General features: G+C 42.6%; 1 protein-coding gene and 6 long non-coding RNA genes across 25 annotated transcripts; 2 read left to right on the top strand and 5 right to left on the bottom strand.

Annotated features, from left to right (window-relative positions):
• Positions 1-114,866: 114,866 nt before the first annotated feature.
• LOC128315218 (uncharacterized) lies at positions 114,867-120,389 on the bottom strand. The gene is made up of 2 exons (XR_008297753.1): positions 116,095-120,389; positions 114,867-115,053 (listed from the first exon to the last, which is right to left on the bottom strand). It is a non-coding gene; the product is annotated as an uncharacterized LOC128315218 (long non-coding RNA).
• A 46-nt stretch (positions 120,390-120,435) lies between these two features.
• Positions 120,436-129,559, top strand: LOC113599851 (uncharacterized). Of its 2 annotated transcripts, none has more exons than XR_008297754.1 (3): positions 120,436-120,653; positions 121,464-121,570; positions 127,529-129,559. It is a non-coding gene; the product is annotated as an uncharacterized LOC113599851 (long non-coding RNA). The 2 variants fall into 2 exon arrangements; XR_008297755.1 differs by having other exon boundaries at positions 121,448-121,570.
• Positions 129,560-286,744: 157,185 nt separating this feature from the next.
• LPP (LIM domain containing preferred translocation partner in lipoma) lies at positions 286,745-956,472 on the top strand. 17 transcript variants are annotated; one of them, XM_053221073.1, is made up of 14 exons: positions 286,747-286,882; positions 353,425-353,547; positions 363,960-364,068; positions 449,929-450,058; positions 458,649-458,712; positions 512,994-513,198; positions 583,409-583,521; positions 617,590-617,715; positions 706,242-706,931; positions 797,505-797,631; positions 847,267-847,436; positions 947,207-947,385; positions 953,051-953,171; positions 956,256-956,472. In XM_053221073.1, the coding sequence occupies exons 6-14, from the start codon at positions 513,009-513,011 to the stop codon at positions 956,382-956,384; spliced, it is 1,845 nt and encodes a 614-aa protein (XP_053077048.1). In that variant the 5' UTR covers positions 286,747-286,882; positions 353,425-353,547; positions 363,960-364,068; positions 449,929-450,058; positions 458,649-458,712; positions 512,994-513,008; the 3' UTR covers positions 956,385-956,472. The 17 variants fall into 17 exon arrangements, with proteins under 17 accessions (XP_053077052.1, XP_053077048.1, XP_026917003.1 ...); XM_053221074.1 differs by lacking the exon at positions 286,747-286,882 and adding an exon at positions 287,982-289,648; XM_027061202.2 differs by lacking the exon at positions 363,960-364,068.
• Positions 306,219-312,405, bottom strand: LOC113599846 (uncharacterized). Of its 2 annotated transcripts, none has more exons than XR_003420763.2 (3): positions 311,849-312,405; positions 310,369-310,751; positions 306,219-310,158 (listed from the first exon to the last, which is right to left on the bottom strand). It is a non-coding gene; the product is annotated as an uncharacterized LOC113599846 (long non-coding RNA). The 2 variants fall into 2 exon arrangements; XR_008297750.1 differs by having other exon boundaries at positions 311,961-312,405.
• Positions 640,452-646,436, bottom strand: LOC113599847 (uncharacterized). Its single transcript, XR_008297752.1, has 3 exons — positions 646,277-646,436; positions 644,622-645,387; positions 640,452-642,441 (listed from the first exon to the last, which is right to left on the bottom strand). It is a non-coding gene; the product is annotated as an uncharacterized LOC113599847 (long non-coding RNA).
• On the bottom strand, positions 689,675-691,158 carry LOC106968014 (uncharacterized). The gene is made up of 2 exons (XR_001429051.3): positions 690,225-691,158; positions 689,675-689,929 (listed from the first exon to the last, which is right to left on the bottom strand). It is a non-coding gene; the product is annotated as an uncharacterized LOC106968014 (long non-coding RNA).
• On the bottom strand, positions 939,331-1,001,112 carry LOC128315217 (uncharacterized). Its single transcript, XR_008297751.1, has 3 exons — positions 1,000,173-1,001,112; positions 948,346-948,530; positions 939,331-939,416 (listed from the first exon to the last, which is right to left on the bottom strand). It is a non-coding gene; the product is annotated as an uncharacterized LOC128315217 (long non-coding RNA).
• Between the last annotated feature and the right edge of the window lie 140,441 nt (positions 1,001,113-1,141,553).

Raw genomic sequence — 1,141,553 nt, 5'->3', positions numbered from 1 at the left:
AGTTGGCAGGATGGAGCCCCGAAAACAAATCCCTGATTCTGTATCACATGGAGTGGTTCTGCTTCTCTGATGGAGCCCTAACTGATGAAGATTCTTCTGTGAATCTCCCAGAATCAATCATTTCCCAGCTGGGCACTTCTATTAAAGCATACAACACACTTTGCTGTGCTTTAATGATTGACAAGTCTGTCTCTCATTAACGGGGAGAGTTGACATGTATCACGTGCTTACTTTGTGCCTTGCACTATTTCGAGCCCTCATTTAATCCCTACAACAACCTAAGGAGGTAAGTGTTGCTATCATTGTTTCCATCTTACAGACGAGACGACTGGGACAGAAAAGTGAAGTGAGCTGCCTATGCTTTCCCAACTAGGGAGAGGAAAACCCACGACTCCAAACCAGGGCGTCTGGGCCAGAGCTAGCTCTCCTACTGTTCCCCCCCCCCCCCGGGAAGCTCTTCAAGAAACGTTTCCCATCCTAAACCAAACCCTGGCACCAGAATAACCACACGAAAGAATGATGTACCTACTTCATCTGAGGAGAAAATGACTTTGCTACAAAGTCGCCGGAAGGATGATGGAAATGGAAGCTTTGGTGTCCAGGATCCTACGGTACCTTGGATGCCATCCTTCTGGGACTAGAAGATGAGATTATGAATGGTCCACAGTCAAGGTCTTGTTAGTGGACAAGAGACCTAATTACATACCAAGTACGTATCACCCGAAAGCCACCGGCATGCTCTCTGGGAGCAGTAAATCCCGGCAGTGGACTACACCACCAGATGAGCCTGCTTTTCTCCCCCGTTCGGACAGATGCCTCGCCCAGGGTGGAGTCGCCTCTACTCTCTGAGTTTCCCTGAGCGGAGGGCTGAGCCCGGCTGCAGGGAAGAATTGCCCCACAGGTGCCAGGCACACAATGAGTGTTGAGCCCTTCACTTTTTATATGTAACGATAAAATGTGGCCTCAAAACTCTCCTTTCATATGTAGTGAACATGGACTGGGGCTCATATTTGATTTTTAAGGTGGTTGTCAATTTCCAGATATAAAACTAGAATAAGAACTCAGGTTTGGAGCCTCCGTCGTTCAATATGAAATTGAGTGTTGCCTGGTGCCCTGTGCAGAAGAGATACAGGGAAACTTAGGGCCTCTATCTTCTGTATGGCACGCCAAAAAGTTAAAAAGAGAAGAAGGAGAAGGAGAAGGAGGAGGAGGAGGGGGAGGAGGAGAAAAAGAAGAAATAAAGAAAGAACGAAAGAAAGAGAACATAAATTGAAATATGTGGGGAAATGGTAAGAAACAAAAACCGGTTGCTACAATAGTTCTGTCAAATGCCTATATTGCCCTTCTGGGACACAGAAGGAAGGCAGGTAAGGGTCTAGAAGCTTTGTGCCACTTGAAGTCTCCCACTGTCCACACAAGAAGAGCAAACAGGACAATCAGTGCATCGTTAGTTCCAGTGTCAACACTGGGTACATATTCTGCATAAACCAAACCCCAAGAAGGGTCTGTGATATGCAGGCTTTTAGTCAGGACCAGACTTGGAGAGGACCTCTGAATGTATCTAGTCCAAACTTTCACTTCACAGATGAGGAAACTGAGGCTCTGAAAATATAGAGCCTCTACCTCTCAACTAATACTCGCCAACCACGGAAGAGACCCAGAGCAATGTTTCCCTGCAGGGAAGCAGGGGAGTCCGCTGGGACCCACTGCTCCCACCCCAGCACAGCACCCACTGTCCTTGCACAGACTTTCGCCTCCTCCCGGAAGCCCCACAGCATCCCCGTGTGTCCTCTGTGGGATTCCAAAGCGAGAGACTCAGAGTGTGCAAACCTGAGGCCGTGCTAGATCTCAGATCCTGCAGCCCAGCCCATGTCATGTCCTAAACTTCCTGACATTTGAGCGCATGCTCATACAGTCCCTTCATTCTCCCTATTTCTTCTGAGAGCTAGCCTTCCAAAACAGCCGCTGCCACATCCCCAAGTCCTCAGACCAGAGCCTCACAAGAGTTCCTTTTTCATTTCAAATCCAAAAAGGAAAAGAGGCCCAAAGGTTGGGAACAGGATTGCTAAGGAGACTTATTTTCCTTTTCCTTACAAATCTTCCCCTCCAGGAACGGTTTTCCCTATAATAAAATACCACCAACATAGAGGGCCACTAGAGACATTCTAGGCCAGTTTCACTGCATTATTGGATGAAACTGAGGCCCAAAAAAGGGGCGTACCCTGCCTAAGGCCGCACAGAGTGAGGATGGCTGGGGCTGGAGGAGGCCTCCTGGTGGCTGGGTGCTGCTCCTCCCGCCAGGTGCTACCGGACTGGTGTGTGTGCGCATGCGCAGGTATGTGTACGTGTTACGTGAGCTCACACGTGTGCACATGCATTTGGTGCCAGGAACTGGGAACGCACTGAGAAATTTTTCTATATATCGTGGTAGGGGATGGGGTGGAGGAGAGAAGAGACTATGTTTGCAGACAGAGTCAAAGCAATTTGCATATGGTGGCTGAAATGTGTATCATCAACTGAACTGAAAAGGAACAGTTGGCCTCACAAATTTGCCTGCTATGTGTTTTGAACCGTCATTAGCTTAAAATCAATAGATGTTTATTATAGAAAATTTAGACATTAAGAGAAATGTAAGAGAATTAAAACTACCCATAATTCCAACAACCTTTGTCAATGTTTCGATTTATATTCTTCAAGGTCTTTTTAAGATCAATGTAATTATATGGCATGTTCTATTTGGTAATCTAATAATTGTGTGTTCTAGGGAAGCTTTTCCTCGCCTAATACTAAATACAATTCCATGGGATGTTTCGAATGGCTGCCTGACTATTCCATTCTACTGGTATATCCCTTCAACTCATTTCTTACTGTTGGATATTTTTGTAACTTCTTTTCTTTCACGTCACAAATAATGGTGAGTAAATGTCTCCGGGTCTCTTGTTATTTCTAGATGAAATTCTTAAAATAGAATTGGTAGAACCAAGATAATGACATTTTAAAAATTTATGGGGCTCCTAGGTGGCTCAGTCGGTTAAGCATCGGACTTGGGTTCAGGTCATGATCTCATGGTTTGTGGGTTCGACCCCGAGTCAGGGCTCTTTGCTGACAGCTCAGGGGCTGGAGCCTGCTTCGGATTCTGTGTTTTCCTCTCTCTCTGCCCTCCCCTGCTCGCACTCTCTTTTTCTCTCAAAAATAAACATTAGAAAAAAAATTAAAAGTATTGACATATATATTTCCAATTCATGCTTCAAGAAACTCAGGACTATTTACATTCCGTTCTTAAGATGTTTATTTATTTTTGAGAGATAGAGAGGGACAGAGCATGATTCAGGGAGGGGCAGAGAGAGAGGGAGACACATAATACGAAGCAGGCTCCAGGCTCTGAGCTGTCAGCACAGAGCCCAACACAGGGCTCGAACTCGTGAACCGTGAGCTCATGACCTGAGCCAAAGTCATACGCTCAACCGACTGAGCCACCCAGGCGCCCAGGTCTATTTATACTCCTAACAACAGCATAGTATATGAACATTTGTTTCTCTCTTATTTTTTGCTTATAATTTTCTGGAATTCCAAGGAAATTTAGAAATTATTTTAATTACTAGTGTGTAGTCATTCACTGTTTTCCACTCATTTCTTACAAAAATCACGAAACTAAGCAACACTATAAAATAAGGGACTGACCTAGTTCTATGTTACATTGTTTGAATTTGGTCTTTCTTCCAAAAGTGAGTTTTCACAGAATTGTAAGTATATATAGGCAACTTAGCATCCTTTCATATAAATGTTTCTATAAAATGTTATAATGTGCCTACTTGACATTTTAAAGCTATAAAATATCCTTAAAGCGCTGTAATGATTCAAAGTGTATATATCCTGTGGTTCGGTGAGCAGGGACTCTATTTTGAGTATTTGAGTTGTTTTCAACTTGATCAGAATTAACAGGTAGGGAGTATGAAGACTTTCCTCCTTCCTGCAGTGTGTTAGTGTTTCACACTGAACTGTGCTTTGCGCATCACTGGGAACAAAACCAGCCTCCATTATTGCTTCTGGATGCCAATTTTTGCAAAATTTTTCTTTGTATATGAATTAACATTTTACTCCCCCAGCTCTGTTTGGCAGTTTACTGTGATTACCTAAAAGGAGATAAAAAAAAAACAAAACATAAGGAGATATTGAAAATATAGTTATGTATTTGTATGCACATTTTAAACTTCTTAAATTATACAAACAGTACATGTTATATGCAGCAAGTTATGGAATAAACATTAAAAAAATTAAAGGAACTTGTAATCACATCATGCAAGGATCATATAAAAAGAAAAAAAGAAAATTAAAGGAACTTGTAATCACATCATGCAAAGATAATGCTGTTAGTATAAGAATGTTAATATCTTTCCAGCTTTTTTCCTTTGAACATATATATACGTTGTTCATATTACTTGCTTTTGTAACCCACAATATATATTGTGAATGTATTATCATGCCAATCTGTCAACCGGTACATACTTTTAGACAACTTCCTAGTATGTGACAGACACAGTGAGATTCAAGTATAAGCAACATACGATTGGGTCGTCAGGAAGCTTACAGGCCAAATTGGGGAGAGTGGGGAAAAACATAGGCTTCCCGAGCTCAATCTAGCACCCTTTCTTCTGGTTTATTCTCATTGCTAGGTTAAGCTTGCCACCTTAGCACTCTTTTATTTCTTTACTTTTTTTTTTTTTTTTAATAATCCTAGCAATTTTAAATCACAGTTTTCTTTAAATTACCTTTAGGTCACAGTGTCTTACTTGTTTACTTTTGACCCCTTACACAATGAAAAGTCGTGGTCATGATGCCTTTTATACTCAGTGAGCCCCAGTAGGACCCGGAAGACCACAGTTCCCAGAAGTTGTGGAAACAAGTCTTTCGTGGCAGGTGCCGTCAGCACAATGACAGCAGAAATGAAGCCTTTTGGGGCGCCAGGTGGCTCAGTCGGTTGAGCGTCTGACTTCAGCTCAGGTCATGATCTCAGGGTCCCTGAGTTCAAGCCCCACGTCAGGGTCTGTGCTGACAGCTCGGAGCCTGGAACCTGCTTCAGATTCTGTGTCTCCCTCTCTCTCTCTGCCCCTTCCTCACTCATGCTCTGTCTCTGTCTCTCCCTCTCTTTCTCTCTCTTGCTCTCAAAAATAAACATTAAAAAGAAGAAGAAGAAATGGAACTGTTTTTTTCGCAGCACCCCGGGAGCAAGACAGGGACTCTCTTGCGTTCACACAGGGCTTTCTGCTCCTTGTGCCATGACATGCGCAGACTTCCGTGAGGTGGGTGGCGCTCTCCAGGGAGGGAAGCTGAGGCTCAGAGAGGGAGTGATGTGACTGATGCCCCGCCTACCAGAGACAGAGCAGGGCCAAGGTGAAGCCCGGGCTTTGTGATGCCAGCACAGTGCTCCTACGACTTACTCTTCCCTACTTCTATTGAAGGCATGGCTGACTTGGCTGAAAAATGAACAAGTCATAGATAGGCTGCTATTGTCTGTTCATCTCAAATGCACGCACACACACACACACACACACACACACACACACCACTGAGACACACAGCTGAACACACATAAAAACAGGCAATCCCAACCAAAATGCTCCTGGGCATTCTGTAAGTGCTCCCACCCTGGAAGGATCTGCCTTGTCTTGTGGTCCTCGCACCATTGCTGGAGCCTGATTCATACTTAACTATTGTTTTGACCAGACCACCCACAGCAAAAGGCCATCTCCAGACAAGCCAGGATCTCTTCCACTGGGAGTTTCCAGCCCTGCATCACACACACACACACACACACACACCCGCAGGGGCGTGTTCTCCCCAGCAGGTGAGGGAGTCCCAGACAGCAGACTCCCAGCGAGCACCTCTGAAGAACAGGATCCAGAGCTAGGCTGTGAAGACAACCCTGGGTTGCTACAACACTCTAGAAAGCATTCCACATACACTAGAATAATATTAACACACTATATATATGTATTGTGCTTTGTGATTCCTGGGTTGTCTCCCCTGCATGAGCCCTGCATGAAGGATGTATGATTGATTACATTCAACAGGTGAAGATACTGGCCAGGGCCAGATTAGACACTAAGCAGCATAGCTTGGACCTAAACCCTGGTTCTTCTGACTCCACAACCCGTGTCTCCCCCACATCATTCAGACATTGACCTCAATTTGTTACGTGATTCTTAATTCTCTCTGTGACTCAGGACATCAGTTTGGTGAGGCTCTCTATCCTTATTTACCAGGTGAGGAAATAGGCTCTAAGCAGTGAAAGCAGTTAGCCGTGGTCACTAGGAGACTTCTGGCTTCATGTCGGGTGCTCTCTCCTCATGTGGCTCTTGCTGTGGAGTAGCTCCGTGGAGGGCAGGAGATTGTGGACAGAGCAGCAAAAGCACAGATTCAGAGCAGACTGTGAGCTCCCTTGGAAGGTTGCAGGCAAATGTTTGGGGCACATTTGTGGAGAGCCGCCCCGGGGGGAGCCCAGCAGGCAGGTGTAATATATTTTGAGGTCAAGTCTGCCTCCTTTTAGGGGCTGTTGCCTGTGATCTTTCCTCTGATCTAGGCCAGGATGCCACTTGCTATTGACCAGGCATAGAGTCCTACTTTAGAATGCCCAACTGTTGTTCAGCAGTGTGGTTCCTTCTTTGAAGGAAATGTGAATAGAGCAAGATGGGGAGGAAGTTGGCTTGGGAGGACAAACACACAATGGCATTGTCCACTGTCTGTTCCTGGAAAGTGTTATAGGGTGTTTTACATTGGCTCTGGCCTTTTCCTTTCACGAAGTATAGAGCACAGTCAGACATCACACACTTCCTTTTATAGAGACAGGGGTAGAAGGGAACAGTTGGGAGACTGTTGCAGAAACCCAACGGGACCTGATGGGGACTTAAAAGTGGCACTACCATCAGGAAGTAGATACAGATTGAAGAAAGTCTTCAGAGGAGGAATTAACCTCTAGTCTTAAGGACTAGATGGTAGAGAAAGGAAAGTGAAGGAGAGGAGTGTAGGATGACTTCTGGGTTACTAATTTGGGCATCTAGGCAGGAAAGCACGTTATGAACAGGGCTGAGGACCACAGAAGAAGGAGAAACTTTGGGGGGAATATGATGAGCTCATTTGTTATATGCTGAGGGTACATGTCTGGAGAACATTCTCATAAAAGTGACAAGAAGGGATGGTGCTCAGGAGAGAGGTCCTGTGACTCTACCCTACGAATTCACAGACATTGCTACAACCAACACTGGCCACTGCAGATCTAATAAGGAGGAATTAAAAGAGGGGCCTGGTATAGAGTGAGCTATGTTCATGGAATTCATCACGAATACAGGAAAGATCCTGAGTAGAAGCAGGTAGGTTTCCCTGATTCCCTACAGCCCATCATTTTCACGGATTGTTTGGTAGACAGTACCAATGTCATAATGGAAGTGCCATAATGGAATGCCATGAGCATATTGAGCTAGAAGGCCTGAATCTAGTGTTACAAATTATTAGTTGTGTGAACTGGGAAAAGCACTTACCTCTACCGATCTTCCTTCCTTCTCTCCAAAAGGGTGGTTTGGTGAAAACGCCGTGTAAATTATGAGACTATTCATTGGTACATTATCAGTTTAATGTGTCATACCAATAAGCAACTAATTTTGTAACCGAAATTCAATGCTTACCAATTTGAGAAGCTAAAAAGTTAAGGAGGAAGTACTACCAAGCTGGAAAAACCCAGTGAATTTTTCAGACCAAATTATAGGAAACCATCAGAGCTCCAGTATCTTATAGTGATGTCTTTAGGGAAAGGAAGACACTGGACTGGAAGCCAGGGGATGTCCCACCATTCTTCTCTTCCCAACCCCCACATCACCAGCTATATGTAACTCTGTATACCCTTACGTCTCCCACGGGGTTTAGTTTGTCACCTTTTTGGGCACCAGCTGCTTAGCTTAGCATCACTCAATAAGTAATCACTTCAGCATTAACTCTTGAAGCTATAAAAGGGATATAGGGCATGGACTTCAATTTAATTACAAAAAATTGTTTATTGAGCTCCTTGGACTTTCCAGGCCCTGTGCTAAGTGATGGAGATAGAATGTTGAACCACACGGGCAAGGTCTCACCTTCCTAAAGCTTTTATTCTACCAAGTGTCAGAGCTAGAAGAGATCTCAGAGATTGTCTGGGTGGATATAAGGGGAGAAGAAAGCCAGGCTGACAAATAGAAGCCAGAATTTGGAGTGATGATTCAGTCAGTCACACACAACCTGTGCAACCTTGGACAAGTTTATGTCACTGCAAGGTGAAAATAATGATAAAAATAAGAACTACTTTCTTGATAGAATAGTGTAGAGTGGAAAAAATGGCAATGCATATTATAATTGGCGAAGTACCGCGCAAATAGAAATGATCATTGAGATGGTTTACTTACAAAGAAAGGAAGGAAGAAAGAAGGCAAAAAGAAGGAAGGAAGAAAGGAAGGAAGGAGGGAAAGAAGGAAAGAAAGAAGGGATGCAAGGAGGAAGGAAGGGAGGAAAGAAGGAATTCATTCAATGCGGACGTGAATATCTTGGAAAAATACTAAATGCCTATCAAATTCTTTCTTGGTTTCTCTACCCCCTCTCTATTCACACTGGTATCCTGTTACCAGATGGTGAAGCAGGGAAGATGGTAATATTGTTTTGTGTAATATAAGCCAACATTGCCATGAAAAAAGAAGGGATGTATTTTCTGCAGGCACATACATTACGAAAAAAATTCCAAGACAAAGAACAACACAGAGGCACTGGAAGTTGTTGTTCTCATTCTTGTTTTCATTAACAGAGTACCTGAGTGGGTTTCCTGCAGTCTGATGCTTTAGAAAGCTTCTGCAGCCCAGTCACCAGGGCTGAGAATTCTGATGTGAACAGCCTAGAAGGATCAAAGAGTGAGAGGTGTGTGAAGATAATTAGAAGGTATAGAACAAACAATAACATTTGTGTGAGGCGAGCGCGATAACCACTACACTACGGAAACTACAGTAACATTTGAGTTCACTCAAGGCAGCAGGTAGTAAATTCCTCACGTGGAAAAGGAAGAGTGATTGTTTCATGTGGCAACAAAAAAACCCACACACACATGGATATACTGACAACAATTTTCCCCCATGCATCTGAAAAATAAAATGCATGCTTTTCCAATAAATAACTATGCCTTGTTTAGAATACTTTAGATCTAGAGAACATGGGCGTCAGCAACTTTAGAGTCCTATAACTCGATGTGCTTACATCTCTGGTCTCGAATTTCAGGAAAGAAAATATATAGGTGTGTTATTAAAAGAAAAAAGCAAGTGACATTTATTGAGTATATACTATGGGCCAGGCACTACATGATGCATTTTCCATATACACAGTCTCATTATCCCCTTAATTCTCACCCACATACTCTCTCCCATCTAGGCCTTTGGACATGGGAATCCCCATGCCCCACACATTTTTCTGGATCCCTGTTGCTCCCTCAGTGTCACTTACCTCTCACCCCACTCTTCACCTGGATGCATCTTCCCCTTTGAGATTCAGCTTGGGCCCCAGTCTGCCTAGGTTTTCCCATGGCACGTTTCCTCAGTCTCCAGTACTTGCTCTGTCATGCATGACCCCAGACTGCAACAATGACTGCGATCTGCTTTCCTCGTTCAAGGGTAAGCTGTAAGAGGACCGGGGCCATGGCTTTTTCACTGCAATGAGGTGAGTGCATAGGGAGCTTCCTACCACACAGACTGCCTGGTTGAAAGACAAATGAATGAGTAATTGAGTGCGCTGTTATTAGCCCCTAGTTGTCAGGGAAGAAACATGAGGCTCAGAGAGGGTAAGTGGTCACACTGTAGCAGATGTTTGATCCAGCAGGTCCAGGATTTGAACCACGTTATCTGGCTTGCTCTCATGGTTCTTATCAACCAGAGTGGGAGGACCCTACAGTCTTGGTCCAGGTCTCTCTAGGCTTACTGTGTTGGTCTGTCGCAAGAAAGCACTACTGAAAGACAAAGGTCTTCAAGTGGGTAAGGCCAAGCCATGGTTCAAGGATTAGAAATTAGCCTTGAGCCCAGGAGCACCTAGAACCTCTGCTAAGGACAGAGTATGAGGTGGAGAACATTCAGCATGGATTCCCTGAGTGTCTGCTGTGGGTTTCACCCATGTTCTAGGCTATGGGGAATTTGGAAGTGGGGCACCAGATACATCCAGACCCTCAGGCTGCTTACCAGCTCTCCAAGGGTGCTGAAATTACACACACACACACACACACACACACACACACACACACATATGGGTAAAATAACTTCCCGTCAGAGGAGGCAGGTAAGTGGAAGAGACTGGCCCCGGCAGGAATCACAAGGCCTACCTCTGCCGTTCTCTCCCCATGACCTTCGGAGAGTCACCTATTTCCCTCTTAGAATTTTAGTTGCCACATCTGCAAAATTTAGCAAATGGACCAGAATCAGAGAAGTTAGCAGGTCAGATGTGATTCTCAGGTTTGTTTTTGTCCTGCTTGCGTGTTAAGGACTGAATGGTGTCCTCCCCCAAAACTTGTATGTTGAAGTCCTAATCCTTTATATCTCAGGACGTGACTTTATCTGGAGATGGGGTCTTTACGAAGACAATCGAGTTAAAATGATATCATTAGGGTGGGTTCCAATGCGATATGCCTGGTGTCTGTATAAAACAGACACCCACACGGGGAGAACACCGCGTGAGTTTGAAGATCACCATCTCTAAGCCAAAGAGGGAGGCCTGGGGCAGATCCCTCCCTCACAGCCCTCAAAACAAGCACCTCTGCCAGGACAGGTTGTTCAAGCTGTTGGTATGGCAGGTCTGGCAAACTAACATGTTGTTCTCGTTGTTGGTGGTGGTGTTGTTACTGGGATGCCTTTGGGTTGTTTGCTACATATTCCTCATCATTCTCTGTGTCCTCTCACCCAGCTGCTTGGCCCATTCACTTTATCAGCTGGTTGTTTAGACATTTAGGTCCGACTTCCCCGGATGAGACCATCCCAAAGTTCTCTTTGAGGGTTCACATTTCATGACTATTGCCTGAAATCTTTAAAGACTCAAAAGCAAGGGTCACATTCCACAAGAAGCTCCTATTTCAGGACCTGGTAGACCAGTCTGCCTACGTACGCCCCAGCCTGTGGAATCTAATAATCCGTTCTCACGGGGAAAGGGGAAACCCTAATTTGTAGTGTTTGCCAGTTTCCCACCATGGCCAGTTTCAAGCTTTCAACGTGGACTCACTGAAAGCAGAGCTGAGAGGTGTGTGCCCTTGGCCTTGGGTGCTGGTAGGGGGACTCCCACATGCCACTGCCACAGCTCTCCCACCGCTGCAGTCAAGGCACGGAGCCCGTTTTACCTATGACCTAATGTCTGAGCCTTGTAAACCTCCTGAGCTGAACACCAGGAACCAAGGTCCTAATCTTCTTTTGATTCACTGGAGGATTTGGGATAAGCCTCTAGGCCTCAACAGCTATCATTTCTCAAATGAAAATGAACAAATTAGGGGCTTACAGTGTTGGGGGACAGGGGGGCAAGTAAACTAGGCCCCCGCACCCCTCTTCAACCAAAGGCACTTTGACTTTATATACTGTATATGTTGAGGATCGAGATCAGGTGTGTTTGGCAGGTAAAGGGGGGAGAGTTTTACGGCTTAGAAAAAAGAGGTGACTTTTGAGTTCCCTCCCGTTGAAATGTTTTGTGCCCCTCCATGCTTCCAGACCAAAACTCTCAGCCCCAGATTTTGAAAAAGAAGTGTTGAAAGGGGCAGTTAAGGGGAGAAGAACCAACAGGGTGACCAGTTTCAAAGAATAAGACACTGATGGGGGGGAGATGGGAGGGGGCAGGCCATCTGGTGATGGGCCATGGTGGTGCTGTCTGCTTCCTGGCCATGTTTCTTTCACAAGGCTCCTCTGACAAGTTATAGGAAGGGAGGAATATTTTTACCTGCCCTTGGATGGCATCCAGGTCTGGGGTGGAAGGTGGCAGCTGTTTAACAGCCCACGGTAACACTGCACAGCAATCAGGGCAGGAAGTGAAGAAGGCTGCACCGCCGAGGTGGAATTGAGGTCAAGAGAATGCCATGGCTCAAAATTGAATTCAGTCTCCTGCCCCAACCGGATGTCCTCTATCACTGACTGGGGCATCTGGGAGAGCAGGGGTGGTTTTCTAAGGAGGAGAGTCCTTTGGAAAGCTGTGGCCTGTGTGCCAGAACAGGTCAAGAGCAAGACAGTGCCATCCTCGCTGTGCTTGGGGACTGCATGTCTGTTTTTGGAAGAGTTTTTGTTTGTTCGGTTGTTTACGTAGACTTCACACCCAGCCCAGGGCCCAGTGTGGGGCTGGAACTTAGGACCCTGAGATCATGATCTGAGCTGAAATCAAGAGTCCAATGCCTCACCGAGTGGGCCACCCAAGGAAACTGCATTTCTGGTGGCAATGTGGAGGGAAGGCTGAGGGGAGGATCGCTGGGTCAGGGGGCCCAGGTAGCCAGTTAGAGGGATTGTCCAGGGGATAGATCATACACACTTGCCTTAGTCAGAAACAGCGACACGAATGGAGTTTGTTCTCAGGGGAACACTTCATATGGGAGCATACCTTCTTCCTCAGGTATCCCTGAGTATACCCTCTTTTCTTTTGTCCATACTTCTAGCCTCTCTACTGTCCCTGTGAGATGGCCTCTGGGCTTGGCAGGGCTGATGGAGGGAAAGATAGCTTTTTCTTTCTCATTTCTTTCATGCTGTATTTATACTTGGGCATGGAACAGGGCTGAGTCAACATCACCGCCAGAAACCTTGGGCCACGGAATGGAAGTCACAGCTTCCACGTGGGCTTAACATTCATGTCAAGAAATAGAGCCATTCAGAGAATTTCCATTTCTATCAAAAAGTACCCTGGTGGTTTGTGAAGGTGACGCTGGGATTCAAGTGCAGTCAGAGGATCTTAGGGCTGGAAGGAGACTTGGAGCGTGAATCTGGGTTACGGAAACTGTGTTGGCTCCACTGTTAAAATACATATCCAGAATCTAATCCCTTTGCCGCGATCCCTTCCTGAATTGTTGCAATCGCCTTCTACCTGGCCTCCTTAGCTTCTTCCCTTGAACTTCTCAGTATATTCGAAACTCCAAGGTGAGAATGACCTTTTTGAAATGTGCATGGAATCATTTTATTCCTCTGCTGAAATCCCTGCCTTGGTGTCCATTTCTCTCAGGGAGAAATTCCAGTCCTCAAAATAGCGTCCAAGGCCCGGCAGGACCTGGCTCTGATCGTGCTCCTATCCCTCTCCCCGGCCCCCGCCGGTCACCGTGCCTGGCCTCCAGGCTGTTCCTAGAGTAACTCACTTGCTCTTCCCTGGCACACTGTTCTCACCTAGCTGCTCCCTTACCTCCGGCTCTCCTTCGGGTCTGCTCACCTTCTCAAGAAGCCCTTCTTCGACCACTGATATGTCAACCTTCAAGTCCCTCTTCCTCACCCCAAACCTGCAACATCTACCTCCTTTCTGCCGCTCTATGTGGTTCCGCATTAGATTTATAACACCTTCTAACTCCAAAGACACTCTTCATGTTTCTTGCATTCTTTAATATCTGTTTCTTCCTGGAAGGACATGAGCTCTGCAAAGGCAGAAATCTTCCTCTCTTGTTCACTGAAGTATGTCTGCCTCATGGCGAACCTGGATGAATTAAAGATGCGACTTTTCTTTTAAAATATCTTATTTGGCAGTCATTTCTAATTTATAAAAGGGTGACCACAAGCGTGCAAAGGATTCAAACATCTGCTTCAGGGAGACAGGTTAACATTTTACCCCCATGTTTTCTGTAAGAATGCCCAATGATATCAATATTACCATTAATAATGGTAATAGTACCAAAATTCATATGTTGCAATCATACCCCCCAAGGTGAGGCCATTGGGAGGCGGGGCCTTTGGGAGGGGGTTAGGTCATGAGAGAGAAGCTCCCATCAATGACTGGCTTAGTGGTCTTGCAAAAGAGGCTCCAGAGAGATCCACTGGGCCTTCCACTATGTGAGGACACAGCAAGAAGGCCATTAGCTGTCGACCAGAAAGTGGGCTCTCACCAGAACGCAGCCATGCTGGTGCCTTGATCTTGGACTTCCCAGCTGCCAGAACTGTGAGAAATGCAATTTTGTCCCTTTTAAGTCACCCAGTCTGTGGTATTTCGTTATGGAAGCCCAAACAGACTAAATCACATGTGTAGAATTCTCTAGGTCTGCAAAACTCTTTCTTTTTTCTTTTTTTTCTTTTTTTAATGCATTGGCCTACTGGCCAAACTGCCCATCTCCAAGACCTGGAGCCCATAAACAGATGAGAAGAGTGAGGCTCATCAGGTTCAGGTGAGATCATGCTCAAAGTCACAGAGGTGGACGGGCAACAGCAGAGCCCAGAGGAGAGCCGTTTTCTATCTCCCTAGTGGGCAGCATCTCTTGTGCCCAGTGCCTCCCGGAGACACCACATCTCACTCTCCTCTGCATTTACTGTGCCGGCTGCTGGTCAAGAGTGACTCTCCTGAAGTGAAGATAGCAGCTGCCTCCTCCAGGCTGGGATACCCCCCGGACAGCTGAGAACAATGCCACAATGGGAGCGTGAGTCACTGCATTCTTGTCCTCTCCACCGCACGTGCTGCCTTCACTCAGTCCCTCTGCCCTGTGCCCACGGTGCCCATGTGGGGGTTGGGCTGCCAGCCTGGCGCTGACCGCGGGGTCCTCAGGCGCCCTCCAGCCTGGTGACTGAGATGCCATCTGGCACCCAACACAGCTGCGAGGCCTCTGCTCTGGCCCCAGGAAGCAGGACTACAGGAGCATGATGGAGGTCTGGGGAAGACTTCCTCCTTCTGGTCTAGCTTCTGTTGCTTCCTAGAGGGGACAGGGTCATGGTCCTCTCCAGGCCTCAGCTTCCCTGGCTGTAAAATGGAGAGAATAAATAGGTCGGAGACTATCACAATTTCTTGATCCTGAGCTGTCTCCACCCTAGCGAAGAGATTGGGTTCTGGGGTCAGAAAACCTAAGTTTAAGGAGCTGTGTGACCTTGGATGAGTTGTAGAACCTCTCAGGCCTTCAGCTTTCTGATCTGGAAGTGAGAATTTAATAACGGCACCTCTTGTAGGCATGGTTGTGGGGACAAAAGAAGTATGGCGAGCAATTGATGTATAGTGGATATTCAATAAATGTTTCTTATTATTTTATTCTTACACTGAACATGGCTTCTCTACCCCACGTCCCTTGTCTGTTAACATCTTGCTGCCTGCCTGACGAAACCCTCCCCATTCCTCTTCTTCACTCACCTGAGGCACCCTCCTCTTGCCTTTCACAAGGTAACGACTCGATTAGGCTTAGTTTTCTTCCCTGGGAAGTTCTTGAGGGCAGGGAAGAGCCTGTCTCTCAGAAGTCTCTGGATCTCAGGATTTCAGACAGTGCCCAGCATCTAGAAGCTCTCAGTAAGGTTATGTTGGGTGAAAGAATAAAGGAATGCGATCATGGAAGGCTCACTGAAGACTGAAGGCACAAACGGGTGAAGTCTGGGGGAGCTCGCATCCTCATGTGCTGGGGGTATGATACAACTTCCAAACTGGGGACACAGGCTGGCTGGGCACGGGCTCTGTGTTTGGAATGCTCCCCTTTGATCACTGTCCCAGGGGTAAAGCTGCTTGAGAGTCCATGTCAGAGCGGCCTTCTCTACCCAGGGCCCTGTTGTGCGAGAGCAGGTGTGCTGGACAAGCCCTGAAAGAGGCAGTGTGGGGGTGAGCAGCGGGGAAGGCGCTGTCAGAGACAGAGGCTGTACTGTAGCTCATCTCTAACTTGCTAAGCCCCCTTGGAGGGATCTCCTTTCCTGGCTCTGAGGGGAGATTTGGGCTAGATACTGGTTCTTAAGGTTCATCCCCTATAATGGCAAAATTGGGGTCCCCTGGGAGCTTATTAGAAATACAAAAGAGGGGCATCTGGGTGGCTCAGTCGGTTAAGCGTCCGACTTCGGCTCAGGTCATGATCTCACAGTTCATGGGTTCGAGCCTGCATCGGGCTCTGTGCTGAGAGCTCGGAGCCTGGAGCCTGCTTCCAATTCTGTGTCTCCCTCTCTCTCTGCCCCTCCCCTGCTCATGCTCTGTCTCTCTGTCTCTCAAAAAGAAATAAATGTAAAAGAAAAAAAAAAGAAAGAAAGAAATACAAAAGAATATCAGCCTCACCCCAAAATTCTGAGTCAGCAACCCTGCGGAGGGGCCCAGCCATATGTGTTTCATCCAGCCCTCCGGGAGATCTGAGGTGCGTTCCAGCCTGAGAAACACTGGGCGAGACCGGTGGGGGCTTTCAAGGTTGTCCACTATTTTTTGTTTGTAGTTATAGCGAATCCTGGTTTTGTTTGTTTGTTTGTTTGTTTGTTTTTCCTAATGAAATCACAGGCAGATACCTAATATGTAAAGTGGATTAAATCAGAGCCTCCCTCTGACTCTCCCCCTGACTCTCCCTCATCACGCACACTGGTCTAGCAGGCCTGTGGCCCGTTGAAGAGTACAGAATTTGGGGTTTGTTAAGCTCAGTGCTGCCAGGGGGCTGTGCGTCCCGAGAAGGCTCCCCGTTGGCTCCCTACTCAGTGCCTCCAGTAAACACTGCTGTGTATCCAGGGGGCTGATGTGGAGTGGGGACCCAGGCCTTGGGGAGGGTGGCACTGAGGTGCAGGAGGGACGGCTGAAGTTCACTGGTCCTGACAATATAGGCATCTGTCCCAAGGCTGCCCAGCCAGCTGCAGAGTCACATTTGAGCACCTGAGGCAGGATCCACACTGAGTTTTGGGTGGCGGGGGGGGGGGGGGCAGAAGTCATCCCCCATTTTCACGCTGGCTGCTTTTGGAGATGATACGGCACCACTCAGATGTTTCTATCTTCCCTCTCATGAAGCTCAGCAGATCACATGAAGCAGTCAAGAAGTCCGCAGAAATACTCATCATTCTATGACGGCTTCTGCACTTTCTGCTTCTCCGCTCCTGCTATGTGGCTAGACGAGTCACTCGAATTTCTTTATTTCATTTTCTGAGGTAAAGATGATGGTCGGCGGGGGTGGGGGGGGCGGGGGGGGGTGTGGAGGAGGCCCAGGATTAGAGAACTTCACCGAAGAGGCGGCACTGGGAGAGAAGCAGAAGGGAGAATGGACTGTTGTAAAGGGTAGGTGATGGCTGGGACAGTCTTTAAGGACAGAGAACCGGAAAGAGGCCAGAGATGATTCCCGTGATGTAAGGTACCACCGAAGGTCGTGAGCTTTGCCCAGTAGCGGAGATCATGCCAGCAGCAGGGAGTGAGGAGTGGGGGTGCACAGCAGAAGTGGAGAGAAGAAAGGTGCACATTGGGGTTCCCCAGTTGACATGAAAGTGACTGTCTCCCTGAGTCCATCCCAGGATGTGTGTGCCTGGAGTAGCTGGGCAGAAGGAAATCTCTGTGGCCTGAGGCATTGCCCTGCGCTGTTATCTAATGGTGCTGTTCTCAGGAGGAGAGAAAGTACCACGCTGTGGGCAGGCACCGAAGTCCTCTCAACGCAGGGAGCCCTCTTCTCTTGGTCCCAGCACTATGGAACAGGACCCTTGTCCCTTTCACATCACTGTGCTTTGGTTTCCGCTTCTGGAAATAGAGAATAAATCTAACATCCACTCGCTTCTGAAAACGCGCCTGATCGTCCTAGCATCTCCCGCTTGTGCGGTATTACCAGATACAACGTGCTTTGTGTCCGTGATCTCATCTGGTCCTCCGATCCATCCTGGGCAAAAATGTCACCCTTGTGAGGAAAGTGAGACTCAGAGAGGTTGCTTATTCTCCCGAGATCACACAGCAAGTCAGTGGTGGCACAGGCTTTCTGCTAGGTCCGCGCTTTCTCCTAAGGCAGGCTGTTTCCCCCTCTGTGAAATGCAAAGACCTTTCAAGGGAAGGATTACTCCTAGTTGTACCATCACTGTTTTTGGTCGCTCTAAATCTCTGCAAACTTCACAAACTGTATTACATTTCCCAATCCTGGAACTCAACCTTTTCCCTCTATAAAGACCAGCCCCATGCTTCCTTGGGACGAGCTGGCAGAGGACGTGGCTGTGACTTTTGCCCTATTTGCCCCTGTGTGCAGACAGAATTCCCTAGGATTCCATGGGGCTCATTCCATTTTCTAGTTTTCAATTAGAGTCAGCAGGAAGCATTACTTTCTTGTAAACGCCATAATTTCAAAGACGATTTAAACATCGAGACTGTCTGACTTTATAACCTAGGAGGGAAAAACAAAGGTGTTCCCAGGGGTGGTGGGATTATTGCACGTGGCTGCAAATCACCGAGTTAAGATGCAGTTGAGAAGTGTGTAGGCTCAGGCGCTGGGCAGCTTTGGTGCTGGGGGCCTCTTCCGACCTGCTCACATGGGGGCAGGCCCCTCACCTGTCTCTGAATTCCCCTTTCACCACACTTCTGAAATAGGGGTGGTAACAGCTGTCTATGAAATGCTTTGTGACCAGGCAGCAGGCGTTGTGCTGTGGCCAAGTATTAAGGAACAGATGAGCTCTGTCTGAACCTATCTCCCAAGGCATTCAAGTGTGGAATATCTGGAGGAACACGAAATGCCGTTGCTGGAGGGTATTTTAGCAGTGATCTAGCCAAACCATTGGCTCTCTAAATATATACTGTCTACACCACTCTCAAGGAAGGATGCTGCAGCCTCTGCTTGAATTATTCTTATAACACCAAGCACACTATTCCATTTCTCTCTTGTCCACCTCTGTTAGGAAGACGAGCAGAAAGCCGGTTGCTTTCTATTTCACTCCTTCCCTCTAGTCCTGTCCTCTAGGGATGCCCCAAATGAAATCTAGTTTCTACCTCCCCTTCTACCTTTTTCATATACATGATGTATTTGAGGATGGCTTCAGCGACCTTTCCTTTAAGGGAGCCCACGGTTGCCGTGTGGACGCCGCGTTCGGGGGAGGTGGAAAAGGTGGCACTGAGGTGTTGGGGTCTGCCTTTGCCTCTTCTAGCCCCTTCAGGACCAGGAACCAGCCTCACATCCGTGACTCCAGTGGGAACGTGGCAGCCGGTCCATTTTGCTATGCACCTTATCAGTCAGAATGCCGTTTCTTGCCTCTCTGCATAAGGACACAGTCAAACATTAATAAGAAAATTCAAAAAGGAAGGATGGATTAATTGAGCGAGTGAAGGATGAAATGCTTCTATGATGATTTCTGCACTGAGGCGGAAAAGAAAGGCGCTTGCTCTGTCGTGTGCACCTGTGGCCCTTGGAAGCGATATTTATCACAGATGGACTGGGCTTCTGTTTAGTCATCTAGGGATTAGAAGCCACTAGTCCCTCCCTGCTATGCACAGTCCTAAGACCGAGACTTACACAGAACAGCATTTCAAAAAAACACTGAAAAGGAGATGATTTATTCTATGCCCATGGCAAAGAGTTTCTGAGAGCTCAAATGTCTGACATTCTAGGGTTCGTTTTGTGTTTTAGGAGCAGAGTAGGGAAAGATTAAGGGATTTGAGTCCAAAAGCCTACGTTTGGGTATGGGCTCTATCACTGCTTGGCTATGTCACTTCACCATTATAAGTCTCAGCTTTTGAATCAGTAAAAGGGAGAAAGAAAAATTCCTGAACTGTGGGGAGTGTGTATGTGTGTGTACGTGTGTGTGCATGCACATGTTATTTTCAGGATTAAATGAGCTAAAGTTTCTTCTGTAAGCTGCATTAACTATTGTCAACTTTAGATGGTCTGTTCAAGGGGCTCCTGGGTGGCTCGGTCGGTTGTCTGATCTCAATTTCGGCTCAGGTCATGATCTCACAGTTTGTGAGATCAAGCCCCGTGTTGGGCTCTGCGCTGACAGGGTGGAGCCTGCTTGGGATTCTCTCGCTCTTTCTTTCTCTGCTCCTCCTTTGCCCTTTCTCTCCCCTGCTCCCCCCTCCCAAATAAATAAATAAATATTTTTAAAAATGATCTGATCAAAAGTCTTTTTTCCAGTTGTCCAAGATATCAAGTGCTAGTTTGTAAGGTGACAGCTTTTACTACACTCAGTGGTTTGGAAAGTTAGATTACTTAAAGACAAGTTTAAGTCTTTGTCTTCCAGTCAACATGCATTAAAGAATAAAACATAATTCTTACCTGCTGTTATAAATGTTAGGAAATGGGAGTCTTGGCTTCCATTTTGAAATATTTGTAATCGTGTTATAGAGTGTTATAGACCCACACTCACATACCTTTATAGTTTGTACCTCAGGAGAATATCAAGTTACAGTCTAAAGAAATCATACCCAACATAGGACCTTTGTTTGCTTGTTTTCCACCCATGCATTTTTTCTTCCATTCATCCACTCATTCAATGACCACTTTTACTGTTTCTGCTATGTGCTGGGAAGGATCCAGTGTGGCTCTTGTCCAAAGAGCTCATAGTATATGAGGGGATATGAGAGGTGTGCCCACATAACAGTGATATATGGCATGATATTTGTAAGCAAGCTGCTGTGGAAACTTGGAGAGGCAGCAGCTAATTCCATCTCCCCGTGAGTCAAAAGAAGGTGAGGGTGTAATGTAAGGTTTACCTGTTTGAACGAGTAAAATGAAATTAAAACATATATGCAGTGAAAGAGTGTGGGAATCTGGAGTCCTTATGGGTCTGGCTTCTGGCTCCCTCCTTTCCTAGCTGTGTGGCCTCGAGCAGTTCTCTGTCTCTGAACTTTCTCATAATAGTACCCATCTCCTGGAATTGCCGAGAAGGTTAATGAGATAATACATTGTCCAGCATGGAGTAGGAGGTCAAGAAATGTTAGTTGATATCGTTGTTATTTCACACAGAAGATGGAGGTCAAGGTAAGCCTCTATAGATGAGTAAAATTTGAAAGATAGTAGTGGAAAGCAAGGCGTTCCAAACAGAGGGAACAGTCAGAACAAATGCCCAGGGGAAGAAGGTTTTCAGAGGAAGATGACCAGTGCCAGCGGTCGGGCCAGTGAGCGGGCAATCATAGGAATGGGTGACGGTTGGAGTAGGTCACCAATTTTGGAAGGCCAACAAATCTGATTTTGGTAAGATGAGGGGTTTCCAAAGAGGAGCATGTGCTCTCAGGGGAATATGCAAATCATACTGAAATCTGGATTTATATTTACTTTTATTTGCATAAACTAAGTGCAAAAATCCTACTATTTTCTATGTTGACTGACTATGGGACCCTTGTTGAATCTCTACATCACCTGAGTCATGTCACATCTCTAACTAGGGTTACTGCGAAGGATGGGAGCACGTTCTGTGTGTCCCAGAGGGTCCACACGATGTTAGTACTGCCGTTTTCATTTAGCTGATTTCTGACATTTATGGATTCCTTACCTGGATGTAACTAAATAAAACCTGACAAAAAATGGACAACTGGTTTTTAAAAATTCCTGCAAAGCATGAAGCAAACGACAAGAAAATGGCAAAGCTGACTTTTGTCCTATTTCTGGCTTCCCACTGGCCACATTTCAGGGGTTAAAGCCAATGATGACCTAATCAGATATAGCAGGCAGTTGGCAAAAAAAAAAAAAAAAAGAAAAGAAAGAAAGAAAATTCTCAGGAAGGGTGCTTGAAATATGGGTTCACAGTCACTGTTATTAACGATGAACTCTGCCTAGAGTGTTGATTATGTCTTGTGATGGTAGAAAAGATAGTATGATGCTATAAAGATTAGCATACATTGTATTCTTTATTTTATATTTATCTCTTTTATAATTTCTGTTTTGCTTTATTTTTGTAACGTGCATAATATACTGGCATGGTTTTACACACATGCATGCACACATATTATAAATCCATTTGGATGCACAAGTAAGTCTTTTTTTACAAGTGGGACTTAAAAGTTAGGAGGTTTGCTGATTGTGGCCATTATCGGAGGCTCTCCGATAATGGTAGAAAGTATGATCAGAGCTGTGTTTGGGATGATAAACTTGATCACACTTGCTCAAGGAAAAAAGTGTTGCGTAAGGAATATGGGGAGGTGGAATCTGAAGAGAGTCACTAAACAACTTGGTTCTTCCTCTTCCAAAAATGTTGTTCTCTCTTCCCTGCTAAGGTACACCAGGGACCACCCCAAAGCACCAGCAGGAGCTATGTAGGACGTGTTCCCTGAGCCAGGCTTTGCCTGGCTGCCTGCACAGAAAGAAGTCTGCCTAGAACACCCATCAGCCAATTTCCACTCCTTCCTAGCTCCTGCTTTACCAGAAGCCTATCCTCAGCCAGGCCTCAGCTTTGACTCACAATTGAGGTGACTGAGCTTGCTACGGGACATGCAGGTTCCAGGCTTTCCTACCTGAAGGAGGCAGAATTCCAGAATGGTCAGAGGCACGAGCTCTGGACTTTGACAACCTATGTCCAGTCCTGCTAGGTATTCCTGGACTCACCATCGCTCATCTTACTTTCTTTATGCGCCAGTTTCCTCATCTGTGGAGCAGGGTTAACCACCCTACCTGTGCAGTAGTGATGAGGAATAAATAAGAAAATGAGTGTCAAAGACAATACAATTCCTGGCGTAGGATAAATTCCCAAGGAATGTGAGTTCTCATTACAAAGGAATGAACTGGAGCATGGTCTGAAGGGCCCCCAGGGAAGAAACAGGGAAGGAGGCTTCCAGGAATACAGATCCTTTAATCTCCTTAAAGCAATATCCAAACAAAAGTATAAATCTCTGTGGAAGCCAGCGAGCTCAAGGATGCCAGTTAAGGGGGTGCTGAGATGGTTCCCTTTGAGTCAACCTCTCTCCTTGACTCATCTGTCACTTCTGTCATCTCGAGCTATTGCCACACTTTCTTGGGAGAAATTGTGAAATAAATGGCCTGCGCAGTAATGCCTAGGTGAATGGGTGAAGCCTAGGCCTGTGGCCAGCTCTCCGTGCACTTTAAACATCCTGAGGTTTCATGTATGCTACGTGATTTAACTTCCTTAAAGAAAAAAAAAATGCTAATAATCATTTGCAAGTGAATATTCTGAGACCTTGCAGGGTGGGGTCTACAGGAAGAAAAACAGTGGGGTGGGTGGCAGGAATAAAGCCTGCTCATTCATAGCCACGCCCTTTTGTTTCCAGATGTAAGCAGGAGCCCAGAGACAGGAACAGGTAATTGTGGGAATAATTTAGTTACCACACCAATAACTTTGCCTCTGTGTGCTGGGCCAGAGAATTCCCAAAGCGCTTTCATATGCGATGATATCAATGAGGGTGATGATGATGATAGCAGTAATAATAAATTCTTTTACTTGGCCCTTTATCACCTCCTCTCTCTTTCAATCACCTGGCAGTTCCCACAGAAGGATTCGGATCCTCATTTTACACGTGACAAAACTGAGGCCCAGAGACTGTGAGGACCCTGATCATAACAATCACATAGATCCCAAGTAGGAGTAGAGTCAGGTAAAAACCCAGGTCTTTAGGCTAAAGCAGTCTTCTTCCTACTCTACACTGCTGCCTCCCCATTTTGCTCATGTGATCTTCACAAAATAGTCCAGATCCCTTTGGTCTGGAGGGAAGTTTTCTGTTCTATGGGGCGTATTGTCTTTTACAGGCCGATCTGACCACTGAATCGCTTTGTCAATTCCTCCGTGATAGCATGCGTTATACCATACTGTGGTGATCTTCTTGTGAGCGTCTCTCCCACAGGACTGAGATCTCCTAAAGAACTGGGATGCTGCCTAACTCCACTGTGGATGCCCAGAACCTAGCTGAGAGCCTGGAATGAGGTAGATGCTTTATTGACCGAATGATGAAAAAATGAATGCCTCCAAACTGAATCTCCTCTCTACTCCTTTCTGCCTCTTCTCTTCCTGTCTGTCCTTCCAGCCCCAGCTTAGAGCCTATGATGTTACCCATAGCTTCTGAACCTCTACAGAATCATAGACTCTCAGCTATATTCTTAGAGCGTATGTATCTTATCTCTTCAGCCTACAGAGTTCTTGGGGGTAAAGATTACATCTGAGTATCCAATGGGTCCCTTGTGGGATCTAGGCCAGTTCAAGGCAGAGTGGGTGTATGGTAAGTGCCCATGCCCACGTTCACGTGGTTGCCTGCACTTTGGCAAGAGCTGGTGGGACAAGTTGGTGGTGGAGCCCACGGTGCCTTGGCAGAGACCTAATTGTTAAGAGATAGAAAGAACAGATGGCCAGGAGCCCAGTCTTTACCTGACTTATCAGTACGCTTCTTTCGCAATCACTGAAACTGTGTCTCATGGACACTTTTGCAGATGGGGAATTCCTTGAAGCCAGACAATAGATCGCTGAAGCGATCAAGCTTCAGAGCAAAAAGTTATCACTGCAACTTATTTGTGTAAAGAGGATGTGTGAACCAGAGGTTCATTGTCAGGAAGGAACAAATATAAGGGACTCTGTGAACCAGTTGCATGTGAACAGAAACAAACCAGGAAACTGGGACACTGAACTAGATAATTAGTGAGTTGGTGAACTAGTAAGTTAGTTTGCTTAAATGAGGGAGGGAGATTGTGATTATAAATAAATTAAAGGAGGGTAACAATCAACAATTCCATCAAGTTCCCATTCCTTTTGACCCAACAACTCCACTATTGGAGATTTATTTTAAGAAAATAATCCAAGACTAGGAAAAGGGATGGTAGAAAAGTGGCCCAAGAGGTATTATTAATAATAGAAGTGAATTGAAAGTAATGTCAGTGTCCCAAAATAATTTTGGAATGCTGATATAAATGACAATACATTCACTAAAGTAACACTTTGAAGCCATCCAAAGAGGTAAATCTAAAGACCGCACCGGTATTATTCATTGTGGGATGCTTACGGAAAAGACTAGAGCACAAAATTATATTTGTGCTGCGTGTCCAACACGGTGAAAAAATACACTTTTTTTTGGAAAAGAAAGGAAAGAATGAAAATAGGCAATTTTAAAGATAGTAAGCTTGTGGGTGGCTTTTTATTTCTATAATCATGGTATTATGTTTTTGTATGATATAAAAAAAATCATGTTAATCAGATACTTAAAAGAAAAACACCTTAACAAAAGGTGTGTCGGACCCAGCAGTCATTTCAGAGAAGCCAAACATGAGACACTGCTCCTTTTCATTCCCTTGTCGTCAAACACGGGTCCAGCTTAGACGCCTTTCACTGGTAACAAGTTTGAAATTGCGTACTTAAAAATCAGAAAGACGTTGGACACATAGCTATGGATATGAATATGGAGATGGCGACGAAGACAGATATGGATATAGATCTAATTTTCCCCTGAGAGGTAGACCTCACGAGGCCCCTCACATATCACATGCCTCATGCGTGCGTTTGAAGAGTGGAAAGATTCCGATGTGCAGATTTGATGCCCTTCAAAATGAGTAAGAGCTTACAAATCAGGGAGACCGTGTTTAAGGAATCCAAGTGAGGAAAAGTTCTAGTCTTGTTTTCAGATGTTTGCCAGACCCCAGACACCACCTGTCTTTCCCAGGTAGGTCTCCTTGTCAGTTCGTTCCGGGAGTTAGTCTTGCCAAGAATCTCAGCAAATGGAAGACCCAGACATCTTTGAGCTCACAGATGATCAGCAGTCTGGGTTCTTAGCATCAAAGTCAACAAGAAGGGGCAAATCACCATGATGAAACCAAAAATTCTTCTTCCTCATCCTTAAAGACTTGGATGCGTATCTTTCAGGAATCCTGTTTTTTTAGCTCTCAGAAAGAAATTCCAGGTCTTTCCTGGGGGACTTCACCCGCCTGCCTCAGACGGTAGCAACTGGCACTGTTAATAAAATTATTAAAGCAATACTTAGATTAGAAATGAACCAGTAAGTTTTATATACTGCTTTTAAGCATTGTTATGGATCATATATTATACAGAAAATTGTTATACATCTCTCTTATCCACATCACGATTTTCACAGGTCTTTCAAGTTCTAGTGCCCACAGTATTTCTTAAGTTTTTCTCCAGTGTTTTTTTTAATGCTGGAACATGATAGCAAAAAATGAAAATAGCAGTATGTTGCTCAATTTATTGTGAGTTTTATTTAATAGAAACCATACCTTGATCTATTATAGACAGAGAATGGATTTTATATTTGGGGGATTATTTATACATGTATCCTCTCCCATAATTTCTTCCTCTGGTTTTACTACATTTTAAACCTTTTTTTTTTTCAACGTTTATTTATTTTTGGGACAGAGAGAGACAGAGCATGAACGGGGAGGGGCAGAGAGAGAGGGAGACACAGAATCGGAAACAGGCTCCAGGCTCTGAGCCATCAGCCCAGAGCCCGATGCGGGGCTCGAACTCACGGACCGCGAGATCGTGACCTGAGCTGAAGTCGGACGCTTAACCGACTGCACCACCCAGGCGCCCCTGGTTTTACTACATTTTATTGGAATATAACTCATATTGCATATTGACATAGTAGTTTTCAATTTAGAAAAGCCGTTTTCTTTAGATAAATACACCTTTAAATGTAAAAAAAGTCAAACGTTGATCCGTTTTATTGTAATAGTTTGCTAACAGTATTCACAGCAAGGAATAATTCACACCAAATAACAGGAGATGGGCTAAATTCAAAATTAACTTTATTTCCTTGAAATTAATTTTATTTATATATGTCTAAAGAAGTCATACAAGTGACAGTCTTTTAAATAAATGCCAAGTGCTGAAAATTACTTTCTTAGTTTTTTGCTTAAATCCGAACCTGTTCTTTTTCATGAGACATGTAAAACCAATGACGTTAATTTCGACATCCTTACTTTCCCATCTAGTTGTAGTTCAGCGACATACATAATAATTGTTAGTTGTTCAATATGTCTCTGGAGTAATCTAGTCTTACCGGAAATTATTTGTTTTTTAAAACTTTACACATTTTTTTTACATATTTATTACCCATTTAGTTAATAGTCTCATTTTGAAATTGCCACCCCAAATAATACAAATCTATTTTGTTACTTTTTATCTGTCTCCGTGTTCAGAACATTACAATACCTTATTCCAGATAATTTCTATGAGATCCAGAAATTTTACCGAAAACTTTGCTTCATTTTGTGCCATGAAAAGCATCATTACGTTTGGCTAAGAATTGGCAAAATAATACAGTTCTCAAAACTTCATACTAACATTCAAGCATTTGTTTAGTCTTTGTTGTACCTTATCATTGTTTTTCCAGCTTTTCTTTGCAATTCACATAATCATACACAGGCATTTCTGTGTGCGAGTCAATTTGTTCACTTTTACTGTTTCTGTCTTAAAGAATTAGGCAGACCACTCTTAATTTCTCTTTCTCTTCAAACTTTCTTATTTTCTTAGATCTTCCTGTGCCTTTTTTTTCTTTTATCACCTAGATTTATTTTCATTTTCAATGACCTAAAAATGTGCTGTCCAAATTAAAAGCCACCAGCCACATGTGGATATTTAAATTTAAATCAATGAAAATTTGGGGCGCCTGGGTGGCTCAGTCGGTTAAGCGTCCGACTTCAGCTCAGGTCACGATCTCGCGGTCCCTGGGTTCGAGCCCCGCGTCGGGCTCTGGGCTGATGGCTCAGAGCCTGGAGCCTGCTTCCGATTCTGTGTCTCCCTCTCTCTCTGCCCCTCCCTCCCCCATTCATGTTCTGTCTCTCTCTGTCTCAAAAATAAATAAAAACATTAAAAAAAAATTTAAATCAATGAAAATTTAATAAAAATAAAATTAGTGTTAAAATTCCTCAGTTGCACGAGCCACATTTCACATGCTCAATAGCCACATGCATCTAGTGACTACCATTTACACAGCATACGTGGAATATTTCCATCATAGCAGGAAGTTCCACTGGACAGTGCTGATCTAAGGAATTATAAAACAAACTGTTCGTTTGCATTCAAAGTGTATAAAATTTGAATATATTTTCATTAAAAATATAAATAAAAGTAAATGTAAAAAATTTAACAATTAAAAATACTTTCTATATACATTTTCAAAAATATGTCTTACAAAATATCTTAAATGTCAAAAATTATTAATTAAAATGTAAAAAGAAGCTACAAATAAGTTGTAAGGTACCAACACTTTAGATAAAAAATTATTTAAGTAAAGCTGATTATTTATTTATTTATTTATTTATGTTTATTTATTTTTGACAGAGAGAGAGAAGGAGCATGAGCGGGGGAAGGGCAGAGAGAGAGGGAGACACAGAATCTGAAGCAGGCTCCAGGCTCTGAGCTGTCAGCACAGATCCCTAGGCGGGGCTCGAACTCACAGACTGCGAGGTCATGACCTGAGCCGAAGTTGGCCGCGCAACCGACTGAGCCACCCAGGCTCCCCTAAAGCTGATTTTTTAATTTACTTTTGAAAACATTAATTAAATCTTATTTCTTTGAAAAATTAAACTATTTTACGCCAGCTTTTAATGCCTACTTAGTTGAAAATGTGTCTGTCTCGCCCTTGTCATATAGATTATATCTCAGTCTACACATATACAAATTGAGGAGTGATATGAATGGTTTAATTTTGCAAAATAGCCTCAGCCACCATTACAGCAGTTGGAAATCCATGCTAACTGAGCACTACCTACAGAGTCATGACTTAGACCACAATGAGAGGCAAGCAAATGAACACTAAGCACTGCTTTCTTATCAAGAATCTATTCTACTCACACTATCTGCGAGGAAGGATTTTACAAGGTAATTAATTGTTTCATTTCTCTTAACCTAAGTCCTCCCTGCTCTCCAAAGCAGGACCCAACTGCACTGTCGGTGGAGGAACATCCCCAAACCTGTATGGCATCCAGACACAGTTGCCTTCTGTTTCAAGGACATAGGGCAGAAGATTGGAAGACCTAGGGGCCTAAATGGCGTTTGTCACGAGAGTGGATGTTTTGGGTGACAGGTCTTGCCATGCCTGTCTGAGTACCAGATCCTGAATGACGGAAGGGCCCATGTTTTCTTTTTCAGACTTCTTTGTTCTCATGTTTATGGTATGCATGGGTGTCCATCCTGAAAGGAAAAGCCAGGCGCCCTCTTGCCTGGGCCTCGGGGCTGTGCTGTTGAGAGTCCCGTGGGTGTATTAGGTGACAGGGCTAGGAAACGCCAGCGGGGTGGGGCCACAGTGGACACAAGTGGTGAAGCACTTCCAGGTGCTACTGTGAGGAAGCCCAATGAGCGAGGCATTATTACCCTTCAAGCCCATTTTACAAAGGGCAAACTGAGGCTTTGGGAGAGGGAAGTCACTTGCTCAAGATAAAAGAGCTGATAAGGGGTAGAGCCAAGGTTCAAAACCAGGACTGAAGGCAATGCTCTTTGCCTAACCCTTCCACTGTCCCTCTTGATGTGGATGGCCCGCCGAGATGTGGGAGGGAGAATCTTGGCTCCCTGGAGTCGGTCATCCAAGTGGAAGTCAAGAGCTTGGGGCCGAAACTGCCTTATTTCCCGGCTGAGGAGAGAACTGAAGGCTGCTGAGATGAAATCTGAGAGTGTGGATCCCTGGCAGGAAGGTGCTTGGGCCAGAGTTGCTACCACCAACACATGGGCCGGCTCACATCTCTGTTCTGCCCAGAGCTCGTGATTGGACAGGCCACACTCCTTGGCATCTTGTTAAGAACATTCCCAGTCTTGCCCAACCAACTTATTCAACGATCTCCCCTCCATCCCCACTACCCTCAGCACAGTGCCGACTTCAGTCTCCATGAACTCTTGTGTTCCTTCGCCTGTTTTTGAATGTGCTACTCCTCTGCCTAGAATGCCCTGTTTCCTCTCACTTGTCTGGAGAAACCTTACACATCCGTCAGTTTGTAAGTCAAATGTCACCTCCTCGGTCACTTGTTCCTAGAGACTCACAGGAAGTTGGTCACACCCTCTTCTGAGGCCTCTGGAACTTCATTCCGACCTAAGTCAGAGCCCCATCCATCATCACAGCAGACTATGATATTTGCCTGTATGTCCAGTAGACAGCGAGCTTCTGGGTGACAGAGGCCACGTCATACTGACGTCTGCATTCTCTTCACCCCCATCCCATGCTCCAAGCACAATCTCTAAGATAGATCAGGCTCTTAATGAGTGGTGAGTGTTGAATGAATGAACAAATAAGAGCCAAGGGAAGGTGACCTTGAGGGCTTGGTTTCCTGGGAGGAGACTTTGCCCTCAGCACCCACAGCACAGCCCCCTTTGAGCAATGTCCCATCCATGGCATTGAGCCACTATCTGGGGCCATTGCACCAGCAGGAGCTTAGGGTGGGGTGGGTGTGAAAACAAACAGGGAAGATAAAAACAAGGGGTGTGTTGAAACCTTGAAAATGTTCTATTCCTTGGTGTTCAAATTTGCCACACCTTCTAAGTCAGGTGAGTTCTTGGTCCCGTTCCCTGAGAGGATCCATTGTAGTTATGGGACGTTAAGATCAGAGCCAAGGGGCGAAGGAGAGACAAGGGAATGTGAAATGGGTTTCCTTGTTTAGCCTGTATGAGTGTTTGTCTTTCCAGACAGAAGAAACCCTGACCTTCCCCAGCTTCAATTACCTAATTATTTTGACACCTCAGCCTGTTGCTTCACCATAACACACTGCTTTGTCAGGGACACTACACTGGGGTGTATCTAAGCTTAGGGGGATGCAACTGACAGGAAACGAGTTCTGACAGTCACGGGAAATGTTGGGCAGATGAAGAGTTCTGGGTGGGTGAGGGGAGCAGAGGAAGAGTGGGGAGGCAGTAAAGGGAAGAAAGAGGAAGTGTTTGGTAAGGTGGGAAAAGAATATCTAGGGAAAGGGGGCAGCAAGGCTTGCAAAACTGGGTGTCTCTGGATGATTTTTTTGGGTGGGGCATCAGGGAGATTGTGCCCAAGCAAGGCAAACTGGTGTGCTACAGGTCCCTGAAAGGATCAAAATTAAAGAATTCACATTCTCATGCATGGAGCTACCCTCCGGCTGAGTTTTCTCCACTCTGGGCCTCAGTTTCCTCTCCTAAGAAACAAGGCCAGATCTGGATTTTTTTTTTTCTCACAAGCCCCAGAATGTTTCTTATTTAAATATTGTTGGGACAGAAACGGAAGAAATAAGCAAAACAAAGAACTTCACAAGTAGTACTCTTCAAGCAGTTCTTACTGAGCATTCTGAAAACAAACATGGTCAGAGTATTTGTCAAAATTATGAAACACAGTCCCAGCAAAGGTCAGACCCAGCAAAGTTTAACTCTAGTCTCTAAGTATTGTATATGGAGGAACCAAAGGAACACATGTTGTCAAGAAGCTAAAAGCTGGAAGATCCTGAAACTTGAGGTCAAAGCTGTGCATTTCAGGGGGAGGAGCCTGGGATGGGAATCAGAAGACCTAGGACTACTTTACGTATGTAGATCTAGATTTCTCAACTCTAAATTCAGCGATGAATCTCTATGGGGTTCATCTTCCTCGGGGCGGGGGTTCAGGGTCATGTAGTAAGGCACCGGAGGCCAGTTAAGTATGCCACATCTTCCTGGAACAACGATTTCACCTGAGGGCAAACACTTGAAAACAATGTTTTTCACTCAAAAATCATTGTATGTGTTCAACAAATATTTATTGACCGTTTGCTATATGCCAGGTACTGTTTTAAGCACTGTTTTACTATCAAAGTAAATACGGGTGCGTCATGGGGAAATGTGCGTAATTTACATGACCAGGTATTTTTCACATGCAGGGACACTTCTGGTTATGCCCATCCACTTGTAGACCCAGGCAAATGATACATATTTGTTCTGTGCCCCGGCACACTGAAATGGATAGGCAGGGCAGTGATCATTGACTCCTGTCCAACAGATATGGCCTATACTGTCCTGACCACTTGAAAATAACAAAATCTTTCTGTTGACAACTGGCCTGATATGCATAGCCACCAGACACAAGTAAGGAGAAGAAACCAGCTTTTAATAAGTACCATTGCCCGCCTACAGGGAATAAGCGTCTCACCCTTTTTAAAACAATTTCATGTGAACTTCATAATCATCCACCTGCAAAGTCAGTGTCATTTCCCCCATTTGATATCTTAGGCAATGAAGCAGAGGCTCAAAGATGGCCAGTAATTTGTTCAGAGTCTCAGCACTAATCAAGGGAAGACACAAGATTTCATCCTGCTTTGGTGAAATAACGAGCATGCGGAAGACTGTTGTAAAGCCTGTATAAAATCGCGTACATGCATGTAAGCCCCTAGGTCCATGTACAGATGTATTTGCCTCACCCGATTCTCCCAGCACAGACGCAGTGCTCAGACACAGGCATCCTGACGCCCGGTTAAAAATTCTTCCCACTGCCCCACAGTGCTGGAGACCTTCCGTGTTTGTTGCCGAAAAGCTGCAGCCACCCCAGTAACCTTCCAAACAGGCTCACAATCCTTTGCAAAAGAGGGATGAGCCCACACTTTTGTAACCTGAGAGAACGGAGCCAGCAGCCCACGGTCGGTCCCTACCCTGCAGTGCTCCTTGTGGGAGAGAAACACACAACACGAACAGCATGGTCAAGTGCCTGGAGTGAGCTGGCCACTGTACCCAGAGCAGCCGAGGTCCCTAAGCTCCAGGAGCAAGTCCCGGGAAGGGAGTTTCCCCAGAGGAAATGACTCAACCAGGGAGTGTGCCTGTGATACGGCCTGTGCCCGGCCAAATCTGTTTTGATTACTAGAACATCAGGTAATGGTGATGTCCCCCTACCACCCACCACCTCCACTGCCACCCCCAGTTTCTCTCCAGGCCGTCTCTTCTGATTCCGCAAGGTGAATTTATGGGCAGAACATTCTGCAGGGTCATGCTAAACCTACAGGCATACCTCCAGCTCCTCCTGGGTGCCTTCTTTAAACTTTTCCTGCCATCACCGCACCAGCCCTGAGAGGAGATACGTGGAAAACATTCACCCCTTCATGATATCATCGGGGAAACTAGAGCCCAGAACAGATTCATTGTCTGTCTGTGGGTCAGTATTATGAAACACCACAGCCCAGAAATCGATCCTGGCTCCTACTATTCAAGCTCAGCCATCAGGCTCTTCCCACTGGGTGCTTTATGGCCTCCCGGGGAGCAGAGCGGGGTCTTCGTTGGCTGTGGTAGCCCTGGCAGCCTCCTGCCACCGTGAACACCGTGGCACATAATGGGTACTCGCTCAGTGCCTGAGACACCAACTCGCTTCTCCCTGAGGCTTCCTGTTTGCTCGTCTGTAAAATGTCAGGGTTCAATTAGATGATCTCTGAGCTGCTTTCCATTTCTAACTGGTCTCTTTGGTCCAGCTGAATACCTCAGTTTGGCAACTGGGAGTCATGCAAAGTGTCAGAATCAGGAAAGGAGGTTGGGGTCCCAAGGACTGAGGGAGGACCTCCCACTGGTCGCGCAAGGGTTAAAAACGAGGGCGAGGTGTGAGATGCAAGCCCTGCCCTCACAGGGTCCACAGCCTGGGGCAAGATGACATCCTTGCCAATAATGGAATTGGCAGGCGGGGCTGTTCAGTGGAAAGAACCTCCCTAAACTCAGGAGTCAGGAGACCCAGGTTTCTGTGCAGAGCCTGACTCTGTTTAGTCAGCAGACCCTGGGAAAATTACTTCCTTTCTCCGGACCTCGATGGTTTCAAGTCATAACTGCTCATTCTTCCACAACGTCATGAGAGGAAGATCCCCTCTCCTGTTGCCTGGGATTCTTTCTTCAACACAGGGGTCACGTGACTAACATTGCTCATTTTTACGTCGAGATTCTTTGGAGCAGGCCATGCCTTGGTCCCGACCTTATGGGTAGAGAACTCGGTAGAAATCTGAGTGTGCTATGGACCTTGATCTTGAATTCCTTCCAACATAATCCCTTTCTCTCCCGTTTGTCAACATTCTAGCTCAGACACTCTGCAGAGGAAATTATACACTCACTCTTCCGGGCCGGAAGAGACCTTAGGGTCTCTACATCTCGATCTTCTTCCGTCGTGACATCTACACGTCCAGGCTCTGTCCGAACATCCCTTGAAGCAAGAGTCTCACTGTGTCCCAAGGCAGCCCGTTGCAACGGGGACATTTTTATCAGAAATTTTTTCAAAGAAAAGCTGACAGCTTCCTTATTGAACATAAACCTCAGTGCTGTCGGTGGTCAGCTCACCAGCTGGTTCCTTGGGATCTGTCTCCTACAACATGGCTGGGTTTTCCCAGGAGGATTATCCTTGCTGCGGAGGTGTGGCACTGGCAGCTGCCCACCCCCCCCCCCCCGCCCCCCCGCCCCGTCCTAAATCTTTGCCTTTACACGTCAGGCTCATCTTGATCATTCACAAATCCCACAGTAGCTTCTTGCTTGTTAAATAACGTCTACCTTTAGGGAATTTTTTTTCCCCACCCCGTTTTCTTTAAGGGAATGTAACACAGTGGTTAATTCTATGAGCTAATTTCATACAACCGATCAGATTTAAGTTAACCCCCCATCCCGGTCTTAGCCCCAGTGTCCTCAGTAGGGTTGTGACCTGGTTATGTTACCTACTCTCTCTCAGTGTCCTACTCTGTAAAAATCAGTAGTCCTTACTTCATGGATTGTTAAAGGAATGGAATTAAGCAGCACAGATGAGCTGTTTGCCTTAGTAAGATGTTAGTGCTAAGGAGAGTTAATTTTCCTTATTGCTCATCTTCACGTAGAGTCTAAACCCATCTCTCTGTAGCAATTGCCACCTTCTTGGTCCTAATTTTGTCCTCTGGGGTGATGCAGAATAGACCCAAATCTCTCTTCCCTGTGGCAACGCTTCAAATATTTCCATTTCACCACAACCCCTTTCTATGGCAAAGGGCCTCACCAGAGAAACTGAGGTGGGGTAAAGCGTATCCGGGGCCTCACCACAATCTGGAAGGAGAACCAAGAATGCTGACTTCCCAGGCCCGGAGTGACCACTCCAGTATCTGCCTCCAGGAAGAATGGGGTGAGCCAGGGCTCCGGGAATATTCGAGTCTGGCAACACATGATGCTGAAGTGTTGAAACATGCTACTTTGATGTGGCATTAGCTCATGATATTGCTTGATTTTCTTAATTTAGAAAAAAAAAGCACAGCTGCTAGAATTTTTAATATAATAATAAGTATGGCGGGACACCAAAGATTTTCAGGAATTTTTCCACAAGAGCACTGAGCCCAGTTGTGTAATTTTTTTCATATCCATGCAACTCCACTCTTTTCTCCTATGCAAAGACCGTCATTAAACTGTTTTCTAACCTTCCAACCTTTAAGCTATTGAATCCTTGAGTGACTAATGTAGCCTGTCTAGCTGAAACCATTTCTAGAACAAGCCAGGGGTTAAACAAACAAATAGTTGGACTGACTTTCTCCATTTGTTAAATGGAGATCCTAAAAAATCTATTTGATTTCTGTTTACCTGTTTGGTAGCTAAGCATGATTTGATCCTATGATTTGAATTTGCCCAAAGGAGACCACTAGATAAATGGCAAATATTATTCTCATCAGCCAGTCCCATAACATATTGCGCAGGTAAATTTCCTGTCTATGGATACTTTTTTTTTTTTCAACGTTTATTTATTTTTGGGACAGAGAGAGACAGAGAATGAACGGGGGAGGGGCAGAGAGAGAGGGAGACACAGAATCGGAAACAGGCTCCAGGCTCTGAGCCATCAGCCCAGAGCCTGACGCGGGGCTCGAACTCACGGACCGCGAGATCACGACCTGGCTGAAGGACGCTTAACCGACTGCGCCACCCAGACGCCCCTCTGGATGCTTTTTAAACTTGGACTGGCATGACCGCAATTCTCGGGTTCTCTTATGTTATTATCTGAATAATACTGGAAATTTCGCTATCCCATGGTAGACAGCCTAGTCAAGGTAGAGCCAATCAAAACCATCATCATTTTTACTTTTTTTTTTTCTTTCCTAATCTCAAAACCCAACTCACTGATTACTTATCATGCAGAATAAGTCTGGTAACTATTTTTATAAATCATCTCTATCTGTCAAACTTCTCACGTGGTGTTTGCTTAAGGGGTTCCAAGGATGCCCAGAAATTGATCCTTCAGCCTTCTGACCTGGAGCAGCTAGGGTGTTCTGGACCAGACTCCTCCAGTAGCAAGCAGTCTTATCTATTTACCCCAGTTGACAAAGAAATACTATCAGCTTCTTCGTGTGCCCAGTCATGGAAGGGATTGAGAAGCACTGAGCTTTACTGTAAATTTTAGGTCTTTCAATATGTACAATATAATGTTATCATGGTTGATCATCCCTGTTTGACTCCATTTGTCATCTGGAAAAGGGTAGCTATAACTTAGAAGACTTAGTTAAAATCTCCAGAGCTCCATCACATAAAATGGGCAAAACATTCTCACCGACACACTTCCCTCTTTGCCCTGAAATAGGCTCCCGCCTCGGATTCTCTTCACGCAGCTCGGGTGCAGTTTTCTCCAAGAAGCCTTCTCTGACTCCTCACATTTCAAAGCTTAAGTTAGAAATACTCTCTCTCTTCTCTGAATCCCCACAGCTCCTGTTCTATCCTTTTCTGACAACATTTAGCAATTTCTGAATCCGTTATACGATAATAGCTCCTCTGGAACGTAAACTTTCGGGAGGTAATATCAGTGTTTTATGTTCAATTTTCAATATCCCTTAAAACATTCCTGACAGGACTTGAATTACACATGAAAGACATTCAACCAGCTAAACAGAAGACAAATGAACTTGACACTTCTCTCTGCTTTGGCCCTGAGCACTTACATCTGATTAGTTTGGAAATTTGAGTTTCTTAGGAAATATCTGGGTGGGTGGGGCATTTTGGGGGGACACTTTCAAAAAATTCTGAAAGCTAACGGCAGCTTATTTTTTTTTAACTCTAACAACATGATCTGGACAAAAACAAAAACACATGGAAAGCATTAAGCTTTGCTATTAAGCGGAGAAGTACAAATGAAAACAAATTTGAGGCACTGTTTTTTATGTATTAAAGCGTAAAAAGAAACTTCAAACAGTCAATACTTGGAAGAATGGTGGTTAAATTGGCTAGTGGCATTTTACATTAAAACTTTTACTTTAAAAGAGTACGCAAGGGTCATAGAGAAGCCTGGGTGTATTTCCCCAGTCATGCCACCCATTGGAATTTTAGAATTCACGCAAAGGCAAACATTCAACAACAACGAATAAGCAAAATATGCAAAATGCACAGATATGCTCCCGACAGCATTCTCCATGAGAACAAACAAACAAGCAAACAGCAACTTTGAAGACAATGCAAATATCGCCAAGTTGGAGAATCTTTTTAATCCCACGGCCCCGGGAGGGCGACCTGAGCCTAAACAGAGAGTCTGACGCTCAACCAACTGAACCACCCCGGCGCCCCCAAATGCAAACTGTAAAAGGAAAATGCTTATTATCTAATGGTGAGCGAAAAAAAATCAGGCCCTAGAATGAAATGTGCATTATGCATGCATGATGATGGCAGCAGGAACAGGCAAGGATGCGCAACAGCACAAGCAGTTGAATGTGGTGTAAGATTCTGGCTTGTTTTCTGTTTGAAAGCCATTACATCATCTTCTCAATGACAGACCGCATTTTAAGTAATTGAAAACAAAGTCTCATTAGCTTTGTCCTTGTACAAATTCCCAGAGAGAACACATTATTCTTACTTGTTTCCACCTCCACTACTTGTCTTCGATTGGGACCTGCTCCATTCTCCTCACTCACATCTCAGTCCCCCTAACTGGGCCAGGAAAAGCCCCTCACCAAATAAGGAAGTAAAAGGCACCAGGCTTATAGCAGAAGCAGTGTAACCAAGTCAGCAAGCATCAGAGGACAGGATCTGATAACTCTTCCCCAACATTGCAAAGGCAGACCTAGAGTCTTCAATGACCACAAGTGGCCTTGGTTTCATAAGCCTTGCCAGTAAGGCACAATGTCCCCGTCCTCAGAAATAGTCTGGGCAGATCTTCCAGGGGCCCATAAAAGTCTGCTCTCCTGGAGGAATGTGACAGATCTGGCAGGAAACACAGATTTGTCATTTTCTATAATAAGAGAATGTCCAGTTGTATCAGGCCTTTTCAGCAGGGCCAACGCTTAGTAAAATTTCGAGGCCGGCAAAGTGAATCTTCCCCCCCACCTGACACTCCTTTCCCTGCCTTCAGCTGATGAATCAGATCAGCTCCGCTACAGTTTACAGAACCCTTTCACATCCAGGTTTTCACTGGAGTCTTGCGTCAGCCCAGTGAGGTCAATGTTCTCACTAACTTCACTTTTCAGAAGAGGACACTGAAGCTCAGAGAAGCGAAACGACCTGTTGAGCATTCACAGGAAGTCCAGGACTGAGCGCGAACATGAGCCCCTCCCTGACTCTGGCTCAGCGTTCCCCCGTGTCCACTCCCGTTGCCTTGGGAGCTTAGACCCCTTGCACAAGTACCCCTCAGGTGTGAGCCCAGGACCATACTGATGCCCTGTGCCTGAGTAGTGAGGACAACACCTGCAGACCGACTGGTCTCAAGTGGTGACTTTTCTCTCCTTTGAAACTCCCAGGGCTGATGGATTGTAATCTCCTCTTCTACATAGTAATTCTTCCTGAAGTAAAGAGCACATCTGAGAAGCTATTTGGTGGGTGATGAGTGATTAGCTGTAGTTTTCTGAGGCCTGGAACCTGCTAGTCTCGGTTCATCCCCCACTTTGAACACACAGTTGCCAACACAGATGGGAGTGTGGCCTTCTGCCCTTCTGCCATCGGTGCCGCTGACGGAGTAGTCCGTAACCCCAGAGGACCGGAAGCTCATGGAAGAGGGAAGCACTCACATTTCCAAAGAAAAACCACAAACCGAGTTACAGATTCCAAAGGAATCAGAGGTATTAGAACTGACAAACTAGGGGCGTCTGGGTGGCTCAGTCAGTTAAACATCCTACTCTTGAGTTCAGTCCAGGTCACGATCTCAGGGTTCGTGAGTTCGAGGCCCACGTCAGCTCTGCACCAAAAGTGCAGAGACTGCTTGGGTTTCTCTCCCTCTCTCTCTCTCTGCCCCTCCCCCACTTGTGTGCGCATTCTGTCTCTCTCTCTCAAATAAATAAACTTTTAAAAAAGGAAAATAACTGACAAATCAGGAATTTACATGTATCTTAAAGATTGTTTTTATATTTAAAGAAATAAAGGATGATATCAACCATATATAGTGAGAACAAACAAAAACAAAACCCCACAAAAAGCACCAAGTATAAATGTTAAGTATGGAAATATAATAGTTGAGATAATGAATACTATAGACGGTAATTTGCAGAATGGATTTGCGTAAAAAAGGAAGCAGTGAACTTGGAGGTCAGATGAGGAATTCTCCCAGCAGAAAAGTAATTTAAAAATAGAAAATATAAAAGTTAAAGTGTAAAAGGCAAATGTAGTGCCAGATAGAAAAAAGAATAGATACGAAGGGAGGGGAGGAAATAATTGAAGGGGTAATGCCCCCAGAATTAATGAAAAATAAAAGACTCAGATTGAAAGGAAGCCCAGAGAGCAAAAGAGGAACATAAGGAAAATCGTGCTCTTAGACATAAATTATGTTTGGATTTAAGAGTATCAGAGATAAGGTGAAATTGTAAAAACTTCCAGAAAGAACGAGACAAAGATGGTCTCTTACGATGTTACAATACTGATACCAGATTTTTCAGCAGGACGGCAAGGGTACAAGGAAGCAAGGAAGTCTTTTCAAAATTTTGAAAGTACAGAATTTCATATCCAGCTAATCCTTCACTCAAATCATGTGAGGGCATGATAAAAAATAATCTATGACATCGAGATCTCAGAATGTTTGCCATGCAAAAAACCCACATGTGAAAAGGTTTTTAATGGAACGCTTAACAACTTCAAAGCGATACACAAAAGAATAAAAACCGGAAAAAAAAAGCAACCAATTGAAATAAAAAGCTTTATTAGTAGAAGAAAGTCCTAATAGATGGATGATTAACTACTATGGATGAAAATGAGCTAACTTGCCAAATTAAAATGCATATCCAGTGTATTTGCTGGATGCATTCTAAGGTAACATACATGCACAAGATGAAAACTTAGAATGAAAATGATTGATCGGGCAAGTAGAACAAAATTAAGTTGATGCCAATGCAATATTATCACATAATATGAAGGTCACAAACTTTATGCCAAGGTCTGCAACAAAGGACAATTCCATAGCTTTGCCACCTATTGCTATGGACGTAAAAATCCTAAAGAAATTTTTAGTAAATCAAATCCAACAGTTCATTAAAATTGTCCTATACCACGGTGAACTTTTCCCAGGTATATGAAGATAGCTTTCCGATTAGAAAAATGCACGAACACAATTCACCACATCAGCTAAATATTGCTAGCATGGTAAGACAAGAAATCGGACGGGTAAGAATTGAAGAAGAGGAAACAAAATCAGCATTGTTTTCAAATCACGTGATTTTTGGGGACCGACTTTCGTAGTTTTTGATGAGAGGGGTAGTCATGGCTGGAACTGAAAATTTGTAAAACTGTTTAGAAGAACAGCTTGATCCTGTCTCATAAAATTGAACTTTCTGGACCCTAAACCCGGCAAGTCTCCTCCTAGCACTGTGCTTAGAAGTGTCTACTAAAAATACAGATAAGAATGCTCACAGCACTATGGTACCTGTTGACAAACAAATGAAATTCCCATCAATAGAGGAGTTGACGCCTAAGTTCCAGTTTATTCAAATTAAGTGAACTCCAACAGCAAGCAACGATATGGACGAGTCTTTACACTATAATATTAATGAAAAATTGAAAATATCAAAACTATTTGTGCATGATGTCCTTCTTACAATATTAAGAGAACATCAGTAAGATATGCTTTCAAAGGAATATGTACGGAGGAGAGAAAATGATTGAAAAAAGAAAGGAAAGGAATCACGAATACAAGATTCATGATGCTGGTTCACTTTAGGTGGGGGTCTCAAGGGTGGAGTAGGGAAGACCACAGAGCCACACGTGGCCAAGCAACTGTCAGAGGCCCACTTCCCACCTCGAAGGGCCATTTGTGAATTTTGTTACGTCTGATTACCTAGGCAAATAAATGCAATCGTGTCATACATGAAACTAGGATTATGATTAATCCAGTTCTAAGTTCCTGAGATCGAAAAGAAATGTTTCAGATGGGAGACTTCAGGCACTGAGGCCCCGGAGGCGATTTCTTTGAACAGGAGAGCTGCCTGACTCATGCATTTGAGTGGCCATTTGTTCCATTAGCCCTGGAGTACTGCCTAGCTCCTTAAATATTGGTATCAAGACTGCTTTAAAGATCATAGGCAAAGACTCTCCATTACCACGCTCAAGATACCCTGACATTAGCCAGAAGCAGGCGTTTGTTTCTCCAAAGTGGTGGTATCTTAATCTTCTCCTCACCGGAGCCCCACCCTTCTGCGTGTTGCCTCCAGAGAGTCACTGCTATAAATTGCAAAGCTGACCAGACTTCTCTTCCTCCCTCACTAACTCTGGAATCAAGTCTGTGCCTGGGTCTTGTAGGACTTCCATGATTTTTTCCCCCGGCAAAATAGCACTGCCTAACTCACCCTGATACTTCCCGTAGCTCACACCATCGCTACCTTTGCTCATGCTGTTCAATCCACCTGAGAGTCCCTTGCCTTATCTGTTGACATTCCACTCATTTCCAAATCTCACTTCTCTTCTTATCCTATGCAGACCTAGAGAAAAAGGGCAGTGGAGAGGAGAGGTATAGTCATACGGAGTGTAGACATACGGAGTTAAGCCAGTGATAGAGCCGGCAAATCACGTCCAGGTTGCAGCTGAGGCCCCATTCGGGTGCTCCCCATCTGTGCAGTAGGGCCTGAAACTCTGTTCTCTTTCCCAGTCTCTCAGAGGTGGTTTCTAGATAGCAGTATGGAAAGAACATGGGCTTTGGAGTCAGACTAACTTGAGTCATTCTGGATGCACCCTTTAAAATGCATTGACTCTGTGGGAATTTAAGCCCCAACACTCTGAAAAATGAGAGAACAAGTTAAATAGTGTGTACAATTCTGTCCATGATTTCATGAAGTTTGCGATGTACCCCGGTGAGTATGAGATGGCACACTAGGATCTGTTGCTCATGTAAAACCACATATTTTGTACTTTGCTCACAAATGACAGGATTTCCAAAGTAGTTTTGACTATGAGCAATGTTTACCTTACTCCCTGAGTTTGAAATCCTAACCCCCCTGGGTGAGATGCTATACTCTACTGTAGAAGCTTTGTGACTTTGAACCGGTCTCTCGATTGCCCTGAACTTTGACTTCACCATTCTTAAATTCTTCTGGGAGCGTGGCAGGTATATTTTCCAAACATCTGCCGTCCCTCCTGAGCTCTCTTCCCACAAAAAGTGGGATCTATGTTCCTACCCCTTGGATATGGGTAGGCTAGTGACTTGCTTATTACCAAACAGAGTAAAGGGATAAAATGTGAATTCAGAGCTAAGTCACAAAAGGTGACCCAGCCTCCACTTTTTTTTTTTTTCTTCCTGGAACAGCTGCTTTTGCTACTGAACCTCCATGTAAAACATTCATTTTCCCTGAGACCACCGTGCTCTGAGGAAATGCAGGCCACAGAGAGAGGCCACGTGTAGGTGTTTCCATCCCCCGTAGACGAATAGTAGCAACTGCCAGCCGTATGATTTGTGATGCCTCCAGATGATTTCGACGCGTTGCTGTTGAGCCCCTGAGCCTTTGCGTCTTCCAGCAGAAAGTCCCGGACAACATGGAACAGAAACAACCGGTCCCTTTGGTGACCTTTCTGAAATCCTGACCCATAGAATCCACGCTCTTCATAGAATGGTGGTTTCATGCCACTCTGCTTTGGGGTCGTCTTTAAAGCAGCAATAGAAACGGAATCAAAGATTTTTCTGACGACTGAATAAACTAATTGACTAAAATACCTGGCACAAAGCATGTGCTCAGAAAATGGTGGCTGATTACCATCATTGTGTCAGCACTCTGGTTTTCTGAACTGAGGCTTCTCGTTAGGAATATCTGCCTGAGTAACTCGAAAGTTCGTTGTGTGCATTAAATAGGAGGAGGGCGGATATGAAAGCGTTTTGGAAACTGCAAGTTTGTGCGCCAATCAAAGGAGTTCTTACAGTTATATTATATCTGTCCACTAAGAGCTAAGAATAGGAGAGCGCTCTCCTAATCTTTCAGTGGCAGTCAGTATCTGAAATTGTGAGATCAAAGGACCTTGGCCTGAGGCCCCACATTTGTTCCCTGTTAGAGATCATTAATTTCAACCATTCATCTAAGAAACTGGGGAAGGAGGTTGTATCATGTTCATGAGCTTCTAACAGTTCAAATGTGACATGTATACGACATACACAAGGTGCTGAATTCAGCAACCCTGATGCAGAATTAAGCCCATCGACCACAGGACCTTGCAATGGTCTATGGGGCCAGTTTCAGGGACAACAGAGCAAAGGAGGTCTTAGAAAACACCCACAAGTTGTAACAGATTGCTAGAGCTTGATAGTTGCCACCTGTCTACATTGACGGGGCTTCACATCCGTGTAAATCGGTAGGATAAGTATCATGTTCAACGTGACCTCTGAGATTCTAACATATAGGTACGTCACACAGTGTATTGCCAATTCGGAGGGAAAGGTGCAGCATAATACAATTTATTTATTCATTAAACGAGTTTTGAGAGATGATTATGTGTTACTGATGAAAAGGACACAAAGATGAATTGAACAAAAATTTTCGCCCTAGAAGAACTGACATACCAGCCAGGGGGATATGGCACATAAGTATGATTGGTCTTCTTTCCCACTACTTTACTTCCCAGTCTTGTGCTCTAGCCGACCACACTTCACATGGTTTCCCTGCCTCCATGTTCACAGTCTTTACTCCAACGGGCTTCCTCTTGTTGCTCATGATCATTTGTTTCCCCAAACGAAGCTCGAATGCAAACCCCTCAGTGAAGACTTTCCCAATATCCCTAAACAGCAAGTGATCTCTCTCTCCTCTAAGGTTCTTTGTGTTAGCTTTAAAATGTGATGCTTTGTGAGGTACGCCTGGGCTTAGTTGGTAGAGCATGCGACTCTTGATTTCAGGGTCTTGAGTTCAAGCCCCACGTTGGGCATGCAGCCTACTTAAAATAAAAAATAAATAAATAAAATGTGATACTTTTTTATCTGAGTTATTTATAGCTATGTCTGAACTCCTTGGTAGATGTGAGCTCCAAAAGCATGATCTGTGTCTAGGAAACTGATGATCCTATCATGTCCCACAGTAGATAAAATCAAATGCAGTAATATTTTGGGGCACCTGGGTGGCTCAGTCGGTTGAGCCCCTGGCTTCAGCTCAGGTCAAGATCTCACAGTTCATGGGTTCGAACCCCGCATCGGGCTCTGTGCTGACAGCTCAGAGCCTGGAGCCTGCTTCGGATCTTACGTCTCTGTCTCTCTCTGCCCCTGCCACCCATTCATGCTCTGTCTCTCCCTCAAGAATAAATATTTTAAAAAATGCAGTCATATTTTGATGTAGCATGATTAACTTCCACAGCAAGTGTTACTTCTTTTATTTTTTATTTTTTTATTGTTTACTTATTTAGAGAGAGAGAGTGTGTGTGTGTGTACACGCACGGGGTGGGAGGGACAGAGAGAGAGAAAGAGAGAGAGAATCCCAAGCAGGCTGCTCGCTGTCAGTGCAGAGTGTCATGCGGGGCTGGATCTCAACGAACCATGGGATCATGACCTGAGCCGAAATCAAGAGTCAGCCGCTTGACTGACTGAGCCAGCCAGGTGCCCCGCAAACATAACTCCTACCTCCCCGTCTTTCCTCTCCACATGTGAAAATTAAGATGCGCTTACGCTGTGAATATTTGAGATGGGTCCTAGAAAATATGGGCCCAAAGTACAAGACAGCTTAACGTTTCTTATATTTCTTTTCTAATATTTGTTTTTATGAGCTGAAGACCAGCAAGTATTCCCGGACTTCCCGTGGCAAAGATCATCCTCCTAGTTTCTAAGCAAAATCCCCAAAGGAATAGAAAGATTGGGCAATATTCTGCTATGAAATGTCAGAGCTTGAAGGTACCTTAGGGATTATCTAGTTTAATCAACTCATTTTAAATATGGGGTAACTGAATTTTGGAAAAGGGATGAGGCTAGTCCACGGTCACAAAGTGATTCAGGGGCCAAGCTGGACCCAGAACATGCGTCTCTGAGTGGTTACTGCAATGCCCCTGTCTACACAGAAGGCCAAGTTGCCCAGCTGATGCTGCCCTTGTTTAAACCTGTCTGAAAACTCTGCCCCCAAAGAGCCTAGAACATTACAAGCATTACAACAAGACTGCCGGAGGCTTTGCTGAGCAGATCATTTGCCCAGCCTTATAGGAAACTAAAGAACTTGGAACACGAGGGACGCAACATGTCACCAAGAGTCCCAAAGGAACCATGTGCTGACCAACACAAGCCTAAGCCAGAGCTTATAGGGGACTATGTCTTTAGAGTGACAGACTCCTGGAGCTGAGACTTGGAGATCATCCAGAAGAGGAAGAATCACTGCAACGTGAGACAGAAGTCTTGTTTTCCAGAAACCACCCTGTCATTGACCTGTCCTGTAACATTCAAGTCACCGTCCCTCTCTAGACCTCAGTTTCTAAGGGTATAAAATAAACAGGTTGGATTAGGTGACACCAGACATACTTTCCAAATGTGATGCTTTTCTATTCTACAAAACATCCCATTTCCTAGTTTGACAAGTGGGGAAAAGGGGGCTTACAGAGGTTCAACAACTTGCTTAAGGTCACACAGTATGTTGGTGGCCCAACGTTGACCAGAGCCCAGACCTGCTGCATTTTATCTCCTGCCCCACGTAGCTAGAATCATCCTTTCCAAGCTGCCCTGTGGCCTTCAGGGGAATTGCATAATTGCTGTCCCAGGCCTGTTGCGATTGCCCTCTCGTCTATCCCCTCGAGACCGCTGGCCATGTGCAGAGAGGGCTGAGGGATTGGGGTCCAAGCCTTCTTTGCCCTAGAAGTAGAGCAAGGATCCAAGCAGTTCTTTCCTCCCTTTCAGTAAAATGAAACTGAAACCAATCTCCTTAACTTTGAGGTCAGAGAGGCTCCAGAAGAGGTGGCCCTCAGCCTCTGCTGATGCAGGGCCCCAGAACCACTGGTCTCTGAGTGTGAGGGCCCTTCTGGGACACGTGGAGCTCCTACCCGTCTCTGCAGAGTGAAGCCAGAATGAGTGAGAGCCAGAGCAAGGCACTTGACCCAGGAGAAGCAACACTGAGATCAGGGTGCACGAGGCTCCATCCAGCGTGGCTCAGACTTATTTCTGAGTGGCTCTGAGTCACTTCGACTCCCATCTGGAAACGGGGAAGGGGGTAGGCAGAAGGAAGAACTACACTTTCAACCTTATATGACCTTTGAGACACACTACTTGGGGCCGGAAGCAGAAAGCGTTTTCCTCACCTATTTCCTCTGCAATACAGCAGAAAAGAAAAGGGCGATTGAAGTGGGCCAGAGATAATCAGACATTATTAGTAGAAAATCCGATAGTTTCTTATCTTAAAGGCACATAGCGGCTAGGTCTCCTACTCCTTCCTCAAGAGGAAGCCACATGGCTTCACAGACCCTCAAGCCAGGAGAAATCGAGTTGATAATCCTGCTTTTGAAGCGACTTGCTCAAGGTCACAAGAAAGGCGGTAGCCGAGGCAAAAATTACACACGGATTGCCTGTCTCCCAGTCCCCGGTTCCTGTTGTTGGAGGCACATAATGAAAGCAAGAAAGGACGCAGGTCTCCAGAGAAACATCATGCCTGCTCCCAAGTATTTTTTAAAAATAAGCTTCAGATAACCAGAAGTTGGAGGTCAGAGGATAACTTAAGGCCATCAGAAGTTGGCCAGATTGGACTCAGGGCCTCTAGAGAATTCTGTCCTTTTGGCAGTCAGATACAGTGATGAACGCCAAGCCAGGCCTGTGATTTGGGCCCAGCCCCAGGCTCTAGCCCCTCCAAGCCTGGGCTTCAATACGCACAGGGAGCTCAGAAGCAAGCTGGGTCCATCGCTGAACATACGCTTTTAATCAGAGACGCCGGGACCTGGATGGGACTTTCGTCATGATTTCATGCCTCTCACTTCGCAGATGCAGAAATGGAAGGCCAGGCCCCGGGGGGCAGGACATGGAATGCTTGCCCAAGGTCACATGGCCATTTAGGAAACAGCACAGTAGGGTGGAAAAGGGTAGCTTTGGGGTGCTGACTTGGTTCTAAATCTCAGCGCTGCCACTTAAGGGCTAAGAGACCCCGGCCAAATCACTTGACCTCCTTGAATATCAATGTCCTAACCTGTAAAATTGAAGGGGGCACGGGTGCATTGTCTAAATTATCGGACTGTCCTGATAATGAAATGAAATGAAATACATCAAAGTGATTCGTAAACAGGAAATCGTTATTCATACTTTAATGTTGGTATTAAATTACAATAAAACACAACCTAACAACAGTCGTGCACTCTTCTGAATGCCCACCAAGTGCCAAGTACTTCACATACATCATTTCTTTTCATTCCTGGGAAGGCCCAAGAAAGACTCACCAATAACGATATACTTGGAGGAGGGTTTCAGCCAGGTCATTTAAACATAATCTCTCGGGGCGCTGAGGTGGCTCAGTCGGTTAAGCAACAGACTTCTGCTCAGGTCATGGTCACACAGCTCCTGGGTTTGAGCCGACAGCTCAGAGCCCGGAGCTTGCTTCACATTCTGTGTCTCCCTCTCTCTCTCTGCCCCTTCCCCACTCAAGCTAGCGCTCTCTCTCTCTCTCTCTCAAAAATAAACATTAAAACAAATTTTAAAAACACATAATCTCTCACACAGTACCTTCAACCCCAGGCTGTATCTAGCTCCCCTTTTCTCATACTCATCGCCCTCCCCCCACCCCTTTCTATTGAATTAGTGGTTCTTTGGTGTTGAGGGAAAGTTCCTCCTCATGTTTGCTGGCCCCAGGAGATACCCCAATACTTTGTACAAGGTAAATGTCAGTTACAAATAAATAAAAATAAATAAACTAAAGAGCAACCTGAGAGATAAATCAAGATTTCGTTTTTAAAAAGAATTTTATTAAAAATATATATAAAAAGAAAATAAAGATAAATACCTTCATGGAGGGATAATGGAATTTCAAAGGATCTTTGGTTTTTATCCAGAATCTACCAGTGTTCAACCGAGCAAGGTGGAAGATTGATATGTTCCAAGATAACTTAGCCGTATAGAAAACCTGAGCTTGTAAATGTTTTCGAACAAGAAGATGAGTCTGTAAGATATAATCTGGTAATTTGCAAGGAGTGCTTTCCTGTTGGCTTCCAATAAACATCTTCTCTGTTAGCTTTTCTCCAAACTGATTGGGCTGCCCAGATATAACTTTAGGACTTCCCTAATATGCCCCATCCTTGATTAAGTGACAAGACTTGACTGGTATTTTTTCAGCCTCTTCCCAAGGGACTTGTGTGTCAGCCAGAGACTGTGTTTGTTTTTTTTTTAATTTTTTTAATGTTTATTTATTTTTGAGAGAGAGAGAAAGCGGGGGAGGGGCAGAGAGGGAGGGAGACACAGAATCTGAAGCAGGCTCCAGGCTCTGAGCTTCCAGCAAAGAGCCCAAGGCGGGGCTTGAACCCACGAACCATGAGATCATGACCTGAGCCGAAGTCGGACGTTTAACTGACTGAGCCACCCAGGCGCCCCAAGGCTGTGCCAAACAACCTTGGTGCAGAAATAACTACCCCCTCTTTCCCAGGGTCTGAGACCTCTTCATTCGGACAGAGTTGCAACCTTTCCGTCTTTGGCAGACTGCATTCTTGGAAGACGGCTGCAGTAATCTCTCCAGTGCAGTGCTCTTCCAGAAACTTGCTGCCGTCCCCATCACAGTGAGAGCTCCGAGTCTCCTTTTGAATTCGGGCGGGGTCGTGATTCACTTGTAATCATTTCAGTACCGTGTAAGTGATGCTGCATGATTTCTGAAGCCGCATCATAAAAAGCGACGATGCTGATTCCCCCTCGTTCACGTGGAGTCCCGAGCTGCCAAGTGAGCAGCCCAGCCGTCCTGAGGCTGCCATGCTGTGAGGAAGCCCAAAGTGCGCCACACAGAGGGATGCCAGGAAGGATCCCCGAGAGATGCCTGGCTCCATCTGCGCCCGTACCCTCTCCCCAGCTCAGCCAGCTCCAGCCACTGTCTGCAACTACATGAGAGCCACTGAGCCAGAGACGCTCAGCCCAGCTCTCTCAAACTCCTAACCCACAGTTTAAACCACCGTGTTTTGGGTGTTTTATTTGCAGCCCCAAGCAACTGGAACAAAACCTTTTCTCTACCCCACTGGTCAATCTGAATCAGGGAAAACACTCAGTCATGGTCCTTTCATCTGCTTGCTGCTTCTTCTTCTTCTTCTTCTTCTTCTTTTAACTTGTATTCATTTTTAAGAGACAGAGAGAGACAGAGCACAAGTGGAGGAGGGGCAGAGAGAGAGGGAGACACAGAATCCGAAGCAGACTCCAGGCTCTGAGCGGTCTGCACAGAGCCCGATGCGGGGCTTGAACTCACCAACTGAGAGATCAGAACCTGAGCCCAAGTTGGACTCTTAACTGACTGAGCCAACCAGGTGTCCCTCATCCGCTGTTTGTTAATAGTAATGCATCCTGGCTCTGTCACCTACCACATGACCGTTCTTAAGACATCTCATGCCATCTCAAACCTGGCTTCCTTCAATATGAAAAAGGGAATAAGAATTGTTACCCATGAGGGCAATCTGAGAGCTCCACAGATGATGAATTTTTATTACATCCTACAACACTCTACATTTTCCTCAGAATGTTCACATTCTAATCTTTATAACAACTTTGTGAGATCGCTGGGACGATGTCATTATCCCTTTGGTCCAGTTAAGGAAAATGACATTCAGAAGGGCTGGATGACTTACATAGTTTCCAGGAACAGCTGGTTCAGTTGGAAGCAGAGTCCATATCTTCTGCGCTCTGGAACCTGGCTCTGGTCTGCACAATCTCATGAAGGATCAAGGTTCCTAGACACTTTAGTTTCTTCTCCACTTGTATCCTTTCTTGTTTCCCTAAGACTCCGCTCCATTTTGCCTGCTGCCCCTAGCCAATCCTCTCTTCATCTTTAGCTCTCCCAGTTTGGTAGAGATTCAGTCTTTCACAGCCCTATAGTGTCCCCTTGAATCATCACTCTCAAAGGAACATAAGATGCACCCTATTGGGAAGGGGGAGCTGTATTGCTTAGAATTCTCCACCAACGAGCAAGAGTTTAGCTTTCAGGCAGCCAAAGCCCAAATGCGTTCAGAGTTTCCTTCATTAACTTCACATATTTGGGACTTAAATAGACCCCATCAAACAGATCTCCTGGAAGTGAGAAATGCAACCCTGGAAGGTTTTCTAGTCCCACTCCCGACTTGCCCACAATTGTATAGTAAGATCAAGCAAAACCTCTAGTCTTAATCTCCAATGGGTCTTAACCTCCAGCATCGTGGCCCTGAAGCCCTGAAGCCAAAATTTGTTTTACACCTTGCATTGGGCACAGGGAAAAATTTTGCAAAAACTCTGTTCACCACTTCCAGTAGGTGCTGGTCATCGTACAACAGAACCTGGCAAAGAGTCAAGGAGAGGGTTGCAGCCTCCCATGGGAAAGCCACGGGTCTCAATATGCTCAGAATCCCAGGTAATATACCTGAGAAGTAAGTACCAAATCGAGGGTACAAGGGAAAAGGCCCTGGAGTGCTATTCGGGTCCCTGGGGTTTGCAAGGACTTAGAGAGTTCCAGAGTAACTTCAAAGGGGAGGGTCAAGACCAATTTATTAAGTGAACATAAATTGTAGAAGTTGTAGGTGCACTAAGCAAATGCATGACTCTGGGCCATTCAATTCCTCTCGCTTTCCTTCCTTTGTAAAGGGACGAATTACAAGTGGCCTGGAAAGCCAACTCTACCACATTCTACTGTGATGCTCATCATTCTGACCCCCAGCTTCCACGTGGGTAAAATGGGGGGAAAACAGCTATATAACGAGTTTGTAGTGAGCATTAAACTGGATCGTGTGTACGGAAAAGCATAGTCTTGCCTCTCAAACTAAGTGGGTGGTCAATGTCATTTCCCTCCCACCAACTCCTTCCCCTTGCATTCTAATATTCTTTGCTCTTTTGACCAAATTTACCAGACGGTTGCTTGATTTTTTCTGATCTTAATCAAGTCAGGGAAGGTTAGTGAGGTCATGGTGCATAAACCATTCTGAGGGTCGAGAGTGAGTTTTAGGTAAATTGTGGTTTTAATGTTTGAGAACGAGCCTGTAACTGGTGGGGGTTTCCATTTTTCAGTGGTAAGATGCTGCAAGCATTGGTTTGCAGGAACGCAGAGCTCCTCTGCTCTTGGCAATTTTGTGGCCGAAAGATGTTTTAAAAGGTCCTGTGTTGAGATGACCCTGTTACTGATTAGTAACGTGTCATTTCTATTTTTAGTTCCATAAAGAGAAACGCAAGTGAAATTTGCCCCACCTCACTATCTCCAAATGGGCCATATTACTGAACAATTATTTAATGTCCTCACAACACCTGTTTTTAAAAATATGTTTAGGTCCGTATTCAAAGTGCAGGTTCATGGATAGTCCAAATATCCGAAATCCAAGGCCCAACTGGATATTCTCCACACAAAAACGTTTTTCCCTTGTCTAGAGTTAGTGTTTGTCACTTACTGCCCACACGTGCTGAGTGAGGAAGAGATTAAGCTGGAAAATTCTACGCTTCTGAAATAATATTGATCATGGCCACAGGAGTTCACACTCATGGAGCATTTTATAGGTGGTAATGAACTTTCATTGCTATCATTTCTCTGGAGTCTCCCCACCGCTCTGTGAGGCACACATGGAAAGAAATTTTATCCCCAATGACAGAGGAGAAAATAGAAATTCTGGGGGTTGAAGTGACTCATCCAAAGTCAAGCTGCATTTCCTGAGCTGGAGTGCCCCAGAAAGACCTCTGGTCAACTCAAGGCACAGGGCCAATGAGTTCATCGGTTATAAATCCCAGTAACGCATGAGCTCCTTGCTGGCCCGCAAAAGAAGGGGAGCAGGTGGAGGGAAACTTGGGCACAAACCATTAGTCTACAGAGAAGTTGAGTACACATTAGGAAGAAGAAAACGGACTGGGGAGTGGGGAGTACACAGGACTGGGGAGCTCAAGGTACAGGTGGTGTATGAGTTTCCTGTTGCTGTCCTAACAAATTACCACAAACTGGATGGCTGAACACAATGCAAAGTTATTCTCTTTGGAATAGACACCAGAAATCCCAAGTTAGTTCTTCTGGGCTTTTAAAGTCAAGGTGCCAGCAAGGGGGGTTTCTTCGGGGGGGCTCTGAAGGAGAATTTGTTTCCTTGCCTTTCTGAGCTTCTAGGGAGTCACTTGTGTTCTTTGACTTGTGGCCCCTTCCTCCGTCTTCAAAGAGCATCACTCCTATCTCTGCTTCCACTGTCATACGGTCATCTCTCTGGCTCTAATTCTCCCACATCTTTCTTAAAAAGACATTTGTGGTTACATTGGTCCCAACCAGATATTCTCCCCATCTCAAGAGGCTTAATTACATCCACAGAGTATCTTTACATGTAAGGTAAAATATTCAAAATATTCACAGGTTCCTGGGTTTAGGATACGGGCATCTTTGGAGTCATTACTCAGCCTCCTATAGGTGACAAAGTGACAGGTGTATGGTGGCAGCCTTTTTTTTTTTTTTAACTGGTAAATGCATCTCTCGCATGGCTGTGTTTGCCTGTCTGTCTGTAAGCCACGCTCCTCGCTGCCACCTGATGTGTGAGGGCCAATAGAGAACACATATCTTCTGATTCCAATTAAAGTGCTCTTTCAGCCACATCATACCCGCCACCTCAAAACTATATTTACATTCATTTTTGCAAATAGTTCACCCTTGTATAGATGGTAATTAATATTTGCATAATGCTTTAGAGTTTATAATGTCCTTTTTTATTTACATGAAGTCATTTAAATCCCTACAATAACCCTCGGAGACAGTTATTATTAACGTATTTTACATATGAAGAAGCTAAGGCTGGGAGGGGTGAAGTGATTTGTCCAAGGTCACCCAGCTGGAAAGGGCAAGACCGGAATGCAAATCTCCAAAGTTTCATCGCGCGCGCAGCTCTGCAGCTCGAACTAATGAGTCTATACTTAAGTCCACTTTACTAGAGGTGGTAGTTTATCTTTTGGGGATACTATAAAGGTGACTGGGATCTCCAGTGGGTTTTTGAGAGCAAATGAGTCAATAAATGTGAAAGTGCTTTGTAGTAGTATGACTCACTACTACGAAAGGTATTGATGGCATTATCATCATCATCATCATCTGCCCTGGAGACCAAGAGAATTCAAACAGCTCAACCCTGCTAATTGCTGTGTTTAAAACACTGACCCCAACTGCCTCGCAGTCCCTGGGGACGGTGTCGTAATAACACATGTCAGGGTTCTGTGGTTTCTTGGCCACTGTGCAGGTGTAGCTGGTGGAAGCAGAGCCCTGAATGGATAAGCCAAATTCTTGTGCCCCTGCCAATAAAGAAGGCGGCCCCACTGCCCTACGGAGCAGGAGTTCCCAGAAAAATCCACTTTGTGAGAAAGGACACTAACCCTTCCAGGTGCGTCGTGATATTTCATAGCTTTTATTGCCTCCCCGCCGCCCCCCGTCCCCCATCTTTCTTCTTTTGCTCTGATGAGGCCATTTGCTCTCATTCAAATATGTCTAATTTGGTGGGGAGGAGGGGTTAGGGGGTAACTGGTAGGGACCGGAGAGTGAGAGCAGAGCCACTGCCTACACCTGGTGAGTCTCTGGAGGCTGGAGCTCCGCTTCTCCCCTCTCTGCCCTCCCTTCACCTTTTTTTGACGACCAACTTTGAAACCAGACCAGCGGACTACTGAGAAGGAATAACCAAGGCGTCCTCCAAGAGTGGCTGAGCAGTCAGCCGGGCCTCCACCTCATTTGAGTGAGACCGCCAAGAGCCTTCCTTCACGTGGGGCCTGGGCCACAGGACCACAATTAGGAAGCGCTCCCTGGCCCCTCACAACGGCCACCCTCGCCAGGCAGGGGGAACGGAAGAGAGGCAGGTGCATTCAAATCGTCCTGGTTTGACCAAGGGAAATGAAGCACTAAAACAGTTTGGTCCCACAATGAGTCAGGATGGAGGCAGGGAGGGACACCCAGACCATCTGACCCTTCTTGGGAACTAGCCCTGATTAATGGTCACCCAGCCCCAGCAATCGGGCTTTTGATGGGAATCTCAGTTCTTGCACTCCATTGCTATTGGGCAAGAGGCACTAAACTGCCCAGGGTCTCTCTTCACAGTTGCTTCCACCCGTAAACACACTTGCTTCTCAGACAAGTTGTCCCCATCTGAAATGCGTCCCTGTCCCCAACAACCACCTCTGCCTGCTCAAATACTACTCATGCTTCATGCCTAGATTCTACCTCTTCCAAGAAGCTCCAGCTAAATCTAGAAATCTCCTCTTCCCGAGAACCATTGTTATCCTTTCTCCCAGACACTTACGTATGTCATTTTTAAAATGAAAATAATTTCTCACCTGTTAAATTTCACACCCTGCTAGGCACTCTCGCACTTGCTGTTCAATTTGCCGTTTAGATGCCCTTAATATTAGACAGAAACTCCCTGAAGACAGAGATCAGGTCTGACTCATCTCTCGATCCGACCCCCCCTCCCCACACTATGCTTTCCATCAATAGTTATCGGGTTCATAATTTTACAAAATTATTTGAAAAAGTTGTAAATTAATAGAGACTTTGAAGTATGCATGGAATGACCTATTTGCCCATGTTCCACTCAAGGCAGACAGGGTGATCAGTGAGAGGCTGCCATAAGGGACCCCCGGGCTGCCTACGCGACCTGGGGTCTGAGCAAGGCCCACAGAGAACACTCACGGGCCACATCAGATCTTCATCTGTCCCCCCACCGCCAACCATCCCACAGAGCTCCCTGGGGACACTCACTTGGTTCTAGAGTTTTAGGTACCTTTGATATTTTGAGGTCTCCTGATTCTCTACCTCCAGCCCCTATTCTCTTCAACCACCACATTTGTCTTCCGAAATGCACCCCACATCTCCAATGGAGTATGTTTGCCAAGGCTTAAAACAGCACGTTCAGAAAAGAACTCACTTCCTCCACCTCGCACCCTCGCTTTACTAAACCTGGTCCGTGTGCTTTGTGTTCAGCCCCATTAATAGCACATGTATCCCCTCCGCCTCGAAAGCTGGAAATCACTGGGTCATCCGCAAACCCTTCCTTCCCTCACCCTCCACATGCCAGTCATCAAGTCCTTGGAGCTTAATTTCAGAAACTGATACCCCTCATCTATCCTGCCTCTCCATCCACAATGCTGAAGCTCTCATTAGCTTTTTGCAGGACCACAGCGACATCTGCTCTCTGTCCTCCTTGTCTCCTTAGGTTTCCCTCTTCGAAAGCAAATCCAACCAAGGTGTGCTCTTGCTTAGGAATTCCGGCCGGTGGTCCACTGCCTGTAGAATGGAGACAAAATTCCTCGATGGAGATGTGTAACATCTTTCACTGTCTGATCCTAATCTTCATCTCCTGCCTCCTCAGCCCACATAGTCACCCTGAACTTTTCACCCCAACATCCTGATGTCTTTCACAATGTGGGGCTTTTGCACATGCTGTTCCCCTTTTCTGGAATGTACCTCTTCCCTTCTTTGGTTGGAAGACTCAGTCATAATGCATGACCCAGCACACATTTCGCCATCTCTGTGAGGTCACCCCTTACTTCTTCCAGGAAGAACTATTTGCTCCATCCTGGTCTCCCACAGCACTTGTTTATATCTCTGTAATAACACGGACCACACTCTACTGTAATTTTCCTTTTCAGGTGTAGTCACTCCATTATCCTTTAAGATCCAGGAGGTTAAGAACCTGTACTTATCAATTTTTTATATCCTCAGGGTCTCGCCCAAGATCTGCTCAGAGGGGGCCCCCAGAAAATTATGCATCAAATAAATCATTGAGCACACTCCAAGGTTCCCTACTCTAAGCATTACACTGAGGTGAACTTGGCTCTGGACGCCAGGCCCAGCTCTGCTGTTACTGGTCGAAACGAAGACGGACTTTGCAGTCAAGGGTACTGGTGTTCAAATCCCGCCTCTATGACTCACTAGCTGTGTGATCTCAGACAAGCAACTGCCAGGTATTCTCATTTCCACATGGGGATCATAACTACCTCAGAGCATTGCACTGGGTTACAGAAGAAGTTGAATGTGGAGTGTGTGGCACAGGGTCTGGTACCTAACAAAGAGCCATGGTTATTACCATAAGGTGATAGTTGCATTGCCCTGGGCCAGCCCTTTCCTCCTCCCAGGCCTTCTTGCAAACTCACTGTATGAGATGAAGTTTAGAAGGACATATCGGAGTTTCCCCAAGAGCCATCACTGTAAGGTTTATAGCAGCCTAAATATATAATGATCTGAATTTGGCCCTGAAACTCCCCTGCCTGGTAAGAAGGACTCTAATCATTTTGGGGGCATAAGCTTTCTCACTGCACACGTCGTCAAAGTCATCAACCATTCTGGAGATCCTTAAGGGCATAAACTCTTTGCTCTCCTGTAGAATCTGGCTCAGATTTGGGCTGAGGAAAGCTACTCCAGTCTACTCAGGAGAAGAAGCAATGACCAGAGGGAGGTCTTGTCTCTGTGAGGCCAGCACTGATAATAGGGACAGGGTAGTGCAGATTTCCCATCACATAGCATGTTCCTCACTTAAATGACTTTGTGAACTTATTTCCCGACCCTGTGTTTATCCCCAGTTCATTCTTATTAATGCCCTGTTAACATATTAATTTGAATTGTGGCCACTGCCTTTCACACAAAGCACACACATGAGTCTATTTAAGATATTTTGGATCCTCCCAGACAGGAGGTGTCTTTCTCCCACATTTGCACATGTAAATTTTATTTTTGACATCTTAATATGATTATTTTTGTTCTTGTAATGTCATGGAGTAAGAAAGAAAAATAGCTGGTTGTGTTTCTTTCCCCAACATTAAAAGCAGGGAAAATAGCCAATTCTTTGGAAGCCAGTTGTTTGGAGTAAGATTTGAGGTCTTGCTGAGTGAAATAATTAGGCACTTCTGAAGAATAAAGTAGCAAAGCATTGTGGGAAAACAGCACACTCAGGCCATTCAGCAGACCACGGGCAGCTTTCCCGCTCCAGGGCAATAAATATCTCCAGAGAGCCACCCAATGTAGAGGAAGGAACACGCGCATTGGGGTCAGTCAGACCTGGATTTAACCTCCTCCTTCCCACCTACCAGTTGTGAGATGCAAGCCATGTCTTCAATTCTAAGAGACTCCGTTTCCCCAGGTAAAATGAAGGTCATAATGGTACATACCTCATGGTGGTGTTGAGAGAACTGAAAGAAATGGATATGAGCACGTAGTCAATATCAGTTCTCTTCTATGCCGAGAGTGTTGTACAAGTGGAATGAAACTACTCATCTTTTTACCATACCTTGTTCCGCAAAGGAATCAAGACCATTTGTATGGCTACCTCTAATAGACCAAAGTGAAATTAATGTACAAAAATGACAAAGAAAATTAGGCAAAGGAAAGTATGGCAATAGAGTAAGTTGTACTCAAAAAACCAGGTTGATTTGCAAAATGCTCACAGAATCCTGACACCGTGACATAGGTGTGTGACACAGTTCGGCAGTTACAGTGTAACCTGTCGTTCAAGAAAAGCCCAGTCCTTCCTGATGGAAACACCAAAGATTTCTTTTCTCCCTTAAGGCAAAAGAGCACTAGGAGAAGACAAAAGACTTCATTTCCCTGTCTCTTCTCAGCAGTTATTTTACTCTGTGACCCAATACAAACCACACTACTGATCTGGGTCCCCATCTCCTTGTCTGCGCACATAGCAGGTTGGACGAGGTGAACTCCAAAGCCCTTTCTCGCCCCTACATTTTATGACTTGATTCTATTCTCAAAAAGTCTACAGCTTTTTCGTCTGAACACTTGCAACTCATGTGACGTGCCCTTTGAAATTCATCAGTATACTTTAACAATACTCATTCTTCATTTGGAACTTTAGGCTTATTTCTCTTCAGTCCTGTCATGGGCCTCCTGACAGAACTCGGGGAACCAACACTCTCAGCGTAATAACCACTCGTTACTTCAATAAACCTAACAATGGAGCTATTAAAAACAGTTCACGCTAACTTGGGCAGATCGGGGTTTATTCAGAGTAAAAGTATCTTATTCTCAGCCTTCTCGTCTTCGTTTTCGGTTCCTAATTCTGTCAACCTTTCATCCTATATTTGGTATGAATTTTTTTTGTTTTTGATAATTTCTTTTGTTCCCATTGGGAATCTCTAAGGATCTGATAACAGAAAACACAGAAAGCCGCTGATGAGGAGGCTACTATATATACTCCGCTCATGAACTTCGGTTGCTCAGAGGATGACTCTGGTTGGGCTCTTTAGCCATAGCTTCCTGATCTGTATTCTAGATCGTAACAGGAACTCAATCGGATTGGGTAAGGAGGGCTGGATGGAGAGGAGAGAGATTTTGGACATTAGGAAATGTCTGTACTCTATAACATCTACCTTATCCAGCATCGCTTTCTCTCCTCTGAGACTGCCCTCTTGCAAATCCCCACCTTCTCTCAGCAGGAAACACTACTTCCCCTACCCACTGCCCACCTTTCCTGCCACTAGTTTTTTTTTTTTTTTTTTTCAACGTTTATTTATTTTTGGGACAGAGAGAGACAGAGCATGAACGGGGGAGGGGCAGAGAGAGAGGGAGACACAGAATCAGAAACAGGCTCCAGGCTCTGAGCCATCAGCCCAGAGCCCGATGCGGGGCTCGAACTCAACGGATCGCGAGATCGTGACCTGGCTGAAGTCGGACGCTTAACCGACTGCGCCACCCAGGCGCCCCTCCTGCCACTACTTTCATGGGCCCTACATTCATTCCACCAGATTCCATGTGCTGTTGCTCAGGCTGTCCCTCAGAGAGGGTAAGAAACTTACCCAAGAACGTACAGACACTATGAGACAAAGCTGAGGTTCAAATTCCAGTCTGCGTAACCCCAAAGCCAGTAACTTAATCTTCACTGTTAAACTGAATCTCCAATAGAATTTTATTCTAAATTCTTCCATGAAAACCTTCTCAACTTCTCTATTAAAATATGTTTATTTGGGGGCACCTGGGTGGCGCAGTCGGTTAAGCGTCCGACTTCAGCTCAGGTCATGATCTCGAGGCTCGTGAGTTTGAGCCCCGCGTCCATCTCTGTGCTGACAGCTTGGAGCCTGGAGCCTGCTTCAGATTCTCTCTCTCTGTCTCTCTCTCTGTCTCTCTACCCCTTGCCTGCTCACACTCTCTCTCTCAAAAATAAATAAACATTAAAAAAAGGTGTTTGTTTGTTCATTTATGTGTGTGTGTGTCTCTTAGTCCTTTGACTGGAACATTCTAATGTGGTTTGCCCATTACAATCACCTGAGAATTTTTTAAAACTTCCAAAGCCTATGATATGCCTCAAAAAATTAAGTCAAAATCTCTGGGGGGATGGGATACAGTTTCTTAAGCTCCCCAGAAGAGTCAATGTACAGACAAGTTTATACTCCTATTATAACTCAACAGAACTCAGCTCTGTGTTATAATTATTACGATTATAAAATGTAAGCTACTTGAGAGCAGAAATCTTATTTTAGTCAAACTTGTGCACCAAGAAAAAAAAAGTAGTACCTCAGTAATATTATTAAGTAGTCACGTTGTCCAATGTAGGTTCTATCAATTTAAACAACCATGGGAAGATTAACAAGAAACCCAAATGACAGGATTAGAAATATCTGATGTTTTGGAGTGTTTCCTGAGGTGGGAAAGGCCAAAGAATTGTGACTGCTTAGGGTAAAATTAGAGGACATTGAGAAGGTCCTTAACAATTTTCTCCAATCACAAGAAAGGTAGAACAAGACTGATGTGTCTTTGTTTTTAATCTCTGCTAAAGAAATGGGTCTTGGCTGCCACAGAAGTTGATTGGGTTAGACCTTATGAACTGACTCTTGGTGATCCAAAATGGAAAATTCTAGAATGGTGATCAAAGACGTTCACAGAATTGTCTTCTCAAGAGAGATTCAAGTAAGGATGAGACCACATATTGCTTTCAAGTTCTTCACTGAAGAGTCTGGATCAAACCTCCACCACGAACTACAAAGAGAATGTTATTTTTTCAAGCTGACAATGTGGTGAATTCCTGATTCTTTCTGGGGATTACAAAACAGTCCATTGTATGGGGTCCAGGCTATAAATTCAGGCTCGCAGATTGCTCAGAAGACAGTTCGAGAAAGCAAAAGGCAGATTGTCCAATCTGGCTGCTCTGTGTGCCAGGAGTTATTAATTATGTATCTTCTAATAACAAGAGCTGGGAAGCAGCAAACTCAAAACATGCAGGGAAAACAAAACAAAATAAGATGGTAGTTTGCCTTAATGAGAGGAAGTGAGAGGCAGCAGCTACAGCAGCAGGCTTGGTAAACTGGGTACAAACCCTGCCAGCAACAGATTTTAGCTGCAGTTGGACATGATCGCTATAGTAGCTGCAGAGGTCATGGAATCCCAACGGACTCTCTGACATCTGCCCAGTGACCGATGAGGTCACTTTTTTGTGTGTGCTTTTCTGGGATGGGTGGGGGATGACGGGAGAAGTCATTGAGAGAGACAAGGCAGGATCTGCTGTTCTGTGGATCATAAATTGTCAAAGTTGGCAAGGACACTACAGATCGGGTAGTAGTTCAACCCTACCCATTTCTACACATGAAGAAACTGAGTTCCAGAGAATTTAAGCGAAATCATCCAGGTCACCCAACAATGGAAGACCAGGACCAGACTTTTCTCACTCCTCGCCTTGCTGGTTAATAGTAGGCTCCTTTTCTTCCTACCTGAGAAATTGGCTTTCTTAGACTCCTATGAACTCCTTACATAGCCAACAGCCTCAAAAGCACATGTGCCTGAGTGTTTTAGCTTCCAACACCGGTGTAGTCCTGGGTCAACTCTGCTCAGTTCTTAGAACTTTTCTCATGATCTAAATCTCAGAAATTCAGGCTCTGGGATGCTTTGACATTTCTACCAAAAGTTATTTGGTAGCTTCTGCTTGGTAAGATGGTCATCATTTTACCAATGAAGTATATGTAGGGTTTGTTATACAAAAAGCCATCAGATTTTCCTGAGGGTGTCATCCCTTGACCTACCCACCAGCATGCTGCCTGAGAGTTCTCTAGGATTCAAACCTGGGAGGGCTGTGCTCCTCTCTGATCCACTGGACCCTGAGCATATCAAGGGCAGGAACTTGGTTTTACTCATCTTCATATATTGCTTGTCATTTGGAAGATACTCAGTAAATTAAAAAAATTTTTTTTCTTAATGTTTATTTATTTTTGAGAGAGAGAGCACGAGCAGGGGAGGGGCACAGAGAAGGGGAGACACAGAATCTGAAGCAGGCTCAAGGCTCTGAGCTGTCAGCACAGAGCCTGACGCGGGGCTCTAACCCACAAACTGTGAAATCACGACTGAGCCATCCAGGTGCCCCTCAGTAAATTTTAATAAATGGATAGATCCAACACTTAAAGGGAGACCTTTACAAACTAGAGCTCAGAGGACTGCAACTAGGACTGTGAAATTTTGAACAGGATAAGGGATAGCTTAAAAAATGAAATATGCAACTTGGAGAAGAAAATACACACTGGGCAATTAATCACTATCTTCAAGCAGCCAACAGGCTATCTTGGGGAAGACACATAATAGGAGAAACTCCCTAAGTGGAGAAGGACTTCAAATGAACATACGCAGCAGCTTTAGGGAGGACAGTCAGCGTCCCATCTCTCGTGAGGACCATATCTTGATAGAAAATTGAAGGGAGGTGAGAATCCATAGGGTAGGGAGCTTGGCCTGTGACTTTTAAGCCTAAGGAAACGTGGACACCTTGGAATAGAGAACGTTTGGGGGCACTTCCATTAGAGGGGCATTGAAGGCGAGGGGTAAGCATCTGTAGTAAACTGAACTGGAGACAGCGGTAGAAAAAGTTGAGCTCAAGGGTAAGACGAGCACACTTGGCCCTCCTAAGATCCCTCGTTTTCTAATAATAACGATACTGGTTCCTGAGTGCTTCTATTCACCAAGCGTCGTATTATAACATTAAACTGATGATAATTCTGGTACAGCAACAATCAGGAAGCCCCATTTTGCACAAGTTCAACCTGAAAAAAAAATAAAGGAAATTGATTTTTAAAAACATGCTGGCAAGGTTTCTGTGAAACTGGCACACTCAGTGGGAGAAACACAAATTGAATACAAATTGAAACCATCCTTTCGGAGAGCCATTTGGCATTTCTTCTCGAGAGCCAGAACTCATCTAATAATCCCGCTCCAAGGGATTTACCCTAAGGAAAATAACTCTGAAAAAGAAAAAAACAAAACAAAACAACAACAACAAAAAACCAAACCTGGACGCTCAGAGCTCTCTAAAATATCAAAAGCTGGAAAGAATCCAAAGTCCCAATAATTTAGGAATGGTTAAATAATTTATGATATGTTAACTCCGTGAAAAATTATGGAGCCATTAAAATGATAAATGGGAAGACTTCGCGGCAACATGAAAAGCGTATAACAAATAATGTTCAAGGATAAGAGTGGAACGCAAATTGTACATGTGCTCTGATTATAACTCCATAAAAATACTTGTGACTAGAAATTGAAAGGGACAACAGAGAAAGGTAGAGACTATTGTGTTTTATGAGATTTTGTATATAATCATTACATACTTAAATTTTTTTAAATTTTAAAATAAAATTTATGTTTGAAGGAGAGACAGACAGAGTGTGAGCAAGGGAGAGGCAGAAGAGAGAGACACAGAATCCAAAACAGGCTCCAGGCTCTGAGCTCTCAGCACAGAGCCTGATGCGGGGCTCGAACTCACGAGCTGTGAGATCATGACCTGAGCCGAAGTCAGACGCTTAACTGACTGAGCCACCCAGGCGCCCCATAATCATCATATACTTTTAAAAAATGAAAACAGAGAAGAGTTCTTGTTTTCTCTAGAGAAATCTGAGACTAACTAGCAGCATGTTAGTTAGAAAGCATCTTATAGGTCCTTGCCTAACACCCTCATTTTTACAATTAGGGAAAATGAAGCCCTGAGAAAGTACCCTGTCTGTCCTATGACATTAGTGGTAGAGCTGGGACTAGAACAAGGAAGTGTAAGGGAGAGGATCCCTGGATGGTTATATTTCAGAGACTGATAATTTGTGGAAACACATGGAGGGAAGAGGGCACGAGGGAAAACAGGGTCACCTGTCATAAAAATTCTCAGATGTGGGTAGTAAATTGAGTCCATTGAGAATGTAGCAGCCTCTGTCTGCTGAAGACCAGCTACCATCCCCTCATGAAGCACATAATGGATCTGGAACGGGAGGGTGTTTTTCTGCCTTTAAAGGCCATCTCCTCTCCTCTCCTCATCATTTCCCGTGTCCCAAGGTCAAGGGCTCATCAATCATTCTGTAAACACTTTGTCGGCACCTGTTATGTCCCAGGAGCTGTACCGGCCTGGAGAAAGACACTCAGAGAAAGAGCTCTGATAGCACTCCCACTTTAGAACTGGACACAGACAATTTGCATGCAAACAAATGAATAAGGCGATTGAACAATGTGGTGAGCACTATTACACAACACGACAGGAATTTGTGATGGGACTAACCGGCGGGGGGATGAGCGTGGGGTGTGGGGGACCCTGAGTGAGGAGGTGATGTAATCCGATCTATAGACTTGAACCCTCACCGGCTGCCTTTATTATCTGAGGACAGTCGTGACCGCCCCTCGGCAACAGTCTCTGTCTCTCGTTACTGTGGCCACAGAGGTCTCTCAATAAAATATGAATTTGATGTGATACTGGTCCACCGGCAAACTTTCCGAAGCTCCTTGTCACCCCCAAGCTAAAGCTCCAGCACTCGGCACAGCTCTCGAGATGTCCACAGTAGCTTCCCAAGTCACGTTGGGGCAGCGGTAGCACATGTCCTGCCCCCCGGCGCCCCACCACACACAGCCCCCCTGGGAGCCCCACTGGGCACTCCCTTGGTCGCTTGGTGTGCTGCCACTCTCCTGAGGCTGGGCACTTGCACAAGCTGCCCTCTCTCTGTGATCCCTCTTCTCCCTCTTTCTTTATAGAAAGCTTCCCTTTCCTTTATTTATTTATTTATTTATTTATTTTTAATGCTTATTTATTTTTGAGACAGAGAGAGACAGAGCATGAACAGGGGAGAGTCAGAGAGAGGGAGACACAGAATCCAAAACAGGCTCCAGGCTCCGAGCTGTCAGCACAGAGCCCGACGCGGGGCTCCAACTCACGGACTGCGAGATCATGACCTGAGCCGAAGTCGGCCGCTTAACCGACGGAGCCACCCAGGCGCCCCAGCTTCCCTTTCCTTTAAAGGTTTTGTCTCAATGCCTCCTCTTCTTAAAAGTCTTCCTTCACTCTTCCAGGTAGAGCAGATGAGCCAATGCCTTCTATGTGCTCATAACACGCTTTGTTCACACTTGCATTAAAACACCTCACACTGAATCATAACTATTTGTGTATGTATGTACGGTGAGCAGGGACCACATCTTAGTCATGTTTTTATATCCAGAGCCAAGCACAGTCTGGACACTTAAGTGTTAGTGGATATTTAGCAACTGGGTTGGTCGACAGATCATGGGACAGAAGGATGGGTAAGTGGATGAATGAATAGAGCCTGTCTCCCTGGTTCTAAAAGCAAGGCAACTCTGATCTAGCTCATCAACTGTGAGATAAAGAATCAGAACAGGTGATTTTTAAGGTTACCTCCTGCTCTGATGTTCCGGGTTTTGAGAGTCCATAAATCATGACTGGTTATTGCCATTGGAATCAGAGCGCCTTCTTGGCTGCTTGAGAAAACTCAAAGGACTCCCAGGTTCGTGATTAAAGATCAAAAAGCCCATGGAAGCCTGCTGCACTGGGACAAATAAAACCTGGGCACGGGCTGGGTGTCCTCCTGTCCCAGTTGGCAACACTCAACCATTACCCCAACATACCTGCTGAGGGAAGAAGCCTCGAGCAAAACCAGTTTCGAGCCGGCTCAGCAACAGCATAGCTATACATTCCTGTAAATTTCAGTGCCATGCAAGGGCCTGGACAGGCGAGTCCGTGCCGCTATGTTACATAGCTCCGGTGGCTACCTTTGCTTGCTGCATAATCTGCGGGTGTGGTTTTCAGGATAGACTTGTGCCGATTTAGGTCGGAGGTGAGGACCAAAATAATCCCTAGTTCAGCTTTCGATGGAGAAAAGAGTGGAGTATACCCCATTCCCTCTCTACAGGGCTAGAGAAGGTAACATTCAGTTCAGGCCACAAGGCCTGTCTTCATGCTAGCCACACACTTCAGCCTTACGTGCAGATCACACTTTAGGTGCAGTGAGGAATACGCAGAGGGATGAAGTGGGTCCTGTCCTCAAGGAGTCTACGTTCTAGCGAGGGAGATCAAGAATGTACTTAAGATAGCATGGGTACATTCTCTGCAGAGCGGACAGCAAACAGAGCCCATGTGGATGCAGCCTGCAGAGCGGACAGCAAACAGAGCCCATGTGGATGCAGCCTGCAGGAGGAAGTAGGGAATGCCTCACAAAGGAGCAAATGTATTCAATAGACAGAAATGTCATTGACCGGCTCGGTCAGGAAAAGTGCTTGGGCAAGGGTACGGTGCAGTCTGAGTACAGGGAAGTGAAGGAAGGTGGGTGACATGTTTGGCTACAGCAGAAAGTGTACATGAGAAAGACAGGGGATTTTTCGCCATACTGGGGAGGTGGGACAGAAGGGGTCAGCCAGGTCTTGGAGACCTGTCTCATTATTCACTCAAACAGTATTCACCCAGTGCCTATTTTTGCTGTGTTTTGTTTCTACCTTTGGGCGACAGTCTCCAAGGTTTAGAATACATCCCGTAGGCAATGGGGGTGATCACTGGAGGATCCTGAGAGGTGATGAGGGTAGACAGGTGGAAAGCCTTACTTTACTGCTTCCCTTTCTTACTTACATGATCTCTGGCAGGAGAAATTTTGTGATGACATCACTCAGGCTTCATGGAATTGGACACATGACCTTACGATCCCTTCCTAGGAGATTCTATGATCAACTATCTATTTGTAATCAATACAAAGCTCTTATAGAAAACATCAGGATAACCTGTGTTGCACGCAAGCACACAGCACACAGAGAGATCACTCTGAGAAACTCCTGGAACTAATGAGATGTCATATAGAAGGTCACATATCAAAAGCACCTTTCTGGCAACACTCATAGCAGGAGTTGGGGTACTTGGACCCCAGGATATGTCTCACGCGAGATCCCCCGCTTCACTCCGGGAGGCCACAGAAACCTCAGCCCTCTGTGGCTTCTCTTGGGCTAACAGCAGATTTGCAGGCCCGTGATCCAAAGGCAGGGGTGAGAGCACAGGGCATGGTGAGAGGAAAAGAGACAAGTCAGAATTTGAAACTACAGGAAAGAAAACACTTCTTAACCAACAGAGCAGCTCATTTTAAAGAGATTGAGCCCTGCCTTTCAAAAAATGCAATCAGTATTAAGATCGTTGATTTCCTTCTTCCCCTTCCTACACAGGGAGGGGTTTACTGTAAATTATTTTGGAAGATAAGTAAGTACAAACTTACCTTTGAAAGCACCCAAGAGGCAGAGAGGGGAGTGAATCAAGCTTAAAACATAAGCAATGCAAAGAAAGATGGTAGGAATTAAAACCCGTCTGGTGGCTTTTTATAAATGTATTCTTGCAGAAGTAGGGGGTTCTATGGCTCTTTGCTGTTTTTGAAACATTTTTATTTTGACTGGATCCTGGGGAGACTTCATTTGTCCTTTACCCTATGAACTGTCTCAGAGCCTGAGTCAGGGCTTTTATACAGAAGGGGAGCTTCAAACAGCATTTGATGACCTTCAAGCAATATTGATCATTGTGAGTTCCTGGAGACCCTGCACAAAGGACACATGTCTTCTCCATCTCTGTTCCCTGCCGTGTGGAAACTGCATATTGCAGGAGTCAGATTGTTTAAATGAGTTCAGGTCTGGGGCGCCTGGGGGACTCAGTCGCTTGAGCATTTTAGGCTCTTGCTTTCGTCTCAGGTCATGATCTCACAGAACATGAGAGAGAGTCCCGACTTGGGCTCAGCACTGACAGTGTGGAGCCCGCTTGGGATTCTCTGTCTTTCTCTCTCCCTCTTTCTCTGCACCTCCCCCATTCATTCCCCCCCACTCCCCCTCTTCCCCCCCCAAAATAAATAAACTTAAAAAAAAAAAAAGCTCACAGGGCACCTGGGTGGTGCAGCCAGTTGAGCGTCTGACTCTTACTTTTGGCTCAGGTCATGATCTCACAGTTTGTGGCTCAAGCCCCCCATCAGGCTCTGTGCAGACAGTATGGAGCCGGCTTGGGATTCTCTCTTTTCCTGTCTCTCTGCCCCTCCCCTGCTCGTGTTCTCACTCCAAACAAATAAATAAACTTAAGCAAAAGAAAAAAAAAAAAAGAGCTCAGGCATGAGCCCCAGGAGATGAGGATACAACCACCAACTCTAACCCTTAACATCCAAGAGACCGTGGTGGCAGGGTCACACGCCCCCTCTGGGCCTTAGTTTTCTTTTCTGAGAGTCAATAGAACTAGGCATGTAATTCTGTGGTCCCTAATGAATTGAACCATGAATTGAATTTGTTCAGATGCGAAACTGGCCAATTAAATAAAACACCTTCTTTTCGTGATGTTCTTGATGGGGGAAATGCTAACACAGTAACTTCCGCTACACCAGGTACAATGCCAATATGCCTTGCTTATTTCACTTCCAACAAATGGATATCGAGGATGGAGCGATTCAACTAAACCACCACAACTCCGGTGTCCTGGTTGGGAGTCACTACTACCGATGCAGCCCAACTTCCCACGCCTTAGGCACTCCCACCCGGGATTCTGATCCCGGGGTACAGTCTTAATGATGGTATTGAATGCCAATAGATCCTGAAGTATCTTACGAATTAATCAGAAGAGCTTAAATCATGCCAGTGTATGATTTTAGCGTTCAGCAAAGTGTGTTGTAATCTACTTATTTGGGAACCACGAATCAGTAAATGATATAAATGGTAACCAGATGAACCAGAATTTTCCATTGCCCAGAATACCCCAGTCCCTAGCCATCTTAGGTAAACAGGAATTTACTATGGCATTAAAATAATAATAGCCTCCAAGGACTAGATTCTCGTAGTCTCAGGCTTGCCAACTGTCCAGCAATGTGGCAACTGCAGAGAACACTGTCCACTCCAGCTGGGCATTACCGGGACCCAATCAGACTCCATTTCAGAAATCATGGGCGGTGTTTCCATGGAGCTCTGCCCGAAAAGAGGTGATCTAAATCTTGCATGAGAGATGTACATCAACAGGGAGCTTTGCCTAGAACACTGTGACCTAAAAAATCATATTAAGGAACTCAGAATGCAGAGTCAGTCTCAGAGACACCAAGTGACCTTGTGCAAGGCACCTTGCAGACTGCCTTGCCTACTTGACTCCCCTAATGAATGGTGACTGCCTCCGTGAGTACCTGGGCCAGCAGCACGCCCCAGCCTGGGGCAAACATTCTGATTTTCACTGCCCTATTTTTTAAAAGCAACCTGCTCCTTCTATTAATCATCTTGCTGTTTGTTTGTTCTGGGAGGCAAGCACTGATTCAGAGGAAAATATCACCTAGTGTGGTTAGACTGGAACAGTATCTTTGCCGCACTTCCTTTTCAAGATCCTGCACATTTTATTTTTTTATATCCCTTGAACAAAGATGCCCACGATACACACAGAGCTCAGGACCTGGAAGTTTGAGTTCCTCCCTGCCCTCCCCCAGCCCCATTCATCCACAGCTGTCCTTCCTTTACTAGATGAAGAGGACTGGGTAATACAAGGCATTTCCCTTTTCGTCTAAGCTGCTGGGAAGCTCAAAATCATGCTATATGCCTCATTAAAATTCTCCTGCTTCTGAGTCTCCTTCCCCCTCACTGTTCTCTTCTTTCATGACCACATCTTTATGCTTTGTCTGTGTTTTGATGAAACTCCTGTCTTTATATCTTGTAAGTAACTTTAACTACTTTTTGGAGGTGGCATGCCAATAAATCAATAACGTGGACTTACATGCTTCATAAGTGCTTTCCAGATGGGAAAATTTGGAAGATTAATGCTTATTCTATGATGAAGTCTGGAATCTCCCTTCTAACACAAATTAATCATTAATATTTAAGAGCTTATATATAGTAACGGTTATGAGCCTTTGCGTTGTCCTCACCATTTATAAGGTAGGTGCTCTCAAGCACGTGCTCACATTTTGTAATTAGTGTTTACACTTTACAAACGGGAAAAGTGGGGTTGAGAGGGATTGAGTAGCTCGCCAGAGGCCACAGAGTTAGTCAATTCACATCTTCTGACCCTAAGCCGAGTCTTTTGCTACAGCACATCCCCAACATCATCTTGTCCCAATGACTTCTGATTTAAACCGGTGTTCTCCTTATTGTCCTCAAACAAGTCATTTGCTTGGGTTTTCTTTTTTTTTTTTCTCAATGTGCTGATCAGACTGGAATAAAGGGCCATCTTAGTGGTTGTTTCTCTTGCTGAGATGGTCTGCAGAAAGTCTGCAAACTGCTGATTTAAGGTCTTGAAGGGTCAAACTGGAAATGGTCCCTTCTAGAAGAGTTGAGCCTCCTTCCATCATCCGGGGTTCCATGCCTCAGTTTATGTGTCACGTCACGTGTGGCTCTATTTGAGGTATAAAGGGACAATGGGGAAAGTATGAGCTCTAATCTGTTTTTCTTTTTAAATGATTTATTTGAAATACCTCTCCTTGGCCTCCCTGATACCTGAGTGGCAGGCAGAACACCAAATCCACAGATTGTTGGGACAGTGAAGGAAGAAGAATAGTTCATTGCTTCTTAGGGCTTGTTGGTGTGAACGCACATGTTACCCTTTACACACAGCCTTAAGGTCATGTTATTCCCCCAACTGGGTCGGTCAGCCAACCTGCTTGAATGTGACTCTGAAAATAAGGTAAGCACTGCAACTGTATTTTGGTTTTCTCCCGTTTCAGGCCACCCATCTCCCCTCAACTGCAATTGTACTAAAAAGCTTCCAGAAGGCCCACTACCTACAGAAACTTCTGGAAGGCCAAGTACCCTAATACAGCTGTGCATCCAACAACCTTCTCCAGGTTCGGTCAGACTCAATTCTGGTTCCCCATTAGGCCTCAGGTCCTACCCACAGTCTGGGGGCTGGAGAGGCTAATCTCAAAGGGCTAGAAATGAGTCAGTTTCCACACTCACCTTCAGGTGTGTGGCTTCCTGAAGCACAGACGAGGAAGCTCTAAATTTCAGAGTGATTTTTTTTCTTTGCATACCATATCCGGAACTGAAACCACCAATTCATTTCACTTAAGCCCTCACACACTACACTCAGATCATCAATAACATTCCAGAGATAAGATACCAAGACTTCATCAACCATTCCTTCTGTCTCTTCTGCTCTTTTTATCTTCTGGTGGTAATGTTGTTAGCATCTTTTCTTCTTCTTCTTCTTCTTTTTCTTCTTCTTCTTCTTCTTCTTCTTCTTCTTCTTCTTCTCCTGACAACACAGGATTTGGAGGTCTTTGTTTTCTTCACGAAGAATTGTTTATGAGAATTGGGAGCCAAATATCTAAACCTCTGCTAAAAGTTTGGCCTTACTCATAACTTTCTGCTTTCCCTTGCTAGTCAACTTGGCTGCGTGTGAGTGTAAAGTCATTGATTCAGGGTCCCATTCCAGAGGGTAACTGATTTTGCCACGAGCTTCCACACATGGGTCACCTCACTAACCCATAAAAGTGGATAAAAGATGGGGTCTGGGGAGAGATTCATGCAAAGCGTGTTCACAGAACAGGAGAGCAGTGGAAAACACGAGTACCCTCCTGATGCCAGCCAAAGCATCAACACATTAGAAGAAGGAAGGGCCCCTACCATTTATATAGTACCTTACAATTTATAAACCACTTTCACATCCTTTCTCTCTCCTGATTCTCACCAGAACTTGTGAAATCAGCCAGACAAGCATTATCCTCCCCAGTTTAGAGAGGAGAGCACCCAGTGCTAATAAAAGTGGAATGGTGGGCCCAGGCAGTGAGAGGGGAAAAGCGAGAAATCTCTGATTAGAAGCCAGTCCCAAGTCCAGTATTCTTGTAACTTCCATCTAACCTTATATATAATAGAATATTACATCAAAATCCATGACTTCATGTTACACAGTCATTTGTTGACATTTTTAAACTTCAGGTCTTTTGTCGGTCAGGGTTAATGGCTGTTGTTCATTCATTTTGTATACCTCCCTGGGCCTCGGCTTTCTTTATTCAAAAAACAGAGGAATGACCTTACATTCTGAGTTCCTTTCAGTTCTGACCATCTGTGGGTCCTTGTGTCAGTGACTACCAAATCCATGGGATGACCCAGAAATGTTACAGAGCACCCGTCCCCAGGATGATAGTAGTTATCAGGTTAAAATGGTTGCCATGGCCAAATATGTTAGAGAAAAGCAGGATGAGTCAAAATGAAACAGGGTGCTTTGCTCCAGCCCTTCTCAGAGCCTTTGCATGCAAATCTACAGGGGAAGGGGCTATGGATCTGCAACATTCCTCTAAGTTGGCCCTAGAACATGGATCTCATGGAATTTGTATTCTGTGGAACATTTTTGTTTCACAGGGGGACACCCTCCAAGGATCCCACTGGTCTCTCAAAGCAGCGGCACAAATATCAAGTAAACTTTTCCAGCCACCCCGGCACCATCACCCTCCAACTTAGCCCACACCCCCACTGCACTTGTTGGGCTGTGAAGGGTAGTCCTCGGAGCCCTGAACCACCTAGCGTCGGGCAGCCCAGCTGCACAGTCTGGATCACATCACTTCAGCCACGGAAGCCTTTGTGCTGAAAAAAAAAAAAAAAGCAAAACCAAACGTATAATTCGTCTGAAAGCAAGAACTTTCACGTGTTGCCTGACTATAGGACTAGAGGCAACTCTTTTTATTGCCTTGGAAAGTTGTCGCCCTTTCATTTCCCTGAGAGTAGGGTCCCATCATTCTCCTATGAATGGAAAGAAAGGTGAGGCCGCTCAAGGATTTTCCATTCTGCCCATAGTCCTTTTGCCTCCCATGGCTCGCCCAGCATCATTCCTCTATAGAGAAAGGAATTCTAGACCCTCAGAGGGATTTTTGGGGTGCGACAGACCACAAGAGGCTCTGTCCGGTCTAAAGCCCCTCTCAGCTGGACTCTGCCCTTCACCACCCTTCAAACATGTCTGATCCTGCCTCATCTCCTCAGAGGCAACCCGGCTCCGTGTTTGAACAGTTTAGATTGCTCGAAAGTTCGGAACCACACTCTTCTCGTGGGAACTTCTTCCTGTGGTTGGCTCCAAACATGTCTGATCCTGCTTCTACAAGCATGAAATGTGTCTCTGCCCATCTTACAGGTGACTCCACTCATCTGATATCCAGATTTCAAAAGTTCCAAGAGGGGGGCATAATTCCATTCCTGGGCCTGACATATCTCACAGATTAACCTTCAACCACCTCTCCCAGTCCCCCTTGCTCTGGAGGGGAAGTCTCTGTGGTGCCAAGGAAAATTATCGACCTGTCTGGGGATCCTGCACTGAGAGTGTAGACTTCCTGCCCTGGGTTTAGGTCAGCAAATGCCACCTTCAAGTTTACTGCAGTGCTTCTGCTTTTGATCTTAGCCACGCTTGTGCTCGTTTGAAAATGGTTAGCTGTAGGATAGACTGAGAAAAATTACCTCTAGTTCTAGAATGACACGAAACTTGCTAGTATTGGGCTATGCAAAACAAACAAACAAACAAGCAAGCAAACAAACCAGAAAACAAAAAAACTTCAGGCTGCAAGAAGACAGCAAGGCACACAGGCAGTTGAAAGGGCCCTGGGCTTTCTGTTTTATTTGCAAAAAGAAAGTAATTCTTATTTTTCCCCTGACTGGGCAAGATGTTGTGCAGTCTTTATCAACCATCTAGTTAGTGCTTTAAGATCCTATGTGAATATTTCCCATTCATTTTCTTATTTTTCTCCATAACAACCGTTTCAGGTCAGGTATTATTGTATTGTGTTATTACACTTCATGAGAGCACTGGTGTTTCTGAGGCTGTGGTTATGCGCTAGCCTTTTAATCTTTTGTTCTGTTGCTAGAATCCTGGACTGCAGTTCAGAAGTCCTGGGTTCTGACCCCTGTGTGACCTCAGACAAGTCACTTTCTCTCTTTGACCCCCCAGTTTCTCCAGTTGTAAAACGGACGTGTGGGCGGGGTGAACCAGATGAGCTCCAAGAACCCTAATCCTGTTCAGCTTCTTACATGTTCTTATCCCTGTTTGCAGTGTGAACAGAGAGAAGCTGCAACCACAGATGAGTCCAGGAAGGCAAACCTTTGCCCCCAATCTGCCACACTCGTGGCAAGTGACAAACAATGCCTCCTTATCTATACATCTAAAAGGACAACATGCCCATAATCCTTAATTACAACAGGCACAGTGGCAGTTATGTCCTAACGGAGAAATCCTGCTTGGTTGAAATGAGGACATTTTTGAGAGAAAGTTTAAGTTTTGAAACTGCTAATGCCTTCCTGTGATGGTATGTAGGACGCAGTGGGGGTGGGAAGCAGTACACCAGACAGTTCATCTTAGGGATAACCTCTTTGGTTTATGTAAAATATATGAGTCAAAGCAAATTCATTCTTGTAGGCTGCCATGCCTGAAAGAGAACGAAGCCTCGCTCAGAAAAGACTGAGCCCTTCATACAATTAATCAGCTACATCTCTGTGCTGTATCTTGCGATGTCTACTTTCCAGAGGAAAGATTCTTTTCAAACCACATAAATGATGATGCTTTTGGAAAAAAAGAAAAAAGGCAACAAAAAGGACAACCCACCTCTCCTCAATGTAAAGATTTCGATATGAACTTGCCTATTGTTTTTATTTCACACCCACCGTCTTGATGCCTATTATCTCTAAAATCATTTCAGTTTCCAAAAATCATTTGAAACACTCCTACACCCGGGGCTTTTGATAAACAGTCCAGCTTCAACAGAAAGAAACAGAGGTGTGTGTGTGTGTGTGTGTGTGTGTGTGTGTGTTGTGTGTGTGAGATTGACAGCCAAAGAAAGATTAGCAGAGGAGGACAGGGAGAAGAAATAAGGGCATACTTAAAAGCCAGGCAGTCTGGATACCTATGAATACCCAAGTTGGCTTTACCGTAGCAACAAAGGCATTCTGCGAGCCTGGGGCTTCCCTCCACTGATCTCTCTTTAACGACAGTGAGAAACGTTTGGGTAATTTCACTCTGATGTGAAGGGTGAAAATAATGATTAATGTTTTTGAGCAACTAACAATGTCCCAGGAGCCTCTCTGAGAGTTTTAATACTTATGAACTCATAGAGTACCTACAATAAGTCTGTGAGGTTGATACTGTTATTATCCCATTCTACAGATGAAACAACCAGAAAGAAAGAAAGAAAGAAAGAAAGAAAGAAGAGAAATCCACAGGATTACTGAGAAGTAACCTTCCCAGTCTCTGGTTCATTAACATTGAAGTTCTGCCCCACCACCATTAGGACTGCAAATGTCACTTTCTCTGGGAAGTGCTTTAGGTAAGATGGAATCTTATTCTCCTTTGAGCAGCCAGAGTTTTCTCGTGGCATTGAAGACACTACCTTAAACTACAATAATCTGTGCACTTGCCAAATTAACTCTGTAAGACTCCCAGTTCCTTATGATCAGAGCGATATTAAAATCATCCCTGTTTTCCCACAGCCAGAGCAAAGTACCTGGCACTGCAGAGGCACTTAGGAAATACCAGTTGAGTAAATGAAGGAAGAGACCCAAGTTTTAGTCCTGAGTTCTCACAGTCATGTTAGAAAAATCATTACAGCCCGATCCCCAGGGCCAAAGCCAGCTGAACCTTGAGACAACTCTCCATGACTTTTAAAATAAAACACTCCGTTCGTTTTTGCCACTATGGAGGGGTTTTGCTTTTGTTTGTTTGTTTGTTTGTTGTCTGAAATCGTCCTCACCTCTTGGAAGGTCATGGCATGTGGCCTGTCCATCTGGCCTGGCAAGTAGATTTCAAAAATATATATATTGTAAGGAGAGAGAGAAAGCTCGAGTCATGTCAGGTTCTGAAGCTTGTTGTATTCTCACTGCCCTGAAGGTAACTTCATACAGGTAAAATTGATATAGCTCATCTTTGCCTTCAAGGAGTCCCTCATCCTTTTAGAGACAGAGCAGAACCCTCGGAGAACACAGGCCAAACCTTATTTCCAAAGTGTAGCCAGACCGTATAGAAAAACAGATGTAGTAGGACGGCTCTGATAAAAGGATAATCTTACAAGGAGTTCACTGAAATAGATAATCACCCAGAGGTCACCTACGTTAAACTTCTCATTTGGCAGATGGAGGTAATGTGGCTCACAGAGAAAAAAAATGAGTTGCCAAAGTTGACAGATCAATTTAATAAAAGCAATAGGGATAGACTCGGGACAGACAATTCCTAAATGAGGCCACCGTCCTTATTCTATTTTGCCTGCCTTCGTGACGCGGTTTACAAGTAAGCAATTCTTAAAATAAGCCTCTCTGGTTGCATTCGAGGCAAAAGTTTGATTTGGGTTTGAGAAAGTCCTCAGGCTCAGGCAAGACCAATTTTAAAGGATTGGGTGAGAGGGGGTCTCTATTTTTGATCACATACTAAACATTTGGACCTACCAAGCCATGGCATGATAAATTAGTTGGTTGGCGTCACAAGTGCATGAGTCATTGTTTTCACCAGCAATAAATCCAATTGCTGGCACTGAGCGGATGAAATGCAAAATGACAGCTGAGATTGGAGCACCTTGGCCTCCCTCCATCCAGGGTTCTTCACTCCCTGTCCATGCTGGTAGAAAATGTTACATTGTCCTCACATTGATAGTCAAGGATTTTAAAGTAGTTGTGACCTCTTAATGTCGCTGGTGGCTAAAAAGTCAGCAAAAGTAGACAACGCCGGAGCAAATGGCAACGACAAGAGGTGAAATCCCAGCTTTGATCCTGACCCTGTACATGAGCCTGGACATGCCATGTGCTTCTGTAAGCCGCATTTCCCCCATTTGAAAATCGAAGAGGTGGCCCAAGGGATGTGTGGGGTCCCCTCCACGTCTAGGATTCAATGACGTGTGATCATCTAGTGTGATGCTGTGAGTCCTCGGGTGAGCAGCAGCTCAAAAACTCGTCATTTCAGCTACCAGTAAAGGACATGTGGGCGCTAGAAAAACAAACCAATCTAAGAGTCAAAAAGAATGGGCTGAGTCTCACCTCTACACCTGGGTGATCTTGAGCACTATCAGTTCCCTTTGTGAACCTCTAATTCTTTTGAAAAGTCCCAGTAATAACGCCTATTTCGCAAAATTGTTCTATGCGTTAAATGAAATTATGGATGTCAAAGTGTTCATAACCCGAAGAGCAAATGGAGTTGTGTGGGTGCGGATGAGGACGAAGATACTGATGAAGAGTTAAGAACACGTTTTGATTTTCCATGAAGATATAAAGGTACAATAGGTTTAGGTTTAGGGTCAACAGAGAAGGGTAAGGGAAGGGGACATTCTCCCTGAGCACTTGTGCTCTGCCCACCCCCAGAATTACATGTTTCTGTCCTTCCTCCCTTCCTCCTTTCCTCCCTTCTTCCCTTCCTTTCTTCCTTCCTTCCTCCCTCCCTCCCTTCCTCCCTCCATTCTTCCCTTCTTCCTCCTTCCTCCCCTTTCTCCCCCCTCCCTTCCCTCTGTCCCTCCCTCCCTCCTTCCTTTCCTCCTTTCCTCCTTCCTTCCCTCCTCCCCTCCCACCTCCCTTCCGTCCTTCCCTCCCACCATCCCTCCTCATCTTCCCAGTCCAATAGAAATTATCACCTGTCTTACATCTCAGGCTTCACTTCCCCCTACCCTCCTCACTGAAGACCCAGCTGGAGTGTCAAATCAACACCTCTGTATAGATATTTTATCCTCACTTCTTCAGTCTTCTAGACCATCTCGAAGAAAACAACAGAGGCAATCCCTGCACCCACGCATTTCCCTGTGGTTTGAGGGCTGATACAGCCTGGCCTCCTTGTGGCAGTTCAAGCTCCTGTTCCATCTCCAAGTCCTCCAGGCACCAGAGTTCCGGGTGCTCAGCAGGTGACCTGGCATTTTTCTAGTGGTGAAGCACGCTGGTATTTGATAGGAATGACACATTAGGTTGAAAACATGGCGTCAAAAGTACATGGATCCACCCTCTTATAGAGCTGCAAAGGACACTGGTAACTCCCTGGTTCAACCCCCCCCCCCCATCCATATTTTGGAATTCCCATTTCCCTCCTCAAGAGCTATATCATACAATCTCGTGTATGGGATGTGATAAAGATAATAATTAAATTTGCAGGGCGCCTGGGTGGCTCAGTCAGCTGGGCATCCAACTTTGGCTCAGGTCACGATCCCTGCATCAGGCTCTGTGCTGACAGCTCAGAGCCTGGAGCCTGCTTCTGATTCTGTGTCCTTCTCTCTCTCTGCCCCTCCCCTACACACACTCTCTCTCTCTCTCTCTCTCTCAAAAATAAGTAAGCATTAAAAACTTATTAAAAAATAATAGTTAAATTTGCAGTAAGATTTAGGATATACGGGTATAGGCATAAGACAACTTCTAAAAATTATTTTCACTCCAATCCTGAAACCCAAAGGAGCATAATAAGTCAATTTCCTGTTGTCAGCAAGCAGCTTACCTGCAATGATCCAAAGCTGGGCCCTACTGGGTGAAAGCTCAATCTGGAAACAGCAGCAGCACACCATTACAGAATCTTTCGAACATACAGATACCGGAAATATTAATAACCTCAGGAACACATGTATAATCGATTGTCATGAAATAAATAGGAAGCTGTGAATTTTGAGTATTCATTACCCTTGTTTGTAATATAATTCATTTGCATGTGTACTTGATTTAGTATTTAGCAATGGCTGTGCCTCTCAACCAATTCACAAAATTCCTGATAATTTAAGATCAGCTTTATAAGCTGGAACAAGTCAGCTCCCAGTGGACCACCAGGCCCTACGGATCTGAGGGTGAATCCCGGCCCGTTGTTCTGCCAGCTGTGTGATTTTGGCTGAGGTTTTGAATTGCTTTGAGCTGTAGTTTTTCAGCTCTGGAAGGTGACACAGTAGTGGCAATTTCATGGGTTCATTGCTGATGCTTAAATGAGGCAATGCTTACCAGAGTGGCCACATACACTAAATGCTCGACAATCACTCTTAGAGCTTCCCAACGCCAGCCTCTCTCACTCAATACACATTCTGCAGGCATGTATTTTATAGGTGCTTTCCATTGTATGTGGTCTCCAATAATAGGTACGATCCTGAGACTGATCGACAGTGTCTCAATCATTATTCTTGCCCTGCCCTCAAAGAGTTCACGGTCTAGCAGAACAGGATATAAGACATGAACGCCAGTAGGCCTAGTCCAGAGCAAGCTATGATCAGCTTATGAGGAAGCAAAGAGCTTGGGAAGGGCAGAAAAGGAAGATTCACGGAGGCCATTGTATAGGAGCTACAGACTTCGGAATAGACTTGGGCATAGAGAGATGTCCAGGAAAGGGTGTCCCAAGAAGAGAGAGTAAAGGGATCAAGGCAAAAGTAAAGGAACACGGAGGCATAGACTTGTAAGATTTGGTGGGATAAAGTATATAAAAGGGGGTTTTGAGGGGATTGTTAGAAAGGTAGGCAATTTCCAGGTCACGTGGCCTTGAATGCTGAGGAATTGAGTTCATGTTCACGTGAGTAATGGTGGGCCTGGGGAAATGTTTTCGTCGGGTAAGTGACACACATCAGATCTTTTGGGTAGCTATCATATTATTTTAAATATTTTTCCATTGAATGCACTTTTATGGTAACGGTTCTTTCCTTTAACAGGAATGGTTAAGAGTTAACTAGATAGCGCGATACATTTTTAAGCGAAGTAAATTTCCCCTGTGGAAAGAAAATTCCTGTGCTCAGGGATAGAAGGGGGCATGATAATTCCCAGGGGAAAACAAAGTCATTATTTAAAGCTTTTGATAAATATTAGGGGGGCTCAAGCCAGTGGCCGTATTTCATGAGTTTTGAATTGTCTACTGCATCCCTTTTGCATTATGCTTCGCACACAAAAAAAGGTCATATGACCTACATCTTTATCTGTTCCAGTCTTAAGCTTCTATATATAGGCTTCAGTTATGAATGTTTTTTCCTATGAAAAGGTCAGACCTTGCACATGTACCATCAGTGCAAAGCCCTGCTTATTAAAAAGCAGGCAGGCGAGTTTGCAAAAGTCATTGAAATATTATCAATGTGGGGAGTGGGGAGAGCTTGGCAGCTTGTTGAAAAAGAAATGGCCTCCAAACAGTTTCGGGCAGAAGATGGGGAAGCCTCTTGTGATTACAGAAGCATTCTCCTTCTGCCTAAAGCGACCTGTAGCTGTCTGCGGCACACGTTTACAAAAGCAGGCTGGGACGTTCCCACCCCCAGCTCTCTCGTGCGTGCGGGCGCACACACTCGCCTCTGTCAGAGAGACACCAAGCTCTGTTAACTTCTCCACCACACCTCAAACCCCCATGGAACATCTGGAGGTGGAGCTGGGGAAGGTACCTCGGCCAGATAGATGCAAACCCAATTTGGGGTTTCCGGTCGTACGCAGAGTGCAGCAGCCACCCTTGGCCAATATTGCAACACCAGAGAGAAGCTGGGGGAGAGTTGAACTCTTACTTTTAAGCCAAAAGTTCACAGGTTCACATACCCCTCTATGTCAGCTGCTCCCTAGGGCTAACCTTTGCGTCTGAATGCTCTGAAAAGATCAAGCTGCTTTAGGAAAGAGGCCTGCCGAGTTAATTCGGATCCTTTCCCCACGGGATCAAGTTCTTTCTCAGCAAGAGATTATTTAACAGTCGCATGAACTAGGCATGCTACTCCCTTGCCTTGAGAGACAAGACACTGAAGTTTTAAAGAGGTTAAGCGACTTGTTCAAGTTCACTCAACAGGTCAGGCTCCTGTTGATTCAACATGTGGTCAAGGAGTCAGTTCTGGGATGGGCAGTGTTGTCACATGAAGCAGTAGATGCCATTGTGCCTGGTCTCAGTTGATTAATATCCACCTGCTAAGACAAGACTCACAGGGGACCTTGTAAACTAGGGATCACCAGGTTATAGCGAGTGAAGTACTAAGTTGATGGTCAGAAGAACCTTGTTATGGTTTTAGATCAGATGTTATCAGACACTTATTCATACACTCACTCCTTTATTCATTCAATGAATATTTATTGAGAATATGCCAGGCTTCATTCTAGGCACTGGGGATACAGTGTTGTCAACAAAACCATGAAGCTTAGACTGGGGGCCTCCTATGTATATACTGCAGATTATTTACACTTTTTTTTTGTTCACCCCCTTCATCTGCCCTCCAGAGTGTGAGCCCCTCCAAGGCAGGAGCTGTGTCTTATCTACTTGTGAATCTCATTGCCTGGTACCCAGCTGCACCAGTGACAGGGATAATCCCCCACTCATTCATGGATCCAGTCCCTTCAGACCCCCAATAAAGTTCCCTTGTTGACAACTAGGACAGGTTTGAGGCTGTGGGGGTTACCAAGACGGTGATAGGAGATAAAGGCATGCTTAGATTAGAATAAAACAGGGTTGAGCCCTTGTAGTTAAATAGAGAGGAGAAGAGAAGAGAAGAGAAGAGAAGAGAAGAGAAGAGAAAGAAGAGAAGAGAAGAGAAGAGAAGAGAAGAGAAGAGAAGAAGGGAAGGGAAGGGAAGGGAAGGGAAGGAAAGGGAAGGGAAGGGAAGGGAAGGGAAGAATAGGAAAGAAAAGAAAAGAAAAGGAAAGAAAAGGAAAGGAAAGGAAAGGAAAGGAAAGAAAAGAAAAGAAAAGAAAAGAAAAGAAAAGAAAAGAAAAGAAAAGAAAAAAGAAAAGAAAAGAAAATACATTCTAGCAGCAGGAGCTGTCCGAGAATAGCCGGCTGCTTTGTGGAGTGAAGATTCCCCATTACTGGAGAGATCCATCAGAAGCAAGGACACCACTCTAACAAGGAAGGGAAGACAGTCAAGCATGGGATGGGAACACACTACTCCTGGCTGGGACTACCTCTCCATTCTTGACTATTTTCAGTATTGGTGTTATACTAAATCCCTGAAATTTCATCGCCTTTTCCCAAAGAGGTTCAACTTGAAAAATTTTTGATTTTTGATCTACCTTCATATTTACCAGTCCACAGATTATGGCAATAGTGCCGGTCCAAGAAAAGTGGCTTTCTTCTGATTTATTAGCTTAACTCTCTTGAAACTCCACGTTCGATGCCCTGCTCACTTGCTCTGAAACCCTTCACAGTTCCCTATTGACTTAAGGTTAAAGCCCAGTCACTTCATCCTGGCATTCAAGATTCTCCACCACGAGGCTCTGACACCTCTCTTTCTTAGCCTTAACTTGAACTTCTCTTTATCCACCACCTAAGTCCTTAGTCTGTTAGATGCAGAGCCTCTGGAACACTCCTCCTCTTTTCCATCTCCACATTTTTCTTTACATTATTCCAATACCAGTCATATTTGTGGTATCTATTTCCTTGTTCCTTGGAGTCTCTCCTTATTTGCTTATGGCCCTATGTCTTCATCATCATGTGCCCAGTGCCCAGTCTGGCTCTCAGGCCAAGTTTATTGGCTGGTATTGACTTGGATCAGAAAACATTTTTCCATGCGGGGTGGCAGAACGGCACTTTGGTGAAGAGCACAGATTCTGTAGCCAAGCCTCCCTTGGTGTGAGTCCTAGCTTTGCCACTTACTGGTGGGGTGACCCCGATCAAGGTACTTAAACTTCCAGGGACTCAGTTTTTTCATCTGTAGAAGGGGAAAAATAAGGGCCCCTACCTCTTGTCATGAGGGCGAAGTGATTGATTTTTATGAAGTCTGGCACGTCGCTGTTTGCTTGGGTGGCGCCTCTTCATTCTTTAAGGTGCCCTTTTATTTCTTCCTCTTTCATGAATATTAATTCTATTTTCCATGTATAAAGCACTTCAGAGTTTACAAAGACTTTTCATATGTGTTTTCACATTTAATCATCACAGTAATATGCGAGGTAGGTGTTGGCATCCCCGGAGAGTTTGGGTGACACAGGTAAAAGCAGGGGTGTGCGGGTGGTGACGGGAACTCGGAGATTCTGGTTCTCTGTCCCGAGTGTGTTCAGTCACGACGTCGTGCTTCCAGTCTGGAGCAGCGTGATTTATTGGCTTCACACCTTCCCAGGAGGCTTGGCGGCTGCAGTTCACCTTTGCTGGGTAGTGTCCTGAGACCTTTGCTCCATCTCTGAATGCAAACCTTTCTCATCGCAGGACTCCAAATAATGTAACAGCAGAATAAAACACCCAAGTTAGAAGGGATCGCGGACTTCATTAAGTCCGATCCCCCCCGCAAACCCCCAGGAAACCATGTTACAAATGAGAACACGTGAGTTCCAGGAAAGGAAATGATTCTTTTAAAGACCCACTAGTTTACATGCTCCTCAAGGCAGGACCATATTCAGCACTGGAGAAATAAGGGCAAGACTGGCTCTTGGGAAAAACAGTCTACCCATCTTATTATCTCAGATGTCTAACCCAGTACCTGATACACACAGTAGGTGCACCATAAGTATTTCCTGAATCAATGAAACAATGAATAAATGCATGTCGCTACCCGGTCACTGGCTGAGCCGTCTCTAGACCCTGAGCTCCAGATTACCAACGTGGGCTCCCCTCTGCTCCCACTTTCTGCCTTCCCCATCCAGGTTCACTTCATAGTGAGGTTTGAGAAATAGCTAACAAACATGACCAAAACGTGTTGCTCATCATGTTTGTTCAGGACTTAGTAGTCATCTTGTAGAAGAGTTTGCTCTCTGTCTCTCCCACAGGGACGGAAGCTGAGCAGAGAGCCAGCAGAAGACCGGTACCAGCAGACCCAAGACCTGTCCTATGGGATACCAGTGCTGCCCAAATGTGCCTGTGTCTTTGCTGTACAAACAGGAACCAGCATGTGATGCATATCGGCTTATGATGGATACCTTAACATGCTTCACATTTTTCCCGATTTCGTTCATGTTATAGAACGTCCACGCTGGCAGGTGCCTTGAAGATAATTGGGCTTAATAACTCTTTATGGGAGAAGTAGAAAATCAAGAGTCAGAGGGGGGAGATTGAAGAGCTCATAGTTCCACGGAGTGTCCACAGCCCACAGTAACCTTGCACGCAGGTTTCCTGGCTTTCAATTAAGAGATTCTTCCCATGCCCCATATTGCTGGACTTGGCATTAAGACAGCAGCCTACACTGGCTCAAACTTCTCGAGAGCACAGGTTCTGTATGACTTACCTTTGTATCTTGCACTGTTGGCATAGTGCATGGCACGTCACAGAGGTCCTCCCCTGCTCAGCACTGTGGAGCCCCTCCCCTGCTCAGCACTGTGGAGCCCCTTCCCTGCTCAGCATTGTGGAGCTCTCGAAGAGCTTTCATGCTCATCATGAGTCCCATTTTATAGACCAGTGAACCTCAGGTGACCTGAAGGGACAAAAAGACTCATGGCCTCAGAAAAATGGTAGCAGAACTTGAACTTCAGTCTTCTAACTAGCATTCCACACCCTACCTCAACACTGCATAACAATCCAATAACTGTTTGATGACCAAGTGAATGAATGACGACGGAACGGATGAATGAGTGCAAGGCTGACAGACATAGAAATCAGTCGCTCAGTTTTGAGAGACAGATTTTAGGAAAATAATCAACTCTGGCCCCCTACTCTGCCTGGACCCATGGTGGCCTGCTTCAGCTCTGTCACCCGTGGTTTCCTTTCACTGGACACCTCACATCTGTGTTTAAGGGAAGAGAGAAAACTAAGAAATCCAAAGCTCTGTGTTCTTTAAGAGGACCATGTATCTGATGTTATTATGTCCAGGTTTGATGATTAAAAGAATGCATGAAGAAAGCACTTTAAGCCACCCAAATATCACCATCCAGAGATTATACCAATAGTTAATATCTTACCGAACATCCATCCTTTTTTAGTCTTTTTTTTTTTTTTGGTCAAAGCCTATATATAATTCTTTTAATAGATTCATATGGAGTAAGCTGCTTAGTAATCTGTTTTTGGCATTTAATAATAAATCACAAATATCTAGTTGGGCCATAAGTGCATCAAGTGGGAGAATGAACATAATATTTTGACAACATTCGATCTGTTGAGTAACACATAGATGTCGAGATCCCCAAACACAGCTTTCTAATGACGGCGTCAAGACCCTAGTGAAACTGTTTTACCAGGCTCTGCGTGAGCTTTTCTGTTTCTAAGATGGCCATGGCTGTAACATTTTTAAGACACGAGTAATTAAAATAGCTTGGAATAACAGCTTTCCATTTGCTAAGCTCTTTTGCACACACACACACACACACACACACACTCACACTCATGCAGACTGGAACACGCTATTACATGTCAATCAGCGTGTTTGGTAGACAGAGAAGGAGATATCACACATCCCATATATTCTTCTCACAACCCTCAAAGATAAGTGGGGCTCATGTCTTTTTAAAGATGAAGAAATTGAGGAGCAGGGGCATTATGTGTACATGTCTGGGATTTTGTGTATTTTTTAAAAAATAATATCTTAAGAAATAAAATAAGCGGACAAAAATGAGCCGGTGTTCAAAGGGGAGTTCTGGTGGTCGAAGACTGGCAGAAGATTTTGCTCGCTGAGAGCAGAGGGGAGACTTGAACCCATTTTGAGCATCCATTCCAGCCTACTCTATCACGCTGCACTGTGCTCCTGACTTAAAACCCATTTGAACGTGTTGGTGATTTTAGTTCATTTCATGGAAGAGACATACATACATGAACCCGCCCCAGCTCTAGCAGCCCAAGTGCTGACGGTGCATTCTGTGGCCTCTCCAGATGGGCTGACTGCCTGTCAGGTCTGTAAATGAGGTTTAATTTGATTAATGTGGGCCACTGGTCAGGACAACCTCCCCCGCTCAGTGAGGCGCGGGCCACCGGGCACGGCTGGCTGGAGACTCAGAGAGAGGTTGTGATTCATTTCTGCCCCAGGCACCCACCTGGCCGGCCTGGTGCAAGGACTATGGGACCAGGGGAAAGTGAGAGGCTGTAGGCACCTTGCCTGTGAGCTGGGCCTCTGGAGTAATAGCGAGAAGAGGGGTGAGAGTAGCAGCTGCTGAGGTTGATATTTATATAATGACTCTCTGTGTTCAAGGCAGGAAGTGAAACTGAGGTTCTGCTGAGACACTTTCCTTCCCCCACGCCGCTGCCCACGGGTGGTTCCACAGGGGTGACATGGGGAGAACCTGAGTGGGGTATGCCCAAGTGTGTGTGGAGACGTGCCAGGCCCGAGGCTGGTCACTGAGATGTCACTGCTGAGGCTCTGCTGCGGGACCCCAGGAACTCCCCTCTCTCTGCGTTCTCAGCCTCCAGCCCTTCCCTCCCTCCGAGCTCCCCTTCAGGATGCGGAGAGCCCTACGGTTCCCCTGCAAGCTTCGCAGGAATGCTGTGAGGGTGCACGAGATAGTATCTATAAAACGCAGGGCCAACCATGCATCTCTGCAGAATTAGCATTAAGCTCTTTGTTACTTTCCTATCGCTGGTTCCAACACCATCGTCTGTGGTTTTTGTGGACCGTTGTTCCCTGATTTTTCCACCTGCCTCAAGTCAACTCTCTGCCTCGCTCCTCTCCTTTCCTTTCAAGCATCAATATCTTGTCAGATTGCCTCAAGCTTCAGAGCAACTATCCCCACCCGTGCCCACCTTCCCTCTTGCCTGTCTACAACAAAAACGTATTTTAATATAGATGGCGTGCCATCTAGAGAGCCCTTCCTAAACTGCTTCCCACCCTAGTGTCGGGGACCGTTGGCATCATGGAGTGTTCACAGCCAAAAAATGACCTTAAAAATGATCTCAGGGTGCCTGGGTGGTCAGTCAGTTAAGCGTCTGACTTCGGCTCAGGTCATGATCTCACGGTCAGTGAGTTCGAGCCCCGCGTCGGGCTCTGAGCTGACAGCTCAGAGCCTGGAGCCTGCTTCCGATTCTGTGTCTTCCTCTCTCTCTGCACCACTCCTGCTCACACTCTGTCTCTCTCTCAAAAATAAATAAACATTAAAGAAAATGGTCTAGCCCGCTGCTTCCCCTGAGTGAAAGGCTAGCAGCAGCAACAAGAGTGTTGAAGAGCCTGTTTGAATTGAGGAGGCTGAGGCCCCAGCCCAGACCTACAGAATCAGAATCTGCATTTTAGCAAGATGTCTAGATGATTCATGCGTAGGGCACACTTTGAGAATCACTGCCTTCGTCCAAGATGCTCAGTCGTAGATGGAGGAAATAAGGGCTCAAAGAGGGAGCTAGACCTGTCCAAGGTCACACAACAAGAGAAGACTGTCAGGATGGACCTCGGTAGGTTCTGTGGTTCCGGTCTCTTCTGCATGTGGCCCCCGTGACGATCTAGTCTCAGGGCCAGCCCCATGAAACAAGCGGGGCCATGTCTTCCCCCTTTTCATTTTCACTCTAAATTTCATTAATGGGTATTTTTGCAGCTTACTTGACTAATAGAAAATGGATAAAAATGATTTTCCTGCACCTCCTTTGGGCTCTCGTCTGATCTAAGGTGCCATTCTAGTTGTGGAGTTCCACAGAGTCTAGCGTGCTTAACTAGGGTTGTTCACCCAGAGTTTATTCGGAGGTAGCCTCTGGATGCTTGTAAGGGAGATGTGTTATCAGATGTTTCAGGGACCTCAACCTTGCCTCTCAAGGGCCTTACCAGGAAGAACTATGCATGACAGGCTGTTTTGAATCACAAAATGACAAAACTGGAAGGGACGTTAGACGTCATCTCATCCAACCCTTTCAAGGCTCTGGGCCATAGAGAAAAATGACTTTCTCAGGTTTCTCCAGCAAACTGGTTGCATATTTGGGGCAAGCATGTGACTCTCTTGCCTCTCAAGTCAGGGCTCCATGCTGTATAGTGCCTCCCTACCCACCTCCAACTAAGTGGGTCAACCTAAGAAAATCACCTGGGCCAGATGGCATTTACCCCAGAATTCTGAAGGAAATCATGGATAGAAACATGGAGCTATTGTTTAGAATGCACATCCTCTCGTAAATGGCCACTGACCCAGAGGGAGTGTCATACTGCCAATGGGATTTCCACCCACGTGAAGGGTTGCCCAGGAATTACAAGATGCTGAATCTGACTGCCATGCCTTGAACTCAGGATTCTAGGATCATGGAAATGTAATCAACGTAAACTATCATAGGGAAGAAAACAGAAGGACTTTAACAAACCAACATTCTCTTAAGAGATTAGGGCTAGGATCTACGTAGGGGGCTATTGAAACACACTGCTTTCCATTTTCATGGATGCAAGACATCTGTGGCCACACTTTCACAGTGAAGATCAGCTTGATCCCACAATTGGGACTGTGTCATTTTTGACAAGGATCATAGGAAATAATATGGTGCTATTCTTGCAACCTCCTTGACTAAAGAAAATTAACAAAAGGCTCTCCACAAACCAGAAACCACTCTGAATTGGGTTTTACTTCATTCACATTTCAACAGAAGACATGGAAGAAAGAATACAAGGTAGTGAAACCACCAGTTTTGTAAATGTTGCTGAACATTTCTAGTCATCATGGTGCCTCCTTTTCAGACCCTGCTGGTTTCACCATTAGTGTTTCATCAGATGCTCAAGTGCCCCTGTGAGGGGCTCAGAGAGAGGTCTGTCCTCCCTATATCATCCCTATTTGGGACGAGGAACCCAAGCCTCAGGGAGCAGAATGTTTTTCCAAAGCTTTCATCACTTCAATCCCAGTTGTACTTTATTTAAAACAAAATTTTAATGTGTATTTTTGAAAGGGTGGGAGGGGCAGAGAGAGAAGGAGGGGGAGAGGATCCGAAGCTGGCTTCCTGCTGACAGCAGACAACCCGATGCAGGGCTCGAACTCACAAACCGTGAGATCATGACCTGAGCCGAAGTCCCACACTTAACACACTGAGCCACCCAGATGCCCCTTCCAGTTGGACTTTAAATCCAGTGCCATTTCCACTACATAATGTCGCTTTTAGGTAAAGAAATACCACAACAAACAATAACCTCTACTATCTGCCCTCTCCTTTAGAAGTTACAAAACATTTGGACAACTCTGTGATTTGGGCAGGACTGCGACTAATTGTTAAGAACCAGCTGTATGACCCCAGGGGCTATAGTAGGTGTCGTAAATGGTTGTCTCATTGAACTCTGGCAGTGATTTTTCTGAAGTGGGTGTTAGTTTTTCTATCTGCATATTAGGAAACCAAGCAAGGTTGAGCCACTCATCCGTGGTCAAAGAGCCAGAAATTGATGAAGCTAGGATTAGAATCTTGAGTGGATGTGAGTTCAAAGCCTGTGTTTCCAGGTCAAGTATTTCTATTATCTCAATGTTACAGTGGAGGAAATGGACTTAGAGATGTTAATGACCCCAAATCATAGAGCTAATAAATCACAGAGAAAGAATACAAACTCGAGTCCCCTGCTTTTAAATCTCAGGGCATAAAGAACTTGGGAGACTAAAAACAAACAAACAAACAAACAAAACAGAGCTTCAGTTTGGGCAAATATAAAGCAGTGCTCTTAAGCAAAATATACCCCAGTCTCTATAGAATGGTGGACTCTAATGTATCACAATTCAGGAAATGCCTTTAGATTTTATTTCATTTCACTTCCATAATCAGGTTTTGAGCATAGACCTTGTACTAGGTACAGTGCAGGCTATTTACATGGATCTTCTCTTTCCTGAGTCTCTTAGCAATTTTTTGAAGTATTGTTTTCCTCTTTTTACAAAGGAAAATTGGTAACTTGTCCAGGGTCACACAGTAATAAGTGCCAGGGCAGAAATTGAGACCGGCTCTGTCTGAACTCTAGTAGCTGCTTAAGCTGAGGTGCTCGTGGGAATGTTGCATTTCACCAGAATGAGTAGTTATGGAAGTCAAATAGAAAGGTGTTATCCCCTGTTCAAATGAAAGCAGTGTGTGGGCTCAGGACAAATGTAGTGCTTCTATTCATGGACCTTCAAGAAAAATTCAGTGGAGTTGAGGGAAGTGAGGGGTGGGGGGAAAGAAAGAGAGTTATTCAAATCACCGATATAATAGAGCTTGTTGGAATAAAAATAGACAACACAATTAGATTTTCTCAAATCAAAAAAAAAAAAAAAGAGAGAAGACTTGGGACATATGACAATGCTTGATAGAATGGAACTATGAGCTTAACCAGCAAATCTCAGAAAAACACATTTCAGGGCCCCTGGGTGGCTCGGTTGGTTAAGCGTCCGACTTCGGCTCAGGTCATGATCTCACAGTCCGTGAGTTCGAGCCCCGCGTCGGGCTCTGTGCTGACAGCTCGGAGCCTGGAGCCTGCTTCGGATTCTGTGTCTCCCTCTCTCTCTGCCCCTCCCATGCTCACACTCTGTCTCTCTCTCTCTCTCAAAAAATAAATAAACATTAAAAAAAAATTAAAAGAAAAACTGAACTTTCCCAGCCTCCCCTTACCCCAGGGTTTAAAGGAAATAAAAGGAAGTGCTGCTTTACATAGTGGACAACAAACTCATGAACCCAAGCGATAATAACTGGCTAGGGGTGCAGATACACAAACGGGTTTAAGAAGGAATTATTTAGATTAAATGCTTATAAATGCCTTATGGCGTTATTAAAGATGTGTGAGATCTTAAAGGTCACCTGGCCCAAACTACCATCTCGTGGGCATCCACCTGCTCACATCCAATGGTGAAGAGCTCCCTCCCCCTCAGGACAAATCTGCTATTGGCTCTGCATGTCAAAAAGGTCTTTCTTAGGTTTAAATAAAACGTCCCTCTGTTTATTATATCCATGCGGGCTCTATCTCTGCCTTTGAGATTTCACACAATAAACCCAAAGAGGCTTCCTTTTTACATCCCCTTCAGGTATTTAAATGGGGCTCTGAATTCCTAGAGGGAAGACCCCGATTTAAACCCCTCAACTAGGGGTTGAAGTCAGCGAACAGAGATCGTATGGAGCCAACAGTTGTTTAGGACGATTTTTAAAAGAAGAGTATAATGTGGTGTGTCCGGCGGTGAGAAGGCTAAAGGAAGAAGTATTGGCTGGAAATCAGGAGACCTACGTTCTGGTCGGCTTCTGTGACTTTTTATATGAACCTGTATTGCTCTATCCGCCACTTGTTAGTAGATGGGTATTAGAGGGCAGAGACTTCACATTTCTGGACTACAATTGCTCTCTCTCTTCTCTCTCTCTCTCAATACATCCCTCTCTCCTTCAGAATTATTTTTAATCGCCTTTTAGATATCTTTATTTTCATGCCCAACAGACAATTTATACTCACTATATCCAATACCAAATTCTCCCCCTTCCACCCCCCATATGTACCCTTTTCCCCAACTTTGTTGAGATATAATTGAACATATAGTCATGCAAGGTTAAGGTGTTGATTTGATGCACTTACATATGGCAAAGTACTACCACCGTAGCGTAAGTTAACATGTATATCACGTCACATAATTATCATTTCTTTTTTTGTGGTGAGGACATCTACTCTCTTAGCAACTTTCAAGTATATAATACGGTATTAACTGTAATCACTATGCTGTACAGTAGATCTTCAGAACTTACTTATCTTATAACTAGAAGTTTGTACTCTTTGACCAACATCTCCCCTTTTCTCCGCCCGCACCCCCCCCCCCCGCCAGCGCCAGATAATTACCACTCTAGTCTCTGTTTCTATGAATTTGGCTCTTTTAAATTCCACATATAAGTGAGATCATACAGTATTTGTCTTTCTGTGTCTGACTTGTTTTACTTAGCATAATTAATGCCCTCAAGGTTCATCCATGTTGTCACGAATGGCAAGATTTCTTTCTTTCTCATGGCTGAAAAATATTCCATTGCGTATAAATACTACATTGTCTTTATTCATTTTTGATGGACACTTAGGATGCTTCCATGTCTTGGCTGCCGTAGATAATGGACCACAGTTCCCTTAACTATAAGATAAAGAGGTGGATCAAAATACTGTTTATTCTCCCTTCCGTCTACAATTCTCTGCCTTGAACTTAATTAACCTGTAGTGGCTCTGAGACCCAAACCCACTTTTGAAACTCCCTCCAATATACCATCACTGGAAAGGAGTTTTACCAGTCCCATAAGATGAACCAACACAATTGGGTAGAAATTTCACTGACCATGATTATTGGTCACTAGCTCCCCCACCCTGATGCTTTGTGAAAGCAGATTCATCTAAGGATAGAGCAGATTTCATCAGAATTTTGTTCATCTTCAACTAAGCAGCTTACTAATAACCAGAGACAAGCCAATGAGTAGAAAGCAAGCAACAGGCAGAAAGAACAGTTTGAAATTTAGTTTCAGATCTTGAACCTGATCCACGGGACGAGGACCACTCAATAGCCAGTTTTAGGGCCCGTGACCCTGGTCTTGTCCCTACATGAATGGGAATTGCATGAGCAAAGAAGATTCTTGTCTATGAAAATCCTAGGAGAACAGTGGAGCAGAGCAGGGTCCCCGAGCATTTGCACTGAAGAAGGTCACACTAGCCAAGGAGCAGCACTGGAAAGCACTTAGGTTTCCAGAGATTCCCCAGGTGTCCCAGCTGGTTGATAGCACCACTAAAACTGGAACAGCTGCCCTAGCAGCTGATGTTGTGAGAGTTCTAACGACACGATTTATTAAGCAGCTACTACCTTCCAGGGACTGTGTGCAGCTTATTAACACATGTTATCCCATTCGATCTTTATTATAGTTTATATAATAACATAAACTCTGAGGGAGAGGAGATTTCAGCCATGTTGTACACGATTTTCTATCCCTCTCAAGAACATCACCTGGCAATTAATAGGAGCTCAAAAAATCTGTCGAATGAATTTAATAAGCAAATTAATAAAGTAGATATTATTAATATCCCCATCTTAAAGATAAAAAAAAATTGAGGCTCAGAGAGATAAACTGACCTGATGAAAATTAAAAAAGAGGTTTGGAAACAGCAGAGCTGACGACCGAGCCCAGGTTTACTGATGTCAAGGTTAGCGTTCTTAGCAGAGCGTAACTGTCTCTCAGCTTAAAAACCTAAAATAAAACCGGGGTTAATCTCTCCGAAACATAAAGTAAAATTCGTAGAACAAACATCAATGTCTTCATGCTCATCTTTTTGCCATTCAAATCCTTCCCACATAATGGATGCCTGTAAATCTTCTGCCCACAAAAACAACGTGAGAGAGATTTAAAAGGTCCCACTAAACTTAGGGGAAAAAAAACCCCAAAACACACAAAAACAGCCTGCCCATTTCATGGAAACTGTGAATGTCTCTCTTATGGAAGTCATAGCCCCCTCCCACCCCCAACCTCCTGTGGCCCTGGGAGCATGGCTGCTTGGACAGGGAGCAGAATAAAGACAGAAGCTGACCTGAGAGAAGAGCCGGTCAGGAGGGAGTGCCAGCGTGTGCCATGGGGCACCTGGGGGCTCTTCACCCCACGTCACCTCCCGTACCTGTCTCTCTCCTCCACCCCAGTCTTGCCAGGGGACAGGATGCGGCACTGAGCCTCAAGTCGGGAGACATGGGTTCTAGTCCATGTCCCAATAGTCGCTGACTGTGGGACCTCGGACAAGCCCCGGGGCCTCTCTTGACTTTGGTTTCCCCACATGTAACATGTAAGAGAGAGGAGTTAGCCAACGTGATGGCAGGTCCCTTTCCTCTCTGACAGTCTGCCATTACAGTATTCCCTCTTTTCTCCCACCCAGCCACAAACAGCGGCACCGGTAGCCCAGAGTGGCTTCGGGGACTCCCCACCACTGTCGCCGCCGGAGTCTCTCCAGGCAGCTGCACAGCGACAGCTGCCTCGTCCTGCACTGCTGACCGCTCCGATTTACCTATGCAGATGAGGCTATGAATAAACAAGATCTGCACAGAGGGAAAAGGCCCTCGTTTTTCACGTTCTCTTCAGCCTTTCCCTTTCCCTGGGCCAAGAGTGGCTGAGGTGGGACTCCTTTTCCAACCCCTCCCCCACTTAGGGACTCAGTCCTGCATTCCGCCTACACAGGTAAGACCAGGTTTGGAGAAGAAGGAAGGACCTTTCATTTTCCGGCAGGCTTTTCCATTTCGGTGTTATTTAGTTCACCACACACGCACGGGCATACACACACACGGAGACACACGCAAGACTGTGGGCTCTTTGTACTCATTCTAAGACCCAAACGCTGGTCAGCCAGTACCCTAGGCGTTTCGGTCCCCTGGTCCCCGACCCAGTCAGGTTTGCCTTCCTTGCATCACCTCCCGACTGGAACTCCTACAATGACGCCTTCTCGCACGCAGCCTCCGGAGACTGGTGAGGCTCTGGCCCATTCTTGAAGCCTCTGCTCCTCAGACATGGTCTCCAAAGCATCTTCCCCATCTTTGTTCTTGCTTTCCCCCTCCCTTACTTAGAATTACCTGTTGCCTCCTCTGTAGCCCCAGGGCACGTGTTGTAGGCATTCTTATACACACTTGACCACGTGCTCTGTCAGGATTATTCTCTGCCGTGTCGTATTGTACCAAGTAGACTGAGAACTTTTGGGGAGCCAGGATGGTGTCTTGCCCATATCTATAGTCTTCGCTGGACTGACTCAAGGTAAATACTAAAATGTGGATGAATTCAACAACTCTTGAGGGCCACGAATGTGTTAGGTGTTCTCCTTTCCAACGTTTCCACCGTGGAGAAGACATGCGCGTCCCTGTAAGGGTTAATTGGAAGCCTTATGATTCAGCCGGTCCCACCCCGAGATGCTTCTTCCAGCTTCTGTTGACTTCTGTTACCAGGCATAGAGCAAACACTGTTGTTTCCTTCACTCTCATTTTCCTGGTCCCCTGGGTCGCACTCCTATGCTAGAGTCTTCTCTTTCTGATCCACCTTCCTTTGAATGCATTTATTTGCATTTCCCTCAACACGTGCCTCAAAACACCATCATCGGTTTAATCTGGGTTTTATGGCTGACTTTATTTGAAGCTTAGAAGCTAGAGCTCTTCTGTCTCCTGTCTCAACAAGCAGCCATTCACTTATGTTTTTATTAATTCATCAAATAACTAAAAAGCAGCCAAGACGCTGAGGAACGCAAACTTGAAAGTGATCCCTTTCCCTGACTGCAAGGTGATCCCAATCTAGCAGGGGAGATAAGACATGCACAGAGGTCATTACACTACCAGGGAGATGGCCGTACCAGAGGAGCCCAAACCATCAGGTGTGACATACACTCAGGTGTGAGGGGTCACTCCCATGGGAGAGGGGAGAGGGCAAGACCAGGAAAGATGTCACAGGGGAGGTGGCATTGAAGGGGTCCTGAAAGAATGAAGTTGGATTTGCCCTCGCAGAGGGGGTTGAGTGGAAGGAAAAACACACCGGCAGAGCCCTGGTGATGGAAAAGTACAGGAACAAGCAGAGTGAGTAGTTCACTCATCTGCAGCGCTACATGCTCGGGCAGAGCACTGAGGAATATGGCTCAACAGGTAGGTTGGGATCCATGTGGGGGTGGAACAGAGCAGGAGGAGACTGGAGCAGGGAGAACGGTTGAGAGGCATTTGCAACCTTCTGGGTGAGAAGGGAGAGGGTGGTGACAGTGAACACGGAGGGAAGCAATGGGAGTGAGAAATGTTTCAACAGAGATGCTTAAATGCCTCCAAAGCTCCTTGACTAATTCTCCTCAATAACTCATACACCCATTTTCATGGTAGGCGTCATACTACCTTCCCCGCCTCCTCTTTGGAAGCTTATCTTTTTATCACCCAGGCGCATGACTTTCTGCCCAATTACTTGTCTTCAACCCATCAGAGCAGGCCAACCGTGCAGCCCAGTAGTCTCACTGTCACACTTGGCCTAGGTTGTTCCTGTGCATGTCTCCGTCCACTGCATACTCTGAGAATAATCGAGCTGAGTCTCCGGTGGCCTCACATGGATGCCCCATCAGGCGGTGAGACCCAAACAAGGACTGTTTCATGGGATGGAGGAGGATGTGCAGAGGGGTAACATGCAGCCCTCAGCGCACTGCATCTAGAGTACTCACCTTGGACTTGGCTTCTCCACATCCCTCTCTTACTGGGAGGCCGAGCGTGGGCAGGGAAGGGAGATTAAACAGAACCAAGAGGGACTCATTTTGGCCCAGGGAACCAACCCCACCGTATATCTATTCCCAGTCCCGGGAGTCACTGGCAGAGAAAATCAAAACTGGAAATGTAAAGGCACTGCTTTGCCTCTGTGAGCAAAGGAACCTCAGGTCTCTTTCTCTCTCTGAGCCTCAGTTTTGTTGTCAATAAGATAGGAGTTATGACATTCACCCAATCCTCCCCTGGTGAGCTGTTTGTGAAGCTAGAATAAGGTAAGTGACCACTTTGAATATGTAAAACATGATCTCACTGGCTTATTCTCATTCAACTCAGACCCCATTCATTAGGACAGGTAGAGATGGAAGAAAAAAGAGAAATATAGTGCCCACAGAGCACGGCTTCAGAGGTCTCTGTTGTCCACAATAGATGTAAGGTGATTGGCTATATGAAGCACCTAGACCAGTCTCCTCCTTGGACAGGTGAAGAGACCAAAGTGCAAAGGGAAAGACTGAATGATCTATGGTCTCAAGGTGAATGAGAAGACAAATCCAGGTCCTGCGGATCTCAAGCCAGGCCTCCTTCTACCCCACGTCCCTGACTCTCCCAAATGAAGTCAGAAGGGAAACCACTGGCCCAGAGACTGGGTTGGTTTAACTACTGCATTACTGGTGAATAGTGACGTGATTGGAACCAAGGAAAAACTCAGCGTGGACTGGGTCAGATCCCATTTCTTCTACACATTACGTTTAAAATGATCCAGAGCATTCACGTCATCAAGAGAAAGACTCAGTTCCAAATGTGGGATTGCCTGCCACCCTTCTTCCTTTTCCTCAGGCATCAGTGGACTCCGTAGGAGGAGAAAGGATGACTCCCTCTACTAGCTCGCAGCTGACAAGTATCAAGGGCTTTGAGGGGCGAATTCTCCAGTAAACATTTTACATGTACCTCACTGTATTTCATCTTCGTCACAACCCTAGGTGGTAAATAATCTCAGTATCCTCATTTTCAGGTCAAATAAAAAAACAAAAACCCTGAGACTCAGATAAGTCAAGTATCTTGAGTCACAAGCTCGTGCCAGGTCCGTGCCTCAGATCTCTCTAAACCACAGGGAGCCTGTTCATGAGAGAACCATGGCTCCTGCTCCTGCTCCAAATCTTTCTGCATGGCACCTGCTATCCCAACTGTGCAAGGCTCCTTTCACCTGGGATAGTCTATGAAATACACACACACACACTCTCTCTCTCTCTGATATGAGAGGGACTAGAGTGTAAGCCAGAAAGTCTGGGACTGGTGTTCAAAGTTCTTCCTTCCAAGAATTTTCCAGTTCCAGATCAGCCCAGATGTAGATGGCACCCGTGTGGGGGGAACCTCAGTTTCCCCTTCTGTAAAATGGAAGTCATGAGTGTTGCCTATACGTGACTCATGTGAGGGCGAGGCAAGGGGAAGCAATAGCAGAATGCATTGACATCCTCTAGGGTAGGATGGAAAGGAAATGCAAATCACAGATATTTATAATTGCAGCAAACTGAAACCCAGAAGATATTGTTGCGGGCGGCCAAGCACTCCTGCTGGCAATCCTGAAAACCTGCTACCTTGAGGCTGTGCCCAGATCCCAGCTGGAAGCAGACTTATCTCTTCTCAGCTTCTGCCAGGCTGTTCCTCATACAACAAACACCAAGTTCCCCGCATAATTCTACCTGCAGAGGAGGGAGCACCCCACCCTCTGTCTTCTCCTTTCAAAGAACCAAGCTGAGCCCTATACGCCCAGGTCATGGCAAGCTACTTTTTTGTCATCAGCACCTCACCAGCCAGCCCTGTAAAGGCTAGACCCCCGGAGCTGAGACCGCCATGGCTTGGGAAATACCGTGAAGTCCCACTAGTCTCCTGAGAGAGCCCCTGATTTATGGAGCCTCCCCTGTGCTAGGCTTGTGTTAGACCTCTGAAGAGTTCAGGGGAAAGGCAGGAGAGGGAGTGTCTGGCCTCAGAAGGAGAGACAGGGAGCAGGGTCCTCACATCAGCAGAATTTCTGCTTCTACCAAAGGGAGGGAAAGACTTTTCTTCTTTTTAGAATGTAAAATGGACCCCCTTTACACATGTTCTCTTTTTGGGGACTCCACATATATATAACTGGGGAGGACCTACAGGTCGCCTCCTCGGGTGTTTCAGAGGGATTCTAAAATACTGCTTCTTAGACTTCAATGTCCATATGAATCTATAGTGGATCTGGCTAAAATGCAGATTCTGATTTAGGGGTCTGGGGTGAGATCTGAAATTCTGCATTTCTCACAAGCTCCCAGTTGATGCCGATGCTGGTGATTCAGGGACTACATTGGGAATAGCAAAGGATCTAGAGCTCTAAGAATTGGCTTGAAAACCACTGATCTTTAGGATGGAGAGACAATGAGCCTCCCCTCCCCCACTCCAGGAACTATTAAACCAAAGCTGCTGCGTTTGATTCTCCTTCTCTGGATTGAACTCAGCTCCAAACCGAGATCCTGGGATCACCTCCTTCTTACCTCCCTCTGCTTGCCAGTGGCTACTGTCTCTACAAGGCCATCTGGGAGCACTCCTGAGAGGCGTGGCCATGAGGAAGAGTTCTAAGCCATATCCTTCACTTTAACAGAAAAGTGCAAAAGGTTAAGGTACAATCTTCTCCAGCCCACCCACCACCCTAACACACAGAGAGGTCAAGCCAAATGTTCCCACTGGCTCTTGAAAAGGACGGCCTCGTGGCAGCCACCTTCTCCTTGCCCTCTGGTAACCCTAGCAGATGAATGACAGAAGTCATTTCCCTCACATAGTCCTTGTCCCTCAGGCCCAGCCCCCTTGGGACTGAGATGCTCCCACTGAAGTCAAAGGTATTTTTAGCTCCACTCATGTGAGACCATGCTTGGCCAATCTTCCCTGGACATCAGTCTTGTATTCTGCAAATGCCAGCTCTTCTAATCCAGGAGGCACAGAGGCGACACAGAAGTCCGAGTGCATTGGAAAATGAAGCACACGGCCTTTTGAGGATTTCATCCATATGCTGCGTGTGATGAACGCAACAACAGAAACAACTAATTCTCAGAAAATGCTTTAGCATTTATAGAGTACTTCCAGGGGCATTGCCTCCTTTGGTCTTCCCGAGAGGCCTGTGGGAAATATAAGGCAAACATGATTCATATTTTATTTAATGGAAGGACCAAGTGACTTGGCAAAAGGCCAGAGCTAGTAAGTAGTGAACTTGGGGCTTCTGCCTCCAGGTCCGAACTCGGTTCCCTTTACAACACCCCCACACGACTCCAACCTTTTGCTGCCTCTCCCAGCTTGGTTTTGTTTTCCGGTTAAATATTATGAGGAGCAGTACCTGCAGACCTTTGTGTCAGAAGCCAGTGGTCATAAATGCTGTTAAGAAATAGAAGACTAGAGACGAGGAAGAATGAGGGGCGTTACGTCAGTCACAGTCCTGGGACAAAGCAGAAAGGACACGCTCAAGGGAGGCCGACCAAAGAGAGACTAACGAAAGCGTAATTTATAGAAGTGTGGGCAGGGTTAGGGAAAATCAAGAGATGGTCATGTGGCCTGGGGCTGACAATATCTGGGAGCCACGACCAGTCCTCCATCTGCAAAGGGTAAAGGAGAGAGGCAGTTACCAGAATCCGGCAACTGTGCAGGAAGCCGCAGGAGAAGGTTGCAATAGGAGCCAGGGTCTTTGACAGCAACAAAGCAGCCACGGCCAACCTACAGCCATCAGAAGTGGGTGGGGGGGGGGGTATGGGAAGAACATAGCCTCACCTCTCCCTCTTCCCACCGTCCGGACACCTAGTGGGTGAGTCCAACCAGAAGCCAGAGGACATGGGAGCCTACTGATCTCCACCAAGTGAGCCTCCCAGAGAGGTGGGAAGAGAAGGAGGAATAGAGAAGACCAGGCACAGCTGCCACAGCCAGGAAATTGGTTGCAGCAGGGGTGGAGGGAGGGCAGGCATGCCACAGAGTCTGAGGGGCTGGGTTTTGTGGAAGAAGCAGTAGCCAGATCATCCCAGAGTGGAGTTACCCCAGAGCCCGGCTGTCACTCTCTAGGGCCAATCTGGCCATGAGTCTCAGGGGTGCACACACAGACACACACACGCACACACACACACAACACAACACAGACCAATAGCTCCCAAGAGGCCCCATCAACCCCACAGACAGGGTTGGCCATTCTGCAGCATGGGTTTACATCCCAGTTCCTCCATTTTGCTTTGTGTGACTTAGGCAGTGCATTTAATCTCTCTGGGTCTCTGGGTCTTGTCTGTGAAATGAGCGTAATAATAACCCCTGTGCTGTCTGTCTCAGGACCGATCGGCACCTCGCACACTGGGAAGCCACGGAAGGCAAGGATATAAGAATGTGGTAAGAATGCCACCTAAGGAAGTCATGTCAGAATGCCGCGGGTTCCAAATGGCCGGGACCACCTATGCCTCATTGGCTCTCTGTAAAACCCTGCTCCTAATACCTAGATGTGAGGAAGGTTGAAGCCAAAGTAGTTCCAGAATCACCTCATCAACCTTCTCTCATATGAAAAGAAGAAGTGAGACAGAGGCCGCACAGTTAGTGGCAGAGAAGAGACCACAAGGTCTCCTCTCACAGTGTCATGGTGTGCCCCCACTGCCCTTGCACATGACAATCAGTGAGGCAAAGGATGAAGAAGTGTTTTGTCAATTGTATCAGTGGTTGTTATCATCGCAATGAGTAACAGTCTTTCTCTCACAAATCTATCCCAGGGCTGAAAAGTCACATCATTAACCATGTCTTCAAGGCCACGGTAAAATGTGATTATCTGATCAGGGCGAAGCACACTAATACCCAAGAGCACACCATCAGGAGTGCTCCTCTGAATAAAGATAAATGTCACCTAGCAGACGACGGGATCCAGAAGACACAGCTAAGTTGTGATGGACAGTGGATGGCACAAAAGACCAGAGCTTGATATGCCCCCTATAAAAGAAGGAAAGCTCGGGTGGGGACACAAAATGAAACATAAGAGTCCCAACCCCAACTGGCTAGAGGAAAAGTTAGGTAGAGGATGAAAGCCCAGCCCTGAGCAGCTGACAGGCTCCCCAACCTTCCTGAGAGCAGGTAGACCTGAACCCCGCTCTCAAAGCTCTCCTTTAGCAGGCCGACTCCATGGGACAGGCTTCAGCAGATGCTCCCATCTCTGGGTTCTTCAGTGGAGAGTTTGTTTGTTACAAGGGCCTCCCATGCCACACTGCTTTTAATGTAAAAGCCAAAATCTCATCTCCTAGAGAAATTCTCCAGCTTTCAGAACATCTGGGCCAGCTCACAGCCCATGGAGTGGATTCTGTTCTGCCTCCCTCATTTTGCCCATCACTTCCACTGCTCCTCTGCTCCACAAGGTTTCATTGTTGTTCTGTACATCCATTTGACAAATACTCATAGAGCACCTACTGTGGGTCAGGCGCAGTGCTTATCACGAGGAATACAGTGAGGGAGCCCTGCCTGCACAAAGCAGACCGTCCAGACTTCACTGAAACAAATGTGGAGGCAATGACTGCCTCATTCCAGAGCCCAGAACTGAGCAAATCCATTTTCTGCTCCTGGAAAGACCATCTTCAGCACAAATATCCTAAATAGAATTGTTCATAGTATATCCAGACAGCCCGACCCTCTCTCTGTAAGGGCATGAGAAGTATAGGTTTGTGTCTCAGAACATAGGACGTAGTTGGACTCCCCACAGACAATTCTCAGCTCCATGGGCCAGTATAAGACCTTAGGTAAGTTCCTTGTCTGAGTCTCCTTTTCCTCCTCTGGGTAATGGCAATAATCATATTCATCCCTCATGAAGTCGCTATGAGAATTAGATAGGATAATATGTCTCCAGCTCTGAGAACAGTTCCTGGCATGGCAGGTACTCAATAAATAGTCACTGTTACAGGTGAACGGAGGCCAAGGGGGGCCATGACTCACCTAACGTCTCTCACCTCATTGGGAGGAGATGTAGGGCTAGAACCACATGCCCCAACACCAAGCCAGTATACTTTCCATTACTTCTACTACCTTCCCGCCAGGGAATCCACAACGTGAATTTCGCTCTACCCCATCTGAATGTTTAAACAAACTAGGGAATTTGAGATTGTATTTCCATACAGAGTCTTTCTTATTTGGGCCACTAGAAAGATTATATTTCTTCCACTCAAGTAACCCCATTGCCAACAGCCAATCATCTGTCTCACCCTCCTTGCTAAGGAAACCGAAGCCTCTGACTCCATGGCCAGCAGTCAGGGACAAGTGTTCCCGCCCAGTCACATCTTGCTGAATCACTGCACCCCTGCAGCCCAGACCTTCACGGCCTCTTCCCCATCTCACCTCTTTGCTTAGATTGAGCCCTATTCTCACAATCCCATCGGGTAGGGGTTTGCAAACAGGTGCAATATCTGTGAGTCCCTATGTGAAGATCTGGGGCCCTGCAGTGGGTCAGTGGATCCACCCAATTCACAGGGCAGTGGCAAGCCAGTGCCAGAACTCAGTGAAATTAACAGACGTAGGGTACTTGTGTCATACCAAAGCATATTTAACAGCCCACTGATAACGCACAGCCAAAGCCCTAACCACTTGCTGATTCCACTGAATCACCAAGTGTTAGAGTTTGGTGCAACTTCAGAAATGATTCGCTCTGATCTCCCTTTCTCTTGTAGGCGTGCCAGAGTCTTAGCTTGGAAATTAGCACAAAGAGTCACCGAATGTCAGGGTTCAGAGTGTGGGCCCTGTAGCCAAACGACCTAGGCTCAGTTCTGGTTCTAGCCATTACCGTGAGGGCTTGGCCAGCTCACTTCACATCGCTATGCTGCAGTTTTCTCATCAGTGAAATGGAGTAAAGGTACTTACCTTCTAGGACTGCCATGAGAATTGAAGAACTTAATAACTTACAATGTGCTTAGGACAGCGTCTGGCACATCACGAAGCACTATGTGTTTATAATAAATAAACTAAGGGGCGCTTGAGTGGCTCAGTCAGTTAAGCATCTGACTTCGACTCAGGTCAGAGTCTTGTGGTTTAGGGGGGTCAAGCCCTGCATCGGGCTCTGCGCTCACAGTGAGGAGCCTGCTTGGGATTCTCTTTCTCTCCCTTTCTCTCTGCCTCTCCCCAACTTGTCTCTCCCTCTCTCGCAAATAAACATTTAAAAACAAACAAACAACACAGACAGGAGTCTGTGTGAGTCTCAGTTATATGCCCACTCTGGGCACTCTCAGTTTGGCTTAAATGGTTTCTAGGGCCCCTTTCTCTCTCTATGGTGGTGACGGCATTCCTATGGGATAGGTGGGGCTGGAAATCCCACCCCATGCTGCCCTTTGAGATGACAAAGAAGCCGTGTAGAAGCACCAAGAAGTGAGGCACCTGGGTGGCTCAGTCGGTTAAGCGACCGACTTCGGCTCAGGTCATGATCTTGCGATTTGTGAGTTCAAGCCCTGTGTCGGGCTCTGTGCTGACAGCTTGGAGACTGATTCCAATTCTGTGTCTCCCTCCCTCTCTGCCCCTCCCCTGCTCACTCTCCATCTCTCAATAATAAATAAACGTTAAAAAAATTTAAAAAAAAAAGGAAGCGCCAAGAAGAACATAGCTGCAGAGGTTCAACTCATCTGGCTGAGGCAAAGACTTCTATGGCTTTGATTTTTGCCTTAGCCACAGCCTTGCAGGAGCTCCTCAGGAACTTGGGCTGGAGAGTGAGCCCACTGGCAGTCTCATGGGGCTCCTGTCAGACATCACTGCCGGGCACTCTTCACTGCTCACCCTCTCACCGTGTCTCTCTCTGACCCACCTCCTGTTTGGTCTGTTGATGGTGGCTGGGGATACACGGTCCTCCCATTGGTTCTACCCAGGCCTTCTCCTTGGGAGCCCGATTCCATTAAAAGGACTCTGTTTCATTTGGTTCTGCTGCTTTGCAGGGTTTGGGAGAGGGGACAAAAGAGTGATGGAGAAGGGTACGAGTTGGATGTGCACAAAGGTCCCGAATTCAGAGGATGCTCTGCTCACTGTGGATGAGGAAAGAGTGTCAGCCACCACCCTGGGGCCTGACATGCACCTGACTGATAGAAAAGCTCCCCAAACACCTGCGGAACCTCAGTGGAACACAGGCTGTCTTAAGACACCTCATTCTCTGTTTGCTATGCCTTTGATGGTGACAAGAAGGAGATGATGGACAGGCGTTTGGACTCTGATTGCTCCTCTCCTTCTCCTTCTCTTCTCCTAACTCTTGTCCTGCAGTCCAGCCTTCCAGCCCACCACCGACTGGCAGTCTTCCTGTCCTCACTGTTAAGTCGGAACTACCTTCTCACCATGCTATTGTCCCACTGAAATCTCCCCACAGTCTCTAGGGCAAGGTCAAGCTCCTCACGGGTCCTCAAGTCCCCCTCATCTTAACCCCCACAGCTGCCCTGCCTCAGCAAAATTATGCCATGCATTGCCACTCCAAGCTGTCGTTCTTTATTCTATATGGGAATACCTCATCTCCATACTTGCATGGAAACCATGGGTTCTAATCATCTACTGGCTGAGTGGCCTTGGGAAAGTTATTTAACCTCTCTGAGCCTCATGTTCTTTATCTTCAAAATGATGCTATCTAAGAGGAAAGGGATTTTGTGAAGGGAAATAAGGTAGCATACGAGGGTTTAGCACAGTACCTCGAACATAGTAAGAGTTTGGTAGAAGTTGGCTATAATAATAACCATAATAATAAATATGATGTGCATGATTGCTCTATCTCATCACAGACTTCTATGGGCTGCCAACTGAGTGTTACTTCTCCTTCATTTGAAGTCTTCCTGAATTTGTGTCTATCCTCGTATTCTACATGGTATCATAGTGGCTTTCCGGCTTACCCTGTCTCTCCGTTTGGAAGCAGGAGCTATGACTGGCCTCTGGATCCTTTGTCTTGTCTCAAAATGGATCCTGGTATTTAGTAGGTGCTCAGTAAAGGTTTCTTTCATTTGGATGTTCCCCTGGACCCTGGAGGGAGGACCAGAGAAAGTCGATGGTGCTCGTAAGTGGTTCATGAATAATGGCCCCTCTTTAGGAATGAGCTCACCATGGGACGCTGCCTGCACAGACACGTGGCACAGCCCGGGCAGCCACAGGGACCAGCTTGTGAACTTTGCCCCCATGCCCCACACCCTACTTCCCAAAGCCTGGACCAGTGCTGTGGCTGGTCACCAGAAAGAACAGGGGAAGTATGTGTAAGAGAGCAAGTGCGTTTATCATTGAGCATCTGCTTGGGAAGTGGGAGAAGTGGAGGGGAGGAGTTCCTAGCTTCTGAGACTTGGAGAAGGAAAATGGGAGCAGGAGGGAAATGAGTTATGCTGTCCCAGGCTCCAAAGGAAGAATAGATCAGGGAAATTGTCCTCCTAGTTACGCAGAGCTCCACAGCATGATGAGGGGGAATTCAGAGGGCTCCCAGCTCTCTGATGCATCTGAACCTCAAGCCTTGGTTGGCAGGCACACGGTTGCCTCTGCCCCAAGCTGACCTTGTTTGAAACTCCCCATGTTGCCATCATGGCCTGAGCTAAAGGCTGATCACAGGACTCAATCACCCTGGGCTGTAGGTCAGTTCACTCACTGTAGCTGTCCTTTCTGAATTTCAATTTGGAAGGCTAGGCTGGACTGTCCCCTGCCCCTCTCAGGAGTCTGAATCCAAAGAGAGTCCCAGTGATCATGCAGTCTCGTGTGAGCCCAGCCCCAAGAGAAAGGCTTACACCACGGGGCAGGGTTGGAGCCAGGGCTTGAACGCAGAGCTCCCGCACCCAGTCCAGTGTACTTTCCACTTCCCCAAGATGCCCCCACTGGCTGGCTCACTCCAAGGACATAACCCATGAAGAAGAAGGGGGTTGTGAAATACTTCCACTGGAAGCCCAGGGCTGGCTGAAAGCCCAGATGGCTGTGTCTCACCCCTCCTAACCTAGTCTCGATTCTGCAGTTTTCATTTCACTAGTTTGTGTTAACCCTTCTTGTCCATGAGGCCAAGGCCTGCCTTCCAGTGAGCAGCCCCTGAGAACAGCTGGGCTGACTTCTGCTTGCACCTTCCCGGACACCTCCGCCGGTCCAGTGGCAAGACCTTTGCGTTGAGCAATCACCTTGTGCAAACTGACTCTTCCTTGCCCTTCATAATTACTCGGCAACTCTGCAAAACAGTAACTCAACTGTTTATTTGTATTTCCAGATCAAGATTGAAAAGCTAGCTTTGTATTTCTTTCATTCCCTTGAGGAAGTTACTAGGGACCTAAGGGATTTCTGGTCTTTGACTCCTAAGCAGGAGCTCGACACACCTTAATCTTCTGCTAGCCCCCAGTCTGTGCCAGGTAACACAGGAGGTGCCAGCAAGGAAACATGATATCCCTCCAGAGGGAGACTTAGCATTCACTCAGTATGGCCCCAAACCACCCATCCCTATGGCCACCAACAACTCACGTTTCCATCGCATCAAGTCAACCTGGGGCATTATCTCCCATGTCTGTTCTGTAGTTTTATAGTTTACGAATCATTTTCACTTCATTGCATGTGATGTCCAGGACCTCTCTGAAGGATAGGCAGGACAGGTTTTCACATCAGAGAAGGAAGTACTCCTATATATTTATGCATCTATCTGGGACTGATTTGACCAAGTTTACATAGTTAGAAAGCAGAATAGTCAGCCTCTTGACACGGCCCCTGTGACCTTTCTTTTCGTGACACAGTACACGGCCCCTGTGGCCTTTCTTTTCTCAGCTGCTCTCCTTATTACCCATCTTGCATACAACTAAAAGGAGCTTTCTAGAACACCAGTTTTCTCACACTACTCTCGCATTCACGAGGCTTCCGAGATTCCTAAATGCCTGCAGAATAAAATTACAGTGATTCAGCTGGTCTTTCAAAGCCCTCCACGTTATGACTCCAAAGTGTCTCCTTAACGTGAATTTTATGGCTTCAACGTGGTGGGTCTTTTGAAATTTCTACAATGCCCAATGTACTTTAAACCTTTGGGCTTTTATCCTGTTGCTTCTCTAGAACTCCCCATGCTTCAACCCATATTTATCCTTTCATATGCTGCCTCAGTAGGGCTTCCTCCAGCTAGCAGTCTCTCCTGGATCCCCTCAGCCCACAATGAACACTACCTTGTGAAATTCCACAGCCTGTGTCAACCACACTGTTCTCTGGACCTACAGAGCAAATTTGCTTCAGACAGACATCAAGGCTCTACTCTACCATCTGTCTCCCACCTCAGCCCAAGCTGGCTGGGCTTTGCTAGTTAAAGGCCGTCACATGCATGTGTTGGTGGTTATCTACTAAATATCAGGTTCAAGAAGAGTCTGGGGTAGGATTTGCCTTCTCTTGACTAAACAAGAAACACAATAGAAAAAATATTGGATCAAAAGTTAAAGAAAGCAACCTTCTATTCCATCACTGAAGTATTAAATGTGCCCATCTTTGTCAAAGGAGGAGAAGGGAGAGAGGGAGGAGGAGGAAGGTGTGGAGAGAGCTAGCTCAAGTTCAGACCAAAGGGATCTGATTCCCATCTCTGACTCCTCAGGGCCCTTTAATGAGCATATATCACTTGGAGTAGAGCCCTTGTACCATTTCACACGGGAGCCTCAGCTGTCTCAACTGGAAAATATGTATGATTGCCCCAGCTCAGTCCATCTCTCTGGATAGGAAATGTAATTGTGCTTTTTAAGTATCGGACCTATATGAAGGGTGGTTAATTTCTAAAGCCCAGGCAACCCCCCTCTCCCCAGCCCTGCCCAGTGTCTTTCCTCTGCTAAAATCCATGAGACAATTTGGGTCCATAGTGAATCGAATGCTCCCCTTTGTACCTATGCTGTTGACTGATGGCCGTCTGATGCTGGAAATGTCCCCATGATCCTTGAGCTATTATTAGGGCTGGTTAAATTGGCAGAGGGAGAACATAAACAGGCAGCAGGGCCATCACCAAACTTCTGGTTTCCCGTTTCAGGAACCAGTTTCAAAATACAACCTTTCCTTTAAAAGAGAGTTCGTTTCTGTAGCCCTTCCCAACAGAATGAAAGGAAAGGGAATTGGACTTCTCAAGATTAGGGGATTTATCTTCCCTGAGTTTGCTCAGCCTCGATCCTTAACCCTGGAACGTTTGTTCCAAACTGCTACTTGAGCTTTGAAGTTCAGAAGTTCAGCCAAGTTGGGTGGAATCCTGGGTGCCTTCACTGCTGGCCTGTCTGAGCCTCAATGCCCTGCCTTGGGACAAATGTCCATGACTCCAAATGGTGCAGATTCTCAGGGAACAGCAATGAGGTTAGGGAGGGAGGAGTTTGGGGTTGAAGGTCTCCAGGGTTCTTGTTCCTGAGTCCCTGCCTACCTCTGAGTTACCATGAGAATCTATACCTCCCACATTTTCATCTGAATACCCTTGGGCTTCAGGCTTCCATGGCCTGGTAGGCTGCAGTGAACCATCCATATAACCTCCCCACCTCCCCACCCAACCCCAACACCCATTTGCAACCTCGCTTCATTTACCACCCCCAGCTCCTCTAAAGCAGCCAAGATATTTTAAAACCCTTGTTTTGATCTTCTTTGCATATCAGTTACACTATTTCTGAGCGTGTTTATTTTTATTTTTTTTTTCCGGTGGTGAGCCTGCTGCTTTGAGCCCTCCACTCGCACGTTTCCACTTCCTCTCACGTTCCTGTGCACTGCTGTGACCTCCAGGCGTGTGGCTCAGGCTAAGCTGGATGGTTCTCATGGGTCTGTGGCCTTTGATGGAGCCAGGGGAGGTAGGTTCTCCTACTACAGGTACTCCCTTGCTCCTGACATCTGTAGAGGCAGGATGAAATTTCAGTTATGTTTGCCCTGCCTCATTTCCAAAGGATGTGGTTCTGACTACCAGTCTGATAAGGAGGGGGCCTGGACAGGGCATGAGGGAGAGCAGAGTTTTCATTCCAACTTTGAACGGACCTTGAGAAAATCCTCTGCCTTCTTCAGGTTAACATTTCTAAAGCTCCTTCTGGCTCTAACTTCATAGGATTCTAACCAACATAAGGATCCTGCTCTATCAGCTAACAAAATGCGTTCTTAACTGAAGATCAGCTGAGGGCCAGGTCCAAGATGGACCTGTTGGACATATGGGGATTACTGACATGTCCCACTCTCAGGGGGTGATGATTGACATTTGTAGGATAGAGCATCCCCTCATGATAGGATCTTGTGAAATGCGTGTGATATGACTTGTGAGAAGCCCAAGCTAAACCCTGCCGGTGAGTCATTACATATGCCTAAGCCCACATGCTTCCCAGAATTTGTCATATCACAGCATACTTAGAAAATGGTATTATTTTCACAGCACACTAGCCAAATGAATAAGGCTGTTTTTGCCAGGTGGCAACCAACCCATGAATCCTGGCTGTACTGGGCCTTTCCTGGCCTTCTGAAGTCTGGGGAAACCATATTCGGGCCCAGATTTTGGAAGTTTTCGCTGAAAGCATTAAGACAACTGTTTGTTTAACCAGGAAAACAATGGTGCTCTGGCCGATAGAAGAAAAACACAAAATTATAGAGAAGGCAGAACAGGTAAGGAAGATGAGTTCTGAAACCAGACCGTGGGATTCCGGTAGAGAATCCAACATTTGCTAACTTTGTTCCCTTGCGAAACGCTAAAGCTCAGTCTTTCTGCCTTGGAAATGGAAATAATAATATTCCCCACCTCTATAGGACTAAATAAGGCAACGTACCTCAGCACATTCTGAAGACTCGATAAATGTTAGCTATGATTATTACGGCTAGCACAAGACAGGAAATTAAAGGTCAGCTGGTCCAATCCTCTCATTTGAGAGAGGAGGAAACTTTGACCTGACAAAAATCATGCAGCTTGTTAGTAGCTGAGCTGAGACTAGAGTCCAAGTCTTCTGATGTCAGTCCTGTGCTTTTATGCAATAAAGGGAATGATACATCCCTCGGTATCAAAAATATCCAAATCCCTAAGTATTTATGGCGGGTTCTCCCTCCCTGATGACATTTTGAAGATTGGACTGTTTGTATTTGTTTTAAATTCATTTACCAATGACCCTGTCCTAGGGGTGAGCATGAATAAGATGACCTTCTCAAGGTTTGCCTCATATTGCATGTCGGTAGCCAAGGGCCAGCTTCCTGGACTTCAGAAGGAATGGCAGTGGGAGGGGCTACACATCTGGTCTCCAGATACCAAAGACACCCAGTCATCAATCCAACAGCCCCTGTTTTACTCGTGAATATATTGAATCTTGGTTCACTCAGAGCCACACGTCATGTCCAACAGCAAAACGAAGACCAGAATTTGGATCTCAGACTTGCTGCAGGTGCTTTTTCCACAGATCTCTCATGGGGAAATAGGATTTAAGACTCTTTGTCTGCATACCCTGATCATGTCACCCAAGCCTATAAACATGCTAACTCCTCCTACAGAGTCACTTACTCATTTCAATGTGTTTTCTCCCTTTCTTTTTTTCCTACCAGCCACAAAGGACTGAGGCAACTTATTGGAAATACAATCATGAATAATGAAGTGTGCATAAAAACACACTCTAGTATCTTAGACCAGGGTATCCGGACCTGTGCTGTCCAATGTAGCCACCAGGTCCGTGTGACTATTTAAATTTAAATCAATAAAAGTTAAATACAATAAAAATTTAGTTCCTCAGTTTCACTGGACACATGTCAAGTGCTTGGTAGCCACACGTGGTTAGCGGCTACTTTTTGGACATTGCAGATCCAGAATATTTCCATGATTGTAGAAAGTTCTACTGGACAAAACTGTCTAGACAAGTAACCAGGCCCTATAGTTCTACATATCTGCAATAATTAAGCTAAAATTTTGGCTAAATAATTAAGCTAAATTATCTGCAATAATTAAGCTAAAATTTTGTGTTATTAAGGCAAAACAAAACAAAACAGAGAGAGGAGAGAGAGAAAAACCAATGCGAAGTCAGTTGTGTCATTATCAGTTTCTCAAGGGAAACAAAGCTTTTCTAGCTCTTAGTCCTAAAAGAATTCCTCATACAGGGTTTTATAGAAAAGATTACTGAGTGACAGAGCAAATAATGTCTTCAGAAACCCCCAGGGACAATGTAGTCACAAATTTCAATGTCAGGTTTTATACAGACTCACCACTAAAGTTGAGGGTATAATTCACTAGAATTTAACTAAAGGAGAACACTCCTCCTCACAGGGGGGCAGGGACAACAGTGGAATACTTATTTTTGGTTCTAGGGGAGAATACTTTAGTGACGTTGGTCAGGTGAATCTGTCTAAGGGAATGACATTTGTTCTGAGACCAGAATGACAAAACGAAGCAGCCACTGGAGGTCTGGAAGAAGGACATCCAAATAAAAGGAAAAGCAAGTGTAAAGTTCTCAGATTGGAAAGTATTGGCAGGTTTGAGGGAGGAAGAAAAAAAACAGTGAACATTGCAGATGAGGCTGAGAAAGGGAGATGATGCTGGACAAGTAGCCAGGGACCAGGCTCTGTAGAGTTTTATACTCATGGTAAGAGAGTTTAGCCAAGAGGCCACTTTATAACTTCGGGTCTTGGAAACACTGTTCTGGCTACTGTGCAAAAGGTGAGTATAGGGACCAAAAATCTGGATGTGAACAATGTGATGACAGCTTGGAGTAAGGTGGCTAGTAGCAGAGGTGATGAAAAATATCCTAGATTGACATATATTTTAGGTATGAGGTCAATAGGGCTTGCTGATTGGCTAGCCATGGGGATTAAGGGAAATAAAACACAATCAGAATGGCTCATGTATATTCTCTGAACAAATATCTCGGTGGCTCAGGACAACTTACTCTGACAAGGGAAGACTTGGAGTGGAGGACTTGGATGTGGGGAGAGGTAAGTCAATAGTTTGGCTTGGGTGGTGGTTTGTGTGAAATGCCTATTAGATATACAATTATAGTTATCAAGTCTGGAGCTCAAGGGAGAAGTCAGGTGGAGATAAAGATTTGGAGTTATCTGCATATAGATGGTGTATTAAAGCCATGAGACGCAATGAGATCATCCGGGAAGAGTGTCTACAGAACAGAGACAAGAACCTCAGAGCTCTCCAAAATTTGATGTGGAGGAGGAAGAGCCAGACAAGGAGACAGGCAGGTAAGGGCAAACCAGGTGAGAGTGGCAGCACAGAAGTACGGGGCGGGGAATGTTCAAAAAAGTATGAGGGCTCGACCATGTCGAATTCTACTGAAGAGTCCAGAAAGTTGAGTCCGTGTGGGCTTTGGAAATATGTAGATCTTTAGCGACCTTGAAAAGGGCTGCTTAGGTGGAGTGACAGGATCCCAAAGAAATGGGAACAGAGTTGAGGAGCTGAAGAAGAGGAGACCTTGGGGCGCTTGGGTGGTTCAGTTGGTTAAGCGGCCGACTTCGGCTCAGGTCATGATCTCACGGTCCGTGAGTTCGAGCCCCGCGTCGGGCTCTGTGCTGACAGCTCAGAGCCTGGAGCCTGTTTCGGATTCTGTGTCTCCCTCTCTCTGACCCTCCCCCGTTCATGCTCTGTCTCTCTCTGTCTCAAAAATAAATAAATGTTAAAAAAAAATTAAAAAAAAAAGAAGAGGAGACCAGAAAAGCAGATCTTATTTTTGAAGATTTTGGGGAAGGCATCAAAGAAAGGGGTGGACACAGGAGGGTCAAGGGAGACGAGCACGATCAAGGGAGAGTTGTTGTTTAATGGTTATCATGCAGGCATCTTTGTATGTTGATAGGATTGATGTAACGGAACGGGAGAAAATGATATTGCCAGAGAGAAATAAGTAAAAGGAGGTAGAATCCAGGAGACAAATGGAGGGGTGACCTTTAGAAACAGCAACACTGCCTGTGGGAGGTAGTGTTTGCAGGTGCAGATGTGGGTGAGTAAAGAAGCTGGTGGTGGAAAGACAGAATAACTCTCCTTGAATAATAAGGAAGGTCATCATCCTGGAAGATGGAAAGAATAACGCGTGGTGGAGATTTAGGGAGGAAGGTGAAGGTGTGAAAGAGTTGATCCAGGGACTGAAAGGGCAAATTTGCTAGAAGTGTTATAGGGCCCCTTGGCCATCATAAATTTAAAGTGAGCTGCTTCTAGCATGGTGTGCGATGTTCTTAACAGCATTTTGCTGCTTAGGGACAAGCAAAGGAGGTGAGGATGGTTACATTTCCCCAGGACTGGGGTTTTGCTCAATGAAGGGGAAAGCAACAAGGGAATTTAGTGTGTTGGCAAGAGAATAATTATAGTAGAGCCGAGGGAGGTAGGGTCGGAATAGGGGCTAAGGCTGGTGGGTCACACACCCTCACTGGACTCCAGGTATCTCCAAACCGTCTGCTGACAATCTGGATGACGAGTTTCCCTTCTTCCTTAAAGGGAGCTTATCAGTGACTTGTGTTTGCTATGTCTAGTATCCCCCCATTCGTGTTATGCGACCAATTAGAAACCGAGTGTTGGGCGCCACATTGGATGGCAGAGTCAGTCCTGAGCACAGAGGAAGACATCTTCCCTGGGAACATACGCTGTGCGGCCAAGTTTCACCACGTTGCTTAGACCTAGGGGACAGTGTGGCCCGCAGGAAAACAGCCCAGACCTCCAGAGTGAAGATCTGCATGTTGGTCGGTGTCTGTTGCCCCACAACAGGTTGGGTGAAGAGGTGAAGAGGTCCCCCCACATCCTGAGCCTCTGACCTCTCTCATCAAAACTCTGGCCCTGCCTGAATTACAGCCTGTTACAGAGATCGGATGAGATGTCGAGTGTGAGACCCTCTCGAGGGTAAGGGATTCTGGAGACATGAACTATCACGTTGTTACTAAGACTCTGTAAATTGGTCTGCAAATATAGGTCACCAAGGCTTGTAAGCAATTTGCCTTAGAATGGGAAACTGATGAAATGCTTACAAGGAAAGGCAAGTGCATTTCAAAACAGAAGCAATGGGAAGCAGCTCTCTTTCTTTTTTGTGCAACATCCTTTGAACTCGTGTCTCTCACGGCTCAGGATGTTGCTGCAGCCCACAGCCCCGTGTGTCTGGACTGCACCAGATTAATTCCCGAGTCAGTCTGTGATCCTAACTTAGTGACTTTACCCTTCGATAACTCGGTCATCCAGGTAAAGTGCGAATATTAGTACCACTCCCTTCTCCACTCACAGGGACATCAGGAAGATTAGATTTTTTAAAAAACACAGCAAACAAATAACTGGAAAGTACTCTCGGTTACTTTGAGAAGAGGTTCGTGTAAATGTGAAGTGTCACTATTATTAAGTGTGAGGCAATCCTTCCCACCCCCAGCATGTCCCAGGGCTACAATGTGAGCTGTGGGACAGGCTATTTTTAAATCCTCATCTCTGGAAGCATATGGTCTTGCTCAGTGCCAAAAAGAGAAAACTGACCTGCTTCATGTTTGTTTGCTTGTGTGTTTTGATACGATTTTCTATGTTCTGGTAAAGATTATCTTTTCTACTCTAAACTTTTTTTTTTAAGTTTATGTATTTATTTTGAGACAGAGAAAGAGAGAGAGAGAGAGAGAGAGAGGGAGGGAGAATGAGCAGGGCAGGGGCAGAGAGAGAGGGAGACAGAGAGTCCCACGCAGTCTCCTCGCTGTCAGGGCAGAGCTCGACACAGGGCTCGATCTCACCAACCGTGAGATCATGACCGGAGTCCCCTACTCTAAACTTTTAATATGAGTGCTAAGGTTTTGCCGGAGCACGGTCTGAAACAGAGCATGGCAATATAAACTTGCTAAGGCAACGAGAAAGACCGTCCTCAGGCAACAGTGTGTATATTACAGATCTCCTTCCCTCCGTATCAGTTCAAGTTTCACTGTTGGCCTGGCTGTTTATTACTACTATTATTTTGTTTTTGTTTTTGTATTTTATTAATATCAACTACTACTGACTTATGTGCCTCAAATATACACCCTGTCCATTGTGAGTTTCATTTTTGTGACCCTCTGTAACTGACCTGACTCCACACCCTCTGTTTGCAATTTGGCAAGGCTGTTCTGAATCTGGTCAAACTTCTCACTCACCAGACTTGATTTCTGACACCAAATCCCTGGAAGATATCCAGCTGATCAGTTCAAAAAAGAAAGAGATGAAGGCACCTATTTCATGAGATCACAGGACGTGACTTTTGTGCAAAGCCAAAAACAGCAACAACAAAAGCCCCCATTTACGCTCTTAAAGTAAAGAAAGAAGGATATGAAGGTTCCCATAACTGAGTTTTTCTTTCTTTCTTTCTTTCTTTCTTTCTTTCTTTCTTTCTTTCTTTCTCTTTCTTTCTTTCTTTCTTTCTTCTTTCTTTCTTTCTTCCTTTTTCTTTCTTTCTCTTTCTTTCTTTCTTTCTTTCTTCCTTTCTTTTTTCTTCCTTTCAATTAATTTCTTTTCCTGTAAGATTCAGAATCCAACTCTGTTGTCTTTGGTTAAAGTGATAAATAAAAATAGAAAAGAGGGGTGCCCAGGTGGCTCAGTCAGTTAAGGGTTGGACTTCAGCTCAGGTCATGATCTCACAGCTCTTAAGTTCGAGCCCTGCATCAGGCTCTGTGCTAACAGCTCAGAGCCTGGAGCTTGCTTCTGATTCTGGGTCTCTCTCCCTCTCTCTCCGCCCCTTCCCCACTCACTGTCCCTCTCTCTCAAAAATACATAAACATAAAATAAATTTAAAAAATAGAAATGATGAGGTTTTATTTTTTAAATAAAAATTACTTTTTTATTTAAAAAAGTACTTAAATAAAAAATTACGTTACTTATCCAACAGAAAAGGTCATTTTTATATTGATAAGGTTGATGGGGAGCATCCAGGAAGACAAGGCCTGCATCTTCAATTAAATGGCTGAATCCAGAAGATGTGAAAGTGTTCTGTGTGACCCTGGTGGGGGGGGGGGGTGGGCGGGCAATAGGAGAACCAGTTAGGAAAATTCATTAGAATTCAAAATAAAAGTATTGCGAAGCTTTAGACACATCCGGTCCTGGGAAGGTCTTTTTCAAGTAGTAGTGAACTGCCTTGATTAAAGAGGTTTGAGAAGAGGGATGAGCATTTGCTGGGATACTGGAACAGAAATTCTGACATTGGCCACCATGTGACCAGGTAATCTGCAAGGTCCTGCCTAACTCTGAAAAGCTGTCAGCCTGTGGATTAGCCAGCAACTTCAAATCCTTTTTCATGGGTAGACAAATAGATACTGTGAGACCAGCTTGTGTTTTCAAAACTCTTCCAAGTGTACATATAAAGTCACTCCCGTTTTTTGCCCCTCCTTGCCCACTTTAACTCAAATCCCAACATTTAGACACCAGGAGAGGAGCCAGGGTGAATAGCTTGACTTGTCCTCCACCTACAAACAGAATTCTCTCACTGACATGCATTGTTTTTCTCTTACCATTTTCATCGGTCTGGTCCAGAAGCATGCCGTCCCCCTGCTGTAGCCCCCTTCCCTCCTCTGTCTCCTCACAAACCCATCTGTCACACGTGACGCCTCTCTAGTCACCATCGCATTATAGCCCATCATTGGTCTAAAAACGTCTCTGACTTTCCCTTTCCTATAGCTCCCCTCAAATTTTAAATCCATAACTCCAGCTTGGTTGGGAGTTCTGACTCCAAGTAGATTGATTTACCAAGAAAAGCCTCCACTCGCTGACTCGGTGATGCCACACCCACAAAGACCTTCTCCATCTTCTCTGTCTACTTTGTCACTCAACTCAAGCCTCACGTCCTCCAAGAGGCTGTCCCAACATCTGCAGCCTGTTAATGAGCTCCTCCTTCTCTGCCCTCGGATAGGTCTCAGAGCTACCGCTGGAATAGCAAATACAGCCTTCCATCTCTGTTTTGTTTGGGTGTGCCTCAGTTTCCCAACGCGGGGTTGTAAGTTCCTGGAGGGTAGGGACCATCTCTTACATGTCTTCTGTAACCTACCTGGTGCCCAGCACGCTGTTGGCCACAGAGTGATAGCAACAACCTTTCACCTACGTGGTGGGCTTGAGAGTCGAAACAGCAGTTCCACACGTCATTCATGGGATGTTCCCAGCAACAAGGTGCGATCTGCAAGGCAGGTAATGAATAGTCTCATTCGGGGGAGAAAACTGAGATGCAGAGAGCCCATTATACCTGCACAGGTTTTCTAGTTCAGTGCGCCCTTAATAATAACTATTAGGTGAGTAAATAAATGAACAGCTCTTGCCGTTCAAAAATTTGTGGGGAACCAAAGGCAAGTGACCGTGTATTTGGCAAATGTCCCATCCTGTTGATGTAGGCTGACCTCCAAAATAGGCCAAAGTCCACTTTGTATGGATGGACTCAGGTGGAGAGACAAATGGCCCATGTCTCTTCGACTTTGGTCATGTTCCGCTAATGAGAAGAGATCCCAGTGAGAACCACGAGTGTTTTGGTGTGTGTTTGCCTGGAAGCCTGAATGGAAACCAGCAACCTCAGACATTGCTCTGGGAAACCTCTGGGCCTGCCCACCTTGAGGCTCCTAGAGCTTTGTGACCAAGGCAAACAGAAGAGACCTGTCTGAAAGAAGCCTTAGGCACCAAACGATACTCAGTGCCTTTCACTTCTTTAACTACTAAATTCACCCAATCCCATTGATGTACATTTTAGAAGCCTTTGGAAATGTGTTCCTGTTCCTCCAGAAATTGCCTCCGAATTTTCTAATAAAAAGTCCTCCAGCTTTGTTCAGCCGAGTTCCTTTTCCCCTTCTTCTCTTTGACAATAAAAGCAATTTAGGCACCAACGCTCAGATCTAGCAGGTGTTTGATGACACGTCTTCTATGATAAGTGCGCATTACATAAGTTCATCGAAGCTGGCTACCATAGCTTTTGAGGCATTGTTACTGCCAGTCATAAAACTATCCTTGAAAACCAGTAACCCGGGGCGCCTGGGTGGCTCAGTCGGTTGAGCATATGACTTCGGCTCAGGTCATGATCTCACGGTCTGTGAGTTCAAGCACTGCATCGGGCTCTGTGCTGATGGCTCAGAGCCTGGAGCCTGCTTCTGATTCTGTGTCTCCCTCTCTCTCTCTGCCCCTTCCCTGCTCATGCTCTCTCTTTGTCTCAAAAATAAAATAAAAAAACATTAAAAAAAAAAAATTAAAAAAAAAAAGAAAAAAGAAAAAAGAAAGCCAGTAACCCAAGATATTCCAATGAAGTTCTATTTTTTTTTCTCTTTTCTTTTAGAGTCACCACTTACATGTGGGGTACTGGAGATAGGAGACAGGAGAAGTCAGGAGATGGGTGCTTGAATCCTGATTCTGCCCCAAAAGCTGGCTTTGTGACCCTGATGAAGTCACCTCTAGGCTCTAAGCCTTAGGTTGCTCTTAAGTACAATGAAGAGGTGAGAACAGGGACTGCCAAGGGCTCGGTAAGTTCTGACATGTCCTGACAAGAGGACAAACTGGTGGGAAAAAAAGCGATTTCAATCAAGTCGAAACACATACTTGCCTTTCCTCACCCAGGCTGTGTTTTACGTAACTGAATTTGCTTCCTTTTTATTTATTCACGTTTTAAGATTTTATTATTTTTTTAAGCGATCTCTACATCCAACACAGGGCTCGAACTCTCAACTCCATGATCAAGAGGGGCACACCAGCCAGGTGCCCCTGCTTCCTTTTTTTACTGGCACATTCACCAGTCAGCAGCAGGGGAGCAACGCTGCCCACACAGCTGCGAGAGGGAGAATGTGTGGGAATGCATGTGGAGAAGGGCTATGCTGCAGAGTCCAGGAGACACAGACGTCACAGATACTTCCACGACATCACACCTCTTAGTTCTGGCATTACATTATATTAGAATTACAGGACCTTCAGGTACTTTAAAGTATAACAACCTATAGGAGAACTAGTACAAAAGAAATTTCCAGTCCCACGGCTGCCCCCGAAAAGGCATTTGGAAACGAATTCTGCAAGTTAGATTACTCTCTGGGGAAAAACAGGAAAAAAAAAAAAAAAAGGTGAGAACAAATTTTCATATCAAGAAGAAAACAAACGTCCCCTTGATATTCATTCCCTCAAAACGTTCAACTAGCCCATGTAGAACCATGCCGTAGCTGCCCCACGCATTTCGGTTTGTACCTGGAAAAGTTCACGTCCGTCAGGGACTTGACCTTTGAGGCAGCCCTCTGAAAGAAAGCGTTCGTCACCGTCTCTGTGTTACACGTGAGGAAACCAAGGTCCTGACACAGGTCTAGCAATTGGTCAGTGTATTCAAATCGCAGGTGGCAGAGTTGAGAGTTAACCCAGATCCCTTGCCTCCTGATCTGGATTTCTCTTTGCTACTGTGTCCTAAGGCATTCTTCCATACGGTCTCACACGGAGCTCTTTCTGGCTTCGAGCACAGATGTGAGTAAGTATCTCCAAGACTGGCTCAGGGGTTTGGTTTTGTTCTCCAAAGGGCTAGTGTAGAATCCCAGCTATCAGAGCAAAGTGCTCCCTTACCTATGCCCCAAGCCGCCTTCTTCAGCTGAGGACCTCTCCGGTACTCCAGTACTCTAATACTCTGGGGGAAGTTGGTGGCCAATTCAGCACTGAAATCCTCTCATTACCCTCTTACATTCTTTGGTATGAAAAACCAAAGTGATTCAGCAGATTAATCACCAAATAAAAGATCAAGAATTATGTCTTCAAGTCACTTAATGGTCCCGCTGGTCAGGGTTGGACAGTCAACTTTGACCTCGGGTTCTCCAGTGACTTCTATTAACCAGCTTCACCAATATAATCCAGAGAGGCTGAGGCAGAAACAAGTGTGACTGCCCATGAGTCATTAATTTTTGACCTTCAGCATGTTTTGAAAATGTGTTGTGAAATGCTTACCAATCAATAATTCCATCACCGGGCAATAGAGAAGCTGGGAGTTGTGCAAGAGGGGAAGCAGGGCATTAATGCCAGTCACTTAGGAGGCTCCAAATTCCTGCTAAGGGCAGGACTTACAGCAGGGCCCAGAGACGCTAGGCTCCCATAAAAGTTTTTAAAGGAATCGAAGGCAGAACCAAGGACAAAGGAAGAGTGAAAGTAGACTCCTTTCCTTGCACAGGATCAGTAAAGTGGGGCTAGCAATTTTTGCAGGTACTCCTAAGCCAGTGTGTCTGTCCTTTTCTGTTCAGGGCAGGGACAAATGTTATACCCCAGGCTGCTACAGGGCATCCTTTCTCCTTGCCCCAGACGGTAGCCTGAGCTGCCAGCATTGCAAGTCTCACAAGTCAAGGAGGGGCCTCATACAAGGGGAAGGGTCACAAACCAAGGAAGTGGAAAAACCAGTTCAAGCCCCCCCTGCCCCTTGCTAGGCCAATGACTCTGGGAGTGGTCACATCATTTGTCAGATCTTCAGGCTCTTCTTCTTTAACGAGAGGAGAAGGCATCTGTCCCATAGAGCACACGAGGCTCAGAAGTCATGAGGGATATGAAAACTCTTTGCAAACTATACAAATATGAGAACCTATTAGTAGAAAACCCACCCGTCTGATTTTGCAAGCTCGGACAGAAAGAGCCTCCTATTTAAGGAATGGCATGATCCCATGAATGGGGTATGACTTGTGGTTAGAAGAAAAATCAACACTGAAGATGGTCCCATGCAGATGACAGAGGAGAACTTTCGAACTTCTAGTTTGAGTCAGTCCCTGGTAGCTGTGAGCAGTGACGTGCTGGTAAATGTTTAATGCCTGGTTCCCTGGGATGGAAAAGCCCTGAATTGTAGCATTTGCTGATTTCCATGGGGTACATTCTTGCGCCATGGCTGATTTCAAGCTAGCAATGTGACATCACTAAACCATGAAGTAAAAAAAAAGTTGCTCACGATTGGCTTTCACTAATGGGGGCAAGCCAGCTGTAGCACACCATGGAAACTTTGCTGACAGCTTAGAGGAGGATGATGAACTTCGGAAGCCTTCTTGACACATGGGGCTAGTGTTTTAACACAGCCACAGTGTCTCCTCCTCCAATCATCCAAAAAATGGAAATTCTTATTTTTGTATTTGGCATTTTTATAGCAAATCATAACTGCGAATCTCTTGATGGACATTGTTGAGCTCTCAAATATAGTGCTATCATTCTTAGCAATGTTCCTCAACTTTCAAATCTGATAACATAAGAGATCAGCAAGCACGCTGGAATGGAACATAGCATGAATGGAGCCAGAAAACCTGAGACCCAGCGGTAGCAAGCCCATCTGTGTGACCTTGGACATAACAGGTCACCTCACTGCCCTCTCTGAGTCTCAGTTTCTGCATCTGTAAAATGGGAATAGTCCTGCCTCACAGGACTATTGTGAGGTCACAGGAAATAATGCAAATCTGAGAGCTTTGAGAACCGCAAAATCCTATTTGGCCATGAATTATTATTATTTATTTCAAATAGTGATTGCGAGACATTATCTTTCATAATAATTATCAACCTATGCTGTGCTGGCCAGGTCCTGCACAGGAACGAGCACCCTCCACCTAGACACCCTCCAGTGTCCCTGCCAAGAAGAGTCACTCTCAGGTGGGGCCTGTGTGGCACGAGAATGCCCCCCAGGGGTCTGTGGGGTAGCTCAGCTCTATTGTACCAGGCCCAGGAGCATTGGAAACTGCTTGTGCCCACAAAGCTCCACATCAAACAGCATGTGGAGGTTAAAAGCAAGACGGAGCCCAAGTTCTGCCCATGTAGAGCTGTAACAGTACCACTAAGGAGCTAGGCAATGGGGACTGCTGGAAAAATTTCCCCAGCCAACTTAGACCATCTTTGAGGCAGGGTGTTTTTGGGGTGACGGCAGGGGGAAAACTGAGGAATATGCATTTTAAACAAGTGCCAGTTAATTCAGATGCACTGGACAAAAACTCTATGATGGAAAACTTGATGGAGGGAAGCAAAGAAAGGGTTCTCCATGGATGGGGTGCCAGGTGCTTGATAGAAAGCAATACCTCTTAAATGAAACCATGGTTGTGCAAGAGACCCATTTCTTGGTTGGGCTTCTTCCTTCCCTTAATATAATATCACTGTCCCCACCCACCCACACACGCACAGGGGGATCAAGGTACGCTGGTCAGGCACACAGGTGGGCCGCTGAGGGCTTTGCAACAGCGAAATCATTCATTGTCTGCCTCCAGCTCCTACCAAAGCTTAGCGCGGAGAGATGATCTCAGAGAGATTTATCTAAAACACAGTCTGTCTACCCACTCCAGATATCTTAAAGGAAAAGTCCATTGATCCCTGTGTCACTAGTCAACACACCCTAGATTCAACCTCAGCATTCTATTTTTTTCCCTCCACCTATTCGGTCAACCAAAACTCATCAGACTCCATCTATGTCAGGCACGTGCACAGAGCTGGAAATCTAGGATGCGTGGGATTGCATTTCTGTCTTAAAGGAGTTGATATTCTTGGAGAATTCAGAAACTAAGCAGTCACAGCAGCACACGGTAAGTATAAGTGAGATACTCCAGGTACTGAGGGATACAGAGGAAGCAGAACCAAATTGTGGTGAGCATTGAAAGGAGATCAGAAAAACTTGCCAGAATGGAGGACACCAGGCTTCCAAAGAAAGGGGGATTTCTAGGAAGAAGGAATTGCTTGTGCAAAGCACAGAGACATGAGCAGGGGGGGTGTCCTGAGAGAACAAGTGTTTTGTGTTAGAGACTATATATGAGGTGTGGCAGCAGCTGGGGCTGGGAAGTGAGCATGTGAAGAGCCTCATCGGCCATGTCAGGAGTTTAGACTTCACCTTGAAGACAAGGTGCAGCCTTGGCAAGGTTTTGAGAAGGATTAGGTTTGCATTTTTTATAGATCAGTCTCTAGAGAGGCAGTATGAAGAACGGGTTAGAATAATAAGAAGGCAAGTTAAGAAGCCATTGCAGTAGCCCAGGTGAGAAATGGGGCAGCTTTGGCCCAAAGTAATGGTGTTGGAAGTGGAAAGGAGAGGAGGCATTTAAAGAAAATCGAAGACACAGAGTCCCCATGATTGACTAGGCATAGGCTGGAGGTTGGGGGACGAGTCATCTAAACAAGCTGACATTTGTTTGGCAAGGGCAGCTTGTATATGTGATGCTTTAACAGAGATAATGAATACAGAGAGATGAACTAATTTCAGAAAGAAGTTAACAAGTTCAGTCTGGAATATGTTCAGGTGGCTTTGGAATATGTAGGTAAAGAAATTTTATCAGTAGTTATTATGAGCCTGGAGTTCAAAAAGGGAAACGAGATGGAAATGTCAGAACTTTCCTGCATTAGATGTAAAACTCTTGCTATAGACATGTTCATCATCCCTGAGGATTACCCAATATTAAATTCCTTTTCAAAACTGGTGCCAGAAAAGAATTCCAACAATCAGGACACCTCCTTCAATCAGAAAAGGAAAATTATGTCAGTCATCACGTTTACCTTTTTTCGCCTTGCCTACCAGGAAGCTCAGAGTTATATGTAACGCTCAATTGCAATAACTCTACTAAGTCTTATAACTAACATATTTGCTTTCTTACCATTTTCAGGGCTTTAGGTTTTTATTTACAATATGGCATCCTCAGTGTATGTCCCATATTAGAAATTGCCTCTACCTCCGTTTGGAAATAGAAAGTATGTTTTCACTGAGGTTGGGCCCTACCCACCTCGAACATGTTTTAAACTCCTGAGAAGGAGTTTTTGTTTACAGTCTATGAGAGTAACTATTTTTTCCCGGGGTACAAGAGAGAAAACAAAAACAAAAACAAAAGCAGCCCTCTTCAGAAAAGGAATTGATCCTCTGGGACCAGTTAGAGCCAAGGGGGCCAGAAGCTTACAGGTCATTACAGAAAGCTAGAGCCATTGATTAAAAAAGAGAATCCAAAAGGTATGAGGAGCAAAATGTGAGCAGAGGAGTTCCAGCCCAGCCCTTTCCGCCCGCTCAGCTGAGCGGCACCATTTACTCCCAACATGAGGCAGGGCTACAGCGTAAATAGCATCACAGAGGGTTTGGACAGAAGTCCTTTCAGGTTATTAAGGGCTACCTTTAGCCTTTGAGGGAAAATAATATGTCACAATACGAGCAACTGTTGTATTTTCTAAATGCTCTTACATCACTATCTAACTTAATCCCTTTCAGTGTTCTGACAGGCAGGTAGGGCAGGAACTGTGGTTATTCACACTTTAACAGCTATGTGTCCTCTTGCCTAATGTTTCTTGGAGCCACTTTTAGGAAAAGAACGCCGGGCTGGGCTTACTTCCCCCCACTGAGACCTTTCATAGTTAAGAAAGTATAATAACAAGACTAAACGTGATGCTCTCTGATTTTCACCCAGAACATTCAGCTTCTGGAGCACCGCTGCCCCCAGCACAGTATGTCACCCCCAAGGTCAACTGGGGAAGGTTTCTTGTCTCCGCTTCATAGCTACCGATGCTGAGTCTCGGAGAGGCGCATTAGTAAGTAGTGTTCCCTCTGAGCAGGAGTTGTAGCAATCAGCACTAAGACCCAGTGCTCTTGGGATGCTTTCCCACCGTGGGTCCTCTGAAGCTTTCAGAGCGAGGCCCCGCTTCAGGCTGTAACACCTCATTCACTGGCATAGTAAGATGCTAATGATAGAAACCCCCAAATGGACAGTTCTAGCTAATTTGAATTCCCTCTTCACTAACGAGTGCGGCCACTTCGTCCCATGCCATTAGTAGTGGGCGAGGACCCCTTCTTTCCTTCGGATAGAATCACCTGCCTCTGGGGCGCCTGGGTGGCTCAGTTAGTTAAGCGTCCGACTTCCATTTAGGTCATGATCTCGCGGTTGGTGAGTTCAAGCCCTGCATCGGGCTCTGTGCTGACGGCTCAGAGCCTGGAGCCATATAAAAAAAATAAATAAAAAAGAATCACCTGCCTCTGGTTTCACCAGGGAACAGGCCTCAGAGCAGTCAGACAACCCGGGAGCAATCGGAACAATCTTCAGAGGAGTCGATGAAAATTAGGACAGTGGAAAATCAATGGTTTCACTAGGCCAGGCTCAGAAGGTCTTCTTAGCCATGTGGCCTTAGGCAAGTCACTTCACCTCTTTGAATCTCAGTTCTGTCTGCAACATGGGTCAATAATAACCTGTGTCCTTCCTCAGCTCATAGGCTGCTTATGAAGATCATAACTGTGCATTATTAGCACCTGGTAAATAGGGATATAAGGAGTACTGAGTCCCATCCGTGCAGGAAGCTCCAAAACTATAACTCAAGGGGCAGAGAGGTGGCATAGGAAGTGGGTAGCACTCGGGGGTCAGGTGCTACTGAGCTGGGCACACACAACATGGCTAGGTTAGTGATACGAGAGACACTGCAGCGACATACACAGCCACACAGTGACCCCTTTCCACATACACCCAGGCGGACAACAGTCGTTAGAAAATACAGCCAGAAATTCCTTTTAAAGAATCAATTACTTCAACAATTGTAGTCGGCAAGGGAGATGCAAGTTGTATGCTTCCTACAATCAATCAATCCCATAAACCTCTTGAAACTTGAGTCAGAGAAGTTGTAAGATGCTAAATAACACACATGTTTAAACCATGACAGCTGAGGGTGGGGAAGACACGCTAGTCCCTTTAACACATATAAATGAAAATATCACCCTGGTTTTTGCAGAGTTATGAGGAACTGTCAGTTTTCCACTAGGAGACCAGAGTCTAAAAATCATAGACAATAAAGCCAGAAAACCTCTGAGAGGCCACTTTTCTAATTTATCCTCCCCTCACCCATTTTACAGAGAAGGAGAGTAAGACTCAGAGAGCCGGGGCCTGCTTCCAGTCATACTACAGGGTAGAATCAGATGGCAGCATGAGTTGTGTCCCTTGATGCATTTAATCCAAAACACATTTATGACGACCTACTAATTTTTTTCTAGGGAAACAAGGATGAATAAGCCAGAGTATCCACTTCCAAGAAATTGAGTCCATTAGGGGAGATTAGCATTACGAGCTGACTCTGGTACAAAAATGATATGTGTGATATTAACAATGATCCAGAGTGCAATGGGGACACAGAGTTCAGAGCGGTCTGTTCTTCCAGAAAAGGCCCCACCCAGGAGTTGGTATTTGAGTGCATTGAGTGGAAGAGTATCCTGGACAGAGGGAACAGAGCGAGCTAAAGCGAGGGGCTGCAGGAAGAATATAACATGTTCTAAGAGCCACGCACAAAGAGTTTGAAACCACTGGAGGGTTTATAGAAAGTGCTTCAGCACAATCTTGGGGGATGTCAACAGCTCTCAGCTGCCACCCTCCACCTCATTTGGCACGCTCCCTGAGGCTGTGGCCTGTGTCCACCTAATGGGCCAGTACAACACCTGGCCAAGTGCCGATGGCATTGTGGGGCTTAATGAATTCCCTTTGAAGATGAGAGGACTGTGAGGGAGAGAAGAATTTGCCACTCAAGTGAGTCAACTGGAACGGAAGGTGTGTCCGGCCACTCAGGCCCAGCTCTCTGGCTAGTGGACCAGACAGCCCGGGCCACCTCCCCTGGGTCCATGGGGTTCTACTAGGGAACATCAAGTCTTTTTTCAGCAAGTAGTTCCTAAGCCACAGCACTTCTGGCTCATCCTTGTATTTGTAGTTTTACCAACATAATTGATCCCAGAGCTAGGTCTCCGCCATACCCATTGGTTTCCTAGGGAGTGATGGTATATTTAGGCTGCTTTTAGAGCACCAACACAGCCCAGCCTCCTGGGGATAGCATGGAAGGACATGTAAGAGGCAGACTTAAATAGTCCTGAGCTGTGTAGTCATCCTTTTGGGTTCTCTGAGCTTCCTGTCCTGAGCTAAGGTTTTTCTCCTGGGGTTAGCCGAGGCACCAAGAGATAAACAAAGCTTTAAAGGGACTCTCCCCATTGGAAAGCTGCACTGGAACCCAAGACGCTGCTTCGCCCTACCTTCTGATGAGTGCGTCCAGCCTTCCAATGAGTACACCCCTGTGTAGACTCTCTGAGGTGTGTGTGGGGCGGGGGGGAGAAAAGACCACACGAGCTTGAAACTTCTCTAAAATGCCCTTCTTCATACGTTGGGTCTACAAAATGTCAAAACAGCCAGGTAAATCACGCTAGGATTCATCATGGCAGTGGGCAACCAGTCAACCCTGATATTTAACTCTGAGCCACCCAAACAACTCTTGGTGACTAAGGTTTTTTCCACTTACACCAGATTCTTCTGCTTTCACCACACAATTATATTAGCAAATGAGATCCCTGAGTAAGCAAAATAGGCCCTTCACACACACATTCCTTAGCCTACTACAGATAATTCAGAGTCAGGGAACATTCATTCACATAAGCTTTTCAAAATACACCTCCAAGCCATTTTCACCATGGAATTTCTGTGATCTCAAAAATCAAGTGTGTGCAGAAGCAGGCAGCCAGTGGTTTGCAAGAGAATGAGAACTGAGCAATGAACAAAATTAACACTTACAACTTATGTAACCGGCAAAAGATTAACACCCAGAATATAGGGGAAGGAGGAGGCCCCTGCACATCCATAAGAAGGAAAGACAACAGAAATAAATTGGCAGCCTTTATGAACATGCACATCGCAGAAAAGGAAACGATCCTTAGGGTACGGAAAGATGTTCGACTTCGCTAATAATCAAAGAAATGCAAGTTTGAAAATTAAGAGATGCCATTTCACACCCATCACATTGGCCAAAATTTTTAAAGTCTGATGATGTGAAGTGTTTATATGAAGAATATGAAACAACGGCAAAGCACAAATGCACTGATGATAGAACTGGAGAGAAATTTGGTAATATCCACCAAATTTGAGACTACCTATATCTTATCTCACAGGTATTCCACTCTCAGATATACAACTGAGAGAAACTATCTGTATGCAAAGAGCTTTACACAAGGATGTTCACTGCATCATTGTTTACAGGCGAGAAAAGAACTTTAAAGCTCCATTAGTAGAGAAATGCCCAATATATTGTAACCCATTCATAAAAAAGGAATATGATATTGAAGCTAAAGTGAATGGAATGAAGCCAATGTACCAATACAATTATATCTAAAATAATAATGCTGAGTGAAAAAAGTAATTTGCAGAATAAATCGGTATTATGCCGCTTACGCAAATATGAGATGCGAAACCGTACTCTCTATTGTCTTGGCCACATACTTATGTACCAGCCATGGACAGGACACAGATATACCATCTTTGGAGTGGTAGTTGCTCTGGGAGGGGAAAAGGAAAAGGCCTGGGGAAAGATGATCTCCAAAAGGACTCCGTTGTCTTTGATAATGTTTGTTCCTTTAGCAAGCTGAACATGTAAGGAAATGTTAGAATTCTTAAAAGTCAGGGTGATGGGAATATGATTGTAAAGTTCAGGATAGGTTCGGTCTTGCCTCAGTAACAAAAGTCCTGAACCTCCGTGACCTGAAACAAAGTTTCTTTTTTCCCTCGTAGATGGTGGCTTGGCAGAGGGGTTCTGTTTACTGTTGCCACCCAAGGATCGAGACTGAGAGTGGCCACGACCACCTTGCTATTGGCTGTACCAGAGGGAAACAAAGAGCAATTGCATGGTCCAGCCTGGACGTAGCCCAAGTCACCTCCTCTCACAGCTGATTGGCCAGGACTAGTTATGTGGTCCTGCCCTGCCCAAGGGGAGCCAGGAAGTATAATCCCACAACGAACCCGGAAGTGGGAAGAATTGGAATTTTTTGGCTGACGTCAGGAAAGTTTACAATAATGGGTGTTTGTTACAGTCCTCATCAGTTCGTTTTACATGTTTGAATTATGTTTCCTATTTTGCCACACTGGGGTTGGGGGAAGCCCCGGTCTGGGAATCAGGAGGCTTGGGCTTCACCGTGAGGAAAAGAAGGTGAAAGAGGCAAGGGTAGAGACGGCATGGCTCTCGGCTCCATAGGTCTGTTCCCAGAACACTCAATGGGATTGTCATACCCACACTGATGCTGCAACTATCCCTTATTCAGAAAGGGATCTCCATGTAAATGACTCTGAGCAGGCTGACCTTCCTGGCTTTTGTTGATCTCCAAGGAGGCTGGGTAGGCAACAGGAAGCCTGATACAAAGAGATGTAGTGCATCGAGTGTGGGTCGTAAAGTCCAAAGTCTTAACTACATGCCAGGTCTGCCACTCACACACTTCCTGCCACCTTGGTCAAGTTACCATACTTCCAGGGTCTATTTTCCTCATCGGTGAAACGGGCATAACAATAACACTTCCATCTTTGAAGAGCTGTGACAAACAAATGAGGTATGTAAAGTGCGCTGTAACTGTAACGTGCTATACAGACGTTCACTATTATTAATGACCTAAATTTTGCTGCAAGGGAAGCCTCAGGCCAGATTTACATTTCTGGCCGACAATGACTCATACAACTTCCCTCACTAGAGCCACCTGGTTGACAAAATGGGCCCAGGCATCATCCTGTGGTCCAACCGCTTGAAGAATCTATTGATTTCCTCTTGTGAAAGTGAGTGTGGGAGCAGGGACTGAGCATTATTGCAGATTCCCTGGGGAATTTGAGGGGGAGGGTATGATTCCCAGGAGCATGGCCAGGATGGGGAGGGGTTCTTGGCTAAGAAGGAAGCCTGGGTCCCTGGGACTCATTGAAAATTCGAGCCAGAAGAGGAGAGGAAGGAGAAAACAGCTCTTTCAGTCCCCTCATTTTCCAAAAGAGGAAACTGAGGCCAGGAGAGGCAAAAAGGACGGCCCTTTTCCAACAGCAATAGCGAGTCAAGAGAGTTGGCATTCACCTAAGGTCTTCAATTCACTCAGAGTAACCAGGGCAAGCTCCTGCCAAATACCTTAGTTTCCTCATGTGCAAACCGAGGGGATTGAACTCTATCCCCAACAGTTATTTCTAGTGTGCTATTTTAAGAACACCCAGTTCTATCACATATGAAATGCAGTAAAACCCTCCCTAAAGGTGAGCTTTCTGATCCCGGTTATTGATTTTGCAGGTCTGGCTCACAGGAGTTATCTCCTGGCTCCAGGAGTTGTCCTTCCCACACACCCTGAATGCTACCTGTTAGCCCTCCTCCCTATCTTGCTAAAGAGCCCCTTCTCACCTGTATTCTGTTAACCCTTAGAGCGCTGATGCTCTTGACTCTACCCATACCTAACAAATATCCCTACCTACTTGTGTTACTGGCCCGGGGGATGGGGCCAGAAAAACCTTCATTAAGCTGCAGAGAACACAGGACACCACTCAGGAAAGAGCTCGTGGGCACCTGAGTCCGGTCCCAGAAGTCAATCCCAGAGGATGCTTTGCACACCAATATTGCTGTTGATAACACTTCCCCAGAGATCTCAGGAAACTACACAGCCAGATGCAAGGGCAAGCCTGACCTTACAGCAGGTGCATCCTGCTCTGACGGTGCAGCAAACTCCGCAGGAGGACCTCTCAGGCCACGTTACCTGGGGCCTTGCCACTGAGGCCATCACAGGCCCCTCCCCACAGCTGCTAAGTCATTCTGCCAGCAACTCGCAGCAACAGAGAAAAGACTATTGTCCCCATCTGTAGGAATAAGAGATGGCCATTACACCTGCAAGACGCTTCACCTGGGGGGCAGTCAGTCTACAGAGCACTTTCCTACCCATTACCTCATTTGATTTTTATGAAGAACTGAGAGCCAACCAGAGAAAGGATTATTCTTCTGTGTTCTAGATAAGGGGGTTTGTGTGAAGCCCAGAGAGGTTGAAGGACTTAAGTTCAGATCTGTTGACTCTAATTCTGATTCTTTCTCTGTAGTACGCTTAAAGTATTATCGTTTAATTATAAAATTCTATTCGTGACCGAGCCAGAGGGCCACTATTTAAATCACTTTCAAATATAAAGGCACTCATCGGCTCGCTTCTGCCCTTCAATAAACAGCTCAGGGGGAGAAACCATTTGTGAAACCAAAACGGCATTTACATTGTGGTTTGTGCCGTATCTGGTTTCTAGAAGCCAGGTCTTTAGTATCTTTCTGTCCCTTGTCCACTTTCACCTTCTACCTGGATTTTTATTTGAGTCAGTACAACTGAGGAAAGGATGATACAAGCAAATGCTCACATGAGTCCTGCTTGCCGTACGTGTGTGTGTGTGTGTGTGTGTGTGTGTGTGCAACCTCAGAATGTCAAAGGGAATGTAAGGCTGGGTATAGCAGGAGCTCCTTCCTTACTGCTTAAAATCCTCAACAATTCCACATTGTTTGGAGTGGTCCAGAAACCAGCAGTGTTAGCATCACCTCAGTTTATTAGAAATGCATCATTTCAGGCTTCCACCCCCGACTCACTGTATCAGAAACTATATTCTGATAAGATCCCCAGAGGTCTGCATGCAAAGGTTGAGAAACACTGATGTAGAGAACGTGACCCAGATCACTGACCCCAGGGGTGAAGTCCTTACTTATCCTGGCTGCCTAAAGACAACACTCACCAGTCCACACATTCCCACACTTCCCCCTCTCACCTTGGCTCCTGCAATGATCTCTTCCTCTGGTGTTCCCCTAAACCAAATCCTTCCCGTTCTTTGAAGTCTGGCTCAACATCCACCTCTTCCAAGAAGCCAAGCCCGATCTTCCTACCAGGGAGTGATTGTTCCTCTTTCTGAATGCCAGTACCCCAGGCCACGCACTTTCCATCTTGGATTATAATTTTTATGAGCATAATTCCTCTCGAAATTGTGTGCCCTTCACGGTCAGGGTCTGGTCTGATTCATGTCTATATCTCCCAAAGCCACGCAATACTTTGCAAAGTTTCTACCATAAACGGATTCCTCAAGACCTTTATCCTTAATGTTTCTTTCTGTCTGTAATTGAGGTGTTCCGCGCGATTAAGAAATTCACATTATCATTCTTGTTATTTAGACAACCATTACCACATATGATTAGGATCTAGACTTGGAAGTGTTTAGCTAAAATATTCAGTCACTATCATCAAGCATTTACACAGACTCTCCCCCTACCCCCCCGCCAAAATGCACACATACTTTGTTTATTTCCTTACTGTTAGAAGGACAATTGCCCAGAATTTACTGAGGTAGAGGGGAAATGACCTCTCTACACCTGATGTGCCAATTCCAGACTGATTTAGCATCTTACCAAGGAAGGAGAAAGAACTTGGTCCTATTACAGAATAGAACGTAGTACCCAGATCCCAAAGTCTCTATCAGGACTGCATTTGGGACAAACAAAGGTCCCCTGGCCCTCGTTCAGTCACTTAATGGAGAAGACTCCAAAGACAGAACGCCACTGGTGTTCTTCCAATTATAGAGTCATCTGATTAGAATTACAGTAAATGCATAGCTCAGTTTGCATTGTCCTGAGGTGAACCGGGAACCGGGCTGCTACGGTTGGAGCATCTGAGGGTACTGAACTCTGCAAGTCCACTGCCTCATCACAGTGGGACACTCACGCAAGAGCTACCCTGGAAAGGGGACAGACACGAGTTAGGACGCTCCATTTCTGGGGACCCAGGAGTCCCAGAGGCCAGAGCAGGATATATAATTTCGTTGTTTGAAAGAAAAACTGAGCACATACTCCAGACATGAAACCAACCTGGACCTTTGGAAAAAAGGTTTGCCTTTGGGATAATTTTAGAATTAATTGTTCCTGTTTATTTCTAGCCTGTTAGCACTGAGCCTTGAGAGGTGGTCTACAAAGCGCAAGCTTTCCGAATCATAACGTTGTACTTTGGTCCATGGCTAAGTGAGTTTTCTTGTTCTGTCTGGCTGTAGAAGACAAGGCAGGAACCCTATAGAAGAATCAGAAACCTATCCATCCCTTTTCACCTATCCACTTACAGCATGAGGGTTGGGATCGTCAGGGTATCTGACCAAACCTGCCGGTCGTGTTATTGTTGTTTCTAATTTAACTACCAGATTGTTAAGCATTACTGCCCTAAACCCAGCGGGGGGGCGGGCACCACACTTTGAAGCCACCAAGTCAGAGTGCTATTGGATGAAACTCTGCTCTACTGGACCATGAAATGAGTTTTCAAAGGGACAGAGAATGACAGTCGTGCAAGCCGTGACCAAAACGGTCTCACCAGAGCGGTAACGCTCATAATGGAGCAAAATGAAACCCCACCATGTGATGGGACTGTGCCCAAGCCCTCAGTAGAGCCAGGCCAAATCACAGCCCAGAGAACCTGGAGATTAGCTCTGGAACCTCTGTTTCCTCCTCCACAAAACTGGATTCATATGAGCATCATGAGAGACTTGGGTAATTGCCTATTACTCTTTTTTTTTTTTTTTTTTTTTTAAGACAGCAGCTGAGTTTAAGCGCCAAAACTCACTGGCTCGGTGACTTTCTGTGACTCTCTCATCCAGGCCTACCCACCTCCCAGGGTTATCATCCTCACCCAAAGAAAATGATAGGAGTTGGGGGTGGCCATGACTCAAGTTGGGAGAATGAAGTCTATTTTCTTATTTTCCAAATGTCCTTCCTAGAGGAGAGTTGAGAAAGCTCCCCAGTCTAGAATTTCCTATGGCATTCAGGCTTTGCCACTTTCCTTTCTTGATCTTCACGAATCCCAGGAATCGAAGATGCATCAAAAGCAAGGAATACGCAGCACCCAAATCACAGAATATACACATGCGCACACATACCGTTGCAAATATATTTTTAAAAAACTTACCACATTTAACAGGCAAACTTTGAACTGTCAGGGAAATTCACGTTCAGTCAGGAGATGGGAAGGAGAGCATTGGATAGTGGGGGTGAAGGTGAAAGCTTTAATTGCTGGTTGTTTGGAGAAAACCAATCTGCCCATCCCTACCCTGGCAATTCCTGACCATGCTATCCATCACCCTCCATTTGGCCTACCCTGATTGATCACCACACGGCCTGTATTATAAATCAAACTTAATTTGGTATCAGTTCAGAGTCACCGGGCCCTCGTCAACAGCAAATCTTGGAATCACGTAGAAGCCAGCCGTGAAATGCTGGTTCTGAATGCGTTGTGAAGAAAACTTATTTGCAGCTTGGGGTTAGGTGACAGGACAACAGCAAGAGGGAGGGCCCTCCCAGACAACAAACACAGGCAAAGGGTCATCCGAAACCAGGTTAAATATGACCCAGGGTCTTCCTGTGAGGGCTTCGAGTCCTACAGGCGCAGCACGTCAGGCTGCAAAGACCCAGAAATCTTGGACCAACCACCTTGTTCTGGAGGTGAGGAAATTGGGCCTCAGCTTGGGGAAGGAACTGTGCCCAAAGTCACACACACACAGCCAATGTGTGGCAGAACTGAGGCTAGAGGCCAAAATGCCCCCGGACATTCTGGGGACTGTTCTGTCCTTCAAGATCGCAAAGACGGGAACTTATCACATAGCATAGACACATTTTCTAATTTACCTCTGGAGGTCACAGAGTCGAAAGCATTCTTGGCCTCTTGTTCAACAAACCAGAGAACTCTGCCAGGGCATCAGCTCATGGAAAGTTCAGTGCCGTGGAAATCTGGATTCTACTCCCAACTTAGACATTGATTCTTGTGTCAGATGTGCTTTGGCTCCAGACTGAAGCCCCTTTGTAGCTCAGGGAGAGAAAGAGGGCCAGAAGTGAGGGAAATGAAGGCAGCTCTCTCTCTCTTCAGGGGCACCCCAAGGAGCACACTGCTCGTGTCAGTCCCCTGTGTCTATTTCAGAGCCCGCCTCTTCATTTAGAGATAGGTAGATGTGGGAATGGAAACCCACAGCCGTCTACTAGAGGCTGACACTGCTAAATCCTGGGCTGTGTGTGTGTCTCTGTGTGTGTAATGAACACTCCAAAGCTCTTTCACACTTTTGACATCAATTCCAAACTGTTGGTTTTTGAGAGAATGTCTACAGATGACTCATATTTTGCCATTTCTTGTTAGTATCAGTCTTCTGACAGGTGCATAGGGGTGCGCTCCCCCACGTCACAGATGAAGATGTCGAGACACAAAGGTCTTAGTTACACAGAGCAAACTCACGAGTGGAAGTCACTGAAAGACCCAAGTCCACGCTGAGCTGCCGTTTCCCAGGGTGTGCGCAAGGGCGTGGGTTCAAGAACACCAACCGGCTGCCACCAGCTTCCAGACCATCCTGCACTGTGATTTTGCTAGACTGCTTGTTAGAACATCTGTCTTCTCTTTATTAATGCTTCCTTCTGGGACAACGTTCCCTGCTCCCTACCTGTGTCTCCACCATGCCCTCAATACCCGCCCCCCCCCCCCCCCCGTCCACACACAATCTAATTGTTCTATTCATTTTTTCAGATTCAGCGTAAGTGATATTTCTTCAGTGAGGTCCATCCCTACCACCCCCCAAAACATGTCCTCCTCTTCTGTGGTCTCTCACACCATCTTCCTTTCATTTTTAACACTCTTCAAACATCAATAGGACTGTGACCATCTAACCTGAGTCTCTAACCTTGATGTCAGGCACTATCCTACATTTTACTCTCCATTGTACCCTCACAGGCTTAGCCCAGCATCTGGTTCCAAGGAAGCAATACAAGGGGCAAATGCAATAAAGAGCTGATGGGTCAAAACAGAAGAGTATAGAAATAGCCAAGTCTTCAGTAATTCATCTCTTGTTAGCAGTGCTTTAAAAACTTGTCCCAGCGACCCAACAACCACCCAACGCATGCCAACCCACGCTGCTCTCGCTTTATACCTGCCGTTTCTTGCACTTGCTCCCACAGTGTGCTTACAGTTCCTACAGAGCTGGATCCCCTTCATTGAGCTCCCCTGAGCTCCCTTGGCTCAGCTGTCAATGTCAACCTAAAAGTAGCTCTGAGAAATCTTCCTTGAACTCTTGATAGAACACGAAATACCCATTCCACTGCGTCATCCCTGCATCCTGCCATCAGTGTTACAGGGTGCCGGGGCTGAGATCCTGAGCTGCCTGTCTCCACAGCCCCTATGCGGGCTCTGCTCAGAGGTGCTACTCAGATAATAGTGGATGAACAAATGACAGATCAAGGGTTTCCAACATGAGATGTTGAGTTTCTGAGAGAAGATCATCTCTATTAGCCACTTCTTGCACAGTGTCACATAGTAGGCACTCGCCAGTGAGGTTACTTTAATGCCATCTTCACCCAAAGACACTACAGAGAGCAGAGCAATGTATAGAAATAGTATAACCTTTGGAATAATTCAGATATACCTTCTCTGTGACCTTGGAGAAACGGCTTAACCTCACGAGCGTCAGGTTGATCGGATGTTGCTGCTGCTCCCAGTTGTGCTGGAGAGTAGATGTTAACACATCCAGCATTAGCTTGGCACCTTGGAACTGCTCCCCACCCCCTGCTTCCTTCCTGGGAGTCACTGAGACTGGCCAGCCTCGCTCCTCCCTCTGTCTCCTGGGAAGAAACAGTGGTAAAAGGATTGGAACCCAGAGTCTGAGACCCTTCCTCTTGTCCCCATTGGTCCCCCCGCTGCCCCAGGGGGACCTTACTGAGCAAATATCGGGCATCTTTCTGCCTTCTGGAGACTTTCAGCCCTAGTGCCAAGACACCTCCGAATACCACTCTGGATGCCTTGGTTTTTAGATAGTGTTCCAATCTCATTGACATCAATCTGCTTAGGCTCTAGTCCTGACAGCTACCTGACTTCCAACCTCGGTGTCTCTCCTGGGCTCCAGACGATTTCCTCCATCCGCACCACCACTTTCACATCCCCAAGCAATGAACAAAAAACAAGTTGAAAACTGTACATCCCCACCTGTAATGGCGTCCCCTTCTGCCTCCCTCAGCTCCTCTCCTGCTTGGCTGCACCCCCTTCTCCCCATTCGCCAGCCTAGGCGCTGAGACACCTTGTGCCCCTCCTCCAGCCACACTCCTCATCGCTCCAATACTCATGGCCCTGCCAGGTCCTGAATTTCTCACATTCATTGCCTCTTTTCCTTCCCCACTGCAGGCCTTCATCATCATTCACTATGACTCTTTCTGGCATCTTCCAACTGGTCTCCCTGCCTCCAGTCTCTCTTCAGTCCATTTTCCAAACTATCTGCAGAACGATATGTTTAAGCCTTCAAATCTCTTTATTACCCTGCTTACCACCCTTCAGTGCTTTTCCACTTCCTGCAGGAAATAGTCCAGACTCCTGAGTCTGGCATATAAGGCCCTTCATGATCCAGCACCCCCTCTGGTTTTGCTTGCTGACCCCACCCTAAAAACTCCTTTGTACACAGACACACCCTAGATTCCAGCCAGCCCTGACTCCTGTCTCACACACAAAAGACCTCTGGGTCTTTGAACATGTTGTCGGTAAGCACTTCTGTGCCTTCGGCAAAATGTTTTTGGCTCAAATGTCATCTCTGATGTGTGGCCCTCTTAGAGACCCAGAAATGAGCTGGTAGCTCCTTCTGTGAGCTCCCTCAAAACATAGTCACTTATATTAAGCCCCTGTTGGCATTGTTACTTCTTGTTTGTATGTGTCTGTCTCCACTAGACTGGGAAATCCTCAGAGGTGACTCCTTCCACAGAATGCCCACTCAACAAACGTTTCTTGAATAAATGAAATATCAGAGGCAGACATGGAGTAATAAATACAACCACTTTTGTCCAGTGATCCTCGGTGTTTCCATCCATAAAATAAGTATCTGAACCAGATACCTTACAATTCTACCAGGCTCAGATTTCATACTGCATCATCTCTCAAGTATACATCTCACACCGTTGGCCCACTCAGTAGTAGGAGATTTTGCTGAGTTATTTTTCCCAAGGAAGGAGTGGGACTGTGGGTCCACCCACACTGCAAAATGGCTGGTCTCAGGAGCTCTGGCTGAAGTCACAGAACTGCTGAAAGACAGTACTCCACATAGGGACCCAGAAACCCATGACCACGCCGTCACAAGCCGGGACTCTGGCCACGTCCCTAGCACACTCGTGGGTATTGTCCACCCACTTGGGTGCTTGTTCATGAGCACTCACACAGGCATTGTCACAGTCCTCGGGCAGGCACAGAGGGTGACGCATCTGTGCAAAAGAACTACCCACAGGGTCTCACCTCCTCCGGGTCACCGTCCCCATGATGCCCACACCTCCAGTACCACCTACAGACTAACATACTCACAGGGTGTTCGGTTGTCTGCAAATCTGGAGTTTTACACATTGGACCACAACTTTCAGCAGATGGAGACAGGTGCACCTGTATTCTGATGGCTATCTTCTGACCTTCATCGTCACCTCCCCCTCAATAAACACCTCTGCCAGCGTGCTGGCGTTCACCTTCCAGCTTTCCCTGGGAACGTTATTTTACCTCCCCGAGCCTCAGCTTTCTCATCTATAAAATGGGACTAGTGGCCCTGCTTAATTTCCTTTCCTTACATCGGTAGTACCACGATGCAATGAACTAATAATGAATGTGAAGGTGCCTCACAAACACAGACTCAATGCACACACGTAAAATCACACAAGTAGTAATATTGGTAAACACTAGGTTCTGCCTCTAAGGAAAATCGCCTTTTCAAACAAAAGGGGACTGTTCAAATCCAGGTATTTACTGAGTGCATAGTCTCTGCCAGACCCAGCACAAGGGATTGTCACCAACCTTAACTGTCACTATTCCAGAGCTGAATTTGACAGTGTTTTAGCTTAATACTTATATGGTGGAAGTCGTATGTTTGTTTTGAAGTTTTAATATTTATGCAAGTCCATGCACTCACATATATGGGAATAAAAACAATATTTGCATATGTATAGGTGTGTGTGTGTGTGTGTGTGTGTGTGTGTGTGTGTGTGTTTGAGAGTAAAGAGTACTTTCCCAGGAGGTAGAAATGAACTGTTAAGAAAAAAAAGCACCACTTCTGGTTCAAATCCTGACCAAGACTTACCAGCTTTTTGACTCAGGACAAGTTTTGAATTCACTGAAGCCACAGTTTCTCCAGATTAAACATGGAAATAAGGAAAACTCTCTCATAGGTCTGCGGTGCAAATCAAGTAAAGTCATGCGCACAAAAAATACGGAACTGCGTCGAGCACGGAGAGGGCTGGGTGAATGTCACTACCCCCAGAATGCCTGCGTTTCACTCGGATGTCCTGTGACCCGGGGCAAGGCACTCAGACCCTGCACGTGTTTCCTCATCTATAGAAGGAGAGGGACGAGTGTGACAATTCCATGGATTCCTTCCAGCCTCAGGATGCCAGGGTCGTGTATCAAATATCTATTCTACGCAAGCACGCGGGTTTAAATGATGAGCACGGGCAAGGGGAAGCCCCTGCAGCCTGATGTTTGCTCCATTTCCAAAGCGTTTCCTTTTTCTCAGCGTGCCATTTGCTGGCTCTCATAGCTTCAATACAGAGCCCATTGATGGCTAGGAAAAGGAATGTCCAGCACAGCTGCGGGTCCACTTGAGCCCTCCCAGCGAGCACCCTCAAGCCCACTCTCTGTGAGCCCTGTGTTTGTGGAGCCCGTTGCAGCCATGTCTGGAATCCTCGACACCTGCACATCAGCTTCCTGGGCATCTCCCCCTCCCCTCCTCCGCCCCTCACCCTTGGGCTTCCATTTGCATCTGAAGTGCAGCTGCTGGGGCCCTGTGGAGGGGAGCCAAGTGGACAGGACATCTCCTTGTCTGCTCTCCCTCCCTTGAGTCAAACCGAATCTGAAGCGCCTCTGTGATATGGCTTTTGTTGCCTCGTCATTATGTTTAAATGAGCCTCATCTGCAGGAGCATTTTTTTTTTAAATAAAATAAAATAAAACCACCACAAAAGACCAAAGCAGATGACATCTGTTCTTTCGATGAAAGCGTTTTTATTTTTTATTTTTTTTTCCTGAATTAGACGAGAAGAAGAAGAATAGAAAAACTGAAAGGGGCTGGGCCTCATTTGTACCATCCTTCCATAAAAACAAGACAAGCAAAATTAGTCTGTGTGAGGGGCGAAGGGGTGCTGAGTGGGTAAGAAGAAGAGGAGGAGAGGAGAGACAAAGGGGAATAAGGGAAGCCCTTCCCACTTCCCAAGTCTCGCATCAACTCCAGAGCAGGAATGCGCCGACGCCATTACTTTAAGCGCCACTTATTTTGAAAGGTGTTCAAATTTACATTCTCCGTGCTCATTTCACGGGCAAAATGGCGAACAACTGCGTAGCCATCACCCCATCCTTCTCCAGCTGTCTTTCTTTATCAGATACCACGGATGGGTATCTGGTGCAGGTGGTACCTGGGGTATAATTTGAGAAACAACGATCTACGCGCTGATAACCCCTAAGTTTTTATCTCCGTCTTAGCTCTTATCTACCAACCCTCCAGCCCAGCTCACACTGAGCTTCACCCCTTCTTTGTCAACAGCTGCTTCTTGTTCACTGAACCGTGCCCAGCCTTGAATTCCTGGATTCCTTGATGCCTTCTTCTTCCTTGAGCGCCCCACATCCAACCCGTGGCCAAGTCCTGTCAATGTCTCCCCAAAACATCTCTGATCCCTCCTCTTCGCTCCCCTCCGTTGCGCTGCCTGAGTCCAGGCCACCTTTATCTCTTGCTTCATGTGTGTCCAAACATGCCCCACCCAGCAGCCAACCTTGCTGATTATGATCGCTCTTCAGGCAAAACACTTTATGGTTCTTGGATAGGGTTTAAATCCCTCAGCTTGGCTTCCCGGGGAGTTCAAGAGCTGGCCCCTGCCTACTTCTCTGACCAGTCCCTGCCTACTGCCCTCTATCCTAAGCCAACCAAACTTCCTCCAGTCCACGACCTTGCTTCACGCTCCCTCACCTAGGGCCTTTGCACGTGCTGGTTTTTCTACCTGAAACACCCTCTGACTCTGCATGTCAATTTCCTCTACCCATACTTCAGGTCTCCATTTAAATGCCACTCTTCCGGGAAGCCTTCCCTGATCACACCTGCCCACCGCCCACCCCAACCACCAAACCAGGTTAGGTGCCCCTACTCTGTGCTCTCGGCAGTGTGTGCTACAGCTCTCAGAGCATTTGCTCAATTTAGTGTTATTACCTATTCGATATTCTGTCCTCTCCACTGAAAAGTCAGCAGCTATGGAGTGGGTATCTCTCTTATTGGTTCAAACATTAACTGATCAACCTCAACACTCTCGCAGCATTGCTGAAAAGACCACTTTCTACCGAAGGCAAAGTTTTATTTATGTATTTGTAATAGAAGTCTCCCTCTGAGATTTTAGGTATATTTCAAAATAGCACCATAAATCCAGACCAGGAAGGTTGTCTATAGCTTCAATGTCACTTCTAGGCCCCAGTCCTGCACAACGAAACTTTGATGCAAGTTCCAAAGGTAAGACTCTTTTTGGACAAAATTAAGCTGCTAAAAGGAGCCCCTTCCTTCCCTCTTGAAGTCCCTGAGACCATTTCCCTCGGGAGCTTTTTCTTGTTCATCTTCCTCGTAGTCCCTGATGCTTGCCAGTCTCCTTCCACAGCAAGGAACATCGAGGGCTACGGGAAGGCAGCACAAAGAAGGGAGCCAACTAGCCTTGACTGTTGACCAAGTGCCAAGCACTCTTCAATGCTTCTCTTGCTCTCCCCTAATAACTCGGTGAGGTACCACCAGTACGAAAATTGTGACACAGAAGGTAAAGTGACCGGCTGTGGTCACAATGCTATAAATGGCAGAGTAGGCATGTGAACCCGGATCTGCTGACTCAAATCTTCGATTCCAGGCTGATGCCTTTTAAGGAGTAGAAATCCCAGATGAGGAGTCTGATGCAGGGCTAGACGTTCTCTCCCAGCCTGAGAACCTTAGCAGAACCCCACACAGAAGACCTGGGAAAGAACAAAAACGAGTTCTACTGGAAGGCACACTAATTTGGAGAGAACAGGCTGGAAGCCAGGAGGCCCTCTCACCTTTTTCAGATGTTGCCAGCCTGGTCGTGTCTCCCAGGCAGGCATCACACTGTCAAAGGCAGATCATTAATCTCGTCTAAGGACGTCTCCACATCCCTCATCCACTTAGCTTCTTGGGGGTTAGGGATCCCACTGTTAAGACAACTAACAGAGACAAAACAGAATAAAGCAAGCAAGCAAGCAAACAAACAAACAAACAAAACCTCCCTGATTGAGAACCCAACCATTTTTCCTTAAGCCAACATAATAAGCTTAAGAATCTAGTTTGATAGTAGGATCTGCCAGTAATTGGGTTGCATCTTGTTCCCCATCTCTGGTCATCTCCCATTCTTTCTAGGATTTTCTCCCTTAGGAAGTGGAAAGGAAGCATGTTTGCAAAATCAGACAGTGGGGTGGTTCTACCAAAGAGTGCTTTGTTCACTAGACCGCTAGTTATGAATGAGTGGGGGCGATTGAATTTGCTTACCATTAAAACTCCTCCGCACACTGGAATTTTAGAGGCTGAAATCCAGTACATACACAGAACTGAGATGGAAAACCCTGTGTGAGGTCAATGCTCCTCAGTGATTCATCATCTAAATGCATCACACTTTCCCACTTGACAAACAGGTGGGCCAACTGTAATGATACTCTCTTCCCATCTTAGGCTAAAGGAATCTCAAGGATTCTGGAGTGACCAAAGGAGGGTAGGGAGAAGTGAAAGTGATGATGAAAAAGTGAAGATGAGAAGTGAAAGAAGATGAAAAATCAGTGGACATTTACTGAGCATTGAGTATCAAGCATTGTAACAATACTATTACATACATGATTTAGTTTAGTCTTAAATGCCCCTTCAGATTGGCATTTTTAGCCACTAGTTCATAGATAAATCAAAGTTCAGAAATATTCACTGGCTTTCTTTCTGGAAGACACGAATCTTTTTATTATCACCTTCTCCCAGGTGTCTGTATCCACCCTGGAAGAAATTTTTGGACCAAACACAAATCAGAGCCATGGGTTTGGTGGGTACAAACCTGGAAAAACTCAAGGCTCTGGCTTCTAAGGACTGGGAAGAATAGAGGAAAGGGGAGACTGGACAGAAAGTAGGACTTTCTGGACAGAAAGTAGGACCCTGTTGAGAAGGAAGTGGGAAACAGGCATTTTGCACTTAGTATCTTCCTCAACAGTCTTTGAACATCTCTTTTACAGTCTCCATGATTATTTAGACCAGAAATTCCTAAGGAAAGGGGGACTGGTAAGGAAGGAAGGAGCCCTGAACTGTTGACATATGTGTTCCCTATGATTTGCCGGGCTGGTGAAAGGCAGAGACAATGACTGAGGGGCTAAAGGAAAGGAGATTCAGCAAAGGCGTAGCTGCCCTTGGCTGGCATGAGATGAACAGAGGCTGTGTCTAATTCCCTACTACCTGAGCCGGTAAACTTTGAACAGAGAGAAAAAAACCAAAAAACAAAACAAAATAAAAAACCCAAAACCCCCTGCCTCACATTCCTTCCACGTCCAACCAATATCCTAACATCTCAAAGTTCCGTGGAAAACAAATACCAAAATGAATTCCACAACTAGCTGTAGAATTAAAGATGCCTATTCCCATTTGGTAGCTAAGGAATTTTAAGTATTATGAAAGTCAATGGGTTGTCCATTCTTTCTCTCAATAGATTAATTAGTTCCTACTCTATGCCCAGAACTGGATACAGTGGCAAACCAGGCAGACATAGAGCTTATAGAGTAGTGATTAATCAGTCATTAAATATAAATCAAGTACATAAATAAATATAAAATTACAAATTATGATACATTCATGAAAGGGAAAGCATAGGGAAGTGTAAAGAAATGTGATAGAAAGATTGGCATAGTTTACATTGGTGGGTCAGAGAAGCCCTGTCTGTAGAGGTGAACATCATGCTGGGAGCCAGGAAAGGAGCAGAGAAGCAAAACAGATAGCAGAAACAGCCTTTGCAAAGGTCCTGAGGCTGGAAAGCAAGTGGCCAGTGCATCAAGGCAGGGAGGAGAAGGTCAGAGGGCAAGGAAGGGGGCATATTATGCAGGCCTTCTAAGCCATGACAAGCACTTTGAACTTACTAAGTGCAATTGGAAGCCATTAAAAGGTTTTAAACAGGAACAAGATGTGACCTGATTAGCATAAAAAAAAATCCCACTAATCATGGAAAATAGATCAGATGAGGGTGAAAATTATGGCTGAAGTCCCCCTAAGAGTTGACGAATCAAGCCCAAGAAACATTAAGTCCTAGTCCTTGATTCGAACTACAAAAGTTGTCTTTAAGAAACCATTATTTGTGATGTACAATCTACAAAAAAATGCATATCATTTTATTAAACAGAATCATACTTTTTCAAACTACTTATCAACTAAAATGATCTAAAGGCCCAGAGGGTCGCTTCAGGGCGATGCAATGTCTAGCTGGCTTCCCTGGTTACCTTATTCTACTTTCCATGTTTTCCAAGAACAGAGGTTGTGGAGGGTAGTCATGATTGAGGAACACATATATAGGTCATTTGCATCTGATTCTCCTACCCAGCCTCAACTTCATTACACAGCAGCGGCAACAAATGTCAGTGGCAGGAAGTACCCAACAAGAAGAATTAACCACAACTTTTTTCATCCAAACTTACACACACACTGTCACACACACATACAGTTGGTTTGAAGTGGGGTGAGGGGAGGTAGCCCGCCTTCTCACATTTTTAACCAATAGAATCTCGTGTCAGCCATCAAAACAACAGCCTCTCAGTCAGTTGACCTTTCATGATGGAGGGGGGTTGTGGGGAGAGGAGAGAGAAAGGAAAGAGAAAACTTAGGCTTTGCATCATTTGTCACTCTAACAGTTGAACACTGAATCGGTCTTATGTTACAGACACATTAATTTGATTAAGATACAATCCGTGGGTCATTCAGGCATACGAAGTACTCTTGCTTGATTGTGAAATTAACAATGAAATCGGATAAATCATTACCAAACTAGAGGTTACTCTGGGACTTGCAGATTGCCTCCCCTCCCCCTCCTCAGTTCATTTTCTTCATCTAATGCTGTTTTTGACACTTAGAAGGGAAAATCCGTGCTAAGACAATGGTGGCACACCAGCCTTAAGCTCTCAAGGCATTAGTTAAGGGAGCTAACGCTGACTCAAAACAGGAACTGATGGTAGACCCATCTCCCAAAGGGTTCCCAGAGTCCCTCCAAAGTGCTCATAACCATTCCAAATGCACAGGCACTGCAGGAAGTTATACACAGCCTCAAGAAAGCCACTTTGACATCCGCAGGCTGAGATCCTGGTTTCCATTTTTACTACATTATCCCCTGCCTGCCACCTTGTTTCTTTCTAGGAGCAAGCTGAGTTTCAGACTCTGGGCCACTTCTGGTCAAATATCTACCAAATCTCCACTGTGTTTCAGGCACTGTGGTGCAAAGATAAACAACAAGACTTGAGCGTGGATCTGAACAAGCTTTCCCCCTAGTTGGTCACTGTGTCCTCATCCGTTCCGTGACTCCATGGCACACGGCTGGCTATGGCTTGCTGCCCCCTGACGTGCTGCAGTGGAGGCATGCAAAGCACCAAGGGACATAGACAAGGAAATTAATCAGAGAAGATGTGGCCTTACGCGGAATGAAGAGGAGTTGATCACTCAGAGAAGGGAAGGGGAGGGCATTCCCAGCAGAGAGGACAAGACAGGGAAGCTTGGGTGCACATTAGGTATATGGTCACAACTGTGGTGTAGCAAGGCAACAGCCAGCTGTTTTTCCCATCTTGGGAGAAAGCATTATTGTGGCTTAACATATATTCCAAATCTGGAGTATTAAGGAGAATCAAGCCCCGATCCCATGTAATATAGAAAAAAGAATGCTGGATTGGAATTCGGGGGACCCACTGTTCCTGCATCTAACACACTATGTGACCTTGAGCTTGGTATTTCACCTGTCTCTGCCTGGGTTTGGCGTCTGCAAAATGGCAACATAGATCTCTTTCACAGGATCCTTTGAAGGGTTAAGTGGAAAAATATATGTGAAAGGTTAACTTCAGAGCATCAAATCTTTTTTTTTAAAGTTTATTTATTTGGAGAGAGAGGGAGGGGCAGAGAGAGAGGGGAAGAGAGAGAGGGGAAGAGAGAGAACCCCATGCAGGCTCCATGCTGTCAGCATGGAGCGCGACTCGGGTCTTGATCTCATGAACCGTGAGATCATGACCTGAGCCGAAACCAAGCGTCTGGACACTTAACTGACTAAGCCACCAAGGCGCCCCTCAAATCCTTTTTGATAAGAGTGTAAATCATAGATAGCAAACTGAAGAAGTTACTGATATTATTTCCAGTGGGCACTGTCATGACATGTTCATGGACCAACAAGCCATCCAGTGGCTGAAATGTAGGGAGCATGGCCCCGGCTAGCTTGGATAGACTCTTGAATGTGTGTGGGTTTTGGATTTCATTCAATTTAGGAACACGGGTTTACCCATTATTGTATTCACTCAACAGATAAATAGAACTGACTCTTAAAGATCATTCGAAGTGAAAAGTAGAACCAATCATCCAACCTACTTAGTCTGTGCCCTTGCGAGTGACCCAATCACTGTACCAACAGGTTGACCATCTGAGAATTTCTGAAGGGCACTCACTGGTCAGATGAAAAATAGGTAGGATTTGCTTCAGCGAATGAGAGTTGGAAATAGCCTCCACGTTCCCTTTCAGCCCTAATGCTTCTTAACTATTCTGTACATGGTGTTCATCCAGATGCCAGTACATACACCATTTCTGTGTTCCGAGATGCCAGGGTCTGGGTAATCCCACGTGTGGCTCAAAGAGACTGATGTGTATGTTATGGCTCTGAACGTAGACTATACACTCCCTAGAGACTTCGTGAGATGATGCAGGGATGTTTCTAGAAGAGCTTTCAGTTGGAACCCCAAGCCATCTGGAGCAAACCAAAGAGTGAGCAAAGCAAACTTGTCACCCTGTGGAAGCAAAGATTTAGCGGTGCGTGACACCTAGGATTACAAGATGATGGAAAAAAGAAAACTCTGCAACCGTCGACTCCCCTCCTGCACTTTCCTTGTGAGGGGCTGAAGACATTTTATAGACGTGGATGTCTACTTTTCTCATTGGCACGTTACTTTATCCTCCAGAACTGCAAAGGTTCCCCTTCCCTCATTTTTAAGAGATGTCAACCAGATCAAGATGAGAAGACCTTCGAAACCTGCCATGCCTGTGAAGATCATTGCTTAGAGACAGAGCCGGGGCAGCTTTGACATTTGTCCTGTTCCTCCCAGGCGACAACTCTAACTCTCTGTTCTCCTGCTGTTACATGGGAAAGAAGGGACAGACTTGAAGACACAGCTCGGCTGTGTGTCCTTGAGCAGAATAATTTACATTTCTGGCTTTGGATCTCTTTTCATCATCATCCTCAGAAGGTAGACATGACCTCTAATATCCCTTCCATTTTGGATTCTTCACCAAACTAGGATGCTTCCGACCGGGCTCTATTGGCAGGGCCAAGAGCCATGAAAAAGCTCATAGCCAGCACCTTTACTTCCTCACTTCTAAAATGAGGGTAGTGACAGCTACTGTGCAAGGTAGCTGGAAAGATTAGATATAATATATGCAAAGCCCTAGCACAGTGCCTGGCCTGCAGGCGCCCCATAAATGGAGGTTTTTAAATCAAAACCTAAATGTTTCTAGGTGAAGCCTCTGCCAGTCTGACCTCTGTCTCCGTGGTCCCAGGCATCTTGGTGGCTTGAGCACATGGCCCCTGACTTAGTGCTGGCCACTGGCTGCCCCAGGTCCAAACAGCAGAGCAATGTCTTAGGCTCTTCTGTTCCATCCAGAGGTGACACAGAAAGCCCGCAAAGTTTTCTGCTTCCTTTGGCTGGAACCCTGTGGCCGTGAGTGCAAGCTAGCTCCAAGTGTCTGTGAAAGGGAGGCTTTTCCCAAGGCCAGCCATTCGTTCCGCTGGGCTGGAGCCTGCGAGCTCTCTCCATCCCTTGCCATTGAGGGAGGACGAAGTGCAGGAAACCAGGAGCCTGAAGCAGGGAGCAGGCGGTCCTCCTGCGTCGGCTTTGCCAACTTGCCCGGATCCCAGGGTTCTCAGCACTCGAGTAGGGTTAAGTCGTCACCACAACGGCAACGTTGTTGTAGGCACCGTGCAGGCTTGAAGCGGTAGAAATATGTCTCACTTGCTCCGACTCCCCACCCCCGGCAGAACCTGAAAAAAATCAGAAAATTCCACTTGCTTTTTCCTATTTAATGAGGTCGAACATTCTTAAGGAATGAAAAGCACAGCTCCAGCCTAGCTTTTAATTAGCTTCAGGAGCCCTTGTTTCAAAGTAGCCTCGTTCCCAAAGCTATTCTCTCTCTGCTCTGAATGAGATGGAAATTCAATTGCATCTGCCTTGTCGAGTCAGAATAAGACGCTCCCCCCACTCAAGGTCACATGGGGAAAGACACTCAGTAGCCAGACAGACGCTGCACTTTTTGACCCCAGCAGGACACCAGAACCTGAAAAGGACGCTTAACAGAACCCCAGTTTAGACCAAACTTGGTGTTGTTTCCATAGCCCCATCACGTGAACTCGGGCTGGTTTTCCACATGTCCAGAGGAAAAAAAGCCATGGACTTGAGAGCCCAACAGACCCAGGACCAGATCCTACCTTCTCTTCTAGGTGCCTGTGCGGTTAACTAAGTGCTCATAGCTTCCGTCTCCCTCACTGTGACCCAGACATTGCTGCCTGCCTTGTGGGATGTCCAGAAGGACCACATGAAATATTGTGAGTGAAGCATAACGCCCCAGACATCGTCGGGGTCATCAGTGCTCAAACACTGCCCTTCCTCTTCCCTCTCATCTGTACGACAGGGTTAATGGCCCTCACTTTGTTGAAGTAATGACCCAAAGGGAGTGTATGTAGATGAGGGCGGGAGCCCGGGTTTGGCATTCAGAAGTCAGGGGTCAAATCCCAGCCCTGCCCCCTCCTGCCCGTGCAACCTCGGGCAAGTGCCAGAGCCTCACAGTTTCCTCTTATTTGCAAGTTGGGATACCAGCAGCTCCTCCACAGGATCCCTGTGAGGACTAAATGAGATAGTGTACAAAAAGCCCCAGCCTAGTGCCCGGCACACGGTGAGTGTGCCATAAATATTAGCTACTAACAGCAGCAGCCGCAGCCGAGAGTACGCTGTAAAATTTAAAATCCTCTAAGATGCCCATCTCAAATCCTTTCTGGAAGGAATGTGCCAAAGTTACCGGTGCTTATGTAAATGTAAGTGGTTATTATTTATGTAGGAGAACATTACTGAGTATTATTCAGGAAGAGGGAGAGAACAATGTAGAGAAAGACGAAATTTACGATACGGTCTTCAAAGGGGAAAGAGGAGAAAATAACATCTCACCCAGCACGGGAGGAGCATCCCCGTGTATTAGCTCAGAGCTGCCTGTCTGCAGAAGTTCCAACAACAGAGGCTTTTCTGAAGAAAGAAAAAAGGGAGAGGAGAGGAAGGGAAAAGAAAGGGGAAGAAAATCTCATTCTGTTTCCTCTAAAATCAACCCTAAGGCTGTATTTATCCAGCAGAATCTTACTAAACACCCACCCCAGGGGAGATACCCTTACACCGAGGCCCTGCTCGGTCCTCAGGGAATTTGCAGTCTAATGAGAACCTTACAACAAGTACATAAATAACTAATTAAAGGTAGAAAGTGAAGTGTCATGAATCATTATCGTCATCATTGTTAGAAGCCATTTTGTGGCATCCCCCGTAGTTGGTACACCGTCCTTTTTCCCGAAAAGAATTTCGGCCGGTTTATGATCTAAAAGAAGATGTACACTGAGCCACAAACAAAACTCGAACGAGAAATTTAGACTAAAGTCAAAAGGAAGGACGAAGGCTAATCTAATTGTCGGATTAGGCATCGGATTCAGCTTCGGCTCGGAGCTTCCTGGAAGTCAGGGCAAAATGGGAAACTCATTCTCGTAATTGCTCATTTCTTCAATGCGGACGCTCTCTGAAGCAACATATGGAAGGCTACACAAGGCCTAATTCAACAATCTTGTAGTTTCTATTCAATTGGCTAACGCAAAAGGCACGCGTGTCTGTGGAATCTTGAGACATTCGGAGAAGGCATTAATCATCATCAACACTGAAGACTATGATTTGGGGTCTGAATGACTGTTTTTTGTTGTTTTTCGTTTCTGTTGGGACTGTTTCTCAGCCAGCAGCTATGCCGAACGCAAGCTGTTTCACTTCGTACGTTTATAAGAAAAACGTACATACTTTAGAACACTGAGCGATTTTCGTATCAGTAGGCTAGACCTGCTCATTTTATTTTCAACGAGATTGCACTATGCCAGAGGGCTTTGATCTGTCGCAGGGCTCTCTTGGGTTCATTGCTGCTGTTCTCAAGTCACCCCCACTCAGACAGGTAGGTGGGAGGGAGGAGAATTAGCCAATTGTACAGAAAAATCAAAGACACTTGCTTGCAAAGGTATCTACTTCTGAGAATTACCATGAATTTTGCATGCCACTGACTAAGAAAGGAAGGAAGGAAGTGACATCTTGAAGGCCCTGGGTTTGGGCGGGCTGCGGTGAAGCAGACCAGCTGTTATTTTTCTGGCTGGTTTCTGGCCTGTTGTGATGTCTTTTATTAAACCAGCAGAACTTGAACTTTAAAACCTGTTTTAAAACACCGTGTTTTGCCTTCGTTTCTAACGTCAGGCATAAAAGTCTTGTGAGTTTGATTAATGAGGAAGACTTTTTTTTTTTTTTAATAAGAAACAAACACATAAGACAAGCAACGAAGAAGGGGAAGAGGTGCTACACCGAGAGAAATACAAAGAGAATTGCCAAAGAGGTGGAGGGAGACAAAGATGGCCTGAAGGCAATGATGTCTGACCCCTTCTCTGCTCAGGCCCTGCAGTGCCCCTGAGAGGGGTTGCCCAGCCCTCGGCCATCGAGAGAGAGAGAGAGAGAGAGAGAGAGAGAGAGAAGGAGAGAGAGAGAACTGCGCTCAGGGACAGGGCTGGACAGAGAGCCTGGTCGCACGTGCTGCAATACCACGCACATCTGTTTGATCTGGCACTACTCACCGACCAGCTGTTGGCACAGAATCAGAAAGGGCAGGTGGGGGCGTTGGGGAAGGGGCAGGAAGGGGAGAGGGGATTATGCACAGTTGTTCCAAAAAGGAGAATGGCGGGGGGGGGGGGAGCGGAGGGGAGGTCAGGAGGAATGAGGCTGAGAGGGGGCCCAGGGGCAGGCAGGGGCAGGAAGCCCACAGCTGTGGTGGTGGGCACCACCACTAATCACCCTCTGCAGCAGGTGAAGTCCCTGAGTCAGAGTCCGCAGGCACTGGCCATGTGACTTTAGCAGAAATTCAGGCACCGGGCCAGGTTTGGGCAAAGTGTCAGGAATGCTTTATCACTCTCCCCTTTGACCCATCGGCTCTCTCACTACTGGTGACCCTCTCAGACTTCCAAATGGGCCTCCATGTTGTGTCCCTCTTTTTCCTACAAGGTTAAGCCTTCCGTTGCCTACCTCAAATGTTGGGTTTTGGTTTTTTCTTTCTGAGCTCACAAAGACTTACTTTCTCTAAACTGTTAAGATCCTCCCAGCTATCTAGAGAGAACGCTGGAAAGAATAAGCCTTCCCACTTAACAGAGGCCCTAGGAAGTGTAAGCAATATTCCTGAAGTCACCTGGCTCAGCCAGTGGAAGAACAATTTAGGCGAATGCTGACTCAGCAACCTTTGCCCTGCCAAAATTTGCTCTGGTCCAAAGTTCCAACCATGTGCCAGGAGGCCGAGTTGGTGAGTGGTGAGTGTACTCACCAGGGGAGAGCTGTATTATTATGTAACCTCAGTGTGAAATCTTACACAAGCCTAAGTTCTTTGTCCACCATTTATTCAACGCGATGTGCCAGAAACCATGCTGGCTCTCAAGTAGCTCACCATCTGGGCGATCCTTTTCTGAGTCTCTAACCAACGTCCATTACCTGAAGGGAATCCATTCTGGTAACTCCCGTGGGTTTGAAAATCTCACACATTCATCACCTTTGCATTTGAAAAACTTCTTCCCTGCTGTTGGCATCACACGTGACAAAAGAGACAGGACATTGCACGGCAGCTGGGATTGATTACTGGGTCTGTTTGCTTCTAGGACCTTCTCAGCGCCCAGAGGCTCTAAAGAGCATGAGATGGAATTAACAATATTCAATTTGAAAGATGTAGAAGAAAGACCATTTCATATGGTCTGCCCTAATAATATAGGTTCTGGCTCTGAAGAGTTCCAAGGTTCAAATCCTCCCTTTGCCGCTAATTAGCAGAGTGAAATGAAATCACCCCTGTAATGGCATGGAATTGGGCTACTTGTATGCCCAATTGAAGAGGGAAGGGAAGAGGGAGGCTTGTCCCTTACAGACAGGACATCCATAGTGACAGCAGCCTATCTTCAGCCTCCCATGGTTTTTCTTTATATAATACCCTGATTTCCCACCTTGTGCCACTGCAGTTTAACACACAGATACTAGGGCTAAACTTTCCTACTCAGCAAGGGAACTTCAGACCATAAACCATCTACAGATAATATCAGCAAAGGTAAGTCTGATTCCTCAATGACCTATCACCATCCAGGCTTCCCTGAAGGGAAGCCCCACATTAACTCTCTGGAGGCCTTTTTAGCTGCTTCCAGAACAGGACCTTCTTGATCGTTCAAATGGAAGATGGTCTTCTTCTGGTTTTTTGTAACACATTTCCCAGCCTTCCCTCTCTCCTTCTGGATCTTATCCCTTATCTCTCCAATTTCTGAACACCTTGTTGTACTTCTCCCTCACTGGCTCACTCACCTGGACCTCCGTGCCCACAGGGGCCACACCGCTTCCCGTCACCCAGCCTTCGTGCCTTCCACAGCGCACAGCTCACCACAGCCTCTATGCTGCCTGTGAGTCATACAGGGTCACAAGTAACATATTAATTAAATGCACATTTGCATTCTCAAATTAGCTTCCATAGTCTGTATTACAGTTTTGAAGCATTGTAGACACTATATTGATGTAAAACACAGATGTCCATAAGTCATCACATGTAGAGCTCTTTCTCTGGGACCCAACCGCCACAACTAGGACTGGCTGATCGACACCCTGACCGGTTGATAGTCTGAGAGCTCCCCACTGACTGGTGTTCAGCTCTGCTCCAGGCTGAGGGCCGTTACTGTGACCCAGCCTCAAGTCTGTCCTTTCTGACCTCATGCCCTGGTTCCCACGACGCATCTTATCCCCGATACTGAACACCTGATCCCATAATCCACTGGTGTCCTGATTCTCAGAGCTGTCAAGCCTCCCAGGTATTACCATTGGTCACCAGCAGCCACACGTCCTGTCTGAGACCTTTGGGAACAAGACTGGCTCCCAGCCTCCCCCCGGCATGACGATGTAGTGGAAACAGACTCCGGGTTTGAATTCTCACCCCATTGCCTCTTACGTGACCAGCCATTTGATCTGTCTGGGCCTCAGTCTCCTCATCAGTAAAATAGGAACAAAAACACCCTGGCAGAGATTCTGTGAGAATTCATGGCAATGCAGAGGGTTTAACACAGAGTCTTGCTCAGGGAACAGTAGCTGTTTTTCTTTGGATGGTTATCTGGCTCAATGCTGACTGCCACCTGGCCTGTCACCTCCTGCCTGTCCTCATATGCTGCTGGCACTGCCCACACCCACACCTCCCTCATGGCCTCGTCTGGTCTCCGAGTTCCAACTTTTCCCGCCCCTCTGAGTGAGTCCCGCTGTGTCTGTTCTGACCGCTGGCTGTGCCGGTCCTTGGCAACTCTTCTCACCTCCACACTCAGTGACCACCATGTTGGTAGCTTGCACTCGGCCACAGAGGTACTATTTATTTACTCCACAGAAATCAGCAAGCCGTACAACAGGGCTCTTTCCCCTGGAGAATTTCTAGTGAAACATTTGCAAGCACACTTGCATGGACTCTTCATTCTTTATGTACCTTCTCTACGCCTGATTGCCTGACCTGAACACTCACTTGTAGTCCTTCTAAGGGAACACCTCAGAACTTTTCTTCCGCGCATGGACTGGCCTCTCCTTTCAGCAAGAATGCTGCTAAATCCCATGCCGAAGGCGACAGAGCAACTCTGGGCCTAGGCATGGAAACATGACACCAGGAAACAAAAAAAGTCTAACAAATATACATCAACCTCAGGATTGACCCCACCACTAATGAGCTCTGCTCAGCACAGCCAAAGCGTTTTCTTCCTGCCGGCCCGCCTCCTGGTGATGCAGACTCCAGGGGCCCAGGCCTTCACCTGAGCTCTCTGATGGAAATCTTCCAGGCCCTAAATGACCAAGCCCTTCATGCCCCTCCTTGAATGCCTCTGGCTTGGAAGCACTCCTGTCCTGTAGCAAAGTGGGTGTGGCAGGAAACGAATCCCTTACTGCTGAAAAAGGAAGCCCTGCCTTTTCTTCTTGTTTTGAAGGCTCTAAACCACACGTGTATGCTAAGGTGTAAGCATTTTGAGGGCTCAAATCTTGTTTCGGAGGCCTGAGCAAGTGCCCTGCCCCTCAGCGGTGTCGAGTTCAGATCTGCTGTACCCGGGACCCCTTCTGAAGTTTGTAATGGTTCCTTAGCGCAGGGCCACACTTAGCTGTGTATTATGCCCTTGAAGAAGGACTTATTAAGTGAATAAACAGTCCGGGGAGCACGTATGGTGGGGTGGAGGAGGGAATTTTTTTTTTTTTTTTTTGGTTTTTTTTCTTTGGAGGAAACGTGTTCTTGTGGATTTCACAAAGCAAATCATCATCTGCTGTCGTACAACCCTATCTATCTTGGTATCTGTCCTGGGTCTCCTTTCAGCAGTATTTTGTTCCTGACTGCACCTGAAAGGATTCCCACAGCCCATCCTTCTTGCCCATTAAACCTTAAGTCCTCTTTTCTCCCCACGGAACCCATACATTCTACCCATTTTCGTCTCTTCACAATTCCAGACGACCCATGGAATGCAAAACACTTCTCACTACCCCACTTCCTCCTGTATACCCACCCCTCAACTTGCTGCCTCAAAATAGGCACACCGACTATGCTTTCGTATTGCTGTCTTTAATGATGTTCTTTACAGGGACACCAACAGAGAGCGACGTAGGTAGGGGAGGAACGAAAGTTCCAGAGTTCTCTCCTACATTCTCCTTACTCAGGTCTCTGACCCACACAAAAATGTGAAATGTGAGCCCATCGTTCTAATAGCCCTTCTTTGCCTCTTTCTCTTCTCCCCTCTCGCCTTCAGGGCAATGCCTCCTGTGCTGTCGGATCACTTCGAGTGTAATGGCAGACATCATGACCTTACTGAGGCACTTCGCGGCTTACAAATCACTTTCTGTCCATTATTTTGGTGAACATCAGAACCTCCTTTTGACCCAGGTGTTGGTGTGACTGCCACCATTTTAATGGGTCATTGAGACAGTGTAGACAGAGTGCCCGACAGATGCCTGTATCAGTCTCCCCCCACCTATTTTGCCCCAACCAAAGAAATACAGCGATTAGACAACGATTGTATGTAATCCTTAAAAAGAACCTGATTCAAGAGATTTTTTTTTTCTCCCCGAGGAAAGCATTCTCAAATTGTGTTTTAACTCTATGTGATGAGGGAAATCCACATACACTTTGTATTTTCCACCCAGCTGGCAACAGCCTCTTGGTGGACGACCAGACCCTTCCTTTTGTTTTGACATAGTGAAGTCAGGGTGCCTCAGACTGGACATCCAGATGACCTCTTGCTGTACTTCAAAAATCAAGGTTTGAGCCAAATCTGGATCAAGATGAAAAATTGCCATTATTCCCCTGCTGGCTTAAAACACACACACACACACACACACACACACACACACACACAAAAACTCTATTACTTTTTCTTCCTGCTTTCTGGTCCAAATTACCTCAGAAGTATTTAGTTCTTCAATACAGAATACCTATTGTCTACCCCATGTTGGAATAACACAGGATTTATTTTAAACTATTTATCATTTTAAGCTTTCCATTAACTCTCACTGGCCTTTGTAGGTACCTGGCTTTTCTCTCCCCACGAGTCAGGTACCTCCTGTGCCTCCAGCATATTGACATTAGATTGTGGCATGGAGAGGACCAGGGGTCTGCTCCGTGTCAACCTTAAGAGGTCATCTTATTAATCAATTGGATAGAAGATCAATTGGTTCATTCAACACATACTTACTAATCACTTACCCCAAACTCCGATAGAACTTGAGACCCAGTAGCATGAGTATGTGAGTTATGAGTGCATTATCCACACCTCCCGATTGGACCGTGAGGCCCTTCAGAAGAGTCTGGTCTCGGCTTACCACTCCCTGTCTTCTGACATTGGGCAACTCGCTTCAATTTGGGTGCCTCAGTTTCCCCATTAGGGAAGGCAGATAATAAACAGCATTCGAAATCCACTGACTCACTTTCTTCCCACTCAACTCAGCAAATATGAGTAAAGCACAGAGCATAAGAGTTACTGACAGAGGTCAAAGAAGGAGGCATCGAGTGCTACTTAGGAGAAATCAGTTCTTTACCGAGGCTGGGAAATGGCTACACAGAACTTGGTCGTCCAGCTCTGTCTCCTTTTGCGCATACTTGAAAACGCCCCTACAAAAAAGAATCAAAATAAATACGGGACAGCCTAGCAGGCTTCAGATGGTGGGTAGCAGCCGAGCAGAATTGGAGCAAGGGTAGGATTTCAATGAACCGACACTGGGTCAGGGGCCATTCCAGGCAGGGAAGGCACATCCAGAGCCAAAGCACAGCGACTGGAAAATACAAAGTGCTCACAGAGAACCGGGAGCAGTCATGTGTGGCCGCAGCACGGGGTGCAAGGAGGGAGTAGTGGGAGATGGGACGGAAAGGTATCGTGGGGTCAGAGCCGGAAGGGCCTGGAGAGGCCCAATGAGGAGCCTGTGCTGGATTCGGTTCCACAGGAAGGTGACCTCACTGGGGAGGCCGGAACCGTCCCTGCCCCTTCTCAGCCCCCTCTGAGTGCAGGCCCGGGAGAAGGGCATGGGGCAGAAACTGGCAGAGGAGTCATCGCCCGGCTTCTTTCTTCACCAGGAAACAAGGTTTCCTGTAACTCAGACCGTGAATCAGCATTTCCTCTGTCAATAATACACAGAGAGAAATGCAACAGCACAGGGCTTGGGGGGGCGGGGAATGGAAGACAGGAAGGAATATTCCATGACACGCTGGGCTCTGCTCTCCTTTCCCCCTCCCCGCGAAACACTCCTGATAAGTTCCCAAACGACACTCGGGTTTCCTACCAGACGTCTTGCAGACAGTTTCACGGTATCATGTAAGGATGAAGGCCCCCCACGTGCCCAGCTTTCTTGCCGTAGTTTGTGTTTCTGTCACCACGGGGATAAGCAAGGGCGCTGTCTGCATTCTCTCGCGTTAGAACTAGACATTCGTACGACAGTGCTTCATCCTTGAAGAAGGTTGGAGGGTATGTTTGATTGGCCTTTTAGTTTTCACACCCCCCTGTCCAGTATCTTATTTGATTCTCATAATAACCCTGTGAGGTACACGAGGAATATTATACCTATTTCACAAGTACAGATACCAGGGCAGGGACACGGAATGATTCTTCCCTGCAGATCTGTTTTGAAGGAGCCAGAACTGATCCCAGCCCTTCAAACCCCAGTCCAGGGTTATTTTCAAGGTCATAGACTTAAGTAAAGTTTGTGATAATATATATTGTGTAGATAGACAGACATGCATACATGCAGTGTATTTATTTAAAATATAAATATATTCTTGGGGCACCTGGGTGGCTCAGTCGGTTAGGCGTCCGACTTCAGCTCAGGTCATGATCTCAAGGTTCGTGAGTTCGAGCCCCGCGTCGGGCTCTGTGCTGACAGCTCAGAGCCTGGAGCCTACTTTGGATGCTGTGTCTCCCTCTCTCTCTGCCTCTCCCCTGCTCACACACTCTCTCTCTCCCTCTCAAAAATAAAAAAATAAACATCTTAAAAAGGCTTAAAAATAAAATAAAATAATTAATTCATACTATTTAATATAAGTAATACAATATATTTATTTAAAATATGCTTAATAATTACCAAGCTAATTAACAATATATTTAATTTAAAATACTAACCATAAATCGCATATGTACGTACGTTCTACCTAACACCTGAAAGAATTTTATTCACTCCCCCGTTCCACTCGTTCATTTACCAAATATTTATTGATACACTGTACTGTGCCAGGCTATGTTCTGGATGCAGTAGTGAACAAAACAAACAAAACACCCTGCTTTCATAAAGCTGGCAATCTAATTGGGGAAGTCAGACAGCGAATGAGGTAAAAGTAAAATACACCGTTGGCGAGTCATATATGCTTTGAAGAATGAAGAGACCAGAGAAGAGGGCTACAAGTGTTGGAAGTATGCGTGATACAGTTTTACGTGAGACGTCCTGCGACAATCTCCCTGAAAATGTGACGCGTAGGGTAAGACCGGCAGAGGTGGGCAAGCAAGCCATGTGGATCCATGGGGTGGGGGAGCCTGCAGAAGAAACGGTAAATGCCCAAGCTCAGAGGGGTGCCTCCTTGGCACGTGCAGGACACGGTGAAAAGTCAGGTGTGGCCGGACTGGAGGGAGAAAGGGGAGGAGGGGAAGAAATAGGACGCCAGAGACCGATCACGCCGGCCATTATTCAGACTTGGAACTGACTTAGAGAATTGGCTCCTCATTTACTCAAAACCCAATCCCAAACTGACCGAACGAACAAATAAACAAACAAGCAAAAAAATTAAAATAAAGCAAGGCAAAGGTTAAAATGCGAAGTAAACCAAGACAACAACAGAAGCCTGTACAGGGGGTGAAGGTTGGTAAGGGAAAGAAAAGGGCAAGGGAGGAGGGAAGAAGTGAATATATCTATATATTTTTTCTTTCTTTCTTGCTTGCTTGCTTGCTTGCTTGCTTGCTTTTTTCCCTTTCTTTCTTGCTTGCTTGCTTGCTTTCTTTCTTCTTGTTTCCCTCTCCCCGTCTGTCTCTCTCATCTGGAATCTGGATTCGGGATCCAAAACCTCAAGCCACTGCCACGGCCATTTCCTGAGGGAGCCAGGCAGTGGCAAATTCAGGCAGAGGAGCAACATTATTACCACAAGCTTGGGCCTGGGCCCCAGACCTCAGTGAGATTCCTACTGAGCTGGGCAGCTGGGACTCAACAGGCCTCCCCTTGCTTAGGCTACAGGCTGAAAGCAAAATGAAACTCTGCCAAATCAGGCCTCCCAGGGACAGTGGCCTTCTAAGCAGAGCCCCCTCCCAGGCAGCAGGGATAGACCATCAAAGCTATCAGCTCAGCCCTGCAGAAGTTCCCTTTCTTTTTTTTTTTTTTTTAATTTTTTTAATGTCTATTTATATTTGAGAGAGAGCTGGTGGGGGAGGGGCAGGGAGAGAGGGAGACAGAATCCGAAGCAGGTTCCAGGCTCTAAGCTGTCAGCACAGGGCCTGACACAGGGCTCGTACTCACAGACTGCGAGGTCATGACCTGAGCCGAAGTCGGACTTCACCCAACTGAGCCAAGGCGCCCCCCAAAAGCTCCTTTTCTAACTCAGGAGTGCGTCATACACTTGCTTTTGACCCCGGCTCATCTTTGAGCATGGAGTGCACGTGTGCCCACAGACATGGGTGTGAAGGGGAGGGGAGACAATAGCCCCATGCTCACTCTAGAAACCAGGGTTCTGTCACGTTTGGTTCTTTCTCTGTGTTCGTCCTACAGGCTTAATGGGCAAGCTCATATGCAATCCATGCCCATATGGCCTCCACTACCTCCCTACTGCCTTCGAAAGTCGTAGAAAATTTCTTTGTGTGACTTCCCCAAACGTTATCTTTGGGACCAATGAGAGAGTAGCTCAGTCCCCCAAAGCCTTTTATAAATGTCTCCTTGACTTGCCTCCAGGAGACACTGACATAGATCAGAATAGGACAAGTCTCTAAGCCAACTGGACACAAGGTGGAGAAGTCCTTTGCCATTCTCATCAAGTACGTGAACAAACAAGAGAGATGCTATCCCTCAGAGACATGCGAGCAACCTCAATCCACCCAGGCATATCATGATCGGGGTGGGGGGAAATAGCTAAAATAAGGCTCTGAACGGTTTGTCTCATTCGTGCCTTTCCGCATCACCTCCCTCCAAAACTATCAGCATCTTAGTTGGAGTCTCTTCTGGGTTGTTGTTTTTAAATCAAACTCTTTATTTAGAGGTACTGGTGAACAACTTGTGTACTTGTAAGAAATACAGAGAGAGCCTATGTACCCTTCACCCGATGTTAACATCTTGCAAACTCATAGCGCAATATCATAATGAATATATTGACATTCATATAGTCAAGCCAGAGGATACTTCCATACCCCAAGGATCTCTGATGCTGCCCCTTCAATAGCCAAACCCACTCCACTCCCTCTTCCATCTCCTCCTTGATCCCTGGAAACCACCCTTGCGTTATCCATTCTTAAAATCTTGTCAATTAAAGGATGTAATATAAATGGAATCCTATCGTATGTAGTACGTAACTTGTTGTGATTGTTTTTTTTTTTTTTTTCCTATCAGGATAATTCTGATTAGGAGATTCACCCAGGTCATGTGTGTGTCAAGTTACCTCCTTTTCATTACTGAGGAGTATTCCATGTATGACTACATCACAGTTTGTTCATCTTCTGAAAAGACATTTGTGTTGTTTCCGGTTCGGGGCTATTATGCACAAGTTTGCTGTAAATACTTGTGTACGGGACTTTGTGTGAACATCAATCTTCATTTTCCCTGGAAGAAATGCTCAGGAGCATGGTTTCTGGGAAGTATGATATGGCATGCTCACTTTTTTTTTTTTTTTAAGACACTGCCAAAGTATTTTCCCGAGAGACTGTATCCTTTTATATTCCCACCAGCAATGTATGAGTGAACCAGTTTCTCTGCATCCTTGCTGAGCTCTTGGTGTCACTATTTTTTGTTATTCTAGCCATTCTGATAGGTGGATAGTGATATCTCGTGTGTTTTCATTTTTCATTTCCCTGCCCTCTAATGCTGTCGAATGTCTTTCTCTGCGTTTACTTGACATCTGTCCATATTCTTTGGTAGAATGTCTCTTCATATCATTTGTTGATTTCAAATTAGATGCTTTGTCTTTTAACCTTTGAGCCTTTGACAGATATGTTTTAATATCTGACAAGTATTTTCTTCCCAGTCAGTAGTTTGTCTTTTCATCTTTTTAATGGGGTGCTTTGTAGAGCAAATTTCTTTCAATTGTGATGGAGTGTCATTTATCAACTTTTTCTTTCATGGATTATGCTTTTGGTGTCAAGTCTAAGAACTCTGTTTAGTTCTAGATGTAATTCTAGATACTAGTTTTAGGAGATTTTTTTCTTATTTCTTTTCCTAAAGGTTTTATAGTTTCATGTTTTACATTTTTTTTTTATTTTTTTCTAGAGACAAGAGTGAGAAAGCACACATGTGAGCAGGGGAGATGAGCAGAAGGAGGGAAAGAGGGAGAGGGAGAGGGAGAGAGAATCCCAAGCAGGTTTCATGCTCAGAGCAGAGCCCAAAGCAGGGCTCGAACCTGCGACCCTGGGATCCTGACCTGAGCTGAAATCAAGAGTCAGATGCTCAACCAACTGAACCACCCAGCACCCCTCGTGTTTTATATTTAAACCCATTTAAATACTTTTGAATCTATTATGAGTTAATTTTCATTTGAGGTGTGAGACTTAGGTTGAGGTTTTTGTTTGTTTGCTTTTGCCTTTCGGTGTCCAATCACTCAAGCACCACTTTTTGAAAAGGCTATCTTTTCCCCCATCGACTTGCTTTTGTGCCTTTGTCAAAAACAGATCGTCATATTTGTGTGAGTCCATTTCTGAGCTCTCTATTCTGTTCTATTGATCTGTGTATCTCTCTACAAACACCACACAGTTTTGCTTACTATAGCTGTATAATATGTCTTGAAATGGGTGGACAGATTCCTCGACTGGATTCTTCTTTTTCCAAATTGTTTAAGCTATTCAAATTTCTTTACCTTCCCGTATAAATTTTAGAATAATCTTGATGCATACCAAAAATCTTACTGTAATTTTGAGAAGAATTGTGATAATTCTGTATATCAGTTTGGAGGAAATTGACGGCGTTACTAGTGTGGTACACAGAATAACGGCCCCTGAAAGATTTACACATCCCAGTCCCTGCAAACTGTAAATATGTTCCTTCGATGTGATGAAAGGCCTGGCGAATTATCCAGGGGATTCAACGTAATCACAAGGCCCTTATACAAAGGAGGTGGAAGGATAAAGCCAAAGGAAGGGACACGTGATGAGGCAAACAGGGGAGAGAAAGAAATCTGAAGGTACTATGCTGTTGGCTTTGAAGATAGAGGAAGGGGCCATAAACCAAGGAATGCTAGTGTTTTCTAGAAGCTGAAAAGCAAGGAAAGGGATTCTCCCCTCAGAGCCTCTGGAAGGAACCAGCCCTGACAATACTTTGATGTGAGCCTCATAAGACCCAATCCCACACTTCAGAAATCCAGAACTATCAGAAAATAAATTTGCATTGTTTGAAGCCACCAAGTTTGTGGTCATTTTTTACAGCAGAAATAGAAAATGAGTATAACTATGTTGAGTCCTCTAATCAATGAACAAAAATAGTATGCCTCTTCATTTATGTGGATCTCTTTTGATTTCTTTCTTCAGCATCTTCTACTTTTCAGTGTACAAGTCCTGTACATGTTCTGTTACCTTTCCATCCAACTTTCTTATTTTCTGAGTGATGAGAAGTGATATTATATTTTGAATTTCAAAGTCCATGTGTTCATGGCTAGTACAGAGAAGTACAATTGGTTTTTGTATGTTTATTTTGAATTTTTTTTAATGTTTCTTTTTGAGACAGAGAGAGAGAGGGGGAGAGAGACAGAATGTGAGTGGGGGAGGGGCAGAGAGAGAAGGAGACACAGAATCTCAAGCAAGCTCCAGGCTCTAAGCTGTCGGCACAGAGCACAACATGGGATTCAAACTCAGGAACCATGAGATCGTGATCTGAGCCTAAATCAGATGCTTAACTGTATGTTTATTTTTGCATCCTGCAACCTTAATGAACTCACCCATTAGTTTTAAGAGTTTTGTTTTGTTTTGTTTTGTTTTTAAAGAATCCTTGTAATTTTCTACATAGCTAGTCGTGTCATCTATAAATTGGGACAATTTTATTTTGGGGGCACCTGGGTAGCTCAGTCTGTTAAGCCTCGGACTCTTGACTTTGGCTCAGGTTATGATCTCACTGTTCCTGGGTTCAAAGCCCCACATTGGACTGTGTGCTGACAGCATGGGACGTGCTTGGGATTCTGTCTCCTCTCTCTGCCCCTTCCCTGCCTGCACTTTATCTCTCTCTCAAAATAAATAAAAACAGGGGGCACTTGGGTGGCTCAGTCGGTTGAGCGTCTGACTTCGGCTCAGGTCATGATCTCTTGGTCCGTGAGTTGGAGCCCCCCTGTCGAGCTCTGTGCTGAGCTCAGAGACTGGAGCCCGCTTTAGATTCTGTGTCCCCTTCTCTCTCTGCCCCACCCCTGCTTGTGCTCTGTCTCTCTCTGTCTTTCAAAAATGAATAAACATTAAAAAAAAAGTTTAAAATAAATAAATAAAAACAAACTTTAAAAAAATAAAAAAATATATTTTTTCTCTCTGAACTTTACTCATTTCCTTTTCTTGATGCCTCGCATGTGCTAGAACTTCCAACAATGTGAAGAAAAGAGGTGAAAGTGGACATTCTTGCCTCATTCCTGATCTAAGGGACAAAGGATTCAGGCTTTCACCATTAAGTATAATAGTAGTCATAGGGCTTTGCAAATTCTCTTTATCAAGTTGACGGTATTTGCCTCTAATCGTAGATTTCTGAAAATTTTTATCATGAATGAGTATTGAATTTCGTCAAATGCTTCTTCTGCATTGACTGAGATGATCTGTTGTTTTTCCTTCTTTAGGCAGTGAATATGGTGGATTAACACTAATTGATTTTTTAATATTGAGCCAGTCTTGCATCTCTGAAATAAACCGTACTTTGTCATGGTGCATAATTTTTTGGTACTTGTTGAATTTTATTTCATATTTTGTGGGTTTTTTTAATAAATTTTTTTTACCTCTATATTCATGAGAGTTGTTGGTCTGTAGTTTTATTTGCACTGTTTGTCTGGCTTTTGTATCGAGGTAATGCTACCTTCATAAAATGAATTGAGGATTGTTCCCCTTCTCTTGTATTTTCTAGGAGACGTGTTAAATTGGTGTTAACTCTGGAAGAATTCGTCAGTGAAACCATCTGAGACTGGGGATTTCCTTTTTGAGAGCTTTTAAAATTGTGAGTGCAATTTCTTTAATAATAATTATAGCCCTGTTCGAATTACCTATATCGTATTGCATAAGTTGTAGTAGTTATTGGAGAATTGGTCTATTTCATCTAAGTTGTCCGATTTTTGTGTGTAGTTGTGGCATCTGCCTGGTGTTTGAAGTCTTCTCTAACCCATTTCTAACTCTAAACCACCTCTTGAATCTTTTTCCCCCTCTCTTCCACTGAGGCCCAGTGGATCTGTGTGAATGGGGATCTCAGTAAATGGGATTCTTTTCTGGGATTCCTCACACACTCTGTGCTTTCTCTCTGCCACACCGTGCTATTGTCATTCTCTGCTCCTGGAACACCCCAAAGTTTCCTTTTTTTTTTGTCTTCTCTTTCAAGGGTCACTAAAAAACTGCAAGCTAGCTTTTCTATTTCCCTGTGAATTCTCCTGGCCTATTTGGTCTGTGGCAGTTTTGTAATGTGGACCAGAGACTGCCTTGTATAGACGTTATTTGTGAACATGAACTTATGTCCTCTACTAGGCTGTGAGTTCTTTGAGGGATGGAACTCTGTACAATTCTCCTTGGCTTCCTGCATGGGGTATAGCATAAAGTACATGCACAAAAGACATCTGAAGAAGTAACTCACATGTGTCCTTGCGTGATAGTCAGTCCATCCAAGACATCTCTTTGAGTTCCCATCCTTGGGGTTTTAGAGAGCTATTTCCCAGTTATTTCTCTGAAACAGGGATCGACCCAGCATCTGAAGAGAACCAGTTCCTTGAGTGCTTGGAGGGGAAAGAGTTACTCTCAACACCAATTCAGATCTCAAGGGAAAGACATACTGTGTTTTTCAGAGTCCTGAAGACTGTCTCACAAAACTACAGGTTCATTATGAAGAGATGGGACACAGCCAGGGATCCGGAAATCTAGCAGTTTCCAAAAAAAAAAAAAAAAAAAACACACCTTCTCCTGCCATCCAAATTAGTAGTTCAAAATCTCCTTAGCAGAGCCATACTAAATGGGGATGTATTAAGGAAGTGAGATGGAAAAGCGATCTCCATCAATTCCCAGCTCAGCAGGCATCTGTATCCAACAGTATCATTGAGACTGACTTTGCATGAAGAGGCCCAGGCTGGGAATGAAGATTCTCCAGAGAATCCTCCCACCATCCCAAAATAGGAGCAGGTGAAGTGGCTGGGAAAGGAGGCAGAGGCGGGGATGAGACAAAGTGGGGAGAAGGGGAAGCATTTTCCACTCTTGTGACTTTCAAGATTGTCTCTTGGTGATCCCACTGTCCTTCTCTTAGTCTGAGCCTCCTATCGAATCTGCTGTTGTATCCTTCCATTCGATCTCTCAGCCTCTTTCCCTGCCTCAATCTGTCCTAAATATAGGACCAAAACAATCTCTCTAAAACTTAACTGTGATTGTACCATTTATATTTTCCAAGAGACCTTCCTACATTCCCTAATGCACGGGAATCATGTGACATGCCTTCACCGGGCATTCAAGGCCCTCTGCATGGTATCATTTCATCTCCCAGTATCTTAGCTGGCAAGAGCAGGATGGAAAGAATACAGAATCTAGAAGCAGATCTGTGCTCAAATCTAGCTCAGTTTCCTTATAGCTTCACGATCTTGGGTAACTTATTTAACCTTGTTGAGCCTCAGTTTCTTACCAAAAAATTATTTAAAGAACAATAATAACTCAGGTTTGTGGTGAGAAATAAATGAGGCCATGAGCGTTGAGGACATGGCACATAACAGGTACTCGGTAAGTGGTAGCTCTTTTGACCATGCTGAAGAACGTTGAGCAAATTCCCAATTCCTGTAACACCCCGGAGCCTTTTCTCAGACGTACTGGCCCTGACAAGGTTACCAAATGCCCTTGCACATGGAGTAGGGAGAAGAGACTGGCCACAGATGACGGATGGGGATGAGGGCGTAGCCACATGAGGTGAGCTGCCCATTGTTAGAGACAAACAATGAACAGAACTCTGAGAGGGGCCGTGGATATCACAGGGGAGAGGGCAGGTCCAGAAATTCATAATGGCTGGGCAGGGTCCAGCAATTTCAGTGTCTGATTTTCTTCCCTGAGCCTCAGAACAAGCCCAGGCCTGCCTCTCCATAGCTGATGAGGGCACCTCTCCCTTGTCTTCACGCGGCTGAATTGTCTGTGCTTTTTTTAAGGGACATCTTTGTTAGGCCCAGCACAGAGGAGAGGTCGGTGGTGGGCAACTCAACCCGGGATGTAAATCTGAAGTGTGTTCACTGAGGCTTGTATGGCGATCATACCCGTTATGTGTGTGTGTGTTATTATAAGGGGCTCAAGGAAATAGTGTCAAGAGACTCACTTCATAAGTACGTTTATTATTATCTCCGCTGTTCAAGCCACACAAAATAAATGTCTGGCATTTCCAGAAATTGCTATCGATTCAGCAGCAGATTTTACAAGGCCAATCAATAACGGTTTCCTCTGTGCCCCCCGCCCCCAGTGTATATTTATTTGTGATCGAGCTTTCTGTTCCTCCTGTGCTTTCTAGTGCTTGTAATTGGTCCAGAATAAATGGATGATTTCATCTTTTTCCAGGAAAAAAAAAAAAAAGAGAGAGAGAAAGAGAGAGAGAGGATAAAGAACTCTGCTATTAAAAATACCTCCCTCCCCTTCCCAAAAACAAAGCTGTGTGCATATATGTATATATGTGTGAAAGAGAGAGAGAGCCTGCATTTAAACCTGACTGCCAAAGTAAGGCCCTCAACGCAGAAACCACAACGTGTGGCCTGTTTTCCCTGCACCTAAACCATGCCACAGGAGGAGATTAGGGACCCAGAAAGCCACACAGACCTTTCTAGTCATGGTTTCTTCTAACATGATGGCGTTATACCTTACAGTGTCGCCAACTGTATAAGAGAGTCTCAGAGCAGGCTAGAACTTCAAAGTTCACCGGCCCAGCCCCCTCTTCTAACAGATTAAAGCACAGAGGCTCAAAAAAGAAAAGTGGGTCTACTCAGCTCTCTTGCCTCAGAATGTGACCTTATTTGGAGACAGGCTCTTTACGGAGGTGGTCAAGTTGAGATGAGGTCATGAGGGGGGTCCCCAACCAATATGAGTGGTGCCCTTATAAAAAAGAGAAACGTAAGGGTGCCTGGGTGGCTCAGTTCATTAAGCGTCCGACTTCAGCTCACGTCATGATCTCACAGCTCGTGGGTTCAAGCCCCATATTGGGCTCTGTGCTGACAGCTCGGAGCCTGGAGCCCGCCTCGGATTCTGTGTCTCCCTCTCGCTCTCTGCCCTTCCCCTGCTCATGCTCTCGCTCTCTCTCGCTCTCTCTCGCTCTCTCTCAAAAATAAATAAACATTAAAAAATTTGTTTCTAAAGGAGAAACTTGGACATGGAGAGACACACACACACAGACAGAATGCCATGTCAAGATGAGAGCAGAGATCAGGAAGATACTTTTTCAAGCCAAGGAATGCCAAGACTGCCAGCAAGTAGCCAGAGGCTAGGAGAGAGGCACGGAACAAATTCTCCCTCACAGCCTCACAAGGAACACTCTGATCTCAGACTTGCACCCTTCGGAGCCATGAGGAAATAAGTTTTTGTCGTGTGAGCTTCCCAGTTTATGATACCTTGTTACAACAACCCGAGCAAATGAAGACACTCCTCTTCCCCAACAGCCAGTATGCAGGAGACCCAGCACCGGAAGGATCCGGAGCGAAAAGTCAGGAAAATGCTAGAACTACCTGAGAGGCTCAGACACCATCTTTGATCATTTTATTCCAAATAAACACAGCACCAGGAGAGAGGGTCTGCATGTCCAACTTTCAGGGACAAACTTTTTGCCACTGTAGAGAAAGTTAACTGCTAAAACTACATAAAATCGATTGTCCGTGTGGTAATGCATAGGTCATGCTCCAGTTTGTTCTATGATGGAGTAAAGAAAATATGTGTCCTTCCAGGCAAAATATAAAAGTAAAGACAATCTATGGCAAGAAAATAATGCTATAGATTCACAAGGGTACCTTCGCTGATGTCTTCCTAGGGACAAAGGCAGACACTCCGTTTTGCAGCCAAAATGGGCCGGGTGAGTATGTACCTCTGACCCATGAACAGCAAATGAAAGTGGCAAAAGCAGAAGGATAGAGGAGTTTATGTGAGTCTCCTATGCCTTCCTCCTCCACTGCCACAGACGCCCTGGACATCACTTACAGAAGGAAGGGAGGCACTAAATTAAAGTAGACCAGATCCTTAAGCCACTGATTGGAAGGGAGCCGCCTCGGAAAACCATCCGGCCCTCAGTGAAGCTTCTGCAAGAAATAAATAGTTGCCTATGAGATTTGGGGGGGGGGGGGATAATCGAACCTGGCACTATGGCCTGACTCAGACGATGATGATGGCCTTCACCTTGGCAACCTGTATTGGACCTGTGTACTATTCAAAAACAAAATAAATAATAAGCGAGTGGAGAAATATTCACTTGGAATTTCTCGTGTGTCTTGTTACCAATAGACAGCCATTGGTAGAAGAGCCCACCCCAACTATGTTCATGTGACTTCCTCTGAAAACACAGACCCTGGACCCCACAGTAAAGGAAAGGCCTCCTTGGCATTCCTGATGACTTCTCCAGTGGGAGCTTAGACCTTTACAGATGAAAGGGCGTTTCCCGTTCTGGGCACAACTCTGTTAGAAATTTATTCCTTAGGATTATCGATAATCAGACTCTCTGTTACTCCCAGCCACTGGCCTCAGATCTACCCTTCAGAGCTCTGCAATAACTAAGAAAAAGTCCATCCTTCTCCCAAGCTGCTCTCCCCCAGGCTGCTGTTGTAATCAAAGGAGATTTCTTTCCAGAACCATGTTAATCAAACTATCACTAATAAGTCAAATCCCAATAGAATGTGGGCCGCAGCATTGTCCCAATTATTTTGTTGTGTTAAGATTTTATGCCATCAAAAAAATACTTGAAATAAATGGGATTCCACCTGGGGCCTAACATTCTTTCAGTTATAGAAAGATTTGCATCATAGCAATATTTGTTTTATTGGGATTTAACCTGCCCATCGTTCTGCTGAGTGCCTGAGTAGGAATGTGGGAAATAGCTTTCTACCACCATAAGCTCAGAAAAAATGTCAGTGAAATGCTGGCAAATAGATTATGATTGCATCGACAGCTCTTTTCATAAGCTAATGGGCTGTCTAACCTACTCATGCCTGCTGTCCCCCATAGGGTCTTGTGAGCACACTGCCAAGGAGCTTGTTGGATTTGGCAAATTGATACACTGGGCTTGTTTGACTTCCCATTTCTATGAATGATCGTTAGATATGTTAACAATATGCTAATGTGCTTAGAACGCCTAATGGGGCATTAGTTGGGCAAATACGCAACTCAGTTGAGAGCTGTCCTGTTAACACAGGCAAAAATCTATTCTTTTTCTTAATAATGGATTCCCTTCCTGGTTCAAGTGGAAAATTTTAAATGTGTACATATGCACGAAGTTTCTTAGTCCTATAATTTATGTTTGATCGTCAGGACTTGTGTAGAAGAGATAACACGCCATTTTACTTGAAGGACTCAAGGAATCCAAGCAACGTGAGGGCTAAAAAACACATGAAAAACTGGAACCTTGCTAGTAAACAAAATCTTTTTTTTTTTTAATTTTTTTTAACGTTTTTTATTTTATTTTTGAGACAGAGAGAGACAGAGCATGAACGGGGGAGGGACAGAGAGAGAGGGAGACACAGAATCCGAAGCAGGCTCCAGACTCCAAGCCATTAGCCCAGAGCCCGACGCGGGGCTCGAACTCACGGACCGCGAGATCATGACCTGAGCTGAAGTCGGACGCCTAACCGACTGAGCCACCCAGGCGCCCCAACAAAATCTTTTTTTAATACATTTTCAGTTCGAATATCTAGCATTGGCATGGCTGGGGAAAACACTTTTATACATTCCTTGTGGCAGCATAAATTGAGACACTCTTTCCGAAATGCAATTTGGCAAACATAACAAAAGCCTTTAAAGTGTGCATACCCTTTGACCCAGACCCAATGATTTCACTTCTAGGAATTTATTCTAAGGAAGTAACACTGGGTGTGTGCAAAGATTTATTTACAATGCTTATTTAGATGCCTATTGCAACATTATTTATAATAGCAGTAATTGAAAAAAACCAAATAGCTAACAAAAGGAAATTGGCTTTTTAAGAAACATGATACACTCGCTTACCCAACGTGTTATTACACTGGCCTTAAAATACGTGTTATAGAAGAACTATTAATATGAAAACAAAATCACAATATACTGTTAAGATTGTTTTAAATACAAGTTTCAAAACCATATTTTTAGGATATCAGTTTTGCAAACAAGTTTTAAACAAACATAGAAGAAAACGCACCAAAATTTAATAAGGCTTATGTCTGCAAGTTGGGTTTATGGGTGGTTATTAGTCCTTTTTCTCTCTCCTGAATATTTCTAAATATTTTACAATGAACACAGTGTGTTTGGTGTACAAAAATATTATAATGAGATAGAATCTTACATGTAAAAGGGAGTCTAATTTTTCAAGATGCTGCTGTTACTAGGAAATCAGACACATTTTTCCTACTGCCTTAACTCACAATGCCAAGTGAACATTTCTTTGGCATTTCTAACTAACTAGTACAGAGCCAAACAGTCTCCATCTTTAAAGCAAGTCTGAACACCAATGGACAATTCCACAATTAACCAAGATACCCTACTCAGTTCCATTTGAAATGAACAGAGGTGGGGAATTTTTTTTAAGTTTGTTTGTTTGTTTGTTTGTTTGTTTGTTTGAGAGAGAGAGGGAGGGAGGGAGAGAGAGAGAGAGAGAGAATAAGTCCGTACATATTGACAGTATGGAGCCCAACTTGGGGCTCAAACTCAGAAACTATGAGATCATGACTTGAGCCAAAATCAAGAGTCAGATGCTTAACCTACTGAGCCACCCAGGTGACCCTGATGTGGGGAATTTTTTTAAGCTAGAAATGGAATACTATCATTACCCAAGAGCATTAGATGTGGAGTATCAGATGTAGAACTCCTGGGAAAAAGTTCTAGCTCTGACATTAGCTGGTGACCTCGAGCAAACCTCTAAGTCCTTCCATGGGACTCTCAGACTGGACCTATACACACACACACACACACACACACACACACACACATACAGATTTTCTTAAATAAGGGATAAGGTCAATCTATCCACAGTACTCCCAAGGCAGTCCCACCTTATATACTACATTGCTTTAGCCATATCTAGTCTAGAATCTCCATAACTAACTAACAACCAGTCAAGATTGAAATGACACAAAGGAAGGAACTGACTTCTTTTCTTTCTTGACTTTTTGTTTGATGTGTGTAAACTAAAGCATACATCTGTGCACAAAGTGCATAGGTCATAAGTGTACAGCTTAACAAAATTGTAAAGTGAATCCCTGGCAAGCACTACCCCTGGGAAGAAATGACCACCACCCAGAAGGACTGCATGTGCCCCTTTCTTGTAACTCTTGCTTTCTCTCTCTAGAGTCACTGCTCCCCTGACTTTATTGTGACCATTTCCTTGATTTGCTGTATGGTTTTACCACCTAAGTATGCATTTCTAGATAATACAGTTTACTTGAGTTTATTTTTGAACTTTATGTAAATGGAATCATACAAAAAATATTGCCATGATAATGAATATAAAAGAATTTTGTAAAGTGTAACGTATACATGAGTGAATGGAATTATTAGTAGTAATACTATTATGTGGGTCATAGGCATTGAATTTTCACCCTCCACAGCAGGTGCTGCTTTCATGATTTTTGCATCGAATCATTTCCTGTCAGGTCTAGACCTCCTCATCCTTCCAGATGGTCAGCACAAGCTCCGTTCAGGGACCCATCAGAGCTCTGTGTTTGTGACTTCTCTGTGCTTGTGACTTCCACCTAGATGGAAAAATACCCACCTGAGACTGAGAGGGGTCTGTAAATACCTGCTTTGTTCATAAATTAGCAGGCTTCCCTCTGTTGAGTGAGTTCCCCAGCTATTATCAAGGCTCTAAGGTCACATCTGGTTAATCGTTGGCTAGAAATCAATACACAGAGAGTGATGGTTTATGATAAGGGCTTATAATAAGCAAGTTCAAGTTCAAGAGACTGGCTGTCTTTTTGTTCTTAGATGCTAAAAAGAAGCTGCTAATCCCCTTTCCTGTTGGAAAAAACCATAACTCCATTCACGCTGCTACCTAAATCAAGAAATACTTGATACATTCTTTTCATAGGTACCCTTTCTCTCTTTGGTCAATGCGTTGTATCCTTAGGCTCAGCTGCTCAAATACCATCTAGAATATTTTTCAATCCCAAGGAAACGCATCAACTAATTCTCTAGTGTCACAAGACCTCAGGGATACAGCTACCCTTTGTCCCAGTTCTGGAACAATACCGACACTCTTTGATGTTAGCGGCTACCTTGTGAACTGATCCATGGGGCTCCCAGTGCCCGAGGCTCAGTACTGTGGGTTTCCCAACTGGCACTTGGCCAATGCTTGCCATTTCTCCTGTGCAATCACCCATGCATGTGTACATGAGCACATGCGTATGTGAATGAGTGGGTGTGTTCAAGCGTGTGTAGGCATACTCTCTACTCATTCCACAAGTAGACAGCATTACCATGGATTGTAGCAATAACATAAGAATGCCTTTCATGTAGTAAATGTTGAGTGAATAAGTGAACAAATGAGCAATGCTCCCCACCTGGCTTCCTACCCCAACATTCCTCCTCTTTTCACTCAAATTCCACCTTCAGGATCAACACTGTACCATTCCTAGGACCAATTTAGGACTTAATCAAGCAGAAACTTAAGGAATTGGTCCAGATTCTCAAAAGACTCAGAGTTTAGTATACCTGGCAAATCCTCCCACAGTGATATTGAATTCATATTTGGATCACCACCTTCTTCCTCTCTCATAGTACCTTATGTCACTCATTTCAAAACACACACACACACACACACACACACACACACACACACACTACCTTTGTGCTATTCTGTAGGGTTATACCCAAGTCTCTGGCAACCACTAATGTGTTTCCTGTTGCGTCATTTTGACCTATTCCAGAATATTACATAAATGGGATCTAGTTAAAACTCACTAACCCTAAAGAGCAATACAAGGGTGTTTGTTTGTTTGTTTGTTTTGAAGCTGTCTGTCCTGTTGTTGTAGTGGTTACACAAATTTATCCAGTTAAAACTCACAGAACTGTACTTTTCAACATGTCAATTTAAAAACTAATACTGAAAAAAAGTCTGAACACACTTAGCATATATTTTCCTATATGCATGCATATTAACAGAATAAATCTGTATTAGCAGTGTATAACTCATTTTAATTTTAAAACATTGTAAATAAAAGTTTCAATGTAATTAACTGTTTCTGCATATCAAGTTTTAATGGTTGGGTCGTACTGCATTGAATGGAAGTAACACATATTATGTAAGCAATCCCATATTGTTGAATATTTGGGCTGTTACAAATTTCTTCTTTTTTTTAAGTTTGTGTATTCATTTTGAGAGACAGAGAGCTCATGCGTGTGCACAAATTGGGGGAGGGGCAGAGAGAAAAGGAAGGAGAGAATCCCAGGCAGGCTCTGTGCTATCAGCATGAAGCCCCTTGATGGGCTCGATCTTACAAACCATGAGATCATGACCTGAACCAAAATCAATAGTCAAACACTTAACTGACTGAGCCACTCGGGGACAACACTGAGTTTTCAATATCATAAATCCTGCTGTGATAATCATGCTTGCAGTTAAATATTTGCACAAATCCTTCATTATACTTTGTATACATTTTTAGAAGTAAACTTGTTGGGTCAAGGTATGAATTTTTTTTTTAAGTTTATTTCCTTATTTTGAGACAGAGACAGCACGAGTGGGGGAGGGGCAGAGAGAGAGGGCGAGAGAGAGAGAGAGAGAGAGAGAGAGAGAGAAACCCAGGTGGGCTCCCTGCTGCCAACACAGAGCCCAACACAGGGCACGAACTCAAGAAACCCCAAGATTATGACACGAGCCGAAACCAAGAGTCGGTCACTTAACCGACTGAGTCACCCAGATGCCCCTCAAGATACGAACTTTTTAAAGGTCTTTAACATGTTTGTCAAAATGTCCTTCAGAAAGTGGCACCCAAATGCTCCGCCCCCCCAAGGGGCAATGAGGATTTTCTCCTATGATCCCCTATAACTTTGCTCACATTCTGCTATTATATTATGTGGAGTTAAAACTTCAAAGTCCCTCCACATATATTGTAGTCATCTTTGAACAAAACAACCCACAGAACCTACCACATTGCCTGACATATACAAGGCACCATTTAATATTTGTATTTGTTTGTTGGCCTGAATAAATGGATAAATTAAAGAGCTCGTTTTTTCTTTGGTAATGAATTTTCCTATTTGCCACCAAATACTTTAGAGTTATTTCATGCACAGTCACTAATTCAGCACCTAGAGCATGATCTGCGATATTTTTTAATCAAACCTCTCAAACCTAAACATTTGAAGCATTCATTCCAATACATTTGTTTATATTTTATACACACATACGTCAATCTATGCATTCAAGAATAATAAAGCTTAACTCCTTACGTTGAGTTAAAAATAAGCGTAAATGAAGTTCTAATATTTTCTTCTCCCTCTCCAAAATATTGTTCTTTACATACCCCCAAGCTACTCAAATTTTGTAGGTCATTGCCCTAAGGAGCCTAGATGCCCAGGGTTCTGCACTGGGCAGCAACAAGAGTACAGCAATGGATGACACAGTCTTACCCTTGGATTTCACAGGCAGTCTAGGAGCAAGCGCCATGGGAACTTTACTGATAACCAGAGTGCCTTATTGTTTTTAATGTTTATTTGTTTTTGAGAGAGAAGGAGAGAGACAGAGTGTGTGTGAGCAGGGTAGGGGCAGAGAGAGAGAGACATACAGAATCCAAAGCAGGATCCAGGCTCTGAGCTGTCAGCACAGATCCCGAAGCAGGGCTCGAACCCATGAACTGCAAGATCGTGACCTGAGCTTATGTCGGAAGCTCAACTGACTTGAGCCCCCCAGACACCCCGCAGAGTGCCTTATGAAAGCAGAGGAGGGACAAATTTCTCCTTGTTCAGGAGGGGAAGAGGAAGTCCTGGGACAGGTCACAAAGTTTAAGTTCTAAATGCTGAGGAAGCCCCACTTGGCCTATGTTTTACTCTGACCTCAGCCGCATTGCAGGACAGCAGGGTGGGGGAGGGCTGTTGAGTAGGGAAGAGTCTGTACACCTGCCACGTATGGCTGTTGGTGGGTTTTTCTTTGTGCTTCTTTTTTTTCCTGTTTGCTTAATGCATTTTTTTTTCCTCCCGCCTTCAGGACATAGTGACGCACATTTCAGTTTGGGCAAGGGACAATGCCAGAAGACTGTGGTGAAGACGAGCTCCTGCGCAGAGGCAGCCAAACTTTAGCAGGATAATGGCAGATCATACCTCATTGCCTCTTGATTTTTATGTATAAGAACCACCCCTTCTAGAGCAAACACAAGGACAAGGTGATCTCTCGAGACCTTGTCTACTTCACTGACTCTGAAACATCCAGGACCATTTTTTTTTTAAATACAGGTAAACACTAGATGCATAGGACTCCTCAAGTGTTCCTAAAACATGGCTTGCACCCTGTCACTATGCATACAGCTTCAGTGAGTCTCTCCTGTCTATGGAATAAAATCTTGAATTTTCCGTAGTAGCATTCAAAGCACTTCAAGGTCTGGTCTCCACCTAGACACTCGCTACTTCCCTCCAATCTCCCACCAGGCACACCAAACTGTATGCCCCTCCCTGCACACACTGGCCTTTCCCTCATGACAACTCAGACAGTTCTCTACCACCCTGCCCGATCTAAGTCCGACTCACCTTCCTGTTCTAGTGCAAAAGTTACCATCTCTGGAAGGTGTCCCCACTCCCATATGTCACCTTTCCAGGCAAAATCAAGTCCCTTCTCCTTTGGGTTCCTATTATAATTCTTCTTTTTTTCCCCATCACACTCTTCCTAACCTGCCTTGGATGACAGTCACCTGTGTCGATTCCTGTCTCTTAGTTGAGACTCAAAGTCTGCTGACGGTAGGGTACCAACATTGAATTATCTCTTTCTGCTACACAGCATCTCACATCAATGAAAAGGCAGGACTGCCAACCTGCTTTGGTAAACTGAGGCAAGTCTCACCTCACTTACAAAGCTGCTTAAACTTTCCTAAGTCTCAGGGGTGCCTGGGTAGCTCAGTGGGTTAATCATCTGACTCACAGCTCACAGCTCAGACAGAGCCTGAAGCCTGCTTCGGATTCTATGTCTCCCTCTCTCTCGGCCCCTGCCCCGCTCAAGCTCTATCTTTTTCTCTTTCAAAAATGAACAACCATCAAATTTTTTAAAAAACTTTTCCTAAGTGCCAGAAATTTGCTTCAAGCTAGATGAACAGGTTGGGCAGGAAAAGAAAGCTTCAGATGTTTATTTTGACTTCTTGAATTTAACAAGCATGTAGCATTTTCAGATGGTGATGTCCAGGCATTGAGGTATACCTGGCTAGATCTGAGCAAAGGTAACAATTCATCATTCATCAGCATATAGATGATAATAAAAAATGATGAGAGTCTACGAGATTTCCCAGACAAAGTATAAAGTGACGGAAAGTGCACCAAAGACAGAACCTTAAAACATACCAGTATTTTATAGGCAGGGGGGAAAGTGCCCACAAAGGAGAGCAAGAAACTATAATAATAAAAAAAAAAAAAGATACAAAGAAAACCAGGGATTTGAAAGTTTCAAAAAAGGAAGGAAACAGAAAGCAAACCATAGAAGGATACATACATCTAATAGAGTGAAGACTGAAAGATGTTCATGCACTTTGGTAGTTAAAAAGTCCTTCATGATGTTAATAAAACATATGTCCATACGGCTAAGTCGTGAATCAGTATTAAGCTAGCAAGAGGACAACTCTTTCCAAAACTTGAATCAAAATGGAAGAAGGGAGATGGGGCAGTGGCTTGGAGGCATAGGACCCATGAAGTAAATTTATTTGGTTCTGTTATTATTGGAAAAAAAAAAAAACTCAAGCATGTTTATTAGCTAAAGAAAGGAAATCAATAGAGAAAAAAACATAAAAGAAAGAGGGACTCCAGAAACATATAAAAAGAATCATATACCATGACCAAGTGGGATTTATCCCAGGGATGGAATATCGGTTCAACATATGAATATCAGTGTACCATATGAATAAAATAAAGGAAAAAAGGGTTACAGACACAGAAAAAAAGCACTTGGAAAAATCTAGCATCACTTCATGATAAAAGCACTCAACGGCTAGGAATAGAAGAGAATTTCCCCAACATGATGAAGAGCACCCACAGCTAGTAAAGTCATCCCTAATGGTCAAAGACCAAAAGTTTCTTCCCTAAGTCAGGGAAGAAGACAAGGACGTCCACTCATCATCCGTATTCAGTGTTGCACTCGAGATTTTAGCCAGGAAAACTAGGCAAAAATAAATAAATAGAACTTACTGAGATTGAAAAGGAAGAAGTAAAGCTACCTCTAGTCACAGATGACATGATCTTGTGAAACAAAAAACCTAAGGAGTTCACCAAACTACTGTGAGAACTAATCACAATGTCAGCAAAGCTGCAGGATACGAAGTCAATATGCAAAAATCAGTTATATTTGTACAGACTAGGAATGAAAAATGTTCAAAATAAAATTAAGAAAATAACTTTATTTTTAATAATATTAAAAAGAATAAAATACTTTAGGAATGAGTTGAAGGAAAGGTGTGCAAGACTTGTTAAACATTGCTAAAAGAAATTAAGGAAGATCTAAATGGATGGAAAGACATCTTGTGTTTTTGGATTCAAATACTGAATATTAAGAAGGAAATATGTCCCAAACTGATCTACAGGGTCAATGCGACCTCTACCAAAAGCCCAGCTACCTTCATTTATTTATTTTTTTTAGTTTCTTTATAATGAGAGATAGAGGAAAAGCACAATTGGGGGAGGGGCGTAAAGAGAGGGAGAGAAAATCCCAAGCAGTCATCATCAGCTCAGAACCTCATATGGGACTCAAACCCATTAACCACGAGATCAGGATGTGAGCTGCAACCAAGAGGCAGACGGCTTAAACTGACTGAGCTACCCAGGTGTCCCCCAGCTAGCTTTTTATGCACAAATTGGCAGTTGATCCTAATATTCTTATGGAAATGCAAGAAACTCTGAGTAAACAAAACAACTTTGAAAAAGAACCAAGTGGGAGGACTCGTATGTCCTGATTTCAAAACTCGCTACAAAGATACAGTAATCATGGTAGTATATATTGCCACAAACAAAACATATAGATCAGGGGAATCAATCTGAGAATCTAGAAATGACGCCTTATATTTATGATCAACTGACTTTTAACAAGAGCATCAGGACAATTCAAATGGGGGAAAGAAGGGTCTTTTCAACAAAAATAGGTCTGGGACAACTGGATATCCACATGTGAAAGAATAATTTGGGAAAGATTAATTCGTATATAGTGTACTCAAAAATTAAGCAAAAATGATCCTAGACCTAAAGATAAGAGAAAAACTATAAAAATGACAGGAGAAATATAGAAGTACATTTTTGTGGGGTGCCTGGGTAGTTCAGTCAGTTAAGTGTCTGACTCTTGATTTTGGCTCGGGTCATGATCTCAGGATTCATGAGTTTAAGCCCCACGTCCAACTCTGTGCTGACAGCACAGAGACTACTTGGGATTCTCTCTCTCCCTCTCTCTCTCTTCCCCTCCCTAACTCACACCCGCACTCGCTCTCTCTCAAAAATAAATAAATAAACTTGCAAAAAAAAAGTAAATTTTTGTGACATTGGATTAAACAATGGCTTCTTAGCATGTCTAAAATACAAACAACGATGACAAAAATAGGCAAATTAGACTTCATCAAATTTTAAAACTCCCATGCTTTTAGAAAGAAGCATAAGAAAGCAAAAGTGAAAAGAAAGAAAAAGTGAAAAAACAAGAAAGTTAAAAGAACATTCACAGAATGGGGGAACATATTTGCAAATCTTTATCTGGTAACAGGTGCCCCAACAAAGACTGATTTTAAATTGAGCAAATTATCTGATTAGACATTTCTCCACCGAGGACTTACAAATAGCCAATAAGCACATGAAAAGATGTTCGATATCATGAGCCACTAGGGAACTGCAAATAAAGAAATACGTGAGATACCATTACTCACCTACTAGAATGGGAAAATCAAAAGGACAGGTAATCACAAATGTCGGTGAGGATGCGAAGAAATGTAAATCCTCATATACTGCGGGTAGGGAGGTAAAATGCTGCAGCTGCTTTGGGAATAGCGTAGCAGTGCCACAAAATGTTAAATATGACCTCACAATTCCACTCCTAGGTATATCCCCAAGAGAACAGAAAACATATGTCCACACAAAAGCTTGTGCATGAATGTTCGTAGCATTGTTTTTTATATTAGCCCAAAGTGGAAACAACCCAAATGCCCATGAACTAACGGCTAGGTGGAAAAACAAATACAGTGGAATATTACTCATCCAAAAAAGGAATTAAATCTGATCCATGCTACATACAACATTGAGTAAACCTTCAGTCATCGTGCTGACTGAAAGAAGCCACTTCCAAAATATCACTAATTATAGGAATCTTTTTGTATGAAATATCTAGAATAGGAAAAACTATGGAGACAGAAAGTAGATAAGTGGTTACGCAGAGGTGGGGAGTGTAGGGTAAGGGTGGGAAATATGAGAATGATAATGGGTATGGGGTTTCTTCTACTAGAGATAAAGATATTATAAATTTAGACAGTGGCAGTCAATGCAAAAGTGGATTGATAGACTAAAAAACACTGGACTTTACTCCTCAAAATGGGGAGTTTATGGTATGTGAGATCTATCTCAACCAAGCTGTTACTGAAGAAAGGGAGGACTACTTGATGGAAAGAGGCCTGGAGGACGTAAGAAAGGCTAAACCTCTGCGTCAACGGAAGACCTGACGTGGAGTGGCTCTAAGACAGACAAAGAGGGGAGAACAGGTGTGAAAGTGGGTTACAGGGGTGGGGGTTGGGGGTGGGAATTGAAGGGCCATACTGTTCTAGAAACCGGAAGTGGCATTGACTGCTGGAAGCAAGCAGTTGGGAATTATGAAGGGAAACTGAAGAAAAAGATGACAATTCACGAAAGTAGATGAAACCCTTGAGGGAAAAGAAGAGGAAGAACAAACAAAAGAAGGAAGCACAAAGAAAAAAAGGAAGCTGGTCCGGGCTACACCTTTCTTCGAATGGCATCTGGCCCCTGTCAGGCACAGTTGTTTTCTCGTCCCCTTCAGCACCTCCACGCGCTCCACAAGAGGCTGAGGAAGGAGGCACTGCCAGAAAACCACACCAACAGGCATGTCTGTCGGGCACCTGAGGGCGGCACATGACCCCATCTTCAATATCGCAGGCCGAAGTGCGGCAAAGCCAAGTACTGCAAATATTTGTGACTAGGAGGACTCCCTCCCCCAGAACTTGCCACGAGACAGTTCTGCAAAACACAAATATTAGATCAGAGGGACTGACAGCAACTGAAAATTCAAACACAGGCAAATGCCGCCCAGCATCCTCTGTGCTCCCAGCAGCAGGGGAATAATGGCGTCACCGCCCAGACAACATGTGAGAGACAGACTTCCCCCACACCTAAGGCTGGGAGGGCCCCCCGGGAGGGCCAGTTCGGTTCTGGTGCCCCCTCTAGCTCACTGCAGGATAAACAGAAGGTTTGCCTTCAGCCACCTCTGCAACCCAGACCGGGCGCCAGCCCATAAGGCAAATAGTGTAATGTGAAGGAACACTAGAAACTTTTTCCGAGTGTTGAAGAGCACACCGATGCCTCCAGGCAAAGTGGCCTATGATACAGTGTAGTAGGCCAAATCATGATCAAGTCCTAATGCCTGGAATTTATAAATGTTACCTTTTTGGAGAAAGAGTCTTTGTAGATGTAATTTAATTAAGTATATTGAGACAAGGAGATGTCTCTGGATTATCCGAGAGGGCTCTAAAGGCCTCCACAAGTGGCCTTGTAAGAGACGGGCGAAGAAAGAAGACGCAGACACACAGGAGAAAGGCCATGTGAAGACTAGGCAGGGAGACGTGGCCACCAAGTCAAGGACTGCGGATAATCACTAGAAGCGGGAAGAAGCAAGGAACAGATTCTCCCCTACAACCTCCAGAGCAGCACAGCCCTGCTGACCCCTTGACTTAAGAGTTCTGGCCTCTAGAACTATGAAAAATTACACTTAAGTTGTTTTAAGCCACCCAGCTCGTGGCAATTTGTCAAGGCAGTCCTGGGAAATGAATACACTTTGGCAACCATGTTGCGTCCTCAGTCCCAACAGTACCTCCATATTTGATTATGAACTGGCAGACGGTGGAAGTTTGCAAGAGTTGATGGGTCCATCATCTCAACGCGTCTGCCTCTTTTCTGGTGTTTGCTGCCCCTGCCCCCACCCCACAATTCCACCTTTACTGGAAGGGAATATATGAATTATATATTATTATTGTTATTAATTATAACTCTTGATGAAAATTCATAACCAAGGTAAGAGAAACAACCAACTTGGAGTCAGAACAGGTAGACTAAGTCCTGATCTACCAGTTACTGTGTAGTGTCAGTCTTGGGGAGTTCATTTTACGTCTAGTTCACACGCCTGAAAGTGGCTATAATAATTCCTGCCCCCAGAGAATGACTTTTTGTGAAAATCAAAGAGGTTAATGTCTGTTTCTTCACCTGGGTCGTCTAGGAAAAACCACATGAAGCAAAGTTTACCTTAAGCATACGTGCCGATGCATGCTTTCTTGGGGGTGGGAGGAGGTGTAATCTCAGGGCAGCAAGAAGGAGGGGAAAAGAGAAAGAGGGGAAGTGAGCCCAAGAAGATGAGCACCATACTAGCCACAGCACCACCACAAAATGCCGTCATGATCTGTTTCGTGAGATGTCTTTGGATAGGCCTGACGGAACCCTTGCTCTGTGCCCATTGTTGGGGCAGAGAGGGGACGGAGAAAGCGTGAGGCTGTAACAGTCACTTCCCTTCCAAACTTGACCCGTGGAGAATGAACCTGCCTGAACTTCCAGGTGTTATCACCCTGCCCCTCTGGGAAGCCACTGGGAATCTGAGATCTGACTCATCTTCTAAGCCTAGAAACAGTGAGAGGAGACGAGCTTATATTGTCCTGGGCCCTGGAGTGGGGGACTGGGGGCATCTGAGAAAGTTGGCAGTGGTAGGGGATGCAGGGCTCTGCCCTGAGCATGTTGAGGGCCCAGGGAGACAGGTGGGGCCAAGCAAATGGAGAAGCTCAGAAACAAGGTCAAAGGCTCCATGTGAAACAGGTTTGGAAAATGTCAGCTGCTACCCAAATATTACTTTACTTCAGCTGTTTTCATTGCCTCCCTTTAATTTTAACCTTCATTGTCTGGAGTAGTTTTGAAGGAACGATCTGCCGTTCTTCCAGGGGCACCAACATGTCATTTGTGTGGATATGGTTTGTCTCCACCTCAGGTAGAGGAAGAAAACCTAATAATCTTTGGTGGGAAATTGGTTCTCACCTAAGCAATATGGTGACTGATTGTGGAGGACAGAGCTGGTTGGGGCCTTACACATGTCATCCTAGGTTTCCCTGGGAAACAGACTCTGAGAGGGGACTTTGTGAGCAGGGAGTTTACAGGGAATGTGAAAGGAGCAGATTGGATAGCAGAAGAAAATTGGATAGCAGGCAAGGTTGCTCTGGAGCTGGCATGGCCCTTCAGAATTGCCCTCAGTTGAGGCAAACGGCCAGGCCTTTGTGCCCCATATCAACTAGACATTGAATGTGAACTATCCCCAGGGGGGAAGTGTTACCTTGGGTAAGGCAGGACGATTCCTGGGAAGACTCAGCTGTGATCCCAGCAGAACTGAGTGGCTTGGTCCTGAAGGGTCAGGGAGACCCATCACAGCATCCATGGCCAATGTACTTCTGGAGACTTCTGGGGGGCGAGATGGAGAACGTTGACTTTTTCACCTTGTCTTGGATTCTTGGATTTCTTTGGTGGACTGATTTCCTTTTTTTTTTTAAATGTTTATTTATTTATTTTGAGAGAGAGAGAGCGAGAGTGCATGCGAGTAGGGGATGGGAAGAGAGAGAGAGAGGGAGAGAGAGAGAGAGAGAGAGAGAGAGAGAGAGAGAGAATCCCAAGCAGGCTCCATGCTGTCAGTGCAGAACCCAACACAGGGCTCGATCTCACGAACCTCGAGATCACGACCTGAGCTGAAATCAAGAGTTGGACGCTTAACCGACTGAGTCACCCAGGCGCTCCGGACAGATTCCTTTTGTAAGGAAAACGATGTCCACCCTCTTCATGAGTGAGGGGGCTTTCAACCCCCTTCCTGGTTCCCATTTCCAGGTGTAGACTGGACACTTTCAGGTCTTTCAACATCCCTTACTTTTAGTCCATCCCTACTTCTGGCTCCCACCACCCCCACAGAAGAGGGGCAGAAGCCAATCTTGTAGAGGCCCGTTTTCCCTACGGGTGGACTCTCTGGGCCAACATGGCTGCCATCCCTAAAGCAGGGATGACTGGTCCTCAGCCTGTTCTCTCTTCACCTCTCGCCTCACTGATGCAAGTGTCTTCTAGAAGTGGGTCTGGCCCTCCCACTCCCGCCTGGCCAGCTTCCCTCTCTGTGGCTGGGTGGGCCAGTCAGGTGACTTGTGCACCTATGAATTTCAGGGTGGACCCGGAGGTCCCACGGCAGCCTCACCTCCAAGCTGCCTTCTCCAGCAGTTGACCAGATGTGTGTTAGAGATCGCCATGCAACTGACAAACTGTATTTTAATCCTCGTTTGACTAGTGACCTATGTATCTATTTTCCATAGTTTTTATTCATTTAATGAATATTTATGGAGCACGTACTATAGGCCAGGCCTTGTGTGTAGTGCTGGGAGAGTGGAGTAAACAGCATAGGTAAAATCTCTTGCTTTTACAGACTTTGCATGTTCCGGGGCACAGAGAAACAACGAATAAATCAGCAAACAAATAAACAGACCGTGTCAGATCTTGGAATTTGCTGTCAAGGGAGAGAGGAGTGGCTGGGCATGGTGGAGTGGGGTGTGGTATAAGACCACTAGACCAAGTGGTTAGACCTTAATGCCCAGAAAGAGCCAAATGTGGCAGACGTGTTCCCGGCCGAGATAACAGCCAGTACAAAGGCCCTGGGGTAGGAAACGGTTTGGCACGTTTGAGGAACGAAAAGGTCCATGAGCCTGCAGGGTTGTAAGCAAGAAGGAAGGGGTAGAACATGAGGCAGAGAGAGAGGCAGGGGCCACCTCATGGAGGGCTTCAGACCGACTCAGAGTATTCCCCCACCAAGTACAATGCGTACCATCAGCGTGTGCAAATATTTGGGGTGGTACACGTGCACTTATTGTTATGGGACTAACTATAAATTTATTTTGGAGTACATTAGTATGTTGGAAAAATATAATTAGCACATCAAAACCACGGTTTCCCAGACATTAGTCAGGCGAAGCTAAATTGAAAAGTGATTTGATTTCGAGAGAATATTAAATTAATTATAATACAGGTGTTATGCAGATACAGCCCGAACCTCCAAAGTGGTGCTCGCACGACTGAAGTTTAAGAAAACACTGCTTGCTGGTTGGAGACAAGAGGGGGCCCTGTTCTCCGCCTCTAACACCTGCCCGCGCTGGGGGCTCAGAGTCAAGGGGCAGGGAAGCTATTGTGCTTAGCAGGGAAGGCCCGCCCCCCCTGCCGATGCACCCTCACTGCACACAGTGGTCTCCACTGGGCAGCGGACCAGCCGGGGACTGGATTGCCCAGTTCATGTCAGCGTGAGATGAGGCGGCAGGACTGGCTCTCAGCCGCCGGGCGAGGGTGGGCACACGTGTCCCTTCCGGGCAGGGCTCTCTGCCCTTCCCAGCCCCTCAGCCTGGGTGGCCCGGCAGGAGGGAGCGGGCTCCACTCGCTGCCTGCGGGAGGGTGCCGATCCAAGCCAGAAGGGCCCCGGGACCCGGAATCGCCGTGTGAAAGAAGACCGCTCACTGACCAGGAAGGGTTACGTAAGGGAGAAAGAAGCCTCCTTTGTGTTGGGCCACTGGCGTTCCTGCTTTGTTGGTTGGTTACACAGGCTAGTTCGCCCACATCCGGGATCTCTGCCTTTTGGAGGCCCCCATCTTAAGGACGTAGCAACGATAGGACACAGGAGATGCGATAACCTGCAGGAAAGCAAGGAGTGGGTTGGGAGTGGAACAGATGATGCCTTCTTCGTACACGCAGAGGACGGTCTTGCAAGGGAGGGATGTGGTACAACATTCTGAGTGGGCCACTCACTGGGAGTTACAAGAAGGCAGCTTTCATCGTAATTTGGAAGATGAAAGATCGCTTGTGATCTAGGGCAGGACCAAGTGCCCTGCACAGTTACACTTGAAGGGTATGAAGCAGTCAAAGGAAGGCTAAGAGACTAAAGGGCAGGAAAGCCACAGGGGGAGTTGGCAGTGGCCGGAAGGGTGGTCCGAGGGCCTCCGTGGGTCCCCAACTCTTCCCCTGCAGTTCTGAGTCTCCCTCCTTTCCTGCCACTTGGTCAGGGAAGGGAGGAAGGCAGAGGGGAAGGGTTTGGTGGGGAAACCCACCTGAACTGCCCTCTCTCCTGGAGCTCTGCCCCTAAGGCACCTGACCCACAACACTGTGAGCCCAAAGGAACGGGCAAGGTGGGCTTGCCCATGGCGAGGACCCTGTCTCCCTAGATCACAGGCCCCACTGCTGTTTTCTTCTGAAAAAAATGTGACCCGAGTCAAGCCTGGGCCCAGGAGACACGGTGATGATGCACAACATCCATATTTGGTGACTTGGCTCCAGGGGCAGAGAATCCAGGGAGATCAAGGGACGAGAAAGAGGCAGGCTTTGTGAGCCGGTGAAGGGTGGTGGCCCAGCCCTGGGAGTACAGCTCCGAGAGACCGGATCTCTACCCGGACGAGCCCGGCTGTCAGAAACAAGATGGAGAGGCTTCAGAGGAGCTCTAAGTCAGGGACTCCCAGGCACAAATGCCCTCAGATCCAGGTAGGCATGCACAAAGGAGCGAAGCAGGCCTAACGTAAAGCAAGAGGAACCAGCAAGGGAACAAAGCAAAATCAAAAGTCAAAAACCGGAAAGGAAGAGAAGAAAATAGAGAAGCCCGCACCTGCAGGCCTTCCACTTGGCAATGAGAAGACAAAGACTCAGCGAAGGGCGGGTGTCCCTGGTGGTCACTCTGTGTTGAGGACGGTGTGAGGGCAGGAACTCAGGCCTCCTCTGTCCAGAGCGGGGCTCAGTCAGCGGAGGTGGGGTGCAGGGCAGAGCCAAGGCAAGAGGAGGGCACCCACGGTCACCGAGAGAGCCCTGGAGGGCTGAGGATTTAGGGAGCTGGGACCTCGCACCGACTCCGCCCTCAACTCAGCAGCTTGGGTAGTAAGTACCCGGCACCTCTCTGGGTTATAAGGACAGTCGAGTGAGTGACAAAGACAGTTGAGTGGGTGGTCCCAAACATGCCTCCAACTCTGACATCATTCCTGGGGAGAAAAGCACAAGTCACCATTTAGACCCTCCTTCTCCCACCTATACCTTTGATCAGACCCTACGCCTTCAGAGTTTGACTTTTACGTATCTCCTGAGCCCTTCCTCTGCTTCCCACTCTCATGGACCAGCTTTGGCAGAAACCTCATCCTTTCTCCCCCAGGTGACAGCAAGGGATTCCCGACCTGTCTCCTTCCTCCTTGCTCTTTCCCATCCCATCTGTCCTCAGCTGTCAAATGCTGCCTCAACAACGGAGTTAATTACACTGCATACATGCTTACAACCCTCTATGGCTCCCCATTACATTCTGAAAGAAAACCCAGACTTAACACCGTATCTTGGGCCCTCAAGGAATGAGGCTTCATTTTTTTTTTTCACCTCTCCAGCCCTCCTCCAATATCCCCTGCCCCATCAGACTGATCGCTTGCCGTTCCATTAACACGTTCTGAAGTTTCACCCTTGTGTGCTTTTGCATGTGCTGTTCCAGCTGCTTCAAACGCCCTTCTCCATCTTGTATGCCAGGTAGTAGTGGGGCAGGACAATCTAACCCAGCGTAGGCAATAAGGGGGTACATTGGTAGGGAGTTAAGTCAGTAATAAACTAACTGAAATTTAGCCTTCTTTTTATTGTCATCTTGCACTAGCAAACATCAACAGGGATAAAATGCTTATCCTCACTCTGGCAGACCACTTTAAACATCACACTCCTTTAGAACACCTCTGGAACATGAAAGCCTCCATTATCCTTCCAAACTCAGCCTAGGTGTCACTGCACCAGTAGATTTCCTTGACCCTTCCTCCCCAGCCCTTCACTCTGCACCCCGAGTGGTAACACTTCTCTCCTCTGGACCTATTGTTCGGTTTCACACTCTTACTCTGCTGCTCTTGTAATGTTACATTTCCCTTCTGTTTATGAGTCTGTCTCTCCCAGAAGACGCTGAATTCCTTGAAGACAGTGGCTATGATATATCTATGCATTCCTGAAGCTTAGCACAATGCCTCAGATATCCCAGGGGCTCGGAAAAGGGGTGATAAGTGAAGGCAAGAGTACAGCTTGCACTCTTCGAGCACTGATTAAGGCATGATGGGTTTCCAAGTCACAACCCAATTAAAAGCTCCAATTTATGTTTAGAATGTTGCTGCAGGTCAAGTCTTAACGTTCTGGCTGGAGCTCCTCTCCTTGCCAGGACACGACAGGAAGGTGTTTGGGTGGTATTGAAATGACTCACTGCCCCGGTGGCTTAACAGGATTACCAAGGGGCTCACACTGCTCAATGAAGCATGGTGGGAGCCCCAGCAGCGCCAGCCAGGTCAGAAGCCGAAGCTGTAATCTGTGTGACTGCTTCTCTGGTGCCTGGGGACAGAGGAAATTAAAAGCCATTGCAGCCCGCTAGCTGAGAAGAGAAGGGTTCAAAAGAAGCTCAGAGAGTGCCTCCCTTCCCTCACTGGATTGCATCCCCCTTTCTGTCCTCAAGATCCCAGAAGGCCTTCCTGGAAAGGACTTTGGGTAAAATCTGGGTCAATCTCCCCATCGTGCAGATTGGGAAGCTAAGATCCAGACAGAAGCATAAACTACCGAACGCCACACAGCTAATAAGTCACAGAATTGACAACTGAGTCTGCACATCTTCATTCCCTGTCCAATGAGCGAACATCAGGACCTGGAACCCAGCAAGGAGGTATAGTGCGAGGCGGGCAAGTTCACACCTGGGTTTGTCTGTTGATCTGGTGTTCCTTTTTTAAAAAACTGAAATTGGGGGCGCCTGGGTGGCTCAGTCGGTTAAGCGTCCAACTTCGGCTCAGGGCATGATCTCATGGTTCCTGGGTTCAAGCCCCACATCCAGCTCTATGCTGACAACTCAGAGCCTGCCTGGAGTTTGCTTTGGATTCTATGTCTCCCTCTCCCTCTCTCTGCCTTTCCCCCACTTGCAATTGCTCTCTCTCTCTCTCTCTCTCGAAAATAAACATTAAAAAAAAATTTTTTTAATAAAATAAAATGAAATTGAAACGGAAGTCACATAACGTTAAATGAACCATTTTAAGGTCTACAATTCAGGGGCATTTAGTAGATTCACATTATAGTGCCACCATCACCTCTATCTAGTTCCAAGAAATGTTCAGCACCCCCCCCCCAAAAGAACCCATACCTATTAAGCAGTCACTCCCCATTTCTGTCTCCTCCAGACTGGCAACCACCAGTCTCTTTTCTATCTCTATGGATTTGCCTTTTCTGGACATTTCATACAAGTGGAATCATGGAGTATGTGCCCCGTTGTGTCTAGCTTCTCTCACCCAGTTTAATGTGTTTGCGATCCAGCCACGTTGTACCACGAGTCAGCACTTTATTCCTTTTTATGGCCAGGTCATATTCCATTTGTGTGTGCATACCACATTTGTTCGATCGCCCCTGGTTTTAACTAAGAGCCGGGTACAGGGTAATAACAAGTCCTTCAATTTAGTCATGCATCCTTCACACCACACTCTTTGAAGGCAGGCACAGAGCCAGGGCTCGGTAATGTCTACTGAACGGGCATTTCTGCGTGCCTGCCGTGGTTAAAGCCATGTGCGGGCACCCACACAGATGGCCTGACAGTGAGATGTGGAAAGGACCATACACAGAATGCAGGAGAAATCTAGGCTGTGGTCCTAGCTCACCAAGCAACCAACCGAGTGGCCTCAGACAGGTCCTCCCCTGCTCCGGGCCGTGGTTTCCTTACCCGTAAGGCAAGGTAATGATGCCTATCCAGCTGACCATTTGGCAGGGAGGCCTAAATGGGATCTGTGCAAGGACTCAGTAAACAACTGCTCATTGTGTGAATTATCTCACTAAAAAAAAAAAAAAAACAGAAAAAACAACCCCCCCCCCCCCCAGCCACCTTCACCTTCCTGTAAGGATATGGTTATTGATAGCAAAGGGAGACATACCCACCCGAATTCTTTTAGGGAGTGATACGTATTTACTTGGAGAAAACACCTTCATGGGCACAGAAAGGGCCTGAATATGGGGGCGGGGGGCGAACTCTCTTGAGGAGACCTGAGGGAATGCTTATTGCTGAGAGGAATGAGGCTGAGAAAGATCGACGGGAAAGGGTGTGAAGAGGGCAAAAGCTTGCCTAGTCTCTGACGAGACTCCTCTGTGAGACCTTCTGTCTTCAGTAATGTTACCAAACTCACAAAGTCCCGGGTGCGAGGGGCTTTTGGTGAAGACCAGGGAAGGAACGGGGCTCTGCTCCTTGAATGCTTCAGGCAGAGCTGGTCGGCATGCTCAGATGAGAGGGCACGGGGTGGAGCTGGGTGATACACCTGTGGGCACTCACGGAACCCGGGCTCTGAATTCAAGGCTCTCGCAAGGCTCGGCGCCGGAGTTTGGGTCAAGTTAAATTGGATCTCCGAGGGCCTCAGCTGCCATCTGCGTTGCACATAACAGGACCCTGCCATGAGGGCTGTGCCCATGGGCAGTGCCACGGATGAGGGCCACAGTGTCCTTGCACCAAGAATACAGTGAATTTCACCCTCCTAGCTCCCGCAGCCCTCCCACTGCAACCACAGTCTAAGAACTGGGAGCTCAGCACTGGTCTGCTTTTGTTCCCAAACAATGGGTGGTTCAGGGGCCCTTACGTGGCAGCCACAAATGAACAACTTTTTTGCAAATAAGGCAGACCCCTGGAATGGTACCCAGGTAGAGTGTGCCCTCAAAAGTAGAGCACTTCTGCGGTCACAGGTCTCTCCCGGGGCTTTGTCAACCTCTGCTCTCCTGCTCAGTTGCCAGGCGACATGCTAGTTGCTGGCTTGGAGCCCCAAGCCAGTAAGATCAGTATGAGGCGAGAGTCCTGACTGTCACTGTTGGCTTTGTACCTGGGAAAGCTGCTCCTCATAAGGGGGTCCATACCCTTTGGCCAAGCCATCTCCCTTCTTGAATTTGATCCTAACGAAAGCAACAAAAGCACAAAGCTAAATATCCTAAGGTGTTCTTTACAAAGTTACCCACCACGCTAAGCAGCGGGAGACATAAAATTGCAACAACAGGTAAAAGCAAGAAATGTATGGTGAATCGCCACAAAGGTATTTCTATGGCCATAAAATAAAGATTGGAGCAATATGGCGAGTGCTTATAATATTAAGCAATATTTCACAGACTGTGAAAAGTCTTTGTGATACGATTGCAGCTGTATAAAAATGTGCACGGAATATGAACAAGAAGATCGAAGGGACTATGGAAAATAAAAAGTGTTGCACGTGACAAAAGGACCATAGGTAACTTTTTCTTTAATATTATCTTTTATACTATCTTCTTAATATTTCGGTAGCTTCACACCTGTATTCTTAGCCAGCTGCTTACCTACATCTGCTTTCCCTACCCAGTTAGATTTCATACATCTGTCTCTATCAAGATATTTATGGTTCTGTTGTGCTGACTTGTTCCTACCTCACTTACCATGTAGATCCTTCTGTAAGTGAATCCCATGTGATATTGGGCAAGAAGTGACTAAATGATGATGTTCCAGACTGCTGTTGCTTGGATGATGTTTAATGATACTGTCACTGTGCTTGCAAAAGCAGGATCCATTTTCAGGTTGGACTCTGATCAGGAAGAGACTCTTGCCACCAAAAAGGCTTTAAAACCCTTCCCAGCAACCAACATGCACAGACCAGAGCTGCCACGGCTGCTGAATCCTGATCTTCAGCAGAGAAATGCGGCTCCAGCACCATCGGTGAACAATAGTGCCCCTGCATGGTACGTGAACAAGACAGAGTCCCTATGTGATCAGTGTGCCAGGTAGTGCTCCTGTGTGATCAGTGAGCCAGGTCATGCTCTTGTGTGATCAGTGAGCCAGGTCTGCTCTTGTGTGATCAGTGAGCCAGGCGGTACTCCTGCGTGATCAGTGAGCCAGGCGGTACTCCTGCATGATCAGTGAGCCAGGCAGTGCTCCTGCGTGATCAGTGAGCCAGGCAGTGCTCCTGCGTGATCAGTGAGCCAGGCAGTGCTCCTGCGTGATCAGTGAGCCAGGCAGTGCTCCTACGTGATCAGTGAGCCAGGCAGTGCTCCTGCGTGATCAGTGAGCCAGGCAGTGCTCCTTCGTGATCAGTGAGCCAGGCAGTGCTCCTGCGTGATCAGTGAGCCAGGTAGTGCTCCTGCGTGATCAGTGAGCCAGGTAGTGCTCCTGCGTGATCAGTGAGCTAGGCAGTGCTCCTACGTGATCAGTGAGCCAGGCAGTGCTCCTGCGTGATCAGTGAGCCAGGCAGTGCTCCTACGTGATCAGTGAGCCAGGCAGTGCTCCTGCATGATCAGTGAGCCAGGCAGTGCTCCAGTGTGATCAGTGAGCAGCTGCAGCATTAGTGGAGCTCCATCCCAGGTTAAGCAAGCGCAGACTAAGATTTCTCTGTGATCAGTCAGTAAAGATCTAGATCAGTGACAGGCATTTCAGTTCAGATCAGACCACAAGGAACCAGAAAAATATGGCCCATGGAGACTCTTTCTTTAGCCCTAGCAACCTGTGTGGCAGATGCCCCTCAGAGCCTTCCTAATCTGGCACCTGAACTCAGAATACAGTGTCTGGATGATTCATTTCCTATAAGGTCATGCAGGGGATGGTACTTAAATCTAATTCCAGAGAGTGTGCTCAGGCATCCTTAGCACATTATCATAAAGTGCTGGGCTCAAGGACATCCATCAAGGATCACTCTATAGACAGCTGGATGAAGTGAGGTCCATCTGACATCTAGAATCAGGTTCCCCATCCCAAGCAGGCAAGCCTGGGAGAGGAAATACTCCTAGAGAATTTTGTTGGACAAGCTTGCATCTTTCTGAACGAGCTATGTGTACTGGAGGAGGAAAGTCCTTGATAATTATTTCCATAAAAGCATCACGGAGGAGAAGGAAACACAGGAAAATAGTAACATAGGCTGCTTTGGGGGAGGACAACAGGATGGCTGGGGAAAGGGTCAGAGGAAGACTTGTACTGCATTCCCTTTACACTTAACTATTTTTTTTTGAACTACTCATTACCAAACCAAATAATGGGTGAATGATGAATGGTTAGGTACAATTAAATAAAAAGAAACTCTACCAAGGAAATTTGCTCACGGCATTTCTCTGAATCGACGACTGAGCCTAGCGGATGGTTTAAGTGCTGGTGGTAAAAATTAAAAGATAGAGGAAGAGTCCTGCCTTGTGATATAGGACCCTCCCCGTCATCCAGGTTTGTTGTTTGAAATTCACTTTTTAGAGTCAAGATCTCACCATCAAATACTCACATGTGCCCTTAAAAGGGAAGCAATCAATTCATGCTCACTGCACACAAATTCAAAATGAACCCTACCTACTGGAGGGTCAAGACAGTGGCCAGTTCCATGACTGGCACTGTATCTCTGTGGCCTCAGGGGTCTGCATCCACCTTGAGGAGTAAAGGAAAACTTGGTGGGAAGCTACCGAGATTCAGAGCATCAGCTGCTCTAGTTCAGACTTATGACCACCACGAGGCGGGAACCAGGCTCGAGGAGCAAGCTCAGTCCCCTTCATAGTCCTGCTTCGGAGCCTGTGTGGCCTGAGTGACCGGACCCCAGGGCCAGAGCCCCAAGGAGCTCCTTGGAGAACAGGGAGGAGACCACCCTGTCTGTTCTCGGGGTTGTGACAAGCACAGGTGTGAGACCAGCGAATGCCCAAAGAGGGGCAGGCTCTCGGAGAGGAGATGGCATCCCTGTGTCTTTGCCCTTTGACCCAGGGTCCTTTTTCATAACCTTCTGCCAAAAAGGACGGAAGACTGGGTTTCTTAACTGCATCTGAACAGAATGACTTTGCGTACAAAACGCGCCAACTCAAAAGGAGAAATGAACCAAAGCGGCCAGGCCTAATCGTCCCCGGGGGGAAACGGTCACTGGCTGTTCCCACAGCACCTGAAATCCTGGGGTCTAGCTGGGCGTCCAGAGACCCTGGGCGGGGGAATATGACCCCCAGAGCTCTGTTTGGGGAAGAAGCACTTTCCAGGCAGTGAAGCCGGAAAAGGACGCCTCTCCCTCCGTTATTCCTGCAGGTGCTGTCACGTCGTGTTGCCTGAATCACTGCGCTGGCCACAGCTCCCCGATGCTCAGACCTCCAGTGGCTCCTGGCCGTCTTTTACTAGAATCTCCTCTTTCCTCTGGCATCCAGGGCCTTAAAACTCTGCTGCTCACCTGTCTTCCGACCATAGCTCCCTCCTCCGCCAGCCTTACACACCTCCCATGCCCGCCCGCCTCTCCACCACCCAGCAAGCCCTTAGCTTTCCCACCATCCTGGGCTGGCTGGTGTCACCTGTCCCCCGGGAGCCACTTCCCCACCTTCCCAGCTCTCAGAGGTCACTCTGTGAGCTCAGCCTATCTTCACCCCACATGCCATCTCTCCATCTCTTTGACAAGACCCTTTCTTGTCCACTGCTCTGTGCATCTGGTCAAGAGCAAGCTCCCTCTCTTCCCCTCCGGAGGATCCTCTTCTCTGTGTTTCTGCCATTTCCTCCTTTGCATTTAGTTCCTTGTGTGCTTCTCAGAGCCTGCCTTCGGGGTGGCACCTCATGGCTGACACACAGGGCGTCACCTGTCAATACTGGAGACCGACTCGAGGGACCAAGTTCACGGTCACTAGGAGAGCACAGACTGGCTCCAGTTCTGCCACATTTGTTTGAGGTGGAGAGCTGGGCTGGCTGACCTGTTTCCTTGCGACTCCAGGGTTTCATGTGTCTACCAGTCTCCAAATAGGCATAGCTAAAGGCCACCCTAAGCATCTTTTTCTGCTCCTATCATAATCTCAGGTTCAGGGAGATCCCGTAGCGATCAATGCTTTAAATCAGCCCTCACGGCACACTGTGGCAAGGCACTCCTTCCAGGAGCTGACTAATGCTGACAGTCTGTTCTGTTGTTGCTTTCTGGGCCGGCTGTGTTTTTCCTCTGGCCCTCCTGTATCTCTCAGGCCCTCTGGCCTGCTGGGCACAGGTAAGGTGTTCTGAAGGGAGTCGCCCTTCTCCTAGGAGTGTCCCAGAGTCTCGTGCCCTCCGGTGGGGACGTGAAAAAGACCCCACACAAGGCTTCCTCCTCCCCACTGTCTCGGATCCTGCCTTCCTGCACAGGACAGGGCCCGGCCTGGGCGTTCTGCGGTCACAAGGAGGAGGAGACAGACGAGGGTGCAGCAGTAGGGAAGGAGGGCAAAGAGGGATCCCTTTACTCAAGCATCCTTCAGGGAAAAGAGACAGAATTCGCCTTGAGCCTGCTTTCTGGGTAATTCGGCATCAAACAGCAACGAGGCCTGGGATCTGGCCAAGTCTTTGTTTTGTTTTGTTTTTTTCCTTTCCTCCAATCAGCCCAGGGCAGGGGGGAGTGGGAGGGCATGGAGGGGGTGGGGGCCGCACGCACCGGGGGCTGCGAGGGAATGCTGAGCCCGCAGAAGTGGCCCATTGAGAGCCCCGGCTCCCAGCGCAGGGGCGGGTGGCACCCCCAAGCCCTACCGCCACAAGGGCAGCTCTGTCCTGTGGGCACAGGGCTCCGTCCCAGCCCCACTGGCTCACAGAGAACAACATTTCCTTATAAGGCCCCGACCGCCTTGCCAAGGCTGGACGCTCCGACAGACTGTAGCTTTCCATTCTCTTCGGCCGGCTCCAGTGCAGGCCTTGAATGTAGCCCTTGTTGTCAGGCCCCTCCTCCCCTCCGCGGCCCCCACCCCACCCACCTCCGTGGCCTGCCAGAGCCAGTCCCACCAAACGGGATAAACATCCCCGAGGCCTCTCCCACGCAGGGCCTGCCTCAGCTCAGGCCTGCTGGAGGCAGCACAGGGTAGCAGACGGAGCAACCAGACGGACGCAGGCCTTGGTCGGCCCCGAAGTTCCCTCACCCCGGCGTGTGGCTAAAGCCAAGGTCCTGACTTCGGTGAGCCTGTTTCCTCATCTGGAAAACAGAGATGCTAACTGCCACAGGGTCTAAATTCTTTGCATTGCATTCAAAGCCCTGCCGAGCCAGACTGCCTTCCAGCTTCACCTCTGCTACCCCAGGGCCAGGCGCTCCGGACTCCTCCCCTACCCCTGCTGCGCGCCACGTTTTCTCAGGAGGTCAGAGCTTGGTGCACAGGGAATGACCCCAGTCCTCCTTCCCCAGGAAAAGCGAGTCGTGTCTTTCTCTCCTCTCCTCAGCGTTCGCGTGCACCTCTCTCAGAGCCTTTCTGTTTGGCAATTACAGTACTCGTGTACCTGCCTTTTCCTTTATGGATGATGAGCACCTCGAGGCTGAAAAGGTCTCCTCTTTGTCTTTGTGTTCCTGAGCTCTGCCCCGAACCAGGCACCTGATCGGTGCTGCAGGCCAGATCGTTGGGTAAACACCTGAATGCCCGGTGTTGGGCAAGCTCGAAAGAGACAATGGATGCGCAAGTACTTTGTAAACTAGAAAGGACAGGGCACCTGTATCATGTACGTCCACCCCCAACTCTCCTCTTTATTATGCCATCACAACCCCTTTCCCTGTCTACCTCGTTCCGCATCATGAATTCCATGCTCACTGCAACTCCTCAGGGGCTTGACATCTGTCACTAAGACGGTACTGCTCTTTCGGTGCCAGTGTCAGGGCTAAAAGGGCCTTCGGAAATTATCCAATGGTTTCTACACTGACATCCGTGCCAAAGTCACCAGGCCACACGAATGGATTGAACGAAAGGGCTCCGAGCCCTCAGCCCCACCTCTTCCACCATTTATACAGGCGAGGTCCCCGTAGCTTTCTCAGAAAAAAAGTATCCAGGGGCTTTTGTGCACTGATTAATCCAATCTCAACATTTGACAGCTGAGGAAACTGAGCTCCTTAAAAGGAAAGTCGCTTTCCTGACCCTCAACTGAACCACACGCATGATCAAGACCACACCTGGGGTTCCTCTTGTCCACCAAAGCCCTTGCCCCTGCATCACTGCCTACTTAGGGCAGACAGATGATGGAGGAAGCTGCAAATCGTGTTAAGCTGAGCTCTTATAAGTCTGGGACGTGTCGAGTTCCAAATAAAGAACTTCAGTCTGAACCAGAACAAATCTTTCTGAAATGGGGATTCTGCAAATTGTCGGGTCAGTGATTTGCAAGCACAGCAGAGTTAAGTACTGTAGTGAGACTCTATTCCCCCATGATCTTAGCAACAATTTTAAAGAGAAAAATCTTATCCCAGGATGAAATACCCTGTTCTCCATCCACACACTCAATTTCTCAGAAATGATGTTTGTAGAACGAAGCCCACAGTTGATCACAAACTGTGTTCTAACACCGTTTGACACAGAGCCAAATTCAGGATTTCAGGTGGATCTGCCCTGGGCTCATCCAAGAGGATTTAGTTTCTTGAATACTAAAAAAAAAAACCTCGCTATAATGAGGTTCCTTCCAGAAGATGCCTAAGGGTAGGCGCTGCCAGGAGCAAGGGGTAGAAGGAATACTGGGCCAGGAGACAGGAAACCAAGCTCTATTCCCAACTGTACTTAGTACAAAACCTAGAGCAAGCCAGCTGCCTCCATAGGTCTTAGTTTTCTCACTACAAAATGAGACTCATGATGCCTCCAAGATCATTTCCAAAGGCAGTGAGAATTAGATCAATTAAGATTATGAATATGAAAGTGCTTTATGAGGGGCGCTACATGGGTAGCTCAGTCGGCTAAGCATCTGACTTCGGCTCAGGTTACGATCTCGCCGTCCGTGAGTTCGAGCCCCACGTCAGGCTGTGCTGACAGCTCAGAGCCCGGAGCCTGCTTCAGATTCTGTGTCTCGCTCTGTCTCTCTGCCCCTCCTCTGCTTGTGCTCTGTCTGTCTGTCTGTCTCTCTCTCAAAAATAAATAAACATCAAAAAAAAAAAAAACCCAGAAAGTGCTTTATGAATGATAGCAACAGAAAAAAACCCACGTGCCTAAATAAGGGCCAGTTGTTAATAAGCAGTGGTTCTCCCCTTGGGGTCGTTCTTATGTGTAGAGAAGAGAATAAAAACTTCCTTTTCCAGGATCCTGTTATGTTTGTTCCAGCTCCCCCCCTGCCCCCCCCCGCCCCGGCTCCCTCAGAAGCATGGCAGGTACAGTATCGCAGATCACTTTCCAGGAAATCAAGAGAGAGGTGGGGCTGTTCCTGCTAAGAAGTTGCTTCAAGAATCTGGAAAGCACACAAAGGGAGCCATTCTCTCACCCTGTATCCCCCCCCCCCCCCCCCCCCGCCCTGCCTTTCGTCCCTGGTACAAAGAGAAGGGGTTTGCAGAGTCTAGGCTCTGGGCAAACCCTGGCTGAATTGAGGAAGTCGTTTCTCTTCTCTGAGCCTCCACTCTCTGAGCCTTGCCTACCTCCAGTAGGTAAAATGAAGAGGTTGGATAGAATGAGACACTTTTGAAAGTGAAAAAAGTGCATTATCAATAATTATACCAGGATGACCACAGCAAATAGGACTACCCCAGGCAAACTGGGTATATGGCTATTTTATTAAGCCTTGCTTCAACTTGCAGTATTATTGGGAAAACACGTGCCCTTGAGAAAAAGCAATTTCGGTTCCCTTGGTGTTGTCTCGGCTACATTGAACTTCTGACTAGTTCTACAGCTTGTTTTTACATTGTTCTCAGTCACCAAGGGCAAACTCAGTATTACTATATCCTTTATCTCCATGCAACAGCCTTATGAGACAAGCATGCAAAGACGTCAATCCCACTTTTAAAAAGAGCCCTAGAGAAAGTCAAGGATTTGCTCAAGGTTATGGGGCAAAGGGAGGCACAGCTGAGTCCTGGACTCTCAGCCCTGTACTTGTTCCACTGGGCCAGGTTAACAAAGAGGATGGTTAATTTGCAAACACAGACTGGCTTCAGGTTGGCCACCTTCCATCTAAAAAGTTCCTTCTCTATCTATAACAATGATGCTCGAAGCGCAGCAAAAATTTTAGACCACCCCTCCCCCAACACCGTAAAGCTTGAGGTTGCCCAGGGTCTTAAAGAATCAGCTACATCTACAAATGAGAATTCCAAAACCCAGAGAGAATAGGTTGCCGAGATTACCCATCAAGACCCACATCCGAGTGGAATTTAGATCCCTAAACCCCTCCTTTAGCATTCTTTAAACGCTAACTAAACACAAATATACTTAGGGAAGTAAACATAACTTACCTCCCTTCACTGCCTTTCAGAAACTCATGAATCCCCTTTGGATTTTCTAATGCTGAGGAGTCCCTAGTCCCTAGCTATCCCTTCGCCCCTCCAGCTTGAAGAAGTGAGAGTTAAGAATATTTAAGTCTCGGGCATTGCACTAGCTACTTCTTCTCTTCTTTGCAGGTAAGAGCAAATGAAATGAAGCTTCCTCATGGGCAAAGCTTCCATAATTCAAATTGTTTACCGGAGTCCTGAGGGCAAAACCAAAGGGAACTTGCCATGCAGGAATGAGTGCCTGGAAAATGAATAAGCACCGTTGGGTCTGAATTCCAGTTTAGCTCCTACTTTGCAGCACTACCTTGACCAAGTTATTTCCCCTCCCCGGACCTCAGTTCTTCAGCTGTGAAGTAAAAGAGTTTTAGGTAATGTCTAAACATTCTTCAAGCTCCAGCAAGCTATGAGTCCCCAAACCGTAAATGTAGATGCTTTTGAGTGGAGGGCTGATCAAATTCTTTTCTGTCCATTAGCCTCGTAGGAGTCACTGCACAGGAGAGGTTTGGTCATCACTTGCTGGTGGGTATTTCCTGTCCTTTTGCCCTCTGCCCCTTTCCCTCAGTGCTGATTAGCACAAGTAACTACTTGTGCCAGCTAAAAGAGGCAGAGGGGCAGGTAACCCTCTCCGGTACAAACCAGGGGTATTCAGTTTAAATCAGAGGCATTAGCCAAGTTGCCTAATTGGTGGAGTCCTCATAAATTAATACAGCTCTGACAAACTTTGCTCCAGCCTGATCATTTATTTCCTAATTTATTACCTGTGTTGAGATCATCGCTGCATATATTTCTCTGAGGAGCTGTAACCACAAGGCAAAAAAATGACTCCATGACATTCACTGATGTCCCTGTTTGAGTCCAAATGTCCCTGAAGATGGAGGAAATTTTCCAAGAGACAAGGCGTGTGTCTAATACGGAAAAGCAACGACAACACAGCTTGTGATTCTGAGCTGAAGGTTCAGAGCCAGGATGCCCATGCTGTCAGTCTTCCTTTTAAGTGGGAGGTGAAGCTGGTTGGAGTCAACTTCTGTGTTTCTACTTGCCTGGCACCTGCTCTCTTTCTTCTCTTACAGAAAGTTCTTATTCAGTGGGAAACCCATCCCGTGTATTCTGCACAAGACACTCTTCCCACATAGCTAAAGAGGCAAACATATGTCCCGGGACTTGTCTCCATGTCCCAGGAAGATGAAGACCACCATAAAGGTAAATATGAGACAAAAGCAAGTCAATGTAATGCCTCACCATAACTTTTCTGCTTCCAAGGCAGATGGTTATTTTCCCGCAGTTGGGTTTACTTAGCTGACAGAATGTAAGTCTTACAGATGACTATTCTGCCCATATATGGAGGGAGCTGGAGAGATGGAAACCTGATGATATTTTCTGAGCCCCTAGATAAAAGCAAGCCTAACGCAAGAATACTCATAAGCTTTTCAATTACTAAAATAATAATCCCCCTCTTTGATTTAGGCTGGTTTGAGGTAGGTTTCTATAATTTTCAACCCAAAAGAATCCTGACTTGTGTTAGGTTTGTATCAAATTCTGCATAGAACCTTTACTCTCAGAGATGAAAGAACTTCCAATGTGTTCAAGTCAGTCTTATACACAGACTGAAAGAATTGGCTCAAAGCTCCCCAAAAAGTAACAGGGCTAGACACCAGATCTCTGAACTAGTCTAAAATGCCCCTCAGAGGTCACTGAATCCAAACTCCACATTGATTCAATTCTACAGTGTGAAATGCAGAAAAGAATGTCAACCTCAAGCATCATCCTTTCCAAGAGCTTTAGGGAGGAAATAGTGCTGAGTCTCCCCAAAATGCTCTGATCCTACATTTGTGCCATCCTTCTATTTTTCATAGTGTGTTTATTGCTATTACAGTTCTAGATTGAAATGCCTCTCTTAAAAGTGCATCCACTGGTTACTTACAAATTGTATGAACATGGACAGGTTACTTATAATGCTGTGCATCTGTTTCTCCATCTCTGAAATGAAGGTAATACAAAGTAGTAATACAAAATAGTTCTCACTTCATAGATCTAGTGTAAGCATTGGCAAAATTCAAGTAAAGCTTTTAGCCCAATGGCTGGCACACAGCACTCAATAATTATGACTATTACTATTAGCTTATGATGTTTGCAACAACACTAAGAGACCAGAGAGCTTATGGATAAGAAAGTCAATGACCAGAGAATATAAAGGACATGCCTAAGGGCAACACAGTAGTTACTGGAAGAACTGAAACCAAGTCCCAACTCATACGATTCTTACTTTGAACTGTATTCTACAAACCAGTTGGTTGGTTCAGACTGTACTCATTTGTTCATACATCCATAGATTCTTCTATCATTATTTCACATACCCATGAATTCAGTAAATATTTCCTGAGAACCAGAGTTTCTTTCCAGTCCTAGTGTCTGTCATTTAGAAATCTGGATTCCGGTCTCAGTCTACTAATTCACTACTGAAGTCAAGGGCAAGGGACTTTTGGTCTTTGGGCACCAATTTCCTCAAGAGACTGGCCAAGATATTTCTCAAGCTCCCTCCATAGCAGGCTCCTATTTGCAGTCCTGAGTACTACCTGCTTAGAGGATCCAAAGATGTGATGATCATGGTGCTTGCCTAGAGGGGCCCACGGCCAGGTGGGAAAGACACAAACTATGTGCACTTGCTCTACCAATGCCGGGGTGCAACACATGTACCTTAAACAATATTTCTTTTTTCCTTTTTTTTAAAGTTTATTTATTTTCGAGAAAGAAAGAGAGTGAGAGCAAGCAGGAGGGGGGCAGAGAAAGAGGGAGAGAGAGAATCCCGATCCCACGAACCGTGGGGCTCGATCCCACGAACCGTGAGATCGTGACTTGAGCTGAAATCAAGAGCTGGACACTTAAAACAACTGAGCCACCAAGACACCCAAAAAATATTTCTTAAATAAATCTGAAGTGGCTCCCACATGCCAGGGTTGACAGGAAAGTTGACTTCTGACGTATTCTGGGAAGCCCTCTCCCCTCCCATAGACAGATGACCATTTATAAGAACTTCAAACATCATTGCGCACTGGTGGCCCTTGGGCCCAGTGAAGACTTTGCAAGTGTTTTGTTTGGCCCACAGTCGATTTGTTTTTTGTGTTTTTTTTTTTTTTTTATTAAGTCAACTTTTAACAGCTGGGAAGTTTCTCATTAAAATTTAGGCTTCTCTTGAAAAAGCATAAGATCTAGCAACACTGAACTGGAATCTTTACAACAGCAACTGACATCTTAGAGCTTTACTCTTTCAGAGGGGATACATCTCTCTCTAATTAGAGGTGAATGTTTGGCTTTAACTTTAGCCAGGCTGTATGAATTCAAGGAAAATGTCCATCAGGGCTTTCCTACCGTGTGAATCTTGAAATGTTTATAGGGGAGGCTGAGAAGAGAACTGAATGTTTTATAATAACCTGAATATATATATTCAATATGTACTTACAGATGTTAACTTCCTTTCCTCTAGGGGCACTTGAGTTGGTGATTCTGGGTCTTACTGTGATTTACTGATAACCTGGCTCTCTGAAGAAAAAAGTTCCGATTTACAGAGCTTGCCAACTTCCATGTGTGACTACTCCCACCATGGCCAAATGCAAGGACGGTCTCACAACTGGCTCGTGACATTTCTGAAATTTTAGCAATTGGCTCTTGTGAGCCAGTATAAGCACACTTAGCACACCAGCACTATCTAATTCTGGAACATGGGAATATGAAAATGTTCTTACTTTCCTTTCACTCTGAACTCTCTGGAAGAGTCTGAAGAAATACGAAATATGAGCCATGCCTGCCCTCAGGGGAATTTTGGTCTAGGTCAGGAGATAAAGCTAACACCTTTGAAACAATTAGAGAGTTTCTCAGGAAGAATCAGTGCCTTCTCCAACATCTCTGCTTCAGTGTCCAAGAAGCATATCAAAGCCATTACATCCAAAGTAGGTTTCTTGGATTTCCTCCCAAAGCTGTGTTGCATTTTGCCTTCTCCTCATTTCAAGAAATAACCTTCCACCCACTTCTCGGGCTAAAAGATAAGAAGTCACCCTTGATTTCCTTCCTACTTCTCAATCCCCTTGTCCAATCCAGACACAAGTCTTGTATACCCACCTCCAACATTAATCTTAAGCCATCCACTTCCCTGCATCACACAGCAATAACCCTTGTCCAGCCCCATGTTTACACCTTTCCCACCTCTAGGGCTTTGAAGTTCTTCACCCTCCCCAGCATCCACCTGTGCCGGCTATGTCTTCCCTCCGTGTCTCAGCATTCCCCCTGGTTAGCTCCTTCTCATTCTTCAGAGGGCTGTTTATATGTCATCACCTTACAGAAATCTTCTCTGCCTGTCCCATCCTATCCAAAGTAGCTCTCCCCGCCTGACCTCTAATTCCCCAATCCATTAACCTATAGACTAGCACAAACTTTGTTTACTTGTTTATGGCCTTCCCCTTCTCCCCAAACACTCCTATTGTCTGAGAATAGGAGCCTTTTGTGCCTTGTTCTTACTTTGGTCTTCTGCTTAGCACAGTGCTTGACACATAGTAGGCATTAAGTAGATATTTAAATGAATGAGTGAAGAAGCAAAGGAATGAAAGATAAAGGAGAGTTGAGAAGATCTGACATTCCAACGTTTCCTTTTGGCTCCAACATTTTAGGTATCAGCGGATTTAAGAGTGTAATTTTATATACCTTCTCATGTGGGTCCAGCTCTTAAAGCAGAGCAGGAGTTAGTGGGAAAGCAGATAAATGGGGGCACCAGCAATCAACAATAGTCAGAGGTGACTCCCCAGAGGAAGTGGTAAATACACTGGGCTTCTCCAGCCTTCTTAATTACTTACACAAAAGACATCTGTCACGTTACAAAAAGTTTCACCCTCGTCTTTATTTCAATTGCCAGCAACTCTACTTCATCTCAAATGTGACTGTGTTTATAAAAACTTGATGGGCACACTTTTCAGGAACATCTCGCTTCTAAAAGGTCGTGTCCTTAAGACACGCGCGCACGCACGCACTGACTATTGGGCTTAATTTGACACAGATAAGAGCACGAAGAATTTGCCCAGAGGCCCGCAGATTCGACCCTTGTAGCTGGCTTGATATCTAAAGGAAGAATCTGTTCCACACCTCAGAGAAGACCCACTTAGGACAGGAAATGAGTCATCTATGTTCCACAGAGGACCTATCACAGTTTGGACTATACTAAATGTGAAACAGATTAAATTGGAACAAAATCATGACATATTTGTTCCCTCCCACACTGTGGGATATTTCGTAACCTCCTGGTACTTTACCATGATACTTTCAGTGCTGGAGAGGTCTTCAGAAATCACCTGTCTGACCCTCTTACTCCATGGGGGGACACTGAGGCCCAGAGAAAGTGGTGCCTTATCCAAGTTCACATAGCATGTTTAGAGCAAGGCCAGCATCAGGTCCCTGTTCTGAATTCCTGTGAAATGTTTTATAGAAATATATACGTTCAAGCCGAGTTTTTAAAGAGAAAACCTATTTTATTCTTTTGTTTAACCATCATTAGTAACTTGATGAACTATTTATTGGCTATCATTGAAAAATAAAATTTTAGCCACTGACCTCTAGTTATACTGGGGTCCTGGTACACCCCAAAGGAATCCAGCCTAAAATGCTAAAAGAAACCTTCATACAATGGAATAGAAGACAACACACACAAATTTATAACAAGAGGTAAGTGTTCTTTTAACTATCAGCAAAGAACTATATCATTTTAAAAACAATACAAATAACCAGTTCTTCTCACATTGATTCCTGTAAGTCAGATTTGGAGGCCCACCCTTGGGGTTTCATCAGGTTTGTTGGACATGTGAAACCCACGGAGGGGCACATGCCAATTGGTTGAACTGTTACACATGACATTTTGGAGACTGCAGAAGAACTACTGTCATAAGAAGACAAAGAAGACACACAGAAAAAGCTTGTGTGTTTTTTCATCTGTCAGATGAGCAATTGGAATTTAAAGAGCAGCACAGTTTCCAGACACATACGTTTAAACATCTTGGTGCCTGACAGGCAGACAGGAATCATTTGTTCAGTTTCATTACATCCAGTCCAAACAGGCATCCCGGCCTTCTCACATCGCAAGAAGAATTAGAAACACAACCTCACTCTTCACAGCTCCCCGACTCACCCTTCTGGATCCGTCTTTCTCCCACATCTCCAGCTCCCAGGGGCCCTGGGTGTCAAAGAGAGAGGGCCAAGCCTGTGGTCAGGAGCCCATCTTCAAAGTCGACCACGAATCTGCTTCAGAACCTTAGACCAGAAACTTAGACCAGCTTCAGAACCTAGACACCAAACTTGAGGTGTCTAGGAATTGCCTGGTGTGCTTTCTAAAATGTGGGCTCCCAGGCCTATGTCCAGAGCACCTAATCTCGTGAGTCTGGGATGGCTCCCAAGAATCAGGATTTTAACCAGTACTCCTAGTGGATCCTTATACTAGAGGTGGTACAAACATCCAAAAACTCTGCCAGCTGTAGGCAAATCTTCCTCTTTTCTCTGAGCCGTAATTCCCCGTATGTGGAATGAGAACCCTGCACACGAATCATGCCTGGGATCTCTTCCTGGTTTAGACAATAGAGATCTTATGACTTGGGAGCCGAATGGGCCCCTGCCTTGCTCTTGGTTACTCTGCTATCCCAAACAGGCCATCTGCCCATACAAGCGTTTAACTCAAGTACAGGTGCTCATTCACGCTGAGCTCAGTGTGAACTGTGGAGGGATTCAGGAGTTTCCTGCTTGTCCCGCCCCCCCCGCCCCAGGACAAGCCATCCACAGTGCCCCCTGTGTGACTTTCTCCCTTCTTCATGACTGCAGGCCCTGTGATGGTGCCTCCCCAACACGCTGTCTGTCAATTCTTGGACAGGAATGATTCTAGGAAGTGCTTGGTTCTCTAAGCCTCGGTTTCCGCCTTGGATCTAGAGCCCATCACAGCCACCGCCTGAAGCCCACTGTGAAGGATAATGCTCCACATTAATCAAATTGACACAGAAAAAACAAAACTTGAAGGGAGTGAGTTAAGACAAGGGATGCTAGGCAGAGGAGTTTATTTTTCTCCTGTAAGATATTCTAATGATTCCATAAAGCAATTACATTAACATTTGTAAATCCTCAAAATTGAAGAAACAACTGTCATAGCTTAGCCCGAGGAAGAGGTTGGTCCCAAACTCTGGTTCTACTAGGTAATGGATCTCTTGGTTCTTTCCAGTAGCCTGAAGCTATGACTTGCCTGACCATGGCTTCTCCTACCTATAATTACAAGCTCTTCCCTGCTGGGCTCAGGTGCACTCACCCGACCCTCCCTAAGGTCAAAAAGCTTCCACAGTCGCCTAATTGTATCTACATCTTGACTCTGGACCCTTCTTTTGAAGGCCTCTTAAGTCTTGCATTTTAAGCTCCAGTAAGTTACTCAACTTTGTTCATCTTCCTCCAATGCTTCACTCCCATACACTTTCAGGTGTAGGTGGTAAAGTTCTTGACCAGAGCACAAAACATACAGTGGGAAGAGAGGGTCCTGGGGAAAGAAAACACAAGTTGTCAAAGACTTTCAATTCTCAAAGTGCAGCAGGAGTGCCCATTGGCTGAGAGCCGCTTGTAGGGTAGGGCAGTAATGATCGTTGCCTGGAAAAGTACAGTCAAGTTTATTTAGCTCTTATTTGCTGAGAGCACACACTAGCCTTCCAATCCCAGGTAGAATTACTCATGATATGATATGTATAATATAATATGTTTCAAAGAAAAAAAATCTCATAAAAATTAAGGTTAAAATGAATCAGCATTGTTAAATGGAGTGTATCAGAAATTCACCACCCTCTCCATTATTTATGAGGCAAGAAGCTTCTGGTCAACAAGAGATATCCAGTGTTCTCAAACCGAGCTGATATAATTTCAGACCAAGGCCAAAAAAAAAAAAAAAAAAAAAAAAAGAAAGAAACACTGGACACTGAACACATTCATTAGCTTCCTTGGTTTTAACATTAGTAAATAGGCTATTCCTGTTTGACTTTTTAAAACTGAAAATGTTTTAAAGACACACTTGGTTGGTTTTCCATGGACATCAATCCCCCTTCTTTTGGTCACAGTGCCACCCTCTTTTCCTTTAGCTATACCCTCTCCAACCCCAATCCCTAGACCTCCCCCAGCTCTTGGGATGGTCTTGGACCAAAGTCAATCAGAGCCTACTTGCCCTCCAGCTACCTAAACTGTTAACTAATAATGACCCTTAACAGATAAGCCAGCACTTTTATGAAAAATTTAGAGAAGAAACGAGTTTTCATTTACTCTGGGGTTGTGACCAGCCATATTGCCACCATGTGGAGTGTGCCTGAGCACAGGACCAAAAACAGAAGGAAGCAAAGACGAGACATGGGAAACAGAAGTGACAATGACTCAAGCCCTTTGGTTGTCAAACCAGAAGCAAGCTCTGTCCCCCAATAATACTCCCTTTTTTGCTTTAGCTTGTTTGAGTTAGGCTTTTGTAACTTACCACCAAATAATTCTATCTACTTCCCGCTTACCTCATTACTTCCTAAATAGATCTTTGGGCTCCAGAAATCCTTTGCTGGCATGGTGTGCCTCAGTGGCTCAGTTGGTTAAGCCTCCAACTCTTGGTTTTAGCTCAGGTCATAATCTCCCAGTTGGTGAGTTCTAGCCCTGTACTGGGCTCTGCGCTGATGGTGCAGAGCCTGCTTGGGATTCTCTCTCTCTCTCTCTCTCTCTCTCTCGCTCTCTCTCTCTTTTTCTCTCTCACTCTCTCTGCCCCTCCCCTGTTCATGTTCTCTTTTCTCTTAAAAATAGATAAATGTAGAAAGAAAGACAGACAGAAAGAAAGAAAGAAAGAAAGAAAGAAAGAAAGAAAGAAAGAAAGAAAGAAAGAAATCCCTGGGTTGGGAATCATTAACCAAGCACCAAGGAGGTCATAGAAATGTGTTTGTTATAGCTGTACAATCTAAACACATATATAATTCAAATCTCAACCTCAAATTCCTCAGATCACTGATTCATGTTTATTAGCACCTACTATGTACAAAACTCTCCCAGGATCCATGGGCAGCCAGATGATAGCCAGCCCCCACCACCATCGCAAGCTGGTAAGAGAACCAAGAGGAGGACAGAAGAGGAACAGAATCTTCTAGACGAAAATCTGGGAGGGCTTCATGAAAGAGAGTTTACTGCAGGTGGGCCTTGAAGGGATTGAAGGAGTCACAGTTGATCTAGACTAAAACCCACGTTCTACCTCCTAATCCAACATTCAACTTAAATCCAACAGGGGTGAACACTAATGCAGGGTCATGCCCAGAGGAGTGGGGCTGCTCCCTGTTGGTCCTCCAGGGTCTGCTAATGGATATGTGGGGCCTCATGTGGAGACTGGGGGTCAGATACACTGGGGGAATCACAGGACAAGCGCTGCATGACTGTTAATTCACCTCAGAGTATCCAGGAATCATCTAACAGTTTGATATCATAGAATGACAAAATCTCTAAGCTAGCGGGGACCTTAGGAATTAATCAGCATGCTCATTTGACAGATGAGAGATGGAAAAACTGAATCGGTCAAGAACGTGTCCAAGATCACTCCTGTAGAGTCATTCCCAGGACCAGGGCTCCAGGACTTGGACCGGCCGAAAGGAGAGATCATCATTATTTCAATTCCATCCTAGCAGGAGTGAGAGGAGTCTGGAATTGAATTTTGATAGAAGCTGTCTTTTATCTCAGAGAGCTTCCTGTGCCTTGCCTTGCTTCAGTACATCCCTTGATTTTACCGTGGAATGAGCCTCTCCTGGGGCTGAGTCATGCGGGCCTAGAGGACTTTCATTGGCTCTTAAGCCAATGACGGTTGTTTCATTGGCTTTTTAGCCAGTAACTGTAAAATCCCCATTAAAAAGCCCCAGCTGGGGATGTGCTCTTCCCTGAGCTCCACGGGGGCTCCTAGTGAATTGTGGACATCATCATATGATGGCTGTTTGGGGCTAAGGTCCCATTGCTCGCCAGGACACTCCTCCACAGTCTTTGGAGCATAATACATCAAAGAAATAATTATTCTAAATACAAAAAGGAAGGCAGGGTATACGCCTATGGGAAGGCTTTTTACCAAAGCACATGAAGGGCCCTAGGGTAGGGTGAAGAGGGAGCTGATTTATTTTCTAATAATCTTTGCTTTCCATGGTCCATTTTATCATTCACACCCATTTTCATATGACTCTTTTAAAAACCCTGTGAAAAAGGCAAGACAGAGTTATATTATCTCCATTTTCCAGATGAAGTAACAGACTCAGAGAGTGTCAACAACCTGTCCCCTGTCACCTATCTAAGAAGTGGCAGAACCTGGGCAAGCAGAACGCAGCCTGACCCACTGGTGGCTGGCACTCATTTTACAACATGAGTCTTTCTCGCCCATGGTCAGATCTGAGTTGCCACTGAGGCCGACAAAGGATGAAAATCCCGGGGCCTTTGCATGACTAACAAGGAAGCTGAGATGAGAGGTCCCTTTGTCCTGCTTCACAAGCCACACCTGCTGACCTGCAGAGCAAAGCTACTCCTTTTTAAAATCTCTGATACCAGTAACAGACCTGACTGGAGGAGACAGTGTTATATAATGGAAATTAGCAACACACATTGGGTGATGAATGAATAAATGAATGAATGAATGAACAGACAAATGAATGGATTTGCTCACACGTTAATTTAGTGCACAAACATGGATTATGTTTCAGCTGGGCACTGAAGATGGACCTGAAACCCATCTAAGATCTGGTCACTGCCCCAGAGGAGCACACATTGTATCTAGTAGGGGAAGAAACAGACATGCAGACAAATAAATGATCACACACCATGAGAAAGGCCAGAGTGCAGATAGGTAGATGTGTTCTAGAAGCCCAGAGGAGGAAGATGTGACTAAGCGTTCCTCCCGTGTGATCAAACTTGCAACCCTCTGTCGGCATGAGCTTCCCTAGGGTAGCGAGGACCAGCATGACTCATCTTTCCATCCCTATCTGACACTACACTGGGAACATTCGGTATCACCAGTTAGTGCTTGCTGAATAAATTCTCCTGGAGGAGTCATGAAAGATTCTGCCATGCAAGTAACCTAGGCCATGTGACAGAGTCTGCAAAGCCCTCAAGCTACCTGTCCTACGACAAGGACTCCAGCCATCAGAGTCTTCCCTGAGTTCTGTGCTCAGAATCATCTGGCCCAGGAGTCCTCTCTCACCTGCCACAGTTATCTTAAAAGGTGGAGTAAGATCAAGGCGCAGGGAACATCACAGTCATGGTATCCCTGCTCATCCATCAAGGCTAGAACACTTCACCTTGAACAAGGCAGATAAGAGAAAAAAATAACGCCTGACACAGCCTTATCACCTGATAATACAACCTCAGTTTTTTCCATTAAAATAACTGAGAGCCATAGTCCTGTACTTTGGCTGATAAAGAGATCACAGGAAACAAAGCTATTAATTTTTATCTCCACTGTGCAATAGCACATTTGAGAGAATCTGGTATATCCAAGGGGGAAAAATACTTTTTCTGACAACAGAAGTTGAATATGAATTTTTTCCCCTCCTACCTTTCATTGTTCTCACCTTGTTTATCCGGTAACCTCTAGGAATGTTTAAACCCAATGGATCTGGCTATGCTGTAATATTATAAATCTCTGTCCTTATTCTACCCCCATCCTTAGAGGACTTGATACTAATATTTAGAATGCAACTTAAAGGGCTCTAACCAGTTAATTGCCTCTCTAGTCCTCAATATTTCCATCTGTAAAATGAGAATTTAGACAGTTGATCCTCATAATCTGCTCCCAGACTCAGTACTCCCAGACGCCTTGACTGAAGGGTACACAATTTTATCAGTTTGATGATAAAAGCAGTCTTTTTTTTTAAATGTTTATTTATTTTTGAGAGAGACAGAGCAAGAGTGGAGGAGGGGCAGAGAGAGAGAGAGAGAGAGAGAGAGAGAGAGAGAGAGAGACAGAATCTGAAGCAGGCTCCAGGCTCTGAACTGTCAGCACAGAGCCCGACACAGGGTTCGAACTCCGGTTATGACATCATAACCTAGGCCAGTCAGATGCTCAGCCTACTGAGCCACTTAGGTGCCCCAAGGGCAGTCTCTCTAAGCATGAGGGTTGCCAGGTAACAACATAACCAGGCAACAGGTACAACCCATGCTTAAGGGGGCCCAACCCAGTCCTTCGCCGTGGGGCAGGAAGTCCATGGGACCCATGAACATGTGTACCAGGAGCCCATATCCCCCTTCCGGAGCAAACTCTGGGTACCTGGGACCCTGAAATTTCCCAGGCAAATGGCCCAATGTCTGTTTTCAGGCCCTCCTGATCTCTCTCCTGGTTCTTTGTCCCCAGATGCACACCCCTAGGACTAGGGTGTGTTCCAAGGGTGGGGACTTCACATCTTACTCTTCCCTGCTCTCAGAAGTACTTGAGTGAAAGAATTTGCGAAATACTTGTCTTTTGGGGAGCCAATGCCCATCGATGCCGGTGTGTAGCAAGGCCAAGGACGGAAGAAAGTGGGAAGGTGGGGGCAGGACCAGCAGCCTCCATTTGTACTCTTACCTGGCCTAGAAATGCTGGAGTGGGGGCTGACTGCCATAGGACAACAGGATCCATTTAGGGGAGGGGGTGGGAGGAAGGGGGGGGTTCAGCGACCACCTTTCCTAGGCAAGAGTTGTCCAGTGGGACATTTCACAGGCTGACAGGCAAACCAGGCTCCCTCCCAACCTTGCCTCAGGCCTCACCTCTGGAGGAATTTGATTTTATGTTTTAAATGTGAGCCTTAGTATCTCTTCCACTTGCTTTGGAATACAGCTATCTCAGAATCAGCCTCCTTATCACTGATACTCTATCTTTTTCTAAATAAACAAACAAAACAACTGAAGAAGGCTTATAGTAAAACACCAGATGGTTAAATATACAGACCTGCCATTGTATGAATGAAAGAAGTTAATTATGCCATGAACGATTTTTACTAAATATAAGAATAAAATAGCTCTGAGCCTCCTCACTGCCATGGCAAAAATGGAAAGTGATGGACTGCCTGGCTTTTCTTAGGGGATCCAAAGTACGAATACCTATTTTTCAGAGGATATGACCTTTTGCCAGGTAGGAGGTTTGAGGAAGAGATTTATCACCTGCATGCTCTTATGAGAGATCAGATCTTCAAGTGATTTTGCGGGAATGCAGAATCATTCTGTATGCAATCATGTATCATACTGACACTTGATAAAATCTGAGGCCACGATATTAGAAAAGAAATTGTGAAGTCATTGCTACAGGAAGCTGAACTAATACCATTTCATTGACCAAAACTGACACAGTGACATAACTCAGAAAAACCAAAAGAATGGACTATTTAGACAAACACTTCTCAAAATTCTCCACCCAGTATTCCTAATAGCAGCCCGTGGCAGAGAAAAATGAAATTGTATCTTGTAGGATTTGGAGATAGAGGGTCAGTTATGCCCCCCCTCTACCCTTGGGTCAAGATGAAATTTATCTCTAAAATGTATTCACTTTTGGGGCGCCTGGGTGGCTCAGTCGGTGAAGCGTCCGACTGCGGCTCAGGTCATGATCTCGCAGTTCACAAGTTCGAGCCCCGTGTTGGGCTCTGTGCTGACAGCTCGGAGCCTGGAGCCTGCTTTGGATTCTGTGTCTCCCTCTCTCTGCTCCTCACCCACTCATGCTCTCTCGCTCTCTCTCTCTCTCTCACTCTCTCTCAGAAATAAAGAAACTTTAAAAAAAATTTTCTGATTTAAAAACATTAAAAAATAAAATGTATTCACTTTTAGCTTGCCACTTGACAATAAACTTGTGCTTATTTTAATATAAAATTAATTTCCCCCAATTCCTTGCTAAAGTGGATATCACTATGGCTTTGAGGATTCTCTGGCATTACCAAGTATTACAAATGTCTGGAAAACTATGGCTGGCTTACCTTGTTTCTTATTTGTTCTTTACAATAAACTGATGAGGGAGGTATCACCCATTTTAATGAATGGGGAAATTGAAGAACAGAGAGATTAAGTAATTTCTCCAACAGCACATGGAGCCAGAAACACATAATACTTGAATGAAACACAGATCTCCTGACTAGAAGGCTGGTCCTTTTTCCAAGCTTCCATAATGTTAAGTTTATCATTTAGGAAACAATCAAGGAGTGAATTGGATGGTCCAACTAAGTTTTCTGATGTTGCATTACTGAAACACAATACCCACTGAACCTGGAAGGCCACTGCACCGAGTTTCCGATGACCCCTTGTATCCCACTCTGATTCACTCCCGATTCACTGCCAGATTCCCCCAGAGGATGCTCCAAGTTCCCTCTGTAATCAGTCCCCACATAATCAACTTCATGAGCCTGGAGCAGGAGAGAGGAGTCCTTTCTCCCAGACCTCCTCAGCAGATGTCCCAGGGCTTACAACTGTGATGGTGAATCTTCCCTCCCCCACGAGGCAGATCTTCTATCCCAAGCGAGAGCTGCGGGACACAATGAGAAGACTGCAAGTCTAGGGATCGGAGTCCTGGTCCTAACTCCGCCACTGGGTAGTTGTGGGAAATCTACTTAACCCATTGGTGCCAGGTATTCCAGGGAATGATAATGAGAAAAGAGTGAGATAATGTCTGGGGAGCCCTTTGAGCTCCTCAGTGGCAAGCGGCTACACAAACACAAGGTGTTATTACTTCCAAGCCCTTATCGGCCAAGGACATCGCAGTTAAAGCTCCTGCAGAAACCTCCTCTCTCCCCCACACAAGAAAGGACTGCCTGGTCCTTCAGCTTCTCATCCAGCTGAAATTCCCAAGCTCTGCAGGAGTTGGAGGCAGTCCACCAGCTGGTTAAAGAGGAGGAGTACCATTGAAGTGAGGGCTTAAATCTTAAAATCACAGTTCCTTCCAACTGAAAAGAATGTTAGCAAGTCAGCACACAGTCCTTATTTAGAGAAAAAGAAGCTGAGTCCCGAAAGTTTCCTGTGCAATTCACATTCCCTGAAGGCCCACTGGGCGCAAGGGAAGTGCCAGGCTTAAGAAGGAGACTGGGATCTGGTCTTAGACGCTACCGAACTCTCCGGCTAGCCGGGAACACGGGCACGTCCGCATTTCGTGGACAATGGGATATGGGCAGCATTGCAAAGCGTTACCAGGACTATGACAAAGACTGAGCCAAAGGTGTCGTGCAGCCACGTGGACTTGGGCAAAACATTTCAACTTTGAGGTTCCAAAAAATGGAAACAAAAGCCAGGCTATCCCTCTCCAACATTCCTGTTACGTCTGACAGCTCCCTCGTAATTTCCTGATGACTGGCAGATTTGCTCCTTCTGAGAAAGTAGGGAAAGGAGCATTGTGATTCTCTCTCTTGAGGCTTTGAGAGCTGGAGTTCCAAGCACATGGCCCCGACCTGACTCCCAGATGGGTCACCTGGAGAAGAACGAGGGAGGTAACTAGACTCCAGGCCCCTGTGGCTTGCTCCGTGCGGGTGAACACTTGTGATCGCTAACCTCCTTTCAGCATTAAAGTTCTGTGAATCGACACATTTAATGAGAGGTTGAAGACTACCTGATACTGAGGAACTTTGAAGAAGTATTTGGTATGATCAGAAAACTGCAGAAGAGGGGTGCCTGGGTGGCTCAGTCGGTTAAGCGTCCGACTTCGTCTCAGGTCATGATCTCACGGTTCGTGAGTTCGAGCCCCGTGTCGGGCTCTTTGCTGGAAGCTCAGAGCCTGGAGCCTGCTTTGGATTCTGTGTCTCCCTTTGTCTCTGCCCTTCCCATTCTCACGCTCTGTGTCTCTCTGCCTCAAAAATAAACATCAAAGAAAAGAAAACTGCGGAAGAAATCAGCACTTTTTCCCTTTAAATTCAGCTACCAATAGAGTATCTCTTAATCCAAATCACTTAACACGTTTTAGTAAGAGCCTCATGTTACTTTATGTTTAATGTTTTAAATTGCACAAATGGAACGTGAATATGTTTTTATTGCAAAAAATTCAAAAATCTGAAAACAAGTGCCCCCTTGACTGCCCCTCTGCACTGAGCATATCATTTTAACCCCTCACTCTCCATAACTAATTATATGCGCATTAGAAATCCCTCCATTCATTTTGCACTTTGTTTCTCATATAAAGGGTCTAATGTAGTATATATTGTTCTACAGCGTTTTTTTTTTTTAAACTTAACACATGGTGGAGATCTAGCTATGTTAGCTGCTGTCGATGTACTGTCTTCTGGTATTTCAGAATATCACTAACACCACAGTTAAGCCATTCCTCTATGAATGGACCTTTAGTAGTCTCTATCTTTTCCTTTATTACAAACAATGCCACAATGAACATATTTGCATGTGCCACTTTAGAAACACACACACACACACACACACACACACACACACATACACACTGTATATTGCATCATAAAAGACAATTACTAGGCGCCTGGGTGGCTCAGTCGGTTTAGCATCTGACTTCAGCTCAGGCTCATGATCTCATGTTTCGTGACTTCGAGCCCCGCATCTGGGCTCGCTGCTGTCAGCACAGAGCCCACTTCAGATTCTCTGTCCTGTCTCTCTTTGCCCCTTCCCGACTTGCATGCATGGGCGCACTCTCTCTCTCTCAAAAATAAGTAAACATTAAAAAAAAACAATTGCCAAATTTGTATTGGTTTGCAGACTGACCAATGGTGTACGAAAGGACCTATTTTCTTACACCATTGCTAAAACTTGCTATCGTTGATTTTTTATTTTTTTATTTTTGCCAATCTGTTAGAATTACATTGTTGATGTTAATTTGCATTTCAAATGTATTTCCCTTTAAAAAAGAAAATAATAGAGTTCAAGTGTTAACACTTTCTTCGGAGAAGACGGGACATATTGAAAGTTACAAGTATCTGGGGCCAAAGGGCCTGGTGGGCTTCCTAGATCTGCCACTGACAAGCTGGGGGGACTCTGTCAGCTTGTTTGACCTCCCTGGGCCTCACTTTCCTGTCTGTAGAATGGGGATAGGTAGTGCATTGCCTTGATCCAGGTTGGGCGATCATTGTCACAAAAGTCTTCATGTGTGGTTGGCTCTGTGCCAGTATTAGGCATTCCCTGACTTTTATCAGTGAACAAACTGATGCTCAGAGAGGCGGTTTGCATGTTCCCACACACCAAGAAATCTCCTCTGACAGCTGCGAAAATCCTGCCTTATGTTGGAATATGTGTCGTCAGACTTTCTTAGCAATCAGAAAGATGGGGCTCTTGAGTTTTTGTTTATTTGTTGGTTGATTCATTTTGAGTTTTACTTGTTTGCTTGTCTCATTTTTTACTTAAGAGGAGCACACACAGAACAAGACCCGGGGTAGCTGATGAACAGGAGGGCATCACGTTACCTAAACCCCATACCTCGGCTTCACCTGGGAAATTGTACAGCTTGCTAGAGAGCAAAGCGTTCCCAATTCAGGGAGGTGGAAGATTTGATAAACCTAAGACACACTCAAATTAATAATCACACCTAGGAGCACTGTGGAGGCTCAGAGGACATTTTTTATTTTTTGGCTACTGAGCCCCATTTCCTTTTCCCAGTAGCACCCCACTCTCAGGCCTCAGGGTCTGAGTGGTCCGTCTGTCCCCTGCCCGGGAACGTAATACATGGCCTATATCAGTTAGCACTTCGAGATCTCCGGCCCCAATGATGGGCTTACAGCAGAGTATGGTTACAAGAAACGCAATCAGAGTGATCCTTGGGATTTTTGCAGAGAAAGTGGAGACAGAGAACTTCCATATTTTCCTATGGCACATGATCATGAAAAGATTTAGCCCTGGAAACTTTGGACGGCCTTCTTGAGGGAAAAGCAAGTCTTAGAATGGAGGGGATATTAAGGAAGAGGCCCTTAGTGATGGAGAGAATGAAAACAGATCCCAAGAATATTGACAAAGCCATGTGTCCTCCTTGAAGGCTCAGTTACACAAACTAATAGATGCCCCCTGTGGGCATACACTTCTCTTTTTTTTTTCTGAATCTGATGTTCTGTCACTTTTTAAAAACTTTTTAAAGTTTATTTACTTATTTTAAGAGACAGAATGAGCAGGGGAGGGGCAGAGAGAGAGAGAGAGAGAGAGAGAGAGAATGCAGGGCTCAAAGTCACAAGCGGTGAGATCATGACCTGAGCCAAAACCGAGAGTTAGACACTTAACCAACTGAGTCCCCGGGAGCCCCTGATGTTCTGTCATTTGTAATAACCAACACCAGCGAAGGCATATACCCACATTCATGCTCAATGCTTCTTTCCGTGTATGGAAGGCAGTGTAATGTTGGGGCAGAAGCCCAGGCCTGGAAGGTCTGTCACTGGCTTTGTCTCTTTGGGTTTCAATTTCCTCAACTGCAAAATGACAGAAGTAGACAGATAAGCTTGGGACACCTTCCTGCTCTGAAACTCTGAATCTATAAACCTGCAAGTCTTGGTGCTCCTGTGACCTTCGGAAGCTGAGATCGTCAAACACGGACTCTTTGAAGCATTTCATGCATTACGTTAAAGGAGGGCTTAAGTGGCCACCAGTGGAGGAGAATAGTTAGGTTCTCTGTTTCTCCACCAGAATTGGCTCCAGAAGAGGGTCAGGCTTTGCAAAAGCACAGAATATTCTTCCTTCTGGGCTCCTTGGTAAAAGTTCTAAGCACTATTCATGGCTTGCCAGTGCGAACGGCCAAGAAGGAGAAGAAGTCACATGGCCAGGCCTACTGCTGGCACAGGATGTTCTATGCATTCAACGGCTGGGCGAGGAAGAGCGTTGCCGGATCCCCTACTGAGACTTCCCATGAAAGATGGGCCCAAGAGTTGCCAACATGTAATCTGCGATGGTCTCTATAAAGCTTCCTGTAAAGCAGGATTCAAACTCAGCACGAGTTAGTTGTCTGTACCATATGACACATTATGCTAAGCATTGGCACAGGCATCCTTTCTTCAAACCTCACAACACCCTACCGTGCCCTGATATCACCACGAGTTGGTAACTCTGGAAACTGGGGGCTCAAAGAGGTGAAGTCGAGGTGATTTCCCTCGGGTGCCACAGCGACAGAGTCAGAGTTAATTTCACCAACTGAGGACAAACTAAGGCCCGCGTGGTTGCGTTTACCTCACCTTCTCCTACCCCTCCACCATAAACAGGACTCACAAAAACACGGGCCAGAGCATGTGTTCCGGTCACTGCCCTTCTCACAGCTCTTTTTGTAAACACTCTGGGACAGAGCATGCTGGTCGTTTGTTGTAAGCTCGTCATTTCTTTGACCGGACTGTGAGTTCTTCACGGGGGCCCACGTGATCCTGCTGGGGGCCCCCACAGTTCCTTGTACAAACTAGGAATGAGAAAAGCAGGTCTTCTCTCCAGCCTGCCAGTGACCCCAGGGGAAGAGTGGACCCAACCAAGAGTCACAGCCTGGCTGTACTTAGGGAGCAGGCGGGCAGCAAAAACAGAAGAAATCCCAAGCCAGGTATGGGACAGTAGGGAGCTGTAGGAGACTGAGGGAACAAAATGTGCGGGACCCGCCTAACGCATTCAGTTCCAAAAGTTTCAGAGACTGTACAGGCAAAAACACATGCAGCCTGGGTCCCAAAGCCAACAGTTACAGCCCCTACTATGACTTCACCTCAACCGTTCAGCTTGGCATGGAATTGGTGAGTATCCTTCCCACACTGTAACACCAGTCTTCCAAGGGGGAGACTATGGCTGAGAGGTTTCGTACATGGTTCTCACTTAACAGGGGGTATGGCAGACAGTGGATGTTTAATAAATGCTTGCTAAAGAAGCTTTGAAAAAAATTAATGTTTACCCAAACCATTATAAGCTTCACCAAGCCAACACTCTATAAAGGGAGCTATTGACTCTGTTTCCACTGGTCTAGGAACCAGAATATTGATTATAGTGTTTGGGTGGGAAACCACCCATACCAGTGATCTATTTCTGCCATAATACTTAGAGGAGCCCTTTAGGACAATAAAATGATTCATTGGGTGGTCCCGGTACTCTAAAATGAGAAATATATATGCAGTTCATGAGTCTGTGGGATATCCCATCAATCATCCATTCACTCAACAATCATGGTAGTAGAACCATAATGGTGAACAAAACAGACACAGTGCCTTCCCTCACGGAACTTACAATCTTGTAATCAGCTAATCACATAAATAAATGTAAACTCACAATGCAACAAATGCTTACAAGTATACAGTGCTTTCAGAGGCCTGGCCTGGAAGGATCAAGGAAGTGATACATGACCTGGCTAAAGAGGGAAAGAAACAGCACATGCCAAAGGCCCTGTGGAAGAAGTCGGGGGGGGGGGGGTGCGGGGTTGGAAGGATATATAAGGCCAGACTGGCCAAGCAGAGGAGGGAGCATATGGTTTAAGCAGTTGATAGAAGTCAGACCACTCTAGGCTTATAACCTATGGTAAGATTTTTATCTTTATCTACAAACAGTGTGAGTTATTATTTACTCGGCTCGGGGGAGAAACGGTTGGGTGATGCCACAGCTCTCCACTCCTCTAAACTGTGCCTTCTTTGCAAAGGCTGATTGTTGCTCATTTATTTCTATGGTATCTGAGGCAAGAGAGAAGAGTTTTAAACTCTTTGGGATGGAAAAATTTATTCCACTCGTAGGGTCTCGGCGGCAAATGAGATATCTCCTTCCGGGGTACCGTGACATTGCCACAGTAACGCCATTAGACACCCTTCTGGCAGCGGGCTCTCAGAGCCCTACTGTTAGTTATTCCATATCCAAAGTCACGCACGCGACTAGTTTTCATCTTTTGGATTATGCGGACCACATTTCAACCTGAAAAATATCACTCCCACTTGATATTAGTTAATACTTTTAAAATGTAATCACACAATACCATTTACATTGGCAGCAAAAAAAACCTGAAATATTTGGGTAATAGTTGAACAAAATATGTATAAGGTCTATATAAAGGACAACCACACGCAGTTTTCAAGCACGCAGATTGAAAACTCAATGTTGTCGAGGTATTATGTCTTCCCCAGTTGATCTATAAAGTCAATGCAATCTCCATCAAGGGATTAGTGATCCCAGAATGTTATTTCATGGGTACCAACAAAGTAATTCTAATGTTTCTATGGAAAGGCAAAAGACCCAGAAGAGCCAACATAATATTTAAGAAGAACCAAGTTGAAGGATTGACATTAGCTATAGTAATGAAGATAGTGTGGCAGTGGAAAAAAAATAGACTAATGGAACAGAATAGAGAGCCTAGAAATAGGCTCACACAAACAGAGTCAGCTGATCTTTGATAAAGGAACAAAAACGATTCAATGGAGAAAGGACAGTCTTTGCAACAAATGGTGCTGGAACGACAGGATGTTCATATGCCAAAAAAGAGTGAGTCTAGATACAACTTCATACTTTTTGCAAAAATTAATTCAGAATGGGTCATAGAGGGGTGCCTGGGTGGCTCAGTCAGTTAAGTGTCTGACTTCGGCTCAGGTCAATGATCTCACTGGGTTTGTGAGTTCGAGCCCCACATTGGGCTCTGTGCTGACAGCTGGGAGCCTGGAGCTTCCTTCAGATTCTGTGTCTACTCCTCTCTCTGTCCCTCCCATGCTCATGCTCTGTTCTCTCTTTGTTTCTCAATAATAAACGTTAAAAAAAATTTTTTTTTTAAATAAAAAAACCAAAATGGGTCATAGACCTAAATATAATCCCAAACTATACAACTCCTAGAAGATAACTTAGTAAGAAATCTTGGTGACCCTGAGTTTGGCAATGACTATTTAGAAACACCAAAAGCACAAACACATGAAAGAAAAAATTGACAAATTGGGACTTCATTCAATTTAAACACTCTTACTCCGTGAAACACACTGTTAAGAGAATGAAAATATAAGCCACAGACTGGGAGAAAATATTTGCAAAACACACATCTGATAAAGAATTGTTATCTAAGGTGTACAAAGAAGTCTTCAAACCCAATGGTTAGAAAACAAAAAACCCAATTGAAAAATGAACAAAACATCTGAACAGACACTGCACCAAAGAAGAAATATATATGGCAAAAAAAAAAAAAAAAAACAAAAAAAAAAACAAAAAAACAAAAAAAAGGTTATGAAAGGAGACTTAACAACACATGTAATAGGGAATTTCAAATTAATACTACAATAATGAGATACCACTATATACTGATGAGGACCAAACTCTGAAACACTGACAGCACCAAATGCTGATGAGGATGTGGAACAACAGGAACTCTGATTCATTGTCGAAGGGAATTCAGGAAGGTACAGCCACTTCGGAAGACAGTTTGCCAATTTTTTTTTACAAAAATAAAAGTGCTTTTACCACACAATCCGGCAATTGTATTCCTTGGTATGTTCTTAGGTGAGTTGAAAACTTATGTCCACACAAAAATCTGCACATGAATGTTCATAGAAAATGTTTTCATAATTGTTAAAACTTGGAAGCGACTGAGATGACCTTCGATAGGAGAATGGATAAAGAAACTATATGGTTCATCCGTACAAGGAAATATTTTTCAATGATAAAGAGAAATAAACTATCAATCCATGAAAAGATACAGAGGAATCTGAAATACCTATTGCTAGATGAAAGAAGCCAATTTGAAAAGGGTAAATACTACATGACTCCCAACTATATGACATTCTGGAAAAGGCAAAACTATACAGACAGTACAAATATTAGTGGTTCATGGAGAGGAAAGGAGGGATGAATTGGTAGAGCCCAAGGAATTTATAGGGTAGTGAAACTATTGTATACAGTACTATAATGGTGGCTGTACGTATGGGCATTTATCAAAACAACATGGAATATACAACACAAAAAGTAATCCATAATATGAACTATGTAGCTTATTTAATAATAATGTATCAATATTGGCTCCTCAACAAATATATGTGTGTGTGTGTGTGTGTGTGTGTGTGTGTGTGTGTGTAACAAATATACCACATCAGTGGAAGAAATAAAAATAGGGGAAACTTGGGGGGGTGGGTAGAAAAGGGTATATGGGAACTCTGTACTTTCTACTCACCTTTTCTGTAAATGTAAAACTACTCAAAAAATCTGTATATTAATTTTAAAATTCTAATTATTGATAAAATATGTGATGGTTTTAGTAGCATGGTCTCAAAAATTATGTTTATTAATTACAACAGCATCACATACACTTGAAAAATGTATGTACATATGAATGAAATATGCATGTCCTTTGCAGTCTCTAGGCAATCTTGAGCACATATTTTGATTCAGAGATTCTCTTGCAATAACTCCATAGGCTTAATAGAATCCAGAGTCTGGGAACCATTACTGAAGGATTCATAGATTTTTCATGATTAAATGAATGAAATATGCTCTTGGAAGAGAAGAGAATGCTAACCACAGATCAGTGCTCTTGACATCAAATCTATCTAAGTTCTAGGAGACATAACACCTTTCTCATCACGTGGAAGGGAGGAATAAGTAAGACACTATGTGTAAAAGCATCTAGCACAGTGCCTGGCACATGATAGTTGCTCAGTAAACATTAACCAAATTGGAATCTGCTATTATGAAGGAAATCAATCATCAAATGCGGGACTAGATTGGCTGACACCTGATGTCTCTTCCATCTGGATTTGTGACTCAGGCCCCACCATCTTTTTAATGCTTTGGCACCTCATTCCTGTTCCAGGCCAAAAGTTTTGTCACTATAAGGCTGGGTATAAGAAAGAGCTACAAACAGTAATAGGAAAGATCTTGGGGTGGCACCCTATCTGAACCAATCTCCAGTTTGTCTTCATGTTCCATTTTGTCATATCCACCTAAAGTATGAGACCCCAAGGCAGAACTTTGGAGTTACTCAACATATACTCAGGCTTGAAGAAGAAACTAAAAGCTTTCCTATCCCTCTGTAGTGATTTAGCAGCTGAAAAATTATTAAAAGGCACTCCAAAATCATGGTGTTCTGGAAGAATGAACTATATATTATGAAAAACAAAGTTTCCACTGCCTTTATTAAAGTATTTATTCATTCGTCTCCAGCTGTAGGCAAGACACTGACCGTGCTGGGTGGTGATCTAACTGGCTCTAGTCTATGTGATAAAAATGTTCTTTTCATGCTATTCCTTGTAACCTTGAGTACACAGAGACCCAACTGTTACCACCCTGCTTACTGCTTGTCCTAAAGCCCCTCCTTCCTCCATTAGTTAATCGAAACACTGATTCTACCTCTGGAATGGTGAGAGGCCTGGAAACAGTGCCATGGGAAAAATGAAAGAACTGGGGAGTTTTAGTTGGTGGTGAGAGAACCCACTAGAAATGATCCTTGATTTCACAGATCTGTAGGACCCTTGTAGGGAAGGAGCGTTGAACTGTGTGTGTGTGTGTGTGTGTGTGTGTGTGTGTGTGTGTAGCCAGGAACCAGAATTAAAAACTTGTTCTGGAAGTGACGGGGAGATTGTCACAGATGGCATCACTGATGACTGTCTCTGATGTTACCTTTGCCAGAGAAAGTACTTTTTAACTGTGAGAAGCTTCCGAGTATGAAATAGACTGTATCCAGAGGTAGGGTGATCTTCATTACTAAGAGGAATTCAGAGGTCGGATGATCAACAAACATGAAGTTTGCAAAGGAGATTTTTTTTTTCTTGGCAAACTTGGAAATAATGGGGCTGATCTTAATGATGTTGCTTCTCCAAATCTGTTTTTATGAGTGTCGGTTGCATCCATTGATTCCTGAATTACAGATTAGATAATCCTCTAGGTCACTTCTTTTTGAGACAGTGTTTTCAATTGCACGAGCTCATTAACTCCTTAGGACACATATTTGAGAAAATTAATAGAATTATTATACTCATTATTAGTTGAGGAATCCAAAGAAAAGGAAAGGTTGAGAGAAGAAAATCAATGATAAAATCAAAGGGAATTATCAGACTCCGATGAAGTCCCTCTCTTCCTTGCTACGGACTCATAGGCCAAGAACATTCATTTCGTTGGCAGAATGAAGGGGTGCAGAGTATCAGGGCCCAGGAGAGAGAGATTATGTTTTCTGAGGGGCTGAGACGCTGTCATTGATACCCAAGACTGGGCATGACGAAAACCAGAAAATACTGGGTCTTTGAACTTAATGGATCATCTTCTTCTCACCCCATCACCCTCCAGGGTGAGACTGTGCTGATCACAGAGCATGTGTGAAGCAAGGCTTTTGCCTCAAGAATGGGAAAGAAAGAAGAGAGAAGGTAGTAGTCTAGGGATGGTATGAATGCAGAAAGACCCAGAGGGTGACCAAGAAATCAAGAACCACTTACTTTGCCTGTAAGAATGTTTTGCATCTGGAAATGCGGTCTATTGTCCCCCGATTTAACCAACAGAGAATTCCCAAAGGCTGATGAAGGGATTAACTCCTGTATAATAACCTTGTTGTATTCTTCTCCAAGGTCTTTCATCTGTAGATCTCAGAAGGGTTTGCAGACATCAATTAAATGTTACAACATTCCTTTGAAGTAAGTATTATTAGGTCCATTTTCCAGACGAGAAAACTGAGAGTCTAAGGAGTTTGCCTAGGGGCAAACCCAACCAAGATTCTAGAAGCCAAGCACTTCCAACTTCAGCTGTGCGCAGCTCTGTGTCTCACAGACAGAGGGAGGCTGAGACAGTCTGACAGTGTCATTCCCAGGCTCTGAGAAGGAAGACGCTGAGGAAGCTTCAAAAGCTCTATAGGAACCTGGAAGGGCTTTTCCCTTATCAAAGGGACTGGGTCCAAGAACCACAAGACTGCATGAATCATTCCTCAGCCTTCCAGTGGGGTGTCATTTCTCCTCTTCAAAGCTGTCAAAAACCATTGTTGTTACCTCTTCTATGCTCTACCTTGGGTTATAATTATTTATGTTGGCATCTGGTTTTTCTCTTAAGACCTCAGACAAGGATCTTACAGGATCCCTTATGCTTGGTACATAGTACAAACCCATAAGTAAATATTTTTTGACCTTATTTGAAGTGTGGTTGGTGGGAAACAAGCTGCAGACAGCTTCCACAAGGTGCAAGGACCAAAGTTGATAACATTTCTTTTCCCCAGAGACAACAACAAGGCCTGCCTACAACCCATATTTTCATGTGAATAAAGGCACTTCTGGGTTTTCGTGACTGCCAAAAATCTCTATTTTTACCCTAGGAGACAACATACGGTTGGGATGTTCAAGCCTGGCCAAAATTCTGTGAAGAAGCTTCACAGAAAGCCAGATGTGTGAGAAGCATATTTGGTAATAACAGACCTTTATGTGAATGTCATGCTTTACAAATTTTACAAAGCATTTTTATAAGCACTTTCAAATTTGATTTTATTAAGACAGCATACAGTTGGCAATAGGAAGGTCATTATTTTATTCTATTGACTAATTTCATCAATGTTAAGTAGCCTGCTCTCAGTCACATAATTAGTAAATAACAGAACTGTGACAGGAACCAAAAAACCCACAGAAGAGAAGAATGACCCCTCTTTGTACTCCACAAATTCCTTTCCCTTTCTGGCCCTCATAAAACTAGAATTTTCTTTGTACTTTCTTCTTTTCCCACCTCTGATGCTCACAACCTATGTCGCAGCAGGATCCATGCTGAACTGTTTGCAGTCCTTTTAAACCCTCATCACCCTGTGGGCAGTGTCTGTCCAGTTAGAAATTCACAGCTCACCTGAATGTGATTTGACTTTCAAGGAAGGGTTGAACAGGAGGTGCAGTTTCGCTGGTTTAGGAACCCACTCCAAAAAAGACAAAAAAGAAGAAAATATTCATAAGAATTGTCATTTAAAGATCCACTTGGATATTTTGGTGCGGTTGTCCAAGCCCAAGATGGAGGTGTGCAAGATTTTGGTATCGTCCCTGTGCCACCAACCAACTGTGGGCCCTTATTTTCATTTCACAGACATTTAATGAGCACCTACTATATGCTAAATATTGTGCTAGGTGCCAGGGACACAGAAATGAAAACAATTTGTTTCTTGCTCTCAAGGAATGAAGAGTGTATTATTAGACAGGGCAGACGAGCAAGCAGATGAAAACATGACAATATCATGTGTGCTTTTATGGAGATATAACACTGCTGAGAGTCTTCCAGAGGAGAACATTCAAGCAAGTGAGGGCCACTTCTGAGCACAGGACACCATGGGATGGCACAGTTTGCCCACACACAAAGCCAGTCCTGCCAACAGAGATCCTCTGGGTTGAATAGTTTCTCTCGTGAGGGGAGTGTGAACCCAAGTGGGGATGACTAGTGGTGCAGAAATGGAGTCTCTCAGAAAGCAAGGTGTGAGCTGAAGCCACCATACAGGAGAAGCCAGGGGACAGGAGAAAGGTAGCACAGGGAGGTCAGCAAGTGACGCAGAAATAAGTACCAGCCACAAGGACAAGTTGCGGCAAAATAGGGCCCACGATGTTAAGAGCAGCAGTGGGCCTCCATGGGCAATGGGATGGCCAGAAGTCATGGTGGCTGTTTCCAGAATGGCAGCCAATTTTTCCTAATGGCCTGAGGCCCGGCCTCAGAGGCACTGAGAAGCTTTACTCTTAATATCGCCATTATATTTGCCTCCCGTGACTTGAGGTAAACGGCATTCCTCTGACTCTTGCAAACTGGACAGAATGAATCCAAATATATAAAAGTGTTTTACATACTTATAAAACATCATGCTTTATGCAAGGGAGACTTGCAGCTGAGAGACTCCACTAGCAGCCAAAACAAAGACAAAATTAGTCTTGCAGGTGGGAGAGGATGTCGGCATGGGCTACTCTTGACTGTGCTGTCTGCACCCTTCAGAGACTCCCCCAAAAGGACAATCATTGTGCCCTCAAGCCCCTGCCCGCCCTTCAGATATTGGCTCTGTTAAAACAGGAAGCACTGACTACTTGATAACTGCATGGCGATAACCCAAGGATTGGCCAGCCCTCTCCATGTTATTCCACAATAAGCTTTCCATTCTAAGCCTTTGGGCCAATCTGCTTTCTTTCTCTCAATTCATTAGCGTGCCATCAATAATTACAGATTAAACATCAGCAGTTTTTCCCCCTCTAATAACCCTAATATTCTAGCTATCTACGAAGATAATTAACCTTCGTAAAGAAAAGTGCCCCAGGAAGTTTTCCTCGACACAGTAGACAATTACTTTTGTTAATCACCTTTTTCTTTCATTCTCATATTAGTGTTCAGGTTAGTCCTCCTGTACAGGACAGTAATGGCTGCTCCCTATGACGCTCTCACCATCCTAAATCTCATATAATAGTCATTATCTTCCCCAGCATGCTTCCAGGAAGTTGCTTTATTCACGCTACTTGGCAATCCATTCAAGAGACCTCCCAGGCAGCAAACTGCTCACAAGCCTGTCAGGCAGATCAGATGTGCCTCCTCTCCCTTGTCCTGATGAGAAAAGAAGGAAAGTGACCTGGCCAAGTTCTTAGAGCAAGGTGAGTTCCCTTACTTCCGTAGCCCAGCCACCAACTCTCCTCCGAACACAATATGACTTTAATTTTCTCTACAAGGTCTGCAGAATGCCCACCATGTGCTGATCCTATGCTAAACCACGGACGTTCAGACATGAAGAAGAGGGGAAAAGACCACCAAGTCCCCAGCCAGGGCCGGATTCAACTAACCGTGCTGCTAAAAGTGATTCTTTCATCCACTCATCTAGGAAGTATCTATCTAGCAGACACCTGGATCGGGCCCTGTAAGGACCTCCTGTGGAAATTGAAACTTCTCTGTGAGCACTCCAATGCCCCCCCAGGGGACTCAGACTCTCCTTCGACAAAGAGTCCTAGTCCCCACAAGAGTCTGTTCGCGCATCTGCCTTTCATTAGAATGCTTGTGTGCTACAAGAACATTTCTTACCCAACTCTGTATCCCCTGCAACAGTGCTTGGTGCACAGAAGGCACTTAGTCAGTGCTTGTCGAATTAAACATATGCAAGATGGATGAGGCACCTGATAGGGAGAGATGGGATTCCTATTGCCTACGGTCCTGGCTGTTAAATAACAAAAATGACTGACACCACCAATAGCAAAGGAATTTTTCCTGAGAGCTTTTGGTGACTGTGCATCTCCTAAGACACAGGCTAAGGGACTCCTTGTTTTCCAGGGCTCTTCTAAGCTGAGTCATGCTCCTCCTTTCCCATTTGGATAATCTCACCAAGAGCTATCACATCTGTCCTGTTGTCTAAGCCCCTCAGAGAGCCTGCAAGATAGGCACGGAAAGGATGCTTATACCAATTTTCCCAACATTAGACAGGGAAATGACTGCTCCAGATGCAAGAGTTAATAAGGGGTCGAGAGCTTGTCCTCAAACTCCCCATTCTTGGTTTGGAGCTCTTGACATCGATTCTACCTACCACCCTTTGCTACGAATCATAATAATTTTAGAAAGCCAAAAATCAACAGAGCTGCAATTAAGGATGGGCTTGTTTTTACCTTCAGATATTTTTTGGTAACTCCCCAATTGTAGTTGATTTGTATAAATCTAAACTGGGCTGTGTATTTGCTCATAGTCTGTAATAAACAGATGCAGTCGTACCACCGTGCAAAGAACCCAGGTGAGGAAGGGCTCACGGGAGCCTATTTGCATTCCGTTATCAAAATAAGATATGAAAAGTACCTCACGGGAGAAATCAGAACTTTTGAACACTGATATGTCACAGGCCAGTGAGTCTTAACAATTCTGGAGACATCGATGCCTGTCTATATCTGCAACTGTTGTTCACACATACTTATATTTAGTTGGAGAGCGTGCTGATGGATAAATAAAAGCAAATTGCAACTGACATACAATATCGGTTCAGGTTTTTGCTCCAACAGCGTGAGGACACTTTGTGGCCAACTTTCTTTTATTGATCCTGTCAAGTCTCCAATCTATTTCAGTTTAGAGGAACTTTGTTGCTCCGTTCTAAAGTATGCAAAAAAAAAAAAAAAATTAGAACTGGCCATGCACGCAGGTAAGCTATCTCATTTTAAATGAAATTAGTGAATATCATTCGTATCTTTTTATTATAATCCAAGACCAGGTAGATACTAGAGCAATCTTTTGATCAGCGTTTAATTCTTTCTTTCCCACTAGAACGTGTTGAGATTGATATGTGTTTGGTCCCATTTCTCTCTCATTTCCTATCAAGTTTAGAGGACTATTATCCCAGTGTGAACCAGTAAGGCAGTTGTGGGCTAAAGTAAATTTCCCTACCATATGTCTCTTGGGCAGGGGGTCGGGGGAGGAAGAACTTTTCCTTACTCTCCATTCTTTTTTTTTTTTTTTAATTTTTAAAATGTTTTTTAATTTATTTTTGACAGAGAGACAGAGAGTGAGCAGGGGAGGGGCAGAGAGAGACGGAAACACAGAATCTGAAGCAGGCTCCAGGCTCGAGCTATCAGTCCAGAGCCCGACGCGGGGCTCGAACTCACGAACCGTGAGATCGTGACCTGAGCTGAAGTTGGCCACCCAACCAACTGAGCCACCCAGGCGCCCCTCTCTATTCTCCATTCTGATGGCTCCTTCAGTGTGGGGAGCTACAAAGGTGAGATATACCTGGTCCCTCCACACCCTTCCCTGGGGAGAGAGAACCAGAGTATTCTGTGCTGAGCCATTTAGAAGTGTAACCATGGCCTGTACACCTTCCCACTTTCCTCTCCTTTATAGCCTGCCCTCAGAGAAAACATGTTCTTGATTGCTCTTGTCCTGATATAAATGTAGCAATCCAGACCTTGTACACATGGGAGGTCCCTACTGGTCCAGCACTACTGGGCGGGGGACAGATAAATCAATATAATCCTGGGTTCAGTATTAGAAAGTCCACTTGCCCACGGACATAAACCACACTCTCCAAGAAGGTGAAGTGATGCAACCATGGAACCCAGCTGGTGGGACGAGCAATCTCCTCAACAGACCCAAGCTCCGGAAGAGGTGGACATCACGCTTGATCCCCTAGCACCGTCGCTGGGCCTGATACATATAGCAGGCTCTCATGATATAGTTAGTGAACAAAAGTAAAAGGGCAAGAACTTAGACGTTTTGGGGCGCCTGGGTGGCTCAGTCGGTTAAGCAGCTGACTTCAGCTCAGGTCACGATCTCATGGCTTGTGAGTTTGAACCCCGCGTGGGGCTCTGTGCTGACAGCTCGGAGACTGCGGCCTACTTCGGATTCTGGGTCTCCCTCTCTTTGCTCTTCCCCTGCTCACGCTCTGTCTCTCTGTCTCTCTGTCTCTCAGAAATAAATAAACATAAAAAAAAAGAACTTAGATGTTTTGATTTTTGGCTTCTCACCCCCCGCCACTGCTGTGATCGGCAGGAAACACACTCCAGTGTGTCGAATCCCACAAGCATGTCACCTGTGGCACATTCCCACCCATGAGGCTCCTGGTTCATCCCACCCTCCTGCACAAACCAAAATGGCTGGCATGAGCTGTCTTTACCACAAAGTTTCTTTGCCCTTAGGGAATCTTGTGTTCACCATACCCTTGCCCTCTCCCCTTTCCCCACTTCCCACTAAGATGGCACCCACCTCCCCATGCCATGGCTTTTCTCCACGTGCAAACATCGCCTATCTGACCGTCTCCTGTCTCTTTCCCAGCCCCCTCCCGTTTGCCACAGGAAAATCTTTTTTTCCTTCCTTCTCCTTCATCAGCTCTGGCATGAATCCTAAACCACTCTCAGACGGACAGCCCTAACCGTAGGGCTAATGGTACCCCAAGTTAAAGGCAAAGGAGGACTTGGCATTTTGTCGTGAAATTAGCATTACAAAGATCCTGTTTCCTCAGCCCCTCAAAGTCCTGGAAAATGCCCAGAAGTTACCTTGAGAAATTCTGTAAAGGCCTCTGTCGATACCCTCACCTATTTTCCTCAAGTACCAATGTGCCACCTAAAAACTGGAACAAAACTCCCACCCTATACTGTAAATTACTAGAATGCCTTTTACTATTTTTTTTAAATTTTTTTTTTACGTTTATTTATTTTTGAGACAGAGAGAGACAAAGCATGAACGGGGGAGGGTCAGAGAGAGGGAGACACAGAATCTGAAACAGGCTCCAGGCTCTGAGCTGTCAGCACAGAGCCCGACGCGGGGCTCAAACTCACGGACCGCGAGATCATGACCTGAGCCGAAGTCGGCCGCTTAACCGACTGAGCCACCCAGGCACCCCTGCCTTTTACTATTTTTAACACAAACATACTATGTTTCAATTCTATTATAGGACCCAGAGACTTCAGAGAGGTGGGCTGGGGCCCTGTTTACCATTTAAAGCACTATCCAGGGGCGCCTGGGTGGCTCAGTCAGTTAAGTGTCCGACTTCGGCTCAGGTCATGATCTCACGGTTCATGGGTTCGAGCCCCGCATCGGTCTCTGTGCTGACAGTTCAGAACCTGCTTCGGATTCTGTGTCTCCCTCTATCTCTGCCCTTCCGCCACTCGCTCGCACTCTCTCTCTCTCTCCCAAAAATAAATAAGTATTTTTTAATTAAAGGAAAAAAGCATTATCTAATAGGCATGCGCTGAGCCCCCAACGAACCGACTCACAGGCAAGCCGCTCGTGCTTTGTGATCCTCAGAGCATTCCTCAAGAAGTTCTGTGGTGGCGATGCAAAACGAAAAGATGCTGGCTAATCATCTTGAACGGTGTTTGCCTTTTTTTTCTCAAGACAGTGAACTATTGCATTCAAATAATTTTTACCAGGGTGGAGTAGAGGATACATCTTGGAGGACCATTATGTTATCACTGCAGCCAGTTTAGCCACTGTCTTCCACCCTGACCTGGGATGTTCTCAGCCTTCCTCTTTGACCCAGGGGCCTGAATACACTGCCAGGCCCTCTGCGTGCCTGTCCTCCCATCTCCCTAGTCTGAGCAGGGGCACGGTCAATCTGCCTCTGTGATGGTCGTGCACTAGTGGTCCCTTTGTTGTCGTATCTGGCATGCAACATGCGGGGGGCGGGGGGGCGGGGCTCAGGGCGCGGTATGAATTACAGAACAGGGTTTATTAGGAAGACGGACAAAGTGAAGGTCAGCAGTAGGAGGCATGTGAACCGTGGAGAGGCATCCTGGGGCCAGGATACCCTGCTGGATCTGCCCATAGCTGCATGTTCCCCTTTAAAGGTCACGCCTGAGAGGGCACTTAAGCAGGTGGGGAAGTGTGGATTGCATGGGTGCCAGGCTGTCTGGCTTTTATATTCCAGTGCGTTTCGATGTTTACAGGAGTTACCTAAGAAAGCTAACTATCTAGATCCTACACACCCTGGGGATCATAGGACCTTGGGTTCAGAAGCAGACCCTCCTACGCAGCAGAGGAAACCTCTTGCCGGGTCCCACTGGAAGGTGGATTTGGGTGCAGCTCCTCCTGCTGGGAGAACGGGAAGCCGCTGGTCCCAAGGGATTGATTGTCCAGGTCATCCAGAATGTGCTCCCAGGGACATGTTTAGGCAATCCTGCTCGTTACACCAGAGCGGGACCCTGGAAGTAGTAAAAACTCTAATCATTTGCCAGGCCCCGTGACTCTTCCATTTTCAAAGTTGGGCCCAGTGCACTCTCCCTTAACTTTTCTTCCTGCCTCCGGTCTCCCCAGAAAACGTCCATCTTGCACATGACACCACACTTAATACTCCTGAAGTACAACCCTGACCTTGTTACTTGCATCAGTCAGGACAGGGTAAGCTATGCTGCAGGAACACACAGACTCAACAGTCCAGTGGCTTCAAACAGCAAAGGCTTGTTTCTCTTGCTACATGCCCATCCCTCGTCAGCGGGCCTTCAGCGCCATTTCATTATCGTCCCCACTCTGAGACCCAGGCTGACGGAGCAGCCACCATCGGAAGCATTGCAGAGGCTGGAGAAGAGAGAAGAGAGAGTTCTAGAGGATCTCACGTTGACAATTAAATGTGTGCCTGGAGGTGACAAAACTCACTTCTGCTCACAGCCCGTTGAGCTGTGGTCCACATGGCCCCATCCACAGGTGGCCAGGGAGGGCTCTCCTGTCACATGCGCAGAAGATGTGGGTGCAGAAACATTTACTGAGCGCGCTAATGACTATTGTGTTACGCTTTTGCTTAAAAGCAAGCAAGGAAACCAACTGGTAACTTCCCCTGGTTTTCAGGATATTGTCAAAATGCCTTAGGCTGTAAGATCCTCCGCCCTCTCTTCTAACCTCAGGTTACTAAACCAGCAGTATCTCCCACAGCCTACACGTTTCACAAGGAAGCAACTAACTCACATCTCGCTCCACAGACGGGCCTCGCACATCCCTCGCCACCTCGCTCTCCACGCCTTTGCTCCGGCTGTTCTCCCATCAAGTTCTAGCCATGTCTCTAGGACAAAGTCAAGAGACGTTCTTCCTAAGAAGCCTTCTGCCATCCTCCCGACCAGAAACAACCATTTGTCTATGCAGTCTCTTTAAAAGGCCCAGTCTGTGCCTCGTTGTGGCACTTGACATGATTTCTTTTCTTTTAAGGTCAAGAATATTTACAATTTAGTCACGAGGCTAAAAGGGACTGAAGACACCATCTAGTTCTTAAACCTTCCACACGCCGCAGCCAAGTCTTCCACCATCTGTTTGAAAATCCACAGTTCAGGGCGCCTGGGTGGCTCGGTCGGTTGCACGTCCGACTTCCGCTCAGGTTGTGACCTCGAGGTTCACGAGTTCAAGTCCCGCGTCGGGCTCTGTGCGGACAGCTCAGAGCCTGGAGCCTGCTTCGGATGCTTTGTCTCCCTCTCTCTCTGCCCCTCCCCCCATGCCCTCTCGCGCGCTCTCTCTCTGTCAAAAATAAATAAAAACATTGAAATTTTTTAAAAAATATCCACAGTTTGGGAGAACCCACTACCTCCCACACAGCCATTCTACACTTCTAAACCCGAGCAGCGCTGATTATTTAAAAAGCCAACAGTAAGAGCGCATTTAACAGCCCTCCGTCATGTGAAGCTGGTACCTACGTGTCTCCTTTCCACACAAGGAAACCAAGACACCCTAAGAGAGAAAAAAAACCTTTCTCTTCAGTGGCAAAGGAAAGTTCTGGTTTAATTTATCTCACTGGGCTGCTCAGAGGCTTCTCAGCTTCCGGCCTGTGATGTGGACCATCTCCTAAGAGACTGAGAGGGATGGAAAGACACCAAGGCAACCACCCTGCCTTGTTTACCAGAGAACTCAAGGGTGCCTTTTGCACAGCTGCACTGACTAGAGGCATTGAGAGAGAAGACTGTGTGGTCCCGGACAGATGGGGCTGGGCCCCAGCTCACGGTCAGACTCTCAACATGAACTTCTGGGAGCACCATGCGGCATGCACTGGGCAGCCCCAAGCACAGCAGTGGAGGAAGCCTGCCAGACACTCCCTCCTTACCAAGCAAACACGAGGGCAAAAGCCTACCTAGCATGTTGTGCAGCCTAAATGGCTTCTAATGGCAAAAAAAAAAAAAAAGCAAAACCCCACTTCTACCTACAAAGCATCCTTAGAACATTCTGGCGCCTTCTCCAGTTGTCCCATGGAAGAACGCAGTTCTCCAAAAGAACATAGACTTCAGAATCGCTGTCACTTACTCTCTGCGTAGCCCTAGGCAAGTCACTTCACTTTCATGAGTCTCTCTTGTAAAATGGGGCAAATAATACTTTCTCAGACTGTAATAAGGATCAAATGACCAGCAAAAAAAATGCCTTGCTATGGTCCGGCTCAATAAATCATGGTTCCTTCTCATCTTGCTTAGGTCAGAGGAACCCAGGCCCTGTTTGGTCTAGCGACCTCTTGCACTTTCAAAACCCTAGGCTGGCTTGTCTCCAGGTGTTTTCCTCGCCACTGGGTGAGGAATCCACAGGGCCTAGAGATGTCCACCCAGAATCGAGTTCACCTTCGGGACTTCAGGATTCCTTGCCCACGTGGCTCTGAACCCACACCTAGGATCTTGTTTCCTCAGCACAGAACTGTGGAAGACAAAACCTGATGCTAGTATATGTGTCTCTAGGCCAAGGGACAGCTGTGTGCAGGGTGGAGCCATGGGTGGGGATGGGATTGGGTTATTATGTATGGAGCTTTGTCATGAGGCTGGAGCCCAAATGTGCGAGTGTCAGACATTTACAGTGCTTTGGCAAACAAGGGAGGGAAAAGAAGGCAAGCTATAAGCCAGGAGCCTCATTTTGTATGCTTGCCTTGGACTTCGCAAATGTTAGGGACAGACCGTGTTCCCTCCATTTGCCCATTTCTGATCCCTGTGTATTCTAATCAAACATACGTGCGGAGGCTACAATACTTCTTTCCTTTTTGTGACTGCGTGATATTCCGTTATAGGTATATGCCACAGTTTATCTATTTATCCATTGATGGGTGTTTAGTTGTTTCCACCTGTTAACTACCGTGGATAATGCGGCTATGTTCATTAGTGCACAAGTATCTGTTTGAGTCCCTGCTTTCAAAGCTTTGGGGTATATACCTAAGAGTAGGATTCCTGGACCATATGGTAATTCAATGTTTAACTTTTTGAGTGATTGTCAAACTGTCTCGCAAACAAGAGGCTGCACCATTTCACGTTCCCTCCAGCAATATACAAGGCTTCCATCTCTCCACATCCTCGCCAACACTTGTTATTTTCCTTTTACAGAAATTTTAGCCATGCTTGTGAGCGGGAGGTGGGATTACATTGTGGGTCAGACTCTTATTTCCCTAGTGACTAATATTTAGCACCTTCTCAAGAGCTTGTTGGCTGTATCTTCTTGGTAACAATATCAGGGATAAGTTAATGAGGTAACTAATATTCTCAGGATCATGAAAGGGAAGAAAGCTAAGAATAGCTTAAAACTGTTGCTAGTGCCCAGGGTACTTCTGGGGTATCTAACAGAGCCAGCTCCCCATCTTGCTTCTAGCCAGCAAGGCCTTCTGAGGCCAGGGTGGTGGCCCCCCACCTTGCTTCTAGCCTGCCTCCCTACGGCCAGGGTGGCAAATTTCATACCAACAGAATCACTCAGGCATCCCCTGGCCTTAGAGGTTGGACCCACCATACGCTACTCACTACACACAACACACGGAACACGCTACCTACGAAACACATATAAACACAAGCCATTCTCATTTTCAGCCCCAGGATTACAGAACAGGAGCCAGGAATTGGATCGCTTCAACCCTTTGCATGTGGTCTGGTCCAAGGCCCTGGAAGTCTTCCACAGGATGCACACTGCACACTCGGCAAAGGCTGGAACACCCAAGGTTAGGGAAGCGAGGGACAGCCACGTCCCCTCCAGGGGGGCTGCCCCGGGCTCGGCCCCGCTCCTTTCAATCCCTCCGCACATAACTTCTAGTACAGAGAAAGGAGCCACAGAATGAAAATGGCCAACACCCCTCCCCTATCCATTTACTGTATGGGGAAACTAACGCTCAGAGGGTAAAGCACTTGCCCAATGGTAGAGTCCAATGCGGGTCTAGAGTTGGGTCCTTGGCCTCCCAAACTTTGCTCCAGCTGCACACTGTGTGTGATCCAACACATGTATAGAAGTTCTACGCCAACGTCACCAATTCAGGTTATGATCCGAGTCAAGATCAGTTTACCCTGTGCCTTGATTTTCTCACTGCAAAAACAAAGTTCTAACCAATAAAGTACATGTGTGTGTGTGCATATAGGTATATGCTTTGAGCTCACTGGAAGGCAGTAACTATATAAATGTTCGTGTATGTTTGTACTTACACTTTTTTTCTTCATGACCTAGGTGAGGTAGAGAAACATTTTGGGACTAGGTGAAAATGGCACATACAAATTCTACCTGTTTCTTCCTGTGTGACCTAGTCTGGTGTTCCCAGGTAAGATGAGTCCCTTTACCTCTAAAAAAGGAAGTCAATTTTGTTCTGTCAGTTGCATTCAAACTGTGCCTCGGTGTGAGCCCACAGGTGCGGTCTGCAATTTGTCACTGGGGTTATGCCAGTGAAAGTGACAACTGAGGGAAAACAACCTGGTGGCCCCCCGAGAGCCCCAGACTGGTGCCCAGAGACCAAGGTTGAGGGATGAGTGGGCCACCCAAGAGTTGGAGTGGAACCTTTAACAAGTTATCCCCTGCTCAGGGCCTCAGTTTTTCCATCAGCAAAAGGAAGGGGTTAGACTAGATTAGCAGGTATCACTTGATTAACAGCAAAAATCCTCTTTGAAGACAAAATATCATGCAGGTCTCTGACCTATAAAAGCGGATAAAAATGGAAACACTCTGACTGAAGAGACCCTTCCCTATCCCCGCCTCGAACTATTTGCTCAGCCTCCAGGTCACTGGAATCAAACTCTTCTAACTTGTATGGTTCCATGTCATGAGAGTCACCAGTCCGATCCAGAAAACAAAAGGAAATAGTCTAAGTAGGGAAGGAGGACAATAAGGACGGGGCCTGGGGAGGCAGGTGGGGTGAGTAGAGAAGGAGTGGGAGGTGTTTGGGCACGACAGAGGTCTTGGATACCAGCCCGCTTTTTCACCTCAGATTTCCAGGGAGGAAACTGAGGCCAGACAGTTAAGGTATAAACTTTGTAACTTTTTGACCCAGGAAGTTTTGAGAATCATAATAAGGAAATGATTATAGAGTGTTTGAGCTCCTCAGAGACAAGCAGTATTTAAATACAAGGTATTATTACCTCCACAGAGCTCTCTTTTGATTACCACTGTGCTTGAAAATGTGGGCAGGCCACTTTTATTTTTCAAAACTCAGATGTTTAAAAAAATATTCACATGTACAATACCTACCCTCTCCCCTTTATAAGCTAATTCTCAGCTTCCTTGTCAGTGGATAATTTAAATGTTCAAAGAGATATTATTCTAGCTTTCTCAGCTAAATTGGCAGTCCCCTATTAAAGACGTCTATCCTTTCCAGCTCACTCTCCTCCCATTATTTGAAGGACTGTTAAATTAACAGTGAAAATAATATTATATTTGGAATTTAAAATGTCAGTACCAAATACTATTTAACTGATGGACTAGGTAGGAATTTATCTACAAGAGGCTGAATAAATCAGGTTAGCCCTGGGATATTTGGTTCCTTGATACAGAGCCTGCTGTTGAATCCCAGAAGTCAACCCCCCGAAATTCTGAATGTTCTTTCAGAACTGAAGGGCTTGCACGCTCAGCTTGCCCTGGGAGAGCACAGGACTCAAAGTCAGAAGGTACGGTTCAAGTCCTAGTTTTACTGACTTGACCTAGTTTTGCTGGTTGGGCTCAGCAGATCATTTTACCTCTCTGGTCCTTAATTTTCTCCTCTGGAAACTGGGGTCATCTTCCTGTTTTGCTACTTTGTTGGCGGGTCTGCTCAGAGGATCAACATGAAGTAATGAGCGTCGCAGAAAGCCCCATGTACCAGGCAGGAGTGGGGGTTAACAGCGCAGGCCCTCAATGGAATCAGACAGACCTTGGTTCAAATCCTGGTCCCGCTGCGTACTAGCTGTGTGACCTTAAATAAGTTGCTTATCTGCTCTGAACCTCAGGTTCCTCATCAGAGAAACGAGGCAGATAGTAGTATGTTTTCACATTAGGGTTGTTTTGAGAACATGAAGCCCAAAGCCTGGCTCACGGTAAAGACTCAGGCAGTGTTGGGCTTACTACAAAGCTGCAGTCCTCCACGTGCCCAAGGGACATTGTTTCCCCTTAGTTCCGCTTTCAGTGACAACAGACCTAGAGATAACCGTGCGTCTATTGTCTCTGAGCCGCCTGGGCGCTCCTACTCGAGTGAAAGAAAAAAGGAAATACATTGTGGCCCAGAATGGGGCTCCAGAGAAATCCAAAATGAGCTGTGGTCTAAAAGCGACTTCTCTCCAAGCCTATTTTTAACCGGCTGTGAACTTCTCTAATACGTAAAGAGTGATGCTGGGTTCCCTGAATAGCTCTGCTGACGAGCTGCTGCCCGCTTCTGCTACTATGTGAATTTATGGAGTTCTGGTCTCACACTTCATTAAAGAAATATACAGTGGTGCTGAGACAAGGGGCCAGACACCTATAACTCTTGTCCCACTCTGCCAGTTATAAATCTCAGTGCCTCACTCACTGAAGGGAAGCCGCTGAACAGATGTTATCACCTGCTCCTTTGTGGCGGGCTCTCTTTTTTTAAGGTGTTTGCAGCAGACAGCTTTATTAAGAGCTCACCAAACAATAGGCCTGGCCCAAAACACACTCCCAGTTTTGTTGAGAATGCTTTCAGTCGCAAGTAACAGAAAACACACCTGCAGTGACTCAAGCCAACGGAGGTTTATTTTTCTCACATAAGACTTAGGAAGAGGATTGTGGATGCTAGTTGGAAGGCTCAATAAGTCACTGCAATTCTATGAAGTTGAATTTCTCTGGGCTTTTTTCCTCGTGGTTACATGCTGACTGCTGCAGCTGCAGCCATCGCATACATAATCCAGTGAAAAGAAAGAAGAAAGGAAAATGAGGACGTCTTGGTCAAGAAGTCAAAATATTTCTAGGATCCCTACAACAATTTTACCCTTTTACCTTATTGGCTACAAATGGGTCAAAGGCCAGCCCTTTTTGGACGGCCATTAGGAAAAAGGGTTGGAAGTGAAAGTCGTACCAACCAAGAACATCTGCCATTGGAAGGAACAAAAGCAAATGATTGGATAATCACTGGTAAAACAAATAAATGCATGTTTGGCACAGAGACGTTCTCTTAGACAGACTCAGCTTGCCTGTCATTTTTTTCCTAGTCCCCTGTGCTGGTGCCACACATTCCCAACCCCTTGCTAGTCCCTCAGGTTTGTCCCAGAGCATCATTTCTCTTCCTATATTTAACATCCTACTCACTTGTCTATTTTATTGACTCATGTTTAATCCCCTTAGTGGCAAAATATATGTCTCATTCACCACTAGTACAGTCCCTGGAATATACTAGTCAGTCTATAAATAATTGTCACCATATTTGTCAAACATGCTCTCAAGAAAAATTCCAGAAAATATAAGTGACTTATTGCTCAGCACACACATACATACAAAGCTCTTCAAATTCCGTTTTTGCATTGGTCTACCTAAAAAAAAAAAAATAGAACCAAAGTTGTTTATGTGACATAATCAGTGAAACATTAGAGTATATTAGTGTGGTTTCCTTAGTTAAACAAAGAATTCACAGAAATTATTTTTATCCTGTTTAGTCTAAAATAATTACATATTGATTTTCATCATTAAATATGTTTTGGGTTCTGAAGTCTTTGACCTAAATAAAGAGTGATATATCAAAACCAGAGAAGCATGAATTCCTAAGAAGAACACTAGGGGTAGTGTGTTAAAGAGGGGAGGGTACCCAGTGACAGGGCAATGGGTCCCTAAACTGACTACTGACAGAGCTCCCTGTTTACCTTGAGATAGCTCCCAGCTCTTCTCTTCAATTTCCCACTGACTGTATCCCTCATCCTCCTCCCAGTTAGTAGACAATCATCCTTGTATTGGACCTTGGAAGATAAGTAGGGTTTGGATAGGCACCCATATAATGGGAACAGAATGAGAAAAGGCATGACAAAAGGAAAGAATAGAATCAGAGAGGTTTTCTGGGACCGGAGTATATGAGATTGGACACAGGGGCAGGTGCAGGAGGAGGTAATGCTGGAGATTTGAGCAGGTGTCAGATCATAATTAACCAGGGCTTTCCATTTGTAGCTGAAGAGTTCAGACTTCACTGCATGAGGAATGAGAAGCAACTTTTGTTTGTAGAAACATACGAGCTAAGCTACCGTTTCATAAATTTTCATCTGACAACAGTTGTGAACGTGGAATGGAGGGCCAGGGAGATTCGTTATAAGGTTTTTGCAATAATCGTGGCAAGAGATGAAGCAGATCTGAACTAAGGCAGTGGTCGCCTGAGTGTGGCCTGGGGGGGGACAGCTGGAGAGTATATTTTGTTGTCCCGTGTAACTGGTCACTCCACGAGGCATGCACACCAGACCAGGTGAAGGGCGGGCCAAGGAGAAGGAAGTCTAGAATGCATGGTTAAAGAGAGATACAAGGAAGGTCGAATATGGCTTCAAGACCATCTTGAAGAAGACTATGACTGATTGAACTTTTATCTCCCCTCATAGGAAAAAGTGAGGGCATCTTGTTCTCACAACAATTGTTCCCCATTGCAGTATGAGGACCCAATATAAGCATCCTTGGCCCCACGTGTTCCTTGTTTCAGTTTGGTGTGGGTTGTGCTGGACTCCATAGGTACAAAGTGACAGTCTCTTGTTCACCGCACACTGGTCTCCTCCTCCCCTGGGGCTTTCCGCAGGACCGGGTCTGTATCCCTGAATATGCATATTTCCAGAAGTATGTGGGTAACACCCTGTGGTACAAAACTTTGTCCAATGGAAGGCCGACTCCAGGGCATAAACTCCTTCTCCTTTCTCCCTGCTCCCCCCTGATGGACAGTCCTCAGACGCAGTTTCTAAGGCTGCTTCAGGGTCCAGTCCCATTAACTGAGCAACCAATATCATTTCGTAATGACCAGCTCAATGATAATTTTTATAGTGACTCTCCCTCCTTCCCTGCTCTGCTCCCCTTTTCATGCATGGTGGCTGAGGTGGGATTCCTCAATAAAGTAAAATGACATAATTGCTGTGACTTCCGGGGAACGTGGGCTAAGACCAAGAACAACAGAAAAAGTACCACTCACAACGTACACTAGAGGGGCAGCCAGCGATATTTACCGCAAGAGCGATTGTAGTGGGGTGGGGGGGGGGGAACCAGAAAGAGGAGAAGATCGTTTAAATGTCAAATGATTAATTCAATAAGTGTGCATCCATTCAACTGTTAAAAACAACTAACTGTGTCTGCATGTGCAAGGTAGTTCGAGCAAGGATGCAAATTGCACAGGAGAGCGAACCCATTTTTTTAAAGAAGATAAAGATACGCACTTTATTTTTTTCAAGTTTATTTATTTACTCTGTGTGTGTGTGTGTGTGTGTGTGTGTGTGTGTGATAGAGAAAGAGAGAGAGAGAAGGAGAAAGAGAGAACCCCAAGCAGGCTGGGGTCAATACAGAGCCTGATGCGGGGGTCAATCCTACGAACTGTGAGATCATGACCCGAGCTGAAACCAAGAGTCGCGTGCTTAACTGAGCCACCCAGGAGCCCCAAGGATATGTACTTTAAACAAACATAATACTACTGCATATCTCTTGGAGTTAAGGGGATCCATGTGACACAATCTGACCAATAGCATATAAGCAGAAGTGTTGGGTAGCAGACCCTGGTAACCTGGCTTAAAAGATAATGAGTGTGCTTTTTTATCCTTTCCATTATTCTGATGCCTGGAATGTTAATGTGATGGTGGGAACTTGAGCCACTACCTGAGACCACGGGTATAAGGAGCATGCTTCAGGGAGGACACAGAAGCAGGACTGAAGGTGAAGGGCACGAGAGCTCCAAAAGCAGGGCTCTCGTGCAGCAAAAGCAGTCCGCATTCCGACTCATGATTTCACTTGCCTCCCTGCAGGGGCTGATTCCAGGTTTCACAGCTACGTGTAAGAAGGCTGCACGTCAGGGGTGACTGCAGACCTGGGCCCCGCGGTAAGTCTTTCCAAATGCGTGTCTTCTTTCTGCAACCTCCAACGTACTCCTTCTTTTACGTGGGAGAATTCTGTCATTTTTATTAAAAAAAATTTTTTTTAGTGTTTATTTATTTTTGAGACAGAGAGAGACAAAGAGTAAGCAGGGGAAGGACAGGCAGAGGCAGAGACAGAAGAATCCGAAGCTGGCTCCAGGCTCCGAGCCATCAGCACAGAGCCTGATGCGGGGCTTGAACTCACGAACCGTGAGATCACGACCTGAGCTAAAGTGGGCCAGTTTACAGGTTGAGCCACCTAGGCCGCCCCCTTGGTAGAATTTTTTTAAAGAGCATGGGTCGAGGCCCTTTCTCTTCCCCCATCTCCAAGTGAGAAGTCATTCCAGGCTTGGTATGTGTTCATGGACGGGGTAGAGGCCTCCCCCAGGTTCTTCTGATCGGCTCGCATTCGCTTGGAACCCTTCTCTAACAGCCTCTGCTGGAGCAGCAGTGTGTCTGTGCAGTGTATGTATACACCTCCAGGCCCTGCTTTTGAGGTCTTTCTCTAGGGTGGGCACTGTGGTATGTGGAGGAGGAGATTCCTGTTTCGGTCCCCTAGTCATCTCCCCATGAAAAGGAGGAACTGTTTGTTGTTCAGCTGACCTGGTCTACACGTCTTCACTGGCCAGGGTCTAAGCCACAGTTTTAAAACTCAATGTCTCCTCGCCTGTCAAATGACTCAAAAGAGAAAGTCCACGGTGCCCAGTAATTGATGGTGTGGCCAGCATTCCCAGAGCAGACCATCACAATTCCTCTTGGTGTGCTTTAAAAGCCTTTTGATCAGTGTTATTCACCGACCCCCCCCCCCAAAATGGGGTTTAAGATCCATGCGTCAATGGCCAAGCAACCCCGAATTAAGCGTTCTTTCGACAATGAAACGTAGAAAGAATATTACGATTATACAAGTATACTTTGCCCAGACAAATGGGTAAATTCCAGCTCATCCACTTTGTGGGAAATCAGTGACAAATGCCTCTTCCCGAGCCAGTTTTGTTCAGACCCCAGGACGGCTCTGCGCTGTGGCTTTGGTAGATGCGTATGCACGTGGATGGGGGATTATGCGCTATCTGTTGTCACTTGCTATGTATTTGCCACCCTCCTTCTGCCCTCTCTCTGTGTGCCGAATGGTAAATTAACTATGATACTATTTCTACCTCCTTTTCCTGCACCCCCACAGCATCCGCTTCAGATTGCCACCGTGAGCCAGACTCTGATGCCAGAATCGAATAGGAAAGGAGAGCCTGGAACTCTCTCTGTGATGCTAATTTGGGCAAGGCACTCCCTACTCCCACTGTAAGGTAGGTCACCTGCCCGTCACCTTCTCTGCTTTCTGTTCCTCCTCAGAGTGGCAGGCAAGAGAGAGGTCGTGGCCCTGCTCAGCTAGTTCTAGCTAAAGAGATCAGAAATGCCTTTGGAAGCTCAGGGGAGGCAGGAAAAAGGCAAGCTCCTTTCTTTGGAAGGATGCTAATGGGAAATGAAGCTTGACATGGGAGTGTGGAGTAGTAATAAAAAGAGATGAAAGGTGAGACAGACCAGTTCGCTCTTCAAGTTCATTCTTCATGTCTAGACCCTGTTTCCCTCCAGTGGCAACCTAGCAGCTGTCTGTTTCTCCTCTCCTTCATTTCTCTTCTTTCCCTGAAACACGTCTTAGAAAGAGAGAGGCTTCCTAATGAGGTAAGACAAGCAGACATTAGCCCCTAGCACCAATTTTAGCTCGGGCAGTTGAAAGCATCCCAGTTAGGCGGTGATCGCTACCTGCAGGGCCCATCTGTTCGCCTTTTGAAATGTTTGGCCTTTGCTTTGAAACTTTTTTTTTTTTTTATATAACCAAGCATTCTCTTTATCAAAAGAGCTCTCTTGGGCAGAGGCAAGAGGTTGGGCTTTCTAAATATTCCTTTGCTCTGGGCAAAAAAAAAAAAAAAAAGAATACGATGTTTCCTAAATTTACAACATGCGTTCCTCTGAAGCATCTAGTTCCCTTGCTGTTCCCTTCCTGAATGCAAGAGACACCCAAGGTCCTGGAGGGTAGAGACACAGAGATGATTAGACACAATCCAGTACTTTAAGAGCGTCGTCTGGGTGGGCAGAGAAAGGCACACGTGCAAATAAGTTTAGTACAAGATAGAAAGTGAATATTGTAGCCTTCACCAGCGGCAGTGGCAGAAGAGATGGGACAAGGAATCATTTAAAGAGATTTTCATAATATGGTGAACGCTTTTTCACTTGGGGTTCTTATTCAGAATGATTTTATTTATTTCTATGTTGGTTGATTGGCTGGTTGGTGGGCGGATGTGAAGAGGTTCAGTGTCGATACATAGATAGATAATAGATAGAGAGATAGGTAGATAATAAATATAGATAGCTCTATCTCTATATAGATATTAAATATTCAATGAATATTGATATGACCAGGCAACCATGGGAACTAACCCAAGTGATATATTCAGTCATTCAAGAAATATTTCTGGAGCACCTACAATATGAGCCAGGCACTATGCCCTGGTCATAAAACGGTGGCCAAAAAGGATATGGACCGTGTCTTCATACAACCTAAACAAGGATTGGAGAAAGTAGAACTCAGCCAACTAATTACACAAGTAAATACGGTTAGAAAGAGAGAAATAAAATTCCAAAGGATCATTGGACAGTAGAGGGAATTGTTCCCACCTTAAGGTACACGGGGAAGGGTATCAAAGAAGGTTTCATAGGTCAAATGTCATTTGTGCCAGTTTTGAAGATTGTATAAGATTTGGATTTGAATGGCGGTAGGAGAAGGGGACTCCATTTAAGGGCACACTGTGAATGAGGTCAGCAAAGTGGGAAAGGGCAGGGTTGGGACTACATTCTGGAGTAACAGGGAGAGCCGCTGAAGTTTTCGGAATGGTGGAATGATTCGCTACGTTTTAGAAAGTCCACTTGACAGCATTGCAGGAAAGAAGGGGGAGGGGGGACAGATAGGAGGAAGGTAACCAAAATATAAAGCAGAAGAGCAACGGCAGTGCAAATGGCAAGAAGGAAATTGATAAGAGAAGCCTTGCTGGCTTACAATCTGTAGCCTTTGCCAGTCACCAGGAAATGGAAGGATAGGGTGGGGGAGTTGGAGAGAGATAAAGGAATACAAAGCAATCTCAATGTTTCTGCCCCGGAAACATCAAAGGAGAAGCTTCGGTGATGGAGGTGGGGGTGGGGAAACAGAGTTATGGCGAAATTCCTTTTGGGGCATACCAACATCTCAACACAGATACTAAGAATGAAGAAGCCCACCTTATGGTCGACTCTCCATCCTTATCTTCTATTTCTTCTTCTCTCACTCCTATCCTCTGTGCTCAGCACTCTGCATTACATGTAGTAGATTATAAGTTGCCACCATTTTTGATAAGTTAGAAAACTTATCCCAGGGTACGATCAGTGAATTCGTTTCCTATCCAGAGGACCAGTTAGCATGGAAAATGACTCCGGTGCAATTAAGCAGCCAACACCCAGCCAAGCACCTTTCAACACTGCTTCCCTGCCATTTACCAGCTGTGACCTTGGCCATAGCTCTTCACCTCCCTAGGTTTTATTTTCTTTATCTGGAGGAAACTGAAGATAATTATAACTACTCCATCTACTTCGAGAGAGTGCCAAAGGTTTCGGAAAGAATCCAGACCAGAGGTGATGTGCCTCTGCTTGAACAAAGACAGTGGCAACCAGGGCAGAGAGCCATAAGCTCTACAAGGCAGCTAAGTGAAGGGGAACACTGAGGGTGTGTTAGGCTAAGAAGAAAGGGCTGGGCAACAAGAAAATAGTCCCTGAGAGTCAATGTGCTTTTTCACGGTGCCTCAAGAGCAAGTTTGGAGAGCAGAACTCAGACCCTTAAAAATCTGTTTTAGAAAGCAAAAAGGCTGTCATGATAGTGGCAGAGTCTGCTGGTTGCCTCTCAACTCCCAGTATCTCCTTTTCAGTAATTACTCTGGTTTTTGACTGAGCGCAAAATTAGTCAGCTGGATTTCCCAGCCTTTCCTGCAGCTTGGTGCTGCCCATATGTCTAAGTCCTAGTCAGTGAGAAGTCAGCAGAAGTATGTGTGGCTTCCAGAAACTCTTCTTAGAGAACTTCACTCTTACTCCTTTTTGTTTCTATTCAGACAGCAGATGCAACGGTTGGAGCTCCAGCAACTGTCTCTGTCCTGAAGGTGGCCTTGAGAATGGAAGTCAAACATTAGAGCAACAAAAGAAAAGGAGCCTCGGTCCCTGGTTCCTGGGACGGTACCTCCTTATCCCAGGCTGCCTACCTCAGATGTCTGGTAGGTGATTGTCGTAGGTTCTTATTACTGCTCTGACAAATCACCACAATTTCAGAGGCTTAAAACAACATAATTTTTCTTTTTATAATCTTACAGTTCAATAGATCAGAAGTCTCATAGGGATCTCTCTGGGCTAAGATCAGGGTGTCATTGGGTATATTCTTTTCTGGAGCCTGTAGGGGAAAATTGGTTTCCTTATCTTTTCCAGCTTCTGGAGGCTTCCTACATTCCTTGGATCATGGCCCTCTTATTCTATTTCAAAGCCAATAACATGAGGCCAATTCTTCTCATGCCACCTTCACTCTGGTTCTCTCTCATGATCCCCTCTCCCACTTTTAGGGACCCTTGAGACTACATTGGGCCCACCCAGATGATTCAGACCTATCTCCATATTCTAAGGTCAGTTTATCAGCAAACTTAATTTCACCTGCCTCCTTAACTCTCCTTTTCCATATAACCTAACATATTCATAGGTTTTAGAGATCAGGACATGGTCATTTTTGCGAGGCCATTCTTCTGCCTACCACAATGGTAGCGAAGCAAACTTCTGTCTTATCTAAACCACTGTTTTTGAGGTACTTTTTTTCCTTTTTTGCACACAGCTGAGCCTAATGCATTCCAGTAACAGGCATTCACTGAATACCCCACTATCTATATGATACTACTCTGCCATGGTGGCACCAGATGGCATCCTGGTGGCTTCCAGGATAACCCTGGATGATTCTGATACCCACAATCTTCCAGAGGATATGACACCCACCTCTAATAGCACCTGGCCCCAGAAGCACCCACACACCCACAGTGATGTCACTCACTAGCACAAGAGCAGAAAGAGGCTGTTCACCTACCAAGTGACCACGGCTCCTGCTCCCCAACAGCCACAGACCTGCCTCAGCACAGAGAAGGAAACTGAGGCCCAGAGCCAGAAAGACATGTACCCAAGTTCCCACAAGAAGTTGATGGCACTGTGGGGCCTAGAACCCTGTTCTCTGAATACGACTCCTGCATCATATCATTTCCCTTGAGCCACTCTGGGTTTTTCAAGGAAGGATATATGGGGCATACTCCCACAGCTCCATGGCCCAAAGTACCCAGGTCACAAACTTTGGTGCTGACCAAAGACCATGTTTACCTCTATCACAGTGTTTCTCATGACACCAAATGTTCGTAGCATTTGGCTGTATTGTCTATATTCTCCTTCTATCTCTGAATAGGCATAGTAAAGTTCTCTGGCATATAAACTGCCCATTTCCCTGTCCCTACACTTTCATGCTTCATTTCTCATATTTTTAAAATAAGTAACCCAGAAGAAGAAGGAGAAGAAGAAGGAGGAGGAGGAGGAGGAGGAGGAGGAGGGGAAGGAGGAATAAGAAGACAAAGTTAAGGGCTCAGGCCAGGGAGGTTATATTTTCCAGGGCCATCTCTGACTTTTGGCCCACATCTCTCTGAGTGTCAGTGCTTCCATCTTAAAAAATGGGGAACAGCCAATGTGCCTCCAAATAATTGCAAAGAGCAGCTAATAAACCTCATTGTAGAGCACGGTAGCACTACACAGTGTGATCTAACTGCTAATGATAAAACATTGAGCAACTAGGAATCTAGTTCACCCATTTGGCTTTGAGTCGCACTGCCTACTAACACTAGTGAAAGTGAAGGAACTAGAACCAGGCCGGGGAACAGAGCTGGGAGATGCCTGATAGCCAAGCTAGCACAGAGATGTGCCTGAGAGCCCAGGGGCTGGGAAAAGCTTCGCAGAGTCACTTGCTGAAACCCTTTGCTCTGCTATTCTTAAAGATCTGATTTCCCAAGCTCTCTTTGGTAACCGTTTCTGGGTAACACGCCCCGGATAGTTGGAAAGACTTCCCTTATGCAATTCAAGTGAGTTTACTTTGGCTCTGTCTTCAATGGGAATGGAAAGAAAGCTATTTGCACGTACCCCCCCGTACCTCCACCCTTACAGTAATATCCTTTCTAATGCCTGATGGCTGGTCTTGAGATAGCCTCTCCATAGCATTTCCCAATGCTTACTGTACATAAATGCAATGGGTTTGGTATTTTTTTTTAAATCTAAGACTTTTTACATTGAGTTAAAAATGCTAGAGTCTGAGAATCTTAGAGCCAGATGAGTTCTTAGAGATCACTTCTTCCAAACATCTAGATCTTGCACACAAGAAGGTTGAGGTTCCAATGTGCATGGTCTTGCTTAAGGTTACAGTAATAGTGTTGAGACAAAGAAGTATAAACAAGGTCTAAAGAATTTTGATGATAATGTATCACTGAATAATATTTAACTTATGCTAATTTCTAATTCTTGCATTCTTCACATAATACCTCCTGATATTTGCATGATACTCTGATATTTATTTTGAGCATGAGCAGTCATCCCCCTTTTTTGTATAATAGTTTACTCTTTTTCTGTCAGAGAACTCTTTTTCCCTCAATGAAGCATAATGCTACCCATCGATGTCAGCTTCTCTAATTTAAGAGGTCATATTGAATTGTAATTCTACTTTACTTGGCTTCATCTAACACTTCTGGAACAGCTCCTATAAGCCAGGACCTGTCACATAGGACCTCAGTTGAGCCTCAGAAGAGCTTTGTCTTGAGGCTATTGTTATTCACATCTTAGAGTTGAAATAAAATGTGGCACAGGAAGGTAGACCTGCAGACCCAGCATTGTCCATCAGCTGAGACCTAGGCCTTTTAATTTGTGTTCATGACAGCATATGGCGTCTCCCATAATGACAGCCATCCCACCTAATTTTTTTATAGTAGTGAGTCAGGGAATGATGCTCCTTTTCCAATATCCCCACCATGGGTATAAATACTAAGTAGCATAATTAACCAAGGCTCCTGGGTAGAGGACATTACACGCTCTTCAAGTTGAATGTGAATGATAGCGTCAACAGTTACCAAAATGTAGGTCAATGAGAAGAAAGTGTTACTTTTTCTTTTACCATCTACTCACAGACATGTAAGTAAGGCAGAAATGAAGACAGTAGACAGTAGAGCATGATTGGAGTCTGGATGAAGGAGTAATCGTTTCTAAGAGAGGTCAAGGAAAGTGTCTTAGAGGAAATGTGCAGGCTTCCACGAAAGGGAGGGCTCAAGTGAGAAGATATTAGGGGAGAGGCAGATGAGTCAGAGGTGAAGCACTGGGGCCCGAAATGAGAAAAGATTTGGAGGAAGGAGGAAATGAGGAAGGTCTAAAGGAACTGGGAATTAAAAAAAAAAAGATAATTCTAGATTTCCACGTGTCTGAAGGATGATCAAATCACAGGCAGGTAGGACTTGCTCTGTGAAGTTAAGATTCTGAATATCAGTTCAGCCAACGAAGGCAATAGAAGTCTCAGAGAACCAGGACCACAGGAAAGAAAGAGGTACATCTTTTCTGACAATTAGACCTGCCCAATAGTGGTATGGCTTTCTCTTGGAGAGCTGAGAAACCCATCAGGGAAAATATGCTGGTCAAAGCCAGGAAACCCACAGCCCAAAGCTGAGGTGTAGAAGGTATTTCCACACTCTGTGGGGGTGGGCCTAGATGGATTTCAAGGGCACTTCCGTTCCTGACTTTCTAAGATTCCAGAAGTCAAGGGAGCAAACACAGGAAGGAACTTTTCAAACTTGAGAGCTGCCCCAAGAGATGCATCCCCTCGAGGACTGGCCTGCCCTATGCCAACGATGCTCAGCCTCTATGTGGAAGGGGTAATTTCTGAAGCGTCTTCCAACCCAAGTGTTAACTAGACCCAGACAAGTGCTTTTGCATCTTGCATTTTTTTTTTGATCCCAAAGAATTCTTCAAGAAAAGTCTTAACATTCCTTCCAATCTCTCATCTGAAATTTAAAAAAAAAAAATCAATGTTTATTTATTTTTGAGATACAGAGACAGACAGACAGAGTACCAGTGGGGGAGGGGCAGAGAGAGAGGGAGACACAGAATCCGAAACAGGCTCCAGGCTCTGAGCTGTCAGCACAGAGCCTGATGAGGGGCTTGAACCCATGGACCTCGAGATCATGACCTGAGCCAAAAGTCAGACGCTTAACCGACTGAGCCACCCGGGCGCCCCTCATCTGAAATTTTTATAATGGCTTCACCGTAGGTGAATTTTGTGCTAAATACATATGATTTGGCTAGCAAACGTATCCTTTGATTCAATATATTCCATGTATGTTTTTAACTAATTTTTAATCACATATATATATAAATTAGCTGATTGTTAAGTAATTCTACCTAATCACTTACATTTTTGTAGTCTTGTTATAGTGTTTATTACATATCCAAGACCTTACTTAATTCTCATGCTAGCCCATGCCTTGGATAGTGCTGTCACTGCTCTTAGAATGAAGAGAGCAGGTTTACACACAGGGCTATGCAAGCCTGAGGTCAGCCCAGATAACCTGGAGTGCCTCACTAAAAACCCCAACTCCTGACTCCTGCCACAGGGCTCTTCACACCCCTACCCTGCCTCCCACAGTGACTCAGGGCACTATAGCATTGCCACAGTTTTCTGAGGAAGAAGCTAAGTCAACCAAAGGTCAGTTGATTGGGCTGAAAGTCACAGAGTTCATCTGTGACATGGCTAGATGGGCTTTGAAAATGTAGGCACAGAATCTTTACTTTTGAAAATCACTCGTAACTCACTCCAGGTCATTCCTCTGCAGAGACCTGGAGATGTAAATTCTCTAAGTCCTTTAATCACAATCACTGAGTCCCCACCCCCATCCATCATTCTAAGTACAACAGATTTCCTACTCTTAATAATAAGCCAAAGAATGAAAACCAAGATCCATTTCTTAAGAATGTCAGTCATTTCCACATGCCTGCACATTTGCAGATCACACCTTGGCTGGATTATAAAATATTGACATCATCTTCCTAAGCATCTTATTAATTTTTTTTTTTGTCCCTCAAATGAACATTTGGGTAAAATTCTCTAGTAAAAGCCATAAAGGACGTCAATTACAATTAAAGCAACTAAAAAGTAAAGCAGACATCCTATTTTTTGAGACCCTTCACTGAGATCTCCCATGCTTCTGGGTTTCTGAAAAGTAGCCTACCTCTGTGCCCTAAAATACCCAGACTTTCCCACTTGCAATCCTTTATTCATGTGGCTATCTCAGCCTGGAATGTCCCCTTTTCCACATTCTCAATCTGGAAGACCTTACTCATCATTTAAGGGCTAGTTCAACAGCACCCTGTAGGAACCCTTTCCTGACCCCCCCTTGGGATGAATCCCTCCTTTCTCCAGCTCTTATTACGCTCAGTCTGTAGAGTGGATTTTCTATCACACGTTCATCTCCTATACTAGACTGTGACTTGTTGAGGACCCACATCAAGTGGGATTCACGTGGGCCCCATGTACAGGCTCACAGCGTGCACTTGACATACGTTTATTGAATGAATAGAATTAACATTAAATGCCATTTTCCCTTTTCCCTTTTCTTATCAGACATTCAAAGATATTCAACATCTCGAGTGTCTTCCTGCTCACAATCTGTACCTCCTATTCTACAAATATTCCATAAGGGGTAAGCAAGCTGCTACTGTTAGGAAACATTTGCCAGAGATTGCTAGAAATGGTGCACAGTTCACTGGTTCTCTTACATCTTAAAGGTTTCCTTTCTTTCTTCCTTTTTTAAAAATCATAATTCAGCATAATCTTTCCTCTCTTTGTTGAACACCAAGAAGAAGGCTCACAAATCAGAGATCACTGAATATTAGAGCCAGTGGGGCAACAGGGAAACTGAGATTTAGAGAAAGGAAGTTACCTGCCCATAGACAAAGAGCAAGTTCCTAGCATGCTGAGACAGGACTGAAATCTCCTACCTTCCAGGCCAATGCTCTTTTCAATTGTGGTCATTTGTTATAAGGTTTATTTTCTAAAATCATGCATGACCCACTCCTACTCCCAGCTGTGAATGCCATCTCTTCATTTGAGAAGAAAGAATCTCAGCTTTCTGACATATCCTCGGTTAGCTTGATGTTCCCCAGGCTCCCAGTGAGCAAGTCTGGCCAAGACGGGCCTCCTGCTGCCCCACTGCTCCTCACCAAAGAAGCCTTGCCTCCATCAGATGCCCTCTCCTCTCACTGCCTTGCCTCCCCCCCACACACACCTCCAGGCCTCACTCTGGCTCCTCTGCTACCATAGAGACCCTCTCACGGTGCTTTAGATCCAGGAACTCATTTATTGCTCACAACAAACTCCCGAGGGAGGCAGCAGTCTTATTGCCATGTGAAGTACAGAGAGGGTAAATCACTTGCTCAAGGTCACCCAGGTTGTAAACGGTAGACCTGCCAGGTCTTCCATCCCAAAGACGCCCCTGCTCTTTTATTCATTCCACTCTCTCAGGAGGTGACATCACTGGTTTCCGAACTCTTTTTTTTTTTAATTTTTTAAAAATTTTACTTATTTCTCTGGAGAGATAGAGAAAAAGAAAGAGAGAGAGCAAGCAGGGGAGGGGAAGAGAGAGAGGGAGAGGGAGAGAATTCCAAGCAGGCTCCGTACCACCAGCACAGAGCCCAACGCAGGGCTCGAACTCGCACGAACCACAGGATCGTGACCTGAGCAGAAATCAGGAGTTGGATGCTTAACCAACTGAGACACCCAGGTACCCCAGACTCTTCTCTTTTGAGCACATTTGGGGAAACTGCTTCTTTCCCTAGAAAGTCATATCCCGGGGCAATTAGATATAGGAGAGGTGGGCCTTCTGATTTGGGAACTTTTTTCCTGCTAAAAATGGCCAGCACAGTCATGATTAACACAAAATAATCTGTAAATGGTATATTCACATTTTCTCACTAGAAAAATTCACCTTTAGGGTACTCGATGGAAAATTCCAGTGGAGAAAGGAAAATCTCTTAAAGAGCAGTGAGCAATTGCAAAGAGGAATTTTGAAACAGGACAAGCATTTGATAACCTCTTGGTATTTGTTACTGCAAATGCTAGGCCTTGTGGAGATAATAACTTCAGAACAAATGAGTGTGTTAGTCAGACTTAAGAGGGATTTTGCACTGGCTTTGGGTATAGACTTTCACAAAGAAAAGTGTCTGACGGCCCGGTTCTCTAGAGTTGTGTTCTTAGATGGGCAAAGAAGCTGAAAGGCATAATAGAGAATCCTTAAATTAGAGGATATATCCTAGCTTTTACAGTGAGGACACTCATTGTGTAATTGATGAACCCCTGCTGCCCTGAGTCAGAAAATTCAAGAAGAAGGAAGGGAAGGAAGGAGGGAGGAAGAAGAAAATTGCCAAATGCTGTTTTTCTCCTCACCCCATTAAAAAAATTCTCAACTTATTGTAAGAATAAATTCTATTTTTTACCCATAATCTTAACTCTGGTCTCCAACACACAAATACACACATGAAACTAACCAAAGGAAAGATTAATATGTAGAATTACCCAGCAGGCTGTTTGGTGGGTTTATCTGAAAACCTCAGGGATGTGAATTGCAGCTTACAAAACACCTGCATTTTGCTGTGTGCTTGGGGAGCTGCATGGCGCCATGACAGTGCTAGCCTGGCTTGGAGTGAAAGTGGCACTGTGCCTGCAGGGCTGGTCCCCTGTAAGCTCAGCTGAGGCCTCCCTCCATCCCACGGCACAGGGTACTGTTCTGGAGGGACAGACAGAAAGAACGTATCCTCAGTAAGAAACAGGAGGTGAAACGTGCAGCTAATGAGAATACCATGCCAAGAGAGGAGGGACTGGCCTGCCATCCTGGCCGCCACCACAGCCACACCAACACTCGCATTGTTATGATGGGCAATCATTGCCCTTCTCAGGTTTCAGGAAAATAAAGGGACATGGCCAGATAGCCCCTTAGAGCATCTCCTAACCCTAATATTTAGTGATGTTTGTGATTGGAATCCCATATTTCACTGTTTCCTCACCTGTGATGGGGCCAGGTTGGACCAAATGACCTCCAAGTTCACTTCAGCTCTGAGAATCTGTGATTCTATGACTAAATCAGGGCCCACTAGACAAGTATAAAAGCAGAGAGGCTGTAATTGCCAAAAGCATAAGGCAATCAAGCGGCTCCCAATGTTCTAGCTCAGACTAAGGCATGGGGTTCTCCAATATAGGTCACAAGGCAAAAGGGTGAGTCTCTTGGCCCTGTGGGCACAGAGTGGAAGCTTTACACATCAGAAGACACCTTTCTTCCCTACAACCCTTGCCTCTGGATCTGCTGTTCCAGCAACCCTAATCATCAAAAGATGGGTAGGCTTGAATTTCACAAGTCAAAGGCCCTTCTAGAACCTCTGAGGTCACTAAGCCCCAAACCTTTTGCCTGTATATTCCTGGTAAATAGTTTTCCAACCTTTGCCTGTAGGCAGTCCATTCTATCTTAGAGGGCTTTGACTATAAGAAATATATTGGGTCAAGGTGTGGGTCCAAGTCTGTCTCCCTGTAACTCCTACCGTGGTCAAGTCTGCTCTTGACAAGTCTGTCCTTGACAAGTCTGTCCTCTCTTTTCGAATGGAAAGTCACCAAACCTTTGGAGACAACAGACAAGGCCTCCTGAAGTCTTTAGGGGGATAAGGGGCTTTAGTTCTTCTGATGGCACTGTTTTCAGCTATCTTACTCTCCTGGCCCCAAGATTCTCCAAATTCTCAAGCATAACCTAGACTTGAGAGACAAAAGACCTAGGTTGGAGTGGCACATCCACCAACGGGTCATATTCCATCAAAGCAGGGAACTGAAGTTTTTATTGAGAGCAAATAAAATGTGGACACAGGAAAGCTTGTAAATGATAAAGCGCTACATAAAAAAATTATTACTGCTACTAGATATGGCTACTAAAAATAACAATTACTATTATTAAATCGAGAACATAATCCAGTTGTCTTCTGAGCGTACAGAATGGGAAAAAGGGCTCTCCTTCCCTGCTCTCAGTATTGTATTCGTATCCATTCTGCCTGAGATCATGATAGCTATTTCGGAAGGCTATGTCTCAGAGTTCATCCTGAGCTTACAGACAACTAAATACTACAGATTTATCACACATGCCTTTGTCAGGCTAGGTTTTTCCAGTTCTTGTTATTGTGGACTTGAAGAATTTACATTTGTCTCTGACATTTTATCTTGTTGGTTCGCTCTTTTCAGGCACTTTTGGCCTATGATTCAGCCGTCAATAACAGTGCTTTCCAATCCTGGCTTCATATCAGAATCATGATGGAAATTTTTTAAGCATGAGTATTTCTCCTGAGCTCTATTCTCAAGGTTTTGATTCATCTGTTCTATGGTAGGACCCCGGAAGCTATATCTAAAGCAAACATCTTAGGTGGTTATTAGTCAGCACATCAGGATCCACTGGCCTGTGTTTGGAAATCCAGGGTATACACCACTTGCCCTGCTCAGTTTCACTTCCATACTTGACAAATACTGTTTTTCGAGAGAACTGCCTGGAAGGTAAATAGGATCTCTACATGGAAGGGCAGGCAGTGACTTTCCCATACCTTCTGCATTTGGTTAATGTTGTTCATTTGCAAATAATTCACTTCCTCCTTCTATAAAACAATGTAGATACAGCAACCTAGAGGTAAGCAGAGCATACGGCTTATCAAAAACACAGAAGCTTCAAAATACTCTGCTTCTTGTCCCGTGGCATCATCCTGCCTGCCGCAACCAGGAGTGTGCAATCTTGCCAAAAGAGCATCCAATCAAAGAGCCCAGAGAAGCTGACCGGTTCCTTGGTCCTTCTCCATCTTCTTTTCTTTATTTTTTTTTTAAATCTTAATGTTTTATTTTATTAAAAAATATTTTAATATTTATTTTTGAGAGACAGAGAGAGGCAAAGTGTAAGCGGGGGAGGGGCAGAGAGAGAGGGAGACACAGAATCCGAAGCAGGCTCCAGGCTCCGAGTTGTCAGCACAGAGCCCGACGTGGGGCTTGAACCCGCATACCGGGAGATCGTGACGTGAACTGAAGTCAGACGCTCAACTGACTGAGTCACACAGGCGCCCGCTTTTTCTAAATTTTTTTAATGTTTATTTATTTATTTATTTTGAGAGAGACAGAGTGTGAGCGGGGAGGGCACCTCCATCTTCTTTTCTCACTGTGACCCTCAGTGTGAATAACAGCTGAAGGTCCAGATGCATATATCTTCTGGCTGAGGGATGACCCAAGTAGATACTTGCTACTCCCATGCCCATGACAAACGTAGATAATCAATCACAGTTCTTTTCCTGGCCTCCATATCCTTCTCAAACTAGAGCTCAATTCAGCCACTACGCACGTGAGTAGACGTGTAAATTGAAACTTATCTGCCATCCCCAATCTAGCCAGCGCTTTACTCCTTCATTTTATAGGAAAGCCTCAAAAAGATGAATTCACTTGCCAAGCGAACTCTAAAGTGATCTGGGAGAATTCTTCCTGGAGTACAAGGAGCCCAAAGGCTTCCTTATTCTGTTCGGGATTCGCTCAGGCAGCACACACACATACTGAGAATTCTCTATGTGCTAGGCAAAAACTGGGGAGACAGTAGAACAAAGAAAGGTAGGAGACATAGTCCTTTTTTTCATGTCTAAAATCCGGTAAGATAAGACCTACCCACAAATAATGGCCCAAGGTAGGTGGGAATGGGTGACAAAAAACTCAAGTGAAGAAAGATTCATATGATCATCATTCTAAGGAAAGGTGTTCTCTCTTTCTGTTAAAAAAGCACACACAAATTTACCATAATAAGAAAACATGCTACGTTAAATTCATGTCTGTGTCCAAGGATCTCATCAAATCTCCCACAAGGTAGGGAGCCAGTCATTTTTATTAGCTCAATAACACTTAGCATAATATCACATACACTCAGAATTTCACTCTACCCTCAGCCTAAATCTTCTTATACTTAAGTTCTGGGCACATAAGAGCACAATTGTGCCCCTAAAGACCTTTTAAAATGTCTTAGCTCTATGACAACTGGATTTCTTCATCTGTATCTATGTTAAAAGGCTTTTCCCCCACATTACTAAGGCTGTGGTCTACTTCTTATATACCTCTTAGACAAGAGCCTCCTTGTTACATAAATCCAGAGATCATTTCTCTGGCTGTTCAAGCCCTTGGAGTGCCACTCTAAGCCCCTGATTCATTGTTCTCAGAAATAGGCATTTCTGAAAACAAGTTGCTATTTTGTGTCTGGGGTCAGAGCTCAAATTTTTCTTATTGCCTCTGGTGAAACAATATTCTGTTCTCCTTCCTCCATTTAAGTATAAAACATGCCCTAAAGTATGTGCTAATTAATACATCTGTTTGTCTTACAGAGCAGTTGAAAAGCATCTATTTAAACTGTGATTCACATTTTTCCTTTCAGACTATCTGTAGATTTCTGTGCATGAATCAAATGAGGAGCCCGATTGCACTACTATTTTAAAGAACCAATTAAAAAGCCCATTAAATGATACTGGTGTGTTTTACTGCAGGTAATAGAAGTGTAAAGTTATACGTGGCCTTAACAAGCTGGAAGGTACAACTGGATTTGATGGCAGAATTAACTTGCTTCACCTTTCCAAAACCGTCCTCTGGAAGAGAGCTATGTGGCTCCACTGGAGACAGGCAATGAGCACAAGGCACAATTAGGAAACACACAAGTAAGCCATCTATGTGTACTCCGAGAGTTCAGTGACAAAGGTTTAGGGCCACCCCTTTAGGAGAAGAGCTAAGTCTAAACCACATGACTCAAATTTTGTCAGTCACATACTTGCCCCCAGGACTTTGACTCTTTGGTGAGTGAGGTACAGGTGGAGGAAATCTTTGCAGGTCAGGCCACTTGCCGGTGTAGAGCACCTACACATGGACCAGACTCGTCCTGACACATGATCAAGAGTCTCTTTCTGTTGCTTACAGTCAACCATCCTGATCCGTTTCAAAGGAGATGTCTCCTTCATTAGAAAGCTTAACATAAGGAAATGATAGAATGATATCCTTGACTCGGTTATGGAGAGATTGTATGATGGTATTACTTTCTAATTAATTGCTGCATAAAAATAAGACCAGCTGCCGCATTAAAGTGGTGCGTTTCCAGTTGCAGGAAAAGTTAAAACGAAGAGGGAGCAACCATTTGTCAGGAGGGCTCTGGAAGGAATTGTTAAATATGGCAGGATAATGGGCTAGACTCTAGTCAACAGGTTTAATGAAAATGCTTTCCACATTCTGGAAACCTATGGTCCTTGTCTAGCTGTTCCTGTCACCTGGCTGTGACCCACCAAAGGCTTTCAGGCAGGAAGACTAGGGACTTGGTCTAAGCATCAGTGGGAAAGGCTGAAGTTAACATCATTCTCTGGTCTTCTTGAGACTGAGTTAAATCTATATTGATCGCTTTATTGTTTGTGAGGGACAGTGAGTTCCATAGCCATTCTTGTCTGATTGGAGGTGCTTTCCAGTTAGTTCTTTTCACATTCTCAGTAATGCCTTTTTGCGCTATAGAGAGCAAAATCTAATTCTGTTCCTGGGGTTTTAATCAGATAACCCACAAGGTACCCAATCCATAGGTACATAGTCTTCAAAATGGACTAGACTAACCCAAGGTGATCTAGGAGGCTGGAAGAGGGTCCACAGGGCATATTTTCACATCCAACTCTGAAGGACTGAAGTCCGTAACCAATGAATAAAATTGCACGATTGGGCATAGGCCATCTTATTAGGTTCCTTAGCCACCCATCAGCCCAAGTGTGTCTGTTCAGAGCTAAGAACGAGAGGCCTGGAAGCAGAGTCTTGCCTGCCATCAGGCTCTGAGTTGGGGTTCATGCTAGAACGGTGTGCTCTTCCCGGCTGTCCGCCGTCAGATTCCCTGTCACCTCCAGTTTCGCCTGGTGGGCCACCATCTTCTCAGCAAATGCTGAGTAGGGGTCCGCTTGCAGCCCCTGGGAGAGGTGTCTGTGACGCTCACGTGTGTGGGGTCTCACCACAAGTTCTCACCACAGTTCTTGCTTATGCCAAAACACCCTGGGAATAAATAAAGGACCCTGCCTTAACACCTTCTTCTCGTCCCAAGTATGCACGTAACAAAAAAAAAAACAAAACAAAACAAAAAAAAAAACCAGTTTAAAAATAAAGCTCACAGAGGTGGGGATTCTCTGCTATTGAAAGAAATTCCTTAACACACATTACTCAGGTAATATTTGCTTTGACTGATTCCACAGAAATTTTTTAGAGCTGGAAATGGGGCCTAAGAAAGCACATAGTCCAAATCCCTTTATTTACAAGCAGACAGATGAGCTCAGAGCGAAGGGCATTTGGTCAGCTCAGTGGGCTTTCTGCTAAATGAAAACACTGTTTTCCCCTCCTCAGGGACTTCCTGAGGTGGTGAGGGTGGGCATGTGGGACACAGATTACGTGGCTAGAGAGTGCGAATTCATCATTCTTTTGAACTCCGGTAAAGAAACTGAGCTACTTTCGCCAAAGCCTCTCCATCCGGCTGCTGGGGTTAAAGGTGGGGGCTTGGGGCCAGCTTACCCCTTTTAGCGATGTGACTTCAACAGCTAGGCTCTCAGAGCTTCAGGTTTCTGCAAAATTGGGCAATTAAACTGGCTGTCTCTATGGTTGTCTAGAGGATGAAAGAAGGTAACTCTTGCAAAGCCCCAGGTCCACTGCCTAGCATACCTTCAAGATCAGGGTAAGTTCCTTCTTTTCCTGCCCCCTCTTCGCCTCACTTCTTCCTCCCTTGGCATGTGTGACGGAACTGAAATAAGCAAAGCCCTGAGGAAATGTTTGCTCCTCTTGGGGCCTGTCTCCCGGTACAGAAGACATTTGGCCAAGGATATTGGAGACCCCGGAGGCCCCCACCATAAATATTGTTGGTAAAGCAGTGTGCCCAGAGGAAGAGCTAATGAATTTCAGGAGCCAGGCTAACTAGTCAGAGCAAATGTTCTTTATGTTCTAAGACACCTGAATAAAGGCTTCCTCCTTGTTTGGGGAAACAGATGCAACAGGTCTCTTCTCCGGGGACAAGATTTTTCAGAGGGTCACTAAAAGCAGCAAGCCTCCCTTGAGATCAAGGACCTGAGCTCATATAAACTTCCTTACAGGAATCTCAGACGTCAGATTACCCAGCCTCCTAGTGAGTCCTGAAGTCCCATCTACACCATGGTGGACAACTTCAGGGACAGGAGCTGCTGATTTTATGACAGCAATTAGTTTCTGGGTTTGGTTTGGGTTTTAAAAAAGCATTTTTTTCAATGTACTGCAATCTATCTCTTACTACTTCCAACTTTTGATCCTAGTTCTACACCTCAGGGGTCACAAGGACAGGTTTGGTTTTTTTCTGTGCGTGGCTCAAGGAAGAACGCCATTGCTTTTTTAACTTGAGGGCACAAGGAATTCTACCCTTTTAGAAATCTATGTTAAAGCATAGGCCATTTCACACTCTAAAAATTAATCATTGATCTTGGTGACCATGACAACTGGGCAATCATGTGTATATAGTATATAATTTTCTGATGGCTGAGCTTTGGCTCAAAAGAGTTCCCAGTTCCCACACATCATTGGCCAGGGTGAAAGATCTGGGTTTAGGATCCGTAAACTTGTGTTAGAGCCTTGCCCAGGCTAGAGGATCTGAAACAGGCTTCCGAGCCCACGTTCCTCATCTGTGAGGAATGGAGATTACAGCAGAGCTGTAGAGTGTGTGGTAAAGAAGGCTGGAAGTCTGAGTCCACACTTGTGTGTTGGGAGGGTCATTAACTTACTTTAGTTTCTGCTTATGAATGAACTGTTTCAGTTATGTCAGTGTCATTGCACACACTTATAGCCTTTTCTCAAATGAAATCTTTATTGGTTCTTCCATATTTAAAAATTGATAAAATGGAGGGTTGGGTGACAGCCCTCGGTCATTTCTAACTGTGACGACAAATTTGAATTTATGGCCCTGCTCAGCTTTGACAGTTTTCTCCTTTAATCCTAAACCATAAAAGATATTGTAGCTAAAAGTATTTGGCAAATTATAAACTTAACTCTAAATGTAAACCTTATTATGAGTCATTTTGAGAGATTCTTTGTAAATCCCGATTATGTAGTTACCTCATCCCCACAAAAAAACCAGTGCCTTTCCATTGAAAACTCTGTCCAATTACATATTTTTTTCTCTAAGGTGAGCCTGTGCCCACACTCTTATGATGGCCACTTTCATTTCAGATTCCTTTTAAAAGACCCAGAAGGCTTGTTAACTATCTAAATGCCTTCACTGAACTAAAGAGCAGATTTTTCTTTCAATGATGTGCACTATGTGTATCAGTTAGCCTTTGCTGTGTAACAAACCAGTCCAAAACTCGGTGACCTAAAAGAGTCAACAATTAGCTTACAATTCTCTTGGTCAGTAATTTTATCTGGGATCAGCTGGGAAGTCATTCCCATGAACTCACTGGGTACACTCACACAGCTACAGTCAATTGGCCATTTGACGTGGAGCTGATTGGTGTTCCTTTCAGTGAGACTGTATGTCTCCAGAATCTAGCAGGCTAACTCAGTGTCTTCCACATACAGTTAAATTGTAGATACAGCAAGAAAAGGTAAGAGCAGAAGTCGCAAGGCCTTTTGGGTGCTCAGAGGTTGCAAAATATTATTTCTGCTGTATTCTGCTATTAGTCAAAATCACAAGGCCAGCCTAGACTGAAGGGGTGAATAAGGAAACCCCACCTCTTTATGGGAGGAATAGCAAAGTCACATTGCAAAGATCTATGCATACAGGACTGGTAAGATTATTGTGGCAGTTTTGCAAACATGCTATTGCCATAACCAATGTCAGTTTTTGCTTAAAGATACCACATTTGATTTTCTGATATGTAAATAAGGCATAGTATATAAAAAATTTAATTTGGAAACCAAAATACATACAAGTTGTAGAGAAAGTAAAAATAATGTGGGTTCTTAATTTGTGCTACTATAAAGCCTAATCTCCTGCCCACAGCTTCCTCATATCTGGCCTATGCACTCATGCCTTACTCATCTGAGGCTTCTGTTAGGATTCCAGTTTGTCACATGTCACTGGAAAATGACCCATAGTAGCTCCTATGCTGGGGGACTCTGAATTCATGCCATGGCATGGCTGGGCCAGTGAAGTCTTGAGAAATACCCTGCATTTGCTGTTCCCTGACAACAATAATGATCCATGAATGAAGTTTGCCACAGAAAGAAGAAAGTAGTCAGGTGTTATAGAAACATGAAAAATGGAATAATGCATGGATGTTTTGTAAAGATCACAGAGGGCTCCGATTTATGGACCTAAATCAATCCATTCCCCTAAAAGCCCTGAGAAATACATGATACAAGTATATGCATGTAGTATGCCCCCATCAATAGGATTATGCATGTATTGTTTTATACACTTGATCAGAAAACAACTCCTTGGGTACCGACTACCATGAGCACAACAACACGTGAAACACAGAGCACGTTCTGACTACCAGGCACTCCTAGAGCTCCTCCGTGTTGACATTTTGAAGCTCACAGTAAGCCAATGAAGCAGGCACTATCATATCATCATTTACACATTAAGTTCATGCTAATTAAGCGACTTGCCAAAGGCCAAACTTTCAGATGACGGAGCTGGGATGTGAACCCAGGCAGTCTTGAACTCCAGTACCTGGGATCTTAACCACTATGTCCTACTGTCTCTCAAGAAATATGTGACTTGGGATGCGTCTGGGTGCTCAGTCGGTTAAGTGTCCTACTTCGGTTCAGGTCATGATCTCACAGTTTGTGAGTTCCAGCCCCGCGTTGGGCTCTGTGCTGACAGCTCAGAGCCTGGAGCCTGCTTCAGATTCTGTGTCTCCCCCTCTTTCTGCCCCTTCCATGCTCATGCTCGCACTCTGTCTCTCAAAAATAAATAAACATTAAAAAAAATTAAAGAAAGAAATATGTGACTTGGGCAACTGGGTGGCTCGGTAGGTCAAGTGTCCTGACTTTGGCTCAGATTACAATCTCATGGCTCATGAGTTCAAACCCCATGTCTGGCTCTGTGCTGACACCTCAGAACCTGGAGCCTGCTTGGGATTCTGTGTCTCATTAGCTCTCTGCCCCTCATCCACTAGCACTCTGTCTCTCTCAAAAAAAAAAAAAAAAAAAGAAATATGCAATGGATATTTGTGCATATGGATCCTGCCCTTAATACAGGTGTCTCTGGCTCCATATATGAAACATGAGGCTTTTTATAATTACAGATGCCCCTTTGACTCTGATTCAATGAGTGGTATTCATAGAGCGGTAGAGGATATAAAATACGAACAATAAGAAACAATGTCATCAATTTTTTTAAATAATAATAAAAATATAAATAGATAAGAAATAGGAGGGTGCTGCAGGTATTCAGAAGGGGAAATATTTCTGGCTGGGGAGGTAAAGAGCTAGAAAAAGACTTTATCGAGAGAGAGAAATGTGACTTGAACTTGCCTGGTTGAGTTGATACATGAATATACTGAGTGATCAATAACCTATGGTTGAATGAACAAGATAGAATGTCTCCATCTGTATCTATGCAGCAGCATAGATTATGATTACTGAACTCTGCTCTGTGTTAGCCTCAATAAAGTGTCAGGAGAGGTCTCTCTTGATACTTAACTACCACACATTGGAAAGTCAACTCAACATTCATTGACAGGAATTCTGGGAGATAATACGGCACACATGTGTGTGGGTTATGGTAAATTATGTGCTACATACCTTTCACAGCTTACAAAGTATAACTATGTCCTGAGTGGATTAACAATAAAATTTCCACTGAATTTTTTACAAGTTGGTCACCTAATTGGAGCTGAAAATATACATTGTGAAGAAAGTAGCACTTGCCTAACTTAGGACTAGTGTATGAGAAAAGGTAATTGTTGATTTTTTTGTCATGATGACAGGCTCCTTCAGAGGCTGGGATTGCTGAGTCATGGGGACCCATGCACTGTGGCTAGGAGAAAGGTTAGCTGGGGACAGCTGTGGCTGCAGAAGGCATGTCTCCGCTTGAGAAGGCAAACAGATCAGACAGGAAGCCTTTGGCTATAAGTTGTTCTAGAAAGAGAAAAATAATACTATAGCAGAGACTGGATGATGTGAGAAACAAGAAAGCATCAGATTGAGCACTCTGTAAATAAGTAAGCACTGTTGAAAATTACTGTATTTTGACATTATAGTATTTGGACCACACCAACCAAAGTCCCTACCAGCCAAAGTTGGCTTGACCATCATTTTGGGATTATAGAAGGCTAGATTTGGAAGGGGACTTAGAGAGCTCTTAATTCAAACTCATTTCTTCTAATTTTAGAGCACTTCCTCCGGAGCTGAAGAAACAAGTTGCCCAAGGTAGGATAGAGAGTTGTTCTAAATAAAGAGAGCTACAACATGTTCTTTTGGTATTTTTTAAAAAGAAACAAGACTTAAGGATTTTCTTGGGATATCTATTTGTCAAGCCTAAAAAGCTATTGATACTTAAGGTGCTGGGTTGTTATATTAAAACTAAATTCAAAGCCATGCTACACAGCTAGTAAAAGATGAAGGAAGAAATGGTATGATATTTCCACAGTCTTCTGGGCCTGATTCCAATCCTAGGACAAATTTTTAATCATTAAAATTAGTGATTATCTCTTAATTAATTATCTCTTGATGCTTACTATTATTCACAAAAAAAAAAAAATTCAACTGAGTAAATCTTAAAGATCTTATTGGCTTCATTCAATGATTCATGAATCAAGCGGCATCTTAGATAGCATTAGAAAGGAGATCCGAGGAGCTGTATCAAATGAAAAACTTTCATTGGCAGAAGGGAGGGGGCACAGGGAGGTTTTACCAGCAAGAAGTCACTTTCTTTTAGGGGATGAGAGGGGTCTGTCAGGCAGATTATCTCACTAGTGCTGACCAGGTGATTCCTGACTGGTGGTTGAAGATGCCATTTCTGGGAGACCCCAAACCATAATCAAGTATTAAGCCTTGGCTTGGTAACATGGGGTTTAATGTAACTGACTCCATCTGGGGCCTGTTGTCTTTATTTTTAACATGCCCACCCCCTTTTGATCAGACTCTCAGCCTCATTGAGAGATGCAGTGAAAATTTAAGGTATTAGCATGACTCAGCTATTACTCTGAAGTGCTCACCGTTTTTGCTGACCCTCTGTGCCGTATTCACGGGTCGTGACTTTGGGTTCACATGCTTTAAGCCGGTTATTCTCTTGATTTGTTCTTTGACATTTTAGACTTAGGGGGACCATTTGCTTGGTGGTTAACAGCTGGAAACATGCATTATAGCTTTTGAGAGAATACAGCACGCCAACCAGTGAGACTTCTATGCTTGTTCTAAGCAGGATAATTCTCAACGTCCGGAGTGCACTTTGGAGCCATAGCCCCAAGACTGAAACCGATCAAAATGAAAAAAAAAAAAAAAAGTGGAAGAAAGACCCTGTTGAAGGAGTCAGTTTCTTAAGCCCAGTGGCCTGGTCAGTGATATGTATCCGAGTTTCATCTTCTCCAGAAGCATCAACCCAAAAGCAGCAAGTGATGTTGGCCATAGCACAAATGCCTCCTCACTCAGCTAAGAGACAATGAAGGTCTATCCTATTATCAAGAACAACTTTGGCCAGAGAGTCTAGAGATCTTTGTTGGGCAGCTGTTGCTTTAGCAGTGGATTCTGTGCTATCTTCAAGAGTTGAGAAAAGGCTCCTGATCACAGCTTCATTCATCCTTACTCCTAACCGAGGAAGTATGGATCTGCCAAAGGAAGCACATCCTGAATCACGAATGCCTCCTGGCAGGCCCCTTCTAACTAGATGATGTCAATTCAGGGGACTTGATCAAATAGGCATCTCAGTTGGATTATGGACAGTTAGGGGCACAGTTAGGTAACCTAAGAGGCATTGTCCAGTTATGTGCCAGTCGTCTAGACATTCACAGGCCCAAGAAGAATGATAACCAGCACAAACAAAGGTAAATCCTCTCAGGGCACAAACTACTCTTGCTACGGTGGCATTGTTAATGGATTCATTTGCAGAAATTGTTGCATTTGCTTGTTCAAGCCAGGGATGTTTAGGTTTTTAGTGCCTTTGGGAAGTAAATCTCCTAGCCTGAAATATCTAGAGATGGATGCTGCTGGTGAGAATTTTTCGTGACTGGAGGTTGGAAGCGGATGTGATTTAGATGATCACAAGAATGTGGGGGTACAAGTGTACCACAGTTTGCATAAGTATTTGTGTCTAACTGGGCAAGTAAAGTTATAATTAGAGAAAGGTGAAAACAAGACACTGGGTGTTCTGGCTGTGAAAGCCAGACTTTAATTTCTGAGAAGGGTCAGTTGTAGTTCATTGTGACATCGGGAATAGAAGAAAAGTTGGTCACAGAAAGGACCAGGGGGTCTCTAGAATCACGGATGAACAATCCAGCAGTCCAAAAGGTCACCCCCCTCTTAGCAATGGCCTGGTAGATACAAATGATGACGTTATCTTTCCAAGCCAATACGAGACTAAAGAAAGAAAGAAAAGAAGAAAGAGTTTTATATTTAAAGTCTTGATCTGACATCTTGGGAGACACAGTCTTCCTTGATGTCAGCTCCTTATTTTCATAGCCTATTTGATTTGGAGTTCCCCAGTGTTTGCACAGGATGAGACATCAGGAGAAGCCTTCTGTAGCTGTAAGATATGTGCCCAAGGTCCAGTGCCTTCTAGTTTGCAGGCACTGTCATTTGTCAAGAATACTTGGTAAGGTCTCTTGCAAAGCAGTTTGAGGGCTGTCTTCCTCTAGTGACGTTTCTAGAATACCTACTCACCAAGCTCCAGACTGGAACCAACAAGATCCTTCACACTGGAATGTGGAAAAGCTTCTTTACCTATTGGGGACCGTCTTTAGTATAAGATATTAAAGACTTACAGTAGTTGGTCATATTAGTGTGAGATAACAAGGAATCGGCAGGTTGTATGCCAATAGATGTTGGCCTACCAGTGACTATTCCATGTGGAGTGAGTTTATGTTTCCAAATGGGGGTATTGCAAGCAGTCATAAGGACCAGACCCAACACCTTAGGCCAGGGATGTCCAGTAGTTTCCATAAGTGAAGAGTTTTGTGTTTGAGGGTCTCTTTAGTTTTCTCAACCTTGCCTGATGATCAAGGGTGATAGGGACAGTGATAAGTACAAGAAGTTTGCAAGATTTTCATTGCAATAAGGTTAGTATGATTTGCCCAGTGCAGCGGGTGCCTCAGTCCCTGAAAGTCGTGAAAGGTGTAACCCAAGTGAGCAACACATTTTCTAACAGTTTCTTTGCCCCTGTGAAGGCAGCAGCAAGGGAAGCAAGCAAGGGAACATTTCAACACATCCAGAAAACACAAACAAAACAAGGACATATTAATAACACATACTAAGTGGCAATTGTAAGAACAGAGGTCTGAAGCCTCTGGAAACAAAAAGAATTTTCCTGGGACATTGGGCCTGACAGGTGAGACATTGGTGGTCAACTGTGTTTACAATTTTATAGAAGTCTCTTCATCAATGTTTATTCCTAATTCGCGTCGCCTTCACTGCACCATGGTGGGTGAAAGAATGCAAACACCGAAAGATGGAGTTTTCCAAGCAGCTGGGAAGAACCACGTGACTGTCTCAGGTTTTCCCCCAGTGTTCACTGAATTTACCACCATCCTTTGCCCGCAGTGATTTCTCTCATTCAGGAGCAGACTGCTGCCAAGTCACAAGCACATCGGGATGGCTAAAATCTGGCCAGGCTCGTTCTTTGCAGAAGCAAAATGGACCTCGGCCACATGTGCCACAACCTTTTCAGATTCAATTCCTGCTGCCTTTGCACAAGACTCAGCCAGGGCATTGCCCAGATACCCAGGTTCAGTCTTTATAGTGCGATCCTCAGTTTTGATGACAGCAGTTTCAGAAGGTAAGAAACTAGCAGCAAGAAGGTCATTTACTTATTATTTATTTATTTATTTATTTTAATTTTTTTAATTTTCTTTTTTACATTTATTTATTTATTTTTGAGAGATGGAGAGAGACAGAGCACAAGCCAGGGAGGGTCAGGGAGAGCAGAAGACACAAAATCCGAAGCAGGCTCCAGGCTCCGAGCCGTCAGCACAGAGCCCGACGCGGGGCTCGAACTCGCAAACCGAGAGATCATGACCTGAGCAGAAGTTGGATGCTCAACTGACTGAACCACCCAGGCACCCCTATTTAAAATTTTTTTTTAACATTTATTCATCCTTGAGAGACAGAGAGACAGAGCATGAATGTGGGAGACTCAGAGTGAGAGAGGAAGACACAGAATCCAAAGCAGGCTCCAGACTCCGAACTGTCAGCACAGAGCCGGACACAGGGCTCGAACTCACGAACCCTGAGATCATGACCTGAGCCAAAGTCGGACGCCCCGACTGAGCCACCCAGGCACCCCACTTATTGTTTATTTTTGATTTGAGATACAATGGATGCAAGAAAACCCTTGTTTCTGTCACATCCCCGAATCATGGATAGCCCAGAGGCATACTGGCTGCCAGGATAAATATTAACAAGTCCTGATAACCGGCAGGCTCTGGTAAGGGCCTAGGGCTCTGCTTGCTGGGCCGATACAGATTGTGAGGGGTTTGCCCTCTCAAGGAATTCATATTGGTCTAGAACAGCATAGCCAGCTTGGAAATCCCCTTTTTCATTTTCACAGTCTGACCCGTCAACAAGCTAAATTCGCTCAGGATTAGTCAAAGGGGGTGTCTCATAAATCAGGATGCAGTGTCATGAAATGGGATGTTACTACCTTACCGTCATGGGGTTGACCCCCATCAGGCAGGGCCAGTAACCCCTGGCAGGATTTAGAATTTGGCATGGTTTAAGATGTAGATTAGGTGATGAAAGCAGAAGGATCTCAGAGGAAGTTAGTCCTGGGGTCAAATCCACCCAGGAGCAGTCTGGGCTCAGTTATCTATTTCAAGCACAAGGAAGGTGAAAGGCTTTGAAGAGTTGGGTAGCCCGAGGGCAGGCAGTTCTTGCCTCGTTGGTTTTAGTAAAGGAGATCTCTGCCTAGCAGATTGACTCGAGCTGCATCACATAGCAAAAAAGGAATGTTTTCCAGTGAAAAGTCCCGGAGTCATTTATACTGATTGAGATAGAAACTCTCTCTGAATTTTATTAGACACTCCCTCTCACTGGTGGGGCGCCTGGGTGGCTCAGTGCCTTAAGCATCCGACTTCAGCTCAGGTCATGACTTTGCTGTTCGTGTTGGGCCCTGTGCTGACACCTCAGAGCCTGGAGCCTGCTTCAGTTTCCGTGTCTCCCTCTGTCTCTCTGTCTCTCTTTCTCTCTCTCTGCCCCTCCCCCGCTTGCACTCTGTGTGTCTCTCCCTCAAAAATAAATAAACATTAGAAAAAAAAAATTTAGATACTCCCACTGGAGAACTTTCTTTACTCCAAGGGTGTTTTAGATGGGGTTTAAAGTAGAGGGTGTAGCTCCAGTATCTACCAGAGATTGGCAAGGGTTTCCATTAATTTTAATTTGGTTTCCCCTTGGAGCTGTTTTAGGGACTTACTGGTAGCAGTTTGCTGGAGAATCTGGTGGAGTTCTGTCAGCTCTGGGGACGCTCATCTGGGGTCCCTTCCTCGAGGGCAGATATGGGGCCATTTGAGTTGATGTTGAAAGATTTGCATGAAAGCTTTGAGGACAATCTTGTGTTTTTTTGTTGCTGTTTTGTTTTGGTTTTGGTTTTTTTCCAGTGTTCTATTGATTACAAATGAGACACTGACCTTTGGGCCAGCATTTTGATGTTGGACAATGGGGGAGGCCCAGGTGTTATTTTAGGTTTCTGGCTTTAGAGCTGTTGAAGCTGTAAGGTTAATAGCTTGTCAGACTTTTGTGTAGGTCTTGTTCCAAGGCCCTTTCAAAATGCTCAGCGACGGTCACAAGACCAGTCAGACCGGTGCCTTCCCATCCTGTTTTCTGCCTTTCATCAATCCACTAATCTCGTGAGATAATCCACGTACAAATAGGGCAGCTAGAGCAGGTTGGGTGACATCATCCATTGTAGGGAGCCCAGAATGCCGTAGGAAGAGAGCTTCCAGGTGCATTTTAAAGTCACACACACACACACACACACACACACACACACACACACACAGTCGGCCACAGATTCAGGTTTCTTTTGTTTGCAGGTTTGAATGAGACCAATCCATGTGGCCCGGGAAGACTCTAGAAATGGCTTTTAAAGGATCAGTTGCCATTTTGTGAGCTTTTTCTGGTCCAGAAGGGGACCATGTTGAAGGTTGAGGATCTTGACTATTACCCTCAGAGTTATGCCTGAGGCCAGAGTTATGGAGGCTTCCTGCCTCCATTTTGGGGCCTCCCCAGATCCTATCAACATGTGCACAAGCTAATAAAGATCTGATAGTCCAAAGTCATAGGTCATAGTCATAGGTCATGATAAAGACTTTAAATTCTATAGAAGACTTTTGAGGATCCTCCCTGTGTTTAGGAAACTTTTTAACTATGGCCCTTAGTTTGAATTTTGACCAAGGAGTGAAAGATACCTGCAGCCTCGGTGCTCTTAATTTTTAAAAAATGCAATGTTTATTTATTTATCTATTTTGAGAGAGAGAGAGAGAGAGAGAGAGAGAGCAAACAGGGCAGGAGCAGAGAGAGAATCCCAAGCAGGCTCCACACTGTCAGCACAGAGCCCAACACGGGGCTCGAACTCATGAACTGTGAGATCATAACCTGAGCTGAAATCAAGAATCGAATGCTTAACCGACTGAGCCATCCAGGCACCCCAGCTGTGCTCTTATTTTAAAATGTAACTGTTCAATAGTCTCTTGAGAATGGAAGGGCAATTTAGATAGAGCACCAGGAGAACGTGAGTACTCAGGTAAAGGAGGATAGAGGGGAACAGGAGTCTTGTCAGTCTTACCGATTTTTGTTTTAGGTACCTCCTGTGTCTTTAATTTTTTTTATTAGCCGGTTGCAGTAAATCTTTTAATGAAGCTATTTGGGAATCTTGAAACTTTCAGAAGCTTCTACACACCAAGTAAAATGTGTATCACATTCTGTTGGATTTGGGACACCCTGCTTTCAGGTGCATGTTTTAAAACGGATAGCCCGTAATGGCTATTGTAATTTTGGGTTGTTTTTAGTAAGATTTTTCCCTTTTTGTAGATATCTATAGCTTCTGAGACCACACATCTTAGAAAACAAAATAAGCAGATGTGTTGGAAGGCGGCACACTCAACTCTTCAGAACTTCAGGTTCCCACTTCTTTAGCTAAGCACTGGGTCTCTGGAAGCCACATTAATACCTAGGAAGGTTGTGCTACTGGGTTTGAGATTGTATGGAGTTTATAGGGTCCCTTGTGGCACTAAAATCTTCTTGAGGTTGGTAAGTGAACAAGGATCAATCTAACCCATTCTGTGACCAATTTATCCTAACGTGGGAGTCTTAGAGTTAGATAGTGAGTGCTTTCCCAGCTCTTAAATGCTTGACCCATGCCCACTAATTTTGTGGCTTTGGCTTCTGAGACTCCCATTAGCAATGGATTTTACCTCATGTGCACATCAATAGACACCAACAGTAACCAGGCCACGAGAAGGCTTTGTGCACACCACCAGCAATTCCCAGTGTGGAACTGGGGACTGGGGAAAGGACTGAAACAGCAGACCCCAACAGACGGGGACCACGCATAGGGCTTCCAATCAAATAGGGAAGTGCAGACTAAACCAAGGGCTAGGGCTTGGGTGCTGGGCGGAACCATCTGCTAGCTCAAACTGACCCACACTGGACTGGAGAACCAATTAGATCAGGAGCCCAACACAAAAAGAAGGGAGCTCAGAACCGAGAGGAAGTTACCCATGGCCCTCAGAAATGGCTAGAACGATGGAGAACTGAAAGCATTCATGAATATCATGTGTTTCTCATTGTCCCCAAAGCTGTCAGGAGTTTCCTTCAGATCCTGTCACTGCCTCCAGAGTTGTTTAAAAAAAATTCAACCGAATAAATTTTAAGGATTTTATTGGCTTTATTCAATGATTCATGAATCAAGCAGCATCCCATATGGCAGATAGAAAGGAGCTCCGAGGAGCTGTACAAAATGAAAAACTTTTATAGGCAGGAAGGAACAGGCACAAGGAAGTTTTATCAGGAAAAAGTGGATTGGTTGTAGCAAGGTCACTTTCTTTTAGGTTATGAGAGGGGTCTCTCAGGCAGATTAACCTCACTAGTGCTGACCGGATGATTCCTGATTGACTGGTTTAAGATTCCATTTCTGGGAGACCCAAAGCTGTAATTGAATTAAGTATTAAGTCTTGGTTTGGCGACATGGGGTTTAGTGTAAGTGACTCCATTTGGGCATGGTGCCTTTGTTTTTAACACTATTGTCAAGGTATTTTCAAAACTCCAAAAGGGCTTTGAGAGCTCACAGCACAGTAAAGGCGTTAGAGTATTACTCTCACCATTACTATAAAATGTTAAAGACCTTATGAGACACACAGGGAGTTGAAGGAGAGCTAGAATGTCAATGGTTCTATCAGTGACATCTTCGTGGAAAGATGTCACCTCAACTGGCCATGAAGGACCAAAGGATTTGTGCCCAGAGTTATTTTAGCGGGTTGGGGGAAGCGGATTTCCCAGCAAGCAAAACACTGAGGTGGAAAAATAGGAGGTAGATTTGTCAGAACCCAGAGTACAAGAAGGGAATAGTGAGCGATTATGCTGGAAGTGAAGGCTTAGAGAAAAGATACAATTTGCTCTCTTGCTTTGGTATTCTCACAATGCTGGAAAACATTTTCATTTATTTTTATAATCTATAATAATCAGCTCACTGGAGAAGACTTGAAAATACAGACATCTCAAAAGAAATGATTTTTATTATTTAATAATTTGCTCTATTTCCTTCCAGGTTTTTTCCACAGACAGCTGTTTTTTTGTGTGTGTTTTTTTTAAGCATTGTTCTAATCATACTTCATTGGGATTTAATTTTTTTTTAATTTTTTTAACATTTATTTATTTTTGAGACAGAGAGAGACAGAGCATGAACGGGGGAGGGGCAGAGAGAGAGGGAGACACAGAATCGGAAGCAGGCTCCAGGCTCTGGGCCATCAGCCCAGAGCCTGACGCGGGGCTCGAACTCACCACAAGATCGTGACCTGAGCTGAAGTCGGGCGCTCAACCGACTGAGCCACCCAGGCGCCCCTTCATTGGGATTTTAAATACGCTAAACTTTATTTGAGAGACCTATCCTTCACGAGCCATTTCTTATGTTCAGTTATGTAGAGCATTAGTCTCATAAGAGATAACAAGCCACACGAAAGGGATAACAGGGACACTTGGTTCTAGGTGCTGCTGCGAGAGGGCAGAAGTCCTCCCTGGTCCTGCAGAGACGTCCATCATCTGGCTTGTTCAAGCAAGGTGATACTGACCCTGCTCCTCAGGCACCCCCCGTGAAGGTGGGGGCTCTGTCGGTGGCTCAGACTGGCAGTTTGCTAATCATTTAAACCATCCCTTCACCGTTCTTGAGCTGTTCACTTGGTTTAGGTTTTGGTCTGTAGGGTAGGTCTTAAACCAGTGTTTTCCACACAGTCATGTGCCTAGGAATTCCCCAGGAATTACCTGGGGATCTGGTTAAAATGCAGATTGTGATTCTGTAGGTCTGTGGTGGGCTGGGGATTCGGCATTTCTAACAAGCTCCCAGATGATGCGGAAGCCACCAGCGCACAGACCACGCTTTGAGAAGCAAGGTCTTAGAGTCTATTTTCTTTTTCCTACCGAAGGTGGCTCTTTGTTGCTTTCATGCGAGTTAAACGAATTCACCTGGTGGAAACCTTTCTCCCACAAATCCATATAAACATTGTGTTATATACTTTCAACATTTTACTGTGGTCTAGAAAGCTGAGGTCAATGCGATTTTTACTCCTTCCTCGGTAAATGTTTTTGCCACCCTGATGCACCTCAGTGTGAAACTCTTGTCTTTGACTTTGCCTTGAATGCGATGGACCTTTTGGTCGACATAATTAGGTAAACTCTCTGTAGCTCAGGAAAGTTTCCTCTAGGTATGCTCTTAATCGTTGTTTCTGATCCATATTGTTTCTGACCTAAGTCTTGCTTTTCTTCCAGGGACCTTCAGTAATTCTCAGGTTGGATCTCTGACCCCCGTCTTACATAGATCATTCTCTCTTTCTATTTTGATCTCTTTAAGCTTGTGTCTATAATCGAAAAAAGATCCAGGTTTATCCTTTGTACCATAGACTAGGCTTTCCTAGGTCATTTCTGCTGTGGTTCTGCCCCCAATGTGGATGTTAATTCTGCTATTATACTTTTAAATTTTCCCAAAATATTTTCCCATTTTTATCCATTCCCTTTTCCGTTTTTCTTTTGTCTTTTTGCATCAGACTCTTTATTACTTTTGTTCTTTCAAAAAAGACATTGCCTTTAAGCTTTTAGAGAATGCCAAAACTTCTTTATCATTTTCTTCTGGTTCTTCCAGCAAATCATTTCCAGAATGTTGTTCTCCCTTTGTATTTCCAGGATAATGTTCTCTTTTCCCTGGTTCCGTACTGTAATGAACATTTGTTATTGTTTTCGCCTCTCAGCACCTGAATCTCCTCCTCCTTCTTTCTTATGCTTGGAGGATCTCCCATTTTATGAAGAAAAGCTTGTCTTCCACATAGAAACCGAAAATCCCGGAAACTCAATTTCTCAGCCTCCCTTACAGTTAGAGCACACAGAGCAGGCTCCGCCTGTTGGATGTATCTGCTCCAGGCATTGACTGACTCCAGTGGTTCAAAGAAGCAGGGCAGAACTGACTAACTCCAGTTTCCGGAGGCGGCGTGGTGGCAGTTGTAAAGACAGTACCTACCGTTGGGGCTGTCACTGGTCCCAGCAGTAATGTCCATAGTCAGCCGTGGTATTAGGAGTGTCACCATAGGACCATTAAATAGCTTCATTCCTTCTTGTGTTCATCTCTGAACCTGTTCTATAGTCTGAAAGTAGACCCTGGAAGCTCTTCAACTTCCATTCAATAAATTTATTTTCGGTTTATGTTGTCAGAGTCCAATTCACTTCTTACAACGAAGATCCCTGCATGATACAGAAAATATCTTTTACATAGACTCCACAGTGGTCTTCTTTTTTGCTTGCCCTTCCTCAACTGAGTGGTTATCTTCTATTCTTACATGGTAGACCCTTGATTCTGCCCTGTCCATCTTGGTCCTGGTCAAACCTATTCCCAGAGAACAGCTGGATGTCGTATTCTCTTTCGGCCCAATTCCTGGTGTCTCTAGTCTTTCATTCTGTGCAGATCTGTTGGTGGAGGCAGGGATTTCCCAACTCTGAGAAAGTAAAAATAGAGTCTAATGGGGAAAGGGATAGCTACCCAGTACTCGGTTGGGTACAGTCTTTGCCCAGTGGCTCAATTTCCTCATCTATTAAATCAAAAGATGGGTTTCAGTGATCTCTAAAGGCTCCGTACTTCTGTATGCATGCAGGTTGACCCAGAGGTGATGAGGCAGGTTTAAGAAGGACCAGAGACAGGAACCAAACTCATATACTTTCAGTCCCATTGCTTAGAACATCCTGAGCACAGCTCTAGGCAGCCCATCCCTTGCTCAAAAATTCTCCATGAACTTTGGAGAAAGTCAATGTCCAGGATAGATTGCCTGCTTCCCTGCCACACCCTAGTGCTTTTCCTTGTTCTTTTCTCTGAAGTATGTCCCCTCCCCACTTTGGTCCAAATTTTGCTAGCTCTGTTGCCTCCTCCCCCATAGCCTATCTTTCCTTACATCCCCCCGTGTTCTCTGCTCAGGCCATAACAAACTATTTTTAATTCCCTGATCTTAACATTTCTCAGCCTTTCATTGTGCTATAAACTTTGCCTGAAGCATTCCTCCTTGCCCTACATTTCTTCCCCCACCTAATACCCACTCCCCTCTCTTGGGTCCATTTCTTACCTATTGTTTCCTTCAGCAGATCTTCTCTGCCCTCCTCTCCCCAAGACCTACGTGCTCCTCCAATGGGCTGACTCATCCTTATCTTAACACAAATCCACTTTCTGCAGTAATTGTGTGTGTCTGTGTGTGTGCACATGCGCATGCCCTTCTCTGGGTATTTATAGCCCTAACTAGCCTCTAGCAAACCTCTTGGCTATGTCTTATTCCCTGTTGTTCCCCTAATATTTCGTCAAGTGCCTGCCTTATAATAGGCACATGATAATATTTGTGAAAGAATGTAATAACAGTTAGAAGTAATTCCTTCCCAACCCTGAAAACGCATTGCACTTTAAAACACAATGACTTTTGGGGTGCCTGGGTGGGTCAGTCAGTTAAGCATCTGACTTTACCTCAGGTCATGATCTCATAGATTGTGGGTTTGAGTCCAGTGTTGGGCTCTGTGCTGACAGCTTGGAGCCTGGAGCCTGCTTTGGATTCGATGTCTTCCTCTCTCTCTCTGCCCCTCCCTTGCTTGCCCTCTGTCTGTCTGTCTGTCTGTCTCTCTCAAAATAAATAAATAAACTTATAAAAAATCCTTTAAGGTACAATGACATTTTTCCTTGTGTAAAGTATTTATTTATAGCATATTAGACTCTGCCCTTTTAGAGTAGAATAGATGACTGGTTCAAGTTAATGTCATGTTCAGGAACTTTCACATTAATAGGTACTTGAGAAATGTTTGCTTAGAGAAGTCTTGTGTTATAGGGTAAGCAAAAAAAAAAAAAAAATCAATTGTCCAAATGGGACCACTTTTGAGAGTGAAAAGCAGTGCTATTAATAATCCCTCTGAGACAGTAAGCAGAAGTTAGGATTATCCAGAGCAAGTGGGACATACAATCACCCTATTTAGCTAGCAACACCCCTTTGCCAGATCATTAAGAGTTGTTTTGCAGACTTTGATTTAAGATAGCAGGTGCTGGGTCAGGGAGTTTCTGGCGTTATACCTACTCTCGAGGATGAACTAATATGAAAGATTATCATCTCCTAGTCAAACAGCAAGCAGTGAGTTAGCAACAGGGACAGATAAAGTGCCCAGAATTCTTGATTCCCTTTATTCTTCACACCAGGGAATGCTACTTGCCTTTTCATTAAGTGGGCCACACGCAATGGAAGACATTTCAATTTAGATATTAAAAAAATTTTTTTTAACGTTGCCCAGCTAGCTCAGTCTGTAGAGCATGAGACTCTTAAATTTTTTTTTAAAGTTTTTATTTATTTTTGAGACAGAGAGAGACAGAGCATGAATGGGGGAGGGTCAGAGAGAGAGGGAGACACAGAATCCGAAACAGGCTCCAGGCTCTGAGCAGTCAGCACAGAGCCCGACACGGGGCTCGAACTCACATACCGTGAGATCGTGACCTGAGCCGAAGTCGGACGCTTAACCGACTGAGCCACCCAGGCGCCCCTCTTAAATTTTTTTTAACGTTTATTTATTATTGCGAGACAGAGAGAGAGAGAGAGAGAGAGCGTGAGCAGGGGAGGGGCAGAGAGAGAGGGAGACACAGAATCTGAAGCAGGTTCCAAGCTCTGAGCTGTCAGCACAGAGCCCGAAGCGGGGCTCGAACTCACAAACCGTGAGATCATGACCTGAGTCAGACACTTAACCGACTGAGCCACCCGGGTGCCCCTAGATAATTTTTGAACTGTAATAATTAGTCATTATAAAATAGAAGGCAACAAAATCACATCTGTTTCTTGTTCCTACCTCTGCCACGGTGATCAAACATAATCCTTTACTTGTAATCAGAGGTGGGAATAAAATGTCACAGCCATATGCTTTATAGAATTTAATTGGAGATTCGTCCATCATTCCAATGCAGTTACCACTTTTTTTTTTTCTTAAAGAAAAGCACTTAGAGCATTTAGACATCAGTTCGGTGATCTTATATTTGAGAGTTTGAGGCTGGGAAGTCTTCTCATCTAGGCTCTATTTGGAGAAGTCACGGCTTAATATATACTGCATATGGGTCCGTGTGGTTTAGTAAACACTGGTGGCTGACAAGAGAAAACACTAGTGGCTGACTTTGTCAACAGTGTAAAAAGGTTGAGTGGAGATGGGAAAAGCAGTGCTAGGGATCAGGAACTTCAGCAACAATAGCTTTGTGGTGTTTACAGTTTGCTTTTACATTCATTATTTTACCAGATTGACGCCATAAAGATACGGAGCAAGGTGGACAGTAAATCCTTATCTGGTAGATAGATGAATCAATGAATGAATGAATGAATGGCAGATTAATGCCTTGGGAGAAAGAACAACTTTCTCAGGGTCATACCTTTATTAGCAGAGCTGGAAGCAGAACCCGTGTCTCTTGACCGTGCACCTGAACATCCACCTCTGTGCTCATGTATGTGGTTGAGTACTTCATCTGGGCATGGCATAGGAGACCTACTTGGCATTTGTAAATGCCACCCAAACCATTCATGCTGCTTATATTTCTGTTCAGAATATCCTGAAGGATTCTGGTAATTTGCCTGCCTGTCTATTGGGCCCTCTGTTGCAGAAAAAGAGAAAGTTTATAATAAAGTAGTCTGCTGACATGAAGCTAGACTTTAAGCCAGAGCCTATCAGTGCCCTGCAGGTATTTGAGACTCCAGGCACACAGCTGTAGACAGCTGGGTGGTTTGGGGCTAGACAGGGTCAGGATCTTGGGTGAGATATTAAGGTAGTATGGTGCTCTATGAGTTAGCCTAATACTGCGAGCCTGCCTGGGACTTTGTAAGGTTCAAAGCAAAGGTAAAAACACCAGCCCCTTTGGCTTGAAAACTCATTTTAAGGATGCAAACATGAACTATTGACCTATAATTCTCAATGGATATCTGGCTATCTATTTTTACTCAAGGGTTTTTTTTTTTCTTCTTTTCTTCCAATTGTCCTTATATTGTGTATTCAAAATGCATTGGAAGATTTCTGGTGTCAATTCAGTGGAGCCCCATCTAATGTTAGTGTCAGTGACTGAAATAAAAGCATATAGTGAGATTTTTGCTTGAAATTATCCTTTAGAATACTTAGGAAGGTGTCATGTTGAAGCCCAACCCAGCCTACTTTTCTTCCAGCTTTGGGACTAATGCTGTTTCTCATTTGAGCACCAGAAGAAGCATCTGGCTTTCACCTGGCAGCCATGCTGAATACAAAATGGGTATCTTTCAACAACAGAATTAGCAAGGTGAGAGACCACACTACAGAGAGCAGACAGAGCTTGGGAGACCCATTGTGGGGCAGGTTTACATCTCACATCCCCTGCCCACAAAAGCCCTGGTGGAGAGCACTTTGGGGGGCATTTGACTTCTTATCTCTCTCTTCTCTCTGCTCTCATGTTGAATTTGTGAATGTTAAATGCATAAAAGGTGGGGCAGCATCTTAATGAGAACTTGACCTCAAAGAAGGGGACAATGGGAGAGAACTTTTTAGGGAAGAATTAGCCAGACTTGACAACTAATTGGAGAGAGGTGTTGGGGAGAGAGAAAAGTCAAGAATGACCCTGGGTGAGGCACCTGGGTGGCTCAGCTCGTTGGGCATCTGACTCTTGATTTTGGCTTGGGTCATGATCTTGAAGTTTGTGGGTCTGTGCTCTCAGCAAGGAGCCTGCTTGGGATTCTTTCTCTCCCTCTCTCTCTCTCTCTCTCTGCCCCTCCCTTGCTTGGGTGCGTGCACACGCTCCCTCTCTCTCTCTCTCTCTCTCTCTCTCTCTCTCTCTCTCTCAAAATAAATAAATAAACTAAAAAAAAAAAAAAAGAATGACCCTGGGTTGTGATTGGAATGATTGGTGTATCACAGATGGAAACAGGGAGGTGTGGAGAACAGAGGATTTGGGGCATGTTCAATTTGAAGCCATGCTGAGTTTGAGAGCTTTCAAATATAGGCTGAATAGCTTATACACCATGAGACTTCTAGTCCACAACTCAAAAACAAGACATAAAAAGTTGAAGATTGTTTACAATTGAGAACTTCCAATTAAAATTAAATTCATTGTGCAAAGTGGGAGAAACCCTGGCTCACTCAATTTGAAGTCTACCCCACCTTTCTTCTGGGACTGCACTGACAAAGAATGTCTTAAACTAAATGGGTGAGTGAAGGGCCAAAGGTTAGAAATATGGGTAAAAATCTCATCAAGTATTTCAGTATAATAGCCCAAAACAAACCACCTGGCATGGATTCCTGAGAAGATTCAAGTGTCAAAAGAGGGATTGCAACTTTTCAAATATGTGTTGTTGTTTTTTGCCTTAAAGAAATAAGCACTTTATTATCTTTGTCTTATACAGACACATAGGCATATTTAAAATAATGTATGTTTATCGCAAGAAATTTTAGATGAGTAAAAAGAAGAAATCATACTACCATTTAAAGATAGCCATTTTTAAAGCCTTGGTTCATAATCTTTCAGGTCCTTTTTTATACATTTACAGTTTCTTTTCCACTTTAAAATACCATGTGCCCAAAAGAAATGAAAATATATGTCCATACAAAGAGTTTTACATAAAATGTTCATAGCAATATCATTCATAATGTTCCCAAAGTGGATAAAGCCCAAACATTCAGCAATTGGTGAATGGATAATATGGTATATCCATACAGTGGAATATTATTTGGCCATAGAAAAGAACAAAGTATTTTTTAATGCTTATTTATTTATTTTGAGAGAGAGAGAGAGGGAGCAGAAGAGGGAAAGACTGAGAGGGAGAGAGAGAATCCCAAGCAGGCTCTGCACTGAAAGCGCCCCATGTGGGGCTCAAACTCACAAACTGTGAGATCATGGCCTGAGCTGAAATTGAGTTGGATGCTTAACTGACTGAGCCACCCAGTAGTCCCAAGAACAAAGTATTAATACACGTTACAACATAGATTAGTCTTGAAAACATTATGTTAAATGAAAGTAGCCATGTGCAATGTTGACACATTGCATGATTCCATTTATATGAAATATCCAGAATATACAAATCTATAAAGACAGAAAGTAGATTAGTGCTTGCCTAGCGCTGCAAGTTGGAATGGGGAATGACTGTAATTGGGTACAAGATTTCTTTCTGGGATGATGGCACTGTTCTAATGTTAGAATGCAGTGATGGTTATACAATTCCATAAATTTATTATAAACCATGTGTATGCTTAAAATGAGTGAATTTCATGGTATATAAATGATAATCTCAACTAAGCTGTCAAAACATATATTGTGGACCTCTTTTAATTCACCTAAAACTGAGGTTGAAAATATAAACCTAATCAAATCCCTGTTATTGGTCAGAGATGCTCTCTTCTGCTCTGATACCTGCTGTGATTTTCCACAAGTGAATGAGATTGTGCACTGCAGCCATGAGTGAGGCAAAGCACATCCTAAGGCCTATCCTCAGATGCCTAGACCATCAAGAACTAACAGAACTTCTTCAGTACTCACATAACTTCACACAGCTTTCTAGGAGCCAGTGAGGCCATTGAGACCAAGATCACAGAGACTGAACCTTTGGACAGCATCCTTTGCCTCCTCACTGATGTTGTGAAGCCAAAACGTGTGCTCCATGTTTGTGCTCCCCCAACAGGCACTGGGGGGTGTCTCCACGCTCATTGTTGCCTGTTCCATCAGGAGGCTGTCAGCTGAAGTATCAGGTCCAGACCATTCAGTGGTCCATTGGGAAGTCTCAGCCAAGCTACCTCACTGACCCTTTCCCTTGGAATTGGTACGATATATTGCCTTTGTGTTAGCATGTAGGATAGGTACTGTGTCTATGTGTCTCAACATTGAATTCCTAGGCCTAATACAGTTAGTAGGTGCATAGTAGACACTTGCTAGAATAAAAAGGTGTCATAAACTTTGTGATTTGGAGTTTCTAAAGCTTTTCATTGATAATGGACCCAAGAAGCATTCAAGCTCTATCCATTGGCATTTCTGCCAACATAGACTAGCCCCCAGTCAGACTGAACTGCCTGGCCTCGGACCTCACTGGCTTCCAGACATGGTCACAAGTTTTGCATGTTCTGGGCTTACCTGAGGTCGAAAGCCAACAGACTTGTGTAGGGGGCTGAGTGGGGATAGGCCAACTACATTCAGATTATGTGCTCCTGTGATGTGGAAAAATGCAAACACTGATCACTCTACAGCCACTGACTGAAAGTCAGGTTCAAAAACTAGGGAAGCTAGGGAAAATAGCGCAGAAACCCATGGCAAATACAGCCACTGTGTGTTCACATTTGCTTGATTCCTCTAAGCCAGTAGACCTCATGACACCATTTCCCTCAAGAAAAAAAGACCTCGTATTCAAAACAGGGAGAACGATTCATTTAGGAAGTCTGATGATGTATTCTTTTCTTTTTCTTTTTTTTTTTTTTTTACATTGAGATCATTTTTTTCCCATTGTACAATGAGGTGTGAAGAACAGAGAGTAAACAAACCTTTTGTAAATGGCTTCGTTATCTTTAGTGCTGCATTTATGAAAAGTCTGCCACTATTGTTTACCGTATCAAGTTTTCGACTCTTTACAAAAGGCTGATGCTTATCTGACCTGGCCAGGGGTCTTGTTTCCATCATGCACTGGTACAATAGTCCTGGGAAGAGAACGAAATTCAATTATAGAGCAGGTACATAAAATGTTAAAACTGTGACTTGTACTTCATTCTCCCTGGAAAAAGGCAAACTTGGGTGTTCTTTTAAGAATTTATGTGATACTAAGTGGCAAAATTACCATTGTTTTGATTCTGGGTCTACTGCTATAGCAGAACTCTCTCCTTAGCTAATTTATAAAATTTATATATGCTAAATATGGGAAGGCCTAGATCTGTGCACGCAAGTCACATTGTAGCACGTAACAAATAACCCTCTTCCTCCCCCTCATCCCTCCTAGCCCCTGCCCAGAGTCATGGTCTAAGATTAAGTGACTAATCTTCCAGAGGGAAGGCATCACTTATGTTGCTTTTCTAGCCAAGATGAAGGAGTCACTCATGCACTCACTAGACAGCATTTGGTCGTCAGTCCTAAGTACTGCCTTGGCTGTTGGGGAGGAGAAATGAACAACATATGAAGCCTACTGCAAAGGATTTTGTGTTTGTGAGGAAGAGATCAAACACCTACAAAAATTTACAATGTAATGGGAACATCAAGTACATACCCTGTCTAGAAGATAGAGCGATTATTTTCTTACCAATGGAGAAGGTTTGGAAGGAATGAGCAACAAGGAGATGATTGCTTGAAAGGGAGTTGGTAGGACAGCTAGAATCTGCATTTGTGGAAACGGGCCCAGGATAGGATTTCAGGAGAAGGAAACTAAACTTTCAGGAGAAAGAGCTGGAAGCAAGTACTGCCGGAAATTCTATGGGCATGTGCGCATGTGTGTGTGTGTGTGTGGTGGTGGTAATGGTGGAGGGTTGGACGTGTAGTCGGTGGAAAAGCCCATTAGGGCTTGATCACGGAAGCAGGAAGGGACAGCTGAAGAGTCTGTACTTAATGCAGTCGATAGCACGGAACCTTGACAAGTGTCAGCGTATAATGTGGCACACTACCCTTTGAGAAGATGAATTTGGTCAACAGGTTGAAAGCAGTGTCGAATATGGAAGAGCTGGGAGAGGATAGGAGAATACCCAATTTAAGAACCCGACTGTATGGATAAAGAAATTGAGACCGGAGAGGAAGTGACCACAAAGTTACCAAGCAGTAACTATGTTACTGCAGTTACCTTGCAGTTTTAGGGCAAGGAAAGGACTTATAGGCTTCCTTTTTGCTGCATCCCCACGCTAATCATGGTTCGACTTCCAAATGGTTGTAGAGTAGTCAGGATCCTCTTATTCTTCCTCTCCCTTCCTCTGGTCTGCTTGTATTCAGGCCTCATCGTTTGAAGAAGTTGTCTGATTTTATTTATTTATTTATTTATGTATTTATGTATTTATTTATCTAATGCTTATTTATTTATTTTTGAGAGAGAGAGAGAGAGAGAGAGAGGAGAGAACAGGGGACGGGTTGAGAGACAGAGGGAGACGGAGAATCCCAAGTAGGTTTCACGCTGTCTTAGGAGTTGTGAGATCATGACCTGGGTCGAAACCAAGAATTGGATGCTTAACCGCCTGAGCCACCCAGGTGCCCCTGTCTGATTTTACTTAAACACTTAGACCTTATACCTCCTGCATCATCTTCTGCCTTAGACTAGGAGGAGGAAGGAGGAGGAGGGGGGAAAGGGGGGGGGAAGAGAGGAGAAGGAGGGGAAGGGTGAGGAGGAAGAAGGGGAGGAGGGGGAAAAACAGTTGGATGTTTACAATGGTCAAGGCAAGGCACTGTGTAAAGGATTCAGACAAATTAGACTCAGTCCGGTAGCAGAGAAAGACAAGATGACCAGTGACATAATCTGGAGCCATATGGACTGAGCAGAGTGACAGGAACATTCTTTAGGGGCAATGCACCCACTGGAGGTGGCAGTAGGGGCAGAAAGGCCTCTCAGGGGATATTTGGGGGGAGTCTGAAGAGGTTATGCAAGGGTTGTCAGGTGGATGGAGAAGGAAGGGCACTCCTGTGAGAAAGAAGAACCCATCAAGAGGCAGATAAGCACAGACAGGTAAGAAGTGTTTGGAAAAGCACTACGCCTCACTTGTTTGCAGGGTGGTGGCATGGGCAGGACTGGCAGAAAGGAGGCTGAAAGGCTGTGCAAAGCACGGCAAGGAGTTTGGCCTGATGAGTTTAAATTGGGAAGAGGCAACATCAGGTTAGTGTTTGCCTTCCATCTTCCAAGCCCCTCTTGTCCTTAGCATTTCTCCAGTAGCCTCTTCGTAGCTCTTCCTCTGGGTCAACTGTGGGAGATTATGAGTTCTGCACATCGGAGTGTTCCAGCTGAGACCAGATGGTCACGCAGCAGTGGGTGAGCCAAGTGCTGGACTGCCTGGGATCAGTGGGGAACCTCAGCTTGCTCATGTACTAGCTCTGTGTTAAGAGGTTAAGAGCACGCTACTTAACCTCCCTGGGCTTTACTTTCCTCGTGGGCAAAAGGGCAAAATAGAGAAAGGAATAATGCCAACCTTAGAAAGGTTTGGCGCGGTTAAATAAAATGCCTATGCAAAATCCTTAGAATGCTGCCCAGCATATCCTAACCACGAAACCTGGACTGCCATGTGCTACCCAGGGGCCGTTGGGTAAGGAGCTGTAGTGGATGCAAGGGAACAGTGGGACCACAGCCTGCCCTTCCTCAAAGTTTTGTGTGCCATCACTGGAACGGTAAGAATCCTTTTGCAGGGTGTGCGATCCTCAGATCACATGACCTCTGCCCCACCTCAAATCCTGTGTGCTTCTTTTAGTCTCTGGATTGGTAATCCTGTGTTTCTCTGGCATTGAGTCTGCAAATTTACACAATGTTTCCTTCTTTCTTAAACCCCTGAACACATCAGGTTTTAACTGGGATGGTGAAAGAAGGGAGAATACAAAAGAAACCAGATCAGCAAATGAGAAGGAGGCTTTGACTTGGATTTGCATCTGATGACAACACCAAGGTGCCCTTGGCCAAGCATCCATTTACCACTTTGCCTCTCACACTCCTGGTGAGTGCCTCGTGAGTCAAATTTATCTTTCCTGATTACCTTTATATAACTCTTGGGCTAACACCATGCCCACCTGAGCAATTCAACACACCCATACAACAGTCAACATAATTAGTAGCATTTCTGGATCCAACACAACAGTCTTATAATGTGTATGATGGAGGAAGTGAATGACTCTAATTATACCTTATTAAATCTCATTAATCCTCATTAGAACCCCATTACTCTTTATAAGTGTGTTACTGGGGAAAAGAAAAAGAAATGCTGGTCAAGTCCCGTTATATTGGATGGGGATCGGGTGGACCCATTCTTACATTGGGTCTTACTAAGACCCAATACACCTTTGAGAAAGCACTTGTATGATGTACTCAGGTGAGGGATTATTATTTCAGATATGAGGAGGCCAGAAATACAAGGAAACAAGGTCCACAGCCTCGGAGTGCCTTCCAGGCAATAGCTGCCGAACATCACAACCTTTTTGATAAAGTAAACGGTGGTTTTCATGGTTGCTCGTATTTACAAATGTCAGAGGGAAAAAAGTCCGACTCAAACCTTCCAAGAACAGGCTTGCCTCTATTCAAACCAGTTCACCCAGTTCACTTTTTTTTTTTTTTTTGAAGCTGTAAGCACATAGCAAGCTTTCTGGGCTTCCGGACAAGACTGGGAAGTAATTGTTAAAACTGCAGGGGTTAGATTCAGCAGGGGACACAGGAAGCTGCCCTGAAGCAACTGATTGTCATCTCTAACTCAGGGCTCACTGTCAATGAGAACCTTCCAGGAACTGGCTCTGGGGCCCTGAGAAGTTGGAAAGCTCTTCCCAGGGGGGGTCAGTGTTGCCTACGTATGTACACGTAGCCTGCTTCACTGCTCAGTGGGACAAAGGGAGTCAGGGCCCTATCTGGCGTCGGGAGTCTGGCTGGGAGGCAAAGCATCCGGGGCCAATGCCTGGATCTGTGTCCTGTATGACCCTGGGCAAGTCATTTCTCCTCCCAGGGCTTCAGTTTTCTCCTGAGTGAAGTGAGCGGGCTGGGAAGTTGGTCTTTGCCAGCTCTACCATCCAGTAGGTTCTGAGTGTTGCTGGGAATCCAGGGCGAGGCTCAGGAAGAAGATCCGAGAAGGGGATTCCTTGGCAGGGTCGCTTCTGCTCAGGCTCAGCGCCTTGTGTTGGCGCTTCCATTGTAGACACGGGTCCCCCCGTGTCTTCAGCAGCCCCTCCACTCAGCCGCTTCCTCCTTCTACGTCTGCTTCCTCTTCCTCCAGTGTAGGCAAAGCCTCCACACCTCCCTCTTTTCCTTCCTCCTTTGCAAGCTCCCCGCATCCCCGCGTCTCCTCCTCTTCCTCCCAGGAAGTAACATGCCCTCCGTGCGCCCACCTTCTGGCCTAGCCGCGGCCCCAGCGGGCGCCCCCTCCCCCGCCTGGCGAGCGCTGCGCGGCGGCCCGCGGGCACACGCTTTCCCATACCTTACATGGACAAATGCGTGCAGGCAAAGTCAGGAATTCAGGCCCCTGACGTCAGCCTCCAGCTCTCAGGGCACCGCACGGGAGCCCGAGGGGAGGGGGTGGGGACGGTGGGGAGGAAGGAGGGGGAAAGGCACCAACCAGCAGCAGCTCCAGCCCTGCCGAAGTTTCACTTTTTGTCTGTGGGTCCGCTCCCGGCCCCCGCGCGAGCTTTCCCGGGATAAGTAGCATTAGCAAGGAGGGGAGAGCCGGGCGCTGCAAGGTAAGGGCTGGCTGCACCGCCCGGGCGCTGGGCGCGGTGCGCGGTGCGCGGTGCGCGGTGCGGGGCGCGGGGCCGGGCCTGTCCGGGGCCGGGGACAATGGGAGGGGGAGTGCCCGGGCACCTCCTCCTTCGCCTTTGCCTCCGCCTCCAGCCGCTGCCGCCGCTGCCGCCGCCGCTGCCCCGGCCGCCTCCTCCCCGAGGTATTGTTGCAAATCCTCCTTCCTTCCCCCCACCCTCTGCTCGCGGGCGCCTCGGGAACCCCCGGCCCTCCCCGGGCGCGAGCGCCTCCCGGGAGGCAGGCGCGCGGGGCGCAGGGCGCGGAGCGCGCGCCCAGCCCGGGCCGCAGGGCCCGCGGTGCGGAAGTGCCCGCCGCGGCGCAATCACGGGGTGCACGCATGGGGGAGGGGGACCCCGAGTTTTCGGGAAGCGTCGACCTGGGACTGGGCGGGGTTGGAGCCCTTCCCTGAGCGCCCCCTGCCCGGGCTTTTCTGGGCGTCTAGGGGGCGGGGCCACACCCAGCCGCTTGGAGCTTTCGCGGAATCTCAGTTGTCACGGTGGAAAGGGCCTAGGAACCCAGTCATTCTAGTCCCCCCATTTTACAGTCGGCGCATTTGAGGCCCGGAGACAAGGAGGGCCTCCCTGGAGTCACTCACTAGAGGCCGAGCCATAATCGACATAGATGGTTCCCTACTCCTGGTTCCTTTTCTGCAAGCATTTCTCTAGCACTCACTGTGTGCCAAGCGCTGTGTTGGCTGGGTGTGTGGGGTCGGAGAGGCTGATGGGGCCGAGGCCCTGCCCTCAGGGAGCGCTCATTCACCCGAGGTGCCCAACCAGACCCAGGATAAAGTGCGGAGTGCCTGGAGAAAGGCTTGAATAAAGTTTGATTTCTCTCTTTGGAGGGGCCGCGCTCGGTCAAGGCTTTGAAGCATAGGGTGTTTTCTGAAGCCAGCCAGAGACAGGAAGGCCATTTGCACGGGATGGGGGTGGGGTGGGGAGGGATGAAGACCCAAGAAGACTAAATAAATTGTGGAGAGAGGAGATGAAGCTGTAAATGTGGCTCTGTTGGGGGCGCGGGGTGCATGGAGCCGGGGGGGGGGGGGGGGTGGGACATGAGAAGAGATAAGCACTGGAATTGTGCTTGAGTCGTCTACAGAGCAACGCCTCTGGGACTTGTGCTCCAGGAACTGAAAGGTCTCTCTGACTTCCCTTCTCTTCCCTTCCCAGGGATCCGCTGCCTTCCTGCCTCCAACACAAAATGCAAAAATTTAGGGTCCTCTCTGAGCTACTTTCCTAGTACCAGACTCACTTAACTTTGTTTCCAGTACCCTTCTCTAAATTGTTTGCCTCCCGAAGAAACTCCTTCTCACTAAGGTGTTAGTGACTTAATTAACGGCTTACCATTCCCAGCAAATTGCATTTTAGGGAAGACTTTAAGTGGAAGGGGGAAAGTAGCTGAATGCCCTCACCCCCACCCCCATTCCTCACCCTCCCACTCTCTTACAGGCAGGAAAACCAACACAGAGGCCCAGAGGAGGCGGGTGCTAGTTCTGGAGCCTACATTGAATAATGGTGGATGCTGGGGGGCCAGAACCCCAAACGGGGTTTTCTCCACTCCGCAACCAACCAGCCTTCCTTCTTCCAGGTGCCTGCCAGCACCAGGAGTCAATTACAGGGAAGAGCCTGATCTTGCATTGAATCTTTGGGAGGCAGTCCCCCAGCCACAACACGGGGACTTTTATAGTCTGGAATGTAGACTCTAGATGAGAGATAAGTAGTTGGGGTTAGCTGTCTGAGTGGTTGAGGGCCTGGGCCCTTTGGGTCAGGCATTCTCCCAGGCAGTAGGTGGGCCTAGAGTTGGCTTGGGGAATAGGCCTAGGGAGCTGAGTTGCTGGGCTGGTTACTATGCTGGGAATGAGGAGGACCCTTTTTAGGGTGACCTATTCTTGTGGAGAAGTCACAGTTCTAGGATGGCAGACAGTTCCAGGTAGTGGTTGGTGGAGAGGAGACTTCATTATGAAGCGAGTTGGGATCTGACTTGAAGTCCTCTTTTGAGGGTTTTGATCAGGCTGGGACATGATTGAGAAGGGAAGGAACGGGCGTGGGGCAGCGTCTTGCCCCCCAGTTCCAGCCAGGGAGGCAATAATTTGGTCTAAGAGTGTTCTCAGTGGGTGTTCGTTCATTTACTGTGAGTGCCTATTACGGGCCATTGGCAAATACGAGAAATTTGTAGCAGGTTTCCATGTTTTACTGAGACAAATAAATTTTATTTCATCAACTCTAAAACACACTTTACATTTTAATGTCACTGAAATCGGGTTCTCTTTTAATCACAGATGTGTCATAGCTGAGCAGTTTTTCATTCTAAGTTGACAATGGTACATCTTACAGTTGATGGTTTAGATTTGATACAATTTGCTCATTACACCCTTTATGAATGTACAGGGCTCTGCACTTTATTAAACAGTTTCCCATTAGACATTCCATTTGGATATCAAAAAAATCTTTGGAGAATTGGGCCTGGCGACATCTTTCGTCTGCATGTGAACCTTTGCCCAAGGTCACATGGCTAATTAGAGACATGCTCAAAATTACAGCCCTGAACTTTGACTCCTGGTGTGTTAATATGTGACTTTACTTCGCTGTGACCCTGGTGCCGATTAATTGGGAAGGGGGGAGAGTCAGACTGGATGTGATTTTGGAACTGTGGCTCAGGATGCTGCCATGATGATGGGTCTTTGGCCAAGACGGAAGATGCCTGGTGACAGGGTAAAAGCAAGGGATGGAGCACACAGCTATTTTTACACAGAAAGGAGAAGCACAGTGCGTGAAGCACAGAATTTCTGGAGCCAGCCTCCACAGTGAACCAGGAACGGGTTGGCGCTGGGAGTACAAAGATGAGGCCACACAGTGCCTGCCGTTGAGGAGCACGTGTGTGTGTGTGTGTGTGTGTGTGTGTGTGTGTGTGTGTGTGGAGGGGGGGTTGCTGTTACAGGGGGTATGTTCTGGCTACTCTGCACTGAGGAGGGTTGACTTCAGGGAAGCAACCACAGAAGGAGTAGTGTCTGAGGAGAATCTTTAGGGCTAAGCAGGAGTTGTGCCCTGGGGAAGAAGCTCTGGGCAGAGACAGGGCTGTGAGGCCTTTTGCAGTCCTAGGGAAAGTTTATGCCTCAGGCTGTGTTTTGAATGACCAGCGTGAAGGGGGGCTGTGGGAAATGGAGATGTGATTTCGAATTTAATTTGCTACGTAGATTTAAATTTATCTTGCAGGCTAAAGGGGCATTACTTGCTTCTCTGGAAATTGACTTGAGAACGAGCCTGGGCAGGGGTTCCGGAACCCTCCTTGTCACTGGGATTAGGTATCTGGGAGGTAATGCAGGAAGCACGGTGACACATTGAGTAACTGAGAGTGAACCTGAGACTTTGACCCTGGTCAGTAATAGGGAGTCTTAGCTCAGGGTGCGCCTCGGTGGGTGGGTGGGCGTGCACTGGTGGGGACTTTTCCTGGAATGTGGCGTTGGAAGGCTGCGCCTTGCTGGAAGAAACCCAGGCGAAGAAGGAAGGGTGAGGCTGTGCTGCAGGTGGGAAGCAGCTCTCTGGGTGGAAATCCGTGGGCTCGAAGGTGTGTGTGCAGCAGAGGTGAGGCGAGGAAGGAGGGAACGGACGTGTGTTGTGGGAGTCCGGTCCACTCTCCCTGGATGCGTGGTGGGAATGGGCTGGTGCATTCCCGTGCGGGTCACAGAAATGAGAAAGAACACTGATGTGGTGTTCGCCTCTCCTCACTCTCTGGGAATAGGGTGGGTGGCAGGAGAGTTAATGGGATTCGTGCTTGTCAGCAGGGAAAGCGCAGGATTGAGGCTAGAAAACATGGGTCTGCTTAGCATTCTTAACAATAATAGTAATAATAATATAATGATAATTTTGACGGTTTTCTGAGTGCTTCTCATCTGCTTACGTAATTCTCCTACTGGTTGGTGAAGGGAAGCTTTATGATTATCCGTCTCATTGTGCAGATGAGAAAATGAGTTTTTGGCCAAGTAAGGTCACGCAACTGCTAGTCCATGGCTAAGTGTCTAACCTTCGCCTGAGCTGTAGCTTCTTCACGCTTCTCTCAGGTGTCCACAGAATGAAAATCAGTGGTGTTTTCCAGTGTTTTTCCTTGGCATTGAATTCAGTGCACATTCACGGGGCCCGGTGGGATCACAGTTGAAGGGCTATGTGGGTGACCAGGCTTCTCAATGCCACATTGGTGCTGCCGGGCCCCTTCTCTCGTAAGATACTACCGTTCCCACTACCCTTTGGGTGTCTTTTCTCCCCAAACCCACCTGGCCGGAGACAGTAGAGCCTCTCCAGCAAACCATCCCCCATCATTGTTCCCTCCTCAGCCCTCTGTCGCGATAAGGATTTGCTGTATTCCTGGAGAGAGGCGGTTGGGGAGATGGCAAGGTTGGGAAGGGAGGGAGGGTTTTGATTCCTGTTAGTGCCCTGGATCTGTGGCTCCTTCAACAAGGCTGGGTGTCCCCGGGAGTTGAGTGGAATAGCTCCTGTTGGATCCTGCCCTTCCTTGGGTCATGCAGACCCCTTCCTGAAAGATGGCTTTCTGGCTCAGGACTCTGAGAGATCAGCTTCAGTTCTTCCTGTGGCCCACCTGCCTCGGGTTTGTCGTTTGCATTTCGATGACTCACAGATAAAGGTATCTTCAGGTAGAAAAGACAGAACCTAGAAATGGCACTCAACAAAGTCAGCAAGACCTTGGCTGGGCTGCCTGGGTGGCTCAGGCGGTTGGGTGTCCGACTTCAGCTCAGGTCATGATCTCACAGTTTGTAAGTTGAAGCCCCGCATCGGGCTCTGTGCCGACAGCTCAGAGCCTGGAGCCTGCTTCAGATTCTGTGTCTCCCTCTCTTTCTGCCCCTCCCCTGCTCACACTCTGTCTCTCTCTCAAAAATAAATGAACATTAAAAAATTAAAAAAAAAAAAGACTTTGGCCGTCTTATCTCCAAATCCGTCTGGTCTCCGGTGCTTTGAAGATGTTCAGTCCTGTTTGTTAAATGAATGAACGACATTTACTGACACGATATAGGCACTGGTCACCACCTGGCTTTATATGCTTGCTAGTCTTTGTTTCCCCTCCACTGTAAAAGAAGCTTCACGAGGATTGCAAGGATGCCTGCTTTGTTGATGGCCATATTCCCAGGCCCAGAAGAGTGCCTGGCACATGGCAGATGCTTTGGAAATACTGGTTAGATGAAGAAAGGGATTGACTTGGTTCGCTGCAACCACACGAGAGCAGTGATGGGGGAGAGGGACTTTTACGGACCCAGAAGCTTGGGTCCGTGGAGTCCCAGGATTGGATTGAGAACCAGCTATGCTACGGCTGCCACAGTCCCACTGCCAGGGTGAAGACCACGGTCTGGGAATGGAGAGGGGAGTCTCTCAATGCGCCATCCTGAGGGTGAGTGCAATTGTAGCTGTTCTCTTGCTTTCCCTCCCACAGCCAGGTGGTTGCATTGTTCTGGAACATTCTTCTGTTTTCTCAGTCTGTGCCTTTGCCTGACCGTTGTCTCTGCCTGTTGTAAACCCATGGCCCTTTAAGTTCAAGGCCAAACCCCGCCTTGTGCCATGATGCCATTCCCTGACTCTTTGTCCCCTTCTCCCCCACCTATATGTGTGATCACATACACCCCAATCTTTTGTATTCAGTGCAGCTCAGGTGAGTGATTAACATATGCCCCGCGGAAATGCTGGATACTGGCTGACAAAGACAACCGAGGCTGTGTCCCTATGGATCTTTATTCCAGTATAGGAGAGAGACTAAAATAGAGCATGGTGAGGCCCTACTAGAAGGATGAACAAAGGGCTGATGGGAGCACTAGGAAGGGAGTGACCCACCACCTGGAAGAATAGGCACATGCTCAGAGAAGAAGACATCGGGTTGGGTTTTGAAGAGTGAGTAGGAGTTCCTATGGTGGACAGGGATGGAAGAGTTTTCTATACAGAGAGACCTCGATGTGCAGTCCTGAGGCTTTAAAAGTGTTTGGTAAATGGAAAGGTGTGTTTGGAGATCGCCATGAATGATGGGGCTGGCCCGGGAGGGTTAGACGGGAAAGGGCTGGCAGGAGGAACAAGGATGACGGCAGTTGTGGGGAGCGGGAGGGCTTTTGTTACGTCTTGAGCAAAGAAGGCTGTTGGTGGATCTGTATTTCAGAGAGCTCTAGTGGCAGAGTGGCCCAGAGGCAGGGAGCCCCTTTAGGAGGCTGCTGATGTGTTCCAGGGTGGGTGATAGCAGGCCTGTACCAGCCCAGCAGAGAAGAAGGGGAAGAACGGATTCCAGGAGCTGTTTGCTGTCAGAATCATAACAGGTAGCTTAGTGCCTCCTCTTGTCCTAATTATTTGCCAGCTTATCAGCCTTGGCTGGAAAAAAAACTTTCATGTGAGCCAGGCTTGGAGGCAGTAGAAGCTGCGAGCTGGCAACCAGTTCCTGCCTTAGAAGTGTGGGCTGGGCCTCGGAGGCCAGAGCAACCCGATCCCTCGTTGCCCAGGTGAGGAAACCGAGGCCCTGGGAAAGGAACACAGGGCTCGGTCACATCCTTGTCAGGTGAGCCTGAGTCGGACATCGGCCCATACTCCCAGGCCAGACCTCTTTCAAAGGTGGTTTTGATTCTTTTTCTGCTGAGCCTGGCCTGACACATGCCTTCTCTGCTCCCCACTGTCCACCCCCCCCCCCACCCCCCACAACTCTGCTTTAGAAAATTCCAGAGGGGGTACAGCTTGGAGATCACTGTTACTGGGCTTGAACCTTATGCTTTACACTGTGAAACAAACTGATCACGATGGCTGTTTGAGAGTGTGTGTGTTGGGGATTGATTTCTTTTACTGCCATGTATGCCCTTCCCTTTTTTGCAAGAACCAAGGTTCTGACTCCATGGTAACTTCAAGTTTCCTTGCTTGTGACAACCCTCAGCCCCAACCCCACCCATCCCCTTTCATTTTTACGTATTTTTGCTTGCATAAAGGTTTTCACGCTGCTGGTATGAGATCCATTACAGGGTAGATCCTCCTACCCATCGCAGAGAACCCGGGGTCTTCCTAGCACTTTTTATGTGGAGGATGCATTTTACTATCATTTTTATTACTTAAGCTCCCGATTGCAATCTAAGGGATGGGTCAGCAGGATTAGTCTTGTCTTGCAGAGTGTGGGCAAGAATTCAGGCGTGGAGAGCCTTCCCATGGGGTGCTCGGCTTTACATGGCAGAATAAGAATCCCACCTCCCAAGCTCCTGTCCTGCTCCTTAACTGTTGGGAAGTGTGAGAAATTGACAGGAACATCCTTAGCAGGCCTTATGCATAGGCAGGAAACTATCAGTATTACTTCACCGTGTAGTAATTAATTAGCATTCGCTGCCTGTGTCTGACTTTGGAAGTCAACTGACAATCAGGTTGGAAACCCCAAACTCTGAGGGTCTGGGCTTTGCCATGCTATCATTTTCACAGTACCATCACCAAAGGATTTTGGTGTATGGAAAGCATACACCTCTGTTTGAGCCACCCACTAGCCCTGTGATCTTTTTTTTTTTTTTACAGTTTTATTTATTTATTTATTTATTTATTTATTTATTTATTTATTTATTTATTTAAGACACAGAGGGGGATAGTGGGGCAGGGACAGAGAGAGAGGGAGAAGGAATCCCAAGCAGGCTCCGTGCCGTGAGTGCAGAGCTTGATGCGGGACTCCAGATCATGAACGAGGAGATTGTGCCCTGAGTCCAAACCAAGAGTTGGGTGCTCAACCCACTGAGCCACCCAGGCGCCCCTAGCCCTGTGATCTTAAGTAAGTTCTGGAACACCTCTGAGCCTCAGTTACCTTCAAACAGAGATCTTACATCACAGTGCATTTGTGAGAACCGGAGGAGCTCCCTTCCCAGTGCTTACTGTATTGCAGTGTGGCCATGTAGCGTGCCCATGTGGCAATTTCTGGTGCCCAGCATGGTGTGTAGCAGACGGTGGTGGTACTTTACCCTACTGGCGGTGGAGATCATGGGATTTAGACCCAGACAGTGCCAAGTTCCAATCGTAGGTGAACTGCTTAACGGAGACTGCTCCCTGGGGTGGTCACAGGCGTGAGTTGGCAGGTCCCTCATTTTTTGACTTCTTAGTGACGAGGGCATCGCTGTTGAGAACAGCGCGCCCTGCAGAGTGAACCATGTGCCACGGACATCCATGACACTTCCGTGCTGTCAGAATGGCTTTTGACCAGTGAATGGCTGTGCGGTGTCCCTTCTTCCATTGCAACCATCCCACTCTTCACGGGATTTGTGCCTTTCAGCCAAGCGGGGTTTGCTTCTATTGCATTAATTGCTTGGGTCACAGCCTCACATCAAAGCCCCCTGTGGTTACAATGGAAAACTGGTATGGAGGGGTGGGGCCACTCCTCCCTCTGGAGCTTGTGTGGAAACCTTTCATGGGGCAGGTCAGCAAGAGGATCAGGACAGGGTGGGGTTATTTCACTGACCTTCAAGAATTGTGTGTTGGCCTTGTTCCACCGCCCAGCATGGGCCCTTTTCCTGCCATCGCCACTGTGAGCATTCCTCAGTCGCTCAGGCCATTCTCCAGCAGATCAGCTGCCCCGTTGAAAGACTCGGGGAGGTGGAGGTGACCCCCTTAGGAGAAGATGGCTGTGGACATATGGTGAATGTTTTGGCATCTTTAGAAGACCACTTTGTGGATATGAAGGGATCCCCATCCTTAACTCTAGCCTCAGTTTTCTGGTGGAGAAATGTAGCTGTAGCAACAGTATTTAGCTGACAGGCAGAGGGACTGTCCTCCTTGGGCTGTCCTGGCTTCTGTCTGGGTCCTAGCATAGAACTGACAGTGACCCCTTTTCACTCCCAAAGGTGTTCTGATTGGGAGGATAGATTGTCTGGTTGCTGCACCTGTAGATGAGTGTGGAGGGAGCTAAGGCAAGGAGTGAGCATGAGACTAGGTCTATCGTGTTGCCTTAGCAAACACCCACCGTTTTTGCTAGAGGAGACGCTACGTGCTCGAGCAATGTTGGTTCCATGAACTACTTCTGTAAGGTGAAGTTTGGGGATGCCTGAAGGTGACGTCACGATTGCAGGCACACAGGGTTTATCAGGGTTGATACAAACACGTTAATGCTTGTCAGAGGGTAGGAAGGGGCCGCCACAAGATCAATTACCGTAGAGGACTGATGTGTGTGCGCACTGGCATGTGTGGGACTTTGGTGGAAGGGCTGGGTCTTAGGTTAGACGTTGAAGGACGTGAAAGCTTTGTCCAAGATGCAACAGGGCAGCTAAAATGGCTCTGGCTAGTAAATCTGAAGCAACAAGATGGATCCTTTGTCCCCATGTATCCTCTAGCTGGGTTTTTGAATCATTTATTTTCCATTCATTGGCCCATCTTGATAATGATCTCTGACTATAACCGTGGAAGCCCCAGTGCGGTACTAAATTCTGTGCCAAGAAGTCACTAGAGTAACCCGTGCGTATTCTTCCGAATGAATTTCCACAGAAGATGGTTCTTGTGAAGTTCCTGGGAAGCAAATCAAAACTTAGTTGGTGCCTGGAGCCAACAAGTCATTTGCAAGAGCTGCAGCAGGGAGTTGCCACCAACAGGGCAGGGTGTGTGTGCCCTGACTCGTGGGAAAGTCAAACTGCAGTGACCTGGAGGGTGAGTGGCACCTTTTCTTAGAATGAGGTGAAAGGCAGGTCAGCTTTTCAGATGTCTGGTCATTTCCAGTCTGGAAACTTCTTGGCCACAGACGAGCAGCAGCTTCGCTTGGAGACTATTAGGGTTCCACTGATGATAGTGGAACAGGACCCTAAAGATACATTTATTTGCCCGTCGATCTGATGCACTGGTGTCCTTGCTCACTCATCGTGCCAGATGTACCTGTGAATGAATGAGTGACATTCTCATCTGGGTTTTGGGGATGCAAACTGTGTACAAGAATACCTGGTGGCTCTAATTGGGTGGTGACTAACTCGAGGGACCTGGGGGAAACTTCACAGATGAAGAGACCATCATTTAAATAGGCTTTGAAGGATGAGTGGGAATTTGGTAGGCAGGAGGAACACAGGGTAAGTTAAGCAGGGGAAAGTTAAGCAGGGTAAGTTAAGCAGGGGAAACACAGTTAAGCAGTGGAAATAACATGGCAGAGACAGAGACGTGAGAAAGTGTACCACACCTTGGAGAAGTGGAGTCATGGGGGATAGACTGCATAGTACAGAGGCCATGGAAATGAGGGTGAAAAGCTAGGGTGGGGCTAAGATTGAGAAAGGGCTTGATTGCTGAGGAGTTGAGTCTGCACTATGGAAGGAGCATCACGTAGGGTGAACTGTGCTTCAGGAAAAAAGTGGTATGCTGGATGGGGAGGGAGGGTACTCGAGATGGCAACATGGGCTGCAATAGCCCAGGCAGAAGACAAAGGGAAGCTGAATTAGGGCTGATGCCATGGACGTGGTGGATGTTTCACAGGTAAAATAGAGGTCACCCCATCTTCTTGTTTAAATAAAAGGAAACTCAGACCCTGAGCAGATGATACATGCAAAGTCCCCAGCCCTGGTTGCAGCATAACCTCCAGGTCATCCCATCCAATGCCCAGTGTCTGTAGAAGGGTGACAGAGTGCATGGCTGTTGAGATAGCTCTTTGTCAAGGGGAAGATCTCTATCCCTTTTTATCTTTTAAGAATTCCATGAAATCTCTTGATTCTGAATGGAATTGGTTCTTCCTAGGGTTATTAAATCTCTAATCACTGGAGATGTTCAAGCAGGGGCTGATTGGAATGTTAGCAAAAACGCAGGTATCGATGGAAGACTTGATATAGAAATGTCTTTGAGGCCTGCCTAATCTGACTTTTTCCCTTCCTTCCTTCCTTCCTTCCTTCCTTCCTTCCTTCGAAAAGATATTTATAACAATCTTACCTGGAGGTCCTCTGTCCATTTGGCTTCTCAGGATCCTCTTACCTAAACTGGATAAATGGCAGAAGAAGTTAAAAATGGATGATCAAACACTAAGAGTGGTGGGCTATTTTTCACACAGAGTGTTGAGGGAGTGACCATTTTGGTGCCAATAAGTTAATACACACTCAAGTGAGCTCTTTGTGGCCTAGACTGGCCTGCATGATCCTGATCAAAATGGAATATGGTTGTGCCTTTCTACTAGTTGTCATTTTTGTAGTGCTTTGCAGTTAATCATGTGTTTTCCTATGAATTACAGATAAACCCCCTCAACAGTGCTGTGAGTAGTTATTACTGTCCAGGTTTTACTGATCAGGAACGTGAGGTGAGAGATTACATGACCTTCCTAGGGCCCACGCTAGTCGGATGGTGAGCCAGGACTTCGACTTGAGTTTTCTGTTAGCACAATTTTGGATTCCTCCTGTTCCCAGCCTGTGCCGATCCCTGGGACAAGCTGTAGCTTTGTTTATATTCGTATCCATTGTGGATCCTGATGTGTGGCAAGAATTTAATAAGTGTTTGTCAAATGACCATGTGAACAAATTAATTGTATAAACAAATAAATGAGAACTTGAGTTGTAAGAATATGTTTACTAGTGAAAAAACCAAATTCATCTCACATAAACCATTAATCTGTTATCAAAAGACAAAAAAAACTCTTTTAGAATGTATTTACTCAACTACATTAAACACACACACACACACACACACACACCCCAAAAAACCTCCCACCAAAACTTTTTGTACCTCAAAACCACTCTCTTATTTCTTATGAGACCATAACCCTCATCTTAACCCCGCTCCCAAAGCGCGTGTCTACTTTTTTCTATGTGTACAAAATTTCCACTTAATATTATTACGGAAGTCTTACTTTTTTTTTTGGCCTGGAATTTATATATATCTTTTACATAATAAAACTTTGTTGAAATCAATAAATCCTGCTTTAAACATTACCTATGTGGACAGTAGGATAGTTTTCAATTTGAAAAAAAAGTTAAATGCAATTCAATATGTTAACAAATGCAGTGTAAACATTAGTGGGCAAATACCTCTTACTTCCTTCTTTAATTTTTTTTTTTAAAGTTTATTTTTGAGAGAGAGAGAGAGACAGTGTGAGTGGCAGAGGGGCAGAGAGGGAGGGAGACATGGAATCCGAAGCAGGCTCCAGGCTCTGAGCTGTCAGCACAGAGCCGGATGTGGGGTTTGAACCCACAAACTGAGAGGTTATGACCTGAGCAGAAGTTGGATGCTTAACCGCCTGAGCCACCCAGGCACCCTGCTTTTACTTCTTTCTACCGTATTATTTAATAAAGACAACTATTTTCTGTGGCACTTGCACTTATCCCTTACAGTGGTTGCTATTCTGTCCCTTGCATTATGTGTTTATGTGAATATATTTCTTATCTCCTTCTGGATGCAGTAGAAAAGGCAAGGACGGTTGGAGACAGGTTCAAATCACGGTGCTGCCATTCGTTAGCGATTGTGACCTTGTATTGGTTCGTTAGCCTCTTCTTTGAAAGGGAATAATAGTGCCTTCCACGTAATGTGGCTGTGAAAGGAATTCTGTGGTCAGTGGATTAAAGCACCAACGCCTGCCATGTGCTGCTGGAGAATGTTCTCTCTGTCCTCTTTCTCCCTGACAACCCACCAGATGATAAGACAACCGTGATCTTTTCCCTGCATTTCCCTGTAGAGCATGACCCATAGCAGGTAGACCCTAAGCAAATGTTTATGGGCTGGCTGAACAAGTTTAGGTTCTTTCGAAGGAGAATTACTGGCACAAAATACTGAATATCTCTAATACTTTTCATACCAGTTGCCATTCAGCCTCCAGCAGAGTCATTAGCAGTGTGTGAGTCTGCTTGTTTTTCTAGATCTTCACTTGGATTTAATTTTATAACATGTATTTGTCTTTGCTAAATTAATATGTAAGAAATGGTGTTTCATTATTGTGTTAGTTTGCATTCCTTTAATTACTGAAGAGATTTCTCACGTGGTAGTTTAGAGTATGTGTTTTCCCCTTGTGTGCATTGTCAAATAGCAATATTTAAGTGGGTTGGAGAAGCTTGGTATGAAGGGCTAAAAATGTTTAAAAATTTTTTTTTTTTAATTACATAAGCTCCATGCTCAACGTGGGGCTTGAACTCACAATCCTGAAGTCAAGAGTTGCATGTTCACTGCCTGAGCCAGCCAGGCACCCCACCCCAATGTTTAATGTTTTGAGTTGCCTACTCTTTGTTTATGTATTTCTCCCTTCCTTCCTTCCATTCTTCCTTCCTTCCTTCTTTCCTTCCTCCCTCCCTCCCTCCCTCCCTCCCTCCCTCCCTTCCCTTCCTTCCTTCCTTCCTTCCTTCCTTCCTTCCGTGCTTATTTAGCACCTACCCCATGCCAGGCTCCGTTCAGGGACTACACATACTACCAAAAAATGAGTAAATGAGTGAAGTCAGTAGTCTCCAACCCAACCTCTTCGTTTAACATGAATGGTTGCCGAGGCCTCAGGAGAGTGAGGTTAATTGCCCAGCGCCATTGGTGCATTCAGTAGTGGACCCAACCATTTATTTTAGCTATGATTTCTTATGCTTTATATCAGTAGCCCTTTAAGCCGTGGAAACAACCTGGAAATTTCAGAATTGTGACAACTAAGCAACGTCTCCAAACTCTACGCTGAGAATGCAGAGATCTGATTTTTGGTTTAGCAAATATAATCACTTGACTCTTCAATTTATATACGGAAACTCGGTCCTAGACTTCTCTGCCTCTTACGTTTATGTTAATTCTTCTAAATTCTTGGCTTTTTCTTTTTTTTGAGTCTGTTTGTTTATTTTGAGAGGGGCAGAGAGAGAGAGAGAGGTGGAGAGAGGATGCCAAGCAGGCTCTGCACTGTCAGCGCAGAGCCCAAGTGGGGCTGGATCTCACGAACCATGAGCTCATGACCTGAGCTGAAATCAAGAGCCCAATGCTCAACCACCGGAGCCACCTAGGCGTCCCACATTAACGTTCATTCTTAAATGAATAAACTTAATAATAAAAAAAATTTTTTTTTAACATGTGTTCATTTTTGAGAGACAAAGTGTGAGTGGGGGAGGGGCAGAGAGCTGGAGAGAGAGAGATAGGGGGACACAGACTCCGAAGCAAGCTCCGGGCTCTGAGCTGTCAGCACAGAGTCTGATGCAGGGCTCAAACCCACAAACCGTGAGAGATCATGACCTGAGCTGAAGTCAGATGCTTAGCTGATTGAGCCACTCAGGTGCCCTGAATTAACTTAATTATTAAAGCAGGACTAGAAAACAAAACAACCCCAATCCATGTAGTTTGGACCAGATGTAAACCTTTTTGGACATGTTTTTGGTAAATGGAAACAACAGATGACATTTCTCTATCAAATAAAATAGTCAATTTAGATTTAATAAGGCAGTTATCTTCAGGTAATAAAAATTCAACTAACTTGCCATAACTATCTTGTTTAAAGTCAATTAAGAGCCTCATAGTCTTTACTTGCTGGGTAAAATTTAATAGAACTTCAGTTAAGCATTTATTGCTTATTTGATTCAAAATGAAGTTAATCACCCCAGTTGGTAGCAACCACTGAGTATTTAATTAACATTCAGCAAACTATCTTATTAAGTCTAAATTAGATACAGACAGGTCTTGTTTATCCCCATCAGTCTGCAAACATCATTTCCCCACCTCCCACCCTAAAGGGCCTTTGGTTTTCCCTTGGCTTTCCTTTTCTGATTTGTCATCTTCCTTTTTCTTCTGGTAGATACCCGACTTGGGCAAAGGAGGAGGGAAAGAAGTAGGAATCCATTGTGTCAGGAGAACTCTGGCTTAGGGCACAGCTGAGCAGCTTCTGTTCCATTCTGTTCTGTTACATTCTTCAAGAATCACTGAGCACCTTCTTTGTGCAAGACCTTCTTTTAAAGCACCTTCGCGTAAGACATTCTTTTACACACTTTGGACGATCTAGAGGAAGTTATGTGGACATAGTTGGCTCTATTTTCTCCTCTTAGAAACGAGATGGTTGGGTTTAATGGATTCATTGAACACATATTTATTGGCCTACAGTTCGTAAAGCACTTTGCTGTGTGTCATGATGATTTGCAAAAGGTCCTTGCTTTGAAAGAAGACACACGGTCTCTTAGGACAGGTGCAGTGGAATAAATATTGGGCAAGATGATGGTGCCCCTCAGAATGCTGCGATTCTGCGAGGTTCTGTTTCCCAAGGCGTTAAGACTGGTCTATGAGAAAAAGGTTCCACAGCCAAGTAAGTCTGGTAAAGTCCAAGGTAAACAAAATTAAATGGATATCTTTACCATGGGACTCTCTGAACCTTTAGTAACCTAATGCACACTGTGACCTCCCAAGAGGTTTGTTTCTCAAAGTTATTTGATCAGAGAGTCCCTGTATCACCACCCTCCTCCTGTTTTGTTTTTTTTTTTGAATTTTAAAAAATTATCCCCGTAGGGCATTTCTTAGGCTTAGTGTTCCAGTGTGCTTTGGGGAATGCTGCTGTGAGCCATGGGATCCTGTCCATAGCATCTGAACCTTGAGGGGCACTCAGGCATGCACCCTGGCCACTGACACAAGGTTGGAAGATCTGTGCATGAAAGGTGTCTGACATGGGTGATTTCAGACATAGGGATTTGTGGCTAGGGTTGAGGGTGTGAAATCAGAGCAGAAGGGCTGGGCTTGTGAAGGAGGGGCGGTTGTGTAAGCAGAGGGGCCTGGAGGATGGTCAGTAGTCATCGGGAACAGAACAACTGTGAAATTCGGACATGACTGGTTTGGTTGAGACACCCTAACCCACGGACACAGCTCAGAGCAATTTTCGTTCTAGCGTCTATCTGGAGAGGTAAGAGGCAGCGGCGTTTTTGGTGCAGAACTCTGCTTGAGGCCTTGTTCCAACTGAGTGTCTGCCCATCTGCAGAAGCCATCACTTCTGTAAAGCATTCTGACTCTGTCTGGGGCAGAGCCCCTGTCTGAATCACAGTCTGTCTTAGGAGCGAGTCAGGGCTCTTTCATGGGTGGCTTCATTCTAGCAGGTCTGATTTCCAATTGCCCCGTCAGATACCCCTTCCTCCGCCTTCCCTTTCTCTCCAGCTTCCCTCGTTCTGATGAATCACCTGTCTTCATTTTTCATTCTTACCCTTTTGTGTCATCATTTTCATCTAAGGCAGCCTGCTTTTTTATATTCTTCCTGAAAAGTCATCTGTTTCATTTAAAATGATGCTACCAGTTTTCTCATCTCCGGTAGCAACCAGCAGATGGGACGCGTCAGATAAAGTGGAGGACGATCTACCGGACTGGTCCACCGCATCATGGAGGTTTGGCCTCAGGCTGTGCTCTTTCAATACCCACCTTGTTATCCGTCTCTATATGGAGAGGAGCACAGGGCAAGGAATGGGGAGATCCGGGTTGTGTTTCTGATTCCACTTTGAGTACAAGTTTCCCCTGTCTGAGCCTTAGTTTATCCGTCAATGAAATGTTAGACTTCGGGCCCTTTCAACAGAAAAATGTTGAGTGTTAACAGTGGTTGAGTCAACACAAGGTGAAGTCAACCTGGATTATTTGGTCAGACATATCTTTGTGCCTGGCAACACAAGGAAATGTGTAATGAGCATAGCTTCATGGCCATACATGGTAGACATTCACTGAGCATTGCTTCTTCTACACCCTGTCTCCTTCTAGACTCATTTTCTTTATATTGTCTGTTGCTTTTTTACTCATTTCTCTTTTCTCTTCTGCTACTCAGCCTCATCTCTTCTTTGCCTACACTCCCTCTGCTGTGTTTTCCTCCCATTCCCTAGTTGGATGTCTCCCTCTCTCCCCATCTCTTCAGTATTCCTTTTTCCCTTCCGGCTCTGTCCATGGAGGTGTCCACTCCAGAACTTTCTAAAGACAGATGGTGACATTGGCAGGACAGATTGGGGAATGGTGGTCCTGGACAGCTGCAAATCTTTCCAGGAGATTGTTTGGTCTTTAGAATCATTTCTTTGTTTAATACATATTATACTTCAATGAATGAGATTAAGTCTTGCCCTCAAGGAGCCCACTGTGGAGGTGAGAAGCTGTCTGACTTTTCTTTGACACTTGTGGGAAACCAAAGCCAGTGAGGTACGTTATAAATCGGGAAGGAGGTTTTTGTTTGTTTGTTTGTTTGTTTTGGGTGTGTGGGGGGTGGGGGGGTTTGTTGTTGTTGTTTCTAGAATGGGGTAATGCACTCCTGGGTTTTCAGCATGAATTCTTGAGAACCTAGGAAAACTAGTTACCTGGAAAGCTTAAGCTTATTCTGACTATCTTAAAAAAAGGCAGCTTGCATGTTTGGTTTAGCCATCTACCTGGACAGACACTCCAGGGATGAAAAGGTAGCCTGGCAAGTGGTTGCAGATCATCTAGAATGATGTGTCAAGAGAGCGCAGGACATAGCACAAACTCAGAGAAGTCATTTACATGTAGAGAGGCCATTGGTAATGGCGGTGAGGTTTGGTCCCACTACAGGAAAGACTTTCAAAAGGTAGGAATTTACCTTGAGAGTTCTTTCGCTTCCTCTTTGTATTAAACATGACACTCACCTTTTAGTCTTTGTGATTAGTCTTTGGATTTTCCCAGTTATATATGCCTACTTGAAAAATCCAGAAGCATTTGGAAAGCTTTGATCTGGGTAGTGTTTGAGAGCATGGGCTCTGGAGCTAGACTGTATCCTGGCTCTACTTTTAGAGCCAGGCTCTGTCATTTATACACTGACTTGTTACTTAATCTCTTTAGCCCTCTGTTGCCACATCCATAAAATGGGAATGACAGAATTATCTATCTCCTTGTGAGGATTGAATGAGTTGGTATATATCAAGTCCTTAAAATAGAGCTTGACACATACTAAGCACCCATTAAATATTAGCTACTGTTTTTATGTGTTATTTTTTTATAGTCAGAAAGTTGTGATTTGGAAAATATATTAAAGATGAGTGGATTTTTGGGTCACCTTTTATTTTAAGATTTTATTTTTAAGCAATCTCTACACCCAATGTGGGGCTTGAACTTACAACCCTGACATCAAGAGTTACATGCTCTTCCAGCTGAGCCAGCCAGGTGCCCCTGGGTCATTTTTTTAAATACACTTTTAATTTTCAAATAGTTTCTTAAGTATATGGAAAAGTTGTGAAGATTGTACAGAGAATTTTCATATACCCCTTGCCCAGTTTCTCTCATTTTTGGCATATCGTATCACCATGGGACATTTGTTAAAACTAAGAAACTGACGTTGCTACGTTGCTAATTAACTCAACTCCAGACTCTGGTTGTATGTTACCAGTTTTCCCATTAACGTCCTCTATCTTCTTCAGGATGCAGTTCAGGATAGCACATTGCATTTGGTTGTCATATCTCCGTAGCCCAGAGTGGCTTTAAAGCTTATATCTTTTTTTTTTAAAGTTTATTTATTTATTCTGCATGAGAGAGAGAGAGAAAGAGAGAGAGCAAGCAAGCAGGGGAGGGGCAGAGAGAGAGGGGGAGAGAGCATCCCAAGCAGGCTCTGTGCTGTTAGCACGGAGACTGATGGAGGGCTCGATCCCATGAACTGTGAGATCACGACCTGAGTGGGCAAAGCGGGAAACGTAGAGAAGGTCAAAAGAGGATCATGGAAATGCCCTGATCCTGTCCTTATCGTTCAATGGAGGAATGAGCAACAGTCAAGGACTTCTTATCTGTAAAGTGGGTGCAGTGGTCAGTGATAACCTCACAGATACTTAATGCTCACAAAGTACAGTTTTTACCTGGTGAAAACTAAGCGAGCCAAGGTGCTTACTTATAGTGTAACCTGAAACACAGTAGGTTCTCAATAAATGCTTGAGAAAAGAAGCCTTGAAAAGGAGGAAACTTGCTCCTCAGAACGAACTTCAAGAAGATGGGGACGAATCGTGGCAAAACAAAGAACAGTCATTCATAAGGAAATCCGTGATACTCAGGAATGGAACCAGTGTTTGAGTTTCTGATAAGCAGGATATACTGTCTGTTTTTATTCTTGGAGGCTTTTATCATACAATACTACATTATGTTGCAGTCTGACTTTCACACAAATTGGATCCCAAAACTTACAGGAATTAAAAATACAAACTCGTGGGCAGTATGTGTTTTATAAATTATAGAAAACAGTAGTGTAAAGACATGCATAGTGAGTACAGTTAAGTCTGCAGCAGGCACCGATACCCAGGAGGAAGACGTGGCTGAGGCTGCCGAGAAGGCACGGGAGCCGGGAAGCCGGATGAGGAGAGCAGGTGCACGGTGCGGTGTTCAGCAGCAGGAGAGATGGAGGGAGGCCATCTTCTGCGGGGAGGCTGGATGAGGAAGCCGGGGCAGCAGCAGAGGTAAACCCTCTGTATATCCCTAAGACATTTCTTTTCTTTTCTTTTCTTTTTTTTTTTTTTAATTTTAAGGACCTTATTTTTGAAGATTGGTTTTGGGTTCACAGCAAAATTGAGAGGGAGGTACAGAGATTCCTCATATCCCTCCTTCCCCATACACACACATAGTCCCCCCAACCCCCGTTATCAGCAGCCCCCACCAGCGTGGTCCCGGTGTGGCAGTTGAGGAACCTGCATTGACATATGGTTATCACCCAAGGTCCGTACTTTACATTACGGTTCACTCTTGATGTAGTACATTCTGTGGGTTTTGGACGGATGTATGATGACATGTGTCCACCCTTGTATCATACAGAGTATTTTGTTGCCCTAAACATCCTCTGTCATCTGCCTGTTCTTCCCTACCTCCCACCCCAGCACCTGGAAACGGCTGATCTTTTTACCATCTCCATGTATCCATGTATGGTCTTGTTGAATGGGGCCAACTGACTTTAGGAACCTAACCTCCATTGCTTTTTCTTATTCTGGCCTTTGTCACAGCGTTTCCTCAGCCTAGATTGCTGTTCCTTGCCCTCGTCACCTGTTGGAACTGATCTTCAAGGTCTGGCACCTCCGCCATGAGGCAGGCCTTGCTTTCCACCCTTTGCCCCTAAGCAGGAAACAATCACTTCCTCTCGACAATTCATTCCTGTCTGGAATCTGGCAGACATAGAGCAAACACTTGTTGAATGGACGGACGGATGCACAGATGGACGGATGGGCGAGTTTGCCATCACTCACAGTATGCTCAAACTTAGTTCCTTTAGAATAGAATTATAACTTGCTCATCTCTACACCCTCTAGGACCAGCACTGAGAAGGTGCCTCTCCGTCCATCCATCCATCCATCCCTCCCACAGTAGACTTTCAGGCTCTATTTCAGGGTTGTAGCAATGAACAGTTCATTTGTTGATAGTCTGCACCGAGAAAATGGTGTTCTTTGGGGTATGTTTTCATTCTTACAAGGTCTGTCTGTAATTTTTCTTTTTCTTTTGACGTGTACGGACTAAGGAAGAAATGGCTTGTTTGATCTGCACGTGTCATCGGTGTTCAAAGCAAATGCTCTCTCATTCCTTCAGCCGGCTTTGTACGAAAGAGAGCTCACTGGGTTTAGAAAGGCACTGTCTCTCAGAGTACGTGGCAGGTTCTTACTGACTTGCCTTAGGGATAAATGCCCTTTCCAGTGTTTTGAAAGTTGGTGCCAGGATGCCACAGTGCTCATGGTTGGGCTTCCTTGCTAATGTTTTTTACTTTTATTTTTTAATACAGTGACAGAATGCATACCGCTGAGGTGGTAAATGGGAAAAAGAAGTGCAGTGGAATAAACTGTCTGTTTCTTGGGGCCTTTCGTATTAATCACAGGAGGAAGCATCAGTCATGGCCAGATGAGAGAGCCAGCTGACTCAAGCTCACGCCAGATCAACATCAGAGTAGCAAAATCGAGAGGAATTTGACGATGCTGAATTGGGGAAGTCTAAGGTGCTCAGAGCAGCAGTGCTGGACAGATCAGAGAGACCATGTAGTGAGGCAGTGCAGAGTCACCCTGGAGGGTGTGCTGCCTGCCCTGAACACCCCCCTGCTCCCACTTCTGAGGCGGTCAATCATGAACTTGCATTTCTGACAACCTCAGAGGTTGTGCCAAGGCTGATGGAAACCGCTGACCTAGTCCAGCTACTGGTTTTTTTTTTTTTTTGTTTTGTTTTGTTTTATTTTTAGAGATGGGGAATCGAGACCTGGAGATGAGTGGAAAAGACTTGTCCAGAGTCACACAGCTTATAGGAGCAAAGCTAGAATCAAAACCCGGAATCCTGACTTGCAGAATGTTCCATACTGTCACCAGAGCCAGTCCAGGAACCATGTTATTTTTAGTTCTGCTGCAGAGTGACCACTAAGTTTCACTAGCTGTGCCCGATCTGGTCACAGACTTATTTTTCAGGGCCTTCCACTTAGCTCTCTCCAGCTACATTTCCTTGTTCAGTTAAGCCACAGCTTGGCCGCTGCTGTGGGCTAGGAATTGCACTGAAGCTAGAAGTGGTTTAGCACTGTGGCAGTCGGAAAGTATGGCTATCAGCTGGTCAAACCTTGACTCGATTTATGTTTTCATTTTCTGATTTGAAAGGGAGGACAGTACCACCTCCTTGGGCTGCAGGTCAGGTGCTGAGCACGTACCTGGCTCTCCGCGTACATTCTGGCGCTCGTCACAGTCATTATTACTGAGGAGAGTGACTGTGGGCCCCTCCCTCAGGGTAGGTGGCTTCCTGAACTTTATAGAGGGAAGCTGGGATTTAGTGGAACAGACACATGGCTTAAAGTTTGGAGGACTGGGTTTCAAGACCCAGCTTTGTCACTTAGCTGCATAGTCTCGGGCAAGTCACCGGATGTCTCTGAGCTGTGATTTGAAGCAGGTAGACTTAGTTTATGTAATAAGGCAGCGTAAGGAGCAAGAAGAAGGATGGAAATTGGGAAGAGGTAGAAATCTGTGCATTAGATACAGGTTTTGGGTTGATGGGGAATGAATTTGACGGGGGTGGGGGCCGTAGAAGGTGTTGGGTGGCCTTTAGGAGGAGGGGGCCGTAGAAGGCGTTGGGTGGCCTAAGGCTTGGTGTTGGAGGGAGCAGAAGGCCTGGGGGTGGTTCTGTGATGGTTGACCCAGCCAGCCTGCCCAGAGAGGGGCTTGCCCCCAGTCCAGGAGAAATGTCATCACTCCCATGTCAGGACACTGGGAGGGACGGCTTGTTGAAGTGACATGGGTACTGGTGCTGGAGCATGACTGGGGAGTCTGGCCAGGGTCATGGTATTTGCTTTGGACTGGGGACCTTGAGGCACACTCACAGTAAGGGCCAGCTTAGTGGTGAGACTCAGGATTGACCCTGACACCTTGGCTGCTGGGTTTAGTGAGCAGCAAAGAGGTTAGATCAGAAAGGTACTGAATATGATTGCTGTATCTTTCATGATGGGTTCAGTCTGGGAGAGGCCTGGCTAAAAGTTGGGGTGGTCCTGGGGAAGACAGAGATAAGGTCACCCACCAGCTTCAGTTTTCTCACCTGTAAAATAGGAGTGCTGATGGGGATTATGCTGATGTTATCTGTTGTGGCTGGATTAAGGATTAAATACAGTTGACCCTTGATCCACACAGGTCTGAACTGCATGGCTCCACTTACGTGTGGGTTTTTTTTCAATAAACAACAGTATAGTCCTGTAAATGTGTCCTCCTTGTGAGTTAATTAATAAGGTTTTCTTTTCTCTAGCTTACTTTGTTGCAAGAAATCAGGGTATGAAACATGTAACGTACCAAATATGTACTAACTGGCTGTTTATGTTATCAGTAAAGCTTCTGGTCAACTGTAGGCTATTAGTAGCTAAATTTGGGGAGGAGTCAAAAGTAATGCACAGATTTTGGACTGTGCAGGCAGTTGGTGCCCCTAAGCCCCACATCGTTCAAGGGTCAACTGTACTTGTCTGTGGGAAGGCACTTCTTGGTTGCGGGATGCCAGAGCAGCGCCTGGCGTCCCTGTTCCAGGGCAGACCAGAGAGCAGGAGAAGGAGGAGAGATGCAGAGGCACAGCTGCGGGAAGACTGTGGGAGCTCATCCTAGGGAGGACAGTGATAGCTCCTGCCGGTGGAAGGTCAGGGATGCTGGGAGGATGTAGGCTTTAAGAGCCCGCGGGAATGTTGCTCAGCCGGGCTCCTTGGCACATACTCTCCTTTCACAGTGAAGTTTTCAGCACAGCTGGGCTTGGGGGCTCGGATGGGGTGGGGGGGTGCTGTAGTGCCCTTGGTTCACCAGAGTTAGAAGAGCCAGGCTTTCATGCTGTGGCTTGGACAGACGCATCAGAGCCATGGGTGGAGCTCCCCGGGTGTCCAGGCTCCTCCTCCCTGCAGAGCTGGTCTGTGTTTAGGGAGAGACCTGAGGATTCAGTTCGTGTCACCTACTGGGAGGCACGGCGGGACGTCTGTCTACAGCTGGACGCATCCCATCCCCCCCCCCCACCCCCCACCGCCTGTGCTTTGCAAGCCCCTCCCTTCCCACCCCTCCTCCTTTCTCTGGCGGTTCTGACTCTGCCCTCATGCTGTACCCCAGGGACGCTCACCCTCCGTGTTTCCCCTCTCCACATACCTTTGTTGGTCTCTATTGTCCGGGGACTACCCTAAGCACCTTGGGGGGTGAGGGCTACTGTTCGTTTTTCCAAGGTCCCAGCATCTCCATTTCTTCAGGTCATAACTTAATACAGTATCATTCTTCCAGTAGTTGTCTTCTGCCCATTGCATCAGGCTGCTTTTCCTTGGCTGGCATTAAACCGCTAGTAATCATTTACCTCTATGGTTCCCTTCACTGTGGGTCACACGGTTGGATGGTCACAGGGAGATTCCTGCAGGTGTTTTGCTTTCGGTAGCTGACTTGTGCATGAGCGGAGGACATTGTTGCCTCCATGGTTACTGTCTGCCATTCCAGGGGCTGGCTGAATAAGACACCGGTTCAGCCGTCTAGGAGGCTGTGGTCTACACAGGAAACAGACATGCAAACAAAATTGGGGCAGCCGATGACGTACCGTGTGTGTGTGTGTGTGTGTGTGTGTGTGTGTGTGTGTGTACCATACGCAGAGGAAGTATCCCAGTAGCAAGATGGTGGAGAGAGCCCATCACGCTCTGAGGACACTCAGATGTGTTAGGACACCAAGAAGAAAAAAAGACATTTTGAAAGCACTGATGGGGGCCCCACATAGCCACGGTCCTCCCCATTCCCTATAATCACAGAAGCCTGTTGACCCTCGGGGTTTGAATTTATGCTGTCTTCAGAGTGAAGCTTCTCTTTGGCCCACAAGTGTACCTCGGAGGGCGCTGAGTTCCTCCCAGGTTCCCGCCTCAGCGCTCCAGCTCATTTCCTGCCTCAGCCCTGTGCCACGGGGGCTGGGAGGAGGGTCCAGACTAGTCTGTCCCCCTTGGTTTCCCCTGGGATTCCAGAGCCCCAGCCCTTCTGGGGTGCCCATATCTGGAACACGCCTGTTTCCCCAGTGCATGCTGTCCTCTAGTACTTTCCCTGCTTGCTCTCCTATTTCCATTTAAAGCCCTCTTGAGCAGGTCTGAGTGTCTCCTGCCAGCAGCATTCCTTCTGGTTTACTGGAACCCCCCTTCTCATCCTGCCGGGAAGCCAGCTGCGAAGGGGACTTCAGCACAGCCACTCTGCAGTCTCTTCTCTCCTCCAAGATCGTGACCCTCCCTCTGGCTGGAGCAGTGACTGGCCTGGCTGTCGACATGAGCCCCCTGACCCCCTGCATATGAGGCTTTCCTTCCCTTCCTAATCTTTGCCCAGCTCCCCCAGCCATGGGGCTGTTGGACAGGCACCTATAGGCCTGTTCTCCTGTGCCTCCCATCACTGCCTGCCCGTCAGAAGTAACGTGAGAAGCAACACAGAGGGCTGCCTGGCTCTGTTTTTTGGAGGAAGTCAGAATGGCCCTCTAGCAATGCCTGGGACAGTGACAATATTTGGGTTGATTTCCCTGTGGATTTTACTTCTAGGCACAAATACATGCACTGCCCTGTTAGGAGAATTTTTAGGAGAATTGCTTTTTGAGTGGAACGGAGTGGAAGGCACCTACCTACCGTTTTCTTCCTGCTCTGCTGTGCACTGGCTTCTGTGATCTCTGACTCTGCTCTAGGGAACACATTTCCGCCCCGCAGCGTCCCAGCTGGCCTCCTGCCATCACTCACCGTCTCCCATGGCCTCTGGGGAAGTCCTTTCCCCTGCACACTTCCACCCTGCTGTGATCCGACCCTGCCTCAGTTCCAGAACTGTCTCCAGCCAGCCCCTTGCCAGTCAGACTCTATGCTTCCTCCTTCCTGTGTTCCTCGGCACACTGTCTTGCACACCTGTGTGTCTTACTTAGCATGTGCTTTCCCGTTGGTCCCGAGGGTCCGTTGTTTCTCTCTGATGAACACCTGCTCATCCTTCAAGATGCAGCACAGATGTCGCCTCCTCGTTTTTTAAAAAAGTTTATTTATTTTGAGAGAGAGAGAAAAAGCATAATTTGGGGAGGGGCAGATGGAGAGAATCCCAAGCAAGCTCCGCACTGTGAGTGCAGAGCCCGACGCGGGGCTCAAACTCAGGACTCAGGTGAGATCGTGACCTGAGCCAAAGTCAGATGTCTCCTCCTGAACCCCCTCTCACCGCCCCCTCCCCCCCTCCCCCCCCTCCCCGCAAAGAGGTGAAAGCAAAAACAAACCTAAATTTTATTGTATAGAGTAAACCATTTCAAATACTCGGGACCAAATAAACAAGGAAATGAGAATCACTCATAAATTCACTATTTAGATACAGGTGCTGTTTTAATGATCTTGAAGAGTTACTTTCATTACTTTTTTGTGCATTTGCGTTTTACTGACTTGATGTCTTACTACGTATACAATTTTATATACAATCATTTCACCAAACTGTACAGCATAAGCCCCTTCTCATGGCACTAGGGATTATTCATACATGTAATTTTTGATGACTGCCTGTTACTCTGTCTTCAGAATATACCAAATTTTTTAAATCTTTTTTTTTTTGTTTTGGTAGCTGACATTTGAGTTTCTAATTTTTCATTATTGTCAGTAGCACTGTGATGTATGTCCTTTTTACGAAATTCATTATCTATACCTCCGACTATAAGGCAGGTTACTAGGACGTGAAATTGCCTGCTCAAAGGGCACGAACTTTTTTCACCCTTAATTTCAGAATGACTCATGGTCGCTGAAGAAAATTAGGAACATGTGGGGAAGCACAAAGAAGAAAATAAAAACCACCTGTAGCTCCTTGCAAAAAGCAGTGGGAAATTTGATGTGCAATTGTGTGTGCCATCTCTCTCTCTTTCTCTCTGGCCCAGGAATTGGTGAACAGTTTCTGTAAAGGTCCAGATAGTAAATATTTTAGGCTTGTGGGCCTCATATGGTCTCTCTCACGTGTTCTTCTTCTTCTTAAATAAAACTTCTAAAAATATAAAAGCCATTCCTGCCTAGTGTGTCGTACAAAGAGTTTGCCAACCTGGTGTTAGCCTCCGAAGTGGGACCATGCTGTACATTACTATTTTGGAATTGTTTTCCTCCCTAAGGTAACTACCTTCTTACTGCTCCTCATGGTTTTCTGTTTTCTGTCGCCCAGATAGTATTCGTGGGTTCTTGCTGGAATGCCCATGCCTCTGATAGAGAATTTAAAGCACACGTTATTGTGTATTTGCAGAGATGTCTGTTTTTCTTTCTTTCAAAAACATTTTTTTAATGTTTAACTTATTTTTGAGAGAAAGAGAGACAGAATGCGAGCAGGGGAGGGGCAGAGAGAGAGAGAGAGGGAGACACAGAATCCGAAGCAGGCTCCAGGCTCTGAGCTGTCGGCACAGAGCCCGATGCGGGGCTTGAACTCACAAACCGTGGGATCGTGACCTGAGCCGAAGTGGGTCGCTTAACCGAGTGAGCCATCCAGGAGCCCCACGATGTCTGTTTTTCATGTGTTTTTTATCTCTTTCTTTCCAGCCCCGCAGGGTGCCTGAGTGGTCCTTGGTAGATACACAGTATATTGGTGCGAGTTTACCCCTTCAAAATGCCTGTGGTCAGAACATTGCTATTCCAAGGTTTGTTTCTTGTGCTGGGAGCATCAGCATTACCTGAGAATTGTTAAAACTGAAGAATTTCAGCTCTACCCCAGAATCTGTGTCTAAAGTACCTCAAGGGATGTGTGCAGGTTCAGGTTTGAGAAGCAGAACTTGGAAGAGTTCACCTCTGCTCTTTTGGGTGTATATTTACTTACAGGCATCCCCTCCCCCATTGTTGTCAGTAGTAGGAACCCCTTGGGACTGAACCTCGGGTATTCACTAGGTCAGGAACTGGCCAGGAGGGCCAGCACGGTTTGTTTCAGATGTGACACAGGCTGCCATCTTGCCTCGTGGAGCGGATGAGGTTGCCATGGCTTTTGGCTAGAGATGGATGTGATGGTAGAAGGAGCAAACATTTCAATAGTACCTGTTGTGTGCCGGGCCCTCTGCCAAGTCCTTGACACATGTTCGCCATGGGTGAGGCTCGATGGTCTCAGCTGAAGGGGATGGAGTGATCTTTAAGGTTGCTGATTCTTTTTTTTATTTTTTTTTTATTTTTACTTATTTGTTTTGAGAGAGACAGAAAGCACAAGTGGGGGAGGGGCAGAGAGAGGGGGACAGACGATCCAAAGCTGGCTCTCAGCTGACCAGGACAGGGCCCGATGTAGGGCTTGAACGCACAAAGCGCGAGATCATGACCTGAGCCCTGAGCCGAAGTTGGACACTTAAGTGACTGAGCCACCCAGATGCCCCTGCTGATTCTTAGCCTTCAGAATCAGCCAGAGAATTTAAAAAATATGTACATTCCCAGCTCCCACCCCAGTCCTGGTCATCTAAGGATGACCTAGATTTTAGTACAAAACCCAGTCAGGATCCTGTGTCTTTTACCTGAGGACACACTTCCCAGGACCCAGAGCTGCTCGCCAGCCTGCCGTGACGGGCCGGAAGTAGACCCTGGTGAAGAGGGTGCCCCTTGGTCCTCAGTGCGCCGAAGCAGACAGGTCACAGGGTGGCCAGTGACTTGGCAGTCGGGGTGCGGGGCCCAGGCACCAAGTCACGTGCTATTCTTCCCTTTCCTTCCTTCCTGGTGCCTGTTTCTGGGGCTCTGCTGGAGGGGCGTGAGCCATGTCAACAGCTCCAAGTGACCGAGGCAGCTGCCGCAGCATCTCGTATCCTCCTTCACCTTGGCAGAGTGGTGGAGAGCACTTTCAAGTCAGGAGCAAAAGAGTCTGCGTCCTCTCTGATTTTTCAGTCTCCTCAGTGCCAGGGTTTCTCCTGGGAAGCCTGGTCAGCCCTTGCTTCGGGTCGTGCCAGCCAGAGGCAAACAGAACGGGATGCTTGCCGAGGCTTTGCAAAGACATCATAGGGAAAGGTGCACAGACATCATAGAGAAGCCAGGGGTGTAACTGGCGCTCTGTTTATGTGGCAGCTGCCGTGGAAAGCAGGAATAGCCTTGTTACCAGGAGAGTTGCTGTTCATCGAATGCTCATTGTGCCAGGCACTCTGCCTGCATTATGTTTCTGCTAGGCCTTTAACAGCCAGGAGAGGCCTGGGAGGTTGGATGCCTTCCCCCGAAGTGGCTGGCTGGGATGTGAACCCAGTTCTGCTTGATTTCAAAGTCCACGATCTCATTTGTCATGGACACTGCTTCCCTGGCTGCTTCTGTGTTGATTTCCTCCCCTCGGCCGCTCCCAGGGGTTTAACCAAAAAGCCCACGGGGTTAGATTGAGCTCACGATTCAGGGACACGTGGTAAGGGATACCAGGAAATGGGGTGGCCTGCATCAAATGGGCAGACATTTCTGGCCATCGGAGGTGCTTGAGGAGACCGTCAGATGGGGACTGAGCTGGCCACAATGTTGTGAATATAATTGGAAGCTCCAGTCATAAAGCAAGATACCGAGCGCATTAGATGGGGATGTAGGTAGACTGGGCACTGGCCAGGTGCTGAAGGTTTTGATTTTGTATGGCCTGCTTCCAGCCATGAGAGCCGTGCCGGCAGAGGACAAGCGTGGCCTGGGAGCTTAGCAGGCAAGGCAGCTCGGGCCCTGGTGTCGAGGGCCTCGGATGATAAAGGAGTTGGAGAGTGAGTCTCTTGACCTTCTTCCCAAAGTTTATAGGATCTGCTAAACCAAGTTTTTGCAGGCTGGTGGAGAAAAAGCAAGGGTGCCTTCTTTCATTCAGTAAGCATTTGCTGTGTGGCCACTGTGGCTGGAGGGGGCAGAGCCGACCTCCAGCTAAGGATGAGCAGCAGTGAGCCTGAAGGAAAGGTCAGGTAGGGGCCTACCAGGAAGAGGGTGCTGTGCAGGTGAAGGCGTAGATCAGACTTGCTCATCTCGGTGTGCCTGAGGTGGGCAAGTGTCGGGTACCTCTTTGCTGCCCTTGATCTTGATAAAGCTGATGGCTCTGGATTCGCTGCCTTGGTGTGTGGGACCAGAAGGATCTCGGAAATTCACAGGACTTTGGTCTCATTCTAGTGATTGGAAGCTGATGAAGAGGGGGGGACTTGGAGCCCTTGGGAAAAGTTCCATTTTGTCCCTATCTTCTTTTCCCGCCCTTCGGTATGAAATAGATTGCACTGTGTATTATTAACCCATCAGGTGCCTACTTTATCTTCTCTTGCTTCCAGCCGGGAGAAGTGCTGGGGGACACTGATGAGTTACGCTCTCGTGTTCTGTTCGAACAGCCCAGGAGTGCTGGCTTATGGGAAATGTGCCTTGCTGGTGGTGTGGAGGCTGCAGACCAAAGGTGGACGGCATGGTGTTAGCTGGGCCAACAATGGTTTAATAATTTGCTTGTCCATGCCTTCCTGTTGGGTTCCTTATGTTATTCAGCTCCATATCCAGGGTCTTCCCCACGGCACGATGCCTACGCCAATCAATTGCTCAGTACATTTTTTTGCCAGATGTGTGAGTGAAGGACTTCCCTCGTCTGCCTTCACGTGCTCATCGTGTACGTAAGTTCCTCCTTCCCTCTGTTACAGGATAAGGCCAGTGAAGGTGAGTGAGAGAATACGTGGGAAGTCCCCTTAAATTCATGGGCAGGAAAGTTTTGAAGAATTCATGGGAAAATGTCATGGGTACCTGGGTAGCTGATAGCCAGGCGCTACACTTGCTAATGTGTAGCGCATTTATAACCGCGGGCCAAGGCATGCCCTGCGCAGCTATGTTTAAGTAAGTGATCTCAGTACCAGCTTTGGTTCACATTTCATGATGTCCAAAGAAAGGGCCAGGACTGTGCGTGTGTATATGAGGTATGTGGTGGGAGAAGGTGATCCATGGATGTGATGTGGGGGGAACATTGCTCAGGCTGTGGTTTTGTGGCTGGACCCCAGACCCTCGGTGTTTTGTTCTTGTCTGGGATGCCAAAATGATGTCCCCACATCATGGAGCTGCCTCATGAATGGGGAAGCCGGCCCATTCAGTGGCTGAGTTGGGTCTCACGTGGTTGTTTCCTTGCGAGGTCACAATGCAGTCCTGTGTGAAGGCTCCCCTCTTCTGTGCCTCTTTTCCTCCCAGACAGAGGACATTTGGCATTATTCATGTCAAGTTTTGGTGGATATGCAGGGAAGATAAGCAGATGGGCACAGAACTGAGGAAGGCCGACTTCCCTGTGCAGTGTGCAGAGCGTCGTGTCAGACAGAGCTGCTGTCTCGGGCCACTCACCGAGAAGCCTTGGCTGTGCTGGAAAGGTCTCCAGGGAACGGGTGCTCAGCCCTGAGACAGGGTGTGGAACTCCTGACGCTACCTACGCTCCTGGCAGGGGAACCCAGGCCCGTGGATTTTGGTGGGTTGTGCTGTGTGATCTTTTCCTGCTTACCAAACGCAAGGACCCCGGGGTGCGTGAAACCCTGGGAGCTGGATGCCGTTCGAGGGCCCGGGTTTGGAAAAGCTCTACATGGTGCGGTGGCGGCCACTGAGGTGTTGGACGGTATGGGAAGGAGTCGCTACGCACAGGCACAGGTGTGGCACGAGGTGTCAGAAATCCCTGAAGACAGAAGTCCGTGACAGTGTTGCTCTGAGCTCTTGAGCAGTGTTTGCAGATGGTCACTAGCCTGTCTGTCCCCTTAGCCCTGTCGGCAGAGATGCCTTCTTTTTCTACTCCTTTTGGTGGCACAGGGAGAAAAGGTTTGGGTTTTAGAGCCAGAGCGACCGGGTTTTGAATTTGTTCTCTGTTTCTTTAGAGCTCTGGGACCTTGGGCAAGTGGTTTCTCCTCCCCGAGCTCCAGATTCTTGGTCTGTATAGTAGGGGGCTTACCCTGCAGGGTGTTGCAGGGATTGGCGAGAATGTCTGTCGAGCACCCACGCTAGCACGTGGGAGGCACCCCGTGAATGAGTCATGAACATTAATCTCCTTTACCCACCCTTGTTCCAGGGGAGGGGCTAACTCTCCTTTCCTGCCACGAGCCCCTCAGTTTGCCGGCTGGGTGCCTTTGCTCACGTAATTTCTACTTTCTAGAAAGCCACCGTTCCTTCGCATGTTATTATTTCCATTTGTTCGCATCGAGCCTCTGCGTGGTTTCTAGGACACCCTCCCCAGGCATCCCAGCAGGCAGTGGCTTCATCTCCTTCTCTTGTGATGTGGCTCATCTCTTACCTGGGGCTGTGTGCTGTGAGTTATGCTCAGGAACTTCTCACCTGTCAGCTCCCTGAGGTCAGGGTTTCCGTGTCATTTGCCTCTGCCGTCCTTGTGGCACCGAGCACAGTGCGGGGCCCATGGGAGTGGGTGCCCCAGTAAATGGGTCTTAGGTGACTGAAAAAAAATGATCGGGCTGAAGGCTGGCATTCCCCTGGCTTTAGAATCTGAGAGGAGAAGAAAAAATGGTTCAGGAATGGAGCGTCAGGCCTGCGGGTTCCTATTTCCTCATTCAGGGTGCAGGTTGGGATTGCCCGGAGCCACAGTTCCTTGAGACTTACCACCTCAGGCCTAAATCTGCCTCCTTTAATTACCTCCTTTCCAGGGAACAGGAGTCCTTGTTGTCTGCCCAGAAGCAGCTAATTATAGCTCCAACCTCCAGGCCCTGGTGCGCTTCTAGGCCACAGGGCTACGCAGCCTGAGCTGTCTGTTGATATTGGGATTTCCTCAGGGATTCTTTATATTTTCAGGTTTTCATTAGGGGCTGCTTTTTATTTTGAATCCAGCAAGGAGAGTTGAGGGGCATTAACTCTTCCGAATTTTCTATGTGGATTTTAAGGGAGAGTTAAAGATCTGGAGAAGGGGAAGAGGGTCAGAGTGGCTTTCAAAGAGGGCCTTGTGTACTCCGTGATGTCCACAAGAGTGTCATTTCGTCATGGCTTCCCCAAGAAAGCTGCCTCGCATTTGACTTTTCTGACCTCTGGGTCACGCTATTTGTAGCTCTTTCATTTTCCTTGGAAATTAGCACTTTTTATTTTTTTAGTTTTAAAAGATTGAAAATAAATGTTCTTAGTAAAAATAAAGTGAAATAATACAAAAACATTTATAAATGTCCTATTTCGGGTCCATTCCCTGATTGTAACCATTTTTTGTTTTTAATTCTTTTTTTTTGGTTTGTTTTGTTTTTGTTTTTAATTCTGCGCATGGTTATTGTCCTGTCTCTAAGCAATGTGCGTATGTCTTTAGTTTTTGAGTTATTAGTTACATATATATGCCTGCTGACTTTTGTGATATGCAAGGACTAGCTTGTTTTTTTTTAATTTATTTTTTTTAATGTTTGTTTATTTTTGAGACAGAGACAGAGCATGAACGGGGGAGGGTCAGAGAGAGAGGGAGACACAGAATCCGAAGCAGGCTCCAGGCTCCGAGCGGTCAGCACAGAGCCCGACGCGGGACTCGAACTCACGGACCGTGAGATCATGACCTGAGCCGAAGTCAGACGCTTAACCGACTGAGCCACCCAGGCGCCCCAAGGACTAGCTTGTTTACACCCACTGATACTTTTCATCCTCCTGCCCAGTGTTTGATAGTTACATCACAGATCTGCTGTCTGTTATTTTCCTTTCTAAGTTTATGTCATGTGCACAAATCTCCGTTTCTTGCTATAGCAACTTTTGACTGTCTCTCCTCACCCACCATTTTGTACAATGAAGATGCTGGGGATTCTCTCCACCTTTCCTGTTGTACTTTTACTCCTAATTTGTCACTTACATTTTATGTGACATTTGCCTCTCCGGCATTTATCATTGATAATGTAAAATGCACTGTACATGGTTTTGCAACTTCTGCCTTCTGTGCTATGTCTGTGGGTTGACTTCAAGAGCTGAAAACAATCAACAACATTTAGTATGATTTCTAGGTAAATATTGCTCAATATGGGGCTAAGTCATGTGCTGTGGTTTCATTTCCTTTTCTAGGGTTCTGAGGTCACCACCTTCAAGCCACTCACAGGGGACCAAACTTTCCCTTAGCATCAAAATCTAATAAGATTCTTCTTGTTCTCCTCTAGTTGTTTAAAATCGTCCCAGGTTTTTTGTTTTGTTTGCACAATGAGAAGAATGTTTTTTAATATTCTTGGAGTTTGAGGTTGTATTGTTTGGTTGGAAGAAGAAAATTAAGTATTTTCTACCCATATATCCCATATATCTTCTGCCTTTCTATTTGTTCTCTTGCCTGCTTGGAGTCTCTTCTGTGTTTTTGAAGTTCATTAACTTTTTCTTTTATGTCGGGCTGGTTTCTCTAAATTTGGTCATGATTTCTTATGCAGTCTTTTGTTTTGTTCTGGAGTTTCTGATTGCCTTCTTCTATTTAAATCTCCAGGCTTTATTTATCAGAGTTTCAAGTATTTCCAGGCTCTCCTGGAGGAGTCCTGAGTCATGCTATTAGCTATTAGTCACCGTCATTATTATGCAAAACTAGATATATTATTAAAATATTATCCACCAATATTTTCTTTAAAAAAATTAATTAATTATTTTTTTTAGAGACAGAGAGAGAGAGCACGCACTCAGGCAAGGGAAGGGCAGAGAGAGAGGGAGAGACAGGGAATCTTAAGCAGGCTCTGCTGCAGAGCCCAACACAAAGCTCGATCTCACGACCCTGAGATCGTGACCTGAACCAAAATTCAGAGTTGGACACTTAACCAACTGAGCCACCCAGGTGCCCCACCAATATTTTCTTAAACATATTCTTACCAGACAGTTTTGTTTGGTCTTTTTTTTTTTCCATTGCATGTTTATTAACATTTCCAGTTTACTTTATAATTCTCTTTATAATGGCCACTCATGATCCATTGATTAGATGTACTATTTTTAAATTTAGCCATTTACATATTTTTGGGATTTGGATCATTACCAATTTCTGCTCTTATAAATGACACTGTTATGAACATTTTGATGCATTAGGCCTTTTTCCTTAATTTCTTTTATGAGTGCTTCATAGGGAAAGATAACTGGGAGATCTGTGGCATCATCTTTAAGGACGTAGTTCCATGATAATGCTTGTGTTGGATTCTAGTAGGAATCACTTAACATTTCTTATTAAGAAACTTCTTAGGGGGAAAAGGAGCAGTAGGAAGCAAGAGAGCAGTACCACCTCTGAATCAACATGTTGAGTTTTCTTGGGAGCTTAGGAAGATCTTGTGTGTCTTACTGTAAAGCTAATACTGCCTAGAAATCACCCTCTAGGCTCAGCTGGGGATGTGTGACTTATGCCCATGATGCTGTTATCACTCACGAGCTTTGTGTATTTTTTTTTTTTTTTGGCCAAGTATTATTCATGATCACCTCCAACTGGATCACCTTTGTTCACTGGAATTGTCTTTCAGTGACTGTTGGATAAATCAGAATCATTCTCAAAAATCAAAGAGATATTCCCAGAATATCCCAGAATATTCCCAAATATTCCCGTTGAGAATATTCTGTAAACTTTACATCTGCTTGTACACATAGTTTCTCTTTCTTTCTTTCTTTCTTTCTTTCTTTCTTTCTTTCTTTCTTCCTTCCTTCCTTCCTTCCTTCCTTCCTTCCTTCCTTCCTTCCTCCCTCCCTCCCTCCCTCCCTCCCTCCCTCCCTTCCTTCCTTTTTTTTCCCCCACCTAGTTTCTAAAGAAGGGACTTGAGCAGCGGCAGGGTTATTAGAATAAAGGTACCACTGTGAAAAATCCACTGTCACAAGAAGCCTAAATTGTGATAATATTGAAGAGACTGACTTATTGTTTTATTATAACCCCATAGCTTTGCATTATTATACAACTTCCTCAGTCTGGCAATATTTGCTTTATGGTATTTACAATGTCCACGTGACATAATTATGTAAGAGTGGAACCCTTGCTTTGCAAAAAGCTTTGCAGTTCATTGACGAACACTGGTTACGTGTTAAAGAATACCTTTCCAGTTGCATTCGGTTCTGAGCTTAATGAGTCACAGTCTCGTTGTTTTGGATAGTGGGTGATAATAATGTATTAAAGGTGACATGAGATGCATAGATCTAGAATATCACAGCTGGAGAGGACCTGGTCCAGCAGTCCCACTTTAATATGAGGAAAAGGAGATCCAGAGGGGAGAAGGTCTCATTTCAAGTCATAGGAATAGTTAGAGGCAGAACTAAGTCTTGTCTTCATACCTCCTCACTTCTAGTCTATTGGTTTTTCTTATATCATCTATTATAATTTAAAATATTTGCAGTTTTATTTCTAGGTGTGTCACTGTACTTTCAGGGCTAGAAATTAGAGAAATTCTCTCATCGTCTAGAAAGATGCAGAATATTTAATAATCGAGAGAATACATTTGTCTGGAATGGAATCAGGAGGAATTTAAGCTCTGAGACATAAAGGATCCTTTCTGAGATGAGAGAAAGTGCTGGGCAAGCCAGACACCCTTTGTTAGGTTAGAACTGGAACCATGCTCTTGTTTCTAAACTTTGGGGGAATTTGGGGGTTTCTTTTTGGCTAAGATACTTCCATTCTCTAGGACACAGAGTCTATATCTGTAAAGTAACAGAGTTGGACTTTGTGGGCTTGGCTTTGTGGACCCTGCACCTCTGAGCTCCATGAGTTCATGATTCTGGGTTATGTCCCATGTCCAAGATGACTCGAAAAAAATAAGAAAGCCCTTGCTGAATCATTACTAGCGTCACCTGTTTTAGTTCGGCTGGGAAGTAGGTCAGAGCTTGGCGGATACGAAAATGTGGTTGGCTTCAACTGTGAGCTCTGCCCGGGTCCCCCTTGTAGATAACCTGCCTTGGAAAGGGTCTGTGGGAGGAGCTGACACCTTGAGGTGGGAAAGGGCAATTTGTGGCCCTAGCATTGCCGTGACTGATAGGGGAAGGAGCTTTCGGAGGGTAGGTAGGGGGTGAAGGAGGCACCACTGGTGACGACTAGCAAAAGGGAGAAGCAGGCATCAATTGACTGCTTATTGTGTATGGAGCACTGGTGAATATTCTTTTTTTAAACTGCTTCCAAACACATAGGAAGTAGGTGTCATTATTTGGATGTTAAGGATAAAGAGATTGAGGCTTGGAGAGATTGAGTTATTTGTCCGTGGTGAGGCTGCTGGTGACCGATGGTTCAAGGAGTCGCTGTTGGATCTGGCTCCAGATTCCCTTTTCTTTGCATGGTCCAGTGTGCCCCAGCGAAGGGGACAGACACGGTCCAAGGCCTCATCCTGCTTGCAGTCTGGGAAGTGAGATGGACAACACACAAGTAAACATCCCTGCTTTCAAAGAGTGAAAGGTGCTAGGCAGGAGAGCAAAGCAGCATTAGGGGACTGGGGGTGGGGAGGGGGGTGGGACGGAGCCACATGTGGTATGTTTACATCCTAGTCCAACACATCCTAGCTCAGTAAGATTGTGCATTACTGAGCTGAACTGGCCCAAGGAAACCGAACAGCTCTGGACTAAGATGCTTGAGGTTAGACTTTAGCCCCTGTCATGCTATGAGCCAACTGTGTTTCTTGGAGAAGTCCCCTCCCCATCATTAATATCAAGGACAGGAGACCCTGTCCTTCCTGCCACACTGGACGATGAGGAAAGAGAAAGTGAATCGATGTGATATGCAACCATTTTTAAAAGATCAGTTTATGAAAATACAAGGAATGTTTTTAACAGTTTTGGTCAACTTTTATTTTTTTATTTTTATTTTTTCAATGTTTATTTATTTTTGAGAGACAGAGTGTGAGCCATGGGTGGGGCAGAGAGACAGGGAGACACAGAATCCAAAGCAGGCTCTAGTCTCTGAGCTGTCATCACAGAGCCCAACGCGGGGCTCAAACCCACGAATCGCGAGATCATGACCTGAGCTGAAGTCGGACACTTAACCGACTGAGCCACCCAGGAGCCCCAGTTTTGGTTAACTTTTAAATGGAGATCTCACGTGTGCCTTGAGGGAACATATTTTTTATGGCCACTCCCTTAGTCCAAGAATGAGGACCCCCAGGCCAGTCTTGGGCAAGTGTGGGTTGGGTTTGTCAGCATCTGGACCTCTGGAAGCGTGTGGCTGAGAGCTGGCCACAAGGTTGGGCCACTGGAGGAGAGAAGAAGGGATGGGTACACAGCAGCTGGGGCCAGTGAGGTGGACTGCGTGTCTGGGGGAGGCAGGAGGCAGATTGGGTCCAGATTTACACACAGTAGGGCAGTCGGGCAGGTGGACAGCAAGAACGTATTGAAGGCCTGCTATGTGCTGGGCCATGGCTGAGGAGGGAGACCTTGTGAATCCGTTCAGTGTTTGCTCTAAGCTTGCTCTGTGCCCAGTGTTCTGGTTGCTGAGAAATCATGTGCTTCTGGCCCTTAAGGAGATACTACCCAGTAATTAATATCAGTCCCTGTCCACAAATATGCAGATCAGCATTTAGTTTAGCAGGTTAGTTATCCATGTATATGGTGATACTTATTTATGTATTGTTATTATTTTTTAATGTGTATTTATTTTTGAGAGAGTCAGAGACAGAGCATGAGCAGGGGAGGGTCAGAAAGAGAGAGGGAGACACAGAATCCGAAGCAGGCTCCAGGCTCCGAGCTGCTGGCACAGAGCCCGACATGGGGCTTGAACTCATGAACCACGACATCATCACCTGAGCCGAAGCCAGATGTGTAACCAACTGAGCCACCCAGACTGAAGGGGCACCAGCTCTTCCAGGAGAACCATTTTGTTCATAGATTGTGGAGAGGATCTGGGGTCTTAAGGGAGGGATTGGGAAAATTGGGGTGTTGTGAGGACGCTTGGGGGCCTTGAAACAGAAGCTTTTTAACAAGAGGCAAGGAAATACTGAAATATTTTAGCAGCGTGTGTGACCATATCTCTGTGTACTGGTGCCTTGCGGCCTTGTATTGGGTGTGCCATCGCCTTTCATGTCACCAGTGTAATAGTTGATGTGCACCCAACGCACAAAGGAGAGAATGACTGGAAAAGCCTCACGGAGTCAGTGATGTGGAGCTGGGTCTTGTGAGATGAATAGGAGTACGGTAAAGAACTTTCTAGGTTAAAGGGAGACCATGAGCAAGAGCACCAGCATATGAAACAACATAGAACGTGACTGACTGAGGGCTTGGGGCCTAAAGGATTTTGTGCTCAGGGGACTGTGAGTGAGCACAGTGGTACCATTGAGCAGGGAGGAAGGAGGTGGGGCCCCATGTCCATTTTATCCCTCTCACAGGGGAAGGGGAAAGATCTGGACAGATCTGGACCGGGAAGGAGCAGGCATGTTTTATCTTCATTTTTATTTTATTTTATTTATTTATTTTTTAATTTTTTTTTAACGTTTATTTATTTTTGAGACAGAGAGAGACAGAGCATGAACGGGGGAGGGTCAGCGAGAGAGGGAGACACAGAATCCGAAACAGGCTCCAGGCTCTGAGCCATCAGCACAGAGCCTGACGCGGGGCTCGAACTCACAGACTGAGAGATCATGACCTGAGCTGAAGTTGGTCACTTAACCGACTAAGCCACCCAGGCACCTGGAGAAATTCTTTTTTTTTTTTTTTTATGTTTATTTATTTTTGAGAGAGAGACAGATATAGAGTACAAGTGGGGGAGGGGAAGAGAGAGAGGGAGACACAGAATCCAAAGCAGGCTCCAGGCTCCAAGCGGTCAGCACAGAGCCTGATGCGGGGCTCGAACTCACAGACCGCGAGATCCTGACCTGAGCCGAAGTCGGACGCTTAACCGACTGAGCCACCCAGGCGCCCCGCTTCATTTTTATTTTAAATAACAGCTGCCGGGTGCCAGGTGTCACACAGTTTGCTCGCACGGTCTCTGATCTCCCAGCAACATCGTGAGATAGGGATTTTCATCATTCCCTCCTCGCACAGGTTAAGTCAGAACCGGTGTGGGGCTTGCACCGTGTCACACAGTGACGTGCACAGGCTTTGAACTCTAACCTGTCCGACCACAAAGCCTGAACGCTCCACTCTTACGCCATGTAGCCTCTGTGTCCTATGAATTTGCAGTGACATGTATGAGGAACCGGTGTTTTTCTTGCATGGAAGTGTAATGTGTAACAGCAAATGGGGCCATTGGTATCTTCTTCTGCAAAATGAGGACCGGAGAGTCCTTGCTCCAAGCAGTGGCAGAGCTCAGGGAAGAGGAAGCTTCGGCTCAGGTGCCTTCCGGTCCCTTCGACAAGACCACTGGTGGAGAGATGGCTGCTGCAGTCTATCTCCTGCTGTCCCCGAGCCTTCCACTTGACCTTCACTCTTCACTCTGATAATGACAGAGGTAATATGGTGATCACATGGATGCTGCATGTTTCTGGTCTTGTGACAGGGCTTTCCCAGAGTAAACCAATAATACTGTTCCTGGTTAGGATGTGGCTTGTCCTGTAATTTCAGGGAGAGAATGTATCAGTTGTGCTGATGATAGTGAGTGTACTATTTGGGTTCTGGTACCCCACCCCCAACAGTAAAAACGGGGAAGACAAACAAGATCAACTGAGAGGCGGCGAAGCATGATGGTCACGAGCATTGACCTCGAGCCAGATTGCTTAGGTACACTTTTCAGCTCTGCCACTGTCTAGTTCTGTGTTAATGGGCCTCAGTTTCCTCATCTGTGAAATGGGAATAATGATAATGGTACCTACTTCATAGGGGCTCTTGGGAAGGTTAAATGAATTAATATTTGTAAAGCGCTTAGAAAATTGCCTGGCATAGGACAAGTGTTTAAAAAAATTTTTTTTTAATGTTTATTTTAGTTTTGAGAGAGAGAGAGGCACGGAGTGTGAGTGGGACAGGGTCAGAGAGAGAGGGAGACACAGAATCTGAAGCAGGCTCCCGGCTCTGAGCTGTCAGCACAGAGCCTGACGTGGGGCTTCAACTCACAGACCTCAAGATCATGACCTGAGCCAAAGTCGGACACTTAATCGACTGAGCCACCCAGGTGCCACCCCCCAACCCCCCAATAAATGTTTGTTAAACTGCAACAGCAAGATTTTATAAACTGACCCTGCTTTTCACTGCCACTTAAGGTATTACATGCCATGATATGTTAGTGTTTTCTGGTTTTTTCTTTAATACATGGCTGGTGAGGGCATAAGTCTGTGCATGGTCTGGGGGGAAACTGGTTGTGAGGGCTGCTTTGCCACAAGAGTTTTACTGGCCCTGGAGAATGTGTGACTGAGAAATACTAAGTGGAACAAGAATTTATCTTTTGCTGGTAGGACAGAGTTTGGATTAAATGACATTTGCAACAGAGTTTATCTGCTTTAAAAATTTTTCCTTGGCGTACTTTGCAACCTGTATATCAATAGCTTTGTTTAGCTGGATCAGTCAGTGGGTAATTTTTTGATTTGGCTTTAAAAAGGGGGGTTGGGGCGCCTGGGTGGCTCAGTCGGTCGAGCGTCTGAGTCTTGGTTTCAGCTCAGGTCATGATTTCACGGTTTCCTGAGTTCGAGCCCTCCCTCAGCCTCTGTACTGATGGAGGAGGGCTGTTTGGGATTCTCTCTCTCTTCTTCTCTCTGCCTCTCGCCCCTCCCCCCGCATAATAATAAACAAATAAACATTAAAGAAGGGGGATCACATAAAGAGAAACAGCAGAAGATTGGGATTTTGACCAACAGGATTTAAGGCTGTGCTTTGCCTCTCATGTACTGTGTCCCCATGGTCTCCAGCCCTCCAGCCCCCTACCCCGTCTCAGGGCCTCCACACATCTTTCTTGTTATTATTGTTCCTTTCCTGCTAAATTAGGGTGCTCGCTGCTCATTTTAGGAGTCTGTGTGTGACCCTCCTTCTTGGTCGGTTAGCCACAGAGTTTTGGAGGAGGTTTTTTTTTTTGTTTGTTTTTGAGAGAGAGAGAGACAGAGAGAGAGAGAGAGAGATAGAAACAGAGAACGAGCAGGGGAGGGGCAGAGAGAGAAGGAGACGCAGAATCTGAAGCTGACACAGAAGCTGTCAGCAAAGAGCCTGACGACGCGGGGTTCGAACTCTTGAACCATGAGATCACGACCTGAGCCGAAGTTGGATGCTTAACCGACTGAACCACGCAGGCGTCCCTGAAGGAGGTTGTTTTTCCATCGGGTCTGTGGATGGTGACCCTGATCAACAAAAGAAACAAATGGATCGTCTTCATTGTTTTTTTTTTCTCTAACTTGGCAACTGTGTCTCTAAGAAGTCCTCATTTCACCTCATTTCAGCTTCTTACCTTTTGTAATCCCTCCAGTATCTCTGTGTTTCATATTCAAAAAGCAGAATGAAACCAGATAGTTGTTACCATGGAGCTCTTGGAGGTTGGGTGGGGTGGAGAAGATTTTCACTATTGAACTCGAACTCATGTCTGTACAATAAGGCACGTTTTCTCTGTGCTCTCTGTAGATGGGTGATTAAGTCTCCAACCACACCATCCCCCGGGCGTGGTCACACCCTGACCAGCATTTGTAAGGCTTCACTTTGTAGGCAAAGCTTACGGTGTGATCACTCTCGGAAAACCTAGTTGTGTTTCTCTAGGAAAATCAGAGTGAGCACACCTTCTGTGGTTTTTGAAGGGAGAAGGGAAGGACAGTGATGTTGCAAATTAAAATACCGATGTTTTCTTGCAGGGTTTTTCTTGTTACGAATGTGTGCGTGGAGACATGATTGAAGCTTATAATGTTACAACGTCGTACGGTATATAGTGATAATACAGGGAGACTTCTGGGGGACACCCTACTTCTGTATAATATTTTAGTGTCTTTACTAGTTTGAGTTGTACAGTGAGTCTACGAGATATGCAGACTATATAAGGTTAAATTCTTATGGTGGGGGAAATGGAAGCTCAGAGAGGTGAAGTGGCCTGCTTGAGATATATGTGAGTGGTCATCTTATTTTTTTTTAATTAAAATTTTTTTATTTTTTAGTTTTTGAGAGAGAGAGAGGGCGAGTGAGAGCAAGAGAGAAAGAGAGAGAGAGGAAACGAATGGGGAAGGGGCAGAGGGAGAGACAATCCCAAGCCGTCTCCACGCTCAGTGCAGAGCCCAATGCGGGTCTCAATCCCACAACCCTGGGATCATGACCTAAACTGAAATCAAGAGTCGGACTCTCAGCCGACTGAGCCACCCAGGTGCCCCTTAAGGAGTAGGTCTTCTGATTAGTGTTTGACAGAGTTGTTTTGCTCTAAGAAAATGAGAGAGACTGACAACATTTGTGATTTTTGAAGGAAGAGAAGAAGTTGAGAAGGAATGGGAAATGAGGCTGTTTGTATTCATCTTAAACTCAACCGGGGCTCTAGTTCAACATGACTCAAGATTGGAATTTAAAATACAGTTGATAGAAGGAAAGAAACCATGGAGAGTTCACGGATTTTCTCAGTGGAGGACAGACAGTCCATCCATATCCATCCATCCATCCATGCATTCATCCTTCTGTCCGTCACCTATCCATTCATTTCATCATTTCATCATTTTTGTTTTATGTCAGGTTTACAGTGGGCCGACTTCCATGCTGAGCCCTGATTCATCATAGTTAAATCAGAATGACATGTGGCTGTTGAGGATATAAGGTATGGCCAGTGTGAATTGAGATGGGCTGTAAGTGTGAAACATTCATCAGATTTCAAAGGCTTTATAGAAAAGAAAACATAAAATGCCTTACTGATAAATTTTATGTTCATTACTTATGAAGTGGTGATATTTTGGTTACATGGGTTAAATGAAGTGTATCATTACAACTAGTTTGTCTTGCTGTTTAAAAATATGGGTTGTGCTAGCAGATGACAAATTACATTTATGGCTTGCCTTATACTTTTGCTGGACAGCACCGTTCTGGAAGCCTGTCGTCTAGTAGGGCAAGTAAGACACACACCCACGTGTCCTTCTTGGACGGCGCACAATTTCCCCTTTCCTTCTCTGCCTTGCCTTGCCTTACCTTCTCTGGGCTTCTTAGCCCATTTCAGTCTGACAGAAGCTGTTCTCACCCAGGTCCGTGGGGGCCAATTCATTTCTTTTTACCACTGCTCTGCTCTGGCCTCTGTGGTATTGTCACTGTTGACCACTCTTGCTTCCTTCATTCTTCCCCTGCCTCTCTGGCCTCTCCTCACGGCTGCTTTGCTGGCTCCTGTTCTCTGTACATCTCATACGTGTTAGTATTGTAGCTCTGTCTTTGGCCACCTTCATTGTCTTTGTGCTCATGGGTTCAATTTAGAACTCCTGAGCTTCAGACCCACGTAGGTCAGTGACTTTTGATCCAAAAGGCAGTTGGACATGTTAAAGTTACCTCAGACTCAACCTGTCTCAGCATTGTCACCCTGGCAAATGATATCACCATCTATCTACCCAATCACCCAACCTTGGAAACTGGGGCTCACTCTGGGTGGCTGCTCCCTTCCCCTCACCTTTCTGTCTTGTCATCCTCTGATCTTACTGAGTCAACCATGGTAGACTCCTACCCCCCTTCGCTGTCCTGCTGCCTCAGTTCCAACCCTAAGCATCTTCTGCCTATGTGGTTTAATTATTCTCACCTTCTTCCATCCCATTCTCTGTCCTTCTTCCAGAATGACTTTCCAAAAATGCAAATCCATTCATGCCAGATCTCTGTTGTTAAAATCCTTGGAGGATTTCTTCATTCTGGGTAAAATCCACAATCCTCTGCATAAGCTAGAAGACTTTTTTGTAATCTGGCCCCTGCCTCTTTCCATGATCATCTCATGAACCTCTGAGACAGAGCCTGCATTCCTGGAATATCCATGGGATTCTCCGTAGCTTCCATGACTTTAACCTGCACTGTTCCCTGGTGAGGACATTGTTCCTTTCCCCAGATTATCACAGTAGCGCCCATGTGCCTTTCAAGATTTTGCTCTGAAATCAACTGTGCTTGGAATACACCTCTAACCCTTGATAACTCCACTTCCCCCATTTCCAGCTATTTATCGAAGTGGGTTGCATTTCCTTGAGATCAGGGCTCATTTCTTTTATTTCTTTATCATCAAGTCCAAAGTAGGTGTGCGAGAGATATTTGCTGAATGAATAAATGCCAAATAATAAAGGGTAGAGCTAAGTCATTATAGAGGGTGTGATGGAAATTCTAGCTAGGTAGGCATGGGAGCAGGGAAGGCCCCAGGAGAGGTGGCATTTGAGCTCTGCCTTCAGTTTTGGTGGCGTTGGGTTGGGAGGATACAGAGGACACCCTGGTGGTGACCATCCATGTGCTGTGTTCTACAAGACACAAGAATACAGAATAGGCCCCTCCCCCGGTCAACACTGTCATCACTAGAGTAAAAGAAGGAGGGCGGTCTTAGGAGTCCATCTGGGCTAGTGTGTGTCTTTGGTCCTCAACTTGGTTATGTAACTCAGCACAGCCTCCTTCCCCCCATTACACAGCTGGCATGGCAGGCAGGCACCCCATCCTTGCTCGGGAACTGCCCTGGGGAAAGGAATACAGAATGGTTGCTTGTATTTTCATCTTTACTTCTCCTTTGGAGCTGTCTTTCTGGATAGTAGAGAGGTGACCTCAGCAGCCGGAGACAGGAAAGAGCAAAATGAGTCATCTCAGGCCCTAATGAGGTGCATGAGGGACCCTTCCTGGGAGGGTCAGGTGAGGCCACGCTGTGCCCGGGGTGAGTTTTGCCTTGGGGCTTTAGGCGGCACCGGAGCAGAGCTGAGCTAATTTTACCCACAGGAGCTGACTGTGCTGAAGGGCAGGGCTTATGACATTGGTCTTATCATTCTGTGATGCCCAGAGAGCTCCCAAGGTACAGTCCTGTTATGTAGGGGCTGATTTTCCTCCTCCAGTTTAATACATTTTTCCATTAGGTGTGCACGTCGGCAAGCAGGATGCTGAGGTGCAAGGAGCTTCAGATTTGGTGGAAGGCCACGGACCTGGATTTGGATCCTGCCTCCCCTCCTTGCTTACTAGCTGTCTGACCTGGGCACGCCACATGATCTCTCCGAGTCTCCGTTTCCTCATTTGCAAAGTAGGGCTTATACCTGTGTCCTAAGATTGCTCTCGGTTTCCACACCAGGCGACGCTTTGCAAGCGGTCACTGTTCTGGCTGCTTTCTTCTTCGTGAGTCATCGAATCCTCTAAGCCCGCCTATGAGGAAGGTATGATTGCCGCCTCTGTTTTATAAATGAGGAAACAAGGACAGGAACAGACATTTCTGGAGGCCTACTCTGTGGGGCTGCACAGAGCAGATGGGCTATAGGTCTGCAGCCGGCATGCCTTTGAGGCACTGAACTAGTCGGTGGCAATTCTGGGAAACAAAGAGGTCAAGCCAAGAATTCTCAGGAGAGAGTCAGCAGTTATGCTGTAAACACACTTAGTTTTATAGGAGCTAGACTTTGTGTAGTTCTGATTGGCTTATGACCTGCTATTTATGTTCCTTAGGTCTGTTACGCTCCTTGCGGTAAAGTGAGATACATTTCTTCCCTTCACAGAGGCAAGAAGGAAGGTCTTAGGTACAGACAGACATAGGTCTTACGTGAGCAGATCAAGAAAGAGAGGAACGGATCATCAGCTAATTGATCTACTGTCCTCCCCCCCCCCCCCCAAAGCCCTCCTACATCTTCAGGCTTGAAGGGAAGGAAAGACATTCCACATCATTAAGTGGAAAGGGATTCATTCGGGAGAACAGATGCTAACAAAACTGTTAGAAAGGCTGGAACAGTGGGAACAGGAGGCTACATCAGCAGCTATTGAGTTTAAGAATTTATTCCACCACCACAATCCGGGGATGAGGAAGAGGGGATTAGGAAGCCACTGCTGGGCCTCTAGACTTTTCTCAGCATCCTCCCGGCTGGTGGTAGGATGCTGGCTTGCCACATAGGGCTGTGTTTTGGCTCTTGGCACCCCAGAAGGTGCTTGCCAGTAGAAATAGAGGCAGGAAGCTTTAGCTTCACTTCCACCCTCTGGGTCTCACACAAGTATATCCTCTTGCTGGATGTGAATTCACCAGCTTCCAGGGAGTGTGGGAAATGTAGTTCTCAGCAGTCTGCTTCTGCAGTGCAGGAAGGTGCTTTAGAGGTGGAGAGGAATTCTGATGAGCCCACTGAAGGAATGTATCTGCCATGTACACACTCTTGGGAGTCATGCCCTGGGCAGTTGTCTTGTTTATATAATTTGTGTCTTGTTTATTAGACACTTCCTATGAGCCTGACACTGTGCTGGATTGGCACTGTGGCAGAGAAGTCATGGATTCTTCCACTGGGAGCCCTTGCTGGGAAGAGAATGGCTAAGTCAGGTGCATGATAAGACTACGGGAAGCTTATGACTGACATGCTAGACAGTGGGCTGAGCCGATTTGGAGAAGAGAGATGGCTTCAAATCCACTGAAGGTAAGGGAGGTTTCATGTAGGGTGACCATGGTTGGGTCGTTCTCAGCTGGGGGCAGTGACTTCTCCCTAAGGGGCAGTTGAAAACGTGGTGGGGTGTTTTTTTTTTTTGTCGTCTCAGAGCTGGAGGCAAAACACTATTGTCATTCCACGGTCAGAGCTCGAGACGCTAGATGTCCTGTAATACGTGAAGCACTGTGGACATAACTGCCTTTCTTCAAAGGGCAGTCTCCCTCCTGTCGGGGGTGACCAGTAGGCCTTGAAGGACATACAGGATATCTATATTTGATCTTGGGCTGGGGAGGGTAGCAGGTCAAACAAAGGCAACAGTGCAAGCTAAGAGTTTAGTCTGAATAAAGCAAAGGATGTGTGCTGAGTGGCAGTAGGAGGGAGTTCATGGTGAGAATAGAGGGTTGAGTCCGAGTTACTGAGAAACCTGGGATACTAGGTAAAGCACTTGGACTTACTGTCTTGCCGTTGGGAAGCCACTGACCATATTAGTGCAAAGTACCCGGAGCAGAAGCCTCACCTCCTCTTACCACTGGCTCTCAAGTAGATATCGGTGATGCCTTTTGAGTGAACGAATGCTCCAGGCAAGTTGTTTACAGAAGTTGGGCCAGGTGTAGGCTCCTGTGGTCCCAGGAGACCCTGGCAGTCCGCGTGTGGACTCGAGACTACACGGCAGCTTGCCACACGTATCCTGTCTCCACGTCGCACGAGAGATGGTGCTCAGTGGTATTGCCTACACTGCGGAGGGAAGCTGGTGTCTTAAGCACCTTGAAGGAGAGCGGGAGTCTTAGACTGCCCTCCGCATTAATGCTCTTGCATTTCAAACTTCTTAAAAATCGCCTGCCCTTCAGCAGTTTGCCGACAAGCTTCCTGCGCTGTGACCGTGACCGTGACCCCAGCGGCTCTTGGGGAGCTGCTTGCTGGTCTGTGTGGTCATGCCGCCAAGTGCCGCCCTGTAGAGTTCTGGGGGCCCTTTGACGTTCAGGTCAGTCCTCCTTCCTTCTTTCAGGATGAGCTTCGGGGGTTGGGAGGGAAAGCTCGGGATGGAACTGACCAAAGACGTGTGCGAGACACTACCTTGGTAGTGCCTCTCCATGGTTTCATTTCTGAAACCCTTTGGAGGAGAGAAATGGGGTGTAGATGTGTGGGATGGCCCTGGGGCCCTCATGTTATGGTCCAGAGAGGGAAAGTGATTTGTGCAGGGGCACACAGCGAGCTAGCCACAGGACAGCTCAGCACCTTTATAGAAGGGTTTTGATTGCACTCTGCTGCTGGGGAGAGTGGGTAGTGACACAGGCTTAGGAGCCAAGGGCCTACACTGGGCTATAGGCTCAGCTACTTACTATATTATGGACCCTTAACTTCCTTGTTTGTAAAATGGGTGTCATGGTCATATCTGACTTTAAGCATTTATTTATTTATTAACATTTATTTTATTTTTGAGACAGAGAGAGAGAGAGAGCATGAACAGGGGAGGGTCAGAGAAAGAGGGAGACACAGAATCTGAAACAGGCTCCAGGCTCTGAGCTGTCAGCACAGAGCCTGACACGGGGCTCGAACCCACAGACCACGAGATCGTGACCTGAGTCGAAGGCGGACGCTTACCCGACCGAGCCACCCAGGCGCCCCTATAATCCAAGTTTTCTGATTTGAGAACTCTTCCTGCTACCCTGTGTATTCCCTGTCTCACTGATAGAATTACAGAGCTGCTTAATTAAGGAGGTAGAGCTCGTGTTGGAGGCTACCACCGTCAGAGCTGCGAGGTACCGTGAAGAGCTCCGAAGGCTGCTGGTGTTCAAGCTGTGCTTTCCTGAGTCACACAGCACTACCAGACTCCAGAAGTGGGGTTGTGGTTGGGGTGCTTGGTGGGGCATCACAACAGGGGAGAAGAGCAGGGGGAGCCCTGGAGCCCGGCCTCACCAGCTCTGTTGTTACCTACTTTCCAAGTAAGCATCTGCAGAGCATTTTGTTTAAAGGAAAAATGGCTGCCGGGAAAAAGAGTTTGAAAACTACCGTGCTAGCCCAGTGCATGCATTCACCAAAGCTGAGAGACGGAGTGGCTTTGTACAGGTCACACTATGAGGGGTTCTGGGGTTCCCCCCGCCTTTTTCAAGGAAGCATTCTGCCTACCTCTTCCTTTGGGCCTTTGGGCTCCTGGCTTCAGGTGCAGGGTCCTGCAGGCTCGGAGAAGGGGCAGAAGCTTCAGGCTGCCCCATGCACATGATCTTTGACCTGCGTCCTTCATCTTGGCTGGGTCTCCTCTTCAGACCTTGGGAACCTCACTGAGGTTAGTTCCATTTTTGTGAAGAGTAGAGTGGAAATGACAGCTAGTATTGTGTTACTTCCCTGGCCCAGCCTTCAAAGACTTTGTCTAACTGAACACATGTAAGTATGGAGGGTTCATTGTGTGCACAGTGCTGAGAACACAGGCGAGGCTCCTGACTCCAAGGACCTTCTGGGGAGACAGAAGCAGATAAGAAACACTGTCAGCTGTTTTTGTAGAGAGTTTTATTTGTTATATATATGACTGTCCTCCGTGATAGTTATATGAGGATGGTTTCATCTTGTAGAAATGGGATAGGGAGAGTCTGGACAATAGGAAAGAAAGTTAGAAATTGACGAGCGCATTCTGGAGTTGCAAGGGGTTGAGTCTGTACTGGGAGTTAGTTAATCCTGGCCTCTTCCACTTACTATCTCTGGGTCTTGCCCAGTTTCCTTTTTCTTTAAGCCTCTATCTTCTCATCTGTATAATAGGCGAGACTGCCTGGCTCACAGGGCAGCTGATATGACCAGATGGCGTAATATATGTAGCCTGCTTAGTATAATGCTCAGCACAGAGTAAACACTCATTACATTATAGCTGTTTTGTTGTTATTATTATTGGCCGGTGAGGAGTCAAGGAGACCGTATATGTTTTTATTTTTATTTCTTTTCATTTTTTAAGTTTATTCATTTATTTGAGAGAGACAGAGGCAGAGCGAGTGGAGAAGGGGCAGAGAGATGGAGGGAGAGAGAGAGAATCCCAAGCAAGCTCCTTGCTGTCAAGCATAGAGCCAGACACGGGGCTTGAACTCAGGAAACCGTGAGATCATGACCTGAGCTGAAACCAAGAGTCGGACGCTTAACTGACTGAGCCACCCAGGTGCCCCCAAAGAGACCATTTTCAAAAACCTGATCCATGGTGTGCTCAGAGCTTTGCTTCTCAAAAAACCTGTCTGCATTCAGAAATAGAACCCAACCTAATCACCTTAGGCTACGATATCTTGCTGAGTCACCTCTTTTCGTCTCCACCCATCTGCCCACCTCTCCCACTAGTGGCCTACACATTGCTGGTCACTGGACATAGCTCTTCATGGCTTGGCCTCACATCCTTCCTTTTGCCTGGAATGTCCTTTGTCACTGCGCCCGTCTCACCCTCTTTGAATACCTAGCCTGGAAGTCTGTGCCTCCCATTGAGGATACCCTCCTGAAGTCTGAACTTATGGAGTAGGCCACCCCTCGTTCCACATTGGGTCTCATAGCCCTTTGCTGCACCGTCCCTGGGGATTCAGGCACACACTCTTAATAGGTATGCACACACCTCTGTGATAAATTTATTTAGTGCCTGTCTCCAATGTGAAGCACAAGGAAGGAGATGATAAGGTGCAAACCAGGAAATAATCATCACTGAGCTGTGTGCTCATCAGCCTTGGGCATGGATTTCTGGGGCAGATCTGGCCCTTCCCATGCACGACGTTGATGACTTGGACCTTTGCAGACACAGAGGAGCATCCTGATGACCAGCGTGTTGGCAGGGGCCTGAAGGACACCAGACCAGTGGCTGTGCTCTCCGAGCTTCCCGGGTCCCTCCCACCCCCACGTGACCTGCAGCGGGAGCTCTGGTACGCAGGCACACCTCTCCGTTGCCTGGGCTGCATGCATTCCAGGTTGAGCCTCTGTGAGATGTGTTCAGATGTTTAATGGTTTGCTGGTTTCCATCTTTTTGGTGTCTGCAGCTTGAAATACCTTGTGTCCTTGATTAATTCATGCTTGGGAGCCTCCTCAGTGCTCTCTGGTAAATAGCTCGTTTCTGTACGTTTATTTCCCTGTGGGCTTATTGCAGAGGGACTGGAGCCTGTATTTCTAACAACTTCTCCAAGGAGAACGTTGTAGGTCATGTTTCCGGAACTGAGACTCTCGGAGGGTCTCCCAGACATCCCTCTCTCCATTACCTCCTTTTGGGCCGGCATTCGCTTGTAGCTGAAAAAGGAGCACTGTCTTGAGAGTCCTGTTGGCACATGCGACTTGGCGGCTGAAAATCTGACAGTTGATGCTGAGGTTCAGCTACCAGTGAGAAGCACACAGACAGAAACCTGTAGAACATCAAATCATTTCCCTTTCGTTCCCAGAGCCTTAATGTTTCTTTGTCTCCAGGATGACCTCACTGCTTTTTTGTATTTGTAATGGAATGCACAGTCATTTACAAGTAATCACACAATAATCCCTTACACTTTTGGAACGCCTTCCCATTTTCCAGAGGGTTTTAAGTCTCATTATCTCATTTGATCCTCGTAACTGCTCTGGGAGGAGGCAGAAGGGCTATTTAAATCTCTAATTTTCAGGTATAGAAACTGAGGCTTAGGAAAGTTAAAGTTGGCCAGGGGTCATACAGTTAGTACTTAGCAGAGTTGGAACTGATAGTCGTCTAACTTCTAAACTAGCGTTCCTCTAATTACTTACTGTTGGTGTGACTTTAGGAATATACTTCGCCTCTCTGAGCCTCAGTTTTCCTGTCACGTAATTGGGTACAATACTCCCAGTGGAGTTGCCAGTAGGGATTAAATGAGACTGTCTGGGAAAGCATTTATCAACTAGTAAAGCATGTTGCTAATGTGAGGCATCATTGCTGCATGTGCCCTGACTCCAAGCCGTGCCATCAGAACTGCAGCACAAAAGAACATTTTTTCCCCCGATTTGTAAAGACAATGAAGTCCAGAATGGTGCCGGGGTAGTTAGTCAGGGATCACGAGCTCCCAGCCTTGCGATCAGCAAGCTGGCACTGCTGTCCTGCCTGCAGGCTGCTTGGTTATTATTCTGAGAGCGTTTGAGTTGGCAAGGCCCTCTTTTCCTGCAGAGCTCTCTCTTAATGTTCCTTGGAACAGCCATGTATCCTGGAGACAATGCTAGGTCTGGCAGGACAGGAGACCAGGAATGGGGAGCCGGGAATGGGATCCACAGCCCTGAGCTCTGTCCACAAAGGGTGGGAATGTGGCCGAAGAAATAGTCTCGAAGATGTCTCTCCTCTCATTTCCCAGGGACTGGGATTTCACAGGGCACGTCTTGTGAGTCCACAAGGCCAGGGGTCCATGTGCAGAATGGATTGCTTAGCAATAGTACTTCCTGGAAAAGCCTGAAAAGGATGGATTTCAAGGTGGCACCAGATACATTAGGAGCGAGCAGGGTGATATGGGCAGGAAACGGCCGGAGTGACTCAGGGTTGAGATCTTGGGCAGCTTCGTTTCTGTATCCGGATTCACTCACAAAAATTCCAAGCCAATGGAACAGACATCGGTTGTTCATATGGTTCGAAGAGGCAGAATGAGGCACGGGAAAGCCAGGAGCCGGACTTGGTTTCCGTATAAGGAAGAACTTTCTGTTGGAAAGATGGAATTTGCAGCTGTAAGAGATGATGGTCGCCACCTCACTGGAGATGTCATGGACACCATGGGGGGGGGCAGGATTTATAATCAGGCGGGACATCGGGCTTAGTGGTCTTCTCTCCTCTCAAGATCCCAGAGCCAGTGGTTCGCAGTGGTCAAGAGGAAGAGAGGCACACATACGTTAAGGAACGAGGGGCCCTTTTGTGAATATGGAAGCTGGTCTCCAAGTGCTATTTTTGCAAAATGGAGGGTAGACACAGACTCTTTGTTCTTGGTTTTCATACCTACCCCTGTAGTCTGCTTACTCCCCGGTTTCCAGAGTTCCCAGGCCATCTGTGGGCAGCTATTTTCCATGGAATGTCTTTTCCCTCTGCTGGTATGTTCCTGCTGGAATATTGGAAGGGACTCTGAGCTCCTGACAGGATGACAGTCTTTCTACAGAACCACAAGTCACAGGGCTCCATGTCCAGTCTTCTCAGTTACAAACGAGGATCATCCTTTTACCCTCCTCAGACTGCCTCTGGGACCTCTGGGGAGGACCGCAGTGGCCGGAATTCTGTGCTGAATTATGGTTCTGGCATGTGCCGGAAGGTTTTCTGATCCTGTTTCCCTACTTCATTTAATAATCACTTATATTTGTGTTCATTTATTAAACACGCAATAAATAAGAAATGCTTGCTGCTTTTCAGGTATTTATGGTATGTTCGCCAAAAGGTAAAACAAGTAATCAGAATAAGTGTGCTGTGACTATTTGGATAGACCAAGTAGAAGCTGCTTTTAGCACACGTAGTTGGACAGTTTTGTGATATTGACCCAGTTTGTAGATGAAAGAATATAAACCCCAAGAGAACTGATTTTTCCAAAATCTTAAGGAGTGGGCTGACCTGGGCTTAGGGCTTGGGTGCCTTGGCCCTCTGAGTAGTGCTGTTCATTGCTTGAAGACTCCCCCGGGGATGAGAACTAGCAGCCTCATGGTTCAGGCCAGGAGGTGGGTGGTGATTCTGAAAAATTGGTACATGACACGCAGAAAGCCTTTGCAGCCAACAGTAGAACAGGATCCCTGTAAGAAACAGAACCACTGGGATGAGCAGACCCCTCCTCCCTGTCACCGCCATTTTCCCCTGCACCCCATCTCTCTCTCTCCTTTCTCTTCTGCTAATTCAGTCTGGAGTCCTTTTTAGAACAGATCCGTTCCTGACTGACTTTACTGGTCCAATTTAGTTCTCAAACACTTCTCAGGACCTTCTGATGGGAAGTAATCATACCAATTAAATTGGGCATTCAGCCCTCCTTCCCCCTCAACAGTGTTCTTCTGAAAGTCTGGTTTTATTCTGGGTTTCTGTGCCTGGTTTCTGTCCTACGAGTAACTCATGCGAAACTACGTTCCCAGGAGGATTCTTGGCCCAAGGGAGTCTGGGAATTGGGGCCAAGGGTGGGGATTATTTTAGGGCTCATCTGCCATCAGAAGACTTGTGGATTGGATTCTTGGTGACCGCTTAGGGTACATCTCCCCCAGATACCACCCTCCTCTGAATGAATGAATAGATTGACTCCATAAATGTCAGTGCCTTCTAGATGGCCCTATTCCTCAGGTGAACTTAAAGTCTTGCAAACCAGTCACTTCCTTGTTTGGACTGGGAGCCTTTTTCCTGTAACAGTCAGCCTGTGCAGATTGAGACTCTCCTTCTTTTGGGGTTAATCATCTACTCCGATTAAGGAATTCTGTCATAAGTGGGGGCATGTTCTTCAAGTGCCAGAGGAGAGAAGGGTGAGTTTTCTGACATCCTCTAGCCTGCTTCTCCATATATGGAAATGTTTACCCACCACACTGATCTATTGGAAGAGGAGGAGGTGACTCAGGGTTTAGGAGAAGCAGGATTTGAATTCTTGTTTCCAGAAACAAAGTCGCCCCCTTCCCCCCTCCCCCCCGCCGTCCCCTCCATTCCTTTGCCCCTTGTACTGGAAGCTGAGGAGAGAATGTTTCAGTGCTGTTCCCCTCGGGCCTTGGGACCACCTCCTTGCAATGGGACTCAGGGTGTGTGAGAGGGAGTGAGGGCCAGCGGAGGGCCAGCTGCCTGTGGGGCCCGACTCACGTGAGTACATCCTTATTGACAGAGCGAATGGCCTTTCTGCTCGCAGACCTGGGGCTTGCAGGGTGATGGGACATGTTGCTGGGAGCGCTGGCCACTTTAATTTGGGGTGTGGACAGCTGCTTTCCCAGGGGAGCTCTTCTTTCCGTGGGATTTGGAGGCGGACTCTGCCCGAGGGAAAATTGTATTTGTATGTGAAAAAAATATGAGAGATATTTCTTCCCACCTGAGGCCTAGCCAGAGTTGGGTAGGAAGGTAATTTGGGAGTGTTGTCGTCTGTCTGTCTGCTAGGGTTAGAGCAACAAGCCCGAAGGACGTTCGTGAACACTTGGGGAGGGGTAGTCTTAGCTTGAAAAGCAGAGTTATGGTTGGCCTTAAGGGCATAAAAATGTGGCCATATATGCAGCATTTGCATGGCATCCACGGTCTGGAATAAATACCCAGTGTGCAGGACGTTGTGTGGGTTGGAAGGAGTCTTAGAGATGATTCGGCTTGTCGGCGTCCTTTTGCAGCAGGACGGTGGGCAGTGCAGGGCCTGGGAGCTAAGCTAACTCACCCTGTGGGTACAGGGCTGATTAGGTGGGATTAGAACCCCCGGGCTCCTGGCTCTCGATTGTTCTTCCTTCCGCTACAGTTCAGCTGCCCCTGCAGGCAGAGGCAGAGAAGAGCGTGCCCATTTTGCAGATGAGGAAATGGGGACTCTGGATGCCAGAGTTGCCTCCACTTATTGATCTGATTGGTGAGACTGAGAACTAGCACCTAACTGCCCCAGTTCACACCTCTTTCTGTCAGGTTACATGGGCTTTTGTTGTTTGTAAAATTTTCTCCCCCCCCCCCTTTTTTTTTTGCTTTCTACTTATTCTGCTTTCAGTCATGTGAATGTTATTTGAATGTGGGCTGCTGCCTTCTGACCTGCTTTGGCTTCTAGATCTTTTTCTTTCCTGATTTCCTAGAAGGGAGTGATAGCTTGTCCAAAATGCAGAACCGGGGAACAGAGACCCCTACCTCAGTTTCTCCCAGAGGGTAGAAGTTATGCAGAGACCTTGAAAGAGACTGAGCAGGGAGGGCTTTCTTGCTTAGCTGTCAGAATGCTGCAGTGTAATTCCCATCGAAAGGTGAGCTTGACTCTGAATGGATTTTATACACAGGCACAGACACATATTACAGACAGACACACACACACAGACACACACACTCATAGGCATATACATAGGTGCACATACATATAGACACACACACAGGCATACACATGGTTACACATACACATAGACGCACACTCGTAGACACACACACACACACACACACACACACACACACACACACACACTTCCTTGCCTTGATACAGCTTTAAAGAGAGACTTAGAGGGCACCACCCTCTCTTAACAGCCCGCCAGATGTTACACGGCCATGAGTAGTTCTTTGCAGTCAGTTTGGGTTCTGGTGAACCTGGGGGCACTTTTCTTCAATTCAGGGAAGACGCTGGAGATGTGTCTCAGGGAAGCACTTTCACGCCGGTGGCATTAGGCGGCGGATCCTAATAGCTCAGGGGAGTGCTCGGAGACCCAAGTCTGTCCAGTGTGGAAGGGAGGCCAAGCAGTTCCCTAAGCCGCTCTAGAATGCCAGGGAGACAGGACCCCAGGACCCTGCGCACAGCCTGTCTCCTGCTCCACGATGGTAGCTGGCCTGCGTATAGCCCTGCTCGCCGGGTGGGAGGCAAGAAGGCTTGGGATTGAGGCAACAGGGCTTGGGGTCCCCCCCACACCTGCTATGGTGGTGACAGGCAAGGGCACCAAGAGGTTAGGGTTGGTGGTGCAGGTGTATGGGCTGTTACTGTTCGGAAGGAGGACTGCCGTGAGTTGATTGCTTTCTGAATGCCAGGCATTGGGTTAAGCACTTGACCTAAATCGTTGAGTCACTATTATCCCTACCCATGAGTAGGTGCTGTTTTTTTTTTAACTTTATTTTTAATTTTGGTAAAGTACACATTTACCATCTAACCATTTTAAATGTACAGCTCCGGGGTGTTAAATGCAGCCACCTGTCCGGCAACCCGTCTCCAGGACTCCTTTCATTCTGCAAAACTGAGCCTCTGGACCTACTAAACACCAACTTCCCATTCCCCTTCCCCTCGGCTCTGACAATTGTCCTTCTGCCCTCTGTCTCCATGAATTTCTAGGCACCTCGCATTAAGTGGGATCCTACAGTATCGATTCTGTTGTGGCAGCCTTATTTCACTTAGCATAATGTCTGCAAGGTTCATCTGTGTTGTAGCACGTGACAGAATTACATACATACACACCGCATTTTGTTGACCCGCTTAGGTACTGTGTTTTACCTTCTTTTTATAGAGGAAGAGCCTGGGGGGTTGAGTTGCCCAAAGTCACGCAGTCGGTAGTGGAGCTGGGATCTGAACCCAGGTTGTGTGACTTCAGAGTGCGTGTGGTCAGGGGTAAGTGGATATTTGATTTTAGTTGGCAAGAGTGTGACAAACTAGGGTGGTTCTTAACTGGATAGTGATACCTCCTCACACCTTGCTGTGACATTTCAGTAACCGAGTGTTCCAAAGGACTGTACATGGGTATTTCCTTCCATTTTCTATCGGTCTCTGCGAAGCTTAGAGCCAAATGTGAAGCCCACCTCTGGCAAATGGTATGAGACGTATGACTCTTCTTTTTTTTTTTTTTAAGTTTTTAAATGCTTGTTTATTAAAATAATTTTTTAGTGTTTATTATTGACAGAGAGAGACAGAGTGCGAGCAGGGGAGGGGCAGAGAGGGAGGGAGACAGAGAATCCAAAGCAGGCTCCAGGCTCTGAGCTGTCAGCACAGAGCCCGACATGGGGCTAGAACTTACGAACTGCGAGATCATGACCTAAGCTGAAGTGGGACACTTAATTGACTGAGCCACCCGGGCACCCCAAGACTCTTCTTTTTTGTAATCCTTGTCCTTTTCCTTCACCTTATTTTCCATCTCACTCCCCAGCTTTCTCACCATAAAAAAATCACGAATTACATGCATTTCTGTTAGGTACTTCAGAGCAGATCCTTTAGGGAACAAGACAGAGTATATAAATCAGTTACATGCTATCAGGCATTTTTGTTATTACGATGTCTAAGGAATAGCTGGTCTGCACAGCAGTGGACAGAGACTGCAGTTGTGATTTTCTGACCTGGCTCTGTTGCTGACCCAGTGTTTCACTTGGGCGTTACTGCTCCTTTCTGATCTCAGTTTTCCCACCTGTAAGATGGGACCGCCGTTGACAACAGGGAACATTCTGTCTGTGCTGAGCCCACATGGGGCGTTCTACATGATCAATCTCCTTCTATCCTCCCAGCCCTCCTATAGCCGGGTGATGTTAACCCCATTTTACTTGAGAAAAGTGAGGTCTAGAGAAATGGGAACACTTTCCTAAACTACAGCTCCTGAGTAGCAAGCATTACTGATCGTCATCAACTCCAGAGCCCAGGACGTTATCCACAGTGCTGGGCGACTTGCCTTTAGCAATCGGTAAGGTTTCTGTCACTGGTGGTATGTATTCATCTAATTTTATTAAATGTTTATTGGATTCCCACCTATGTGCTTCAAACTGTTCTGGGCACTGATCCAGCCCTGGGTTTAGAGTGACGGAAAAGACACATGGAACAATGATTCCTTGGACCTTTACATTCTAGTTAGGGGTGTGTGGAGAAGGCAGATAATAAATGAACCTGTAAATAGAAGGGAATGATAAGTAACACTTGGGAGGATTCACACAGGGCACTAAGACGGTGAGTGAATGGAGGAAGTGATCTGGGAGGTGATGTTTAAGCTGAGGTCTGAATGACAAGGAGTCAGCCGTGCAAAAGTCAGGAGGGAGAGCCATGCAGAGGGCGCGGTCAATGCCAAGGCCATGGAACGGGAATGAGTTTGTGCTTGAGGAATGAAAAGGGCCCAGAATGCTAGGAGGTAGTGGGCGGCCGAGGAAGAAACATGCCAGGAGGGCAGGGAAAGGGCTGCTGGGTGTAAGTAAGCTAGAGCAGGGGCTTGACCCGAATCTAGGGGTGATGGGGAGCATCATTCAGCTCGCTGTCAGGGGGATGGATTGCAGGGAGTGGGGCAAGGGTAGAAGCAAGGGGGTCAGGAGGAGACTCTTGCTGTCAGTAGGCGAGAGGTGGTGGTAACTTTGACTAGGGTGGTGGAAATGGAGCCAGAGACAAGTGACTTGGCTCACGACATGTTTTGGAGGGATTGTCTACGGGACGTCAAGGGCAGTTTCCTTCAGAATAGTGTCATGGTCAATGGGCAGGAATCTGGGAGACCCTGATGGAGGTGAAAATGTGCAATGCAGGAGGTGGGGGGTGCAGAGACTTGCAGCTGATTCAGACTAAGGAGTCTGTGTGCTCCCTGCTTTGGTTTCTAACCTTGAACTTCTGGCCAGGGAACAGAGGGCAGGGGCTTCCTGCCTCTGACTTCCTGGCTGAGAGCTGCTGGAACGCCCCAAAATAAGCCCTGCAGAACATGCCGCTTCCTTTGCTCTCCTTGGGTATTTGTATAAAGCATTCTTTCCCACCAGGAATACGGAACATTCAGAGTGATGCTGACTTTGTGGGCCATATTTAACATATTGTTTTCCCTTGATGGGTCGTCCAGATTCTTGCCTCTTGCAGATTCCCTGCTAGGAGCCTTCAGCCACCCTATTAGATGGGAATGGAAGGCTTGGGGTGGGGGGGGCGGGGTATGGAAGAGCTGGGGCTTCAAGGCCCCACCTTGGCTTGAGGACCGTGGTCCAAGCATACCTCCCAAACCTCCTCTTTCGTTTACGTTTGATTTCACACTTGCCGGTCCTCGCTTCCCCCTCTGTGGTTCCTTTAAATGGGATGGGCTTTCCTGTAAATCCCCCATGTTTCAGTGGCGTGGAGGAACTGGTCTCAGAGAAGTTTGATGATTGGCCAGTGTGAGGTTGTGTCTGAGTCAGGCTGGGAATCTAAGATTCCTGATCGAGCCTGTGCTCTGGCCACCGGGCCAAAGTGACTCCACATGAGACCTCATGCCCTGGGTGTCTCATGGCAGTCCTATACTGCACTGGGCATGAGCCGGGAGATGCTCAGAGATCGTATTCTGAATCACCTGAAATTCACTTCTGGGCGTCTTCGCATGCTCCTCTTTGAATAGTTTGCTGTCTGTATTACCATTTTTTTTTTTTTAAACTCTAGCATTATCTCTTAAAAGCAGTGTTTTGTTTTTGCTCATTTGAATTTCTTTTAAAATCTCTTTCATATTGCCCATTCATTTAGTCAACAAACATTTATTGAGTTCTTACTGTATGCCAGGCATTGTGCTAGGTGCTGGGGACTGATTCAAAGATAATTTGGAGGCGTATGGAAGGGGAGTGGATAATTACAGCACAGTGAGAGAAGTGCTATAATAGAGGGATATGTAAAGAGCTAGAAATAGCACTATGAATAACATCTCTGAACAAATTGCCTTCTTTTTTCCTTTTGGATTATTCCCTTATGTATATTGCCCAAAGTGGGATTACTGGGTCATTTAAAAGATGAAAACAATTTGGCACAAAAGGATGTAATGACTTGCCTGGGGGAATACAGATCAATTTTCAACGGGGGCGGGGGCGGGGGGGATTGTTGACAACTCCAGTTTTAGATACTTTACCGGGAGGATTGTGCCCTTTTTATACCACCTCTGTCATCATGGTGGCTTTCAGGGGGAGTACCTATTCTAAACATGTCAGGCTGCATGTAGAAACACATATCCTTCTATTTAATTTCACAAATTAGTTGTTAATTCTCACAAGAACTCATAGATATATGAGTAGGATGGTTCCTTCCATTTTACAAATGAAGAAATTTAACTTCTCTAAAAGGAAGGGACTCGCTCAGGGTTCCATTGTTAATTCTTGGAGAATCCAGAAATCAAGTGTAGATTGATTCTATGACTCCTGTCCTGCTCTCTGTACTCCGTTCACCACGTCGGGTGCTTGTGCCCCAGCTAGGGTTTGGGAGTCATTTGATGAGCTGTAGGGATTCTTCTCAAGGAGGGCAGAATGTACTAGAAGAGGTGTAGAAGTTCAGACCTCCAGAGGGGCCAGTGTTCCTGTGTATATTGATCAGAAGGGACCTGAAGGCCCATTAGTCTTGACCCCAGCCCAGATCCTGGAAGGTGAATGTATGGTGGCCTTAGCACGATAGCACGGGACCCCAAGTAGAGCTGGAATGTTCAGCTGTGTGTCCCTGACTGTAAATTTCTTTATTTTGCCATTTAGAAGTAAGAACTCGTGCCCTTGGTCCCTGGCCCATCATCGTCAGACAGCAATGCCTGTCCGCTGTGAGGCTTTGGCTCGCTCATCCCTAAGACACCCATGTTCCCTGCCATTTTCCAGACATACCCTGCTTTTTCTCACCTTCATGCTTTATCTCATGCTGTTCTCTTAGCATGAGGGGCCCTCCTCTGTCTTCATCCAGAGACCTCCTGTTCCTCTTAAACACTTCTCCCTGGATGGCCACCTTCTGACTGAGGTGACCTGTGATCACCATCTACTCTCCACCGTTCACACTGCCCCATACTAGAAAGGATCTCTCTGTTCTCTCTTCTGCTAGCTCGCATCACAATGGGCTGTGGGGCAATAGAGTATATAGCTCTGTGGTGATTCTGAGCATTCAAATCTTGGCTGTGGCACTTCTAGCTGTGTGATCCGCCAGGTCAGTTAACCTGCTTGAGCCCGAGGTTCCATATCTGTCAAATGGGTTTAAGAAATCACATCGAGTCACAGGGTTACTCGTGAGGATTTGTATCACCTGTCCTTCTTCCGTGGTACTCACCATCTCCTACTTGGTTTATGTTTTATCCCTCCTTCTAGACCAGGAGCTCCTTTTTGGGCAGGAAGCGAAAAACATCTTGCCTGTGCCTTTAACAAATGGGACCTGCTGCAAAGGCTCCTTTAAGGGAAAGGTTCCATAGGACCTAACTGGTGACGTCAGTGCAGGCTCCTTACTGGTTGGAGGCCCCGGTCACATGGTACCAGGCCTGGACGGAAGAGCTCCGTGATAGGGAGCTTTGGGCACACACAGGGTGTGCTGGATAGGCCTCTGGCTTCTGCTTAGTTAACAGGAAAGAGGCTGGAGCCTGTGTTCGGCCCGTGTTCTGGTTCATCAGGTTGGGTAGTGCTGGCATTTCCCTGAAGGCAGAGTGGAAATCCTGCCTGGAACAGGAGACGTGGTGTCTTTTCTGGGTCCTTCATGGTTGGGAGTTCCAGACTAGAGGGAAAGGTCCACAGACGTGTGGGTTGGGGCACCTCTGAGAGCCACCCACTTCTCTGACTTCTCTGTGGGTGGGGCCATGGAGAAGGGGTCCATTGGGAGGAGGAAGCTGTCCTTCAGACCCTCCCACCCTCCCTGTGCTTGGAGGCTCAACGGAAGGGAGTTCAGTTCTTAAAGGGGTAGCTCTGCTATTTAACTTTCTCCTGCGTCATTTCCCGGGACGCAGTACCCATGAGTGTCAAGATCCAAGTGCTTTAGCCTGGCACATAAGGTCCTTCATGTCTTGGCCGCAACATTCCTTTGCAGCCTCGTCTCCCACTGCATCCCTCCGTGTGCTCTGCCACTGGCCTCAGCAGATTAGTCACTTTCCCTAAGAACAGCCTGAACACCTCCTTACGGCGCTTAGCACGTCTTGTTCCCTGGGCCTATTTTCCCCCTCCTCATTGGTGGAAATCCTGTTGGGTGTGCAGGCTCGGTTCAGAAGTCATCATCCACGGAGCTCTTCCAGACCCTCAAAACAACGTCTCGTGGACTTGTGCTTTGCACACTTTTCAGTGTTTTCAAGCGTGTGCCCGCCCGGTGAGCCTGTGAGCTCTTTGAGAGCGCCAGGCAGGCCTGACTCAGCACCTGCAGCTGTTGGGTCCATACATGGTGCCTCATTAAGGACAGGAGGTGCTAGCAAGTGTCTGTTTTGAGCACCTGCGAATGCAGGGCACATGACATCGTGTCAGCTAACAGTTGTGCCGGAGGGGTGTTCAGAAGCTCATTCTTGGGTTACCCGCGGTGTGTTTGATCGTGAGCCCAGCCATTGGAATTCTCTTTGTGACTGGCCTGCCGTCAGCTCACCGCTGACCTTTCTCAGGCCTGCTTCCCACATACCCAGCGATGTCTGCTCCGTGCCAGGGCTCTGAGCTTTTTATTTCACTGAAGAACATAGAGCAAGGTGGAAGTCAGGAAGGATTCTGCTTCTCATGTGAACATATTTGATTTTGAAAGTTCCGGCTTTGTTTTGTATCCCAGAGTTCCTTAAACTGTGAAAATACTGGAGGAATTTTTTTAGGATATTTTTGCCTCTAGCGGAATAGCTGCCCATCGTACAGTTGTAACTGCAAGGTAGTAAGATCTGGGTTGTGGGGCTTGATTTTGAAGACTTGGGTTCAAGTCTTGGCTTTACCATTATCAGCCCCAGAACCTTGGGGGGTTGCCTGACCTCTCTGACCCTCAGTTTCCTCAGTGGGCAATTGGGAAATTGTTCTTACGGGGTTGGTGGGAAGTTTAAATGAGGTTTTGGACATTAAATTGGGATTTTTGTTACTTTTTGATTCATACATTGGATTTGAAAGCCTTTTTTAAGTTATGATTTTTCTTATTTGGTTATAGTCGACATACAATGTTACATTAGATTCAGGTGTGCATCATGGTGATTCAACATCTTTATGTTATACCATGCTTACCGAAAATGTAGCTACCATCAGTCACCATATGTCGCTATTATAGCGTAATTAACTATATCCCCTACACTCTGTCTTTTATTCTCCGACTTATTCATTTCATAACTGGAAGCCCACATTTCTACTCTCTTTTACCCACTGTTACCCCTCCTTCCGCCTCCTCCCCTCCGACAACTATCAGTTTGTTCTCTGTATTTTAGGCTTTATTGAAGGATTTATTTATATACTAAATGTTTATTTATTTTGAGAGACAGGAGAGAACGCATGCGTGCACGGTGAGCAGGGAAGGGGCAGAGAGAAGGGGAGAGAGAATCAAGTTTCACACTCAGCATGGAGCCAGATGTGGGGCTCCATTTCATGTCTGTGAGATCATGACCTGAGCCCAAATCAGTGCTTAACTGGCCACTCTTATTGGAGGCCATTTTAAAATAGGACTTCCAAAAAGTTTGCTTTTGAAGGAAATTGCTTGGATGCGTAAGTTGTCACACACTTGTCTTATCTTAGTTTTTGAATGACAAATGAACATCTAACACACTTACGGAACATACATAGCCGGTGAGGCTCTGTTATAGTCCAAATAAGTTAGAACCACAGAATCTTAAGCTTTGAGAAATCATAGAAACCTTAGAAGACGAGGGGCTGACCGTTCATGCCTGCTGCATGTGGGCTCTGTGCCATGCGTGCTGGAATTGGAATCCCAGGGCACAATCACATAGATCCCGATGGGTAGGTGGTGTTATCCCTGTTTTGCAGACAGGGAAGCTTGAGCTCAGGGAGGTTAAATAATTGACACAAATCCTGTATCAACGCATTCAGCTTCATCTTGCACTCATGGTGGCTTCTAGAAATCCTTTCCCTTTACGGACACGATGAGGCCTGCCTTTGCTTTGTGGATCCTTTACCCTCTCACAGCAGGAGCAGCCCCTGGTTTTAGGCCAGGTACAGCAGTGCAGATCAGCAGTGTCGATGTCCCGTCACTTGTTTAATTAATCTGGAAGAGTGTCTTTCCTTTTTCTGCCAAGAATCTGCTCGTTTTGAGCTCCTTTGACTACTTATTCATCAGCCTTTCCTTGTTCTTCCCTTTGGAGACGGATTTGCCACTGCCCATCTCTGGTTTTGAGGTCAGGGGTGTATTTAAAGAGGACTTCGTCTTTCCTTTTAAAAAATTACAGGTGGAAAGTACAATTTGTTGAGTATTTCCCATCACGTCCTCCATATATGGGGTGGTGAGAAGAGGCGGCAGTGTGGGGGACCAGGAGTGCTGGCTGTCATCCTGGGTCTGTCACTGGTCAGGCAGGGGACTTTGAGCCAAGCCCTCCTTTCTCTGTCAGGGCCTCAGCATCTTCACCTGTAAAGAGCTGAGGGCATTACGAGATGACTCCTAAGATTTTAAAATTCTGCATGTTTTGTGGTGTCAGAACCATCAATTTCTGCTGAGCTGCATAATCCTGCAGCTGTTTCTCTGATACTTTTCAATCTTTAGATTTAATCTATTCAACAATGTATAATTTTTTAAAGGGAAGCTTTTATAGACACTTCTGAAATATCAGGGTGGGGGGGGATAAATGGATGTTAAAAAATAGAAAACAACCAATTAAATAGTATATAGCATGTAATTCTCCTTGGAAACTTACCACGAAATTGAGGAACACTTTAACAACTGGCAATTTAAATTGCATTTGAACTCTGCTAATGGTTTGTTTGCATGGGAACTTCAATCATTTCACAGTGGTTCTTTAGCAAAGCTGCTTGTTCTCTTTATGGAAAAGAAGAAAAAAATATTGACAGAGAAGAGGACTAGGGAAAAGGAGACCACTGTCATTTGTGTGGGGAGGGAAGCTGTCAGGAGTGGGGAGATGGCCCCAAGGGCCAAGGCGGAGAGCCTCTCCTTCCGGTTTAGAAATCTGGGAAGTCTGGTTGCCCTCCGCTGCGGTTGTAGAAACCGTTCTGACTTAGTATCTCCCTTTGCGAGGAGAAGCTTCGGTTTCCTGGGGCTTGGGTGGGGGAGTAATGTCTGTCCTGTGTTTTCCATGAGACTGGACTGTCCCTGGGTCCAGGGTGTGCCTCTGCATATGCTCCGTTCCTCAGCAAGTATGAAATGATGGCCTTTCTCATTTCAGTGGAATGGCATCGAGAATTCTGATGTCTTTGAAGACCGCTAGGTCTCAGGAAACTCATTGCTTTGATGGGCTTATCTTGATTACGTGCCCTTTCCCTGACTTAATTTCTTTCTGCCGTCAGGCTATACTGAGAGCTTCTAGCAGGTGTCCTAGCAAGCTTCTAGAGACTTGGATGTGGCAGTCCTGGTTTTGCCCCAAAGCTGATTGTGTGACCAAGGGCAAGTCCCTCTGCCCAGTGAGTTTTGGTGTCCTCCTCTGTCCAAGTGGCTTAAATTAGGTCCATGGAGCAAGTCCTGGACTGGAGCCCTGGATTGTCTGCCACTAACTGTGGTTCCTAGAGTAGCCACCTCCCGACTCTGGCCCCAGCTTCTCCTGCTGTCAGTTGGAACAGTGGAGGTGGGTCATTTTTAAGGTCCCTCCTCACTTTGAGCTTGTCTGAATGTTTGAGGACTGAATGAGATAATATACACAAATGAATTTCATGGATGGTTAAATAATGTGTAAAATGTCAACAATGAAAATGCAAGCAGTGGCTTTTCTAGAATGTGAATTCTACTTGCGTGTACAAAGCACGTATTTTGTAACAGCCTACTGCCTTGGAAAATTTGTCTGTGGGAACATGTATCATATACTCCTTAGCAAAATAGTGATAGGTCTTCATGAAATAAAGCCTGTAATGAGGACTTACTGGGAGTGTCAAGTTTGTCCAGCTCTCTCCTGCTCACTGGCTGTCATTTTTCAGACAAGGAAATTCAGGTTCAGAAGGGTCACTCAGTCCCGTACTTAGACATTTGTCTCCAAACTCCTATATCTTTTCTATTTTTATTTGTTCCGATTTTGCTCTTAATTTTTTCTTGGCTGCAGTGTGAATATCTGGGGCACCTGGGTGGTTCAGTCAGGTAAGCATCCAACTCTTGGTTTCGGCTCAGGTCACAATCTCACGGTTCGTGGGTCTGAGCCCAGCATCAGGCTCCACGCTGACAATGTGGAACCTGCTTGGATTCTCTCTCCCTCCTTTTCTCTCTGGTCCTTTCTCTCTCTCTATCTTTCCCCCTCTCTCTCTTTCTTTCTCAAAATAAATAAATAAGTAAATTTTAAAATTGAAAAAAAAACCTGTGAATATCTAACTATAGATATCTTTCCTCTCTGAGATTATGATGAAGCTGTTTTCTCAGGAGGGCTGGGGTCCCTGCAATCCCTTTTCAGTGTTACTGAGACAAATTAGTGCAATAGAAATGCCACGACCTGACTGGGGGGCTTAGCAGGTGGAGAGGGAAGCCGCCGCATTTTTGGGCGTCAGCTGGCATCATTCCTAGTATGGCTAGCCAGTGAGTTCATAAAACTGAAAAGTTCTAAAGCTGGTAAGATACTAGAGATTTGTAGGCAACCTGTTCTCCCTTTTTCCACAGGTGGGGACCTTGAGGCTCAGAAATAGAACTGAAGACAGAACCCAGTTGCCTGCTTCTCATTTGAGGACTTTTCTCATTGTTCTACTGGGCACTCATCAGAGGGAAGCTATTTTTCCACAATTGGTGAGTCCTACAGAGAAGGGAAGACATTCTTCTTTTATAATCAATGTTCACGTTTTAATGAGTTTAAAAAATCCAGGCTTTCCTTTTAAAGCATGGGCACTGATAGCTGGGATAGAATAAGAACTAGAGAAGAACCAAACTGTTTTCTTTTTATCTTCAGTTGATTTCATTGGCAATGGACAAAACAGGACAATGCTAATAAAATGTGTGACAAAGCAGAGGCAGGGCAGGACTCAGCTCTTGGAAGGAGGCATGAAGAGAAATTGGAAGAAAATTTGGAGTGATGATGATTTCGGATTGCCAATAAGTGTATTGCTTCCTTCTTTCTCCTTTGGCATGGAGGGAAGCATTCTTGAAATGGAAAGACCAAAAAGAAAATATCAATGAACAGTGTTACGGGCATTTGCAAGGAAAGAAAAGTCGTATTATTGAGTGATTTTTGTTTACCCCTGTGCAAGCTGCTGCTGCTTCTGCGATCTCATTTTATTTTCACAAAAACCCTTTGAGGTAAGGGATGCTAAATTTGCTCAGGCAAAGGGTGTGAACCTTTGTCTTAGAGGGCCTGCTAGAGCTCCAGTGGGATGTGAGTCGGAATCCTATTCCACACTCAGGGGAAGGGCAAACAGGTAAGGGAAGGTTTCCCTTGTGTTTTGGAATACTTCTGAGTTCAGTGGGTAGGACAGAACATCATGTTCTAGAAGGTAGGAGTGGTGAAAAGAATAATGGTGTGGGCTCCCCTGGGCTGTGCAGAGATCTGAGGAAAACAACTGGAGAATTCTGGGAAAAGCGTCCATGTAGAACCTGAGATCTGTGGTCTCCATCCCAAGGACCAATCCCTATGTGCCCTGAGCCCTGGCTGTATTCCAAGCAATAAGCCTTGCCGTGTTTATGGTCTAGTTGTCCAAAACAGAGCAGATGCCATAGTGATTGGTCAAACCTAACTTTATTTAAAAGTGTAACTGAGTTTATAGTTACATTTTGTCACCTTTTCTTAATCAACTGCACCTCAAAAGAACAACTGACCTCTGTGCCAATAGATCTGCGTAAGATAAAGGGCTGGCATCCAGTCTTTTGACTCTTAAAATCCTTCAGCTTGTTAAAATTTCACACCTGATCTTGAATGTTTTGTCCCAAGCCTGCATTTTATGCATCAATTGTGAAATCTTTGTTACCTGCTCTACTTCCTGAGTTGTTTCAGTGTTTGAAATTAATTGTGATTAATATGAAGAGGTTTACTTGGATTAAAAACAAACCAACCCACCCAGTGTGTAATGACAGAATGGGAGAGAATTCCTAAACAGGAGGAATCCGGAAGACATTCTCAAGTGATTGTTGTCCATTCTAAAATGCCAGTGCAGCCTTGGACCGCATTAAATAGGGTATGTCCTCTAGAACACGGTGGGTGGGGGATCCTGCTGGTAACTGGCAAGTCCAGAGGCAAGGTGGGCTTTGGGGCTAGTCTGAACAGGACTCAGCTCTGTTTCCTATAGCACTCCTCGCTCTGCCTTCTCTGTGTTGGCTTCCACCTTGGATGTTTCCCCCCGCGGTCAAGAGATGGCTGTGTGCCTCATCCTGGGCCCTATGCCTCCTATGCCCATTGTGGGGAGAGAGCCTTGTCTGCCATGTCCCCATGTCCCTGGGTTACTGCACGTTCCTGCACAGTCACTGAAGCCAAGACGATGAGACTGTGCTAAGTGCCACGTGCACTGGGCCCTCCTCTGGAACGGAGTCTGGAGATGGTCCCACCCAAATCCCATGGCAGCTGCACAGTGGAGAAGAGTGGTCACTCAAAGAATATCTGGGGGCTGCTTGGAGGTGGCGAGAGGACTAACATGATTTGGGTGACCGCGAACTTCCTTTCTACCCTCCCGTCAGAGCTCCCCTAGGTTGTCAGCTGGTAGTCTTTGCTTCATCCTCTGAGAGGGATCTTAGCCAGCTGGACTGTCTACACAAGAACGCTGTGAGGCCCGGAAATGATGTCCCACCAGGAACTGTTACAGGAATGAGAGACTCCACTGGAGAGGGCAGAGGGCACACGTGATGATGGCCTTTAAGAATATAAAAGTCGGTTGGAAGGGGGGTGGCATCGCTTGTTCACAAGTGCATCTCGAGTTTGGTGGGATCTCTAGCCCATAATAGGTGCACAGTGCATTTTCATGGCTAGAAAGAATGAGTCCAAAGGTGGCGAGTGTCCCTTTCTCCAAGGGCATTCCATTACACACTGGCCATTCGCTGTTGGAGGGTTTTAGGAAATCTAGAGCAGATGAGGCTGGCTACATGGCTTTCTGGGAACAAAACAAGTGCCTGGCAGAATGAGTCTTTCGGGACCAGTAGGGCTTAAGAAGTTTGCGAGTGCATAAAAAGACAGTACGTGCAGCAGAATGGGGTTTTGGAAGATCTGCCAGTTATTAGATGTGCACCCCCAGAAAAACGACATCGCCCCTGCCTTCATTTCCCTGATCTGGGAATTAGGAATGATAATCATTGCTCTGCCTGCCTCTCGTGTTTGCTTAGAGCAGATGGGTTGAGAGATGCCAACCTGTTTTGCAGACTGCGAAGCGTGGTCCATACATGATAGATTATTATGGTGGAATGACTCATCTTGAATAGAAAGAAAAATAAGACCATGTGATGTGCAGTCCCCCAGCACCAAGCCTGCTACGTAGTATATGCCCAGTGTATGTTCTTCCTCCCAACCCTACAGCCCCACCATCCCCAGGATTGGATGGGCGCTAATCTGTCCTCAGTCTTGGAAGCTGGCTTCATGGTAACGGTTGAAGTTGAAACGCAGTTGTGTACTATTATTACTTTTCATATTTGATTTTGCCCTAGGTAGCAGGAAGTGAAAGGAGGTGGACTTGAGAGACATGGAGAAGTCTCCATGCTTGAGAAATCTTGAAGCTACAGTCTAGCTGTTAGGCTCTTGCTCTGTTTGATTAGATAATCACACCTCTGTCTAGGCGTGACCGGCCCAGTGGGAGTCCGGAAGGAAATCATTTTCCTCTGTTGATACTAGTGTACAATTGTTGACGGTAGCCAAAGGCTTTCATTTTTAATATTTCCTTTTTGGTCCTTAGAAGGATCAGGTATTAGTCTATGCCGGAAACAAAGCAACAGTCACTTCCGCCAGAGGTGAATGTCTTGGCTCCCTACAATTACTTGGTCAGGTGGTTTCTGGGCACGTGTGACCGTCTGCTGAGCCAGCTTTCATTGCTTTTTATGTTATTGCTTCCAAAATACAAAAAGACTTGCTAGGTCTGAGCAGGAACCCATGCAGCCACCTGGGGCTCTGGCTGTTCTATAACCTAGGGATGCGTTGTAGGAGATGTTTGCTGTCCATAAAAATAAAAGGTAGGGCTCTCTCTGCCTCTTTTGTTTCCTTCCTCCTAATTCCATATTCTTGTACTTCATGAGCTCAGCACAGTGGAGACACCTTCTGCTTTATGTCGGACAGGGCCCTAGGGGGGTCAGAGGAATTCTCAGGTTCTCCTACACGGATTCCTGTCTGGTGGAAGATGTCTGGTGTCTCATGCATAGGGAACCCATAAGGCCTTTGTAGATTGCTGCTGAATATCTACCCCTCCTTCACAGAATGTGTGCTTGTTCTCTGCCCTAATCCATTGTTATTCTGGAAGTTAGTAAACTTCAGGGTCTTAAGGACACCACAGTGAATTAGGCACAGTCCCTGATCTTGGAGAGAAAGACCTATGCATAAGAAATACCACATTGGAAAGAAAGGTGTTATTTACAGCACACATTTACCAATCACCAGATCCGTTTAAGGCTACATAGTAGGTGCGTGGGAAGTGGAGGTCCTTTATAGCCTCAGTTCTCATGGGGCTTGTGTAAAAGGTTGGGAGCATGGAAAGAATCGGGAAGGTCGAAGAAAGCTCCCAGGAGGAGGCGATCTGATCTCAAAACCAAGGCCAGACTACTGGCAGGGTGGGCCTGTGGACATCATTTGGTCCCTAGGGCTGGGCAGGTTCTGAGGGTAGAAGTAACTGACAGCAGAATATGGCTGGGCAGGTAAAGAGTCTGTCATATTCCATGTGTGGTTCAGATTCTAGTTTATTTTCCACTCACTTGCTGCAGCCAAAAGTGTCATGTTGACTTTGAGTTGAACTGACATTATTTCCATGGTCCTCTCTGTGTGGCCAGAGCACGCCTGGGTGTGTGTCACCAAGTGGGAAAGCATCTCGGTATTCATGGGGAGGGCTAAGGGTTTCTCCCAGGAGTTCCTGATAGCTGATCTCTTCTGGTCTACTTCCTGGGTATCCTGAAAAATGGTGGAGTTGCTAGGGACTGGGACTGGGGCTCTCATATGCGGCTCCTGTCATTGTTATCTATTGCTGCATAACAGACCCCAAACTTAGTGCTTAAAGCAGAGAACATTTATTATCTTGTACTCTTTGTGATTTGGAAGTTGGGAGCAGCTTAGATGGGAGGTTCAGGGTCTCTCCTGAGGCTGCAGTCTACGTGTCTGCTGGATTGCAATTTCATCTGAAGGCTCAGCTGGGGTGGACCCACCCCCAAGCTCAATCACATGATCGTTGGCAGGATTCAGGCCCTCGCAGTGGTTGGACTGAGAGCCTCAGTTCCTTGCTGACTGTCAGCTGGAGGCTGCCTTCAGGTGTTCGCTGTGAGAGCCTCACCATAGGGCAGCTCGCAACATGGCGACTGCCTTCCCTCTGAGCAAGTGAGCAAGAGAGAATCCCCCAGATGCAAGCAGCCGCAGCCTTTCTGTAGCCTCGTCCTGGAAGTGACACACGTTCCCTCTGCCTCATTCTGTTTGCTTGAAACAAGTCACTAGATCCAGCCCACGCTCAAAAGGAGGGATTGCACAAGGGCATGAAGACCAAGAGACGGAGTTCTAGGAGGCCATCTTAGGGGCTGTCTGCACAGATACTCTAGGTTACAGGGCATGTGCTAAGGTGAGAGCAGGAGCTACATGGCACCGCTGGAGAAACCCAGCACACCTCTGTGGACCCGCTTTACTTGAAGATTGTGGGTGAGAACTCCATTTAAAATCTGAATATAGACATTGAGCTAGAATTGCACAGAATGAAACTTGGCGTGGCTTGTCAGAGGAAGATCACAAGTTTTCAGTTAATGCTGTGCCCCTATACCTCTATATTTTTACCCTCCTTACCAGTTAGAGCTGCTTCTTGCTTGAACTTTTTGCTGTACAGGTGAGACACCAAGACCTGGAGAGGGGACAAACTCCTCTGGGGCCATGGAGCCATTGGCAGCCATTGGAGGGACCCTCTGAAGCTCCTTTGTCTCTGGCCCAGTGCTTCTTGTTCACCGTCCTGCACTGTCTCTCTTTCCGAATCAGTCCATACAGACTCTAGGCCTGGTTTCTCTGCTTTTTTTTTTTTTTATTAATATATGAAATTTATTGTCAAATTGGTCTGGTTTCTCTGCTTTTTGAAACCTCTGTCCAGTTCCAGAAACAGATTAGGGGAAAATAGGTTCAGATTTGGAGTCTGGAGCCTTCATGTTGTCCCTTTAGTTCAATTTCAGGGTCTACATCTCCTGTTGGGTCCGGCTGTGTCCTGAAAAGTTGCGTAAATCAGTGTTACTTGGCTCAGTGTGCCTCGGCAGTATGAATGACATTTGTGTTAAGAACACTGAACCGATACTCAGTATTGCTGTGGGACTGACAGGATCAGACACGAAAAGTCAGCCAATACCTTCTGTCTGGCAGCAAGTTCTTTTCTAGAGCGTCCGTTTCCCCCCCACCCCCCAACCAGTCTTTTCTAAAACCAAATCTGGCAGTCCATTTTATAGAGGATGGTAGGTTCCCTTAGAGTCTTCCTTAACATTCCTCAAAAGTTAATGGAAATGGAAGACTTAAAAATTATGGTCAAGGTCGTTAGTAGCCCTGCAGCCAAACTAAGGAAAGCCTGCTCGGGTCAGTAAGACTGTGGCTGGCCAGAAGGTCAATATGACTCCCCCGCTCCGTGGCCCCTTTGACTCTCAAGATGTTTTGATACTATTAGTGCTTTCAAAGTGTGGCTTGTCTATTATTTAATTTTTACTGACAGTCCGTAACAGGAAATAGTTCGGGTTGGGTGTAGGCAACAAGACAGAACAGAATTTGGAATGGGAAGACTATCATTATTAGCATTAGCTGCCTGATCTTAAGTCACTTAATCATTCCTTTATTTAAAAAAACGTTTTTAATGTTTGCTTATTTTTGAAGCAGAGGCAGAGAGTGCGCGGGGGAAGGGCAGAGAGAGAAGGGGAGACACGGAATCTGAAGCAGGCTCCAGGCTCCAAGCTGTCAGCACAGAGCCCGATGCGGGGCTCAAACCCACGAACCATGAGATCATGACCTGAGCCAAAGTTGGACGCTCAACTGACTGAGCCACCGAGGGGCCTCCACTTAATTTGAAAAACTGGTAGCAGCTGCCTCGGATTCTTATTCTTTTGTGTTCACAAATGTACACAAAGTGCCTGCCAAGGGGGTACTTAGCACAAAGTTGGTGCTCATGAAACATTAGCCGGTGCTCTCCTTAATAGTCAGTAAGGGCTGGAAATTACCCTCAGTTGTTTACTGTGTCAGGCCATTTTCTCAGTGTCCCCGCTTTGCACTGTCCCCTTGACTTGAATCAGGCCTGTAGCATTTGCATGTGTCGGCCCGGATTTCATATTTTCCTGAATAAGTAAAAGCCTTCCCGTCTATAATTTTGCTCAGTGGCTCCCAAGACATAAACATGGACATCGTAATATGCTCATATTTTCTGCTATTTGGGAATACAGTAGCTTTGAGAACAAAATATAATATTCACACACTATGTTTCACAAGGAAGGCCTTTTGGACATCAGTACTTGGAAAGTAAGCATTGCTTTCCATGACAAGATTGTCTAGTCTAGAGGATGAACTCCCCTCACCTGCCATCAGCTACCTCTTCCTTTGTAAATGGCATCTTCTCTGGGCCTGCCCAGCACTGACCCTCTTTGGTTCCTCTTTGGACTTCTTTAGGATGACGTCACCTCACCCTGCTTCAATGGTGACTGGCTTGAGTTATATCAGTTATTAAAAATGATCTAATATTTCCCTTTTAAATCTAGGGCCCTGGCTCGTTCTATGATTAAGCTAGTGATTTATTTATAATATGGTACGAGACGGCTGCAACCACTCTATGATGTAATCTAAGAATGACATGAAAACAAAATAGGTTTTTATATAATGAAAGTGTTCCTGTAATACATTTTATAGCAAGGCTTTTTTTTTTTTTTTCCATTGAGAATGGAGAGAGATTCTTTCCTTTCCTCCCACTCTTTCCTTATCGTCTCTTCCCATTTATAAGTCTCAGGGTTTTTTAAGTCAATTAAAAAACAAAACAAAACAACCCCAAACACCGACACTGGAAACACCACTCAGACTCTGGTTTGCTCTTCTAATCTTGTCTTGTCATTTTCTGCATTGCTCCTCTCCCCACGGCCTCCATGGCCTCGGGTATGGCTACTGCTCTGCCTACCTGCCTGCAGCCTCCTCTCAGAGCCTGGAGTCCTCACCCTTCCTTCGCTGATGCTGTTCCTGCTACTGTTAATGCCACCACGATCTTGAATTTTCTCCTGCTGAAGTCCAGTACAACGCATCGGTTCCTAAGATAACAGACTTCTTCAGGCTGGCTCAGATGCACCTCTTCCTCCAAGCCTTCTCTGAAGCTTTTGCCCCTTACTTAGCAACCCTTTATCTGTGTTTGTCGTAGAATGACCTGCGGTGGCAAGGTCCTGTCCCCCACGTCAAGGCACATTCATGGCAGATCAGAGTTAGAAGAGGAGAGGTGACCTAGGAGAATGGGGAAGGGGCCTTTGTGGTTCTGGTTCTGCTCTTGACACAGTCATGGGGAGGTCACGGCCCATCTCGGAGTGTCAGTTTTCCTCCTCTGAAGGAGTGGTTCCGATTTCATTTCATGTGGCCACATGGGGTGTTGGTAGTGGATTCTTGTGATGATGTGTTGAGAATGATTCTGAAACTGTATCCTGACTAGTAGGAAAGAGTCCGTGATTATGTAGCAATATCTGCCATAGGTTTAGAGATGGTTAAAAATGTATATTTAATCTCACATTTATCCATGCAGGCTGGCTGTGGGAGTTGAGAAGGTGGAATTTATCTAAGACTAGAGGGGCCTTGGTTTATTGGAGGCCTGAGACTCCCCAAATTCTGTATGTCCTTGAGGTAGGGTAGGGCCAGGAGATAGCTTTCACCTGCTTGTATTCTTTACTTCCAAAGAGTTACCGTGCCCATACTATTCTAATATATGCCAAATATGGCATTTCAAGGTCAAAGCCAAAAAGTTAGGTGACTTTCCCGGGGTCTTATTGGGTCAGGGATCACAGAGTTAACCCTTGGAACCTTTGGATCCTAGGTGCCCCTCTTCCTGATCCCAGACAAAATGCCGACCTCTCAGCAGAATGCTACATTGCTTGAACTCTAGGTCCTGGAACAGTGAGAGAGGAAGAGGAGGGAAAGGAAGAGGGAAGTTTAGGATGGTGAATGGCACAGGAGACCAGAGCCTTTGAGGGCTGAGAGAAGGAATTGGAAGTAGTTAGTGTGGAGAAGAGAGAAAGGGGATGGAGGGGGAGGGAACAGAGCAGGAAGGGGACACACACTCACTCTCTGTGCTCTCAGAAGGACTTCTGGAAGCAGTGGGTGAAAGCAACAGAAAGACGTGTGAAGAAGGACTTAATATTAGGGGCAGACCACCAATGGAATGTGCCATTTTGAAGGGTGATGACTTCACCGCTGCACGTAGAGGTTGATACTAATGGGTCCTTTGTAGAGGGAATGAGAAGTTGGACTGGAAGCCCTCTAAGGTCCTCCCTGTCCTGAGAGTCTGGAATTTTCTGAAGGCACGTTTTATGTGCATTTAAGTAATTCCATTTTAAAATGAAGGCTTTATGGGGGAAAGTGATTTTTCCTTTCTCCATGGTCTTGGCACACATAAATGCTGACTTATCTTGGGCAGTCTTTTGTTTCGCTTAGCATTATTGTTGAAGGAAAGCAGGCTAACTGAGGATGTCTTAATACTTTTTTTGTACTGAGTGTATTTTTGAGGATGATTTCTGCTTTTCAAGGGATTTCCAGAGAACTCTGTTCTGTTGGCCTCCCTCAACCCTTCCTACCCCACAGTCAACGATTTGCTTTTTCTGTAGTATCAGAGTGCTTTGTTTATATATCCAACAGAACATTTGTGTCACTTTGCTCTGCTATATAAGTATACTTCCAGTCTTCCTTTCTTACTAGATTATAGAAGCTTCTGAAGAACATGAATCCTGTCTTATTCCAGAAGACGACCTATGGTGGAAGGGAAGGGGTTTGCTAGTAATCATGATGGCTCAGTAACTTACCAACTGTTTATTGAGCACCTGCTGTGTGTTAGACACTATTCCATGTTCTGTGAACAAAATCAGACAAACCTTCTATTCGATGGAGACAGACTACATACAAATTAATGACTAAACATGTAATATTTCAGTTGCACTCTATATTCAGAAGAAAAATAAGACTGATTAAGGGAACAGGAGTTAGGGAGAAGTTCTTCCTGATAAGGGTCTATATGAACAAAGACCTGAAGCTGGAGCTGAGAGGAGGAAGACTGTTTTAGGCTGAGAGAAAGTAATCACAAAGGCCCTGAGGCTGAAGCCTGTTTGGTACATTCTGGAAAAGTGAGGAGGCCAGCGTGGCTGGGGTGGAGGGACCGAGGGGAAGAATATGGGAGAGGAGGTCACTCACGCTCATAAAAATCATTGCAACAACAAATATACTTGTACCTATTGAGGTATTTAGAGAATTGCCTTTGTGATGTAGAGAAACCACAGAAGACTAACGAAAGGTTGGCTTAAGATGTTTCTGCTTTTCAGCTCTAAGATACAGGGGCAGTAGGTGGGAGCTGGGACTGTAGCAGCGCACAGCTCAGAACAAGTTCCGGTGCGAAGGGTACTGTTGGTTTCCCTCCTATCTGTCGCCCTTCTGGCCGATGGCTCTCCTTTTTTTTCTCTGCTCCCGTGACAGGTGCACCTGCAGGGAGGCTGGGGCAGATGGGCAATTGCATGCCTAATCACCCATTCAGGCACCCCCTTATTTGTTTTCCACATGCAAATATGGGTTTTTTGCAGACGGATGTAATATATTTGTTGCTTCCTCATTTTATTTAAAACAAAACAAACGACCAACCATGTCAGTTGAGGGCAACAAATAGAAACATGAGTATTATGGTCTTGCTGTTCGTGCTGATTACACGGCTGAAAGGGATCCGAGGCAAATCAGTGTGTTCTGTGCTCAATTATATTGTTACTTTGTATACTGTCGTTATTACGGTCATTATTGTTAAATAAAAAAAAGGTTTTGAAGAAGGAAGTGGTATTATTTTCCCTAAATCATTTTCTCAATATTTCAGGCTCCACATTTTTACTGCGTGGTTTCCAGTTCCACCTTTTTAAGTTTCCGAACTTCTGGACCATCGTTAACCAAAAGGGCATCGTGGAATCTCCAAAGGCCATTGGCAGGTGGTGCCTGTAACTTCTTTAGCCTGGAAATAAACAAATAAACAAGCACAAATTAGAAGTATTTGCCCCTATTGATGCACTATTATTATTGTTGTGCAAGATCATGCAAAAAGTCACTTCCATTTGTCTGAGAGCCTGTAGGTCAACAGCAATACCAGATAGAGGGCTTTGGTGGGTGTTTGCTTGAAATTTGTAATGAAATTTCAGATCTCTAGAGTAGCACGTCCGAATTCTTGCACGTTTTGGCAAACTCGGGGAATCCGAGGCCCAGAGAGGTAAAATGGTAAAATGACTTGTCCACGGTCTCGGAGAGTAAGAGGTAGAGATCGGACTTGAGGAGCTGGCACTCTGGCAGATGGCTGCCTCTGGGGTCTGGGGTGATGAAGACACCGCTGGGACCCGCAGAAGATGTCATCTCAAGGTGAGGTCTGTGTGTAAATGGTGGGCACGTGTCTCATTTCTCCCTCATGACCTCCCTTCAAAATCCTTTTTTGTGTCAAGTGTTTGGCGGAGAAGCAGCAGTGGGGAATGAGGGTAGGAACTACTTACAGCTTACCTGACAAGGCTGTAGACGGGCTAGGGGTGAGTACGTGTATACTTGTGCGTGTTTGGGTGTGAGAGGTGGGGGTGCGGACTGGCACACTAGGAGGGAGAGACCACTTGGCAGTAGGTACAGAATTTCTGAGCCAGAAGGAAGTCTAAAGCTTACTGAATTTGACTGCTTTTATTTTGTAGAAAAGGAAACTCACGTCCAGAGTGGTTGAGAGCTTTGCCCCAAATCGTCCGACTTTAATTGAGTGCTTAGAATATCAAAGCAGCAACATCTTTCGATAGAAACTTTTATTTGGAGAAGTACCAGTCATCGCTACCAAATTGTATTTGCTCGTTAGCTCCTGTGAGATGGAGTGCCGGTCTACTTCAGCATTCTTTCCTCAGATATGGTTTTGGCAGGAGGAGAATGTCCAGGGTGGCAAGCCCTGCACATGCAGGCCTCCTCTGGTCCTGCAGATACCTGATTGGACATCAGGCGGACGTTTAGTTAACTGACCGTCCCAATGGCAAGTTCACAAGTAATCCTCTGAAAAGTTAAGGTTGGAGATCAAGACCACTCAAGTAACGTCTTGTGTCTCTTTTATATATTCTTAAATGTAGGACCTTTCACTTTTAAATGTAAAACATTAGGATGCTGGATGTATGCACTGTGTTTGCAAGGTACAAGGTGATATTTTTGGTGGTGGTCCCGAGAGCACGAAGGTCCGTAGGTATGAAAAGGGCAAACCCTTGGGGCGTCTGGGTGGCTCGGTCCGTTGAGCATCCGACTTCGGCTCAGGTCATGATCTCGAGGCTTATGGGTTTGAGCCCCACTTTGGACTCACTGCTGTCAGTGCAGAGCCTGCTTTGGATCCTCTGTCCCACTCTCCCTGCCCCTCCCCCACTCGCGCGCGCGCGCGCGCGCTCTCTCTCTCTCTCTCAAAAATAAATAAACGTTAAACAAACCTTAAAAAAATGAAAGGGCAGACTTTTGTCAGGAACATACAGAGAGAGGGTTTTCATTCTGTGTAGCGACTACAAGAGTGATAAACGGCCCACGGGACGCCCTTGACACTGAAGCCCCCTAGGAGCAGAGGGTGCTGAGCGAGGAAAGGACTATTGACATAGCACGATTCAACCTGCTGTGTCTGCTCTCTGTGCAGGGGACCTCTCTGCAGCTGTTTGCCCTGACGTACATGCTGGACAATCCCAGACACCAGCGGCAGCCTCTGTGTCTGTATCAGACCCAGCGTGTTAGGGTTTGTGTCTCAGCCCCCGTGTTTTTCTCTTCTCCCCTACCATCCCCTCCCCACCTCCCCCTTTAAAAACACTATTCTTCGAATTATTTGAAGGCTTATTTATGTTGATTTCTTTATATTTTGTAACTAATTTGTTTCTTGTTCCTATCTGAAACTAATTCCCTTTATGTGAGACCACATTATAATATACGTGAATTCTCTTCGGCTCTTTCTTCTTTTACTAAAAAAAAAAATGTGTTCTTCTTCTCTCCTCGGACCTTTAGCTTTCTTGTCTACATGGACAAACTGCTTTGGAACAGTCTTTAGGGAGTTATTGACTTTGTTAGTACTACTACTATAGAAGCAATTCCAATGACAGAATCCCACATTTAACTTGCTTTTCCAGAAATAATTTATTTCTACTTTAGCTTCAAGGAGTAGCAGTGGGGAATAGGGCATTCAGAAAATAAGAAAAACATGCCAAATGAGTTGCTGATTTCCAGTGAGGCACATGGAAAAAAAGGTTTTTATTTCAGTGACCTCTCAGCTCACTGGAAAACTCTGGGCTGGTGGATTTCATGATCCTGGGAGTCTGGATGCTCTCGAGTTACAGCAAGTGAGGAGAGCAAATCGCAGGGTAGAAGATGGTCTTGTTGGGCTCCTGGGGGTATGAAGACATGCTGTACTTTGGCCTGAAGACACATCAGTTCTTCCAGTCGGGTGAGGTTTAAGGAATGGCTCCACCAAATCCCCAAATACGTGGAGCACTTACAGAGCACTGAGCTGATAGAAAGTCAGCCTCAACGTGGGTTAAATTTTAGCGTGGCCAGTGGCCAGACTTGGTGATTCCTACTGGGTTTGTTCAACAGATTTCTTACTTAGAGACACAAGCCCGTTTCTTGTTCCCCGAGTTGGGTGGTGTCTTTATTCGATTCTTCTTGCGTTCAGATCTATAGGGTACTATTAAGAGCAACGTACTTACTAAGAGGATGGGATTATTGAACTCTGACCCCAGCTCTGCCACAACCACCTGTGGAACTAGTCACAAACATTTCCATTTACTCAACAAATATTTAAATGAGCGCTTTTTACACATCAGGTGCCAGAGATACAAAAACGTGTCAGACACGGTTCTTACCTTCACTGCTTTTAGTCAGGGGTAGAGAGCTAAGTACCCAAATAGAACATGAAGTGACTTCTCCTTTCTGGGTCTCCCTTTTACATATCGAAGAGCCAGCACTGGGTTAGATGATGGCCCCAAGGTCCCTTCTGAGGCTAACATGCCATCATCTGTGCCAGATTCATCAAGTATCCGAAAATCACTTATCGGACTAAATATCGACAAACATTTCCCCTTCCTCCCCAGTTGGTAGGTGGTGATGTTGAAGTTGAATGAGACAGTATCTACAAAGTGCTTTAATAAGCAAGTGGCAGAAAGACATGGTCTAGGTTTGAGGCATTATCATTAACGGAAAAATGAAAACAAGGGCTGATGTTTTTAGAGAGAGAACAGATGGTTCTTTTGTTTAGAATTTGAGTATAAAGGAAAGAGAAAAAGAGATACTTGCCATATTGTTTAGGCCCTGAATGTGAGTGACTTCAAAATGCCAAAACAATCTGGTTAGGAAAGTCCCATGGATTCAAAATAGCTCCCACACTGATCAAACTGTAATTAATTTAACAAAAAAATGACAGTAAGAAAAATCCTAACGAGAAATGCCACGGTGACAATTGACACAACCTAACAAAAAACTCCCATCTTTGCGTCAGCTCTGGAAACTTCATTTTTCCCGTGCTCAGGAGTTCTACCACACAGAGGAACAAATTAGTGAGAACGGATTTAAAACTGTGTTTCTTTATCAAGTCCCCCCCCCCCCAACCCCCCGCCGAGTTATTTCGGTTTTCCGTGACTCATAAAGGAAATCTTCAGGATTCACAAGAATTTGGCAGTCCTCTCCCACCTTTGCTGCCGGGTACTGACAGGAGAGCAGTGGGAGCTGGGGCATTGGAATGAGAGAGCAAACCTCAAAGGACTTGCAGAGGGTGGTGGCTGGGACGCACCTTTGAGAAGCTTGAGAGGAGACTTTGAAAGGGTTTCTTCTCTATTTCTTCATTGCTTAGGCTCTGTCTGCACAGTACACAATTAATGTATCCTTGTGACAGCAGCCTTGCCCTTCCAGTGCCTATCACTCTGAAGGTGACAGAAAACGTGGGCTGTGAGAATGAGCTCATGGGCCACCAAGCAGGGGGCGTTCAGTAAAATGTGCTAGACCTTTTGTCCAGGTGCTGTCTGACCTGTGGTGTGAGTGGGCCTGTTTCCCCGCTGTGGAAGAAGGAGGTTTCTAGAATGTTTCTTCTGACACTCCTCCTCTCTTCAGGTCCGCATGCTGTCATAAACAGTTATAGGAAGGCTGGGGAAGGTTGGGGATGGGTTTTCCTTTGGGAGTGTTTAGTAATTTTATTTTTTTAAATTGATCTATTTATTTTGAGAGAAAGAGAGAGAGTGCACAAGTGGGGGGGGGGGGAGAGAGAGAGAGAGAGAGAGAGAGAGAGAGAAGGAGAGAGAGAGAATCCCAAGCAGGCTCTATACCTCCAGTGCTGAGCCCGATGTGGGGCTCGAACTCAGGAACCTCGAGATCATGACCTGAGCCGAAACCAAGGGTCAGACGCTTAACCGACTGAACCGCCCAGGTGCTCCCAGATTTGGGAGTGTTTAGAGACAAACGCGTGTCCTCAAGACAACACTGATCAAAAGTGCACTTGGCTGAGGTAGGGCGGGCGCTCTTATCCACTCTCTGAGCCCCCTGCCGAGGTGGTTCCTCAGTCCACTGCCTCGGATGGCAGTCTGTCAGAGCTGCAGGTGGCTGGCTCGCTGCCAGACCCAGAGGACCAGAGTGGGCCTGGGGAGAAGCCCCGTCGAGGTGTGTGGAGTTCTGGGTGCCAGTCCTACTTCTGCTGCTACCCACGTGTGACCTTCTGGAAGTTTCTCCAGATCTGATTCACTGGTTGGTCTGCGAGTCATCAAAGCAACGGGAAGACTTTCTACCCTGCCCTGCAGCTCAGGCTTTGCTCAGAAGAATCCCGGGGACCCTTTCACGCTGTGTCGTCTGTGTCTTTATCAGATGCCTATTTCCTTCTACCTCGTGTCCGAGTCAGAAGTATACTTGTTAGCTGTAGAGGTGCTCTTCGCCGTGCCTTCCTGATAACCCACCGCTCTCCTCTGAGTTCCCTCCTGTCTTACAGCTCCAGGTGCTTACACCTCTTCTTAAGCCTGACGTCACTGCACGATGCTTATTCAGTATTGTGTGTTTGTCTTCCCCCCTGGACTGTGAAATCAGCTGTGTCCTGCACGTTTCTGAAGCCTCAGCGTGTCCCTCGGTACCTGGTCTAGAGTAAATTTTCCATAAATGTCAGCTAAACGAGTGAGTGGTGGATGATGATCCTGTGTTTCCTCACCAGGTTGTCCGTTTCTGGAAGACATGGACTTGTCTGAAGAGTTTCTTTTCTCCCCCAGGATGCCCATCCCAGGGCTTCGAGTGCACTATGTAATCACCTGCTGTTTGTTGAACTGCAGGAAGAGAGGTAGAGATGGGTCCCGAGCAGGGAAGGCACATTTAGACACAAACTGTGTAGCTTGGTGAGGGGCTGACAGAGGTTGTAGGGCATCTGTGGGTCTGTGATGGAGCACCATGGGGGCTGGGGTAGGTGACTGCCTCTCCTAATTTCCTCATTGTCATACCAGGTCCCCTGGGCTGGGTTAGAGACGATCGGTCTCATCCTTGGTCTGGTGTCCGTTTTTTGTTTTTTTGTTTTTTTATATTTTTAAAATTTTTTTTTAAATTCTTCTTTGCATTCATCCTTCAAGGCTTGAATTAGGGTAAATTGTTTGCATAAATCTGCCTCGTTTGATTTTCAACAGTTTGTGGGCAGGGCTGGTGTTTTCTCATAATTGTGTTCCCCACGGGCTCTGGCGCACAGCCGTCCACAGAGAAAATGCTCAGTAAATGTTTGCAGACTTGAGTTTCATCCCCTGACTTTGCTTTTCTACTGCCTTTCCCCTCCTGCTAGGAGCCAGCTTATATGATAATACCAGCCTTACAATGGAGACTGCAGGGTAAACTTAATAATCAAATAAAAGACGGTGTTTCCTTCCCCACGTTCTTGGTAGATCAAAGTAACTTTGCTTTTGGGTGTGCCCTGCTTTAAAAAAAATAAAATAACGGCAAATATATTCTGCTACCTTTACCGTTCCCCTTTGTTTATGAAATCTCCTTAATATGCTAGGACAACAGAAAGACTTCTGTTTCTTGACTGTAATTGTTAAACTATATAGTCAAAGTTTTCTGTTTTATTTTTTGACTGATACCATAAAATAGTGTGATGTGATGTGAGGATTTTTCTAATGGAGAAATGACTAAGAATGTCCTTGGGTATTCTATCTGCTTCTTAATTGTTTTGTTATCTTGAGTAAGTTTCTTTATTCCTCAGTGTTTCTTTGTCTCTAAAAATGAGATTATTGAAAAAGGCGATTTCCAGAACTTGTTTTTCCCCATTAACATTAAATCCATGGTACTTGAGAGCATTGGGAGCAGACATATATTTCGAGGAGTTTATTTATTTTTCTACCCTTTAAGTGGGAAGGATGACCCCTAGGCCCCTTTAACCAGCAGCTTCAGTAACTTTCAGAAGCCCTTAGGAAGCAGAAGCCCCATAATTCAGTGCACTCCTTCGTGATTAACATCCTCTGCCCCTTCTCAGATCCCAGGCTCAGGTTTTGATGTTTAATGATAGGGATTCTTTCCCCCTTGCACGGAATGTCTTGTTCAAAGTCACTAATCCATTTAGTGAGTTAACAATTTATTGACATTGAGGGCTTTTCTTTCATTTCACTGCCTCACATGAGAGGTTATAGAGCCTCAGCCTGCTTTGCTAGCGGTTAGTGAACCAAGGCCCGGAGAGGGAGCTCTGGTTGTCTCAGGTCACCCAGATGAACCAGAACAAGCACTATATTCAGCTGTAAGGGCACGACCGGAAAGTCTCTGACCTTCAGAAATCAAAGAGGCATGTCAGCGTGGAGCGTGGAGCCCTGAGCGTGCTTCACTTGACGCATCTGTGAAATGGGGTAACGATCTCTTTTCTGCTTGAAATCAGAGGGCTGTCCAGATGACTTCTGGAGAATTTTTCCCACCCTGGGATCTCTGATTCTGTGAGCAAATACAACCAACCCACACCCACCAAGTACTTAAGGCTGTTTTCTAGAGCCTTATAACTATTTATAGACTATTTGTTAGGAGTGCAATACTTTTGAAAACTTAAGGAATAGCTTTATGTATTATGTAAGGGAGGTGATAAAAATTGATATTCACATATGCAAAGTACTTTACAATGTATTCACTTTTTGTTATAGCCTAGCGAAATTGGTTTCTTGTTGGTGCCATTTTATCTTTGTGGAAACTGAAGCAGGGTGAGAAACAAAATGATGCTGTCCGTGTTAGTCAGTCTAAGGACATGGTAAAGCCGTAGACAGTTGAAGCTTTTCCTAGAGCTCAGGAGCTGCAGAGGGGTTTAGAATCTTCTAGGTCAGTGGTTTGCGAGCATGCCACCTACTGACATCTCCAGAGGAACTTAAAGCTCTGTCCTTCTGCTTCTCACCTGATGTCACAGTGTCTGCGGGCGGGGCCTTGAGCTTCAGTCTTATTTTAAATGGGCTCCCAGGAGAACCACTGATCTGGTCTTGATCTTTGACCTGTGCCTTTACTGGCGTTTTGATTAATCTCTTACTCCGTGGGCGGCACTGCTGGGACCTCACTCCCCTGCCACCCACGTGAAAACTGCTGGATGACAGAGGCACTGGAGACTCTACTGAAAAGGCTCATAAGTTCTGGGAGGTCCTGAGATAAATGTGTACAGAAGAGAAGGAGTTAACATGTTTTACATGGGGACGTGCCTTCTGTTTATACTTCTAAGAACATTGAGAAATGATAGCGAGGAATATATTTCACTGCTTTAATTGTCCAAGGTCTTTTTAAAGTATGTGCAATAAAATACCATTTAAGCTAACTGACCTTTATATTTTAATGCTTTTTGGAAGGGAACAATACCTAGTATTCAGCTGCAGTGTGTGTGTGTGTGTGTGTGTGTGTGTTTCAGTCAGCAGAGCCTGGTGTGGAATCAGAGGGCTGAGGATTTTCTGCCTGTTCCCAGATATTTTACCCATTCCTGTTTAAACATCACATTCCATTTGGTTGATGGTTCTTGACCTCATAATGTCTAACCTTCCTATCTTTTTATTTTTCCTCTTGGAACTTATCCAGGAAGGAAACTTCAAGGCCCGATTTACTGATTTTTTCCTTCTGCTGGGAAGTTCAGATTTGTAGTGGAGGGTAGCACATGTGGCCCGATCCATATTTTGACAAAAAGAGTGCTCCCTGCTCCTCCTTGCTTTATCCGTTTGGTGATACTTAACCTCAAAGGCCGCTGCTGATAGATTTTTAAAAATTGATGCTAGCTATTAGCTTGTTAGCTACAGCTCATCTTCTAACTATAAACTTGCTCTTTCTAGAAGGGAAATAGTACTCGGATTGCAAATGTGGGGAACTGGAATTTCAGAGGCTTGCATTGACCTACAAATCTTGTAATTGTAACCCTGGCTGCATAGCCACTGTGGCCTTAGGTATTTTAGGTGTTGGTCATCTCCAGGAGTTTCAGAAAAAGAAATTCTAGAATCCTTTCCCATGTTAAGAAAATATACAAAATTCTCTGAGTAGCTATGAATACATGTGCATGTAAGTGTTATATGGAATGATGTACTTTGGGATTAATTTATTGTTTTCAAATCCTGCTGGAAAATAGAGCTAATTTTTTTAATGTTTATTTCTGAGAGAGAGAGAGAGAGAGAGAGAGAGAGCGAGCAGGGGAGGGGCAGAGAGAGAGAGGGAGACACAGAAGCCACAGCAGACTCCAGGCTCTGAGCTGTCAGCACAGAGCCCAACATGGGGCTCGAACCCATGAACTGTGAGATCATGACCTGAACCGAAGTTGGCTGCTGAACCGACTGAGCCACCTAGAGCTAATTTTTGATTGCTACATTTTTTCCTTCTCTTTCTCAGTGGTTAGTTTTTCTTTAATTTTTTTAATTGTAAATGATGTCAAATGAAAATTTGCAAGAACAGGAATAGTCCAAATAATACCCGTGTACTTTCATCAGATTCATCTGTGAACATTTTATTTTATGTGCATTCTCCCTCTTCCTTCTCTCTCTTTATTATATGTTTTATATATCATATAATATATATGTGTGTGTATGTAATTATTTTCTACAGTATTTGAGAGAAGCTGCCTGCATCACGATACATCATGGCCCTCTACCCCCCAATTACAGTGTGTATTTCCTAATAGTAAGGGTGTCTCTTCCTCTTCCCACAGTAGTTCCCCTCTTCAGTACTCTAACACTGATTTGGTACTTTAATCTCTCTTTACTTCTGTTTTGTCACTTTGCCCAGTTATGTTCTTGACAGTATTTTTTCCCCTCCAGTACAGAGTCCAGCCTGGGATCAGGCAACGCACTTAGTTGTCGTGACTCTTCTGTCTCTTTTACTCTGAACGTTTCCACGACCTTTCTTTGTCTTTCATGACACTGACATTTTTGAAGAATACAGTGCCCCTCCTTTTAAGAAATATGGTGTTCCTCATTTGGGTTAGATAATTGTTTCTTCGTGTTTAGATTCAGTTGTGTCTTCCTGGCTAGAATATTGCATGAATGATGTGACGTCCTCCCCCGGGATTAATTACATAGGGAGGCACATGATGGTTAAGATCACCTGGCCAAGGTGTTGTCCAACTTCTCCACGTCATAGTTACTCTTTTTCCCTGGGAATTTTTTTTTTTAAGTTTATTTTGAGAGAGAGACAGAGAAAGAGAGAGCAAGCTGGGGAGGGGCAGAGAGAGAGAGAGGGAAGGAGAGAATCCCAAGCAGGCTCCACACTGTGAGTGCAGAGCCCCACGGCGGGGCTGGATCCCATGAACTGTGACATCGTGACCTGAACCGAAATCAAGGGTCGGACGCTCAACCTACTGAGCCACCACCCAGGCACCCCTCCCTTGCAATTATTAAGCAATCCATGAGATCCTTTATTCTTGCTCCGCATCAGACATTTCCCCTAAATTCTTGCCTAAAGCAGTGTTTGCTGGGATGGTTGCAAAATCATGCTGTCGTGTCTTCAGCACAGCCTTCACCGCCATCATCAGTATTCTGCATTTTACTCTTAGCAAGAGTCCCGCCCTTCTCTCTCTCTGTTTCTAATATAGGAATGGACTTCCCGACTTCTGCTTCATTCCTGTATAATTTATTAGCGCTGTGTAATTATTTTGATGCTTAGATTGCCCACGATTTGTCCCGTGAGAGCCCCTTCAATCTAGCTCCTACGTCCTTGTGGCAGGCTCCCATCTTTGTTGTTGTTGTTAGCACTTATTTCCATGCTAGGATAAAAAGTTGTTCCAGTTTCCTCTTGCATCATCTCCGCCTGTGCTCTGAGATCAACCATGTCTTCAGTATTTTCTGGTTCTGTTTAGTGGAGGACTAAGGATTGGGGACCAGCATTTGAATGCTAGCTGTGCTCATGGCCTCCGGTCATAAGCCCTTTTGATGACCAGAACTAGGAAATTATACAAATAAAAGTATACAGGCATATACGTGCATCTGTATATATCTGTATCATCTACATATACACACACCTGCAGCTATATAGATGTGAGTGTATATGTATGTATATGAATACAAAAGTAATGATAATAATGATTTTTTCTCTCATACCACTACACAAAACCAACCTACTTAAAAACAGTTCAGGATTTGCTTCTGATGCCCCTTCTCCAACTTTAACCCTGCCTAAGACTGAGCTTTTATTGTCAAATACTAAGTTTAGGAATTTGTTTTTTCCTTTCCTTTATGGACCTTCCTCCCAATTCCCTGGTGTCATTATGTTGTTCATTTAAGATATATTTGGTTTTGGGGTGCCTGGGTGGCTCAGTGGGTTGAGCGTCTTGACTTTGGCTCAGATCACGATCTCGTGGTTGCTGAGTTTGAGCCTTGGGTCGGGCTCTGTGCTGACAGCTCAGAGCCTGGAGCCTGCTTCGGATTCTGTGTCTCCCTTCCTCTCACTGTTGCCCTCTCTCTCTCTCTCTCTCAAAAATAAATAAACATTAAATAAATAAATAAATAAATAAATAAATAAATAAATAAAATATATTTGGGCTTAATTCTTTTAGTTTGCTTTCAGTTTTAATTTTCGTCCTTCCCACCCTTGCCTTGTTGATTTAATTTTACCTTTTGAGTTTGTAAAACAATAACATGCTTCCAAATGTCAACACCAAACAAAAATGTATACTCAGAGAAGTGCTCCTACTCCCTCCAACATTCCATCCACCCTGATACTCCCTCTGCCTCTTGTAGGAAACCAACCTCTTTGTTTTCTTTGTTATCTTTCCTGTATTTGTTTTAAGCCTGATTTACGTGTGTTTTCATACTTCTTTGTCTTTCTTACACGAAAGGTAACATACTATAAAAATAAGCCTTTTTGGGGCACCTGATTGGCTTAGTTGGTTAAACGTCCGACAGTTTATGGGTTCGAGGCCTGTGTCGGGCTCGGAGCTGTACTGACAGCTCGGAGCTTGGAGCCTGCTTTGGATTCTGTGTCTCCCTCTCTCTCTGCCTCTCCCCTGCTCGTGCTCTCTCTCTCTCTCTCTCTCTCTCTCTCTCTCTCTCAAAAATAAATAAACCTTTAAAAAATAAGCCTTTGAACTTTGCTTTTTAAAAATTCTTTTCTTGGGGTACCTGGGTGGCTCAGTCAAGAGATTTCAGCTTGGTCATGATCTCACAGTTCCTGAGGTCAAGCCCTGTGTAGGGCTCTGTGCTGATGGTGCAGAGCCTACTTGGGATTCTCTCTCTGCCCCCTGTCCCCCACTCATGCTCTCTCTCTCACTCAAAATAAATAAATAAACTTAAAAAATAGGGGCACTTTGGTGGCTCAGTTGGTTGACCATATGACTCTTGATTTTGACTCAGGTAATGATGGTGGGATTGAGCTCTTCTTCAGGCTCCACACTGAGTGTCGGCTTGGGATTCTCTCTCCCTCCTTCTGCCCCTCCCCCATACATGCATGCTCTCTCTCTAAAATAAAAAGAATTTAAAAAATAATAAAAATTATTTTCTTCTTTCTTTCCATTTCCCTCCTTCCTTCTTTCCTTTCCTTTCCTTTCCTTTCCTCCCTCTATCCATCCTCCTTCCTTCCTTCCTTCCTTCCTTCCTTCCTTCCTTCCTTCCTTCCCTCCCTCCCTCCCTCCCTTTTTCTCTTTCTTTCTCTTCCTTCCTTTCTTCCTTCCCTCCCTCTCTCCCTTTTTATCTTTCTTTCTCTTTCTTCTTCCTTCCTTCCTTCCTTCCTTCCTTCCTTCCTTCCTTCCTTCCTTCCCTCCCTCCCTCCCTCCCTTTTTATCTTTCTTTCTCTTCCTTCTTTCCTTCCTTCCTTCCTTCCTTCCTTCCTTCCTTCCTTCCTTCCCTCCCTCCCTCCCTCCCTTTTTCTCTTTCTTTCTCTTCCTTCCTTTCTTCCTTCCTCCCTCTCTCCCTTTTATCTTTCTTTCTCTTTCTTCTTTCCTTCCTTCCTTCCTTCCTTCCTTCCTTCCTTCCTTCCTTCCCTCCCTCCCTCCCTCCCTTTTTATCTTTCTTTCTCTTCCTTCTTTCCTTCCTTCCTTCCTTCCTTCCTTCCTTCCTTCCTTCCTTCCCTCCCTCCCTCCTTCCCCTTTCCTTCCCTCCCTCCCTCCCTCCCTTGCTTCCTCCCTCCCTCCCTTTTTCTCTTTCTTTTCCTTCCTTCCTTCCTTCCTTCCTTCCTTCCTTCCTTCCTTCCTTCCCTCCTTCCTTCCCTCTCCTTTCCTTCCCTCCCTCCCTCCCTCCCTTCCTTCCTCCCTCCCTCCCTTTTTCTCTTTCTTTTCCTTCCTTCCTTCCTTCCTTCCTTCCTTCCTTCCTTCCTTCCCTCTCCTTTCCTTCCCTCCCTCCCTCCCTCCCTCCCTTCCTTCCTCCCTCCCTCCCTTTTTCTCTTTCTTTTCCTTCCTTCCTCCCTTCCTTCCTTCCTTCCTTCCTTCCTTCCTTCCTTCCTTCCTTCCTATACTTGGACAGTTAAGTGGCTTCCTGCAATGGGTAATATTATTCACATTTATTTGCATAGTAGTGGAGGTATATCTTCAGGCTATATTCTTGGAAGTGGGAATGCTGGGTCAAAGGCAAATTTTGTGTTAGATAGACAATGCCAGATTCTTCTCTGTAGGAGTGTCTTGCTAGAATTCTCAACCACAGCGTATTGTCAGGCTTTTGAATTGTTGCCAGCGTGATGGGTGAGAAGTACTATTTCGATGTAGTTTTAATTTGCATATATCCTGTTAGGAATGAGGTTGAACATTTTTTTTCATGTATTTAAAGATCATATTTGTTAATTTTATAAATTTAAATTTTGTGGATTGTCTATTCATACATTTTACTAATTTTTTTCGGTTGGGTTATGGTCTTTTTTCCCCTCAAAAATGTCTATGTAAAGGGGCGCCTGGGTGGCTCAGTAGGTTGAGTTTTCTAGTTTGGCTCAGGTTATGATCTCAGTTCTGAGATTGAGCCCCGCATCGGGCTCTGTGCAGACAGCTCAGAGCCTGGAGCCTGCTACGGATTTTGTGTTTCCCTCTCTCTCTATCCCTCCCCTCCTTGCATTCTGTCTCTCTCTCTCTCAAAAATAAATAAATGTTAAAAAAGTTTTTAAAAATGTCTTTGTAAATTAGCCCTTAATCTATGAAATATAAATATTGTGTCTCAATTTGTTGCCTTTTAATTTTACTTACAGTGTTTTTTTATTTTGTCATGTGAAAGTTTTTATATTTATGTGGACACATTTATCAACTTTCTCTTTCATTGCTCTCTTTTTTGATCATGGTTAGAAAGCATTTCTCAACAGCCATGTTCACTCGTGTTAGTTTCCAGTGCCTGTATAATTTCATTTTTCACATTTAGATCTCTGATTCATTTGCAGTTTATTCTTGTGTATGATGTGATGAATGGATCTAATTTTGTCCTTATCCAAATGGCTATCTAAGTGTCCTAACACCATTTAGTGACAAAATTCTTTGTCTCCGTGATTTGAGATTGGTGGTTACTCTTTAACCCACACCGTAACTAGAAGTGAAGGGGAGTGAACAAGGTGATAAGGTCATCAGAGGAAAATGGGGTCTTGGCTAGATAATGACTGTGTTGAACCTAAATCTGTTGTCTTTCAACTCAGAACTCTTTCTCTTTTACAAGTCAGAGTCTCCCATCCATTTCTCTTACTGACACATGGATTAACACATTTGACAGGAAAGGTATTTAAAACAAAAGGGAGGGGTTAAGGGATGGTCTGTGCTTTCCCTCTTGTCAGCAGTCTCTATAACCACTCCCCTTCCCTGAAATAGACTATGAGAACTTGGCTGCATACTTTTTTGTGAGCACCTGTGACTCTGTGTCTTCTGTCTCTAGCACCTGGTCACATGCTGATTACTCACTGTGCCCTCTTCGGCCACCTGTCTGTTTCTGTGGTGCCTCTGCTTGTAGCTCAGAGCCACATTGGCTAGGCAGTGGACCCTGGAGGTTTTGGGGTTTGGGAGGAGGCTGGATTTACAGGTCCACAATTCTCTGCCAAGATGAGACATATACCAAAATCTCTTTCTCTAATTTTGTGGAATGGACGATTCCAAATAAATTTTCATGCCTTCACGAGTCAAAACTTACAAGTCTGTGAATGTTTATAGAAAGCATAATGAACCTTCCTGTCTTTTTAAAAAGAGCTCACCGATGATAACTTAATATTGTTGGCACAGCCATTGTTGTGCATTTTGCAAGCTGAGTTTTGCTAAATGGTAGTTTTCCATGATCTGTTGACAGGTAGTCCATGAGAAGGGGAATTCTTGTGGTCAGAACATTTGGGAAATGTCAGCTTAAGCAAACTTAGACATGTTTCTTTGCTGTAGATTGTCTCCGAACTCATAGTGTGAATTTGTCGAGTTTATTTGATCAGAAACTAAAATCTGCAACCCCCCCCCCCCCCCCATTAGGAGCTTTGATAGTTTGACCTACACAGTCAAGGTTGTTAGGGCTGCAACTGCGATATGGTGTCCTATAAGTGCCAGGCTTCCACATCTACTTTTTGTTTTTATTGTTTCCTCCTCAATTCTTCCACAGTTAAGCTGTGTGAAGGAAGGGACTGCTCCTGTTTTATTCCTTACTGTAGTACAAACACCTACTATGGCATATAGTAGGTGCTCATTAAATATTTCTGACCTTGAAGGTGTCAGCGCTCCCTGAGCTGGTTGCAGTGTTTCTGCTTTGGTTTCCCCTTCCAAATGTATGTTTGTAATAGCTGTTTCTAAACAAATCAGATGAACAGATTTGCAAAGAATTATGTGTGTAATGTTTCTGGCCCTTGTAGCGGTATAAAGCTTAGTCATGGATCATCATTAAATAGATGATTTAGCTATTGATGCTTGTCCCCAGGAATAAGGGCATAGAATTGCCCCTGGGAGAGGCAGCTGGTTCACAAGCCGATGCCTGTGGTTGGGAGATCTGCCCTTCTGCTTTTGCCATTTAGGAGTCAGACCGAACGGCTGGTGGTTTTCTATGCCCCGTGCATCTTCTGTGTTTGAGTACCTTTTCTGATAAGCAGCCACTCTGATGTACTCCAATTTCAGCTGCTCTGAAAGATCCCAGAACTTGTCCAGTCTTCTTCCACCCAACCAGGATCCCACAAAGGATCCCCAGTTTAGCTTTGTTAGAATCAACCATACACATGTGTTTAAGGCACACATGTACACCCACACAGACACACACACATGGATCTTTCGAGTGAGGGACCTAGGTGTGTCAAATAGCTAGGTTTAATACAGGGGCACTGTGGGGACTCAGAATTCTGAGGCGGTCAGTGCGCTTTGGTTATTGTCAACATTTTATTGGTGCTCTTTTTGAAGAGACAAGTAACTAGTTTTCACTGCAGGAAATTGGGAAAACAAAGAAAGTATTAGGAACAAACTCTAGATGACCTGTAATCGTATTGCCCCAAAGTACATTATAGTGACTTGTGTTCTGTTGTGTGTGTGTGTGTGCGTGTACACACTGCAGCCTGCTGTTCTGGGGCTTGCTTTTTAAACCAGTTCTCCGTTGTTAATTATCTCCTGTACTTTTAACATCACAATTAATATTTATAATATTTGTGTATTGCAATTGTATCTTAATTCACCTTGGTTCTTCCAGGGTCTGGCTCAGGCCCATCTGTGCACATGTTGTTTGCTCAGTAGATGCCTGATGTACATAAGTGACTGGACATTAAACTGGAATTGTTTTTTTTTTTTAATTTTTTAAGTGTTTTATTTATTTTAGGGAGAGAGAGACAGAGAGACAGAGTGTGAGTGGGGGAGGGGCAGAGAGAGAGGGAGACAAAGAATCTGAAGCAGGCTCTGGGCTCCGAGTTGTCAGCACAGAGCCCGACGCGGGGCTCAAACCCACGAACGGTGAGATCATGACCTGAGCCGAGGTCAGACGCTTAACCGACTGAGCCACCCAGGCGCCCCGTAAACTGGAATTGGATCTGCCCACCTGTGTTTAAGAAGTTCAATTCTACAAACGATGTATTCCAAAACTGCAAAAGAAGGTGACAGCCAGAGCAGATGAAGCTGCCCTGATCAGGGCAGCAAGAGCTCAGTAAGACTCTCTCAGTTCAGGAGGTATTACCCCTGGTGATTTGGAAGTCTATGCCATTAATGAGACAGGGGGCCTCACTTTACTGTGTGAGCAGCAGAGTTGGTACATAGTACCAACTGGAACCCCCAACCCCCTTTTAAAAATAGCAAATCAAGGTTTCCACGGTGGGACGGGGAGGCAATTGGCTTGCATTAGTCAGATGCATCAGGCAGCCCAGGATCAATTCAGCCGTTTTCATACATGCCTGGGAGCAAGAGCTTTGCATTAACTGGCTTGCCCATGTCTGTGCTCAGCTTTGGATGCTGTGGAAATGGGATTGGGTGTCAGGGCCATTGCATGGTGAAGGAAGAATCAGAGCAAAGAGTTTGAAGGATGTCAAGGAGAATATTCCCTTTCCACAGGCATCTTCCTCTTTGGGGTACCGACAAGCTTATGCCCACCAGACACGGTGGGTAGAATTCCTTCAGCGCCTTTCCTCAGGTAAGAGATGAGGTCTGTGTAGCTGAATGGTCAGAAATCCCCTGGGCAAGCATTATGGAAGGTCCGTCACCTTCCCGCAGTGTGACCTCCCTACAGGACTTGTAGCAGAAACAGATACCTAACCCTTTAGCCCCCTGGAGGCCTTGTCTTTCTCAGCCATACTTGCCAGTCACAGCCCCGTGTCCCTCTCCTCTGTGTCATGCTGGATAAACACAGATAAACCCGCATATCCTGACTCACTCCTACCTCATGCCGGGGAAGTTATAAAATGTTTGAGTGGCTTCCTTAAGTATTATTCCTATCATGGTTTCTTGGGAAAGTACGCTTTGCCTTGATGCAAGCGTGGAAAGCATCTTGGTTGCTTCGGCCACAGGGTTATGAACCATCTTGTAGGGCAGGGTGCTCTTCTAGTAGGCTGAGCACATCTGCCGAGTGTGTGGGTTCACAACTGGAGAGGAGCACAGGAGATACGGAAAGCCATTATCCACAGCTGGGACGTGTGCTGGGCTTTCACTGGACACCTTGGACAACCTTTCCAACATGCACTGAAAACGTAGACACAACCCCATTTTACAGATGAAGATGCTGAGGTTCAGAGACTTTATGTTACTGTCCTAGGTCCCAGAGGTCGTCGTCCCGGAACTGAGACTCAAACCGGGTCTGGAAAGCCATGAGATTTGTGGCTTTTCCCGTCCACGCTGCCACCTGGCGTGCCATTCTAGAGCATCACTCTTTCTCTGGTCTTTTCATAGATGCGGGGCACGCAGCCTGCATTTGGGGCTTACATGTTCTACTCTCCGAAGCCTTTCCTGACACCCTGCTCCCCACCACGCACACGCCCATTACCAGACCTCCGCGAACACATAATGATTAGTTGCGTTTGTAACATTAAAAAGAATGCCCATGAAGAACTTCTTTTAGTTTCATTTGTTTGATTTTACTTAAAGCCACAGAAAAGGCCTGTTTAAGAAATTTTCACATGTTTTTGAAGACATATTGAAAGTAGAATGCCAAATTTGTGTCCTCAATATCTCATGATCAAGAAAACCTTCAAAATGATGTACAGTAACATCAACTACCAGTGATCTTCAACACTGAGAAAGTTCCTATTTATTCTTGTATTAAGGGCATTCAGATGATGATGCTAATAGATTTCAGCCTCAGCTTGGGCTGAATATTGACTTTAACACCCAGTTACTGGGCGTTTGACCCAAATGGGTAATGGGTACAAATCTTCTATCAGTGGATTTTGAAGGTTTCATACCAGAAGGCAACATGTAGGTGTCTCAAGGTCGGACTAGAACAAATCCTTCACAGTTATCTACCATTAATTTGTTTACAAATGGTTTCCATGGTCACCACCCACTAATTCTCCAGTAATCCTTAAGGAAGTCAAGGAGTATCATCTCATTAGAGAAAGGGAACCCGTGGCTTAGAGAAGGGAAGGGCACAAGTGTCCAAGGGTACCGGGTTGTGGTGGAGCCTGAGTGTCCAACTACTCCTTCATCTGGGTGCATGGAATGCCACAGGCCTGGCTCTTAGTCCTGGCCCTGGGGCTGATCCTGGCACATTTAGTGTGAGGTGCATGATTTCCATACTGCCTGTCTCATGAGAAGTGTCAGTAAGCTCATTAACTAGCGTTGTGTTTATAGTTTTATTCTGACCACTGACTTCCAAGTTTCATTGAAGTTGATCACCTTCTCGAAGATAAACGTGCTCCTGACGTGCCCTGTGGCTCCAGCTAGCCTTGGTTTCCTCTCTTACCTGCACAGTGAGCATGATGATCATGTCCCCTCCAGAGACTTTTCAGCCTAGCGTTCTGTTGTGTGATAAGGGGTGGATAGAGGAAAGGCCAGACCTAATGACTACTGAAGTCCAAGCCAGTTTGTAATTGTGAAGAGGCATGAGCGAGGGCAATAAATGGATATCGACGACTAAACAGGCTGGGCTGTAGTTGACATTGGAGGTGTAAATGACACTTCTTCCTGGTCTGTGAGTTATGGGATTGGTTGTCTCCCATATGTATTTCTTATTTTCATCTTCAATTCATGGTCTGGTGATGGAATGCAGCTTTGGAGACAATTTCAGGTTGGGTTATTTGCTTAGTAATTACAATAACAGTAATAATAATGTATTCACTTACTGATTAAGCACCTAGTACGTGCCAGACTATGTACATCGTCATTCCTAGTCCTAAAGGAAAACAATATGCAAGGCGTATATTCTAATTCCTACTTTGCAAATAAGGAAATTTCAGCTCAGAGAGATTCAAAGACTTGCTTAAGTCCACTTAGAAAGTGCCAGAGCCAGCATTTGTCTGATTGCAAAGCCTATGCCTCTCTTGCGTCCGGACACCGCCAAGGTATTGAAGGCTGGAAATTGAGATCTGCAGCCTCCTCCTTTCCCCTGTCCTATGCCAGTGGTGAACAGAACTTGGCTTGGGCCAGTGCTGGCTCTCACTGCCCCAGTGGCCTTGACTTGGGTTTTGACGTGGGCACCCGCCGTCATTGATTACATGGTGCTGGTGACCCTCCCGTGGCCTCTGCTGACAGGCCCAGGGGCACCTGACACCCTCCTATGAAGAGCTCACCCTGGATGCCCCAACCAGGGGGAAAGAGGCTTTGAGAAGGAACCGGTGTGTGATGAGGGGTTACTTTGACCTTAAACTGAACAGTCCATCGGTCCTTCTCATTCATTTGACTTTTCACTGTCTCCTGACCATTTTTACCCAGACTGCCAGCAGCTGCATGGCAAAATCACCTGGAGAGCAGTGTCGTAGTAACTGTGCCTGCGTCCTCCTCTGAGACATTCTGATCTGAATAGGCTAGGGTCGGGCCCTGAGCATCTGCATTTAAAAAAATAAGTACACCAAGAGTTAATAATGTTCAACCAGGGAGGAGAACCAGTGCTGTAAGGGCAGAAAAGCTCTCTTCACTCTTTGGTTGACATGGTATGCTTTTGTCCTGATCCCAGTGAACCCTCAATCTTATGATGTCATCATTCCATTGGGAAGGATAATTATTTATTTATTTATTTATTTATATTATTATTATTATTTTTTTTTTTTTTGAGAGAGAGAGAGAGAGAGAGAGAGAGAGAGTGAGCAAGGGAGGGGCAGAAGGGGAGGGAGAGAATTTTAAGCAGGAGCCACATTGATTTTGGCTCAGGTCATGATCCCAGGGTCATGGGATCAAGCCCCATGATAGGTTCTGTGCTGAGTGTGGCTCCTGCACAGAACCCATCACGGGGCTTGATCCCATGACCCTGGGATCATGACCTGAGCCAAAATCAAGATTCGGATGCTCTACCGACTGAGCCATCCAGGCACTCCTGACAGGGAGAATTTACTCACCGAAAGCATTCGTGCTTTTCTGAGGTGGTTCCAGCTGTGGAGAGGGTGTTACAGGAATGGACGCAGATGCTGAATTAGTGGCTCCAGAGAAGGGGATTGAGTCACCCTTTACTGGATCGCTGGGGACATCCAAAAGACAGAGCCTCGACTTCTGCCATCCTCCCTCCTAATTCATTCTCCCCACACCCACCAGATTTTTGTCACTGAGAGGGTGTGTTCTCTAGTTCGTGGGATGCTCACCACTCCCGCCAGTGACTTTACTCCGGAACATATTGTGGCTTATTTGTACCAGCTTAGGTATTTGTCGTCTCTTTACTTTTTGTTTCACTAGTTTCCTTTTCTACCACCATGTGAAAGAATGGCTTCCAGGGAAGTGGTCACTGGGCACTGGACGCATGCAGATATGGTGCGCCTTGTCCCCTGGCGGAAGTACACCCCCAGCTCCCCAGCCTGGCGGCCTGTGTTCTCGCTACTGGCTGACACCGCCTTTCTCTCCAGAATGCAGGCCGCTCTTTCCTGTCCCTCGTCTCCAGCCAGCTGAACTGTACCCTGGACCAGGATCTGCCCTATCCCTGCCTTTGTTGCTGCTTCTCATCCTGCTGAGACATTAACTCCGTCCCGAAGCCGTCCCTCATCCCGACAGCTAGAAATAACCTTGCCTCTCCGAGAACCCCCACACGGCTTTGAGCGGGAACACTTTTAGAACTTATCACATTGTTCCCCGAGCTATTCTTATTTATGCGCGTGTATTAATTGCTACCCTTCTGTAGGTTTCTGGAGGGTGGGGCAGCCTCTTCATTTTGGTGTCTCCCGCTGTGCCAAGAATATTAGAGGCATTCCCTAAATGCTTTTGGACTAAATGTGTTCCTTTTAGTTCAGCTTAGCTGTTGTCCAAAATTAACCTCATGAGATATTGGTGGCTTTGGTGAACATTTGGAGAGGTATACTGGGATGGAGTGAAATCCGGTGACCTAGTTACAGAATATCCCCTGCAGGCTCACTGGTGAGGAAGGCTCATGTTTAAACTCTGTGAAAGGAGAGCCTGGCTTATTTATGGTGGTGGTTGTTTACAAGTCTTTAAAAATGATCCTCTTTTTTTTTTTAAAGTATAAAAACAATGCATTCTCATGCAGAAGATTGAGAAAATGGAGATGGGGGCGAAAAAGGAAAATAAAACAAAAATCACCTCTCATACCTCCAGTTATTATTAATAAGGCCTGCCCCATTTGAACAGGATGTGATGATGTAGGATGTCCTGTGCTTGGAGAAATGAGTCTGCTTCTTTGCGCTTCTTCATCATCACCACTGAAACTTATAAACAGCGTCCACATAGTCATAGCCCCCAGCAGGACTTCAGGGGCTGCTCTGTGATTACACACCTTCTACTGACAAAGCGCGTGCCATCTTTTTTAGCAGCTGTGCCTTAACAACAACTGTGTGAGGGAAGCCACTGTCCTCACAGCACTTGTCACCACATAGTAATGGATTTCAGCTAATTGGGGGAAAAAAGGAAAGCGATGAGTTTAAAAAATGAGGGTTCTTGGGGTACCTGGGTGGCTCGGTTGGTTGAGCGTCCGACTTCAACTCAGGTCATGATCTCATGGTTCGTGAGTTCGAGCCCCGCGTCGGGCTCTGTGCTGACAGCTCAGAGCCTGGAGCCTGCTTTGGATTCTGTGTGTCCCTCTCTCTCTCCCTCCCCGACTCATGCACATTCTCTCTCTCTCTCTCTCAAAAATAAAGAAATATTAAAAAAAAACACAAAAGAATGAGGGACCCTCTCCCACAATGTATCATGGGTTCATCAGCTATGGCCACGAAGTCAGGAAGATTAGTGTTTAGAAAACATATTCGGGCAAGTGTGAGGGGCTGGTGGGTGAGTTTTTATTTTTATTTTCTTGGTTTTTTTTTTTTTTTTTTTTTTACTTTTAGGTTTTATCTTGTTCTCTTTTATTTTTAAATACCGTAATTTTATTATTTTTTTTAAAACATTATTTGCCAAGCACTGAAGAGAATTTGAACAACACAGAAGAGTGGAATGAACACAATAAAAGTCTCGCCAAGTCCATTCTTCAGTGATAGTCATTGTTAAAGTTTTGGAAAACACCTCAAGTTAACAAATTTACCGTGTTCAGGAGAAGTATAAAAAAAGGAAAATTACCTCTAATCTCACCCTTTCCTTGTAACCACTAGGATATTTTGTTTGTGGAAGTCGGCTTTGCCCTGTGACCCCATGTTGCAAACTCACTCTGCCACATCCTCGTTCTCAGCTCTACTTTATGTAGCATTTTGGAAGGATTTAAGGTGAAAAAACAAATCCCGTCGCAACCAAAATGCACTTGTGTCTGTTTTGACACCCCTCCCCTACCATATACACACACAGACAGACAGACAGACACACACACACACACACACACACACACTCAGACACGGGGAAATAATCATTGTCGTTGAGATCCAACGTCTTATTTTACAGAAAGAAAAGTTGATGCCTAGAACTTGTCCGAGATCATGTTTCAAAAAAAATGGCAATCAACACTCCAACCTAGGTCTCCTGAATTCTGGTCCAATGCTTTCTCTACAGCGATGCGTCCTTACTAGGTCATAGAAGCAGTGGTAGAGAGAGAAAAGGAAAAACACGTCAGTTCTAAAGTGCAGGTTTTTTCCCTGTGTCCTTTAGCCGGGCTATTTTTGTGACTCTTCAGTACATGGACGGTGTTGCCTCTCGGAGCATTCGGCTAGACCAAGAGGCCATTCACCGCCGACTGCAGCCATGCTGTCCTTCCACGGCAGGCTCTCTGGAATCCTTGGCCTGGAAACCAGATGGAAACAGACTATTCCAATATGAAAATCGAATTTCAGGGTCTGAGTGTACACACAGAAAAATTACCGTAGATCCTGTTGGACCACGTACATGACAATGAAACAGGGATTTAGGAGTGTGTGTCTGGTCGGGGGGTGAGGTGGGGAGGGGTGGGGCGGATGTTGGGGTTGATTCCTCTCTTACTGTCTAATCCATTCACGAGCTCTGACAAGTCTCGTTTCACAAATGCAAAGTATTCTCCCTAAATGTGGCCCTACTATTCTAGCTCCGCAAGCCTTGAGGTGGTTCCTTTGGCATTTAGAACAAAGCGTGGGCTCCTCGGTCTGGCCCTCGGTGGCCCATCCATCAGACACCGATGTAATATGGAGGTAGAGTCATGCAATAGCCAGACTTTGCAGGCAGGAGCCTCTGCCACCCGCTAGCACTCTTATCTGGGGAGGTTGTTGAGCCTCCCTGGGCCTCAGTTTCCTCCGACGTGAAGTGGAAGGAGGGCAGTAATGGGGACTATGTGAGTTAGTATTTGTAGAGGCTCCCCAGGGATTAGATCATCCAACACACAGAAAGCGCTACACGGTACCAGCTTGTTAAAGTGAGTGCCTTTCTGGTGCCTCTTCTGATGGCATTTCCCTTCTGCACTAGACTTCTGGGTGTTCCTGACATGGGCTCCTCGTTCCCCTGCCTCTGTGCCACTGTGCCCCTCACCTGTGGTCTGCCGGCTCTCTCCTTTCTGCCCATCCGAAACTTCCTCACCCTTTTACGGCTGAACTCAAATCTATCTTCGTCCATTTATTTCTTCACTCGTTCAACATACTCATTTATTCGTTGGACAGGTTTTTATGGAGGGTTTACTGTGTTGCAGGTGTCTTCTCCAGAAAGCTTTCACAGTTCCTCCGGCTAGGGGAGATCTGTCCTGTATGCCTGTCTTATGACGTGACCGTTGGCATCTCTCTATAGTTTCTAATGGGCCCTGTTAGAATATTAGCTCCTTCCGAGTAGGGTGCTTATTAAGCTTTATTTACAATGAATAAATGAATGAATTACCCTTTGTGGTATTTATTGTTTTCTAATAAAAGTAAGAAAATAGAAACAAAACTTGATTTGTGTGTGTGTGAGAGAGAGAGAGAGAGAGAGAGAGAGGCTGACAGAGATTGACAGAGACAGGGCGATTTCGAATGGGAGGAGGGCTGAGGCTGGTCTGAGGGCAGAGGACTAGTTCCAAGTTGAAGAAAGGCATGAAGACAGGGGTGCAAGGAGGGTGCAAAAGCAGAGAGAAGCGGGATGAGAGCGGAGGTTATTCTCTGAATCATAAAGCATTCCCTCTGAGACACGGTTTTCCTTAAGTGGTAGAAAATGTGAAGTGAATTGGGTCTCATTTTTCCTTTCCTTCTTTAGGAGATTGGAACTCATTTTTTAAACGAGGTGGGGGAGGGAGGTGGTGTTTGGAGAAGGAAAGTGAAAACTGTTTTCTGAAGCTCCCTTTGCCAAGTAACCGGGGAGAGAAAGTTCAGGAGGTGGGCCTGCCAAAGCTGACCAGCAGCGAGCAGCCAACTGACTCTTTTTTCATCATTGTCCCTGTCGCTGCCCCGTCCTTATTCTCCATTTCCAGACACTCCTTCCTCCCTCCCTCCCTCTGTTCCTTCCTTCCTTCCTTCCTTCCTCCCTTCTTCCCTTCCTTCCTTCCTTCCTTCCTTCCTTCCTTCCTTTTTTCCTTCCTTCCTTCCTTTTTTTCCTTCCTTCCTCCCTCCCTCCCTCCCTCCCTCCCTCCCTCCCTTCCTTCCTTGTTTTTTTCCTTCCTTCCTTCCTTCCTTCCTTCCTTCCTTCCTTCCTTCCTTCCTTCCTTCCTTTCCTTCCCTCCCTTCCTCCCTCTCTCCCTCTCTCCCTCCCTCTCTCCCTCCTTCCCTTCCTTCCCTTCTATTATAAGTAAGAAAATGGGGGAAAATCACCACAAAACCCAAAGTAAGCTGATGATGTCAACCTATTTGATAGATTTTAGATCTGTTTACCTCATCCCCTCATCTGCTTCCCCCGGAAGCGACCCCTCCTGTCACTCCCTCCTCCCTTAGTGTCTCACCCTTCCATCCACTTTCTGACTCAAAGCAGGAGGGAAGCAAATTCCTGGCCTTTTTATTCTGAAGATTTTCTGGCTGATTTTTTTTTTTTTTTTTGGTCTCTTGACTTTGCTCCTTGAAGATGCTTCGCTGTCGAAGGCACAGAGGATTGATGATGGGCACATGTCCTCTTAGTGCTTAGCGTATGCGGGCCTTGGACCACTCGGGCGTCCTGAGACAGAGGACTCCTGATGGCCGAGTGCGTGGTGTTACGTGGGCACGTGCGCTGTGGGTGCTTCGGGGAGACTGGTTTCTGGGGACCAGGAAGTATGCAGCCAGGTGTGCCAACATGCATGGAGCACCTGGAGGGAAGCTGTCACGTGATCAAGGCTGGCGTTAGGAGCATGCGGGAGGCTAAGGTGGCTGGTGGCTGCCACTGGGGAAGGCTTCTCTGTGGGTGGCGATGTTGTAGGCCTTGAAAGAGAGCTAGGCTGTGACCAATAAGGAAGGCGGGATGAGTGTTGGAGACAGAGCGAACGGCAGAGGTATGAGAATACGTAGAGGAATGGAGTCTGGCAGGCTTAGTCTAGAAGGTGCACGGAGTGAGGCATCTCACCTCATACAAGTTCTACACGCCCTGCTATTGTGTTTGGGGCTTTTTCCTGCAAGCAGGAGCTGTTAGGGGTTTTGGAAGGAGCTGTGATAGGATTATTCTGGTGAGTGAGTGAGTGTGTGTGTGTGTGTGTGTGTGTGTGCGCGCGCGCGCGCGCATGTGCGCACGCGTGTGTTTTGTTTTGCTTTTACTTTTTCATTTCCCGAGTCTTTTGAGGAACTGTTGGGCAACCTTGACTCTGGGAAGTGTCCACCGCTTGTCTTTATCGATCTCCTCTCTCCTCCCCGCTGGGCCCTGCTCGTTCTCGGGCTTCTGGGGGATGAAATGTGGCGGTGCGGGCTCCCAGGGGCTGCTGCTGTGAGCTCTCCCTGGGCAGCCCCTGTCTGTTCTTGTTTCCCATCCCTCCCCTCCTCTTCTCTTCCTCCTCCTCCTCTTTCTCTGTCACCACCCCCGCCGCCAGCAGCCACGCTCCCCTCCCTAAAATAAATAAACCAGTCTCTCCAAAAGGTTCCAGGCACATTAGTCACATACCCCAGAAGTTGAATACAGAATTATTTTGACAGCGAGAACAAGAAGTGTTTTCTAGTTGAACGCACAGAACTTGCTTATTCCAACTGGGCTTTCTGCCGCAGACAGATGATATGTTTTTTAGATGGATCGGCCACGCAGGAGGCTGCGTCGCTTCCCTTGGATGCGTGACAAACTGCTCACTACCGAAAGTGGTTGGGGAAAAGATGTGAAGGGAGAGAGAGAGAGAGGGAAGAATGAAATCACATCCTTATTGCGAACATAACTTTCTCCCTGGTACCTTCAAGTCAGCCACCGAGAGATTTCTACGTGTTTATTTATTTATTTGGCTGCCGCTGGAGCTGTGAAGTCCCTTTTTCAAGCCGGGCTCGCGCGTGTTCTAAAAGATGAGGACAGATCGAGTTATTGCGATGCGGGTGGCTCTCCAAGCATTCCAGTTGAATAGCTCTTCCAGAAATATTTCTTGACTCACTTATTTAGCACTTTCTATTGCTGTTACTAAGCAGATTGGAGGGCCCTCCCTGTGCTTTTGCCAGACAAGTCTTGGGTTGATGTGGATCCCTTATCCCTATTTGGCCTGTGCAAAGATGGAGAAATGAAAAGCTCAAGTCCATTGTCGTTTCAGAGGGCTTTTGTCCCCGCCAAGGTGCCAGAGTGCCGTAGGCACAGTCAGAGGAAGAATAAAAGTGTGTGCTGCCCTCTGTCCAGCTTGGCCTTTCTCCTTCCGGAGTCCCACCACCAAGCAGGAAGGCCTTTCTCCCAGGGCTGTTCACCTGGGTGTGAAGTCCCAGAGATGAGCACAGAGGAGAGGAGTAAAGAAGTTCTAGACCTGGGATGCCTGTTCTGTCTAGCCCCTGTGATCCTTCACTTCTTGCTTCTCAAATCCTTCTAGAAACTTCCATCTTCTGGGGGGTGGGCTGACCTCTCTAATAGCAGTGCCTGCTCTCTGGAGCTTTCTTAACCGTTTCTGATTGCTTCCCATTAGCCTTTCATTCCCAGGCCTTCTCCGGGAAACCTGTCGTTCAGGCACTTACGGGCTGTATGACTCTTGACAGTAGGCTCTTTGAGCCTCGCTGTTTCAGACCTTTTTCCTTTGTGGAATCCTTTTGCAAACCCCTCAGGGAATGTGACGTGAAATCCCAATATATGAAATCACCAAAGTGTAGTTTTATGGTGGTGCCGATGTTCCATGTGGAGGGTCCAATAGGCTTCTGCCCCGGGCCAAAGCTGTCTTTCCAGAACGCTGTGCCTCTGTGGAACCCACTTTGGAAACCACCGTACTGGACCACTGGCAGCCCCTGTGGCTACTGTACTGCCTTCTTCAAGCTTTCCGCCTCCCTGGACATCTCTCAAGGTTGAGAAGGGGGCACCTTTGTAGATGAGGAAGCGGGGCCCGGTGGGAGACATGACCCTTGCTGTTTCCTCACGCTGGCTGTGAAATTCTACACGATGAAGGCCTTTTAGCTTGGCCACTTCAGGTGACTCTTCCCCAGGCCTCCTCACCCAGGCCATGCCTGGCTTGTGAGTCAGGGCACCCCCTGGTTAGCACTTTATTATTATTCATTCCTCTGTGCTCAGTGGTAGTCTGCAGGAATCCTTGCCCCCCTTGTGGGAGTCTGGGCCTACAGCCTCTGTCTCAGGAACATTCTATGAAAGGAGTAGCATGGCAGTCAAGCTACTTTTAAGGTAACTGTCGTTTTAAGTGCTGAATTTGCTTTTTGTGAGGAAAAGTAAAGCATGGACTATCTCTCATTCTAACACTGATATTTATGTGGCTCACAGGACACTCTGTTATCCGCCGAAGAAGGTTCTGACCTTTATGACTGTACTTTCCATTTTCACGTTGCAATACAGTTTCTAAAGAGCTTCTCCCGGCTAAGATCTCCACCACGTCGGGGCAAAGGAGACTCCAGGGTTAGGCTCACAGATCACAGGGTGAGACGGCAAATGGGGATTTGAACCAGAGGCTCTTTGTCCCTTACCATTGCAGCAAACCACTCATTGTTCTTGTTCTTGGGAATTGTGAACGAAGATGCTATTGACAGATACTGTTTATTAAGTGCTTACTTGTATGTCAAACACAGCTAGGTCGACACTTTGCAAAAAGCCCATTTCGTCTTTTCAAGCACCCCATCAGGTAGAAATGGTCATGTCCAGTTTGCAGGTGAATCACTAGCGGCATTGAAAGGATAAATAACCTGCTCAAGTTCCACATCAGAGACTTGACGGACCTCGGATTCTAACCAGGACTGTCTGCCTGCCAATATAGGATGTGGTCCCTGTGTGTCCATCCTTAGTCCTCCCTGAGGAGACGAGAGTTGCACTCCTGAAAGTCACAAAGCTAGTTTGTGGGTGGCCACGTGCTACGGCGGTGGTTGCATCCTGGTCGGGATTAACGGGTGGCTGTTTTCTCTCTTCGCTCTTGGAGGTCAGAAAGCCCTTATATAGTCCTTTCTACTTTCTTTGTAGGTTTTATGTACTTCACATTGAAATGATGAGTCCTCCATCCAACTGACTATGTGATACTGGGCAAGTCATTTCTCTTCTTGAGGCCTCGGTTTCACCCCCTCTCAAATCTCCTTTTCTGCTCCGATCATGCTATTCTTTTAAGTGTAATATTTCTAGGGGATGTGTTTATTGAATTCTCTTTGTACAATTCCTTTCAAAAGTATCGTTTGGAATTACAGGCACTTAATACCGTTTTTGTTTTAAATTGGATTGGCAATTGCAGATTATCCCTGTTTTCAAAGAGATTTTCTGCTTCTGAGACATCGTAGTTTGCAAGCGTTTGAAAGTCAGATGCCACATGAAGAGATTGTCTAAGTCATATCAAGAAAGATGAACGCCGAGGACATGTTCTGATGGGCTAGCTGGTTGTGTCTTGCTTTCTCCGTGTCAGTTTGTCTTTCTAACTCTTATGTTAGAACAGTTCTTCTCCCCTCCCCCCCAACACCCGTGTGAACGTGTGTGTGCACACACGCGCACACACGCGATTCTTGAGAAGCAAACCTTCCTACCTTTGTTAAACTTGTCACTTTTTCCGCAGTCTGGTTAGCAGACCTTTGGGTGAGCAAAAGAAAAATCTTCTCTGTGCCAAGTTCAGGGTGGGAATCAATTCTCCTTGCCTTTTGCATTTTAGCAAATGTTTCCTAGATGGATTCTTCAGATTTCCAGTAAAGACAAACAGCTCAGAAACCGGATTGCATTCATACCCGGGGCCTGAGTTCTGTGACCCAGGCGTTGGAGCTCAGTGCCATATATGGCCAAAAGAGGCGCAGGGAGAGGGTGCTGGGAGAGAATACCAGACATACAATGCATTCCTAAGAAATGTGCCTTCGCAACTGACAAAATAGGACCCCACTGGTTTCCATCTTCTGCAGAACGTGAACTGTGAAGTTTTGAGAAAGAAGCTAGTGTTCAAGCATCTGCCACAGAGAACAGTTTATTTTCCCTTTTCTTTTCAGTCACATGTAGGTTTAATTTGGAGTCAGCATTCAAGTCAATGCTAGCTTGGAACGAGGACCAAGAAATTATTCTTGGAGTCAGCAGATGTGGGTTCTCAGCCCATTCGACTGCCATCCAGCTGTGAAGCTCTCTCTCTCTGGTCTGTTTCCTTCAGTCAAAGTGGCAGGGCCGGATTTGGTGATCGCCAAGATCTCTGCTATTTCTGTTTTCTTTGGTTCTAATTTTGCCTGAGATTTTCCAGTTTCTGTGGAATTCCCTGCGGAAAGTAGTTTCTGATCCTTCCAAATACTTACTGTGGCTTGAACTTGAAAAGACAAAATAAAACCCTGGTCTTGAATTTTTCTTTGTGATTTCCTTAAATATACCTTGGACACATCATTAGACTTTACTTGGCAGATGACTTTGTGCTGAAGGCGGAGATGAGCGCATGGACTGTCTTCATGACCATCCCCTTCTGCTTGTCCCTCTTGCTGTTGTAGAAGAATCGGGAGGTATGTGCAGCCCTGCGTTGTGGGAACAGGTGTGCCCTTCGCAAACGTGGCCTTTGAGTGGCCTTGTTATTTGTCTGCTTCTCTTGTGAATTCCGCCTTCCCTGTGAGAGAAGCAGGACCGGTAGGAGGCATCCCCCACAGCTTCCTCACACCTTGGGAAACAGAACTAGGGATGTGAAGCAGAGGTGTTGGCTTCCCAGCCGGTAATTGGATGAGTCACTTGCCTGTCACAGATGTTAAGAAGGTTTGGAAGAAACAGAAACGCAAAATTCTGGCCCTAGAGTGGACTATAGTCGTCTTTAATTTATGAGACAGGCATGATTTTTTTTTAATGTTTTATTATTTATTTTTGAGAGAGAGAGAGAGAGAGAGAGAGAGAGGGAATCCAAAGCAGGCTCCAGGCTCCGAGCTGTCAGCACAGAGCCCGATGCGGGGCCCAGACTCACGATCCGGGAGATCGTGACCCGAGCCGAAGTTGGACGCTCAACTGACGAAGCCACCCAGTCGCCCTGAGACAGACGTGCTTTCTAGTGTTCTTTGTCTTTATGGGTTCTACAGACTACTGTTAAGACACTACAACGGTTATGTTGCAAAAGAGTTTGTAATTTTCCACTCCTTTTGGAACGCGTTCCAGCCAAAGTTGATCTCCCCTGTTTCCTTTCTGAAAGCAAGACACTCTTTTCTCTGCTGAGATAAGGGGCGGTGGGGGGGGGGTTGTTGACAAAACATTGTAGCCCTTGGGCTTGGATGTCTTGATGTATCCTGTGCCTCACCAGCACACTGAAGGGTGGTGGGAAGGTACTGCTCTGAGGGAGCCGTGGTGCAGGAGCCCTCCTCCCCTCTGGGGCTGAAGAACCGGGCACCATTCTGCCCGGCCTTGCCGCAGTGACCTCTTGCCAGGAGGTGGCCGCGGCACGGCCGCTGAGTCCTGAGAGTAGGAGGAAGAGGTGGATGGGAGCTGACGATGCAGGGAGCGCTCGCTTAGCTTAGAAGCTAAGAGGTGTATGTTCTACTGGAAGCTGTGTCGTGTGCTTGTGAGTTGGTCAAGATGTTTCAAGTCTCTGGGCCTTCAGTTCTCCGTCTGAAAAGTGAAGTGCTTTGGGTCTTGAAGGCTTTTTGTAGCTCTTAAAGCACGAGTTTAGCATATTTCCGATTGGACCTTGATGTCTCATATTTCTCGTACGTAGTAACCGCCGGGAGACCGAGCTCATCAGCTTGTACCAAGTTCTGACCGTGCCATAGCCTCCTTAACTGGAAAGAAAGCAAAGACAAGATGCCCCGTCTGTGGAGCCCTGCTCATTATAATATCACAACTAAATGTGTTACTACAGCATTCAACTGCCTTCACAGTCGTCTTCCAACTGGTGGTCTTAGTTTCTGGGAATGGGGCCTTCATCAGCCTTTCCTTCCACGGGTGGCATTCATCATGACTGAGCTAGCTGTGGGCCCTTTGGTGCCACAGAGGCGGGTGTGGGAACGAAAAGAGCAAACTGCCCACAATGATGAGGCAGCGTCACTGGGTTGAAAGTGGAATTGAGAAAGACCGCCTCAGGATTCTGGGGTTCTGTGATAGGTTCCACCAGCAATTTAGGGGAGATCTTGGGAAACCCAGCACAGTGTGTCTTCTGCTTTGGTAAAAAGCATACATTTTACTGGTTATAAATGCTTTAGTGCTATTATGAGAAAACCAAAGGGAAGCCCAATCATAAAAGCAGTAATAATTTATTGGCCGTGACTAATCCTTTGGGGAGTACGGTACGTGACATAGGTTCAGACAGGGCTTCACGGTGGACTAACCCCTTTCAACACCCATTAACTCATAAGATCCTCACAACTGGTCCATGATGATGGCAGGCTAAGGAATGTCACCCTCATTCCACTTAAAAGCAAAGCAGTGCTCGAATAGAAAGAAGGGCCTGCCCTGTGTCACGTGGTAAAGAGACGGCATAGCAAAGACTTGTCTCGTGTTCTTATCCCTGCAGCGTGTTTCCTGTTTGTCTTGAAGCTTTCGCCTGGCAAGTAAAACACGTGTGTCCTCACCTCCTCCATCAGAGGATGGTAGAGGGGTGGCGTTTAATTAGTAGTAAATTGTGTGAGCCATAATGTTTGGTGATTAGTGGGGTGATGCGTCAGTCCGTTCCTGTTCACAGCCAAATTATGAACTGGGGCACCATGATGGTTAACAGCATTGAAGATTTCCAGTTCCTGACTGTTCATTCTTGCCTGTGTACTTTCACTTATTTAAGGCAACAAAGAACTAATAATTCTTGAATATTCAATATGTGTCATGCTTTGTGCTAGACGCTGATCTGTAGAGGTGAATCATAAACCGAGGGTTGGAAAAGACTTTAAAATTTATGTAGGATACCCCATCTTCCCTCTCATCCTTCAGTCCTTCCTCTGATGTTCTTGTCAGGTGATAGGTCCAACTATCCCTAACAATTTTATGTGGTATTTTATAGTCGAGAGTGGTTGCTCCAAAGGCGATATAATCTTTAATGTGTAGAGATATACACAAACTGTTTGTGACTTCCATTGATGGTAATTAACGCATCTACTAAGTGGCCTTCTGAAAACTAAACCCTCCTCTTAAATTTATGTTTTCTTCTTAGAGTACGTTTCTTGGGTTGGCTGTGCATGGTCTTGAGAGAGATTACGAACTCATTTGTCCTAAAATTTTTTCTTATGTGATTTGGGGCTGCCTATCTTGATTCTGGAGATTGAATATTGGGGAAAGAAGCCTGTGCCATGTTCTTTCTTTTTGATTCCATTTTGGGGACTAGAGTTATACCTATAGGATCATTCAAATTCTGAGCTGTGTAGGACCGTGTTCCTGCACATGGTGTTTGAAACCTATTTATACTTTCTTAGAACCACAGAATCTTCAAGTGGGAAGGCACCATAAAGATCTTTTAAATAGCCCTGAGATCAAGAGCTGTGTCAGGTTTTTTTCTGTGTCTCCTCTTGCTGAAGTTCAGACACCTAGCCCAATGCCAGGTGACCTCCATAAACGAGTGTTCTACTGAATGGGATGTATCATTCTTAGTGCTTTCTTTGCCTCTTATTCAACCTGTTCGGTCTTTGGGAGAAGGTGTGAGGACCCATTGAGTGTGATGGACGAGTAAATCATGGGGTTTTGTTTTTTGCCCTCCACTAGGGTTTTAGCTGTGTTTAGATTTAAGAATGCTGAGTAACTAATAAAAAGCGATTCCAAAGCACTCTGCAGATGGAAAGTGCTTCATGTGTAATAAATAATAATGGTCTCTCAAGATGAGGCATGGCCACAGAAAGAAGTGCTGATCTTGCAGGCCGTAGAAACGTCTGATAGAACTTCCAGTGGAAGACTGAAATGGTGGCTATTGACCCTTTCATACTTCTGTAACTAGAACCTTTATCTCTAAGTCACTGTATAGTCCTCATTGTGGGCAAAGTTTACTTTCCGAACTATCTACAAATTAATCCTTACAGTTATCTTTAGGACAGGGATGGAAGGAACACCATGAAAATTGGAGGCAAGCCTTCCCTTCAAGGCTTTAGTCCAGTGCTTTCTGTATTCTGTCCTTTCCTCAACTACTACTTCTTTTACAGCGTCTGCAGTCACCTCTATTCTCCAGAGGTTGAAATTGGCACCTTTCTCCAAAGGATTCAGTGGAATGGCCAGGGCCCTTCCTGGCTTTGGACCGTGAGGTTCAGAGTAAACATCATTTGCCTCTGTAGACGGCATTTCCCTAGATACCCTCTCTGTTTTCACAGAGAGACCCTCCTTTCCCTCTTGGGATTGCATCCAGGGAATGGCCTGCCTTTCCTTTGTCCTAGAGTGTGCGTCAGTCCGATTTATATTTGGTGACGGTATGGTGACTGCACCAGGAGCCATGAACTATGCTTTCACCTGGGTTAATTCCACCTTATTTAAGTGAGTGAACTGAAATATAAACAACATCTTGCTCTTTTTCCTGGTGACTGTAAAAGCCTCTTTCTTCTCCGTAACAGCGACCCACTCTAGCTGGACGTTACTCATTCAATCAGTAAATATTTATTGGGCACTTACTATATTCCAGGAATGCTTCTTGGTGCTGGTCAGTGACCAAAACAAAGTCTTCTCGAACTAACATTTGAAGGACTTAACAGAAGTATGGTTTTCATAAAATGACTCGACAGAAGTGGGCTTAAAGAAATAAACACAGCAAGCAAAAAACACAGCAGTTTCTTTCCTCCTACTCTTTCTCTCATCTTCCATTTTTTCCCCCTCTTCATCACCCGAGTCAACACCCTTTATTCTCTCACCCTGCCTTACCAGGACATCCATATTTTCTTCTCAATCCCTCCTTTGTCTCTTCTTTGTTTCCACTAGTGCTTTGCATGTGGAGTTGAAGCAGAGGAAGCTTCCTGCTTCCTTAATGCCAGCTTCATATTCCTTCCCTACCTTCACCCCCAGACACGTAAGGTGTGTAGATACCACGTTGGGAACCAGGATCTGGAGGCGAGAGGGGCCATTGGCCCTGGGGCTTCTGGGCACTGCATTGTCAAGATCCTGCTGAAGACATGGATGTGGCCCAGACCTGCCCCGGCATGTTGTCAGCTCAAAGGAGTTTCTCTCAGGATGTCTTCCTTATTCTCTCCTCTCTCTTAATTTTTATAAAGAAATGTATAATGTGATGCCAAATAGGAGCTCAGTAAATTGTAGTTTCTTTCTCTTCTCTGAAATCCCACGACTCTTTATCTGGGCTTGTTGACCTAATGGGGCTTGGCCTTTGGTTTCTTTTTTCTTTCTTTTAAATGTTTATGTAGTTTTGAGAGAGAGAGAGAGAGAGAGAGAGAGAGAGAGAGCATGAGCAGGGGAGGGGCAGAGAGAGAGGGAAACACAGAATCTGAAGCAGGCTCCAGATTCCCAGCTGTCAGTGCAGAGCCCAGTGCAGGGCTGGGGCTTGAACTCATGAACTGTGAGATCATGACCTGAACCGAAGTCAGGTGCTCAACTGATTGAGCCACCCAGGTGCCCCTGGGTCTTTGGTTTCTTGATGATTGTGCCCATTGCTTACCTTTGTGGGAGCATGTACTATGTCTGTCCATGTGTGTTAAAGTGTGTTAAATGAACTAGGGGTGGAGGGACCATTTTCCTCCCATGGAAACTAATTCCTTGTTTTGCGACGAGGATCTTGCCGCCACACTGAATGCCCAGAATCCTAGACTTTTAGAATTCAGCTCACATGCAGAGAGCTGACCTCTGTAATGACCAAGTATTTGGTCATTGTAATGACCAATTCACTTGGATTTCTACTCAGTTCTGAGGTTTGCAGGTGCCTGACCATCCGTGGGCTGTTGTTGTCCTAAACTAGGTATTTGGGGATGGGGCTAATGATAACTCCTTAGTAGATACTAGGTGGTATCCTGTGGGATAGATCTTTTCTTTTCTGTCCCAGTGATCTCAACCTCTGACTTTATGCCTTATGTCTGGCCTTTTGTGTCTGCTAGGATTGTAGCCCTAGATCACGCACGGTTAGCATAATAACTCATAGTTATTGCACATGTACTACATGTCAGGCACTGAGTACATTGCTTTCCATACCACATTCCATTTAATTCCCAAAGCCGGACTGTGCGGTCGGTCCTAGTGTCATCTATATTGGATGGAGGCGGGAACTGAGGGTTAGTGAGGTCTTAAGTAACTTGTCCAAGGTCACATGACGTGTGACGGCAGGGTCAGAGTTAGAGGCCAAGTCTGTCAGATGCAGCTTTTGATCTCTTAATTACTTTGCTCACGCCTGTTTCCTCTCCTGCCCTTCTCTGCTCACCGTGTGTGGTTCGCATGTGAGCACGAAGGACCACGCAGGTGGCTGGGAGGAATGCTTTGTCCTCACCTCTTTTTCCCATTGGCACCTGCAGCCAGAGCCCGTGAGTGTGTGCTGTGCACTTCTGACCTCTCACCAGGTTCTAAATTGGCTCTCAAGGCTGACTTTGCTGACAAGCACTTTCTAGTGGCTTCATTGTTTTTCATGGTTTACTTGGTTTATTACCAGCTAGGGACAGCTTGACATTTGCTTTCCTGCCTGCTGGATTCCGACCTCCTCTGGTCGTTCCTCTGCACTTCGCCAAGACTCTCTGACCACATGAATTGACAAGAGAGTACGTTTCTGCGTATCGGCGAGAACACGATGTGTTACAACAGTGTCTAGAGGCATGCTTGCGAATTTGGGAGAAGTCAGTGAAAAGAGAGTGAGGTTTAGAGAGAGGCGTGGCCTGCACATCTTCTCGAGGATGACGGTGGGACCAGCTTAGCCGCTTGAAATCATCATGCTCTTCAGGGAACTGCCTTAGCCTGGGCCGCTCATATTATTGGTGCTTAGCGTTTTTGTATTACTTTACATTTGCAAAGTGCTTTCCAGTGATTTATTAGCTGTTCTTGTTTTTAATAGCCCCTGGAGGTAAGTTGATATTCAGCCTTCTGAGAACATAGATGCAGAAAGAAGGCTCATCTCATCAGATATTATTGGATCTGGGGTCAGGACTCTGAACTCCTGGGATAAGGCCATTTGGGGTCACTGCCTCATGAGGATTAATAGGAGATCAAGTGGACTTAACTTCAGCTCCCAGAGTCTCTAAGGCAGAAGCGGAACGGTGGCAGCTATTTAAGGAAATCGCACAGAAGCCATTGTCACAAGAGCTGGATTCCAGTCCTAGCTGCTGTTGGCCAGCTGTGTTGACCTTGAACAGCCACGTTGCCTGTTTCTGTTTTGGAATCACACTGTGGTACAACAAGGGTTATTCCCCCAGTCCATTTAGGTCCAACATCATGTGAGATAGCGTTCTGTGACTTGGGACTCCTTCTCCGGAAGGGGTGGCCAATGAACCGTATCGCAGGGAACATCGGGGGTGTGGATTAAAAAGTTGCTCACCTTCCCTTTTCCCGGATGCAAGGACTCACTGACAATGACAGTGCCTTCAGACTCATTTTAAGAAGCACACACTCCTCATTCCCGTTAAAACCGAAAGGGTGAGTGGGGCTGCTGGAAGGAAGTCAGACTGGAGCCAAGATCATCAATCCTGTATCTTCTGGGTGTTGTAGAGAGTAATTAGCAGGCTTGATTATCTCACTGGTTCAACACACGTTTTAGGGATGTGATGTAATGCGAGGAAACATTTAGTTGTCAGATTTTAGGGCTGTATCAAATTTATTCTTGCAGGAAAAGTCTAGTTGTCCTGGCAACCTGAAATTGATTTTCTTTTTGCTCTTGTCAGCTGAAACTGGTCCCCTTTGAATCATTCCTCTAATTTAATATAGAGAACTGTATGTCCCCACCTGGTGACCAAATCGTTCTTAATGACAGGTAACCCCAGCAAATGGTTCCTCTTTCAGACCTGGGCCAGAAGCTATGGTTTATTGCTGCCTTCACCCTATGCTGCTTGCTTTGTGCTTATTTATTTGTCTGTGGAGGCAGGGGTAGAAGTAAAGTGGCATTCAATTAATTAAGAGTTTAATCAGGCCTGTAGAGCAATGATGTAATGGGCAGCCAATCAGGACCTTTTCCTTTTCAGTTACCTCCTGGCAGGGATGGGATTAGGATGGGCTCCAGGATTGGGAGCTGGTTTTTTTTTTTTTTTTTGGGAGGGGATGCCCGGCATTCTGTAACCTGGGGAGGGTGATGTTGTGGCCCAGATGTCAGAGGGCAAATGGAGCTGCATAGCTGATGATCATCTCTATCAAGGGAAGGGGGATGATCTTCAAACTAGGGAAGGAGGAATCAACATCATTCAGAAGAAACTGATGTCCACAACAGTGGTGGGGGTCATGTGTGGGCAGTGTGCCCGGCTAACTGATTGCAAAGGTTGTGGACCACACACACACTGCATCTCAGGATCCAGAGGACGGTTTCTGACGGTGGCCGTGGAACTGCTGACAGGAATTTTGAGGAAACCTGGAAATCAGCAGAAATGCCAGAAGTGAGAGATGAGGAAACAGATATCGGTTCTCCAAAAACAAAACAGAACAACAACAACAACAAAACCCCCCAGAAGACCAGGTATCTGGAGTCTAGAATCTGCTGACTCTATTGTGATTCCCGGTCCCATTTAGACTGGCTTATTAGACAGGTGATTTGTGCATCTTTGAAAGGAAGCTGTGTTCACCAGGAGGCAGAACAGGGTCACTTAGCTACTGCCCCATGTGTCTGGGTAACCCGCTGGTGGATTAGAGTGACATCCCAGATGCAGTGTGGACAGTGCAGCCTTTGGAGTCAGATTGTCTGGTTTTAAATCCTCTGCTTAGTAGCCACTTGACCTTAGGCAGGTTGCTTAATTTCTGTGACTCAGCTCCCTCTTTTATAAAATGGAGGGGATGATGGGACCAAGGAAGGACGTGGTGAAGGCTGAAGGAAATACTGCCTGGGAAGTGCTTACAACCCCTTGCATATCTTAAGCATCCAATAACAGTTGTATTCTTACTTATAGTAGGAAGGCATTTGAATTTAGTATGGATAAGATGGAGACCTATAAACTGGATTATGAATTAGGCAGTGGATGAATTTGTGGGTCCGTGAATGAATGCACGTGCGTTAGTAACGTGCGTAGGGAAAGGCCAATTTTTTGATGGGGCAAGCTTCAAAATTATATTGCGAGGATGTAGAGGTGGGCAGTTGGTGGCTGTTTTGTCTTGTCTTGTTTGCAACTTACCAACCCCTGTTCTACTCCTCCATCCTTTCTTTCACCCAGGAAGTAACTATCCTTAAAATTGCCACATGTAGGCTTCTGATTCTCTCTCCTTTCCCCTCCCTCCTCTCACACTTGCTCTCTCTTAAAGCAAAATTAAAAAAAAAAAAAAAATTGCTACATGTTGGAGCGCCTGGGTGGCCAAGCTGGTTGGGAGTCCAACTCTTGATTGTGGCTCAGGTCGTGATCCCAGGGTCCTGGGATTCAGCCCCACATTGGTGCTGAGCATGGAGCCTGCTTGGGATTCTCTCTCTCTCTCTCTCTCTCTCTCTCTCTCTCTCTCTCTCTCTGCCCTCCCCACCTAAAAAAAATTAAAAATAAAAAAAAGTGGCTATGTGTCTAGTTTTCCCCCATAGATTTCTACTTCTGTAAATATACATTTATTTTTTGGTTAAACAAACCTCAAAAATTATTTTTACAAAGTTTACATTCTTTGTTCTTTCATAACATACCTGGATTTTCTTTTTTTTTTTTATAATTTTTTTTTCAACATTTTTAATTTATTTTTGGGACAGAGAGAGACAGAGCATGAACGGGGGAGGGGCAGAGAGAGAGGGAGACACAGAATCGGAAACAGGCTCCAGGCTCCGAGCCATCAGCCCAGAGCCTGACGCGGGGCTCGAACTCACGGACCGCGAGATCGTGACCTGGCTTAAGTCGGACGCTTAACTGACTGTGCCACCCAGGTGCCCCCATACCTGGATTTTCAAAAGAAAAATAGTCCCTTGGAGCTACAAACCTATGTTTGACTTCTATTTAATCATCCTTCTATTCACAGGCAGAGTAGTAACTGTACTGTTTTCCCTTCCCACTGTGACCCTTCAGAGGCCTGCCTTTCTTCCTTCCTTCCTTCCTTCCTTCCTTCCTTCCTTCCTTCCTTCCTTCCTTCCTTCCTTCTTTGTTTTCTTTCTTCTTTTCTTTCTTTCTTTCCTTCCTTCCTTCTTCCCCTCCTTCCTTCAGCCCTTGTACCTGTCCCTCCCTTCCCTTCCCATCTGCTCCCTTTCCTTTCCTCCTTCCTTCCCTCCCTTGCTGTCTACCTTCCTATTCTTCTTACTTTCTTTATCTTGCCTGTAGCTTAAATTGGGTCTTAGTGACCAGGCATTTACATGATTCAATAGGCGTTTGGAGCGTCAGGGTCCAGCTACTGAGTGACAGCTCCGACTTGTCAGGTCTCCACCAATATGCTTTCTTGGCCTTGTTTCCTTGTCTCATGCGCTGGAGGTTGTGATACCCTTGTGCAGCCTTAGGAGGCCATGTTGGAGCAGGAGCGACACATGTCTTACATGGTTTCCTGTCCCATTTGCAGGGTGATAGGAGGTTGGTTTGCATACACATGCACATTCCTGAGGCTTATGGAGGAGTAGGTTTTATTTTGGTGGGGTGCCCCTGAGCGCAGATAGCTCTGAGGATCTGTCACGAGACTCACCATGTGTCGTTCTGGCCTCCCCTTGTCCTTAATGTAAGTGACATCCCTGCACAGAGCCCCACCCAATCTGGCTTCAGGCTACCATTCCACCTGCACCCTGACTCCTCCCTATCTATCTCCACCCCATGGGGAGGACCATCTTGCATGCCTGGCTCTTCTAGGCACCTCCCTCCATACCCAGCTCAAATTCCACCTTCTCACAAACTTCAGCTTTCCCACGTGGAATCAGTCTCCCTGCTCCTATATTCTCTTTCCCATGGTTCATATTTTCAGAAACATTTTCACAGATCACCTTGTATTTTATTTTATTTAAAAAATTTTTTTAAATATTTACTTATTTTTGAGACAGAGAGAGACAGAGCATGAACGGGGGAGGGTCAGAGAGAGGGAGACACAGAATCTGAAACAGGCTCCAGGCTCTGAGCTGTCAGCACAGAGCCCGACGCGGGGCTCAAGCTCACGGACTGTGAGATCATGACCTGAGCCGAAGTCGGACGCTCAACCGACTGAGCCACCCAGGCGCCCCAATCACCTTGTATTTTAATGGGTGGTATCTTGTATTTTAATGGGTGGATGAAAGCTTGCAAGCTTTCATCTCCAGAGGGCAAGCATCTCAGCTGTTGGAGCCCTGCTCAGTGGCTGGCATTTTTTGGCACTCCATAAATATAATTGGAGTAATAAGGAGGTCTGAGGGGCTGGAAAGTTAACTGCAGTTAGCCCCAGAGCTAGAAGGGCCCGTGGGAACTGGTTTAGGAGCCTGTTGCTTTTTTATTTTATTATTATTATTATTTTTTGAGGGGGGGGGAGAGAGAGAGAGAGAGCGAGAGCGAGCGCATGGGGTGGGGGGCAGAGAGACAGGGAGAGTGAGAATCTCAAGCAGGCTCCATGCCCAATGCAGAGCATGACGTAGGACTTGGTCTAAGGGCCCTGAGATCATGACCTTAGCCAAAATCAAGAGTCAGATGCTTGACTGACTGAGCCACCCAGGCACCCCCATTGGAGCATGTTGCGTTTATGGGCGACTCTCAGCTTTCCTTCAGGTTTCTTCTTAATCCTGTGTCTCTAGAGGTGGAGGGAAAGGTGGTGCTTGGTTAAGATGCTGGTGACATTCCCAGAGAGATGAAGTCAGAATCTCTTCTCCCAGCCCTCAAGTTCTAGAATATCAACTTGCTTCTGTCGGAAAAGCTCCCCTATTGAAGAGGAGGGAGCGGATTCCATGAGAGCCTCCGAATTTCTGACTTTGATTCTGAACTTCCTTGAAGAAGACTTTGCAGTTGCCCCCGTTCCAGGGAAGGTGGCCATGCCCAGGTGCCGTGTTTGTGAAACTGAGTTGTGTTCCAGCCTCATCTTGTGACTCTGACGTTGGGGAACCATCCAGGGACAGGCTGTGCTCACATGGCGTGCTTGACACTTCCCACCGTCACTGTGGGACCTTCACTCGACTGCTGCTTGTAAAGCAGGTTTCCACGACTCACAGTTCAGACCCTGCGTGTACTGCTGAACGTTGCTTCCTGTGACTCATGCCCGGGATCACTCCACATTCTATGGATAGGAAATTAGGCGGAAAGAAAGTGCGTGGCGCAGGGGAAAGGGAATGAGAGCGCACCTAGGACGCCTGGTTTTGGTCCTGATCTGCCGGAGACGTGCTGTGTGTTTCCACATCTGTAAAATGGGACACTGATAATTATTAGGAAGGGTTGTTATAACCAAGATTAACTGAGCTTTTCTAGGGGAAGCATCTGGTGGAATCTTGATACATTTCAACAGTAGCATAGCTGAGTGAAACCGTATCTAGACTTGGTTATGCGCTGGGGTCCCAACAGCCGTTTGAATGAGGAGGATTTATAGAACTTCAGTGAGACTGAGTTACTAAACCTGTTTGAGTCCCAGTTTAAATGGGTTTTGTCTGGGATTAAATAGACCTTGCCTGCTCACTTGTAAAGATCAGAGGATGTTTGGGGCACCTGGGTGGCTCAGTTGGTTAAGCGTCCGACTTCGGCTCAGGCCCTGATCTCCTGGTCCGTGAGTTCGAGCCCCGTGTCGGGCTCTGTGCTGACAGCTCAGATCCTGGAGCCTGCTGGAGATTTGTGTCTCCCTCTCTCTCTGCCCCTCCCTCACTCATGCTCTCTCTCTGTCTCTCGAAAATGAATAAACATTTAAAAAAAAAAAAAAGATTAGAGGATGTTTGTAGAAGGTCTACCAGAGTGGTATTTCTCAGCACCTGGCCCAGGGTTTGACACTCACCAGTGCCCCGGCCTCTCTGGAATGACGATGTGCTCTGTGGTGGCATGCCTCAGTGGTGTTGACTAAATGTCCTCTCTGTGACCACATTTCCTATCTCTCTGTCTAGAAACCAGATCCGTAGAACAGACCTCGTTATGGAGTTGCCGATTTTGGAAGGATAGAGGCCATAGCATGTATGGAGAAGTGTAGCCTGTGTGGTGAGGGTATTGAATAGATTTATATGAAACACTATTGAAGACTCTGCAGTATTGTCCCCAGAGCAAGATGGATTGGGGAGGGGAGGGGAGGGGAGGGGAAGGTTGAGATTGGTGATGGAGAGAAGAGTCCATGCTTGTCCAGGGTGCAGGGTGGAGGAGGCCAGGCCTAGACCAGGACAGTGGCAGGTGACGATGGGCAAGTGGGGTTGGTGGGAGAGGCGGAGTAGAAGAAGGGGGATGGGCACTCAGAGACCCGAGGCAGAGGTGGGGGCTTCTGGTCACAGCACTGGGTGCAGAGGCAGGAGGCAGTACAGGAACCACTTAGGGTATACTTGCAGTGCTTTGTAGGATAAGGGAGATAGGGACTTTCTGTTGTCACCATCCTTCTAGGTAAATGAGGGGATAGTCTCAGGTGTGTGTGTGTGTGTGTGTGTGTGTGTGTGTGTGTGTGCGCGCGCCCATGTGGGCATGAATGTGTATTAGTAACAGGACCAGAGGTCAGGGACTTACCCAAGGCCATACAGCTGGGAAACATCATTCATTTGCTTAAAGTGCTGACTTTAGTAATGACTGAGAGTGATTGAAATGGGCAGGGGGAGTCTGTAGGGAAAGAACCTTGGCCCCATTTTCTGCTCCCCCCCAGGCAGGTCATGAGTAGGAGTTTTAAGTTTCACTGTTTGATAGCATCACCTCCTCTGCTTTCCCAGAAGTTATTCCTCGAAGTATGACTCGAATCGTTACTCTGTTGGGAGATGCCTCACTTCAGAGCAGACTTTCTGTTCTGGTTGTTTACTAAAGCGATTCAGGGCAGCCAGGACCAGGTGGAGAGAATAGGGCACTGGGTGCTAGAGGCCTGAACCTGAGTGCCGGCTCGCTTTTAGAGACCTATGAGAACTAGGTGGGTAGAAAAAATACGTCTTAGTGCCTTGGCTTTTTCCTCCTGTAAATTGGAGGATAACAATTTCCACTTGATAAATTTGTTGTGATGACGCTGTGCAAATTTCGGTGTTGGTCATGGTCACAGTAAAGATGAAGGGATACTTGGCCTTGGGTCCCATTTCCGTGTGTGTGACCCAGTAGTGAGAGGAGGGTGGTGCGTATCTCTGATAGTAGGGAATGCCAGCCTTTTCTTTCATGGGGGTCCAGGGGCGGGTCTTGGAACATTGTGGTCAACTAATGACTATAGAATCTACTGACTGGTTCTCCCCTGCCTGGGCTAGCCACGATGCCCGCAGTCCCCTGAGCCCCAGCTGTGTCCTGAGGATCTCCTAGCTCCTGTGTTATCTTGGGAGAATTTCTGAATGTCTAGGCCTTTGTTCTGCAAAAGGAGGAAACAGCCAGCTTGGCTTCACGTCCATGATGAGGATTTGCTGATGAAAGGGATATGAAGAGCCTTTGTAAGTTCCATTGAACTCTTTGTATTTTTGGAGCCCATTTTCTCGCTCTTCTCCCTTCTTCTGTGGCTGTGGCCAAGGTTTGGTCTTGAAAGGATAGACTGGTACAGAGGCAGAAATGAGGGCTGATAGCAGAAAGTGACTTTTCAAAGCCTGGAGCCTCTGCCCACTCTTTTCACAGCATGTCAAATTCCACTGTGCAGTGTGAACCTGACTTGTCCATTCCTCAGACCTACTCAGAGGGAGACAGAAGCTTCTGGAAGGACTTCAGCTCTTTGAAGTCATGGCAGGGGTGGGAGAAGTCTCTAGTGTGGCTACTGCTGAGTGTGTTGAGGTTCCCATTCACTTCCCTTCTTGTCCAGCAGTGACTAGTTACTTGGGTATTTGGGTTTTGGGTGAGTCAACAGGCCCATGATCCAAAGGACCTGTGGGTTGCTGGAATTAGTCAGAAGGCAAAACTGCTCGTCCTGACCCCAGAGCCCATGTACTCTGCATGCATGAGAAAGTCATCTCTGATCCTCCATTGCCTTATCCATGGTAACTTCCGGAGAATAGGACTTTCTCTCTTACTGATTCACAGTGTTCATATGGAAACCAAAAGACAGAAGACTTTTTTTTTGTAAATTATATTGTTATATTTATATATCATTCGTGTCTGCCACTTAAGACAGGCAGTGGACTTCTCTTTGCTCCCTCCCAGAGAAAATGTATTGAAACCAAAAAAGAAAACTGGTTTAATTTCTGAGGACAGTTGGTAAACCGTTCAGTCTTTTTTAATTTGGTGTCTGAGGTCTCTGACCTTAAACCTGGACCATTTCAAATATATATTGGGGATACTTGGTAAGAGGGGACAATGTGAATCAAAGCACAAGGTCAAGGATTTCAGGTTACCACTTGCCTTATATCCACCTTGGTTCAGTTCCTCCTAGACACTGGGGCTTGGGTTCCCCCTTTTTTATGTAAAGAAAAGGTATAGAGACGTGATTGTTGGGCTCCAGAAGGTCCCTGTTTAGGAAACTGAGGCCTGATAAGGCTACACATTGAGGAAATAGCAAAAACTCAGGACTAGAAGCTGGTTCTTTGGACCCTCAATTCCCTGCTCTTTCTGACACGTCATTCTTCCCTCCTGTCAGGTGGAGAGAGGAGCCAGATGGCTTGACAAATGGTTCTTGTCGCTGTCAAATCTGCCTTCTCTTTTTGCTCCGACACAGTTCTTACCTTCCCTTTTTTTGGGGGGGGGGTGGATTTGGTGGGGTGAGCAGTGAGGAGGGGATGTGGATGAAGGAAGAAAAAGGTTTTATTGCCTGGTCCTTTATGTGGCCGAGATGACCAATAAGTTCTTGTTTCTCTGTCAAGAAGCAGAGCTTAGGCAATGAGTAATCGTCACCTTGAATTTAAAGCACATAAAGGCCTAGAAATGGCAGGCTGTATTAGGAGACAACATTGATTTCATATATATTCATCTTTAAAAAAACATGTTTAAGATGCCATATCCATAAATACTAATAAGGCTGTCTGATTCCAATTTTCAGGTGAGATTAGCATTTTATTGAGTATTTTATCTGTCAGATTCAATACTCGATGTACCATCCTCCCAGGCTTATTAGCATAATTGCTGTGCTTAAGCAACAATAAAAAATTCAGCAATAAAATAGCAGTTAGTGCAGGCAATTTGTTATCAAAAGCTTTTACTTAAGGACAGCTCCAGCCTGCATTTATTATCAAGTTAGGGTTATAATTTATTTTTATTTGGAAAAACAAAAGGGGGGGGAAGATTTTGCTTTTTTGTTTTGGAAATAATACAGAATTAAAAAGCATTGCCTCTTTGGAACATTGGCCACATCCCTCCTTCCTTTGCTGAAAGCGGCCTGTGATAGAATAGACTCCACTCGTGAGGCTCATTGGCTCAAAAAGTCACTGTCTTTGGCATTGGAATAAAGGGCTGGTAACGCCCGTTTGTGTCTGCACGGGTGTCTGAAACACTCTCACGGCTCTTTTGCTCACGTCTCACACCTGTCCTGTGAGGGCTCCATTCTGAGAATAGAAGAGTTGAAATGCTGTGTTCCAGATGAAGAAGGGCAGAGCTAAGCTGTGAGACCCAGTCTTTCAGCCCCCAGGCCTGGCTCAGTATCGCGACCCTTCACACTGTTGTCCAAACATCCTGGTGTGGGTGCTCTTTCTTCTGCCCTAGGATGGGTGGTATTCATGCCAGCTCTTTTTCATGTATGCATGTGTGTGCATGTGCGTGTGCACACGTGTACCTGCAGACATCTGTACATGCACACATCTATACATACACACACCGCACACATCATTCATACATATACCTGCACATACACGTATATACATACACACATCTGCACACGCATGCATCTGTACATATACACACACCTACACACACATCTATACCTGCACACATGCATCTATACACACACCTGTACACTCACACATCTATGTATACACACACCTGCACACACATGCATCTGTACATATACACACACCTATACATACACAAACCTGTACACACGCACACATGTACGCATTTATACATGCACACACCTGTGCACACATGCACACACCTGTACATATACACCTGTCTACACACATACACCTATGCATGGATATACCTGCAAACAGCTATACATATACACACTTGAACACATACATCTATACATATACATACCTGAACACCTACACACATCTAAACATACCCATGTGCACACACACACACCTATACATACATACACCTGTATACACACACACAGACACATATACGTGGATGTACCTGCATACATCTATACATGCACGTATCTGCACAGGCATACATCTGCACACACACACATCGATACATGCACACACCTGTATAATGCACACATCTATACATATATGTCCTGTATACACACCCCTATACATGGATATACCTGCATGCATATGTACATATACACACCTGCACACAGACATCTATACATACACAACCTGCACATGCACACATCTGCACATGCACACGTCTATACATATACACACATCTGCACATGCACACATATATACACACACACACACACCTGTGCATACACACACCTATACATATACACAGCTGTGTATACACAGCTATACATACAGGCAAATTTCCCCCCAAATTTAATGATATACTCTTGTGGCTGTTTTTCCTTTGATGTCCTGATTGAAGCAATTCTGCCATGTGAATTTTCTCTTGATAGCAAATGTCTCCCATTTCTTGCATTTACAGTCTCTCTCACTCATTCTCTCTTTCTCTCACTAGTGACTGACGTAGGAAAGCACTTGTGATTACCATCTGTGAAGGACCTGGCACAAAATAAATGATTTTGCAAGTAATGTGGCGGTCTTTGTAGAGAAGGCAGAGATGAGTTTTAAAAGTGTGGAGACTGGGAAATCATTTTTCTTTATTTCTTATGGAATGTCTCAGAAATAAATAAGAACATTACATTGAGGCTTCTCGGTGTGTTTTAGGCTTCAATTACAGGTAATATGTTTCAAACCGAAGATACAATTTGGGGTGAAAATGGACCACTGAAGCTCCCAGACTTTCAGAGAAGCTATCTTAACATTTTAGATTTTCTTTCCTTAGTAAGTTCAGAGAAAGAGCACATAATCATTGACTCTGATCGTCTCTAATGTGCACGATGCTGGGCTGCCTACTGTGGTGTTTATAGATTGCATCAGGGCTGTGAGACTCAGGACATGTTTAGGTTATTAGGATATTAACTACAAATGAATAGTGTTTTTGTTTTTGAGCAGCTGTTACAGGACAGGAACTGTACTAGGGATTTTTCTTAGATTATACCATTTAATCTTCATGTTTCATTCAATTATTTGTGGGGTTAATTTTCACTGAGCACTTATTACGTACCCACCATTGTCGGAGCGTTTTAAGTGCAACATGTCATTTAATTTTGGTAAGAATGCTATGCGACAGTGGCAGGTACTGTTTTCATTGGTTAGACGAGGACACCCGAGGCGCATAGAGAGTAAGTAACCTGTCCAAGTCTCATAGCTAGCAAATGGTGGAGCCTCTCTGGTTTTCCTGTCTTCTAAATACACATTCTTCCTGCTGCACCACTTGGCAAGAAACGAACGGACAGGTAGGTAGACAGTGCCGATGACGATTAGAAGGCTGTGTAGTTTCTTGATGTCAGGGCTGGCACAAAACCTGGATGTCCATAAAGAGCACTCAGCTTGAAATTGGACAGTGCAAGTCCTGGTATGCTTCGTAGTGTTTGTAAAATCCTCAGTTAAATTTCCTCTTAGAATCTCAGTGTCTTCCTTTGAAGTACGGATCATGCAATCTGTCTCCCAATGTCATTGTGAGAATAAATTAGAAGAGAGTCTCCAGAGGTGCCTGGGTCCTGGTGGGTGTTCAGCCAATGCCGGGAGTGCCTGTGAACAGGCAGTGTTATGTACTGTGTAGGAAGCGCCACCCGGGTGAGATTGCCTGATTTTAAACCCGTTGTTCCACCACACAATCATATTGTGTGACCTTGGGCACACAGCTACCTTTCTCTGAGCTTCAGTTTCCCACCTGTAATATGGACTTACCTCATAGGATCCTTGTAAGGGCTAAATAAGTTAAAAATCAGTGAAAGAATGAAAGTAAAGCATGTAGAACAGTGCCTGGCATAGCAAACCCTATATAAGTGTTACTCTTATTATGAAATATATATATATATTTATATATGTTAGTATTAACTCTTAGGGCCCCATCACACTGCGATGGGGAAGGCAGGTATAGAGTTTAGGACTGCTTTAGGACCCTGTCCTATTTACTCAAGGACAGGGGACCAGTTTAGCCTGGGACATAGGAGTTGCACTTGTCCAGTCACTAATGGCCATGGAGAAGTTCTTTGCTTCTCCATCCTTGACCTTTGCTTATCTGCAGATGGTAGTTGAGAGAGTAAACTTGAGCTGGTAGAGTATGCGTGGGAGTGGAATGCTCCATGTCCTTGATAAGCTGCTTCCTGGAGAGTTGCCATGTGGCTGCTGAGGGTTAGTTGGCTGGTCAAAGATGGCTGGTAGGGTGGTATTTCCCCCGTGTCACACAGGCAGGTTCCGGCTTCCCTCTGTCTGCGTGTGCCTGGGTCCTGTCCTCAGAGCTGTCCCCCATTTTCCTTCCCTGTAGAAAGCATTGATACACTGGGGCTGCTCTTCCTGAGACCATTTCTCCTGCACCAGAAGGAGGTGAGTGGGAGTGTCGTATACCACTTTTTGAAAGGTGATATATTCTTAATATATTTCGCCTACTTTCAAAAAATAAGAATACACTGAAAGACAATGTGAACGCCCTGCCGCTGAGGGTATCTCCAAGGTGGAAGGTTCTTCAGGATCTTGTGCTTTCTTGGGTTGGTTGTCCTAAGCAGTTTTCCTTACAGCGTGTGTGTGTGTGTGTGTGTGTGTGTGTGTGTGTGTGCGCGCGCGCGCGCGCGCGTGCGTGTGAAGCTTCCAGGAATTGGTAGGGTTAATTGTGGGGATGTTTCTTTAGCTTATTCAAAATAGAAACAGAAGGGCAAAAGTGTTTGTTAGTGCCATTTAAAAATGTCTTTGTAGGAAAGAAAGTTAAGATAATCCCTTATGTTGTATACAGAGCTCTGTAGTTCTCAAAGCCATTAAAAACACATTTTCTTAGGTGTCTCTTATGGCATCCCTGTGAGTTAGGCAAGGCAGAACTTATGGTGTCCGTTTTAGAGATGATGTAACAGAGGTTCGGAGAGATGAAGTGAGTTTTCTTAAAGCAGTGGTGGGTGCAAACACAGAACCTCTAACTCAGGGGCTTTCTGCTTCACCGCCCTGATTTGAGTGTAATGGGGTCATTCTTACCAAGCACTACCCAAGTTAGATAGAGATGTAAGAAATCTAAAAAAAAAAAAAATGGCTGCCTCTTTTTTGTTCTTTTTTTCTTTGGTTAAAAAGTTAACTCTGATTTGATATGACTTGTTTCTCCCCAAATATAAATAGCGATGAATCTCTAGGATTTCTTGTAAACCAGCATGTGCTTTTCAGAAATCAAATGTCAACGTATTTCCTGAAACTTGGTTTAATGAAAAAGAGAGGTGAAGGTAAAAGTCTTTTTTTGCATGAGTTAATTAGGAAACAGGATGTGAGAACTTGCTGTGGGAATTTAAAGAGGAATAGTTGTACTGATGTGCAAACTCAATGAGTATGTTCCGGAGGGTTTCATGCTGGTAGAGGTTTCAAGTGAAAGAAGCTTTCATTAAGTAGATCAGTTGTTCTTGGTTTTCATGAAAACCTAATCTGTTCCCTGAGTTGGATCCAAAAGGGGTAAATTTGTCTATACTGTAAAAAAAAAAAAAAAAAAACCAGAAACACGAGTTGGAATTTTAGTTTTGATTGCAAGGTGGCTTTTTAAAACTATTTATTTTGAGAGAGAGAGAGAGAGAGCACATGAGAAGGGGAGAGGGAGAGAGGGAGACAGAGAGAATCCCAAGTGCTGTCAGTGCAGAGCCCAATATGGGGCTCAATCTCATGAGTGGTGAGATCATGACCTGAGCCAAGATCAAGAGTATGACTCTCAACCGAATGAGCCGCCCAGGCACCCCCCACAAGGTGCCTTTTTATCCGGAAGCTTGACCGTGTTTACTGAATAATAAAAGATGCTCTTGAGTGTCATAAAGACTTAGAGTCAGTGCTACCCTTACTTCGGGAGGTGGGAAGGACTGAGATTTCTTTGACCAAAGTGTACAAGCCTCTTACACACATGGCATTACATAAGCCCAGTGCTGTAGTATTAGCTCATGTATCAGAGTATGGGTTAGATTACATGTATTTTGGAAACCTATTACTTTCCTTCACACTACATGGTTTCTTAGATGGCAACTTCTGAGTGAATTGCTAACTTCCTGACAGCGTCTTGGCTGCTTAAGAAGGAGGCTGAAAGTTTCAGTTTGGACAGATGACTCTCTTTACTTCTCATCTTTAAAAAAATTTTTTAATGTTTATTTGTTTTTGAGACAGAGAGAGCCAGCAGGGGCAGGGCAGAGAGAGAGAGGGGGACACAGAATCTGAAGCAGGCTCCGGGCTCCGAGCTGTCAGCACAGAGCCCAACACAGGGCTCGAACTCACGAACTGCGAGATCATGACCTGAGCCGAAGTTGGACGCTCAACCGAGTGAGCCACCCAGGTGCCCCTCTTTACTTCCCATCTTTGATGGTCTCCTAAGTCTACATTAGTTGGTAATGTTACTGATGTGGGTGCTAACATTGGCTCTGTTTTATGTCCCAGCTTGTATGTTTTCAGCACACACATAGTTATGAATTCTCAATATTCATGAAAATCTACCATCTATGTTTGTCATATAATAATTAGCCCCAACGAGGTTAGAAATGAGATTAATAGCACGACAAGGGAGACAAAAGCTGATGGGTCTTTCTCTGAATTTCTCTCACACCTTTAATTCTGTTGAGTCTGACATTAAGTTGTTCTTTGTGTGTTGGTATGATCTTTTCTGCTAGATTCTGAAGCCCTGGAAAGCAGGTGTCATGTCTTATTAATTACCATGAGGATACCCAGTACATAGTAGGTGCTTATTACTAAGTAGTTGGGTCATATTGTAAGAAGCTGAAAAAGGCAGTTTTTCTTCAGAGACAGTTGTGAGTGTTGTTCTTTTGGTGCATTCCAAGCTCTGCCTGGCATCTGGGAGAAGTCAGGGATACAGAGAGCACGGCTCCTTCGGTAGGGAGCCACAATCTAGCTGTATCACGTCAGTGAGAACACGTTGTAAACTGGGAAACAATGCACAGATGGGTTGTCTTGTTTTAGTTAATTTATTAATTTTGAGAGAGAAACAGTAAGTGGGGTCGTAGGGTCAAAGAGAGAGAGGGGGGAGAGAGAGAATCCCAAGCAGACTCTGCCCTGTCAGCACAGAGCCCACTGTGGGGCTCGAACCCACGAACTGCAAGATCATGACCTGAGCTGAAATCAAGAGTCAGACACTTAACCGACTGAGCCACCCAGGAGCCCTAGCTGGTTTGTCTTGAATAGCTTTAAGTTCAGAATGGCCTATACTACAAGACTCTGTCGCCATCTCCCACATTCAGGGGGTCCCTCCCACGGGGCCATTTTCTTTACATGTGTGAAAGGATACTCATGAATGGGTCATGGAGGGAATAAGCAAATGATCTTTTGGACTGAGTTTGAAGTAATTCGCTATGCTGATGTAAATGGGGTCTATTTTATTTTTAGAAGGTAGATTGCTGGATGGATAAGCAAAATGTGGAATATCTGTAAAACGGAATATTCTTCAGCAATAAAAAAGGAATAAAGTCCTGGTATAAACTACCAGAAGAACGAATGTTGAAACCATTACAGTAAATAAAAGAAGACCAAAGACCATGTATTATATGATATGAAATGTCCATAACAGGCAGGACCATAGAGTTTATTGAGACAGAGATGAATGGTTGTTGGCAGGGGTGGGGCGGGACATAGGGAGAGGCTTCTAATGGGTATGGGCTTCTTTTTGGGGCAAGAAAAATATTCTTAAATTAGATTGTGGTAATGGTGGCATAACTCTGTATGTATACTAGAAACTGAATTATAGACTTTAAATGGACGAATTGTATGGCTTGCGAATTATATTTCAATAAAGCTGTTAAATAGTAAGTACATTGTAGGGCACCTGGGTGGCTCAGTTGGTTAAGCGTCTGACTTCGGTTCAGGTCATGATCTCACGGTTCGTGGGTTCGAGCCCCACCTCAGTCTCTGTGCCGACAGCTCAGAGCCTGGAGCCTGCTTCCGATTCTCTGTCTCCCTCTCTCTCTGCCCCTCCCCTGCTCACACTATCTCTCCCTCTCTCTCTCTCTCTTTCTCTCTCTCTCTCTCAAAAATAAATAAACACTTAAAAGAAATTAAAAATAATTAAGTACATTGCCTTTCAGTCTGCAGTCTCTGAGGGGTGCTTCGGTGAATCAAATAGTGAGTGTTGAGTTTTTAACTCATCTTGATTTGTTTGGGACCAAGAAGTCACGCGTACTTAATAATGGTGACCACGCCTCAGGAAAAATGGACAACACCCACAACAACCAAACTGGAAATCTATTTCTCCCCGACTTCATGCACAATCTTTTTAGGAGCTTTCAAATTTTATACTTCCAGAAATGTTGATTAGTGAGATATCCGATAAGAAATAACAGGTTACTGACAGCCCCGATTGTATAAATAGGCGTTTGGGATTGTGTTCATGGTTTGCTTGTCAGTACAAGAGAAATGTGTGATTATGTTGAATGATGGTTAATTTCCTTATCCACCCATTTTAAAAATAAAGATGTATGCCTGGAAGACAGGTGCCCAGGGAAAGAAGGATCCCCGTAGCTTTGGTAACAAACCCTGCGCAAGAACAGGATCCTAGTTAGGGATTGGAATTTGAGTCCTGGCTGATTGCAGGCTGTGGCTGATGAGTTAGGGACCTGCGGCTGTGCCTCACAAAGCATTTTTCGTTTACTCTAGCTTTGTGTGTGTCAGGACAGTCCCCCCGCCCAAGACCACAGTTCCACCCGCTCGGACCAACTAACTTGTGTCAGCGGAGTTCGAAGAGCAGCCAGTGGATATGTGCAGAGGATGGAGGAAAGTGGCGCTTTCTAGCTTCGTATGGGAACAGTTCATACGCAGAGACTTCTCTTTGATTAAGTATCCGGTGAAACCAATTCACATGAACTCCAATTAAACTTTAATGAACAAGTGGGTGTATTAATATCAGCTGAGTAATGCAGGCAAGCACAGATTCCAGTAAGTGACTCACTTCTCTGAGCAGCTCATCCCCCATGCACGGTTGGAGTTACTAGAAAGCTTCCAGCTATATTCGAGCGGTTCTGGTCTGGGCCTTGTAATTCTAGCAATCCCCGGGCTTGTTATAAATCTAGTGACACAACCACAGTCCTCCAGGCCTCTGTTTTCAGAGCAAGGATTGGGATGGGGAGACTTGCTCACACTGGACAGTGAGACCCTTCGTGGGGCAGTGACCACATGGACGTTTATTTTCTCCGTTTCCATTTTTTTGTAAAGTGAGGATTCCTTTTCTCCTTAAACCCCAGAGGCCCTGTAGGTGAACGTCAAGGCAGTGAAGGCGGAACCCTTAGTTTTGAACTAAACTTGGCCTCCTGGCTCTCACTTCCCGTCCCTGTCTGCTGTTCGGTGTCATGCCTACAAGCATCCCCATAGTTATACCAGAGACAGCAAGAGGCGCTTAGAATGGCGAGCCTTTTTGAGCATAGATCCTGTTCCTTCTAGAGAATAATTGTATCTACTTCCTCTATCTATTCATTAAATGAGATAAGGTGTAATGCTCTTGGTTTCCTGCCTGGTGAATAATACGTTTTCAATAAACGTTAATTAACTTGCACCAAAGGACTCCGTGGAGATGAGCTCAGTCTTGATGATGAAGGAACTTAGACCCTCCTAGAGATGTGTTTTATACTTAAAAAATGGCTTTGTAATTACCGAGGGTCGAAGAAATGTCATTCCGAAGTTTGGAAGAGACAATGAGCAGAGAATGAAGAGATCCCTGAGGTTGGCTACATCTGAGAAGGCTGGGTCTGGATCTTTGGCCTGGGGGTCAGGTCAGGGCAAGATAAGCATTTTGGAAGGTGCCCTGGGGATGAACGGAGAGTGTGAGGCCCTGATGTGCCCAGGTGCACAGTAGGGGGCTGTCAGTGTGGTTAGAGTAGGAGATATGTCTGGGCCGCGGGAGCCTAATGGAGACTGAACTTATTAGCCTCTGCCTTGGCCCCCGAGCCTCAGTCCCAGCTTCCTTTGCTGTTCTGTCTGCCTCCTGTTCTTTTGGACCCATCTAGAACCCAGTTGTAAGTAGTGTGGCAGTCAGGCAGCTGGAGACACAGACTAGGTTGTAGAGTGGGCTTTGTGTCTGTCAGCTCAGACGGCTTGCTGATTCCGCTTTTCTGAATCAGTTTCTCTCTTTCTCTCAGATAACCCCTGCATGTGACAGCTCCTGGGTAGGGGACTGTGCCTATAAAATCCCTCATCTTGAGTAGCAGGGAGTGTATGCTTCCAGTGGTCAGGTAAATCCCAAGCTTGGGAGGAAGCGGCTGAGTGTCCAGTTCCTTCTCTAAACTCCACAGCTGAGTAATTCACCTGTTCCTCCCCTGCAGACAAGGCCAGTGGAGGGGAGTCCTGCTTGAACACACAAAAAGCAAGGTAGAAAGGTGTTCTGCTCTTAGCAGGCTCCTTGCCCCCAACTCTCCCCCACGTTGCAACATGGTTCCTTCTGGGGCTGGGGCAGGGGTGGGGGTGGGATGGGAAGCTGGAAGGGTAGGGCAGGGCCACAGTGTGGGGATGAGGGACAGTTTTCTGAGCAGAGAATGCTGTAATTCAGTCTGTAATTCGGGCTGCTTAATCTGCTTGGGAAACACCAATGGAAGGACACACTTCTAGAACTCCGAATGGACCAGCGGGTCTTGGGTCATGTTGTCAAGGTCTGTGGTGCAAGAATCAGCCCCCATTTCAGAGATAGCAACCACACGGGAATGCCAGCCTCTTTGCTTCCCTCCCAGACTTCTTTTTAGGGAATGTCGCAGGATAAAGAAATCCATGGAGTGAAGGCATACATTCAATAATGATAATGGAGGTGGGGAGAATCTTACCAAAGAGATAAATTCCATTTTTGGAATTTTGGATAAAGCAGAAGGGGTTCTTGCAAATCAGGAATTGAATGGGTTGGTGATATAAATTAGGAACTATATGCTGCTTCTAGAAAACAAAGGAATGTATATTAGCTTTATAATTTTTTTTTTTAACATTTATTTGTTTTTGAGACAGAGAGAGACAGAGCATGAACAGGGGAGGGTCAGAGAGAGAGGGAGACACAGAATCCGAAATAGGCTTCTGAGCCGAAGCCGGACGCTAAACCAACTGAGCCACCCAGGCACCCCTATTAGGTTTTATAAATATAAGTCACTAGTTGATTTAGCAATTATAGCTAGGTTCATTATTTGAGAACTCTCTAGGGCATTATTATTATTATTCTTATACATATACTGCTGAGAAGAGTTTATTTTACAAATGAAGAAACAGTAGACAGATATAAGGATCATTAAGGACACTTGAACTAAGATTCATTAGCCACCGTATTCCTTTGTTTTGTATTGGGGACTTCATACTGAGGTGAAACAGTAGGATTTATTTATAGTTCACCAAACAACTGAGTTATACTTGGTTTTGACATGACGTCCGAAGAAATCAGGGAGATGTAATTAGTTAAGCTCTCTGCCTTGTTTAGCCAAAGAGATTTGGCATAGCAGCTTAGTAGCCATGATGGATTGTACATCTCTGATTTGGGGGCCTGTGACAAATTCCTTCCAACTCAGGATTTATCCAGAGCCTATTGGATATGCTCGCTACTTTTACCTCCTGCCCTATTTTTTTTTTTTTTTTAAGATCACAAACTGCATATATTGTGTAGATTGATTAACCAGCCTTCCTGTGGTGAGCGCCTTTTTGCAAACCTACCCCTGCAAAACCCAAATCCTGCCCCAGTGTCTCTGTTTACCTCATTCCTGGGCTCCTAACTGGATCCATTCTCCTGGAGATGTTTGACAGATTATACTAGCCCTTCTCTTGGAGGCAACTTTCTGGCGCCTTGGGAGACCTCACTGGTACCCCAGCCACTCTTTGGTTCTCCTCTCCTTCTTTTGTCCACCATGAACACAGGTTAGCTACTGGCCACTTGATCCTCCTGGGGACTCTTGCCCAGGTACCCTCGGTGGCCTCAAGTACCCAAGGTGACGATTGCTCCAGACAGTAGTAGTTTTTCAACTTGAGTTTGTAGATCAGCTTCAGTTAGGGAAATCCTACTGGAATTCAGATTTTCAGTCTGCATCCCTAAAGTTTTGGCTGCAGGCCTGGGCGTTAGCGTTTTTAAAACCTTTTCTGGGTAGTTCCGATGGGCCTTCCTGCTTAGTAAAATCTGTTACCAGTTTACTTGTGGCATACAGTGCTTGGAGTTACAGCTTTTTAAAAGACATTTAACCTATTGGTCCCAGGGTGAGGAAGACCTACTCAGGGCATGAAAGAGAGTGAGAAGGTATCTGAAAGGCTCTGGCCTCAGCTGGAGAGGAAGTTGGATGATGGTACGAGGGAACAAAGGCTCCGTGTCCTGACCATCTGCTGCTTTTATTCTCCAGGCTCATTCCCATAATGAGTATTTATTCTGCTCAGCAACACTCTCGCTCCTACATGTATGGGTTCTGTTCTAGAAGTTTCCATAGGAGGGGAACTGAGGGCAGGCCCCACTGAAGGTGAGGCCAGTCATGAGGCTCCATTTTATTCTATAGGTTCCAACTTTTCCACAAAAATCCAACGTCCTTTTTTGCCCCAGCCCCTAAGCAGGCCCAGCCTTTTTCTCTGCATATTCCCTACGTAATTAATCTGCCTTATACCTTTAGCAATGCACCAGATTTTGTCGGAATCTGGTAGCTCTTTAGTCAGAACTCCAGAACAGACAGACTTTGGTGGGTTTGCTCATGGGTGGAGGTAAAATGGAGACAAGTGTTCCTTCAACAGAGACTACACTGTCCTTGGGCTTTTTTGAGTGTACTGAGTGGAATTGGTGTTACAGCTTTTCAGTCATATGTTCCCCATCTTAAAACTGCAGAATTGATCTTAGCACTTCACTGGGGAGCGATGACATCGTCAGTAAATTCTAATGGAAAAACCTGTCTGATGAATGGGGCAGGAAGGTGTCACAGCAGTACTGGTGAGTCATCCCAAGACCAGCTAGGTTTGAACTGTGATGTTTCTTCGATGCTGACTCCGAACCTCCTTCAGCATTCTGTTGCCTTAAGCAGCTTTCGAATCTTTGTCTCAGATTTGCTTATCTAGGTCAGACTTTGTCTTTTTAAAAACTGTGCCTGGATATCTCCTTAATAGATTGGACTCGTCCCATTAGGATAATTGGCTTTACATGTTTATGAAAATAGTAACAGTAGGAAATTGTGTTGTTCTTGAATAAGGTCTTTCCCTCCCATTTTGGGGCAAGATACTGAGGGGCTTAGGTGTGCTTGTATGTAGTTTTTTTTTTTTTCTTTAATGTTTATTTATTTTTGAGAGAGAGAGAGAGAGACAGAGAGGGAGCGGGGTAGGGGCAGAGACAGAGAGGGAAACACAGAATCTGAAGCAGGCTCCAGGCTCTGAGCTTTCAGCACAGAGCTTGCTGTGGGGCTTGAACTCACGAGCTGTGAGATCATGACCTGAGCTGATCAGATGCTTAACTGACTGAGCCACCCAGGTGCTCCTGTTTTGTTTTTTTTTGTTTTTTGTTTTTGTTTTTTTTGTTTTTTTTTGTTTTTTTAATAGGATGTGATGTTGGTACTTTGGGCAGTTTTGGAGCCCCCATTATTAAAAAAAACCCTCAAGACCAACTCTTTTCCTTAGATAAGTGAATGGTCATTGTAAAGAAGGCTATAGAACATCAAGAAACTTAGTCAGGTGTGCTGTCGTAGTTTGCTGTATGAGCTTGACTGCCTGGCTGTTGGTGTGGATCCTCAACCCCATTCTCTGAGTTGTTGAATAGATCAGATGAGTGAATGCATGTGAAAATACTCTGTAAATGGAAACAAACAAACTATTCTTATTTTATTTTATTTTTAGCATGGGTGCTGGTCTTTTTCCTAAAACAAAATAACCTTTCAGTTTTAATTATAAAAGTTAAGTATACTCATTTTAGAAAATTAAAGTGCCAAAAAGTACGGGGAAGAAAACTAAAACACCCATACTCACTATCCAGGGTAACTATTGTTCTATTTTACACATATACCTACTCTATTCTTTTTTTTTTAAAGGAGGGGGTCATGTTACACATATTTATTCTTACATGTTTTCTTTTTAAAAATTTTTTTTAACGTTTATTTATTTTTGAGACAGAGAGAGACACAGCATGAACCAGGGAGGGGCAGAGAGAGAGGGAGACACAGAATCGGAAGCAGGCTCCAGGCTCTGAGCCATCAGCCCAGAGCCCGACGTGGGGCTCGAACTCGCGGACCGCGAGATCGTGACCTGAGCTGAAGTCGGACGCTTAACCGACTGAGCCACCCAGGCGCCCCAACATGTTTTCTTTACATGATACTACATTGCAAACATTTTCCGATGTCATTAAACCTCCTGCAAAAGTATACATTTTAATCATTACATAGTATTGTATTATGTGAGTCATGTATTTGCATGTATTGTGAGATGCTTGACCATTGTTTCCATTTTCCATAGCACAGTAAACAGTACTTCCTGTTTACCAAGAAGGGAACTTGCTGTAAGAGAAGTCAGAGGCAGTTGACAACTGTTTTTGCAGTAGAGGAATTGGGCGTATTTTATTTCATCCCAAATTAATACGTATTGGGCTGGAGTTGAGCAGTACTTTTAGTTAAGATCTCAGTGAAGGTAAAGTTAGACCTGGAGAATTGTTAATTTAGAGAAAATTCTGACTGCAACAAAATCTATTAGGCCAAGTTCTCTTAATTAACATAACGTTAATTAGAGAAACATTGAAAAATAGTATGGTTATTCTCATGAATGCACTATATCAGATAAGTTGCTTTATGCCTTCTGGAATACTTTTATATTCTCTTATTAGGAGGATGTGGCAAATTTGTTTTGCCCAGAGGATTCATTTTCTGTTGCTGTGCACATATATAATCCTATATTTACCACATTTTTGGATGCAATGACATAATGATGAAGAGAGTCCTTTGGATATTTTAAAATGGAGATTTAAGGAGCAGTAGGCTAGGAGAGGGAATTTTGCTGGTATTTCAGTCCTGAAATTGATTGATATTTTTGTTGTAGACTTATGTCTTTGTCCCTTTCTTTGCGTTTCTGTTGTGTCTGCCTAGCGTCTTGCCATGTACGTTTGGGTGAGTTCCATCCCCGCATTTGCCCATGTGCCCCCCACCCCCCTCCCACCCTCCCACCTGTCCAGTCATCCATGTAATCATCCATCCTGTGGCCATTCTCCCCTCTCCATCTCCTTTATCTCTCTCCGTCTTCATCTGTCGCCCACGTCCATCTACTCACCCGTCCATGTCTATCCGTAAAATGTAGACTATTTTGATGGAAGTATATGAATTTCTTTGTTGCATTTTACAAAGGGTATCACAGGGGCCGAGGACACCAGAACCAGAAAATGAAAATGATTGGGACTTGACCGTTTTTGTTTTGCTTCAAAATCTGGAGGAGTGTTCAGAACTGACGTGATACCCCGAAATGTGATGCTCATCAGGGTGCTCTTAATGTAATGCATTTTGGGGAATGTTGTTTCAACTAATACTTTGCTAGAAATCAGTCACCAGGAGATAGAATAAGGGCTGTTTTTACGTTTTATTTACTGAGTGAGAGAGAAAAATGAATGAGTGGGGGAGGGGGAGAGAGAGAGGAGGACAGAGGATCCAAAGCAGGCTATGTGCCGATAGCAGAGAGCCCTATGCGGGGCTCGAAATGACGAACCGTGGGATCATGACCTGAGCTGAAGTCAGACACTCAACCAACTGAGCCACCCAGGCACTCCTAAACAAGAGCTGTTATCTCACTTCTGAGTAGTAAATTAAGAAGGGAAAGAATTTTCTTGAGTTTGGACTAAGAAAGAGTCATAGACGTAGAGATGCCATCTTTCCAAATTTATTGAGTAAAAAAAAAAAAATATATATATATATATATATATATATATATATATATATATATATATATAACATTTTTAGGGAGTTTAGGTGTATTATGTACAAAGGAATTTTTGAAGTGTGGGGATTTGTTTTGCACTTGCTATTGGATAAAATGGAAGGAAAGGAACCAACTGTTACCGAAAACCTACTTTCTTCTGATTCCGAGAAAGCTGCTTTGCACTTGCCTATCCTTAGGACTTCCCTATCTTATTTAATTCTCACATCAGCCCTGTGATATAACTTGTGTTATTCCCATAATGTAAGGCAAAGACTCAAAGACGCTGAATGATTTGCCCAAATGTACATGGTTAGCAAGTAGCGAAGCTTTGGTGAAATCGAGACTCGTTTGATTCTAAAGCTGTTACTCTTTGCAGTAAACTGCACTGCTCAGTGCTTGTAAAACCTTAGCTGTGTACCAGCTCTCCACTTCCAGTTTTATAGTAACTCAGCCTCTGAAAAGCAGCCTGCAAATGGCACAGCTTTCAGTTGGTTTCGTGAAAGATGAGAAGGTTTGCATGGGGACATGATAAAGACCATTCTGAGGCTCTGGATATACGATTGAATCTATAAGCTTTACTTTAGTATGTGACAGAATGAGGTTCTCCTCACGTGTAGCTGTGTGTTTGTGTTTGACTTACCTGTCATAGTGGAGAGCCGGTACTTTGTGTTTCATTAGCTTGATCCAAAAGGTGCATCTTACTGAGGCAAACAAACCAAGGAATCACAGTAACAACTTCTCCCCAAATGTTTGTAAGCTGGAGGAAGGCAGGAGGGCAGCTATTGTGATGTATTTTTTTTTTTGCCAGGCCAGCTGTTACAATCACAAATGAGACTGAAATAGTAACGACTTTTGAGGACATTGCAAATTTATTTCATTCTTAACTTTTCTAGGTTGGAAAGCTTGCCCCCTCCCTTTGTAATCATGCCGAACTGTAGCATTGCTATCATTTTCTCCTGGATGGAAATTAGTGTTGCACAATGAAGGAGGAAGATGGAGACTGGGTGAAAGAGATTTTGCTGTAGGACCTGCCTTCTATGATCTTATTCTCACTTTCTACCTTTATTTTATTCTTTAAGCATTTATTAATTGCCTACTGTCAACCAGGCATGGTGCTATGTGGGAAGGATATACTAGAACAGGGGGGTCAGCAGACTTTTCTGTAAAGGGACAGATGGTAAATATTTTAGCCTCTGTGGTCCATATGGTCTGTGTTATAGCTACTCATTCTGCAATCTGACAATATAAAGTAAATATAAATATTACAATATAAAGAGCGAAATACTCAACTCTGTCATAAACAGTATGGAAATAATTGAGTGTGGCTATGTTTCAATACAATTTTACCAAAACACGCTGTGAACCAGATTTGGTCTGTGGACCACAGTGTCCATGAAGAGAGTGAATTTTGTCTGTTTATTGCTGTGTCATTAGTGCCTAGAGCAGTGCTTGGCGTGTGGCAGGTGCTTTATAAATATTTGTTGTATGAATGAATGAATGAATGAATGAATCACACTCTTTCTCTGATCTCTAAGAGCTCATAATCCCATAGAGGAAATAAGAAATACATGTAGGAGAGTATTCAGGTAGTAGAATCAGGTGGTACTTTAACTGGGACCTGAAGGATAGGTAAGTGTATGTATGTCACCAGCCAGAGATGGGAGTAGAGCAGTGCAGGCAGGAGAAACACACAAAGGGACACAAAACACAAAGGGACAAGGAGCAGGGAATTTGTGGTGAATGATGAATAGTTTGAATGTTCTGGAATAGGATTTCTCTGACTTGCCCGATCATTGTAATCACTTGCTGTTAATAATACAGATTTCTAGCACCCTCCCTTGAGATTCTGATTTGGTAAGGCAAGGTTGGCAATATTTGTTTATAAGATAAAAATTTGAGAGGAAGTAATAGTGGGAGATGACATTGGAAAGATATACTGGGCTCATTTCTGATAAAGTTCTCACTTTTCCTACCAACTGAACCAGTACTGACTGATGGCAGCTGGACCTAGAATTACTCTGTACGTTTCGTGCCATGAAATGGAGGGGGAGCCCTCGTGGAAATCCACACCCCCCCTTCTCTGCCTGCCTCCATATTTCCCCCCTTGACCTTGTGGGACTACTCTAGCTTTTATGGTGAAATGACATAAAATTTAGTTACTCATGTAAATTTTAAGGAAAATATCAAATTCTGTGTAGCTACTAGGTTTATTGCTTTTGAATCTGTTGGTCGACACACATCTAAGAGGGCAATGGATTCAAACAACATAGTGGGAAACTTACTTCCTCTTGCCGTAATTCTAGTTCAGAAGGCTATTTAATACTAAGTTTTGTAGAATGTGACCACTGGGAGGGTCATATGTCTCAGTATTATTATTTTCTAAAATGTTTATTTACTCATTTTGAGAGAAAGAGGGGAGTGGAGCTGGAGGGACAGACAGAGGGAGAGAGAGAATCCGAATCAGGCTCCATGCTGTCAGTGCAGAGCCCGATGCGGGGCTTGATCTCAGGAAATGTGAGATCATGGCCTCACCAAAATCAAGAGCTGGACGCTTAACTGACTGAGCCATCTAGGCACCCCTGTCTCCTTTTTAATCATGGGAGAAGCTGAAGTCTAAAATGCAGGCAGTGACTTGCTCAAGTTCTGTCACCAAATTATTGGCAAAACCAGGATTATAATGCAAATGCCAAGTTACTCAATTTAGTTTTCTTTTCATAGTGCTATGCCACATTTATCAATAGAATTCCTAATTTACATAATTTCTCTCCCCCTTGAATCTCCTAGCCTTTTGCCCACACCTCTTCTATACTGCTTATCATAAAGTTATATCCTAATGTTTTTTTGCTGGACCAGTACCCCACGGTTACCCCAAATAAAGACTGAGCTCTGTTTCCTTGGAGAGCTTAACATATTTCCTGGCACTTAGCATGTGTTCAGCAAATAATTGTAGACTTGAAATATCTTGAGCATCTTTTTCTTTCTTGTGTGTTTTGACTCAAGTTTCTTTCCACTTATATTGTCAGAAAAGTCAAGCTCTTCTAGAATTGCTAAAATACAAAGCTACTTTCTCTTAAGCTGCCTTTAAAAAAAAAAGTTGAATTCCCCATTACGGCTGAGACCTTTCTTAACAGCTCTTTTGATACTTAAATGTCAGCAACTTGAAAAAAGAAATGTCAGTAAATTATCAGAGAAAGAAATTGCATGTTTATTTGGGTAGATACATTTTAATTGACCACTTAAAGATTATAGCAAAATTCTGAGGAATTTCATATTTTGCACATTTCTCTCAACTGCCAGAACTTTTTTTGTTTGTATCTCTTAGAAGGTTTAATTTTAATTTTTTTCTGCTTTATGGTTATGTATGTACATTTTTCATTCTTCTCCTCCAGTAGATGATGCACATCTTGAAGTTTAAAAAAATGAATCTCTGCATCCCTATAAGACCTAGGTCCATAGGTGCTAATACTAAGTAGGCATTTACTTTAGAAACATGGTTGGAAAATGGTCAACCTTGTCTTTGCTTACTTATTTTGCATCTGATTGTGTGCTGGGTTTTCTGCTTAACATTGATGTGGAGCTGGATTGGGGTGGTAATATAAATGTGAGAAACGTATCTTTTTTTCCAGAGAATTATAATTTGGTGGGGATTTTGACACCCCACCAAATGTGGGGTGATGTACAGAGCTAAGATACATACACATGACCTGTTTTAGAATCTGGTAGCAGGTTAATTCTGACTGAGTGAATCAAGGCATCAAAGAGACAGTGTTTGAGCTGAACCTGAATATGTCTTCATCCATCCATTTCAGTCATTTGTTTTGGTCTTTGTCAACACACACACACACACACACACACACACGTGTGGTCAGACATGCGTACACAGACAAGTGCATTTTTCTTTTTGTGATCTGTTTGTAGATTTAAAAGTGGAACTATCTAGGGGCACTTGGGTGGCTCAGTTGGTTAAGCGTCCAGTTCTTGATTTCGGCTCAGCTCATGACCTCACAGGTTTGTGGGATGGAGCGTCACATTGGGATTCTCTGTCCCCTTCTCTTTCTGCCCCTCCCCTGTGTGCATGCACCAACCCCCCCCCCCCCCCCGCCTGTCTCTCTTTCTCTGTCTCAAAATAAATAAATAAACTTGAGAAAAGTAAAAGTGGAACTATCTTTACATGGGACAAAAGAAAGAGAGAAACAGGTTTCACTGTATAATTTGCAGGTTTCTCAACATCTGAAAGACACAGTTGCCAGAAATTATTGGGATGGTCTTCACCATTACTGGCAGGAACTCCAAGTACATTGACCAGGGAGAGATACACTATTCTAAAGTGATGGCGTTCTTTCCAAGAAGTTTCCCGTCTAGTTGTTGTTCTCCTCAATAGTTAAATTACATTAAATAGCTCCCTAGGTGGAAGAAGTTTCGACTTTGACGTCAGACAGTTCTGGTTCCACAGCTAACTTTGCCATTTATTATTTATATGACCCAAGGCCATTGCCTATCCTTTCCTGGGCTCAGTTTCCTCATCTTTGAAAATGGTGATAATGGAAAGTGCCTCTCAAAGTTGTGAGATTCCAGGGCTAGTGTTTGCTGAGCTCCTGTTTCAGTGCCCAGGCCATGATAAGTTGTATGCCTACAGGGCCAGGTGAGTTATGTAGAAGAGTGATCGGGTGACATGCAAGTTTTATGCTTTTGACACAGACACACTGCACTTGCATAGTTAATATACAGAAATAGCCTTTGCTTCCATAAACAAATACTTCCAGTGTCTTCGTGAAATACAAAGCCCTTTTTGCTAGTTGTCCTTTTCCCACGCAGGAGTCTTGGGTATAGGTGCCACTTTGTTCTCCTCTTGACTGTAGAGAAGGTAACAGTGCAGATGTGCCGATGAGATGTGACCGGTCCTCGGCCACGATCATTGTGCACTTTTGGAAGGGAGCTACAGGGTGTGGTGAGGCACGCAGATAGCTCGAGAGGACTCTCTCTGAAAAAGATGGCGGCTGTCTGGTGCTAATCAATTATTGCCCATGGGAATGCGTTGTCAGATTTTTACGTGAGGTCTTTAGGTCTTTAAATGTTGGCAACTCATTCAAATTCTTATAAAACACTGCGAGAGATGCTTCCTCGTGGAAAGAGCAAAGTGCAATTTGTGATCTCGCATAGGAACATCAACTTTGGCTCTTAGCCGCAACGGCAAAGCACTTTATACATCCACTCTGTACATGGCGGACCAAACTTATCGAAGGGCCAGACTGGACCTATAGCCTTCCAGTATGCATCTACTGATTGATAAAGGTAACGGTGCATGATGGCCAGCACGTCCTAAGTCTTTCTATGTGCTAGGCATGTTACATGCATCATTTAATTCTTACAGTAACCCCAAAAGTTGTACATTACTATTGTTATCCTGTTTTTACAGATAAGGACACTGAGGCTCAGAGATAAAGCCCAGAGGCACACAGATGGTACACAATAGGTGGGTTTGAAACCCAGGCCTGTTTGCCTTCACAACCAAGCATACCAGTGGTTGTCCACCCTGATGGTATGTTAGAATCACTGGAATGCCTTCAAAAGCATTGTTGCACAAGCCCACCCCCACACTAATTAAATCAGTATGACTGGGGATTAGACAGTCATGGGGATTCTTTTAAAAACTCCAAATCCATGGTTAGAAGTAAAAGTCATGTCAATAACAACAGCTCCTCCCACATCAAGCACTCCTTACCTCCTATACCCAATTTTACTTTCCTTTAAAGAATGTATTGCTGTCTGAAAACTAGGTGTTCCTTTCCCCGTTTGTGAATTTTCTGCTGTCGTAAGGCTCCAGGAGTGCGGACATTTAGTCTTTTCTCATTCTTTGCTGTATCTCCGCCATCTCAATTAGTGCCTGGCACATAATAGGTGCTCATTACATGTTTATTTGAATCACGAATTGGTCCTTCACTGAAGAGAGCTTACAGTCTGGTGAGGAAGACAATATATACTTAGTCCCAAGAGAGAAGTTGATAACAGGGATGCTCAAGCCAACTTCATTGTAACTTGCAAGACTGTTTATCTCTTAGGCACTGATAGGATAAGTTGGCCTGATCTGTACTGCATTTTTAGTCATCTGCAGCACTAGACTGGGTCTCTTCTGTGCTCTGAGGTGTGTATGCGTGTGTGTGGGGGTGTGTGTGTGTACCCTGAGTAATAGATAACACATTTATGTTACTCTGTTTGGACAGAATTTTTAATGAGGCAGCTGGGGATTACAAGAGGGGCATTCTGGGTTCTGTTATCCAAACATCAGGCTGTAGAACAAATTCAGGACTGATGGTAGAGGTTTACCCAGTCATTAGGGAATTTAGATATTATCTCCTCTTTCTAGGAAAGCCAGCTTCTTGTGGGGCCCTCTGCTCTCCTTATCTACAGCAGTAGTCCTCAGCCTTTACTCATCGAAGTCTCTTACAGCGGATTATGTTCATATAACAGCACACCGTGCGCTGTGACCAAGGAAAGGCAGGCAGGGATTAAGTGGAATAACCGGAGATCTATCCCTAACTCTTGTCTCTTCTTCTCCCACTTAAGGAAGTAGACAAAAGTGCGAGTGACAATAGCGTAGGAATAACCTGGAAAGAGTGCTGATTTCTGAATAAAAACAATTCATTTGGCACATCAGGACTTTAACGATGACTGTTAACAGGTTGTCTGTGACGCATCCGACAATTGATGGACCCTGATGGTAGTGAAAATACCTCATCACTGGTATGGCCCAAGCCCTGAACAATCAAAACCAACCCCTGCATGAACAGTTGTGCCATCAGGGGTGGGCTGATGGGTGGCCTTGCTGGTGGGGTCACGGTATGTCATGAAGCAGCAGCTAAGAGTCAGTGATGTTCGCAGGGTTGAGGGGAACTTCAGGTGGCTCTCCTCAGGCAGTGCAGAGAGCAGGAAGAGCCCTTGCTCTAGACTCGTAAAACTTGGAATGGGTACCATCTTGCCACTCACTGCAGGAGGAGGCTCCTGGGCAGTTAACTTGCCTTGTTTTGAGCCCAAGTTGCTTCTGGACATGGTGGAGGAGCTTGCTGGGATGGTTAAGCCCTTGGGAAAGAACTTCTCAAGATGGAGCTCTATAACCCAAGTAAAGGGTGATGATTAAGCTACCGCTGTGACGGTGGGGTAGCTTTTCTCCTGTTGCAGACTCACAGGCCTGATCTCTCTGTCCAACTTGAGCCAAAAATGAAGGTCGAAAGGAATTTGGGGGAAGGGGAGATCAGCAAAGATAGGACTGGCCTTTCTTCAGTGCTTCTTCAGAACGGTGATGTCCTGTGGAGTCCACAGACCAAATTTGGGCATTCTGTTTCATGGTGGAGATGAATGCACAAAACTGGATCTAAACAGGCTCATGCCAGTGGGATATTCATGACAAGTACAGTGTTTGGGGTGGCCTGGGTGTCTTAAAAATGGGCTGATTTTGACAAAGGGGAAAAGTTGGGATTCATTTTACTGTAAATTGCAAGTAAGAAACAACAGAAGGTTGAATATTAGAAGAACTTGGCTATCGCCAAAACCACACACTTTCACATTAGTAAAACATGGAGTTCTATCTGAGTGAAATGTGAAACTCCTTGCAGACCACAGAGAGTAAAAAGTACTTTTGTTTCATTATGAACACCATTGTCCTTATTTCTTTAAATGAGAATTGATAGCCACCATAAGAGAATCTTTCTCAAAGACCAAACACAGAAAGAAGGAAAAATAAAACAACATAAACACACAAAAACCTCACTGCCACCATCACCGCAAAGAAAACCCAGTGCTCTAAGGATGCACCCTCTTTATCCATTGTGAAGTCATCACGTTCTAGAGAGAGGGGACCACATTTCTGTCAGGATAGTCTTCAGTGAAGTTTTTTTTTTTGTTTGTTTTGTTTTTTTTTGTTTTTTTTGAAATCCTTTCTTTTTTCTCCTCCCTCTTTGGGAAGACTGACAAAGTTGGCCTTTTGTAACACAGCAGGAAGGGTAGTTTTGCCCTCTAATGTGTGAGAATCTGAAGAGGAGGCCTTGTGGGTACTGGGACTATCGTGTTCGCGAGGGAGTGAGACCGGGGCACCTGATGGAGGGATGTGCTATAGGTGCTTCACAGTGAAAATGGAGCTCTTGAAGGTGAAACAAGGTAACTTTGAAAAATGAGAGGCCATTGGAGTTGAGGGTAAGAGGCCCATTCCTGGCCAACATGTGAAGTTTTGTGGTGGGAAGTCTGTATAATGGGGGTCAGTAGACTGGAGTTTCCACCTCTTTCCCCCGTCTGCTAACTACAGCTCTCCTCTGCTCCTCCCTCAGCCCTACGTGGGAGTTGAAACAGGTGTTTCCAGTTGTCTTTCTGACTGGTGTTTGGAATTGGTAATTATTCAACTCTTGCTTCATGGGGACTTGGAGTGTTCTGGCAATGAGCTGGGAAGCTGAGGCCAGTGAAGCCAGTGGGCGAGCTGGGTGTTGGGTTGAATGTATGTGGTTGAGCAACACAGAACTAGAGTTGTTGTTATATTATCACCGTGGTCACCATCATCATTTTGAACACGTATTCCTTGCCAGACTTTGGGTTAGGTGCTTTATACCTGTTATCATACTTCATTTTGACAGCAACTTGTTAAGATGTCAATTTTAGCTTTCTGTTTTACAGCTGTGGAAACTGAGACACTATACAGTAAAGAACTTCCTCAAAGTCAACACTGTTAAGTGGCTGCATTAGGCTTCAAAGCCCAACACCTTTGTTACCCTCTTTCTGATAGGCCATATTAAATTGCAGAGATGGAAGGCTGCAGACTATCTAGCTGGCTCCCTTTCCCTGCATTTGATGTCCTCATTGGTGCATTGTTGTCCAGTCTTTCTTTAAAGAAAACTAAAAAAAATAACTGAGCAAGCAACACAAAAATATAGTGCAAAATTAAAAAGTCACAAAAAAGAAGTGTAGTGAAACAACAAATTTTTCTATCAGGGTCTCAACTGTCTACTTTTCCTACCCAGAGGTCTACACTGTTACCAGTTCCTTGTATCTGCTTCTAGAAATAAACTGGGTAGAGACAGACATTTTTATGTGTTTATATGCCTAGAGAATATTTACACAAAGGGGAGCACACTGCACACATTATTTTGTATCTTGCTTTTTTCATGCAATCCTATAGCTAGATGATCATTTCTGTATCAGTATCTTGTGTCTGGTTATCTTATAGTTTGAATTAGCACTTCTGTTGCTGTCAGTGACTGTTAACATCAGTTTAAATAGGATATAGCCATTTGGTTTTTGTTTTTGTGAACTCCCCTTTGCCTCCTTTTCTATTGAATGATTGCTTATTTTTTACAGGGAAAAAGTTGACCCTTCGTCTGTGATAGGAGTTGCAACACCTCACCATTTTGCATTTGTCTTTTTAGCTTGTATGCAAAAAAATAACAGAAAAAATTATATAGTCAGTTAAATCTTTTCGTTTTATAGTTTTGGGGCTTTGTGTAATACTTAGAAATGCCTTCTCCACTTTGGTTATTAAAAAAAATATCTTCTAATTTTCTTGTTCGTTTGGTTTCTTGTTCATTTGGTTCTTTTTTCTTTTTCACTCTGTCTCTCATCACTGATTCACTGAAATTCTATTTTGGTAAAAGATACGAGGTAGGGATACACTCTGATATTTTCTAGATCCACCTGTCCAAACACTATTTATTGGGTAGTCCGTTCTTTTTCCACACTGATTTGAAAAAGCACTTTTATTTAATATTAAATTTCTTAATGTTTAATTACTTATTACTTAGGAGTTTGTATTATTTTTGGAGCCTTCTGTTCCATTCATCTGTCCCTTTTTGCACCATGTTTATGCTTTCAATTATTGCACCTATATGTGTTTTGTTATCTGATGGGGCTACTCCAATCTCATTAGTTCCTCTTTTTCTAAATTTCTGCGTCTTTTAGCACTTTATTTTCCCATGAACTTTAGAATGAACGTGTCCAATTCTGAAAGTAATGTCACATTGATATTTTTATGGGGATTGCGCCAAACTTATTCATTTACGTTATGCATTGTAAAGATGTTATTTCTTTTTTCTAGAACACAATGCCTTTCCATTTGTTGAAGTCTTGTTTTATATCACCAGGAGCATTTAAAATTTTCCTCATGCAGACTGTGCATATTTCTTATCAGTTTATTTTACTAGGTACTTTTGGTTTTCTCTAGTTAATGGAATTATTATTTTATATTATAGCATCTGATTTTATGTGCGTTTATATAGCCTCTTGTTATCAGTATATGGATTTTTCTATCCAGCCACTTTACTGAATACTTTCATTATTTGAATAAGTTTTTCAAATTTTATTTACTTTTTAAATTTTATGTGTTTATTTATATTTAGAAAGAGATAGAGTCAGAGAGAGAGGGAGAGAGAGAATCCCAAGAAGGCCCCGTGCTCTCAGAGCAGAACCCAACGCAAGGCTCAATCTCATGAACTGTGAGATCATGACCTGAGCTGAAACCAAGAGTCAGACGCTCAACCGACTGAGTGACCCAGGCGCCCTTATTTGAATAAGTTTTAGATAAATTTCTTTGAGTTTCTGGTCCAGTAATCTTATATAATCTGGCAATAGCTATCATTTATCTTTTTCTTTCTATTTTATAAATCTTATAGATTTTTCTAATTGTATCATCTGTTGCATCAAGAGGAGTAGATATTAAATAGCAGAGTTTGAGTGAATTTCCTTCTCTTTTTCCTGACTTTAATGAGAATGCTTATACTTACAATGTTTCCTATTAATTGTAATGTTGGTTTTGGTTTGAGGAATATCTTGTGTTAAAAAAAAAATTCATCCCTATTCTGAGAGTGTTTTTTATTTTTAAAATAGAGACTAGTTGTTAAATGTTTAATGCTTTGGAAACTATGGAAATCATCATGTATTGTCTCCTTTTTTCTTTGCTGAGTAAATATCTTAGATTTTTATCTTTTGTTCTGTAATTTGGTGAAATATATAAATACATTTTTCAAACATGAAATCATGCTAGTGTTCCACTTAGTCATAGTTTGTGCATTATATTTTTAGTGTTATTGGAATCTAGAGGGTAATAATTTATTAACAAGTTTTGCATCAGTTTTCCTAAGTGAGATTATTTGAAAATTGTGTGAGTGCGTATATGTGTATATTTGCTATTGTCAGATTCTAGTATAGATGTTATGCTTAAATCCCATAAAATAATTCAAAGGCCTTTCTTTTTCTTTGTTTCCTTTTGAAATAGTTTTAATACCACTTATATGATCTAATCCTAAAATATGTGATAGATTTCCCCTGTGAAACTGCCTTGACTTGGTGCCTTTTTTGGAGGGGTGGAGTTGTTGACTCTTTGACAGCCTTTTATCTCTCCGCTTCTATACTAATTGGACTCATTTTCTTTGGTGTTTTTTCTGTGGTTACTTATGTTAATTGTATTTTAGGAAAGTCACCGATTTCAGATAGATTTGCATGGAGTTAAATCATTTCATATAATTGTTTTCATTTCCTTTGTGTTTGTGCTTATTTCCATGTCGTTATTTACAGTTTTATGTTTTTTGTGCTTTATTTCTCTCTCCCCCGTTTTTGATTAGTTCAGCCAAGTTTTATTTATTATTTATTCACAAAACAGCTTTTGCACTTATTTGCTGGCCCTACTATTCTTTATTTTCTCTTTAAAGTTGTCAGTAATGGGTTTCTTCTGCTTTGCCCAAGTTTCTTTTGTTGTTTTTCCAATTGTCTGAGCTTGACTCTTAATTCACACACGAAAATACGTTTCTGCTTTTTTATTAATATAAATTAAAAAAATGTGAGATCCAATTAGAATAAGGGATCCAATTAGAATGGGGACAGGGACCTTGTCTGTTGTTCACTTCAAGACTATCATAATGCCTATCATATTGCGGATGCTTAAGCGATATTTTTGTACGAATTAATATATCCCTGTGAAATAATCATGGGAGTTGTGGTGGGTTCCCTCCTGTTGCTCTGGTCCTTCTCCGCTATCTTTGGCCATTTTCTCTAGGTATCTGCTCATGTGGAGGAGGAAGAAATTACTGACATGCTTCACATTACTTTTTCAGAGTATGTTATTAACAGATTTATTTTTAAAGTCTACCAATACAGTCAAGTACAACTGGGTGAAAAGATCTCTGTAAAGATTAGCCCAGGAGAAAACATATTTGAGGAGAATCAGAATGTTAGAGCTGGTGGGTTAACAGACAGCATGCCCATGCTTTTTGTGGGTTTGGCTCCTTTGTTGAAGCTAAATCTTGCAGAGGCCTGAAGTAAAATGATAAAAACAGATGTGCTGCAGTTGTGGGGGAGGGTGCAGAACTAGGGGATGCCCAAAACCCTGCTGCTGGCTGCCTTCCCTCCTGATCTTATCCCATGTCTCATTTGAAAACCAATAGTTGAAAAACTCTCAATTTTCAGATGAGAACGAAAACAAAAATGCAAAGAAGGCAAATGATTCATTCAAAGTTACTCAGTGAATTAGAGCCATAACGTGGGACTACAACTCTGGCCTTCTGTTTCTGAATCTAGTGGTATTTCCAGGCGCACAGGAAGCTTCTGGTACCTTGCTCCACTCTGTGTTTTTGGGTGGACCTGGGATTTGATTCCCCCCCCAGCCCCCCCGCCCCGCGGCAGGCCCAACAGTCCTTGCTAAGGCACAGACCGCATATTTGCTGATCCCCAAGGGGAAAGCTGTGATTCAGACTTTGAGGTCTAAGAATTGCAGACTTAGTTTCTAGTCTCCCGATGAAACTGCTAATCTGGGTTCCAATGGTGTTTTTGCTACACGGACACCTGCCCACACAACATGATTAGAAATTATAATGATGACGACGATGAGTCTTCCAGGACACCCACGTACTTTGCAAGATATTTCTGCTAATCGTCTCTACCAGAATCCGTTAGGAGAACTTTTTTTAGTTTTTTTTTTTTTTTTTTTAACTCCCCTCTGTCTACGTCAAGTAAAAATACTAGTTTAATCCTGCTGAGGTTAATGATTTGTCCTCACCATTACTGAGGTGTCATTTTTTTTGTGCAGGGGATCCTGGAGCCTTGGGTGCATGGGGAGATGAAAAGCATCCTGGGCCCCAGATATGAGGAAATTTGGGTTTAGATTTCAGCAGTGCCCCTAGTTTCCTGTGAACCCTTAGTAGAGATTACTTCCCCTCTTTGTCCTTTTGCTTCCCCTTCTGTTCTGTTAAATGGGCATCCAGTTCTGCTGTGCCTAATTTACTACAGTTGTGGGAATCAAATTTGGTAATGCGTAAGGAAATGCTTCAATAACTTTACCCTCTAGACTGAAAGGGTTGTCACCGAAGATGGTTTGCAGTGTTGGTATCTTAGCTTCTTAAGGTGTTATTGAGTGCACCATGATCAAACGGTGTCAGGTGTGAGAGCTGCGGAGGTGGGTAAAGGACCACCATGATGCCTGGCGTGTTATTGTTTACGGGCTCTACCCTGAACCAGGGAGCAGTGCTGCCACAAGGGAATGGCACCTGGGGAAAAAGAGAGGATCCCAGGAACTGGGAGTCTCCATGGAGAAGTAAAAGTAAAAATTGGAAGTGGGAGAGTTGAAGGCTAGAGTCTGGTTGTGTGGCAGCAGAACAATGGTCTAGACATGACAAGAGGCTTCAGGAAAATGCTGGCTCTGGCTTTGGACCCTGTGTATCTGCAGTGTTGGGGGCCAGGAGGACGCACATAGAGAGGTTGCAGGGAAACCTGCGTCCTCAGAAGGGAGTCAGGTCCAGGAAAGCCTGCCAGATGCCCTCCAAGGAGGCTGGAGATAGTTCCAGAACCTCTCAGGGCCAGGAAGAGCCTTGGGTTCTTTGTCTCTCTCTGCCTTCTGTTACTTAGCATTGTACTTTGTTCACAGTAGTTGGTTTTTTTTTTGTGTGTGTGTGTGTGTTTTTTTTAATATTTTTGGCCTTGCTTTTTAATTTAAGGTCTATCTGAAGGCATGTTCAAGAGGGGTTCTGATAGGAAGGAGCCGAGTTGGGTAATTCTGTTTCCCTTTCTGGTTCCCCGTTTCCTCATCCCAAAGATGTTGATCTTCGTGACTTGCTTTCTATAACACTCACTACCTTTGACGAAAGGCAAACATTTATCTGGAAGTAGGGTGAGAAAAATTACTCGGTGAATATGTTGATATTTTTGTTATAGTCGTAAGGGTTCAGGAAGGAGTACAATGTTTCCAAAAGTCCTTTTCCTTGAGCAGGCAACTTCAGCTTGTAAACTGGGCTCAAATAACTTTAGCTTTTATTCTTGTCTGTCTGTCTGTCTGTCTGTCTATCCGTCCATCGGTCATCCATCCACCGACCCACTCACCCACATACCTATCTATGCAAGGTGGTAGAATTTAATTTTTCTTAATCTTTGGTCTTTGATGGGTTTGCTGAATCAGGTGAACTGAGTTGAAGAAACATCGACCTTTGAAAGAAAACTTTGGGGACAAGAAAAAGGTATCATGATTCTTTGAAAGAATTTTTCCCAGGCTAAGTTATATAGTTTCACTGACACTTGGGATGGGAGCTAAAAGGTCTGGACACTGAATCTCTGAAAACCCTCTGAATGTGTTGGCTAGGCTTTTTTTTTTTTTCTTTCTTAGCACAGATGGAGAAGACTTTTTCTTTTCCCAGTAAAATAGAGCCAATATAATATTTGAAACCTTCAACCATAATCTGGGAAGATGATTCTCTATCTATTGCTTGTCCAAACATAAAATAAAATTTTTCAAAAATTAGCAAAAATGTGAATTATTCAATTACAATTTCTTTCTTGGCAAAGTTGGCCTTTCTCGTTCTATTTTTTTTATTTATAATTAAAAAATCTTTAATTCAGCTAATTCCTAGCTTCCAGTGAACCTTTTAACTAATCAAATGCATTTGAAATACTTTTTAATTTATTGCAAGAACAATAAAAAGCGAGAAGTCATTTCATGTAATGTCCTTTCTTGTTGCTCAGTGTCGTCAGCTCTTTTCCTGATAGAGTTTTGGTTTGGCTGGAAGCAGCCTGAGGGGATTCATCCCCAGTAATCTTTACTGTGTTGCTGTTGGTGAGTTATAAAAATAGTAACTAGTATTAGTAACTGGTAACAGTGTCTGTGTATAGCTTTCACCCATCTTCCTCTAATAGTAGTATCTTACATAACCAAAGACATCTATCAAAGCTAAGAGATTATCATTGGCACAACACGATTAATTAAACTACAAAATGCCATTTACCAGTCAGATAAAATCACCCCTCCTCCTGTCGTGGAGGAAGAAGTATGGAGAGTGATGGAGGGAGAGCTCTTTATCATTTGACAAAGGAACAGAATCTTCCATATCCACAGACCAAAAGGTATGAAAAGGTGAAGAAGGGATCCTCACCTCTCTGTTTTGGTAGCTTTACCTCTTAAGGCATTGCGCTTTTACTGTATTTTTACATACCCTATTTATTCTCAGATGATGTGCAGGGAAGCTGGGAAGGGAAATATTTATGGTTAGAGTGGGAAAATGGACCTTGATTCAAACTGCAAAAGTTTGAGGGTAGACTCTCAGGTCCTTGTATGTGATGATATCGGCATGCCAGTGGGTAGCGTGGCTAAGTTGCCATTTTGTTGGTAGCAATCCTTGGTCTTGTTTGGTTCTCTTCATCCTCACATACAGGGTGGAGCCAGTGTCCTGGAATCTCTTGATCGTGAGATTTAAGATTGAGAAGAATAATTGGCAATATTAGATGGGTTGGGTCGAGTCTGTGTCTCTTGGTGCCTGTCGTAAAACTTGTCTCTGTCTCTCTGTCCCCACCAAACGTTTTGCTTTGTTCACTTACTGGGAGATGAAGGTTGAGGAAAGGCTGGGGATGTGTTGTCCAGTGTGATAGCCGGTAGCCACATGTGACCACCAAGCACTTGAAATGTGGCTATACAAATACAATTATTTTGTACATTTTGTATAGATTTGTATACTTTGTGCATATTTGTCAAATAAATCTTTTTCTACTTATTTTATTTTCTCTTCTATTCTTTTTAAATGTAGCTACTAGGAGCCTTTAGAATTGCACGTGTCACGTTATATTTCTATTGCTCCGTGGTTTGAGCCTGGGAAGAATATGTAACGCAGTAAATTGACCTTGTGTTCTTCCCCGAGTTCTAATAATGTTGGCATTAAAGGGAAAAGCTTCAGCAGTCATCATTTTCATTAAAAAAATCTGATTCAGAAGAATTGGCTCATTTTGCATTATTGCTTGGACTGGAGAAGAATCTGACATTTTGGTATTTTCATAAATGAGAACATAACTTGCTGACTTAAAAAAAAAAAAATCACAACATTTTGTGCTTGGCCTTAGGTACCAGACTCTGAGCTCTTTGAAAATAGGGATGGTGTCCTTTTCTCTTGCTGCCATCTCCTTCCCCAAAACCACACATTAACTAGCACATAGAAGGTGGTTAACTGGCATTTGTTGAGAAACAAAATAACTTTTTAAAAAGAGAAAACATTATGAAGCTACCCTGTATTTATGGTTGGAAGAGAGAAATATGTACCTTTATAAGGCAACCCTTCTTCCCAAGTCAGCCACCAAAATTAAAGAACGCTGATCTGAGTGTTTATTTACTTCTTGATTTGATTACCATTCTCATCAGGTGTCCCTGTCAGCTCTGCTTATGATAAAGAATCTTTTCAAAATGCTTAACCTCACCACCCCTCTGGGTAAGGGGAGACAGAAAATGATGCTGCTTACACACGTTAATCCTCACCTTGGTCTGACAGTATATCTTAAGCCCTACAGACTGGATTATTCTTATTTTCCCTTGTTTGATCCTTTCTAACATCTACCTATACCATGGAAGATGTGGGAATAATAATGAGAGATGAGTTTAAGCTCGGACTGTATTAACTTTTCATTTTTTTAAAAAAATTTTCTTCCATTTCATAATGAGCCAGAGCCTGTGTGAACCTATGACTTACCGGCCCTCAGTCTTCCATTATGTCTTGTCCCCCGATTCTTTCTTCTTTTGTGCAAGCCCTGGGGCTGGGTGAGGGGACAGGCTTTGTTAGATGTCCTTTGGCCACAATCCTGTGCTGGGAAATTCAGGAGCTTCCATGATTCCATGTTAGGCATGGTGCAGATCCTAACTGATCCCTGAACCCAGCTTTAGTCAAAAACATGTTGCCTTGGTTAGAGGCAAGCCTTAAAGAATCTACGATGGCTTTGTTGCTTACTATTCCTAGAAAAGACCTCTTAAAAGAGCCCTTTTGGGATATTGTGCATATTTGTCAAATAAATCTTTTTCTAATTTTATTTTATCTTCTATTCTTTTTAAAGAATACAGCCTTCTTTCTTTTTTTTAAATTTTTTAATGTTTTTTTTTAAATTTTGAGAGAGAGAGAGAGAGAGAGAGAGAGAGAGAGAGAGAGAGAATGTGAGCAGGGGAGGGGCAGAGAGAGAGGGGAGACACAGAATCTGAAGCAGGCTCCAGGCTCTGAGCTGTCAGCACAAAGTCTGATGTGGGGATTGAACTCAGACTGTGAGATCATGACCTGAGCTGAAGTCAGACGCTTAACCAACTAAGCCACCCAGGCGCCCCAATATACAGCCTTATTTCTAAGAAATATTTTAATTTCTTTTAATGTTTATTTATTTTTGAGACAGAGGGAGACAGAGCGTGAGTGGGGGAGGGGCAGAGAGAGAGGGAGACACAGAATCTGAAACAGGCTCCAGGCTCTAGGCTCTGAGCTGTCAGCACAGAGCCTGACGCGGGGCTCGAACACCCAGATGGTGAGATCATTACCTGAGCCGAAGTCAGACGCTTAACCGACTGAGCCACCCCAGGCGCCCCTCTAAGAAATATTTAAAGCTTTGATTCTTTTGCCGAACAGCATGGAAGCATGGGTTCTCTTGGAAGTGTGTGCGAGGCGGCTGGTATGGGTGGAAGAAAGGATTGGCCTTAGAGTCAGAAGGCCTGTGTTTACTTTCAGGTTCTTCTGTTTCCTAGTTGTTGGATTCTAGACAAATAACATATCATTTCTGAGCATTAATTTCTTCATCTGTCCAAATTGGACAGTATCTGCTTACACAGGGTTGTCATACTTTAATATAAGAGGAGTACCTGTTTTAGGGACCAAAAGGTCAGCTTTGCAAACACTAAATGAGTTGTGTTTTTCACCTACACCTTGTGATTTTGTTGGTGATAGACCAATAGCCATCTTCTGTCTTCTTTTTGGAGGTGGGGAGGAGGGCATTGGGTAACTGTGTGGTAAATTCCACTTTAATTCTAGCTTTGAGAAAAAGAGCAGGGAGAATGTGGTAAGCAATTGCTTCTAAAAAGCTCGGACTAAAAGCACTTGATGGATTTGTGCTGGCTTCCCGGTAGACTCATCTCTGCACTGCCCGCATAGCACAATTAATAGTTATTACTCAAGAAGGAACAAACAAAAAAAAAAAAAGCGAGAGCAGGCATAAAAACATCCTTTCATCTTCCTGACGATGGTCCCCTTTGTCAGGTCTGTGGAGCCATACCTGTGAATCATCCTGGGAAAGCACAGTGTGGGTGATTAGAAGGAAGATCTTGTGGCTCATTTCTTACCCACTTCCTGGGCTGGGGAAATGTCTCAGCTCGTCTTTCTTATCTACTGATGTCTTGTCAATATCCACTACCGTTCACCATGCATCTTCACAAACAAGGGCCTCTTTCTCACTCCAAACCATCACCGTGTAGGGAGGCAGTTACTCTCTGTGCAGACAAAGTTGTAAAGAAAAAGCAGAATAAAGCTGAGAAGGCAAGAATGGGGACACGGAAGACGCTCTGGAGTAGGGGTACAGAACAGTGAGCTGGAGCGGGAGCATAAAAATACTCAAGCCACGTCTGTGTTCTGAGGCTATGAAATGAGTCACGGTTCTGCTACAGACCAGCCACTCGACTTTGTGTACTTTATTCTTATGATTCTAGAGTCCATGAATCAACTTTTGCCACTTGCAGTCTTGAGACTTAGTCCGAGCTTAAGGGAACCCTGACATTGAGGACGGATGCTTCCAGTGGACATGTGATTCTCCCCTAGGTTCAACTTCATAGGCACCATGGGGGTGAAGGAAACGGATCTTACAGTCTGTTCTTGTGTTTGAATCCGGCTGAAGCAGGAGTGAGTGACTCTGGGCGAGCTACATAATGTGTCTAGATGTCACGTTTGGCATCTGTGAGGGAGGAATAGGGTTGTTGTCAGAACTGGAGATCGTGCGTGCTAGAATGTGCCTGGCACAGAAGGAGCTCTCAGTTAAGGATGGGGATTGTTGTTGTTATTGTTCTTATTATTATCTGTCGCCACAATCATTTCCTTGGCCCTGTCTTACAGGGATAGACTTGTGGCCACAGGAAGTATTCATTGTGATAGCGGTTTCACTAGACAGATGGAAATGCTGCACAGTGAACAGTACAATGAAAGAAAGCTCCAAATCAATTCCACCATCTTCTTTTTTATTTTCTATGCGTTATCTTTTGCCAAGTCTTAGATTGTAGCTTTTTTGCTACTTCTCTTGGGATTTTTCCCTTCTTCCCTATTCCACCTGTTATTATTACCCTGAGCCAAGCTCTCATTGCCTCCTGCTATCCTGGTGTTCCCGTCTCCAGGCTCCCTTAGAACCCTGGTTCTAGATTGTGGTTCCTGGGCCTGTGGCACCACCACCAGGCCTTGAGGCTTGTTGGAAATATTGCATCGCAAGCCCCCTCCCCCGCCCTCCAGACCTGCTGAATCACAGGACACATATGCCATCATGCTGTAGGGCCTTCATCCAACTCATCTGCTCAAAGTACCTGCTTAGCCAACGTGTGTGTGTTCTGCCCCTGGAATATTTCCTGTTTCTGATTGCTCTTCATGCCTCTCTTGCAAGTGGTGGTCGAGAGGGTAAGCATGGGGCTGCAGAAAAGCACTGGGGTAGGAGAATAGTGACTCAAGCCAAGTCACCACCCATTATTTGGACTATGACAATAGACTCTCTGAAATGGTCTTGATACTTTTATGATTTCCCTTTGTTGCCCTTCTCCCTACCATGTGAAGAGATCTTATGAAATTGTTAATTGGATCATATCTCACCCCCTGCCACAGAGTGACTTCCATGGTATCTAGAAACATTCAGAAGACCTTTTAGTGGCCTGCAAGGCAATGTGAGTTGGGCTTCCCTTATCTGTCACTCCATCATCACTTTACTCAGTAAGCTAAAGACACACTGACCTCCCTTCTATCCCGTGTATAAGCCAAGTTTGTTCTCACTTGACCTTCTTCTGATTCTGCATATGGCTGACTTGGAGTCTTCATTCTAGGCTCAGTACAGATGTCATCTCCCTGAAGAGATCTTCCTTAACCTACAGCTAAAGTAGCACACCTGTCCCCTCCCCATTGCTTTTTCCTATTATCTTGTTTTAAGTTCTCTACAACACTTACGGTTCTCTGAAAGCGTGGTCACTATGCCTGTGTTTACCTTTTGTATATTGCAAACTCTTTTGGTGAGAAATATCTTTGGTGTAATAATGAGGAGAGTGATTTGCTGAGTGCTTACTATATGCTAGGCTCTGTATGTAGTGCACTCTAATGGATCAGTTCATTTGGACTATTTCTTTCTCTTTCATGGATTATTTGTATCTTTGTCTTCCTCCTTTCTTAGGGTGTCAGCTCCCCAAATGGGGGAACGGTATCTATTTGTTGCCATTCTGTTTCCAGCCTGTAGAAGATTGACCCGCACAGGCATAGGAGTGGTGCTCCGGAAATGGTTATTTGGGATATGTATGGATCCCAGAAGATTGTCAATGGGGAACAAGTCCACATGGAAGGAGAGAGAAAGAGTATCTCATCCCCCATTCCAGGAGAAAATAGCCTTACGTTCATTTTTATCTTTAGATTAAGAGAGGGAGCAGGCTTTGGAATTTGCGTTGGGATTTGCTATCGCGGCCTGGGGTACAGACACAGATGCTGACAATCTGGGAGTGGGGTTCTTGAGTGGTACCTTAATAAGAACAAGTCCTTGCGAAAGCCTTAAGTTTGGTGCGTAGCGTGGTTGGAAATACAGGGCCTAATGACTTTTACGTTCTTTGCGCGCACGCTGTCAATGTGCGTATGTGAGCCTTTTATTATTATGGACTCAGCCGGCAGTAACCATGGTGAGTAGACCCTATCACACAGCATTTTTCTGAGTCAGTTTAAAATGCTGACAATTAAATATACCGTACTCTTTTAAGCGATCCATCAGTCTCCCTTGTTGTCATGGTGACCGGAGTATATTTAGAAATGTGACAAGTACACTGAGTTCAATTGCACTTTTGCCAAAACATAGTTTTACAGCTAAAATTGAATTTCCTGATTGAAGATCCAAGTGCTGTTAAGGGGGCATAATCGTTTCTATACATTATTCTGGAAGCATAACTTACATCATTCTATTAAATCAGCAGTTAAAAGTCTTATCAGGCTAGTAAGATACTGACACTTGAGTGGTTGTATGTAGAGTTGATGGAAGAAAGTAAAATAAAGGTGGCATCCTGTTTTATTTTTCTTTAAAAATGAAATTGAGCCTCACCAGTGTAACTAGTTTAATGATTAATTCCTTTATATCTTTTTAAAGAAATTGTAGGTAAGCGTGCATGTGTCTGTTCCTTCAGATTATATTTTTAATTGAAATCGCTTTATTAAGTACCTCCTCTCTCCTACATGCAATCTTTTCTTAGCAGCATGAGGGCATCTCTTTTTCTTTTGGTTTGACCTCAGATTAACAAGCATCCTTATTTTTCCCCAGCCTTTTTCCTGCTGGGTTTTACATGGGGTAAAGAGATGAAATGAATATGACTTTTTGTGGAAACAAAGGAAAAGTAAAAATCTCATCTCTTGTCTGATCAGGGACTAAGTTTGGATTCTCACTTCCTGTCTTTTGACCTTTCACTGTAGTGCTGAGAACGACATTGGGGTTGAACTGCTTGCTCTCTTGACCGTAGAAAGTTTGGAAACCGGTGCAGTGCCTGGTCTTTATTATAACCCTGTTTCCATTCCTGGCCACAGATTTTTTTTTTCTTTTTTACTTTTGGGATGAGAAACAAGGACTCCTGGATACTTTTGCCTCTGAGATTTCATGGAGCTGAATGTATCAGCAAGTGAGATAGATTTTGAGTCCCTGTATGGTTAAATTGTTTTTATTTCTTTCATGTACATGGCAAACAGTGGTAAGAGACATGTTAGTTGTACACTTGATCTTAGCCAAAAGGCCGAGAAGCGATGGGAGACATGTTAGTTGTAATAACAATGGGTAAGATTTCTTGAGTTTTTACTGTATGCTAGGCATTGAGTATAGTAAGGTTTTTAACGGATCATTTCAGTGGAGCTACACAATAATCTTCAGATGTAGGTCTTTTGCCATTCTTATTTCACATAAACAAAACAAAACAAAACAAAACAAAACAAAACAGGTGTAGGGGCACCTGGGTGGCTCAGCTGGTTAAATGTCTGACTTCAGCTCAGGTCATGATCGCACGGCTGGTGAGTTCGAGCCCCGAGTCAGGCTCTGTGCTGACAGCTCAGAGCCTGGAGCCTGTTTCAGATTCTGTGTCTCCCTCTCTCTCTGCTCCTCTGCCACTCATGCTCTGTCTCTCTGTCTCTCTGTCTCTCTCTCAAAAATAAATAAACATTAAAAAAAAATAGGTTTAGAGAGATTCTGTATTTTGACCAAGAGCATACCAAGGGGCACCTGGGGGCTCAGTCGGTTGAGCATCCGACTTTTGATTTCAGCTTAGGTCGTGATCATAGGGCCATGGGATCGAGCCACGTGTCGGGCTCTGTGCTGATTGTGGATCCTGCTTAAGATCCTCTCTCACTCTCCCTCTTACCCCTCCCCTGCTTGTGCTCTTTCTCTCCCAAAATGAATAAAAAAAAAAAAAAAAGAGTATACGTACCTCAAATAGTAGTAGAGTCTGGATTTTGATCTAAGGGCTCTATTAACCAGTGCCTGCCCCATGGAAAGCTCACAATCAGTATTTGTTACTAACAAATGGCCTACTCCATGGTGAAGTCGTACAGATGTTTCATGTGTCCAAATGTTCACTGAAGTGGCCTCTACATAAAGGTAAACAGATAGCAGGGTCTGAAAGTAGAGCTGAGCCACTCTTTGTCTTCCCTAATGGTTTAGAACCAAAGAAGATGGATACTGGGCAGGAAGGTAGCATACATAAGTCCCATCTAAGTGCAGTGGTTTGGTCTCAGGACCTCTCTACACTCCTCAGCATGAGTTTTTGCTTATGTGAGTGATAGTAAGGATATTCATCTTAGAAATTAAAGCCGGGGCCTCTGGGTGGCTCAGTCGGTTGAGCCTCTGACTCTTGATTTCAGCTCAGGTCATGGTCTCACTGTTGTGGGATTTTGCCCTACATCAGACTCCACACTGAGCTTAGGATTCTCTCTCTTTCCCTCTGCCCCTCTTCCCTGCTCACGTGCTCTCTCTCTCTCTTTTTCTCCAAAGAAAGAAAGAAACATCCTAAAAAATAAATTAAAACAGAAATACAAAAAAGATTTTAAAGAAAGCTGTATGAAAATAAGTACATTTTCCAAAAGACACACAAAAAAGTAGTGAGAAAAATGGCAATTTGTCACAAATATATGCTTTGAGTAAAGTTTAGGAAGAAAATCCAGAAATTATTTATAAAAAGGATTGGAAAAGGAAGTTAAAAAGGACATAATTGTGGATTTTCTTTTTTTTTTATACTACACTAAAACTTGACAAGTGGTGGTTTCCTAATGTGAAACCTGAAATCGTATCAATAAATTTCTTTATACTCTGTTATATTAAAATTCATTGGTCTTCTACTCAGTTTGAATCGCTCCACACCTCTGTGTCACACCATAGATTGCTCAGTTGGAAAATACGGGTTCACTGAGTTATGCATATCTTTCAAATATCGATAAGTTTCATTCCGTAACAACAACAAAAAAATCCCATTCATTACTATCGCCACTGCTTTCATCAAAAACGTATTTTAATTATTAGGAATATGTCAAGTATACAATAGCAGATGCAGGGTTTTTGAAGTTCTAATTTTCACTTGAAAACTGATTTTTATCACTGGCAACAGATACCTTTAATTGTTTTCCTTGAAATGATAGGCTCTCTTGGTTTATGTTTGTCATCACCAAGTCTGAATGACCACAATTTGTCAGTCATTCTTTCAAATAAAAATGATGTTGGGGCACCTGGGTGGCTCAGTCGGCTGAGCGTCCGACTTCGGCTCAGGTCATGATCTCGCAGTTCGTGGGTTCGAGCCCCGCATCAGGATCTGTGCTGATGGCTCAGAGCCTGTAGCCTGCTTCGGATTCTGTGTCTCCCTCTCTCCTTGCCCCTTCCCGACTCATGCTCTGTCTCTCTCTGTCTCTCAAAAATGAATAAACGTTAAAAAAATTAAAAAAAAAATGATGTTCTGTGCAACGAGCTGTTAGCTCAGCCCTCGATTCCAGCAGTCACACAAGTGCCTTTCTTGGAGACAACCATTGTGGTTTGGGATTCAGCAGAAGATGTTCTTGCCTCCTTTCTATTTTGTCACATGGAATATTAAAAAGATATGTGTTCAAGGATTGAGTTTAATAAAATTAACTTTTAATGCATGGAGGACAGTTTTGAATGAAACGAGCCCCGTGTTCCCTTGACTGTGGGTACCTGGTGGTGAAAAGTGAAGCAGCTGTCGGGACATTTTGGTGCCACTGCTTGATTCCTGTGAAGACTCTGACCATGTCCCCCCACCCCGCCCCACTCTTGATTGCTTTCGCACCGTTGACGCAGATGTCAACACTGTGAAAAAGATGCATCATGCGCATTGAGAGCCACTGATCTAATCCTGTCTTTTGGCTTTTTTAGGCGAGCGGAGCTGAAAGCGACCTACCCAGGACCGCTGCGCTGGTTAGAGGCTGAGCTGGGGCAAGAATCCAGGTGTTAGTGTGTTCCTCTTTTTCTTTTGAGTTCCTGTACCAGTCTCCAGGATCTCAAGGTAGATGTTTCTGAATTTCTTTTGTGAATATGCGATGTCAAAGGTATATCACTATTGTATTTATTTGGGAAGATTTCCGTATATTTTTTCGGTGTGTTTATTAAACCTTTTGCATATTTTCCACACTCTGTGCTCACCACCGCACCGCTGCTCGCTCTCCTGCTTTTCAATAGTGACCACTGCTGCCTTTTTAAACAGAACAGGTTTTGTCTTTGGCAAGACCTGAGAGAAGTTGAAGGAGCAGTTGAGTGCTTGTCCATTTTCTGGTTTAGAATCCCAGCTTTGTGGGGGAAAAAAGACTCCGGGAGTTTGGGCTGAAGCGGCCACTTCCTTCTTTACCTGGATTAGCTGGCAGTCACAGCAAAGGAAACTGCCTACATACCCATGATCCTCACTGTCACAGAGAAGTGATCTTACGGGACCACCCCCTGCCTCCACACTTTTCTGTTAAAATTCTCTCCCTTATTTTTTTTTCCTTCCTGTGGGAGGGAGGTCGTCCAATACAAATTGCCCTTTACCTTTGCTTTTGCTTGTGTTAATATTTTATGCGATCTGTTTTCTTCAATAAAAACTGCTCAGCCTGAAATTGTAATGACGGTTGCCAAGACAGGCCATTGAACCGGACCCAGACATCATATTTTCTCTTCAATAACTCTCTCCTGTCTCGAGTAGCTTTTGGGGGGTCGGGTTTAGACAGGTTGCAGTGTTTGAAAGTGAATGAATCTGGCAGACTGTGAAAGTAGGCTTGCACACTCTCAAATGGATTGTTCTCTCATTTTCAAATATGTTGAATGTTCTTTTGAACGATCTCATTTTTTCTTTCCTGTTCCTCACCCAACATTTCATTGCTCTCTCCCACCGGTGAGCTTTTGTTTTTTTTTAACTTTGTTTTCTAACATTCTTCTGCTTCTTCCTCCATGTGTGGTTTGATTACCCAAAAGTGAGATCTGATTTGACCTTTGCTTACTTCTGTGAATCAGCTCTTTCCTAAACTTAAGCCTTCGATGACTTCTTTTCTTTCCGTAAAACTTAGTTTCTTGTGAACCGTTTAGCTTTTCCTCTTTCTTTCTGAGACTTCTGGTTATGGCTTTGTCTAGCCATTTATGAGGCTCCCAAACTGCCTCCCAGCAGATCTTTTTTAACTTTTCGAAATGTGTTTTCTGCCTTGTCTGAACTTCTTGAGCGTGGGGACTGTCTCGTGCTTGGCATATCCTTGCTGCCCCATGGATGTGCTGCATGGATGCTATTTTTACCCGGGGTCTCTTCTTCAAAGGCCATTCTTCAAATTTGTATCTGGAGCTTGGAGCTGTTGTTTGTCTCTCAGCATTGGGCAGCTAAATCTCTGAAACACAGAGCTGCAGTGGCCCATCTTCTAATGCTGACTCCCTCCCACTGCCAGGATGTTACGCATGCCTTCCCTGACAGATGGCCATTGAGCCTCTACTTGGGCACTTCCAATTCTTTGTGAAGCAGTTTGTTCTACTGCTGGACAGCTTCATGTTTTTTATTGTTTTATTTTATTTTATTTTATTTTATTTTATTTTTATATTTTTAAATTTTTATTTATTTTTATTTATTTTTATTTTTATACTATGAAATTTATTGTCAAATTGGTTTCCATACAACACCCAGTGCTCATCCCAACAGGTGCTCTCCTCAATGCCCATCACTTTAAAGTTCTCCTCTCCATTGCTCAGGAACTGGAGTTTTCACTGTTTCAGCCCTAAGAGTTCTAGCATTGCATATTTTGCACAAGTGTAACGTGCATGAGCCGTCAGTCCCCAGGTTCTCGAGGGTAGCTATAATCCCTCCATCCCCTTCCTTTCTTGCTACCTCTATCTTAGGATTTAAACAGGTTTGGATGCTTATAGTCTTTATCCTGTCCCTGTGTTCACATCACTTTCTAGATTTCTGCCATGCCATTCACCTCTGAAGTTCTCTTTTAGGTGCGTTTCTTTGTTACATACTGGAAACAGAATGAGTGTGTGGGTCTGAGAGATAGGATCTCCATAGGGGATATAGTCAATGGTGTTGTAATAGCATTGCATGGCGACAAGTGGTAGCTACGTGTTAGCATGATTTATAGAGTTGTCTAGTCACTATGTTGTGACCTTGGGACTAATGAAACACCGTGTATCAACTGTACTTCAATAATTAAAGAAAAATAGCTAGGATATAAATTCTAGTACCATAACTTACTAGGTGGGTGAACTCAGTCAGATTAGTTAATTGTTCTGAGCTTTGGTTTATTCAGAGGCAAAATGGATATAGTAATGACTTCTGAGAATAGTTTTAAGGAGTAAAGTATGCAAAATGTTTAGCTCAGTTACAGAAACACAGTGTGTTTAATAAATACTACTTTTACCTTGATTAACTCTTTTTGTCTTTGATCTTTCCAATGGTTAAAAAAAATTTTTATCCCAGTATAGTTAACCTACAGTGTTAGTTTCATGTGTACAATACAGTGATTCAACAATTCTATACATTACTCAGTGCTCATCATGATAAGTGTGCTCTTAATTCCGTTCACCTGTTTCACTCATCCCCCAAAGCACCTCCCTCTGGTAACCCTCTATTCGTTCTGTGTAGTTAAGAGTCTGTTTCTTGTTCCTGGTGTGTCTCTTTTTTTCTTTGTTCATTTGTTTTATTTCTTCCATTTCACAGATGAGTGAGATGATATGGTATTTGTCTTTCTCTGAATCGCTTACTTCACTCAGCATTATCCTCTCTAGATCCATGCATGTTGTTGCAGATGGCAAGATTTTGTTCTTTTTTGTGACCAAACAATATGCTCTTGGGTGTATTTATGTATGTGTGTTTGTACCACCTCGTCTTTATCCATTCATATATCTATAGACACTTGGGCTACTCTCATAATTTGGCTATTGTAAATAATGCTGCAATAACCATAGGGGTGCATATATCTTTTCAAATTAGTGCTTTTGTATTCTTTGGGTAAATAGCCAGTAGTGGAGTTATTGGATCATATGATAATTCTATTTTTAATTTTTTGAGGAACCTTTTTACTGTTTTCCACAGTGGCTGCACCAGTGTGCTTTCCTACCAACAGTGCAAAAGGGTTCCTTTTTCTCCACATCCTCACCAACACTTGTTTCTTGTGTTTTTGATTTCAGCCATTCTGACTCGTGTGACATGCTATCTCATTGCAGTCTTGATTTGCATTTCCCTGACATTGAGTGATGTGGAGCATCTTTTCATGTGTCTGTTGGCCATCTGTGTGTCTTCTTTGGAGAAATGGTTGTTCATGTTTCCTGCCCATTTTTTTAATTGGATTGTTTGGGTTTATTTGGTGTTGATACAAGTTCTTCGTATATTTTAGATTCTAACCCTGTATTGGATATGCCATTTGCAAATATCTTCTCCCAGTCAGTAGGCTGTCTTTGAGTTTTGTTGATTGTTTCCAGTGATTTCTTTTTCTTTTTTGTATACATAACATGATTTTTAGAATTCATTATTTTAAGAATTTCTCCCTCTCTCTCTACGTATCTTTCTCCAGCCCTTTCTTTTTAGATTTTATTCATACCTACAATCCTAAAAAAAACAAAACAAAACAAAAAAAAACCCTATTTCTTCTCGATTTATGTCCCCTTTTATTTTGCAAGTTTGTCTAGAACTTAACATTTTTTTTGACAAATACTGTTTTTATCTACATGAATTTTCTCAACTCTTGCCTACATCTTTACTTGTATATTCAGCTTTTATTATTCCTCTTGTGGAAAACATTTGTTCAGCCTTTAATGGGTTAATGATGACTGGGTCATTGCATGTTACTTAACTCCTCATTGAACCCTTCACTCAGTAGCTGTTAGAGTTACTCAGTTGAATAATACATTTTTAAATTAAATGTCCAATTAATGTCAATTCAAACATTTACTGAACACTTCTATGATACGCATTGAGCTAGGTGCTCTAGGAATTACATAAAACTCTGTTTTTATGTATTCATGCATTCATTCATGGAACATATTCTTGAGTACTCAAGATCAGATTCTGGATTTGAGGTTCAAGAAACTGAGATAAAGATTTATCTCCTCAAGGCACACAATCAATAAAAATGATAAGACCGTATATTAACTTTAGTGATTTAGATATGGATCCAGGCATTATGAGATGGGCTGCTTCCCCAAACCTTTCTAGATTGGGAAAAGCTTCACAGCAGGGGACGTACTTAAAGTCTGAGTAAGGGTCTTAAAGTCCCCTGGGAAGATAAGACCTCTACAAGGGTTTAGATTGTGTTTGGTTATTAAGCCAGTTGTGTGAAACCCAACTGCTTGTGTTACCCTTGACTCTCTTCTTGCCTCCAATTGTATGCATCCAATGTTTTTCATACTTCCGTTTCTTTTAGGGGTCTTACAACCAAGAGAATAACTGAAAGATAGATGTGATGATATTATAGGTTTGCTTTTGTGACCTAATTACCACAAGGATGCCTATTTCCACATTCCCACCACAGCAATAGTAACACATATAGAGAAAAAATAATCTCATGATAATATGATACATTACAAAGTATTTCTCAATCCTTCATTTCATTTACTTCTTATAGAACAGCTTATGCTTGTGGGTTTCCTGAGTGTCATAAGCACTGCCACTGATAGATAAGAGCACAAGAATTATCATTGAATAATTACGTGTGGAGGATTTGCAAAGAATTTTTCTCTTTTTATTCCAAGATGATCATGCTGTATTTTCTGATTTTTTCTAGATCACATGACCAGGTCTGCCCATAACGAGGCGTCTAGGACTGTGTCCCTCTACCACTCTGTGCCTCAGCTTTGTTACTTGTCATATGGGAATATTGCTGCTATTACTAACAATGGCGCTAACTCCACCTCACTGGATTGAGATGAAGAATAAAATCATTAATCTGTGTGAGAGCATAATGTATGTAGCTGGTCACAATTGTACACACAAAATGCACCTTTTGATTGACCAGATTGTCAGCGACTTCAGTCGAAATGAGCTCAACTTAATTTTTACCTGTTTCTCCAAGCTTTCTAAGGTAGCTTCATGTCTCAGTGTCTCCCGTTTAGCCCAAAAGTGACTGCAGGCAAGTGCTATGTGTTCAGTAAACACTTGTTGATTGATTTTTTTTTTTTAAAGTACTGACCTTCTGAAGTCCAGTGCTGGAAATGTGTAAGCCACTTATATTTTTCCTTAGGATTCCTAAAGCCTGTCATTTAATTTCTAGATGATAAGTTCCATTGATAGAACCCTTATAAATATCGCATTAAGAAGCTGAGCATTACCTTTAGGCCAAAGCAATTTAGTTTTTAAAAATCTGATTAATTTCAACACAATCAGCCAGGATGTCAGAAGATCTCAGTGCCTCTGATAGATGCTGACAGGTGAGGAAATTAAAATCAGGGAGGGAAGCAATTAAATACTGGCAAACATTACTTTAATGAGACAACCAAATCATTCATAAGCCATGGAATATGTTGTATTCTTGATAAGTATCTTAGGGTGGCGGGTGAGAGAGTGCCTTTAAAAATGTGCTGGAGTGCATTTAAAAATGCTCTTTGTACCTGATCTGATGATGGGAGTAGAAACCTTCCAGTGTTTGTTACTTAATGCCTTTGGCCTGGTCTAACATTTCAGTTGTTTTCAGAGATAGAATTCCTAATGATCATGTTAGAGATTATGACGTTGTTTAATTGAGGCAAATCTAGTATACCATTTAGTTTAAACAAGGAAATAATTTAAACAGATCTTACCGATCCTTTCACCCCACCGCTACCACTACCTAAAACTTAGGCAAATGCACAAAATCCAGATAAAATAATTTTTGGCCTTTTCACAAGTAAGTGGTTTAGGGATAACTGTGGTCAAGACCTATGAAGAGTGGGAAAAAAAAAAAAGAAAGCCATTTTATACAATTTCTAATTCAAAAGACTTGGGAATTAGAGTGCTAAGAGCAGAACCCAGGAGCTCAATTCTCATTCAGCTCTTCTTTTCAGAATAACACTCACGTAATCAGAAAGGATATCTGCGAACACAGAGCTAGCAAGTTACCTATTAATTGCATTAATTTTCTTAGTTCAGGGTTTTACAAGGCTCTGTCATATTGTGCTCATTGGTCCTATAGCACTTGTAAAATTATCAAGTATTAAGAGGTATCTTTACATTGGCTACAGTGATTCTGATGTCAGTTGGTTGTGTTTGTAATGTTAAGTTCATCTTTCTAGGATTGTGTTGCTTAAAAATTGTCCTGGGGTGCAGGTTTCGGTTTAGAAGGTACCGTGGTTTGTGAAAAACCTATTGGAATGGTTGTCTCTGCTCTCTTCATTTCTCACAACCTTCCATTCCTTTCTGCCTTTGTTCCTTATTCCCCACCATGTTTCTTTCCTCTCTTTCTTCTTCATGGGCTTCATTTGCCCTCCCCTGGTTTTCCTGAAATAGAGTGTAAATTATCAATTATTCTATACCAGCTCCAAATAGGCCTGGTGAGTCTTGCTTTTGTATATATTTAATTAATAGGTTGATTTTTGTAAATTAAATAGTGAGTATACAAGTTTCTTTATTTTGGGTTGAAATTGCTTCTGAAAATGAGAACGTTTTTCTTGAGAGAGGATGGGTGGTTTGACCAAGGGTACAGACTGCCAGGGTCTCGGTCAGCGGTCATAAATACAGAGGCAACTAAGGATAACTGAGTTTATTAGCAACATGCTAGAGTGGGGTTTGTCATTTGTCCAAGATGTCTTTATGGGTCTAGTGGAGAACTCCATTGCATTAGGTAATACCCATGAGTTTACCGAGGACACATGACATTCAACCATGTGAAGAGGGCCGGTGAACTTCTTAGCTAGGAGGCTTCAGCTTTTCTACTGTTTAACATGAGACTTATTGACGAGAGAGAATTCAGGGGCACTGGCTTCTGTTGTTTCTGTGGCTTGTGTTTTGACAGTTTGCCAAGAAGTTTGCATCTCTGAAACTGCCCTGGGGAGAGCTGAGAAAGTCTTCATGGTAACCCTGCATTGAACACTTCTTTTGCCCCAGCTTAGTAATGTGTCACCTTCTGGTTAGACCACAGATGTGAAGTCTTCTCTGTCTCCTTTCACTTGCAAAGGAAGCAGGACTCAATACTAAATGTGTTTTGGTGCTTTGACAGTCGACTTTTAGATGGTATATGCTCCCAAGTGGGAGGCTGCATCATGTAATAGAAGGGTCCTTACTGGTTTTGGTATCACAATTTGAGGTTCCATTTTTACCTGCTCCATATTAACCATACGATCTTTAAAGTTTGGTTTCCTTGTTGATAAAATTGGTCACAAAGATGATTAATGTTTTGATTTGGGTGGCTTATGACAAGAATTTCTTGCAGAGTATCCTATCAGCCATGTCCTACTCTTAATCTTATTTGAGTCCTATATGAAAATGGGATAGATGAGTAAAACTTCCCAGAAGTCTCCTACTTCTCAATAAATCTGTCCACTGTATTCAGTTCCCTTGGTCTTCTGTTGGAAGCTTCATCTCTCTGAACCTAAGGGGCAAACTTTAGGCACAAAGGCACAAGCTTTAAAATTACTTGAGATGTACCTGAGGTCTTTCACCTAAGGCCATATCTCTTGCTTCTTGGGCTTGAGGGGACACTTCATTTTTCAGTTTTCAAGTGTTGTCTTTGGAAACACATATTCTTTGTTGTTGTTGGGGTGAGGCCATGTGAGATACACATAGTTAATATTGAGGTGCTTTAGAACTAGGCGTACGGATCAAAGCAATTCCCACCCCTCAGGTATTCTCTAGTATTGTGTGTTTATCACATCGTCCTTTGATCAGATAAACATGGGCTCACATGAGGAAATATTAATGTTTTGTATACCATCACTTTGCATTATCTACAGATAGGAAATAATGGAGGAAAATCTTCCCCAAAAAGTTGAACTGAGGTTTGGCTATGAAGTAGATATTATAAGCCCCATTTACATATGAGGAAATTGACACTCAGAGAGTTTAAGTAACTTGCCCAAGGACATTGTTAAGAGGAAGACAAGTCTGACTGGCTCTAAATCCCATGTGTTTTTGCTGCTTTCTCATGTCAATCAAATAGCTGGTTTCATTTTATTATTCCCTCCTCCCCCCAACCTAGTGGATAAAGTCAGTGAGTTTGTGTTTTCCCAACCTAATAGCCCGGGACAGACTAAGATATAAAAGAAAGATCACTGGGCCAACAGGTGGAGCCCAGAAAGTCCAAACTCATACCCTGCTGTATACTATACTGTGTAGTGTTGGGCAAGTTACCTGCCCTTCCTGAACTTCGGTTCCCACATCTGTAAAATGAACACAGTGATACTCATTCCCTGTATGTGTGTGAAGTTAATCATGAGAAATATGTTAGTTCCCTTCTCCTTCTCTCTGTTCCTCCTGGAGCTTCTGTTTCCTCACCTGTGAAGTGAGCAGATGATTCTCTTCCTGCTTCTTCACTGGGTTGTTATGGAGTGAAATGAGATGACGAACGTGAAAATGTTTTGCAAAACAAGAAACTGCTATATAGATAGAAGAGTTTATGATTATTAATGATACATATAGCTTAGTACCTAAGAGTAACATTTACCTATTTTATTTACAGACGCTAGCATAGCAGTTTGCTGAACCTGGTGTCCACTGACCATTTGAAGAGCTAGTTATCTGAGGTAAGAGAGGATAGGCATCTTCGTATTTAAGAATTGCTAATGGGCAAGTTATCCAATAATGTTTACAGTTGATTTTACTCCCAACGGAAGAAATACAAAAGTATTTCCTGAGCACCAAAACCTGAAATATGGCCAAAGCAATGAACTGCCATCCTTTTATCTTTTTTTGATTTAATTTTCCCTTTCTTCTTTTTTTTTTTTTTAAGTTTTTAATGTATATTTTTATTTTGGAGAGAGAGAGAGAGAGACAGAGCGCAAGCAGGGGCAGAAAGAAAGGGTATCTGAAGCAGGCTCCAGGCTTCAAGCTGTCAGCATAGAGCCTAACGTGGGGCTTGAACTCTTGAACTATGAGATCATGACCTGAGCCAAAGTTGGCCGCTCAACCAACTGAGCCAGCCAGGCGCCGCTAATTTTCCCTTTCAAGTCCTAGCACAAAGATCTGGGCAACGCAGAAGACTCAGACTTAACAATTATTTACGTGCCCATGATATGCTGTGTTCTTATCTACTCTCTTTTGGTGTCCCCAGCTAGCATGTGGCAGGACGGCTTCTCTCCAGTTTCCGAGCCCTTGACTGGCTGAATTTTTCATTACACTATGCTGCTGCCATGCTACCTGGCTTTGAAGGGATCAAACTCTAGTTGGTGGGGGCATCTCTCAGCTTCCCTAGAAAGATCTCAAAATGACATAATCCAAGGCTACAACGATGACAACAAAATCCTAAGAATACAGCAAGTGAGTTAGAGGTTTTTGAAACTCAGGACCCATAGTGTCCAGATGCCACTGTTCTGGGGGACCTGTGTGAAGGAGATAGACTTTTGGCAAAAGAGTGTTATTTGCGTTGAGTTTGTCAAGAAAACAGAGGCCAGAAAAAAAATTCAAAGGAAGCACGATAGTTGCAAAATGTGCAAGATGTGAGTTTTCTTTTGCGGCTAACCAGCTCATAACTGCACTTCTCAGCTAGGTCTGCTGTATTCGATGTCATCTATGAGAAGACTTGCGCCAAAAAGAGGAGACACAGTCAATATGGTGGGCCTAACTGCAGACCCTGCACTGTAGCAACTTTGTAGAAGATTTTATACCAGCACTTAAAGTACTGTAAACATTTGTTTTGCTGAATATTTCAGTAATTGTGTTGGTATGTTATTTCTATGATCTTGAACTTAAACATGGCTTTAGTTACAGAGACCTTTGAAAACATTAAAGTCTGTCGCTGTGCCCCATGTTTGTAGGACTTAACAGTTTAGAATTGAGTGGAAATGATGGTATTACAGTAACATGTTTTATTCATTAATATGGTTTTTAAAGCTAATATTCACACACATCAAATAAGAACATGTCATGTGTAAACAAGGTGGGTGACGCACAGCCTGTGAAACTCCTCTATAATTAGATCAGGATGGCAGCCACTTGTTTAGATTTTATTCTCATTCCTACAAAAGAGATGGTTACAAAAAAACCGGTAGTGGGGGTGCCTGGGTGGCTCAGTCGGTTAAGCATCTGACCTCGGCTCTGGTCATGGTCTCATGGTCCGTGGATTCAAGCCCCGCTTCGAGTTCTGTGCTGACAGCTCAGAGCCTGGAGGCTGCTTCGGATTCTGTGTGTGTCTCTCTCTCTGCCCCTCCCCTGCTCGTACTGTATCTCTCTCTATCTCTCTCAAAAATAAATAAACATTAAAAAATTAGAAAACAAAAAAAACTCCGTAGTGGCCAAAAATACATGAATGGCTCCTGCCCATCTTTTGGTCCCTCTCTAGTCCATAAAATACTCCTGCAAAAATTCCGTTCCAATATATTTCCTATACTTTCGTGGATAAATATGTTAGAAAAGAATGTTCTGTAGACATGTAATATCAAAGTTTTGGTAGCTCTGTTAGGAAGAGGTCTGAGTTGTTCATGTCGAAGCTGCAGTTCATTAACTTTTCTCCAAATACCAGTTGTTAAATATTAATAGAGTAAGCTTTGAAAAGTGGCTGTGTGCCCCCCTTCTGCACTGAACCCATCTTGAAACTACAAATAGGAGTTTAAACAAGCCTTGAAAGGTTAAGAAACAATTGCTCTCGAGAAAGGTGACTTTTACCTATATCTGATCCCTCCATCCTCTGTATTTTGGAGCTCGGGATGGGTGTGAGAAGGGAAAGATAAAAACTGCTCAAATAACCTTTGGAGGGTAGAGAAGGACATATTCTCAGGGCACGCTGCAGAAATTTAAAATAATCTGGTGGTAATAATTGGTATCGGTGGCAGTAATGAAGAAAGAATAACAGTTTAAGTAAATAATTAGACTTGACAGTAGATGTGTCAACAGGTACCCACTTAATGAGCGTAATCATTGTTTTTCTCCGCTTTCAACGTTGATCCACTGACTGTGGTGTGTTCCCTGTTCCACTTCCAAACCAAATCTATTTAAAGCTGCGCTTCATGGAATCTGAAACCCTGCACCCTGTTTACTATTTAGAGCTGATACCCAGTGTTCTTCAATAGGCAAGATCTGTACTTGAACGAGAATAGGCTTCTGGCCTCCTGTAGGCCGTTGATTATCCTTGTTTTCCACTGGGTGATTCATTAGCAAGGATGAATAATACTGAATTAATTATCATGGACTTGTCTATATTGCTAGAGTGAATTGTTGATTATAATTTGATGGAAACAGCCCTCCTGTACCTTAAATTAAATTAATCAGTTACTGCTTTTTTGAGGTGGAGGAAGAGGCAGTGATATTATAATACATGAGATGATTTTCTTACTTACCTGGATAGAATTGCATTGTTTGGGGGAGCGAAGCCATGTGTTTTATGTTATGTTGTGTGAAGCAGAAGTCATGAGAATCTAATTCTAATCCCAGCTCTGGCTGTGTCACCTTGGCAAGTCACTTTCCCTCTCCAGGGGTCCATTTCAGCATCTAACAACAGATGGAGTTGGACCAGTTGATCATGGCATTACTTCTAGTCAAATGTCCTATTGTCTGTGATTTTGTTTCTTAGCCAGTCTTTTCTGTCTCCTCCTGTCATTTTTCCAAAGTCATAGGAGAGTCTTATGACTCTGCTACGGAGCCAGTGCTGGGAAGTCGGTATCTCTGTTATCCTTGGTTCTTTAACGTACCAGAAGAGCAGTTTATGATTTAAATTCTGTGTGTACCATGATAGAGTGTTTATGCACGGATCATCCCTTACCTCCAGCAACGTTCAGTTTCTGGTTAGAAAAGAGAAACAAAAATCCATCTTCCTTCTTGTTTTTCTACTCCATAATCTGGGTCTCATTTCTAGAGGGTCTAGGACACTTATCCCCTGGTTATGTTGATGGGTTCCTCTTCTGTTGTTGACTTTTCCAGGTTGAGTCATTGACCTGTAAGGAGAGGTCAGAATGTCAAAGCCAGAGGGGACTTTAAGAACCAATCGGGGGGTGCCTGGGTGGCGCAGTCGGTTAAGCGTCTGACTTCAGCCAGGTCATGATCTCGCAATCCGTGAGTTCGAGCCCCGCGTCAGGCTCTGGGCTGATGGCTCAGAGCCTGGAGCCTGTTTCCGATTCTGTGTCTCCCTCTCTCTCTGCCCCTCCCCCGTTCATGCTCTGTCTCTCTCTGTCCCCCCCCAAAAATAAATAAACGTTGAAAAAAAAAAAAAGAACCAATCGAGCCAGATTCCCTCCTTTCAGAGACTGAGATTTGTGGTCAGGGAGGGAGTCCGATCTGTCTGAGATATTAGTGGCAGATCTTGGTCTAGAACTTTTCTTCTGACTCCATAGTTGTAGCTCTGTTTCAGGAGAGCTGTCTCTTTCTATAAACTGTCCTTTCTGTTCCCAATATTTAAAGGGCCAATGTCTTTTGGGCAAAACCCGTCTCAGTGTCAATGCAGGGATGCAAGATGCTTTTAAAGCAAAAATGGATTCCAGGCATCTTTGTTAATTCCTTGGGGCAATGGAGTAGAGAATTCTGGCTGGCTTCTGCTGACTGTTTTTTATTAGGAGACTATGGATTCCCCTGCAATCTTTCCTGTAAAAGATTACTTGACCCTGACATCACCACTGTTTCCTCCACCCGCCTCCTGCCCTTTTTTGATCCAGTGAATTATAGGAAGCTGGGGATGAGCTCCTAGCTGGCTGTTTACTGTGCATAGTTGGGAACATTAATAAAGGGAAGACGGATGAAGGATTGATAAGCAAGAGGACAGGAGAGGAATAGCCAACACAGTGAAATCTAGTTCAAGGCCTGTAATTCCCAGGTGTAGTGCTACACAAGATTAATAGCAGCGTCTCTCATTCTTTCAGACTTTCTCTCTGCTTTGTTCTTATGGGACTGGGCTGGGCCTGAGAAGCAGCTGGAATGATCTTTGCCAAAACCAAACTCATGTTTTCGTGAGATTTCCAGGTCCAGAGAAGAGAGTAGTAATTATCCATCATTGAGAAGATAATTTAGAAGCCACTGGATCTAAACACTTATCTTGGACCTCCTAATACTGAAATACAGAGTGTGGAAATCATTTGACTGAGTCTGAAGTTCATTCTGGCTCTCATCAATGTGCTTTGACTCCGGTGAAGCCATGACTTTCCCTTGAACCTCAGTTTCTCCATCTCTGTGATGGGAGGAGAAGGAGGGGTGCAAGAGATGATGTCGAAGCTTCTCTCGTTCCTGATTTTCATGGGTCTCTGATTAGTCTAAGGCCCCATGGCAAGTTCGCAGCTGAGCCAGGCCTTGAATTCAGAAGTGTCTCTGTGTGCTTTGGAGTGCCCGTTACCATAACTTCTACTGCCCGTGGAGGTTCTAAACAGTGCCCTTGCATCCCTCAGCCTTTTAAAAATTAAATACATCTTTTTCCCCCCTCAGTTGACGGGTCTCTTTGATTTTGTCAAGGGACTTGCCTAAGGCAGTAGTTTTTAATTTGTGTGTGGTGCCTGTGTGTGAGGCACGGGGCGGGAGTAGAGGGAAGAAGATTATGGAATATTTAAAAACTGAGGGGAATCTTTGAAATGATTAGAAAATGCACATCTTCAGAGAATGCTGTCTATACTTTTAGGAGGTTTGTAGGCCTTCTGAAGGCCAATGAAGGTTCTAATTAAGCAAAAGATGTTCTTCGCTGTTTGGCTAACATACATTTCCTGTTGTTGTTGGACTTTTCCGTAGTTCACCTATAGTCCTACTCTGAGTTTCCACCTCATTTGTAGTGTGACCCTGGACATTTAAATGTGCCAAACTGTTGAGTGATATTTTAATATTGAAACCACTGTTCTGCTAGCTTTACTCACTCACACACTCACTCACGTTCTCACTCACACAAATTACCTTTACCCCAGAATCAGCACATGATAGCCATTTTAGTATATTATTTCATTTAATCTCCCAAAACAAAACAAAAAAATTACTTTTTTGTTTCCATTTTTCACATACAGAAACTGAGCTCAGAGTGGTTGATAATTTGCCTAAGCATACAGCTAATAAATAGCAAAGTCTGGATTTAAATCCAGATTTGGTCCTACATATGTGATTACCTCCAGAAACCATACTGAATATGAATAGGGACAATGAAAATTGCATAAACCGTAGCAATCCCTGGTAGAAAATGGTGAATGGGCCCCAAAGGAGTGCAGCGAATGTGTGCTGTGGGAGTTCAGAGAGGGACAAGATCATATATCCTGAGTCATTATATGATAATTTATTAATTAAGTGCTTATCTGGCAGCTTCAGGCAGACTAAGAAATTTTGGACAGTTGTATAAAATGTATTCTAAATCACTCATTTTTTTTTTTTTCCTTTTTCTTCAAACTTCTATCAGGCTCGTGGTCTCGGTTTCTCAATTTTTGTAAGTGAAGCGAGGAGGAGACCAAGAGAGATTAGAATCCTAGCGCCCTGATACCTGTGAGCTGGTCATCAACTGAGTTGGAATGTCAATGCTTTGGGGAATCCGTTGGTTGTTTTCTCCCTGTTATACTGAGCGTGGGATTTTTAAACAGAGATAGACTTCTGACCGTGCGCGGATCAGCACAAGTGCAGATGTGAGCAGCCAGAACCTGGATCGTGCCAAGATGTAATGTCTGCCACATGTGTGAAGCTAATGCATCGCACTCGGTGAGGCGCTGTGAGTGTACGTGGGAGCCATGAGAGCGAAAGCTGGTGTCAGAGGTGGAAGAGGCCTCCGAGATGATCAGGGGCAATGCCTTCACCTCTCTCATGGGGAAATGGAGGCAGACTAAAAACCAGACTTCCTACCAACCTCTGCGGGGGGATCTACCTGAATTTTCTGTCTTCTATTGGCTAGCACTCACACAACAGAACACAACAGATAGGCTTGGTGTACTGGGATTGGGAATCCTGCGGAACTCGTTGCGTGATCTTGAATACATTACCTGATTTCTTTGGGTCTCGGTTTTGTTGTCTGTAAAATGGAAATCATGCCCCACCGACAGGACTGTTGTGAGGACAAGTTCAGTACACAGAGGCATATTGTTAATGTCATTGATAATCCTCATCATAGCTGAAGAGACAGGCATGGTTGTCCTGTTTCTACAGATTCTATTTCCTGATTTCATCATGGTACTTTTTAGGTCCTTGCTTCTCAGGGTTTGGTCTGAAGACCAGGAACTTCAACATCACCTAGGAGCTTGTTCGAAATGCAGACTTTAGGCCACACTCCACACTTCCTGAATCAGAATCTGCATTTTAACAAGATCCCCAGGTAGTTCCTTTGCTCATTAGAGTTTGAGAAGCATTGTTTTGTGCCTGAGATCAATGTCAAGGCTATTGGCCATGGCCTGGTGCCAGCTACTGGCACACTGCCAGCCTTCCTGGGGCATGCCTTACCCATGCCTTGTGATGGTGGGAGGGAAGCCTGTGAAGTTGCTCCCTGGGAATAATGGAAAACTGGGTTGAAGGAATCCAGCAGCCTTTGTCTTTTCAACGCCCTTCATTTCCTCAGCAGTACGACTCACAGGGGTCAAACTGGGATTGGATCCCAGATATTTCTGCTCACAAAGTCCATGTTCTTTTCATTAAACCATGATGTCTCAGTCAGGAGGAACGCTGGGCCGTGCGGATGAGAACTCTCCTTCCCCCCATAGTGCGAATGTTTCCACACTGGCTGTTTTACTCTATTACTCAATTCCTAGAGGGGAGGAATTAAAAAAAAATAATAATAATAAAAAAAAGCTTGAGTCGAAAGCCAGGATCCTGCAGCTTAATCAGTTATTTTCGTTTTTTAATGAGGGTGAGTATTGTGAAATAAGTAATTATTAATTACTCAAAACTAATGAAATATTTTAGTTTCCTTGCTAAAAAAGCATATGGAAGCAAAAAGAAAGCATATGGGTGTTTTTCGGGAAGCATATTGGTGAATGGACAAATTACACAGTGCCAATGTGCCTTTGCTGCCTGGCTGGGGCCATCACTCTGTGTGCTGGCATCCGAGTCCTCGTGTGTTTAATGAGATTTTTAAAAATTCCCATCTGATGTGTGCCTTGGGTTGCCTCTGGAGTTACACAGCTCTGCCTCCCAATTTTCCTGCCATGATTTCACTGACTTTGCTAGTTGAGTGCCACCTGTTTCGAAGCCTCTGCCAAAGGTGGCTTCCCCAGATGTACCCCATGCTCTGCTGTAGAATCAAGGGGTCGGCCCAGCTGATGGCTGCGTGTCGAGACTGTCCACCTGATGGCTTTTGCACAGTGGTGAGAACAGTACCCTTTTAGACCGTAGGGCTGGATCTCCTTGCTCCAACTGGGGACTCTGGAGGAGACCTGGGTCAGCCATTGAATCTCTGCATTGCAGGTTTCATTGAATCTCTGCATTGCAGGTTTCTTCCCTGTGACGTCGGGTTGGTGATGCCCGTGCTCCTCGGCTCACAGGCACGGCTGTTTATCCAATTTGTAGTCCATGACCTTTGCCCCTCCTCTCCTTTCCTTTATGTCTCCTGTCTCCTGCTACGTATTTAGTCAGTCTGGTAAATAGCTTGATGGATTTGGAAGAGGTTGAAACTATTTTCGCTGCTCTGGGGATTGCATACTTCTAGACTTGGAATGATCAGATGCCGCATGATATGTTTGAGAAGGTTCTTGGCTGAGTGTCAGAAAAACTGAGGTTGCAGACCAGCCTGGCTTAATAAGCATTTACATAGCACCTACCGAGCAGGGTGGGTTGCTAAGAAATTGAAGAAGGGAGGTAGCAGGGATGTGGAGGTGAGTTTGAGTCAGGGCCAACCAAGACTCAGTGTGATGCATGAGCTCAATAATTACACTTTGTGAGTGAGAGAATTTTGAAGGCGTCTTTCTACCTGGGGGTTTCTTGTAGAAACTGGATTGGAGTCCGCTTTAAAAGATGGTTAAATGGACTTGGATGGGATGTTATAGGAAGTGGAGGGGAAGCCTCTGGCAGTCAAGACCTAGAAGCAGGTGACTACCAGCCATGTCCAGAGAACAGGAAATGGCTAACAGAAATCTTCACTCAAGAGAAATCACTTCTGTTTTGGTGGGACTGTGTCTACCCATCTGCAAAATGTGAGCATTGGACAAGATGGCTGTCAAGAAGCTTCAACTCCAACTGGAATTATGTAAGATCTCCTATCCTGGAGCCAGATAAGCCATTGAGCTTGACCCTGACAGCTGATAGAGTCAGTGGGACAGGGCCATCTTCCTACTACCCCACATGGCATCATGATGAGGGACGGGTGGAGGTGACCATTATTATTCTCACCTTTAAAACTTTTTTGATGCTTATATTTGAAAGAGAGAGAGAGAGAGAGAGAGTAGGGTGGGGGGGAGAGAGACACACACACAGAGTCTGAAGCAGGCTCTAGGCTCAGAGCTGTCAGCACAGAGCCCGACGCGGGACTCAAACCTGCGAACCCTGAGATCATGACGTGAGCCGACGTGGGACACTTAACTGACTAAGCCACCTGGGCACCCCTATTTTGGCCTTTAATGCATCAAACATAGACTGTTCAAATGATCTGAGACATAAAGCGAATAAGACATGGGACCATATAAGACACTGCTGACCCTTCTGCTGCATAGGACCAGCTCCTATAAAATGTCACCTCCCGCCATTTTGCCTGTGTGGGCCCTGCTCTCCTGCTTAAAGGACAGCTCGTATCCTACCTTTTACGGAAGCTTTCTTTCTCTCCCTCTTGGCTCTGACATACACAGTCTTAGCCTTGGACTGTGTTATAATGAAACCCTATTTTCTATTGCCATCTTTTCATGTTTCCTCACACCCATCCTCTGCCCCTCCTGTACACATATCATAAGGCTTCTGAATCTCAGGACTGCGTTCTGCTTCTCCAAATTCCCGTCAACTCCTGGTAGTGCCCTATACATCGTGCTCAATAAAGAAACCTATAACTATATTCTTCAACAGTTTTTCCCATTCTGTGTTGCTTGTGTTTAAGATGGCTATGACACTTGGAGGCGTACAGAATTTCAGAACTGGAAAGGGACCCAACAACTGCCTAGAGCCCTCTCCCAGGGAAGAAATGACCGACCATACTTTATCTGCCCAATCAGCAGTAGGTCTGAGAAGGGCGCCCCCCGTCTGACCAAGCAGGAGAGGGAAGGTTACGCCTTGAGTTCCTGCTCACCACTCAGGCCTTGGCTGGGTTCCTCCTTTCTCTGAAGACCTTTAGGAATAAAGACGGTACACACAGCACTATGGCTGTGTGGAGCGGAGAGAAACAAGGGGATGTTTCCTGGGTATCTGTTATGTGGCAGTCTTCGTGACAGGCGCTTTCACCTCCGTTAGCTTGGTCCGTCGTCATAAGCTAGAATTTACACTCCGCGTGAGGGAGACAGGTTGTAAATGGGATATTTAGCAAAAGCCCCTCCTTAGAAGCTCTGATGAGCACACTGTGCTGGGTAGGCGCTTGTGATCAAGACTGAGCAAGACTGAGGTGGGAGGGCCTGTGTTCTCCTAAATATATAGCAGAGTCTTGGGAGATCCAGACTCATGTCTCACACATGACTGTTGGCCTTATTGGCTCGTACTTGCTCTTATTACATCTTCCTCCTCCGTTTCCCCAAACCTGCAATCCTCTGACTCTATATTTCTTCCCCCTGCTCACTTTCCTTTTCCCCATCTCTCCTTCTTCTGAGTTAACCCTGGGCGGCCCGAGGTTCCGTAGGCTCTCCGATAGCAGAGTTCTCTATACTGGACTGTGAAAATGCCGGCAGGGAAGATGAGACACAGATCTGTTAAATACATAGTAAAAATAGCTTATGATCTATGGGATTCGGTATTAAGCAAGATGATATTAACGAGGTTTGAGTGCTGTTCTGAAATGAGGCAGCTGCACACGCACATTGGCTGCTTTTCCTCCCTACCTCTGGCAGCTTGTGAGAAGTGTTGCCATGACAGTCCTTGGGCTCTGTTTAGATCAGCTATTTTCTGAAGGAGCCCCTGACCTTCCCCACAATAGAAACCGTCGATGTGGTCATGTCAGTGCCTCTTCAGACGCTGTGTGACTGGTGAGCCCCAGTTGTCACTTGGAAACTGTTGGAAGCTGTAGGTCAGGACACAGACATTGAACGCTTGGGAGTAGGAAGGGCTTTTCAATATCCTCCACTCATTTGCTGGGTGAGGATACTAAGGCCCACTGAGTGGCAGTGACTTGCTCAAGGTTACAGAGTGCAGTAGGGACAAGGGATGGGAACTTGGATCTCCTGATTTCTCCTGTTCCGACTGTGCCACACGTCCCCTGCCCGAGGGCTGTGGATGGAGATGAGCCAGGCCTGGGGACGTCACTGTCCCTAAGGATGGGCAGAGGAGTCGAACTGGGAGAGGAACTCCATGCAGAGGAAGGAATGAGGAAATGGTGGGGAGTTACAGAAAGTGTTGGCTGACAGATACCCCAGAGTGAATGCCTGAGGTGCCACTTCAGCAGTGCCCATCGGCAGAGACACTTTCCTATCAGATGCCACAGATGAGGTCATGACAGGTAGATGCTTAAAGGGGCAGGGGACAATCATGTCATGGTCTCTATTGCTCTGAACCCTTTCCTGACCTCTCATAGGACCTCACATGAGACTACCATGAGAGACATTGTCAGCACTGTCCTTTCTTGGTGGGTACTTGATTATGTAGTGTGAAATATTCTTAAGGTAGTTTGCATGTGAAATGCTGTCTTTTCCACAAGATTACAGGGGCCTAGGAGATAGAAGCGATTTTTCTCCCTTTCCTTTTTTCCTCTCTCTTCCTCTCCCTCCTGCCCTCCCTCCCCCTTGCCTTTCAAATATGGCACCTGACACGGATCCAAGTCACTATGATGAGCATACAGTAAATTTTTGTTGAGTTGAACTTGGTTGAATTCACATTGACCTCTTCCAAGTTTTCTTAGTTGGCAATGAAAGTTGGCAAATGATGAGTTTGGGGAACAGTGTTCTCACCAACTTGGATTCTGTATGACTTCTTGTATGGTCTTAATTTCCATAAAACCCAGTATGCTGTCCAGTGTTATCCTCGTTCTGCAATGACGAAACGAGTCAAGGAACCAGCTCAGACCCACTTCAAGTAATAAATGGTAGAGACTTGATTTGGATCTGGGCCTTCTGTCTTCAAATAATGTAACATTCCATTCTGCTCTTCCCCACTACTTGTGGAGGGGCTTTGTTTCATAGACAGTGGTTCAACCTTCTATGGTGGAGTCTCCAACCTTTTAAGGTTGCAACCCACCCCCTTAAGAGTTTGGGAAAATAATTAGGAGACCTCGTGTTCAAACAGTGATTTGTTACAGTGCTTTGGACAACATCGTAGCTGATTTTTTTTTCAGTAAGCCAGGGAAAAATGGTGCACTTGTATATTCTTTAATTTGTTTAGTTTGAGATAAACTTTAGTGTGTAAGAGTTTTTAAACTTTTAATACATTTGGATACATACAGGATAGGGGGATGAATGGTCTTCTGCACTAAATGAATTGACTAATTTAGCAGAGAACAAAGTTAGACCACTATTTTTGGTTGTAAAAGAAGGATGTAAGGATTTTGGATGCTGTGGTGAAAGCCAGGATTTTGGTTGATATTGTTGTTTTCTAGGTTCCTGTCAACATTTGACATATTCATTACCTGATATCCGTTATGCTTTCCTAACTTCTGTAGGATTTGGATGAGTTGGATTGATAACATTCTGCATCCTTTCTGAAATACATAAATAATTTATGTATGTGGTCAGGAAGAACAACTTCACCTAATTTAAATTTCAGAATAGAGGCAAGGCTTATTTGTAGTGAGTATAATATCTGACATATATCATGTTTCCTTTTCATATCTAACTTTCTAGGTGTTTAAGGAGGAGGATGAGTTGAATAATAATAGTATCATGTCCAGATAGAAAGCTGAATATGTAAGACAAATATGTTTGTGAAATCTATTTCTGTATTGTGTGTGTGTGTGTGTGTGTGTGTGTGTGTGTGTGTGTGTGTGATTATCTTATGGTCTTTTTATAAAGTTGTCTATACTTTGAAAGTGCATAATAACTTTGGAATTACCAAAGGAAAAATTGAAATTTAAACTTGAATGTTCAGGGAGATAAATATTTTACCTTCTGTTTTAGCGTTGTAGGTAAAGTTAAGAAGTTAGACAATTGTATTGTTTGGTGTTAGATGGAAATCAAACACTATATTTTCTTTGAGGAGAAAGTTTATCTTGGGTATCTGAGTATTCTTGCAATCTTTCTAAAAATTTTTGGTCCCCATGGATGCCCATACTTTAATTCCATTGAGTCACTTTACTCTGAACAATGGCTAAGAGAACATGTGATTTACTATAAATAATGCACTCTAAATAAATAAAAGGAAAAAAGAAAAACAAAAAAAGCAGGACTGTCTTTCGTCTTGTACGTTTGAAGCAGTTGACCTTGCTTTAGAGTTGCGTAGGTCTGTGTCTGTCTGTCTAAGCAGATTAGGACCACTCTGAAGGCAAGACAAATGTTTTCTGCATGTTTGCAAGAATGGTTTTGTGAATTCAGGTGCAGGTAATTAACACAACCTTGATAACATCCTTTGCTTGGGATTGACCGGCTTATTTGGAGTCTCTTTAGAAGTCATCCTATTACTCTTGAAACCCCTCTGCTTCATTGGCTTTATGTGGAGTGAAGAAACATTGTCCATCTGCCTACTTAACAAGAAAAAGGGGTGGTTTAGGAGTGCAGTAGCCTGTTTACACGCTGGCCCAAACTGTTACTGTAAGAAAAGGTTTCATATATTTCCAAATGTAACAGAGCTAGGAAAAATATACACATGTAATATATAGAGTGCATGTATATGTACATATATATATATGATCTGTTCCTTGTCACAATATTTAACCCAAAGTGCTATTTACAGTAATGAATCAAAATGTCAGTTTTTAAAAATATGAAGTGTCAAAGTGTTCCCACATTGCAGGAAAGTTTGATGTGACAGTTTGTTAGTCATGTGACTATTATATCAAATGTGTCTCACAATGTTTTTGCTCAGTGTTCGCTTTTGTAGGCTCCTCACACTTCTCTTAGTGAATTCCTAGTTCAAGTTACTAACCCAAGGAGCACATTTAGGTTACGTGTCTCCCACACCTCACAAATGCTGTGTTTTTCTGTACTTGCAACTGACTGGATTTCACATTATTTTTGAGCGGTTTGATTTTGTGCCTGACACATTTATGTATAGTGGCTAAAAAAAAATCCCGCTACTGTCACTTTGTTGTTTTCACTGCAGAACCATTACTTGAAACTGGGAGAATGGATGTTTTGTGTTTCCAGAAATTGGGAGCCCCAAGGTATAATTTAGGTGTCCTTATTTGCTGTTGCCCACTCTTTCACCTTGGATGCATTTTTAAATTTTGCTTGGCACAATGATTATACCAACTTCTACATCCTGTTGAAAGGGCAGAATCATAGATCATAAATGTTTTATGTTTTGGGGGGCACCTGGGGTGGCTCAGTTGGTTAAGCGTCTGACTCTTGATTTCGGCTCAGGTCACCATCTCACAGTTCGTGGGTTCAAGCTCGGCATCGGGCTCTGTGCTGCCATTGTGGAGCCTGCTTGGGTTCTTTCTCTCTCTGTCTCTTTCTCTGTCTCTCTTTCTCTCTGCCCCACTCTGCTCACACTCTCTCTGTCTGTCTCTCAAAAATTAACACACACTTAAAAAATAAATGTTCTATGTTTTGGAAAAGAGAGTATGATTTCTCTCAAGATACGGATGGCTGTGATACTTGGTAGCTCTATGTCTATGAGCTGCGCTTTATCTTTGGCCCTCAGTTTCCCTGAAGAATTGTTAAGGTTGAAATTAGATTATATCAGCGAATTTTTAATCTATGCTTCAAGGAACCCCAGGGTCCTGAGTGGGTATTTGGCCTCAGATCCTGGGGTACAGGGTGAGCGAGGAGGACCCTGGGCCTTTCTACCTTGAGTAGCTGCACTCTGGAGATCTGTTTTAATTTAGTTTTCTATACTATTTCGCTTAAGTAAAAGTTTCCATTGCTTGCATAACCAGTTTGCCTACCAGCTGGCACCCAGTCCACAAGCTGGATCTGGACTCAGCTTTCTTGGACTCTGTGGCTCATTTCCCAAGAGGTTTTGGTGGAGAAACACATCAACAGATGTTGGCCACCCTGGTATCGGGCTCCACCTGTGCATTCAGGAGGCCTGCGTGGAAGTTCTTTCAATGGCACAGATTCGAGGGAAGGGCCACTAACTAAGGTCACATTGGTGTTTGCATTTAATTCTTACATCTTTCTTGCCTTAATAGACTGACTTTCCAAGTCAGCAGTTTTCGGGTCAGGAAAGACCATGATTTACAATAAGTATAGGCAGAGGAAGGTATAGAATGTTTGCAAGTATTTCATCTGCTTCTGGTCAAGGACATGAATATTACTGTTTTGAAATTTTTTTTTAATTTATTTTTGAGAGAGAGACAGAGAGACAGAGAGTGAGCGGGGGAAGGACTGAGAGAGAGAGAGAGAAAGACACAGGATCTGAAGCAGGCTCCAGGCTCTGAACTATCAGCACAGAGCCCAACACGGGGGCTTGAACTCACAGTCCACGAGATCATGACCTGAGCTGAAGTCAGACGTTTAACCGACAGAGCCACCCAGGCGCCCCATGAATGCTACTCTTTAAGCTGGAGAGTTTTAGCTAGTGTGGGGAGGAAGGTGTGCATACGCCTGGATATATCCCCTAGAATGGTATGGGAGGAAGATACAAAGTTGTGAATTAGCAAATCAGGCAGAGACTCTAAGAATGACAAATGACTAGGGCACGTGACTCAGTAACACTGTAGAAAAGCCTTGAAGTATGAGCATAATAAAATTAAATTGGAGAAAATATTTCTCCTAGATGAAAACAACAAAACAAAACAAAACAAAACAAAAAACATGTCCTAAAGATGGCAGAGAGGAAGAATGGCTATTTTGCAAGATGCAGAAACATTATGTTCAAAGTTTCTCAGGAATCAGTTTATGGGATTAGTTTGATTTAACTCTTTTAATAGCTGGAATCCTGAAGGGAGACAGTGGTCAAGTCTACAGTTCTGTGCATGACACTTTCTTGTAGTGAAATGCCCCTCTGGTAATAAATCTCATGCAAACAGTGTGAGTCCAGAAGCGGCAGCTGAGTGCCAAGACAGAATGTTCTTGTACTGAGTCACATATCAGCCCCCGGGGATGCACCTGGGTTTATTTGGATGAGAGGGGAGGGATGACCCAAAATACGTGTCTAAGATAATGAGGGAAAAGCCCCGGAGTGATTCCTGGCTCATGCCCTTAAGAAACTGGTGAGATGAGGCAAAATGTTCTGAACAAATGTTGAGCTCTAGAAATACAGTTTCATATCCGGCAGGAAGCATTCTCTGCATCGTTTTGTCACTGTGGAATACCGTACAGGGTTGTCAGGATGGGGGGAGGTGACACGAGGGTGAACCAAAACAAAAACACTCACCTGTCTTGTCCGTTTACTTATCTTACTTTTGCATTGACTCCTTTCTGCCCCTTTTTTTCTCTTTGGTAGAGCTTAAGGACCTTGACTTCAGAGCCTTGTCTTTGTTTCCCAGTTGCCTACACTCATGCCTGGCTCATCTACGAGCTCAATAAATACTTGCTCAATGGATGAGCAATACTGAAAGGTAGCATTACGGAGGGAAGAAACATGACAGAAATCTGGAAAATTCTGACCTGGCCACTTCTGAACTCCCTGGGACTTTTACTTAACGCTTATTGAGTTAGGTATTATTCTGAGCACTTTGCATTATTAACTCACTCAATCCTCACAAGCACTCTCTGAGGAAGTTACTGTTACTTCTCCCATTTCACAGAGGGAAAATTGAGCACCAGAGACTTAACACAACTTGCTTCCAGGTCACATGTTCATAAGAGGGAAAGGCAGAACTTGAGCTCAGGTAGTCTGTCTCCAGAAGCTGCTCTCTTAACCACTAAGCCGTATTGTCTCTGTGCAATGAATATAATTATACTTGCCTATTTTGTCTTGTAGCATGTTGCGAGGCTGACACAAGATGATAGGTGCGAAGTATTAACCACCCGGTGAAGGTGACACAGTACACAGATAGCTATACTTTAAAGTAAAAAGCAGAACCTTGTCGAGGAAATTCAGAGAAGGAAAAAACCACTCCTTCCAACTTGGGTGGAGCGCGAGGGATTAAGGAAGGCTTCGTGGGGGAAGTGACATTTGGGTAAGCCTTGAATGAGTGGGATTTTGGTCAAGGGAGATGGCTTTGTAAGCAAGTGGAACGAATGATAGAATCAAGGTACCAGCGTGCAGTGTGGTGGAAAAGAAGGTGTTCGTTCACCAAATGTTGATGAGGTTAGAGGATCCTGTGCGTTGGAGGGAGGGCGAGAAATAGTGAGTAGGGTATTGAATGGGAAGATGATAAAACATAGCAAAAAAAACTAGAGCAGCTTCACATTCTTTCTGGGAGGTGACTGTAGGCAGGTGGGTGATCCCTGCCTTACCCATATCATCCTTTGAGTCATTTTCTTATGCGTGGTCCATCAATACTAGCCTAGGTTGACATCACTCTAAAAAGAGTGGTCGCATCAACCTGCAGAATGCCTCATACTCTGGCGCCCTCTTAGGTATTGACAATGTACATTAGCTACTTTTAGGGAGCCCTCTGGGACAACATTCAGCTTGCTCTCCTTTGACTCTGGAACTTTGTTTTTGCCTTTGAGCAACCCTAGTTAACATCCCCTAGCAGGCATACTTCAAGAGACCCCCAGCCATCGTGTCCATTGGCCAAGAAAAGATCATCTGAGACTAGAGCTAGATCCATTTTCGGGGCGGCCGAGAGTCCCATCTGAAAGAAGAAGTTGGAGCACTTTTGCCTGTAGAAATGACGTGTCATTTAGAAAGAAAGCTGTGCTCAAGATAAACTTGAGAGCATGCAGCCCCTCTGAAAAGTAAGAGTGAGAAGCAGGAAGTGAGGGAGCCTGAGGTCTTCAAATGGAATGTGCAGAAGTGTGTTGGTTACCAACCACAGGAACTCCCCTAGCAGGCTGCCTTGTGAACATTTTTTGAGAAAACAGCATCGGTGTCAGCAGTTCACCAACTGGCCCCAGAGAGGGCTCTGTGCCTGTTTCCTTCTTCCTCCCAGGCATTAGCTTGAGAGGGAAGGGAAGGCTCTAATGAGTGTCGACACTGTCCCAGGCCTTTCATGAGGAGCAGTTGCATAAAATTACTTCACTTAATCCCTTCCACAATCGGACTAGGTCAGGATTATTAATCTCTGCTTTTACACGGGAGGATGCTGAATCCCAGGGCACCTCACTTGTGCTGAGGTAGATCATGTTTTATGTCTTGAATCTTTGCCATGTTCCTTTACCTCCTTGTCTGTCTGGTGAATTTGGGTTCCTCCAGGTCATACAGGAGGTTCTCCTCTGAACAGCCTCTGTGCCACACGTGAACTGTTGTCTTGAGTTGCATGACGATCCTGTTCTTCGTGCCTGCGCCATTTCTCTCAAGGTTCGGTACTTGGGTCTGGGCGACTGTAGAGCCCACAGTGCTTACACTGCCTTCCTTGCCTGCATTCAGCGTTCTCCACGGCAGGACTATAGGGAAACTTTTTAGACCCAGTCCCGCAGGGGATGCTGCCTCTCCAGCCCATTGCCCTAGATCTGCTTTGCTGACGTATTTTGAGTTTTCTAGATTCTGGGCCTCCTTCTTATTAATGTCATTTCCCAACTCCTGGAACCTACCTGTTACCTTCTCATTTATGAGGTCCTGTCAGAACTTTCAAGCAACCCTTTTCAAATCTGGCCTGTGCTGGAATCACTTGGGGCACCTCACTCTCAGAGATGATGGTCCAGTGGGTCTGAGAGCATAGTGTGGGAGAATGTGTATTTCTGACGAGCTGCTGGATGATTCTGAAACTGTCGGTTTGTGGGCTCATTTTCATTAGCACACCTTTTAAATACAGTTCAAGACCCCTGTTTTCCAGGAAATTTAACTGTCTTCACCCATAGTGGTTTCTTTTTTCACTGTCTCTTTCTCTTTCTCCTTCTTTTGTATCTTCGTACAACCCATCTCCTTCTTTATCTGAATCAGGTAACTTTTCATGCATGTAAGTCTCAGGGGCTCCATTACTAACTTGTGGTGCCATCAACACTTTAGATAAGACAGATGACTTTGTATAAATGAACACAACTTTGGAAGGGGCGTCTTGAATCATGAATCCTGAGTTCACATCTTGTCATAGCCTCCATGAGCTTTGTGTTTTGGGGACAAATCATACCTTGTGGAGTTGAGTTTCCTCATCTCTAAAGTAATTATCCCATTTCCTCTTGCGACAGAAGCTCATACAAAAGATGAAATGAGATAGTGAATATATAAATTGCTGTCCAAGTGCAGTGACATTCATTGTAGATTATAGGTGCTGTTTTGTTTTGTAGAGTTGACTCATTCACTTTATCATTAATGATGAGGCAAGAAGGAAATGCTGTTGTTTTCAATGAAATGTAGACTGGAGGGTGGGGCTGAAGGGACCCTGAGATTTTGAGAAAGCACCTTAGGTTCCTGGAAATGATTCTCACACCAACAGTTGTGAGCCTGTGCTCAGGACAGAAAAGCGCCGTAACTTTATACTGTACTTTTTGCTTCCTGTGGACTATGGTAACAGTTACGAAAATCGTGTTCATGTTCTGAGCTTCTCGTGTAAACTTGAGAAGAGCAAGGAAATATTGATAGTGGTTGTCATTTCTAGGGGTTTGTAGGGGAATCGCTAGTGGGTAAATTGCTAAATCATTTCATTTCTGTTTTCTCTAATGAGAAGACCTAAAAAGGAAGTGTTCTCTCCTTGGTTTCCTTGAGAAAGCATACCCATCCCTTCAATGCTTGCTATGCCAAACCTAGACCTGGCACTGAGGACTGGAAGTGGGGTTGTATGTAATTGCTTCCTTCACAGAGTTTACAATCCAGTGGGAGGTCCAGTTTTACCAAGCTCATCCATGTAGGTGACAAAGGAGAGGTATAGGCAGCATGCCGTGGGAGCCCGGAGGAGGGTTCTGGTGGGTGTGGAATGGGGGGGGGGGGAAGCTTCGCTGAAGGAAGTGGCGTTTGAGCACACCTTTAAGAGCTGAAAGGAATTTGTTCAATGAACTTTTTAGGTCTGAACAAGCCAGATGAAGAGACGGTGCGTTACTGCTCTAGGCATTTCCTATCGTGTTTTATTGCCAGGGCTATGGGAAAAGAGTCACTGCACAGAAACCTGAGAATATCTTCTTTGCAGATCTCCTGCTGGTAGTCTGGTCCGTCTGACTATACTTATTTCTTTTAGTACATGTGTCACCTCCTTCTTTACTGGATGTTCCCTTTTGCAACTTCTGGGCTTGGGGTTTCTTTCTGGGTCATTGTCCTCTTTCCTGCAACATTGGCTTACTCTCTACTTCCCTGCTCCTTTGGGCCACCTCTTTCTCTTGTCCCCAAATACTTTAAAACCTTTCCCTTCCATCGTTTACTTCTTAGCTCGTGTTTTGACCTGCAGTGTTAATGGCAGCTTTTTAATTTCCTTGTATTGATTAGATTGATGTGTTTGCAACACGAAGGCACTGCTTTCTCTTCTCTGGGCTCTGGACCATCAAGTGTCTAATGCCAAGGCAGGTCAGTACTCATATGTATATCGTGCCTTTGTGGCCGAGAGGAGAGAAGGTCACAGTGAAAGGATAGGGGTTGTTAAAATCTGTTGGAACGAAACCTCAAGTGCCCGGCTTGCCTGAGAATGCGAGGTAGGCTTTATATTCTGTGGCTGGCATATTAGAAACGTTTGATGTTTGGAGCATTACGTTTTGATACTTTTAATAATGTAATATAACTTTACATCAACTGAATCCAGGCAATTTCACCATCCACTCCATTATTAATTCCAGATGGGAAAATTCATTAGGGTTCAAATTTTGTTTGAGGCCCAACTGTTTCTTAAATTATTATTACAATTATTATCTATTTATTTTTTTACAACTGATGGGAAGGGAAATTTAACAGCTGTGTGATTAGCAGGGCATGAAATTAAAAATGTTTTGCACAGAATCAAGAGGTTGTTTACTACAGAATTCCTCATCTGAGAATTAAGTATCATTAAGATTGGCCACAAGATGCTCTCTTTCACCATTTAAGTTCGATTTTTCACATCCAGTCCTTCACTAAAAGGCCTTTAACCTTTTCTGGAAGGCAAATGCTGGTCAGATCATCACAGAGCATTTCCAATGTTCACAGTCAAGGTAACAACCCCGTTTCTGTCACTCACAAAACAATAGTGCTACTAGAAGTTCAGCCTCACTGCTCACGGCAAAGACTGAGCAAGTCCCAGTTGGAGGAAGTCTGGTCCAGGAGAAAAGGCTGCAGCCCGACCAGTGGCTTGAGTCTTCTCTCTCAAAATCCCAAGAGGGTCATCTTCCTATGACATCTAGAATGTGGTGTTTCTGCGTACATTTGCCTTTACTCCCATGATGCCATTTCTTGGGCCCTTTGGCAGAAATCCCACCCTTGGGTTGTAGAAAGTACCACATCCCGCTTCCTTTGGGTGGGATGCTGGCAGTCTTCTGCAGAAGTAGTGGAGCGTGATGGTCCAGCACATTCGCTGCTGGAACCTCTCTACTGAATGTTGAGGCCAGTTCTTCTGTTTCCCCTGTCGACTTGCGTGAGCTCTCTGCACCCCCTTTGCCTCCTCCCTTTATTTAGAGGTGAAAATGCTGCCTACCTCCAAGGTTAGTTTGAGGATCCCAAGAGTATCCCAAGAGTGAATACCTGGAAAATGTTTATGGCTCTGCCCGACTTACAGTTAATGCTCAGTTACTGTTAGCTGCCTCCATTTTTTAAGGTAATGCGTTGTTCTGTGTGAGAAGGTCTTCAATAAACATCCGGCACGGCCTTGCCTAGCTCTCAGCCTGGAATCTTTCATTTCCTCCTGCCTTCTTTGTCTTTAATAGAGTCTTTCCTGTATGATAATTATCTATATACTTGTATTAATTCTTTCTTTAGACAGGTTTTATCTTGATATGCAATGAATTCAACCAGAGCTAGACCCGGTCTCTGCCCTCTTAAGAGATCTTTTCGCGGAGGGGAGTGGGGCTGGTGAAAGTTAATGCAGGTAACTCTTGCTGGAGAGAGAGTTGGCTGGACTAGAAATCTCCCTGATAAGAGTTATGATACTTATTTGATTTTTTTTAAAGTGATTTATTTATTTTGAGAGAGAAGGAGACAGCATGAGTGCGGGAGGGGCAGGGGAAGGGAGAGAGAATCCCAAGCAGGCTCTGTGCTGTCAGCACAAAGCCCCATGTAGGGCTTGAACTCACGAACTGTGCGATCATGACCTGTGCCGAAATCGAGAGTCGAATGCTTAACCGACTGAGCCACCCAGTGCCCCGAGAGTTATCATATTTAGATTGCACCTCTGATTCAGGGATTTGTGGTCATTGAAGGAGAGAGATGTTAGTTTTGGTGGGGTTGGAGACAGATATGGAGAAAATGAAGGAAGTCTCCCTGGAGGAGTAAGCATTTAATGTGGGCCCTGAACACTGGGTGGAATTTGACCTGGTAGAAAAGGGGGAAAGTCTCCCCAGGAGGCTAAGTGAAGGGTGTGGACTGTGCTTGAATTTTTTGAGTTTCCTCTGTGCTGCCCTCTGGCTGCCATCCAGGCCCTTTGAAGAGCTGTTGCTGCAGGTGAAAAGCCAGTGAGTGTGCGAGTGACGCTCTCATAGTCTCCAGGTATTGTACGAAGAGGAGACAGAAGAGCCAGCCTCACCCACACCCTGCCTCCCGCCCCGCACCTGGTGCAGTCTAAGTGTCTTTGAAAGGGGGTTTGCTTTCCGGCATGGGTGAGAGAGAGGAAGAGTAGGAGAGACAAAGGCAGGAAATGCTGGATGGGTATACAGGGATTATAATGAAAGGCTCTTGAGTGCTCTTTATCTTTTCCTTGCAGATCACTTTTAGGGGTGACATAAGTGCGTTTTTTTTTCTTTTAAATATCAAAGTGGCACTTTTTTTCTCCTTATCTCTACTTTTTCCTTAGGAGCCAGTATTAAAATTCCTCTTGCCCTCTGCCCTTAAAAATACAGCTGGGTGGGTTATGCAGGAGAGTATTCGTGGAATGCATTATATGCTGGGCAATAGATGTAGGTGTTTACCACCTTTCCTGTAGAAGAAGGCCGTTAAAGTGGGGATGCTACCAGCAACCCCGTGGTGGTTGGTGGATATGTTTCCACACCGTGGCTCCTCTGCTTCAGCTCTCTGCCATGTCAAGGTGGTTTTAAATTTACTGTCACTTTCAGCAAGTGAGCTGATGAGGCACCATAGTGTGCCCATGACTGGCCAGACATTACATGGTGTGGTCCCAGAATAAGGAGGTTGGAGTTTTAGCCTCCGCTGGAACAGCAAGTGTTAGAGTTATCCAAACAGTGCTTTAAAAAAAAAAAAAAAAAGTTTATCTGTTTTTGAGAGAGACACAGAGCGAGAGAAGGGGAGGGGCAGAGAAGAATATCCCAAGCAGGCTCCACACTGTCAGCGCAGAGCCCGATGCGGGGTTGAATCCACGAACTGTGAAATCAAGACCCAAGCTGAAATCAAGAGTGTGATGCTTAAATGGCTGAGCCACCCAGACGCCCCTCCAAGCACAGTTTTGCGTGGGGGTGCCATTGCGACGCAGGGAGCACTTGCCCCGAAGTTGCTGCCACTGCTCAAAACATCCGCGGTCTTGCCTGCAGAGGTAATGATGAGCCACCCCAAAAAGCCATAGAAGCGTGAGATGTGAGACCATGAAGTCCACTTACCTCATTCTGAGTGCAAGAAACCGAAGCCCTGACACAAAAACTGTTGTGCACAGCCGTCTTTCACACAGACAGGGGAAGCACCAGCTCTCAATGACTTTGTTAGCTCTGTGCCTGGTATTTTCTCATTGTCCCAGAAATGAGACAATGAGAAAACGGATCTTTAAAGACAATGGATTCTGAGTTATGCCTATGAATAATTTGAAAGAAAAAGAGTACGACAGAGAAAAAAGGGGAGAAGTTCCCCTTGGCATTGCCTAATATCACAGAGTATATCCGAAGCATAGGGGAGACCCAGACCTCTTGGGTGAGGATCTTTCTGTATAGTACAGGAACGTCTCAAGAAATAGAAATCGCTTTGTCAGAGTTGTTAGTTGATTATTGTTGCATCTATTACAAAATTGGGAGTAGGAAAAGGTAGAGTTAAACCTAGAGTTTCTAGCTGAATCTAGACCTTACCTTTCAGGGTAAGACCCTACCTTTCAGGTAGAGTTGTTGTCAGGAATAAAGCTCTGTCCTTGTCATAATCCACGGTCACTTCATGGCAGCATTTCCTGAAATGCCCTCTGTGGAATAGTAGCTCCACAAATGGCCAAATCAGCTGGGGAATCAGCTGTTTTTATAGCCAGCCACTCACTTTGGAGATTCTCCGTGCATCTTCAGCAAGCTTAACTCAAAGAAGTCCTGTAGGTTAAAAACAATGGCCACAGCATTCTTTAAATTCAGGTTTTGTCAAATTTATTTTATAATGGAGCCTTTTTGAGGGCAATTTCTCAGACTCGAGTTTTGTGGAACATTCTTTGGAATTTTGCGGAAAATAGCATGACTTTATTGTCAAAATTCTTACGCCTCACATCTGCCATCTTGTAATGATCTCCAGTGAAATATAAAGGCTTTTGGGCTACACTACAGATCCCTGTCTGCCCTCCCTTCACCATAGGAGGGATTACAGGTTTATTTCAGGATCAAACACTTTGCAAATGAAATGTTGTTAGGAAGGGGAGGAAAAAAAACCTTCTAGAGCCTAATAATTGCAGAAAGAAGACAGTGTTATACCAGCCAAACTCAATTTTGTGAATTAGGGCTTTAACTTGGAGAGTTGTTCCTGAAAATAGCTTGTTTTTAAGCAAAACTTTGTTGGCTTTGGTGGTAGGCTTTTTTCACCATCAAAGGCATGAATATGGGTGATTTTAAACTGTGGCATGTTTCTTGCATTCAAAACCAAGACTTATGGAGGAAACACTTCTTTTTTTTAACTTTTCTGAAAAGTTGGCTTGACCATCATGACATTTTCTTCTGTTTATTTGAGAATATTAGCTTTCCTCCCTTCCCCTCCCCTCCTCTCCTCTCCCCTCCCCTCCCCTCCCCTCCCCTCCCCTCCGCTCCCCTCCTCTCCTCCCTCCTCTCCTCCCCTCCCCTCCCTTCTCTTCCCCTCCCCTCCCCTCCTTTCCTCTTCTTTCCTTTTTTAAGCTTGAAAGGTCCTTGTTGATCTGCCCGAGCCCACACTTGACAGATGAGGAAATAGAATCCTGGAAGGCTTTGATAACCTTTCTTAATTCACTCTCCTACTTAGTGACAAAACCAGAACTAAAACCAAGGTCTCTCTTTTACCTGTCCAGTACTTTTTTTTCTGTTTTAAATAATATACTCTTAAAAAGAAAGGAGTTATTTGCTTCTCTTGATAGTAGGTAGGTAGGTAGGTAGATAGATAGATGCATTCATGCATAGATGAAAGATAAAAGCCTATAATGAAACTCTTTTACCTTCAAGGTAAGAAGAACCTTCCTAGTCCTTTGGCAGTTTCATTTTTAGGAGGACTTCACCCACACCAGGCCAGTCCTCTGTTACTGTTCCCTTGAGAAATTTACCCACTTCCGTGAAGAGATATGTGTGAAAGAGAGGTTTATGCCCCACCTATCATCTCTCTGTCTTACCTAAGAGATTCACTACAGCAAAGTGGTGGTTAGAGTCTTCCTGGTAAGGAGAAGGATTAGCTAGCTCATCACCAGGTGCTCGAGGGCTGTGGCCTAGTTATCAGTGGTTATTTCTCTCCTTTCGCTCCCCCTTCCTCCCGGTTTTAGCCTCTTCTTGGTCCATCACCTGTGTCTCAGCAGGAAGGCCATCTCTCTCCGTAGATGGGAAAGAAACCCCGGCTCCAAGGAAGATATTCCTTCTGCTAGGTTTAAGCCAGCTGCGGCAAAAACAGAAAGACATTCTCATGCCTTTGAGTTTCTTCCTTTAGGTAGGAGGTTTGTTAGAGTAGAGCTCGTGGAAAGTCTCCACCAGAAATCTCAATTCCCGTGCTAGCGGTTATCTGCCCTGTGTGTGGTACACGGGACAACGTGGGTTTCCAGGCTGCACTTCTCTGCTCACCAGCTATGGGATCCTGGGAAAACCAAGAAACCTCTCTGTGCGTCATTTGACCCCATGTGCCCAGGGCTGGGGAGTGCTGATTCCTGGAGTCGTTGTGGGGATTAAATGAGATCGTGGATATGAACAGGCTTTGTAAACTACAAAGCACCCTATGATACATTATTTGTAACGGCATTATTTTATCAATGGTGATAACAAACACATACACGCTGCTGCCTTTGAGCCAGGTACCATGTGAAGCATAGTACATCTGTTAGCAAACAATTCTGTCGGCGGCTCCGTGTGCTAGCGAGCAGCACCAGGCATCATAAATCACCGAGCCTGACTGCTCACCCGGATTGGGTAAGGTGATTTACTGAGTGGATGTGGGCACGCCCCTTCTCCTCCCTGGGCCTGAGGTGTGGACTCTTCGTAAACGAGGCGCTTGACCTCCAGTTGAATGTAAGGTCCTACCTGTTGTGGCATTTGTGATTCTGTTAGGCAGTGTTTTGTCCCTCAGTGGCCTCCATCACTGCTTATGAATCCGAACTCACCTTGAACTGAGGGCTGTCCTGCTCTTCATTTAACAGAGGAGGGCTCACAAGAGCACCAAGTTCAAGTTCACGTAACTTTCCCAAGGCCACACCGCCCGTGAGTGTCGGAGCCGGGATGCACACCCTGGTCTGGTGCTCCAGAATGACGGCGGCTCCATTGATTTGATAGATCCTGTGATGCTGGGTGGGCCATGCTATCAGAGTCCTCACCTAATCAGCCCCATGATTATCATTCTGCTCTTTGGGTTTTCGATGGTGGTTGTCATTAAATTGCACAGTTGGGTTCCCAGCATCTTGATTGCGGATCTTGAGCTCCGGGATGCGCACTGCCAGTGTCTGACGCAGGGTTTGGCAAACAGTAGTGTCCTTCTTTATCCGCACACTTTCCCTCACTACCTTCTGGACCCCTTCAACCCCTCAGGGAGGTCTGCCACTGGCATCTACCTAAACTGTGTTTGGCAGAATGACATTTTCACATCAAAAGCCACTTGAAGAGGCTGCTGGGGCACGACTCCGGACAAGTCCTTACAGGGGAGACGTGTTTCAAGCTGCAGCCTGTTTGCTTTCTGCGTGGCACGCACACCCTGACCTTCTCATGGTTGCTTAACCCTGGCCGGTCTTTTGGCTGTTCCAGCTTTGGTTTTGTTTTGGGTGATTCTATTTTTCTAACGGCCTGGTTTTCTTGGGTTCTGCTTGATACAACACAAGATTTGTAGCCTAGTTGCATCTGGGAAACGGTCACACCCATTGGAGTTGGGAGAGAATTAACTCTTCGAGCCCAAGGAAACTGGCATCAGTCTTAGACTGTGGACATCTTCGATCTCGGCCACGGCCTTCTTGTCATGGGTCCATGATCTCTTATTGGGTCCAGCTTCCTTGCACGGTTGCCTTCACCTCCTAACCCACTCAAGTGTGCTATTTTACCATTAACACACCATGCATGAATAGTGACTCACTATGCAGGTCATTTATTCATTCACCTGCGTGTGAATTCTGTGATGTTATCTACCTATTGGACAATGAACCAGGCACAATAGGTGACACCAAGATAAATTAAACACTATTCCTGTTTTCAAGAAGCTAATGCTTTGAATGAGGAGAGGTCATTGATTTAATCAGCAACTAGTTCTTGAGCGCCTACCATGACCAAGTATCAGGCCTTTAACCACAACTGTGGATACCAGGCTGATACAAGCCCTCTCATTGCAGGGCTTCCGGTCCAGGAACGACAATGATCACATTCATAATTTCACAGATAATTGTGTAATTGTGGTCGTGATACATGATACAAAGCAAACGGGTGCAGGCTGTTGTGGGAATATAAAACACTTTTTTCTTCCTGGCCTAGTTTGTGGGTAAGGTATGTTTCTCCAAAGAAATGGAGTTAGCCAGGGAAAGATGGGCAAGGGAGAGTGGGTTTGGACACAGAAGCCTCCCGCATGAAGCACAAAATGGTCAGGACTCTGCTCAAGTGTAAAATTGAGACAAGGAACATTTTAAAACCTGGGTTGATGCTAAAACTCCTTTCAGTAATATTTTTTTGCTGTCTCCTCTATAAAAGGCAGGCTTTCATAATATCTTGACCTGTTTTAGTAATTGTAAATTGACTTAAGAAAAAAAAAATTCTGTTTTTCCTTTCTACTTAAATGTGTGAAAATAATTCGCTGTATTTCATATGTACGCCCCAGGTCTTTGAATCCAATTAGTAAGGAAAACATTTTTTTATGTCATTGTTAAGAAACACGAAAATAAATAACTGGTAAAGAGAAACCCAAATTCAAATGCCTTGAGCTTTCTGCTGGAATCTGGGAGTGGCTTGTTGTAAGACATGGTTTCGGATGTATCATTTTCATTCTGCAGGTATTAATTTATTTATTGGGAGTGCCTCCCTTGGGTTAAGAATTTTACTGGATTGTTGGAGGTGAGGAGAAGGGTATAGGCAGGGCTGCTGCTTGCTGTCACTCAGATTATGTCGTGCTTGATGGCAGGAGGGCAGGAAAGACTCAAGTCCTAACCTCACTCTATTTCCCAGCCCAAGTCCAGGTGCGTTTTTCTAATGTGCACAAAAGAATCTAATGGTTAACAGAGGCCTGGCTATGGAGATGTCTTGCATAGTTTTGTTTTACTCTGAAAGCACTCATAGTTTAGTGGGGGAGGCAGACACGGGAAGAACTAAACATAATTATATTGCCAGCTAGAATGAGAGACGTTAACTGGAGGTACAAATAACATTCTGAGGGAGTTCAACTGAAGGAGTTTTAACTCTGACAAAGTAGGGAAAATACATTTATACATTTGAAGAGACTAGGTGGATGGGTATGTTTTCCTTCCTCCTTCCCTCCCTCCCTCCCTTCCTCCTTCCTTTCTTCCTCTCTCCTTCCCTCCCTCCCTTCTTCCTTCCCTCTCTCCTTCCTTCCTTTCCTTTCCTTCCTTCCTTCCTTCCTTCCTTCCTTCCTTCCTTCCTTCCTTCCTTCCTTCCTCTTTCTTTTTCTTTCTTTCTTTCTTTCTTTCTTTCTTTCTTTCTTTCTTTCTTTCTAAGAGCTTTATTGAGATCTAATTCCTATATCATACAATTAATTCTTTTCAAGTGTACAATTCATTGGTCTTTATTATGTTCACAGAGTTGTCCAGCCATCACCAAAATCAATTTTGGAACATTTTCCTCACCTCAAAAAGAAATCCACACCCGTTGGCAATCACTCTTTATTCTTCAAATCTCCTTCACCTAGTCCTGAGCAGTTGTAATCTGCTCTCTTCTCTGTAGAGTTGCCTATTCTGGGCATTTCCTGTAAGTGGATTCATACAATAGCTGATCTTCTATAACTGGTTTCTTTCACTGAGTGCAACGTTTTCCAGTTTCATCCATGCTATGGCATGATAAGTAGGTTTTTGATTGCTGTAGAGTGGAAGGGAGTTCATCCCACAATGATGCACTAGACTGAGCTAAGAGAAAGACCTTCTTAAGACAGTATGGGCTATGTTGGAGAGGGTGAACGTAGAATATTGGTTAGAATCTGCAGAGTAGGGCTTTTGGGGGAAATTATGGGAAATATAGTTGGAACTGTAATTTGAGAGCAGATTATGAAGATTAAGAATAAATTTGAACTTTTTTCTCAGGATGCAGATATTTTTGAAAGGGCAGTGGTATGACTTGATGGATATAATATGAAGAATTGATAATTAAAACTATAAGGTCACCCAGGTTAGCTGTGGTGAGCCAGGTATGAAATTAATTATGCCTAAAGCCCAGGTACTTTTTCCTCATTTTCTACTGCCTCTTACTCTTTATGTTTGTTAAATGGAGTAAGTAGAAAAAGTACAGATGCCTCTGTTAAAGTTATTTTTTAAAGTATTAGAAGCCAGTGAAAAAATGAACCCGTATAGGTTATAGTTAAAAATGCTGCTTCTCGGTCACCTTGGGATGAGGCAGCGTTTTCATGGCAAAGCCCACGGTGAGTATTTTATCCCATCATGAGGAAATGGGGTTGCATCTATAGGCATGCTTTTGGATAAGGAATCCGTATTAGCGCAGGCTGCCATAACGAAGCATCGTAGCCCGAGTGGCCTAAACGACAGAATTTTTTTTTATTTGTTTATTTGTTTTTCACGGTTCTGGAGACTGGAGGATTGAGATCATGGTGGTGCCAGGATGTTCAGGGTCTGGTGAGAGCTCTCGTCCTGGCTCGCACAAGGCCGCCTTCTCACTTGTGTCCTCGCAAGGTGGGAGGGAGAGGAGACAGAGAAAGCGCTCTGGGATCTTATAAGGGCACTAGTGTCATCATTAGGGCCCCACCCTCATCAAAAGCTAGTTGTCTCCCAGAGGCCCCATGTCCAAATATCGCTTTGGGTGTTACGGCCGCTACATGGACATTTGGGGGGGGGTGGGCGCAATTCAGTCCATGGCAGTATTACACTTTGGTTTGAATTCCCTTTGACTCAAGGCTTTGGATATGTTCCTTATAATCATTTGACAGACTTTTGCTAATCACATGGAAACCAAAGGTGTCCCGAGTGTAGCTTGCCTGTGTTTGCTTCTCTTGAAACCTACAGGAATCCCTCGGGACTCATTTCTGTGCTGCTCACATCATAGGCTCTTGCAAGAGGAAGAAGTTTAGAGATGATCTGGTCTAAGGACTATGAAATTAAGGGTTTGTGGTCCGTGCACCTCCTGAAATTGTTTGCATAATTCTCCATGTTTGTGTGAGGGTGTACTCTCCTCACCCCCGGCTCCGTCAGATTCTCAGGTGGTTTGTGTCCCTTCAAAGAGGAAATTCTCTTTTCCCCTGATAATTTTTGGCTCCTTAGTTATTTCGTTACATCTTTACAACTCATCTTCGTGGATTAGAAAACTAAGCCGTACAGAGTTAAATCAGCTTGCCAAGGTCACAGAGTGAGTAAGTGACAAAAGCCAGGTTCAGGCTCTGCAGTCTGACGCTGGAGCCTATGGTCCTTGCCCTTGTGCTTTCTTAACGTGCCATCCTCTGCATCACTCTCTTCTACCTATTTCAGGCTCTGGAGTTGACTGTCCCTCATTTAGTAAATGGGTATTAGAGAGTCAGGCACATGTCCATGATGATGCTGTGATTAAAGACACATAGCTGTCAATATGTGACAGTGATATGAACCCAGAGTTAAATTGTGAGACTTCGACACGTATTTGTAAATTAAATTAAAAATGCTCCATCTTGGGGCGCCTGGGTGGCTCAGTCGGTTGAGCATCCGACTTCGGCTCAGGTCACGATCTCGCGGTCTGTGAGTTCGAGCCCCACGTCGGGCTCTGTGCTGACAGCTCAGAGCCTGGAGCATGCTTCAGATTCTGTGTCTCCCTCTCTCTCTGCCCCTCCCCTGCTCATGCTCTGTCTCTCTCTCTGTCAAAAATAAATAAACATTAAAAAAATTTAAAATTAAAAAAAATGCCCCATTTTGACCTTTGGTTCTGCCACCGAGTTTCTTCCTGTCCTTCCCTCCCTTCTTGTCTCTCTTTCTTCTTCCCTCTCCTTCTCTCTCCTTTCCTCTATTTCCTTTCTTCGACAACCTGAGATGGAATTATTAATAACTGGGTATTTTACTATTCCTAAAATGGTTTTATGGTTGGGGGCCCTGGGGATTATTCTACTCCTCGGTAGTCTCTAGAGGGTCCTCAAGGGAGCTGTCATACCTGAAACCATGTTGAGGAAAGACACCGTGCCTGAACAGAGTAGGCTCCCTTGTTTCTGATTTTTGGGGACTGGCTGGTGCCATTCATAGAAATGGGCAATAGTGAAGGAAGTTCCATATCTCTATGGGTATAGGATAGAATGGGAGGTTTTAAAAAAACTTTTCAGATTTGAGACTTCTGCAAATGAATTCCTGAATCTGCAAGCCCGGAGTCTAGAAAAAAGGTCAGTACTGGAGTTGGGAATGGTCAGGATATGATGAAAGCAGAACAGTAGATGAGATTGCTTGAGGAATCTGGAGAAGAACAAGCCCTCTGCCTCTTTTCTTTCTAGAGTGTGGCACCTGTCTCCAGTCCCATTTGCCCAGGTAGTCCTTCCTAATCATTACTAACCCAGGCAATGTTCACCGGTCTCTGGTCTTCTGTGAATGTCTGCGTTCACCCAGGTCACTTGTATATTCCAGTAAAGCTGGAAGGGAGGTGGCATGATACAGTGGAACTCGGATTTATTTAGAAATCTGGAGTCTAGTTCTTTGAGTCCAGGCTTTGTCATTTGCTGTTTGTGTGATTGATTGATGGATGGGTTGACTGATTTTCTCAAATTCAAATTCCACATCTGTAAAATGAGTTATTAATGTCTGTCTTGTCTACATCACAGAGTTGATGTCCACTTTTTAACTACCATAATGGATGCAAAAGCTCTTTAAATGGAATCTTTAAAGAACTCCTCTTTTTTCACCTTTACATGTAGTAATGATGATGTTTGTTTTCACTCTCCAGTTAAACTCTAAGCTCTTTCGGGTTTATATACACGATATTTCTTTTGTACCGTCCTCAGTACCTAAAACAGTATGTGTATTAGATGTTCATTGCATGGTAATAATTAGGGCCTTATTTCTTTTCTTATGCTGCTTTTTTTTTAATTAATGTAGCATTTTTTTGAAGATTTTCCCCCAGAAGCTATTGCGATATTAACTTCTACAAAAAGAGTATATTCCTTGACTGTATTGGTCCCCTCCTTTGTGTCTTACCCTCGGCATGTGCGTTGTTTTCCTAACATATAAGGTTTTGTCTCCTGGGTATTTTTACCTGTAGAAACATAGGGCCCAATATCTTGATAGAAAACTAAGGCTCAGACGAGGTTCAAGTCCGTATAGTGCTGGTTTATCAATAGTGCTCATTGTGTGCTATCCACTGAAGCCTACGGGTGTTTAGCTTCTTGCCTTATTTTTTTTTATTTTTATGTCTTAAGTTTTTACTGTGAAATGACTGACTTCTGTCAGATACTCAATTTTATGAGGATTCTGGTTTTGAATCCAGTTCCTTTCTACTGTACCTTGAATTGTACTTTCCTTTTCACCCTGCTGTGGTACATTTGTTCCTAGACATCGTCAGGGGTGACACGAGACACAGAAGATATTTTCTAATGTATTTCTGGAAAATTTAATATGGTTGTTTGTTTGTGTTGACTGTGGGTAGTATAGGGACATATAATCCATTTTAATTGATATTTTTTGTACATATTCTCAATTATTCCCCATTTTCTCTATTTTCTCCCCACCTCCTTAGCATGGTTTGCCACAAATAGATATACATTTTACCTAATGAAATGTATTTTCTTTACCAGGCACTGGTAAAGTTGTGTGTGAGGTGCTTTATGACTTGAAAACATGATTAAAGTATAATTCTGCCTTCAAGGAGCTTTATGTCTGGCAGAAGAGACAGACATCTTAACAGGAAGGATGTAATACTAACTGGGCTAAGACGTGTCTAACATTAAAGGCACAAAAGTGTGCATTAGGAGTATGTGTGAGGGAAAGATTAAACTTGAATGAGGACTCTCACAAAGTCGCCAGCATACTCATCTTTCATTGTAAATTTAACCCTCAAATTCTTTCTCTCTGCTGAGGTGACTGTTCTTTATATACACATAAAGTTTTATATATGTGCACACTTAGCTTTTTTTTTTTTTTTTTTTTTTTGGAGAGGGAGGAGAGTGCAAGTGGGGGAGAGGGGCAGAGGAAGAGAGCGCGAGAATCTTAAGCATGCTCCACGGTCCGCACAGAGCCCGATATGGGGCTTGATGCTGTGACCGTGGGGATCATGACTTGAGCTGAAATCAAGAGTCGGTCACTCAACCAACTGAGCCACCCAGGCATCTGCAACATAAAATTATATTTTAATTGTAATTATAATATACTTCTATGAATATATTTACTAGTCAATAAAATGCGTCCTAATTTCTGCCTCACCCCAACCCCTGCCCCTTCAATGTTTATTTTATCATGATTTGAATAGTGTCAAGGCAGGATGAAAGAGGCATTTTTTTCAGAAGGTGACTGAAAACAGCAGGTTGAGGGATGATTGATATGTCACTCAATATTTAGAAAACCATGGGAAGGAGAAAGTTGTGTAGCATATCAGGAAATAGGAAACTATCTCACCAGTTGCTAGAAGTGGTTGCTCAAGCTCTTGGAAAATGTGCCTTCAGTAGATAATGCTTAAATCCTAGTATACACACACACACACACACACACACACACACACACACACACACCCACAGGAGCCTCTCTGCCTTATTAACCATTTATTCTTGCTGTCTTTTATTTGATGATTTCTTTTACCTTGTTCTTTTCTAAATATTACCTCCACTGGGACCTAATTAGAACCCCCTCAGAATTCACAGAGTGTTCGAATACATGTGGGCTCCAAATGTTATCTTTAGACATTACAGGATATTAGAAACTAATTATGGTTATCCATTGTGTATACAGGTATATAAACACCTCTCTGCCAAATGTGTTGTCAGGTTGCAGTGAGAAGAGTCAAAGAAATAGTTCTCATTAGCTTTCAAATTTTGAAGGGATTTTTTTTTCCTGGAGTGATAATATTGCAAGTTGAGACCTCTTAGCTTCTAAAGTAAATGTCCAAAGCTGAAGTTTATCTTTTTTGTTAAATTAATGCTTGATTTAGCCCTGAAATTGTTTTCTGACTTTATGAGGAAAGTACTACTTCTACAAAAGCAAGATTGTAGTATGCAGGCATTCGTGGAAAAGACTGACATATGGCCCTTGAACAACACAGGTTTGAACTACGTGGGTCCATGTAGAGTGGATTATTAAAACATAAATACAGGGGTGCCTGGATGGCTCAGTGTATTAAGCATCTGACTTCGGCTCAGGTCATGATCTCCTGATTCGCAAGTTCCAGCCCCACATTGGGCTCTGGGCTGACAGCTCCAAGGCTGGAGCCTGCTTTGGATTCTGTGTCTCCCTCTCTCTCTACCCCTCCCCCACTCATGTTCTGTGTGGGTCTCTCTCTCAAAAATAAATAAACATTTAAAAAAATTGTAAAAAAATTAAGTAGAGTGGATCAGTCAGTTAAGCGTCCAACTCAGGTCTTGATCTGAGGGTTGTGAGTTTAAGCCCCGCATTGGGCTCCACTCTGGGTGGGGAGGCTACTTAAAAAAAATAATAAATAAATAAAAGTAAATACATAAATACAGTGTAGTACAATAAGTGTGTTTTCTCTTCCTTATGATTTTCTTTCTTTCATATTTTTGTTAAGTTTACTTATTTTCAGAGACAGAGAGAGAACGTGAACAGGGGAGGGGCAGAGAGAGAGGGAGAGAAGGAGAATACCAAGCAGGCTCTGCAGGGTCAGTGCAGAGTCCAACATGGGGCTCGATCTCATGAACTGTGAGATCATGACCTGAGCTGAAATCAAGAGCCTGACACTTAACCTACTGAGCCACCTAGGTGCCCCTCCTTACGATTTGCTTAATAAGTTTTTCTTTTCTCTAGCTACTTTATTGAAAGAATACAGTATATAATACACATAATATACAAAATATACGTTACTTGACTTAGGTGACTTGACTGTTTAGGTGATTGCTAAGGTTCCCAGTCAACAGTAGGCTATTAAGTAGGTAAGTTTTGGGGGCCTTGAAAGATATATACAGATTTTCCACTGCTTGGGGGATCAGTGACCCTGACTTCTTAGTTGGTTAAGGGTCAACTGGATTTCTTCTCTGTGGAATAGCCGTATTCAGAAAAGACATTTGATTCAAACCTCAGCCAATCAAGACATTTTGTAAGATTTTTAAAGCCATTGTTCTCAAGAGAGGTAATAGATCATTGCTCTTTTCATTTACTTATTTATAATATGTAAAAATATTAAAATGACCCAAGAGTTGGTTGGCCCCTAGAAAAAGGACACCGCAAAATGCTGTGTCGGAAAGAATACTACCTCTAAAAACTCGAGATTCGGGTTCTAGTCTCAATTCTGCCTGTACTTGATCTGTGGGCCTTTGAAAAGTTGGTGCACTTGCCTCAGTCTCCTATTTCCACCTTTAAGAGCAAAAGAATTGCAAACTGTTGATCTGGAAGACACCTGAAAATTGGCCCCCTCTTTTGTATTTTTTAATTATATAAATAATGTAACATTGTTCAAGGCCCAGAACGTGGAGTAGAAAAAAAAATGTCACCTATAATTCTACCACCTAGATACAGGTATGATCTATCATTTTTGTGTATTCCCTTGTAATCTTTAGCTATTAGCATAAATTACCATAGTGCTATGTATCACTTGACATCATACGTTAAGTATCGCTGCATAGTCTTGAGTGATTACAATTTTAAACCCTGTTTAATATTGCATTGAGTGGTTACACCGTATCTTACTTAATTATTCCATTATTTTTATATATTGCTGTGATTATCATTTTTATACATCAGTATAGCTTAGTCCATCAGCAATTTTTAGCTTGATGTCTGAGGGTTGAGATATCAAGGTCAGAGGTTAACATTGTATGGTTATTCAAATCCACTGATGGCTTGTATTCTAGGGGATGTTTCCATAGCTGCTGCAGGAATGCATGAGGGAGTCAGTATCTTGCCTATCTTGCTGCTTCTGCCAGCATTCAATGTGTTGTTTCTTTGGTATTAGCATTTCTTTGGTTATTGTAAGGTTAAACATGTCTCCTCATGTCTCATTTGCAGTTACATTTTGTATGTGGCCTTAGAAAATGAATACTTTGTGATCTTTGCAAGCCTATTCACTGCAAAGCAAAGAGGGCGTCTTTTAATGAGAATTGTGCCTGGCTTGTAGGAAAAGGTTCTAGAACTTTTTGAGTACCCCCAAGGACCTCTTGAATAAAGGGAAAGATACACCTCCTTCCTAAATGGAGATAGGAAGGTAGTTAAGGAGTTAATTTCCTCTACATTACATGTCATCTGGGCCCAGCTTTTGAGGGTATTGTTCTCGAATCCTAACAAAAATGAATTCCAAAACTGTCTTGATAAAAGGTAGGCAGAAGAGCTAAGAGAAATTTGAAAACTAGGAGTGGTGAGGAACGGGGGCCAGCCTGGCCAGATGCTAAGGTGCGTTATAAAGCAACTATAAGTGAAATGGTGGTGTTGGTGCTGGAATAGGAGGCTCTCTCAGTAACATGACCACCAGCGACGGAGCCCCTGCACGTGGAACTGAATATGCAGTGAAGCAGCATCTCGAAACACTCCGAAGAGGGAGGACTATTGTAATGTCCTTGGGGTAGTTGGTAAGCGTCAATAAAAACAAGTTATATCATGAATATACATCCAAATAGACCCTAATATGAATTAAGGGTCATCTTAGACCATTGCAACAACACCTAGAAAAGGCTTAAAAACCAAACAGATTTCTTAGATCTCTAGTAATTGGAAACAATACTTTTTAAATTTAGAACTGGGGCTTGCAGAATGTTTCTGTGGATAGTCAGGTAGGAGCTGTTTTAGCCTTTGAGGGCCAGATGGTCTCTGTCACAACCACTCTGTCTGCCATTGTATCGCCAGAGCGGCCATGGACATCAAATATACGTCAAAGAAATAGAAAATATGCATTTATAAAAGAAACACAATACTTTGAGTGTCAGTTTCCTGACACAACTGTTCCCAAAGTAAATTTTCTGACTCTTCTAATTTCTTGCCAAACTGTGTGTGAAAAGTAGTATCTCATTGTTGTCCTGTTTTGCATTTCCTTGCTATTGAAGTTGCCTACATGTGTATATATTTTATTGTTATCTATTTTTGCTCTATTTGTTTGCCATTGAGGTCTCCTCTTTGGTGAATTACAGGTAGGGTTAATTTATCTTGCTTATTTTAGCTCCTTTGTCACCTGATGTCCCAAGGCCCTGGAGATCTGTTTGGTAACTCTAGCCCAGTGCAGACCAAGAGGGTGCCATTTTGCTTTGTGAAATATAACTCTTCTTGTGGCTGTGTGTCCTTGGGCCTGGGGCTTGAATTTTAGCTCAGACCTCATCTGTGTCCTAAGCTGGCTGCTCTCCAGTAGGCTAAAGCTGGAGGACTGCTTTGCCTCTTGGTCCAGAGCTCAGCATTTGCTTGTGTTGACCTACTGCTTAGGCTGTCTCTACTTCCTTTAAGGTTAGTTATTGCCTGAGTATTACCCGAACCTGCCTGTGCTGCTGGGGTCCTGAAATCCACTCACGGGCAAGGTCTGCCCGTGCATGCCTGTCCATCCAGGTGAGCAAGCCGAGAGCTCTCCTTCTAATCGCACAGTTGCAAAGAACTATCAGTCTTATGTTTCATTCCTGCATTGTGACCATTATTTCCGTTTTCCTGGAGATACGGCTGAGAAAGTGCTGAAGTCGCTTGCACAGAGCCACACAAACATTCTTAGAGGACATACACTGTGAGATTACCGAGGTGAAAATGTCATTTTCTCGGTCCAGAGTGTCCATGGCGTTGGTATGTTGCAAGCACAGAGGCCGTCTCTGCCCCTCCCTGCAGTCTTTCCATTGTTCTATGTGCTACAGGAACTGAGACAGTTATGACAGAGTGGAGCTGGTTTCTCTTCTCTTTTGGACATGATTGTTTGTTACAATTCTGATCACCATTTCTTCCCCTACATTATAAAATTGTAAAATTATGGCTATATTTATATTTCCTTTTGCTGCCTGGGCTTGAAAAGTCCCATTTGGGGCGCCTGGGTGGCTCAGTTGGTTGGGCGTCTGACTTCAGCTCAGGTCATGATCTCACACTCTGTGAGTTCGAGCCCCGCGTCGGGCTCCGTGCTGACAGCTCAGAGCCTGGAGCCTGCTTCGGATTCTCTCTCTCTCTCTCTCTCTCTCTCTCTCTGCCCCTACCCCTGCTCATGCTCTGTCTCTTTCTCTGTCAAAAATAAATCAATGTTAAAAAAAAATTTAAAAAAAGAAAAAAAGTCCCATTTGTAGCTTTTGTTTGAAATTCCTTTATTAATAATCTCTATATGTATATTACAAAATGCTCTTATGTTCCGTATTTCTCCTGGTCTTCTTAAGCACACGGGAGGTACTCAGAGCAGGGAGTGTGGTCTGCATTTGGCAGATGAGTCAATGCAGGCCCAGTGTGGTCCTGGGAGGCGCTGGCCTGAGGCCACCATTGGAGCTGGTACCCCAACTGCCATTAGATGTATGACCATGCTTCTCCTGACATTTTTCTTCCTGTCCCCAAAACTGCTTCTCTTTTATGAGCTGCAGAGATTTTCTTGTCCAGGACATGAAGAAACGAATGACTTTCCTTGAGAGAGCTAAGCATTAGTGCATTTGCCTATTATTTCTTTCACTCTGTGACTGAGTGGCCTGAGTACTTTGAGCAAAGAGAGTGCATGTAAATATTCCCCTTTCCTTCAGACAGTGAGGCAGACATTTGCAAAGAAGACGGAGTCCCTGAAGAAACTGTGCCTGTTCTCTAGTATTCTTAACAACCACTGCAACCACGAGTTAGATTTTTTTTCTCCCTGCGGCTTTCCAGCTGGAGGCTGCCATCGTACATAGCGTTTGGGGGTCACTGATTCCTGTTCCTATTTTAACTATATGAGTTCTGTGTATTATGTGACCTTTGTGTTCTGACCTTCAGATTTAGGGAACTGGAAATTTAGGAAGTTTTGTTAGGACTTAAATCCAAGTAAATTCCCTCGTGAGTACAAAGACTCATAGAGATGTGGAATGTTACAGTTTAAGGGGACTTTCGTCCATGTGGCCCCTTAATTAGAAAACGTGGCCATTTAGGGACAGAGCTGAGGCTAGATCGCTGAGATTAGATGATCCTTCTATGGCTTTGCTCCGCATCACCGAGTGTTGCCTCTTCCCATCAGAAGCAGGGCTCTGAAGGCTAGTGCTGTGTGGGCTCTGTGCGTGGCTCAGGTCCCTAGCGAAGATCTGAGCTCTTCCATCAGCACTCAGGATTTGTTTGCACAATGAATGATTTGAACCTGTCTTTTTTGTTGCTATTATGTCATTATTGTTATTGGCAAACAATTGTAAGGATAACGTGGGGGATTTAGTTGCTGTTTACCATGGGAAACAAACCCCTCTAGGTATTTTAGGCGGGAAGGATTGAATACATGATATTAGGTGCTTCTAAATAATTGGAAGGATCATATCCAGCGGGCTCAAGCCTGAGCTTCCAGTAAGAAAACCCAGAACCACACAAGATTGTTACATTTTCCACAGTCAGGACTGCAGAGAATCATGAGGCTACCACAGAACTGTTGGCTTGAAGAATGCAGTGCTGTACTTGTGATTAAGAAGCCACGGTCAGTTTCTCAAATTCCACATATGAGTGAGATCATATGATATCTGGATTTCTCTGACTGCTTATTTCACTTAGCATACCTTCCAGTTCCATCCATGTTGTTGCAAATGGCAAGATTTCATTATTTTTCATCACTGAGTAGTATTCCATTGTGTGTGTGTGTGTGTGTGTGTGTGTGTGTGTGTATGTGTGTGTGTACACGTCTTCTTAATCGTTCATCAGTAGATGGACATTTAGGCTCTTTCCATACTTTGGCTATTGTTGATAGTGCTGCTATAAACATTGGAGTGCATACGCCCCTTCACATCAGCATTTTTGTATCCTTTGGATAAATAACCTAGTAGTGCAATTGCTGGGTCATAGGGTAGTTCTATTTTTAACTTTTTGAGGAACCTCCATACTGTTTTCCAGAGTGGCTGCACCAGTTTGCATTCCCACTTACAGTGAAAAAGGGTTCCCCTTTCTCCGCATCCTCGCTAAAATCTGTTGTTCCCTGAGTTGTTAATTTTAGCCATTCTGAACGGTGTGAGGTGGTACCTCATTGTGGTTTTGATGATTATACACAGTTTAATGACGTTCTTTCACTAAATTGTGACTGTTGGCTGTTTGGGTAACTTGCAGTGGTAAACTTGACAAGATGAAATCGGTACTAGTTAACGAAGAATAACTAATAAGTCAATGTTTTGTTCATAATGTGAAAAAAAAAGAAACCAGGGTCAGGAAAGTAGCCACTGGACCCTGAGACATGGAGTCCAGCCACTCCTCCACCATAGCTGCTTCCTGAAAACCCCAAGGCTACAGGTGAGATGTGGGAATGTGGATGCAGAAAAATCCCATCTCCGCGGCCATGCTTCCAGCAGAAAACAAGCCGGAGCTACAGGAACATGGCCTTTGACTTAGTTTCGTCTTCCAAATCTCAAGCCAGTACAGATAACTTGGCAGAATCTCTTTTGTGATGAAGCCCTTCCTGCAAGCCCACCTTTGCAATATGGCAGGTTTGCGTGCTTATCCACCATATTCAACACAGTAAGGGTTACAGTTTTTACATTTGGGGCATGTCTTCCATGAGCCTTTGTGTGCAGTGGATACCACACTGAGGATGGATTAATAATTCTGTTCTAGAAGACCTCTATTTGTCAGTGCAATTAATTATATAGCAGAAGGTAATGCAACCACTTTACTTTAGGGAATCCCTAAGGGAAATTCCTATTTATCAGAGAAAATGCCATAAGGAGGGAAGATCTTGAGCTGGGAGAGTATTCTAAACTGTTTTGGTTTGAAACATCTTGGAAAGTACTACGAGAAGATATGCAATATGATGATATAACAGTGCTTACCATGTCTGGGGGGGAGGGTTCCGTCTTTGGCAAAGGGTTGTCGACTTTCCATCTTGTACGCTTCCCCCCTTCCCCCACCCCTGCAGAATATACATCTAGAATTTGCAATGGAAATCAATATAAAATAGTTTATTTAAAATAAATACGATAGACTTATAGCCTGTGGGCCTGCATTGAATTCTTTCAACGTAATCTCCCTTAACTCCTGTAACCCCTATTTAGAAATGTAAAACAATTATAAGTGATCTCTATCACCTTTACTCTTGTATCCTAGTGAAAACATTTGGACACATTTCAATTTCTTGTCTGCTCCCTTATTTTTCCTGTTCCAAATTATGAATCAGGCCAACCTGTTGTCCTTCTACTTGAAATCTTTGGTAACATTGGTGAAGGTAGGAGACAGGAGTGAGCAGGTGGTAAAGATGTAATCGAAGTAAATAGTGTCATTTCCTAGGGCAATATTCTTTGCTTCAGAAGAAAGGCTGAGTGCGTAGGGTAGTTTGTACTAACTTCTGCTAGATTTCTGCTGTATCTTGCATTCTCCTACTCCTGTAGAATCTTTTTAGTACATTCTTTCCTTCTTTTTGGGAAGCACATGCTTCTGGAGCAGGGAAGCCCCAAAGCCTCCTCTACTTAACACTGCTTACTGCTTGGCCCTCTTAGCAATGGCAGTAATAAAGTCAAAGTATGGGAAGTCTTTGACCTTTGGGAGAAGACACTACCATATTCAGAATTTTCTTGAATGCAGCGACCGAAACCACGTTATCACAGTATTATAAGTAAATGACTATATATAGTCATTTGGGGCTCCTGGGTGGCTTACTTGGTTACTTGGTTACTTGGTTAACCTCTGACTTCGGCTCAGGTCGTGATCTCGTGGTTCGTGAGTTTGAGCCCCGCGTCGGGCTCTGTGCTGACAGCTCAGAGCCTGGAGCCTGCTTCAGATTCTGCTCTCCCTCTCTCTCTGACCCTCCCCCATATCACCCTGTGTCTCTGTCTCTCTCAAAAGTAAATAAAAACTTCAAAATATAATAAAGTGGGACACCTTTGAGAGTGAAAAGGGACACTGTTAATAATTAGATCAAAACAACAAGCATGCATTGGATATCTGGTCACCCTAATTATAATGAACTGTGGAGATTGATGTTTGAGATGTGAACTGACATGAAAACAGATCTTAATTCTTTATATTCACCACACTTTAAGCTTACCTTCTTTTTATGTAGTACTCAATTGCTGAGCACTGATAATGGAATAGATTCTGTATTAAGGAATAGGAAAATAAAAGAAGATGCCATCTTTGTTCTTTATTTACTTGCAGTGGCTGTTATAATATTAGAGCAGCAGGTTTTCAACCTGGCTCATAGCATGGCCCACATAGGAAGTCTAGGAAAGTAATGCATTTTGGACTCCCCCCCGCCCCCAACTCCATCACATTGAAATGTATTCTGCCAAAAATTTAAATAAGGTTCAAGGAACTGTTCTATCAACTTGTTTATTTTATTCTTGGGATTTTCTTTATTTAAAGTATTTGTTTATTTTTAATAAATAAAGACAGAGAGACAGAGTGTGAGTGGGGGGAGGGGCAGAGAGAGAGGGAGACACAGAATCCGAAGCAGGCTCTGGGCTCTGAGCTGTCAGCAGAGAGCCCAACGTGGGGCTCGAACTCGTGAACCATGAGATCACAACCTGAGGGCAAGTCAGAGGCTTAACCCACCGAGCCACCCAGGTGCCCCATCAAATTATTTTAAATATCTGGAGGGCTGCCATGTATCCAAGGGCTTGTGGTTCCAGAGGGCAGGGGTAGGACTGACAGATGTTTTTTAAGAGAGCAAGGGCTTCAGCTCCACATAACTTTTTATGTGTAGTTACAACTTTTCTGCCATGGAAGGGACTGTCTTGTGAGGTAATGAATTCCTGGTCATTAGATACGTATAAGCAAACTCACAGATGGTGATTACATTTCACCTTTAGCTCATCTTAGAAGAAATATCTTCATTAACAGTTTCATGCTTCTGGGATATTAAAATTCTGTATTGGTGAATGTTGTTGCCTACTACCTTACAAATCTAAAGTGTGCTGTGTGCGTGCGTGCGTGTGTGTGTATGTGAGTGATTTCCCCAGAATAATAGCCAACCTAGTGCCTTCTTCACACGTTGCATTGTCTTTTATGCAGGGTGGCCTGTAATTGATCAAAATGCAGGAGGCACAGCATTAGTACTCTCATGGAGGGAGATTTAAAAGGGAATAACATTCACCGATTTCATTCTGAAACTGATCCGAAACAGCCTGGCTCGTTTTTACTCAGCTGCCATTGGTCAATGCCTCCACAGATTTTGTCTCTGTTTCAAAATCTTGAAATAAAAGTGGAACAACTTCCAACCTGACGTAAGAAAAAGGTCACCAGGTGAAAATGGTTTCAATTGTTTTGCTATTAAATGTGAAATTGCAAAACTAGCCTCTCTTACTTAATTTGAATTTATAACACATTCTAATGAAAAGCCGCTTTGTTTTTCATACCATTTTAAGTACTGAGAAATTTCTCCGGGCTCTTGGACTGGTGTTAAAGAAAAATTATTATTTCAGAGCATATGATGATGCATGAAGTTGAAGTTGAATCTCTTTGTTTCCTAAAACTGTATGTCATGGTGCTTGAAGGTTGAAAATCTGTATCTTTTCTCTAGCCCCCTTTATTTGTCCGATGTCCAGGCGTTTTTATTTAATTTTGCAATATCCTTATATTTTAACCCTGGAGTAAAGCAGATTTGGGGTTTGACAAATTTACGATGAAAATTAAGTAATAGGGAAACAAAGATTGCATCGGAAACTTTATAACACTATTGCCCAAATTCAATAGCAGTCATTCAAATGACAGTGTCTAAACTCTGAGCAAAGGCTGTAAGCTAGTTTATAATCAGTAGTTGTGACATTAGGGTACAAAGAGCATAGTTGACAGGTGACAGGTTTTTGAGCAATTTAATGTTTGGAAGTCTCAAGTATAACGGTTAACACTGTGTCTTGTTGCTGTGATCACTCTTAATGGGTTTATGGCCTGAATAAACATTGCCTCATAGAGTCACATGCAGTATTGTCCCATGAAAATATGGCCTGAGATTTGTCAATGGTGGCTTCCTGTTCAGTGAAGACAAAATTAAATATTTCAACTTCGCCAACTTATAGCTAAAGCAGAATTTTTTTCTGTTGCTCTATTTGTTTTTATTGGGACATCAAAGTGATTTTTTTAAGTGTATTTATTTATTTATTTATTTAGAGAGAAAGCGAGTGGGGGAGGGGTGGAGAGAGAGGGAGAGAGAGAGACAATCCCATGCGGGCCCTGGGTTCTCAGTGCAGAGCCTAATACAGGGCTGGATCTTAGGAACTATGAGATCATGACCTGACCTGAAATCAAGAGTTGGAAGCTTAACCGACTGAGCCACCCAGATGCCCCTAAGAGTGAATTAAAACCATTTTTTTTTTAATGTATTTATTTATTTTTGAGGCAGAGAGAGAGCCTGAGCAGAGGGAGGGAGACACAGAATCCAAAGCAGGCTCCAGGCTGTGAGCTGTCAGCACAGAGCCTGACGTGGGGCTCGAACTCATGGAGTGTGAGATCATGACCTGAGCTGAAGTCGGAAGCTTAACCGACTGAGGCACCCAGGTGCCCCAAGAGTGAATTTTTAATAAAGGAAAGTCCAAACAAAATATTAAAAAATCGAAATCAGTTAAAACATCCCTCAAACTACTAATAAAATTCTATGACCTGTCTAATGGGCATGACAGACTGGTAAACACTAAAACATAGTGTTTACATGTTTTCAAACAAGTTGGAGCAGGCTGTCTGGAACACAGACAAGTGAACAGCAATTAACTTGAGTACCTACTCCTGTCGTGGTGGGTTTGGAATGAGAAGGTTTCAGGTGCTACCAGAGAGATCTCTAGGCCTCATTAGCGATTGTATTGGTGGCTTTTCCACACTCTTGTGTTTCATCCTCGTGGTGGGGCGAATGTAAAGTAGGATTTTAAAACCTGTATGAACCAGGCACTCAGAATCTCATCCTTGTAAATTCAGATTTCCACATTTAGTAGATTTTCTGAGTGCAGAGGCTGTAGGTATTTTTTGTCCCTTTCTCTTAGCCTTGGACAGAAAACTACCTGTTGTTAGAATCAGAGTCTTAGAACAAACCTTCTCCGTTGGGGCGCCTGGGTGGCTCAGTCACTTAAGTGTCCGACTTCGGCTCAGGTCATGATCTCGCGGTTTGTGAGTTCGGGCCCGCATCAGGCTCTGTGCTGACAGCTCACAGCCTGGAGCCTGCTTTAGATCCTGTGTCTCTCCCTCTCTCCACCCCTCCTATGCTCCTGCTCTGTTTCTCTGTCTCTCAATAATAAATAAACGTTAAAAAAATAAAAATAAAAAAAAGAAGAAACCTCCTTAGGAACATAAAATGTTGTCATGAGAGGGGATTTTGGAGATCGTCTTCTTAATGCTAACTATTGTAGAGCTGGAGAACTCATGGTCCAGGGAGGGTAAAAATTTTCTTGGTCACTTAGCCCAGCGGAACCGTTGCTATGGAATGTGACCTAGAGCACAAGGTTGGGGGTCACATGACCTCTGTGCTGATGTTCCACAGCATGGATACTGACTCTTGGAGGAGAGATTCTTTACTCTTGTGTCCATTTCCATGCCTTTGCCCCCCTTTTCCAGTTCTCATCCAATAATCAATAGACTTACAGGCTTGCTTATTGAAACTTTGCTACTGCAAACGCTTTTGGGGAGCAAAACACCTGGGTTTGAATCCATCCCTGATGGTGATTACCTGCTGTGTTACGTTGGAAGAGTTACTTCAGCTTCTCTAAATCTTGGGCTTTGGATTTTCAAATTAGAAGAACAAATGAGTCCCTACAGTTTGTCACAGTGGGACTCTATGACTTCTTGACCAGTGTCCCGGCTGTTGCCACCCAAGTCTGTTTTCGACTGATGAGAGTTAGTAATTGCTTTCGTCCCATTCTGCTTTTTACCTTCTCCTGAGTGTCCTGCTCTTCAAGTACTATTGTTTCCCTGTCAGAGTTGATGGTTCCCTTTTCGTGCGACATTCTGAATCTGAAATGAAAGCTCAGTGTGGACATTGATCTCTGTTCTACTTCGCCTCTTCATCAGAAACCAGTGCTTACTTGTCTGGACTGATGCTTCTCCCCCTGCTGCTTCTCCATTTACCTGGGATCTGCAATGCAGTGGGACGTTTCCCATCACCAGTGGTGTTGCCACTAATGAGGATTGTGCCTTTAGCATTAATTTGTATTCATACTAACCCTGTGCAAGGCAGGTTGGTATTTTCTGCGTGGATTCCTATCCTGTCTTCTTTCACTTTATACTCCCTGGTCAGTGGGACTCAGGAGTTAAGACAGGGGTGTAAGAAACCTGAGTTCACTCAATTTGCAGACTTGTAGGAGGACATGAGCAGTGGAAGCAATGGCAGCAGGCATCTTTTGTTTAATAGATAGGGAGAGACAGTGCGGTTCAAGGAGGTCAAGGGACTAAAGTCACCATCGAGTTGATTAGTGGCTGAGCTAGAAATTACATCCGAGTCCTCTGTATTTAAGTCCAGAGCTTTTTCCAGTATTTCCAATTGTGTCTCCGATAGCCTATATAAAGGTTTGGCATTTCTGCAGAGTTATTCTGTAGTCACCCCTTCCAAGTAATGCCAGCTGTCCATGCAGAGAATGGGGCGCTTAGCCAGTGCCGGGCCAGAGTTGCCTGTAGAGAGAAGTTGAGTGAATACATTGACATTTTCAGCCCATGGCAGATCCCGCTTTGCCCTTCCGGCTCTCCTCTGACCTGACGCTTCAGAGGAAGAGTGATCACATTTGCTGTTCAGCTAACAATTTGTGTCATTTTCAGCCTGCCGTATTCTTTAGCGTTGTCTTCCCACGCTTCCGTCACATGCCACGGTAGATCTGCTTCGTAATTACACTGGTAGGGACTTACCTACACAACTTGGGAAAGGTTTGCCTAAAGTACTTATTTACTTGTGCATAATAAATCTTGATTGATACCTCGGGAGTCTCTGAGATCAATCTAAGATTCCCTCCCGCCATGGGGAGGATTGAAGAGTCAGGGAAACGGGTGACCAAAAAAGAAGGAGGAGGAGGAGGAGGAGGAGGAGGAGGAGGAGAGGAAGAAGAAGAAGAAGAAGAAGAAGAAGAAGAAGAAGAAGAAGAAGAAGAAGAAGAAGAAGAAGAAGGAGGAGAAGAAGAAGAAGGAGAAAAATAGAGGGCTGTGCTTTCTTACTGATGAGCTCGGAGGAGAATTGCAGATGATCTGGAATTTCCATGATTTTGCTTGTTGGGGGCCTGTTCTACAGTCAGGATCTCCTACAGTCAGTATCTTCCATGGAATCAGAAGAGTCTGTGAATAGGGCTGTCGTTAGTCTTCATCTAATCCAGTCACCTCGTTTTCAGAGGCGGACACTGCCATCTCACAGAGGGAAGGCTGCTGTGTGAATTCATGGCAGAGCTCAGCCTGAAAACTGGGTCTAATTCAGAGGATCAGGTATCCTCCAGCTGAACACCGAGATGGAGACAGGATGATTAGCTGTAGCCCAGAGAGAGAAGCACAGTGTATCATTTTAGTAGATTGTTAAGAAAGCAGTTTGAAATTGTAGGAAAGTATTGACCTTTAGATAAAGGGGAAAGATGGCCAAACCCCTCCAAAGTTAAAGGCAAGGTATTATTTAAATCTCTAATGCTCGTTTAAATAAAGAAAATGTGAAGGGACATGAATCCTGAACTTAGGCTGCCATCAGCTACTTCTGATATTTCAGTCACTTAGCATCCCAGTCTCTCAAGTTTTCTACCACTAACATAGTGTGTTAGTACTTGTCTCTTCCCTCAGTATCATTCGTTTATTAGCAAACACTGACCATGAGCCAGGCTTTGGGTTAATTGCCAAAGGAGATTTAGGGACTAATGCAACATGATTTCAAGATTAATACAAACGCTCTAAGTCCATTATTTTCGGCCCTTCAATCAGAATATATATGTAAAGATCCCCAGATGAGTCTAGTGTATAGACAGTTTTGAAAACTATTACATTAAGCTTCTAGAGCTTAGTGTTAGATGGTACTCTGCAATGATTCATTGGTTGTTTTTAAATTTTGGTGACCCATGTAAATGTTCATAGAACTGTACAGTATTGATTTCAGGAAAGAGGAAAACTTGAGCAAACACTAGTTAGTTCTATTTTTGTGGCTGACGATGACATGTCGTTCACATGGTGTCTTTAGAGAGGCTCAGTAGCTCTTTTTTTTCTTTCTAAGTATTAAATCTCACTTTACCTATAGTCCTAAGTTTTCTCATGTGCAGAGGAAGGATTTTAGGCATCATATGGTCTTTTGTGGCTGTTTGTGTTCTGTGGTGCTTTGAGTAGCTTGGTCAGACTACTGGCTTCATCAGTGTGTGAGCCTGTGGCTCATGATGGTTATTGTTTGATGGTTATTGAGAAGACATTATGGCAAGTAGTGTCCAGGAGCTAGGAATGGAGATAAGAGCACGATTGACTGTTTCTAAGTGCAACTTTCTCTGGTTTGTGGGGTTTTTTTTCTTTCCTTCAAAGAAGAAGGTGATATCATGACGAAGACCATGGATTTGGGGTTGAAGACCTAGGCCCAAGCTTCAGTTTTGCTGTTGGTTAGCGTATGTATCTTTGAGCACGTTTTCTAACTCTTACAGTCTTTCTTGATCTGCTGAATATGGAGAATGATAACCTTACGTCATATGATAGTCAAGAGAATTATGTGATTGTTAGAAAATTGCTTAGCGTATAGTAATTCTGCAATAAACACTGGCTGTGTATCGTCAGTCCATGGCTTTTTTGTACCCAATGAACAGCTAGGAGGAGAGGACCAAGGGCAGTGGAGAGGGTAATTAAGTGAAACTTCTTAGGTTCTTCTTAATTGCTTTGCATGTGACGCTAGTTCCAGAAAGACCAGGGAGCCCAGCTCACTGCCTCCCTGCAGCGGTAGGCATTTTGCTTAGATGAGGGCCATTTCTCTTGTTTGCCTCTCCTGTGATGGTGTTTGTGTATTTTCACAGCCTCTCTGGAGATCTTCCCTTTCACTTCTTGCTTTCGCAATGATTGTAAGCTTACAGTGAAACTGACCTAGAACCAGAGGAAGTAAGAGCAGAGTGAGTTTTGGTCCAGCAAAACCAGCTCTCACCACTGCTTATCTTTGTGTTTATGTTGGTCTTTCTTGGAGAAGCTGAGAAACCCCAACTGACATGTTCTAGTTCATCTGTTCACTAAAGTTGTGAGATTTCCTCAAACCTGTTTATCAAAATACAGAGCTGTAATTCAGGTTTCAGAGAAGGAAAGCCCTATAGAATATTAGAGCTGACTGGGACTTTACAGACATTCGTTTTGCAAATGAGTATCCTCTCTTGTTAAAGGTCACACTGGCGAAGCTGAGACTGGAACTGGGGACACGGGGACTCCATGTCTGTGTTGTTGTGTTTGTCACCTTCCATGGATCCATCCGGAACATAGAGCTTTACTCTTACTTAGAGTGGGTACTCTTGTTAGATTACTGTTCAAAGATAAAAGTTCTAGCTTCTCATTTCTCTGTATAAAACTTTTAAAAGGCAAGCTCAGTTTATATCTTCCAAACCTTTTCCCCAAATATTCTCCTTGAGTCCCTCGTTTTAGTACAACCCGCCTGTTTCTCTGTCCCATGGGAAGACCTTGCTTCTTCCTTGAGCTTACAGTATTTCCAGGCATTATCTTTGTTGGTCCATTTATCTTTCAGAGCCACCCAGCTTTCAAAGTCCCTGTCAAGGCCCACCCCTGCCTATGCTAGCTCTTGTCACACACCCGGGTTCTTTTTGTACACTGTGTATTGCTGTTTCTTTTCACATATGTAAATGTCTCTTTTGCAGGTAGGCTTTAAGCTTCTTGAGTACAGGACGAGAATATGATTCATCTGGAGCTCGAGTGCCAGGCAAATACAGTTATTCATTCATTAAATTAACAGACGTTTTTACTGAGTGTCTATCATGCATTAGGTCCTGGGACTCAAGGAAGATAATTACTTCTGCTCTCAAGGATTCAAGAGTTGAGTGTGGGATACAGGCCGGCAGAGAGGCAGAGATGTGTGAAGAGCACAGTATTCTAAGTGCTGTGGAAGTTAACTTGAACTGGTTGAGAGAAAACGTGAATCATGTCCTTAAGGACTAGTAGGAAGTGATGCTCGGGATCTAAATGATGCATAATAGAGGAGACAGCATTTTTAATTGAGAGGTAGCTGCATCGAAAGGGAGGGAGATAAAACTAGCGGAAATGGATGATTTTCCAGCAGAACATGAAAATAACTTCCAAAGAAGCATAAAACTGCTGCAGCTATCATAGAAGTTACTGGAAATATGATTCAGATCTATTATTAAAGAATCACATCCAAATGACTTTACACTAAGTTCTGATAAACTTTTAAAGATCAGATAATTCTAATCTCCTCAGTAGGAAACAAATCCACATGGTAGAAAAGGATGTAGAACCCTCATGTTAAAACCAAATAACGAGAAGTAAAACAAGTAGAGAAAAAAATACTACAGGATAATCTTACTTACGATTATTGGTAAAAAAATTTCTATACAAAGTAGCGTATTTAATTCATCAATATATCAAATAGTACAACTGTGAGTAGGCTTTTTTCCCTAGGAATGTAGACATGGTTCAATATCTGGAAATCTATCAAAATGATTAATTCCATTGCTAAATTAAGGAAGAGAAAAGACTATCACTGGAGGCTAAGAAGGAAGATACAGAGATTCTAAAGAGGGATGAGTAAACAAAGAGATCAACATTCATTCATTCACACACTTATCCGTAACATGGCTTGCTTAAAGACTTTCGAGCCAGCATTGCTGGCTCATATAGTGAGACTACTCAGAAGTCATATAGTGAGACTACTCAGAAGCTTCCCGCTCACTGGGTCAGTCCCTGTGGATTGTTGTAAGTATGATACAAGTACTGGAAGACCCCAAAATTAAGCTACTCTTTTGTTGGGAAGGTGGAGTTCGGGAAATGTTCACAGCATCAGACACATTTGTGTTGGGTCAAGATTAAAAAAAAAAAAAGAAAAGAAAAATAGGGCTTGGTAGAAAGTGAAGGTTGGTATAAAGTGACGGGAGGAAAATGGCAGTGTAGATGGTGGGCACAGCATTTGAAATTCATTACAAATGCTCTGAATGGTGTCACTGGACCCCTGTTGACATGTGGAAGAATGGTATGAGGAGATGCCATAGAGGTCATCCGCGAACAGATAGATGGCCAGGCCCTGGCACTGTCAGGGGGTGGGGCTGGAGCTGTGTCTATGAGGAGGGCAATACCAGGGTACCATGAGGTACTGGGGATGACTGTAAAATGGTGGAGTCAATTACTTGCATCTTGATGCTGAAGTTCGCATTTCTTATACTTTCCCAGAAGTTGCCTGTTCTTTTATATCTACGGCATATCTGCAAAAGCCAGGATTCTACAGTCAACTGGCAATGTGGGATTGATCTGGAAATGTGCCTCTTTGCTTTAGAAATCACTGCATCCTATAGTAACCCATTTTTTAAAGTTCCTATTTTGGAATGACTTTAGGTTTAGAGAAAAGTTGCGAGGATAATGTTAACATACAGCTAAAATGTACACTACAAATGTGCATAGGGCATGAGAGTTTTTAAAGCTTTATTTTATCCTACTTGGTCCTGACCTGTGCTCACTTTAGTCATGTTGAAAGCAGAACAGACACTTTCATCCCCTTTCAGTAGGAGACTGAGACTCAATTAAAAAAAGTACATACACAAAACCGAGATTAGTGTTCTTCAATCCTGAGAGAAATCTTCTCATATGATTGTTAATTTGCTGCCAGACTTCAGAACAATGACTAACCCAGACTCATGGTTTCCATATTGGTTTTGTGCTTGGCCTTAATGGTGGTTTTAGAAATGTGTAAAATATGGTCATTGCTCTTTCCTTTTTTAATATTTTATTTATTTTTATTTGAGAGAGAGAGAGGGAGAGAGAGCAAAGTGGGGCTGCTGGGGTAGAGGGAGTGAGAGAGAGAATCTTAAGCAGATTCTCCATGCTCAGCGTGGAGTCAGATGCCAGGCTCGATCCCACGACCCTGGGATCATGACCTGAGCTGAAATCAAGAGTCTGACACTCAATCTACTGAGCCACCCAGGCACCCTGGTCGTTGCCCTTTCAAGGGACTCACAGTTTAATAAGTGTCTGTACATAGCCTGTGCACAAGGTACAAGGGAGGGAGAGGAAATGAAGCTCCCTACAACCAGACTGAAAAGCCAGGGTCACCACTGGCTTCAGCAACAGGAGCCTCCTGATTCCTAGTTTAGAGGCTTCCTCAATGATTCCCGTCATCCCCTTCTAAAAACAGAGAAAACTATTGCAAGCATTTTCTTTCACTTTGCATAGCACTTTATAGTATATAAGACACTCTAATGTTGTTATCTCATTGGTTGTCCTAAAACTCTGCGAGTTAGTGGGGGCAGGGCTTGATCTTAACTCTGAGAGAGTTGAGGTACCTGCAGCCCTGATGCAGGATCAGGGTTGGCGGGGCGGGGCGGCGGGGGGGCGATGGTCGAGGTCATGCCATTCCTTCTGATACTACCTGGCCAACACTGCGCCCTTCCTATCACTGTCACCCCATCTCCGGTGCCATGCCATGGATGGAGGCCTTTATTTTTCTCTGTGTTTCCAGTGTTCTTTGTTTTTACAGACATCTGGAGGTAATCATGGAGCCCTCTCAATTAATTCAGTTCAATTAATAAATTACTGGGTGGATGTGGGGCTGCGAGTCGGCGCAGGGTGGCTTCCGGGCCTCCCTGGGCTGGAGAGCTGTTGCAATCAGGCTTGGAGAGCCCTCCTCTTCAGCAAGATGTCCGGGAAGCTCAGCCCCAGCCTGCAGGCTCCCTGGAGGGGTGACTGGCTTACCCTGACAGACAAGACATCCTTTTTCTTTCCTCACATAGTGTATTGTAATCCCATCAGAACAGTACATTGGCTGGGCTGTCCCTCCCCTCCCCCCCACCAGCTAAGTTGTTCATAAATCTTCCCTATGATACTGGCTCAGCACAGCTCCTGATGCTTGGTCACGTGGGGCTGACCTGTTCACGTGGGGCTGACACGTGTTGAATATCCTTGTGTCTTGCTACTAAGCGCCGGTACGGTCCCAGGCATTATGGCCAACAAAGTCCCCCTCCCCCCGATTTGCAAGTGCCCCCTTGGTGGGGAGCAGGACGGTTCCTCTAAGAGGGATCACTTGAAAGTATCTGGACATGCCCTGGTTATGCCCTTGTTTCAAGAATAAACTTTGGGTGCCTCCTTAATGCTGACCTAATACATTCAGGCTCCCCGGGCTAGGGTGCAAAGCTGTCTGGGCATTGGTTGCATCCCATGTTTTAGTTGTTTGCTCGCTGCTTTTCCTTATTCCCCCACCGGTCACACCAAGCATAAGTGCTGTGTACTTTTCTGCCTGTGCCACTTTGCTGACACGGTTCGGACTGGCCTCTGCCAGTTCAGGGCTCAGTATGAGGGGCACCTCATCAGTGAGGTCTTCATTTTGCTCCCAACAAGAATAATCTTACCTTTTTCTGCATCCCAGAAACACTTTTCTTTCTTTTTTATCTCACTTAGGTAATATCACTTCATTTAGGTAACTTATCACCATGTCATTGGCTGGTAATCATTTCCATAGGTTATTGATAAAGTTGGAGCCTTTTTGCAACCTTGTTTGGTATCAGATTCTCCTTTGGGTTAGGGAACCTTTCTTATCATATCCATTTCCTGAAGAGTGTTAGTGCTAAAGAGGTAACTGTCAGAAGAAATATTCAAGATTGGTGAGGGAGTTTCTATTTTCTCCTCCCATGGTCAGTTTTTCCTGTTCCTTCCCTTCCTCCTCTTCCCGGTCCCCCCGTTTACCTTTTCTCTTTCTTCCTTCTCAGAGAGCTTTGTCAAGATTTCAAGTATGGATTAAGATGAAATTATGATGAAGCGAGAGGTGGGTTGCTTCCATTTTTGTGCTTCTGGAAACCAACCGTGTTTATTTCTTTTTAGTTTCAGATTCCGACAATGTCTCATCCATCTTGGCTGCCACCCAAAAGTACTGGTGAGCCGCTTGGCCATGTGCCTGCACGGATGGAGACCACCCATTCCTTTGGGACTCCCAGCATTTCAGTGTCCACACAACAACCACCCAAGAAGTTTGCACCAGTAGTTGCTCCAAAGCCCAAGTACAACCCATACAAACCTGGAGGTGAAGGTAAGTGGGGGGGATTTTAGAGTTGGGTGCCCAAAGTGGGAGAGTTCAGTATAATAAGAGTGACTCATCTGTCCAGTGTTGTGTCGGAAAAAGGTTAGCTCAAGAATTCGCTGTGCTTATTGTAGTTAATAGACTGTCAAACGTTAAAAAGCATCTAGAAACTATCAAAGCGAACCTTTCTTTTAGGGACATAGAGAGTGAGACCTCTTAGGGGTTATCTGGCTGTGGTTATACAGTGAGTTTGGTCTAGAGCCAAAACTAGAACCTTGGTCTCTTCATTCGTAGCCCAGTGCCCTTCTACCGTGTTATCCTTTCACCTCATCTCATGTAGAGATGTGTCTGCTACCCAGCTGCCCCTCCCTCTTGACATGGGACAAGTGGCTCCATATGGTGCCAGGCAGTGGTCTGATTGGAAACCCATATGAAGGTACCTCACTGGAATTGTTTAACCTTCGTTGGCTATCTTTCCTCCCCTAGACTACTTAGGATAAAGTTGTCCAGAGAGCTCTGTGAGATCTGCGTTTGTAGAAGGTCATAGGCAAATGTGAATGAAACCTAGTTCTAGAGGTTGTAATGGCAGTCCATTCAGTTTTGATCAGGTAGAGTTTGATGATCCACATGAGCTCAGCATCTCAGGTGCATAGGTCCATGCACATTCACACACTGAACCTCTCAGACAGTGCAGGGTGCTGTACTCTTTGCTGGAAGAGTTTCCATATTTTTACCAGTCAATGTCAGCAGCTCATCCAAACCCATGAAATAATGACTTATAACTGACAAGCAGAAGAACGTTCCATTTATGGGAGCTGAGAGAGAGGAGACCTGAAAGGAGATTCAGTACCCCTTTCTCTGTTTTCTCCCTCATCCCACCACCACTTAGAAAAATGACCTTATGTTACCCTCTCCATGATGTTTCTTACTGCTTCTTGGGTGACGGGAGTGTGTTTCTTTGCTTCCTAGTCCTCTAGTCCTGGACTCTTTGCCTCCAGTCCTAGTCCTGTCCCCAGCAAACACTTCATTAGTCTGTTGGTATTGTAAATAGAGTTTAATGACTTCTGGAGTCAGAAGCCTAGTCCAGATATCCAGCTTGTGTGAGATGGCTGGACGCTCAGGCAGGTGGTAGGAAGGTCAGGCATCAGCATGCACTCCTGGGCTGTGGCCATGGATTTTTTGTTCTGGGAGGAGCAACAATAAGACCATCAGAGTGCTACCCTGGAAAAACAGCATGTGACGCTCTTGGTGTTCTACTAATCTCTATGGCAGTGCCTGAGTTTTATAGGCTTCAAAGGAGGCTCCATGTCTGCTCCCAGACTTAGTGGAACTGGTTGTCTTTGTTCTTTTTAGTGGTTGCAGGACTCAGGGCTGGAATTTGGAAGAGAATCCCTCCTCATCAGGACAGGAGGGGCCATATGTTGGCTTCCTTATTTGCTTTCTCTGCATTTCCCCTGTTTGCTTACTGGGGGACTATTGTTTTGTCCCCTCATTTTGGGGGAGAACTGAAATAGACTTCTTTCTCACATGAAAGGACTAATATAGACTCCCTCCTGGAGTAGGAGGCAAACTTGTGAGGAAGCCTTGGTAAGTATGATAACTGACACACACCTGAGGGGCAGGGGAGGACGGCAGGTCCCATATTAAGTAGGCGAATACATGGCATATGTGAGAGGGAGGAGGGAAGCAGGTAGTGGTCTCCCTTCAGATCCCTCCACGCCCAATGCTATGTGTGGCAGTGGGTTGGCCCCTTGGGTGACTCTGTGCACTTATGATGCCCCACTCCCTTTGCTGTAGTCTGCGAGGTTCGTTCTCTGTCTGTCTAGTGCTCTGGGGACACTGGCATCCTCTCCAGAACACGGCAGCTCAGGACCATGTGCTCTTTCTCAACATACCACCCCCACCTCTTTTGTCCCCGGTCAAAATCCTACTTGTATCACCTTCTCCAAAATGACCAGACATAGCCTAGATCAGAGGAAACCACTCCCATCCCTGGGAGTGGGATGTTTCCATGTACCTCTGGTTCTGTGAGCCTCACCTTTCTGCTTTTTTTTTTTTTTTCCGTTATTCCTCCTGCTTTTGCTCTGCCCCTATTCAGCATGTAGGCTGTACGAGATGCTGCGCTTCTCTGTGATCGTTTTATGGCTTTCTCGTGTTACCCTGTGAGGAAAGAGTTTTTCTCACATGGAAAACCGGAAATGGGAATATGGAGAGGCGAGGTAGTTTTGTGGCTGTTCAGTGTCTGAAGCGCGGCCTCTGTCCTTCCCCAGGTGCTAAACTTGCTTTGCCCTTCTCTTCTTGGCATAGGTGGCTCTCGGGCCCCATGTGATGGTGATACTTCCTTGTAAGAATGTAAGCTTTGTTTCCCCATTTAAGCAACAAGACATGGTTTCTCCCTCGTCCTTATGTTCCTCTTGGCTCCTATTATGCTACTGTGTTTTTAGTAGGAATGATTGTGTATGGTCAAATGTATGTCTGTATGTTCTTATGTGTGTATATATTTGGATGGATGGCGGATGGCTGGATGGGTGAGTACTCGGCTCAGTAATTCTTTTCTTGCAGTAAACAGTTTGGAATATGGCATCCTCATTTCAAGCAACTCAGTCTCATTTAATTTCTGAAGTCTTGATTCTTTCTTGCACTGCTGCCAATCTCGCTCTCTCTCTCTCTCTCTCTCTCTTTTTTTTAATATAACCTTTTTTGAATACGTGAAAGAAGAAATTTCCCTTGCATATATACATTTTAAAGATAAATATGGGAAAGGTTCATGGATATTCAGACTTTGTTTTTAAATGAAGCTGCATCTCGTCATCTGCTCTGTATTATGACATGATATTTGTTGGAAGTGTGAGATTTGCTTTACTTTCTATTTAATTGAAATGTTAGTGCATTCTCTGTGACTGTAAACATTTTTATAATTTATGTTATTTTTTTGTCTAAATTTTTATACATTTTTAAAGTTTATATCCATTTTCCTTTTTTTTTTTGTTTTTTTGGTTTTTGTTTTTGTTCATTTAGAATGCTCTGTAACATTAGTGAAACCCCCAGATAGTAGGTAAGACAGTTTTGTTTTGTTTTGTTTTGTTTTTTAATTTTTTTTTTAATGTTTATTTTTGAGACAGAGAGAGACAAAGCATGAATGGGGGAGGGTCAGAGAGAGGGAGAGACAGAATTTGAAACAGGCTCCAGGCTCTGAGCTGTCAGCACAGAGCCCGACATGGGGCTCCAACTCACAGACCGCGAGATCATGACCTGGGCCGAAGTCGGCCGCTTAACCGACTGAGCCACCCAGGCGGCCCAAGACAGTTTTTACCTACAGGGTGAATTGAAGATGCCGGGGTCTTGTGCCTGAGCTCACCTATTTTCTCCCTTTGGTACACACTCTCCCTCTATTTGTAGCCCATAAAGGCTTTTCATTCATAGCTTAATTCAGAGCCTGACCTCTAAGAAGCTTAACTGCAAAGACAGAAAGAATTAATAGAAAGCATACAGTTGGCCCTTTACTGGTGTGAATGTGGGAAATGCAGGGCAGGGGGTATAAGTTGTTTGCTCAGAGGTGTGTGGCCTGCTCAGGGCTGAGCTCAGGTCCCCTCTGTCTGAGTCTAGACTTATCCAGGACCTCTTAACTATATTCTGGAGAGGACTCTTTCTCACTCCACCATAACCTCTTTATCCATCTCGTAGAATTCTTATCACAATTCTTATCACAAGCCTTCCAACAGACTTACTTGTAAATGAGCCTGTCTCCTTCAGTGTACTTGAAGCTTTTGGAGACAGGGACTGCGTGACTCATGCCTTTGCTCCCAATGGCACCAGCGGCACCCCTGCCACATAGTAGGTGCTCTGTAATGTTTGGGGTGGTGGTTAGGCCACAGCAATATAAACCTGCTTCTTCAGGCACAGATCCCAGCTTCATAGCTACCCATCAGGCATGCCAGTTCTAGAGCCCGACCCACCTGTTTGAATTACTTTTACCCTCCTATACCCATTCCTTGAGACTTTTAGTCCAGGAGTTGTTGAGCCACTGCCACCTGGAAGTTTTCCGTTCCATTTCCCCACCTTAGTTTTATGTCTGCAATCTCTGGGGTTTGCTTTCTCATTTTTAAACTCGGGCTGAGAATGGCCAAGTACCCACATGTTTTCCACATCAGCTTATATTTATGTGATCCCGTATGTCATGATTTTCTTAAAAAAAAAAAAATTATTTAAGTCATCCCGGCACCCGCTGTAGGGTTCAGGTCCATGACCCCAAGATCAAAAGTCGTGTGCTCCATCGACTGAGCCAGCCAGGTGCCCCAACTCTCATAGTTCGTTTATAATGAATTCTGCTAATGACCTTTCTCTAAAGAGCTTTGGCACACTTAAAAGTGGGGTATTGTTTTTCCCAGTTAGTAGCTCTTTAGGCCTTCAGATCCTCATATTTTGTTCATTGTTCTCAAACTTTCCACTGATCTTTTTTTAACAACTTGTGTTCCTTCTGTCCTCTTTGAATGACCCTGCATTTCCAAATGCCTTTTCATGTTTAATACAGTAGCCTTCATGTTTTTTTTTAATTAAGTTTTGCCTTCTTACAAAGTTTATCCTGTTAAATGTCCACATAATTTTTCTGGAATGTTGCTATGTATGTATGATTTTGTCTCATCATCTTCTATTTTAGACTGATGAGAACAAGATAATGCAATTTTTTTTTTCTGGTCTCGAAAGTAGTAGCCAGTGATTATCTTTATACTGTAATCTGGATCTTCTGTCTGCTCCAAATTTGCAAAATAAATAAATAAACAAACAAACAAACAAACAAAACCAAGAACACAAAGCCTTAGACTATGATGGCAGAACAGGGTATTGATCTTTCTTTTTCTGTTTTTGGTAGATACCAAAGTAATTGAGCTTTCCCACTTTACTAATATGTTATTTTCTTGAGATGGTTCTGAAATTTTCCTGTAATTGCAACTCTGGGAATTGGAAAACAAATGCGCGCGCGCGCGCACACACACACACACACACACACACACACACACACAATCTCTTTTTCTCTTTTAATACTTTGGCTGAATGAAATGTGATAATTACAATAGCTTATCATAGAGAATAATTGGTAATGTTTCCAAGTTTATAAATTTGGGGTTGTCTTGTGGTCTGAAATTTACGTTCTCCAATCTCTATAAAGTTCCTTTAAAGAGCATTTTTTATGTAAGAATTTTGAAAAATTAAATCCCTAGGGTGCAAATTCAAGGTAACACTTTCAGTAGAATCCCTTTGCATTTGTACAGTCCTTTATAGTTTACCCCACACTTCCGTATTCTTTGTCATTTAATTCTTCAAAGGTGATTCTTGCTGTAGCTCTCTGAGTTAGGTAGAGCAGATGTTCTTGCCATTTTGCTGAGTGCTAAACTACCAGAAGTGAAATAACTTATTTAATAATCATGTAGCTAGTAAAATAATAGAGCTAACCTTTACTTTTCATATCTAGGGCTCTTTCTGATGTTAAGGGGTTCTATTTATTGGAGATTGGGTTAGGCAGCTTCATCCACTTTAACTCCCATGATTTTTTTATTACATGATTCTTCTTGGAGTTAATTTCAAAGTGGTTGTTCTTTTCACAAACTATTTCTACCTGTATTACCTGATTTACTTCTATATAATATAGATAAGACCTCTGCTTTCAAGCTTTGCCTACCTTGCTTCACCTAGACTTGAAAGGTCTGATCAGAGTGGTTGAAATGAATTCTAGTCAATGAGGGTCCTAAACCTGAAAACTTGTTGCTAGATCTCTCCATACTTTCTGCTCCCGTGAGGTTATTAATCCATTTCATGAAGGGGGAATAGTTTTTAGGTGATTTGCTAATCTGGAGTAGATGGGAGTAGCTGGAATAAATTGTCATCACAACTGAATTCCCCATGATGGAGATGGCAGCCAGTCTTCCTTCATTTCTGCTTTCTTGACAAAGCCATTCTTCATGCATTAATCACAACATCTTTGAGCAGCAGGAGTAGAAAAGAGTTTGAAGTTCTTGTAATCCAGTCCTTCCATTTGCCAGATGTGAAAACTCAGTCTAAGAGGGAAGGGAACTGGCTTCCCAAGGTTATCCAAGAGTTTTGCGCTGAACTGGAGCCAGAGCCCAGGTTTCCCAAATGTGCTCATTCCACTGTATCTCCATTGTCTCAGATTGGAAAAGGCAAGACAGGCTTGGTTCGTAGGAATCGGGAAGTCGTGGGTTATTGATACTTGGCAGAGAACTAGCCATTAGTGATGTGAAGTGATGTAAACTGGTTAGGCTGGACATATTTGTTTTCTCAACAGAAGTGAAAATGTGAGGGAAACAGATGTCCCCTGATGACAATATATTTAAAGAAATAATGTAGCATGGGTTTTCTCTACCATTTTTGTGTTTAACCTATAAGCCAATTTGGTGCTGCTTCTCTTCTTACGGTTAGTAAACTTTTTTTGTTTGTTTGTAAAAACTTAGAATAGTAGGTGGCAGAAAGTGTAGGGGAACTGACTGTGAGTTCTGAACAGTCATATCTAAATATTTAGACTCCCAGTGTGCCATCTTGTCTCTGGCGTCCTATAGTTTCTGTCCCCTGCCACCAGAGGTGAATCTGGCCTGTGACTTTGCAGGTACAAACGTGAAACATCTTATTTCTGTAGTCCTGACAGTCCTGTTAAGTTGCCAGCAATCATACAAGAGAAATTGCAGCTTCTTAGACATTTGTTATAATTATGCATGGGCTGTCATGAGGACAGTCACAAAGTCACTGAAACATCAGGAACTCTAATGAGACTCGGGCTTGACTGGCATGCCCCGTTTCTGGTTCAAGGTAAGAGTGTTGAGCCTCGTCTATGACTGTGGAGTGCTGTACATGAGTTTTCATTTTCAGAGCCTTGGTGGGGTGTGTGAGGAGGAAAGGACAGCTGTTCATTCATTAAAGGGTCAGATAATAATTGTATTAATTTGATCTTCACATCACATCTTCCTGAAGAGAAAAGGATTTGTAATTTCTTTGGGTGACATTAGATTTTACCAAATATTCACAGGCCTTACTGACACTTGAAAGAGCCAAGATTCATGCTGATTTGGGGGGCAGGGCAATTACATTCAAGCCCCAGTTTCACTACTTGACCTTGGTGATGTTTTCTATTCCACATTTCCTTAATATATAAAATTAGCTGGTGATATTATCTTACAAGATTGTTTTGAGCATCAAATATAACAGAGGATGAAAATGTTTTATAAACCATAAAATATCTTAACAACTCTAAGGAATTACCATGGTGTACTTATTCAACAATCATTTACTTAAAACAGATTTTGTGTTAGGCTGTCTTCTGGGAGCTGAAGCAATGGCAGTGAGCAAGACAGAGATTAATCCCTGCCCTCGTGGAACACACTTCTTGCTATAATAAAAATAACATTGTTTTTAATCCTAATAACTAAAATTGAAAAAATAGTATTTACTTAATAAATGCACTTCAGAATCTTACTACATGCTATAATAATTATTCTAAATTATAATTCTAGTAGTATAATATGACTAATACATGTGTAGTGGTATAGCTAGAATTATTAGTAATAAAGTTATATTGGTAAAGATTTTTTTTAATAAAATTTTTTAATCTTTATTTATTTTGAGAGAGCATGAGCGGGGGAGAGGCAGAGAGAGAGGGAGACACAGAATCTGAAGGAGGCTTCAGGCTCTGAGCTGTCAGCAGGGAGCCCTATGTGGAGCTCAAACTCATGAACTGTGAGATCATGGCCTTAGCCGAAGTCAGATGCTTAACTGATTGAGCCACCCAGGCACCCCTATACTGATATAGATGATCAACTTCAAATAGCAATGATAGGAATCACAGTGCCTCAACTGTGAAATTCTAGAGCCTGGATAAATCTTAAAAATTAACTAATGCAACCCTTCCGTTTCTGAGATGAAGATCACTATTTCACTAATACATTTCTAGAAGGTGTAGGGCCTTTGCCCTAGGAGTGCTGTAAATAACAAACAAAATTGTTGACTTCAGGCAGGGGTTATTACTACAATATTAGAAGTGCAGAGGTTAGGTGGCTTGTTCAATATAACAGAACAGTAAGTGGCGAAGCTGAGCTCTGATCCTCTGGATTCCTTCCAGGGTTGCCACAGTTTTGTGTCACTGATGCGTTTGGGTGACTTGTTTAGGAGCTCTGGTGATAGAATTAATTTATGTGGACAGAGTCGAGTAGATGTTTTAGGACAAAGAGAAGTTCATTCATGTATTGTTAACAAAATCTCTTATTTTGTAACCTGTCAGCATAATGAACTATGGAAGTACATTCCTTAATAAGGTGCTAGATTCCTCATGCTTTTTGTCTGGCTTTGGAAGTGGTGAATAATGCGGTGTTGTGTGGTGAGGTGCTCTTGAATCTTATTTATTTTTATTTATTTTGAGAGAGAGAAAGACTGAGTGTGTGTGCATGAGCGGGGAGGGGCAGAGAGAGAGAGAAGAGAGAATCCCAAGCAGGCTGCAAGCTGTCAGCACAGAGCCCGAGGCATGATTCAGTCACATGACCATGAGATCATGACCTGAACTGAAATCAAGAGTCATATGCTTAACCGACTGAGCCACTCAGGTGCCCCCTAGTTTATTTTTAAATTATGTAAATACATAGTAATATCGTCACTTCATATTTTAAATCTAAACAAAGCTTAATTTCTTTTTGGAAAATAAAAGTAAATATAGAAATACAATAAAATATTACCATACATCTATTAGAATGGCTGAAATTTAAAAAAAAGTCATATGCTGTAGGGATGAGGAGACACTGGATCACTCATATGTTGCTGGTAAGAATGTGTAAAATTGTGTAACGACTCTGTAAAACTTTGGCAGCGTCTTTCCCAAACATGTCCTGAGCATATGATTTAGCAGTTGCACTCCTGGGAATTCAATTCAGAGACATGAAAAGTTATGTTCACACAGAAACCTGTACATGAATGTTCATAGCAACTTTTTTCATGATGACTAAATACTATAAAGGCAATGTCCACATGTCCTTCATATAGGTAAATGTTTCAACAAAGTCCAGTATCTCCAAACAATGCATTAATACAGTTCATCAATAAAAAGGATTGCACTATTGATAATATGCAATAACCTGGATTGACCTCAACGGCTTTATGCTTAATGAAAAAAGAAAAAGTGAGTCTCAGAAGGTTACATATACGGTATGATTCCATTTATAAGACATTCTTGAGATGACAAAACTCCAGAGATGGAGAACACATTAGTGGTTGCTAGGGAACAGAAATGAAGGATGGAGTGAGGCAGGAGTGGGTGTTCATACCAAGAAAAAGCAACAGGGAGTCTTTCTGTGATGGTGGAGCAGTTCTGGATCTTGGTTGTGGAGGTAGTTGCACGGATCCATGCATGGGATGAACTGGAATAGAATTATATACACGCACAAATGCATGTGGGTCAAAAAATGGCGGGAACTGAGTCAGAGCTAGCTAACAGTAATGCAACAATGTCAGTTTCCTGGTTTTGATGTTGTATTCTACCATTATCAGATGTTACCACTGGAAGAAACTGAGAGTCTAAACAATTTTTACAACTTTCTATGAGTTTATATGTATGGATGGATGTATTTAAAAATGGTTTCTTCTCCTTCTCAAGTGCCATCTTGCATGCATATTGAATTCTGTTACCACACTTTCATGATTACTGTTATAATGTATGGTTTAAACAATGGTCAAAGCTGGCCAGTCATCAGAAAGACTTGGGGAACATTTTTTTTTAAAGAAAAGAAAACGCACAAGCCCTGGGGCTCAAGTCAGTACCACAGATTTAAAATCTCAAGGCATGGGCCCCAGGAATCTGCATGAAGACAAAACAAAACAAAACAAAACAAAACAAAACAAAACAAAGCAAAACTCCCCATATAATTCTGATTGAGACTCAATTGAAGTTTGGGAGCCATTCATTTGTTTCAATAACTCCAGGGACCAGTGTTTTAATGCCTTTTGAATCTTCTTCAGGTCTTGGGAGTACACAAACTCTCCTTAGTTAATGGCAGTGGCTTTTGAAATCTTAAGTATCTTTTATCATGTGAACAATGTAGAGGTTCAGGGACTCAAATCATTCTTCACCTTGCTATGATTTTCTTTCTGTGCTTTTATCATCATAACATAGTTTTTTGCATATGTTGTCTCAAGGAATTTTAATTGGGATCCAAAAACAGAAGAAAGGAGATTAAAAAAAAAAAGATTCTTCTAGAATATTCAGCGATGCCCAAGCTTGTGCATTATAGAGCACTTGCTATTGTGTTACTTCAGGAAGGGATGCTTGAAATCTCAGCTGATTTTGGGTCACGACAGGCCTATGTAAATCATCTATAAATGGATTCATTATGGATATTATAAAAATAAATCTGACACCTGAGCCTTTGGGCAAATATACCATATAAAGAAACCATACCCTGGAACAATGATTGACCCTAGGAACTGTAAGACAAAAAAAATCATGGTATTATATTTTTATCATCCTTTCTTAAATTTACTGTTGCCAGAGTCTGGAAGGCTGAGCACAGCACTAGGGAGAGAAGAGTATAGGTCCCTGAGATGTGGCACTTCAGGCTTCCTAGCACTTTGACCACCAGTATTCTCTCTTCCCATCCATTCTTTATATTGCTTTGAATGTTGCTGATCTCAAACAGAATAGATGGTCTGCTGCACGGGAAGCAATCAAAGAAGCACTTTATTGTAAAATATTCAGTACAACTTGCAGCTTTAAAGATGTGTGTGTGTGTGTGTGTGTGTGTGTGTGTGTGGATGTGTGTGTGTGTGTGTGAGTGTGTGTGTGGATATGAGTAGATTTCAAATGCCTTTCCCACATAATATCTAGTCCAGTTGGCACAATATCCTGTAACATTATGGTTCCTACATTATTATAGTTCCTAAAGACAAATGAAAAATCTAAGATTCAGAGGACCCACAGTAAGGCTTATAAATGTAGAAGCCACATTTGACCAAATTTTGGTACTTCCCCTTAAGTAAAATATTGGTAATATAGAATAACAATTGTGTAATAATCAACAATTATTACTACCACTAAAACGAGTTCTCTGGCAGGACATTGTCATAAGGATGTGAAAAACTTTTTTAGTAGATTTATTATCCTATTTCATCTAAAATCCACTCTGCTTTACTGTTAATCTTTGGCTACACTGTAAAAGATAGGTATCATCACTCTCAATCTGCAGAGAATATAATATAAAGTGAAACAACCAGCACAGGGCAAAGCTGGGATTTGAATCCCTGTCTCCTAACTCCATGTGTAGACTTTTTCTTAGCACTACACTGCATCTGGTTTTAATGCTATTAGTGTTTTATCTAAAAAGAAGAAAATCTTATCGCTGTTATTTTCCCCAATCATTACCATTTAGAGCTGTTTGAAAATTGAAGTCATCCAAATAACGTGCAAAAATCCATTAGAATCACGTGTGCATTGGCGTGTACAGGATAATGTACAGAAGTAAAAAAAAAAAAAAGCCAAAGTAATGTCAAGAAGACATTATTTCAGAAAGCTCTTCAATAACTATTTGAAATCTCTGTTAGGTTGCATGAATTATGCCATCTTGCTTAAACTTGTTAGATATCATTGGTAGTTTTATTGGCATTAAAATGAAATTTCAATGACATGTAAATTTGCTGTTTTTGTTAGTGATCTGTTCATATATATAATCACGATATGGATTTTATCAGGTACTTCCTTCCAGTATTCAGGTACTACTTTCCTAAATAAAAATTATTTACCAGGAAAGAAATGGCCAAGGTACATGATATGTCACTAGAAATATCGCCATTTGAGGTGACCTTGAAGTGTCACGTATGCCCATTAAATGTAGTCCCTGGTAGATGGATTTTACTTTTTCATACCTCACCCTCTGCATTTATTTCAGTTCCTCTAGTGGGGACAATTCAGATATGCCTCATGACATTTTAATTTAATAGGGCTCTATAAGAGATAGGAAGCAAGTAAAAACACATCCTAATCCTTAAGCGGTTTATATTTTCATTAGAAACTTGACATATGAAAATGACCAGTTAACTAGCAATATAAAGCTTTAAATTCTGTGAGGTGGCTCTATGATTATTTTCTCAGAGGACTCAGGAAAAAGAGTTTACTTGGGAGCAGGACAGGACTGGAAGGCTAAAAGAGGGAAGACTCATGGCAGGCGGTGGTTAAGCACGGAGACTCCAGCATCGGATAGATCTTGGTTTAAGTTTTGATTTTACCCCTAATTCTCTGGGAACTTGGACTAATTAGGTTAAGTAGCTGCTTAAGCTGTCTCAATTTGTTCTTACTTTAAATAAATATATATGTCAAAAATTATATATATATATATATATCTTAAAAATATATCTCAAAGAGTTGTTTTCAAAATCCAGTGAATACATTGACATAGTATGGCACAAAATAATCGCTAAGTCAGTGGAAGCTGCTGTTGTTACTGTTGCTGTTATTATTAAAATTAAAATGTGGGTATTAGCTCTGGGAATCATAATCCATAGTTTTTACAACCATAGATTTTTAAATTATTATTGTCCAAATGTAACTCTTGCCGATTGTTTTTGAAAATAGCCTTAGTTTTATTCTTTTTCGTGCTTTGGTGATGTTTTTAGGATTGAATGTCTTAGTTTGACCTGCTAGAATTGTGATGTGTTGATATATACTATTTTAAAATTGTAGAACATGTTTCTCAGAGACTTTACTTGAACTATGCCATGAAAAAAAAAGATTCATATTTATTGTCTCTTTAAGAAGTAGCATTTTTATTATTGAACTATCATTACAGATAATAATGTAAATGAAAGTTATATAGAACAAACAATATAAACTGGTAATTTTTATTAATTTTTAAAATCTTTTATTTTCCAACTTATTCAATGAGGCAGAGAGATTCTAAAGATGTTATTAATTATATTTTCTGAGAAAAAAAATTAATTAGGAATTTTATCTCGCATCCCGCTCATCCCCAGGATTCATATTTGGGATTTAGCCAGTGCCCTGAAATTGTGTTTAAACTTGGTCCATGTGTATGTCTCTTTTCACAGAAAGTGTCCGTATGTCATCAGACCCTCAAGGAGATGCTTAGCTCACTCATTAAGAAAGATAACATCCCTTGTCTAAGAGGTCACCAGTCTCTCAATCCAGTTATATTGCTTTTGTTTAAGTAAAAGCCAGATTTTCATTTTCATCTCACCAGATTTAGAAGGCACTGTTTGAACAGAGAACTGAGTATTTTGTGGTGGCATTGGGAGAGGGTTTCTAATATTTATCAGAAAATATAATGCACATACAAAATAATGTACACTGTATGTGCAATTATATCACGATATATGGTTTTGATATACTTTTGTATACATTTGCACATCTTCTCTGGACAGCGCCCATCCAAGGCGAGGCGTAAGTTCTTTCTTCTGAGAGTGAGGCTGGGCGGGGATAGTGACACCATTTGGTATTTGAGATCAAGTCTCCATGATGAGATTGCTTGGACCTGGTCTTACAGGTAGAGAACAGTCAAGAGCAGATTCAAGAATAACTCGTCTGAACCCAAATCAGGTCCTTTATACTGCAACATGTTTTCTGTTGCTTAGCATGGAACTATTACCCATACAGTTTTACTTATTTCTCTTCTATGTGAATTTAAAATGTCATATTTGTTCTGCTTCCATTATTGCAGTTTTGAACGATGATTCATCAGTGCAGTGGCCTATTTTAGTGAACCACAATAGCTTGGGTAGAAAGGAAAAAAAAAAAGATTCAACATACTCAGGAATGGAAAGCAGCCATCTTTTTATAGCTAAAATTGCAAACATCTGGCAATTACTCTATTCCACCTCCCTTCAAAAAAGAAGAATCATTCCTTCAACTGGAGCCTGCCGCTGTGTTTAATCAAGGCAGCTCTGCGGGCCTCAAGGGGCAATAGGTTTTGATTCAAGGAGGCCATTGCTTAACCTAGTTGGCCTGAGTCTCGTTTGAAAGTACACTATTTAATGCTCTCCATATGGTACTGTATTATATAATGATAATAATGGTAATATGGCAATTAATGGCTGTAGAAAACCCCCTTTTGCTTTTCTGCCCTGGCTAATTTGCGGTGGCTCTTATGGCAGCTTTTATATTTTGAAAGCTAACTGGTCAGGTCAACTTTGCCTCTCTCTTTATTCTCTGATGCTTTTTGTGCTCCTGAACAGAAGGTTCAACGATACCAGTACCACCGACAGTCACCAACTTGATTTCATTATAAAGCGATCTAATACAATGTTGAAGGAACAAATCCATTTCTTTTTAAAGCCTGTCAGTGATCTTAGAGTCACAAAGCAGTCACCATGGTTATGGTCCCTTAGTACCCCACCCTTATTTCTTATTGTGCTAATTGTTTGTGAAACTTAGTTCTTCCCTCACTGACAAAAGTCAGCTCTGTTGGCAGGGGAAGTGAGAATGGCTGGTGGTTTGCAATAAGGGCTGAGAATCAGAACTTCTGCATTTTTCTCTTGGGGCTAATGCCAGCTTTCGCTCTGGCCTTGACCAATGCATTTACCTTTCTCTTCCTCTAGGTCAGTGAAGGGTAGAGGTGGACTTTTCTTTCCCAGGTTCTGATAACCTTATTACCACTGTTCTCTTTTGCTGTGGAGAATCTTGGTCAATGATCCTCAGTAACTTTGAAGGCACAGAAAAGCTGTAGTAGGAAAAAAAAAAAGAAAAACAAGGTTCAAAAGATTGGTGATTTTCAAAAACAACCTCAAGTACTAAAAATAGGCTGTTTTCTAGTGTTAGCATATTATGGTACTTGGAAATCATAGACATTCAATGGGGGCTCTCGGCTTATTTTATATACCTGGCTTCTACTCTTATGCCTTTGGTAGAACTTTGTTCAATACCGAAAGCCACAGCTTTTCCCTTGATACAAGAATTTTGCTGCGTGGTCTCTCCTGCCAGTCTTCCCCAAGTCCCAGTGAAGTTTGCAAACATCTAATGCACTTTAATACAGCTTTGGAAGAGGTAAGAATGTAACTAGGGAATTTTCTGGTTAAAACCAAAAAAATGAATGAATGAACAAATGAATAAATGAATGCATGAACGAAATAAAAACAAGTACCCCCTGACAACATAAAATGTGTATCTTACTCAGTACACCTATTCCATGCAGAGCCTTAATGGTCTCTGGAATGTCAAAATATGTGTATCTTCTTTTCTTTGTCTGTATCCAATATATTATTGATAGTTCTGGCCTTTCTCCCTCGTGAGCACATCTTAGAACTTGGACTCGTTTATTACAAGCTAGAACACTAGCTTGTTTGCCTTTCTCCTTGATGACCTTGCTGATGTGGAGAAGGGTATGCCAGTGTCCCTTCCTTTTTGTTGTACGGCTTAAAGTCTGCAGACTTCCTAGAATACAGCCAGTGCAGTACTGCAAGCGTTTTAATAAATGTCTCTCCATGGTTTTCCACCCTCACTACACTTAACAATCACCGGGGACCTCCAAAAAATACCAAGACTAGGGTCTTATTCTCAGATATTCTGAAGTAATTGGTCTAGAATTGGCACCATTTTTGGGGAACACTTCTCTGGTTTCAAGAACTACTGAGGTGGACCAGTCTCTCACCTGATACTGAACACCTGATAAATCATCTTTCCCAAGGTGTCCCTACAGGTTTTCTTGGATATTTCTAATGGAGGAAACTGAAACTCCTTGTTCTGTCTTTGGACAGCTCTGATTTTATGGAAAGTTTACCTTAATTTTGACTTGAAAGCTGCTTTTAAAAAATGTGGGCATATCTCTTAGTCTTCTAAGTTTATAATCTCTGCAGAGTTTAGTTAGTGCTTAAAGCTGTCAACACCTGTTCTCCAAGAAAAACAAAAACAACAATAGAAAACCAGCTATACAATCTGGTCGCATCTCTCTGATTGTGACCCAGTCCTCGTTAAATGGGCCCTTTCCCTTCATCGCTTTTGAGTTACACATCTCTGGGAAAGGAACGGGGAAGAGCAAACAGACAAACCAAATAGGTACTTAGTCTGGTGAGGTAACGTCAAGAGCTACCTTGTCACCTAGACTGTTTGGCTTTGTGAGCAGGGACTCTGCTGGGCACCATTAAATTCACGATGCCTACCATGGTTGAGGCACAGAAGAAGCATTCAGTGAATATCTATTGAGTAAATAATAGTTACAAAGTTTATGAAGGTGGCTTGGTTCAGATTGAGTCTCCTAAAACTGACAGTTTTACATGTAATAATACTTGAGACAATACAGTGGGAGTAGTTCCCTTTTGCAGAGGGAGTAAGGCTTAAAATACCTACTCACAAATTTAGTAAGAGATACGAGGGTTCTATATCCAAACAACAACAGCAAAACTAGAATAACAACTCTGAAGCTCCCTGGAGGGATGTAAACTTAGTAGCAATCGCCCTGGTGCAGATATGTCCTCTTACTATGTCTTAAGTTTGCTCTGGCTTGAATATACAGCGGAGGTGAGAACAGATTTTATTTATAGTGTTACCTGTGTTACCTTTAGATTAAAAAGGTATTTTCCCATATTTAGGTGGAAACTGCTGCCCCTCCGGTCTACTTTTGGTCCCAGCTCTGCCCTTAAAGCTTGCAGTCCCTTTGCTGATAGGAATCCTTTCACGCCTCTAAGATAGCGATCTATCCCTCATCTCCCCCTCCTCCCCTCCTTCAAGCTGGACATTTTCATTGCAGTGTTTCTAAAACTTTAAAAACATTAAAAAAACAAAACTGAGTTCTAGGGGTGCCTGGGTGGCTCAGTCAGTTGAGCGTCCGACTTTGGTTCAGGTCATGATCTCACGGTTTGTGGGTTTGAGCCCCATATCAGGCTCTGTGCTGACAGCTCAGAGCCTGGGGCCTGCTTCAGATTCTGTCTCCCTCTCTCGTTACCCCTCCCTCGCTCATGCTCTGTCTCTTTCTCAAAAATAAACATTAAAAAATAAAAAAAAATACAAGATTGTGAGTTATAATTGGCATATAGCCAATGTTAGTTTTAGGTATACAACATAATAGTTTGATATGTGTTTATATTGCAAGATGATGACCACAGTAAATTCAGATAACATCCATCACCATGTGTAGTTATCCTATTTTTTCTCTTGCGATGAGAACTTTTAAGATTTAATCTCTTAGTAAGTGTCAAAAATCCAATACAGTATTGTTAACTTTAGTCACCATGCTGTATGTCATATCCCTAGGACTTGATGTATCTTGTAACTGGAGGTTTATACCTTCTACCATCTTGAATTATTTTTATCCAGCCTATCCTAGAAAGACGCTTCTGTCAGGACCCAAAACTGAACATGATGCCATTGACTGCAGATGGAGAATGGCAAATTTCTTTAAGAGAATTCCTTTTCCTAAACAAACATGCAAGTACCAAGAGCTGCCATTACAATCGTTAGCATAGCTTGTTGGACTCACTTATGGCATTGTTCTTTTTTAAATAAAATACTGATATGTGTATGTGTATTTACTAATACATATATAATATATGTACTGATACTGTGTGACATTTTTATGGTTGACATTTAAAAAATAATTGTGTGTGTGTGTGTGTGTGTGTGTGTGTATACACATTTTTAATTGTTTATTTATTTTTGAGAGAGAGAGACAGAGTGCAAGCAGGGCAGGGTCAGAGAGAGAGAGGGACACAGAATCTGAAGCAGGCTCCAGGCTCTGAGCTGTCAGCACAGAGCCTGATGCAGGGCTTGAACTCACAGACCTTGAGAACATGACCTGAGCCGAAGTTGGACGCTTAACTGGCTGAGCCACCCAGGTGCCCCTATATTTTTCAAATACTTTTTTTCGGGGCTCCTGGGTAGCTCAGTGGGTTAAGTGTCCAACTCTTGATTTGAGCTCGGTCATGATCTCACCGTTCATGGTATTGAGCCTTGCGCTATCAGCACAGAGCCGGCTTGGGATCCTCTCTCTCTCTTTCTCTCTCTCTCCCTCTTCCCCTTACCCCCACCCCCCTCAAAATAAATAAGGACACTTAAAAAAATAAATAAGCAACTGTTTTTTCCTTACTCTAAGTGGAAAAGAATACAAGGTCTTGGAAGGTAGTAAGGGCAAAAATGAATTTAGATCATTCCTATGATTAGATTAAGCAGTCTGATTACTGCAAATAAGAATTACAGTTGAATAAATCAGTTGGGGTTCATGGAATCCAAGCAAGTTGAAATTTTGAGGAAACAACCTGGCAAAGCTAGAGTGCAGAATGAGTAATAGTAAAAACCAAACTAAGTTTATTAGGAAACTAATCAGAATTACCTATATGATCCTTCTTTGCAGTGGCTCTCCCCGGTGTATCTTGTCCATGGGTTTACCTTGAGGTACCTCTCCTTAATTTTTATTCTTACGTTCTTTTTATTTTATTTTACTTTTTTAAAGAAAGAAGGATAATCTGTTACTTTTCTGCTGCCTGTGCTGATGAATTATTTGGGTGTTGCAGTTACAGGCTACCACTAACTGGTTGCAGTGTGCCTCGAGCATAGATTGACTGGAAAAATGAACCAGACTCTTCAAACTTCACCTACACAATCAAGGTGATGAAGCAGCAGCAGTCATTCCACGGTTCTACCCACCTCTGTGATTTGCGAGTCCATGTGCTTGTTTAGGATTAATGTAAAGAACACAGAGTGAGTGATAGAGGCAGGTGATTCAACACTCATACACATCTGGAGAGATGGCAAGATCATCTCCTGAAACTTCTGAATATCCTTCTGTGCCACCCTGAGAAGGCACAGGCATAATTCAACACCCAGTAGATGAGGCCCCATTCCATAAAATTGAAACACTTTTACACCATCACTGATCACTTCGAGTCCTCTCCCCATCCCAGTTTGGGTATTTTAGGGGAATAGGTTTTATTTATTGTGGTGTTTTTCTTTCAGTTCACTGAACCATGTCATGTATAATTAAGGTGTTTTTTTTCCACTCTCAGCTTATTTTGGATTCCAACTGACTGTATTATTTTAGAGAGCTTCAGCCATAGTTCCTTTTAAAGATAGTGTTTCTTGAGGCATTGTGTTTTGCTAGTGGTGAGTCTATACTATTCCCAAGCAGTTTATCTCATGTAGTTTCTTCTCTACTGGATACAGCCCAGATAAAAATTAACCTGTATGACAGTATTGCTTGTTCTAGACTGAAATTGTCATGGGGAATTACCTCTTATCCTGGAAAACAGTGTCAGTCCAAGGTTGAAAAAGGAGATGTCTTAGGATCTGTGCCCATTTTGGGGGCTGCCAGGGAATTTTTCTTGTCTGGAACAATTGCCAGGGCACTTGTTGCTGATAGACCTGTGCATTACCGGGGCATGTTGCTGGAAGTAGAGGAAGGACAAAGCTAGAGCCATAGAGGGAATTTCAGGGCAAAAAGCTCCTAGTTAGAAGCTGGGCACTATGCTTGAAATGCCCTTCAAACATCCCATTTTCAGAAATAAATCCAACTGTCATAGCAACTGTTATTTTTTCCCCAGACTGAGTATAAAGAACCATGATTCCCAGTTAGTAAGTAGCTAGGATCTATTGCAAAGTTTGACTTTGTTCTGAATACAGTCTCAGAACTGTACATGGATACTCCATTGAAATGGAAGAGCCAAAGGGCCTGCTAAATAAAGGTAATTTTACCTTGACCACACTGAAAGGAGGTGGCGACCAATCAAGAAGGCAGCCACCACCCGTGACAAGAGCTAACTGGATGGAAGTATGTCCATGGGAAGGACACCTTTCTGTTGCACGCTATGGCTTACGTATGTCACTGAACCACCCTGGGGTGGGTTCCTCCATTGTAAAACAATGAGATTGAACAATATTATCTCTTCACTTCCTCCTGCCCTAAAATTATATGAAAGTATGATTCAGCTACAGAAATTGTGTAAAATTGGTTACTCCTGAAGGGCATGGACTAAAATAGTTCCCATGGAATATTGTAAATTTAGTTAGGCTGTGAAATGGGCCATTGGCTCTCCATTCAGTATGCCTTTAGCATGTTGCTCTGCCACTTCCATGCCCTCTTTGCTCTCCCATTCTAGGCTAATATCTTCAAATGTTCTTTTCTGTACACCAGAGCAAAGTAAAATTGATGTTCTTAAGTACATGTAGTTCATGAGGGAGATAACATTTTATTTGTTCCTACTATATGCCAGGTATCTGATATATCATCTTTACAGCATTATTTGAAATTTGGTACTAATATTTCCAGTGTTCAAATAATGAAATTGAGGCTCAGAGAAATGGGAAGTAAGTTGCCTCATGTCCAGTGGCTAATAATGAACAAATCTTTGATTTGAATCCAGCTATCTCTAAATCCAAATTTCATAATCTTTGTGTTTCTATTGTATTTTATACGCTAACTCCTGAAATCTATCCAGGAAATATCTGTTAAATGTGCACACACTGAGATACATACATACATATGTTTATCTCTCTCTACATCTATATTCATTATCTATCTATCTATCTATCTATCTATCTATCTATCTATCTGAGAGATTGATATTCTTCATAGTATGCCAAAGTGGAACCTTGCTAGAAGGACTTCCATTTTTAATAGACATCAGAACCTTAAGCTGAAGGCATGAAGTTCTAATGATAAAATTTTAGGTATAACTCATGGGGGATCTGGGAAGCATGATGCCTTTGGATATATGCTACAGATGTTATGTGAACTTGGCCTATTGAAAGTGTTAAAAAAATTTCCAAATTAACCTCGTGGTGGGGAGGAGAGTAAAATAAACACAAGAGTGAATGTCTGGCCAGATACCTGAATCTTCTAGGTAGTATAAGGGGAATACAAACTAGGGGAAGATATACTGGATAAAGATCCAGAATCTTTGTTACTTTCTTACATTGAGTTAAAACAAAATCCTGGTCTGTTTTGAGCGCATCAAAACCTTTAAAAAGGAACATGTAGCCATTTCTTTTTCATTTTGCTGAAATGTGTGTGTGTGTGTGTGTGTGTGTGTGTGTGTGTGTGTGTACGTGCGCACGCGCGTGCATGGGGAGTGGATAGGAGCCTCAAGGGATGAGAAGAAGAGCTTAATCTGGACACCAATCATTTATTCATTCAACAAACATCTATGGGAAGAGCTGTGTTGAATTAGAGATAAACAAGGTGCGAAATTTACTTTGGCTGTGTTTTCCCCAAAAAGAAGGGGAGATTGGAAGACTCTGGCTAACAAACTTATTAGGGTTTTCTAGCAGCCTTGTCCTTCCTTTATCCAGGCTTAGATTGACCCAGAACATTTTTTTTTGGTCTCTTTATTTACCTATGAAATATATAGATAATACAGAGATGGCATGGAACCTTTGTTGAAACGCATTTCAATATGAATATTGGCTTCTATAATGGAAGAGATAGTTGATTTGTCGTGACCACCATTTTGGAGGAAAATGGGAGGAGAATCCTTAGACCCTTCTAAAGAAGAATTTTGGAAACTTGATCTGATGGCCTTGAGATGGTTAAGAGATCCCATTGTTTTGTAACCCAGCCCGGCGATCTTGTACAAGACTGTCAGGGTGCTGTCCTGCATATTGTCTTTGCTGATCACAGTAATCAGGTCATAAGAGAAAGAGAAGTAATAGAGTGTCTCTTAGCAACCAACCCCAGGAGAAAGAGAAAATTACTCAAACCTGGCCATCCAGCCAAGGAAGTAGAAAGCAAAAAAATATTCTGATAGTCTGTTGAAAGTGCCCAGGGACATGAGTGCTGTGTGACAGTTCCTGTAGGCTGGTTTGGGTCTCTCTTTAGAAAAGAAAGAAAGAAAGACAAAGAAATAAGTAAACAAACAAAACCCCTCTAAAACTGAAACTTTTCTTTGCTTTCCTTCCTCTCTCTTTTGGTAATTTTTTTTTCTAACCTTTTCTCATTAAGAGGGAGGAAGAGACAAAGGGTGGGCAGGGACCAAAGAAGCCTCGTCCCCTAACACAAGACGTGGTAGTCCAAACCTTGAGTGGTTGTGTGTTGGGGCAGGGGGGGACGGTGGTATCTCTTCATTGTGGCCAGGGTTTTCAGTCGAGATCTGGATGGCTCTCCCAAGAAATAGGAAATGTAAAATTGAGAGGAGATGTTATTAGTTTCATAAGACCTGCTTTTGCCCACCTTTCTCATTACCTGTATGGCAGTCAGCTCTGTAGCTATTAATATGTATCACCAGAAAGTGTGGTCCAGGGAAGTTGCTTTCAAACTTTTTAAAAAGACAAATGGCAGTAAAAAATAAATTTTCATCGATAATTACACACACACACACGCACACCTATATATATATATATATATATATATATATATATATATATATATATATATATATTTCACTTAACAGTGTATGTTCTTACTTGACATGATGCACATTGATGTTTTCTATTCTATTTCAGTTTTTAAAAATACCCTTGGAGGTCCAGTGAATCGATTTTATGACCTATTCATGAGCTACTTTATACAGTTTGAAAAGCACTAGTCTAGGGTCAGCATTTGCCTCCCATTTGAATTTTATTAAAATGATGCCAAACAGCAAGTTCACTCATGGTGAAGAGCTGTTGGCCAGCATTGTGATGTTCAGAGTAATGGTTATTTAAGCTAATACTTCCTTGTCATCTGTCAAATAGATGTGTCCTGAGATCCTGGCTTGAAATTTTAGGGAAATAAACCTGAGGTAGTTCTTCTTGACTGTCAGCAGTTTAGAAAGGTCCTATAGTGTGGCCAAGAAGCCCTGGACTGGACTCAGTAAACTTGGTTCCACTTGGACACATCCCTTTCTTTGCCCCTTGTTTGATGGAATTGAATTAGGTAATGTCATATATTCCTTCTAACATTTGGAATTTATAGCTGGAAAGGGTCCCGCAAATCATCCAATTGAATATCTCTGTTTCTAAGATCCAGTCCTATAGAAAGAACATGGATAGATTTCCCTATGTCCTATAAGGCTCTGTGGTAGGCAGTAATGTCCACAAAAGACTGAATCCTAGTTCTCACTACAGATATCTCAGTTTGGTAGAGGAGTGAAGACATGTACACAACTAAGTTCACGAAAAGGTACAATTGGTTAAACACTACAGTTAGGGTAGTCCCGGGGTGCCTGGGTGGCTCAGTTGGTTGAGCATCTGACTTTGGCTCAGGTCATGATCTTGCAGTTCATGAGTTCAAGCCCCACGTCGGGCTCTGTGCTGATGGCTCAGAGCCTGGAGCCTGCTTTGGATTCTGTGTCTCCCTCTCTCTCTGCCTGTCCCCTGCTTGCGCTCTGTCTCTCTCTGTCTTTCAAAAAGAAACGTTTATATATACAATATATACATATAAAATTAAAAATATATATATAAACTCTAAAGAATTCATAATTTAATCTGACTGGAAAGATGAAGGCTGAAGGCTGCACTAGTATAGGGAGAGGACGCTCTTGGGCTGGACTTTGAGGGAAGGCGAATATTCATTCATGGAAAGGTTGACAATGGTAGACCATTTCAGGCAGACTAAACTTTGTGTCATGGGAGAAGGGAGTCTCAGTTGCCTCTTAGAGGTTTTTTTGGTTTTTTTTGTTTTTTGTTTTTTTGTTTTTTTTGTTTTTTTTTTTACCTCACTGAACTCACCAGAGGTGATTTTTTGTCACCCTGAAATTTTCTATATTTTGTTGGACTTTTTTGTTTCCAACTAAAATGACCCCTTAATAATGATCCATTGCTCACTACTCACTGATAAGGTGAAGCTTGATTAAATAATATCTGTACAGTATTCCCTGCTTCTAGGAGACACATGCTTCTACAAATACAAGGTGTTATTACAATGTTTTTCTCCCTCAGGGGAGTAAAAAGTAAATAAGGAAATGCAAATTAATACCTGTGATCTTTTTAGAACAAATAATGCTTGAAACAATCTCTCTCTCTCTCTCTCTCTCTCTCTCTATATATATATATATATATATATAATATATATATACATATATATATATATACACATATATATATATATATATTCACATACAGATCTTTATGTAGTGTCATCTGATCTTTTAGTAGTTTATAAACCATAGAAATACTCCACATTATTGAGGATACTGGGGGTAATGTTCTCAGTGATGTCATTTTCTGAACTAGACTGGTTTGGTTATTAAGCCAGTTAAGGCAAATAAGGGCAACAACCAGAATGGACCCTAGGACTTTGTAATTTTGCTTCCATTTTGTGTGTTTCCTTGAGGAGGCTCACATATCTTGTTCAGCCATGCAGTTCTCCAAAGCTTTCCTGCTGGCAGAAGGAGACAGAAGAGTGTGCTGCTTTCTTGAAGTTCATCTATTAACCTGTTTTCTCTCCACAGGCTTCTTCTGGAGCAGTACTCTTCCATACTATACCCCTAATACCTCTGTCCCACACCTGAATCAACAGTGATGGGAGTAAATGCATTTTCTTTTTATTTCTTTTAATGTTTTATTTATTTTTGAGACAGAGAGAGACAGAGTGTGAGCAGGGGACGGGCAGAGAGAGAGCGAGACACAGAATCTGAAGCAGGCTCCAGGCTCCGAGCCGTCAGCACGGAGCCCGACACGGGGCTCGAACTCATGAGCCGTGAGATCATGACCTGAGCCGAAGTTGGACCCTCAACCGACTGAGCCACTCAGGCTCCCCGTAAATACATTTTCTTAATATTCTATGGCATTTTACGTTCATAGCACACATTCACAGACTTTTTTTTTTTTTTAATTTGATCTCCAGAGCCCCTTTCATAGGTGAAGATGGCAGGGGTTACTACTCCCCTTGTGTAGATGATGAAGCTAAAGCATCCAGAGTTGATGTCACTTGGTGTCGCTCACTTGCAAAATCATGGTGCCAAGAGCAGAGTAAAAGGATCGGGACCCAAGGGGGTTTAGTTGGATGGTGGAAGGTCCCCGCTGATGTTCAGTTCAGATGATCTGTTTGAAGGCTTTTCATTGTAGAGGAAGAAACTTGAGGCTGAGAGAAATGGAGGTATTAGTGTTTCAGAGACTAGCACATAGAAGCAGATTTTCGATGCCCTGTCTTGGAGGTGCTTAACATCATATCTCCCAGATTTACTGCTGCCGCATCCCCTGTTCTAATGGTAGCAATGCACAGAGCCATCGTGACTTGAGAAGTACGCGTACGTTTCCGAAACAACTCCTGTTTACTGTTGTTACCAGTTATGCATAATTAATGTTCTTTTAAGCCTGTATGGACTTAGGACCCAATATTTGTCTAGCACTCTTGACTGCCTTGGGAAAGAACAATAACAAAAACTTAAGATCTGGTTGGGACTTCTACATGAAATACTCAGAAGTGCTTTTGGTGAGATTTAAAAAAAAAATAATTAACTGATTAGAAAAATAATCAAGACTTAAAGTTCAGTAGGGATGTTGAAAAAGGTCGTATAGTTTTAGGCCTGCATAGACAAAAGCAGGTGGGTTCTAAAGGCTGGATAGGTACAGTTGGCTAAGGGGCAACGGGTGGGGAGCGAAGTGGGTAGGGTAGTTGGGGAGAGGTGGCCAGATGCAGTAGAGGCTTGTGACCAGGAGGGGCGTATGAGGTGAGGTGCACAGTGGGAGTTGAGTTGTAGGTCTCCCAGGTGAGGAAGGGGTGATCAGAGGAAGGGAAAGGCAAACTCTGCCATCTTTTCTGCCTGGAGCCTGGAACCACAGTGTGAAGTAAGGATGTAAACGCTTTAGGATTCAGCCATTTATATAGCTGCTCACATGGTCATAATTAGAAATTAAGATGATGCTCTTTGAAGTTAGCAACTTTCCTAAATAGCACTTGATGCTGCTGATGAATGAGGCTGAGGCACATGACTTCTTCTGTAGGCTTCAGGCTAAATGGATCTGGGAGGAGATGAGAGCTTCCGTTCCAAAGTGCCTGCAGTTGACTGACATGCTAAGTAATGCCTGGATATAATTTGGGGAGTACTTGTGTATCCTTCAGAAGGAAAAGTTCCTGCTATTAGGATAATTTGTTACACACTTGAAGTTTTCTAATATATTTCAATCAGAAAAATCCTTGGATATTTTTTTTTCTTTGTGAACGTAGGTAAATTTGAAGATTTTCCATACATTTAAAAATGTGCACAAGCTATTTTATATGGGCAAGGGAACAAATTCATTTTGAAAAATATAGACTCACGGTCCTTTCTCCCTGTCACCTCAACTCCCATTTTCTACGTACTGATTTATTCTTCAGCGGTATGCTTCTATAATTTTTATAATGTGTAATCAAGGAGACATGTAATTTTTTATTTTTCAATTTAATGCTATAGAATTAGAATTTCCCTCATCATATTCAGCAGTGACATACAGTCCCTGGAGAAGCTATACCAGAATTTATTTATTTATTCATTTTTGGGTTGGGTGATGAGGGGGAGAGAGAGAGAGAGAGAGAGAGGGAATGAGAATGAGAAAGAAATAGAGAATCTTAAGCAGACCCCATGCTCAGCATGGGGCCGGATGCGGGGCTCGATCCCATGTCCCTGGGATCAAGACCTGAGCTGAAATCAGGAGTTGGACACTTGACCGAATGAGCCACCCAAGCACCCCTATACCAGACTTTATTTAACTGTTGCCATACTTGCAGTCATCTGTGTTGCTTCCAGTGTTTTTCTCTTAGAGGATATAGTAAGGGCTTTTTGGGGAGACAGGATGTCGAAGAAACTGGGAGTATGTTTATTACTGGCTGATAATTGGTACTTGCCAAAATTTCCTCTTACTTAAATCCCATCCTGCAGTAAGTACAACAGCTGTGGTGAAGTACTTGGGGCCCAGGAAGGATATTTACCATGGATTAGAAGATTTTTGTGTGTGTGAGGTGCGTGGATGGGATGGGCGGGCTGTTTGCTGAGCCACACCCATTTAATTAAAATAGGCCATGAGGCAAATGAACTGGGATGAGGGAGAGGTGGTCCAATACGTTGCCTGGGTATGCTATCCTTTGGAACTGCATCATGTAGTTTCATTTCAGTCTGGATGGTAGACCAGGGTGATGGTGATTAGTGAGTAAGCAGGGTCCATTGGTATGCACGATCAGAGTCATAGCCATGCAAGTGCGGGAGACTGATTCAATTCCTCTGAAGACTAATGGAAAACCCCAATCTTGGACCACCTGCAGCTAGAATAATAATGAGAAGAAGAATAAAATTTTCCGTGCTATTCACGATGTTCCAGATATTATTCCAAGTATTTTGTATGTAAACATGTAAATATTCTATTTTGGTATGTGTTATTATAAATATATTTATTGTAGTTCCTTCTTTTGTTTAGTTCTTTGTTTCTTAGGGAGTATGAATCTGGAACATAATAGTAGGTGCTCATTAAATACCTATTAATTCAAGCTTTGAAAGAAGGAGTGGAGATGAATGGATCCCTTAATACATAGGTCTATTTCTTGGAGGTCTAACTTTGACCTTAGAACCTTGGCTCAACTATTACCAAGCCAGAGTAAGTATGGTCATTTCACTAAAGCCAAATCTTATTTAAAAGATAACTATACAAAGTGCGGAAGGATGCTTTCAACTAGTTTCTAAATGTATTAGTTGGATTTATTGTTGTCTTTTTCTGATAAAGAAAGAGAGTAGTCTCCCCTAAAGTTTAGTGATTAAGTCACCAGCCGCCTTTTCTATTTTGGTCGTTGTGGTAATTGATGTTTCCTGGAAATTTTCCCCCTGTTCTATTAATACTGTCAGAGGGGGTTACAGCCGTGACTCACTCCAGGAAGTCAACCATCATTCGCTTCCTCAATTTTACCAAACAGTCCCCATGTACAAAATCAACGACTTCTGCAAATGACTTGCTTTATAGCTCTCAAGAAAGTTCTAGATAATATGGCTTTTGTGGTTCATTCTCTGCTTCCTGCCATGATGGGGGGATAAAACACAAGTTGATGTTTTGCTTCTTGGTATTCTTGAAATCATTGACCATTTAGGTCACTAGTGTGGTCTCTCAGTTAAGAGAACTCCCACCTGCTGTCTAGCAAAAGTCCCTTGGCACTCGTGTTTGCAAAGTTACACCTGGGGATGGGGGCTTTGGCAGTCGGGGCAGAGTTCATGAACTCCAGTGTCGTCTGCGCTTCTGAATGGTGTATACCTGGCTTTATGTTCCTGTATTCATTCATTTGCTCACTTTTTAATTAACTAATTAATCCAGTAATTCATTCAGTACCTGATTACATATCTCTTGAAGCACGGGTACTGGACACTATCCTATGCACTGAGGATACAGCACCTAGTACCTGCCCTTGGGTAGTCTAGTTCCTGGGAGCCATATTGCTGAATTACCCACTGGAAAAACTCACTCAGAGAATATATAGCCCATAGGCTTGTCCCAAAGGAATCAAGTCCAACTGGCATGTGCAAAGTTGTGGAGAAGAAGGTAATTCATGTAAATTATGTAATTTTTTAATGCCTGGACTTGTCATCTGTGCCCTGTTCCCCCCACGTGAACACTGAGGTGGAACTTAACTATGCATTTCCTGTGGTACTTAAAATTTCTACCGTGGAAAATTAGCAATTTATGTTCACGTTTCAGTTTCCCTGCAGATTCTTTGAGTAGCATCAGTGTGGGACTCCTTTCTGGCTCAGGGATACCTGCCCTTTGACCTTTCCCCTCCTGACCTCTCCTTGCCTTCTAGCAAGGTGAGTGCCAAATGAGTGGTAGCTATTCAGCATGTTCAGTAAATGCCAGCTGTGTGATCTTAGACAAGTGAGTGAATTTCTCTGAGGCTCGGTGTTCTCTTCTGTGAAAAAGGGAATAATAATTCCGACTTCTTAGGTTGTTGTGAAGGTTAAAGTTTTAAACTGAAAGTTCTTTTAATAGTGCCTGGCACTTGGTAAGCACTTACTAAATGTTATCATTAATAAATGATTTTACTGCTGCTTATAAAGCGGGAGCATTTCCTTCTAGGATTTTCTCGTAGTTCTTTATGATTGATAGAGAAGAGACATGCAGTCTAGAATTTCACGTCAGCCTTCTTTATATAGGAAACTATGCTGCTTCGGTTGTATACATCTTGCATTCTTGTATGATTGCTGACAAAACGGCAAGTAAAAATTATGCTACCATTTCCCCTCAATGTCAATCCATGGTATCATTTAAGTTTCGGGATTTTTCCAGATACTTCTTGCTGGCACTGATCTGACTAGATGGTATGTTAATTGGTGTCCTCATCCAGCGGTGTAGCTTAATCTTTGGGGTTCGACTCAAGTCCTTAGTTCTTTGTCCTTTGTTTATTCTGGCTGTGAGCAGAGCAATCAGGCAGCAAGACTTTGCCATTCTCTTGCCGACCTGTCCCATCTTCTGCTGGCAGAGAAAATGTTGTTTAAAGGAGGGCAACAGAATGAGTGAAAGCAGCTGTGATGAAAAAAATTGTACCATAATGAGAAATCCAAGTGTATGTGCATGTACATGTATATATGTGAATATATGTGTATATATATGAATATATATACATTTATATATGAATATGTATCAGATGTTTGAGTTGACAGATTTTTATGTGCAAACAATATGCACTTTTCAAAATGTGTGTATCCTGCATTGTCATTGAATCCTTACACATCAACCCTGTCTAGTTGTCACAGTTGAGCTTATGGTCTCTGTTTCATTGATGGGGAAGTTCAGAGTTAACTAGTATGTTCTGCAGCAAAGACTAAACCCAGAACTTCAAAGTTCTAAGGCAGTGATCTTTTACCGTGATCGATCTGTATGTGTATGCTCATGTGTATCTATCTGCGTCTGTATCTGTATCTCAGAAGATGATTTAGAAGCATGGACACAGATTGAAGTTGAACATCCACTTCTTTTGTAATGTTGTTTCACGTTTTTAACAAAAATAAACCTACAGCAAAGCTAAATGTGTCATCATTTGGGGGCCTTTGTATATCTTTTTCCTGTGATTGCCTTTTTCTGTGTCTGACAGCTTGCCCTGGAATGTGCAGTATCAGAGTTGAATGAATGCTCCCAAATCCTCCTAAACTTATCCATTGCAGTGCTTAGCACACATGGTTGTTGTGGATGTGTGCAATTATTTGATCACTGCCTTTCTCCCAGACTCGACTGTAAACTTCACGGGGCACCATAGTCTCCTAGGGCTCTGAGCACAAGGCATGATGGGCAATAGGTGCATAGTAAATTGCTGTTTAATGAACAAATGAATAAATGATTAAGTGAGGTGCACAGACTTAAAGTCCAGGATGTCAGTGCTAGAAGGAGCTTTTTAAGTTCTTTGAATTCTGCTTAATGAAATACTACTACAAATCTCCTCTGTTCCAACCGCTGACAGAGATGCCTTGGAGTTTATAGAGACAAACAAGACATACTTTCCCTGCTCAAAAACTAATGATTTAATGGAGGGCATTTGAACTATGTGAAATGAATTGTAACAGAGCTCTTAGCAAAGCCTGTTGGGAACAGCAGAGAGAGATGAGAGAGATAAGATATTACTTCTGATCAGGGACATTGGGCAAGGGTTCCTGGAGATGGATTTCATCTGGACTTGGAGAGGAGATTTTTCGTGAATGGGAATAGTGTCAGGAAAGGACAGTGTATTTAGTGAATGGGTCATGAGGATGAATCACTGGGTCCTGATGGAGGGAGTGTGGGATCTGTGAGCACTGGTATTGGGCCTCAGCGTGACTATGCAAAGTGAAATGTGCTCGTGACTCTTTTCTCCTTTTGCACTGATGATTGTGCTTCTGTAACCCCTCTCTCATCTATCCATGCCTCCATTCTTCCTTACTCTTCTCCCCCTCTGTCTTTCTTGCCAAACGCTGATACTTAAACAGTGAATAGTTTGTTGTACAGAATGTCGGTGTTAAAAATTAATGTGACAGATGGGTGGTCTGGGGAACAACAGACTTTCTGTAATCTGTAGCACAAGGCAGAGTGAGGTGCTTCCCGAAGTAGGTTTCTTTTGCTATTTTTGCTCAGATTGTGATGTGGCCATGGCTTCAGTTCATACTTCTCACTGTGGGGAATTTTCTAACCTTGAGAGTCAAGCTCTGTGTATGCATTTTTTATATAAGCCCTTTTTTTTTTTTTTTTTTTATGGAAACTGCTCTGCCAAGATGCCTAGGGATTTTTGCTGTTGTATGTCAGGCTGAGGTTTTCTGTTCTGAGCAAGCCTGCTGGCTGTACAGAGCTCTCATTGGCTCCCAGGGCCTCCTTGCTTAGGAACACACTGAAGGGGTTTATGTGTCCATTTGTAAAACCATTTTGGAGATGACAACACTCTAAGGAATACAAGTTTTGCTTCTGTTTCAAAGGCAGGGTAGAGGCTGAGGGACAAGTCACTGAAGGTGTGTCTGTGATCTGTCCTCTCGGAACTTGATTTGCACTCTTCGAACTTTGTTTTCCATGCTTTTATGACCAACATGCATACACACAAGGGAAAACATAATACTTGCTAGAAGTACAAGAAGCCATTTCCATCCTTGGGCACCATTTAATGGCGCACTTATTTACTGTTATTCTAACAACAAAAATGGCAGTCCCTGTTCATTACTGAAAATAAGGTAAGCGAAGTAAAATAGCAGAAGGCAAGTTCTTGCCTGTATTAGCTGCAGTTTGAATGTCGCATTATACAGTGATAAAGTGCTGGCCTGCTCTTGGGGCCTGGCTTCCTCACCTGCAGGCTGTATGACCTGGGGGAAGCCCCTTAGCCTCCTTATCCAAAGCGGACAAACAGAATTGGCCTGCACTTAATTCTGCTTCAAATGGTAATTGCGTGCAAAAGTGAATTGTAAATTGTACGTGCTTAACAAATATGAAGGGCTGTTATTATTTCACCCCCTGGCTAAGGAGAAATTGGTAGCATGAGTCTTCCCTACCTTTCTTTGCTATTTCGATTCAGCAGCAACAGAGAGCTTTGAACTTCTTTTGCTGACATTCCTAATTAGCAATGCGAATCTCAGCATTGTATCAATCCTTCCCGACCCTTAAGATGGAAACAGGTGTTCCTGTTATAGCTCTACCATGTGCATGACAGGAAAGAATCCTGTTGCCATCAGAACCTTAATTTATCAATCTTACTGACTTAAATTTTAAATGTGCAAGTTTAAGATGATTCATTGTCAACGTATTTTTCATGCCTTACTTTTCTCCAGGGAACAAAAGGAAATGGCTCACACTAGCACTTCTGATAAGCTCTCATTCAGCAAAGGACGGTGTGCCCTTAATTTTGTCAGCATGTGTATCAAGAATGTACTTTAAGTAGAGATTCTTTACTCTTCAAATACAGTGCATAATTTTCAAATGCACCTTTAAATCTGCCCCAAACCTCTTCTGAATCTGTGCTTTTTCCTCCCTTCATTAAAATGTTCCAACCTAGAAATTTCACCTTTGGACATTCAGGCACATTTTACTTCCCAACGGCAAGGATGACGGGTTTTTGACCTGCACCCATGGATATGGTTGAGCTTTATTTTTCTTCTGATGATACAGATCATCTATGTGTGTCTATGTGTGTTTGGATCTGTATCTATGCGTGCATATTTTGAAAAGGTAAGAGATAGAGGTGAATTTTGAGAAATTAAGGCACAATTATGGTAAAAATTGTCTTATCACATTAGCAGTACATCTAAATTGTAAACTTGAAACGAAAAGGCTGTGTCTTCTTTGATTACATACTAACTAGAAAAACTTACCTGTTATACCGGAACTAGATTGTTCTCAGGATTTTGTGAAAGAAAAGATGCAAGCATAAATTGCTTCTAGAAAAGAAGACACTGATATGTTCATTTGTTCATTCATTCATTCATTCATTCATTCACTCAACCAAGCAATGTTTGAGAAAACCCATCATGTGCCAGATAATGTTTTAGGACTGAGTATACCATGACCAAAGTCCTTGACTTCCAGGAGTTTACTTTGTAAAAAGGAAGACGTTAAGCCATAAAGAAATATCTAAGGGCTCAGAGTAGTGAAAGGCACACAGGCGTGCGCGCACACCCCCCCCCCCCCCCCGACACACACATCAGGATAAGAGGATAAGGAATTCCCCGGTTGGTTGTAATACAGAACAGGCATAATGATCTGCCATCAGTTTCATCATCTCGAAAGGCCTCTCTTCTTATCATGGGTTATTCCATTTACACTTTCCTCCTCCCATCTGGTGGGGCGTAGGAGTTGTCTGCCATTGCTGCTCCCAATTCTTATATTTTTTGGTAAAAACAACTTTCTCATAGTCTGCTCCAAGGTAGTGGCGTGCACGTGTGTTTTGTGCTTAATAATCTCAGGAGAGTCCTGTCCATAATACTTACCTTAAAAAGGCTCATGGGGCCCCACTGAAATGACTAGAAGCAGCTCTCTTTAGTAAGCACGCTGGAATTGTCTCATCGTTTGAAGTCAGCCTGCAGGTTTGGCTTCCTTTTGCCACTCAAATCTCACATGGCTTTTATGAACCAGTGAAAGTAGCAGGTGGTGTTTGGCTTTTAGTTTTTTTGTGTGTGTGTGTGTGAAATTTCTCTCTTTCTGCCACTCTCTAGGCCCTGTGCCATTGAGCTATCAGGGTCAACCCTTCATGAACTGGACCATGTTCATTTCGACTCTTTCTTTGCAAAAGCTTCTTTGTAACCTGCTATTTACTGTGGATGACCTTTAACTTTTTTGTCTTCCACTCCTGAAGCTACTGCTTTGACAGTGTCATCGGGAAGCTTTTGTAGGTTTTTTTTTTCTTTTGTTTTTATTTTTAATTGTTATTTTCATTTATTCTTTAGTAATCAAAATCCATTCTACTTGTCAGACCCAGTGTCGCCAAGTTGCCTTAATTTTGCACTCACTGACTGCTTAATTTTTTTTCCCAGTGGTTATTTATTTTTGAGAGAGAGAGCGAGCGAGAGAGAGAGCAGGGGAGGGGCAGAGAGAGAGAAGAAGACACAGAATCCGAAGCAGGCTGCAGGCTCCAGGCTCTGAGCTGTCAGTACAGAGCCTGATGAGGGGCTTGAACTCACAAACCACGAGATCACGACCTGAACCGAAGTAGGACGCTTAACCGACTGAGCCACCCAGGTGCCTCCCACAAACTGATTAAAATACTGTGCTGATTTCAAACTGTGTCAGCTTCTCTTTGGTGCATCCTGCTCCTTGTCAGCATCCAAGTCCTGGCTCCCCTTTTCCCCCATTCAAAGACCATTTGCTCCTTAACACTTAATGTTTTCAAAATGGCAACCAAGTAGAGTTGTCTAGAGCAGGAGTCTGCCGTTTTTATTGCTCTTTTTACCTTTCCTGCAGGTCTTGTTTAGCCCTGGTTTTTATTTCTAAGCTTTCCAGAAATGGCATGTTTACTATAGAACTGCTGCCTTCATTGTTCTTTTCTAAACTACAGATGCTGGTGACCACATGACTGTTGGAAAGAGGAGATGGTGTCTTTCCTTCAGTTATTGGCATTACAGAGGATTCTGGAAATGTGGAAGTGTGGAAGCTGCAGAAAGCCTGAAGTGGGGGTTATGGTCTGATTGGTCTAACTCTTTGACTCTTTGTGGTAGAAAATCTTAGAAAGTCTCAACAGAAACCTCAAGGATCACCTGGGCTATCGACCCTCATTATACCTTAAAATCAGGAGCAGAGCTTTTATAAAATACAAACACCAACCACTTCAGAGACTCGGATTTAATTGCCTTGCAGTGAGTCTGTGCATCACTGCTTTATAGAAGTTTCCATATAGTTCTGTGAAACCAGGTTTGAGGACCACTGAGTTCATTTCACTACTGGATTTTACCAGGAGAAAATAAGGTCCAAAGCAAAAGTGACTTGCCTAGACTTTTCAGTGGCATGGCTGTGTGCAGTAGGGAACATGTATTTCCTGATTTAGAGTCAGCGCTGCTTTCTCTACCGCTTATTCTCATTTACTCTCATTTGGCACGTTAGATTTTCTACTGTGGTCCCGGGCAGTAGGGAGAGTTCCAGAGCCTGGACCACCCAAGAGAGTAACTGGCTTAGTGCTCACATGATTGAACCTGCAATTGGTTGAGCATGTAGGCTATAGAGTCAAGAAAGAAGGGGAATCTGGATAACTGGGTATATTTGGATGCCCAAGAAGAGGGTCATAGGATTTAACTTCAGGGCTTGATACTTCAAAATGTTATTGAATTCATAACAGGCATTTGTGATATGTTGTAAAGGTATCATATTTATTGGCAAATGTCTTGGGTCCAGGTTATGATTCTGCCTTTATGAGTTCTGGGAACTTGGACAAGCTCTGGCCCATTTTGAGTTTCCTTTTCCCCTATTTATATAATGGACATAGCGTTCCCATCTCCCTGGGTTTTAGGAAGTTTACTGGAGATGACATATGTCAGAGCTGACACATGATAGATACTCAGTAAGTATTAATTGCTTTTGAAGTAAGGCAAGTTTCTCTAACATTTGCTGCAACCAATGAGGTAGTACTAAGTATATGGCCAAATCAGAAGGGTGATTTAGGTCAACTTTGCTTAGGACATTCAGTAGGACTCAACTGGCAGACTTTGGGTAAGTCCCACCTCATGAAATTTATGTGGCATGTGGTACCAAAGGCAGGTAACAACTGAGACAGTAAGACAAGTACTGGTCCTCTCCTCCATATTTGTATCACAAGTGCATTCTGCCCTATGTCTCAGTGCACCTGAGGCTTTTTATGTTCATAAGGATCGTAGTGAGTCCTAGAGTCATGCATTCCTAAAAAAGCTTGGAAGTTTACTAGTTCGGCTTCACATCCAGAACTTGCATCCTGGATATATGGTTACATAGACTCTGCCTGCACATCCAAAGTCATGTGACTCAATGCTTGGAGCCTGCTTATTTGTTGGGTAAACCAATTTTTTTTTCTTAATGTTTATTTTTGAGAGAGAGAGAGAGAGAGAGAGAGAGAGAGAGAGAGATGGAGAGAGAGAGAGATGGAGAGCATGAGGAGGGAGTGGGGTGGGGTGCGGAGCAGAGAGAGGGAGACAGAGAATCTGAAGCAGTCTCCCTGCTATCAGCACAAAACCTGATGCAGGGCTTGAACTCTCAACCTGTAAGATCATGACCTGAGCCAAAGTCGGACACTCAATGGACTGAGCCACCCAGGCACCTCTGGGTAAACCAAGTTTTTGAAACATGTTTCTGATATTGGATTCTGCCTTCTTAAATCTTTTGCCTTCTGAGTTAGTGCAGAGAAAGCCTGATCTTTTTTCCCTCCTGAGGACCTTCCTTAGTTAAATAGTATAAGGTAACAGGAGACAGAGACTAACTCATACTAGCCAAGTGAAGGTGGCGTGCTGTATATTAGAAATCCAAGAGAGATTGGAAGCCAGGAAGTTGGGAACCACAGTAGCTCCAGGCTTCTTAGAACCAAGAATTTCAAGACTTTCACTCTGTTGAAATCCCTGTGCATGACTCCTTCGACACCTCTGATGTTTCCTCATTATGGACATCACATCCATTAGACTGAATGAATGATAGGCCTCCAAAGATGGTAAATTTTCATTATTGGTCCTTGTAGAGCTTCTCTCTTATTTAAAAAAATTTTTTTTAACTTTTATCTATTATTAAGAGACAGAGAGACACAAGAGCCTGAGCAGGGGAGGGGCAGAGAGAGGGAGACTCAGAATCTGAAGCAGGCTCCAGGTTCTGAGCTGTCAACACAGAGCCCAACGTGGGGCCCGAACTCACGAACTGTGAGATCATGACCTGAGCTGAAGTAAGCTGCCCAACCGACTGAGCCACCCAGGTGCCCCTCTCTTGTTTTTGTTTTTATGTTTCTTTCATTCTTTTCCCTTGCTTCGTCCTTCATCCTCATTCCAATTTCCCTTGCACCTTGTAGATTCTTGCTCTAATGTGTTTGGAATAGTCATTATATATGTATGAATCTTTAGAAATACACAGTATTTTAATTTACATAATAATAATGCCGAACACTTATCATCTGCTTCCCACATGCCAAGCTCTCTTCCAAGTCCTTTAAATTTATTAACCCCAGTGATTGTCACAACAAACTCTGGGAGATAGGAGCTATTACCTTACCTGGTTTACAGATTAGAAAAGTGGGCACAGAGAAAGAAACTTTCCCAAACTGTCCCAAAGTCACGTAACAGGCAAGTTAGTAGCTGGGCCACGATTCAAACCCAAGCAACCTGACTTTACACATCTTACTCTTGTTTACTTTGCTCTTGTTTCTGTAGATTATGGTACTGTATTACGGACCTGGTTGTATTCTTGTCTTTTGTTGATGTTACTATGGCTCAACATAGTCTTGCTTTGGTCCCCAAATTAAGCAATATTTGTATTATTAGTGATAATAACATAGAAAACATTTGTTGAGGTTTCAGGTTTTATCAGGCATTATTTGTATGGGTTAGTGTGTTTACTTTGAATGGCTCTAAGATATTGGTGTTATTATTATTATTGTTATTACTATTTACAGATGAGAAAAATTGTATACACTTCAAAACTGGTCAAGCATGTGTGAGATAGATTGAATCATATATACAAATAATGCCCCGTGAGCATATAATGGTTAGGATCCCTACAGTATCTTTGATAAATGCTCTGTCCACCGAGTGTGCTTTATTATTGCTAATGGGTTTTAACAATTATATTAATTTGCACTTGTCAATATGATTAGCACAGTCTTCTAAGGATTTAGAAATTTACTGTTTCTGACACTGCAGAATATTCCAAAGTGTGTACTCATTGCATTTCATGGGTTCATTTCCCTGGTAAGACACCTTAAAGCTACCTCCGACTTCCTACTCCCACAGACCTGGTTGGTTATGAGGAACAACTTTGTGCAAGTGTTTTTAAGGATGGGCAAAAGTTTGTTCAGAGTTTGTACCTAGGGGTAGGGTGCTTGGTCATAGTACATTTTTATGGTCAATTTCACTAGTTTTTGCCAGTTTTTTTTTTTCTCTGATAATGGCTGCACCAGGGTCCATTTTCCCAGGAAAACATTAGGAGTCTTGTTTTCTGTATGCAGTTCGCAGCACATGGTACATCACGTGCCTTTATATTTTTTTGATACTATGGTGAGTGTAGGGCAGAAGCTCCCAGTTTCTGCTTCGGTTCCATACATGGTAAGCTGACTCAGTCTCTCAAAACTACTAGGGAGAAAAGTGATTTGTTTTATAATGGTGAAGGGTTCATTTCTGGTCAAATAGATCTCTAAGATTGTGGTTATAGAAAGGCATATTTCCTACTCATCAGGCTTTGTGGGCGGGAACAGATTCTCTGAAACGGTGGTCTTATCAGTGTAGGCCCTTCTACTGATGTTCCCGAGGAGTCCTTATTTCCTTCCTTCCTTTTTTTTTCAATATTTATTGAATGACAGTCAGATCCTGGGAACTTTCTAGGTACTCAGGCACACAGTTTTGAGAAAGTAGACATGGCCTTGGTGTCTTGGAACTGCTAATCTAGTTGTGGGGGGTGGGTAGTAGTTAGTCAAGTACTCCGGCAAACTAGTAACCATGGCGAGTGCTACTCGGGAGAAGTAGAAGCAGCTGTGGTGTATAATCGGCATGGCTCATCTATTTATATTTATTTGATACAATTATATAGGGATGCTGCAGGTCAGGGAATTTGCAGGGTAAGGTCAAGTGGAGGGGAGGAAAATTCAGACAGAATAATCTATGCAGGGACCCAGAGGCAGGAAGGGACCTGAGGTCTTCAAGAAATGGAAAGACCAGTGTTGTTTTGAACGGCTTTTACTCATTTACTTAACATGTTTTTACTGAGTGCTTACTATCGTCCTGAATGGCCTAGGGGGTGAGTGAGATGAAGCTAGGAAGGTGGAGGGCACAGATCTCTCCCATGCTGTCATCTCCCTTGGGTTTTCTTTAATTCAACCAGGCTGTCTTCCAGTGTTTTGTGTTTGTTTGTTTTTTGTTTTTGTTTTTGTTTTTCCTTTTTAATAATCTGGTTTCAGATCTATCTTAACCTTTTATTTACCTTTACCAGCAGATGGTACTTTGTCTCGGGCGCTCTTCGGCAGAGGCCTGCGAAACCAGGAGTAGGATTTTAAGTCTTCCCCTCAGGAACAGATGTATCCTTGACACTAGTTAAGTTTCCTTGCCATTACCAGCAAACGTCACTTCTTATTGTTCTTCTTTTGCCGTTAACCCACCAATCCTTTACATGGTCTTCAAGGGAACAAGGTCTGTTTGTGTGGGATGGCTGTAAGACGAGTTAGCCTTTGCGATCTGACCTCCTTTAGTTGACCGATTTCCACACCTCTTGTTTCTTCCTTTCCTCAGAAGGACCACACTTGCTACATGACAAAGTCAGGCTATTGTCTGCTTGCTCAATATTATCAGACAAAATACTTAACAGCTGTTTGAGTTTATTTTTCTTTTGTCCACTGATGATGAAGTCTTCTCTCTTTTTCCCTTTTTTTTTTTTTTTTGAGTTGACATGTGATGAAAAGGGAAAACAACAAATAAGAAAAGAACCTTGGAAAATTTCCACCCACTCCTGATTTCCCAAACTTATAACTTAATGTTTTGTATCTTCTACTTTTGCCCCCTGCCCTCAATGTCTGTGGGAACAAAATGGCTGATGTCAAGGGAGATTTTTTTTAGTGGCCCTTGCTTGATTTTCTAAGGGATGAAGTGGACATCATAATTGACCCATGATGCAAATGGATCATATCATGAGATAGAGACCACAGCTTGGTTTTTGTCTTATCTATTTGATGGAGTTAGTTTGTGTCCTGTGAAGAACCCCTATTTTGTCACATGTTGTTGGCATTATATTATTTCTTACATCTCTTTTCTTCAAGTACTCCCCCATACCCGATTCCTTTCTTGATTAGAGGCCTTTAGCTCGACCCAGTGTCTCACCCCTTAATTCACCTTGAACGTTATGTCAGCTCACATAGCCATACATGAACATGGTTCTCATTGCTATAAGGTGGCCTTCAGGAAGTAGATTGTAGCTGCTTATTCAAGATCTCTCCTTAGGTGGACCACCGCTTTTGGATTGATTTCATCTCTTTTAAATCTGCTCCTCCTCAGGCTTCTATTCCTAAGCTGCATAACCACGTTATTTCTCTTTGACTCAGGTGTTGAGATCCACCTTTCTATGTCCCCATCATTTCTATGATTCCATGGCATCTTTGCACTCCATTCTTTGGCAAATGCTTTGTTTAGACCCTTAAAGAACTCTAGAACTCCCTATCTCCAGGCCCTGGGCTTCCATTCACTCTGCACCTTACACTCAGTTTCTTCTACAATATTGACCTGATCCTGCTTTTTTTTTTTAAATTTTTTAACATTTATTTATTTTTGAGACACAGAGAGACAGAGCATGAGTGGGAGAGGGGCAAAGAGAGAGAGGAAGACACAGAATTTGACACAGACTTCAGACTCTGAGCTGTCAGCACAGAGCCCGACGCAGGGCTCGAACTCACCAACCATGAGATCAAAACCTGGGCTGAAGTTGGATGCTTAACCAACTGAGCCACCCAGGCTCCCCAACGTGATTATGTTAATGGCCTATTGCAGTCTTTACCATGTACACAGTACCTGTGGGAAAAGTTCCAGTCCAATAAGGAATCTGTGATCCCGTGCTGATTGAATTTGATTGTTTAACCTCAGCACCAGTGACTTCCCTTTATACCCTTTGCACTGGCCAGATTGGACCATGTGCTATTCTCGGAAACACGCCATGCTTTCCTTTGTGTGTCTTCAACCAAATGATTCTGTCTAGAATACACTTTTCAATGTTTCTACTTCCACGTGTCTATTCTACAATCTTTATCAGAATAGTACCTTCTCTATCGAGCCTCCTCTGCTTCCTTAGGTGAAAGTTATTTTGATTTCCTTTGAGTGTGTTACATATGGGTACTTCTGTTTCTTAGCATTCTACAGATTAGGAGATGGCACTCAGGTTAAGTAACTCTCAACTCAACAAGTATAGCAGGTGGAACTGTGGAGGTCCTAACTCACATTTTAACTAAAAATGCCATATTCTTTCCAGCATACCACATTCTTCCCATTTCATAGAATTCTACCTTATATAGTATAAGGTATATAGAGTATATAAGGTGTGTGTGTGTGTGTGTGTGTGTGTGTGTGTGTGTGTGTGTGTGTATGGTATAGAATATAAGGTATAGAATTCCACTTTATATAGTACAGTTGAGGGCAGGGTACTGGAATAATGTCTACCTTTTATTGAGTGCTTAGAATATTCCAGGCATTGTTTTACATATTTTATGCGTATTTAATTAATAATCATCACATTACTTAAAGCAAGCAATATTGCCATCCCCACTGTCCACATGAGGAAATGGGGCACAGAAAGGCTGAGTAACTTGTCCAGAGTTACGCAGCCAGCGTGTGGCAGGCAGAGTATCAGCCCAGGTAGTCTGGCTCCACAGCCTGTGCTCTTAACTTCCCTGTGATGCTGTGGATAATAAGCAGGAGCTCAAAATAGAAGCCTAAAGCCACTGACATTTTCAGTTAATAATATTTGAGAACTGTGGGCTATAGTATTTCTCTGTAACTTTTCTCAATGGAAAACCAATATGTCTCTTTGATATATTTCAAGACTTTATTATTTTCAAAGATTCTTCTGTTGCAGGCCCTTGAAATTTGTATGGAGATAAACTAATTGCTAAAGTTTTCCTACCTGGAAATAATTTGGCTATAAAATGTTTGTGTTATTTGAAAACAACTCTAGTTTTAGGCATTATACACAGGGATGAGCTAACCGCTTATCTTATGTTCTAGAAGGTATTCACAAGGTCTTCATGGAAAAGCAACTTCTGTTAGGACTGAGCATTTGGAGAAGTATCCTTTATACAAGTGAGAGGACACCGATTCTTAATACCCTGTTTTTACATTCGTCTTTACAAGAGCTGAGCAAGAACGGGATTCTAGTTCCAGAGGACAGACAATTAGAGTTGAAGGCAGTTTAATGGGTAACATAGGTGCCACTTCATCAAGCTGTATGGTTTCAGGCAGTTTATATAGAAACATTCTTAGTTGAGGGCCTGATGAAATTTCAAGACCATTATTAATAATAACATTTGGACACCAGCAAAGTACTACTGGTATTAAGTACGACGTGGAAAGAAAAAGGAGGTATTGAGCTGATATCTTGGCCTGCTTACATGGTTCACGTGAAATGGAATCTATACACTCAGAAAAATGTGATTTTCTTGAAGCCAAAGACCAGGTTTTAAGCGTTTCTGATAATAAGGCTCAGTGAATGTTTGGAATGAATGAAACACATTCAGAGGAAAAGTGCTCAAATCCTTGATTTCCTGATTGGTGAAGTAATTGATATCATTTATGAGATTTAAGTCGGTGGAATTTGATCAATCACCTGCCCTGTGTAAGACATAGACCACGGTTGAAAACAGTAGATATGTATACTTGGTTTAAAAATGAGGTTTAAAGTGAACTCTGTCATTGTATACTGACTGGAGAATGAGAAGGCAAATATAGGTGAATTTTTTAGAACCAAAAAAATGAATGTGACCTGATCTGGATATGGTAAAACCAGCTCTCAGTGCTCAACCTGTAAAGAGGATATTACTTTTGTCCAGAATTTTACAAGGATCTTTTTATTAAGGGGGCAAAGAGAACTATAGTTGCCAAATATGGTTGTGAAAAAGCATGTCTGTTTTTGTTGGCTGGCTCTTTCATTCATTTATCATTTATTGACACTGTAAAAAACCCAGTACCATGTGCTACCGAGAGTGTTACCAAGTGGGTCACAACCGGTAGCAGGTCCTGAATCAGATTAGTAGGTTGTCATACGACCAGCCACAATGAAAACTTCGCATGTAGTTAGAGGAAGTATTGTTTGGGAAAACTTGTTTTGGTTTTGTGCGTGTATGTGTGTGCGTGTGCATGTACTTATGTATGTGTTGGATCTCGGTGTAAAATGCATTTCTCATTCTGGATCCTGGTAAAAATAATATCTGAAAACTTACTGTGGAAGACATGTCAATGAATCCCGGTTTCCATCAACAGGGGACTCACGGGTAAATAAGTGTAGGTATAATCATAATGTAAACAGTGGCAATTCTCCAAAGGAGACACACATATCTACTATGAGAAGGTGATGAAAAAAAATAATGTGAGTGAAGAAATCAGCAAGGGTTTAATGGAGGAGATGCCCTTTGTGCTGGACTTTAACAGTTGGTTAATTCCTAGCAGGGTTTAGTGTATGGGAGTCAGGATGGGGACTGGCGTGTGTTGATATATACCCACAGGCCCGAAAACATTCCGTGATATTTCTAAGGAGCATTGCATTTCTCTTGGCCACTAATGGCAGAGCCAACCTCGGCTTCTGAGTTTAAGAAGGATGTGAGCACACTAGGCAAAGAAGGAAGGTGAGCAAATCGAGCGAGAGTGTTAGGAAATGCCTGATGATTTATGAGAAAAGGGGCTAAGACTGAGAAGAGAAGTGCATGGAGTAGCATGATAATAGTCTAGAGTTACTTTTAAGATTGCTTATGCAGAGGCTGCTGTGGTCATGTGGTTCTGAATCCTTGGAGGACAGGGCAAAAGGTAAAGAGCCAGAGCTTGAGTTCCTCCTTGAAGAAAACTAGGGGGGTGTAGTATTTGCATTAACTCTTTAGAAACAGGCACTCCCTTTTGGTACCCAGAGCAGAACTTACGGAGGAGTCATAGAATGTTACATCTGGAAGAGAATCATTTGCGAAGCGTTCGTTTTCTCAGTGAACATTCAGAATGCACATGGGTGGTGGATTTTGGAGTACTGGACTCTTCCTCCAGAATTTGGTCCTATTAAAGAAAAGGAGCAGGATTCTTCAGGTGCTGCAGTCTTGAGTTGAGTCTGGACGATACCATTCCTAGGAATCTGGGGGAGGAGGTATTTCAGTAGGGTAAGAGGTTGGTGGCATTAAGATCTTTTCCTGCTCGACAGCCTCCCCTTCTAAACTCACCATCTTGTTGTACCGTTAAATCCTATAATTTTCAAAAGTCCCCAGGGCACGGAAAAAAATGGAGTGGGACACCAAGACATTTGGGTGCCAATCTAATTCCAAATACATCTTATTTTTTTCAAGAGAGAAAAAGCCATTAACACGCTAGAATTTGCCTAGATGGAATTTCCGCACCGAGAGTGAAATGCCAGCTCTTCACTGTGATGGGTGTGAGCACACGAACTGCTCCCATGTTTGGAATCATCCTGTTGCGTGTCAGTTCTCTCAACACTTGCGTTCCTCAGGGGGATGGTTGGAGAATTAAAATCTGGGAGCGTTCCCTGTATCCTTTGAGGTCACTGCGTTGGTGCTGTACAAATAATAACGGTATTATTGACAGCAATGTGGAGCACATTGATATTAAACCATGAGCTGCTATACGGCGCAGTAGATATTGTATTTTTAGTTCATTTCCTTAGGCAAATGCAAATATTGTACTTGCACAGTTACCTCGGGCGTTCACAAGTTGGATTTCCAGTGCAAACAGTTTCCAGTAAATATGAACCAAGTGGTACTATTAGTTTTGCATCCACTAGGCGCCTTTTGAAGCTTCTGAAGAGATAATTGAAGGAGAACTCGGATATGGGTAAGTTGTGTATGTGTATAAAAGATTCAACAGGGATTTAAGGCACTTCCAACCCACATGAAACATTAAGCATACTGGCTGAGACTAGCCTGAAGATGGGCTTTTTCTTGATCCCGAAGAGTTGTGTATTTTTTATTTTATAAAACAAGATGAGGGCAGTGCATTTCACTAAGAAATGAGGTAAAGACAGTCAAGCCGCATTAGCTTTCTTAGCCTCAGGATAGTGGGGGTTACTATCATAACTTTAAAAAATATTTACTTCTCATTTTTAAGTGTTTTACTATGGAAAGATTCAAACATATACAGAAGTAACAAAAGTGTTATTGTGAGCCTTCATAAATATGTTATCTGGATTTGGCAATGATTTGCCTTCAGTCAGTTTTGTTCTATTCACATACCTATTTCTTTCCTTCACCCAAGACTATTTTGAAGGTAATCCCAGATATCATATCATTTAATTGCTATTGTAATTTTTAACCTTTAGTACATGTGTCTAAAGGATTTCTAAAAGATAAAGAACATGTTAGGAGCCTCTTTTTGAAAGGTATTTATTGATCTTGTGGCTTTTGCATGAGTATAGGAGTGGTTACTGTTTTATGGAGGGGGAGATTAGAAAATGCGGTCTTTTGTTTTGCCTATTTTCTGGACATAGTCTTAGCTTTGGTTCTTTGATAAGGGTTTAAATGTTAAGTGGCATACTTGGTTGGGAGAGACACCAGGTTGGTCTGATTTTGTTGTAATTACTTATTTAGATAAACTTGATTAACATTCACCATCCTTTCTTTTTTCCTTTTGTTATGTATTTTAATGTTTATTTATTTTTGAGAGAGAGGGAGAGACAGAGCACAAGTGGGGGAGGGGCAGAGAGAGGCAGACACAGAACCCAAAGCAGGCTCTAGTCTCTGAGCCTTCAGCACAGAGCCCGACACGGGACTCAAACCCACAAACCGTGTGATCATGACCTGAGCCAAAGTGGGACGCTTAATTGACTGAGACACCCAGGCGCCCCTCTTTTCTTTTCATTAAATTATTATTATTTTTTCAGTCATCTCTACACTTAACATGGGGCTCAAACTCATGACCTCCATATCAAGGGAGATCTTGACTGATCTTGACTGAGCCAGTCAAGGAGCACCAAACATTAGCCATCCTTTTGCATGGAAGCCCAAACCACCAGTCGTCTTACATTATCTAGAATATGATTTAGTATTTCATCTATAGCAGAGTTGTGGTCTTAATTTTAAAAGTATCTTGGCGATACTCCAAGAAGACAGGTTGAGCACACCCTAATCCTTCACTGCAGTGATACCTCCTACTCCCTCAGCCCAGGAAGTGGCTCTTTGCGCACCAAACATAGTTTAGTGTTTGTCTTAGACTAGATTACCTAGAAAATAGAGCCTGGGGCAAGAGCATATGCTGCTTGATTGGAAAGAGCAGGCCTAGGGAAGCAGGGAAAAAGAGGAGTGAGGCCTAGAAGGAGGGAGAACATGAAGAAGGGAACATTACCAAGCCGTCCCCCGTACTTACTAATAAGTGCGACTGATTGCTTGGTTTCACAGCACATCTTCACAAAAGCCTCCACACTAGGGAGTCTCAGAAGGATTCATGAACAGGAGCAAGGGAGAAGAGTGCCTCTACTGGGTCCTCGTTCCCATTGATCCAAGTATGTTACCTGTTCGCTGTTGACTGTCCTAGGAAATGCTTTATTAGCTTTACTTTCCAAAATGGCTCTCTTGAGGATGGTTTGACGTCGTCGTCGTCTTCTTCTTCTTCTTCTTCTTCTTCTTCTTCTTCTTCTTCTTCTTCTTCTTCTTCTTTTAATGTTTATTTATTTTTGAGAGAGAGCATGAGTGGGGTAGGGGCAGAGAACGAGCGGGACAGAGGATCCAAAGCAGGCTCTGTGGTAACAGAGAGAGCCTGATGTGGAGCTTGAACTCATGAACCCTGAGATCATGACCTGAGCCAGAGTAGGACATTTAAATGACTGAACCACCTAGGTGCCCCAAGGATGGTTTGACTTTTTAAAATAAAAACCATGGAAAAGAAAATTCTGGAACTTCATTTTCTTGGTACCTTTCTAATATAACGTGGCCGAGGGAAAGACAGGGTTTTCTAATATTCCCCACTGAACCTAGTTCTGAATTTAGTATCTGATTATTATCATTGGAATCAGGTTAAAAGCATACTTATTTTCTTCTTAGTAATATATATTGATTATTAATTTGGGGCCTTTATTTTGAGATCAAGAGGATTCCCCAGTTACGTGGATTTTCACATCCAGGCAGCCAGTATTTTAATACTGGAAATTTAGATTCTTTTCAGTTTTTTACTCTTTAAGTCTTTGGACATGTAGCTTCCCCATCCCCTCTGCCTTCCTTCTCTTCAGTCCTGTTGTCTCACCTGGTATTTATGTGATTCTCACATGGGGAATTATTAGATCAAGTTGATATGGAAGCTGATCAACTTGATATGGATCAAGTTGATTTTGATGCTCTGGATTCATTTTACCAAAATTTTGTCCTAAAGTCACCAAATTATACTTCCATTAGTAATACATGATAGTGCCTATTTAACCATATGCTGGTAATTCTTTTAAAATATGCCAATTTTATGAGAAAATGTTTGTTTTGAATTATTAATATTGCAACCTTCTTCACCTATTTGTAAACCAGTTATACTTTTGGAACATATAGTCAGTCACTGTGTTAAATTCTGTCTACACGGGGGCGCCTGGGTGGCTCAGTCGGTTAAGCATCCGACTTTGGCTCAGGTCGTGATCTCGCGGTCCATGAGTTCGAGCCCCGCGTCAGGCTCTGTGCTGACTGCTCAGAGCCTGGAGCCTGTTTCGGATTCTGTGTCTCCCTCTCTCTCTGACCCTCCCCCATTCATGCTCTGTCTCTCTCTGTCTCAAAAATAAATAAACGTTTTAAAAAAAATTGTTTTAAAAAAAAAATCTGTCTACGCGTTACCTCTTCCTAAACTTTTTTTCTTTTTACAAAGGTAGATTAATATTTATTTTTCTTTTTAAAATTAAAAAAAATATATATACTCTCAAGTTAGTTAGCATACAGTGTCCTCTTGGCTTCAGGAGTAGAAGGGATTCATCTCTTACATATGACACCCAGTGCTCGTCCCAACAAGTGCCTTCCTTAGTGCCCATCACCCATTTAACCCACCTCCCCCAACCCCACTCCCACCAACCCTCAGTTTGTTCTCCGTATTTAAGAGTCTCTTATGGTTTGCCTCTCTCTCTGTTTTTATGTTATTTTTCCTTCCCTTCCCCTATGTTCATCTGTTAAGTTTCTCAAATTCCGCATGTGAGTGAAATCATGTGATATCCGTCTTCCCCTGACTGACTTATTTCACTTAGCATAATACACTCTAGTTCCATCCACGTTGTTGTAAATGGCTTTTAAAATAGATATATTCTTAAATTTTTTTTTTTTTTTAGCGTTTATTTATTTTTGAGACAGAGAGAGACAGAGCATGAACGGGGGAGGGGCAGAGAGAGAGGGAGACACAGAATCGGAAGCCGGCTCCAGGCTCTGAGCCATCAGCCCAGAGCCTGACGCGGGGCTCGAACTCACAGACCGAGAGATCGTGACCTGAGCTGAAGTCGGACGCTTAACCGACTGAGCCACCCAGGCACCCCTAAAATAGATATATTCTGATTATGATTATAAACACTGCTATTATTGTCAGTGTTAATATCCTAAGTTTTCAGTGAGGGAAACCGAGAAACAGAGTCTGAGTGATATGTTCAATATAATGAAGGTGATTAGTGGTTGACTCTAAATTCTATACTCTTCAGCCAGAGACTCTGCTGTCTCTCACACGCACATCCTTTTGATCCAATTGGCTTAAAGGAATTACTTGTATATTGTTGTGTTTGCCTGTTTTGCCAATTACTATGAGCGTTATATGTAAGTGTATATGTGTATTACCTTGTGGAGTGTTTATTTTCAATTCTGTTGTAATTTGGAACCAGGTACAAACTGGGTTTAATTCTTTTTAAAAAATGGTCCACTTTTAATCAAACTGGAACTACTTTCGGTTTAAGACAAGGGTCTAAATGAGCTTTTTAAATGGCTTGTATGTTTTTCCAGTTATGTGTATTGATTAGTCTTCCCATTCCTCAGTAATTTTGCTTTCTCTTCTGCTATTTAGTGTGTACACATGTCAGTCCCATTAATATCTGGCTATTCTTGTATAAACACATCCCCTCTGCCAGTTTTTTAGCCCCTCTGAGTTTTCATAGCCACCTGCATCGTGTCTTTAAAAAGATAGAGGACCTGCATAAGTCCAGTTCTGCCCAGCTTAATTTTATTAAATGCTCTCCTCTGTTTCCAAGGACACGGGCAGTGTGCCAGCTAGTCATGGCTAGGGCAGGACCAGAGTAGAGATTTCTCTAACTGCACAGTCCTCTTGGTCTTCTGGCTTTTGGGGAGATGGAGAAGAGGCTTTTACCAGCTTTCGCTCATTGCCCGAGCTGTGCTGGGCTTTCCTGAGAAACTTTTGCATCCAGGAAGCATGAGACCTGGTTTGTGTGTGATTTGTCCCAGGGTTACAGCAAACCCATGGCAGAGCAGTACTGGGCCCTGGGGCTTTTATCTGGTTTGCTTTCTCCTTTGCATTAGACCAGCGCATGCTAAGACAACTGCCCCCATTCCGGTCTCTCACTTGCAAACAGTATTGAACAGCTTGACACAGTATTGAATTTCCAGTTTTGAGAGAAAGTAAGGCATAATTCTTCTTCCCAAGGAATTTTAATAACTTAAAATACATGGAAATGCACTAGTGTGTTCTTGTCCCTGGCTCTTAAGCTAAAATCTTTAATAAGGCTTAATTAATTAATTAATTAACTAATTAATTCATTAATGTCACCTCGACAGAAAAGTTGGATTTCTTGCTTGCGTAGCAGAATTTTTTCCTGGGGGGATGAGGAATGGGTGAACCATTTTAAGGACAATATGACTAAATCTGCAAAGTCTTATGAGGTAGCTACAGATTGAATTTGAATCTAAATGAATTAAACTTAAATACAATAAAAATAGCCCCTCAGTTGGTGGCCATATTTCAAGTGCTTAGTCGCCCCACATGGCACAATATAGAACACTTTCAAAATTGCAGAAAGTTCTACTATACAATCGTTTAACATGGTTTAACAAATGGAAGATTTGGGGGAAAGGAGTAAGCCCTGAGGTGAGCTTTATTGGTTTTTGTATATTGTAGTGCAAAGAACCCTTGGCTTAAAATATTGTTGATGACTGATAAAACACGGAGATACCGTGATTTCCAATGTTTTCATAGACTTAATCAACAGAGCAGCAAGATAAGTATTGAGGATAAGAATGGATCAATACTTATTATACCTGTTTTACAACTGAAGGGATTAGGAGGCACCCCACAGCCCAAGCCCTTCAGTATCAGGGAAACAAAGGTGGAGGGCATTTGAATGAATTGTCAGAAGTCCTTTCATTTTTAGAAATGTGGGTCTTCCTACATTTATACCTCTGTTGGTTTGGGATGAACTATCATTGGGTGTCCTATAAATGTCAAGGAAGGCTAAAAATGAGACTCTTTGAACTCCACACACTGGTTTTAATTGCAGACCAAAATTAAATGCCGAAAAAGCCTTTCTATGAAAACAAACAAACAAACAAACAAACAAAACCAAATTAGACCCCAAGTGGATGCCATGATCTTTTATCCAGTTAAGAAGGTATTGAGTCAGTACCTACAGTCTGCTATATTCTGGGAATTTATTTCTTGTCTTAAGAATGTCCTTGACTGAAATTTAAATAAAAATAAAACCAAGGGTACTGTCTCCCCGTTTAAGGATAGATAGAAATGAAACCCTTTTGAATTCCATTTCTGGAGGACACTGCTTTCATTTTCATCTGTCGGCACTAAGGATCCTGTGTGTGGTTTGTGACTAGAATGAGTGGGTGGGGGTTAACATGAGAAATTCCACAGTGAATGGGTTGGAAGCATTGGGTGTTATGTCCAAGATAGCTCACATGTCCTAGTTAAGGCTGTGCAAAATGAACTAGACCCTCCTAATGTGGTGGCCCCAAAGATTGGGTTTAATCCTCTGGTGTGACAGCATTCACAGGTCTTTTCAAGAGCCTAAGTACCATAAAATACTCTCACAAAAGCCTTCATCCCAAAGAATGTGTGTGTGGGGTCTTGTCAAGAGCTCTTAGCAAAAGAACAATGTGCCTAAAGCCATAATCTAATAAACAAACAGATAATCTAGTTCAGTTTGGTCTAAGTAATATAATGTCTCTATCAAACCATTTCCTGAACCTTCAGCTCTATTCACAAGGAAAGGGTTCTGCGTGGGAATGTGTGTATATTTTCTCTTAACAGGAGGGCATTTAGCTCCTGTGACTGGATGTCTTGTTTTTCTCTTCTGGGTAGCTCTAGTTGTTTACGGTGGGAATTTTCCATCTTGGTAATTTGGTATTTTACTTGTTTTTCATTGTAAAGGGTGGAAATGTGTACACCTTAATTTAAGAAATACTGTTGCATCACCTCCATCTCAGTTAACAAGGGCCAAGGCAGAAAGTTCTCACATGTTTTGAAGCCTTTCTACCGGATTTTTATGTACCTATTAAGTCAAAGGGACTATGCTATTTTCTTGAAGGGGGTTTATGGATTCCTTTTGGGAGTGGGTAAGGTTTGCAAAAGGTTGATGGCCAAGGTGTCCCTCTTCATACCCCTAGGTCAGCATCCATCTGCCCTTTGGAGAATTACAGCCTGATAGTAGAATATAGCTTGTTAGGAATTTCTGAATATAAATAGCTTCATTTTCTTTTAAAACTTTTTTAATATTCATTTTTGAGAGAGAGATGGGGGGGAGGGGCAGAGAGAGAGGGAGACACAGAATCCCAAGCAGGCTCCAGGCTCTGAGCTGTCAGCACAGAGCCCGAGGAAGGGCTCGAACTCACCAACTGTGAGATCGTGACCTGAGCCAAAGTCGGACTCTTATCCGACTGAGCCACCCAGGCACCCCAGAATAGCTTCATTTTCAGTGGGGCAGTGATACATGGGAGGGGTCAGGGTCAGACATAGGTATTGTTCACATTACTAGTTGCTTTGTGTCTGACCTTGCCTAGAGAATTCTTTTTATGTCCTATTCTCAGTAAACACCTACTTGCGGTTAGGATGACCGTCCAGTCATGGAAGCAGGGGGCATTTTCTGACTATAACCATTAAAACGAAGCCCGAGTCTCTTATTGCCATTAACTGGTCCTTGTATTTTGAGTCATGGAATCATCACCGATCAATGCTGAAAGGGTCTTTAAAGGCCATTTACCAAGTTCCTTGGATTTAGAAAGCCCAAATCTCCTTTATAACATTCATGTCAAGTAGTCTCTTGCTTCTACCTGAATATTTCCAGTTATTTGGCACTCACACGTTCTCTAATTGGGTGATTTCTCTTCAAACGAGGTCTTTTTCTCTGTGATGTCTCGGGATCTATAAACGCAGTTACACTGTGTTGATATATACTTCTGTGAATATTTCTGTGAGACTCTTCATGTTCTTTTCTAAACAAACATAATTTTTCTTTCTACATCATGAGAACAGTAGAGGCTCTATTTTTATGTCTTTGAGCCTTAGTTATATTTTTGTCTGAAGAGGTAAACATACTTGAAATGAAACATTTCTATCATCTCAGGTATGTGCTTCATCGTAGCTCCACATCTTTGCTAAATCCTAACGCTCCTTTTTCTCAAAGTGATAGATTTTATCCATCCCCTAACCCCTTTAAGGGCATTGACACATAGATGATCACAGAAACATGGCATGGACATCTTTCTGTCTATGAGGTTTGCAGAGATGAGGTAACTTCTTCTAGGGGGCAGTTTTGTATGGGCAGGTTTCTGGTCCTTGTGAGTTTCCTTATCCACAAAGTGGGGCTGAGGAGAGCAATCCCACAGGGAGAGTGTGTGGCTGGTTTTGCTGAGGTCTCATTGAAACCTGCTTCTTAAAATTTCTCACCGAATATCGAATAGGGTTTTTGTTTTCTTTCTCTGTGCTTAAGTGGGCCATCAAGATGCTAGTTCCAAAAATAAAAGAAATATATGTACAGAAAACAGCATATCTACTTTAAATACATCTGTAATATTAAATGATATTTATCATAAATAATCAGATATTGTAAATCATCTACTATTTAAATTTATAAATTTGCATTTTATAAATTTAAGAATGCACTAAAACATGATCACATTTTCAGAAAATTATAGGAAATGCCAGAAAATTTATGCCATGGAAGAGCTTTTGTTCAGGTCTACAACTGTGGCTCGGTGATGATCAACCCTCTTTTGTGGGTTACAGCAATGTGTGCATATATTCCTTCTTTTTGGCACCGTGAGATTAGCACACTAATAGCCCCCCAAAGATGCCCACCTCCTCCTCTCTGGATCCTATGAATGTGTTGGGTTCCATGGCAAATAGGAATGAAGTCTGCTGATGGAATTAAGGCTGCCAATCAACTCAGTTTAAGACAGGGAAATGATCCGAGTATCTGGATGGGCCAAAGAAGTAGTCTGGGGAGACAGGTTTTTGGAGTGATGTAATCTGAGAAAGAACTCAGTAGCCTTTGCTGCCTTTGAAGATGGTGGGCGAAGGTCACAAACCAAGGAATGAGGGAGGTTTCTAAAAGCTGGAATTACAAGAAAATGGATTCTTACCAGAGACTTCAGCAAGGAATGTGACTCTGGTATGACATTGATTTTAGCCCAGTGTTACCCGTGACAGCCCTCTAATTTCTAGAACTGTAAAGTAATAAATTTATGTTATTTTAAACAATTGTATGTGGTAATTTGTTGCAGAAACAATAGAAAACAAAGTATGTTATGTTGAAATTCTTTGTTTGTATGTCTGTCCCCCACTCTAGACAATGAGTTTCTTAAATAAGGCAACCCTGTTGGTCTAAAAAAAAAAATCATCTTAACCCAGTTCCACATTTACGAAACATCAAATTTCCTGTCAAACACTAGAGAGAACCAGTATTTATTGAGTGTGTGTAAACCATATGCCCAGCATGGCCCTAGTTACTGTGCTTTGCAAATTTTACTTACTCCCTGGGAACATTGTTCAGTCTTACCGAATCACAATTTTCTCATCTGTGAAATGAGTTTAAGAACTAGACCAGGGTTGACAATTTTTTTTGTAAGTCCAGATAGAAAATATTTTAGGTTGTGTTGGCTAAAACGCCTTTGTCCCAGCTACCCAGTTCTGCCGGCAGAATACAAAAGCAGCCATAGATGATAAATAGACTAATGACTGTCGCTGCGTTTCAACAAAACTTTATTTACAAAAACCGGCAATGAGCTGGATTGGAACATTTGACTCTTGTTTGCTAACCCATAGACTAGCAGACCCTGCTCATTCCTTTCTGTTTCCCTTCTAATCTGATGATTTTTGTGAGTTTTAGTTTATAAAGTTGTACCATTAGTTCCAGTTAAGCCACGAAAGTGCCGGGAGGATTTGGAGAGGTAACTCAAGTAATGGGATGGGTCTGTTTATAGGAAGAAGCATAATATTGCAGACTCAAGTGCCAGGAAAGGAACTGCCACCATGTCCTTGGCAAACAGACCTGGGACAAATGCTCTTAAGAATGAGACATAAGGAGATCCTTGAATGCCAAGGCTGAGCTCACCGAACTTGAAACTCAGAGAGCTGGAACTACGGATGGAGACATGAAAGGAGACAATATATCCATTGCCCTCTGGGATGACAGACCTTCCGAGGCAGCTGGCCAGATGAAGCAGGGGGAGGGGATGCGTTTCTCACTCTGCTAAATTATGTCTTTGGGCAGCCAGACCGGCTTTGCCAAAATAACAAGGTGCCTGAACCTCTGCCCAGAACACGTCACCAAGCTTTGCGTTTGGGACTATCTTCCATCACATGGCTTCCTAATGGGAGGCAGTGAAGAAAGCAGAGTGAATGAAGTACCAGGAGTGGGGTTTTTCTTGGAGTGCCTCCCTAGAGACAAAGCTTGATTTTTTGAGAGATTGCTTTTTGAATTTTCTGTTCTCATTCAAAAAACATAGGTTCATGGATGGTAAGCATCCAGTAGGCTTTGCGGACCTTTTGAAATTTGCTTCTCCTGTGGGACTTGCCCATGGTGGATGTGGGGGTGTGGGTTTACAGATCAGAGTGGGCAAGAAAGAGCCCTTCGAGAACCAAGCGCAGAGCCATGGGATGTGGGGATGTTCTTGTTTTCCGACTGCCTGGTTGTGCTTGTTGTTGTTTTGACTTGGCCGTTTCACTGGGTTTTGAGGACAAAACTGACCTCTTTTGATTGATTCGTCACAATAGCTGTTTGTATCTTAAAAATTATTCAGGAAGTTTGTCCATTAAAAAAAAAATGACCTAGTAATACTTCCAGACCCAAAGAAATGTCGAGTTAATCAGTCACAGAAGTACTTGATGTGCCAACTTAGCGCCACCTCAGAGCTCCTTACGTGATTCCTCTCCAAGATTTCTAAACATTCCAGGGAGAGCTCAATATTTGTTTATTTGACTGCTAGGACTTTGTTTTGCTATTGTCTCACTTACTCATGCTCTTTTTTCTCTTTGTCTCTGTCTGTCTCTCTATCTTTGTCTCTGTTTCTCTTTCTCTCTTTGCTTTTACCCCTAACTCTTTGTACCCACTGTATGTGAAGAGCCATATTAAGATTATAGTGTTTCTTCAGTTATAATAATTATGTTTTGTATTTAAGTTTCTAAATGTGAAGAAAGGGTTTATGATTAAGTCACATAGAGAATCATGTCAAAATAAAAATAGTATTTGTGTAGGACATTGTGATTTTTAAATTATTTTTACAGTTATCTATCTGGTCTGTACAACTCTGGGCAGTATAAAAGACAAGTGCTGTTATTCTCATCTGACAAAAAAAATGAGACTCAGAAGTTTCATGATTTGACCAAGTTCACACAGCTAGCAAATAGTTCAGGTGTGACTGTAAGTGATATGTTTTAATACCACAGGCCTATTTCTTTTATATTTCGAAGGCAGCTAACCGAGTCACTGTTCAAATCAAGAGCGTGTTCCTTTTATAGAAATCATCCCCATGGGGATGTTCACTTGAATCTCTCCCTCAATCTTTCAGTGTCTCTCTCTCTCTCTCACTCTTTCTCACACACACACCATACCACACCACACCACACACGTATCTTGAGAATGATAGCCACTCAGTGTTTCAGGCTCTTGGGCAGCCAAAGAAGGTTGTGCAGGGTTGACAGGTGACCTGGGCCCTCCAAGAACAGCTTGGGTTCTGCTATAAAGGCATGTTAGAGAGAAAAGACCTGATGGAGACAAAGCATGAGCAAATTCTTGGAGTCAAGGAAGCAAGGAGAAGCTGTCAGGCAGATTACTGGGTATGGAGATTAGGAACTTTAGTATTCTGAAGTACAAAACTTCCAGAGTTGCTGTGTGAGGCAGTAATCTCAGGGAATCCATACCCACCAGAGCATTCTAGGAGAGCTTGTCAAGTTTCTCTCCATTTCCTCCCAGGGGGCCCATCCTGTTTTAGGATTCTGCCTGTCCAGGGTGAGGTCCTGTCAACTCTTGTGAAGCCCGTAATGCTCCCAATCCGTCATTCTCTAAGACTGCAACACAGTTGCCATAGAATCAATTGGCCATTTACATGAGGGCTTATTTCTGGGCGTTCTATGCTATTTTCGTTGGTCTGTATGTCTGTCTTTGTGCCAGCACCACACTGTTGATTACCATAGCTTTGTGGTGAGTTTGAAATCAGTAAGGGAGAATCCTCCAACTTTGTCCTTTTTCAAAATTGTTGTGGCTTGTGGGGGACCGATGGATGTTTTCAATCTGGCAGCCGTGTCTAAAATCAGTTGGAAGGAAGTAAGGAAGGAGGAATGGAAACCATTTAGGCCGTTTGTGAAGCCTAGGTAAGAGGTAACTAGACATTGATTATTTTGGTGGCAGTAGAGATGGAGAATAGTAAATGAACTTGAACACTTTGGTATAATCCAGTATGGCTTGCTATATTGCTGTGAGGATTGTGGACAAAAACTAGAGAAACGGGGTTTTCTTCCAACCTGTAGGGTTGGGAGAATTGTAATGAAGTAAATAGAAAAGTAGAGGATACACGAGAAGGTAAGTGGGTCTGCGAGTTAGGGTATCTGCATTCATTTCTCAGCACGGAGCGAGAGATTGTGGTGGATGGAGATGCCCCACTCTCATACAGAGATGCAGACGTGGAATGAGTTGATGTCATGATTATCCTGGGTCTTGTGTTGCTTATAATTGGTATATTCATTTAGAATTGCTTTTTTAATGTCATGCATTTATGGTTACCATGGTGGCAAGAGCCAAATAGAGGGAAGTGGTTGGTTGGGGACAACGGCAAAGATGGAGATGTGGTTAAAGGTAATTTGTGAAGCTTCTGTGCCTTGCCTTAGCTAAGAACAAACAGAATGCTAGATGCTGTTGACATGTGTTTTATTCTGAAGTGACTGTTATTACTAGGGTCTAAAATCCTTAGCCTTGATCTCTTGGAGCCTAATGTTCCTGTTCTCCAGCTGAGAGAGACTAATTCACCATCTTGTGTTGTAAACACTCACTCATTTTAACTGATTACACCTCCAATGATTCTCAAATCACTAAAATTACTAATTGCTATTCCTTACACATCAAAGAGTGAATCCTGAATAATTAACCCCAAATAAAATTAGATGAATTGGCCCTTTTAATTAGAGTCCCTGCTGCTGTTTGTTCTGAGCTTCCTTTTCTTACTGTTAAGAGACTTTTAGAATGATTAAAACTGTTTAAGTCTTAAACAGCCAGTGACCTTTTAATACAATATAAATCCGTGAAAGCAATATTTCAGTTAGCAGATGGTGAAGTAAATTTTTAGAGCAAGTACCTGTCAGCTCCTAGTACTCCTTTGGAGAAAAAAAAAAAATCATGCCAAAAAACAACCACCTTGAAATGAAATGAGTGTCTCTATTTGATTATTTTTAAAGCATTTCTGCATTTGCTAAGCCTCAGTCTAGATGAAATGGCAGGGTTGAGGGAGAGTGAGTAATGGTTGGCATCATTTTGTATAAATAGTAACAAGAATTTCTCAGTGAGAAGAATTTGAAGTCATTTGTGCAGAAAAGATGAAGACTGGAGAAATCATAGAAAGTCCCTGGTGTCATGTAGCCATTCGCTTCCTCAGGGAGTCTCCTGAGGCTGGGGAATGGGTCTAACGGTGGGAAAAAGGAAGCTCTGTGGGATTTCACTGCTGCTGATCATTGAGCGTGGATTACTGCCCTACCTGTGCTGCAGTCAGCCTGGATTGAGTTGAAGATATTTTACATCTTCCTGATCCATCTATCCTAGGTCTCCTAAATAGTAAGAGCTTCTTCTCTTCATCATAGTCTCCTGAAGTCGGAGGGACACAACAAGTTCCCTCCTTATTCCCAAGAGGTCTCAGATTCTCACACTGAATCTGTCATGTACTGTGGCAAATGGGTCCTCAGCTGGAAGTTAAGAGATTGGGGGTCCCAGTGGGTTTTTTGATATGGTTCTATGCCATTTGACTGTTTCCCTTTACTACACAGATCAAGAATTCCTCCAGCTGTAGGACAAAGTTATTAGGCTAGGGAAGTTACTTTTTTCCCTCCTAAAATTTAAAACTAAATTTCGAATTTTCATTCTGGAATAATTTCAGATTTTACACAAACACTGAAAAATAGTAGGAAGGATTTTCACTGAGTCGTCATCCAGTTTCTTCCATTATTGATATCTTACACAATCACAGTACAGGGACCAAAGCCAGGTAATTCGCACACTGACACAATACTACTAACTAATACGTAGACTTGATTTAGATTTCGTGAACTGTCCTACTAATATCCTTTTTCCAATCTAGGATCTTATCCAGAGTCGCAAGCTGAATTTGGTTGTCTTTTCTCCTTAGTCTTCTTTAACCTAGGCCAGTTTCTCAGTCTTTGTTTTTCATGGAGGTCAATGACTGTTAACCAGGGCTACACATCAGAATCCGCCAGAGAGCTCATCAAGATGCTTGTATCTCGATCCCAGCCCCAGAGATTCTGATTTAAGAAGTGTAGAGTGGGGCCTGGGTGCATGTTGTCGAAGACAATGAGCCTTGAGATTCGGATCCACACCCTCAGTTAAAAGTCGGATTTGTTTCAACACCTCAAGAAGTGACATTTTGAGATTCTGTCCATGTGACATCTGTCCTTCCTCTTCATTCATTTCCCTGTTCCTCCTCCATTCCCAATTCTCATTGATGAGAAAAGTTCTGACTCTCCAAAATTCCAAGAGGACTTTTGAAGAGGTTTCTAGATACCTCGTGGGTTACAACCTGTACACAGATCTTTTATTGTAGAAGAAAGATCAAATAAAATACATATGACGCAGTGTTTCTGGAGCTAGGATGTCCCCATAAGCAGGAGATGACTTAGGGATGTGGACTCAGGGCCTGTATCTTGAGGACATCTCTGAGTAAGGTAACGTGTAAAAATACCACCACTACCACTGAGCAAAACTCAGTGACTATTTTAAGACTGATGTTATTAAGCTTGTCCAACTTTTGGCACCTTGGAGGACCTATGACACCACCCCCCCCCGGTACTGTACTGTATTGACCTTATGTCAATAATTGGAAAGAGGCAAAGTTGTCCATGGTAAAAATGCATGTGTTCGTTCTTTCAGAGTTTAATTCAGTTTAATGGAATATAGATTTATAATAATGACAATTTATAAAAACAATGTTACTGCCACTTCTTAAAATCTCCTATGTGTTGCATATGCTTTATATAGAGATTAGAAAGACACAGAGTCTGTCTTCAAGGAGCTTATAGGCTAGTGGGAGAAACCAATAGATACGCAATTCAACTCATAAAGAGCAGAATACTTGCTCTAATAGAGCTAAATCAGGAAAGCAGTATATTGTTTTTGAAGTGGAAATGGTTTACTCTTTCCATAAAAGAGTGATGGAATAAGTTAGTTGAGATATTTCAAGTGTTTTTGTTGTGAAACCACACTCCTTCAGGCTTCATCACCATCTTTGGCGGGAGAGTAAATTTCTGGCCTCAATGGCGACCACAGGGTGATGTCCTGTCTCCAAAGGAAAGGTGTATTTTTGGAGTCCTCTCTCAACACACTGATATTTGTTTTCCAGCTTCCTTTTTCAGTGGTAAATTAGGATTCCCCCTCCCCCCTGGACTGTTGCCTCATTCTCTGTCCAGAACACGAATTTTTTTATTTTTGTTTCAATTTTTAACTGAGAGAACTTCACTTTTTGCTATTGAGGCTGAAGATAATCTCAATAGCTGCTAGAAGATTGATGTGTAGGCTTAAGTCATTGCCCTATTCATTTGGAGTGCCCGTCTCTGGAAGTCAAAGTATATGGTATGGTTTGCTGTTTGGGTCACAAATGACCATATCTTGTAAGATATAACACTTGGGGGATTAAAAATGCTAGTTCTGGTTCTAGGCCATTTGTAGAACCAGACTATCTTCCTAATTTCATATTATTTGAAAATCATTCGGTGCTTTGGACTAAGAGATTGAATGTGTTTTTCAACAAGTGGAAACCACAGTATAATAGAGAAATGAGGTATGATTCGATGGGATGCACTCGTGTGTTTCACCTTCTTACAGACAGTTTACTTGTGGCTAAGCATGAGGACTGTTGAACTCAGTGAAGACCCAGGGATGCTGTATTAGCTAAATGTAGAGTGAAACCATCCATTTGAAAATCAGGAAGACTTCATCTACTTTAGGATCATAATTCTTCTTGCTTTTAATTTGAGAATCACAATGAACATTTCAAGCTAAGTTATTTAGAAAGATGACGGAGACATTACATTTGGGCTTGGGTAAATATAGTGGCACATTAAAATTAAACTCTGGGTTTGAGTAGATTCTGCGATTCATTTCACAGTGTCTTCCTTTTGATTTTTAAAAAATGCATGTCTGTAATTCACATTTATTGTAGAACAGTTGAATCAAAAGGAGAGGGAATAAAAGGAAGAAAAAAAATAGGACCATGTGATAAGTGCTATTCAGTAGCCCACCTTTTTCCTCACATGATATGTCAAAGTTTTTCATGTTCTTCTCCCAGATACTCCATGACTCACTCCCTCGCTAGATTAAGTCGTTGTTCAAATGCCACATTGGTTAGGCATTTCCTAACCTTTCTCTTAAAAATTGTGGCGTTCCACCTCCACCCTAGTACTCCCTTGATTTTCCTTGCTCCGTATTTCCATGGTGCTAATCATGATTTGATATTATGTTTTCTTTAATCTATTTTTTAAGGATTCTTCTCCTTCTGATAGAATATAAATTCTGTAAGTCCAGCACTTTCTATATATTTTTTTGTTCTTGTTTGATTTCCGCCCTCTTGTCTAGAATGATTCCTGACACATAAGAGGTACTCAATCAACGAATAAATTGATGTCAGTTCTAGATCAACATCATCATTTTGATGGCTACACAGTTTACCAGTGTGTGATTGACCACAGTTGGTTTTTTTTTACCAGTACTTTATTGATGAACATTCTGATTATTTTTATTATATTTCATTGTGATGGAGATTCTTTAACATCCTTCTCTATGTAGTCCTCGGTCGCTTCTTTTGTAGGATAATTTATTAAAAGTAGTGTTGCTGTATCAAAGCGTATACACATTTTTAAGGCTTTTGACACCTGTTGTCAGATTTTCTTGAGAAAAGTCTTATCCTGAACATTCGTCTGTTTATATATGAATAGCATATGAAAGTATGAATTTTCGTATGCCATCATCAATAGTGCGTTTGTCACTATTTTTAATCTTTGTCCTCTCATTTAAATGACATTGCCTTGAAAATTAAGTACTATAAGAATCAACCGTTTGTGTGTTAGTTAAGCAGCATAAAATACAAACGGAAGGAATAGAAAGGTGAATTTTCTAATGTATAATAAAAGCACGAACTCCAAAAATGTCAAGTGTTGGAGCTGAAGAATTGGAATCACTTGGTTCAGGTGACATGTCTTCTCATTGACAGATGAAGATGCCTCTTTTAATGGAGCTGGTGGTGTTGCCATTTGGATGAGGAGGACAGAGAACCAAGAATGCCTAGCCTTGCCCTCATAATTATCCCCTCTCCCAGAGAGTTCTTAAAGGGGCTGAATACTCAAGGAACAGGAGCAGAATGGGAATATAGGAACCCACTTTATTAATAGCTCCACGGGGCTTAATCGCTCTCTAGGACAGAGGTCACACTGAGATTGTACGCAGGCTTTGGTTCTAGGAATCAGCTGGCTTTTTATCCTCTTTCTACTGCAGACAACATGGTGATTAGATCAGGACAATTCCTTTCATATTTTTAGCTACAACCAATGGATCATAAATAGGTTGAGAAGTCTGAGCGGTGTTGCATTAAATGAGACTTATCCTTAATGTTGTTTGTTTGTTTGTTTGTTTGTTTGACCTCTGCCATGTCCCAGTATTTCCTGGTGGTTTTGAAAATCTTATTCAGCTCAATATTTGCAGGTGACACATTTCTAGGTACAGAAAATTTCTCTTTGGTTTTGTGTATACATGCGATTTTAAAAATAGCATATGATTTCACTCAGATGAGGAATTTAAGAAATAAAACAAATGAACAAAGGAGAAAAGAGACCAACCCCGAAATAGTCTCTTAACTACAGAGAACAAACTGATGGTTAACAGAGGGGGGTGTAGAGGGGATGGGTGAAATAGGGGATGGGGATTAAGAGCACACTTACCGTGATGAGCACTGATTAATGTATAGAATTGTTGAATCACTATACTGTTCACCTGAAACTAATATAATACTGTATGCTAACTATACTGGAAGTAAAAAAAATATATATGTATGTATATAAATGGGTAAAATAATGGCAGGCTAAAATTTTGTATAATGGAAAGTAAATTTCTTTTCCACTCTTGTTCCCTAGTGGCAAAATTAGCTTCTTCATAGAGGCAACTTGCTGTTAACAATTTCTTAGGAATCCATGTAAAACATACTTCATGACAACACAAGCATATATGTCATCACACAAATGATACCATTATCCATTTTGTCCTATACCATGAATGCCTCATTTTTTTTAAAAGTAAACTCAATACCAAATGTGGGACTTGAACGCACGATCCCAACATCAAGAGTCACAGGCTCTATTGACTGAGTCAGCCAGGTGCCCTGAGAATGCTCCATTTTGAAAGTATTTTACTCAGTGTGCTTTCTGGTGTAGTTTTCTTGGTGGCAAGTGTGTTTAATATAAAGAGAAGATGGCGTTGAGGGTGAAATTCCAAAGGGTCTTTAGTTGCTTTGTTTTGTAATAAGTTGCCTCTCTGAGGAGAATGCTATAAGGGTGACACAACTCAGTCACCTTATGGAGACTGCTGCTCCTGTCACGTTTGCTTTATCTTCTGCTCACTGTCTTTACTCAACCTATGCAGAGAGTTTTGCCTTCTCAGACCTGGCCTCCTGCGTAGGCAGCTGAGTTGCCGTCTTGTGCATAAGTGGAAAGCAAGAAGAATCGTCACCTGCTACGTAGGCATTGTACAAGTCATATGGAAATTAGATTGGTGACACCTCAGCTGTGGGTTGAAACCCATTTGTGGGTCACCGTTACTTCAGTGGTGGTTATTCCACCAGGAATAACCAACACTTTTGAAATAAATACATATAATAGAAGTTTCAATGTGCGTTCCATGTGGTAAGTATGGTTTCATGCAACCCTTGTTTCAGATATACATGTCCAAGCAAGTAGTATTGCAGCTTGATATAAAAGGTTATTTCTTTGCTCTGGGTTGTGGTCAAAAAAGGTTCAGAGTCACTGTTTTAACTGCTTTGATCTGCAGAGTCACACAGGGAAGTGAATATTGTTATCTTCATTTCATAGGTGAGGTAACCTGACCCTGAGATGGTAGCATTGCTCTTTCTCAGGTAAAGGGTAGAGCTGTGGCTTGTTTTTCAAGTTTTTAGGCTTGGCATTTTGTATTCTTTTCTTTTGAACATATTTCCATGCTCTATTCATTACTGTAAACGGAAACGAATAACTGCTTTTACTCGAAGCTTACGACTTGGTCACCGTAATTGTATTTTTTCACATGTGTGTGCGTGTGTGTTTTCCAGCCCAATCTCTTGTACACTCATAATTTAAATACTTAACTTGGGAAGTCCCTAAGTGGTTTTATTTATATGTACCTTAAAGTTTATTTCCTTAAACAACCAAAAATTATCCCCATCAGAAAGTTGGAGAAGCAACAGTTCCAACCCAAGGAGCCATAAAGCCATGTCCCTCCATGTACTGTGCATGGATCTGTGTCATCATCCTGCAAGCATATTAAAAATGCAGAACCTCAGGCCTCACCCCATGGCTGCTGAATCAGAGTCTGCGTTTACCCTTGGCCATTTGAACATTGACATTTGAACAACATGTAAGGCATCAGGCCATTCAACCAAACAAACATCAATTGAGGGATGAAATGGCTTCTTATATAGTTATTCAGCCTACGTTTACTGAGAGTGGCCCAAACTTTATGCCAGGATGTGGAGATAGAATGAGAAATTATAAGTGGGCTCTATTGGTTAGGAGCTTCCATTCTCAGTAGGAGAGAATGGCCATGAACATCTAGGTGCAACCAAGTATTAGAGATGCTGGTGAGGCACAGACGGGCTACTGTGTGTATCCCTGTGTATGTGTGTAGGTTTACATGGATGTTGGAAGAAGAAAAAGAATGATGCTTTTTTAGTTTTTTTTTCTGTTTTTTGCTTTTTTTAAATTATAGTAAATGAGTTCAGACTTCACTGATGATCTGAGTTTAATTATTCCTTTGGGCTTTTTCACTACAATCACATATAACCCTTAATTTGTAAACTTCTTTGCTGGTCAGTTCTTGATATTTTTTTCCCCCTCTGATGGGGGCCTACCTTTATTCCATGAAAGGATAAGTGAGTTCTGCATTCAGGTGGTGAGATGCCTTTCATATATGCCCAAACGACGTTACTAGGGCAACTACTCAGCTCCTAGCAGTTAGCCATATATGCTTCTCAATGCTGTTGCCTTTTTAGCCCTATACTGGGAAGGGTAGCTGGAGAAAGTATGCATCCCTGGGTACTTGGGAGATTTTCCTCAACTGGCTTTTCAAGTTAATGATACACATTACAGGCTATATGGTGAAAGTAAGTTGGCAGAAAATAGTATTTGAGAATTGGGGCTATATACTTTTGCACGATTCACCCTTTAACTGACCCATGGTGCTACCCCTGACAAAAAGCAAAAATCTGTTGACTATTAGCTGAATTGTTTGGGATGATATGGAGCAAATTAAGTGAGATACTTCCTAGCTTCTCTCTAATGCAGAGTGAGGATTCGTTTCTAGCTCCATATTTCACTAGCTGTGTAACTTCAAGTACCTGTACCTGGCAAGTGAGAGATAAATGTGCGTTGCATGTGAGTAGGCTTTGGATGGTGAGGAGAAGGGAAAGGAGGAAAGCAGGTGTGTAGGCTTGTGGCTCTGACTACCCTCCTTCTTCTAAGACTAGATGTTTCTGTCTTAGATTTTATGGATCCCTGCATTGTCCAAGTTGCCTGATTGGGGGGGGGGTGTTCTTTTTTGGTTTGCCTGTTTGATTTATTCAGTGTCCCTGTAATTCATAGGGTGTGATAGTTCCATTTGGATTTCCCTGGCAAGCAGAGAGGACAGGCCATGCACTAATGTGAAGGTCTACAGCTAACCATTGCTAGTTGGAAGGTACTGCAGCTGATACATGTTTTTCTTTTTTTATTTAAAAAAATTTTTTTTAACGTTTATTTATTTTTGAGACAGAGAGAGACAGAGCATGAATGAGGGAAGGTCAGAGAGAGGGAGACACAGAATCTGAAACAGGCTCCAGGCTCTGAGCTGTCAGCACAGAGCCCGACGTGGGGCTTGAACTCACAGACCGTGAGATCATGACCCAAGCCGAAGTCGGCCGCTCAACCGACTGACTGAGCCACCCAGGTGCCCCTACATGTTTTTCTTTAGGAGGGTCACCAGCTAAGCTTCAAAGTCAGACACCCTTTCTTTTTTTAATTTTATTTTATTTAGAGAGAGAGAGTGAGACTGAGATTTGGGGAGAGGGGCAGAGGGGGAGAGAGAATCTTAAGCAGTCTGAGCACAGAGCCCACTGAGGGGCTCAATCCCATGACCCTGGGATCATGACCTGAGCTGAAATCAAAAGTCGGACGCTCAACTTACTGAAGCACTCAGGCGCCCCATCCAGATGCTCTTTCATTGTTTGAAAACATCTGTAAGGATGGAAAGGTTCCCCTCCCACAGACACACATACACAAACACGCACACACGCTCACACATGCACACACACACACACTCTGTTCTTTTGTTCTTTCCATTTTGCCATCTTACTTAAACATGAAAATATGACTTCTCTCTTAAGTGGATTTGTTTTTCCTGCAACTTAGAAGCATTTTCCTTTGTTTAATGGCCTATTAAAATGGTGACCCATAAATCAGAAATCTTGTAATAGTTCTAAGTCTGGTTTAAGGTAATTATTAAGAGCTTTTCATTCCTACCAACTCAGCTAGTTATGGACTAGTCCACAGGACCTATTTTCTATCCTTTATCAATGTGTGTATCTGTTTTTTACACATCATTTTAAAATGTGAGCTCCACTCTAAAGAATGAAGGAAGAAGCCTATGATGGTCGAGCTTGAAGAACTGCAAATTATGTGATAATTATTATAAGCTTATTACTAGAACTTTTAAAAATCTTAATCTAATTTCAGCCTAGAATAAATAGTCTAGATCTTGGTTGTTTTCAACTCATTTCTTTTAAAAATTCATTATCTTCCTTTTCTGTTCCTTTTCACCCTCCCAGGATTGTCACCAATTTGTGCCTCACTATATATTTAATTTTTATGACAAAAATTTAGTTGGGAAGGATATACAATTGACTTTTGAATGGTAGAGAGCTAAGGGCATTGACCCCATGCCGTTGAAAATCTGCATATGTCTTCTGACTCTCCCAAATGTTGACTACTAATAACTGTTGTTTTTTTGTTTTTAATTTTTTTATTTGTTGGGGTGCCTGGGTGGCTCAGTCGGTTAAGCGTCCGACTTCGGCTCAGGTCATGATCTTGCAGTTTGTGAGTTCGAGCCCCGCATCGGGCTCTGTGCTGGAAGCTCGGAGCCAGGAGCCTGCTTCAGATTCTGTGTCTCCCTCTCTCTTTGCCCCTCCCCTACTCACACTCTGTCTGTCTGTCTGTCTCTCTCTCTGTCTCAAAAATAAAATAAAACATTAAAAATATTAAAAATTTAAAATATTTAATATTTATTAAAATATTAAAATTTTAATATTTTTAATGTTTTATTTTATTTTTGAGAGAGAGAGAGAGACACTGTGTGAGTGGGGGAGGGGCAGAGAGAGGGAGATACAGAATCTGAAGCAGGCTCCAGGCTCTGAGCTATCAGCACAGAGCCCGTCGTGGGGCTGGAATTCACGAACCATGAGATCATGAACTGAGCTGAAGTTGGACGTTTAACCGACTGAGCCACCCAGGTGCCCCTACTGATAACTGCTGTTGATCAGAAGCCTCACCACTGATATGAACAGTTGGATGACACATATTTTGTATGTTATATGTGTCATATACTGTATTCTTATAATCAAGTAAACTAGGGAAAAGAAAATGTTAAGAAAATTATAAGGAAGAAAAAATACATTTACAGGACTGTACTGTACAAAATTTGTACGTCAGCCTATGTAGTTCAAACCCATGTTTTTCAAAGATCAACTATGGTTGGAAGAGACTGCAGAGACAACCAGTTGTATTTTTTATTCTAAGACTAATTTCCTGAGAATGTGGACTATTCATGTCGCTTTCACGGGCCTCTGTTTCTAACTTTATAATATGATCTCCAGATTCTATTTACTTCTTATCCTGTTTAATGCTCTGACATTTCTCTGTGACATAATAAAATGTGCTAAAGTATAAGAAGGTGCTCAGAAATTGTCTTTTAAATTATGCATGAAGACGACCTAGGTCCAGATAGAACATTTGGACCAGAAAATGAGGTTGTGCACTAGAATTTAGTAGGACTAGTCTCCATCAACCTAGACCTCCTTCGCTGATCACTCAAGATCTCATTGTGAGTCCTTTTCTTGTATGTTTTGACTTTCCAAGGCAGAAAACAACTCGGTGACGATTCATTTTTACTTAGCAGGTGTTAAATATTTTTCAGTGCAGTGTTTGGCCAAAGGAAGGTCAAATTAGTCTCTTGATTCTGACTGCACATTAGAATTATTTGGGTTTTAAAGGAATACTGGCACCTGACGCCTCCCCCCAACTCACTTTCCCCTATCCCCAAGATACTGATTGCAGTTGGCGTGATGGAGTTTGGGCATTGGCATTTTTAGAAAACTTTCTTGGTGATTCTAGTATGTAGCCAGTGTTTAGAACTACTGGGTAGAGTTACTGAAGGTTTATGAGAATTATAATCCTAATAAGGATATGGACAAAGCACGTCCCTAGATGTGCACACCCAGAAAAGTAAGAGAAATAGAAATATTTCTATATGACATCAGTCATTTAACCTTTCTAATCCTACAGGGTCTAAAATAGGAACAATATAATACTTGGCTGAAATGCAGTGGTTCTCAAAGTGTCGTCCCAGACCAATAGCATCAGCATCACCTGGGAGTTTATTAGAAATGAAAATTCTCAGGGGGCACCTGCATGGCTCAGTTGATTGAGCATCTGACTCAACTTTGGCTCAAGTCATGATCTCACGGTTTGTGAGTTCAAGGCCCGCATCCAGCTCTGTGCTGACAGTGCAAAGCCTGCTTGGGATTTTCTCTCTTCCTCTCTCTCTACTCTTCCCTGCTTGCGTGCTCTCTCTCTCTCTCTCTCTCTCTCTCTCTCTCTGTCTGTCTCTCTGTCCCTCTGTCTCTCTCTCTCTCTCACACACACACACACACACAAATAAACAAAAATTAAAAAAAAAAATAAATGCAAATTCTCGGGCCCCACCCTAGACCAACTAAATCAAGAACTCTGAGGGTGGAACACAGCCATCCATGTTTTACCAGACCTTTCCGAGAGCCTGATGACCTCTATAAATTTCGAGAACCATCAGGACGAAGGGTTGTAGGACTAGTAGGTAGCCTATGAAAATCTTAGCACAGTGGTTTGGTGCATGGTGGGAGTCTAAAAAGCAGAGTACTCTAAATATGTAGTGTATTTCACTGCTTTGTCGTCTGAATATGTCTGGAAGCTAGATTAGACAGCTACTCTTCCAACTTGAAGTCTGTTATTTCTAAGGCAAATAGGGGCCAGAGGAACCATCAGAACAATGAATCAAGGTGTATCAGAACAATCAAATCCAAGCCACCATCCTTCTTCTGTGCAGTTTAGATTTTTTTTTTTTGAAGGCTTAAATCATGGTATTTTGGTTCTACCCAAAAGCAACTCATTGAGTGACAGAAACTCCTGCCCTGGTGCTAAGTGTTGAGCAACTGAAATGCAAGGAAAAGCTACTTATTCATGAATATTACTTATTATTGTTATCTAAAATATTATTTTTAAAAGAAAAAAGCCAAACAGATTTTTTTAAATGGAAGTTTCCTATTCCTAATAGAATTTCTTGCAAAGTATTTTTAAAAATTTCCATACCATGAAGCCACAGAGCTTTTAGATTTATGTCTGCACTTCAGACCTTAGAGATTAGGTGCTCTCTTCCAAAAACATGACATTGGTATGCTCTTCTCATTGGGCAATGATGTTGAACTTTCTTGATATGCTCACCCCTCATCATTTCCTGCCTGGATTGTATATAGATTTTGATATCAGAGGTTTCTTATTCCCCTTTCTCCTAATCTGCCCTGCATGTGCTTTTAGATTAGTCTTTAGTAAATCATACTGCAACCAAATGTTTTCTTGTCAGAAATGCTTGATGGCTCCCCACCGCAAGCATGATAAAATTTGAACTACTTACTAGATGTGCAGCACACTTAAAGAAAAAATTCTTTTTGTCACTGCACTTAGTTTTATTGTTCACTAGTATTCTTTTACATCCCTATATTTATGCTGTATTATGACTCGCTCCTTATTCTCTAGACCCTAGATGTTTTAAGCTATGCCTTTGTTCCCGTCTTTCTGCCAAGAGTGGACTCGTTGGTCACTGTGAACTGCTGTTCAGGGGCAGTTTAAATGTTCTGGTAAAAGCCTTCCTTGTCGCTCTACCTGGGCATAAGTTTTCCTTTTTCTTAGCTTCCAGAAGAGTTCGTTTCTCCATCTTAAAAAATTGTATCTTCTTTTTCCTTTATCTGTGGGCACATTTTTTCCGCCTCTGCTTGATGAAAACTTTACTGAGGGTAAGTACCAAGTCTTACCCACCTCAGCAATTCACCACCCCGAACACCTTCCCTGTTCAAGCTAAACATATCCAACTCCTCCTCCTGTAGGCTAGCTTTTATTTCACTTCTAAGTATCAACTCCTGTCCTCATTCTTCTCAAAATTAAGGCTACCAATTTAACTGAAGGGAACTGTAATAGGGAATAATTGCCATTGAGACAAAACAATGATGCGTCAAGGCCAATTAAAAAGCAGTAAAATGCCAGCAAATATACGTTTTTTAAGAGTCCTACAAAATTGCATCTATGTTAATTTCATGTGTGCATTTCCTTTCTGTAGGTGATTTTCTTCCACCCCCACCTCCACCTCTAGATGATCCTGGTGCTCTTCCGTCTGGCTCTGGAAACTTCCCTCCTCCACCACCCCTTGATGAAGGTGCTTTCAGGGCACAGGTAAGATCTGTGGTGGAAGTCATGTTAATAAGCCATGCTAGGAAGCTCATGAATTCACTGATTGTTTCTGTGGTGGATAAACATTTATCCAGAGCCTAAAGAGAGCTTTACAACTCACAAAGAGCTAAGGTACTTTAATGCAACACGCCCCACTGAAGCTTTGCAGAGTTCTGCTGGCTTGCATTCTGAAGCCCTAGGAATCCTTTCACCTACTAATTTTGTTCTGAAACTGAAAGCCATTTTTTAGGAATGCCATTTGAGAATTCCACGTTTCCTTGTTATCCCAGGGACCAACTGTGCTTTTTTATTGCCTCCTTTCTCTATCCACAAACATTGCATTCTGCGTGGGTAAGAGTGATATTTTAAGGCTCTGGTTGGTCACTGTGGGTCCTAATTGGCCAGCAACATCTTTCTAGCAAAAGCGCCAGCAAACCTTCTTGGGATATTCTTTTCTGAGCGGGGTCAAGTGGGGTTAGGGATGCACATTATAGGATGTATCGATCTTATACAAGTGCTGTGCTCCAGGGAGTGATGATTGCACGCAGCCCACGGCTGGAATCAGAAGCAACAGTGGAAGGACTTCTCAGCCTGTAACCTTGTAGAGGCACGGGTGACCAGATGCCACAATGTAGGCAGCTAACTGCTGTTCATATCAGGAGAGAAAACTAAATAGCAATGTTATAGAATCATGGTTGTCTTTTAGGGGTGATGATGCTATTATAGATACATAGAAGGAAAAAATATATATCCAAAATATTTGGGGAGGAAATTAATGGTGTCTGGTAGTTGCTTCAAAATAATAAGAATAGGGAGCTAATGAGCGAGAAAATAGGTGAAAGAAAGATTAGTGATGAGTTGGTAATTGTTGAGTGTGTGGAGGGAGGTTGATTCTATCTGTATTTGGTCTACCTTTACATATGTTTACAATTTCCCACAGTAAGCTTTTTTAAAAAAATTTTAATGTTTATTTTTGGAGAGAGAGAGAGAGAGCGAGTGGGGGAAAGGCCAGAGAAAGACGGAGACACTGAATCTGAAGCAGGCTCCAGGCTCTGAGCTGTCAGCACAGAGCCTGACGCGTGTCAAACCCACAAACTCTGAGATCATGACCTGAGCCAAAGTCAGATGCTCAACTGATTGAGCCACCCAGGCTCCCCTCATAGTAAGTTTTAAAGAAGAAAAGCCATGGGAAATCACTGCTTAAATGGTTCAGTCCATTGTCTGGCTTTCTTTCGCCTAAATTTCAGGTTGGGAGAGACAAAGGAAGAAGTGATTCATTCATTCAGCAAATATTCCGTGTGCCTGTGTGCGTACCTTTTATAACATGAGAATTCTGTAGTGAAAAAGACAGACAGGATTCTACCCGCATGAAACTGCCATGTTAGTAAAACTGGTGGATGTAAACAAAATAGGTACATTGATTACGAAGAACATTAGAATGAAACAGGGCTGTGAGTTGGAGGAAAGGGTGATCCAGCGGCCTTGCTGAGAAGGGGACACCTGAGCAACGATTTGGAGTGGGGAGAAGGGAGTAAGCCATGTGAGTTTCTTGGGAGTATATTTTCATATGTTAGAACTTAAGTAATAGAAGAAGCTTTTTGTACTATTGAGAAGTTAAAATTAGTGAGTTCCAGTTGTAACCAGTGGCCTCCAAGTCCGTTTGGAACCTAGATTTTTCAAAATCCATTACAAATTTTATGTATTAGATATATATATCGTGGGTTTCCTACAAAAATCTTGATTTTCCTATAAAATCTTGCTGATAAAATGTTGTAAGCTAATAAAATCAAAGCTCAAATGCCACTAATGGATAGGAATCCTACAAAGTTTATATTTATTTTATGCAACAGATAGGTCCCTTGGCAAATAGAAATAATATGATCAATTTTCCTTATTTTTAGTCATCTTTTATTAACAACGAAAAAAAAAAAAAACCTCTTAAATTTGTCTTGTGTATACCTTTGCTCTTATTTGGTCCAGGGCTATTCTTTGCATATTGTTGAATCTGTGTAATTAAAAATTTCACTTAGTCTGTTTGCTCTCTTGGAACGTTATAGAAGCTATTTTGTTGCATTTTAAATCTTCAGTTCTCAAAAGCTTGTTTGACCTTGTGACAGAAGACTTGTGTTTGTTCATTGAACAGCTTATTCTAGTTACGTGATTCTCAACAGGTCACGCTGAGTCCGATTTTTCTCATAATTAAAAGGAAGGTAACTGTCTACTACCTCTAGTAACCAAATGAAATACAGATGGATTTGAAATTGGCAAGCTATAATGGCTGTCCAGATATTTTGATATAACTATCACTATATAAAAATAACAACAGTGGTAATGATAAGGCTTTGCCAAAAGGTTTAATGAAGAAGAATTCAAACATGGGCTTTCATAAAAATTACAAAAACTCTTCTCCTCTATGGACCTTTCCTGATAAATGTACCAAAACCATGACTTTGTTTTTTATAAGGAAGGAAATAAACAAAACGCCGGTTGCCATGTTGGCTTATGTTCTTTGCAAAACAGAAGGAAGGATAAAAAATAAAATTGAGTTTGCCAAATGGGAAAGGACACATCTGGTAGGAGAGGCGTGTTATTCTTGAAGATATGGAAGATTGTTGGCAAGTTCAAAAGCACAGGGGTATGCCCGTCCCTTGTGTGAGAATGATAGCGACTTGGCCCTGCTCTGGCCATAGTTGCACCACCTTGGAATATGAACTGTATAATAGAGCCCAAAGTAAGGTAATCGCTGGAGAAAATTTTGCACTTTTTCCTCTCGGCCCTGGTGAAATTTCAGGTTGCCAAGTCCAAATTATAGCTGGTGAATGTGTTTTTATGTAGAAGTCTGTTTATGCTTCTAGCCAGATTTTCAGGTCAGAGTCAAAATAATGTCTACTAAGTACGACTATAGAATTTTAAGATTGTCAGAGTGGAAAAGGACCTTAGAGATCATTTAGTCCAACCCTGGCGCCAGCCATTAGTTACAGCCTCTTCAGGGACTCGCTAAATGGATTAGTTCCCTGTGTCTGCAGATGGAGAAACTGAGTCTCACGAAGGTATGGATCCTATCATCCATACCTCATTTTGAGAAACCTTGACTTCTGGATTTGTCCTTCCTGTTGTACCAGATGGCCTTGCACATGGCTTTGCTTTAGTCTTCCATCAGCCTGTAAGTCTCTGAGGTTCAGATGACGGGATTATATGGTTTTATTTTGAAGGACTAGGCGTTGCTGGAGTTTTGCTTGGTGTCCTGTAGTTTTTTACCTGCTACACACTTTTTACGTATTTTTTTGCAAAAGGCAAATACTTCAATTCAAAACTTCTTGTTCTGAGAATTCTTTTTTTTTTTTAAGAGAAAAAAATGAATCTTGAAAAACAAATGAGGGCTTTATCTTTTCTTTTCTGTCAAGATCAGTTTGACCTCAGGACCTGTGAGATTTGGAGTGACCATTTCACTCATTCATTTATTCTTCATTCATTCAACACAAATTGAGTAGCTTCTGTAAGTAAAGCATATATACTAGGGATTGTAGCCTTAGAACTTGGCGTCATGGGTCCAGTGTCCTGACTCTCGACCTTAGGACCGTGTAGTGTTGTTCTAATCTGATGCTGCAGTTGTTAATTTCTTCTTATTTCAGCCAGCTAATGGGCAGGCCTATAGCATTGCTTAGAGTAGTTTCACAGGTGGAGAATGTCTCATAGAATTTCAGGTTTACAAGGGAATTAGAGATCATACTTCCAGTCTCTCTCTTTTGTTTGGATCCCCTAATTTTTTTTTCTAGTTTAACAAGATATTTATGGGTGACTATTGCAGGTGAGATGATGTTGACGGATAAGGAGATGGTTCACGGATAGCACCTCTGAATCAAATCACAATAGTACCTCTGAATCACAAACACAGCTTTTAAGCTACAGTGTTCCATAGTAAATTATTTCTTAGTCATCATGCTCTGATCAGAAGCACAAGCTAAGTGCTATGTTGTGGTAGAGGGTGGGAGAAATAAATTAACTAACTGGAGATCTATGAGAAGGCTTCTTGGAGACAGTGTGAACTGAACTGAACTTTGATGGCTGATGTAGGACCTTAATTTTCAGGTGGGGTGAATAGATCTTTTAGCAATAAACTAACAAATGTAAGAGTATTGAAGGAGAGCACGAAGTAGTGTGGTAGGCCTTCATTGCCAGCTGTGGAATCTGCCCTTTATTCTGAAATCATTGTCAGTTTACTGCAGGTGTTTGTTAATATTTTAAAGATAAGGGTGACATCTCCAGATCTGTTGTCGGATGCCATGTGGTATTTTTTACACACCATCAGGCATAACCTGTTGCACTTGTGGGAAACCCCATGCAGACAGCTCTGGCACACTTCCTAGAAGTCCTCAGGGACTTGTCCTGATGGCTTCTAAGTTCAGGTGCCCGATATTTAACATCCACTTTTTGTGAGATCTCTGCTTGACTTTTCTTCATGACCTCCAGTTGATATCTCCTCATTGCCTCTCTCTTCGTGACCCAGTCCCGTGGTTTGCTTTAACTTGCCCACTCTCCAGAGATCTATATACTCCTTGTTTTCATCTTCCTTTTTCTGCTCATCCCAGTGGGATGGCCACAGCCACATTTGCTGCTGTCAGCACAGTCCCTCCACCTTAGACAACAGACCATGATGCCTGTCGTCGGTTACTCCTTAATGTTAAAAACTCCTTTCTCTTATGGAATGGAAATTTGTGTCTGTATGATTTCTTTCTTTTTTTTTTTTTAATGTTTATTTATTTTTGAGACAGAGAGAGACAGAGCATGAATGGGGGAGGGGCAGAGAGAGGGAGACACAGAATCGGAAGCAGGCTCCAGGCTCTGAGCCATCAGCCCAGAGCCCAACGCGGGGCTCGAACCTACGGACCGTGAGATCATGACCTGAGCCGAAGTCAGACACTTAACCGACTGAGCCACCCAGGCGCCCCACCTTTCCTTTTTTTTAAAGTTTTATTTTAATGTTTGTTTATTTTTAGGGAGGGAGAGAGAGAGAGACAGAGTGAGAGTGGGGGAGGGCCAGAGAGAGAGGGAGACACAGAACCCAAAGCAGGCTCCAGGCTTCGAGCTGTCAGTACAGAGCCCAGTGCAGGCTTCAAACTCATGAACTGGGAGATCATGACCCGAGCTGAAGTCGGACGCTTAACAAACTGAGCCACCCAGGTGCCCCCATGATTTCTTTCCAGTGATTTTCGTCTTACCATCTTAGAACACAGTGCCCATGCAAAGGAACAATCAGGCCAGGGGAGGGATAGGTGATGTCTGCCCCAAGAAGTTGATCATGAGAGCTGCTGAAAGAAGTGACTTTTCCGGAGGCCTGTGTGAAAACAGTGTAATGTGAACTATGCACCGAACTTGGGGAAATGCCCAGAGTTAATTGAAAAGAGAAGGGAGAAAGGAAACCTTTGAAATTATTTATGGTCTTGTCTTAGTCAGTCTTTCAAAGTTTGCAAGCCAACTCATTTCTGTTCTTCTGAAAACATTTTCAAAGCTCCTTTATGCACATGGCAAACGATAGATTATAGTCAGTTATCCACGTACGTCAATAATAATTTTAGAATCTACCATAGTTTTAGCAGAGCCAGCACTGGAAGCTGTGTCTTGCGACTCGTAGTCTAGTACAGTCATGGTCACAGGTATGGAATGATGGATTTTTACCTGTAGACATGAAGGACTCAGGCCCACAGCCGTGGCCACGTTCTTTTATGCACTCGCAGAAACAGGCCGCAAGACTTGCTTTATATGGCTTTGATGTACTCCATTGTAGAGGCCATTCCTTCCACGGCCTGATAGTGGGCTGAGGAAGGAGGAGGCTGGGTAAAAAAGGAGATCCAAGTTGTAAAGGCTAAAATGAGTAGAGGCAATGTGCAGTCTTGCCTGAAGAAAACCGAAATGATCAGCAGCTCTAATCCACTCTGAAGTGCTTGTCCTTTCTGCACGGTGAGAACGCGAGAGTCTCTTGATCTACGAAAACATACCAAAGGAGTGATTGAGATGCCTGTTTCTTCGTGGCCCTTTACCTTATTCCCTGGGCCTTGGGTTAGCAAGCCCTGGTTGGTTTGTAGGGTTGCTTGTGACCCTGGCGACAGCAGTGGCGATAGCAGCAGCAGGTTGCTTCATGGTTATCTCCTCCTTTTATGGTTGCAGTGGTAGGTCAGTGCGTGTTTAGTAGGGCTGGTGGGCTCCTAGGCATGTGGATGGCTTTGGTCAATATGACTTTCTAGAAGTGAATTTCAAAGGTTTCCTGTTTGCTTTTCTCTCTGAATCATCATGTGATTGGAAGTCCAGACGAGAAAAGAGCAAGATTTTCGGTGTCTAGACTTCTAAGAGCTTCTTGGAAAGTAGCAGGCCTAGAGCCCCTAGGGGGTAGCGCAATATTTCATGTAGCAGTTTGAAACTTTTTGCATGGAATGCCATGGTGTTCTCCTCTATATTTTTAAAGGACCTATTGAAAGAGGTAAACCTTTTTCTGGGGATCAGGGGTAGAGTATGTGTCCACACACTCACTCCTTCACACTTGTCAATCCCGTTACCCTTGCCACTGCTACCTTGATGCGACCTAGGGCACACATATGCTTCCTGCAGGGAAGAACCGGCCAATTGCTGGGTAAGAAAAGTCTGGTGGAGAAACTGGTTGTGGTCAGTAAGGCCATAGGTCAGGATGACCAATGAGGCTAGGTTTCCTTTAGCTCTTGAGTTTCTTCAGAGGCAGCAATTTACAATATTTGCCTATTTCAGAAAATTTTCTTTGCCTAGAGGTATGTAAAATTGGAGTTGGTTCTTTCTGAGTCAGTGGAAGTTTTTTTTTTTCTCATTTTGTCGCTGTCACCAAGAATCTCAGTGATTTCTTCAAAGCTGTAGTATGCTTACTTATTTTTTTAATATGTTTTGTCTCATAATGAAAATAAATCAAACAGTGCAGCTCAACTGTTTTCAGTAATGTTTCTCTATCACGGAAAAATCATGATCTGAACATGTACCCCGTGCCCAGTGTCTACACCAGGTGAGGTTTGAGCATTTTTCTTCCTGATGCATCGAAAAGCTTATTAAGGCAATTTGGAGACTATGCTGTAATATTTTAAACTGTGTAACTTAAACTCTTTTGAAAGGACCCCTTCTCACGTTAAATTGTATCACCACATTACTAATATGCTGTAACTTTTTTTAGTGTTTATTTATTTTCGAGAGAGAGAGCATGAGAGTGTGAGCAGGGGAGGGGCGGAGAGAGAGGGGGGACAGAGGATCCCAAGCAGGCTCCATGCCATCAGCACAGAGCATGATGCAGGGCTTGAATTCATGAACTGTGAGATCATGCCCTGAGCCATTGGACACTTAACCGACTGAGCCACCCAGGCACCTCATAAACTATAACTTTTACTTGTTTATTGCAGTGTGTCTTACTTGATATTTCTTTTTCTTGAATTTATCATTCTGATTCCTCCTGTTCTTTTTTTATCTCTGCCACAGTAAGTTTTTTTTTTTTTTTTTTTTTTGGAAAGGCTACATGGATGATCCAGCTCCTGAGTTTTTATATATCTGAAAATGACTTATTTTTGCCTTTATATTTACGTAATGCTTTGGCGGCAGGTAGAATTCTAGGATCAAATTTCCTTTTTCAGTATTCAATGAAGATGTCTATATTCTTATTTTAGTATCATTTAGTGTTACGGATGAGAAATCTGATTGCAGTGTGATTCTTTTTCCAGTTTATTATCTTTTCTTTGTTGGATCTGCAAGCCTTATTTGGGGGAGTCTGTGGTTTCACGGCACTGCACCCGGATACAGGTCCCTACCCTCACCCCAGTGTTTCCACTCAGCAGTCAGTGTATCTGTCTGATCTTTCTTATTTAGCTAAGGTGGGGGCTTTCTTGTGTTATTAAGACAAAGCAGTTTAACTTTTCGTTTGCCTTTTTTGTCCTTACAGGACCTCTATTTTATGATGCTGGATTTCTTCTCCATTCTTTGTATTAGGATTCTTTTCCAGTAGTTTTGCCAATGGGAGAACCCCTATTGCTTTCCTTTACTTTTTAACTTTTTTTGTGGTGGTAGTCTGCTCTTCTAAATTTTTTTTTTAACGTTTATTTATTTTTGAGACAGAGAGAGACAGAGCATGAACGGGGGAGGGTCAGAGAGAGAGGGAGACACAGAATCCGAAACAGGCTCCAGGCTCTGAGCTGTCAGCACAGAGCCCGACGAGGGGCTCGAGCTCACAGACCGCGAGATCATGACCTGGGCCGAAGTCGTATGCCTAACCGACTGAGCCACCTAGGCGCCCTGGTAGTCTGCTCTTCTAAACGCTACATCCACCTGCATTTAGGGGAGGGAATGTGGTAGGGGACTGTGGCTCTGGGTTTGCCGTGCTGGTTGACGTAGATAACTTGTATCTTGGTTCCAGGTCAGGAATATATCGACCTTTAATAAGCATGGTGACCACAGAGTGGGGCTCTGCACCTGGTCTCTATTTTATGTGTGTAATTAGGGGAGGCGGGCAAACGAAAGGGTTCCCGTTAGATGCACAGCCCGAGAGGAGACCAGTGAGCTTTACTGCCGTCCTTGTGGTGACTTCTTAGCTGTGGGGATCCACAGGCAGGTAGCAAAGCCCCGATTGCAAGGTCCTGTATATGCCAAGTAAGAGCAGAAGCAGGTTGTGGGATGGTCTCTGGTTGAGTTCTCTAGGCTTCTGAGTTTCCTCCCTCACTCTTTCCCCCATCCATGCTTCTCAATGAGTATTTCACCAGGAGTGTCAGGGAATGTGGCAAAGAACTTTTTATTAGAAAGGATGAACTCATTAAGTGATTTTACTGCTGTTATGACATTCTATACTCCAAACATCATTTCCCAAGAGGCTCCCCCACCCCCTCACCCTTCTTGTTGTGACAGCTCAAAGTCAGCTATGAAAGTCAGGTAATGCTACCTTTTGTTTTTTATCTCAAGCTCACTCTCCTGCCCTCCAGGGCTTCACCACAGAAAAGCCCTCCTTGATTGCATCATCGAAGCCAAGTCAAGCTTCAGGGATAACATAGTATGATGGCTAACACTGTGTGTGCTGGATCCAGATACCCAGCCCCTCACCCACTAGCTGTATGCCTATGGCCATGTTATTTAACCTTCCCATGCCTCAGTTTGCTCTTCTGTAAACTGGAATCTACCTCTTTGGGTTGCTGTGAGATGCGTATAGAGAATATTGTATGTGCCTGACATACCCCAGCACTTAGTGTTTACTGTTGATGTCATCACTATTGGGCAATTCAGGGCTAGCTGGCCTCTGTGCTGAGTTCCGGAACAGTTGTCGCTGTCTTTGGTTTGCCCCGTGCCTCCCCAGGGATCACCAGAAATCCCATTCCTTGCTCCTAAATGCGTGAGGATTTTGAGTCTTTCGCTAAAGAGATACTTTCACAAACTCCCTCTGTAAAACATTCGATGAACTAATTTGATGATTCGATGAACTAATCTTTTCTTATAGTTCTAAAATTCACTGCTTTGGTAATAAAATATCACCTCTTTATAACTTCACAGTAATTTACAAATTGCAAAATACTTTATATGATCTTACCTGATCTTCACATATAAAAAAAAAGGGACCAATATATTTTAACCATTTAAAATATATTTTAATGTCCCAACAAGTTGAGACAACTTTTTTAGATCTCACAAGTATCCTGGAAGCAGTGATTTAGTTTTAAATGAACAAAAACAAAAACAAAATGTATTTTGGGGACTTTTAAGCCTCTTGGCTTAGTATCAATTCCCTTACAAATGAGAGAAGGCAGATCATTTTGAATTCTCTAAAAGCAGCCAAAGTCATCAACAATATGTGTTCATGGCTGGTGGCCAGGGGCCACGGAGATTGCTTTCCATGTCGTTCTTTAGTGGAAATAAGCACACTTCCATCCTGGCCTTCGGCATCTTCTCTGACAATCCCCTCACAGATTGTATGTACCATGTACTTCTTATCCATGGATTTGGTAGGAGGCTCTGTTGGGCTCACAAATCCTTTAGTTCCATTGTATTTACATAATCCACTCAACACAGGCACAGAACAACTTGATCTGAAAGAAAGGGTAAAAGAGGGAATGGAAGATGCCAAGACCAAAAACCTAGGGCATTAACTCAGATTTTATTTGTGAAACTCCCAATGTTTTGGGGAGGTTTTCTGTGCATAACTGATTTTGCTTGATCCATTCAAAAGTCAGGTATTTATGCCCCCCCTGCCCCAGAAAACTTACAGTATAATATTGCATGCAATACATATGCTAGTCCTTGAGGGGTTACACTATTCTTATCATCATTTTATCATTAGCTTTTGTGAGTGTGACCTGTCCAAGGCCTGCAAATTCCATAAATTCCAAACTTGACTTGGAGTGTTTTTTGTTTTGTTTTTAAATAACAGATTTTCATACACTTGATCTCACTTGAGCTTTTAAATAACTTCTGAAAAGGGAAAGGTAGGGATAATCCCCATCTTGTGTAAGTGAAGATGCTGAGGCTCAGGGAGGCAAAGTAATAGTCCCAGTTTCCATGGTATTAAGTGTCCCAGGCAGGGGTCAGACCCTGAGTCCTGTCAGTCCATTCCTGTCTCTCTCTTGCCATCCCTGCTTTGTTGTTACTTTTCCTTTATATTCTTTTTCGATGAAGGGCACAAAACACCAATAGCCATTTTCTCTCCAAGTACTCACTATTTGGAAGCTCTTCCTCTTGTCAGTTCTGTTGTAGATTTCTCTGTGGCACTATTGTCTTCAGACTCTTTTTTTTTTTTTTTTCCCTCTCCAATTGCATGTATCTTTATGTATTGAAAGAGTGTACTTTGGCATTAAAAGGTGGGAAATATGTTTATAAGCCGGTAAAATGGAATTCTTTCCTTAGTTTTGTGTTTGTTTTTATATTTATTTCACCAATAAACTTCAGTAAAGGTAACGATTTTTATTATGAGGGAAAACAAGTAAAATTGGTGATACCTGGTAGATACACTGTTTTTAGGGAAGTTTTTTAAAAGGTGGAATGGGGAGTAATGCAAGACAGGAGGATTCATATGATAAAAAAAAAAGATGATTTTGCTGTTATTTTTAGAAGTAAAGGATTTGGCTAATGAGACATTCCCCTCAAAGAGGGAGAGAGAGAGGGAAGGTACTCAGATTCATTCCTTTCCCCATAAGTTGTTTTATTCCTTTCAGTGCTTCAAACAGCCTACGTCTGTCCTACAACCACTTTTGTTTTGAACTGTACAGGATGTGATTTGGGGAAGACCATCCCTCAGAGCCAAATCTCCGTTTCTTCAGCCATAAACTAGTATCATGCTTTCTATCTTCTGTTATTGTTGTTGTTGTTTTCTAATGATCAGATAAAAACAACCCATTTGATAGCACTTTCTAAAACAGTAAGGATTTACCTCAAAGTGTTCATTTTTGATAATGTTATTTCAACATCCTTGAGCTTTAATTCTTTCTATTACAATGTATATCGCCCCGCAGTGAATTACTGCACGGCCTTTCAACGTTGTATTTGATTGTATGGCGAATATTGAAAAGAGAATGGCCGACTATCCCCTGATCAGATATGTACTGATCCAAGCCCCAGCTGACTACAGCCTGTGCACTTCAACGTCAGGGCTGTGACTTAGAAAGATCTGTCTCAGAACTTCACATAGTACCTGGCCAGCTCAGGCTTCGGTTTTCCATGAAGAGATGATCAAACAAGTAAATAAAGGACATGGCAGCCAGTAGAGTATTTCACAGTACACATTCAGGAGACTTCATCATTTTTATTATCATTTTACATCAAGCCATTTTGAAAGTTGAAATGTACCTAGAGGATTGTTTTCATTTCCTTTTCGCTCGTTGAAAGTCATACAGCGTCACTTTAGTAATTCTTTCTTGACCCAGCGGGGATAGAAACCAGTTTCAGGCCATGGCCACTATAGAGAAGTTTTTTTGTACAGTTACAGATTCATTAAGTAAGAGTCTCTCCTCTCCTTGCTTTCCTGCCTGCCATGTTTCTCTCTATAAACCGGGACTTAAGCCATGGTCTTAGCATCCACAGAAGTCATTTCCACTCTACTGAAATGGCTCCTGTACACTTTTGTCACTACCTCTGATTCCCTAGTGACTGTTCTTTTTCTGACACCTACCTCTTTCAGGCAGGTAACACTTGACGACTTGAACCTCCTCACTTCTTCCTTCAGTTTTCACTCTACAGAACTTCCTTAGTTCCCCTGCTGTATCTGTGACTATTCCTTTTCTCTCTTTGGTACCAGCCTGCCCCCCACCCCCATCCTAAATTGAGTTGCCCACTCAGTGCTCTCCCTTTTAACCTTCTGCTATCAGCAGAAATCATAACTCTAATAGAGTCATCTTTGATCTCTGCTTATTTAATGACGTGAACTGCTGATGACTCTCTCCCTTAGACAACTCTCATGCCATTTATTCTAGAGCCTTCCCACACGGAAGGTCTTTTGTCTCTTCACATTCAGTATGTCCCAGAGCTACTCATCGCTTTATCCCAAGGCTTCCACTCTGTTAGAAGCTCCACCATATTTTCTTATTTTTTTTAAATATAATTTATTGTCAAGTTAGATAACATACAAAGTATACAGTGTGCTCTTGACTTCAGGAGTAGATTCCCATGATTCTTCACTTACATTCAACACCCAATGCTCATCCCAACAAGTGTCCTTCTCAATGCCCATTTTCGCCTCTCCCCTGTCTCCTCCCCCCATCAACACTCCTTGTTATCTGTATTTAAGAGTCTCTTATGGTTTGCCTCCCTCTCTGTTTGAAACTAATTTTTTTCCCTTCCCTTCCCCCATGGTCTTCTGTTAAGTTTCTCAAGTGTTTCTATTCTTCCAAGTTCTAAACTCTGGTCATTGCTGATATGTCTTCCTTTTGTAATATGTCTGTTACCAGTATCTACTATTTTTGGTTCATAAAGGACTCTCAAGTGTACTCTCATCTCTTCATTTTACTATTCATTGTTCTATCTTCTTCCTTCTCCATATCACAATAGACTCATTGTTTTGATTCTGTTTTTTTTTTAATGGCTTTGTTTGTTTGTTTGTTTCATTCCAGCTGCATATCCCTAACCGATTAGTCTTCAAAAAATGTTATTTTCTTCCTCTGACTTTTTGTTGCCTGCTTCATTAAATTTCTTCTCTTAGTTGATTTTCATAATATTCCATGACCTACCTCACTCTTTAAAGTACATCTTATCTCTCACTATTCCCCTTACGGGCCTTGCTCTTGTGAAGCTGATGTCCTCATTGTCCGCTTCCCATGCTGAGTTAATTTTCCTTATGTCTTTCTTGCTGCTTGAGACATCCTCATTTCTCAACTGATTGGAAATCCTTCCCATTTTGAATTGCTACATTCAAATCCGACTTTCTTCCTGGTAGCTTCTGATGCCACCAGTCTCTTCCTTCTGTTTTTTCTGGCTCTACTAACTGGGTAATGTGTTGTGGTGACCTGACCCCACAGTTTAGTGCCAGGATGCTCTGCTCCGTCATTTACCAGTCGCATTACCCATCTTCACATGCAAAATGGGAATAATGACACATTCTTAGAAAGTTATTTTGAGAACTAATTAAGATAAGGAATACAGAGTATCCAGTAGTATGTGGTTTATAATAATGGTGACAATTAACCAGTTAATAATGTTTTCCTGACACTTAATATATGCCTCTTTGTGGACCGATGTAATTATATCATATACATTTATATTGCCTCTAAACTATATATGATAAAGCCAGAATACAAATATGTCATGGAAGAGACCTATACAAATTATTTAACATCAAAAATCTTAGAGACTCAGGTTTGGAAGTTCCCTAGTCCACCCATCTTTCTTGTGATGAGGAACTGGGAGGAGGGCTAGATTTTTTAAGTGAACCACCAAAGATGACACAGTATGAGAGTTGGCCCCAACCCCAGCTGAGGGTTCTGGACTCAATGGCCTCAACTCATTCTACTTTCCTCTTGTTCATTCCCCTTTCAGAAATGGTCTAAAGTCTGGGTCACAGTTCATATTCCTGAATCACCCATAGGCTTTATCTCATTGAGGAATATCTGGTTGATATTTGTGGATGGACTGATTGATTCATTGACTCATTATTAGTCTTGGTAATAGAATTTTCTGGAAACATCTATGGAGTATGTACAATACATGGGCTTATCACTCTTTTGATGCTGTTGTAAGCAAACAAAACGGCTCAACACATACCACTTCTGTGTACTGGCTCAGGGTAGCAGGGAAAGGAAATGGGAGAGGAAGTTATATACATCTTGAACAAATCACACTTTTCTATTTTTAGTCCTTGCTACTGTTTGGAAAGTACAGCCCCTGTTCATGGCAGTCTGGCATGTGTTTCCTCAGTGCCATTTCAAAAAGGGGAAAAATAAATATGAGAATTTTTGGTAGTGAAAATAGTTACTCAGTGAAATCACGTTAAGTTCCTTCTTTTTCTCTTGATGAACCCTCAAACCCACTGGGCTCCGACTCCTCAGCCTCAGCTCTGCATGTCAGAGGCTCATGCGGGATGGGAGACTGGAGTCAGCATAGCCTAACACAGTAAGATTGCTGTGGTGTCTGAGAGAGACAGGGCAGGAAGGCGGGGGACAGAATGGTGACATCCCTTCTTGATAGTGGCTGGCTTGGCTGAGGACCAAATGCTGTCCCCTGGAGATACCTGAAACCTAACCATAGATTCAGACACAGCCTTACAAACCTTGCTTAAGCTGTTCCGACTACCCGACTCCTGTTTCTGTCCATCTCTGCTATCCCTCTTTGGTAAAAGTTCCCTGTGGGTCTTACAGCCACTCTCCTAATTCAAATAGATGGGTCACTTCTCTTTAGTAGTGGAGGCGACATTTAGGGGGATTTTCCCAACTTGAATCTGTATTAGTTATCATCAGGAGAATAAAGTCACCCGATCTCTATTCAGATGGATTTCTATAGTATAGTAGGACTTGACGGGGTCATATGTGGTGATGGTGGAATGGCTTCGAGTCAACTGCAAGAGTCTAATGAGGCAGATGAGGGCCTGAACTGGGGCAATGGCCACGACACTGGCAAAGGAGAGCTAGAGTCTAGAGCCACTTGGAGACAAGGGGGTATGGGAAACAGAGGAGTCCCAGATGCTTTGCAGCATCCTGTCTTTCTTCAGGGGAGAGAGGTTTGCCTCCTGTCCTAGTGTTTGTCAAATAAGAGGATCCTCTGTAAAATCAAGGCTCTGAGGCAAGTGTGATAGGGACTTTACTAGAGGCGATGCTGACGCCACTGAGCAAAGATTGCCCCTCATTCATGAGAGGGTCTGTGCAATCTCCAGATGTAAACAGCTCTGCCGAGATAGAATTGTGGCAGCAGGGTGAGAAGAATACAGGGCTGTAATTAATGCTAATTTGTGGATATTGCTGTATTGTTGTCATTGTTTTTTAATTGAATATGTATTAAGCTCCAACAGGGTGCTATGAATAATGCCAACTTATCGTTGATTTATCAGAACACCCGGAAGACTTTATGACACCAATAAATGGGGACACATAGCACCCCTTCGAGGTGGCAAGTGCTGTTGCCATTTCTACAAATGAAGAGAAGTGAAGTGGACTGTGTTTACTCTGTCGGCTCTGTGGGTGGGAAAAGAGTGCTGTCAGACCAGCATTTTCCTGTCCCCGGGAACTGGGTTAGAATACATTAGTAAAGAATTTCTCCTTAAGTGCGTTCCGAGTTGTGGGATTTTAATGAAATTGTTCCAGTTATCGTTGTTAGCACTGCATTAGCACCAGGCGACCAAGTTCTAGGCCAACAGGTTTCAAATTTAGTGTTAAAAAGAGCTGGGGGAGGGGCTAAGGGCTTGTCAAATACAGATTGCCAGGCCCTGCTCCCAAAGATTCTGATCTGATAAAGGTGGGCAGGCCACTAAGAATTTTCCCTTTTCATGAGTGTTTGAACACTCTTGTCCTCCGAGGAGGCCCAGCTTCCCTTCAAAACCCAGTCTCTTTCTTCTTATCTGTCTGCAGCCACCAAATTCTAGCCTCACCCTGAGACCAGGGTTTTTTACTTAGTATCTGAGGGTCTCCTAGAACTCACCGAGTAGCATCCTGTAACGTTCTCATTTATAGAGCACACTATTAGCTGGCATTTACAGAAGACCTACTGTATATTTAGCATTCTGCTGGACATGCCATTCCCAGGACCTTATCCCACCTGGATTCCACAATGTCACTGTGGGGTTTGTATTATTATTCCCATTTTCACAGGAGGACATAAAACTGAGAGGTGGGGGCCCCTGGGTGGCTCAGTTGGTCGAGCTTCTGGCTCACGATTTCAGCTCAGGTCATGATCCCACAGTTCATAGGATCAAGGCCCATGTCAGGCTCTGCACTGACAGTGTGCAGCCTGCTTAGGATTCTTACTCTCTCTGTCTCTCTCTCTCTTTCTGCCCCTCCCCCCCCCAGTGGTGCTCCCTCTCTCAAAATAAATAAATAAACTTAAAAAAAAAAACTGAGAAGGGGATGTGACTTGGTCAAAAACATCTCAGTATTTTCAATCCTTTCGGTTTAAATCCAGGTGAGGGCCCAGATTCCACTTTGAACCACAAGTGGGAACAGAACCCCTAGAATTGGTTTAGGTGGAATATATCCTAAAGAAAAATGTTCACACTGGAGTAGGGGAGACCAGGGAGGGAAAGGTAGGAATGGCCAATTATGATCTTCCTTATCCAACTTTGTTATTTGTTCTGGTAAATGGTAGCCATTTGCTTATTGCTTGATTATTCTGTGAAAAAGGAAACATTTCTGGGGAAAGCCTCACGTGAGGTGTAAGCAGAACTCTGGAGTCGAGAAAGGCTTTTAAAGTGGAGATGAGAACCTTGAGGCTCGGATAGCTTTGCTCCTTACTAAATAAATATCTTTTCCACTCTTAGTCGCCTCTGCCCGGGGAAGTCAGTGTTCGCATAGCGCTCTGTTAACTTGTATTTCTGAGGGTGGACGCAGAAATGCGTGCTGTCTTGTCGATTCACATTCATTCCCGATTAAGGTGGAATCAACAGCTTCCTGATAGAGTCCTGTACTTATTTTTTTATCAATTGTAAACTTTTTCATAAAAATAGGAATTCCTGCTAGGAGTGTCGTTGATGTAAATTGTCTGTGCACCGCCTAAAATATATGTGATTCATACCATGTGTTTGTTCCCACATCCACACTGCGTCCCGAGATACAACCACCCCTGCCCACCTTCTCTTTTCGTCACGGGGACGCACGTACCCGTTGGAGGTCTCTACCCTGGATAGAGGCCAAGCTCCTTCCGTGCAGAACTTGCCCACCTGCACTTTCTGACCGCAGCTGACCCTTTGAGCCTGATCTTCCTCTATTTTTACCTGCAGGAATATTCTTGTTTGCCCAGTGCTAGTGCATGCCACAGTGTTCCCCCGATGTCTTTATGCTCGTGTGGGAAATATCTTAACTCTCTTTTCTCCATTCAAGATCTTTTAAATTCTCCTCTAGTACATGCAGCCTTTTCTGATTTCTCTATTTTTCTGCTCTAGTGTGTTGCATCTCCTATACCTGAATATTACCTGCCTGTATTCAGCTCTGTGATACAGTCGTTTGTGGATCAACTAACCTTTCTCATGCACCTGTAAGCACTTGGAATATGAGAACCATTGATTACCTTTTTTTTTTTTAATAATTCCTTCATATTAATAGGGCCTGAGTATTTGATAAATATTTCTGGAAAGGTGAATGAAACCTGTACTGAATGGAGAAGTAGAAAGCAAAAGAGACGACTGGAGATTGTCTTTTAACTACAGTTACGGCCGTGACCTGAGTCCCCGTAACCTGATAGGATAATCACAGTTCAATGCTTGAAGGGAAAACCTTTCCTATTTGCATTTCTGGCTTGGTGTCATGGAAGGTGCCAGAGCATGAGCCTGGGAGTGAAATGTTTGAGTCCTAAATTCTAATACTTCCATTTTCTACCTGAGTGACATGGAAAGTGCTCTTTTTCTCTGACCCTTGTTATCCTCTTTTTTCAACAGGAATCATATCTACCAATCTCTATTTATTTTACTATTACTGTTACTGTTATTACTATTATTATTATTATTATTATTATTATTATTATTATTTGCACAGACAGGACTCTCCCTGTGCAATACAATGAGAAATATTGACACGAGCGCTTTTTTAAGCTCAGGCACTTGCCTGTTGATGATGGCGGTGCAGACAAAGCTACGGTTTCCTTTCCCCACGTTCCTAGCGGTCATTGCATCCCAGGCTGTGTACAGGGGATAGAGTGGCTGACCGCGATTGTACTAGCTCATAGGCCACTTCCCAGAGCTGCCTTTGAACAGCAAGTTTGACCAAGGTAAAAGGATGAACATATTTGGGACAATTATTAGGGAGCAGGTGCATCTTTTACTATTAGAAAATAACATTCCTGACAGTTTCGGTAATCCTGCTCCCCATATCTTTTCCATTTTTAGCCTGTGAGGCAAGGCATCATGTGTGTTTTGTCTTGTCCTTTTCCGCCAGCTTGCTAGCATGTTGTCACCCTCCCCTATTTTCTTCCATTTCCATTAATCAACTGCTGGCCCTCCAGACAAGGTAACTGAAAGCAGTTTCCTTTATAAAGTTGCTATCTATGACCCTATTTTTGAAGTGGCTGTTTCAAATTGTATCTTGTTAGTGGCTGCTCTGTATCTTCTGTATTTTCAACTATCAAAGTACACTTAAACTAAACAGGAACAGAGTAATTTGGTTCCAGTAAGTGGCTACAAGTGAGGAAAAATATATCAACAACAATGAAACACTTTAGATTCCTTATAATGTTAGGTAGATTGTAGGTAGGTGGATGTGTTAGAAAAGCAGAACTTTTGAACCAGAAGAAACTGTAAAGATCAAGTCTAAACCCATCATATTGCTGGTGAGCAAACATAAGCTTAGAAGGACAAAGCGATTGGCCCAGGGTCACCTGATGAATTATGGCAGAACCAGGACCAAATGCCTAGTTTGCTCCTTTCTGCTTTCCTGGCTCATACGCCCACCTCCGTGGTGGCAAAAGAGAATTCTGTGGTTGTTCTGGGTAGGTAATCAAGATCATTTTTCTGGGTCTCACTATTATTAAGTCATCTTCTGACAGTAGCACACTTGTAAGTTTATTAGGAGAACATTTTAATACTGTCTTCTTGACAGTTGGGAGTTTGGGGTGGGTGGACTGGGGCCAAGGAGCATTGACTTAGGTCTCCCTGACCCATCATTATCATTTGGCTGTTGGACTTTTAGCAAATCACTTAAGCTTTCTGGTCCTTTGTTTCCTTTTTTGGTTCAACATGGCCTTGTGATAGATGGTGGCTAAGATTCTTCCTGTCTCCATTGGGTGTGAACCTCAGTGTCCCCACCCATTCTGGCATCTCTCTTCTAGGAATTTTGGTAGCTCTTGTTTGCGCCTGTACGTTAGTATTGCAGTTGAAGTGGCTTGAGGATGACTCTTCCATTTTGTTGGTCTTATCCCAACAGTGAAGTGGAAATCCATGGGGAATGTCTCTGCTCCTGTCTTTTGTAACATTTCCTCATCTGTAAAATGGGACAAGAGGATCTTTCTGTTTATATTATAGGCTCATAAGAACAACGGTTGAAATAATGTCTGAGCTATTGCTTTGGAGAAGATGTTTCCCCATATAGGATGTTCAGATTCTAGTCCTATTTCAACCCCTTCACTAAATTATTACCTCAGACATTTAAATCACTTCTTTTGGGGGCATTATCATTACTTTTCAGTGAAAATGTTGGAAGAGCCCCTTAATGCTCCCTTCCAGTTCTGATATTTCTTAAGCCTGAGTTACCATTTTCATGCTAATCATCTATAATCTAGTCACACTTCCCCAAACATCCTTTATCTGAAAGTCCTGATTGATGGAGCTCAGCACATAGAATCACAGCCACAAATGTATAAAAGATTTTCTCACTCCTTTTCCACTTTGATGGCATGCCCCTTCGTGTTACACATGGGAACTGAATATTTTCCTTGGTTTTCAGTTTTGTCATCATTTTGAGGGGTCATGAAAGGATTCAAGGGGGGGAAAAAGCTTGAGGATGATGAGCTGATATATGATGTTAATATCAAAGTTCTATGTATTCAAACATTTGCTCTTGGTTATTTCTATTATTCTGTGGAGGAATGTGAGAAAGTGGCTTCTGTCACAAATTTCTCGTGCCCTAACTCATTGGCCCTATATTATCAAAATGCAAAATAAGGAAACTATATTCTGTAAGGTCTTATTTATTTTTATTTTTTAAAAATACTTTTAATGTTTATTCATTTTTGAGACAGAGAGAGAGTGGGGGAGGGGCAGAGAGAGGAGGACAGAGGATCCGAAATGGGCTCTGTGCTGACAGCAGAGAGCCCAACGTGAGGCTCGAACTCACGAACTGCGAGATCATGACCTGAGCCAAATTCGGATGCTTAACTGACTAAGCCACCCAGGCTCCCCTCTTCTGTAAGGTTTTAAAGCAAAATCAATAGTGGAAATATCTGGCAGGGCCTGTTTTCTGTTGCATATTTTCTATGGTGAGGACCCAACTGTATTTTATTCGGTCTATTTAATTCATAGGTTCAAACGATTTTTTGTTCTCCGTGTGCCATGCCTCAAATTAATGTTTCCTTAATGGAAAATCAAACTGATTCTTTTTTTTTCTCTACCTTTTAAAATTTCTACTTGTAATTTTTTGTATTAATTGTATTATGCAAAGCATTTCTGGGAAAGTTTCCATGATCTCAGATGATTTTATGGATATCTTTATAAATATTTCAATTGGGTGTACAGGCATACCTGGTATTTTACAGATATTGCATTTATTTTTTTAACAAAATAAAGCTTTTTGGTAACCCTGTGTGGAGCATGTTAATTGGTGTCATTTTCCCAGTAGCATTTGGTCCTTTCATGTCTCTCACATTTTCGTAATAAAGCAATATTTCAAATTTTTCATTATCATTACAGTTGTTATAGTGATCTGTGATCAGTGATCCCTGGGGGTACCATGAACCACACTTATACAAGGTGACACAATTAATCCATAAATGTTTGTGGTTCTGACTGCTCTACCGACTGACCGTTCCCCCCTCTCTCCCTCTCCCTGGGCCTCCCTATTCCCTGAGACACAGCAATATTGAAATCAGCCCTGTTAACAACCCTACAGTGACCTCTAAATGTTGAGGTGAAGGGAAATGTTACACATCTTTCATTTTAAATCAAAAGCTAGAAATGATTAAGTTTAATGAGGAAGGCACGTCAAAAGCCAAGATAGGCCTGAAGCTAGGCCTCTTGTCCGGTTAACCATGTTGCAAATGCCATAAAGTGAAACACAATCAATTTCTGGAAGAAAATTAAAAGTGCTACTCCAGCGAATACATGAATGATAAGAAAGAAAATTGCTGATATGGAGAAAAATTCACTGGTCTGAATGGAAGATCAAACCAGCTGCAATATTCCCCCACATTCCCAAAGCCTAACTGATACATAGCAAGGCCCTAACTTCATTCAGTTCTGTGAAGGCTGAGAGAGATAAGGAAGCTGCAGGAGAAAAGTTTGAAGGTAGCAGTGGTTGGTTCATGAGCTTTAAGGAATGGAGCCATTTCCATAACATAAAAGTACAAAGTGAAGCAGCAAATGCTGAGATAGAGGCTGCATGCAGCAAGTTATGCAGAAGATCTAGCTAAGATAATTCATGAAGGTGGTACACTAAACAACAGCTTTTCAATGGAGACAAAACAGCCTTCTTCAGGAGAAAAAAAAATGCCATCTAGAATGTTCATCACTAGAGAGAAGTCAATGCCTCACTTCAAAGCTTCAAAAGCTGACTCTCTTGTTAGGGGCTATTGTAGCTGGTGACTTTAAGTTGAAGCCAGTGCTCATTTCCCATTTTAGAAATGGTAGGACCCTTAAGAATTATGCAAGATCTACTCTGTCTGTGCTCTGTAAGTGGAACAGAAAAGCCTAGATGACAGCACATCTGTTGACAACATGGTTTTACTGAATATTTTAAGCCCACTCTTGAGAACTACTGTTCAGGGGGAGAAAAAAAAGAAGATTCCTTTCAAAATATGACTGTTCCTTGACAATGCACCCAGTCACCCAAGAGCTCTGATGGAGATGTACAATGAGTTTAATGTTTTCCTGCCTGTAAACACAACACCCATTCTGTAGCCCATGGATCAAGGGGTAATTTCAACTTTCCAGTCTTATTGTTTAAGAAAATACATTTCCTAAGGCTATATAGCTACCTTAGACTGTAATTCCTGTGGGGAAAGTTAATTGAAAACCTTTTGGAAAGGATTCACCATTCTACATGCCTTTAAATACATTTATGACTCACAGGAAGAGTTCAAAATATCACCATTAATTGCAGTTTGGAAGAAGTTGATTCCAGCCCTTATGGATGACTTGGAAAGGTTCAAGACTTCAGTGGAGGAGATAACTGCAGATGTGGTGGAAACAGCAAGAGAACTAGATAGAATGAAAAGTGGAGCCTGGAGATGTGGCTGAATTTTCTGCAGTCCCTGGATCAAACATTAATGGATGAGGACTTGGCTTCTTATGCACGAGCAAAGAAAAGTTTCTTGAGATGGAAACCAGGCCTGGTAAAGATGCAGTGGAGATTATTGAAATGACAGTGAAGGATTTAGAATATCACATAAACATAGTTGATAAAACAGCAGCAGGGCTTGAGAAAACGGACTCCAATTTTGAAGGAAGTCCTGTGGGTAAAATGCTATCAAACAGCATCACGTGCTACATAGAAATTGTTCACGAGCAGCAGATTCTATCGATGCAGTGAACTTCCGTGTTATCTGATTGTAAGAAATTGCCACAGCCACCCACCCTTCAGTACACTACCACTGTAACCAGTCAGGAGCCCTCAGCATTGAAGCAAGATCCTCCAGCAAAACGATAGTGACCTGCTGAAAGCTGAGGTGATGGTTAGCATTTTTTTAACAGCAAAGTATTTTGATACATTGGTTTTTTTTTTCTTAGACAATGCTATTATTGCACACTTAATAGACCACAGTACAGTGTAAACATGACTATTATAGGCATGGGGAAACCAAAACATTCATTTGACTTGCTTTATTATAATATCTGCTTTATCATGGTGGTCTAGAACCGAACCCCCGATATCTCTGAGATATGCCTGTGCCTCCTTTTTTCACACACGAACGTGCACGCGCACGCACACACACACACACACACACACACACACAGAGTAGAAAAGGCAGCTTAGTATAGTGTTTGCTAAACGATGTATGGGACTGACTAGCAAGGTGGAACTTAAGGATCCCATTTCTTCATCTATAGCTTGCCTAGAGAACCTGTAGCTGTGATTTTTGAACTATGTTTTTATAGAAGTGCTTCTGGGGCATTACTGGAGCTAATGGGGAGGACCCGCTGGGTGGAACCCTGGGCTTCTCCTGATGCATTTGAACCAGAGTAGTTCTGTTTTTATCTGTTTATGTAATGAGGTTCCATATAGAATGTCATTTCCAGCAGAAGATTCTGCTGCTTTAGAAAGGTGTGGCAAATGTTTATTTTACTGTCAAATAATCTTTTTGTGGTTATTATTATGATATGCATTTTATTAACATAGATAATACATTTTCCATGTTACCCTATAGCTATGCTCATGCAAACTGATCTTTATTTTAATCACAAGGAGCTACTTTGAGTATTACCAATATTTCAGTATTATTTTTATGTTGAAATAATGAGTGAGTAAATACAGGGAAATTATTTTTTTTTTTTGGTATTTTGTTGTTTTTGCTTTTTTTTTTAAGATTTTATTTTTAAGTTATCTCTACACCCCATGTGGGGTTCGGACTCACAACCCCAAGATCAAGAGTCACGTGCTCTACTGACTGAGCCCGCCAGCCGCCCCTCTTTGTGCTTTCTTATCTGCACAGAACAGTGAGAAATGAGGCTATTTACTTATAGCTGAGTTGGCGTAAGCTCTGAGGTGGCCTGTTTCTGGTTTAGATCTGGTTGCAAGCGGGCAACAAAGACGATGGCAGGCGAGTTGTGAAATGTCATTATAGACCCATACAATGTGAGAACTTGAAAAAATAAAAGTGGACCCGGAAGGGCTCATACACCTCATTTTCAAGAGGAAAAAATTGAGTTTTAGAAAGGAAAGGTCAGTGCTTACGATGTCACAGGTAGACCTGGCTTCCCGGGCTGTCGTCCTCACAAGTGAGCAAATCTTGCACTGGCTGCCTCAGTTGGGCTGACTGGGGAACAGAGTCCCTACAGAGTATCCCCATGTAAAAGAATTTATCTCAAGAATCCATGTGGTTGGAGCCTGACGGCAGAAGGCTCAGGGATGAGGCCACCTCTTTTTGCTTTTCATTCCTTCTCCCTCCCTGCCTCCTTCTCCCTCTTCGATCCTCTGCTTCTCCACTATTGGCACATTCCTTATTCCTCAGCCCCTTCCAGTAGTTGGCCTCTTATCTAATTATTAGCAATTAGCCACAATCATGGTCTTCTTGGCGTATCGTGACCACAGTCCATCCTCATGGCAGTTTTGTTACGTTTCTTCACCCAAACTGATAAGAGAAGGACGTTTAATCACATTGCTTCTCTTTTTGTCATCGGCCAAAGGTTCTTCACCAGCCAGTTCATGGGCCTTTGGTCAGGTGTCCAGCCTTGCTTCCGTGGGTCACATTTTGATGTGGGGTTACATAACTGGTCCAAAATATGGATCTTTTGGCAACAAACAATGAGGGCAGGATTGTTCCCTTTAAAGAGACGTGACTTGGCCAAACATTGTCAACTTTGGGTAAGTGTGTTTAGTGCTGAAAAGTATGAGATGGTAGAGAATGTGATGGGGGAAAAATTGAGCCATGTATCAGGTCTAATGTTTCGGTTTTATCTTGATGTTTTTGCTTCAAGTGTACTAGAACCATGGAAAACTCTCATTGTCTCCTATTGTTACCCTACTTTCTGTTTATTCAATGCCATGTTCTCAGATGCCAAGCTGTTATTCTGTTTGAATCATAAAAGTGTTGTCTCCATTTTGAATGCAACAGAGTTTGCTCCAAAGATGGCTTTTTGTGGCACTTTTTACCACTGTCCTTAACCTACAGGGTAGATGAATCTATGTAGATGGTAAAGAGACTGGAGTTTTAGCTTTGCTTTGCACATCAGAAAAGTTGAATTATATTTCTGCCAGCCATTGGAAGCATTGCCAGCATCTTAGGGAAGGAGATTGCTTTTGTTTTTAAGTCTCTGTCTCTTCCACATGGTTTTACAGAGTCTCAAAGAACATAGTGTATTTGATGTTATTAGGCAGATAGAAAAGTAATATTATCCAGTAGACTATACACTCCTTGAGATTGAGGATCATGCCTTCTTTAGCCTTCATGCTGCTTAGCACAAACTGTTTCCTAGAACAGCATGGAGAAGAGCCATTCTCACAAACCGACAGTGAGGGAGTTACCCTATGAATATTGCTATCAGCAGAGTTAGGCAAAGGAGAGTCCATTATCCAGTAATTAGGTTATCAGTAATGTTTTCATGCAGGAGAGTACATTCAATAAGGTAGATGGATTTCAGAAAGGTGGGCCCTTTAGCTAAATCAGTGGGAAGGAGAGTGCACAGCCATGAATTAAAGCATTCTTCCCCCAGCATTTGGGGTCTCTTCAATAAGGTGACATTTCTATTGGATAAAATAGGTCATATTTTCTGTAATTCTCACTAGTGTATGCTACCCGCCAACTCAACATTATCAGAATCAGTGTGATAAGGGGACTGATATTATTAATATAGCATGGGGGATGATATTAAGAAGCACTGCTACTGTCTCCATTTTATTTTTATCCAGATCTTTCTTACCTATTATTTGGTTCACCTGTTAGTATCTTCAAGAGACACCTACACACACACACACACACACACACACACACACACACCCTTCTAAGTGTTCATTGTGTTAGAAATCTACTTACACCAGTGGTTCTCAAAGTGTGATCCTCAGACCTGCATTGTTGGCATCCCTTCAACACTTGTGAGAAATGTAAATTCTTGGGCCTGCCCGAAGATGCACAGAATCAGAAGTTCTGGGGGTTGGATCCCAGTCATCTGCATTTTCACAAGCTCTCTGGGTGGTTCTGTAACAGACTAAAGTGTGAGAACCACTGATCTTGAATTATGTTCTTTGTGGTTCATTCCTAGCACCATCATGTGTGAAGCACGGGAGCCTCATCGAACTGAAACTCCAGCACCTGATTCTACTTTGAATCAAAATGCTTTTCAAACATATACTCACTCTGACTATGTCAGCCAAAGCATTTATTTTGCGACTGTGGTCAAAGCAATAGTCGAGTAGCCAATGTTTATTGAATACTTGAGATGTGAGCAGTACTTGGCGTGAATGAACTCATTTAATCCTTGTAACAACAGCATGAGGAGCTGGGGCCCAGAGACCTTAGATTGATTCATGTCACCAAATTGACAGGTGGCAGAAGGTTTCTAACCCCTACAGTCTGACTCCAGAGGCTTTGCCATTACTCTTTTTGTGTTAGAGGTGCTTGGTTGGGGGGAGTGTAACAAAAATGATCATGAAAAAATTTATTAATTATATTCTCAGCTTAATTAACAATAGAAAGATGATCAATGATTGAAACTTAGTTTTGTTGTTTATAGACAATACAGTTTTTTTTATATCCCTTGTATCATCAACCATTTTCTTTTTTTTCTTCATTAATGTTAGAAATAAGGGAACAATGAACTTTTCTGACCATAATAGAATATAAAAATGAAGTAATATCTACAGTGTATTAATACGTAAGTCCACTGAAAAGAAAATGGTAATTGTGTGTAAAAGAATGTACTGTTTTGTTTCTAGTCTTCTAGGGTTTCCTAAGGTGAGATAATTTTGTTTTGTTTTGTTTTGTTTTTCCTAAACTATCAGGGAAATTTTTTTTTTCCTAATGAATCACAAAAGGGAGCCCAAGTTTGGGGCCTATTGCGAGTCCCTTGGTGTTACACATGGGGTCTCCTCAAGTTCTCTGAGCTTTGGAAAACGTGATTTAAATGTAGATTTAGGGGTGCCTGGGTGGCTTAGTCGGTTAAGCATCCAATTCTTGACATCGGCTCAGGTCACAATCTCATAGTTGTAAGATCAAGTGCCACTCGGGGCTCCACGTGGAGCATGCTTGGGATTCTCTCTCTCTGCCCCTCCCCTACTTGCACTTTCTCCCTCATGCACTCTCTCTCTCTCAAAATAAGTACATATTAAAAAAATTGAAAAAATCATAGGTTTAGTACATTTAACATCAAGTTTCTCTCTGATGATTTGTTTCTTTCTCATGCATGTTTCTGAGCAATCATGTAAAATCTTGGCTCTTTAAATCCTCCTTCTGTGATGTGTCACTGTGATTGCTTAGCCACCTCAAAGATTCTGGACATTATTGAGGTTGAGGTCAGGCTCATGCATGGTTTGAGTGTGTGATACTGGGCATTGGCTCTAATTCTAGGAAGTAAACTCCCTAGGACAGACAGTGGTTCTTAATTAACTAGATCATTTGCCTTGATCCTATGTTTCTCCTAACAGCCTGAACATGAACTCTCTTTTTTAAGAATGTTGATTTGATCCTCAGGTTCTTGATGTTTTTTTCATAGCAGAGGACTTGGCCATTTATCCTGGTCCCCTACCTCAAAATTGGAAATGAATACTTAACAACTAACTTGTTATTATGCTAAGTAGAATGCATTTATTTCCTGTCCCTATTTTGTAGCCACCAATGTAATAATCAATTCAGATGAGGATCATCTGTGGATGCTAAAACCTTTAGGTGAAAGGTTCTTGATGAGCAGTATAATAGCAGAGTTTTCAAGTGCCACCTCACAGATAATTTATTGATTTAAAAGGGAAGAGAGCAACTTTTACAATGAAGAAATCTGTAGGACACTACCTTAATGAAGTCATCAAACTTGGCATCACTAAACCGAGCCAAATTGACATCCTGAGCTTCCTTGTGTGATGCAGTGGGGTGGACACAGCATCATACACAATAATCACAGACAACGCAAGGTTGTTGAACTTTTTATAAGACACCTTGCCTGCATGCTTAAAGTCAGTTTCATGAAAGACAAAAATAGGCCGGGGGGCGGGGTGGGGAAGAGACCAAAAGACGTGCCATCTCAATGTGTGATCTTTGATTGGATTTTGGATGGAAAATAACAACAATAAATAAAAGGATGTTACTGAGATTGATGGTGAAAAGTGAGCAAGTGTGCACATTAGATAATTGTACACCTGTCTTAAACCTCCCGGGTGTGATCACGGTACAAGGACTTCTTAGGAGATAAAAGCTTAAGCTCAAGTATATAGAGGGGAAGTTTCTGCAACTTCTTTCGAATGGTGTAACTACAATAACAAATGAAACAAATAAATGTATTTGTTATGAGAGAGAGAGTGAGAGCAAGTAAGTATGGCAAAATATGGGCTATTGATGAATCTGGGGGAAAGATGTGTGGTTGGAGTTAATTTTACTACCTGTTCAACTTTCCTGTGAGCTTAACTTTCTTTAAATAATGTATTTGGATATAAAGAAGGAATAAATAAATACAAGTGAATACTCTTTCCTAGCTCAATACTATCACTTCTGGTCTATCACCTATAATTAGTGGATTACCAGGATGTGGGCAAAAACATTACCCATCTAAAATCAGATTCATGGAAATAGCCTTTCATGCTATACATTTTGGTTCTGGGCCCTGTTTTAAAGTCGTTTCTTATATATTTACAATGCAGAAGTCATCAGTCTATAATTCTGCTAGTGGCACTAAGAATTATGATTTTCCAAGTTATAATAAGCCCCAGTTGTGTTTGGTGAGTTTTTGTCACATAGATTCTTAATGAGTGGATGACAGTAAGAGTCGTATAGAAACTAATGTCTTATGGAAGGCTTACTCATGGGGGTTTTAAAGCTGTTAGTGAAAAGACCCAGTCACTGATCACCATTTGTATCCAGCCTCTCACTGTGTCTTCCCACCTCTACACACCATTAATTGCTACAGTGACCACCAGAAGCTTCTCTGTCACCATTCTACTTCTTAGGATGAGTATGGGGGAGTTTATAACCCCATAGGCAACCCTAGACCAGTGGACAACTGGAGCCTGAGGATAAACATTCTTGTCTTTCATCCCTAAGGTGGGGAGGTCTGAAGCATGATTCACAGCGTTCCTCACAGCCCTCTCAGGAGAAGGGAGCCCTAGTGCCCACAGCGCTGGCCACCTCAGTACAGCACCTTTGGATTGGCCTTCCTCCTCCCTCACTTAAGTCTTCCAGTCCTTAAGTCCTCTTTCCTGGGAGTCATTTCCCAAAATAAGTGACCTGTACACCAGCTTCTGTCTCAGGCTTTGTTTTTTTGGCAGAACCTGGACTGAGACACTGGAATCTCTCTAGTTATGGTTGAAGAGCGTGAGAGTTGTTGTTATTACAATGGACGCTTTACAGGAGGTCATGTGGTGTCTAGAAAAAGCGTTGAGCAAAGGATCAGGGGAATCTTCCTCTTTGTTATTTGGCCTCGAGCAGGCGGTTTAACCATCAAGTGATGGGTGTGGCTGCAGTGATAAGAAGTGAGGAAGACAAGTTGCTAAGTGTGGGCCATTCTGTGAAATGGTTATAAGACTGTCACCTCTGGCATCTACTATAAAGTGTTGGGAGTAGTAAGATAGTTCCCAAATCTAAAGGTTCTGTACAGGAGAGGACTAAGAGAAGTGCAAGTGTAGGGCATGGGCAGGACTTCCATTATTTGAATTGAGGCATAAGATAGAGACTCAGCAGTGAGAAAGAGATCTGTTCTAATCTGTAATAGGGATTGAGATATGGGAGGAGAGCTCTTATCAGAAGGTCAGGTAGCGCAGCAAGGGGCCAGGGATCTTAGTGCAAAATCCCATGGCATTAGGCTGGAACTTGTTGAATTGCATCAACCTAATATGAGAAACTACAAATGGGGAGTAGTCCCAGCTTGGAGGGAAGAGAGGACAAGGAGGCTGGATGCCAACTGAAGTCTTACATGTACAGGCTGGTTAAGCACTATAATTACTTGTTTCATTGTATAGCTCAGGATAATTCTGTGACTTCTGAGTCTCTGTGGTTAGACATCCCAGTACTTAGAGCAAGGGCAGTTGATGTGCTTTCTGCTACAGTAAAGTACAGATGTTGAAGACCTGATTAAATTCTGTCTCTTTACTGATACCCCAAGGGGACACTTAATGAATGATGCTCCCTTTAAGAAGAAGAATAATTAACAATAGGTGTATTATTCATATTAATTCAGTTACTGGTTACTATAATTAATGCTATTTAAGAAAATGATCATAATTATAGCACTTTACGATTTACAAAGTATTTTCCCATCCATTTTCTTATCTGAATCTTGTAACATCTCTCTGGCTTAGGTAAGGCAGGTGAGGGTGAGGAGACTATGGCCCATAGAAGAATTTAACCAATTCCCCACCCTTACACATATATTACTCTATCTATGACTATAGGGAGATAATGGAAATATGCATAAGGGAATCAGATTCACATAGTTCTCAATTGCCTTCCCAAACAATAATGTCCCATCTTTCCTTGTTGTACCAGGACCCATTCCCCAGAATGTTCACATGAATTTTATTTTATTTATTTTTATTTTTGTTTTAAGTAGGCTTCACGCCCAGCATGGAGCCCAGTGCAGGGCTTGAACTCATGACCCTGAGATTAAGAATCAGACGCTTAACTGACTAAGCCACCCAGATGCCCCTTCACATGAATTTTAAACATTAAAGGGACTTTATTCTTTTATAATGCCACCATATTTCATAGCAGGATAAAGTTGAGATCGCCTTTGATAGAGGGATTAGCATTCTGGAAACATATCTTTCTAGGACAGAGGGCGACTAGCCTTATAGGACTTGGTCAAACTGGAAATTCAGACTCTGAAAAAACATAACCCACCTGCTATGACACTGTTTTCTATTTTTGGCTTTGGCAAGAGAGCCGAGGGCAGTCTCGGTTTTCTTAAGGGCAAGCTGCAAATATGGGTCATACAGCATGGAATATACAGGCATATACATGGGTGCACACTCATGCACCCTGGGACTCTGATTCCCTTTCTAGAACATATTACATATTCAATATACAAGAGCATCCACTGAGCCTATTGTACCTCTGGCTGCTTTTACCCCAAAGGTTCTGATATGAAGAAGGTTGCTGGCTGGACCTGTGGCAGAGTCAATTGTTATTCATTTATTCACTCAAAGAATTTATTGAGCACGTCCATGGATCGGGCCCTAGCAAGACTGTGGGGAAACAGCAAGGAGCTAAATGGACAAAATTCTGTCCTCAGGAAGCTCACGTTCTCTTGGGCCAACTGATGACAGACAGCCAAATAAAAGATAATATTAAAAGAGAATATTAAGATATTAAAAGATGATTGATATTATGAGAAAAACAAGGTGAGAGGTTAGAGTACCATACAAGGGTCATGCAAATACATTCAGAACCAGAAAATGATGAGGAAGCTGCTTTAGATAGTGTGATGAATGATACCCTTATTCAGAGAGGGCTCACAAGTAAGAATACCACTACTTCTGGGACAGACAACAATCTGTTTTGGCTCCATGGGGCTGGGCCGTGACGTCATAGACGTTGATGTTATCTGTGTGCCTGGGACAGATCAAGTCCAGAGGGATCAACTTACACGGGCTAAATTCACAAGTGATGGACAGACACACCAGAGCCTATTAGGTCTGTTTTATGTAGAGACTTAAATTTAAGTTCTGGGACTCAGGAAAGCTGGTCTGGTGAGCAGGCTACTAGAGGAAAAAAAAACTAGTGATATTAACAGACAATGCTATTATGCTATCGTTACCTGATTTAGCACATCACTAATAAGGTAAGTTTACTTAGAGAATTGTAAGATTGAATGCTGGCGTGTCAGTGTACCCTATTTTTTGTTGTCACTGAAGATATTCTGGTTTCTTGGCTAATACATTTCTTTCTTTTCTTTTAATTTTTTTTAAGTTTATTTATTTTTGAGAGAGAGAGAGACAGAGACAGAGTGCTATCAGGGGAAGGACAGAGAGAGAGAGAGAGAGAGAGAGAGGAGAAAGAGACACAGAATCTGAAGCAAGCTCCATGCTCTGAGCTCTCAGCACAGAGCCCGACACAGGGTCTGACCCACAAGCGATGAGATCATGACCTGAGCCAAAGTCAGACAGTTAACTGACTGAGCCACCCAAGCATCCTGGCTGATGCTTTTTCTAAACTCTTTAGCAGCCTATCCTGATATTTAACTGCTTCAGAGAAGTTCAGTAGAGTTGATGAGATGACACTAATTTCCCATTATTTCATTTTGGTTGGGTCTTGTTGCATACTTCGGTTTCTTGATGGAGTTGAAAGAGACACTCCCAAAACAATCCACAATCACTAGTAACTTTGTCACCTTAAAAGAATAGTTTTATAAGTTTATTTCTTTTGAGAGAGAGAGAGAGACAGGCAGAAAGAGAGAGGGAGAGAGAGAATCCCAAGCAGGCTCCGCGCTGTCAGCACAGAGCCTGACTTGGGGCTCAAACTCACAAACTGTGAGATTAGGACCTGAGCTGAAATCAAGAGTTGGATAGTCAACCGACTGAGCCACCAAGGTGCCCCTAAAATAGTACTTTAAGAGATGCCTGGGTGGCTCAGACGGTTGAGTGTCCAAGTTCGGCTTAGGTCATGATCTCACAGTTCGTGAGTTCCAACCCCACGAACCATGAGATCATAATCTGATCCGAGGTCAAGAGTCAGGTGCTTAACCGACTGAGCCACCCAGGTTCCTCCAAAATAAAATTGTCCCAATTTATAGACGACATGATTCGCTACATAGAAAATTACAAGGATTCTTAAAAACAACAAAACAAAACAAAACACAACAAATGAACCTCTTAAACCTAATAGGTGAGTTCATTAAGTTTGCAGGATATAAAAATAAACATACATGGGGCGCCTGGGTGGCTCAGTCAGTTAAGCCTCCGACTTAGCTCAGGTCATGATCTCATGGTTCCTGAGTTTGAACCCTGTGTCGGGCTCTGTACTGACAGCTCAGAGCCTGGAGCCTGCTTCAGATTCTGTGTCTTCCTCTTCCTTTGCCCTTCCCCCACTCACTCTCTCACACTCTTTATCGCTCTCAAAATAAATAAATAAACATTAAAAAAAGACTAACTCACTCTGCTTCCAAATCCTATGACCATCTTACTTTCCGTTACCTTGCCTTAAGCTCAAGCCAAACCGTTTGCTTGCTTTCCTCCAGTCTGCTCACGATTCCTGGGAATGCCCTTGTGACAGTGTCTTGCCCTGTAATGGCCCCCTGTTCTTCTGAGCCCAGGTGGATGTCAGAACTTGTGACAACATGGGACATTTCCACGTGAAATCCATAGATGTCCAGCTTTGTAATCAGTAACCACTGACACATGTGTTCTCTGCAGCCCCTTGGCCAGAACCCTGAGCATACCCCTTCTAGCGCACTTTGGAGGTGAAGTGCTTGGAATGCATTGTCTCTCTCAGACACACCTAGTACCTGCACTTGGCCCACCAATTCCTCTTCTTGGGCTGTCTGTCTCCGCCCTTGCCCCTTCCTGTTCCCACTCAAATGTCATAATTCTGTGTGATGGTTTCTGAACACAGAGAACTTGTAATAGCTCCACAGTTGGATCTGCTCCTTCAGCACAGGGATGGAGACATTTATTTCCTTTTGCTTGTATACTCATCAAAAAAGAAAGCCTCTAATGTGTGTGATTTTAGGAAAATCACTTCATATCTTTCAGTTTTCTTATTTGTCAAAAGAGGGTAATTCTACTCCAGGTTTTGCAAAAGCTAAAAAAACAAAAACAAAAACAGAAACAAAACTGAGGTGCTAAAAAGCTTGGGCAAAGTCACACTGTAACTTGAGAGATTTGCACATAGACTGATATCACTAGAAACTGGAGATTTTTTATTATTACTATTACTATTATTATTTTTGTAACATGCCTATGATGCTTCTAGCAGGGAAATCCTGGAGGCAAGACCCTTGAGGAGAGACGTTCTAGCCTGGATGCCGAGATAGACTCGCTGACTAGCATCTTGGCCGACCTTGAGTGCAGCTCGCCCTACAAGCCTCGGCCTCCACAGGTAAGATCCTTCTGTAAATATGGCCACATTGCTGGCCACAGAGAGTCCACAGTTACCCAAGAGAACATGCTGCGTCTTATTGCCTTTCCGTTCTTTTTTGATCTTCTCAGGGTCAGCGGTCTATGTTGTCTTTTTATTGAATAAATATCAACGTATGTTAGTTGACAGAAAGCTTTTAAATTGAATTTGCTAGTATTTTTTAAAAGAATACAAGATGTTTGAAATGTTGTGAAAATTAAATTTCTTCTTATTTTATTGCACTGTTCTTTTTCTGACTTTCCCTGTGTGAACTCTTTTGTTGTATGTCCGTATGGTCTTCACAAATAGGATTTAGCATGGCTATGTTAAAGTTAAGGTGAGGGCTATATCTTCTGTAAAGAAACCTCTTATGTTGGATGTTAAAGTGGCTTTCGTTTTCTGGTTGTTTTTGTAAGTAATGCTATGAGGGACATGTTCATGTATATTTTCTTTTTAAAAATATTTTTCAACGTTTCCCAAAGTTTATTTATTATTTATTTTTGAGAGAGAGAGAGAGAGTAAGTGAGGCAGGAGGGGCAGGGGTGGGGTAGAGAATCCCAAGCAGGCTCCATGCTGTCAGCACAGAGGCCAACATAGGGCTCGATTCCATGAACCATGAGATCATGACTTGAGCTGAAATCAAGAGTCAGACGCTTAACCAACTGAGCCACCCAGGCGCCTCTCATCTATGTTTTCCTGGGATCTCTTTCTCTGTCTCAGATTTCCTCGGGTTGGGATTTCTTCACTGAGGAGTATAATCACTTTCTTAACTGTTCTTTCCAAAGATTCGGAATAGCTTTCACTATTATACTCCTCAGTCTCACCAGAATTAGTGGTAGCAATTAGAATCTGTTTTTTGATTCTAATGGAGCCTTGATATGAGCTCTTCTGTGCATTTCTTTGCTTAGAAGAAACGCATGGCTTTAGCCATGCTTTAGAGCATGGCTATTTCTCTGCTCCATAGTTTATTATCTACATTTCAGAAGCTGAGCTTCCACTGCTGTTGGCCGGCTCCCCTCCTTCGGGTCTTAGGAAGGCAATGGTAAATCTATTCTAGGGCTTCCGAGTCCTCACAAGACAGCCAGCAGAACTCTAGGTGCAAACATGGGATTGGCACCGTCGTCGCTGTTGTTTGACTGGAGTGATGTTTGTTTGACTAAGTGACAGCGCATACGGCACTCTGAGTCTCACTCTGGCTCTTGAACAGCAGCTCCTGAATTCATGATGGTTTCTTTCATGAACGAAAACCCTGTCCTGCCTCTCCGCTGTCACCCATTTCCACACGTAAGGTGGCAGTACTTTCCTCTTTACCTCTTTACATAGTCCCATTACCTTTTCTGAACACATAATGGGTTCATCAGCCGTGTGGGGGCACCAGGCAAAAGACACCAGAGCTTAGTGGTTCCTCACCTGTCTTGGCTCTTGGCTCTTGGCTCCAGTAACAATGCATTTCATTTCTGGAAAAATGCCCTGAACTGCAGGTATGTAGCAGGCGCTGTGGTCTTGGGGGGACCTTTTGGGAGAAGGAAAGTCAGTGGTTGATAGGGCGAAAAAGAGAGCCAAGCCACCATCTTCCAAGAGCCCATGATTTCAGAAGTTAAACTATGGCAAATATGGTAGAAGCACATGAAAGTAGTACTTTCTGAGTACTCAGAACTCTGAGAAGGTTTATCCGAAGACTTGCATGTTCAGCTACCGGGATGGGTGGCATTGGATTGTTGGGTGCAGAGGGGAGAACAGCATGAGCTGTAAAGCAGGAAGGTCCAGGGTGTATTCAGAGAATGGCAAGCAGCAGACGAGGCCAATGAAGGCTTGGAGTGGGCTCTAGGACCAGATGGTTCCCTACTGCGAGTCTGTGGACACATGTGAATGCCAGATTGACATTTTGGCCTGATTTTTATAGACAATGGGGAATAGGTGAAGGTTCTTAAGCAGGGGAAAGCTAAAATTCATTTTGGATAATGACAACAAACCCAACAACAACATCGGGAAGGATGCAGGAGGATGAACCCAAGTCTGAGAATTATTCTTCAACCTGCCTTGCTGACTTCATAAGCAAGCTTATGGCCATTGTTTGGTGCTAAACATTTTTCCAGTTCCACCCAGCAAATACCTCAAGCCCAGTTTCTCAGGACAGTGAAACCACTGACTTTTCATCTGGACTCATCTGTCTTCTGCTCAAATACTATTTTGACCCACCCTTTTTGTAATAGGACTTTTGCTTAATCTTTTTTTTTTATCTCCTAAATTATTATACACTAATACACACTGGAGAGGTTCTGCCCAGAGTTTTTTGCTTAATATAGCATTCATTCTTTAAGGCTATGTCTGTGCCTGCCTCCCATAAATCACTGCATTTTAATGGATTATTCAGTAGCTCCGTTTCTGTTTGAGCCATCTTACTGTGCACACAAACTCGTAATCACTGATATTTGGACAGTACTTTACTGATTGTAAAGCACTTTTGCATTTTCTCACTTGAGTAAGGTACAGATATCTCAACTGCTAGATACAGATAGTGTGCTAACTTTGTAGATGAGGCAACTACGATGTGGCAGGTAAGTGACCTTCTCAGGGCACATGAGTACAGGGTGGGCACAGCTGGGCCTTGGCTTTTTTGTGTGTTTGGTTCTAAGTTCTCGAATAAGACAGAGGATGCCAGGATTTTTGTTTGTTTATGTTTTGTTTTTGTTTTTTTTTTACCAGTGACAAACTATACAGTCATATGAGTAACGGTTTCCCTTAAATATGACTTTCTCCTAAAAAGTAAACCATTTAGAGGGTTAAAAAATGTTAATAATGGTAACCCTTAAATAGAGTAAGTTAAGAATTAGGAGAAAGATCTACTTTCATCGTGCCTAAAATTAAAGAGTGATCCTTTCTAACCTTTGTTTTATTATTCTAATTTAGGAAATCAAGAGTTAATTGGGAGATACATCCCATTTTTCTGAATTATCTTCACTCTGGTGGAACTGAATTAGATGTGTTAGTATTTATTGGTTAACATAATTATATGCTGTGAGAACAATAATCACACACTTAAAATATTAAAAATTATGTGTCAAGAGAAGATGATATCTGCAGGAGACTGTGTTGTGTTGTAATTAAAAGGTACTTGGAAAGTCCTAGAAATGCACTGTTAATGCCCAACTTTGATGTTTCCATTTTTGATCCAAAGCAAATTGCAAAATCTGTTGAGTCACGCGAACACTTAAAGTAGGCTAGTAGGTCTATGATTTCTCATTATTTAAGCAGGTATTGTATGCTTTCCCAAGCCCACCTCTGAATCACCTTTGTAAAGGCTGCTTTGATTCATGGATCTGAGGGAAAATGATGATATATGTGGAATATTTGCCGAACGAGAGGTCCAAAAGAGCTCTATTCATGTAACTTAAAAAAAATGTCTGCGCTCTTAAAAATAGATTTTATGGAGCATTTTCCTCCTTTTTCCAAGCAAACGTTTCCTGCTCTCAGATTTCCCAACTTTAGTTTTGTGTGCTGATTTATCTATTTTTTATTTTGGGAAATGTTGCTTAATTTTACATATTCATTCATTCACCTAACATTTATTGAGATCCCATTGTGGGTTAGACATTGGAAATACAAAGATCGGTATCAACAGGTCCTTGCTCTGGAATAATTCCTAGTCTTAGAGAAAAGACAAGCACATAAACAATTCTAAAGGACACAAAAGGAAGACTTCCCTGTTGTGCTACTTGCAGTCACCATGTGACTTAACAGATGTTGAAATTGTTGGAAAATCAAAACTAGGAATATCAGCATTATACTTTATGCCTTTCTACAGAAGTGTCCAGGAGGACCTCACAGAGCAGGGAGCAGGTGTACTTACTTGGTTGCATATATCATGGGAAGCGCGTGGGATTCAAGGTACCAGAAAAACAGGAATGAGGAAGCCAGGGAATGTTGAAAGCGAATGCCTTGCTTGAAGAATGAGTTAGGGACATTGTGACATATAGGGTATGTGGAATGCAAAGGGCAATGGTGGATGAAGGAATCACATGTACTTAATACCTAGGGAGCCCTCTTGATGCCCAAGGACTCATAGTAAGAGGAGGAATCAGCGGGAGGGGGGGGTGGGGTGGGGGGGGTGGGGGGTGTTATGGGTAGCAACTCCTACAGCTTCTTGCTGCATTGGAATTGGGGGTAATTTTAAAAACAAATTTCATAATGTAAAAGTATATACATCTGTGACACTTCACAGAGGTATGCAATTATACTACCTCCGTGTTTGAAACTAAAATTTCTGATCATTTCTATATGTGTGTGTTAGTTTTGGACGAACAGGTGTGAGAAGGTCAGAGGTAGTTAATGCATAGACCACAGACCCAATATGATCATAGAGTATCAGAGCTTAAGTGAGCTTTTGAGGTCATGTTGCCAAACACTTGCTTTGCAGAAGGCAAGTTTTTCCCCAGAGAGGGAAAGAACATTGCTCAGTGAGGCTCAGTTAGAGGCAAGATGAATGATTGTCTTTTTCCTGAACCATGTCAGAATGGTTCTCTGTGGATGGTAACAACAACCAGGGGACAGTTTGGTTCTTTTTAGCATCTCAATTAGTTTATTCCACAGTGTCTCTCTTTTGTGATACTTCTCCTAAAAAATGTGTCTTGGAAACATAACAAAGGAGTAGATAAAGAACATACCTCCAAAGTAAACAGAAAACTTCTTACCATTTAGCACCTGTGAGATAGTATATAACTAGACCCCACCCATTGAACATCATTTCTTGGTAGAAGTGCAGCTACACGAGGGATCCGTTGCAATTCTGTCAATTCCTTAGAAGACAGAGGATAAATCGTGGGCTTGTTTTTCCATTCTCCCAGCGAAGGCAGAGCTGGAATACTGGTCTTCCAATTCCTAGAACAAAGCTGCCTCTTCTTCCTATAAGGAGTGTGGTAGTGTTGGAGCTGGTGTCTAGGTGACCTGGAAGATCTTTCACGTAGTTTATATTAATATTTCATGGCAACGTTTGAATCAAGTTGCTTTTGAATTGATAATGTACAAAATTGATAAAGGGATTTCATTATCCTCATTCATGCCAGTATAAAAATTTTTGAAGAAATTTTGGAGATAAGGATAGGGTTGGGGATAGTTTGGTAGCTTAGACTCCAAATTTGCCAGTAAGAAAACTACCGTCTTCTCAATTCCATGTGACCATCTCTCTAGAAAGAACTTCACTTGTGTGAACTGTCACCTCACCAGGCTGACCTTCCTTTTCTTTATTTCTACAATGGACATGGTACTAGCCCTTTGTCTGAAATGTCATTTGCAAATATCTTTTCCTGTTCTGTCCGTTGCCTTTTAGTTTTGTTGATTGTTTCCTTTGCAGTGCAGAAGCTTTTTTATTTTCATGAGGTGCCAATAGTTCAGTTTTGCTTTTAATTCCCTTGCCTTTGGAGACGTGTCAAGTAAGAAATTGCTGTGGCTGAGGCCAGAGAGGTTTTTCCCTGCTTTCTCCTCTAGGGTTTTGACGGCTTCCTGTCTCACATTCAGATTCTTCATCCATTTTGGGTTTATTTTTGTGAATGGTGTAAGAAAGTGGTCTAGTTTCATTCTTCTGCATGTTGCTGTCCACTTCTCCCAGCACCATTTGTTAAAGAGACTGTCTTTTTTTCCATTGGATATTCTTTCCTGCTTTGTCAAAGATTAGTTGGCCATACTTTTGTGGGTCCAGTTCTGGAGTCTGTGTTCTATTCTGTTGGTCTGTGTGTCTGTTTTTGTGCCAATACCATGCTGTCTTGATGATTACAGCTTTGTAGTAGAGGCTGAAATCTGGGATTGTGCATGAAAAACCTCTCTGACCTCAGCCTTAGCAATTTCTTATTAGACACTTCTCTAAAGAAGACATTCAGATGGCCAGCAGGCACATGAAAAGATGCTCAGTGTCGCTCCTCATCAGGGAAATACAAATCAAAACCACACTCAGATACCACCTCACACCAGTCAGAGTGGCTAAAATGAACACATCAGGAGACTATAGATGCTGGAGAGGGTGTGGAGAAACGGGAACCCTCTTGCACTGTTGGTGGGAATGCAAACTGGTGCAGCCACTCTGGAAAACAGTGTGGAGGTTCCTCAAAAAATTAAAAATAGACCTACCCTATGACCCAGTAATAGCACGCCTAGGAATTTACCCAAGGGATATAGGAGTGCGGATGCATAGGGGCACTTGTACTCCAATGTTTACAGCAGCACTTTCAACAATAGCCAAATTATGGAAAGAGCCTAAATGTCCATCAACTGATGAATGGATAAAGAAGTTGTGGTTTATATATACAATGGAATACTAGTTGGCAATGAGAAAGAATGAAATATGGCCTTTTGTAGCAACATGGATGGAACTAGAGAGTGTTATGCTAAGTGAAATAAGTCATATAGAGAAAGACAGATACAATATGTTTTCACTCTTCTGTGGATCCTGAGAAACTTAACAGAAGACCATGGGGCAGGGGGAAGGAGGAAAAAAAGTTACAGAGAGGGAAGGAGGCAAACCATAAGAGACTCTTAAAAACTGAGAATCAACTGAGGGTTGAAGGGGGGTGGGAGGGAGGGGAAAGGGGGTGATGGGCATTGAGGAGGGCACCTGTTGGGATGAGCACTGGGTGTTGTATGGAAACCAATTTGACAATAAATTTTTATATTAGAAAAATAAAATAAAATAAAATGGGCATGGTAACTACAATTGCTTCCCGTTTGCAGAAATACAATATTGTTCTAGAGCTACAAGGAATAAGATGTTGTCTCAAAGCAGCCTTTCACTCAATTCTTCCTGTTTTGTCTTGGAATTGTTAGCTTGTGGAGCTTGCTTTAAAGCTTTAGGGCTTTGAAGATTTGGAGCTTATCCTTTCTGAATGTTGTTTACCCTATAAATGATGTATTTATCTTCCTAATTTAAGGCATTTAGCAATTGCTAGAACTTCTTAGCCTATTTGGAAACCGAGTACATAAATGCTGTTTGGTCACATGGGCACATCTCTAATTACACTACCTGGGCTCCCACACTAAGTTCTTTTCATAGAACACTAATCTATGAGACAACCTGAGAAAGTATTTCTCAGTGAGTGTGTGTTGTATGGAAGGCTTTTTATTAGGAATTCATGTGGCCCGAGGGCTTGGAGTCAGTGTAATCAGGGTGGAGTCTCGTGGTGCCGTGGATCTTCTATTCTCTTGCGCTCCCTGTTCTAGCTTGCAGAAGCCATGAACAGCTGCAGGGGAGATTAATTAGTAATTAAATTTTTAATATTTTGTATCATTCAGAGCAACCCAAACATGTAGGCCACTGGGACATGAAAGCCACGGCACATCGATGCTGTAATGGGGACGCAGTCTATCCCCGCAGAATGGGCCCTTGCTGGTTTTTATTTGGCTTCTTGAGAATTGAGATCAGATCTGGGTCTTATGCTGTTTGAAAAAGGGAATAGGTGTGGATGGCTTTATCTTCCTTTCCCTATATTCTCTTGGGAAAAATTTAGGAGCATCTTGTGATTTGTTAGGGAAAATAAAAGCCATAGTTGCCTATATATCTGTATTGTCTGTTTACTAATAGCTTTCTTTGAGAGCTATGGGGAAAGTTAACGCTCTGTAGAAACCTCATATATATAAGATATGAGTGGGAGTACAATAAAATAAAATGTGGGAAAATTCCATTTGAGAAGAAAAACAGATCTTCATTTGCACTGTCCATGTTTAAAAGATACGGTTTATTTTGAATTAGTCTGTACCTGTCGGAGAACTTCAGCAGTTAAAGAACAATGAGATGGGGGTGGAGGAGTGGTTAGCTGACTCAGAAGGTGCATGCCAAGAGTTTGATGACGGGCAATTAATTTTTAGATTGTATATAATTGCATCTCAATAACATTTATACCTCCTCCTTTTTTTTTTAGAAGGTGATGCTTCTGTTTGTGTCCTATGTGACAAATCATAATAAAGTTAAATTTTAATCTTTGTTTTGAGTGCCATGAAAATGTAACATTTTTCCGAGTGGAAATTTAGGCTGAAAATATACCGTGGATCACGACTGTACAAAACTGTCACACAGAAATGTCCATTTCACCTACCCCAGTGTAAGAATGTGCTCCTAGTGTGTACCTTAGGTTAGCCCCTGGTAGTGATGGAGCTGAGCAAGCGGCTCCTGCTGAACACCATGCAGAAGCCAGCCCCTGCCTGGGAGACTGGGGTGGGTGAGGGGTTATCTATGGTGCCTTGGCCGTGGTCTCTGGGGTAGCCTTTAACTGATTTATTTGCCAGACCTTGATGAGTCCTTGGCTCCGAGGTGCTTGTGTGTTACATTGCACAGCATCACTCCATCCAGGCTTTGGTTGAAAGAGAAATGCACAAGGCTGACTCCCGACGTTCTTCTTTTTTCAACAGCATCTTAGTGGAAATGATTAGCTCTGTCCACACAGAAGCACACATCACATTTGCAAAGTTAAAGAGCTTTCTTGCCTGGACTGGTTTCCTTATTTCTTTCATCTTCTCCCACTGTTTAAATATCTGTTTTGGTGGTAGCCTTGCTCTGAAACCCCATGGTCCTCCCCTACCTTTTTTTTCAATTTAAAAAGAAAATAAACAGCAGAGTACAAATCCAGCTACATATATATGTATATGTGTGTGTGTGTGTGTGTGTGTGTATGTACATGTATATATGTGTATATATACACACATATACATATATATGTACATGTGTGTATATATGTACATATATATGTATATATGTACATATAAGTGTGTATATATATACACACATATATTTATGTGTTTATTATGTATGTATGTATTATTTATTTATTTATTTATTATTATTATTTTTTTGCTTAATGTGATTAGACTTTACCGTTGTAAGTACATATGAAAATTACATTTTAGGCATATCTCTGATAAGATATTGTCATTGTCCATTTTGATACCCATTTTTTATATGCTGTATAGCCAAACTAAAGTAAAATGGTGATAATGATGGGTGTCATTAGACAGAAGGTTGGAGGTGGTTAATAACCAGTTCTACATATCACCCTTTGTCACGGTGAATAACTGGTCTGTTCTCCACACAAAATATCACACTGGAGTATAACTGTTAAGGTTCTTTTCACACTGTGGAAAAACTACCAGGAAAGTCATACATTGCCTTTCGGTGAATATATTAAGTACCAGTTTAAAACTGTAATTTGTGGTGTTTCATAGTTTGAGCATACATATTTCCTTATAAAACTCTAAGCTGGAATTTTATTGAAATAAAAGATACCAATTGGGCACAGACTTCTGTTGAACCAGCAGGTAATAGTTTTCATTTGTAAGTGCAGACAGGGCCACTCGTGAATTTTGGAAGGTGTTTCTCGGCTTGGTCCCTGGGTCCTCACCCAAATGTCCTCCTAAACTGTGGAGTCATATTGGAGTTCAAGGCCATAGAAGGGAATTGGAGTGCGTTTTGCTGTACTGAATCACACCTTACTTAAGTAAAGTAAAACATCTTATAACTTTATTCACAGAATATTCCTTACTGAGATAACCTAAAAGTGTGTAATGCCTTAAGCTTGAACAGCAAAGAAGTAATTGTGAGAAATACCAGACTATGAAGTCCTTGAGGCAGGATTATCTTTTGTTTCCTGACATATAAGAGACTGACAAATTCATATTTACTGAATAAATGAGAAATGTTGTCATCAAGTTCAGTAATGATGTTAAGTATCCATACCCTAGAGGTCTGTCAGATAATCCCATCTGGATTTGACTTTGGGCTAGTGCATGGTAAAGGTAGAGCTGCTTTCTAATTTTTCCAGAGGGAATATGTATTTACATCAATACAAAATATGTACAACTGAGGCAAATGACTTTTGTTAAAGACAACTGAATGATGGCTGTTGATTCAGCTAACGTTTCAATACTATACCATTCTGTTATTTTGGGGATGGTATAAAAATTAAACATCAAGTTATTTTCTGTATCCTCTATAGAATTGCTGAATATATTACTCAGTGTTTCCTAATACAAAGATCAGTGTGATAAATTCTTTGAATTCAACGATAGGAGACAACAGTTACCTGACTGATGAACTGATAGATATTTCCTTTCTTCAGGAAAAAAAAAATGCAGGATTATCATATGACTCTTTTTGCTTGGGCTTCTATGATTCATCTTCTCCTTCCTTTACCACATCAGGTTTCTGATACCTCCTGACCAGTATTTGAAATGTCATAAATAAATGCCAGTTATAAGCCATTTCAAAACTAATTAATTCCCTAAATCTAATTCATGCTTTTTAAATGAAAATAAGCTTTGAATCTGTGTACATATATGTGCCTGTAAACATCCACAAAATATGTAAACTTCAGACTTTTTAAAAAGAGGGGGTTTAATTCTAAGTGGATTCTTTGCTTATATTGGTAGTAAACACTGGTTCCATTAGAGTAACATACTCTTTTGGTATAAATAAAATATAAGATTTAAAGTGGGCTAAAGAGATAGAATATTTATTTGTCTCTTTTTTTTAATGTTTATTTATTTTTGAGAGAGAGAGAGAGAGAGAGAGAGAGAGAGAGACAGGGCATGAATGGGGGAGGGGCAGAGAGAGAGGGAGACACAGAATTAGAAGCAGCTCCAGGCTCCGAGCTGTCAGCACAGAGCCCGCCACGGGGCTCGAACCCACAAACTGTGAGATCATGACCTGAGCCAAAGTCGGACGCTTAACCAACTGAGCCACCAGGCACCCCATTATTTGTCTCTTTTAAGAAATGTGGAATTTCTTGAAACTTGAAGTACTAGCAGCCATGTGCACAAGACCATTACCTGAATCATTGTGAAATGTCTTGAACTCTTTTTTTATATTGGACCACTTATATGAAAATAGTGGAGAATACTGCTTCCTAGATGCTGCTAGATGTGCTAAGCTCCTTAGCAGTAAAGAATCTTCTTGGCTCTCTCTGCCACCCAACCTACACAGAGTGATGTTTTACTTCCCAAATGGCCAACTTATGTTAAATTGATCCTTACCCAGGCAGTCAAAGTCAGGAAACAGTTTTTATAAACAGCATCCTGGATGACATAATATTCTATGTAATATTAATTTTAGGGCTCCTTTTCTCATCAGCCAACCCAGCATAGCTAAAAGTTATGATGTTCAACTCTGTTTATGGGGAAATCTATTTTAACAGTCACTTGTAGATCAGACCTCACAACCAGCAAGGGAAGAAAAAAGAGGGAGGATTAGAGTGGTCTGTTTGCAGCTGTTAGAACAAGTTTCCTGGAGCTCCTTCTGAAGTAAGGGTATGAATGGAGATGTCATTCAGGCCATTACTTCTCTACCATTATCCATCATATTGGATGAGCAAAACAGAAAGAAACAATGGGAATTATGGCTGGAGACATGAGAAAAGGACTAAAATGTATCGTGAAAACTGGGACTCTTAGAGAATGGCTTTGTGAGAAGATAAATGGATTCAAGAAGGCGGTGGCCATTGTATATGATTTTCCAAGAACTACTTGGAGTTTCTCTCTTATTCATTGATTGATTTCTTCACTCATTTATTCACTGTTTTTCCCCTTTTAACCATTGATTGCTGAATTGAACATAAAATTCCTGTTGAATTGTTGAAAAATATTAAAGAAGACCTAAGTGAGTAGAGAGACATCCTGTGTTCATTGCTTGGAAGATGTACTATGAAGATGGCGTGCTCCCCCAATTGTTCTACAGGTTCAAAGCAATCCCTATCAGAATTCCACTTTTCTTCTTTGTAGAAGTTGACAAGCACATTCTAAAATACATATAAAAATTTAAGGGACCAAGAATAGCCAAATTAATCTTGAAAAACAAAAGTAAAAGACTCACACTTCCCACTTTCAAAACTTTACTTCAAAGCTATAAGAATCAAGCCGTGTGGTACTGGCATGAGTATACCTGTAGATCAGTGGGCTGGGATCGAGAGTCTAGAAACAAACCTTTACTTTTATGGCCTCCTGATTTTCAACAGGGGTGCAAAGACATTCATGGGGAAAGAATACTTTTTCAACTGGATATCCACATGCAAAAGAATGAAGTTGGATCTGTACCTCAGATCACATACAAAAATTAACTTACATTGGATCAAAGACATAAATATAAGAGGTGAAACTATAAAATTCTTAGAGAAAATATAGGAGTGATCTTCATGACCTTGAATTAGTCAGTAACACCAAAAGCACACACAATTGAAGAAAAAAAAATAGATACATTGGACTTCTTTGAAAGTAGACACTTGTGTGCCTCAGGTGACACCATCAAGAAAGTGAACAAGCAACCTATGAACTGGGAGAAGACGTTTGCAAGTCATATGTCTGATATAGCCTATGTTAAGACTCTTACAACTCCAGGAAAAGGCAGATAACCCAATCAAAAAACAGAGGATCTGAATAGATATTTCTCTAAAGTTCCAGAAGAAGCTAGCGCACATAGGAAAAGATGCTTGATGTCATTAGTCATCCAGGAAATGATCAAATGAAACTACAATGAGATACCCCTTCATACACACTAAGATGGTTGTAAACAAAAAGACAGTAACACTCGTTGGCAAGGATGTAGTGAAATTGGAACTGGCATTCATTGCTGGTTGATTGTAAGACAGTGCAGCCACTTTGGGAAAAGTCTAGCAGTTTCTCAAAAGATATGACATAGAACTATCATGAGACCAAGAAATTCTATTCCTATTATATTCAAGATGAGTTAAACATATATCCACATAAAAACCTGTACATAAGTGTGCATGGGAGCATTATTTGTAATAGCTCCAAAGTGGAAACAACTTAAATATCAATCAGTTGACGAATGAATAAACAAAAGGTGGCATATCCATAAAGTTGAATATTATTTAGCTATAAAATGGAATGAAATGCTGACACATGCTATAACTATGGATGGACCTTGAAAGCATTACGCTATAGGAAAGAAGCCAGACACAAAAGACTTTATATTGTATGATTCCATTTATATGAATAGGCAAATCTATAGACACAGAAATATTCGTTCCTGGTGGCTGGGTGGTGGGGAGAATAGGGAGTGACTACCAATATGTACAAGAGTTGTTTTGGGAATGATTAAAATATTCTGGAATTAGGCAGAATTAGCCAATGGTATTGATTTCACAGTCTTTGAATATGTTAAGAACCAGTGATTTTACATTTTTGAAGTAGATTTTATGGTATGTGGATGCTGTCTTAATTGAAAATATTTTTTTTAAAGCTCTGTGTTGAGCAGTATGCCTGGAATACAGATATAAAATTGTGCATGGCCCCTGCCTTAAATAAGTTCACCATCTATTGGGAAAATCCAGACTGACAGTTACAGCAGAGAATTCATCCTAGGGGAGATGCATGTACAGGCTAGCTCTAGAGAGCAGAATAAGGATCAGTATTTAGAAGCAAAGCGGTCAGCAATACAGTGTAAGGGCAATGCCTTTCTAATAGTAAGGGCAGTTAAAGTTCAAAGTAGCTTGCCTTAGAGGATTGCAAGTTTGCCTTCACTGGGGGCATTTGGAATGATACTCTGGCATTGGCCAAGTGCATTTTTTAAACTTTCTAAACCTCATTTATTAATCTTGGTTAATAACATATCTCAGAGTTGACATGAGGGTCACATGATGTAATGGGTGTGTGTCTAACGTGTGAATACACTATCTTGCACGTAACACTGTGATCAGTGTCATTCCCCCCACCATCATCATTATCAAATGAATTTTGGCAAGAATTCTGGAAAGGAATTCAGGCAACAGATGGGAAAAATTGATTTGAATGATGCTAGTATTTCATGGTACTCGTATTCTTGGTTGCAAGGCTTGGAGTTTTCTGTTCCCTGATATAAAATTTGGAAAGAAGTACAAAAGACCTTGATTCTATTCCAGGTCCCTAAATTGACTATTTCTGTTTCTAAGACAAACTACTCAGCCTCAATAATGGCTTTGTGCTGTTTGCCGTGATAGCTAGTACAGATGTGTGATTTATTAGCACTGTTACTGACAAGAATCTCCAGTGACCTTGGAAGACGGCCTTTGTGACTATCAGTAGAACTCTGGTTGACACTGGGAAGGATTGTAGGTGAGACAGTGTGAGGGTCAAGCAGAAGGAGACCACTTCCTTGATTTTGCAAAGAACATGTCATCCCTTGAAAAGAAACAAGTGGAACAACCTAGTTAGACCTCTGGAAACAATTATTTAAGATTTGTTAAGAGGTCCAGAATTTCCGTGATTGGCCAGGAAATCTAGTGGATAGTTACTACCTCTCTCTGGGTCTGTTTCAATATCTATCTGTAAATTGGACCTGAGGAATGATGTCGTTTCTTATGGTGATTCTAGCTTTGAGTTGCCATGGCTTTTGCCCCACATAAAAGAAAAAACTCTATTGATTTTCCTGTCCTTTTATTACTTAGGTATAGGCAATTTTTCTTTAAGATTAGAGTTGAAGTTGACAGAAGTCACTGTGTGAAACCAGAGGGAAGTTTCTGCAAACTGAAAGAGTTTATGTGTTTTTCTTTAAGATAATTTGAACCCAAATTCATGGTGTTCGAGATGATTTGGAACCTATCTCATAGCCTTTGAGATTATTTGAAAGACAGTATGTTGCTGTCCTCTATCCTTTGTCCAGTCCTTTTGGTTATTTCTGTGGCGTCTAATGCATAGACTGGAAAGCCAGAATTAGAGCAATAACCAGTCTTGTCCTTTCATCTGACATGCGCATGAATCATCAACATCTGTTTCTGTGCATTACACCATAATCCCTCTTGTAATTGAGCAAGGTTCGCTTTAAAAACAAAAATCATGACTTATGAACTTGTCACAATTTAATAAGCCTATCATTGGACTCTTGGTATAATTTGTTCTTATTATATCTCTAGATTGCAGAGACTAAAGCATGTAAAACTATGGTTAAGTTACTGTTTGTCCTTCGGAATGCCCTGGAGGGCTTGTTACACACAGATAGCTGGATTCACACCCCCACCCCAAAATTTCTCCAGTGGGGCCCAAGAATTTGCATTTCAAGAAGTGCTTAAATGGTTCTGTAGTTGGGACCACACTTTGAGAACCTTCAAAGCTGCTTGTCAACCAAATGTTTTGTAAATAGCACCTTCTTCCTCCTTTCTTTCATCTCTACAGCTGTATTAAGGCTCTGCCCTTGTCAACAACAGACACTAGCCTGACATCTTCAGTTCCTGCGTAGGAAACCCTTACTCAGAGAAATGTCTTTGTCTGGCTACATAGTAAGTTGACAGAACCTACAACATTTGTATTGTTGTCGTTCATCAAGCATGATCTGCAACTGCTATTCTTGGAGTGAGCATTTAGATTTAGAAAACTAGAATTCCACTTGTAGCTTGGCCATGTTTGGAAGCGTGAATTCAGTTATTTTATCTCTGAACCTCATTTTTATTACCCATGATATGAAACATTCTCTGCTTACCATCTATGTTTCTGTGAATAGTTGATGGCATATTGTGCATTGAAGTACTTTGTAAACTATGAAATGCTATACAAATATTTTTTTCAACCTCATCCCAGTTATGAGATGGAGTATCTTGCTAAACATAATGTATTTTATGATAAGCGTATCCTTCCCCCACTCATCTAGGGTAAATACCAACTTTGCTAACTTCTCAGGAGGAAGTAGTACAGTATAAACTTGCCACCTTTTGCATACAATTCTTTCATTTCCTTCCTACATTGAGTTACCTCCTAATTTGCTTTCAAAGGAAGCAGTTAGAACTTGTCATTTAACTTTTTCTGCATCTGAATGCATACATGTATGGGAGATGCAGTCACATGTATATTCACATTATGAATTTTTCTTCTAGTATCCTGGTAAGATACCCTAACAAGTCACATTCATTAAGAATAAAATAAGTGAGTTGCTATTTTGCTAGAAATTAATCTCTTTTTTTGGCATTTGCCGTGGAAAGAAAACTGAGTTGTGCCAGGAGAAATGGATTCTCCTCCCAGTTCTGCAATTAACAGGTTGTGTAAAATAAGTCAGTTCCTCTCTCTAAGCCTCCGGTCCCCATTTGTAAATGATGTTAGTTCTTACTCATTCCTTCCACTCTCAATGTCTATGATGTTGCAGTTATAAGGCAGCTTTTAAATGATGTCTCTCATTTTCTTGAGACACTCTGAGGGAGTACGCATGTTGACTTGATTCTATTCTAGTAGAATAGAATCTTTCATGCTTGAGGCCTGACTTTTGCTTTTGTCTTGATGCAGTAAAACTCCTCCATACCTTTCCTTCAGGATATGGCTGGTCCCTGTGGAGACCTCTCTAGGTTTCTTAAGGCTATATTTCTGTTGGTGTGCTTGGAAATAGAAGAAGAGGATTATGTTCTTTTTTTGCCTCCTTGGATGGATTTGTCAGGGGTGGGGGGTTGGCAAGGCTTTCGTGTTTTTAGTGAGCTTTTCCCTTCAGTAATATTCAGAGGATCTCCCTTATTAACACATAGTAAAAAGTATTAGTTCTATGTTGTTGTGCAACAAATTGTTTAAAAACCTGGCAGCTTAAAAAACACATTTTCTGATGTTTTTCCATGGGCTAGAAATCTGGGCACAGCTTAGCTGAACCATCAGTTATCTTCCAAGTCTGCAATCAGGGTATTGTCCCAGAGTCTCATCTGAGGGCTCGATTGGGGAATGATCTGCTTCTAAGCTCAGGGAGTTATTACCAGGTTCAGTTTTACCTGGGTTGTTGGACAGAGGGCCTTAGTTTTTAGCTTCCTGTTGGTTGGGGACTGCTCTCAGCTCCTCACCGTATGGACCTCTTCAATATGGCAACTCATTACATCAAAGCATGGAAGCTTGGAAGGCAATAGGTAGAGTGTGTTCATAAGATGTAAGTCATACTCATTTGTGACCTAATCTTGGAAGTGACATCCCATCACATTTACTGCATTCTTTTTGTTAGAAGTAAGTGATTAGGATCAGACCCCACTCAGGATGAGGGGATTATGCAAGGCTGTGAATATAAAGTGGGAATCATTGGTGGCCATTTTGGAAACCTGCCTACTACAGAACAAGGTAGAATTAGACTTATCATCTGCAGGGATGTAGCACAAACATCAATTCACTTGTGGAATCTGGTGGATGTGTGAAGTTAAGGGGTGGGGAGAGCAGGTGAGATATCAGGAGAAGAATGCAACCAAGAAGATGTAAGCGGTTATGAAAGGCTCCAACAGATGTAGGAGGAATTGCACACTCTGAGAACATTAGAGCTAGATTGGGTTTGGAGATCTTTTGATCTATTTTCTCAAAGAATCCAAGGCTTATAGAGGGTCACAGTGATGGTAGCTGAGCGAAGAATTGGGGTGAAGTCCTCAAACCCCTTTCTTCAGATTGTCAGCTTGTTATTATGGAAATACCTCTGAACTGGGAGTAAAGAGATTTGTTCTTGTAACTTTTGATTTGCTTGTGAGTAGCTGTGTGACCTGGATCAAGTTACTTCCTTGAGTTATGGTTAGTCAGTGTACATGAAGCTATCATTTGTTCATGTATATTTATGTGCCTCATGAACACATTAGCTCTTGTTTGTGAAAATCCTTTATAAACTATATAAAATTCTTTTTAAACTATGTATATTATTCTTTATCAGCCTTTAGAAAAAAAGCATGTGTTTTGCTGAAATTAATGACCTAAGTTTGAGGCAAGCAAGCACCTCCTCCTGCCACAAAACATGAGTATTAGTTCATTGAAATACAGATAATTTTATCTTTTTCTGTGTCAGTGTAAGTCATCTATTGGAACGTGATGAACTACCCAAAAACATAGCACTGTTTATTTTACTCATGAATCTCCAACTTTGGTAGTGTTCCATGAGGATGGCTTATCCCTGCTCTGGGAAACCAGCTCAGATCACTTGATTTGCGGGTGGAAAATTCACTTTTAGCTTAGATGAGTAATGACCAGTGTTTGTTACCAGGAGCTTGGCTGGAGCTGTGCATCTGGGACCATGGTTTCTTTCCATGTGCATCTTCCACAGGCCGGTGGGGCTTCCTCATAACCTGATGGCCAAGGATCACAATCACAAGGGCAGATGTCGCCCAAAGGGATGGTAGACATGCATGCATTTTTCATGACTTAGTGTCATATAGTGTCATTTCCACTGTAGGGTGTTGTTTGAGGTAGTCACAAAGACTCGCATAAGCTCAAGGACAGAGGACACAGACTCCACCTTTTGATGGGGTTGTGGCAAGGTTCTATACGAACATGTGTGCAAGAGATACTGTTGTGGCCATCTTTAGAAAATACAGTCTGCCATTGTGTTGTATTATATTCTATCATGCCATAGTCTATCATATCATATCAGAATGGTTTATGGTATATTGGTTTCTATTATTAAGTACTTATTACATGCCAGACACGTTGGCAGTTCTGTAAGTCTCTTAGAGTTCACTTAATTCACACAGCAGCCCTGTGCATTAGTTGTTATTCCCGTTTTCACAGATGCGGAAACCAAAGATGTTCATTTTAAGTCAGTTGTCTAAGGTCAAACCAGCTCGTAAGTTGCAGAGTTCAGATTTAAATCCAGTTGATCTAATTCTGGAGCCCCTACATTCAACCCCTCTGCCAGATTGCTTCTATGTTTTTCTCTGTATCACGCTCTGTATCACGCCGCTCCCATTCTCTTACCTGCACTTTCTGCACCCCCGTCTTCATCTGTCTATGTGAGCAAGAGTGAGTGGACAGAGAGGCAGACTGATTAGGGAAGAATCACATGCAGGAAGTAATACCTTTGGAAAGGATGGACCTGAGCCTGTCCTTAGGCACTCCAGGGGTTAGTGCTAGGAGGCCCCAAGAAAGGAAGCCGCATGTCACCGGTTCTGTTCAGAGTTTACAGTGGCTGTGATTGTGCCTTTAATTTAAAAAGACATGTAAGAGTCTAAGGAAATCCAGGGAGAACAGCTAAGTAAGAAGAGGTAGATCAAAAGGAAAGAAAGAAAGAAAGAAGAAAGAAAGAAAGAAAGAAAAGGAAAAGAAGAGGAAAGAAAAGAAAAGAAAAGAAAAGAAAAGAAAAGAAAAGAAAAGAAAAGAAAAGAAAAGAAAAGAAAAGAAAAAGAAAAAGAAAAAAGAGAAAGAAAATGGGAACAGGACCAATATTTGAAAACTAACGGAGTTGAGAGGCGCCTATCCTTATCGCACAGAAGTTCAGCTCTGGAATCTCACTGGATGATCTGTCTAATAAATTAAATCCTACTTGTTTCTATATTGGGATTATTATTATTATTATTATTATTTTACCAGAGTCCACCTCACAAATTGAGAAAATCACAATTAGGTTTTGTGCCAGTGAGTATCTGTTTTAAAAACTTATTTATTCATTGAATTGTGTACTTCCATTTAACCAGCAATTGTGAGGCCCCTACTGAATGCAGGACACTGCAGATTAAAATCAAGGGAGCGCAGTTTTTACCTTTGCCCACCCCACAAGGGACTTCTAATGCAGGCAACAGATGAGTAAACAGATGACAGGATATATAATAACTATAATGACAAGTGAATGAATAAGTCTCTGTGAATTCACAGAGTAAGGTGCTCCAATCGCCTTCCAGAGAGATCAGAGGAGGCTTTTTAGAAGTGGCATTTAAGTCGATATATTAAGGAACTGGAAATAGTTCAGCCTGGTTGGAGCTCAGGGTATGTAGGGCAAGTGTCATGAGATAAGCCTGGAAAAGAAGGCAGGTAGATAGGTTTCTGCAAATACATCTCCTACTTCTGTCTTCCTGTCTGCCTGTATATACAGTAATGACTCAGTACCAGGAATCTCAGGCTACACTCAGCAAACATACGTAATATGCATTTCTCTGTGATCCTTCTACCTATCTGTCCTCAGTGCAAATACCAGCAACACATCTGAAAACTGTCAGGATGGGGGCTGGAAAGTCTTATGTCCCATCAGGGTCAAATCAAAGCAGTCCTAAGTCAGTGAGTCCGTTAGGGCCACCCTTCTTTCCTCCAGCATCTCTTCTTCATAGGCTGCCAGGCCTGTAGCACTGTCATGCGGTAACACTCATGATTTGGAAGTGCTTTACTACACAAAGCACTTTCACAATGTCTCTTATTTCACTTAGCACATATGAATTAGTTGTTAACTCACCTGAAATAGGACAAAACTGAGGCCCAGAAATGCGATGAGTTAATTCCACCAAACACACACACACACACAACAACAACAACAACAACAACAACAACAACAACAACAACGACCTAGAGAATCCAGTTAAATTTGTTTCTTCTGCTTCTAGTACCTAAGTGGTCTTCCCATTAACTGGGAACTCTGTTCAAAGGAACCCTGAACTGGAAACTTGGTGCATAAAGTGGCTTACTGGGTAGAACAGATTTTTATGGGAATATGCACTTGGGGGTTTCTGGAGCTTTGCTGAGTACCATTCTGCTCACTCTGGAGGCCACTGTGAGGCATCCCTATCTCTTGTGTGGAAACCAGTCCCCGTCCACTGTGGAAACTTTCCATGTCATACCTCGGAGCTTCCAGGAAAGACCTAATGACCATTTTGTCGCCTAGAGTGGGAGTAATGTTGGAAGGGTGCCACCATGCATGTGGGGTCAGCCTCACCATTCTCCCCCTGACCCAACCATGAGTTCCTGTGGATCAAAGCCAAGCCCATGAGAGAATAAAGGAGAGAATGAAAGAGCCGGAAGAGGGTGGAGGCAACATGGCACAGTGGACAGGGCCTGTGAAATCTCATCTAAATCCTGCCCCTGACTTGTTACATGATTTTTTGCCAGGCAAGCGGACTTCCCTTCTTGTGCGCCAGCATTTCCGCTCACAGTACTGAGGATTTGGACCCCAGGTCCCTCAGGTTCTAATAGAAAATATCCCATGAGGTCTTCATTCCCTGAAGAACGCACATAGCTTGTTCCAACTCAGACCCTAATAGGGGGATCAGCCCTACCGCTTAACACTGCCTTTCATGACCTGCTCTGGTAGATGTTCTGAAAGTGTCATATTTCATGAATAGAGGGAACTTGACCTGGTGAGTTGAGCAAGTTATCATCAGGCAGGAATTTAAGTGCTTACTCACTTTTTATCCCTGATTTGTTTCATTGTGTTTAGACATTTCCTTACACTTCCTGCCTTATTTTGCTGCCTTAAATATGGGGATAATAAATGAGGAAACTCTTGGGGTGAAGAAGAGGGAGGGGAAAGACCGAATAGGAGGAGGGCTGTGGGTGTAAAAATTGCCAGCTCCTGTGTCTCTTGTTCTAGAAGAATCAGGATAGTTTGGATTCACATCTAGAAAGTGGCAAGAGGGGCAAGGTAGAAACCAGGAGAGGCATAGCTGATGTTGATGGCAGAGCTTTTTGTAAAATGCTGCATGTTTCAATTTGCCCTTGTCCCACTCTCCAGCATGGGAAGGGTCCTTGGAGGTCTTACGTTTCAAGTCCCCTGGTCTTACAGAGGAGGGCGTAGAGATCTGGCCGGGGACTGACTCTCCCATTCACATTGTTACCACGCATCCCTCTCATAGAATGCACACACTGGGAGGCAGTGGGTGCAAGGGCCAGGTGGTCCTAAGATGCCTCAGTACTAGTTTGGCCTGTTCTGGATTCACCTAAATAGTCATTACTTTGCTTGACAGTAAAGATTAGACCTAGTTGATAAGAAACCAAGACTCTTGCAGGAATGGCAGGAGATGAAACCCTCCGATCATGGCCATGATATTTTCACAGCGGGGGCCACTGTCATTCCTGGAACATATGTGGTTGATGTGTTTAGAGGCCTTGAATTTATGAAAATAATAATGAGATGTTCCAACACAAAGCGGTTTCCCATGTTAGCTGGCTGTTGGTGGACAGCTTAAGAGAAATCTATATTCCATTCTTTTATTTTGTTGTACTCATTATTGATTACATTGAGGGGCTGGATCATGTTAAGATATGATTACAGTACCAGAATATATTAACTCTCCCTGTAAATTAAAGCTCCACATTATTAATTGAAATCCAGGAACAATATAAATTGATGGAGCCTCACTGCGTTGCCACTACCTCTTCAAATCCCCCCCCCTTTTTTTTTGGGCGGGGGGTAGCATGGATGTCTTCTAAAGGGATTAGAGGACGTTGGCTTGCCTGATAGCTCAGAAATCTGCAAATACGATTTTCTAAAAAACTGATTTTATATAGTTTATGTATTTTTGGTAGCTCCAAGCCTGACTGCCAGAACATTCTGCTTTATAGTAATGCTCTGGTTTTACCACTGAAAGCTGTAGCATTGTGCTTTATCTCATTATCTCCAGATTGCAGCATCTGAGATGTAGAAAGACTGATAAACCTAATAACTATAGACTGCTTACCTGAGACTGAGTAGCTCAGAGGCCTCCACTACCGCCCATTTCTCCTTGGGGAATAGGTTTATTTTTTTCAATAAAAATTAAGTTTATGCTCTCATGACCGCCTCACACCCTTTCTCCAAGTGGGTAAGAAACAAACATGCACAGGCTCACACATCTATTCTTGTTCCCTGTTTTGCAATTTCTGGGAAGAAAAGGCCTTAGAATGGGAGAATAGATTTAGAAATTTAATCTGAGGATGTGTCATTGTTGTGGTATGAGATATCTAATTGCCCTTCTGCTTGTCAGGATATGTGTTTTTAAAGCTACTATCCATCAAGGCCTTTATTTTTAATTTTAATCTAGCTTCTTCTCACCTCCCTGACCCTGTTTTCTCTTTTTTTCCTTCTCCTCCTTTCCTACTTCTCTCCACTACCTCGTATGCACACAAGTAGACCCACATCCACTTACACAGCAGTATGGGTGGTACAAACCTATATGCACACATGCACGTATGCACACATGCATACAGTCATGGACACACAGGTACACATATACACACATATGCTGTGTACATGCTTACACGCTTACATATACACACGTGTGCACACCTGGTAACTACGTAATAGTCTTAGTATTGCCTAAGTTCTTACCATTTGTCAGGATCTCTGCTAAACGTTTTGCATACATTGTCTTATTTAATGTCTAAGCTTGGGAGGTGATACTCTCTATATCCCTGTTGAACAGATGAGGAAACTGAGGTTTGCGGAGGGTAAGTAAATTTCCCAAAGCCATATATCTCATAACTCAGTGCTGATTACAACTGTGGCTCTCTGGTTCCAATGCCCATGCTTCTGTCTGCTATACAGTGGTACCCTGAAATAGTTCCCAGAAAAGAGTTAGCCCCCTAAAAGAAAGGATTTCTTCACAATGAAATCAAATTTTTGTACATTGCAGTTCATGTCAAGTAACTTCTCTAGACAATGAGGAGACATTTTATGGTGGATATAATCCAGACTAGAAACCGGAATGTGTAAGTCCTTTATCACATTCTCTATCTCTTCCTGGTGATTTGGGGCAGGTACCTAAATGGGGGAAACGGTGCAGTTTATAACCTCATAGAAACGTACTTAAGTTCTGTTGAGATGGATGCCGAAAGAAGTCGGTGAGAACACATGCAAAAATTATCTACATTTGAGGTCTGGCTACTCCTGTTCTTTACCTCTTACACCATCTTCTCCTCTTGACACATTCACCTAGTTGTTTGCCCAGGGAGGGAAGCCATCTCAGATCGCATCTGTGGCCTCTTGTTTATTCTAGCAAACACTTGGACTGGCTTCGCTATGACCTCACTGCAGGGGTATTCGGAGCCAAGGCACGGCTCTTAGTTGGCGTGTGCATTTCCCACTCACTGCAAGAACCAGTAGTTTAGGGCTACCCAGAAGTGTCTTCTCCAGAGCACTGCCACATATGTATTGTCCTTAGTAGAAATGAGAACAACCGAGACATAGTGGCAGAGCTAATATTTAGAAAATAGGGCTTATAATGACCATTCCAGTTCTTTTCCTTCACCAGTTGATCATTCCCACCTTGGAAGTTGATGGACATGTGAAGGCTCAGGATTGGTGTGCGTTCCAATACGGTACCAAATGTTAAGGTCTACTGTTGGGAAAGGTAGTGTTGGTGATCTCTGTCACTATATTTACACCAGCAGTGAGTACATTGGTCACGAGGCTTTCCTGAACTTTGTGTGTGTCTCAGATGCTGTAGTATTTTCACAAGGTACTTTTATGGTAAGAGAAAAAGGATGCTCTTTGCTGTTAATGTGACCAAGATACTTCAAAGTCAGTCTTATTTTGTTGGCATCAAGAGAACCCTCCTGCCCCCATTTGCCACTCTCCACAGCTTGTTAAATTGAACAAGACTTCTGTGTTACAGTGATTTGTCCAAAAATTTAAAAGTATAATTCAACATAGAGCATAATAAGAAATCATATAAAGCAGGAGCCAGCAAAGCCACAGCCTTTGAAAAATAAAACAAACAAAACAAGTCTTGGGGTATTAAGCATGGTGGCTGTGTCCTAAGCTCTCATTTATTTTTGGCAGTTGGAATCTTTGAAAAGCACAAATTGCTGGCCCGTTACACTTGCAGGCTTCAAGTTACTGGCAAGCTGACTGGTAAGACTGTCGGTTAGGAGTGGTGAGGCACAGTAGATTGTGGCGAGAAAGTTGTCTGAACGAGCATCCCGTATTTCTAGAAGAGAGGCAGAGGTAGCTGTGCTGCCCAATTCATGAGGTGGTGTATTAAATGAGATATCAGGGAAAGCAGTTCGTTAAACCTTAGTTGGTGTCCGTGTATCTTTTGGCAAAGTGTCTTCTTTTGAGCCTCAGGGAGCTTGTTGGATCTGGAGAAAGAAACTGGGTCATAAGATGTTTTCAGTAACAATTGCATATATTTCTCCATAGAGAAATAGTGTCCAAACTATGAACTCTTGTAGAGAGTTCCTATTTTATTATTAAGTTTAGTAATAAACCTAGTTTCTTGTAAAGCATCTAGTGTTTCCAAATATTTTTAAATGTGTTGGCCCCTCATCAAACCAATAGGTCTGTATGGGAACAGATCCTGTGTGAGTTAGCAGGCTATAAAAATAAACCTTCCCTTTAGGAACTTAACTTTAGTAGGGAAATCCTAACATAGGCACGGACAGAGAAGATAGAGGAGGAGCCATAGGAGGAGAATGTAAAATACACGTCTGTGTGTGTTGGGAGTAGGAGGGATGGTGGTGGCTGTTGAAGTCACTTTCCGCCAAAGAGATAGGTTATTCTCCCCTGAAAAAAAGTCACGCCTGTGCCTGGCCTTTATTTCATGGTCAGCTATGGGCATTGGGTGATGACGGTGAGAATGATGCTCTAGGAGCAGAGATATAAGCAATTTCAGGAAACCCTGTGAAGTTTAGCATTGTCTTGGGAGAAGGGTACGAGAAGGGAGGAACGTTAAGAGGTCAGATTAGAAAGATGTGATTCCATCTTGGAGGTCCTTTCACCTCAGGTGGAGGAACTTGTGTAAGTGGTTTGAATATTAACCGGATTAACTGACAGAAAATTGTGCGGTGTTCCTGGGGCCTTCCTATCTCTCGGTTTCAATTTCCCCATCTGTCAAATGTCAAATAAGAGTTTTTAACCTTCTTCCTTTTTTTTTCTTTAATTTTTTTTTTTTTTTTTTTTTTTTTTTTTTTTTTGAGGGAGAGAGAGTGCGTGTGCACATGTGTGCCTGAGTGGGTCAGGGGCAGAGAGAGAGGGAGAGAGAATCCCAAGCAAGCTCCAGTCTGTCAGCACAGAGCCCCTTGTGGGGTTTGAACCCACAAACTGGTGACATCATGACCTGAGCCGAAGTCAAGAGTCAGATGCTTAACTGACAGAGCCACCCAGGTGCTCCAAGAGTTTTTAGCTTTCTAACCTCCGAGTTATGACTCTGATCTCTGATGTTTCATAAATCCTTGAATAATTTCATCTTAGCCTCCCGTTAAGATTACTTATTCAGTACATATAACTGTAGTGGTTTCTGTAGTAAACAGACAGTATTGTAGTAAATACCCGGTGGGAACTAGGACTGAGAAAATAGTCATGTGTTGCTGATTTAACTATGATCTGGAAAACTATGAGAAGTAAGCATGGGTCATCATCAGCTCATGAAACTCATGGGCAAAGGCCGGAAAGTGGGGGTGAGCTTGACCTATGTTATCAGTTTTCTATTATCCCTGTGACAGTGCCACTAACTTGGTGACTTAAAGCGATACGTTTCTTTATTGTCTTCAAATTCTGTAGTTTAGAAGTCTAGTACCTGTCTCTTCACCTAAGATAAAGGTGTTAGCAGAACTGCTTTTGTTTCTGGAGGTGCTAGGGGGCAATTCTGGGGGCTTTTCCAGCTTCCAGCGGCCTCCCGGATCCCCTGGCTTGTGGCCTATTCTGAAGGAAATTCCCAGTCCTTTCAAAGCCGGCAACCTTGTATCTCTCTGACCTTTCTTCTAAGGGTATGTCTCCCTCTGACCACAGCTGGGAAAGGTTCTCTGCTTTTTAGAAGTCATGTGATCTGATTCGGCCCGTCTAGATAATGCAGGAGAACCCTTCCATTTCAAGATTTAATCACATCTGCAAAGTTCCCTTTGCCAAGTAAAACAACACGTGCACAGCTTCTGGGAATTCGAGTGCAGATATCTACGACTGAAGTGTTATCTCACCTACCACTGTCTGTTTCTGGGAATGCCAATGATCACACATGGTTAATGCATAGACAGTGAGGCTGTCCATGAGAAAAGGGATCAGTAGCCAGATTGTGGACTGTGTTTTGCGCTTCATGTAGAGTTCTGAGGTTATTCTGATGCCAATCGGGAACTATTCAGTTCTTTTTTAGCACAGGGGTATTTAGTCTGTAATTAACTGTCCAAGTGGGTAGCTCTGTGGTACCCTACAACGCTTTGCATTTATTTCTACGAGGAAAATTAAATCTATTTTTCGACTCCATACACTGGAACACAATTCAGTGCCATCGTTATATTCTCACCATTCTCATCATTAATATTCTCACCTCTTTTTACCACGTTCTTTTTCTACATCGTCTCCCTAACTTGATTGTCTTGGAGCCTGAGGGAATGCCATTCATGGTCTGTGAGTTGTTGGGTAAAAAGTTCAGGAAGGTTTTCATTGGGCAAAGGTGTTTCGGGTTCTGGAAACTGGAACTTGGTCACGGCAAGAGGTATTTAGGAGGACAAAGAGATGCCTGTTCCTTGCAAGGGCAGCCCGTTGAGTTTGTGCTTTCTGGAGCTGACAGGGCCTGCGTGAGGAGGGGGATAGCCTCTTCACATATTTAACTCAGGCATAACACCCAGTTTCCTCTCAGGTCCCCAAGGAGCAGATCTAGGCTGTCTAATGACAGAATTGGCACTGAATCTCTGCACGTTCAACGCAAGAGTGGGTAGTTAACTTGTGTGCTTGTTCAAGAACGATTCGTAATGCAGAGGAGGAGCTGGCAAATAGACGAAGCCTAGTAAATTGGAAGATTCTCCTGATAGAACAGGGAAATTGAGATTTATTGTTTAGTCAGTTTTAATTACAGTGTTGTGTTGCAGAGGAAAGCAGCTGAACAGGACGTTGGCTTGTAACACCACCAACGTGGAATCAACCTCAAAGGAGATGGTTGTCAGAGCAGTGTTCAGTGCCCGAGCTCTTACCAGATGAGTCACTTGTGTGAAGATATCTTGACACAGATAGAATCGAGGTGCTCACGTTATATCTGATCACAGAAATGTTAATGCAGAATAGCAAACTGGCTTTGATCTTCATGGGATTGCAGGCTGGGGAAGAAAGAGGGGGTGCATTTTTAAAGGTCATCTCTACTACTTAGGAGAAAACACATTTCGTGCCCATGTGAGACTGCCTTTCAAGATGGGAAATGAGTCCATTTGAGGGAAAACTGCAAATTGTTTTCTCGGTGTGAATTTTGTGTTAACGTGTGTGTGTGTGTGTGTGTGTGTGTGTGTGTGTGTGTATCCATGCACGTGTGTTTTTGGAAGAGTTTAGCATCCTAAATAGTTATTACTTCTGTGTTGTAGTTGATGACATCTAACACCCACTGTGGTGCATGGAGAGGAAGAACCTTCTATCTCCCACTGTAGGTGTTAACGACGTGGCATAATTTTACAAAAAAAGGAACACAATTTCAAATGTGACTTCTTTCCTAACTTGTAAGTAGAGTTGACAGCAATGAATTTATCTCCTCTGTGTAAACTCAGAAAGAGTATCTTTTGAATGAGTGGTACTTGAATTCATACCAATGAATGTTAGAGAGCAGAGATGAATCGGTGTTTATTTGGGTGACAAGGAGTGTCTACAGGGACGAGGCTGCTTGTCTGAGGTTGGATAGCAAGGTCAGGGGCACTGCCAGGACCAGAACCAGCATCGTCTGACTCCCAGCTACATCTTGGTCCACTACAGCTGCCTCTCACGTTTGACAGTCTGTGACTCACAGTCCAAATCTATGGTGATGTATATAATATTTCACTTTGATTCTAAATCAGCAAGCCATTTTTAGAAGTACTTACACTGCGGCTTTACATATTACACTATTCTTATGGATTCTTCAGGTTGTCTTCTGGAACTCTAATAAGAGTGACCAGAGGCACCATTTATTCATTACAGCATTCCCCCCTTATCCATGGCTATGCTTTCTATGATTTCAGTTACCTGTGGTCAGCCCTGGCCCAGAAGTAGAGGGTCCTCCTTCTGGCCTGTTGTGAGGTTAGTAGTGACCCAATATTACATCACAATGCCTCCGTCACTCACCTCACTTCATGTCATCATGTAGGCATTTTATCACCTCCCTTCATCACAAGAAGAAGGATGAGTATAGTCCAATGAGGTACTTTGGGAGAGAAAGCCAGAGACCGCATTTATGTAACTTTTGTTATGGTAGGCATTTTATCACCTCCCTTCATCACAAGAAGAAGGATGCGTATAGTCCAATAAGGTATTTTGGGAGAGAAAGCCAGACACCGCATTTATGTAACTTTTGTTACGGCATATTGTTATAATTGTTCTATTTTATTGTTATTGTTGCTAATCTCTTACTGTGCCTAATTTATAAATTAAACTGTCACAGATATGTATATATAGAAAAAACATGTATATGTATATGTATATATGTATATATGTATATGTGTATATATATATATATAGGTATGTATATATAAATGTATGTATATATGTGTATATATACTGTTCAGTATTATCCTTGGTTTCAGGCATCCACTGGGGGTCTTGGAATGTATCCCTCATGGGGAAGGGGGCGGGGATTATTGTATCATGACAAATATTTTGTGAACACCTATTGAATGGCAGGCTCTCTTCTAGAAGGTGAAGCTGCAGCTTTGAATAAAAGAAAATGTATTTCCCCAAACCATTCATATTCCTTTGGAGAGAAAAAAAACAAGTAAACATTAAGTCCGATGGAGTTAAGTACTGTAGAGGAAAAGCAAGATAAACACAGGAAGTACTTTGGTAAGAGTGCAGTAATAGTTGCTAGTTTGCATAAGGTAGGTAGAGAAGAGAATGCCTGATGAGGGGGTGATATTGGAGCCGAAATCTCAAGTAGGGAAGGGAGTGAGCCATGCAGATGTTTGGGACAGAGGGGAGAATGTCCCTGAAGGAGGAGAGCACAAGTGGGGGAGCCCTGGGAGAGGTGCATGGCCAGCAACTAGCCTGTTTCTGAAAGAGTAAAGTGGCCAAAGATAGCTGGAGCTGAGTGATCTTAAGGGGAGCGAGAAAAGAAGGGGTCGGGGATCTGTTGGGCCAATGATCATCATACAGTACAAGCTTGTGGTCTGTCGTAAGCACTTTGACTCTTAGTCCGAGTGAGATGGGAGCATTTGGAGTCATGTGATCAGCCTTGTGCGAGTAGAAAGTTGGCTGCAGTGGTAATCGACACGAGACATGATGGCTGGTTGTAGGTACGGGGCAGGTGCTAAGCAGTAGTGGGATTCTGGATACATTTGGATGGTAGTGCTCAACAAGCTCTGTGGACAGGGTAGATGTAGAATACGAGAGCAGAAGAAGAGGCAAGAATGACTGCTGGGTTTCTAGCCTAAGCTACTAGAAGAATGGACGTGGCAATTAGTGAGATGCCAGGAGGACAGCAAGAGAATCAGTTTTGTGTTTGATTTTTCTGAAGAGCAGGGGTGATCCGGAATTTGGTTTCGGGTGTGGTACATTTGAGCTCTTAGACATGCAAGTAATGGTTGAGTAGACAGTTGTATATTTGTCTCTGGGGCCCCAGGGCAAAATCTTGATTTAATATAGATTTAAGAGTCAATGGATATGAATTGAAAACCTTGACACTGAGTAGCATCACCTGAGGCGATGGATTAAGGCCGGGCCAGTAGTTTGATGTCTCAGAGAGAGACAGAGGAACCATTAAAGGATGTCATGAACAGGGACATTAGGTAGGGGGAGAATCAAGGGACGGTGCTGTCCAGACACAGAGTGAAAAAAACTGCTTCGAGACTGAGTAAGTGAGCAGGTTCTCTGTGGGATCAGATGCTAGGAGGACTGAGAAGTGGATCACTGGATTTAGTGAGGTCTTTTGTGGGGTTTGCCTTGATACAAACAGGTCTCACTGCTGTGTCGAGCTTCTGGCTCATACCTGATGTACTTTTCCTTTGTCCGGGTGGAACCCACACTAAATAATGGTTAGATGCAAGGGCTCCGGAGTTACAATCCTGGCTCCATATCTTTACTTTTTAAGCTTACACAACTTATTTGACCTTCCTCTATGCTTATTTTTTGAGAGAGGAAATGATCTCCACTTCATAGCGCTATTGGGAAGGTTGGATGAGATAAATGCTTAGCACAGTATCTTTGACATAGCAAATGGCCAATAAATGGTAGGTCTTATGATTAAGAATAGAACAATCAGTAAAATTTAATGAAAATGAACCTGCCTTATGTTTTCTTCTTATCCTAAAAATCACATATCTCTCTAGAGTTGCACCTGAATGGTTGGCCTATTTTATGTTCTTTCTTTCTTTGCTTTTCTTGGGGGCATTTTCACAATCATTACATGAGTTGACCACATTGTAATCTACTAGTTCTGTCTTCTAGATCGAGTTCCCTGAGAAGCCATATCCTGCCCATACCTCAAAACTTAATGCAGGGCTTGGCAGATCTGGCACTTTAGGCTTGATTAAAATGGTTTCTGAATGTCCTGGTGACTGATCAGGGTGTCACATGCAGGGTCATTCCAATATGCAATGTGGTAATGCTGACGTAGAGTCCTAATTGCTGGAGTCTTACAAACGCATTTTAATTTCTTAGAATTCTTCAGTGTCTTTTTAATCTACCATCCCCTCCCTTTACAGGTTATTGCACAAGTAAACCCTTGTACTTTTCTCACTCCTGTAAGGGGCCCCGAGCTATTATTCAGTTCAGTTGAACTGTGGCGTTGGTCTTGTTCTGTGGTGGGTACCTCTATGGCAACTACACATTCTTTCTCTTTCTAGTACCTAAGAATAAAATAAGGCCTTCATTTTGGATTTCTCCCTTTCATAGTTCCAGAAGCTCAAATAATGGGGTCTTTATTTTAAAAGTGTCTTCATGAGTTGTAAAAGAATGGGAGGAGGAGGTTGATGTTTGTTTCCTTTCTCTTCTTTGAAATACATGAGTAAAGATAACTCTTCACAGATCCGAACTATAGCAAAAACTGTGTTTGTTGGATTCTGGAAACATGTTTTTTAAATCTAAAGCAACCCTGGGCCAGGAGGAGTGAAGTGGCAACAACTTCAGCAGCCGGTGTTGTATTTTTAAGAGCTGTGTCCCTCGACGGAAGGAGATACTGGGAGCGAACATCTGGTCTAATTCCTGTGCCTTCCTTTACCAGTTCGCAAAATGGCAACAGGTGTTTCTTGGCTTTTTCACATAGCATGCAGTCTAGGTGGTAAAGTGGTATGTTCAACTCCTCAGTTTGCTTTTTGAGGAGTAGTGGGTTGCTACTGAAAAGGCTCTAACATAGTTCCCACTGACCTGTCCTTCCTCAGAACACCGGTGGCCTGTGCCCCGTTCAAAGGACCTTGGCTAACATGTTTACCTGAATAAGGATAAGAGTCAAGAAGAATCAGAGGGAAGCCAGAGACTTGTAGAAGGCTTATTCTATTGTTGCTGATGCCACAATTTAGTAAAGTGTGGAGAATGGGTTCGTGATGGTTTGGTGTTCTCTTTTCTGCATGTATGTATGCAATAAGCAAAACAACAGAGGACATGAGAACTGAGAGAGCCCGATGTCAGTACTTCATGTTAGGGATTCTCAAACATGTGCAGAAAAGTGAACTGATTTGTGCAAGATCCCACAAACCAATAAGGAGTGGATATCATCAATACCTTTTTAAAAAATTCTTATTTAAATTCCAATTAGTTAACATACAGTGTTACTGTTAATTTCATGTCTACAATTTAGTGATTCCACATGTTCATACAACACTCGGTGCTCATCACAGCAAGTGTGCCCTTTCAATCCCCGTCAATATTCTTGAGCAGAAAGCTAGTCAGGTATGTGCGTACAGGTGCGTGTTTACTCCCACCAGACACTCAGACAAAATATCACCTCCGCTCCCGGCCAGTAAGTTTCTTGTCTGCCTCTTAGTTCTTTGGTTCTTCTGTAGAAACACAAGACTTTCTGTTAAACTGACTTCTTTATTTGGGGTAAACTGTTATATACTAAAAGCATCAAGATGGAAACCTGTATCTCCATATCTCATCTTGACATCCGATAGTGGTACACTTTACCGAGCTCGTAGTTTCTCCTATTGCACACATCTCCAGTGGACTCTGTAATTTCTAGCTCGTAATTTAAAGCTACCTATAATAGCTCATCATCACTGTCTACCTGGCACTGTCATCCTTGGAACTTGCCTCCCACCCCATGTGACTTGATGTACACATTTCTTCGGGCACTTGCCACATCCTGTGCTCTATTACAGTTAAGATCAGCTGTGTGCATTCCCCTTCTCTGGTAAGACAGGAACCCTGTTACTTGTGGGGAGTAGGTTCGTGTGTGCTTCCGTCTCTGGATCTTCCATTGCATCCGACACAATAGGACTTGGTATGGGTTAGGCAATCGGGGAATGTCTGCTGAACAAATGAAGGCAATTAGGGGGAAAAAAATTAAACCCTCAACAGTCTTTAAAACAATCCAGTGAATAGATTTACCAGAACTGCGAGGCCCTAGTTATTTTGACATTTTTACCTCCCACTTGCTGTTCTAAATAAAAGCAAAATAAAACCATAGGTTCTTCAAATGTCAAAAATGAATTCAGTGATATAAAGTACAATGGGTCACACTGACTACTTTTGATTAACTTTCTGCTACTGAGAAGACGTGTGTACATGACTCTGCTTTTCTCAGAGGAGCAGTGCCTTTGTTCTGTTCTGAATTCATGGGGGAAAAGAGGAGTTGTTGATAAAACAAAGATCTTGACTTTGTCTCAAATGGGAGACAAAGAAGGTATTATGGAGACTAGGAAACAAAACATCTGGGTTCTTGTACATACGCTGCCTCTGTCTAGCTGTGTGTCCTTCCACCCGTCCCTTTCTGGGCCTTAGTCTCCCCCGATACCACACGAGGGAGCTGAAGTAGTTAATTGCCAGCACTTCCATCCCACCTGGAATTCTAGGCTGGGGTTGAAGAGTAATTCCTTCCGATGACATATGGCCCAACCTTCAGCTCTTAATTGGCCCGCCATCATGATCACAAGTACCTGATTATTCACACACTTTTGAATATATGAATTGCATAAAGCTGTTCAGTGATGGTGAAAATTGAGTCCTAAATATTCTATCAGATGTATATGTAATGTAACCTATTCAGGATCTCATTAGGGTGTAAAATGATATGTGAAATATGCACCAAGCGAGAAAGACTTAGAACATTAGGATAACGGAGTAATACAATTTGATTTTTATGAGTTAAGGATGATGGTATAATAAGAGCTTCAGTTCTATGAAGCCTGGAGCTGCAGTGTGTAGAGTTGTGTCTAGTAGGGAAAAGCCATGAGAATGTGTTGTTTTCATTCTTGTATGCCTGTGTTCACAGAATCAACTATTTCACTCAGACCTGGGAAACAAAGCCGCTTATTAGCCTCTTTGTTCGAGTCATTCTGACTCGTCACCCACACCGTTCATATTTATGTTCATGCATATTTCATTATTCTTTTGCCATGCTGGTGCCACAAAGAGAAATATTTGTGCTTTGAAAAGGTACCCAGAATCCCCCAATTTCTCATCAGAAAAAAATAAAACCACTTACCTCACATAAACTCACTTCAGAAAATGTGAATGCAACACTGTTGCCCAAACCACTTTCTCCTTTGAATGCCAGCTGTCCACACCGCAGCTCTACTGACCTTCTACTTCCAGCGCCTGAGACCTATACCACCTCCCAGGCTGCTGGGGCTGGTGTGGGTGTTCATCTGGCCGAACAGAACGGGCTCGTGTTCTCACTCTGCTATCTGGGACCTGGATTCTCCATCTACCACTCAGCAGCTCTGTGAATGCTGGAGAGATGTTTCATTTCTCTAAGATCCTAATTTTCTCATCAGTAAGGGAGGAACGGTTATGGGGCACCTGGGTGGCTCAGTCGGTTAAGCGACCAACTCTTGGTTTCGGCTCAGGTCATGATCTCACAGTTCGTGAGTTCAAGCCCTGCATCAGGCTCCACAGCTGGCAGTGCGGAGCCTGCTTGAGATTCTCTCTCTGCCTCTGCCCCACTTGGCGCTATCTCTATCTCTCTCAAAATAAATAAATAAACTTAAAAAAAGGGGAAAGAATAGTTACATTTATGTTATGACATGGCTAGACTTATGAGAGAGAATGCATAGATGGCATTCAGCCCCGGGACTGGCCCTTACTAGGTATGGGTTTACTTCCCTTCTTGTGGATAGCTGGGGGTCTCTTTCTTTACCTGATTTTTCTCTGTGCTATGCCAGCCCCAGAGGGTCTTCCACTGCATTGTTAAGGAGAGGAAAATGGCCTGCAGTCATCTTTCCAGATCCTTTCCAGTTCAGCTTATGTATGTTTGTATGTATGTATGTATGTTAAGTTTATTTATTTATTTTGAGAGATAAAGAATGAACAAGCAGAGGAGGGACAGAGAGAGAGGGAGAGGGGAAAATCCCAAGCAGGCTCCATGCTGTCAGCACAGAGCCCAATGTAGGGCTTGAACCCATGAACCATGAGATCATAACCTGAGCCGAAACCAAGAGTCAGGCCCTTAATGGACTGAGCCACCCAGGCCCCCCAAAACCTTCCTCTATATTTAAATGATAGTCCTATCCCTTAAGTCTCTCCAGAATTGCATAGATTGGGGTCATTCATTTCTGCCTCGGGTTATTGGACACTCAGTATTGAGGGCATCCATTTCTGTTTTCTTCCTTTTATGTGATTCAATGTTTGTACATTCCCATTGTTACTCCTGAAGTAGTAACCAGGTAACATTTCTGAGCCTGGCTGATCTAGAGGCCCTTCAAGTCTGAGCTTCCTTCTTGATAATGTCAATTCAGTACTTGAACTTAATATCTTAACATTTGCAAAGTTCCTTCATTTATTCATTAGCATTGAACTCTCACAAAAGCTCCTGGAGATGGGGATTCTTAGGTACATTTTAGAGATGAGGAAACAGGCCGAGAGATGAAATGATTTGCTCCAGAGTCCTATAGCAGGTGCAGCATACCCTGGATTTCAAACAGCATCCTTCTTCTGGTCTAACGCCCTGGCCTTTCTTCTGAATGTAAATGGGACTCCCAGCCTGAGTTAGAAAGTCTGTGTGCTCATTAGTACCTAAGCGAATCTGTCTTTCCATGCAGAAGAATGAGATGAGACTTGGGAGCATTTTCTTCAGCCTACAAGATCTGCATTTGTGTCCCTTTCTAATATATTCCTAACCTTAAATTCCTTCTTAAGCTCCAAGAACATTTTACTCAGTGTAGAAATTCACTGTTGCCATTGGCTTCTTCAGAGCTTAGCCGTGCACATTTCTTCATTGTGATTGGCAGGAGAGGTCCACTCAGTCCCTGAATGTACATTTTTTTGGACATGGTCTCAGGAATCAATCGCTATAAAAGAAAGTGCACTTGTTGTAAAAAGCACCCGTGATTTTTTTCCCTTCCTTTGAATGCAATGCCATCTACCTTTACTAATCCACTGAGCTTCTCCGTACATGTCCCTATCACTCAAAAATGTAAGAGAACAGCACGGTGTAGAGAGAGCACTGGGCAAGTCAGAAGAGCAGATTCCAAAGCCACCTCTTCCACTAGTTAAATATTTCACTTTGGAATATCACTTCACTTCTCTGAACATCTAGTTCATCTCTTTTTTTTTTATTTTTATTTTTTAATGTGTATTTAGTTTTGAGAGAGAGGGAGAGACAGAGCATGAGCAGGGGAGGGGCAGAGAGAGAGGGAGACACAGAATCCAAAGCAGGCTCCAGGCTCTGAGCTGTCATCACAGAGCCCGACACAGGGCTCAAACTCACAAACCGCGAGATCATGACCTGAGCCGAAGTCGGACGCTTAACCGACTAAGCCCCCCAGGCGCCCCTAGTTCATCTCTTATGAAGGACCAAACTAGATCATTTCTAAGGTTCTTTTCAACTCCAGTGGTTGGTAAATTCTCCAGCATATTGGTCTCCTTCCTAGTTTATTGGAATACTATCGTTTATTCTTTTCATTTTGCAGGGAAATGCTTATTGCATGTAAAGTTAGGAGGCTTTACTTATTCCACACCTATTTATGGAGTACCGACCATGCGCAATATAATGGAAGTGTAAGAGATGTTTGGAGGAGGGAGACATCCAGAAGAGGAAACTGTGTATGAGTAATGATATGGCAGTTTGAAAGTACAAGTTTTGATGAGAATGGGGCATGGCTGAGAATTTATAAGGCATGGAGGTGAGCAGGTGGATATGAGGCTGTATAGAAGAGCGGATCGACCTGAGTTTGGAGGGTCTCCACAATGTGTACTGCACACGCATGCACACACATATATCCGTGCCCCTTTTCAGGGTGTCCTGACTCTTGCTCTTTTTACTTTAGCAAGCAGCTAACCCTGCTAAGATTACGTAGATTTATACATTTGAGGAGGAATCCCTTAAAAAAGACGGGGAACGTCAGGTGTACCAGAACCTTTGCTCCCATTAAGGGTATCATTTTGGGTTGTAAGAGTTAATCTCCCCTACTGGCTGTGACTTGCTGCAAGACAAGGTTTTTTATATATTCTTTCTTGAATTTCTAACACAGAGCTCATTTCCACCATGGTTGATGCGCAGGAGTAAATGCTTGTTGCATTGAATTGCTGCCTAAATTCCTAGGAAGGAAGATGGTAGTTTTTCTCATACAGGATAACTAGGAGACTTTTTTTTTTTTTTTTTAATGAGCTACCAAAATCAAAAAAAAAAAAAAAAAACCGCAATGGAAAAATTGACAGCCTGGATCTGTAATCTAAGTGACCTGACAATTAAAAGAACTTATTACCGTGTTAGCCTGCCAGATGGATCTCCTTGAAATGCAACGTGTGGTGCTTCTGAACACAATTCAAGTGCAGTCTTCCTTTTCTGCCCGCTCCATGTTTGTTGCGTTTGGGAAAGAAGCAGTTTTATTTGAACTAAACCCACTCATCTCAAGTGTGTTTAATGACAGCAGGATGTGACAGATAAAATAAAATCCTACAGCCTCATTTGATGTTTGTTTTAATTCCAGACCTTAGTGAAAGGAGACAGGATAAAACAACGTGGTTCAAATGGAGGAGTTTGAAATAAATTATCTATTGTCACAAACTTATCTATTTCTCTCCAAGGAAATTTAAGAGGGCAGATAATGTGAACAATAATGGTAGTTGTAGTTGAGATTTATAGAGTGCTTCCCACCTTATAGAGTGGGTTTATGTCCATCTTATTCTACCCTCCCGGCAAGTCTGTGAGTTTGCATGGCCAGGAACTGTTGTCTCAGCATTACACACAATGTTGAGTGAGTTGCCCCAAATTGTACTTCTAAAGGGGCAGAAAGGGGTCTCATTCTTGGTCCTATTGATTTCGAACCCAGTGATCCCTCCACTGATCAGTGCTGGCCCACCACTCACACACGTGTGCAGTACGGTGGAGGCATCCAGCTCCTTAACTTTACCGAAACACATACATGGATGGAGTATGTGAATAAATACTCATCACAACATATTCCACCAATCAGGAGTATGTAGACTAGAACTTAAAGTGTTCTCTCAGTACGCACTCTTGTTTATTTCTGCTGCACACCCTTCACTGACTCCGTAGTTTTTTCGTAATCAGTGTTTCGGTTTGTTATGCATCTTTCCAGTCTTTTAACAAGTACGTAAATACACACAGCTATGGGTATGACTATATAGGTCACATTTATTTTAAACATAAGTGTTATGATATTAGCTTCACTTTACTTTTGATTCTAGATCTTTTCATGCCAGTAAATGGGGATTGCACATACTGTTTTTAACACCTAGCCCGTACTCCATAGTATGGGCGTACCATCATGTGCTTCTTCTACTGAAGGGCATTGAGGGTAGGCATCCCTTTATTGTAAATATTAAGGTGGGTTTCCTCGCATGTGTATCTTTGCATTTGTGTGAAGCTAGAATTAGGCATCCGAAACTGGAACTGCTTGTTTTTTTTTGTTTTTTTGTTTTTTTTGAGGTTTATCAAAAGTAAGTCTCAGCTCCCCCCGCCATGTTTTAGAATCCTCATATTAGCTCATGTTAGCAACCTGTCCTTCCACTTAGTTGCTTGGGGATGTGTTGTTCAGACCAATGCAGACACTTCTTTCAACAGATACTTGTGGCCAGGAGAGTAAATGTTGGGAAGGTTATTTTCCATGGCTCTGCGGTTTGGATACAGGCCCTCACCATGGAGGAAGAATAAGGTATTCTTGTGACAGTTTTATTTACTTAAAACAGCCACACACTTCACTGAGCTAGAATAAGGTATTTAATACAGTAATAAAAAAATATCTACTGTAATTAAAAATACGAATAGTGTAATGCACTAAAAAATACCTTTAGCTTATTCTTTGTTCAGAAACAAGGGTGTTGCATAATCAGGCTTGAAAGATATATGATTAAACCTTCTGTACTGACTATATGATCTCAAGGTCCAGAGAGTTAATTCTACCTCCCAAGCCTCCTGCCTCTTACAACCTTTCCTTGCTGTTTTGTACGGGAGGCAATCAAAAGGGGCTAAAATTTGAAAATGTGGCATGGAAGAGACGAGAGCTAATCTGAATGGTTCATGTGGTTTTTACAAGATTGAAAGCAGACATGAAAAATAAAGTCTCACTCTCTTTATTCCATTTTCCTTTTCATTGTGTTAAAAGACCTTATTTTTTCTTTTTGTTTCTTTTTATTTTTAATATTTTTTTAAGTTTATTTATTTTTGAGAAAGAAAGCATGTAAAAGCTGATGGGGGCAGGGGCAGGGAGAGAGAGAAAGAGAGTGAGAGAGGGATGGAATCCCAAACAGCCTCCACACTCTCAGCACGGAGCCCACTGTGGAACTCAAACTCATCAACCTGGTAAGAGCATGACCTGAGCTGAAACTAAGAGACGCTCAACCAACTGAGCCACCCAGGCACCCCAGGCTTGGTTATGTTTTTTAAACCATGATATGCCAGTATGGTTAGAATCATGTTTGTCTAAGTTCTTTTAAAATAAAGAAATAGCTCCTCGGGTCTGTTTCAGTGAGGTTCTTTCAGGTTGCAGGAAGCCAAGAAGTGCTCAGAGTTAGTTACCTCAATTGACTTTAGATTATGAAAATTTATGGTAAGGATACAAAGAGAAGGAAGGAAGTCCAACCACCATGTCCACAGCCAGACAACGCAGCCACATGGAAAGTGAGAATATCGCTGAGGACATAACAATAGCTGATTTTGTCATCCCTCAAAAGTAAACCCCCGGTGTTTCCTTATCCACTGGGTCTCCATTCCTAGGGCTTAGATCCTCTCAGGTTTTCTTTCTCTTTCCAGTTGCTGCTCCTGGGTAGCGTCCTTCTGGACAGGGCACTATGATTTTCGCTCCCTAACGTCCTCTCCTTCCTTGGAGCTTCTTCATGCTACTCTGTGTGTCTCTGGTTTCCCGTCCATTCCATTTCTGCTACCAGCCTGCTGCGCCTTGCCTTCAGATGTTCCAAACAATAAGGCCCCTTAATTGTAGCTGGTTCTTCTCCAATAAAAATTGGGAAGGAGTTCTTCCTCCAGCACATCTCCTGTTGCTGGTTTTGGTTCAGTCTCTCATCCAATTAATTGTGGCCAGAATTCAGAATTACCTGTTACAGACCTGTGGGAAATGTATTTCTTTTAAACAGACAGACGCCCTTTTGAAGCTGTTACCTCAAACAGAGCTGTGGACGTGGTAGAGACACAACCTTTTATGTACCTTTTATGTAAGAGTGTGTACCAACCCAGAGCTACCAAAAAGAGATAAACAAAAACCATTGCCACTGACTGCAAGATAAAGGTCAGCAGAAAGGCTGGGTGAGCATTCATTGTTGTGACTTCAAGGGACACAGCAAACAGTCCCCCTCCTCTCGACCCATGTTCAAGAAGCCATTGACAAACAGCCGAGTCAGGCAGATGGAGACCAAACTGTCAGTCCGGGGGCTGATAAAAGTGCCTTGGGTGACTGTGTAGGTTTGAGGTCAAGAGAAATTACTCCATAGGTTTGCCCTCCTGACAGTGGTCAGCACTGGCCACCTGCAAGCCTCTCCTGAGGTGGGACTGCCCTAGCCACAAACAATTTGGAGTCTGGAAAAGCAGAGAAAAGCATGCTCTTGTGTAGGCAACGATTCTGAATGGAGGTTGGAAAGGAGCTGAACCATACGTGCCCTATTTCTGTCCTCAAAGTCGGCAATCAGTTAAGTCACTGGGCTGACTCCTCAGTAAGCTTCTCATCAGGAGAGGAATGTGTGAGGGACGAACAGCTTTATAAATATTTCTCCATGGAAGATCCCTCCCCATGGAAAACTTTAGAGCAGGGGAAGAACATCTCCCTTGCATTTAATGATAGTAGTATTCAAGGTGTTGATATGTGGGCCTAGCCTCCAGCCTGTTATAACCAAATAGGCTTCAGGGACTAGATAAAGGTGATGTTTTGTAAAGGCAAAGAGACTCCAGATGGCCAAAAGCAAATGACTAAAAGGAGGACACATTCTGTGCAAATGCAAGTGAGGCGATATGTGCAGGTGAGGTCTGGGATGTAGCTGTCTGGGGGGATCTTAGAGTAGACATGAACGGTCAGTGGGATTGCAAGGGAGGAGTGGTTATGAAGTCAGGGTCAACTGAATATGGGAGATAGGATTTCTGTCCCAAGGTTTCCAAGTTCACAAATTCTTTAAGGTAGGGCTGTGTTCTTCTCCTTTTTCTAGTGCCTCATCCTTGGCTCTAGATCCATGTTCCGCTGGTACTTAGTTTCCACTATACCTTCAAAAGAATAACAATTCTATACCACTGTTGGGTGCCACCCCCGCCAGGCTTATGTTCACTGAAAGACAGTGTGGGCCACGTGATTACTCCCAGTGTTCACATATAAACAAAAGCTCGTGTGGGCTTGCCTCCAATGTTGGTATCACATCACAACCTTGTTCCTTTATCTGCAATAAGATGTGCCAACTTTGACAGATTTTCAGGTGATTTTGTAAAACCATTTTGGCCAATCCAGGCGTTAGGAGGAATGCTTTCTGATGTGCAGTCTTTGTGAAATTTAGTTGGCATCTAACGTGGAAAATTTCCCATAAGTCGCGATGAATAAAGGAAATCACCATCATCAGTAAAGATTTATATTTCAAGTAATGTTCACACCGTAATGACTCTTTAAGGTAGATAAGGACACTTTTTTTGTACTTGCCTTTTTTACAGGTTATAAAGCTAACAGCCAAAGAGGTTTGATTAAAACTCATAAAGTAAAATCCTCACAGGAGGAACTGGCTTCCTGGACACTTCTACATTGCTTGTACCATAACATCAAATGCCAGGTTCCTCACAGGTGGCCCTCCATACACAAATAAACCTATGCGTATAGGGCAAGTGAGCTCCTGCCCAAGTAAACATTCCTTCAAAACACCAGCATCCCATAGGATGAAATAGCAATACGCACAAATGCATCATACTGTACAAATATCTGGTAAACAGAATTGATATAGCAATGTGCCCATTAGAAAGCAATTATGGGATATTATTAGAGCTTTGATAACTTTTAAAAGGTTTTATTCTATTCTGTTCATTCAAAGCTAGTATTTCTAATAGCTCTCTTAAAATCCTGAGTAGTATTTTTATTTGTTCATAAATATGTTGTCAAGTGTATATTGTGTCTTAGGGTTGGGGAGAAAGAATTCGAGGAATCAAATAGAAATAAAAATGTATTGTTGGAAAACATATGGAAGTTCCTTTACTCACAAACTTCCAAACTTTTGCAGATATGGACAAAGCTGTTGGCCAGAGTATGCAAGTCATTTCTACCTGCTACTAAAAGGTGGTGTGGGTGGGAGATTATATACCGAGGCCCAGGGTTTAGAGACAAAGCAGTTATGGAGTAGTTCTTAACCTGTATGCGAGAATGGGAGCTTTTGTAATGTAGTTAATAGAACTTTCCATATGATGCAAAAGGATTAATAAGATTTAACTTTATATTCTTGGTGACTTCTCCACTAGCCAAGATCTCTGATGAAGAACAATTAGAAAATTATAGAATTGTGTTTCTTTTCATTCTTCCCTTATATGATTATAAGGGGCTTATGTCTTGATTGCTTCTGCTAATAATAAGTATGTTAGAATCTCATGGGAGTTTTGGAATATCACGCATCTTGATTTTCACATGGAGGAGCAGGACTCCACAAACAACTTTTCTGTGCTTTGAGTCGTTTTATATGTAAAAGAATATTGTTTTGAAAATGAGCCTTGATGGTGATGGTGCCTTTTGAATCTGGGTCATATTTCATATGTTAGCTTTAATAGCTATTCAATGATCAGATTTTGGTGATATCACAGTCACATCTCTGAAAGTATTGTCTGTGTTTTGGCTTCCTTCCTATTGCCATACATACCACATTCCTGGGTTTTTCTGCTGGGCTCAAAAAGTCATGCTCTCTCTTTATGTAAATTACACCAAGATTGCCACTAATCATATTCGGGAAGCTGACGATAATATATGCTTGAGTTATGGAGTTTTTTTAATATCATGCCGTGAGATACGATGCCAAATCAGGTCTCTTTTTGCTTTTAATTAGTCAGCAACATTTATTTAATGCCTACTAAGCTCAGAGCAAGGAGAGTGGGGAGTGGAGAAGGGCAGAAAGTAGATCTAAACACAAATAGACTATCATCTCCAGAATAGCTTTCAGTGTCTTTATGAATACAGAAAACAGATAAACGAAAGGATTAAGAAAACTTAAAAGCAAAATCTAAATGAGTGCAAATTGGTCTGGTAAAAACTGAGTTATATAAATGCAAAGAGGATGCAAATTAGGGAAACTGGAAGTTCAGTGTCTAAAACTGCTCCCTTTCTACTTTTATTTTCATAATACTTCGCCATGAGAATTGTTAGAAGTCACAGCACCATACACTTCAGGGAGGAGAATTTCCTGGTTCAGTTGTACTGTTTAGAGAAGTGAACCCAATGCTTGGTACTTTCTGGAGAGTTGAAGCTGCAGTTTTCTGAGTCCCTGTTCATCTTTCCTCGTTATCATTAAAACTCCTGTAACCTTGCATATGTCGCTTAACCTCTCTGTGCCTCAGTTTCCACATCTGTAACACAAAGATGGTAATAGGGCCTATCTCATAGGTTGGTTAGAGGAGTATTAAATGTGTAAAACTGTATTCTAGTCTTTGAAGCACCTTTTCCCCCCATTAATTTCTTTGAGATTGAAATGCATCCCATAATCGATATGATGAGAAATCATTGCGTTACAGATTAACTGGCACCAACTATGTCTGTCTTGGTGGTAAAAAATAGTGAATCTTATGGACAAAGGCATCATACTGCATGTGTACAGTGCTTATTAGAACAGAGCCTGGCATACAATAGGTCTTGTAGAGTGATACTTTTATCATTTTCTGAATACCATATTTGTGGCTTATATTGGCTCCTAACCTTAGAGATGTGTGCAGTATGAGACAGATATACTTAGAATTCTTGGTCTTTGGTCAAGTAAATAGGGCCTGGAAGAGTTACCGGTGACTTCACAACTGGTAAACAACAGATCTAGGTTATAAACTCAGGCTGTTTTATGTATTCTTCATCCATCACGTCCGAGTCCTACTATGTTGTATGAACTTTGAGTACTAGGGTTGAGGGATAACCAAGGCCGGGGAGCTTCTTTCTCTGGCTGAACTGAAATGCCCGAAGAGAAGCTAGGGGAATGTAAAGACATAAACAGTAAGTCAGTAAGCAAAGTCAGGGAGTGAAATAGAATAAAAGGGGCAGATGCGGGGTATATGGAATAACGTTTGCTGGGAGGATCAGGTAATGCTTCTCAGAGGAGCTGACTTCTGAAATGACACCTCAGCATGAAACTGAGACCTCTCTCCTGCAGAACAATGAAGAAGCAGGAAGGAGCTTGAATCTTTAAAGAACTAGAACGAGCCAAGGTGGGCCATGGGAATAGATGCCTTCAGTCCTATGACGGGAGATAGATACTTGTGATTTTAGGCTTCAGATTACCTATGCTGAGTTTTCTCTCTGAGGAGCAAAGAATCCGGGTGTTCTTTACCATACCTTTATAAGCTTGTGCTTTGGGGGTACTTTAGGGACGTTCTTGCATTCTGAAGAGAGAGAAGTGAGCACACGGTATGTTTTCTTTTCTACATGAGTATGCTGAAGAACGGAGATATGATTTTTCCTAGTCAGTTTTCCAATTATCCTACAGTTCTACCGATAGCTAGTTGAGTCACATACTTACTCCTAGGTGTCAATTTTGGAGGGTTTTTAAAGGCTTAAAATCTTCCAAGTGGAAATTTCCAATACTATGAATCCTTAAGTTGTAACTCTTCATAGTCTATGGATTTGTTCCATAAAAGAAATCATTAGTGATTATTTTCTACTTCTGTGGTTCTTTAGTATTGCCTCTCGTGGTGTCAGCCATTTAGAAATATCAATTCTCTCTTGAAATAGCCCATCAAATGATGACTCATGTCAAGCCAAGAGTTTATTTATGCCTCTTTTCATGATTAGCAACACCTGTTTAATCTAATCACACACATATATATGTATACACACACACACACACACACACACACACACACACACACACACACTGGTAATCTATTTATGTCCAAATTTATTTCCAACTTTTATTTCCAGTATTTGGTGCCTGCATAGTTCATAGTCATAACTCTAAATCTGGCTTCAGCTGTGACATAAATCTTTCTAAGTCAGACACCTTTAATGACATTAATTTAGGTGGAGGTAGTCTTTGGGGATCCTATCTGCATAATCATGCGTAATTTACTTTTTTACTGAACCCAACTTTTTTTATTTATAAAATGTGGAAGTTGAAATAAATGAATTTTCCAGCTCTGTGATTTATAATGTCACTATCAATTTATCTACTGAGGAGCATCATAGAAATTGGTCATTGGTAGAAAGTGTTCAGTGGCTCAGAATCTGGCAAAACATTTCACTTTTATGAAATTTCAGCAAATATAATTGAGCATTTTGTGTGTACCAGGCTCCATAATAAGAATGCAAACATGTAAGACCTTTTTCCAGCAACTGGGAGGTGAACTTGGTAACTCAGAATTTTCTTATAACAGTTTTTTTTTTTTTTTTTAGATTTCACTTACCATATAATTCACAGACTGAAATTATTTCTGAAGGAGATAATCAGTACATTCACTCAACAAATATGCATTGAGTATCTGCCATACACCAAAGACTCTCTAGGTGCTGGAGTTAGGGACTAACAACAGTTATATAAAACCTAGCCTCTCACAGAATGTCCCTCAATAGACAATTGTCCATATGATGTTAGAGACTGATATTCAGGATCAGCAAAGGGTACTCTGGAAGCTCATGGGGCAGATAATGAAAACCTGGTCTTGGTGGACCTTGGGAGGTTTCTGAGAGGTGGTCATCTCCAAACAGAGGTCTGAGAAACCTGTGGGAGTTTTCTAGGTTGATGGCACAGGGAAAGCAAACGCAGGGGGCTTCTGGAAGAGGAAAGAGAGAGAGGTAAAACCTAGGTAAACCATAAGAGCTTGGTAAGGTTACAGCATGGGGGGAAGTGTGGGAAGGACAGTTTCTGCTGGCCCTGAAGGGGAGAGAGAGTGTTGATGTGTGCTTACATGGAGCTGTGTATGTCTTACTATGAGGTCACAGAGAAGGGTGAGGCCAGGAAGAGGATGTGACATTTGAGTTAGGTCACAAAGGGTTTCTAGGAGTTTTTGAAACAGACTACAGGTAGTCCAGGCAAAAGGAACTATAATTGCAACAATAAATGTGTGTAAAAGAAGGGTGTTTGCAGCTTGGTAAGGAACTGGATGTACTTGGAGAATGAAGTATGTGGAACAGAGAAAGAATATAGTACAAAGAATACATTGGTGAGGATCGGCAGGACAACTTGGATTCTGTGCAATGCCATGAATTTGTACATTGGGCTCTTTACTGTGCTGGCAGCTGGGGCTGTTAGGGGTAGCAGTTTGGGAGAAGACTGGAGCACTGAAGGTTTCAGAGAAGAAATTAGAAGTGTGCTCTAGAAAGAGAGTTCTGGATATCCTTCTATTGGAGGAGCCCTGGATTGTGAATGAAACTCAGAGGTAAGTCACAGGATTATTTAGGATAGTGCTTAACTAGCTAGTATTTTGTAGGAGTTCTACCTGTCAATTACCCCTTGCACCAGAGATGGATCATTTTCAATATTAAGAAATTAAAATTAAGTAAAACACATGGGATGATAACCAGTAGACATTGAAAACTTACTATGTTACTGTTTGATTCTCCTCACCACTCAGTGAGGTGACCTATTCTTTCCCTCCATTTTACAGATGAGATTGTGTCCCAGAGAGATATAACTTGCTAAACTAGCAAGGTGCAGAGATGGCATTTTAGCCAATATGGTCTAGCTCCCAATCTGAACATTTGAATTGAGGACCTAATAACCAATCAAAAATACCAACAGTAGTTGCGTTTGTGAAGTTTGGGCAGAGGGTTTTGTTTTGTTTTGTTGCAACTCAATGCTTCCTTGATTTTGTAACGATTACCCAATCTAATTTTAGGACGTTTCTTTCACTCCAAAGAGAAATCGCGTACCTATTTGTAGTCAATCTCTGTTCTTACTTCCAACCCTACGGTAACCCCAAATGGACTTTGGTGGTAATGTCTTTAAATGACTAGGACTTCAGTTTAGTGATGGTTTGTTTTGAATAATAGCACTATGATAGTCTGATTCACTAATCTAGGTGTATAAAAGTTTGTACTTCTAGTTTTGAGTAACTGCATGCAATTAGTGTAATCTAGTCATAATTTGGGGCAGAGAAGGGTACAATTGCCAGTTCCTGTGTCAGTCACTGATCATGCGCACAGAAGTAAGACACCCACAGACCATGCCCTTGAACTCTCTGTCTTTCAGGGAGACAGACATATGGTCAGATTCTTGAATGACAGTGAAAAATGGAATTCTTCTAGAAATCCTGGTGCATTTATTGAAAGACGTGTGTTAAACTTCTTTCTGCTGGAAGCCATTGGATTGTTTCTAAAAATCTAGTATGTATGAAGCATTTGGAATGCTTAGCATTTTGAGAATAAAATCCACATCAATTTAAAATATAATAAAACTCCCCACCCAGAATAGAGTAGTAATTGCCAGGCACAGAGGAGCCCAGCTGTGGAGTGGCTTAGAGGATAGTTGGTCTCAGGCAGAGATTACCAGATAAGACACTGGTACACAAGTAATGGTAATTCCCGAATTACTGTACCTATTTGGTAGCACATGCATCTAAAATGGCTTAAAATAAAAATTGCAAATGCACCAGATTTGATCAATCTTAGTATTTCTTTCTCTTATTCTCCCAGTCCCGAGTTAAAAATAAAACCCGCCTGCCTCATTTTCCTGTGTGTTCGTTAGTAGGATTAACTAGAGTTCTCAACAGGAAAGCAATCGATGTAGTAGACGACATTGTATAGTGGGTGAGAGCCCGGTAGAGATAATTATACAGTCACTCCCACTATATTACCCTTCAAAGAAACTGAGCCTAATATTCTCCTAAGCAATTTAACCAACTTCTAAAAAAAATGTATAAGATATTATTTAGAGAACGAAATAGCTACTGTATATAATCAGGAGGGAGAATTATAGCAAATTATAATACTCATTTGATAAGTGTATAAAGAGCTACGCTCAAAGCTCTGTATTGTACCTCCTAAGTAATTGTTCAGTTGTGCTAACTGTCCTTAAAATAGGAGAAGAGATAAAGAACTGTTAAAAAAAAAAAAAAAAAGCAACTGTTATAGTTGTTCAGTAAGGTTTTCCCCTCTGGCCATAGATTGAGTCTAATTTCATGCTCCATGAGAATCAAGCATACGTTAGGTCTTCATATTTAATAGTGATGATATCTTTGCCTTTCCAAAGATAATGTCCATGCAGAAACATAGACACCAGTAAAACTAGATGTGTTGAAAATGTGTTCGAAGAGCTTATCCCATGTAGGTTTGTGTGCATACGGATGTTGTATGTCTGAGTTCACTGCACATATATGCCAGTATTTTCAAAAGATAGGCCTGTCTGCAGATCCTACCAATAATTATTTCAAGATAACTTAAAGGAGGCCCAGACATCTGCTAAGTTGTCTATTTATATCGAAAGGAGTTGGCAGTAATACAAGGGTCAATTTCCCTTTGGTTTGCTTTAAACAAAATAAGAAGCCCAATATGTAAACTTTAAGAGACTTAAATCTTTGAACACTTTCCTTTGAGTTTGTAATTCTTGTGCCCCCATTTTCATCAAACAAAAAGCGAACTAATCTAATTGCTGTTATGAGAAGCCTGACCCCATATTTGCTGAAAGCAGTTGTTTTAAAGGTGTCAGCTACCTTCGATGGAAAACCTTAGATCCTCCTCTCACTGCCTATGTGTCCTTCAGCAAGCAGCAATCTCCAGAAGGACCTCAGTTTCTGATGTCAAAATGGTTGTAATCATACAGAGCCTACCTCATGCTGTTGTTACGAAGTATAACTACAGTACGTGTGGATAGTTAAGCACTGTGCCTCTAACATGCTTATCGCTCATCAACTTAAGTCCCATATTCATGCACATCTTGAACATTTCTAACAAAGTGCTGTTACTGAGATAGCAATTATGGCATCATTGACATTGTCACACATGCACATGGGCACTTACTTGGAAGAAAATCCTGGAGACCAGTGTCTTTGGTCATTGCTCTTGTTGGCTGAGAGATGACGGCATTATGGAAGCAAACAAACAGACAGACATGGAACTCCCATGATCTTCAGTTGCAAAGTGATTGAAAGAGTTAAACTGAATAGGAAGAAGCTTTAGGAATGCTTCCAATTTGTTTCACTTATATTTTTCATTGTGTATAAGTAGTGGATGACACAGAATAAAAGACGTAGTATGTATAAATAATTTTAAGACATTTCTTTAAGCATACGATAAAAATTCTAAGTAATAATAAAACACTGTGTCATCATTTCTGTAGTAGTGGGTTGTTTGTTGGTTGGTTTCTGCTGCTGCAGTAACTGATGGTACATTTTATGACCAGTGGCATCTTTTTTGATGGCATATCATAGTAAGTACTCAGTAAATGTTAGTAGTTCTAATTAGTGTTTGGGTTAAGGTTAATGTGGTAGGTACGTTGTTGACGTTAAGAGCCCTAAAGTCTTTGAATTGGAGGAGTGTGTGTTTAAGGGACACCTTGGGTTGACCAGAAGTCTCAAGCCCCTGACTTGTAGCTATATCAGCATGACTGCCTCAGTCCGTTTGGTGAGGATTGCACTGGTTGGGCTGAAATTCACGTCTGCCCGATGCATCCATGCTGCACTCTTCTTTTGATTACGAGAGTTAAATGTGAATAATAGAAGTGAAAGTATTTTGTAAACCAAAGTAAGAGGTATCAGGTAAGGTAGTCCAAGCCGTGGCAGCAAATACTCCGAAATCCCAATGCTTAAAACAAAGGTTCATTTCTTGTGCTACTTGTTCATAGTGGGTCAGAAGGGCTTCCTTGCAGGATGAAGGAATGGGCACCATCTCTGACATTGCTGGCCCCCACCCCAGAGTAAAAGAGCTCTGAGGATCTTGACCTGGCAAATGCATGCCCTGGCCTGTAAGTCACACAAGTGGACTTCCACTCACAGCTCATTAGCCGCAATGATTCATATGGTTCCACTTAGCCATAAGGGTGCCAGACAGCAGAGAGCAGGACCAATTCAGAGAGCAGCATTGATGTCTGTTGCATCAGGAATAAGAATAATGGTTAACAGTCAATGATTGTGTCCTATATACCAGGCACTGTTGTAAGTACTTTACATATGTAGAGTCCTTTAGCCCCTCATGAAGGTAGGCAAGCTCATGATCTCCATGGTACAGGTGAGAAACCCAGGCACAAAGAGGTAGACTACTAACCCGTGGAGAAGAGGCAGAACAGGGATTCTGCATCTATCGCATTGATATGTGTATCAAACTATAATGGACTTGAATGTGTTTTCTTAACTGGGAAGTTTAAAAGGAAGATACAAATACAGTTGAAAATTTTTCTGCTCTAAAAAACACAGGCGTCGACTAGGTGATCTCTAAGACTCCCTAAAATTTCACCTGGATCAGCCTAACATGACCCGTCACACAAGTGACTTCTGTGTTTCATTTACAGCCTCACCTTCAGAAGCCAGAGGCCCTAAACTGGACAGCACACTTTCCTAGTAGCTCAAGACAGGAGCATTGTCTCCATCGATGGGCTTCCTGGGTTTCTGGGAACGCACCCCGCTTTGACTTCTTCGAACTTTCTATTTGGGGAATTCAAACATATGTAAACGTCAAAGATTATAGTGAACCCAGTATCCCCAAGTATTAGGTGATTTAGCTTCATAAGCTAATCTGGCCTCCTATCCAGCAGACCTCTGAGCGCAGACTGGGTTCTGTGGGTTTGTGGAATGAAGAATGGGGTTCAAGAAACAGAAAGCCGGTGACCAGCTACCAGCAGCTGGGTGCTGGGAGGCTCTGACAGGACATGTGGAGGACAGGGTTGAAGAGATCAACGTAAGAGAGGACATCACTAATCAATACTTTAGACAAGTTTTCAAGCAGAGGATAAATGATGTGACAGTATTTAATCATCCCTGGGACACTCTTGCAAGGTAAGGGGGGGGAAGGAGAGATTTGTTGTTAATGCATTATTGTAAAATGATTGCCTTTCTCCCTTGCTAAAACTATAATCTTGCCTGCCACTCGGGTGGTTGATAGAGAAGGCTGGACATCCGAGGTCTGTCAGGAGACAGCATAGCTCTGCGCTTTGGGCCCTTCCATCAGGCCGAGAAACCACTAAACTGGAAAGCCTGCTGCCTTCTGGACCCTGGACCTTCCACGTCAGCAACATCCGGAAGGGCCCCAGGTCATTGAACCTCCCTGTCTTCTTTTTGAAAGACGTGGATATGAACCGTCTGAGTGCCTCGCAAACCTAGTATAGCATTTAATTAACAAATGTTCCTCAAATGCTTTGAGCTCCCCGTTCAGATACATGTGACTGAAATGTAAAGTACCTTTCACTGCCTTATTTATTGCTCCGGCGAACACGCTATATGTTGGCACCGTTTATCTTCATTTTAATTTTATCTCCAACAAATATAGGCATTAATTTAAATCACATACAGAACATAACAGTTTTTATAGAGGCAAACTTATTCCAGGGTGCTGCATTTTAATATCGCGCTTTGCCATCTTTTCTCACTTGATTCAAGAATAGTATCTCTTCCTGCCTCAGCATTTAATCTTAGGACAACAGAAACTTTTGTGTGTGTGTGCGCGCATGTTCTTGCTCTCAAACTTCATCTTCCTCACCGCTTTGCTGTTTGCTGCCTGGAAGTTGTTTTGCGAGTGTGGGCACAGGCTCCTATGAGGGGTTTCTTCTTGGTCAGCTGAATTTCTCCTTGCGGGGGGAGCTGGGGGCAGGGAGGTGGGGGGAGGGGGACAGATGACCCAACGTGATGGGTTTTCCGGCTGAAGATAATTCTTGCTCTTCACCTTTCAAATCCCTCTTTAATAGTACTAGATCTCACGAAGTTTATCCACCTCCCCCACGCACCCTGAAATTCGTACATTCAAAAACCTTTTTATAGTGCTCATTTTTGTTGCTGGTCTTGTTTTTCACTCAAAAGGAAAATTCCCCCTTTTTCTTCATAAACTGTTACTTTTGCAGCGGCTGAGTCTTTCCCCCGAGGGGAAACATGCTAAATGGGCCTGCTGTATTTATGGCTAGGAAACATTCCAGTTAGCTGTTACACCCTGAGCAACGATGATTTCCCGATCCTTAATTTGTGGCCTGAAAAGCTGTGTCCCTCCTCAATTAAGACTCGCCGAATTGCCTCTGACAAGGCGGCCCATTCCCAGAAGTCAGGCCCGTGGGGGCAGTAATAACATGACCACAAGCACAAGGCAACCTGATTTTATAAGCCATTTCGGGCTCTCTTCACAAGCTTTCAGGGTACTGTCCCTACACATGTGTAAGCCAACCAACCAACAAACATAAAAGTTAGTTTCCTAGTTTTCCGGGCTTCTGGACTATCTAGGTTTAGGGGCACTTGAAATATCCCCTCCCCCCCCCCCTTTTTTTTTAAAGATTTAGTCAGGGTTTAACATGTACCAGTTACTGTTTAAATTACCTGTTTCATCCTTATAACAAACTTTGGAGGCAGATACCATCATGATGCTCTTTTCACAGAAGAAGAAACGAGGCCCAGAGAAGTGAAATGTGTTTTTCCGAAATCATACAGCTAAGACGTGGCAGGGCTGGGGTTTCGAACGTAGGCCACTTTAACCAATTTGCTTTGGATATAGTCCTCTTTAGCTGGGATTCTTGACCTCTTGTTTGATGCCGACTTTTCCCAAACCCTTAATCTTTGTGCTGCGAGGTGGATTTTATCTGTGGCAAGAACACAGTTACCCTGGAAACCCACTAGCTATAATGGCAATCCAATTATAGCACCATCGCTCCGGTTTTATTAAATTAGCGTTGCTGATGATGGGGACTTCTTGACTGAAGGATGCTGAGAAATGGTTTCTCATCAGTTCTTGCCTGTGAGGACCACTTGGGGGTCATTCTCTTCTACTCTACCGGACCAAACCACACCAAACGAAATGGGTTATTTGGTTTATGGACTGGATTTGGAGGATAACCTGGGATTACCTTTGTGGACCGCTGGCTTTCAAGCCATGGCTGGAGATGCGTGGAAGTGCATGGAAAGAAGCCTGACTGAATTCTGCCTGCCCTCTGAATAGCCGTCCCGAGCCCCACAACAACAGTCTGTTGATGGGGGCCCTGATCTGAACAGTTGAGGCTCCTGGTCGCTGTTGCAGTGTTTTGTGGTTGTTGTTGTTTATTCTGCTTCAGGCCATTGATTTATCCCCAGCGTGGTTCAGAAAAAGTCACAGCCCTTTCATATTTTTTGGCTTTTACAGACTTCTGATGGACCAAGGATTTGCTTTGGTTCAAACCAATTGGTAAGCTTCCTTTAAATATACAGAATTTAAATAGAATGAAACGAGCATAGGCACTGCTCAGTCCAAAGGCATCAGCTTAGAGGAAATGACATTTTTCATCTTAGTTGTTAGCTCACTCCCTGCCATGGTAGCTGGTAGGCTGATACAATGTTGCCTTAGTTCCTTCCACATGGAAAAGCACAGAAGACATGACTTGCTCCTTTGCAGGACTCTTCAGTGATGATGACTTTTGAGTAAGGTTCCTACCTTGCTGTCCAGTGTCCTTTTCTTTGTGTGGTAGTGCCTTTAAGGTCCATCTTCTCTATCTCAGATAACAAAACAGGTTAAAAACACTGAATCTGAACACTTGGAGTCCTAAAGTCAGAGCTATTTTTGTCTGGAAAAAAAAAACTATTGTAGGCATATCCTGTCTAGAGTGATAGGAGTCAGGGAGGGGAGGGGGCTGCATCTTACTGTGTACCCCGGAAGGGGTGATATTTCCATCAGAATCTCTGTCACCAGTGAGCAGATTTCCAGAAGCAGAAATTCAAAATGATCAAGAGAATCACACGTCTTCACAGAACATTATAGATTCTGTGTTAGCGTTGCCACCTGTAAAATAATCTGTTTTAAGACAGTCACTGAAGTTCTTTCTAGCCCACCACTTACTGGTTTGGCGACCTTAACCAGTGTAGTTGGTATCTTTGAGCCTCATTTCCCATAAGAAACATGGAACAGTAATATTGGGTGAAAATATTGAGTTGTGCAGAAATAAGCGAGAACCTTTTTATCAACTGCAAAGTGGTCCGTCCTCTCATTGTAAGGTACACTCATCCAGCTCTCTCTCTCTCATTCTCCTCTCTCTCTATGCCAGTACTTTCTAGTTGTGTAAACTTAATCTGAAAATATCTGTGATATTCCTTATGTATAATTGTGGTGTCTTAGATTTAAAAATTCTACTTCAGTTTTTATTTCTTTGATAGTTGCAATTTCTTGTGTGTATAGTTTTCTCTGTGTGAAGTAGGAAACGACACCATCCACATCTATTATATATTTTTCATAATTAGATACAAATCTATATATTTTCTGAATTGACTCACATTTTCATATACATATAAGTACATAGGCATGTTTTTTTAACGTGTATTTATTTTGAGAGAGAGAGAGAGCGGGGGGTGGGGCAGAGGGAAAGGGAGACAGAAAATCTCAAGCAGACTCTGTACTGTCAGCACAGAGCCCGACGCAGGGCTCGAATTCACAAACCGTGAGATCATGACCTGAGCCAAAGTTGAACGCTCAACCGACTGAGTCACCCAGGCGCCCCCACTTGCGTATTTTAAAACATTTAAAGGGATTCTACACTAACAGTTATTTTGGGGGTTATGAGAGATAATGCTTCTTTCTTATACTTCTGTGTATATTAAACTTTCTATAATGAGCCTACTTTTCTTTTGCTCACATATGTAAGTCATTTATAAAAATATTTTATAACCATATATAATGTAAATATTTTTATAAATTTGTGTAAATATTTGTATGTATGTATGTATGTATACACGTGTACAATAGTTTTGCAGCATGAAGCACCTTTTATCGGTACATGTGTATAAGGATAAATTTAAAAACAATAAACGTTTCCCTCCCTCTTTCCTCCCTTCCTGTCTCCTTCCTTCTCTTCCTTCCTTCCTTTCTTTCTCCCTCCCTTTCTCTTCTCTTCTCTTCTCTTCTCTTCTCTTCTCTTCTCTTCTCTTCTCTTCCCTTCCCTTCCCTTCCCTTCCCTTCCCTTCCCTTCCCTTCCCATCCCTCTCCTCTCCTCTCCTCTCCTCTCTCCTCTCCTCTCCTCTATTTTCCTCCCTCTCTCCTCCTCTCTCTATTCCTTCCTCCCTATCTCTTTCTTTTGTCGTTGCCCAGCGTCTTTCAGAATAGAAATGGAAACAATATTCCTCTTAACTATAGTGTGTTAGAAACGTAGAATGAGTGTTTCAAAAAGAGACGACTTGTTCCTACATCTACATATCATTGTGTACTCAAACCTGTCTCAAAACAAAAGTAGAACTATGATTTTTAACACCACTTTAACTATTTATTGAGTAGAACTGCTCTCCCTTGCCAACTGTCCTGGTGAGAGAGAGAAAGGAACACTTAAACACAAGTCTGGTTGGTTATAGTAATTCACTTCCAACTTGAGTGACCTTCATGGTTCCCAGTGACCCATTGTGATTTCCTTTCTTTTCAAGGTGTTTGTGACATCTTGGTTGATCAGCTTTGTAACAGCCAGCAGTTTGGGTCTTAATATGTCAAGCTTATATACTTTTTCTCTCTCTAGATGTCTGCTATGGGTACGAATTTCAACCCCTCCTCTTGGGACCACCACAGCTCTATTTAGACATTTTTCTTTGTGTAACGTTTTCCTCATCAGTCTGTGTTATGCTGCTAAGTTTAGCTATTATGATATTAATTTAACCCAGAATGAAGAGAGCCAGTGTTTGTGTGTGCCTGTGAATTTTTTAAGGGGGCTGACTTTAAGGAGGCTGACTTTAGCATCCCTCCTCTCACTTTTTTTTTTCCTTTTTTCGATTTGATCTGTCCAAGTAACGAGACCACACTGAGTACTTGCTAGTTGAGATGTGTGGTCTACAATTCTGAGTTAGTTCCTCCTCTGGCCCTCTCTCCCTGTGGTGCACTGAGTCACAATGCGATCGCCAGCTGCTTCTGGACTTCATGTACACAGCAGATTAGGGAGCGGGGTAGCCAAGCATCAGCCTGGGAAGTACTTTCAGGAAAAAGCAAAGACCCCTTGTCCACCCCGATTATCTTTCAGTGGCTTAGGATAGCTGGTATTAATGTTATAAATGAACATCCCTAAATCTGTCTTAGCTGCAGCCCAGATGGAGTTTTGATTTTAGAAAATCATTCAGTGAAATGTATTTCCTGTGCTTGGTAGTCAATGATCACTTACCAAAAAAAGGGGGTGGTAGGAGAATAAAAATAAACTTGTGATAATTCACATACACTTAACCTTTACTGAGTGAGTAATACCAAAAAGGGAATGAGCAGGCTTTGCTGACCAGCATTTGCAAATGGATTCCAGGAATGTTGTTGTAGTTGCCAAAGCAATTTCTGAGTCCTGCCAAAAGCATCCCGGGGGATTTTGCTAAGGGTAGGGAGAGCGAGGGATATGGAGGTGTGTATGCGAATGTGTTTCAAAGCTTTCTGGCCCAGCAGCCGTGTAGTAGAAAGAACACTGGCAAAAATCTGGGAAGCCTGCTTTCTAGACCTGGTTCTACCTAATGTCCTGTGACTGGAAAGCTTACCTACCTTCCTTGGAACTTCAGTTATCATATGTAAAATCAGGATGCCAGACTAAGATCTTTCATCACTGACATTCTGAGCTTCAGCTGTTCCAACACAGAAAGGTCACACATGTTCATTACATCTCTGTGTTAACAAAACTAAGCTAAAAAACGACAAGAGCAATCACATTTTTAAAAGAAAAAAATTGCATCTATGTATATTATATATTATATATTACATATTACATATTACATATTACATATTACATATTATATATTATATATTATATATTATATATTATATATTATAGTACTTCTGGTTAGTCCATGCCTAACATAATTACCAGATCTAACTATACTTTTAAAGAACCTATTGAGTTAAGAGCTCAGGTTCAAACCGTAGCTTATATAAACTGTAATACTACATGCAATACAATTAACAAGGTACCAAGAGCTATGTTGCCCAAGGGCAGCACGGTCTGTGATGTTTCCCATGAGAGTACTACTACTGAAATTGTTTTTCTCAATGGAGCCTTCCTTTCCCAGTTTTTAAGAACGATCAAATGCACTTAGTATTATTATAATTGCAGACAGAGATAACTTATAAAGGACTGATGTATCAGTAATGTCTGTGACCTTTGCCTCTTCAGTCATGTTTTCTCCTCCATATTTACGACACTTTTTGTTCCCCACTTCCTGATTTTAACTATTTTCTAATTAGAGTATTAACACATTGTTGATAGCTTTCTGTATTGTGTCATTGCTACCCGCTCCTTATGGGATAGCTGGAACCTTCTAAGGGTTCCAGGAAGTCCCTATCTTGTTGAAACACCCTTAGGAAGATATATTAGAAGTGTTATTGGCTTAGTGTAGGAAGGCATGTTTCTTCAGAAGCAACCTTACAGTTTGGTTTTGGATAGAAATCATAATTCAGCAAGAATGGTCTACATATAATTATGCCACTACATTGGCAGCCCCTATGAATGGTTTGCTTTCTACCAAAAGTCAAAGACCAGCCAGTGTGACTGATGATGCTTATAGAAGGTATATTAGTCAGTGTTTTACCAGAGCCAGTAGGAGATAAAGAGATTTATTGCAAGGAATTCGGTTATGTGATTGTGTGGGCTGGCTAGGTAATCCAGCATGCACAGGGTAGACTGTTAGAAAGGGCAGAGGCTGGAACTTTGCTACAGATCTGACACTGCTGTCCTCAAGTAGAATTTCTTTGCCTTTAAAGAAACCTCACCTCTGTTCTCAAGGCCTTCCATTCCAACTTTCAGTCTGGCTGACCCAGATTATTTAGGACAATTTCCCTTCTTTAGAGTCAATTGATGATGAGCTTTAATCACATCCACAAAGTACCTTCATAGCCATACATAGATCAGTGTCTGATTCAATAACGGGGGCTGTAGCCTAGCAAAATTGACCATCGCAGAAGGCTAACCATTTTCTACAGAAGATCAGTCTAAGGTATAGAAGCCATTGTCACTTGGAGCTGAGAAGCAGGAAGCCAAAAAGGTGCCGGAGGAGTGAGTCGTAAGAATGCCAGCGTCTTCTTTGGGAATGCTGGCTGGAAGTGATGAGGGACACATGGGGCAGTAAATGTGGGCAAAGTAGTGTTCTACCTTAGGCATGTGGAGAGCTGAAAAGCCTTCACCCACCTGCTCTGAGAATAGAGCTATTGTGTGTCACATCGCTCCTTTGGGTCAACTCTAAGTTAACAGAAGAATTGATTGTCATTTCTCTTGCATTCTTTTTTTCTTAAATTGTACTTATTTAGAGAGAGAGAGCATGTGCATGCATGGAAGAGGTGCAGAGAGAGAGAGAGAATCCCAAGTAGTCTCTGTACTGTCCACACGTGAACTATGGATCACGACCTGAGCTGAAATCAAGAGTTGGACACTCAACCAACTGAGCCACCCAGGCACCCCTTCTCTTGCATTCTTCATTTGAGTTGCAATTCGCTAATATGTTTATATGCTTCTTTGAGGTTGAAAGCATCTGACTAAAACACATTTTCCTCCATATTTAAAACATTTTTTTAATGTTTATTTCTGAGACAGAGCGTGAGCGGGGGAGGGGCAGAGAGAGAGGGAGACCCAGAATCAGAAGCAGGCTCCGGGCTCTGAGCTGTCAGCACAGAGCCTGACGTGGGTCTCGAACTCATGGACCGTGAGATCGTGTCCTGAGCTGAAGTCGGACGCTTAACCGACTGAGCCACCCAGCCATCTCCACATTCTCCTCCATATTGCCATCATCCCCTAAATCTCCTTGTCCTGGCTGTCACTCATCAACCACTTGGCATATAGCCCACTGTGTCCCCTGTGTCCAGGCTTTTCATCATCTTGGAAGATCTGAGGGCTCAACACCCTGGCTTCTCTGTCCCTTGACCAATATCTCTTGTGACTTTTATCTCCACTCAGCTGCAGCCACCACTCCCAGGGTTGCACCCTGGAACTTGTCATTGCTTTGTTCATGAATTATAACATTAAAACAACAACAACAACAACCCAAACTCCCTCTGAACATAGCCCCGTATTCTTCCAGCTCTCATTCAGACAGCTCTTACTCTACTCTTCCTCAGTGTCTTTGCCTTCTGTGACCTTCATTTCCATTTCCCCATCATTCTCTTTTCTGTATCCACCTTTGATTCCATGGTTCTACATTGGAGCCTCCTCTCCCACTGCTGACTTTCTTTCAGTAGGCCTTTTTCCAGAGTTTCACTTAGTCTACCTGCCCTGTTGAGACCTGCAGTACATTCAGGCCATCTTGATGACTTGCTAGGTTTTTCTAGTTTTGTGAATAATTCTACTCTTAAGGATCTCCTTAACTCCTCTTCTGCTGCCTCCCTTTAAATGTTTATATATTTTTGAGAGACAGAGAGCACACAAGCAGGGGAGGGGCAGAGAGAGAGGAACAGAGGATCTAAAGCAGGCTCCCTGAGAGACTGATGCGGGGTTCGAACCCACTAACCGTGAAATCATGACCTGAGCCGAGGTCAGACACCCAACCAACTGAGCCACCAGGTGCCACTCTGCCACCTCCCTTTAGATGTTGGTTTTCTTTGGTAATGAGGGGTTTGGGGCATCTTTCCTAGAGTCTCTTCTTGTTCTACTTCCGATACTTGATTTGTTGACTTTCACTTCCTGGGGTGTCAACCACCAGTATTATAATGTCGTTACATAAATATGTCTCGGCAAGCTTTTTGCATTTCAGATCCAGGTCTTTCTGTCTATTGGCCAGGTGCATTTGAATATATCACGGAAAGCTTAACCTCAATATGTCAAGATATATTTATCAACTTCTTCCCAGAATTCCCTCTATTCCTGTGTTGTTAAATGGAATGGTGTCACCATCGAACCAGCCTCCTAAGCCGGAAGTCTGGTGTTATTTCTACGCCCCACTCTTTCCCTTGTTGCCAATTTTGCCTCCAAAGTACTTCACAGACCTTTACTTCTTTCCATCTCCACTGTCTGTAAATGATTCCAGATGACCGTCATCTCACATGTACCATGTTGCTTTCACACTGATAATACCCTCTTAATTGGTTTCCATGTCCACACTCCCCTTTCCCCCCAGCTGCTTCTAAAAGGCAGATCTCATCACGCTGCTCCCCTGTCTAGCACCTTATCTCCTTAGCCCAGTAGTATAACAGAGCAATTAAGAAAACCGATTCTGAAATCAAATAGAAATGGGTTTGAATCTCACTTACGTGCTATGCAAACTTGGACTAGTAACCATTTTTGATTGTTTACCATAAGTAAAATAGAAATATTAATCGTACTTTCCTTTTTAGATGTTTTATGCCTTTTAATTTTCTTCTCCTACAATTTCCCTTCTTATGCTGCATGCTGGATGGACTTCTTTCTCTCAGATCCTTGAGGGCATTGAACTGCCACTGGACAGTCATATGCTATTCTCTCTGCCTCGAACAGTCTGTTGTCCCCAGCTCTCTATTGCCATGTCTCATCATGGAAGTCATTGGCCTTGAGAACTGTTCATCAACCTCCTTGCTCTTACTTAGTTTAGGTACCCTTGCTATGTGCCCCTGTATTTTTCTTTTTAAACTTCCTAACCTTTCTTTTTAAACTTCCTCTTTTCACCCTGTCCTGTAAATGTTCATGTACTTACTGCCTCCTCCCACACGATCACCCACTCTCCACCCTTCATGAGTTCCACAAGGACATAGACCATGACCTTGACTATCTCCTTAAGCTTCCTGTCCTCGATGCCCAGTGCTTAATGTGTTCTCTAGCAGGGATCAAGCATTCGGTAAATATTTGATAAATGTTTATAAATGAGACCATCTCACTAGTTCACAAACATTTCCAACAAAGTGAGCACATCTTTTTCTTTTCTTTTTTCTGTAGGATAAAAGATCTCATAAAATATAATTCCCTTACCTCTGTAATGGTTCCCTCAGAACCTGACCACTTCTAGAGAGCTGTTTACTCAATCAAATCAAGCGGTATTTTACTAGGAGGGAAAGCCCCAGGACAAGTCCCTTCTCTTGACCACAAAGTTCTATGTTTTTTTATCTTTTCCTCTTGAATTCTTAGCTTCAGCAAAGCAGCCTTTTGTTGATCCCCTCCTCCCAATAATGCTATAAATGTAATACAGAAATGTATTACTAAATCCTTAAATCCTTAAGCCCTATCGATCCTTAATCAATTATAATGTGAAGCCTTGGGCTGGGGAGCAGGCAACGCACTTATTTTTTAGCATGATTTGGAAGGATGTTTCTAGGTATATAACTGGCAAGCATTCATGAAAGGCTGCTTTGCTTTTCTATCAAGGTTTGGGAGGATTTTTTTTTAACAGTTCTGTATGCTGAAAGAAAGTTCATACATTTTAAAAGGAAACGTGGCCCCTTTCATTAGCCCCTTTTTACCTCCTGCTGAGTCATGGATGAGAGAGAATTTGTAGGCGGCTGAGCTGCAGGAAAAGTAATACTGTCATTTACACTTGCAGGCTGTTACGCTTTCCAGAAAACTTTTTCTGTAGGTTGCGAAAGTGATTAATCTGCTGTTAAAACTGACAAAGAAGGTTCTCTGATAAGAACAAGAATTAAATGAGGGATTTTTTTTTCTTTAAAAAGTAAGCTCCTTTTTCCACTTTTAGACTAGAAAAAAATAGGTTTAGGTTTTTGGTTTGTTTTTTTTTTTTTAACTTTAGGTATTTTTTGTGTGTGTACGTGTGGATTTGGTCATGGCATAAAATAATCACAGGATATTTTCTATGTAAATTATGTGTATTTATTGGCATGTTCATGTCTCATGTTTTACATCTGAATTATTCTATATCCTGTTCCCTTGCTTTTTTTTTTCTTTCATATTTTTATATGTGGGCCTTATTTTTAATACTTCCCACATCATCTTCCTTCTCAACCCCAGATCTCTTCAAGCAACTTCTTTTTTAACATTAAACCTGTTGAAGACAATCTAACTTCCTTCTGTGATATAAACTCCTTCCTCGTGAAAAATTCCATCCATGCAGTTTTTCTACAATAGTTTGAAAACTTGAACAAAAGTTACTTGGTATTATTAAAATGAAACATCATTGCCTGAAGAGCTGAGAAAACATATTTTCCTTTTATTTCTTTTTCTTTAGTTTTCTTTTCCTTTCTAAATACTTACTTACTTTTGAGAGAAAGAGACAGATCATGAGTAGGGGAGGGGCAGAGAGAGAGGGAGACACAGCATCTGAAGCAGGCTCCAGGCTCTGAGCCATCAGCACAGAGCCCAACACAGGGCTCAAACCCACGGACCTTGAGATCATGACCTGAGGTGAAGTTGGCTGCTTAACCGACTGAGCCACCCAGGTGCTCCTATTTCTTATTTTAAAAATGAAATTGTTTCCACTGAGTTCTAGCAAATTTACTTGTCATTCGATCTTTTCTCTAGGGACCCTACCTTTCAGGGATCCTAAAGGAACAAATAAATCACTTGGCTTAGCTTTTTTTTTTTTTTTTTTTTTTAAATAGTTCCACAGAGAACTGGTGACTCATTTAGAGAATTGGGAGTCCTCAGAAAAGTAGAATAACATATTAGATGTTTATTGAACTTGTTGCCCCTGGCATTTTAATACCTGACTTTTATAACTTGTTCATAGGAGTTGTAAAAATGCACTGGCCTGACCCCCTCTTCCTTTTACATTTCTCTATTCCTGTGCCTCGCCATGTTGCTTAATGTATGCCAGGTTATTTTACTTTGTTTTTTTTTTTGGTTTTCCTTTTTATTCTCCTTATTTTTGCACACTGACTTTTGAGTGTGAGGCATTTTCTTGGCAACTGAATGGATTCATGAGAGACAGCTCTCTTACAACTCTGGCAGCACTGTCACCAGTGAAGAAGGAAAGAGACAGAGAGAAATGTCCCTTTCTCTAACTGAATGGACCAGCATGAGAGACTTGGCATTCTCTGAGTCCTAAGGTTGAGATATATACACTTTGCTTTTGCCCTTGGACTGTAGATCCAGGTTGTAAAATTCTGAAGTTGAAAAATGTCAAAACTGTATAATTGAAAACCTGCTAACTATTACTATGTATTTATGTGGGTATTTCAGAGGAGAAAAAATAAGCACACATGATGATGTACTTGTTTTATATCCGAATTGCCAAGATTATTTCTGTTCTTTTGATAAATGTGTATGAAATATATGTAAACACACATAAACATAAACAGAGGGAGGGAGAGAGAGAGAGAGAATGCAGTATTATTAACACTGTTGTAGTGTTTCTTCATCCCTCTTCAAGATGCTGTCACATGCAGTTCCTGGCATCATCTTGTAATAAACGACTACAGTTTTGGGGCACCTGGGTGGCTCAGTCCATTCAGCATCTGACTCTTGATTTCAACTCAGGTCATGATCTCACAGTCCTGAGATCAAGCCCTGCATTGGACCCCGCACTGGGCATGGAGCCTGGTGGAAATATTCTCTCTCTCTCTCTCTCTCTCTCTCTCTCTCTCTCTCTCTCTCTCCCTCCCTCCCTCTCCCCCCCCCCCATTTCCCCTCTAGGGCTCATCCTCTTTCTCCCTTAAAAAAAAAAAGATTATGGCTTTTGGTGGGAGTCTCCTTGGGGCAGGATGAAGTGTAGAGGTCCTTTACACTCTGCTTTTAGTACAGCAGGGTTATTGGTACCTACAAAAGTGTCTGTGTGCAGATTTGTCTCAGTTTTCTCAGCAACATGGAAGAACTTTTAAACTAGAAGAAAAAACATCCTCCTTTGGTTGTTGTTTTTTCCTATTGTTGCTGAGATTAGCTGTCACAATTTGGCTGCAGTATTTTTAAGTTAAGAACACTTTGATTTGACATTTTTAAAAGGAAAAGGTTCTATAGACATTATAGAAAAGTCTTTTCCGTAACTAAATGCCAGCGACAAAATTTAGACCAGAAAGTGGTCATGAAGCCACAATAATGAGATATGATTGTGGTTTAGTGGAGGGAAAAAAGCCCTGCAGGGAACAGTGCAAGTGCAGTAAATTATGAATCGCTACTAAATAGGCCTCATTAGTCCGCCATTGACTATGTTTAATTGACATTAGAAAGGAATCTAGAAAACTTTGGGAGTATATACAAGAAAACTTGGTGTTAAACTAATACAAGTCATTAGCGCCCATTTTAAAAATTAGAACCAGTTGGTTGTGTGTAAGGGCCACAAAACAGGGGCCATTTCACTAACACATACTTATGGAAGAGCCATTTATATCCTAAGAGAAATGGGCCGCAGAATTCTGGGTGATGTCATATGTGACAGTCGCAGGTGCATTTCTCCCCTCATCCTAGATATTTCCACAAAATATAATGGACCTTAAATGTTGTTCTGAAGTTGATTCTGATGAGGACTGGAACACAAGAGGGCATTTATAGTGATTATTTTCTTTCTGTTACTCTACATGGTCGGCAAAGCCTGAGTGCCAGATGCTAAATTCTATCAACATAATGTATCTTTAATTAAATATGATATTTGCAATACAATTAATAATGTGGCCTGTTTCCATAACTTTATTAAGAAATTACCATAATTTTTGTATAATAAGCTAATAAAAAGGCAGTGTGTTTTGAAACAGCCTTTCCTAAAGTGGTTATGTGCTTTGTGTCTGTTGGATTTTGAATTTAGATTAAGAGATTGATGGCCTGAATATCTGATGCAATGCACTCAAGAGTTTAAATTAGTGACGAATCTTGTGGGATCTAGTATTTGTTTCCTTTAAAATAAGATAGATTTCTTGCTTTTCAGTAGGCTCACTGTTTAAGAGGTTTTAGGGGATAACTTACTTTCTTTATGCTCCCTCCTTCCTCTCCTTCTAAAAACCCAAGCAGTACCAAAAAATACCAAAACATGTTAATTTCAAGTGTATAGTACCTTGAACCATGATGGTTCCTAATGAATGGGGGGGTCTTGCTTCTCGTTCGGTGGCCACAGTTGGTGTGGTTTTAAGTTTTGCGATGAGTTAACATGATAATTAAATTCCCCTGGTTGTCCTGTGAAGAAAGAATTGTAAATGGCACCACGCGTGGGGAAAAAACTTTGATATTTGAAAATAATATTATCTTTTAAACTGAGATCACATGTGGATACAGAATACTGTGTATATAGCTATGACAATAGGGCTTTAATAATGTTTCGTAAGCTGCCTTTTTCAAGACTGTTTGAAAATGTCACCCTCAGCTAAACAGATGTGATTTGCATCAGAGCTGTGTATGTCCTTACGCTTAATGAAACAAGAGTCATTCTCTTCAGAGAGTAATTGTTCTCCTTGCAGTGTGTGTGTGTGTGTGTGTGTGTGTGTGTGTGTGTGTGTGTTCTCAGCATTCAGTGTTCTTCCCCTGCCCTTCTTTACCTTAATATTTGTCCTTTAATTATATCAGATTAGTTGTCAACGAAAATGAAAAGCAGATGTTACCCTTCACAATCTATCCTGATCTAATTTTACAGCCTTGATTTAGGTGTTTGCTTTTTGTATAGAAGAGGCCAACAGAATAACTTTAGAACCACAAAGCCTAGATTGAGGTACCAACATGAGATGATGCTGTGACGTTGCGAAAGTTACTTCATCTCACCTAGACCTGGGCCTCAGTTTCCTCATCTGTAAAATGGGAACAATGAGAGGCCCTTCCTCAGTTCTGTGGAAAGCGCTTAGATGAGGCCTAGCACATAGAATGTGTCAACTATTACTAAATTCCTGAAAAACTTGATTGTTCTCCCTCCCTGCCCTCTCCTTTTGTCTGGGTCTCTGCTCACTTCATTTGCCTGAAAGAATCTATCTACCTTCCTCTTACAATGAAGGCCTACCCTCGCCCTCAACAGGAAGCCATCTTTGTGTTCTAATTCTGTCCCCTGGAAGAAGACAGCACTGGGAGAGCCACTCTCTGCTTGCCACTTTGGGAATAACCCATCTGAAATTTAATCACTGCTCTTGCGTTGCCTAGCATTCTCAATGATTATGTTATAGGCACTTAACTAGTGTTACTTCGTCTCCTTTGCTTTGTGAACTCCTTGAGTCCAGGGAGCTCATGGAATAAATTTCTCCCTACTCCAAAGAGCCCAGTACCTTGTCATCAGCTGTGCTTATTTAATTAGTGAGGAGTGCTTTTCTTTACATGTATCTCATTTCAGACACTTTTGAATGTACATGATGTGCTTACTGTTGCATTAATCCCATCAGTTCTGGGCATTGGCAAAGGTCAGAAAATTAGGAGGAACAAAAATACATTTAGTCCATTTAAGCAATATGTAAGTTCCTCTTGTGTTTCCTTCCCGCAATTAGCTCTCAATACTTTTGCAAAAGAATGGCTAATTTCTTATTTAAAGGAAAATGAAAGCAGATGTGTTACTTCTATCATTTGAAAGGCATCCTTTATCAATGGATAGATAAATGCAGTATTTACATACGGTTTGTGCACATCACAATATATTTATGAAAATTGGGCACAAACTCTCAGTGCCTATACGTTGTTGGTGGTTTTTTTTTTTGTCCCATTCATGTGGGTTATAAAACAACAATTACATTTTGAAAACTCTAATATAGTTATTTCTTTAAAATTATTATACCCTGAAATAAAGTTTGAATACTCTCTACTCCACGATAAAAGTTACACAGCATTACTACTTTACTGCTGAAAACTTGTGAGGCTCCAAATAATTTAATGTTTATACATTGAAGCTACTTGACCGTATTTTAAAAACAAAGCTTAAGATCATAAAACATGAATGTTTCACCAATTCTATTGGCTATTTTATTATTGGACTTTGTGAAGACTATAGACTTTATTTAAAAACAAATTTTGATTTAAAGACAGGAAACGTATAGTTTGTATAGCTCTGTTCAAAACGTGAGGTTTGCTATTATTGTTTGCAGGATTTTTGCCAGAGTTTGTTTTTGCTTTGTTGTCACTGTTTTGTTGGGTTTTGCAGTGCGCTGGGCATGTCTGCTTCTTTTCTGTTGCCCCACATGGCACTCGTGTACATGGACTTAAATAGCCAGAGTGGTTCTTCAATGTGGAATAATAGTTCATTTATTCTAAGGGGGTGATTACAATATCACAGATCTGGGTAAGTGATCGAAGCTGAGCAAACGTAGGGTTTGTTCCATAACAGTATTTGAGGTTAGGTTCTGTCTTTACAGCAGCTGCTTATTTGCATAGATGACACCTAAGGTTAATCTACGCTGTGTGCCATATTTCTTAGGGCAAATAATTCTTTTCATTTTTGAGATAGATAAGGTATTACGAAACAAGTATTTCTCTTTACCCTTCATCCAAGGACAAAGCACAGTGCAAGCAATGAAATAGATGGTTAATTGATGCCTCGCCTCTGACTGGGGAATCCTAGGGAGTGGTCAGGAGCTTGGGCAGCTTTGACCCAGGCTACATGTGTGAATTCAGACCCAGTGTTCGTAGACACCATGACTGAGTGCCGTTGGATGGCCCATGACCTCTAAGGCCTTCAACTTGTGGGCACCACTGAAAATGGCCAGTTTAGCGCTTTGTTTGACAAAGCTAAATTGGTAGTTCTTTTCTAATTCTGAATCCCAGGTGTAGTTAAACTGTTTAGACAAAGCCCAATAAGTGTATGAGATGAAGTATGACTTGGTGGGTGTTGTTAATGCTCCTTTCTCCCTTCTCCCTGAAGGTTCATTTAGGGATGTCCATGGCCAGATGAGAACTTTCAGAATCTGAGGCAAGATTTATCTTTGAATTTTGGCTAGAAGTAAAATCATTTAGGCCACTTGGACACATCCACGGTGCTTACCCCCACAAAATTGTCTACCCCTCTGTACAACCTATGCGTGACTGCTGGGCTACTTGGATTTCCCAAAAGCAACAAATCACCCTCTTCCTGAAAGGGGCCGTAGTGTCTAAGTGTGAATAATGCCACTTAATTCCAAGTGCTGGAATTGAAGCCTTCAGTTGTAGCAGCCCTCCCCCATGATTCTGTTTCTCTTTGTTCTGACACCCCCATTTAGTATGTGTCTTAACAGTTATTGTTTCCAGCGTATTTGCTGGGTTTCCACTAAACTGGCCACACCACAGGAGCTCATTGGCTCCATTCCTTATTCATATTTGGAAATATCATTGTACAAAGGAAAAATTGCTAGCCAGAACTATTCTGGGACAATCTGTACACATACACACTCTCTAGAATGCTGGAGGAGCCTTTTCCTTCAAACTCTAGCCCTCATCAGGGCCTCATCTTTTCTTCCCTGGATTGTGGCACTGGCTTCTTGTCTGGCTGCCTTTATGCCCATCATAACCATATGGCTTCCAGATTAATATTTCTTCAGCACAGCCCTGGTCCTACCATTCTACATTTGGCTTCTGAACAATCTATATATTACAGAGTAGTTAGAAGGAATGTGGTGATAATAATGATGGTAATAATGGCAGTAACAACAATAATAAACGAATGTTCTTAGATGCCCCATTACAAATATCAGATGTCTTGACACAACAAGGCTTTTGCAATTCAGTATCAGAGGGTTTATCATTGGCATGATGTGATTGGCCCAGAGGCATGGGTCTGAATTGCATGCCTATAGCTTGGCTGATTGAAATATATCTGATCTACATGAGAAGTGAGTAGGTGGGGAGTTGACATTTTGTTAGAAGTGCATGCCGGGTATCTTGATATACAACTGCATGCCCTCACATTGTTGATATCACAAATAAAACTACTTTGTGAAGAGACTGTAGCACAACTCAAAACAGTAGGGAAATCTTAATGCCTCACATCCCGGTCTGGGTTTTGAAATTAAATATGTATACTGAGTAGTGGGTTATCACCTTTGAGCGTTCCCATCTGTTGAGGCGGATTGACCACTTGGTTACCACACCATAAACAGCTTTTTGGAAGAATTTTTAAATTTGTTACTTCTATATGATATGTTAAATTTAAAAAATGAGATACAAAATTGCATATAAACAAGGTTCGCAGTTAAACACCAATACTTGTACTAGTATACATATGCACAGGTATACACACACATACAAATTGTACATGTAAATACAAAGAAAAATTTACCAAGTTCAAGTTCTTATCACTAAGGTTTAATTATGGATATTTCCATTTTCTCTCGTTCTTTCTTTATTTTAAGCTTTTAATGTTTATTTATTACTTTTGAGAGAGAGAGGGAGAGAGAGAGAGAGCAGGCAAGCAGGGTAGGGGCAGAGAGAAAGGGAAACACAGAAACTGAAGCAGGCCCCAGGCTCTGAGCTGTCAGCACAGAGCCCCACATGGGGCTGGAACTCATGAACTGCAGGATCATGACCTGAGCCAAAGTTGGCTGCTCAACTGACTGAGACACCCAGGCGCCCCTCCATTTTCTTTTTTAATCTTGTTCATATCTTCTGTATTTTCTATGAGTATTACTATCTTAATGAAGAAACTGTCTCTTAACATGAGAGTTTGCCCAGCACTGTCATTCACAGCTCTGAGGAATGTTGAATATGTTATTGAGCCATCATTAAAAAAAAAATCAAGGGCATTGAGGAGGGCACCTGTTGGGACGAGCACAGGGTGTTGTATGGAAACCAATTTGACAATAAATTTCATATTAAAAAAAATCATGGAGCGACAACAGAATAAATACAAAACTGAACTGTCTGTTTATAATAGTAAAATAACTACACAACTTCTTGAGTAGTTCTGTTGTGTACCATCTATGAATGGTGCCCCTGGGAAATTGTATGTTTTGCTGCCTTTTTGTTTTGTCTTGTTTTTTAACTGCTGAGGTATTGAGTGAAGAAATCTAGAAATAAAATGACTAGCCCCATAGATTGCACCTTTGATGCCTGAGATCATTGGTGTTTTGTTTTGTTTTGTTTTGTTTTGTTTTTTCATTTTTTTTAAATGCGATTTCCTCCATTCTCACCAAATAATGATATTGTTGAAGCTGCTTATCATGTTCTTTATATTTCTATAATGCCAATCATCCCAGAATCCACAAGGGCTCACACAGGCAGAGACTAAATAAAGAAAATTAAGGAAATGGGGGATAACCTCATACTTGAATATAGTCATTCATTAATGCATTCATTCCTCAATGATGTTTTGATAGCCTATTGTAGCTTAATCTTTGTGCTACCATATTCTAAATGAAAGGATGAATAATGAATATTAGAACATGGTTCCTGTTCTTGAGTTTATGTAGTTTAGAACAACAGTTCTCTAACTTGAGAGTGCAACAAGAATTACCTAGGTGATGACATTCATCTGAGATACAAGGGAGATAGGAAATAGCAGGCCAGGGGAAGATGTTTGAATTCAGCTGCCCGTGGGAAATGTGAAAAAGCATTTTTAGCCAGCACCTTGAAGGTGAAGGAGCTGAGCAACAGAAAAGACAGGAACTTACGTAATGTCATCCAGTAGTTAGAGTAGAGAGGGGGACCCTGCTTCTAGACCTTTTCAAACCAGTGTTCTTTGTCTGGCTGGAACTCAGTTCTATGTTTAAAAAAATGAATAGGTTGCTGTAGAACACTATATTCCAAGTAGAGTTTGTCAGACTTCTGGGAATCTGAGAAGTTTCCACTGGTTTTCTTCCCGTTTCACCCAAGTATAGTTGAATTCATTGAGGCTAGGAACCATAACTTGTTACCCAAGAAGTTGGCAAAATTTCTGGTATTTAGAAGGTGGTCAGTTAATGGTCAATGACTCCATGAATGACACCATTTTTCAAAAAGAAATTCCAAAGTCATGTATTTAAGGCAACTAATATCATATTTCTTTGCTTTAGGGTGGTTTGGGATGATGCAGTGTGTTCTTTGAAAGGAAAAGATGTTTGGAGATATCATTGTTTTTCTCTGTAAATAAAGCTATTTCATTTTAAATGCAAATATAATGCTTTCATAAAATAAAATGAAGGAAGAAAAAAGAGCAAAATATCTATATTTCTAATAACTATAGTAATTCAGGTTTTTTTCTCAATTAGATATTGGATTTTAATTATGCTATATGTACAAGTTTATAACCTGTTATTTTTATGTAAATACCAGATATAACATAAATAACATTCTGCAACATATATAGATCTTGAGATTAACAAAAATGAATCGAAAATAGTGTCAGAATGAGAAGGATCTTAGTTTATATACCATTCCAAAGGACGTCAGGTATCAGACTTTGAGATCAAGGGTGTTTCTTAGATGTTTTAAGCTACCAGAAATGTGGGTTTTTTTTCATTTTTTTAATGTTTATTTATTTTTGAGAGAGTGACAGAGAGAGAGTGCAAGAGGGAGAGAGACAGAGAGAATGGGAGACACAGAATCTGAAGCAAGTTCCAGTCTCTGAGCTGTCAGTACAGAGTCTGACTTGGGGCTTGAACTCAGGAACCATGAGATTGTGACCTGAGCCAAAGTTGGACACTTAACCAACTGAGCCACCCAGTCAGCCCTGCTACCAGGGATGTTTAAAATTTCCCAGTCATATCCCCTTGCTTATAAAGAGGAAATTGAGACCAACAAAAGCACATTTGTTTGGCCCAGGACTTTCAGACCTTGGCCCAAATTAAAATTGGGAAATTGGGTCCCTGAGAATGTTTGTCCTGGAATTTCTTATTGTTTCATATTTTGCAATTCTAAAAACAAAAACAAACAACAACAACAACAGAATAAAATTACTCTTCATTTTACCATCGGAAGGAGGTTCTTCTGGAAGAAGAGATTGTCCAGACGATTGAGCTCTGTTAGCCATTTGCATCTCAGCTGATAAAGGGTATCAGAAGTGGTGTGGATACCTTGCTCTTGGCCTAGTCACCATCTCTTTGCTGTTCCATAGAGCTCAGTCACTAGGTACCAGGGCCAAAGTCATGGTGATCTGTCCCACAAGCCATGCTCAGATTTCCAGTTGGTGGTGGCTGTCTGGAAAAGAGGAAACATAAATTCTTGATTACTCCAAATTCTAGCCCGTTTACTTCACTGCAGGATCTAAAATCGCAAATAGACTCTACCAGCAAAGCTTTCCAAAATATAAATGGGCAAAATAGCAAGGAATGATTTGGGGGACCATTCAAACTAGGACTGTCATTGCTCTTGTCATTGTTATTTTTGAGATGACTGTTCGCATTTTGCAAAACACTCTGCCTATTGCCTACCACCTCTGAGGTTATAAACGATAATCTCAATAGTCGCCCAGAGAGAATGGGAAAGGAGCTACCTCCGCTCCGCGCTCCGGGAGGGAGTGACAAAGACTGATGGGCGAGCAACCTTTGCTTCCAGATTGCTCCTCTGTTGCCTCACCCTTTTCAGGCATCACCAGCTACCAGAAATGCATCTACTCCATGTGGTCATTGCAGGATTTATCTGGGCATTTGCTGAACCTGCTCGCAATTTATTTTTATTTCTTCCGATAGACGTGGATTTGGCACAGGAGAGTGGATTCTTTCTGGAACAGCAGATGTGCCTGGTACACTCGTTTGCTATAACCATTTGTGCTGTGGTTGAAAAAAAAAACTTTTTTTTAAGAGTGCAGAATTGTTGAAGGAGGAGGGTTAAAAAACCAGAACCATTTTAGCGATTATGCAAAGTTAGGATGTGAGTAATTTTGCCGCAGTTAGTCATTATGTGCTTTCATAGCTTGTTTTACAAGGATAAAGGGATATGTACAGGTTTGGTGAATAGAGCCCTTATTTGTCCCTAATAGTCGCTTTTTATGAAAACATTTTCTACCCTTCCTCCTACTCTGTGGCGAAGTGCTCTCTCCTTAGAAATTATACCCTTCTGTGATTCAGCCCCTTTGTCCATCCACAATAAGTGGACAGTCTCCATTTCTGAGAACAAATGTGTCGGAAGAGAAACTTTATTTTCCGATACACTATATAATGTGAATGATGTATATCCAAAGCCCAGTGATACAGTGGTCATTTAAAAGCGAGCATGCTTTCTGCAAAAGGAAAGAAAAAAAAATAACAAGCACGCATCGAGTGACTCTGCTATGAGCCTAATGTGCTGTGAATATGGTGTCCTTTTGATCTTTTATTTGAAACATTCAATAGGTCTTAGCAAATTTTGCTCACAGAGTTCCCTAAGGACTGTGACACAGCACCTATTCCTTTTTTACTTTGCTTTCGGTCACCCAGATTCCTTTGGAAATATGTGAACGAAGGTCTGTTTGTTTCCACTGTAGCAAATATAGCCACTTGCTCACACTGGTGGCTTCCCTTACTGAATTCCACTACTATTTTGGAAACTCCTGTATGAAAACACAGCAACCCAGCTTGTCCCCATTGAGCCTTGTCGGTGATTTCCATGTGATGCGGCCGGGTGTCTATACGCTGGGGTTCGCTTTTGTTGGAAAACAAAACTGGGTCTGTTGCCTTTTTATAGGCTTATTTATTACTAAGTCTGGTCATTCTGGTGTGATGTCAAGAACACTGGTGTTACAGCCTGGAAAACTGGGTTCTAATTCTGACCCTTTCAAGGCCTCATCACTCTGGGTGAATCTTTCCTAAGCCTTCCCTTGAGGAGAAGGTAGAAATTTGCGACCTTCAAATTCCTTCAAGCTGTAATACTCCATGATTCTGTAAAGCATAGTGGATAATAATGCATAAATAAATCAACCTTATTTCTTCTTTCTCAAATATTTCTTTGTGCTTACATCTGCCCCAGATAACTCTTTTCAGACTGTGTCTCAAAAGTGGTCACATTTTAAATTCTACCACTGACATGCAAATTTTAGCAATGAGAAACCCCTACAGGACTTGAGGGTTTCCTGAGAGAAGAGATCCTGCCCTTATATTCATCTTTTTGTCCTTAATGGCTTCTGAGAAGCACTAATAGGCTGGAATCGTTGGGTCTATTATAGTAGTTGATTATAACCGAACACTACTAAATCACGCTCACCACATTTCCTGTTACCTATAGCTAACAATACTAAAACATATAAACTAAGAATATCTTTTAAAGTTTATTTATTTTTAGAGGAAGAGGGAGCACGGGGGAGAGGCAGAGAGAGAGGAAGGGAGAATCCCAAGCAGGCTCCACACCCGCAGTGCAGAGCCCGATGCAGGATTAGAGCTCACAAACTTTGATATCACGACTTGAGCCTAAATCAAGAGTCGGATACTTAACCAACTGAGCCACCAGGTGCCCCCAAATATTTTTTTAGTTACATTGAATTCCACAACCCTCCATCATACTTAAATAACTATTGTGTAGCTTTTCATATAAGTAAAGCTTTTTACTTTACAAAACTGGCAGGGGATGAAAAAGAGTGGGACGGTTATAATTTAACCAACCACTGCCATTATTGTCTCATTTTATTAAATATATCTTACTCTTACAGCATTTGTCCGTAGTGCACTACGGAAATAACTTTCATTTACTGAACAGACACTTATGCAGCATCGGTTTGTTAGATGCTAAAGGCATTGTGTTGAATGAGAGTGACAGGTTCTCACCTGTAGGATGCTTGGGGAGACGAGAAGGTTACGGAAGGAACTGGAAACAATGGACAAGGGTTATCATTTGAGAAGTTCAGTCTGTTAAAGGGACATGAGTGATAGACAACTTCACCTAGACTTAGAGGCTCAAGACTGCCTCTTCCGAAGAAGTGTCATTCATTTAAAACCTGAAGGATGAATACTCATTAAGAGTTGAGAAGTGGAGGGGCGCCTGGGTGGCGCAGTCGGTTAAGCGTCCGACTTCAGCCAGGTCACGATCTCGCGGTCCGTGGGCCCAGAGCCCCGCGTCAGGCTCTGGGCTGATGGCTCAGAGCCTGGAGCCTGTTTCCGATTCTGTGTCTCCCTCTCTCTCTGCCCCTCCCCCGTTCATGCTCTGTCTCTCTCTGTCCCAAAAATAAATACACGTTGGAAAAAAAAAAAAAAGAGTTGAGAAGTGGAAAAAAAAAATTTTAAAAGGGGCACCTGGGTGGCTCAGTCGGTTAAGTGGTCAACTTCGGCTCAGGTCATGATCTCACGGTTTTTGAGTTCAAGCCCTGCGTCGGGCTCTGTGCTGACAGCTCAGAGCCTGGAGCCTGCTTCAGATTCTGTGTCTCCCTCTCTCTGACCCTCCCCCATTCATGCTCTGTCTCCCTCTGTCTCAAAAATAAATAAACTTTAAAAAAAAAAAGAGTTGTGAAGTGGGAGCTAGTGGAAAATGTTCAGGGTAGGTATCCACAGGATAGCTGGAGCGTCCAGTCCCAGGGGAGGGAAGGGAGGAGACAAGGAAGCTAAGTGGTGGCTCTTTCAGGAAGGAATTTGAACTTCCTTCTAAGAGCAGTGGGAACCTTCAAGAGATTTCAATAAAGAAAGGGGATGATCTTATTTGGATTTTTGAAATATGCTGGTTGCAGCATAGAGGATGTACTACAGGACGATAAGAGGTCAGTTTAAAAAAAAAATTCAGGGGCACCTGGGTGGTTCAGTCAGTTAAGCATAGGACTCTTGATTTAGGCTCAGGTCATGATCTCCCAGTTTGTGAGTTCGAGCCCCAGGTCAGGCTCTGTGCTGCATTGAGGACTCTCTCTCTGCCCCTACCACATGCGCTCTCTCTCTCAAAAGTAAATGAACTTTAAAAAAATAAAAATAAATTTATATATAAGCATATGTGCCCATGTATTCGGTATATAAATTGCAGTGAATTAGGGCGGCAATGATAGTGGACTGAACTAGGGTAGTGAGAACTGGAAAGGGTACAGGTAATTAGGAGTTAGAACCAAAAACCTTTGCTATACCAAGGAGAGAAAGAATTGCATGGCTGTATTTGTAACATCCAATCACATGACCATGCATCTTAAAGATAACCTACTAACCTTAGCATAGTACTGATTTACAAATTTTCTGTCAATATACATATGCAGTGTACATATGCTTTTATTTTTTTTAATTAAAATTTTTTTTAATATTTATTTTTGAGAGAGAGAAAGAGAGAGAGAGAGAGAGACAGTGCAAGAAGGGGAGGGGCCAAGAGAGAGGGAGACACAGAATCGGAAGCAGGCTCCAGGCTCTGCAGAGCCTGACATCGGGCTCGAACTCATGAACTGGGAGATCGTAACCCTCTGAGCTCAAGTCAGAAGCTTAACCAACCGAGCCACCCAGGCGCCCCACATAGGCTTTTCCTTATAGACTTATTTGAACATGTGTTCCTTGCTTGCCAGCTGCTAACATCCCATCGGATCCGTGCACCATGATTTCTTCAACCACCCTCTAATAGTTTGTAAATAAGCAATTAAACATAAGTTGCGGGCATTTTAATGGCTCTTGATTGCCGGTTTACCCACCAAAAGAATTATTCCAACTTCCAGTGCTACCGGCCATGTAAAAATACACCTGTGCTGTCATACTGTCACTGAGACCGTGTTTTGTTGTTTCTGGGCTAATTAGTTCACCGCTTGGTACTTTTCACCTGACCCCTGGCCTGATTGGACAAAAGTGCACAGGCCCTTGAAGGGGATGATTCCGTGTATGATATCATTTGCTATTGAAATAGGCTCTCCTGTCACTTTGTTCCTAGATTATTGAACACGCTCGGATTGAATTAACCCTCATCACAATGGCATTTTATCCAGGGCCAGCCACATGCATGCTAGGGACTAAGTGTACCGTACTGTATGGGTATTACATAAACCGCAGCCTCAAAGACCTCTCAAGTTCAAAAGTGATGACATACCACATCTTATTTGACAGCTATTTGCGGGGCGGGGGAGGGGTGGATGGGGGTTACTCTCCTTGAAATGCTGGCTTTCTTGGTGTTAATATGATGACATGATAGTTTTATGACATGAGTGCAGGGCCTCCATGGGGTCACCGCTTCCCCGTGTGATAGTTAGGAACTCAGAAATGACGGTTCCCAAGGCGGTATCTTCATGCTGCCAATGGACTTGATTTTATTTCCGGGAAAACAAGCTGACCTGCCAGCATTGGTGTCTTCAGTAGTCTGGGGAGCCACTTGTCCTCAAAGTCACTTATACCCAGTCAGAAGTGTGGTAAGAATTAATTACACGGAAAAGCTTCTAAGGCAAAAACTGCTCTGGAGTGCACACCCGACCCAAACTAAAGCTGCTGTGTCTGAAGCACCTCTGAAGCTCTTAAGAGTAGCCCCTCTCTAGCTGTAGTTCATGTCTGTGGAACGGTGCACTGTGAAGTGAACAAGTTTGATACGATGCACAGAAGGAAGAGATTTATTTCTGCTTCTCTCTGACAGGAACTCTTTGTGAGACTTGTAAGGGGCGCGTGCGCGTGCGTGCATGTGTGTGTGCGTGCGTGTGTGTGTGTGGTTTAGGTGCACAACAGCTGAGGATTAGTGTATTAGTCATGTCTCTGTATCGGCAGTAATGTTTTGAACTCAGTGACACTAATTAAAATCCTGCGATTTTAATTCCAGAAGTAATCTTTTGAGATCATTTTAACCATTCACCAGTTCTCAGCTACCATTTATGAGGTATCTTTTTTCTTTAATGTGGAAAATACAGAAAAACTATGAAGATGGAAACACAAGTTTCTGTTAATTGCATCTGCTAATGTAATTTTTCACCTCTTAAGAATATTTATAAACCATTTGCAATGTTCCTTTTTCTTCTTTATGCACACACACTCACACATGCAAGTTGGGACACTATGATAGTTTTTGGTGTGTCAGTTTCTTTAAAAAATGTATATTTTTCATATGTAGTATTTAATACACACATATACTCTGATTTAAAAAAAAAAGTAATATGTGGTTGTGTTAGGCACTTTGGAAAATAGAAAAAAGTGTACAGAACACCAAACATCACCTCCTTAAAATATCCACTGTTACCATTTTGAGACTAGATCTTTCTAGCCATGTAAGTAAGTATGCATGTGTGAGAGTTCTAGATAGGTGCAAATATGGATTAACAGATACAAAACGTCACCAAACCTGATTTTTTAAATGTATAAGGTTATTGACTTTTTATTGTTATTCCTTTCTTGTTCTTTTTCTCTTTTACTTTTATGGTGAAGTATATGACAAAACCCGCCATCTTATCCATTTCTAAGAATGTGTTGAGTACATTAACATTGTTGTGCAACCATTACCACCATCCATCTCCAGAACTTGTTATCTTCCCAGACTGAGACTCTATACCCATTAGCTAATTAGTCCCCATTCCTCCCTCCCCCCTCCCTTCTGGGTGACCACATTGTACTTTCTGTCTTTGTGAATTTGACGACTCTAGACACCTGAGGTCATTGGAATCCTATAGTACGTGTCCTTTGGTAACTGGCGTATTTCATCCCAGCACCGTGTTTTAAGGTTGATTCCTGTGTCAGAATTGCTTTCTCGTTTTAGCCTGAGTAACATAATACTGTATGGGTAGACCACATTTGGTTTATGTACTGACCTGTCAGTGGACACGTGGGTTGCTGCCACATTTTAGCTGTTGCAAACGATGCTGCTATGAACAACGAGTGTGCAGATACTCATGAGAGTCCCTGCTCTCAGTTCGTTGTGGGGTGTATGCCAGGAGTGGGATTGGTGGATTGCTGATAATGTTAAATGTTTTTAAACATTTAATGGTATAGTTTTCAATTGTGGAAGAGTATTCCATTATATGAATGCACCATCATTGATTTCACCAGCTCCCATGTATCGATTATTTAAATTGTTTATAACCTTATAACCTTTCGTTTTTATATATTATATGACCATGACCATTTTTAGAAACCAAACGGTTATGCTATCTTATGGTAATTTCCTTAGGTTAAATTCCTAGAAACGAAAGGTATAGACTTTATTAGGACTTACGATACGTATCACCAAGTTCACCCAGACACATATTGCTCATGAAGAGTTTATAGAACCCAACAAACACCGCATTGCTCCCTAAGTCTAACTCACAAAAACATTGTCCTTTGAAGATAATTGGGGTGACCCCTTTGCATTATTTCTATCCCCCAACTCCACGTATGCCTCACTATTCTGCTTTAACAACACTACCTAAGAAGGTAGTTGTGAATTCTGGATTCACCAAAAAATCATGTGTCCCTCTCTTTAATTTACAGATTTCAATCTCTGGGTGGATCTAAGATAATAATTATTAATTAGAAAGGCCTAATGAAAGATAACTTGTATTAAAAAGCCCCCAATGGTCCTGCTGTGTAGCCAGATTTGAGAAGTACTTCTCTTAATGTACAGTATTATGGTCGTGTATTCTACTCTTGTTCTGCTAGGTTGTTTTCTAGCTCATGGGGTCATCTATCAAGTGGATAATATGGCCTGAATGAGTGAGAAATGGATCTGCTCTAGGTACTAATCCTGAATTCCCTGGCACCTGGCTGGTTCAGTCGGTAGAGAATGTGATTCTTGTCATGAATTCAAGACCCACGTTGGGCATAGAACTTATTTAAAAATCAATCAATCTTGAGTTTTGGAAAATAATCAGTAAGGGCACTCAAGAAACCAAAAAAAAAAAAAAAAAAGTAATTACTCAATTAAACACATAGAGAAAATAAGACTGTAATTTTTAATTAAAAAATAACAGTAGCAAATATGAGAATGCATGGCATTATAACTGACATAGGTGATCTGTGTTTGCATTTTTTTCTCACTGTACAAACTTAGAAGCCAAGTCTAGCTATTCATTTATCCAGCCGTTATTTATTAAGTACCTTCCTGGTGTGAATCCTTAGTGATGAGATCAGGCTCTTATTGGCCATTAAAACTAATTTTAAACATTCAGAATTTACTCTTGGAATCGCTGGATTTTGAATGTCATTATATCTTTTGTAGAGAAATAGTATTAGAGGAACAAGTGGGTGGGCTCCCGTCAACCCTGAGCATCATCCAGTGAAGCTCATCTTTTGTCTGTGTTAAAGAAAGAGTTTTATTTCAAGAAAAAGATGCACTCCTCATTTAAAACAAAAAGAGAAAAATAACAGCAGTCTTAAGTCTTCTTCTTTGTTCAGATGAGAAGTCAATCTAGAGAAGTAATGTTCCTTTTTCATTGTTACCCAACTACACAGTGGTGAAGCTGGAAGTTTTTGTCCCCTGAATTCCAACATGGGACCCTTCAATTTCATTCATCATGGTATTTCTATTTGCCAGCGTCCTTAAGTTAGAATGGGAGTTGAAAATGCACCTCGTGTGCCACATTTGTCCTGCAGAAATCCTTCCTGTGGCTTTTCAGTGTTTGCAAAGAAAAATGACCGTAAAGTCAGAAGAGAAACATTGGATCCATATTTCACAGGGCAGCAATTAGCTGGCACGGTGTAGCAGCAGGCGTTTAGACAGAGTATGGACTCTCCAATTTAACACAGTCTACCTCTTTCTGTTTCCTCCCAGATCCCAGCCCTGAGTATCTGTTGTCTCCTTTACTCTGTTATTTTTCTTCTAGGAGAGAAATGTGTCTGTTCCCACATCTAGATCTCATGACTCTTAAATTTGGGAAAACCATAGATAGAGTGGAAAGGCCTCTTTTTTTTTTCTTTTTTCTTTGCTTTTTCGACATGTGGTCTAGTTCACCCTTACTTTGCTGGAGAGAAACAAACCGGTTTTTAAAACCCGAAACGAGGGAGCCTGGCTCCCTGGGTTTGAATTCCACATCTGCCACCTTTTAGGTGTGTGTATAACCTTGGCAGTTACTTAATTTCTCTGTGTTTCAGTATCTTCATCTCGAAAATAGGGATAATAATAGTTTCCGTCTCAAGGGTGCCTGTGAGGATTAAGTATAAATAGTGTTCAAACTGTTTACACAAAGGGCAGGTAACATTAAGTGTTTGCCATTTTTACGCATTTTTTGATATCAATGAATATTTGAATTTGTTTTCCTGCCACAAGGATATACAAAGTTGACAACCGTAAAGGAAAATACTTCATCAAGTCTTGTCCCCATAACTGTACATAAGTGTCATGAAAGTAAAATTGAAGTTGAAACGCTCAGAATCCTTTCTGACAAATCAACCATATCCCGTTCCATGGTTTATCTGTTCTTTGTCCATATGGAAATAACATTTCCTACAGCTTCAACTGTATTACGTATATGATTGATTTCACATTCTGTGTTTGTCATTTAGCATTTATATTTTCATTTGCCATCGTAGGCGTTTTTCCATGTCACTGTACTAGCTGGAATCAAAATATATGAAGCGGCTCTGAGTTTTATACAATCGCTTTTATGTAGGACTTTCGCTTTTGAATACATTCCCCTTCTCTTACCTTAGAAAATTTTCTTTATTAGTAGAAACCCTTTTACTTACCGCTCCCCTGTTTTGTCCAAAAAATCTAATTAAGAATTCTCTGAGTGCAGTGACTCTGACTTCCTTCGTCTGTTTGTGGTTTTAGCAACTAGCTCAGTAACCAACACACAGCAGAATTTCAATTTTTTTAATTGAATAAATAACTTTGATTAATTAAATTTCTAGAGATTGGGGCATTGTGATTACTTGGTAGTTCAAATGCATTTCGTTGCGGTACATGTTGTTAAAGATTATTCTAATATGCATTCGTCTCTTTTCTTTTGCAGTAATTTTATTTAAAATTTGGCCCTTAACTATATCTGTAAGAGATTAGAGCCAGCATCCAGTAGAATTTGCATATACAATATAACCATCAAAATGAAAGTAAGCATTTCGACGCTTCTTTGAAAGATAGTAGTATTAATCAATTCAAAAAGTAAAGCCATTGAACTATTTAGAGAAAGGGAAAAACTAATGAGATTACTGTAATTAAGCATGCATTAAATGCATGACAGCGTTTCTTGATTGTCAAGTAATAAGAGAAACGAGGTAGCTCGTATTTTGCATGTTGGGTTATAATCTGACAAGGAAATGAATTCTTCTTGGAGTCCAAATTCATTCAGTCATTCATGTATTCAAATGTTTGTCAAATGCCCACTATTGGCTATGATATGCAAAAGCCACTGGGGAAGCAGTAGTGAGTACAAGGGTAGAGTCCCTGACACTGTGAAGACAGACACGTACAAGTACAAGTGTGATATGTGTAGGAGAGCAGTAATCAGTGCTCACTCTGCCGGAGGATTCAGCAGAGCTCACCGAGGAACCACACTCAGGGTGACACTTAAAGGGTCCTGAGGAATTAGCTCCTTAGAATTCACATGGTGATGGCACCTGAGAGCCTGGCACACTGGCTATGAGAAAAAGTCAGTGTCAGAGATTGATAGAGTGTGTACCTTTCACGGAGAGGCAGAAGAGCTAGTGTGCAAAACAATCCCCTAAGCGTTGAAAACTTTTAAGCAGGAAAGTAATGTGATGAAATCTGTGTTTGAGAGGAAGCGCTCCGTCTACAGAATAAGGATTCCTTGAAGAGGGAAAAAGAGTACACCCTAGGATACCAGTCTGGATTCCTGTTGGAGAATTCACAGTGACGGGTGGTGGTATCTTGGAATAGAGTCACCACAGAGGAGGAAATGAGGAAATGTGGAAAGATTTGGGAGTTACGGAACTCCTTGCTTAGGAAATAGAATCGACAGGATTTAGTACTTGAATGGGATGTGAGGGAGAGGCTCAAGAATGACTCCTAGTGTTCTCATTTGAGCAACACCTGTGTGGATGAGAAAACCAGACGGGAATAGAAGGGCAGATTCAAGGAAGATGATGAGACAGTTTTTCACATGTTGAGCCTGAAAGGCATTTGAGACGTCCAAGCAGACACATAAAATAAACAGCTGAATAGCTGGGCCTGGTATTCAGAATGCTGGTGAATTCTGGAGATAGAAACTCAAGAGACTCTTCATAATGCGGAAGGTATTTTAAGTTGTGTATATGGTCCTGGAAAGAGTTAATAGAGAGAAAAAGAGGGAGAGAAGAGAGGAGGGCCTGTGTCAGATAAAGAGGGTCATTATTCAGGGGCCATTGGGCAATATGGTGACGACTGGTCATCAGTAGGAATTTTAAAGAAAGATTAGTGAAGTGCTTCTAACAGATCCCTAGAAAGAGCCTGAATCCCTGCTGTCACTGTTGAGCAGACATTAGGTCTTCGCTGCCTGTTCCTGGATTCTCTATTATGAAAGACAAATCTCTGTCTGTTTGAGATCATGATAATTTGGCTTTCTAGAGCTTACAGCTTGACTTCTTTCCAACTTAAAAAACATGCAAGTCGATTATTAAAACACCAGAAGGTAACTGTTTTAATGGGGACTATGTACAAAGTTCATGGGGAATATAACTGAAGGACCACAGAAAGAACGTCCAAATCATTACAGGGGAGTCTAGAATGACAGTACAGAAGGCACATCATTTGATCTGAGACTTGCAGAATAAGTAGGCAACTGCCCAGATGGCTATGTTTGAGCAGCAGGGGAGCAGCGCGGTAGAGATTGGATAGAACAGATCAGAGACTGTAGAAGGAGGTCCTGGCTGACGGATCTGAGTGCAGACATAACTGTGTGATCTATTCCAGTCTCTGCATACGCCTCAAATTGCTGGAGTGTGTGATGTGAGTGATGGTAGAAAAAAGGAGGCAGCTGGCCAGGGAGGCAGGGGCTAGACTGGAAATTATTTTAAAGTATATTAAAAACAAACAAACAAACAAAGAGCACAACATAATAAAACAAGCTCAACACAAAGCAGGGCCATTGGCAGATTGCGATCAGCAGAGAACCAGGCTCAGAGGGTCACGTTAGAGAGATGACTGTGGCGTTATTGAGGGAGGGGAGTGAGAAAGAAGTGAAGTTCGCTGATGGCAATGAACAGCTCAGGGAAGTGGCGATGAGGGTAAACAGCAGCGGAAGGAAAACGAGACTGGAGTTAAATGTAAGGATATAAGAAAGAAACGGAGGATGCATAGAAGACATAGTGGTAGGTTGGAGCAGGGGAGTGTGTGTGCGCTCGTGTGAGTGTGGTCAGGGAGCGGGTGGGAGGGGCAGGAGAGATTGAGGAATGGCCGGACCTTATCCTGACCTGGCCACAAAGGAAGTTGAGGACCTGCCCCATGGGGTGAGAACGAGAGGTGCTCTCGGTACCCCTTGTCTGTTGTTGTCCCGTGGCCACGACCAGTTCTTCCTGGTAATGGAGTATCCATCCACCAGATGTTGATTATATAGTAGCCCCTCTACCAGACTATAAACTCCTGGCGGACGGGGGACATGTGCTGTTCATCCCAGGATGTTGCCCTTCTCCCATTAACCTCACAGAGCTTTACATGATGGTTAGAAAATAATTAATGGAAAAATAACCACATAAAAAGACTTACAGAGATTCAAGTCATATAATATATATATTACAAATACATATTATATATTTTATATATACATGTATATGTAATATATATGTATATATTATATATATATATATTCCTGTAATTTTAAAATGTGCTTGATTTTCAAAATAAAAATGTTAAATCATGATAAAACTTTAAGAATTTCTGCAAAAACAAAAAAGAAATGATATGCCAAAAAGAAATACTCGGAAGTGCCAACTAATTCAGTGAGTAGAAAAGATTCACTATGTATTTAATTGAATATGTGGGCCAGGAAAATGTTGCCATAGCTTTCTTTAACTTTGAAGAACATAAATAAATACGCTTTAAAATGATTCCTGTTCTTTACCCCTTCCACCTCCAGTGAGGTAAAGAGTGTAAAATTGCAAAGGGAAAAATATAGCTAAATGTGCTATTTTCACTCCCGTAGTTACGATATAGAAAATAGTCAGAAGCATGCCGGCACATACACAGCAGAATTCATAATAAAGTTGTGGGAAACCTTCTCATCCCCCAAAGAGAGTTCCACTGGTGAGATATTTCCTAGAAGCAAGCAATGACTTCTGAAACTGTGACCTGATGCCTTCCTTCAAAGACTTTTCGGAGGTTTAAAGTGTGTGTGTGTGTGTGTGTGTGTGTGTGTGTGTGTGTGTGTTCACCAAAAAAAAGAGGAATTTTGTTGGAAAATGTTGCTTCTCAGGAGTTAGGTCTATATTAATTCTTTTTTATTCTTACTTTATCATTGTGATTGGCTTTCATTTCCAAAATCTGTGATTTCTGCAGGATCTGCTCTGGGGACAGACTTCTCTACAGCTGCAGCACAGAGTACGCCTGTCATTAGCCCAGTTGCTCAGTCACTGTCTCCATTTATAGTTGGGTTTGTAAAGTGTTCAAAATAGGAACTCTGGGTTTCTGCTGATCTTGAGTCATCAAAGAAAAGAAAAGCTTTATTCCTTCTTACATTCAATTCCATCTATGCTGACATTTTTTTTTAAGACTGACATGGTTGACTGGGAAAAAAAACTGACCTTACCTTTTTTTTTTTTTTTTAGGTTCAAACTGACTCTCCCATGCTTTTTACTACAGAATGTCAGGATCTTAATTAACTGTGTGTGTATTTAGGAATTTCTTCAGGATGTATTTCTTAATACATTGCTTACTGAGGAAATGGAATTTCTTTCTCTTGAGTACTGTTGGACCCATCTTCATAAAGAAGGGAAAAGCTACTCTGCCAAGACAAGATTACTAAGGTTGCTTCAATTGCAAAAGTAAATGGCAAGTTTGTCCTCTGAGAGGCTAGTATCAGATAAGGGGGAAAAAAAAGATAACTGTATTTAACAGCCTCCGGTAACTTAAAGAACTAAATCTAGAATTATGAATTCTTTAGGGAAAAAGACAATTATAAATTGAGACCAATAAAATGTGGGAAAGAGAGCTGTAACTGTCAGAATCCCAACAAAAATGATAACATGCTGATTTATAAATGCATCGCGTACACAGGCATTTGGGTATAGAGAAGTGTTTAGGGACAGAGCGATCATCTGGAGCCAGCAGAGTCAGAGCTTTCATGTGCTCTAGGATCAAAGGGACCAAGGGGAGAAGGGTTATTTGGATCCAGAAGTAGAGAATGTTGTAGAGGAGAGATGCTAGAGAGAGGACCTGTGGCCTCCTTGGCTCACATCTGGGAACTTCACAGGTAGGTTGACAGAAGAAATGTAGCCCAAGAGTCTGTCACTTTCATTGGGATGCTGTTGCCATCTTGGGTTTGACAGTGATGTGTTTTGCTTTCTGCCCATGCAATGATGATAACATCCCCTAGTCACTGTGACAATAAGATTATCCCCACTCATTACCAAACGTCCCTGATCAGGAGGTGATTTTCTCTCCATTGAGAATTACTGTATGTCAACCAAATATCTCTGGGAGTGTTTTAATCTTTATCTCTGGATCAGTGTAGATCATCAGAAAGCTATATATATTTGAGTTGATAGACTTGCATCTTATGGTGGGGGCAAGATAGCTGTACCATCTACAGCCCCACATCCACCAACCAGGCAGGAAAGAAGAAACTGGCAAGGTAGGTAGGGGTGATGCTTCTATCAGGAGAATTTTTGTTTTCCCTAAAATGTTTAGCATATATCTCATTGGCCAGACCTGTGTCCCGTGGCAACGTTCTATCTCTGGTTGTAGTCTAGAGAAGTATTTTAAGTGAGGACATTGTCACCCTAAATAAAATAGAAATTCTTTGAGTAGTGAAGAAGGGGAGTAGGTATGAAGAAGCAGTTAGCGGCATCTTTCCCACAGCTATATATCTCTAGTGACTTGGTGTGGGTAAATGACATTAGAGTAACATAAGGCCTCACATCCCCTCTTCCTAAGAATATGTGAATTATCTTGGAAATTAATAAACAGCAAAATCAGGGTGTGGTCATTCATTTGTTGTATCAACAAATCTAATCATAGTAACTTAGAGCAAAATTAAAACATTCTGTCATTGACATATTTCCAGATCCATAATAGACTAATGCCTGAGGACAGATGTTTGAATCTCCAAGCTTTCTCTGAGCCTTTACTTATCCCCAGCCTAACCAAGACTTCTCATAGTTTGGCAGTGAGATCTTCCAATCTTTGTGTCCTTAAACATTCTTAAGATATTCAGTAAGTATTTCTGAATTGAATGAATGAATGCAATGGAAATCAGGAAGTTAGAAAAGGAGGAAGAGTCTACATTTGGGTTATCTTTGGTAAATCACTCTTTGATAGGAATCTTTGTTCTAAAATTTAGCATCTTTTTGGTTCTTCTGGGAGTGTTTGTTTCTTTCAAGACCCCTCTTTGATTTACTTGGTTTTTTTTCGTACCCTTGCCCAGTCCTCCTGTTCTTTCTCTAGTACCTCCTTTTTGCTGTATGTTGACTATATCTTTGGTAATCTGATCTGATTGAGATAGCATTGTTTAGCTTACTTTATTATTGCTAGTGCTTTCAGTATTATATATATGTATATATTATGTATTATATATATATGTATATATTATATATTATATATATTATCTATTATTTATATATTATATATAATATATATTATATGTATATATTATATATGTATATATATTATATATATTAACAAATCCAATGTCAAGAAGTTGCTATTTTTTTTCCGCCTGTGTTTTCTTCTAAGAGTTTTAAGTTTTAAGCTCTTACATTTAGAGCTAAAAACTTGGGTCACTTTTTATATATGGTGTAAGTAAGGGTCCAACTTCATTCTTCTACCTGTGGATATCCAGTTTTCCTCACCAGTTGTTGAAAAGTGTGTCTTTTCTCAAACCAATGGTCTTGGAACTCTCATCAGAAATTAATTGTATATGTATGCAACAGTTTATTTCTGGACTCTCTATACTATTCTGTTGGTCTATATGTCTGTCTTTATGCTACTATCATACCATGCAGATTATGGTAACTTTGTGCTAAGTTTTGAAATTGCACAGTGTGAGACCTACAATTTTGTTCTTTTTTTTTTTTTTTTTTTTCAAGATTGTTTGGCTATCCAGATCTCTTGAGATTTGATATGAATTTCAGGCTGAATTTTTTCCTTTTTGGAAAAAAAATTGCCATTGAAATTTGGATAGGGATTGGATTGAATCTATAGATTGCTCTGAGTAGTATTAATTAACATCTTTACAATATTAAGTCTTCCAATCCATGAACACAGGATGTCTTATATATATTTATGCCTTCAATTTTTTTCAGCAGCAGCATTTGTACGTTTTAGTGTATGTAAGTCTTTTGCCCTTTTTGGTTAAGTTTATTCTTAAGTATTTTTGTTTCCTTTTGATGTAATTGTAAATGGAATCATTAATTTTTTTTCCAGATTGTTCATTACTAGTACACAAAAGTGCACATGATTTTTGTGTTGGTTTGTGAATTCTTAGAAGGCAGGCACCATATAAGAGTTGATACAAAATAAGAGTAGTAGTTACTAATATTTGTTCCTTTATGTGTTTTCATTTTTCACTGGCAGTAATCTTTATCTTTTTTATTTTTTTTTCTCTTTCCCCCTTTAGGGCTCTACTAGTTCGACTGCCTCTCCTCCAGTCTCTACCCCTGTCACAGGACATAAAAGAATGGTAATACCAAACCAACCCCCTCTAACGGCAACCAAAAAGTCTACTTTGAAACCACAGCCTGCACCCCAGGCAGGACCCATCCCTGTGGCACCAATTGGAACACTAAAACCCCAGCCTCAACCAGTCCCCGCCTCCTATGCTACGGCGTCCACCCCTTCAAGGCCTGCCTTCAACGTGCAGGTGAAGTCAGCCCAGCCCAGCTCTCATTACATGGCTGCTCCTTCATCAGGACAATTTTATGGCGCAGGCGCAGGACCCCAGGGCTATAACACTCAACCAGTTTCTATCTCTGGGCAGTGCCCACCTCCTTCAACACGGGGGGGCATGGACTATGCATATATTCCACCACCAGGACTTCAACCGGAGCCTGGATATGGGTATGCCCCCAACCAAGGACGCTATTATGAAGCCTATTGCCCGTCAGGGCCTGGCTATGGGGGCAAAAATGACTCTGATCCAGCTTACGGTCAACAAGGGCATCCGAATACATGGAAGCGGGAACAAGGGTATACTCCTTCTGGAACAGGAAACCAGAACCCAGCCGGGATGTATCCAGTTACTGGGCCCAAGAAGACCTATATCACAGATCCTGTTTCAGTGCCCTGCGCACCGCCACTGCAACAAAAGGTAGGGGACTCATTAACATAGTGATGGAGCTGAAGGAGTGTGTATCTTGGCCTGACTTCCCCAGAAAGCACACCCTAAGGCAAAAGTGTATGTGCTCCTTTTATGTCATTAGAAAGTACAGTCCCAGGTGAGCGTGAGTGAAGCAGGAAAAGGCAGAGACCCTACGTGTGGGATCATATGGCTACTGTTTAATATCCAGTACAGCCAATTGTTCAATCTTGAAGGATCATTTTGCAAAAGACCGTATGAGCAGATCAGGACAATCTGTTCAGGGAGAGGATGGGAAAATAGTTTCTCTTCCAGCTCTTGTCTCCTGTTGGTCAAAGCGCCCCTCTGTGTGTCAGAAACTTCCTCACGCTTAGCTGTTGCATGTGCTTGGACTCTAAATAGATATGCAGCATCTTGTACCTTAGTGGGGACAGGAGGTCCCCATATTTGTAGGTAAGAGATGTACAGGGCCACATGAGGCTCATGTAAAGATGCTCAGAACCCAAGCAAAGTTGGCACTCTGGGTTCTGCTTAGGGCCGAACAAGCCTAGGGCTGCTGAGACAGAACAAGTGGCCAAAGGCCCCTTGGTAGGTGAGGTGAAGGGGGCTGCAGTATTATGGAACTTGTTTATTACCTCTTATTTATCCCCATTACTGATCCTCCAGGAAGAATCTTAGTCTGTGGGCCTTAACTGTGTTCAGAAACTTTTAAAAATCCTTTATGACAGTTATCTTTTTTTTTTTTTTTTGGTTTGATTTAATTGCAAGCATATATGTCTTTTAAGTCAATGCATTGTTACTTCCTGTGAATAGTTAACACATAAAACTACACATACCTCTTCACCTACAACTTGGACTTTCCATGAGTACTAGAACCAACATGATGATGTTTCTTCCCACCCCGACGAGAGGATCCAAGGAGAATTACTTGCAAGGGAGGCAATGGAGAAACCAAGCTAATCTCCAGTTATTGGTTGGAACTGAGCCCACCCTTTTGGTTAGAGCTGTGAGAAATCAGAAACTGGAGAGCCCTTGGGGCACCTGGGTGGCTCAGTCAATTAAGTGTCTGACTCTTGATTTCGCCTCTGGTCATGATCTCACAGTTTGTGGGATCGAAACCCATGTAGGGCTCTGTGCTGACAATGCAAGATTCTTTCTCTGCCTCTCTCTCTCTCTCTCAAAATAAATACATAAGAAACTGTAGAGCCCTTGATTAGCTACACGTTGAATTGTAATTGTTGAGATGGATTATAGAAGTGTGTGTGTGTGTGTGTGTGTGTGTGTTTGTGTACGCACATGTGTGTATCTGTGTGTGTGTATAATCCTTTACCCATTCAAGATTGTCAGTTTCCAGATATACCTGTTCACATTTTCACCATTATGACAAAAATCTGTCAGATCCTTACTCTCTCGGTAAGATGTTTACTAAACCCTGATTCTCACGTGAAAACATCTGCTCTATTAATGGTGCTCCAAAAGAATTTTAGGTTCTTTAGAGGAAAAGAACCCTTCCCAGGGGGGCCTGTGAGTATCTGGAGGCACCCGGTAACCTTATGAATGCTCATTACACAAAAGCGGACCAGCCATGGTCATTCTGCAACATAAAGATTCCAAGTTAAAATGTTAAGTGTTCGAAATATTACTCTTGGGAGGCCTTTCTTTTCAAACTCCCTCCATTAAAATAAATGTTATTAAGGGTGCTTTGTTTTGTTTGTTTTTGTTTTGTTTTTATTTTTTAAAGTTTATATTTTTTACAGAAAGAGAGCAAGCAGTGGAGGGGCAGAGAGAGAGGGAGACAGAAAATCCCAAGCAGGCTCTGTACTGTCAGTGCAAAGCCTTACATGGGGGTCAAACTCACAAACCATGACATTATGACCTGGGTTGAAATCAGCCACTCAACTGACTGAGCCACCCAGGTGCCCCTTGTTTTGCATTAATTTTTTAAAAATTAATGTTTATTTGTTTTTGAGCGAGAGAGAGAGAGCATGAGCAGGGGAGGGACACAGAGAGACAGGAAGACAGAATCCGAAGCAGGCTCCAGGCTCTGAGCTGTCAGCATACGGCCCAATGTGGGACTCGAACTCACGAACTGCGAGATCATGACCTGAGTGGAAGTTGGACGCTCAATCAACTGAGCCACCCAGGTGCCCCTATTGTTTTGCTTTTAAATAAAGTTTGTCAAGAATAGCCACACTGGATAGGCTTGCCCTTTGTTAACATTACAGCATGTCTGCAGTGGTCGTTCCTGGACCTGAAAACACCCATTCAGAACAAAATGGGGTTATTGAACTTTCCCTTGCTTTTGGTACAACTGAAACAAATTCTCCTATGGAAGATTAACAGTGTAGGTTGGGACAGTTGTCTTCACCATTTAAGTTCAGCTATGCATGCAGTTTTTCCTCACCCAGAGCATCCTGACTGATGTTCCTGAGGGAAAGAGGTGGGCCCTGAGTTGTTTAAGGATCCCATCACCCCACCGGGGGAAACAGACATGAAATAGAGCAAAAGTGTATCTGGTGGAGGGAATCATCTGCTGAGAAGTGCTGAGACAGTCTTCGAGTTTCCTATTTACCTATCATGTCAGAGGTGCTATCTAGATAGTGCCTGTTCAACATTTGGAACCAATCCAGTGGTGTAGGGGGAATGGGTGTAGGACCCAGTGCAAGACCTGGATCTAAGGTGTCAGGCAGAGCCGCATCATCACTAATGTTTGATCTGCCCTCAGCAACCTGTTCAGCCTCTTGGAGTGAACTTTGATTATCCACTCCCCCAAAAGCATGACATTTCCCTTTCCTTCTTATGGGAGAAGGTAATTATTCGAGGTGGTCTACATTATTACGGATTCTGGATATCAGTGAATTTCATGTCATTAAAAATTTTCTTGGAAATATTTATTTCCAACAGTGTCATGTGTTTTTGACATCATATTGTGCCTTTCAATCATGAAAATTAAATCATGGATTTTTGCTGCGATTATAGAGGAGAGTGGTTGGAGGTTGATATTTAGCCATCTGTCTGTGTTTTAGGAAAGGGGAAAGAGGCGATGAAGCTACAGAAATTTCCTGCGTGTGTTGTGGGCGCACTGGTGGATGAAGGGGTGGGCTTTTCCACAGTTGGTCTTTGAGCAGAACACTGCTGTATTCAACTGCACCTGTGCACAGAGGACCTTATTGTCCCAATATTGACTCTACTTGGCTTAGTGATGTGACTACTGGCTTGAGAAATGAGCTTCTAATTCTAATTTCAGTTCTTCCCTTGACATTCCTCTTTCAGCTTGGGGAAAGCCTCTAGACCTCTTTATGTCACGCTCCCAGCCTCGGTAAAGTGGCACATCATCTTCACTAATTAATTAATGATTGCAGAGGGCTTGGAAATTTCCAAGGGCTGAATAATTGCCAAGTGAGGACTATTCAGCTTTTCCCTGGCTTTCGTTTATTTCCAGTTTTTTAAGTCACTGGTGGAAAAAATACCTTCGTACCTTAGAACAATTCTCTTTTGTTACATTCAGAAGTTCTGAGGAATTTGACATTGAGCCCATTAAGGAAGACGTTGTTTTGTTTTGTTTCGTTTTAAGTGAAAGAAAGAAATCTCTCCTCTATTTGAGATGAGCTGCTATAATTTCCTTACACTATAAATGAAGAGGGAAAGAAGAGAAGGAGAAAGCAGAAGGAAAAGGAAAAGGAAAGGCAAGGAAGAAGAGAAGGAAGGAAGGAGGCCACATGAAAACCTGCAGAGTGTGGGGATCATGATATTTATGTTCCCATAATGTGCTGAGCAGTGAATTTGCATGCTACAGTAGACCATAATGCGCTTCCTGGACCATCTGAGCTGAGTTCCTTGAAAAATATTGTTATAAGCAAGGTTTTATGAGAGAGAAATATTCCTTTCCCACTAGAAACGCTCTTAAAGGCACAGTGGAATCTTTTGGCTCTTTTATAAAAGCTCGTATCTGCTAGCTACTATGGAGTTCCCAGAACTCTCGTCCTATGTGCGTTGTCTTCACATGCCAGTGAGACAGGATGTGCGTTTTCTCCAGTGTTCAGATTAAGGTGGGGCAGCTTGAAAGCCCTAGAACCAGGACCTGGAGGCCAGTCATTACTCTTGGGTGCACGGTGACCTGAGGGTAGATCAGCTTTATACCCACTTCCTTGTCATAAATCTAACCCTCGTCAGTCTCAACTTTGTAAAAGAGACTCTGTTTGCCCCACAGTGTGTGAAAGGTACTGGTGCTATGCATCCCAGGAAAGCTGTGAGGGCCCACCTAGTGTGGGGGTTAGGTTAAATTCGGCAATCATCTACTATTGACATCTCCTTGGAAAACCCTTCACCATGGTGAGAGTGTGGAGATCAGCAAACCACTTTTCAATAAATCCAATGCAGAGTTTTTCTTATCCAGAGTCAGAGCTGATCACTGCTCTTCATTTAACATCCAAAAGGATCTGGGGAATATTTAACGGTATGGAGAAGAGAACAGAGGGAGTGAACTCCTGGGGTCAGTGGTAAAGGGTCCTGTAATTTGTTAAGTTTCAGGAAATGTTTGAGAATGTTGACATAGTAGTATTTCAAACATTCCAGTACTATCAAAATGTTTAACTTTAGGAAATGGATGTACATATTGGGTATATTGCAAGGAATTGGTGGTATTTTGGAAAAAACTATCTTTATGGTCATCCTTGTGCAAAATAGCTCTCAATTCCAGGATCAGAGAAGCAAAAAGAGGAGATGGTTAGGGTGGGGAGAGGGATGAATGCAGAGAGATGCCTCCGGACAGGTGCCAATACCTGTACATATAAAGATGAGGATGATAGAGATTGCTAGTGACAAGAATATTAGTAATCCCCCTCTATATGGGGTGTTCCAGTTCCCAAAGTGCTTTGTGGACCCCTACACAATTCACAGGGGTTCAGAAGATCAGTACTGAGAGTCACTCTATGAAGGTCATCTGGCAAATTCACAGGAGCCCTGATTCCAACCTTCTGAATATTGTCCTCATACTTTCCCCCGGGGAAGCCATGCATGTCAGCATGCTTTGGTGTTTGGAAAGTGGGAGCATCAAACATCAGCATCAACAACCGCTGGACATGGCGCCACCATGGCCCTACTCGCTGTCAGACCTGTAAGTGGGCTCCAGCTGTTGTGGTAGAGTGAGAGAGAGAGAGAGAGAGCTGTTGTGGCCATGAGGCCATCAAACGGAGGGGAAGCACCGGCTAATTCCCTGCTGGGCATCCAGGCTCAGGGCCCTAGGACTGTACTTCCTCTTCCACATCACATACATATAACTTGTCCTGCTGTTTCTACCGCACTGTCTCTCAAATCTGGTTTCTTAAGTAAATCTCCTTGCGGCTCCTAGTTCAGGTGTCCTAATTTCTCAACTGAGTTATTGAAATGGCCTCCTATTGGGTATCTCCACCTCTGGTCTCTCTCCACACCCGTCCCTCCTATACATATTATCAGATTAATCTTTCTACCCTACAGCTCTGGCCTGGTCATTAATTGCCATTAAAAAAAAAAAAAACAAAAAACTTTCCAAATTTCCCAGCCCATTATGGAATGAATTGAAACCCAGTCTGGATTTCAAAGTTTATCTCCCCCTTGAAACATCCTGACTTCCAAGTGAGAACTTACATTCCTAGTTATTTCTCATCTCTATAGCTTTCCTTGTAGAGCTCCTTCCCTCAATGCCTTCTCAGACCTTCTGCCAGATAGATGAAATACCTGTGCATTTCGTGTGATCCATTAAGACCGAGCTGAAGTGTCCATCTCTCTTACGATGCCTTCTCTTTGTAAAATCAAGTCGTGCAGTATTTCACCCTCTCCTGTGAAGTTTTCCCACTCTTACTCTACTAGAGTCATGCATGTATCAATCTTCCACTAAACTGGGCCCCAGCGTGTCCTGAACTCTAAGATTTAGGGGATAGAGATGGTGAACAACCCTATCTGAACAACCCTGTCTCTTCCAGAGTAACTAACACAGTTCTTAGCACATTCTTGTTTAATAAAGAAGCATCAAGAAACTTCTCATGCCCTACTAAAATGAGGGAGCCCTGCCTTAGAACTTAACAGGCTGTTCAGCAAAGTGTCAGAACCCAAACCTACCCCACCAGATCATATTAGGTGACCTCAGTGATACAAGCATTGTCACGTCAGCAACTCAGTATCCAGAGTAGCTGGATAGATTCTCATGTTCACTGTGGTGCTGATATTTTACATTCCTCTTGGAATATGCATGTGTACATGGATGCTGCTATGTACACAGTCTTTTTTAGTCCCCTGCTTGCCAAGTGTCCATGGACTTGTGGATTCATATTCTTTAATCAGCTCTCGGAGGTTTCGTTTACAGACAATAAAATGTGTGTTTCTAAATGCATGTAACAGTGCACCTTGGACACAGGTATGTACCCATATAAATACCAACACAATCTACAGAACATTTCAACTACCTCACAGAGCTCCCTCCCTCATGCTCTGCTGCCTTCAGTCCCCTTTACCTTCAGTCCCAGGCTACCATCCTGCTTTTGAACGTAGGTTATTTTCATCCTTTCCAGAATTCCATATAAATGGGATCATATCATAGCGGGCACCCTTGTGTCAGGTCTTCATTTACTCACTATATTTTTTTGAGATTTCTTTATGTTGTTGTGCTTATCAGTAGTCATTTAGTTTGATTGCTAAGCAGTGTCCCATGGCATGAACATACTACATTTTGTTTATCCATTCACTTTTGGGGGGTCATTTTTTTATTTCATTTTGAATTACGAATAAGGCTGCTATGAACATCCATGTACAAGTCCTTGTATATATAGACATAGTTTTTATTCTTTTTTTATGATTATTTATTTTTGAGAGATAGAGACAGAGCAGAGTGGGGGAGGGGAGGAGAGAGAGGGAGACACAGAATCAGAAGCAGGCTCCAGGCTCTGAGCTGTCAGCAAGCACACAGCCCTACACGGGGTTCGAACTTGGGAACGGTGAGACCATGACCTAGGCCGAAGTGGGAAGCTTAACCGACTGAGCCACCCTGGTACCCCTATTCTTTTTGTCAGATACCCAGAACTGGGATTTCTGAGGCAGATAGTTAACTATTTAACTTCATAAGACACTGCCAAACTGTTTTCTTAAATTGTACATTCTCATCAGCAATGTAGGAGAGTTCCAGCTGCTCCTCAAGCCTAGCAACATGTGGTTGCTTAATTGTAGCTATTTTCAGACTTTATAGCTATATCTAATTGTACTTTATATTTACATTTTCCTTGTGACTAATGATGTGAGTGTTAATTATTTATGCACTTCTTTGGCCATCCTTTATCTTCTTTTGTGAAATGTCATCAAATTCTTGGCCTATTTTTTAATTGAATTCTCTCTTTTTATTGAGAGTTGTAAGAGTACCTTGTGTATTCTGAATAAGAGCCCTTTGATATATGCCTTGCCAATATTTCTTCCTGGTCCATGACTTGACTTTTCATTTCCTTAATGTTGTTTTCTGAAGAGCAAGAGTGTTTAATTTTGATCAAGTTCAGTTTATGTTTTTATCCTTCTATAGTCGGTGCTGCTATTTTTTCCCTTAGGCATTTTTGCCTCCTCGTAGTCACAAAGATTTTATTTTAGGCTTGTCGTTTAGATGTTTTACAGGTAAATTTAGGGCTATAATTCACTCCACATTAATTTTTGTGTATTGTGTGAGATAAAGCTTAAAGTTCATTTTCCCCCATTGGCTTAAGTTTTCTCAGCATGATTTGTTGAAAAGTCTTTCCTTCCATTGAATTACCTAGATACGTTTGACAAAAGTCAGTTGGCGATACACGTGTGGCTTTATGTGGACTCTTATATTCCATTCCACTAACTTATATATCCTTAAGACAATGCCACACTACCTTTATTGCTGACTTTTCCAGTAGACTTTGTAAGGAGACTGTGAAAGCTTTCTTTGTCCTTTCAGAAGTGTTTGATTATTCTAAGTCCTTTTCATTTCCATATAAATTTTAACATTAGATTGCCAGTTTCCACAAATAGCCTGATGTGATTTTGGTTCAGATTTTTTTGAATATATACATCAATTTGAAAGGAGCTTATACTGTAACAGTGTTATTTTCCAACCCATGAGCATGGTATAGCACTCATTTTATTTATGCATTTATTAATTTCTCTCAACAATGTATTACATGTTTTGCTAAATTATCCCTAAGTATTTCACATTCTGAATGCTGTTGTAAATGGTATTTTTAAAAATTTCATTTTGCAGTCGTTGGCTGTTAGTATATAGACTTGGTTTTTTATTGGCCTTGTGTCATATGGCTTTGTTAAATTTAACAGTTTTGCAAGCTTGTTTAAGACTCCTTAAGCTTTTCTACCTGATCATTTCCTCTTCAAATAAATTGTTGATTCAGCTGTTTATTTTCCTGTATTGCAGGAGTGTATCCATCACCTTCCTATATTTGGAAGATGTGCTTTTTGGTTGACAAAATAGTTTCTCACAAATTTGAAGAATGTAAAGTGGAAAAAAATAATAAACCTTTATACTTCACCTCTCTAGATTAGCCTGTTGAAATTGTCAGACATAGAAGTCACCTTCAGAATTCTTGATAACTCCTTAAATTTACACATGAGGAAACTGAGGCATGAAACATGACAGTGATTTGAAGAGTTAGTTATTCAATTAGTCAGTGTCACATCTGAGTGAAAACTAATGTTCTTTTCTTATACCACAGTTCCTCTGCATTGACTCAAGACAGGTGAGACCGGAAGTATAAAGGAACTTTAAAAGGTGTGACAGTTATTGCCAAAAGGAACTTACTTACACCTAACCTTAGACCTCCCCATCAGTGTTGTAAGTTCTCTTAATAATAGAAAATGACTGGGGCGCCTGGGTGGCTCAGTCTGTTAAGCTTCCGACTTTGGCTCAGGTCATGATCTCAGGGTTCTTCAGTTGGAGCTCTGTGTCAGGCTCTCTGCTGTTATTGCAGAGCCTGATTCAGATCCTCTGTCTCCCTCCCTTTGCCCCTCCCCCACCTTGGGCATGCATGTGTGCACACACTCTCTCACAAATAAACATAAAAAATAGTAATAGAAAATGGCTACCCTTCTAGTGTTCTTTTTTCTGTCTCATAGTTGTTCCTCCTGTGGAAAGACTTGTTCTTAGGGTCTATATGATTTGACTCACTCCATCATTTTTTCTTCCCCTGATTTTAAAATTTATAATCAGGATGGATGTCCTCACATACTTAGATATGTCTGTGAATATTGTTCATTTTGCTAATCCTCTTTTTTTCAGAGATTTAGATGTGTAGAGATATCCCAGGTCTCTAATCTTTTTGCAAAATTAAATACATCATTTTAAACAAATGATTTTAACAATATGTAATTTTTACATTTACAGAGCCAAGAGAACTCACTTTAATTTACCAGAGTTTTATCTTTGTTCTGTTTCAGTTCTACAGTAAAATAACTACCCAACCAATTGATAATGTCTCTCCAGAAATCTCATTTCTTTCTTGGCCAGCCACAGACACTCATACTGTCCTGTTTCAGAATAGAGACTATAGTTCTTTTCCCCAGCAAACAAAGAAGTTTGACCATTATTGATGTATAATTATTATGGTGAGTAGAAAAACTTTGAAAGACTTTACACACAGAATATTAGGAAATATACCATACTGAAAGTCAAATAACTGACTTTCCTTAAGTGCCATTGTCCCAGTAATAAAGATTTACTTATTTTAGCTCTTTGATTTTCTAGAATATGGAAAACTCAATTTTTAGTATACTCTTGGCAAATAACATAGTGTTTGCTTTATTTCATCCTTGGAATTCAGTGAAAATTCTTCAGAAAGTAAATCTGGTTTATTTCAGAAGGCGACTTACTTAAAATATCATTTTGAAGTATATAGTAATAACACATAACATTTTTATAACCCCTTATAAAATTTATCAAACACTTTTATATGTGTGGAAACCTCTTTATCATGTCCAAAGGCAACTGGCCTGGTATCCCACTAATACCAAATGCCAGAAGTAGGGTGAGAAAGAACATAGGTCTTCTGACTGCTAGCCCAGAATTCTTTCACCCCATATCACTTGCCTCCATTTATAGCTGTCTGTGTTTACATGTGTTCGTTCATAGTAGTTATCCAAATATCAAATATCCCTTGGGCCCAAGAGTTTGGAGAGTACATCTTTAGAGTTGTGTTTCTGAGACATAACATATATTCAACATTATTTGAAACCCAAGATTCAGTCAACATTATATGAAGATTTATGGAGTTGAAACAATATCCTAATCTAAGTTCAAGATAATAGATCCCCTTTTATTCAGTCTTCATAAATATATGGTGTATTTATATCTCCCCAACCATAGACACCATGTTTATTTTTGATGTGTCTTTAGGGATTATTGTGAAAAATGTAGACAGAGAATGTAAGAATGCTAGTTGCATTCTTTATGGATCTGTTAGATATTACATGTTACTCGTGGCTGTGTACTCGCCATCTTTAACAAAAATTGGGATAGTTACTATTATGATACTCATAATTTTTTTACCAGAGGAAACCAAGTTTTCAATCCTGCTATCCATCCCATTCAAAAGAACAATGGAGTATTAATTAAGCAGGCCTTCTGGGAAATAACTGATGCTAGTGATCCCTGCAGAGGCAGGAGCATTTCTAGTGACCAGCAGAGAACTGGAAGAGAGTTCAGGAAGGCAGACTGGGGGATATGGACCAAGACCCAGCAAATTGCAGCCCATGGGCTGAATCTCACACACGACCTTGTTTTCTAGATCATGTTGTATCGGAATACAGCCACATCCACTTGTTAATGTATTACCTACGACTGCTTTCCCACTGCAGTGGAAGAATTGAGAGTTGCAACAGAGGGTGTATAGTCTTCAAAGCCCAAAACATTTACTGCATGGTCCTTTACAGAAAAAGTTAACTGACATCTTACCAAAATATGGGAAGGGCTTTGCAATATTTAGACTATCATGGAAACTTCTTGAATATTTCTCAACTATTCTTCCTGACCCAGTAGATCTAGACTCTTGAGCTGGAAGCTGTTGCAATAGTTGGTGGTAATTTCAGGGAAGGAAAGAATTAAATATCGAAACCAAAATTTATCCTGCTACTTGGCAGAATGGATTCTACATCCCTCCTGTTTCTCCCCACCTGCTAAACTTCTATTGAGCCTTCAAGATCTATCTCCATTATTGACTCTTGGAGAAGCTTGACCATTCACCTAATCCCCACACATTATTGTCATTCCTCTGAATTTTCTCATAACATTTTTCTTCTTCCTTGACTGTAACATGCATCTTAGTAGGTATTTTAAATGTATAATAACTTTATTGAGATAGAATTCACATACAATAGAATTAATCCACTGAAAATGTACAGTTTGATCCAATATTTTTAGTATATTCACCAAATTGTGCAACCATCATCACAGTCTCCTCACCCCGGAAAGAATCCAAGTGCATTTATTTATTTATGTGCGTACATACGTATGTATGTATGTATTGAGCACAAGTGGGATCGGGGCAGAGACAGAGGGAGAGAGAGAATCCCAAGCAGCTCCACACTGCCAGCACAGAGTCCGATCCGACATGGGGCTCAGTCTGACAACCACAAGATCATGACTTGAGCTGAAGCCAAGAGTCAGACGCTTAACTGACTGAGCCACCGAGGCAACCTGAAACCAAGTACTTATGAACACTCCCCATTTTCCTCAAATCCTCCAGACATAGGTAGTTACTGATCTAGTTTCCATATCTGTAGATTTGCAATTTCTGGATATTTGGATTCAAACAATAGGTAGTCTGTGGTGATTGGATTCCTAGCATAATATTTTCAAGTTTTCATTCATGTTGTCATACTTATGAGTACTTCATTCCTTGTTATTGCTGAATAAGTTAAATTGTACAGACATACATTATATTCATTCTTTCATCAGTTGATGGGTACTTGGTTTTCTTTTCTTCCTTGGCTATTATGAGTAATGCTACCATCTATATTTGGATACATATGTTTATATGGGCATTGTTTTCAGCTCTCATGGGTATATACCTAGTGTGGAAATTGTGGGGTTATGTGGTGACCTCGCTGATGAACCTTCTGAAAAGCAGCTGGACTGCTTTCCAAAGGAATTCTACCATTTCACCTTTCCACCAGCAGTGCATGAGCATTCCAATTTCTCCACATCTCCACATCCCATTGGATTTGAATTACCTTATAGGTCTGTCTCTTCAAGTAGACATTTATGTTCTTCAGGGGTGTGAATCGTATCTATTTTGGTTCTGTTTCTTTTTTTTTGTAAGATTTTCTTTTTTGAAGTAATCTCTATACCCGACGTGGAGCTCGAACTCACAATCCTAAGGTCAAGGTTGCGCGCTCCACTGACTGAGCCAGCCAGGCATCCCCAGTTTTGTTTTTATGTACCTAACATAGTACGGTGCATGTAACAGGAACTCACTCATGCATGAATTGATCAATCTATCAGTAAGTGAAATAACTTGAATTATTGAATTGACATGGAGTTGCATACACTTCCTATTACTAAGACTTGTTAAAGTGGTATTTTTTTAATAGGTGTGTTTTTGTTGCTGTTTTTTTTTTTTTTTTTATTTCCGCTGTGTTCCCAGTCTCATCTAGTCTTTAGATCCTAGCTTGTATCACCAGTAGATTAATCTTCATTTAGATGCACTCTGTTTTAGTTAGTGAGGTTAATTTCCCAGCCTACATCATCATCGTTTTCTGTCTTGCTGTGGTCAACTTGAACTGCTCTTGTCTCTGTCCCTTCCGGCACAGTGTTATGTGTAGTGAAGCTTTTCTCATCACTAAGGGGCATATTACCTCTTGATTTCCCCCTCATCCAAGCCTGCTCCTCCCACACATGGTTGTTGACCTTTCAGTCATGACGGGGTCTGCTCTTGTCGGAGCTCAGGCCTAACACACAAAGTTGTTTGGACTCTTCTCCTTCTCTCACACAGCACATGCTTTCATCTCCCCCTTGAAAGTCTGTCAAAAATCTGCTCCCTTCTCCCCACATCCCCTGCCTGCCAGGACCCTGGTGGATTCACTCTCCTGCCTTGCCTGAGTTACTGCAGTGGCCTCTTCCCGCTGTGGCCTTCCCATCCTGGTCCCACGTCAGCCTGTTCTCGACACAAAGGGATCCTGTTTCAGTCGTTATTTTACTTTCATGCTTAGAACGCTCCAGCAGTTTCCCAGCTCTGTGACTTCTGTTTGAGACAAGCAGGCTTAGTGCTTACAAGGCCTGACTCTGTTTGTCCCCTGTCAGCGCTCTGACCTCATCTGTTCCTCCCTCCTTCACCCCGCTCCAGCCACCCTCTATGCAGGCACACTCGTGTTTCAGGGCACTTGTTTTGCTGACCTTCTGCCTGGAATGCTTTTCCCCAGATAGCCACATGGCTCGTTCTCTTCCCTCCTGCAGGACTTTACTGAAATGCTGCTTTGTTGGAGAAGTCTTCTCTGAGCACCCTACAAAAAATACCTCCCCTAAAAAATATCGGCCCTAAAATGCCCTTATTCACCTTTACTTTCCCCTGTAATATTTATCAGCAGCTGACATTGATATATTTTAATCCTGTGTTCTTTCTCTCCCCATAGAATGTGTCATAAGGGCAGAGATTTTTGTCTGTTTTGTTAACTGCTATGTAGCGAACATTGATTGGCAAGCAGTAAATCCTGGAAAAGATGCATTGGTCAATGAATGAGTAAGTGCTGGGCACAGAATCATTCTGATAACCTTTTATCCAGAGTACTATTATGTGGGAAAGGGTACAAAGCTCTGAGGTCCTCCAACGTACGACGCCCACTTTAAGTCGAGTGTTCCAAATTTTATACTTTCCACTCTACCCACCTCCCTCTACCTAAGCTTCCTGCCCCTCCTTTCCTCACCATGTATTGTCTATTGTGGTAGAAAGACTTAGGGATTGGAAATCAAACCTCAGTTTGAATTTCAGACTGCAAGGCAAGTTATGTATGGTGACAGACGTGGAGGTACTTTCGACTCTAAGATACCGCACCTACGTAAGAGATCATTATAATATTTGGAAGGATTTAGGCTACAGAAGGGAGACCAAAAATCCTAAGTGACAGATGGGATTATTAAATACTTTAAAGCTGTATGACTGAACATTTATGTCAGGTACTGTGCTAAGCACTTTCCATGAATTAACACACACAGTCTTCTCAGTAACACTAACACTTTTAAAAGGGACTATTATCTTTTGCTGATAAAAACCGAGTCTTGCAGAGATTAAGTAGTTCTCCCAATCCAGAAGCTTTCATTTATAAACTTTCATGAATATAAACAGTTAAGTGTTAAAGCAGAAGAACTCAGTTTTATTGGACGGTACCACGTGGCTTCATTTGATCATTTGTCCCTTTATCGAAAACTGTTTCTTGCCCATTTTGTTTTGGTGCTGGGGTTAGAGTGAGAAACAGAATGAGATTAAGATTTCTTTTCTCCTGGGGTGCCTGGATGGCTCAGTCAGTTGAACGTCCGACTTTGGCTCAGGTCATGATCTCACTTTTTGTGAGTTTGAGCCCCGCATCAGGCTCTGTGCTAACAGCTCAGCACCTGGAGCCTGCTATAGATTCTGTGTCTCCCTCTATCTCTGCCTCCTTCCCTACCTGCCTCAAAAATAAATAAACATTTAAGAAAACTTAAAAAAAAAAAACGTTGCTTTCCTCTTAAAAGCTTATATTCTATTTTTTCCCAAAAGATAAGGAATAAGACATAATTTTAGGCAGTGACGCTTGCTCAGAATAAAATAAAAAGAAGGAATTTTTTTAAGTTTACGTATTTTGAGAGAGAGGGAGAGCACAAGTGAGGGGAGGGCAGAGAAGAGAATCCCAAGCAGCCTCTGCACTTTCAGGGCAGAGCCTGACGTGGGGCTCGAACTTATAAACCATGAGATCATGATGTGAGTTGAAGTCAGACACTTAATCACCTGAACCATCCAGCTGCCCCCAGAGAAGGATTTTTAATATCCAGGTAGAGATTGATTTAGGTGGCCAACTTAGGAAAGTCATTGAAAGGATGACATTTGCGCTGAAACCTGAATAACATGAGGGAGCCACATCTTCTAAGATCTGGACGCAGACCATTCCAAGCAAAGAGCAGAAAGGATGAGTCCTCTGACGTGACATTTATAAGAATAGAGAGACAGCCAATGTGGCTGGAACATAGTCGGTGGAAGAGAATGCAATAAAATGAGATGGGAGAGGTAAGCAGGGTCCATATCTTACGGGCCACGATAAGGAGTTTGTGTTGATCCTAAATGGAATGAAAATTCACTGGAGCATTTTTAGCAAGGGAGCGGTAGGGTCTGGTTTTGTTTTAAGATAATCCCAGCCACCGCGTAAGATCAGAATGGATGCAGGAAGATTTGTTAGGCTCTGGTGCTTCTGCGGTTTCCCTTAAAACTATTGAAAAGATGGGCTCATAAACTTTCTCATTTGTCAACAGAGGAACTTTTATATTAAGAAACACGAAGCCACTTTATTGGTATGGAGTTGTACCTCCACATTCTTTGTTGTGTACGGAAGCAAGACTCCCAGCCTCCACTCCAGGGGCAGAGGAGGGGGGTGGTTATTGAATGAGAAGTGAATACAGTAGACACACCACTTCCTCTCTCCAGTGTCAGGGAAAGTTTTAGGCAAGCAGTGGAATGTAGGGCAAGCAGTAATGGCTTGAGACTTATGAGTTTTGGGGAAGAACTAAAGTTGCATGTTTAAAACAAACAAACAAACAAACATCCAATTTTAATTTCTTAGCCAAAAAAGATACAGGGTGACACCACTACATGTTTCCGTGGCACCTGACCACTTAAAGACTGAACACTATATAATCGGGGACACTGCAGACATGGGTGAGGGATGAAGGTTTTACCTCCTCCTGTTTCAGGCACAGCGTCCGTATTTTCATTCGCAGGGGCATTCTTCTCAGCAGCCTGGGATCTGTCTGGTCTCCTCATCTGGTCTCCCCTCCCCAGCCCTTCCTCCACCACCATGGCAATTTCACCGATAAAAGACAAATAATGACATCAGTTCTTTGAGATTTCCTGTTTACATCAAGTGTTGCTCACCTTGACATGTGCTTCTTATCGGCTTGGTTTTCTTTCACCCTCCTCTCTGTCCTTTTCCAGTTATCCCTTTGCCTTGAAATAACTTCTGCGATACTTTGCGTTCTCCATAGTGGTTCTTTGTGTAAATGGTGCAGAATGTGTATCAATAGATATCTGCTTTCCCAACACCAACACTGGGACATCTTAAGGGCTGCCTGAGCTGCTCACGAGCTGCCTACACAGTAATTCTGTCTAGACAGGGGCATATGTAGCTTGGCCACATTGTTTATTCCATTAGTACTACCAAGCATATGTGAGTTATACCGTAATTACTCAGGAAAAAATATTGATGAGGTATGTGTGTTTTAGTTATAATTACTAATGCTACATAGATAGCTACATAGAACTATTTTCTTAAAATTTTACTTTCCATACATAACATGTCCCATGTACATGCTATTTTTCTAGATGTCAATGGACATACAAAAATCACCTAAAACCAACTAAAACTTAGCTCGTCTTCCCCGATAGGGAAGATCAGATCCGTATTATTGGTGACACTGGTCACTGACCATTCTTAACTTCTTATTCATTAGTGTGAAGTATTATTTTAAAAAAATAGAGCTAATGTCCCCACTTTTTTTTTTTTTGAGAATAGATCATTTTCCCCCATGATCATATATGTATGGGCCACAAGCTCTCATAAAACACAAACTGTAACAGTGCTAAAAGAAAGGTCCTGAACAAGTTGTAGTGATCTTCAGAGAGTGAAAGCGTGGGTCAATTTTGCCAGGCTTTATGTAGGGTCTGACCTCTATTAGTCTTGAATTGATGGACATGAGGAGTGGGGAAAGTAGACAAGATTAGATTGTGTAATCGCCAAGAACCTCTAAAAGCTGGGGAACCAAAGGTTCTTCCTGGACTTAGATTAATTTCAATATTAATTGACTGCCTTTCTGATCCTCCACATTTATAGCCATCGGCTTCTAAAAGTAAGACCACTTTCAAAACTGGCTCACTTATATCTTTGCATGTGGTAGCATAAAGACAAGCATGCATAATGAAGACCCTAATATAACGTGTGTTACTGGCCAAAGTTAGTAGGTAAGTAACACCTAACCCAATGTTTTATGTTCTATGTGAATTTTAACGACTTGGAGCCCATGTCCCCTTCAGCAATTTTAAATCACTTGGAGACCTTCAGGCTTAAAACGCTATTAGTGGCAAAATGTACTTTCATTCTGAAGTTTTACAACCTATTTCTAAGTGGGAGTGCTAGAAATCACCCAAAACGGCTCTTAAGTGTCAATGTTAGAGATCACCCTAGTTAAATCATGATTTTTTTATGTGATGCCTTCATGTACATTGGTTCATTTAGTCCCCTCAAAACACATACAAAGAAAATGCCATTAATACCCTGATTTTTTACTGAGTGGGAAACTGAGATAGAAATGCATTAGGTTACTTGTCCAAGAGCACGTGACCAAAGCTCTTAGCCATTATACCATACTTCCTCTTTGTAAAAAGATATTTACAAAAATTCATACTGATGTGTAGCGATCCACCTTTACATCTTACATCCAGTTCTCTTCTGTCTTGAGCAAGTCCCATAGGCCAAGCTGCTGAGGATCCCTCTACTAAAATGAGGCTGCCGGGGGGCACATGGGTGGCTCAGTCGGTTGAGCGTCCAACTTCGGCTCAGGTCATGATCTCATGGTTCGTGAGTTCAAGCCCTGTATTGGGCTCTGTGCTGACAGCTCAGAGCCTGGAGCCTGCTTCGGATTCTGTGTCTTCCTCTCTTTCTGCCCCTCCCCCACTTGCACTCTGTCTCTCTCTCTTTCTTAGAAATGAATAAACAAACATTTTTTAAAAATTAAAATTAAGTTAAAATAAAATAAAGCTATTGAGAGGTTATCTGCTGGGAAAATTTCCTGATTATTTTTTTCTAATAGAAGTCTTACGCTCTTCTTTTCATTTTTTATCTGCCAGTCGGCCTGCCAGGCATTTTTGAAGCAAGTGGCAGAGTGAGGGGTGTGATGGGTGGGCCATGGACTGGGGCTAAGCAGAATGACTTTAACCTCAGAGAGGAAAGTACTACTGAGTTCTGAGAGGTGCGAGACAAGCTGAAGACCTCCTCAGAGCCAGCCTACTGCCACAGCATGGTGTCTCCAAGTGAGAAGACTTTAGCAAAACCAACAGTGGCCAGTTTTTTCAAGGGTGATATAAAGTCGCCCAAACGCCTCAACTCCCTGCCAAATGCCCAGAGTAACATGGTGACATTGTTTTGTATATTTGCATGAATAATTTGCAACATCATTGAATGGCTCATCAGAAAAGGGTCAGGGGAAAGAAAATTTTAAAATAAGCTGTAAAATCCAGCCCACTTATGTCTGAAGTTTAGAGTCAATCAAACAAAACAAATGTTCTATTCACTAAGAGCAGTTGCCATTGACTCAAAATAAGCCTGTCCTGAGAAAGGATTGATTAAATAACTAAATAAATATCTTAACAATTGTCATTCTTGAAGCCCTTGGGTAGAACACTGAGTTGCATTCCTACAGGAGAAATGCCAAATGAACAAGCCTAGGCCAAGTTCGTTTGGAAAACCTTATTTGGAGAACCAGGGCAGTGTGAACTTGATCATGTGAGAAGCCTGGACTGTTCAGCCTTCTGTGGTTGTTCTGTGAGTTCTAGTAGCAGGCTATTAATAGGGAGTCAAACACAAGTGTTCCGCTGCTTTGTTTTGTGTTGTGTTGTGTAGTGTTTTACACTACATGGATCATATTTAGAAAGACCCTTTTCATTAGCAAGAGGTTATCCGCCGAGGGAGTCATTGGTTTCTATTTTATATACTCTTATTCCATGCTATATCCATACTTAATGTTAGCATTCCCTATTAAAAAACAGAAGCCTAGGGGCGCCTGGGTGGCTTGGTCGGTTAAGCGTCCGACTTCGGCTCAGGTCATGATCTCACGGTCCGTGAGTTCGAGCCCCGCGTCGGGCTCTGTGCTGACAGCTCAGAGCCTGCAGCCTGTTTCAGATTCTGTGTCTCCCTCTCTCTCTGCCCCTCCCCTGTTCATGCTCTGTCTCTCTCTGTCTCAAAAATAAATAAACGTTAAAAAAAATTAAAAAAAAAAAACCAGAAGCCTAGCCTAGTTTTCCATTTTGAGTGTTACCTAATTGACAAGTCAAAAAGAAGTTCTAGAAACTAAAACAAACTTAACAAGTAGTCTCAAACAAAATTACCCCAACATATTTGCTCAATGACTGGGGAGTTCACAGGTTTTTTTTAAGGCTGTCAGAGATCAAATAAATGTGTTGCCTTTGCTTTTCTAAGAAGCCATCTTACCTACTCACAAGAAATTAAGATCCAGAGGGTGTCCAAGGCCTGAATAGCAAAGTAGAACTATAAATTTGGGTGATCAGGGAGGCCTCTGTATCTACATTGATAGGTACTTTATGATTGCCTTTGATAAAATAACAGGAAACAGTTTAATTCACCGCATTCTCATACCCATTGTCTTATGTGCTTCTCAAAGAACTTGTTGGGATGGGCAGATGATGAATAATTATTGTCTTTTACAGATGATGACAAAGTTGTAGAGAAGTAAGACACTTCCCAATTTTGCACACCATGTAAACCATAGACTCCTCGTTCTTTGTCTGTAATAAAACCCATAGCAGGAAACACGTGGAACTAAAAGAAAATTGCAGTTCTCGACTATTCTGTTTGCAGAATGCCCCTTGCTATTGCTTAACATTTAGATTGAAAAATGGGGAATTTGTTCAACAAGACACTGAATAAAAGGCTTGGGCTGATATCTAGCATTCTTTAGTATTCTGGGAAGAGTCTTCAGATAGTGACTCTATACATGATAAGGTTACACAAACCTCAGAAGCCAAATAAACATTTTGATTAAATGATTCAATTCTATGAAGCATGTGATAGATACTACAATAAAATTGTTCAAAATGGAAAGTGTCTAAAAAGAAGTATGTATAAAAAAGTAAGGATCTCTGACAAAATGGCATTGGCCCTGGTTACATTGCTTAGTATACCCAACAGTGAATAGTGAGATTATTGTGTGTGTGTGTGTGTGTGTGTGTGTGTGTGCATGCACACACACGTGTGTGTATGTGTGTGTGTTGAGATACATTCAAATTTTTTAGGACCTAAAGCTTTGAAGCTTATAACTTTGAGGACACCTGTGTAAAAAATACAAAATTAGTGAGGTGCCTTGGTGGTTTAGTCGCTTAAGCCTCCAACTTTGGCTCAGGTCACAATCTCGTGGTTCATGAGTTTGAGCCCCATGTTGGGCTCTCTGCTGTCAGCACAGAGCCCGCTTCAGATCCTCGGTCCCCCTCTCTCTACCCCTCCTCTGTTCTCTGTCTCTCTGTCTCTCTCTCTCAAAAATAAAGAAACATTAAAAAATATATTAAAAAAGAGAAATCTTGCTGTTAAAAAAATACAAAATTATTGCTAGAAAATCATTGCACTAGTTAAGGCTGCCATAATGAAGTGCCCAGGCTGGACAGCTTAAACAACGTAAATCTATTTTCTCACAGCCCTGGAGGCTAAAATTTTGCTTCTTCCCAGCCCTTCCCATTTCAGTTAACTGCCTCTTTGAAGACGCTGTCCCCCGATACAGTCACATTCTGAGGTCCGAGGGGTTAGCACTTCAACAGGAGAATTTTAGGCGGACATAACTTCTCCCATACAAAGTATGTAAAAAATGAATATTTATTATAAATGAAAAAAGCAAGCGCACCTATTTTAAATGTATAAAAAGCCATGAAATATGATAAAAAATACAAAATTCAGAAAAAAAATATTTCAATTAGAAATTAATTAAATACCCAGTGACTCTGTCTTACATTTTGTCTCTGGTCACTTTTCTGTGCAACCTAATTTTGTAATATTCTCCTTAGGGAGCATACAAAGATAATTCAAGTCTTCCTTCTTTCCTTCTAACATGGTTGATAGAAAGTTGTTATTATTATTATTGTTATTATTGTTTTAGTATTACAAGTTTGGGGACGTCTGGGTGGCTCGGTCAGTTGAGTGTCTGACTCTTGATTTCAGGTCAGGTCATGATCCCAGGGTCGTGAGATCGAGCCCTGCATCAGGCTCTGCACTGAGCGTGGGGCCATACTGAGGATTCTCTCGGTCTCCCTTGCCCCTCTCCCCTGCACTCTCTCTCAAAAACAACAAAACAAAAGTTTGGAAAACTTCCCGTTATCTTCACAACTTTTTATCAGTAATGTTGTAGAACTTAAGGAGATTGTCAAATTGGGGGAAACTGCTGTCAAGTTTCTTTCATTTGTCAGCTGTTATGTTAGAAAACTACCTGTGCTGTTGTAAGTTCATACACTGGCAGACTTTATGTTGTGAAATTCATGTCCGAGAGGGAAAATCAAGGCAGTGGTGCAGTTATAATTGCTTCCAGTACATGGCTGCACACACTCCTCCTCAGAGAAGGCAACACCCTTTGCATCACTGAGTCCCACGTAGCCCTCCTTGCGTGCATACTGTTACACATCTGATGACTGGTAGAATGTTCGGCCCACACTTTCTAGCTCCACACATTTCACACCCTGCTTCTCTCCTCTACTGGCATAATCCACACACAGGGTGTCGCAAGAAACATTCACGTCACAGGATTTCTAGCTCCATATCTCTGAGTCCCAGAGCTGGGAGAGTTAGTGGGCCCAGGGGCACGTACAGTTTTCCAGGAGGTCATTGCTCCCCAGTGATAACTGGCAATGGCCTACGCACATACCACAGTGACTGGAGACTATGTAGTCGCACAATAGTCAACTAAATGTATCCTTGAGAGAAATTCGCCTAAACAAACCCCAGATTTCCGAGATCATTCCAACACTACCCCCCCACCTGAGTGTGTGACAGAGAGAGAGTAGTCAGAGTGGAAAGACACAACAATTTTGCTGAGGCCCCTCTCAGAACAGCAGAAGGGGCCAAAGCACGTGAGGGGCCCGGAAGCTTCCTTCCGTGCCAATCCATATGTATTTAAAAGTATCTCTTCTTCTCTGCGTACTTGCTTGGGAAGAGTTATTTCTTCTCTCATTCCTGCTTTTCCTCAGATATTTGTTTACTGTGTACCGTATCCCAGACACTATGATGGGAAAGTTAAGACGCATCTGATGATGCCTATAGCACAGGTATAAAATGATGAGTAACCAAATCTGTTAAAGATAAAACCTCCTGGATATCCAGGGGACTTAGTGGCACATTCCACTGAGCTCTCAGGGAAGTCTTTGTGAGGAAGTAGCATTTGATCTGGCCCAGAGGATGTCCTGGGTTGGAACTGGTGATTCTGAGGAGAGACAAGGGTGTTGGCTGATGTTGTAAATGGCAGTACCTCTACAGACGTTTTCTGTATCTTAACATTTAAACTCTTATTTGCTTACATGGCCAAAACAAATAAACTGAAAGAAATCCCTGACTTGGGGTACACCTCTGTGCCTTTGAGAAATATCCTCCAGAGTTTGATGGCTCGTTAAAGGCTCAAAGTTCAGAACCATGTCTCTGTTCTGGAATCCCACGGGTAGTTTCTGTGACATCTGAAGTAATGAAGCTAGTTTTACCCACTTCGCCAGAAATAGACTTCATACAGCCTCTTCACTAAGACCCCATGGCCCAGTCGGTTGAGCCTCTGACTCTTGATTTCTGCTCAGGTTATGGTCTCCTGGTCTGGAGATGGAGCCCCACGTGGGGCTTTGCGCTGAGCACGGCGTCTGCTTGGGATTCTCTGTCTCACTGTCTCTCTGCCCCTCCCCCGCTTGTGCATGCTCGCTCGCTCTTCAAAATAAATAAACTTAAAAATGAACTTAACTCCCATGGACAAACGGAATTTACTCTCCAGTGATAATTTGATAGCAATGTCGATAGTCCAGTTTTCACACAACACTGACTTGTTCCTTTTCTTTCGTGGTAGTCCTTACCTTTGCCAGACTTGAGTATTTGCTTTTTCTGTCTTTGTTTCCCCATTCCCCATTTCCTCTTTTGTTTGGTTTATGCCAGTGACTCTTCGGTCTCCCAGAGAAGACATTTTGGGTGTGACCTTCTTTCTGAAGTGTACTTGGCCCAGGAGACAGGAGTCTAGCAAAGTGTCACATTCATATGCGATCTAAGGCGGGGGGTTTGTCCTAGCGTCACTCAGTGTGACCTGGTGACAGAACCAGGAGGGATACTTGGATGCTCCATCTTTGCATGATTTTTGCCAAGGCCTATGGATCTGTTGGTTGTTTCAGTCTTTGTGGCCCACGTTCTTCGTCACTGACATACTAGGTTAAGCTGCTTGAGGGCAAGAGCTGTGTAGTAAAACACACTACCTTGATGACTGGCACCACACGGGCAGCAACCAACGTAAACAGAACCCAGCCAGGTTGCCTCGCACTTCATTGCCGAGAGACAGTTCTCTGCACAGAGCAAGTATTCGGTAAATGTTGTATCATCATGGCGTCCATGTCTGTTCTTCATATAATTTGAGTAAAGGTTATGAATCGGTTGCTAACATAACTGGTATTATGGGGTTTGATGGGGGCAGATAGCAGCTCTGTGAGCACTATTAATACCACTCTCTGGTGGGAATGTGCCGTCCATAGACTAAATGATTAGGAATAATAACAGGAAAAACTATATAAAGACTGCTGTTCCATTAGTAGTGAATGAACACACTTGTCACAAACACCCTTAGATCTCACATAATGTTGCTCCCTGTGGTAATTTTTTTCCAGATACGCTATTTGAATGGCATGAGATATTAAAATAAAATTGGGTTGCTTCGGGGCACATGCCAATAAAATGAATCAATCGTCCCTGTGACAAATGGCAGGCAAAACAGTCACAATGTTTACAGGGAAAGTGGCAGGGATGTAGCTGAGACATAGATATCTATGTCGCTCGTATGGGGATCCTTCACACTAGCACCGGCCCGTGGGTAACTGAAGCCTCCTCGTCCGTGCGTTCGAGAATGTAATAGAGCGTTCTTCCTTTTCACTCCTTTTGCGCTTTTCGTCGTGAGGATTAATTTGAAGGCTTTCAGCTTTCCGAGCTCATCTTTCCCTTGGTCCCGGACATGGCTGATTCTGTGAGCCAGAGAACTAACAGACAAACTGGCTAGCTTGCTTTGACCGGAGCTGTGCTGCCCGCCTCAGCCAGCCTGGCAGTTCAGCCCAGGCTCTATTTTAAGGGGATCCGCACAAAAGGCTGAATGAAAATGTCCCCTGACATAAAATGTAGTTACATAAACCTTAATGAAAAGAAAGGACCAGGAAGTGCTTAGTGCCTCAGACTCTGGAATCAGAGCTTTCCTCCCTTTCATTCTTTTTCTGACATTCACGGGACCATCCTGAGGTGTTCTTGGCTCTGCTTAAGGTGGAGGGCGTTTGTAACACATCCAGTTCAAGCCCTGATTCTTCGCAGTGGTTCCACAGACGTTTATTGGGCGCTTACTGTGTGCCAGGCTCTGCACTAGCTGTTGTATATGCCGACACGGAGAAGATGCCATGCCTGCTCACAAAGATTTCTGTGGGTAAGAAATAGATGAGCCAACTAAGGCGAGGGCCATTTGCTCAAAGCACCGTAGGCATAGAGGATAGAACTGGGGCGGGAAGCAGATCTCCCAGCCCAACATTCATTCGACTCTGGTTCTCCTTTCCCCCTCCATCTCCCTAACCCAGGACACAGAGTCCTAGTGGCATTGAAGTAATTCTTGTTCCAGGTTATGACACAGATTCCCTGTGTTTCAAATATGTATTTTGCGTTTAATACTAATTCCACAGAATCTGGAAGGAGAAAGGACACATTTCTGACTTCCCTAAGTTTTCAGAAGCCTCTGCTCTCACATCCGGGGCTTCCAGAGGGTTCCCTTTTGTGATGATGCTTCTCGGAGCAGCAGTATGAGCAGTTCAGAAAGTCTGCAGGTGCATTTAGATATGCACAGAGTTTGGAAGTGTTTCGAAAGCCCTTTCATTTGAATTGTGGAGCAGAAATCTTGCAAGACCGTTTGTTCTCAAGAGGTTATCAATATGTTTGGTTCTAGCCCCACCTCGACCCCCCAGCTTTTGTGAGAACAGGCTTTGTCCGGCTAATTTGACATGTTCAGACAGGACGTTTTGAGCCGTGTGACAGCTGGACGTTTGCATAGGAGAGAAGTGCAGACAGCACCGCCTGACTCTCCAGGATGTTCCGCTGCACATGTGTGGAGAGTGGGAATTGCCTCAGTAAATCAGCATCCTTTACACCGTTTTCAGTATATCAGAATTTAGCGTTCTGGGCTCTGATTCCAGTCAATAATCCATAAGTTAACAGGTCTCCTCTCTTCCTTTTCCTCAGCTGCGTAAAACAAGAAGATTGGACTACTGTCTCTTTTGCAGCGGCCTAAAGAGCTTATGAAATGTACATGCTTAATATTAACTCATAAATTTTGAGAACTACTTATAGGTAGAATGCCATGGAAATATTGATAGTGACGCATCAAATGACAAGTTAGTCAAAAGTCCTTTACTTCTTTCAGCCAAACTCCAGGTTATCTCTCATCCCCTCTATCTTTCTAGCAGCTACCATATCTCTGAGAATCTAGCCTGTACACGGCAAAGATTTATTAAATGACTATAACGAAATGACGTAATTGTCGCTGTGATCTGCCCCCCATTACCTAAACACAGCCTCTATTAGACTATGTTGAGAAGCAGCTTGAAAGTAATGGACTGTTTTTTGTTTTTTTTTTTGAGAACCACTAGCCACCTACTCCACCCAGTGTCTGACCTAGATCTTTCAAATGAAAGTTGAACGGTATTATCCGTTGAGAACTAGATCCGTAATGACATCTCATGAAAGTCACCTTAAAGGGTAAAAATCTAACCTGTTCAATGTGGTTACATCTTCTACAACATAGATGATTTACGCCTGTCCACATCTGGTGGCGGGATTCGAATGGCCTTACTATGTATCTCTTTTGGACAACTACATTTTTTTTTTACCTGAATCAGTCAGAATGACAGTAACTGATAGCAGAGAGGAGACAAAGCTCTAACCTCAGATCAAAGACTAGTCTTCATGTCTGTACCATGCCAGAGATTGTTGATAGCCAGAGATTTATTCTTTCAGCCACACCTTCCCTCCTAGAAGTTATTGCCCATTTGTGTTATTCCTGGAAAAAGAAAATAGTCTAATTCCATAATGTGTTCTTTTAGAAACAAGAGAACATACTGTTTAAATGATATGAATGCATACTCTATCTTATCCCAGTTTGTTCTAAATGAGTAATCTGGAGTTGGTTTTCTAAATGTCACCAATCTCAAGGGAGGAGGGTACATTTGCAGTGGATTTTTCTCAGTAGGTTAAATCTAAAGAAGTAATTAAGACTCCACATTTCTGATTTGCAGGAAACAGTATTATGCATTTCCCCTCGATAAGAATAAGTAAGGAGGATAAAGGAAGACTCTCAAATTGCAGTCTGTGTGACCTGTTTTTGAATAAACATCATCATATTCCACAGTCAATTATCTCCAAAGTACAGTGTGTTCTCTAGCCAGAGAGAGAGAGAGAGAGAGAGAGAGAGAGAGAGAGAGGCTGTCATTTAGAAGTGGTTAGAGAAAAGGACACATGCATTGGAGTGTACATTAATCTGTTGTCCTCTGAATAATTTTATACAATTTGGAAAGGGGTAATAGGGAGGATTATACATTATTTCTATGTGATTTCATAAATATCAAATTGCAGTCATCAGTGAAAGAGACAAGCATGACTAGGGAAGCAAAATGAGGTATGTTATGTTCAGCACAGTAATAGGGCTCCTAATACCAAAGGAAAAACAAGTCATTAGTTACAACTGTTGAATGGAAGTGGTCTAATCGGAGCAGCAGGATAAGTATCCCATTTTATTATGGCTTCGTTACGTGTTTTGCAAGACTCTGGCTCTCCATTAAAATTATTTTCTACAGCAACACTGTGAAGGTTCAGAACCCAGGAGCATAACTATTATTTTTGTTTACACCATGCTGCTCTGCTGGGAGAGTAAATAGTATTTTGAGTTTTGTTTGTTTCTTTTCTCCTTCTCTTTTCTCTTCACCTATGAGCAGATCAATTTTATAGAGAAATATTTGTTGGAAAACGATCTTAAAAGAACCTGAGGTTTAATCAAAATAGTGTTGACCGCAGTGAAGACAGGTACTTTATCATCACGTCTATAATCGTTTGGGATTGTTTTGTTGTTGTTGTTGTTGTTGTTGTTGTTGTTCTTCTTCTTCTTCTTCTTCTTCTTCTTCTTCTTCTTCTTCTCCTCCTCTCTCTCTCTCTCTCTCTCTCTCTCTCTCTTTTTCTTTTGAGGTAAAGCTGGCAGCAGGAGGTTTCAGGTGGATGAAGTGCATACACAATGCTTGTGTTATTTCACGTGGACACCAGACAACCTCCCACAATACCTGTGACATTTGGCCTGATCTGGTAGAAACCACATTCTTTCTGTGTGGCCTGGGATTTGAATCTGGAGGCCTTTGATCCTTGGCCTCTCCTCTGGCTGGCTGCTGGGTGGGGTGGCCCCGATCATTCTTTCTCCCAAGAAGGCCTATTACCATCAGAAGCAAACCGCATCCTTGCTCTCAGCAGTAGCAGTTAAGCTTGATAATTACTGGTGATACTGGCCTCCACCCACTTTATTTTCTTATTCGTAAGCCTGAAGTATTAAAAAAAAAAAAAAAAAAAAAGCTAACATCCCACTTTTGGAGGGAATAGAACACCACCCCTCCCAAGTTAAACCCTGACACTCCAGAACACCAGCCACGGAGCGTCTTCCTTCTCCTCATGCCAACAAATCCTCACAAATTACTTATTTCCCATTTTAGACGTCGGACAATGACTCAGTGTGCCCTGGAAATACTATCACCGTAGTAATTTTCTTGTGTGGCTCGGCTTAATGTTAGAGAAATGGGTAGTTGCAAGTCCAGACGCTATAAAGATGCAGCTAAATATCCTTCTAAAAATAGGATGTTTGGTTAATGCTTAGCAGTCAACAACTTTCCTGCAACCACACACGGTGCCGGACTCAGAAACGGAATAAATGTCCTCATGTTTGGTAAGGTCTCCGGTTCGGAGATTAACTTTGAACGTTAGGGATTGAGGATACGTTGGCTTCCTTTCTGAGGCTTGGTTCATATGGTCTGATGGTGACTTTAACTCAAGGGGTCAACAGTTGAGAGGAAACGCCATGATTATGGGTGATGGAGGGCATAAAACAGACTACAGCAGATTCATTAACTCAACAAAAGATAACTAGTTTTTCTGAACTTTATATTTGTAGAAAAGATGCATTCCTAGGTGGCTGTGGCCTGGTGTTCGGTGCAGAGGAGGAAAGGAATAGCTAAAGGGGAAAATTACACATTTTGAAATCGGACAGAACTGGTCTCAAAATTTGTCTAATGTCTGTGTGATGTATTAAGTGAGTTACTCAGTCTCTCTGAGCCTCAACCTTCTCGTTTGCAAAATGGTGTAATAGCATCCCTATCAGATGGCAGTGAAGAGTAAAAGAGAAAATACATGTAAACAGCCCAATTCGATACATACTGCGTACTCAGTTAATGGTCACTTTAATTATCATAAGCTTAATCATTTCCAGTGATGAGATGCTTATTACCTTCCAAAGCAATTCATCCCATCTTTGAATAGATCTATTCAACTTGTATTAAGCTGAAAACTATTTCCCATTATTTTAAAACCCTGGTTGTACTTTTAAGTTCTGAGTCTTTTTCTGATATTGGAGGAAGGGAGGAAGGGAAAAGGGAGGAAGGGAGGGAGGGAAGGAGAGAAGGAAAGGCTTACCTGTCTACATAGCTTTCTTTTGATAAGTTGAAGACAATACTCACAGATGTCTTCAATATTCTCTTCATCTGAGTGGCTCCTGTCAATCCTTAAACAATTTTTCATTAATATATTTAAAATTTTTGAAATTTGTATTTATTTTTGAGAGAGAAAGAGAGAGAGAATGAGTGAGTAGGGAGAGGGCAGGGCAGAGAAAGAGGGAGACACAGAATCTGAAACAGGCTCCAGGCTCTGAGCCATCAGCATAGAGCCCAGCATGGGGCTCAAACCCACAGACTGTGAGATCATGACCCGAGCTGAAGTTGGATGCTTAACTGACTGAGCCACTCAGGTATCCCTTAATATGGTTTTTAGGACCATCTGGATTCAGGTTATTGCCTTCATTCCTGTTAAGAAATATATGGCTCACAATCAGATGTTGTCCTTGAGGTGTGGATTCACCAATGGAGTGCACTGTTACTTTCTTTATTGGGGGATAGGTGCCCAATAAGGCTGCTCCTGCAGGAACCAGGATCCTTCTCTTAAACATCAGCTTTGCCATGTGGTCCTTTGCAACCGAGGGTAGCTTCAGAGAAACCCGCTGAGCCCTACTTTTCTTCCTCATAGAAAAATACTTGAAATGGGATAGTACATTTAGAAGAAATTTGTTGTATGCTTTCTTTACCCTGAAAGGATTATATATTCCACCTTGCACTAAATGCCAAGTCATTCCTTGAACAACAACAAAAAAAAAAAAGGAAAAGAAAAAGAAAAGAAAAGAAAAGAAAAGAAAGGAAAGTCATTCCCCCCCCCCACACACACAAATTTCATAGATTTTAAAAAATGAACGTGAGGGGCGCCTGGGTGGCTCAGTCGGTTAAGCGTCCGACTTCAGCTCATGATATCGTGGTTTGTGAATTCGAGCCCCGTGTCGGTCTCTGTGCTGACAGCTTGGAGCCTGGAGCCTGCTTCTGATTCTGTCTCCCTATCTCTCTGTTCCACCCCTGTTCACGCTCTGTCTCTGTCTGTCTGTCTCTCTCTCAAAAATAAATAAACATTAAAAAAAATAAAATTAAATAAATAAACAAATGAATGTGGTTCTGAACATTTACAGGGGCAAGTGTTTCTAAATATTAGGTATATGAGCACTGAACTTATCATTGTATCTTCTATGTTTGCCCATATCTCCCCAAACTTGGGTTTCAGTTTTACTAAATTTAAACAAAGAAGTAAAACTAAGTCATTTCTAACATTTCTTCTGATTTTCACATTGTATATGTTTCCACACCTGTAAAATGGAGGAAAAAAATTTTTTTTTTGCCTGTATCAGAGGCTTGTTGTAGAGAAGAAATGACATTGAATGGGTTTTGCTAGGGAAATATACTATGAGAGCTTCAGTCATTCACCCTTGTAGACTAGTATCACTCTCCCCTTCATATTGCTTTGGGATTCACCCAGGGAAGTGGTGAAGGATGGCCGTGAAAATCTTAATTGGTCACGTGGAGCAGAACACTTTAGAAAGAAGTATGCCCAACATTCTGCATATTGAGGCCATTCTGGCTGCCAGTGAATGAATGAATGATCAGGAGCCCCACAAGCTGTCCCTTGGGAGGAGGGGGAATGCTGATAATATTTGCAAAATCACTCTCTGTACACAAAGCACTATAAACTCATTAGATCCTCCCTGCAAATTTGTGAGTTAGTTAAGACAGGGTTATTATTGTCTCTGTTTTACTCAGGAGGCAGCTGAAACCCATAGAAGTAAGGTTGTTCATAAAAGTGAGCATATCCCAGTAGGGTTGCCCATGCTAAGCTGGTATGTTGTGGCGCCTGACCTCAAAACCACTGGTATCTTGCTACATTTAGGTGCAAAAAGCCCCTTGAGTTCCACAGAATTGGAGCATTACAAGATCTGAAAGGTTGCTTAGAATTCATCTCATCTGATGCCCCCATTTGGTAGAAAAAGGCAAGAAGTTTCTGAGCTGGGGACAAAACACAAGTTTCATTTACATCACATTGTGCTGAGGGTTAGATGCCTAAACCCAGGGAATCATCAGGGAATTCTAAAAGCAAGCACAGTCTTTGAAATCATTGTGGTGTTGGTGCAAATCTCATTGCCACTTCCTGGGCATTTCTATCTACCTAGGTCACTTCTGCTCCCCGAGGCTCACTGTGAATAACACACGTCAAGCAGGGTACTGGCATTTATTAATATTAAGCAAGATAACATGTCGGTGCATGGCTTCATATTTGTTCCGTAACAAATGCCCAACTAATACATACTTCCTTGTGTCCGTTTATTCCTCCTCTTGTGCTGTTGGGGCTGCTGTTCTGGACTATTCATTTCTACTCTGCATTTCCCTGTGTATCCTCACAGAGAGATGAGTATGGTATACACCCAGCCCCCAACCATGACGGCTCTGGGGCTTGTCCCGTGCAAGACACTGCCTACCTTGGGATGCTACCAGTGGTCCTCATACAGGGCTTACTACATCTGGGGACTGATCTGGCCTAGCGACCTCTGCTGCAGAGCCTGGTTGAGAGCGCCTGCCTAATTGGGAGATAGGGCTGCATGAATGGATCTTTCATTAGTGACAAAATATTTGCCGGGAGGGACTGTAAACAAATAGAAGACTTGATTCACTTGCTCCTTTTCTCTTTGCCCTCCCTTACTTTTTGTTTAATTTAGTGTGTTTATACCTCAGGACACAGCTCGCTCGCACCGAGTCTCTTCCAAGGTTAAGAGAAGCCTCTCTCTGCCATTCTGCATGTTCCCCCAGATATCTTTAAAACACAATAAAGGGGAGACAGAGCATGTGTTCACCGGAGTCCTGGTCATTATGCAGGCCTCAGGACAAGCGTCACCTCCACTCTGCCCACAAGGGTTTAGTAGAGACCACCTGAGTACCCGAGCTTACCTCAGGCACATTCTTTCAAATAGAGTCACTGTGGGTCATTCGCCTCAGGTCTCACTGCTGTCCTGGCCTGATCTTCTCTGCTCTACCTTGGCTACTGTAGCATATTTTTCCCTTCTCAAAAAGTGTTGCCCTTTCATAATAGAGATGAGGCAGCTCTGGGCGAAGGGAGCTGCATGATTTGGTGGCCAACACACAAGGCCTGTGGTCAGAAGATAGGGCTTCCATCAAGTCCGTTGGTCTTACTTTGCCTCAGTGTTTTCATTTGGAAATCTGGGATAAGTATATTTGACCGGTCTATTTTATCCTGCTATTGTGGGGTTTAAATGTTAGATTCAATGAGAAGGTGCTATATAGACAATAGAGCGCTATAATAAATAGGACATTTTTTATTGGACTTCCCTCATGTTCCATTAATAAATTGGTACTTTGCATTGTAATGGTAGCTGATCTGAGCACATGATGCCGTTGACTTCAAATTAAACTTTATTTAAGAACTACTTGGAGAAAATTAGACAATTGGTATGATTCTGTGGGCTTTGCGGCCAGCCCAAAGGATGCGTTGTTTTCACCGACAACAGTCCTAAAGGACCGTGCCTTATTTCCACTCTATAGATGATGAGCCCAGGCCTCTGGAATCCATTGAGCTCATGGGGGTTTACATGATGCCAAGTCAAGATGGGAAGTTTCATCCTGATTAATAGTTATCGCTGGCTTATGGGGTCTTTCTTTTCAGATAATGAATACTCACCAAGTAAGATTGGCGAGGAGCTGTGAGATGTTTGTAGGTCTGATTCAGCACTCATCAAGGCGTCACCTTGCCCATGGCAGTAAAAGCTGTGGCCTTGTACTGCTGCCTCTTCTGCTTTACCTTCTGTTCCCTTCTGCAGCCCCACACTGCTTCAGCCATCTTCTATATGGTACCATTATTTTAAATGAATGGGATCCCATTTTGGTATTTGTTTCCAGTATTCCTGAGGCTGTCCAGAGTTTACTGATGACCAGGCACCAAGAAAATTTCCGCTCGAGGCGGTTCTGGCACTGGAGGTTTATTTTTTCCCCTCTTTTACTGTTGGCCAGTTTGGGCCAGCACGTTGCTAAGTTGTGTTGATTCCTTAGCACTTGTAACCAAGCTAAGATGTTCATGTCAAAAAACATTTTTTTTCTTTCTCTCTGAAAAGGTCTTCCCTCTTTTTTGTAATGCTTCAGGATAGGAAAAGAGTGTTTGCTTGATTCCAATTCTGGCACATGAAGCGTTTGCTACAAAATGTTTTTTATCACTATGTTGTCTTGTCAAAGTACTATTGTCATTGTCATTTTCAGCTTAATAGCAGGAATGTTCTATTTGTACCAAGAATATTTCATATTTTAAGTAAATTCAGCAAGGGAAATTTCAAATGTAAAACAAACAAACACGGATAGTGAAGACACTAATTAGTTTTTATATTTCTCAAAACCCTAAAGTTCAAATCGCTTTTAGCTTCCAGTGCATCGTGCTGTGACGTGACACAACCATTTATAGGTAAAAGATAATGCCTAACTCAGAGTATTGTTGCCTTGTGACTGCTCAAGCCTCTGCTTGGAGGAAGGGAGTAGTTCTGTTTGCCAAAGCGGCCTCTAGGTTTTGGGTGGTAACTGAAGTGCTTTGATTTAATGCTTCTTCTCTAGTTTCAGCAGTTGCAACAAAACCAGCCCCCATCTCAGCCACCCCAAAGGAGACTGGCCTTGGCCATACGAGAACTCAGAGACTCCTGCCCTGAAACCCAACACCCTGTGGGAAATGACAACCACAAATGAAACTGTGAGCTAGATACAGACCATCTTTCTAGTACTGAGGTGATAGCAAAATCCCTGCATTCCTCTATCAGGCATCCAGAATTATTAGTCCTCAATAGTTACAGAGGCTTTCACTGTATCAGGCCTTGTCATGAGCCACAGAAGAAATGAAGTGGGGTCTCAGACAGAGATAGAGAGATGCATCAACTATGATTCCTGTCCTCATGGGGCTCATAATCAAGGAACAGAGACAGGTATGTAGGTAGCTACTTCCAAATTTCTAAACTAATTATAATAAACAGGATACCACTGAAGCACCAAAGAGGCTTTGATGAATTCTTCCTGAGGGAATTTGTCTCGGCCACAGGTAATCATTAATAATTTGGCATCCACCTTGTCCTTTTCCTGTATCTCTGTTTGATACTTATAGCTCTATCTATCTATCTATCTATCTATCTGTGAGTTCCCACAGAATGATATGTTTCAGATTATGAAATATTCTTCACTTGATAATGCAGTCTGATACTTTGTATCCATCCATCTATTCATCCATCCATCTTTCCAGCCATCCATCCATTCATTCTACAAAAGTCCATGCCCTCTACGGGACAGATATTTTGCTATATCCTAAAGGAGATACATAATTCAGTTAGACAGTAACATGTAATTTAGTAATGGAGACAAAAACCACTGAGAAAATGTTATAGATCCATAAAAGAGATAAAAAAAAAAACATGGAGAGTTTCTTGAAAATGATGTCATTATAATTATATAATGATTATAGGCAGTCCCTGCTGATCATGGTGTCTGTGAGCCAGAATCATGTTTTCTCATCATCTATTCCGTGCGTGTTCACTGTGCATTCATTCCATGTCAGACACTGTACCAGCATAAAGTGGGGACATAGAGTCTTCTGATATCTTGAGACATTGCTTCTAACCCTGAATGCGTCTCATTGGGATTGGACCTCTGCTTCTGCCCATCATAGCCAAGGGGTGTACATATTGGCTCCACTATGTATCTTTCCTTTTACTTTCTGTTCTTGTGGTTGTGTTTCAGTGGACATTTGCCAAGTGCTGTGAGAAGGTGGATATCTAAGAGTCAGGATGCATCACATTTTCACAAGTGTTAAGCACTTAGTTGAAACTTAGGATTGGCCATTGAAGGAATAGGGCATTTGATGCATAGTATTTAACATTTTGTAAGTGACTTGGAACTGTTGGAAAGAGTAGAAAAGGGGATTCAGGTTATATATCTAGGACAGAGGTCAGCAAACTAGGGCCCATGGGCCAATTCCAGTCCACTACCTGTATTTATAAGTAAAGTTTGCTGGAACTCAGTCATGGCCAGTTTGTTTGTGTTGTCTGTAGCCGATTTCTCTACACAGCGGAGTTGAGTGGTTCCGACAGAGACCAAATGTCTCACAAACCCTACAGTATTTACTATCTGTCTCTCTACAGAAGAAGTTTGCCAATCTAGGAAAACTTGTGAATCTCTGAAAGAGAACAAAGGAAAAACATTCTAGTGTCCCTAATCATATTTTTCAACTTATAAAACATGAATCCATAAAACTTAGGACAATTAAAAAAAAACCATGGGCTAAGAGATGATGGACAAGAAATCCATAGAATATAACACCACCCCCTTATTCAACCAACTAAGGATGTTGTATGTTTCAGGAATTTCTCCCAGATGCTGGATATTCAGACAAATACAACACAATCTGAGCTCCCAGTCTGTTAGCAGAGACGGACATGCAAATCAGCAAATGCTTCTCCCAGTGATAAATGCTATACAGGAAATAGAATAAAGAGGCAGAGAGTAGGAGCAGCCTGCCTTCTTAGAAATTTGGGAAAGATATCACGGGGTTGTTGAAATTTAACCTGCATCCGAAAGGATGAGCCTTGATAGATGAGCAAGAGTAGAAACAAATGATTTATTTTTAGACGCTTCAACTCTACCTTGAAATGATTTGGTGGGCTAGTAACTACACTCTAGTGTATGAAATACTATCTCGTTCATAATCTCTTTGGTCTATACAATGAAGGTCATGTATAATAATTTTCTACATTCTTTTAGGAACTAAGGCTTGATCAGGATGGTTGAGTTGGGTTCCATTGCTTGTAAACAGTAAAACTGACCTGACCCTACTTCTGACTCCAAAGCCACAGGACTGTCTCCCTGAGTCAAACTTCCCTGACCTAAGTCTACAAATACTCCTTGGAACTCGTAATTGGTCTGAAATACAGGAGAAAAGAGCCTTTGATTTTGCCTGTACTAAAGTAACCTGCTATTTCAGATGTCGCCAAGAAATGTTTTTGCACCTGACATTATTGTACATGCTGCTAGCTAAAGTAATAGTGGCCTGGACTGCACATGGGAACCCTCATTAGATGGTCACAAACCTCTCTTTTACTCTCACTTTTCCTTGGACACTTCTCTGTGTTCTCCTTTCCCTTCTTTGTCATGGGTACCAGATCATAGACCTTCTACACCATTGTGCTCCCTCATCACGCAGTTCCCTCCTTCAATAGCAGAGTTATGGATAGGGGGAGGGGCATCGTTTCCAATACCAACACCCCCAGGTGTGTGAGAGAAGAGGGAAGGCCTTACATTTACCATTCACCAAATCCCATTATTCACAATGCTGGTTCAATGGTCCTCTGTCTTTAGGCTCACTCCTTTCACCGGGTACTGTTCCAGATGCCTCTTCTACATTGCTGCATTCAGCCATCATTCCAGATCCCTGGCTCCAGATGTCCAAGGTCTTCACCTCCCAAATCCTCTCTTTCCTTCTTTGTCCTCTGTCTTGGGCCATGGAAACCTCTAACACTGTGTTGGAAACATCTTGTTTCCAACTGCCTCACCACAGCAAGAGGAGGAACATATTCTACTACAAATTCTTACCCCGGCAAGAGTGGTCTCAAAAGAGATGAGTTAGAGCTTTCAGTGCATTTTTTCTTAACCAGGAGTAAGAAAGCAAAGAGGGTAAGAGATGGGCTCTGGAATCCGTTGGCAGGATTCCAGTCTTCATTTACTAGCCCTGGACCTTGACCACCTCTCATCTCTCCAGCCCAGGACTCTTCTAAGGATTAAATGATCACATATTAAGTTCTTTGAAAAGTTCCTGGCTGTGCAAGTTTCAGTTATCATTATTGTTGTTGTTCGTGTTAATATCACATTTTTTTTTCTTGTACTTGAACTTTGCATACCATGTCTCTATTTTGGGTTCAGTAAAATATGGTTAACTTAATCACAGGTTTAATAGAATTTTGAGTTAGTCTCGGAAACTCACATCCAATTATCGCACTGTTTTTATGAGAAAATAAGTTCCTGAGTTCCAAGCAGGTGGTTACAAAGGAACCCTGGGACTGAAGGCACTCACCCCTAAGAGGTGGCCCAGCCTGAAAAAGGAGCTTGGTGGTTAAAGATCACTGAAAACTTCCAAAAAATATTTGTACTAACTGCACAGTACCTTTGAATTTGCATTAATAAGTATATCTAATGCACCAGCCACGATGCAGCCAGTCAGGGTCATGTATACAGTCCTCAATCATTTGGTTTATGGAATAAATGTATTTACCATGTTAGTGTTTGCTTCTCTGCATTTTGACTTTCTGTGTTTTATCATTTATTAATTAAGAAATGGCAGTAGCTGGCTGGCATCTGCATATGAATCTTAGATGGAAAACAGACAAATCTTTAGGTGGTTGTGCCCTCAGGGTAGGGAATATTAGGAAAGTGACATTTCTGATAGAGGAAATAATATGAGTAAACCTAGGGAGGTAGGAACTCTGGAAATTAAATGCTTGTGCTTATTTGTGCCTTAAAAATAGCATAGCTTATCTTACTTCAAGATCCCCACATACTTGGGGCAAAAGTCAACAAAACCCTTACGATGCAGACAGTCAAACTCCTTCTCTCTGAATTGTGTGTGTGCACACAGACGTGAACATGTACACACACAGACTCCCCATGTTTCCGCAAATCAGTGACAATATGACATGAAACAATTTTCCACAATTTTATGCAAATAACTACATGCTTAAGCACTGCACTTAGCAAAATGATGAGGTCCATCGATATCTCAGTCCTGCTGAGTGTCTGCGTGGTCCCCAATAGCTGAGCCAGTCCTTTCCTTGGACAAGGATAGGAGATTCTGCATTTGCAAGAACAAGTTCCTCTCCACAAATAAAATTCCAGAGGCCTCTAACCTGCTGTACTTTTAGTCAGAAATTAGAAAGAGAACTTTAACTTAATACCAGCAGGGAGGAAACCATCCTAATGATACTCAGAGGGCAGACCAATAGAATAGTCTCAACCCAGGAGTTTCACGCGGTAGGGCCAGCATCTTGTAGAAGGGGAAAATTGCCCTAGGGTTGGGTGGACAGAGATAGATAGTTTATAGGGGAAGAAAAGCTTATATGTAGAAAATAAAATGATAGAAGTTATTAATCAGATAAAGCATGTGTATTATTGGGAAGCCAACTATGAACAGAAGATGCAAAAGAAACCTTTCTTAGATTTTTGTTTTGCAGTGAAGGGCATGTTACACTACTGTTCCTGTAGCCTCAATGGGTACATCTGCAGGATCCAGTCCCCAAATATTGGTGTGGGTCTAAAATATGTCACTGTTCTTCTTTTACCTACAAGGCAGGAAGATGCCCAGAAGAGAAGGTCCAATACCTAGCAGCACCTAGAAGAGCCCAGAGCTTGGTTGTCAGTAAGCACTATCAGGTCACGTTGAGGGAAGAGACATCAGAAACGACTGAATCACTCAATTTTACAACTGAAACTGTTTTACCCTGTATGTGAAAATCACTGGAATTTAGGTACAAACTTAAAAAAAAAAAAGATAGAAAAGGGTACCATAGTTCTGCCCAGCTTCAAGGGAGAAATAACATTTAAGGTGGGTTTTAGAAAATGAGTAAGACAAAATTGACAAAATTAGGAATATTGCATAATAAGCATCACAGTATAATAGTGATGGGTGGGAGGCGCATGGACGAAACATGGATTAGCTCCCTGACAGGAAAACCAAAATACAGCTATCTGGAAGACATTCCCGTTGCTTTTGAAAGCGGTGATATTGCTGTGTCCTGGAGAGGCTAGAAGATTGCAGTGGGGATGCAGTCCTCAAATGAAGCAGATCTTGGGGGTTCAATAGATCACTCGTCACCACATTGGCTATTTCCAACGTTGAGCTTCTAAACTTTAGCGGTTCAAATGAGATGTTCTCAAAGGATAGAGAAAGATCAAGTAGAGATGAGACAGAATTGGCCCATCTACAAGTTTATTTAAATTAGATAATCCTGACGTTGCTCTGAACTTTTCAGGCAAAACCTACCGTATTGCAGCTTTTAACTGTGACTTTGGATAAACATCGGCCTGTGATGTTGGTGTTTCCTTGCACAAATAGCAAGCAGTGAAAAATCTCACATGTAGAAAACACTCCGATTTTAAGAAGGGGGCCCATGCCAAGGAGTACCCAGGCACTGCCAGGCCTCCAAGTGAGGGTCCTGAAAGACAAACCTGAGTTCTCCTTCCACTTGCAGTGCCTGCAAATATTGGCTGCTTTAATGCTCACAGCCTGTGACAGCTCCTTGGTTTCGTTTCTAGAAGCTGATCTTCAAAAGCCGTGAAGCAATAGCAAACTGTTTGAGATCCCAAATCAAAGAACAGATTGTGTAGACTCAAAAAAAAGCAAACAAACAATTACATTGAAAAACAAAGTGTTGGGGAAAAACAGCGACAACCTTTTTGCTCACCTGCCAAGGCCTTGCGGCTAAGCTTCTGTTTTTGTCAAATTATAGCAAATGACATCAGACTGTGTCCCACTGACAGGTGAACTATTTCTAGTAGTTGAACCTGGAGAGGTGTCAGAGCCCTCACTTTTAACATGACTTTCCCACTGGCTAGAGTTACGAGATTGAGCAAATCAAGCTCATTTTCTCCATTTGGGATGAGGGTGCCATGAATGCTCACCGCTTGAGGCAGTAATGGTGAATAATAATGAACATTGGGGTCAGATAATCACTGGGAGAACGCCCCTGGGGGTTCACAAAAGACCTGTGAAATATGCGAAAGAACTGAGGATTGGAGAAGAGACTTTGTCAAGATTACCTGTCCATTGGGGCGCCTGGGTGGCTCAGTCGGTTAAACATCCAACTTCGGCTCAGGATATGATCTCACAGCTCGTATGTTCGAGCCCCACATTGGGCTGTCTGCTGTCATTACAGAGCCCTCTTCGGATCCCTGTCCCCCCCGTGTCTCTTCCCCTCCCCTACTCACACCCTCTCTCTCTTTGTCAAAAATAAATAAATATTAAGGAAAAATCACAGGAATAGTAAAATACAAAAAATTCAAGCCCAGGCTTTCCAATATCACATCACTTGTTCTTTCTCCTACACAATCCCGCTTCTCGCTAACCACCCATTCAATAGCTCTTGAAAAGGAGATTCTGTTACCTCCTTTGAAAATAATACCAGGTCCCTACTTTCTCACAGGGCTTACCAAATCTAGTCCATGTTGGCCCATCTCCCTGGGTTATTTTGCAAGTTTTCAGGTATTCTGTTAATTGCCTAATTGTTGGAGGGGTTTAGGTTGCCTCAGGATATCCTATCTGAATTCAGTTTTGTTCTCTTCTTTCCTTCCCAGTGTGCCCATTCTCCCTAATGCTGGAGTGATATTTTAGCTTCCCAGACCTGTCAAGGAATGTATATACCCCAAAACAGAGAGAATGAGACAATTACAATAGTTGTTTTACTTTGATCTCAGTAAGAAGCTATATAAAAAGACAAAGAATTCGGTGCGGCTATCATTATAGCCTTAACTTCAAAAATTTTTGCCCTTATGTTATTTGCAACACTTGGCCTTCTTCAAAATTTTAAATCATTGATCATAAGCTGGTGTAAATTTAGCTTTACTACTACTTATATTTTATATGCTTTTTCATTTTGCTTTAGTCACTTTGCTACTCATTAATTTAGCTGTGAACAGCTTCCCACGACTATGGAATCAATTATGTACTCCAGATCTTGATATCTGTCGATTTTTTTTTTTACCTCTCCAATCTTTTTTCCCAGTATTCCTTCATTCTCCCCACAGTAACCCAAATAAAAAGCTGGTCTCTGCATATGAACACATTTCACCCATTCCTCTGCTTTTAATCAAATTGTCCCTCTGTGAAGATTTTTTTTTTAATCTAGGTTGACTATGCTCAAAGATACTACCTCTTTGATACCTTCACAGATTCCTCCAGATAGAAGTAATAATTCTCTCACTGCATAATCCAATATATTATTGAACTGTGCCTCTCTTATAGAGTCCTATGAGAGTGTATTCTGTAAACAGAACAGTGGCATATAGAAATATATAATAATGCAGCTTCCATGAGTCCAATCTTAATACCCTTACTAAATTTTGATCACCTTGACCTCCTCAGATATACTAGTCAACACAGTGGCAATGATGATGAATGAACAACTAGTGTTCTGGTCATTTAATCATACAGATGAATGTTCCATATTTCTTGAGTTTGTGTGTTTGTTTTTGTTTTTTTATCAAAGCAAGACATACTTGTGGCTTAACAAATCTAATAGGATTAGTGGGTATAAACAAACAGCATCCCTTTTCTGCCCACCCATCTCTACCCCCCTCCAGTCCTACTCTTAGCTGCTTATCCCTGGCATCTTTCATAAAGGCTTGCTATCTGTGGATTCATGAATTATAGACATGCTCTGTGGACTGACAATACAAGATATATATATGGATAGACCATGCATATGTGTGTTTGACTTTGTAGAGTCTCCTCCCTTTGGGGGACATTTGCCCTTCTCCCTCCATTGTCAGGAAGCTATGCCAGTCAGATCGTCTCTTGCCAGCCTTCATTATTGGCCTGCTGACCTGGTGTTTTAGGTTGATTAAAGTTTGCCTGAGCCAAAAGAGTTACTTGATGATCCTCTAGGGACTCATTTCCATATGACACTTAGGCTTGGAAAGTATAAGAATGGATTCAGTGAAATGATGATGGAACACCTTGGAAATTTTTGATGTCCTTTCAAGAAGTACAAGGCACTCTTAGTGAGCACAGAGCTGACAGCCTGCCCTGTATCTCAATGTTGCTAACAAATGTCGTCTAGATACTTCATAAAGCTAGCAAATAATATTTCTTTAGCATTAGATTGGTTCTATATGATGTATTTCTCTGCCTCCCAGAGATGTAATGACTGTTGTATAGAGGGGGCTGGAATAGGATACAGTGGGTAGAATGTTAGTGAAGTCTGGAGACCTGGGCTCAGTTGCTTTTTAGCAAGGCAGTCTTCACACATTCCATCTTCTTTCAGTGCCTCAGTTTTTGCACCTATAAATGGGATTACTAATCCTTGCACTGGAATCATTTTCCTTTAACATTCAAGTGAGCTAGAGTATTTGGTTATCCATGGAGCTCACGAGATGCAAACAAGGGAATGAATCTAGGATGACCTTGAATATATTCTTTTCCCATTTATCTATCCATTTAGTCAGCAAATGTTTCCTCAGTTGTTTTCCAGAGTACAGTTTATACTAAACAAGTCTGGTAGGCAAGCAGACAAGTTGGTAGCTTGGGGTAGGCCCCATTGGAGCCTAGAAGTGCAGCCATTGTCTTACTCCTCACTGCCCCAAGATTGCTTCAGACCCTCACTCCCTCTCACAGATTGGCAAGGGTTCTCGCCATCACGCTTCTTGCATGGAACCCATTGCGCAGGTAAACATTTGATTTGTTTATTTGATGTTAACTTTACAATATTGGTTCCACCTGTGGGTTGGATCATACACACATACATACCTCACAATAGACACAACGCACACAATACATACAATTTGAGAGGGGAAAATGTTTTGCAATCCATTTGACCTTTGTCTTTAATCCTTATTGTTCTTAATCCATTTCCGTTCCTTCTTCTTTTCCCCTTCAAGTGGATTTCACTTTGTAGATAATAGAAATGAGAATCCTGAGCTACATTGGTTGGGTCTTTTAAGGCATAAGGATGTGAAAATACATAGAAGCGGAATGGCACGCTGCACGACTCACATGTTTGTGCATGTGTTTTACATTATCAACTTTTGCCTTACTTTTGCCTCTGCCCTCAGGATGTGTGAAAATCCCTGGGAGAGCACCAAGCACAGGATTGTCACTCCCCTAGCCCAGCTTTGTGCAAACAATGAATGCATCAGCGTGAGTGTCCTCTTTTTGGTCATGCAAACAGAAAACATAAGGTCTTTGGAGCCAATTCTTTACAAAAGCTGCTTCAGGGCACCCCAATTCAGAACCCTTCAATAACATGTACATGCTGTAAAGTGGGTGGCACATTTGTGTACCCATTAGCTCATTCTCATCCTCACAAAACTCCTTGATAGGTAGGTATTCAGTCCCATTTTACAGGGGTGGAGATTGATTGTTTGGGGGATTAACAATTAGTACAGATGAGAACCAGGAGTCTTAAGACCCTCTTTCCTTTACCTGTTATAAGCTATAATACTAAGCATCGTAAGACTTTTTGTCCTTACCAGTGTGAAGTGGGTTTCCAAAGGTGTGTGTGTGTGTGTGTGTGTGTTGAGTAGACTTTCATTTTCAGAGCAGTTCTAGGCTCATAGCAAAACTGAGCAGAAAGTTTTTCAGAGAGTTCCCATATATCCCCTACCTAAACACATACACACACACACACACACACACACACACACACACACACCTTCCCCTGATGTCAACATCTCAGCCCCAGGGTGGTGCAGTTGGTACAGCTGATGAACCCACACTGACTCATCATAATCACCTGAGTCCACAGTTTATACTGGGGCTCACTCCTGGAGTTGTGCTTTCTCTGCATTTGGACCAAATGCGTAATGGCCTGTATCCACCACTATAGTATCATACAGAATACTGCTAAAAATCCTCTGTCCTTCACCTGTTCATCCCTTCCTTCCCCCAACCTCTGGCAACCACTTATGTTTTTACTATCTCTATAGTTTTGCCTTTTCCAGAATGTCAAATAATTGGAATGGCACACTATGTAGCCATTTCAGGTTGACTTCTTTACACTTTTGCAATATGCAGTGAAAGTTTTGACATGTCTTCTTATGGCTTGATAGCTTATTTCTTTTTAGCGCTAAAAATTATTCCATTGTCTGAGTGTACCACAGTTAATTTATCCACTCACTTATTCAAGGACATCTTGTTTGTGTCCAGGTTTCGGCAATTATAAATAAAAGCTGCTGTAAACACCTATGTGCGGGGTTTTGTGTGGACATAATTTTTCAACTCATGAGGATAAATACCAAGGAGTGTGATCATCAGATCTTATGGTAAGAGTTTGTTTTGTAGGGAACTGACACACTCTTTCAATGTGGTTGTTCCGTTTTGCATTTTTTCACAGAGGTAAATGAGAGTTTCTGTTGCTCTGTATTCTGGACAGTATTTGGTGTCAGTGTTTTGGATTTTGACCATTCTGATAGATGTGTAGTATATCTCGTTGTTAGTTTAATTTTGCAATCCCCTAATAACATTAAATGTTTAGCATCATTCCATACGCTTATTTGCCATCTGTATACCTCACCAAAGGAAGTTCAGGTCTTTTCCACTTTTTAAAATCAGGTTGTCCATTTTCTTATTGTTGAGTTTTAAGAATTCTTTATATATTTTGGATAACAGTCTTCTATCAGATGTGTCTTTTGCAAATATGTTTTCCCCATCTGCTGCTTGTCTTCTCATCTTCTTGTACTCTTGACAAAGATATGTTCTCTACCAGCCGTATTTGCTACGTGGATGAACACGCCCAGTCTATGGCATATCTTGCAATAGATTTAAAAGATTAACTTGAGAATGGCTGTTTTTTTCTTAGAGAACTCAATATTCCTTTGTCTTTTCTTTTTGTAATAGAAAGCAGCCTTGGGGGGATACAAGAATATTCTGATGCCCAGTGAGTACTTGATCTTTTTTTTTTAACTCTTAAGTAAAACTTTTGACTATTCTCACAATGTACTTGTACACACGTGCTGACATTTCAACACCTGCTATTAGTATAGCTACAGAGAGGAGAGAAAGGAAAAAGGAAGAGTCATTGGCTCAGCCCTCTACTTGTGTGAAACAATAACAGTGTTTAAATAATTTCTCTCAGTTAGGCAGACATGGTACTTGTTTATTTCTTTCTAAACTGTGAGCTCTCTGAGAGGAAAAGATTTATCTTGTAGAATCTAAGCATGCCCAGCAGGGAATAGGCATTTCAACAATGTTTCTTGAGTTAAACTGGCTAGCCTTACTTATTCTGAGGTGATATGGCATCATTGGGCTTTTTCTCACCACCTCTATCTCAATGGGTTCGATTGGCACAAAAGCTTAGAAGGATTTGAGGGCGCCAGATGGATGGTGGGTACTATGCATTCTCTGAGTCTTAGTTCTTTCATTGCATGTACTTGGAAATCCTTCCTGCTGGCGAGGTTATGTAAGTGATCAAGGATTGATGGATGGATCAATTAATATTTGTTTCATTCATGTTTGTTTTTATTGTTTCAAAAAGCATAATAGAAAAACGCAGCTTAATGAGATAACACATAGAGAAGAAATACTTTGAAAATTGCACTCCCTATTTAGAGGTTAATATTATTGTAGCTGTTAATAATCGCAAACATCTTATTAAAAACCCAGTGCTTAACTACATAAAGAGCTTCTCATTGCCTGTCCCTACCCTCTTTCCTTGTCCATCCCCCACAATGCAGGCACAAAAATCAAAGCTATTTAAGGATGTGTGAATCAGCATATTGCCTATATTTGATTTATTTTTTCACAATGCATACGTTCCCGAATTTCTCAAAGGCATGTGACTTCCAAGAATTCTTTAAATATGTAAATAATATTATAAAGCCCCTGATGAATTCCAGACACACTATTATTCTAGATGGCTGAGTGATGCAAAGAAAGGCTCACATTCCCTGCTGAATTACCCATTTCACATGTTACATTAATAAACATCAGTGAGCTTGCGAGAATCATGTGTTCTCTGAATTTAATGAACTTCTGAACCGAAGGGAATGCGCCTAATTGACAAGGTATCATCAAACACAGTAGAAGATAGTACAAGTCCCTTGAAGAGACAAAGAGAAAGGAGAATCAAGAGGGAAGAAAAACAAAATCCCGGGAAGACTGTGGGAGGCGAGAATGAAGATGACCGGACGTCATCTCTGTTGGAACGTGAAGCTGTGCAGTGATCGGCATGTGTGTGGACGGCCCCTTCTTGTGTAGTGGACAGGCATGTTAGATCCGGATGATTAAAGGACCCTGGTGTCTCTGGCTGTTAAGCTTTACATTTTCTTAATTGCAGTACACAAACTCAGAAGGGGTGGGGGAGCCTCACATAAAAGATAATCCACAGTAAAGATTTCAAGCTGTTAGGTAAATGAAATGTTTCCGTGGGAGGTTCTTTTATTTTTATTTTTATTTTTATTTTTTTGCCTTTTAAATCTCTTTGCACCCAATCGATTAAAGACAAACTCTCTCAAGCAAGTTTTTGCTATTTTGTCTACCCTCTTTTGTCTTACTAAGTATCAAGCGTGTCACTGCTTAAAACTGAGGCAGGTAGGGTGACTGTTACCCTTGGCATGTGTGCACATGACAAATATTAACCCATAGATTCAGAACACAAGGCTGGGACAGTTTTCTGATGCGATAAGAAAAGCTATCATGGGTGGAAAAAAGCAAAATATTGTCCTTCGTAGCTTCTGGGTGGTTTTTCCAAAACTGTAATTTGGACAAATGGTTTTGTAAGGTGTTGTAATGGAACTGGCTGTAGAATTTATACCGTTAAATGTTACCTGCTATGCGCACTAAATCCATTACAAGCCACGGGTTGCCACATGCCGTGCTCAGACAGAGTGGCAGGGAGCGCGGACCAGCAGCGATTTGTTTTCAGGTACCAGTTTGCCTGTGAGCCTTTTCAGACCCTACAGCTACAAGTGAATGTACCCTCTCTGAATTCCTATGGCCCTTAATCATGCACCTTTAATGGAAGTTCTAATCTTCTGCCTCATATTAAAATTATTTGTATGTCTTAGCACCCTTTATAGATGTAAAGCTCTGTGAACATGCATTTTTTTACTAACTCATTTTGGTATGCTGCTAAGTGCATAAAACCTGGAAGGCGTCCCATAACCTTGTTGGAATTAATGAACAAACAACTTCACACAAGGTGTTTCAAGTTGACCTGTTTCTTTGACTATCAAAGGACTTCTGCTTTTATTAAAACAACTGAAGTTTAAATTCTGTGTCTTGTAACGCTTTCATGTACTCAGTGGCTTCATCAAAACAATTTTTAAAATTTTACTTAGACTTGCCATCTGAGAAAGAGAGAGAGGAGAGAGAATGTGTGTGTAGATGTGTGTGAGAGATCCCATTGACCCATCAGTTCAGTCCTCTAGTTATGTGAAACAACAAAAACATTTACATAATTTTGAGACTGTCCATATCTTCTGCTTAGTGTTCTGTGTTAATGATCTTTTTGATCAAAGATTGATTTTTCACGTGAAGGGTATATTAGGGTTTTCGAGAGAAAGAGAATGAATGGAATACGTGTGTGTGTGTGTGTGTATGTATATGTATATGTATACATATATGTATACATGTGTGTGTATATGTGTGTGTGTGTGTGTGTGTATATATATATATATATCCAGATTTATCATAGGAATTGGCTCAAGCAGTTATGGAGGCTGAGAAGTCCCACAATCTGCCATCTGCAAGCCAGAGACCCAGGAAAGCTAGCTGGTAGTATAATTCAGTCAGATTCCAGAGGCTTGACATTCAAGGTAGAGGGTGGGGGTGGTTGGTGGGGAGGGCACTGGAGTTGTGAATCCAGGTCTGAAGGCCTGAGAACCAGAAGCACTGATGCCAGAGGGCGGAAGATAGAAGTTGCAGCTCTTGCAGAGAGCAGATTCACCCTCCCTGCACATTTTTGTTTCCATTTAAACCCTCAATGGATTGGATGATGCCCCTCCACACTGGTGAAAGCAGATCTCCTTTACTCTGTCTCTTGATTGAAATGCTAATGTCCTCTGGAGACACCTTCACAGACACACCCCAAAACAGAATTTTAGCAGCTGTCTGGGCATCCCTTAGCCCAGTCAAATTGACACATAGAATTAAATGTCACGGTAGCTGTAGAAGTATTACCAGGGATCAAGATTACGGAAAACTGGACAGTTAATTAAGGTATAGTGCGCTGTTTTTCAACTTGGGCTATTCCCAATTAGGGCAAGACACTCCCTCATCTTTTGACAATGTTCAGTGCCTGGCAGGACATTAGCATGCCCAATCTCTACCCACTAAATTCCAGTGGCACCTCACCACACACACGCCCATTGTTATAACCAAAAACACCTCCCTGTGCACAAAGCCCCCTGAAGGGATGCCCCTCACCTCCACATCTTTTGCAAACCACTGTTTAGATTGGTGGTGCACTAAGCCTGTGTGTGGTAAGGGTTGCCTGAGGATCCTGTGCTATTTTTCTCTTTCTTCTGTCCCCTCTCAAGTTCAGTGCTGCTATATGCCCCATTTGACCTATAGAACTATCATTTCAGTGACATTGAATATGCCTAATATTGTGGTAAAAGGTATGTGCTCCTTTTCTGTGCTAAAAATTGGTAATTTCTAGAGAATGTAAAATTTGCAGATCGCCTAAAGGGTAGGATTTTAGGACACAGGAAAGAATGGTTCTGGTAAAACACTTTATTCCATCATAGTTTCTATAATTCGTGTGTGAGTAGTGTCTTATTAGAAAATTGTAATTTCCTCTCTAAACATAGCTAGCATATTATTTTGTTTCTAAATACATTTTTAAAAATACATGTCTTGAGGCCAATGTGCCTTTTCCTTTGTAACATGGATCAATTTTGTTGAAGAAGTAAATGGGAATTACAAAGTTTGCATTTAGTACATAATTTTATCTTAGCCTCTGCCTTATTTGGCAGGATCTGACCCATCCTGTAATTCTACAATTAGTGTCTTAGCAGAAATGCAGTCATTTATATTTACCCCTCTATGACTTTACCATTCGTATTTATCTATCCAGTCGTTCAATCCCAGAATGTCAATTTTGCCAGACACTATCGAGTGCTGGCCAATTCATTCGTAAGTGGGTGAATAAGATAAGTGCCCTGACTCCAAAAGCTTAGAAATTAAGCATCATAGTGTTAGTAACATTTCTGTAGTGTTAATACATATTTCTGTAGTGGTGTTTTATAACTGACAAAGCAAAATCACATGCTTCTTTTGTATCCAGGAGACCCAAGAACACATTTTTATCATTTATTCACTTATGTCTTGACCGCTTTTTGATGCAGTGAGTCTCCGAAGTGTTTTATTATCAACCCATCCTTACAGGTGGGGAACTTGAAAGGTCAGAAAGATTCACAGCCTTGTCTGTGATCAAATGAGTTGACCTATATACCTTTCAACTTACACGCTTCATCAGAGCAATATGGCTTTCGTAGAAAGAGTAGGGAACTGTAAGTCAGGATGAGATCCTGCTTCAGGCACTCTCTGGATATGCAAACTTAGGTAAGGTGCTTAATTCTTAATACAGCTTTTTCTTATTTGGGAAGGAGGGCATACCTCACAGATCTCTTTAGAACAATGATTTTTCAGTAGGGAAGAGGCATATGTTTGAATGGCCTATGATTTATTCTACAGTCATTGAAAAAATATTTTTGAGTGCCTACTATCTATGTACCAGTCACACTTTTAGACACTGGAGATACAGTATTGAACATGATAATCTAATCTACCTGCCTTCTGGGCGCTTACATTCTGACTGTATTATGTTGCGGCCCCAGATTTTTGAAGGAAATAATACCTAATACCTTGCCAAAATTCTAAGTCTTCACTCTCCTCTCTTCCACCCCACCCACCCAATTTGAGACGTCTTTAAAGGAAGCCACTGTTTATTATAGCTGTGTGTTATCTCCCTCAGGTATGCCTGCCCTGTGAAAGTATTGGTAAAAGTTATCGTCTCAAGGTTTACTTAAGATTTTGCTTCATGTACGTTATTTGTGAATGAACAAAATGAAAATTTTGTTCTGATTACAGAAGATGGGTTTAAAATCCATAAAAATCTCTTAAAATTGAAACTGAAGGTCAGCAAAACCGTTGCCTTCGTTTTATCATACAGTGAATGAGGCTGGGGCACAAGAAGGGCAGGGTGTGAACCTTAAATGTTGTGGTAGGTGGTTTATTTGCAATGGACACCTCCCACCCCAACAACCCCGCACAGTAGGTATTGGTAACCACATCTTCGGTGTATGGAAACTGAGGCTCAGAGATGCTATGGAGCCAATTAGTAGGCAAGCCGAAATTCAATCTTAGGGCTCCAGCCACCATCCAGGGCTTCATGTGTTTTCCTTTGGGACGCACACCATCTGTGACCTGTTGACAGAGACCGAGTTAGTCCACTGTCTTAAGTTGGGAAGTTTTCACAGCTGTTTTCTTCTCCGCGTTCTTAATGTCAATTTAAAACACACACAAGGATGTGAAAAGAGAGTTTCTGAGAAATTCGTGCAGCTCCTATTTCAAAGAAAAGATAGACTTCCCTCGATAAAGCCTTGATGGTGGCAAATTTAGACAAGAATGGAAAGCAAAACAGCCTACTCAAGGTTAGACAGTGACTCGAGTCATTCCATGTACTTAAAACAATATTTAGGATGACCCTATGTAAACTCACATTATCACTTAAAAGCCAGTATAAAAATACTACCCATCTGCTGTGCTAGCGCTGATGCTGCTTTGCCACATTCCTCTGACAAGCTGTTACCTCAGTATAGAGAGAGAGTATACATTTTGGAATCCGGAGTTTTGAGTTTGAAAAAAAAAATGGTATCTGGTACATATGGACTAGATTCTGTTCTTCCAAATGTAGATTTGTAACCTCATTTATTCTTAAAGATGATGTGTTAAATTAGTTTTTTTTTTTTTGCTATTTCCTCTTTTTTTTTTTTTGACTCTGAAGATGGAAATGGAAACTCTTATAATTTTATGCCTGTGACATGAACAATGTACAATGGGAAGTCATTTGGTTCACACCCGCCATGTGATGCGCAGAGTGGGTGTTGGGAGGTGTTTGTAGCAAACACCATGTCTAAGTTCTGAGCCACTCTCCCTGGCGTGGTTGTTCTGCGAATGGCGTAACTACTCAGGTACGAAAGATGTGCTAGATGACTGAGGAAGTGCAGTGTGTGGTCACTTCCCAACAAGTAATTGTAAGTGCTGAACGGCTTTTAATTCCAGAATTACCAGCGGCATTGGAACAGTCAAGATGAAATCAGCTTCCTTAAATGGGTATATAAGCATGAGAAACAAGACTGGAAGTTAGATCCTTGGGGCTCATACTTCTCTCTCTGAGGCATGAGTCTGTGGATAAAGCCTTTAGCAAGGATCACAGTCTGACCCAGAAGTGCAAGATTGCCTAGTGATTTGCTGTTTTTCCAGGAGACACTTACTTCCACTTTTTGTGCCAATTCCCAAGAAATACCTGAAAGTAAAAAATGATAGGAGCAGCCATGTGATCTTCCTTGATGTTTATTGTTAATATTTCCTCCAAGATTTTTCTGGGAATTCTTTTTGATGAATACGACTTGCTACATTGCTCAAAAACTCTGGCATTTCATTCATTCCTTCACTCTACAAATACTTATCGATGATCGTTCTTTGTAAGACCTTGGGCTAGGAGCTCTACCAAATACGAACAAGAGCCCAGCAGAATTTAAAGTGGTATAGAGGCCAGTAGAGAAAGAGTGCGTGGAGGTGTAATTTTAGGGAAACTGAGAAGGGAAGTAGGGAGCCTTTTGATAATGGACAGTAGCAGTGAGATTAAGATACAGAAGAGGCCATTTCAAATTCCATGTGGGCCCTGAGGTGATAGAATAATCTTATCTGCTCATGGCATGCAGCATGAGAAGTCAGATTATTGAAGTTAAAAGACATACCCTAAATCCTCCAGTCCAAGCTTCTTGTTTACAGATGAGAGAAGCAAGAGTCTGCACAAGGAAGAGATTTGCCAAAGGTCACGTAGATGTTTAATATTATTTAATACAAAACCCAGAATGAGAGCCTAGGTTTGTCATCATTCAAGACAGAGGCTTTCCACTCTTTTAGTTGTGTATTTGTGTCCACAGTTACCCAAGGCTACTTCAGGCCAGCCATTGGGGTTTGAACCAGTTCCAGATGAGGCCATTTTTAAGACAGGGATCTCCTGTTGAACTAAACTCACCTCCATGTTGGCACACACATTACTTCCTCTCCCCCTTTATAATTTTGCTATTGGATTTAACCCATGTGGTTGGTGCTAAGGTTTTGACCACAAACATATTTGAAAATTATTCTTGTTTTTGGATCTAGCCTCCAAAGTGGATAGGGTTGGGTACAGGAAGCAAGAGGAAATCAAGAGATTCTGAACTGTCACATTTCATGGCCACAGGCTTTTTATTTTGCCCAGTACCATTATTAATGCTGCCCTGTTGCCATCCTAAGCTCTTCCATAATTGTCTTTCATTACCTTTCTGGCCCTTGCTCCCACTGTTGCCACTTGTTAGTTACATGTTTCTAACCTAATTGATGAATTTCAGCAACCCTCCCCCAACCCTGACATATTCCACCTAAGTTGCCTTTTTCCACCTATTTGTTCATGCAGTTTAGCTCCTCTTGGATGCTCTCTCCACCTTTAAAAATCCATCCAGTTTTTAAGTCGCAGATCGAGTACCTCCCAGTTTAAAACGGCTCTGCCTCTTTTATGGCATTTGTGGAAGTCTGCCTTGGATTATAGTTATTGTACTGACATTGCATATTAAAAGCTTAAAAAGAGAAATAGTTTGTATTTACAGTGACCGCCCCTCTAGGACATAGCATTGCCTCTTCCACTTAATAAATATATGAGGAATAGATTATTTTCACATAATATCCCTTATATCCCTAAAAATTTCACTTGACTCCCTTTGCAGTCAAGTTAAAAACTATGAGAGTTGACATCTAGCTGTGTTGGCAGACCTGTCAGCATTTTCTTCAGTTTATCACATTTCAATATTTACGTTATTAAAATTGAAAAAAAAAGCCACCAGCCATTTTCTCTACAAAAAGCACAAATCCAATTGATCAATGGCTCCCCCCTCACAACAGCAATATGAAGCAATATCTTCACGTGATAAAAGGAGACATTTTTTTTGGTTAATATTAATAGTTGTCCCATTGCTCCCGCCATAAATTCCTGAATTCTAAGAATGTGGCCCAGATCCACTCTTCAAACTTCAGTAACAATGGGGTGATAGAAGTCAGGGAGCACTGATCAGTGTTAAATCTTGCAGCTTCTTCATTAGAACGGCTCGATCTAGCAATAGAAGTAAATTGATGTGATCCAAAAATATGAATTTCATGCCACCTGAAATGAAAATTGGTCAAGAGGGCCACTGAGGTTCCATGTATCATAAGGGTTCCATGTAGAGGAGTAAGGACTTGGGGTTGATGTCATTGTTAGTAAGTTCCTAGCCTTCTCCTTCTGGGTGATAACTAGCATTATGGATCTCAGTGGCTATCTGATCCCAACCTCTTTGAGAGATGATGCCCTTGATCTCCCAGCCTCTTAGAGCTTTTGTAATCTTTGGTCTATTCATAGGCAAGCCTGCATTTCCATTTTGGCCTTTTTAAGCACAGTACCACAGGGCCTCACACACAGTTGTCATTCGGTATGGCTTGAATGAATGAATGTCCTCAAAGTCCGGAGTTTGATTTAGTTCGTTGGCTGAATGACAGGTGTTGCTGCACCCCCCACCTTTCGTGTGCCTTCTTCCGTCCCTCAAACACCTGCTCCAGAACCCACTGATCTCCTGCCACGTGGTAGGCATTATCCTCGTTGCCGAGATGCTCACCCTGGCAGTGAACAAAATAAATCCTGCTCTCATGGAGCTGAAATCACAGAGGATATAGAACAGTTAATAATAATAGTAGGGGGCGCCTGGGTGGCTCATTTGGTTAAGCGTCCAACTCTAGATTTCAGCTGAGGTCATGATCTCACGGTTCCTGAGTTTGAGCCCCGCACTGGGCTGTGTGCTGACAGTGCAGAGCCTGCTTGGGATTCTCTCTCACTCTCTCTCTCAAAGTACATACGTACATACATACATACATACTTAAAAATTAATAACAGTATGGGGTGCCTGGGTGGCTCAGTCCGACTTTGGCTTGGGTCATGATCTCACAGTTTGTGAGTTCGAGCCCCGCATCGGGCTCTGTGCTGTCAGCTTGGAGCCTGGAGCCTGCTTCGGATTCTGTGTCTCCTTCTCTCTCTGCCCCTCCCCCACTTGCGCTCTGTCTCTCTGTCTCTCAAAAATAAATAAATGTTAAAAAAAAATTTTTAAATAATAATAATAGTAGTAAGCAGTGGGTTCAATGCTAATAAATAGTGGGAAGGAACATGAAGAATATGAAAATGGATTGTGCATGCAATGGGGTAAACCATAGAAATGCTGTTGGAAGTAGATGTCATCTGAAGTGAGATTTGAATAAAGTATTGGTTGTGTAAAGGATCTGGGGAAGAGCATGCCAGGCAGAGGGAACAGAAATACCAGGATGTGGGGCATAAGCATGTTTGAAATATGCAGGGACAAGAAAGGCCAGGTGGACGGGATTGGCAGGAGATGAGATTAGAGACTTAGCCAAGAAGCAGATGCTGTCGGGTTTTAGAAGGTGGGCTGAGAACATGGAATTTATTCTGAATGAATTGAGAAGGCAGAGAATGGTTCTGAGCGGAGGCATGACATCATCTGACTGACTGTTTAGAGGGTTGACCGGCAGGTCTGTGGAGCATAGACTATAGGGGTAAAGGCCAGAAATAGGACAGCAGTTAAGAGGCTATTGAAGCTGTTTAGGGGAGACCTGGTGGTGCCTTAGACCAAGGTGGTAAGCTGAGGTGCTCAGATAGTGGATATACTTAAAAAGTTGACAGGATTTGCCAGTGGGTGGGGTGTGGAGTGGGAGAGGCAGAGAGGTATCAAAGATGTCACCATTTTCCACGTCATCTTATTCTGAGCTTTTCCAAAGACGTTTCAGATGATGAACCATTTTACATCTACTATTGTCAATACTGAGTTTCAGAGAAACCCTGGAGTAAAATATAGCTATGGCACACAGCTATCCTATGTTAAAGCTAATGTTAAAGTCCTGTCCCTGTGCTGTGTATTTCCACATGGACTAGTCTCACTTGTATCTTGATTCCCCACACGATAGATATAGATATAGATATAGATATAGATATAGATATAGATATAGATATAGATATAGATATAAGTATAGATAGATATAGATAGATAGATATATACAGATATCTAGCATGTCTTTCGCATGTAGAGATACAATAAATATCTCATGAAGGGCTGAATTAATTTCAATACTCATGCATCATCTATTTTTCAAGAGTTGCCTGATATTCAGCCCATACCAAATATGATTTTCCTTCTGAAGTGAAGATAGCCTAATTAACACTTTTATTAAGCACGTGAGTGCACATACGTGTGTGCGTGTGTTTGTGTGTGTGGAGATATGGATTTAAATAAAGGCAATGACTTCTTGAAAAGCGATCAAGGGCAGTTACATATGTTATTTTTTTTGGAGAAACTTCCACTAAGTCTCTGCTGTTCTTTATTTACATTTGAATGTAACTGCTGTCGCGGTGCTGGCCCATTCTCTCCTAAAAGCAGAGTCTGCTTTAGACAAATTACTGTAATAGGCCCCCGCATCCAGCAGAGGTACAGAGCCCTTCAGTCCCAGAATGTCTGTAATACCGGAGGTAGCATTTGAATGTAACATCGACTAATCATTTAACCGTAAGTGACAGGTCTGAACATTGTGCTCTTTTTGCATCATTTACTGCATTTGTGGGATATCTAATTATGAAAAAAAAAAAGTATTCTTCAGTGGCTCTAGCAACACTGTCACAGAAGAGTGAGAACACATTCTGTGCAAAACAGTGTTTAAATAGAAGTGCTTGAAAATCCTCCATTAATCTTCATCTTTGCATTTTGAATGCTTCCCTGCTCGCATTTTAGGTATCAAGGGACTGAATGAATCTGAACTGACTGTGCAAGAATGTAAGTAAGAATTGGGAGGAGCAGAAATGAGGAAGCTATTTGCATTCCTGGAAGGCAGAACTCAGGTTTATTAGAATCTTTTAGGGTTCTAATAAAAGAGAGTCTGTTTTCCAAATGCTGGTTATAGTCAGCTTTTTGTCTTTAATTGTTAAGTTAAACAATTTATTTTGCCTAAACTATGTTATATTTTTGAATCATCTATTGCAGAAATACACGAAAGGAAAAGTAAAAGGGCAGCCACATCCCAGGGCTCACCTCTTGAGTTTGGTACGGTGTCTTCTAGGCTCTTGTTTTGTGTTACTCCATGCCACTGTTTTGATTCATTGTTGTTTTGTTGCTATATTTGTTGCTATTGTTTAGAGATCCTTGAAAGATCCCAGTAAAAATGCTATTAGCCTTTTGTCTCCTCCTCACATTTAGTGTGTGTGCCTGCGTGGGGCGAAGCGTGGTTTTACAGACACCATTTTGTTTCTATTTGCTGTTGGCAACTGACCCCTCACCCCTGAGCTGCAAGCAGGTGCAGAATAGTTGTCTGTATCCCCCCATGCCCTTGAAGGTTTTGCACCTTCACTGCTCTTGGATCACCTGTTTCTTCCACAGAAAAATGATTCATTATCTTCTCTGCTTTGACAGTATCTTTCAGGCTTGCTCCCTGAGCTGCTGCTAAATGAATAGCGTGTTCTCTGTTCTAAATGTCTGGTCTGTGGACAGAGAGGAACCAGAGGAACAGAGCCCATATAATATGTGAATTATTGTACACTTCATTCGCTAAAACTTCTTCCCTCTAACTTCTAAGTTCTATAGCCAAGGGTAAAGCTAAGTTCGTTTTTTTGTTTTGTTTTGTTTTGTTTTGTTTCCATTCAGCCCTCATTTACGGAGAATCCCCAAGCTGTCTTAAGTCCCATCCAGGGTACTAATACTGGATGCAACATGGTCTGTCTGTTCTAATAGAGAAAATGAAATAACATACAAGTAACATTCCTACAAGTGATGAGTAAGCCTAGGGAGGTACAAATAAAACAACTTATGGAGGTTCAGTGAGAGAAAGCTTGTTTCTAGCTAGAAGTTCATTTTGAGCTTGCTAAATTTATGAGAATGCCCTAAATTTATGAGAATGCCATAAATTTCTCATAAATTTATGAGAAAGCCTCTGTAGGCTTGGTCAGTTTATATCACCTCTTGAATGATTGAGGGCCCTACAAGTGAAAACAAAGAATCAACTCAAATACAACTATGGAATAGTGTCAAAAGACTATTGTGTCAATATTTGTGTCCATTATCAAAGATGTATAAAATGGTTTGATAATACGCACCCTCTGTAATAAATGGAGATAGCGCTTTCTCTATGATACTTTCTCATTTTAAATTTGCATCAACCAGGGGCACCTGGGTGGCTCAGTTGGTTAAGCGTTTGACTCTTGGTTTCCATGCAGGTCACGATCTCACGGTTTGTGGGTTTGAGCCCCGCGTGGGGCTCTGCGTTGACCGCACAGAGCCTGTTTGGGATTCTCTCTCTCCCTCTCTCTCTGCACCTTCCCCGCCCATGTGCAGGCACACTCACACTCTCTCTCTCTCAAAGGAAATGAACATTTAAAAAAAAAATAATAAATAAATTAGCATCAACCATATTCATAATGATTAGACTCATGTTTTATGTCTCCCTGAGGCTTTTCAAACATCATGGGGGGAAATCATTTAGCAGAATTTACTTATAGCTAAGGGCCACTTTAACCCATTGATCGCCATGATGCTATCTGAGGCTGTGGTTCTGATTCCGTGCATCTTCCTGCCCCTGATGGCATAAAGCAAGTGGACCAAGTTGCTGCTTCTCCATACCTAGGACAGGAACAGAAAACTTTGTATGCCCTGCTGTAACTGGAGGTGTGGGACTGGAGTGTTTATTGGTCAAGTGAATGAAAAGAGGCAGGTTAGAATATGGCCAAGGCCAATACCCAGTCTCCTGAGGAAAATTAGAGCCTTTGTTTTTTTGTTTGTTTGTTTGTTTGTTTTTTTTTTGCTTTGTTTTGTTTTGGTTTGTTTGTTTTTTGTAATTATTTTTTTTCTTTGTCTTGCCTTCAAAGCAGATTGTGTAAGATTCGGTCTCCTCAGGAGGTAACTCATGACATATACCCCTTGGGTCGTTTGCATCTCATCCCTGCATATATAGCATAGGGAAGAGCATCCCCTACCCATTAGAGCCATGGGCATTTCCTGACAAATACTGTAGCCCTCTGGAATATATCATTGAGCTCCTGGCTTACTGCATTCTTCTGAAAGCCCTTTTTATTGAATTGGCTCATTCTGAACCACTCATACATAGTGAACATTCGTATGGTACATTTGGGGACACTAAGGATACACCAGTTTACAAAAACGTAGCTGGGAAGTTTTTAACTCCTAATTTTGGCACAGAAGCATTCCCTTTGAAGCTCCTAATAATCTTTCTTCCTACCACTGTTCCGCTCATTGTTTCCCAACTTCTTTTCTGGGAAAACTTGGGGTAAATTTTTACTATTTTATGCTTGATTTCTTTTCCTTCCCTCTTCTCACTTTTCATTTCCAGAAGAAATGGCTTGGCTTCCCTCCTTCTCCATCCTGCCTTGAATACACAGGAATGCATAACACTTTAGCATAGGACAATACAATTTAGATTGGGAAACTTTTTATTTGTAAACCTCAGTGGGTTTTGTTGACACAGTTGTGCCCAATTCCTGAATGAACTTAATCCCGTACTCTTAGTGAAGTTGAGAAAGAAAAGCTAATATGTGGTGAGTACCTACTTGGCCACAGATGTTGGGCTAGGCTCCTTCTTATACAATTTTTCACGTAATCTTTATGATAATCCTGCTAAATGTGGATTACTGTTCCACTTGGAATCTGAAGCCCAGAGATATTAAACACCTTGCCTGAGGATAGGTGGCGAAGCTGAGCTTTGAACTCTGATTTCTCTGACTTCAAAGCCAATGCTCTTTCCACCTCATGGAAAACCTTCAGAGCTTAGGACATATTTATTGTTTCAAAATGTATAATCCCAGAGCACACATGCTTCCTTAGCCATTAGTGGTGAGTGAATGAAATAGTAGTGTTGTGTTGTGTAAAGTCATTGACAAAATGACCTTTTGGTGCCATTCTGATCGTGCACTGCTTAGAGTAATTATGACTGTAAAGCCGTTGGAGCAGTCCAGAAGTATTTCTAAGCAGTTTCTACACGCCTAAGCATTAAATTTAGTTACTTGTTGAACATAAAAGCAGAGGAATAGTCTTTCCAGGTGGCAGATAAAATGATGGAAGAATTGAAATAGTGAAATAACTTCAATGTTTGGATTTATGGTGCTGGTCAGATTCATTTATAGAGACAAGGCAGTGTGTCAAGTCAGTGTTGGCTGGGGTACTCTCAGAAGGCACCACACAGGGAGTGGGGTGGGTTATGGTTAGCTCTGAATAGATTTCCTGGTCTCCACTTCTCTCATGTGGCTTCCTTCCCTGCTCAAAAAGCCAACCAAAAAAATAAGGTGAAAGGAAGGGAAGAATGGAGACAGAAAAAAGAGAGACTGTGAATAACTCAAGCAAATTGGAGAAATAGCTTCAAGTCTGTATTTCCTGGATCATGTATGTATGTTTGTGTGTGAGGGACAATACATCAAAGTAGTGTTAAGATGTGTAAGCTTAGAAGTCAGTCTACCATAATTCTGGTTCTGCTTCCACCATCTAGTTATTATATAGCCTTAAGCAAATCACATAACTCTCGGGCTCCTAGTGTCCTCCTGGAATTGTAGGAATTAGGATGTGTGATCATAAAGTTTTATTTCAACTCCAGCATTTAATGATTTTAAAAGTTTTTAGTGTGCTTTGATTGTCACTCATTGCATTACATGGACATATATTAACTACTTTAATATGCATCAAAGGAGGTATGCTCTTTCTCTTCAAAAATGCTAAAGGCTGACCTTGTTATAGAAAACACTCTGGAATCATGCATTCAGAATACTTAATTTTGAGTTTTCCTTCTTGTATTTTAATGTCTCTGCTCTCATGGTCCTCCTCCTTCATTGGAAGCCAGTTTTAAGTTTCGATGATTAACCACCCCCTTTTTTTCAACCCCCCCCTTTTTTTTTATTAAAGAGAAACAGTACCAGATGGAAGAGATTACTCTCTAATTCAGAATTTATCTTGACAGAGACTAGATAAAAAGATAATACTAGATAAAAAGAGGAATTAGAAAAGGGAATGTATTGGAGAAAAAATAGGTAGCAGTCACCACCATATTCTGGTGGAATGCAATCCTTGAATATTTATCTAGTCCTGGAATACTCTAGATAAAATGCCATCTTCAGTTTTTTGAGAGGATACACTAAATTATTGGAATAGCTGCACTTTATCCCAAGGGCAGGTTGTGCCAACTCTCATTTAAGTGTTTCATTTGCCTACCCTGTGTATCCCCGCTTCTTAGGTGATTTAAGGTAGATAGAAGATAGGCTATTAGCACTGAAGTTGATTACAAGGCTGAACTTCAAGACAGGAGTAATGTATCTCAACCCCCAAACCCCCACCACATTTTCTAACTTTATCCAGGGTTTATACTGTAGAGGATTTAAAACAACAACAGGAGTATTTTCTCCATTTGCTACCTTATGCCTTTGAACTTGACAAAGGAAGAAAATATGCATTCTGTTTCCAACAGTCATGACAGTGTATATGAACACCTGAAGTTCCTTCTCACTTAGCAGATGAAGGCCCCCCTCTTACCTTTAAGACCAGTGTGACCTCACAGAGGCTTCCAAAGAAGGCAGAAGATTCCATGAAGGGAAACAGACTCGAAGGTGGCTCTCAATCATCCCCACCTCCTGATACCCGTGCCCTTGTATGTGGCACTCCCCTTGAATGTGGGCAAGACCTACGATTTACTTCTGACCAACAGACTAAAGCAAAGTTGATGGCATGCAGATGATTATTGCATGTATCAGATAAGGTTAGACAAATTGTAGGATTGTAACACCCATCCTACAAGGATACCTTTCCCTTTGGTGGCTTTCAAGAACTAAGCTCTCATGTTGTGACCTACCACATGGAGAGGGCCATGTGGCAAGGAACTCAAGGTAGCCTGTAGCTAGTAAGAAACTAAAGCCTTCAGTCCAGCAGTCTATAGGAGCTACAGGCTGCCAGCATCTATGTAAACTTGAAAACAAACCCTGCCCCAGTGGAACCTAAAGGTGAGACCACAACCCTGGCTGACATCTTGCTTACCGCCCGTGAGGGTCTGAGGCAGGGGACCCTGCTAAGCCATGACTGCACCCATAGCCCTCAGAAACTGAGATGATAAATGTATATTGATTTCCTCCACTAAGTTTTTATTGTCATGCAGCAACAGATAGCTAATAGAATTGTTAATTTGGAACCACCATTTTCTTTATCTTTCATTCTCTACAGAATAGTTACTAAGTGAAAGTGGCTTGTTACCCTATCCTTAAAATTGTTAAGGGTACTTTAAGAGCTGATTTATCCATGACTTTGTGTGAGTCATAAACGTGCCCTTCCTTTTCTGGAATTTCTTCAAGAGAGATGCCCCTTGACTCTAGTTTATAAGGGACATGGATAAGGTTGAAAAATATTGACAAATACTGATTGAGTCCAGTTGAATTATATGAAGAGGAGTTTCTCTGAAAGCTATTTTCAAATCTTCCTGTGACTCTGCCATAGATGGCTTATCAGAATTTCTCCTGCTAGGAAATGGGGTGAGGAGATCATTCTTTGAGCTTCTCTGTCATTTACATACTGGCGAAATTAAAAATTACTAAGAGGAGCCTTAAAATGAAGCAGCTCTTTTACAAGATTCCTCTGCAGCCTGAAGAATGTTACAGACGTGGAGGCTGTAACACCCAAGCTGGTCAAATGATGGATGTGTCTATATGAATACTGCCTCTTTCACCATCCCCTGGGCCTGAGTGACCCCCAGGGTAGTTTGCTAGAAGACAGAAGCTTGACAGTTTGGGAAGGACAGAGGGTCCCGATACTCTGAAATAAGTGGTAGGCCTGGTGCAGCCCAAACATGGCCCCAGGGTGGTCATGCCACTCCTGAGTTAGGTGGGAAATTGCCAAAACCTCAACTAAGCTCTCTGGCATTTTTGAGTTGCCCAACCAAGTGGAAGAGAAAGCAATCTGTGAAGTTCTTAACTCACATCATTCTAGCTTTTTTTGAAACATATCAAAGCAAGTCCCTCTTGTTTGGAACCTCAGTTTCCACCATGGTGCTGCCTTACAGTAGGTTTCCCTCAGTTCTAAATGAACCAGTGAATGAATGGGCACATGAGGGTGCTTAAAATCTGTTATAACAAACCAATCTCCTCTCTTCTTGAGGAGTATTACATTTGATGTAGCTATATATAGCTCAGGTTTATTTTTATAGGTTAAGCATTTTGTTAAACTATTCCTAAAACATTTCTGAGTGGGTCACCCTAAAGATGGAGAGATCAATTGGACTGTAACTTAACCAGGAAAGCATTGATTATTTTCTGAGCTTGGAATATGTCATATAGTGCTGCCTTACCAGTGAGCAGAGAACTCCTGAAGGTTATGACGACTTGCCCAAGGACACATAGCTCAAATATCACAGGGAAGTAATAAAAATCCCAACTTTTCTGATTCCAAATTTTATGTTCTTTCCATTATACACATACATGTTAGAAATTTTCCAGGCAACCACTCTGTCCCATGTATGACGTTAGATGTGATGAGGAATATACAGATGAGTAAAACCTAGAACTTTTCTTTATAAGGAAAAAGCTGTTGAAATAGGTTGATTTCTGAGTTTTATGGGAATAAAGAAAAAATAAACGAAAAGAGGGCCAGACTCAAGTGAGTGAAATTAGGGTATAAATCTACTGATGACGTAGTTCAGTAACTTGACGTGTTGCAGAACTTCACGTGTTTCTTCATGTGGAGAATGGCGGTTAATAATCCCTGCTTCACAGATTGGTTGGGAGGACTGAATAAGAAAACATGGAAGGGGGCCTTATTGGACAACCATCCAGCATAGGAGTAACGACACGGATTTTTGGACATCTGAGGTAGAGAAGCCCCCAGCAAAGGGGAGGTAGAGCCGGGCAGAGAAAGAAGCATGTGAGGTTAGACCTCAGTGGACCTGGACTCCAGTCACCCAGAAACCTGTGGCTGTGGGCCAACTCCCAACTGCATAGACACCTCAGGTTCAAGAGCATGGAGGTCTCTGAAAGGCCCACCTCACTGCGTGGTTGGCAAAAATGCAAATAATGGCACAAGGGTGGTTGCAAAGCGTAAAATCCGTGGGAGAGTTTACTCATTTTTTGTTTGGTTGGTTGGTTGTTCACCATCAAGAAAATAAAGAAGAGCCACTTTCTTTAAGATTATGTCCTTTCACCCGTGTTTGAAGTCATGGTGTTCCTTTTGCTGTCACCCTGTCCACGCTAGCCAAGCAGATGAGCATTTCAGTCTTTGTCATTATCTTCCTTTAGTTTGTCAAGACTCTGAATATTCTCTGCATGTGTATGGTATGTTTAATTAGTGTGAAAAATATTTGTCCTCCACGGGGAATTGGTGAATTTGCATGTACTCATGAATATGGTACATGGATGCTCTGTGTGGTCACTGTACCTTATACCTGACTTTTCCTCAAAGCTTCAGCGTTCTCCTCCATCAGACAAAATCAGTAATTAAAATAATAATAATAATGATAATAATAATAATAATAATAATAATAATAGTAAGAATAAACAATTGTAGTGGCTTTGTTGAAAACCTTATTAAAATGCATTTCATATTTCTCTCCTTCCAGAGAAACCGTACTAAGCATTTGAATCCTCTAGATGACTCAAGGTCATCCTCATGACCATCTATTATTGTGCTTTGCTGAAATTCAGTAATTTTCCTCTCCTGTCCCCTTAGGCTGTCAGCTGCCATCTCTGCTGTCACTGGGCTACCTCTCGTAGGCTTCCCCACCACCTTCTGATGTTTATTGGTTCTAATCTCCCGTGTGGGGAAAGAACAGCAAAACGGTCATTAGAATCGCTGGTGAATATGAGTCAATAAGCACTGAATGCTTATTGCTCCCAAAGGAGCATCCATCAGAGGAAAGAATTGTTTCATTCTGGCACTTTTTAAATTCAGTGTTTTGCCCACACAGAGCCCAAGACTCTTCCTCCTTCTCCTTCTCCATCATCATCTTTTCCTTCTCCAACTCTCAGGGAAATCGGAAACGTGGGCTGTGCCTATATGCTCTCTTACCCTCTCCTTGGATTTTGTTCTTAAATCGTAACAATTAGAGGAGTTGCTAAATTGGATCATTTCAGATTGTCTCAGTTCTCTGCGGCTTTAAGAACAAGCTGATTTGAAGCCACATACTGTTGGCAGCTTTCATCCATTTATTTGGACTATCAAGCAAGAATGCTCACAATCTTTCAAATGAAAGAAGACATCTTTATTTCCAGTTCACACCCTTCATAATAAGAAGGGTATTTGAAATAAAGCCAAAAAGCATAACTTACTTCTCTAACTTCATATTACAGATGCCCACAGTAATGGAAGAAAAAATTTTTTTTTTTTTTTTTTTTACTACCCGACCTTCCCCCGGATCAGCAGCAGAAAATGACAGTGATGCATTCAGACTCGAACAGCAAAAAAAGAAAGAAAAGAATCCTTTGCTTACATTTGTAGGAAAGGCCTCGGCTTTCCTGAAAATCTGTCTTTAGGAAGAAAGCAGAGCTGCGGATCCAACACAGGAAGATGCCTTCATGATCATTTTACTGAGAAATTGTCTTTGACAGCTTCACTGTGCCATTGCTACCAAGAAGGGGCCTGTATAATAGATACCAGAAAATTTTGAAATTAGGGAAAAATCACGTTATGGAGCAAAGATCTCTGCTTAATACCAAAACTTGGAGACAGGAGAACCGAGTTTTCTGGTAGGAGGGGGGACTTTCTGTTATGGAGTAAATGGAGCTGAGAACGTCCCACTGTGGGGGAGCAAGTGGACCACCTGCTCTATCTTCCCAGGCACATCTTCCCTTTATACACTTGGAGGCAGCTAGTTCCACAAGTCCGTGTTAGGATTCTCGCTCCTCTCTTCCTGCCTGGGACAGCTCTCTCCACCCCCGGCACTGCACTACTCTCACCTCCAGGAGGCATTCCCTGAGCTTTCTCTCTCCCAGATGGACAACCATCTCCACGTACCTAGGACAATAGCCATTTATATAGTGCCTCATCTGTGTGCCACCCATAATTTCCTGTGGGCAGGGTCTGCGTCTGATGTGCTTCTCTTATGGGTCTGCACCCTAATTCAGGACTCTAAGCATGCTCTTAACCAATGTTTAGGGGAAAAGGAAGGTGGGAAGGGAGGGGGGGATAAAAACAGGGAAGGAATGAAATATTACAGCTGCAGAGAGCTTATATCTAGGGCCCCAATATAATAATAACCTTTTACTTGTATGCCATTTTACTACTTAACAGTTTTTTTTTACATGTATCTCTTTATCATCATTGTGCTATTGTATGCGTGGGTGCACAGTGTGTGTGTGCACGTGTATCTTTGTAGTGCGTGCATGTATGGCTTCTCTTTCTCTATTCCCGTCTACACACACACACACACACACACACACACACACACACACACAGGTGTTGCTTAGGCACACAAATGTAAGCTCTGTGAGGGCAAGGACGTTGCTGTGTCCATATCTCTATATCAGCTTCTTTAACAGTGCCTGATGAGGGAAAGCTCAATAAATGTTTGTTACATGAATGAATGAGCATATGCCCTCATTTGGTCTTTACCATCACCTCCTGAAGTGAACACAATATCCATATTCTATCCTACTCTTTGGCAGGTAGCAAACCTGAGTCCTTACCACCTGCTCGAGGTCGCATGGCTCGTTCTTGGCCAAACCAAGCCTTGAACTCAGCTTTTCTGTTTCTCTATTCCTTTCCTTCTGTCTTCTGGGAATTTGCTATATTAATAGCAAAGCGAGAAATGTCACACAGGGAAAATTTGTCTCCAAGTTTAAATTCATGATGCGTACACAAGAAATTACTGACTTCTCAATCCAACGGTAACACAGATTGTGTGATTTTGAGGAGGAGAAGCCTTTCTTTCCCATCGTCTTCCCTTTATTAGCCTGTGTGTCAGTGCACACACATGCGTGCCGTGCAGCCCTCGGCTTGTACTTTTCCAGCCTCCTGTTAATTCCTTTCGTAGGCTCTTCCTGCCTTGACCATCCCCGGTTCCTGTCAAGGCTGTTGCTTGGTCAGGCCAAGGCCAAGCGACATGCAGCAGGATTTGTTATGGTTACTTTGGCAAGTGCAGAGGGCTTGAGAGAAGGGGAACAGCAGGCATTTCAGGAGTAGGACTAGGCTGGCTTGTTTTTTGTTATAAACGTTTCTACTCACCCTAATTGTAGCTCGCAGGGGCAAGCGGAGTAAACACCCATTCAAATTACTAAGTGGTACTGAATGTCCAAGGCTGTCAACAATCGCCGTGAACTTCAGATGAAATCTCCTTCTTGACCGAGACCGGAGCCAGGCAGCACACGTGGTCTCCCCCTATCACTGCCCATCTTGTGTGGACACAGCAGCCGGAAAAGGGGCTCCGTAAGGCCCTGGTACAGGGAAGGAACTGGAGACGAATAGGGTGCTTGGCGCGAATGTTGGGGGGTAGCTACAGTCACCGTCTATCCTTAGGCTCCTCTCTGTTTTTTTCTATCTTTTTTTCAACGTTTATTTTTTATTTATTTTTGGGACAGAGAGAGACAGAGCATGAACGGGGGAGGGGCAGAGAGAGAGGGAGACACAGAATCGGAAACAGGCTCCAGGCTCCGAGCCATCAGCCCAGACAGAGCCTGACACGGGGCTCGAACTCACAGACCGCGAGATCGTGACCTGGCTGAAGTCGGACGCTTAACCGACTGCGCCACCAGGCGCCCCGTGTTTTTTTTCTATCTTAAAACAGGATGACTACAAGGGGGAATAAGGAATACAGTGATAGAGGATCCCGCATGAAAGTTCAAGAGAAAACTGGCATTCATTTTTATCTGAAGCCTGTGGGGGGAGGGATGAGTCAGTGAAAAGGGTACGAAGGGGATCTGAAGTCACACTTTGTCACAGACTCTGGGACCATGGCGGTGAGTAGCCCAGGAACTCCACAAGGTTTATACTCATATTCACTCAGATCACAGTGAGGCGAAAGGGATGCCCGTACAGATTTTTGAGGCGGCTTCCCTGTTTGACCATGACTCCGGCTGTCGTGCAGAGACTTGGGCTTCTCCGCTCTAGTAGGACTCATTTCTTTCCCTTTTCCTTTCTCATAAATGACTCAGGAGACTCTGTGGAAGAACCACGTGTGCTCTCTTCCCAGAATTGTCACCGAGGAAGTGCATGTCCTCTTAGCTTACCGGATTCGCCCGTTGAGACGTGCCTCTACTTTGCTCTCACCTCCTGGATGTGGTTTGCAGAGATGGGCTGTTGGGATTTCCCACCAGTCCACGACTCGAAGTTTCTATTTCCACATTTTGACTGCCAGTTCTAAATTTGCGCAAAATCCTGCTTTTTGCCTGGTTTCCTAGGGAAACAGTTTGTAAGAGCTACTGCTTTCTGTCCATCTGCCTTGCCCGCCTGGGTTTTTGACTGTACACCCTGATTATTTCCTAATCTGACAGAAAGACACCAGGCCCAAAATAAGGGGGACTTCCTCTAAAATTGCTAAAAACGAGTTTTTGAAAATAAATGGTCAGTTAGGAAATCACTCTCCTGTTGGCGGAGGGGAGGGCAGTTTGTGTTGTCCTTCTGTTCACAGACTATTATAATAAGAAAGGAAGCGTAAGTGAACAGTGGGCGGGACGAGACATCTCATTCGATAGATGCAAAGGTATTACACATAAAATATAAACTAGACACAATGACGGCCCTGCGAGGACCTTCCAGCTAGAGGGATCAGCTACGACGTAGTCAAAGTAACCCTGCACTGGATGTCCGGGAACCTGAGTTGCTGTGTCATTATCATCTCAGGCTTGGTCTTCCCATCAAAACGAGGACCTCATTTTATTTTTGGAATGTGGACCCCTTGTACTGAGGATCCTGCACAGAAAACCGTATTTACAAAGTAAATAAGCATCCCTGTGCCAGTGCTTACACTCCACGGCACATGCACGTTGACCAACCAGAACTGTGTAGGGTGACAAGACCAGTGTCACTGTGCCGAGTTGATAATCTAGCAACAAGCAGTCTAATCCCTGAGACCTGCTTGCATACTTGGAGGCTTTTTAAGCTCCGTTCTACAGGAATCATGGACACACCAGGTTCCAGGGGCAGCGAGCGGAGGACCATTAACCTAGATGAGTTTCTGAAATCTTTGCCAGGTTCTCAGTTGCTAAATTCTGTCTTGAGCTTTTCTGGGGAGAGAAAGCGGGCCGCGAAGGAGGGAGAAGAATGCTTTCTCACACTGTGAAACGCCTGTGCTCACCTCGCCCACGGGGTTATGTCCGTGACCCTAATGCCCGTGAGGTTCTTGCATGTTCCTAAGATACTTCTGCAGACCAGACGTCAGAGGTGAGCCAGGTCCTGCACCATGGCTCAGGGTGAAGACCGTTGTGGAGAGCAGCCGTGCAGGTCTCCCTTTAGGACATAGCCATGCACCTAGGGCTGGAAACGGAGCCCTCCGCAGATAGAATCTGTTGTTTCATTTAATTACTTTTCAAGATGCCATTAGCAGAAATTTTTATGTAAATACATATTTTATTCCCCGAGGCATGTTAATATGAGACAAAAATTATACAACACTGAAAGGAAAACAAAATGGCCCTTTTTACTAATACTCTCTGTGTGTTCTTCGGCACATGCTATAGGATAACAAAGGTGCTCACTTAGCCAAAACCACTTTCTTTGGCATTCAGTTTCCAGAATCACAGGAATGCAGAATTGATACTCAATAGCTTAACGCGATTCAACTCAATGAACATTGACTGTTTGCCTTCTCTAGGGCAGGTCCTGAGCCCATGCTATACAAAGTACGGGCACCATTAATGAAACAGACACTTAAGAGTCCCTGTGATGTGCTAAAAGCATATAACCACCCTACTGGCTAGACAGTAATTGGTGCCTCGGAAGAGGTACTTATTTATTTATCAAGTACTTATATTGCACTCATTATATGTCAAGCACTGTTCCCTGCACCTCATTAACCCATATCATCCTCAGAACAGCCTTTTGGAATGTGAACTCTGGTGTGTATGCTCTTAACCACGATGCTGTGCTCCGAGGGGCGAGAGGAGAAAGAAGTTACTTTGGGCTCAGTGGATCAAGAAATGAGGCATCTGAACTAGGATTTGAGGACGTAGCACAGGCCCTCCAGGGGATGTCTGGGAATGTGTGTGTCTTCACAAGATCAAAATGTGTGTGTCTTTACAAGATCGAAATGTGTGTGTCTTTTGTAAGATCGAAAACAAATCTCAGAATATGAGGAGCTTTGAAAGTCAAAGGGGGCCCTTCCACCTCATCTATTTTGTCTAAGTGGGGCCACCAGGCAAGTATAGGTGTGAGACCAGCATGGCAAGAACATGCTTCATATCCACAGCCGCACTCCCCTCAAGGTCAAGAAGCCTGCTGAGAAAACCTGCTGTGCTGAGAGAATGCCCTCAATGCACTAACCCAATTAAGCAAGATGTACCATTTCCCTAAGAAGTCTTCATTTCTCTCTTGGTGGAGGATGCTTCCCAAATTCACTCTGCCCGCCTTAGGACGAGCCTGTGACCCTTCAGATGCAAGGAATTCCGAGTTATATACATTTTTCTCGCTCCCTCGGTGAATCTCCTCTACTCTTATAAAAAGAATAACTTCTGGCGTACTTCTGGCCTAGTCAGGGACGAGGCTCCTCTGAGAAGAGGATGAGCAGGAATACAGAGCCTGCTGTCGGAGCGCCCTTTGGCCGGGCAGGTGCTGAGGGAAGCCTCTCTACCCACCCCCCACCCCCGGAATCAGTGCCAGCCACCCACAGAGCTGCGGCTCCTCTGCCTTCCATGTGCAACTTCTTTGATCAACCACCAAGACAAGCCCGCTGCCCAGAGGCTGCACAGCTCTCTTTTTCAGATGCTCCCTGAATCTTGTGGAAAGACATTTGATTCCAGAGCCTGTGCTGAGTGCAGCCGCCAGTCCTGTCACCGATGCTTACGAACTGTCTCAATTTACCAATTGATTTTCTTCTAAAGGTTTTTTACAGTTTCCGGCCTCCACCACCATCACTCCCCTTTCCCCCACCCAGTTTGGCCTTTATTTAGGCCGATGTCAGGGGTATTTTTCGGAACGTGAATAGATCCAAAGATGTCTTTTTTTTTTTTTTTCTTTCCCTCTTGGAGTCAAATGTTCACCTACCGAGAGTTTCATTCTCCCTCCACCTTTGTGAAGACGGTGATGTACAGGGTATCACCATAGCCTAGTATACAGATTCCTGGCTCTGGAGTAGTAATAGATGGCCAGACAGTCCCAGCCTGTCAGACTGGGCCAGACTGGGCCGATCACCATTCACTCCCCTGAGCTTGTTTCCCCATTACCTAAAATGGGGGTATTAACTGTACCTGCCTCACAGTGCTTTGGGGATTATTACCTTCAATAATCTATGTAAAATACTCACCTGCACACAAGCGCCCACGCAACAAATGTAGCCATTATCACTACTGGTAACAACATGAAGCTTTGAGGATGAATCATGCCAGACAAACTACATGGTTCTCCCTGCCAAACAAAGTATATGGCTCTTCCTCCGTATGATTTTATTTCACGTAGCCACAGGCCTATCCCAAAGGCAGTGATAACAAAGGGAAGGTGGAGAAAGTTCTAAGCTCCTTTATCCTAAGCTGAGTGGCTCCATGTTGTCCCTAACCACCTCTCTTGTGATTCTTACTGGATATCTTTGGGGAGACGTCCGACGGGCATCATGGATGCGGGGCGGATGGACGATTCCCCAGAGAAGTTAACTGAGTGTATAACATCCGCGTGTAAACTGACACTTGTTCTTGCTCCCTTTCCTCGCCAGAGCTATCCGCAGAGCCTCCTAATCACACCGATTCCTGAGCTTCAGGTCCAGAGATACTGATTTTACGGTTCTTGGGCGGCGGCTGGGAGGATGAGCATTCTTTTTGAAGCTCCCCAAGTGATTCTGATGGGCGACCAGGCTTAAGAACCCATGACTGAGAGGATGGGCGGGCCCAGGGAGGAAATGGATATGCTCTACAGCAACCATGAGAAGGATCGATGGCAAACATAGCCAGCAAGTGTCTGCATAGCGGAAGCTTTGCCTCTGCTCAGTCTCTTCTCAGTGTGGCATTTGCAGGCAATACAAAACAAAAAGAAAGGAGGGGGCCTCAGCATCAAGGATGTGAAAACTGCCTCTAATCTTCAACTAGATAATAGGTAGGGGCCTCAGACTGTAGCCTGAGGAACAACAAAGGCAGCTGGCATATGTGGGCTGAGGTGAAATACATGTACTGATGTGAGAGCCTCAATGTTAGGCTCTCTGAAAGGATGGAGATTTTCTTAGCGTTGCTTCCTATCAAAATAAGAAAGGCATGTGGTGCTTTCTTATGAGTCTTTAGATTTCTGTGCTTGGGCACAACTTATCTCTTTTCTCCATGCTTTCTCATTTCCAGTTTCCAAGTTATGAGAGATTATCTAGTTCAGTTCCAGCCGTCTCATTTTACAGATGGCAAAACTGAGTGATGCCTGACATCTCACAGCATGACACGGGCAGAGATCTCGTTCCCTCACGTGATACACCACGGTCTATTCGATACTGAGTTCAAGGATGGAAGAGATGACTTTGGAGTCTCTCCAGCTTTCCTACTGGCTCTGATTTCTCGACCAAGGCCCTAACTATTCCCATGACACCCTGGCTAACCAGGTGTCTTATTTTCAAAGATGGCAAAAGTTTCTTTATTTTGAAGACATAGTTCTTACCTTAACTGCCCCAAGCACCGCGGGAGAAGGACCATGACCTTGCTGAGAGCCACCGCAAGCCAAATGATTTACTTAATTTTCCTTAAGTACTCAGAAGAAGAAAAACAATAATCTATATGATGGACTTTTGGCCTGCACCCATATCCTTTAGGAAAAGATGGAATTTGGCATAGCACATACTCTGATTTAAAGAAAAATGTTTTGTTCTGATGTATTTTGTTTAAGAGTAAAAAAATAAAAGGATTGAATTTTTCCTATGCAATGTCATCTAGCCTTTGAGATTTTCACGTTAGATGGCCCAAATCATTTGTCTTATCTTCTGTGAAGCTTGCTAATGGATAAATCTAACCTTGGCATTATTATATTCATGACCTACATATAACGCAGATCTATCCCCCCTCATATTTGTATGTTCACTCAACGAACATTTTGTCAAGTATCTCCCAAAAGCTAAGAGAGTTGCAGGGTACGGAAGTGGTGCACGGGGGATGTGCAAGGGAGTGAATCATGGACATTAAGGCTGTGGAGGCAGGACTTCAAAGAAGTTTTAAAAGCAATTCTCAGGGGATGGGCCAAGAGCAGTTAGCAGAGGTTTTGAGCACTATGGAGTAATACAATTTGACTTGCATTTTAAGAGGGAAAACATCTGATTATGGCTTATCCGTTCAGCAAACACCCTTTGAGCACCTTGCGCATGGCAGATGCCATTCTGGGCTCTGAAGACACAAGAATTAAAAACGGTCCTTGCCCTCAAGGAGCTCACAGTCTATTGAGTTGCCTTTCAGACTTTCCCACTAGATTGTGAGCTCCTGGAGGGCAGGCACTTTGATTCAACTGAAAAAAAAAGTGTTAAGCTTCGGAACCTGGATTATAATTCCAGCTCTAGACTTTCTATTCTATTCACCTCAGTTAACTAACTGATCTGTAAAACGGGACTCATTGTGCCTGCCCCACTGAGGACAGGGAACGATTAAATAAGGGAAGGATGGGATGCACTAGATGCAGCAGGAACTCTGGAAATCTGTTTCCATATCATAGTGTCGGGCACATGGTAGCCATTTAGTCCCCTTCTGCTGCCTGGCTGGTTGGAAGGATTTCAGCCTGGGGGCTGTAGCTAGCAGGTGTCGTCTCAGCTCAGTCAGCGATCAAGTTGCTTACTCCAGGCTGTGAACTACGGTCAGGGCCAGTGTTGGGTCCCGGATGCTCAGTTCCTGAATCCAAGGCATGCACCTTTCAAAAGTCAGAAACAAAGTCAAAAGAATATGACGAAATTTCCTCTCTGGCCAAAATGCTATTATTTCACCAAGGGCAACAAATCTTCTTGGCAGGGGAAGTTGATTTGCTTGTGCTCCTGTAAATCAATTGTATTTGCAGGTGACAAAGTCCTTCTCACAGCCGCTTAAAGAGGAAGTGTTGGCTGTCCCTGGCCTTTGTTTGACATTTTATTATTTCCAGAGTATTTTCACCATTCATGATCTCACTCGTTCCTAATAAAGTCTCTCTGAGGTCCCATTGTAGGAATTAATACCCTTTACTGTATTCATTCCATCACTAGGGACATTGAGATGCACCGAAGCAAAGTGACTTGCCTAAATCATATAGCTTCTTGTGCTGTAAGGGATTTGCTTTTACATCAAAGAAACTTTAGAAAGATATTATTAGTACGTTTTGTCTGGTTAGCACATGACAGCATATCAGGAGATCTGAGCTCACTTTTTGGCTCGGGGAGTGAGTTTAGGAAATTCAGAATGGGATTGCTAAAATGGATTTGCCTCTCTGACCTGTGAGATCACTGTGTCTCCTCCACTGAATGATCAGAAGATACACCTATTCCATCATAGGCCATGTTGTCAACATTTACATTTGCCAAAGTCTTAAATATTCATATAATCCTTCCAAGGGTAGTCATCTTCAAACCCACCTTGTAGAGTTTAAGTGGAACCTGCTTGGTCCAGAATAGGTGAATGAGGTCTAGAGAGATGATGTGACATAAGCTAGGTCGTGTGACAAGTATTAAATCGTATTCTCTGGCTTCTCAATACAATGTGTGTTATTAGAGCATGGCACCTCAGTCTTGATCTGGCCTCCTTGCTGTTTGCTGTGGGTTAGTCTTTCACTTTGGCAGTTAGAGCTTGGTAAACCTAAATCCACAAGCTTCTACATTTGCCATAGTGATGCTTGTATGAAGTACAGTTTAAAGTGAAGTATATGTAGCTTCAAAGGGACTGTTCTACTTGCTTAAAGAGGAGGAGTATTGACTTCTTTCCCACCTGTACTTTGATTTTTCTAATGCCCCCCCCCCGCAGAATTGTTCAAGTCCCTTTAATCTGTAAGTTGGAAGCTAGAGGTTGGCCTAATTTCTATGTTCCCTTCGAGCATGAGCAATAACACGTTTCGAAGGATGATAAATAGCGGTGTGAAATATAGATGGGTTCTATAAATACTCACCAAAATCCCTATAGTCAGAAACAGGTAGAATAAGAGAATAGTCAAGGCATTCTTCTCTCCTTGCACTTCATTCACCTTCTTCTGGCGGTAGTTTGGTGACTAAGAACACAAAAAGTAGAGCCACGCAGACTGGATTTGAATCTCGCCCCCTTCCCGTACTCCCTACAAGTCTGTAGGCAACCTGCTGAACTTTCCCGGGCCTTTGTTTCCTCATTTGTAGAAGGAGGTTTCATTATATGACACGTAATGTATACAATATCCATTTAGTACAGTGCCTGCGCATTTTTGAGTTGCTAATTTTGGATACCTCTTGTCACTGTTATTATCTTCATCCAAGACCCTTTCTTTTACCCCTTAGAATACTTCTATCCATTTCTTCCATGGGGAGCAGACACTGGCTCTGGAAGAAGCCAGTTGGATGAAACCAGGTTCAGAGAGGGGAAATGATGAGCTAGCACCCAGCGACCTTGAGCAAAGAGGGACCTAGAACTCAGAACAGCCAGGCTTTCCTGTCCTTATCTTCTACATGTGTTCTTAGTCAGAAAAAGAAATCATTGACTCCTAGTTACTGAGATAAAGGATTAAGTAACAGAGGCAGGAAGACACATTGAGCTGTTTCAGTCTGGTTTTTATGATAATGCTGGCTTCATGTGATAAGTGCCTCAGATCCCCTGGAACGGGGATACCTTAGGAGCAGATAGAACGGACACTTGGAAACTCACAGCCATGCTTTTATGTAAAAACAGCACGTGACACCATGGAACCTGCAAAAACAAATGAACAAACAGACAATCAAAGCCAGCTTCCATCATGACCCTCTCCCTTGTACGGCAGCACAGCTTGTGCAGCAAAATCCCAGGGCTTCTCCGCCCTGGCCCTCCTCCAGGCATCGAGCTGTTAGCATCAGAAATCATCACAACCACTTTGTGGCTCACTTTCTTCAGCCTCTCGGTAAAGCGACCCTTTTTTAAGTAAGCTCTATGCCCAGCATGGGGTTTGAACTCACAACCCAAAGATCAAGTCACATGCTTTGCCGACTGAGCCAGCCAGGTGCCCCAAAGCAACCCCTTTTTAAACATCAGCAGCACAAAAGGCGTGTGTTTCAGTTGACCTGCTGTGCCAAGGTCCTGGGCTGATCTTTAGACCTGTTTCCCCATGTGGCCTCGTATATGGGATGACTGTATCAGCAGACAGCTCCCTCACTTTCACTAAAATATTCCTGACATCTTCATGCACAGCACAGACAATGATATCACCCAAAAGGAACACAGAGATACATAAGAGCAGGAGATCAGTTACACGTGTTTTTACCTGGAATGAAAGATGGTAACTTTTCAACTTGACTCTCCTGTGTACTTCCTAGGGTCTTCACGGCTCTGGATGTTACATCTTGTTACGTCTCTGGATGCATGAATTCCATCTTTGTCTAAGACCTGATTAAAAGGCCACCTTCTCTTATGAGTGCCCCATCATCCCCCCGGCTTCAGCCACCTCCTGTGTTCTGACAGCACGGATTAAACCATTTTACTTTGGATATTTTATTTTTGGATATTTCCAGATGTTTAATATTTACTATTATATTTCCTAGAGGGAAGGACCCAAGTTTCAGTTATTTCCTTAGCACTAATACTTACTAGGCACATAGCAAATGTACTTTGAATAAATGTATTATGTACAAACATCTCCTCAGTTAGGCTACCTTTTTGTGTTATTAGAAGCTTTCTAAGTCCCATCTAGTAAGTGAAACAGTTCTATCCTTAACATGATGCATGTACTGTAACATCTAGTTACTTGTTTGCCACAAGGCTCCCATATTTATATCCAAGAAGCATTGAAGTCTGAGTCCATAACGTTAAGCATTTTCCTGAGGGCTGAGGCACTGCTGAATGACCTAGATCAGTCACTGCATTATATTTTTTTTATTACAGAAAGAATAGAGGGGCGCCTGGGTGGCTCAGTCGGTTAGGCATCCGACTTCAGCTCAGGTCACGATCTCACAGTTTGTGGATTGGAGCGCCGCATCGGGCTCTGTGCCGACAACTCGGAGCCTGGAGCCTGCTTCGGATTCTGTGTCTCCCTCTCTCTCTCTGCCCCTTCCCCGCTTACACTCTGTCTCTCTCAAAAATAAATAAACATTAATTTTTTTTTTAAATAAGAATAGAATCCGTAATAACTTGCTTCCTACCTATTACACTGCAGAGTTAGAATGACAGAGATGGGTACAGAGTTTTTGATGATATTCATGGTGGTGTTATAGTAATAACCTTTTGCATGTTTATGGCACTTAATTATATCAAACCATTTCATTATGACTGGAGTGACACTTTGGACCCCATCCTTCTGGGTCTTAATATCTAGTTACTGGAAGTTGGGAGACAGTTTCTGGTTGGGTACAAATCCTAGCTCTTCCTCATACTAGCTCGGTGACTTTTAGCACATTATTTAGCTTCTCTGTGTGTTTCCTCATCAGTAAAGGGAGGAAGCAAAAGAATTTATGTCATTGGATTACTCCAGAGGTTAAAGGAGAGAACGTACGTACAGAGTGATGATTGCACAAATGTTACTGTATAATCTTCACACGTTGTGAGACCCCAGATGAAGAAGATTCTCACCATGTGACGAGTACCTCTGAAAGGCATGTCATTAGGAAACAGTAGCTGATACAAAGGAGAGAGGAGGGATTAAAGCCAGCCTGGTTAGGACTCTGAGCTCACCTGTAGCAACAAGAAGCTCACAGGGTCAGCATAAACTGAGGAGAAACACCCTTTGCTAAGCGGAGGGAAAGGAGCCTTGTGTGGGGATGGTACCAGCCCAGGCTGACAGAATCTCTGTGGACCACATCTGTCTGTGCCAGCTGTTGGCAGCCTGTGTAGGCTCGCTGAGAATAACAGCAATGATTTTCACTTTATAGCAACTTCCATCTTGGGAGCTCAGAATGCTGCATAAATGTAGATTAGGGCTCCCAAAATTTTTGCCAAGAATGAACATACTTTATAGGGCATCAAGAATGCATCACTGTCTCCGCGAGTCTTTCATGGTAGAAAGTGAACTAACTGGTTTTGACTTAGTCCTGCTTCTCCGATTTGAGCTTTCCTTGTGATTCCACCACTCGTTTTCTAGGTGACCTTGGGAAACTCAGTTTCCTTCTGGACCCTTGGTTGTTGTGGTATTAATAAAGTGACTCATCTACCACTAAGTGATCTCTAGTGTGTCTACTGTTTCTAAAATTTGCCGAGAGTCTGCAAGGATCAGAAGTTTCCTCCCAAATAGACACGTTTTGGAAAGGCTCTAGCTCTCGTACAACGGGATACTTTCATAGTACGTCATTCATGGTTAGGCCATAACCCGGCAGACAAAAAATATTACCTTGGTCACTAGAACATAGCATTATCTTTTAGTTTTCACATGCAAGAGTATTAGTGTCTTCTGCAGGAGTTTACCTTGGCCCATCTTTCAGTACAGTGCTATTTATCATTTCCTTTGACTATTTTAAGATTTGGCATTAACACTCCGGCTTGTATCAGAGACTGATGAAGGAAGTAGTCTTTTGTTTTGTTTTGTTTCCTTTAAGTAAGTAGCCTTTTGAAGGGCAGTTCTACTTCGCCCGGTGAATCCTGAGTGAAGACCTCAAAAATGACCATGCCTCTCAAAGTCCTGTGTTCGGTCTCTCTGCAGCAGGATTGCCCAGGATGTTTGCTATTTTCTCGGTTGCCATCCTTCTACAAAGAGGAAATACTACATCATAAAATGTAGTATTTGTCCTTAGGAAGGGTTCCTCTGATAGCTCAAGGCTTTGTAATATATGATTAAATTCTCCTGAAAAAAAAAAATCAGAAAATCCATCTGATAAAATGCAGATGAGTCGAGCAGCTGAGGCACTTTGTGTGGTGATTAAATATGCCCTTTCTGGAGTTGATGGCTAGATTCAAATCCCAAATTCCCAGGTACAGTCAGGGTGATCCCTGTGCCTCAGTTTTCTCATTTGTAAAATCGGAATAGTGACCATCTGATGGGGTGGCTGTGATGAGTAAACGAGTTAATGTAAAATATTTTGAACATTGCTTGTTGCCTGCTACCCACTCCGTATTCCTTACTTATTTTCGGTCTCATCGGTTATACCTCGATAAATATATAAATTAAACACTTATGCGTTTCCACCTTTCAGAGTTTATGGAGAGGGATATCCCTTCAAGAGAATTACTGTTATTTGAATCATGGTTGGTAATCCGTTAGAAGCATTAAAGTTGCTGGTCTTTCGAGTCACTATCAGAGTGTGCTTGTGTTCCCTCTGCCACAGTATTGATGAACGACACTGAGTCACCCATTTTCCCTGATCCACCTTCCTGCCACATTTGAAAGACATCCGGAGCTCCGGTCTGATGGATTGTTTGGGAGCATTTAATACAAGTCATGAGTAGCTGTTACATATTAGCATGCAGCATGTATCATTTTAGATATTACTCACAATCGCCCTAACGTGGGGCATTCCCTTTCTCCTATCTGCCCCCTAACCCCATCTACAGATGCAGAAGCTAGTGCTAAGAGACATTTAAAAAAAATGTTATATACAAAAGAAGTGGTATAACTTGCTATTTGCCCCAGATTTGTCTGCTTCTGAAGCCCACACTTTCTCCATTACACCACAATCAATGTTTCTGAAAGTAGAAGGGGCCACATTGGTCTCCAACCTCTGATATAATTAGCATCATGCTTTAATCAGTGAGGTTGACTGTCTTGATTAACCTTTATGATAGATCATGTAAGTTTCATATCTCTAAATGAATATATAGAGGCAGCTGTAAATTAGTGGAAAAACACTGAGCTTGGATCAGAAGACTCATGTTTAACCCCTGGCTCTGACACTTACTATGAGTGTGATTTTGGCTAAGTCACTTAACATAGTCACTTAAACCACTAACTTGGTTTGTTTCTTCTTATAGAAAACACACTCTCATGGTCTGGAAAATATTCACTGAAATCTAGTGTGAGTGTTATACCGGGGTTCTTCGTTGGCCAGAAAGGAGCATAGAACTACAAAGCGTTTTCTCTCTTTCCTTCAGGTCCTAAAATCAAGCCCCCTGATCCTCTTGGCATGTTTTTGGTATGCTCCAGTCCAGCGTAACCTCTCTTTCTTCTGAATCCATATTATCCATTGATCTGTTCACGTGATATTTATACAACATAGCATATCTTTGAGGATAATAATAATTTCTTAATTAGTGAAGGCAGCAAATGATTTACATGGACCTTCTCATTGAACTCATGAGGGAAACCCAATTGACCCCATTGTATGATCAAGGCAACTAATATTTAGTCAAATGAAACATCTTGCCCTGGGTCACGATGTTGGTAAGTAGGGGATGTGGGATTTGAACCCAAGCAGGTAGGTAGCCCCGAGAGCTTATGGTCTCAGGTGTCTAAGCCATACTGACTACCATCAACAGTCAATGCTTTGCTTCATTCTTTTATTTCTCATTCATGAGCCTCGACTGCCTGACTGGTTTATGAAGTCCTTGAACTGGATGTATCTCAATCATCTTGATGATTGCCTTAATGCCTCATTACTAGTATTTGTGGATAATTTAATGTAGTTTTCACCAGAGACTACAGTTTTCTACACCACTCAAATAGCCTAGGAGCAAGGACTTTTGACTCCTTCTTTTTCATCTCCAGCCAGAAGCTAATCTTCCCACAATGTTGGACTACTTTGATTTGATTTTTGCGGGTCAGGCAACAAACCGTTTCTCTGTTATTCTCATTGAGACACCTCCTGCCTCCCCGCTGGGGCCCAGAAATCCACCGTGATCCACGCGTCTGTCGGAGGGCACACTTGTTTGCAGCCGCCGTTGGCATTGTTACCAATCAAAACACACGCCCTTTCTCTGCATCCGAAGTGCCTTGGATCGCTGAGCAAGAACCTTTCTGACTCAAATGAAAACCACCTTGTGTTAGGTGAAATATGGGGAGTTAACCATTTGTTGGCTGGCGTGCATTTCCCACGAAAAACTCAAAAACAGAAATTTACCTCAGCCATGGAAAGTGATGTGCCAAGCGTCATATTTGCATATCAAAACCGAAAAACTGATTTGCATGTTATTTCAGTGTCTTGTGTCACGTTCAGGCATCTGTCAAGCCCACTAGATAGAAACAGCTTGTACAGTAGGAAAGTGTTTCTGTGCATATCAGACTGAAAATCTAGGTGCCTTTACTGTTTTCAACAAATTGTCGCCACGTCAGGTTGTCCATTCCCTTCTGGCTTCATATGTGAAAATACTAAAGAAAAGACAGAAATCCCACGTTTTATAAAGTCTACTTATGAGTTTCTAAGGGTCATCCATTTTCACTGTAAATAATGTAGATAATATAAAAATTATAAGTAAAAAAATTAAATTACTCATAATCCCACCATCCTAGCATGAGCTATTAACATTTTGGTATAGTTCCCTCTAGTATCTGCTTTTTGATCCCTACTTACATAGACACTCACACTGGCACTCTTACATATATGTTTTTATTCATTTGTAAATATTACATGTTCTCTTTTAATAGCTTCCCATTTTTTAGCATGATAATGGCAAGAACTATGAGACAGGCTAAGGAATTGGTAAAACCCCATTTTGAACACAGTGGATTAGAACCACAGTCAGATTCAGAGTCCTGTTAAGAGAGACACTGTGATGTCTGATACAGTTTTATTAAAAATGTAGCTTTTGGTTGAGGATAGCTCTTCTGTGGGACAACAGATAGAAATCAGCTTGTGGTGGTAAAACTTTTTTTTTCCCAATGTTGGAGCACCTAGCTCTCTTAGCATCGTCCCAGGCAACCAAATGGAGATGAACCATCCCCCCAGAAGTCACTGCCAGGCACTGATGGGGCATAGCTAAGACCAAGATCTGGTTTAGTTTCAAAACAACCTTGAACGACAGTTCATTCCATTCATCAAACATTTATGCCTTGCATCTCATTGAGGTGAAACCTACCAATGGAGATAATGTCTTGTATTTGCCTTGCCGTTATTATAGCTAATCCCTTATACGTTACATGCATAAGTCCTAATTAATGGGGGAGGGTGGACGCATGTGTGTTTTAGCTAAAGTATTGTGGAAACAGCTTCTTTTAGCCTTGGGTAGGAACAGCATATATAAGAGAGGAGTAAAATGAGAGAGATCTTATCACCCCATGGAGGCAAGTCATTTTCTCCCTTAAGGAGGCCCTGCCTGAGAGCAATGAAATGGGAACTGTGAGTTAGATTGGCAAGAGATCTCTGATCTTCCTTCTCCATGATGCTGAGGATCTGGGTTTCTTGCCTGTCACCTTTCCTACTTCTTTCCTACCACGTGGGACAGCATCTGTAGTTGGGTCTCTTTTTGCCTGAAACTCATCTAGGCAGGAAAACATGAGGGAGGCTACTTTTTCCAAGGAGCCCAACACGAGAGCCTCGCTGTACAATTTATCTTTTGGTGCGAAAGGCTAACACGTGGAACCGTTGACCATTCGGAGAGCCAGCAAAACGTACATTCAGTGAATGGTGTGTATTTCAAGGTCTGTAGTCAAAAGAACTCAGGGGAATCCCACCTATCGCTAACACAGTTAATGTGAAGTTCAGATAGACTACCCTGAAGTGCTTCACCAGCAAGTACAGAAGCAGAGCATTACTTGGGAGAGCATATGACTCTGCAGACATTCCACTTCCAAGAAGAAAATCATCTTTGTTAGTGGTTTGTATGCTGTCCCTCCTGGTAATTAGAACTGCCATCTATGTGATGGTTAATATCTTACAAAGGTCCTTCATGTGAAATAGACGTTACTAACTTCCAGTTGGTGGGTGAGAAAATCAAAAGTAGAGAAACAAACACCAGAGGACTGAAAGTGTACCTTAGATGTCAGGCCTGGGAACACGCATGTTCCAAGCCCTGGAACTCTTGAGGCTACCTGTTTGAGAGTGGTGGGCGTGGAGAGGAACCGCTTTCTGTTTGCTCAGACTTCGTCAGGGTCGCACCTTGTGCGCCAACAGCACAGCCTGGTACTTCCCCCTGGCTGCCGTAACATCTACCACGCTATAACTCAGAATCGTCCGTCGTTGGCTGTGGCTCCCAATCTGGTTTAAGAATGGTGATTTGGAGGCATCGGTGTTTGGCATAGGAAAGGGAATATGCGGAAGAGGTTGTAAGAATATTACACTTCCGAAAGTGGAAAGGTGACTGGAATGGGTTTCAAAGTTAGAATCAACTTTTAAAGTCAAAACTTCTGGGTCTCCCTCCTTGCAGCCTTGCTACGCATTCCCCAAGAAAATAGGACTTAAGAATAGAAGGCCTAAGAACACGTTTTTCTGCCCCTATGCAACCGTGAGGAGCGTTCATTTATGGGTTTCTAGTTGCTAATAGGCAGTTCCCCTTGCCCCTTCTTTCCCTGTGGCCCACTCACTGCTTTTAACCTGAAGCAGAGTGGGTGTGCAGCAAATCTTCGGCCCTTGGCCTGAAAGGGTGCTCCTTCCATTAAAAGTAAGACGTCGAGAGTACAGCATGATAATTCAGTGAGAGTCAGAAAGGAGAAGCAGCCTCAGGAAATTGCCAACTGCAAACTTGACACAGTTAAATAGGAGGGGGGAAAAAAAGAAGGAAAATATCAGAAATATATTTTTTTCTGGCAGGCTTTCAGCTCCAAAATGGGACTAATTCTACCTTTTGAAAGAAGATAATTTCAATGTTTCTTTTTTCAAGAACACATAATTGAAGTTATTTTCCCTCTGAGAGAAGGAACCTCTTGTACATCATTACAAATGGACAAGAAAAGTGAGCAGCTCTGGTCCCCGAGTGATAGAGTATTCATTATCATGTAATCTCTCTGAATATCTTGGCTGTCTTTTCCCAGTGTTTATCTGCCTGGGCGGTGCTTCTCTGGTAAGGTTCAGATTTGTACTAAGTTCAAGTTATCTAGCACCTTGTAACTAGGGAATGAATGGTGGGTCAGCACTCACAGGAGAAAAATGACCCACACCGAGGTCAGTATCACAGTCACTCAGGAAGCTGGCATGATGACAAAGAGAGGGTAGCCATTTTGTAAAATGGATCCTTAACGCATATATTTAAATAGTAAATCGGCGGTGACAAAGATTAAAGGTGGTGGGTGTTCTCCTTGGGGTCTTCACTGTTTGCACCCCAGTGCAGGCTGCTTACTATGCTTCTTGTTGCATTTAGGAGGGATGGTGAAGTTCTTCTTGGCTCCCCCCGAGGAGGGGTGAGCATCGGGCGTTTAACCTTTGTTTGTTCTTGATTTTCATGCCCTACGTGTAGTGAAAGTTCAGTAGGCTGCAGAAACCCTGTGACCTGCCAGCTGCTTACTCAGATTCAGAATGCTGAATGAAGTTCTAGATTGTTTCAGGGGATGCTGACAAGTGGTTTAAATCCTCCTGTAAATGGAAATCTCTAATGATGATGTTTCCACTTACTCAGTGTGTGTCTGTTTTTATAGACTACAAAGTATCCGGAAATATGAATTATCTGTGATTTCCCTATAAATATCTGTAATGATATATGCCCTGCATATTATGGGCACAAAAATAAGATAGGGTAGAATCAAAGGAATCTTTGAAAACATCATTTTGCACAGAACGCTACTAAGGCTCGGGGAATAGAAATGATTTGATCAGAATTACTGGACCCGTTAAAGGCAGAACACGGATTAGAGAGATAAATAAGCTCTTCTGTGCTTATGGGTTCCTATGTAAGAATATGTAAAACACTTCAAATACTGTCATTGTTACATAAATGTGATGGATATTGTTATTTGTGTTATTCTTAATCTGGCAGTTTCCACGCTCACCAAGGATTCCATCCATATCACTTTGTTTGCAGAAATAGTCCTCATTTTTGTACAGCCTCACCCATAACTTTTACCAGGGACCTAGATCCAAATTTGGCTACAGTATTCATAATAAGCCTTCCCCGGAATATTATCACCTGGGCCTCTAGCAAGAAAAAAACCATGACAGAGAGGAACCAGTTGCAGATGCTTGGACATTTTCCACTTTCTGACACGTCTGTATCAAGAAAAAAATTTTTGGTCCTTATCTGAGGGTAAAAAACTTTATTGCAAAAAAATTAAAATATAGGAAAATAGAAAGAATATAAACCAGTCTGCCATTGCTTTCAACCATGAACCTTTGAGCATATTTCCTCCCAGGCTCCCTTCGGTAACAGTTTGAGGCAGACCAGCCTGGTCAGTGGATCGCTCCCCACAGGGTGTGTTTCTCCTTTCTCGTGCCTCCCACGGCCACATCTAACTGCGATGGAGAATGGAAACTGTAGTCCAGCCATGTGCTCAGAAAGAGGAGGAAGTCAGTTTCGTGAGCAGGTAGCGGTCTCTGCTTACTTAATGAATATCAGGGTCCTTAAACATAATAGCCATTAAATTGCTCAGAAATGCCATGCTGTCTGGTTGCATTTTTAAGGCATTATTGGCCTTGGTGTTTGAAGATGTTGCCAATATGTCTATTTCCAAAATGTGTCTTTAGTGAAGTGAACACCCAGTTCTAAATCTCCTGATGGTTCTCTGCTTCCTAAAACAGTGTAGACATTGACCACAGGTCACTTCTCTAACCTCATCATCTAGCTCTGTTCCTCCTCTATTTCTTAACATTTGTTTTTTTTTCTAACATGCCTGTTCTTTTCTACATGTTACTCTTGGAATGTCTTGACTTCCTTCCTTCCTTCCATCCTCCCTTCCTTCCTTTCTTTTTCTTTCTTCAATTGTTTAAAATCTATTTATCCTTCAAGATCAAACTAAAAGGATATATCCTTACTGGTAGCCTTCTCCCATCTCAGAACATTGAATTCATCCCTGTGGCTTAGTATTTACACTTACTGTAATTTTCTACTTTCATGTCTCTTGTTTCCTAAACCATGAGTTGTCAGAGGCGGGAATCATGAATAATTTGAGTTTATGATAGTGCTTGGCACTTGGCAATTTCTTAGGAAAGGGATGTTTAAGAGAATTTTGAAGCAGTCTTCTGAAATCCACTTCTCAGTAACTCATGTGTAGGTCATATAATGGGTTTTGTTTGTTTTTTGCCTTTTCTAGGAGTGGTAGACATTTCAAAGAACACTCATATTAGTGATTAATATTGATACTTATAAGAATGTGTAGAGGCTTTGTTTGTGTTTGCTATGTAGGACTTTTGTTTCACTAGTTAGCAGTAAACCTCTACTCTGAAAAAAATCCAAATTACTCCAAAATAACAGAGCTTAGAAGGGCTTACAGATGGCCCTGGAACTGAGGACCACTGCGGTGTCGTTGAAACACGTCTGACTCTCACAGCCCCTGGTAGCAGTCAGGTCTCCACCGAGGGAGCTCATTTACCCTCTGTGGGCCTCCATTTCCTCATGACGCAGGATTACCTATTACACAGGGCTGTTGCATAAACATTTGAGATTACGTGTATGTGAAAACAGGCACCTTGAAAAGGGTCACAAAAATGCAAGGAATTATTATTATGCTGCAGTGAGTATATTGCCGATACCATGCACGTCTCTATGTTTGAAGAAATAAAAAACAGTACAATCCAACACATCCCTTCCAGCCCCCACCCCACAAATTTTCCATTATATTCTATTACCCAAGCACAACGCTGGGAGCTGCTTATCAAAAGATGAATTGCGCATCTTAGGATGCACTGCGTTCTGAGTGCTACTGAGAAAGAGAAATTGAAGTGAGAGAAACCCTAAAGTAATTACAGGACTTGAACTTCAAAGAAAGCCCTGGGTGTCTTCCTTGGTGTGACAGACACATGGACACTAAGGGGTCTGTGTTTTTACCAATAAGTATTCTTCATGCATGTTAAATTTTGTGCACTGTTTGGGGATGGAGGCCAGGGGCGGAGCAGGGATGAAATTCTGTGGCCAAATAACCTTCACAAGCACTGGGAGAGATGTCGTCTTGGGGTCCTTCCTCATACGAAATACCGGGAATCCAAGGTTAGCATGATAGGGGATTAGAATGTAAAAGAAAAGGAAAGTGACTTTCCAAATGTGGTACTTCAGAAACTGTATTGCAAAGCTAATAGGGAGTAATTGGAGAATGAAAGGAATGGCATATTTTTCTTAAAATCTATGAAGTCCTGACAAGGGGAGTACTTGGAAATAACCTCTCCTGGTAACGTAAGTGCTAAGGGTAGAATCTGAATTGCTGGCAGAGGACAAACCTGGCCTTCCCGCTGCCACTGTTTATGTTAAAAGGCAAAAGCATGTATATTAGGGCCACACAATGCTAAAGTGTGTCCATTCCCTCAGGGTCTGCCCTAAGACTGGGAACAGGAATTATCAGGTTTTCCTTAATGGTTGTTGATTTAAAATAAAACAGCCAACGCCATTGACGTTACAGGTAATATTTCAGACATTTCTCCACTTTCTCCATGGGAAGCGATGTTTGGTTGGAAAAATTGCCTGGCTTTTGGAGTCAGATGACACCCTCTTTGGGGCTCAAGTTTTCTCCTTATTGCAAGTCTGGAAAACATGATGTAGGTCAGCTTCCCATCCATGCCTTCAATTCTGTCACCTGAACTGGGATTATCCCCTCCCTCAGAGCCAGGTTGAAGGTCCAGAGAGAGTCCCTTTGTGACCATGGTTTGAAAGTAGGTAAGCTGTCTATAGCATGACATGCAAAAGCTCTCTGATTTCAATCCTCTTAGCAACTGCGAGATAACCTGGACAGGCCCATTCTACAGAAGGGAATCTGAAGTCATCCAGGGTTCACAAGCTCACCTGAGGACCCCAAGCCAGTGCCTGAGTTAAACCTCTGTCTCTAACCATAACGTCACCACCTCGCAAGTCCCTTCACTCTCTGGCCACACATATTTTAGGATAAGCTCCCCACCTCCTTCCAGTCTCATGGCTCTCCCGTCCTCCCTGTACTCCAGAGAGAACTTTCTAATCTGATTAGCTCACCTCGCTGCTGAAAATCCCTACTGCGGTTTCTGTTGCCTGGACATTCCTACCTGAGGGTCTGTAGATATGTTTCCCGTGGCTTGTGAGCTTCCTGAGATTATAAGTAAATTCATTGTGTGTTTTTATGGATGTCAGTCTCTCTCTGCCAAAAGGGAGCTCAGCTCATCAGGTTTTCAGAGTTGTCTGTGGTCTCACACAGGGCCTAGAGCCCTTGGCCCCTAGGGAGGCCCTCAGCATCCGGTACGGCATGGTAGTCATTAGCTGGCCCTTCCTTTCTTTCGCCTCTTCAGTCTTAAACACAGAACCACTTGCCTTTTTTCCCACTCACACCCAACGCGTCCCACCTTTGGCTTTTTGCTCCTCTCAGGGCCCCCATCTGACCTGGGCTGGAAGCCTGTTCCAGGGCTTTGCTAGTATCTGACATATCTTTGTCGCTTGAATTCCTTGCATTTAAAAAGTTGTACTTCATGGATTTCAGAAGTAGAATTACATATTGTAAAAGAAACACAAACTTAGAAATTGAAAGGTCCCCGGGATTCCAAACCCAGAGATAAATCCCCTTTAACACTTGAGTGTATGTCCTTTCAGACTTTTTTTCCAACCTATATATAGAACAGTACATAGGGGCACCTGGGTGGCTCAGTCAGTTGAGCGACCGACTTTGGCTCAGGTCATGATCTCCCAGTTTGTGAGTTCGGGCCCCGAGTCGGGCTCTGTGCTGACAGCTCGGAGCCTGGAGCCTGCTTTGGAATCTGTGCCTCCCCATATCTCTGCCCCTCTCCTGCTCATGCTCTGTCTCTCTCTCTCTCTCTCTCTCAATAATAAATAAATGTTAAAAAAATTAAAAAAATAAAAATAAAAAAAAGAACAGTACATAATTAAACTGTACTTACTTTACAAAAATGGGGCCATCATTTACACTTCCTATCCTATAACTAAATCTTTTCCTTTGATCGCATGGCCATGTCACCTTTTCATACCTTGCAGATAGATTTGTAATGTACCCTTTTAAAAGCTTTTCACATTCCATTGTATGTATCTATCATTGTGCATTTAAGTGACCTCTTACCCGTGGATGAATAGTTACATTGTTACTTCAGGTTCCTCCTTTTTTTTCAAATATGGTTCCTGTAACGGGCCTTGGTCATATAACTTTATGATTATTTCTGCAAAATTTTCCTAGAAGTGATAACATCTGTGCCATTTAAAGTTTAATATCACTAGCAAATCGTTCCTCCAATGTTCAAATGCTATTTGCACTTTAGAGGAGACCTTAAATTTAACATTTAATGTTTATTGAATAAATGAGTCTAGGATGGGCTCTTGTCCTGGGTTTATCATAACTAGCCCTGCCCTGATCTTTTTGGATGTTAAATTTCCTTATCTCACAATGAATAAAAGATTCCAGCATGCAGCTCTATTTTTTTTTTTTTTGTCTCTGTCACCGGCCACATACCGTGGTTTATTCACTGTTGTCCATTCTCCATCCAGATTGTGTCCAACAATGAAATAAAATCCCAATGTAAGATTAGTAACCAACATAAACAAAAATTGAGGGCCTTTTAAAGGCTTTCTGCATGTCCATACTCGCAACCTCCTGTACATTTCAAATACCTAAAAAATGAAAAATATAGAGAAAGGTCCAAATAGGTGCCAAGTAACAACTTGACATATGCTTAGGTGGCGTTTTATGCCTCAGACATCACACAAATAATCAACATGTATCTTGGAGTGGTTGAAATACATGTTGGTAGTAAGGATGAAACATTTGTACAGGCATTTGTGCTTTGTAGGATTTTCACATCTAAGAACTCATTTAGTATAGGGAGGAGAACAGGTGAATGAATATGCAGCTATAAGTTTTGTTGAAGTGATTCTTGTAAACTGTTCATGAAAGGAGAAATTCTTGATAACAACTTAAGGATGCATAAACAGAGAGGGAGACAAACCATAAGAGACTCCTAAATACAGACAACAAACTGAGGGTTTCTGGAGGGGAGGTGGGGCGGGGGCCATGAGCTATATGGGTAATGGGCATTAACGAGGGCACTTGTTGGGATGAGCACTGGGTGTTATATGTAAGTGATGAATCCCTGAATTCTACTCCTCAAACCAATACTACACTATATGTTAACTAACTTGGATTTAAATTAAAAATTAAAAACATAAAAGTAAGAAGAATTTACATTCTCAGTCCCAGCTTTCTCCATTAGTCGTCATGGCCATCATTATTTCTTAACTTTTTAAAAAAATGTGTATTTATTTATTTTTGAGAGAGAGAGCATGCACACAAGCAGGGGAGGGGCAGAGAGAGAGAGGGAGACAGAGAATCCGAAGCAGGCTCTGGGCCCTGAGCTGTCAGCGCAGAGTCCCACACGGGGCTGGAACTCACTAACTGTGAGATCATGAGCTGAGCCGAAGTTGGATGCTAACCCAACTGAGCCACCCAGGTGCCCCATTTCTTAACTTTTTATAAGTTTTTCTGTTATAAGCACATTGATTAAAGATGCTGGAGTGTGATACCGGGAATGGTCAAAGTTATAATATACGCAAAGGAAAACAGAATTATACATTATACATTCCCTTTTATTTACATCATGCAAAGCTACTTTACATCTGGCATCTGGCCTTTCTTTTTTCTCTACATACTTTGGATTCTTGGTCAAACATCTCAGGTAATCTTTCCCCTGACACTTGACTCCCTGACAGTGCTATAATTCTGGCTCGCTCACCTATTTAAACACCAACCCAGTATCAGTGCTTTTGATTTACCTCCCCCATTTGGTATGTGGCTGTTTGTAGTACTAGGGGGAAAAGCTACTCAACCACCTTAACCAGAACACAAGGCCATTCACTTTCTGCCCCCCTGTACCCCATCAGATCCATCCCATCTCCTATCTCAAGCTTTGTACAAGCTGCAGAAATACACAACTGCCAGGAGCTCCTTAAACTAGTTAGCCTTTTCTCACCTGAATATAAGAACCGCTGCCTATAAGTTTCCTGCCTTTTAGCTGAATAAGTCCTAGTCTGCACCTGCCTCTTCTCTGGAATACTTCCTTTCAGGCTACATGAGAGGTCCCTTATGTACCCTGATTGTGCAGTTCCTAAAGTTGCTTTATCTTTAATTATTAATGTGTCTGTACCTCTCATTTGACTGTAAACTCCATAAGGGGGGAAGCTCAATTTATTCATCTTGTTTTTATAAATATACAACTGTTCCGTAGTGACTGCTTAGCAATTACTGAATGCAATAGATTCCTACTGTTGTAAACATGGTTTTCTAAAGCCTGGTAGATGACTCATCTCACTAAGACAGGTGAATACTGACAATGATGTGTCCAAGATCAGACACCGAAGAATGTTAAGACCGATTCTAAAACCCAGATCTCTTAGTAGCCATGTCCAGTACCTTCTCCTGTACAATGCAAATGCTACTTGATTGCTTTGATTGTCTAGATTGCATTTAAAGAACTAACTGTGTGTTTTCTGCCTTTCAGAGTGGACAAACAGGATCCATGGGGCCTCCAGCTGTTCCCCCTTCATTCCGCCCTGAAGATGAGCTCGAACACCTAACCAAGAAGATGCTGTATGATATGGAAAATCCACCTGCTGATGAATACTTTGGTGAGTGGGGTTGAGAGCTGGCTTCTGAAGTGAATGCCTTGTTCGGTTTTTCTTAATTGATAATGAGGAGTATCAGCATCTCCACTGGCAAACGATTTGGGTCTAGATGCATTGGAGTTCGAATGCACATGCACAAAATGGAAGGTTCTGGAAATTGCTTTGTGAGACTGCCATAAATGTGATATCTGTTCAGCTCATACTAAAAGCACAAGGGTATTGTACAGTTTCTTGGAATACAAATTTGATTTTAAAACTAATTTTTGACAGTTTGTAAGCTTCTCTAAATTAGGCAGAAATAGGATTTCTGTATGTGTTCAGGCTCCTCACTGGTCTAAATATTTATATACGTGCAGGGACATCTGGGTGACTCAGTCGATTGAGTGTCAGACTCTTGATTTCGGCTCAAGTGACGATCTCATGGTTGGTGAGATCGAGCCCCATGTTGGCCTTTGCGCTGACATTGTGGAACATGCTTGGGATTCTGTCTCTCCCTCTCTCTTCACCCCCCTTTTCTCTCTCAAAATAAATAAATAAACATTTTAAATAAATAAGTACATAAATATTTATATACAAAATACGGAATTGGATAGTGTCTAAATTCTGTACTTTCAATTCTTTCCCCTCTGAAAGTTTAGGAAAAGATGTCCCACGGTATTTTTTTCAACCTTCTCCCCTCTCCAAATCTGTGAATAATTATGAATGGTTATTTCATCCAGTCTGTTAGTGTAATGTGAATTTATGAACTAAATGCCAATTAAGAGGTGTTATGAATACATAACCTGTACTCAGGGAGGCTGTATTATTCAGGAGAGATAAGAAAAACACATAAGTAATGACTAATCTTGGTAGAAAACCATAAGAGGCATAAGAGAGACTTATGTTAAATATTATAAAATTTAAAATCTCTACTCATCAGGAACATTAGGAATGCCTTCTAAGGGAATCGGTGGCACCTGAACCTGGCCCTTTTAAAGCAGTGCCTCCCAAACTTTCCGTGATGAAAACTGTTTCTTTCTCCATCTGTTGGAGACCAGTATTTGTATAGAGCACAGTTAAAATTAATCACTAAGAAAATGAAATAAAAACAATACAAAATGGAAGGCCAAGTTTTACCATTATGAGATCTAACAGGGATGTATTACTCTATTAAAGTGTTATATTATTTTCTAAATACTCCCTGTTTTTGTACTCGTTCCATTGCAGGGAGATAAATATTTCTTAAACACCCATCCATGGACCACAGTTTGAGTAGTGTCGTTTTTGGGACATGTGGAGAGAGGATATTACATTGAGGGGAGAGCAGCAGCAGAGGCACAGAGGTGGAAACATTACACAGGGCTTTTATTTTTCCTGACATTTACTATTTTTGTGTCTCCCCCTTGCTTCCTATTTGGGAATATGTACTATTCGGTGAACTGAGGGCCCTGATCCAAAGCCACGCCATAGATGGAATGGGTTAGGATATGAAAAATGTAGCACTGATTTATATATAGGGTATAGGTCAATAGGGGGAATAATTAATTCTGGTTCTGGTCTTTTCTGTGCCCTTGACTAGCTAAGCAGCATTGAAATGTGCTCCATATGCTTAAGCCCTATTTCCCACCTTGGTAAATCAAGAGTGTGCAGCAAATGATTTCTAGAATTTCTATCAACACTAGTAGTTCCTATAGAAACAGCACTAATCCAAAGAAATACAACAAAACTAAAAGCTAAACATAACTTGATAGGACAAATGCATGGAGAATAGTTATTTTAAAAGAGTCTCTAGTTATATTAAAATATACCAAGAGTGCATCATACTCTTGTTCTTGATATGGGGAAAAGTTTTATATTGGAATCTAAGGTAAACTTTTTAAAAGATCATGTTAAAAGCAAAAAATAAGGTTACCATATTAAGGTATATTAAAAATAAAAAGCAACTAACATAACATGTATATATGCCTCAAATATCATAGCAACTAAATACATACCAATAAGGAAAATTGAACATAGATGGTATTTGTGCTTATGAATATGTATTAAGATCTCTGCGAAATAGACAAAAGTTAAATATTATCTTTGCATTTAAGAACTGCCCTAGTTACTAGCGTGGACAGCTTGAACAACTCTCTTATGCTCACTCAGTCTTTGTTTTTGTTTTGCTTTATCTATAATATGGAAATAATTGCTAGCTCATACTGTTATTGTGAGTATTGAGTGAAATATTTATAGAAAGCACTTAGCCAAGTTCTTGGCATGTAGAATGTCCTCAATAATCAAAGTTATCCCATGCTTTATTTAAGAAAATAAAATATGCCCATTAAAAATCCATTAATAATACCTGATTTAAATTTAAGTTCCTACCAAAAATAGAACATGTGTCACCAATTGGTAAATAATCATTGCCAAATAAGGATTATGAAGCATGAGAGAGAATGTGGAATAATGATTAACTTTTATTGAGTGCTTACAATATGGTGTCACTATTTTATGTACTTTATAAGAATTAACTCATTTTATCCATATAGAAAATATATAACCCTGTAAATGCTATGATTATTTCCAGATTAGGAAATTGAACCACCAAAATGTTAAGTAATCTTCCCAATATCGACAGCTAATAAATTGCAGGACTGGATTAGATTCCAGACTCTACTCTTTTTTTTTTCCTTCTAAAAACTTTTCCCCCAGCTTTCCTAAGATTGACCAACAAAACAAAACAAAACAAAACAAAAAACCCAAAAAACAAAAAACAACAACAACAACAACAAAAACAATTGCACATAACCAGGATCTACAACTTGGTGGGTTTGGACATATGTATACATTTGCCTTGCCATCAACACAATCCCACTAATAAACATATACATTACCTCCAAAAGTTTAAGCTGGATAATTAGGAATGGTTTTATGGAGATCAGCTTTGGATAGACAGAAAATAGAAGAAGGATATTCTCTCCTAGGTAGATAAAATGAACAAAATACAAGTTGAGGTCAGGATTATTTAAGGAAAATTTACTTTAGGTAGAAAACATCCACCAAGTGCCTATTACATGCAGACTATTCTGCTAACTGTTGGAGACATAAAGAGATAGGCAGACATTGATCTTACCTTTGAAGGTGGCTTTAGTCTAATAGAGAATATATACAGGGTTATAGTGTTTAATCCTAACACAAGACTGAAAGTGACAAGTGACTGAATCAAAGTTGAGCCAAAGTTCTTTGAGAATTCAGAAGAAAAAGGAGAATGGACATCCCCAAGCAGGAATGAAAGCATGTTTATGAATGGTTAGCATTAAAGTTACATCTTTAAAATTAACGCTAATAGAGATTTGGAAGAGGGATTACAGTAGAGAAGCGATGTCATTTCCAATGAGGGAAATTTTAACATAATGTAGAATAAAATCGTTAGAGTGAATCACCAATGTGGAAAGGAACAAAAATTAGGATATAAGGTTGGAGAAGAAGGCAGGAGTCCTCAATGGATGGCGGATTTAATTTAAAAACCTATTAAATATTCGGGGCAAGTTTAGAGAAACTTGAATATGAGGTATATATTAGATAATACATCAACATTCATTTCTTATGTGTGGTAGTGGCATTGTGGTTATACAGAACAGTGTCCCAATTTTTAGGGGCAACATGTTGAAGTATTTAGAGTGAAGTGTCATGATATCTGCAACTTACTTTGAAACAGTCTAGATAGATGATAGATAGGTTGATAAATCTACACATATATATAGATACAGATACAGAAACAGATACAGACACAGACACAGACATAGACATAGATATAGATATTGTGGGGAGGGCAAAGTCATTTTACATTAAAACAACTAGAGATGCCATTACCGCACAGCTACACAGGACATCCTTCTTCCCCCCAAAGGTATTGAAGCTTCACAAATGAATTATGTTAAGACTCCTTCCTTGGGTGGGAGAAATAGTTACATTCCTCTGCCTTCTAAACTTGAGTATTTTAATGGATTTTTAAAAAATGTTTGTTTGTTTGTTTGTTTGGGGAGAGAGAGAGAGAATGAGAGCTGGGGAGGAGCAGACAGAGAAGGAGAGAGAGAATCCCAAGAAGCTCTAACCTCAGCATGGAGCCTGACTCGGGGCTCAATGCCATGACCCTGGGATAATGACCTGAGCCAAAATCAAGAGTCGGATGTTTAACTGACTGAGCCCTCCAGGTGCCCCAATGAATTTGAGCTGCCTTCTCTTGTGTACATTTCCTTCTTTTCTACTGGACACATACCTTTCCTACTGCTGAAGAGATGATAGTCATTAGAATGGTGATGACGGAAGCTGATATCTGTCGAAAGCTCTATTCACAGTCACAGTCTGACTGACAGGTCTGGTGACAATGTCTTCATTTTTATAGGGGAGGGCACAGAGATTAGAAAAGCTGAATGAGTTGTTCAAGGTTTTGTAGTTAATAAGTTTCAGGATTTAGACTTTTTCTTGTCCTCTCGAGTCCGTGCTGATTCATCACCATTACAGAAAGGCATATGTTGTTCCTGCAGATTGTCAATAGTTGGCTGTCCTGCCTCTTGTCATCCTTTCCCTCCCCAAGTCATGATCTTCAAGTGAGAGACTATCTTTGCCCAGGGCCATTAGTTGTATAGTCAGAACCTCAATGTCACTGGCAATATATTTTAACTGTGTATAACTCCTGAATTAACTGACGTGACACGAAACATGGGCTTTTTGCCATGGTTCAGATACCTACTTTAAGACTGCACACCTAATACCTCCCCACCAACCATGTTAGCTGACTAGCCCTTCCGTTGACCATGAGGGGAGGAAAACTGCTGATAACTACAGCACATCTCAACTGACTTTTCTTAAGTCAGACCTTGATAAAATATCACAAGCAGGTGCACTTCTCTAAGCTAGTCCTCAGCTGGGCATTTTTTTTAATGGTTCTCCTAAAAAGATGTCAGTTTTAGTGTTTCCATGCACTCCCTCTTCCATCTACTTCAAAAAAACAGGGATTGTTTCGTTCCAGTATTAGGTAAATGCCACAAGGCATGGACCATAGCCCATCAGATGGGTGAATCCATATCTTTAAAGAGAAGACAAAGCTCTCTCATGCTCTGAGCATTTTCCATCTACTTAGGCTTATATAATTGGACTCTAGAAGATGCCCAAGTGTCTTTTCTCCCAACGGAGTCCTTGAGAGGGCCTCAAAACACTACCCTGTAGGGAAAAAAAAGGAAACACACCAGAAAATTGGAGGTAGAAGAAAATTCTGATCTGATTCAGTAACCAGGCAGTGGGTCTTTGGCCCAAATCGTTTGCAGCAAGGCTTGCATCTTAGAGCAACCCGTTTCCCTGGGCAACTAGGAAAGCATGTTTTTACTAGGGGAGATTCTCAGTTCCAGGGATACATGTACAGAAAGAACAGGAGGTGATGAACTATGAATTATTATAAGTTAGAGAAAACTGCAGAACTTAAAATGAGAGGCAGAATTTTAAATTTAGCTATTAAAAAGAACGGGGAGAAAGGCAACACTGCCAGAATATTAGGGAGTTTACAGGGCTAGTTGCCATCATTGGAGCTTTTATTTTTCAGACAGTTTTGAGGAGGAAATGGAATGGAAAGTTGGGTTTGTCTGTAGATATTTTTGCCACATCTTTTGAATTTATCCAAGAGTTTTCCATGTTGGTTGACACACCCCAAGCCTGTAAGTTTTGCACTTTCATTCATATTGAAAGAGAAAGTATGTTTGTGGAGGAGAGGTTCCACATTGTGATCCCTGTGTCCATGGCACAATTCTCCCCCAAATAATGGTGTTCTGGCTGCACAGACCCTGAGACCCAAGACAACATTACTGGAATGTAGTATCTCTGGAAATGAGAACTGTGATATATCTGAGGATAGAATGAAAATATCTACCAGCTTATTTTTAAACACAAAGCTGTAATTATCTTGGCATTGCTTACATAGTGTTGTCTTATTCCTTTAAAAAAAAAAAAAGTGAAGTGTGTGAGTCTCAAAATTGTCTAGTGAGCTATTTGAAGAATCCCTATGCCTTCAGAACAGCACTAGGTAAATTCTCTTCACAGAACTTGGCATTTGTCTAAGGATTTTTGTTTGTTTGTTTCTCTCTGAGTATTGTTATTGAGGTATATTGGGAAATTTTACATAAAGACAGTTCTGAGGGAACTAGGAGAGTTGGGCAGAAGCGGAAGGTAAGCAGCAATGGGGACCTAGCATGTGGTAAGCCTCAAGAGAAGAAAGGCATGGGTGGGCCTGTGCTATAATTACTTTATTAATAAAACTAACTCACCATACTTGGTGCTGTGTATCTTCTCAGTGGAGAGCAATATGGAGGTCCAACGAATGTTTGTGAGTAGAAAGAGAGAACCCCAATCAATGAGGATGTTAGTCCATTCCTCTTCTGTGCTAGTAAGACCTGTTGATAAGTGAGCATGTCTAGGGGATTTGGACTATGATGCCTAGGAAACTGCAAACCACTATTTGAGATACTGTTGAAGGTGTGGAGAAAAGAAAACCTGGAGCCCGAGTGCTGCTGGAAGACTCCCACGTGGAAAAGAATTAAACTTAATATCCATGCTTCCAAAGTTAGCAACAAAGCAAGGCAAGTGAGGGGAAGCTGGCACATTCCCATGTAGTATAATGAATTAACTTTTTGAGCAGACAGAAACCAGTTCTTGGAAGAGTCTAGGCCCACACCCAATAACTCCTTGTCGGGGAAGCGGTGATCGGTATCCCAGCATCTCATGGACAATGAGATTGCATTTGGAAAGTACTATCCTGCTCTGATGGTTCAGTGACTTGGGTGTCTAAACTGGCCTAGGAATCAGCCTCTTCCGTCCACTGTCTTGTTCTACCCTCAGATTATCATTACTGCTATCTATATACCGCTTGTAAAACATTTCCTACTTGTTATATCATTTGAGCTAAACAGCAGCCCTGCGAATCAGACAGTATTTCCCCCTGCTTGGCACATGAAGAGACACAGGATCTGAGTAATTAAGGGACTCCCCACTCTCCAGGGCCACCACCCGCCCCTACAAGTCAGAGATCCCATAACATAGATCCCCTACGTGGCACAATTGCAGTGAGGCCCAGGCCTACTACTCTAGAACCTGTTCTCTGTCTACCCCATCACACTCTTTGCACCCTGTTGCCAGATCGGTCATAAACCTGGAGGTAGACCAGTCACCAGGTTCTGTGCTTTAGCTTTTCTGTCAGTACAAGGAATAACGTGTCTGCTCTGAAATGCACTTAGAGGGTCTAAGCTGAGAGGTGCTGAGTAATTTGTTTTTCTTTGTTTTTATGATTTTGTGTCAACAATGTAATGTCCAAGGTGTTCTGTCAACTATAAACTGGGAAATGACTCCAGGTGCACAGTTGCCTTTAGTACAGGTGGAGCCTGAGGCCTTTAGGATCTTATTTTCGCACACACACAAAAAATGACCTAATTAATTAAAAACCCCAAAAACCACAATGAGAGAAAAATTAGAAAATGCGTAGCTTAGAGAAAAGGTTATATTGATTTAGGAAAAAAAAATGGATTTCTTGGTTTTGCTTCTCTCCAGCTCTTTGTTTAAGGTATCTGTGGGTCATGGGAATAGAATGTTTTCTAGTTAATGAGACATACTAGATATATTTCCTTTTGTGGTAGTGATTTCTGGTAAAATGTTTGCTTGGGGCAATATATGTTTACAGCACTAAATAAATAATCCTGAGCATTGTATGTGTTCCATCTTAGCACACGTTAATTTTTAATTAATTTGGCTATCGAGTGTATTTTTAAGCATTGATTTGGGAACCTGGGCTTATAGTATCATAAAGAAGAATTTAAACTTAGAAACTTTGAGAAACTCTCCAGAATCGTGTTTCGTTTTCCAGAAAACTGAAGTCCAGATGACTCATTCAAGGTCATACAGCTGGAAGTGTTTTAAAACTCTATGGCCAAAAATTCCTTTCTGAATAAAGAATAGAAAGTAGTCTCGTCTGCTGGGAAAAGGAATGGCAGGGTTATTCAGAAAAGTGAGGAAGTAGGTTTGCCTGCTGTTTTTATGAACCCGCTCCTGGATACACCTTATTCAAACTTGAGTGAAGAATGGATTGTCCTTAAAAATAATACAGTCAGTAACTTGTTAGGGCCTATGTGTGTATACTGTCCTGAGTTCCTTGATTTTTAAATACAAAATAGCTGAAGAGATCCCCAAAACCCTTTTTTTCATTTTCATCAAATTACTTATTTGTAATATTTCTTGTCTACTTTCCCTACTAGAATGTAAATCTGATTGAAGGCAATATTTTTTTTAGTTCACTGCTGTGTCCCCATCTTCGATTCTAGAACTAGGCCTGACTGATAGGAGATGTTTAATACTTGTTTAATTAATTAATCAACATATAAATGAAAATTGTGAGGAAACATATGCGTATTCCCTGTGGCAAGACATGGTATACAGTAAACTACGGAGGGATAATATTTCATTCATTTAATAGATATTTGTTTAGCGCCTTCTAGAATCATAAAAGGTTAGAGCTGGAGAGAATCAGAGACTGTGTAAGGAAAACTCCCTCATTTTTAGAGATGATGAAGTGAGTGAGTTTTCTAAGTTGCAAACTAGTTAGTGATAGAGCCATGGATTATAATTCAGACTTTCTCATTATTTCTTTAAAATTTATTTATTTGGAAGCACCTGGGTGGCTCAGTTAAGCATCCGACTCTTGATTTTGACTCAGGTCATGATCTCACACTTTGTGAGTTTGAGCTGCACATCAGGCTCCATGCTGACAGTGTGGAGCCCACTTGGGATCCTCTCTCCCTCTCTCTCCCCCTCCTCCACTCACTCACTTTCTCTCTCTACCTCTCTCTCTGAAAATAAATAAAAAGTAAACTTAGGAAAGAAAAGTTTTCAAAAGGGGGGTTCCTGGGTGGCTCAGTCAGTTAAGAATCCAACTCCCTATCTCAGCTCAGGTCATGATCTCATGGTTTTTGACTTCAAGCCCTGCATCGAGTTCTCTGCTGACAGTGCAGAACCTGCTTGAGATTCTGTCTCTCCCTCTCTCTGCCCATTCCCCACTTGCTCTCTCCTCTCTCTCTCTCCCCCTTTACTTATTTTGAGAGAGAGAGAGAGAGAGAGCGAGAGAGTAAACTCCATGCTGTCAGCCCAGAGCCCAAAGTGGTGCTCCATCTCACAAACCATGAGATCATGACCTGAGCCAAAATCAAGAGTCAGACACTTAACTGACTGAGTCACCCCAGGGCCCTTATTCTTTCTCTTTAATCACTTTAAGGCATGGAGAATGTGTAGAGCAAGGTACAGTTGCTACATTCCTTGAACTTCAGTAGAAACTAGATTGACACCCTTGGACTTGATCTCTTTTACATGTATTTTCTCTGAAAATTAAGGATTGAAATTGGTTACTTGATAGGTTACATAGTTGAGATGTTTTAAGTTCTAGATCATATTTCCTCCCATTTCCCTCATTTCCCACTGTGGGGTTTATAGTCCTTGGAACCTAGGATAATCTCTCAACTCGTCAGTTTGCTACTATTCTAATCTAAATGGGTCACATGCGCAAGGTGTCACATCGAAAGAAACATCTTTACCCCATGTTTATATGTGTTTTCCATAGCAACCAGCTATGAAAGGTCATTCACTTACAGTGGGCCCCTTCAAGCATATGAGACACCACCCAGGATCGGTGTTTCATTCAGTCTTTATATCAACAGCAGACACTCACTCATTCAGTCGCATTGAGATCATCATTCTCTTTATCAGAGAATGAAATGTAGAAAAGAGATTCCTACTTCATAATTTAAAAAAAAAAAATGTTTCTTTGCTTAATGACTGACAGCAAACTTGGCGATCTGGGAGAGAATGCACTGGCATGAGCACACAGTTTGTGCCCGCCCCCCCCCCCCCGCCAAAAAAAAAGTTCCAATTCTTAGGTTGTTTATGGTTATGTGCTGAACCGTGTGGCTAGAGTTTAGACCAAAACCTGCAAGTGCTAATTATGCATTTTCTGATCTTACACACACAAATACAGATAACTCTGAACTCCACTCCCTTTAACCCTCCAAACCATCCTCCTTACCCCTCACCTGCTCTTTCCCCACAACTTTCTCTATAACACACAGATAATCATCTCCTTCCAGACTTTGAAGTGACATTAGGTTTGTCAGAAGGGCTAATGAGTTGACTGTCAGCAAAGCCATTGTTTGAACATCTGCGGAGTTCTATTTGATAGGCATCTATTGTACTTTTAATTGAACATATTCATTAATCTACAAATATTTATGGAGTGCCTACTATATACCAATCATTGTAGTGTGCTTTATGGGAAATAATGGAAATGAGGTAACATAATGGTCAAGAAGACAAAACATTGTTAAATCCTATAGCACCAAGGGCTTGGATGGAGAACACATTTTATGAATGGCAGTGGAAAATACATGGCTTTTCATCTAGGTTCAGAGGCTTTTTCTGCTATTACCAGTTGACCTGGGCCAAATTAAATGTCACAGGAGTTCACATGAAGAGACCCCCATTGCTGGGGAGTAGACTGGTTGGCAACGTACTAACTGTTGTGCTATCTGAATTCTCAGTTGAATGCTTTTAAAGAAAAGCAAGCAGAGGGGCACCTGGGTGGCTCAGTGGGTTAAGCGTCCAACTTCGGCTCAGGTCATGAGCTCACAGTCCGTGAGTTCAAGCCCCACATCGGGCTCTGTGCTGACAGCTCAGAGCCTGGAGCCTGGTTCAGATTCTGTGTCTCCCTCTCTCTCTGCCCCTCCCCTGCTCAAGCTCTGTCTCTGTCTCAAAAATAAAAATAAAAACATTAAAAAAAAAAAGAAAGAAAAAGCAAGCAGAAAATATCCAAGGCCAATAAACTGGGAAGCTGGTCCAAATTAATGACCTTATTCCAATTCTCTTCCTAGCTGACTCCAAAGTCAGTCATATTGTATTAAATTGTCCCAGATTCATTACAGCAGCTGCACAGCTGTGAGCTCAGACTTCAGCTGGTTCTCTAACTATCAGACCTTCTCCTGGACTCAACTCCACTCATACCTGTGAGTATCATGTGTTAAAATTCAATGAGGAAACAGAAACAGTGTGCAGGAGTGACTTGTCGAAGGAGGCTAAGAAGATGCAGTAGGCGGGAGGTACTAGAAGACAGTTACTAATCTCCACTGCCTCGATCTCCCATTTAGCCTTAGGATCATGGCAAAGTTAGAGAGGCACTTAGAAATCATCTAGCTTCAGAGCTTCCCATTCTTTGATAACTGGAGGCACCTTTATAATTTTTGTCATAATGCATTAACTATCTGTACTATTTTTTGCCTAATATTTTTATTTAAATCAATTAAGTTTTAGCCTACTTTATCTTCCTCCATGTCAAAAATATCCATAATCTGATTTTATGGGTTGAAATAATTGCTGCTTTTTTCCCTTAAAATACATTAACTCAAACTCCACATTGGAATTTTAAAATGTCTATCCATGAACCCCCTCATGTTCAAAACATTGGGAAATGCGGATAGAATTCATCAGGAAGACAACTTGATGGAATACCATGAGGAAATAATTTCCTCAAGGTCACCCATTGAGTTGACTTTAACAAAATAAACATTTTTTACATCCAGAGGCATCACGTTATCGTGAGAGACAGGGTAGTGGTTTAAGGAGCCAGAAATCAAGCATTCTGAGGCCAGATTCTGGGCCTGACACTATCCTGCTGACTTGCTGTGACAACTTAGTTCAGCCCCTTTCCAGGGGCCTCATCTCCTTCGTTAGGACATTAAAATACATAATTTATAGATCCTTCAGCCCCTTATTTTTTTGCCTCAGATATTTTTTATACATTGCCTTCTATACACGTTAAAACATAGGTAGATAGGAAAACAGCTGTCTGATGTAGAATTACAACATTGATTGCTTCAGAGTTCCACGGGATTGGAAGATTAATAAGCTCAATGATCTATTTCCTAGGCCATTTTATACTCTGCTCAATGTTGTTCCTCATTTCTTAAGGTTTATGAGAAGATTCACTGCATTTAAAGTAGCTTTAACTATCAGTTAACACAAATAAAATAGGATTGTAGAACATAAGGAATACTCTGTATTGAGGTGGATACCCTAGCATCACTGTTTAAGGATTTTCCTGAGTCAATAATGTTGTTCACTAATGTTACTTGGTATACATAAGTGAAATTAATATTGGTAACCATTAATGTGACAATGGTCTTCAGTGTAGATAATCCAACACTGTCATAAAAATGCAGAATGTATCTTTTGTTACATGGCACCGAGAAACAAGCACTGGACTTGGAGTTCAGGATATCCAAGTATAAGTTCTGTATCTTCTCTGTATGATACTGCGGACACTTGTCATTTGTAATGTGCTTTGGAACATATTGGTATGCATTATTTAAAAACATTATTATGGCAGTTTTAAGATTAGAGTTATCATTTCCCAAAAGAAACAAGTTTATCCAAGGACAGGTTAAGAGGTGGAACCAAATTCTTAATTTAAGTTTTCTGGATTAAATTATGTATACTTTCAACAATTGCATTTAGCCTCTTAACATTTCTGAGTTTCACTTACTTCACCTATTACAGAAGATCAAGGATAGGATAGTAAGGATAGGATAGTAAGGATAGGATCAAGTAAAATCAGTAGATGGGAAAATGCATTCTAAACTATAACAGACCAAGGTGCACCTGGGTGGCTCAGTCGGTTGGGTGTCTAACTCCTGATTTTGTCTCAGGTCACGATTTCACCATTTATAGGATTGATCCCCATGTCAGACTCTGCTCTGGTAGTTTGGAGCCTTCTTGGGATTCTCTTTCTGCCCCTCCCCCTCCCCTGATCGCTCTCTCCTTCTCTCTCAAAATAAATAATAAACATTTAAACCATAATAGATCAAAAATTTAAGAGCTGTTAGTGTTGCTTCCCAGTGCAATGTCTGGCTTGATTTATGCCGTTTATGATTATTGTATAATAATCAACCTCTGTGAATTTTTAATGTTAGTGCTTGTCTCTCTTTGAATTGGCACATTGTGTCTTCTTACAGTGTTCTGTTGCTAATGGAATATCATTAGAGGATAGAGAAAATGTTTTTCAGTTGTGTGTGAGAAAGCAACACACAAAGGCATACCACAGTGTCCTCATTTGCTGAACAAACTACTCTTGCTTTTTAATGTGGAATGCAGAAGATCTAATTGAAAAGAGACAAAAATGAATTTTGACTCAGATTCTGCAGGATGAATCATAACCCACTTTCTCATCTGAGATGTGAAGAAAAAAAATTAAAGAAAACCAACCACCACACAGTTTTACTGTCAGTGTCAGCATAATCAATACAGAGTATTTTTTTTAGCAGAATGAAGACTGAATTACTACCAGGCTATGAACTGCAGGTAGTAGAAAACCAAATTAATTTTTCTTTGTCTGTAGTCGGCTTGAAATTGCCTTTCTTTTTCGGTCTTCATTAAAACATGCAATCAAGAGAGTTTGGGATCTGTCAGCAATTTTTGCCCAAACCATTCAGAAATGCGATGATCTCTATTCAACAATTAAAGGCCAATAAGAGACTAGGCAAGCTTGGACCACATTCTATCCCAATGTCCTTTTGTCATGCAATAGGGAGCAGGGAGACAGCAAAGCAGCAGAAACCTGGACACAGTGGAATTGCTGCTTCCTTGAATTTAACTTACTTGAATTGTTGATGTGAGTGACTACAGAAAAATGAAGATTTTTGTCTGCTGGAGCCTAGGATACAAATATATAATATACCTTACCAGCAAATGTAGCTTTTTGAAAAATTTGAAAGGGTTTTGTACAGAGAGGTGCTATAGACTATCCTAGAACATGGTTTTCAATTCTAAATCAATCAATTTATTTCTAGTTCTTGTTAATGTTCTATTAATAGCTTCTGTGGCCTTTATTTCTCATATAGATGTGTGTGTATTTATATATATAATATACATATATATGTGTATACACATATATAATATGTGTACACATATTATACATATATACACATATATATGTATATGTATGTATGTATGTACATATATGTATATAATACACACACATATATATATATATATATACACACACATACATGTATATGTTATATATGCTATGGAGCATATATAGCATACATTTCTATGTCTATGTCTCCTTCTTTACCATAAGATCACTGAGAAGAGAGGCCATATTTTCCTTATCTTGTCCTTCCCCCAAAGAGCAAAATAAGAAGGTAGAGTTAAATGAGTCCTTAAATCTCTCTATGCCGCTCCATCAAGACTTTTACTTGTATTAGAGATTCTCTAGCTTGGCTTGATCCCAAATATGCCTACTAACAGTTCTGTTGACAATAAGACTAGCTCATATCGAGCCCTGACTATATACTACAAGTTTCGCATCCAATACTCCTATAACCCTATAACATGGGTACTGTTCTTTTACAGATGAGGAAATTGAAGCAAAGTGAAGTTAAATAATTTTGCCAGAGTCTAGTAATTCTTGGACTTTCAATTACAACCTAGAGCCTAGCTCTGAACCCCTGGATAAATTGTGCCTTTGACTACAGTTTGCAGAAGGTCTGGTCGAAGATTGGGCCCACAGCATCTGTGCTCATCATGTGGATTTTCTGACAAATTCCATTTTATGACTCCCGCTTCTCTTGGGGGATTTTTCAGTATGATTTGATTTCCTCTGATTGAAGGGTCTCACCGCTGATCAGGCAGGAGGTAGAAATCCAGGTGCACCACCAGACTGCTTGCACTACAGATGTCTCCACGGGCACTGTCTTAGTTCTCCTACAAGAGTAATAGTGCCCAGCTGGGCCACTTAGTCCAGATGATATAAGAAAAGTGCTTACTGTAATACTGTTTATGATAGCAGCTCTTAGATCTACATCTGTATTCCTCTGTTCTCTCTTGGACTTGAAACCTGGTTCTTGTGATTTTAGCAATATCTATACCCACAAACCCCCTCTCCTTACACTTCATCCCAATCCAGTGCTGCCTTCATTCACACGGGGAAATAGTTACTTTTAATTTTTACTAATCCATCTGCACTGGCATCTTCTAGTCTAAGTTAGCCTTAGAAAAAGGCCAAGTCCAGTCTCACTGTCAAAGTGGAAATGAGAGAGAGCAAGGAGAAGGGAACTCATCTTGAAAATAAGGTCACCGTATTGGTATGTCATCGTTCACAAGAGTTCAGTGCACTAGCTAGCAATTGGCTTGCTCAGTCGGAAGTTGATGCTATTTTAGGCTATCAGCAGGAGTGTCAATGTATCTGTGAATTTTGGCATTTTATTTCATTAAGGTGGTTCAGGAAGCCAGACACTGATTAAATGATGCTTCGACTTAGCTCCCACTCCTAATTTTGGACGTGTGGTGTCTTCAGGCAGCTGTTGTGACACCCTGATTCTAAAGAAAACTTTTCGTGCTTCTAAAGCAACCTTGGGAACAATCTACCCCACGTCCTGCTATCCTGGAATCTCCCATGCTCTATATCTCTGGTCACAGGTGGCGTGGAGATACTATTGCTTCCAGTTCTCCTCTGGCAAATCAAGGAAATACAGCTCAGGTGTGTGCATACAGTTTTGATCCACAGTTTGTAAGAGCAGCATCCTCACTGACACATAGGCTCAGGATGGATTTTCATTTGGAGATCGTGTAAGAAGATACCTACGGAAGGAATGGCTTCATCATTGCAGTTACTTTCAAAGTCAAGAGATACCCTAGACAGGCCACAAGAATTGTTTAGGTAAGACTAGGAAAATTCTAAACTTTCTGTTGTTGCGAAGGGTTTGGGATCTGATTTCATTTATAAACATGGTTTAAATGAGAAAGATAAGGATTTCTAGATAGGAAATTTATATTTGTTTATTCCTTCATTCTTTCTTAGTTGTTGAAGGCCTGCTTGCTATGCACCAAGCACTGTGCTAGGCATTTCCATTAAACATTAGTCTACAAAATGGAGACAGATGTGTTTACAGACAACTCACTGACAATATGGTAAGTGCATTACTGGAGTTCGGTGAAAAGTACTATGAAAGGAAAAAAGTTAGAACAGGTTTCTAACAGGTAATGTTATGTTCTAACAGGGGCTGAATGTGAATGGAATTTTCCAGGCAAACCGTGAATTTAAGGACATTTCAGACAAACAAGTCAATGGGTTCAGAGAGATCAGAATATTGCAGAAAGGACAGTATGACTAGAGAATAGGAAATTGGAGGGGAAATGAGACCAAAGAATGATCAGTGTTCAGATCAAAATGGCTTTTTCTTTCCTACTAGAGAGTGTAGAGTATGTCCTGAAGGCCTGAAAATCTATGAAGGATTTGATCAAGGGGATGACACAACCTGAGAGATATTGATTAGAGATCACTCTAGGTACTACCGGGGGGAGAGGTGGGTGTTGAACACAAGAGGATTCAGTGACTGGAAGTCAATCTGGGTGTCATTTGCATTAGTCTACAGGGAATGAGAGGAGCCTGAACCAGGACCCTCATGTTGTCACAATATAGGGGAGAGAGGGATAAATTGAGGCTTACTCTTGGCTTCTATCTTAGGTTAATGATGATATCATCATTAAGTGAGATGAGAAGACAGAAATTCAGTAATGACATGCCATTGATTCCTAGATACTGTACTTATTGGGAAGCAATTGAGTTCCATTTATCAAGGCTTATTGAGCACCTACTGTGTGTGGGTACCGCTGTAGGCATTGGCACAACATGAGTAATTAAATCAAGCAAAAAGGCTGTGTTATGGGGCTTTCATTCTAGTAAGGAAAGATGAGACATAAATAAGTCAAGCCTATGGTATGTCAGCTGGTGCTATATCCTACAGAGAAAATTAAGCAGGAGAAGGGGGATAGTAAGTGTTACTGTGGTGGTGCAGGTGGAAATAACACAGTAAATAATGTGACAAATATAATTGTGATGTTCCTATTGTTGGTGAAATCTTGTCTGCCTAATTTTGTTGCCTTTCCATTTGTGTTTGTTTTAAAAATTATTATTTCTCCTAAACGGCAATAGCAACATAAACATTTACAAACACATAGGTGTATACACAATGGTTTGTGTTGCCAACATATCACATGCCAGGAAAAACAAAAGAAAACAGCTGCCAAAAATATATGTATCCAAAGGAAAAAGAGGGGGGAGAAAAAAAATGGAGATTCCCTTAGACACTAATCCTTGCCATTCAAATCACTGGATAGTATGAATTAGAAAGTCACAGAAGGGAGATAATCAATATTTGAACGGGTAATGTAATTCTGATACTTTTGTTGCTGGAGGACCTCAGATTTAACCCAAATCCCTTACTTTAGACAGAGAAACTTTGGATCCGGCGAGGAAGTAGCTTGTTCAAGGACACCCAGGTAGGTCTAGAAGACAGGTTCCTTGGTGGCCCACCTAGGGATCCTACCATTACTCACCATAGAGAGTTTCAAACTTGGGGTCTGGGATCTCACTTTCTGGGTTTGAACTTCTACTTTGCCACAGTGACCTCAAGCAAGTTTCACCTCTCTTTGCACCAGCTTCTTCATGTACAAAATAGGGATGATTATAATAGTATTTATGATCGTGTTTCTGAGGTTTAAATAAGTTAACAGGAATACATGCAAATTGCTTAGAGCAGTGCCTGACATAGAGTTGGTGTTCAGAAAATATTCATTCTACTATTGCAATACTGAAGCTTTAGAACAGCATGGTGCAGATTACTTGGGCTTTGTGTGTTTGATCACAAACTGGAAACCAATCTCTGATGAAGGCTCTACCTAAGATCTTCTGGAATTTCTAATTAAGATGTTAAAATATTAACTAGTTTTGGGGGGGGGGGTTATTGAATGAATATAAAACACATTAAAATATCTGATATTTGTTTCATTCACAGAAGTTCTAGGCATCTCATTTTAGAGCTGAATTATGTTAGGTTCCAAGCCAGAGGTAGAACGCTAGCCTTTAAAGACAGGGACATGCCTTATTCATTTGTGTATATCTAGAACAGAATGGCCTTATAATTATTGACAGTAGGTGAGTACTGACTGTGTGCCAAGCACCACACCAAACGCTTTACACAGGTGATCATATTTAATCCTCACTGCAGAGAAGCATTTGTATCTGAATTTTACAGATGAGAACTTTTAGACCAAAAGTCGTTCAGTACCTTGTGCAAGGTCACCCAGATAAGATGGTAAGAGGCACAACCTAAATTTTCATCAACCGGTCTCTGTTTCTGTTTGCTCAGTATGTCTGCCTTTAGTGGTGATACTTTTCTCACCTAGTTAGTATAGTCTGCCATTAATTGGAACTTTATACTAACATCCTTTCTGTGCCATTCCTACTGCTTATTCGTAGAATTATAAAATCATTGATTGTTTTTTGGTGAAAAGACCTGCAGACAGTTTCCTCGTTCTCCCCTCAAAGACTTAGAATCACCTGAGGGAAGTTTATCACTATGCCTGCACACCTACCTTATACGTATACTGTGGTTCTGATGTAATCCTAGCCCCACCTGTACTGAGAAAATGCTATCAGGTTGAGGTAATTTCGCTGGTAGAGTGTGCCATATTCCCCAGGTGTGATGGAGAAGTGGAGTGGGGGAGGCTTGAGAATTACTGATAAATTTTCATGTAATGAAAACTGAAAACCAGAGAGTGACAGTAACATCACCAAGATTACAGCTAATTTGTGACATATCTACGTGTAGAAGCCGGGTCATTTTGACATTCAGTGTTGGGCAGTTCTTTTGGTTAGTCCTCGAAACTGCCTTTGTGGAATGTGCTGTGTTCTCTTTGATGGTTCTAAAGGAATACAAGGCTAAAAGAAGGGTGTGGTTTTATTTTTTGTTTGGGGGGGGTAGGGAAGAAGGGCAGGGGGAGAGAGACAGAGAGTAGACTCCATGCTCAGTGCAGAGCCCCATGGGGGGCTCGTTCCCAGGACCCTGAGAACATGAACTGAGCCAAAATCAAGAGTCAAATGCTTAACCAACTGAGCTACCCAGGCACCCCAGAAGGGTGTGATTAATGTGCCTGGGATCCAGTAACAAATTAGTTGATCAAAAGAGGATAAATCAGTTTATTATATTATGCTACTCTGCACCTCGTCACTTGGTTCTAGTTAAGTAATAGGTCACCGGTATGGAATGCACACTTTCATAATAGTAGGTTTGTGGGTTGCATAGCTTTCTTGCATATGTTTTCAATTTCTGTTCCTTTGATAACTGAACAAATAGCAGAGATGGTGAAACTCAGCAAGAGAATTATCTCCTAGGTTTTCTGTGATCTCTCCCCTCTAGTGAGTCAGTATGTCTAGTAATGACTTGGTAGATTATAAGGTTATTTGGTTTGTTAGTTAAGTAAACATTTATTGAAAGCCTAATATATCCATCAGTGACCTAGGTGGGGTGAATCAAGAGTTGCTATAAATCCTTTCTGGGAGGGAACAAAAGGTGCTGTAAATACTTAAGAAGTCTCTGTGCCAAAGAAATTCATGGACTACTAAAGGTTAAAGGACCAAAAATAGGGGAGCCTGGGTGGCGCAGTCAGTTAAGCATCCGACTTCAGCTCAGGTCATGATCTCGCGGTCCATGGGTTCCATCCCCATGTCAGGCTCTGTGCTGAAGCTCAGAGCCTGGAGCCTGCTTCTGATTCTGTGTCTCCCTCTTTCTCTGCCTGTCCCCACTCATGTTCTGTCTCTGTCTCTCCAAAGTGAATAAACATTAAAAAAAATTTTTTAAGGATCAAAAATATATACTAATCGTTTTGCCATGTGATAAATGTTGTAAAGGGGCTTGTACATAATAGCTATGAGGGTGAATGTGTGGTAGCCCTGGAGCGAGTGGGGTTTTTAAGGAGTGATAACCAAGCCAAGTCTTCAAGGGAGAACAGAATTGTTCCAAGTGGAGACAGAGAGGAAAAATGTTACACAGAGAAGAAACAGCATGTGCAAAAGAATAGAGGTAGGAAAGAATGATGACCTGGGAAACAGTAACCAATTGCAGACTTCATAGCAGAAATTCTCTGGGACTAAAGCAAAGTTGAAGGAAAAGGGGTAGGACATGGGAAGAGAGAAGATTCGGGATCCAGTGATGAAAGATGTGGTGTGATATGGCATAAAAAAAAAAGATCTTTGGACCTTTTGCTGTGCAAAATGGGACAGTAGTGACTACTGTTAAATTGAAGGTAACATCATATTAGTGATTTTTTTTTTAAATGAGGGGATAGCCATTGTTATTGCTATGTAACACTACTAACGGACTAGATAACTTTAGAAAGCCATTTCACAGGGGATCACAGAGCTGGAAATTTCATGAGAACAGATTTAAGGCATTTCTGGGGAGAGAAAAGGGTACTGCTATCTTTTTTCTCATAGTTCAAAACAGGAAGTGCCTAGGTATGCAGAAATGCAAGTCAAGCCTAACTACGTTTTTGGTGAGTCTTGCACGTATGTTGATTTTCCCACATCAGCAATAATAGTGCCAAATATTACTATGTGAATAATAACACTGGGTTCACCTGCAGGGGGATCATCAGACTTTAGAAGTGAATACTGTGAACATATAGATGTAAGAGTTACTTGCAATTTTCCAAAAAAAAACAAAACAAAAAAATCCCTGGTAGATCCTCAGAAATCATCAGGTTATCATCAGGTAATGTGTGTGTATGTTGTTTGTGCTGGTCCCACCTTCAAGTGGAAAACATTGCAAGCCTACTTAATAATTTATCTGTGCTTAGAGTGCAAAGTACCTTGAAGTAAGTCGTCGCCTAATTCTGTCATTCTTGTGATGCAGAAAATGATGTCCAGAGAGAAACAGCTGTCTAAGCCACAGCCAAGCTAAGTCTTGTGTTTCCAGTCTCTCTGGAAACCTCATTTACCTTTTTTACCACTTATTGAATAAGCAAAGCATTTGGTAGTTATGAATTGATAAATAATCCCGAAGTAACATATCTTGGTGTACTCACTTGTAAACGTAGAAACAATAAGAGAAGTCTATTTGGGGAATTTGGTAAGGAAGTAGGATTAGATTTATTATAGGTAACCTTAGTTCAAGTCACCTTTCAAAAGGGGTAGTGGATAGAGCATGGGTGTGCCAAGCATGAGAATATGTTAGTCTTTCTCCCTCTTTTTTTTTTCATTCTCACATTGATTTAACATGATACGGGAAGGTAATTTATTGACTAAAGGATTGGGTCAATACTACTTGCCTGTATTAGTTTTCTATCACCGCTATAACAAACTACTAAAAACTTACAACACGCATTTGTTATCTGACACTTCTATAGGTCAGACATCCAACATGGGTTTCAGTGGGCTAAAACTGAAATGTTAGAGCTGCATTCCTCTCTGGGGGTTCCAGGAGAACATCCATTGCCTTTCCTTTTCCAGCTACTAGAGGCTGTCTGCATTGCGGTCCCCTTCTTCCATCTTCAAACCCTGAAACATAGTGTCACACACCATTTGTCCATAATCGAGTCTCCCTCTAACCCCAGCTGGAAAAAGTTCCATGATTTTAATGACCTACAGGATTTGATTGAGCTCACCTGGATAAATCTCAAATAATGTTCTTATCTCAAGATCTGTAACTGCAACACATCTGCAAAATCTCCTTTGTCAAAAATGGTAACATATTCATGGGTTGTACTCATTAGTATTTGGTTGTCTTTGGGAAATCATTATACTGTGTATCACAATGTCCCTCTGAGGAATTTTCAATAGTCTTCTAAAGATAACCTGCCAGGCTTGTTTTGGGGCCTCTCATAGAGTTGCCCCCAAAAGCCTGTTTCTTAAGGGGCCCAACTCTTCCTGTATAGTCTAATCTTGGAGTAAAGAAAACCGAGATTTGCTTATAAATGTTTTATTTTTAAGTTTATTTATTCATTTTGAAGAGAGAGAGAGAGAATTTCAAGCTGGCTCTGTACTCTCAGCATGGATCCCAATGTGGAACTCTATCTCACAACATGTAAGACCTTGGCCTGAGCCGAAATCAAGAGTCAGATGTTTAACTGAGTCTTCCACTCAAGTGCCCCTGCTTATAAATTTTGCACTGCTAAGAAATCCACTCTGGAAAAGCCATTCTGATTCAAGCCACTATATGAAGGTTTTAGAGTACTACTGTATTTAGAACTTATTTGCTGATTCTCTAGTCCTCTTGACGTAACATTTAAGCATAGAAGTATTTAAAAACCCAACTCTGGTTTCTCCCAGCAGATGCCATTTTGGTCAAATCTCTCTCTTAATGTAACTAGGATCCTCCCTTCCTTAATTCTTTCCTTTCTCCCTCCTTCCTTATCTCCCTCCCCCCTTCCCACTTCATTTCATTTACAGAGAAGTGCTGGAAGAAAGGAAGCAAAGGAGTAAGGGAAGAAAGATGTGGGTGTGTTACAGAGTATGTAGGTAAAGAGAAAGGGGCCAGGAGGAAAAGTTTTCTATCCAAGGTTTCCATGCCAATCATAGGTAGTCATATGAGATAGTTTCCTTTTCTGAAAATAGTTAAGACAGGAATTCCAGAGCTAAGTAGTAGTAGTAGCTCCATGAAACACTAAAGGGAATTAAGGAATTTGGGACTGATACCATGGAAAAGAACATGTTCATCAAAACATCTAATTCTTTCTGAATTAGAAAACAAACATGGCTGCCAGGTGGAAAAAACTTATTTCTAACAATGAGAATCAGGTGAAATAGAATTCAGATATGAATGAAGTTATTCCAAGATCTAGGTAAGAGGAGAAATAAGGGACTGTGCTTTAATAATCCTAAAGATAGACTTGTATTTACATTCCAAAATTTCCCTCTTCCAGGAACCACTCCACACTATAAATTGCCACATTAATGCTAGTTGATTGTGATAATCAGATTAACCAGTATAGATCATAAAAGAATATCCTACTGAAGAGAGAAAAGACAAACATTTTTCAAGTATCTGATTCATAAAATGAAGGTGAAAATGTATCTCCTACAGTAATGTGATGTATATCAAGCTGAATAATATTAGTGACAATGTTCTCTAGACTACCGCAGTTGTTAAAAGTTCTTCTTCCTGCTCTTCCTCTATTATTTCACCTCAGAAGTAATTTGTCTTCTTACTTGGGCCAGAGAGAAACATTAGACCAGCCACTGCTTCGGCCATGGGTATCAGTGTGTGTGAATTCCAAGTAGAATTCAAACTTGGTAAGAAAGTGCTAGAACTAGTTGCCCTTGAGCTCCTGCTGCCATAGCCATGCCCACACAGTGTTTGAACTTTGTTACGTTAGGGATGGTGATGATAGTTCTAAATTCTAATCCGAGTCTCCGTGTGAGTATGTACAAATAAAGGGAGCATTGATAATTACTGTGATGCGGTTGTGAAGAATTCTCAACCTATCTTAGGAATTTTGTTTTCCTTCACCAAAAAGTGTGCGTGTGCGTGCGTGCGCACCCGCGCGCACGCTAATAGGCTTCTATTAAAATATAAAAACATCTGTAGAAAAAACAATTATGTAATACTTCTGAAAAATAATTTACTGCTTATATATTGCCCCGTAAGTCTGTACTCACAGAATATTTCCCCACAAAGCTGTACTAAAGTCAACTTTTATAAATTAGGCTTCCCTGTAGTATTCTCTCCCTTGATTTAATTTGTGTTTTGTGCCTGTCAATACATTTTCATGGCTTTTCATCCAAGTTATATACTTTTTCTCAATAATTTTATTCCAAGATAAATCAGTTTTTGTTCTTGTTTGCAGTCTTTTTGTTTGTTTCCATTTCTAAGTGGCTATTGTTTGTATAAAAGAAGGCTCTTGATTTATGCTTACTCATATGAACACCTTACTTAATTATGATATTAGTTCTGTAATTATTTTGCTGCAGTCACTTGGATTCTTTCAAGCATATAGTAGCATTGACCAATTTTGTCATTTCTTACCCTATATTTATGCTGCTTATCTAATTTTCTTGTCTTATGGCTTAATTACAATTTTTTCGAAATAATATTGAATGATAATGATGATACTGGACATTGCATCTTGTTACTTATTTTAATAGCGATGCCTTTAGTATTTCATATTTTTAAATAATGTTTAGTACTAGTTTCAGTCAAATACTTTTTTCTTATAGGAAATTCCATTCTGTTTTTCTCTTATTTGGATTTTTAAAATTAGAAGTGGCCATTACATTTTATTAAATTCTTAGATTATTTCAACTTTACTCACATTTGTTTTCTTTTTTATTTATATTTTAAATTTTTTTAAACATTGTATTTACTTTTGAGAGACAGAGAGAGACAGACAATGAGTGAGGGAGGGACAGAGAGAAAGGAAGACACAGAATCTGAAGCGGGCTCCAGACTCTGAGCTGTCCGCACAGAGCCTGACACGGGGCTTGAACCCACAAACCATGAGATCGTGACTTGAGCTGAGGTCAGGCCCTTAACCGACTAAGGTGCCCCTTTTTTTTCTCTTTTAAATGAATTATGTTAGTAGAATTCCTAACGTAGATCCATCTTTACATTGTAATCCTTAGTTTATAATATATATTACTTACTAGCCTGGTAACTTCAAGTTGTTAATGTTATTCATTTAGCATTCTTATAATTATATCCATAGATTAGCATTGGTCTGTTCTTTTCAATTCATATGATGTTTTAAGATAACCTCTTAAAATCAGCTTGAAAGTTTTCAAGCTATTTATATGGTCTGGAATAGTTTGAATTATTTAGAAATTGTCTTCCTTAAACATTAGGATGAACTGGCCTTTAAAGCTAGCTATCTTTTTTATTTGTAAATCTTTAACAAACTTTTAAGTTCTTCACTGGTTATTTATTGGGCTGCTGAAGTTTGTTTTTGTTTTACTTGTATTGGAATCCATTTAATAGTTTATATTTTGCTAGAAATTCTTCATTTCATCCATGATGCTAAAAGTGTTAGCATGATATAAGTATATTACTCACTTATAATTTTTAAAATATCTGTCTATATTTATATCAATTTTTATTTTGTCTAACTTTCTTGTTTTCTCTTTAGCCAAGTCTTTTTAAGAGTTTTCTTATATGTGTATGCGCATATGGAGTTTGCTTGTTTTCTAACTCATCACTTCTTTTGTTTAGCTTTATTAATTTCTACTTCCCACTTTGTTTTAGCTTATTTATTTATTCATTTGTATAGCATCTAATCTGCATGTTAGTTCATTTATTCCCTTTTTTGTTTAATAATGAAAGCATTTAAATTTATAAATAGCCTTCTGACTTCATTTGCAGCCCATGGGTTTTGATATATTTTTTAATTTATTAGAAATATTTTATAATTCAGCTGTCTTCCATCTGAGAATTATTTAGAAATTTATTTCCAAGTTATTTTTATCTTTTTTTTCTATTTTTCTAATTTTATAATTGAGAGAAATTAAGTCTCAAAATTTATTACTGACATATAAATTCCTGACTGAACATTATAAAACTTGCCTTGCTCATTGCTGAATTTGGTATTTTGTCAGCTGGGAACACTAAATACCCCCACTTAACTTGATATTTGTAAAGCTCAGAGTAGCATTGGGGTTCCTGTACACTTTGGCAATTGCCCCATGACTAATTTGGCCAATTTCCAATTCCTCAGGGAGAGACAAAGAGTTGTCTCATTGCCACCTGCTATTAACTAAATGCTTAGGATTCAGTGTCCTAGGGGTGACTGGGAGACATGGGAAATGGATTATTGTGGCAGCCTGTGGAACCTCCTTCTCTGGGGAATTTTGGGAGCAGCAAAGAACCATCTGTCTGGGGTGGTTTTAAGAGCAGCCCTGCCTAAAGGCAGGTGCACGGATTAGATGACCTGTGAAGATTGTCATCCATCCCAATGACTTCAATGGAAAGGATGCATTTGCTGAGTTTGAAAAGAGTCCAGGAGGAACACTGATAGGTTTGAGGAACATATGGTCAAGAGCCTGAGGGTTTTCAGCCATTCTTGAAATTGGAGCTACTCAGTGTCACCTTGTGCCCTGAATTCAAAAATGCTGTCTTCTACATGTGAACCTAGCATTAAGTTAATCCACCCTTGGAAGTTATATGCACATGTAGTTCAAATCAGACCTGTTCAAATCTTTGATCATAGACAATGATTATTTTAACAGATAGCTCAACTGATCCATGCCTAGAAATTTAGATACACTGTTGAATCCGATTCTTTTAGTTAAACCAGATCATTATGCGGTGACCTACTGACCTTGAAGTTCTGTGGAACATTCTGTGTTTGTTTCAGGCAATTAAATGTCCTGGTTAATACTTCAGTAGTGCTATCCTGAGTATCTCAACAAAAAATTTGTCATAGATACAAAGACAAAATGCTTAAATAAATTAACCAAGCTAAATTACTTTTATTGTGATAATTTCCATCATGTATAATATACTAATCTATTTTAAAGTCATGGAGAAAGAAATGCCCCAAAATACTTTCAGAATGAGATGTCAGACATAAGGACTAGAGTTACAAAACAACAGTTGGACAATTGTCTGCACAGGTGTCAAATTGGCCAAATAGCAAAGGTAGACATGGGATAGGCCAACAGATTCATTTAATTATCCCAGCAGAGTTAGAGGGATTATGGTTTAGGGTACCCCTGCATGGGAAAGGTTGCTTGAAAGAACAGAAAGGGGAGAGTGGACTAATTAGGAGATGTAGATAGGACCAGATTCAAGCCTTTCCTGAAAGTTTAAAGTATTTTAAATAAAGAGTAATGACAATGCTTTCCGGGGGGGAAAAAAAAAACCTTAATTTACATTATCTACCCAATCCAGATGGATTAAATAATTTAATGCTTAATAATGAACACAACTTAAAAAAAAAAAAAAACTAAGGTGAGGGGCAGCTGGCTGGCTCAGTCAGTAGAGCATGCAGCTCTTGATCATGGGATCGTGAGTTCAAGCCCCACATGGGGCATATAGCTTACATCAAAATAAATAAATAAATAAATAAATAAATAAATAAATAAATAAATAATAGATGAATAGATAAATAAAGACTTAAAGCAGAAATTAAAAAAGTTGAAATGTAAATTTTGGTTTGATCTAATGTTGAAAGAGGATTTTCTTTATGCTTTACTTATAAAGCAATAAGGAACAATCACAAAGTAAAGTACAGTAGATTTGACAACAAATTTTAAAAGTGTATGCAAAGGTCAGAGATAAAATTAAGAAGCAAATAAATGGGAATTATATTTGCAATAAATATGATATGAAAATGTTCATGCAGTTGCAGAAATCCCAATAGGGAAGGACAAAGGATGAAAATAATTCTTAAAGTAGTAAACACAACTGGATAATTAACTTAAAGAAATATCATTCTCACTAGTATAAATTGGAAATTAAAAAAAAACTGAAGTCTAGTTTTGCATCTATGAAATTAGCAATGATTTAGGAAAAGAAGCTACTCTCATTTGCAGCTGGTGGTAGTGTAAATTTGCCCAGTTGTTCTGGAGAGTTATTTGGTAATATTTCTCAAGAAATTAAATGATTTGTATCTCTCAATCCAGATAGATAGATGGACAGATATAAATAAAAAGAGAAATACCTATCCTGAGAAAATACAAATTTGAACAAAATATATTTGCAGAAATGTTCACTGAGGAACGATTTATAATGACAAATACATGGTCTAAATGACCAAAAATGGGGATTTGTTTTATAATATATCATAGACCCCAAACAATAGGATATTATTAAAATACTATGTTTGAATAATTTAATATATTTAGAAAATGCTCTCCTTTGGGAGAAAATAAATTAAACTTCTGTATTTGGTGTAGTCAAATTTATGTAAAAAATACAGAATATAGTCTTTAAGGGAAGACATATTTTAAAATGTGAAGACTATTTCTCAATAGTCAGATAATACGATTATAATTTTCTACATCACTTTCCTTCATTTTCAAATTATCTGTAATGAACATGTGTTATGTTTAGAATAATTAAATAATTTTCCAAAAAAGAAACAGAACTAACTAGCAAAATAAGCATGTGTAAAAGAACAAGTAAAGGAGGTTGTGAGTGGATTAGTGAAGAGGTCCCTAGACTATTAGGGGCCCTGGGTTCTAGAATCCAGTAAGATTGGTTGAAATTATTTCTTCTGTCCCAAAGATTCTATGAGATAATATTTTGCCAAGAGCCTTTACTAGTGTACCCATGGGCCTGCCACTCCTGGTAGACAGGTAAACACCCTAGATTAATTTCCCCGTGGATGAATTTCAGAACTCCTCCCCAGTGATCACCCCTTTTCACTCTACTGGAAGAGAACTAAGACATTACTGATGCCATATGCCTCCTTCCCACTTGCCCTCGGCTATGAGATGGGGGAAGCAATGTTTTGGGTCTTAGGCAGTTCTAGACCCAGACACCACTTCAACACCCGAGTGAGTTTTGCCTGACTTTTGCTATGGTTTTTTGTTGAATATACCCATCATGAACTTTGGAAATGTTTAGCAGCCTTAGGAAATGTGGCAGTGCCCTCTAGGTATGGGACTGAGAAGTCTTAGTGCACCTTTTCCAACCCTGTGATTCAGACTGAAATTATAGTCATAGTGTCTAAGAAACCCTTGGTTGAGAAAAATCTGTGCTGCTTGATTGGTCTACAGTTCAGCCTTCATTTTTCCTCTTTACAGGCCAACCTGCCTTATTCTCAGATGTGGCCTCTTCCATGTAATCAACTTGTTCTCATTTGTTTTTGTTTTTTATTCCGGACATAAATTGGAATGTCTTGTATGTTATTACCTCCCTCTCCCACGTACGTTCTCCTTCTCTTCTCCTTCCCTTCTCCCCTACATTTTGCCTTTATTATTTTTGATACTTACATGGTTTTGTTTCAGTAGAGTCCTGGAATGCATGTGTTCTTAGTCTACCATCTTGATCTATTATTATAAGAAAATAAAATTGTATAGCAAACAGGTCCTCGACACTGTTATTTCCAAATGACAAGAATCAGTCACATAGAGCATCTACAGACTCTTTGACAATAACAGCAACAATAAAGGTGGTACTTATTTATGTGCCCAGGTGCCATCCAATGTTCCTTTTATGCACTGACCTATGTAATTCCCACAGCAATTCTAATTAAATAGGTACCATTATATTCATATTTTACAGATGAAGAAACATATGCCCAGATAGGTTAGGTGACTTATCCCATGAGACACAACAGGTAAGTTGACACAGCCAGGTTTTAAAGAGATAATGACTTCAGAAACCTTGCTCCGAATTAACATAGTAATATAACAGACTATCTAGACAAATTTGTTCTACCCTACTAGTGAAGTCAGAGCTCTTGTGGTGGTACTTACAGAGGTACAAGGGCTCCCCATTTCTAAACAGAGTTACTTGATAGGATGTGGGCTGCTTTTTAATAACAAATATAAATAGTTTCTTAGTTGCTGCACCAAGCTTTCTGGTGTGTCCCCTAACTCTTAATTATGAACATTTAATTGGATCCCTGGTGCTATGTATATTTGACTTTTGTTGTGAAAATTACATTCATTCCATTCCTGCATTTGACATGGCAAGACATAATTCCTATAAACCAATTAGTGATACACCTTTCAACTCTTACTATGAAACATTAGCTGGCATAAGTATCAAACTCCTTTCTTACAAAGACTTGCTGTCCTAATTAAGTTTTTAAAAATTTTTCTCAAAAATGGTGGCTTGTCATTTCATATCCTTATTTGAAATCTTCCTGATACCATGCTTTGATTGGGATCCACATGGAATATGTAAACAAATGAGCATAGTTTTTGCTGAAAACGTTCTTCAAGATCTTTTGGGAGAGATGAGGCATGTATATAAATGCCTGTGGCACAAAATGAATTAATATGATTGCCTGAAAAGAGTTAAAATCTCGACAATAATTTGAAGAAGGAAGATGCTGTGTATACTTTGGAGATACAGAGAAAGGCTTTATGAACCACCACACAGAAAAATGGGCCAAAGCTTTAAGTATGCAATTGACAGAAGGGGAGACGTTGCAGTATTCATTAGAAAGAGGGAAAGAAAGGAGGGAGGAAGGAAGCAAAAAGGATTTCTCACCTGGCTTCTAGGAGAAAACAGTATTTGACACAGGTGTTGGATAATAACATGTGGCTGTGACTGGTGAAAACGGGATGCAGAGCATCAAGAAAGTAGGAATAACTAAAACAAAGACACAGAGGTTGGAAAACATGGAGACTTGAGAAGCAGAAGTCATGAAGGAAAATCACTCGTTCCCTGTCAGGTTGAAGGATCTGTACTGGTTCTTAGGAGATGTATAGGAATCACATTTCTAGTCCTATAATGAAGGGCTTTAAATTACAAAGTGTGGGTCAACGCATAATTCCTTAAGAGATGGAATTCTGGGGAAACTGGGGAAAGGGTGATAAGATAAATCTAATTCTTCAAAGCTGGTTCCCATGTAGGAGAATGGGCTTGTAACTACAGGTGAGAGTTAGGTACTTCAGGGTCCTACATATCTTTGATAAACCAGATCTATAGGGATATAACAGTGGTATCTATAAGCCTGTTAAAGACCAGAATTGCCAATAGGCCTTTGAGTTGTGGTCATCCTGTCTGTATCTCCTGCTAAAGACCTGTATTCAGAGTAATCCTTTAAATGATTGCTCGCTAATAATGGCTGACAACAGTGCCATTTTATAGCAATCTCTGACGGTTGCTTCTTAGGTCTTCTATAACTCAATTTCATGAAAGTAAATGATCAATAACTACCATTCAATGACCACCATTGGCTTGAGTGTGCTGACACAAAAGAATTCTAAAAAAATTGGCTTTTGCTTCTCAGACCGAATGTCCACAGAACTCAGCAGTGTGATATCCATGTCAACCCAAAGCCCAAATATTCCCCATATGTACTAACAGACTCTATAAGGCAATTTCCTCCAGGTTGTCATTACGCGAGCTAATGTGGACGTTAACACAGGCACTATGAAGCCAATTACTCTGTTGCTGTAGTTTACTAAAGGTTGCTTTTGCAATAGGGACCGTGTTACCTAATGGGCTCTGAACTTTAATTTGCTCATGATAATAACAGTGAGTAAATGTGTCTATCCCTGGGCTTCAGAATACACTTTTACATTTTAGACCTACAAGAAAAAAGTACAACGTTTTATGCTTTGCTACATCCGTAGGTTCTGTTAGAGCGTACCAAGCCTGATATTTGACACCAGTTTTCATAAAGAGAAATCATATTAATTGTGTCTCTATCCTTTCACACTAATCCATTATGAATATTTTATTCCAGAGTTAGAAAAATTACATTCACTTATTACTGAAGAACATTTCTTTATAGGGAGTGCTTTATACTTTAAGACCTCATAACTTACTTTAAATATTTCAAGCACGATAAATGGTAAGAAATGAAAAATAAGCCTGGATTCGTAGGGTAAGGACCATTTACAAGTCTTTTGTCTTCAGATTGTGATCATACAGTTAAACTTATTTGATGTGCTTAGCAGGTTGTAAAATTCATATCTTTCTGTGGTGATCCATGGGAGATGACTTCATCATAATGAAACACTTTTAAATTTGATTTTTGTGAGTTGCAAAATGATTATCATTTTCCCCTACCAGGAAGAAAAAAGTGTTTTTCTTTGTTTAACATCAAAAACCCGATACTAATTTTGATCTCTTGACAGAATGAAAAATCTCTCTGCTGATACTCTGCTGCTTCTTAGTTTCCATGACCATGCAAAATTATTGGTTTTAGCAAATAAACACATTTGGGCCAAAACATTAATTTACTTCATAAGATGTATACAAATGCCCTTCTGGAAGAGAAAATAAATAAAAAGACATAAGCATGTTTTGCACCATCAGAAAAAATTCAGAATATGAGTTTTTAGTATCTTCCTAGAGGAAATGCATAAAAGAAGCATGGTATTTTGCATAACATGTTACTTAACCTAAAACTTTGAAATTTTAGGGCAAAACTTGATGGAAAAAATACGAGAGAACCTCCTTCAATGCACTTGGGTCCACTGAGCTAATCAAAATGCACTTTGAATTGAAAAAAACCAATTGAGAGAGAGGGAGGGAGGGAAGAGGAGGGGAAGAAAAGAGAGTATGTAAGAGAGAGAAAAATTACACAATGTAATTGTAATATGTTTATATTTATGCCTATTTTTGTGCCAGTGTCTCACTGTTTGAATTACTATAGCTTTAGAGCAAATCTTGATATCAGGTAATATAAATCATCCAACTTTGTTCTCCTTTTTCAAAATCATGTGAACTACTCTGCATTCTTTGCATTTCCATATAAATTTTACAGTTTGCCAATGCATGCCAATAAAATCTGGGAGGATTTACATTTAATAAATCGAATAGGAAAGAAATGATACTTTACCAATTTTGTCTTCCAATACATGGACGTGGTATATCTCTCCCATTAATTTCATCTTCTTTAATTTCTCTCAGCAATGCTTTTTGATTCTCACTGTAAAGGCCTTGCACATTTTCAGTCATAGACCTAAATGTAAAAGCTAAAATATAAAACTTTTACAAGAGAACATAGAAAATCTTTATGATATTGGGGTAGGCAACCATTTCCTAGAGAAGATATAGAGAAAAAAGTTAAGCCAAGAAAGAAAAAAAAATTTAACCTCTGCTTCCCAAAAGATGTCATTTAAAAAATGAAACCATAAGACATATACTGGGAGAAAATAAGTACAGTATGTATGTATCTGGTAAAGGAATTGTGTCCAGAGTATAAAATGAATTCTTACAAAAAGAAGGCATACAGTTTGATTAAAAAATAGGCAGAACATTTTTTGCACTACTATTATTTTATTTTAATATTATGTTTTTAAAAGTATATTTTTTAATGTTTATCTTTGAGAGACAGAGAGAGACAGAGCATGAGCAGGGGAGGGGCAGAGAGAGAGGGAGACACAGAATCCGAAGCAGGCTCCAGGCTCCGAACTGTCAGCACAGAATCCGACGCGGGGCCTGAACTCATGAGCCGTGAGATCATGACCTGAGCCGAAGTCAGATGCCCAACCGACTGAGCCACCCAGGAGCCACTTAATATTATATTTTTAAATTTAAATTCAAGTTAGCTACCAGTGTAGTCTTGGCCTCAGAAGTAGAATCCAGTGATTCATCACTTACATATAACACCCATTGCTCATTCCAAAAAGTGCCCTCCTTCACTGGGTGTTGTATGGAAACCAATTGGACAATAAATTCAATATATTGAAAAACAAAACAAAACAAAAACACAAAAAGTGCCCTCCTTAATGCCCATCACCCATTTAACCCATCCTCCTAACCACCTCCCCTACAGCAACCTTCAGTTTGTTCTCTGGACTCGAGAGTATCTTATGGTTTGCCTCCATCTGCATTTTTATCTTATTTTTCTTTCCCTTCCCTATGTGCATCTGTTATGTTTCTCAAATTCCACATATGAGCAAAATCATGTGATACCTTTCTCTGATTGATTTATTTCACTGAAAACAATACCCTCCAGTTCCATCCACATTGTTGCACATGACAAGATTTCATCCTTTTTCATCACCGAGTAGTGTTCCATTGTGTATATAAACCACATCTTCTTTATCCATTCATCAATCGATGGTCATTTGGGCTTTTTCCATACTTTGGCTATTGTTGAGAGTGCTGCTGTAAACAATGGGGTGCATGTACTCCTTTGAATCAGCATTTTTGTATCCTTTGGATAAAAAGCTAGTAGTGTAATTGCTGGATCCTAGGGTAGTTCTATTTTTAATTTATGAGGAACCTCCATACTCTTTTCCAGAGTGGCCACACCAGTTTGCATTCCCACCAACAGTGATAAAGGGTTCCCCTTTCTCCACATCCTCGCCAACATCTGTTGTTTCCTGAGTTGTTAATTTTAGCCATTCTGGCAAGTAGGAGGTGGTATCTCATTGTGGTTTTGTTTGTATTTCCCTGATAATGAGTGATATTGAGCATCTTCTCTCGTGTGCCTGTTAGCCATCTGGATGTCTTCTTGGGAAGTGTTTATTCATGTCTTCTGCCCATTTCTTCACTGGGTTATTTGTCTTTTGGGTGTTGAGTTTGGTAAGTACTTTATAGTTGTGGACTCTAACCCTTTATCCAATTTGTCACTTGCAAATATCTTCTCCCATGCCAACGGTTGCCTTTTAGTTTTGTTAATTGTTTCCCTAAAGACCTAAATGTGAGATAGTAAACTAGCAAAACCCTACAGGAGAAAACAGGCAGCAACCTCTTTGATCTAGGCAGAACATTTGAACAGACACTTTTCTAAATAAAATATAGAGCTAACCAACAAGCAAATGAAAAATACTCCAAATGTTTAGTCATCAGAGAAACATAAACTTTAAACCCCGTGAGATGCATCCACACATTCATTTGAATGGCTAATATTCAGAAGAATGACATTCTCGTTACCAGGTGTCAACAAGAAGACAGGGGGACTGGAATTCCCCTACATTGTTGGCGAGGATGCAAAATGGCACAACCACAGTTTGGTAGAGTCTCACAAAGTTAAACACATATTTACCATATGGCTCACCTTCCGTCTTCCCGTGTATCGACCCAAGGAAAATGAATTTTTTTTTTCCTATAGAAAGACTTGCATACAAAAATTTATAGCAGCTTTATTTGCATTGGCCAAAAACTAGAAACAACCCAAATGTTTACCAATAGGTGAAAGAAAAAATTGTGCCATATTTTTTATAGCCAAATGCTATCCATCAGTGATAGGAAAATGAACTTCTAATGAGTATAGCAACATGGGAAAACCGCACAAACATTATGCTGAGTGAAAGGAGCCGAATCCCCGTCCCTTCCCCCAAAAAAGAATATGTACTATATAATTCCATCTTTGTGAAATGCTAGAAAAGGCGAATTTAATCTATAGTGACAGGGAACAATCAGTGGTTTTCTGAGGCTAGGGGAAAGGATTTACACTAATGGGGCACAAGGGAGCATTTTACGATAATCGGCATGTTCTAGAATTTGGTTCTGGCTGTAGTTACAAGGGCCTAGGAATTTATCAAAATTTATTAAAATTCACAGCTTAAATGGGCTCATTTATGACAGGAAAAGTCTACCTCAGTAAAGTTTATTTTAATAAATAACAAAAACCTATTTCATCATTTAAAAAAAACATGGCCAAGGTGTATTTGAGTAGAGCCTGTTGGCCTTTTGTCTTGCATGAGTCATAGTGCATAATGTCAGAATGAATTCTCAAACAATTTCCAGTTTGGGTTCTGTGAAAGGAGAGCAAGAACTTAAAGACACTTGTGAAACGTGAGTGCAGAATTCTTTGCAGTGTTTCAGTTTGGTTTTTTTCTCCCCCTGATCATTTAAGCTTACTTATCCATACCTGATTGAACAATTCATCTTTTTTTTTTTTTTTTCCTAAGCAAAATGTCCTTATGGAACTTTCCCAAAGCATTCTACTTAGATGTTATTTTTAAAAATGAAAACATTTTCACTCTTTTATTCATCTACATAATAGTTCACTGAATGGTACAATTGCAATAACAAATTCAAATGGTCTGATTCAATTTGGGATCAAATACTGCTGACTCCTGTAGCAGGTTGGAGCAGGAGACAGGCTGTGCTCATAGTGGTTTTGGTTGGTTGTGCACAAAGACAGATGACTAAGGGGCCACTGATGTGGACATTGAGGATCCTGAGTTTGACACAGAATGCCTGACACATAGTAAATCTTCAATACCCGGGTAATTTGAATGTTTACCCCCTATAGGAGGTATCAGAGGTCTTTTGGATTGGCAGTTAGATGCTCAATAAATATTAAATTGAATTGACTCATGGAATTGCAGGAGTTAATTCCTTTATTCGTTTATTAATTTTTGGCTACCCTACTTTAAAAGTGCATTTGGAGGAGTGCCTGAGTGGCTCAATCAGTTAAGCGTCTGACTTCGGCTCAGGTCATGATCTCACGGTTCGTGAGTACGAGCCCCAGGTAAGGCTCTGTGCTCGAGCCTGGAGCCTGCTTCGAATTGTCTCCTGCCTCTGCCCCTCACCTGCTTGCACTCTGTCTCTCTCTTTCTCTCTCAAAAACAAACATTTAAAAAAAATTTTTTTTAATAAATAAATAAAAGTGCATTTGGTCCGTGAGCTCCACAAGGGCCTGGCTTCTTGCTCTATCTGCTATGTCGGCCCACAGTAGTTACTCAATAAACATTTTCTGGAAGCATAACCTCAGTGACTCTGCTGCCTTGTGAGGTGTCCTGCCAACAGGAATGGGTCTAAAGCCAGTCTCTAATAATACGTCTTTAACACTTCATTAGTAGGCAGATTTCTTAGGCAAACTTTTTTGTCCGTAAATTCCTGAAAAAATTATTCTGAGGAAGTGAATATTATGACTGAAATTATTCACACAGATGAAAGCGAGAAGGGGCTCTGGTGGGTCATTCCCCTCCTCCACCCTTCTTCCTATTCTCAAGATTCATTGTAGCTGAATCCTCGGGATCCTTAGGGTTCTTTGGAGAACGCTTGTAAAAGCTCTGATTCTGGTTCTCACCCTCGAATTTACAGAAGAGGGTTCTGAGGCCCAAGATGGCTAAATAACCTCTCTGGAACCTCACACAGCTATACCTGGTAAAGCCAACTTGTCCTCTAATACCATTGCTTTTTCAGCCACCCTTCTGTTCCAAGCTTGCTGTGTCCCCTAGATAACATCCTCTGCATTTAATTTTTGTTGTTGTTGTTATTTAATAGAAGTCTTTTCTTTAAGATGCACTACCGCTCCCATTTGTACCATCTGCAGCAAGCTAAATTACTCCTCGGCGTTCACACCTTTCCAATATGTGTCGACCATAATCATGGCACTCCGTAGTCATTCTCCAGCCTCTCTCTGTGTACTTACATGGCTCCTTTAGTCTTCCTCAAGTCAGTCTCTCTCGTCCTTTATCGTGAGCACTATATTCTACTCCCTACTGCCTACAAGAGAACAGTCTGAGTATATTCCAGATGGGAAAAAATAACCCCAACATGTTGTAACAGGGGGGAGAAAAACACACTGATGAGATGAAAGGAACAATCTACAGGTTAATTAGTAGTATGGCCACAAATATGTGCACAGTTTTGTTTCAGAAATAAAGCAAGCTGTATTTGTTGTAACTATCTCTTCTTTGAACTTAACAGAATGCTGATAATGCCAAGCTGTGTTTACAGTCCAAATTTTTGCTAAAGACCTTCAACTTTGCACTCCCCCCTGTGTGGTATCTCTTGCCCAAGACAGAACTACAAATAAAAGCACTTAGCAGGAACTGATGCAAGAACCCATCACAGAGCTGGTCTGTTTTTGTGCGGTGTCGGTGGATTTGTATGGTTTCTGGGAGCTCTCCCTATAAGCCTTACTTCGTAAGGAAGAACGCTTGTGTTATCTCACTGGTTATTAGGCAATTGGGTATTAGTCATCCTGTAAAAATTAAATGTGTTTACCGACTATGATCATCTAAAAATGGAAACTACATTAGTGCAAGAGGATTCTCCCAGAAATAACTCTGCTGACATAAATAGAACATGCCTCTTGCCCCGTTTCTTGTTTCTTTTATTTAACAGCTTTTATAGTGTTTCAACAATTTTGCGGTCTTGAAGGGCTGTCCAGAGATCAACAGTGAGCAGGTTCTCCTTACCTGCAGGCAGGCTTACTCTAATTTAGCTGAGAATGAAAAACGAAAGCCTGGGAAGGTTTTTAGAGAAATGCTTGATTCCATGTATACATCTAATCGGAGGAGATAGAGAGGATCTGCCCTTCCCATGGACGTGGCTTCTTGAGGAAATGACCCATTTTCACAAACTCCACTATGGTCCCACAAGTGTTCCTTCATTCCCAACCAAATCCTTCCTGTAGAACTTTCTGAGCCTTTCTTCTGCGGTTCTCTCATGATCTCACAGGGCTCTAAGCTCCTACAAGGTAGAAATGTGGCTTCTTGATGTGGCCGTTTCTTATTATGAAACTTTGTGCCACACCTCAGAAATGATGATAGCCAGTGGAGTTTATTAGAACGAAATTTAAACTTTTCTACTTCAAACCCAGTGATTCTGCTAATCTGGAGGTGGCAAAGAAGGGTGGCTATTTATTTCCTCTCCCACACAAAGCAAGATTGTGAAGGAACTTTTTCTCTGAATGAAAGGGGAGAGGGGAAAAGTGGGAACCTTCTCATGTTTTATTCAGATGTTAACAAAGAAAATTGAGAAGTGTGGTTTCCTTAAAACTGACACCATTTTTATCCCAAACATTCTGGTAAGTGATAGCAGATGACTGTTCAAGCTTCTTGAGAGAGAGAGAGAGAGAGAGAGAGAGCGAGCGAGAGAGAGAGAGAGAGAGGAATATTTTTCAGGAGCAGAGTCCCAGCGGGAAGTATTACCTAAAAGTAATACGCTAATTGCTTTCAATCTTGCATATTTCTACATACTGTGTGCATACATACATGTATTAATAACTGTTCCCAAGACGTCACTCTAGCACTCAGCTCAGTGTTGCTATGCAAGTGCCAGAGACAGAATCAATGCAGACTGCAGTTTAGCAACGAGAATTTTACAGACACACGAGGGCGGAGATGGAGATGGCCGCAGGTCCAAGATTCCGTGCCTGGGTCTCCCTCTGAGCTCTGATGTAACATCATGTGTCAAATATTCATGGCATCCATCGACCCACTCCACTTAGAACATGAAACAGCACTGCCAGCATTTCCAAGGAGCTTAGATCCTCAAAATCTGTCTACTTACATCCAGGATGGCATTCCATTTTGTGGATTTGCACAGGAATTCCTCAGAATATGAATTCTGGATAAAGGCCCAGATATAGAAGTACATTGTGCTCTATTGTGCATGTGATTTATACCATCGTTCATAACAAAAATGTATTTTACAATGATACATCTCGGAGGAATTCCTCACATTTTCTTGTCGTTTATCATTTAATATCGAAATTCCTCCTGGTAACCCTTTGAGTCACCAAGGGCTGGGATTGCTGTTGAGGTACCTAGGACCTACTGACCCAGGTGGATGAGGGAAGTTGCCCAACGCCACAGGTTATATATATGATAAAGCCAGGATTAGAACCCAGTTCTTCTAACCAGAGATCTACTACTTATCCCACACGGGGGTTTTGTACCCTTTAAAAAACTAAATAACAAAATAAAGTGGAAGCCTCTTATCAAGTGAATGTTATATATAACTCCAGTGTCCAAAAATAAATCAGTTCAGACCAGGTATGGTCAAACAGGAAGCAGAGCCTGGCCTTTTATGGCCCCAAGGTACCTCTACAGAACACCCAGATGTGTTTCAGATGGATGGATTGGTTCTGCTGTTTCAGAAAGTCATGTAGTTAACCTTGTTCTGGAATCATGCAGGACTCATCCTTGTGGACTGCCATGTCCCACAGGATGCTCCCATATGGATGAAATTTTACCCCGTGTGGAGGGAGAAATTCCTCATGCTCAGGCAACAGCGCCTACTAGTGGGGGAACACTCATATTTGAGGTGGCTCCCCCCGGAGATGGTTTGAGCAGCCAGATCACTGTGCTGGGAGCCCGAAGGCTTCCATCCAGGTCTCATCTCTTCTGTCAAGGCACGGCCTCTCCCGCAGCCTTTGTTTTCACATCTGTGAATGAGGTTGGACCAGATGTTTTCTAAATTTTGCACATGTGCTTTCCTTCTTAGACTTTTAGATCCCTTTAACAGTGTCTTAGGGGCCTTTCAGCACCAAGTGGAGAAACCAAAGCTGGGGTGTGGTGTCAGGTGAGAATATCGCCCACCTCCGGGTTCAGCACTATGTGTGTATGTAATGTGGGCCAGGTGAAAGACCACTCGACTTGGGGCCTGATGAACCAAGTCTGAATTCCAGCTTTTCTGTCTCAGTCTTACACAAGACTATTCTCCTAGGTTCACTCATTTGCTAACAAAGGATAGGTGCCTTAGATAGCTTTTGGTTATTGTGAGGTAAGCTTCAAACAACATCATGTAAATGATGACATTTCATGTGAACCTGCAGGATTATCTCAATCTTGATATGTCAGAAATTTAAAAGTAATGCTAGTCATAACTTCCATTTTTCTCTTTTTGGAAGCATCAGGTGAAAAAGCACGTTTAATATTGTAAAGTGCTATATAAGTGTAAGGAGTGCTTGGTAACATCATAAGAAGATGATCATGGCTATTTGGAGGCATTGAAATACAATAGCTTTAGCAGGGAGCCTGGGTGGCTCAGTCGGTTAACCGTACTACTCTTGATTTCAACTCAGGTCATGATTTTGGGGTCATGAGATTGAGCCCTGCATTGGGCTCCGGGCTCTACAGTGACAGCACAGAGCCATCTTGGGATTCTCTGTCTCCCTCTGTCTCTGCCCCTCCACGCCCTCTCTCCGTCAAAATAAAAAAAACTTACAAAAAAAAAGAAAGGAAGGAAGGAAGAAATACAGTAGCTTTAGAAGCACCCTCGTGAGTTACTCAGGGTTAAGTTTGTTCTTAAAGAACCAAAATAAATTTGGAGATTTCCTACCACAGAAACTATGAGTAGCTGGGCAAATTAAAGCATTTTCAGCTTGGAATGGAGCTTAAAGGAAATACAGATTCCCATGAGAGATACCATGAAGCAGATTCCAAACATAAATCAAAAATAATCGTTGCAATAGCAGTTGTAACTGTACTAGTAAATATTGATTTTTATTTCTGTTAACGGGTCAATCATGAAATTAATTTTAAATGTAGGAAAATAGATTAAGAATTCAGAAGGTGAGTATGAAAATATCCATGTGTAAAAATTAAGTTGAAGAGAAATCTTGACTTCAGTCAAAATAGATGGTGATATTCCTGTCAGGGATGTTGTAAGGTTTATACGAGCTTCCTGCCAGGCCGGATGTTTTTAGGAATCTTAGAATTCTAAAGCAATAAGCCAGGTTAGGGGATAGGTTAAGCGGGCTCCAAAGGCAGACTGCCTGGGCCCCTATCCCAGCTTCAATATTTAACTGCATGGCCTCGGGCAAGTGACTTAATCTCTTTAGGCTGCCATTTCTTCAGCTATGATGCAGACGATGATAGGACCTACACTATCAGGCTGGTGGAAGGATTACCTGAGATAATACATCTAAATGCTTAAAACAATGCTTGGCAAACACTAAGTCCTGCATAAATATTGACTGTTGTCATCACTCTGGGGTCCATATATTTTTGCAGGATTAGGGTTGAATTTCTAGCACTAAATTCTATGAGTAACGTTTTGGTGAATATAAATCTTATATAACTGCCTCACAGATGCAGCTGCCTCTATAACCCCCATATTGACTGTCCTCTTTAAAAGTAGGCCCAGGGGCACCTGGGTGGCTCAGTCGGTTAAGTGTCCAACTCTTGGTTTCAACTCAGGTCATGATCTCATGGTTCATGGGTTTGAGCCCCGCATTGGGCTCTGTGCTGACAGCTCAGAGCCTTCTTGGGATTCTCTCTCTCTCTCTCTCTCTCTCAAAATAAATAAATAAACTTAAAAAATATCTAAGTGGGTCCAGAGTGCATATCTCTGTGCTTTTAGTTGCAATAAGCTCTCTATTTGAAGTTGTGCATATTATACCTCCTATAGTTGGAGGGAGAAGGAATAGAGCCTGTACAAGGCCCTTTGTGGCTGTTGTTGAACTTCATGGCCGGATAGTGAAAGCAATCATCACCATCTTCTTTTTACAGAGGCTGAGAAAACGTTACCACTGTGCCACACTTAGCACAGAATAGAGACTTCATAAGTGCATTTATTGAGGGGCTGACAGAACGGCTGGACAGTGGACTCAACTGAAACCACCTGATCCTTGAGGGGGTCTGATTATTGCTGATTGTGAAAACAAGTGCCCTCAGGCTCTGGAAATTTAAGAAATGTGTTCAGGTTCCCATAGCTAGTGAGTAACAAAGGCAAGACTCGCAGACCTGTCTGGTTTCCTTTACATCTTTATATAGAACTTTGTTCAAGGACGCCATGTATTACATTCAAAACTGCAAAGCAGTGTTTTTTGTTTTGCTTTTGTTGCTATCTGGCTTTTGCTTTTATTTGAGCTACTTTTCCTGAGAATGGAAGTTGCCAGAAAGTGATTGTCCTGACGTTCACCGTGCATATATATGTTACTTAGTTCAGTGGAGGTTGGGACCAGGGTGCGTCGTGTCCAACTCATTGCCTCTGTCAACACAACTAAGTGCAACTTATTAGGATGTAATCTCTATGGGACCAGGGCTTTGGCCCTGTCATCGCTTTGTAAGAATTCCCTAGGACAAACTACACTGTGGAGCACATTGACATGCAGCTCCTTGTAGATCAATGGTTCTCAAACCCACTGCACATTAGCATTGTTATTTCAGGGCCCCACACCAGACCAAAGAAGTCAGAATCTTGGGAAGTGAAGCATGGATATCAGTATTTTTTTTTTTTTTTTAATCTTTCCTGGTGGGAATCCAGAGTTTGAGTTTCAGTACTTTCAAATCTTCTCTGAAGGACTGCCACCTAGTATAGGTGCCTACCTGCCTACCTCTAGCAGACACTGACCACACCCATGATTTGGGAGTTGGAGAAGTGGTATTGTATCAGCTCTTCTTTCCCCGGGCGTGGGAATGGCCCACACTCCTACCCAACGCTGAAGACATCCATAGTTGAGTTCTGGGTGAATAATAAACTTTACTCATAGAAAAACACATGCTCATTAAGAAGATGGACTGGGGGCGCCTGGGTGGCTCAGTCGGTTGAGCGTCCGACTTAGGCTCAGGTCATGATCTTGCGGTCCGTGAGTTTGAGCCTTGTGTCAGGCTCTGTGCTGGCAGCTCAGAGCCCGGAGCCTGGTTCGGATTCTGTGTCTCCCTCTCTCTGCTCCTCCCCTGTTTATGCGCTCTCTCTCTCTCTCTCTCTCTCTGCCTCTCAAAAATAAATAAATGTTTAAAAAGAAAGAAAGAAAGAAGATGGACTGTAGACGTCTGCCCTGCTTCCTATCTCAGCCCACCTCCTTCTGCCTCTGAGACCTTGGCCAAGTGACTTCACCTCAGATGTCTTGCCTATCAAATAAAAATAGGTAATCATTATAGTGCTATGAAAGAATGTACGTGGAGTGCTTAGGACAGTGCCTGGCATCGAGAAAAAAACACAGTAATTTTCTTTTATAGTTTTGTTATGCTTCTTCACAATGCAGCATAGTTAAGTCAGCGGAACATGTTTACTTTTGCAACCCCATGTGGGACTCCCCCGCCCAAACCACCCCCTTACCTGAAGGTCCAGCCTAAGCAAATATGTATCTATAGATGAATCACCTCATGGCTTAGCCTTCCTTTCATCAGTAGGATTCAGCCTTTACTCTGTCTTCTCAGGTTTGGGGCCCAGGCCTTTATTCGCCCGCTCCTGTACTGTTCTCTCTGACAATTTGGGGTTTTTTTTTTGTTTGTTTGGTTGGTTGGTTGGTTATTTTTACTCAACCTCTTATTTTATACTAAGATGTTCCTTACTTTGTCTCTCTCGGAAGGCTTCCTCTGTCTACCACTGGTCTAGTGCTGTAGCGGCCGCTGCTCTTTTGCCTGCTGTGTGCGTGCCCACGTGTGCGTGAGAGAGAATGCAAGCACCTGCGTATAGGGGAGAGAGAGACAGAGAGGAACTGCCATCTGCCACTTCCTCCCTCCCACCCGAGTGCCCAGTGAATCTGCAAGCATCTCAGCAAGGATCACCTGAGCAACAACATGATGAAATAGTACAATACGATTGTATACACACAGGCAGGGCGACAAAACTGCAGTCCTGCAGTCCGGCTTTTAAGACCCGATAAGGATTCCATTATTCCCACAACTAAATGGCACTCACCATAGGAGACTGAATATCGCCACGTTATTTAAAGGCAGAGTCCAAGAAAGTAGGAAAAGACTGAATGTGGTGTACGATGTGCTATGTAACATCACACCTTAAATGGTGACCAGTTGACATTCTTGATAGACTCTGTAGTGTCTAAGGCCATACAGCAGCACCGTGTGATACATTCATTTACGACACAAAATGAGACTTCTGTAGGAGTGCTTCTAATTAATATAAGTGAACTTCTTTCCCTGGCTTCCATTCTGGCAAGATATGAGAACATGTAGCTGATTCTGTTCATGTATGTTATCAGTGACTAGAAAGCCATTGAGAAGTCTTCCAAGGAACACATAAAGAGATAGCATTAGAGTGATAACTCATTGGTGGAAAGCAGACCTTTTCAGCCAACTTATGAACAGTCTGTACCTGAATGGGTTTGAATGCATATTAAACAAGCCTATTTGGGCAATGCTCAGCCACTGTTATCCTGATGAGCAGTACAGAAATAGGTACCCCTTGGAACAGTGGCTCAACTTGGCTGAACATTAGAATTACCAGGAGCGCTTTTAAACTTCCAATCCTAGGACATCCCACTTCAGAGCAATGGAATCAGAATCTCTGGAGCTGGAACCCAGTAATCCGTCCTTTTTTTTATGTTCCCCAGAGTATCCAGCATATTGGCAATGTTGAAAATCACTGTCCTACGACTTAAGTAGTTTAAAAAGCAGGATGTCTATTATTACATGCATTAATGCTACAGGATTCTATAGAATAAAAGCTTTGGTGATTAGAAAATGCCGTCATTCTAGTACCTTCAGTGAATGTCAGATGGACCTGTCATATAAAGAATGCAAGCTTATTCTATTATCTTTTTCTACCTTCAGCAGAAGATAATTTCTGACTCGGCTTAATGGAGTATCTGCTTTAGAAAGATAACTCCAGTGGCCATATGTAGGATAAATTGGAACAATCTTTTTGTTTCTAGGAATACTTTACCATGACTTCATTACCCTGATATAACCCTATTGATTCAACTTTTCAAACAGGATTTTGTTCAGAATATTTTGAAGAAAGTGCGTAATGAGAAGCCTGATATGCGATCAGCATATAGGGTTTCAATTCATTGTGATTCTTAAAAAGAGAATATTACGTTTGCTTGTGCCTAAAATTTCTATTAAAACTCAGATAGCAAGGGAGACATGAAGATAAATGTGACCTAGCTTGATGTCTGCATACATTTTCTAGTTTACTTTTGATGGTGAATAATGCAGAAGTTTGAAAGTATCACCAACTTTTAAGATGGCTATGGACATTTTTAATCCTACCCCCAAAACAAGCAGGACTTGGAAAAGGGGGCCTGTGGCCTCTTATAGTAATGGTGCCAAGATCACAGGAAAAACATTTTCAAATAAAATTTTTTTTCACATTATAAAGGAAATATATTCACGTTACCAAAAGAGAAAACTGGAACCAATAAATATGAAAACCTGTGTCCCACTAATCTACCTCCCTTGCTTACCCTGTTGATCTACCTGTAATATCACTCTCCACCCGTGCCCTTCCTAAAAATGACTTGTTTGAATTCTGCATAACCTTCCAGGTTTAGCTCAATACTAAGACTTCCATAAAGCCCTTCCATGTATAAGAGGAAGTGAATCAGAGATACTGGTGTAGTCAGGAAGCCATTGCAATGGCCCATGAATGATAATGGAGCCTGATTTAGGTAGTAGGCATGTTGCAGATAGAAGCCTTTCGGAGACACTCCAGAGGTTGCTATAGTTAGCAAAGGGGACTGGGGTAAGGGGTGAGAAGAACCCATAATGGGTTCCACAGCAGATATGAAGCGATATACCTAGCAAGCAATAATACATAACCAAGCTTTAGAAACCAGGTCTTTTCATTTATTTATTGTTGGATCTAGGCATCTTAATTCACTGTCAGAATTCTCCTCAGACGGTCTGACCCTCTGTCATTGGTTTTTTTTAAATTACTGTGCTAAGCTTTGCCAACCAGCTCCTCATACCAGCCCTGGGTCTGAACTTGAGCTTCCTACTGGCCCCTAATCAAACTCTGTTTCCTTCATGCTCTGATGCCTTCAAGTCTGGTACCATTCCCCCTGGTTTTTCTCATTTAAAAGTGCTGAATACTTGTCCAGAAGATGGGCATTCAGATTGTGGTGTGCATTTTAATGATGTGTAGTATAAGCCCCTCTAAGGGGCAAGGATGAACCATGCTTGAGTGACTTTCTTTCCATTGTGAGTGCTTCCCGAAAAGGCATAGTTTGTAAATTCTGTTAATGTGAAAAGGGAACATTCGGGCACCTTTTCTGTCCTGCTGATGTGTAGGGCTATTTTTGTTTTTTGTTCTTAGCTCTTTTTTCTGGGCTTGTGATTCTAAAGGTGCCAGACTGACTGCCCTCGAGCCCGTGTCCCCGATTTCTCCCAAGAATAGGAAAAATATGGGAGGCAGCAGAGCTGGTCATGTCTGGGTTCAGCGTATTAGCTTGACCCACTCTGGAAGAATATCCTCCAAAATACAAAGGAGAAGATTGTTCCTTATGAATCCAGCCCATCTGCTTTCATAGCTGAGAAGACAAACCCTTGTTGTGCCGGCACCAAGCCACTGCAGACGTGTGGGATCCAGTCAAGTCCAGCCACTCATTCCCTTTGGAAATACTAAAATGTTTTTCTCTCTCCCCTCTCCACCTGTCACAATTTCATCCTCGAGTTGGACTCAAATGCATCTTTTCCCACAGAACCCTTCCACAGAACCCTATCACATATGATTTTCCTTCCACACCTCCACAGCACTTTCTCCTCTGGCACTTGGCACCTTTTTTTCATGTGATTGTAGAATGTACGTGGTCTTGTAATGCCTGTAAAAGGCACTGACCAAGTCTACTCCATTTCCGTTTATCACAGAAAAGCAGAATATAGTACTTTGCAAGAGTAGATACCTGAGGAATGTTTGTTGAACAGAATGAAAATTGCAAAGATTTTCTGTTCAGCCTGACGTTTAGGGGTCTGCCCTGATCTTTCTCTCTAATCGGTGATTGAGATTCTCTCCCAGAGCCTCGGGGATAGCTAGCAAACTCTCCATAAACTGTGTAGAGTGAGCTCTTGGGTTCCAGAGATTATGCTGTGGATCAGCTGTAGTTTAGATCACAATCGCTGTCTCCAGCTGCTTCATAGACCACCATGACATTTAGCCAGAATTCTTTTTGTTTCCCCAAGTGTGGTCCACACATCACTGTGTAGTCCCTGGTGGACTGTCAAGTAACCCAGTTTAAGGTCTAGGAAGGAAAAGAGTAATAAAAAATAATAATTCTGTTGACCTGAATTTAACAGATCTGAAATGTAAAATTACAGTTTTCACAGGTATCCAATCCACTGTTAATAATCATCACATTCTTAAAAGATTGCACATATATCACAAAACCTCTGTTGACTGGTGTTGTTTGACCAGTATTCACCAACAGTGCCATTCAGCTCAGAGTATTTTCATGTCATTAGTATGTTTTTTTTTTCCTGCTGATGCTAAACCTATATTTTTCATTATCACTATTGTATTGCATTGTTTCTTTAGTTCGCCAGAATACATCAGTGATTTCAGTATGATTCAATGAAGGTGGGAAAAATAGTAATAACGATAATACCATAAATACCACTTCAGATTAATATTAAAAATGTAAATTTTTGTGAACAAGGATTCCAATATAAATATTGGAAGCGAATCTGTATGTTGTGAAACAGATATGATGGGTTTGCACAAGCAGTTGAAAAAGAAAAGTTTGAATACTAAACTATGCTAATGACTCCTTAAACATTAGACTTTATGAACTGATCCATTTGCCTATAATCCCAGTGTGTTTTCTGTAAAGAAATGTCAGATAGTGGCATGAAACTCTAATTTTAGCATCAAGTTGAGACGTAGCACAGTGAACTATTTAGTAAACCAATTAAGCCGGGTTTCTTTACTGAATAATCACAAAACAAGAGCCATATGCAATAACCTAATTTTGTTACTAAAGGCAATTAAGTTCCAAATTTTGAAGGCACTTTTCTAAGGTTATCTATCTCATAATAAAAACAGGTACAAGTTGACTTTTGGGCAGAAGTTTATAAAACAACCACGAGGTTTATTACAAAAGTTTTTATCCAATGTCAAGAATATGATATCAGGACTTTATAGTATCAGCTACCGTAGTGGCAGTCAGTTTCCAAGAGTTTAACTCTTTTTCCAGTACTTGATATTTCTTATCGCTCCAGGGGAAAATGGACTGTCGTTTGGGTTATATTTTAAAAATACATTGAAGTCCTGCAACAGGATGTATAGAAATCTTTTCCAGTGCCAATGCAACCAGAGAGGATTAGAAATATATTTGGCTCTTTCCTCCCAAGTTGAAACATTTAGCCCTCCCGTTTTTAGGTGTGAAATGGTTGTCAATCCAGTGGATGGAGTGCTGAAAGCAGTCTTCGTGAGAAATCTCTCCGTCATGTCAGCTCTGTGTTCAATCCCGATGCACACAACGAAACAGAGGCAGAACAGCATCGTGGTTAAAACCATGGATGCTGGAGCTAGACTCCTTGGATTCGAATTTCATTGACCGTCTTTGTGACTCAGTTTCCTCACCTGTACAATAGGGAGAGCAACAGACCTACGACATAGGTGGTTGTGACTATGAAATGAGCTTAACATGTATATAAAGCACCTTGAAAATGCCTGACACGTGGGAAACACTGGGTTTGCTTACAGCTTATGTGTCAAAGCCCGCAGCGCAGATTCTTGCTGACATTCCCAGCGACCTGTAATTATTTGTAAAGACTTTTTACTTATCGAAATAAAGACTAAGAAAGAAAACTGGATGTGGATCTGACCTCTGGCTCAAGATTCCCATGACGGAACCAGATAGAGATACAGATTGCAACCAGCACAGGGCTTCACGCTGACATAAATATTTGTCTTCTGTAATGTTTTATTGTTCCTATTTAAAACAATGATTTTTTTAAAACTGAAATCTGATGTCCATATGTGGTCCACATGCCCCATAAATCAGTTTAAGAATGCTGAAAGTTTACAGAACGCTGGGCTGGACAGGGACAACCAGGGCCTTCGGGACTCAAACCCCGACAAGTATGTGGAATCTGTTACAGGTTTTAGGGACGTTCAAAGTATGATCACACTTGGAGGCAATACTAACTGGATTGTAATAACTTAAAGGGTGTCAAGTGTAGTGGGAGACTTGCTTAATGAGGCCCTAGAAGACAGAACTGGGACTACCGGGTAGCAGTGAGCATGAGGAAGCAGTCTGGCTCAGTATGAGAAAGAACTTTCCAGCAGTCAGAGCTGTCGGGAAATAAAAGGGACTCCCTTTTGATCTGTCATTGAGGGCTGGATGCAGAGAGATTTTACAACCTGGGCTTTTGTGAAAGGAGGCGCAGTTTGAGTTTGGACCCAGTCCCCTCACAGTCTAACTGGACACATAGACTCTCTAAGCAGGAAGACTTTCCTAGGCTGTGCCTTCCACTGCTGCTATGCTGAGTCATGTTCTTCCTAGACTTGTGTGTGAGACTGGAGGCACAGCCCTGGCCTCGACATTCGGAGACCTGAGTTCTACTCTGTCACGTTCTGTAGGTCCTTGAGCTGTGTAAATGAGCTTTTCAAATGCTTCGTGTAAAATCTCCATCATGGCGGCCTCACAGAGGTGAGTCCTGGCTATATTGGTGATCTCGCGCCTGGTGGTGGCGGTGGTGGGGGTGTCAGCCCTCTTGCTGCCGCTGCCACTGTGAACCTGCTGCTTCTTCAGAAGGACTGAAGGTGTTCCTTGGTGTGCTCTTAGCAGTCAATCCCTTCTTTCTTTCAGGCCGCTGTGCTCGCTGTGGGGAAAACGTAGTTGGGGAAGGGACAGGATGCACCGCCATGGATCAGGTCTTCCACGTGGATTGTTTTACCTGCATCATCTGCAACAACAAGCTCCGAGGACAGCCCTTCTATGCCGTGGAGAAGAAAGCCTACTGTGAGCCCTGCTACATTGTAAGTTCAGACTCCCTCTGCCGCGCCTCCTGTGCTTTGCAAAGATGCCTTCTTTGGCAGAATGCCAGTTACTCCAGATAGAATGTAGTCATCAGATCTTTATTTCTCCACAGATTTCAAAGTGTGTGTGTGTGTGTGTGTGTGTGTGTGTGTGTGTGTGTGTAAATTGGCAGGCCTTAACTTTTTCTAACTGTTCCCTGTTCGCATGAGGTCAGAAAGGCATGAGGAGGGTCCATCAGTGGTCTGCTGGATCATCACCTTGTGGCTTTCAAGCATGTATGTACAAGCTCTCACATCACCCCCTGAACATCAGAAGGTTTCCCATAGTCATACCTCTTCTTATTAGGTCTCACCTTGCATTTGAATTTGCCAGTATTGGTAAAGAAACAACGGAGGGCCTCTGGACTTGTCCGTGCTCTTTCAAACTCCTGGCCCCTTTGAATCACTTCTTACCCACTCAAACATTTTCTTACCACCATGCCCAGCAAGTTTTCAATGATGCAAAGAAATAAACCCTTTATTATAGAAGGAAATGAATTTCCCCTAAAGGAAAATGAATAGTAATACTGACTGAGGTAATAATTGGGTTTTTTTTTTTAAAGAACACAACAACTATACTTTAATTACATAAGTAGGTGGCTAAAAAGTACTCACACTCTTTTCAGTTTTTACCAGGCTACTTAAGAACACACATTAAGCTACATACACATCAGAAGATAGATCAATGTGATGAATGAACATAAACTTTTTAAAAATATAAAATGCATTTCTTTGCTATCTATCTGCGTACTTTTAATCTGTTTAGCACTTGTTAGTGGGAAAAGTAGTGCATTTTTGCAAACCCACAAAAGAAGCATGGTTTCACCACAGTGTCGGGGCGTTTTTACGTAAAAGAACCTTGGGTGCAAGGTCCTAGGAGTTATACATAGCCTTGCAGATCCCCAAGGTTCAAGTTCATCGCAAAGTTCCTGGTCTCATTGGTATCTATCTTCCTGTGACCCGACGGCTCTAACTCATTGCAGCCCTCAAGTCTCTGTAGCACAGATCTGAAAGTTTGTTAAGATTAAGATCTAGAGGGATTCAGTATAGTTTGTGCATCTCTTAGGTTCAATTTTATTCCATTTTCCTCCCTAAAGGCAATTTAACTTAGACATAGATAGCCTCATAATAGTACTACACAATGCTGGAGCTGGGAAGAAAAAAAAAAAAGGTCATTTGTCTACTAACTCCTCATTTTAGAAGTGAGAATACAGAAACACAGAGAGGAGGAAAATGACTTCTTCTGTTCAATCCTTGGTGTCAGACCTGGGGCTATATTCAGTTTTTCACACCCCTGGTCCCATAGTCTTTGCTGACAGTACACATTTTTAGCTTGTTTGGAACATAAACACGAATACCATAGTGTCCTGTTGATCTCAGGGAGCAATTACATATGAGCTTAAAGCTCATCGAACCAAAGCTTACCTCCTTAAGAAATAAGAATATTCAGGGACGCCTGGGTGGCTCAGTCGGTTAAACGTCCGGCTTCGGCTCAGGTCATGATCTCGCGGTCCGTGAGTTCGAGCCCCGCGTCGGGCTCTGTGCTGACAGCTCAGAGCCTGGAGCCTGTTTCGGATTCTGTGTCTCCCTCTCTCTCTGACCCTCCCCCATTCGTGCTCTGTCTCTCTCTGTCTCAAACATAAATAAATGTTTAAAAAAAAAAAAGAAATAAGAATATTCAGGATGCCTGGGTGGCTCAGTCGGTTAGGCGTCCGACTTCGACTCAGGTCATGATCTTTCAGTTTGTGAGTTCGAGCCCCGCGTCGGGCTCTGTGCTGACAGCTCAGAGCCTGGAGCCTGCTTCAGATTCTGCATTTTCCCTTCTCTCTGTCCTTCTCATGCTCACCCTCTGTATCTCAATAATAAATAAAGCGTTAAAAAATCTCAAAAGAAATGAGAATATTTCAAATATCAACCTTTGAAATCTTTACTGAAAAGAGAAAATTACAGAACTCCCTGTCTTTTGTAAGCAGACTGCATGGGCTGTCATTCACAATGACTTAGGACCACCACATGAAATTCTTTACTGCAGCGAGCTCTGTGATAATGATGCCAGCAGAGCTTCTGGAAGCACCTATGGCTTTGTCCTTATATGAAGTGACTGCTGTGTTTTTCTGTAGCTCTTGTCTCTATTTTCTGTCCTTTTTCGGACTGCATGGTTGATTCTTGCTACCATTCACGGGGCTGCGGTGACAGCCTCCTTCATTTTTTCCTGTGTCTCTTAGAGCTAGGAACCCTGAGAAGTGTTGGGAAACAGGATAACAGGTATGAAGAACATGGCTTGAATCTGATGTCATCACTTCATGCTTAGTCTCCTCCAGAAAGTTACTGGATCTTTCTAAGCATCAGTTTCCTCCACAGTATAATAGGGATGATTGCAGGATTCTCCCAAAGGCCTGTGAGGATGAAATGGGGCAATCCTGTAAAGCACCCTGGGCCTGCCCAGGGAATGGTAATGGAATGAATGTTATTCTGAGATTAATTTTGGCAAGATTTCTGGCATATGTGGTTTTTCTGAATATAAGGACCTTCCAAGGGCTGTGAAATTCTTTGGGCTTTGGGAAATTGTTTTAACCCCTCAGGCACACCCCTGCCCCATTTTTAAATGCATTTCTTGCCCTCCTGGTTGAGTAATAAGACTAAAAAAGTGTAATCTGACTCAATTATGGGTTTGTACAGCCTGTGGGCTCAGGTTTCGATCTCTATGCCAGGCATAGGAGCTCAGTGATTCTTCAGGAGGGAGTTTCTTTTACTTTGGGTCCCTGTTACTAGACCGAGCTTATGACAAGGTAGAGTATCTGGGAGATATTTAATCACATCCTTGGAAAGTGGGATGGACTCAAACAATGGAAATTCTTACCATCCCTTTTGACTTTCCCTCCCTCATAAGAAACGTTAATCAAGATTTTTCCTTATGAGACCTATCCATGGTGACTCCAAAATGCAACTTAATTCTTGTCAGAATTCAGTTAAGCTTTATTCAGAGGCCCTTGTTCCATATTGATTTCAGAGTTTAGCACGGACCTCAAGCTCTTGGATGGATGTTCTAGCATTGTAATTTCTTTGGAACTTTTTGTAAATCCAATAAGCTGCCACACCAGAAAAGTAAAGAGCTTTCTTTTGTGGGGGGGGGATCGGGGAAGCTCAGGGTGTAAAATGAAACAAGTTGGTGTTGAAGACAGAGTGTGTAGTAAGGAGGATCCTAGGGATGTGTGTATGTCTCTTGGAACTAAAGCCCTGGGAACAGGGCCAACTGCGGTGGCATTCAGTCAAACTGCCTCTTGTTCCCTTGTGGAAACTGATGTCTGAGAGACATCCTGTAGAAGGAAAGTGCAGAGAACCCAGGCTCTGGGCCTCAGTCAGTGTGGTGTCATTATGCAAGATCGTGATGTAGTTCATTATTTCTGTGCAAAGACCACCCACGTTCAATGCTCTGAGTCCAAGAAGGAGACCCATCTAGTATAAATTTAATTTATTCTTGCCTAAATTGATTATTAATAATCAACTTAGGTCATATTTAAATTAACCAATTACATAATTTAGAGGGAAAATACACCAGTTAGGTCTTCTTCATCTTTCCTTCACTGATTATTCATATTTTCCTGTTGTCTCTGGAATCTTTAATCCTTGCACATATACACATGTAATTAAACCAATTTGGTTCTGTAAGGTATTATAACTCTCGTTAATGATTTTTATACATGCTTTTGTGTTTTCTATTGATTGACTTAATTTAAATACGTATATGGCTTTCCATTGTTAATAATCTCTATTTTATAGCTTTTGTCTGTTTAATTTTACCTTATGTTTGCATACTACATTTTAAAGTTATTTGCCCCTAGAAAGGTATTGGGTATTCTCTGTTCTTTCAGTGTTGTAAATAACATGCCTATAAAGAGCTGAGTTAAGGTTTTTCATTATTTTACTTTGAATTTTTTCCTTAGCATAAATTCTTTGATTTTTGTGACCACATTTACTTTACAGCACTTTGGAGAACTTTTGCTTTCTTTAGAAACATTTCTAAATTTCTTTAGAAACATTGTTCAAATTCACAGAACCATCAGCAATACGAAACCATATGTTAAACTATAACCTATCCACGACTGAAGAGGTTTATTTATGTTTATTTTGAACCAATTAAATAAGTGCATTACATAATTTAAGTTTGTATGTATTTGTATTTCCAAATCAATGAGATGCTTTTCTACTTTGGTGATCTCTTAACAGCTTAGTTTGGGGGCACCTGGGTGGTTCAGTTGGTTAAGTATCCAACTTCGGCTCAGGTGATGACTTCGCGGTTTGTGAGTTCGAGCCCCGCGTCGGGCTCTGTGCTAACAGCTCAGAGCCTGGAGCCTGCTTCAGATTTTGTGTCTCCCTCTCTCTCTGCCCCTTCCCTGCTCGTACTCTGTCTCTCTGTCAATAAATAATGTATACATATAAATATATGTATGTACATATGCATACATATACATCTATTTTTAAAAAGCTTACTTTTGATTATTCTTATGGATTTGTGTAAATGAACAGATTAAAATTGAGAGCACTAAACTTCCTTAGAAGTAAAGTCATATAACTAGAATATACTGCTTCTAGTTCTTGCTCTCTAGGTGAGACCTTGGGTAAGTCATTTAGTGTCTGAGTACTGGTATCATCATTTATGAAAGACAGATATTAACTTCTTCCCTATCTCCAAAGAGAAGGAATGAACACTTGTGATATTTTACACATTATGAAATTTTATACTGATATAAGGGCTTAATCCATTAATAACATTATTATCATCGCTTTTCCCCTTAGCATAATCTGATACAATTTAGAAATCCTCTATCTTGGGGGTAATTTCATAGCTGCAGTTGCTATGGAAATACTGAAATAAATAAATGTCATAGAAAGAATGTGAGGACATATATGAGAAGAAGAGGTTCATGCTTTGCTTAAGAAGATTTTTATGTTGGTATGAGTATGAGGGACAGCAACCATGCCTTCCACTTAAGTGTTCTTCTGTCCTGAATGAGACAGGTTTACCCACAAATATAGATTAACAAAAGAACTGCTGTGTTTTTAGCATGACCAAGGAGTCTGGGCTGGAGACACGGCACATCTGTGATTCTCAGATGCTCAGCCTGTTTATGAAATGGCAGCCAAGGATCTTCTCCTAAACCAGGGCTCTTACTCAGAGTGGATCAAATCCAACTTCTGACTCTCAACAGTGGAAGTTGGTACAGACATTTTTATTAGTTAAAATCCAAGTAATTAAAAGACCTCAGGGAATAGGAGGCCAACTCCACGGGAGACTAAACATGGTAATGTTCCCGAATTTGACACATTAGTGACCAACACTGTAGCAGCCTTTTGCTCCCGTATGTCACTAAATGGCTACAGTTAAAACATTCGAACTTTTCAACTTACCTTAGGTGGTAGGTTTTGTACCTCTGCAGGAAGATTGTCCTTTTATACGCTCAGTTCCTCCTAATAGTGTTTTAAAAGCAGTTATGGCTGGTGTTTTATGTAGATGTTGGGAAAGGAGCTGAGCGTTGGGACAAAAGCCAAAAAACCCACGTGAACTTCCCTTCCCTCTTCTCAATTGCCCACCCCTGCTCTTTCACCCCCAAGGAGGGTCCTTCTCTCTCCCTCACACCAAGTGCATGTGCACAGACACTTACTTTCTTCTTGATGTTTCTTCATTTTCCCTCAAGCAGTCTGCGAGAAAGGAAAAGCAAAAAACAACAACAACAACAACAAATGTTTCAAGAAAGAGGGACATCTGTCCATCTCTTAAGCGACTTCACCATGCTATCTACTACTAATCATTCCTATTAGAACCTTGTGAAGTAGACAGCAGGGGCGGGGCGGGGGGGGGTGGTGGCAAGGAGGTGTTTACGGTGGCTTTGATATTTTCTAAGCAAAAGACAAACTAAGGCTAGGGACAGATCTTCTAACTTGCATTTGATTGCTAGGTCCATATTATCACCCAGAAACTAATATTCAGCTTCCTGAAGATAGGAAGATAGTGACAGCCCTCTGTGATTAGAGCCTTCCATTTCTAACGTTTAAATTGATGACCACATAAATCATGCCTTCTAGCATTACAAAAGGGATGCTGAACTTCTACTGGCCAAAAAACCATAAGCCTCCGTCTTTTCTTGAGCATTACATGTGGCTTTCCCTGAAATGCCTCAGATTTTAAGGGAAAAACCTCTTTTTTCCTGGTTAAAAATAATAATAACTAACATTTGTTGAATGCTTTAATTTTTAAAGAGCACTTTTATCTTATGTCACCTTCTAATGATCCTAGAAAATAGGTATGATTATTACTGCCTTCCTTTCCAGTAATAAGAAACCAAGTTTTAGGAAAAGTCAGCTTGCCCCATTCTGTAAAGTGTGAGTGTCAGATCCAAGACTTGACCTGGACTTTGATTCTCAGGACCAGCTCTTTTCATAGACCCAGCCAGTCATTGGAAATCTCATTTGTTACTACTAGGTTTCTTTTTTTGTAATTAATTTTTTTTCTCTATTACCTTTTTTTCATAATGTCAAGTTTAAAAAAAATACAGTGAACCTTCATTCTAATTTTATAAAGTGGCTTTCACCTTACTTTTGGACATATTAGAGAAATATTGAACTCAAAATATTCTTTCTTATAGTAGTCATTCTTAAAAAAACAGCAACTATGTTTTTAAGTATTATATGCTCACTAAAGAAAAATTTTAAGATATGCATAACTCTCCCATTTAAATAATATAGCAGTTTAACACACCTTTTCTATTTCAGTATACCTGTATACAGGTATATAGTTACATTTATGAAAGTGTGGTTTCCATGTGGACACATACACATACAATGGGATCATACCATCCTGTACTAATTAGTAACTTGCTTTTGTCATATCACAGTACATCAAATTTTGCCTTCTCCAAAAATAGGTTATTTTAAATATTCCATGGGCATTCAAAAAGAATATACATCGCCTACCTACTTTTTCTGAGAAAATGACTCAAAGAAAATATTCCACCAGAAAAACAAATTAACTGAACTAAAGTGTCTGGGAAATCCAGGGTTAATAAAATGATGATAAGCAATGAACCAATATAACTGATAGTTAAAGAAAGAGGAAAATATGTAATAGAAAATTCAGGCTAAAAGAAAATAATATTAATCACCTACTAACTACAGTATTAATAACAGGCAAAGTATAATTCAGAACAAAACTATTACATAGGCCAAAGTACATTACTTTATTGATAAATGTCAAGTTCCAGAGGAACATGAGCCTTTCTTCATTTAATACCATTACATTGAAATATATAAGACAAAAATATTGATGAGATATGAGATGAAAATGGTTAAACCATACTCTTTATAAAACTTTAACACATTCCATGTAGTCTTGGACAAACCAATTATGGAAGTTGAATAATATGATTAACATGATTGATTTGGTCCATATAAGCAAAGAGATTATATCTTCTTTCCAAATCCCCATGGGAGATTTAAAAAAAGCACGCTCTCATAGTCTAAGAGGAACATATACAGTTCCTACTTTGGCTGGCAGAGTTCAGCAAGACAAGAAATGTATCAAAGGATAAAAAAATAAGCCCACTTGTGGGTTAAAGATTCCTTAGAAAGTAATGATGTTGATAATGCTGCACAACAACCAGAATGAGACCCAACCAGAGTTGAATTCCAAGTACAGCTAGGATCATTAATTGCAACATGAAAGGGCACATGTATATTAATCTAAACACCTAGAAAAGGGCAACAAAGTCTAAAGGAAGAAAGGGATCATTAAAATAAAGGCAGTTATTGATAAATTGAGAAATACTAGAATTTTTAGGTGCACAAGATGATTCTTTGAAAAGAAAAATAAGCATCCAGTGAAGATAAGAGAAAAACAAAAATTATAGAAAATTAGGAATGAAAAAGAAGCTCTTAGCAGATGTACAGAAGACATTTAAAAATTATTACACTTCAAACTTTATAGAAGAGACTGTGATCTATGCACACCTAAAATGCAAAGGACAAAAACTTGAATAAGTCCATAAACATGGGTGGAATGCAGACCTGAGAAATTATCAGGAAATTTCACTGAAAGGACTTCTCAGATCTTTAAAGAACAAATGATTCCTGTAATAGTTCAATTTTCAGAGCTCAGTAAGAGAAGATAAGCTTCGCAAATCATTTTAGAAAGCCAGCCCCATCCTGATTAATAATACCTAAATGAGGTTGCCCCCAAAAGAAAAGTGTGCTAATCTTTCACCCATGCAAAAATGCTAAATGAAATATTAGCAGATTGAGTGCCACACAATGAAACATCCCAGGTAATTCCATGATTGCAATGTTATCCTTGTTTAAAACAAAAATGGTTGCAAGAACACAAAACAAGCCCTAGGTAAAATAGAAGAAAAAGGAAGATATGTGTTTAATAGGATAAAATAAACTAATGGTCAGATGTCTTCCCGGATCTTGCCAGGTATGCATAGTATGACTGCTATCATATTGTTTTTAACATTCTAGTCTTCATTACGGGTAATTGGGAAACAAAATCATATATATTCATATGTATACGTATACATACACACACTTACATACATACATATATGGTCATATATATATATCTTTTTCTTCGTTTTACATATATATCAATTTATTATGTAATATTTCTAACAGATAAAGATGTAAAGCATAATATGATAAAATTTCATGTACCTTTATTCAGATTAACACATAAAACACTAGAAATTCCACTGAAATCCTTACGTTCTTGTCCCTAATCACATTCCCCAAACTCTTGTACAGAGGTAATGACTATACTAACTTTGTTTATTATATCCATGCATTTCTTTCTATTTTCACTACTTATCTCTAAAAATATAGTGTCATTTATATATAGTATCTCTTAATTTTAAATGAATAGCATTTCTCAGACCTATTTTTGAGACTTTTTCACTCAAAATCATAAGACTATGACATGTCAGTATTTACAGATGATATAATTAGTCTAGAAAATCAGAGAAAATCTAAAGTTTTAAGATAATAAAAGTGTAGTTACCTGACAAAATAAAAATTATAAATTAGGTTCAGAAAATATAACAGGAAAAAAAAAGGCCTTATGCAGAAGCAACAAAAACTACAAAATACCTAGGCAAGCTTTTGAAAGCATAAATGATCTAAGTGAAGCATGCCATGAAATTTTACAGGGATAATTAACCCATGAGCAAAATGATTTGGGGACTGAATATGCTTTGGAAAACACCTCTCGTTTTAACAGGCATTCATATTATCACGCTGTAATTATACAACAACGAGACTTGGGGTGGGGGGAAGAGTTACTGTGTCGTCCTTTGTTAAGGTTTTTATTTAGTCCTTTTCCCCAGATAGCCCCCAGCCCTTTGCTGATGAAGGTTACTGCTCACCATATCTCTGCAACCTGCAAGGCGGGCCTGGGTAAGAGTAGTGAGGCACAGGCTTGCAACCAGACTGCCCAGAACGAGGAAGAGGCTAGCTGAACATAATCTTTTTCTCTAGTTCCTACCCCAAACTGTATTTATTTCTGTTGTTATAGCATTAGAATGCTTTTTAAAGGCCAGAAGGAACTGTTGAAATTCAATAACGTCATTTTACAGCTGAGAAAACCTAAAGGCCAGGAAAGCTGGCTGATTGGCCTGAGGTTATATGGTTTATTAATGGCAGAGGCAGGAATAGAAACCATGAACCTTGATGATGCCTTCAAAGAACTGCTTTCTTTGGGACTGACATGAAGAGGTTTAATCATATGTGGCTGCCGGCTCCAGAGAACCATCCCTAGAAAATGTTGGATTCCGTAAATTTTGGTTGGAGAGTGTAGAAGTAGGACAGGGTTTGCTCCAGCTCCAACCAAGATGGAGAGTCTCAGATTTCCAGGTTAAATGCCTCTGAAACTTTATGCTAGAACCTTCCCACTGCCCTAGTTTGTTTATTTTTAAATCAAGCATGAACTCACCACTCGGTGTTTGCCAGAGTTTGGATGAATGTCAGCATCAGGCCACTGTAATAATGGTTTAAGATTATTTAATCCTATTACTTGTACACTTCATTAGGCTGAGTGAATTGTTGGCAAGGGGTTCAGTAAACTTCCTACTTTAGAGATAAAAGGATGGAAAGAAAATAAGGAAAGAGTCTGTTCCTCATTTTCTTTCGTATGTATCGTTTGTCTCTTAAAGGATAAAGGAATGATAATTACCCAGATACAGCACATAATCTGTGTTTGTAGGGTCTTCTGAACTGCTCTGTACCCTCAAAAGAGAAAAATGTCTGTAACCTTACATTTCCAATTAGAAGAAAAGGACTGGGACAGAGGAGTGTGTGTGTGTGTGTGTGTGTGTGTGTGTGCGCGCGCGTGCGCTTTAAAATCAATGTTAAAAATAAACCTGAACATAAGTTCAAGAGTCCTAGGTAAGACATTCAGTCTTTCACTTAGCAGGCCTGGTATGAGGCAGCAAATGATTTTCAAGAAAAAACGTGCTATGGAAAGTCAGACCTTGTTTACACTCAGCTTGACCAGCTGCTATTCTGCATTCACCTCATTTATTTTCCCTTAAATTTCCCTACAAACAGAATGAAAGCAATATTTTTTACCCCAGTAGCTAACTAAAAGGTTCAGAGAGGCTGACAGGGCTGACCAAAAATGAAAGTGTGGGTGCTTTGAGCAATAAGTAACTGCACGGGGCCAGGACCCAGATTCGTGCAAACAGAATCCCCAAAGGATTCTCATTAGTCAGCATTGCAGTCTATGGAATGTTACCTGCATGCTGGTGGTTGGAGAGCTCACAGGGTCTGATGGGCAGAGGCCAGTCATGAGACTCTAGAAGCTTGGTTTTCCAAAAATGTGTCAGAGGTCACTTGCTTTGGAATCACGCTCAAGTCCTCATTAAAAAAGTAAAGTTCTAGGAGCGCCTGGGTGGCTCAGTCAGCTAAGCATCTGACTTCAGTTCAGGTCATGATCTCACAGTTTGTGGGTTCAAGCTCCACATCGGGCTCTCTGCTGACAGCTCAGAGCCTGGAGCCTGCTTCGGATTCTGTGTCTCCCTCTCTCTCTGCCCTTCCCCCACTCATGCTCTGTTTCTCTCTCTCTCTCAAAAATAAATAAACATTAAAAAAATAATTAAAAAAAGTAAAGTTCTGGGCCACTCCCCAGACTTTCTGCACAAGGAGCCAAGAAATGTGCATCTTTTACAAGCCTCTTGAGGGAGATTCTTATGCGTGCTCAGTTTTGAGATCCATGTGTCTGTGCTTGTAGCCCAACTCATCGAAGAAATAGTCCCAAAATACTTCGCCATCTCCCACCTCTCTCCTATGCATTTTCTTTAGCCACACTTGGCCAAATGGGACCATCTTCTCCTGGATATTGATATCTTAGGCTTCTCTGTGCCCCAGAGTTTCCCCGTCTCCATGGTTTGAAAATCTATGTCAACCAACCATAAAAAGCTTTCCTAGAACTTCCCCCAAATAGATGTGGCTTTTTCCTGCGCAATGCTTTTGTTTGTTCCTCGCTCTTGTGATTTAACTCTCTGCAATTGATATCAAAATAATTTGAGTTTTGACCTATTCTCTTACTGTTTGCAACCCTTAGAGAGGGTGGTATGCTGGGACGAGAGTGTTACATTTTATTCATCTTTTTTCCATGGTTGTTATCACAACAGGTGAGCTGTCCCTGCTAGGCTAGAAGGTACATGGTTTCACTCTAGATCCCAGTGTCTCCGGAGAGGGTCTTTGCCTCTTTACCCTTTGGTGCACCTTGGATTTGAGACTCCCTGTGCGTATATGAAGCAGAGAGGAGAACTTGGCTCTGGGACCCTGTGAGCAGTCATTGCTGAAATGTAAATATAAAAGATTGAAGGGAAAGATGTGAGAGTAAAGCCAGCTGTCTAGCTTCCAGTTGTTGAATTATCATAAGAGCTAGCACTCAAGGTCAAACACACAGACCAGACTCCCAGATGAAAACGACCAGAGAGTTTGAATGCAGGTTCTCTTATGTTCACATGACTTTGAATGGGACATGGTAATTCCCTCCAGCCAGGGAAGCCAGCCTCCAGCCAGGCTTACTTAAAAAAAAAAAATCTGCTTTCTGGTTCTCTCTTTTGTTCGCTTCCCTACAGCGTCAAGGGATGCTGGAGAGGTCGGTGTCATCATTATAGCATGGTGAGGCTCTTTATGGACACTTCACAGTGACAAGGGCCTGATATATTGTAGGTCTTCAAAAAGATGTTTGTTGAACTTAAAGATTATTTAAGGGGCGCCTGGGTGGCTCAGTTGGTTAAGTGTCCAACTTCGGGTCAGGTCATGATCTCGCAGTCCAGGAGTTTGAGCCCCGCATTGAGCTCTGTGCTGATGGCTCAGAGCCTGGAGCCTGCTTCAGATTCTGTGTCTCCCTCTCTCTCTCTGCCCTCTCCTGCTAGCACTCTGTCTCTCTCTCTCTCTCTCAAAAATAAATAAACATTAAAAAAAATTTTAAGATTATTTAATAAATCAGTATTTTATGTTTATAATATGGGAAAATATAATATGGGTAGCCAAGAGAAGAGGAAAGACGCGCTGAAGGTGTCACAGGTGAATAGAGGCTCCTGGAATTCTTTAAGCTCTGAAAGCCACAAATACACATATATAATGAAGTTTTAAGTTACATCCAAAAAATTTTTTTGAAAGAAGAGTAAATGTCTTCCACAAAAGTTATGTTTTTTTTTTTTTTTTACTTTGTAGGCTGGCTCTTTATTAATGCTAAGAGATATTTGAGGCAGTGTATATTAATAAAGCCATTAGGACATGTTAGTTAAAATAAAACTGAACTTTCTAACGTGTAACTCTTAAAAAAGTCAAGATTTATATTGTTAGTCTAGTTTAGGCAGACACTAAATCCTATTCTAAAGCATACAAAATATACAAATAGGTTTTCCATAAAATAGATAATGCAGAATGTGTCAGGGCCTCACAGGAAAAGGACTCAGAGAGAGGACTAGGGGCATTTGGGGGAAAGGAGGCATTTAACAAGAAGGTCGTCAGAGAGGAAGAGCCACGTACCAAAGGGTCATGTGGTAAATCTGATTTCCTCCTAATGCCACATAGTCATTCCTTTTCCACCCCTGACAGACTAGTGGGAACTGCCACAACTCCTTCATCTCTACAAATTAACAAAATCAAGGCTTAACAAACCAAGGGCTTTGGAAAATGAGGAATTAACGTAGGATTAAAACAGATCTTTGAGCTAGTTCCTGCACTCTAAATCTTAGCCTCTACCTTTCTCTTGAAGTAAATTCAAGCTAGCAGATGGCCTGTCATCAGATAGGATTTTTTTTTAAATCAGCAAGTCTTTTTTTAATAAACCTCAGGCCCCAGTTTGGTTACCACTGTTTTGAGAATCTTTCCCTATGTTCATCTAAGCTGAAGACAAGCACCCTCCCCTCAGGTCTCCGGAGTTTTTCTCTAGACCTTGGTTTTACTCCTTCACCTTCGTTTTAACCCTTTTCTGTCCCCACCTTATATCCGTTGATGGTCTCACCCTCATGGTTCTCACTGCAAGCTGCTTAGGAGCAAGCTCATTTTTTTCTCTGTTCTTTGTGTCTCTTTCCCCTGTGTAACCCCATACCTTAGCAGTGTCACCAAAGTGTCACCAAAGCAGTGTCCGGCGTAGTACATCTCTCCCTGGGAGGTATTTAGTTGTTTCCTTTTCTCTTTTAATAAATGTATTAGTCAGCTTAGGTCGCCATAACCAAATACCACAGACTAGGTGGCTTAAAGGCCCACATGACAGAAATTCATTTCTCAAGTTTTAAAGACTGGAAGTCCAAGATCAGGGTGTCTGGATGGTTGAGTTTTGGTTCTGGTGAGAGCCCCCTTTCTGACTTCTCTGTCCCCGCATAGCAGGGAGAGGGAAAGAGAACAGCTCTGTGGTGTCTCTTCTAAGAACTCTAAGCCCATCATGAAGGCCCACTCTCATAACCTCATGTAAACCAGTTACCTCCCAAAAGCCTCACCTCCAAATACCATCACATTGGGGTTAGAGTTTCAACATATGAATTTGGGGTGGTGGCGGGGGGAAACAGTTCAGACCATAACAATGGATTACATCTTTTGGCCATATGTCTGTGAATTCATTTTCAGCACTGGTTGATGGGGTAGCATTTAGAATATCCTGTGTTTCTAGATATAAAAGCCATGTAGTTAGGTATTTAACAGGTGTTTATCGAGCATCCTGTTGCCTTTAATTTTTTCTTTTTTTGCTAGACTTCCAGAAGGGCCCTATTAATGTTCAAAACATTGCACAACCCTGCTGCATTTTCCCTTAAGGATACACTTTTACCCCCACTAGATCTTACCTCATTTTTAAGACCAGAAAAGAGAGAAAGACTTGGTTCTTTACAGGGTTGTTGAGCATTCCTATTAGATCATTAGGAAATTGGTACAAGTGGCAGGAAGCCAGACTGGCCTGAGTCTGGCCAGACAGTGTCTGCAGGTCATTCCAGCAAAGCTACTGGAATAACGATGTGTTCTCCCATAAAGTGCTCTTTGTCAAAGTCTCTTTTGGAATTAACTCCTCATGCATGGATCAATAAACCTCACCAACTTGCCAATGTAATTAAGAGGTGGGAGGTTAAGCATTACTATTAATTAAGTTCAAAGTAAAATAAAACGAAGAAGGTTGTTTTTATGAAATTGTGCTGTCCGATTCTGCTCAAGGGTGTTTCTGCATTCTTACGGAGGAGAATCCAGGAAATGGAGGGGATTACTGTCTCCACTGCCTTGGGAGAAGCAAGCATTTAACCATATGTCTCTTGGATATTTTTAACTGAAGAGTAAACTGTTAACCTATTATAAGAGCCAGTGAATGCCCACCTTCTGTGTACAGAGGGCTGAGTTCAATGCTGTGAGGGAAACAAACAGCACGAGACTCAGTCATGCTGTCTCGTGCTGAGCCCTTAGCTGAATGAGAAGGACCAGGCAGCACAACACCATAATACAAAGCAAGATCTATCTGGAAGAGAGATTCAGGCAGTGGTGAGAGTCCAGAGAAGAAGGTGAGGGAGATGGGGACCAGATTCAAAAAAAGACCTCCCAGATGGTAAGGCATCTGAGCCAGGCCTTGAAGGTGGAGTAGGATTCGATGGGAGGAAAAAGAAGGAACGAGGATAATTTGAATTTCTGGGTATTTCTTTTCCTTGTTGAACTTTATAACTTCTGGGATCAAAGGAAAAGAAATCAGCCTGGTGGAAAGCAAGGATTTATTGAGTGTTCATTATATGTGTGTTATTCTGCAGAAAATTCAGGAGTGCAGGAGGTAAAAAGTATCTCCAGGTGCATAGGTTTTTTTGCATACGTGACGGATTGTCTTGTAGTCATCACTTTCCTCTGTTGGCATCTTCAAGGGATTCATCACAAAGGTCGAATTCCTTTCTCTTGAGACCACAAGGAACAACAGCCAAGGGAAAGGCCATGTTGATGCTACCCTTCCTTTTCTAGGAAGGTGGATACTTAAAAGTCAGGGAAGAAGCACGTATGCACTTCGAGACAGTGTAAGTCCATTTTGCTGGTTAAATTGAGTGACAGTATTGACACCTTTAAAGCTGGAAAGGACCTTAAAGATTCTCTAACCCAAGTCCCTCTTTCTTCAGATTAGTAAACTGAAACCCAGTAAGAGTATGATTTTTCCAGGTAAAAGAGAGCCATGCGAATTTCCTAAATCATATAGCGGCCAGTTTGTTATTTGATATTTATGTTACCTTTACTTGGTACAGGATGATTATTCTGCTTTTGCATGGAAGAATAACTTGATTCTCAATCCCCTGAGTCACCGTTGGATGGTATTAGGCAACTTCACTTCATAATCTACCTGTTTTTCAGCTATGTTAATTACATACCTTCTAGCATTTACCACCTGTACCAATTGCTTAGCATAATAATACCTTATACTTAAATTCATGTGCCCAAAGTACTTTCATACTTGTTTTTCATTTGATGTCCATAACAATCCCACAAGGCAGGTGTGAGTCCTAGATTAAACATGAGAAAACTGAGGCCCAGAGAAGGTAGCCTATATAGCAAAGAAACTGAAGCAGGGCTCCGGCATCTATTTTATGACGGAGTCGAGTTTTCTTACCTCCGCATCTCAATTGCCTGCCTAAATGGTTTTCAGTCTTGTATGCATCCAGTGAATATTCACTGAGCACTCTATATTTCAGATAGTATAGAGAATTGAGGATACAAAGTTGAAAAAGACGTGATCCCAGTCCTTGGGGAGCTCACCATCTGAAGGAGACAGCCATCCAAACAGACTAACAAGTAGAAGGCTAAGTGCATAATGGGCATAGGAGTTGTCTTTGGGAGTTGGAGGTGGCACAAAAGATTGAGGGACTAATTTTGTCATTATTTAAGCATGTCACTGTCCTGTCTCCCCATAGCCTCCGCTAAGGCTTCTTGCCCAGGCCTCACGCTCCGCTGGCATTCAGTCAATATTTGTTGATGATGGTACTGATGTTTTTATCCCTCTGACTTCTACTCACCGGAGAGGGTTTCTGCTGCCCTTTGGGTATAATAGACTTGACTTTACAATTTGAGTTAGCCTTTTAAAAATCATTTTTGAGGAAAATAAACAACTTTATGAGATGGCATCTAAATACCACTCAATATAGTAATGATACTAGTTTAACCAGTTAATGCCCAACATTTGTAGTCTAGGGGGCCATATTTGTATCAGCTCTTCTCTTAAGTCAGTGAATTGCAAGTTCATTAGGGGCAAAACAGACTTTAATCAGTCTTAAAATTTTTTTAATTATTCCCAAGTACCTAATCATTACTGCTTCATTGATGTTTTAAGGGGTATCCAGCATTCAACTGTTTTTCACAGGAAGAGGATGAATTTCAGTGGCAAGGAACAGCCATATTTTCAAAATTACAGAGACATTTATCCTCATAGCAAAAGTTGTGTTTAAATTTTGTGAATTGCACAAGCTTGGAATTCTGCACAGTGCCTGTACTCTGGATTGATTTACATTGGCTGTATATTAAAAACAATATTTCTCGGGGCACCTGGGTGGCGCAGTCGGTTAAGCGTCCGACTTCAGCCAGGTCACGATCTCGCGGTCCGTGAGTTCGAGCCCCGCGTCAGGCTCTGGGCTGATGGCTCAGAGCCTGGAGCCTGTTTCCGATTCTGTGTCTCCCTCTCTCTCTGCCCCTCCTCCGTTCATGCTCTGTCTCTCTCTGTCCCCCCAAAAATAAATAAACGTTGAAAAAAAAATTAAAAAAAAACAATATTTCTCAGCACGTTTATATGCATTTGATGGTTTCTGAAACCTTACTGGCAAACTTTGTGAGCAAATATTAATTTTCAATGGTACTGAAAATGAAGTGAAAATTAGGTCTTTTCTCTCATCTGTCTAAAAGAACTTCCTTTAATCATTCAATTCCCAAGATGTAATTAGTCTGATTCTGATTCTGCTCTAGATAGGAGCTCATTATAAAGATCCTAGGTGAGCAGTCTCTTCTGGCAGAAGTGACCTTTTTGGGGGGTGGCTCAGTCAGGTAAGCATCCGACTCTTGATTTCACTCAGGTCATGATCTCACAGTTGGTAGGGTCAAGCCCTGCGTCGGGATCAAGTGCACGGCCGGTGCAGACCATACTCGGATTCTCTCTCTCCCTCCCTCTGTCTCTGCCCCTCCCCTGCTCATGAGCAGGTACACACTTTATCGTTCTCTCTCTCTCAAAACAAATAAATAAACTTAAAAAAATGACCTTTCTGATTCAGTCTTCCAGTATTTCCTAAAACTCTGGTATACAGAGTGAATAGCCAGATAAATAAGTCAGATTTGATTTGTCAGACACCAAGATGCACACTGACGTACACATGCAAACACAAGTACGTGCTCACACCAAAGCCAGGAAGCCTGCAACAAAACAAAGCTGCATTTACCCTCGAGGGAAATAAAAATGCACGCCTGCCACAAAATTATTTTCTTGAAAACAATATTGAAATTTATGAGCAGACACTACAGCTCTAATTTATCAACCGAATCACAATTTAAATGGGACAACAAAAGAGAAATTGTAATTTAAGGATTTTTGAGTGTGGTACTTGTGTGTGTGTGTGTGTGTGTGCGCGCGCGCGCATGTGTGTAGGGATGTATTGAATTTGAGAGTAATTTATGGAAAGTGCTGCCAGCATGGTATTTCAAATGCTCCACGATTTGAATTTAAACTGCTCAATGGGATCATTAAGATTATTATGCATGTTTTCCAAAGAGTTTGAATTCAAATGACAACTTAAAAAAAAAAGATGCCCTTTAAAAACTGAGGAATGTTATTGCACTTATAGAAATTCATGCAGTTTGAATAATTTGCCACCTCCCCTTCCAAAAAAGTACCTGATGATAAGTGCTCAAGAGACAGGGATGTTGGAGAAAGTGCATATTGCCAACGCATTCCCTTGATGAGTAAAACTGGATTGTCAAGCAGGCTCTGTGGACAATGAGTTATTTCATTCAGTACAATTGACAGAAAATCCGGAAGGGATGTGGATCAATGTGGCTGGAGCACAGAGAACTGATGATGGCGGACGCTCACTGAGTAGTAGTACATAAAAGGCCCCTTCAAACTCATTAAATGTGCCATTTGGTTTTCTTTCTATGGGTGGGTCTTGAAATATGGAAGTCTACTTTCATTTTGTGCCAGCTAGCCAAGTGAACAATTTACAAAAGGAATAAACAGAGGGGTGCTTACTCACTTTTCAAAAGCAGTCTTTTTGCAATGGGTTTTGCAAAGTTATTTTGCAATGGGTTTACCATTATATTCTTATAAATGAGCTTAGTTCCAAGGATGGGAAATTTACCAGTTCTCAAGGCAGCTTTTTCATGTTTTGAACTCTCTAAAGGTTATAAGGCTAATTTGGTGGGAAGTCTATTTCCTTATAACATCATCTGTCCCTAGAAAAGACAGTTAATACATCTTCAACTTAAAAGCCTTTTAGGTATGTGAAGAAACTTCCCAAGACCATCTGAATCTTCTCTTGTTCTGGTTAAATTCTAGCTCCTCCATCCATTTGTTGTCTATTCTGATACCAGAACCTTTAACTATTCTGATCACTTTCTTTTGGATTGTCTAGGATATCAATATATTTTTCACAGTTTGGAATTTCCATTGACTTAACTACAGAACTGACCAAATGGGACATGTAGAACCTCATTTAAAAGGTAAATAACAACCACAAAATAAAAAGAAGATTCAGATTTATGTCCCATGTTTTGAAGTCGAAGGAAAATGTTATAACCCATTTCCAAATTCCAGTGGAATAGAGTAAGGTTGCATATTAGATCTTGTTCTGTTCAATCTATTTTAAGCAGAAGTGAAATCAGATTTATGACTTGTATCATTTTCTAACTTACATTGAAGTATATGTTTCATCTCCATCCAGGGGTAATGTACTCATTTCTTCCCACCTTTAGCACTCAGTGCTGTCTTGGTATAGGTGAGGTCCCCTAATTGTTGAATTAAGGAATAATAATAATAATAATAATAATAATAATAATAACTACTTAGTTCTTCCCAGTTTGTAAAACTCCAATCTAAATTGAAGCTCAGCGTACAGGTGTAATTTTTGTATTTGGTTTTGGTTTTGGTTTTAGTGTGAGGATATCAAGACTCAGAGGGCGTAAGGGAGTTTCCCAAGAGCACAGAGCTGGTCAGAGGATTTGAATGCAAGGCACTGTGGCTCTAAACCTTGTCATTTAGGCTAGACAATGTGTAAATCAGTTCCTGTCATCTCCTTGGTTTCTACCTAGATAGGATGTATTTGCAAATGGTTTGGGGGGGGGGGAGGGAGAGCTTTCATTTTTATACCTTTGTCAGAGGTGTTCAAATTCAAGGACTTGGTATGTTTGAAAGCAATCCTTTGGATTTCTAGTTGCTGTGAAAGCAGCATTTCTACAGAGCATTGCAGTCTCTCTAAAATGAATCTGCAATAGTATGTAAGAATGGGTAGTCTGTGAGAGCCAGAACTGAGGCAGCAAAAGAAACCTCATAAACGTTCCCAGCAGGAAGCTCATTTTGTATCCAGATCCCTAAGCAGAAAGGAGGGAGAAAGGAGGCTTCAATGAGGAGAGTGATGTTCCTGAATGAATAAGCTATGGAGTCAGGGAAAGACCTCCGTATCAGGATCCTTGTCTCTCACCAGTTTCTCCAGCCTGTTGGATGCAGTCCTACAGAAGCCCAAGCTTGTGCTTAGTCTGGAATTTCAGCAGAAATCCAATACTGCTACCTCTTTGTCCCTACCACTGAAAACACCTCTTCCTCACTGCCTCCCAGACCTCCCACCCCACACCCATCCCACTTCAGTGTTGCTCCTGTGCCTTCTCGTTACATCATTCTGTTTCTGGATCCATTGCCTTATCAAACAGGGACACTGTCCTTTTTAGAATGCTCCTGAAAATTTGCATATTTGATTAAATGTCCCAATCATCGCACTCCTTTCCAGTAATCTCAATACTGGGCAGCCAATTCCAGTAATGGAAGAGACGCTTTCAGCTGTTAGGCAATGGGTTACCCTTTCAAAAGTGATTGAGCAATTCTGTCTTCAAGTTGTATTTAAACCATGAGTCTGGATGCTGAAAGCCCCTTCTGGACCCAGCCCGACAGCACCAGAGAACTTTTGGGTGAAAGGGCAGTTAGAAACGGTCCTGTGTGTATTCTTTGGGCTGAACTCATGGGAGAGGTACACAGGATTTTCAGTTTCTTCATAATGTAAAATGGCTGTAACAGTATCTATAAGGGTTTTGTGAATATCAGATACAAATTTGGGGGCAGTGGTCAGTGCCATTCGTGGGACATATTCAGCTCTCAGCAATAGGTGCTACACCAAAAGCAAGGTGGGCACTTGAGATATAACCATAGAGATTGGACACTGTGTGAAACAGGAGCTTCTTGCACTAGAAGGAAAGGGGAAGAGACAGGATGACCACTCATTAGAGATGCGGCAGACAGGACTCTTGTCAAGGATGGGGAAGTGGAGGAAATGACCCATACTGAGCTTCCCACCACTAAGTGGAACACAGGAAGGGAAGGACCTGTTTGTACATGAATCTCCTGACAAACTTCTGCCAGTGGCCCACATGGTATATGTTATCTTCTTGAAAGGGTAGAGTAGTTATTCACGTGCCCTGGACGAAATAATACGGCAATACTAGTCAGTGCCTTTTGCAGTTAAAGGGTACTTCATCTGCCATTGCAAGTCAGGAGATATCATGATGCAAAAATCCAGACTCGGGGTCTCATGACGTTCAAAACTATTCTTGCTACTTGACTCAGTTTCCACATCCCTGCAGGCTGTCAGGCAGTGCACAGAACTCAGCCTTTGAATCAAAGAGATAATCGATTTCAACCTAGAACTACTTGCTACTTTGCGACCATGGTCAAGTTTCTTCCGTTCTCTAAAGTCAGGTGTTTCTCATCCATAAAAGGAGGCTGATAGTACTTGTAGGACTAACGGGAAGATTAAATGAATTCATGTGGGTTAAGTGCCAAACACAGTGCCTACCTCCCCCTGTTTAATACGCACTAGTTATTATTGCTGATAATTCACCCTGAAGACCCTTTCATACTGTGTCTTCTCTGGCAAATAGATTATAAATACACCATAAAAATTCATCCTGTGATATCTTTCCACAATCCTTTGTTTTTCTCTCCTGTCACACTCTTCAGGTAGTCGTGCAGTCTGGATGAGCCCAGCGACTTGTCTTTGCTCACCAATGCAAGTAAATGTTGCTTGATCAAAGCACACAGCTAGGCACCTTGATATCAGTATAAATTGTGACGAACCTTGACCTTACACACAGCAAGTATTCTTATACTCTGCTCTCGAGAGAATCACACCAAGCAGAAAAAGTCCGTCCCAGTAACTCACATACTGTATGATTCCATTTATATAACATTCTTGAAATGACATTCTAGAAATGCAGAACAGGTGAGTGGTGATCAGGGGGGAGGGTTGGGGGAGGAAGCGGGTTAAGGAGGGGTGGGAGTACATGTGGTTATAAAAAGGCAACAGGAGAGAACTGTTCTGGATCTTGGCCGCGTGGGTGGAAACATGAATCCATACATGTGGTAATATTGTCTAGAACCAGATATCAGTGCATGGGCACACGCTTGCACACTTTCTTGAGCCCTCCACAGCTTATAAAGCTGTTAACACTGGCTGTTGGAAACACTGTCTCCTTTGGTGTCTGTGACACCGAACACTCCTGGTTTTTCCTCCTACTTCTTGGCTTGCAACATCCCACTCTTTTTTCACAGATTTTCTTTCTTCTCTTGACTCCTTAAACTCAGTGTGGCTTTTTTTTTTTTTTTTTTTTAATTCTGCCGTAATCCCTCTTCTGGTCTCACACTACATTCTCCTCAGGAGTTTCATCTGCTCCCATGACTACAAAGATCATCCATGTGCTGAAAACTCTCTGGCCAAAATCTGCGGCTGCGATGTCTCTCTGAGCTCCGGACTACGCATCTGTCAGCTAAGCAGATACTCTCCATAAACAGGCTCCGAGGCCCACAGATTTCAGCACTTTCAAAACAGAACGCACAAGGTGGCCTTCTTACCCTGCTCCTCCCTGTGTTCCTGGTCAGTGGCTGGCACCCCCTGGTTGCCCTAACCGAATGCACAGGAGCTGTCTGTCTTTCATTCCAGGCCCCTCACTCTCCCCTCTTACTTTTAATACTTCCTCACCAAATCCTGGTGGAATGCTTTGGCTTTCTTTATGCCTACCTTCATTTACATAGCATGTGCCTTCGGAATTCTTCAGTGACATTTCATTGCCTCCACTATCAAGTCCACCCTCCTCAGACTACCATAGAAAACTTGTATAGTCACACGCATGCACATGCGTGTACCCATAGGCACCCCTACATACACGCGCGTTTCCAAAGCAGGGAGGTTGTTTGTTACCCTTGGGGCCGGGCAGATACTTTCCCTTCTTGGCATGTACAGCTTTCTCCCTCGATCTCCATCCCGTAGCCAAGAATCCCCCTCCTTCGGGCTCTCATCCCCTGCCGTACCACTTTCCTACCACTTAGCAGATGGTATTTAAGTTACCTCTTTATTTCTCGTGTACCCCATTAGCTATAATCTCTCCCTAAGGGCAGGGGGGTGTCTGGTTCCTCACCGCATCCCATAGTAAGCTCTCTATCTGGGTGTCTTGACTGACGGATTGCCCTGAATTGAACAAGGATGAGATCATGGACAACAGAGCCGACTGTGTAAGCAAGCACTGAACCGGTGGCCGTGGGGTAAAGATCCTGCACGGGATACAAGATTCCAGTTTCTGTGCTCCTGCTGCACAGCCCTGATTTCCAGACCTTTTAGTCACTTCCTCTGAACCTTGCCAGCACTTTTTTTTCTTTCTACAATTGTTTTTCAAGTTCTCTTTATACTGTATGGACCAGAGTGACTCAGGGTCTAGCCAGTGCTGACGGTAAGTGTTGCACCACCGGCCCTGGGAGCCCCTTCTCCCTGCTACTCTGCTGGCCGGCTCATCATGGGAGGGGCTTGTAGAGGCTCCCAGTCTGCAGTCCCTCTCAACTCAGTTGCGATGTCACGGTTATTGTACCGTGCCTGGCTTAGCACAAAGCACGCTGAGCCGGCAGCCTGGAAAGCTGGGCCTACCCGGCTCTGCCTCCGACTGAGGGCGCCTGTCCATGTAGTTCACAAAGAGCTACCCAGGATCCCTTTTTGGAGTGTATTTGTGTTCTAGCAGTAAGCATTTACCTCATTCAGACCCACCGTGTGGACAGATCACGTACATACAGCGACTTGAAACACTCCAGTGAAGAAATCTTCATTAAATACAAGAATGCTGTGCCTGCAGGGCTCTCTGGTTCCCCACGTGGTTTCACACCCACCAGCTCATTTAATCCTTACACGTTTGGAAACTGAGGCCCAGTGACTTGTTCATATGAACAAAGATAGCAAATCGTGGAGCCAGTGATTTTGATGGTGTTAAAGATTCGTGAAAATTGATATAAATAAATAAATAAATAAATAAATAAATAAATAAATAAATAAAAAGAAAATTGATCTGAAAAGCACCATCCGTTAAAAAGAGTGAGGACACCAACAGGCAGTTCCTCGAAGAGACAATAATAACAACAGATGATAAAACTTTGAAAAGAGGTTCACTCTTATTTTATTTCAAGCAATGCAGTGTAAGATACATTTTCCCCTTACCAGAATGGCCACAATTTACAAGTTTGATACTTGGCTTTGGCCAAGATCTGGGGAAATAAGTACTTTCCGGTCTTTTGCTTGGAGGACGAATTGAGACAACCTTACTGGAAACAAAATTTAGTGTCATCTCTCAAGATTTTAATTGTACATGCATTTTGATACTGTGATTCCAAATATTAATAGGCCATTTGATATATTTGCATGAGGGCACAGTAATACCTTAAGAATACATACTGTGTCACCATTTGTAATGCTGTAAAGAGACTAGTTGAATAAAATTACAAAATAAATATGGCAAATTCATACGATAACTTGGAAGCTATTAAAAAAAATTTTAATTAAAAAACAAAACAAAACAAAACAAAAAACAAGGTAGGAGCACCTGGATAGCTCAGTCGGTTGAGCATCTGGTTCTTTACCTCAGCTCCAGTCATGACCTCACAGTTCATGGGCTAGAGCCCCATATCAGGCTCTGCGTTGATAGTGTGGAGACTGCTTGGGATTTCTCTCCCTCTCTCTCTGCTCCTCCCCTGCTCACATGCTGTACTCTCTCTCTCTCTCAAAATAAATAAATAAACTGAAAAAAAAAATAAAACTCTTAAAAAAATAAAACAAGGCCAACCTATAAATACTACAAAAGACACCCAAGAAAAACTAGTTTAAGAAAAAACAAGGTACAGGGACCCCTGGGTCACTCAGTCGGCTGGGCGTCTCAGGGGCATAGATCGAGCCCAGCGTTGGGCTCCACACTGAGCATAGAGCCTGCTTAAGATCCTGTCTCTTCCTCTACCCCTCTCTCTTGCTCACTCTCTCTCTCTTTCAGAAAAAAAAAAAAAAAGTACAGAACAGTACATAAAATCTCATTTCTGTTTAAACAGAAACTTTGAAATGGATGCTTGTATGTGAATGCATGTGTGTGTGCACATGTACATACATGCATACACAGAGACAGACATAGAAAAATTGTAGGGATAGTCAAGTTTTGGATGGTTACCACTGGGGAGGAGTTTTACTTTTCACTTTATATCCTTCTGGGGCAATTAAAATGTTAAATGAATATACATTTCTACATATAAAAATTTGAAAAGTTAATGTCCAGCTGCAACGCTTTTCTTGTTCCCTGAGCTACAGGGTAGCTTTTTGGTTTGCCCAACTTCATTGACCCAAATAGAAAAACCTTCAAGAAAAACAAACAAACAAACAAACAAAAACACTTCAGAAGCTTTAGGTTTATATGACCTTTAAAGTTAAAATATACAGGGGTCCCTAGGTGTCTCAGCCGGTTAAGCACCCAACTTCGGCTCAGGTCATGATTCGTATTTCATGAGTTCGAGCTCACATCAGACTCTGTGCTGGCAGCTCAAAGCCTGGAGCCTGCTTCAGATTCCGTGTCTCCCTCTCTCTCTCTGCCCCTCCCCAGATCATGCTCTGTCTCTCTCTCTCTTTCTCTCAAAAATAAACATTAAATATATATATGTATATATATATATACATACATTAATACATACATTATGTATATACGTATATACATATGTATATGTATATACGTATATACATATATATGTGTATATATATATATATTAATACATATATATATGCATTAATAATCCCACTCTGTAAATCAGAATTCCCATCAGCCTCAAAACATATGAGCAAGCAGATGACTGATCTCTGGCCTTTTTTGCACCTTGTGTTGTGTCAGCAGTCATGGAATGCAGGCCTCAGCGTGGAAGGGCCCCGAGAGGCCACCGGTCACCTCTTAATGAAAGCCTCGTTCTGCAAAACAAGAGAGAAATGAGTGCCCATCCACTCTTTGTTCCTTCCAGCTCCTTTGCCACCTAGATTTATGCACTTGACTCCTACTCCAGAATATCTTCCTAAAGGAAGAATGAATGATCTTTCTGAGATTCCAACCTCATCCAAGCTCTCCTATTTAAAACCCTTCAGGGGGTTCCTCTTCCCAGCATTCCCTGTCCCTGTGAATCTATGTATAAAAGCAAAGCGCCTCAACCTATTTTAATGTGCCCTCGTTTACGTGACCTTTTGTCGCTGGCCTTGAGCTGGTGATGCCTGTGCATTATGAATGAGGTTCTGCGACCAGGTGACCGAGAGAAGGCAGGCCTTTTCAATCTCTCCAGCCTCACCTCTCCTCTCTGCTCTCATCGTGTTGAGCTACTTACGTTTTCCAGGGGCACCATGACTGGCCCATCCATTGCTCTTGGTGCATAATCTTTCTCCACCTAGGACACACTTTCCTGGGCCTTTGCCAGGCCAACACATTCCCACCCTTCAGGTCTCAGCTGAATTTTCACTTCCTCTATGCAGACTGCCTGACTGGCTGTCCTGCTGATATGGGCTGCTCTTTGAGTCTCCCTTCGCAGCCTTCATTACTTTTTAGCATGGATTTGGGTTTTGCTTGTCTGCACCCCACTCTTTGGAAACCTGCAGAGTTTCTGTCTTCAGGTTTAATTGAGGATGCTATCCTATCCCCTGCCATAACCTGGTACCAGACACATAGTAGACGCTGTGTTAGCGTGTACCAAAGGAATGAGCTCTAGAAAGACAGACCCTACAGCTTCTGGGCGCAAGTGCCCTGCTTTTGCTCCTGTACTGGGCTCTCTTTCCTCTGCCATCCCCTGGTCTGTTCCCCAGCCCCAGCACTGTGTGCAGTCCAGTCATGGATAGCACACTCAGAGTTTTTAGGAAGGGATAGGAGTTGATAATTTAACGTCCTTCAAGATTTTGTTTCACAGGGAAAGGATAAAATACCTGGAATTGTTCTCGCTTTGGAATTATTTTCCGTCTGTCCTGATTTCAGCTTCACTCGGATAGATTCAGCCTGTGCCAGTCAGCCCATGCAGAAATAATACCGTAACGACTCTTCTCCTTCCTGCCTAATGCAAGCTCACTGCCTCCACCTTACGACGAGCTGGGCATTTCCGGTTTTGTCACCGCTGAGAAGTGGGGCCCTGAATCCCACCTTTTTGGTTAGGGGTTCAGTAAACCTCATTATAAGTCTTGTACAAGAATCTAAATTTGCACCAGCAGAATTTTAGAATCGCTCCTTCCCTCTTCTTCCAAAATGCTACTGTTCCTCTGTCAGGACCAGCTTCTCTGGCACAGTGCAGTATAGCGGAGACCATCTGAAGGTCCAAAGGTTTTGTCAGAGTAAGCAAACCAACCTGGCTCTGAGGCAGAGGAGGAATAGCAAGAATTTATTCTTGATTTCAACACACATTCCGAGTGAGGGGAGAAAAGGGAGGACACATTAATCTCACCCATTCTTGCTTGGTGAGATTAACGTGTCCTCCCTTTTCTCCCCTCACTCGTAACGTGTGCTGAAATCAAGAATAAAGCCAAACCAAGGCTGGTTCCACTGTGCATTCACCCCACCCTGCTAACAAGACCTTTGGGATACACGAGGCACTGCACTCAAGGATCAGCTGTATGGATAATGTAAGATAAAGATGATGCTACATTTAGTTTAAAAGTTCCTCACTTTTTGGCCTGAGGGAAGAGTTTTGCAAAAAGTAGAAGCGACTGCATCTTGAAGCTTCCATGCAGGGGAAGAAGTCAGGACTCTGAGTAAATGTACCTCTAGTCCCTCTGGTGGGCACTGGTCCACATCACAGGGAGACCAGCTGTGGTAGCCAGTAGCTTCAGAGGGGCTGGCAGACAGCACTCAGAGGCACAGAGAAGTTTTCTTCTCATTGAGAATTCTGGAAGGCAGCAATTATGCAGATAAGGGAGTCAAGTTTCAAGTTTCCATTGTACCGATAGTGCAATTGAGACCCAGATGAGAGATATAACCCATCACTTCACTGGTGTTCAGAAGCCAGAGTAACCACCAGCCTACCCTTTAAGTGATGCTTGCTCTTACGTTGGCCGATAAGCTTTATTTGTTAGCAGGGGGGTATCCAGGGCTTCTTGGGAGCCGACGCTTTTCCCTTATGAGTGAGTGGGCTTTTCTAGTCTCCCATGTGACTGGGTTCAGTATCATTTAAAGAACCTTTCAGGAGAACTTGCACCCTTAGGTGCTGGGGCCGATATTCCAGGTGTTAGGACAGAGCCGGGAACAAGGTACTCTGGTCCCAGCCCTCATGAAGCTCACATTCCTAGGTCTGTAAGGAGCTTTGGGCTTCTCTTGCATAATAAATACAGTGATTGTTGGTGTGATTTTCGGGGGGAGGTGGTTTTCAGGACCTAAGTCTTTAGTTGACCTCCAGCCAGGCCTGTCTCACCAAAAGTCTTTATTAGCTTCCAACGTAGGGTACTCAAATAATGAGTGAAGAGCATGACTACAGGATACTTTTCCTCAGGCAATGAATTCGGCCTGACTTCAGAGGCTATTTTGGACAGGTATCTTTGTAAGCAATATTACATTTTCTTCCTTGTGATATTTCTATATGGACAATTTACATTAATAGTTGATAGTTTGCTAGAAGTATATTTTACTGTTCTTCAACTCCGGCTGTACATTAGAATCACCAGGAAAAAATTTTTTTTTTCTCAATTCTGATGCCCGCCTCCCCACTCCAACAACAATAAAATTAGTGTCTCTAAAACAGATATTGGCAATATATTACTTGGTATCATTTAATAATCAAGCATCACATTAAAAAGTCTGACCAGGGGCACCTGAGTGGCTCAGTCGGTTTGGCTCAGTTGGTTAAGCGTCCGACTTCGGCTCAGGTCATGATCTCACAGTTGGTGAGTTCGAGCCCCGCGTCGAGCTCTGGGCTGACAGCTCAGAGCCCGGAGCCTGCTTCAGATTGTGTCTCCCTCTGTCTGCCCCTCCGTTGCTTGCACTCTGTCTCTTGCATTGTCTCAAAAATAAATAAACATTTTAAAAAATCTTTTTTTTAAAGTCTGAACAAAAGCTCCTTTGCAGGGAGGAGAATTCCCTAGTGCCCAGGTCCCACCCCCATGATTTTTTTTTTTTTTTCTTTAATTTTCTGGCTCGTTCTGCAACTATAGCGTAAGTAACTCTGGTTGCCCTCACCACTCAATCTGGCTCCCAATTTATATTGAGCTGGATTCATATTAGAAAGTAAGGAGGGGCAGATGGAAGAAAGTGATCTTTTTTAAACCCATTTTTAAAAAAGTGTTAGGAGGGTCATTCATTGGAAAAAGCCACAGAGGAGGTTTGGACACAAGAAAGGATTTCATAACGGTTAATACAAGCTGAGAGTCGCTAGCTCAAGGAGTCCTCATGTGCTTGTGCTCTCTTCTGAAAGACTTAGACTGAGGGTGCTTATGACCTGAAGGTGGCTAGGAGCTAGGCAAAATGGCTCCAAAATCTTACTCGGTCCTGGGAATCTACAACTGCTGAAAACATGGAGCGGTCAAACTGCGTCGAAATGCCATGTTAGAAGTAGATCTGATGCATCAAATCTACTCTCATGCATTCACCTCAAGTATTATCGAGAAAGTTAACTTAGAAAACAAATATAATTATCTTTTTTAATTTTTTTAAGTTTATTTATGTATTTATTTTGAGAGAGAGAGAGAGAGTGCAAGTAAGCAAAGGACAGAGAGAAAGAGAGAGAAAGAGGATCCCAAGCAGGCTCTACACTGTCAGCACAGAGCCCAACAGGGGGCTTGAACTCACAAACCTTGACATCATGACCTGAGCCAAAACCAAGAGTTGGACGCTTAATGGACTGAACCCCCCCCCAACTCCCCAACAACTATAATTTTCTTATGTCTGACCTCATGTATAATTTTGGACAAATAATGTTAAGTGCTATAGCAAACGAACCCCTGAATCTCAGTGATTTGATACAGTAATTTATTTTTTTCTGATAAAATCCAACTGGATATTTGGCGGGTGTTTTCTACTTAGGGAATCGGGCTCTAGTTTCTTCTATCCACTGGCTCTGCCATTCCCTGGAGCTTGGAGGTCCTGTGCTAGATCCTCTGCAGCTGACAGATGAGAGAAGAAAAAGCTTGGAGGTCATCAGGAGGTGGGGGGATGGTTAAGGGGCAGACTGTGAAATGTGGCATCGCGATCCTTCTACTCAGCATTTCACTGGCCAGGACTCAGTCACTTGGCTACAATTGCAAAGAATGTCTGGAAATGTAGCTACCGTGTTTGCCCCCAAGGAAGAGGAAGTGGTTTGATGTGCGTATAACTACTCTCTGCCAGACTATCATCACCATCATCATCATCATCATCATCATCATCATCATCATCTCATCATAGCTGGATTTGAATCAGTTTATTTTCCTGGAATTTTCCAAATCGAATTATTTAAGTTCTTTCACCTAACTAAGTATGTAAAAGACACTTTTCCTCTATATTTTTTATTGCGATAGGTGTTTTCTATCTTGGTCTAATTTAAAATAACAACTAACAGATTCCACTTGTCACAGCTAGATAATTTAACCTCTGACTCCTCCATGTCCACAATTAGGACATATACCAAATTTTTGAGGAAGAGGATATGCATTCAGTTATTCAACAAATATTATTGAGAGCCTACTGCACGTTGGTCACTGGATACTCAGTGGTAACCAAAAACAGACAAGCAGCCTGCTCTTGGGAAGTGTATGTTCTGTTAAGGAAGATGGACAGAGTATTTTAATTTTTTTAATCGTTATTTATTTTTGAGAGAGAGAGAGAGAGAGAGAGGGACAGAGCGTCAGCAAGGGAAGCGCAAAGAGAAAGGGGGAGACACAGAATCCGAAGCAGGCTCCAGGCTCTGAGCTGTCAACACAGAGCCCGACACAGGGCTCGAACCCACAGACTGGGAGATCATGACCTGAGCTGAAGTCAGACGCTTAACTGATTGAGCCACCCAGGCGCCCCTGGACAGAGTATTTTAAAAGAAGAGAGCATTGTCTTAAGAGAATTAAAGGAACATGCCATAGATGGAAAGGCCAAGAAAGCATTCCCGGGGAACTGCAAATTCACTGAGCTATGAGAAATGAGTAGCTTAGACATCTCAGATAGTGGAGCATGCGTATTTCAGAAACTAAAAGAAAGCCAGGGTGATTAGAGCTCAGAGGCTGAGGGAGAAGCATGATTCAAGACAAGTTTTCAGAGATAGACCGTGAAGGACGTAGGCCACACTAAGGATTTTGGCCTTTCTCCCAAAAGTAAAGGGAAGCCCAGCCATTTGATTATTCGTACACCACTCATCCATCACAGGTTTTTCCTGAAAGGCCTTTGGCAATAGGGGAGATAGGGAGGCAACGTCATGAGTAAGTAAATAGCAGAACCTCTTCCCAAGTGTTGTGGTTTTTAGCCACACACCATGTATTCTACATCTCTCCAACTCTTCTCATTGTTTTCTAAAGCTAAATGTAAGACAACATAGCCTGGTTAAGAAGACAACCTGAAGAGTGAAAGGTTTTTCCTGTTCCAAATGTGAGCCATTGTCTGCATTTTCTAGGGTGTGCTTTAGTAGAGAGCATTGGATTTGGAGTCATATTTCCAGGCCTTTCCACTGCTAGCCAATTCCATCTTAGCAGCAGCTTTCCAACAGTTACTTTTCAGATATGGGTCTAGATTCCAGCCTGCTCATTCCTAGTCAGCATACTTTAACACTTTTCCACATAGATCCAGGCATCATTCTCCCTTCTTCATAATCCTAGAAATATCCCTTCTGATTGAACCAGGTCACTTATTTGTCATCCTGTTTTCTCCCTACCGGATGATGATCTTTGTTTTCCTTCTAAAATTTGAACAAACGTTAAGACTGGAGCTCAAGACTCCCGTCGCCACAAAATCTGCCCTGACAACAAATTTGTTGATTTCATGGTCCTCCCACCGAATAGAACAGCTGCTTGAAGGAATTGTCTTCAGCTCTTTTTCTTAGAAACACAACACTGGCCTCTGGACTGGTGAGTGTGGGCTTTGGTGACCTAACAAAGCAAGAGAAGGCAGAAACTGACAGGGTATGCCTTTGCTCTGGATTTGCTAGACAACTACAGTCAAGCTATTGAATGTTCTTCCTCCTAAATGCTCCTTCCTCAGTTTGTTAAAACTTAGGCTGGTTCATCCCATATATTATGATGCATACACAGTAATACTTCCCATGCAAGATGGTTGAGGTTCATGATGAATAAAACTGTGGTAAGGCACTTTGCAGTTATTCTGGTCTATCCTGTCCATGGTGCCTAATGAATGTTCATTCCTACGGATTAAAGGTTGCCGTTAGATTAAAATCAGGGACTCTTCTAGACTTCTAGATTTAGAAGAACTGGAGAGATCAAAGCCTTGCACATGACTGGAATTATCCAGTCTCCTCTCATTTCACACATCTTGGACTCCAGCCATCCTGACCTGCTTTGTATTCCTCAAAAATTCCCACCCTTTTGTGACCTCCTGCTTCTACTCATTCTGTGGCCTGCATGGAAATGCCTTTCCTCGTATCTTTGTGTCAGAATGTTACCTGGCCAACTCCAGTGGCACCTCATCCATGAAGCTTCTCTTTGTCTCACTATTTGGAAGTAATTACTCCCTCTTCTGCTCACTTTATGATGCAGATTATCTTTGTTTATATTATGCATTTGTATGTGTATGTCCTAACATTCTCTAGAAGAACAGCTTTTGAGGGAAGGGCCTGTAACTTGTCTTTGTATTTGTGTTTCCTAGAGCTCCTTCTAGTGGGAAAAAGTGTTTTGAGGTCAGTAAAAATTATATCCAGACTGAGTTCTGTGATTAAAACACTTATTTATGACCTTGGTTCGTCAAGTTTCTTAAACTATCTAAATTAAGAGAACTCCTGGTACGGGGCCTAACTTATGGTCTGTATTCAGAAAGAATACTTTATATCCTGCATACATTTCTAAGTCTGATCGGTACTTAATGTGCATGTGAAATACAAAATGTAAGCAATGATACTTTTAGTATTCAGTGCACAGTTATATGGTGCATTTCTTCTCACAAGGTGGATACTCAGATCCACTCTATTTTATAGAAGAGAAAGATGAGACCTTAGAGCAGGTGGGAACTTCTGTGGGAAGTTGGCACAGATGTTGGGGAAGCGGGACCTTGAACTCAGGCAGTCAGACTCCAGGACCTATGTGCTCTTGGCACTGCTTTCTTCATTATTTCTCCATCTTGAATTATCACCTGAACAGACAATGCGACACGTAAATTCACCTTGTCCAGGAACATAATAAAGTCTGCTCACTCTCCCAGACACTTGAAGATAAATCTCCATTCTCCCCTAAGCGGCCTGCCCTACAAGGTAAACAATCCAAGCCCATTTCATATTTCTTCACAGGTCAGATTTTCAGCTCTCTCCCTGTGTACATCTCTGTCTATCTACCCTGGACGGGATCCAGTTCTTTTTTATGTCCTTAACCTAGAAGGTACAGTGGCTTTGAAATTCTACTCAGAGAGGTGACAGAAACAGCAGGTGCGGTCCCAGATGTCAGGGAACACGTTAGTGGGACCCTAATAGAGCCACTTGCCGACTTGGGTCCAGCAGTCCTAATAAGGAGGGAGGCCCAAGCTGGGAAGATGCTTGGGAGAAATAGAGAACGAGGCCTGAGAGAAGGGAGATCCCACCCGCTGCGAAGCCTCCACATGTTGAGATTTTATGAACTCTGTCACCTGCTGGTGAGTCCTTCTTGCTCAGTATCTTAAAATCTAGCTGCAATTTCGGTTCCACCCTCCTCCCTGGAAAGGGTGATTAACTATTTGGGAAGGATAATTATCTAATTGCCGGTTCAGCTACATGTGTGTGGCTGCTTCGCTCCTTCCCCCTTCAGTGTAAGCCAAGTCTTCTCAATAATAAAAATAATCCAGAATTAGTCAACTGCCTTTTAACAGGTTTTCATTCAGTCTGGCACAGCAAGAAGTTTCCAATTTTACAACATCACCTTTACCTTAAAAAAAAAAAGAAGAAGAAGAAAGAAAGAAACACAGAAAGAAAGAAAGAAAGACCCCACTCTGCCAGTTAAATGGTCAGTTCCACACCATCTCCTGTAACCGTTAATACAGCCATTACTTCATTTTGGACATTTTACTCTATCATTGAATAAAAATTTAATCAGAGAGAATTACTGCTCTCTTAATACCTGTTTAACCTTTGTATTCGTAACAGATACAAAACCACTTAAAATTTAAACCACTCTTCGAGGGTGTGTATGCTGATCCGCCTTTTCTCAGAGTTGTTTTCCTGGAGAGCTGTGGAAGTGTGGCATGAGGGTCACTGCGAAGTTCTGGGTGCCACCGACTACTGCTCTCCCTTTCCGTGTCCTCTTTGCCCTAGTCATTGTTTTTGCAGCGGCTTGCCGTTTTAAAGGCTTTCTTTATTAACGCTGCTAAATCCTTTTTTATTGTTGTCAAAATCCTTTTTCTCCCCTTTATCAGATGTAGTTGATGTCTTCTGTTTGCAGAATGTGTAAGTGCTGAGCTCCCCATAAAGCATGCCTGCCACCTTCATTTTGCAGGCTTTACTGGAAAAAGGGCCTGTGAGTGCAGTTCGCAGCAGCATTTGCCCTTCATGTGTAAATTTAGGCTTCCCTCTCCTCATTCAAGCACCTTATGTGCAGAGGCACAGCCTGCGAAAAGCAGGGGGTTCTGACTTTGTGATGATAAAAGTAGCCCGTCTTCTAAACCTAAATATCCAAATTTAGTTAGAAATATCGAAATGCAGGGGCGCCTGGGTGGCTCAGTCGGTTGGGCATCCGACTTCAGCTCAGATCATGATCTCACGGCCCGTGGGTTCGAGCCCCGCGTCGGGCTCTGGGCTGATGGCTCAGAGCCTGGAGCCTGTTTTACATTCTGTGTCTCCCTCTCTCTCTGCCCCTTCCCCGTTCATGCTCTGTCTCTCTCTGTCTCAAATATAAATAAACGTTAAAAAAAATTAAAAGAAAAAAGAAATATCGAAATGCAGAAATATCTAAACTAAAATATGAGGGGCGTGGGTGACTCAGTCAGTTACGTATCCAACTTCCGCTCGGGTCATGATCTCACTGATGGTGAGTTTGAGTCCCACATTGTGCTCTCTGTTGTAACACAGAGCCTGCTTCTGATTCTCTTTCCCCTTCTCTCTGCTCCTCCCCCACTTGTTCTCTCTCTCTCTCTCTCTCTCTCTCTCTCTCTCAAAAATAAACATTAAAAATAATAAAATAAAATAAAATAAAATAAAATGTGAAATTCTTCCCAACGGTTCTTTCTAGAAGAAGCCAATGTTAACAGTTCTGTGTATCTACCTCCAGAATTCAGAATTGTTTATGCATTATATTACACACAGTAATATACTTATTGTTCTACACCTTATTTTTGTTTTCCCCCTAGCAGTGTATGCTTGGTATCTTCCTGAAAATGATAGTACATAAGAGTCTACCTTTGTCTTTTTCATGGTGCCATAGTATTCTATAGGATGCATGGATCAGAGTCATTTCTCTACGGGGTGGGTATTTACATGGTTTCCATTTTTTCCCTTAGAAAGCACTTATCTTTGTGCGATGATCTTTATGTAATTTTGAGACCTTCTGTAGGATAGATTTCTAGAGTGAGCTTGCTGAGTCAAAAGTGTATGTGCATTTCTATTTTGATACCTGATGAAATAGCCCTCCAAGAAGGGGGTCCCACTTCATTCTTCCCCAGGGGTATACGAGAATATCTGATTCCATATACTCTCCCTAACCTTGTACATGTGCACCTCTTAAATTTCTGCGGTAAAGATTGTCTAAAAATGGGATATACCATTGGGGTGGATTTTGGTTTTTTTGTTTGTTTTCTTGCATTTTTATAATTTTAGGAGGATGTAGTCTCATCTCATATGCTTGCCGTTTCCATCCTTTGTTCATTTTTTTTTTGATTGGAGTATTCACGTTTTCCTTATTGATGGATTAGAACTTCTATGAGTTTTAACCTTTTGTCAGCAGCTATTTTAAAAATCCTACACAGAGCCCTGGAGTTTCCTTGGAGAAGGGCCTGGGTGAGAAGTGGCTGGGCTGGCAGGGCTCTCCAGGTTCCTGCTTCCCCCTCCTTACCCCAGCCACACAGAGACACTTTCCAAAGAGAGTAGCCCAGTTTTTACCTGCATTTCATGTTTGGCTTTGAAATGAAACAAAGGCTCTTGAGGCTGAAAAGATGTTGAAAAAACACTGCTATGGGAGGAAGAGTCCCAGATTTGTCATAAAGTGATCTGTCTCAGCTCTAAAACATAGCATTTCCAAATCGGAAGAGCCCTTAGAGATTAAATGTTGTTAAATTCCTATTTTATTACAAACAGCTGAATCACGTAAACTATACTGTGAATATATGTTGATATACATACAATGCTCAAAGATCACTTTCATGAATTCCGTGATACCTTAATACTAATGTGTATTTTCTTCTTCCTAAGAGCTTCAACATGTATTTGAAACTAGAAGTACACATATGATTATAGACAGTGGTCAGGGATTATTTATCATTATTTTGACTCCTTATTTATTACTGTTACTGTATTTAATCCATTGATGATGTGTTCATCTGAGGACTATACTAACTCAAGGCCCAGCGGGAATCTGTTTGTTGCCCAAAGTTTTGAGTAGCTGATGTGGGCCAACCCTTTTCGATTCTGTAAGTGGAGGCACTCATCTAGTTAATACCAGAATGGGATTCCTATCCTGGGTGTCCTGACTCTGTGTGCAGGGTACTTATCATTCTTTGCTAATTAATCTTGGGCAGATTTTCCTGGCATTTCTGAACCTCAGTTCTTTCCTCTCTCTTTCAGTGAGAGTACTAATACATGCATTGACATTCGGACTGAGGCAGAGTTGGAGGGATAATGAATGTTCTTACCTTTTGTGAATAGCATAGTACCTTACAAAAATGTGAAGAATAATTCAAGTATCTATGGCCCTTTATTATGGTGTTAAAATAGGATTGCAAGTTTGAACAGCAACTACGGTAATTCACGGTGTTTTGTTTTTAGTGTATTCCCTAATCAGAGCAGTGTTGATATTTCAGCTATTGTATCTTCTGAAATAGGCTTGATTTTTCCCACTTTAATATTGTAGACATGAAAGAAAGAAAGAAAGAAAGAAAGAAAGGAAGAAAGAAAGAAAAGAAAGAAAGGTAACTGTGTGTAGCTCTCTTTGATCCTCTCTGAAATAAGAGCAGAGCAAGAACTCTAAATGGTCAAGGTAGTAGCCTGAGGGCATTCTTTTGAATGCTTCTTTCTGTGTTTGTTCACTTAAGAAGGGTCTAATTTCTGCCTTCATCTACAGGATTCTTTTATACTGATTTAATTGTTAAATAAAACTCGTTATAACAGATTTATCCATAGACTTATTCAAAACAGATTTTTTAAAATGGGAAAGTGGTGGGTATTTATATTACAAGATAATTTCCTCTTGCATACTCAAAAATCTTCTTTATCCCTTTTAAAAATTGTAGTTATCTAGAGTTGTTTCTTAATTATTCATTCAGTTCTTTCTGCAGATATTCTAGGTTCTTTGGATTCATCAGAGAACAAAACAGCAGAAACTTCCCAGTGTTTACATTCTAGCAGGGGAAGATGAACAAATAGACAATAAACCTAACATAAAAGTAAATTATGTAGCATATTTGAAGGTGATCTATGCAATGGAAAGAAAAATAAGCAGGGGAAGGGAGAATCAAGAGTGCAGACAGTTGGAGGTGATAGTTTGCAGTTGGGCGGTCAGGGTAGACTTCTTTGAGCTGATCTTTGAGCATTGAGTTGAAAGTGGTGAGTGTGCTATGTACCAAAGACCTGAGGCAGGAACGTGTCTTCAGTGTCGGAAGAACATCAGAGGCTCAAAGTAACCATGGAGAAGTGAGCAAGCTGGAGAGGAGTAGGAGATACCAGAGCGGTAACTTGGGGAAAAGAGTACAGACCTTTTAGAACCTGATAGGCCCTTCTAAGGATCCATTTGATGAACATATTATTATATGAGGTTCAACTTCTAATCCCAAGTTACACAGTGATAGACATGCAAATTATTTATTCCATCAGTCCCAAGTATAAAATATCAAACCACCTAAATTCAACCTAAGAAACATTCATCAAGCTACCACATTGTTCAAAGCAAGGAACTAAGGTGGTCTTCCTGAAACTTCTTTTTGTTTTGTTTTATTTTTTTTGTAAAGTCTGTTTATTTATTTAAGACAGAGAGAGTGTGTGAACAGGGGAGGGAAAGAGAGAGGGAGAGAGAGAGAATCCCAAGCAGGCTCCACCCCGTCAGTGTGGAGCCCGATGTGGGGCTCGAACCCACTAACTGCGAGATCATGGCCTGAGCTGAAACCTTGAGTCGGACACTTAACCAACTGAGCCACCCAGGTGTCTCGAAACTTCTTAATTTATATACAGAGAATTGAGTCACAAAGGAGGGAAATGACGTTCATAGACCAACCCAATGAGTGTCTTTTTAAAAAATAATGTGTTATTGTTGTATAATATACGGGTAAGTTTATAAATCATAAATGTATAGTTGTCTGAATTCTCACAAAGTGAGCACGCTTTTATAATCACCACCCTGGAAAGAGATAGAACATTAGTAGTTCACGGTACCTCAGAGGCTCCCCTCATGCCAACCAACACTGTCCCTCTCCTTTCCAAAGATGGCCACTATTCTCACTAATAGTAATGCTACATATTAGTATTAACCACTTTTGTTATACTTGCTTTTATTCACGTTTCTTTTGCTCTATTTTATGTTTGTATAGTTCTTGTAAGATTTTAGGTATAGCCATAGATCATTTTCTTTTAGCAGTTATATAATTTTAGATTTTACATTTACATCTCCCATGATTTTGAGTTAGCTTTCACAGAAAGTGAATTATGGATTAAGGTTCTCTGATATCCCAGTACCATTTGTTGAAATGTAACTAATCATATGTGGATTGTGAACCATGTAAACTGTATGGATCATATGAAACATGTTGTGGGTATGTTTATGGATTTTCTGTTGTCTTGCATCAGTCTACAGATCTGTCCACTCTCCAATTCCCACACCGTCTGGTCAACTATAGCTTTGCAACAAATCTGGAAATCAGGCAGTGTGATTTGTTCAGGTTTTCCAAAATTGTTTTTCTTTTACCAAAAAAATCCTGCTGGGATTTTGATTGGAATTGTGTTGAATCTGTGGACTAGTGTGAGGAGAAATGACATCCTCATAATACTGAGTCTGTGTAATACATGAATACATTAAATCTTTCCATTTATTTAGATTTGTATTTCTTTAATCAGTGTTTTACAGTTTCTGCATAGATATCTTGTACATATTTTATAAGATTTATAATGAGGTATTTGTGGGTTTTGCTGCGCTTTTGTAAGTGATATTTATTTTAGAAACTTCAGTGTATTACTGCTATCTAGTGATAAGATTGATTTTTTTTTTTTGTATATCGACCCTGTACCCTGTGATCTTGTTAAATTAATGAATTCAAGTAGCTTTTTTTTTTATATACATGGAGGGATTTTTATTGAAAAAAAAAAAGTCTTATTTTCTGTGAATGGAGACCATTTCATTTCTTTCTTTGGAATCTATACCTTTTCTGGTTTTTTTTGTCTTATTTCACTGGTGAGGACCTCCAATGAGATGTATAATAGAAGTAGCAAGAATGAACATTCTTACCATTCTTGTTCCCAGTCTTAAGGGAAAGCATTGAGTTTTTTGCCATTAAGTATAATATGAGAGGCAGGGTTGTTGTAGATGTTCTTTATCAAATTGAGGAAGCCCCCTTCTATTCCTAGTTTTCTGAGAGTTTTAATCATGAAAGGGTGTTAAATTTTGTCAAATGATTTTCTGCATCAGTTCATAGGACAGTGATATTTTTCTTCAATAGCCTATTAATATGATGGATGGCATTGATTAATTTTTTTAATGTTGTACCAAGAGAAACCTCACTTGGTCATGTTGTACTAATCATTTTATGTATTGTTGGATTTAACTTGCTAGAGGTTTGTTGAGGATTTTTGCATCTATATTCATGAGGGTTATTGATGTGTCATTTTCTTTTTTGTAATGTCTTTTTCCAGATTTGGTAGTAGGAGCCTCATAAAAGATTTTGGCAAATGTTCTCTCCTCTCTGATATCCTAAATTTTTTTAATGTTTTTATTTCTTTTTGAAGGAGAGAGAGAGACAGAGCATGAGCAGGGGAGGAAAAGAGAGAGAGGGAGACACAGAATTCAAAGCAGGCTCCAGGCTCTGAGCTGTCAGCACAGAGCCTGATGCAGGGCTCAAACCCACAAACTGTGAGATCATGACCTGAGCTGAAGCTGGACGCTCAACTGACCGAGCTACCCAGGCGCCCCTCTTCTCTCTAATATTCTGGAAGACTTTGTGGGAATTGGTTTTATCTATCTATTTATTGTTTTTTTTATTTATTTATTTATCTATCTATCTATCTATCTATCTATCTATCTATCTATTTATTGCTTTATTCCTTAAATGTTTGTTAGAATTTGCTAGTGAAGCCATCTGAACCTGGAATTTTCTTTCTTAGAAGGCTTTTATCTACAAATTTAATTTGTTTTTAAGTGAACTTTAACAGCTTGTGTCTTTCAGAAAATTGGTCTATTTAATCTAACTGATTGCATTTATAGGCACAGTGGTGGTTTACAATATCCTCTTATTATCATTTTTATGTCTGTAGATATTATGGTGGGTTTTTTTTCATCTTTCATTCATGATATTTATAATTTATGTCCTACCTAATTTTTCCCCTTGATCGGTCTGGATAGAGTTTATCATTTTTTTTTTTTTTCTCAAAAGAATCAGCTTTTGGTTCCATCAGTATTTTTACTATTGTTTTTCTGTTCTCAATTTTATTGATTTTTGCTCTATTATTTCATTTCTCTTTCTTGCCTTGGGCTTAATTTGCTCTTCTCTATTTACTTAAAGTTAAAGCTTCAGTCATCGTTGAGGTCTTTTGTCTTTTCTAATATAAACATTTAATTAATAAGCAGTGCTTGAACTGCAGCCTACAAATTTTGGTAGGTTGCGCTTTGATTTTCACTCAAGATGTTTTCTCATTTCCCTTATAATTTCCTTTTGACTCATGGATTATTTAGAAGTATTTTCTAAATGTTTGAATTTTTTTCTACCTTTCTGTTCATAGCTTCTAGTTTATTTCTTTAGAGTCTGTGAACATACTTTGTAGTACTTCAATTCTTTTAAATTTGTGAAGGTTTGTTTTATGTCCCAGAATACAGTCTATCTTGGTGAATGTTCTGTGCATTTCAAAACTATGTGTATTCTCCTGTTGTTGGGTAGAGTGTGTAAGTGTCAGTTAGTTTAAGTTGACTGATAGTTTTATATTCTTCTCTTCTTACTGATTTTCTGTTTTCTTATTCAGTTACTGAGTGGGGTACTAAAACCCTGACTATAATTGCAGATTTGTTATTTCTTTTTAGTTGTATGAATTTTGTTTGTGTATTTTATGTATTTATTTGATATTTATTTATTTTTGAGAGAGAGAGAGCTTGAGCAGGGGAGGGGCAGAAAGAAAGAGAGACAGAGGGTCTGAAGCAGGCTCTGTGCTGACAGCGAGAGCCTGACATAGGGCTCAAACTCCCGAACCATGAGATCGTGCCCTGAGCCAAAGCCATCCTTTAACCAACTGAGCCACCCAGGTGCCTCTTGTTTGTGTATTTTATTTTGAAGCTCTAATAAATGGATATGCATTAGGATTATTAAGTTTTCTTGACTCCAAAATTGATCTTTTTATCATTATATGATGTGTTTCTTTAATTCTAAAATATTCTTATTCTGACCTCTATTGATATTAACATGTCTTTTCTTTGATTAATTAATCACAGTATTTCTTTTTCCAGCCATTTGTTCTGTTTGTTGTTTTTTTTTTTTTTTCCTATCAGTATCTTTATATTTAAAGTGGGTTATGTTTAGACAGGAAATAAAGTTGAGTCTTGCTTTTTTTATCCAAACTGGCTATCTCTGTATGTTAATTTACATGTTTAGACTATTTACATTAATTTGATTATTAATATAGCTGGATTAAAATTCACCAATCTTACTAGCTTTTTAAAATTTTTCAATCTGCTCCGTTTATTTTTTCGGCCTTTCTTTGGATTGCATATTTTTCACAATCATTTTATTTCTACTATTTGTGTATTATTTATACTCTTGAATAAGGTTAGTGTTGTCTTTTGATTTATAATATACACCTGTATTAATCAGGGTCTGCCTTCAAATAAAATGGTATCACTGTACATACAGTGTCAGGACCTTTACAGTAGTATCCTGCCAATCTCCTTGTTGTCTTTTGTGCTCTTGCCATGCTTTTTACTCATACGTATGCTATAAACACACAACACATTGTTGCTAATTTTGCTGTAGACAGTTTTGAGAGTAATTAAAATAGGAAAAAAATATTTACACTTTTCTAGCACTCTTCATTTTTTGGTGTATGAATCCAGGTATTCTGTCTGGTATCATATTCTTTCTGCCTGCAGGACTTCTTCTAACATTTCTTGCAGTATAGGTCTGCTGGAAATGAATTACCTCTTTAAAATTTTTTTTTAACGTTTACTTATTTTTGAGACAGGGAGAGGCAGAGCATGAACGGGGGAGGGCCAGAGAGAGAGGGAGACACAGAATCCCAAGCAGGCTCCAGGCTCTGAGCTGTCGGCACAGAGCCCGACGCGGGGCTCAAACTCACGGACCGTGAGATCATGACCTGAGCCAAAGTCGGACGCTTAACCGACCAAGCCACCCAGGCGCCCCGGAAATGAATTACCTCTTAATTTTTGTTTTCCCAGAACTTTTTTTTAAATTCTCCTTCATTTTGAATGATAGTTGTGCTGGGGAGAGAATTGTGTCCAAAGCTTCTTCCTTTCATCATTTTAAGATGTCCTTCCATCATTCTCTGACTTGCATAGTTTCTGGAGAGAAGTCTCTATTGGATATTTCTTTGTTGCTTTCCATGCAGGCAGTGATTTTTCCTCTGACTGGTTTCAACATTTTTTCCTTTGCTTTTCCACAATTTGAAAATATTATGTGTATAGGGTCTGGGGTTTTTTGGTTTTGTTTTTTTTAGTTTTAGTTTTCTTATGTATGCTACATGTTGATCCCTTAATTTCTTGGATCATGAATCTGCAGTTTGGTGCGTGCCCTTAATCTTGGCAAAGACTCAGCCATTATGTCTTGCAATTTTTGTTTATTGCTTCATTTTCTTTTTCTTCTGGGATTCTAACTACATGCATGTTTGATACTGACCTACGGCCCTTGGGGCTCTGTTCTGAAGTTTCTTGTACTTTTTTTTTTTTCCATCTGCATCATTTCTATTGACCTACCTTCAACTTTAATAATTCTTTCCTCAGTTCTTGAGAGTATGTGTGAGCTGTTCGAAAGCATTCTTCCTCTCCTCTCTGTTACTGGGATCTCATTTCTAACATTCTCATGAGAGACAGTGAAACAGTCTCACATGAGGTAGTCTGTGTCTGCTGATCATGGTTGTTTCTGCCTTTTTCCATTGGAACCTTTAACATTAATCAGAATTATTTTAAATTCCCTGACAGTTCCAACATTTGTGTTCTGAGTCTGTTTCTATTGGTTACTTTGTCTCTTAACAATGTGTTATTTTTGCTTCTTGATATGCATTGTAAGTTTTTTTTCCCTGAAAGCCAAACATCTTACATAGGTATTAGAGACTTAGGCCCATAGATTTATGCCCATAAAGAGGCATATCTCTTCTCCTTTTTGACCCTTAATGCAAGGTATTTGAGTCCGTCTGGTCATGAGTTGCCCTTAGTTTGAGGCGTTTTGTGTTTGCTTTGTTTTGTTTTTCTTTGCTTTGGTTACCCTCAGTGCACAACAGTTTCCACATTCCTTCACCGTTACCTCGTCCTTGCAGTGGGGGATAGTTTGCCAAAGGGCTTTGCTCAGTATCTGCTCCATCCTCAGATTTAGGTCTTCTTTTTGTGACTGTACCTCAGAGGAGCCTTTCTCTTGTCTTTCTCACAACATTAGACTGCTGTACATTTGACTTGATGTTCATAAAGCCAGGGAGGTGCTCTCTGTTACGTTTCCGACTCAGTTATAGGGAGCCACTGTGTCTCTTGAGTCTTAGCAGCAGGCTGTCTCGATGATTCTGCCTCTCCCCCAGGACTAGTCATTTTTGTTTGTTTGTTTGTTTGTTTTCTCCCCTAGCCACAGTGGGTCTCCACTGGTGTACTAAGGGCCACAGGAATCACCACCCTTTTCCCAGGGGCTTAAAACTTTTGTTCTGAAGGGCAGGGCTCTACACTTCTCACGCAGCTTCTGTGGCTCCCCTCACCATCCTCCACCAGGACAGACACTTTATCAGGACTCTCATCCTACCTCAAGTCTCTCTTGAGAGTGTCTGCTGAGATTTGTGGAGAAAATCCTACAAAGGAGTGTGAATTAAATTCCCCTTCTATCTACACTTCCCAGGAACATTATGCTTTACCAGCCCTACCAGCCTTTAACAATTTGTAAATAATCTAGATGATTTCTTCTTACCAGAAAATATGGGGCTCAAAGGCATTTGCCTCAGGGAAGCAAGTGCTTATATCCTGTCTCTCCTTGGAGGCATCTGAATTTCCCTAGATTTCAGGTTACCTGGTTTCTCTATAGCCTCTGTTGTCTAATGGGTTCAGAGAAAGTTGTGGATTTGTAGACTGTCTCGCATGTTTTTTGTCAAAATGATGGGAGCAGTGGTCCTTCTTATGAAGAAACCATTTATCTCACTTTATTAACTTTCACTTATGAGTCATTTTCCATTCTATGGAAAATACCCCATACTTCTATTTTCTTGAGAGAAATTTGTATTATTTAGATTTGGCCCATTATTACAAATAGTGCTTCTAGGATCACATGTCTTTTTGCGCACATATATAAATATTTCTGTAAGGTATAGACATAAGAGTAGAATTGGTGAGTTATAGAGCACATATATAGATATATGAGTGATAAGGTATATGTGCGTAATTTTGATAAATTATTTTTATAAATATTCTCAATGACTATAACTGATAGCAAAGTACACACATCAAAATGACCACAGGACATCGTTTAAAGTTCAACATGCCAGATCCATAGGTAGTCACATACTGAAACATTAACCGAGAACCTCTAGGAAATGAAAGGTGCGGGAGAAGTCCCGGCCATTACGGTGTCTCAAAGAAAGGATGTGATCAAGTGCTGTATGAAAACAAAAAAAATGAGTGAGAGGAGAGAAATCATAACTGGAAAAATCGGAAAAACATTTTGGAGATGGCATTTGACTTGGACCTTTCAGTATAGTGTGTAGATAGATATCAGCTAAGAGCTGGACATTTGGGCTTGGTTTTTAGTTCTGCATACCCTAGCTGGATAAAACTCTGTTTTCCTCTCTCTAAAATTAAATAATAATAATATCAATATAAATTAAATATTGCACCATTAGCTACATCTTAAGTAGTCAGGAAACAGCTGCCATCACCATCATCATCATCCTACATCAGTCTTACTTTTCAGTCATCTTCTTCAGATATTTCATAGAGCTTAGAGTCATTATGTCAGGAAGGAAAATACAGCTTTTTTTAAAATAGGAATTGTTGTGGACATCTGAGTCTTTTGCCCTGGCAGAAATGATCTTAGATCCTTCATTAAGGAATGGGAATGGCAGACCCTTAGGTATCACTGGGCCCAATACTCCCACAGATGAGAAAACTGAGGCCCAGAGAGGGAAAGGGACTTACCCAGGATTACATTCTACTGGGATAGGTTGTTAAAGTCCCCCAGCTATACTCAAAACTCTGAGCAGTGGGACATTGTCATATCTTCTTTATTCTCCACAAAACCTTGTGTAGTGTACTTTGTGGATCTTTATGCAAAATAGAAAAGGATTCTTACTCCTTTACATTCTTCCTGGCCCACTCAAGGGCATGAGTGAGCAAGTTTATAAATATTCTGTAAATTTGTTTTTTTCTAAATCAAGTACAGTTTATACAGATAATGATCTAGGCAACAGGAAATAAAGTAGAATCTGGAGAATCCTGGTTATTCTCTTTTTCTTCTGTGTGTTTCAGCTACAAAATTCTTCATTAAAATACTTCCCAATTCCTTTTATTGTTGCCTACAATGCCAGTGGGCAAACAACATTCTTTTTGCAACCAGAGAATTCTGAAAGCTTGTTTCTTGCAGCTAACATAAACCTCTAATTCCACAATGGTAGAAATGGTGGATTTACCCGATGTTTTAATGGTGAATATAATCAGGACATGAAAAGATCTAAATGCATACTTTGAAGGAATTTGCAGAGATGACTAGGACAACCCAAAAAAGCACAATTCAGTTTGTTTCTTTCGCATCTGTGTTTATTTTTTCCTCTTGTGCCTATTGAGAATTTTTTAAAATTGTATTTTAAAAACCAAGTAAATAGTTTCCAAAATGTTCACTGATGGGGTAGATTAGTGTGTTCTTTGTAGATGTGATTATTAAATAATTCAGAGGGCTAACCCCAGTCTAACATTTTTTCCCTTATTCGTGGATGATTTTAAGATTTCCCTCCACTCCCCCAAGAGCTAATTATATTTTATTATTTTTGTATATTACATCTTCCAAATTTGACTTTAGACATTCAGTGTTCCTAGTAGAGATTTGGTTCAAGAGAAAAGTTTACACTTCTCTTTGTGTTCACTCTTTAATGTTCACTCTTTAAATTAAAGTCTCAATTGGTGAGGACAGGGGAGAGGAGGAGGAGGAGCCCAGACAAATAGGGGGATTGATGGGTGATTTTGAACAAAACCTAGCCTCTGAATCAGTGTTTTCTGACATTTCCCTCAATTCCTAGAGCCAGCCCTGGCAACAAATGTCACATTTAGAACTTACACACTTGTACCATTTAGATATATATGGAATTCATGAATTGGATTAAAAACTGACCTTTGAATAATAGAAATTCTATGCTATGTATATTTTTATATGCATGAATCTATTAATCTCCAGTGAGATAACAAGTACCTTAGCCATTTAATTGCAGTAACGCCAACACTCATTTATTCAATCATGCATGTCCCTCTGGGTTCTTGAGTAACATCACTTAATGCATGCTTTATTTTGTGCTCGTTTTTGTGCTGATCTTTTGCACGCTTGATCTAATTTAATCATATGAGTGATCTACTAAGTCATTACCATTATTATGATAGTTCACTTGGTACCAAAAGAGAAAAGTAGACTTACTGTTAAGTTAAAAGACTAGTAGATAGTGGTAAAGTCTACTTCTAAGCAGTGTCTCCAGAACATTAATTCTTAATCAGTATTTATTTGTTCATTGAGTTGATCTCTAGGTGCCCCCTATGTGTCAGTTCGGTCAGAGTTCTAGGCCCTCTTCTGGTTGCATTTTTAAGATCCCACCCACTTGACCCCAGAGGCACAAAGGCTACACTCTGCCCCCTTGGAACTGCCAGGTACCACGAGGTAAATACTGTTGCAGAATTCAGGGTCCCAGTTGAACAAAATCTAGCTTATTTTAAAGACATTTATTCCCCCAAGGGAATTTGGTTAATAGAGCATTAATTATCTGTCATGGGCAGTGCATCCTAAAAACACCTTAGAAGATGCTAACAGGGCTTTTGGGAAGCCATCTTGTCTTGCTGTCTCATTGAGTAGATTAGAAGGTTGCCCGCAAATATACACTGAGATAGTAAGTGAGAAGACAAACCACAATCAGGAGTATGCTTGGGAACAGTTTCACAACCTCACTTCATCAGTATCATTGATATGACACTGACTCAGTTCAGATGTTGAATGGGGCGGGTACCTGGGTGGCTCAGTCGGTTAGGCCTCTGACTTTGGCTCAGGTCATGATCTCATGGTTCATGAGTTCCAGCCCCGCGTCCGGCTCTGTGCTGACAGCTGGGAGCCTAGAGCCTACTTCGGATTCTGTGTCTCCCTCTCTGTCTGCCCCTCCCCCGCTCATGTTCCGTCTCTTTCTCAAAAATAAATAAACATTAAAAAATTCTTGAAAACAAAAAAAAAGTTGAGCAGAAGATAGTTAGTACCCCAGGAGTAAATTTAAAATCTCTCCTCTCCTCTTGTTTATACCCTCACAGTACTATAGCCCACTCTCATGGATATGGCTCTGGGTTAGAGCATTAAGCTTCTCTATCCACTTCTAGTAATTGAAATTCCACTCACCTGCCCCCTCACCTGGATCCCATATATTCCCTTTCAAATAAACTAAATAGATTCCTCCAGGTCAAGAGGGATTCGAATTCCTCTTTGTTGTTCCCCAGATTCTTCTTTACTCTCTTCTAGTATCAGACTCCTTCTGGCTTAGCCGAGGGTTGTTTGTGCATGTACGTTGTCAAATCCAAACTCTGCGCACAGAACGAAACAAAGCAGAAAGAGGAGTTGATTGCAAGGCACTCGATCTGCAAGCCAGGGAAATTGAAGGCTATGAGAGCAATGAATTCTGAGATTCTCACAGGCTAAGGGACTTTTGTGGGATAAACGTAGAAGTCATTTGGCTTTTTCAGCTGATTGGTTGCCTCGTGGTCTTCTTTCTCCTTTGGATCAGTGTCCCTGAATCCAGGGAACAGAGAAGTCCAGAGATGGTGTGAGCAGAATTGGCGTTTGGGATTGGCCGGCATTTTCTGCTGATCTCTGAGAAGAGCTGCAAATTTCTGCAAAGCCAGGTTAAGTTTCCTTTGTGCTCCTACACTGACCATATCCATGTTTTCCCTGACATAAGTGACTCATTTTAGTTTAGTTCCAGTGTATTCCTCATGCCTTCTTCACCCTCTTCTCTTGCACACACACACACACACACACACACACACACACACACACACGTATGCATTTCAAGGCAGACTATCTTGTAAGTTCTTGGAAGATAGATTCATCTATCACGTATTGTGGAAAGTTGTGCCTGTATTGCTTGTCTCTCAGCCTTAAGAGACAACAGAGCAGAGTGGCTAAAGGCAGGGCCCAGGAACAGGCTTCCCTGCCCATGAGCTACCGAGGGTCAGGCAGATTACTGCACCCTTCTCCAAGACTTAGTGCTCATCTCTGTGTAATAGAGACGGTGATCATATGCCCTCCTCCCTTTGGGCAAGTGTGATAATTAAATGAGAAAACACATGCCAAGCAGCCAAACAAGTGCCTCACACACAGTAAGAGCTTAATCAACACTAGTTATTATTATCCTCAGCCAACATGTATTCAACATCTAGAAAGATCCAGCCACTAAATAAGTACTTGTTCAATGGACTAGAATTTAGTGCTGAGAACACTTCACTCTGATATCTACCATATGGATAACAAAGCTTTATTATGCCATTTGGATTTAGTTCCAAACCCAACTCTATCCCTTGTATTCAAGCCAGCTCCTAGGCCACCTGGGTAACTTTTCTGGCATTTCGATAAACACACTGATGTGATACAGGCATAATTAGACTTTGCATCCATTCCCAAGAGTACTTTGTGAGGAGAGCCAAGATGTTCAAGGACTATTGAGCCAGGTATATAGGTTTACTATTAAAGCACTTCAGCATAGGCTCATTTCCTTTTTGGCTGATGTTGGTTAAAATAATCTAAGTCTGGGTTTAAGATTATATCTCCGAATGAGACAAAATAACAGGGGATTCTAACTGCTTTAAAAAAAAAAAAGAGGGGCTCCTGGGTGGCTCAGTCAGTTGAGCATCCAGCTTCGGCTCAGGTCATGATCTCGAGGTCTGCGAATTCAAACCCCACGTTGGGCTCTGTGCTGACAGCTCAGAGCCTGGAGCCCGCTTCGGATTCTCCCTCTCTGTCTGCCCCTCCCCGTCTCATGCTGTCTCTCTCTCTCTCTCTCTCTGTCAAAAATAAACAAACATTAAAAAAAATTTTTTTTAAAAAGAAGAAAGAAAAAGCAGTAATTGACTTTTATGTTTAGGCCAGGACTCCACAATGGATTTGTTGAAAAAAGCAGTTGTTTTCACGGTATTATGTGTTGGTTTGGATTTTCTGTTGTTGTGTATTTTGAAAAGAAGACTTTGGATAATCATTGTGATTTACCAAGCAGCTGGTCTTCTTCTGGCATTGTTACAGGGTCCGTCTATTTCCCCTAATCCGACCATAATGTCATAAAGTGCTGGCTGTTCCCTTGGCAACTGTTCAGGGTAGACTAGCCACTCTCTGTGCCTCAAGCCAGTGGTGAGCTGCAGGCAGGCTCCTTACAGGCCACAGGGAAAGCATATATCATTATTAAGTGCCTTTGCTTCAACAGATCACTCGCACTATTTTCCTTCTGCTCAGAGAGAATCCAAAAATAAATTTCATAGGAGAAAAGGAATATTTATACTACCCAAATTATTTTTTTAATTTTTTTGAGTTTTTTTTCTTTGTTCATCGAGTAAAGTTTCTGTCCACTTTTGACCTTGTTTCCCTTCTTTTTTTTTTTTTTTAATCTATACACTTTTTATTTATTTATTTATTTTGGAGAGAAAGAGCACACACGACTGGGGGAAGGGCGGGGGGGGGGGGGAGATCCCAAGCAGGCTCCACACTGTTAGCCCCAGAACCCAGTGCAAGGCATGATACTGGAAACCGTGATACCATGACCTGAGCTGAAACCAAGAGTTGGATGCTTAACTGACTGAGCCACCTAGGTGCCCTTAACCTTTTTTTTCCAAATGAGATAATTGATATAAAACTAGAAACTATAATTGATAAACGATAAAATGCTCCATAGGTACTTCACTCACTTGATAGGTGCTTCTGTATCTCATACTCATTTCTTTTTCTCTCTCCATCTAAGCCAGAACTCACCTGTCTACTTCTCACGTACTGGAAAGTTTTTTTGATTTGCTCTCCCCATTCTACTTTCAAAATCAGATTCTATACCTCCTTCCATCTATATTAAAATCAATATTAATGAAGCCTTTTTGAGATCTTCTCTTATTCTCTTCCTTTTCTGAAATCCTGTGTCATTTGGATTTAGTGCCAGATCAATGTGTGTGCATGTGTTTTATTATTTACTTGTGGGAAAGTGAACAGAACGTGAATGAACTTGGGAAGCCAAGACCTAATTATATGAAATAACTGACTTTGTGTTCCTAAGTACTGTAAAAATCTTATATATTCCTCAACACTTAGCGTAATACTAATCACCAGGAATGAGGACCAAAACTACCACAATAATCCAAATTGCTCATAAAACATTGATAACAATTCCTTCGTTGATAGAAGAAAAGCTACTTTTGCTCTTTCTTCTCCCTCAGAACCAAGCAGTGAGTAGCTAGCAGCACCCTGGTGTGCCTATGGCTTGTTTCCTTGCTAGTTGTTGATGGTTGCATGAAAACAGACATTTGTAACTAATAGAGAGCGGGAAACTTGGCTCCTTGAAAAGACAAAGAATATTTTCAAGTACGTTTGAAAACGAACTAATGAAGAAGCCAACACAAAGTTTTGTTTAGGACAAATGGGCCTGTCCATTCCCTGTCATCTCATGTCATTCCATGGCATGGGGCACTGGCTACCAACGTGGTGGGTTGACATAGACACTGGGGCAGGTCGCAGATCTGCCCCCCAGCCCTTACCCTGTTGACACAGCGCTATGTCAAAGGTCAGTGTGGACTGGTGTGCAATGGGCAATGACCTGCCAGAGAACCATTTTGAACAAGAGCTAGTTTGCACCAATGGATAGCTCGGAATGAATGGAAAACCCATCTTCAGGTTTCAAAAGGGCCACTACGGCGCTTAGCTCTAGAGTATAGAGATACACAGATGGATGTAACAAACCGGATGTCTCTGCTGCCTGTTTCTGCTTTGATGCTAGGTTTTCCCGTCCTCGCTGCTGTGGAGGTCCATCCTTCTCTTCAGCTTATCACACCTTCTTCCGTTTTACAAAGATTTCGCCTGCTACTGCCACTCCCCCACCCCACAACAAGACCCGGCCCTCTTAGAATTCTTGCGGGTTGTGGGGTGGAGAGGAGGTTCGCTTGAATTTGAAATGGTTGTAACTTTACTCTGTATAGACAACAAAAGTGGAAAACCAGATCCTGCGTTTGTCTCAAAACTGAACTTCCAAATCCTCACCCGAAAAGAAGAAACAGATGTCGGATGCAATGGGATGTCTGGGCTCACTTCAGAGGAAAGCCCAGAGGGAATCGCTTTCAAACACCTATCTTAGGAGTTTGCATTGTTGTTCTTGCCTCTGATTCTTAGTATGTTCATTGAGCTAGAAATAACACTTTTAGGAAAGAGTGTGGATCATAATTTGATGCACATCAAATGCACATCTGAAGAGTGCAAGTATGAGCAGAGTCTCTCATCACTGTTAGTGAGATCTGGTAGGTGTATCAGTTGGTAGCCTCAGGCTTCTAGAACATTAGCACCAAAAGGTGCATGGAAAATCCTGTATTCAACCCCTCATTGAACAAATGGGCAGAACAACAACCAGCAAAGGAAAGGACTTGCTCAAGATACTCCCACAAGCTTGTGGTTTTGTGGTCTAAAATCCCAATTTCATGAGTTAGCAATGCTCTTTTAATTTTTCTGGTACATCTACTGATGGGGTTTTTGTGTGTGTGTTTGTGTGTGTAAATAATAGCATACAGTATGTGTGATTTAACAGAACTATCTAAGGAGCACCTGGGTGGCTCTGTCAGTTGAGCATCTGACTTCGGCTCAGGTCATGATCTCGCAGTCTGTGAGTTCGAGTCCCGCGTTGGGCTCTGTGCTGACAGCTCAGAGCCTGACGCCTGCTTCAGATTCTGTGTCTCCCTCTCTCTCTCTGCCCTTCCCCTGCTCACACTGTGTCTCTGTCTCTCTCAAAAATAAATAAACATAAAAAAAATTTTAACAGAACTATTTAATAGTTGACAGAGTATGCATCATCATGTTAATCATTTTCAAGCTCCTCTGAGTGCTATGATAGCTTCTGTTGCTATTTTCTCTCTTGAGCAAAATCTTCCCGTAAGTCTCTAAGCAATTACCGGAGTTTTGTGGTTCCATGTCACTTGGACAGGTGTTACTCTAAAACTCCAAAAATATATAAGGCAGCTTATATCACTCTCTCTTTAGTGTTCAGCTAAATTTTTAATTATTTGTATGTGAGTGGCAGCTTGGTAATGTGGAAAGAATACAGATTTTGCATTCTACACCCCAGGGTGTCTATACAGGTTTCTAGCAATGTGGCCTTGGGCATATTTTTGACCTTTTGGAGATTCGGGGTCTTTGAATAAAAAACAATGGGATGAGTCTTTCCCTTGCAGTGTTACTATCAGATTATACATGTGAAGCTCCTGACTCCTTGTAAACCCGTAATATATGCCAGCTTCCTTCCAGCATTTTATGGTCAGCAATCTGTTTCTAACCTAGCTTGGGTTGTAGAAAGAGGAGAAAATAATTTGTTATGAAGGTAAGTGTCTGATAATTGTCGTGAGGATTCAGCTGATAATAATTTAAGGAAATGTTTTCCCTCGTGTCTAGTCTTGCATCTCTGTGAGGTCTACAAAGACCCACACGGCAAGGCTGTGCCCTCCGGGAGTTTGTAAGAGGAAGGGAAAAACTTTAGTTTTCAATCAAGGAAAAGTCGTACTCATAGGGTGTCCTCGTACAAATAGAAAACAGGCTGAGAAAGGAATGTATTCTAACGAGGTGGTCAGGGAATATTTTCCGGAGCAGGTGGGAGCCGGGTCTTAAAGATGGAGTGGATCTTCAGCAGGTGATGTTGAATTGAAAGGTGGAAAGAAATCGAAGAATCTGAGCCCAGGATTGGAAGCGGAAAAGTTGGTCCATGCGTCGTGATCATTCAGCCAGTGGGACAAGAAAGCAGAAGGGCAGAAAGAGAAAACAGGGATAGAAAGATCACTCAGGGCTGCTGGTTCAGGGAGGGCCCTGAATGGTGCCCTCACCACTGGCGATCATCAGAAAGGCCTGGGAGCACTGAAGCAGCCTGGCCTATCTGAAAAGGAAACTTTGTGCCCTAACTGGAAGCTGACCTGAGGTTTTGAAAGGTTACATAGTGTCTGTGACTTCAACTACACTCTGGAGTTATTTTCGCTGTTGTGTAATAGGGTTTTTAGCAGATTCTCCCAAGGAAGTGTGGTAAGCACATTCTAAGGCCATCACATTAAGTACTGTTAGCAGTAAATCACTGCTTCTGTGTTAAAGGTCAAAAGTTTTCCTCCTTAGAATTTCTTTACTCCCCAGTATGTTTTGCTGTCCTGGAAACTTGTGTGTGTATGTGCACGTGAGTGTATGCACACACACAGGCGCACAACTGAGTCAAGACCGGAGGGCACCAGAGGGGACCCGAGTTGAAAATTGCAAACGAGTTTGTGTGTGTCTTTTTGTTTCCATCTGTGTGAATCTGTGTGCGCTCATTGGTATAAAAGGCAGAAAGAAGTTCTCAAAAATTCGTATCAAATGCTTTTCAAAAAAAAATCCTACTTTCATATTTGCCTACTACACACCACACCCCAACCTATCACCAGCTTAATTTCTAACTCTGGTCAGTTTACGTATCACAAAATGCTAAACTGAGAAACTAACCTCTGTTACAGATACCTAGAAGTTCCACAAAAAGGATCCACATTTGAGTTTTCAATGTCCTTGAATAAGCCTTTTTATTATGCATCAGTACATTGTCATCTGTAGTAAGCCCACACCATTTAGCTCATTTCACCCCTGAAATGTTTTCGGAAAATTAAAATCTGACACTATGTTTCGCATGTGTTTCTACCTTCGGCTTTTACAAGAAGTCAGCCTAAGAAACTTCGGTAAGAAAAGGTGTCTGTGCGTTTGTTGTGCAACTTGTTAAAAGTGGTTTCCACTATGTTAGTGAAAGTATAAAATTATTCTCGTAGAACTTAGTTCTAGGCTTCTTAAGCAGGAATTATCATTTTTTTAATTTTATATTAAGTTTCCTTCTTTTTCCTGGCTGCCAGGAAGCTCAAGCCTAAATTTAATGCTGTGCAACCACACCCTTCTTTTTTAGGCTTCTGGTACCCTTCTGTCTTCCATTCCTTTCTGTAGTCTCTGATGTGTTTTGTTTTGTTTTGTTTTGTTTTTCAGATTTTAGTTGCAACAATCCTAATGAATGTAACTTTAAATTGCAATACAAGCCAAAGTCTTTTTTGAACGTGTGTATTTCAAATACATAAAGCATATGGTTGAAAAGAAACATTTTTACAATAGTTCCCTTGTATAGCTAAACATTAGAATTAACTGGGTGCTTTTAAAGTTGATACTTAGACAGCACCCCAGACCACATAACAGAATATCTGGAGGTGGGTCCCAGACATCAATATTGTTAAAGCTTTTTAAGTGGTTCCAATATTATTGGTTTACATCTTTTTTGTGATGATGTTCATCATTTATACACAAACATGTCTTTAAAAGGGTAAGAACAGGGGCGCTTGGGTGGCTCAGTCGGTTGGGCATCCGACTTCAGCTCAGATCATGATCTCTCGGCTCATGAGTTCAAGACCCATGTCAGGCTCTGTGCTGACAGCTCAGAGCCTGTAGCCTGCTTCGGATTCTGTGTCTCCCTCTCTCTCTGACCCTCCCCCATTCATGCTCTGTCTGTCTCAAAAATAAACAAACAAACATAAATAAATAAATAAATAAATAAATAAATAAATAAGAGGGTAAGAACATTTCGAATCACCTATAATCCCATAATTCACTTATTAATTACTGTAAACATTTTGGAATAGCTAACCTGCCATTTTTCTTCTTTTTTTAAAAAAAATGAAACATATTTATGTTTATGTGTTTGATATCTGTTCACATATTTATATGTAATTGGTTGTAGTTTGTGTGTATGTTTATTCCTAACCTGTTTTATTTCCATGGATATTTTCCCATATGTCACCAGAAATTTTTTCTAATAACCTGGTTCTTCATACTTGTATAACATTTTGGGGTACCTGGGTGGCTCAGTCAGTTAAGCGTACGACTTTGGCTCAGGTCATGATCTCACAGCTCATGAATTTGAGGCCCACATCAGGCTCTGTGCTGACAGACAGCTCAGAGCCTGGAGCCTGCTTCGGATTCTGTGTCTTCCTCTCTCTCTGCCCCTCCCCCACTCATGCTCTGTCTCTGTCTCTGTCTCTCTCTCTCTGTCTGTTTCAAAAATAAACATTAAAAAAAATACTTGTATAACATTTATAATACATGAATACACCATGGTTTGTATATTTATTCCTCTATTCTTACAAATTAAGGTTGCAGGAAATACTCTCAAACAATTTAAGGGGGAGTGTTAATCCAGTTTTTACCTTGGGAATAAATCAAGTGATGTCTGATCCCTTTCTATGAGGGCTGGGCTTTGTCCATGGAAAGTGGCTTCCTAAGAGCTCCCTAGTGCCTTATTTCTTTCCAGCATTTGGAAGAATGGCTATTTTCTGCTCTTCTTAAAGATACAGAACTTAATACAGAATTGCTCTGGGTTTTAGAAGCATTGAACCTTAGCACTGAAAGCATCCCTTCTAACTGACAAGGTTATCTTGGGAATGATTGGGCATACTTCCTCCTCTGAAAAGGAAGGGACAGGTCATGAAATGATGACAAGAACTCTTTGAGTGTTGAAATATTGGTCAGTAGTGTCCTGTGAACAGTGTCTTCTCGGGCATAAGAAATTAAGGTCACTTCTTTGGCCGGGAGAAGTGAGCCTGGATTTGGAGGCGTGAGGCTTCAGGAAGGTCTGAGCCAAATCCTGGGACAAATAGGTCAAGAATGACAGAGGAAGCAGCCGATGGACAGGAACACTAAAATCCCACTGGGATGTGGGTCATCTAAGATGACACGGTGTATGTTCACCAGATGTTGATAGTCTGCCTGGAAGTAGGCAACAATAAAACATCTATTTCACCAGCTTGGGTAATATATGATTCTGTTTCACACTCAGTTGTCCGAAGAATGTCCCAGAGTCCCCTCTCTTCGCCACTCTGCTGGTCTGCTCCTGTGCCTCAGCTTTGTAAACACTTTTCTCTGTTCTTACTGCCTGACCCCTTCTGAGGCAGGGATCAATTTTAGGCCATGTGAACATGGCAGAGATTATCGTTGTGCCTGGAACATAGTGGACCTTCAGTAGATGCTCCTTGAGCTGTCATTTCTGGTCATCTGCTTTATGATAAAATGTCCAGGAATGCGTCGTGTCTAAAATTGGAGAACATGTGTACAAGAAATTCTTTCTTTTTCAGTGTGAAATCCCTCCAGACTAAATCCCCCCTCATGGTTTTGTGTGTTCGGGGGTTGGGGGTGCCTTTTGTTTGTGTTGCATTTTGTTTGTTTCGTACAGAAAGCGGCCAACCGTATCCTAGGGTAGCTCAGTCCCACACAAAGGCTTGGGCACAGGTTTGTTCACATGTCTTCTTCTGTGAAGGTCCTCCTTGAACATTTCACGATTCGGTTGCTTCCTTCTGAGTGTCCCGTTGAAAATTCCAGCCAGTCTCCAAGCCTTCGAGAAGCAAGCCAGGATAATAATCAAGATAATGTGGCAAAGAGGTGTGAAATTTCCCAGCCTTTCTAAAAGAGATGAGTGAGAAGAAATGTCTTCAGGATTGTAAGCAACTTTCTTTAGTAGCCATAGAGGGCATCACTGGCTTTGCTCAAGGATCTCCCTCTGAAGGACCCCTTCCCAACGCCGTGGAGGCTTAGTGGGCTCAGATTGCTGCAGGGTGGTTTATCTCACTGTTGCAACAGTAGATAAATCTCCATTTTAAGGAGGGTTCACCCAGGGATATAAAATAAAATGGGATTTGAATGGAAACTTGGCATCCCAGTTTGGAAACATTTTTTATTGGGTACAGATTTGGGAGGTGGGGGGAGGAAAAAACAAACACAATTTCTGTGTTGTAAATGTTAATAAAAAAAGAACAAGTAAAACAAATTAAAATGTTTTGTTTTGCTGAGGCTTATTTGCATTCCCATGACTCCAAAATACTTCTAGATTTTATGAAAATCTGTGTAACTGCTTTAGTATAGAAACACCGAAAACAAATGAAGTTAAATACAGTCAAAGAGTAACAGAGGTAACATGTAAAGCTATAGTAGTCAGTTGGTAAAGATTCTAATGGGTTTTTTTTTTAGTATGTTTTTTGTTGTCCAAAACGATCATGCTGCTAATTACTTTTAATATCGGATTCTCAGATTATGTCTTCAACTTGTCAGTTCTAGTATTTGTTAGTAATACACTTTATATTCTACCCTATATGTATCAACCCATTCCCTGTGGCTGACTTTTTTGTTGTTGTTGCTAATTTTTGTAACCATTGGACTTTCAGGATACTCTGCTACCAAACTCCTTAAATTGAAGGAGAAAATAGAATGTTCATGGCCATGACTCAACTTACAATAATCCATTTATTTGTATCATACTTTAATCTCAGAAAGATGTATTTAAGTGGAAGAAGAACCAGAATAATCAGGAGGTTTGTGTTGTAATCCTGGCTCTACTGTGAAATGGCCGTGTGATTTTGAGCAAGCAATTATCATGGGTAGCCCCACTCCTATCCTCTAACACTCACTCATCGGGGTGATGTGAGATCCAAAGGAGCTGGCTTGCAGTAGGAATAAAATGGTCAGCATGATCCAAAACTTCACTGCCCACCACGGCAGCTACTAGCTGCGTGTGGCTTATTTCCATGTAAGTTAATTAAAATTTTAAGTTTAATTTTAACCACATTTTAAATGCCCACTGGCTAGTGGCTACTCTATTGGCCAACACAGAAGGGCTGTTCCATCATTACAGAGCACTCTGTGGGCCAGCACTGATGTAGAATGGCATTCCCTTCCCTAACACTGCGAACTGCTGTTTGTGTTTAGGTGATACCTCTCTGAATTGCTCGGTGAACTGCTGGGGATAGGACAATCCTTAGAGAACTCTGTTTCTCCCCTCGAACCGCGTGCAAGACCGTGAATGTGGCATGCACGAGACAGCGGTTACGTTGTGCTCAATGGCATGTCAACTGCATCACCACAGATGTGGAATCAGTGGGCCTGCTTATTCTGAATTCTGTCACAATCATTTTTAAGTACCATATGTCCAGTGTCGTCTTTGGCACATTTCTCTGAATTCATCCGAGTCCCAAAATGAAGCCTCACAGTCCCCTTCATAAATTTAGCCATCAAAAGACAAGGCAATGATGGCTTACTGGGCTCTAAAGTCTGAAGTGAAGTGGGCTAATCATGCTGGGGAGGAGGGGTAAGGGGACATTGAGAATCATGTCGCTGTTGTAGGTTGGCAGAAATCCATCTTCAGTGACCAGAAGCAGATGCCTAACAAGCAGAAGACCTTGGCCCCTCTGCTTCTGATTTGCTACCCCACCACATCCTGTGTAAATGTCTGATTTTGACAATTCTATGTGAACTATAAAATCATATACTAAAGCTAATACTGATTATTAATATCATCAGTGATTTGTTTACATTATGATAAAGGCATAGAATGATGACCATTAAGCTTTCTTACCTAAATTGAGGGTAGCAAGAGTTCCTACAACAGGTTTGGTATGAAAATTAAAAAGAAAGTTTGGGGGGGTGCCTGGGTGGCTCAGTCGGTTAAACGTCCAACTCTTGATTTCAGTTCAGGTCATGATCTCATGGTTCGTGAGATCGAGCCCCACATTGGGCTCTGTGCTGACAGTGTGAAGTGTGCTTGGGAGTCAGTCTCTCTCTCTCTCTCTCTCTCTCTCTCTTTTCTCTCCCTCCCTCCCCCGCTCTCTCTGTCAGAAAAAGAAAAAAATAAAAAGAATGTGTGTGTACATATACATGTATACATACATATTCCTACATATATGCTTCATTTGCATGCACACATATAACACATACATAAATACATGTATGCATATGTGTACACATATGTCCAAGTACAGCTCCTGGTACATTATAAGTGCTGTTTAAGTATTAGGACACTAATAGGCTCAATACTGAACACAGCAAGTCCCAGAATCCTGTGATCTGTAGAATGGAGGGTGATAGCAAGGTGTCTTCATATCCTGTCTTTGGAGACTGTGAGTCACTTGCGTTGGGCCCTTCTCTTGCAGGCTATCCACCCAACCCTTGAGTTGATTGGATGCTGCCTTCAGAACCAGTTAACCCCAGTGTCTGGGTCCTTTGCAGTACCTTTCTCTGAACTTCTGCATTGTGAGAGCTTTCGTCACCACCACACCCTAGTACTGCCAACACCACCACCCTGCCCCCCCCAACCCACACACACAATTAAACTCTACATGTTTCTCTTTTTTTGCCAGACACTTAATATTTAAGGGCCTTAGATCTCTGATCCCATCTTGACTGAAGCACAAAGATGTCCTGTTCCCATGCTGTAGATGTTGACAGAAGTAGGGCACGTTTTTCCTCCATGTGCTGCTGAACTTTCAAGCAGAATATACGAGATGTTTTCTGGTTACCAAGGATACCTGGTGACATATTCACACCTAGCCTTTCTTTCCTCTCAACACCCCCTCAGCCTCTCCCCTCCCCCTTCCCCTTCCCACCACTCCCCCCCCCCCCCCCCGTGGGTCTTTATGTACCACTCTCTGTGGAGCAGAGCTCGTATTCTATAGCCTGTACTTATTTTGGTGCAGAAGCAGCTGCCCAGGACTGAGTGGAGAGATCAGTACATTTACAAACACTTCTAGCCTCTCCAGTGGACAGGTTACCTCTTGAGAACAGGCAGCTCATGCTTTCTTATATACTAAGGTTTTTTGCCATTTTAGAATGCATCCAGTTTCTGTTTGGCTCAGGTAAGAGGACTAACAAAATACTCTATGGTTTCTGTAGATTTATTTAGTGGAGACATCCTGCCTCCCTCAGTTTAGATCCTTGCCCCATTAACTTTCAGCAGTAATTAGTTGAAGGTCTTATCTGGAAAATTCTGCCCTCTTAGCCCTACATGGTCAATGTCTCTTGGAAAAGGCGTTTTAATAGTCAGAAGGTGATATACAAACAGGAATGTAGCTTTACGTGCAATGTCAAATAACTTCTATTATGTATTATCTAGATATCTTTGACTGGCGTTCTAGGCCCACCATGATCTGACTTCTAAGTCGACTTCCTCAAACTCCCTTCTTACTCCACTCACATTAGCAATAGGTTTTCCCATCATCATGTCTTTACTTGTATTGTCTCTTCCTGGAATTCCCTCACCGTCATCACCATCATCACCACCACCACCAGCATGTATCCTCTCCTTTAAGACTCAACCCAAATGTCTCTTCCTCTGAAAAGGTCATTGTACTGCCTGAAAGTGACAGTTCTCTCCTCTGAATTCCCACTTTCATCTCTCTGCCTCTCTCTTATGACATCCTCAATCATGTTCTACCTTGTGATACTTGTTAGTGAGTTGAACAGGCCACATCGCTACTACTAGATATGAAATTCCATGATGATGGCATGGTTCTGTCCTATCTCCTTCTGCCCCCTTCCTCATTAGGCTTCGAGCAGGCTTAGTTCCTCACATACTGTAGCTCTTCAAAGAATACTTATGAGTAGATGGATGAATAAATGGCAGGAACCATGTGTAGAGTGCTGATGCAAACAGTTCCATTGACGGGAGCCATTGAAAAGAGATTGGTTACATAGGAGATTGGAAATATTTTAATATCAATGGGATGGAAAATTAGAGTTGGCAGGAACTTCCAACTAATCTGGACACTACGTCCCTTCCCATACCACCTTCATTTTCAACTGAGGAAACTAAGAGTTATATGTGGCTGGTCTGCATCACATAGTGAGAAAATAATAGAGCTAGGATTGTAATTCAGACCTGGCATCCAACCCAGCATGTTCTCTTGAAACAATGCTAGAATAAGAGTGACATAAACATTCTATTGCCCAGACATATGAATGTGAGAAGATAATTTGCCACACAGCACGTCAGCCCATACATTTATTTCCTTGCTGATATAAATAGTACAAACAAAATAGCAGCAACTTACGATGGAAACATGACTACTTCCATCATTTGGTGGCTGTGCACGGTTGAATCAGAAACCCGGGTAAGGAGCTAAGACAAGTCTTACTCAATTTTGTACTTCTAAAAGACTTAATTGCTGAATTTCGGGCCGCCAGGTCATGGACGGCACGAAAGGAAGTGGGAGATGGGGCTGGCTGACATCCCCTCAACAGGGAAGGGAGTAGAGAGGAAAATACTGGGAGTCTTGCTCTTCAGCGCTAGGAGGGGGTGAGAACAAGAGCCAAATGGTAGGGCGGGGGAAAGATTCCTTTCCCCAACTATGTAAGCGAGCATTACGTGAGTGAATTCAGAACTTTGAGTGTGTTCTGAGCTGAGCGCCTGCTGGAATGTGGACTGTAAATCTCTCTCATCATCCTTCTCACTGACCTGCAAACAACCCCTGTTCCTCCCATCTGCTTCCTGACCACCTGCTTTTCAGTCTTTATCTGTATAACTTTTTCCATTCTCCTACCTTCCTCTCTACCTTTCCAGGGTGCATCTCATTCCCCCTCCAAATGTTTGCGTCTGGCCACATTTTCCCTTAGCTGTGAGACCCACAGTGTGATAATATGATCTCTTACTATTCATTCATTTATGTGCTGAACAAATATTATTGAGCACATACTATGCCCCAACCATCTAGCTGCTGAGTGTACAGCAGTAAACAAAGCAGTGGGCAAAACAGACAAAACGTTCTACCCTTGAGGAGTTTACATTTGAATGAGGAGACAGTAAACAAATAAATAAACAAACAAACACATAAATAAACTAATTGGTAAGTTATATAGAATATCGGAAGGTAGTAAGTGCTGGGAAAGAAATAAGCTAGGTTGGAAAAGAGAGCATAGCAGGAGAAGGGGCTCCGGGTCTCAGTACAGAATTGGACAACCTGGGCTAGATTTGTAACCCTAGCTCCATCCTTCCTGGTCATGTGATGTGGACAGGCTAATAGATCTCACTGTGCCTCAGTGTCCTCATCTGTATGTCAGGAATCATAAGGGAAACTGATACCTTCTTGGGTGATTGTGGGGATTAAATGAGATGATGCATGTAAAGTACTCAACCCAAGACCTGGTTCGCTATATACACTAAATGATTGTTAGTTTGTATTATTTTTAATATAATGCTATCTATTGTAGTATATACATTGTGTACATAACATATACAGTGCATATATGTTATGTGCATATCATTATGATTATCTTAACTCTGCACCCATAGCATTCCATTTTTCTCAAAAACCTTCATCTGTCTCTTTTTCGGCTAGTCTGTGCACTTTTGAAGGCAAGGACCACATCTTGATGATCTCTGTAGCCTCCATAGTTCCTCTGCACATAGAGGATTCTACATTTGCTTGCTAAATTACAAACAAATGTGATGCCCCTTTCCCAGGCACAGTAATCTTGTGCTGAAGCCAGTGGTTAGAAAATGCTCTGGTTCTCAACCTTCTTGTGTCACATCTAAATGAGAGCTACATTCTGTCCACCTCCTCTCCCTGCCCCTAACCACCATACCTTCCCACCTCTTGCAGAATGCCCAACTCCTTCCCCTGGCTCACTGACCCTCCCACCCCTCTGCTCCTCCACAGGAGCTTTTCAGAGATCATTTCCTGTGGATCCAGCCAGTTCCTGTCACTTTGTTCCATCTCCACACAAACCTAACCATTTCTGTCCAGCAAGCTCCTTTGTGAGGCCCCTGCCTCAATACCAATATGCCTACCCTGAGCCTCTAGTAGTAACGGGCTTCTACAACTGGTTCATATTCTCCAGTAGAAGAGATTTCATTCATGATCCTTACAACAAGTGTGTGAAACACAAACTTCAGGTATTATTCGCTGCGTGTTCCTAATAAGGAAACAGAAGCTCAGAGAGGTGGAGTGAAATGGCTAAAAATGGCAGACCCAACGCCCATTATCTGTTGCAATACTGGGCGGAAAAAGCATATGCTTGGCACTTGACTGACCCTGCCCTTGCTGTGTACTCACCATATGACCCTGGGAAATGCCGTAAAGCCTCGGTTTTCACTTCTGTAAAATAAAAGTAACTCTTTGCCCGTCCTGACTCACAGGCATATTTTGAAGATTAAAAGACTTGGTTAAGAAATTTCAGGAAGTATAAATTGTCATGTATAAATGTCAGAGGTATGAATAAGCTCTGTAAAAATATAATGACTGATGTATACGAAGGAAAGAAACGGACAGTTTTTGTGATTTCCACATAGACCAGAAAAAGAAAAGCTCTTTAGAATTTTCAGGCATAACTAAGCATTAGTACTGCTGGTAAAGAACATAGGATTCATGAAAGCTTTTTTAAACGTTTTGGCTAAAAATAGAGTATGCACAACCGCCAGAGTCCAAATATTATTTAAAAATAGCTCCGGGGTACCTGGTGGCTCAGTCAGTTAAGCATCCGACTCTGGATTTCGGCTCAGGTCATGATCTCACGGTTTGTGGGTTCAAGCCCGGTGTTGGGCTCCACACTGACAGCGCAGAGCCTGCTTGAGATTCCCTCTCTCTCCTTATCTCTCTGCCCCTTCCCCAATCACTCACACGTGCTCTCTCTCACTCTTTCCCTCTCTCAAATATATAAACTTAAAAAAATAAAAATACCTCCTCCCAAGGAACACACACATACTTGAAAAACAGTGAAGAAGATAGTTTTTTCCACTGCACTGAGCAAACTGCAGAGGTGTCTATATTGACCCATAAAATCCAGTGATGCAAAGTGATGTGTTGATCTGTCCTGTTGTAATAAGAGGTTCAGCATTATGGGCCAAGTTCATTGCAGAGTCCAGGAACCTATTCAAATTCTGTGGTTATCCTGGGTTGTTGTTGAACTGACTACCATGTCACAAATCGGCTACCCGTTGGGATTTAGAAATACTGAAATTGTATAGAGATTTTTGTGAAATTCCAAACCTATAGTGTTTTATATTTTATAGTAGGTGCTCAACAGAGGGATGTATAATTAGACTGATATTTGCAGCAAGGATCTGTGGCCTGGATGACAAAAGTAATCTGTGCATAAGTGCTGAGATTTCTCTATCATCATTCTGCTGTGCTCCCCCAGAATGCACCTGGGACTGCTAGAAGATGACACCAGGCAGGAGCTCAATGTTTCAGTGAATTTTGGTGGAGATCATCAGAGTTGGCAAACGGAGAGGAGGAAGATGACATGGCACCATCCTGTAGCTTTGAAACCAGCCATGGTGCAGAGACTAAAAGAGTCACGGTGTACTATGCATAGGGCCATGTTGACTTCTGTCTGGAGAGCAAAATTAGGGATTAGAGTTCAAGGGATTCACACCCAGCATCAGGGATAGGGGGCTTCTCTGGCAGTAGCTGTCCAACAGCTGGTAGAGGGTCCTGATTCTTTGAGGACTGAGCATCCAGGGGCAGATCTCAGCCCCATCCCACCTGCCTGGGTTACAGATGCCATTTTTCGCCTCTAACTGGGCACACTCCCTCTCAGTGCCGCCTGACGATGACGAGCTTTCTGAACAGGGGGGCTGGAAGGTGATCAGAGAACTCTGTGGGCCTAGCCTCCTTCTTCTTGGTATAGATGGGGTAGAGACTCAGGTCAGAGAGCTCTGTCAGCATTTATGGGGTGTTCCTTAACCTAATTTTAGAATCATAACATTCTGATGCGACTTGATCACACAATGACTCCATAGGAGATCTGGATGAGAACCCAAGTCTTTGGAGTCTCAATCTAGCTCTGTGATGAAGCAGCACCTCCCTCTATTATGATAATGTGCCAAGCTACATATACCTTAATATGCTTCATAAAGATGACTACTGCAGACCATATGGGCCAAGCACTCCACTCTCTGGATACGCATTACCACTTCCTCCCCTTAGAACAACAATGAGGGTCTCTCTCATAAAGATTATAAATACGTTGGGACGCCTGGGTGGCTCAGTCAGTTAAGCGTCCGACTTTGGCCCAGGTCGTGATCTCATGGTTCGTGGGTTTGGGCCCTACGTCGGGCTCTGTGCTGACAGCTCAGAGCCCGGAGCCTGCTTCAGATTCTGCGTCTCCCCCTCTCTCTGCCTGTCTCCTGCTTGCACTCTGTCTCTCAACAGTAAATAAATGTAAAAAAAAATTTTTTTAAGATTATAAATACATGTCTTTTAGATTTTGATAAAGCTTCAGTGGATGGAAAGGTGTTATATTTATTCTGAGACATTGGAAGACAAGCTGCAAAGGAGCTTAGATTTTCTACAGAGATACTTTTGGGGGACAGGCTGTAATGGGATACCTCCTGGTGTTTACCTATTTGTGTAACTCCCTCTTCCTTAGTACAGGTGGGGGCTGTAACTTGCTTCTAATTAATAGAGGATGGCAAAGGTATTGGGATATGACGCTCATGATTACTCATTGTGTCAGAGTCGATCTCAGTGGACTGGTATAAAAGATTCTTCTTGTAAGGCTTGAGGAAGTGAGTGACCATGTTGGAGAGCCCATGAACTTCTCCAGAATATTCTCCGGAATATTCTCCTATTCTCCTAGAATAAGGCCTCTAGGAACTGTGGGCTACCTCTAGGAACTAAATGGGTGACCTTCAGCTAACAGCCAAGATATAGCCAGAGCCACGCAACCAAAGAAAATGAGTTCTGCCCGCAACCGGAATGTTTGGGGACAGAATCTTCCCTAGTCAAGCCTCCCGGTGAACATACATCTCAGCAATACCCTGATTGCAGCCTGTGAAGCTCTGGGCAGAGGACCCGGTAAAACCACGCACGGACCCCAGGAAGCATGAGATAAACCTATATGTTGTTTCAAGCCACAGAGCTTGTTAGGCCACCATCAAAAGCTACTACAATACTCCTTGCTATTTTCTAAACGGATGCTATTTAGGAAATTCTCCCCCAATAATGGAGTCTCCTACAGTTTTCCAAATCAGCAGTTATCAAGGTTCTGTTTAAACATCTTCAGGGATGGGGAGCTACCGTTTCATAGGGCAGCCCACTGAGGTGTTAGACAGGTTAGCATGCTGTCAAGCTCCACTCTTCTAAGGGAAATACACTGTGCAGACACAGCCCACGATATGCCATGGATCCCAGGTATGCTGTTCTGTCAGTCCTGGACCATCCCAAATGGCGAACAGCCCATGTCTGCCTGCTCCATCACACAGGGACTGGAGGGGAATGATGTGACAGGTCCATAACACAGGATCTCTTGGCTCCCAGTCGTCTCGCTCACCAGCAGTGTAAACTTTCACCCAGTTAAATAACTTAATGAGCCCCGCTCTGCACACATTCCTCGCAGGGTTGTGGCCGTCAAGTGAGATAATGTCTATGCCAGTGTTACTGGCTGCAGCTCAACAAACGGTTGCAAATGATGATGATTATTAAAATAATAGTCATTTGTCAGTAAATATTCGTCGAAGCTGGTCCACATGTAGGGAGACAGGCTCTCCAGGGAAGTTGCTGATGTGAAGATAAGGAGACCAGCCCCAGTTTGGAATTGCATCACTGATTCAGGATTCCCGGCGGTACATTTCAGGTCTTGCTTCAGGAATTTGTTTTTTGTTTTGTTTGGAAGGAACAAGAAGCCCCTGGAGCCAGTTACGCTGTCATCAAACTTAGTTGATAATTAGGCTCCAAAGAAAACCGTGGCAGTGAGACAACGTTGAAACTTGAATTCCTTTCCACAGGTGGAGGGTTGGATCCTAGAGGCAGAGAACACAGCTTGGCTATTTTTATGCTTCTGCATGCAAGAAGGTGCAAGAGAATCGGGGTAAAGCAATTAGCGTCGCTCTGTCTGCAGGCAAAACTGGTTTGAACATGTTTCTCTGTTCTTGAAGGGCTGCCGGAGCCTTGGCGGTTTATCTGATGAAAGATTTCACGAAGCAAAATGTCTTCACTTACAAATCCAGGCCCTTTACACTCTCTGTCAGCCCAAAATTCATTTCTCTTCTTTACAGCCCTTTCTACAACCATGGACCTCGAAGAAGTAAATTAATCCCCCCAGAGCCCGAGAATTATGGAGAAGCTTAATCTGTCTGTTTGAGGATGTCCTAGCAAGCCCTGTTAACTCTTTTTGTATGGGTGCTTTGCTTATTTGGGATTCTCCTCATTTGGAACAGAAAATACTTGCGTTGTTTATACTTGTATTTTTCAGGGTATAGTGTAACTCCTGTATTTGTTTATATTGCACTGTATTATTACCATTAAAAGTATTGTGTATCACCATAGATTTATTTTGCCCGCTTTAGGGAAAACAAGACCAATGCCTCATTATTAAAACCAAAATCCTTCACAGAAACTCCTCCTTTTAAAAACACACATTAGGGGCGCCTGGGTGGCTCAGTCGGTTAAGCAGCCGACTTTGGCTCAGGTCATGATCTCACGGTCCATGAGTTCGAGCCCCGCGTCGGGCTCTGTGCTGACAGCTCAGAGCCTGGAGCCTGTTTCAGATTCTGTGTCTCCCTCTCTCTGACCTTCCCATGTTCATGCTCTGTCTCTCTCTGTCTCAAAAATAAATAAACGTTAAAAAAAAAATTAAAATAAATAAATAAATAAATAAATAAAAACACACATTAAAAAGTGTCCACAGTCAGCCAAATGTATATATAGTCTTTTATATTTGGTGCCACAAAAATCTTTCCTACCTTTGGTCTGAATTTTTACCTGTCTCTGTACATATCCTATTCTCATGTCGGCATAATGACACGTGTGGTCAGAACCCACAGAAATGTGCTGTCAGTGCTGCATTTTGTATCTTTGCGTTTTTATCGATAACTTCAGTTTTTGGTGTTTGGTTGCTTCATTTGTTTGGAGATTGTGTTTGTTTATTCTGTTTTGGATTTTGTTTCTGTTTTCCAATCTAAGCCTGAGATCCAGTGCTAAGATTCATCTAGTACTAGGATAAAATATTCGAGCCTAGTTCTTGGAGCTCCTCCCTCTCAGTGGTTCAGATGTCATGCTACCAGAATTCTTTCTGAGGCAAGTTACCTACTTTCTTATCTTTGATCCTAGAGAATTTTTCACCAGCCAACCATAAAACCCACCATTGAAATTTTAATTGATCTGTTTAATTCCTCATTCTCCCACCCCCGCCCCGCCCCGCCCCACCCGGTGGTGAGCTCTTGGCGATGCAGAGAACCTGTTTGTCTTGTTGCTTGTGACCCCACTGCCTGGCACAAGGTCTTGGAGAATACTGATATTCCATAACTGTCTCTTCACAAAGAAAAGAATGTTCAGAGGTTACATTTTTCCCCAGATAATGCAATCCTAGATCTTGCCATAACATCCGAGAAACCAAGTGAGAGGATTTGAACGATCTGTGAAAATCCATGTGGGCAGCTCCCAAATTATAGATGGATTGTGTCCCAGTCGTTCAGAGATGAATGAGTATTACAATTCACAAAGCTTGACAGAATTTGTTCCAGCCTTCCCGTGTCACAGATGCAGCGACTCAACCCTGAGAGGGGCCATTGCCTTGCTGAAAGTCCTAGAAAGAGTTTATGGCAGAACTCCTGCCTGGTTTTGCATATTTTCCTTTCTGCCTTTTATCATTGTATCATAGGCACACGTACTAGTTTGTTGCATCCTTTGGCCCACAAGGAAGCACATTAATCCAGTGTTAGATATAGGCATTATTCACTGAGTCCTGACACCACTAGAGAATAAGCTCTGAGACAAATGGAAAAGAGCTCTAGCCAGCCATCAGCAGTGGCTTCCAGAAGGGACATCCACCGCTATGAGGAAGGGCCCTGTTCACTGTGCTATCAGCAGAGGTATCTGTGGACAGGTGGTTATGTCTACTCCCACCTCATGGCACAGGGGTCCATAAAATGGTAGCGGTTCTTGAATCAAGGGCGAGCCCCTGCCCAGTTCTCAGAGGCAAGAACAATGGCATATGTTCCAGAGAAACCATTGTAATGGTCTCACATGCGCATCTTTTCCCTGTGCACGTCTCTACATTTTTGATAAGGAAACAAGGGCTTTGTTGCATATTGTGTGAACACCTGTCTGCTTTCAGGCAATTTGTCTTTTAATTCAGATAAATTTCATATATTACTTTCTGTCCAGAATTGTAGGGTCATGTTAGGTTTTTCAACACTCCAGGAAATGTTTATTTTAATTTTCTTGAAAGAAGGGGGAGGATAAAGAAAATGTATCAAAAGCTTCTACTGCCAAACTACTGTTTTGATTTCTCTTTGTGTGAGCTTTGGCATCCCCACATCTTGAGCCCTAAACTCTTTGATGTTGTCCCTTTAAGCATAAAATGAAAGATTATTTTCTTTAGTCTACAGGCTTGGAGGAGGGCAAACACAAAACATTCCTGTGTGTTCATATTCTATAGCAATAATTGATGCCGGTCTTAGGGCTGTTCTATTTGCCCTCGCCTTTTACAATAAGCATTTGGTGCTCCGTGACTTTTCAGTTTTGTCAGCTTTCCAATCCTGTGTGGAGTTCCTCCGTACTGTTTTTGCGAGAGCAAAGAGCAAGGAGCAACCTGATGAGGCAGCATCCGTGGTCTGATTCTGCAGTCTATCCCCGCAGGGCTCCTAATTATGTTTTGCACACAATGGGGGCTTAATGCATGAATGAACACATGCGTGAATCTTCCAGTTTGAATCCATGAACTGCTTAATTCTATTAGACGCACCGCCTAGGTCTTCATAAGACATTTAATTAGGACGTATTTCGTATTGCCTTTTAACACTCAATAAATGGTTTGCGTTACTTTCAGTAAGAGCCTAAATGAATAGAAATTAAAATATTTTCAGTTACAGAGTGAATCTTTTCATACCCCCCCCAACCCCCCAAATGGCTCTGGGTCCACGAGACTCTGTTCACGGGTTTCCTGGCCAATGTGGTTGCCTGCCTTTGTGTTTGTGTGGCATAAAATCCTAGGCTCCCAGAGTTGCCTGGGCCTTTAGAAATCCCATCAAAATGCTTATTATTTACATATAAGGAAGTTGACGTAGTTGCTTTCTTTATAGTTGGTGAATGAATTAGGAGTTTGCACTATCCTTGATCAAGATAGTATGTATGTATTAACAATATATTGTTCAATATTTTGTTCACTCTTTTTTGTGACTGTTCCTAGACTGATTCTAAAGACAGAGAAGAGCTCAGAAGTAATCCAGATGACTTGTTTAATTTCAAGTGTTGCTGTTTTTAATCACAGACGAGACCTCTGTCCTTTGTGCTCACAGCCAAATTGGTTTGCCTTTGGTCAGAGGAAAGAATAACAATAGTCACCCTCAGAACCAACTGGGAAATCCAGTCTGTTCTGTTGACTTTGTTCATACTTTATGATAAATCTTGAAATTACCCCTTTTTCAAATTTGATGGCCAATGACCACATATTAAAGTCCTCATTTGCTTTTTCTATGCTTGCATCCCTGCTTTTGAGAATCTTTTCCATCTTTAAGGCCTTTCTAAATATTGTCATTACCTTGAGAGAAAGACAAAAATATTGACAGGAATGAGTTCAGAAATGTAAAGGAATCATTCCTCAAGAGTCAAGAAAGGGAGGCAGAATAGTAATGAAATGAGGAGAACCTTGCCTTGGTTTTATAAGATCTGGGTCTGAATCCTAACACAACATCCTTTTAGCTCTATGATTTTCAGGAGAGTGAGGACCCCTGGAAATCTTGTCTCCCTTTCTATCGAGTTCAGGAAAATATGGAACGGCTCTGGAACAGAGATTAATCTGTGCAAAGTCGTATTATTTGGGAGAAAAAAAAACAAGACAAAACACTATCTCCAGCCGTTCCTATTCCAGGTCTTGTTTGGCCAGGAAGCTTCCATGAATAACAATTTCGATGATGGCAAATATTTATTTAGCATTTTATGGCTTACAAAATGTTTCATTATTTTGCCATGCTATTATTGCTAATATTATTTAATGTTATTCTAGCATGAAAAGCAATGTTCTCTTTTACTTTAATATTCTGTTACTGTTGGATGCATCATAATCTACACTTTGCAGGGTAAAAGAGAGATCCTAGGAAGATAAAGGACTGTGTGACCTAAGTCTCCTCCTAAATAATGGGGGAGATTCAAAGCCACATTTTGAAACTCATACACCCGTGTTCTTTCCCAAGGCTTCCTAAACACTGGATGCAATCAGCCATATAGAAAGGCTTGGTCTGCCCCATCCCTCGCCCCTCGCAGTCTCCTCTTTCTCTCAGAATTCTCGAGAAAGAACTTTGCTCCTTGGATTGGAAGTAGTTTGTTTCACACGAGTGGTTGTCGTTACTCATTTGAAAATCTGAAATGCGATGTCTTCATAAGACTTTGGAAGCTACGACTGGGGGAAGGGAGTCGCAATTTGCAGTGGTATCTCCCACACTTCTGCGTCCTCACTAACTTGATGAAAATAACCAGAGGATTTCCTGCTTTACCTGTAACTCTCCAGGCAAGAGAGAACCCTGACTGCACCTACAAGCAGGAAAAGGCACTCGGGCTACCAAAGCTGCTTTAAACTCTGAAACTGGCAGACAGTCTGGGTACAAACAGGGAAATGGCTTTATTGGTGCTATAATAGTCTTATCTAAATATCTAAAAGCTCTCTGCAAGCATCAGTTGTTACTCTAGGTTAGATTTCAAAGCCCACAGCTCCCTTATGAGGTCAATGAGGATAACTGATGTTTATTCTATAGTTAGGGCCCTCAAGGCTCCAGCAAACATTTTGCACATCACTTCTAGGACTAGCAATCGATGCAGGAATCATTGCCAAGACCGGGCTAGCACATCTGCTTGAAAGGGTGATTTGGGTGAACAGCAAAAGAGAGGCAGGGAGAAGCCATAGGAATGGATCAGACAGGCCTGAATATAAAACCCAGCTTCACCACTAAAATGTCATACACCCACTGAGGATGAGAACTTTACTTTTCTGAAGTTCAGTTTTACTATCCACAAATAGTAATTTATAAATTTCTGCTTTACATGCAAGATATGAAAAAAATGCACCCATCTAGTTAGTTTCAGGTAATTGGCATTATTCCAGTCCTAGTTCCTAGAAGGCCTGGAGATATAAAGATTTATCACTAGACAGGGGTGGTACTTCCCAAGCCCCATGTTTTTCTATTACTTATAGTCTAGAAAGTTCAAGATTTCCCTTCTTCCTTTTTCCAGCTATTGGCGGGCACAGGAAGTGATATGTTCAGATCTTTGTGGCACCCCATGGCTCTTTGGGAATCAGTGTCTGTGAATTCAAGGGATAGTTGAGGTCACTGGAGGCTGTGTTTTACCTATATTCAGCCACATCTTCCTCTCAGACCTAGAGGGCCAGATATTGGAAATGGAGAAGGAAGCCATATTGCTCTTCTTGAGGCTGGAGGAGGACATTATGCCACCTCTTTTAACAGTGAATCCTTGCATTTGAGGAGGGTTGGACTTTGAGTCCTACCATCTCATCTCCTTTGGTTCTCTCAACCCCACAAAGGGACATTATTACCTGCATTTTGAAAAGTGTTGTTAATATTTATTTATTTTTGAGAGAGGGAGAGACAGAGCATGAGCAGGGGAGGGGCAGAGACAGAGGGAGACACAGAATCCGGAGCAGGCTCCAGGCTCCCAGCTGTCAGCACAAAGCCTGACGCGGGGCTCGAACTCACGAACCATGAGATCATGACCTGAGCCGAAGTCGGACGATTAACCAACTGAGCCACCCAGGCACCCCGCTATCTGCATTTTACAGATGAGGAAACCAGGGTGATGTGTTGCCCGTGATATGAAATTGCATGAGCCAATACTAGCACCCCAGCATGTTCTGAAATCCAGTGACATTGTTTTCCACCTCCGGCCTTGTTTCTGGCTCCCTCGGGCCTCCTGAGCAAGCTCGGGCTAGGTTTGCACTAACGATGAAGCAATCTGATGTGGCAGGCGTTCAGACCACTTGGGAAACAGTGTGCTCTTTGGGGACTGGCTTGTCTTCCTCTCAGGCCCCAGTGAAGGGGTAGCTGTGGGGCTGTGGGATCAACAGATTGTCCCTGGCTCATCAGCAGGAATAGGAAGATTCGGGGCTGTTATGCTCTAGGCCCTTCATTAAGACCACCCTAGTGTTAAAATATGTTCACAAGTCATAATGTTTATGGATTCTTTGTCTTTCACATGGAAGGCACATTAGAAAAACAATATCTGGAATTTGTTTCTTTCTGCTTTTAATATTTATTATTGGTAATAGTGCTTTGTAAAAGTGGGATGTGGAAGGCCGGCTAGCTTCAAGGCATCTTTCTGAGCCCTGGGACAGCATGGTACAGTGAAAAGAGCTCATCCTGAGAACTTAGAAAACTAATTTCTAGTCCTGCCTTTCCTGGGAAAGTCACCCTGCCCTTTCTAAATCAGTCTTCTCAACTACCATTGCGTTGGAACCAGATGATTTCAAATATCTCTTCCTCTTCTGAAATTGTTCTTTAACTTTTCTATGTAAAGAGTTGATTGAAAGAGCCACAGATTTCATTATGAAAAAAAGGTTAAGTTATAAATAGGAGCTATTTAAGGCAGCAAAGAAATAGAGCATCCGTTTCTAATGATGTTCATTCTTAAAAAAAAATAAAGAAAAGACACAATTTCCATTTGTTTGCATTTAGAGAGTTAAGCCCTTGCCTAGGTAGGACATTCCTCTTTGTTAAATGAGCCATAAAATTAAGGTCTTCCCTATTTTTATTTATATACTTTATATTTATTTAGATTTTATTATTATATATTGGTATAACATGATGTATTTATTTATAATATCATGTATTACATTTCTTGTTGTCTTCTTGCCTTTTTCTCATCCAAAAAATTTTTTTCTCAGTTTATTTATTTTGAGAGAGAGAGAGAACATGCATGTGAGTACATGAGTAGAGGAGGGGCAGCGAGAGAGGGAGCGAGAGAGAATTCCAGGCACAGAACCAGACACGGGTCCCGATCCCATGAACCATGAGATCATGGATCCTGAGCCAAGATCAAGAGTCAGATGCTGAACTTACTGAGCCACCCGTGCCCCATTGTCTTTGCCTCATTTTTAATTGAGGCATGATTTGCATGCAGTAAGATACTCAGATCATGAGTGTCTCTGATGATGGCCTGTAAACTACTGATGAGATTAGACAATTGTATACATGACCCCCCAAATTTCCCTCATGACTCTTGACAACCCGTTCCCACCTGCTTTCCTTAGAAACCACTACTTTTCTGACCTCTGTCACCATAAATGATTTCTGTCTGTTCTTTTAATTCAAATAAATGGAATCATGCCATGTTTATTTGTTGTCTGGCTTCTTTCATTCAACATTGTAGGTTTTTGAGATTCATCCACTCCACTATTGTTGTATCTGTGACCTGTTACTTTTTGTTATTGAGCAGTATCCCACTGTATGAATATAGCTCCAGCTAGCTTATCCATTCTCCTCTTCTTGGATTTGGCCCTGAATTTATAAAGGTGAAAAACATGGGGCTATAAGTAGCAAATCCTTGGGTCAGATCCATCTTCTCTTCAGTCCTCTGAACCTCAGATATTTGCCACAAGGGGCCCTGACACCCACCTGAACTATTAAGCAGATACCTTTGCTTCTCGTTTCTCCATTATTTCCACTACTGTCTTGTGGAAGCAAGAACACCAGCCCGAGAGCCAAGAGACCTGAGCCACTCTGCCCCCACTCAACAGTAAAAATGGCCACTTCATTGCTGGACCTCAAGTTCTCCATCAGTAAAATAGTCTGATTGGACTGGATAAACCTTCAGCTCTCCCATCTTGAAGACCTGTGGTTCTTTGCAAATCCTTCCTCTAGGCTCTGGACATCTCATCCTTTTCAGTCAACCCTACATTTCACTCATTTGCATCTCTGTAGTGAAGTACCCAAAGCATCAGATCACCCAACAAAATACCTCTGGTCCTTCCTCCTTTCCCACACCCCACACTTCCCTTCTCCAGATGTGGAGCACAGAGAACACATGCTGTCTAAAGAATATACTGTAAGAAAGATTTCCGTGGAAGTGTTTGGGTCTTAAATTTTTACCCATTTGTCAGGTTCTTATAATGCTATTAATTTGCAAAGCTGATCAGACTATTATACTTTACTGTAATTTTTATCATACATTATGGGCTTGTTCTTTTGGTCTCCTTCCCACCTCTCTGGTGGAAGCTTCTAAACTACTGGCTCAAGTTCCTTCCTCCTGATTTGTGGTACTAAATGTGTCATCTGATTTGGGGCACCAGATAGTCAAAGTGCTGGCCTACCTATATTTCAGTTGGTCCTGGGCTAACATTATTCATTTGACAATGTCTATTTTGATGTAGATTTCAACTTATCAATACCTCTCCTCTCCTTGTCTTCACAATTTATAGAAAAGGCCTTTGAAACACAACCCCTCCCCCTACGGGAAATGCTGTCGATGAATTTTTTGTTGTTGTTTGTTTAAGTCAAACTTTGCTTCAGTTTAAGATAGTATCTGCCCCAGCTTGAAGTAAACTGAAGGGAGTTGAACAGTGAAGGAGGATGTTTTTCCAGCTTGTCGTAGGTCAGTAGTATAATTATTTTAGATACCAAGGGAGTTTGAAGGTTAGTATATTTATCCATATATAGTGGAAAATTCAAAATTCCATCTGTAAGCAAAAATAGATTAGGGAATATCTATCATTTTTATTATCCACCTCCTCGGATATATTCTTTGAAGCCCAGTGGGTGGGAGAGAGTATGGACACATAGAATCAAAAGGGCTAGTTTTTTCATCTTGGCCCACATATGTTCCAATTGAACAGCTTTGGAAAATCACTTAACCTCTTTCAGCCTTAGCATTCTTATTTGTAAATTGGGAATAATAATGTCTATGTCTGTTTCTCAAGGTGGTTTTGAGGATCTTAGAAAATACATGCAAAATTCATGGCATATGAGGTAGGAACCCAATAAAGTGGAAATGCAATTACCTTGGATTTGTCACTTCTACTACTTCTCATTATAACACCAATAGTAAGGCCTGAAGTTTTAAAATCTAACTTTGAAACTTCCAAAGTGAGGCATAAACTTTATTTTCACACTCACAGGGTCTGAGTCCTTTCATTATTGCCTACAGCTTACCCAACTATTATTAGATCCAGAAAAACATATTTTAATGGCCTGGTGAAGGGAAGGACCCAGAGGGGCATAATCAGAATGTTCATTACGTGACCACTCTGTGCTGCATTGTGGAGATAAGACCTCTGTGCAGGGAGATGTGTCCTCTGATTCTGCAGCTGAGACTCAGACAGCCCCAGGATCTGAAAATCATCCCTCTGTCCCTAGAAAGAATGGGGGAGGATGGTAAAAACCTTGAGGCAAATTAAAAATTCGCTGAACGTGGGGGAGGACTAGTGATCCACTAAAAACAAATCCATGCCATAAAGTGAATTTTCACTTGCAGGAGAGTAGGAGACACATTACTTGCTAGAATTCTGCACTCGTCCTCTCTTCAGGTCACTCTATGGAGTGTCTGTGATTTGTTCTCCTTGATCAAACATGAGTGAGTGAGAAGCATATCTAAGTATGAACTTCTTTCATACATTTCTTCTGCTGTCTATGCCGTGTACCTGTGGCAGGGACAGCACTGTTAATGGAGACCGTATGCTCTGGAACTCAGAGCACTGACGTGGGAATTGGGGGCTCTTGCGTCTGTTCTTTCTGCCAAACACTGACTATGACCTTGGAACAAGTAGACTCACACACAAGATGAAGAAGATCGTATCTGCACCTGGCTGAGAGCTCATGTGAAAAAGACGCTACGTAACTACAAAGTATTTATTATTGTCACTTTCCTCAGATAAGGAGAATGGCTAGAATTGCTGCCCAGACTTCCAGGCCACCCCCTTTGTGTTCTAAACCCAGCTTTCTTCTTTGAAGTCTAGTCTCACCTAAACCAGCTGAGGATTCACACGGTTTACCCTCACCAAATCCACTTAAAACCTTTTTGGAATTTGTGCTTCTGTACAGTCATCCACTAGTCAAGGAAGATTTATTGCACGCCTACTATTTTGTACCAGACGCCGTGCTAGGAAATGCACAAGATAAGTGAAACTCGGTCCTTTCTCGGGGAGCTCAAAATAGCGTGGGGGAGTCAACCATGTACACAAAACTAGAACACAGCGTAACAAATGCCACAGGAATATACCTGCAGAAGTTCTGTGGATGGAGGGAGAGATAGCAGCCAATCTACATAGAGAGACCGACTCAGGGAAGGTGTCAGAGAAGAGGGCACTGACAGCCAGAGTCCGGAGTTGTCTGGTCAGAAACGAAGTGGGAAGAGCAGAATGAAGACAGGTGCCAAGGGGGAAAAAGTATAGGATATTTTCAGGGGAATGGTAGCACTCTGACTTGGCTAGAATATTGGGTACATGAGAAGAATGACTGAGTGTCCATTAGGGTCAAGGTTGTGTAAATTCTTACTATGCGGCCAAAGAGAGGGCTTTCTCTTACAGCCATAGCAGATCTTCTCCTGGTTTCGAGGCAAAGCAGAGAGATCCGATGTTATCTTCATTTTAGAAATATGCTCTGACAGGATAGCATAGGTGATCCACCAGAATAGGGCAGAGGTCACACAGTGACCGCTTTCACACCAGATACCCTCAGGTGTATTTTGTCTGATATTCAAAAGATAGATAGATAGATAGATAGATAGATAGATAGATTTTTTTTTTTAATGTAAACCAGTTGCAGAGCGTCTGGGGGGGGTCAGTCAGTTAGGTGTCCAACTTCAGCTCAGATCATGATCTTGCTGTTCATGGGTTCGGGCCCCACAACAGGCTCTGTGCTGATAGCTCAGAGCCTGGAGCCTGTTTTGGATTTTGTGTCTCCTCTCTCTGCCCCTCCCCAATTGTGCTCTCTCTGTCTCAAAAATAAATAAATATGAAAAAAAAAAAAATTAAAGTACTTGCAAACTTTTAGTTTGGGAGAATTCACATAAAAATCTAGATTTACAACTTTTGCTAAAAAATCAAGTTCACAGTTTTTGCCTGGGAACAGTCAACTGGAGCTTAGAAGGACCTTCCATCTTCAGTCGGGCATGCATTCTGCAATTTGCCACAGCACCCCCACCCACCCACCCACAGTGTTTATTAGGTACTGTTTATTACACAACCCATTGATGTTGTCTTTCTGGCACTTGTATTTGAATATGAGATTTCTGAAATAAAGCAAATCGGGTGTCAGAAAGATCACTGATGAACGACGTTGACGTTGTCCTTCCAAGAGTGACCAGAACCTGAACAATGGTGCGACCAGTGGGGATGGAAAGGCAGGCAAGGCTGGGTTGGCTGGTTTAGATGTGTAAAGGATGAGAGAGACAGAGAAGTCAAAGAAGACTGGAGTTATTATTTTGGATGAGTGGGTGGGAAGACTTCCCATAAAAATCAAAACAGGACAAAGAGAAGTCTTTGGAAAGATGGCATTGTATCCCTGTGGCCCTTTGAAGTTCAAGACTTTGGAAAATATTGATAAGACTGTTGAAAATATACCTATAAGTCAGTAGCCTCGTCGAGCTGCGGATGAGACCTTATCATTATGACCCGAGCAGTTGTATCTTTTTTTTTTTTTCCCATTGTCTGTCTCATACGCTTTATCATGAACTCTAAAGAGTTGGCAGGCAAATATCCATTCTTAAAACCACAAAAAAACAAATATGGACAGAGGATGTATGAAATGCCTAGACTGGGCATTTCTCAGTGATATTTCACCCAGGGAACAGCAGAAACAGTCCTTAGTTCCGTTGATGTGAAACAAACAGGTAATGTTAAAATGTAGATTTCAGAGGAGTTATAGCCATGGGCAGAATTTCTTAGGGAGACGAAAAGTTCATCCAAAACATGAAACAGAGCCGGGTGGGACTATGGTGAGAACGGTAAGGACTTCTGAGAACCAGACTGAAGGGGATTCTCAGGCACTTGGAAGACCCTGAGATAGAATGCCTCCTTAAACTGTGCTCTCTTGGTGCCTCACCTGCTTCCCCCTAGCTCCAGCCCTCATAGGGAGTTTTTGCAATTAAATAAGTCATAAATGCTTCGGATCATAAATCGTAAGATGTTATTCCATGGGCGTGATTACAATTAATCGCTTGAGATTTATAATCTTGTCTAACTACCATATATGTCCCCACCGTGGGATGATTCAGGCAGAAAAAGCTTGTTGCAGCTTATGGGTACCATCAAAGCCCCAAGCCTTGTCTCCTGAGTTTCCAGGTGGGGCTGAGCTGAGTGTAATATTACTGAATATCCTGTGATAGGCAATGGCTTGATAGCTGTTTATACCAGCATTCTGCACAGGATGGATCCCTCTTGTCCCATAGCTTGTACTGATACTGATGTAGCAATCATAGATTTTGAAGGACTAATCACTAGCAGATCAGCCTGCCAAGCTGCTAGAAGAAGGAAGTTTTGGTTGGTTTGCTTGTTTTAATGTTAGGATTGGATTAGTTGTTTACTTTGACTGCTTTATTGAGGTATAATTGGTATACAAAGGATGACACTCATCCTTTGGACATATGCAAACACTCGTGATATCGTCATAATAGACACATCCAATGCTTCCCAGAGTTTCCTTGTGTCGCTTTGTTTTGTTTTTGGTTTTTGTAGGAAGAACACTTAACATGAGATCTGTCCTAACAAATTTCAAAGTGCACAGATCGTTAGCCGTGGGCATTATGTTATATAGCAAAGCTCTAGCACTGACTCATGTAGCATAACTGAACCTTGATGTACAATGAATAACAACTCCTTTTTCCCCTTACCTCTACCTCCTGGCAACCACTAGTATATTATCTGCTTCTACAGATTTCTCTATTTTAGATAGCTCACGTAAGTGGAATCATGCAGTATTTGTCCTTCTGTGACTGATTTACACTACTTAGCATAATGTCCCCCAGGTTCATCTGTGTTGTTGTGAATAGCAGAATTTTCTTGTTTTTGTTTTTTTTCCAAGGCTTCCTAATATATTCCATTGTATGTATACACTACATTTTCTTTGTCCAGTGACCACTTGGGTTGTTTCCATAGGTTGCCCATTGTGAACCATACTGCAGTGGACATGGGAGAACAGATATCTCTCCAAGACCCTGAATTCAGTTCCACATCTTTTCCTTGTGCCATCCCATGTAATCATAGAGAATATGAGACCTGGAATAGACCTCAGGTATTATTTAGCCCAACCTCTTGGTTCCCTAAATAAGAAAATGGAGGCACACAGAAGGGAAATAACTGGACTTGAATTATAAAGCAAGTGTATTAGTTAGGGCTAGGTTCAGCTGGAGTGACAGGAAACAGTAATTGTGACAAAACGAGATAATGTTCATTTCTGTCTCACTGTAAGGAAGCAGGGGATCTAGGAAGCAGGGGATCTAGGACGGTGGTAGGCCAGGACCCAGTATTCTGCTGTTTCTCTGCCATGCTCAGCACGTGGGGTCATGAGGGGTCAAGATGGCTTCTCCCATCTGATGAGGGGTCAAGATGGCTTCTCCCATACTTCAGTGGACTGAGAGCAGACCCCTTCTCTCCAAGGATTCTTCCTTTCCACCTTCAACCCTTTGGCCAGAACCCAGTCTCATGGCCAAACTTAGCTGCACTGAAGGCTAAAAAATGTCATATGTATTCCGGACAGCTGTGTCCCTAGCTAATGGAGTTTATAAAGAAAGAACGGAAGAGCACATGTAGGGAAACAACTATCAATGGGCATCACAGCAAATTAATGACGTTTCTAGGACTAATGTTCTGTTTCCAGACTCCTAGTCAAATGCTCTTTCTACTACACCATAGATTTTTCTCGTAGAGGTGTCATCTTCAATAAAACCTGTAAGACCATTTTGAGTATATACAAAATCATCATTTATATATTCATACAAGATACAATGTTTCTCCTTTGCTTAAGAAATGTTAGTTTATTATTTATTAATCCCAAGGCCTTGTAGATAGGAGTCAGCCACATTTAATTCCTCCTATGTGTCAATTTGTGACTTTGGGTGCATATGAAGAAAAACTCTAAACTTCAGTCTTTTTTTCTTGTCTCAAATAGTGATATTATCATCATCCTGACATTGCTTTAAGAATTAAATAGGATAGGGACACCTGGGTGGCTCAGTTGGTTAAGCGTCTGACTTCGGCTCAGGTCATGATCTCATAGTTTGTGGTTTCAAGCCCCGCGTTGGGCTCTGTGCTGACAGCTCAGAGCCGGGAGCCTGCTTCAGATGCTGTGTCTCCCTCTCTCTCTGCCCCTCCCTCGCTCATGCTCTGTCTCTCTCTATCTCTCAAAAATGAGTAAATGTTTAAAAATATTTTTTAAAACAGAATTAAATAGGATAGTGTCCATGAAAGAGCCTAGCCCAGCGCTTAGTACAAAACAGGTGTCTGATGTTGCAGGGGTCAGTTTCCCGTCTCTTTTCTCCTTCCTCCCTGGGGGTTCCTCCAACCCTAAGACTACCTCACTTCCCAGAAAATAACTGAAAGGAATATAAATCCTTGACTCTTCTCCAGATACCCATAATAAATTTGTTCAGATGCATTGTTTGTTCTCTTTTGCTTTATAAAAACTCAAATCCCAGCCAATCCAGAAAGATCCGGAAGCTCTGGCACAATCCTAGAACTTTTTAGAAGTTACGGATGCCTGATGCCCAGCCCCAGAGATAATGATTGAACAGGTCTGGAGGTGACCCAGGAATCTTCAGTTTTTAAAGCTGACTGGTGGGCCTGATGTGCTGGGATGTTGCAGGCAGGCCCATTTGGTGGTAGACTGGGGTTGGGCATCTCAGAAGTGATGTCCCATAAAGAACTGTTGAAGGAATTGAGGTATTTATCCCAATAAAAATTACACATGTCCTCCCAAACCTCACGTCTCTAGTGGACTGTCAGGGCCACACTGGAAAAAGAGCATGAGGTTGGGGCAAATAGGAGGTTGAGAGACCAGTTATGAGCTATTGTGATCCCCTAAATGAGAGACAATAGAACAATATGGTAGACATAGCAAATAATGAGTGGAATTCAAATATGTAGTGGGCAAAATAATAGGACTTGGTTGCCTGATGGGATTCAAAAAAATGATGCTAACTCTAATGTCAAAAATCTTTTAACAGTAGCAACATGTAGCTGTTGAAGTTTATCTCACCGGAACTTATTGGTTCAAGAGAAAGAACAGCAGGAATTGTACAAAGTAAATTATCATCACTAATATAATGAAAACCTTCAATTATCTGTAACAATGACCCAAATCCAACAAGATGAAGTATAAGAGAGACAAAAGTCAAATCTTATTCTTAGCTTAAAAATTTCACTATACAAGTATACATGAAAGTCATTTAATTTAACAGATGTTCATGTAAAAAAAAAAAAAAAAAAAAGAAAAAACTAAAGATTTGGAAGGGAGAGACTATGACCCCAAGATCCATAATAATATATAAGACCACAGAGAAGTAAACATACTCTTCCGCTGCACCTGTACAAAAAGGAGTGTGCAGAACAGGGGATACAATGGTTCCTAGTGTCATGTGTCTGTTTTCGGGCCTCACACACTGAAGGAAGTTGAGAAACTAGAACTGGTGCAGAGGATGATGGTTAGGAGGACAAACCGACAGAAGTGATGTCCCATAAAGAACTGTTGAGGGAATCGAGGTACTTATCCCAATAAAAATTACACATGTCCTCCCAAACCCCACCTCTCTTTAGTGGATTGTCGGGGCCACACTGGAAAAAGAGCATGTGGGTTGAGATACGCATTGGTGTTGTTGTCTTGGGCTGGTGTACTATGTTCTAGCATTTTCCACAGCCTATAAACAAATAACACTATACACTCAGGGTCTACACACAGTCTCTACAGTGTCACACAGGGTCCTCACACAGTGCTGTGAAGGAACAAAAGTGTAGGGAAATGATTAATAAAGGAGGTCACATTCATATGCCCTGTGCCCTAAACCTTTAGCCATCTGACTTGTAAAGAAAAATGCTCAACGCAGAGGCACCAGTGGATGGATAGGCGTGCAAGAACAAGCAGCATGAAGTGTTAAGAAGCTTGGGTTGACAGGAAAAAATACTGCCTAAGGAGGGTGGTAGGAGAGGTACCTGGAAAGGAGAGGTCAGACGGTATCGTGAAGAGCCATGAGTGTAAGTTAAAGAGTCTGGCATTGGGCATGGTCACCGGCTTTGGAACACCAGCATATAAAATGATCCTCTAGTGCAATCTCTTCCATCCACATTATTTCCTGCCTTTGATAGTAAACATATCCTCTGTGTTAAAGTTTGCTTCCTAGCTTAAACTGAACGCAGACTCAAAACCATCAAATCACATCAAATCACTTCAGCTTTTTTTTTTACCCACCACAAACAACCCTAGGATGGCATGCATTTGAACAAACCAAAAGTGATTTCTCTCTTCTAATTTTCAGAGCTTTTGGCTAGATGTGGAGTGAGAAATTCATACCTTTTTCAAGTAGCGTGGGTTCTTTTTTTCCCAATTCCTCCCCTCCATCTGGTTCTCTGGAGGTCTTGGAATCCAGGAAAGTGTTAGTTCACTGTACTGAAATCCAAAAAAGACTGCTAAACTGTGAAAGAAAATTTGCATTCCAGAGACACTGGAAGAGTTAGTCCCCCACCCTTTTGCAGCAGCAAAGAGAAAACATCTGTATTTTCTGTCCCCTTTGTCTTTCAGCAGTTACAGAATGGAAAACCCTGTACTTGTTGTCTGTGCCTTTCATACCTCTTTAATGTAAACCATTTTCGGCTCCTTGGGGATGGAGAGAGGAACAAAAACATGGAATTATTTTATTTCTGGTGTCAGAAAATATTACAGCCAAGGAACAGTTCAAGGGAAGCAAATCACTTCACCGACTTCCCTTTGTGCTTTTCGGGAGGTTACATTCTCATGAATGGGTTCCAGAGCCGGGTGTTTGAAGTTCATGTCAACAGCGCCCGGCTCAAAAGAAAACTACACAGTCGCAGCCATGATGTTGGCATGTCATTAATGGCCTTTCTAAGCGATGGTTCTGTCTTTTGTCTTCCATGGGCAGAAGTGTAATTAGAAGGGCTTGTTTTCAACAGAAGCCAAATCATTGCCAAATTTGTTCAACTGATCTCTAGAGAATCGAAGTTAGCTCATGGCCCTCTGGCTGTTCTCTTTACCACTCCCAAGAGTTAGAGGCTTAAAGTTTTCCCTTTCTTTTGAAAGAGGATCAGGTTTGGTTCAAACAAGCTTTTCTGTCATCCCCAGGAGTACAAGGATAGACCTTCCGTGACCCTTGTTGTTTGGCTCAGACCACTTGTGGCTTGTTATAATTTAGGAAGTAATTGCAATTCATAAAGTCAGGTAGAAAATAAACATCTTGGCAGAGCTGAGTTTCAGGCAACTCTGAAGGGAGCCGACACGTGAGCAGAATGGTATTGGGAGTATTTCTAGTCTCTGCTTGCAGATCCTGATTCTAATGTATGATTCACAATGGATTTAATTTTGATCTGAAATGTGCAGGCAGGCAGTCATTACTACGTATACATGTAGCTGAAAACATCATTGCTTAAACCTCCTGGTCTTAGGTTTTGCCCCTGGATGGGTCAGTTACAGACAAATACTGTAAGTAAGAGTCTTACCTACGTTGTGTGATTAACTTCAGATCATGTGTTTTCTTAGCAAAATTAGTAGCACTATTTTTTTTTTAAAAAACACACTTTTGCTGAGGTAGAATTAAAGAATTCAAGAGTTGGAAGAGACCTTAGATGTTGGCTAGTTTAATGTCATATACTTTTCTCACTCAAAAGATACTTATTAAGTGTTTGGTATGTATTAAACATTGCTCCAGAGACTGAATGCCGTAGTGTCTCAAACAGACTGGTGGGGAAATAAAACAATAAGCATGTCAGGGTGCATGGATAGCTCAGTAGATTAAGCATCCAACTCTTGATTTCTGCTTAGGTCACAATCTCATGGTTCCTGAGATCAAGCCCCACCTCCGGCTCTGTGCTCACAACATGGAGACTGCTTGGAATTCTCTCTCTCCCTACCACCACCCTCCCACCCCAGCTCACGCTCACGCTCTCTCTAAATACATACATACATACATACATACATACATACATACATAAATATTAAAAAAATAAGCATATTAGCAACTAAATGCATGAGGTGATATCAGATAGTGATAAGGGTATGAAGAAAGTAAAAAAGCAATGAGATAGAGTCTGGCCCAGGAGAAGGAGCTGCTTATATAGGGTGGTGACGGAAGGTCATCTGAAGATGGTTATGGAATTTAAGGTTTGTCTTTGGGGGTAGGTGCTATTGGATGACTTTTTAGAGTATTCATTCCCAATCATTCATTCATTTGCTTCATTAAATATTTATCGAGCTGCTTCTATGTGCCAGACATTTTTTTAGGAAACTGGGGATGAAGCGAAGAAGACAAAGAAAGAGCCCTGCCTCGCTGAAATTTTTGTTCAATCCTCAAGTCCATCACAGAGCTTCAAGAGACCAAGAGGTCTATTAATAACGTCTCTTATTTTATAGGTATAGGAATTTAGGCCCAAAGAAGCCAATGCTTTGCGTAGGCCTCACTGCCAGGGGTTGACCTTCCAAGACTAGGCACAGCCTTTGCCAGAGGGTCTTTTCTTTGTCACCATACCATGCAGAGGTTCCATGAACATCTACTTCAATCCTAGATTTAAATAGTCCTGAGGTTAGCATTGTGATCCAACGAGAAGTCATTTTCCTCATTGAGACCTCCTGTCCACTGTAAATTGAAGGCTGTCAGGATGGTGCCTCACAGGCACAGGTATCAAGGATTTAGTTGAGGAGCCTGTGACAAACTATACCTTCCGTGAGACTTGTATGTGCACATTCTAAATGCATAATATGTACCTGTTCCATCGCTTATTAGGTGTTCCACGTATGTAAGTGAAAGAAAAATACAACAACACAAAATGTCTGTTGAGAACAAAATAAAAAGGAAAGGAAACAAAAAGCACACTGTATTTTCCCAAACTCAATATGCATGGGATTATGAATGTCTATATGTACATCTCATATTGTCTTCTCTCCAGTAATAAGAAAACTGGAAAGTAGGCTCAGTTGATTAGTCAGAGACTGAAGAATGAAGAATCAGGGTCAATCCTCACATGGAACAGTAATTTTGTGTAGAGAAAAGAACTTTATAATAATATCTTTACATCTCTTTACATTCTTTTTTAAATATTTTAAATTGTAATTCATGTATTGTTAACATGCGGTGTTATATTAGTTTCAGGGGTACGATATAGTGATTCAGCAATTCTATACATCACTCGGTGCTCATCATGATGTGTGTACTCTTTAATCCCCATCACCTATGTCACCCATCTGCCACCCACCTCCCTCTGGTAACCACAGGCTTATTCTCTATTTAATCTTCACATTCTTAAGAGTGCATTTTATATTTCTTATCTCATTATCAAAAGCCTGAAAGATAGACTGGACAATAATTAGTATCCCATTCTATAGATGAAAAAACTGATAGTCGGATGTTGAAATTGTGTTGTATAAGCTGTGAAGTTCCAGCTACTCCAGAAAGTGACTACCTCAGGGGAACTGATCTGAGTTCTGTTAATAACCTCTATTTATAAATTGCAAGTAGCAGGAATTATGAAAGTTGGACCTAAGACATCATGCCATGAGGCTTAGGATAGGATTAGCTCCCTGAGTTATTAGCCAGAGGGCCACCATACTTATCGGTATAAGACAGCCTTGTTTTGACAGTGGCAAAAACCCAAATTACGTCATATACTCAACTAATGATTTTTCATTGGCGATATAAGTAATTATGTCAATAATTAACCAACATTAGTTTTCATATTCTTATTGCTAACAAGGGCCAGAACACCAAAGAAAAGTTTTGGTACTCCAGAATGATCCAGCGTGGTGTTTGGGAAAGAACACTATATAGAAACCACAGTAATCAGGCCCTGAACTCAGTCAGCTCTTTCCCTAGTTACAACACTAAGCAGTTGACCTCCTTGAATGCAATGTGCTACCATCTAAGGGGAGAGAGTTGAACAAGATGATTTTCATAAGTTTTTTCAAGCTCAGGCAAACTCTGTTACTTGTGAAAGGCTATGGCAGTTTGCTAGACATTCATAACCACATTCAGTGTAATTGGCATCACATGAACCAGATAGAGACTTATAGGAGAAACTTAACTGGAGGACAGCGAGAAGGAGAAGAATGAACAACTTTGTCTTTGAATTTAGAAGACATAGGTTCAAATCCAGCCACATCTATAAGCAAGCGACATGTAACTGGGACAAGAATTCTACCATTCTACCTCCTGTCATACATAGTTGTAGAGATTAAATGAGGTCTTCGTTGTGTGCCCTGAGTAAACTTTAAAAACTCTACCAAGGCAAGCTGTCATTTTTTGTTTGCGGAGTATAAAATAATATATATTACTTTCATGAAGGACTAAGAAATTTATGGTTTTGAGGTACAATTATATTCACAATAGAAGTAACAACAGCTTTTTTCACAAAATTCCCAGGAAGCAGGAGGGAAAATCTCTTAGGAATCCAGAAGCTGATTTTATATGATGGTATTATCCAGGTGTCTCAGAGTATCATACACAGGATCCCTTAAATAATCCATTTTTTTTAAAGTAGAGATATAAAATTCTTCTATAAAATGTAGAAGAATCAATGGTGAAGGACAAATTAGAAAAAAAGAGAAATGTAGTGCGTAGATATAGTAATTCAATTAAATGATCAATGAATGCCAAGGTAATTAAATATATGTCCCAGAACCCTTAGAATTTGTAAGGAGAATGACATAAAAGTATTTATTATATAATGAGATTATGGATCTCATTTGGTCCCGGCAGCACTGCAGTGTAAACACTTTGAGTCTTATTTAGTAGATAAGCAAACTAAAGGCCAGTGAGGTCAGGAACGTTGCCTGGACTTTCTAGCCCAGGTGTCGCATCTGTCACTCCTTCTCTCGCTGCGTATGACAGTCTCACTTGCTCTGGTTCCTGAGTTGACAAGTCCCAGCAGACTGTACCTTGAAAGTGTGGTAAAGGCAAATCTGTGATCTGACTTGGCTGGGAAGGAAAGGAATTCTGTTCTTTTTTCTCCTCTCTCAGTAGTCTCCATGGAGTGCTATGATCTTTTCATTTTGCTCCTGGCATGAAGGTCTGGCACATTCATCAGGGCTCAGCCCCCTCCGCCTTCATCCTATGCCTCCAGGGTTATGAGACATTCAAGAGAAGTGTTTAGGAAAAGCTGGCGTACTATAAGGGCTACACATTTTAAGGTAAAACACCACCTCTCCAGGCCTTAAGGTATAGATAAACTAAATGTCCTTCAGTGGGATTTTATTTTTAATTTCCTAAAGCTCAGATCGTAATCGCAACCTGAGTGCTTCAGAAGAAGCAACAGGGCTTTATTTACTTGGTCAAAAATGTGATTTGTGGCTCCTGGCAGAATTGGATACACTGACTTAATTGTACTGATCTTTTTGTCCTTTGTGTCAGCCTTTTTGCTTGTGATTTTAGGACGTGTTTCTTAATTTTAAATCCAGTTTATGTAGTCCAAATACACACAGAAAATTTTGCAAGAATTTTTTTTTTTTTTTGCTAAATTGTACATTAATAGTCATGCATATAATTGACACACAGATGTTCATCTCTGGCAGTGTGGAGTTCCCCTTCACCAGCTCTGCTCAATACCCTGACTTTGTTACAAACTCTTCCTGTGAAAGGAATTTTGTTTCAATGTAAGCATATCTGGGATTTAGATAATGAAAACTCTTGTGGTAACACAACGTTAATTCCAAAGCCTGTTATAATGTCTTTTTTTTTTTTCTCCAAGAGCCAAGTCAAATCCCACCCAGATAGATTCCCAGCCTCACACCATCACCATGTTGCCTGGTCCCTTACCATTCAGCAGTAATTACTCTCTCTGTTTCCATCACACATTACTCATTCCTCCATAATAGCAATGTGTTCTGCCCTTTGCCTCTAGTCAGTTATTTATAGAAGTGTCTGCTCCTCCCACTACATGGGGAACCTCTGAGGGCAGGGATGGTATCTTTGTTCTCTCTGCCTCTGTACCTGCCAGAATGTTGGACATTTTGTTCCACTCCTTAGGCTTTCTGCAGTGCTAAATTAAGTGGCGAGGCTGGCTGCTTTGCTCATCAGAAAATCATGCAAAAAGTTTCCTTACAAGGTATTTATATGAAAGCTGAGGTAATACAGGCATTGGGTACAAAGAGTTTTGTTCAAAAAAATTAGTGGAAGTAAACAAAAAAATAAGAATGTTGAATTATTTTACTGAATTTCCAGTTACATGTTTCGTAGCTGTATTTTTGTGTGTGGCTAATAACATCAAAAGAAAACACATTCTAAGGGTTTCATACCATCTCATAAACTGACCCAAGCGTTTTTTCCTATTTAGAAAAATTAGAATTCTCATCTACAGAATAGGAGTTTTGTTTCTGGTTTTAAAAAATCATAGTCGTAGGCATGGAAAGATACTGGGCTTACCATTTTTATTTTCGATGTTTTGAAACAGATACAGATACAAATAGAGATACAGAGAAAGATTTAGATGAAGATACAGATACAGATATAGGTGAAAGACACTTGGAAAGTGCAAGAAACTTCTTAATAGGAAATGTATTCCTCACTGGGAGGCAGAGCTGTAGGGAAGTGTAATATACAGGTTATTAGGAGAACTACCAAGGTAAAATGCTGTCTTCATCTGCAGGGAAACCCAAAAGTACTGCCATCATTTGGGAAGACTTACTGATTATCAAAATCCAGAAAAAGTTTAAAATACAAAATTCAGATACGGAATATAATTATTTGACTTTAAATAATGTCACTGGCACTTCAGTGGAGGTTTGCTGAGCTAACCTCCTAAGAAGGAGCCCTCATCCCTTCTTACCGCACCACATTGCTATTCCATTGGGAACACCAACACCTAAGCCCAAGCTGTGCTTCCCAACCTGCTTTACATCATGATCCTTGTGGGAAATGATGGCATGCATTCAGCATACTGGAATCAGTGGGTGGGGCTTCTCCTCACCCAAGGTGACCACTCAGGAACTATGGAAGCCCCTGGTCCCCTCTGACCCTCTACAATGCGGTACACCTGGAACCCATTGAGACACACTGTGCCTTAGCCTGCCAACTGAGAAGCTCCGGACTAGAGAACTGTTTTGCATGGTTAAAGAGAATAATTTTGTTTTATGGACATGCCTATCCAGTGTTTATTCATGCATGGTCTAACCAGTATTTGGGGAGCATCAGTTTTATGCAAGCATACTGTTGTAGATGATGGGGGTACACAACAATGAGTTTTCTATCGTACCCTGTGGGAGCCAATGAAATTGACAGTAGACAGACTGTGTTAAGATCTTGACACATTTCCTCTCCTTATTTATATGCATATAACTTGTAGGTAGCCAGTTTGAATGCCTTATGTTTGTGAAACGGAGTGTGTCTTCTGAAATATGAAGTAGGTATAGTGTGATGGGCAAGGGATTACCCAATGGAGGGAGAATCAAGAGATCAATATTCCAACCCCAAATCCGCTACTAGGTGTTTCCCCTCTCTGCGCCTTAGTTTCTTGAATCTGGTAGTTGGACTAGAATCATGGTTTTTAAACTGTACAATATGGATCCCCCTTTGGTGCCATCCTTTCATGCTCTTCATCCAGGAGTGAGTTGGGCTTATTTTGGATGCTCTGCCCTGGTAACTGTTTCCCCGAGCCAAGGATTATGAGAGAGGTGGGGAAGAGTTGAAAACTCCTGGACAAGAGTCACTTCTAAAGATCTTAAGAGCCTAATATCTTCAAACTCTTCTTGTTTCTTGTTATTTTTATCCCAACGAGACCAAAACTGTATCGAGAAATGAGACGTCACCCTCGTTTTTTCCAAGAGTCTTTTCTGTTTCAAAACTGCTTTTGTACCTAAAAAAAACAATAAAGATTGAATATAAGATCACATTTTAATTTTATGAAATGAAAATTTTAACATTTCTAAATGGCAACACTTTATACTCTTCTGCATCTTCAAATACTTATGTGTCTTGATTTAAAATACCTAACCATTGAAGATGCACACACACCTATGCAATATGTAAATTTTAGACATATTTTTTCTGTCATCTAACTAGTAGTTAATGCTTATGTTACCTATAGGCTTCATTTATATTCAGATGATTCTTCTAGCTCTTCTGCCTGTGAATTAGACAAGTTATTTATACAGTACCCAAGGATAGAAAAGATACAACCAGATTGTATCTCCAATTTAAAAACAGTTACATTTGGGAGTTTAGTGTACAAGATTTGTTTGTGATTTTATTTTTATTTTCACTTAACTTTTTTGCTTTTAATCGCAATTGTATTGCCATCACTTCAGAAAAGTTTATAAGCTTCCTTGTTCTTTCTGCTACTCTAACATCTTCTCCCTATAGCCATACCTTCATCGGAGTAACTGCCTAAAACATTTTCTCAAGATTCTAAAAAAAAATAAATAAATCCTCAAACGGTGCCTAGAATTTTGGAAAAAGAAAAGAAATGCAGACTCTTCATTCAACTTAAGCTGCAAGGTGCCTCACAGCTGGTCAGCAGTTGCCCACTGTGTGTCAGGGATTGTGCAGGTCCTGGGCAAGGATGGTTCTGGTGTGGAGGCTATAGTGTACATCCCAGACCCTTCTTCACGACCAAGACTCTTATCCTCCCCCCACCCTGACCATTCATAGCTGAGTTCCTTCTCTGGTAATTACTCTCAGTTGGTTGAAGGGAACCTCTTCACCCAAGATCACTCCTTCTTGAGAGCATCCTGTATCCACTGACCAGTCGATGCAGAGTTGTAAGACCCTACCCCCAAGCCTCAAGGAAGGACAACTCTGCAGAAGCATCTTAGCTCCAATAACTTCCCATGTGCAAATCTCTGTTTCAGAATCTGTTTCCTAAGAAGCTCATCCAATGACTATGGCTCCACGCAAGGTGGGTGGGGGTGGTCACAGTTTGCTTGTAGAGGTCGATGTAAATCATGAAATCAAGTACATTATATCATTGTCATCAGAGAAGCATCATATAATCCTATGGGGGTGGAAGAAGTGACTTATTTTTCTTGGGGAGAATTAGCAGTGGGAGAGGGAGAGGGAGCAGAGGGAGAATTAGAAGTGTTTTTCAGAAGAGGCGACATTGGAGCTCAACTTTGAAGAATGAATAGGTATTCTCTAGGCGAAGAAGGATGTGAGATATTCTGGGATTGTAAAAGAATGTAGCTTATTAAAGTGGTGACAAAGCACTCAGAGTGCAATTGGAAGGTGAGATCCATGGGAAGGAGCAGTAGTGATGGATCCAGAACCAGGTCATGAAACATTCTTATGCTAGAGTGTGCTCTTTCTTCCTAGCCCTCCCCTTAGCCATAACACCCGTACTGCACACACAAGATGCAATTTGAGTAGACATACTTAGAGATGCCCTTCTGTCACTTATTTGCTTGGAGACTTATTTCTTTGTGTATTTCCTTAAAAACTATTTTATTAGACATTTCATTTTTACTGGCTTTACAAAAGCTCTGTGTTTATGAAAAGAGGGCATCTTTTAGTCTGGCTTTAAAATAATCATCTATAAGGAGACACAAAGTTCTTCCTCTGTCATGCTTGAAATTCTATCACCAGTAATTTCTGGAATTTCAAGTGGTAAGGCATCGTAAAGATTATACAGTCGAGGTTTCTAGCACATGAACCTTCCTTTCAAACTTCAGACAAGGAGTTGTCCAGTTGTTTCTAGTATATCTCTAGTAATGGAAACATTACCCTTTTGCCACTGTGGTTAATTCTGATCTATCACAAGCAATAAAATTGCAGAGTTGGAATTAATCATTGTATTATAGATGAGAAAAGTGAGCTCTAGAGAGAAGAAATGATTTACCCAAAGGCATACAGTAGATGCTACCAAAGCCAGAGAAACAATTCATATTCTTCATCTAGCAACTTTCCTTCCCTATGGCAACACAATGATCATCAGATCCCTGTATGAATTAGGTAGTTTCAGGAACCTGGGGTATTAGTCCCTCCTCTGCCCCTAATGAACTCCATGACTCACATCCAAGTGTATCAGTGCTCTGGGTCTATTTTTCTCACCTGTGAAATCAGAGGGCTGGACTAGAGGAACTTCTTGCTCCCTCCACTCTAATGTTATAAAAGTCTTTTATTAAGTGTAGCTGATATACAATGGTATATTAGTTTCATGTGCACAACATAGTGATTCAGAATTCCAGTTGGACAATGAATAAGTCACGGAGGTGAAAAGTACAGCACAGTGAATAGAGTCAGTAACACTGTAATAACTTTGTATGCTGACAGATCGTAGCTACACTTACCATGGTAAGCTTTATAAGAGTCTTTATCCTTGCTCTAAGAGAAGATATGCCTACAGCTCCTAGTGGACCAGCTAGAGAATGAAAGGAGAAGAGTACAGCAAAGGGAGCTGACTAGAGAAGTTTAATGTGTCCTCCTCTACCATGTGCTAGCCCAAGCTTCCAGTCAGCTGTATTCTTGGAACCTTCATTTTCTGATCTGTGGGCATATTATAGTCGTCTCACTGTAGGCATACTTTACACAGTTTTTCCTTTGTAGCATAAGTGTTCAGATTACCTGTCCTTTAAACAGTGTTTCCACAGACCATAAAGTCTTTCCTTAGAAACTGACTCAACCTTATATGCTGCTGCTGGTTTTGAGTAAATGGGCTAAATCTTGCAGCCAAGCCTCAATGCAAACAAACACATTTTCTGGTCAAGCATTTTCTGGTTTGTTCAACTCCATTACAGGATTACAGGACTGCCTTAAAAAAAAAGAAAAAAAAAAGTTAAAACCCGCAGAAGAGCAAAACACAAGCCCTGGGAAGACAGTTTGCAGCCACATCAGCTCAGATCACCAGGGTAGAAAAAAAGCAGGGCCCTCATTGTCCAGAGCATCATTTTCTCCAGACTTTCATCTTATGTTCTTCTGCTATTTTAATTTCACCACTTCAAAATGGGGGGAAAATAGGTTAATAGTTTCCATGAGTTTAGACTGTGACCAGAGGCATACTAAGCAATTTCAGAACTTTCAGCAACCACAGCTTTGAGGAGAGGATGGTGATGGATATACCAATTCATCTTCGGATGGATTCCAGAGACAGGAGAGTCAGACCAGCCCAGAGATGCCTGGGTAGGATGTAAACAATATTCCTTTTTTTTTTTTTTCACACATTCAACCTGGGTTTAGTTTTATTCCAGATACTATACTAGGTATAGCATAGGACAGCAAAATATATTCTTAAGACATGGTCCCCAAGGCCTGCATTGCCCTGATATCAAAATCAGATAAAGACACTTACAAAAGAAAGAAAGAAAGAAAGAAAGAAAGAAAGAAAGAAAGGGAAAAAAGAAAACAACAGGCCAATATCTCTGATGAACATAGTTACAAAAACCTCAAAAAAAAATATTAGCAAACCAAATCCAACAATACGTTTAAAAAAATCATTCACCAAGTGGGATTTATTCCTGGGTTGCAAAGGTGGTTCAATATTTGCAAATCAATCAGCATGATACAACACATTTACAAGAGAAAGGATAAAAATCATATGATCATTTCAATGGATGCAGTAATAGGTTTTGACAAAGTACAACATCCATTCATGATAAAAAAAAAATATCAACGAAGTAGGTTCTGAAGGAATATATCTCAACCTAATAAAGGCCATATATGAAAAATCCAGCTAATGTCATACTCAATGGTGAAAAACTGAGAGTTTTTCCCCTAAGATCAGGAATCAGACAAGGATGTCCACTCCCACCACTTTTAAATTTAATTTTTGATGTTATTAAAACATTTTTAATGTTTTTGAGAGAGAGAGAGAGAGAGCGAGCATGAGTGGGGGAGGGGCAGAGAGAGAGAGACACAACTTGAAGCAGACTCCAGGTTCTGCACTGTCAGCACAAAGACTGACACAGGGCTCAAACTCATTGAACCATGAGGTCATGACCTGAGCCGAAGTCAGACCCTTAACTGACTGAGCCACCAAGGGGCCCCACCACTTTTATTCATTAGAGTACTAGAAGTCCTCGTCACAGCAATCAGATAAGAAAAAGAAATAAAAGGCATCCAAATTGGTAAGAAAGAAAGAGACTTTGACTATTTGCAGTCTAGATTTTGACAGTCATGCAGACATGATACTATATTTAAAAAACCGTAAAGACACCATAAAAAAAAAAACTACTAAAACTGTTAAGTTAATTTAGTAAGGTCACAGGATACAAAATCAATGTGCAGAAATCCATTGCATCTCTGTATACACTGATAATGGAGGCACAGAAAAGAAATTAGGAAAACAATCCCATTTACAATTGCACCAAAAATAACAAAACTCCTCATAATAAACTTAACCAAGGAGGCAAGAAACCTATACTCTGAAAACTATACAACATTGATGAAGGAAATTGGAGATGACACAAACAAATGAAAACATATTCTGTGCTCCTGGATTGAAAGAACAAACATTGTTAAAATGTTGATACTACCCAAAGCAATCTACAGATTTAATGCAATCTCTGTCAAAATACAAACAGCATTTTTCGCTAAACTAGAACAAAAATGTCCTAAAATTTATATGGAACCACAGAAGACTCCATATAGCCAAAACAATCTTGAAAAAGAAAAACAAACCTGAAGGTGTCACAATTCCAGATTTCAGGTTATACTACAAAGCTGTAGTACCAAAACAGTATGATACTAACACAAAAACAGACACATGAATCAATGGAACAGGACAGAAAGCACAGAAATAAATCCACGATTACATGGTCAATTAATCTTTGATAAAAGAGGCAAGAATATACAATGGGAAAAAGTCTCTTCAAACAAATGGTATCTGGACAACTGAACAGCTACATGCAAAAGAATGAAACTGGACCACTTTCTTATACCATATACAAAAAATAAACTCAAGATAGATTAAAGACCTAAATGTGACATCTGAAACCATACATATTCTAGAAGAGAGCCCAGTCAGTATTTTCTCTGACATCATCTGTAGCAACATTTTTCTAGACATGTTTCTTGAGGAAGGGAAATAAAAGTAAAAATAAACTATTGGGACTACATCTTCTTCACATGAAAAGAAACAATCAACAAAACTAAAGGACAAACTACTGAATGAGAGAATATATTAGTAAATAGCCTATCCAATAAAGGGTTAGTATCCAAAAATATATAAAGAACCTATACAATTCAACATGCACACACACAATAATAATAATAATCTAATTAAAAATGGGCAAAAGACATGAACAGAGTTCTTTCCAAAGAAGACATACAGATGCCAACAGATACATGAAAAGGTGCTTAACATCACTTATCATTAGGCAAATGCAGATCAAAACTACAATGAGATATCACCTCACAACTGTCAGAATGGCTAAAATTGAAAACACAAGAAACAAGTGTAGGCAATGATGTGGAGAAAAAGGGACCCTTGTGCATTATTGGTGGGAATGTAAACTAATGCAGTCACTATGGAAGACAGTAGGGAGGTTCCTCAAAAAGTTAAAAATAGAACTACCTTAGTATCCAAGAATCACACCACTGAGTATTTGCTCAAAAAATGTAAAAACACTAATTTGAAAGGATGCCTGCATCCATATGTTTATTGTGATGTTATTTATGATAGCCAAATTATGGAAACATAATTGTTTCCGTCAACAGATGAATGGATGAGGGATACATATGTAGTATTATTCAGCCATAAAAGAAGAATGAAATCTTGCTATTTGTAACAGCGTGGATAGAAGTAGAGAGTATAATGTTAAGCAAAATAAGCCAGTCATAGAAAGACATATCATCTGATCTCACTCATATGTGTAATTTAAGAAACAAAACAAATGAACAAAAGGAAAAAAGAGAAAGAGAGACAAACCAAGAAACAGACTCTTAACTACAGAGAACAAACCGATGGTTACCAGAGAGGAGGTGAATGGGAGGATAGATGAAACAGGTGCTGGGGATTAAAAGTACATTTATTGTGATGAGCACAGGCTGATGTATAGAATTATTGAATCACTATATTGCACACTTGAAACTAATATAATGCTGTATGTTAACTGCACTGGAATTTAATAGCTTTTTTTAAAAAGACATAGTTGCTTCCCTTAAAGAGATTAGTCTAATAGAAGAAATAGACAAATGTGCAAATAATTTTAATACAGTGAACACTGTAAGTGCTCAGGAAGGGTAGAGAAAGAAGCAATTGATTCCAACTGAAGGCATCAAGGTAGGCTTTACTGGAGAGTTGCCTTCTGACCTGTACCTTGAAAGTTCAAGATGATAAACTGTAGTTCATTCTAGGCATTAGCCAATGCACAGAATTATGGAAGTTTCTCATAGATTTGAAATAGCATGAGCAATCTGAGACATTAGGGGAATCTGACCCTAGAAAGGGAGGTTGAATGTCAGGTAAGGAATTAGTTCTTATCACATTGTGGGGCTATAGAAGTTTTTGCTAGAAGCAAAGTTAGTTGGTCACATCTGTGTGTTGGAAAGGAAACTGGAAGTCACTTAGGGAACAGGGAAGTATTAGAGAAGGAGAGATGCAAACAAGAAAGCCAATCAGAGACTGTTGCTGTGGTTGAGACATCAGCACACTAGTTATCTACCTATAGGCATTTCTTGTGTGAGAGCTATTTAAAGGTTCTCATGGTAAGAGGGAAATTACTCCTTACTTTCCACAGTTCTGCATCTTTCTAATAAGATCCCCATCCCAGGTTTATTCTAGATTGTAAACTCTGAATCAGTCCAGACATCTCACTTGGAATATAGCATATAACAAGGTTGTTTAGTAGACAGCATGGGATTCTAGGTAAGGATGGAAAGTTAATAGCCAATTTTATCAATCTTTCCAAGTCCTGATCAATATATGGTATCCCTTTTGGTGAGGGTTTCATTTTTTAAAGCTCAGCATATTTTGTAAGACAGATAAGTTGACTTTCTTTTCTGTCCAGGGTGCACAACACTAAACTTGGAGGTGGTGTTCGAATCAAAGCTTTAAATAATCAAAAGCCCTCATGGATTATGCTGAGCCCTGATTGGGTTCTACAACTGGCATGCTCTGTGAGTCTCCATCATCAGGCAGACCCTCCAAAAATCTTAAGGTCGTTGGTGACCCTCCCAGATTTTTGAAGACTCATCAAGTTTTAGAATAGTGAGGTGTTCTTCCAGTGGAGAACCTTGGTTATGCAGTTCAGGGGGTCAAACAACTACAGCTGTGAGCAAAATCCAGCCCACTTTTGTAAGTAAAGTTTTATTGGAACACAGTCCTGTGCATTTACAACTGCCTTCACACTATGACAGCAGAACTGAATTGCTGCAACAAAACCAGAAATATTTACCGTACGTGCCTTTACAGAAATGTTTGCCATCAACCCTGCAATAGTGGTAGAAAAGGGACGGAAGTCAGAAGACATGTGTTCTAAATGCTTGGTTGGTTCACCTACTACCTGGGTGAATTTAGAAAAGACCCCTGATGTATCTTACATGTTTCCTTGTCTCTATAATAAAGGTATGCACTCTGCTTTCTCCCAAGTACTGTGATAGGCACATGAGCCAATTGTGTCTGTAACAAACACTGCTGGTCTTGCCATAAGGTATTAAATACGTGGAGCTCCTCAAGTCCCAGTTTAACATTGGTGTTTATCTCTCCTTCCCCAGAACACCCTGGAACAGTGCAGTGTGTGCTCCAAGCCCATCATGGAGCGGATCCTGCGAGCCACTGGAAAGGCCTATCATCCTCACTGCTTTACCTGTGTCATGTGCCACCGCAGCCTTGACGGGATCCCATTCACCGTGGACGCTGGTGGCCTCATTCACTGCATTGAGGACTTCCACAAGTAGGCAGTCTACTCTGTCCCCTCGAGCCTGCCAGTCCCCTCAAGAGTCTGTCCTTACTGCCTGGTGTCTGGGCCACACATTCTTCTCTCACAGAGCTGTAGGATCTCAGGATTTGATGGGACCTTAAAAATGGAGTTTGTTAATCCCCTCTTCTAATCCAGGAACGGGTGTCCATTAATCCATCTGGTCCTTCACCCCAGTTTCTGCTCAAAGGCTTGCCTGGGGCTCATCCATCACATCTTTGTGTGGCTCTGATTGTGAGAAAGTTGACTCAGATGCAGAGTATGTACGTTGGAAATAGGCAGGATACCAGGGTAGCCCTCCCTGGCCTCAACACGAACAAGATGTGTGACAGTGGACAAACCGCTCAATTTCTCCGAGCTGTTCAGTCTGGTCATTAGAACAGAGCCTGTCTTAAAGCTCCCCAGGTGTAATAGTCCACAGTTCTCTCTGGCGCTGACCTCTACGTCTTGCCAGTCTACAGATAGGAGGTCACAGGGAGGCGGACGTGCACAGAGAGCAATCAAGTCTGTCTTCCTAGTATAGGCCTCGCACGTATCTGGGTCCGTGTCACACCATTAGCTGTCACATCTTCCCGTAACCTGTTTCCCTACCCAGGCCTTCTCCCCCTCAGGATGCTTTCCGATAAAATTAATGCGTGCAGTCTTGTGCAGTCTTTTGAAGAGGATTAGAAAGTAGAGTCTCAAGGTCAAGGGAACTTACTCATGGGCCTAGAAAAATATGCCCTTCAGTTCTGTCATTCATAGGGCCCTCTTTCCTCTGTCATAGCTGTGGTGTTCATGAAAATTGTATGCTTTTTGTTTTGCCTTCTTTTTATTTGGCCCCTTTGTTAGTTGGCTGATTTGTTGATGACATTCATTACAAATATATAGTAACCATATGAAAGCTATAGCAGTGATTTGTAAATGGGAGGCACGGAGGCTTTCTGGCTTACTTACGGGGCAGTCTGAGTCTTTGAGGACAGTCCAAAGCTCTCACGGAGATAAAGCTCATGTGGCTCACCAGTTTGGGTCTCCATTCTATGGCCTCCAGATGTGCGGTCTTGTGGGTTATTTTTCACCGCTCTGTTGACTGTCAACAACCAGGAGGAGTTTGCCACAAGCAGTTTGGGGCCTTGAGACTCCTATTTTAAAAAAATGAATTTCCTTAGCACTTTCCAAGTAGCAAAGAAAGGGAAAACCTCACCAAAAGACGTGAGGCTGAATGAATTATAAAACCCCAGAGGCAGGAATTCTCAACCTGAATTAGACAAGTAAGGGCTCACTTTGAAAGGGCAGTCACAGCATAAATTGTACTTCACGTTATTGATATTTTTAGCTTGTAATTACACATGAAAAAAACCTGCATCTATTTAAGGGAAGTGAAAAGATACCAACAGGGAGTGTGTTTCTGTCACTGTGTGCCTCCTTTCTTAGACTTCCCTGAATCCAAGACTGATAGATGTAATCAGAGCACACATGTTTCTGTTGCTGGAAAAGACGGATCTATTACACCCCCCAATTAAAACAGGAAATCAATTCTGACAAATGGAAGTTTATATCTATGCCATTTATCTTTCATTTCTGAGAGTGAGGAGCATAATTAGAGACTTGGGACTGGTGACATAAGTGTGTGGGTCTGAACACTCCAGACAAGCAGACTTGAGCAGCTAAAAGGCAAAAACCATCTCCAGCCCCCATCTCTCCCCCTCCACCACTAATTCCATGGCATGTTAAAACACAAATTATTTTTTTAAAATAATGTTGTCTGCATGATTGGCAGGTATGTAGGGGGGAAAGCTTGATCTTTTCATGATTTCCCAAAGAAAAATAAGAGAGAAATTTTACAGAACCCTGTTTCTGAGCCTTGAAAGTACTAGAACACAAAGCAGCTAAAAGCCTCACCCAGGGTGGGCATTGCAAGGCAAACGAGAGGGTACAGAGCGGGAAACAGCCTTCTTTTGCAGACTGTTTTGGGGGGCCTTGGGCTTGGTCTTTTAGGAAGGAAAGCTTTTAGGAAATCTCTTTCAATTCAGTCGAGCCACATCTGCAGAGAGCCCTCTGGGTGCTCCGTGCTAAAGGAGAGAGATACAAGGAGAGAAGCTGCCTGACTAGAAAATGCACAGACACACCGAGAAAAACCCCTGTCAGCAAGGAGCTTGCCAGAAGGAGGGGAGGGAGTAAGTGCAGAGTATGTGTGATATCAGGCAGAAGGGGCCAGACACGATGAGACAGGCACAGGCAAAGGCTTGAACTGGCAGAGTCCGAGATTACTTGGCCCCGGGATCTGGGTAGGCTTCTGGAAGCAGAATCTGAAAAGTATTTTAAGTGAGAAACAGAAATTCCTGACAGCAGGAACCACTCAGGAAATAAAGAACGGGTGAAGTGGGGAAGGGCGTCTCTACATTCAAGGAAGATTTGCTTGGCTGTAACTAGAGCAGCCTGAGAGTGGAAGTGAGATACGGAAGGCCCATGAGAAGGGATTGATCTCGCCTTCTTAGCATCCTGTCTTCTAAACTGGTGCTGCCCAAATGTTAATGTGCTTACAAGTCACCTAGAGATCTTGTTAAACTGCAAATTATAATTCAGTAGGTCTGGGTTGGGACCTCCCAATTCCAAATTTCTGACAATCTCCCCGATTGTCTTAGCACTTTGAGTAACAAGCTTCCCAAACACTATTTGTAAGGCCTTGTTAATGGGCCATCCCCTGCATAACCACCTCCAGTCAATGCTGGCCCAAGTCCTCTATCCTATTGGGTAGCAACTCTTCCTATTTCAGATGACTGTTCAAACCAGTTCCCTGGCAAACTGACTGTGTCCACCCTCACCTTCAACACACACACACACACACACACACACACACACACACTTTCCCATTTCACCTAAATGGCCTTCATTCAAGGTCCAACTCAATTACCACCTCCTCTGAGAAGACTTCCCTGACCTCAACCCTCCCCTGTCCCCCTGTTTGAATTTATATCTTCCTCTCTGTGTTCTGCAGAGTTTTGTAAATCAGCTATAGCTAGTACATACACAGCCTGATTAGTAATAAAGAGCACACACACACACACACACACAATTTTACACTTACCACCTTGAATCATTTTTGCAATATGGCAGGATATGTATATCGCACTTAATAGAACAAATGCAGAAATAGATAGAACTCCCTCACCAGTCTGGCTGCAGAAGTCCTAGTTTATTTCTGTATTCCCAGTGCCAGGACAGTGAGCTCTGAAAAGCAGGTTTATTTAACTGACCTTTCATTGTGTTGAGCCTTTATTTCACTATCTGTGCTTTCTTATCAGAGACATTACACTCATCCATTTATTTGTTTAATCAGCATCCATTTGTTGATTGCCAGAAATGTGCCAGGACACAAGATGATTAAGACTGTCCTTCTCTGAGCCTTGGCTTCTGTGGCTATGAAGCAGAAATGATAAAAACTATTTCTTCATAATGCTGTTGTCAGTAAAAACACGAGGTCAAGTGTGCAGAGCGCTTAACAAGCCTTGGCACTTAATAAGCACACAATATATGGTAGCCATTTGAGCAATCAAAAGTGTTTTTTATCAAATTTACTTTTATTATTATTATTATTATTATTATTATTATTATTATTATTATCTGCTGAGTGAGCTGAGCTTTGAAACAGACCACCTGGGATTTAGAACAGTCTTTAAAATGCCGGCCAAGGAACACTGTGGGGACTGTGAAACCACTTCCTGTCTTCCCTTTGTTTTTTCCCATCATGGAAATGAGGCCAATTGGTAGGAAGGAATCCTTACGCAGCGAGAACACAATTTATGCCTTTCCAAAGAGGAAGGACTTTAAGATTGAACATAAAGGTCCAAGTCACATCTTTTTATAGAGCAAAATGGCAGACACTTCATTTTATGAGTGGTAGCCTGAAATTCTACTGTCTGCCCTGGTCACAGAAGTTGTTTCTGGAGATTCAGAGACTGAGCAGAACCTGCCAGCTGGAAGCTCACAGTAGAGCGATTCCCGAAGATGTGCAAATAATCACTACTAAAATAGGCAAATTCAGGGAAAGATATTTTATCTTAGAGAAGTAATTCTACTTGAGGAAATAGGGGCAGGCGCGCAGTTCAATGATAGAAAAGATAGACTTCTGACCCCACAGAATTTACAGTCCCGATGGGCTTGGGGAAAGGAAATTCTACAGCGGATTCCAGAAGCCTGCTTATTTCACTACTGATGACCCAGATGCAAAAATAATCAGGTAGTCCAAAGCAGTCTTTTTTTCCTTTTTCTTTTTCTTTTTTTTTTTTTTACCACTGAGTGTAAACTTCTTGCATAAAATGCCAATTATAACAACCCTGATTACTGCTGCATTTGTACCCTGATCCTTTTAATTTTTCTTTCAGAGCAATCAATTGATCTGCTGCTTAATTCATATTTATTTAGATTGCAGCCATACAGATGCCTTTTGGCTGCTGCCAAGAAAATTAATATGTACATATAGAGTATAATGTATGTAAAAATGCTTTGACAACCATAAAGTGCTCTGCAAAGTATTAGATTACTATCATTATTTCTTTTTAAGTCTCACTACAAATAGATAAATTTTAACATCATTAATCTTAAAACCATTACCATGAAAAAACTGAGTTGCGCAGTCTGTTTGTCCTTTTTTTTTTTTTTTTTTTTTTTTTTTTTTTTTTTTTTACCTCTATCAGCTTTTATCCGTGGCCATTTCAAATCATGTCTTATTTCACACCTTCCCAAATGCTACCCCTAATTTCCAGGAGATAGGGATGGATGCACAGCCTATATTTGCAGCCTCTTAATCTGCTCTGAGAAAAAAAATTTAGGGCCATCGGTCACATTCAGGAATGTTAAGAGATTAGGAAATGTTAAAATTCCTCACTAAGAGTTAACCTCAAAAACACACATATGTGTCTCTATATGTGTAAGTGTTCATACCTTTTGGAAGTGCTAAAACCCTCTGAGGAATAAAGAACTTGACAGCTTTTTAACTTTTTCCTTTTCAAACAAGAGTTTAACACAATCGAAATGTCAGAAGTACACGCTTGGTCATAGCAAGTTTGGTGTATTTAAGGTCGCTAACTTCTGCTGTTTTGAAAAGATATGTGGTCGAGGTTTCTTGTGTTAATTCCTAGAACTTAGTATCAAAGAAGGAGGCTCTAATAAGTGGGAATGACACAGCTACCAACCTCAGAATATTTGTGGAGGGCCTGGGGAGTACATACAAGGTCTAGAAGTGAAAGTCAAACAAGATGAGGTCAAGGAAAAGAAAACATAGTAAGGGCCGCCAGGACCCTGCCCTAACCCAGGATTTGTGTTTGCAGTCTATGCACAAGTGAATTCTATGTCACATACCATGTGACCAATAGCTCCTAGATGCTCTTCATCCATAAGGATTGTATACACTCACTCCCCAGCCTCACGAAATCTCACTTTATGATCTAGAAGGACCTCAAAAGTCACTGAGTCTAAGTCCCTTATTTTACAGCCGAGGGAACAGACCCAGAAAAGGATCGTGATTTGCTCAAGGTCATGCAAGATGACAGAGCAGATGTCCTGACTCTTGACCTACCCCTCATCTTTCCACTTGTGGGTCTCACCTGTTTGTCAGTGTCTATGCTCAATGTCTAACCAGAACTGTTGTCTCCGTTTTCAGGAAATTTGCCCCCCGATGTTCTGTGTGCAAAGAGCCTATCATGCCGGCCCCGGGCCAGGAGGAGACTGTCCGGATTGTGGCTCTGGATCGCGATTTCCATGTTCATTGCTACCGGTGTGAGGTCTGTGGTCAGCACCCCCACACCCTGTCAGTGCATGGCAGGTGCTGCAAGGCCCAAGGGAAATAGGTTTTCACAAATACAGCAGTTATTCAATCTGGGGAAAACCCCTGGTACCTGTGTTCATAGGACTTGGGTTTTAGATCTTACGGTTTCATTTAATCCTGGTGACCCTGGATAAGTCACTTTACCTCTCACTCTCAATTTTCCCACCTGTAAAAAGGGCTCAAATTCTTATTCACCTCCCCAAATATGGCTGTGCCACTAAAATACAAAACTGTATGTTAAAGAATCATAACCACAAAGTGCTAAATTAGTAGGAAATGGTATTCTTGTTACTATTATTGTCATCGTTATAATGAGGTTTTTTTTTTTTATTTTTTTTAACGTTTATTTTATTATTGAGAGACAGAGCATGAGCTGGGCGGAGAGAGGAGGGGACACAGAATCTGAAGGAGGCTGCAGGCTCTGAGCTGTCAGCACAGAGCCTGACATGGGGCTCGAACTCACAAACCATGAGCTCATGACCTGAGCCGAAGTCGGACACTAAACCGACTGAACCACCCAGGCGCCCCTATAATGTGTTTTTAACTGTGACTCTGATACTCCTATGGGACGGAGATCCATTCTCAGCCATTGAGAAAGATAAGATCTCACTCCTCTCCAAGGGGTTGGAACTTGATGCTCAAAGTCATGGAGACTGGTTGAGTTAGCAGGCACTGACTATGCACATAAGACAGGAGGTCAGGCGGCTGCTAAGAGCTCCAGGGGAAGTATGCACAGGTGCTGTGGGAATACGTACAAGAGGCCTGTAATCCAGGTCGGAGGGCAGTAGTTAGCAGCTCTCTCTTCTCTCTGTGGGGAGAGTATGAACTGCCTATTGCCACACCCTCCCGTCATTGGTTCATCTAGTCCCACTAGGTGACCTTCCAAAGACTAAGGGGCTGGTGGGGGCTGTCTCTGGCTCTCTGGGACTACATTTATTCCACTCACTGCTTTAGCTGTAGCTAACCACTTGATTTATGTGGGGTTCTTTGTTTTGCCCTAGAGCCCAAGTTCCATATAGCTCTCTTCCCTTGACATAAGAAAAGATAACAATAACTAAGAAAAAGATAATAAACTACCAGCTTTTACACAAGATTTTATCACTACAGAGGAACAGCAACCTCCAGCCTTAAAACGGACCTGAATCATAAGTGTGAAAGAGCTTATAGATGCCTTAGAAGTCATTTCACAGATGGAGAAACTGAGGCTCAAAGAAGGAAAGCTCTTCAACATTGCTCACACACTTGCTATACATACAAATAGGCTTTGACCTCTGATGGTTTTGTTTTTTGTGCCAAGAGTGGCATGAAATGTGTGCCTTTTCTCCTTCCAGATTAAATGACAGCAGTACAAATTAAGTTTGCTTTGAAATCCTATAAACTTTTTTATTTATTTATTTTTTCTTTATTTATTTGTTTAATATAATATATTATCAAGGTAGCTAACATACAGTGTATACAGTGTGCTCTTGGTTTCGGGAGTAGATTCCCGTGATTCATCGCTTATGTACAACACCCATGCCAACAAGTGGCCTCCTCAATGCTGATCACCCATTTTCCCCCTCCCCCCCGTCCCCCCATCAACTCTCAGTTTGTTCTCTGTATTTAAGAGTCTCTTACTGGTTTGCCTCCCTCTCTGTGTGAAACAATGTTCCCCCCTTCCCTTCCCCCATGGTCTTCTGGTAAGTTTCTCAAATTCCACACATGAGTGAAAACATATGATATCTGTCTTTCTCTGACTGACTTATTTCACTTAGCGTAATACCCTCCAGTTCCTATGAATTTTTAAAACAGTACTCTAAAATGAGAGGAACAGTAAATAAGGAGAGGGCAAACCACAGTTCTAGCCCTGTCACAGATGCTTCATGACACCGGACCAATCGCTTCCCTCTCTGCTCTCACTTCCCCATCTATAAAAACGAGGAGGTTGGACTGGATGCCCCCTATAGCCCCTTTTGGTGCTAAGAACCATGAATGGTTCCAACACTGTGGTTGACTTCAGGCTCTTCAGGGTTTTCAGGTGATCATAGATGTCTGCTCATTAAATGCTTACAGCCATGTCACTTATGACATGCCCTTTCTTTTTTGAGATGCAAAGAGTTCATTTAATTCCATTATTCAGTTTCCGGAATGCCTCTAGAACTGTGGAATATCCGCTTGCTCCTTTTGGCAAAGCCAGCCCTCTGGGGAGCCTGCCTCCTGCTGCCACTGCTGCTGCTGCTGCTGCTGTTGTGTTGTGGGCGATACTCCTTCTAAACTTAAATTTTACTGGCATTCACATGTAGACATGAGCCCCTGTGACCTCCTTGCTGTCATAGTGGACAGCAAAAGCTGAGCATGCGGCACTTCTAGCCTTTTAGAAGAGTTTCTACTGAAGTTAGCAAGGGCGCCCACCACCAGATGAAGTATTGTATTTTTCTTTTCAGAGAAACTTCCATTTTCTCCAAAGGTAAGGGCCAATATTTGACTCTTGTATAACGCTTTCCCAAATGGAGCTGCAGAGGTGCTGAGGACAGTAGTACTGTTGCTGGCCTGTCTGCTTGGAAGGAGGCACTCTGCAGCTTGGCTTCTGCCCACCAACTGCCAAGGAGTTCTGTCCTTGCACCTGTGTATTCCTTTTGAGAGATCCTTAGACTAATGCTAAAAGGTCAAGATGACTCAGTGGTTGGGGATCTACCCTTGCTTTATTTTCTCTTGTCCTTGTTGTTGCTGTTTTTGTTGCTTGGGAGAGGAGAACAAAACTACTACTTGGGCACCCAGACCCTGGTATTCTTCTCTTCTGGGACTCGCGTTTCCTATTAGGTAATCGGAGAAGGGGGGTCATTTTACTGTTTGTCTTTATGTCCCCAATCTCTTGTTCAGTTTCATTCAAGACATTATGTTGTATCCCGGGGAAGGCTTGGAGGGGGCCCACGGTGTATGAAGAGGAAAGGCAGGAAACGGCCACATTTTGGAGGGAGGCCTTGACTGGAAAGCTAAGGAATTCAGCCTTCACGTACAGAGTTGCCATTTTCACTTACATCCTTTCCATCTATCTTTCCAGGATTGTGGTGGTCTCCTGTCTGAAGGAGATAACCAAGGCTGCTACCCTCTGGATGGACACATCCTCTGCAAGACCTGCAACTCCGCCCGCATTAGGGTGCTGACGGCCAAGGCCAGCACTGACCTTTAAGTTCAGTTAGTTGGTGGCGCTGAGAAGAATGAAACACAAGAAACAAGATAAGAAAAGACATGGGAAAAATACAGGAAAGGCAATCAAACCGTGGGATGGTCTCTGTTCTTCGTCTAATATTAACCTTTCTTTAGAAACACATAGATTATGAGATTTTTTTTTTAAGTTCTCACCAAATACACATTTCACATTTAATCATGTAGGACCTTGATGGGCCTTTGTTCCCAAGGACTTCCACATTTTTGCACGGATTATACTCCATCCCATTCACTTCTGCATTCCTGTAACTTTTAATCCCTATGTTTGTCTCACTTTTCATCTGGTTGAATGGCTTTTTTTAGTGTGGTATTTGCTGTCACACAGTTTTTTCCTGGGTGAGTCTGCCAACTCACAGGTGCTTTTAGGCTTGAAGGTCTCATCCTATCACTTCCACATTGCCTGTGATCATAAAGGACAGCCATTCTTTCTGTGTGTATTGGAAAAGTACATCTTTCTGTTGCTCTAAACCGGTCATGTCCCTTGGGGTGGGGGGTGGGGGGTAAAAGTGTGCAATGTATATGTTAGGCAACAAAGAATTTAAGCTGTAAATGACATAGTTTAAAACAAGCGCCTATTGAATTTGCAACCAAATTTGATTGGAAATTCAAAGTCTATAGTGATTTTGGTGCTCAGGGCTCATTTGAAAACAGTTATTGGTGAGATCCAAACTTCAGTTTTTTCCTGAGGGAATTACGGGTGGGATATGCTGGGGAAAAAAAATTGGGGGGTATGTTTGAAAAGCCTATTATTATCTCACAATATTATCTTAAGAGTTTCCTTTTCCATGCTACCTAGACCTAATAATACAGACAAATTTTGTTTTCTATAGAACATAACACTTCCAAAACCATCCCACTTTTCATCTGAGAAATATTGCTGTATTGTTTGTTTGTTTGTTTGTTTATAATATCCAAACACAACTACCAAAGTTGAGTTTTTCCAGGAGGAATATTGCTTATAAAGAACTGTTCATATTCTTCCTTTTTTTCCCCCAGGCCCAGGTCCTTTTTGCCTGACAGCTGCAAATCAGAGCACACATAATAAAATCGTGTAGTTTGTTTAGTTTACTTTTAAAACGACAGGAAAGCTTGAAAAGATTGTGAAACCACAGTTTCATTACTTTTGTAATCCTGCTATAAATCCAATTACATATTGCAGGAGACATTTTCATATCATCGATGTGACATTTACACCACACTTTCAGACAATCGCTGAAAAAAAAATTGCCTTTCTGAGCTAAAAATATGCAAAGTCTCTGCCTGGAATCTTTATTCAAACTCTTACTGGGCATTGAAATGCTTGCTTGCCAACTGCAGAACCATTCTTTTGGGTTCTAACTCGTTTCTTTTAAAGAGAGATGCCCATCTTAATAATGGCAGGTTGCCATTTGTAAACTAGTCAAGTATTTTGGATTGAGATTTCTTAAACGTTTCTTCAAATCTTCCACAAGTATATACTTTTAAATGATGAAGTATTTTAAATATACACAAAAGAATAAATAATAATATAATGAATCCCTGTATACGTGACACCAGCTTAAGAAATCAAATATAACAGATACAGATCCATTCCCTTGTGCACCCGTCCCTGATTCCACAAATAGCTTTCTCCTGATTATAAAGTGATAAAGTCAATTTTCTAGTCTGACTTTTATTTTAATTTTTAACACTCAGAACATAAATGAAAAATTATTTGTGCATGTTTTAAATTATAACCCATGCCTCAGGAATTCCAATTACATTTATTTTACTTCAGTAGAAATAATTGTAAAACTGGTTTGATTTTCTTGTTTTCAATAAGAAATTCTTAAGCCTTTGGTCCTTAGCTTCATCTAAGTTAATTCACGGCTCATTCGCCTTGCTCACCCAATAGTTTTGTGTTAGAACTGCCGACGTTATGGCTTTCCAAGGTTTTCCCAGAAAACTTTGTCCTTTCCTTACTTTGCTACTCTTGTCATTGGTCTTTTATATGTTTCTTAATGTGAAATACAATGGGATTCATTTTGGGCAGCATGTGAATTTTAGGATACAATAGTGACTGTATCTCTGAATTTCTGTCTTCCAAGTTCAAGATCAGACCATGCTGATAATCTCAAAGAGCACTGAGTGTTGGGCAGTTGGAGAGAGAATACAATCTGTTTGAATTGCTCCAGCAATTTGTTGTCTATGAAATACTTGGGGGAAATTGTGTTTAGGCCAAAAGCCCAATTTATTGAGAGATGGATGTTATCTCTTGAAGTGCAGTCATATTATTATAAATTTTGCCAAAAGAGGAAAATTTATGAAATATTTATGCTATAAAGATGCAATAACATTCTACTTGTTTGCTACATTTAAGTCCTTATGTAACTAAATGTTTACAAGCCAAAACATTTTAAAAAGAGAGAGAGTTATAAGAAAATGCTGTCACAGACCCATCACTGTGGCATTGCCAGAATACTGCTTGCTTTCAATCTTTATAGTACATTTTTATCACATAACCTCAGAGTATCTTTACCAAAGAGTTTTAAAGTAAATCTCTTTTTAATATAGACCTATTATACTTTTATAATAATGAATGTGCACACATACATATGCAGAAATATTTAGATTTAGATTTCTTTTCTTTCACAAGGTATATTAAGGAAAGGATCCTACATATTTTATTCCGGGATTTCTTAATTATATGATTTATATTGCTTTCTTGTCTTTTCTATTAATCATTTGGTTTAAACAATGCCAAATCACTCTTTACTGTTCTAGTTACGTGAAATTTTGCCTATAACAGAGATAGAAAGATCATACTACCTTAACAATTATAATTCTTTTGTCTTTTGATATATCGTCTTGATTGTTATTTAAATTCATAAATAATAGAAAAATTAGAGTTTCTAAGAGAAAGTTTGTTAAAATATACTGGCTTTAAACAATGGTCAAGAACACAAATACTTGGTAATTCCGTATAATGAGAGACATGGAAGGGGGGAGGGAAACCCACTATGTCACGAGCTCTGCACACCATTTCAAAATCAGGTATCTTCACTGTCTGGATCCCTAGCTCATACGGACTCCATGTGGAGTCTCATTTGCAAGCAAAATTGCATTTAAAACTCAAAACAAAGTCATGTGTCCCAACATGAGGCATTAAGGCTTTGAGATGCTGGACATCTCTGCAGCTCAAAGATGCAAGTTCTTTTTCCTGTCATTGACAAATGGCTTTTGGAGGGGCACCTTCTCTGATCAAAATTACTTTATTGGCTCTCTGTTGGCTAATGCAGCAGAGTTATCAACACTGTCATTGTTTCCTCACCAGGAAAGATTCTGCAGAGATGTTTATGGTGATGTTTAAAGTGTATAAAACTCTATGTTTAGCCAACTATTTTTATTTGGGTTCGGAGGGAGAAAGAGAGCACTTTTACAATGGGGCTATCCTAGAGGGTTTATAGACTAAAGACAGGGCTCTGAAAACACAACCTAGAACAGTTTTCCTAGTTAGTAAAAAATCCTATTAATGTGAACCAGCCAGGAATAACAGTGTTATTTCTATTTGATATGGTTTGGGCTTCTCTTGTCAAATCTGTGTCGGCTGCCCCCTGATCCCTCCATTATCAAGTTTTGAAGGGTGTCGGGGAAATTATGGCAGCTGCTAGGGAGATCAGGGAAACACTGATGTAACCTCACAGCCTCTCACCATTCCTCTTGGCTTGGAAAGGCTTCTTTTTCTCATATACATTTCTAGAAATATTGCCATTCTACCTTAGTATTTCACATTTGTAGTTTAAACAAGTGATTGTCCATCTGTTCCCTAGAGCTACAGTACATGTGTGTTATGAATGAAATATGACAGCATGTTCCATACCCTGCTTTAGCCATCTGTAGGAAATCAGTAGGCTGAAAAAGATATACCTCTGCAAAATGTGCCTCAAGTCCCTTTCCTGAGACCGCTCTCTTGGTGCACTTTCATGGAAGACGATCAGAGAGCAACATGTATGTGTGCCTTCTGGTTAAAGCCTCATTACACTAGTATGAATATTCCACTGGAGAGGCCGTAACATAAATAATAATGTCCCAAGTTTCCAAGATACACTCATCAAAAATGGAACACAAAATCCAGAGAAGTGTGAACTCTTTATCTTAAGGTCTTCTCATAGCATTTCTTTTCTCCCTGTCTCTTGGAAGTACCTTACAGATTCCTAAATTAAAACACATGTATGCCAGAAGGTGATGTTTTGAACGTTGTTAGGGAGTATGTTTGGTCTTAACTCTGGTTTTAGTCAGATAGTGAAGATCGACTTCAGTTTGAGCCTTTGCCACCCATTCAGCCTATCCACTTTTAGTAATGATCATAGCGTTTTGGTTTGTCTGTTGTTTTAAGTTAATAGTGGCCAGAACAAGTTGAGAACAATTTGAGTCCTGAGTCATTAATATGGGACCACGGTGGACATTTCAGGTCGTTATTTTCATGACAGATAACGAGAACGAAGCTTTTCTCAAGAGACTGTTGTCTGCACAGCTTAATGCATATTATTTCAAACCTTTAAAATATTATCTGATTAAACCTCCATGGTTTGGTGAGAATTCTTCCTCTTTCCCTCTTTACCTCCTCTTCTCCCTCCTTTTTTTCTTCCTGAATTTCTTTCTTACATTCTTTCCTTCTTTTCATCCTACCTATTAATGTTATTGTGCTTGGACTTTCCATAAGTAAATTCTATTAGTGCATTCTGATCTTTACAGAATTAGGATCATATTAAGGGAAGAAGGCTACCGTCAAATATGCATGGCATCCATAAATCCTTCCTTTAAAAGGGTGTATTTTCCAGATTGTGTTTAGTCATAAAGTGAGATGAGATAATAGAGTCTTTCAGTTTTATTTGAATGAGTTTTCATCGGGGACTCAGATCATAGAGTTCTTGGCAAATTCATTTATGACTGCCCTACTTTTCTCAGCTACATGCAAAGTGATCTTTCTAAGACTAGGTTAAGAATTAAAAAAAAAAATCCAAAGCATTTTGACCAACAAAATAGTCATATTCTTAAGTGGTGGCATGTTATTTTATTCCTAATGGAACTTGGTAATTTTCCTTTTGGCAAGGAAAAATGATTATCCTTCCAGAATTTTTACACATATCAGCATTTTGCCTATGAGCATAATATTACCTCCTAATAGTTGAACCACGGTATTTTACAGGGGGTAGTCAGTGCCAGAGTTGTTTCTAGAGCACAGATCACAGGCCTGAAATGTGTTTATAAAAAGCAACCTGAGAAGAACAAGTCTGGGTTTCTCAGTAAAGCATTTTGTTAAAATATGGCTCTGATATCCTTTTGAACTCTGGCTAATTTTGATAAAAAGAAAAAATACGCCCTCTGTGCCCATTTTTTTTTTTTAGTTTGTTTGGGAAAAGCTTATAATTCTAGGGATGTATTTCCACTTTTGGTTTCTAGCTTCGCTTCCACTTTCTATAAGCTTTCACAGGATTGACATTGATTTTCCTCTTTGAGAGGGTCACATATGAGGAAAGTAAAACATAATGCATATTTAATTCAGTACATAAATGAATGTGCCAAGTCTCAGCGGGTATGTTGTTTGGATACAGAAATAGAGTTGTTTTGTTTTTTTAACCTGTCCCCAAGAAGAGTGGGGTTCAGGAGGTAAAGGAGGGATTTAAGAGAAGGCGCAGTCTACAATTAAAATGATGGCAGGAGAGTTCATGCAAAGTGTAACTCTAGAACTTTCAGAGGGGTTTTAGGGATCGGCAATTGTAGCTGTTTAAACAAAATATTTATATTTCCAAGTTTATGAGGTATTTAAAAATCACTATGGATAACCATATTTTTCCCTTGTCAGAGAAAGTGAAATGAGAGCAGCTGCCAGGTCCCATGACATGATCGTAGCTACCCCAGGACTTTATCATGCATGTCTGTCTCCAAGAGAGGGGCATAGCTCATTCTCAGCCTGAAAGATGGCGATACATATTCTGACATGTTCTTAAGCACACCACACTGCACCCTAAGCATCTCTGAACGTTCAGAGTCTCTGCTTTCACACATGTAATGCTTTATACCTTTCCAGTATACTTACCTGATGAGAACAGTAGGAATTTTTAGGTCTAGGGTTCTCTTGTTTAAATCCAATCATCCCCTGTCTGCAATGTGCCTCATGCCTAAACAGCCAAACTATAAATGATTTATGTTAGTTTTCTCTCATTTTTTTTAGTTGCAAACACAGAAAACTAACTTTAAAAAAAAAAAAAAAAAAAAATATATATATATATATATATATATATATATATATATATAATACGGTTTATTTTCCTTTAAAGAACACTCACTCCTTTATTTTAGTTTCCTGCCCCTTTGTGCAAAAAGTTGTAGACACTATTTTAGTTGTCCAGCATACATGTGGCTTATTTTGTGGAAAGTGGTATGGAAGATGCCTTTTTATTAAATTCATGAATATTTCCCCCTTGAAATCACACACAAAAAAGTAACTAAAATCTTTCTCTTTATTTCTGTTACTTAATTTATCCACAGTCTCTAACCACAGTAATACATCTCTATTTCCAGCCTTTGTTATTAACAAAAGTTAATATTCTACAAGCCAAGTTATATATACTAGAAAGTGGAGGAGTCCTATAGATAATTCCTTTGTAATAATTTAAAACATTTGCATTAATCTTTCCTTACAATATGCCTTTTTAAAAATTTTTCCAAGCTACTCATCCACTTAGGGGCAAGAGAAAGCCTTATTCATCTAACTCTGATAGGCATTTAACTAATTTACCTGAATAGAAGCCTTATTAAAACCCACATAATGCATTCAGCCAACTTGGCATTGAAGATAGCTTCTAATTCACTTCTCAACCCCAGACGTACAATGGTTTGCCAAGAATGAGACAGGTGTTGCCATGTCATCTTGTGTTCTAGTGTAAAGGGTGATAGCTGACCCCAAACATCAGTGGTGTTCCCAGACAAATGTAGAATCATGCTTCCTTTCAGGACCTGAATCTCCTCTGTTATTTTGCTAACAAGTCCCCACCCCATACCTTAAGACCTGGCCAGTATGTAGAACTATTCACAGCAGTCCATTTTACTATTAGGGTAGCTCTTTACTACAAAAGTTCTTCCTCATGCTGAATATAAATTTGTCTCTGGGGCTTTGCAAAATAAGACTAATGTCTCAACCTTTGCTTTGAGAACAGATATCACTAACTCTTTCAACTCTTTCCCATTTATGAACATGGTGTCAAGTCCAGTCACCCTTCTGTTTCTCCTTTGGCCAACTGGACAAATACAGTTCCTAATTTTATTTCAGTCTACTTGATGAAGCTTCCTTGGAGTTGAAAGTAAATGGAATTGAAGTCACCCAAAAGAAACTGATGCTCAATGTGGAAATTTTCCCCAAGGACTCAGACCCAGGAGGGCGTGGAAGGTAGATGAGACTAGATTGCCCATGTGTACAAAACAAACCTTTTACGACTTTGTGTCCTGTACTATTTTTGAGGTAGCCAAAATCAAAGTCATTCTGAAAACAAGAAGCAAGCTAATGTGTATGCCATCCATGAGATTCCCACTTCTTGATAAATGTTCATAGAGTCTCTGTAACCCTTTCCCTTTGTCTCTGTCTTCTCGGTAATAATACATTTCTTGTCCATTTTCCCACGCTGAAGATGCAAATAGAGTTATGGATACTTTATAGGTCCAACACAAATATTTACCAGCTGACTGGTTTTGAGATTGGCTTCCCTTCTGTGCTCAAATATTTGTATCTGGAGATGCACTTTAAACCAAGCGAGCAGCTTCCCTACATGATCAGTTAAGAACTAGCCTTAGGAGTCCATATTTCTCTTTACTTTTGTCTTTCTAACCCCTTCATCCCTTAATCATCTCCTGAATCTAATAATTACTATAAGAGAATCAGCCCCCATATAACTTTGATTCAGTCCAGCTGTAATAAGATCAAACAGGTTCACTATATACTCAGGAATATTGAACTGAGGAGGGCACTTCTTCCCAGTGGCATCAGTAGGGCTTCATGAAGGAGTGAAATTTGGTACAAAATCTTGGACTGATTCATTTGATTTGATGTAGATGTTGAAGGAAGAATATTTAAGTCACTAGAAACAGAAGAAAATCACAGGCTATATTCAGAGAATACCCTCTACCTTAAGTAGTACAGATTCTGGAATTTCCTTAACAGGTGAAAAAACTCCCAGATATTCAGGGTCAATGGAAAGGTAAAAGGCATAGAGGAAGCCTAATTTAACTGTTATTTTCTATCTTGTCTCTTTATAATTGAAAGATAGGATGAGCTGCCAAAATATAATCCAGCACCTACAGTATGAAGAGGGAATGTAGATACTCTACTCTTGGAGCAGACACATGTGTCTTTTGAACCCTTGCAAGAGAAGAGAAGCAAGACATCCTCATTTCCTATTGCTTTAGGTCCACAGTTGGAAAGGCCCCACCATCATCTCTTCCACTTGTGTATGAAACAAGTTAAAATTCCCTTACAGATTAATTGCTAAGTGATAATTCAGCCTCTGCTTAAGCATCACCTGCATCAACAAGCTCTCGGGCCTTCCATTTCCCCCATCATACTTTGTTCTAAGCTCCCCCTGACTCTGAAGCAGAATGAGATTTGGGAATTATGTTCTCCAGAGTGCCACACAAAACTAATCTTTAGTACATAATAAAATGTTCTTCCTCCCTTCATTTTCCTTTCAAATATGCTTATTTTCGTTTTGGCAACACATTACTTTAAAAAAAAAAAACTTTGATGTTTAGCTAAAGATTATAAAAACCTTTAAACATCCTTAAAAATAGTCTGAAGGATTTTTTGAGGGTCAGGTTTTATAGCTTATGACTTTTTTGTTGTTTTTATTTTCTTACTCAAAACACAAATTGCTCTGACACTTGTTACATAGTGTTATGCCCTTTCCCAGTGACCAACCCATGAACAGTACACTCCAGTTACCTGGCCTACTGATAATGACCTTAAAATGTTGAAATATGTCAGGGGTTCCTGGGTGATTCAGTTGGCTAAGCATCCAACTCTTGGTTCCGGCCCAGGTCATGATCTCATGGTTTCGTGAGCTCGAGCCCCATGTCAGGCTCTGTGCTGACAGTACGGAGCCTGCTTGGGATTCTCTCTCTCTCTCTCTCTCTCTCCCTCCCTGCCCCACTCAGGCCCTCTCTGTCTCTCTCAAAAATAAATCAATAAGCTTAAAAATTTTTGTATAAAAAATGTTGAAATATGTCAGTGCATGATCTCCACTTCTAAAAAGGAAGAAGTCCAAAGCAAAAGGTCGTGGTTGTACTGAAACTCTTACTTCTGGCCAGTTGTTCTGTGCCAAAAGAAATCATTCTTGGGGGAAGGGGTTATACTATGCTCTTAGGTAGAAACGTATAAATTCGTTCATTGTTGCCCTGGCTTAACCATGTAGTTTCAGTACTTTTCCTCTCCAGTTTCAAGTTAGCCCTATTGGCAGAACCTGTCATGAGTCTCTTGGGCAGGACCTGGGGGTGGCTTTCCGAGCTCTAAAATAATAATTCCTAAGAGAGCTTACAAACTGCTTTCACACATGAAACAGCCCTGGGAGGAAGGTTATTAATAGCCCTATCCTAGAAGAGAAAGCTGAGGCTCAGAATCGTTAAGTGACTTGCCAAAAGCGATCCAGCTGGTGAGTGGCAGATCTGGGGACACAGCCAGGTCTGGAAGTCCAGTGCCCCGGTGGCCACTCTCTGGGCACGAGGTGTGCTCTGCACAGACTGAAGTGCCCCCTGTCCAAAGGCACGCAGGGAAATTCTCAAAGGCCATTCTGGACCTCAAGCGGCAGATCCACGTGGGCACCATGGTGCTTGCGATCGCTGAGAGCTCGTGTGCAGTCTGTGTCATCTTGTGGGAAACTACTAGATATTCTGTCTTATCAGCGTGGTGACGATGGCGGTAGGGAAAGGCCACCACTAAGAGCAGACAACTGTGGCACCGAAGCACACTGCAGCAAATTTCCCCAGAGACCGCTGGTTTACTTTACATTAAGGGGAAAACTCTGGAACTGTGAGGTCCAGAATATCAACCAAGATCAGATCATTTAGAATGCAGTAGAGTGCAGAGGTGACTTGATCCTTAAGCCTCTCTCCTGTGGGCTAGGATTTATGCCCCACAGAGACGGAGACTGCTGGAGGCAAACGATGCATATTATTCTCCCCATCAGTTCGCATTTACGGAGGCCCACGGTGTATGTCACTGCATCGGGCATTTCCCAACCAACCCACCCATGACCTTGAAATGTCTGGGAACAGATGCTGCAGGACTGAATGCGGCTCTGAATCTGGTCTTTGCCATTTGACAGACAGGGCTTCCCAGGCTCTGGTGGTTTCGTGATTTGTGTATGCTTATTCCAGGGAGTTTCGTATTGTGTTGTTCCCAGGATACTTAATTGGAAGCCTCCGTGTACATTCTAGAAGCCGCTCTACCTGGCAGCTCAACAACAAACCAGCCATTCCTTTTCTTAGGCCTCATCTCTCAGGAAGATGTGCCTTTGGATGCGTGCTCTCGGGCTTTTATTTCCAACCATTTTATTTCCAACCATTTCCAACCATAGTTGTTTGGCTTTAAAGTTAAAAATCTGTGAACCGATTGAAAGATATTCTCTCTTCATCTGAGTTAAATCTACTGTAGGAAACCTTTAAAATGATCTTCTCTCACACGCTTTCTAGGCTTTTCCCTCCATCCATCAAGGCAGTCTCACCATCCATCTGCTTATTCCATGGGATTAATGAGGGCCAAGTTAAATCACAAATGGCCTCTCCGCCCTTTCCACTCTTCACACCTGGAATACACAGGACGTGCCAGCGGGGGTATAACCTTGGTTGAAATGGCAACATTCAGAGACTGTAAAGGTGCCTCACCTTCCTGTGAGCTTTGATAAATGCTATGGCCGGAGGAGTGGAGACGAATTGTTGTAGGATAGATGGATTGGCACCACCCAGGAGTGGATTAGTAGAAGAAGCATTTTGCGGACTCCAGAATTATCCAGGCGAATATGCCTGAGTAGAGACTCACGTGAGTAGAGCCTGTGACTTGTCATTAGCGGGAATAAAAGGACAGTGAGGCAGTGAAGATGAAAAAGCGGCCCTTTCAAAAAAATCGAGGGAGTCACAAACCCTGAGTTCCCTTTACACAATGTAAAGAAAACTGTCAAGGAAAATATTAAGACTTTTCCTTCTTCCATTCCATACGATACAGTCCCCCCGCATGTAGGGAAAACACAATCTTGTTGTCATCAAGCACACTCCGGTGCACATGCGCACACACAGGCTCACACATACGCACACACGAACATCTTCCAGGAAAGCTGATCCTTCAGAAATCTTATTTTAAAACGCTTGGGTTTTTGAGGCCAGGAAATTAATAATTCCTAGACCTGACCCATTTTTGTGACTGCCAAAAAGGAAAAGACAAAGCTCTTTGGATTTTCTGTGGATCCTTTTCTCTCTTAAAATATGCCAAGACAATTGGAGGTGAGGGTGGAAGGGAAAGCATTTCTCTCTTTACATTTCTATCCGTGCGGAAAAGGGTCAGGACTACTCCTGGGCCATTACTATTGATGCATCATGTTACCACGGCGGAAGGTGCCTGCTTGCTTCAGGCCGAGATGTGAGACTAACACTTGCTCTCCTGACTCCATTTCCTCTTATGATCAGGGAGCAAATATTAAGTCGGAATGTCTTTCCTCATCAAATTACTTAACTCCATTTCCGAACTGGTGTAGAAAATGCAAAAAGAGGAGCGCTGGTTTTTCTTGGATGCACGTCTCCTTTCTTTTCTTTCTTGGGAGACTTAAATATAAAGAGGGGGGTAAAATCCAATACCTTCTCGTCTCTTTTTCTCTGTGGGTGACAGCTGATGATCACTTAGGAACTATAAGCCAGAAGGAGCAGAATAGCAGAGCCAGGTTATGATGTATCTGCCAACTTGTTTCATTCCTTCAAATACAGACTTCCCAGGAAACGGGATTTTTATCAGTTAAATGCCAACAATAGAAATGGTCTGATTTTAATTTCAAATGGTAAAAGGCAAGCCGATATTTGGGCAGTGTTTGCATTTTACTAACCCTATATATCTTCTGCTTAGTTCTTAGATGAATGCCAAGTACATCAGTGTATCAGGGAGAAATTGCCAGAAAGAGCTGAAGTGCCTTAGACCTCTCTAAGTAGCTAATTGAAAATGTGCACACTACGCAGCCTTCTACTCCACTGAAATGCCAGAACTGAGATGTATCCTAGATGAAAGAGATTTAGGGCCCTGGAAACTGAATCGTGTCACCAAAATGTATAGTGACGTAGTTGCAAAATCACGTTTAAAGGACTTTCTCCCTTTAACTCCCCATTTATTCTCTTGGGAAAGCTGAAAAGCAAATTATGCAAGAATTACTTCCTTATTACACAAAGTCAGGATATCTCCCCCCCCAAAAAAAATCTGAATTATGCCCTCATTCTTTTTCAGGAAACATATCAAAGAGCAAACAGAATTAAAGACGACACTTGATTGTCTGATCCTTCAGCATGAATAAAATTATCTTGTGATTTAACGTGCCTTCCGTGAAAATTTCAGCTTAGATATGGAATTTTCACAGCTGGATGTAGTGTTAACTTCTTTTATCAGGACACCTATGCAGTGAATCACTTTGTTTCTTGGTTTGTGTTGTCTTGTAAACTTCACGTTTATCATCAGTTTAACAGATTTGGGGGCTCTTTCTCTGCTGGGAGTACGTGCAATTATGAGACACCCCCAAAAAAGGAAGGGAAAGGTTTCCCTGAGTAGCAGATCTGTGCCATGAAGGAGATGTGACATAGAGATGTGGAGCCCGAGGATAGTAATTCTCTCTGAGCTGCGCGCACGAGCTTTTATTTCATGGCTTTGTCACAGGCTTTTCTCCTTCTGTGCCGTCACCTTTGAGAAAAACGATTGCACCTTCTCCAAGTCTGCCTTTTTAACAGCTTCAGTTGAGTTGGCAAGACTTCCCGAGCTCTGAATATAGCCATTTGCCGACTCCGGCCTCTTTGCGAGACTGACTCAAATCTGTGATCTTCTGTTCAGCATACACATCAGCAAAGTGAGAAGATGAGCACTAAATATAGGCTCTATTAACTTTACTTTTAGATTTACTGCCTTCAAAAAGTGCCTATTCTGAGAAACATAAACGTTATTCCTACATATGTATGTACACACGGTACCCAGTCATACCGTGCAGCCTTCAAAAACATACCATCTAAAGGAGTAGGTGCTAAGATAAGGAAGGCTTGCCAAATGAAAGAAAGTCACTCATTTCCAATATCCCCTCTCGAGTGGCACCGTGAAACAGGCTGCACACACATTCCCTGAGCATTCCTTGCTGATACAGCCACTTTATATTTATATCCCACTGGATGGCGTGCTGCTGAGGCCTCCTGTACTCTGCTTCACGGGAGTGTATGCTGTATGGAATTGGAACATTTGATCAGGAAAGAAAAAAAAAAAAAAAACATTGTTTAAGGGAATTAATAGAGCCAGGATCTGTATTAGGATATGTGTCATATGTGTGTTTTATAAACTAAACATTGGTGGGTTTAGAATGTCAGCACATTTCTTCTCCTTTTATCTCGCAGGCTAACATCAGTGAACACTAAAGAAAAGTCTTGGCTGTGAGGCTCGGAGGCTCACGGGGCCAAGTGTCCTTGCCAGATCCTTCGAGCGTCTTTACTTCGACTCCCCAAAAGAGTAGCATATGTTATTGAGTGGCTTTTGTGTCCGTAGTTCTGACATTGGCCTTGCAACTGTAGATATTGCTGACGGAGCAGTAGCACAGCCTAGAATGAAGGATTCGTATCCAGGTGTGGTGGTAGGAGAGGGTCCGGATAAATGGGACGAGGTAGACCGTGCATGATTTTAGGAAAAAGGGTTGAAGGGAGGACGTGCTTCCAAAAAAGATCTTTCTCAATGTGTCGTCTGACTCAACCAGCTGGCAAATTACACTTGCCAAGTCGCTCTCTTTCCTTCTAAGTCATTTGGCTCCATGTTCATTTGAATACGCCTCTCCTTTGGGAAAGAGAGATGCTTCCAGTTAGCCTTTCTCCAAGGGAGCTCTTGACGTCGTCTTGGTTGCAAAGTTATCTCCTGCCCCACCCACTTTCACCAAAAGGAAGTAAAGGGGGATGAGCTATAGGAGGTGGTTTCCATGGCACTGCGGTCGGCCATCATTCTGCCTTCCATATAAGGAGCCCCCCTGTATAAACCAGGGATGAGGCTGGAACAGATTACTGTTGCATAATCTCGAGTGTGGACCACTCTGCTTGAGCTGTCATCATTTTATGAGACCAGTTGGCTCCTTGGAGAAAGAGTGATACTCGTCACTATAAATGTCTACTCTTCCTGTTGACGTCCATTTTCTGTTTTTACCTTATCCAATTTCAACACTAGTCATTTTCTATGTTTTAGAGAATCAGATGGTAGTGCTAGGTAAGAGTGGAAGAATCTCTGTGTGATGTCAGAGGAAGTATTGGGATATGGGGGCTTTCTTTTCGGGAACAAGATGGGCTGGGAAAGAGACAACATGGCTTTGCTCCAGGTTTCAACCTGTTCACCATGACTATGAGGGATAGTTTTGTGTAAATGTTAAAGGTACTTATAAGTGGACAGAGAAAGAAGGGGGAGACAGGGAGAGGCCAGGTTCTCTCTATGCTAAATGTATCTACGAAGAGCAAGAACTTCCCATGAAGTCCATCATAGCCCCACCATGATCAGCTGCTAGTCAGAATAACATCCCCCGGCTTGGGGAAAGCCACAGGAAAACATATAGGGAGTATGCCTTTTTTCACATGTATGGTACTGACAGAGCCATGGTATTCCTAAAATATAGGTTTCTCTTTCTTATTTTATTCTTAGCAAATCACATTTCTCCACTACATCATGAACCATCACTGACTTATCCAAAATAACCCCCATGATTCCTTATGAAAATAAGAGAATGAAACCTGTTATAAGCAAGTGATTTGGGAATTTTTTTTGTCTTTATGCATTATCCAATTATATTCAAACATATTTCTATTTACCTTCTATCTGTTTTTTCTCTCAATTATGTTTTTCCAATGCTCTATAAGAATAAATACAAAAATGATATTCCTTTTTTTCTGTAAGAGAACTGCAACTCCTTTATTATATTTAGAAATTCAATAAACTTATTACATATACTTGTCTTTGTGTGGAATTTTTTTTGTGAGCTGGATAATCCTGGTTTCCTTTCTTCTGACCCCTTTTGCTGTGAGACGTTTTTTTATATCATTTGCTTTCCAGATGGCCTTTTGAGAAGGGAATGCCTCTCAGAGCAAATATGATGCCGACAAGAGTAGGAAGGCACCCAGTCTCCTCCACTAGCAGCACGGAAGATCTTAAGGTTGGATGTGTTCTAAAATTACCTGACCACTCTGTGTCTTAACCTTACAAGTAAAGAGTTTTTTGTCTTTTTTTTTTTTTAACGTTTTATTTATTTTTGAGACAGAGAGAGACAGAGCATGAACGGGGGAGGGGCAGAGAGAGAGGGAGACACAGAATCGGAAGCAGGCTCCAGGCTCTGAGCCATCAGCCCAGAGCCCGACGCGGGGCTCGAACTCGCGGACCGCGAGATCGTGACCTGAGCCGAAGTCAGACGCTCAACCTACTGAGCCACCCAAGCGCCCCAAGAGTTTTTTGTCTTAAAAGCTGGGTCCAAGCAAATGGGTCCCTAGAGCTGGGGCGGGGGGGGGGGGGGGAGGTCTCCACTTCCCACCAACGCTAGCTGACTTTTTCACACTCCTACTGTATTATGCATACTTTTCAACTGAGAATCTGCTCTTTACCAGGCACCTTGAAGGATATAGGTAGTTATCAGACAGTTGCTGCTTTCGAGATGTCTATAATAGAGCTGATAGATATGGATACAAAGAACTATGGGGAAAGGAAAGGAAGATTCCAACACCTCAGAATGATTTAGCATTTCCAAAACTTTCACTGTTCATTATATCCTTTTTTAACCACTCTGAGATCTGGAATTATTTTTTACCTTCATTTTACAGATGAGAATGCAAGACATAAAGTTAAGAACCCAACATGACCATACACTGAATTTTTTTTCATTTGTTTAAGCAACAGGTCTGCAGGAGGACCCCAATACCCCTGACACCCAGTCTGCTAAACCTTAAGAATGAGGTGAACTAGAGGGCACATGAAAGTCCTCCATAAAATTCAGAAAATTGTACCCCTCTCTTTCCCACTTGGCCTTGGGTTTCATCTCTTCAGCATCACGTGTCAGTCTGCCAGTGCTGAGGGATCTGAGGACACAGGTGCCAGAACCCTTCATGCAAGAGGCCACCATTTTTAAAGGTGCCAGACACAAAATACGTCTTTGAATAAACAAATAAAAATAAACAATTCACTGGGATTCGGGGTATTCATAATTTCTTGCCCAAATGTTGTAAACAAAGAAGGGCATAAAACATGTAATCTTGTCTTCCCTTTCCCTATTTCTCTCATGTAGTTTGCTCTCTGTTCCTCGGTCCCCCTCTGCTCTCTGTACTCTAACACTAACAACACATACATTCGTTTGTCCTATTCACAGGCTGAGAGCATAAAGACCCCTAAGAGTACTTTTACTCTGATCTTGTGAGGGAATACGAAGTCCCAGAGACAGGAAGAGATTTAGCCAGGGTCACAAAATAATTTAATGACAAGGCTGGATCTTGAGTCCAGTTCTGTCATACTGACGACTTTTATAATGTGGAAGAGAGTGGGAAAAGTGTTCTATCTATAATTTCCACTTCTATGAAAAACTGAATACATTAGAAATAAATACAAATTGAGAAGGCTTAATGTCCAAAGACCCTAATTAAAAGAAATTTCAAAGAAAGTAAACCCAGAAAGAATATCAGTGATGCAACAAGGGGTAATGAGCTAAGAAGATGGCAACCATATAGTTTAATCTCCAATATGTTAGGTGTATCCTAGGAATATGAGGACAGGTGAACATTAGAATATAATTTATAATTAATATTTGCCACTTTCACAGAACAAAGGAGGAAAGTCTTGCAATCATGGTATCTCAATAGATGCAGAAAAAGAATGTAATAAAACAAAAATGTAATTAAAAAACCCTTAACAAACTAGGAAAAGAAACTTCCTTAATTGAGTAAAGACTATCTATACAAAAATTACCCTAAATGGTGAAACATTAGAAGTAATTATTCTAAATCATAAACAAAAGAAGGATATTCGCTATCACCACTTTCATTCAATTTTGTACTGAGAACTCTAGTCAGTACAGTTATAATAGAAAGATGAATGAAAGTGATAAAAAGTGGAATATAAGAAACTAAACCGTCATCAATCATAGATGATGTAACTATAGGAAATTAGAAACCAAGTAGGAGCACCTGGGTGCTCAGTTGGTTAAGCGTCAGACTCAGCTAAAGTCATGATCTCGTGGTTTATGAGTTCGAGGCCTGTGTCGGGCTCTGTGCTGACAGCTCAGAGCCTGGAGCTATTTTGGATTCTGTGTCTCCCTCTCTCTCTGCCCCTCCCCTGCTCATGCTGTGTCTCACTCTGACTCTCAAAAATAAACATTTAAAATTTTTTTCAAAAAATTAAAAAAAAAGAAATCAAATAGGCAAATAATTAGCATTTAAAAGTTTACCGAGTTTGCTAGCTATAATGTTAATATACCAAAAATTCATTTTATTTCCATGCAACAGCCACAAAGAGTTTGATACTAATTTTGAAAAAACCATATAAAATGGTAACAAAAGATGTAAAGTACCTAGGAATACCTCTTTTTCTTTTTAATACAGAAGACCTTAATGAAGAAAATCATAAAATTTTAATGAAATTAAAAGACATTAGGGGCGCCTGGGTGGCTCAGTCGGTTAGGCGGCTGACTTCGGCTCAGGTCATGATCTCGCGGTCCGTGAGTTCCAGCCCCGCGTCGGGCTCTGTGCTGACAGCTCAGAGCCTGGAGCCTGCTTCGGATTCTGTGTCTCCCTCTCTCTGACCCTCCCCTGTTCACGCTCTGTCTCTCCCTGTCTCAAAAATAAATAAAAATTAAAAAAAAAGACATTAAAGTAGATCTAAAAAGATGGAAACATATACCATATTCAAAGATAGGGAAATATCATAAAAGTATAAATTCTTCTTAAAATGATCCATAGATTTAATGGAATTCTAATCTAAATCCCACCAAATTTTTCTATGGATTTTGACAAACTGATTATAAAATTTATTCAGAAAAGCAAATGCTAAAGTACCCCAGACGTTTTTGAAGGACAAGGATAATTTTCTTTCCCAGAGAAAACCTTATATAAAGCTGTGGGCATTAAGGCAGTGTATTGTTTGTATTAAAAAAGCCAACTAGACAAATGGAACACAGTTGAGAACCCTAAAACAAAACCATCCACTTATGGTTACTTAATGTATGGTATGGATGATATTGCAAATCACTGCGGAAAGGCTAGATAATGAGATAATTGGCTGTTCATGTGAAAAGAAAGTAACATTAAGTGCCTACCTCATGTAGACCAAACTTTATGACCTATTTAGAAATCTTTACGGCTTTTAGATTACAAAGGATTTTTGAAGAAAATAAAAACCATTAAAACTATAAATTAAAAGAACTGATCATTTGGACCCCACTGAAATTAAGAAATGTAGTTCATCGAAAGATTCACAATAGGTTCAAGCTGGGAAAAGCTATTTGCCAAACATGAAACAAGGGGTTACTATCCAGAATCTACAAAGAATGCCTACGAAAAAGAAAACCCAACAGAAACATGGGCACAAGAACAGACATTTCATGGAAGAGGAAATGCACATGGCTACTTGACATGTGGAAGAACGTTTCAGTTAGTCATTAGGGAAATGCAAATTAAAACTAATTTGAGTTCCCATTTTACATCAACCAGATCAGCAAAAAATCTAGAAGTCTGATAACGTCAAGTATTGGAGATAATGTGGAGTAATGGTTACTGATATGCAATACTGGTGGGAGTGGAAATGGTGAAAGTCACTTTGGAAAGCAATTTACCATTATCTAATAAAGATGAACATGTGCAAATCCTACAACCAACAACTCCACTCCTGCCCATGTACCCCAGAGGCAAGTACAAAGCTACAGAGAGCTGTACTCTGTACCGTTTATAATGGCAAAGGGCTAAAGATAACACAAATGTCCATCCAAGGATAATCAGTAAATAATAGTATATTCCTGCAATAGAATGATGTATAACTGAACATTAATGGACTCTACGTTGAGTAACTTGATATGGTCAGTTCCCAAAAACATAATATTACGGGAAAAACAGCTTTAAGGATAAATATATTCACATCACTTATTTAAAAATAAGCAAAACTACATGTATATATACTGGGATACAAGATAAAAGGAGGAAGAAGTGATTGGTGAAAGACATGGGGAACTTCAGTGGTGTTATTAATACTAGATTTCTTCAGTTGGATTGTGGCTTCATAGGCACGCTTTATAATACATTACAATACGTGCTACATGTGTATCATGTATTTCATAATATAATAGTTAAAAGAGAAAGGAAGGGAAGAAGTGCTCCCTCATAACTCCACTTTCTCCCCCAGTACAGAATCAAGTGCTTAATACACCCTTAGTGACCAGCGGATCTGAGATTAATGCTGACTTCAGAAAGAGGCTAAGGCACCTCTCTTCTCAGCACTTTTTATACAAAATCCCAGAATCATCTTCTTTAGTTAAATGTAGGTGAGGATGAATGGAAAATGGAAACTAGAGCAAAGCTCTCAGTGTGGTCCATGCAATTCCAAGATATGTCTTTCTCTTCCCACACTTTTCTGCCCCTGGCATCTCCTATGAAGACTTTTCTTCCATGAAGTCTTCACTGCTTTCTTAATTGAAACTGACTAGTCCCTCTTCCAAGTTCCCTTTACAGTGCAAAGTAGCACACCACCATCCCTTGGTTGTGTACAGGTCTGCAAACCCAAACAATTATGATTTTTCTGAGAAGGGAAAAGTCTTACTACTAATTTAGGTGCTCCCGAAATATCTATCACAGCCCGACACATTGCAGACCCTAATTGAATTATTATCCAGTGGAATTAAATTGGTCTTCTTTCGACTTCACCCCAATATCCATGTCCAAAGCAAAGCATCTCACCTCTTTCTGCCTTGGCTGTTCTCAAAAATAAGTAAAATACTCATTACTTCCCTATGATGATGTAAAACTAACAACGGTAGAGAATTCTGCATGAAGCATGAAGTGCCATACACAAGATTCCTGAATTCACCTGAGAAAGCCTCCCTCCCGACACTTATTAAGGGCATGAGTCAGGTAAATAGGAAGAAGAAACAAACAGTACAGTCATGCCAACAAAGTCTGCCATATCATTTGAGTCATGCAGAACCCAAACCTCAATTTGGCCCCCTAAACCTCCCTCTCATTTACTCATCTAAAGGCTCTCCATTCCTGTCCCTTCTCCTTAATGGCTATCCCCCTCACTTCGTCCGCCCTGCCATCATCCAGGCTTTCATTCCTTTAGGAAATCATTTCAGGGTCCACACTCTTCTCCCTGTCTCAGTCTTTCTGAACCAACCACATCACCCCACCTCTAACCCATTCTTCCCTGTGGCCAGCCTATTTCCAAGCCACAAATCAAACCACACTGCTCCCCTGATACTAATCTTCACTATCTCTTCATTGCCCCAGGATACAACACAAACTCCTTGGCATGACCACGGAGACCCTAGGTTATCTTTCCAGACTTCTCTACTCCCACTCCTCCCCCAACGTACCCGTCATTAAACCACACATTTTCAAACCAACCATGCCTTTCACTTCTTCATGTCTTTGTACTCACTTCTTTGTGTTCAGACTGCCTCTTCCTCTTCCTGACAGTCACTGAGAAATACAAAAGGATTCCATCCAAAGGCACGAAGAGACTTGACCAACCCTGACAATAGGCCTCTGACTCCCTCTCTCTTAGAACATTTATCTTAAAAAGCTTACAATTGCAAATACCTCCTCTGTCCCTTTGAGATAGATAGGTACATGATAGATAGATAGGTAGATAGATAGATAGATAGAGATAGAGGAGAAAGAGATGATAGAGGTAGAGATAGAGAGAGATAGAGATATAGATAGAGGTATTTCCTACATCCCAGGAATATCTTTCTCAAGGAACTGAAAGCCAATGCTTTGAAATATAATTATCAGAAAGGATAGGGCTTTTGTCTGCCAGTCTCTGTGGGAGGACAGAATCCTGACTTCCTGATTGCCAGCTAGCAGACACAATTGGGCTAGTCACAGTTATACTTACCAACCCTTTTTTTGTCATTTTTAAATAATATTTCAGTTACTTGATTCTAGTTGAGCCCCTGTCTACTCTCCTCCTTACTACCTCATGTGCCCTTAAAAATGTCCAATCACCCCTGCACAAGTGGAAGTGAGCTCAGCCCTCTCCCCTGCTCTCATTAATTACAGAATAAAATGTTTTCTCCACTTTAACTAATGTCTAGTTTTATTTAGCTTTGACACTACTCATACTCCAAGACCCATACGCCAACAGCCCTCATGTTACCTAATCCGGGAAGGACTCTTTCCTTGACTTCCAGGGTAGTGTTTGTCACCCTTATATACAAAGCCCATACAAATTTGAGCAGACATATATTAGGATACTTACTATATTAAACTAAAACTATAAATTTATTTTCTTCTAGTCAAACTTCCATCCACACTAAAACCCTGAAAGTTGGAAATTGTGTTTTGTTCCTCTAAGTGCTCGCTGAACCAGGCATCTAACAAGCCTTGAATAAATATGTATTAAATGGACATTGAATGAATGAATGAATGAGTGCTTGTGTACAGGATGGTAAGGGTTAAGATGTGCTCTATTTCTAGAGTTGTTCCTAAGGGAAATGGAGAGTGAGAGGTGTGGTTGCAGAGTGAGAGGAAGGCAGTAACACTTTTCCAGGAGGAGGGGAAGATCAACTCGTAGAGACTTAATTCCTTCTTGCTGCTGAGAGATTTTCCACTCCATTTTTTCCCTTCTCAAATCCTTCTAAAATGTTATGTGAAGTTTTTTCCCCCTAAAGAGCTGTGATGACCATTTTGTATTCTTTACTGTCATACAGGGGCAAGGGAGGACTCTAATCCCTTCAAACGCTGGACAAAATTTGCCAACTGAAAGGGCTTCTTCTTGGGCCATAACCAGATGCAAATGTGTGATGTCAAGCCAACTTAAACTATCCCATTGTTTTCAAGTGTGACTAAGTACTGACTAATATTACTTCCTCTGGCACTTTTTTTTTGACTCAGTAGAATGGAAAAGTTCCAGGCCGTTGTTATACATTGCTGTCTGGACAGAATGACTTCCTGCACATCATAACCACTTGAGAGAGGGGGAAAAAATGGAAGAGAGAGGGAAAAAAAAAAACAAAAACAAAAACGAAAACAAAAAACCTCTCAAGAGTTCCCTTAAGTTTAGCATTGGGTTTTTTGTTGTTGTTGATATTCTTCAATTTTATTGTTTTTGCTTTTGCTGCTCTGTATTATTCACAAAAGCAAGAAAGCATATCAAAATCCAAGTTAGAAAAGACCTTGTCCAGGTCACCTAGTGAGGAGCCAACACTTTCCCTGCCCTTCCTGAGATTTGCAGTGTCGCCATGACATCCTAGCCAAGCTGTTCAAGCTTGATGTAAACACTCTCTTTCTTCGGGAGCTCTGTCCTTTCCAAAACAAGTCCTCACACCTTTGGGCTGCCAACAGTTACTTCTGCCTCCCTGTAGACTATTCCTCATAGTTCTGCCTTCTGGGAAACAAGTTGTGTTTGCAGACAGTAAAGAGATTCAGAGCCTTGTTCCATGTGGATTAGATCACTAGAGACAAGATTGGTAATAACTTCTCTCAGGGAGAAAATGGAGAAATGAGCAGAACCAAAGCTCTGGGAATATCTTCAAAGAGAGGAAATAGAGAAGAAGGACACCAAGCAAATGTACCTTTGAAAGGTCCAGAGGGGTCCCTTCACCCTCATTTGTGGCAGATGATAGCACATATTGTTTAATGTAAACCTTTCAGACCAAATGGAGTCCCGATATTTCATCCACTCCTTCTTCCTTTCCAGAATCTTAGAAGATGTCAGTCCCTGCCTCACCCAACTCATCTGGCGGCAGACCCCATTCGTTTCAGCTTATGTTCTGAACAGTCAGCAGCCTCAGCTTCTCTCTCCCACCCAGTCTGGTAGCAGAAAGGATGGACTGACCCATGCTCCCTTCTAGAGAAAGCCTGCTAGCCATGGGCAATGAGGAAAATCTCCCCTCTCTGAAATCCACTGCCTATTATTTTGGTCACTTTTCCCAAGTTATGAGTCATTTCTATAACCTCTGAGTTTCTACCAATCTTAGGGGCAGATGAAAAGCCAGTCCCCACAGGGCCTTTTAGTCCCCTGGGAATTAGGAAGAAGGATTCATCACATGGCAGAGATGACTGCTTTTTTCTTTTCAACTGTGATCGGTTGCCCCAAAACCACAGCCATCAAATGCAGAGACTCTGCTAAATCATCATTATTTCAACTACTAATTAGGTCTAATGTTCACAGCAGAGGAGTCTGTGGAGGCAATAAACCACTTCTTCAAGTGATTAAACTTCCACACTGATTACCACAAGAACCATTCCTTTGCAAAGGTTCTCCAAGAGAACTGCATCCCCCAAGACATGACTCCATGAATGGAGGATTAGTGGCCTGGAACTCTGGGTGTGCACAGGCACCCTGTCTCCTCTGGCCACATCCTTGCTCCACCTCTGGTTCAGGTGAGATGCTTCAGGGGACTACATGTGACACAGTTAAAGAAGTTTCAGTAAATAGCAAGTTCACTGGGTTGACTGTAAGATGACATTGCCGAAAGGCATGGGCCATCATAGGGAGAATGACTAGAAACACAGCTGGGGAGACAGTCATCTGCTATGTCTAGGGTATCAGGTCTCCTGCCCCTTGGTCCCAATTTGAAGGTAAGGATTTAAAGAAAGACACGGTGGTGATGAGGAAACCTGAGGCACTATGCTAAATAATTTCACGTGAGTTGTCTCGCAGCAAGAATATAGGTATTTATTTGATCCAGATCTTTTTCAGAAGTATTCACTTAATGTGCTTTAAAAAGCTAGAAACCAACAACTACATGTGAACTACAGGCTCACTGTAGAAAAATTAGAAAACACAAACAAGCAAAACAAAGTTCTAATGTTCCATAAACTCCTCATCTAGAGAAAGGTTTTTCAACCTCAGCACTACTGACATTTTGAACTGAATAGTCTGTTGTTGCAAGGGCTGCCCTGTGTATTGTAGGATGTCTAACAGCATGCCTGGCTTCTACCCCCTGGATGCCCTTAGCATACTGTCCCATCCTCCCCACCACTGGAACAACCAAAATGTCATGAGACATTGCCATATGCCCTTTACTGGTGAAATCACCCCCACTGGGAATCACTGCTCTACAGATAGCTAGTAACACCATTTTCCAGTCTTTTTTCTTGCATACATACTAGTAAACTCATATTTTAATGGAGTTATAGGATATATATTTTGGATTTTCATGATATGTTATTTTCACTTAACCATAGTTCCTGAACTTTTTCCTGTGTTGATATCTGTTTTTTTATATAAGTTTATTTTTTTGTGTTTATTTATTTTGAGAGACAGAAAGCGCACAAGCATACGAGCAGGGATGGGGCTGAGAGAGAAGGAGAGACAGAAAGTATCCCAAGCAGGCTGTATGCTGTCAGCATGAAGCCCACTGCAGGGCTTGAACCTACAAACTGTCAGATCGTTACTGAGCTGAAACCAAGAACCGGACTCTTAACCAACGGACCCAACCAGCACCCCACTATCTGGAGTGTCATCTTAACCTCTTCATTGTGCTCCTCTGCATGGTTGTACATTGGTTTATTTCATCCCCAATTTTAGGACATTGAGATTATTTCCAAGGGTAATAAGAGTATTAAAACAAAAACAAAATGTAAAATACATAAAATAAAAATACAAGACCAAAAATTATTGTGCCTCTTTTGCCTTCTAAAATGGGAAGAAGTTGGCATAATGCATATGAGTGGGGAAATAAATTCTTAGGCTGCATTCTTCCACTTACAGACACCACTGGGGGAACAAGAGAAGACAGAAATCTTAAGACTCTTCCACGTTGTTGACAAGTAAGACCCTGCATAGAATCCACCCCTGAGTTTTCAATTAGGATGGCATACAGGTTGAGGAGTAGAGAGCCATACGAATTTGAAAAATATAAGGGAAAGGAAATAATTTGGGGTGGGTAGACCAGGAGGCCAAGAATGAGGGATCCTGGAACACACGGAGCAGAATAGGGGGAAAGAGGCTTAGAATGGGAGAAGGGAATGCTGAGAAAGGTAGTTGCCTACTCAATATCAAACCCTTAGTAAAATCTGACCACACTTATTGCCTATGGCCACGGTACTGGGAGGAGTAAAGGGCAGTGGGGGTGGGTATATTATGCAAAGTGGTACACTGCAGAAGAAGGACAGGAGCCCATGTGAAATACAGACTGATGGTGGAGAACTAAACAGATCTTGGAGGCAGAGACAACTAAGAGAATACGAATCACCAGAGATGGGGCCCCTGGGTGGCTCAGTCGGTTAAATGTTGGACTTCCGCTCAGGTTGTGATCTCTGGGTTTGTGAGGTGAAGCCCTATGTCAGGCTCTGCACCAACAGCTCAGAGCCTGGAGCCTGCTTCGGATTCTATGTCTCCCTCTCTCTCTGCCCCTCCCCCGCTTGCATTCATGCTCGCTCTCTCTCTCTCTCTCTCAAAAATAAAAAATAAAAAAAGAAATGAATCATCAGAGATGTTGGGATTGGGGTCACAGGTTTTCCCTTCATGTGGGATGAGTGAGCCAATCCTGTTTAAATATTAAAGGACAAATTAACCCAACAGGATAAAGAACTTAAGGAATATCCAGTCAGAAGAAAGTTAAATTACATTTTTCTTGGCTCTTGTAAACAATACTACATTGAACACTATTGTAGTTAAATATTTGCCAGAAAAAAATACTTAAGTTTTTCTTTAAGTTAAATGTTAAAAATGGAATTGCTGAGTCCAAGAGAGTATACATTTTTACAGCTTCTGATACATATTGTGAAACAGCCCTGATAAGGTTTTAATAATTATTAGTTTACCATAGTACTAACAGGGTATGATGGTTCTCTTTTCCCCATTATTTCACCAATATTGGTATATGTTCTCCCCATTTCACAAGAGTGCTAAATAAGGCCTTCCCATGTTCATGGGGTATTGGAACTGGAACCAGAGTCCACAGCTTTCTGACTCCCAAGTCCTGAGCTGGTCTTCATCTGTCACTGGGGATGTTCGACCTTTAGAAGACTCAGCCTGCATCTACTTTGACCCTGTTACTCCGCTACTTAACTGCCAGATCTTAGGTTAAAGTGCAAACTCTTTTCAGTGGGTTGGGAGCCCTTCGAATTCGAATCCCCGTTTGTTTTTTTATCCTTTCCCTACCTTGAACTTTAAATTCTCACCATAGAAAATTTCTTTAAGTCCTCAAATGTACTTTGCTGTCTATTTTGCCTCAGGGCCTTTGCACCTGTTCTTCTCTTTCCTCCCCCCACCCCCTTTGCCTGGGTAACTTCTATTTATCCTTCAACAGCAATTCCTTTATGACCTTCATATTCTGAGTTATGTACCCCTAGCATGCTACTTCCCTCCTGATAGTACCTATTAACTGTGTTGTAATTCTTGTCTAATTATTTGACTTCTCCATTAGCCGTTAAGCTATGTAGGACAAGATCCGTGTTTATAAGACCCAAGATCAGTTCTTGCTGAGTAGTGTATTCCTCTTTAGACTAGACAGGTACACTCCAGGTTATTAAAACCCCAAACATTTTTGAGGGTTTCATAAACAGGCTACCTCACTCCTCTATGTTTCCTGCTTGGTGTATGTGGGCATTTTGAGTACACTATTTTTGCAACAAACGTATTTCCTGTTAATGCCAGGAAGAACCTCTCAATATTAAGAGCTGTCCAACAATAAGGTGGGCCCTCTCTTGCTTGGTGTTGTAAGAAGAGCTTCCGCATGTGCTTCTTAGTAACAACCACTACTCCCAACGCGTCTGGAAGGGTCAGAGGTCAGGAATGAACCCGCTGCCCTAACCAGCCCACCCCACAGGTGCCAGAGGGCTCTGAACGTGTGTAGAGCCAAAGTGAACTAAACCGCTGTCTTGGCAACAGACAACTTCCTAAGACTCGACAACCTGCTTCCAGCCCGGCCAAAGGCTTGCCACTCTGAGGCAAATGTCACGGTGGTGGAGTTGTCTTAATGAGAAGGCATGCTTGCTTCTCTTCTGGGGGAGTTTCCTAGAGCGATGCTCTTAGAAACTCCTTGGCAGGAATCCTGAGCCAGGCTTGGCATTGACAGCGTCCTCCTGCTGGCATTAACAAGCCTCTTATTTAAATGTAAATGAGCTCTCAGTGCCAGTTTGTGAGCGAAACACATCGCTTGTGTTAAACCAGAGCTGGGAATGCTACAACACACCAAATGTCGGCTTGGTTTCCACTTCCCCACCACATCCGCAGTTCTGAGTAGAGCTCTCTGTGCCTTGTCTTCTGCAGAGTCGGGAGTCCTCAGACAACAGAGAGAATTTGTGGAGGGAGTCCAGGGCCCTATTTATAGCCCGAAATATTCTTGATTATGACCTTGATCAAGCTACTTAAGGTTACCCCCCCCCAAAAAAAAAAACAAAACAGGAAATGGTAAAATTGGGATCACACATCAAATTAGAATCAGTCACCAAAGGGCCCCACAAGATCCGTCGGGCCCGGCAGAGGATGTGAGGTGCCCCTTCTGCTTTGCTGGCTGTGTCAGTCGGTCCTACTTTCCTTCGGAGCCTTCCTATGTTGTAGTTACTCCGATCCTTGTGCACGCTCTCCTCCTGGCGTGGTTCTGTTTCCACCCAAATACATACCGTTTGGTGATCTTGCCTGATGTCTGGTCCCAGTTAGCCATCTGCTTCCCCACTCTGTTTCCTGGCCCTTATTTGTCCATTATTATATTCCATTTCCTGTTCTGGCATTTCCCTCCTCATTTCAGATCTTTCTGGAGTTGACTTGTGCTCCTCTGGTATCTGAATCCTAACTGTTTCTTCCCCAGAAGCCCCAGTGGCTGGCATTTTTAGAGCATGTGTAACGCTACAGGTGTGATTGTTTCTGTTTGCCTGCGTCTGCCACAGTTGAACTATGCTTGCACCTTGAGGCTAAGGCTTGAGTTCTATCTATGTTGGTAGCCCCACATCCTAGCCCAGTCTTAATGAGTAAATAAATGAAGGGGTGCAGAGAGTAGGGAAACCCTATTTCCCCACTAGGATCCTGACATGAAGGCCACATAAGATTTGGTTCCATTTCACCATCCTTTGGACTGGCATGATATCTTTAGGCAAGGGTTCATTTTCACAAAATTTATGGCTTCTAAACAACTGAGTTAGCCTCTAGGGTGTGCTATAAACAGAAAACATACTTATGGGGGCCTTCCTTGAGCAGCACAGTCAGCTGCATTCAGTAAGAGATGCAACATGATATTTAAAAAAGCTCCTGACAAGGGCGCCTGGGTGGCTCAGTTGGTTAAGCGTCCGACTTCAGCCCCGGTCATGATCTCACAGCTGACGAGTTCGAGCCCTGCGTCGAGTTCTGTGCTGACACGGAGCCTGGAGCCTGCTTCAGACATGTGTCTCCCTCTCTCTCTGCCCCTCCCCTGGTCATGTTCTGTCTCTCTCAATCGCTCTCAAAAATAAACAAACATTAAAAAAAAAAAAAAGCCCCTGACAGACCACAGGTAGTTTTACCTATTGTAAAAGGTACCCAGGATGCTTTGAATTTAGCAAAAGTGCCTCTGTTACAGAGGAGAAGTGTGGTCATCAGCTTTGCTGTCCTAACATCTAAGTCTCTGTGCTGCTTCGGCCCAGGTCCTCATAAAAAGTTACGTTTTTGACTGCCGAGCCCAGTCTAAAGTAGCATGACACGGCATCCCACTCCCCACTGGTGCCAGACTTGGCTGGCGGCTAGTGCAGGGGGAGACGGTTCAGAGTATCATGGTGCCTGCTGTCCCCAACCATTCCTAAGGCTGGCTTGTGGCTCCTGTGGACAGAAGGGCTGGAGGCCCCTTGATCTGGAGGATTTGCACACATTTTCTCCAGACTGAGCATAGACATAAGGCATGGGGGAGGGAGGAGACGCTTTCCTTCCTTCTTCGGGAAGCCAGGGACGGTCTTGCATTCTGCAGACTGGAAACCGTGCAGACAGAAGCCCTGGCACCAGACTTGATGTTCTCCCGATGGTGGCTAGAAGCGGTGGGTCTCCACAATTGATTCTGCAGGAATCCAGTTATGGACGAGTGAGAGTAGAGGCAGAAGATTAGAGCTGATGAGTTGTGGCTGTTGCTGACACTGTGCTTTGTGGGTCCATGTGAATATCTTCCTTGGAGACTCCCAGCTAGAGATGGGAGAGATCTTAAGGAAAGCCAATTTCTTCCTTGAAAGGAAACATCCGCTTCCTTGAAATATTGTCTTCCCCTGTGAAGTGGACATAGGAAGTGATCTATTGTTCTTCAGTTGTCTTCCTTTAAGGAGCTTCTGCATTATCTTCTAAGGGCAAAACCTCCAAGCAGGATGCTGCAGACATTTGCCAGGCATGCAAGGCAGTTGGTCTGGCAAGGAACCTCTGAGCGCTCCTGTAAACAAGGGCAAGAAGAGACTAGACACATTACCCCTTTACTTTGGTAGCCAGAGACTGGTCATGCCTGAGGCATTTCTCTTACCCGCCACTAGCAAAAGGACAGCATGGAAAGAGCCCCGGATTCTTTCCCTGGAGTCAGGAAACCTGGTGTTTAGTTCTGGCTCAGCCTCTCAGGCATAGTGCAATGCTGAGCAAATTTTTCCCCTCTGGAATTCGATTTTCTCATCTGTAAAATGAGGCAATTGGGCTAAATAAGCCCCAAGAAAATTATACCAAAGAACAGAGTAGAAAGCAGAGTTCATGAATTCATTCGTGTAACAAATATTAAGTGCCTGCTCTGTATCGGGTAATGTGTCGGGCTCTGCAGACAGAATAAAGAAGCAGAGCAGATGTGAGACTTGTCTGTACGGAAGTTTCAGCCATATAGATAAGACAGCCATTAACTATAGGATAAAAACAAAGAAAATCATGATGCTACTAAGGTGAGAGGAATGGCTCCCTGGACGTATAGATAGAAAAATGTAGGGCACTCTAACCAGTACGTGGACATCATGGTTCAGGATAGCAAGAATCTAGAAGGTGGCATGAGGAGAGAGTGTTTAAGTGTGCACAGTGGAAAGTTCCCGGGCAGGGCTAGGCAAGCCCTGATCACTGGGACAGAAGATGGCATTACAATGGCCAAGATAGGAGAGTTTTAGGAACTCACTCATCCAGTAAGAACTTGGTAGAAAAGACTATGTGTTGCTGGTCTCATTACTCCCCCTCTCCCCATACACATGGCAGCTAGCATGGAGCCTGGCTGCTCTGTGTATGCTTGTGGAATAAATACATTTTTCTCAGCTATGCAAAAAAGCAAGACTCAAGGGGTTACATGGATTGTACGAGGTCACCTAGTCTGCCAGCAGCTAGAGATAAGATTGAGATCTAATCTTAAAACCATACAGTGTGGTAAAACTATTCCTTTCATAGCTGCAACCTCAAAACAGACCCCTAAGCAACAATTTCGAGTGTGACAGAGGCACCAAGAGGAAGGATCGTCGGAAAGGCAGTGTTTCAGGAGCCACACACATCTATACATGTACATACACACATTTTCCTCCTCGGCCCCCCGTCACCTTCTCATTGATGTCAGGCTACAACTATTGCTTTGTTCACAGAGACAGAGAAGGAAAAGGACCTTGCCTGAGACAGCCTTTCTCTCCTGTGGTGCACTTTTTCTTCTCCTAAAGGGACATTGGAGAGAATGCTGTCTGGACGGCTGACAGCTAGGCGGTCATCAGATTTACTGTGTCAGTAGAGGAGGTCAGAGGCTAAGTGGAAAACTGTGTAGATGTAAAACATCCGCTTCCTTGAAATATTGTCTTCCCCTGTGAAGTGGACATAGGAAGTGATCTATTGTTCTTCAGTTGTCTTCCTTTAAGGAGCTTCTGCATTATCTTCTAAGGGCAAAACCTCCAAGCAGGATGCTGCAGACATTTGCCAGGCATGCAAGGCAGTTGGTCTGGCAAGGAACCTCTGAGCGCTCCTGTAAACAAGGGCAAGAAGAGACTAGAGAACTCACTTCCAGGAGGTCTGAGTGCAGCTGGGGCTCAGGCTGTCCCATTAGCCTTTGGCCTGGGGATTTGGAAATGGATTTCACATCGGTGGCGTTCATACTTGGACGAATACGGTGCAGCCTGGCCCCCGTTCCATGCCACTGGAACAGTCTAGGCCTCTTGCACTTTTCAAGATCAGAGAGGAAGCAACTTTGACCTGACAGCCTAAAAATCAATCCCATAGTTGTATTCTCCAGTTGCCTGCATGGCACAATTTAGCCACTTATTACCTGTGGCGTGTGTGTGTGTGTGTGTGCGTGTGTGTGTGTGTGTGTGTGTGTGTGTGTGTATATTCATCCTAGCCATACATCAACACTTCCACATATATATGCCCTTTACCCTAAATATTATTAAAGGAAAAAATGGTGGAAGGATGTCAGGTGGAGGCACACGAGAGATGTGATTCTGCAAGGCCACATATATATGTGGAAATGTTGATGTACGGCTAGGATGAGTTCACCCTAGGGTCAAGGTCTGTCTGCAGAGGACTGGAAGCTCTATGGGGTAGGTCAGCAGGTGAACTATTGACAGTAATGACTAAGAAACCTGCTAGGAGGGAAGGTTCCTAGGGGACAAGAGACAGTGGAGGTGGGTCCTCCTCCTTTAGGAAAGGAGAAGGGACCATGCTCAGGACCTTATACCCCTTTCTCTCTTGGTCTCTGTTGCTTCAACTCATTCCAGAGCTCAGAAAGGTGAGTGCTCATAATAAATACATAACCATGGTTTTGTTGAAGTCTGTAAGGATTAGGAGCCCCAGGCAGCTTCACTTTGGGGCCCATGGAACATCATTCCACAAAACATAGAGAAAGGCAGCACAAGATAGCTCTAATGCTTTGAGGGTGCATTTATGAGTAGTGTCGGCACCTTTGACAGCTACATGCACTTAAATTGGGGGCAGCAGCATGGAGGGTGTTTCCATAGTCTGTTGCCAGAGTCAACAAAAATAACGGGAAGAAGCAAAATGAAACATGCCAAATGATGCTGTGTATGGGAACACACGTGAGTCACTCCCTCGGGCTGCTCAGAAATAGTTTGAGAGAACTTTATAGGGGATTGTAGATATACAAGTGTGGATAAGGACCAGAACGGGACTGTTTGGGGACTAAAATCATGGCCCCACACTTTCTGCCAGTGTAGTGTGGTATATGGAAAGCATGGGATTTGTTATTATTACATCAAAGCTTTCAGTATAGTACCTAGCATATAATAGTCAATAAGTGTTATATAATATTATAAAAATTTCTAATACTGGCACATAAACACTGTGGATTGATTACTTTGTTCCAAACTATAAAACATAATCTTCACTTCGGAGGTATTTACCTTGTCTTCATATAAATTTTCATATATACGTTTTTCACATATATATATTCACACACATATGGAAATCCATGTCTGTATATCTATATCTAATATATATACATATAGTCTAATGGTTTCTGGAATGCATGTGTATATCCTCCAACTAGCACAAGAATCATGGCTCCTTCAGACGATCTATGAGGAAGATCAGACATGCTGTCTTATATTTCCTTTTGGAAGAATGTGATGAGCCTCGCAGAATCACAGCTCTCATGTGCCTCCACCTGACATCCTTCCACCATTTTTCCTTTAATAATATTTAGGGTAAAGGGCAAGCAAGGATGGTTTTCATGACAGTCATGTGGTTGTCACCATTTGAGGGTACTGATCTCCTTTCACCCAACATCTGCCTCTGGTTTGGTGGAAGGGGGAAGGGAATAAACCTTCCCGGTACATCAAAGATATCCTTCTCACATGTTTAGAAAAATTCCTAACACCTTCCCTTCTGTTTCCTACATACCCCTCAAAATAGTGGAAGCCATGGTGCAGAACTACACAAGGAATAAGGGCTGAGTGTTACTCAAGAACCACCATTTACTAACTCTGGCCACATCCACATCACTTAGCCCCTCCAAGCTTCAGCTTCTTCCCAGTAAAAGGAAGTAATGACACCAGCCCCCACTATTTTATAGGATTATTATAAAGACTGAACTAAACAGTGAATGTGAGTTTCCTTTGAAATCTATTGATAAATGCAAATTACTTCTGTTAGAGAAGATGTTTCACGAACACTTGTCCATTGTCTAGTACTACAAGGGTGTGCTGCTTCCTTTCCTATGGAGGTGCTCCTACCTGGTCATCCCATTCTTCTCATCAGGGTGACCAGGTCAACACTTAAAATCTGAGGACTGTGGATCCCCTCCTTGTATACTCTCCTACTGCACATGTACTAAAGCTAGGCCCCAATTATTTTTGTTAATGTTTATTTATTTTGAGAGAGAGAGGGAGAGAGAGAGCAAGTGGGGGACAGGCAGGGAGACAGAGGATCCAAAGCTGGCTCCGCACTCACAGCGCAAAGCCCAATGTGGGGCTTGAACCCACAAACCACGAGATCATGACCTGAGTCGAAGTCAGATGCTTAACCGCCTGAGCCACCCAGACGCCTGGGCTTCAGTTTTGAAGTGTAGGATACATTGTCAGAGTTAGCACAGTGCTTCCAGAGAGTCTGAGGACTGGGCTTTCCCCCTAGGTTCCCATGTTTACCAGTTCCTTGGTGCTTTCCTGGCTAAGAAGGAAAAGGTGTCAGTTTGGATCCTGCCATTGTGTGATTCCCGATGTGTCACTTCCTAACTCGATTGCCTTGACTTTCCCAGCTACACATTTCTGACCTTCCTGTATTCACCAGAGTAGTGCCACATCTGCATCTCTTTACCAGAAAAGTTGTATTGCTAATTTCTCTAAATTATTTGGACTTGATCTGTTTTGTAAACTGTAGCCGATCTCTGATACCCTTGGTTCTTACATGTGGATTTTATGATCTCTTCTGGGAATTCATGTAACCAACTACAAAATGGGGGTACTGATACATTTTTAATTAACAGACGTTTGAAGTAATGGCTGTGTAAGTACCCATGTGAGGGATTATTCTTGTCAATGGTTTTCCCATCATGTGCTTAGAATGAATCTCAGTCTGACTGAGTCTTGCCAAGAAAACTCATAGGATAAGCTCTGCTTTACCAGCAAATATTAAGATGTGTCGACCTCAGATGGTTGATTAAGCTTTGGATTTCACTCAGAATCTGGCATCAAATCTATTTAGCTTTTTGAAGCGTACCCATTATAAACACTTGGAAGATTTTACTGGCCACTATGGCAAAGGTATAGTCCATCTCAGAACATACAGAATTTGGAATAATGAGTTAGTGGCCTCCCTATTGGTGTCCACACTCAAAAAAATGACTTATCTTTCACGGAACAACCAAGTAAGTACAGTACCAGATTCTTTCGAACAGTCTTCTGGAAACATGGCCTCCTATATCGCTTCTTGGCCTTTTGGCTAAGATCAAGTGTGGAAATCATGCCCTATGGCCACAATGAGACACTGTATTAACCAACAGATAGCAGTAGTGCTAAAGGAGAAAATCTGGGATCTTCAAGGTTAGTATATCTGGGCTCGTTTTCCTTGAGGCAGAGATAAGCCCTTGCACGTGAACTAAGTGTCTCTGGTCTTTTCCTCGTGCTACAACAGGAAAGTGCCCACAGTAAGAATGATCAAATTTCAGTTGTAGGAAAGATCTAAGAGGTCAAACGGTTCCACTTTTCCTGGCAGCTGGAATCCGCTCTAAAACACGTCTTCTGAAGAATTGTTGAGCCATTGCTTGATTATTTCCGGTGATGGGAAACTCACCTCTGATGAGCTCTACTGTTGAACAACTTTACAAAATGTCACTATTTTTATGCGGAGCTATAATTGACTTGAATTTCTACTCATTGGTTCTACTTACATCCTCTGATGCCACAGGGAAGTCATTTCAACAAATCCGTCCCCTTTCCAATGGCATAATGAACATTCCCTCTTAAGGAAGAGAATGAACTTTCCACTGACTCCTACCAATATGCTAAATTCTACCATTACCTCCCATCAGCTTCACTATCATTGTATGGGGTTGGAATTACCCACTACAACCTCAAGCTCAGAGAGGTGGAATTCTGCAGGGTCACCCAACTTGAAGGTGACAGGTCAGGAATTCAAGACCAGTCCTGGGAATCCCAAATGACTTTCCATCATTTTCTGCTGCTTCCCAGCCAAGGATCCCGGCAAGACCTCTCTCAATGCTCCTTTCACATCGCCCACCTTAAAACATGGAAAACGAGAGAAGGCACCTACATGAAGTGGCAGTCTTGGCTGCCCATCTTGGTGCCAGAGACTCTACAGTGTGAGGTTACTTTCAAAATCTGAAGGTCTAGCACCAGGCAGGAAGTTCAGACGCAAAACACTGCTCTGAGGCCAGCTCGCAGGGTTTCATTTCAGAGCCACGCTGCTGCTCTACGAGGCAGCAATCATTCGGTGGCAATATATTCAAGAGACAGTTAAAAAATATCTCTTCCCCATTTACTGCTTTAGAAACAGAATCCACTGCCTAATTGAGAATCCTTTCTGCCTAATTACTCCATTCCCAATTTTTTTTTTAAGCAGCAGAGTTGCTGTGGAATTATGTACTGTATAATTTCATCATTTAGCAATATGTAAATCAGGAGAAGAAAGGAAGAGGAAGAGAGCGATAGGAGACGCTGATCATCGTCTGAATTTGTGTGTGCAGAAATGGGCAGCAGGGCACGTGCCGACAAGGAAAGACCCACCCCCTTGGCAGAGCTGGGTGTGAGTTCCAGTTGCCCCATGGAAGAGCTCTGCACCGCAAGGCAAAACCACACCGGCTTCCTGAGCCTCAGTTTCCCTTTCTGTCACATTTTGCACATGAGTTCCCAGCAGCCATCCTTCACAGTCCCTGGCTCAGAGGAATGTCCTGACAATAACCCGGTGACTGAATGCATGAGAACCTGGTCCCCGTCATGGAACCGTTAGCAGGATGAAGTGAGGTGATGGGCATGTAAACGTTGAATAAACTACAAAATGCTGATGGTGTGTAGAGAGCTTTAGGTGCTAACAGAGAAAATACTGTTAAATTCCCTGAATCAGAAAACACCTTCCAATGCCTTGTTTGTCGATCAAACGGTTGGCTTCTTTAGAAGTAAAACGGCAGTGTTCCAGTGTGCTAGTGTCTGTCACAGATGAAGTCACTTTTAATCCCCCTGCCTGTCCTGCCATGCTCTGCAGAGGACAAAGTGGTGGACTTGAACTGGTCTTTTTCGGTGAGTTTAGAGAAAATCAAGTTGTACACCCTTTGTCCCCTGGAGGCTGTCTAGATCTGGGACTCATGGGGTGGGTTTTCCCCTGGGGCGCTGTCCTCCCTGGCACTGCTCTCCTAAGGGGCCTCGCCTATGTCTAGCCCACTTGCTTGGGTGGAAGCATCCTGTGGCTAGACCATAAGGCTATCACACTCACTCCCAGACTCTGGCTTCAATCCCCACCCCCTGCCACACCCAATAGCATCTTTGCTGTGGGATGTGCTCTGAGAGACCTGAGATTGCATTCTTCCCCACTCCCTGAGAGAAAGGGCTCTTATTTCCGTGTTGCTCATCAGTTCAGGTTGTCCCCACCAGGTCAGGGGAGATGCAGACCAGTCCCACCCCTTCCTAAGCAGAAAGTCCAGTTTTGACTGCCCCTGTGTCTTCCTGAGACACGGAGACACGGACTAGTTAAGACAAAGAATTAGACTCGGTAGGCACCTGGGTGGCTCAGTTGGTTAAGCGTCCAACTCTTGATTTCAGCTCAGGCCATGATCTCATGGATTGTGAGTTTCAGCCCTGCATCCAGTGCCATGCTGAGACCTCAGAGCCTGCTTGGGATTCTCTCTCCCCCTCTCTCTCTGCCTTTCCCCTGCTCATGATCTCTCCCTCTCTCAAGATAAATAAATAAACTTTAAAAAGGGTTTAAAAGAAACAAATAAAGGTTTAGATTCAGGAGAACTGGAAAGGCCCCTCCTCTTCTGGGCTTCAATGTCTCCATCTCTTTGTAAAAAAAAAAAAAAAAAAAAAAAAATTACAAGTCGCTAATATCCAAGTACCCCTCCTCCACCTTCCTCCATAATGTTCTCTCTCTCTCTGTGACCACAGTCACTGGGCCTCACAGCCCAATGTTTTGGCACAGTTGGACTGTTCTTGCCTTGGCAGAGGGAAGAATGAAATGTCAGCATAGAAGACTCAGGCAGTGCAGACTGAAGAATTTGTCTTCCGAAACAGTTTTTCATACAGAGCTTTAAATACAGAGCTTTATCTTTCCAGAGGCCAAGATGCAGTGAGGTGCAGTGAGAAAGCAGAGGACTCGGGATCGAGGGAACTGGACCCTCTACCACAGCCAAGCTGTGTGACCCTGGGCAAGTCACGTTACCCCTCTCAGCTTTGAGTTCTCTTGCCTGTGAAATAAGATGTCAGTACCTTTTCCCATAGGTAGTGGTAGAATCAAAAAAGAAAATGTACTTTAAACTACAGTCCTCAACAAATACAAGGGATGTTAATTGTCGTTAACTTTCCATAGGCTTGAGAAAGGATTAGGTCACCAACTACATCAAAAAGCAAGCCACTCTAACAACGATGGGCTCTTAAATTTATATTTCATTTTAGAATCTCCAAAGCCATCAGAGGTATACAGAAGGAATGTGCAATTGGTCAGTGAGGAGAGCCAGAATTTTCTTAAAAATCGTAATACAAATCATTATTTTTATTAGAAACCATCTAATCAGCTTACTTAGAAATGTTCTTACTCCCTAACCTTCCTCTAGTGTATAGTTAAACCACTCAACAAAGATTGAGTACCTAGAATATGGCAAATGCAAAATATGAAGCTACTGATGGACCAGACAGGCAGAGTTCCGGCCCTCAATCTGTTGGTATTCCATCCAGTAGGGGAAACAGAAAGTAAGCACTAAGCAAATACAGCCAGAATTTTACATACTCTATTGGTGCTATAACAAATCTAAAATAAGGTGATGGGGATATTTTATAGCTTGGATAGTCAGGGAAGACCTGTATGAGAAGGTGATACTTAAGTAGAAACTTGAATGATGAGAGAAGTCAGTCATGGAAAAATTTGCTCAAGGGCACAGAGCTAATCAGAAATGGACCCAGGCCTACCATCCAAGACTTGAGACTTCCTTTCCTGTGCTCACTGACCCATGCTGGTTTTCCTCCTGAATCCTGAGTCCTCACCTCTGCCCAGTTTGCCAAGATCCACCTGCTTCTGGCTCATATTCTCCCCTCTTCGGTGTCTAAGATGCCTTAGCTCTCCCATCCGTGGGTCAAGGCTGAGTTGTCCTTAACCTCTCATGGGCTATCGGTTCAACAGAATCATACAGGAATCATTATTCTAAATCTCTCTGCTGAGAGTCACAAGTCATTAACACAACGAATTCAACAATAACTGACTATGTTCCGGTCACTTGAAAGGTATCCATGGGGGGCGCCTGGGTGGCGCAGTCGTGGCGCAGTCGGTTAAGCGTCCGACTTCAGCGAGGTCACGATCTCGCGGTCCGTGAGTTCGAGCCCCGCGTCGGGCTCTGGGCTGATGGCTCAGAGCCTGGAGCCTGTTTCCGATTCTGTGTCTCCCTCTCTCTCTGCCCCTCCCCCGTTCATGCTCTGTCTCTCTCTGTCGCAAAAATAAATAAACGTTGGAAAAAAAAAAAAAGGTATCCATGGGAGGTAATTTAGGAGTTTAGTAATAAGAAATCCCTGCCCACAAGAATGTCACAAAAAGTGCACTTTTTAAAGGGAGAGAAGGGAACAACCTAAGTGCACAAACAACCATTCTTAACCAATTTATCCTGTGTTTATAGAGCACTGACTGTGTGCAAATCATTATGTCAGATTTTAGCATGCTAACAGAAATTGATCAAGCACTCTCAGGAAATTCTGGTTTTGGAGGGGTAGAGAGCCTTAAATACACAGGTGATTATAATACAAAATAATATATACATCAGGTGAGAGTCATAAAAGAAATACAACCACTGGTAAGGGAAAAATATGATTTCCTTGAAGGTGAACCATGGAAGACTTCCCAGAGGAGGGGGCATTGGAGCCAATCCATTTTGAACTGAAGGAGAAAAGAGCAATCTAAGTGGAAGGAGGGTAATAACTCATGGAGACAGGAAAGTAGAAGGAGGATCTGGCTGGAACATGTGTGTATGGAAGGAAATAAGTCCACCCCCTGCAGAGCTGTTTCTTACTTATTCTCTCTGCCTCTGCTCACAGGCCTGAGCCCCACATAGGCCAACTTTGATCACAGGTATACAGGGGCACTGTTCTTGTTCCTTTGAAGACAGCACCCACAATTGCTCCCTCATTGTGACATGTGGAAATGTCATGTTGAGAACCACTTGCCTGGGGAGACTAGTGGGTCTTATTGTTACACTTCCTTCAATAGTAAGAACTGGAATTTATGCCATGTGAGGGCAATTCTCAGAACTCATTTTAAAAACTTGTGTCAGCTGTGACCCTTACACTGGACAAATGGATGGCAGCCAGATATAAGGGGCTCTGATCTCTCAGTTAAGGTTCAGTTCTGAAACTGCACCTGCCTGCTGCCGTCTCTACCTGGAATCCCTCCAGCACCTTGAACTCAACAGCCTGTGCTGAACTCACCCCCTTCCTTCCTCAAATCTGTACCTTTTTGGCTAATGGTTCATCTAATTAACAGTCGAGACACAAGGGTATCGATTCATGTTATTGCATTTCTATCTCCGTCTCTTCCAGATTTCTCATCTCTCCATATAGTTGGCAAATCCTGACAAATTTACTTCTCTAGCGTCTCTAAGTCTTCCCCTCTTTTCCAGCCCCATTACCAATGGCTTAGATCATATCTAGTGGTTTGACTATTACGGTAACTTCATAGTGGTTGCCTTGCCGTTTCTTGCACATCCTACCTCTCTTGTACATCATTCATGCTGTTACTAGAATGATCTTCTGGAGAGACAGGACATTTCTAAAAACTGTTTGAGATCTCCCTCTACATGAAGAACACAAAAGGTGCCTGGGTTAAGAGTCCAATTTCAGCTCAGGTCATCTCACAGTTCATAAGTTTGAGTTCCACATCTGTCACCACAGAGCCTGCTTCAGATCCTCTGTACCTCTCTCTCTCTCTGCCTCTCCCCCACTCTCTCTCTCAGAAATAAATAAACATTAAACAAACAAACAAAGCACAGAAGGTTTCAGTCTGACTTAGATGATATCCTCTGTCATGCCTCCCAGTTCTTCCCTGCCACATATTCCTACATTTGACTTTCACCAGATTATTTTCACCATTTCTCTGCCCCCCACCCCACTTTTGTTGTTGTTGCTGTTGTTGTACAAAATCCTATCTATCCTTCAGGACCAGTCCAAATGCTGCCTCCTTTGTAATGCCCAGTTGGGCCTCTTTTTGGAATTCATCATAGCTTTCTTTGTACGTCCAAAGCTTCTAAGTGTTCCTTCATGGGGTGGTCCCAATGGTGGCCGCATCCTAATCCCCAGAACCTGTGACCATGTTATCTAACATGGCAAAAGGAACTTTGCAGATGCAATTAAGAATCGTGAAATAGGGGGCATCTGGGTGGCTCAGTCAGTTAAGCATCTGACTCTTGATGTCAGCTCAGGTCTTGATCTCAGGGTCATGAGTTCCAGCCCGAGTTGGACTCCTCTGGGTGTGGAGCCTACTTAAAAAAAAGAAGGAGAAGGAGAAGGAGAAGGAGAACCTTGAAATGGGAACATTATTACACTGGATTATCCATGTGGGCCCGGTGTAATCACGGGTTGCTTATAAAAGGAAGGCAGCAGGTTGGAGAGGAGAGAAGCCGCTATATGGCTGGCTTCAGAGATGCAGGATGGGGGGCTAGAAGCCAAGGAATGCAGCCAACCTCTAGAAGGTGGAAAAGGTAAGGAAAGAAATTCCCCCCCAGAACTGCTAGAAAGAACGCAGCCTTGTGGGCCCATTTTAACCTTCTGACCTCCAGAACTGTACGATAATAAGTTTGTGTCATTGTAAGTCACTAAATCTGTGGTAATTTGTTAAAGCTGCAATAGGAAATTAATATGCTTTCCTCAGCGTTTATTTATTTTTTGTCTGGTACTATCTTATCCTTCATCATACTCTCAATTCTTGAAAGCAACAATCAATTAGATCATCTTATCCCCTGGAGGCACCTGGGTGGCTTAGTTGGTTAAGTGTCTGACTTCAGCTCAGGTCATGATCTCAGGGCTCCAGAGTCTGAGTCCCACATCGGGTTGTCTGCTGTCAGCACACAGCCCACTTTGGACCTTCTGTACCCTTCTCTCTGCCCCTCCCCTGCTCATGCTCTCTCTCTCTCTCTCTCTCTCTCAAAACTAACTGATCATTAAAAAAAAAATTGTCTTATCCCCTGGGTGTCTAATGCAGGGCTTTGACATACAGAACCCCGATATGCCTTTGAATTAAATGTCTTCTTTGGGGTATTTAAATCTAAGTCAACAATCTTTTGGGTGAAGTCTCAGAACTAGACTGACACTGTCGTCCCTGTGAATCCAGGTGGGCTGGAACTGATACACAGGCATCATTTCGGGTGGTTGGTATTTTTTATCAGGTTAGTAATGTTGCCAAGGCCTAATGGGCAGAGGAAGGCAGCTGTGTGGCTTTTATTAAGTAGCCCCTCTCGGTGATGCCTTGGGGCTTATGCTGCTGTTTAACCTTGTGTCATTCAGACTCCACATTGTGGTTCTCACTGACTTTTCCAAGAAGTAAATATTGGTGGTAAATATTACCACGAGGAGATACACAGACACCAAGTTCTTGGCATGAAGGAGCAGGTCATTTCGGTTAGGAGTTGTGCTCAACATACACCCCTAATCTCAAAGAAGGTTTCCTCTTGACGTAATCCTATTCTTACTATTTGTTGGTTTGTTTATTTTTGAGAGACAGAGAGTGAGCGGGGAGGGGGGCAGAAAGAGAGGGGAGACCTGAGGATCCAAAGCGGGCTCTGCACTGACAGCAGAGCCTGACACAGGGCTTGAACTCATGAACTGTGAGATTCCCGACCTGAGCTGAAGTTGGATGCTCGACCGACTGAGCCACCCCGGTGCCCCCTGATGTATTCTTCTATTCATTCCTTCATGCATGCATGGATTCCACATGTTTTGAACAACCTATGTGCCTGGCAATGTAGCAGGCACCGAGGACCCAGAGAGGTAGAAGATCAAGTCGTGGATATCCAGGAGTTCCCATCAGAGCAGGGGAGGGGACAAACCAGAGATGTAAACATGATCTTGAAGAGCAATTCTGTACATGTGTCTACTCAGTGGCTTATTTATTCTTCTCCTCTATTGGTTCTGTGCTTCTATCATGCAGTTGAGGACAAGGCAACTGTGAATGTTGTCCATTCTGTGCTCAAGGCCCAGAGACAGGCATCTCCCTTTTTACAAAAATTTTTTAAGTTTATTTATTTTTGAGAGAGAGAGAGAGAGAGAGAGCATGAGCAAGAGGAGGAGCAGAGAAAGAGGGAGGGGGAGAATCCTAAGCAGGCTCCCCACTGTCAGCACAGAGTGTGATGTGGGGCTCGAACTCGGGAACCAGGAGATCCTGACCTGCAGTGAAAGCCAGAGTTGGACGCTTAACTGAGTGCTCAGGAGCCCAGCATCTCCCTTTTTAAAGTGTTCCTTGTAAATCACATTCCCCATCTCTGACATTCTGGATTCCTCATTCAACAGCATGGCCTTTCAACGTCCCCTTGCCCAGAAGGCACAATGATATGCGTGCCTTCCAAAGGGAAATCAGTATCCCTCTTTATTGGGCTTAGCCCAGGCCCAACTTATTCAGCTTTCCTCCTCTACTCTCCGATCTCTGAATCCTGGCTGCTCTGCCACTAAATGATCGTATGATTTGAGCAACTCACTCCTAGTCTCGGGGTCTTAGCTTCTTTCTGTAAAATGGGTGTGCTTTGCCATTCCTGCTCTGCCTGCCTCCTGTGGGTTTTGTGAAAAGCAAATGCAATAATGAATATTAAAGAATTCTAGCAGACTCAAAACTGTTTTTGTCTGTTAGCTGTCCTTAATAGTAGTTATTATAATATTTATGCTTATAATTAGTGCTGCTATTCTTATTATTTTTATCACTATTATTATCGTGAGAGAGTTTTAGCTGCTTCTAAGACTCAGGCAGCTGTCAATCACCATGTGAACACAAACTGGCTAAAGTAGAATGCATTTTGAAGCTCCTCATACAGAGCCATGGCCCTGCTTGTAGCTGCATTTCCCACTGCCTTCTCTCTCTCAGGATCAGTCTGGCCAGATTCTACCTGTTATGAAAGTGTCCACTGGGGAGGAGATGACCCAGTCCTGAGCCTCCCCCAGCCATGGTCCTCGCTCCCCCACCCAGACGGAGCATATGCCTTGGGCCCACAGATGACCATTTGTTCCAAGAGCACTTCCTTGGTCCCCTGGCATTGAATCTTACCTGCACTGCAGACCTTGCTGACTTTAGCATCGGCCACATAGCTTTGCCGGTGTCCTTTGTGGCAGGGCTGGTTCAGACCTATTTACCTTCTCAGCGCCTCGGGCGGTAGTGGAGGCCAAGATGGGGCTTCATGAAGTTATGAACTTCTCTTCTCTGACATCTCTAGTCGCTGCTGGTTCCTCAAAGATACCTTTGCTCCTGATTAATTACAAGTCCCAGATTGGCCTCTTTAATGGCTTCCACTCTCCCTGGTTGATGAACTACAATCAAGGAAGTTGCACTGCTCTTTGTAATGCTGCGGCTTAGCAACAGACATTCTCTGTTATTCACCACTGGAACAAAGTGCACAAAAGGCAACTGATGAGAGTGTGGGTACTCTCTGGATGAGTGATAACTCCCGATTACAGTGGTCCCTGGATGGGGGTCCAAACACTGAGACAGCTGGGTCTCAGGCCCCCCACTTATGGACTGGGTGGCAACTCCTTGTCCTCTGTGTCTTCCATAAAATAGGCATACCCAAACATTCCTCACAGTTATCATGGCATTACATGGGTAAGCGTGAGTAAATAATTACACAATGCCATGCAACAATCAGGTAATATTAGAAGATATGTTCTATATGATTTTAGGGCTAAAAATAAGATAGACATACTTACTCCTTCTGGAGCCTTCCTCCTCCACGTCCCTACTAAGGGCAGAGCAGGGAGTGGGCAGCAGAGGGGCTTGTGAAGACCAAATAAGATAAAGCATGTGGAGTATGTGCTTGGGGTTCCAAGAGCTTGGTACTAATCACACCCAGTCACTTATTCAGTCTTCTTGCCTGAGTGCTCCCCTTTCTGAGCCCCAGTCCCACTACTAAAGCAAAACAAATACCAGTCAGAAAACCATTGGACTAGACTATTTCTGAAATCTCTTCCAGCTAGATAATAGAATACCTTAAATTGAAAATTTCTAAGAAATTGATTTTTTTTTTTCAATGAAAATTCCACCCTAGTCAGGTCCCTTACCAGTTAGTCAACAATTTGAGCAAATAATCTGCTCAGGGAACTCTACTGGTCAGTTTCTTTTTTCTTTTTTTTTTTTAATTTTTTTTTGAGAGCGTGAGCGGGGGAGGGGCAGAGAGAGAGGAAGACACAGAATCTGAAGTAGGCTCCAGAGCCTGATGCAGGGCTTGAACCCACACACCAGACCGTGAGATCATGACCGGAGCTGAAGTCCCAGACTTAACTAACTGAGCCATCCAGGGGCCCCTCTACTGGTCAGCTTCTGATTTGAGAAGCTCAGTCCCCAGCTTCACACCTTATCCATCTACAACGGGCAGAGGACAGCCCCGAAGACCTGGCCAGGGGCTCCTACTGTAACCCCGGGCAAGACGAGGCCTTATTTTCCTTATCAAACTAAAGGGCATGCACCCCATGCTCTCCGAGTCGGTTTTCAGTTTAAAATCCTATGCATCTAACTTCTTTGAGTCTCACTTCTAACAAGTCCCGGGCACAGAGAATCGGGCTGGCCTTGCGTGTATACTGAGAGGCGCCTTGTTAGAGCAGATGGAGTGTGTCTATCATGGCGGCGGCGTAACCAGTCTGGTCACTTCAGATGTCTCTCCAATTAACACTCATGGCGGCGGCCAACTGCTCAGGCAACAGAACATGCTGGTGGAGAAGATGGCGGGAACTTCTGGGCCCGCTGCCACACCTATTATCCGAGCCTCGGAGTGGGAGGGGCCAGCCAGACTTCTCAGTGTGGGGGCGGTAGGGAGAGGGGTGGTGAACACGGGAGGTGAAATGTGTGCGGGGAGATTTCTTTAGCTGTGGAGTCCTAGAAAGTTAGAAATGGAAAATGCTCATCTAGTCAAGGCCCTTACTATACGCTTTGGTTTCACTTCCCTTTCTTCATTCCCATTGTGCCGGATGCAGGTTACACTACCATGACCTCTTGCTTCTTGGAGTGATCTCCCTGCCTTCCATTTCTCTCCCCTTCCAAACCATGCCCTGTAAGACAGCCAGAGTGAGATGTCTAAAATACAAATGTGATTATGTTATCATCCTGCATTTTGGTGTTTCCTTGTTGCCTTCAGGGAAAACAAAACAAAACAAAACCTAACCTAAACCCTGTAGCCTGAAGCACACAGGTTCCTGGAGATCTGATTTGCCTAATCTCTTACTTCCTTTTCCCTTCTCACCCCACATTGTCTCATCATAGAAGAATTGCTTGAAATTCTTGAACCTACCAAACTCCTCTCCATATTCTTCCCTCTGCCTCCCTTCCTTTCTCTGTCTTGTGCTTGGCCTTTAGTATTCAACTTAGCTGTCCCCTCTGCTGGGACACATTGTAGAGCTACTCTGTCTGTATCCCCATGATAGCCAGGTAACTGCTAGAAAAGCATTTCCCTGCTGATAGGTAATTGTCCTTCCGTGTCCCTCTCTTTCATTCTACTGTGAGCTGACAGAGGGATGAGGATGTGCCTAATCCATTTCTTTTACAAAAGCAAAATTGACTTTGACATCAGATACCCTCGTGATTTCCAGAGTTAATTGGTCTTGATGTGGCTTTTGTGCCATTCCTTGAGCTTTGACCTTGGTCAAGGAGAACTTCATCAGAGAGTGAGCTCCTGGCGAATGTCAGTTGAGTGAATAAAGGATGCCCCCTCATTTCCCAGATGAGGAAACAGGCCTGGAAAGAGGAAGTGACCTACCAGCGCTCACATGGAGGGCAGGTCAGTTGGTGCCGGCTCTAGGGGATTCCTCTCTTGACTCCCAATCCATTGCTCATTCCACTACCCTATACTCTCAGACAGTTTCAACTTAATCCTCCTCTTGTGTGACAGAAAGGCAGAGTGCTCTCACTGGGGGTAGGGGTGGGGGTGTACACATAAAGGCAATCTTCAGTGTCGTCTGGATGTGCCACGTCTCCACACTCTTGTGGAATTACTAAACCTGTGGGCTGAATATTGAGAGACAACTGTGCAATAACACAGTCAGGTTGAGAAATAGTAGAGCAAAACCATTTCAAGTATGTCAGGAAGCCCAGAGGCTTGGCAAGACTGGGAAGTATTTAGAGTAAAAAGAAATCGTAATTATGATCCATACGTACTGATTTGGGTGTGGGTGTTATCTGTGGGTCTCACTGGCCTGACATCGGCCAAGAGTGGCCCAAAGCCTTCATCTCCCAAGCACGTCAAAATTCCCAGCCTGTGTTGTTCTTGGGAGGGAAGGTTTGGCTTTGAGCAGTTTTTCCTGAAAATTCAAAATAATTCCTCTGAGTGGGCCCAGCTTCCAGGGGCGGCCTAGCCTGGGAGTTTGGCATGCTTCCCTCAGCCTGTGTGTTAGTGTGCGGGTTTCTGGAGCCCAGAGGGGCATTTGAAGGTCACGCAGCAGGGTATCCAAACCTCTGAGCCTGATTTACAGCTCAGGGCCTCAGGCCTCCTCCCTCCCAGCCCACATCACCCCCCAGTTTCCTCTTCTGCGAGCCAGCACTCTTCAGAGCTGGGAAATGAGATCTAACCACTGGCTTTTTCTGGGCTTATGTATGGATTCTTCCCTGCGAGGATGGCAGAAAGGAACAGAAATGGTTCCTGAAAATGTGGGCAGGAGAGCATCGTGGTGAGTCAGTGCCCAGCAGGACTGAGACGCTTGGAGACCATCTAGCCCAGCACTCTCGTCTGGTCTTCCTTGTCTTCCTTCTTTCCTTTTCTATTCTTTACCCCACCTTTTTTTTTTTTTCCTCTTTATGTTTTTCTTGTTGTGGCTTCTACCTAAAAGCTTATATGGAAACTCAACACATTCAACTTAAAAACAGAGCCTTCTTAAAAAAAAAAAAAAAAATGGCCGTCATAGGCAGTTGTGGGCTGAGGGTTGTGGTCTCCCTTTCTGAGCCTTGCTCTTCTCTGACCCCTGATCTCCTTATGGGTCCCTTAGGCCCCTCTGGGATGCTGGGCTTCACAGGCCTCTACTGTGACCCCTGCAGAGTCACTAAGGTCCAAGGAGGTGAGGGGATTTAGTAAAAGTCAAACAGGGATTTAGGGATGGAATCGGGCTCTGTAGCCCCCTCCTGGCTCACTAGCTTTCCGTCCAGTAACTTGTACCAGATTTCATGTAGGCCCTGTAAAGGCTCAGCCTGGCCCTACATTCTGCAATGGGTAAATCTTGCTTTTATTAAGAAAAATGTTCGTTAGAACTTAAGGAGCCCTGGGTCAGTAGTGCTGGAACAGAAGTAACCTGTGAGTCCTGGCCCCGGTGCTGTGATCCTCTGCCTGTATTTGGAACATGGGTCCAACCCTACTTCTCCTCTCCCTGAACCCCTGCCTTTATAAACTCTCGGACTAGGATCCTGTCTTCTTACTAATACCCTTGATTTTCTTCTCGTGTTCCCTACCCCAACAGGACCCAGCCTGCCCCCGAGCCTGGCCCAGGTGTGCACCTGCTTCTAGGCCCCCCAACCCCCATTGCTACCTGAATCTCTGTTCACTGCTGGTCCCCAACTATCTGTCATGCTCCACTTGCCACCCAGGACCCTCCTAGGCCCTTCCTTAGTTAGCAGCTGGCCTGGCAGCCTTCGCCCTTTGCCTAGATTTAAGTTCCCCTGACAAGTTGCTTGTGCCCATAAGCCTGGACTTTGTGTAACCCCTGGGGGGAGGGGATGTGGGAGTGGAAGGGCTTGACTGTACTTGAAACCTCCAGGGTCTTGCAATCTGGCCAGGACAGTGCTAAACCACACTCTCACCTAGTCTTTCTACTGTGAGCTCCTGGGTTTGTGCCAGAGGAATCTGACAGGACCCTGCCCATCAGTGGCCTCTCCTGCTTGATGTAGGAAAGCTCAGAATGACAGACCCCTGAACTTATTTCCACAGACTGCAGGGAAAGAAGTGGCTCCTGCATTTCTCCAAGCAAGATCATGCTCCGGGCACTACCAAATCCTTTCCTCCTCTCTGGGAGCTGGAATACACACAAGTTCTCTCTGAATTATTTCTAGTTCAAGTTAGTATCCAGTGCCCTCCAAAGACACCTTGGACTCTGAGGCCTGAAATTCAGTGACTGCCCCCTTTTCTGTCCCAATCCTGCAGATTCCACCTGATGAGATTTTTGGGGGTGAGAGTGGGGTTCTTGGGGTCCAAGGCCGACAGACAAGAAAGGATTCTTGAAGAAGTCTTTGGTGCAAAAAAGTGATTTTATTGAAGCCCGGGGACAGGACCCATGGGCAGGAAGATGAGACACTGGTTTTGTACTATGGAGTTGGGGGAGGTAAAGTGCATGGGAAGCTTCCAGTGGGATTTTCCTATGCTAAAGACTCACAGGATACTGGAGGCCTAGCGAGTGTCAAGCTAAGGTTGTTTTCCCTCTAGCAAAGTATTAGCATTAAGACAGTAGGGAGTTACTGGAAAAACGTCTCACTCTGCCCACCTCAAGTATTTGCCAGTGGGCTGCAGGTTATAAGGAAACTGAGTTCTAGCTGCCACTTCCTTCTGCCTTTGTTTCCCATATCACTATGGAGGGGTGATATTGGGGCTCCAGGAAACAGAGTCTATAGGTTTCTGGAGATTAGGCTATTGACAAGATTGCCTTTTCTTGTGATTTACTAAAATATTTGTAAATAGATGGATCAGGTCCTGCAGGACTATGATCTCTATCAGTTAGCCATTTGTTTTTCCCCTTTCCTTTGTTCTTGGGCAGCCAGGTGTGCTGCGGGGTTGGTTGGGGGGGGGAGTGTTTACGGCCTGTCAGCTTGCTTTATGCTCCCCCATCACTGCCCATCTCCAACCTCAGATATCCCTCTCTTCCTTTCTTCCTTGCTTTCTCCCTCACTCCCTCTTTGTTTCTCTTTCTTTTTAAAGCGATCTCCATACCCACTGTGGGGCTCGAACTCATGACCCCGAGATCAAGAGTCTGGTGCTCTACCAACTGAGCCAGCCAGGCGCCCCCTCAGATATCCCTTTCGAGGCCTTCATAGAGAGGCCCAGCCAGGATCTCTGCCTTCCCTGTCAGAATGCAGGTATCAGAATCAGATCCTTACCAGCCCACTGCCACCAGCCAGGGAAGCCAACCCGCTTCCTCTCAGAGGCTGAGGACAGAAAGGGCCTATCTGGTAATTTCTGCCTGTGCTCCACAGCAGCCCTAAGCTGACCCTCTCATACCCTCAGCCCTCCTGGAGCCCCAACAATACATGGCCCCATGTGATGGGCCCAGGCCTGGGTGATTCCTGCTGCTGAGTACCAAAAACAGGATTGCCTTGGGCCCAAGGTTCCTACAGCCACAGAGCCTGATTCCCCCAAACCCAGACCAGGAAGCCTCAGGCTACAGTCAGGCAGGCAGTCTGTGAGTTGTGAGGTGCCCTGAGGTGCGCATACCTCCCTGTGGCTTGGAGTGGGAGCTGGAAGGACCAGGGGTTGACCTAAAGGATAGTTGTAAGAAGTGGAGACCACTTCTGGGAAGACCAGGAGCAGAGATGCCTCTTAGGCCCGTGGAAATACCCATACCCTCTACCAGCAGAAGTTCCTGTTCCATCTGGGGTCCCAGCCTTCGTGCCAGAGTTTTCTCTAGATCCAGAGATTCAGTGAAATTTCTAGTTTAAGGGTACTCTCAAGCCAGTGTCCCCTAATCTTGAACTGGAATCTGTATCATCAAGGTAGATAGAAAAAACTCTGAGACAAAGTTTGCAGGGCCTCCCCAAATCCTTAGAGAATATAACAGTTGCCTTCTGTCCAGGATGATAGCCCTCTCAACTGAGTCTTGTCTTGACCAGAGACTAAGAGGCCCCTCTGGAACCTACTGTAGGTTTCCCCAGGTGATACAGGGAACTCAGATTCTCTCAAATGAGGCCATAGCTAGCTAGGAAACTGTGCAGGCCATGCCCCCTCTGCCTGGGTGAGATTGACTTGAGCATGCCACTTGGAGAGGGTCCCCTGCCATAGGGAGACCCCTGGAGATCTGTCATGGGTATAACAGTCTCCTGCAAGGACATCTCAGAATGGAAAGCCAGAAACAGACATGAGAAGGCAAAACCTCTCAACATCTTCCTCCAAGGCTGGCAGTACTGTTGTTGCTGGGGTAGAGAAGCCCCTCCTGGAAGCTTCTAGAACTTTCCTGGAGTGGGGACTGTGGTGTATCCCCCCACTTCTGACCCCGCTTAGCCTGGAGCACAGGTTCTGACACTGTTCAAGCTGGTTTCCTGGCCCCACATCCAGTCACCATGAAGGTCTGGAGACTCAGGCCTTGAATTCTATGCAGGTTTTTGCATAGCTTCCTGAACCTTTACCTCCGTTCTCATCTTGAAAATCAGGGGATAATAGCACCTACCTCCCAGGGTTGTTAGGATTCAAGTAAATGCAGGAAGATTTCCCAGAAATAGTAGGCCCTCGGTGTCTATTTTCTGAATCTGCCTCTGAAAGGTTAAACCTGGGGAGAAAGCACAGGTTTCAGAGAGCCAGCCGGACTGTCCCTCCAGGGGTTCTGCAGGGAGGGCCTGGAGGGCAGCACATGGGCCCCTCCGGGTTTGCTTTTAAAGATTACATCTATGTGATGCATTCTGTTCTACAGAGCTGTGCTGGATTTTAACAACTGGGACAGGAGGCAGGAGGCCAGAATTTGTCCCTTAGGTCTGCCCCAAAGCTGCTGAGACAGCCACTCCATGAGTCAAAGTTCCAGGCCAGGGGAAAAAACAATTTCTCCTTCTCTTTCCAGCCCAATGTCTGATAACAAAAATCTTTCAAAATACACAGAGCCTATGGCTCCCCAAACTTTTTAACACTCAGTATCTCCTCCAATTGTCACAACCACCCCATGAGGCTGGCAGGGCAGGATTTTGTCCTCCTGTCCTTGGGGAACAGCCTATGGTTCAGACATGTGACTCATTCAGCCACTTGGGCAGCACAGGCGAGCCCAGAGCACGCATTTCTTTCCTCCCACCCACTGGTCTTCATCTCTCTGCCTTAATTTCAGCCTTGAACGTTTGTTTTGAGCTTTTGCTTCAGTAGTGTCATTTCCAGTATGATAGCCATCCGCAGGCACCCTCAGTGCCAGGCTAATTGGAAGTCCCATGGGCATGTCCTGGCCTCTATTAGATCAACCTGGAGAGACTGTCCCTTCACCCTCCGCACGAAATGGGAGTGGATGGGGGCTCCCGTGTGCTCTGGCTATGGGTTCCTGACCAAACTGGTGGGGAGAGGTTTAGCAAACCGTTCTGCAAGACACGGCGTGGAATGTGTGAAAGGGCAATGTGGTCCCCCGTTGGCTTTTATTTATTTCTTCCATTTGGCCTCGTGTTTCCAAGCTCCAGGAAGGCGAGTGGAAGAAAGGACGCTTGATAGAGGCTGGTGGTCCTTTGTATGACTCACAAACCGCAAGTCGTGAAAAATATAAACTGATTTGTAAAATATATGTAAGGTTCGGATTTGTATTACAGTAACACAGCCACATGGTTAAAACAGGTGGAGACGCAGGGCCTTTGTGCTGTGGGTGGTTTGCCGTTTTCAGGTGGGGAGGCTGCAGTGTTTGCAGGTAGGAACACTGAGCAAAGGCTTCAGTTGGATTAGGCTGACTCCTCCCTGAAATCAAATACTCCAGAAGGCATATAATGAAGGCAGCAGTCTCCTGATTCATGCCCTTCCCACCATGAGTCATTTCACTCGGAGGCAATGACTTCTAACCATCCTTGCTCTAGTTTTTATTGTGATTACTTCCATGACTGTAAGTAATATGCTTATTAATATTATTATTTCTTGTTTTGTTTACTCTATTCAACAGTCAATATGTATTGAACACCTTCTGTTTGCCAAGCTCTGTTCTGGGCAACCAGGGAGCTCATACTGTGAATTAATGTTTTACTCCACTGAGTACAGTTAGGTCACCAATTTCATTTTGAAAGAAGTTGTTTGAAAGACTCAGGCAATGTATTGTGTAGGGTGGAAGTGATGAGGAGAAGGAGTGGTTTGGAGAGTTAGGGTATAGTTATTTCTTTTTTCTTTTTCTTTTTTTATAAACATTTATTTATTATTGAGAGACAGAGAGACACAGAGCATGAGCAGGGGAGGGGCTGAGAGATGGAGAGACACCGAATCTGAAGCAAGCTCCAGGTTCTGAGCTGTCAGCACAGAGCCTGACGTGGGGCTCGAACCCACAAACCATGAGATCGTGACCTGACCCAAAGCCTGATGCTCAACCGACTTAACCACCCAGGTGCCCCAGGTATAGTTATGTCTTGAAGGCAGAAGAATTGGATTGAAGAAAAACAAAAACAACCTGAAATGTTACTAGAGAACATGGAAACACTCTGGAATGAACGATTCCACAGCTGAGATACCTAACTTGTACTTCACCAACTGCGGCTGGAGTGATACAAACACAGACGAGACTTCTGCAAGGACCCCGAGGGCCTGGAGAGGAAACCGCTCATCTGAAAACCCTACCCTGAGCAGGCTCCTGAGACCCTGAGCGATGTGTCTTCGTCCATTCAGGCTGCTGTAACAAACAGGCCATAGACTGAGTGGTTGAAACAGCATATGTTTATCTCTCACAGCTCTGGAGACTGGGAAGTCCAAGATCAAGGCATTGGCAGTTCCTTTGTCTGATGAGGGCTTACTGCCTGGTTCACAGAGAACTGTGTCCTCACATGGCAGAAGAAATGAGGGAACTTTCTGTGGTCTTTTTCTTTCTTTTCTTTTCTTTTTTTTTAAATAAAGCCACTAATCCCATTCATGAGGGCTTCCTTCTCATGATCTAACCACCTCCCAAAGACTCACCTCGAAATACCATCACAGTGTGAATTAGGTTCTAACACATGAATTTGGGGAGGACGCAGACATTCAGTCTACAGCACAAAGCCTAGGAGAAGAGCACCCAGGATATAGGCAGGGGTCCTGAGTGTGAGACCCAAATCCAGCACTAAATAATTTTTTGTCTCTTTGCCTGGCTGGTCCTCAGTTTTCTTTTTTGTAAATTGAGAGTGAGTCCAGCTTTTCTATGTTGGTATGAGAATGAAGTCATGTTGATGTACCAACTGTAAAGTGCTATAGCGTGAATTTTTCTTATCTGGGAATATGAAAAGGATACCTGAGTGAGAGTCTATAACTACAATTCCATGATGCATTATTAATTTTCCTTTCTAAAAATCAATGGCTCCTGCCACGAATTTATCACTATAATTATTTTTATTCATACCCTGGATGGTAAGAGGCATCACAATCATACTTTCTGGTAGAATGACACCTTTAGTTAAGTAAATCTCCAGATGCTTAAAGCTGAGTGTTCCCTCTGTCTCTGAGATTGATGCCTTGTGCTATCTTAACAGCCACTGGAGGAAAAGTTCATTGGTGGGTTTAGCTTTTGGGGGTGGGCTGTCAACTCAAAGCAAAGTCATGAAATGATTTCACTCTACTGGGTTAGCTCATTTCAAGTAAGCCAAAATTCACTGAAAGCTTCCTCTCCTCAGGAATTGTGTTTATGGACTGTGGGAGTATTCCTAGATGAGTATCACCTTCACCCTACCAATTAGGGGCTCTCTCTTGGTGAAAGGAACAGACACACACACACACACACACACACACAAGATGATCAGTGATCAATTCTAAAATAGCAATATAATTCTATACAGTGGGAAACTCAAGCAAAAAAAAAAGATCCGTTCTGGATGGAGGGTATCTGGGACATATATGTGGGGAAGGTGCAGTTTAAACAGTTTTGAAAACTTACTAGTGAAAGGGGAAGGTACCTGCAGTGCAAAGGCCCAGAGGAGGGAGTGATGGGGAAGAGCAGGGTCTGAAGCATGATGGAAGAAGTGGTCTGGAGCCAGATGAAGGTGGAAACCCTTGATGCCTAGCCAAGGTTTGGTTTCATTCTGCAGACATCAGTGCCTCGGCATGTGTCAGAGTAGATCAGACCAGAGTGTGGCTTTCGAGAGAATGAACCAGCCATAGGCAAATGTGCACATGGTGTTTTCCTTCCCGGACCCACAGTGGGGTCCTTCTGGGGGAAACAAGGTTGAGCAAAGGCTTCTGGAATGGATCTGACTGCCCCCTCCCAGGAACCACTGCTGACCTTCTTCTGTAAATACCCAGTTACCTGTTCATTTCCCCAGTTACCCAATCAGGGAAATCAAATCAACTGCTGTTCATTCTAACCTTAATAAACATACTTCAGTTTACATACATGATGCTCTTAAACGATAAATAACTGCATGTGAACTTTGCAAAGGTAGGTTAGGTGGAGAAAAAAAAAAACATTCAATTAGCAAGCTGGTCAGAAGCTAAATCCCTACAAGCAACAGGAAAGCACATTTGCGATATTAAAAAAAAAAAAAACAATTAGGGGCACCTGGGTGGCTTGATTGGTTAAGCGTCCACTTTGGCTCAGGTCATGATCTCACCGTCCGTGAGTTCAAGCCCGTGTCGGACTTTGTGCTGACAGCTCAGAGCCTGGAGCCTGTTTTACATTCTGTGTCTCCCTCTCTCTCTGCCCTCCCCTGTTCATGCTCTGTCTCTCTCTGTCTCAAAAATAAATAAACGTTAAAAAAATTAAAAAAAAAACAATTAGAATATATATTTTCTAGAAAGTGATTCCATATTAATAAGAGGATAAAAGCCTATGTATCAAATCTCAGAACAAAGCTGAAGGGACCCCTGTGGGTTAATACCCGCAATCACGGGAAGCACTATCGCGAGGTGGGTGAGTGCAACGTGTTGAGTAGCAGGCGGCCTGCATCATATCCTGGTTCTACTCCTGTGCGCAACGTGACATTGGGTAGGTACTTAATCATGCTGAGTTTGAGCTATGACATGAAGATGAAAACAGTTGTGAAGGCTAACTGAGCCAATACAATTAAAGTTCCAAGAATAGTGCCTTCTATACCATAAATGCTATTTAAACATTACCTGCTATTACTATTCTTCTTTTTATTACTTCTTTTCTCTGTCCCTGTCGGGAAAGAAGGAAATCCGTATGTGTAGAGACTTACTATGTCACAGACGCTTTCATAGTTATTACTTGGTTTAATTTAACATTGAAAGCTCTTTTTGTAGGTTGATGGTATTAAGCCACATTATACCAACGAGAAGTTAGGTGACCTTGTTGGCATCACCCAGCCAGGGAGTGGCCCACTGAGGCCGGAACCCAGGATGATCTGGCCTCAGGTTCTCATCCATCAAATAAACTCTCTTATTTTGAGAACATTCTAGGCAAGTCTGGTTGGTCCAATTTTCTCAGATCAGCATGGCTATGATTTGTTAAAGAGTACGAACGGCAGGACTAAGTCTACTTTCCTCTCCTATTTTATGTACTCTAACATAAACAGTGCAAATAGTTGTTGCAGACCAGAGGTGCTGATCTGCCTTGTGCTCCATAGTCCCACTGTTGGCACCAACAGGGAGCAGGCAGCCCAAGGCGGCTAGTGACTGTCTCTTAACATACTTCATGACCCTCAGGGAAAATGGAGAGCAATTGAGGTAGTAGAAGAAAATCTACCTGGTGGGTTTAACCAGTGTATGATTATAATCTCTGATGCGTGGAGAGTTTAAGAGTGCAGAGCCTTTTCCCATATGCACATGTGACTACTCTTCATAACAACCTGAGAATGCTCAAGCAAGGATCGTCCCCTCGTCTGGACACCTGATGAAACTGAGGCCCAGGGAAACCAAGAGACTGGAAGGCAAAGGGTGCTCTTTTTTTTTTTTTTTTTTTTTCTTTCACCTTTTCTCATCCAAGTTTGCTGCCTCTCGTGGTAAGGAAAAAAAATGTCTCTACCAAAGACAAGATATGTAATTTTGAAATTGAGACAAAATGGCAGGCATTGTTTAGAGAGGTGGAGGGGCATGCTGTGGTTCTGTTCCAGAACCCTTCACCTTGCACTAATATTCTTGCTCCTGCAGAAAGGCTCAAGATAAACACTTTGGGGCATTGAAAAGAACAAATGCCTGGTGTAGATCGTCAGCTAGTAGGTAGGATCCCCCCTTCACCTCCAAAGATATCTCCAGGGGGTCAGAGTATGGGCCAGGGTTCAAAATCACTCACATCTGACAGCAGAACCCCCATCTCCCCTGTGCTTCTTTGACTCAAGTGGAAAGTAGTTCTAGAAACTTCTGACCCTGTGTCCTTGTCGGTAGTAATTTTAAAAGCTTCATTCTTGGCGGATCTGTGAGGGGCTACTTCTGCCACAGCAGGGTTTCCTGAAGGAAGCAGCTGGTAGAGTTCTCATCCTGCCTTTGTCTTTGTCCTTCAAGGAAAAACTCTTTGAGAGCTGAGCATGTCTGCATCAGTCTGGCAACCCTGTCCAACGCCGACCCTGGATGACCGGTGAGAAACAATGTTCTCTCTGTCACCTGTCATGACCAACTAACCATGTGGTACCCTTCACCTTGAGAAATTCCTTCACACGAGTCTGGCACTTGGCTGTTTTTCCCCATTATTTAAGTTTGGAAACACTTAAGGGTGTGATCTTGCTGTCAGTCAAAGCTAAGGTTTCTACCATCAGCCGAATTTTTTTCTAGCTCTGTGTGTTTTTCTCTCCAAGTCCATCATATCCTTGATGAACACACAACGTTCAATGTGGCCTGGGTGTATTCAGATCTGGCTACTTGGAGTGTTAACATAGGAAAGAGTTAGTGCAGGGTAAGCTCAGGGCACAGTCACTGGTTGGAAGGGCACAGCAGGAGAGAGTGTCAAGAAGATCCTCAAGGTAGAAAGGCAATTTCCAGGATCCGAGAGCCACGAATGGTTACACACGTGCCACAATTAAATGACTAGCAGGGTGTGCCTCTGCCGTCTAGTAACCAGCAAAGAAGGCAGAAACAGGGTGCTAGCATTGTGGGGGATTCTGGAACCCCTCTTCTGGGGTCATTGTCTGAGGCTCGCACCTGCGACTTTGTGCAGGAAAATGGAGGCGATGTGTCCCGGGGAGTTCTCATCTAAGGCTTACCAACTGCAGTACACACTCTGGGCAGGTGTTGCCCTAATTCACGTCATAGTCCTGAACTCCTTCCTTCTGCCTGGTAGTTGCCTTTGATGGCTCTTCAACACCTCCAACACCAGAGTTCCACATGAGATTCTCTTACTTCACTCATTCCCGTGCTCCTCTGTGTTTTGCTGTGTATGCAATCTCTGCTCACAGATCCCTTCCCTTCCCCGCTTTCCCAGGTGGGAACTTGTGGGCTATTGAATTCTTCTTCTCTTTCTCTGCACATATAATTCCATTCACTCCTCCTGCCACCATGTCTTTGATCTTTTCATTCCTCCTAGGGCTGCCCCAGTCAGACCTCCATCATTTTTCTCATGGAGCATTTTAGGAACCTCAGAGCTATCTCCTTCTCTCCAGTTTCTCCTTCTACCAGTCAGTCCTTCATAGAGCTTCTTGAGCCACTTTGGCAAGTTCTAGCTCTGGTCATTTTATTTCTTTTACTCAAAAACCACTGATTGTTCCCACTGCTATTCCTTAGCCCATGATTTGTGGTAAACACTGGTCTGCTCCTCGTGACCAGGTCAGTGTCTCCTATCTGTACCTTTCCTCTTCTTGCTTCTGGTTATGCTGTTCCATTCCCCCTTTTCAAGGTCCTGGTCAAATTCTACTTCCTTTGTTGAGAGTTATTCGTGTATCCCATGAACAACTTAAAAAAATGTCCTCTGCACCCCTGCGCATTAGGCATCATGCTAGGTGTTGGTGAGATACCCATGAACTACACACACATTGTTGCTTTCAGTCGTGCAGGAGTAGACTTTACACAAATAAACACATATGTAAATATTAATAATGAGTTGTTCTATGTGTTTGGAAGAAAAAGAACATGGTGCCCTGAGGCAAAACGATGCAGAAGAGAGGGAGTATTTATTTGCATCTGTGGAGTCAGGGAAAGCTTCTCTGGAAGTGATGTTTATGAAGATAAACAGGATTTAGGCAGAGAGTAGCAATGGAAAAATGGGTGTGTGAGGGCCCTGCAGGAGGAATGAAAGAGCTTTGCCAATCTCTATGATCAGAATGGACTGCTCTATCTCTTCTGTGCTCACAGAGCCCTTGGCACCTCAGTGACCACATGCATTGACACCTGCTCTGGATTAGACAGAATTACACAGTTTTATGTCCTCCACTAGACTGAGGATTCTGCTTGGGTAAGGACTAATGAAATGTGTTATTCATTTCATTCAACAAGTCATTGATCCAAAAAGTATCTCTGTACACCTAGTATGTAGGTACACCTAGTATGTAGGTATCAGAGGCAGAGGTCAGTACCAGATATTCAGTGGTAAGCAAGGTATCTCGTGCCTCCTACAGAGATCCAGTCTATGCATCTCCAAGATTTGTCATTGTACTAATCACACAGTAGGGAATCAGGGAAAATGTGGAATTGAGTACCCAGGAATATGTACTTGTGTGACAACAAGATGAGCTTGACTTCCCGTTGAAACACTTTCTACAAATGCCCCAGTCTCTACTTCTCTAGGTCATTGTGGAGACCAAGGCATCTCTAACTAAACATCTTGCAGAGATGAGAGGACACACCCCATTCTCCATGCCAGTCCTCTGGACGCTTGGGCACAAACCAACCTCCTTTGAGAGCAGACTCTGCCAGTTTTGAGTCGTTTGACCGTGTTCTTGTCTGAGCTAATTTTGTAAGTCAAATTGCTTAAGAGTGAATATGAAATCTTTGACTGAAGCCCAAATATATAAATACCCATCACATTTCCTTCCTCCCCAATTTTGCAATCATCCAAAAAAGCTGTTCATGTTGTCCAGCGTAATTAGTTATTTATACATCCTCATGTGGTCCATTGTTCAGAATTAAATTGTCTGGTATACAGAATTTCTCTTGCAAGGCTTGTTTTGCCATTTTACTGCTTTTTGGAAGCTGTTTGTAAATATGTCCTTGTGGAACCCTTTGGGATACTTCTGAGCAGATCCAGAATTGGTGGCGGGGGGTGGGAAGTAAGGGTGGAATAAGCTGGTGCACGTAAGCAAATATGCCCTCTGAGGTCTCACACTGTCCCCTGACTTCAAACATGAAAATTACCAAGAATTATTCATCCTTTCCTTGAAGACCCAAGAGAATTAGAATGAACACAAAAATAGCCACAGAGAGGTAGATGTGGAAATCATCTTGGAGATCTAGTCACTAGCTTCTAGTGACTCCATTTTGCCCAAGAGGAAGCTAGTTCCCAGAAAGAAGAAGTGAAAGAGACAGGCCCATAGACTCTTGTGGGTTAGTGTCAGAGCCATGCCCAAACCCTCATCAGCTGACTCCCATGCTCTTTCTACTAAACCATTAAGTATGCCGGTGCACAGTGCTTTGTTTCTGGGCATTTCTGGGCTTGTTACGCTTTGCACCTGAACTAGATGGCTCCAGACTGCTTACTTTGGGCCCTTGAGTCTATATTTTATAGCTGTTTTGTCTCCACCCAAATGGTTTGGCAGCCAGCTATTACTGATGAGTGTTGCCCATCGTGAAGCAATTCTGCTTTCTCTCCTGTCATGTTATGGTCAGAGACTCCAGATGGTCTAACAGTTTTATGGAAAATGAGGCCTTTTTCTGAGTGAGGGTCTGAAGGTCTCTGCTCCATGAGAGACATCCATAAGGTTTATGACCTGGGATATGGTCTTTCTTGGTGAATGTTCTATGCGCCCTTGAAAAGAATGTGTATTCTGCTCTTGTTGGGCAGATTATTCTATAAATGTCAGTTCGATCCAGGGGTTGATGGTGTTGCTCTGTTCTTTATCCTTGCTGGGTTTCCATCCATAAATGTTATGTGTGGAATTTATAACATTAGCTCTGATTGTTCAGAAGTCATTTAGATTTTCTTTCCATATGAGAGTATAAGATCCTAATTCTTATCTTAAAATGGGACTTTCTGTCCAGCCAGTTTAGGAGTTCATAGTTGAGCATTTATGGAATGGTTGGCCAGATGGTAGATGTGAAGAATCTTGAAATCTTCCTCCTAACATGCATATACAGACTGTCAGTATGTAAATCTACCACAATGGTCTTACATGAGTTCTTATTGGGGTGAGACCTGTTATACCTGAGAAATATCACATCAGAACTTTGAAATAGCTGACATCATATCTTTAAAAACTCATTATCTTCTTATGTTATTACTCATAAAATTCCCAGATTTTCTACAATCACAATTAATTAACTTTAAATATGGATTCATTTTTACATAATTAATTTTTAAATATATATTTGTTTTATTTTAAATTATTAAATATGTAATCATACAGAAAAGATATAACAGATGTCATGTACTCACCATCAGAAAACAGATGCTAACATTTTGCCATATTTCTTTTTCCTCCAAAGAAATTAAATGTAACGCACATAGTTGAAGCTCCCACCTTCCACTTCCCTCTTCCTCCTGCCTTCCCTCCCCTTTATTGTCTACAGAGGAAAATACTATTTTGACTTCGGTGAATATAATTCCCATGAATGTTTTGGTGCTTTCACTCTAAGCAAATGTATCTACAATTTATGGCCAGGAGAATTGCAGGGTTATTTCTTTTTAAGTCACAGGAGAAAAAAAGACTCGTCTGTCATATTCAGAAGAGCTAGGTAGATTTTAATCTCTATTCTTTTCAACTGGATTTTGCTTTAATCCTGGTTTTTATTTTCTTTTTTCTGGTGATCTTCCTACTCAGCTTTATTTCCTCCTAGCTAAAGTCTTGCTTGGCTTTTGCCAGAAAGGGTAGCTTGGACTCCTGTGATTTGGCCTTTCCAAAGCTGTGGTCTCTCTGCCTCAGGCATTGCCCACTCTAAATCCCTGTACTCCGGCTCGTAGTTTGGCAAATCTGTCAGGCTCCTGTTCCCGGATAGCTTGTTGCCTTATGCTCCCCTAGCCTATGAGTGGATGTAGCTATTGTCACCAGACCTGAGCTGTCTGCTCAACATTCCAGCATCAACAGGCAAGTTTAGTTCTTATCCTGCCTTACCTGCTCTGCTTAGATTTCCCATGTTTGGAACACAACGCTTTGGAAGGACACATCAGGGGAAAGATAAGCCTGGGAAGGTAGAGGCTGTTGTGTATGGGGATGATGATTGATAATAAATAGCTACCGTTCTTGAGTATATAACTGAAATTGTAAGACCTGCGGTATAGCAAGTCTTCAGAATGTAGTGTTCAAAATAATAAGAGCTGCTGTTTATAGGGCACCTGCTGTATGTCAAGTGCTGAGCTAGGTACGTTTTATCTCATTTATTCTTAAATTTTATAGATGAGAAAGCTGAGATATACAGAAACAGTATGCTAAAGTGGAAAATTATGGGATTTAGAATATGACAGACTTGGGTTCAAACTCTGGGTCTACAACTGTCTTGGACCAGTTTCTTACCTTTTCTGAGCTTAGCATAAAATAGGTGCTTGCAATGACGGCTAATGTTACTACTGTACAAGGTGGGGCTTCTTGCCTAAGGTTATACAGTTAGTATATAGTAGAAGGGGGATTCAAACCCAGGTCTGCTTCTCTCAAAGATACCCTCTTTTCAGGGAGACAGAAATGTTAGGTGTTCCAATAAGAACATTACTCCATTAAAGGAGGTGTCATGGGGCTTGGAAAGGGCACTAAACTTGAAATTAGAAGTCTTGGGTCCTGTACTCCATTACAAATGGGATGGGAGACCTTGGAAAACTGATTTCCTGTCTCTTTTCCCTTGGTTTTCGAATTTATAACACAAGCGGGGGAGGGGGGGATTAAATTCCCTCTAGGTTCTGTTCTATCTCCAACATTCTGTGCCTGTGATCAAGAAGCACAGGACCAAATGGTCTACTCAACAGAGATGAAGAAAGGCAATGACACTGATATCTTCAAGATGGGTAGGATAGGAGGGTAGGCAAAGCTTCTATCAACTATCTACTCACTCCAAATCCTTAACAACTGAAACCAGTTGGATTTCTTTTCTGCTCCCCAACTTGATCTGGGAAGAGACCCGGATCATGGAGGGTTTTAGAAGACAAGACCAGTTCCCCACACTCAAGCTTTCTTGGGTAACTCATTTTCTTCTCTCTTCCTTCTTTTTCTTTTCTTTTTTCCTTTTTTTAGGTGGCGAGAACTACAAATAGAAGATGGCTAATTAAGGTGACTAAATAAGAGATGGAGGGCTACATGTGGAGTTTTCTTTCTACCCCAGGTTTCTTTTTTTACCTTTCTGCCCAGTCCTTTCTGGTTTTATTTTCTAAAAATAGATATACCCGAGGGATCATGAAACAAGTTCTGCACTCCTGTGTAGTAAATTGGAAACTCTTGTCACCTTGGGGCAATCTGTTGGCCGAAGTTAAAGGCAGGAAAAACTTCCTTAGAGACCCCTTTGGCCACTTCTAGGCCACTCTGTTGGTCCATTTGGCTTTAGGTTCAAGGAGGCATTCATTTGCTCAGTGAGTCTTTATTGAGCTCTTACTATGTGCAGTCACCCCGGCAGGCTCTAGGGGCAAGTCAGGAAGGAAAGACTCCTATTCCCATTTCTCTTAGAGCTTATGTGTCAATGTAAAGAACAGAACACAACGGTAAATACGCAATGATGAAGTCTGAGAGGTGCTGTTAAGGAGCTGTGAAAACCCCCGGTTTCTGCCTCTGTAGTTCTGGTCCTGCAGAAACACTCCTCCCCTGTGTCTCTACTCTACTACATAAGATTTTGCAGTCTGACCATGAATCCATCATCCCCAAACTTTCCCCAGCACACCTGCCCTCTATGTCATCAGTGAGAAGCAGAGGCTTCCCTGGGGCTCCCTGGGACCCCCCTGCCTGGCCTCCTAGCTTACCTCCTGGGAGTGCTGGCATGGGTGCCTTTCTCCAACACTCCCTTTCCGGGATCTTGCTGATCCTTTTACCAGGAAGTTCTCACCTCTTATCTAAATCCTACTCATGCTCCCAGGCTCTGTTCATGCTCCTTTATCCTTGCTGTACTTTTTCTTGAGCTCCTCTCCCCACCTCGGGGTTTCTGCCTCTCCTTTTCTGATGCCTCTTGGCATGAGGTTTATTAGCCAAACAGAGCACCCATCATCCTCTGTCTGGTGTTCTATACTTATTTGTATATCCAGCCCGGGTTTTACCTACCTATCCACAGCTGGAAGGCATGGATATTATATTATCTCTGTATCTCAAACAGGACCAGGCACAGTTAATACACAATGATATTTGTTGAACCAATGCCCCAATATTACAGTGAATAATAAAACATGTCCTATATAGTTTTATAAAGAGTGTTCATATATTGTCTATGGTAATCCTCAGAACAACCCTGTGTAGGAGAAACTATCATAATCCTATTCTACAGATGACGAAATCAATTACTTACTGAGCACTGGCCCTCTGCAACGCATTATGGTAAGAACTTTGCACACATTATACCATTCCATTCTCATTTAATTCCAGTAAAAACAATAGTCATCTGTACTGAGCACTTACTCTGTGCCAGGCACTATTTTCAGCACTCTACACCTGTTAGTTCATTTAACTCACCCAACACTATAAGATAGGTATGCTTGGTATTTTCACCTTGTACATGAGAAAACTGAAGATGTGGAGGTTACAAAACAACCCAAGTGCCATAGCTGAATTTGGATTCCGAACTACACAGTGACCATAGAGAAAACCATTCACATATGAGCATTCCTCTTCTTTCCCGGATCAGCACTGCCAACACCACTCAGTACTCAGTACCTCTGTGAGGTATAATTATGCCCATTTTACAGATGAGAAAACAGAGACCCAGAGGGATTAAGCAACTTGCCAGTATTGTACAACTGATCGGGAGAGAGCCTCGTCTTGTAGCTGCAAAGTGTAGATCCCAACCACTCATCTGTACTGTCAGAGAGATGTGACGGTGGCCAGTCTAGGTAGATACACATTTCCTCAGCCACGTGAAAGTTTTATGATTCTTCAATATTTCTGCATGTCTGCTATCCTCAGTGCATTGGGCTGCACCCTGGGGATGTTGGGTCAGGTGGGGACTTATGAAGACTAAGATACACTCCTTGCTTCAAAGAAGCAAATAAAAAACAATTAAAATATCCTTCACATCCATTCCTTCTCCCCCCCCCCCCCCCAGTACTTGATGCCCCTTTATCCGTATGCCTTGGTGTATATCTTAAAGGGACAGGGGAGAAATAGGTAAAGAGTTCAGTCCAGGGTGTTCAGCAAAGGTGAGGAGAATATAGATAGGTTCAGCAGGTGACTGGGATTGGCCTCGTTATTTGAAGTCCAGGGATATGCAGGGCTTGGAGAATTCTGACTCCAAAGATGGCAGCTGTTCATGCCCAGTTGTATACTGTAGTTTAGAGTGGAGGGAGCCTACGGGGAGAGAAGGCCAGCAGCCAGGTTGGAGAGAACCAGGCCTCAGGGCAATCTCTCTCTATGAGGAGGCGGATCCCGGCCCCCCTTGCAGACCGCAGACTGAGAACCCGGCACAGTACAGAATGGAGGTAGGAGTCCTGGGTTTGGATCTCAAGCTGGCTACTCAGAAGCAGATGACTGTGAGATAGTCACTTCCCCCCTCCAAGCCCTCAGTAAACTGGGTGTAAGACTTTTTACTGTGCTTCTGTGGCCGGGGTTGGGTGCTGATGTTCATGAGAGCACGTGGCTAACTGAGTGCTAGGTGCATGTGAGATGCTGAGGAAGAAGAAAAGTCCTGGTTTTGCCTCCTCTGGCGTGCCTCATGACAGGATTATGCTGATGGAGGGCACGTCAGATTGACTCACACATAACGGACCGGAAAATGGGCAAAGTTTGCACCTTACCCACTCTCCAGGCCTGGAACTTAAGCCTACCGATGAGAACCAGCTGGCATTACCCCGGGTTCTGTGTGGCAGTGGGGTCGGGCGGGGGCCGGGTGGGACGGGGAGCCGAACCAGGCTTGGGAAGGGGATGCTCATATACGCCAAGGATCCGTGCCTGAAAATGAGTATCACTGAAGTGAAACCCGCTCCAGGTTCCCACCTGGTAAGGCAAAAGGGCTGTCAGGAGACCAGGCTCGGTCTCAGCTGGGCACTGACTCACCATGTGCGCGGGGGCACACCCCTGCTTCTCTCCCAGCCTCAACTTCTCCATCTGTAAAAACAAGATACTACTTCCCAACAGCTTGAAAAGGCGTGGGGTTCTTCTCACCCACGGGGAGGTTTCTAAAGATGGGGTGAAAGAGATTAGGAAACTCCACCCCATCTCTGTCCGGATCGCCAGATCCAGGGCTCTGAAACCAACAGCAGACTCCACCTCCGTGCGGTGGAAGGAGAGAGCTGGAGGATTCGTGTCTATCGGCGAGAGTGCGTGCGGGACAGAGGGCTTTTAAATGAATCACTTTGTATCTAGCAGGGCAGCACCTGCTCCTCAGCCTCCAAAGGCAGCGCGAGCAAGACGATCATTCACAAGCTGCCGCTTTCCATTCACGTCTATAATTAGAGCACAAGCTGCAGCAGCTCGGGGGCTGCGCTAAGGGCCTTGGGGCGGGGCCGAGTCCCTAGCTCCTCCCCTTTCTCGTCCCCCCTCCCCCGCTCTCCCCGCCCACCCAGAGGCTCTGGCAGCCCCCCATCCCACCCCGGGGTGTGCTCGCTGCAGGATTCCTTCAATTCTTGCCTGGACGCCAGAGCCTCCGTCCCCTCCCTGGGGGATCGCTCTAGTGCAGTAATAAGCACCTTGGCCCTGCATCTCGAGGAGGGCAGCTATATTTAGAGTGGCATCCCCTTGCCCCTCCCTCGCCGCCCCTCCGGCCGCTCGGCCCGCCCGCTCCCCACCGCCCCTCCCAGCCACCTCTCCCTCTTTGTCGCATTACATAGTAATCTGAGATGCATTGGATGAGCTCCAGGGAACAGAATGTACTTGGCAGAGACGCGGGGCTTGATGTCTGCAAAATGTCGGAAACGCAGCCAAGAGCTGCTAACTGGGTCATTAACCTCCAAAAGCTAAGCGAGGACTGTAGGCTCGCTCTGCCTCCCTTCATCTCGCCAATAAAAGTGCCTCAGTGTGAGGGGAAGAAAAAGCCCAAGGTTGGCTGCTTTGATTTCTAGGCACCAAAGGCAGGCCCGGCCCCTCCTCCTGGCCCCAGCCCTTGGGCCGCCCCTGCTGATTCGTCCCCCAGTACATGTGGCCTTTGAAAGGCCCAGCAACCCCACGGGGCCAGGCTCTCGCGCCCCAGGAGAGACATAACTGGGCAGCCCTTCCCTACCGCATAGCCTGGGCCCACTTTCTTGGGTCTGGGAGGAAAAAGTGGGAGAGGGTTTCTAGGCCCATCTGGGACCCCACAACCAGATGGAAGGGTTTGCCCTCCCTCTATTCTGATTCTCTCCCTTCTTCCTTCTTCCCTCCCTCCCTCCCTCTGGCTCTGCCTTCTCTGCCACCTTCGCCTCCTCCTCCTCCTCTTCAGCTCCCTTGTCTCCCTTCTGAGAGCAGGCTGTGGGGTTGGTGCATGCTTACATGGCCTGGCTCCAGGAGAGGAGCTCCACGGCTTGCTTGCTGTGTGACCTTGGATGGGTCACCCATTTGTCTGCTCCTTAATTCCCTTATATGTCACTTGTTCACAGTAATAACACCTTCCTGACCTCTGTCACAAAATGTGGGGACCACATTGGAAAGTCTCTTACTTACCAACTGCAAAGCGCTGCTCAGTGTCAGAGATACTCTCCCTGGCTACCTTGACCTACCTCTTTCTGAAAACCCCAAGGTCCCAACTTCCTCTGGACTTGCGTGCACTCCTGGAAATTAGGACTGTAAGTGGTCCCACCACGAATCTCAAAGGTTTGACTATTTACAAGGGGATAGCCCCTAAAATGCACCCCTCCTCCTCAAGCTGTCTAGCCCTCAGGATTGCCAAACAGACACTTCCCCCTAATGTCCAAACCCACTTCTCCAGCAGCTGGATGGAGAGAGAAAGTGCTTGGTCCTGAAACCAGAAGAGGTCCTGTAGTTCCTCAATGATGAGACTCCCTTTCTTGTCGGAGGGGAGGACGGTTGGCCCCGTGAGACCAGTAGCAGCTTATGCGATGTGTCTGGGTATCTGGGTAGTCTCAACTGAAGTCCAAGGCCAGGGAAGCTGATCTGTGCAACCCCACCTATGCTTCCTGCTGGTGTCCACAGAGCTAGAACCAAGTCCGAATGGGCATCAGCACCCTTCCTGCCTCATCCCTCCCTGGTCTCACTACACCTCCCTCTACAGCCCCAGATGCAGCCCCTCACCATGCCCCATAGAGGCCCCTGCCACTGGGCCTTGGCTCAGGCTTCTTTTTTTTTTTTTTTTTTTTCAAAATCACCTGGAAGTCTCTCTGGCCTCTCATTGCTATACATTCAAATCTTTGGCATCCCCCCAAACCAATTCTCAAATGCCAATTGTCTCCTCTACAGATGTTACCCTTCTCCTTCAACTCTTCTTGGGACTTTTCCGTAATGTCTCAGTATATGCAGCTAGCTTCAGGTCATGTCATCTGTGTGCTTATTATGTCCTTCTTATGGGGGGAGATTTCTCCATGGACAGGGACCCATCATTGCTGACCTCAACTCTGAAGGTTAAGGTGACCACGTATCCTGCTTTGCCTTTACAGTTTATGCCCACTGCTCTGGTCTTATGATTCAATAGCTCCCTTTCCACCCTTAAGTGCTCTGGTTTGGATGATACATTATAGGGTCACCTTACTGAGGGTTTCTATCCTAGTACCGAGCACATTAGTAGGACTCAGAAAATGTGGAGAGCTGCTCTGCAGAGCCTGTCAGAGCTGTTTCTTGCCCAGGCCCCGGGGGCTCCCAGTTCCCTCCTTTTTCTCCAGTCTGGAAGTTCTTAGGCATTCTTTCTCTTTCCTGGGGAAGAACTTCAGAGACACCCAGTACCATTGTCTTTTCAACCAGCCTTCCCAAGATTTCCCAAATGCACTGACCCCACACGAAGTTGTATACCCCAACTCTTCCCATTCCTCTGGACCCCTGAACAGTAGTAGGACCACCACAGGATGCTGGAAGTAGATAGCAAACTCCAGAACTGGTTACGTGGTCTGTGAGACAAAGCCCTCGTTTCTAACCTCCACTGGATTTTAGGCCTCGCCCAATTTCTTTCACAGTTCGACTCTTCAAAATTACCTTCAGATAATTACGTAGTTGCCTTTGGAGGGGGTCACAACCTAGAAAGCTCAGATCTGCTTTGTTATAAAATAAGTAGTTACGGGCGCCTGGGTGGCTCAGTCGGTTAAGCGTCTGACTTCGGCTCAGGTCATGATCTCGCAGTTGGTGAGTTCGAGACCTTCATCGAGCTCTGTGCTGACTGCTCGGAGCCTGGAGCCTACTTCAGCTTCTGTCTCCATTTCTCTGCCCCTCCCCTGCTCATGCTCTGTCTCTCTCTTTTTCTCTCAAATATAAAATAAAACGTAAAAAAGTAAAAAAAAAAAAAATAAGTAGTTAACATTCTAGGTACGGCTCAAAGGCTGGGGATAACAAGGTCCTTTGCATCAGGATAATTTTTCTCAAAAGCAAACCTGATGGGGTGAGTTTTGCCTTATTTTTTTAAATATCAAGCATTTGGAAATAACAGCAGGCAAGGTGCCTGGCCCGGTGAATGGAGCACCAGCGTCAGGAAGCCTGGGGCTTCTTTCTACTTCCCCTCTGACTCACTGCTTTCTGGAGGATGAATCATATGCCCTTTCTTGGCATTGGGTCTCACTTCCTTCATCTCCCCTATAAAATGGGCGTATTTGCCATTCTTACCACTCAGGAGGGGGCTGAGGCTTGAAGAGGCCTTGGTAATTATGCAAAAATATTATTAAAAGTAAAAATGTGCTGTAAGTGTGTTTTTTTTTGACCCTTTGGAGAGGCACACATGAAGGGTATCCGAGGCCACTTGATGATTTGCTTTCGTTTGGGGAATACTTCAATTCACTGAGAACAGCCTCTCAGAAACTAGAAATGGGGAGGAGGATCAGTCTCGAGACAGGGGTTGAAATGAGTCTGGTCTGAGTAGGAGCAAGAGTCATGTGAGGAGCAGCTAGCAATCAGGAAGGGAAACTGGGAGCTGGGATGAAAAAGCAAAAAGGACTATTAGCCGCAGGACTCTGATGCCAGGCTGGGACATTGCAGTCTCCCCCGAGGGCCACGGGAGATGGATGGAAGTGACCGAGCAGGGGCATGGCATTGTCTACATTGTGTTTCGGTGAGACACATCCATTAGATAGAGGGACAGACTCTGCAGCTGGCATCTGTCACATCCCAGTTTGTCCCTAAGCAAGTGGCAGCTCCCTTCCATCTTTGTAAAATAAATGGGTAAAATGACCCCGAGTAGCTCTAACATGCTGCGATTCTCTGGTAAAGACCACGAAGAACCACCTTGCCTGTATGTGCGTGTATTTGGATGGGGGGAAGGAGTGGGAATGAAGTGACTACTCAGTAGACACAAAGCCAAGTCCAGCAGCCTTGTTCTTCAGGGAGGAAGCCTGATCAGTCTCAGCATCTCAAGTCTGAAGGACTCCCTGTATATCCAGAGCCCAAAGACCTTCCTTTGGGCCCCAGCACGGCACATCTGAACTTTAGGGCCTGGTCAGCAACCTCTGTCTAGACTTGTCTACTATCTACTTCCTAGTCCGGCTGAGACACCAGTATCTGAGGAGACAGCACCGTGGTTCCTGCTAAGCAGCTGTTCTTTAAGATGCTTCAGATTTCCCCCTATCCTGTATTAGGTTTCCAGGAAGCCCTATACTATCCAAGACTACCTGTTTTGGGGCCTCAGAACTCTGCCTTAGCAGTACAACTCCATAGTATATGTTTGACATTTACTAAGTTTCACTAAAAGATTGACATGTAGACGTTCTTTGTTATGAGGGTGCTCTTGGTGTATTGTCTGTTAAAGTATTTAATAGCTCTTATGTATAGGCCCACGTAGAAACTCCCTCAGTGTAGTCATACTGTAAAAAAACATTATTTAAAATCGTTTTGGGTTATTCTGGAGTTGCAATAGTGCCTTTAGGTTTCAGGGTGGTTTTAAAAGCACTTATGCTTTTTACTGTAATCTTCCTTAAATATCTTTTCTCAAGTCAGTTTACATAAATAAGTAAATGAGTAAGTGAGGGTTCAGTTAGACCTAAGTCAGTGTGTGAAGTTGAGAAATAAACCCACTTACGATTAGTGAACCGACTAAAGCCCTCCTAATTATAATTGAAGCCAAAGGTCCAAATTTCATGGCATCACTCAAACTATTGACTTAGTGCTCCTATGTTTGAGTGGCAGTTTTGTGTGAAATGGTTCGACAGGATTGTGATTATCTGTAGGCAGTGCAAGGACCCAATGATAATTGGAAGAAGAAAATTTAAATAGTACTGGGGGGTCATGGGATTAGCAAGTGTGGAGTTTATACAGTGGAAGTTACAACTAACCTAGGAAGATACCATAATCCACACTTATTCTACCAATGCCTGTGTTGCCTTGAGATGTCTGTCTTGGTATTATTAAATGATAACGAGAGTGGTTGCACTGTAAGTTTCCTTCCAGTGCTCATGGTCTATTTGCTGAAAAGTCAGAGTCTGACTGGGTTCAAATTCCACAATCCACCTTGGAGCCCACAAACCAGTGAAGAAACCAATGCCCTCACACCACACTCCCACTGCCAGTGGTTAGTTAAGGGGCAGAAATGACTGGGGAGGGTTGTGGCTAGAACTTTCTAACTCAAGCCATTCTTCCTGACGAAGGGCGTATGTATTCATTGAACAGTGACTGAACAAACAGTTATCCTTAACCTTCCTTATGTGAATTCCCTAAAGAAAAGTTAAATTATAATTCTAAGATGCTAGCAGCGCATAGACTCAGAATGTAGAATGAGAAATGCATCTGACAGATTGTGTGGTTCACCTCCCTCACTCGATAGATGAGGAAACCGAGGCAAAGAAACCTACCCAAGGGACTTGGTCCAAGACACAGAGAAAGGAAGTCTCAGAGCCAGGGCTGGAGCCCAGATCTGCACTGTTCCTTGGCGCTTATGTTTTTGGTAAGAGCTGAAGCTCAGTCTCTAGGTTGCAATGGATAAATCCTTTTCTAGGCAGCCCAGTTGCTAAGCTTTGATTACATCATTCTCGGTCTCAAAACTCTTTCTGGATTTCTGCTCCCCATTCCTACTTCAAAGTTCATTTTGTGTCCTTATTGGGCTCTATCCATGCTATCGGCCCCCACTTTTTAAAAATTTGTGAATTTCCACTCCCCACCCCACCCCTAATTTTTGAATTCCCTTGTAGATGATGAGATATGGAGCGGTAGATAGGTGATCTTGCTTATGCTAGTTTGACTGTCTCTGACACACACCTAACCTGGTTAACCTTTTCCTGATTTCTCAGTTCTCAGCAGCTTTTCAGTGCAATTGCATAGGTGTCACATTTCTTAACTCATTTCTGAACTCATTTCTTATCTCTTGAGGATCAGTTAGTCACTTTTTTCTTGTAGTGGGAAGAAAGGTAGAGCTGGAAAACAGGGTCTTCAGCAGAGTTTAACTGGGCTATGAATAGAATCCTATAAAGCAGGGCAAGAAGGACCAAGGATCTGTCTTGCAGGTCAGCCCAGAAGGCTGTAACACCAAACCAGCCTGGTGGTTGGAGGTGGAGGTTGTCTTCCCAGAGTTTCCCACCACCCTCACCAATTGTACTCCAACAGCGCCCTCTGCTGGATTGGAGCAGGACCCAGCAGTCTCAACCATCTTGGAAGTGGGGCCAACAGGAACTTTAAAAGAATGAAAAGTAAGATTGGGGGTTCCTTGAGAGAAGGGGTCCCCACTCAGGGAAGCTCTGAGTTGCCAGTATTTAAACACAAGCTCAAAATAACGTGGCTCCCCATTCCATGAGATTCCCTTGCTTTCCACTCAGGGAAGCTCTGAGCTGCCCCTAATAAAACACAACCTCAAAACAAGATGGATCCATACCATGAGGTTCTCTTGCGTCTCCATTTCTCATTCCTTCTATTTCAAGTTCTGTCTTTTGCCTCATCTCGCTGATTAGTATTTGAGGAAAAAAATTCACTGTAGTAATTAAACCCAAAAGATCATCTTTGAATAGATGAAAAGAGGGGATTTGTGGAGAGGAAAGTGGGCATAAAATATGAATTCTACCTTCTTGATGTCAAATGGCTGGGTTACAAAGAGCAATTTCTTGGAATAATGATTTCTAATCTCAGCTTGTATTATTCCTTAGGTTAAAGACTTTCATCAGACCCTCATTGCCTACTAAATTAAGTCTACATTCTTTACCTTAGCATTCAAGGTATATTTGTATATTCACAATGCATTATTTTGTTTGCATTAATTTATCAAGGCTAATAGCATGCTTATTTTAAACAAGAACCTTACCATGATCTAGTTTTTAGAAAATGAAAATGTATTGAAATTTTTAAAAGTATATTTGAATACCAAATTTATACCTTTCACATTGAAATCAGGCTCAACAAATAATTAATCTGCTTTTAATTTTGAACAAGGCAGAAGACCTTGTGTAAATAATTAATTTTTTTTAAACAGAAGCAATAATTGATAGATCCAGTGTTATCTTTAGCATTGATGTTAGTCCTAACATATTTTTTATTGAGAAAACCAGGTGAAACTTATTTGATATAAAAGGTTTTGGGGGCTGATAATCTTTCTAGTGCCACGGAGACAGTGGGAGACGCAGTGGTTAGGAGTGTATTTATTGACCAGAGACAGTAATATGGTAACCACTAAACCTGTGCCCCCAAATTAATGACTAAAGCTGGATGGGGCACCTGGGTGGCTCAATCAGTTAAGCATCCGACTCTTGGTATTAGCTCAGGTCATGACCTCACAGTTCATGGGTTCAAGTCCCACATCAGGCTCTGTGCTAACAGTGCAGAGCCCACTTGGGATTCTCTCTCTCTCTCTCTCTCTCTCTCTCTCTCTCTCTCCCTCTTTCTGCCCTTCCCCCTTTTCTCAAAATAAATAAATATATATTTTTTTAATCCAAGAAAAAGAAAAAAAAAGAGAAAAGAAGAAAAGAAAACCCTCCTGGATGAAAACTTACAGAGGGCTCTACCCTTTTATAACTCAGATGGTAAAATGAGACCCAGAAAGAAAAACCTCCGCACAGGTTCACAGGCAGTTAGTGAAGGAGCCCAAGTTGAAATCTGGGTCATCTAATTCTTAGTCTGAAGCTCTCACCACTCCTCAACACAACCTTCCCACAATGGCATGAAAAAGGACTCATAGAAGAGGACCCTAAAGTGCCTTTGGAAACTGTGGCCCAAATTATATTAAAAATTAAAGAGTCCCCTAATCCAGGATCTGTCCCATTTCACTATATCTTTGAGGCTGAGAAATGGGGCATTCAGATCCTTTCCTCTCTCTGAGCCTTCATTCTGTTTACACATGGGTGGACCAGATGTCAGAGAAATAAGAGAAACATTTGCAGCTGTTACAGGGAGAGGGAGGGGTTGGGTGGAACCCATGAGGTTCCCAGGTTTTGATGCAACACATCAGAACACATTTGATTTTTACTGGTGGCTTAGAGTTTGCTACCCTCAGCTCCATCTTCAAAGCTGGGAGTTTGCCACTTCATGTTGAAGGCCACACTGAGACATGCTGAGGGTTTCTGGAGCTAACTTCAGCCCATGGCCACAGCAACCCAGGTGACCAAGGCAGCTACTGCTCCATTACAATTTTAGGGGTCCCTTTCTGCTCACCCCCTGAATTCCCTGATGCAAGGTCAGTGTTTCTTCCTATCAGGCAGAGGCCAAGAGGTACACCATGTGAGAGACAGTGCATTCTAGTGAGCAGAATGTGGGCTTTGGGGTTATGTAAGACCTAGTTTTGATCCTGGCCCAGCCATTCACTGGCCATGTGATTTTGAGTTCGTTGCTGCTTAACTCCGAGCCTTATTATCCTTGCTTTTTCTTAAAAGAGGAATAGATACTAATACTTACTTTTCAAAGGAAAAGGTTTAGTGATATAATGTATTTTGACTTTTTGGTGTATAGGAGTGTCCAATAAACTGTAGCTATCACTATTCTTTCCTGAGGGTTTTTTTTTTTTTTTTATCTTCCTGGAGCCTATATGAATGATGTAGCTACTAATTGGTAAGAATCTAGGGGAGAACATTAGGCCTGTTACCATTATGCTGTTTCCTGAGGCCTCAAAAAAATGTGATGACATTATCAATAATAGTCTACTGTCTGAGTTTAAAGCTCTTCAAAGCTTGTTCCCCCCCCCCGCCCCATTTTATGGGAAAAAATTTTAAATCTATATCAAAGATAACATAATTTTATAACACTTATATACCCACTACTTAGATTCTACCATTAACATTTGACTGAACCTGTTTTATCAATTATCTATCCATTTAACCATTCCTTTATCCATCCATTAATCCACATTTTTATGTATTTCAAAATAATTTGCAGACATCCGTACACTTCCCTTAAATTCTTCAGCATGAATATCATTAGCTAGAGTTCACTATTTGTTTGCTGTTTTTCTTTCCATATATACTCATATACAATGAAATGAAGTCTTAACTATACATTCGCTGAGTTTTGACAAATGCATGCATCTGTGAATCCCAACCCCCTGTTAGGATATATAACACATTAGCATCACCCTGTAAAGTTCTGCTACATCTCCTTCCAGTAAATCCCTGTCTTCCCCACCTAGCGGGAAACTCTATTCTGATTTTTTTCACCATAGATTCATTTTGCCTGTTCTAGAACTTCCATATAAATGGAATAATATAGTATGTACTTGTCTGTATAAGTCTTTTTTCACTCAACATACTATTTTTGATTCTTGTTACCGTATGTATCGGCAGTTTGTTCATTTCCACTAGACAGCTATCTTTAGTGAGTGGTTTTACATACCTCTTTGAGAATGCTGAGTTGGTAAAAACAAAAGCTTATGTGTGTATACAAAAAGAAGAAAATCTGGAAAGATCATCAGCAAAGTGTGTATAGCCTTTACCTCAGATATGCAATTGGAGTAAAAGGAAGAAATGGGGAATTTTGTTCTTGAAAGTACACACTTTTATAGTGGTTGAATTTCTACACATGTATAGAGATGTTAAAATATAGGCAACACATAAAAGTATTTTAAAAACAAAACAACATCTAAACTAAACTCCTTGTGGGATGGGAAGAGGACTGAAGGTCTCGTGCTACTGAGGCCAAGGAGCCCCAGGCTTCCTCTCTACCAGAACTTTCTTCATGCTACTGAATAGACAATCGAGCCTGGAAAAGTAGCGATGGCGAGGTCTGGATGAGAAGAATAGTCAGAGAAAACAGAGAAAGTTATAAAATATGGTCAGGGTTTGAAGGGGGAAAGGTATAAAGGAAATAATGCTGGAAGTAGACTGACAGACTGGCCCAGCCAGTAGTCCTAGAATCCTACAGCTATAAATCCATAAGAGGTTTCAAAGGATATTATTGTGACTCCTTTGTTTTGAAAAGTGCAAAATGAGGTCCTACTTAAGAAAATGACATGTAATAGATCTTAGAGATCATCAAAGCTCCTTGAGGGCCAGTCCATGTCTGTGTTTCCTTTCAAGGGTACCATGTACTTAAGTGCCATTTATTGGAAGAGTGATTCTAATCCTAGACCTGATTTTACAGATAAGGAAACTGACACATGAACTGACACTTGCTCAGAACAATACATATCTTACCCAAAGGATAATAAGGGTTGTTGATTACTAGTCTCCACTCAGACAACACAATAACAGATAGATTGAAATTATATTTCGGGGCTCTAGGTTAAATATAAGGAAGACTTTCTTGGAGGAAAGGGTTGTGAAACCTCCATTTCTTAGAAATATCTAAGAATGCAGTACAGTCTCGCATGTTGAAAGACTTTAAATGTGGCACTACTTGCCACGCTAGACCATCTCTTGTTTCCTCCCAGTTAGGGAAAAAAAGAAAAAAAAATAATAATCCAAAATTTTGGTTCTTTCTTGCAGGTCTGACCCCTAGTGGTCATCTCTCTGGGTTGGACCTAAGAGAAAAAAGGCCAAGAAAATGAGGACTACCAGATTTTGTTTTTAAAATTGGAAATGAACCTTGAAATTTCCTAGTTGAATGATCTAATTTCATAAACAAGAAAACTTAGACCAAATGAATAGCAATGATTTCCCAACGTCAGTGACTTTGTAGTAAAACCTGAAGTGGAACCCAGCTTTTGTTAGTGTTATAGGTTCAAGTTCCAATTCCTACACCTCTCATTCTTTGACCTTTGGTGACTCTGGAAGCTGGAGCCTGGCTAGATATTTAGGCCTCAAGTATGCTTATGGTCTTGGTCACTAGCCATTAAAAATAAGTTATTTTCTTTAGCTAAAAGAGCATAAAAAATCATCTCAGCATTGTGTCATGGACAGGTGACCTCAGACAAACTGCTTCTGTCTCTGAGCTTCAGTTTTTAAAATGGGGAAACCATATGATCTCTAAGGGCTTATCCAGCTCAAATGTTTAAGGCTTTCAAGCATACGCTGTATTTTGGCTCAGAATTTTTAGCGAAGTGATGGAACTGTTACATTAACATAATACTCCTCCCTTTTATAATAAAGATCCCTAATCTAGGATGGACAGAATCCTGTAGGATCAGGCTTCATGAGAAGAATCATGAGCTCTCTGACATTGCATGGGGTTGCTAATGCATCTGTACATTTTCATGGAGAAAAACCTTCTTATATTTAATCAGAAGGGTCTAGGACCACCTCAAAAGGTGTAAGAACCACTGAGTTGTAATACTGGAATGAGGTTTCCAAGAAAGTAAAGGACACAATCTCTGACCCTTAGCTCTAATTACACAGAGCTAGACTAGTGTCCCTTCAGTCCCTTGTTGACATAGAGACAACAGATAAACATGATCTATGCATTCAGAGTGCAGGCATTCATTTCACATTCTCTCCTTCTCTTCCAGGTTGAGGAGCAGTTGGTGAATCAGTAGATGTAACTCCCATTTAACTGTCAGAAGCTTTCAGTTCCCTTTGTAAGGATTCCTAGTGATGCCCTAACACACTACTCATGGATGCCAAGCTGCTGTCCAGTGCCCTGGTGCCCATATCTTCCCACTAGTTGAGCTGTATGTTTAGCAAAGGTTGGTTGATTTCTTCCCTCCCTCCCCAACATGTTTATGCTGGTTGTATTAGTTAATATAATTATATGATTTAAATATTATGCAAACAGATGAAGTATGAATGTGAAAATAAAGAGACCAATTTCAATGAAAACTAAATTAGTTACATTGGAAAGGCTCAAAGGGGATGGGTTACTGGAAAATACTTTAAAATTAGTTCGTAGATGAGGCAACTATAAAAGAATGACACAGATTTAAAATGTAGATGATTAGTTTTAAAGTCTTCTGTTTTAAAAAAAAAACAACACAAAGCAGTAAAAGGAAGACGAAAACACACAAAATGGTAAATAGTGGAGGATACATCATGGGAGTGGTTTGGTCAAGAAGGAAATTGGAATTGGGACATGCATGCTGGAAGACTGAACTTTGTTGACTGGCAAATGAGTGTCTTAAGTTAAAATATATGCATTCATATGAATCCCAGCTTTGGCCAATTCTTCTGATAGGCTGACACTGTGGCCATGTTTCTTGAGTATTAAGATCAAAATATCAAAGTGAGGTCCAAAGGAACTGGTCTACTTGTGTCTCCTGAGTGTTAATCTCTTGAGGGTTTGATCTTTTCAAAATTCCCTTGAGATCACTTTTTATTCCTATTTCTTGTAGGCACTTCTCACGAACCTTTCCCACCTTGACAGTCAGCTTTGCCTTGGAATCAAAACTTCTATTAAATTAATGTTGGTTCCCCTTAGCAAATCAGTCACGTTTACTCAAAATCTGGAATCAGATTGACTCTTCAGTGCCTGAAGATTTCAACAGTCCAGGGTCACTTGTGGTCACCATCAATATTGCACTCTCCCTTTTTAGAGTACAGGCCACAGACATGAACATAGCTTTGCCTTAGCTTTGCCTTCTGGGCAATGCTTTGCCTTAGCTTTGCCTTCTGGGCAATGCTTGCTATAGAAACAATGTGACTGATAAAAAAAAAAGTGTTGAATGGTGTAATGATATTTATTGCAACATTATATATAAGAGTAAATATACCTGAAACGACTTAAAATTTAGCAACAGGGTCATTAGTTAATTTGATAGTTGTTGCTGGTTGTTTATGTAATCATGAAAATGATAATTATGAAAAATTTTAGCAGTGATTATTGGGAAAATGTTCAGGACAATAAATTTAGTGAAGAAACAAAAATACAAAATGAAATGAACTCCATGATTACAAATGTAATAAATGTCTGTATGAAATTGGTAAGCTGGGGAAGATTTGGGGTTTTTATCTTTTTCCACTTTTTCACTTATAAGGGTCTTTCATGATTAGAAAATCCTGCATTATGCAACGATTCACCAGTTTTTATCTTGAGAGGCCTTGTGATGTCTGAGGTTACCATAGAGTTGCCCAGAACCACAGAATTACCCCCCAGAGGAGAGAGGATTAGGCAAGAGCTCACTCAATTATAGATGGACTGGGTTGGAATGTGCCTTTGAGGTCAGAGTGGCCCCATCCCCTCAATCTCCAAATAAGACTTATCATAGCAGTTACCAGCAGCTTGACCTGAACAAGTCACTCACCCACCATACCTCACTTTTCTCCTCGGCAAAATGCAATAATAAACAGGCCCACGGTTTGTTGTTGTGAGGTTTCAATGATATAAATACAGTGCACGGCACAGAGTAAGCTCTCAATAAATGTTAGTTATTAATATCACCAGAGTTAGTGGTTGAGCCAGGGGCCAAATTCAGGTTTCCCAACTTCCTCACTGGGGCTATTTCTATCATACCACATCACAGAACTCATTCCATAGAACTTAATCCAGGCTGGGATCCTTTGCTCTGCTGAGTGCTGGGCAGGAAAAAGGCTGTTCTGCTAACACAGAAGCTACTATGACTATGCATGACTCTTGCCTATCAGGCGACCAGGAGCTTACACTGTAGTCGGAACCATGTTTGAAAACTGTCAGCAGCATCATAAGATGCTAGTACCTTCCAAAGTGAAAATACGTCTTCAGTAAGACAGAACTGAGTTCAAGTCTATAACCGTTTAAGGCCTCCTTGACTTCTTGATCTGCACTTGCTTTCAGGCGAGATGGGGATTCATGGGGGTAATCCTTCCTGTGGATACGTGATGGAAGCCACCATATATGAAAACACTTCATAAAGTATAAAGTGGAATATAGTTCAAAGTAGTGATTTTGTTTTCTAAAATTATTTTTATTTTAAAAACTTAAGGACACTTATATATGTTCTGTGTGCCAGGCGTTATTCCAAGGACTTCACAAGCATCAATTAATTGAATAGACTCTTCATAGCAGTCCTGTAAAGTAAGGACTATTACCCTAGCTTTTACTCAGGGAGGCACAAGGAATTTAAGGAACTTATCCTACACCACGGAGCTAGTAAGTGGTGGTGCGGAGGTGTGAACTTAGGAATTTGTAGTTTGGCTACAGAGTCCATGCACAGCTCTCGTGTTGCTCTGTTATCACTGAAAGTGCCTCGGCCCCAAAGCAGAAGAAACATAGGTTCTGGAATCTGTTCTCCCTTTTTACAACGTTTAATTCCGTAGTCCAGCCCAATGCAGTGCAGTCTGGTACAACCCCTTCCCATCCAGTCCAATCCTGCCTGGCTTAACTCAGTTAACTGAATTCAGTTGAACTTAACTCAGTTCAACTCAGGAAATACTCTTTTGAATATTTAGTTTGGGCTGGCAATCATTGCACACAGCAGCATGAGAACTAATCTAGAGGACGGGACCCAAGAAACCTGGGTTTAGATGGCAAGGGGTAAGTCACATGTAAAAATGATGGTAAAATATAGAGTGAGTAAGGCAGTTGCAGGAAAGAAGATCAAATCTAGAACTGTGAAGGTCACGATAAAGGTACTTTATCAAGTGTCTCCTCTCCACTGCTCATTGAGTAAAAAGTGGCCCAGCCATCAGGGCAGATAGGGGCCTTTTGGCAAGAGGGTTGCAAAAGAGATACTCTAAACCCCTAAAAAGTAAGTGGTCTTCAACTATGTTTATATCTTCAACACTGGGACCATTGCTCTCTGTCTGACATGTTCCTGACAAGTGGCCACAGCCTTTGGCTGCCGTTTTAAGCTGAGATGAGTCATTTCAGTGGCTTGGTGTGTGTGATTTCTTGTTCTGCCTCTCTCAGCATTCCAAGGGTAACCTACGTATTGGTGGATTTGCTATCTTTCAACCATTAAAGAGATTATCTATATGAAGCAACGGATACAGTGTCTGGCCCACAGTTGATGTTCATAAGGTGGCAAATACTACCATCATTAGCCTAAATCTTTACAATCTGACCACTTTTCCGTAGTTCCCTCTCAGAGACAAGTTAGAATGACCTCAGAGGCCTGTATGACAATCATTTGTCTCTTCCAGAGCTTTCTGTTTTTCTGTTCCAAGATGGAGAGTGGGACAAACCAGGCTACGCATCTCAGATCATGCTCGTACTTGTCCTGTGGTCACACTACACAGAATATGAGTATTCCCCATGGGTAAATTGTTCCCTTACACAACACTTTTGACATTACACAATTAAAACGGCTTACATATTAAAATTTGAGGCAATGTGAAAGTACCTCATAATTAACTGCTGTCTATTTAACCAGACAGTTCTAGCAAGTTAATTTGATGTCTGTTACGAGACTTAATAATTGTCAGTGATTTTTAAAAACAATTTACTGGTATAATCATTAACTACCCCTAGATTATCTTGTCAAATTGATAATTAAATGCCTCAAAAATTCATTACAGAGTCAGTGTATTAATAGGAATGTAATTAAGTAATGTTTGCTTATGTAATCTAGAGTTTATTACCTGTACACTTATTTATCTTTTCTACACTTATTAAATCTTTCTAGGGGCCTTTTCAGAATCAATAGAAAAACCAAGAGTCAATAAATGTCTTATTGGATCCAAATGAGGCACTTAATTGAGAGACTGTGAAATAAATATGGATTCTCCATGTCTGTGGAGAAGAAGAAGAGATTATTCCTATTTTACAGCAGGATTATCAGTTGGGGACATAGAACACTATTTATTCCTTCTTCCATTCCTTCCTGTGTCTTTTCTTTCCCTCCTGTTCACCTTCCGTCTCTTTCCCTTTATTCTTTCTTCATCCCTCCCCCCCCCCTTTCCTTTTGTCAAACACGTAAGTGCCTGCTATGTGCCGGTCATTGTGTGAGACCCTGAGACTAGATAAGGTCTGATTTGAGTCTAATGTAGCAAAGAAAAAAGACCTATAAAAAATTACAAGGCAACATGTTTAATGCTACCCTAGAGCTGTGTACAAAGTGCTAAGGGAGCACAGAGGAAAGAACAACTGACTGTTTTGGTAGTCAGGGAAGACTTCTCAGAGGAGGTGGCATTCGAGCTTGCCAAATTTCCCAGGGAGAAAGAGTCGGAGAGAGGCATTCCAGGCACATATGTGCAAAGAAGTGGGGCCAGGGAGGAACATGGGCCACTCAGCGGCTAGATGGAAAGGGCTGACTTTTAAACTGTAGAGTATCATGATCAGAGCTATGTTTTTCAAAGGATATCTTTGGAGGACAGAGTCTTCAGGATACGCATTCAAACCGCAGTCTGGTTGGCCTGTCCTTTCCACAGCCTCTCATCCTGGTGATGATCATCATATGCCCAGGCTTATGGGTTACATCGGCTTTTGCTCTATTGGCACTGTAAAGATATTCATACATTTCAGATTACATATTCAAAGCTTGAGCTTCATAGGTAATATCACAACATATTTCAACCTGGGCCTTCCCCAACCAGGAATCCACAGTTCAGTTTGCTTATTCTCAGAAACTCTCCCATAGACCCAGAACCAAGAATGTTTGGTTGTACGAGCAACTCTGGACAAAATTGAGAAGGGAAGGGGCCTTAACTTCAAATTGACAGTTTTCAAACTTCTACATAGACGTGAACCTTCTTATCCCTCATAATCATTGAGGCATACAAGAGTCAGTTGTAATAATTTTTGTCCCTGACCAAGTGTCAATGACTATAAAAGTAACTCCTTGCATGTTTCCTTTGGCTGTGTGGCCGGGTACCTTTTAGTGAAGTGGGAAACATGTGAGAGAGAGAGAAAATGAAAATAAAAACACCTATTCTGGTATTTAAAACTATATTGCTTATACACAACAAGTGAAAAAACATGTTCAGAGTCTCTGAAGACTTTTTCATGATGCTTGGAAATCATTTTCATATGTTAAGCTCAGGCGCATGGGAGAACCTGCTTGGAGGGCTCTCCTTGCCCTAGGAAATAAGTACAGTGCATTTATGATACCCATATGCCCTGCATGTGCCGGGCCTCCCGAAGTGATATGTACTGTGACCCGCAGTGTTTCAAAATGACCAAAATGGTCACATTAGATCATGACATTAGACAAGGTCAGAGAGGATCCAAGTCAATGGCTAATTAGTCCTGAGAGTCTCTAAACTTTGAGCCTAGAAGTGTTTAGAATTAAGTGACAAAAGATACTCTATAAATACAAAGTAGCTTACTTTTAAATGTGTATATATTCATATATGAACATATGAATATATATGTGTGTGTGTGTATATATATATATATATATATATATACACATATGAAAGAAGAACTTCAAAATCCTCCTCTGAGATCTCTGATGACACATCTGCAGGTTTGACCAAAGAGGTAATTCAGTTTGTCAAAGCTTCTGGGCCAAGATAGGAAGATGATGCTGTCTTAAGGCCGGACATTCGTGAAGCCTGGACCCCAGTCTGATGACCTGGTTTGAAGTCCCTGGTCTGCCGCTGCTAAATGGATGACTTAGGACCAATGGCCTCTCTTTGGGCCTCATTTCCTCAGTTTCCACTTAGCCACTGCTAAGTGGATGACTCAGGACCAGCAGCCTTCTCTCCTCGGGCCTCAGTTTCCTCAGTTCTGGGAATAATTGTCCCAGGCCCACCCATCTCACATTACTCTTGGGAGGATCAAATGAGATCATGAGTGTAAAATACCTCGTAAACAGGTCACAAAATCCTGCAGAAACACGAGGGGTAGTATTATGATGAGATCGAAAAGGCTATAAGTATTTCAGAGAAAAATACTCAGTATTCAAAGCACATGGTTGGGCTTAGGTACCCTCCATGCATCCCATCCTGACTCTGGGCACTGATCAACAGATTCACAGAGTTCTATTCTCTGGGAGGGGCTGCTCTTCCCAGGTACTCCCCTGTGGAGGCAGGTATTGTCACTCCTTATTGACCTGTCTTCAACCTCATTTAGCCTGTGAGCTCTGGGCGTGTGGAGACCCTGCCCACCACCTGTCTGGCACAGTGGCAAATGCACAGGACTTAGGGACAAGTAACCTAGGTCAGTCCTTCTTCTGGCCCTGGCTTTGCCGTTGACCCATTGTGTGACTTGGGGCAAATTACTGAACCTCTTCAAGTCTTAATGTCCTCGTCTGTGACATGAAGATAATAAATATTACCTTAGTGACATTACAAAGATTCAATGAGTTAGTACATGTCAAATGCCTGATTTAAAACCTGCAACATAGAGAGTGCCCAAGGAACACTGGGTAGTCGCTATGATTATTTTTGCCATTGTTCTTCCTTTACATCTCCAGTCTCCAGAATAATGCCCAGCATGTAATAGGTATTCATTAAATAGGTAGTGAAAGAATAAAAAAGAAAGTCCCTATCTCAGCAGATGGGTATACTGAGATTGGAGAAACATAAATTCAGAAAAAAGATGGAAAAGGGTTGAGTTTTGTGGGCTGAGGAATTCAAACTTTGAGCTTGTTTCCACCTTTTATCAACACTGGTAAAAAGAGCATTTCTATTTGTGCTGGAAATGTATAGTATTGGCATAGCATTTTAGAGTTTACAAACAATTTTTAAGACCAGTGTCCTATTAGATTTCCACACCAACACTGTGGGGAAGGTATTGTTACATTACCCACTTCACTGATAAGAACATTGAGGTTTAGGGAGGGGAAGTGTCTTGCCCAGCCATCACACCTCTGATAAGTGGAACTGCTGAAATTAGGTCTTCTGGCTCATTGTTCTTTTCTCCCTCTGGACAGAGACCCAAGGCTAATCCACCCAGGACTGGGTTTCTGATGGTAGCCATGAACAGTATTATACAGAAGGGCCTGGTTTGTCTCCTTTCGTGCTACAACCAAAATTAGGGGGAAAGCCCCTAGATTTCGTGTAGTAATACATTAAGAATCGTTCACCTGTCAGTTTAACTATCAACCCTTGTGTAGCTTATTAGTTCAGTTTGTACTTTGGTTTTGAATCCCAGTTTCCTTGGCATGTGAAATGTGCTTCACCATCATTGTGGTGGGTTTTCCCCTAGGAGAGCTGATCTGTTGCAACTAGTCCCTGCTCTGGAAATGGAAACCAGAAGCCCTGGAGGTCTTTCAACCCAGGTCACTTAGGCAAAGCAGCCCGAGAAGTATAATTACACCATTACTCAACTTCATAGATCCTCCAGATTGCCCGAAGAGAAAAGCATGTCTTTTGATAAATCCGAACCCTCTGATAATTTCCTTTAAGGGATTACGAGCCGATTGCAAAACCAGCATGGCTACCCACTGCCTCACCTTCTCTCCAGTCCCACTCTCTGATATCTCTCTGCCACACTGATGCTTGTGACAACCTTTCCTCCAACATTTCCTGAGACCCAGCATTACTCTGGTTCTTCTCCAACACCTTCATCCTGGCTGCCTCCTGTTCTTTCACAGCTTTGCAACTATGGACATTGCCCGGAGGCTAAGCCTGTGTCCTCTGTTTCCACTTCTCCCCTTCTCTCTCTCTTCCCATCTGCTCTGGTGCCAGCTTTGAAGGGAGGCACCGGATGTACAAAGACCAACAAAACATGGCATCTAATCTCAAGGGACTGGCAGTGTGGTAGAGGGAGAAGAGTTGTGAACGAAGACCTCAAATTCTAGTGAGTGCGGTGCTTCCCTGCTGCTGGCCGGGCTTGAATGCAGGGAGAGGCCAGTGAGTGGGGAAGGGCAGAAAAGTCCCTGTGGGAGGAGTCTTCAGACTGTCTTAGAAGATAAGTAGGTGCTCCTCATTCAGATAAGAAAAGCAAGGCTATCTGAGACAAGAGCACAGCTTGTACAAAGACACCGAGGGAAGAAACTTTGAGATTTATTTTCCAAATCAGGAAAATGGGGATAATGATACTTGACTTGCAGTGTTGTGAGCGTTGACGATAATACACACAAATGGAGCCTGGAACTGCGTAGGTGATAAATGAATGACCAATAATAAAATAACAACAAGCCCCTTTTTCCCTTTCTCTAACCAGTTCCGTTTGTTCTCTTTCTTTCTTTCTTTCTTTCTTTTCCTCTCTTTCTTTCATACAGGACTGGACTAGAAGATTTTTAAAAGGCTTTCTGGATCTGACATCCCAATGCCTTAAAATCCTCTGGAGAAGTTTAACAACAGTGCTGTCCTTTCTCCATGCTTTCTGTGAATGCTGCAAATCCTCAGCACTCTCCCACCTCTGGACACACAGATCATTTATTCCAAAGACCATCAATTTTACAGACAATGCTGCCTCATTAGGTATATTTCACCATGGTATGGACTGTCTGGCTTTGACTGTTCAACTTTACACATGGGCTCAGCTTGTCTTCTGTTCTTGATTGTAAATTCTCTAGAACAAGAATGGATGCTACTGAATTTAGAGCAGGAACATCGGATGCCTGTCTGGCTCTGTTACCTACCAGCAACCAGGGCTTGGCTAATTTTGTTAACCTCCATTTTCTCATGATTTAAATAGCGAGCATGATAATGGCCGCCAACAACAACAGCTTCTTCTTCTCCTTCTCCTCCTCCTCCTTCTTTTCTTCTTCTTCTTCTCCAAGTTAATTAACATACAGTGTAATAATGGCTTCAGGAGTAGAATTTAGTGATTCATCACTTCCATGTAACACCCAGTGCTCATCCCAACAAGTGCCCTCCTTAATGCCCATAGCCCATTTAGCCCATTCCACCCCCCCACCTCCCTTCCATCAACCTTCAGTTCGTTTTCTGTATTCAAGAGTCTCTATGGTTTGCCTCCTTCTCTGTTTTTATATTATTTTTCCTTCCCTTCCCCATGTTCATTTGTTGTGTTTCTTAAATTCCACATGTGAGTGAAATCATGTGATTATTTGTCTTTCTCTGGCTGACTTATTTCACTTAGCATAATACATTCTAGTTCCAACCATGTTATTGCAAATGGCAAGATTTCATTCTTTTCGGTCACTGAGTAAAAAATTCCATTGTGTATATATATACCACATCTTCTTTATCCATTCAGCAGTCAACGGACATTTGGGCTCTTTCCAAACTTTGGCTATTGTTGATAGCACTGCTATTAGCATTAGGGTGCAGGCACCCCTTCAAATCAGCATTTTGGATCCTTTGGATAAATACCTAGTAGTGCAATTGCTGGGTCCTAGGGTAGTTCTATTTCTGATTTTTTTGAGGAACCTCCATACTGTTTTCCGGAGTGTCCGTACCAGTTTGCATTCCTACCAGCAGTGCAAAAGGGTTCCTCTTTCTCCACATCCTCGCCAACATCTGTTGTTGCCTGAGTTATTAATGTTAGCCATTCTGACAGGTGTGAGGTTGTGTCTCATCGTGGTTTAGATTTGTATTTCCCTGATGACGAGTGATGTCGAGCATCTTTTCATGTGTCTGTTAGTCAACTGGATATCTTCTTTGGAAAAGTGTCTGTTCATGCCTTTTGCCCAATAATGGCCAACTTTTGAATCTTTTATGATATTTAAATGAGATAATGCATTTGATGGTACTTTGCAAAGTAGAAAGCATTATGAAGATAGGAATTTTATATTACATTTGTCTCTGCACCTATATTAACCAGGGATCTTTTGGTTGCAACTAACAGAAACCCAACACAAAGTAGACTAAGCAATAAATCACATATTGGGTACATAACTGAAAAATTGCAGCAGGTATCAAGTAAGAAAATCAGAATAATGCTTCTCTGCTTTTATCAGCTCTGCTTTTCTCTGTGTTGTCTTCTTTATCAGGCATCTGTTTGTTAGTGTTTGTCAGCAGCTGCATATTTATATGCTATCAGTTAAAAAACCTTAACCAAAAGTTGGTTTTCTTTCCACCCCCCAAGGAATTTTGACAAAAAATCCACAATCAACTCTCAGTGGACTGACAGGGGCACGTGCCCATCTCTTATTTGGTTAGTGTGGCCAGTGAGGTTAGATGTGCTGATTAACGAAAGCTTGGGAGCTGAGAGGAATAAGGTCAGTTCCTCATATACCACATGGATTGAGAGGGAGGGGTGGTTCTCTAAAGGAAAAGTGATTGCCAGAATAGGAGAAAATAGGTGCTAAGAAGGCCAAAACAACATGTAGCACCCACTACAGCAGCCTTATCAATCAAAGCCAAGAGAGCTTACGAAGGCTAATGCCTTATGGGGCAACACCATACACACGGGAAGGTACTCTTATGCATCAAAATTCATGTCATCAAAATTCATGACAATTCATTCAACCACTGATCTGGAGAAGACAGGTTGTGGAAAGTTCCAAAGCAGAATATTCATAGGGTATATATTTGGGAGTCCAACCAATGTTAAATTGCTTTGATTTTGTTGATTTCAAACTGGACAGTTCTCTTATACTGGCCTTGGGGACTATGAGAGCAGGAGGAACAGAGAAAGTTCTGAGACCGTATTTTTAAACAAAGTCTTTTAAAATAAAACATTCACTCATTTGAATACCTGTCCGAAAGCAGGAGGGCCTCGGATGAGTTCACTCCAGGACATGCTCACTTGATGCTGTGGAGCCAGGCTGTGGCGAGGCAGGAAAGGGCAGAGCCCACAGCGTCTCCTGCCAGCTGGGGCTGCTCCCTCCTCCCACAAGCCTCCCAGCAGCGGGGCCTCCTGGCCTTCGGTGTCCTTTCTGGTGGGCATGGTTTGGGGGCACATCTGGGTGCTTGTGTTCGGTCCCTCCGTCCTGGCTGTGATGGCAGTTGTCTGCATTTGTGGACAGTCACGGGACAGATTTTAGCGAGAAACTCAGGAAATGCCAGAAATGGCTCCTAATTTGTTTGGGAAAATAGACTGAGCTAAGGGATTAGAGGGTCTTCTGCTTCTTTTTTCTCTTCCTCCCCTTCTCCACATTTATCCTTATCTTCCTTCCCTTTCAACTCTTTCTGCCTTCTCCCCCCTCCCATTTGCCTCTTCTACTAGGATAAAATCCCCTTAAGGACAGTCTCTGTGTCTTAATTGTGGACAAAGCCTTGGTTGGAAGAAGATCTTAAGACAAATAAAATACAAATCCTGTCTTTAAACTTTACTTTTATTAAAGGGAAAAGCCCCACTGACAACAAACCCAAGATAGGCATTGGTGACGACCCATCCCCCCAAGACACATGTACTAGTTTGAGAGTTCAGAGGCAGAAGTAATTTCGGCTGGGGATTCACAGGATTCTGAAGGAAGTTTTACTTAAGTCGGGTCTTAAAGGCCATTCACTGAACAAATACAAGTAAACCTGGCAAATAAGCACAGGACATGGATACAGCCACAAGAAGGGCTCAAACTTAATGCACCAATGTTGACCTAGTTTGCTGATGGGCTATAGTCCTTTACTCAGAGCTTGATTAATTTTAATTTATACAGACTAATAACAAATTTGGTTACCTACAAATACATATGAGACCAAACACAGCAAATTAAAAGTGGGAGAAGGTGCTGGCACGGGCAGGCTACTGAAAATGGAGAGAAGTACAAGGTTGATGGCTTAGTAAGAGGAGAGGAGACAGAAAAACAAAAAAACAAAGCCCTCCCACAAATCCACAAGCATGAAAAAAAAAATCGCTGCAATCTGAACTGAGTGTGGGGGTCAAGAGTCCCTTAAATTTAGAGTCCTCCAGAATGTCATTGTGCATTAGAGTTCAGTGAAGAATGTGACAGCCTACAGTCCACTCCTCCCAAGAAGGCTAAATTGCATTTTTTGTGCTTTGTTTCAGAATGTAGACAAACATGTAATGGATTTTTGAAAGAGTTGTATCCCAACTAAGTTACGATAACATTTGTATTAAAATCATAAACCTTCCCCATCTGGGATGCTACATCCTAGAGAAGGAATGATTTGATTTGATGTTTAATAAGTCCAAGATGCTGTGGGTCATTTTTTGTCATACGCTCTCCTTCCAGTATCCTTGTAATCTTTGTGCCTCCCATGTTCCTAAGGTTTCTTCTGGTTCTTTCCTGACTGTGGCTTTCAGCAGCCCCCTCCAGATACTGGCATACTGAGCTGCTTTTGGTCACTCTTCTGAGGCATTTCCAATATGGCGGTGAGGAGCAGGGAAGAGCTCTGAGGCATGGCCTAGGGACTTGGGTACTGGACTTAGCTTCCTACTTAAGAGATGGGTACTTCAGAAAAATCACATTTCTTCTTTGAACCTCTGTTTTTCCATTTAGAAAATGGAGGTAATAACCCTTATTCATGGAGTTGTGAAAATCAAAGACATTAATTGATGTGAGATTGGTCAACTGAATAGTGGTTCCATTTTCAGCCTATAACTGCACTTGTCTCTACTCCTAACCCCTGATTATCATTTGCATACACATCTGTCTCCATCGTTTGATTGTTGCTTATTTGAGGTTGTGTTTTTCTTGGATTTTGTTTGTTTTGGTTTGTCTTTGGTTTGTTTGGGTGTCTCCTTGAAGAAAGGGTATCTTGAAATGCTTGACAGGTCACGTGTACTGCACAACACTGGAGGAGGGGCACCATCCATAGGACCATGATGTGAATAGGGCTTCCTTTCAGGTTGTGTGACTCAGGGGCTCTGACCAAAGTGCCTGGTATATTGTAAATATTAAATAACAATGGCGCTCTTTTCCTTCCCCAATAGTTAAACACTGTCCTGGGGCATAAAATATTGCTGAACACTGGATTCTGGGCCCGAACTGAAGATTTTCCCTCTATTATCTGGTTTCAGGCCCAGCTTTCAACCTCCATTTTATCTTTGATTGGGCCGAACAGATCATGTCCTTGGCAGAATCCTTCAGCCACACAGGTGTCCACCCCACAGGTGAAGAGGGGTTTTGGGCAATCAGGATTTCAAAGTAAAAGTAAGTAAAAAAAAAAACTTGGCAAGCCTCCTGTTTAGACTTTAGTGTGTTAATCGCAAAATCTTTGTAAATGAGGGGGTCTAAAAAGTCAGGACCGAAAATAGGGCAGAAAAAATCACACACGTTTCTCCTCTAACTCCTTCATTCATTCCAATCATTATGGAGATTTCATAGCATCTGTGATATGTTCTAGGATGACCTCTACATTGGAAAGTGATGGGCTTCACTTTCCGCTTCTGCATATTGGGACTAATCCTATCCACTTCCTAGGGTTACTAAAGAGATCTACCATGAACCCATCCAGGCCCAGAGCCTGACCCCTATTACATGCTCAAAAATGGTAAGTGAATCTGAAACGACGGAGGCAAGAAGCCCATGTCTTCCATTCTCTGATAATGTTTTCAGTTGTTGGGTAGCTTTGCCATAGAACTATCTACCTTGCAAAGAAAGAAAAAGTCCTCTCTCCATGTAACTTCCACCTATGAGGCCTGTGGGCAAAGATGAAGTGCTCTCCCGCTTTCCTGGCCTCCCCCTTAGTGAGGACAGACAGTAGAGGGCCTCTGTGGTCAGAGGGCCGAGGAGCCAGACAAGCCTCTGTGGTTACACACTTATTTATTTCCTTATTTATTACTTTTGCAGCTAACATCTTTACAATCATGTTATTTTGTGGTTTATTTGCAAAATGCATCGTGAGTCAAGTTTGCTTCAAATGTTCTCTGGGTTGGGGAGCCCAGGGAGAGGTGGGGGAGGGCAGGAAAGCAGTCACAGAGACGTTATACAATTTATTTATCTTAATGATCCTTTCTTTGTAAATAGGCCATATGAGGCAGACAGAGAGACAGAAACTGGGAAGGCATCACAGGCTCGTGGGTAGCGGCATGAAGAGACAGCAACCTCAGAAATGAAATGTAAAGGGACCAGACTTGGGGAAGGTAACCCAAGAGGAAGATGATGAACTCCTGTTCACCAGCCCCCAAGGCACCAAACTGGCATCTTCAGAGAGACTTGGGGAGACACTAGAGGTTGGTTATAGAAGACTGATGGATAATGAGTCAATCCATAAACATTAGTATTAGAGACTTTATTATAATTAGGTTTTGAAGATTTTAATAAAAACGAAAACCCAGTTTTCAGAGAGTAGCTAAAATGGGGCTCCGGAGACGCTCTGTGGGAGCTGCTATTTCTTTTATTCTATATTCTTTCTTCCTCAGCCCCCAGGCAATAGTAGATTCCTGAGAGGGTGCCCAGTTATTGCTACAGCCCATTTTGACTGCATGCAAGTTTGTTCTTGTATTATTCCATCTGGTGGCTCCCCAAACCACTTTCCTTTTTTACCCTCCTTGTAAATATTTACATAAGAAGGTTCTTGCAGGATCCTATATTGGTGGATGGTGCAAAGCAGAGAGTCTTGATGTGTTTTATTCCTTTTACAAACAATTTGGTTAAGTGGATTCCCTTCCAGCTCATTAGAAAAAAAATTCTTTCATTTTAATAACATCATCAGAAGCTAAACAGCATCAGAGGGAAAAATAAGTTCGCAACGTACAGCCTCGAGTGGCAATCTCAGAGCGGCTTCTAGCTGTTAATGGTTGATGCAAGAGCTGGTGATTGTAGTTAATGGTTGGAATGCAGCGTGCATTTAAAGGCCTTCTCTCCTTGGGACGGACAAAGATATGTGGTGTTTTCTGGGTTGGCCGGTGAATAAGAGATCAGATAACTGAATCAGCAGATCAAGACGTGGTTCATAAACTTCAGACACTGGCTCATCCTGCCACCCTCCCTAAGGCTCTGTCTTTGTTTGCTTTCTCATCTCTGCCCTCTTTCTTGGACATGTTCATCCTTGCCCACAGCTTTTACCTGTGCCTTTCCACAGGTAAAATCAAAGCTCTCTTCAGCTTTGACCTCTTTTCTGAGCCCCCAGTCTGTATTTTCGGCTCTTCTGGACATATAGGCAAGATAGCCATCACTATCCTAACTCAGCAAGACCAAAGCCAACTGCATTTCCATCTGGACCTGGCCCCACTCTGGCTCCTGGGAATGTCACCTTCTATTCCCACCCAAAGCAGCATCCTTCACTCAGACACTTCGTTCCTAAATCTCTCACCTCTGACTACTCCCTCCAGCGGCCCCGAATCTAGCCTGTTACCACGTGCTGTTGGTTTTAACACCTCATGAGACTCGCATGGATTTATCCCTGCTTCTATCCTGCCTGTCATTACCCGAGGTTTCTTTAAGGTTTATATTCATTTATCCGTATACTCATTGATTGAACACACAAATTGTTTAGATACTTCCTACATGCTAGGTGACTAGCAGGTGCTGGGGACACTGGAGTGGACAAGACAAAAAAGATCTGTACCTGCTTTCTTAGGGGAAGATGCATTAAAAAGAACATTAAAAATTTTAAATTATATCCTGAGAAACTTAACAGAAACCCATGGGGGAGGGGAAGGAAAAAAAAGAAAAAAAAAGAGGTTAGAGTGGGAGAGAGAGCCAAAACATAAGAGACTCTTAAAAGCTGAGAACAAGCTGAGGGTTGATGGGGGGGGGGGGGTGGAAGGGAGGGGAGGGTGGGTGATGGGCATTGAGGAGGGCATCTTTTGGGATGAGCCCTGGGTATTGTATGGAAACTAATTTGACAATAAATTTCATATGATAAAAAGAATAATGACAGAGATGAAAAAAATTTTTAATTATAAAACAGAATGTTTAGGAGGAAAACAGGGTAAGTCACAGGTTTCTCTGTCTTCCTACTCTCCCCAAATCCTGCAACATACTGTTGCCATATTTATCTAATTGTGTCACCATCCCTCTCAAATGTCATCAATGCCCTTTGCTGTCACCTACTCCTTTCATGTCATTTATTCGTTCCTCATTTATATAGTCTTGTGCTTCTCCCTCACACCATGCTGACTCCCATCTTGTTATCATGGTTCCTTCTTCCTGTATTTACCCTCTTTTCACCTTACCACACCCAGCTGTTCTTTACTTGGCTAATAGAAGACACCTTCATCAGTGCAGAATTCAAAATCTCTAGCCAGATCTTTTCAGTCCTCGCTGAGGTGTAACATGTTCACGAGCTTGTTTTCCATCCCCTCATTCCACCCTTAGGTACCTGTTCACTCATATCTTTAGAACATCGGAGCATTTGATACTGATCAATCTGGCTGCGAACATGTGGTTCTGTGACACTAGCCATGATCTAAATGTGGTGTTTGTAGCACATCTTCCTTGAGTTAAAAGCCCTGCTTTCCCTAACACACTGCCTTTGATTTGGCTGATCTCTCCTGGCCTTGGGCCCTCTTGCCTGGGGTAGAGACTACCTCCTGTCAGCTGCAGTCCGCTGAAGCTCCTAGTAACCCTGGCTCCTCGGTCTGGACTGTGCCACATTCACAGAACAGATAGGTTCCATATGACTATTTAGTATGTGACCTGGGTAAAAGGGTATTATACAGCTGGACAGTGGCACCTTCACAAGAATTCACTGCTCTGTGTTCCTTCTTTCTCTCTCCAGTTTACAGATGGGGAAGGACAAAGTTGAAAGAACAGCGTCTTGTACATGTTATAATGAATTAGAAGAGATGGCAGGGATGTTAGAAATGGGATCTTATGAAGGCAAATTTCAATATTTGGTCTCCTGGATTTGTGTGGCTGCAGTGAAAATTGGTTAGATGCTGTAATGTTTTGGTCCGGTTAGTCTACTATGTTTTGATTCCCTTACATTGAGTGTCCCTCTCACCCCACCCCTTTTCAAAAAAAGACCAGCCTTCCTGAGAGCACAGAACGTCTGCTGTGGAGACATTGTGAGCACCAGAGGAGCGTCAGGCTATTTAGTAACACCTGCCTGCAGCTGGGCCAAAGATGAGACTGGGTTCTGAGAAAGACTTTGCACTCTCCCTGTTGGAAAGGCAGACATCATTTTGGGAACCATTCAATACAAAGTTTTTGAGACATAGAGTCCAGCTCATGGTGGGAGGGATTGGAGGGAGCTGTTTTCCCTCTCAAGTCTTAGGTCAGTCTGGAAGGATGCTATTTAATGTAACCCAGAACTGATTATTTTGTTGATCATATTTCAAAACCCCTGCCCTTTAAACGAGTTCCCAGAGTAAATTGAATGCAATTGTGGGAAGTTTGACTTAAAAAAAAAAACTTATTATTTTTTTGAGATTTGAGGGAGAGGATGGCAAGAGAAGGTCAATGGAAACCTGCCCAAGGACCAAAATATAAAAGAAGCTTGGGGGTTGGGGATGGAGAGAGCAAAGAAAGATGAGAATTCTGGGTCAGAAACTCTTGCTGAATGAGTCATCCTGCAGGACAAATAAAACCTCACTCATCACCCTGTCCTCCTTCTCTGTAGCGAGAGAAGCAAACAGTGGGGCCCTGGAAAAACATCAGCAACTTCTTGTAGCATCTGTAGGTGGGGAAGGTTTCCAAGCCACAGAGAGAGAGAGCTGTGGACGCCTTTACCGGGGCCCCAGTTTTTCTCAGCCAAATAGGAAGAACCTCCAAATTGACCTTGGAAAAACATACTCACTGAGGGAAAAATATTCTAAGCTCCCTCTGTGTATTTGTATTAAGAGATTTTTTTTTTTAAAGAAACAAATAGATCGCTTTCCAGTTTTCCATGAAAAGAGTTTGAATGGTCTCAGACGCGCAGTGATGGAATCCTTACAGCAGGTTTCGAAAGGCTGCGGAGAGGACTGAAGCCTTGTCCCTAGTTAGTGAATACAAGGTCACCCACATAGCACAACCGTATCCCTATTGAAAAGCCTAAGGGGAAAAGCATTCTTGCCACTGCTCTCTGCGAAGATTGCAATTAGCATTTTTATGAAGAACATAAACTCTCTGTGTATCAAAGATGCACTTTTATTACTCTGAAACTGGCTCCAAGAAGCATCCCGCAAACGTTTGGCTCTTTCCCTTCCAGGAGGAGACCAATTAAAGCACAGTCTGTCTGACTGCCAGCCCCTACCCACCCCTCAGTGGGGCAACAACAATACCGAGATGGTAGCATTGGCACCCTCAGTAGTGGCTTTTCAGTTATTGGGCACCTGGAAAGAAAATAAGGATTCCTTGGCTGTCATCACACACGTACGCACAAAAACAAAAACCCAAGGCTTATTTTACTTTCCCCTCCCGACGCCAGCCATGAATTGCTTGGTTCAGAAGGATGATTGAACTCGCCACCAATTGTGTCAGCTGCCGCCCCACCTCTGAAGCAGCAAAGGCTCCTGGGAGAGTGGCAGTTGACCATGTCTTAGTGGCGCCAGCATGCTTTCACGAGCTGTATTGCCCTCTGGAAAGCAGCCTGTGCCTGTGGGCCGCTGCCTGGAGCAGACACTCACTTCGCACAGTTTCCCCAAGGCGGTTCCCGACTCACGGTGCCATGTGACATTGTTTCTCCGGGTGTTTTCTGACGGGACTGATGCTTTTCCTCTGAACGGTGGACTCTATCATGGCGCGGGGCAGAAAGTGAAAAGGACAGTGCCTGGCTGCTTTTAGAGCCAAAGGCAACAGGCCAGCTTTGACCTCACCCCTTTGGTCCGATTCGTCAGCCAAATGGGTCTGGCTAAAATATTTAGTCTCCATATACACAATAAACAATCTTGAACCAGAGTCAGGAAAAAGTATAAATAAGCCTAATATCCCTTTCAGTGGAAATGGCACCAAGCGCAGTGTAAGCAGACAGCACTCAGTAAAGGTCTCTTGAATAAAGAATTAATATGACAAGGCTAGGAAGGGGATACTTTCTACCACATGACTTTAGATACAATTTAAATACAATGGCATTTTCCTATTGTACCTCTAGTTCATTCCCCTCTACTTTTCTAAAGTGATGAAAGTCATTCTTCTGATTGCTTTACTAATATTACCTCTGAGACTGAGTCTTCCAGACTTCAAAGGATTGAACTGACTTCGTGTGAAAACAATGAATGTAACGCTTGGAAATGTGACAGTTTTGATGTTTTTGGCTGAAAAAAAGAGTGACCCTGTCAAAACTAATTCAAAGGATTCAGATTTATTAATAAAAGTTTCAAAGCAAGGTGTCCAGAGATGAGCAGTTCTGGCGTTGGGTCAGCAACTCATCAATGTCAAAGGTTAAAATCAATGTCTGTGGAATTTCCTTTTTCTTTCTTCCATGCTTTCAAGATGGCTGTTACCATTCCAAGCATCATGTCTTCCTAGAATAACATCTAAAGCGCAACATAGGAGGCTTCTTTGAAAGTCCTAAAAGGCTTCTTGTTATGTCTAATTTTCTATAGCTGGGCCATATGCAAAATAAAAACAAATTTCCATGACTGACTTTGACCCATTGTATTAGTTTCCTAGAGCTACCATAACAAAGTACCACAGACTGGGCAGCTTACACGACAGAAATTTATTTTCTCATGTTTCTGGAAGCTAAACATCCAATATCAGTGTTAGCAGGGTTATTTTTGTCTGAAGCCTTTCTTCTTGGCTTGTAGATGACTGTCTTCTACCTGTGTCTCCACATGGTCATTCCTCTATGTGACACACTAGGTGTTAATCTCCTCTTCTTATAAGGGTATCAGTCAGAATGAATTAGGGGCCATCCTAATGACTTCATTTTAACTTGATTACCTCTTTAAAGATTCTCTCTCCAAATGTAGTCACATTCTGAAGTAATGGGGATTAGGACTTCAATATGGTCTGAGTTCTGGGGGACTACAATTTAGCCCGTAGTACCTATCGTGATTAATCCAATGAATTCGGCATATTGCTGCTCAGGCAATATTGGGGTTTGGTTAATAAGAAAGAAGGAAGAATGCCACAGATATCCTTATTAGCATTATTATATTTTGTGTAATTACTGTTGTGATGCCTTCGTTCCCCCAAAGAGAACCAACTTTGAAGAGGCCAATGTTAGAAATGATTCAGAGAAACCAAAGATCAGGATAACTGATCACTTCTCTGTCTCTAGCTATGTCCCTTGACACAGGGCTAGCCCATATCCCCTGAGCAAGTGCATGGTAAGGGAAATAAATGGGTTTTATTAACAAACGGCACAAGGAGTTTTCTTAAGGAAGAAAATATCTTGGGCTAGAAAAATCCTTGACAAGCTGCTTAGTGAGAAAGTGATACTCAGAGGTTCTGAGCTACCAAGAACCAAGATAACAAGAGAGAAGGCTAAACTCCTTTGAATAAATGATGAACAGGGACTTGGGAATTAGGGGAGAAAAGTGAGGGGGTAAGAGGAAAAAGACAGACATTCAAAGGTGGCATAAGGCTGAAGGCCTCAGGAGAAAAGTGGGCAGTTATAATACCCATTTGTGGGTGAAGCCAAGGCTTACTAGTGCAAAGGAATCTGGTGTTTAATTTGAATGTGTTTCGTTGGTGTGATGTACTCCTCTCCTTGGCCACCTTCCTTTGATGGTTGGTAAAACCCACTAAGGACACACATATCTTCAGAGAGTGGAGCTTCATGGAAGGGGCTGGGCTGCAGCTTTGAAAATGTCATGAGCCTATCTGGCAAATGATTGACACATGGAACTGATTCTGTCAAAGAAGGACTTTAGAAACACACGTATCTATGAGGTTGAAACACTTTCTACTCCTACCTCCAGGCAAACACAGGAATCTGGGGAAACTGTTTTGATTTTCACGGGACACTGAAAGGGACATGTGAGTAAGGATGCGTTTAACTCAATCTTACCTACACTTTAAGCGGCAGGCTGATCCCAGATGTCATGTAGTTTACATACATTACTTTTTAGAGACAACAATCTTGGGGCACCAGGGTGGCTTGGTTAGTTAAGGGTCTGACTTTGGCTCAGCTCATGATCTCACAGTTCGTGAGTTTGAGCCCTGCATCAGGCTCTGTGCTGACAGCTCAGAGCCTGGAGCCTGGAGCCTGGAGCCTGCTTTGGATTCTGTGCCTCCCTCTCTCTTTGCCCCTCCCCTGCTCGTGCTCTGTCTCTCTCTCTCTCTCAAAAATAAATAAGCATTAATTTTTTTTTAAAACAACAACAAAAAAATAGAAACAACAATCCAACCTTATGTTGGATTACGAATGATTTTAAAATGTTTCTCCACATATTATTCTTTATTTTCTAAGTCTTCTGTTTTTATCACATTTGATTACAATAATGCAGGAAAACCAGCACAAACTTAAACAAAAACAGTTTATTTCTTTAGGTTAAAAGTTCATCTTGAGATCATATTAAATTGGCATGCAGTTGTAAGAAAAAAAAACACAGAGAGTTCTTGTGTACTTTTGCCCAGTACAGTGTCACAACTGGGATATTGATTTTCATGTCATGATGCAGAACATCTCATCACCACAGGGATCCATCTTTTTCCTTCTTTAGCTGCACGCACTTCTCTCCTGCCCCAACCCCTCTTTAATTCCTGGCAGCCACGTATCAGTTACCTATTTCCACAATTTTGTCATTTGAAGAATGTTATATAAATGGAGCCACACAGTATGTTAAGGAGCCTTGTGAGATTTTCTTTTTTCACTTAGCATAATGACCTGGGAAGACATCCAGATTGTTGCATGTATCAACATTTTTTCTTTTCATTACTGAGTAATATTCCATGGTGTAGATCAAGAAAGCCTGTTTAAATATTTACCTACCCAAAGACATCTAAGTTGCTTCCGGGAATGGGCTGTTACAAATAAAGGTGCTTATTGTGAACTGAATTGTGTCTCCCCAGAATTCCTATGTTGAAGTCCTAGCCCCCAGTGCCTCAGAATACGACTGCATTTGGAGATAGGGTCTTCACAGGGTTAATCAAGTTTAAATTGAAGTCATTGAGATGAACCGGTGTTCTTGTGAAAGGATAAATTTGGACGCAGGGATGCACACAAGGTCAATACCACCTGAAAATGGAGCCAGAGATTGGGGTGATGCTTCAGCAAGTCAAGGAGCACCAAGAACTGCAGACAACTACCAAAAGCCAGGCAAGAGGCATGGAACAAAATCTCTCTCACAACCCTCCACGGGGGAAGCACTCCTCTGACGCTTTGATCTTGGACTTCTGGCCTCCCAAATAGTGAGACAATACACTTCTGTTGTTAAAGCTGCCCAGTTTGTAGTGCTTTGTTAGGGCAGCACTAGCAAACTAATACACTGCCGTAAACATTTACATATAAGGTTTGGAAGGATTACAAGTCTTCATTTCTTTGGGATAAATGCCCAGGAGTACAATTACTGGTTCATATGGTAATTGCATGTTTCATTTTTAAAGAAATAGCCAAACTATTTTCCAGAGTGGCTGTACCATTTTACATTCCCCCCGCAGTAACGTATGAGTGATCCAGTTTCTCTGCATCTTCTCAAGCATATGGTGTCACTGTTTTTTTTTTATTTTAGCCATTTTGATAGGTGTGTAGTGACATCTTATCCTGGTGTTAATATGCATTTCTTTAATGGCAAATGATGATGGACATCTTCCATGTGCTTGGTTGTTTGTTTTTACTGTTGAGTTTTGAGAGTTTTTATATATTCAGGATAATGGTCCTTTGTTGTATATGTGGTTTGCAAAGATTTTCTTCCGGTCTGTATCCTTGTTCTATTATCCCCTAATAGGGTCTTTCTGGATCAAAAGTTTAATTTTGATGAATTCCATTTTGTCATTTGTTTCTTCTTATGGATCATGCTTTTAGTGTCAATTATAAGAACTCTCGCTTGCCCCAGGATACCGAAGACTTTTTCCTATTTTTTAAATAAAATTTTATAGTTTTTCATTTTCCATTTCAGTCTGTGATCGATTTGAGTTAATTTTTGTGTGAGATGTGGGGATTATATTGAAGTTTATTTTTTATTCTAAAAATTTTTTGGTTTACAGATATCTAATTATTCCAGCACCATTTGTTAAAAGCATGGCTTTTCCCCATTGAATTGTTTTTGTACTTTAGTCAAAAAACGGGCATATTTTTTGTGACTTTATTTCTTACTTCTTTATCCTGTTCTGTTGATCTATGTTTCTATTCTTCCACCAATAGTGGAGGTGTTTGATTAGTGTAGGTATATATATATATATATATATATATATATATATATATATATGGCTTATATATATATATATGTATATATATATATAAAGCTTTAATATCAGCACAGTGATTTCTACCACTTTCTTCTTCTTTTCTCTTCTGTCAATGTCTTTTAATTAATTCATTTGGACCATTACATTTTTTTATAATTATTGATATCTTAGGGTTATGTTTGTCATTTTATTTTTTGCTTTATTTTTCTGTTTTTTTTTTAATTTATGTTTTCTTTTTTTCCTGCCATTCATGGGGTTAATTGAACGTTTTTTAGAATTCCCTTTTTACTTTTCTGTATCTTTTGTTTTTTACAATCTTATCTCTTTGTATAGCTGTTTTAGTGGTTGCTCTAGGTTTTACATCACATATGCATAACTTATCACTATTTACTGGCATCATTTAACAAGTTTGAGTGAAGTATACAAACTTTATCTCCCTCTGTATTTCTTAACCTTCCCCCATTTAAAATATAATTTTCTGAAATATTTTCTCTACATACATTGACACCCATATTAAACAGAATTGTAACTTTTGCTTCAATTGTGAAAAATAATTTTAAAAATTCAAGAAGAAGAAAGTCTTATTTGTATTTTATACAAATTTGTATTTGTCTTTATATTTGTGCTTACCATATACTTTATTTCTTCCTGATATTCTAAGTTTTTTTCTTTTACCATTTATTCTCTGTTTAGAGAACTTCTTTCTTCTTTTTGCTATGGTAGGTTTTCTGATGACAAATTCTCTTGTTTTCCTGTTTTTCAGAATGTCTTGATTTCCCTTTTCCCCTGAAGGATATTTTCACTGGACATTGGATTCTAGGTTGACACTTCATTTAAGCAGTTGAAAAATGTTCTGCCATTTCCTTCTAGCCTCTATAATTTCTGCTGGGAAATCCATTGTAATTTGAATGGTGGTTTTCACAAAGTTATGCTCTTAACTCTCTTTCGCTGCTTTCAATATTTTTTTCTTTGTCTTTAGTTTTCAGGACTTTGACTCTGATGTCTTGGTGTGAATTTCTTTGGGGTTTTTCTCTTTAGGATTTTCTCAGCTTCTTGAATCTGGAGGTTTATGTGTTATTTTTGTGTTTGTTAATTTTGGGGGGGACAAACTTGGGAAATTTTCAGACATTATTTCCTCAAGTAATTTTTTAGTCCCATCCTTTTTTCCTTTTCTTCTAGAACCCCAAAGACACCAATGTTAGATTTTTTTCTTTTTATTCCCACAGGTTATTGAGGCTTTGCTCATTTTTTTTTCAGTCTATTTTCCTCTGTTGTTTTTGGATTGGGTAATTTCTGTTGGTTCACGAATTAGGGGCACCTGGGTGGCTCAGTTGATGAAGCACCTGACTCGGTTTTGGCTCAGGTCATGATCACAAACTCAAAGTTTGTGAGTTCAAGTCCCATGTCAGGCTCCATGCTGACAGTGCAGAGTCTGCTTGGGATTCTCTCTCTCTCCCTCTCTCTTCTCCTCCCCTCCTCCTGCTCTCTCTCACTCTCTCTCTAAATAAGTAAATAAACTTAAAAAGAAAGTTCACTAATTAATCTGTCTCCTCCATTTTACCTTTGAATCTATCCATTTTTAAATTTCAGTTGTTGTATTTTTAAGTGCTAAAATTTTGGTTCTTTGTGTATTTTATATTCCTTGCCAGGACCTCTCCTTCTTCACTGGTACTTTCTTTGTTTCATGTATTTCATCTGTGTTCATAATGGCTCATTAAAGTCTTTTTATGATGGCTGCTTTACAACATTTGTCAAATAATTCTAACATCACTGTCATCTCCGTGTTGGCATCTATTGATTTTCTTCTTTCATTCAATTCGAGATCTTTCTGGTGTTGGCATGAATTTTTTTTTTCTCAGTAAAACATGGACATTTTGGGCACTATGTTATGACAAACCAGATCTTATCCAAACCCTCCATTTGAGCTTGTCTTCTCTGATTCCACTTTGGCAGGGGTAAGGGCAAGAAAGTAGTGCATTGTTACTATAATGTCGTGGTAGAAGCTGGGTTCCCAAATTGGCCTCCATTGACACACAACAGGTGGGCTCTTCAATTCTGCTAGGTAGGGTTGGGAATTCCAGTTTTCTTTTCTTTCATTTTTTTTAAATGCCATCTGATTTCTTTGAACCACTTGAGAGTAAGTTGCAAAACATGACAACTTCAGCGTGTCAAAGAATAGGAATATTCTTTACATGACCACGGTACAATGATCAAAATCAAGAAATTGAAGTTGATACAATATTATTTCATCTTACAATTACCAATTGTCCCACTTACTCTTTGTAACACAAGGAAAAATTACTCTTGGGTATTTTATGGGGAAGTATGTCCTCTCATGTTGGACCTTGGGATTTGCTGTATTATTTTATTGGGCAATAAATGCATGGATTCTCTTTCTTATTTGTATTTTTCTTTTCTTTTTAAAAAATATTTATTTTTGAGAGAGAGAGAAAGAGAGTGACAGAGCACCAGCAGGGGAGGGGCAGAGAGAGAGACACAGAGTCTGAAGCAGGCTTCAGACTCTGAGCTGTCAGCACAGAGCCCAGTGTAGGGATGGAACTCATGAATCACGAGGTCATGACCTGAGCCGAAGTTGGATGCTTAACCAGCTGAACCACCTAGGTGCCCCTTTTTTATCTTTTTCTTTACCCAATCCACCCTGATTCTTGATCTTTGAAGGTACTTTATAGCCAACCAGGCTAGAATCTCTTTGCTTTTATTTAACTAGATCTCCACCTGTACCACAATTTGTTAGGAAAGGAAAACACAGTTATTCTAAGTAATGCAGGAATAATATTTTATATAGAATATAAAATATATAGAGTATTGAATTCTATGTAGGATATAGACTATGTAAAATATTGGATTCTATATAGAATATATAATACTATTTTAATGTAGGAATTAAGGATTAACTGAGAAAGGAAAGATTAAGAAGGGTGCAGTCAAAATATCAGAGAAACATCTTGAAATTCTAAAGTAAAGTCGTTATAAAAAGTTCACCAGGGGGATGCCTGGGTGGCTCAGTCGGTTAAGCAGCCGACTTCGGCTCAGGTCACGATCTCACACTCCGTGAGTTCGAGCCCCGCGTTGGGCTCTGTGCTGACCGCTCAGAGCCTGGAGCCTGTTTCAGATTCCGTGTCTCCCTCTCTCTCTGACCCTCCCCCGTTCATGCTCTGTCTCTCTCTGTCTCAAAACTAAATAAACGTTAAAAAAAAATTAAAAAAAAAAAGTTCACCAGGAAATTGCTGCAACTCTTGAGTTTCATAAAACTCTCAATCAACTATGTAACTTACCTCTGGCCACCAGTGTGGCCACGCTGATTTCTCAAATCATTTCTGCCTACCAAAATGTCATGTGAATTTTTCTTATTGGCAAACACTAATGTATAGTCACATAACAAAGGGAATTCCAGGAAAATGTAGTTAGATGATTTCTTTACCTAAGTCTCTTGATGAGTGAATGGTACCCTGTAATAGGAGAGGTAATGAATGGGAAAACATCCAGCTGCCTCAGGAAATCTGTCTTTCTGGATAATTATTCAAATAGAAATACATTGCTAAATTCTGCCACTGGACCCATGGTAGAGATAATTGGTTCTCCTTTCCCCATCATAATGTTGAATTTGTTTTTGTTATCCTCACTTTCCCCAACCGATTCACCTTAAAATATTATCTAAAAAAGACATCTATAGTGTTGTCTAATCTATACCTTTCATTTCTTTTAGGAATTGTTTTTTTCCCCATTCCAACCAATTGATTTTAAATGGGACTACTATGACTTTCCATGACCTTGACCCCATCTTTGTCCATAGTGTTTATTGGTCCAAAAATGGCATATTACTCAAGTTAAAACAGTTGGAGTCTTTTGTTTCCTGGAAACAGTTTATTGGTCTAAGTGTAGGCCCTTGATGTGATGAAGTAATCAGAATTATCTCTAAATTTTTTTGAAATGTAATTGAGAGAAAGTGTTAGTTGTTGTATTCTGGTGGGAATCTCAAGAACTTTTGGCAGCCCTGTTTTCTTCTTCAGAACATCCAGTTTGCAGTGAGAGGAAAGACTGTGACAATAGAGAAAAAGAGCAAAAATGAAAAAAAACAAACAAACATAGAAAAAGAAAGAGGCATGGTCATGTTCAAGTCCCTGATTCTAGTTGTTCTAAAGTCAAGCTTCATCTCTCCTCTTCTCCTGCTTTTCTTATTCAAATCTTATTTAGTTTATGGGAATCAATTACCTTCTACTCTCTTTTTTTTACTAAACTGGTTCAAACCAGGTTTTTGTCACCTGGACACACATATTATCATAACACTGAACCAAGTGCAATATAACTCACATTTGTGAAGCTTCTCAAACCACTTATTTAGATTACCTCTACTTTTTCTGATGGAGTCTTTAAATGATCAAAGTTGGTTATTCAGGCTTGAGTGCCGTTGGTTTATATGGACACTATGTATACATTTTTACATAACTTGTTCAATTTAAATCTCTTAACAATCAAAGTGTAAAGATTTTTGTATATATTTTAAAGATAAAAAAAAAAGGAAGCTTTAGATAAGTTGAGTAATGTCTCATAAGTCATCCTACATGTGAGATCTGAGTTCAGGGTTTCAGCCTTCATATAAAGCACTTTTGTGTGATTTGGAAAAAGCTACCCGCGGGTGGGCACAGCTCTGAACCATGATGCACAGCTTGGTAAATAAAGCATGAATTAGATTTCAGAATTCACTTGTCCTCATCTGATGTTTGTCTTTGTGCAGTGAAAAACTTTGACAACCAATGCATGGTACCTGGTAGAGTTCATGTCTTAGAGTGGATTGGACTTTTGACTTTAATTTCAGTTACTTTTTTTTTTCATTTGGCTAGGTTGCATTTATTTTCCATTTCTACAAATAGCTTAATTTTAGGATACATCTAGAGCAAATGAAGACTACATCAGTCAGTATAGACTAAGATACGCTACGGTAACAAACAACTCCAAAATCTTAGTAATTTAGCATAGCAAAATTTTGTCTAGTGCTCAAATTCTACTGAAAGTCTAGGTGTTTCTCCAGGGCAACTGTCCCCAACGTGCTAACTTGGTTTTTAAGGCTGCTTAGATCTTATGGTACCTCCATATGGATACATACTTCCATAATTCTTGTGGCAAAGGAAAAGCCAAGGTATAGTCTCAAGAATCTGCAGTTAAATACTTCCACATGCAAACTGTAGTTGTCACATCCACTCAACTTTCATGGTGAAATCAAATCACATGGCTATGTCCAACTTCAGGAGATGGATTAGTGCAGCTTTCCATGTCCTCAGAGGTAGAGGATACCTAGATATCAATAAACATTAGTGATGGCTACAATGTAAACTTACAGTTGGAGTTAATGATTAAGGCGGGTAAGTATGATGCCCCTATAGCCTTGGTTCAAAACACTGTGAGTCAGTACTAAGGAAAATATTCTCTCTCTCTCTCTCTCCCTTTCTCTCTGCTTTGATCAATAAGCTTGGGAAAGTCAAACACAACTAATACTATTTCTTTATATTTTGCCCAGCATTGTAGATGGCTTACTTTTCTTTTATATAGTATCTCTTCTGAGTTAGAAAATCTAGTGTTAAAGTTAATGATAGAGTACTATTTATGCAGCCTGCCATAAAGCGTTGTTGTAAACCTCATAGGTAATAATGCTTATAAAAAGGCTGGGAATACTTTAATATTTTAAGTTGTTATCATTTTCTCTTTGGATTTCCACAAGGAGCATCTCTGATGACTTTTCAGCAGAAAGACGAGTATATGATTCATTAGAGGTCATAGACCCCCATTTCCTCACAATCTAAAGCCCTCTATTGGCAACAGAGTCCCATAAGCATTTATTTACTCAGTGAAAGACCCAGTTAAGTGTGGCAGGGTAGAATAGGCCTGGGGTAGAAGGTAAGGGTGATCAGAACAAGTCAGTGATAAGGATGTGGCTCCGATGGAAAAATAAAGCATCCTATAGTATAAATGTGAGCCTGCTGAGATCTGCTCTGTGATTCTCTCTAATAACGGAGTCGAGAGGTGTTAATGAGCATGACACAGGGCACACAGCCATCAAGCGAATTAGTCATAGCTTGATTCTTTTATGTGCCTTGTCTAATGGCAAACATTACCCAGCAATCATAGCAGCAGCACTCTCAGATGGAGCAGAAGGTGTGGAAGGGAGTAATGAGGCTGCCTAGAAACTGTTTTACAGAGCCCTGCACCAATTCACAACAGATAATAGAACTCAAAGCCAGACAGATAATAGAAGCGACAGCCATTTATTGCTAAGAGACTGTCTGAATATTTGTGTGTAAAACAGCCCACTCCAAGTTCTTTAATCACATTTCCTGAGAAAAAGTGGCAAAAAGGCAAGCCACGTGGCAGGCTACTTCCATTAGTGTGTTCTAAATGAATATAAGGAAGAGGAATTAGTAGATGTGAAGAAAAGAATACTGACAGAGACTGCAGATCAGAAACAGTCTGGCCATTTGACTCCAGTAAATTGGGACATGTTCTCCTTGTGGGTAGGGCAAGGTATTGGAAAAAGATCTCATCCTAGGGTTATTTGATATTCAGGGTGGTTTTAAAAAAAATCTTAGTTTATAATTCTTCTTTGATTCCTGGAAGAGAGGTTGGCTCACCCAGACCTCATTCTCTCTTACTTCACACCTAGACTTTAAAACCTTTTTGGTATTGTGGATAGCGAATGGGGACAGAGGTGTTTGGTAAAGGCCTGGGGAATAGAATTCATAACTTTCCATAAGTTTTTATTAAGCACAAACAGTCTTATCTTTTGCCAAAAGGACCCCAAAAGGAAACTTATATGATGCCTCCTAATATAACGTAAAATTCAGAAACTTTTTCTTTTCTTTCTTTCTTTCTTTCTTTCTTTCTTTCTTTCTTTCTTTCTTTCTTTCTTTCTTTCTTTTCCACTTAATCTGACAATCATGTGTCCTGTTCTGGTGCATCATTTTAAGAGGGACATTAACCAGATGAAGCGCATCCAAAAGAAGATATCCAATTGTCACTAGAATGTGAAATTGTACCATTTAAAAATGGTTGGAGGACCTGGAGAAGAATTTATCATGGGCATTTTGAGTGGATAGCTTGACAACAGTATTAAAATAGCTGATTACTTTCTCGTGAAAGAGGAATTCTGTATGACTTTAGGGAGTAGAAAAATGAATACAACAAAGTTAGAGTAGGCTGACCTTGACCTGATTATAGGGAATAATTGGCAGTGATTAGAGCTGTGTAGGAATTGAATGAACTGTCCGGAGAAATAGTGAGCTTCCCGTCAGTGACGATGTTCAAGCAGAAGCTAAGTAACCACTTGTTGGGATAATGCAGAGAAAAATTAAGCTGGTGAGTTATCCTAATTGATATAAAGTCCACTTCAACTCATAGAGTCTGTGATTTCTTTTTGTTATTAGTCTCAGGGGGTCCTTGATACATGTAACCTGGAGCTCAGGGGATGAACAAGGATGGAAAAAAGGAAACTTTAAAGGCTATATTTAAAATAGTTTTTCTTCCCTTCTGAAGTCAGACTTCTGTGTTTACATTAAGATTATAAAATTCTTTTTTTAATTTTTATTTATTTTTGAAAGAGAGAGAAAGAGAGAGAGACAGAGACAGAGACAGAGACAGAGAGAATGAACACAAATGGGGGAAGGGCAGAGAGTGAGAGGGAGAAAGAGAATCCCAAGCAGGCTCCATGCTGTCAGTACAGAGCCAGATGTGGGGCTTGAACTCACAAACTGTGAGATCATGACCTGAGCTGAAAACGAGCTGGACAATTAACTGACTGAGCCACCCAGCTGCCATTATGTTGTTCTGATTATAAAAGCAAGGTTTATTTTTTAAATTTTTTTAAATGTTTACTCATTTTTAAGAGACAGAGAGAGATAGAGTGCAAGTGGGGAAGGGTCAGAGAGATAGAGAGATACACAGAATCTGAAGCAGGCTCCAGGCTCTGAGCTGTCAGAGCCTCCAATGTGGGACTCAAACCCACAAGCTGTGAGATCATGACCTGAGACAAAGTAGGATCCTTAACTGACTAAGCCACCTAGGCAACTCAAGGTTTATATTTGAAATAAAGAGTAAACCATGATGTTTGAGATTTAGTACAATTCTTTGTTTTTCCTGAAGTTAATAATTGCCTTGCTTCTTAATTTTCTTTATTTTCAAGTTCACATAGATAATTAATCTCCATATGCTCTAATGGTTTCGTAAAATATTCTGCATTATTATTTTATATGCAATCAAGTGCATTAGGTGATTTATCAAATCCACATGTAACAATTTAGTACCCACCACTGTTGTGTATCCAAAATCCATTCTCCTTTTCTCTTTTAATGGAAGCCTAATATTTTTTTAGTGTAGCAATATGTATAGCTTTAAAAATTTATTTGCTAGCCTCTCTTACAGGAAGTATCATCCATAAGATACTCATAAAATCTATAATATACTTCACCTTCTCTTTATTCTCCTTCTTCTCTCTATTTTTCTTTCTTTCTTCCTGAATATTTTATGCGATGAATGGTGCAGGCTTATATTACATGAGGCAACCACTAGAATAAAGATATAAAGAGCAGAATAGAGCCTGGGATCTAATGGCATTACAAAACCAAGTCCAGGATTTTTACCTTCAAATTTCTGATTTAAAAAGTAGATTTCTGAAAAAATCTACTTGATTCGATCACTTTGATCAGGTCTCTAAGATATTTAGCTAAATGTAACCCTAACTGATACCAATAGTATTTCACATCAGTGAATTTCTCACAATTAATGTTGGGGCAAGTACCTAGTTATTTGGGGAAAAAATGAAGTAGAATCTTTACTTTACTTTTTATACCAAAATTAGTCCCAGATGGACTAATGGTATAAATGTAAAAGAAATACTAAATGTTTTAGAAATAAGTGCAATATTTTATAAAATACAATCTTGGATTATAGAAGGCTTGCCTCAGTATTAGTAAAACTTCTGAAATAAACAATGACTAAACTTAATCATACAAAATTTAAATTTTTATATAGGTTCTCAAATAAGACAAATGATTAATTGGTAGGAAAATGGTTGCCATGCTGAACTATAAGGCTAACCTCCTTTATATACAAAGAGTTCTGTAATAAAAACAAGAAAATTTTCTCACAGTAATAGAAAATTTGGCAGAGGAAACAGATAATTATAAGAAAAAATGAAAGATATGTGAGAAAAATCTCTCACAAACAGACTGAATAAATAAGTAAAATAACAAATAAAAAGGAAATTGAAAAAAACAGACATAATGTAAGACACCAATTAAAATATTATGAATAATTTCCTCAGAGAGATAAGAGAAAATAGAATATCTTGGAAATAACAAAAAGATGTCTCATCTATTTAAAGACAAAACAAACAAAAGCACCTGAAAACAAGACAGATTTTTTTAGAAATTTTAAAAACATGGTAATAAAAATGTGTGAAACATGGTTGGAATAAAAAATAAAGAAATAACTCAGTAATTACAATAAAAACACAAAGAGATGGTTAACAACAACAACAACAACAACAACAAACAAACAAAATTGAAAGACTAAACTGTAAGCTCCCACATCAACTACTAGAAGCTAGAAGAAAGAAAGACTAAACAGTGGAGAAGAAATAAACCAAGTAACAATTTTCTTAAATTTTCTCAATCCAAAGGATGTGACACCATGTATATGTGGTGCCTATCACAATGAACCAAAAAAAAAAAAAAAAAAAAAACCCAGAACACCATGGACAAACAGATGTTTCTAAGCTACTAGAAGAGAGAAACTCTCCCATACAAAGGATCAGCAATCAAAATGGAATATCCATCTATTCCTACTTCCTGTTTTATTGTGTCTTTGACTCTGGAAAAGATGTTGAAGTTGATCAAATGCATTTTCTAGTGATATGAGAAGGTGGTCTTGTAGATATCTCTTAGCCATGAAGAAATTGACCACAAGAGGGGCTTAGTGTGAGGGGACAGGTGAATTGGCATAAATTCTATCTTCATTGCTGGAAAAACGACTCAGAGGAATTGAGGCTCATTGGTGCCAGTACGATATACTTTTTCATTGAGATTATTTGCGTTTTCTTACCTTTCTCCATTCATTTTTTTCCCTATGGCACATATTGTTAAGAGTTGGCATAGGTACAAGAATCTCTAGGCTAAAGAAACATCAATTCTGTTTCTGTGTATGCCACTTTCCCCTGGGCCTATCTCACTGTAATCACACAGATGTCATCAGGTGGTTTCCTGTAAACACTCTCAATTTCCTTGTTTGCTCGGGCCTGAGGAGGTTTCCGGGACAGGAGAATTTCCATTTTAAAAGTGGGACAGTTCCAGGTAAATTGGGCCGAGTTGGTCACCCTAGATTGTACCCAACTAGCTCACTGACATACCTACCCTTCAGCCTCAATGAATGAGCACAACCTCTCAGGTTCCTGAAAAGAGTACTTATCTCTCTAGCTCCTGGGAATATCTGCAGGGAATGCATGTCTGAACACTACAATCCAGTAGCTATCTCTGATGCATCTTGATGCCTGTCTCATAGACTGTAAAGAGGGAGGCTTCCTCTTTTGCAGTTCATCTGTACTCTTCCTTACCCTATACCCCTCTCCTCCATCCTTTCACCTCCCACTTCCTCAACCCTTAATTTCTGGACTGAGAAATCCAGAACCCTCAACCCTTAATTTCCGGTTTGAGGCATGTGATTCTTCTTCCCCAGTTTGTCCTTACCTTAGCTATAGACCCTTCTTCTACACCAGGATTTAAGTTTACTCTTAGGGGCTGTGATATAATATAAAAATATACAGTAAAACCTTGGTTTGCAAGCGTTCCAGAATTGTAATCCAAAGTGTTTGTAATCCAAAGCACTTGTATATCAAAGCAAATTTCCCCATAAGAAATAATGGAAACTCAGATGATTTGTTCACAACCCCAAAATATCCATATAAAAATGAATGCAATACTGTAATGTAATACAATATAATAAAGAAAATACAAAATATAAAAGAAAAATAAACCCATTAACCTTCACTTACCTTTGAAAACCTTTGTGGCCAGCATGAGGGAGATGAGAGGAGGGTTATTGTGTAGCATGACTTTCACTATTACTAATGAATCGCTTCTATCTATTGGCTCAATGGAATCTTTTTCTTTTCATGAAACTTTAACAAGGAACCTATCCAATGACACTTGCTTTGCCTCCTTTTGAGGATTTCATGGAAATGTGACATTGCATTGGCGATCACCCGCAATCCCGTAACGGGGTGGGAGGGAGGAAAGAGAGAGAAGAACCATTGACTCGGTTGTGATCATGTGATGTTCAGCATCACGTACTATTCCTATTGCAAGACATCACTCATTTATCAAGTTAAAAGTTATTAGAAATGTTTGCTCATCTTGTGGAACACTCACAGAGCAAGTTACTCACAATCCAAGGTTTTATTCCATTTGGCCTTTGTCTTGGTTCTTGGCACAGAGCTCCTAAAAGCCTTGGGATTTCCTGAGTGATAGGAGTGTCTTTTGTTATTCACAATAAGCCCCTTTGGATCACACCTGAGTTTATACTAATAAAATGACTTAGAGCCCCTAGATACCCAGAGGATGGAGCTGATCAGGGGAAAGAACTAGTGAATAGAGGGTCAGAACTCTCAGCCATGAAACTCACCCATGAAACTCCAGGAAGAGTAGGGGGGGGTGGGGGGCGGCTGGAGATAGAGCTCTACAAAAATACGGGGCACCTGGGTGACTTGGTTGGTTGAGTGTCCCACTTTAGCTCGGGTCATGATCCCACAGTTTGTGGGTTCGAGGCCCTCATTGGGCTCTGTGCTGACAGCTCAGATTCTGTGTCTCCCTCTCTCTCTGCCCTCCCTTGCTTGCACTTTTTCTGTGTCTCTGTCTCTCAAAAATAAATAAACATTAAAAAAAATTAAAGAAAAAATGTTCCAAAAATAAGATAGAGGACTTCTAGGCTGTTGTATGCACAAGATGTTGGGAGAGTAGTGTGCTTAAAAAGAGCCAGGAGCTCTGCCTACCCCTCCCCCACCAGTACTTTGTCTTATGTATCTCTTCTACTTGGCTGTTCTAAGTTGTAGCCTTTATAATGAAGTGGTAATTATAAGTAAAGCATTTTCCTGAGTTTTATAAGTTGTTCTAGCAAACTATAAAATGTTGTGGAGAATAGGGAGGGTGAGTTATGAGAATCCTCAAACTTGTAGCCAAGTCAGACAGAAATGTGGATAACCTGAGGATCTAATATATATGGCTGAAATCTGAAGTGGAGACAGTTTTGTATAAGGATTGAATTGAACTGTAGAATGTCCAGTTGGTATCATAATTGGTTAGTTTGAGGGAAAAAACAACAACATACAATTGGTGCAAGAAGCGTTATGAGTAAAAACAGTAAAACAGTTCAGGACAAAATTTAAAACTCATATTCCTTCCTTCCTGCCTGTCTTCCTGCCTTCCTTCCCTCACTTGTTCAATTAAAGGCGTATGGAGGGGTTGATTGGGGGGTGGGAGGGAGGGGAGGGTGGGTGATGGGTATTGAGGAGGGCACCTTTTGGGATGAGTACTGGGTGTTGTATGGAAACCAATTTGACATTAAATTTCATATACTGAAAAAAAAAAGACGTATGGAGGGGTGCCTGGGTGGCTCAGTCGGTTGAGCGTCCGACTTTGGCTCAGGTCATGATCTCACAGTTTGTGAGTTTGAGCCCCACGACGGGCTCTGTGCTGACAGCTCAGAGCGTGGAGCCTGCTTCAGATTCTGTGTCTCCCTCTCTCTCTCTGTCCCTCCCCTGCTCACACTCTGTGTCTATCTCTCAATAATAAATAAACGTTAAAAACAAAATAAAAAAAAACGTATGGAGTTTTTACTATGTTGCTGGGCACTATTTTATGTGTTGAGGATTTAGTAGTAAAGAAACAACAATAATATTCCTGCTGCTATGGAATTTGTGTTCTTATGGGAGTAAACAATTAACAAACAAACATGGAAGTACAAGAATGACATAGTTTGGATGTGAATAAAATCGAATGGTGTGAGGGGATAAAGAGTAATGGGGTGTATTTTAAATTGTGTGTTCAGGAAGGAACTTTGTGAGGGTGTAAAATGTGAGCTGTGGCTGGAAACAAGAGAAGGAGCCAGTACTAAGATTTAGGAAAAGGAAGAGTGACTATACAAATACTCCCAAATGAAAAGGAATTTGGCTTATTTGAAAAACATCTAGAAGACCAGTATGGCTGGAACATAGGAAACAAAAATGTTTTTGTGTGATATGAGAAAGGTTAGAAGGAACCAAAGCATGCTAGGACTCTGAAGTCCTTAGTAAAGAATTTGTTTTGTTTCTTAAATTGTTCTTTACTTTTTGTATATCTATTACTTGGTTTTGATTTGTGGTGATCATTAGGCTTGTAAATAACATATTCTGCATAAGCAGTCTATATTGAGTTGATGGTTGCTTAGGTTTGGACCTGTTCTTTACTACTCCCTTGCTACATTGTAGATACTTGGTGTCATACTTTACATCCTTTCATTTTTTGAATATCTTGACTGATTTTTATAGATATACTTAATTTTACCGCTTTTGTGCTTCGTACTGTTCTTACTCCTGCTTATGGTCTTTCCTTTCTACTCCAGGAATCCCCTCTGACATTTCTTGTAGGGCTGCTTTAAGTGGTGATGAATTCCTTCAACTTTGGTTTGTCTAGGAAACTATCTCTTCTTCTCTTCTGAATGATAGACTTTCTGGAGAGAGTATTCTTGGTTGCAGGTTCTTTTCTTTCAGCACTTCAGATATTTTACTCCTTTCTGGACTGCAAAGTTTCTGTTGAAAAATCAGCTGATAGTCTAACGGGGGTTTCCCTTGTATGTAATTGTTTTCTTTTTTCTTGCTGCTTTTAATATTTTCTTTGTCACTACTTTTTGCCATTCTAATTACTACATGTGTTTGTGTGGACCTCCTTGACTTGATTTCGTTGAGGACCTTCTGTGCATCCTGGATCTGAATTTCCGTTTCCTTCCCCAGATTTGGGAAGTCTTCAGCTATTACTTCTTCAAATAAAATTTCTGCCCCCTTTTTTTCCTCTCTTCTCCTTCAGGGATCTCTGTAATATGAATGTTATTATGCTTCATGCTGAGTTTTCTAAGTATATTTTCATTTATTATTAATATTTTTCTCTCTCCTGTTCAGTTTGATTGCTTTCTATTACCCTTCCAGGTCACTAATCTGTTCTCTTGCCTCCTCCAGCCTACTATTTATTGTCACTAGTGTATTTAAAAACATTTTTTTAATGCTTATTTATTTTAGAGAGAGAGCACGAGGTGGGGGGAGCGGGGGGAGGGGGACAAGAGAGAGAGGGAGACACAGAATCTGAAGTAGGCTCCAGGCTCTGAGCTTTCATGACCTGAGCCAAAATTGGACGCTTAACTGACAGAGCCACCCAGGTGCCCCTCATTAGTGTATTTTTAATTTCAGTTATTGAGTTCTTCAACTCTGATTTCTTTTCTTTTTTTTTTTTTTTGGTCTCTCTGTTAAGGGTCTCAGTGAGGTCCTCCAATCTTTTCTAAAATCTGTGTCTTTATGAAAAATATTTTAAATTCTCTATCAGGCATATTACTTGTTTCTGTTTCATTTAGCTCTCTTGCTGTGATTTTGTTCTGTTCCTTAATCTATTCCACATATTCTTCTGTCTCCTCATTTTGTCTAACTTTCTGTGTCTGTTTCCATGCGTTAGGAAAATCAGCTATGTTTCCTGTGGTTGAAAATAGTGACCTTATGAAGAAGAGGTCTGGTAGTGCCCTGTAGTGAAATATGCTCTGTTAACCAGAACCTGGTGCTTCAAGGGGTTTCCTGTGTGTGTTGTGTGCTCTCTGCTGTTGTGGCAGAACCACTTTTACCTTCAGTCCAGTCATCTGCAGTGGCTCTTCTTGCCTATTGTGGGTAGGGTTTGGTTCCCATACTGTGAGTTTGCCAGTCTGGGGCCACCTTGGGTTTGAGTTGATTCAGAGCAGGCGTTTGCCATAGATGTGGTAGCACTAAACTTCAGGGTGCTCTCCCTGTGTTGTCCTCTAAGAAGTTTTCATTGGTGGGTGGGGCCTGTAGTCAGACCAGCTGGCTGCCCTCAGACCACTGCTGGGGCCGCAAACTGCTGTGTGTGGTTATCTTCTCCTTTTCCCCAGGGCAGGAGTCACTTTGGAGTAGTGCTGTTCCCTGTTGGGGTTGCTTGAACACTGCTAGGCTTATGGCACCATTTTGGACAAACTCCAGCTAAGAGCGTATTGGAGAGGACAGGTCTGAAGGGGAACACAGAGGCTGGGCCTGCAATGTTGGCAAGGTTTGTGTGTGTCTGCTCTGGAAGGATATCTGGAGCCAAGACCTAGCTGGAAGGGGCATGTCTGCAGAAAACGTGGGGGTGGAGTGTGCTGTTCAGTTAGGGAGTGAGTGTTGGCACTGTGTTGGTTCCCATAGGTATTCCTGTGTCTAGCTGGGGGGGGGGGGGGGCAGGGGGAGGTGGGCAGGGGAAGGAAATGGTTCCTGCCAGCTCTTTTGTTCTTGAAGAAGTCTTCCAGTGATTGCTGTCCTTCTAGCACATGTTTTGAGTTTAGTAAATAAACCTCCCTCTTGTATACCCCAGGCATTTTTCAAATTGCTGCTTCCATGTTGTATCTCTGTGGGGCTGTTTGTTGTGCTGTATCTTTAAGGGCAGGAACTCCGCCCTCCTGGCTCTCCCAGAGCTGAGCCTACTGATTTTTAAAGTTCTAGGTGCTAAGCCCCACTGATTGTAAGAACCTGTGATATGTAGTCCTTCCGGTTTTCAAAGCCATATGTTACGGGAATTTGTTTTCTCATGTGGGCTCCCTGGTGTGAGAGTCAGTTTCTTTCCCTTCTCCGTGCCGAAGGTGTCCCTCCCTCCTTTGGACAGTCCTGTGGTCTGTTTAGCTCCCGACCATGTCTCCACCCTTCCTACCCTCTTTGATGTGGCCTCTTCTCTACATTTAGCTATGGAGAGTTTGTTCTGCCAGTCTTCGGGTCATTTTTCTGGGTTATTTACACTGATGTGAGTGTTATCCAGTTTTATCCATGGGATGGGGGAAGTTTAGGGTCCTCCTAATCTGTCATCTTCCCTGGAAGTCTATTCATTTTTAGATTGTAGTAAAACATACACCATGTAACATTTATCATTTTAATCACTTTTAAACGTGCACTTCAGTGGTATTATATGCATTTATGATGTTGTACAACTTCACCACTATCTATCTCTGTAACCTTTTTCATCTTATAAAACTGCAACTCTATGCTCATTAAGCAACAACTCTCCATTCTCCCGTTTTCTCCAGATCTTGGCAAAAACAATTATACTGTCCATTTCTATAACTTCAACTATTCTAAGTACCTCAAAAAACTGGAATCATACAGTATTTTTTCTGTGACTGGTTTATTTTTCTGTGACTGTTTTATTGATTTCCATAATATTCAAGGTTCATCCATGGTGTAGCATATCGCAGAATTTCCTTTCTTTTAAATGCTGAGTAATATTCCATGATGTATATACCACCTTTTGCTTATCCATTCATCTGCTGAAGCACTTATTAAGTGCATGGGTTGCTTCCACTTTTTAGCTATCGTAAATAACGCTGCCATAAACATATATTGCTTGGAGACTCTGTTTTCAATTCTTTTAGGTATATCCCCAGAAGTGGAATTGTGGATCGTATGTTAATTCTATTTTTAACTTTTTAAGGAATTACCATGTTGCTTCCCATAGCGGCTGTATCATTATACCTTCCCAAAAATGGAGCACAAGGATTCCAGTTTCTCCATTACCTCTTCAATACTTTTTTTTTTATTGTATCCATTGTAAGGTGTGTAAGGTGGTATCTCAATGTAGTCTTGACTTCCATTTCCTTAATGATTAGTGATATTGAGCATTTTTTCATGTGCTTATTGATCATCTCTCTGTCTTCTTTATATAAATGCCTATTCAAGTCCTTTGCCCATTTTTGAATTGGATTTTTTGTTTATTGTTGAGTTTTAAAAGTTCTCTATCTATTCCGGATATTAACCCCTTATCAGATATATGATTTGCAAATATTTTCTCCCATTCTTTGGGTTGCCTTTTTACTCTGTTGATATCATCCTTTGATGCATAATTAAAAAAAATTTTCATGAAGTCTAATTTGTTTATTGTTTCTTTTGTTGCTTGTGCCTTTGGTGTTAAATTCAAGAAATTACCAAATCCAATGTCGTAAGGTTTTTGACCTATGTTCTTATCTAAGAGTTTTATAGCATTAGGTCTTACATTCAAGTTTTTGATCCATTTTGAGCCAATTTTTATCTATTAGGTAAAAGGTCTAATTTCATTCTTTTGCATGTGGCTATCCAGAACCAGTTGTTGAAAAGACTGTCCTTTCCCCATTAAATGGTCTTGGCACCTTTGTCAAAAATCATTTGACTGTAACACAAGAATTTATTTCTGGACTCTATATTCTATTCCATTGGCCTATATGTCTTTCTTTATGCCAACATCACACTCTACTTATTGTGCTTTGTATTAAGTTTTGAAATCAGAAGTGTGAATCCTCCAGTTTTTTTTCTTCTTTTTCAAGATTGCTTTAGCTATTTGGGGATCTCTTCAGATTCCATATAAATTTTAGGATGGGTTTTTCTATTTCTGTAAAAAAAGGTTATCGGAATTTTGATAGAGATTACATTGAATTTGTAGCTTGTTTTGGATACTATTGACGTCTTGACAATATTAAATATTGCAGTTCATTAAAGAGATGTCTTTCCATTTATTTATGTCTTATTCAATTTCAGTAACATTTTGTAGTTTTAATAAGTCTTTTATCTTTTTGGCTAATTCCTAAGTATTTTACTCTTTCTGATGCTATTTAAATTTTTTAAATGTTTATTTATTTTTGAGAGAGAGACAGAGTGTGAGCAGGGGAGGGGTAGAGAGAGAAGGAGACACAGAATCTGAAGCATGCTCGAGGCTCTGAGGTGTCAGCACAGAGACTGATATGGGGCTTGAACCCAGGAACCACAAGATCATGACATGAGGTGAAGTCAGATGCTTAACCAACTAAGCCACCTAGGCATCCCCTTTTTGATACTATTTTATTTTATTTTTTATTTTTTTTAAATATGAAATTTATTGTCAAATTGGTTTCCATACAACACACTGTGCTCATCTCAACAGGTGCCTTCCTCAATGCCCACAACCCATTTTCCCCTCCCACCCACCCCCCATCAACCCTTAGTTTATTCTCAGTTTTTAAGAGTCTCTTATGGTTTGCCTCCCTCCCTGTCTAACTTTTTTTCCCCCTTCCCCTCCCCCATGGTCTTCTGTTAAGTTTCTCAGGATCCACATAAGAGTGAAAACATATGGTATCTGTCTTTCTCTGTATGACTTATTTCACTTAGCATAACACTCTCCAGTTCCATCCACGTTGCTACAAAAGGCCATATTTCATTCTTTCTCATTGCCAAGTAGTATTCCATTGTATATATAAACCACAACTTCTTTATCTATTCATCACTTGATGGACATTTTTGATGCTATTTAAATGGACTTGTCTTTGTCATTTCCATTTCAGGTTGCTCATTGCTAGCACATAGAAATGCAACTAACTTTTGCATGTTGACTTTGTATCGTGCTACTTTACTGAATTCATCTATTAACTCTAACAGGTTTTTGTTTATTTGTTTTTCTTTTTGTTTGTGGGGTTTTTATTTGATAGAATTGTTAGGGATTTCTACATCTAAGATCATATCTTCTACAAATAGAGATAATTTTACTTCTTTATTTCCCTTTCTTGCCTAATTGGCTCTGGTGAGAACTTCCAGTTCTATGGTAAATAGAAATGGTGAAAATGAACATTCTTGCCTTGTCCCTGATCTTAGAGGAAACAATTTCAGTGTTTCACAATTGGGTATGATGTTCACGGTGGGTTTTTCACATGTGGTTTTTATCATGTTGAGATAGATTCTTTCTCTATTCATCAGTGAAGCCCTCAGGTCTAGGGCTTTTTCTTGTTGAGAGATTTCTTTTTAAGTTTATTTATTTATTTTGAGGGGAGAGAGAGAGAAAAAGAGTGAGAGAGAGGCAGAGAGGGAGAGGGAGAGAATTCCAAGCAGACTCCCTGCTATTAGTACAAAGCCTGACCCAGGGCTGGATTTCACAGAACCGTGAGATCATGACTTGAGCTGAAACTGAGAGTCAGATGCTTGTTAACCAACTGAGCCACCCAGGTGCCTCTGAGAGACTTTTGATTACTCATTCAATATCCTTACTGGTTATAGGTCTATTAATATTTTCTAATTTTTCCCATAATTTAATCTTGATGAATTTTGCGTTTCTAGATTTTGTCCATTTCATCTAGGTTATTAAATTTTCTTAGTATATAATTTTCCATAGTACTCTTTTATAATTCTTTTTGTTTCTGTAGATAAGGTAGTAATATCCCCATTTTCATTTCTAATTTTAGAAATTGAATCTTCTCTCTTTTTTTCTTAGTTTAGCTTGCTAAGTTGGTCAATTTGGTTCTTCTTTTCAAAGAATCAGCCTTTGGCTTCATTGATTTTCCTCTATTTTTAAAAAGTTTCTGTTTCATTATCTTTATTCTCATCTTTATTATTTCCTTCCTTTTTCTAACTTTGGGTTTAGTTTATTCTTCTTTTTCTAGTTCCTTAGTTTGCAAGGTTAGATTGTTGATTTGAGTTTTCTTTTCTTTTTTTTTAAATGTAATTGCTCATAGCTACAAATTTCCCCTTATCACTGCTTTCACTATGTTCCCTAAGTTTTGGTATGTTGTTTTCTCATGTTCATTCATCTATAAGTATTTTCTAATTTCTCTTGTGATTTCTTCTTCGACCCTTTGTTTTAAGAGTTTCTTGTTTAATTTCCACAAATTTGTGAATTTTCCAGTTTTACTTCTGTTATTCGTTTCTTATTTTATTTTATTTTTATTATTACGATTTATTTTTTAAGAGAGAGAGGGCATGAGATGGGGAGAGGGGCAGAGGAAGAGAAAGAGAGAGAATCCTCAGCAGGCTCCATACTCAGAACCCTATGCAGGGCTCAGTCCCATGACCCTGGTATCATGACCTGGGTTGAAATAAAAAGTTGGATGCTCAGCCATCTGAGCCACCCAGATGCCCCCTATTATTCATGTCTAACTTTATCCTCATTCTGTTGTGGTTGGTGTAAAAAATGTGTATATCTATCTCTTAAAATCTATTAAGATTTTATTTGTGGCCTAACATATGGTTTCTTCTGGAAAATGTCCCTTCTGCACTTGATAACAATGTGCATGCTGTTGATGTTGGGTAGAGTGTACTGTATATATCTCTCTTAGAAATAGTTCATTGTGTTAAGTTTTATATTTTCTTACTTATTATTTGTTTGATTGTTCTAACTATTATTGAGAGTGGAGGATTGAAGTCTTCAACTATTATTAAAGATCTGCTATTTTTCCCTTCAATTCTGTTTTTGATTCATATATTTTAACGGTCTGTCACTAAATGCATAAATGTTACAATTGTTATATCTTCTTGTTCTATTGAACGTTTATTAATATATTAACTCCTTCTTTATCTCATTTTTTTTTCATTTGTTTTAAAGTCTATTTTATCTTATATAGTATTAGTCTTATGTAGTATAGTTCTGTTCTCTTTTGGTTACTATTTGCATGGAATATCTATTTTCATCCTTTTACTTTCAACTTATTTGTGTCTTTGGAAATAAACTGAGTGTTTTATGGAGAGGATATAGTTGCACCTGTGTTTTTATCCATTCTGATAATCTCTGTCTTTTGACTGGAGAAATGAATCCATTTGCATTTAAAGTAATTGTTATCAGTAAGGACTTACTTGTATCTTTTGCTATTTATTTTCTATCTGCCGTATATATCTTTTGCCCCTAATTTCCTGCATTGCTGACTTCTTTTGCCTTTAATTGTTTTGTGTAATAAAATGTTTACGCTTATTTCTTATTTTCTTTTGCATGTATTCAATAGCTATTCTCTTTGTCGTTACCATGGAGATTATCAGTAACATCCTAAAATTATAACATTCTTATTTGCTATAAGCAGTATAACTTCAATAACATACAAAAACTTTGCTCCTTACAGTTCTGTCCCCACCCTATTTGGTTATTGGCATCACGAAATGACATCCTTATGTTTTGTATGCCCCAAAACATAACTAATAATTCTTTTATGTTCTTTAGTCCCTTAAATTGTATAGAAAAGACAATGTGGAATTAGGCACTGAAGCTATAATAGCACTGGCATTTATTAATTTATTTATTTATTAAAAAAATTTAATGTTTATTTATTTTTGAGAGAGAGACAGAATGCAAGCAGGGGAAGGGAAGAGGGAGAAAGGAAGACACAGAATCCCAAGCAGGCTCCAGACTCTGAGCTGTCAGCACAGAGCCCCATGTGGGACTTGAACCCACAAACTGTGAGATCATGACCTCAGCTGAAGTCAGACATTTAACCGACCCATGTGCCCCTACAATAACACTAGCTTTTAGACTAACACATTTTTTTTTTAAAGTAAGCTCCACACCCAGCACGGAGCCCACTGTGGGGCTCAAACTCACAATCCTGAGATTAAGGCCCGAGCTAAGATCAAGATTTGGATGCTTAACTGACTGAGCCACCCAGATACTCCTACTAATACTTTTTAATTAATTAGTTAATTTACTTATTTTTAAAGGTTATAATTTGTTTTATTTTTTTAATTTTTTAAAATATAATTTATTGTCAAATTAGTTTCCATATAACACCCAGTGCTAATCCCAACAGGTGCCCTCCTCAATGCCCATCACCCACTTTCCCCTCTCCCCCACCCCCCATCAGCCCTCAGTTTGTTCACAGTATCCAAGAATCTCTTCACTTTTTAAAAAATGTATGAGTCTCAGGGTATCTGGGTGGCTCAGTTGGTTAAGAGTCTGACTTCAGCTCAGGTCATGATCTCATAGCTTGGTTTGTGAATCTGAGCCCCACATCAGGCTCTCTGCTGTCAGCACAGAGCCTACTTCAGACCCGCTTTCTCCCTCTCTCTCTGCCCCTCCCTCTCTTTCTGCCCCTCCCCCACTCATGCGCTCTCTTTCTCTCTCAAAAATAAACATTAAAAAAAGTATGAGTCTCTTTAATGATGTAGAAGACAAAAAGTAGTTACAAATTATTGGTACAATAATATTAGCTTTTATAATCGTCTGAGTATTTACCTTTATTGAGATCTTTCTTCATATGGCTTATAGTTACTATCTAATGTCCTTTCATTTCACCTCACATGACTTCTTTGAGAGTTTCTTGCCAAGCAGGTCTAGTTGTAATGAACTCCCTAAGCTTTTGTTTACTTGGGAATATCTTATTTCTCCCTCGCTTTTGAAGGACAGTTTCGACAGATGTAAGATTCTTGGTTGACAGTTATTTCTGTTAGCACTTTGAATATATGGGCCCACGGTCTTCTAGCCTCCAAGGTTTCTGATGAAAAGTCTGGTATTTAATTGAGAATTCCTTGTATGTGACAAGTGTCTTCTTTCTTGTTTTCAAGATTCTCTCTTTGTCCTTGTCTTTCAAATAGTTGTTTATAATGTGTCTCAGTGTGTATCTCTTTGAGTTCATCTTCCTTGTAGTTTGTTGAGCTTCTTGTATGTTTATATTTGAGCCTTGAATCAACTTTGGGAAGTTTTTAAACATTCTTTTTCCAGATAACCCTTCTGCTGTTTCTCATCCTAAGATTCACTTGGTATCCCATATGTCCTTTAGACTCTTTTCTCTTTTCTTTAATCTTTTTTTTTCCTGTTCTTTAGACTCAATAATGTCAATTATCCTATCTTTAAATTTGATAATTCTTTCTTCTGTCTGCTCAAATCTGTCTTTGAATCCCTCCAGTGAAATTTTCATTTTCGTTATTATATTTTTAACTTCAGAATTTCTCTTTGGTTTCTTTTTAGTTTTTTTTTTTTTCCATTTTGCTCATACACCATTTTCTTACCTTCTCCACATCATCCTTTAGTTCTTTGAACATCTCCAAAATGTCACTGACTTTGAGTCTGGAGTTCTCTCTTGTCCAACAAGAGAGTGGAAGCAGAATTGAATATGGCAGAGGCTATGGGGCACCTGGGTGGCTCAGTGGGTTAAGTGTCTGACTTTGGCTTAGGTCATGATCTCACGGTTAGTGAGGTCAAGCCCCACATCAGGATCTGTGCTGACAGCTCAGTGCCTGGAGCCTGCTTTGGATTCTGTGTTGCCTTCTCTCTCTGCCCTTACCCCTCTCATGCTCTGTCCTCTCTCTGAAAAACACTAAATAAACTTAAAAAAGTTTTTTTTTAATATGACAGGGGCTAATGTCCAGGAGGAGAGAAGAGCCCTGAACAGGGGTTTTGTCTCTGTATTTATTGAGCTTTCAAGGTTTTACATATGTGGTGAACATGCAGAAGAAAACAAGAAGAAAGTGGCCATTAATTTGTGTGTGTAAGAAGCAAAAGGTTTGGAGTGCGAGTGGCATTAGAAGTTGAGATTAAAGCACAATAATATATTGGCATCTGACACCAGATGGACAAGTTTCTCTGGGGGCGATACAGCCAAGTGACTGTTATCTCCAAAGTTGAAGATTACTGGAGCATGATGCCTCAAGGGTAGCCCTTTTCACTAGGTAATTTTGGGTGCAGTGGTTGCTTTCTGCCTCTATGCTTGGTCTTACTGGCCTTGGGTATTTTCACCCTGTGGCAGCTTTTGCTCTAAGCCTTTTAACCCATTGGTGCAAGCATACAGAATTCTGAATTTATTTCCCACACTAAAAGAGGTGTTTTAAAGTCTTTGCCTAGTAGATTTGCCATCAAGTCTTTTTCAGAGATAGTTTCTGTTGATTTCATTTTCCTTTGAATATGACACATTTTTCTGTTTCCTTATATGCCTTGTGATTTCATGTTGAAAATTGGACATTCGAATCTAATAAGGTGGTAACTCTGGAAATCAGATTCTATCCCTCCCCCCTCCCCGGGCTTCCTGTTTTTGCTTTTGTTTTGTTCGATGTAGACTCTCTCTGTGCCCAGGTTTAGCATGAGATGTAAACTTATGGTCTTCTCAGTCCTTTTCTGAATCTGTGTTTTTCCTTGGGCACGTACTTTTTAATTTTCTCTATATGTGCAGTTGTTTTTGCATGTCCTAGTCTTTAATATCTAGCCTCCAAAAGAGGAAAAAGAGAAAAATGAAGGGAGGAAGAAAAAGTACACTGGCCCTTTAAGTCCCCAGAAATTCACTTCAGCCAGTGGGGAGAGACTTCCAACAATAGAAGGAAGTGTAAGAAAGAGGTCACCCACCTCTTTGTATGACTGATCAGCAGCAAAGATCTCAGATAATTGGAAGATACAGCCCTTTTTGCCCATCCTGGCTTTTGGTAGAAGCTGCTCTTGAAACATGGTCACAGTTCCCTGCCATGGAGCTGAGGGTGTGGGATGGGTAGCTGCTACTATCTGAACATTAAAATTGATGGAAACGAACTGCACTTTGTTTTCCAAGACTTCTCTGGAAGTTGAAAGCCTTCAGTAGACTCCGGAGTTCCAAAATCGTTAAATCAGATAAATTCTGCCTGTGCAATTATTGTCTAGACAAAGAGGAAGGTTCCTAATGCTTCTACTCCACCATCTTCCCAGAATCCTCTTTCCCTTGAGGAAATTTGACCTTTGTTTTATTGAAAGATGCTGAAGATAAGGTGAGTTCAATAACCTGGGACTCTTTCTGACTGTGAGAATTGGAAATACAGAAATGACAAAAATACATTACACATATGTGTTGCTATTTTACTTATCAAAGTGTTTTTATATCCACGTGTCACATCATCTTCCCAGGATCCCTGAAGAAAAGCAGGGAAATTGTTAAAATGTCCATTTTACAGAAGAGGAATTCATCCCTGGATGCCTGAGCTGCCTTGAGTGGCACATCTTGTTGAAGCAGCCCTTGGTTCAAGATAGGTCATTTGGATTCTAGTGCCTGCTCTATGATACTCCTGAGCCTAGTGGGTTCTGGTTATGAAGAACATGATGTTTTCAGATTGAAGAGCATTAAACACGAGGTACACTGCCTCATGTACCCAACCCCTGCCCCAACGAAAATATATTTGATTCAGGACAATTTGTTTTCCACAGTTTAAACCCTTTTCTCCTCTGCAGAGGCCAGAGTTTTTTTTTGTTTGTTTGTTTGTTTTTTTGTTTTTTTGTTTTTAAGTCCTTGTTACTTTCTTTCTCAATGCCTGTTCATGTGAAAAGAAGTGATATATCTAAATTTCACAGGTACTTCCTTATATTTCAGCTATTGACAGATTTGAAGTCTAAGTCATAGGGCAGAAATGTGACACAGTAGGCACCTGAGAGCTGGGTTGGAAGATAATGTTTTAATCAGGTTGAATTTTTCACATTCTGGATTCACACCGTGTAGACAGAGCTTTCCTATTCTGTCTGGCCATTGAAGAGATTCCATATAATAGGGGCTTACAGATATAGAAGAGCCCTTATATGCATTTCCCATTTTGTAGATGGGAAACTAATGCCCAAAGAGGTAAACTGATTTTTCAAGGTCACTCCATGCAAATTCAACCTTTGTTTCGTTGAAAGATGATCCAGTTAAACCCTAGCTCAGTGATTAGTGATCTGTGGAAGGTTGGCTGTTGACCCTGCTACAGAGATTAGTTCATAGGATGTTTGCTGGGATGTTTATATCCTTAGGATCAGCACCCATGGAAGAAAAGGGCAAATGTGGGAGAGGGCAGAAGAAGTGGAGCTGTCATTCAGGAACTCGGTTGCCTGGTCACCTCAACAAACACCACAAGAAGCTCTGGAGCTCAAATGGTCCACCAGAGTTGCTCCAGTTTGATTGCAATGGCCAGGACTTTTTAGTCCAGTCTCTATCAGTTCTTGGATATGTACCACACCAGGAAGGAGTCACCTTGGCCAAGGAAGCTCTGCACCTGAAGCCCTGCAGCCCCGGAAGGCTGACAGCTAAAGACAGTCCATGATAGCAGTTTCAGCAGCTGGGGAAGCAGGACCTTTCTTGAAGGGGGATCAAGGCCATGCCTCTTCACATCCATCACAAGAGGCTTGCTGAATGTGAAGATTAGCGATTGTGGCCAAGTGTTATCAACACTTGCGGCAAAACTGGGACTTGAAATGAGGATTCCCTGGTTATTAGCCCCAGTCTTTACCATTCTCCTTTGCTAGAATTCAAAATCTTTCTCAGGGGTTTGTGATTTGGAGTTATTTGTGATTCTTAGACGTGAACTGTTGAACTGTGAAGAGACTTGCCAATCTGGTTGGCTCAATCTGTTTATTTTCATGCTCAACCACCACAATAGAAACACTTAAGTCTATTCCTGGTGGTTTAACAGTTCTGGTTATAGAGCAGAATACTTAATACCAGGCTCTCCAAATCTCTCCAAACTCCATAATTAAAAAAAAAAATCTGTTTACTCCATTCTCCCGGGAGCTGCATGTTGATAAATGATTACCCTAAGGTATTTTCTGAATCTACATCTTTTTTTTTTTTTTTTGTCTGCAGACATCATCCTTCATCTGATGAATACCGAACCAGAATTTTCCAGTGCCACACAGGGTTTAAGGATATTATTTGGACCTTGCTATAAACCAACACAGGCTTCACCTAGGACCTGAACTCAGTCATATTCTACCTTCCCACTATATCAACATGTCAGTGTCTTGTTTATTTTTTAAGCATCTCTCAAAGGCCACCCCCTCCAAGAGGATTAAATGATTTAATATATGAAAAACACTCAACCACACCTAGCACATATATTTAAGACTTCAATATATATCAGCTATTATTGTTAATTGTCTTTTTAATGGCTTTGAATCTTTCACACGGAGTTCTGTAATGTGCAGTCTACAGCTTATTCCTTGGTGTGTTAAAGGCCCAACAACTACATTTTTTTCCACATGCCATTGTCACTTGCAGCTGTGGTTTCAGAGATGATGATTACGTTTGACTGCAACTAACTACTTGGTCCACATCCCATGCATATTGTTTAAGCAGTGACACAGAGGGGAAGAGAATAGGAGAGAGAGTGCTGAAGTCATCCACAAGGACCATCTATCTCAAAGTGCTCCCACAGTACCTCTAGCCAGTTGACCCCCATGCTTATGTTACATCCCTCCCTCAAAGTGGCACAGTGGTCCATGCTATCTCTAGAAAATTGTTTTAAATTTTTCTCAATTTGGAACAAAGTTTACCTTTGGGAAATCCTTGGGGATTTTCATCTAGGCTTTTCATTCTGTTCTCTAGGACCACATGGATCAAGTTCGTTCCATCTTCTTTAAGACTACCCTTTAATATAGAGAGAAACCTATTGTGGCTGATTACTCTGGAACACATTTGTAGAGCTATGCCTTGTATAATAACTGACTTCAAAATCTCTTTGTGTTGCCTAGTCTCTTTCATTTGTGGGGGGCTGAGTATGGACTAGAGATTCAGTTCGATCCTTGTATGGGTTAGTATCACAGTTCTCTCTTGCAGGCTGGTCTGGGAAGTCCTTTCTTTCTTTCCTTTTATTCAAATGTGACCTTTTCAAAAAAGGCTCTATTTATGTCAAAGAATGCTATGGCTCAATATTGATATTCATTTCTTCTTTAGAGTTGTCCTTTCTATAATCTTCTTCAGGGGCACCTATATCTATATGCCATTCTGGCCTTTTAGGGGCACTTATAGCTATGCCCACTTCTTGCCATCCCCTCTATGAGGAGCTAGAGAACGTTATACTCTTGAGCGGAGAATTTAGGGGTGAATCTTACCAGGTGGCTCTTGTCCCTGATTCTATGTGCTCATATAATTGTATTGGTGGAAGTAAACACAATCAGTGAAACCCACAGAGTGAAATGATGCTACTGAAGAGCCAAAGGAAGACAGACTGTTTGGATGCAGTGAGCACCAGGTTTTCTTTATGTTCATTTTAAAAGTTGCTATTTTTTTGGAAATGGTAATACATTTATGTGGTTCAAAACTCTAAACAATGTTAACAGATATAAACGGAAAATCTGGCTCCCACCCCTGTCTCTCTTCACTCTGTTTTCCCTTTCTCACTGTGTTTGTCCTTTTACTGTTTATTTTTAAAATAACAAGCAAATATAAATGCATATACTTATTTCTCCCCCCCCCCCTTTTTACACAGTGGGTAATTATAGCAGAAACCAGTAATGCTCACCAATATTCATGCTCCCCTCTATCTAGGAAAGACTTTGTGTGTATTTGCATAAGAAACTGACAAGAAGGAAATAGGTTCTAAACCTACCAAATTTTCTGGTGCATTGTCACATCAAAGAAACCATGGCCCAGGACTGAAAATGCTTTTATGTTTTCTTCAGTTCTTCATATTTGCCCCAGCAAGAAGTTGGCTGTAAAATTTGGACTGCTGCAAAAAAGCACATTCACTTTAGATATGGCCACAGAGGATATGGATAAGGAAGAACTTCCCAAGGAGGACGTCAGTGGTCATAGCAACAAATGGACAGGAGAGCTCCTCCCAAGGGCATCATCAATATCCAGTCAACTAATCTTCTGTATTCCCATTTTAAAAGGCCTTCAAAATGCCTTCCCAGGGGGATTTAGGAATTGCTATGGATTAATCACTTCTGTGTGTCGTCCATTCTTCCCCTTTCTGAACGACTATTTCTATTTTGGCTATCCTTCTTATTATATAATTATATATTCCATGTAGCTTCCAGGTCATTGGACCAATTGGACCATAAGGAAATATATCCAGATCAGACAGAAAGGACAGATTCAGCATGCTGGACTTTCAGTTTGGTGAAGTTACTAGATGGATATATATATATATATATATATACACACACACATATATATATGTGTGTATATATGTATATATACACACATATATATATGTGTGTATATATGTATATATACACACATATATATGTATATGTATATATGTATATATACACATATATATGTATATGTATATATATGTATGTACACACACACACACACATATATATATATACACCACATTTTCTTTATCCATTCGTCAGTTACTGGACATTTGAGTTCTTTCCATAATTTGGCTATTATTGATAATGCTGCTATAAACATTGGGGCCCATGTGACCCTTCAAATCAGCATTTTGGATCCTTTGGATAAATACCTAGTAGTGCATTTGCTGGGTCGTAGGGTAACTCTATTTTTAATTTTTTGAGGAACCTCCATACTGTTTTCCAGAGTGACTGCACCAGTTTGCATTCCCACCAACAGTGCAAAAGTGTCTCCCTTTCTCCTCATCCTTGCCAACATCTGTTGTTTCCTGAGTTGTTAATTTTAGCCATTCTGACCGTTGTAAGGTGGTATTGCATTGTAGCTTGCTTTGTATTTCCCTATTGATGAGTGATGTTGAGCCTCTTTTCGTGTGTCTGTCAGCCACCTGGATGTCTTCTTTGGAAAATTGTCTATGCATGTCTTTTGCCCATTTCTTCACTGGATTATTTTGTGTGTGTGTGTGTGTGTGTGTGTGTGTGTGTGTGTGGAGTTTGATAAGCTCTTTATAGATTTTGGATACTAACCCTTTATCTGATATGTCAATTGCATATATCTTCTCCCATTCCATCAGTTGTGTTTTAGTTTTGTTAAGTGTTTCCTTCACTGTGCATAAGCTTTTTTATTTTGATTAGTTATCAATAGTTCATTTTGCTTTTGTTTCCCTTGTCTCTGGAGAAGGCAAGTAAGAAGTTGCTGCAGCTGAGGTCAAAGAGGTTGTTGCCCGTTTTCTCCTCTAGGATTTTGATGGTCTCCTGTCTTACATTTAGGTCTTTCATCCATTTTGAATTTAGTTTTGTGTATGGTGTATAAAAGTGGTCCTGACTGAGTTTTGACTGATGAAAGAAGAACCGAAGTGATGTGTCCCTTAAAAACTTTCCTCATGTGATTCTATTCCTCATGTGATTCTTACTCTCTTGGCACTCATCCTCTGGCTGAATAGTGCGGACCCTAAGGACTTAGAGCAGGGAGGAGTCACAGGAGAGCAAGGACGCCTGAATGACATCCTGGAGCAGAACTCTTAAGGAACTTGCTCTTCAGACCTCTTTTTGAGCCAGCTGGTAAAGTCTCTTCCTCTTCTTCCAGCCATTACCTCCTCAAATGCCTGACCAGGTGCCAGTACTCAGTACAAGTCCATGTACCACTAGAAGTCTGGAGCTGGGAATTTGCCCTTGGAAGATTTCCCTGCCTATATTGGCTCATACTGATCTCTCTCTCTCTCTCTTTCTCTCTCTTGAGTTTTAGGCCAACACCCCAGAGCATACTTTACAGAGTCCATTTCAGAATCGTACATCTGTTCTTACTCATCAGATTGTAAACTGCTTGAACTCATAGATCACATCTTTTGCTTCTGTCACCACCTCAGTGCCCAGTAAAGTGCCTGATACATAGTGGGGATTCAGTATGTCTTAATCGATTTGCTGATTTCCCAGTGGAGCAAATGAGAGATGATTGGGGTGCTTGAATGAGATATGTCTGAACTTTTGACCCTCTCCAGGGCTCTCCAGGAGTGTTTGTCATATCTTCCAAGAAAAATTCTAAGTCGAGAGAAAATTATCATTTTTACTGATGATTCAGCCAAAGCTGAGCATCTACTAATCCAGAAAATACTGCTGACAGCTTTTCTTTTGTTGACGTTTAGGCATTAATGATTCTATAAGAAAGAGAAGTCAGCTGGAGGTTATGTTCCCTTACTTTAGGTTGTTGAGTAAAGTGTTTCTGGGCATGTACACTTGGCTAAGGAGATTCTTTGAATTGAGAAGGAAATTTCTTTTATATATTGTCTTTTTAAAAAGGAGTCATCCAATTTTCCTCTGCTTTGGGGGATATTCTCATTACTTTTAAAAGGAAGGAGCTTATAAATACAGGTCTATATAACCAAATCATTAGTAAACTAATTTTTTTTAACATTTATTTATTTTGAGAGACAGAAAGAGACAAAGCATGAGCAGGAGAGGGGAAGAGAGAGAGGGAAACACAGAACCAGAAGCAGGCTCCAGGCTCCGAGCTGTCAGCACAGAGCCTGATGCGGGGCTCGAACCCACAAACCGTGAGTGAGATCGTGACCTGAGCTGAAGTTGGATGCTTAACTGACTGAGCCACACGGGCGCCCCGTTAGTAAATTAATTCATTCAATTCACTCAGTATTAATTAAGCACCTATCAAATAAAGGCACTGTGCTAAAACAATGAAGCATGCAACAGTGAATGGAAGTGGATGGAACATGTGCAAAATGGGAAGAATCCTGGATAAGCAGTAGTCTTAATAGTAGTAGTTTTAATAATAATGGCATTAGTAGTGGTAGTAATGGTAGCTGCCAGTATTTACACTAATTAATACCAGAAATTTTAATCAAATTATCTCTAATTCTCAGCACAAACCCTAAAGGTGAATATATACTGGTGTCCATATTTTTGTAGTGTAAGAAACAAAACTTCAAGGCGTTGACTGACTTACTCAAGATTACAAAACTACCAACTGATTTTTTTCGTTTTACAAATATTTATGTTTATAATCAGCCAACTGGATTCGATTACGATGGTCCCAACTTTGTTGGCAATATGCAAAGCATCATAGGAGCAAGTCAAATCTATGCCTTTTTCTTTCCTGCCCGCCTCATCAGGAAGGGTGTGGATGTTGGTCACCGTCAATGCCATAGAGTTTCTTCACAGGCTGTTTAATCTGGTGCTCTTTGGCCTTAACCTCCACAATGAATATAAAAGTGTGTTGTGTTTTTTTTTTTTATTTTCATAGCCACTACTAAATGAATTTGAATGCAGCTCTCTGATTCCATATGCAGTTTCCCCACCTGCATTAAACATGCCTTCTTGCCATCACAAGATCTGGATTCAAGTGTAGACTGCCTCTTAATGCTCAGTAATTTTGTTGAGTCTAAGTGTTCTCATCTCGACATCCAGGTGGTGATCATCATGGTTCCACTCGTCTCCCAGGGGAATGACGAAGTCCTAGTGGATGTGAAAGAGGCCGTGAACTGCAGTGCAACCTGTGCATGCAAATAATAATAATACTAATTAGTAGTAGTATTCATTACAGTAACTATCATTCAGTTGCTTATGGTCTAGAACGGGAAATAGAAAGCGCAAAGTAATTGTGCGGAAGGGGACAAGTAATGCAATCAATATACGCACAGAGAAGGAGCTGGAGGTATCCAGAGGGAGGTACCGAACATCTGTGGGTATGGGCTCTTGGGGACCACCGTGGCCTCTGCCCTGAAAAAGCAGCTCTATTCAACAGCAGGAGTAGGCAGAGGAGAACTATTCTGCAGGAAGTCTTTCCTTCAGGCAGGCAAATACACTCCAACAGTTACAATGGAGTGCTGAAGGCCACTGGCATCAGAGTCACTGTAGCCCCCGTTTGAAAAATGTAGTAATTGCTTTATATGTCCTAGAGACTCTAAATTGAAGGTCTGCAAACTGTAGCTTGAGGGCCGGGCACCTATTCTCACAAATATAGTTTTATTGGAATATGGCCATGTCCATTACTTACATATTTTCTGTCTTTCTTGCTACAACAGCACAGTTGAGTACAGAGACTGTATGACTTAAAAAGTCTAAAATATTTACTATCTGGCTCTTTAGGAAAATGTTGTTTGCTGTAAACAGATAGCAGCTACTAGTTAAATAAACAACTCATTATTCTAAGTACATACCTGCACATATGTGAGTAGGGAGAGGGGGCAGGGAGGGGAAGCTGAGGTGAGCAATGAGGGCACCATCTACTTCTTTGTTCACTGTCCATGGGACCTAGACCATTGGCCATTAGTCACTAGGAGAGGCAGCACACTGTGATGAGTGGTTTTGCAAGCTTGGCTGCATATTAGAATCACCTGGGGATCTTTTAAAGCTCTGGATACGCAGGCCATCAGACCAATTAAATCAGAATCTCTTGGGGTGTGACTGGACATCAGTAATTATTAAAGCTGTATAGGCGATTTCAGTGTGCAGCCAAGGTTGAGAATCATTAATGTAGTGGAAATAACGCTGGCCTGGGTTTCTGAAATATAGTTCTAACCCAAGCTCTGGCACTGTTTTATTTTAACTAATTAGTGGAATGTCTCAATGAGAAATTAATTAGTTTGCTATGCTTTCTTCCTTCTAAAGCAAGTACTTTTACTGCCTTTTTTGGGGTAGGAGGATGCCTGGGAAGCTCTAAAGTAATGGCATTCTTATTTTGGGTTTTCTCTTTCCAGTCAGAGATTGTTCCCATGTACAATGGATTGAAGAGTTTATGGACTCTGGGAGTCATCAAATGGGCATGGAAAAGGGAACAGTCATAGGGCAAATCCATTTCAAACTTAAGATGTATCAAGTAAAACAAAACAAAACAAAACAAAACAAAACAAAAACCCAAATCTCTATTTGAAGAGCTCTTCTACTGAAGAGGCATAGGCATAGGTATCTAAATACTTTCTTTTCTCTTTCCTTTTTTTTTTTTAATTTTTTTAACGTTTATTTATTTTTGAGACAGAGAGAGACAGAGCATGAATGGGGGAGGATCAGAGAGAGAGGGAGACACAGAATCGGAAGCAGGCTCCAGGCTCTGAGCCGTCAGCCCAGAGCCCATCGTGGGGCTCGAACTCAAGGACATGAGATCTGACTTGAGCTGAAGTCGGACGCTTAGCCGACTGAGCCACCCAGGTGCCCTCTTTTCTCTTTCTAAGACCTCTTTACTCTTTCACATTAAGAGTGAATGGATCAACCAAGGTGGTTAAGAGAGAGGTATGAGAATAAACCAGGGTTTAGCAATTTGGCACGGTGCTGTGGCTGTCCATTTGCAACCACAGGACTAATTATTTACTCCAGTATAAAGTAGGGTTACTGAATCAGTGACCACATTTTGGTTAGTGACTGGAAGGTTGGTCTAGCCCCACCCACACTTTCATGGACCACTGGGTAGCTGCAGGGTCAGAGAGTCCACATTTTGGAAGTGTTTTTTGAAGGTGTGATCGAAATTCAAAAGTGTTAATTAGAGTTGTAGGGCACTTAACCCTATTAACTTATTAGCTCACATTAATATGGTTAATTTATTTGACTGACCTGAGGGAAAGGACATTGGTCTAGTGAATGTAAATGATGACCAAGGAGCAGGGCAAAAATGGTGCTAATTTGAGAAGGTAGATCTATTGAGACCTTATAAGGAGAGACCCGGGAGACTGGATAGAGATTCTGCTCTATCCAGAGTAGAATTTCTTTATTTTTTTCCCCCTTGATTCTAAAAGTAATATTTAATCACCAGAGAAAAATTGCAAATGCAGCGAAGCATTAAAAAAACAGACAAACACTAAACTAAAATCGCCTTGTAATCTTTTCTCCTAAATCCCAACACTTTCTGATCTGTTGTTTCTGATCATTCATTAATGCAAAGTCCTGTGACAACAGGAATCAATTTAATACTTATTTCTAATATTTACCCATAGTGTTGTCCTATGACTCTCAGATGATCATTGCCCAAGCACAAGAATTCTCAACTGGTTTGCTGATGTGCCTTTTCAGGGATGCAGATGAAATGTGGACAGTGTGTTAAAACTAAGTTGTGGTGTGACTGGTTGTACACAATCTGATGGTTGATGTCTTTCCTGAAATAAGAGTATGGCCAAGGAGTAACTTCCTGACTGTGGGAGGGAAGAGACATGGCACAATCAAGCCTGTGTTTGCTTTCTGGAGTGTTCTCTAGAATGTGAAGGAATGTTGTCTTTCAAATATTTAAGAAAGCACTGTCAGATCAGTCAACATATCAACAATAAAAATAATTACATTATTGTGTAATGACCCCCCCCCACAAGTGCAATAACCATGAGTGATATTTAATCATTGGGAATCACTGTTCTTCCTCAGAAGTGATTGCATTCTCATTACTAGTGACTTTTTCAGAGAGTTTACATACCCAGATTTTTAGTCCCATATTAGCACATTATTAAATTTAAAGGACTCAAAACCAGTCATTGAACACAATATTGAGACTCCCTATCCTAAGGAATGAGGGAGAGTATTAGTCTGCTATACATAACTCTACAGGCTGGGTGGCGTAAGCAGTAGAAATTTATTTTCTTATAATTCTGGAAGTTGAAAATCTAAGATCAAAACACCAACAGAATTGGCCTCTGGTGAGGCCTCTCTTCCTGGCTTGCAAATAGCTGCCTTCTTGCTGTGTCCTCATATGACTTTTCCTCTATATGTGTATCCCTGAGGTCTCTTCTCTAAGGACATCAGTCACATTGAATTAAGACACACCCATATGATTTCATTTAACTTTCATTATGTCCAAAAAGTCCTTATCTTCACATATAGTCATGCTGGGGGTTGGGGCTTCAAAATACGGGTTTTGGAGGGACATAATTCAGTCCATACCAGAGTATGTGATTTTTGCATATTGGAGGATGAGGTGAGGTTTATATTAGCCTTGCTATTGGGAGGGTTTTTGATGGACTGTGGACAGGGCCATAGATACAGGATAATCAAATCATGTTTTTGGAATAGGAAGAGATGGTTTAAGTTTAGCTGGAACACAAGATTTGTGGAGAAAGAAATTTAGGACATAGGTTGAAAAAGGAAGGTTGGGGCCAAGTTGTGGAGCCCTGGAGTACCAGGCTGAGGATGTGTCACTGGGTTTGGAAGGGCAGCTAGGGGCCACTGAAGTATTTTGAGCTGGGGGATGACATGGGTCAAAGCTGCATTATAAGCAGATCATGCTGGTGAAAAACAGGTTGGAAGGTGGGGCGTACAAGATGGGGAGTAAGGAAGCCAGTTCGAAGGCCGCTGAAATAACTTAAGGACATTTCAGAGGCAGCTTGGTGTGGTATGGTTGGTTAGAGCATTGACTCCAAAGCCAGGTTGTCTTGTTTCACACCTGATTTATGCCTCTTACATAACCGAATTACTTTCGGCAAATGACTTTGCTTCTCTTAGCTTTTGTTTCTTTGTAAGTGAGATGTGGCTGATGGAAGTGTTAGGAATTTTACACAAGTCAATAGATGTAAGGTGTTTAGAATAAAGTACGTGGTTAACTGTTTGCTTATATAGTGAAGGTGGGAAAACACTAGACCAAAATCCCAAACCACTTTCTTTTTTCCTTGCCCAACTTTGAAATAAGTTTCTTGCTTAATGACTACTATAATTTTCCCTACATTGATATCTCAGGCCTACTTTTGTCATCAACAAGATTTTCGCCTAGCCTACCCCGATCTGCCTCCACTGATCCTGCCAAAAGAAATCCAAGATATACCCAACCAGGATTCAGAATGCATACAAGCAACCAATAAATCTTTTGAATCTAAAGGATACAGCTGTCTAAAAGTTTACATCTGGATTAAGTAAGGTATGTAAATAGAAAGTCCGAACTATGCTAAAAATCTCATCTTTCTGCATTCATTTGAACAACCAGACTATAATGAACCAAATCACTTTAAGCTCTGCCTAGGAATATAAACACAAGCATAGTGCACTCAGGACAAGCCCACAAGGGCAACGTCCTGTGATTAAAAATATTGTCAGGTCGAAGTTCCTCACTGGGTTCTTGAAGGCATACAGAATGGCGGTTTTTATAACTAATGCAATATTCCATGCTGCTAGTGGATGGTACTTGGACTCACTTTAAGTTAGTCTGTGTTTAGGATGAATTATGTAAAATCCCCAAATCATCTGTTTTGTAAACATAAGAAAGGAAGTGATTCCAATGAATGGGAAAAGTTGTTCCAAATTGGGAAAATGGAAAATCAGGGCCAGATGGAAGTGTGTGAGAAGGCTTGAAAGCTCTAGCATTACAAACAGTGCACTTACATCCTCTCTCGTGCACTGAAGTGAAAGGAAACCTTATTTATGATTCCTGGGAACTGAGCTAAGGGCCATATATGTGTTGTTCACTCATTGTTTTCATTATATCAGCGGAGTTTTTATTATTAAGAACTTACTCTGTGCCAGGTGCTGGGTTTCTCAGGAAACCCATATTCCAGTAGTTTATAGGAGGATTACAGCTAGAAAGAAGGAAACTTTATGTAGTTCAGCCTCATGACTTTACAGATGAAGAAACTCTGTTAAATCACTGCCAGGGCTAGGCATCCAGGTCCCTGATCTTCACTCCAGTGCCCTGCTTGTCACAGAACACTGGCACTTGAGGTAGACACTTCAGCATTCTTTGCACTGATCACTGTAGAAAGGTGGGGAAAACAGTGCAAAAACAGATGACCTTGGAAGCCTTGGAAGATGACCGATGGTGTCAATGATCTCCTCTTTAGGGCCTTGGGATTACCTTCTGCTGCCCTTGGAATAGCACACATAACTTATGAATTCCTTGGCATTAAGTAAAGGGTGGAGAAGGATGAAGATCATGGTCTGTCACATCTGAGGTCTTCACCCATTACAGCGAATGGCTGAGAAAACAAGGGGCTTCCAGTGCAGATCTAGATTTAAATACCCTTTTTAGTGTTTTCTCGCTGTTTTTAATTCTCTCTTCTCCTCAAACCTCAGAAGAGGTTTCTGCAAATGAGGTATGCTAATATTTCTTACTACTCAATACTGTCGTGAGTACTGAGGAAGGTCATTGAAAAGCTGTGACTGCCAGTTGACAGCTGGGCTGGACCTTGGTGATTGGAGGCTCCTTACCCCCTCTCCTGCCCTTGGAATGTGAGTTCCACTTCCTTTAGCCATTCAAGAGGCTGTCCCAAAGGCATAGCCTTGACATAGTGATGTGGATTGCAAATACCTGCATGGTATACATGGCTGAACCAAGGTGAAACGTCTTTACAAACTTTCAGGATTTGGGGGGGTGAATGTGGAGATCCACTCACCTTGCTTCTGCCCCAAACTAGTCTGGTATGTAAATTTTTTTGCTTGTTAAAACTGCCACATCATAACCTGGGGTGGTCTGCCTGTTTCTTTGGTCTCTCCCTGCCCTCTGTAGAGGGGAGCTGGTTTCACCCATGACTTTCCGAGAGAGTTGGAAATAACAGTAATGTACTAAGGTGTAATGTAAGCAATGTAAATAATATAAGGTGCTAAGCACGTTATCTGAAGGATGGTAAGCTCAATGGTAGTTAGCATTTTTCTCTGCAAACAGTGATGTGCTTAACAAATGTAGTAATTCATTATTTGTTAGGGTTCTATATAGTCCCTGCCCACAGGAAGCTCCCATTCCAGCAGACAAGGCAGACACATGCATAAATAATTTGCCTGCACTGCAGGTTATGATGAGCATTTTAAGGAAATGGAGTAGAAAAGCCAGGGAGACTAATTTAAATTCTTCCCTAGGGGCCCCTGGGTGGCTCAATGGGTTGAGCATCCGACTTTAGTTCAGGTCATGATCTCACAGCTCATGGGTTCGAGCCCCACGTCAGGCTCTGTGCTGACAGCTCAGAGCCTGGAGCCTGGAACCTGCTTCGGATTCTGTGTCTCCCTCTCTCTCTGCCCCTAAACCACTCGCATTCTGTCTCTGTCTCTCTCAAAAATAAATAAACATTAAAAAAAAAAAATCAGGGGAGCCTGGGTAGTTCAGTTGGTTGAGTGTCCGACTTAGGCTCAGGTCATGATCTCGCGGTCTGTGAGTTTGAGCCCCGCGTCGGGCTCTGTGCTGACAGCTCAGAGCCTGGAGCCTGCTTTGGATTCTGTGTCTCCCTCTCTCTCTGCCCCTCCCCCGCTCATGCTCTGTCTCTCTCTCTGTCTCTGTCAAAAATAAATAAATTTTTCCCTATCCCTAATCATGGTGTATTTCCTACTGAAGATGGAACTGAGTAAGTGTCTTCAGTGAAAAAACAAAGTGATTTAGGGGGTTGGATGTGAGAATTTATTTTCGGTAAATTGAACAGTTTGGGAAGAGTTTCAATGAAAATGGGGCCTGTCTTTTTATTTTTTTTCCCTTTCATTCTGAAATTGTTAATATGGTAATGTCCGCTATCCTGTGCTAAGGGAGCCAGAGGAAATAATGCCTTTTTGTTGAAATTTAAATCCATACAAGGAGAAAAAAAGAGAATCAATTTATGTGTGAGATGTGACTTCCACAGCCAAAAACAGGCTCTTGGAAATGTAGTTCATTTAGAGGTGCAATGTTTTATGCTGCTGCTGCTTCTGATAAAAAGAGCAGGGAGTAAACAGTATAAAATGTTGATATTATAAAACATTCCATGTGAACTAACATCAATAGAGATGAATAGGGCTTTCACGTAATTAATGCCAACCTGCCTCTGTGCTGTCATTTATTGTAGAACAGACAAAAGCAATTCAATCAGCTTTTCTAGAGCAAGCCCACGCGATCTTAATTAATGGGTTAATGATTTTAGGAACAACAACAAAAAGGTAATGTAGTATAGGGTTTCAAAAGTGGCTGGGGAGCTGGATTACAAATTTAAGAAAGATATTTTTATGTAACTGGGTCAAGGGGTAGAAACCAGAGATGTTTCTGTCCCTTTCACTCATTTTTTCACCTGAATACTGCTGATAGTCTCTGTGCTTCATTTAAGAAAAGAAGTCGGAAGGCCTGGGTTTACGTCTTGGATCTCATTCACTACATGTAGGAGACTTTATTTCATCATCTATTTCTCAGTTTACTCATCATAAAATGAGGGAATTGGGTGAGATGATTATTAGGGCTCCTGAGTACTGTTGCCAGATTAGCACAAGACAAAAGAAAAACAAAGCAAAGCAAAATGAACACCCAGTTAAATTTAAATTCACATCGAAACCCAGTTAAATTTAAATTCACATGTAACTGGGCATCCTCAACTTCATCTGGCAACACTACTCTGAGGTATCAATTATGCCCATTCCTCATATAAGTTTTGAATAGTCACTGGATTCAGGAATCAAAATATCTGCTTTTTATATTCCTAATATATCTGGGTTGGATAATCTGGCTTTGAGTTAAAGCCAAATTCAGTCTCCCATTCTTCCAATCATTATTCCCAATTAAATTTACTAGAGGTTATTTACAGGCAATCCCTTTGCAGGGGAAGAGCTGGAAATGGTGCCCCTACCCCACCCCGCTCTACTCCACCCCAGGGAGTGGGTTGGACCACTTCTCCTAAAAGCAAGAAGAAGGGTTAATGGCAGATCCACCATCTATGACCATCTCTCTTGGGATGAGGTGGATTTCATTTTGCTGCTGCTCATACAAACTTCGCAATAAAGTATAAGAAGATTTAATTGATTCATTTAGTCTTGACTGAAGGCTTCATAAATGCCATTAAAAAATAGCTAGCATGTACAGAGCTTACTATTTACTAGAAACTGTATAAGTACTTTATGTTTATTAACCCATTTAATCTACTTATCAATCCTAGGAATTAGTTTCTATTATCATTATTACCTCATTTTACAGATGAGGAAACTAAGGCACAAAAATGTTGAGTAATTTGTTTAAGATCACGCAACTGGTAAAAAAACAAAGTCGTCACCTGAAACCCAGACTATTTGGCTCTAGTGTCTGCGCCTTTAGCCATAATACGAGAGGGCTCTTGTCATCAATGCCAGCACAGCATCATCAATTGCTGGAGAATATTCAATAAAAAATAAAAAGGGACACTGAGAATCCTATAAAGTTGAAAAGACAATTCCTATGTACCTTACAGAACATATGACACACATATACTTCATATATGCATGATTGATATTATATTTATACATTTATATCAAGCCCATTTTATATATAGACGTGGATATATCTGGAAGTCAAGACATGTAAGACTTGAGTGGTAGATGAACATTTTCTATAGTGTCTTTCTTGCCATATTCCTTATGTTGTTGGAGTTCCCCTTTTGGTTGTACTGTCGTATTAAGACTAATTCAGTGCTTCACTCAGCAAACTTGTACTGAGTGAATACTGTGTTCTAGATACTGTTTTAGGCCCTTGACATATAAATTTGAGCAAGATAGGTTTCTTTAATAGTACCATTGATTATTGGCCCTGTGAAGGGATGATTGAGACCAAAAGAGAACATTTCAAGCAGCCTTGTTTAAGTGGGGAAGCAGAGTGTATATGACATATTGAAGAGTTTTTCAAACAAAGAACTTCTTTGGAAGCACTCTTGAAAGAAGTGCCTCAACAAGAAAAGAGGCAATAAAGATAATAAAAGTAAGCATTAATAAGAATAAATTAATAGAGTTGGGGAAATATGGGGAATATTAGAATTTAGGCCTAGCCATGTGTAAAGTTGACCAAACATAACAGTCATTAATTTTTTTAAAATATTTATTCATTTTTGGGAGACAGAGAGACAGCATGCAAGCAGGGGAGGGACAGAGAGAGAGGGAGACACAGATCCTGAAGCAGGCTCCCGCTCTGAGCTGTAAGCACAGAGACTAATGTGGGGCTCAAACTCACAGACTGTGAGATCATAACCTAAGCTGAAGTTGGAGGCTTAACCAACTGAACCACCCAGGCACCCCATTTAAATAAGATGTTGTAGATAGAACAATGGTCCTTCCAAAGATATCTACAGCCTAATCTTAGAACTCATAAATATGTTACCTTACATGGTAAAGGAGACTTTGCAAATGTGACTAAGTTGCAGATTTTAAGATAAGGAGAGTACTACGGGCTATCTGAGTGCAATGTAATCACGAGGATCCTTTATAAGACATGATTAAGTGAAGGAGAGGTTGGAGTAATACAAGCAAGAGGCCATGGTCTAAGGAAGGCAAGCAGACTCTAGATCCTGGAAAAGGCAGAGAAACAGATCTATCCCTAGAGCCTCCACAAGGAATACAGCCCTGCCTGAACCTTGAATTTAGGACTTCTGGTCACCAAAACCAAATGAGAATAGATTTACTGAAGCTACTAAGGTTGTGATCATTAGTTACAGGAGCCATAGAAAACTAACATACAAGGGATGAATCATCTCTTTCTCTCTGTCAGATAAGAATTAGGTGGTAGGTGGTCCAGGGCTGGTGGGAGAGTTTTGCTTCCCCAGGTTGCCAAAAAATCCTGGCTTTTTATATCTTGCTAATCTCCCTTATTAAGGGTGTATATTTCATCAATGGTCAAAATGTCTCACAACTACATACATGTTTCGAGTTGAAGGAAGAGGAAAAGAAAGGTCATGTCCTTAATTTTTAGGTACATGCTCCAGAAATTGCACACATCTTTTCTCACATATCTCTGGACAGAACTTTATCACATGGTTATGTGGCAAAGGAGCTTGGGAAATGTGATCTTGATTTGGGGTGATTGTGTGCTGAACTAAAAGCCAGGAGCTCTACCCCTGCAGGAAAAAGGGAGAATGGATATTGGAGAAAACCAAGCAAGTAACTTAGTAAAGTCATTACCCCACTTAATAAAATACAAAGGTATAGAATAGTCTATGCTCTATGTTACCAATGATACCAACAAGTTGTGGAGGTGCAGAGGGAGATAAAACGTACATGAGAACGTGTTAAAACACTTGTCTAGTTAATGAAAATACATAGATATTGATTCACTTTTTAAATGTTTGTGTTTTAAATATAGCTATGCATCTTGATAATTTAAGAATAAACCCGGGGGCTTTATCTCATGAGCTGTGAGCTCATGACCTGAGTTGAAATCAAGAGTTGGATGCTTAACTGAGCCACCCAGGTAACTCCAGAATGCATTATTTTCAAATACTCAGAATAAAACCTGATCTATCCAATGGAAGGTATATTGCAAAGAAAATAAGTAGACACCTTTTGTAAATAGAAAACAAACTATTTGGTAGTATAGTAGTAAGTTCTAATAAAACAGTAAGTAAAATAAATATAAATGGATTATAGTCACCAACCCCAAACAGACTCTTTCAGGTGGGATTAAAAACAAGATCCACTGTTGGGCACCTGGGTGGCTCAGTTGGTTAAATGTCCGACTTCGGCTGAGGTCATGATTTCGCGGTTCATGGGTTTGAGCCCCACATTGGGCTCTGTGCTAACAGCTCAGCTCAGAGCCTAAAGACTGCTTCAGATTCTGTGTCTCCCTCTCTCTCTGCCCCTCCTCTGCTCATGCTCTCTCAACAATAAATAAATGTTAAAAAAAATTATTTTTAAATACCCAAGATGCACCTTTACATGATAAATACAAGCTATATTTATTTTAAAAAATACACAGAAAGATTAAACATAAAGGCATAAAAAAGATAGTAGATATGATCTGATAGTAAGTCAGAGTAGCAATTTCAAAGTTGAACAAATTAGAAGTGGAGAAAAATTATAGTCAGGAGAAAAGATAGGTGTAATAAACTGATAACATGACCTACAGATCAAGAATATATAACAACCATAAACATATCTGCTTCCAACATATCAATGTATGTTCAAAATGTATAAAGAGACAACGTACAGAACAATGGTGGAATAAAGGTAAATTAATATCTGGAGCTGGAGAGTCCTTGAAAACTGTTCATTCAAACAGATAAAAGGAAGCAAAGGCACAAGAAATTTGAACAACAGCATTTAGATAAAAATTTGGTGCGTTAAATACATCTGTAGGAATAAAAATTAAAAAAAGATTTCTACTAAAAAAGAAAAACAGCAACAGTGTTGCATTATCCCAAACAAACAAGGAAGAAGGAAATCATAAAGAGGAGATAAAATTGATAAAGTAAGAAACAATAACAATATACAGATGAGTGTAAAAAATAAGTTTGAGTTCTTCAGAAAGATGAATAAGTTATATAGGCAACTAGTAATACTGATAAAGAAGGAAAATAAAAAGAAAATGAAAATTCACACAATACAGAATGAACAAAAGCTATTACTATAGATGTAATGAACCATGTATAATCATAGGTGTGATTTATGATTATATAATTACAGGTATAATGCAGATTACAAAAACAACAAATACCATTGAAGACATATTAACTGATAAACCTAGATGAAATAGATACAAATATTTTTTTAATCCAGAATCAGCAGAAGAAATAGAAAATTTAAAATAAAATAACGTCAACTTTAAAAAACATAATAGAAACTGTAATGATTATCAGAAAAGTCCTCATCCCAACCCGGACCCCTTACCAAGATCATAGGCCCAAATAATTTGTAACTGATTTTTTTTAAAAATTAAGAAATAAGCATTTTTTTAATACACTGTCTTAGACAGTGAAAGAATAAAAGAAGCTGAGCTGCCGAAATCATTAAGTCATTTTCTGAGTCTAGTTTAACATTGATTTTTTGAGTATATAAAAATGTTGTCTGCAAGAAAATTTTAGGCCTATTTTATTTATAAACATAGATATGAAAATCCTCGAGTAAATAATAGATCACAAAGTGCAGCATTACCTTTTAAAGAACAATATATTTAAGGAAATCAATCACATGCTTAATTCAATAGAGGCAGAGAATTATTGAATAAAACTCAATTCTGACTTATAATTTTTTACAAAGTTAGATATAGAAGAGAATCTGATTAACTAGTTAAAAGCTATATGTAAAATATTTCCAGCAAACATCTTATTTAAAGAAGAAATTTTAGATATATTTCTTACAAGATAAGAAAGCCTTGTGTCACTATTACTGGTTGACTGAATGCTAGAGACTATAACCAATAAAATGAACAAGAAACACAAGGAAGTATCAATATTGGAAAAGAAAAAAAGATTCAGAGGTCATACCTATTTATGGAAACTAGCATAATCTTTTACACAGATATAGAACTCTAGTTCTGGTTAAAAGATGATCTTACTACAACCAACAATACTCTCACCAAGAATAAATAAAATATATATTTGTTATTCACAAAATGCCAATAAAACTTAAAAATATAAAGTCATTAAACTAATAAAAAGCATACAAAATGATTTTGGAGAAATTAATATCTATACAAAAGGCATACAAGATCTGAAAAAAATGTAGAGATAAACCATGTTCGTAGATGAGCTAAGTTAACATTTTAAAGATGTCAAATTTTCTCAAGTTGAATAAATCGCACATGGAATTCCAATTAGAGCTTCTGCAGAGAAACTTGAAATACTAGGTTTAAAGTATATTTTGAAAAATGAAAGTTCCTAAGTAAACGACAATCTTGGAATAGATGAGCAAAAGGGAGTATTTGCTCTACCCTATATTATTGTATAACAATAAAATAAAACAAAGTGGCATGAATAAATAAATAAATAAATAAATAAATAAATAGAATAATAGAGCAGATTAAAGGGCCATAGATAGTCCCACATAAAATACGGTATAAAATTAAGGTAGCTACTGTAATTTGTCTGAGAAAGACCTGACTTTATGCCTGTTGGCTTAGCAAAATCACAATATCACCGTTTACTCTCAAATCTCTCCCAGTTTGGATTATAAATTATATGATTTCCTCATATGTAATAGATTAACATAAATCACTGGAGGAAAGACCGATCTTTTAACATATAGTAACGCCTAAGTGGCTTAGCAAATGGGGAAAAATGGAAATCGAGTGCCTTACACGCCTAAATATACAGATAGATTATAAACTGGTAAGAAAATGTTGAAAACCACCTTGGTGACTTTGGGGTGGGAAATGATTTCTTGAGCAGTACCCCAAAAAGTGCAAACTAAATGGGGAAAATGGATTTAGCTACATAAAACTCAAGAATTTCTGTTCAACGAAGGGCATTGTAGATAAAGATAACAGATGGGAGACAGACTGGGAGAAGATAATTACAACACTTAAAACTGACAAGGGATTAATATCTAGAATAATTAAGCAATTCCTGCAAGTCAACAAGAAAAAAAAAAAAAGAAGAATTAATAAAAGAATATGAAAAGGCGATTCACAGAAGGGGAAACCCAAATTACCTACATGCTCATCTCATGAAGAGATCCCCAACATCACAAGTAATCAGAGGGGTATAAAAGAAAGCCATGAGACTCATCTTACACCCATCAGATTGATAAAAATTAGAAAGTCAAATGGTAATATTGTTGGCACAGATGCGGTGAAAGGAGAATCCTCATGCACCGCTGGGAGTGGGGCAGGGGAGTGGAAACTGATGAGCCATTCTGGACCACAATCTGTCAGGTTATTGAATATGTGTGTATCCCATGACCCAGAAATTCCTCTCTTGTATCTATAGCCTAGAGAAACACAGGGTCATAGGTGAAATGTACAAGGATAGCCAGAGCATTAGAGTTTGGGTAGGGAGATGTTGCTCTATGAAAACATTCAGAGAGAAAAGACCATTGTAAAGCTGGAGCTGACTTTCTGTGTCTGCAGGCTTGTATTCTTGTTGAATTTTCTTTGATTGCTCCATTCACCTCAGTCTTAGGGTATTGTCAAGGACCAGATACTGCCCCTTCTCTGGCACTCTCCCAACCTTTTCAGCGCCCTATTAGGAAGTGTCTAGGAAGTTAAATACATCAAAAGTGTTAGGAAGTCAGTAGAACATTTAAAAAAGCAGATGTTATCACAGGATGGAGACAATTCTCAACCCAGGGGGAAATGGCAGAATATAGGTTTCAGTGACAGCAAACTAAAAGAGAAATCCATGGCATCATTGAGTGCAGACATTTGGAGGTTCCATCAAAATTGCGGTCCCCTTCTGCTCTTTCCCTTTGCATAGCAAAAGGGAAACAACTTCATACATGATTATGGCTCTGAAAACGTGTACCAAGAGCCAAAGTCTTTCCAGTTTTAGCAGAATTCTAGTTTTGAACACCAGCTTATTATGAGAGAATGTTCACTTGCCTTCCTGCCATTTCTAGAAAGACTTTCGTGTCTATTTCAGGAAAACAGGTGAATTTTGTCCTCATCCAAATGGCATCTCAGAAAGGAGATCATTCTCGGGTAGCTTCCTTTCTGGCTTTAAAAAATTTCCAAGAACCCCAGAACATTAGAGCTGGAAGTTTCCAACAAGTGAACTGACACAACCCTCGCCCACTATGGAATTTTCTCTACAAACATCCATTCCCTAATGAAGAAATTTGCTGGAACCAGGCCATTGATCCATTACTTTAGGACCTATCTTCTCATCCTCAGGAAAGCTGTGTAAGCCATTCCTGATAGAGGCTATGGCAGGAAAGCTCCCTCCCTGCTACTCTTGAGCCAGGTTATAACTCTTGGGTCTCACCTCCTTCATGAAGTGAGAGATCATATTCCTTATCAATCTTGTCTTCTCCAGGATGTCCTCACCGTGGTGGATGAATGGAATGAATTTTAATGAAGATGAGTTAATTTTAATGAAAGTTAAATAGACTTTCATCTTCCTCTAGACATTTTAAGAACACAGTAAAATATTGGATCTCTAACCCTCCCTAACTATCCCCCCAATTATTTTCAGGTGGCCCAGAGGTATACCTACGGATGCACAAATATGCCTCCTCAGTCTTGGTTGCCAAAGTATCTATTTCCCTGGTAGTTTCATTACTATGCTGCTGCTGGTGTTCCTCTTGAATGGTACCATGGGTGTTATACCAAGGGTTCTCTTGGGGTCCTCTCTTGGCCTCTTAATCCCACCTCAGGACATTGCTTTGCTTCCTGCTGTGGCTAAGGCCCTTGGCATCTACCAATAGAGTAAAAAATGCCGTTCTGTCTATGGTTAAGAGCACCATGTGCCTGCCTGCCACATCTTGGCCCACTGATGGTACTGGTGCTCCTGTTGCTGATGTCTGCAAGATGTGGCCATTATCGTAACATGCAATGTCTCCCAATTCTGGGCCACTGTCTCTTCCACTGATTCCACAGTGAGACGACCCCTTACTCCAAAGCCTCATGGACATAATGGGTGAATACACCCCACTCAGGTCTTATTTGCAGGTTTTTCTTTTCTCAGGATTTGAGCACAGGTCCCCAGAGATTGAGTTGGGTAATGAGTCTAAGGCAAGGCATCAATGGTCCTTAGTACCATTTCTCCTCTCCAGCTCAGAAGCAGTTTCAGGCATCTCTGCCTGGGCTTTGGCTATTATTTCTTAGATTGCCTTATTTCTCGAGACACTCCTCTCTAGGTCTGGGCTTCAGACTTGTCTCAATTGTAGGCTGTCAGCAGCTACAGTTAGAGCTGAAACGCCCTTGCTCCAGGAATGCTTGAAGTGCAGACCAGCACAGCCATTTGAGGGAAGCACGAGTCTCCTGTACCTGCTCTCCTTTCCTTCTCCTTTCTCTGCTCCCTTTTCTCTTAGTTGAGAAGCCCACTTCCCCCTAGAAACTGGCTCATTTTATAAGCTGGATTCTCAGTTAGTATGGTCCTTACATTTCCTAACCTTACTGCAGGGCCCAAGATGATGAACTGAAAGCTGCTCCCATTATCCAGGAAAAACATAACCCTGTGACTATGGATTTGAACTTTGAAATCGGAGCCTCAGGTTCCAGTCCTAATCCTGTCCCTTTCCGGCTGTGTGGTTTGGGCATACTGTTAACCACCGTCAGTCTCAGTTTCTTTATCTGTAAAAGCAGAAAGCAGTATTACCCACTTCACAGGACTCTTGTGAGGATTAAATAAGATATATGTCGCGTAGCATCGAAAATGGGGGTGCTACTACTGTTATTAATTAGGGAGAAAACCAAAACCACACACAGAGCAAGGGTGAGGTGCTCATGGCTTCAACTGCCACCTTCAAGGTCATGGCTTTAACTGCCATCTTCAAGGGGGGACATGGATGCTTCCTCATCTGAGTCATTCACTCAGACGCTGGCAATTTTTGGCCCTATTACCTGGTGATGGGGCCCTCTGGTGGCAGACGAGAGTGTAATCTCTTTCGGACAACCTGAGTTTACCGTGATAGACTTTCAAATAGGGGAAAAGACCCAGCAGATTCTTCAACTGCCCTGCACAGAGTCCTTAGATTCACACATTGAGCCATTTGGCCTTGTCTGCGTGTCACATATAAAACTGGACACAAATCTCAAACCTAATAATTTGGCTTCTGATGTAAAAATCAACTTCCCTCCCCCCATGCTTGGGATCTTTCTGGGTCACTAATGCCCACCCCTTTGAGATCTCTTTCTGAACCAATGGGGCGCTCCATAAAGTGAATTGAATTGCATTACCTGCTGGATAACAGGGCTGGTTAAGTTCTTAAGAGGCCCTAAGCATTGAAAAGCTAAAATCTCTCATCTTTAAGAATTGGAAAAAAAAAAAATCAAGACCTAAAATAAGTATCAGAAAGTCAAAGGAAGATGAGCTTTCCCCCATAATGACAACTTTAATGTAGTTTTTGAACTACCAAGAATAAATTTCTTTGCCAATTACCTGCTTTTTGGTTGCATTCATTTTTACACTAGCTTAGCATGTGTTTTATCCTTCTTTTAGTCATCTGCATCTGCTAGACATATAGGAAGTTGTAAGTCAGAGGTGAATAAAAATCTTGGTAATATTTTCTGTCTATAAGATGTTTCCTAATTTTTAGATTACTTAGATAGCTGTTATGTCTCAAAAATCTCCCACCAATTCTGGTTTAATGTAGATTTTCAATAAATGAAAATGAAGTATGAATGAAAAGCAAAGAGGAGGTAGTATCTTATGTCTGTGGATAAGCAAGGAGAATCCCACGGAGGGGGTGCTATGTAAATTACTGGGCCATCAGGTATTAGAGTTGGTTCTTGTGTCCAGGACTCCTGACAGCTTCTTTATATTACATCTCAGCTACTTGGGGCCTACTAATGATCCCTGGGGAGAAGGAGCTCAGTCTTGCTGGAAGAAAAGTATGCAACAAAACAGAACATAAAATAATTTCTTTAAGTATTTAGATAAAACATCATATCACAACACATAATCTGCTGAGACTGGGAGGAACCTTATTTTACAGAAGGAGGAAACTGATATCCAGGGAGGGGGAGAGTTACTTGCATGAGAGGCGTGGTAGCTCACCAGCAGGACTGGTCCTGGAATTCTGGTCTTGGCCCAAAGACCTGCATACAGGGGGCAGCTGAAACAAGTAGATTGGAATAGACCTGGTTCCCACCACCACTTGTGGCTGGAGACACTGAGATACTGTTCACTGTTGTTTATTCTGCAAATATTTTGTAAAGCAAAGGAGAACGCCGCTGTGGCGCATGCTAACTCTAAGGTCTTTCTACTTTCACCTGGCTTCTAAGGTCAAAATTAAATGGGTTCTGCTCAGAAAACAGAGGAAGGAACATATAGAGACTAAATCCAAACTAAGAGCTAAGGTAAATCTGAAGCACAAAATACCTAATGATGTCTGAGGTTTTATGAAAATAAGATTCTATTTTTGAGGGGAAAATATGGAGACAGTACAGACTAAAAGAGGGACATAAGGGGTATTGCAAAGACCTGGAGACTGGGAATTAAGGGTGTCAGGTTGTGAGAGGCTCCCTACAGTCCCGCTGGCTTTCTTTGTGACCTGGTTCAAGTATTTCTTTCTGAGCCTCAGTTTTTCCATCTGCTAAAATGACAAGGTTGGACGATGTATCACACAGGCCCTTTATGGGATCTGACCTTCTGTGACATTAAGTGTTCTCTTTATTTTTCATATTTTCACCCCAGATGAAAGAATAATTTGTTGATTTACTAAGAAGCACACTGTCACCAAAGTCCATCCTCTGCTTAGCCTATTGAAATTTTTTGGGCGACAACTGACTCCGGGGACTGGCTTGTGTATGTTGAAAGCATGCCATTCACCACCTCAATTTCGGCATTGGAATGGCACTGGAATTCTATGACGCCCACTCTTTTGAATTGGAGAAGGGCACGGTGACATTGGCATTTCTACTTGGGGCTAGCGGTTGAATCACCCTTTAAAACTAGTAGTTGGGTTGGGATCCAAAGATGGCTACTGAGCAGAGCCAAAAGTTTCCACAAGGATGTCATTAAGAGAAGTGACTTTCATTACCAGAGGAGAAAGTCGGTTCTCTCGAAGTAAGGAGGCCTATGAATGACGAGTGCCACCTACAGCACTTGAGCTATACCCACTACTCAAGACTTACACAAGGAACTTAATTTTTTTCATGTCTCATTTTTCTATCTGACGAGCCAAGGTCAAGGGTTTACTGGGATCTATGTCTCCTATGAATAATAGGCACAAGGCAGATGTCGAGGAGATGTTTGATTAATAAACGAATTTTGATATCCAAAGGCAGTCCATCTCCTCAAAGAAGTAACAGTAAAGAAAGAGAGGATGTGTATCCATAAAATAGTAATTATAAGGTAGTCTGTGACCTTTGCTATAAGAAAGAGGTAAGTCCGGTATCACAGGGGCTTCAGAGCTAGAGATGTTACATGGGTGGGACATCATGGAAAAGAAGGAATTTGAGATGCACCTTGCAGGACAGGTCTGTTTTTCATATGTAAGGAGGGTTAAAACTAGCAAGAGGATAACCTGGTTAAGAAAGTGTTAGCTGAGGTAGGAAGAGCTATTGTGTAGAGAAAAGAGCTGCGGTCTAGGGTGCCTGAATTGGAGAAGTTCAGAAAGTCAGTTGGTAGTCTTCTTGGGAAGAAATGATGATGACAGACTCTTTGTATTACACCGAAAATGGACAGCCACTGGGTATGTTTGAGAAGGGGCATGATATAATACGATCAAAGGATTAGAGTTAATTCATTTAAACCTATAATGACAGTACTCCATGAAAGGACCATAGTATTATATTTTATGTCAAAGTGTGGTTTGCTCTTTGAAACTGTAATGCTCATCCTGGGTGAAGAAAATTAACTCATTCAAGTGATCAGAGTGTTCATGAATATTCCTGGAAAATGACCAAATAAAACTCTGCTACCCTGGATGATCTAATGTATTTGGCATAAGCAGAAATGTACCCCTAGAGAGTTTATTTAACTGCGTCCTTCATTGGCTAAGGTCTATTTTTAATCAATGCATATATATATATATATATACACACACACATGTAAATACATATATATGTAAATACATACATATATATGTAAATACATACATATGTATGTATATATATAAAATATATATATAAATACATATATATATACATATGTGTGTGTGTGTGTGTGTATATATATATATATATATATATATATATATATTAAAGGGCTACACTATAAACATCCTGTATAGCAAACATGATATTTTAGGTCTAAGAGCACTAAAGGACTTCCCAAGCAAATATGATTTTATTCTCAGCATTAATACCATATAATTGCCAAATGCAGAGCATTCTAGTGCAAGGATTTCAGTGAATTCATCTATGGCCAGGTCTAGTTTTCCATTTCATCGGCAGGGGCAAATGACTTATGTAATTGCTATTCATTACTTGGGGAAAAGGAGGACTATAAGGTTCAAAAACGTTCTTGTGAATAGTCAAGATTTACACATTTTATGGCATAAGTGGAAAAGAGGACAGATATTGGAATTAGATGTTTGGATTCAGTTTTGACCCCGTCAGTATTAGTAGTGATACTGGAACGGGTTGTTTGACCTCTAAACCTCAGTTCTCAATCTGTCAAATGGGAAAATACCTCTACAGTACATGGATCAGAAGCTGGCACAGAGTTAACAACCTGCTAAACTGTGACTATTTTAATCATCACCATTGTCACTAAAATATATTCACCCTAGATTGTCCATCCCCATTGTAAAGAAAGTTATGTGTGGGTTACTGAAACAGTGTTGCATTTCTGAGTATACTTGGATCACAGCAGTAAGAACTGCACTGGAGGGGATAGGGGGGTGCTGAATGGGTTGAGGGCTGAGGAAACCTGCCTGCGGCAAGAGTTTGGCATTTGGGCAGGCTGTGGTCTATATTCAAGGGCCCAATATCCACACTGAGCTCAGGCAGGGGCTGGCACCAGAAAAGGAAGGTGAGGAAGAGCGAAGGAAAATCCAGCAGCAGGAGCAGGAGGGTGCTGCCCAAGGTCAGGGGGAGAGGCAGGATCCAGACAGTGCAGGGCCTTGGCTACGGGGACAGCTCCTGGAAATGGAATTGGCCAGAGCCCTGCAGACTTCTGGGGCTTCCCAAAGAGGCAGAGTTGGGGACCAGCGATTTGAGGAAACCGAGGTAGAGGCTCGGGTAGAGTTGGGGATCAACGGTTGATCTTGTGCACACTGAATCTCTAGGTCAATTGCAGCAAGATTTAATTTCAGAGTCTACTGGTCAGTAGCCAGCGAGTGCTGGTCATCTCTCTACTCCTCTTGGGCACTGAGTTATACACAGTCTGTGTGGACTCAGAGAGCACCATGTGGTCCAGTGAGGCTGACAAACGGGTCTGAATCTTAGGACTGTCGCGAAGATCCAGTGGTTAAATATATGAGGCAGAGCTCGCTATTTCTCGGAAGTATCTAGGAAATTTTTCCTGGCCTGAGTTGTAGGGAATAGTTATTCAGGGAATTCTTTAAGTCAAAAACCCAGCAGAGCAATACAGGGAAAGAGGAATGATTCATCTGACAAACCAGGGAAATTGAAAGATTGTGTAACAGAAACATCACAACCGTGTTTTCAATGCTTCTCTGAAAGATTTACCAGTTTCTTTTTTGAAAGTTCTAAGATGAAAGGTATTTTCCATTATGCTCTTCCTGTAGTGGAAGCTGCCCAGAGAAGGCAATTTTTGTTTTATGGCTATTAGTCAACTCTTTCAACTACCTCCCTAACACCAAGAAAAACTGATATAAGAGTCCGTGATTCTTCACTGAACCCAGAGCGGAAGTGGAAAAGCATTGGAATAAGACCCCTCCTTAAGGCAGAGAAAGATCTTGAAATCCATGGAGCTTAATGTTTTGTTGTTGTTGTTGTTGTTGTTGTTTTTCTGAAAATACAGATATGGCTCTTTTTGTCAAAGCCAAGTAGATGGAGAAGGATGCTATAAGAATTGATATAAAAGCCAGAGATTTAACATGTATATTACTGAGACGTGTGTTTGTGTGTGTATATGGTCTTTAAAAAAATATCTATTTGCCTTAACCAAACCATTTTTTCAAGTGAGATTTTAGCTGGTATTTAGTTACCTGGTTCCTCTGGACCAAATTAAAAGTTTTGTGTGTGGACACTTAGGCCAGAAATAGGAGGGGCTTTCCTAAGGTTGCCAATGAACTGTGAGATGCTGTCTCCTAATTCCCAGTCTAAAGCCCTCACTGCCACAGTGTGCTGCCTTATTCTAGTGTCTTCTCACATTCCATCTTCTTCATTCTGAAAATTTTGTGATGTTCCCCACTTAAGCTGGGGTCCCCAAAGCAGACCCCGAGGCAAGAATTCACGTGCAATCCAGTTTCAAAACACCATTCTCAGGAACAACTTACAAGGTAGTATGGGAGTAGGAACTGGAAGGAGAGAAAGGCAAAGGAGGCTGTTTCCCACTTACTTCCATTACTGTAAAACCAGAGGTGCCCTTGCTGTTCTCTCTCTCCCTCATTTGGGTGTGGTTCCTTCTCAGCAGAGAGCTGGATCCAATTAACAGATCTCGGTAGATGTTAAGTACATGAATGAACAGAGTGTCAAGGATCATTCCAGCTAAAGTAATCTCTCTCTCCTATGAATCCTTTGTGATCGCATCATTTTCCCTTGAATCATAATTATTCATATGCATGTGCTAAATCCCCTGCTGTTTTATAAACTCCTTGAGGTCAAGAATCATGTTAGACTCCCCATGATAGAGCCTAGTATGAGTGTTGGAACATAGTAGGGACCCAGGCAATGCCAATTGGAATGGTTGAAACATTCTCTCAGTGCTGATAGATGAACAGCTTGAATGCATAGTCCTAGACCAGACCAGGGTAGGATTTTTCATTTTTATTCTTGTTCACACCCACTCCTTTGGGACTACATCGTCTTGGACTACTAATCAAAATGATTGCAGAACCTTTGGAAAGCTTCCACGCCATGTGAATATTGAAGAAGATACACAATCCCAAGTGCCTGAGATGTTTTACCCTTACTCATGCTTTACTCTTCCAATGGCATCTCGAGTTGTTTCCACCCCCCAAGGGGAATAATTTCTGAAGTGTAAGAATTAATCACTCTTGCTCCCTTCTGGAAGTATTGCCAAATTAACGGCTTGACATCACATCTATCATTCTTCCTCTAAGCTCTCTCAGGCCCATTAGGATTGGGGAGTGTCCTGAAACATGGTACAGACTAAAAAAAAAAAAAATCTTGGGAATCAGTAAGTGAATCCAAAAATGTTCAGCACATAGCGGCATTTGAGACCCTGGGCTTGTTACTGTTTGTGTTGCCAGCACATGATGTTTGTATGGTTCAGCCATAAGGTTTGCACTGATACCATATCTCTTTGGGTCTGAGTCTTTAGAGTGGAAAATATCTCCTTTGGGCTGTAACACGAAGGAAAAAAAAAAAGATTTTTGGATTGGAAATCATTTTGTAAAACTCCAGCAGTTTTATTTTGTCTAGACACAAGGCAATAAAAAGGGAAATCATCAGAGATGATAATAAGATGGCACGTGCAAGAGGAGGCACTTCCTGTAGAGCCATTATGGGGTGTTTTTTTTTTTTTTCCACACATTCTGTGGCCTCATTTCTATACTCCCATCACCTTCTGCAAATTCTTTAACAACTGTCCTGTGTGGCCCAAGGGAGAAAGTGTTAACAGCTGTGGGCAAAACTTTCGCTGGAACAAAAAAATGAAATAAAACCCTAGGAGAAAATGGCCCACTGCCGGAAGACAAGAAGGGGTGATCGCCATTTCTGAAGGCCAGTTCCTATTTTTGTATGTATATTAACATACAAATATATGTATGGCACGAACTTCTTCTGGATCAGCAAAGTCTCCCTTTGCCCTGTGTGTTAATTGAAACCAAGTTGTGAGCTCTGTATGCATAGACTGGAAATGTGCTTAGAGATTAGCACTCCTACCCACACGACCCCTACAAGAGGAAAGAGGCCTCAGAGGTGACAAGTAATTGAAATATTTGCTAGAGTCAAGGTTTTATCCTAGCACTCTGGAATCTTTCCACTACCCGGCATTATGCTATTCTTTTTTTTTTTTTTTTTAACGTTTATTTATTTTTGAGACAGAGAGGGACAGAACATGAACGGGGGAGGGGCAGAGACAGAGGGAGACACAGAATCGGAAGCAGGCTCCAGGCTCTGAGCCATCAGCCCAGAGCCCGACGCGGGGCTCGAACTCATGGACCACGAGATGGTGACCTGAGCTGAAGTCGGACGCTCAACCGACTGAGCCACCCAGGCGCCCCACATTTTGCTATTCTTGAAACCACCTCTCCCAGTTTAACAATGGATCCCTTCTGTGTGATCAAGTCTCCACAATGTAGTTTGACCTCACTAACAGTGTCATAGTCAGGTAGAAAGTGAAAAATTTAGCTACTTACTATACGATGGCACCAAACACCCAACCTAACAAAATTATCTTCTATTCTGTATATTTATAACCGTGTATGTACCCCTTGTGGGCTCATAAAGCATCCCATTGGATCGAGGGATTTAGAAAGGTCAGAGGACTGTTAAAATTCATACGGTCTCCACAAATAAGGGTTCCCCAACAAAGAGGCCTGCATCATGAAACCGTTTTAAGAAAAATAATCCTTAATGCTGGTTCCATAAAGCTGATGCTTTCTTGGGAAAGTAGTGGGTTGTCTGTAAAGGTGACTTACCCAGGATGTGGCTAACTTACAACAGCTGTATTTAAAACACACACTCAGCCTTTATCCCTGAGGCTGGGGAAGAGATGGATGGTTTATGCTTTTGCCGCTCAGGCTGGATTGGTGAAACGGACCTCAAAATATATTAAGAAGAAGGCACACTCAGAGGCACTGAACAAGGCCCATATGCGCAAAGACCAGCTCACAAGCAAGATGCAGCAAACGCAGACTGAAGAAGTTTCATTTAGATAATTCTCTTTCTCTGAACATACCTAGTTTTGCCCCTCTGGGTACTAGCATTAAGACATTGATGGTCATGAAGGTGTCCCAGGGTAGATATGCACCAGTTTCGACCCTATCGCCTACTAGGTCCGTGACCTTGTGCAAGTTATTCAATCTCCTCAAGCCTCGGTTTCCTAACGTTGAAAATGTGGATGATCGTATTTCTCATTACAAGATTGTCGTGAGGATCACATGAGATGGTTCCAAGTGTTCGGCACATAGGAGACCTAAAAAAATAGCAGTAAGAATGATTAATATTTGCTGAGTACTTTCTATGTACTAGGCATAGTTGTAAGCACTTCACATGGATTAATTCAATAGATGATATTGTTTCGATTTTAGAGATGAGGAAATTGAGGCACAGGCAAGTTATATAATTTGCCTAGGATCACACAGTCCGTGGTTTTGTAGCTGGAATTGGCAGTCTGGCACCAGAAGCCCTTACATGTTAACTACTATTGTTACTGTATTCTTAAAATGATACAGGACAGATTATGACATTGTGTAGATTTCATGCAGCGTAGCTAATAATTTAACGAACATGCATTGAAGAAGGGGAAGTTTTCCAGCTTCGAGCAAAGGGTTCCAGGCTCGGAGTCTTTGGGGGAATATAAGAAGTTTGAGTTGCTAGTATCTAAAGTCAAAGATACAGATGCAAATGATGTAGCTGGAGAAGTACCAAGTCATAAAGATCTCATGATAAGAAATTGTGATAAGGAGCTAAATCTTAGCCTACGTTTGAAGAAAAGTCAGGGAAGGGTAAGAGTCGGAGAAGAGAGTCTGGGTCCTAGTCACTTCTTTTGAACCCCTAGATCCAGCTGTGGCTGTGGTGTTTCTTTGAACTTACTAGTTATGTAAGTTAATGCCTTTTCTTTGAGTGCATGTGCTAGTTGGAGTTGAATTTCTGTCACTTGGAATGTAAAGAATCTTGACAAGAGAGATTAGGTCAAAAACTATATTATTTTAGGTAAGAAAATATGAAGGCAAGACTTAGAGAAGTGGTGGTATAGACCAAGAGAAGACCACAAATTAGAGAGCTAGTTAGTGAGTATAAGAGGGTGATGGAACCCTGTGAAATTTTTTTTAAGGAATTGTCTCTCTTCCATTATGTGCTGCATTGGGAAAGCTGTTAATCAAAGAGCTCTTCCTTCTTTTGGCCAAGGGATGGGTCTGTGACAAATGTAGGTAAAAAGACCCTTTCTTCTAGAAATCTGAGTCTTAATAGTATAACTCAAGGATGGGGAGGGAAAAAACTTCCTTGTTCATTCATTTCAGGGGCAAGACTGATGAGGCTCTCAGGATGTTTCTCGTACTAAGACTTCTGGAGTTGTCTATTTCTGACCTATCAAACCTGATTCTTCCATCTGGTGAGCCGCACCCCCCCTCCCCAATTCCGTATGTAACCCCTCTTCTTACAATAATATTACTTATTTTTAAGTGTCAGCTGATCTTGCTTATAGTCATAGTCCTAAAGAATATAGAAATTGATCCAGGAAGGGAGAAGTTATAAGTGACCGACCAAAAATTGTAGAACTGGCTGAGTTGGATGAAAGGCAGAGAAGGCTTCTTTACTTTTCTGGGAAATATGCAATACTTTTCATGATGTTAGAATCTATTAGCTGTTTCTTGTGGCTTTTAGCAAAGCTGCATAGGAAAGAGACCAACCTAGACTGAAGGTGACCTACTGGTGAAAAAAGAATGATACCCGGACAAGATGGCATAGATTGTGTACCTCCTTTCTAAGCACAAGTATAAACCCTGTAAACAACATAAAAGAAAGCTGAAAGGAGAGCTCTTAAAGGTGGTAAGAAAAAGGCAAACTGGTTTAGGGCCCCAGGATTGGAGAAAGAAAAACATAATGGCGATACTCCTTATATCTCCCACCAAAGAGAAAAAGGAAGCCCAGAATTTCCTGACTCCAGCCTAGCAACAAGAGGCATCCCACCTAGGCTCCTTCCTTCCAAGATTGAGTAGGAATCTCTCTGACAACACAACGTGAACTGGAAACAACCAGAAAAAGGGATTGATTTGGAGTTCTTCCTAGCTGGGTTTGAGAAATTTCTCCCTTACCCAGGTACATCAGAAAGGATGGGTAGAAGACCTATCCAAAAGAAGAATGACAGCCTGGGAAGTCTCTTTGACCCCAAGAGCCAGAGATACTCTTTTCCTACCCAGAAACAGTGACAGAGCTGGGAAGCATGGGTAGGGAGACCCTACCACAACAAGCGTCTGCCCAGGGAAGCCTCTTTGTGCCCACATACCTGAGACTCCCCTTTTCCACCACGAGACCCTCAGCGGTCCAGCCTGGTGAAACTTTCCTACCATCTTGGGCAGCACCAACAGGGAACTCCAATAATGACAAAAGTGACACTGAAAATGCTATGAAATTTACAGTATCATTGGAACCACAAACCAAGAAAGTAGGCCAGGACGTATCTGCATGCTTAATCTAAGCAGAGCAGTAAAATTAAAAGATTAAAATAGGATATAGAGTCACCTAATTGACACAGTGTCTAGAATACAACAGAAAATCATTCATCATACCTAGAATTAAGAATAATCACAACTCAAGTGAGAAAGAAAACCAACTGACACCAGTGCGAAGATGAATCAGACATTGGAATTTTATGACAAAGATTTTAAAGCAGCCAAACAAACACGACTCAATAATCCATTACAGATTCTCTTGAAACACATGAAAAAATAGAAAACTTCAGCAAAGAAGTGGAATTTATAAAAAGGAACAAAATGAAAATTACAGAATGGAAAAATATAAGATCAGACATTAGAAAAAACAAACAAACAAACAAACTTGTTAGTTGGGCTCCATAGTAGTGGGGGGCGGGGTTGATGAAAAATAGAATCCAGGCACTTGAAGATGGATAGACAGAATTCACACAATCTGTACAGCAGAAAGAAAATAGACTGACTGAAAAACAAAACAGAACAGAACACAACACAACGCAACAACACAGAGCCTCAGGGACCTGTATGACAATAGCAAAAGAGGAAAAGGGAAAGAAGATAAATGATATTCAAAAAAGTTAGAACTGAAAACTCCCCAAATTTGGCAAAACCAGGAACCTATAGATTCAAGAAGATGAGCAAATCATACACAGGATAAATCTCCCCCCTCCAAAATCAGTGTCAAGGTACAGTATAATTAAACTTCTGAAAACTGAAGACAAAATTTTTAGTTTTCAAAATGCATTCAAGAGAGAATGCAAGCCAGCGAGAAACGCGACATTACTTATTGAGGAAAACGAATCGGAATGACAACAATGTCTTGTATGAAGTCATGGAGGTCAGAAGGCAGAGGCACAGTATTTTTCAAGTGCTAAAAGGAAGAAATGTCAACTGCATAAAAAGCAGAAATGGGACTTCACCCAGTAGACCGTCTTTCTTCTCTGGAGTTTCATAAACCGTAACTGATGATTGAACAAATATTCTAACATCATCGAATACTCAGGACGATGATATTGAAAAGTGGGGAAGGTAAAGGAGCCTCCATGGAAGAAAGTTGCCACACTTCCCTTGAAGTAGTAAAATGTCGATGCCAGTGGAATGTGATATGCCATGTAATTGTTGACCAGGAGTTCCTATTGCTTCACATCCTTACCGGCATTTCATGTGGTCAGTATTCTGACCGCATGTGGCCATGTGGTAGGTGTGTAGTGATATCATGTTTTAATTTGTCTTCCCATAATAACATATGATGCTGAGCACCTTCTCTCTCTCTCTCTCTCTCTCTCTCTCTCTCTCTCTCTCTCTCACACACACACACACACACACACACATACACCACGAATAATCACAAGTAAACTGGGGAACTCTGAATAAGATTGGTAGATTGTATCAACATCATTATCCCGGTTGTGATATATTATACTATGAGTTTGCAAAATGTGAACAAGGGGGGAAATGGGAAAGGTGTCTGAGGGGCATCTCTGTATTATTTCTTACAACTGCATGTGAATCCACAATAATCACAATATTTTAAAAAGTAGTAAAAAAAAAACAAAGAGAGAAAAGGAGGGAATTTGGTAGGAAAATTCTACCTACAGCCTGAAGTCTAAGATAAATGGAGACCCAGCTATTCCAGTCTTACAGTACTATAAAAACACGCCCTCCCCCCCCCTCACCCCGCCAACCAGTCTATTTAGCATGAGCAAAGGCAGTGACCCAAGCAACATGGCAGGAGATTGAATTAGGGCTTGAAGTTTGATGCCCTGGGTGGCCATTGTTTCAAACTGGCCTTTGACTGACCAAGATACAGAGCACAAAGCTGAGGGGGTGGGGACAGAGAGATGCCTGCGGCCAGGAAACAGAAATTCCCAGCCCAGTTTCTGGATTCCAATACTTTGGCTTGATAAGACTTCTCGATTTATTATTTGCCCCAGGAATTGCCTCAAAACAAACAGATGGTGGAGGCCCCAGATGAGGTGGCCAAAACAAGGACTCTAGGCCAGGGACTCCAGGGCATTCCTGCTCAGCAGGGTCTCTATCTACTGAGGAGCAGTCCCTCTGGATGTGACTCCCCTCTCCCACCTTTACCAAATGGGAAGTTAAAGCTAATCGTGGACACTTCAGTTAAATGAGCCAATGTGTTTCCTTTCGGCTTACACAATTGTTTTGTTTGGTTTGATATCACTTGCAATTGAGAGAGCCTTAACAGTTACATTGATGATCTACTTTATGCTCAGCAACGTGTAACTTACAGATGTGTAGCAGTACAGCAATGCAGAGTCATTTATCCACACAGGGGCGTCCACACCGAGGCACGGACCAATAACCTACATGCGTACACACACACACACACGCATACGTGCACACATTACTGAAAGAGGCAGTCACTCAGGTACAGAAAGATTGGTTCATGGCGGCATACGTGTGGGCATACAGAGTAATCCCCTAGAAGAAAAACTATTTGAGTCATCCTCTGCATCACACGTTGGGACATATCATTAGCCTCAGAGTATTCAAAGGCAGAGATGATGCACTTATTGTAATAAATTAATGAATAGATCTACTTTTTTTTTTTTCTGAGCTTCAAAAGATGATGTGGGATTATAGCATAATGAAGGTTTCTGCGGTTCAAAATCTGCTAATTAGGTTGTGGGCTCAATTCAATACAGCTTCGGTTCCCACAAATACAATCAGGGCCTGGATCTCTATGAAGGAGTCTCCACGGAGCTGGGTTCCGACAGGCTGCAGACTGCTGAGAGCCTGGCACCCTCTCTCTCCTCCTCGGCATACGCGTGAGGAATGAAATGAAGCCTCAATTAGTTGAGGAGGAGTGATAAGGGAATGTGAAATGTTGGCCATACTGGGCTTCTGCAGACAGACTAGATAGTGATGAAGAGGGAAAAATGAATATTTAATATTCTCACTGAACTTGGATTCTAAAATGTATGGAGGGAGAGGCATAATAAATGGGCCTTTCACTCAAGGAGTTCCCATCTTTCATCAGTGTCTTGCGATTTAATATTGATACGAAACTTTTTTCTATAGATCATATCCCAGAGTTATCACGTGCCCTATCATGTCCTGTATCACCCTTACACCCCCACCCCCGCCCCCATTCAGGATTCAGTGTTGGGGGGGCATGTGGTGCATTCAAGTGTCATCACTTTATTTTCCTTTAATCAGGAGCAGATCTTCAGGTGCTTTTTTGTTTGTTTGTTTTTTATGTCACTAGTAATCTTGAAAAAATACAGGCCTGATGTTTTACAGATTGTGTCACAATGTGGATTTTTCAGATGTATCCTCATGATAAAATGCAGATATTCCTTTGTGACTCATGTACTTCATGAATGATTGTGTCTTTCTCGGGGCATCACATCCAGAGGCACATGATGTCTGTTTGCCCTTCATTGGTAATGTTCATTAAAAAAATGTTTATTTATTTTTGAGGGAGACAGAGAGAGAGAGAGAGAAACAGAGAGACAGAGAGCAAGCAGGGGAGGAGCAGAGAGAGAGCGAGAGGGAAAGAGAGAATCCCAAGCAGGCTCCACGCTGTCAGCGCAGAGCCAGATGCAGGACTCGAACTCATGAACTGTGAGATCACGACCTGAGCCGAAACCAAGAGACACTTAACTGACGTGAGTCACCCAGATGTCCCGGTAATGTTCATTTTGATAACGTGTTTAAAATGTTTGGTTTCTCCACTTTTCCCTTTTAAAATTTATAAGTAGTTTGTAGTGAAACACTTCTCGACTTTGTTAATATCTTGTTCCTCACAAAACTACCTTCCTCTAGCCAGGCTATGTTGTTTGTTTTTGCCGAAGTTTAATTTTTACTACAGTAGTTGCAAATCTAATTTCAAAATCCCTTCTGTATTACCAGTTGGCATCCATCCATAAAGAAGCATTCCTCCTATCTGTCCATCCACCCATCTACACTTATCTAGCCATCTATTTATTATTAATATGGACTCATGGACTCTTACTATATTCAACTGGTTATAATCCACAACAGTTCTTATTAATTTTGATTCTCAAATGTTCTCAGATTTTAAAACGAGAACCCTTCCAAGCAGGCTTCCGTGTACTGGCATATGACTTCATAGTTTTTTAGACAGTGTGGAGTCGTTTACTTTCTGGCGTGACAAGGTGTTCCATACTTATTTTGTACCTTCTCTGCCCAGTTCTTGAGTTGGCATTTTCCCGAGGAGCACTGGTCTGTTTAGTAATTTGTTTAGAAACCAGGATCTGCGTAGTAGGTATGTTCATTGCTATGGGAACTTTAAGATCTTGCAGTGGTTAGGTAGAGGAAATAGATAAGAAATCAAGAGTTTAAACTAGTTCTTCCAATTCCGTTCCACCCCCACAAGATTGTTCCTTGCCTTCCCCATTCCGTTATTTGTATTTCCTTCCTCCCAGTAAGCACCCTAGCTCCCGATAATGTCAGTGTTATTTACTCTTTTGTTCAAACCTGAAGCACACAAAAAATTATGTCAATATTGCTGTACTCCTAACACTGTGAAAAAAAAATTAAAAACAATTCAGTATTTTCCTTCAGTTATTTTTCTTTTTCTCTTTAGAACAAAGCCCCGTATCAAAAGTTACTTGAATAGCTCTTTGCCCACCTTTAGTGTGAGCAAGTTATTTATTTCATATATACTTGTGTCCTGTTTTTACATGACTATTCTGTTTCCTTTCCCATCCTTATTGACTTAACTTTGTTTTTTGAATTTGTAGATAATTAACATGATCTCATATGCTAAAACCTTACAAAAAACATACTCATGGAAGTGTCACATTATCCCGGTAAGTAAACAATTTCATTATTTTCTGATTTATCCTTCCAAGGTCTCTTTTAGGAAAAATAAACCCAAATATGTGTTGTATCGCCTTCTTTCTCATGCAAAATGTACACAATAGTAATATATGTATGTTGCTATAAATACTAAAAAAAAGTATAATATGTATGTTGGTATAAATACTAAAAAATTGTATATATGCTACCATTATTTTTACGATCCTTTTTATACATATCAGTACATTCTGATTATAGTCCATATTACCTCATATAGTTTACTCTTATTTTTTAATGATAGATTAACAGATTAAAATTGTAAATTGCCAGATATTTTTCATCAGGACTTTTAATATATTATCCTATTATTTTTGGAATCTATTCATGCTAATGAGAAATCTGCCATTAGTATAATCGTTGTTATTTGTGGAATTTGGCCTTTCTCTTAGTCCTTGAAGTTCTGCAGATTCATTAAGATGTGCTGTGTTGTAGATTTGTCTTTATTAATTTACATTGGTATTTAGCGTGTCTTTTATTCTAAGGACTTATTTTATCTTTTTAAGTCAGGAAACTCCTCAGATATTTTATTTGATTTTTTTTTTCCATTCTCTCCTTCTGTAACGCCTATTAGTGATTTATATTGGATTATCTTAATTTATTCTCCATGGTTCTTAACTATTCTTTTATATTTCTATTTTTTTTAATCTCTATGCTGTTCTCTCTCTCTTTTTAAAGTTTATTTATTTTGAGAGCAAGAGAGAGAGCAAGCAGGGGAGGTGCAGTGAGAGAGAGAATCACAAGCAGGCTCTGCATTGCCAGCACAGGACCTGACGCAGGGCTTGAACTCACAAACTGCGGGACCATGACCTGAGCCAAAATCAAAAGTCAGACGCTTAACGACTGAGCCACCCAGGCATCTCTATGCTGTCCTCTTTTCGACTGTGATCATTTATTATTCTTATTGTCATATCTACCTATTCTTGTATTATTCATGCTTTTTTCATATCTTTGACCATTTTAATTATGCTATTCTTTCATTTATCTCTGGCTATTTTAACATTCTTATTTTAAAGTTTTTGTCATACTATCTCTTAAAAGTAATTTCACAAGGAGTGAATTCATGTTCTAGTTGTTGATGTCATTGGTGTCCTTCTTATCTCTAGATTTCTTTGGCAGTTTTAAAATTTGGACTGATGTGCCCATTTTGAGTCAGAGGAATTATTTTTGTCTCTCTTCATCTTTGGTCAATAGTTTATATAGTCTTGCAAGCATTTGAAACCACCTCCCCTATAAACCTAGTTCTGAGCATAATTTTAAAATAGCATTCTGGCGTTTTGGTTCTATGGCGATTTTAGGGATACTGAGATCCAATCTTTGAGTCAATGTGTTGTCTAGCTCAGTTCCACACGAGGCTGTGCCTTTTAGTCCTACTTGCTTGGGTCCACAGGTTCCTATAAGTCACAGCTTCAGGGATAAAATTGGCAACGTATTTTTGCTGTCCCCTCTATGCCCACAGACAGCAAATCCCTAGCTTCAAGCAGTGAGCCCAGGTTTTGTCACCCATCTTGCATGAACAGTATTATCCAATTATTCTTTGACTTCTAGTTCTGGAGGCCAGCAGGTTCTCTGTTTCAAACCCCTTCTCAATATGGATTTCCGTGTCTGAATAGAGCCACATATTTATTATCTTCAGCCTCAGTGTCACTTGCGGATATTAAAATGCTAAGTTGAAATGACTAGTCTAAAGCCACGTGGTTGATAAATGAAAGTGCTGGACTCATGTCCAGGTTACCTGGCCTTAGATTCCATAATTTGTGAGTGACTCCAAGCAGCCATTCTGTTGGCTTTTATTTTCCCCTCTAGTATTTTTCTAAACTTCTACTGACTTGAAAATTTTTTTTTTCTAATTTAGACTGTAAATGAGATGAGAGTACCTTTTCTCCCTAAGGCATCATGTTATGGTAGAAGAAACATTAGGCTGTAGGTAAAATTACCTGGGTTCTGTTCTTGGCTGGGAAATTAGTTAAGTCTCTGGGCCTCAGTTTTCTCTTCTCCAACACTAGGTGGTTTGGCTGAGATGAGCTCTAAGTTCTCTTTCAGCTATCATGGTCTTAGAGTGCACCTTTTGTCTGCCCCATTCTCAGCAAGCTGCAGGTTGTTGATTGAATATCACCTATATTTTAAATGTAAGTGCTCTATCTATAATTGGCACTGTTCTTAATAAAAAATGCATTCCTTGATAAAATCAGAATGGGCCCATCAGCATAAACAGCTAGTTAGTGAAGGGTTTAAGTGTTCTATATGGAACTTTGCTATTAAGCTCTGGGCTTAATGTTCTCTCCTTCTCAAGCCTAGGAGGTTATTACTGGGAGTGCTAAGTTATTTTAGTTAAGCAACACCTGCCCAATAATTTCCAAGAAGACACTCATGGGCCACTCAGGCAAATATATCACTGTTAATTCTGAAAGTAATAGATTAATACCTGAACTACCAAATTAATAGTTCAATATTGTGGCATTGAATCAGATTGGAAAAGAACTTAAAAATATTCTATGAGGACAAGTGGGCAAACGCTTTACTAAAGAATATATATGAATAACCAATAAGCACATGAGAAAGTACTTATTGAGAAGTAAAACCACAATGAGATAAACTATAAATGGCAAAAATTGAGCAGACTGATATTAAAAGTTAGTGATGATATGGAGGAACTGGAACTCTCATACCTTGCTAATGGGAGAGTAAAATGATACATGGTTATGGAGAGTTGTACTTCAATTTCTTATAAAATTAAACATGGATGTACCCCATGACTGAGAAGGTCTTACTCGAGGTGTTTATTCAAGATGTATGAAAAATAAGTCCACAAAAGACTTAAACAATATTCTAGAGGACTTCATAATAAGAGCTAAAATCAGGATAATAATGTTATTATTAATGATTGGAAAAGGATATAAGAAACTTTCTTTGGTGATGGAGATATTTGGTATTTTGTTAGGGGAGTGATTATACAGGTATACAAAATTGTTAAAACTCATTGAAATGAATGCTTAAGATTTCTGCATTTTAGTATGTTAATTACACCTCAATTTTAAAAAGTGGCTCTACAGAAATCAATATATCCCGGGCTCTGAATCTAATTGAGCCTATCTACTGCTAGAAAATATTCACACCTCACACTTTTCAAGCACTCAGTATGGGTTAGTTATGGATCTGCATTGAAACGCAAAGTATCTCTTATTTACTAGATATTTTCTTAGACATTGTTTTAGTTGGAAAACTGAGATATTGCACTGTTGACTTTGTACCTGAACAGGCACAGACATATAGTGGTTCAAATTTAAAGTAGTGTGCCTTGAGCAAAGCCTATGCCTCTTTGCAAAAAAAGATGGCCACAGAGTCATTAACTACTCTGCTTTGAAGAGCACTATCGATCTCACTACATTTCTCCTGAAATCCTCTTCCTTAAAAATGTGTTTCTGTAATTATGTCCTACAGGTATATTCTTAATTTCCTATCTACCTCCTACAGAATAAGGGGAGAAAAGAGAAAAAATTAAGGGGCGCCTGGGTGGCTCAGTCGGTTAAGCCTCTGACTTCACCTCAGGTCATGACCTCATGGTTCGTGAGTTCGAGCCCCATGTGGGGCTCCGTGGTGACAACTCAGAACATGGAGCCTGCTTCAGATTCTGTCTCTCTGTCTCTCTCTCTCTCTGCCCCACCCCTGCTTGCACGCTCTCTCTCTCTGTCTCTCAAAAACGAATCAACGTTAAAAAAGAAAAAGAAAAAAAAAATAAGATTATCAATGAAAGTGCTTACCCTAGGTAGATTGTGGTCTAAACTCCTTTGTCTCACTAAATTCTGGAATCTCTTTATTGCTGTATGCCTTCAGGGCTGTATGAAGAACAGTTGTCTAGAGCTGATATATCATGTTGCATTATGTACTCAGTAACTTATGACTCTGAATTTAGGCATACTTAGATTTAAATATCTTGGCTTCTAGCACTATCAATTATAGCCAAATTATGGAAAGAGCCCAAATGTCTATTGACTGATGAATGGATAGAGAAGATGTGGTATATGCACACATACACATATATATATATGTATATACGTACACATCATATATCTATAAATACCAGTATATATGTGTGTATATACATCATATATATATGTGTGTATATACATCATATATATATATATATATATATGGTGAATAGATAAGATGTGAGGCGTGTGTGTGTGTGTGTGTGTGTGTGTGTGTGTGTATAAAAAATGGGATATTACTCAGCCATCAAAAAGAATGAAATCTTTTGCAATGAAGCAATTTGCAATGACATGGATGGAACTGGAGTACATAATGCTAAGTGAAATAAGTCACTCAGAGAAAGACAAATACCATATGATTTCACTCATATGTGGAATTTAAGAAACAAATTAGATGAACATTGGGGAAGGGAAGAAAAAATAAGGTAAAAACATAGAGGGAGGCAAACCATAAGAGACCCTCAACTATAGAGAACAAACTGAGGGTTGATGGAAGGAGGTGGGTGAGAGAAGGGCTAGATGGGCGATGGGCATTAAGGAGGGCACTTGTTGGGATGAGTCCTGGGTGTTCTTTGTAAGTGATGAATCACTAAATTCTGCTCCTGAAACGACACTATATACTATATGTTAACTAACTAGAATTTAAATAAAATCTTAGGAGAATAAAATAAAAAATAAAATATCAAAATTAAAACTAACTAACTATCTTGGCTTCACCACACACTGGCTGTGCCATTTTAAACACATTTTCATGTCTCTGAGACTGGTTTTATTTGTTTAATTTTGTACAATAATGTATGATATATGATAATACTATCTATCCAAAAGGTTTTGTGTTCTGTAACTTTAGTAAAGCAGTAGAGTGTGATGTTTGGCACATAGTAGGTAACCATAATTATCACCATCAACACCGTACTATTATTGTTGGCTTACTTGCTTGTGTCTCAAGGACCTGGGTCCTTGCTTGGCCCTGAAATCTTTGGCCACATGATTTTGGACAGATCATTAATTGACCTCTCTGGGCCTTATGTGGCTTTTGGGAAGATTAATCAAGAGAAGATGAATGTGTGGACCATGATGCTTGGCTCAATGTAAACCTTCTTGATTATATATATATATATATATATATATATATATATATATATATATGTACACTTCATCCAGGAAGGAAAAAACCTAGCAGCATGGTAAGCTTCTTTTTTTTTTTTTATTTTTTGATGTTTATTTATTTTTGAGAGAGAGAGAGAGAAAAAGAAAGAGAGAACAAGTGGGGGAGGGGCAGAAAGAGAGGGAGACACAGAATCCAAAGCAGGCTCCAGGCTCTAAGCTGTCAGCATAAATCCAGACGCAGAGCTTGAACCCACAAACCATGAGATCATGACCTGAGCCGAAGTCAGATGCTTAACCGACTGAGCCACCCAGGCACCCCGATAAGCTTCTGTTTAGAAGGCCAGACAACAGTTGGTGAACTCTGTTGACTGACTACTGAAGGCTACCAACAGTCTTCTGGGCTTTGTTTGTACACATCCCTGTTTAATAGAGTCTCTACAACTGACCCCAAATCTAATTCCACATTTCTGACGTCTTATACCTGAGCTAACGAGACAGGTACTCTCAGTTGTTCCCTTCCCCCTGCAGTGTGGTCGAACCGATTGTGATTCTAGCTTTACAATTTCTCTTGAATTTCTTGAGCTCAGAGAGGTAAATTTCAGGGGTTAGAAATGCAGCTGAGGCGCCTAGGTGCCTCAGTCATTAAGCATCTGATTTCGGCTCAGGTCACGAACTCACAGTTGGTGAGGTTGAGCCCCACATCGGGTGAGTTCCAGCCCTGCTTTGCATAAAAAACATGAGCCCCGGTGAGCCCTGTTTCTCTCTTTTGCTCTCTCTCTCTCTCTCTCTCTCTCTCTCTCTCTGCCCCTCGCTCACTTGAGTCCCCTCTCTCTCTAAAAGACAAAACAAAACAAAACAAAAGAAATGCAGCCGTAGTAGCCACTAGCTGCGTGACTGACACTTAGAAAGACTAGCAAATTAATTCCAAGCATAGCAGAGTATTCGACTGCTTGCAACATCCCTGCTGCATTTACACACACATACACACACACACACACACACACACACGCACAGCAGATATTCACCTACATTTGTGTCCAGTCACATGCATAGCTAGGGGAAGAGAGATGAAATTTGGTGGGGAACAAAGCTTGGGAAAAAAGAAAGACAAGAAGAAGGGGGAAGATGGCAGGTTCATTTCTTCTATTTTTCCACTGACGGTTTTGAGTGCCTATAATTAGCATGGGCTGTGGAAGGAGAGGGCAGGCGGAAGCTGGCAGGTCTGTTTAAAAAATATTTTGCGAGATTCTTGGCAAAGGCAGAACCACTGAGGCCCAGGTAACCAAGGGTGGCAGTGAGCTGGGGAGGAGGCTCTTCTCACTTACGCCGCCTGGAAGCCAGCACAGCCGTGGAGCCAGAGGCCTGGAAACTTTGACGACTCTGGCTAGGACACTGGGTTCGAACAGTGGCTGGAGCAGCGGCAGTGAGGCTTCTCCTGGGGGTTTGTGGGCAACACAGGAGACCTAGCAGAACCCAGAGAAGGAGAGGGGAGGCCAGGGCAGGTGCCTCGTGGTCACTACAGTTGGCTGACTAGTTCATGGGCCTGTTGCCTGGTCTAAGGACCCCAAGGGGTCAGGAGACTTAAATTTTATTGTCAGATTTGCCACTCTGGTGCCTTGGAAGAGTCATCTTCCCTTTCGAGATCTATGCTTTGCCATCTGGGAAATGGAGTTTGGGGTTTCATCTGAAAGATCCCTCCCGGATCTTACATTTGCTACCTCCTGAGTGTTTTATTCTATTGTCAGTTATGTAAACAAATATTTTCCAAGTGCGTATGTCAAGTTTCTATTGGCAAATTCTAGACAGAGAATTACAGGCTTGGGATGTGTGGCGGGTTCAGTTGCCTGATGTTGTTGCTATTATTTGTGTCTTTTCTTCCTACCAAATAGTAAGCTTTTAAGAGAGAGAACTCTATCTGATTAAGTTCACTTCAGCCATTGTGGTAGTAAAAGCACATTCTGCTGCAGGAAAGCCTTGTGCTTATAGGAGTTGCTACTGTATGGGGAGTATTTGTATCCTGATTCTTGTTTTTCACCCAGAAGAAAGCAAATTAAAAGAACTTTTTCGGGGGGCGCCTCAGTGGCTCAGTTGATTAAGCGTCCGACTTTGGCCTGGGTCATGACCTCACGGGTTCGTAGGTTCAGACCCCGCGTGGGGCTTGTGCCGACAGCTCGGAGCCTGGCGCCTGCTTTGGATTCTGTGTCTGCCTCTCTCTCGGCCCCTCCCCTGCTCATGCTCTGTCTCTTTCTGTCTCTTAAAAATGAATAAACGTTAAAAAACACTAAAAAAACAAACTTTTTAAATGTTTACTTATTTTTGAGAGAGAGAGAAACAGAGTGTAAGTGGGGAGAGGGGCAGAGAGAGAGGGAGATACAGAATCCCAAGCAGGCTCTAGGCTCCAAGCTGTCAGCACAGAGCCGGACAAAGGGCTCAAAGCCATGAACTGCGAGGTCATGACCTGAGCTGAAGTCTGACACTCAACCAACTATAATTGTTACATTGTATGGCTTTTATCATAGAGCCTTCAACATAGTATATACTCTAAGTATTCACTGAATGAATAAATGAATGAAAGCAGTTGAACCACACATTTCAAATCTTAATGCTTAGGAAGTATTATTCTCTCAATCTATAGAACTTATGTCTTAACTTCTTTATTTTCAATTTCCCTCTGCTTTTCTGGCACTGGAAGTTTATTTACAGCTTTAACACTATGAATCATTTTTTAAGCATATCACATCCTCTGAAGTTCTCTTGATATAAAAAATTTGTTTCTTCTCCATTGGCTACCAGAATTGGAAAATAAATCAGGAAAGGTGATATATGCCAAGAAAATTTGAGAGACTTCTCCACATACCCAGAAGGACATTTTAATGTTTATAGTAAGTCAGAGCCATGGTTTGAAGATTGCAGTATTTTGGTTCTAACAGAGAGAAGTCAGGGTCATTCTCCTTGACCTTCACTCCAATGTGAGCATTGTTTCCCCAAATCCCAACTTTATTTCAGTTTTTTATAAAGGTCCTTAAACTGTTAATAAAACATCTCTAACTCTATATATTCAGGCCATTTCCCCACACCCGATCTACACACAAAGGATATTTGTGATTTAGGTGTGAGATGAGGGAAAAGAAGAAATGTAAGACTTTAAACAGACTCTCAGGTAGTGAGTTAAGGGGACAAGTTAGTGTCACTTACTTGCTGTGACACCTGAGTTAGTAAGTTCCCCTTTTTGGACATAAAAGTCTTCTTTAAAGTGAGGTGATTGGACTAAATTACCACTGAGGTCTTTCCATGTCTTAACATATTCTTTCTCTCTTCTCTCTCTCTCTCTCTCTCTCTCTCTCTGATACCTAATAACTTCTTGCAAAAGGTACAATTAAGACATTTTAGTTTGGATTTTTTTCCATCTATATTCATAAGTCCAACTGACTACTTTGGGTACTAATTCTCTGTGGTTTAATAATACCAGGGTTTGCCAATCTTATGGAATCAAATGGGAAGGTGTCCATTAAAAAGAATTTCAGAATTATTTCCTTAAAAGTTTAGGAGAAGTCTATGAAATCACCTGAGATTGGTTTAATGGAAAGATTTCTGACTTTTCTTTGTTTTTTTCTTTTGATCACTTGCTATTCAGATTTGTCAAGACTCTTCTGGAGTCTTTTTGGTAACTTAAACTTTCCCAGGATTTTATATTATCCATTTTGTCTAGACTTCCAAATTTACTGATATAACTTATAAGTAATATTCTTAATATTTTCAAAATCTCCTCTGTATTGGTAATGATCCTATGTTTTGTTTTTCATATGGTTGTATCTTCCTTCTTTTTCCTTTTTTAATTTTTAATTTAATTTAATTTTTTAATTAAAAATATTCTTAATGTTTATTTACTTTTGAGAGAGAGAGAGAGAGAGCACAAGCAGGGGAGGGACAGAGAGAGAGGGAGACACAGAATCCAAAGCAGGCTCCAAGCTGTCAATACAGAGCCTGAAGCAGGGCTTGAACCATGAACTCTGAGATCATGATCTGAGCCGAAGTTGAATGCTCAACTGACTGAGCCACCCAGGCACCCCTCCTTCTTTTTCTTTATAAGATTTACCAGGAATCTATTTTATTAGTCATTTAAGAAATAGCTATTGGAATTATTGATCAACCCTAAATCATAGAATTTTGTATTTTATTAATATTTATTTTATATTACTTTTTCAGCAGTCTTTGGATTTATCCTATTGCTATTTTACAGTATTTTTAACTGGATTTATAGCTAATTTATTTTCAATATTTCTTGCTTGCTACTAAATGCACTTCAGAACATAGGAGTGGCTTGGTTTGTTAAGTGTCCAACTCTTGATTTTGACTCAGGTCATGATTTCACGGTCGTGAGATTGACCTCCATGTGGGGATCTGTTCTGAGCATAGAACCCTCTTGGGTTTCTCTCTCTCCCTCTCTATCTGTCCCTCCACCATTTGTATGCACACACATACACACACACACACACACACACACACACACTCTCTCTCTCTCTCTCTCTCTCTCTCTCTCAAAATAAATAAACAAACAAAAAAAAAGACATATGGATTCCTCTCAGTACTGCCATGTTACACTGGCTACATCCCACAGGTTTTGAGATGTGGAGTTTTTATTGTCATTAATTTCTAAATAGATTTTGACCAAAAGCATTATTTAAAATAATATTTAAAAATTTCCAAGCATATACACTTCCCTTTCTTTCCTTCCTTCCCTCCCTCCCTCTCTCCCTTCCTCTTTATTTTCTTCTTTCTTTCTTTCTTTCTTTCTTTCTTTCTTTCTTTCTTTCTTTCTTTCTTCCTTTCAAGAGGATTCACTTTGTTGTTAATTTCTAATTTTCACTGAGGTCAGAAAATCTTATCTAAAAAAATTAATGTTTTACAGAATTTACTGCAGTTTATTTGTAGCCTGATAGAAGGTTGATTTTAGTGGATAACTAAATATGTGGGAATAATTTATACTTTTATTTGAATTATTCAGGTCCCTATTTGGTTTTGGTCTACTTACAGTGTCAGTTGTTGAAAGAGATGTATTGAAAACATGCAGTAAGTTTTGGCTCTGTCATAGTTTATGCCTTATATGTTTTGAATCTGTGTTATTAGGTACATAGAAGCTTAATAACAGCTTCGTTTTCTCTTTTCTTGATTAATTGTATCTTTTATCAACTTAAAATACTCCTCTTTGATGTTTTAAAATATTTTTCATCTTGAATTCTTTTATGTTATCAATATACCTACTTACATCTTTAGAATTTTACTGAGTATATCTTTCAAATGCATTAAATATCATTTTCAATTCTTTCTGGATCTTTTTATTTTAGGTATGTCTTTTGTAAATAACATATAGCTAAGCTTTCTTTCTTTTAAAAAATCTTAGCAGCTGACTTATAATGGGAAATTATATTACAAATTCTTTGACTTTGATAAATTACAGCTTTGCAACTGTTTCAGCCACCTTACTTTATGTTTTCTATTTACTACAAAAAGCAGTACAGCAGAATGTTATATGATCTGATTGGAACCCCAGCTCTGTCACACTACATGTTTGACATTGATTAACAGAAATCCTATGTGTTTCAGTTTCTTCATCAATAAAATGAGAATGACTATAATCACACATAGTTTATTGACTTGATTTAAGGATTAAGGAAATTATTATATGTAAAGTATCTAAAGCTTGGTTTCACAAACGGTGAGTACTGGTTAAATGTTAGCTATTGTTATTGTTACACTTTTTCTCTCCCCACTTGTATTTGTTGAGTTAATCAAGTTTCCCTCCACCCCCTCTTCTTTTAGTGTTTTCAGTGTGGAAAATCTAATTTTTAATCTTCTAACACTTATGTTTGTATATGTAACACAAGTTTTTTTTTTTAATTTTTTAAAATGTTTTTATATATTTTTGAGACAGAGACAGAACATGAGCAGGGGAGGGGCAGAGAGAGAGGGAGATGAAGAATCCAGAGCAGACTCCAGGCTCCCAGCTGTCAGCACAGAGCCTGACATGGGGCTTGAACTCACGGAGTGTGAGATCATGACTTGAGCCAAAGTCGGACGCTTAACCAACTGAGCCACCCAGGCGTCCCACAAGTTTTTTTAAAATCGACTTTAGGGAAGCATCATTTTTATCATGGACCCATTTTAAGTGTATATTTTGATAGATTTTGACAAATTTATATTTAATAATTTTAATAACATTTAGTTATCATCAAAATTGGGATGTAGAACACTTTAACCACCCCCAAAATACCTTGTACCACTTCCCATACGATACATCCCCCCTTCCCATTCCCCTACCCTTTCCCAGCTCCGGGTAATTATGGATGTGCTTTCTGTCACTATGGGTTACATTTGTCTTTTCTAGAGTTACGTATAAATGGAATCAGACAGCATTCAATCTTTTGTGACATACACATTTAAACATATTTTGCTACTATTGTCTAGAGTTATTCAAAACCTCTAATCTTCCTTAAATGAAACAAGAGCCTAAGTAGCTTTTCTCTTTTGTCTTCCACCTGCCACTTTGAGATTATCTGGGATTTTAGTTATATTTTGTTATAAATATTTTAAAGTTATGCAGCAAGAGTTATTTAAACCTGGGGCACCTGGGTGGCTCAGTCGGTTAAGCATCCGACTTCGGCTCAGGTCATGATCTCGCGGTCTGTGAGTTCGAGCCCCGCGTCGGGCTCTGGGCTGACAGCTCAGAGCCTGGAGCCTGCTTCGGATTCCGTGTCTCCTTCTCTCTCTGCCACTCCCCCGCTTGCTCTCTCTCTTTCTTAAAAATAAATGAACATTAAATTTTTTTAAAAGAATTATTTAAACCTGATCTAGGTTTTCTACTTACTTACCACTCTTTCTTATTTCTTATATATTATTTATTCTTTGCCTTATTTCTTTGGGTCTCATACATTCTTTCAAATACCTTCACCTCCGACTCCACCCCAATGAGGGCAGAAGGGTAATAAGTTTTCTTAATCTTTGTAATCCTAACTCTGTCTTTATTTTACTCTCTTACTTTACTGGTAGTTTATATACTAGGTATAGGATTCTAAGAAAATCATGTTTTCCTTTGTTTTCTCCTAGTGTAGAATTTGCCAACAAGAGCTCAGATGCGATGCTGAAGGAGAGTACCTCAGATGGGGCTTGTTATTAACTTTCAACTTACCTAAATCTATTTCTGCTTTCCCATCCACTAATCTTTTTTCTTTCTTTCAGTAATCAGAGTTTCAAACTCCAAGCCCTCTAACACAGTGCTCCACTAATGGTAATGAGCATCCAAATCCCCTGTGGGGCTCATAAAACTACTGTTTTAGTCATTCTGGGGTGAGGCCTGGCATTCTGCATTTCTGACAGGTGTCCAGGCTATGGGGATGTGAACCATATTCTAAGAAGCAAGTCTCTAGCTGCCACATTCTTGCGGATATGACAACCTCCTTCATCTTTCTGAAGATATTAATCATTGACTTAAATATCTTCCTCTTTACTCTCTCTCTCTTTTTCTAAATCTTTATTTAATCTACATTTATTTTTGAGAGAGAGACAGAGTTTGAGCAGAGGAGGAACAGAGAGAGATTGGGAGACACAGAATCTAAAGCAGGCTCTAGGCTCCGAGCTGTCAGAACAGAGCCTGGCATGGGGCTAGAACTCACGAACCATGAAATCATGACCTGAGCCAAAGTCAATGCTTAACTGACTGAGCCACCCAGGTGCCCCTACTCTCTATGTACTCTATTTCTTTAGTGTTAATCCTTTTGTTTGTTAAGTATGTGGCTTTGTCTTCTGGTGTTGGTTTTCCTTTCCTTTCCTTTCCTTTCCTTTCCTTTCCTTTCCTTTCCTTTCCTTCCCTTTCCCTTTCCCTTTCCCTTTCCCTTTCCCTTTCCCTTTCCCTTTCCCTTTCCCCCTTCCCTTCCCTTCTCTTCCCTTGTCTTTCCTTCTCTTCCTTTTTTTCCTCTTCTTCTTAAATTCCTGGTTTTCAGAGTTACCTACTACTTACCTGTTTCTGTGTCTGTGAGTGAGCAGCAGGCTGGCTGCTCTGAGAAGTGGCTTGGAGAACAGATGTAAGGGTTCTAGATCTACCCGTTTTAGCTTCAGAGCTGAAGGTCATTGCTTTAGCCTATGGGCAAAACTGCTGCTACCAAGTATTGAGCACAACCTGGTGGCAGGACTGACCAGCATAGCTAGTAACTGTGATGAAGACAGAAATAAGGAAATCGACATTTTGAGTGCCCACACCATAAAAGGCACTGTTCTATGTGCTACAAGTTTGAGCTTATTTCATGGATGAAACTTGTCAAGCTTTGAAAATCTAAACCACATCGGGGCCCCTGGGTGGCTCAGTCGGTTAAGCGTCCAACTTAAGCTCAGGTCATGATCTCACAGTCCGTGAGTTCGAGCCCCGCATCGGGCTCTGTGCTGACAGTTCAGAGCCTGTAGCCTGTTTCAGATTCTGTGTCTCTCTCTCTCTCTCTGACCCTCCCCCGTTCATGCTCTCTCTCCCTGTCTCAATAATAAATACACACTAAAAAAAAAAAAATCTAAACTGCATTAACTCTTCCTCTCTGTGTTTTTAGTGCTCTCTAACTTACTTAGATTGAGGAACACAACTTCCCTTTATTCTAATCATACCCTCTTTTCCTTCTTTAATTCTGTGAGTGAATGAAAGGATACTGAAGACACAGATTTGCCTGCATGAAATCTTTTAAATCTTCCAGGATAATTGGATAATACCCCAAAGGCAAACCCTGTGTAATGGGAAGTGAACAGAGTAAAGAGGTTAAGAGACAGAGTAAGGAAGGGAAGAGAAAAAGAAATAAAAAGCAGAATCTGGAGAGGAAGAGTGAATAAAGAAGAGATAGCGAAATGGGAAGGGGGCGTGACTTAAGGTAAACCTTGCACAACAGTGGGGAATTTAGCTGCATTTCACTTGGTGTTAGTTTTTGACCTTCCTTAAATGCTTTTAAATCCCTGTAAACAAGAATATTAATTGAATAGAGTTCAAAATTCAGAAGAAGTTCTGGCCGTAGTGACCTTACAGACATAACCCAAGAGAACGGGAGGAATATTAATTTTGGCTTACCAGAAGGCAGGTTTTCATAAGTTTATTGGAGAGATGTCTTGTTCTGTGTTGTATGGATTGTTTCTGAGCTGAATAAAATGGTCCCTTATTTTGTGGGCTTACAGGGATTTTATGGGCTATTTACATAGACGCCACAGAGAAAGCCTTTTAAATCTTGGAAGCTGACTGATTTGCATTTGCAGCTTAATGTGTTCTTTCATCTCAGGGATTTTTCCTATAATTTTTAGGATGTGATGGACAATGGGAAGACAGGTGAAGCCACTTTTAGTTTGGGTTCAGGCCAGTAAGTTACAATATGTGGGTTCTGGGAAATTTTAAGTTCACACTCTTAAAAATGTTTCCCCCCCTTCTAAAGGCATTTTTCTGTAAAGGAAACACAATCCTAATTTTTCATATTACCAAAATCTGTTTCTTTAAAGTGAGATCTTTGCTGTACCTCTAGGAGGCATTCTAATTGCCTTTAGTTAAGATCAGACAGTGTTGTTCTTGGTAGAGAAAGCAGCCTACTGAAAAGGACATGATCAGAGCAGCTCTTGGGTCATTGACTTTGTTTACGTCTACCTCCACTTGTAACCAATTGTTCATTTTTCAGTTTGTCACTTGAGTCTCACTCAAAATACAGCCTCTGAATACAATGAGGACTCCTAGCATGGCCCCGGCCCTGCTCGCAAGTCTGGGGACACAGAGATCATTCTTCCAAGGCGCTGAGCTCAGGGGTCATCAGAGTCCTATAGTGAGACAGACTTGGAAGTACCATACCCCAATGCATTATGTGTGCTGTGATAGGATTATAGGAAGGGTGTCCTATGGGACAGGTGGTGGGAGGGCTCACTCTGCCTAAGCAGGAGTTCAGGCCAAGCAACCTTCTACTGGGATCTCACAAGAGGAACAGACATTTCCCAGTACAATTAGCCCTCTCTTATACGTCCTTCTCCTCCACTCTATAGCTGCCCCCTCCTGTCCCTCCCCTCACTCCATTGCTGAATCTCCCACCTTTACAACTTTGTTTATGAACAGAAAACATGTATTCCACGTGCGCTGAGATTTCCCTTAAGTGGTGCTTAGGGAGTCTTGGGTGGACCAACAGCTGCTTCAGGTCCTTGAGTTTGGAATACAATTTGCTATTTATGCTGCTAAAATGCTTCCACTTCCCCACTGGCTCTTGCTTGCATCTTAAATTTGCGTCATTTTTTTCCGGCGAACACAGCTCTGCGAGTTACGGCACTAAAGTTCACCCAGGCATAATTAATTTTCTCATGGTGTCACGTATACTGACAGACAATCCCCCAAAGGGTAAGTGTTTTCAATGTGGGCATTTTTAGACATGATGGGTAAGGCTGCATCCCCTGTGTGTGTCAGTGCTGATAGGGGTGGTGAGACAACTACAGGATACCCCTTCTTTAGGGCTGATAATCCCTTGCTGCCATCCATCACTGAAGCCTTCCTCCTTGCTCTGGTTGAGGGGGGAAGCAAGCCCATCCATCCTGGAGGAGCGTAACACGCGGCCTTAGGAAGTGATTGGCATCAGTTTCACAGACGGTCCCTCAGTTCCAGGGCATCATATCAGTCTTGTGTCATGTGTATTGATTGTAGCATTTCTTACAGAGATTCTGACTCATGAGGAGGGTACCAATGCAATGCTTTTGTCCCCTGCCGGCTGAGAGGGAGCGAGAGAGGCTGTGTAAAGTTGAGGCAGAGACTTGGTCTCCAGTGGCTACTGTCTTGTTTGTCCTGGGTACCTCCAAGGCTCTGTCTGCAGTGGAACAGGACCCCTTCACCTGTTGATTGCTGGTCCAGGAGAGGCTGCCTGATGGTGGCAGATTGGGGTACCAGCAACTGACAAGATTTGTAATGGTGGAGAAGAGGAGATTGGGGAATCCTAGGCCAGAGCATAGGAAACGTGTGGCATATTCAAAATTGGGTCTTGGAAATGGCCAACAGACACATGAAAAGATGACAAACATCACTAATCATCAGGGACATGCAAATCAAAACCACCATGAGATGTCACCTCAAATTTTTACGATGGCTGCTGACAAAAAGATAAGAGACATCAAGTTTTGGTCAGCCTGTAGAGGAAAGGGAACACTCATGCACTATTGGTGGGAGGTAAATTGGTTCAACCACTATGGAAAACAATAAGGAGGTTCCTCAAAAGATTAAAAATAGAATAGCCTATGATCCAGCACTTAAAACTTCTGTGTATATATTCAAAGGAAATGAATCACTCTGGTAGAGCTATCTGCACCCTCGTGTTCCCTGCAGCATTATTCACAATAGCTAAGACATGGAGACAACCTAATTGTGCATAAACATATAAATGGATAAAGAAAATGTGATATATATTCACAATGGAAAATTATTCATCCATAAAAAAGAAGGATACCCTGACATTTGTGACAACACGGATGGGTGTTGACGGCATGATGCTAAGTGAAATAGACAGAAAAAAGACAAATGTTGTCTATTCCCCCTTTACATGTAGAATCTAAAAAAATGCGAACAAGACGAAATAGAGAATACAATTATGATTTCAAGGGGCAAAGGGTGGAGGGAAATGCAGAGGTGTTGGTCAATGGGTCCAAACTCCCACGTATAAGAGGAATAAGTTCTGGGGATCTAATGTACAACCTGGTGACTACAATTAACAATACTGTGTTATATGTTTGAAAGTTGTTAGGAAAGTCGATCTTAAAGTTATCACCACACACCCAAAATGGTAATTATGTGAGGGGATGGAGGTGTTAACTAACCTTATTGGGATAATTATTTTGCATGTATATGTGTATCAGATCATCATGCCATACACCTGAAACTTCTATATGTGACACATCAATAATATCTTAATGGAAAGGTAGAAAAAAGTGGGAAGAAGTGGAGTCTTGGCATCATATCTGTTCTTCACCCTTGCATTTAGAATAATGCATCAGACATTTATGGAATGTCTTGCTGTGACAGGCACTGTGCTTGGTACTGGGGATCCAGAGAAAAAGAGGACTGATTCACAGACGTTCAGAAGCCTTGGAATTCATGAATGAGTGCTCTGTATCTAATCAGTCTTTATCCTTTCAAAATGTCTTGAATCACTCCCACCTTTTCCATCCCCTCTTGAAAGCTTCATCATCCTTCAGATGGAGGTCCTGTCTGTGCTCTGTAAGGAGGGTAGCACTATACTCTCTTAGTCATGGTCAGATGGGTCTCTCTCCCCCGAATGTCTTGTTCAAGAGACTGTGAGGATGAGAAGAACATCATTTTCATCTCTGAATCCTTGCTCTGGTCAGGGAGTGGTGTTCAGAAGAAGTTCTTCCAACGATGAATCTCCAGGCTTGTGTCAGTCTCACCCTTATTCATTCAGTGTCACGCCCAAGTTGGGGGAGAGGAATGTCAGCCAGGGCCTGACTTCAGAAGGAATTGTTTGGCAAAGGAGACCTTGAAGCCAGAAGAGGGAGTTTGATCAGGGCCTGGCTCTGCACATTAGATGATGAATCTTCTCACTTCTTTGGCCTCTATAAACTTTCTTCACAAAATTTTCTCACATATACCTTGGAAGTGGGGGTAATAAGACACAGCGAAACCCATCCATGACCCAGGCAATCACTTATTTCATACACAGATTCATCTGGCAAGCATTTATTGAGCATCAATGGAATAGGAGGCTTCTCCCAAGAGGCTCTGCATATTGTATCTCAGTTGTGCCTAATGGAATGCTTGCTCTCCACTCAATATACCCTCTCCCATCCCCATATTCTTCCCTCTGCTTGGCAGTCACCAAACTTTCACATCTCTGCTTCCTTTTTTGGTTTTGTTTTCTGAATGCTCAGGGGTTGTTTTGTTTTGTTTTGTTTCTAGGCTTCTCAACTGTTATCTCCTCTGTAAAGACTTTTCTAGACCCTCTTACCTCCAACCCAAGTGGGGCTTTGGTGGCATTTCATTTCTTCTCCAGTGGCACTGCTGTAGTCCAAGTGCACTTGCTGGCCCTTGTGCCTTATCTTCCTGCTAGACTGTGAGAGCTGTAAAAGCTGGATCCCCCATAATACTTAGCATGAGTCCTACCCATACCAGATGGCCTGCAAACCAGCGTTGCACTGATTTATCTCTGCTTCCTTCTAGAACAATCTATAGGAGTGGTGCTCCAACATTTTGGCCTCAAGATTCCATTCCACTCTTTAAAGTTATGGAAGGATCCAAAGAGATTTTGCTCGTGTGGGTTATATCTATTCCTATTTAGTGTGTTAGAAATTAAAACTAAGAAAGTTTTAAAAATTTCACAAATTCATGTTTTTCCAAAAGGAAAAAAAATGATATTATCTTACACTTTTGCAAATCTCTTTGAAGTATGGTTTAGTTTGAAGACTAGTAGCTTTTCTTATCTTCTATTACATTTGCAATAATATGTTGTTTAATTGAAGTAGATGAAAGAAATTCTGCTTTACACAGATATGCAGTTGGAAAAGAGTGGGATATTTTAATAGGGTTTTTAGATAATTGTAGACATTTTTCTTTGCTACTACATCAAAACTCAATATGTGGTGGTTCCTTAAAGTTTAGTTGCATTGTGGAATTTGGAACCTATTAACGAACATTTTGTACTCAGTTATATTAAAATCCACTAGTCTATCTTGCCTTTTCAGTGGATATTTTCCTAGGCATGGTTTTGTAACACCTTGCATCAGTCATTTGGAAAATACTGGTTCACTGACTTAGACCAATCTTTCATTGACATATTCCATTCTGAAATTCAAATAATCACACTTGTCATTATCACCACTGATCTAACCAGAAAAGTTTGAAGTATGGGGAAACCATTAAGTTTATGGTGGTAGATACACATTTCCATCATTTTAATTTTTGATTGAAAACTCAGATTTATGACTGGCAAAACATATTGTCAATTTTGCCCTTGCAGTAACATTCTTACTTTGTTCACTATTAGGAAAATGTCTGCCAAATACACAGGTTTAAACAACCACAGTTTGCCATTTGGTCTTCCAGGTAAAACTGGAAAAAAGTGATTGGTTAAGCTTACATCTCAATTGCGTAACTACTTTTCCTTGAGGCAACTGTTGTACCTTACTTAGTATGTAGTTGAAGTGCTTTGTGCACTTTGTTCATTTTCTCATGGAATAGAAAAAAAGTGCACTCAAGGCTTTTTTTTTTAATTTAGTGAAATTTAATCTAAATTTAAGAAAATACATATTTGTATCTGCTTCTTTATGAGTATTCTTAAGGAACATGTACTTAAAAGTTTTTTAAATGTTTATTTTTGAGTGACAGAGAGAGAGAGACAGAGCACGAGCAGTGGAAGGGCAGAGAGAAAGACACAGAAACCAAGCTGTCAGCACAGAGCCCAACGTGGGGCTTGAACTCACGGACCATGAGATCATGACATGAGCCGAAGTTGGACACTCAACTGACTGAGCCACTCATCGCCCCAAGGAAATATTACTTTTTAAAACAACTGTTGTTCGTGGCAGTGAAGAAAAAGATGACCATGAGTCCAATTTGGTTTCAACGCCTTGACACATGCTAGGACCCCCCCCCCCCATTTTTACCCACTGTGGTTTTTGCACCATTTGTGCATCAAATGTTAACAGAATAAAAATGACAAATAATGTCTTAGCATTATGGTGAAAACAATTTTGACCTTGTAGACACCCTGAAAAAGTCAATTCCCTGGAGTTCTTCAATGATACGGTGAGTACCTCTAACCTATTGGTTTCTGTATTCCTCCCCCTTTATGTATTTGTCTTTACTAGGGGTAAAAAGACCCTTTGTACTAGATCTATACTGGAGATTTGGGGAGAGAGATGAGATTTTTCTCCTTGATTTAACCACTTTCATCAATTTTATTCTTATTCTTTTCTTGATTTACACATTATATCCTTCCACAGGAGCCAGTGGCCTGTGTTCCAGAGGAACACGGAACCGAGACTGATCGATTGATCGGATGCTCGAGACACAGGGCAGAGAAGAAGACAAGAGAGTAGGAGAAAGGAGAGCACAAAAGGAAAC

The sequence above is a fragment of the Acinonyx jubatus genome, chromosome C2 (genome assembly GCF_027475565.1).
Source record: "Acinonyx jubatus isolate Ajub_Pintada_27869175 chromosome C2, VMU_Ajub_asm_v1.0, whole genome shotgun sequence".
In the NCBI taxonomy this organism is placed as follows: domain Eukaryota; kingdom Metazoa; phylum Chordata; class Mammalia; order Carnivora; family Felidae; genus Acinonyx; species Acinonyx jubatus.
This window is presented reverse-complemented; position numbering and strand designations above follow the sequence as displayed.

Coding starts and splice junctions, on each gene's coding strand:
- LPP (XM_053221077.1), top strand. CDS start 513,009: ATGTCTCATCCATCTTGGCTGCCACCCAAAAGTACTGGTGAGCCGCTT. Junction 706,932..797,504: donor CACCGCCACTGCAACAAAAG/GTAGGGGACTCA, acceptor TCTGCCTTTCAG/AGTGGACAAACAGGATCCAT. Junction 953,172..956,255: donor TTCATTGCTACCGGTGTGAG/GTCTGTGGTCAG, acceptor CTATCTTTCCAG/GATTGTGGTGGTCTCCTGTC.